Here is a 1,027,342-nt window from a genome sequence, read left to right as displayed (position 1 = left end):
GGAAGAGAGACAGAGGGAAACATCTATGTGAGATAGAAACATCGACTGGTTGCTTCCTATACATGCCCTGTTGGGGATCAAACCTGCAAACCCAGGCATGTGGCCTGATGGGCAATCGAACCCATGACCTTTTGGTTCACAGAATGATGCTCCAACCCACTGAGCCACACCAGTCAGGCAGCCTCTCCCTCTGAACCATCACTGAACCCATCTGGGGAACCTGAGAGTTGGCCTGACCCTGCTCAGCGGGTGAGGACAACCTTGCTCCCGCTGAGCAAAACAAGGCTCTAAAAGTACCCACACACAAACAAACATGAACAAACAGCTCTTGCTTTACAGGAAGAAAATGAATTTCCTCTGCCTTTCGGGCAGTACTGCAAGTTCACCAAAGAACACCCTAGTGTCAGTTTTTAAATGGCTCTGCTCTTGGCCACGCTCATTCCACGTTAGCAATACCTGAATCTCGCTTCCAAAGTGCTTCCCACATGATGTTGAATGCCCCAAACTTCCCAGCTGGGGTAGTGAGGGGGACTGCGCCCCACAGCTTACCTTTCAGGTGAGGAGACTGCAACCCAGCCAGGGAAGGAAGCTGGCGAAGCACAGAGCTGTTAGCAGGGATGAAGCGCGGGCCTCTGACTTGCGACAGCTTGGGGCTTCTACATGCCCTGCACCGCAGCCCCCTAAAAGGAGCACTGAGAGAGAAGAGCATATGTTATTTTTGAACAGTTATATTGAGATATAATCCACGTACCGTGCAATTCGCCCCATGTGAAGCGTGTAACTCAACAGCTTTTACTATAGTCACAGCACGGTGCCTCCGCCAGCACAATCAATTTTAGAACCTTCCCACTTATGCCAAAAAGGGACCACTCTCCTTCCCACTCCCCAAGCAACCACCCATCTACTGTCTGCCTCTGTGAATCTGCCTGTTCTGGGCCTTTTCGTATCAATGGAACCCTACCAGACACAGTCTTTCATAGCTGCCTCTCCCCTCGGGAGGATGCTGGTCGCGGCCATCCGTGTCAGGACTTCACTGCTCTGTACGCCCAATACGATTCCGCTGGGTATGTGAACTGAGCCCATTTTGTTCACCGGTCATTAGTTAGTGGACATTTGGGACGGCCCGTTTCCACTCCGGGGCTATCGTGAATACTGCTGTTCTGACCGTTCCTGGACAAGGTTCTGTGCGATGTACGCCTTCGGGTCTCTGGGTAAGTACACTAGGGAAGGAGGTGTTGGCTCACGCGGTAGCTCTGTGTTGAACCATTCGGGGAGCTGCCAGGCTGTTTAGTGCAGTGGCTGCCCCGTTTCCCATCCCCCCCAGCCCCCCAGCGGGGCGAGAGGGCTCCAGTGTCTCCACAGCCTCCTCAACTGGTGTTATTAGCTGTCATTCCTATTACAGCGTCTCAACGTGGGTGCCGAGTTGTATCTCAGTTGTGCTTCTGAGTTACATTTCTTCCACAGCTGAGCATCTTTTCACGTGCTTATTGGCCACGTGCCTATCTTCTTCGGAGAAATGCGTGTTCAGATGCTCTATTGAAATTGCTGGTACGATTCAGTGAAGCCATCTGGGCCTGAGCTTCTCTTTGAAGCTCAGGCCCAGATGGCTTCACTGAATCGTACCAGCTATTTCAATAGAGCATCTGAACACGCATTTCTCCGAAGAAGATAGGCCGTGGCCAATAAGCACGTGAAAAGATGCTCAGCTGTGGAAGAAATGTAAACTCAGAAGCACAACGAGATACAACTCGGCACCACGTTGAGACGCTGTAATAGGAATGACAGCTAATAACACCAGTTGAGGAGGCTGTGGAGACACTGGAGCCCCTCTCGCCCCGCTGGGGGGCTGGGGGGATGGGAAACGGGGCAGCCACTGCACTAACAGCCTGGCAGCTCCCCGAATGGTTCAACACAGAGCTACCGCGTGAGCCAACACCTCCTTCCCTAGGTACTTACCCCAGAGACCCGAAGGCGTACATCGCCACAGAACCTTGTCCAGGAACGGTCAGAACAGCAGTATTCACGATAGCCCCCGGAGTGGAAACGGGCCGTCCAAATGTCCACTAAACTAATGACCGGGTGAACAAAATGGGCTCAGTTCACATACCCAGCGGAATCGTATTGGGCGTACAGAGCAGTGAAGTCCTGACACGGGAATGGCCGCGACCAGCATCCTCCCGAGGGGAGAGGCAGCTATGAAAGGACTGTGTCTGGTAGGGTTCCATTGATACGAAAGGCCCAGAACAGGCAGATTCACAGAGGCAGACAGTAGATGGGTGGTTGCTTGGGGAGTGGGAAGGAGAGTGGTCCCTTTTTGGCATAATGGGAAGGTTCTAAATTTGATTGTGCTGGCGGAGGCACCGTGCTGTGGACTATAGTAAAAGCTGTTGAGTTACACGCTTCACATGAGGCGAATTGCTCGGTACGTGGATTATATCTCAATATAACTGTTCAAAAATAACATATGCTCTTCTCTCTCAGTGCTCCTTTTAGGGGGCTGCGGTGCAGGGCATGTAGAAGCCCCAAGCTGTCGCAAGTCAGAGGCCCGCGCTTCATCCCCTGGCTAACAGCTCTGTGCTTCGCCAGCTTCCTTCCCTGGCTGGGTTGCAGTCTCCTCACCTGAAAGGTAAGCTGTGGGGCGCAGTCCCCCTCACTACCCCAGCTGGGAAGTTTGGGGCATTCAACATCATGTGGGAAGCACTTTGGAAGCGAGATTCAGGTATTGCTAACGTGGAATGAGCGTGGCCAAGAGCAGAGCCATTTAAAAACTGACACTAGGGTGTTCTTTGGTGAACTTGCAGTACTGCCCGAAAGGCAGAGGAAATTCATTTTCTTCCTGGTAAAGCAAGAGCTGTTTGTTCATGTTTGTTTGTGTGTGGGTACTTTTAGAGCCTTGTTTTGCTCAGCGGGAGCAAGGTTGTCCTCACCCGCTGAGCAGGGTCAGGCCAACTCTCAGGTTCCCCAGATGGGTTCAGTGATGGTTCAGAGGGAGAGGCTGCCTGACTGGTGTGGCTCAGTGGGTTGGAGCATCATTCTGTGAACCAAAAGGTCATGGGTTCGATTGCCCATCAGGCCACATGCCTGGGTTGCAGGTTTGATCCCCCAACAGGGCATGTATAGGAAGCAACCAGTCGATGTTTCTATCTCACATAGATGTTTCCCTCTGTCTCTCTTCCTCTCTCTCTAAAATCAACAACGAGAGAGAGAGAGAGAGAGAGAGAGAGAGAGAGAGAGAGAGAGAGGAAAAATAGACACTCCTGGAGCACTAACAATGGTGTGACATGAGATGGCCCTCCGAGAGCCAAATTCTAGATTGACACTGAACAGAGCAGAGCAGAGATATATATGCAAAGTCTCTGGACAGAGCCACACAGGCCCTGGTGGCCACAATCAGGTGGCCACCTCACTGTTACTGACACCCCGGAAGAAAAGACTGGCACTAACGTCTTGCCAGTAACCTACATGACGTAAAAATGTTAACTTGTGCCTGTGCCCAGGAAGGTACAAGAGCATGTAATTTCCGAAGTGTGACAAAGTTGTGGAACAGCATAGAAAAAGGAGTGGCCATTGCCAAGGGTAAAGAAGGGTTAAAAAAGAGTAATTACACAGTCACCCTACAGTAGGTGTATCCATCGGGGTGCGTGTGCAAATAAAGCCTAGAACATTCCAGATTGTAAGTCACCTTCATGTTGGCCATCACGTCTGCCTCCCAAGACCCTTTGGAGGGCGTGGTCATTTTCACCCTCTTTTTGTACAAACGGGCGCTGAGGTTTAAAGAGCTGAAGACTTGCCCACCATTCCAGACACAGTAAGAGGTTTGTCAAGAGTTTAAAATCTTTACTGCAAAAGCCCATGTTACTTGTCGTGTGCATTTCGACACACTCGGGGCATTTTATTTGGTGCCTCCTCTACCTCAGGTGTGGCAGGGACTGATATACACTAACAACTGATGAGAAATTTGAAACACAGTGAGGTGAACTGACCACAGAGCCAGCTTTGTGGCTGTATGGGGGTGGGCAGAAGGAGGCTTACAGTCATTTGTATGGAACATAATATAATAACTAATAAATAAGTACACAAGAATAAACTGTTTTTGTGTACTCACAGCAGTAAACCAACTTTTGCCCGCGCCAGTTTGTTCCAGGCAACAAGGAGATTTTCCGAGCCCGCAGAACGAGAGGAGAGCAGCCTTGCTCATTTGAAGTCCGCGTGGGTTTTTCACTACCGTGTTACCATACAGAGGTAAGATTTCCGCACAGGTGACCCGAGAAGGTGAAGTTCTAGCAAGACTCTCGGGGCATGTGAGTCCTCTGACCCCTAGTGAGAGTGATTCCATTGATCATTTTTTCCATGAAGAAGTCTGAGCTCCTTCCAAGGTGTTTACTAATGACAGCCAGAGGCAAACGCAGTGCGAGAAGCTGAAGGTCAGAAACGTTTTGTACGATTCAGAAAAATTGTCTTCCCAGCACGGGAAGGGCTGGCTGATGATGTACTGAGCGGTTTTTCTCAGAAAGAGTGCTTCTGTGCTTTCTGGGCTGAGGTTATGTTTCTGTACTTGATTAGCATTGGCGGTACAAGCGATACGGCTTCACACATTAAAAAAAAATAGTAACTGTGTTAATGCGTACGGTCTCATGTCCTCTGACTCCCATTTTCCCAGCTCACCAGACAGAAGGCAATACAGGGAGCAGGTGGCACTGTGGCCCAGGATTATTATATTTTCTAGGCGTCCTCAGCTAGGAGAAGGCTTTGTTGTCCCGTAATTCACGTGACCATTCTGTGCACGGTTTATCACCCTCATCAAAGGAAACACACAATCATCCCCACCTGCCTTTATGTCTGTTCTGCCAAGTGAAAGAGCCTTTCGCCTGAACTGAGCACCTTATTTCCATCCAGGGGGGAAATGTTAATTATTACAATGCCAGTTACCCCAAGTAACAGCCTCCTTAATCCTTTGAAATTCCTCCAAATTCCAAAGGTGACCGACCACTGAAAACCAAAATACCCACTTTGCCTCCTCCGGTGAAATGTCAGCTTCCATTTTCCCGGAATTGACTTCCAGCCTCTCATTGTACCTCCGCAGACTCTGAAATTTCCTGTTATGAGTCAGGAGGAGCCGCGATGGCCCCTTGAATCCCAGCAATCTTGGTTTGGGTTGCTTACGTTTTGCGAGTATTTTAGGAGGGGATAATTTAGGAAATAAGATTATTACTCAGCCTTTCAATTTTGGACCACACAACTGTGCCTAAAAGAGAAAATGAAACTCAAGGTGCAAATGGTATCATCTGTCAGTGTGATCTATCACAGGGAAATGACAACCAGTCAAAACCAGTCTCGGTAAGGATGGCTGTCCTTCATAATATTCCCCTCCTTTCTCTCGCATACAGAGGTGTGGAAATGCAAAGTAAGCTTTACAATAGATCGTGGATGTCCAATAACAGGAAGATGGATGAATAAGACGCAGAATATTTATATGGTGAAGAACCATAGAGTAATGAAGAGGCTTGACCTAGCTCTGGACATCTTAGTGTACAGAGACCTCAAACACATCCTGTGGAGTGAAGGTGGAAGTTACAGGGCTGTATGTACAGCCGACACTGATATAAACCTAAAGCCCCACAAGGGATGGATCTGGAAAGATGATGGTAGAGGCAGTAGAGTTTTGGAATTTCTTTGAATCTCTGCCAAATCTCTCTCTCTCTCTTCCCCCACCCCCCGAATGTAAAACAACTCAAACCAAGATTGCTGGTATTCAGGGTGCAATCTTGGCCCCTTACCCCAAAATACAATTAGGCAAGGTAAGACCACACACAGCCAAATACCTTGTGGGGTATCAATGTCTGTGGAAGAAAGTAGAGAGGAGCAATGGGATGTCAGATAAACCCAAGGACAGGAGACCCCTCAAGTAACTCAGAGGTATCAGCTAGAAAGTGTGGTGGGCCAACTGAAGAACAGCAGCTGGGACCAGAGGGGCTTCGCCTGCGGCAGTAACAGGTGAGCACAGAGCTCCAGGTGAGAAGCACTAAAAAGCAAGCGTGGTCTGGCACCGACACAGTCAAGGAACTGACCCACCAGGCCTCCGTTGTAGGAGAGGGACCCCAGTGGGGGGAAACTGCTGAGGTTGGGGTCAGCATTGAACAGGATAGAAACAATGTAAAGACAACTAAAACAAAAAAAGTGGGCAGAGGCATGGATTCAGAAAATCTCAGAGCAAGCTTCCCCCTTTTTTTCAACACTGCACAGAAATAACGGAAGCAGGAGCTCTGTGAATTTAGAAAAGCTACCCCGAACCACTTCTTTTTCTAAGAGTTTTGGAAAACTAATCTCATATAAAAATGAGCAACAGAAATGTATCTAGGTCAACTCCCATACGAAGTTATTATAAGAAAAAAAAGAATAAGGAACAGAACCAAATTCCTACAGATAGCAAAAGCGAGCCAGAAAGCCATGCCAAAAAAGGATTAAAACCGAACATAATATTTCAAAATGAGCTAAGAAGCATTAGTAAAAAGATGTAAGACATGAAAGAACAACAGAAATGAAAATCATAAAAACACAGATACGGGAAAAAAGAACTCAGGGAAGAGACAAGATTATTTAAAAAATGAAGTCTAAACTAGAATGAACCAAAGAAAAAAGGAAGAAAAGGTTGATGTCTTAAGAGAAATAGAAAGGTGAAAGGGAGGGAAAAAATGAAGATATAAAATAAATAAAGAGATAAAATGTATTCAAAAGATAGGCAAAATATCGAAGGTAGGCAAAGAAGATGGATTCAAAGCGTGAATAATAGAAATCCCTGAAGAAAACCAAATTCAGGAAACTGAACAAATACTAAAAACTTTCCTAAAATTGTAAGAAACATATTTGAAACCCCCTATTGCGAGAGCACAGTGCACCCTCAGAGCACCAAGGTACAAGTAACACTGAGACCTATTCTAGTTAGATGGCTAAATCTTACAGAAGAAAGGGAAAAACATTCTTTGAACTTCTAGGCAAAAAGAGACTTATATGAAAAAGAAAATGAGATTATCATTAGGCTTTTTAATAACGTATTTAAGCTACTTAGGGAAAGAAATTGTGTGCCAAGGATTTTTATATCCAGAAAAACATTGACTTTCAAGTAGAAAGGGCACAGACAGTTTGTGATGAAACATGCAAGAAATTCAGAGAATATTTCCCAAGGGCCCTTCCCGAGGAATGAGCTCGAGACAGCAACTCAACCAGACCGACATCCTCGTAAGGGCTGATGGCGAACATCAGTCTCAGAGCCGCTGACGGGATGAATATGAAATGAGAGGGAGAGGGGGGTGGGTCTGTATGTAGCGGCGGTACACTCAGATAACGTAGTGTGGTGATTAAATAAGGAACGGGAAAAGCACAGGCAAAAAACCCGTTTTAACTGCTCTCAATGATCATAAAACATATTAATGGTAGTCGTACTAGAATTGATATTCTGAAGCTGCTCTGTGTGCAGAGAGGGATAGGTAAATGAGTAATTATGGGCTCTTTTAACTCTATCGATCCCTTTGTCCTTGAGAATTAGGACTTAGAGTGTGGGAAGAAGCAGGTAACAGTTATGTAGAGAAGAGATTAAGAAAAAAAAATCCTGTAGTCCTGAATTTGAAGTGTCAGTATGAACTAATTAGATATATTATTTTAAAATTATATATGTAAATACATATGTATATATATGTGTATATATATGTATGTATGTGTATGTATATATATATATTTCTATCAGTGCCTGCTGAAGAGGCTTAGAAAGAATGATCGACTCAATAGCAAAGAGCGTTCCTATGCATCCAGATTGTGGTCTTAAAATGTTATTTCCCACCCAAAGAAACCAGGGCTTCTAAAGGAAGTGACTGAACTCAAGCCCGAGGTTAGAAACGTACCAGTCGGGTTTAGAACACCTGGCCACATCCCTTAGGGAGGAAGCTGTCAGTGGTGGTTACTTAGGTTAATGTCAAAGGATCCAGGAGCCAAATAGAAGAGGTTCCCACTGGGCAAAGTTGGGACAATTTGAGCTTCAAAAAAGTAATAGTTGAAATAGACAGAAACTCATCAAATATGTATAAATTCATGAGTTCATAATGGCATTTTAAAGAAAGCTAACTGACTACTTTGGGATGATAATAGAAAGGCAATGAATTATTTGAAAACTGGCCAATAAAGCGAAAGAAGTGAGTGTTTATCCTGCCTTTCCAGTATGAGCAGCCCCGTTAGGGACTTTGGGGACTTTAGGGACTTTGTCTGTAAAATACGGTGGTGAGGGCAGGAACTGTCTCTAAATCCAGGTCCGACAGAATGAGGCCTGCTTGAGTGCGGTTGGGAGGGCACGTGAGTGTCTCACACGAGATGGACAGCAATCCAGGTGAACATTTCACCTAAAACGCCATAGAGTGTGCTCGAGTGTGATATTGTTATGCCACAGAATTACATGCTTATGATTTTGTAATAAAAGAGGTTTGTAATCAAAAGGGGGCGTTGTTTTTGCTGGACCCTGGATATTTCAGTTACTAAATGAAATACAAATGATAGGTTAAAGGAGCACCACTTCGCAACCCCTGCAAACTATGGGTCTGGTCACTGAGCATCAGCAACTGCTAACATCACAAAAAGAGAAAAAAGAAAACCACTACGAGGGCCTTCTGATGAAGGAAAACACCAGCACGTGTAAGTCTTGCTAAAGAAATCACACTGGAGTCTGATCGAGCCTCCGGACACAGCTGCCAATTTTCAGGGACTACAGAGCACAGAGAAATGTACTCAATTATACCACAGGGATGCAATCAGCAAAATCCAGGGAAACTCCTCGAGGCACATTCCATGGCTGAATTACGAGGAAAAGGAAGGGATGGAGAGGAAAGTTGTAGACTAAAATAGATGTCAAAAATTTTAAAGCTGGTCAAGACTGTGGTGTCTGGCAATGTCCTTTTGGGCGACAATGCCATGCCATGATGAAAGGAAATGATTGTGGCAAAATCCAGGACATTGTCCTTTTACGGGGATGGGGGACTTATGATGGGGTGGGGTGTGTGGGTGGGCCTTCTAGAGGGGCTACCTCTGTGTTCCTTCTTCACCTGAGCTATGTTTACAAGGTGTTAAAAGTATTCATTTATTTTGTGTCATTTTCTACATTTCGTTTACCAAGAAAAGGTTAAAAGAACCAACCACAGAACAACATTATATACACTGGGTATGGGTTCACACAAGTGAATGTGAAAGGATGAGGCTCGATATGAACCATACCCGTTCAGTTCATGAGTGTGGGTCTCTCCAGAGAGGTGGGAGAATGGACTGGCAGTAGGGGAGAGCAAAGGGCATTTGAAGGTCATCCTAACTCAAAAAAGAAGGACCTGGTGTAAATATGTCAACATCTTGCCAATGGAGAATCTGGGATTTGGTAAACACATGTGTTTGTATAGTACCTTCTCCCAGTCTTTATTTTTGAATTAAAAAAAATTTTGGCGTTGTGGAAAAAATACCATACAAAATACAAAGACTAAATCAAAAGAAAAAAATAAAGTAAAAAAATGTAAAAAATTGGCTTTGTAGCTGCATGCACTACATTCTCTGAAAGCGCTTTGGTGCTGTCAGCACAGCATGAGCTATACATCAAAGACACAATCACCTTTAGCCCAACGGCCTTACTTAGAAAAAATAAAGGAAGGCACCCTCGATGAATTAGTTCCTTAACATTGAATAAATGAACATTGGACTCCCATGAAAGTTTATTCATTGTGACTGTTCACCTACCAGTATCTTTAAGGGATAAAAGAATATTTTCTTTCTGCTGAGACCGAACCACAAACATATGCCTTGTTTAAAGCACCAATCAACTCCTTGTTTTGCAGAATACATAAGGATTTTACTGAGATCAAGTTCAAACCAATGGCATGTTCCCAGGTTGTTTGTTATTTCCCATGTGGGGTGTGGAGAGCAGTTGTCTTCTCAGCCAAAAGCTTCATGTGGGGTCTGCGTATGTGGTCAAATTAACATAAATTATTAAAATTGTTCATTATTTTGATCGCGATGACCGTGACTGACCACCAGTATTCTGCCATGGTGGGCAAGGAATGTCGGAGGAGAAACCTGCCTGCTGTGATTTTCTTGTGTTTGTTTTAATTTCTAGGAGCCCAACAGAATACCAACTTATAGAAATATCACAATCAAATGCCCCTCCATAAGGACGGATTGGTTGTAAACTCGCTCAGGGTTACTCATGAGGGAGAAAGAGAGGGGGTCCCCGCCACATGGCCCTTTCCACCCTTACCGGGCAGGTAGCTGCACAGTCTCTCCATGGAGGCCTGGGCTGTGGAGTTGTGAACTTGTGCCAGCTGTTCAATCACGGACACCACCATCACACACCCTGCAGGAGAGAAGATCGCGTCAGCATGTCTCGCAGAAAACCATGCTGGACAGTCCTGGGAAGGAAAGGGGAAATGTGTGCATTCCAACCTTTCCAAAACAGAGAGCTTTTGTTTGCCATTCACCTTTGAAACTCTACTGCAGGCATAATTGCTGTGATATGTAGTGACTTGCGAAGTGTGGTAAGGAGATTGTGGGTTTGGGGTCGGAAGACTGGTTGTCAGCCCAGTTTGGCCACCTGTGAGCTATGTGACCTTGGGGGAGTCAATGAGTCTCGCTTTCTTTCCGCTTCTTTTTTGGTCATGTGGGAGAAAGATGCCATTTAAAGGAGACCGTGCAAAGATTGAGTCTTGCACTTCATTCTTGGATTTACCATCCAGCCTTGCTAAACTTTTGTTCCCTCCCTGCAAAGTATGTAACAGTATGTCTCCCATACGGCTGCTGTGAGGGTTACAGTGCAACCGAACGTGCCTTTTAAATCATAATGCTATTGTAAAACGTTATTTGACCTCAGTGCTACAGAGCACACTGCCTGAAGGCATGTACTCATACAATGAGTGTCTAGAAGGAACCGTGGATTAAGTTGGAAATACATGCCTTCAGCAACCTTGATATATGATAAGTGTAAAGGCTCAGAATTATTAGGTTGCAACTCCTAGAAGGGTCTATCGCCAGCCTTCATCTCCTGAACTGGTGGGGAAGCCCAAAGGGAGGGGACTCTTACTTCTCTATCCAAGGGGTCGGTCAGTCAAACACCAGTAAGTCTGTGCGGAGAGGCGCTGGCCTCTCTGAGACAAGAGGAAGAGCACTTATTAGCCGAGGCTGGTCTCCAGGGAGACGAACAAAAGCTTGAATCCGAGTTGAAGTTCCAGGGTGCCTGGCTCAGCAGTAAGCTCACTATTATCCATCTGCTCAAGGAGCCGGGGACCCACATTCACATGCAAGAGTCATTAAAGCCAAATTTCCACCAGGACTCCTTGAGGGAAGGTGGCAGGTAACAGATGTGAATAGTACCACGGGGCATCGCCAGGCAGGAAGAAAGAAAACCTTCCGTTGGATGAGGGCTTGTCAGCACAGACTGGGAGGCTTGCACCTCCCTAGACAGGGCAGCGCCTGCCGGGGCTGCAGCACCAGTGTTCTGGGCTCTCGGGGGAGGCTGGGCAGAGCTGGACTCAGCCACTCAGGGTGGCACGACCCTGGTAGCCACTGCCTGACCATCTGAGAGCAGCTCCTTGCTGGGGCATTTGTCACCATCAACTGTCAAGGCCAATGAGATGTGCTTTTGACCTAATCCGTGTATTGAGGGGTTTATCACCTTGCAATGAATTTCATAGTTGATACTTTCTGGTGCTTTATGGTCTAGAAAGCGCTTCCACATCGATTTTATTTTATATTTAAAATAATTTTTAAAAGTTATAGATGCGATGCGATCTCATTTTAGAACATTAAAAATATAGAACAGAATAAAAAAGATAACTATCACTCCAATCATCCAGAGATAAACCAATTTTACTTTTATTTTAAATACATAAAGTGTATTTAATATATGTGACTATTTTCAACACTGATAATACACTGCCACAATGTGACTTGTGTCTCTGCTAATTGCCCGTTAAGTTAGGAGGAGCTAAACGAATTTTAACAGCAATGGAAAAACAATTATAAATCATTATATTGCAGTGTGATAAGATTTGCAGTGGGGTATGGTAGCAAAGGGGGAGGGTTCATTTTGAACTAGAAAGAACAACAACGTCGATTCTAACTCTGGCTCAGTCTCTTGCAAACGGAGTGGCTTAGCACAAGTTACCTCCCCTTCTGGGAGTTCATGTTGCAGAGTTTAGAGTTAGACCATCAATCCCTGGAGGGTGGAAATGGGGTCTTCCTCTAACTCTGAGTACCTGACACAGGGCCAGCTTTGGAGCAGTGGTGGGGAGCGGGCAACAGATGTTGGCTGACTTGAAGTGAACTAAGAGGAGAAGCAGCCACCTGAGCGATGTTTCCCGGTCGGTTGCTGGCTGGGGGTGGTCCCCGGGGAGTGGGCTCACAGGTGCACATGCTGCCGAGTTCTGGCTCAGTCCTCTCCCAGGCAGCAGCGTCACTTACTCTTTGTTCCAGTCTCATTACAGGATGTGGCTGCCCCACTCACTCTGGTGTCAAACCAGCAGCACCCTTTCCTGCTGAGTCTACAGCAAATGGCCCCGGCGTGCCGCTCAGGGTCACAGAAGAACGTCCTGGGGACGGGGTTGAGATCTCGCACAGCCATCGCTTCATACGGCGTCTCGTCGGTAAGCTGCAGCGCTGGACGACCAGGACAGACTTGAAGCACAGCAGGTGTAGGGATTTGAGAATAAAAATTGGAGACCTGGGCAGACACCAAGCAGAGGAGATTCCACTGCCAATCCTGCCTGAGACCTAGTCTGTGGCTTTTATGATTTTCCATGCCTTCTTAAAAATGGTGGAAAACCCCGATTACTCCAGACCTGGCTCGCTGCAGTTTTCAATGATCAGACCATTTTCAGCATGCACCTTCAAAGGAAAGAAGCAAATGACAAGTAGCCTGTGTGATTTAAGTGGCTGAGCCGGAATGGAGCTTTCAGGATGCACCCCGAATCGTTCCAGACCCATGAGTCGGGAAAACTCTTTTTCAAATGAATAGGGAGCCTCTTGGGGTGAATATGGACTTGATGTCATGTTCTTGTTCAGATGAAGTGACAAAGGAGCACACAAAGATAATTGTGGATTGTTGTGCTGCCTCAGTTTCCCCTAACTGACCAGTCTTTGAGATGACAAACACTTGGAAGGACCAAAATGAAGCAAATGTTACTTCACTCAGAAGAGCCCCATACACTGGAGGGACCTCATTGTATTCCTGCCCAACCTGCTGAAAGCCTCTGTATATTTCTGTGTGCTATTTTTGACCCTCCGTGCTTTTGCCTGGTCATTCAAGATCCTCCTCAAACTCCAGTGAAACCTCCTCGTCTCCTCCATTGCCCAGCGTTTCATCCTCAATACCCAGGGCTGGTGCTAAGCGCCACTCTGATGTCCTCCCTCCCAGACATTGCCCTCCTGGAGGGTGAAGTCAGGGACTTACTCATCTGCTCCAGGGCTTAGCTCCACACTTGGTACCTGAGCTCAGCACATGTTCACTGAATGGATGAGTGAGAGATGACAGTCCTGGAAATAGCCTCTATTCCTGTGGAGAATGGGACCGCCTCTTTTTTTTTTTTAAAGATTTTATTTATTTATTGTTAGAGAGAGGGAAAGAGAGGGAGAGAAACATCACTGTGTGGTTGCCTCTTGCGCGCCCCCTACTGAGGACCTGGCCCACAACCCAGGCATGTGCCCTGACTGAGAATCGAACTGGCAGCCTTTGGTTCACAGGCCGGCACTCAATCCACTGAGCCACACCAGCCAGGTCTAGGATCACCTCTTTATGGAGACATGAATGAGGAAAAATCCTATGGAAAGCACCCTGGCCAGGTAGCTCAGTGGGTTAGAATGTTGTCCTGATATGCCAAGGTTGTGGATTTGACCCTGGTGAGGGCATATTCAAGAAGCATAAATAAGTGGAACAGCAAATCACTACCTCTCTCTTTCTCTTTCTCTAATCAATTGAAAAAGAAAACCTATGGAAGGCTAGTTGTATCACTGGAAAATTCTGCCAGTTGCTGTCTTTTCCTTCTCATTGAGTCAAAAGCCACACCTATATTTCCCAGGCATCAGGGAAGCCTTTCAAGATTGTCTTTAACAAAGGACACGTGCATTCAACTCGGAGTTACTGAGAACCTGTTCTTGGCCAGAAGCTGTGCGAGGCTCTGATGGACCCCAGATGAACAGAATGTGAGCACTATCCATAGCGAGCTCACAATATAGATTCCAAATTTACATGAACTGGATGGGCAATAGCAAGTAACAGTCAAATGTTGGGTGAGATGTGACTTGAAGAAAATCTAGGGCAGAGCAAGCTGGAGAAAAGGCATCCTGGGAAAGAAACAAGACTAGTGGCCAGGAGGAGCATGGGGTCTTTCTCCATAGTTTCCCCAGTTTCACTAGTAGAAAGTTTTCTTTCTCACTGGTACCAAAAATAACAATTTCTTGTAGTGAGTGCCATAATAGACTTGGTGAGGTGCAAGACTTGGAAATCCGCTGTTGGTTCAGTGGAGCAGAAGGGCTGGATGAACATGGAGGATAAGAAAACTCTTCTTGGAATTTTCTTTAAGGCGGCTCCATTCTCGGGGGCCCCAGGGGTCACGCGCCTTGCACACCATTCCCTTCCCCTGAAAATTCACCTCCAGCACACATATGTATTTGTTTCCACCCACATCTTGGAAGGGTGAATGCAATGAGCATCGTGCTGCTCGGGACCAACCTGTACTTTGTACTTAAAAGATTTAGGCTTTTCTTTCACTCAGAAGGATCCTGCCAAGCGTTCTTATGGCTTTCCTGGCTCCTTCGCAGTGCTGGCTGAAATTGGAAATCATTAGATAAATAAAAAAGGAGCGAAGTAGAAAAGTCTCTCTCTGAGGATCGGATGAGTGTTGGCACTATTATTACTCTGCCTAGTGAAGAGTTTTTATGATCAAAAGGACCCTGGGGAAAAGCAGGTGATGGGGCTTGAAATAGGTAAGCGCCCAGGCTGGGCCTGGGTTTGATTTGAGTTCGCTGTCTCACATGTCTCTGCCCATTTCCACTGGGCTCAACTCCTCTTCCTGGTGGGCTGTTAATTTTGGTTCTACAGTGAGGTATATCCCTTAGTAGCAAGAATGGAGAAATTGACTCTGCTATTGCTTCTTCTAAGAGGTTGCACTGCCTTGACAGGCTGAAGAATGTTTTCCCTTGGAGAGATGCATGGGCAGAGTAATTTCCCCATTACAGCCTGTTCTCTGGCTGCTAGACAAAGGTCTGGCTCTGCTAAAGCGAGTTTGTCCAAGCGACTGTTCATTTAGGGAGGGATGACAGCAGGTGAGAGCCATGTATTTTGCTCAGTGGTCACCAAAATCTCTTTTCGCCTGGCACCTGAAAATAATAAGTATAATAGACACTGACACCCCTGATATTGTAGGAGATGAAGCAAATGGGCCCGAATAAAAGCACCGGCTACCAAGATCTGCTTGTGGTCACACAGCTTGGGTAGTTTGCAGGCTACCACAGAGTTGTCGTGAAGTCAAACAGAGCTCTTGGAACTTTAATTATAGCCATGACTGCTCAGGCTGGAAATGCAGCCAACTGCAGAGAGCGGTCTATTAGAGCCCCCATTGGTCTGAAGTCTGCACTTGGTTGAAAAATCTTGGCAGCACCTGGCATCTGGGAGAGCCAGGCTGGGTGTGACTACACTTCCTTTTTGACATTTGCTTCCTCTTATGCTCCAGGTAGGAGCATAATGATTCATCACATGGCTAGAGTGTGCTTTACTGTTTTCAAAGAGTTTTGCATACATTAGCATCTCATTCAAACTTCGCAAAGATGGAAGCATAATTGCTCTCATTTTCCAGACCAGCAAACGGAGGCTCTGAGAGTTTAGGTGCGTGGCAGTGGGGGGAGGAGCACAGTGTTGTGTTGAGTGAGTCCCTCCCAGATGCTGGCACTGTGCTGAGCTCTGAGCATAGGCTGAGAACAAACTGATGTGGTTCCTGCCTTCTTAGAGATTTTATTTTATTAGGGAAAAGTGGTCATAGTAAGCAAACAATTATCCATAATTGTAGGTGCTTTGAAGAAAAAGAACTGGGTGACCCTGGCCAGTGGCTTAGTTGGTTGGAACATTTGTCTTGTACACCAAAAAGTTGCAGATTTGATCCCTGGTCAGGGCACATACCCAAGTTGTGGGTTTGATCCCCAGTCAGGGCACATACCTAGGTTGTGGGTTCAATCCCCGGTCAGGGTATGTATGGGGGAGACAACCAATGGATATTTCTCTTTCACATCAATATTTCCCCCTCTACCCCTCTCCCTTCCATTCTCTTTAAAATCAATAAATATACCCTCAGATGAGGGTTTAAAAAAAGGAAAAGCAGAACAGGGGGCAATGAGGATGGGTTGCTATAAACTTTCTTAGCTCAAGTTAATAGAGAAGGCTTCTTGCAAAAACACACCAAAAAATGGCTAACACAATGGAAAGGAGGAAGCGGAGTGAGAAGCTGGGGCAGGCTTTGTAGGAAGGGGGAGTTAGTACCCACTTGAAGGAAATGAGCCAGAACCCAGTGGTGGGAGATGAAGTGCAGGGCTAGGTGGGGGCCAGGGCGTGGCCTTAGGAGATGACAGAAGAGGTGGGGATTCACCCCGAGAGCAGTGGGATGTCCCGGATGGTTTGGTGGAGGGGCTGCTTCCATCTGACCTGGGTCTTTTAAACATCATGAGGCTCTCAGGTGAGGAAGGAGCTTAGGGGGTGAAAACAGGAGAAGAGAGCTGCTTTAGGAGACTATTTTGGTCCTGGAGGAAGAGGATGGTGGCTCGACTAGAGTAACATGTGGCTGTGGGGACAGAGGAAAGCAGACAGATTTGGAATTGACTGTGCTGGCTGGCCTGAGAGGAAGGATCTAAGAATGAGGTGATGAGGAGAAGTGTGAAGACCAGTGAGAAGCAGAATGGCCTTTTTGGTTTTGCTTGGGGCCCGGGGAGGGGTAGGGCACAGGTTTGGGGGTCACACTGCGCCTGCATTTGGGTCCCTGCATCCCTGTTGGACCAGCACGAGTTAGTCCAGTATGTCCGCTCCCCAGTGTCCCTTCCCAAACACCTAGACTCTGTTCTGGGATTTCCCCGCTGGGGTGGGAGCAGAAGATATGGGTTTTTTGTAATAGTTCATTTTTACTGTAGTTTTTACATTACCATTTGTCCCCCCAGACCCTCTCCTACTTTCACCTACCACCCCCACCCTCGCAATCACCACACCATGGTCTGTGTCCATGAGTTCTTTATAGGGTTTTATATTTTGTCATTTTAATCAACAAGCAGCATCCAGACCTTTTTTATGTTGGTGAAAAGAAAATAAGGAAGAAAAGTATGTAAGTCATCACCTAAAATGACCCCAGTGCCTCCCTTCTTCCCCTCAGCTGTTGGTGACTAAGCCAGAGATGTGGGCGCGAAGCCCAGGTGTGAACGCCACACCCCCGCCCCTTCTCCTGGCACCGAGCAGGTGTTTAACGACTGCTCATTTCTGTCTTGCCTGCTGAGTCCACTGTCGGGCAAAGATATATTCTCCAAATACTCTTTTTAAAATAGGAGCTCATGAACTTATCTTTTAAAAAACATGCAATATTAACATTGTTGTGGCTTTACTGTGGTCGAATTATTTTTTTAATTGCAGGTATCTAGTATCCTCAGGACATTTAGGGAAATTAGGCTCTGTGGCCTCGCCCCACCACCGCCTGGAACATCATTTCTATGAGAAAATGCTCGGTGAGTTTCCAACTGCTGGCTTCCCCGAGAACACTGGCAAGCAGAGAGGCACTATATCGGACAACTGCTGGCGAGACCAGGGCTGAAGGCATTCCAGGGCCCAGGCAAGGGCAGTGAGAGGAATGAACAGGCTGGGCTGAGAGATGCAGGATGGTAGGCATGGATGATTTAAAAATACATAAAACATTAATAATAAAGACACGAGAGTGACGACACCAGGGGCCATTCCATCCTGCTATTCATTCAACACAAACTTATGAGCACCTACTATGTGCTCAGAAGCTTGCGGAGGCCAAGGTGAATAAGAGAAGTCACAGACCAGTAGGAAGGACTGATGACTAGAGCAATAGTCGGGTCATTGCACCCTGCGCTGGGGCACAGGGACCTGTTGGTGAGCTGGGACCACAGAGGAGGAAGAAGCTTTGCCCTGCCCTGGGGGACCTGTGACGGTCTGCTGGAGGAGCTCATTTGACAGAAAAAGGTGGGAATGGCCTTTAGGAAGAGAGTAGTGGCATTTTTTAAGATTTGCAGGTGAGAAAGAGAAGAGTCGGCCAAGGCCACAGCCCAAGTCTATGGGGAAGGAGAACGAGAGAGGTAGGAAGGAGCCGGGTCCTGAAGAACCTCAAAGGTCAGACTGCAGAGCGCAGGTTTCGTGCTGCAGAGTCCAGAGTGCAGACCAATGGTTTTCAAACACTTTGCTCTGTACCCACGAAGAAAATTTGAAAAACTATGTACCCCTTCCACATTTTAATGGCTGTGAATGGTATAATTCCAGGAAGATCGTAAGTCTTGAAATAGAAATAATACATTAATCTTCTCTATGTATTCAGAGAAATTTAAATACTATAGTGACTTATTCTTATCCAGTTAAAATATATGATTAAACTCTTCTTTCACAGTGAGAAATTTATGTTGATAATTCCTGTCCTTGAATTCACATTTCAATGAAAAGCCTACTTCCTTGCATTTTCTTCAATTATTGAATTTTATCCCAATGTAATATACTTTTATGATTGAAAGTATTTTACTGACTACACTATTATACTTTTTAACATTAAAAATAAAATTCAAGTAAAAATTTTAATTTCCTGTTAATGTAACATCTAAGTATTAAAACATTCTTCTGGATAGAGTTTCCTTTATTAATAAAAGTAACTTATCTAAACACTATGGATTGCCAATTTGATAAACAATTTCTAAATAATAAAGGTCCATTTTTAAAAATTATAATAATTAAATTTATTTATAATTTACTTATAAATGATTACTTTCAGATTTTTTTGTGTTACTGTATAGCCGAAATTTTGGTATTGAGACTCTTTTACACTCTTTTTTTTTTGCCATTTTAAAATATATTTTATTGATTATGCTATTACAGTCATCCCATTTTCCCTCTTTATTCCCCTCCGCCCTGTACGGCCCTTCCCATCTGCATCTTCCTGCCCCTAAGTTCATGTCCATGGGTCATACATATTAAGTTCTTTGGCTTCTACATTTCCTATACTATTCTTAACCTCCCCCTGTTTTTTTTCCTACCTATAATTTATGCTACTTATTCTCTGTACCTTTTCCCCCATTCTTCCACCCCTTCCCCGCTGATAACCCTCCAGGTGATCTCCATTTCTGTGATTCTCTTCCTGTTCTAGTTGTTTGCTTAGTTCATTTTTGGTTTTGGTTTTGTTCTTTTGGGTTCGATTGTTGATACTTGTGAGTTTGCTGTCATTTTACTGTTCATATTTTTGATCTTCTTTTTCCTAGATAAGTCCCTTTAACATTTCATATAATAAGGGCTGGGTGATGAAGAACTCCTTTAACTTGACCTTATCTGGGAAGCACTTTATCTGCCCTTGCATTCTAAATGATAGCTTTGCTGGATAGAGTTATCTTGGATGTAGGTCCTTGCCTTTCATGAATTCGAATACTTCTTTCCAGCCCCTTCTTGCCTGCAAGGTTTCTTTTGAGCAATCAGCTGGCAGTCTTATGGGCACTCCTATGTAGCTAACTGTCTCCTTTTCTCTTGATACTTTTAAGATTCTCTCCTTCTCTTTAATCTTGGCTAATGAAATTATGATGTGTTTTGGTGTGTGCTTCCTTGGGTCCAACTTCTTTGGGACTTCCTGGACTTCCTGGAAGTCTATTTCCTTTGCCAGATTGGGGAAGTTCTCCTTCATTATTTTTTCAAATAAGTTTTCAATTTCTTGCTCTTCTTCTTCCCCTTCTGGCTCCCCTATGATTTGGATATTGGAACATTTAAAGTTGTCCTGGAAGTTCCTAAGCCTCTCCTCATTTTTTTGAATTCTTGTTTCTTCATTCTGTTCTGGTTGAATGTTTCTTTCTTCCTTCTGCTCTAAACCATTGATTTGAGTCCCAGTTTCCTTCCTGTCACTGTTGGTTCCCTGTATATTTTCCTTTATTTCACTTTTCATAGCCTTCACTTTTTCCTCTACTTTGTGACCATACTCAGCCATTTCTGTGAGCATCCTGATTACCAGTGTTTTGAACTGTGCATCTGATAGGTTGGCTATCTCTTCATCACTTATTATATTTTTTCTGGAGCTTTGATCTGTTCTTTCAATTGGGCCATATTTTTTTTGTCTTGGTGCACCTGTTACATTTAGGGACAGAGCCTTAGGTGTTCACCAGAGCTGGGCAACCCACCTTGCTATGTTGTGATGCTTTATGTGGGGAGGGGTCTGAGAGGGAACAGTGCTGCTTGCTCAGCTCTCTGCCTGCTTTCAGTCACTTCCTCCTCTGATACCCACAAGCAAATTGGGCCCTTCTGGTGCTGATTCCCAGGTGTGTGGGCTTGTGTATGTTCTGGGGCCCTGTGGGTCTCTCCAGTGGACTCTCCTGTGAGGCTGGGATTTTCTCCTGCCACTGCAACCCCCACGGATTTTTTCAGTCAGAGGTTTTAAGGCTTTATTTCCCTGTGCTGGAACCCTGGGTTGCAGGGTCTGTCTCAGTCCCTGGTTGGTCCTCCTGGTTTATCCACATGCAAATGTGGGGCTGCCTGCTCTGCCAGCCGCTTCCTCGCCCACCTGGTCCTCCAGCTGCTGCCTTGCTGCAAGCCCTCTCTGCTGGGCTGCCGGTCTCCGCCCCTCCTACCGGTCTGGATGAATGTTTTTCTTTAACTCCTTGGTTGTCGGACTTCCATACAGTTCAATTTTCTGTCAGTTCTGGTTGTTTTTTGTTTTTCAATGTGCTATTGTCCTTCTTTTGGTTGTGTGAGGAGACGCAGTGTGTCTACCTATGCCTCCATCTTGGCCGGATTAAAGGTCAATTTTTAGTGAAAGCACATCTGTTAATGAGATAGTTAGGCCTTTTTAATGCATACCTACATCCGTGGAAAAATATCACTTAATCATGTAAAGTGATGAGGTTCAATACCATGTCTGTTCCTATTATTCATTTTAAAAAGTAAGTGCCCAAAATCCACACTTACTTAAATAAGTAAATGGGAATGAAAGTACTTTTGATATAGTAATGTCATTTAATTCATTAACTCCTCAGTTAAATGTCAAAAATCTTAGGTGATCTATCGTTAAAAATTATTTCAAATGATCTATCACTTGACAACTCTATTAAGTCAATTGTGCTGAAAGCAAAGAACTAGAAACCGCCTGCCTTGCAAAAACATTTGTTACCTAGTCACTTTCTCAATTTCTGGGAAATATAAAAAAAGTTTTGCTAAGACTCATCTGCTAATTCTGTCTATTACAATTTCTCTTGGAGAAACCTTGTTAAAACCTAATATACTCAGAAAAAATTGGAAAGCTGAACCATTGCTCTTTCCAGTACACTTTTGCCTGTACAATATTTTAAGTAAATCTTTCTCTTAATGCATGCTTCACATATATTTCTGTCGCATGCTGGATCTGCAGAATTATTTCATTTAAGTTAGGAAAACTGTCCTCCATATAAACCCCAATGGCAATGTCAGGTCTTAGACACTAAGTAGCAAGATGATGAATGTTTTCTGTCAGAAGCCGTGGCAGCTAACGACCAAGCGCTCAGTTATGGAGAAGTGGAGAGAGTGAAATTTCTGTGTATGTGAATTGTGATTGTACATTTTCAACCTTCTCTTCTGGCTGAGTGTAAGTCTTTTTTGTTTTGGCCAGTGGCATTGCCGTTTTACCATTCACATGGGCTTGAAACCATAGGAGTACCTCTTTTTATTTTTTTAAAATTCAAGCTATAAAGTCATCTCTGACTGCTCTGTGTGGGGGTTGGGGGTTGGGAAGGAAGGGTTTTAACTGAGTCTGAAGGCATTTTGTATATTTAACCAAAATAAGGGGGGGGAACTGTGTTTTTCTTTAACCTTTTGTAAGACTTCCTGAGCACCAAATAGTGCTAAAAAAATAAAAAATGAAAAAATAAACTCGGTGAATTAATTTAAATGTCAATGGCTTCGGAACATAGGGATTACTTTGGCCCTAAATCACCCATGCAAAGAAAATGATGTTTTGCAAAAAATAAACATTGCTCATTATTGATTCTGTAACATTTAAAGAGTGGCAGAAAGAGGCCCGGTTGAATTATATTTGCTTAGTAATCAAATGGGTTGTATAGTTCAGTGCAAACGCATTGTGGTAAACTGAAAAAGAGACCACTGGGCTTCACACAGCTGAGTTCTGACACTGAAACAGGTTCAAGGTCACATCCTCTGGGTCTACTGTTGGGCTCCCACTGCAAAGGTTCCCCGCAGGCCTGGAGCTGAGTTGTTTATGATGGGATGTTGGCTCCATCACTCAGTAACACCTGTGTGGCTCCTTTTGGAGTATCTCCGGTCCCAATAATCTCACCTTCTGTGAGAGCTGGCCCTTCAGTTATGACCGTGGCAGCCACATCTCTACTGTGAGTTGTCTTCACTCCCACCTGCCTCTTATATGGTGACCAAAAGCCAACCCAGATCCTCTCTGCTGGGAAGGGGACTGGCAACCAGAGAGAGTGTTCACCACTGTGTGGACTGAACCGTGACTGGCAAACTCTGGACTGTGACAGAGCGCCACGGTTGGTCAGAGGGTCGGGCAGCAAAATGAGCTGGTCTGGAGGGACAAAGATGGGGGTAGCACCACGAGGCCAGGAGAGGGATTCGCTGAGCTCCTGGCAGCCGTTATTTTTGGTCTCCTGGCTCGTTGTTTAGGTCCTGACTGCGCTTTTCTGCCTTTTGGTTCTAAAATTCATCTCCTAAGAAAGTTTCCTTTTTATTTTTTTTAAGCTTTGCGCCTAGTTTATGGTTTTTCTTACTATTTGCAATCTTAGGAGTTAGAACCTTGGTAACCATAATGGTGGCTAGTGACCCCATGTCTGGGAAACGAGGTAAGGGAATGAGCATAAGACAATAGCAAGACAATAGTGGCAACAATTTTTTAAAACTTAGGATTTAGATATGACACAGAAATCACAAGAGACAAAAGAAAATATGGATAAATTGGATTCCAAGAACATCATCAAGATTATATAAGGAATTTTTACAATTTAGCAATAAAAGACCAATTAAAAAACCCAAATGGGCAAAGGGCTTGATTAGGCATTTCTTCAAAGCTATTTTGAGAAATGCAAGTCAGACAAGATACCACTCCATACCATTACCCACTAGGATTCTATAATAAAAAAAAAGATGGTTAATGGCAAGTTAGATGGATATTAACTGCTCCACCAAACAGTCTGGCAGTTCCCCAAAATGTTAATATGGAGTTACCACATAACCCAGAAATTGCACTCTTAGGTATATGTACAACAGAAGTGAAAACATATGTCCACACATGACCTTGTACATGAATGTTCATAACAATAGCCAATTCATTCACAATAGCCAAGCAAAGGAAAGCACCCAATGGTCTGTCAACAATGAACAGATGAACAAGGAGTGAGGGTGCTGAGAGCTCACACCGGAGTCCTCTCCAGGCATCATGTCCACCAAAGGGACCTCTCCCACTAGGGTCAGTTCACACCCTGCGACTGTTCAGTGTGGGAGCCCCAAGGCCTGGACCCATTTTAGGACAACTCTAAAGAGCCATTTTAATTCTAGAGATTTCCATGAGATTGGCTGAATCCTTTGTTGTGGATGTACCACAGCCTGCCTTGTCTTGCCCACACCTGCTGCCTTCTTCACCCTCTCATGGGTGTTTTCCCAGGCAGCCTCCTCAGGGAACTCCATGCACTCACGTTTCTGGGTCTGTTTCCCTGCAAACCACCCACAAACAGGAAGCCACTGATCTGGCGTTACTGCAGCAGCCGGCTCAGCCCACAGCCAGCGCTCAGTGACTGTGGCTCACCCTGCGGACTCCCCTTGTGTCCACCTTTCTCGTTACGATGATGACAGGAAAATAAGCCATTCCTGCAGGGTTAGCTAGGAGTGTGCAAGTTAGTTAGAAGGGTTGTGAGTTGGTGGGTAGATGGTGTTAAATGTCACCTAACCTAATCAGCAACAGACTCTCCAAACTCTTGGGCCATGGAGTATTTTAATGGGCAATCAAAGTGAACTCGTGTGGCTAGCAGAGATGGCCACAAATTGCTTGACAGTCCCCATCAAAAGGAGAGGTCTGTGTCTGCTCCCCTGGATTCTGACTAGAGGGACCTGGGCCTGCTTTGACTGAGAGAAGATGAAGGGACACTGTCCCAGTTTCTAGACCCAATCCTTGACAGACTGGAAGTTTCTGGTTCCTGTCTTCTGGAACTCTCTCTTTGGGGTCCCTGAGCTGCCATGTAAGAAGTCCTACTTTCCTGAGACTGTCCTGCTAGAGAGGCCAAGTGTGAAAACTCTGAGGGACAGTCCCAGTGGAGCCAGCCTTCTATCCATCTCCCTTCCACAAAGCACCAAACATGGGAGTGAAGCTGTCTTGGATCATTCCAGACCCACCAATCTTCCACCTGGATACCACTTAGTTACCTCAGTCAACCCTCTATGGAGCAGAAGAGTCACCAGCCAGGCTCTGAAAAGTTCTCGACCCACAAAACGATGGTTTAGCAATATGGTTATGTTTTGATTTGATGTGCAGTAATAGACAACCAGGACAACCCCCTCCTGGACCCCTCAACAGCTCCTGTGAGCTCTCTGTGCCTCACTGGGAATGGGGCAGGTAGGAGAATGCATTATTAACTTATGTCTGTTTTAAAGCATTGGAGGCCCAATATCTCAGATACCTTGCCTAAATCTAAATGTTGAATTTGCAACTATCCTAGAAGTAGAACTTATTTCACTTAAGCCTTTCATCAAGTGTATTTTTATTAGACAGGCTTTAGGGTTTTGTTTTGAGCAAATGAAATGATGGTAAGTGCTTATTTGACAGAACCAAACAGTGAGTGAGGATGACCTCCCCATCATGGTCCCAGGGGGCTGCAGGCCTTTGCTCCTGGGACTGTGGGGCATGGATTCACAGGGAATCTGGGTCTGAAAGTTTTAATTTAAAAGGAGACTTTGGAATTAGAGGTGTGTTCACACACATACGAGATCTGTCAGAAGGTATCCAGCCATGTGCTATGAAAAATAGAGACGGTTATTGAAGAAGATATAAGAAACACTGTACATAGGACAATGATGCCTCAATCCCCTTCAAAGTAGGCACCTTGGGACCTCACACAGTTCTCCCAAATCACCATCAGCTGCCCCATCATATTTTTCTGAATCTCATCAATGGTCTGAAATCTCTTCCCTTTTAAAGGTGATTTTAGTTTTGGGAAAAGGCAGAAGTCACAGTGTGCCAAATCTGGGCTTTAGCGGGGCTGAGTCACCTGGGTGATTTGAAGTTTCTCGAAAAACTTCTGCATGAGACGTGATACATGAGTGGGTGCATTGTTGTGATGAAGCTGCCAGTCACCGGTTGCCCATAGCTGTGACCTTCTGAATCATCTGAATAGTTTCCACAGAGGAATGTTCAAACTTATTGCAAGATTTCATGCAGGTTCATTTTTCTATTTGGTCAGTCATTTTGCATGTGACAGCCACTCAGTACACATGCTCACTCAACCGCATCTACCGCCCCCACTGACTAGTACAGTGAAGTCGTCATTGTTCACACTTGCGCATTCCAGTCCACTCTCCTTGGCTGTCAGGCTACGTCAATGTGGCATAAACCATTCTTGTTATATTAACAATGGCTGGACTTTTTTCTGGACAGCCCTCCTGTACAATAACCCGAGGTCATGGCTTTTCAGGAAATAGAACTAATTAGATATTTTTCTGTACTGTCTCCAGAAGTAATTTATGAAGTGTCAGAATCTGGGTCTAGATTTTCCATTTGTAAGATATGGCCATCAAACTCACACTTCGGGTTCTTTTTCTGAGTAGCTCATTGGATTAACTGCTGCCCAGGGTTCTGAGTCTCCTGGGCTCCAAGGACTGACCCAATAAAATGCCTGCCACTGTTTGGAAGCTACAGGGATAATATGAATTTCAAAGGTCTTACCCTACTTTTACTCCTCTTCAAATGTAGCCCTCCCTCCCACCAAAACAACAACTTGGAAATGAAGTACTTCGAGAAAGATGAGGGAGCTCTAGCTCAGTCACTGTCTGATGTTTCCGGGTGACCGTCCTATTACTGGCAACTCTCGACTCCCCGAGAGAAAGAAGGAAACTGAGGTGGTTGAGCCCTTAGTGGGCGCAAATACTCAGTGTATCTGCCCAATCGCAATTCTCACCACATCCCTTTGAGGAGGGGATTATGTTTTATCAGTGAGAACACAGAGTCGTGGGGGGTGGGTAGGGAACTCCCACACTCACAGACAGTGAAGGGTGGAGCAGAGTGGGAGGGGTGGGCAGCAGTCAAACTCAGGTGTGTCTGTTGGAGTTCAAAGCCCCTCTTCTTTCTTCTGTGTTATGCTGCCTTCTGAAAGGGGGTCAGAGTGCGGATTCAGCTTTTGTAGGTGCCTATATGGGGGCAGTGGGGGAGGGAACCCAGTCACCAATGCAGTGGAAGACTTTTATGACTAATTCAAACTAGCAGCTGTACACAGCACTTCCCTACACACACATGCATGTGGAGTGCAAACACGCACTGTAAGACCCAGAGTCCTTCCCTGTCAGGAAGGAATCTTCCTTGGAATCTTACAGCTCCTGATGTCATTTAATAGGTGATAGGCTATGCGAGCAAGGTTATTTAATCACAATGTTATGTCCACTTAAAAATATGCAAAATATGTACATACCTACACAGGTGTGGCCTTTTGAGGCTCTGGCGTCAGACGGGTCATTGTAGGCTGCAGCGGCCAAGGTGTGCAAGGGCAGGAGTAGGAGCACAGGAGCCGCTAAAAGGCCTTTCCAGGCGCACTTCATAGCGGAGCTATGCACCCAGGGAGGCCAGCCGGCCTGCAGAAGCCACGGGGGTGGTGATGTCCTGAAGCCAAGGCTGCGGAGTGGAGGGGTCTCTCTCCCCTTCTCTTCCGTCCTATGACACACTCTTACATGCCTTTCAATAAGTGTGAAGCAACTAAAGACACACAAACACTCACGAAATCACGTCACTACTCTAGATCCCTGAGAGAGAGCCGCCTAGGCGCTGGGGAGAGCTGGAGGGGTCTCTGCCAGGCAGTTCTTCGAGATAAAAACTGCCGGAAAGGGAAAAACTCAAGTTGCGCAGCTGGCAGAAAGGCATGTATCTGGGCTTGCTGGCTGAAGGCAGAGGCCCCGGAAACCTCAGGAACCCCCAGGCTGGCGGAACCGTCCTGGGGGAGGTTAGAAGGCACTTCCTCTTTCGTTCTTACAAAACTAAAACATTAAGCTACAGGGAAAAAAACAATAAAACGAAACCACAAACACACAACCCAGTCACAGTTGGATCAGCAATGTCCAGTAATTGTAGAAATTATAATTTGTTACATTCAGAAGTTATTTAGTTTTGCTCTAAATAGCTTTACATGGGGAGGTTGGGCTCCTCATTTTGTTGCTGAAGGAGTGTCTGGCCAACTAGTTATTTTCTTCAGAGAAGTTGGATCATTCCTCAGAGGGTCAAGTTTTCTCCGGGCCTTCCATTTGGTGTGCAGAAAATGAGCAACGCCATAGTGGGCAGTCAGCGTGGCTGGATTTTAAACCTGGTAAGAAAAAAAAGGTGCCCGAATGAGCCACCTCCTGTTTACAGGGCTGTGTACCACGTCCCTCTTCTCTCCAGAATTTCAAGGTGTGCTTGCATTCCCCACCTGGCGGTGATTGCTGCATTTTTAAGAGACTGATTTTCTGTTTGGAACATGAGAACTGAAGGCTGTTTTTCTGGAGAAAACAAACAAAACGGAACCAGATCCTTGATAGAGAAAAAACATAATCTAAGTGCTTTGCTTTCTAAAACAAGCCACAGTAAAAACAAAACAAAAAAAGTTCTTATTAGTGGTAAAATAAAATTTTAAAATCAGCCTAATTGGACCCACAGTCTCCACAGGGTTCCAGAAGACTCTTTATCGAGTCATTCATTCAATGCACATTTATTGATGAGCTTTTACTGATGACCACCTTCAGTCATTCAGTCACTGCTGTAGGCGTGGAAGGTAAGAAAACTTCCAAAGATTTCTGCCCTCACTGAGTGATCGCCTGTGGAGTCACCGTGGACTCGCGCCTTCTAGTAAATCCATTTATTTAAGTTTACACTGCTCTTGTATTTTGTCATTATTCGTCCACATGATTAGAGCAGGCAGCTGTGTGGAAGTCCCTCCTTGGGAAACTCAGAAGCCCACCATCCCCAAAGAGCAGGAAGCTATAGTTTTGTTTTGCTTTGCCTTGTAAGTGGGTGCAGAAATCGGGCCCTAGGGCTTGCGTGCAGATCATCACATGGTTCCTAGGCTGACTTGGAGCGCATTTCATAGATACAATGAAACAACTTCTTGTGTCGGGAAATTAATGACATGAGGCTTTTAAAAAGTCTGGTTTGAATCGATCACTTTATATAAAACATATTTTATAGAGTCACAGACCCCTTTGCAGTTCTGATGAAAACGATCTTCTTCCTGGAAAAAAAAAAGCATGTAACACAAACACACTAAATTTTACACATGTATTTAAAAAAAAATCATGGACCCCTGAAACCCATTTATTTATTCTACAGGTTAATGGACCCCAGGTTGAGAACCCTTAGTCTGGAAGTTTTTACTTTTCTCAACTTCTTATTCCATATTCCATATATGTGAACTTCCCGTGAACTGGAGTATTTATTCCTCTTTCAATTTAGGCACTCAGATTGAGAAATTGTGTAGAGTTTGGGCACCCCTATTCCCACACAAGCATTGTGACAGAATCCCTTGCTGTGGCGCAAGAGCCTCAGAGAGAACCGAGGTCCCATCTCCAGCTGTTGTCGGAGGGGCCGTGTGGGAAGCCCGGGCCTAAGGGCCGGTCTCCTGTCCCCAGGCCAGATGTCACACATTGACTTTCAGTTCTTTTCAGTTTGTGGCAACAAAACCAAAGTTCCTTTGTATTGTTTCTATATAAAATCCTCCCCTGAGGAGATTTTTTAATTGATTCTTGTTAGAGAGAGAGAGAGATATCGATGTGAGAGAGAAGCATTGATCAGTTGCCTCTCATAAGTGCCCTGACTAGGGACTGAATCTACAGTCTTGGCATGTTCCCTGCCTGGGGATCAAACCTGCATCCTTTTGGTGCTTGGAATGACGCTCAACCAACTGAGCCACCCTGCCTGGGCCTTGTATGTTGTCTTTACATATTTGAGTAATGTTTTTTATATCAATTTGTATTCTTCCTTTTGCTTTTTGGAAACCTGCTGAACAGCCCCTTGGTCATTCAGAGAAACCACTGTGGGTTGTCTCCCTTTTCCCAGCCACGAGGTGATGATTTCAGAGGGCAAAATGGTGGCATCAATATTGAGAATTAGTTATGAAATTTATTTTTCACAGGGGGGAGTGGCGAGGGGACAGTGAGGAGAGGAGATTATAGGAACTACTATAAAGGACACATGGACAAAATCAAGGGGGAGGGTGGAGGTGGGGGAGGGAGATGGGTTCAGCTGGGGGGGGGTGGAGGGATGGGGAGAAAAGGCATACAACTGTAACTGAAAAACAATAAAAATTTTAAAAAAATAAAAAAAAAAGAAATTTATTTTTCAATGTGTTAGCCTAGAGAATGGCCTGCCAAAGACATATATATTCTAGTCTTGGAACCTGTGAATATGTTACCTCATGTGGCCAAAGAGATTTTGCAGCTGTAATTAAGTTAAAGATCTTGAACTAGGGCGATAGCCCAGACTAGTTGGGTGGGCCCAACATGATCACAAGTGCCCTTCCAAGAGAGAGGACGAAGGGTCAAAGTAAGAGGAGCAGATGTGACAGTGGAAGTGGAGGCTGGAGTGATGCAAAGACGCGGCCAGGAGCCCAGAAAGGCAGGCAGCCCCCAAGGCTGGGGGTCAAGGAAACAGAGTCTCCGGAAGGAATGCAGCTCCACCAACACCTTGGGTCTGGCCTGCAAGATCCCGCCTGGATTCTGAGCTCATGGCTATGAACTGTGAGATTAGTTGTTATTTTTTTATCCTTACCTGAGGACATGATTATTGAGTTTAGAGAGAGAAGAAGAGAGGGAGAGAAACATTGAAGAGAGAGAGAAACATCGATGGGTTGCCTCTCATATGTGCCCTGACAGGGAATTGAGCCCACAATCTTCCGGTCATGGGACGATGCTCTAACCAACTAAGCCACACTGGCTAGGGCTACAGTGGTGTTGTTTTCAGCTGCTACATTCGTTGTAATTTGTTACACAGCAATAGGGTACTGATACTGTCCTTAACTAGTTCATTCAAGAACAAGGGATTAAAGTTGACGGTTCCAGGTCAGACAGAAAGGAGAGGAAAGCATGGCCCGTCTGAGCCAGACAAGTGGAGTAGAAGAAAGAGCACCTGAGACCAGTGAGCAAGCAGCCCGACATACACAATACGACCCTGTCCCTCCGGGCCCAAGCTGAGGGTGGTAGGTGTTGGAAAGACTGAGGGGGCAGCTAAGAGCAGAGAGCTCTTCCTTCTGCTCACGTGGGAAGCCCCCAGAGGAGACCATCCTCAGCAGTCATCTCTCAGCTGCAGGGTTCGCTCGAGGCCAAGCCAAGTGCAGCGCCCCCATGTGGTGGGGAAGGAGGTCTTTGGTGCGGTGCAGAAGGCACTTGGAAATTTACTCATGGCCAGTAGAATAAGCAGATTTTTTTTTTAAATGAACAAGTTTTTTTAAAACTTATTTTCAAAAATCAGTAAAAACATTTACACAAGACATTCTGAAATTCTAAAGTCAGGTTTAGGCCGCGACTTCTGCAGGTTACCAGTCTGGACGCATCTGCAAAGGCTGTCTGCAAAGAGGCAGGCAAGTGGGGTGAATGTCTCCCCTTGGTTATTAAAATGGGCACACTATTATGATAAAATAATTGTAGTAACCTTTCTTTAACTGGAGAACCCTGAATAAATAGGCAACACAGATAACCGAGGCAAAAACCTACAGTTTCCTTTTTAAAAGCTATTTTATTTATTTTCAGAGAGAGGGGAAGGTAGGGAGAAAGAGAGGGAGAGAAACATCAATGAGTGGCTGCCCCCTGCACGCCCCCTACTGGGGACCTGGCCTGCAACCCAGGCATGTGCCCTGACTGGGAATTGAAGCAGCGATCCTTTGGTTTGCAGGCCAGCACTCAATCCACTGAGCCACACCAGCCAGGGCTAAACCTACAGTTTTCTGATGTCAGTATAGAAAATGCAAAAGTAGGGGTGATGAGAACAAAGACATCCTGGGGCCAAGCGGAGTGGGCAGAGCGCTCAGGTGCAGCCCCGGTGGGGCCAGGTGGGGCCAATGAGCAGGTGTGGAGTTGGGGCCCCAGGGCTCGCACGCACATTGTTGCAGGGGCCCATGCTGGCTTTGAGCACAGCTCATAGATAAAAATAAAACAACTGCTTATGTCAGGAAATTAATGGCCAGAGCCTTTTTATCTGCTCCTAATTGATCACTTTATGTAAAATATCTTACAGAATGCGTGAGGAGGGCCACATGGCTGAGAGGGAGCCCAGGTGCCAACGGCAAATTCCCCAGCTATAGATTTCAGATCCAGATGCGGCAGCGGTGGCTGCCGGGGCGTTTGTCACGGATGGCAGGGCTGGCAAAGGACACTGCAGGAACTGACATGCGGAGGGAGAACCCTGCTTTTCCTACCACCCCAAAATTTGTCTCATGTCCACATTTACACTTCCAAACTTCCCTTTTAAATAGATGCATATAGCATATTTTATGGAATTAAGGAAACCCTATTGTTGGAACTTTGACTTATTTCTATGTATTCATCATTAAAAAGCCAGACTGTATTATGTATCTGAGAAGTAAAAAAATTTCTCCACACCCAGAGGCCATCTTGGAAAGGAGGAAGTTGTGGGGAAAGGGGGAACAAAAAACAAAGAAAAAAAAAGCCTTGGCCATTGTGGCTCAGTTGGTTGGAGCATTGTCCCCTACACCAAAAGGTTGGAGGCTTGATTCCTGATCAGAGCACATACCTAGGTTGCAGGTTCGATCCCCAGTCGAGGTGTATATGGGAGACAACTGATCAATGTTTTTCTCTAATTAATGTTTCTCTCTCTCTCCCCACCCCCACCTTTCTTTCTCTCTAAAATCAATAAACATATTTTAAAAAGAAGAAAAGGAGTATGTGGGGCGATATGGAAGATTGAGCATTTACCCAAAACAGACCTGGCCATCCCAAAGAGACTGTTCCGACCACAGAGACGGAGCTACTGCTAAATGGCAGGTTGAAGGGTAACCTCTGTGCCTACTCTCTCTAGGGTGAAAGGAAGATTCCATCACTGGTAGAAAATGAGGAAGCAGCAGCTTATTCCCAGAAGTCGGCAGCGTGTGTCATCATTGTCATGTTGACTGGCGAAAATAACAAGAATGAGGGTGTGTGTAGGGGGGTGAGCCAGCCCTTTTTCTTGACTGTGACCTGCCAGGCTTGTGAGTGACCACAGGCTGAAGGGCTCGAGGTCGTGGCAGAATTACATCCTAAGAGCCAGGAGCACAGGATAGTTATCTTGAAGTTAGTATTTGATAACTTCAATGTCTGTAATTTTGGTGTCATTCTGTTTTCTGGGCTTTTTCTTTTCTTTTGGTTTTCAGTGATTTCTTCCTATACTGAATGCTGAAAATGTGTGAAAGAGAGTAGGAGCTCTAGATGACGTTACTGTCTTCTGGGCTAAGACTCTGCTACTTTTGGAAGGGAGGCAGAGCATCACCTGGATCCAGCGCTGTTGGGTCTCCTTACTGAGAGGTTGTATCATTCAAGAGTTTCAATTAAAAGCTTAGAGGTTTACAGGGTCCCTTCTACTTTACATGTCTACTTTGCCTTCAACTCATGTTTTTTTTTTTCTCTCTAGAATTTCGAGAAATCAAAATTTCTGCGTGGTTTGATCCTCTCCAAAGGCCCTTTCTTCTTTGATTCTCATTACTTAGCTCCTCACAAGCACAACCTTGGGGCAGAAAATGCCTCCAGAGGAGCTTGTGCACAGAACGTCCAGCTCATGGCTCACGTCCGCGCATTTCCCTTCTCTACACTGTGTCCCTTGGGTCTGCGGGAACTCAGCCTTGTCAAGGAAGCCTGCTTCCCTCATTTCTGTCTGATGCTTTCAAATGGTGGTTGTTATTTTAATCAGCTTTTATCACTGTTTTCAGTGGGAGGTTGTTTGATACTTCATCACAGTCAGAAGTGGAAGTACCCCTGCCCCAGCTGGGTGGCTCTATTTGTTGGAGCATCATCCCACGCACCAAAGGGTTGCGGGTTCGATCCCCAATTGGGGCACGTACAGAAGGCAACTGACCAATGTTTCTCTCCATCTCTCTCTCTCTCTCTCTCTCTCTCTCTCTCTCTCTCTCTCTCAAATCAATAAACATATCCTCAGGCGAGGATTAAAAAAAAGAGCTGAAGGTATTCCTGTGTTTGATTTTTAATTGATTCAATATGGAGACCCATTAAAAATTCAAGATGAAAACTGTGAAATATTTTGCGTCACTTTTATGGATGTTTTTATTGTTCTGCCTTTGCACTTTGGAGGTGTAAGTGCACGCAGCACAGCGTGCAGATCTTAAATGTCCAATTAGTTTTGACATGTGTGCACCCCCGTGTAACTGTCATTGTATCTTAAATGGGTTTTCTGTATATTACCTGACTTAATGAGCACTAAAATAGGTCTGGCATGATAGTCAGGATTCATAAATCAAACACGTTTTTGTGCTTTGGAATTTCACGAGGTTTATTTAAGGTGCTGTGGGAATTCCTGTTTGACTACAGCTCCCCCTACACTGAGCATGTGCCTTGCCTGCTCTGAGATTTACAAATATCTTCTGGATGAAAGTAAATTCCTAGCTCTATTTTAAAAATTAAGGTGCTCAAGTCTTTGCCTTCCACAATAAATAACACCAAGTCTGGCAGTTTTGTCTGAGTTATTTTTAAACCACTTTTTATTATAAAGGTAAATCATTTTTATTGTTCAAAGATGGAAAAATGTAGAAAGCGTTCCCCCAAATTTCCTCACCAGTAGCTCTAGTCTAGATATAACCATTGTTTATAGTTTGGTATGTACACCTCCTGCATTTTATGCACATATAATTTTTAAATAAAATATTGTCATACATTTTTATAAATGGTTTTTCCCTTCAAACTTACCAGTAAAATTTAAACAGACAAAAATCATGTCCACAATTATACTTTTTAGGCTTTCCTTTTAATAGATATATATAGTGTATTTTATGGAACTTTAAAAACCTTATTGTTGGAACTTTGGATTATTTCTATGTTTGCTACTAAAAACCACACTTACACATCCCCAAAAAGGACAAAATTTCCCAATCTACTAATTACTTCCTTAGGATACATTTGTTTCCATGAAATTGCTTAGCCAATGTTATACACATTTTTTTGCAGACTTATTTTTGTTTTATATCGCAAGATTTCCCATGAGAAATTCTTTGCCAATTTGTATTTCATCAGCTGCCCAAGAGAGGTGTTAATCTTCCTCACCTCACCAACAAAGGCAGAAAATATGTCATTGTTGTTTTCATTTGTATTTCTTTTGTTATTATTGAAGTTGGGCCTTGTTTTGTTGTATGTATTCACAATACGTATGTGTTCCTTTTTCTAATACCTGTGTCTTTCTATTTCTTTCTTGTTGGACTGCTCCTGTTTCTTCTTATTGATCTGCAACAACTGTTTATATATTAACCTCTGGGCTTTCATTCTGTCCCATTTTCCACTGGCCTTCTGGTTGTGTTTGCTGTAGCATTTCCGAGGAAGCATTGCAGGTCCTTGCTGCAGAACCCCCAAAATAGGATGGAAAGTGGGACGGAGAGTGTGAGAGAGCTGAGGCTGGAGCGTGAGGCATGGGGCAGCCCACCAAAGGCCCAGGAGACTCTGTCACAGGGGGAGGGATATAAAAATACCGGGGGAGTGAAGTCTTCGGGTTTACCTTACTAGGTGGGAGCTATGAGAGCGACAAAGGGGGTGTGGCTAAGATCCAGACTTCTGGCCTCAGTGGTGAGGTAGAGAGTATAGTGCCTTGGCTGGGGGAAGGTCGCCAGCTGGGAGGTGCCTAGAAAGAGGCTGATGAGCACTTGAGTTATTGTCTTTGTAGTATCTGCAACGCAACGTGCAAGTGCGTGTGCTTGGCTGTCAGAGTCCCACAGCTGAAGAGAGTCTCTGGCACACCGTCGGTCAAGTTTTGTTGAAATGAACTCATTGACCATACTTATCAAGTATGATGTTCTCGTCTTTGGTGCCTTTTGACCTCCATGCCTGGTGCCAGCAGCCTCACAACAAATTTAATAATCTCAGTGCTGCTTCTCCAGAGTCCGCAGATCCCAAAGAGAAGCTATGTTCTAGTTGGGGGGGGGCGGGGAACAAAGGTACAGGGCCTGTTGGGTGGGTGGATGTCAGGGTGGAAGAAGAGGGAGGTGATGGAGGGAGGCATCTGAACAGAAAAGCATGTAGGTAATTCAGAATGCAACGTTCTTAATGCTGAGGTTCCCAATAGTCGCAGCTATTATTAAGCTCACATTTGGGCTCATTCTACCCATCATTCACCACCCACTGGTGGCTGTACTGGATTGTGATCATGTTAGAGCTCCCTGAGCAATGACAATGTCTCCGTTGCACGTGGAATGGCCTGACTAGGACTCTCAGGAGGGTTAGTCCCTGTAGAATAGATTGCTGTGTCAGATCTTGGAGATTCATAGAGTGTATGGGTGCATCTGGCCTCCATCCATCCATCCTATGAACAGACCTGAAGATTCTGTAGCCCACTAAGCAAGATTTGTGGTGGGTGCTGAAGAGGGTCAGAGGTGGGAGGGAGGAATATGGTCTACCCCCTAAGGAAACTTTGCATCCTGCTGGTCTTTCACACTACGTATCTGTTCTTTTTCATTCACACTTAAAACATTATCGGGCACTGACGTCGTGCCACACCATGCCAGGCACAAATGGTTCAGAGGTGAATACAACACAGCCCTTGCTCTGGTGAAGCCAATAGGCACAGGGAAGCTTACAATTCAGTGCTGTCGTTGCTATAAAGATGCACAAACAAAGTCCTGTGGGCTGCAAAAATGGCTGCAAAAACTCTTGAGTGTTGGGCCTTCCCAGAGAGAAGGTCTATACAATGCAGACCTTGACGGTGAGAGGGACTTACTTCAGCAGGGGGAAAGTGTGGAGCAAGAATCCATCAACAGAAGCATGGAAGATTCCTGACAGCCAGTGCCCGGGGGCAGAGGGTGCTCGCAGGAGAGGGCAGGACTGAGAGTGGAATGTTAAAAGCGTACAGCTGGGGACGAAGGGGTGGAAGCCACGTGTGTGCATTTTCTGCTGACAAAAGAAGTCCTGCCCTGGGTCATCTCAGGTTTTTTGTACAGAAAGCTTTAGAAGACTGTGCGAAGTAGACAAGGCATAGAGGGCTACTTCCAGTCCTTTAACAGCCAGCGGCAGTAGAAACCAGAGAGCTCGTTCTGTTAGCATTTCATGCCATTCATTATCATCATCACCTATTTCCACAGCATCCGTCTTTATGGAAGCCAGTCCCTAGTCAGTGGCAGGTAGAAGAGGCAGAGGTTAATCCAAAGGCGGAGTCCTTGGGTCTGTACGTTTGTCATTTAAGAGGGACGGCCTGGGTGGAAACCCATGAGGAGAATTAGTGAGATAGACAACATTTTTGCCAATCCAGCGATAGCTATTGGCCTTTGCCAGGCACCTTTACTGTGTTTGCAGCACAGCGCAGTGGCTTTCACACCTTTCTGACCGTGACCCAAGCTAAGAAATGCATTTTCTGCTGTGACTCAAACCCATACAAAAATTTCACCAAGTACTATTGGGAAGCAGTCTGATATTTTTATATCCTCTTTTATTATTTAAAAAAAATTGCTGGTCACTGACCCTCTAAATGGATTTCATGACACACAGCTGGGTTATAACTTTCATCTTGAAAATCCCTGTCTCCCCGTGTCTTTGAGGGGGAGACATGAGTGTAGGGAGGGGAATGAGGTGGCATATGGGGAGTGGAAGACCGAGCATGTCTGTTGTGAGGGGAGGAGGCACGAGCACTCCCTCAGTAAATTCCTGGGTGGGAAGAGGGAAGTGAAGGATGGGGGCGCTTCATTAAGAAGGAGGATGTATTTGCTCCAGATGAGAAGGCAGTGTTTTGATATCTAGTAATGGTATGGAGTAGCATTGATGAACCTGTTTTGTGTGGAACATTTTGATATAGTAATAGGTACCCTTAAAAAATTTGCTGAGTGGCGAAATAAGTTTGGGAAATGCTAAAATGTATGTCTCCGATATAGATGGCCATGAAGCATATTTAAAGGGCTGAAAACACCTCTAGAAATAAAGTAATTTTTCCCCTTGTTTAAAACTGAGAATTTAATCTATGAAAGGGCCTTTTCTGTTTGGGGGAGCCCCTATGGCCATCTTGCAGAGCAGTGTGGGAAATGCAGGTAAAGATAGGTATCACCGAAGAAGGCAAAGCAGAGGGTACAGAGACAAGAGGGAGAGAGGGGGTTATGTCCACAGGGCCTCTCTCCTTGTGAAGGGCCTAAACCAGGCAAACCTTTTCTTTTTTTTCTCAAAAAATTTTTAATATTATTTTATTGTTGTTCAGGTACAGTTGTCTGCATTTACCCCCCACCACTCCCCAACCCCAGCCATCCCTACCTCCCTCCCCTGCTTCCACCCCCCTTGGTTTTGTCCATGTGTCCTTTATAGTTGTTTCTGAAAACCTTTCCCTCTTCCCCCCTATTATCCCCTTCCACCTTCCCTCTGGTTACTGTCATATTGTTCTTAATTTCAATGTCTCTGGTTATATTTTGCTTGCTTGTTTGTTTTGTTGATTAGGTTTCACTTAAAGGGGAGATCATATGGTATTTGTCCCTCACTGCCTGGCTTATTTCACTTAACATAATGCTGCTCTCCAATTCCATCCATGCTGTTGCAAAGGGTAGGAGTTCCTTCTTTCTTTCTGCTGCATAGTATTCCATTGTGTAAATGTAGCATAGTTTTTTGATCCATTTATTTACTTCTGGGCACTTAGGTTGCTTCCAACACTAAGACCAGGAACAAGACAAGGATGTCCGCTTTCACCGATCCTATTCAACATAGTATTGGAAGTCCTAGACACAGCAATGAGACAAGAAAAAGAAATAAAGGGCATCCAAATTGGAAAGGAGGAAGCAAAACTGTCATTGTTTGCAGATGACATGGTAGCGTACAAACTTTTTCTGTAAAGGGCTGGCCAGTAAAGATTTTGGGCTTTGCAGGGGTTCTCTTGACTGCTCAACTCTGCCACTGTATTGTGAAAGTGGTGTAGAAAATTCACACAGGCGTCAGCAGGCTGTGCTCCAATCCACCTTGTCTATGGACACCGACATTTCACTTCCATCTGATTTTCCTGTGTCATGGCATCTCACTGGTGTTTTTACATTTCCCCAACCATTTGAAATTGTAAACACCCTTCTTGGCACACAGGCCATAGAAAACCTGGCCCCTGGCTGAGCTTGGTTTGTGGGTCAGAGACCAGGCCAGTAGTCACTGGTCTAAATTTTTATGTGCTTGCTTCTTTACAGCTCCAGGGATAGTCCACAGTAGGTAGGATGTTCCTTTTCTGTTCAGGCTGCATGTCACACCCTACTGAAGTCATCCTAACCCTGGGAGAAGTCCTCCCATGTCTAACCTGTTTGTGCACTAAGGATTTCTGCTATCAGTTCCATTGCTAAGAGACTGTGGGGCTTAGCCTAGGGACCCTTCAGGCACCTTCCTTGACCCCACAGTGGTTTTAGGGTCCCTCCTCAGTCTTTCATCCACCATGGGAGTGTCTCTGTCTGACTCCTCTTCCCCTGCACCCCCATATCTGACCACTGCTCTGACCAACAGCTACTCAAGGCTGCTGCTTCTCAAAAATCTCTACTAGAGTCCACAGAAAAATTATCTGGAGTCTCAAATCTTAACATAAATAAATTTTAATTTTTCATTCTACTCCACACCACTTACTCTAACATGAAAAATAATGTGTTTTCCTCCTACAAAAGTATTCTAGTAAAATTGGTGCTCCAGGGAGGGCCCCACTTACCTGGTTTGAATACCATCTCTTCCTATGACTTTTCTTCTGGCCATGATGCCAGCCCAGGTGGCTCCCTTTAGAAAACTTTCATGACCTTGTAAGCTGATGTGCCCGCTATTCCTATGGATTATGGCATTTAGATTGATGTATTATGACACATTTAAGCATCTTGTTTGCTCAGTTCTATTGTAAGCCCCTGGAGGGTAGAAGCCGTGATTTATATTCTTTGCATTATAACGTCCAGCAGCAACAGATTCTAACGTGTTCCCTCATGATCCTTGGATCTTGATGCACACCAGGAGTAGAAGTCCAAACACTCTGCCCACTGCATGTTGGCATTGGGATCGCCAAAGGAAACACAGTGCAGTCAAGCCCTGGATGGAACAATGTTTCACTCATGTAGAGAGAGACCAAATCAGCTCCAATAGTGCATGTTGGTCCCCCATGCCTGGCAGGGATCCCTGGCTCCAGCAGAAGGACCCTGTCTTATTTCTCTGGAGTCTGAACTACTGAAAGCTGGCAGGGTCAGGTGGTGGTGGTGCATGAGGGCCATGGACACACAGACTTAAACAGAACACAGGAGCACCCATTGAGTAAAAAGGGAAAGATACTCCCACACGAGGTGACTCGCTCTGTCCAGGTGCACAGGGGCCGTAGTGCTCAGTGCAGAAGCATTCCAGGCCCATGGCTTGGAAGACTGCGCACATGTGACTGCCCTCTCAGCGAAATGCCGAAAAGACCTCACAACTGTGAGTGCATGTCTCCAACAACTCAGAGGTGTGAAAGCCAGTCTTTTGAAATGGTATCATTGGGAAGGACTGGGCCTCTGTCCCCAGTCTCTGTGGGAGAACAGAATCCTAACTCGGGTAATTACCAGCCAGCAGACACGGCTGGCCACATTGAACTGACCAACCCTTTGTCATTGTCACTTCCCTGACTCTACTGAGCCCCTATTCACCCCCTTCCTATTCCTTCATTTCCCCGTTAAAATGCCCAGTCACCTCTGCGTAGAATAGAACAGTCACCTCCTTCCTCTACTGTCAGTAGCTACCAGGTACAATCTGGTTTTAACTCCTGTCAAGAGGTAGGTGTCACGTGTACATCCAGTGTTGCTGCCACTCCATTCACACACGGCAATTGCAATGCCCCGTCTGCACAGAATTCCCGTGGACCCTGATGTGTGGGAGTTCAGCAAGACTCAAAGTGAGAACAACCCGTGACTCGCAGCCCCATGTGGCCACGCTTTCCATGCAAACCGGAATGTTGAACACAGAAGGAAGGCAATGGGTCTCTAAGGAACATGGAAGACTGAAGAGCCTTATGATGTCCTTTTCACCTGAGTGATATCAGAGCAAGAGGTGACCAGTAGAAATGTCTTTCAGAAGACCCGGGAGGTGTTGGTAAAAATGAAGGTGGTAGGAGAAGAGATCTGAATTTTCTCCCAAAGTTAAAGGAATTTCAGCCTTTGAGATTGAATATCAAGGGTCAGAGAGCCTCCAGCTGTCTGGAGGATGTCTGGGCAGTTAAGCTTGGAGGTACAATTGTGTCATAATGCCCAGGAGGAGGGAGAATATTCTTAGAAGTCAGTTGTATTATAACAACAATGGCTGCTGAAACAACCCTTAGAATAAAAGTTCATTTCTCACTTTCCAAAATAGGTATTCCTGTTGATGAGCAGTTGGCTGGCTCTCCTCCAAGTGGAGAGGAAGGGACATGGATTGCTTCCTTCCTGTGGCCCCATTGCCTTTATCACTCAGCTCTCCTGCTGGTGTGGTCCTTTGCATTAGTCTGTAGAAGGGGAAGAGGTTCTTATGGGTCAGGACAGGAAATGACACATTTCTGCTCACCTTCTATTGGCTAGAACCCAGTCATATGGCTCCAACAGCAAAGGAGCCTGGGAAATGTAGTCTTACCTGTGTAGTCAGGAAGAAAGGAGAATGGGTTTGATGAACACCAGTCAAGAAGAAGTAGGAAAGGCATTCCAACAGTGGGGACAGCCTAAACAAAGGCATGGAGGGGAGATATTGTGGTGAAGCAGGGAACTGAGAGCCATCTGCGATTGTCACAAGTACTGGCCGAAAGAAGAGGGTATAGATGAAATGCCTGCAGTAGAGAGCTCAGCTCCCCCTCTTCCTGCACCACGCATAGGACTAGAGATGGTGGGATCATTCAGTGTGAAGAGAATGGGTGGAAGGTTCTCTCGTCTCTTCCCTGCCTTCACAGCAGTAAAATCCATAATACCAGAGTGGGTGTGGAGAAGAAGAGGCAAGGAGCAGGGTAGTCAGGCCTGAAGCTGCTTTGTGCCCACACTCCTGGGCTGCGAGTGGCCCTGTGCTTCCAGACAGCCCAGCATCTCAGTCAGCTGGGCAGAGGCCAGGAGGTGACGCTCCGGGTAAAAAGAATTGACATTTGGTTGGTATATTCTTTGTCCTCTTTCCCCCAAGAGCTTCAGATGTCCCAGTGGATGACTGGACACAAAAAACGGTGGCAAGTTCAGGCTTTCACATGACTACAAGTGGGCACATTGCATGAACTTGTTATGTCAGGCACACCTGCCTCAATCCCAGTGACTTTCTCAGGTGTTTGCTGTGCAGTTTTAGCTCCTCTTTCAAATGCCTAGAGAAAGAGCCCAGAGCCTTCTGGGGAAACTCTGACATCCTCCTAGGCACATGCTCCAAGGCTGGGGTGTGGTGTAGCAAAAGGTGAAGAACCCACCATCTGCATTAGTGAAGACTAGCCAAGCAGCTGGCTTCTGTCTGCCAGAGTTTGACAAATCAGTTGATCTATCACGCTGTTCCCTGGGTTTCCTGAGAGGAAGCGCTCAGCAATCCTGTACAAATATATCTCAGTACTGAGCTTGAGTAATAGACAGAGGGTTATCAGCAATCGGATGAGAAAGGAGCCTTTCTCTAACATCACTTCTCAGCGCTAAATTGCTCTCATCCACACTGTAAAGGAAGAAACTTTAACCTGTGTAGCCTCTTTATGCTCAGAATCCCTTGTCTAGTGATGCTATCCCTGTAGTCCTTCGAAGGCTGCACAAAGTGCATGGCCAAGGGACACTCGTGATGCCACCCCCTTCCTTCCACACCCCCCTCTCTTCCCTGCGTCTCCCCAAAGACCATCCATGGGTTCTGATGTTAAGTTCACTGAAGAACTTCGGGAAAGCCTCAGTCTGGTATGCCAGGAGAACGGTGCAGTCTGTATTTGGGTGTCCATGAGCTCTTGTCTCATAGTTATCTCTGCTGTAGTGTCCACGGGTGCCTGGTCCTCTGTTTCTGCTCAGGGACATATACGAGGCTCTTACTTCAGTAGTCTGATTACCAGAAGGAAAACGGGTTTTCTGCCTTTGTTTTCCATTATAAAAATAGAATATATTTATAGTTAAAAATTAAAATGATACAGAAGGTAGGGAGAAGTTAGAAGTTTCCCTCTAGTAATCCTCAAGCAAAACCACCGACACGATTTTTGAGAGGCTCTTTCCTACCTTTTTCTAGTCACATGCACACGTATTCCCTATGCAGGCCACACACGTGTGTACACACACACTTGTTTGTTGTGTTCCAAAGTGGTAGCATTCTCTGCGTACTGTCAGGAGCTTCTCTTTTTCATTTCAATGTTGTGTAATTTCCCATCGATCTATATCTGCTGTTACTGTACAGCAGGCCAGTGTATATTGTAATATTTTTAAATTATCCAATTATATTGATAGATATTTAGCTTGTTTCGAGGTTTGTTTTTTTTTTTTAACTTCTACATGGTGAAATAAGCACATTTCAGGGGTATTAAAAAAAATAAATGACCTATTTCCTTGCTTGTCTCAAGGCAGAGGGACCATGATGTGTAAGTTATCTTTCTGTTACCTCATCACCTGGTAGCAAACACTGCGGCCCCTCCAGGTGCGCACATGGAGACCCTCCCTGGCCTTGTGCTTCTCCTACCTCCTACATGGTTCCTCCTTCAGTTTCTCTGTCCTCCACCCTGCAGCCAGAGAATCCTTCCAAAACCAGTTCTTCTTTCTTGCCTGTACTTAAGTAACTTTTCTTAAGCACAACCTGGAAGGGCCATGCTCAGAAGCTTCCGGTGTCTCTCCTTCATCAGAGTAAGTCCAGTCCACCCACTCTCTGCTTACTCTATGGTTGATGGGAGTGGACTTGCCTTATAACCCTCACGGCTTATTATCTACATCACTGGAAGGTTAAGTTCAGATTGTTTGGTTTCCTTTCTCTTTTCCTTTGGCATATTGGGTCGTCTTCCAGGCTCCATCTCTTGAAACATGCTCTACCTGTGGAAGCTGAGTGTGAATGGGAACATTAGTGGAATTCATTCTTGGTACGAACTTAGATTTTGGGGGAAAGCATTTCTCATTTTTAAGTCACCCAAGAATCACTTGTAAATTATGGTTGGTATTGGAAATGACCCTCATTCATTTAAGCAAAATAAAAAAGGAAGAAACATCACAGAAAGAGGAGCTAGCTCAATGGATCAAAGAAAAGACTGACCAACCCAGCACTGGAAAGTAGACAAACTTCAGTTGAAGCGTGGTCAACCGTGGACAGTGCCACTGGAATGTCTGCTATGCCATCACTCCCTCTGCAATTAAAATTCCCTGGAGAGAGGGAATTGGTCTAGGGTGGGGGTAGGGAGAGGGGGAAGGCTAGGGGAGTGAGGTGGGCTGTAGACTTGGCTTGGGGGGCTGCATGTTGATTTGTCACGCCAGGAGTAATGGGAGAAGTTCAGTCTATTTTGGTCTACTAGGGCCACCATAACAAGATGCCACAGGCTGGGGCTTAGACAATGGACATTGATTTTCTCATGGCTCTGGAGGCTGGAAGTCCAACATCAAAGGGCTGGAAGGCTTAGTTTCTCCTGAGGCCCATCTACTTGACTTACAGATGGGTACCTTCTTGCTGTGCCCCCACATGGCCTTTTCTTGGTGTGTGGGTCTCTGTGGTGTCTCTTCCTCTTTTTATAAGAGTGCCAGCCTTGACCTGGCAAGGTGGACTGGTTGGTTGGAGAATTGTCCTGTACACCAAAAGGTTGCAGGCTGGATTCCTGGTCAGGGCACATACTTAGGTTGAAGGTTTGATCCCTGTTTGGGGTGTGTATGGTAGGCAACTTATCGATGTTTCTCTCTTACATCGATGTTTCTCTCTTTCTTTCTCTGCCCCTTTCTTTCTCTCTAAAATCAATAAACATATTTTTAAAAGAAATGCAAAGGAGGAGGTGGCATTGAAAGGCAGTAGCACACTGAGGTTGGGGTATATATTCCTCTGGCTCCCCCCGCCGGCTAGGTAGCAGCCAAGTTGGCAGTGGCTACAACCCTTATTGAAGGTCATAGCTTTATCTGGGCTCCTTCCCTGGAGTTCCAATGAGTGCTCTTTGCTCTTGTCAACTCTATGGTGCTTCTCTATGCCTTTTTAATCTGTCCCTTTATGACACTCTCCAATTTCCCCAGTTTGATGAGCGGCTGGTTTGCTTCCAGAATCTTGACTGACATAGTAATCAGTACTGGGAGAAGAGTCCCGTGCCACTGGGGAGTGCGTGGATGACCTCCTCCCTGGGAGGAGAGGGAAGGGGATGAACACTGATGACCCTTGGCCTGCTCTTGGCCCAGTTCTTGTCCCTGGTTATTTTACCACTCCTCAAAAGTGTCCTGAGAACTAATATGCTCCACTGGCAGAAAACTCTCATTAGTTCCCTACTGTGTGGGATAAAGATTATATTGCTAGGAAAAGCCAAGTAGATGCTGCAAAATAATAAGCTCAAAGTGATGAGGCATCCCTGGAGGAACTGTGAAGATTAATGTCATCATCAGAGACTTGGGAGAGGTGGGGTGGTTATTCCTACTACGTCTCCATTTAACTAGTCTGTTTGGCAGGTGCAGAAGCCAGATGGGTCTTAGAGAATAATTATGGAATGTCCCAGACTTAACCAGATGGTTATGGCAATCACAGCAGAGGTATTGGATGAGGTATCTTTATTGGATCAATTTAATAACCACTTCTGGCACCTGGTTTTTACCTACTCATGTGCAAATGCTCTCAATAGACAGGTGGGTAAGTTGGCTGTCAGGCACTATCCTTCCTTGGAGACACTGACGTTTGTTCAATGAGCCCATGTGGAGAGTGGCAATAGAGACAAAGATGGGGGCTTAACCTGGACTTCCCATCACCAAGGCCGACTTTGCCAGAGCCACTACTGATTGCCCAACTTTCCAACAGCAGAGGCCAACTCTGGGTCCTACTAGAGCACCATTCCACAAGGTGGGCCGTGACTTGTCCTCACAGGAACAGATGCATGTCCCAGATACACATTTGCCTTCCTCTCCCAGAATTCTCCTGCTGGCTTTCCCATATGAACTTACGAATGCCTTATCTATTGACATGGTATCTCACAAAATGTCACAGTCATCTAAGACAATTGCTTGGTGGTGAAGTGTGCGTGGCAGTAGGCTTTTGCCTTTGGCATTCAATCCTCTCCCCTATCACCCAGAAGCAGATGGCTTGCTAGCTTATTAGAATGGCCTGATGAAGATGGTTCCGTATGAGTAGGTGCTTTAAACCAGCAGCCAATATCTGGTGCCATGTTCCCTGTAGCCAGAATTCATGGGCTTAGGAACCAAGAGAAATGAGAGTGGCTGGAGTCATGTTTGCTGTTATCCCCATCTTGAGATCCATACTCTAAGCAGAAATGTTCTACCAGAAAACTGAGTCACAGTTCAATTAAATTGGGAGCTGGCCCTCCTCCCAGGCCATTGTCAGGCTCCTCCTGCCACTGAACTAACACATAAAGAGGGTGGGGAGTGATCACTGGGCTGGCTGGCGTGATGGATACAGTGAACTTGTCAAACCGACTTCTGAAAATACTGGAATAAATTCACAACCAGCTGAAACAAATGTTTAAACAAACTGAAGTCATCAATGTACCACAAAAGGAAGTGGTTAAATGTAAAATACTTCATCAATGACTTCTTCAAAGAAGCAGCAGGTAAAGTCCCCAGTGTCAGTAGGGAGTTACCCTAGTCCCTCTCCTGCGAAGGAAGGATCTGCCATGACGTCCTCTCAGCCTGGCACACGTTTCTTTGGAATCTGCGAGGCTTCCCTGGCCACCTTTGTAATTTTCTCTTCATATTCTACATCATCTTTATTCATAGCCGTACCAGGGTTTAATGATTGGCCCCTAAAGTAAACATCATGCCAAAAACATACAGGCTTTAGCCAAGACTAAAACAATTGCCAGAAATTCTTGTTTGGGGAAGAAGGCAATATTTTTTCCTACTGGCATCAAAATTCTGCTGCTCTTTATCACGGGATATGTTAAGCACCGTGGTTCTGCAATAGCTGGGCACTGATTTGCCATCAGTGGGAATGATCACTATATCCCTGATCACTAGATTCTCTGGTCTGCTGAGTATTGGTCTACCGGATATTGTTATTGAGATCCAATAGTGTCAAGGTCATGAGATCAGGAGTGGTGAAGCAATATCATCAAGGGAATAGCATGGTCTAGAAGCTGGGTTATTGTACATAACGGGAGACAGGTAGCTTGGCAAGGGGAAGATCTGGCTGTCCTTTGCGTGAGGGTACACAGGAGCAGCCAGGGATTCTGCAAAGCTGCGTTAGGAACCAAGGGCAGAGGAAATCTGTGATGATACCAGTTGCTGTAAAATTTTGGTGTTTTTCCCTAGAATGCAACCTGTAGGATGTGCAGACACCCACCATGATTCTCTTTGTCACCCTGCTTTTACCACAAGTAATAAAGTTCTTTGTCTAAGAACAGGGATTTTATATCTTTGGTCAGCATCCATCATATAATAACAGGCTAGCTTATTCACTTCTAAGTAGAGTAAAACCCCAAACCTTTCACAACTCTTGACGCACAGATGAGGGGAAACAAATTTTCAGTGATTACTGAAAGCATTAAACTTTAAAACTAGCACAAAGACCAATCACCACTACATTTTAAAAAATTGAAATAAATTCTAGCCTTCTTCAAATGTTTGTTTGGTTGGTTCTTATAACCTGGAAAGAAAACTAAGCATATCCTCATCTAATTCCCAAGCCTAGTTTCAAATATATTATCTGGGCAATGGTGTTGTCCAAGGACCAGTTGTAGAGACATTAAGACCTGGGCTTGAATGTGAGCTTTGAGCCTTATTTCCCTCACATATAAGGCAGGGGGAGTAACACCAGATTTTTGAAGTGTTGCTTCATGGGTCAAGTGAGAGCGCATGTGGTGCCCAGGTGAGATATTGTGGACACCTCACAAAGGTTGGTTCTCCTCTCCCCTCTGCCCACTCTAACACACGGGAAGACTTAGAATGGGCTTTCAGTTTTTGCATAGACTTTGGTTATGTTTTTACTCAAATCAGTGACATTCAGTATTAAGTTTGCCATTTCAATGCTTTAGAGGAGATTCAACCATTAATCAATTTTCATATTCCTCCCTCAAGGGTTCAGCTACTTATAACTGATAACGAGGATAATATTTTTAATAGTAATTACAACTGGTGATGGGGCACTTACTATGTACCAAGAACTTTAACAAGATCTTTACATATAACATCTCATTTAAACATCATAATCATAGAATGAGTTATTTACAGGAGGAGACTGAAGTTTAGGAAGATTAAATATTTTGTCCAGCTTCATAGGGTTGATAATATCCCTGTCAGTTTCCATTTTCACCTGCAACAAATTACCACAAATTTAATGGCTTAAAACAACCTGTTTTTGTTATCATACTGTCCTCCATTCTGGAGGAAGTGGGCCTCATTGGTCTAAAGTAAAGGTGTGGGTAGTGCTACACGTATTTCTGGTGCCCCCAGGACAGGGTCCATTTCCTCGCCTTTTCCAGCTTTTAGAGGTCACCCACACTTCTTGGCTCGTGGCCTTCTTCTATCACCAAAGCCAGCAAAATTGGCCGAGTCCTCACACTGCTGTCTCTCCTCCAACTTGTGCCTCCATTCTCCACTTTTAAGACCCACGTGATTTCATTGGGCCCACTGGGATACTCCATGATAATCTCCTTTCAAGACCAGCTGATGAACAATTTTAACTCCACCTGCACCATTAGTTCCCCTTTGCCAGGTAGCCGGACACGTTCACAGGTTCTAGAGATTAAGACCTGGAATTTGTAGAAACCATTACCTGCCTTCCACGACACTGTCCTGGTTACCCACTCCAGCTCTGATCCTTGGTGAACTTGCTCCTGACCCTTGGACTTGGCATTTGACCCCAGCTTACCCCCTCTGCACCCTCTAGAGGTGCAGGCTACACTCCCAGCCTCGGACTCTGTAGGCTCTTGGTACTTCCGCTAGAATGGCTCAGTCCCAGACACATGTGCCCATATTCACAGATACACATAACTTTCCTCTAGGAAACTTGGAACATCATGAGCCTCTCAAACTGCTCACTTGTTACACACCTGTGGAGCCCCAACTGCTTGCCAGAAATAAAAGTTAGCCCCTGCCATCTGATGCTCACAGACAGACGGAAGACGGGCAGGCAAACCAGTGGTCACAGGACCTTATAAAATGCACAGGGTACTGTGGGGGACAGAGAGGAGTGGGCGGGAAGGAACTTGTTAGGGAAGGGTTCAAACAGCACCTGACACCTGACCTAAGGCCCAGGAGGAGTTATTTAGGCAGAGAAAAAGGGGTGGACTGCAGGCAGAAGCAGCACTATGTAGAAGGAGAACCCATCCTTCAACAAGAGCACTGTTTTGGATATACAGGCCCTATCCTTTTTTGACTGAGCCCATTCTATGATTATTGTATTTTTCTATAATCACAGCCATACCTCAGAGGCAAGAAGAGTAAGCAAAGCTCTTTGCCATCATGCTAAAATATCTAGATAATAACAATAACCTTGATTTTGAAATGGCAAGCAATTTTCAGGATATCTTTTACAGCATTGTTTAAAATGGGGAATACTGAAAAGAATCTAAATTTGCAACAATTGGGAATTGGGCAAACAAACAATGACAAAATCATACAGTGGAATATATTTTCAGTTATAAAAATGATGCTGTGGAGGATAGACAATAACTTGGAAAGATATTAAAACACATTATTAAGTGAAAACAGCCAGTTATAAAACATATGCATTTGATTAGATTTTGCCAGAAAATGCCCACCCACACTGAGTCAGTCGCCTATCACCCAGCTGATGAAGGACGTACACCCAGCTGCCAGAGCCAGCCATCTCAGCACGGAAAGGGAACGGCATTTCAGGTTTTCTTTTCCTTTGGATTATCTCTATTTCCATGGTATTTTTTTATGTTGACTATTTCTTGCTTTATTTTAAATCTTCATCTGAGGATATGTTTATTGATTTTTTTTTTTTTTTTTTTTTTTAGAGAGAGACACACAGAGAGAAAGAAACATCCGTCAGCTGCCTCCTGAGCACCACCTGGGCCTGGGACGTTTGGTGCAGGGGACGACACTCCCACCGCTGAGCCACCCAGCCAGGGCTGCTTCTTACTCTTTGACATAAGAAAAACAAATGTTATAGGAGAAAGAGTGCACTAATTCAGAGATGGGCTGGAGTTTCCAGCTGCCCCCAGGCTGAGCTCCGATGATGCTTCTGGCTTTCAATCTACCTCCCACACTTCCCCAGAGCACAGCCAGGTGGTTTTTTTTTTTTTTTTTTTTAATCTTTTTATTGTGAGGTGTCCCTCTCTGGCTCATATATAGAGCCTGAAACCAACTCATGCCTGTGTCTGAGCCCCAAATTGGACCCACCTCCCCGAATTCACATAGTTACAATATAAGGTTTTTCTCTAAGTCACGAGTTGGACCATGCAGGCTGTACCAGGCTGCACCAACTTTGTGATTGGCAGGGACTGTTTACAATACGTACATACACATAATGTAGCAAACTTCCAGCCTATAAAGGGGGTACAGCTAATTGCCAGCTGTCCTTTATTAATGCTCTTAGCATTTTTTTCTTCATACCTAGATCAATTTCCTGAATTACATTACCTGCTTCTGGCTCCCAGCAATGTTATATAAACAGGACTGTGAATTTTTGTATATTAAAACTTATATTTAAATAAAATTTCAATAGTTGAGATGTTAATGTTTGGGGAAGTAATTTTTATAGTGATAGCTTTATTCCTTAATGTTAAAAATTACATGTGTATAATTACTTTAAAGCTGCTTCTAAAAAAACTTCTCATTTTTCTCTTCACTTCCCTATTCATTTCATTTACTGACCATATCAGTCAGAATAACAAAAACAAGATTTAATTTATCTGGTTCAGCTGAGGAGTGTAAAGGAAGGATGGTTCTGTGTGTTGAGCATCCGTCCTCCTAGGGTCCCTCTGTGGGAGCCCTAACTCTCAAGGTGATGGTGTACACAGGAGGCGCCTTTTCAGGTGATTATGTCACGAGGTCGGAGATCTCATGAATGGAATTAGTGCCCTTGTCTCTAAGAGAGAGCCCTCACCCCTTCCACCATGTCCGGTTACAGCCAAAAAACGAACCAACCAACCAGCCATCTAGGAAGTGGGCCCTCCCTACAGAATCTGCTGATGCCTTGCTCTTGGCCTTACCAGCCTCTGGAACTGTGAATAATTAGTATCTGTGGCCCTGGCTGGCGTAGCTCAGTGGATTGAGTGTGGGCCTGAGAACCAAAGTTGTCACCAGTTTCATTCCAAGTCAGGGCACATGCCTGGGTTGTGGGCCAGGTCCCCAGTGAGGGACACGCAAGAGGCAAGCACAGATTGATGTTTCTCTCCCCCTCTCTCCCCCTCCCTTCCCCCTCTCTGAAAAATAAATAAATAAAATCTTTAAAAAATTAATTTCTGTGAATGCAGCCACCCAGTTTATAGTTTTTTTTAATGGCAGCCTGAGCTGACCGAGCCAAATTGTTTACTGAAATGTGGGCAGGGCTGAAAGAACCAACAAGATGTGGAGACATCCCAGAACGAGCAATGTGGGAAGCAGTTATCAGCTATTGACCGAAAGGGATACAAAGAGGAAACGATATTGCTGGAACCCCCCACCCTCCCGCCAGCAAGGAAGCCTGGGTGGCGCAGGCTCCGGGGCCGAGGACAGACCCTCGGAAGAGGACGGAGAGCGGAAAATGAATGGAATGGAAGTAGTGCATGCGTAGTCGCTCCACAAGCATTGCTTTAGCCATTCGCTGTGTTCCAGACACTGGGCCAAGTGTATTTGCCTCAGTAAGCTTTGCTTGGGTTTGTGAGTTGATCTGCTGGGCACAGGCCTAGAGGCAATTTATTCTTCCTTCGGTATTATTTCTGTTCATAGCATTTCAATAGGGCTAGCTCTTTGTGGGATAGGCTTCCAATGAGGTTTGATACCTTCGGCTTCTGCTTGCTCTTCTGCATAATGGCCCACTTGGAAAAACAGAGAGCAGAGCGCAGGCACAGCTTCTTATGATTAAACCTAGGAGTAAAACACACAGCTGAATTTTGGAATTCGACATAAGGGAGTTTCCTAGGCTCTTCGTTGGCTTTAAAGAAAAGGCACAAATTAGGGCACAGAGCACAGGGGACAGGAGGCAGGAACAAAAGCAAATAACTTAATGAGCTGTTTGAAGGGGAATTCACAAACCACGCTTCCCGAGCCTTAATGAGTAAGGTGGAGGCATTTGGGCGTGCGGCTGATGCTATCACCGGGGGCGTGTTGTATGGAGAATAGCAATGGCCTCTCAAAGTAGAAGTGTTCTGATAAAAATTCTAAATCAGGAATTATAGACCATGCTTCTCCCTCATGTGGAGCTTCATAACCCAGCACATGGGCATCGACTGGCCTTGGGTGCCTCTGTTCTCCCCTCGGCAATTTTGGAAGCTGTTCCATGGCGTTTTTAAGCCCTTGCCTCTCCTCGCCCTTCACAGAGACTAAGCAGAAGAGTTTGGGTAGTCCAAGTGTGTCTTATGTCACATAGTAGCTCAGTTCCTTCGCCACGTTATATAAATTGGTATTTCATGATGAATGTCTAAGGCTTGGGAATTAGAATATCTTCTGATTCAGGTTCTGACGCTGTGTGAACTTGGACAAAGTCATTTAATTTCTCAGGACCTCAATTTCCTCACCTGGGAAATGGGGGTATGGGTGAGCATTGACGGGAACACAGACGGTTTGCCTGGGCTCTAGGAAGTCATTAATGGCACAGTTTGAGTGGAGAATTGTATTCGTATGTGTCCGTGAGTTCATCACCCCACCTGTGAGCTGGGGATTGGTATGTACTTCACCAGATTCTTCAAGAACTTCGTGGTCCCTAAAAGCAACTATACACATTTAAACAAAAAAACAATTAGACAAACCTTATTTTTCAATTCAGAAATTGAAGGGTAGCTGCATTCTCACCTGCGGACGTGGGGGGAGGTGATGCCTGCCCCTCCCAGGCCTGGCCTTCAACAGGACATGGACTCATGCTCTCTTCCTTCTGCTGCCTGGGGCGTGGGCTGTTGATTACAGGGAGGAGTTTTATTTTATTTTATTCTTTATCCTCACCCAAGAAATTTTTTTTTGTTGCTTTGAGAGAGAAAGGAAGGGAGAGGGAGAGAGAGACATTGATGTGAGATAGAAACATTGATCGGTTGCCTCTCATACGTGCCCAGACTGAGGATGGAACCCACAACCCGGGTATGTGCCCTGATTGGGAATTGAACCTGTGACCTTTTGGTCTGAGAGACAACACTCCAACCAACTGAGCCACAATGGCCAGAGCAAAAGAGTGAATAGTCTTAGACTGCAGGCTGGCAGCCAGGGACCGAAGGCCACAGGCTCCTTGTCCCTCTACGACTGCTGTGTCAGCCAAGACTTCTTGGGCTCAGACTGCCAGGTGAGTGGGAACCCGTCGGTCTCCTGGCCGCCACTGAGGTTTCTTTGCTGTGCCGGATTCACCTGCCCCCAACCTGTAAACCGCTGGACTCAAGCCTCCCGCCCGCTTCCTCACTTAGGGTCCTAGGGCAGCTTTCTGTAGGGTGTGAATGCCCGCTCACTCGAGACACATTCAACCCAGAATGGCCACTGTCTCATTTAGTCAAGCCAATTTCATTTTGTAAGATAAAGCCTGAAAATGGTGAGTGAGCAAAACAACAGCAAAAATGAAGAGATGTGAGAGTCAGGCCCCGGCTGGGAGGGAGCCCAGACACCCTGCAGGGGAAGGAAGCAGGCAGCACTTCAAGCAGACAAGTGCGCTGCCCAGGATGACAGAGGGCTGAAAGGAAGTGCCTGACACGCAGACATCGGTGACATTGCTCGGCTCTCACCAACACTGCTTGTGTTCAATAGCAACCGACGTGACGGGCAAAGCGATGCTTCCCTCAGCCGATCTGGGCGCGCCTCTGTGCTTAGCACACATGCTCCCACCAATAATCGTAACTTAAGGATTCCAAGTGACAGAAGCATCACACTGAAATATGTGTTGCCTTCCTGTAGGTGGGCTTCCGAGACACAAAGAACAGGAAGGTGGCACAGTCACTGGGGTCTCGGCCAGCACGTTCACTGTGGCATTTATGACGTCGTAACCCCATCCGTTGTATGGATGTCCTTTCTCTAGATGTGAGCCCTCTGGGAGTCCCTTGCCTTTGCACCGTCTGCTCCTAGAGGGATCAATAAATATTTAAATGCATGAATCCATTCAACCTCTTCACTTGCAGTGACCTGTTCAAAGTCAAAATTAATTAATAATAGAAAAATCTGACTGCTGTTTCCCAGGTGGAGAGTTCTACTTTTCCCAGGGCCTGGATGGCGAGCACAAATATCCTATTAAGGGTCCTTGAAGCCTGGTTCACATAGGCACATAAACCCACAACACACATCCCATAGAAAACACACTTAGACACACACACACGCACAGACAAGCAAACACAATCCACACAGAAAAGCCTAGAACACAAACAAACTGGTTACATATTTGATTTGCAGGTAAACACCGAGGAATTTTCTAGTATAAATAAGTCCTAAACATTGCATGCACAATCACACGCGGGACTTCCTTATACTAAATAAAGTATTTGCCGTCCGATTGAAATTCAGGTGTAACTGTGCATCCTGTAGTTTTATTTGCTACATCTGGTAACTCTAAGATGAGCACACACAGAGATCCACATGCAGAAACACACAAGCAAGTACAGCCTCCCGCCAACCCCAAGATTCCGTTCCTCCTGACAGACCCTGCCGCTAGCAGACGGGTCGTCAGGGTGCGGCGCTGGCGTGCCTTTGCAGAGTGAGGGGGTGTCCGGGTGTCCCCAGGGCGCAGTGACAGGAAGAGAGAACACGTCCCCTCCAAGATTCACAAACACATATATAGCTCTGCCTCTGGCTTAATCACTGTCACTACTGATGGCTCGTTCTACACGGTTTTGTCATGCAGGCATGCCCAGCCCATGGCCCGCAGGCCGCATGCAGTCCAGGATGGCTATGAATGCGGCCCAACACAGAATCGTAAATTTACTTAAAACGTTATGAGATTTCTGTGTGATTACGTGTCGCAATGTATTTCATGTGTGACCCAGGATGACTCTTCCTCTTCCTGTTTGGCGCAGAAACACCAAAAGGTTGGACACCCCTGTAAGAGACTCAAGCTCCAGAGAGAAGCTTTTTTCCCCCTAGAAATCTATGATGCTGAGTTTACAAATATCCTTAGCAATTAGTGATGGAGTGAGTTTTTATCAAATTCTACCTCTATTTAGGGTGCCGATATGCACCCCTAACTTAGAGAGGCAGTGGGTAATTCCTGGCTCTGTTTTCTTTATTGCCCCCGACCTCATCACCCTTCTCCATCACACACCCAGGTCTATTGAATTCACATCAGAAGTGTCTCCTGCATGCTGTGTGCCCTCTGTTTCCATGGCTCCTGGCCATCCTCACCTCTTACCACCTTGTACCTCTGTGTTGGCCTCAGCCCCTACTGCCTCACCCTCAATCCAATTCTTCTTCTGAGAAGCTACCAGAGTGAGGCTCCCAGTATGCACTTTTGACCATGGTTCTCCCTCCCGGGAAGTCTTTGGACGTCACTCCATTTCTCCACCATAAACCCCTCGGCACGGCTCCAATGCCCTTCACTAACAGAACCCATTCCAACCTCAGTTTCCGCCTTTCAACTCAGACATTCAGGTCTGGCCCCACCAAAATGAGTTACTTTTCCCTCAAACACCCAGTCGTTTCCATTACTCAGCTTTCCCCCACCCGGCATGCTCCATGCCTAGAACATTCTTCAGCATCTTCCCTGCCTAGTGAATTAATTATCCTTCAGGTCACGTTGCACATGCTCTCCAACCCATCCCCCACTGTCTTCCCTTCCTGTAGAGTCGATCCTGCAGCCTTAGCATACACTGCACCTGATGTTGGCAGACTTCACTGGGTAGCAGCATGCATCAGGGTTAATGCAGAGGCTTTGGACTCAAGAGACCAAGCTCTGAATCCAGGAAATGCCATTTACTGCCTCCGTGACATGCAGTGAGTTATGGGTTTCTCGGTGGTGGGCAGAATGATGTGCCCCAAGATGCCCACGTCCCAATCTTCAGACCCTGTATGTTGCATACATGGCACAGGGAAATGATGATGCAGATAACATGAAACACTTCATTTATTTATTTAAGGTTTTTATTCTTTAATACTAAAAGCATTAGATGCTATGAATTTCCCCTGAGCCTAGTTTCACTAGAATGTGGTATAATTATCATTAATATTTTCTAAGTAGTTTGTAATTGCACTTCTGATTTAGTCTTTGATCCCAGAGTTCTTTAGGAGAAAAATTTTTTTGAGTTCATCAAAACTCAAGTTTGAGGAAAATATAATATTTCTTTGGTTTATTTTTAAAAGTTTTCTAAATTTTCTGGCTTCCCCCCAGCATCTAGTATACTGCTTGGCGCATGGTAAGTGCTAATTAAATATTGAATAAGTAAATAAGCCAATGAATTCACGAATGAATTAATCAATGGGAAAATGGTAGAATTTCTACTATTGAATTTGTATGTACAAATTGGTGTTGTCTTTTAAGCCAACTTTGGTAAATGTTTCAGGTGTAATTTAAAAGAACACGTGTTTTGGTAGGGTAAAAAGCTCTGTTTATTTCTGAAACAACCTCAGTGTATGTTTTAGAGCCTCTCAAATCCTTGTGTATTTTTGTCTCTTTGATCTCTCCCTTTATAAAAAAACTATGGAAAGCCTTCCATAATGTTTTAATCACTGCCAGAGGTAGAGGTGATTCTTTTTCTCGGCTAGCCTTTACCTTGAGTCTTTTCAAAGCAATGATATGGAATCCTCAAAAGACGTAGTCCAGCCAATGCAAGATGAGGTTGAGCACCATTCCGAGAGCACCCAGTTGCTTTAGTCCCTCTGCTAAGGAGGGCGAATTGTGTTTTCCTAGTCCCATGCAGTCCCAAACTCCCATATTAGTCTCGTTCTTGTGAACAAAAGGAGGACAGGAGGAGTTTGCTTGACACAAAGGAGTCAAGGCTGATAGGCTGTCCTGGGTGGCTGGCTCGAGGCAAGTGGCACAATGTCCCCTTTTATTATTTCTCCTGGGGTAGAATTACAGGGCCTAAGGATGACATCACATCAGAATGCTATTAGGTGTGAGATGCTAAGGGACCGTCTTTGTGTGGAGTTTCTTCATCTGTAATGGAAACACTGAAAAGCAGGCAAGCTTCATTTCCAGAGAGAGGGAGCATGCTCGAAGTGTAGCTAACATTATACAGTCTCTCTGGGAGGGAATGTGGAGCTTGGAAAAACTGCCACAGGTTATTAATTCCATCTGTTTTCACAGAGAAGGATGGTTTTTCACACGGAGATGCCAAAGAGCCCCAGCCCACAAGAAGAGGTTTTCCTGTAGCAGATCCCAACTGTGGGCTTTTATTTTTCCTGTCTTTTTGTTTTCTCCCCAGTTCGTGGCTGTTATTTGACATGGGAAAGGTGTATGCCTGCTTTATTTCCATTGTGAATTGTACTCTCATCCATTAAAAATGAGGTTTTTTGCATTATTTAATGCTTTTGCCTTAGATTTAAATGTCAGATAATATTACCCCCTCTACCTTTTTGTGTTTGCGTTCAGTTAGTGGGCCTCTGCCTTCCTCTTCATTGAAAGATTTCTGGCTGTTAACCACCGGATGGATCTCTCTCTCCCTCTCTCTTTTTCAATTTTGTAATAGGGAAAGTCATAATTGAGAAAGTAATCTACATTCATTGTGCGGTCTCATTTCTGTCATCTCTAAGAATTTAATTTTTTCTGTTTCTATGGTAATATGTATTGTTTTTTACTTTTAATGTTGTATGTGTTCTCTCTCCTTTGTCAGAATTAAATCTCTTTTATTTAACGATTGTTCAGTGCACAATGTCTCTCTCCAGCTGCTCCTAATTTGGGTTCTCTTGTCATATAAGCAATTGATATAATCTGTCAATAATGAAGAAGTCATATCTATCTATCTATATCTATCCATCTATCCATCCATCTATCCATCCATCTATCTATCATCTGGTGCTTTGAAAACACTAAAGGAAATAAAACACAGATGTCACCTGTTAAATTGGTTTTCTGACTTCCATGGATTTATCACTATGCCAGGGGCTGGGGAATACGTTGCTCTGGGTCTCGCTCTCTCAGAAATTAACCCTAAATCACTTAGCTCTAACCCAGTGACATCTTTAATGGCCTCTTCAGAAAGTCCCATCCCGATTTTACTGCATGATATGAATGTGATTGGTGGACTTACATGACCTCCTCACTCTGTTCTCATACAAAGGCTGGGATGACACAATTTGCGACAAGTTCGACATCTCCAAGGGAAGCCTTTTTGAAAATCATCTCTCATGGAAAGGGAGCGTGACAAGCGCTGTAACATGGACATTGGCCCCCCACTTCCCCCACACATTTCAGCCTCGCCGAATCTCAGAGTTCTCTTGCACAGAGGAGGGATAACGCTGTCACTTCAATTACCTGGCACAGAATAGATGCTCTGAATGTCTTGCTTGCGGGAGCATGAGAATGCACTTTGGGACTCAAGGTTGGCTTTGCAAGTCCAATCGATCATTATTTTACCTTCCTGACTATGTCGGTTTGCTTGTTTGTCAGTTTTTGACAAGGAGATTGGGGAAGTTTCTTTGCAATATATTTCAGGCAGCTTTTCTATGAAAAGAATAAGGTATGATGGCTATACACAGCCACTACGAATTTTAATAAAATGTCTAAAAACAAACCCTTCATTTCTTTCAATCCTTTTCATTGAAACTGGGACAGCATAAAGCTATTTCCACTGTTTTCCTTATTCTGGCGCATGCCACCCTCCAATTCCACCCCAACAACATCTGCTTTCTATTTACTGAGCCAAACCCGAGATTGTGAGTGCAGAAGCCGGTCTGATTAATCCATTAATTAGAAATTGCCATAATGGGATGCACTCCCTCCCCCTCCCCAACACAACAGTGAATCTTCTTTATTTTCTCAATAACCAGCTTGCATCCCCCAAGTGAAGCATTTGTTCTTCATAGTTGACTTACTCCAGGCCCAATCAGACGCCCATACTTCATTCCTACGGGGGCTGCCCAGCTACTTGGGGAATGAATGGCCCCAACCAACCTTCTGAGAGCCTCTAGCAAGTGGGGGAACTGAAATCCAGGAGCCTGAATAGTCACCTGGAAAGAATGAAAGAACATGGAGCTCATAGGCACAGAAAGTGCTGGGGAATAAAGGTTAGATGAGACCTAGTGAGTTATTTAGATCAGACGCCTACTTCCAGCTCTGCACATACCCTCTGTGTTACCTGGCTGGGCAGAGGGGCAGGCTGGGCCAAGGGGTGGGCTGAGCAGAGGGGTGCCCTGGGCAGAGGGGCGGGCTGTTGGAAAGTCTCCTATCCGTGAGGCCTCCGTGGACTCTCAGCTACGCTACTGCTGCTTCGTGCTGTTTCGGCTTTGCCACTCTCCCTCCTGCTTTAATGTTCACGTATCCTTGCCCCGGTGAGCCTGTGAGCTCATGGGCCCAGAAATGTTTTCTCTCACACATATACCTTTGATAAAAATAAAAACTAAATCATAAAAACGATAGATTTGGGTCTGGAGAAGATCAATGTCAATGCCCTCCCTTTCCCTGGTAATTTATTGTTCTGTGTGGACTCTGAGACTGATTAAGGGAGACACATTCATTCAGTCTGCACGTGATCACACATGTATGCCATGTGTGGGTATGTGCACACGTGTGTTGACGGGCATGCTAAGATGTGTGTTTTTATTTCATGTGCTACAACGCAGGCAGATACATTCATACATATTAATCTGACTGGTTTGTAAGCAATGAGATATTAAATAACATGATGGCTACAAAAAAGACAAGAAACAACCTAAAATAATGGAATTCACTAAAGAAACCATAAGCAGACATTAAGTTTTTAAAAATCTAAATAGTTCTTTAGAATGTGAAGATCTTGCCTGCATGAAATAATTGAGGATATGGAAATGACACTTTTTTTTTGCTTTGCATTCATTTTCTACAAATAGAGAAATCTGATAGCTATCATTGTTAAAAACAATGTTACTCGTAAAACTCATAAACATAATTAACAACAAGTTCTTGTCAGTTTCTGGAAGAAATCAATGAAAGAAGCACAGAAGGAAATAAATATTTGGATGTCATCTGATGTTTTTAAAAAGAAAATCTGTATTCAAAACATATAAATTTGGCTGATTAAAACTGAATGACGGTTTTATGAAGATCTGGGTGGCTGCACAGTGTAGGAGACCGCTGCGTACTCCCAGAGGGCAGCACGCTCTGTCAAGAGAGAATTCTGGAAGGGAAAGTGTGAGCTTGACTTGGTCCCTGGCATCTTGACCCTCCCTGTCTTCTAGGAATCACCCACCCCTAGGACTGTCCAGCTCAGACTGGATGGGGATGAGCTAAGAGGGACCTACCCCACTCAGGAAAGCCACACAGGGCTGAATGTCCACATCAGGCAAGAGAGTAAGACAAATGGACGATGAGCCCTGCTGTGGGTGGCTGGCTCGTTCTCTCTAAGGTTACAGCTACTCTCTTTTCTTGGGTGTTACACGGTACTCGTGACTCATAAAGGAGATGTCCTGTTGTTCTCCCTTGTTTTAAAATTTGATTTATAAGTCTCAGTACTGGGTTGTGCTTTATAAATACTGTGTTTATATTCTGAGTCTGCATTTATGAGATTAGGTTACGAAAGGCTGCAGCTTCAATCTTGGGCACTCTCTCTTTTGCCTCCCTCTCCCTCCACCTGTTCTCTCCCTCTCTCTCCACCTGTTCCAGTGGGAACCATGTTGTGGGTGGTCCTATGGAGAGACCCATGTGGGGAGGAACCGACACCTGCCAAGAGCCATGTGAAGCTCAGTTAACTCTTCAGAAACATTGTTCCCATCTGACACCTTGGCTGCCATCTCATGTGAGACCATGAGCAGAAGCCACCTTGCTAAGCCACTCCTGGGTTCCTAACCTTCAGAAATTAGAAAAAATGCTCATCATTTTCACCTGCTAAGTTATGGAGCTATTTGTTTCAAAGCAGTAGCTAGCTGATACATCACACTAATGTCACAGTGTGGCATTACACTTATTATAATAATATACACTTAATATCAGAAACTACTTTCTCTCTTTAGAACTTGTAATACATTAATGCTTTAGTCAATTTAAAGTCTGTCATTTATATTCCGGAATGTTGGTCAGTAATTCTCAACTAATCTTTTTATCACTATGATTCACTTACTCTACAAATATTTTAATCACCTTCAATACCAGATCCTGTTTCAGGCTCTATGAATAAAGCATGAACAAAAGTGACAATGTCCCTACCCTTGTGCATGATTTGTTTTTTTGGTGACAGACCATACAAAGTAAGCAAATAATTTAAGAGGTCATTTTATAGAACGATAATTTCTAGGGGGAAATAAACAGGTTAACTGAATGAGAGTCACTAGTTACAGGGCTGGGGCGAGGCCACTCCTCCAGACAGGGTGGTTGGGGACAGTGTCTCTGAGGAGTGGCATTTGAACTGAGACCTGAGGGTGGAAAAGAGTGAGCCACAGGAAGGACCTGGGGACAGAAGCCCAGGCTGAGACCAGCCACCCGGGGCCCTGAGGTGGTGCAGTGGGTTGGAAAGGAATTCCCCCCTCACAGAGTGTCTGTCTGAGCTCTGTGGCCCCACCTGACTACAGCCTCCTACAGGTTGGCCCAGCTGCCCTCCCGACAGCACGTTGCTCAGGGCAGTGTCCTTCTCCCTGTGACCTCCTGGCCCTTTCTGAAGAGCGATAGGAAATTCTCTTGCAGGCTACTTTATTGGAACAATGTTTCACAGGCTAGAAGGGAGAGAAGGCCATGCACCTTGCTAGGGAGTATTAGAGAAATCCTTGACTCTTCCCACATGGCAGCTTTTAATAAGCATGTTTATTAAGCGTGTAGCTTCTTATCTAGCTCCCAAACTTTGGGAGAATTGTGAATTCAGGAGACAAGATCGAGCCTACTCTGTTGGGTCTTTCCATCTTCTGGAGCAGCTCCGGCATACCAGCCCCACTGTGTGCACAGGGGGCGGGGTGCTGGGCTGACACACGTCATCCGGACTGTGGCTCCCATCCCCTTGAGGTCACTGATTCCCCCGTTAGCCCCAGTGTGAGTCTTGATGTGCTTGTCTACGAGCTCTGCTTGGGAGACTTGAACACAGCCTCCACCCCGGGGAGATGCAGCTGCCCTGCTCTGGGAGCACCCTAGCCCTCCCTCGGGTGTGCCAGCTAGCTGCCCCCAACCCTGCACTCTGTGAATCACTTTCTTCGGTGGTTTGTGCGACTGTGCCCGATCATATCACTTAGCAGCAGTTAATTTGGAGGGAGAGCATGTCTTGCATTTGTGGTGTGATGCTGTGTCAGACTTAATGGTCACTGTCAGCTTGAGGCCAATACTATGCACAGGAGGGTGAGCTGGGGAAGGCATTGTGACCCTTGGGGAGACTCCGGTCTGTGTACAATCCTTCTGTTTCATGTGACAGTGCAGTGCCATTGAAAATCTGGTTGATTCCTCTTTCTTGACCCCCAGACTCCCTGCAACCTAAATTATAGTGATGCCAAAAGTGTCACCAGATTGGTAATTGAAAGAACACTTGGCATCTTCGAAAAGGGTTCAGATGGAGAGATAAATCTATTGCAACATTGCTGAGCTGCCCTTCCCAGAAATTTCCTTTCTCCTGTCTGGTCTATACACATTATCAGACACTACTCTGTCTTTACAAACTGACATGACGTGCGGTTTACATTTAGATAAAGAAGATTAATGAGTCAAAACGAATTGTTGCCACAAATGAGGAGGATGGACCAGTTGGAAAGTAACTAGAGATACAGCAAGGAATGCTAAGAGTCAACACTGGATTAGTTTCCTTTAAAGCCTAAGAGATACTGTAGCTTGGGTGTGGATCTCTGCCGGGCGTTAGCAGAGCGTGTGCTCGGATTTGTCCTGTGTGCTTGTTTCCATGCAGAACACGCCTCAGGCCTGTCTGTGAACTCCTCCTGATGGGGCCACCCCAGAGACATACACTCACTCACCACTGAGGACAAAGCTGTAGTTGTAAACATCGCAATAGCGAGCACACACATATCACACGTATCAAAACATAACCTCACGGCCCTGGGGTAGGAAGAGCTTCCTTAGACACGACATATAAAGAAGCGACTAACCAGAAGTGAGAGCACTCTTCACCTGGACTGCATTAACACTAAACGTTGTTCATTGAAAGCCATTCAGAGGGTGAACGGGCAGGCCACGCTGTGGATGGTATTTGCCATACCACTTTCCAACACAAGAGCCACATTCAAAATATAAAGAATTCCTACAAATTAAGTAGAAAAAAAGCAGAGAGGCCAACAGAAACCTGGAGGAAAGCACTGCATAGCCACTTGTGAAAAGGGGGGTTTAAATAGCCAATAACTCTATGAAAAGGTGCTGCACTTCACTAGTCACTAGGGAAGTAATTCAAAACTGCAGCCTGACGCCAGCATACCACCGTGCCTCCACCGGAACGGCTAAGACGAAGGACAGATGATGCTCTGTGTTTCAAGGATACGAAACAACCGCAACATCCGTACACTGAGGGTGAGGTTGTAACGGTACAATCATTTTGGAAAACGATCCCATTGTACCTATTCAAAGTGAATGCGGGCACATCCTATGAGCCAGCTACTCCATTCCTGGATGGCTACTCAACAGAAACGTGTGCTTGTATTCACAGAGAGACATGTGTGAGAATCCAGGGAGGCACATTGGCAATAGCCAACACCCTTTCCAGTGTTAGCGTCTATTTCGCATGAGTCTGCTCCCTGCAACTGTGAAGGCACGTGGATCCTTTAGTTTACTGGCTGGCCGACACAACCTGCCTGGGTCACTCTAACTCCAGATTCCACATCGGTTTGACCACCCAGGGTCAGGAACCCTAAACTTCTCTTTTACACAGAGAAAAGTATTATCCCTGAAAGCTTTGTGGACCACCAGTTTTAAATGTTTAAAGATTGAGGGAAGTAAAATAGGGAGCCGATGGAAGTGCATTAAAGCCTGGCTATTTCTAATGAGTTGTCATTCATGTGCCCATAAACACGTTTGTTATAGAACATTCATCCATAACAGGCCGTCCATGGGAAAAAGCCAACACTTGCCGAATGAATGGACATCAGTCAGGTTCACAGCATTGTTCGTACTCTTTGACCTCGTTTGTCTATTTCTAGGAATCCTAAAGAGGTAGAGATACTTATTAATAAGGAAAGAAGAAAATCAATTCTAGGCACAGAGTTCAAGGGAATCAACCTGCCCCATCACCCCCACGTCCACTTCTGGAAAACAGAGAAGTGTTGATAATGGGATATCATAAATACCAATTCTGATCTGCCCAAGGCACTAATCCACGGGGTCCACCAACTACGTGACCACAGGTTTCCTCTGACTCCTCCCCTTCTCCTGTCCCCTCCCGACTTCTTGCTGTACTCAGCCCTGTTGCCTAGGGCCTGACCCCCGCTAATGTCCCTGGAGAGAACACAGAAAAGCTTTTGGCCTCGACCAATTAAAATCAGTTGGGGAGCTCTGATCTGGAAATATCGCAGGAAGTGGCATGGAGCTGTGTAAATAAATGTTTGTAAGTAGGACAATGAAAGTAGTCAGAGTGTTAAAGCAATGACACACTCACTGGTTCAGACCAATGGATTCTCTGCCAAAATGTTTGAGCCGTGTAGACGCTAAGTGGAGAGGAAGAGAAACTAGGACACCTAGCCCCTCCTTGAGTGGCTCCCAAACCTTTGAAGAGGAAGCAGGTGGGGTCAGAGCAGGTGAACCTCCAGTGGTGGTACTCCAGGGAGTTCTAGCTTCTGTCTTAATGGGGCAGGAGACAGTATTGGTATACAGAGGCTGTGTGTGTTCTTGTAACTTGCTCTACTTTCTCCCTTAAAGTCAAGAGATTCAGACAGTGTAAGATGACATCCAAAATGGTGTACAATAACATTAAAAACATAACTTTATTAAAACCGTTGATATAAGTGGAGCATGTTTAGTACTTAAAAAGTGGTATTTGCCCCTGCCACCTTATGTCACTTACCAGAAGGAACAATTAATCATAATACCTTCAGTGTTTTTGGAGAGATCTCTATACAGATATAGAGAGACATGTTTTAGAACAGTAAAGCAATTGTTCTCAAACTTTGCTATAAATGAGGCGACCATCTGGGGAGCTTGTTAAAAATGCAGATGGGGCCCATGTTGTTTTCCAAACAACCCGGGTGATTTTGATGCAGGCGGTCTGTAGACCTTTCTCCAAGATGGCCCCCATTCATCTCCGACTCCTACTACTCCCTCCCTGTGCCTCCCCACCCCTAGTGGGCAGGAATGATTTTTGTAACCAGGAGCACAGTGCAGACTCAATGAAGTGCGACTTGCATGGCTTGGTCTAGAAGTCAGTGTAGCCTCCACCTTGCCTGGACCACTCACTTAGCAGGAAGCAGCTGCTGTGTCCCAAGGACCCTCCAGCAGCCCTACGGAGAGGACCCGAGCCAGGGAACTGAGGCCTCCCAACAGCCAGGACCACTTTGTCCGTCTCCGAGTCAGCTACCTGGGAAGCAGGTCGGCCAGCCCCGGCCAAACCTTCAGATGCACTTAGTCCCAAGCCAACGTCTTGACTGCAGCCTTGTGAGAGACCTTCAGCCAGAACCACCCAGCTCAGCCCCTCCTGAATGTCTGACTCATGGGAATTTCTCTGTCACAAAGAAATAGATAACTAATGCAGAACTCCACTACAAAGAAATATTAATGATCTCATTAGCTACCCTTTAACAAACAATTACATGTATCACATTCTGTATGTTATGTCCCAGGTGATGTTCGAGTTGATGTCTAACATTATCAAGGCTAAAGTTTCTACAGATGGAACTAATTTTGTTTCAGGCGTTAACAGCACTAAATGTTGACACCTGGAGAAGGGGCGCTTCCCTGCCTTCACTTACCAATACTATAGTTCTCTGGCCCAAGTCAGACCGCCTCACAGCCCTGTTTGAGAGTTTGTTGTCGTTTAGTATCAGTGATAAGGCCAAGTCAGTACATCTACATAAATAATTCACTATTTATTGCCAACCACTAAGCTATAAAATTTATTTATATTACCTTCAATTCGTATTATTCCTTCACTGGGTAAGTAGCGTCACCCCTTTCTTACAGATGACAGCCCTGTGGTTCAGCGAATGAATTAAACGCCCACACTTCCAGCTGGTAGCAGGAAGAACCAGACTTACTATTTTAAATATATCAGGCCCCGTTTTCGTTATTGGCCTCTGGTTTATTACTGTGGCCCCAGACCTAGGTGGCAGGGTGGGCAGGTTAATCTGCACCAGAATGTCTTTATCTGCATAGCAGTCAGATGGCCAGCAAATGTTTCTGAGAGCCCTTCGTATGCCAGACACTGTGCTACGGGCCATGGAGTCCCTGGTGAAAAATGGAGGCGTGGACCCTACCGCTACAGAGTGTATAGATCAGTAGGCAACTGGACGAGATTGGAAACCATAGAGGCTAATAATGCCCCTAATAGCAGGTGTTCAGTACTTGTCAGTGATAACTAAAGTGATACAAAGTGCTTTTTAATAACGTAAATGGCACTCAGAGCATATCTAGTCTATCTTGCTTTACAGAAGAAGAGTCGGAGTTCAGAGAGGACAACGACTGATGAAAGGGAAGTTGACCTAAACCTGCCTGTGAGATGGGGCCCAGAGGTCCTTCCACTGAGATCCAGTAGCTTCCAAAATTGGGGAGATTCTGACATAAAGCCACCTTGGTTATTTAACCTGTGGTGACACTGGGGACTGGCCGAGTTCTTCCTTCCAACTGCTTCCATGGAGTGGTTCTCACCCCGGGCTCATGTTTGCACCGACTGAGCAGCTTTCAGAAACCACCAGGTGCAGCCTCTTCTACCTCCCAAACCTGTCTTCCCTTTTGCCACGCCTGCACTTTCAAGCCCCCACTTTAAGTGAGATGAGTGTGAGATGCCGGTGTGAAGGGCCCCAGCTTCCCTGTCTCAGTGCTGGGCGTTTGTGAAGACAGCAGTCCACAGGCATGCTTCCCATCTCAGAGGCAGAGGATGGAGAGGCTCTGGGGAAACTGAGTCAGAAAAAGGATGGCTAGCATTGGACCCGAGCAGATGTGCACATTCCAGAATTACTCCCGCAGCGCCGGGCCTGTGGGTGGCTGCCCACCTGGCACACTTTCCTTGGCATGGTGTCATTTTCTGCAGCAGAGTAACTGTCAGCCTCTCCACTGCTTGAGGGAGGTCTGGAGAAATGGTCTTCAGAGTTTCTGTCTTGTTTAACATGTTTTTCTAAAACAGATTTAAAAAAATTTTTTTTAGATTTTTATGTATTTTTAGATAGAGAGGAAGGGAAGGAAAGGAGAAAGAGAAGGGGAGAAACATCAGTGTGTGGTTGCCTCTCATGCGCCCCCTACTGGGGACCTGGCCAGCAACCCAGGTATGTGCCCTGACTGGGAATCGAACCGATGACCCTTTGTTTTGCAGGCCCGTACTCAATCCACTGAACTACACCAGCCAGGGCAACACATGTTTCATTCAAAGGAAGATTAGAAGGTCTGAGAGACAGTGGAAGGCTTTGGGGCCAAGAGGCCTTTTAATAATTTGTGTCAATCCCTCTTGGCCTGTATTCCTCCATGACAGAGCACGGGCTATCCAAGGCACATATTATTGCGATTAATGCAGGAGGATTCAAGTCATGGGACCACAGGAACGGTTAGAGCCTTCCTCTCCCTGATCTGATGGATGTGTCATCTTCCATGGGGATCTGATTCAGGCCAACACTCAGACACCACAGCATTTCAGGGCTCCTGCGAGAAGCGCCGGACTCCCCTTGCATGGAGGCACTCTGAGCTTCACACGCTGTGGTCTGATGGTGTCTGGAAGCGTCCACCGGGGAGGGAGAGGAAGATGTGGCTGCAGAGACTTCTGGCAACAAACTGACACTGACATCCCTAGGAAAATCGCTGCCACTTGTTGGAAAAACAGCTTTGAGTGGACGTCATGCTGACAGTAATCAGATTTAAAATTAGCCTTAACGTGCGTGCATCAAGGGAGGCTTAACTGCAGAGCCCAATCAGGAGACAAAACACTCCAATGACAATGTTGCTGACAAAGTAATTTGAAGGGTAAAAACCTTCTCTGTGCAATCGCTCAGCTGCTGTTGTCCTGAAAGCCTGCCTCCGCTCAGGCCCATCTCCTCACGCTCCCAGTTTTCTGATTCAAAATTTATACATTTAGAATTTATAAGATTTCCTTACCCCAAACTCTAGGAACTCTCATTTTTTTTTGACTGGATACAGCACCGTGGGATGGGAAGCCCTCTGTTCACCTGCTCTGCGATCCTGGCCAAGTTACCCGTCCACTGTTAGCCTTGGTTTTCTCGCTTGCAAAATGAGGGAAGTAAGGCCCACCTTGAAAGACTTTCAAGATGTTTTAAATAAATAACATGTGTGAATCCATTTTTATTTCCTTTCTTCTTCCTAAGCCCAAATGGCTATGGGTGCCCTTAGCCTTCACGTTCCTAGGGATATTGCTGCTGAAATCTTTTAGTCATAAGAAAATAGTGTCATTTCGTTTGATGTCAGCAGACAGAAGACCATCCCTCTGTCCCCACCCGCTATACTCAGTTCAGTGATTCTCAGCTGAGGGAGCAGAGGGGCATTTGGCAATATCTGGAGACATTTGGTTGTCACAACTTGCAGGGGATGGGGTAGGGGACAGGTGCTACTAGACTCTAATTGACAGACTGGGGATTGTGCTAAACATGTTACAAAGCACAGGATGGACACCCCCTCCCCCCACCAAAGGGTTGTCTGGTCCTAAAGGTCCATAGTGCCAGGGCTGAGCAGCCTGGCCCCAGAGGAGGGCATATATTGTTATCTGTGAGCTTCTGGAAGGTAAGGAGTGTGCCTTGTGCGTCTCCTTACTCCTGAAGGAGGTTTTAAAGAGGGTGGGGGGCAACAGTCAAATGGGATTGTTCTAATTACTGCGTGTGAGGGGCAAGATCTCAGTTCAGTTTGACTCGGCCTGTCTTCCTTTCCTCTCTGGTCTGCCGGCTCGGCTCTGCTAACAATTCTCTGGCATCCTGCATCTCCTCATTTTTTTCTTTTTGACTTGAAGTTTTGCCTTCAAACTTTCGCCATTCGGTATATGGGATTTACTTAAGTTTGTCATCCTTCTCACATAGTAACACGGACCCCGAGGAAGGTGCACGCAGAGGCATCCTCATGTGTGCAGGTGGAGGTGCCCAGCCTGGCCAGGGGACTTTTCCAGGAGTCATGGAGAGTGGCCACATGAACGAAGATGCCAAACACTAGAAAAAGATAAATAGAATCACTGGCCGAGGCCACCCGCAAAAAAACCTGGCTAAAAGGAGGGCAGATTCGTATGAATAGACTTTTTTCCCTGGTTGGTTCCATTCAGTTGGTGGTAAAAAATACATGTCATGTACAGTACATTCTCAGTTATATAGTAACTATACATCATCTATATCTATTTCTATCATCTATATGTATGCATGTGTGATACATGTTATCTATGCATCAACCTATCTTCTTATACCTATCTAGTAAATGCCTGTAAGGAGTACATATTAAAATACTAATGATGGTTATTTTAATTAGAAGTCATTTTCTTCCTAGGCATATGCTTCCAAATTTTCCAAACTTTCTATGAGTATTTTATAAGTTGAAAAACAAAACAATACACATTATTTGAAAAGAATTTAAAGAGCCATTCCGGCACATCTGCCTGAACCGGATACTCGGAGGATTTCTTCTCTGAACGTTACACGTGAGGTGTCGGCAAGCTGCTGCTCAGAGATAAATTATTGTCCGACTGCCCCAGCTGAGAGATGTGCCCGGGGAACAGCTGCTTCAATTATGACTTCATTTGGTGATGGATGAACGCTTGGTTGCTTTACAGATGTTGAAACGACTTGGGCCAAAGGCAATTGCACTTAGGACTGTTTATCTCTCCTCACTCCACTCACAGTAGGTGCAGGAACTAGATAGCCCTATGTGGGGCAGAAAGAATGACGGACGTGGCCGCGCTCTTCTGCCAGCCTTGGCCACGTGCTCTTGGGGCGCTGCATGCATAGCTGGCAAGTGCGCATGGGCAGAGGTCCTGCCCTGCGCTGGCTCCTGGGCCTGGCCTGCCTGGCTCCTGCTCTGCCTCGGCTTTGCACTCTGCGGTGATAGCTTGTGGCTCTGCTCTAAACATAAACAGAAAAACTGCAAAATCCGATCTTGAGAAGGAATGGCCTCACTTCTGGAAGAGCCAGTAGTCTGTAAAGGGGGAAGTGCTGGGCAGCTGTTGATGGAGAAATCGTGGGTGCTTCCGACACAAGGCAGGGACCCAGTGGCACCCACTGAACAGGTCAGTGAGGGCTCTTTTTTGTGTGCGCAGCACCTCCTCACAAGGTCTGGGCATGTGTTTTGGAATCGAACCTTCTTAAAGAGCTCTCCTGGCAGCTTTTGAGGACCACAGTGATCCCAGAGGAAATGAGAAGGTGGCCAAGGAAGGTGACTGAGAGTAAATATTTGCGAAGGATCAAGATAGACCAGGAAGAAAAGAGTTGATGGAATCCAGGATAAAACAATGAGGTTTGTGAGGCATTTTGCGAACAGAGTTCTGGATAAGACCTTACAGATTCCAGGTAGAAAACCTAGAAGAACAAAGTGAAGCAGCCATAGACTTGCTCAGGTGTGAGGCTGAGCAGGTGAGGCATGGGCTTGTGGGCCATGGTGGGGACTGCGGGACCCCAAGCAGGCCCAGGTACAAGGGCACAGCTCAACAGCACTCACAGAGAAGCATAGTATTTTGGAGATAAAGAAATCCACTAACAAAATATGGTGGCCTGCTTCCCCATCCAGGAGAGAAATGTCAAGTCCCAAACCGGAGCCATGAAAATGAATAGCATGAGCATCAGAGGGTGCGGGGCCACCATTAACTGTCCTTTGAGTCCGTATTGTCCATGGGATCAGAGAAAGCCTACTGAGACCCTGATTCAACCCTTTCCTCACTGTGAGACCTTGGAGAGTGGCCTAAATTCTCTGAGCCTTGAACTTTTCCTCTGTGAAATGGGTAGCACTACCAGTCTCCTGGTGGGGACAGGGGGTGGGGAATGATATACTGTAACGGAGGCATTTAACACATTGCCCGCCACCAGGTGGTCAGGAAACGGCAGCCAGAACCACACAGGGAGCACACGTCCTGTGGCCAATAGAAGCAGGTTACAGAGACTTCCCATCATTCCTGGCACTACGTGAATTACTGCTTAGCTTCTAACCTTGCTCCCACTGCCTATTGGTTCTGCCTGACTCCTGCATGTTGACTCAGTTTCCATGTTTAGCTCTGGTCCTGCCGGTTGGACCACTGATCCTGGTTTTCCAGGTAATACCCAGGGTCTGGCCCAGTTGTTCAACACCCAACACTACCACCCGGGAAGGTGGGGGTAATATTTGCACAGTGAAAATAAGGCTTAATAGCAATGTGTGAGGAAAAAGTGTGAATGTTATAGAAGCCATAAGACCCACGTGGTCAGCCACAAGCCTGGGAGATTTTTGGCAACAGAAAGTTCCAACTATGAGAATTTACTACACACTATTGAACTTAAAAACATGACCTAACGTAATCTTTCAGCAGTTGTTATAAAAGGGTTCTACAGACGTTTTACAAGGCAGGAAATAACTCACTTGAAGTCACACTGCCAGCAAGTTAGCCGGAATGGGGCACAGGGCTTTACTTCTGCTGGGAGTCCAGCTCTGCCCAGCCCAGCCAGTGTTTTATGTTGGTCTCCAAGGTGGGCAATCTAGAAACATATGGAAGCAGTAAAATGTATCCTAAAAGCACGAGAGCTGAGGGCCCAAGGTTTCATATTTTAGGCGAATCCTTTTCTACCCAGAGGCCAGTCAGAGAGATAAGATTTCACGTTACGGTTCCGCACCAATGGGTGGATCTCCCCCTTCTGACCTGCAGCCGAGCTTTCAGGATCCTGGCTTTTGTAGGAAGACCCCAGCTCCCCCCTCAGGTAGCACACGCTGGAGCCTGCCCTCCATCCCTACCTGGGGGGCAGAGCCCTCAGGCCTGCTGCGACTACCCACACCCTGGGGGAGGGGGGCGGGCCCAGCCGCAACTGCAGGCTCAGTGCTTCCAATTCCATTTCTGTCTCCGCGGTCGGCACCTTTGGGTTTCATGCTTTTTTAACACAAGCTCAAGTCAAGTCATTGAAAGTCCTTTCTACCGCATTTACAGATTTTGTTGCATTGAAAGGGAATCTTTGGGGAGAGTGCTTCGTATATTGTCAGACTTTGGATACTGGCATGGAAGGCGAGGTGAGGGGATTTACTTACTGAGCACCGGCTGTGGGTCTGCAGCCACCTGTCTCCAGCCTTCTGAAGCGATGCCGTTTCCATTCTGTGAGTGAGGTGAGAGTCTCACAGCGGTTCAGTGACTTGCCCACAATTCAGTTTCTTTGTTTGGAGAAGTCCAACCATCTTGCCCTCGTCTCATTACCTCCCCTCATTATCGTTTCTGAAAACCAGCTGCTCCCTGTCTCTTCTAGAGAACAGCCCTGTCGTCTGCTTACTCACCATTCCAGAAACTCAGAAGTCATTGGTAGGCTTCTCTCTCCCCCAGGTAAAAGGCAATGCATTCTGCCCTCTCAGTACTTTTATCCCCCTCCCCTCTTCCCTTGCTTGTCCCAGTCTGGGCTCAAGTGGTTCTTGCTTGGGAACACCGAACAGGGACACCACACTCCCAGGATCTCACCTGTCCGCGGGAGCAGCGTCTAAGGAGAGTTAGGATGATGCTCTTTATAGAACTGAGAGGGCTGGTTTCTACTGAAAGCAAGAGTCACAGAAGAGAGAGGGGCTGGTCCTTCCCAGCAAGGGCCATAGGACAGATCAATCTCTCACACCCAGAGTTCCAGGACCTCAGATATCTTGGTCTGAAGAATTCCTCTCTGCATGGATGGCATCTGATAACTCCTAAATAAAAAGTGGTATGACTTTCTCTTTCTTTTACTGAACACTTACCACATTTATCATTTTATCATGATGGTGGGCAGGTCAGCACATGCCCCTGACATGAAGGACATGCAGTTAATGTCATCAAAGTTTAACGATAAAGGAAGCATCCACTCGATGCTCTCAGGTGTGCACTCTGGTGGAGGGCATAGTCATCTGTGCACTACTATGGTCTGTGAAGGACTTATTTTCCCTGCAGTGTATGGAGAGCCTGAACTGTGTCATTTTGACGCAGGCCAATCTGTAATTGCATATCTTGGTGACCATAAGGAGCAGGGACCTGTCGGCATCTAACCCTTCTGCTGTGGTGGCTGGTGCTGCACCACGCTGAGTTCTGCACACTTGGACCTTGCTGACACCTCCCCTCAAAGCTGATGATCCAGACGTGCCTCTGGAAGAACTAACTTCCAAAACACCCTTGGCTGGGCTCTGATCCATGTTTTATTAATTCATAGATTTATTTGTGCCAGCTTAACTTATTTCTGGTCTACGGGTTTGCATTCTTCCCCATCATTCCCTGCGAGTGTAAAGTGTTTAATTCGGTCCGTTCTATACGTTATATAGTGGCAAGGAAGACAAACAAACGCGGATGTCATGGTCAGAAGGCCACAATGTACAGTGAACAGATCACATTTTTACATAGTGGGTTGGATTTTCCCCATGAGTTTAGATGGTCCTCTTACACGTAACATCCTTTACTGACGCTCAGAGCCCATGGTGACCAGCAATGCTCCAGAGTCCCCTAATATGCACAGGAGCCACTTCTGCGGGTCTGGGGTGGGGCCAAAGATGCTGCAATTCTGACAGGCCCGCAGGTGACCCTGACGACTGAACAGCAGGAACTGAAGTCACCACAGAAATGCACCAGCTCCCCAAGTCATCACAATTAACTTTATTCCACAGAATGTTTAAGGGAATGTTATTCTCAGGAAGATGTTTAGGATTAAAATAATTAAAAAAACTGGAAAGTACACACATTTATGTATCTCTTCTCTTCATTAAATATATATCTGTTTGGCAAAAAAATGTTAGACTCTTTTGTACAAAAACAAACCAAAAAAAAAAAAAAAAAACCCAACCAACCAACCAACCCCAAACCTTTGCAAACTGTCAACACCTGTAATAATTACAATGATGTAAACTTGGACATTGGACACCTTGACCATCTTGTGGAACCTGTGTTGCAGCAGAAGTGCCTCCTGCCCCCACCCAGGAGAAGGTAACACCGGACCCTTAGCTCACAACCGCCTGTCACAGAGGCAGGTAGGTCTTGGATATTATATTAGAGATGGAGCATGACAACCGAGTTTACCCTTTGTGCTTTCAGCTAAGGGGCTGGGAGGGTGTGTGAGCGTGAGGAAGGCAGGTGCGGGCTGGGGCAGGGGGAGGAAACCCAAGACTAGCTGGTGAGGGAAGGAGGCCTCGGTCAGGGTCACAGTGCAGACATGAAGTGGGCGTGGGACCTGTGGATTGTGTCTGGGGACCGAAGGCTGGCAAGAACTAGGACAAGGCAGCGACTACTGCTCTTGGGATCAGGAAGGAACAGGCCAAGGCCAAGGCCGAGGCCAGAATGGAGGAGGGCGCGGATTTGAAAGCAGATTCCAGTTCACATGGAACTGGTGGTGTGAGCTGACTCTAGGGAGAAGGGGAGTGAGGAGGTGGTGTTTGTTCTTCTCAAGTAGTTAGGCTATTTCTTCAGATGCCAGCTGTGCTTGGGGCTCTCCCTCGGTCTGGCGGCTGGCTGGGGGCAGCCTGGTGCTGCTGGCTTTCACACGCGAGGGAGGACAGGCCAGCGGGGGAGCAGGCTGGGAGGGCCCTTTGGCTCTCTTGCCAGTGGTGGGTTTTGCTCTCGTCTCACCAGTAGACTGCAGCGACGGGAAGTGACCTAAAGCAGAGGAATCTAGAAACAGAATCAGGGTGGGGAGCCAGATGTCAGGTAGGGGCAGAAAAGTGGTGGGACTGGAGGCGAGGCCCCAGGAAGTGTTGACACACAGCTTCCCTTTACAAGAGGATTCCAAGGTGCTGGCGTGTTTTCCTTCTCCTCTCCTGCTAGCTAGATTTTCCAGTTTCGGAGGGGTGGCTTTGGGGCCGGCCACTTCAGTTACAGTCATAGACGAAGTCATAGTTGCTGGGCTCCTTGGGGATGGGCGGGGGGGCGTCGGGGATCTGAATGTTTTCCAGGTCCAGGAGGCGGAGCTTGATCTCCATGCTGAGCAGCGTGTCCAAGTCATTCCGTGTTAGCTCACTCATCATGTCTTTCCCCAGCAGCGCGTTCAGCCCGTCCGTCCAGATACAGTACTGGTGGGAAAGGAGGTGACAGGGATCACTACTGATGATGCTTTGAAGAGTAGTAACAACGGCTCACACTTACTGATTACTCCACATGTGCTAGGCTCTGTGCTGAGTGCTTTGCCTCCATCACTATTTATAATATTCACAACATTTCTGTAAGGGTGGCACTTCTGTTATCATCTCAGTTTTATGAGAACTGAGGCACAGAGAAGTTCAGTAACTTGCTAGCATGTGGAGTGGGTGGGATTTGAACCTACGCAATCAGACTCCAGTGCCTGCGCTCTTTTGTGCAAAGAATGCCCCCCTACATAACAGCAGGTTGGAGTTCTCCACAACTGCAACTGCATGTCTCTAACGTCTCTCCCACGGGGCTGTCATTTTAAGGTAAGGGTGGAATGCATTCCAACGCTCCTGGATGCAACATCAGGTCAGGGTTGCTTCTTTCCTGACTCCAGGTGTGGCTCCTGATCTAGTAGCTAAGCCCTGTCCCCTCTGATTCCTGGCATGCATGAGCACAACCCTGTGCCACCCTGGAATCAATGGTAGTTCTACCTGTGTATTTCTTAGCAATAGGGCTGGAGGATAGCCTTCTGCTGCCCAATGTCTGGTAGACAAAACATCTACAATTATTGGATGATCTCAGCAGGTGGTGGGTTGGCTGCCTGTCGGGGACCTCTTTTCCCTGGACCTTCAACTCCCAGGGTTTCTCTCCTCCAGGTCTTTGGGGCATGAGGACATCACCTCATTTGGAAAGCCCCCCAGAGTACCCCACTAAGCACTTGATTACCCCCTCTCACAATAGGAATCGCACCCTTTTTCTCTCTAGAAGACTGTGAACTCTCGGAGGAGAGGCACTGTGCCTTGTTGGCCTGAGGACCTGCCCCGCTCTTGTCAGCATCCCTCCCGGAGGCTGGGGTCCTGCCGTGACTGGTTGTGGGGCTGCATTGCCTGGCCGCTGCTGCCGGCACCTCAGACAACTATGTGCGTTCAGGACGTTGTGCTCTGCTGATGTGTCAGGCTGTCCCAGGCCTATACAGGACCCCAGTGGCAGTGTTCTTCTTGTCCCACTGGTCTTCCTTCTAGCATGAGACTCCCCCCTCTCCTGCCCTCCCTGTCTCAAGTTGCAATTCCAGACCCTAGCCAGCCTGTCATTGGTATAGTGATTACCAGAATACGTAACAGACCTCGACATAAGACCGCCACACACCTGAGGTCACAGTGATGGGATGGAACCCTCCTGGGATGCATGTTGGTGGCACGGCTCTTTAAGCTGAGTGGGGGCACCATGGGTGTGTTACGAGGCCAAGTCTGTCTGCTGCGGCCCTAACCTGTGGGGTTTCGCTTCTGCCCTGGCTCTGGGCGCTACGCCACGGCTTTGAACCCATCTAACATTAGCTGAGTGCTTAGGGCTTTTGGGAAGTATTAGTGTCCTCATGAATACTTTATACAGATTCTGAACACACCTAAGCATTCATTGCTCTATAAATAACCATAATAAAAATAAATACCTAGGTCCCACCCTAGAGATTCTTATGTTACAGATCTCGGGAAAGGAAACTAGATGGAACTGGAGAGCATTATGCTAAGTGAAATAAGCCAGGCAGTAAGGGACAAATACCATATGATCTCACCTATAAGAGGAACCTAATGAACAAAACAAACGAGCAAAAGAGAACCAGAGGTAGGGAAACAAGGAACAGACTGATAGTGACTGGGGCGGGGGTGGGCGGGGTGAGGGGGAAAGATAAGGGTGGAAAGAAGGGGCAGGGTCTAGTCAAAGAACATGTATAAATGACCCTCCCACGGACACGGACAACGGTGTGGGGATGGACTGTGGGAGCGGGGGCCGGGGTGGAGCGGTGGGCTGGGCGGAGGAGGGCAAAGGGGGAAAATTGGCACAACTGCAACAGAGCAACAAAGAAAAGCTCCCAGCCATTTGTGCGGTGCCTCCAGGTACGCGTACCTTGGGACCCCCTGCTCCCTGAGGCCCTTTGCAGGTCTGACACTGTCTCATTGTGATTCCCCGAGTCCGAGGATTACTGCTCCCCTCGCAGCCTTCCCAGGGCTGGCGAGCTTCCCGATACAGTTTAATTTAACCCGTGGGAACACTTCTGTGGCGCTTTTCTTTTGAGAGGCAGCAGGCATAGAACATTTTATTTAAAAAGTACATCAACCAATAAATAACTCTGTGGTCCTGAATCTGAGTTGGACGTATCAGTATAAATGTATGATGCATTTTGTCTTTCAAAAGAATCATAGCTCGTGGCTCTGTCCACAAAAAGGCCTAAAAATAATAACCAACCAAGTAGTGATGAGCACGCCTAGTGCCCAGTTCTGGTTGCTAAACTAAAAGGAGCCAAAGCTCCATAAAGAAAAGGCAGGAAACAAACGAGATGAGCCTGGGATATTGTGTCACAGCAGCATGACTCAAGATTATCAAAGACATCGGGTATGCCAACAGGCCTCAGAAACCAAAAGGGCGTTCCCACTTTCCCTCGACAGGGACACTGACGATGACAACAACAGCAACTATGTTTAAATGTTTGAATTTAAAAATATGTTTATATCCATTACTTCATAATGATACTCAAACACCCGAAACACCTCATCAGTCTCCTTTGGAAGATGCTCATTATTTTGAAGGTAAAAGAAATCAAGTATGTATCCTGCCTGTCATATCTACATTGTATATCCTCAGGGTAACCAAATGGTCAATAAGGCCATTTTCTCTTTATGTAACTACCCCACTTAAAATGAATAGGGACGGACAGATTAGGGATATCAATCTTTTGCAACCTCTAATGGATGCTGGGATCTAGGCAATAATAATCATCAATGGCTGCTAACAACCCCCCAAAGAGAGATAACCAGACACTGTGGAAGAACACAAGTCTATGCTGCCCAGAGTTGAGCCTGAGTTTGATTAATCATCTAATTATGACTTAACAGGAAATAGAGAAGATGGATAAACATGTGACATGGCTGTGCAGGCTGTAGCAGGGAGAATAACACCCTCCTTTCCAACAGGACCCTGTCCAAACCCTAGAACCCACGAGAATGCTGGGTTCCATGGCAAAGGGAATAAAGGTTTCTAGTTAGCTCATCCTGAAATAGGGAGGTTATCTAGGATTGTCCATGTGGGAATGTAACCACAAGGGTCCTTAAAAGCGGCAGAGGGAAACAGAATGGGAGTCAGAGAGAGGAGAGACAGGCAGAGGGAGATCTGACTACGGAAGAAGATGTGAGGATTTGACCCGATTTTGCTATTCATGGATGGAAGCCACGAGCCAAGGAATGCAGACAGTGTCTAGGAAGGGAAAGGCTGAGGAAACGGAAGTTCCCAAGAGCCTCCAGAAAGGAGTTCGGCTCTGCTGATACCTTGAATTTAGCCAAGAAACACCTGCATCAGAACTCTGGCCTCCAGAATTGTAAGATAATACACTTATGTTGTTTTAAGCCTCTGAGTGGGCGGCAATGTGTTACAGCAGCCACAGTAAACTGATGCACAGAATTATAATAAACAAAATCTAGACTATTGGCAATGTTACCAGACAGATGACCTTTTTTTCTTTTTAATGAATAAATTTCAATTAAAATCAGCATGTGCTCACAAGAAACTGGGGGGCTCAAGAGGAGAGAGAACCTATAGGCTTAAGCACACTTAAGAAACTGGCTGACCAGTTGCCTTGTATGGATATTACTTGGATTCCGATCTGAACAGAGTAGAGAAGGGAGACACACAAACGAGTCAGTCGGGGAAATCTGAAAACTGACTGCATGCGGTGGCGGTGTCAGAGCATTACAAAACTGGGTGTGACGAGAGTGCTGTAGTTAGGTTTCGAAGTGGACTGTTTATTATTTAGAGATGCGCACAGGAACACTTTCAAATAAAACGGTATGGGACCTGGACTGGCCTGAGACTGATCTGGGGATGCGGCTGGGGGTGGGTGCTAGAGATGAAACCAGACTGGCTGCGAGTTGGAAACTGCTGAGGCTGGCTGATGGGAACAGGCAGGACGTTATGAGGCCAGGTCCTGCTTTCTTTCTTCTCTCTCCCTAGCCTCACAGTGCAGGAGCCAAAGGGAAGGGGTTTCTGGAGCAAAAGCCCCATGGTTCCAATCCCAGCTCTGCCACTTACTCCTTGTTTGACCTTGGACAAATGTCTTAACATCCCTGTGCCTCATTCCCCTCCTTAATAAAATGGGGATACTATTAGTTTGTTCTTTTGGAATTTTAGATGAGAATTAAGTGAGACGAAGTACGTAAAGCATTGAACAGTTATCATTACTGTTATGTTTACTATCGTTGAGCTACTCCATTCTTGGAAATGTCTTCCTCCTCATTTATAAATGAGGACATCTGTACTAAAACCTTCTGTTTGATGGAGTGACGATGCCAGTGAAATGAGGTAATAGACGTGAAAGTGGTCTGAAGCAATTAAAAGCGCTCACAAGCACACAGCATTTCCTCCCCGCTGCATTGCGAGGGGCAGACATGAATGCAGGCATGGCATTCCCAGAGCACTGAGCGTTATCTGGGATTAACGTGCACTGGGGAGAACAGCCTCGCCTGGATTTAAATGACATCCACAGTCCTGCTCTTTTAGGTGGTTTGCTCTACAGCTGTACACATCTTGAATATACCGGCCTGTGAGCAACCACAATTTTATTTAAAAAGAGAAACGGTAGGACACAGGATCTATTTTCAGGAAGGGGAAGACAAAGTCATACCCTTCTGCAAATGAAATGTCAAGTAACGCAGAATTATATTTAAACACCCTTCTAACTGCAGGGTTTGCATCTAATCTGTCCTCTCTCTTCGGGATGTACAATTTTATTCAAAAGCTTCACACCACTGTAAACCGATACTGAATAACTTCTAAATGAGCTAAGTCTCCTCGGGGAACGAGGGAACAAAAGTCATGTTTTAGTAAAATGTTCCCTTCCTTTCTGAAAGATGTTTATGCAACCACGCACGAAACAAAAATAAGAGTTTCAAGCGTGATGTCGGACGCTAGTTTACAAGATAAAAAGTTAAATCAACCATAGCTGCTACTTTATCTTATAAATGCCTTTTCCTAGCTTTATGCTAAATATTTTAAATATAGCTGACAGCGTGCCTCAAGAAGAGAAACAAATTATACATATAACATGATGTCAAAAAGGAATAAAAGCATCTCAAAAATAACACCCAACACCAGAGACAGCCCTGAACTTCTCAAAGTAATTTAAAGAAACATGGTAGAAAACCTACTCTTATCAAATGTCTTTCTTTTTCAATTTTACTTTTCAATTCCACTTTACATTCAATATTATTTTATATTAGTTTCAGGTATATAAAACAGTTTGAAGAATAGAGACAAGTTTATCTTGGAGCAATCAGGACCAAAGACTAAATATTCTGTGGCACCTCCAAAGCTGTAACGAGGGTGGCTCTTCCTCTGGGTTAAGGATTATGCCTCTGCTGAGCCTCACCCCTCTACCCGTCCTTTTTCTTTATCACGGACTATTAAGTGAGCCAGTGAGAGCTGGCGGTTTTCCCATTCCTTTCCAAGTCAACAAGATGTTCCTTTGTTCCTGATTTTTCTCAGGCAGGCTCTTCCTTTTTAAATGAAATTTCTGTGTTTCTAACACTTTTCTTCTGCTTGTTTTTCTAGAGAAAATGTGACTTTCTCTCATACATTAACCCCTCTGAGACCCTTACCTCATGCTTGTCAGGAGCGATGAAGTTCAGCTGGCAGTTTGAGTCATACAAGATGGAGAAAGCCAGTTCAAGCACCTCCTACGAGAGAGCATAACAAACACCCTGTTCAGGGAAGCAGGCACGTTGGTTTTGCAGTTACAAAGGGCTGCGGATTGAATGTGGAGGAGGCTCACACTGTGTCCAGGGAAGCAGCAGGCCATTGAGTTGTCCAAGGCCATGGAGCCCAGAGCTGTGCCTCTCTCTTCTTCAGCACCCCCTTCTGGGAGACCAGGACAAGCTGTAAACTCCTTCCCAATCAGCAGCATTAGGGCTGCTCTGTCTTTGATAACCCCACACAGAGGGATGTTCGTAGGAATACACATTTCCTAACACACGGTAGGTAATGAGATCTTGGGTGAACCCGTTATCTTTAGGTTACATGTCTATCCCTTGATCTCTAAACTGCTGTACAGCAAGGGCTACACAAACTCTAGATTTTATCCTATAGCAGCTCAGGGAGAAACATGGGCTCGATGTCAGAAGACCTGGGTTCATTCACTGCTGAGCATCGACTGAGTGTGAATAGAATGAGCCAGACACATAGGACCAAGGCCTAAATGACACTATCATTTCATTGTAGCTGAATGACCTTGGTTGAGACACTCTCTGTCACTTGTAATATGTGTGTTAAAATGCACTTCTCAAATTGTCTGCACCGTGCAATGTTGGGTACAGTGATCACCCTACCGGTCTGTTCTAGCAGTCAGCAGGGAGACAACCTTTAGACGACAAGAATGATCACACATCTCAACACCCTAGCGCCTCCGAACATGGAGGGGAAGGGCCAAGCGCATCCACATTGGTATTCTGCATTGTTACGACCTGCCTTCCTTCTTTGTGTCTTTAGAACTGGCACCGCTCACGGCCACCCCTCCTCCAGAGCTGCACCCTCAGTAAGTGCCCACCAGGCATCCCCTGCTAGGGGGCAGCTTTCTCCCCATCGCCCTCTGCCTTAAATGCTACCGGAGGACTTGCCTTGGGCCAGTGTCACAGAAGAATGCCATAGAAAGAGGACGGAGAGGTCCATGCTTCCAGCATTCAGAGTTTCAGGTGGGTTAGAGAATTCACCCAGGGGGAACTCAAAAGGCTGAGCGTCAGTGGGCCACCTCTCCTGACACCATCAAACATCAGGCTGTGTGGCCCTTTGCGGGGGGCGGGATTGGTTGGTATCTGGCTCACCTCTAGCAGTCCTCTCATTAAGAGGGAGCAACGCTTGTTTGAGCCCAGACCTACCAGCATCTCTCACTCTTACAGCCTCCTCGGCTGCTGGGAACAGAAACAATGGGAGGGAAGGAGGCGAGTCACGGAACGGGAGCTATTCTGCAAAACTACCCTTCTCTCCATTTTTCGTTTTTTCCTCCTTAGGTCTCCATTCAGGCCTGCCCAGTGAAAAGTGATAATGTTAGAAAGGACCTCACCAAAACAAACAAGCAAAAACCAAATTTCCTACTAAGTTTGACATGTCTCTCAGGTCTTTTAGTTTATAATAAAAATCATCATGGGTCTTATTAGTGGTACCAGAACTTGCTATCATCCTGTTAAAAATATCAGCAAGGCGATCCATATCAAGAGCAAAGAATCCCAGTCCTGGGGTTACTCCTAAGAGAACTGAAAAGCAAGAAAAAACATTGTATGTGACACTAAATACAGGTCTTCCCTTCACTAGGCGAACCATTAAAGAAATCACAAATTAGCAACCCAGAGAAATATATGCGGCCAGCTATTCAATATGATGCTTATGAAGATCTGATTGTAAGTGAAGCAAATAGCAGGAGAAATGAACATTCTTTACATTTGATCACAATTAGGAACAATGTTTACCTGTGGACAGAGACGGGAAGTGAAACGTGAAGTGGAAATCATTACAGTCAGGTTCTACAATCATAGGTAATTTTCTTCTTTCAAAAAACTTAAAACATTTTTCTCAATAAAGTGCTAAGCTCCAATCTCACATATTCATGAAAGTTGTTTTTAGATTAGGTGCACTATATACACGATGACTTGTTACCTTTATTATCATTCACTAGGGAAACTGCCTCACACCTGAGAGACTGGAGAGATAGGGAACGACAGGGCTTTGCATTGGAACAACCAGTCTGGATGTTACCTACAGCAGCACTAGGGGGACCCTCGGAGGTCAATGGGAAAGGTGAAGTTCATGGCCTGATTTCCGGGCTGACACTGGAGAACAGCTGCTTTGCGTTGCCAGTGACACCCGGGGTGAACACCGCTCAAGCACAGACTCAACCTCCTCTTGACTTGGTGCTGAAGTCGCTGGGGACCAGAGTGTCAGTGTGGCTGTCCTTGTGACACTTTTTTTTCTTCAGGGGCATGGACGAGGAGGAGGAGGGGCGTGCAAACTTGGGGCTTTGCCCTTCTGAGGCGTGTACCAGTGGAGACGTGGAGGAGGAGCCGTGTCCTGACCTAGATTCCTGGCAAACACAGGCGGGAAACGGGAAATTCATGAGCACGTCTATCTGCACTTTAATTTCACCAAAGCTGCCTGGGAGGGTGGGAGGAATTAATTCTCTGAGCCGCATGGCTGTTTGAAAGGCTGCTATCACTTATAATGAGTTTTATTGATGTCTCTGGCTTGTTGTCATTGAGTTGTCGGTGGAGGTCAGCTCTTCAGCACTTGGAGCAGGGAGGCTGCAGAGCTGGGTGCGGTAACACCTGCCAGGAGAACACTCCAGAAGCTGCCACCTGTCCGAGCTGTCTGGGAGGGAGAGAGGCACCAGGAGGTGTGGCAGTAAGTGCTCATGGATCTGGGGCAGTGTCACCCTCAGGGGCTTCTTGTCACACACAATGCTCACTTAGACATCTGAGGCTCTGGGGCTTTGCTACTTGCCATCTAAGGTCTTTTATTCCCTGTGGATGTAATTCAGCGGAAAATTATGTCCAAGGGCAGCTTATCTTCATCCTCTGTTCCACTAATTCACAAAACCCACCTCACCATGTGGAGGAAGGACTGGGGACAGAGGAGGCAGGAAGACCTGAAGACTCCCCCTGGCCCAGGACCTCTGACCTGGTACTCTACAAGGCATGTTGGGTGGGGCGATGCTCAGAGAAATTCTGGACATGATGACACTTTCAGGGGCCAAATGATAGACTGAATGAATACAGGAGTAGGGTTTTATATAACATATTTTCATTATACAGCATTAGCTGCCATTCCTTATATTGTTTTGGGGTGACTTGCCTCATTTGGCCATTTTGGCCAGCAATTACTTTGACTGTGTTGGTTTCCCCCCCTCTTTTCAGGTCACTTTGAGGGCAAAGCATTTTGACTAAAAACACAGGATAGCGTGTGTACACATGTGCTAATGGCCTTAGAAGTAGTCATAGATTTCACCTACAGTACATTACTGCTTGTCTCCGGACCTATGGATTTGAGTTTCTACTTAGGAGGTAAAATTCACTCATTTGTGCAGCATATAATAACGGTCAACGATGCTTTCTTCAGGCAACTCTGTCTGGCCCCAGTCCAACCCATTCTCTTCTCTCTGTTCCCCTCAATCCTATACTCTGAATTCAACATTTCTCAATCAGAGACAGCTCTGTGCCTTTTTACATACTCTCTCCCTCTCCTAAAAAGTCTTCCCTTCGCTTCTCCACCTGGTCAATTCCTTTTTAAAACCCAGCTTGCATCCTATTTTCTCCAGGAGTCTTTCTCAAGTCTCCCAGGCTCACCCTGAGTTTAAGTTTACTGCAAAAATAGGCAACATTGGGCTGTAATTGGATGTTGACACAGAAGTCTTTTATCTACCAGACATCCGGGGCCAGGGGCCAGGTCGTATTTATCCTTGGATTCTCAGCACCAGGCACAGGCCTAGTAGAAAGAACACACTCAACACAGTTGCTGAATGAAGGACAAAGGAAGTAAATGTGGATAAAAGGCCTTTTGGTTAAGACCAGGGTTTCAAGCTGATGCTAGAACATCGGCTTCTAGCATAATCCGTTTCTTGTTTCAGGCTCATAGATCACACTAGGAAAATAAAAGCTGGTTTCTGGGACATGGTGGATGGAAGCTTCTCTTACGTCAAATGTGTTCGTACCCGCATCAGTGAGATGCGGTCAGATCTCACCTCTGCTGCTGATGTTTTGACTGTTTAACTGTAAGCCCCACATTTGGTGGGATAAACTTCAGCAATGCCCGTTTTCAAAAACTTGGCAACAAATCAACCTGATAAATCACAACGTTTGACCTTAGAATCCTTAAGCATTTGATTCCCCCAATGGAATTTCCATTCACCATGGCAGTTCATGTCTCACGGAGGCTTGCTCACTCTCGCTGCGAAGAAGACATGTGCTGTTTGTGTCCTGAGACGCCTGCCTGAGGCACTGACCTGCTGACCACGTCGGACTCTAAGCTTCAGGAGGACAGGCCACGTCTGTCCCATCACCCTCCCGGTCCAGAGCTCATTGTCTCCCAGCGGTGCTGGTGCTGACTGAGTGGACGACTGAACAAATGCCTCTGCCTCAAGGAACCACATCAGTTTTTTTGTTCCTTTTTTTATTTTCAGGGCCTTAGACAGAGCCTGGGTTATCGGATGTTGAATGAGTGAGAAGGTGTGTCAGTAACCAATATTTTGCTATTAACAAAGCGTCTCCCTTACGGCCGCTAATGTCTCAGTTTGCCGTGCTCACATGTAGGCTAATGGAGAGTCCGCGGCACAAAGTGTCAGAATCTTCTGTCCAGCTGGAAAAACTGTCTGAAGAGCCAGCAACACACCTTGGTTGCTGCCCACTACTGTGCACTGGTACACCGCCTAGGGACACATTTTGGTCAACTCTCCTTTCCTACCCAGAAGTCCTAGAGGTCGAGAGGAGAGACCTCTGGAATATTGGGAGAAGGGGTGTGGGGGTGTGGGGTTGAGGAAGTAAATTTTTTGGACTGTGGGTTTCCTTCTTCCCTTTTGATGTTTACCTTAATGAACCAGGTGCATGAACACTATTAGCATTATAAAAACAAACAATTTTCATGTGTATGCAAATTAAAGAGACAAGCTGGTAGAGATACTGCCTCTCTTAGCCTGTAAGGCATCCAGGAAGAGCTTTGGGTGACTGGACAGGTGGGCCAGTGAATCCCAGGAAGTAGCCTCCATTTGTAACTCTGTTTATGTGTTTATAGCAGTGTGCCCCATTTATCCATCAATACATCATCCATCCATCCATCCACCCACCCACCCATCCATCATCCATCCAGCCATACACCCATCCATTCTTCATCCATCATCCATCCATCCATCTCCACCCAATTTTCTATGAGTGCCACGACAATAAAAAGAAGGTTGGAAAATGTCATTTACTTATTTGTTTTGTTGATCTCTTCCAGGAGCAGAGGAGTCTGATACAAGAAGGCCAAATTTACCCACACGTATCACATGCTCGTATGAGATCATCTCCAGTCCTGTTGTGACATTGGTAACTGTGTCCTCTCTCATTTTTCCTTGTTTAGTCAGGCTAGACGCTTATAAGTTTTATTCATCTTTTCCACGAACCAAGTTTTGGTTTTGTTGATTTTCTCTACTGTTTTTCTTTTTCTCAATTTCAGTGATTTGTACTTTAATTATGTATTATTTCTTCTTTTCTGCATGTTTTTTGAATTAACTTGCTATGCTTTCTCTAGTTTCCTAAAGTGAAAACTTTATTGATTTTTAGATCTTTCTTGTTTTCTAATACACAAATTTAATACTACAAATTTCCCCATAAACACTGCTTTTGCCCCACCCCACATATTTTGATAAGTTATATTTTGATTTTAATTAGTTTAAAACATTTTGTAATTTCTTTTGAGACTTCTTTTTGAGCTAAGAATTATTTAGAAGTGTATTATCAAATTTCTAAATATTTGAAAGGACTTTATAGCTATCTTTCTGTTACTGATTTATTTAATTCTACTGTGATCTAAGAAACTACTTCGTATGATTATTATTCTATTAAATGTGTTATGATGTATTTTATGGCCCAGAATGTGGTCTATATTGGTGAACATTTCCTGTGAGCTTAAGAAGAATGTGTATTCATCTATTGTTGGGTGGATCTTCTATTGTTAATTAGATCAAGTTGATTGATGCTGCTGTTCAGGTCATCAATGTCCTTATTGATTTTCTGTCCGTTTGATCTGTCAGCTACTGACAGAGGGGTATTGATGCCTCTAGAAGAATAATGGATTTGTGAATTTCTCCTTTCAGTTCTATTAGTTTTGCTTATATATTTTGATTTTATTGTCCATTCTTTTTTTTTAACCTCTTTTAGTCTTTATATTTAAAGTTTGTTTTTTAAAGGTGTGTTTTTGTGGAAAACATAGACTTGGGTCTTTTTTATTCTACTCTGACAATCTGTCTTGTAATTGGTGTATTTAGACCATCGACATTTAAAATGATTACCGACGTAGTTAATGGCCGCTATGTTTGTAACTCTTTTCTAACTTTTGCATTTGTTCTTTGTTTCTTTTTCCTTCCTTCCTTTTCCTTTTTTTTTTTTTTTGGTCTTTTCCTGTTTTGGGCATTTCAAATCCTCTCTCCTGTCCCTTGTGACTTTGCTGTCATTCATTTCACTGCCCATTATGCTATAATCATCAGCAACACATTGTTTCTAGTGTCACTTTTAACAGTTATCTTTTAGATGGATTAACAACAAAAATAAGTATTTTTATTTTACCTTCATTTATTCCTTCTCTGATGCACTTCTGTTCTTCTTGTGGATTAAGTTTCTGACCTATATAATTTTGCTGACAATGAATTCCCTCAGTTTTTTTTTTTTTTAATCTGAAAAGTCTTTATTTCGCTTTCACTTTCAAAGGACAATTCACTAGATATAGAATTCTAGGCTGGTGGGTTCTTCCCCAGCACTAAATATTTCACTCTACTTTCTTCCTGTTTACATAACATCTGATGAGAAATCCGTTTTAACTTTTATCTTTGTTCTTCCATAGGTCAGGTGGTTTCCCCCACCTGGATTCTTTCAAGATTTTCTTTTTGCCTTTGGTTTTCTGCAGCTGAAACATGGTATGCCCAGGTGGTTTTCTAGGGGAGAGGTGCATATTCGGTTGGGTGTCTTCTAAGCTTCCTGAATCTGTGGTTTGATGTCTGTCATTAATTTTGGAAACTTCCTGTCCATTATTGTTCCAATATTGCTTCTGCTCCATTCTCTTTTTTCTTGTAGCCCACTTACTTATATATTATACCTTCTGCAATTGTACCTCAGTTCGTTGATGCTTTTTTTTTTTTTCCATTTTTTTCCCTCTTTGCATTTCAGTTTAGGGAGTTTCTACTGACTCATCTCCAAGCTCACTAATCCTTTCCTCAGCCATGTCAAGTCTACTGATGAGTCAATTAGAAGCATTCTTCACTTCTGTTATAGTGTTTTTTATTTCTAGTCTTTCTTTTTGATTCATTTCTGGAGTTTTCATTTCTATGATTACATTACCCAGTTGTTCTTTCATGTGATCTACTTTTTCCATTAGAACCTGTAACACTTTTAATTATAGTTATTCTAAATTTTCTATCTGCTAATTCCAACACCTGTGTCCAACATACTGGAATCTGATTATGGTAACTGATTTGTTTCTTCAGGCTGTTTTTTTCTTGCTTTTTGGCATGACTGTAATTTTTTGCTGAAATCCAGACATATTGTATCAGGTAAGAGAAAATGAGATACACAGACCTGTAGAGTGACGATTTATGTTAATCTGAAAAAGAATTGGGCCAGTGGACTACTGATGTAGCTCTAAGTGCCAGAGGCTTCAAATTCCTCCAGTGTCTCTGTTTTCGTCCCTTCTACTGACTTTGGGTTCCCTAAATCCTCCTCCTCAGAGACAGTCTGTGTCTTCCAGATCTTTCCACTATACTCCACTATTTCGGTCTTGTTAGTGTGGTGGTAGGATATGGGTGAGGGATAACATTCTATAATTTTCCAATTAAACCTCCTTCATTTAGGGGTCTTATATCTTGTGGTTGTCACCTTCTCAATTGTTTCTCCAGTGGAATAGCGCCCCTCCCCGCCTCCTCCATTTTCCCATGCCTGTTGAGTTTCATGTCAATCTTCTTGAGGCTCTGACAGCTGTTGATTATCTCTCTCCTACCTCCCAACCCTGCTGTTGAGACAGGAAGGCTAATAGGGATGCAATGGTAGAAATTCTCCTCCCCTAGCTGGGAGCACGGTCTGGAGAACAGGACTTCGTTATGAGAAGGCTCTGGCATAGATCATGATTACTTATCCATTTCTCTTGCCAGAGCCAATGGGAGAGAGGGGCGCCTTTCTCAGATCTTCAGTGGGAGAATTTGCTAGGGTTACTGGAGGTGAAGCCCATGTACGTAGGCCCCCAAGACTGCAACCCCCAAGAGTTTTGCACCCTCACACTAGCCCCTACTCAGCCTATAGCAATTTATCAGCATCACCACTTAAGTGATCCTATAGCTCACGGCTGCCATGGATTCTGCCCCAGATGAGCAGATCTGGCTGTGGCTCTCTAGATATACTCAACTCTACAGATTCTGGGGTGGTGGCTTGCCCCGTGACCTGAGTTTTCTGGCAGGCCCAAGAAAAATGTTGATTTTTTCACTTGACTCAGTTTCTTGTCACTGTAAGTATATGAATGGCAACTCCCAAGCTCTTTACATGTTGGGGCTGAAACTGGATTATGTAAAACACCTGCTTTACATAATGCTCTCCGTTCTTACTCAGAGTGCTTGAATCCTGGCAGGCTGCTTTGCTGTCTTGCTACACCCTTCCTGGCCTCCTCTGGTTGCTGCCAATTTCCCCGTATCATTCCCTGTTCAGCTGCAAGTGTTATATAACCAGGAGGACCTCATCTGGAGTTGAGCGGAGCCCGTGCTCCCCAGGACTGTGCTCCCCAGGACTGTGCTCTGCAGATCAGGTGGTGTTGAGGGAGAGCAGCCCCACAGGAGGCCAAGCATAAAGGCTGGAGACTTGTTGCTGTAGGTCAGAATGCTTCTTTGAAATCTGAGGAGCTGGAGAATCCCCATTTCCCACATCAGAGGAAAAAGAGAAATGCTGGGTTGCAGGGGACCACAAACTCTTGGGCATGCCCTTATGTCATTACACTTGTCAGTCAAGGGCATTATATGACAGGGCTGTGACAGGCTTGTGACAAAGAAGGAATTCACATGGACTTGACATGAGTTATCCTTATGTAGCTTAAGAAGCAAAGGTCTCGCTATCACCCTCCCTGGCTGTACCCACTCCCCTTTGTCTTCCCAGCAGCACTTTCCCAGTACTTTCGTTTTTCTGTAACCATGGATACAGGGTCATGCCACGCAGACCTGGATTCCCTGTTAGAGTGTTAGAGGTTACAGGGCAGGGATTATTCACCTGAACCCTGATTGATAAGGAAAATGTGTATAATGCTTATATTCCTCTTAGATACTAACACTGAACAATAAAAAAAGCAGCCTATTGATTTCTGTGATATTTTTGGGACCAAGGTGGCTGGGGCACCCGCATCAATCTGGGTAATTTTATTCGTGGATGTGAATTATACGTCACCAGATGCCAAGAGGGATAAACAGAGAACTGGCTCCCTGATGGCTCGTCCAAGGGCGAACACTTCCAAACTGGGGGCCCATCCCTCCAGAGGATGTCCCTGCACACCCTCTGGTGTAGAACACGGGCTGTCATGGTGAACAGCCAGTTGGCCGACTAGCAGGGGAGGGTGGAAACTATTGCAATGTGAAGACGGTTTAAGCAATGTACCTTTGGGGGAAATTTTCTCCTTTAAGCTGGGTTTGAGCTATTTCACAGTACTTTCCACCCTGCTGAAGGATGATATCAGGGCCTTAAACATTTTCTAAAACTTTCTGAAACATTTGGTCTCTGCTTTTCCCGGGCTTCAGGGAGACCCCATGGAGGCTCCTGGGAAGGTGACAGCAGCAGGAGAGAATGAAACAGATTGGGGTGGGAGTTGGGGAAGGGGTAATATAAACATAAACGGGAGGTGAGGAGAGGCCCAGCAAATGGGCGGGGCTGAGCAGGGCAGGCTGGAGAGAAGACTGGGTGGTCACAGGGAGTGGATAGTTCCTAGGGCTGGAACTAGACAATGGAAGAGTTGGTAGGGATTAGGCACAGGATCAGTGGAGGAGAAATAAAGCTGAGGGATGTTGAAGGAATCGGGAAGGGAAAAAGGCGTACAGCCACACACAAGCATTGCTACCCAAGAAGGAAGGCGGGCCCACTGCTACCTGCATTATTCCGACAGAACTACCTATCTGCAATGATTCGGAAACCGTACCTTGTTTTGTTTAAGGGCACCTTTCTCTTTCATATGAGGGCAGTCCTTTCCCGTCACCACCGCTTTGATGTCTGCCACCGGCACTGCAATTCGTAAAAGAAGACAACAGTAACTTCACCGCGTAAAAGCTTAGATGTCAACAAAGAAGGACTAAGCATCAAGTCTGCTAGCAAGCTGCCACTCCCAGAAACTGCGGCAAGAGAGAAAAGAGTTAAAACAAGGAAGAGAAGTCAGATAATGTGCCAGGACTTAGAAACTACACTATATTCTTATATTCTGGCAAAAAGTAACCCTGGGGAGAAAAATCTAGGTTGATACGCAGAATTTGGTTCGCTAAAACAAATAACTTCAAAAAATCCCACCACAGCCATGTGAAAAGTGATGGTATTAGAGGAAGCAGTAATAGTGGTGCCAATACTGCTATTCTGGAAGACACTGTGTGCCTGAAACAATGCCAAGTGCTTCCCGTGTATCAGTAGCTCTTGCTAAACTATCTCCATCTATTTAGTTTCTGAGCTTAGGATCGTCAGGAAAAGCAGTCTTATCACAGAAAATGTATCTGAATCTAAATAGTCCCGAACTCGGTCATCCTCCCTCTCCACCATCTCCTTATTTCCCACAACGCCGTGAGGCAGGTTCCATTACCCCTATTTTACAGGCAACGAAACTGAACTCCAATAAAGGGAACATTCACGTCTGATACGGCAACGGTAGCTGGCATTTATCATGCAGTGAGAGGAAAAGATGTCGTCTCATGTTATACTCAGGACTTGGAAGGAGATAAAAGAGATGGAGAGGTTTGTGCATTTAAAACTTTGTGTTAAAATAATCCGAGAGGGAGAGAGAGAACAGTTGGATGGCTTGGAAGCTTAAAAAAAATTAAAAGTCACCTGTCCCTCTCCAGTTCCTAATCTTTTGTCCCATAATAGACTTAGGCTCTGCCGAAGCTTTGAGTAATGAATGCCTAAGTAATCAATCAGTAATTTCCTTAGTAATCATTCCCTTAATGATGAAGATGATGAGCAATTTCATAACTAACGTTCACATACTTTTAGTGGGGAACTGGGGTGTGGGGGAGACACTCAGGTGATGATAAAATTATAAGATATATAGGTAACATTTCCCAGGTACCCTGAGACTGTTAAGAACCCTATGCAAATCTGTTAATACTCCTGGAGTTCTGTCTAACCCTAGAGAAGCGGAGGGCTGCCATGAACTCCTCTGGGAATCTCCGCACACACCCCAGCTGTCGGTCCCTGATGCTTTGCAGTCCTGATTCTAGACCCCTTTGGTTGACATTACTTGTACTCACTAATATCTGGCTTTCCTTTCTTTCCAGGCATATGGGAGACTACGCTTCCCAGCAACCTCTGGGGCCATGGGATTTGTTCTGGCCAATGGCCAGAGGAAATGGCAAGTCTCTCTTACCGGCTGAGGCCGTGAAAAGTTCAAGTCCACCAGCCACTCCTCCCCAGTTGCAGAAACTGAACAGGTCCCATGTTCCATCCAAATGGCACAGCTATGGAATGGCCGAGCAGCCACTGGCCTGGATGCCGGAGTGACTGTGTGGAGCGGTCCTTTGACAGCTCATGTTGGTTATATAATGTGAGGAGCAAGAAATAAACTCTTGTTGTCTTAAGCCACTGAAACTTGGGGGTTGTTTTTTTCCCGCTGCAGAACGTACCGAGGCGGTCTGTCCTGAGTGGCAGACCCATTACCTCAGACCACTGTCCTGCCTCTGCCTCACTCCTTTGAATTGGCATCTCCTTGTCGTTGGTCCCTATGACTCCTGAACACACTGTTGACTACAGCTGGTAACTTCAGTTCTCCTCAAATCCATTTTCATAACCAATGACCAGCTCTGTTCCACTCAGCGGCCTATCTGGCTGCTTAAGAAGGGGGACATTTAGGCATCTTGGGAAATTGGGTTTACTTTTCAACAGAAAACCTGCCACTGAAGTGAATTGGACATATTAACATAACAGTTCTGAAAACCTTCTCAAGCTTCAGATGGAGTCTGAGTCAGAAGAACCTCGGAAGTAGAAAGTCTTTGTTGTATAATCTGTAACGTGGTCAATGAACTAGAGAGAGTGCCTACAATCTATAAATAGCAAGTCACTCCTTGGCTCTGAAAACCCATCAAACGCAATGGGACAAGATTAACACGAAGTCTACTGTGGGGACGGCCTGCAGAATCTCTAATGAGGAGGCTCCAGGGGAGAAAAGGCATTTTTCTATCTCGTTTGTGGCAGTACATATTTCATATTTTTATATACATTGTCCCCTGTCAAGGAGATAAGCTGCTCTATTACTCACAGGATTACAGCTAAAAGGAAAACACAAAATTCTAAAAATACACCGTGGCTTTTAAAGGTTGTTCTTTGCATAGTTTGCTTCTAGATGCAAACTATGCTTCTGGAAGAGTAGGTGTGTGAGGGCTGAAATGCCACCCTCTCTATCCCCACGAGAAGAATTAGACTCACATCCCTTGAATCTGTACTCTAAGGAGGCAGCAGAGGGCTCTTGAATATGTCAAAGCCAGGTGAGAGTTTCCATGGTCTTTGGGGCGGGGTGGGGGTAGCATAAAGAAGTGGGGCCCAGACATGTGAGAACAGGATGGTCACTTCTGGTACCCTACCCTAAACTCTAAATTCTTTAGGCATGGCTTCATTTCTTTCTATGCGTCCTTCACTTTGAGCTGGCTGGAGATGATCTAATTCAATACTCCCATTGCACAGATGGGAAGGCTGAGACCTAAAGAGGGGAAATAAATTATTCAAAGTCATATAGGGGGACAGAACCTGGAGTATTGCTCTCTGTTCCACTCCATGCTCCCTTGGTAGGTCATGGCTTCTCCTTATGTTTGTCAATTATGATTTAAAACAAAAATACCATTGAAAAAGTAAATATGGCCACCATGATAAAAGTCATTTTCGTTTTCACCACTGGGAGGTAAGTTGAGGCAGAAATAACCCCAGGAAGTAGCTGGCAAGCTATGAGCACTTGCTGTGAACACAGCTCATGTGGGAGCAGCTACGGAGGAGGCGGCGCAGGCTGAGGCTGACGCAGTGAGGTGAAGACTCTGCTCTCTCAAGGTGGCAGCATGGAGTGGTGGGAAGGGCTGTGCCTTTGGGATCACAGAGCCTGGTTTGAAATCTGGACACACCTACTGGCTACACCACTTTGGGCGAACGCTCTGGGAGCTGAAGCTTCCTGGCCCACAGTGTGGAATTATAACATCATCTATCTCAGAGAGTTTCTGTAAGAATTAACGCCTGATGTTGGAGCTGAGATAATTGTTGGCTTTTAATCTAGGCAGTGTGGAGTAGTGGGTGAGTGGTAAGAAGCTGGTCCATGAGGTGGGATGGTGGCATTCAGGTCTTTGTCCTACCATTTACTAGCCATGTGACCTTGAACGAGTCACTTAATTTTTCTGTAGCTCAGTTTTCTTATCTGTAAAACAAGGACAACAGTATCTACCACCACTTCAGGTTGTCAAGAGGATAATGAATGGAAAGTTGGCAGCACAGTGCCTGGCAAATTGTAAACGCTCAATAAATGTTATTTGGCATTGTTTTCATTATCAGTAACCAAAGTAAGTTCTCTCCGTCGATTGGGGGACCTGAATTATTCACCACACATCAGTGACCAAATCGCCCTCTTTGCTTTGCTGTCTCGCTGCACTTCTCATCCCCTCCAGTAGGGTTCCTGGCCTGTGTGAGGGGTGAGCCTTCTCCTCGGCGTCTTTGATGGGGGCGTGTGGAGCGCTGGCCTACATCCTCTCAAAGGGAGGTGCTGGGGGGCCCGGGGCTGGAAAGCACTGGAGTCTAGTGTTTACTGGGGGTGATGAGGCTTGTCAACCTGGTGGCAGGGCTGTGGGGTGAATGGATGGAAGGGGATGCGGATTTTTAAGGGCCTTATTTCCTGTCAAACAAAACAAATGGGAGAAGAGTGACTTCTTCAACCTTAGGGATGAAGACAGCTATAGAGAGTCCCGCCACCTTCACTCGCACTCTTCTTAGGGAAGAGGATTCAATTACACTGTTTGATTCACAGATATTTCAATAGTCAGCACTGATTAACTGGAGGGGCAGAAGGCAATTTCCCCCTTGGTCTCAAGAGAGGGCAATCATGCCAGGCAAGAGCAATGGCACTTGACATTAATTAAAGACACGACTCATTTTTCCGGTGGAATGAAGTTTCTGACTTTCAAGGGCTCCCAGAGAATGGGCTATTTGCTCCAGGCAGAACGTGTAATTGCAATGGTGGGCCGCAGGAAACTTAGTTGCCTGGGCCGATTCCTGCTCAGCTCAGGTGCGTAATAGCCTCGTTTGACTTCATGCCACAAAGACACCCCCTGAGACACACGTGCACACAGATGTAATATCGCTCATGCACACACCTGCACAAGTATGGGCTTTTGGTTTCGACTGCAGTGGGTAAACTGTTATGAAGCAGCTCTTCCAAACTCCAAATGACCAGATTTAAAGGCAGTAGAGAAAGGGGTGGATAAGAATTTCAAACCACTGGTGGAGGAGGTGGCTGCAGCCCCTTCCCAGAAGTGGTGCCGCTCACAGACCCCCACCAGCAGCCGCTGGGAGGTCTGCAGCGTGGCTGTGCTCTGTCACAGCCCTGGCAGAAGCATTCCTGGCTTCTAGCCAGTGACTGTCACCCTGTGCTTTTGTGGGTAAAGGCCTTGGTAGAGCTAGGGTGCGGGCATCAGCTTGCAGGCGGTGCCAGGAAGCGCCCCTGCACGAGGCTCAGGTGCTGTCCGTGCTGTGACCTTCTCTAACCCGTTTTTCTCAGCGACAGGACCTGTTGGCAAGGGAGCGTGCGCTAGAAACCTGCCGTCAGTGCCAAACAAATGCCTGTCTGTACACTGAGAAGTGGATTCTGTCCCTATCGACATGGAGATAAATAAAACATTCTGTGAGTGGAAGGGACGATTCATCAGGCCACGTGGGAGAGGAATGAATCAGCCGTTTGTCTGTCTGTCTGTTTTCTGCCTGGACCACTTGCCCTACTTCTTGGGCAGGTGAGGAACGAGGCTGCGGGAGACTTCGGCTGTGGAGAGATTCCGGTTGCTGTGGGCAATAGCAGCCCGTAACTCCCCGATTCAGCACTGCGGAGCCGGATTCCAAAGTGCTGATTCTGGGCAGCTCTGAGCTCATGGGGGAGTTCTCACCAGTTAGCAAACAGAGGAAGGCAGAAACAAGGGTGTGAGTGGTTAATAAAGCTAATTTAATTTCGTAGAAGGAACTAGTCCTCATTCCAAGATTAGGTCTTCCTTACTGTTTAAGCTGATGTGATCCAAAGCCCTTTTATTTTTTTAAATCATCAAATAAGAATGTATATTAATTGATTTGAGAGAGAGAGAGATCAATCGGTTCCCTCCCATATGTGCCCCTATAGGGGGTTGAACCTGCAACCTAGGTGTGTGCCCTGACCAGGGACTGAACCCACAGTCTTTTTGGTGAATGGGATGATACTCCAACTAACTGAGCCACCTGGCCAGAGTAATTTTTTTTTAAAAAATGAAAGTACTATGATATGAAATTTTAGTTCTATGTTGTTTTTAATACCCTTGTTTACCCAAATTAAAAGTTGGTAACCTGGTACCAGTTCACTGTGGCTGTTCTTTTAAACTTGGAGGTCTGGGTGAAAGCTAAATTTGAGGAACCACCATGAAGAGCAAACAGCAACAGGAAGCCCGCAGTTCTCCCCTTGACTGAGCATCGGCAGTGCCCGGAGGGCCCGTTCAGACAGATTGCTGGCCCCCCGTCCCCAGAGCTGCTGAGTCAGCAGGTCTGGAAGTGAGGCCTAGGAATCTGCATTTCCAACAAGGTTCCAGCTGTGGAGCTGCTGGTCCCAGACCCATTCTCTGAGAAGCAGAGGTCTAGCTTGTCTATGGGGGGATAGGGCGTGCTTCCTGAGACCTGAAGGGAGGGTCCCCCTTATGGACAGGCACCCGGGATGCCCCCCTGCAGGGGCGTGTAGACACTGCCCCAGACTCGGTGGTGGCAGGTTTCCTCTTTCTTCTCTTCCCATTAACAGTGTCAATAATCAGCGCTGGGGAGGCAGTGCTCCTCGGAAGGAGACTGCTGTCTGAACTAGATGACACTACGGAGCCCAGACTGCCCCATGTTAAGTGGGAGGAAGAGAGATGTTCCAAGCTGTCTGTCTGATATATCAGCAGAGTCTGGCTGTGTGAGGAATTTTCCGCTTGCGGTTTATTTTCGCTTCTGATGGCATGAGCTTCAAGGAAGACAGTTTCCATTTGACTTCCATGGGCCCTGGGGTGACAAGAGGGAAGGTGCTAGGACCTGGGGGTAAAGTCTCAAACTGGGACACATGTATGTGACTCACTGCAGGGTCACTGTGACTTTTAAAGTTTATTTAAAACTTTCTTTAGTTTTCTCACTCTTTGATTTCTGTACCTGGGATATCTTCTGAAGCTATGCTCATTTCATCTAATTTCTCTTCCAAATTCATTCACTGGCCTTTATATTTTAATGTTTCTGTAATACCTGGTTTAATATGCATACTTTATGCTGTCTAAAAAACTTGGAAACTGGTTTGGTGTTGGGCTAAAATAATCTAGTACATTATTGGTTATTCAAAATATACACATTAAAACAGGGCCTGGCCAGGTAGCTCAGTTGGTTAGAGTGTTGTCCTGTGACACTAAGGTTGCAGGTTCAATCCCAGGTCAGGGCACATATAAAAATCAACCGATGAATGCATCAATAAGTGGATCATCATGTATCTCTCTCTCTCTCTCCACATACACACATACACAGTCTAAAATCAAATACATAAATAAATAAATAAAAAACCCGGAACCCGGTTTGGTGTTAGACTAAAATAATCTACCATATTCCTGGTTCTCCAAAATACATACATTGAAACAGACATTGTACAAAAATAGCAAATAAATATAAATATATGTATTTTAGGGAATATGTAGAAAAAATAAAATGCAGTTCAGCCTAAATTTCCCAAGTGCCTGCATTACGTCCTTGAAGTAGGAGGCCATCTTTGGGTCCGCCATTAGCGCTGCATTCCAGCTACGGGATACACTCAACTATAAGACATAAACGTGGGAGGGATCACGAGACTGTTCATGCCGGCACTTACAACGAGATGACGGTGGGTTTAGGTAGGTGAATAGTTCTTCTGCATGATATTTAGGGACCAGGGAACACATAAGCAACCCCAGCTCGGGCCTCCTGCCCAGGACAGCCACTTACATTTGTCCTGCAAGGAATCGTGGGGCACTTCTCCCTGAGGACTTTCTTCCAAGTCTCCATAATGCAGGACCTTGTGGTTTGGTGAAAGCCGGCAATACCAAAACTTGTCTGAGGAAGAAAACACAGATGTACAAGGTAAGTAATTCTGGTTTCCCCCCAAATATTGACATCCTTATTTCTATCCTTCCAGGATGGCCTGGAAGAACAAGCCATCCATCTGGTTGGAAGTCTTCAGAAAGGAATGGGGTCCAGAGCCCTGATCAATGAGTCCCTTCTCATTTTGATGGTCAGTTAGCACCTGACCTGCTGAACGTACATTTGAGAACCGATGGGAAAGGTCTCAAATCCTTCTAAGACAATGGCAACAGGTTTTCTGAGGTGGAGGCTTCCTGAGGGCTATTTACCAGTTCCTATAGCGACTATGGGGTTTATTCCTGGTCCACACAGGCCTGGGAGAGACAGAGAGCAAGGGGTGGAGCAAGCAGCTTTCTCGACACTTGGCTGCTTCCGCTTTCCTCTCTGAGACGTTGAGCCGGTTGAGATAGTTGGGTGACGTGTCTTAGTTGACACCCCAAACCTCCAACCCTGGAGGCTAATATCACAAATTAATCAATGAACGGATTGTCAGGATGTGTGGGATAGACACAGGGTTGGAAATAATCTAAGTAATCCAGGGATTTATACAAAGAGCAAGGACATTCACAATCATCTCCTGTCTAATTCTTAGAGTTTGGTTCTCTACATAGGCATGACCAGGGTCTTAGGATCACTCTTATAAACGATTCCTTCAACTTAACCTCCTCTCCTGTCCCTAAACATCATAAAAATTGTTGAATTAACCTGTGAGGTTGGGAAAAGGAGACAAAGGAAGACTTTTATAGATAAGAAACTTCAATGTGACAGCAATCTTTGTGTAGGTCTCAAGGTTGGGCTTCAATGCTGCCTCCTCCAGGAAGCCCTCTTTGATTACTACAGAAGGGACTCTCCCCATCCTATTAGCTGCCACAGCATCTTCTTTGATCACAGGGGCCCACATGTTAAGCACCTTAGTGTTTTCTATTATGTGTCACATACTCTAGGTAAGCAACTTGTCCTAATGGATGCATGGTGACCAATTACTGATGAAAGGACACTCCAGGATACTCAACAGCCCTGCCAGCATGGAGATGCCAGGCTCTCTGCAACTGTCTTCATAATTGCCCTGCCCCATTCCCCTGGCACAAAGCCTGGCACCTAGAAGTTGCACAATTGACACTGGCTAAATTGATAAACGAAGACCCAAGGGGACACTTAAGGCACAAAGTACGTATGACTTGTAACCCCTCTGTGCCGCTATGCAGTTGGCAGACGTAGTGGCCTTGGTGAAATCACCTCATTTCTGTGTCTGCCAACACAAAGTACTTCGAAACCACTCTGACTAAAATACTCCCCATCACATTTTAAGAAAATTGTTTTTCTATTTAAAATTGTTTTCATTGCAAAAGCATGTGTTAACTGTGACTCTTTTAATAGAAAAAGAAAGTCTAAAAATGGAAGAAAAAGCCGCACAATGAACAAAGAAAACACTCAAGCTCAATGCACAAAAGTCTCAGTGACTCTGTCTTCCTCGTCTACAAACACGGTTTGCCAATTCCTGAAGGTGGTTGGAACATGGCGGTCCCTATATTTAAAAGAATCATTTTAAATGAACTCTAACAGGAAATCTTGAGAGCAAAGAAAAAGTTATTTAATGGCTAGGAACACATCTGGAATTGCTACATTTTCAAAATTATGTTTCTATATATATGTATTTATATCTCATCATTTTTCTGGAAGAGTATATCAAAGGGAGAAAATAAAATTACTCCTGAATAACTCACAGCCATTTCGATGAGGCAAACATGTCACTACCAGTGTTCCGTGGAGAAAATAGACCCCGGAATTTGACCTGTAATCCACAGCAGGAACTGCGAGCTCTGGAGGAGCAGCCCACGCTTCCACTGCCAGCTGTCAGCCACACTCTTGGGTTCTAGCAAGGTGGTAGGGGTTTCGTCTGCCCAGAAGGACCTTCCAACTGGTCTAAGTGGCCTGTGATGACCACAGAGCCAGCGGGAGAAGTTTGCTATAACACTCTCCTTCCTCTGCCACCTTGGAGGTGGGATCTTTGGCTAAGTGAGCAAGTGAAAGGGGGATAGAAACCTAGGAAGGAAGTCAGTAAGCTGTGCCAGGTGGACACTCTGGCCTTATTTTGAGTAATGTCTTAGCCTGTTCCTTCTAGGAAGTCCTTGCTTCTCAAGTCGGAGTCAGTTCTGGGGGCTGGGGTTTACTTCTAGCAGGAATCCGAGGCCCCGGGGTCGATGTGGCACAACAGAAGACCAGTCACCCTCATACATTTGGGGAAGCACTGAGAGCAGGAAGTGGTATGAATGGATATAGCTTGGAGGGAAGTGCAAAACCTCTATTCATTTGTAAAACTTCAAAAAAAAATTTTGCTGCATATATTTTCCAGTAAGCTTGTCCGCTGAATGTTTGCAGAGTGCCTACGACGTGCTCAGTACTCTCCTGTGGGAGCAGAGAATCATTGGGACGGAAGGCAGAAGGAAGGAACGAGGCTACAGAGCTCAGGGAGAAGGAGCTCCCTCCCTTCTTGAGGGCAACCAAGAGAGAGACAGTGGGAATCTTTGCTTCCCAGGTCGAAGAAGTAGGGACGGGGACTCAGCAGTGCTGCCTGCTCTTCAGGGAAAAGCAGGAACAGAGCAGGTCTCTCGTGCGACACAGTCTGACTTTCAGAAACTACCAGAGAACAGTGGCTGTTTATCAGGTTATTGAGGCAAAGTTGCCACCCGTGTTTGTGTACAGGAAACACAAAAGGATACTTGGAGCCTGGCCACAAGAGTGTCTGATGTGCAGCAGATAGAACTTCCTCCGACTGGAGGCTTACACTCTCTTGACATCATGCCACCAGTCACCTCGGGTTTTTCTCTGACCTCTGCCTAACCCTTCTCTTGTCCTAAGTAAGTTCCTCTTTCTCTGTAAGTGATGGGGTCCTTCTCCACCCCATCAGATAGGAAGTCTGGGGTGGATGACAAATACTGGGAAGGGGACTGGAAAGCCTTGGGACAGTTGCTTTGACTCCCGAGTCTCAAATGCGGACACTCAGCCAGCATCTTCCACAGGAGAGAGGCTGGCGTGCTGAGTTCTAGGGAGGGTTAGCAGCCTCCTAGCTTGGTTATGTCCGTCCTGAAGTGGGAGAGGCTATAAAGTAAAGCAGAGCCGCCAGCTTCGTCCAATGCAGCACCCACTTGTGAGCAAGGCCGGTTCAGCATCAGCCACCAGCCGCAGCTTGATTTTCAGTTTCTTTTAGGGTAAGAAAAATGTGTATTTTCTTTTCAAAACCCAGCATGAAGTTACTAGTGCCTCAATCCCTCTGGGCAATGAATGAGTGGATTTTGTCACTGAAAGTAATTAGCAAGAAGCAGTGAGAACATTATCACAGATTGTTTACCAGCATTCAAGACAAAACAGGAGTTAATATAGAGGCCTTCCAGTCAATTAGGAGGTTACTGCATCAACAGCCTATTCTTCAGTTCCCAAACTCAAAAACGGAAAGTATGCGGACAATTTTGTGTCTGTCTGCCTGTCTGTCTGTCTGTCTGTCTCTGAAGGATCAGAGGGAAAAGCTGCTTTCCAAATTCACAAGCCTGGTAAGAAGGTCTCCAGGGCTGATTAAAGCTATTCCCGGTGTCACACAGATCATTATGGAGCTAATCGCCACGACGACTGCAATTCTCGCGGTAATGTTCGAGTGAACTTCACGCAAGGGTGGAAATACCCTGTGTCTGCTTTATCAAGAGGATGAAAAGAAATTTTAAATTTCATTTGATTTTAATGAACCTGGCCACAGGTAGCTCTATTAAGCAGTGTGGCTTATTGCCTGTCTTCATCAGGCAGGCCGGAGATGAGCTTGGGCCCACTCGCGGGTCTTTAAGGGAGACGGCCAAGCTGAACAACAGCCGCCGCTGTTGCATGTGAGAGGCTGGTGAGCTAGTGAGGCCCAGGTCACGGCAAGAACCAAGTCCTGATCGATCCCTCCGTGGACTCAGTGAGCCCTGGGAGCCCTGTGTGTGGGAGGCAGCGAGGTGGCCTTTCCTATAGTCAATTCTTGGGCCACTTCTAGGCTGTTGGATCTTTTGTAGGTTAGCCAAAAATGTGAAGAATCTTCAGGAGATGGTCTACCTGCTGCCTAAGGTTGAAGCTTTCCTATCACCAAACGTGAGGGACTCCAGCAGTATTTGCAAGGGAAAGGCCATCTTTCAGATGACGAGACACAAGGTTTCTCTCTCGGTCTAGTGGAGGAAGACAACTGTAGGGACAGACTACTACAGGAAGGTCATCCTGCCTTGCAGATCCTCCTCGCTTTGCAGGCTGTGTTCCAGGATGCGAGTCTGGTGCTTTGACTTGGCAATTCTGCTGCCCTGCGGGCCGCTGCTCTCTTTTACAGCGGAACGTGACTCCAGAACCCTCGACACCTCTGGCTCCTTCGTGGATGTGCCTGCTCTTCAACCTGTGATGGCACCTGGCTGTGCCATCAGAGTTGCACGTGAAAGTGCACCTTTCTCAAAGGGATTCATTCAGAGGGTCTTACGTCATGTCCTCATTCATCTGTGTAAATCTGAATGAAATGTTTAGGGAGGATGATATGAAACCAACATCAGCACAGTCTGAAGCATAGCGAGCTAGTCGCTGGATTTTAAAACCATTCCATTTCCCAAACACTCCCAAGTCTTCCTTTCTGTACTAGGAAGGATGATTTCATTTTAAACACAGATGGCCAGGCTCCCTGGGGAGCTGAATAATACATTTATAATCTAGATGCTAATGGTTTTTGTTCATTAGGTAATTCATGTTTAAAAACTGGAAAAATGTGCAGATAAGGGACTAAGATTTCTTTAGCAAAAAAACAAAAATGAAAACAAAAAACCTGTAGTCATTACATTTAGAAATGGGACTGTTCTAGCAGAACCTACCCAAGTCAGCCTAGGAGGGGAAGTCTGGTGGTGAAGAAGGCAGTGAGGTTCAATTGAGTTCTTTGAATCAGGTCCCAAGGATCCTAGCCGGGCACCAGGGGAGGCATTTGGTGGTGGTATGTGTATGTGCCACCTCCCCTCGCCCCACTTCTGTGCCTTTTGCCCAACATCAAGTAAATAAAAACTTAATAAATCACATTATGGGGTGACATATCCTGAATACTGATTTTTCCAAGGCAATGAAGCCATCACGGGACATAATGTAATTGACTAAGTGGGTCATAGGACTAACAGATCATGTCGTCCGAGTCTTTCTAATAGATGGGCAGCTGTGGTCCTGAGAAGTCACATGTCCTCCCTAAGGATGTCCATGTGGTTACTTACAGAGTTGAGGAGCCTAGAACCAAGTCTGCTCACTCCCAGGCCAGTGCTCATTTCCTGACCGATCTTCCAAAATAAAGGTAGGACCCTTTGCCATTGGTGTCCGAGAAGGACATTCACAGCCATCTTTCTCCTCACCGTAACTTTAAGGGTCAGGCACTGCAGCTACTTTGCCTGGCTCCACGGGTCTTGTCCTTGCCACTGTGCCCACACTGTCCTCTTGGAACAGCACTTACTCTGACGAAGATGCCCATGCAGGTAAGGAGGACAAGAGCTTGTCCTTCGATGGCTGCGTGGGAGCCCTGGGTTCCCTCCTGGGCTGCTCTTCCTAATGTGAGCCTGTCTCAGTCCCAGCTGTGACTCGGCCCTATATTGTTCTGCCCACTGTCCTCTCTGGAGGCCCAGCTTGAAGTTCATTGTCATGGCTTCTCATCCTCCAGGAAAAATCTGTGCTTTCATTCCTGAAGGATGTTCTGCCTTTGGAAATTCTATAATATGGTTTTTAACGGTAACATTTGACATCATTGCATTTACTCAATATTCAGCCCAAAGCTCTCACAGTAAATGGTCAGGGGCCGGGCTCAGTATAACCATGAACAATGTTTGTTGTTGGTGGGTGAGCACTGCATTTGGACGGGACACCCCTCCCGGTTCACAAATGCCTGTGAGAGTACCTCCCGGGCTGGGACGGGTGTTTATTCTTGGTACAGGACCTAATGCTGGTGCTTGCTTCTGGCTGCTCCTCAGTGTCTTTACCTCTCCCCAAACCTTACTTTTCAGTTTTGTTTTCTATCTCTTTGTTTCCAGGACAGGGTGATGTGAGCACTTTGACTTTGCAATCAGTACCATGTCAAGAGAGCAAAAAATCAATCAAAGGACTGGACTTGTCTGGCCAAGAAACAGCTGGAACCGTGTTCCACCTTTTGGATCTAGTCTAAGGGCACCCACTTTGACTTGAAATTTTGGAATTAGAGTTTAGAGAGGTAATTCAGAAATTTATCTTGCAAGGTTATGAAAATAGATTCTATCCCACCTTGGTTCACTGTTACTAATATGGGGGGTGGAGAAAAAGGTCCATCTGTGTTGAAAGTTCCAAGGTCAAATCTAGCAGCGGGTATCAGCTCACCTGATAGCATAGGGAATCATTAAAAGTAATGGCCATAGAACTGCTGGAGAATCATTGCTCTTCTGTGCCTTTGGGCAATGTACTTAACCCCTTGTTGCCTCGGTTTCCTTATCTGTACACTGGGTGCAATCCCAGAAGACCTTCATAGGGTTATTGTGAGGATGAAATGCATTAAAATACATTAAATGGCAGCCTGGCGTGTGGTAAGCTCTCGGTCAGTACACGTTAGCTCTTGTTGAACCACCACCAGCAAATTCATGGCCCTAAACAGCCCAGAACGGCTGGCTCTTCAGCTCCACGGATTCGGTACTTCTGAACATTGGCTCTCCTTGGGTATGCATTGGGCACCTGAACTTCCCAGGATGGTGGTGCATGGCCTACCCTTAAACCAGCACCATGCCCCTGTGCCTCCCAGGCAGCGGGCTGTGGCCCACCCTAGCAGGGTGTGGAGTGGCACCAGGCACAATACCTTGCCTTCGCCGGGAGTTGAGTTTCCTAAAGCAGGTCCCTTCCACGAGGCGGTTCAGGCGTTGCTGTTTGATCAGCTCCAAGATTTCTGGCTGAATCTTCTCCTTGAGCTCCCTGTGAAAATAAACACATATTCTGTAACAGGCCTTGAGAACAGGGGCAGGAGGGTAGGAGGCATGCAGCTTCTTTTTTCTCTTTTCATGAACATCCCAATACCTCCCAAGGTACAGTTTGGCACCCAACCCATGGCCCACGGGCTGCATGCAGCCCAGGATGGCTATGAATGTGGCCCAACACAAAAATGTAAATTTACTCAAAACAGTATGGATTCTTTTGTGATTACGTGTTGCAATGTATTTAATGTGTGGCCCAGAGATGCCAAAAGGTTGGACACCCCTGCTTAGAGAATCATTTATGAGGCATCAATAACTCTGTTACAATAACTCTATAGATTTTCTGACATTTACAGAATACTCACCAAAGCACTAGCCCCTTCAGGGATGTTTTTCTAGACAGAAGTGTCCCAAGAAATTTCTTCTTGTATTTTAGAAAGCCACAGATATAAACTTATGCAAAGATCCACTCAGTTCTGTGTGGCAATAAATCTCTGGTTGCACCCCACTCCCCCACCCCAGGGAAACTGAGAGACGACATTTGTCATCTGATCAAACAGGGATATCGGGCCACGGCACGGTTACTATTTCGCAGCACACACTGAGTCCTGGGCCAACCTCAGGACCACATTCTGCTTTCAGTTCTGTCACTTACAAAGGGGAACAAGGCATCATCTCCAATTCTGGCCCACAGAGACTAGGATAACAATGAAATAAATTAAGGATTATTTACATCCTGTCTAACATAATGTAATTTGGTTTTTGATGCACTGTGCTGTAAAGATATCACTATAGAATTCAGTGGTTTTTTTAAATCTATTTTTGAAGAGCAGAGATTTCTTTTAATCCCGTTGAGATTTCATATAGTCCCCTAGCATTTGAGTCCAGTAAAGCTAGAGCTGCTCTAGTTGAAGCCGAACAGGGAGAACAGAGCCCGGCTCTCAGAGTAGTGTTGAAAGTATTGATTAGCATGGAGATCAAGAACTCAGAAGACTAGGACTTCAATCTCAGCTCTGCCCAAGGTGAGCCTTTCATGTAGCCCATCTGAGTCTCAGTTTCCTCATCTGTAAAATGGAAGTAAGAATATTTCCTGGGACATTGCTGTGACTCCCAAAGGAGGCAGTGTGAGAGCAAGTCTCCCTAAGCATGGGGCCGGAGGGCAAGGCAGCGCTGTTTGCTTTGACTGTATTCTCCAAACACTCCATATTTGACAGTATTCAAGGCTCACACACCCATAACCCTGAACTTGCTCTGAACTTCAGGGGATCTGTCTTCCCGTGGTACTCTGTTCCCAGGTGGGGAAGGCATGGTTTCACTGGCTTTATTTTGATAAATATTCCTCTAGTTCTATCGAAAGGACTGGTAAATCAATAAAAGGAGGACAATGAAAAGAGGTTGACAAATGAGAGTGTGAAGAGCAATCCCAAGTCCAGCACTGTGACGATTCCAAGCCCAGGCTGTACACAGAAGACAGAGAGAGCACCCTAGGCTGCAGAGATTCTTTTCTGCACCTGAGGTCTGCCCTACTGAGCCACCCCACAGTATTCATCTGGAACAGAAGTTGGCAACTTGTTCTGCAAAAGGCCAGAGAGTAAATAATTTCAGGCTTTGTGGGTCACACAGGGTCTGCTGCAACCCCTGGACTTAACTCCGCCGTGGTCAAGTGAAAGCAGTCAACAGTGTGTAAATGGAGGAGTGTGGCTGGGTTCCAATAAAACTCTAGTGACCGAAACAGCAGTGTGCCGGTTTAGCCTCAGAGCTCCAGTGTGCGGACCCCGGATGTAAAAGGGAGCTGTGGAGGCTTCCGGCTGAGGGACCACACCTGTTTCATGGAAACTGCTCTGTCCTGTCTCAACATTGGAAGGCCTCCGAGCTCAGTCCCTGCGCATCTTCTGTTGTGTACGTTACAGAATCCTGGCTTTAAATACCAACCTCATCCTGACAACTCCCAAATTTATGTTTCTAATCTAGACTTCTCAGCTGAACTCCAAACTCCTCAACCCAACTGTCTGCTTGGCTGTTGCCCAGACGCCGCACACTTGATGTGTCCGAAGGTGAACTCCTGATGCCTCTGTCTGAACCCGTTCCACTCACTCTGTCTCTTAGTGTGTAGCCCCAGAGCTGGAGCTCATCCTCAACTCCCCTCTTTCTCTTGCACCCCACATTCAATCAATCAGGAAACACCTTTGTTTTGTACCTTCCAAATCTATCTGATCCATAGTAAGGACTCTCCTTCTCATTACCTCTCCGTTGGATTATTGAAATAACTTCTTATCTTGCCTCCCAATACAGCAACAAGAGGGATCATTTAAAACTTAAGTCAGAGCATGTCAGTCCTGTGCCCCCAACAAGGCCCTATGGAATCAGGCCCCCGGGTACCGTGCTGGCCTTGCCTCCCAGGGTTCTCCCCATGCTCGCTTTGCTCCAGCCATACTGGGTTCCTTTGTTTATGGGGCACCCGGCCCTATTCCTCCCTCAGGGCCTTTTCACCAGTGGTTCTCTCTGCTGGAATACCCTTCTCCCAAATACACACAGAGAACCTCCTTTCGTCCCTTACACATCTTTACTCAGTGTCACTCTCTCGACCAGAGGGATGGGCTCTGACCATTCGATTTAAAATGATAAAGTCTCCATTTCCCTTATGCTTTATATTTCCATTGCCCGTATCTTTTTAAAAATGCGCTATAATCTATTTACCATGTTTCTTGTCTGATTCTCCCACTAAAATATAATCACAGCAGGGGTGAGAATTGTGTCTGTTCTCTTCACTGCTGAATCACCAACACACGGAATAGTACCTGGCCTGTGGCAGGTACTTGCTAGGTCTTTGTCAAGTGCATTGAACACTGAAAATTGAGTGAGGGACCGGCCTGCCCCACTAGCACTGGCGAGGCGGCCGCCTCGAGCAAAGCCTGCAGCCCACCTGCGGGGAGAGTGCAAAGCCTTGTTTCTGCCCCTATTTGTTTTTACTTTTGCTTCCTCGCCGACTCTCACTGGACTTCCTGAGATAAAGTGAGGCCTACGCAAATACATTCATAGTGTCAGCATTGCCACATATGTGTGAACAGTATGACAACTTGTAAAATTCGGGTTATGGGCTAATAATCAGAGTGACCATTTCTCTGGGTGGCTGTCATGTGTCAGGTGTATGCTAAATACGCCAAGTCCTTTTCAGACACAACTCTGTTGACTCCCCATGACAACCCAGTGATGGAGATGCTTTTATCACCTTCATTTACAGCCGTGAAGAAAACAGGCTGAGGATGGGTCCCAGGAGTCCCTCAAAGAGCACATTTGTAAGAGGTGGCCTCAGAATGCAGCCCGGGTCTGTGAGCTCCCGGGCCTGGGCGGCCACACTTCGCTATCATCTTCACTGGCGGGTGTCCTATGGCGGGTCTCCCCTACTATAAGTCCCATAGTGCCTAATGGCCTGTTTTGGGGGTATTCAAGCTTTTGATTTTCATTAATTCAGATTAATTGTGTAGATGGACTTAGGTTCCCTGCAGAGTCATACTGAGTAGAAAATAACACCTCTCTGAAATCATTAGTCAAGAGCTAGGAAACAAAACAGAGATCCTTCAACCTGCTGAAAAAAACGTTTCCCAAAAAATTTGCATATACAGAGTTTGCATTTTTATTCTCAGGAAGCATAAGCATTTTCTAAAATGGGCTGCATGCCTCCTGGAGTCTTCAAGGCCCCGAGGTGACCACCATGCTGTAGGACCACACAGAGGCAGCCAGAGGGGAGCCCCATCCAAGCCATTATCCCAACCTGCAAAATGAAAAGCTTGACCGGATGGCCTTAAAGGTGTGTTTCCGCTCTCAGATGCCAATAATCCTGAACCTGAGTCAGACATACCTCCTTTGTGCTTTCGCGACAACTCACCCACAAATGCCCCCTCCAGCAGAGCCCTGAGCAGAGGCCCTGGTAACCCCTCCAGCCCCAGCTTTCAAGCCTGGGATGACAGTCAGGACCAAGTCTCTCTGGTTCACTGCCTGTCCCCAGCATCTCAGACAGGGTCTGGCAGGTAGGAGCTGCTCAATACGTATTGTTAAGTGAATGAATAAAAGCAATCACACACAGTCTGTGCCTGTTGCTGCGTGGACTTGGGTTTATGCTGTGAGACATTTGGGCAGCATTTAGGCTTCCTCCTGCCTCACAGTGAATTCCTGTCTAGTGGCTCATTCTGACAGATGAATCATCACCAGAGAAGACGCTGGAGGCTGGCTCCCACCTGCCCATTTTGGGGGCTGAGATAACAATTAGGCTGTGGCACGCCTCTCCCCTTAAATGCCATAGCTTCTGAAAAGGCGTTAGGACTTTAACGCAACTATAACGAGAACCATGGCTGCTTTTCCGTCCCATGGCCAAGTGACGGTGCCGAAGTTCCAGACGTGCAGGAGGTTTCCTTCACTTTTACATTGCTTCCCCTGATAGCATCACCGTAAAGACTAGAGCTTCTTGGAAAAGAGGGAAGAAGAACTTCACAGTGTCATAGGCAGAGCCGTGGGAAGCAAAGCTATGACACCAAAGCAGAAGCAAAGTAGTCACACTTGACGGGCAGTTACCATCCTTCCTTGGAACAAAGTCATGGTCAAATGCTAATTTAGAATCACTTGGCCTTAACTAAAGTGGTTCCTCAAGTCTCCCTTTAGGTGCTAAGAACTGCAGTCAGAAGCACAGGAAAGTCACCTTACGTTGACCCAGCTGATGAAGCAGATACTATAAACTCCAGGGCCTCAGGCCCAGAGGCCCTGGCATGGGGCAAGGCACCGCCGTCCCTCCCTGCAAGTGAGACGCTGTAGCTCTGAGGAGACGGTCACTTATCCAAAGTGCTTTGTGCTAAGTACTTCTGGCTGTCACCTGGTCACCGAGGTCCCATGCAAAACTGGAGCAGTGCACCTTGGAAGAATGGGCTGGCGCTCAGTGTGGGAAGCCTCATCCCCCAATCCCCCCCACCCCCCAGCACCACTGCCTAACTTCATCCCCCTGAGAGTCTGCGGCTCTGCTATGCTGTTTCTAAAGGTGACTCTTTCAGGTTTGAAAACGAATGCCAAGCTGATGTTATCGCTTGGCTACTGTCTTTTCAGACCTGTGCAATTTTTAAAGCCTCATCTTAATCTGGCACTTGGCAAAGGAACTCTGGTGAGGCAGACAAAGCTTAGTGGAGGGATTAGTGGCTGGACTTTAAGTCCTGGTTCTTCTGCTTGCGGCAGGTCTCCAGCTGTCTAGACTGCATCCTGGTCCTTGAACGTGGTAAGAGCTGCTTATCTTGCACGGACAGGAGAAAACGAAAGAGCAAAAGGAGGTGCTTCACAAATTGCCAAGCATTAAAAACATCAAATATATAAGAGCAAATAACAGAAAAAGAGGCAGAAAGGAAAAGAAGCAGAAACAGAGCGACAGACAGATGGATAGAGAGGTTTAAGGTGGGCTCCACAAGGATACCTACGTTATATGAGCTGGCTTCACACAAAAGTGGAAAAGAAGCTGTGTCCAGTCTTCTGAGGGCAGAATGAGAATAATTGTTCTTACCCTCCATCCCCCCTTCCCTATTTTCCTCCATATAAATTATAAGGGGAACAAAACTGGCGTATTTCCTAGAAAAAGACAAGGGAAGATAAACAGGCCAGTTCTACGAAAAGATGAAGCAAACCAGTCTTCCTGTCCAAGGCTCAGAACACCTTAAAGATGGAGATACATAAAACTATATATTTGATGCCAAGTCCTATGAAAAGGGGGCCACTGCCTCTCTGCCTTAGGCCTGTCGGCTGACAGTCACAAGAGCAGTATGACGGGATGTCAAGCAGAGCCAACAGGGCCGGGCGAAGTGGATCTCTCCTCCTCTCAAGTGGTCCCCCCCCCCTCCCGCCTCACTACTTGAGAGCTTATATTGCTTTCATTATCAGTGGGCCTCCGTCTGGCTGGGCCAGAGCATCCTGCCACTCACAGGCACTGACACAGAATGTAGCTTCGAGGGCAAAAGAATTAGTTCCCAATGTTAGAAAAGGACCTCAAATTTTCAGCCACAACTCCTTAGAGGGCTCAGCAGTAACTGGGCCACTTCCTGGTTTAGATCCTTTGACCAGCACCTGTGCCCACCTGCCCCTCAGCCCACCTGCCCAGCCTCCCTCAGGGAGCTGCTCCGACTTCATGAGTGGACTGAGATCTTTCAGAAAGTCTTCTGCTGGCCTCCCATAAAGACTTCCCAACACAGCCCTGCTGTGAGAGAGGCTTTCCCTTTCTCGCAGGTGGGGACATGTCGGGTCAGAGCCTTCAAGGCGATGGAGGTGGTGGGGAACTTACAAAATCGGGCGAGACTGGAAATCCTCCTGGTTCATCCTCTCAGACTGGCGGATTTTCAGGATCTCGGTGTAGCTCAGGTTCTGCAGTTTGCTCTTGAACTGGTCCAGGGAGCTAGGCTTGGTTGTAAGAGCTCTCATAACCTGCTCCTTCACCACCTGCATTACCTGTAGATTAAAGGAAGACCATGATGTTCTGGGGTTGACCTTGTCCATTCAGAGAAGCCTCCAGTTTACAGCTCCCCGCCTCTGTGAGCCCCTGTGTGTGCACTCTCGGCCCAAACCTTGAGCGTGCTTTGCCGAAGAGTAAACTACCATCAGGTGTGTCTTCCATTTTCTTTTGTATCACTGAAGGAGGAGATGGGTCGGAGCTGGGGACAGAGAGGCTTGGGGTAGGAGGAGCGCGCCACTGGATGCCTATGTTATGTGACTGCTACTGAACGAACACTATAAGCAATGCAAACTCAAGAATGGAAGAAGCCCAAGCAACAGCTAGACCTCTGCATGAATATTATTTTTTCCAGGAGAAAATCACTGAGACACAATGAACGGAAAGTTTGGTTGGCACCAGTTTAAATGAATAGGAACCGATGTCCACCCCCGCTCCCCACAGAATGCTTTCCCCATCTAGTTAAGGTGTGAGTGTTCATGCAAATGATGCATTTGGAAACGTGCATGTGGCATGGCCTCTTTGAAGTCTTAGTAAATCAGAAGAGACATATCTCATTGGGAGCCTCAAGAAAAAGGAAGGATGTGGTAATTTGCAGCCTCAGGACAGACCTAGCCTGTAGAAGGCAATTAACCATTGCCTGTTAATACGGACTCATCTTCACCAGGGCAGAGGAAGCAGGAACAGATCAGGAGACACTCAAAGGCATCCAAGAGATTTAACTAACCTTTTTTTCCCAAAAAGCTTTTGTTTAATCCTTACCCAAGGATGTGTTTCTATTGATTTCAGAGAGAGAGGAAGGGAGGGAGAGAGACAGAGAGAAACATCAGTTGGTTGCCTCCTATACATGCCCTGAGTGGGAATCAAACTCTCAACTTTTTGGTGTACAGGATGATGCTCCAACCAGCCGAGCCTCCTGCCAGGCCAGATTTACAATAATATTTCTGCTTTTTTTAACCCTCCACTAGAGATGAAAACATCTGCGACTGTTGATAAGGTATCTACTATGTGCCAGATACTATGGTAGGTGCTTTATTTATGTTCCCTCTCTTAATCCACTCAGATCTATAAGGTAGATATTATGTCATTTCATTTACATATGAAGAAACTGAAGCTTTGAGAGAAACATTTAAGTGCCTAGTTCACAATCATATAGCTGGTTGGTAGGTGGCTGAGCTGGGGTTTAGACCCAGGCTTGTGAACACTCTACTCCCCTGCCGCTCTGGCCAACACCCTCAGGGGCAGTGTAGCGACTTAGAGATAGGAGAAACTCACCAGCACCCCTCACTATGGGCTGCATTCTGTGCCAGGCACTCCTCTGCTCCCCACCTCAGGTAATTCTCCCTCCCACACAGCAGCTAGGTGTCATCACCACTGTTTTAAAGACAAGGAAACCGAGACTGAGAAGGATGGAGGGCTTGTCCAAGGCCACACACATCTAGTTGAATTCTAAGTTACTACTAGCCCAGTACGGCGGATACAGCATACGACGTGGACAGCCGTGGGGTAGTGCTCACCCTTTGTCACTGCACATGTGATCCCAGTGCACTCCTTACAGCTTCTAATCATTGGTCATTCAACAATTCACGCATGTTACGGTAGGTAGCGACTGCTCACTGACTGTCCCACCAAGACGCCATTTGCATGAAATGTTGTTGTAACACAGCTGACAGTTGTACGGCATGCAAGATGCTGCGGCAAAGTAGGACTTCCAAACCCGCCTGACTGCTGACTGATGGGAAAATCTCACCGCATCAGGAAGTCCTAGGTGGCTGGAACACGCTCCCAACACTTGCTGAGCCCTGCTGAATGGTGTCTCCCTTCCCCAGGGGTGCAGGTGGTGAAGCTGTCTGCCCACGTTTCTTTCTCCAAGTGTGCATCTCTCTTATTCACCCAAGGGCTGTCCAGTGATCCGAAGGGGTCTAAGGATACTAGGAGGCAGGAGGAGAAAGGGGATCCTCCTTGGCAGCAAAACTAAAACCTGTTACCATCAGGCCTCAGGGGCACCCACAGGCCCATGAGTCCCCTAACGCAGAGATGCCAGGTATCTGTACTCTCCAATCATCCGCATACCCACCATTTGCATGTGCCTGTGTACCTGGGACACCCTTGTCAACTGAAAATGGCGGAACTGAGGGTAAGATGAGTCATAGATATCTACAAGGAAAAAAAATCTGCTTTCAAGTGATATCAACTCTCACTTGCCCTTACATGCTTCTGAGTTTTAGGAATCCAAGTCTACAGTGAGAATATCCTCTATGAGGTAACGTATCACATTTTCATAGGCACTTTCTGGGAGGTAGTACCTTATCACAAAAGTGGATCTAATGGCAGAAGTCTCAGGTGAGTTCAGAAGACAACCTGAGAGATGACAGATCATTGACTCATGGATCTGCAGTATCCAGCAGATGCCACTGCTCTCAGAAGACTCGTGTGCCACGCCTGTCCTGGGACATGGTGGTTGGTGACCGCCGTGGAGTGAATGCATCGAGTCGACTATCCTCTGGACCCCTGCCTTATGAAAGTTTTCATTCCTGTGGCTGGGTTGCTCCCTGCCATCTAACACAGCTGGTCATTAGCTTACATTAATCAAACTGTATTGATAGAAGCTATTACTATTTTCTTGAGAAGCGTGATTTGTGACGTCGACACAGAGAACATCACTGACTACTTCGGGTACGTCCATGCTGGGAATTCCAAGGTGACCAAAGTCTGGCCCTTGCCTTCTGTGAACTAGTGGTCTGACAAGTGAGCTAGATGGAGCTAAGGCCATCACAGCAGAAGTGTGCATGTGCTAGAGAAGATGGGCTGATGGACTTGGTTGGCAGGTGGGGAGGGTTTTCGGAGAAGGTGCCATCTGGGATTTACAGGAAGAATGCGTGCCCAATGGTGTGGAAATAGATGAATGATTTGGGCTCCTACACCTTAGCCCCGCTGAACCAGGGCTGCATCTGAACTGGAACCAGTTACACAATCACTGTTTCGTGTCCCCGGTGTAACGGCAGACAGGGACATTGCCAGTTGACCTTCCACCTAATCCTGTTTCCTTTTTCACTCAGGCAGAATGCTAAATTGGGGATGCTTTACAGAATTTGAAATCATGGCCATCTCACATCCCGCAGCAGAAACAGTGGTTAAGCCTAGTCCAGGCTGATCTATGACACTTTGCCCTTTCCTGTGGGGGGCACCTTGGACGCTGCCTCTTTCCCCACTCAGAGAAACTCAGAGTTGAGTGAAGGAGATAAATATCGTCTCCCAATGTCATGTGACCTTGTGGCAGGAGGCAAGACACACAGCAGAGATAAAGATATAGCAGTCAGAACACCGAAAATGGAAAAGTGAATTTTAAACACAATCAGGTTAAAGTGGGGAGACTTTTAGACATTGCTCCACTTCCTGCATTTTACAGGTGAGAAAATGAAAACTCAGGGTCCCAGGTGACTCCTTAGTTCACGTGTCTCCTTAAGGCGCTGTCACGGAAATGATCATTGCCAGACCACCTCTGATGAGACACAATGGGCCCACTATTGACCAGTCAGCACCTTTCCCCAGACTTTCCGACTCAATGCAGAGCTGAGGCAAGCTCTTTTCCTCTCAAATTGACAACCGTCAGAGCGGCCCTTAATCTGCAGCAGAGTGGGAGATAATGAGATCGCTGACATCAGGACCAGCCGGAAGAAAGGCAGACGTGTGTGTAAGAGTGTTAATAATGGTTAAGCCATACTCATCCCAAAGTCAGTCCAATCCTGGCATTTGGTGGTTTGAATGGGATTCTAATCACTTGCAACCAAAAGTCCCTATAAGTATAACGAAGGCCAAGGGGACACAAGCTTGTGGGGCTGAGGTTGCCCGGATCCAGAAGGACAAGAAAGAAGCTGGATAGAAAACTCACAGCTCCTTCAATAAGAAAGAACTTTAGAAAATCATCTTCATTATGTTCTCACAGTTGTACCTTTGCATGGAAATGCTGATAATCCCGTATGTAGCTCCTGCTTATATTTTATGCTTAAAATCCACTGAGGGCTTCATTCCTTTAGCTTTAGACTCTGATTCCAGCTAGATGCAAGAATCCATAAGTAGAACAATCCTTTACACTTCCCACAATCATTTATACTTCAGCTTGGAGAAAACATAGGCCCTTTTCCAAGAGTAGGTTGATAGGATAAGGGGGCAGACGCCATGGCCCCAGGGAGAGGGACTGAAGTGGTGAGTATACGCAGCACAGAACAGATGTCTGCTAGAACCGAAGATGGGCTTTGCTGAGCTGACTTCAGTTTTGTTCAGCACTGCCTCCAGGATGTTCTATGGTCACTCTGTGTGACAAGGAAAATGACCCTGGCAAGAGTTGCCATTGATTTTTTTAAAGAAGACAAAAGAGTTATATATAGATCAAAGAATCCGCTAATCCTTTGCAAAGTATCTTCTCCAAGAGCTATAATTAATGAAATGAAATCTCTGTTAATGCTCCATGTGATTTAAATCAAGACTCTCACAACACTGTCCTTAACTCTGTCCTCTTTGGAAAATATCAGACCTTTTATCATTGTTTGAGAAACCTACGGACGATGTTGCAGGGGCATCAGCAAATCAATGCACTTGAAGCTTCTTAATTACAGCACGCGCTTTGCCACAGACATCAAAGAGGTCGTGCTCCTAGAATTTGCATTCACTGTTGCAATCGACTGATCTCTTCATCAGGGTCTGAATGGTGCCTGTGGAGTGTTTTGGGAGTTCTTGGAGCGTGTGTTCTGATGTAACAGGGTATGCTACAAAAGAAGCCAGGGTCCCACAAAACCTTGACCTTCAAATGGAGAAAACCCTTGGTCTCCTTGGATGACTGGGTTAAAGGTGTGAGTACTGGGCATCCCTGAATAGAATCGAGCATGCTGGTAGAGTCATCCCTTGGTATCTGTGGGAGATTGGTCCAGGATCCTGTGGACACCCAAGTCCACAGATGTTCAAGTGCCTTATACAGAACAGTGTTTGATGTATAGGGTCAGCCCTCTACATCTGTTTCAACAGCCTGTCCAGGGGATTTGGACGCACAGGCAAGTGGGAAAGCTCCTGAGCTCGGCCAACATCCGGTGCCACTTCTGAGCCTTCAGTATGGCATCTACAGTGGCTCTCATTGTAACCCTGGAAAGCAGTTAGGGTAGCTATTGGTGTACCTGTCACCCCGCTTAGATTGTAAATCCCCAGAGGGCGGGAATGGCTTATTTGTATTTGTGGACCACAGAACTCAGTTCAGTATCCTTCAGACTGTAATATTGATCGACACATTCGATGCCAAAGATTCTTTGGCTCCCACTTTGGATCTCTAGAATTAAACAAATACATCCTTCACAGAACCATAAGGCTGTAGACCCGGTTTGCAAAGCCTTGCCATGGTGTCTGAGGGGTCCAGCGGTCATTTGGGCTTCGTTCCCAGGCTGAGCAGGTGGGGTAATCCGGAGCTGAGTGGGGGGGGGTTCTGGGGGAGCCACAGCAGTCCATGGTGCTGGGCATGGCCATGAACAGGGGGTCAGTTTACCCCATCAGTGGTGCCCCATGAAACAAGTTTATCTTCATAACAAAGAAAAAAGGTGGTCTTGGGAAAGGCAGACACCAACATCGCCCAGCTAAAAAATGACTCCCATGGGAGAGTTTTCATCACTGTACTTCAGGACTGGGCTGTTTTTCTCCCCAGGTACATTCCTTACACAAGCCAGATGCCTGAAGGCTTGCCAAGACCAAAAAATTAGAGGGATTTGGCCTGGAGAGTGGGGTCTGGGCAAGGGAGACCCCCAAGGGCTTGTGTGTAGTCAGGATAACTTCCTGGGGGCTGGGAGCATTTTGGGGGTGCTGCTCTCCAAGGTTACGAGCGGGGAGAAGAGGCCTTACCCAGAAAAAGGAGGAGGTTAGGGTAAAAACTGGTGACTCACCTGTCAGGGACAGTTACTGTCCCAGATGCAGGCTGTCAGCATCCCCCGACCCACTTCCTGCCCAGAGGCCTCAAAAATTAGGACACCTCCTGGAAACTGAAGATGGTTTTACTTTGTAGTTTTGCACAGCTGGGGAGTGCACTGCCAAGGAGGGTTTTTGCTAAGTGGTGTCAAGTGTATTAAATTGAGGGGAGAGAAGGATGGAAGTGCCCTCTGGGTCCGCGGAGCAGCATTTAAGTTCTCTGCGTTTACTGAGGGGCGGTGTGGCGTAGGGCAGAGGTTGGCCGACTCCGTTAAGGGCCACACAGGGTCTATTGCAAGGACTCAGCTCTGCTGTGGTGGCAGGAAAGTAGCCACAGACAAGTAAATGAATGGGCGTAGCTGTGTTCCACTAAAACAGGATTTAAACAACCAGTTGGTGGGCTGGGCTTGGCCTGCAGGGGTGGTTTGCCAAGCCCCTGCTGTGGAGGAAAGCCACCTGGCTTTAGAGTTGGGCAGCACTCAAAGTCCCCTCCCTTCCTCAGGGGGGCCCAAACACTCTGCTTCTCTGAATCCACTTTCTCATCTGCGCAATGAAGGTGACAACCCTTAGTCACGTCTAGGAGATGCAGAGCATTTCCCCCAGTGCAGCACACCTGTCGTTAGGAGGTTTCCTGTGAACCACCGTCCTACCAACAGTCTGTTCAAGGGCACAGTCCCTTCTTGCAGCATGCAGACAACCTCATGAGACAGAGGTGTTTGTAATATGTGCAGGGCCTTCGAGATGATCACGTTTAGGCTGGACTGAACAGAATTGATTCCGACAGAGTGAAGAGGTTTTTTTTTTTTTTTGAAACAGTGTTCTCACCTCTCTCCCTGAATGGTTTCAGGGCTTTGAAGGTATTTTGGCCTGTCCTTGCTCCCCCCCATGACACCTCCCGCTGGGGTCTTGAGTAGGGCAGGCCCCCGGGAAAGGCCCACTCTCCAGGGCCCTGTGGGGTCAGGCTGAATGGAAATGAACACAATCTGCCTGGACATCACAGAGGTTCAGCTCAGTGAGGGCGCCACCTCCAGCTCCCTCTCGATTCCATCTTGTGTCCTCAATTATACAGGTGGAGTTGAAACATTTTGTTTATTAATAAATGCAAAACAGCTCCTCTGCACATCACAGAGGACAGGTCTAAAGGTGACACGCAAGAATAGTAAGCACTCGCCAGCCAGGTAGCTTCTGCCTGTGTTCCTCCAGTGGGTAACAGCCTTCTGAGCTCTGAGCTCTGAGCTCCTGTGGGCATCGGGCCGAGCAGGAGATGGTGACCTCCCTCGGAGCCAAAGGCTGGTGCTGGGTGTGACGTGGGCTGCGAGGTCACTGTCACCATTCCTCTCTAAGCTGGCTTGTTGTGGATCACATCAACAGCCAAGGTATGCACCCAAGAACTGAGAAGAAGGACAGTTCACTGTAGACTCAAAGTCTGGAACGCAGACTGCTGACAGTCAAGGCCCGTTCTCTGTATCTCACGCGAGTGAAGGAAAACTATGTAGCAGTGATCAAAATAATGGACACACCTGGGCTTGGGCACCTGCGTGTTCATTAAGGTTGGGAATTTTGCTCTGAGGGTCTCAGTTTTCAGGAGCAGTGTCATGGCGACTCACTTTTTGAGTACCTGTTTCTTCCACCTGAGCCCTCCCTGGACCCCTGCCCCATCCCTTGTCCCGGTCACCCCCAGTCTCTGCCTTCAACTCTGCCCCCTCTAGCTCCCTCACCTCAGAGAGGTGGAGGTGGGGGCATTTCCAAAATGCAAATCTGATCACATCATTCACCTGCTCACACCCCAGATATGTGCCCGTGAGTCCACTGCAGCTTTATTCACACCGGCCAAGACATGGAGACAACCTGGGTGCCCCGACTGATGACTGGCTAAAGAAGATGTGGCGCATGTACGCAAAGGAACACACTCAGACACAAGAAAGGATGAAATGCTGCCATCGGTGACAACGTGGATCGATCTTGAGAGCATCATGCTGAGTGAAACAAGTCAGACGGAAAAGTCAAGAACCACGTGACTTCACTCCTGTGTGGTATCTAACGCGGAAAGCAACAAATGAATAATGAACAAAACAAACTCACAGACTCAGACGACAGTACGGCGGTGACTGGGGGATGGGAAATGAGGAGGGTGAAGGGGGTCAAATATGTGGTGATGGGGGAGACTGGACTCTGGGTAGAGAGCACACATGCGATGCACAGATGACGTGTCATGGAACTGGGCCCTTGAACCCTATGTAATCTTATTAGCCAATGCCTCCCCGATACATTCAATTCAATTAAACACCCCCCTGCAGTGGTCCAGCACTGACTGCAGGTGAAGACCAGCCTCTCTAGTGTGACCACATGGGCCCCGGGGTGACTTTCCACCGCCCCCTCTGGCACATGCCCCCTCTACACTGCCCCGTGTACTCCGTGGTCCAGCCACACTGAGATCACTTCCGTGTTCTGAACTTCACCCCATGCCTTGCTGTGTGCTCTTCCTTCCTCCTGTGGCTGAAGCCCTCCTTCTAAAACCTGCTCACCCTGCAAGCCTAGACGTCCTTCCCTGTCCTGCTGCCTGCCCCGGAAGTTGGTGCTATTGCCACCTACTGTCCCCTCAGGGACTGTACCACAACATCATGAACAGTGCCCCTTGCTTACTATTATACACAGAGTGTGTACAGTCCAATCAGGCATTAGTTATTGGGAAAATATCCAGTTAATTTATAACTGGTGGACTCATCAAGTGATTAAAACAAAACAATAGCCTCTAAGATTGTAATTCTCAACCGCAGTCTACAATAAACTTTAAAACATGCCTTTGCCTGACTTCAGCCCTAGAGATGCCACTGATTCACATGGTCTGGAATGGGTTCTGGACACTGGTCACGTTCTACAAAGGCCCTGGGGGAGCGTGAGTGTGAAGCTGGGGTGGAAGGCCTCTAGTCCAAACGAGGGGGTGTGAGGAAGTGGGAAGGGGCAATGACTGCTCCCCTCCAGGAACAGAGAAGGGACATGCTTCCTGCCCTCCAAAGTCCCCAGTGCGGGTCAGGTGAGGAGCCAAGCTCTCGGCTCCCCCAGGCCTGGTCCCCAGGTCCTAGGTATGGCACGGACAGGATGCGTGCTCTCACCTGGGACAGTCCGATAGATGGTCAGGAGACCCCATCCACTCAGAGCATGAGTGGGTTGGCCCCTCAGAAGCCACCACCACTTGGGGGCCAGACTGTTTTCTCTGGGCTGCTTCTTGCTGAGGCAGCCACCATGGCGAGCACACTGGCCTGCCTGGATGTCCGCAGGTGGAGAGAGACCCACTTTAGCAAGGGCAGCTGCTGTCTTCCCTTAAGCCAATGCCTCAGGTAGCAACCAGCATCAGTGTTCCCAGACACAGGCCCGTAGCTTCCCTTGCCGGCAGTCCTCTGTGTGGCAGGGTGCAGACGGCCCTGGGAGCTGCCAGAGGACTATTATTAGAGAGAGGATGAAAGGTGACTTTTCAAACTCACCCTGAGAGCAGAGCAGATGGCCCTAGAGCAGTTAGGGAGGTAGCTAGCTGCTCAGCACCCCGCTCCCTTGCTGGAGAACGCCCACTGGATTTCAGTGGCTAATAAATTAGGAATCCGATGGTGGTGGGGAGTGATGTTCAGGCAGCTTCGAGCAGCCTGATGATCTGATCACAGTCTGAATTGAGAGCTTTGAGGGCTCTGCCATTAGCCCCTGAAAGAACTCACATACCACGCTGGAGCCAGGGTTGCATGCCCACGATGACTGGGCAATTTCACGTTTCAAAGACGAAGACACATGGCCCTAAAGCTGCCTGCTCCTCACCAGCAGGCATTTTAATTTAAGGATTAAGGCATCCTTATAGGCAGTATTTAAAAAAACAAAACAAAACAAAACCTTTCCATCAGCAATTCATCTTAAAATCAATTAGGGCTGGGACTGCCAAAGATCCACGGATATGGACGCACCACCCCTCTCTCTGTCTTCAGCATCCACAGGGAGTCAGTCCCCGAAAGGGGACGGGAAAGGCGAGGTTTGGGGTTGCTGCCTTCTCTCTGCAGCGTGCTCTTGAGGCAGCCTTGAGGCAGAGAGCTGTGTGACCAACCTTCCTTTTGCCACCAAGCAAGGACTAATTAATACAGCAATCAGCTCTGATTGGCTGGTTAGCTATTTGAAGGCCCTGGTTGGCCCCAGGAAGCTACTCTCTCAGTGTCTGATGGAGCTTCCAGCAAGCCAAGTCTGGGCAAAGCACATGAGTGGGTGGCTTTTAAGCCACATCTTTGAATAACCAACATGTCAAACAAGTCGATCAAAATATGTGAGTGTGTGCGGTGAGAGAGGCAGAAACTAACAGGACTAGTTTTCTTGCAAAGAAGGTTGAAAAACTCTTCCAATAGGGTCCAACAGTATTCAATAGAGTTGGGGGGAAATGGCTACAGATGTTTAATAATTATACTACTAATGGGTTTTTAATGCTGGCTTATCAAACTTAGCCATACTCGGCCAAGTCTGGATGAGGAAAGCAACGTCTACTGCCGATCTTCTTAAGTCATGAAGAACAAGCTTCTTACTGGGCAAGCCTCCCAGACTGGGGTCACTATGGAGGTGCCGTTTTCTTGCAGCCATGGCTGACCACATGGGGGTGGAGGTGGGGGAGGACTGAATCTCAGGAGGAGCCCCCCCAAAAGAGGGGAGGAATTCCATTAAAGAAATAATGGCCAGAAAGAATTTTTCTCTTTCAAGATACACAATCATGATGCAAAGAAACACAGTGCTGAGTGATTCAAAGCTGCCTGTTGTCTCTACTGATGGGCAGGGGGCGTCCACAGATGTCCCTAGACATCGCGGACTCTTTACCAACAAATCTGAGGTCGACTCAGTGCCCCTTCTTCACTCATTCACTGGTAAGTCTTGAAAAAAAGGAGTGAACAGTAACTGTCTGCTCCCACATTCATTTCCCCTGGTGTGTCTCAATCTCTGTGGATGGTGGGATTTTACCCAATTCATCTCTATGTGTCCAGCATCTAGTATTGGTTTCATAGGTATTTGTAGAGTGAACGATGGAACTAAAAGGAAAATGGACAGAGAAATACCAGTGGGTGCAGATAAATTAGCCTCAAACTACTCTAAAATTAGTCCCTCTTAAGAAATAAATGGACTGTCTACTCTTTCACACAGAGGACGAAACCCTAACCTCACATATTTAGACCTCTCAGCATGCTTTACATAACCTATTAAGTGGTGACAAATGAAATGGGACAGTCTGCCCCTCCGGAAGACAGACTGAGTACACCTCTGGTAAGCAGACTGCTCAGGCAAGGCCAGGGGGAATTCGGGGTGGAAGAGGCGAAGTCTGGCTCCCATAAGGTAACTCTACCACCAGGCAAGGTGGCCGAACTGAAGCGAAATCAGGATCACTGAGGAAGGACCACGTCACCAAAATGAAGGTGTTGGTGATGCTGTTCAGCAGATAGACTGGCCCGGGGAGATGACCACACAGGGGGGACTTAGAATTTCACGGAGTCCACTGGTCTCAACTCTGATATGGACAGGGAGGGGCTGTTCTTGCCACTCTCCTTCAAATATTCTTCTTTTGAGTAGTCATCAACTCAACAGCGTGTCGTTTTACATGGAGAGCCCTTTGCTGAGAAATGTAAAACATCATGGTCTGCATTTTGATTTCTAAATCAATTCAGAATCAGCAGACTATTTTAAGCAAATGTGTTTTGATTTTCTAAATTTTATCTAATAAATGGTCAGTTCCTGGTATTGCATTAGACTCGTTAGAAGTATACATTCAATTATTCCATCCTGTGTCAGCTCAGCTAACACTTACTAGGCATATCATATACGCTAATCACTGGGTAAATGCTGGCAACACGAAGAGCCAGATCCAGAGCTCACCCTTGTGAAATTCAAGGTCAGAGAGGGAAAGGGAAGTTGTAAACAAAGAGTAGTATTGGACCTTAATAAGTGCTTTTGTGGGTATGGGTTGTCAATATAATTTGGGGACAGAGAGAACAAAGTGATTATTAAGCAGAGTGCAGATTTTTATGCATACAAATATATAGCTATTCTTACCCCTTTGCTGCCTCAACAACTGCACTTCTCGGAGTGTATTCGAATTATGTATTCACTACTGACTCCCACTAGGCACTTGAGCCCTTTGAAAGAAGAGACTATCCCACATTTGTCTTTTTATCACTAGTGGATTTTACAGTTTTCTGTACCTGGATAATTTCCCCTTCAGTCCAGTAAACCGAAGGTCAAGCAGATTTGATTTCTGAATTACACATTAAAAAATGATTTCTGGGGAGTCTTACAAAGGCTGGGGTCGAACCTCTGTGACGCCTGTAAGCAGAGGGAAAGAGAGGGCTTACAACAGTAGCAGTGACAGATGAACTCTGGTTAGCACACCGCCATCCCGACGCTCCCGGATCTCTCCCAGATGGCTGTAAATTGGGGCACCTCATAAATCCCCAGGCCTTTTCTTTCCATGGTCCATTATTACAGTGTCCCAGGGCAGCAGAACACTTTCCAAACTAAAGTAATTGTGAGCCGTTTGTTATCTTTAAAGGAGAACCTGTCAACCACTATAGCCATAAAGCTGAGACAATTAAAACAGCCCAGAGTGCTCTGAGTCTGCAAAATCCTGAGAGTTATTTCATGGTTTAGAGCCAATGCACCCAAGGAAGATTGAAAATGGTTCCGGTGTTTTTCCACTCAATGCCTCTTCCTCTCTGCTCAGTCACTACACCCCGCACAGCTGGATGAAGGCAGCTGTTCCCACAGTTTCCAGAAATCCACCAGGTCTGCTGTGTTTTCATCTGAATGTGGTCCCTTAATGATGGGCCCTTTGGAGGAAACAGCACTATGGCAATTCTATGTTCTATGTACCTTCATTCCTCTAGTCCTTGCCAATGACAGGCATCGCTGATCTATCACAGCACCTTTTCTTCCTGAAGAGCCCAGGACTCTGTCTGCATGCAGCCACTACCAAAACACGGAGTATGGGATTCACAGTGGTACCCATCCCCCATTGCTGCCGGAACCCATGATGGTGAGCAACAGAAAACCTTACCTAACACATCCGACTGTTCCCTAACTTTGGATTCGATTTTCTTAAGTGTCCTATTCCCCCTCACGGAATTTCTTTGAGGACAAGCCCAAGTCCTTTCAGGGCATGAACTTATGTTCAAGTTTATGTCCTTGTGAAAGTCGCTCAATCCAGTGTCTAAACAGCACTCCCGTCTCACCACCTTGGAGATCAAAGCCAGTACTAACACCGCTGGATGTGGTGCTGCCCATGGTCAGGACCAAGTCACGGGCCCTGGAATAGTGCCAGACACTCAGAAGGAGTGGACACGTTTGTTAAGTTAATGAAACAGTGGGGAGACAGAGGTCTCCTGGGTCAAATGATAGACCTTCTGATGTAGAACACAATCACCTTTCTCCTTAAAATTTCAATGCTTTTTTAAAAAAATATTTATTTATTTTTAGAGAGAGGAGAAGGGAGGGAGAAAGAGAGGGAGAGAAACATCAGTATGTAGTTGCCTCTCACATGTCCCCTGCTGGGGACCTGGCCTGCAACCCACGCATGAGCCCTGATTGGGAATCAAACCAGCGATCCCTTGGTTTGCAGGCTGGAGCTCAATCCACTGAGCCACACCAGCCAGGGCTCAGCGATTTTTTTTTAACTCTGAGAAGGAAATTCTAACCATAACTAATGTTGAAGGAACTTTCTTAGAATTATAATTTGAGTGAAAGTAAGGGAGAATTTTTTTTAGAGGTAATGTTTATTGCTACAGCACAAATGCTCTTGTTTATTAAAAACAAGTGAAATGATTTCCTAAAGGATATAATTTGTTCTCGAGTCCAGTGATATTACAGAGTCAATGTTCTGTTACGTTTTGTTACTTTTTTAAAAAAGAAAGAAGGGAAAAGAGGCATGCAGCATGCAAAGTGACAGACCCAAAGCAAGCTTAAAAAGGAAAGCTGAGCCACACGATAGCACTTCTCAATTCCTTACTTCACAAAAGTACACATGTCATGTCGGACCTCTCCGTGCATCCCACTCTCGAATTAGAAAACGTATTTTTAAACTGGAAAGAAATTTAAGATCTACCCCCTCTCTCATCCAGTCTTTTCAAATCAATAAAAGGGCAATTGTTCAAGATCACTTTGGCTTCAGGGAAAGGTCAGAGTCAAGCAGCAAGCCCTGGAGTCTGGCAGAATTCGGTTTGATTCTTGGCTCTCGCACTTTCTCCATCTACGTGTCCTGGGGCAAATTTCTGAACCTCCCTGAGCCTCAGATCCCCAATAAACTGGGGATTACAGGCTAGATATTGGCACGTGGTGTAGAGATTTAAAAATGTCAAGCAGCTTTTACAAGACCAGATAAAAATGGCGGCTATTGTGTTTATTCACTTAAGGACAGGGGTAGGAGGTAATCCGTTGGAAGACAGGTTGAGATCAAATTATGGGAGCCTGAAACTGCTAAGCAGAAGAATTTGGACTGTGTGTTGTAGGAAGTGGTGAAAAGATGAGATCTTTGAGCAGAGGAAGGAAGTAATAAAGTCAAAGGCTAATTAATGGCTAGGCCAGGACACCCAGGGCCTACTTGACTTTGCATCTCTCTTCTTGTGCTGCCTCCTGCACAACCTTGGGCACATCTTCTCATCTCTCTGTATTTTCTCCCCAGATGAATTTGGGCATCCTCGTAGCTTATCAACTGAGCAATTTGGATGGGCTACTGAAAATTTAAGCCCTCTAAACAAGGGGGTATTTATCTTTAGGAAATAGATAAAGTCTCTGGCCAGCAGCTGTCAATGGCACTTCAGAGATGTTCTCTGTCGGTAATAGGGAGAAAGAGTCTGTTCTGTAAAGAATAAAAAAATGCGTTGTGCAAGTTTTGGCACGCCACTAAAAGAATGGTGCCCTGATTAGAGCAGAGGCATTTTCTCTACAACTTCAAGATCAAGGTATGTGTTCCTCATTGCCCTACCCAAAGAACACGAATAGCAAAAGGATGCCAAACCAACATGTGCAACAGGTGAACAAAATGAGAAGGAAAAACAAGAGATGGGAAGCACACAAGTCAAGATAAATATTACACTTAAAACCTTTTTCAGTGTAAAATCCATTCCGGAGAGGAAAAGTAAAGCTATAAGTGTGGGCTCTTTTGCATAATATCTTCAAAAAGAATGTCTCAAGATATTTTACTGATATAATGCATTCTGTCTGAAGGTGACTGAGAGGCAGGTAGCCTCCATAAGCACATTTATAAATGGTGAGAACCAAAGCACAGGGAGACGATGCAGTTGTATGACAACGTCAATCACATGCCTTACACCTGACCCTGGGGTACATATCGAGAAACCAGACCTGAAAGCACTGTCTACCACAGCACCTTTCCCTTCCCTAGCTAGGATAACGAAGTCATACTGGTGTTTCTAAATGACTCTCTTTTTCTCAAGAGCCCCCCTCCTGAGCTCCCATCAGCTAACATTCAACTATTTGTCTTTGGCTAACTGGGTTTCTAAGATGGCTCTGCAAACCGCTCGCTCCCGCACGTCATAAATCAGTGCCAAACTACACAGGCTCCAGCCCCAGCTGAGAATACAGCGGCTTGGCTCATCACCCAACACCTAATGAACCAATGTGAGTGATGACTGTTGGGTAAATAGCGCTCAGGGAACGGGAGTCAGCTAAATGAGTCTTGCTTTAGATGGTACACCTAAGAAGGCTGCGTGGCAAATCTGTATGTCCAAATGGCTGCAGACACATAGCAATTTTCCAACGCGGTAAAGCTTGCTAGCATTTATTCAAAGTGTTAAACTAGAAGGGGGATAAAGTCTGGGTCATTTAGTGGGTACATTCAACAACCTCTGTGATATTGGTGAGATGTGTCTAAGCTGTAACAAGTCTTACCCACTAAGGGAAGCATACGGGTGTATTTGTTAGTAGTTTTGTTAAACACCCCCCCCCCCCAAACACACACACACAAGGTCCTGGATTACAAATAAGGGTGACTTCTGTACCTATGTCTTATTTAGAATTCTTCATGCTTTCATTTTTTAAAAAAAATTTTTATAAATGAACATTTCTATCTTTATTTCAAATTCTGGTTTTGAACTGCAATATTAATGCTACTCCACAGTGTAATTTACTTGTAATAATATATCATTCTGTCTTTTTAAGAATATTATTGTTGTTCCATTTTAGTTATCCCATCCCCCCCCCCATTACTCTCACGCTTTACAAAAAAAAAATGGCATGCCAGTAGAAAACCATCCTATAAAGGCAGCCCATTTCATTATCTCTAAGATTAACGTTAGCAGGGATTGGGTAAATCACAGGGGAAAGACAGGAGAAAGCTCCTGAGCCATATCCAAAGGGATTTATTTCTGAAATTATCAGAATATTAATAATAGTTAGAGCTGGTAAGGGATGAACCCTAAGGCTGTTCCGAGGTATGGACGTACACAGAATAGACAGAGGGAAAGAGATAAATGAAGTTGGGAGAAAACTGGAATACTGGCTCGTAACTACATGGGTCATATTCTCTCTCATTTTAGTATTTTGATATATTTCCTAAGGTTCTTCAGCAACACAGCACGGAAATACACGACATTTAGAAACAAGGCTATGGTAACTTACTTATCATCTCTGAGCCTTAGTTTCCTCCTCTGTAAAGTGGGGATAATACTTCAAAACACAGTTAGGAGTATTCAATCAGAAAATGTAAATAAAAGTACCTAAAATACGAGAGTAAATTCTGACACATAGTAGGTACTTCTGACACATAGTAGGTACTTAATACATATTAGTTTCCTCTTTGTTTTTCTCCACACTTATGGCATGTATCCCTTCTACTGTCTGTTATGGCTTACTTTGTAGATCCTTGTTAAGCTGGGAAAGTTTCTCGAATTTAAGATTTGTCCGAGTATCTACCTCCACAGCACCTGGCAGTCTGCTCGAGACAGGTGCCACCAAAGCTCCTGACGACATGGCGCAATGACTCGATCCATCAGACAAGGGAGAGCCCCTGTGTGTGTCTCAGAGGTGCACCCTCTGAGAGCAGAAAGGAACCTTGTGGTCATTTCTACCTCCTCAGCCTGTGGCACAGAAAGAACTCATGAGCAAAGAGACAAAGACAAGTCGGATCAACAACTCGCAGAGCCCGAAGGCTGGACTGCTGTTTTCCAACCTTCCTTTTTTGAGGCACCCCCCAAAGGAGCATGGGATTGTATTGGGAAGACAAGAAATCAAAGCAGGAAAGATGCTCAGAGCTGAGTCATGGCAAGTGACAGATGACGTGGCCTGATCCAAAAGCAGGAGGCAAGGACAGAGGGTGTGGGGAGGTGGGGAAGGACCAAGGCACCAATGTGTGGTCCAGCATGAGACAGAAGTCAGATGAGGAATTTCCTTCTCAGACTAACAACTGCTTTGGGAAGCTCTGGGAGGCAGATGTATAAAAGATGCAGTGTTTACTTGGCGGCACCCTGACACAGTGGAAAGAGCCTGGCTTTGGAGCCAGATAAGTGGGAAAGCTCTGGGATCTGAGCTTTTCCACTTACCCTTCCATGGTTCCGGTTCATCACCTTTCAAATGGACATAATACCTCCCTCCCCGAGTGGCTGTGAAGATGAAATAAAACGAGGCACCTCGCACAGTGACGAGGGCAGTTCAAGGCATGTGTGACGTCTCTCCTTCCTCCCAACACACAAGAGGCTTAGTGCAGGTCGTTCTTTTAATTTTACTCTCTTGTTAACCATTTCCAGGCATAACATCTTTGCATGAATGAGGAGATCAGGGATCATCTAGTTCCAGCCAAAACTGATGATGATCTACCATCCCTTGACATGGCCCTTTGGCCTGCCTGCCAGAGCCTGCAATATGGGGCTATGATTTTGGGCAAATTTTGCTGCAGCTGTTAAAATATGCCTACTTACAAGGTTTTATGAATGCAGATAATGTAAAAGTGTTTACCAAAATGTAAAGTATGACATAAATATAACGTCAGCGGGGAGATGAAAAATATATCAGTTTATAAAAAGTAGTCTAGTTCCCCAAGGCAGCACCATGTCCCCTCCCCCTTTTAGCAGTAGAACACACACCGCAAACAGAGGCAAAGGCCAACGTTGTCTGGGCGAAATTGGAGGAGGGGCCCTGAGCTCCACTTCCCCCCATCCGCACTGGCCTCCCCACACCCCTCTAGCACTGTGAGACACAGCGGAACCCCCGGGCTCCTGGGAGAGAGTGGCTTCACATCCTGGGCTCGGAGGAGACACAGAACTCTGACCTCTGCCCTGTGCTTTCCTAGAAAAGGCACAGACCCCACAGAGGAAGGACTGGTGTTCAGGGTTACTGAGCACAGCCGATCACCTTGAGGACGACTAGGGATGAGCTCAGTAAAGGCCAGAACTGTGGTCACAGCCAGGCTGGTTGTGATGGGAGTAGAGACACATTGCAAGAATTTCAGGCAGAAGGGGAAATGTGAAATTTGATGACTAGATGCTGCATGCTGTGATTTCTGAGAGATCTCCGGGTGACCCTGATAGAATCTTCAGAGTGCAGTCAGCTCCTGATTGCCGTAAAAGTGTTACACCGTGATTTCATTTCTTTAAGGTTACCTCTTCATAATTTTAAATCCTGATGCTAGCTGATAGTGTGACCTTGGCAACAACACTGGGGTCCTGTGCCCTTATTCCGAGTGGGGATGCGTTTCATAAAAAAGATCCTAAAAGCACTACATACAAGATGAAAATGGTCACATTTACCTCCCTTAAAGAGTGAGAGGTTTTGTTCGAGAAAAGAAATTATTGGTAAGTAATTAGATAAATTAGAAACTGGGACTTAATTATGGCAGAATCTAAAGCTGACCAGGGATTAATACCTAGCACATAAAAAAGAAAGAGAAAAGAAGATAAAAGACACGAAAAGACAGTTCTCAGAAGGGAACGTCCAAACGGGTAATACCATGGGAAAAGATGCTGAAACTCCCTGGGAATCTAAGGTGTGAAAATTAGAACAGCAATAAAACGCACCCTCAGCTATCAGAATGACTAAAATGTGAAAGCTGGTCCACACCAAATGTCAGTGGGGATATAGAGGGATGAGAACTCTCATATGCTGCTCCCAGTCAGAAAATCAAGCTTAAATTAAATATGCATACGGCGTGTGACTCCAAGACCCAACTCCTGGGCACACATCCCAGAAATAATTCTCACACAGGTCCCCAAGGGTTACAGATGAGAATGGCAGCTGCAGAACTCTTCTGTGACAGTGGGGATCTGGAGGTAACGTGCATGTGTACCAACTGGGGAAGATGCAAATAAAAGGGAGTGAATGCCGACAAGGACATCCTGGGCAAATGCTGGAAGTTCACGCAGAAGCAGGAATATACCTGAAAACATCATGTTGAGTGAAAAAATCAAACAACATTCTCACGTTTGGTAGTCCATTTAATCACAGATCTATCATTTATGTAACTAACAATATAGACACACTCAAATAAGAGAAATAGTTTATAATAGGGAATGACCTACAGCTGCATTCCAGCCTATTTAAGTCATTCTTATTGGGGGAGGGGAGCAGGGATGAAGAGGAACAATAACATAGTCAGAGATAAGTCCCACACAGACTGACAATGGTAACAAGCTATGAACTGAGGACTATGTATAACTCAACTCTATATCCAAGGGCCAATTAATTCCTAAAACATTGTCGAGTTCTTGTGAAGATTAAGTGAGATCTCTAAGTTGGATTTCCCAGCAATATAAGAGGTTCTCAACACCTATGTGCTTCCCCCATGACTCTGAAAAAATAGAAAAAGAATGGAGTTTTCTTCCCTCTGTTAATAATTTAATGATGAAAATAAATAAGGGTGTCAAGAAGATGAGGTACAGAGAGTAGAACTCAGACTAATTCTCACACCTGTTTGCATATGAGAATCACTCAAAAGATAGACAAAAACTACAGATAACTAGGCTCCCCCCCCTCCCCCCCCAATAGAGCGGATCATTGCCTCTGGGGTGGGCGGCAATGGGGCCAGGCTGGGGTCTGCAGAGCAGGATTTGAAAAGCATCGGCATTGCGCCCGAGGGGCTGTCCGCTGCCATCTCAGTCACTCACGTTCTTTGCATCAGTGCTTTTAGAAACTTCAGCGGCTTTTGCTAAATAAAGCAGCACCGAGTTGCTCAAAAAGAAATATATTCCAAAATATATGACTAGTGTATACAGTATGGCGCTCCATCTGCTCTTCCCAAATACTTGAGTTTTAGAAAATAATGTGTAGATAGGTCTATAAATTGCCGCCTCCAACAAAACAAAGTAGACTCACTGTAGCAGGTATGGGAAAGTACTTTTTTCCTTTGGTTTATCTGTAGCAGGAGAGATACTCTGTAAGACCAAGCAAATATGCATTCATTCATTCATTCATTCATTCATTCATTCATCATTTATTCAATACCTGGGCTAAAATAAAATACTGAGGATGTACTTGATTCAAAGGATGGGTCATCCTAGTTACTACTAGTTACTACTAGTTAACTAGTAGTAATTCAGCATCCATAATAAAAATAATGTGCTCAAACTCAGGGCCTTTGCTTTGCATGGCTCAGTATTCTAGCAAGTAAATGCGCCTTGGGTTGGTAGATCCTAGAAGGCCAAGAATGTGACACTTTCTGTTGGATGTTACCGTGGGCTTCATGGGATCCAGCATTTGGTTCATATGCACTAGAACTATCATCCATTTCTCTATTTTATTTCCCACAATATTTAGTACCATGAAGTCTCTGCCTTTTCCAGAACTGCCCAGGTGCAGGCTGGAGACCTTTGATCCTGAAGGCCACCCCCAATGAATTCCTGAACCAATCTCTCTCACCAGGGGTGAGGCTTAGACTGGCTCAAGAGAAGCAGCCTTTAGTAAAGTGGGAAAAATATGGGCTTTGAAGTCAGCTAACCCTGGGCTTGAGACCTGGCTCTGTCACCCACTGGCTGAGTCTCGGTCCCTTCGTCCGTGAAATAGGATGACGAACTCAACCCTGCTGGGCAGCAGTGAGAATCAGCTAATGGATGTGCAGTGCCTGGACCAGAGTGGGCCTGGAAAATAGGATGTGAGGCTGCTGCCGTGCTGGGTGTGGTGGCACCTAGGCTTCCGGTGACAGCTCTAGTCCCCCACCCCATGCCCATAGAGCCCCAGGCCCTGTCCCTATGCTCTGGGCTTGAGTGGGAGAGTTTCTACAACCGAAAGCTCTCGGGAAGAAAGGGGCCTGATTGGCAACTTGGTTGCAAATGGAACAATTCATCCAACCCTTTCCGGCCCTGGCTGCCTGCAATCCTAGCCCCTCTCATCACTAAAGCCCCAGACAGGGTGTAGCACCGATAACTCAGCCTCAGTGGGCCATTCAGAGCTGTAATGTGTCACCACTGTGAACTCTCCATGGTGGGCCAGGAGCTCCCTACCCCCTGTGGCATCAACAGTGATCCAATTGGGATGCCTGGTTCTTCCTTTTGGGCATTCTAGCCTGGACTAGTGGCTGGAGGCTTTCCCCTCCAAGGCCAGCCTTGGACTGCATTCTCTAGCTCACCACTCTGCCCCAAGCAACATGCCCCTTGGCCAAACCACCCCAGAGCTAACACAGAGGGTTCTGGGCCTATTCGAAAAATATTTATTGAATGCAAGAGTCGGTGAGTCCATAAAAATGGATGACAATGTGAATGAACTACATCACCCCTTATTTCTGAATGAGATTTGGAAAGACTGGGGAGCTGGGTGGTGGCCCAGTTCTGGCAGCTGTCACCTGTGTTGCCTCTGGGGAGATGGCGAGCTCCCGTAGCTCCGAAGAGTTCATGTTTTCCTGCTCAGCTGACTTGTGGATATTAAAAACAACAGCCGCATGCACCCTCCAGAGCCACACGGTTCTTTAACATTTAATTATAACATGGTTGCTCGGTTTACATCCTAAAACACCGTCTCTCATCCAATCCATTAATTTGCGTGTCTACATAGTGAAATTCAAGTGTACATATGTGTGCACATCTTTTAGTGAATATCAACAGATCACTGTGGCTCTATGCATGAAAGCTGCTTTTAAAAACACTCTGGCATAGAACACACCCCCATTAAATCGCTCTCCAAAATGGCAATTTAAGAACAAAACTTTCTGTGCGATTTTCTGCCGTGTTACTTTCCTGCTGTTAGATCGATGATCTAACTCCTCCTGGGATTTCACCTCATTTGAGAAGTCCTGTTCAACTCCCCCAAGAGCTCCTCTCTTCTCTGTACACCCAAGCCCCTTTTACTGGCTCTTTCTGAGTACTTTTGGGGGTCAATTTCCATGTCTGTGTCCCTGAGACGCAGTGTGGCCTTGTGGTCAAGAGGTGGCCCATGGGACCTGACCTTCCTTCTTCAGACCTGAGCTCTGCCACTTTTTATCTAGCCTGTGGCCTTGTCAGGTTGCTTAACCTCTTTTGGCCTGTTATTTCAAATGCAAAATGGGGATAATAGCAGCACCCTACCCCAATATTATAATAGTGATAATCACTGCTACTGTTAGTACTACTATTATTATTACTACTACTGCCCCCTTCCCATCCAGGCTCTGACCCCCTGACAGCTGGACGGAGGCTACTTCTTCCTTGCCCCTGACTCAAGGGTCAAGTGTAATTGTTTGTATACCGCAGGTATTCAGTAACTACCTGAGTTCTGCAGAACCCCTTATTTTCAACACAGAAAAGTCCCCAAAGTGTTCTTCAACGGAGAAAAGGTCCAGATAGGATTCTTAGTCTGTCTGTGCTCCTATAACAAAATACCAGAAACTAAAACAAAAAACAAACAAAAAACAACCCAGAAACTGTGGAGCATCTAAACCACCACAGAAATTCATTCCTCTCAGTTGTAGAGACTGGAAGTCCAAGGTCAGGGTATCAGCATGGCCGGATCAGGGCCCCCTTCTTGGTTCATAGCTGGTGTCTTTTTCCTGTGTCCTAATTTGGTAGAGGGGCCAGAGACCTTTGTGGGAATCTTTTATATGAACACTAAGCCCATTCATGAGGGCTTGGCTCTTGTGACCTCAGCACCTTCCAGAGTCCCCACCTCCAGATGCCATCATCTATAAGGGTTAGGGTTTTAACATATTAAGGGGGGTGAGGACACAAGCACTCAGGCCCTAGTAGACTCAGTGCAAATCCCGCTCCCCCCATAATTATGGCAGTCACTGGTGTCTCAAGGTTGTACGTCTTCTGAGGAAGTTCTCTGAGGATCCCGCCTGTCTGTGGGACACTCGCTGGGCCTTAGCTAGTAGAAGGGGCCCAGGTAAGGTCGAGCCATTCCAAAGGGTGGTAGAGCCCCTCTGCATACGCTTCTTTAGGAGTGTCCAGGTCTCCTTCCCCGGGCTGTGGGCTTAGAATCTTAGGGATCTTCCCCCATGCCCCATTAAAACACTTGGAATTCTATATATTTGCTTCCTGCTAACTGTTTTTTTCCTTTGTGTTCCCTTATGGGAATGAGGCAAATTTCAGGGAAACAAAGTATGGTATCTATTTATAATAAAATAGTTAAAGGCTCCAATAGCAATAAGTAGATGATTAGCTCTCCAGGGGCCTGCGGAAGCAAGGAGACACAAGAGAGAGGAGGCGAAGCTGAGCGATGCTGTTCTTGAAAGCAAATCTCCAGTTTCCTCAGCTATTTTACTCATAAAGACATTTCCTCTCAACCTCCAAATTCACAGCAGCTCTATTTGTTGTTTCACTTCATATCCTTAATTTTTTTCTTTTACAATTTTTTCCCTTTTAAAGTAAGATATCACAGACTGAAGGAAAAAAAAACAACAGATAATAGAGTTCTTTTATTAGCCTCCTCCACCAGGCACTTTAAGAGACATTTTATTTATTCTTGGCTTTTGGGAATATTTCAGCCTACAGATTATTTGTCATTTTTCTCATTTTGGTCAATTTGTCATTATAATTAGTTTTATTCTTGGATCCTGGATCTTTTTCTTCTGAAAATTAAGAAATCTTCCCTAACCTGACTTGACAGAGAAGGGAAACAAGGAAGACAGAGAAGAAAAATGAAAACCTCCATCTTATAAATGAATATGAGTTAACAATGAACTTGCCTGGCATCAAGGGGACACAGTGACTGAGTTCCAGGTGCGTCCATCGAGGACGCTGCATGTGGCTGCCAGCAGGAAGCAAGGTCTAAAATCCCCTATTTCACATTTGTCTTTCATGATAGCTTAAAAAAGTTAACTGAGTGGTAGCTGAACACTTCATCCCAAAGCCATATTTTCTATGGGAAATGCTTATGGTACCCCCTGTCTTTCTTAAGCGTGGTAATGAGTAAGAATAACAAAATTTACAGGGTCAGGGAGGGTGAATGACAAGAGACTGACATGAAGATGGGTAGAAATCAGGAGGGCAAGGACTTCACCTGCACAGCCCCATCCCTCCTCTGCGCATCTGCCTGGACTTCCCTACAAGCCGCCTCTCCCTCTCACGGATTTTCCCTATTCCCAGCACGTGACTACAATAGCATGTTTCCCAGGTAGTGGAAATATGAGGTCGCTAGTCACTTAATTAATGAAAAGAAAGAGATGTTAGTCATGTGCGTAGGACAGAACCCAACTCACAGAACTAATAGGTGTGTTAACCTAACAGCGAGGGAAATTTCTTCTGAAATTTGGCTCACATCTTGCAGGAAAACTTTGTATGTCACTATTAGATCTTCAGGTAGGGGGATGGAGGTACAGAGGAAATGCAACATCAGGTTAGGGAAGACAGTTCCCGGGGTACTATGACAACTGAAAACCATACAAGGACGGGAACTGTGATAACCCCCGCACCCTGGGTTGGATGACTCTGCCACAGAGGGCAGGGATGTGGGCTTAGAACTGGCTAGAACTTCCAAAGCAGAAGAGGTTGGGTGGGGACCTTGGAAATTTCAAGGTACCTTCTAAAATTCAGAACTGCAGTGGATGCGTGCTAAAAATACTCTTCTTAAGAGTGACAAATCCTAAATGACTTCTACGGGCCTGGGATCACGCATGCATTCACTCAATTACATTCAGGGAGTGTCTATTTTGTACCAAGTATCGGAAAGAAAGGACAGAAATGATTCTAATATATCATGGGAAGAACCTAAGTAATAATATACCACATGTTATTAGATAGAGAGGTAGCACTGCAGACAAGATGTTTGAGTTAGGTTAAGAGCGATGAGTAGGACATGCCCAGGTAGGAGGGGAAAAGGAGAGACACTGCGGGCAAAGATATGAAGTAGCCTGGCACACTGGGCAAACTGGGAAGAGCTGTGGACAGCTAGAGCCCACAGTAGGGGGCTGGGCAGAGGGAAGCCTGGTTCGTCCTGTAGGAACCACCAAAGAGCTACAACCGAAGAGTGACTTGGCCATGTTACTCTTCTAAATGTTGCCTGTTCCAATCAGACTCTACTTCCCAATTCCACATTTAGAGCTTATTAAACATTTATCTCTTAGACTGCTGCCCAATCGTCCTGGCCTTGATTTCATGGGTTACATCTTTCCTAGCAGAAATGACCCTCTTTCTTCTTTGGGGATGTGTAGGAGCTGGGAGCAAGAAGATTGCAAGTTCACGGGCTGGAGGCTGTGCCCTCCTCTCCGTATGCATCACGTCCCCACTGCCTTACACGAGGGGCTTTGAAATAAGGGTCCTCCCATTGGTATAAGAGAAACCCAATGCTGTACAAACATCCTTGCCACGGAGATCTGGGGATGGATATGTCCTCTTGGAGCTGCCTGAAGACACACGCATAAACTCAGAGCAGAAATGTGTTTCCTCCTGCTGAAGCAGCACGTTTGGCGAACTATTATGTAACAGTAATAGTTTGGTAAATACAATGCAAACATTTCATGACAAGAACAGTGTGCATTAAACTTACTGCATGTTGTGGGGGAAAGGAAGAGGGAGGCATGCCTGTCATCTAAGGGAAGCGATCAGAGAAGAGAGGTGAACTGTGTCCCCACAGGGGTGGGGGTGGGGAGGCAGCGGACAACTGGAAGACAGGTCTAACAGGGTGACCAGTGGTTTGGGGGGGAAGAGCTGATCACTGATGATAAATGGAGCACAGGGCTCATGGGAAAGGTCGCATTTGTCTCAGCATTAGTCTCGGCTTGGGACAATTTTGCCCCCACCCCACCAGGAACATCTGGCAGTGTTTGGTCATCTTAACCGGAGGTGGGGGTGGTACTAGCACCCAGGGAGGAGAGGCCCGGGATGCTAGTACACGTCTCACAAGGCACGTCTCACCGCACAACAAAGAAGGGTTTGGCCCTGTGCCAACAGTGGCACGGAGGCTGAGAATCCCTTGACCTCTTACAAAGTTTGTTTGCCTGCGCCTGCCCTAGGCTGCCCTATTCTCCTTTCCATGGTTGAATCTGAAGACAACTGCCAGTAGTTTAAAAAAAAAACACACTGTCATGTCTAAAAATAAAGCCATTTTTATACTTCAAGGAACAGACAGCGCGATCATTTTTTCGTGACTCTCCGGGTGCTCGAACGTTTCCAAAGGCTGGGAGGAGGAACCCTGCCGTCTATATATAGCGCAGCTTGTCGGGCCTGCTCGGCCTCGCCTGGCCTCTGCAGGCCGGCTGTGGCTTGCAGCCAAAGATAAGACCTTCATTGATCAGAGGATTCGATTCCTGGCAGGTAATGGCTAGAAACTTCCAGGAACGGTGGCGTCCTTTCTTAGGCCCCAAACCCTCCCACCACATCATTCAGTCCCTAGCATCTGGTCTCTCTGTGGGTCCCCACTCATTGCACTTTTCCTAGTCTCCTAACTCCCAGCCGCAAAGCCTAGCAAGTACTGGCACCTTTTCTTTTCACTTTACCCTTGCCCGTCCGACTCTAATTGCAAAAATAGGCCAGAAAATGAATTTTCTAACAAGCAATTTTTTGAAAGGCAAAAAGGTCCCTATGCCATTAAGAACCCAGACCCCAGTCAGGCTATTTCCTCAGACAAAGCACCTCATCGTCATTTTCTTGCAACAAATGTCCGCAAGGGCCGCCAGGCTGCAGCAGAAATTTGTTTAATGACAGTCTCTGGGAAATTAAGCCTCTCAGCCACAGTGATGGATGCCTCTCCCCGGCAGCCTCACCCCGAAGCCTGGTTCTCCAATCCTGGGCCCAGCAGCCACACCGAGGACTGAATACAGATGAGTGCGGGGCCAGGGGGATCAATCTCGATTTTACATGTGTTCCGTTCCTTCCTATTTCTCTCCGAGTCCCCTTCATCTTCATTCCCCCGTCCCCAGAACCCAGCGCAGTCTGGCTTGGCTACAACCACAGGTAGTATTTTTACCTTCCTGCCTTCCTCTTTTTGACCACGTTACATAAGGAAGAGCCCGGCTGCCCAAGGCAAGGAGGGGCATAGAGGGAAGAACGAATTCGTGACTGAGACTCTGTCCTCATTTCTACCCTGCTGTGTAAGGTCTCAGCACAACTCTCTGCCATCAGGACAATGGCAGACTGTCCCACAGGAGGGCAGGGCTAAGACCCAGCCTGCCCCTGAGCTTGACAGATGCAGAACCAGGTGTGGGCCTGCAGTGACTCACTCAAGGTCACCCACTGAGTTAGTGACAAGGGTAGGGCCCAGGCCTCTCTGGACACCTGTCTCTTTGATGAGGATAGCTGTGGATTTTTAAACTCAAGGGAGCAAGTTTTGCTTTTGTCTTGTGTGTGGCTGGGTCAGGGGCAGTGAGCCCTTTGCATGGGCCCCCAGAGTCCCACCAGGGAGCTGTCCCCTGCACACGGAAGCAGGAATCTCAGTCTTAAGAGATTTTAGCTTTGGGCTTCACTCAGAATTGTACTTAAAACTTCCCCTTTCTTCCTCCTCTTAGTGTGAGGAAATGGGATGGAGAGGAAACAGCATTCAGTGCCTCATACCTATGTACTCTGTGAGGCTGCATTTCCGCCTACTCCCCATAGATGGGGGGACGGGCAGGCAGGGCCCCTCTGATCTGCTATTGGTGCTTTCACTTTGTGTACAAATTTCTGAAGCCCAGTGGCCTCTGCTTCTATGTTCCCAAATCACGAAGCTCAAATTCCTATCCGACTCTCATGATAGGTACTTTTCTACATACCTGATGCAATGTAATCCCACCATTTACTGTTTCCTGTGTTTTATATTAATTTGTCCTAATCCCACACATGCTGGAGAAAATTAAGTCCCTGAGTAATTTATTTTGAAGCAAACAACAAACAATTAGTCCTGGAGAGATTGGATCCAATGGAGTTGTCTGTAGGTACCGAGCGCCATTTAAAAAGAAGGCTAGTCTTCTAGTGTCAAAATTATATCAACAATATAATCCTACCACTTATGGAGCACTTGTCAAATACTAGGCACAGTTCTACATGCTTTACACGGTTTAACTTATTTATTGCTTCGACAGCCCTAAGGTGTAGGTACTGTTATGATCCCCATTTTACAGATGAGAAAACTGAGACAACTTCCTTAGAGACAGACTTATAGTGAGTGGCAGAGCAGGGATTCGAACCCAGACTGTCTGGCTCCAGGTTCCTTAGTCACCATGCTATCCTGCCTCAGGAGATGGTCCTTGGTGATGAGTTTAATGGCCAAGGGAAGATTGAAGGGACACAACAGGGATTTATTAACAGCCAACGGTTTAAGATCCTTGGCCTAACCTAGAGTTTCTCCTTGAACCACAGGACACTTACATGTGATACCTGCTTACAAAATCTCAAACATGGAGTCTGTGGAATAGCCTTTGGGGTTTATTTCTCCCCCACAATCCCACAGAGAGGAACCCTTGTTTTCACGAGTGCTGGTATGTTTCTGGGGTCTGCCTCGGCTAATCCTCGACTAACAGCAAGGGTACAGCTACAGTAACCCCCCACCCCGCTGCGAGAAAAGGCATCATCAGCTATCTATGGCTTCACTGTGCCTCGCGCCAGTGCCCTAATTAATCTACTGAATTCCCTGGATTCCCTCCGCTGTTTCTGTTGGAATATCTAGGAAAGTGTAAAAGGAACACTATTTTCTATTAAACCAAAAAATGGGGGGCCAGGACTCAGAACGTGACAAATGAGTGGATGTCATGCATCTGTGTCCCCCCTTTATTCCCCAACCCCCTTAACTCAATGGAAATTGCTGTTCTCATTGCCCTCCGAGGCGATGCTTGCTTCCAGTTGAACCAACATGAGTGACTTCTGTCAGATCGTGATCCAGGCCCTCACCACCTTGGGCAAGAAAACCCGAGGCCTGGACAATGGGAGAGGAGCAGGCCGATGGGTCCAGCAGATGGACGGGGCGTGCAGAACACAGCTCCAAGTCTCACACCTGGGGTGGCTGCTGCCTTTGCCTTTACCTAAGTCAACTTCTAACTCTCACCTGGAAGTGCAAGGGACCTGTGACTGGCAAGACTTACTTAAACATTTCCAATCACCAGTTGTGGTTACTGACAGATAGGGGTAACTGGGGAGCTTCGGGGTGATCTCTGAGCTCCCAAGATGCAGTGTGGTGCACAGGGACGTGGCACGGACACGGTCCAAATTCGGAATGGACCACAGTTCAGTTGTGCTACTTTGGGTAAGCTGAGCACAAACCTTCCAGCATGTGTATCATCAAGACACGATTCTGCAGATTTCTTTTTGGGTGTGGGTCGAGTACAGAATAGGGATACCTTTCGTTGCTCCGAGGACCAGACTACCCAAACGCAGCACCGGTTGTGAATAGTGAGTAAATGAATGAAGCCCGTGTTTATGAGCACCCTGCCATTGCCCAGTGTAGCGCAGTGATCGGCCTCTCCTCTCTACGTGTGGTCTGCTGCATCTTATTTTGACCAGGATACAGAAGCCTGAGGCTGGCGTGGCAGAGTGGAAAGCTGATAGTCCATACATAGGTAAGCCTAAACTGAGAACTTCCCCCAGTGGTACCCCATCCAGGCCCACCTTCGGGAGACAGTACCAAACTGTTTGGCTTTTCGAAGAACCCATGCTCCTTTCTCCCATACAATTAGTGTAACTCTAGAAATCAAACTTGAAGGAACTAGTTCAAACTAGAATATGAATGACTGACTGATAGGGGCTCATGGGCTATTTACATATTTAAAGAAATTGGTTACTTTTAAGGACTGTCATTTTAACTACTGCCATAGGCTCAAGGGGGAGAGACTTGGGGGTTCAAATTGCAGAAAGTAGGGAACTGATGTCTCACTTTTTCTGAGAAGACAGACTTGAATTCAACCTGAATAAATCATGTCAATCAACCTCTGGTTATTCAGAAAACTGAACTTCAACTCTTAGGAATTTATTATTTTCCTTGGGTGTTGGTAAGTCTCTGAAAATCTCAAAAGGCAAAAGAGGGAAAAGAAGATTCAGAAGTTTCGTTTTCTTTTTTCGTCACTTGTTAACTAAGAACATAAGCTCCTTTGGTTCAAGTGAAGCGTCAAGATTAACTCCAGGATTCATAAATGTGTCTTCCTCCTGCCCCAGAAAACAGAAAGCTGGCCGTCTCTTGACACCTGCACTTCTATCCAAGAATAGGATGATTTTAAGACATTCTAAATCTCCTACTACCTCCTACCCTGCAGGCTCCAGGGCTTTGACGGAAATGCTCACCGTTCCCCATCCAATCCACAGGGCTTTAAGCAAATCATTTAGCATAACCACTCAAAAAGAGCCATCCAGAAGTCATGTGCAAAAGGCAATTACAACAGCGTCAGTGATGCACAAACAGTGTTCTATATTTGGAAAGGTGAGTCTCTGATAAGAACGGGGTATCTTGCTGTCTTTCTTTTACCCCCAGCCAGGAAGTACTGACTGGAAAAGCAGCAGGAGCAGCAACACGCTGCAACAAAAAGATGATGTTGACCTCTAGTTCAGGCCCTGTGTGGTCCTCATGGCCTGGTTAACAACACTTGCCTCTGGAGAGTCGGCCAGCCATCCCTCCAGCCCCAGGCCTGGTCTGACTGTAAACATTAGCTACAGTCTAAATACGGTTAGTCATCCCACCCATAGGGCTGTTTGCAGAGGCCCCAGGGAGTCAGACACTCCTGCAGAGAAAGAAGACACTTTCTTCTACTAGACTGAATGTGAAAGAGCTTTTCTGAATGGCAGCAGGGTACCAAAGCACACACTCTGTACACTCGACACACGCAGAGCCCCAGACTATGTGTGTGCATTTGCGTGCCCACACACACTGTGCCCATGCACGAATGCAGACCGGGGACTAGAAGGACGGCAGGGACCCAGAGCAGCATCACTGCACCAGCCATTGACTCCTGGACAGCTTTCTCTGGCCATCCATTGAGCTTAGTGCTGTATCTGCCCTAGCAGGAGGGATATTACCTCCACATTACCAAGAAAGGCCAGTGGAGAGAGGTGAAGGGCTTTGCTCAAGGTCACATGACTAGTAAGTAGCAGCAGACTGGGACCAAATAAGAGAAGAGGAGAGACACCGAAGCCCGGACGGACACTTGACTGCTGCCTGGAGGAGTGGCCTCACTGTGGGCAGCGGCAGACCTGGCTGTGGACTCCTGCCGGGCTCTTCCCAATGTCCGCAGGTGGCCAGACTGCTGAGCTCACCTCACCCCTTCTCACTCCTCCTGCCCTACCTCCTGCCTCCCAATCTGAGTTTTCTGAAGACAGGTGAACCCATATCAAGGCACTCGTTAGGAAATTTCTCACTCCAGGTTGCAATTAAATTTGTTATATACTATTTCTTAGTGGGAAAATATACCAAGATCCTGAGCATCACTCCTCAAATCTTTATTCAGCACCCTAACGTCCTCCGGCTCCATGTTCAGTGTGGCCCAGCTCTGAACGGTTGGCGCTCCGTAAAGACTTGCAGAATGAATGAACACTGAAAGGTTCAGTCAGCTGATGAATTTATTCTTTAAGTCACTGAAGCAGAACAATATAAAAGTAGCTGGCCAGGCATATTGAAATGTTAGTCAAGTCCATGATAACTAAATCTATCTCCTTGGTTTCCAAATATGCGTGAAAACGCCCCTTCCCAGTGAATCCCCTGGATGCGGGGCCCCGGGTTGTTTGGTCAATGAGTTTTCCCCAAAGCGCAAGTTAAGAGGTTCATCAGCTTTGCACACCCCCCTGGGAGCCATTGAGAGAATACATAATCTGCTTTCACTAGACGGAGTGGCCTAATGAAATAATGCGTCTCCACAAGGGCCTAAATGATGTTTGGGGATTATGTTGCTCATTATGTAGCTTTCCCACTGTGAGAACTGGTCAACCCCAAGCACAGAGCGGTGAGAAGCATCCAGTGTGTGGGAAGCACGGACTTTCTCTCTGGAACACAACCGAACCGACTCCCCAGGTGCCCAGAGTCCCCAGCCCCCCAGCCCGCTGCCATTGACCAGGGAACATCCACAGTCCTGCATGTGTCTAGAAATTCTAAGTGGAATATTTGGGGCCCAAGGAAGTTCTGTTAATAATGTCAATAGCAGACCAAATGTTAGGAAATGCAAAAGCTCTATTTTGCTTCCAGATTACAGATTCAATGAAATTTATTCGACATACATATACTGTAATATTTTGGGATGTGCCTTTTTTAAGATGAAGAGTTGAAAGTCTACCTCCGTGAAGTTCTCCCAAGTTCACGCTCACATTTCCGAACCTTTGAAGGCTTGTTTTCCTTATACTGCTCATTAACATTACTTATTTCTTTAACTTGCTGCGTTGCCTTTTGTGGGCAGCCTCCCAAGCCACACGCTGTGCTATGTCACTCACTCCTGTGTTTCAGAGGTGCTGTTCCCTGCAACGGAACTGCCCCTTAAGACACGATGAAGTCATCTTCGACAGAGCATGTCAGGTACACCATTTTGTAATGCTGTGTTTTTAGAAACACCTCACTGATATTTTAAACATAAACCTGACTCTGTTTTCCTCTCCCAGTGAGAAAGTCTATTGTTCTAACCATGTCATATTTGCCATTTCAACTGTTTCCCAATCAGGCAAGTGCAAAATTATATATATGTCAGAGCGTGTTCTCCAGCGTGGGGAAGGCCTGCTTCCTGCCCTTTTGCACAAGGAGGGCATGCAGACTAAGTCCGTGGGCCTTCTCAGAGAGACTCACCCATTAGGGAGGATATGGAGACCTTTAGTTTCCTCCATCCCCATCCCCATCCTCACCCCCACCCCCACCTCCCTCTCCATCTCCATCACATTATTAGCATTGAAAGGGGTCAGTGGAAATGAACGAGTTTCTGGCTTTCCTATTGCACTTGGTCCATTGGCATCAATTTGTTAGTGGATGCATTTAGTTTTAATGCAGAACCTGAATACGATGGAAACTTTGGCCATGGTCACACTATTGAGCACCTTCTTATAGTGAGAAAGACAGATGCTACTTTGGAAAGAAAGATGCTTCCTTTAGAACATGGAAGGTGGCTTTTTGGGATTCATACCAGAGAGTCGGTCCCTCAGGACTAGTGCTAGCTGCTTGCGCTATAACGTACTCTATGGACAAAGGGGCCTCTCGTATATGAACTTGTGGCCTTAAATAAAATTCACTTAACTTCTCAAGGCCTTGGTTTCAAAATCTCCCCAATCACAATACCAACATCAACTCTGCAGAGTTGTTGCAGGATGAAATCACACACACGTGGACAGATGCACGGCACACCCAATATGCAGTAGGCCCACAATGCGTGTAACCTGAACACATCCAAAATGTGAGCTGGGTGACCTTGGGGAAGCATAGAATGACCTCCATGAGAAGGAGAGTGGTATTACTTACCTTGCAGGATTCTTTAAATGACCCTCTACGTGTATCAAATAGTAATTGAGCAACTGTTGTATAGTAGGGATTTCGGTAGGAAAATCAGAAACCTGTATACTATAAGGTACTGTTTGTTTCAGGTAACCAGATGTTACATGAAATTACTTGGGCCCAGGTGGTAAACATGTGGTGAGATGGAAGATGACTTGCTCTTTAGAGGGTAAACTTCATTCATTCATTCACTCATAAAGTGTTTATTGTGGGTGTGTAAAGAGGCGGGCAAGGTGCTAGTTAGACACAAGTTAATAAAGCGTGGCCCCTGTCCACACAAGAGAGGGGGTTCTTGGCTCAGCGTCCTTCCTGATAAGTATTAGTTTCCTTCTTTTCTTCCCTCAAGAAGAACTCTGATTAGCTGAAAGACAATTCAAGGATTGGGTGATAAGTACTAAGAGACAGGAATGTGCCTGATACCTTTCTGTCACTTCCAGACTTGTGGATGGAGGGGAGAAAAGTCTATTAGGACTCAGAAGGCTACCTACTTCTAACTTGGAATCTTGAAATGCATGGATAAAAATGCCATTAATTCAGGCCCCGCTAATGAAAACTCTTTGAAAAGGGTTGACCATGCTTACTCTTCTGGAGATAAGGGGAAAATCGAGTGCTAAGGAAGTACTCAGCTGGGGTCAGGAAACAATGCTGGAATGTTCTGTGGGGTCTATGTTTCTGTTGAAGAAAGAGCTTGCTGGGAGGACCCAGACAGCAGAGAGCGCAAGAACCAGAGCTGACTGCATGCTTTTTCCTATGTGTTAAGCATCCAGGGGTCCCTGGGATGTTTTATAGGGATGTTTGCCATAACTCCTCAGCCTGCTGAGTCAATTCATCTCAGAATGCCTGGCACCACGCTCCGTGGCTCGCACACAAAATGCTCTGTAAATGTCTGCTGACTTGACAGATGAATGAGAAGTGCCTGCTTCCCGCCTCAGGGTTCCTCCTGGGCGCTGCAGACAGTGGAGAAAGAAAAGCCTCCAGTCAGGGCTCAGGGATTTTGTTTGAATCGGTCCTGCACAGACAAGAAGAGTCGGGTTTGCCTAGCAAGCCAGAGAGGCACTGTAGTGATGAAGGCACACTGAGGGGTCCCCATGGCCCAGTTACCCCCATCTCAGAGCAGTTCAGAGAAGCAGGGCTGCGAAGTACCTTTTGGGCCACTCACCCTACTTGGAGAGGCCATTAGAAGTCTAGGCTGCAGGCTGGAAGTGACCGCGTTCCAAGCTTGCTTAGACCTGACTATCCACAATGCCACAGACTCTCTGTGGCCAGGGCTCTACAGGAGCAGAGCGATGCTCTGCATAGCATTGTCAAGGACACTACCAATCCATTTGGTCTAAGACGCCGCAGACAGGACCGACTAGGAAGACCAGACCATTTTCTAGTGGACAAACTGGGAGGGCTGTAAGTCTAGGCCACAGGTGGCAAACACAAGGCCCGTGGGCCGAATCCGGCCCCCTACCTTGTTTTATCCGGCCTGGCAGCTTGTTTCTACCTGGCGACAGCACTGAGCTCTCGCTTAACTGTTAAGGAGTAGTTATATTTACACAGTCCTAAAATTACATTTGTCCCTTTGAAGGCAACCACGAGGCTGATGGGGCCCCTGGTGAAAATGAGTTTTGACACCCTTGGTCTAGGACCTTCTCTTGGAACTTGGGGATGGGAAGATGAATGGTAGCTCCTACCAACCTTCCAAGGTGAGAAATTAGCAGTGACATCGCGGTTGTATGAGCGACAGCGACCTAAGCTTGTCTATGCACACACATACCTAAAGGCTCTGGGAAATGCTTTCTGTGCTCGGGTGACCTGTGTGACAGGCATGTGGACAACAGCCCATGGGAGGGGGCAGATCCGGCACCAGGGCAACAGGATGGGGGCAAAGCTCTCCTGCACACAAGGGCTCCATCTCCATGGCAATGGCGGTTCCATGAGACTCTTCCAGACACAGGACAAACTCGGGAGGTTTGGGGTCTCCGACTGCCAGGCAGAGAGGGCAGGGGGCTGGAGAGCAGGATGTGGGCCGGTGACTGTTCCAGCCAGATGGGGCCCCTGGTTTGGGGTCTGTGATCTTTACACTGTGCTCAGCAGAGGTGAGGGGAGTCCTCTCAGAGGGCCAAGGAGCAGGACTCCAGTTGCCCCTCCTATTTGGGGGAGAACAGTTCTGCTTTTATCTCCATTGTCTACTGAACTCCCCCCCCTCCTTTTTTTTTTTTTAAAGAAAAGGTTTGGCTGTGGATGTATTTGAAATGGGCTGATCTAGTTCTCCTGGAGACGCCCAGGAGCCGGGTCTGGGTGCTAGGGGGAGGCTGCTGTCACTCCTGGAAACTGTAGCACCGGGAGGAGACAGTAAGGTCTTGGAGAGACTGGGCCAGCATGATGTGGGAACAGGGAGAACTGGGGACAACTCAGATACAAGTCACACTCCTGGAATCCTACAAGCTTACTATGTGCAAATGTAATTTTGGCCTTTCCTCTAACCAAGACAGGGGGACCCATGGCTGCTGACACATCGGCTCAGGAGCCAGAGTGGTCTGAGTGGTAGAGAGCATCCGCCTTGGCTCTAGACACTGCAAGTGGGAAGGGCACCAGCTTCATAGGGCTTAACAGCATCCACGCTGTTTCCCTCTCCCTGCCCACACTGTGAAACCCAGCCTGGTGGGAGTGCCTGCCAAGGGAAAAGAGCCTTCAGGCATGGCTAGGTAAGGCAGAGCGAGAGCTATTCTTTTGGGGGCATTGTAAAAGTTAATAACACGGGGATTGTTTCTGCTTTGGATGCAAGTAATTGAAAGGATTGAAATGGAAATGGAAACATGTGCTTTTGAAGATTAGGAGATGAAAAAAGAACAATTAGCATGAAGGTGAATAATGGGCAAAATCATTTTTTTCTCCTCGACAATACAGATGCTCACAAAAGGAAATGTCCTTGAAAATCTTTTGGATTTTCTAATCCTCCATTGGAGACAGGAGAGAAAATGTCAAATAGCCAAGGGCCAGGGAAATTCTAAAGGAAACCAGAAGAAATAGTTCAACCAAGGGTTAGAGCCCAAACCCCGGGCCATCCCCAGGGTGGAGGTGTGACTCAGTCCTCTCTTCTCATCACTTCAGTAGGATGCCAGGCAGGCAGGGAAACTTCATTTGCGCATGTCAGAGATGTCCTGTGACTGCTTAGCCATCGAAATGCCACCACGTCCCCCATTGCAAGGGTATCCTGAGAGATTATTCAGATACTGCCTGTCTCTTCTCAAAAGTACCCAAGTAGGCTAACTGCAAGGTTGGGGGGAGTCTCTCTCTCAATCTCCCTCCTCTTTCTGATATCCTTACCAGTGAGCCAGCCTCCCTGATATCTTGACCAGAGCGATAAAAGCTCAAAGGCAAAGCTAAAAACCCACTGGACCCATGGAGCCTGTCCATCCAGGTGGGGAATCCATTCTCCCAGCAGAAGCACTCCCAGCATTCCCTCTGGGCATTGAACACCCCATTGGCAATTTTCACTCACTGAGGCGTGTCATATTAGGAGGCTCTTGGCACTCTCATTAGAAGATGTATGGTCAAGGGTGTGGAGACCCAGTTTCTAAGAAGCAAAGACTATGTGAAGCACAGGAAGCACAGGAAGCACTTAGCCGCTCCAGTAAGAGAACTGGCCTGAGAGATGAGAACGTCGAAGGCATCAGGTATTCTAGGTTAGCCTTACACTGATGAGCTGCATGATCTTGGAAAGAACTGATTAACGCCCCTCAATCTTAGTTATTTCCTCTGTGTACTGGGCCTGCTGAGGTGCACGCTGTTGGTGGCTTACCTAAAGATTGCCTCACTCTCCCTCCTAAGAGAACCCTAATTTTACACAGGTATCCCTCTATCCTCTGGGCAGTCCTTGAGTAGAGTGAATGCTGACCCCTCCCCCACCTCCAGATGCAGATCTGACTGGTCTGAGCACAACCCCCTTTTGTGGACAGCATTTGGTTCAGAACAGGGCATGTGCTCAAGTTCAAGCCAAGGACACAAGCAGCCAGTTGACTGCATCCTTCTATGGATGTTCTTGCTCCTTCTGGGGTCTTGTCCTAAAGTGACCCCCTTCTCTTCCATGGGAGGTTGTGGCGTGCAATGTCCCGCACTAACGGTGGCCCAGGGAGGAGGCTGGAGCCCAGGGAATTGCAGAGAAATAAAGATGCTGCCCCTGGCTGAAGCCAACCCTACAGGCTACATCACTTCCTCCTTTTCATTATATGAGTCAATACATTTTCTTCTTGTTTTAGATAATTAACAACTGCATGTTTTCTGTTCCTCGCAAATTAAAGCATATCAAATAATAGAGATACGTATTAGAATTTTGGGGAAGGTAAATAAAAAATTAAACCAGGGATGTGCTGTGTTTAGCATAGAACGAAGGACAGAGCGAGCACCCGAAACATGACGGCTCCTGGCACTTCTTGGCCACACTGTCTCACCTCCATTAAGGGCTCTCCCAGAGGACCTATTTCAGTTTTATGCAGGCACAAGGACATCTCTGACATAAATGTTGAAAGGCTTTGTTTTATTCATTGGCTTTTTTTTTTTTTTTTTAAGGAATTCAGGATGCTGGAGGCAGTGAGAAAAATTATACCCAGAAAATCCTTCCTGCCTGTTACAGGTTGAATGGCACCCCACCCTCCACCCCCCACCCCCAAATAGGTCTAAGTCCTAATGCCAATACCTCAGAATGTGACCCCACTTGGAAATAAGGTCACCGCAGAGGCAATGCGTTAAGATGAGGTCATGGTGGGGTAGGGTGGGCGCCTAATCCAATAGAGCTGGTTTTCTAATGAGAAGAACGGCTCTATGAAAACACAATGTGATGAGTAGGGTAATGGAGCTGCAAGTCAGGAATGCCCAGGATTAAGCCACCAGAAACGGGTGAGGAAGGAAGGGTTCCTCCAAAGGTTTCAGGAGAACGGCCCCTGTCAGCACCTTGATTTGGGACTTCGAGGCTCCACAACTGTGAGATGATAAATCTCTGACGTTTGAAGTCACCTCACTTGTGGTACTTTGTTATCAGCTCTAGGAAATGAATACAGTGCCTATTCAGAAACAACTAATGGGGAAAAAAATCAGGTGGAAACAAGGCATTTTAAATCATCCGTTTTTTTAAAAGATTTAGAAATGTTATCAGGTGTCCTCTATCTATGGTAATTTATGACAGGCTGCTAAGTCTAAATTTTTGCCTCTCAAGTCACCCCAATAATCCCTTACTTAAAGATACAATCATTCTCTAAGTCTTTTGTTCAAAATTAAACACAGTCATCAGATGTATAAAACAGATAAAGGTGCAGCTCCTACAGTTGAAGGAAGCTGGGGAGAGAGAGTCAGACCTGCTGCTAACTCTTAACAACCCCTGAGCCCACCCGCCCAGCCCCTGCACCAGGACCACAAGGGTTCTATAGCTCTCAGGCTTAGAAACACTGCTCTGGGGGTGCAAATATGTGTGCTTATGACCACATTTAGGAGTACAGTAGGAGTTCTCTCCAATGATCGCTGCACAACTAACTTGTTACACTGAGAAATGGAGAAATGTTCTCCGCCGTTTCTGTAAAATATGATTGATTCCCAAGCTGACACTTGAAGCTGACAGTCTAGTTGCTGGGATGCCCCTGTGCTTCCACCTTCACCGGATGAGATGTGAGACTTCGGGGTCTGCTTCCAAACCTCTTCCTGCCAGCAATACGTCTCAGTGCAACTGTGTAATTTGGTTGCATATTATATACAGTGAAAACAATGTGGGTGTAAAAAGAAAATGATCTAAGTTGCAGGCTTTGGAAGGCTGGATAAAAACACGTTGCTACAATGAAATCAAACCCACTGTTGAACCAGGTGTGGGTGGGTTACCCACAGAAGACTGGAAGATCCTGTACTTAGGTTGCTTCTAAATGACTTCAAGATCTCATTCCACTTGGAGGAGACTGAAGCTGGGGATAGCAGATGATGTCCTTTAGGCGTGGCTTATGCGAGAGTGGTCACTAAAGACCCCAATCAGCAAACCTAACAAGTGTTTTGGTCTCATAAAAAAAGTCTGGTGAGTGAATATGCATTTATATGCTTTACGTTAAAATAAAATATATAAGGTACACATGTATCATGCTATGATTAAGCATAAACATTTTCGTGGTGGTTTTTTTGTTTTTTTTTTTCTTTGGTAAACTAATCAGCTGCCAGCTCCAGGGTCTAGGGGTGAGAGGGCCCTTCCTACGGTTGCTTCATCTCAGATGCTGTGCTCTGGGATGGGCAGAAGCTGGAGTTCTACCTCAGTTGTCATCAAGGGCCATCTAGAATGTAAGATGCCCAAATGAGGGAATATTTGTCTGCTTTGTTCAGTGACGTTCCCTTTTAAAAATTGCATTGATTCAAAACACCATAGATATTTTTAATTTACAAAGAAACATGTTTACCTGAATAATTTTTAAAGCTATCGAAACCATGACACATGGCCCGTAAATCATCTCCTGTGGCTACAATCACACATTTGGTATGAGTCTCAGAGGGGACTCTGTGGATCTCCTGGCCATGTCATATCTGGGTCAGAGACTGGGCCACTTACCAGAGACTGAGGCCTGAGACCCGCTCCAAGATTTCAACCAGTCAAGCCACACAAGCACAGATTAGAGCAGCTCTGCCTGTAGGTTCTGCACGTTTCACATCTGCAAATAAAGGTCTACAGCGTGGGGACCCACTCCACTCTGGATTACTATTTCGATGCCATTCACTTACCAAGAACTGTGTGTTCTGACCATTTTCAGAGAGCAAGTGGCACATAAAGCATGTCAGTGATACTGCAGTGGTTCTGGATGGGGCTACGTGTTGGTCCCCACCCCATTCGGATTGCAGACAAACCCTCTCCCATGGGAGCTGCACCCACTCCAAAAAAGCCAGGCCAAGAAGGAGAGAGCAATGAGTGCCTTTGCCCATCCTCCCACTGCCAGCTGAGACTGGGAGCCCGCAGGGACAAGTGGTGGCTGGGCCCTGGCATGCATGGAGTGGCATCTGATCCAGAGAGAAAACTCAGATCTCCAGCTCCAGTCTTCACCGTGCTGTGCACCCCAAGCACAAGCCAACTGGGAAGAAGAACTGAAGTAAGTGTGAGTGAGTTCTCAGTGCCACCTGCTTCCTACAGTCGCATGGCCAAACAAATACTGGTTGGCGTGACTTCCTGACCCCACAGGTGCAGTAGGCTGACAATCATTGAGTGTGGACATCAAGACTTTCCACATGAGAAGAGTCTGGGGTGGCATATGTTTTTGGTATCCTCCTAACTCCATTAGCAACTGGGCAAGTAGAGAGTAAATAAATAACCACTTCCCAGTTCTGAGGTTGTTCTCTCCAGAGGGACTTTCTAAAGGAGAACACTGTCTTAACTGGCAATTAACCCAAACTGAACAAGGACTTACCGTCACAGCGGGGCCAGTGTGGTGAAAGCGACCTCTGGCACAACAGGTCAAGGAGAGCCTTCCACACACAAATGGTAGGGGGAAAAGAAATTGACTGGTGGTCCCTAAGCCTTTCATTTGGGGGGATGATTATCTCTACAGTGGGACTCAAGGAGAATGGGGAACCACCAGGATACCTCTGAGGCTGCTCTTTGGGGTTCTGTGTGTTTGTCTATTCTCAAGTCCCCAAGAGAGTGATGCTCAGTGATCTGCATGCAGCACAGGCTTAGGTAAGAGACACCCATAGTTCGGGATACCGCTTCTGATACTGGGCAGCTTATTTAAAACATCTTAAAGCCTCTGTGTCTTTAAGGGGATCTACCGCAGAGTTTTGTTGTAAATATTAAATGAAATAATTAATGCAAAGGGCTTAGCACATGGAAGATATGCAATCAATACTACCTCATGACCACCAGCTAAAATAACAACAATAACGTAAGTGATAAATAAATAAATATGAAAAACAAGTCAGTCATCTGGGTGTCTAGGGCATGCAAGTTCTGTGCTAGGCATTGTGAGACTCTGAGAAGCACCTCACAGGAGGAGTTTCTTCCCCAAAAGGGGAGATAAGCTGTGTACAATTAGCTCGCGTGTAAGCTGGTAAATTACAAATGCACAAGAGAGGCACCGGTGAAGTGTGATAAGAGGTTAGGAGAAATAAAAGGCAATGTCCAGCTGGGGAGTTTAGAGCAGTTTCACGATGGAGGTGGCAAGCGCCATACACTATGTGTTTTATGAACTTTCCCTGAACAATGATAACTAAGCTCCAAGTCAGTTTCCAATCATATAGTTCTTTCTTGGGGTAAATTGTTTTATGAAATATCCCTGAACAATGTAAACTCAATTCCAAGTTGGTTTTCAATTATATAGTCCTTTCTTGGGATAAATGGCATTACTCTGATCCATATTGGTTCTAGAAAAAAAATCCACTGATTTCTGAGTTATGGGCCAACCAGAGACCGTGCAGGAAGAAAGCCACCTGCTCCAATCACCCTCACGTCCCATATGGCACATTCAGAAGTCATGTGTTTGTATTCTCCAGTGCGTGGCGTTTGGCCTCATCCATGACACAGCCTTTCTCTGAGCACAGGTGTCAAGAGCTGACTGGGGCAGAGGCCCTATAGGTGTCCTCGGCACTTTTCAGAGCGTCCTCTGGGCTTTACTAGTTCCATGGTATATGAGGCAGGGTCCAGGAAGGAAAGGAGTAGAAAGAATTCTGCAATGTAGTTTTGAGACAATTCATTGCTTATATCCCCATCCCATAGTTTCACTACACACATTAGCATATACAAGTTAAATCTACTCAACTTATTAAACCTACGACAACACAAATGTATTTGGTCACATAAGACTTTCTATTGCCTAGCATAACTCCTACTAACTTTCTAGTTTGCCTTGGACACCATTGCCATGAGTGACCAACACAGCATGGCTGAAGGGTCCTTAGAATAGTGTGCCAAACCTAAACCCATTCAGGCAACCTGGAAACCTAGGAAGGAAGGTCTGTGGCTTCTGCCTTGTGAGCACTGCTGGGTAGATGGCCAAACCCCCCCTACCAGAGGATTTCAGCCATCTTTTCCATGTGGGAGACACTGCATTCACCCCTCAAAATACTCTATGTGGCTTTTCCCAACACCCTGTGAGGTGGGCCTTATTCCTCTCCTGCCACCAAGGAGCAAACCAAAGCTCAGAGAGGTGAACAAATGCTCTAAGATTGCACAGCTGGGAGTTGGCAGGACTTGAGTTCTGTCTTTGGAACCCTTCTAGTCACGCTACTTCAATTACCTTGGATTCACAATAGTGCTAGGAAGCTCTAGCTCCGTTTAGTCTAGGGCTGGTGATTCTAGGGAGTAGAGGTAAACAGTAACCTATAATTTACATAAAAGCTGATGGATTATGCAGTCATCATCTCATCAACAGAAACTTAGAGATAGATTGTTTTTAAAGGTAGGGCAGCCCAAAGCACTCCCCTGTTGGGTCAGATCTCCACATACTGGTTCACAGCCTGGTGGACCCTGAGCAAAGGACAGCATAGGCCACTGAGCTGTGTCCAACCCGACTCACGAGACAGCTGCCTTGACTGCCACATCTAGGAAACCTGTCCTTTTCTGCCAGGAAGTGCACCTGCATGTTCCAGCTAAGACCCCTCAGCTATGTCTCGGAAAAACAACATGATTTTGCCAACACGTCAGTCAACAGTCCTTGAAATAGAAGCATGAAGTAATTACAAGTGACAGTCCTCAAACTGGGCTGAGGCTCAGAAGTGGCATTTTCTTGGTCTCAGAAGGCAGGCTGGTGCCATCACTGTCTGGGGTGGGGGTTTTGGGAGAGAACGGGAGAGGACATTTTCTCTGCTGTAGAGAACAAACTGTCTTCCTCACATGGACACCACAGATTTACACCGGGAAGGGGTGACTCTAGAAAAATGGCATGATTTATTCCTGTTAGAGGAAGTGCTGACTTTGACAGTGGGCTCACTCTGTTTTAGCTCGAAGGAAAGGTACCCTGAGATCACCTTGACACTGCAGGCTAATTAGGAGATGTACCGCCCCGGCCAGGACATACTCTAGGCTCTGCGAAAAAGTCTACACGTAGGATGAACACGTGCTGAGAACAGGGCCACCCAGGAGAGAAAGACCAAGCGAGAGTTGTTACACTAATGGATAAGATGCTCCCAGCATGGAGGGGAGAGGGGGGCTAAGGAGCACAAAGGAAAAAGGAAGCTGCTGCAACCTGCCTCTGAGAGCTTCTGGTTCTCCTGCCATGACACATCATCATGACCAGCCACCTTCGCCGCGGGCCAGTGCGCTGTGGCAAGGACCTCGGCCACCTGTGGGACCTGGGTTCCACCTATGAGTGCTACTCCCTCATTCTTTTTGAGCTCCAGTCTCTCCACTTATACAATAGGGACGCCGCTGACCCCCTGGTCAGAGGACAATGAATGTGCAAAGGAGAATAAAACAAATTCTCTGAAGCCCTTCCGTTGTACACATTCAAGGTCACTCACCTAGTCTGGTTATACAGTTCTGGGATTGTCAACCATAGTTTTGCTTAAATCCTTAAATTTTTTTTAAAGTGACGTTGGTGTTTCTGTAAGTTCAACCTTCCTGTTCCCACATCCCCTGTCAGACTCTGCCTCAGTGAAGGTACTACTCTAGTCCTCACACAGGCTGACCGCCTGCCTCTTGTCTATACTCTCCTTGTTGGTGTTCTGGATCATTATGCATGGGCAGATCTTCCTGCGATTGCTTGTCATCCCCTTTCATTCACCGACACTGCCACTGTGATTGGATTTGGGGGACGCAAAGACAGGCCCTCTCTATTTCCACCTCCAACCCAGTGTACGATCACTATGTAAGAGAGTCTGAATGAATGAATGAATGAATGAATGGAAAATACATTAACATCTTAAATAATGGTAATGTATTATATGCCTCTAAATAGTTCACTCACTTCCTCCTAGAGAAGCATGTGTATTACTTTGGTTTTTAGAGCATTTCGCACTCTTTTTTCCCAATTAAGAACATGTTTTCATCACAACAAAAAAGAAACAAAACCTTAACTCCAGCTCTGCATAACAAAACACACCCCTCTCTTTCCAAGGGCCTGAAAGCTCTTTTTCCTGGCTTTGTGTGGAAGCTGGCGCATGTCCACTCTGCGTGAGACCATCTGTACTAGAAAATAGAGGTGTAATTCTTAACATGATGACAATACTGTGGCTTGTCTCACAATTTGAGAAATTCTTCAGAAAAGCATGGGGAGAATGAGAGAGTGAGCTGGAGTACCCTGGGCAGGTCGTCTGTCCCCCGTGTCACCTCCTATCATCACAGTCGGGCTGTTCTGACATGCTATTCTGAGCAATTTACAAAATTATTTATTCTCCATTTTTGAAACAAGGGTGCTTAGGCACAGAGAGGGTAAGGGATCTGCCGTAGGTCACTCAGCTAGCAAATGGCAGGGCCACGTGGCTCCAGAGTCCCTGCATGCACTGGCGACATGACTCTGCCTCTCGCACCTCACAGTCCGAACAGTTTGATTATCACCATCTGCATTTTAAAAATCAAGAAGCTGAGGTTCAAAGAGACTGAAAGATTAGCCCAGAGTCCACCAGCTCACCAGCTCACTTGAGTGCACAGTTCAAGTCCACTCAGTTTCAAGGTCAGACTCTTCCCACTATACCTGGGTAAGGTGTTCTGTGCTTCTCACAGGCTCAGTGGAACGTGACTCATTACCTTCTGTGCTGAGCATCTTGCTCAGCTACCCTATTGAAACCAAGCTGTAATTCACCCGTGAAGAATTTTTCTGAGCTCTCCCCACTATGGAAATTAGACTCCCTGCTAACTAGTGCTCATTGAGTCACTGCACCTCCACAGCTTGGGTCTGCTGCCTGCTGGGTGCCGCGCACTGTACAGAGTGACGGGGGAGCAGAGGCACCGGACACAGCCCGGACTGAGGCGTCCACAGCCTTTACTGACAACATGGGCTTTCACGCATGGAGATAAGACTTGGAGGGGAAAGCCTGCGGCCCCAAATCCTAACAACCGAGCCCTCCTGCTGAATGAACATGGAGTGATACCTTGAAAGCAGCCCCTCCAGGAAAGCCAAGGAAACTGCACTGACGGTGACTCGCTGCCTTGGATCAGAGTAAAAGTGCCAGATTCCCTCTGTGAGCACAAGCAGAGAGGACACGTGTGCTCCTCTCCATAAAGACTGCAGACCACATCAGTGTTGCTCCGCCCTCCTGGGACACAGAGGGTAGCACAAGCCACAGACCACACGGCTTTGGCTGTGACTCCATCCTCTCTCCACTGTTCACTTACTTCCTGCTTCTCCTCAACAGGTTCCCTCCTAATTTTCTATTACAAATCGTCTAATGAGACAGTCTATCATTATTATTTCTCAAAGCCTTTGTAGAAGGAAACAATAGTATTATTTGATTACCATTGCTATCTTAGGCAGCCCCTGGAATCACCTGGCTTACCTTACATGATTTATACCTTGTCTATTTCCAGACAGGTTTGAAGGGGCTGACAATAAAGTACACTAAGTAAGTGAGGCCACAGAAACCAGGAGAAGCCAACAAGGAACCTTAGGAATGGAGGGAGGTCTAGGCGTACCCCAGCCACAATGGTGGAACATTTAATTTAGCTACTAAGCCTCTGGTCATCCTTAGAATGGTCACAGGGAATGCCGCCACATCGGTCGGCATTATTCCAGTTGGGAGCTCTGAACCTGATTTTGGAGAGATACCAGTGCCTGCGTAGTTTTCCAATGGTGGCTCACCCCGTTCCCGGTGGCTCCCTGGATGGGGTTAGATGGCCACCGGGCAAATTCCCCAGCAAGGAGACTTGCTGGTGTGAGAGGCTCCCTACCATCCCCACACATTCCCCTTCTTGTCAGCATCGTGCCCACATCCAAGAGTCCAACATGTGCACAGAGTCCATGAAAGCCCTGTTTTTAGCGGTGCCGCCACACGGCACCCAGTCTGGTGACCATGCGTCTCACTTCACCTGGTTTTCTTTCCAATAGGACCAACTTTAATTATTAGGGGCTGACAAATTCCCATAACAGACAAATTTTCACTTTGTCTGCAAACGCTGAAGAAGTGACATTTTGAAGAAACCCCTTTGGAATCCTGGAATGAAAGGCACCGGAGGCAGATTATGGAAATGACTGATCTCCACCTGCCCCTGCCTCTGCCTGCCAAAGGAGGATGGGGCACAGGGACAGGCTGTGGGCACAGCAAAGGTGGCCCGAGCTGACAGCTACGCTTTTCTGCACTCAGCATCCTGGGAAAATCAACGCTTGGGCCACCGCCTCGCTACCATCTGTGGAGTTTCTACAGCAGACGTGTTATTTATAGAAACTTGTTTGTGCAAAGGCAATATTTACCTGTCGGGACTGTCAAAATTTACAATTCCTCTGTGCCATCAGCCTGCTATTTCCCCATCAATAATGGAAATTTCCATCACCAGGAAGACAGGCTTGGGGTAGCTAGGAGGGCTACACTGCCTCCCAGTAGGGAGGAGGAGGGGTGATACTGATAGTTACAGGGAAAGCACCCGTGTTGTCCAACTGGCCACTGGACCTTCCCGCTACGTGAAGATACAGGTTGTCAGGATGAAAAAGCAGAATTCTCGCAATCACTTCCTTGTGGCCGAAGTTTCAAAGCCACTCCTGGCTAAAACCAGAGTGGCATTTGCTGCAACAACCTGTGTGTGTGTGCTGCCCCACGCCTTCCAAGGGAAGATTAGAAACTATAGAAAGGATGGGGGTGGAGTGGTTTTCCGTACCACCCACACTTCCCTTCTGAAATCATCGAGAGCCTCTACTTTTCCCTGCAAACAGCCACCTCGTCTCTCTCTGATCAACCCCTTCAGGGTCTATGATGAGCTCACCTTCTTTGGCGTACCCCTTAAACGCAGGTGCAGAGGCCTGGACCCTCTTGCCTGTGTCTCTCCTCACTGTCCCCCTTGGTGATCTCATCTAGTCAGATGACTTGCACTTTTACCTCCTGCTTGTGCCACCAATGCTGTCTCTCCTACCCATCTCGCTCATCTTTGCTCGTTAGATGGTACTTCCATTTGGATGTTCTCAAAGCACTTTCCATCTAGCTCAGAAACTGAACGCGTCTCTCCCCCGAATCCTGGCGTGCTCTTAATCCCATTTTCTCTATCGCAGTTGCAGGTCCAGGACCCACTGAGGAATCATCTTCAATTTCTGATTCTCCAACTCACTCCCAATTACAACCAACTAATCACCCAAATCTGAGGATTCCCCACCCTGATCACCTATTGGCTCCATTCTCATCTTTGGCCTCTACCTTGACTTAGGTCTGTACCATCTCCTGCTTGGATTGGGCAACCGCCTCCTCCTCAGCTGGTCTCCCCTCCAGTCACCTTGGACTTGTGAATCAAGAGAGCTGTCTTTCTAACGCACAGATCCGACCACATGTCTCCTTGGCTTCAAATGTTTCTGTGGTCTCCAACAACCTGGGGACAAAGCCGCACTCCATGGGGGCTTACACACGGCCCTGCTCAAGCTGACCTGGCTCACCTCTACAGCTGCGTGCTCTGCCCCTTGCCCTTGCACACTCCGGCCAGTGACCTGGAAGATCCCCAGGGAGGCCACCCGCTCTGCCTGGAACGTTCCAGAAGCACCTCCCTCCTGCCCATATCCTCTCCTAGCTGACTCTCTGTCCTCCTTCAGGATGTAGCCCAGGTATAGCAATTACATAATATGACAAAATTCGTGAAGGTAGGCTCAAGTGACGGAAGATGAGCAAACACCTGTCTGTGACGAACGCACTCAAGTGGGGGATTATGAGTTCTTTGACTTCATTCTCCCAGCTTCTTTGACAGGTCCTAGGAGATTCTCAATAAATGCAGATTGAATCCATGAGTGGCAAACAGTGGTGAAAAGTCTACCTACAATGAATAAGATGATCATTTTACATGAAACTTATCTTAGGGAAGCTTACATACACTTCAGAGGACATTTTGTCCTTAACATTGTTTGGTGAGATAGATGGGAAAGGGGAGAGCGATTTGCTTCTGGGCACTGATGGGGAGTAGGGGGAAACTAAGGCAGCATGGGGGATCCAAGTTCACGGACCTGTGCAGGTGAAGCTGGACTTCTTCAGCTAAACCATGGAGCAAGGAGAAGACTTAGCCTCTGGTCAGTGTGTCAGCCAGGCATAGCACTTCGCATATGTCATCATCTTACCCTTGCAAAGGTTCTACGACAGGATGAGAAATACAGAACGTCCATCCTGGCCTACAGGACGCTCCATACATGGTAGGGCTTGCTGACCTCTGACCTCTCTGCTTGCCACAGCCCCGCCCCTCCCCCGCCTCACCTCGCCCGGTGTCCTGCGTGCACACAGAGAGGGAGGGCAGCAAACATTTGTTGATGTTCAGGGAGACTCAAACAAGCGCAGGAAGTAGAGGTGGGGTTTCACTAATCTCCTCATCTTGCTCCTCTGAGGACCAGCTGAACATCGCCCATGCCCTATGGGGAGGGCTGTGCCTCCCTGCCTGGCAGGCACCATGCCGCGCTCTCGCATGCTGTTCTTCTCACGTGGTCTCCCCTGGGGTTTCTCTGCCTCGGCACTACTGGCATTCGGGGCTGATGGCCCTATGCCTTGGAGGCTGTCCTGTGCATTGTGGGATGTTTAGCAGCACCCTTTGCCTCTGCCTGCCAGATGCCAGTAGCGCCCCACTCTTGGGACCCCAACTATGACAATTGTCTCAAGACATTGCCAAATGCCCCTTGGGGTAACTCCCTCCCTCCATTTGAGAACCTCTGGTCTCAAATGCCAATCACCTAGACAATATAAACATGTCGAACACACAATGTAAACATCTCCCCAAAGCAAATTCCCAGAGCCTTCTCAGCTAAACTGATTCTGCCAGATCAATTTCTTAAAACTTCTTAGGTCACCACTCTTGGTCAGAGTTTCCAAGCTTTCTATTCTTCCCACACTCCTTTACATCCTCACTATCTACCTTGGCACGTTTTTCAGGGTTTAAATCACGAAGATGCAGCTACCCGCGTGTCCCGAACAGACCCAGTGGGGGAGGGACGAAGTGCTCGGCACAGCACACGAAGAACAAGGCGCACGTACAATTGGAGGGGACTGACTCCTGACTGGCTGGCACAGCTGACACGCTCACTATTCTCACTATTCATCAGTGTGACAGAGGAGGGGCTGTATCCTTTAGCCTCACAAGCAAGACGCAGGAACTGAGCAGCCCACAGCAGCTTTTTATGTGCGCAGCCCACCTTCTCTGCAGGAGATGTGAAGAACGGAGGAAAAATCCACTTTGCTTCCTAATCCCGCCTGCAGATCACTCTTTACGGTGGGTGACGGGGCCACAGATTTCTCCAGTGTCCTGCCCTGCCTCTGGCCACTCCTACCTTCAGTCCCACTGGACTCTGGGGCTGTCTGTGCTTCATGGCTCCGGGAAGTCTGTCTCTCTCTCTTCTCTCTACCTCCTTTCTCCTTCCTAAGGTGAGCACGACAAGCAGACACTGCTGAGCCATGCTGGGCACTGTCTTAACACTTTTCCAACAGGAACACTGTTTTGCACACAGACGCAGTCACTCAGGTGCCCCTCACACCTTCATGCACACAAAACCCTGTGCTTCGTGGGCAGAGCCCCTGTGGGGACCAGTCCAGTGGCTCTTCTCTCTGGGTTGAACTGAGGATGCAGCCCATGAATCCAGCTCAGGCCAGGCTCCAGGAAGTTGTGTGCTGTGACACCCGCCCAGGGACATTCAGGAACGTCTGCACTGAAGGCTAAGAAGGCATGCTCCCCATCTCCCCGTTGCCTCTCTGGAGTGGTCAGTGACACTTCCACCCACCCAGCCACCCAAGGCAGAAACGGGGAGTCCATGGTGAAGGCCCACCCCCCATAACCACGCCCCACTCCGGACCATTTGCATGTCGTTCTGAACTTCTCTCTAAAACAAAGCTTGGAATGACTTCCCTACCGCCATCCCTACGGCACCACGTTGATCCAGGCCACCATCAGCCACTGCTGGGATTAAGGCCTCAGCCTTCCAACTGGTCTCCCCACGTCCACTCCGAAGATGCTCCAATCTGTTCTGGTCTCAGCGATGAAGATCATCTTAAAAGTAGTTCAGGTCCGTGCATGGTAGTGCCTGAGATGCTTTGACAGTTCCTCACTTTAGCTGAAGTCCAAACCTGCCATCCTGGGCTACAACAACCTGCATGACTTGATCCCCGTCCACATCTCCAACATCATTTTGTGCCACTCTTGCCCCACGTGGCTCCGGCCGAAGCGGTCTTCGGTTCCCTTCCTTGAACAAGCCAAGCTCCTTCCTGCCTTGCCTCTTTGCCCTCGCCCTCCCCCTCTGCCTGGAATGTCCTTCCTCCACACCTTCAATTGGCCACCCCCTTCCCATCACGGAGCTGCAGTCGAAATCACTGATTCTCGAACATGAGTGGGAGTCGGACCTAGCATCTGTACTTCTGGGAGGTTCACAGGTGATGCTGTTGGTGCCGGTCTGGGGACCATGGCTTTCTCCGACCACACTGGCTGATACAAGGTTTCCTCACCCCTAATAGATTCTGTCTCCACCCTTTTTTTGTTCACAGCACTACTTACTTTTGAGACCCTTTTGCTTTGTTTAGACTTTCATTTGCTTTTGCTTGTCTCCCCTGATAGGATGTAAACTCCATGTCTCTTTGGCTCAGCTTTGCCTCCCTGGTGACTGGTACAGGGCCTGGCACATAGTAGGTGCTCAATAAATAACAAATAATTTAACGGCCAGAGCAAGGGACTCTGCACTCAAAGACTTCTACATAGGGGTGAAGAAGTGGACTGGAGGAGCTGGTTGGGAACCAGGGAGGAGGGTCCAGGCACCACCAGGATGTCTCTGGGTGAGGAGCAGGTGACGAGGTGTGTCACACTGGCAAACCCATTTCCACTCCCGGGGGCTGTCATTTGGCTCAGTACAGATCACAGGTCCTAAGAAGAAGCTCCCAGAGGATGCTGGCAGATGTGAAAGGAAATCAATCAAAGAGGCCATCGGAGGCCCTTTAATTAAATGTTCTGCTTTGTAACAATTGTTTCCTGTCCCTGGGAGTCAAACACAGCACCTGGCCACAGGAATGGAGGGAAAGAGACAAAGCCAGCCCCCGAAGTATCAGTGGCATTTTAATGAACGCCGCAAGTGAGCAGGGTGGGCAGACAAGGACAGTGAAAGATGACGCTAATGAATCTCATCCAGCTGTGTGAGTTTGTGTGATTAATGCCCAGCACAGTGTGCACGCCTGATTAATAAGACAGCACCTACATGTCATCGCACTCACCTTGGAGGCTCCAGGTAAAGGGGCTGGGACACTTTCAAGCAAGGTTCAAAGAAGCAGCAATCACTCTAGAGGCAGTTATGAAAATGAATGGAGGGAGAGGGGGGATGGTAATGGTGCTTTTAAAAAAAGAAAAGAAACACAATACAGGGTGTGGCAGAAGTAAGGCCCCTGTGAGTGCGGTCGGTAGGATAATAATATGGTTATAATGCCCTGGCCAGTGTGGCTTAGTGGATTGAGCACTGGCCTGTGAACCAAAGGGTCACCAGTTCGATTCCTACTCAGGGCACATGCCTGGGTGGCTGGCCAGGTCCCCAGTGGGGGGTGTGCTAGAGTCAACCACACACTGATGTTTCTCTCCCTCCTATACCCTCTCTAAAAGTAAATAAATAAAATCTTTAAAAAAGTAATATGGGTATAACAATTTATAGTTTTAATGCAAACATTTTACCTAAAATATCATATGGTGTATTTGAGTGAGATATTGTTGTTACAGAATTACAGGCTTGTGATTTTGTAATAAAAGTTTTTGTAATAAAAATGGGTGTTATTTGTGCTGGACCCTGTCTATTCTATTCCATCACAGAGTCTCAAGAGAGGTCCACTTATATGAGAGAAATTCGACTGGCATGTGAGCAGACAGGAAGGGAGCAGATGTCTCAGGAAGACCGGAGTTGTTTCAGCTCCTGGGGGAGACAAATCTGTTACCCACAAAGCATTGCTTACGGGACCCACAGGGTAAGTGCAGGACCGTCACAACACTGCCACACAATGAGGTCAGAGTGCCAGACCACGGATGATAATGCTCTCTGGACAGAAAGATGGGCCTCTCGCCAAGCCCCGGATTATTTACACAAATACTTGTAGGTCTGCACTTAGTGTCTGACAGCCCTGGCTGCTACCCTGTTTCAGGTGTGTTTGTTTATTAGGAAAGTATGCCGAATGCAATGCAGTTAAGTGAGAAAGAGGAGGTACGCAACCTTATAAAATGATCTCTAATCCCACCATCTACAAAAAGTAAACTTAAAATTGTTGGTGCCTGTCTTTCTAGAAATTTTTGTAAGACTAGTTTTAGTATAATATTATACATACTGTTTTCATTTTATTTTTTTAAGTAATTGATTTGTTTCTTAATTTATATTTTTTTAGAGAGAGGAGAGGGGAGGGAGAAAGAGAGGGAGAGAAATATCAATGTGAGAGAGAAACATCTATCAGTTGCCTCTCCTATGTGCCCTGACCTGACCAGGGACCAAACCTGCAACCCAGGCATGGTCCTGAATGGGCACCCAACCGGTGACCTTTCACTTTGCAAAATGATGCCCAAATAACTGAGCCACACCAGTCAGAGCAAGTACATATTGTTTTTAAACCTTTTTAGTATACCGAAATGAACACCTTTTCTATGTAAACAACTATGCTAATGGGTCATCATCTTCAAGGAAAACACTTTTTATTCCTTAAACTTTTCTCCTATGGCTGAACGTGTAGGTTATTTCCACTTTTAGCTTGTATAAAATGGACCCACCGAGAGAAAGCCTGGTGAGAGTCTGTTTGCATGTTGCTAGTGAACAACTAGTTCGCCCTCTTCCTTGCTCCAGGCCCAGTACAGTGTGTGTGTGTGTGTGTGTGTGTGTGTGAGAGAGAGAGACAGAGAGAGAGAGAGAGAGAGAGAGAGAGAGAGAGAGAGAGAGATCTCAACAGGAATTTTGGAGGAGAATTAAAAGTTTCAATCCAAAACTACTGCTTTCATTCAGGAGCTAGTACACTTGCAGTGCCCATTTTAAAGCTGTTTTCTGCCCTCCACGCCATGCCTTAAACTTGGAACCTTGCTCCGGTTCCTAGGCGGCCTTTCCAAAGATGCTTCTGTCACTCAGAAGGAGCAAAGAGCAGTTTCTCTAAGGTGCGAGCTGACAGCGGGCCTCCTGGAGCGGTGATCGCGGACCTCACGTAGCTGCGAGCCTGGGCCTTGGTGGCGTGGGTCATGGGCCTCGTGCAGCAGCGATCTCGGACCTCACGCATGCAGCAGGCCCACGCAGAGCATGAAGCACCATCTCACCGTATCATCCCCGTGGCACTGCGAGCTAGGTAGGCCTCCCTCATTCAAGGTTGAGAGGTGGAAACTCAGAAATCAGGGGCTTCCTGGAGGTCACAGTAACACTAAGAGTCAGAATTAGATTCAGGCCAAATGCTTCGGGCACCTTCCACCGATGGCTGATGTCCTCGGGGCAGAGCTAGAGGAGAGATAGGGGAGGGAGGGGCGCCTCCGGAGGGCTGTTAGACTGATTCTCTCCAGGGATCGTGGATGCCAACGAAGGGTCTGTGCGATGGGAAGGTGCCCAGGGGCAGGAGCCTGTGCTCAGCAGCAGGCAGGCAAATCGGGTCTCCCCTCCTCCACTTCAAACACAATCACAGCCAGTGCCTTCTGGATCTGGCTCCAGGCATCATGGTCAATTTCACCTGAGGGGCCTGTCAAAACGAATCCTCAGAAACTCAACAAGGGGTCTGTGCACCTTCTCTGGGAGGATAAGAATCAAGCTTCTGTGAACAGGCTATGCACTTTCTGGCCTGATTTTGCTGGACGCATATATCTTTTAAGATCTTTGGGGGCAGTTTATCTAAAGACAGTCTCCATGGATCACCTTGTTTTGGAACCATGTGGGGTGTTGGTTAAAAAAGCAGGTGCCTAAACCCTATCCCTCTTCCGTCTAACAGAGCTAGAAATTCTCCAGGCAGTTCCCAGGCTCTGACACTTTTACAAGTACACCAGGTGAGAAGCACTTCAGACCCTAAAGTTTGAGAAGCAGTGTCTACATTCACCCCACAATTTTTGACCCTGGGGCTTTAACAGAGCCAAGTTGCCAAAGGAGAGATGAGTATGACATCAGCCTGTGTGTCTACAGCACTTTATGGGATGCAGTGTCTTCCGTGCCACCTCTTTGTGCTGTCTTGGGTCTACAAGCAACTCACTCATTGCTTCCCCCTACGTGGAAGGAGGAGGTTAAATGACTTCTGTCTAGAGTCACACAGCTCCTAACTGCTCAGGCCAGGACATAAATCCTCTCGTGGCTCAAACCCTCCACTTCCTCCTCAGCATCATCTGATCGCTCTTACTGCTCACCACTATACCCATGGCCCCCATTCACCAAAAACGGAGAATCGAATTTTTAAGAACACGATCAGATCAATTATTTATACCCATCAAAAAAAAAAAGTGGTCCAATTCCCTATTATTTCAGTATAAGAATTTGATTTCTGAATGTCTCCAAGTAAGAAATAAAGGAGAGTGTTCTCCATAATGTTTTGAAAATATGTGTACACTATTATTTTCCCTTAATCTCAATCAGTTTTTCACACATGTGAGAACCCAATCCCCCACTGGACTTCTTTTTCCCCCTTGCTGACTCCCTAGGGTCCCCAAGGCTACCTTATTCATGCCTCCAATCCTCTGCTCAGGCTCTTGCCTCCTCTGTGAACTCCCTCTGATGACACCACCCAACTCCTACTCAAAATGAATGGCAAATTCTTAATCATCTTGCAAAGTCCAGTTCAAATACCTTCTGCTTTTCATAGATTTCCAGCTCCTCTCCCCCTCCGTTCCCTGCCTAGTCTCTCTCCTCCCCCAAGAGGGTAAACTAGCCCCACATCCTCTGCTTGAGTCGGATGGAAGCGAACAGGGTTATAGGTATACGTGTCTGTCTCCACTGCTAGACCCTTGTCCATTTTAGGTGCCTGATTCAAATTTATGTCTCAGCATCAGTTCCCTTTCCAAAAACTTCCCCTTATATAGAGTGTCCTTAAGCTCACAAACATTTTGATTTAGGAACCAGTCAGAACAAAAATCTATAATTCTCTTCAAATTCTGAATTTGTCTTCTCTTTTTTTTTTCTGAAGATAATTAAGTCAGAAACTTTCAAACCAAGCCCTTGCTCGCTTGTACATCCAAGACGTAAATTTCAACCCAAATGTCTTCAGATGAATCAATGTGTTATACATGCATAAAGGACAGTTCTGAAATCGCCTGGATTGCCTGTAGGAGAGGAGGTCACTCCACAGCTCAGAAACGCACCCAGGCGTGCAAGAAAACTAATTAGACTTTAAGACTATCGAATGAGGCTGCCTTATGACAGTGTGTAGCAACAGAGCTTTATGGCCTCTGTTGAAAAAGACTATCATGAAAAATATGTCTTACTGCCATAAAAATCATCAGTTGGGCCATTTTTCAATGACTGCTTTGAAGTGGGAAAAGTGAGAAAGCTGAACTCATAATAAGTAAATAATGAGCGGTCCACAGGTTTGATTAAAATGCAGGAAAAAAAGGGGCAAGAAATCATTAGCTAAAACAAGTCGCATTGCCATGACACATGAACTACTTTCCTGGTAGTCCGAGCTTCCCAAGCCCAACGTGTCCAGCAGTGAGCAAAGCAAGATATCATTTCCAAGCTGTGTTCCATGGTAGCGTTGCTGATTTCCCACCGCCCATGACCTTCCCGCGAGACGGCCAGAGCTACGGCGGAGCTGTCAGCCTGCTTCTGTGGGCAGGATGGCACCAGCTCGTTTCCAATGCAAATTTGAAGTGCTCTCTGTGCAAACAGTATTTGTGGAAGCACTGAACCAGCCTAGTAATTATGAAACACATTCGGGCGAACACCCCAGTCCCTGGGTGATGATTTTCTAATCTGGAGAAGGTAACGGGCAATTGAAGGAGCGTGATGTCTGGAAACCTTGAGGTTGCCCTGGAGAGGGCTGAGGCAGAATTCCCAGCCCCTGTCAGACTACTCTCCTTGACCTCCAAGGTCTCCTTGACCTCCAAGGACTCCAAGGACTCACCCAGGCTTCTGCTGCAACTCCACTCTTCCTCCTCTAATCCTTCACATCATGTCACAAGAACCACCAGGCGGACCAGTCCCAACAAGTTGCTACATTTAGTGTGGAGTATCCCATTCTCCCAAAGACCCCACCAGAATCCTAACCCCTAACCCCCAGCCCGCCATGCCTCTCATTCCTGTCTACCCTAGTCCAGAACCCCAGCTTAGCCCCCAGCCCTCAGACTCTCACGGATCTACATTCCCAACGGCTCTGCTCATGCCCTAATCTGCTTGAAGCTCTGGCCACGGCTCCTCCCACCTCCACGCCTTTCCAGTGTGCCCTCTGGAGCCCAGGGTCCATCCGCACCTGGTATCTACTCCAAGCATTCATTTCTCTTTCTTGCCCTGATGGAAATCCGGCTGACTTTCCAGGAGATTGTTTCTCTCGTGACCTACTCAAGCTCTTCTTCCTACTCTTTGGAACGACTGATCTTGGAGGTTGGGCAGATTGTCCTTCCAGCTCCTCCCTGCAACTTCCAGACCACGGCTCTTTGACTCCCTAATTCCCACCCAGGTCCTGGAGGAGCCTACCACCGGGCTACCAGCCACATTCTCTCCTCATGTTATTTCTTCTCCCCTGGTTGTACCCATCATTTATTGAAGATTTTTCCTTCTTCTTTCTCTTTGTCACCATTCTGTCAGCATTCTTGGTAATTTAAATATCCTCACAGATGACCCATACAACACCCAGCTTCTCAGTTTCATGGCCTCTTAATCCCATGATCTTGTCCACTGCACTTCCCTAAGCTGCCCTTTGCTGTGGCTGTACCCTAAACACTGTCATTGCTGATCCAGTGCCATCGCCAAAGTCTCAAGTTTTCAAGTCCTATTTCATCTTTTCAGCTCACTCTTCCTAGCATCCCCATTATAAAAATTCTTGGAACCTACTGTGACTATTGACATCGCCTCCTTTTCCTTGTCCACCACCCCACTGTTGTCTTCCCTCTCACCCTTACCTGACTCCTATTCCATTATAATCACAATCACTCCGTTCCACTCACTCCCAATCCGCAGCAGCTCCTCCCTCTGCCGTTATGGCCTAGCAAACACTGGTCTTCCTTAGATCCTATTCTCTGCCCCCGCCTACCTCTACAGCGAAAGTGGCTGGAGAAAAGCATACAGTGGTGCTATCTGGTCTCATTTTAGATCTAGGACCTTAACTAACAAGTAAGTTCCTGGTTGTTTTTGCAAGCCTACTATTATTTCCCGAGTGGCTTCACTCTTCAAAGCCTCTCCTCTCTGTGCAAACCACCAGGGTCCTGCCCCTTCTTCCTCAGTTTTTATCATAATGTTGATTCCTGTTTCACTAAGAAACGAAAACCAATCACAAGAGAAGTTCTCTAATCAGACAATGAATTCAAACTGAAATTGCTCTAATCATGGGTACCCATGACCTTCATCTGATCCAATCTGACAATTTACAATCTTCATTTTATAACAGCATGTGAAACAGATGCTTACTGCCTCTTCCTAAAAGAGCCTTTCTTCTGGTGGCACGCATCCCACATTCGTCGTGGTCATAGTTTGCATACTCCCTAACTCCCAGTATCTCCTTCTTAGTCTCTTTGGCTGAGTTTTTCTCATCTTCCCGATCGCTAACTGTTGTCCTTGGACCTCTTTTTGATCTTCACTTGATCCCTGAATGGTCTGACAGAGTACCATCTATGTTAGCACAACTCCCAAGTCGCACCTCTAGTCCCACCACCCTCCTCCTCGGCCTCAGATGCACCTATTGACTGCTCCCTCCACGTCTGCACTTGACTGTACACCAGGTGTGCCATATCCAACAGGCCAGTCTCAACTCTTTCGTCCTCTTCTGTTACCTTAATCTGTTCTTCCCCCATGTTTCTCATCTCCATAAACAGCTCCTTCACAACCCACAGTCATCCTGACTTCACGCATGCTCTCCCACCCTAAACCCAGTCCACCCTATTCAGTCAGCCTGTCCCATTGGCTCTGCCTGTAAGACAAACTCAGAACATGACTGCTCCTTACCACCCCCAGCCCTCCCTCCTTAGGCTAAGCCATCACGCACCCACAATCTGCAGCAGCAACCTCCTCACCTGCCTCATTTCACCGTTCCTTTCCCTCAGTCACAGAGGTCCAATCAGATCATGTCCCTCCTATGCTCACAGTCCTCCAAGGGTCCTCACCATGGTCTACAGGGCCCTGCCACACCAGCCCTGGCTCGCTCTCTGAGGTCCAGGCCACCCACCTCTGTGTTCACCACCCTCCAGATGCGCCGCCAGACTGGCTGGTTTTTAGACGCAACAAGCTCACTCCCACCTCAAGCCCTTTGAGCCTACTCTTCTATGAACCCAACATTTAAATGTTTTCATTAAAAAAATTGTGAACATAGTGCTTTACTAAGATTTAGACACAATAGCCTCTCACTGTCTGTCCCACAGAACCATACCTGGTACTCAAACTTTGACACAGTCAAGCATGGAACACTAAGTATGGATTCAACTACCTGCTCTGCGTGAGTCCAGGAGCAAAAAATCCTGACTCTGCAAGGAAAGGAAAGCTATCATAGCTTAAAATTTTTGTCACTTAATTACATTAGACTTCCTAAAGGAAATGATGTTCTAAGGTATACTTGCAAACCTGCCTCTCTTTGGTGGAACGCTTTTGAATTTTTTTCTAAATCATCACACTGTGCTGGGTAATTTAAGACACGGGTAAGGAAAGTTCCAAGCTGCAGCCGGCCTCCTCTCCCCAGTGGGCTCGGAGCAGACCAGCACTTCCTAAGTGTCCTTCTCGGGACTTGTAAAGGGCCATGCTGCCAGCACTGGGGTCACAGGGGAGGGCGGCTCCGGTGACTCAATCTGGAAACAGAACGCCAAGCTGCATGGTTTGAATTTTACCTGGAAAGCAGCATGGAGCCATTATCAACCTTGAGGCAAAGTATGGCGTCCTCAGACTTCCCAGAGAATGAAGTATGGAGCACGGATTCGAGGGGGAGAGAAAACCAAGAGGAGGAGAGCGTTCCGGGCAGGGAACTCTTCAGGGATCCAGGGCCAGTGACCGGGGCCAGACGGACTAAGTGGGACGAGGGGACCATGGACTCAGGACATTTTTTAGGAGGCAGAACTTAAAGAACTTGGTGACTAATTGGATGTGGTAGGTGTTGAGTAAACAGAAGGAGTCGAAAATGCCCTCTGTGCTCCAGCTTGGGTAACTGAATTGAGGGAATTTATGGAGTTGGGATGGGAAGAAAGGAAAAGCAAATGAGAATCTAAAACTCAGGGCCCCATTTGGTGCTTTGGAGCCCCCCACCCATCTGTCAGAGGGTAGCTCAGCACCATCTGCGTCAGAGGCAGTGAGCAAAGGTCTTAAGGAAAAGCTTCGGGTGTGTGTGCAACTCAAAACTAGGAGAGCTACTGAAATCACGGTTCCTCCCACTCTCAAAAACATATTAACAAAAAACTGAAAAAGTGTAAAAGGTGTATTTCAAAGAAGGTTTGTCCCAGCACTGATTCTAATTGTGAAAAATAGGGAACAGCCTGTAAGTCAACTTTAGAAGATTGGTTTAAGTAAATTATAATTATACACCAGACTGCCATGTAGCACTTAGTGGTGATACGTGGAACTGCGTGTCTCAATGTTGAAAGACGTGGGAAAAGGGGGCCGTTTAGATGGTGTGACCCTCTCCCAAGATGCACACACAGAAACACGTCTGGGGCACGCCAGCTACTACACTCACCATGTTTTCCTTTCAAGGGATGAATTAGAGGCCTTTTTCCTTTTGTGATGCCTGCATTTTCTGTTTCCACTCATCAACTTGAATGAGTTCGATTAGTAAATACATATTTTAATAGGAAAAAATATTCAATGTTCACGACAATATCAATTTGTCACTGACACATCTGACTAAATCAGCAATGCAGATCACCTGCCCCATAGGCTCCTGATAGGGTCACCTTGGCACTCACTGAACGACGACCAGCTCCCGCAGGGAAGCCGTGGGAGCAGAGGAAGACAGCCTCTGGAGCCAGCCCTGCCACCCTGCTGTCCTGCTGCCCTGCCCCTGGGGACGATGTGTGAAATCCATGGGCTACCAAAAAGCTATAGACCCAACTGGCTGCCTTGACTCTTTCTGCAGCCCTGAAATACACCCAGAACCAGGCTTTAATGCTATACTTGTGACTGCCAGAAAGTTCTGTGAAGGCCCACTTCTACTGACCTGGCTAAGAAATTCATTTAGTTTTTCCTGTATGATGGCTCTAGTAGTGTTTAATTGTCTCCAACTTCATTCAAAACAATTTCGTTAGATGCTATTGTGACAGCTGTCCTATCAGCATGAATTAAAAAAAACTTATCAAAATTGGTGCATTTTTGTGCAGCCATTTTAATATTAAAGATGGAAGAAAATATACAACATTTTTGGTGCAGTATGCTTTATTATTTCAAGAAAGATAAAAACACAACTGAAATGCAAAAAAAAAAGATTTGTGCAGTGTATAGAGAAGGTGCTGTGGCTGATCAAATGTGTCAAAAGTGGTTTGCGATGTTTCTTGGTACTTTTGACATTTTGGTCAAAGCATTCTCTGCTGTGGGGCCGTCTTATGCATTGGAAGGTGTTTAGCAGCACCACTGGCCTCGACCCACTGGAAGCCAATAATAGCTAGAGAGCCGACATACTCAGAATGCCCAAATCAATAAAGTTAGTGGTGAAAATGAAAAATGTGTCTTTTAGTTTACAGAAAAAACCATACCGACTTTTTGGCCGACCCAATAGACACTTTGGAAACAAATTCTAATTTACACGGTGTGGCTGTTACAGCGTCATCTGCGTCTGTTTGCTGTGCACTCTGTTCAACCGCAAGCTCCCAGGAGGCAGAATGCACGTCTGATTAAGGTTTGTATCCCCCGCGTGGCGGCAGTTTGTGAATATTGAATTAGAATATTCAATATTCATAAAGAGAATTACTGATGGTTCTTGTGTAAGGCCCAATGGAATACATTAGGTTTAGAATTTATTTGAGAATTTTCTTCCCTGAAGAACAAATAGCCTTCCTTTTAAGCTAATCAGAATTATATAAGCCATTATTTTCTCTCTTCCCTCCGCCCTGCCTTCCCCGGCTCTGAGGAAACATAGAACTACATTTTAAATTCTCAGCCCTATCTATTACTTATTTATCCCTCTGCTTGGTCTTGAACTTTTATTGGAATGAACCTGTGTTTACACATCACCTATGTGAGTTACCTCAAAGCCATCTGGGAAGTCAATGAAATGAAAATAAAAGAGCTTAATCATAAGTACTTTAATAACAAATAATTAAACCACGATTAACAGCGAATTCAAAAGAGAATGTGAAGTCCGGGACTTTCATCATGGCTTACCAAAACAAAACCTCCAGAAATGGACTTGCTCACTCAGACCCTCTGCCCACCACAGCCCTGCACCCACCTCCACTGGGCCCCTGCTGCCTACCTCGCCGGCCATGCTGTGCTGAAGTCCCCCTGCCACGGGGATTCTGGGAGCTTTCTTTGTCTGAAACGCTCTTCCTCAAACCCTGGAGGTACCTTACCTGACCATTCTCTATAGTCAGTCTTCTCCCCAGGGCCCCTCTCTTGGCCCATCCTTCAAAATTTATTCTCAGCACTTGCCACCCCCAGCGGCCTGGCTGTCCCCTCTCTGTGTCTGGGAGAGAGCAGGCTCTTGGTGTCTCCTACTCACTGCTGCACCCTCAGTGCCTAGAAGAGGGCCTGGCTTATAACAGACACGTTAAATAAACATTTGCTCTATCAAACAATGAGTGAATCATGAAAGGCATTCCCTGCCCCCCACCCCCAACAAAATATAGAGATGTAAACTTGTTCTTGCTCCCAGAGACAGTTTCAAAGGTTTCACACTCAGCTGGGGGAGAAGCAGGGCTCAGTGGGGAAACTGAATTGTCCAGCCTCAGGTCTGCCCCAGGGCTTAGCTGAGCTGGCATGGACTTCTGAGGTAGGGTCCACTCTGTTTACAATAACGGTTTTGCAGCTAAAATAAAACGTGAAAACCAATGATCAACATAAATGATATACCCGCAAAAGAATCCTGTCTCTAGTTGGCACTGAAAATTGGAATTGATGGCTATAAAAAACCTAATCCCTATCACTAGATGTTGCGGTATAAAGATAACAGTGGAAAAGTTCGAATGCTGCTAAAACCCACTGAAAACACCGTTTCCTCTGCATTACCCAGCATATAATGAACATCTCGTTAAGGCATCCCATGGGCATGTGTGATACAACCTGAAATGGAAGCAGGCACAGTCCCCCCACGAGAGGAGTGTGGGCTCTTATACACATACTGCTGGAGAGAACATTTATATTTGCATGTCTTGATTCCCCCCCCCCCCCCCCCCCGCCCATACTGACTGTGTTAGTACTGCACGATTTTTCCTTCCAGAATGCCTTCAAAGCAAAGCTCTGAAGGAAAAAGTGAATACGGTTCATTTATTTTTAAACTCTGCCAAATCATCTCAGGCAGGCGACAGAATGGAAAGGAGGAAAGTGCTTGGTATAATAGAGCCGTATTTCTCCTGTAGCTCCTCCGTTAATTCTCGGCACCTCCAGCTGCCTTCCTTTCAGAACGCAACGCCATTCAGAACCTACGTTATCTTGCCGACGTCCAGCCATTCATGGCTGCAGCAGTCCTGCACAGGGGCGCCCTGCCAGCACGAGTTCTAACGTCACTTTCAAATGACCTAACTGTACAGACCTTGGCAACCACCTGGGAAACGGGAACCCAACTGAAATCTAGGGGGCAGCTCGAAGGTTACTTATATTTGGACTCCTTTGTGTAGCACTGAAATTAGGACCACGATTTTGCACGTGGGACCCCTGAAATATATACTGGTCCATACAGCCTGCTCCCAAGTAACTGCCTTTCATATGACAAGGATGCCCTTTCCTGAAACAAAAGAGTGAGGGGAACCTCCAGTACATGACTCCGCAGCAACACTGCTCTTTCCTCTCCATCAAGGATGATGGCAAGCCTGCCCTCTAAGACTTTACATGTGAAAGATATATGACTTGGGCAATGTGTTGATCTGAATGTGAATGGTCTCCTCTCCCAGCATGTGTGATTAATATCGATGAATTGAATTAATGTGCAATCGGACAGTTTTGCACAAAGAAGTGGTGAAAGGGGATCACCAAAGGCTGCTGAAAAATAATGAAAAGAAACTTGGGCCATGAAACAAATTACTCTGCAAGGGGACGGGAATAGAAACACCAGTTAGCATTAGGGCCAGTTTTATTTAAGAGACCCATTAACCATCTGGAAAACATGACAAGCAGCCTGCTGATTAAATCAGCAACCTGTTCCTAATGCCCTGGCTGTCTAGAAACCGGAGAGAAGATCTAAGGTATGGAGGATGTTTAGAAATATAAATGGAGAATAATAAAGCAGCGATGCCTAGGCATAACTCACTTTCTTAAATTACATGCATGGGGTAACATTGGTTAATGGCATTACCTAAATACTCTCATACATTTGCAGGTAGCAAAGGGAATACAAGGAGAAGCTAGCATTTTCAGAAGTGTGCATTGTGGGAAATTAAAGCAAACACCTCTGACTTCTATTCTTTTTGGAAATTAATACTAAGTTTACAAGCATTTCTTTCTTCTCACATTGCCTCTCTTTCCTACAACATTCAGGGATGTACAATCTGGGTCAACAGATCCCACACTTGAATATTTTAAACACCTGGTTACTTGTTCAAAAAGGAATAAATACATATTTCCAAGCCACACTCCTGAGGTGGATAGAGCCCAGCAATATCTCATTGGCAGGTGACTCAATCCCAGGCTGGCCACCAGGTTTCAGCCTGGACTCTTGGGAAGTCCTATTAGGAGATTTGCTATATTGCCACTAGGGGGAGTGGTGGCCAAATTTTGTGCTTCTGGTAAAGGGACAGAGGGGGCTGACTGCTTTCCGAAACTCACACAGAAAGGGAGGACAGAGAGACAAAGGAGGAAAAGAAGGCCACGCCCCTGAGTGGGTGAATGGTGGTTTTGGTGGGGACTCCAGTATCTGGCCAGGAACAGCTGACTTCCTAGGGATCAATGATCAAAGGCACAGGATGGAAGCAGTGGACACCAAAGGCCTCAGGTTTTGGAAAGAGAGCAATGCCTTAGCTAGCACCTTCTCCCTCCACTTCTCACCCACACCCCCTCCAGGGGAACAGAAAGTGCAGAACTGCCCAGTGAACAAAACCCTAATGTGCAGGTGTGGAGTTCAGTGCTCCGTAGCATGGGATATTTTTGCAAATTACAGAATGGTGGCCTAGGACTTAGTCTATTGGGGGCTTATGATTTCGTTGCTAACTGGATGATACTGCTACATATGGTTTACTATCTTGTAAGACTATCACTATTTTCTAAGATCCCCGAGAGCAAAGTCTAGATTGTATTCTCTCTGGATCCTTTTCATTTACCTAGCACAGTGCTAGGCAGTTAGTATTCGCTTGATAAATGTTTGTTGAATCAATGAAAATTCTTGACAATGCAAAATGGCCACACTTTTACGGCTCTTCTGAAATAAGAGCTAAAGGGTTTCCTGTTTCCCCCAAAGCAGGAACAAAAACCAAACCCCGAGTGACTTCGGTACGTGTCTATGCCATGTCAGAGCTGGTCATTCACTCTGGGGTCCCTTCTCCTCCAGGACTCTGCCCTGTGGTATCAGGAAGGAGCAGTGGTCACTCAGAAGATCGTGGATGCAGAGTGTGAGGCTGCCCATGTGAGGGGACATTGGGGCAGAGGCCAGGAGCCTGCTCAGGAGAGCCGGACACAAGAAGGGGCAGGTACACCGTCCTAGCTGCCCCTGCCGGGGGATGGCCTCAGGCCAGGGAGAGGTCATCCCTACAGCTACCGAAGACTCCCTGGTGAGACAGTGGGACGTTCTGTGGGACAGCAACTGCAACTGATGGGAGCTTGAAGAGGACAACCTGGAGAGTCTTCCTCAGCCCCAGACTGGAAAGTCTGATAATACTGGGTTTTATCAGACACTGTCCAAGCAGATACGATCCTTAACTACTCGTACTTAACAGGCCTTTGGGCTAAGGTGAGGCATGAAATTAAATCGAGAAAAATCACATGTCAGCCGGGGATCTAGGGAAGTCTCCCTCTCTGTTAAACAAGGGTCCAAAAGATACACTTAGGTCATTTAAAGTCAAACGGGGCTAGTTATTTGTACACGGAAGAGAAGAAATTGAAAGTGGGGCTGGGGGTTGGGAAGGGAGGAGAGAGCTGCTTTAATTAGTCACATTTCCCCCCTGCTTTGCAAGGTTGTAAACACCCCGCCACCAACTCTAGCTGGGAAGGAAAGACCGCAGAGATTCCAGGGACTCAGAAAAGCAATATTACAGAGAGGTCTAAGCTTGGCATTATTTACCCACCAAATTTACTCTCTGCAATGTGTTTGGTCAGCTGTGCTTGGCTTTGGTGACTAGCTGTGTTTGTCCAAAGGCTAATTAGCTTGAAGGGTAAAAAGATCAGCCAGTTTCTCCATGATCTCAAGTGACTGATGAAATCTTACTGCCAACTGGTACCAAAGCAATGCTGGGTTTTTTTGAAGGATCAGTGAGGCATGCTAGCTATTCTCAAATATTAGCCCTCCTAGAATAAGGTAGGATAAAAAAAGAGAAAAGAAAATCATAGGTTTTTAAATCCCCTTTCAATGATTTATATGGCTATTTCATAAATAAAACTTCCAGAATTATAAGGCAGTATGTGAGTAGTACTTGCTAGGTGACTTGTGGGTCTGGCGCGGTCTTAGGCAGAGGTTGATACAAGAGCTTTTCCCATTGTTGAGCACTTAATGCACGCCAAGCACTAAGAGTCTGGTGTGTTAACTCAGTTGGTCTTCATAATAACCTAAGAAGGCAGGTACTATTATTCTCCTATGGAACATGTGAGGCCATTCAGGCCCCGTGGTCACACAGCTTGTAGGATTTCAACCCAAAAGCTCTGGCTCCAGCATTTTTTAATCTTAACTGCTCTGCTGAAACACCATCTAAGGCGAAAGAGGGGCACTGGGGGCCAGGACCAAGTCTCCCTGGCTCTGGTCCTCTGTCTTCAGATGCACACTGATAACACCTTGTTTCCTGATGGACCATGCTGTATAGTAATTTCAAAACATAGCTATAGTAAAGAGAGAAGCCAGCGGGCTTCGTGATGTCCATAAAGGAACCTATGTGTTCGATTGCACTGTGTTAGTTTGCTAGGCTGCCATTGCAAAGAGCCATGGATGACTCGCCTTAACCCACAGCGTGGGGGAGGTCAGAAGTCTGAAGTCAAGGTGTCAGCAGGGTTGGCTCTTCCCCAGGGCTGTGAGCGAAGGGTCTGCCCCAGCCCCTCTCCTCGGCTTGCAGGTGGCTGTCTTCTTCCTGCGTCTTTGCACATCACATGACTGCCCCGTCTGCCTCTGCGTTCGAATCGCCCTTTTTCACAGGAGACCAGTTCATACTGGATTAGGGCCCATTCTGACGACCTCATTTGAACTGCATCACCTCTGTAAAGGTGCCACCTCCTACTGATGGTTAAGACCAGCATATCTCTTTCGGAAGAGGACTCAATTCAACCCATATCATGCATCAAGGTTACTACGGGGTTTAAACCCCCACTTGGGCGGTGCCCCCCACAGTCAGGGCAGCTGGAACACAACCCAGAGTCCACCATTCTGCAGGCACATCCTAAAACTCCCCACCGTTCTTGTCACCTCCCCACTGGCCGATGAGAGAGGCGCCCACGGAGCAGCCCTGGGAGGACTTCTCTGATCTGCAGGACTGGACTGGGCATTGATGGAACCACTTTCGACAGTCCTGCTAAGAGTCCCACGTTTCCACTGGCTGCCCCTCGCTGTTGTGGGAGAACAGCTGGTGAGGGCTGAGGTGCTGACACGGGGCTCCAGCTGCTCCAGGAGAAAGAAACACGCCCCTGTCCATCCCAGGATGGCCTTGAACTACGGAAAGCCACATCCCTGACCCTGTCTCCTAGGGCGGTGGTCTCCTAACTCTCTATTTAAAAAAAAAAAAATTTATGTACCTCTCACACATTTTTATGTGGACGGTCAAAATTTTTTATCAATGTTGAAATAATTCCAAAGAATATAATGTTCAGCATATTAAAATATTAATAAGTAGAGCTTTTATATTACTTTTAAAGGTATCCTTGAATATACATACAAAGTGATTTGCTATCCATAATTATTCATTTAAAGATATATCAGTAAGCTCTTCTTTAAAAGTTGGAAATTTTACATCATCATTTTTTGGCCGGCAGACTTGTTATGTAAAGAGCAAATATTGTTCTAGGCTTTTGGAGGCAGTCTCTGTCTCTGTCTCCGCTGCCGGACGACGCCACTGCAGTGGAAAAGCAGTCCCAGACAGTGACAGACGGACAGGCGGCGTTCCAGCAAAATTTTATTGACGAGAAGAGGCAGGGGGTTGCATTTGACGTCACTGTTTGCCAACCGCTGCCCCAGACCTAGATTCCCGCTCCACTCCCCGTTTCCCCCCCTCTCGATTCTACTCACACCGAATTCTAGGTTTAAAAGGCAACTCACACTCATACTATTCTACTCTCTGAAACACACAAACAAAAAATAGGTGTATATACCGAAATCTGATTTAAAATACATTTCCTGTGAACAGAAGGCTGAAACCAAAACACCCTTCTGGAGTGTAATAGTACCGTGAAAACAAGTATATTACCGATACTGATGACAGTTAAACCCAAGAGCAAGATTTCATTGGGAACGCATCTCTTCACGAGATGGGGACCCATTTGTGGGGCCTTATTGAAAAGATCTTTCACACACCCCTTTGTTTGGCTCTCAAAGAAGGTCTGTACACTTTGGGCAACATGCCCTTGAAGATCTGACGGGAGAAGGGTACTGGGGGGATCACCGGGGCTGTCTCAAGGGTGTCAGTTTTGATGTGTATGTAGAAATTGGGAATGTGGAAATGGGTGTGACCTTACAACTATCCATGCCTGCCTTTCCCGCGGAACATCTTCACACCCTTCAGGGCAGCGAGCACCCGGCTGAAGTTGAAGACTAGGTTTCTGATGCATTAGGTATAAATCAACAGGCAGATGTTGAGGCTGAAATGGAGGCACATGGGCTTGGGAATCAGACAGACCTGGGCTTGAATCTCACTCTGCCACTTACTAGATGGATAATAAGCTAACCATGTCTCAGTTTACTTATCTGCAAAAGGGGATACAAAGCCTTTTAACATTGTTCTTCACACTCTCCCGAGACTGTGCTGGGAAAAAGGCTGGAGACTAAGAATCGGCACTGACACCTCCATAATCCCTGCCCTTTCCATCCTTTTGAGTAGATGGGAAGGCACTCTCAATAAGATCTTATATCCTGACGGACCACTGCATGCGGTAATTTAAAAACAATAGCTATACTAAAAATAAAAAATAAAGGTTTGGTAAATTCCGTTAAAAGAACCCATGCATACGTACCTAGCAAAGAGAGGACGTTACACTTACAACCGCCACCCCAATGTTTCTGACATTGCTCTGACCTTGAAGCAAGTCACTGGGAGTGAGCCTATGCAGGGCAGCCATACCAGGGCCAGGAGGGACACAGAGCCCCCCACACAGCTGATGCGATCACTGAATAGTCACCATGGTGATCAGATCTGGGCCCGAGAGGCTGTCCTGTCCCCCTGCTATTTATACCTCTACTCGGGCAACACGGAATTGGGACAACAGCTCTATCACCGCGGCTGTGCGTTCTTTCTCCCTTGACAATTCTCCGAGTTCAGAAACTTGGGGTAAAGTGGGAAGCTGGTGGTTCATCTAGGTTTCACCTGGGAGGCGGCTGTGCAAACCAGAAGAGCCCACAGCTCTCGAGTTTGACTTCATGGCTGTTTTCCTTCATGCTCCTTTTCGGCTTGGTGCCGGCGAAGCAGCCGAGGGAAGGGAGGGGGAAGGTGAGGGCAGTTATTGGCCAATCTGTTGGCAGCAATTGCTTTCAAGTTGCTTTCAAAAAACTCTTGCAAAAGCCCAACTTTTGAAAGTGGTTATTTATTCTTTATGGAACAGTCATGGAACTGAAGGCAGAGGTGAATGTATAAATAAATTAGTGAATATTATATAAATAACTGTGGCTTGTTGGAAATATTTTTATTGCTCTATATTCTGGGCAATTCCAACTTTGAGGCTGATGATTGCCCGAAGAACTAAACATCCATGCAGGTTAATCATAGATGTTCATAGATTATCTATGTTCATACACAATACCAAGGCCTAGAACTGATACACAGTAGGCATTGGGCAAGTATTAGCTGCTGAATAAACAGAGAGGGAGGAAATTGAATGTTGTTCCCTTTTCATGCAGACATACTAGCAAGTCAGTCAATTTCTCTGAGCCTCGCTTTCTTCACCTGGACTAAGGGAATGACATGCTACCACCCTTCCTTCCTGACACGTGTGCCCACTGAAACCAGATGGACAGGTCCCTTAGACAGCCACCAGTGACCCAAGCTGTCACCAGATGGAATCCGTCCGCCATCCCAGGACTCAGGTTTCTTCTAGGGCCAGGATACGAGGGGTTTATTTATACTAAACAGATCACCAGATGTAACAAAGGGAGAAATCAAACCTTCTCCTCTCTTGATGGAATACGCAGTTCTGGGGTGTGGAGTGTGCGGCTTAGGGGAATGGAGCGGGAAAGAAAGCTGCCAAGCAGTGGCTGGGAGTCTGCACATGGAAGAACCGAAACCGTGCACATTTTTCAAAGCAAAAAAGAAGCAAGACCAATTTAGGGCTGGATGACTTGGCTTGGCTTTCCAGAAAGCTTTCTGGGCCATGTGCAGGGACAGATTACTTGTGGCAGGTCACAGGCTCCCTGAAAGCAGCGAGGCACCTGCCTCGAAGTGCAGCGCTGTTGATCTTAGCTGGCCTCCGGAGCCAGGGAAGGGCACATCACCATCCTGGAGCTTCTGTGATTCTGGCTCCAGGTTTCCAATTATTCCTCCTCAAGAAACAAGGCTGGGCTGTTAGGAGATACTCAGTTTAAAGTAATGATAGTAATACCTTATGTTACGATCCACAAAGCACATGGGGCATATTCACTCGGTTGTTCTCTAAACATTTCTACATGTCAGAGAAAGTGGCTATTATTTACATTTTATCCGTGAGGAAGTGTACCAAGATTGAAGGGGTAATATGGCAAGACCTGAAGCGTGGCTAAGCCGGGACTTTACTCCAGGTTCTGGGGGCCCCCGGCGCCAGTAGGGTTCAGTCTCCAGGGAGTGAGGAGAGTGATGTGAGAGCAGAGAGCACGCAGCCTCCTGGCACCCTGGTGGTCCTTCTAGAGAACTGCCCATCACCAAGGAGCTGAGCTAGGCCTTTGGTGAGACAGGAAAAATAAACTGCTTCTGCCCAAGGAATGCAGGCCTACGGTTTTCTCCTTGAGAAGCATGTGGCGTGCTAATCACTCACACAGAAATCCCTGTGATTTAATTTTCACTCATCAACAGCCTTGTGAGAAATGCACCATTACTTCTGTTTCTACGGATGAGGAGACTACGCAGATAAGTAGTCAGCTACTTAGTGCTCGGGGAATTCCAGGGAGCACGGACGAGTTGCCCACAGGTGGCCACTGGACACCCTCTCGGAGCTTCTTTGCAGGGATGGCTGAACCTGGCTCATGGGATCTAGAATAGGGGCTTTTGCCTCTTGCGCCCGCCACTCTCTGCAGCAGGAAGGGTAATGTGTGCAGAGCCCGTGCCGTGGGCTGAACGCTGAAATCTTAAGTCGTCCAGGTCTAGGGGCAACACCAGCACTGGTAGCTGTCAGACCAGTTCCGGTTTGGTCAAGTTTCTGAAATGCAGATTCCACATTGCTGGCCCATCAGACCTGAGGGAGTCCACATCACCTGCTGGGACCCATGGCCTGGCTGGCTTGAGTTAGAGGAACTTGTCCCGAGGGGCCGTGGCTGGGGCTGCCAGTCTGAAGGCCTGAGTTCCGTTAGCTGATGGGTGCTTCCTCCCAACCAGGCAAGTGGGTGATGTTAGCACTGCCCCAGATGCTCTCTCAAATGTGCAGCTATAATTCCAACGAAGTCGGAATGAAACCTGCTTTCATGTGCTTCCAGGTCTGGGAATGGTGCCAGGGAACTGCTCTCCTCGACAGGTCTCTCATCAGTCGCAGCTCCGAGGAAAAGAGGAGAGAGTCCCAAGTGTCACGCTGCAGCCCTCCTTGTCAGGTGGCAACGCCTCCCTGAACAGCTGAGCAAGAGGTGAGCAAAAGGCTTTCATTCCCCTATCCCGAAACCCTGCCTACCGATAACAGCTCCCTCTGTGTTCCTTTCAAAGCCCTCCACGAGGCATGGGGCTGAGGGAAGGACGCAGGAAAGGGATGGCAAGTCAGTTGCAGCTGCAAGCCAATTCCGATAGCGTGGTAGTGGCTCTCTCTGGGTACAGTGTGAAAGACTGTTGTGACCAATGGAACATGGGCCCTAGAGAATAGACTGTTTGGAAGCTTGACGTATATATGACCTTGCAAGTCACCCAGCCCAAGATCCTCTTTACCCACGTGGGGGTGCTGAGGAGCACACAAGTTTAGTGACTTGCAAAATCTTGTTGCAAAACAAGAGACAACACAAGGCCTTAGACTCTAGAGTACTGCTCTGCTGACTGTACAAATACTTTCCTCATCCTTCATTCTAGATCACAGAATGTTTCAAATAAGCTAGCAAGTCGGCGGACTTCAAAACCCAGTGGAATGCACAGACATTTATTGCAGTGATCAGTTTACTCATGGGACGTACAGCTACTTCCCAGAGTCTCCACACCCCTGGGGATCCCCCAGCGCTTCATTCTACTTGCATCCGAGATTTGAGCGCTTGGCTTGGCCACATGTCAGCAGATTCACAAGTCAGTCCTCTGCCTCTCACAAGTGAGCTGCCAAGGGTTCACTCCATTTGGCCCACCAGTGTTGCCTCAGAAAAGGAGATGAAGTCATGCCATGGGAAGGAAGAAGTTGCAAGATAGGAAAGAGGCTGCAAGGACCCACCCAATTTAATCCAACAAACGCTTGTTGGGTGCTCTAGTGCACGAGGCTTAAGGCTTGGGAACTCTGTCCCACTGGAAACGGGTAGAGTTGGACCAGAAGCCGCACCTGATGTTAGAGGTGGTACTGAACTCTATGGATATTTTTTTCCTTTCTCAATGTTTTGTGTAGTTTGTAAAAGAGCTCTTAATTAATGGAAGGTTTAGGGGGACGAAACTTTAAAGTGAGTTTTGTTCACCCACTTGCGAACTTGGCTGCAACTGTTAATGGTAGGAGCTCTTCAGGAGGCTGGGACCAGAGGTCTCGAAGACTTTGCGGTACACTTTTCATCTAGTGATTGAAGAGGCTGATTACATTTTCATAGCTGGCTTGACTTAAAAAATAAAAATTTGAGGAAAAGTGGATCAATGGGCTAATATCTGAAGTTGAAGGTAAGGATTTTAAGACCAAATTAACTGGAACAACTACTTAGCCACCATTTTCTCGCTAAACAAAATGTGCAGAATTGGGTAAGATGGCAGCAATTAAATCATCCCTGAGCCTCAATGTATACTTGTCTTTGTAAAGGATGACCTGTTTGCAGCTGAATGACTTTCTCAGTCATGGTTTGCTTAGCTTGGTGTTAAAACTGAACCCATGTTCCCTGAACACACTGAGTTGAGGGCAGTGGACCCAAAGCACAGTGAGTGGCAGGGCCAAGCGATCTAGGGACTGACAAATGCTGCAGATGGTGACTACTTCCTTGACACTGCAGGAAACGACACACCTCTCACTCTCCCCAAGCCACACAGTGTAAGGGGGAAACCGAGAGTCCCCTCCATGCTGTGTTGGCTGTATGCAGTGGTGAAAGGCATAGGTGAGCAAGTTTGTGAACGGCGACATTCTGTTCTCTCCCTGCTCCTGCAGCAAGTCTCCCGGGGACCTCACGGAGGGGAAAGAGACGCAGGTGCCCTGGAGCGACATGAAGTGACAGCAGTATCTGCAGAGAGTCCTTTGAGAGTCCAGCACTGCACTGTCCAGTGCAGGAGCCACTGACCACAAGGGACCACGTGTGGCTGGTGGGACCGTGCAATTCCACTTCAAAGTTCATTTAATTTTAGATACTTCAGCTACTGGAAAAGGTTTAAGTATGTTTGGAACAACTGCCTACATGAGTCTACTTTCTGAACGATTTTAGGAGATTCAAATACAGATTCCCTGTGAAAATTCAGTTTACAAACTGAGCTGGGCTGTAGGTATAAAACACATGTCAGAGTTCCAAGACTGAGCATGAAAAAGTGAAGATTAATATGTTGTTAATGATTTTGGAGAATTGGGGCGATCATATCTCAGACATACTAGATGCGGAAATTACCAAAAACACTGACATTACATACAGAACTTGCATTCTATTTCTAGACACTGCTGGTCTAGAAAGACATCTGCCACATCGTCCCTGTAGGACATTATTCTTCGAATAGTTACTGAAATTGTCTTCTACGCATACGCCTACCCAGAGTAATAGTGCAAAGATGTAATGTTAGGCATGCATAGCAAATAGCCCCCGTTTGTAAAAGCTGTCACTGGGACCTCACAGATTCCATGGGCATCTGGCAATGTGGTCTTCTTATAGGCTTGGGCCTTCTATGCTCTTATGTCAAATGGACATTAGGAGATCCATAACTTTTCCTTTTAGCAACCTAACCCCTTCTCCTTCATGCTTCACACAGAAGACTTCCGTGGGGATGCCAGCTGATAAAACAGGCACAAATGGAGATGCTCAGGTGGAACTGGGATGGAGGACCCCCATGCCCCCAGCTCCCTGTGCCCCCTGATGCCACTGTTTGAAACCCCTGCCACTCAGTGATTTCCAGGCCTATTCTTCTGAGTCTTCAGTGGCTGCATCAATGTGTGGTCACTGTCACCACCCGGAACCTCTTTCTGAGCTGGGCCCGTCCCTGCTGCTCACTCAGAAAGCACAGTAGCCTGGTGATTCCCATAGCCATCGTGGGTCATGCACAGCCCCAAACCAGCTCCCTGCTGTTCCTGGCCCTTTGGGACCCTCACCGTTGCTATGGAAACTACAAATCATTTGCCTGGCAAATGCAAGCAAAGGGCAGCCCCAGAATAGGCGACCTTCCACCTCCCCCAGCTGGCCCAGGAAGCACCTGTCTCATACAGACTCTGACACCATTCAGCCCAAATAAACACTCTGCAGGACGGGACAGCAAGCTGCAGAGTAACACGAGGGAGGACCACAGGGTGCGTGCTGGTGATGAGTGTTTACTGAGCTCAAACTTCTTTTCCTCAATGGCATCATTAATAATTCACCCACCCAGCCCGAAATTCTTTGGTAATGTCACTTGTTGTGATGACTGTTGAATTCAATTCCCTGTGGCCTGAATCCATCAGACAGATGGAGAGCCGGGGAGACTTCCTCCCCCTACTCACTTGCCCTCAGCCACGAATCAGCACACGAGCAAGCCAGCACGTGTGCCAACACCAAGTGCCTGCCAGTTCCTCGCTGGAGAGACGTAGGCAAGCTCTTTAATATTCTGGTGACTCAATTTCCTCACCTAGGAAACAGGTATCCAAACAGTCCCATTGGGGCTGTTGTCGAGGTTCAGTGAGTTATTCACATGTACCGCAGAGGCACTGAATGGGGCCCGGTACGCAGTGAACACTCAAAGCAGGTCAGCGAGTCCTGCAGGGACCGGTTTCATTCCAGCTGCTGGGAGAAGCGAGGAATTCTATTCTCACAACCCTCACTTCTGAGTTCCAGGGCCCGGACTCAACTTTCCTACATTCGCCTTGACTCACAGTAGTTGACTCGACGGTCACTTGAAAATCCAAGGAAATTCACTTTCCTTTATCTTACACTTCTCTTTCTAACATGCCCACCTCCCGCAAATGCCAGGAGGAGGCAGTGGAAGAAGCCCTTTCCCGGGAGCACGCAGAACAGTTACAGGGTGCAGCTGACTCTGGCACCTGGAAGAACGTTTTACTTATTTATTTTACTGTTTTATTGAATTTATGAGGGTGCCATTGGTTAATAAAATTACATAGTGTACATCACCTGTGTATTGTATTATGTGGGACCATTTACTCCCCTTTACCCTCTTCTATCTGCCCCCACCCCTCTTCTCTGACAATCATCGTGCTGGAGTCTGTCTGGAGTTTGTTTGCTTAATTCCTTTGCCTTTTCCACCCACCCTACAAACTGCCTCCCCTCTGACAGCTATCAGTCTGTTCTCTGTATCTATGAATGTTTCTATTTTGTTTGTTTGTCTATTTTGTTCATTAGATTCTACATATAAGTGAGATCATAGGGTATTTGTCTTTTTCTGACTGGCTTATTTCACTTAGCACCATATTCTCAAGGTCCATCCGCACTGTCACAAAATATAAGATTTCCTTCTTTTTCACAGCTGAATAGTGTTCCATTGCTTCAATGTACTACAGCTTTTTTTACTCACTCCTTTACTTGGGCTGCTTCTAAATTTTGTCTATTGTAAATAACACTGCAATGAACATAGGGTTGCTAATCATCAGAGGGATGCAAATTAAAACCACAACGCAGTATCATCTCACGCCTGTCGGAATGGCCATCATCAATACATCGACAAACAACAAGTGTTGGTGAGGATGTGGAGAAAAGGGAGCCCGCATGCACTGCTGGTGGGAATGTAGATTGGTGCAGCCACTGTGGAAAACTGTGTGGCGATACCTCAAAAACGTTAAAGATGAAGGAACATTTTCAAGTCCCTCAACTCCAGCTTCCCCAGCCCCCCGAGCTCAGGAGTGAGAAAACCGCCATGCTCTAGAGTGACTTCCCAGATGTCTTGACTGGAGCCTTGGGAGAGGGTGCCCGGGGCCTCGTTCAGGTCCTGAAGCTACTGCTCGGGGCAGCAGCTCACCGGACGGGCTGTGGCAGGGGTCAGGGAACCCAGGCGCAAGAAGGAAGGAATGAACTTGAGTGTGTAATAAATTCTTGGCTTTCTCCCTGCACAGAGATCCTACTTGACCCTGAAATGGGCTGTCATCAAAGTGTTATGTGATTGTGCAGAAATGAATTGTCTTAGACCCAGGGGAGAGCTTCCTAGCTTTCAAATTCTTAGACTGGCATTATCCAAAAATAGGTTAATAACTACTCTTAAATGTTTTTTTTTACACTTTTACTGCTTCCATAAAAGGCTGTCTCTTCTCATTCTTGCCTACAGGTGCCAGTACTTCACTCATATCTATGACACCAACGGGAGAGACAGGACCAAAAAAGGATGGAGGGTCATTCTAACGAGGTGACTGTCACTCATGTACATCGGCGAGAACCAGACTTCTTCCCAGCGCTGCCTGCCTCGAGGCATCCCGGGGAGAGGCCCCCTGCACACACGTGCCAATAGCCAGGCGTAGTTCTGCATTTAGCACAGCGTCGTGAGTCCTCGGCATCCGACAGCAGTCTGCATTTCCAGACAGGCCTTCAACTAAGCAGGGGGTCCCCGACCTGGTCAAGGGGCCAGGCTCCCCCTACGCTGGGGACTGTCACCCACAGTTAGCAAAGTCTCCATCCTCACTGGTCACAAGACTAGAAGGTCTCTCCCAGGCAAGTCTTCTCCAGGCAAAACCCTCCTATCTCTAGTGTTGCTTGACCCATTCCTCCCCGATCCTATGGAGAACCCGGCAAATTCTATTCTAGAGCCACGTGAAGACCCACGACACTCTCTCCTGTCAGAAGGACATTGTTTTAAAGGGCAAACCAATAAGATGTCCCTGTACAACCATTTCACGTGCATTTATTTATAAACCAGATGAAATACTTTTTTTCCTCATTTCCTCTCTGTTATTTGAACCCAAGTGGACTGTAGGAGACATCGAGTCCTGGCACAGAACATAAGAAATCTCATTTTTAAAAAAGTAGCAGAGATGAAGCCTCCGAATCGGCAGACAGAGACGCTGCAAGAGGTTCCCAGCGGGGGGTGGAAGCCCCACTCTCTGAACCCACACCGAAGACAATGCCTTTCCTCTCCAGGTTTGGAAGAATTATAGTTCCTCTGGAATCCTATGCTGTGCCCGAGTTCTGTATGGCCGCATATAATTCTAAGTTTGTAGCTAGAAGCATCCCTAAAGGCAAAGAGTTTCTCCTTCCATACATTATCCCTCCACTGCCTGTTTACAACACCACTGTCTCATTCTTCCTGCTCCTACCCAACAAAATTGAAAATTTCATCACTGGTGTCAGAAAATTAACCCCCGGGGAGCAGAGCAATTGCTCAGAGCATCCCTTCCCCTGGCAAAGAGCCAATCCTTGAATACAATAACTTTGCAAACCTCTCTGGTTTTCAGAGGTTTAAAAGGACGCCAAACAGAGTCATTTCAAAGCATGATTTCTGACAGCTAAAATTTGTCTCAATGCACAACTCATCCTTGCAATCAATTTTTTTTTAAAGGAGAGAGAACATATTTCAATTTGGAGACTGGTTTCATGCAAAAAGAAAGGGACACTACCTAGCTCAGGTGCACACTTCCCGAGCCAAGAACAGCAGCGCACTCGAGAGAGGCGCTTCCTTCTGCAGCTGGGGGTCTGGGGAGTGTTTGACAGACCATCGGTGATAACATCTCTCTTCACAAAGCAAACACCAGCAACACAGCGGAGCAGCGCACGGCTCAGCTCTGTGCCTGCCTCTTTCTCTCTCTTCCCAGCACTGAATCTTATTAATTTAGTTTGAAAGCATCTTCTTTTGAAATGGTCCCCAGGGAGATAAAGCAGAACTCTGCGCCTCACACTAATCGTAACAAGACAGACCAATGTCCGAGTATAATACACAGTCAACTGCAAATGCGACCACAGCCAAGCAATGCATGCAGCCTTTGCAGCCCCCGGGGCTCACATATCACAGGAACCCTAGAATGCCGGTTCTTCCATGGGCGTGTTCCGATTCACAGCTTTCTCGGCAGACAATAGGACAAAGCTACATTTGAGCTCAGCCTGCTAATAGCAGCGGACAGATGTAGAAGACAGAGGTTTACTCACCAAGCTCACGTAACTGCATCTTTCCCAACTACAAATACTGCTTCTAAGCCGCTGCCGCCACCGAATGACTTAGAGCCGTCCCCCCGAAGAACAATGTGCGGGAACACCAGATGGTTCCTGAGTAAGCTTGCTCGCGAGACAGGTTTCCAGTTGAGCCATGTGAATGGAGACTCACCGCACACCTTTGAATGGCACACACTTCAAGTCCAGGAGAATGAGCATGGAGCTTTGCTTATGTTTATGGAGCTGGAGCCCAGGGGTGCTCCGATTGGCAGGAATCGCAGAAAGATCGGCCAATCAAAAGGAGCCTCCATTTCAGGGAAACTCCTGCTCATTTATTTAGCATCTTCAGGGATCATCCGCTTTTCTAGGAAGAGCTTTTTTCTCTTATAGTATTCGCAAGAGAAAAATATAACTTCATTTCAATGTTAGTGCCTAATGTCTTTCATCAATAAACATATAGCTCCTCTTCTTGGTATACCTCAATACCCTCACTGTTCTTCACAAAGAACTAAAAGAAGAAAAGAGAGGAAGAAGAAGAAAAAGAAAGCTGGCGATGGGCTGGCGATAGTTCATATTCATCAGCCTCCACCTTGTTGGGAGAAAGGAGGGGAGAACGCCGGGGCTCGATAATTACTGATTCTGTTGCCATGGAAACAGACTGGCTGCAGCGAGTTGGAATCGTGTAGAGCATCTGCTGCCAGACCCATAATCAACTGCAATCTCATCTCTCCCTCTCTCTTTACTTTTGTCTGGTTCTGAGTTTGCTTTCTCCCTCCTTCTCTTTGTGTGTACTTTCTGTCCTTACCGTGTACCCGCCTCCCAGGGTACACATAGCACACGCACACCAGGCGAGCTCACTCACGTGCCCAGAATCGCGTGCACGCGAGAGTGCATCCCAGCAGGGCGCCTGGGAGGATCCACACTCTGAGGATTCCTCCCCGGGATGTAAATAAACAGCCCTTCCTGTGCCTACACTCCTTGTTAAAACTTATCGTAGGTTCACCTAAAAATGACTGGGATGTCTTTTAGAAGGTTTGCCATCTAACAGCTCAGAAAGTCCCCCAATAAAAGTTTGCAATGGCATTTCTGAGAAGGCATGGTGGCCATGGTTCCTAGCAAATCTTTGGAAGGAAGGAATTACCCTGGGGAAGTTTGTGGAAGATTTTTAAGCATAATCTTCAGCTTCTTCTCTGCATTAGCCTCTGTCCAAGGCCTCCCTGGATTTCCGCAGACTCCTCCCCTGCTTGCTCCAAATTCTCCTGGTCACCTGTGCAGCTAACGTCACCCACTCTGGATGCACTGCTATCTTTCTCTTCAACAGCAGGGGGCACCACTGAGCAACGAATGGCTGTCTGGCCTGGCGGGACCCAGGCAGAGATCAGAGGATGGTCAAGGCACAGGTGGGTGTCTGCAGGAAGCCCTCAGTCCTACAGAGATTGACTGAGAATGCCAAGTGTCAAAGAGGGCTATGATTCTGGCTTCCATTAGAAAGAAAAAAATTATCCTCTGCCCAATCGTCATGAACCTTCGTTTCCCTTAAGGTCTCTCTGCCAGACCTGCTGCCTGCAAACCATTAACAACACACCAGGCCTGGGGGTTGGGTGGGGTGGAGACCTCCCCTTTGTATGTCTCTGGCTCTGGAATCCAAGGTGAACTATGCATTTACCACATGCTCACTGCCTCCCAAGTAACAGTAGCCTGGGCTCCTTTACTCCTCCGGGACCCTCAGTGCTAACCCCATTGCCACCCATCTGCAAGTGCTCAGCATTGGCTCAGTGGTCTTGAGGTTGGACTTGCTCTTTCCAGAATCTGAACCCTGGTTTTCCATTCTGCCTCTTTGGGCCACCGTGAGCTTGGGAAGAAATTCTCACCCAAGTTCTGCCTCCCGGGCCCCCAAATCCAGCACTGGCGATCTTTCTCAGCTCTGTCCAGACTGCCTCCACCTGCATGGGCCATGGAGACCTCAGCGCTTCCCCACCGTCTCTCTGGAACATCTGTAACATGTCCTGCCTTCTCTATTGCACCACAGGAACCCATACCCCTTGGCTTGTCACCTTCCTGAGACTGTCCAAATCGCCGCTGTTTTTATGCAGAAACATGTCATTTCAACCAGGCCTTCCCTGAACCAAAATTTAACCATTGGTTTGTCACTCACAAATATCTTGTGAGAACATTGCGCTGGTCACAACACAAGGTAACACTGCTTTTGCCTCACAGTGCAACGACTCTCGCAGAAGGGGTCTGAAGACACAAGTAATAAAAAGACTCACTGAGGTGAGGAAGTGTATCTTGCAAGAAGTGGTATCTGAGCTCAGATCTAAGCGTACAAGTCAATGAACTGAAGAGGATGAGAACAGCCTCTGAGACCTAAGTGGTGACATGTGCACCAGTATCAGTGGTGACACGTGCACCGGGACCTGGGCCAGGAGTAGGGGCAGCTCTGGGACTTGCAAGAAGCCCATGTGGCTGATCACAGTGAGAACGACCCACGAAAGGGCTGCTGTGAGGCGAGCCTACAGAGGAAGCCGGGGCCAGACCTGCAGGGCCCTGAGACCGCCTTCCGGAGTGTGGCTGTCCAACTACCAACACTGGCCGCCACTGGAGTGCTCCACTGACTGACTCCCAGCCCTCCCCCAGCACGCCAGCATGAGCCCGTATGCCCTTCGGTAGACCTCGACAGCATATGAACAGGACACTGGTCTGATGGAAGCAATCTACTTCAAGGCCTCCACGGACTCGTGGGTCTGATCTAGCCACCGTGCACTGAGCCAGGAACAGCCCGGTTGTAGTCTCAGCACCGGATCTAGATTAACCAAGTCAGTCCCCAGGACAAGCCTGTGACGTATGACTCTTATCCCTACTACACAGAATGAGGGAGCTGAGACACGAAGGGGTTAACTACCTTGTCCAAGGCCACAAAGATAAAAAGGGGCAGAGCTGGGATTTGAACCAAGAGATTCTAGTTCCACTTTCTGGAAGTGCCATCTGCAGGGACCATCTCTATCAGAACTGTTGGCAGTTCTCACCAAAATGCAGATTTCTGGGGCCCCACTGCCTCCCTCTGAAGCCAGAATCTCAGGGAGTGGAGTCAGGAAACATTTTCCCAAGTTCTGCAGGGCACTAGTATACATACCACAAGCAAAGAGATTTGCTCATGAAAGAAAAGAAGACCAACCCTAAATTAATCCTTAATGCATAAAATACAGAAGGGTTTTTTTTTTTTTTGGAGAATGGGGACATCTCACTACTTCACACCATTCCCCAAAGACCCATCCATCTACAGCAGAACCAGACCATTCCCTTTGAATGGCTGCCAGTTCTCCAGATGAGGGGGGAGGGACACGGGATACAACTCACAGCTCAGGAGCTACGCCAGTGAGGAGGCCCATGAAGAAAGGACACGCAGGCTCTTAAAGGCCAGGCTCACCAGGTAGTTAAAGATGCTATCAGACCTGCCCGCAGTAAGACGGGCAGCTCATCTATCATCGTGGACACCGTGAATGGTCATCTGCTTTCTTCAGGTTACTTTTTTCCCTGGAAAATCTGTTTTTAAAACAAAATTTCAAGGTACACAGGGAATATATTTTGGCCTTTAGTCTGATCCACCTGCCTCATCTGTTCAAAAGCTGGCAAGCAAGCTCTCTGGTTCACCTAGCTCATCACGGTTCGAGTTCTGAAGAATAAGCAGCTTCCCCAACATTTGCAGAAGGGTCACGTGAGACGAAATCCCTACAGTCTTTGGAGAATCTTCCATGGAACCTCCCTGTGGAATCTCGTCTAGCCGTGTTGAGACTGAGATCACAGACCGGGTTACTTGTTGGTCATTACTGAGTACTCTTTCCTTCCTAGAGTATGCAATGAAAAGAGCATGTCCAAGCTTGGAGAGCTGAACCTCAAAGACAGGCGGACCTACATTTTCTTGGCTTCATACCCAAACTGCTGTTTGTCAAGCCTCTGAGAGTTGGTCGGAAGCACAGATCTAATGGACTTGCCCTGCAGAGGCTCAGAATGTACTGTCAGTGCTTATCCTCAAGCTTCTGACCACTTTCAGGTTTATTGTGTGCTGTCCGCACATAAGGAAACTGCCGCATCCGACACCGGAAAAGTTCCAGGAGAAATCATCACCCCGGGCGTCTGAACGAAAACACAGGAGAATCCTCTTTCCGTGCCATCCCGCACTGCAGCCTGTCCTCTCTGCTCTGCGCTGGGCAGGCCCCGCTGTTACCATTTAGTCTGCATTTTCTTGGGTCTGATTCCAGCTAATTCAATTCTACTCCTTTCCATAAACATGATTTATTAAATGTACTATTACCAAATCTGAGGTAACTTGTATGCTTTGTAATATTTCTTAAATAAATTCACAAATCAAAAAAGAATTCTGCTTGGGGACATGTGTTTCTGGATCAGAAAATACAATGACAGTCGCAGAATGATTCCTAAACTAGCTGTCTAAGGTCTTCTTCATCTCCCTACCGGTCTTCACTAAAGTGAACGGCATGTATATTGAGCATTTGAAAGGGGCTGAAGGGGCTTCTGTTTACTAGTTATAAAGGGGTAGCACTAACAGCAAACCCTTCCATGTTCCCAGTCCAGGTTCAAGATAGATCACTTCCACTCCGGGAGCATCCCTTTCTTTCATCAGGAATCGTGTTCCTCGCTGGCATGATGTGATGGTAATGACCCCTCATTAATGACATGACTACAGTGAGCCCCAGTTTTGTTTGTTTCATTCTTAAAAGGAACATGAGTGGCCTCAAGAAAATCCCGAACAGGTGAGTATTGCAGAAGGCTTACCTCTGGCCACACCTTAGCCTCCTTAAGGCACCCCTATCCCACCCACATGTGCTAAAGTGAGTGTGTGCATGCACACGCGCGTGCGCACATACACATACACTTATATCCGCCCGGCTAACAGAAGCAGACAGGCCAGACCCTGGGCCCCGAGGGTATGAGGCCAGTAGCAGGAACTCTGCCCCAACAGGTCAGAAGTGCGGTCACTGTTGAGGCAGATCAATGGCTGTATTTCATTCAAGAGACCCTGGAGAGATATATTCTAGTCAGTTGGGTTGACCAGTATATAGTTACTTCTGATTTTATACTTTTACACAGTGCATTTTGAAAACCAGAACATATGCGAAACCTCAACTCAGTGTGGTCAGGATAACTTTTACATCCTCTTATCCCCAAGGGGAGATAATTATTATAACATTCTGGAAAGATCCCCATACACAGAGAGCTACTTCCTTTCTCCTCACCCCCATGAAGAGGTGATCGGGAGCAGAACTTACAAAGCCTGTTGTAATGTCGCTTTACCTCTAGGTCCCTGGATGCTAAGCTCCTTGGGACAGGGCCTTGGCATCAATGCGAGAAGGGGAGGAATTGTAGTAAATGCAGATGCAGTAAGTACTGACAGTGCCCATCTTCCTAAAGGGAGCCTCAGACACATGGCATTAAGTAGTATGGCTTCAGTCACCACCCACCAGCGGGGAGACTCAGGGTTCAGGGTTTGCAAAGCAGCCTCGTACACCGTGGCTGCAGAGTCCCCCTGAGCACGGAACCTGGAGCAGGTGATTGTTCCGATAGCATCCTAAGGCTGAGTTACATTTTGGAACTCACATTTTTGAGACGTTAACATGAAGAACTTTATCTGGACCCTGCTCTTTTTGTATTTCCCTTAAAATGCCTAAAATATAAGCAAAACCTATAACCACCGAAGTAAAACCAGATCATCAACATGCAGAGCCATCCATCAACAGATCTTCAACCCACGTGCTGCTTCTTCCCCCTTCCAGAGCGTGACCTCTGGCAGGGCCATCATCTGCGTCCCTAGGGTTGGAGAGTCAAGGAGCGGAAGTCCCTGGGGAGTAACAGACTCGATCACACGGACGGGCTGGCCTGAGAAGAACAGGGGGACAGGAGCAAGGCTCGAGGCGATATATCACCCTCTCGGGGTGCCTGCGAAGGAATCAGCCAGTGGCATTCTGAAAGCTTATCACCATGCCAGCTCGAATTTTCCAAATATACCATGGAAATGCATTCCAGGATGGCAGGCTGATGAGAAGTTGTGCCAAGAGGAAGTAGGAAAATGCCAAAACCTTCCGCTCAGCCCTGCCAAGCATGTCTTCTGGAAATATGGTGGCAAGAAGTGACGGGGCCAGTGGTAGGAGCGACAGCCTCATGTGATGAACACGGGGACGGCTTCTTCACCGCTGAGAAAGGAGAAGCGTCTGGGCTGCCGGCACCTTCTTCTTGGTTTTCAGATTAAGAAGCGTAAGTAAACCTTCCCGAATTCTGCAACACATACCAACTTCACATGCAAACGATTCTACCTTTTGAGAAAAAAAAATGTGTTCTGGTATTCTTAATCAGAGAACCAACTTCACTGCAGTTGGTAGAGATTAAATCTACTTTATCAAATGGTGAACACTGGAGGCTCTTATTCTCTTTACTCTTTCTGCTCACAGATTCACAGCTAACCTGTGTGCTGGTCTTCTCTTATAGCAGAGGCCACGTGGGGTCAGGACAGGGTAAGGGGGGGGGGAAGAGGGAGGGCTCCTTAACGAGAGGAAACGGTGAAATTCAAAAAGGTAAGTAGATACAGTCGGCCCAGGTAAGGAGGGAGGAGGAGCAAAGTGCTAGAGATTTAGGCAGTCGGTTCCACGGAGGCCATGTTCTAGATGGGAGAGGGGACAGCCAAGCGGAAGTAGTGTGAGGGCTTAGAAGGGGGCCCAAGCGCTCTGTGCACAGCCAGACGTGCACCCACGGCTGAAGACACCCATAGGACCAAGTGGGTCACCACGGCGAATTCTAGAGCATGTCCTGTTTAAAGCTGGCTTTGTTGGAAGCCAGTCACAAGGACACTATGTGCCCAGAGTCCCAATGACTCTGAGTAACACCCCAGAGCCTCTTTAGGAAAACCAGCTCAGCTGTGCCCCCTCCTGGTGGCCCAGCACTGCCACCACAGGGCAGGCTTGTCCTTGATGTCTTCTAACCCTATCAGCTTGTAACAGTCGGATCACTTCCTCCTGCTTTCCATTCTTCTTCCAGTTAAAGCAGGCTTTGAACCAGGACCATGACCTCTAGGCAAGTGACACTGACAGGTTATTCCCAACTCTCCTGAAGAAAGAGCTTTGCAAACTAATTTGTGCAGCAATTAAATACACCTCAGATAAAATATAATTTTATTTAATTGCTCAGCACTTGCCTGCATCTTTAAGCCAGTATTTTAAGAAGGAGTTAATTTAATAATATAAATAAAAATTGGCCCCAAAGGGCAATAACCAGTCCATTTACATGCAAAAATGCTCCTCCTCCAAGTGGCCCCAAGGCAGTCATGAAACCGGACGTCCCCAAAGCACCACCTGCAATGTTCTCACCCCAGTGACGAGACAGCCACGTGCACCGTGAAGCAAATACTTCGAACAACCACATAGTCTCGACCACAAACAAGTACTCTTGCTTATATTTTTGGAAATGTATTGTCTGTTAGAAATAAAAGCTGTTCTGCACATACAGTGAAAAAATATATTTCACAAAAAAGTCCAGCTTGGAAGTAAAGAATTGGTCTCCATTCATTCAAGTAACGGTTAGGAGCCTCCTGTTTCTTACAAGTCTTGGGAGCCCAAGACTATGGCCTTACTTACCTTGAAAGCAATAAAGCTCCACCTAGTAAATTTTCTCTTCCTGCATTCGCTCTATTTCCTGTCTTCCCTGTCAGCTCTGCTCACCAGGTGAGCAGCTATTCACACGTTAAAGCCCTCCTAAGGACAGTGCTTCCTCTCCGTCATGCCATCCTAGGACTATTTTCACACAGTGTTTGCCACTGCACATGTCCCGTTCTCTCACAATGACCTGTTTCCGGAGGTGTCCCCAGTTCTGTGAACCCCTTAGAGTCAGACTGATTAACATCACACCAGGAACACCGTCTCTAGATGTCTCTGGTACCTTAGCCAAGAATACAAAGTCTTCTTGCACACCATTACACTTCGAGGAGTTGCCAAAGCCTTCCGAGTACTTCTCTGTCATTCTCCCCGACACTGTGGATGAAGTTAGGAGCCGAAGCTATCTTTGAAAACATCTCGGTGACTCATCTCATTTTCCTCCCATTCCTTCCTCCTCCCACTCGTGCGATCCCCGCCCAGCCTCAGAGAGAAGAGGGGGTGCTGGGAAGCACTCTGGAAAGCTCGCCTTCTGAAACCTGTTCTGCAAGCGGTCCAGGTGCTGGGCCAGCTCTGGCTGCCATCTGGCTCACTTTTTCCTAGGCCGTCACATCTGCTCAGGACCTCCTTGCAGTTAATGAGTCTTCCTCAAATGGAGCCTCAGAGGGCTTTGGATCTCAGCCCCAATCAACTTCAGGCTGAAGACACAAGGAGCAGGCTGAGCTAGCACAGCTGGCTCAAACCCACACTTTATTTCAAGGCAGAATGAGACCATTCCACCTGAATTTGTAATGTGAGGTGTTGAGGCTCAAGGATTCCCTCTAAAACAGGACGACTGGCCAGACCCCACCTGGCGCTGGCTGACGGTTCTGCACCCCCTTATTTTAAAGTTTTTTTAAAAAAATATGACTACAAGAACACACATGCTCAGTTGAGAAAAATGTGTAACATTAAAAACATAATAAAAGAGAAAAAGTTGCAATTAATCTCACCATGCAGAAGAAATCATTGTTAAAAGTCATTTGAGTTCAAGGTCAAAACACCCTTAGTCTATAGTTTTTACTTAGATAGGATATGATTTTTGTATCCTGCTCCCTCACATTTAACATAATATAGAAACTGTTATTTTATCTTCACATACTATTCACAAATGTCATTGTGAATGACTGAAAAATTTAACATAGAAATAAATGGGCCCATACATTAATTTATCATATCGTCATCGCTGAACTCTTGGGTTATTTTCCATTCTCTTGCTGCTATAAATAGCAATAAAATGAACATCTATATGCAAACCTTTCTTTTTCTTCCCAGAATGAGCGTCTGACTCTAAATATCTGCACTGTAGGTAGGGCCTGGCTTTACAAATGAGGTCAACAATTGGTGAATTTCCCAACAGGAACTTTGTCCCCCCAAATTTCTCTAAATTCTACTGAAATGTCAAGGTTTCCTCCAGCAGAGAGGTAGCAAGGGGCCCTTTAATGTCACTGTGGATGACAATTCTTCCTTTCCTTTTTGCAGGAGGAGCTGCACGTCTGCTGCCCCCTGTAAAGGAGGGACAGGTGGAGGGGAGGTAATGGCTTCCCTGGCTCAGCTGCCGCCTGGTTTGGGATGCGAATGTGTTTTGTGAGTAAGTACCTCAGTCTCTGGCCTCTGTGCAGGTACACAGACTGGCATGGAAAATCACTGGCTTTTGTCAGGCAGCAAATATCACCAAAATACACATCTAAAGGAGTTTTTAAGGCACACACACAAATTCCTTTTCTGTCTCTCCTGGAAATGCCTGAAAGAGTTTTTTTTTTCCTGGTCCTAAAAGCAATTGTCACTCTGAAGAATCACTCCTACTCCTGTTATATCTTAGCTACAGAACACTCTTCACTTAGGGACTGAATTAGTTCTATAGTTTGCAAAGTTTATTCTAGAATGTGCCTTTCCCTTTTACAGCATTATCCAAGCTTATTAAAATAAAGAAACACTACAAGCTTCTCTCTTTATTTTTTCCCTGGTGACGGCCGGATAAAAATTCAAGGCAGGTAACATTTGTCGAGCAGCTATATAATTCTTTTGGTAGGCATCCTGGGGTTGAAAGGTGAAGTTTTGTTTTTGTTCTCAGGAGTAGAGCCAAGAAAGACAGAGTAGAGATAACTAGCTACAATCTAAGACCATGGTTTTCAAAGGTACCTTCCAGAATTCTGCACCATTGTTGAGATAGGGTATGTGGCGAAATGGCTGTTGCCCCTAAGGGCTGCAAGGATTATCAAGGAGATGGAGAGATGGACCCACAATGGGTTTATGGCTTAGAACTGGTAGAAGACCAGCTCGATCCGAATGGTGACTAATTTCATGTCACAGTAATCTCTAGCCTCATTACACTCACTGTAACTCATTAGCATGCTAAGGACATGCCACCACTATCCTAAAGGGAAAGCCTATACAAAGACACCACATGGCCAATGAGGCTCCTGCAAGAAATCTCCACCCCATTCCTGACAAATCCTAAATATTCCTCCCCCTCAGTGAATGCCCAACCCCTGATGCAGTAAACCTCAAAAGAGGAAGCAAATCTTGCTATAGGAGGCTGCGCCATCTGTGGGGTAGCCCACTCTCTGTCTCATTGCTTCCCTAATAAACTCGCTTTCTCTTTAACCTCTAAACTGGCTTGAGTTTGAATTTGTCCCTGCAGGAAGCCAAGAACCCACAGTGGGTCTCAGACCTTTTGGGTTCCTGGACCCCCAGAATGCCAGAATCATTGTCTCAAGGCAGACAAGGGGTAGCCGGAGACATGTTTGAAGTAAGTGACTTCTTTCTAGCCTTAAATTAGAATAACATCTCCTCTCCATTTCCACTTGCCTCTTAAAAACCATGTCTTCTGCAGCTAAATATTTTCAGGTATTCAAAATATGTATCAGTGCATGTTAGAGTCATATTCTCTTCTTGAGCTTAGTGATGTTTGTAGTTATCTTCTGAAATTTTATTTAAAAAATATCACTAGTAACCAGAACAACGATAATTATTTTATTTCTTCCTTTAATACACATAGAGTATTGTGTATATATCTGTGTGTGCATTCATGTCTAAAGCCAGGGTAAGGTAGTTTCTAAGAAGAAAGTGGCCAACAGGGTCAAGTCCTGCAAAGAAGGCAAATAAGGTAGAGATTTGAGTATGGCCATCCAAGGTCACTCTTGACTTTGTCAAAACCAATGGCTTTTGTGACAAATGAGGTTTTCAAGTACTGGCAATATAATTTAGTGCTATTTAGGGTCATATCAATGACTTAGTTATATTTTCCGTGAGGGCAGAAGACGGGTCATAATAGATTAATACATTAATGGGCAGTGAGAAGAGGTGGTAAGCAGAGGCAACTATTTGAGGAAACTTGGCTCCGAGGGGGTGGGTAGAGGATGGAGAAGTAGTTATTTACGTGATTTTTTAAATGCAGGAGATGTGAGGACATTCATATGCCAGTGGGGAGATAGAATCCAAGAAGAGGAGACTGACGATGTAAGGGTTAGAGGAGGTCACGATTGAGTCCCGCAGCAGATGAGAAGGAAGAGAAGGCAAAGCACAGAAGCTGCCTCGGGCACACTGGGTACAGCTTTGTTTGGAAAGGGAGAGCGGTGGGTAGGAGCACAGGTAGGAGGACCACCAGGGCCATGGGGTCAGCTAGGGGCAGAGCCCCCCTCGTCCCAGGCCTGGGGGACTATGGAACCCTTCTTGTCCCTTCCCTCATGGAAATGGCCCAAGTGCTTCACATATATTAGGATAAACCAATGTAATTTTAAAATCCTGCCATTCAGAAATAGTCGGATATTGGCCATTTCATACGATCAGTCTAATATTGGCTCATTTAGCCCTCACAACAACTATGTTAGTTCCATATTTCACCATCAAAGAGGCTAAAAAGCAGGGCAAGGTAATTAATCTGCCCAAGGTCACCCAGCAAGGAGATCATGGAGCTAGGATTTGAACCCCACGTTGTGGGTCCAGGGTCAAGGCTCTTGACTCATTGAACTTATCGTTTGAATGTATTCTTTCTTTGTGAACTTCCAGACCCTCCTCTTGATTCCTCAGCTATAGGAGGGGGTTGGAGAGTAGGGAGGTGGGCGGAGTGAGGGAGCGGGATGAGGGGTGGGGGCCAAGGCTGAGGACGTGTGATGGCTTCAGGTGGGCCTCCATTATCAACCACCTGGGTCCTAAGGTGTTTGATACATGCACATTTAATGAATATTCTGGCAAACTGTGTCAAAAAACCATTGATACTTTTATTCACAGTCATATTTTTCTGGTAGGTGCACAAGTGAGTTTTATCTATCCAAAACAATTCAAAAGCAACTCTACATCCCTGGCTGACCAATGTCTGTTTAGTTGAGATTCGGAGCCAATATCCAGGGTGGGCCAGTGCCCCAGCCACAAGGAGACAAGCCAAGCAGCTTTTGTGAACACGCTTCAGGTCAACAGTCTCCCTGTTTTAAATAGACTTTTTACTGCAATGATGCACTTTATTAGAAACTGCATCTCTGAGGCATGGTCCTTACCCTTTTCTGCTTCTGCTTGAAGAACACATAGTGGCCTGGGAGCTTTTGGACAGAAGGCCATGCCCAGTGATTCACAAAATGGAAATGTGGCATTATATGCCAATGACATTTACTTTTGTGGCAGCTCAAGCGGCAAAAAGCCATATGCCAGACCCCGCGGATCTAGCCCAGTCACGCAAAGGGATATGAGAACGAGAAATAAGGAAATTGGACCAGAAGGGTTCCAGGGAGCTGACCGTCCCCAGCATTTAAAACACACAATCACTGGGACAAGAATCAAGTCTTTCCACATCAAGTCTTCGGATGACATTCTCAGGGAAAGCAATTTTTTTCCTAATTTAAGAGAACTTTGGGAGATAAAGGTGCTATGAAACAGATGATTTCTGTGAACTGTGTGATGTGCTCATGTTTTCTATTTAACATGCCGGCTGCACGTGTCCCTTGGGTGTGCCTGAGAGACGGCGGTCACCTAAACAGGAGGGGCTCCCGGAAGGGTGTCTGTCCTCCCCACCGGAAAGTCTCTCGGCAGCCACCAGGAAAGGATAAGGCCCATTAGTGACATTCTTTTCCCCACTGGCCTGCAAACAAAAAACCAGACTAATGGGGAGACAGAACACCTCTCAAAGGCGAGGGTAGGTGGGTTAAGCAGGCCTAAGAGAGAAATAAGAAATGAGTGAAGGTAAAAAAATGAACCAGAGGGATTTTTTTTTTTTTAAACTCAGGGCTCTAACCATGCTCCTCGTCAGTTTATTTTGCAACTGTTCAATGTCTTTGCAGCTTTCTGTTCACTTTACATAAAGCCACAGATGTGAAAAATAATCACTACTGTCATTTTTATTAAGAAATGAGTGGCAAAATCATTTTGTACCTCCCTCAAAATTTTGACATCTGAAGAAGAGATTTGGAATGAAAGGTCTAGAAGTGTTTCTCAATAAGATCTGTTGGCATTTGGGGCAAGAAAATTCTTTATTCTATAGAACTACAGAATACTAAGCATCTATGGTCTCCAGAAACAGAACAATTATCTCAGCTTACTAGCCAGGTAGACCATTTTAAATAATGAGTGAATTAAATATTTAGGGCCATGTATTCATTGGACATTCACCCCAAATGAATTGGGCAGATACTACTTAAAAATACATCTGGAGGATATTAAGGTTTAAAGCCTATGGTTTGTGCTTCCAATGATATGTTGACTTCATTTGGAAAGACAGATTTGTAAATAAACTACTTCTATACAGCTAGGAGATACTTTCTGAAAGAAATTCTGAATTCCATGCTGCAGGGGCGGGGGTGCAGAATTTCATGTTGAATGAAAAGAAGATGGTCACCATCTCACTGAGGTGGCATTTGTGCAAAATCCTGAAGTTGAATGCTAACAGGTACATGGGGGAGTCATTTCTGGTGGATGGAATAAGGATGAGCAAATGCCTGAGCCATGAAAGCATTATGGCATGCCCAAGGAATGGTGGGCAGGTGAGCCTAGGAGGAGGTTAGGTCAGGTGAGAACAGAAGCACAAAAAGTACATTAGGTGAATTAAAGAGAAATCTGAACATCTTGGTGTAAGACCATGAAACTTTATAAGGCAGGCAGTGGACACAGACGGACTAAAAGCAAGGATGATATGGTCAGAGTGAAGGACGTTTGGCAAGTGGGAAGGTTTCAAAGCTGGGAGGTACATTACTAGTACGGTTGGTGTTTTAGTCAGCTATTGTCACACTTATGCCGTGTAACAAATAATACCAACGGCCCCAAAATTCTTCTCATACTCTCAGGTCTATACATCAGCTGAGGTGGTTGTTTTAAGCTGTAGTTCTGTGGGTAGACTAGGGATGTTTCCTTCTGAGATCTCAGTTGGAGAAGGAATACTGATACAACTGCTCCTTAGTCTTCTGTTCCACCTTAAGGAACACATCCCCTTCATAGATGTGCATTTTCAACTCCCTTTTAACATAATTTACTTTGCAAGTACAAGGTGAATATTTTCTTTTAAATCAAGGAGGACTTGTTTCTCATGAGATTAGCTCTAATCATATTCTTCTTAACTATCCAACTCTGATTCCTATCTGCCCTTTGATTTTAAATGCCTCAATCTCATTGTGCCTTACTTAAAATGTAGGTGACTTCCTCTGAATTGGTCTTATACTCTTAAAACAATTTCTGGGCCATTGTCCAGTCCCTCCTATAACCCAGAATAGAACAGGGAATTCCATACAGTGCCCCAACGAGGGCAGTTAATAGAAGGGGGGAAGTTTCAGAAGTCACTGAAGAGAGTTATGTGGAGCAGTTAACTTAAAAAGTCATCACAATTGCCATGTTCGGGGGTGGTCTGCCATGGAACAGAGGGACTGACACGTCCCACTTCTGCCCGGCAGAAGAACCTACCAATCCTTTCCTTTTCATAATGGGCAAGTCTCAATTTAGCACATGTCGCACATGCAAAAAAAAAAAAAGAGGTACTGGTTCTAGAAGGACTTTGGAAATGAGAATGAGAAGAACTCTAAGCCAGACTTTGCACAAAGAGCAACTCAGAAGATGTATATTTACTGATATCAGTCTTATCCAAAGTTATTCATGAGACTAAGCCATCATAAATATCATTCCTTTTTATAAGTGCTCCAGTTTCAGGGACTGCGGAGAGAGCAAAGCACATAAGCAGTGTTTTCAGCCGATGAAACCCAATAGTCAAGCTTGAAATAGATTTTAAACAGTTCAGCCATGTCTTAGGGAAGTTACATGAGCAGAGCCAACAGCATCTAATGCCTTCCGGACAACTCAGGATCCTCCTGTACTTCTCCCCTCGTAAGGAGGTATGGCCAGGCTGTTAAAGGCAAACCCAGGACAGTCCCTGGCAATGGGCTACTCCAAGGTCATCTCAGTGTCCTCACATCAGTCACCTTGATCTTGTGCTGCTGAAGCCATTGTGTCAGCACAGGGGATGGGCATTCTACTCAGTGAACCAGCCAGCCCGGTTGAGCTTGTCCCGCTCCCCTGAGAGTGGCTGCTATCAGCAGTGCCCCGAGTAGCCTTTTTCCTTTCAGAGCATTTAGAACCGAATTCAGAGCATATAAACTGCTTGGCTCCGTCCAGCCCAGAACAGTGTCTAGGGTGGATGGAGCCAAGCAGTTTATCCACCTGACACGGCCCAGGGTTCTGAGCCCACCCAGCTGTGGGCATTTTCTTGGCCCCATCTCCCTCCCAGCTGATGAGCCAAAAGCTCATGGCGTTAAGTTCCCTGCACAAGGTCATCCAGATGGCAGTGGTACCCTGCCGCTGCGAGTCAGCTAAGCCGATGCACTCCTCACTTAGGAACTGTGAGGAGTGGCCAACATCTCCTTCTGTGGCCAAACCAAAGTCTAATGGATTCCCATTCAGAGGAATGGGGAGATCTGTGTTTACAGATGTTGGAACAAACTCTCTCAGGGAATCAAAGCAGCTCAATTATACTTCAAGATCACGTGCAAATTCCTGCCAGCTTAGGTTGATCTGTCGAGATGAGCACCTCCCCTCTGTACAGGGCAATTCACAAAGCTACCCTGTGAGGACCTAATCCACACAGTGACTCTAGGACATAGCATGTTATTATTATTGTTGTGGTTGCTGCCGCTGCCACTGTTACCAGTTTACAGATGAGAAGGAACTTGGCAGCTAAAGGACATGCTCAAGGTCACACTGCTGGTGAGGGGCCACAGTGGGACAGTCACCAGACTCTTCTGCTAGCTCTGAGCCTTGGCTCTTTCCTCCCTGCCTTGCATTCTCAATGGGGGGGAGGGGAGAGGGGAGGGTTGTGCCCCCAGGTGGTGAAATTTGGTTCCTGGAGGTGGAAAATAAAACCCAACCTACTCTTTTTTATGGACAAAGCACTATATAGATATATAGATATATCTATGTATATATATATATGTGTGTGTATATAGACACACACACACACATTACATAAACAGATAACAATATATCTCCATCATTAAAATTTCAGGGGGAGGGAAACACATCTAAAAAGCTTGTGAGAAGTGCAGTGAGGCGAGTTTGAGAACTGGTGGTCCTCTGCTCAGTGGCCTCCTGGTCGGGTCAGATACAAGTCACCCGGGGTCGGCCCATTTCCCTTTAGCAAGTGTACACACCAAGCTGCCCCGGAAAAGAGACCAATTGAAAAAGAAGTCAGAGGAGTCGGTCTCTTTCTCGGTCCTCCTGCTGTCCCTCCACAGCATAGCTGATATTGATGAGGACCAGAGCAGACATGCTTCGATCACTGTCCCACCAAACATGGCCAATCCTACGGGACATGGTGGCAGCCCGTTCAGTGAACAGTTTAAAAGCACACACCTAAACACACACACGTGAAACCATTCACTACCTCTCTAACAGAAACATGGGAGGGAAAAAATAAACCTACTCCTATGATGCATTTGCTTCTAGAGAAGGTTCGATTTTCTCCGTGCCAAACCTCAAGGCCTTTGTGCAATATGACAAGCCTTTTGAATAAATTCTCATAAACAGCCTAGACAGCTGGAAAATGGATGACCCCACTGTATGACATTAGGGCCCTTTAACAGACTTCTCCTCTCCTTAAATATTAATGCTTCAATTACAGCGAACACCTACTTTATTAGCCACACCGGCCTCGGTTCCAATCAATACCAGCAGCACTAGATGGAATTCTAATGAAGAGAAACAACGCCGCATCCTCCCCAGCTCCCCCTGGGCGCAGATGCACAAAGCCTCCTTTCACAACTTGCTCCAAGATATTTTACAGTCACCTGCCTCATGCAAATGTGGCTCATGTTTATTCATGCGGAGGGTTACAGACCACCTTTCATTCCCTGAGCCAGCTCAGCTAACCAACAGCATCTGCCTCACTATCACGCTGAGCTGGCCTAGCCTAGAAAGGAGACTCCTGAATATGTAACTGCCCCCTGAAATACAGGCACGGAAAGTCAGTACGCTGGAAGCCGTTTGGGAGCAAACATATTTCTTTTCTTTATTCATGCCTTTAGGTTTCAAACAATCCCTTTTTTATACTAAACCCTAACCTACTAGATGTGATTAGTTAGTGGGTATTTTCCATGGGTAATCTTCCACGGGACTTCTTGGGATGCTTGCTCTGTCCTGCCCTCTAAGTCATCTTAACTGAGAATTTCTCCCACTGACTCCTGGGAGCCTATAGCCTCAACGGGGCAGCTGCGGCTTTGTTAGGTGGGCCCGGGGGAGTGCTCCTATTTGAAGGGACGGATTCTTATCTGCAAGCCTGAGATTGTAACCTCTGTCACGTTGTGCTTTGCTTATTATGTTGCGGGGTGACGTTTTAAAATAGTGCTTTTGTTCTCTAGTGACTATGCTTCTCAATCGTAAGTTTCTTCCACTTTGGTAATTGGAAAGCATAGCAACACCACTGGATCTTGATTTTTAATGCCGATTTGAAAGTATCTAAAGTAACACCAATGCTAAGAACAAATATTTGGATGGTCCCTAGAAGGCTCAGCCATCCCTCAGCCGTCCTCAGCAGACAGGTCTGGGCAACTAGGTAACTGCTGAAGAGCAATTACCCACCAGCCATTAGGGACACGGGAGGTGTGCAACCTGCTGATTTCTAGGTTCATTCCCATGGCTCATCACATCGAAATCTAAGGTGTCTAATAAAGTTGTTTACAGGAAGACACCACCAAAATCCATGAAATGTTCAGCTTCTATGCTATTTTTGCCATTAAATGAGTTATTTAATTCAGTTAAGAGCTTTATTTGAGGTACAGAGATAGCTTTCCTTCCCCCCCCTCTTTTTTTAACATAATGGCAAACAATTATCTTCTTTTAAAAAGTACAATTAAAAAAAAAAACAACTCATAGACACAGACAACAGATACCAGGGTAAAAGGGGGTGGGGGAGGTAGGAGAGGGTGGAGGGGGGATAATGGTGATGGAGGGAGACTTGACTTTGGGTGGTGAACACACAGTGCAATGTACAGATGGTGTGTTATAGAATCATACACCTGAAACCTGTATAATTTTATTAAGCAATGTTACTCCAATAAATTCAATAAAAAGTAAAAAAATAGTGCAATTTACTTATTTTTTAATAGACAGAATCTATCTTATTACATACGAAAAGAACACTTTATAACTGCATATGACATTTCACTTCTTCAAAGCATTTTCACGTTATTACTTCAACCTAATATCACACTACCATAAAAGAGAGCGATGGGATACTGGCATCCACTTTTTAAAACAATTTTTATTTTCAGGTGTACCGTTCCTGAGTAGCAGAACCAGGATTAGAACCTGGGCCTTTCAGACCAATGCACACCATGTGTACCAGCTGGTGATACGTGTTACGTGTGTCACCTGATGGTGATCCTACCGACTCAACTCACCTTCACTGATCACGTCTCCCTTAACAAAAACCTTCACTAGTAGCTTTGACCCCACCCCAAGATTTAACCGCTGTGTGCAGGGGCTGGGCCCTGGGCTTCCAGGGTTCCAAGTCCCCCTCCCTTGCTGATTCTAATGCAAGGTTGAGAAACACTCCATGCACAGGTATAGATGCTGACGTGTAGACCCTTGTTAGACTTTTTAAGGGGGAGCTGCCAGCAACAAAGTCTGCCAGTGAGACACCTGTACCAGAAACACCCACATCACTGCGCCCCTGTCCTGCCCTGCTCAAAAATGAGGGCGTCGATGACATGATGACAGGGCCCCGTGTGCGCCGAGGTACCCAGCGGTAGTTCATCTCTTCTCGAATGCCCATAACCATGAATAATGCATGCTCTCAAATATTAGTAATAAAAGGTGAAGATGCAGAATACAAACCCAATGGCCTGAATCGACGGATTACTCTGCAGAGCCTGCTCTACTGAGAAATCGAAAGTACTCTCAAAGTATAAATATTTTAATCACTCTCTAATTCTACCTCTCTTATATAAATGAAAAAAAAAAATCCCATCTGCCGCTTCCCAAGTCCAGAGGAGGGGAAGGGCAGCTGCTCTTCAAACGTCACCTCGCACAGGAGCATCGGCTACCCAGCGCGCCTGACACCTACAGACTATGGTCCCATTCAAGGTGAGATGTCGAAGAGACCCCCACGTCTGCTGGAATCTAGGCTGGTTTGCTGGAAAAATTAAACTTTGGGTCGAGGGCTACCGCTTCTCCAGTAATGAGCTAAAGAAGGCAGACCTCATGTTTCAGGTTGACATTCCAATCTGCCACCCACGCTTCCGTTCAAAGTGGCCAGTGCCTGAGACAATGTCAAGTAAAGTTCAAGAGAAATGAAGTCTGATGTTGAGCTTCTTTACAACACTTCTTAATTCAAATTTGGACAGTCTTAGGAGACAAGAAAAACATTAACTCAAACCAGTAACACCAAACCCACATTCGTTCCTAAATTCAATCACTTCTGCTTCCGAGTTAATGACAAGGAGAAAAGTGAACTGATTAAAATCTCTCTTTCCCAATTTATTATCTGCTAAAACAGACTAGTGGTTAATAGAGTGGCAGCAGGAAAAAAAAATCAGAAAGTTATCTTTCACACTGGATTAGCGGCTTTCACACAGGGACACAAAAGAAAAGGGATATAATTATATCTGTGCTTGAGCAACCATTAGCAGGACTCCGTGCCGGGTATTATTCTGGTCTACCAGCTAAAAGGACAACAACAAAAAAAGCTAATCTGCCCATGTTTCATCAATTTCAACTGATACATACACCTACAAATCAATCCACCTACACATTAAATACACATTACACTAGGGGAAGTGATGGCCCTTCCACTGAGGCCAGGTGCTAATGCCCAGATTTTGTGAACATGTTACCTTATATGGCAAAGGGGAATTTTGGTTGCAGATAGAATTGAGGTTGCTCATCAGCTGACCTTAAAATAGGGGAGGTGATCCTGGATCATCCAGGAGGTCCAGTGTAATCACAGGTGTCCTTAAAAGTGGACAATTGAGGCAGAAGAGGGATCAGAGTGATGAGACATGATGTGGGAAAGAAGGAAATGTAAATTCTAAGCAAAGGTGGCAGAGAGGCGGAGTTCAACAAGAATACCAAGCCGAGTTGGATTCATGTATTAGGTTATGTCGCAAACACAAGCCCATGAGGCCCCCTGGGTTAGCTGTGAGATCCGATCCTTAGACTTTGAGAAAGAGCCACCTCCCTAGGACCAGGTCAGTGGACATGGGTCATGAGGTCAACCATACAGTGACAAATTAGAAGAATTAAAGGCTGACATACACCTGTACCGTCATTATTGTTAATAGGGCCTTTATCTCAGGATAAAGATTTTGTTTATCTTAAAAAGTGTACATGATGCTTCTACTTCCCCTAAGGTGGTCAACACTCTTCCCTCCACCCAACATACGCTCACAGAAAGAAATAAGAAGTTCACACTCTTGTAGACAACCCAAGGACACCTCCATTCAAAGAATCAAATGGTTTCTCTAAGCCAAAAAATGTTCCACATACACTTACTTACTCAACTCTCCAGAAGAGATCTCGTGGTTTAATAGTAACCCTCTGTGACACAGCCAAGGGCAAATTGTCTCAGCACATCCACAGGGCACAAAGAAACCAAATGACCTAGACTGAGCAGGCTCCCTGATCTCTCTCTCCGTGGCAGCCCCTGCACAGGTGGGAGGAAGGCATTATCCCCAGTAGATCTAGCAATAACAAGGCATCCCAGAGCCACGCCGTTAAAGGAAAAGCGCACCTGGGCATTAACTCTTCACAAAAGGAACGAAATTGCTCCAAGCTTATTCCCAGATACAGCAGAGCACCACCAACCCAGACGCGGGTCTTTCTTTCTCCTCTCTCAAAGCAGACTAAAACCACAGTCCTCCCCATTCTCCCAACTCAACATCTGCCTTCCCGCACAGCTAAGGGGCCGTGCAAAGAGGAGGCACCTTAGATGCCATGATGCTGCCTCTGCCCCAGAGTCACCTCACCTTGTTGAAGTCTTCAGAAGTCGCCCTCATCTCCTTCCATGTCTTGTTCAGGAGCTGGATACAGATGCAGAAAAACTCCTCAAAGGATCTGTCATGGGTGAAGAACATCGGGTGGAAGTCGTTGCAGGTCTCACTGGCTGGAGAGAGGAGGGAAATAAGGGAGGATGTTTGAGAAGTGAAATGAGAAGAGCAGCAGGGGACTGCGCAGCCTCAAAGGTTAAGGTCAGGTGGTCAGACCTACCCTGAGGCACAAATTTTAACGGAAGGAAGTCAGCTGCTAAGCCACACCGTACAGGAGCCTAATGGCTGGCTGTTCCAGGATCCCTGGTGTTGCGCATGCATCCGTGTCTGCCTTCCGCACCTTATAAAGACTACGCCAACCACCGCTCTCGGGCATGGCTCCTCCTTCACCCTTAATTTCCCCTTTCTCAACGGAACAACTGGTAGAGGATGAGCTTTCCTGAATACACAATTAATTGCAACTTTGAAAATAGTATCCTTGATTATTTCTCCAGGGGGCTCTTTTTCCTCTTAGGCAGTGAGCAGGGGACATTTGAGATCGTTAGCCATCTGGTGCCATTAACCATTGCTTTGTATTCCCAGACACCGGTGGCTGGAGGCTAAAGCGATCCAAATGGCTCTCAAGGCCGCCCCTGGTCTGACCCTGGGCCATACCAGGAGGTCAGCCAGCCCGCCTGCGAGCCCTGTATGGCAGAGCTTCCCTGGACAGGCCCCGTGCTCTGAGTTCCAGCTGCAGCCACCGCTCCCCCTTCCCTGACCAGCACCCCGGCCCCAGCCTTCTTCTCAGCTCTCCATCACAGTTACATTCTCAGAGCCCTTTGACGTGAAGCTCGTTTGATCCTAACGCGCCTCTTACTGCTCATGTCTCATGGACGAGGACACTGGGGCCCGAGGAACTAGGCTTTGTGACTCCCCTACACAGGACCCTAAGCGGGGTTTTTCTAATTTTTTTTATCTTCACCTGAGGACAATTTTCTCCTTTTAGAGGGAGAAAGAGGGAGAAAGAGAGACAGGGGGAGAGAGAAGCATCAAGTGGTTGCCTTTTTGTTGCCTTCTTGTACACGCCTCCACTGGGGATCAAACCTGCAACCCGGGTATATGCTCTGACTGGGAATCGAACCTGTGACCTTTTGGGTTACTTGACAACACTCCAACCAACTAAGCTACACAGGCCAGGGCCCTAAGTGTTTTTTTGTAAATATAAACTCTTAAGTACAGTAAAATAATTCCTGAAAGACCAATTAGTCTTAGTCTTCAAGGCTCCAATTGGTGGAATTTCAAGTTCTAGAAGCCCAGGAGAGGAGGAGGGCAAGAGGGGGTTATAGCACAGACCTCTGTACATGGTGGGAGCCCTGCTGTAGCTGTGTGGTGGCACCTCAAGTCCACCTAGAAAGCCTCTTGTGCAGGCGGAGGAGCCCAGACCAAACCTAATGGGACACGTTCTGCTTGGTCAGGACCACAGCTGTTATACACCGACCTCTTCTGTCTTGGTGCTTTAGGAATACAGAGAACGCCTGACCTCTGAAACAGTTTAAAGCGGCCACAAAGGGCTCCATGTTTGGATACCCCCTCACCCCCTCGCAAAGGTGGAACCCCATGTGAAAATAGGTGAAATCTTCCAGACAAGGGAAGGACACAGGCTAGCACCCACATGAGTGAGTCGTGGAGAAAGGGTTAGGGCCTGGAGTTGGGTTCAGGCCCAGGCCATGGCAAGCAGACACAAGTCATTTCCCCTTTCTGAGCCTTGATTTTCTTAAGTAAAAACAGAACAAACAAAAAAACTAGAAATGAATCTCCTGTGCCTTCTCCAAAGGCCTCGGAGAGGATCAAATGACATGATTCTTGGAGAAGTGCTTTGAGCGCATAAAAGCTGGCGCAGGTACGAGAAAAGTAGGTGGTGGCTGATAAGGCATCTTGTGCCTGCGTGTTGTTTCTAGGAACAACGGTTGTTCTTTGATTTCTCCCCAATTCCTAGTCCGCCCCGTTCACATCTCAGAAACTGGAGGCAAGAACACATAAGTTACCCGACAGCCAGCCTGCGTGACCAGCAAAGAGGTGGCAAGAGCGGAAAAGGTCTGGCTTGAGGCTTGAAGCTGTTCCAGGAACGGGGAATGCACACACATAGGCGGTTGATGTGTGTGCTGCTCTGCGTGGGCCCCTTTCCTAAGCACGGAAGCCAAGGCCATTTCCAAGTCTACAGAAGCACTTGAAAGCACTTTTGCCATCCAAGAACCCCTTATTAATCACATTACTGCACTCTCTCTTTCCGGCCCAGCGTGAGTATACGTGTACTTCATGCCCTAGTTAAAGTTTTTATGGGATTGCTGGAGCTGAGATAGCCAGGCAAATGGAAACCAACAAGCCCTATTCATGCTTGGGCAAAAAGGGAGGGGGCAGTATTTCTAACAACAGGGACAATTTGTTGGGCCATATAATGCACCAAAGGCTCTATCACTGTATTCTCCCAACAACCCTGGAAGTAGGCATCATGCTGATCTTCATTTTCCATATGAAGAACGTGAATCTGGGAGGAATGAACCCTTCAGTGATGAGGGTTTTTTTTCAGGGGGCCCCAAATGAGCATTTGAGACCCACAGTTTGGTCGACCTGGCGGAAGGCTTCCTGCCTTAGTTGACATCAAGAGTTCAGGGCATTTCCTTGCGATGGCCTCTTCAAAAACTAATGTCTTCCCCCACGCTCCATGATCTCCTTGCAGCCCTTCCACAGAAACCAGGCTCTCGACCTGCAACCCGGCAGGGGGCTCACAGCAAGTGCACAGGTAGTACATGGTGACGGGCGACACCTGGCCACGTGACGGTAACTTCAATGGCCATACCACTGCCACCAGCCACACATCATGCCCTGGATCACCCATTTTTCTTTTTAAAAAATAAGAAATAGAAGAGCTAGAAAGATTAGGTGACTTGTACCAGGTCATGTGGCTTCCAAGTGGCAGAGCTGGAATACAAACTCAAGTCAACTTGCCCCCAAAGCCCATTTTTGTTCTGTTGTATTCATTTCTTCATTCTGCTTCCCAGTTAAGCCTACATCCTCTTCACTCCCTCCTCCCAACTCCCATCTGAAAGAATTGCTTTTCCATCCATAGATGGTATTTACGAAATAAAATCCTACCAACGGTACAGCTTTAACTATTAACGCTTAGGGCACGTGTAGAGGCTGGGATTCCTCTGTTTCCTCCCCACTGGTCACGATCCGAGTGAAGCTGGAGTCAGGTCGCCAGGGTCACACCCCTCTTCTTCTGGATGCTTCTTCACCTCTCCCTGGCTCAGCTCAAGCTGCTCTCTTGACGACTCTCTTGAGTACCCAAGAAATAGTCTCCCTGGTTCTAGCTTCTGCTGAACCCACGCTTTTACCTTCCTCAAGATATTCTCAGCTTCTCAACATCCTGAATTTCTCCCAGCTAGTCAGTCACTGGGGAAGAATATCACTGGATGCATTTATTTGACTTATTTGAAGAAACTAGCAGATTGGTTTTCTTGTTCATAGAACTCAGATTATGTTCATTGTAACAATGTGCCCACCTAAAAACTACATTATAAAAACTACATGTGCACAGCCTCTTGTAACCAAGAGTGGTCATTATGACACTCCCCACCACCAACAGGTAAATGGAAATTGCGGGGTAGAGTTTCTAGGAATGACCTTTAAAAGGTGCGAAGATTTCATTGGCTTGTCACTTTTGCCTCTGCCTTCACATATCAACTTTTTCATGGTTGGAACACAGGAGTGATGACTGGAGCTCCTGCAGCTATTTTGTCAGAATGAAAACGAGGGCTACACCTTAGAGAGTTAAAGGACCTCCTGATGACACTATCGAGGCACCATGCCAACCCTGAATTGCTCTCCTAAAGAATTTGTTGGAAACAATTTGTTTAAGTGACTGTTTTCAAGTTTTCTGTTACTCTTATACATATGAAATTACTGACATGAAAACAAACTCACGGAAGCACACAGACATTAGCATAAGAGAACACGTGTCTACGATTATTGGATGCCCTAGAAGAAATAGGAATGAGGAGGTAGGATAATATAATGGTTATAGTCAGATAGCTCTGCATTCAAAGACCAAATTTGGTGCACCCCAGCATGCTTTGTAACCTTAGACAGTTAAACTTCCTGAGTCTGTTTCCTCATCTGTAAAATATAGGACCATATAAGGCAAGGGTGTCAAACTCATTTTCACCGAGGGCCATATCAGCCTCGCGGTTGCCTTCAAAGGGCTGAAGTAATTTTAGGACTGTATAAATGTAACTACTCCTTAACTGCTAAGGAGTTGAAATTGCATTTGACCCTTTAAAGGCAACTGCGAAGCTGATGTGGCCCCCGGTGAAAATGAGTTTGACACCCCTGATATAAGGCTTGCACAACAACACAAGCATCAGATTAGATTATGTACATAAAGGGTGTGGTGAGGTGCCTAGACTTCGTATAGGCTTAGAAAACAGTGGCCGTGAGGTGTTATGTTTATCATCCTTATCAGCACTTATCAGTGGTTATCTCTATAGCTTTACAGACTTTCACAAGTCTGGGAGCTGAGGGGGAAAAGAAAGCTCTGGTGGAATAGTCTTTGGGGTCTCACTGATGTGAAGGAGGTGGGGCTCAACCAATCATTCCTGTTTTTTGTAAATCACTGAGGTATAATTAACCATACATTACATTAGTTTTAGATGTTTATTATTTGTATATATTGCAAAATGCTCACCACCGAAGTCAATGCCTATCACATATGTCATTACAAACTGTTGTTGGTGTGGACTCCGAATGCTCAGAACCAACATCCTATCTCACGGGAGAGGAAACTAAGGGAGAATGAAGTTCAGTGACTTCCAGAGACAAGGCCGTGACTCCTAGCCTGCCCTCTGTCCCCAGAGCCAGCGCCTTTGACCCTCACGGGGAAGGGCTGGCTTGCCGTCATCTGAAACATCATTGGAAGACTCATCCCTGGCAGTGAGGAATGAGCAAACAACAAACCCAAAACAAGCTCGCCTTGACATGTCACACAGAGGCAAGGACAAGGCCCTGATGCGTTCGGGGATTTACGACTCCCGCTGTTAAGAATGCCCCTGCCTTAGAGGCAAGCCTAAAGTGCTAAATATTAATATGAGTTCCCTCCAAAATGTTCAAATTGCAAATTTTCAGGAGGGAGGGTCATCGAGCAGGAAGGACCTGTTGAGATGACCTGGTTTGTTTTTCTCTCTCTCTTTTGCAGGCGATTGCAACAAAAAAGGCAAATGGCAGAAAGGGGGGAAAAAGACACTGGGAGGCAGACCATCAGGTTCCAGTCCCAGTTCCCTCACCTACTGCTGAGTCACCTGAGCAAGTCATTTCATCTGCCAGTGCTTCAGTCTTTTCATCCGTAAACTGGGGACAATAGGATGCACTTTACCAGGTAGCTGTGATGATGAAGGGGGAACAGTGACAGCAAGAAGTAAGCTCAGTGCCGTTGTGCACCCACAGGCTTATGATGCGGAGTGTACATCCATGGAGCTTGGCCCAGGCCATCCCACTGATACATGTCGACATGCATCAGCCTAGTGGGAGGGCCTTGGTCTCAAGAATAGGGTCCTTACTTCAGAGGTTTAAACAAACAAACAAACAAACAAATAAAAACAGGGGGGTGAGGCTTACTATTGCTTTGAAAAAACACTTATTACGACACAAATATTAAATTAGTAGGCAATGACGTTACAAATAAAATTTAGAGAGAAGTTTTCAATGAGACAAAATAGTAAGACTTTTTAAAAAATAGAATTGTTCAGCACACTATTTTTAACACAATGAGATTCTACTTTGTAAAAATCAACTGAATGGTCTTTTAGGTCTAGAATATTTAGGCATTTATTCTCAGAGGTGAGGGTAAAAATTGTTCATATTAATTTACTGACATCTAACTCATCACTAAATAGGGCAGCTTTGTAAGTAGCTAGAATCCATGCACATATGTTATAAAAGTAAAAAAATAAGAAGTTTGTACACTTAGGTAGCAAATTGCCTTTCAACATAGATTTCTTCCTCTCTTCCACTGGATACAGTGAGCTCAGGCAGGCATCCTTACTGGAGCCTCAGAGAAGGAACAAGGGCTACGGCACTGGATACAGAGAACAGGTCCAGGGGCTGCTCCCTGACCTTGAGAAGGTCATCTCCGCCCCCTGGGTCCCAGGGTTCTTACCTGTAATTGAGATGGGACTGCTCAGGCTCTTGCCAGGCCTAACATTCTAAGACTATACACGCTGATGCACACTCACACGCCGCACAGTGCACTTTCTTCTCCCTAGCGCCCATCCATAATATTGAAATAGGACTTGGAGACTGCACTTGCCCTAAACTTTACATCCTAAATTATTGTTTCCTTGAATGACAGACTGTCTCTGCCTTTCATTTAGTGTGCTAAGGCATCAAAGTGCAGGCATAGGATAGGCTCAGAAGGTGTTTGATGACCTAGTATTTACTCTTTCTTTCATAAGAAAATTGTTAGTTGCTTTTACACCCTTTCAACCTACTAATATCATCTAATGCAGACCATCACATAATAAAATTGCTTCAGTAAAGAGAGAATGACAGGCGAATGCACATAATGTCTGCTCCAGATGCCAAAAAGCCCCACTCCATGCGCCCGATGACCCTTGCTATGCTAAGTGACACTGGACACCCATTTATGAGCAACTAGAAGGTCACAGATTTGGGAGGCACCAGGCAAACTCCGAGTATTTTCACAGGAAGAAGGAGTAAGCACTGACCTGACACGAAGGGCATTTTGTTTAAAACTTCTGAGCTACAGGACGAAGGGGATGGATTATACACCCACAAAAGCATTCAACACACAAGAACTGCCCGAGTGACGGGAGAGACGTACAGGTTATCCACAGCATGGAAACTCAGATGAGAGCTATTTGTGGCTCTAGGGTCAGTCTGGGTAAATGTATTTATGAATTCTCAGATGCAAATGTATATTTATACCTTTGCAGAAAACCTTAGCCTGTGGCCTTGGCGTGTTCTGCCTTTAGGTGTGGTATTCTTTAATGGCTTGGTTTTGGAGTTTTGGTACCGTGTAGGAAGATGTTAAAAGTTCAGACCTTTCATAGGTGGAAGAGATGGAAAGAGGGGAGTGAGGGCAGAGAACTCGAAGTTCCTCCCACTGCTGCTGAGTCCCACCAATACAGAAGCTCCCGCCCCTGCTATTTCAGGGCTGGGGATCAGAGGCTAGGCACCCGCTCAGCTCTTCCCAGCTGCTGAAGCCTGGTTTAATAGAACTGCAAATTCTTTCCTATCCTCTATCATACCTAAAAATAGTATGAAATTGACACTGAAAAGACACACAGTAGCTAATCCAATGCTTCTTTGTTCATCTTCCCTATGGGCCTTTTAAAAAGGACATCCAGAGAGGAAAAAAGTACTGATTAGCCTTAGGGCTAAAAAATCAGACTCTAGCACAAAAGACAGCCAATTCAGCAACAAGGACCTGAGACCCATCCTAGGCATGCAGTGTCTGTTTAATAAAAGAGCAGAGGTTCTGGAGCCAAGTTGGCCTGGGTGCAAATCTTGTGTCCCCAGTTAATAGCAATGTGACCTCAATCACATTACACTTCCTCTGGACCTCAATTTCCTCATTAAAAAAAAAAAGACAATGCCTTATATCTCATCAGATTGCTGCTAGGATTAAATGCAAAGGAATGCATGATTCCTACATTAACTGAGATAAAATAAGCAGTCAGTGAATGCTAGCTGTTGCTAGTTTTAATAGCAAAATAATTATTATTGTACTTAGTTTAAATGACAAATCTGGAGGAATTACACTTTCAGATAGAAGGACATTATAAAACTACAGTAACTGAAGCATCTTGATTTTGGTCCGTGGGTGGAAAAATAGGACAACGGGATAGAAACGGAAATTTAGATACAGACCTACATGTACGGCCACTAGATTAACGACAAAGGGGACACAGCAGCGCAGGGGTTTCCGTAACTTGTGCGGGGCCAGGTAGCATCCCGCATCTGGAAAAAAGGAATTACGATTTCTGCCCTTACACCCACCAAGATCAACTCCAGGTAGGTTGTAGACCTTAGTATGAAAGGAAAAACAGTGAAGCTTCCATATGACACAGGAGAACCTGTTCACGACATTCAGGTGGGCACTGATTTCTTACACAGGACAAAACAAGTGTTAACCCCTAAGGAACAGTGTTGATCAAATGATATTAAAATCAATGACTATTCATTAAGAGACACAATAAGGATAGTGACCCCAGCCTAGGAGAGCTGCAACACTACCTGACAATGAACTGGTACCGACGATATACAAATCGCCCTATAACTCAGTAAGAAAAAGAAACTGCCCAACAGGAAAACGGGCACAGTGTGAACAGGCACTTAACTAAATAGAATGTGTAAGTGGCCAACAATCACGTGAAAAAGGGCTCAGCTTTTTGAGTCACTAGGAAAATGTAAATTTAAACAATGATGATATACTTTCAAACTTCCACCAGAATGGCTACAGGAAAAAAAAAAGAAAGGAAGGAAAATATGAAGTGTTGGTAAGAACGTAGAATGAATGACATTCTCATACACTGTTGATGGGAATGTGAATTGTTTACCCACTTTGAAAAACAGTTTGGTAGTAGTTATTTCAGCTAAAATGTTCATACCCCACAATAAGCAATTCTATGCAAAGATATATACCCAACAGAAATGCATATATACATGCTGCATTCGAATTGTGTGAGAATGTTCACAGCAGCACTATTTGTTAAAACCAAAAACTTGAAACAAGCAAAATGTCCACCTAAGTTATTCCTTAGATAAATTACAGTTTATTCATATAGAAGCATGCTTATTATACACAAAGAAATGATTTTTAAAACTATACCACACACAACCTCAATGAATTAAAAGCATAATGTTGAATAAAAGGAGTCCTGTACAAAAACATACTATAGAATCCTATCGATCTAAAGCTCAAAACAGGCTATTTTCATGGAAGAAGCTGGGGGGAGGGCAGCCCAAGAGGGTCTCAGACAGTTGTGTAATACTCTCTATTCTGTTCTAGGTGGTAGCTAATTGCATAGTCATGGGTTGGAAAATCCATTGAGTTGTTCTGTGTTCTTAGGATTTGAACACTTAGTGCATTTAAGTTACACCTACATTAAAAGTTAACTTACAAAGTAGAACATGAACTTTCCAGATGAATAACAAGGGACGATGACTTCTCAGACAGGGCAAAACCATGTCACATGATTGAGGTGGGCCTTCTATGAGCAGGGCTGGGTTTGCCCTGCCGGGCCCCTCTGCAACAGGGACTGGCACTGCATGCAGCCCACGCTACTGGCTGGATACAAAAGCACACCCTAACCTGTCTCTGCAGGATCCAAATCCTAACTGGCATCATCTAACATTGGTCAGAGGTCCCTGTCTACACCTGCACTGGAGGGGAATTTCACCTGTTGGATGGATAAGACAGTATGGGTGCACATTTTCTTTTGTGGATGGGGATCCTGACCTCACTGAAGAACGCTGCTGCGACTGATGGAAAAACTGTAATAGATTTAATTGGTTGTGTGAACTCTAAGAAGAGTCACAAGTTTCTCCCTCTCTCCCTCCCTCACTCTTTCCTCCCAACCAAGTGTGTGCATGTCCACATGTCTATCTATCCATCCATCCATCCATCCATCCATTCACCCACCCATCCATCCATCCATCCATCCATCCATCCATCCATCCACCCACCCATCCATCCATCCACCCATCCATCCAGCCATCCATCCATCCACCCATCCATATCCATCTACCCACCCATCCATATCCATCCACCCACCCATCCATATCCATCCATCCACCCACCCATCCATCCATCCATCCATCCACCCACCCATCCATCCAGCCATCCATCCATCCACCCATCCATATCCATCCACCCACCCATCCATATCCATCCATCCACCCACCCATCCATCCATCCATCCATCCATCCACCCACCCATCCATCCATCCACCCATCCATCCAGCCATCCATCCATCCACCCATCCGACTGCAAGGTGGTTAAGAGCATGGAATTGGACTCAGTCTGCCTGAGTTTGGATCCTGGCTCTGCCTCTCCTTATCTGATATGACCTTCAGCTCATGAGCAAGAACAGACAAGTAAAAGATGAGGTTGAAGAAGTAGGCTGGCATCAGGTCTAATTGTTTGTCGACCACACTAGGGGGTCTTATTATGATGACAATAACAGTTACTTGTAGCTTGGAGAAATGAATTAAGATACAGTGAGGGGATTTCCATAAAACACTTAGCAAAGTGTCTGGCATATAATAAGCACTCGATAAATGTGAGTCATAAAACGTTGTACGGAATACAAATATGGTATGTAATTCACTCCCCCAATCGTGAATGTAATGTAAGGTTTAGACTGCAGTGCAATCTTATTTACTTCCACCTCCCTTTGTGAAGGCTCCCAGTTCTCCTGGTAAGTTACTGCATCCCCGTCATCATCTTGTGAGATGTTTCACCAAAAGACAAAATATGCATAAATTCCAGTAAATTAAGATTTCTGATAAGAGCAAGCTATGTGACCCCTGGGAGTTTGCTTAGAATTGAAAAATGATCTTGCTGATAGACTCTGTCTTTGCTCTTTCCTTTGTCCTCTGACTGAAACAACCCAAATGTGAAGGAAAACGGGGCCTGGGCCCTTGAGATCTTATCTGTTGGCAAAATAATTGTCTCTGGATCCACTTACAGCTCTACGCGAGGGCTCTTTCTTGGCCCAAAGACGAAAAAAGCAGGAAAGAAAATGAATGCTGGGGAAAGAAGGATCAAATGTGGGGTGTGAGTTAGCAATGCAAATCCAGGAGGTAAGCACACCTATCTTGCTATATAGATTTTGCCTATCTTCAGGGGTGGTGTGGCTGAAGGACTGGGGGTGGGGCGTGGGTACAATGGAAGACTACGAAAGAGGAACATTCTGGCGGGGTAGAGAACAGCCCATGCAAGGGAGAGCAAAGGAAAGCATATTCAAGAAGCAATTTCGGTATGCCTCTGTTAAAACTCCCTTTGGAGAGAAATTATTCTGAGAAGTGGCACATTAAGAGACTGTCACACAGCAAATTTAGCATGGATATAAATAACTGCCTGTCCAACCATGTGAAAATGGGCACTCGGGGGTGATGTTGGGATAGAGGCAGAGTAATGAGCAGCTGGGATGCGCCCGACTGAAGAAGAACCGGCAGAACCTCACACACCATCAAATGACCAGGGATCACACCTTGACCTGGGGGCTCAGAGCATTGCCAGGGCTGGGGAGCTGGCAAAAGGAGCCAAAAAATAAGTAATCTTGAATCTGCTACATGCACAATTAAGAAAAGAGGACATGCCAAGGCCTGTCCAATTCTTTCTTATCCCCTTAAAAACTCAATGATTACCTGTAGCTTTATGATAATGTGCAAATGCTTCAGCAAGGCATTCAATCCTCCTCAGTCCCACTCTCCTCCTCTCCTTCAAACATTTCTCTGACTCATGACTGACCCCTCATCGATCACAGTTTCTGCCTCTTTATTGAGCAAAGCACCCTGCCTGCATCTGCACGTGTTAAGCTGGTGGGTTTCCCCCTTCACGAACCCAGGAGTCACCCTCCAAATCCAAAGCCCATCCCTTTGCTGAAGACACTTCCCTGCAGCCTGGTCCGACCACCTCTTCCTTTGTGCTTCCAGGGACCGTGACTTTTCTCCACCTGTCTGTGCAGGGGACTATTTTAAGAGTTGGAAAATTTTAGTTTAAGGTACAAAGTTATAAGCCTAGCAAGTAATGTATATGTTAAAGCTTTTGTTTCAGGAACTACAGATAAGGCCTGTCCTGGCTCCTGGGAAAACAGCTGATCTCCTGGGGCATTGCTAAAGATGACCACCTGGGGACAAGTTGGAGGCATCCGGGCCTTTGTGTTCCAGGGAGAGACAGATGACCACCACCCCTGGGAACAGCTAACTGCCCTGGGCAGGAATGTTGCAGCTTCTTTCACCTAATCCTCCCTGAATTTCTTTTTTTTTTTTACTTTTCTAAAAAATATATTTATTGATTATGCTATTACAGTTGTCCCATTCCCCCCCCTCACTCCACTCCATCCTGCCCACCCCCTCCCTCCCACATTCCCCCCCTATAGTCCATGTCCATGGGTCATACTTATAAGTTCTTTGGCTTCTACATTTCCTACACTATTCTTACCCTCCCCCTGTCTATTTTCCACCTATCATTTATGCTACTTATTCTCTGTACCTTTCCCCCCACTCTCCCCCTCCTGCTCCCCTATTGATAACACTCCATGTGATCTCCATTTCTGTGGTTCTATTCCTGTTCTAGTTGTTTGCTTAGTTTGCTTTTTTTGTTTGTTTGTTTTAGGTGTGGTTGTTACTAACTCTGAGTTTGCTGTCATTTTTACTGTTCATATTTTTTCCTCACTGCACCTTGTCTATTCCCTGCTATGAAAAGTATGGCCTGGAAAGGGGAGATGGTCTGTTAGGGTATGAACCCACCATCTTCTCAGATCGCCGGCCATCTGAATAAAGCGCCCATAAAGATTCAATTGTTGTCATTGCTTATTGGGTTTGGTAGTGACAGGAAGTTGGAATGCCGGTGTGTTTACTGGTTTTATCTGGACACCAGCAACAGGAACCTTGATTTAGTTGTCTCCGTGTTCTTGATGGCTCTCCAGGGCCAGCCTCCTGCAAACCCACACAGGTACTGCCTGCCTCCCCTGGCATCCTCTGTCCGGTGCCTCCAACTTCTGTACTCTGTGGTCTCTGTTGTGCCCTGCTTCCCGCAAGGCTTAGAGAACAGGAGAGACGGGATGTCCCCAACGTTGTATAACACCGGTCTCAGCACACCTGCTATGACACGGGCGCTTGTCTAGGCTGCTCTCGTGCACTAAACGAGTTCAGCCTGCCAAGTGACGTCCTCTGCTCGATCCCCCCAACTTTCTGAACCCGAGTGAAGGCGTTCTCTTAAGAGAACATGAGGAACATCACAAAGGGAGCAAATTCATTCCATGAGTTCAGTAGAAAAGAAAAACAAACCTGACTATATTCCTCAGTTAGAGACATATAACCCTCCTCTGCAGACCCATGGCCAACCCCAAGTCCCTGGCAGGGGCAGGGGTCTCTTCACCATTCCTCAGCTCACTTTCCTGACCACACACTCGCGCTGAGCAGGGGCGCTGGGTCAGTGTCCATCTCAGGCCCTTCTCGGACTCCCTCACACGGAACAGATGGCCGCAGAGATTGCGTAACAGTGTTAACAAAGCGTTCCCAGGGGTGGTGAAATGAAGGGAGCTACGGAGAGATTAAGGGAATAACCCATTGACAATCGTGTGTTTGCCAGCGTGGGATTTGAGAGGATGGTGATCTATATCAGCGAACGAAAAGAGGAGCTAAATCCCCAATCTCCTGGCCTGTCTGTCTGCGGTTCCGTTCAGTCCTCTTACACGGGCAGCGTGACGAGGAGGATGGATGGCTCTGCCCTCTCCAGGATCCGGCAGGCGGGTCTGTGCCCAGGGGCCCCTCCGTGTAGGAGCAGAATGCCAGGCCCAGGAGCAGGTCCTTGAGCCTCATGATGATGATGGGGGGAACGGTCAAGGTTCACACAGGCGCTAGACGGAGACTTGCCACAAAGAGAGGCAACTTACAGAAGAAGCCATTAAATCTCCGACCGGTCAACAGCTGGCTGGACACCTTGAAAAGGACCTTATGCAGTAACGGGACTCTTGGGGAAACTGCTTCAGCTGGTTGGAAGGCAAGCGGCCTAGAAAGGTGAGAGATGACCGTGGACCAGCAACTGTGCTTTCTCCTTTCCCCCTCATAACAATTCCATGAGGCAGGCGCAGCTGTTTTCGTGCCCACTCCACAGAGGGCGACTGAGGTACAGAGGACTGTCGGAGCTGGGCTCACGGTGCTACCAGGGGGTGGGGCCCAGGTTTATCAGCAGTTTGGGGCCAGAGTCTCCGTCTTCCTGCCAGTCACCAGAGAGCAGTTTCCCTCCGTGGGAGATCTGTGAAGCGGAAAGCTAATACTTTCTAGAACGACCATTTATCGTGATTTAAAAATAAATTTAATTCCATTTCTCACTTGTCTGACCCACCATTTTAGTGAAGAGTTGATCTTGCAAACTAAGGTGATTTTTGGATACACTATTTTATAGTTGGTAACACACCACTGTATTTTCTGATTTGTCGATGGCAGGCGTATATTTCCATAGAAATGTCACTGTTCTAAGGCCAGGAGAAAAATCAACAACTCACAGAACCTTAATTCCAGGGAACTTTCATTTGTTCACTGGTATAATAGATCCTTATCTTAATAAAGCAGATCAAAAATTCATCTTCTTTCATGCAAGACTAATATCCTGGGAAGATTAAGAAAATCAGGCGAATCAGACCAATTTATTTTCGGTCACACAATTATATAGTGCCTAATATATAGCAGCCACTGCACTAAGTGTTTGATAATTAAATGATTGAATTGTCATGAGACAGGTTTGATTCTCATTTCTAGTTCACAGTGAGGGAACTGAGGCACAGAGAGGCTCAGTGACTTGTCTGAGGTCACACAGCCAACGTAAGTGTGAGAGGCTATACTCTGAACCAAATATGTGCTTAACCAGTGCGCTTGGAGGTCTTAGGCCCCAGCAGCTTCTAACTACACAGCTGAGGCTGCCGCTGTCCTACCACAGTGCTGTTGGATTAAACGCTTGCCTGGAGTTCACAAAATAAGACCGGCAGGCTCCTCTGTCCCTGACTGCACACACATGTATCCATGACTACCCCAGGTATCCTGTATTTTACAATCTCTCACCAATACAGTGAGTCTTCACTTATTATTGTCGATAGGTTCTGTAATGTTCAGCGAAACGAGGTATAACTAAGCCAATTTTACCATAGGCTAGTTGATATAAACAAGAGTTAAGTTTCTGTGACATTTCAGCAATGTTGTAACAAAACGATGTTGATTGAAATAACATTATTCCAGGACCTGCTGTAATAGCCAAACTGCATCACTTTCATTCGTTAAAAACTACCCGATGCACTCTGATTTTTTTTTTTTTAAAGACTACGTTAGGACTGGGTCTCTTTACATCACAGAAACAACCTCAAAACAAACAAACAAAAAAATAGGTGCCAGTGTCTGGGTGGTGTTTTGAAAAATGAGGAGAACTTGGCATGTTCACGAGGGTGTTTTCCCAGAATGCATCTTGTTGCCTTGAACAGACACACACCCCAGAAGTGAATCTGGTTCTGCAGTTGATAAAAATTATTGTCACTAGGGAGGAGCACTAATAAAATTAGGTTTAAGCTCTTGTTACTGCTTTGATGAGGCTACTTTTTCATCCCACCCAGATTTGTGTGCTGATGAAATCCCACTGAATAAAACATTGGCTTCTTGTTCCTGGACCACTGGGTTGGAAGCCTGGGTTGATCCTGCCTTAGAAATGTGTGTTTGTGAGGAATTCAGTCTTAAATTGATGGGTAAAAATATATTTTAACCCTTCATTATCTAGGTTCTTCTTATACTCAATGTCTGTTACTTTTTTCCCCCTGGTCTTAATGATATATAAGGATAACCACGGCCTGAAGTTTCAGTAATATCCTGTGTTTTAAGGTGGTGTTAATCCATCACTACTTTCCCTCTAGAATCCACCCCAAACCAAATTCAGCAAATGTTATTTGGGCCTCCAGAGTCTCTGCCATCATATTTCTCTCTCTTTCCTCCTAAATCCTCATCAAGAAGAGATCATTTTAGATAAAAACGCATCTTCATGAGACTAAAAATAAGGTGGTTTTCCCATCAGGAGGAAGATTCTGATGAATATCCCCAGGCCTTCCTTCTTTGCAAAATAAAAGTTAATGCTCTCAGACACTTTCTTTCCCATTCTTTGCAGATGGTTATTTTATTTTATGGTCATTCAATTTCATTCTTGACAATTTGAAACAGTTTTCTCCCTCTTCCCTCACAAATGCATTTAGGAACTTTCATTTTATAAAAATTCCCAATACTCTAAAAACAGAGGGTGCTTCTGTTATCACTCCCATGCTTTTACACAGACATCCAAGTGACCAGGGAGCCTCCTATGGTCACTGGAATGCACCATAAGAGACGCAGTACGGCACCACGTTTCCTGGTAAGTAGGCATTCTAGCCATGACCAGTGTGGCTCAGTTGGTTGGGTGTCATCCCAGAGAGCAAAAGGTTGATGGTTTGACTCCCATTCAGGGCACATACCTGAGTTGTGGGTTTGTTCCTTAGCCAGGGTGTGTGCGGAAACAACCAATTGCTGTTTCTCTCATCAGTGTCTCTCCCCCTCTTTCTTCTTCCCGTACTTCCACTTCCATTATCTACAGGCTGACGCTTCTATGTGTCACTGTTTCACTGCCAGCCACTTCCCTGGTTCTCTGCGGGCTCTCGTGGCTCCCTTAGGAGTTCCTAGACCCCAGAGGGTCGGGACAACGCCCTCGCTGTCTTTGCATGCTCAGAATGCTGTGGAATGCATGCTGAACGGGTCCTTGACTGACGGATTCAAACACTCTTCATCTCTTTACAGCGAAATACGGCAGCAAGATGGTCTTGCCAGTGCCAGTTGATCATTAAGCATCCCTCCCGCTGATGAAACAAAATATGACCAGAGGAGAAGGGTCTGGTGGAGGCCACGCCCACACATTCCAGAGCCTGGGCTCCAACAGGCACAGGAGCGTGGAGGGCTCACCATCACACGGCCCAGGAGACTCTCCCTCTTGTGTTTAAAAATACACCTGTTTGGCTTCATTCTGGCTGCTCCTCCTCCCAGCTCCCCATGAGTCACGGAAGAAGCCTCCCCATTAGAAGCCCCCCCCCCACACACAGATTGGCTTCCTTTGTATTTTCGAGATGAGTCAGGAAACATGACTCACTGTTCACTCCTATGACAAAAAGAATGCACTCTCCTTTCCTTTTCATTATCAACATTTTGTGGGCTCCCTTGGCCTTTCGGAAATGTCTCAGGGAGCCAGGGAGGGAAAACGCAGGGGGAAGCTGGAGTGCTGGCATTATTTATTTTTAACAAGTTTCTCTATTTAAAGCACCTTTCATCTGAGCAGCATAGCTACTTCAGAGGCCTGACATCTGATGCTCACAGTACTCCCAGGAGGCCATCACAGGCTGCTGTTGCTCTCTTTTCTCAGGGATGGGGATGGGGAGGGCTCAGTGGAGGTAAAGACACCACTCAATATCCCCCCGAGGGGTTGGCACTTCAGGCTGGTCTCCCTGAGCTGCTGTTGATAAACAGCTGGGTGGACATTCCTTCTTGGTTACAATACTCACATGTTTGGCCGCAGAGGACAGTGGCCAAGGAGTGGGCAGGAAGCCAGGTGAGAAGACAACTAAAGGACTGCAGTCTTCCATATGTCACCTGGGGTGCTCAGGACCTGCCAGCGGGGGAACTCTTAGGCTCCATGACAGTTACAAACAACAGTGGTTAGTTCCCCTCGTTCCATTCAAGAACACATCTGGAGTGGCTCCCTAAAGAGAAGCCGGCACAGACTCTGCCCAGAGGAGCAGCAGAAGAAAGCACAGCGAGGCGCGGGCCACCGAGGAAGAACATGCACAGGGTGATGAGTAGTGCAGGACAAGGACTGGTGCGTTTTTTCAGAGTCATTGGCACTGGAAGTGGACCCAAGGCTGGGCTGCATCGAATTCATAGTTCTAAATGTGTTTTTCTTTCAGAACAATTTCCCAGTGGGGCTCACTTCAAATCCCATGTATATTCAGACTCCAAACTCCATAAGCAATGTCTCTTGGAAGCCATTTAAACATGAGTGAATCTGCCTGCAAGGGCTCAGCTCCTGCACGCGGCTCCGCCAGAAGCTGGCTCGCAGTGGCTGAGGAATGAAACAGAGCAGGGACTCACAGTCCAGCGAGCTTGCTTTCCAGGGCACCCTGGCGCCGTGAACGCTGCCTCCGCTCGAAGAGAAGGCGATAAAAATACTTGCCACCCACTTACCTCACAGGCACATGGCAGGGATGGATCATGCCCAGAGCGCTTTGCACTGGGGAGGAGGAAAGCGCTCTGTGACAGCAAAGCTTTGTTTTCACGAATGTTGGGTGAAAATGAAGCAAAAACAATGCCCAGGACATGTGTTTAGGGGGGCAAAACCCCACATACACTAGATTACGACTTTGGAGCAAGTCAGCATTCCACAGTCAAGGCCTGAATGTCCCTTCCCAGGAAGCAGGGACCCAATGACCCAGAGAATGTGGGAATCTATGGAGAAATGAGGCCAATGCCGTGTCTTTGATGAAAGGGGTTTCTGATGAGAACGCAGAATTTGAAAAAGGAATTGCAAGGCAATGTGTCCCATGATGAGGCATTGGGGACAGAATACTGGAGGCCAAGATAATCAGAATAGATTGAGTCTTAAAAAGCCAGCAAGAGGGATGCAGGCCCGCTCCCCAGTAGGGGGTGCGGGAGAGGCAACCACACATTGGTGGTCTCTCTCTTTCTCCCTCCCTTCCCCTCTCTCTAAAAATAAATAAATAAAATCTTAATGTGGACAACTGGACTTGAACAACAATAATAATAATAAATAAAAAACCAGGAAGAGAACACAAAGAGGCTACGGAGAGCACTGTGCCCGGGGCAGAAAGGGGTAGGCGGTAGTCCAGAGTCCTCAGCGATGCAGAAAAAGACAACAGCAGATAAAGGAGCGGGGTAAGCAGTGAATAGTTCTGTGACTTCGACCGACCACAGCACTAAGGAGAAGAAAGAAATTAGACCGTTAGAAGGCTTAAGTAACAGTCCATGCTCTGGTACAAAAGAGACATATGTTTTCTGGGTGAATTACTTCATTTCTCACAATCTCACGCAGCTGAGAGAATCAAAGGAGAAAAAAAATGTATAAAAAATACCTTCAAAGATGTTCTGGTTTTATAAAAATGTCAGGGATGAGGATAACTGAGCTGAGCTGAGCTCAGGGGAGGATGAAAAATCAGAAGGAAGTCCACAACGGAGAGAGATGCATTTTTGGCTGTAAAATGTTTCCTTCTTTTTAAAATAGATACAAGACACTGGAGTTTGGAGAGATACTTCTGGAAAGGATCTAGTGACCCAGAAGTGATATACACCAGGGGTTGGACTTCCATAATAGAGAAATAGTCAAAACAGATTTTTAACAAATGGAATGTGGAAGAGAAGATAAAAGAAACAGAGATCACTTCGAGGGCCTAGGTGTGCAGAAACCGTCGGAGGACACAGTGGCCAGTATAAACGAGAAGTTGGGTCAAGGAAGGAAGGCAGTCAAACAGTGAGGAGTGAGGGCTTTGCTGGTGAGAAGTACCAGTCGGGCCATGATGGAAGAAAAGCTAGGCTTTTAATAAAATGATAGAATGGAGGTCTGAAAATTTATTTGTGGAATTTTCTGTATCCCCTAGTTAATCTCACAGCAAATGAAAAGGCAACTCTCCAGTGGAAAGGGAGTAGAATATGCCATTTCATGTTTTACTGAAAGAAAATTTGCAATGAAGAGGTTTTTCAGGGGAATGGGTTTGCAGCCAACAGCTCCTGTGCGTGAGGTGGGAGACTCACACGTGTTTTTCTGTTACTTTTAATAACCTTTAAAGTTGTTGTTTTTATTCCAGGTTGATATTTATATTCGTATTTTTTCCCCAATTCAACCAAAAAATCTGATCAGCTATTCTTCCATTGGGGGCCGGCCAATTCTGTCCCCAACACTGACGGCAGAGGAGGCTGAATGATAACTGAGCTGCCACCTGGGAAGACACACGGTTTCCTATGGGGAGGATGCAGCGAGCGGCACTGGGAATCAGGCCATCGGAGAGCCTGGGCCAACTGGACACAGGTGTGCAGCCCCTGGCAAAGGACCCAATGATGACACAAGTGAGGCCAACTCTGTCCTCGAGAAAATCCAGATGGGGAGAAGGAGGGAGAGACTAGTGGGAAGTAACCATGTGGGACAGAAGCCACAGAAATCGGCCATTAGCCTGGATCCCCCACCAACCCCAAACCCAAGTCCCAGAAGGCAGAAGGCGGCAAACTCGGGCCACTTTCCAAGTACGTGAAAATAGACAAGAAAGCAGTAGTGGGAGCAACATTTTCAACCTCTGCTCCTCCCTCTCTCCACCCCTGTTATGTTCCAAATGTCTCCCTAGTTCTCATGCAGAAAACAGAAACACTCACTAACTAGCCAGGTCACTTTCAAAGGGTTTTCGTTTGTATGTTTGTCTGTTTTTGCTTTAAGAGATCACCATGTTGTGAGTGAATGGATGATGCTGAAATGCACACACAGATGCATTCGTTCATCTATGGCCCCTCCAGGGGTTCATGCTGAAGAAGAGAACTATGGGAATTATGGGAAAGTCAACCTGCTTGAAAGAAATTGACTGGAGTCTGCAATCAAGAATATGTGTTTGCAGAGGAGGTGGTCCCGATTGATTTAACATATAATGCTTGGTGGACCCATGTTCTCTGCCCACTACCCCTTATTCTCCTGGAAAATAATATTAACTGTCCTACATGGCCTTATGCTTTTCTTTTTTCTTTTTTTAAAAAATTCTAGAAGGGATTTCTTTTCTCTTTTTGAAACTTTTTTCAATTACCTTTGACCTTCAATATTACGTTAGTTTCAGGTATATAGCAGTGATTAGACACTTATGCAATTTACAAAGTGTTCTCCCTGATATTTCCAGTACCAACCTGGCCCCATACAAAGTAATTACAATATTACTGACTGTATTCCCTACGCTGTACTTTACAGCCCCGTGACTATTTTGTAACTGCACATTTGTACTCCTTAATTTCTACACCTTTCTCAACCAGTCCTCCAATCCCCTTCCCCTCTGGCAGCCACCAGTCTGTTCTCTGTGTCTGAGTCTGTTTCTGTTTTGTTGTTCACTTAGTTTGATTTTAGGTTCCACACAGAAGCGGAGGCGGGCCCTGTGCTTCATCAATCAGGGAGCCACACAGAGACGGCCTCAAGGGAAGCAAAAGAAAAGGCGCCTGAGGCATCCGCCCTGGAACTCCACCCCGGCTGCTGGCTGTCATGCCTTGGCTCCTCGGAACAATGTCTCTTATTTTAATAGAAACCTCGTGGAGGCAATGAAATAATGAGTCCAGGCCAGCGACCCAAAGGATGCTCGTGATATTTTGGGATGGACTTTCTGGTCTCCCTTAACTCTTACCATTAAAATTGTTACTTTCTCTGAATATTCTACGCTTCATTGATTTGAAATCTCAGCCCCAGAGGCCAGAAATGAAAAGGTATGACAAGTTTCTTCCTTGGCGACTGTTTTTCTTCTAACATTACTTTTCCAAACGCAGGATACTCTGAGATTCATTTTTATTTTTCTTCAAAGGATTAGAAAAAGCTCTGTGCAAGGCTTAGTGAAGCCAGGGACTGCTGCTATAAATAAATTAGTTTGCAAGGACAGCCACATGGGCTCACAGAGGCTCACCGGGTGGGTAGCCCCTCATGTCCCGTCTTCACCAACGGGTGAGATGTAGCGATTCTGACAGGCCACGGGTCTGAGGTACAGTGGTTTGTTTTGTTTCAAACTCTGATGTTCTTTCTCTGATAAGAGCCATGTCCCCTGCTTCCTCCCAGGTGTTTCCTTGGCTCTCGGTCTGTAGGTCATGCAGAAGAGGAGGGTGGGTCCATTTCTACTCTAGCTGGATTCCCTCCACGAGTCCTTGCTCTGGGTCCAGCCAACGTGGGCGGGAAAGGTAGTTAACAAACTGTGTCTCAGCCCCTTTTTGACATAAAATCAGAGAGAAGATTCATCACTGCAGTTTTACTTAATACTGACCTAGCAATGAGGGGAATCGAAATGCTGTGTCAGGCTATGCTGACTTTCCCAAGTCAAGAGGCACCATCATAAATACATCAGAATTAGAAGAGCACAAAGACTCCTCAGCATCCCTGATGTGCAAGCAGGAGGGCAGATGCACCCCGGTGGTCCCTGTGCTCTTCCCTGATGGGGAGGCTCCTCCCCCCACATCCATTCCAGCTGATTCTAGTTCAGCTTGTACCCAATGCTCCCTCCAAACCAGCGGCAACCAGCACTTACAACCCACATGATTTACTTGGATAAATGAAGTGTTTTATTTGACTTACTTGTTGACCTGCATTTATCACCTCTCCATATATGATCGATATACTGTTGATTTAAGATGAAATGTAGACCCCAATCCAGAATTACTAAAACCTGCAAAGACTTACAATTTTTATTTTACTAAGGAAAGATGTTACATTATAGTGCTGTCCAGCAGAGCTTCCTACGGTAATAGAAATGTGTGTGGGCACACGTGTGTGTGTGTGTGTGTGCGTGCGTGTGGCTACTGAGCAACTGGCATGCAGCTGGTATGACTAAGGAACTGAAATTTTAAATTTTATTTATTTCTATTTAATTCAAATGTAAACATCCAGAGGTGGCTCATAGCTAACATCCTGGACGATATGGTTTTCAAAAGGTGGGCATTCAATTCAGACGTCTACTACCAGAAAGAAACTACTCACAAAGTCCCAAACTGGAGCCAACTAATAATCTGAGATCATTTTACTCATCGGGACCCCTTTTGGCACAGGTTAAACAGGTGGCTTTGTTAAAGACAAGACTAGCTGAGATACTGCACAAATAGTTCTTTTTTTTTCTTTTTTTCCCGAGAGAGAGATTTGCTGTTCCACTTACTTATGCATTCACCGGCTGATTTTTGTACGTGCCCTGACTAGAGATCAAAGCCACAACCTTAGCCTATCAGGTTGACACTCTAACCAACTGAGTTACCCAGCCAGGGCCGCGCACATATCAACAGTTCTCACATATTAGGTCTTCTGATTCTCCACCAACAGACGTGAGCCGCGTGGAAAGCATTCAGCATCATTACAACAACATCATTAACTGATACAGAAGTAGCAAACCTGTAAACACCTGGCTGCTCTCAGCACATGCCCGATGTGATAGGAAATACTCTAAGAGTGGCAACTGTCCCCTCCTCCCCAAGACAGGACTTCACTGATAGTGGGCCCTGGAAGGAACAGAGCCAGTCACAGACTGTAAGTAGTATACGTTTCTCACACGATGTCACCACCGGTCAGTGCATTTCTCTATCAGTATAGGAGGACTAGGACATTATACAGCCCAGCCATCAGCCAAAACATGTGGGGCATAAGAAATAGATGCTGTGCCTCCCTTATGTTTAGGGCTTTAAGACTGTATGTAAGTCTAAAGGCTATTTGGGAAGAGGAAGTCGGGAAGGCCAGAGAAAAGCATAGCACATATAATAGGAAGTGTCAACGTTCTTCACAGGAAAGGAAATAAGGAAAACCAAGTCCAGGTTACTTGTTGTATGACCTTGGCTGTGCCTATAACGTCTTAGGAGAAAGAAACAATATGAAGACTAATGTTACCATTTGTCATTTGATAGCCATAAGCCTGACAACATGAAGGCCTTATTCATCATGGACACGCTATAGGCCCTAAAAATTTGCAAGGCAGAGTTCAAGCAGGAAGGTCTTTGTCGGCCTTGCTGATCCACTGTGGACTCCTGAGTTCCCATCAGATAGTAGTGGTCTCCACGTGGCAAAGGGAGTGGCAAAGTTTCGGGAGGGGGGTCCAAAAAGGCTTCTATTTCTGGCTTAGAGAAGACACATACACACTTGTAAGGTTTGAGTGTGTCTGTAGATGGACAGACAGATAGGTACATGTTGTTTTATCTGTGTCCAATTTCTCCCCGCCAAATCCTCAGCTAGAGGGAGGGAGGCATTATTTGAAAAGCCCTGCAAAGGAGACAAAGGGATGAGTTTCTGACTTAAGGTTGAATGAAGTACTAGTCAAAGAAAGGAGGGTAAAATATGAGTATCAAGCTATGCACAACAGTGACCTCGGCCACAGGAACACACAGAGCAGCCACTCACCCTGGTCCACGTGCCGGACCGAGCAGTTGTCGGTCGAGTTGCCCTGAAGTGGTCCCAGGTGGTCCTCATTTTGTTTTCTAGCCTGATGAACACTTGTAGCTAATTACACTTTTGAAAATAAAGCAATTCATGATTTGCATTTCACAAAATATGTAACTGCTTTCACATCTTCTCGATAGCTCTATTTTGTTCCAGGAGAGAGTTATATGTTCACGGGGACTTTGAGTTTCGTATTTTATCTTCCATTTCACTGCAAATGCACACTCAGGGCCGGGTGGTTTTGTAAACCCAGTTTATTTGGGGCAGTATTGGAGGAATGCATCGGAAGTTTCCGTACTAACCCCATTTCCACTGCCAGGCATGGACGCCTCTGAATCACAGGCTGATTTCTTCCTTCCTCGGGTTTATCAGGAGGAGCTCAGTGGCCGGAGCTCAATGGTCCAAGCAGAGCTGCTCAGTTGCCGTGTTGGTGATATTAAGATTACAGCCCGATGCCTTTGGGCCCAGCACGCTGTCATTCCAGGCAGCGATGTACAAAAAGATGCAGGTGACATGGGGAGAAGCCAGAGCAAACCTATCACAAGTGATCACAAGTTCAAATCCGAACTCTGAGACATCCTTGTTCTGCTCTTCCCCCCACCCCACACCCAGTGCAATGGCTCGACACAGAGTGGTCTCCCAGGGAGGTTCATGGGACGGAAAAGGAGCATGAGGTCAGAAGCCCAGGAGATCTGAATCGAGTGCGGATGTTGGTCTCATTAATGGCAAGACACATAACGCACGGACACAAAATGTTATTAATAGCGAGCACTGGGTGCAGGGTCTGTGGGGACTCTTTGCATTTTTCTGTAAATTTAAAACTGCACTAAAAATAAAGTTCACTGAAGAAAATTTAGTGGTACCAGAGGCTAAAATTTTGCATTGTCTACTGACAGCCCCCAAGTTAGGCATTTCTTTATTGTGAAATAACTTCTTTCTTTTGATAAGATGGTACACATAGTGTTTCAAGTCACAAGAGTACAAAGCTCTTTTCAAAAGTGCTTTTTATTTCCTCGCTAACTGCTTTTGCTCTGCAGCAATTTCCCTGTCCTTTATTCTCTATTAAATCTTAAAAATACCACGTGTTTGAACTTGAGAGGAGGAAGAGTTATTTATATATTTATGTAGTGCCTCATCCCACAGAGGAATTAAGAAAAAAGGAAATAGTTATATAAAGTCTTCTTTCTCCCCAATTCCCTAAAATAGTCGAGGATTACGAAATAGTCTATATTTCCATGATAGAAAGTGTATTTCATGCAATACTTCAGAGTTAACAAAGCACATCCCCTATATTATCATGCATTAGGTAGCTACTGTGAGGTCTAGAATTGTTCCTATTTTAGAGACAAGGAAAAAGAAATGAAGAAAACCCTCCCATGCCATGCAGGGCTGTCTGCTCCCTGCTGGCGCCATGACCTCCACCACCCTGCTGGCCTGGGGCCACTGCTGTCACGCAAAAGACAGCCTTCCATGGATGAAGCCCAGAGAGGCATCTTGTCAAATCCAAAATCAATCCTCAGTTAGTAATCACGGCACACACACACTCCCTCCCTGCTTCCGAAACATAAATGTCAAGAGCTACCTCGCTCTTTCACTGTCGCCTAAAATACACTTTACCTGTCTCCTTTTAAAATATAGAGTATGTATAACTGCCTAGCAATTAGACACAATTTTAACAGACTAACTGAAGGTCAGCCTTTGAAAGAGAGAAAACTGCTTTTACACGTATGCGCGAGACATCAGAACCATCCCAAACGACTCTGCCAGAAACGTCAAACCTTCTTCGTCTTTTCACCACGAGGAATCCCAAGACATCAGCACCTACTAATGTGCGAAAAAAGGGCCCAGGCCTTTGTCCAGCCGCCTCCTTGGTGGAAAATGACTGCCTGTGGGCGTCCAACTAGGAGCTGCGTCCAGGGTTCAGAGCAGCGAGGGAGGAACCCCAGTGCGGCTGCTCTCATTAGAGCAGGAGTTTCGGTCGGCTCTTTTGATAGTTTATCATCATCGATGAGTCAAGTGGGGGAATGAGAATGATGAAAACAAGACAAAACAAAAAATCAAAGCATGAGACACATCAAAGACTGAGGCAAAGGCCTGCACTTGACCCCAACACTCTGAAACTCACGGAGAGATCAAGGCCAAGGCAACAATATGGACCTTGCGTGAGATTTTGATAGATCTAGAGGGGAGATCTTTGCGAGATCAAGGGCATTAGTCTCTGGAGCAAAATAACAGCGGGTAGAAATTCATGTTCTGGTTTCTTAAAGGGAACTGGGCACTCTCTGAGCCACCCCAGCGCAACGCACAGAGGCCTTTTCAGGATCTACAGCTTGTGGGAGAGACAGGGGGATGTGGGAAACCACTCAGCATGGGCTCACTAATGAAACAGAAATCCCCCCTCTATGTGTATGAGTCCCCCATAAAGAAATGATCACTTTGCAGCAATCACACATTGCACTTAACACAACAGCCTGGACAATCCATCTTCACTAGATGTGTCTTTAAGTAACAAAGTAGAAAGAGAAAGTGCTGAGCCACATGAGTGAATGTCCAGAGGGACAGGCTAAGGGGGGATCCGTTTTTGCATCCAGCCTCTAGCACTTGGTCTGTAAAACATGTTTGCTGAATACCAATGACCTGGTATTTCACTTTATAGCCAACTGAACAAAGTAACTTGTTAACACAGAAATAGCTCATTAATCAGCGTACCTGCTATCACAGAATTGTCTTCTTTCTATATATCTGATTTTTGCTGTCTTATACAAGCTTTTCAACACAAAACCAGGAGAGCTGGTCTGGCCACAGAAGGGGGTCCATGTTCCGTAATGGACAAGAAGGCCTGCTTGGCCCCAGTGCAGCTGGGTATCTTTTGGCTTGTGAGCCCTTGAGATGTATAAGGAATACAGAGTAGAACAAATGCCCAGAGAGGGGACGCAGCTACCCTTGAGGGACCAGGGCAGCAACGATAGTCAAGGGTCTTCCACCAGTTGGAAAACTCTGTCTGCCCCACAGCTGCGAACGCCGCTTGACACGGTCGTCCAGCCTGTTCCAGTTAAGTGCCCCAAATATAACCATGCCTGACCACCACGTATGCATCTGAGCTGGTTCCAAGCTAAACGGAAACATACCCTGTGTGTGAGCTGGAGAGACTTTCCTAAATAAACTAGATGAACTTTAATGCTTAAGCTCGAAGTATCCATCTGTCACCAAGAGGTCCTTCTGCATTCAGTTGAACCTCTCAGGGAAGTGTTCCCAGGAAAGCGGGTCATACCAACCTTCTCTCTTCCCCTGTCCTCTTCATGCGGGAGAAGTGATTTTTAAAAAGCTAACTTAAAATATGAGAACCTTGCTTTCTTTGATCAGAAGTCACCATCTTAAATAATTACTATAGCAGTTGATCTGAAAAGTCCTTTTATTTTATCACAAATCATTGGTTTTGCCTTGGGGAACTAAATCCTCACAGCTTGAGATTTGTGATAGAAAGTTTTCCTGATTTAGCCCCAGGTTTCTCAACCTCAGTTGAGATTTGGGGCAGTGTGCTTCTTTGTTGAGAGAGGGGCGTCCTGTGCATGGAAGGGTGCTTAGCAGCATCCCTGGCCTGGACTCATCAGATGCCAGGAGCACCTCCCACAGGCTGTGACCACCCAAAATGTCTCCAGACATCGCCAAATGTGCCCTGAGATACAAAACCAATCCTGGCCAAGAGCCTCTGATTTAGCCATTAAAACCTAGCAACAACGTCAGCAACAACAAAAACAACCACTTTATTGTAATTACATACTTACAAATGCATTTCCTTAAATTGTAAAACTAAAATCATGTATCTGTGTTGCAGTAACTGATTTTAATTCTTTTATAAGGGGGTAAGTAAAAGAAAAAGCAGTGTCCTGTGCACTTGCGCAAAACCCCACTGTTACCAGACAGGCTGAGACTACTCCCCCTGCCGCGTCAGAGAGGGGGAGCCAGTGTCTTGTGGTCCATCCCCCACACAGTTCACACACTAAAGAAATGAGTACGAGCACCTGTATCTTCAAGGTGTTACAGAAAGACTTATTTGCACGTGTTTCAAAATATTTCATGAGACAATCATCAATCAAAGTGATTCCTGTATAAGTCCTTGACCATTTTTTTAATCCTCGCCCAAGGACACATTTACTGATGTGAGAGGGAGAGACAGAGAGAAACACTGACGTGAGAGAAAAACATCACTGACTGGGGATTGAACCTGAAACCTAGATACGTGCAGTGCCCAAGGATCAACCCGCAACCTTTTGTTGTACAGGAAGACGCTCCAATTAATGGAGCCCCCCAGCCAGGGCGGTTCTTTAATGTTTTCAAGGTGTTTTCCCATGCATTGTGTCACTTTAGACTCACAGAGCCACTGTTTTTCATAAGATTGTAAACAGAACATAAAGAGTGACCTGCTGGGATAAGCTCAGATGACCTAGAGAGCCTGCGTCCACTGAAAGGGCTTGAATCATACTTCTTGATGTGGGCACTTCTTCCCTCCTCCACGGATGTGAGAAGAGGGTGGACAAGACTGTTCTCAACAAGCCTCGTGGACGCGATGTGGTCAGACAGACCCGCTGGGAAGCAAGCACTTCCTTGCTATTCTTCTTTAGCCCCCTGATTTATTCATAACTGGTACAAGCTACAATCCTTTAATTTGTTTTGGACTTGCTTGCTCTGTTTCCCCATTGGAATGCCGGTGTTTAAGGTGGGGAACGCCACATTTGTCTTGTTAACAGATAAACACTAAGCACCTACTGTACAACTGAGAACAGCTGGCACTCGGTGCGTATGTACTGAATGAGCTAGAAACGTAAATGCGGGATCAGCACTGGGGTGGGTGGGGAAGCTCCCTGAAGCCTGAACACTCTCCCCGAAGGGTCCCCGGCTCAGCTGCCTGACAAGGATTCTCCTCTGACATCCCCTCCCACCCCCATGGAAAGACCACTCTGATGCAGAAAGAATTCAGCTGGTAGCCTGTTTTCAGTAGTTAAGACCTGGGGCATGCTCAACAGCCTTCTTTGTGCAAGTCTGCTCTCCCACCCTAAAAGAACCAGGTGTCGGGGTGCTAATGGCGCAGGCCTGCCCTGCCTTCCTTGATGAGCTTGGGAATTCTGTCTGATTTGCAACTACCCACTTGCAGAACTGCATTAGCTGATTTGTCTCCAGCTCAGCCCAGAGAAGGGGTGAAGAGAGAGGGGCTTATTGAGGGAACATAATCAAGTCCATTTCCTTTATTACAGTTTTGGGGGAAGAAACACATCCTGAAATGGTCAGATTTGCTCTCACAGGGCTTCTCCCAGGCTCTGAACTTTCAAACTGAAGACTGAATTCTTCCCTCCCTCACCACAACCACCAAGTCCCCCACTTCCAATGACTAGCAATGAGCGGAGCTTTCTCTAAGCTACGGATCCTCCTAGATATTTTACATAAATTATCCCAGTTTTCCCCACAACAACCCTAGGACGAGACCTTCTTCTCTCTTCTTAGGGATAAGGAAACTGAGATGCAAAGGTATTGAATCGCTTGCCCAGGGCCAGCCTCCTATACACTGTAAGGCAATGGGAATCTGAGCCCAAGACCTCTTGTCCTCAGTGCCTGGGCTGTTGGGGAATACCACCTTTCACCATTAAAAAAATAACAGCTTTCCTGAGATACAGTTTACATACCCAAAACTTCACCCATTTACAAGTGATAAATCAATGTCTTTCGGTGTCCTCACGGAGTTGTGCAACCCTCATCACAATAGTTTCAGAACACTTCCTTCACCACAGAGTGCAACCTCACACCCACGAACATTCACTCTCCATTCCCCTTGTGGTTTTAAAGCTTATATTCCCACCTGCTATTTGCCTGGCCACTGAAAATGATTTTGCTTTCCTTGATCAAATTTCAGTTGAGAACCTCATCAATCCTTGCTTCTCCACATGGGTCTTTCTCCTGGGTGCCTGTCCTACTCTTTCCTCTAGGACGCCGAGGTCAGCCAAGAGCTTAGGTCAGCAGCCCTATTCGTCTCATCCAGTCACAGGATTCACAGGAAGCTGCCTGCTGGGGCCTCCTCTCAGAGGGACAGGGATCCACCATAAACTTTACTGAGAAGGAAGATGTGAGACTTGTTTGGCGGGAATAAAAACGTAGCTCCCAGTCCTCCTTCTTTAATAGTAACTTAACATAGCCTGAATGGGGAGGTGAGAAAAGAACCAGAACTTACTGTGCCCCTACTGTAACCTGAATGCCATACAGCAACTCTACAAGGTAGTTACTGTGACCTCTATTTGATCAAGTTCAAATAGACACCAAGTTCAGAGGCTGACTGACTTGAAGTGTTCTTATAATAGTGCCAGCTGTGCTTCCGTGGAACAAAGTCAAACATTTATTGCTGGTGTTCGGCCTGCCCAACGGAGTTAACTAGCACCCAGGGTGACGATTTAACCACACAAGGTGACAGAGGAGGGCCTAGGTTGCTCTAAGGGCTTTGGTCAGCATGGCCTGCCAGAACGGTGCAGTTTGCCGTGGGAATTTTTTCTGTGGCTTGTTCAGGTTCTTTCCTCTGGCCATTACACAGTGCTTGATTACATATGGCTTTCCTTCAGAGTGGATGTAAATAGCACCAAAATGTTTGAAAGAGCTGCAGTGCTAAAAAGGGGGGGGGGGAGGGGGATGAGAAATAGGCCTCGTCTACTTGGGCTCCTGAGCACCTTGGCTGAGAATAGCACTAAGAGCTTTTCATATGGACACCAGGACACCTTAGTGTTGGGGGATATTTTACTCAGGAAAAAGCTTTTAAAGAGAATTATTTCATAAATGGGCTGCCTCTTCAGTGACTCTTTCCAATTTGTATAATTTTTCTAAGACGAATAAGTCTAAACTCAAGCTTGACCAGGATGTTAACAGGCTCATCTAAATTTATATTTCAGTATAAATTCTTTCACCCTCAAAGCTCTTCATAGGAAATATTATTTAATCACAAAACCTCACTGGATGAATCTTGAAGATTAACTGTTTCGCTTGTTATATTTCTTAAAAACTTATTTTTTCCCTAGAATTTTTAAAGGGATTATTCCTTTCTTCTAAACTCACATGTATTATGGAAAGTGTTCACTGATTACATAATTGGGTGTAGCACTGATATATTAATTATAACCTGTGAACTTTGAATAAATCCTTTCCTCAAGGAGTTTTACCATTAAAATCTGGCTACATAATTTATGAATCTTAAGTGACTTGGCTTCTGTGCAGTTTTTTATGTAAGCTAATTATCATTAAATATCAAAGATTTTCAGGCTTCTCCTTCCATGTGCTTCATCCTCTTCTTTTCTATTAGTAGTTCTTTTTCCTACTTTTGAGAGTTCCAAGATCCTCTCACTTCAGCTCATTCCTACCTGCCTGTGGAGCCGAGCTCACAGGGGTCGGTCATTCCATGTCTGGGGAGATGCCCCACACAGGAGAACGGAAGCCCTTTCACTGCTAGTCCAATGGTGCCCTTCTCTTACCTTCGGAACATTACTCTCTGCTCTGCACAACCCAAGTTCATCAGATCCCTGCTTCTGTTGTCAAGACGTTCTGTCAAGTTTCCCTGTGGTGACCCCCACTCAAGGCTTTTTATTTCCCTGCAAGGCCATGTTAGCGTAAAGAATTGGTATCTGTAGCCACCCAAAACTGTACTTTGTATGAAGGAGGGATACCAAAAGTGTACAGAAAAAACTAGTCATTTCTATATTTAGTCTATCAGTGTCCTCACCAAACCCTGAACAGCCTCTTCCTCAGCCAGATTTCCACCTCACCCAATATTTGCCTTCATGTCTAAGTCTACTCAGAATCAATGAATATATACTGTGAGATGACTTTGCAAGAGGTAAGAAATGTCATGGTTTGATAGGTCATGAGGGACCTCTAAATGTCATGTTCCACCTACTGCAGCTGCCTACCCCAAATCTAAAATCCGTGGCATAATTCGTCCTCCATAATTCATCATCACTCACCTCCTTGAGAGGCTAGAGGAGCCGGGTCAAAGCAGGCTGGGTATTGGCTGGATATTAGAAAGGCAGGCAGAGTTACCAGAAGGCTTGATGTAAGGATGTGACCTGTATGGAGCCATAATACAAAGGCATATCTACAGGCAAGAGGCAAAAACCTGAAATATTTCAGGGTTGGGGGACGGGGTTAAGGCGAGTTAAGGCGAAGGTTAGCCTGCAAGGAGTCTGAAAGCAGCTGCCTTGGTTCAGCACCACGGAGAGCACCAACCGCAGCCAGGACCAGAACCCCCTCAATCCAAGGTTCCCTATTGATTGCTACCTGGTCTCCTCCACAGAGAGCGCCTGGACCCAGTGTCTGTGGTTTATGGAATGTTCAATACATGTCTTTGAGTGAGGTGGGTGTCGGGCAGAAATAACCCAGTTCTCCATTCTTCTATCCTTGGAGGTACTTTGTCAAGAGTATTCCTGTAAGGCCCTGCATTTCTAGGCATGGGAGAAATGCATTTTTAAAAATTTTTTCTTTATATTTACTATTGACACTATTACAGATGTCCTCATTTTCCACCCCTTTGCCTACCTCCACCCAGCCCTTGTCCTGCCCCCCTCTGGCCATTGCCACACTGTTATCTGTGTCCGTGGTTTATGTATACATGATCTTTGGCTAATCTCTTCACCTTCTTTCATCCAGTCCCGTCTCCCCTCTGACAGCTGTCGGTGTGTTCCATGTAGCCATGCCTCTGTTTCTATTTTGTTCATCAGTTTATTTTTTTAAAATGCCTTAATTAATAACAACCACAAAAGACTGTCACGTAATTTTGGTGAGACCAGAAGCAGCACCTCACAGCTCTGAAGAAGACCTCCATGTGTTCAACCACAGCAGCAAAAGGAACTGTTGCCTACTTTGCTAAAACTTCCACACTCATCGGCTCCAGTTTACCCCTAGAGGTTTATGCAGTAAGTCAAATACCTTTTTACTCAACAATCCTTGAAATACTTAAAGAAAGGTAATGTGTCTCTCAGCCTTCTCTCCTCAAGGCTAATTAATCATACCCCACTTCTTCCACTGGTGCTTAAAGGCATCATTAGTTTTTATATCTGTGCTTTTGTTTGACAAAGACAATCTTAAAACATGTACCCCAGAATTTCTCCTAGTATTCCTGGCCTGGTCTGAAGCAAGTGTATTTATCAGGGGACTGTTAGCTCCCTGCTTGCATCTGGAAACTACTTCTGTGAGTACAGCCTGGGAAGCCACTGGGTTTGCTTAACAACTACTTACCATGAGCATAGACTGATACTGCCGTCAACTCATATGGTCAGGTCCTTTCGCCAAAGTCTCTTCAGTTTTAAACTTGAACAATTGATTTCTAAAAACGCAAGGGCAGAATTTTTTCCAAGTAAAATGTATCTTGATATCTATCCCATGGTTTGGCCTACTGGGACATTTAAATGTCTTTAATGATAAAATGATCCTCTTGACTTGAGTATTCTGAAAAGTCTGACAAGGATGGTTTGCATGCCTTTATTCAGATTATGGATTCCAATCCTTAAAAAGATACAGCTAAGGACAGACTCATGCTTCCTCCAAGAACATGATTCTAAGAAATCCTTAAAACATGCCCTCATACTAGAAAGCAGATACACATGTCTAATTTATCATGTTAATACTTATGACAGAAAAAAAGTAATTTTTGGTAGAAATTAAATTTAGGAAACCCAAAATGGCTGCAAGTATTTGATATTTTCTTCTGTAAAATCAGAAATGAAGGATTTTTCAATAATCCATTTAATTTTCATCAGTAATAACACTTTTAAGAATCTACTTTTAAACACTGTGAAAATAAGAACATTCACCCTCAGCCCCTTGGCATACTCTGATTAACTGCCTGCCAGGAAGATGCATAAGAAATTGCCTCTGGTTTTGAATATCTGAGGAGAGAATTGGTTATGGGCACAAAAACTACTCTGCAAGGGAGGAAGACCCTACCGTAAATTAATATACAAAACTTCAAGGGGCCACTTTTACATTGAGCTTAGTAATAACAGGCAAAATGTGATAATAATTTATTAAATACTTTAAGGAAACCTTACAGGGTACTGTGAAAAAAAATTTTTTTAGTACTTTGTATAATCTCAATTCAAGTTAAATTTAAGAATTTTTGTCCATTCAGATTATGCTCAATGTATATGGAGGATTTGTATAATATGTATTATTTTATAGAATCAAAAGATTTCAAGATTGGCAATAAGTTTATTCAACCCCTCGCAAGCAAGCACACTTATGTTAATTCAAAGGAAGGCAGTGCTGGGTCCCAATCTCCAATTTCTGGCACCTCTCCCATCTTCATTGAAAACCTGCTAAAAAATTTCAATCCTGTTGCCTGTAAATGTGAAACAGACAAGCTTCTCTCATTCAAACATCTTCCCGGCCATTCATGCACATATTAGCATATGTATTCATTTCTTGTCTTAGCAATAATGCTACTGCTGACAGACAACAGGGCTGAGCCTATTCCATCTCCCGGGAACACATTCCGAAGGAGCTTATCACTGAGCTTCCCCACGGCACCCATGTCTCTCTGTCACCCAGAACAAAAGCCGTTGTGCCTCCTCCTGCAACATACAACACTGACCATTATGCGGAGCATGAGAAAATGGCTTCTGTGACCAGTGGACAAATCCTCAGAGACAGTAGCTAGAAACAAAGAGCCGGAGCGTCTATGGAAAAATCTTGTCCAAACGAAAAGCAGCAGAGTACACCACACACAACACAGGCGTTAAGGAGTTGGTGAGTTCCACCTCTACAATTTACTAGGTAAGGGAATTAAGGGAGGTTCATGTCCCTCTCTGAGCCTCATTTCTTCACCTTTTGGCAACTGATACTATGGAAGAAACCAAAGACTCCTCGACACACAGATGTAAAAATTTCAGGTACGGATGTACGCCCAGAATCAAAGCTTCAGCAGTCAAGAAACCTACTGCCTCTGTAGACTCACTGTCCAGATATTCTCCAAAGAACCAACAAAACATGGTCACTCACCGTCCATTTGTACGATCTGTCCCTTCCGGCTTTTGAATCAATTGCTCAAGGGGGTGTTAGTTGCAGCCCTCCCCCAAGTGGGATCTCCCATGGGTCCTGTCTCCTGCAACTTTGAGGGTAGGAAACTCTCTGAGGAGTATGCCTGCTCACCACAACTGTATTAATTCTTATGGTCCTGCTGTGCCCACACAACACTACTGCATGTGGTTGAGCAGCGCCCAATCCCAGGGGTGCCGTACTCACCGCAGGCCCTGTGAATGATATGCCCTACACTTGGCAAGTACCCAACCATATACACTGGGCCCTCACAGTCTTTCTCAGGGGCAATGCCTGCCCATAGCTTCGGATGGTGCAGAAGCCCTAGGTTTTCACCTTCGATTCCATGTAACCCATTAAGTTTTAACATTGATTGGAACCTTAATGAGGAATCAATTAATCACAAAGTATTTACGAACCATTGGTGCTTTGAAAGGAACAAGAGGAATGTAAAAGCACAATCCTGCCCAGAAAGAATTTATAATTTATAACAGTCTTGTTCCCCTTAATATTTCAGGAAGATCTTAGTGGTAATAAAACATGTGGGTGAATTCTTACACTTTGGAGAAAAGGTGATTTATAAACATGAGTTATTTTTATTGACGACAGAGCCCCAGCTGGCTCTTGGTGAGTTCCGGATACCCCAGAGGGAAGAAACGCAGTGATTAAGAAGCATTAGCAGCTGCAGTTTCTTCTAAGCGACTTTGGTGAGAGGAGCACCAGGCCAGGGCAAGCAGGGGCCACTGGTCCCACTAACTAGTTCCCAACCTAACTAGTTCTGGGGGCGCTATCTTTCAGCACTCCTGCTGAGACACCCTGATCAGGCCACACGCAGCTCCTGTGAGCCAAAAGCAAACTGTCCAAACTATCGCCCATCAGATGGAGTTCCAGTGCCTGCGAGGACACAAAACAGGACACCCTGCCCACCGACTGGGTCTATTTAACCTGTCAGTTTTCACATGCGGAAGGCTCTCAGGAAAGGGTCCACAAAAGAGATGCTTTTGTAGCCGTTATTCTTTGCAAGGCCTTTGTCCGTCCCCCTTTCAGATGTCTCCAAAATACAGAAACATCTACCCAGCCTGGTAACAGCCCCCGAGCCTGGCAAACTCAGAGCATCATTGGTGGGGGTTCGGGGGGCTAGTCTTAGCATCTGCACACACAGTTGCACGTGCACACCCATGCACACATGCGCACTCATGCACACAGCTGCAGGTACATGCATGCACGCACATATAGGGAACCATTCCACGCATGGGAAATGTAGCCCAGCCCCCACTCGGAAAAGCCAGTGGGGAGCGAGGTCTGGCAGGCAGGACCCACACCCATGGATAGGTTCTCTGATGGGGAATGGGGCCTGGATTGTACCTAGACTGCTATGAGGCTTGCTCTTGCTTAAGCTCCCTCACCCTGAATTGAGGCAGCAAATGTTTGCTGAGCATCTTTAACTTCCTAAAGTCTGTGCTAAACCTCCCAAGCATAGAATGTGACCAGTTCAGCCACTTTCCCCCTTGAGCTGTAACATCCTTCTCTTTGAAGTAATTAGCAGCATTCTGTCCTTTGTTGTCTGTAAAAGGTAACCACCTACAGTGAACCTGTGCATAGTAAATGAGGACCATCCTTGATGTAATGTGACCAGAAAAGCAACAAAAGCCTGTCCAGGCAGGGGTTGGACTCTCTCTTGGGCTCTCTCTGGCCCTTTTGCCCTCTCTCTCACTTACAGAGTGGCCATGCCGTCCCTTTTTCTCCACAGGATTTCTGTAGTCCGTATGTATTTGTCTATTGCTGCCACAACACAGGATCCTGCTGGCCTTGATCTGCATCACACATGTGCCCACAATGAGCTGCCCTCTGTGGCTATTAATGAGAACAGTTCACATTTCTGAGCTTCATCTAAAACATTGAGTTTGGTGGAGCCTGAGTTGTTTTGGGCCTTTTGGGACTAACAAACATTTTCTTTTACATTTGGGAACTGACATAACATTATCGACTTTCTAGTGCATCCAGTAAAACCATTTAAAAAATTTCACTGTTGCTACAACCATCATTTCATAAAGAGAAGACATTTTTATCCCTAAAGAAGTTGACAGAACACCGATACAGAAAGAAAATCTTCGTCCTTCAGCATTACACAAGACAGATGGCCACTTTACCACACACAAGCACTCACGTGCAAACACGTCATACATAGTGTATGTCACTGGCTGCGGAGTGGGGGAAATTCTGGCCCAGCCCCCAGGGTCCACCTTCCATAGCTCCTGGACTCCCTTATGCTGAGATCTCTACTCGTTCTCCCTTTCTTGGATTCTGTGGGGCTGATTTCATAGAAATGTTAACTTCTCCAATGCATATCACTCAAAGCAGTAGAGGTGCAAATTTTTCTTAAAAATCTCCCCCTCTTGTGGAAAGTTTTTAGCTGGTTCATCTTATTTTCACTGTAGATTTTAAAATTTACTTAAAAAAAAGAGAGGTGTGGAGCTATGTGGCAGCCACTCTTTCTCCTTCTGTCTTCTAGGGCACTCCTGCATGACTCTGCTCTTTCCGGTCTCATGGGGGGAGAGGGGACACCGACCACAGCAGGGTGGGAAGAGAGTGAGGAAGAAGAGTTCTGCCCAGCCTTCATCAGACTGTCCAGAGGAATGGATGGAAAGTGACACTATGTATGTGTCACGGATATAAATAATTTCTTCATGTTCAGCAAGAACTAAACTCCTTCCGCTTATCAGGGTATGCTGTGACCTCAACTTTAGGGGTCCTCCCTGGGGGGCCCCCTGGGGAAGTTCCCCAGGGTCAGAAGAGTCTCTAAGTATTGAGTGCATCCAAAGACGCCTCTAGGAATCCGACAGGACCAGATTCCATGCGGGCACTAGCCCTGTCAAACAATACTTGGTGAAGGGTCCCTCAAAGACAGTGAACTATTTGGAGAGTCCAAAGTTAGCTGTTTGATTTCCTCCAAATCCAAAAAGGGTTTCTCAGAGATTTCTGGAATGCATAGCAGGCTCCTTCCTTTCTTGGAGGACTGTGGGGAGAGGCCTATGCCTGTCAGACATAGCACCGCTGTCTGTGAGGCATCCTGTCAGCTTGGCATGTCCTACCAGAGTCACCAAGGCACCTGATGCGTCCCTGCAGCTAGCATCTCAGAAGACAGCAGATGCAGGAATCTCTTCCGGTGCTCCCTGAACCACCTGGGGCAGGGGTTTGGGCAGACAGCTCCTTTTTATTCTCCATATTGATTAATTCTTATAATGAACCCAAGGAGCTATTTCGGATCTGCCCAGGGCAACCTGCACATCAGTGGGAGGCTTTTCCAGGCAGATGTTCTGTAAAGCAGGGAGCCTGGCGAGCCAGCCTCTTGCAGTGTCTGTCACAAGCAGTGGCTTAAAATTACTTCAAGGCAGAAACGCAAGCTTAGGGTCCATCTATCCGCCCTTGGCATATGGAACACTGTCAAAGCCAGGTAACTTCTCCCTGTCTAAAACTAACACTAGGTGTGTCCACATTTTGGTACAGAGCGGAAAATATTGCACGGGCTATTCACTAGCTGTTCTTTTCCCTCTTCATTGTGTGGCAGAAGCCATCTCTGTGCTCCACCGCTTTTCTGTTCTGCCATCAATAGTGTCTCACAGAGCCCCAAATGGCTCACTGTTACGATCATCATTAGGAATTATTTCTAACTGGCAAGGAGATTAAGCCTTTAACTCCCACATAAGAAGATGGGGCTTTGGAGTCTTTGAAGGAGCCCTAGCTCACACAGTTCAGTTCGAGGCAGGTTTCTTTTTCTTTTTTTCCCTTCACTACCCTTCCTCTCTAAAATTTTCCCGGATGAGACCCTGATGGCGCCAGCACAATAATGGTAACAATGGGTCCCATTTTCTCATTAGTCCCCTAAGGCTCCAAATGACTCAGAGAAAAGACAAATGAATGAAGAATAAGTGACTTGCCCAAGGGCAGGTGCAGCCCGGTGCCAGGCTACCTGTTGGCATCTCCATTGCAATAACAGTCACCCTTTGAGGTTTTGGTGACACCACTGCAGGCAGAGGATGGAAACGAGGGAAAGGTGGGCAGAAGGAAAGAAGTGCACTGGGCACCTGCTACGGATGAGGCCCTCTGTCCTGTCTGTGATAGATTTTGACCTTCGTGACAACCCTGTGTGATAAGAATCATTATACCCACGCCCCTAAAGGCCAGTGCAGAAGGGCTTCTGGAAGGACTCGTCCAAGGTCACTGAGCCAGCAAGAGGCAAAGCAGGGGTTTAACCGCCTAATTCAAACCCTGGTGGTGACAAAGCAACAGAAATGTCTTTAATTTGGCACAGCCGCTTTGCAAAATTTTAGATGAATCCAAACATGAAAACTCCACTCAACGATTCCTTTGTGTTACATAGCCTTAAGAATGTTGATCATTGGCTTTTTATTTCCTTTACAGTGTAACTAAACAGAGCAAATACATTAACTTGTCAACTATGTGGGTTAAAGTTCCAAGTCATCTGGTTCCAGCCCAGTCTGGTGGTGGGCTAGGGGCCAGGAAAGCACAGGAGGGTCCTGTCCTGGGAGGATCCCCAGCCTGAGATTCAGATTTCCAAGTACACATCTGAATGGCTATTTTGGTCAATGACTGGTTTGGATTTTACAGACTTATTGTTTTTGTTTTGTTTTTGGAAAGTGGATGTCTGCCATACTACCAGGCTTGCTTTAGGATAAAATGTTTCCCCCTCAGCTGGTCTGCTGCCCACCATTTACTATCGGGAGATGTCTGCGGAGAGGTAGCCTTCCTTCAAAGCACTAGACACACCTAAATGTGTTCATCTCCCTTATGGAAATGCACATGTTCTGCAGAGAAACCTCTCTGTCCTGGTACCGCAAGCCTAAGAAGCGGTGAAAGAAGTGACTCTTGCCCAGAATTCAGGCCCACGGGGGAGTACTTATTGGCCCAACTGCCTCCCTTCCTCCATTCCTCCCCCCCTCTTTCCTCCTTGCCTCCCTCCCCTCCCTGCCCCTTCTCTCCCTTCCTCCCACTCTTTCCTTCCTCCTTCCCTCCCTCTCTCTCTCCCTCTGTCCCTCCCACAATGCTTTCTTGCCACCACATACAGAAGAGACCCTCAGCTAGACTTGCGGAGAGCAGAGAACACCCAGGCAGTAGTCTTCAGGGAGGACCCCTGGAAGCAGCCGGTAAGTGAATGAAGTCATTTAGCCACAGGGCGACTTAAGGAGGTTGTACTTTCTTCATCATTTGATTACAAGCATGGACTATTTTAAATAAAAATTAAAAAGAAATGAAGTATGTGAGGATAAGTACACTGGAAGATATAAACGCTCATGGGACTTTGTGACTCAAACACTTAGATTTCTTCCCAGCCTTGAAAGTGCCCACGTTTTTGTATTTTTCAATCAGAGTTTTAGTCTTCGAATCCCCAACATCCTGTAGCTTCTATCAACCCCAGGTCTTAGATTCCTCTTCTAACGAAATTTTAAAAATCACACTGAAAAGCAACTCACGCTTTGGGATGAAAATAAACCCTGACTAGGTTATATTTCATTCTACAGAAAGTGTTCAGCATTCAACCTGCAGAATCCTAGTTGACAGAGCAGCATCCTGTAATTACCCCTAAAGGCCATTTCATTTGATAATATATGCACCACCATGCCTAATTTACATAACGCTTCACAATTATCCATTCATATGCAAATGTCAGGCTAAAGATTACATGGCCTAGTAATGCAATGCAAGTACTTCTCTGACAACCACGCTCCAGGCGAATATAGATATCTAACCCACAAGGCCTCTCAATTTCAGCACAGAAATGACTTGTGGTGGCCAAGAAGGAAGGTAACCACGCACAACTTATCACAGTACAAAGCTATGTAAGTTCACCGAACTATTGCTGTGCAGTCTGGGACACTAGGCTGGGCACCCCGGTTGTGAGTACGAACACCGGCTTTCTCTCTTTCCACGAGGGCCTCCATGAGGTTAGAGAGCCTGGGAAAAACTAGCAGCACCCAAAGGCGGGGAGTCAAGATTAGACACGGGCTCCCTTTGGACATGTAATGCCCATGGAAATAACTTGCTGGGATTGTGACACTCCAGTATCAGATAAACTTGCCCATGGGAAGGGGCACTGTGTACTGTGTACTTTGTGTACTGCGATAAGGACAACTTATCACAAAGCTACGTAAGTTCAGTCCTTCTTCTCCTGTCCCCAGCAATAATCTGTCTAGAAAGGAAGAGGAAATGTAAGTGAGAAGAGGAAGGCGGACCTATGACACTATAGCATCACTCTTGATGCATGTTAAATATACTAATACCAGGAGACTCAGTGACTGTTCCCATAGCAACCATAGCTTGCCTCCTGGACCTGGTAAATTAAGTTAAAAAAACTAATCCCACTCAGAGCACCAGGAAACACTGCCCCAAAGCAAGGAGTACCGTGGTTAGGTCGCATTTCATATGAACAGAGGAGGCAGATCTCCCCAAGATGAGGTCCGGGGGAAACAATACTCACAGCAGTAACTCACGATGGGCTACTTGTTTAGGAAGAGAAACGTCTCCTTCCACTGGGACCACCTGAGCAGGTTCAGTGTCTGCAGGCCCAGGGATTCCAGAGGCATCAAAGAGAACAGGCAGGCGCCTTGTCCCTACATACTAAGGCCTGGGGGGAGATTTTGTACCAGCCATCCAGTGAGGAAAGGAACCGTAATGTGCACAGTAACTTAGAAACTTGGATACTTATGAGTGCCAGTTCTCGTTAGGTTTCCATGAAAACCTGAGAGAGAAAAGAGGGCAGGGGTCTAAAACTTGTTTGAAGGTCAAGGCTTCCAGTCTTAGGAGACTGTCAATGCAATTGATCATGTTCGCACCTGGACACGGAATTACCTGAAGAGAGGTGAAGACCAGGTTTTAAGTCAATGAGCAGCTTTTGGTGAATAACTAAACCTTGACTAATATTAATCCAATCAGGCTTTCTTGTACGGGATTTCTAGTATGAGAGGATGCATTTTCAGGTCCAATAAGGGATCTAAATCTTTAAAGGAGGTACTAATAAAAGGCCCTATACTGAGTACTAATTGAAGTTTAAAAAAATCAGAAGACACACACATGCTCCCCTTCCCTGACAAACACAATACATGAGGATAGTAAGCGGAGGAGTGACAAATCACCAACTGGTATCAGCCATGTCGAAGGTCCCTCAGGCAAAGATGCCAAATAATGTGTAATTTAATAAAAGACATTCTAGAATCGGGTCAGCAGCCTTTCTCTGCAACAAAACGTCTGTCTTCCTTCTTCCTGGTCCACGTATCTGCTCCTGCCCTCGTCTCCCTCGACCCTCTGACGCCATGTCAGCAGTCCACGGCCATAGCCACAGCCTGGACTGAGAGCTCTGAGCAAATACACTGTCATCAGAATCAATGAGTTCCAATACTCGAGACAGCCTCCTCTCTCACCTCCTTCATTAGTTCAAGTATTCCAAGTACTATAATTCTTCAACCTCATCAAAGCCCCAAGTACACCCAGCCTCCTCCCACCTCCACATCCTTTCTCTCCCATTCGGAGACCACAGCCCATTGTTACAATCTTGTTCTATCTTGCAAAGTCCCTAATCTCCTTTGTCCTTCTAGTCTTTTCCATTCCTCTATTATAACCCTACTCATGCAGGAGCCTCATGGATCCCTTTCTCTGTGCCCGCACAGAACGACTGAGGTGACCAAAGGTACGCGATCCCACTGGAAGACCTCACCTGTGGCCCAAACCGTCAGTGGGGCCCTTGGCCCTGCCTGGGCGCCTCTCAAGTTTCTCTGCTCAGCCTGCTCTCCAAGGGCCACATCACATGTTTTCTATTTTCCTTAAATGCGTCTCACTGGCTCTCCTTACTCTACGGGGATGTTGCTGAATTCTTACAGGGGGAAAACAAAAGGCATCAGGAGGGAACTCTTGTCAACTTCCTGTCACAGAACGCGCACACTCTCTGAGGTGCAGTTCAGAGTACAGAGGCCATGTCCAAGGGCTGGAGCATCACACTGTTGGGTCCAAGTCCTGGCCCTTCGATGTAAGTGCTGTTAGGCCTCAAGTGAACTGCTTCACCTTTCTGTGCCTCGAGCCCTCACCGATGAAGACACAATGACTGTACCAGCCTCAACGTGTGGCTGTTACGGGAGGTGACAGAGGCAAAGCACATGAAGGGTATTTAGCACACAGTAGGCACTCATAAATGTTTGGTAATTATCCCCATTTTTATAAATCTTGGCCCTCTATCATCTTCTTTACATCCTATTAAAATAAAGGCCATATCCTTCCTCCTTTTAAAGGCCAATTTCCCCATCAGTAGCTGCTCCCATCTCCTTCTCCATCCTCCGAGACCAGCTCCATCAGCATCTCCTCTCTTTCCTACTCTGGTGGCTCCTGTCTACCTGTATTCAGTAAGCTCAGAGGGATGTTGCTAACCGGTGAGCCATTAGCTTGGTGGCAGTGGGGAGGGGTTCCTTGTGTTTGCCAGTTTCTGGGATGTAAATACTCCTACTCTGGCCAATGTTAAGCTGCCAGTTTTTTAACAACTGGCTCCAAGCTTGCTGAAAATATAAGACTGGCTCCAGTACACTGTTGATGAATGCTGTAGTTTCTCTCACCTTTAAACAAACAAGCAAACATACAGCATCACAAACAAAAACGAAACAAATAACCTCTTAGGATTGCAACCCTTCCGGCCCCCAGTGCATGACCCAAACCGCGTCTGCACGCTGGGCTCCTGGAAGGGCCTGCCCCCATCAGCGGTCTAGTTCCAGATCTCTCACTCGCTCCCCACACACCCTGCTTTGCCTTCTCTCGCCGCCCCTCTGTGGAAGCTGCTGTAGCTACAGTCTCCAGTATTCTCCAGGCACAATGCAGCCCTGTTCTAACCTAACCAACGGGTGCCTCTGTGTCTTCTAGTTCTTCCCTTTCCCCATCCAGCCCCCCGTTGCACAGTCCTCCTCTTACCCTATGAGGTCCCAGCATGAAGGTTGGCCAGGGGTCTGTGTCCTGGACCCCCACTAGTGCCTCTCCAAATTCTCTCAAGAAAATGGTACCAAGGCTATGACTCCAACATCAACGCACGTGGCAATGACTGCCAACTTATTATCTCTGGCACCGGCAGCCTTCTGTGTTTTCTGATCCAAATAGGCATCGATTTTGACAGTAAAAGCACCATAACCCCGGCAGACTGGAGGGAAAGATCAAGACCTGGAGCACCAGCTGCCTTGAACAGCATTCAGCCTATCTGGAAAGAAGGGACGTCAATGCTGTAAGTTACGGGGGCAGGAGTTGAACCTGCAGGGCCCTGAGCTTTGCAGTCACACTGTGTGCGGCATGTCTATCATTGTAACTATTTGTGGCTGGGTGCACAGCCCAAGAGCTAGATCTAGGCAAAATGCAATTTTCCTTGGCATGAAATGGAACAAATGCAGGGCCCCTGGCTGCAGACACTGGGGTGCCCCTGGATACCCAGCACCCAGGCCTTCTGGGGTCATTTTCTAGGAGGGGAGGCTTTGCGATTTCAGGTCTTGGGCTTTATTGCCTCAAAGAGCTACTGAGACTGAGAAAACAGAACTCAAGGGCTCATATCAATTTTAGGGTAGAGCAAAATTCACTGAAAAAATAAAGAAACTGGAGGGCAATGTATTTGTGATTTGCTCCAATACTGGAAAATCCACTTGCATCACCCAGTTGAGAAAAACTAGTAGGTTACAATAACCCGCGAGACTTCTCAGCTGATTGGACCGAGAGACCAATCAGAACAACTGGGGAGTCAATTCTCTGAGCAATCTTAGGGGCAGGATTTTGCAAAAGTTGTATTTATGAGGCAAACTGTCAGAACTTAAGAGTGTCTTATAAAAATTGGGGTCCCTGGATTCTACAGAATCTCATCCACTCGTTTTTAGATAAAGCTCTTAAATTGTGGATGTCCGTGATTATTGATGGGTGGCAGGCAGTCTGAACACTCATATGCAGACAGGATGCTTTGAAAGTAAACATTTCAACCCAAAGGTGCAGACATGTGCCGTCAGTCACAAAGACTGTGAAGTTGATCGACATGAAGAAAAGGATGCAGTCCCCACCTGTGTGCTGAGCATCTTGCAACTTTCAGCAGGTCTCCTGGATGCTGGGGTACAGTGACTGTGAATTACGTAGCACTGGAACTGGAGTAAGTTTTTAAAATGTATTTAATTTGCTGATATTTCTACACTACTATGTATAGGAATCTGTTTCACCATGAGGAAAAAAGAAACAGAGTTTAGGGTAAGAAAAATAGTCAAAAGGGAGATGACTTCAGAAACGCTATCAGATTTTTAAAATACATCAAAACATCTTTGCTTCTAAATTATCCGTATTAACTTTAGAATGGGAAAATTAGCAAACCATGAATACAAAGTGTTAGTCTGGAACATTTTTAAAATTCACATTAAATTATTTTTAAAAGGCAGAATTTTCCTGCTACTAACACCATGAAGGTTAAAAAGTTTTCTGGAAATAAAGGTTATGTGGCTGATATATGTGTTCTTCTTGTACGCACTCTTGGATTGGGTTCATTCACAAATCTCAGAAGGACGAGTTTGAAATATGGACTCCAGGAAGGTTATTCCACTCATAAATAAAACGGTTCAGCCTCTACCTGCTGCTATGAAAATCTCAAATTCAGGGTTATGGGCATACCCGGAAAATTCGCATTTGAATACTCGAGACAAAATACTGGGCTAAGAGAACGAAGATCAACAGGTGACAAAAACAGGCCACAGAGAGCCTTGGCCCATGTCACTGAATTGAAGAGAGATGGAATGTGGGTCACCCACTTTATTTTCACACACAGGAAAGTCCCCGTACCTCCAGGTGTGCCCTAAATTAAGACAAACAAGATGGGCTGAGCAGTCAGCTCTGCAGTTCCCAGCTGCCACAGTGCAATTCTGTCCCGTTCATTCCCTCTCAGAAAAGTGTGGTAGCATGTCAGAGTTAAAGAGACATTCTCGCACGTGATCCAGCATGCACCCGCAGCTCTGGCACTTTGCCATTGGTAGGGACACATGATTTGTGACCTCGCATGTGTGATAATGTCACAGGTGAGAGCCAGTGTATATGCGACATGACCACATTCATTCCTAGGAAACACGCAGGCCTTCTTCCTATTTATTTCGGTTTTCAGGGGACTTACGAGGCTCCCTCCACCAAGGCACACACATTTTTACACTGGCCTGAGCAAACCGTAAATAAGAAAGTCAACCTTACAAAAGAACCAAAGAGTTACAGCACACGTAACTCACATAACTTGGAAATCAACGTGATACACAACATACTCGTGTAAACTTGTGGGACTGATGGCACATGACCTGATGGGCTGAAGCTCCGTGTGCTGGGGCTGGTTTACGAGAGGGGAGACAGTGGTACTCACAGGGTGGCTGTTCCAAGAGGCCCTGGAGAGATGATGCCCTTTAGCAGGTCTCAAGAAAATACTGCTTAGTAGTGATTCGGCTCCCTGGATGATCAGATGGCACCCTCAAATTATTGGAAGGCTATAGATCTTAAACATAGAGGTGGCCGATACAAATTAATTATAAGATAGCAGTTTGTAAAAATTCTGTAAGAATTTGACCCTGAAATATAAAAGTTTTAACAACCTCATTTTAAACCGATAGGTGGGTCACTTGTCCCCAAAGGCCTGTTCTCTCGGTCTAAGAGTCAGGACTGTACTGTGACAATTCTGCAGTGGCCTCTCCCAGGACATCTCATCACACCTCCACCATTGCACCTGCGGCCTCCTAGGGGCTCTGCTCTGATTCTGCACTGCTCGGTGTGGTGACAATTACCACCTTTACTTTCTACTCTGGTTTGGCCGGAGTCCCTGCCCTTCTTCCCCACAGGATCTAGCTCGGGAGGGCAGGAAGACACATATAAAAGCTGTTTTACCCACACCTTGCAAGTCTGTTCCGAAGAATGACCTATTTAAAAGAAAAAGTATCTGTTTCTAGATCTGAACCACTGGAATTAGAAATCCTTATTCTGACAGAAAAAGGAAAACCGAATTCCACTGCATCACTTACCAGCCCCTTCACCTGCAAGGCAGGATAAAGCTGAGAACTACAGGAACTAAAAAAAGAAAGGTCTGGGAAATGCAAGCATGAAACGAAGAAGTCCCTCAGAAGGGAAATTCTCAAAGTGTGCTTCAGTGCGGCGGGGAAAAGTGAACTGTGAATTGATGCAAAAATTTCTAATGTCTCACGTCTCAGAACACTTCCCAAATTTTTGATTTATTTCATAACAAGCATGTGTAGGTTGGCCATTGGAAAAATGATTTCAAATGGAACCCATCTCTAATTTTATACCAAAAGTGAATGAGACAATGCGTCTCAGACATAGTGATCAACTTTGCTGGAATGTTCCTATTCACTCTGTTAGAAACTAAGAATTGTAAGAATTTCAGAATCTAATTGTGGGTTATTTTGCTCCGTCTCAGCAGCATTAAGTTGAAAATGTTCTTATGTGAAGTTGGTCCCATTTTACCCTTTTTTAACTTGGAGAACGTGAGTTAATTGGCATGCTCACTCTGCATATTTATATCTTAAATCCTAGATTTGCTTGGAAATGTGAATTTTATCAGTTGTCAGAGGCAACTCAACATGGGATGGTGAGAGGGGGTGAAAATCAAGTTGTATTCACACGCAACTTAAGCAGGCTCCCATCTGGCTAAACGTTAAGCTTTCTGATGAGACCTGGGAGCTATTCCTTTGGGGGTGAGAAGACAGCCATTGTGGGAGCATCACTTTAAATCCTCATCACTCCACCTTCACAGTGTCATCTGATGGCGGGAGAGGCCACGCTGCTCAAGCCACCTGCTTCTGTAGTGTTTCAAGAGCCTTCCCTATCTCGTGGGAGTGTGATAAACATGCTCACAGAGGACGCGGTAGGATGAGAAAAACTCCTAGGAGGATGCAAGCTTCTCTGGTTCCTTCTTTCTCATCTTAGTGGAGGGCTAGGACCCCAAAAGGGCTTATCAACGTGGTTAGTCCACACCCTTTCTTGACTTCTAGTGACATCTGTGAACTTTAGGTGTCCGTGTGTAAGTTGTGTGTTACATTCAGAACCTGTGTTTAAGGAGCAAACTTGAATAATAGCCATAAATGAGGGACAATGATTAGCAAATGAGGTTTACCCTCAAGCTGTCATCTGTGACCCCTCATTTTCTTGACCAAAGCGTTCTTATTTGGTTCTGGCCATTACTGGTGGGATGGATTTCAGGAGGAAAGGGCAATCGAGTGGAGAGCAACACAGGCCATGGATTTTCTCTACGGCGACATCCCTTTCCTTATGGTTTGCAAGGAGTGGGGTGGGGGGCGTTCTCATCAGGTTACAGCTGTGTAATCCTAAAAGTTGAATAGATCAAGAGATTTATGGCAAACAAATCAGATTTCACTTCAACTCTTGCCTCCCATGATCCTCTAGTGGTCCAAGGCAAAGAAATTGCCAAGGGGAAGCTTTTTGGGGGGGATGGAATAGTCTATATTCTGATTGTGGTGCTGATTACATGACTGCATACGTATTTTAAAACTAAAGAACTGCACCCCCAAGGAGGGTAAAATTTACTGTGCTAATTATACCTTGATAAACCTGACTTTAAAGGAGAAGGGACAAAAAAAAAAAAAAGAAAACAAAAGAAAGGTCAGTCAGCATTAAAACAATATGTAACAACCCAGATGACCCTCAAAAACATTACATTCAGAGAAAGAAACCAGACACGAAAGGCTACCTACTGTACGACTCCATTTAGATGGATTGTAGGCAGAAGAGAATGAATCATTCACCTTCCCGCCCACATACACGCACATACACACCTCATGCTCCTCACCACACTCCCAATCCTAGAAAAAAATTGTTTTCCACAAAGCTGGCTTCACGCTCTCAGGAACAAAGTAGCAAGGCATTTCATAACTGTGTCTGAGTTGTGAGGGGCGGGGGGGCTCCTCTTCGAGAATAGAATCAACCCTGGGTGTTTTGCTTCAACTCTCCTGGACAGAGTTCCAGAGGAGGCCTGGATGGTGTACAAGCAGCTTATTACACCTCTCCCCCAGATTTCATTAGGCTACAAAATTTAGATCAATTTAGCGAGTAAAGAGGACAATTAAGTTTGGTATCACCTTCCTTTATTTGGGAGAACTTAAAAAGGAAAACCTCACTCTACAGTATCTTCTCTAGTAACACTAGGCCATGGGTGGTAAACACCAGGCCCGCAGGCCGAGTTGCCCTCCACCTTGTTTTATCCAGCCCGGGCACCTTGTTTCTACCCGGCGGCAGCGCCGAGCTCTCACTTAACTGTTAAGGAGTAGTTCCATTTATACAGTCCTAAAGTTACATTCGGCCCTTTGAAGGCAACTGCGAGGCTGATGTGATCCCCAGTGAAAATGAGTTTGACGCCCCTGCACTAGCCCAAAAAATTGTTCCCCAGGCCTTTCATTTGTCCATCAGATTAACATGAACAAGATTCCTTGCAGGCAGGTAACCCTAACATTGTCTGCACTCACGAGCATTATCTTAGGTCAGACATGACCCTGAAATATTATCCAGCCATTAGAAATAACCAGCTCTACAGCGTTCCACACACACACACACACACACACACACACACACACACACACACACACACACAATATGCGTCAGTAAATACAATGAAAAAGGACAGGGGGCCTGGGACTCAGGAAGAAACAAGTTGAGGATGGAGAGCGGCATTCTCTTTGTTTTAAATCCATTTAATTTAAAGTACTTTAGAGTCTCACATGCTACCTTTTAATTAAAATATTAAATAAAAACAATTAAAACCTTAAAAAATAAATTACAACCCAAATTCCCTTATAGGCTTTTGGCACCTCAGTCAAGTGAAGAGTGTTCCCCAAAGTGGTTGAAGAGCTTAAAAGGGGGCCCTTTAAAAAAGGGCTTGGGTCCTCTCAGCTTCACATGTTATTACTTCTGAATGCAAGTCAATGTCCAGCTCCTCCATCTCAAAATATTTTTAAAACAGTGTGAAATGTCCAAGTGAAATCCATGTTCTACAGATGTTCCAAGTTAGAACCACCCATTATCACTATGCAGAGAATCAACCTTCCCCGTCTGTGTTAAAAGCATGTGCCACCTGGTGATGTCACTGGTTTCTCTTACTTAGACAACAAGGCATGCGCAAATCTCACGCAGCTAGAATGAAGCCGATCTTCTGATACACAAAATTTAAATGGCTAATACATACGTCAAAAAATGTGTACCATTTCTCAGAAAACAGCCAAGGGGAAAACATTTTGAACTCTCAACAACCACAGTTCTTACTGAGGTGACCAGGTCACCTGTCACATTCAGCTGATGTAGACACCAAGCTAACCTGATGGGACAGTAGTGTGGCAATAGGTATCCAGAGCTCAAGTGTGTGCATGGCCGGCCATGTCGCTTCTAAGAATTTATGCTGAGTCAAAGATTAAAGATGAATGTGAGATTATCTATTAAGGAAGTCACCCCAGCGGTGTTTATAATAGTGAAAGTAGGAAAAACGTCCACCTGTGAAAACAGACACTGCCTGTCTAAAATATGACACAGCCCCACAACAGAATGGTGTCAGTCACTGAAGAACACGTCCTTCACTGAAGAGTACGTCCTTGAAGGGTATCTTAAGGGACAGGAAGATGTTATAGACGAGTCTGAGGGAGGAGAAAAACAGGCTTCTGATCTGCAGAGGTCGTATGATCTCACACTTTTACATATCAATGTGCATGCAAACACATGTACATATACAGATAATGTACAGGCACAAACACAGACAGAGCAGAGAATAGGGGAAATGCACCGGTGTGCCTACGGCCACCACCCCATGGGGGGGAACACAGGGTGACTTTAATTTTCTTCTTTAAACATCTTTCCCAGCTTCTAAAATTTCAACAATAGATATGTGCTGTTGCTTTAAATTGTATTTTGCATGTATTGATTTAATAATCTTTTTTTTTATTGTTGTTCAAGTACAGTTGTCTACATTTCCACACCCACCATTCTCCCCCGCCCCCTTTCCACCCTCAATTCTACCCACCCTTTGGCTTTGTCTATGGGTCCTTTATACATGTTCCTTGATGACCCTTCCCCTACTTTCCCCTCTTATACCCCCTTCCCCCTCCCCTCTGGTTACTGCCCAGTTTGTTCTTTATTTCCATGTCTCTGGTTATATTTTGCTTGCTTGTTTTGTTAATCTTAAAAAATACATTACATACATATGTGACACGATGCTGGTTTTCTGTGAATTTTTGTTGGTAGAAAAATGTCAGAGAAAAATCAAGGGCTATTATGAGATCATTTATTTAAAGATAAAAATGCTGATCCTTTCTAATACTTATAATAAGGGAAATTTAGAACTAAAATATAGGCTATAAGATATCACTTGTCCAAATGGTAGCAGGAATCAAAGGATTGCTGTGGGGAAACAGCCTCATTAGTCTTTCATTTCTATAGAACTCCTCTTTGCTGAACAGCTTAAAATGAGGCTTAGAGATGTTGCTAATTCTCTACGGAGTTTAATTCATACGGCTGCACTTGCGCTGGGATGAATATAAGTTAATTTGGAGCATAAGATAAACCCACCATTGACTTTTAGATAATTTTCCATTGATCAGTCAAGTCCCAGTGCCTAGCAAAGGGGTGGGACATTGCAGAAGCTGAGCTGACATTTGTCTGATAATCCTGTAAGCTGCTCTCTCCAGAGAGAGGGAGAGAGAGATGATGAAGACCAGAATCCCGTCTTCTTTGCTGACCCATCAGAGCATTGCCCGTGGAACATGGCGGGTGCTCAGTAGGGCCACACCGAATTCAAACTAGTTGGGAAGGCCCCCAAAAGTCCTGTGGCAATAACCAGGGCCACAGATGCCAGGTTGGTTTTAGAACAAGAACACGGGTGGGAGAAAGTGCTGGGCAGCTAAGGGGCAATCGAGGTATTTGACTGGTTTAGGGACCTGCAAATGGGCCATCTAAGCAAAATGCAAGCTGGTTGTGGTAGTTAGTTTGAGGGTTTTTTGTTGGTGGTGGTTTTGTTTTTTGTTTTTGGAGGCCAAATTACCAAGGCTTTCAGGCCGGAAGCAATAGGGGATGTCCCGGAGTGAGTGGGAGTGAACAGCTATTCCAGGATTATATTAGTGGGGGGCTCGAAATCGCTTTCCCATGCCCACTCATCTTCACTCACGCTCCCTCGACTGTGTGTAAAGGGGGCCCAGGAGCAATGAAAGGCGTGTGTTACTTAATCAGACGTCTGTGCTCGGGTTTTACATACTGGCTTTCATAGAAGTCGCGATTGATAGCTTTCCATTTGGAATCATTTAAAACAGAATATTCTCTTTCAGATGAGACACTGAAATACATCAGAAACACAAACGTTGTTTTAAAGCTCCAATCATTTTTGACACAAAGGACTGACACTGTCCTTGCTTTTTAAGACGTGTCTTGTGGCTCCCTCTTATGTACACAGAGCAAATGTCATATACATGATTCTCATTTTCTAGTCTGTAACGAAGCCTTTCTAAGAGGAACAAGCCTGGGAATTTGGGGAGACCATTAAGACTCAGAAGTGGTACCAAGTGAGAAGATGCAAGCAGGAGGGATGGAAGGTATGTCGACAATGACGGTCAGCCTCGCTTGAATTAATGCGTGACAGGAAACTCACGCCTTAAATAAACGCTGGCAGAATGACACGTTCGAATCGAAAAATGTGTAATGAGCGCATTAATGCGAAAATAGAAGATGCTATGTTGTGTGAGTCATTTCAAGGTGAATTGCTTTATGACGGAGCAGGGGAGTGGGGCTTTTAAACTCCTTCAGCCGTGACCCTCGGCAAGAAACACATTTTGTACTGTGCTCCAGCATGCATGCCCGAGAACGTAAAACGGATCAAATGGCACACTTGTCGTTGCTATTTGTGAAGCACTCTCCAAACTGCTTTATTCCAATTTTTAAAACACTGTTCAAAATTCACTGAAGCTATTTCGTTACCCTTGATGAGTCACCACTTGCAATTACTTCAAGAGAATAATCTATTTGCCTGCTCCTTCCAGATATATTTTCTCCGATGTTTTGAGATGAAATGCCTACAACCACATCTCACGAACTATTCGAAGTAAGAAATCAGATGAGTCAAGGTCATGACTCAAGAGGAATACTAAAAAACAACAGAAAATATGTTATTATCTCATGCATAAAAGCAGGCGGCCACCACCCAGCATAGGAACTGGTGAAATATTTAGGAACTCCAAGCAATCCCTTCGCACCATAGCACCAGCCGTGACAACGGATGTTCCGATAGAGAAGCGAAGTAGGTCAGCAGCCAGAGGGTTCGATTTATTTTGGTTTGATATTTTTGTTGTTGTTTTAATTTATTTCCTCATCACCTGAAACCCAACCTGCCAGCTAGACAAAATAGCTTAGTCAGGGGCACTGGACATGATTCTGACTCTTCCTCAGGACCAGGAGCAGCAAAGAGCCCTGGGCTCCACTCTGTCAACAAGAGACTGTCACACCAGTGACGATCTGGCAACAGCAGGACTCACCTGCTGGATTCTCATCTCCACCTGACCAGCAGTGACACATGTCAGCCTGTGGCTGCTGCCCCAGGACCCGACAGGCAGGTCCCAGCAGAGCGGAGGGACTGGTGGGCCACACCCCCAGGCTGCCTCCTTCAGGATGGTGGTGCCAGGGCACACCTGCCGAACCCTTCCTGTGTGTCGGACACTATGGCTAAGACCCCTGACCTTGGTCATCTCACATGTGGTGTTGCTTGTCCTGCCTGATTTTATTGGCTACTCAGTTTCTAAATTATAGCCCCAACACCAATGGATTCATCTTTACAACAAAACTGTCTTCGATCCCATTGTCTATGGTCCTCGCTACCTGCCTTCCATATACGCTCTTCTCACCTGCGCTGGATGATGGACAGTCTTAGAGAAGAATCCAGGTGGAACTGGTGTGAATTAGAAGATGATGAAGTGGGAGGCAGACCATGTGTAAAGCCAGATGGGCAAATATGTGTGTCCATGTAGTGCGGGATGGGCCTCAATGGGGGAAGTTCAAGGGTCAAGACCACCCTGTGGAAGATGCTGGAAGGGAGTGGAAGCTGAAGGGTAAGAAGGAAAAATGTTCTAGGCTGAGGGCCGGGGCGTGCAAAGGTTCAAGGGAGCATGCCCTGTTGGAATTTCTGCAGCATAGGGGTGGCGAAAAGACACTGGGGCTTTACTCTTAAGAGGAAACAGCAGCCACCTCACTTACGTAAATCAGATGGAGCAGGTCTGATGCGTGCCTTAGATGAAGCCCAGGTTGCAGGACGGAACAGGGATGGATGAGAGAGGGATGTGTGGAGACAGTCACACCATGAACTAGGGTCATGGCTGTGGAAATGGAAGATCAGGAGACACAAAGGTATATAAATGTTGAATAACTGTGCTATAAACCAGAAACGAATACAATACTGTATGCTTCCTATCTTTAAATTTTTAAAAAATCAGAAATGGAAAATTGTTTCTCTCTGTGGAATCCAACAACTCTGCAGCATCCCCACTGCTAAAACTCTGGTTCAAGGCAGCATTACCTCTCAACGTGCTCATTGCAGGGGGCAGTGTTATCTGGTTTTCACCTGCTGTCTATCTCAACAGCCAGCCAAACAAGTCTTCCAATCTGTAAGTCACATGACATCCCGTGCATGCTCAGTCCAGACACCACTTCCCTTTGCCCTCAGCAAAGATGCCGAATTTGTTAGACCGGCCTACAGGGGCCTGCAGAGTCTCTCTGCCCTCATACCCCCTTACCTCTGCTTCCCTCCCCCGCTCTCTCCGCTCCTGCCACGCTGGCCTCCTTGTGCTTCCCTTCTGGTGCTGGACGGACACCCAGGGCCTTTACACTGCAGCTCCCTCTTTCCGTAAAACTCTTGTCCAGGTACTTTCTCAGCCTGCTCCCTCACTTCCATCTAATCTGTGATCAGCATCCTCCCTTGTCTGTCTGATTTTTCTCCATTGCGTTTTTACCCACGTGACATACTTTTTTTCTTTGTTCATTGTCTGTTTTTCTCCAAGTCAAATACATGCTACTTAAGGGAAGGCACAGCACTCTGCTTTAGTTCCCTGCTACAGCCCCAGGGCTGAGACACTGTGCTTTTACAGAGCAAATGTTCACTCTGACGCCCTTTATAAAAACAAGAATGTATAAACAATGTCAATATCCATCTGTAAGAAACCCACACTTTGATCAAATGGGGTACTATATACATCGATATCCACAATGTGACCACATACAGAAGATGGAATACCATTCAACTATTAAAAATTTGAATGAACAGTAAATGAATCAACTTATTGAAAGGAAAAAAGTCTAAAGTATTAAGTGAAAAGAATCAGGTCACAAAGAAATACACATGGGGTTAGCTCAATTTTATAACAAAATCAAGCAGGAAAATTTGTTCAAGTACATGTGTTAAGGTAACTTCTAACCTAAAATAAACATTCTTTAGGAGTGTCCAACCTTTTGGCATCTCTGGGCCACACATTAAATACGCAAACACTAATGAAAACTGATGAGAAGGGGGAAAAAAAGGTTTTAAGTAAATTTACTGTTCTGTGTGGGACCATGTTCGTAGCCATCCTGGGACACACGTGGCCCCTGGGCCATGGGCTGCACACCAAATGACCGGAATAGTCAACCCCGTGAGGACTTCAATGGGAAAATAAGAGGTTTTCACTCTCATAATATTAATAACATAGAAAAGCAGTAGGATTCGTTCTGACCTGGACAGTCTGGGATGGGAAAATAAGTCTGTACATTTCTGTAAGATTTTTGTCTTATCTTGTGGGCTCCAGGAAAAAGCAATTTCTCAAACTATCAAATAGCCAATAAAAGCCAAGGAGACATCGGAGTGGTGCTGCTCGGGGTGGAGATCAGTGTGACTCGCAGGAACGGTAAGGAGCGTTTCCACAGAGGCTTGTTTCTCCCTCCAAGTCTCAGCGGGACTCACACCCTCCTGTGTGCAAGTGGGAGTGGGCGAAGCCCCTGCGAGTCCCACTGCGCTGAGGCTGGGGGCCACAGCCACCGCACCCAGTAGGGAGGACAGGATGGGGTGAGACGGGGTGAAATCAGCTACGCAGGGAAGAGAAAGTGAGAAGAATGGTTTTCTTTTTGTGTGTGTGTGGGGGGCGTTTCCTTGATCTTTTCTGGCAAAATGAAGGTTTGATCCTTTTCAAAGAACTCTTGGCTAGCCATAAAGTTGATACTTCAAAGAATAAAAAATTCGTAGTGGGAAAAGCACATTTAACTATATTTAGTGTTCAAAAGAAGAGAGTAGTCCCATCTGTGTGGGAGAGAAACAGTCCCGCAAGGTTGTCTAACCGTCAGGAGCTCCTCCTGACGAGGTCTTTGTTAGTTTCATTAATTCTCTTGCCCAGAATTCAATACCAATGTGGGTTAAACACATATCTCTCAAGAGGCGATGATGGCAAACTCCTAGTGAATGAATGTAGCAGTGAGAGTCACCAGGGAAGGGACTTAAGAAGGACTCAGCTTGAACACAGCAGCGTCGGGGCTGGAGGCCACTTGAGCAGGAACAGTGATTTGCAGTGACAGGCACTGAGGACCACACAGAAGAGGCTGGTGTGGAGGGGCCAGTGGTGGGGCTCGTGCTAGAACCCAGGCCTGCTACTGCCCGACCTAGAGCTCTTCCCACCCCATGAAAATACCCATTTCCCTCTGATCTGAATTACCACCAGGGGAGGCAGAAGAGGTTCCAAAAGGGATCCCCAAATTTAGGAGGGGCCCACCAGGCAGCCTAGGAAGGAACCGGAGAGTTTATTAGACTGCTTTCTGGATTCCCCTGTAGGAACTGACATTTTACAGAAGCTCCCCCGAGTGAACGGGATGCACGGCCAAGTTCAGGAATTGCTGGCCTGGGTTATACAAGACAGAAGAGCAGAGAAGCCTGCAGATTTCTATTTTTAAAAATGCAAGTCATTCTCCTCACTCACTCTATGAAGAAACAACATGGAAATATGCAATTAGAAAGCTTAAAATAGCTTCTTCAGGGGAAAAAAGATATGATTCATACTTCTAAAGATGCTCAGGCCACAGCTGCAATCTGTTCTTGTGGCCAAAACCCTTGGAAAGCCAAGGGAAGGGAAGCCACGCTGGGCTCGTTTGCTGGGATCCAACACTCTGTCCCACTCCCTGGGGGCAGAGAATGACCACACTCCGCAGACACGCAGGCAGCTGGAACTGACCCGCAAGGAGGGGACAGCCTGATGTCCCAGCCTACAGCCACCATCCCAGGGGACCTAGCTCCTTTTAGGTCCCACTGGCTGGGCCCACCTGCCTGGCCAGGAGGCATCTGGGGAGGAGCATTTGACCGAACATTCCCGGTACTCTCTGAAGTCCAAGCTCTGAACTGGTTCAAGTTCACCCCATTTCCTGTAGCCAGGGGATGGGTAGGAAAGCAGGAGCAAGCTGAGGGCTGTCAGGAGATAGTTGGGAACATAATAAATTAGGAAGCCACACAGCTGTGTGTTCTGAAACACAAGATTGAAAATAGATTGTTTTCTTTCCTCTTTGGGGAACACACCATAGCGTTATATTCTGATTCAAATTTGGACCCCGTAGGCTTTCTCACCAAATTACCTGAGGAGGAAGAGGAGGGGGAGGGATGAAGAAAAGCCCTTTGCTTTAACTCATTCTTCACTTAAATTTAGAAGAGAAAAGGGTGGTGTTTGAGAGGTTTCAGGGTAAAACACAAATCTCATATAAGATTTACTAATGTCTGAAAAAATATTTTGGAACCGACTCTGAAGCAAACAGAAAGCTACTCTATTCATGCAATAAATATTTATTAAAAGAAGACTATATATGCAAAGCACTGGTGAAGAGGCTAGGACGAAAGATGGATTCACTCCGAAGCTAATCTTCAAGGGGCTTACGGAGTAAAAGGAAGACAGGATGTTTAAAAGTGAAAGCAGGGATTGGCCAGCACGGTACAAATAGAGAAGATTCAACATTCAGTAGTTTCCCAGTAGTTAACTGCATCTATTATCTGGGTGACCTCAGTCTACTCAACCTCCCCAGGGGCCAGGGTCCCTCACTGGTGAAGGGAGCCGTTGTAAGGGTTAACAGAGTAGTGGCCTCAGAGAACTGTCTGTCAGAGAGGAAGCCTCTAATAAATGGCAGTAGTGTTTTTTTTAAAAAATGAATTCTTTCTACTTAGCTTTAAATCAGTAAGTTTTCTTGTCTGAAGTTCAAGTATCCAGAGCTGAGAAACTCCCCTGGCATCTACATCCTAATTTACTCCAACCTCCAGGAAAACCTGTCCACCCCAAGGCTTCGGGTTAAGGATGGCAAGTTTGCAAATGCATCCCCGAGCTTTCTGCCCTCTGCTTTCCTCCCCACCAGGGCCACCCGGGACTCCCCAGCCTGGGGGGTGGGACTGCCACTGCGGGAAGCCACAGCTCCGAGGGAGGTGTGTGTTAAAGACCAGAGTTGTGGATATGCTTCTGGGGGTTATTTTGTTTGCTTGTCTGTTTTGTTTACCCATGAATATTTGGCTGTAAAAGCCTTACAGGCTAGCATTTCAGAGCCCTTTCAGTGAGGCCTGGCAGATTCCTGTTGCTTGAATTCCTTTTTTGGGGGCAAGGCGACCTAATTTTTTCTCCTTGACCTCTACTTGAATCTTCCAGCCTTCGCTCACACTTGCCCTCTAACGTCATGCTGCTTTTTGCGAGTAATGTTCTACATTCACAACTCCCCAGGCCCTATGAGCTCATGGCCGGCAGTGATGTGTCCCAGCCCAACAATACCTGCCGGTGGGGGGGGGGTGGTAACTGCTCTGGAAAAAGAGCAGCCGGAGGATCCAAGCCCTGGTGTGTCGAACTAGAGGAGGTGGTTTCTCCACGTTACACTTGGAGAGTGGAACGAGCAACTTTCATCCCAGGTGGACTTTAGAGATGAGGAGTGAAGTGGCCACCGGTGCAAAGGGCCTCCTTCACCCATGGGAATCGCCTTACTTGTATGATTGTTTTAACGATGTTTCTACTTAGAAAAGTGGCTGCATGTCCTGCAATCCCAGTTCCTCGTGCACTTACCCACAGAACCCAGGTGAGCCCACCGCAGTGCCGTAGAAGAACGGAAGGAAGGGTGCGTGTAAGTCCCATTAGCATGCCCTGCCTGACCCACGCTGGGGAGGCTAGGGAGCAGCGACCCATCCCCGCCCCCGGGATTTTCATAGGGGTGCAGGGGTCCTGAACCATGCTCCTGACACCACTGGTGCCTGATACCTCGCGCAGGACCCCTGTCCTGTCCCACCCCCCCGCAGCGTTCCTGGGAAGCCTGCTGCCCAGCAGGGCCCGGGGCCCATCTGCTCTCTCTCACAGACAACCGGCCAGAGCTGGATCTGATATGAAATCATTCTGATTTATTCATTTTGATTTTTCCCTTCAAATTATATTAACTTTTTTCTGCCATAAGAACATATTTTTCCTATTTTAACAATAGGTGTGAATGTGTATGTGTGTGGCGAGGATGGTAAAACAAATAGGGCGGAATGTTAACACGATAGGAAAACCTGGGTGAGCGGTAGACAGGAGTGAGTGCTTCGTCCTTTCCTGCAAGCAGTGCTGTTTAAAAAGAAATATATTTTTATTTCTATTCACTTTTCGTTGCTGTTCTTTATGAGTTCTTCCACACCGACTTTCACCTCCTATTCTTCCAGGTGAACTCCGCAGTCAGATGGGAGTCTCCACCCTTGCTCCCGCCTAGTTTGGGAGGAGAGATGAGCCCCCACACTCCTGGGGGAGCTTACATCTTTATCACGATGTTAATGTGGTCCCGTCTGAGGTTATACTTGCTTATTTATTTGAAACTTGTGTTGTATATTTTAGTAAAGTCCTACAGTTTTCTTCCCATAAGTCTAAGATGTTTTCTATTACAATTATTCAGCAACAGTTTACATTTTTATTGTCATGGCTAAAAAAAAAAATTCCCTTTTATGCATTTTATAATTACCTAATTACTGTTGACATATAAAAATGCTACTAAGTTTTGCTTCTCCACTGCATAGCTACTCTTCTAAATTTCATTAATTCTAACAGCTTTTTCTTTGCTTCTTCAGGGATTTCTAGATAAATAAGCTTTAATGTCTATAATTTAAAATACTTTGTTTCTATCACTGAACAATACCTGTATTTGTTTGTGTCTTCCAGACCAAGGAGAAATAATAATGGTGAATACTGGCTCCCTGTGTCATTCTGCTTTAGTTTTAGTTTTTACTAGGAAAGCCATTTTATTATCACCATTTTAAATATTAGGATGTTGCTTTATAGTAGCTTTCTTTAAGAAATGACGCTAAAAATGTGTCCTCCTCACATTCCATCATCTTTAACAAGTGGCATGACAGGTTCTCAGCTACTGCTGCGGCATTAGCTGACTTTGGTGCCTGGGTAGGCACATCGCACTTGTTGTGTGAGATACAAGCCCAGCCTTGTTCTGCACCTGAGTTCCTTCTGCTTCCCTGGGACAAGGAAATCTTTCAGCCAAATTGAAAGTCCGACAGGAATAATACAAAGGCCTCTGTAACAGGTACTTTGTAAACAGTCATAATCCAATTTTTTGTTTTATTTTTCTGTGCCTTTGTTTTCACCATTTATTTATTTTTGAATTGTTATTATGCTTGTCTATAAGCCACTTCAGCTGTTAGGGGGAAAGGGGCCGGGAATGAAAGGAAAAACATAGTAATAAAGAGTAGAAGGAATGACAACAGAGGCACGGAGGAAGCGCTCCAGGAGGTCAGAGGAGGGTGTGATGCCGCCCACCATGGGTGTCAGACGATGGACCAACATAGTCCCCCAGGCGACCCTGCAGGCCTACAGGACAGAAGGGCAGGACAGTGGGTATCTGGGTCTTTCCTCACTGGCAGGCAAATCTCCAGCCTGCCCTCTCCATCTGTAACTTAAGAGACAGCAGGAATGGATGCTATGTATCACCTCGGAAACAATTGGAAAACGAGGGAGTCTTAACAGAGCCGATGACAAATACAAATTATTTTCATCCGCTTATAATTGAGATGTACTTGCTACATTCTCCTTTTCCCTGCCAAGTTTAATTTCTCTCAGTAATCACTCCCTGTGGAGAGAAACGGGACATGGTGCTTTTAGAGGTATTTACACGCACTGCCTTCCGAAACACCAACCCACCACCGCACAACTTCCTCGTCTAAAGACAGCCACTCAGTGCACAGAAGGAGTTGAAGACTCTGTACCGTGGTGCCTTTGCCTCCGTGCGCATTCAGGTTATTATTTCCTTCACCAAGAAACAGTTTCCAGTTAACAGAACACTTTCTCTGCCTTTTCTCAGCTGAGTCTCGGAGGAGGAGGAGGAGGAGGAGGAGGAAGAGGAGCAGGAGGGTGAGGATGGGAACGACAATTGTCATGAGGATAATACCGCATGTTACAAACGGTAGGACAGAGAGAAAAATGCCTAACCATCTTGACAAAAACTCTTCCATCAGTTACGCCTGCTACCCAGGGCTTCAGATTCTAAACGTAGGAATCTTCCACGCACTCCTCCTGCCTGTGATAATACAGACCCTCGTATCAGTTTTCTCGCCATGCTAATCAAGCACTCTGGAATCAATCTCATGCTCTCTCCTGCGGTATTTTTAATGTGAGCCAAAAGTGAGTGTAACATTTCTAAAGCCAAGCTTAGGCCTTGTACATCTACGTTATTTTGTTTTGGTTCTGTTTTTTTTTTTTTTTCCTTTAAACTTAAGAATGACGTAGAACGTGAAAGTAGAAGCAGAACAGGAAGATGCAAGATCAAGTCAAGATCCAAGAGGATTCAGCTTTCCATGGAGCGTGGGGATGAGCTGGTACTAGGAAACAGGAAGGCCTGAAGAGGATCGCTTGTTAGAAGCGACTGTTCTTGAGTTTTCTTTCGCCAGAATGTTCTAAGAGTGAGAGTGGCGGACAGCACTCCTCGAAGTACGAATGCACCCGTGTCCCAGGGTCAAGTGCTGCTCTGGTGGCTGCGGCTCTGCAGAGCCCCTCCATCGCTCATCGCAGCTATTTCTACTCACTAAAGCAGAGACGTCTGCATGATGAATTACGCCCAGTGCCCCCACAGCACCACACTGTGTTATGACAAATATCGCCACTGAAAGGCAAAGGAAGGAAGTGCTGAACATTTTCATACTGGATGTTTTTTTCGATTTCTGTTCTTGTTTTTTTTTTTTTTTTAAACAGAGTAGTTACTAAGTTTTAACCTAATTAGCATAGCCTAATGGGTGAAGATGGCAAAATTGTTTCCAAGAAAGATGGACACGCAAATCGAAACTGCTTGTGCATTCTGCCCTTCAAAATACACCTGAGAATAAGTCCCCCCAAATAAAGCATAACTGAGAACGTGGAAATAGCCACGTGCTAAAAGGAAAGGAAAGGAGTGGACCCCAGGCATCTTAGTGATGAAAAATAGAATACATTATAATAAAACTTCAATTTCCATTTTCTGCAGTCTTTGATATTGCTACATTACAAGAATACCAATGCATTTCCCCAATTCCCAATAAAGGCAAAATGACAGAGGGCTGGAAACTGACTTCAATTTGGTATCGTTTTCTGCAGCAGTAAGGAAAATGCAGAAAAGACTTTTTAAAATAAAGGGACAGAATTAAACTATCTTCCCTATTTTCACAAACCCCAATTTTCTTTAGCCACCTACCATTCTTCAGCCATGTACTCAAGAAAGGTTGGTTTCAGCTCCAGTCTAGGGAGCGGCTAATGACCTCCCTGGGTCTGACTTCCAGAAGGTTCCATTCCCCTCATCAATGCCTGGGTTAGGCACAGGCGCAGGCCACGGTGTCAGATAATTAGATGTCAGAGAAAGTTTGCTGAAGTGCTTTTGGAAATATTTCCACACTCCTAAAGGAGGCTCACCAGAAGGGGCCGCCTCTTGCTCCTCTCGACCAGTAGCTGTCACTTGGCTACCAGCTTAAGGACAATGTGATGCACCAAGGGTGGAAAGAACCGGAAGATGGGAAGGATGTGGGTCCTTTATGACATCACTGAACAGTTAACCAACCCGGGGCCTATTCAACTCTGAAAGTATGACATTCAACGCATGTTCTCACGCTGGCCATTTGCTTGCTCCCTCGAGCTGCCTGCTTCAGCCACATGGACACAGAATTCTCTGAACCTCCTGGTCTTTCCACCTCCAGTTCTCACTGCCTGGAATTTTCAGCAGCCGCTGCATGCCCCACACCGCACACCACATGCGTGCTGTGCCTGCTGGTTCCTCTTCCCGTCTTTGTGATTCTTCCACGTCACATCTGCCAAGCAGTAACGTGGATTACTCTCCCTTCCTCGGCCTGCCCGGCTCCCCGTGAAGGAAAGGGACCACATACTGTCTCCTAGCGACACCAACATAACTTGAATGAAATGTGACAAATGCAAAATGCTTTATAACCATGGGTTCACGTGAAGGACTCTCCAGTGAGCATGTGAGCTGCGTGAGAATGGAGGGTGTGTTCTAAGTCCATGTCATCACGATTTGTAGAGAAGAAACCCTGCAGTCATTGAGTGAGTGAATGAATGATGAATGAATGATGAATGAATGAATGCACGAGAGACAAGAGGAAATGTCCTTTACCCTAGCTCTACCTAACTTTGGAGCATAACTAGGTTAGGTGCCACATATTCAAAAGATAAGTAATTACCCTATTTGTATCAGAAACCAAATTTTCCTTGTATCCCTCAACAACTTACTGCTTTGAGGACAGTATGATGATCACAAAAACTACAGGTACTGGTTGTTAGCCCCAGGTTGCATCTCCAGAAGGACTCTGCGTCTGTGTGGAGCATCAGTGGGTTTGTCTGCACCATGCCACCTCCCCGTCCCTCACCACCCCCACCTTGCATACAAATATGCCTTTTCTTTTGAAGACTTGCTCTCCCCTTACTTTTAATCCTCTCCTTCTAAGTGGGGCCGCCAACTGTACAATCTAGGTCATGGGGATCTGTGACTCTATCCAGGTCTGTAAATGGTCCTCTTCTGTGATTTTTAAAACCAACACGAAAGGAAAATAAGTGCCTTGCTCTCAAAAGAACCTCCTGGAGGAAGCAGATGAAAAAGAATCCTTTTAGTCAGAATGTAGAGAGTGAAGAATCAAGGGACATCGTCCTAGGTCTTGGGTCCAGCTGTCACTGATGCCGAGGCACTTTATGCCTCCCTAGCTTAACCTGGCTTTTGTTTATGGACGTGAGAGTCTCTATCTTGCAGAAGAAATGTCCATCTTCCAACTAAAGCAACATCCATGTCCTTCCAACAACTCTGTGCAGCAAGGACTCTGCTTATTTTGCAGGTAAGGAACCAGAAGCTCAGACCTGAGGAGAAGTGTGCACCACGTCATCCAATGAGTGGCTGAGCTGTGACTTGAAGGTGGTCATCCCGGTGCCCGGATGCAACCGCTGGCCTTGTCCTCCTCTTCTACACTGTTCTTCGGGCCTCCTGAACACCACGTGGGGCTCAGTGACCCTAGACAGTACACAGTAAGCGCAAGTACTCTCTTCATTACTAAACAGAGATGCCACTGATCGTAATTAACTCCTGGGGGTGTTATAGGCTTCAGTTAAATAACTTTGACAAAGCGCTCTGAGAATATAAATAGGCATTGTTTTTATAGCACACTATTACACACTGGCCTCTTGTAATGTCAATAACTCGAAACCATAAAACAAGCACTTTTAAAAAAGTAATCTAAATACTGTACGTAAATACTTGGGTCATTTAATTGAACATTAAATGTTTGCCTTAGACACCAAAACGTAATTGGTAATTCAGAAGTGAGTCTCCTCACAAGACCTTAAGTTAAATCAAAAGACAAAGCACTTCCAGAAAATGGAGTCATTCTATTTTTGCATATGTCCTTTAGATTTTTAGTTGGGTGCCTCTTTGGTCTCAGCACTTGCTTATTGATCTAACGTGGCCATAATCTCTTGGGTCAATTACTGTCACAAACCTGAGAAGAACCATGGACTTAGAAAAGGAAAAAAGCAGACACAAGCAAACCAAAAGATGATGGATTTGTTTGCAAAACTAATTTTCCCAGAAGAAAAATAGACATCCCTTGCAACATAAGGGTGCGCTCAGATTCGGTTTTTATATTAGTGACTTATTTAATATGGCAGTGGGCATGAGGCAATCCATTAAAAAGCAATTTCCCTCTTACTACAAGGTGTTTCATCATCTGACGTCTCGTACTCAATCGGAGCAGAGTAGTCCTTTAATATTTCATGAGCAGAAAACAACTCACGTGGGCATGTTGACTCCAGAAACACAGGAGTCTTTTGTTAGCCTTGCAAGATGTCCAGAACGGCCTTTGCAATAGACGCTGAGCAACAGGTCAACCTGAAAACGCAAACTATCAAAACACTGCAAAAATTAGGCTTTAGAACTGGTAACAGGCATTTAAGTATATATGTATACACATACATACATACAAACATATATATATATTTATACATACACATATATATATACACACACAAGCATATATATACACACAAGCGTGTATATATGTACATATATCCACATGTAAAATGACTTATAACTAATAGGAAAAATTAGCCGTCCCGACGTGTTTATACACTATCTGGAGTGGAAATTCCTGGGGCACAGAGACCATATCCCGTTCCCCATTGTGCCTGCAGGTCCCTCACAGTCCCTGGCACACTCTAAGTAATCAATAGATTGTTACGGAACAGATGAATAAGTGCGTTTGTCATCTTGGGTCAGGGGGCCCTACCACGCGTATGTCAGGCCCCAGCTGTCCAAGCTCAGCCTCACCGCAGAGACCAGGCCTGACCAGGGGCTGAGCGACTGGGGCAGAATGTTGACAGTCCCCCTTCCAGTAGAGGGCAGGACGTGGGAGAGCCTCCAGGGCTCTTGCACTTGGAGCACCCCCCAGAGAGCCCCAGGTCTCTACCTTCATCCCCACTCTGCCACCTCAGCCCACATGAGTTGGCTTGACTGCCAGGTCCTCCGAAGGCTGGGAGGGCTGCTCTATACCCCAACCCCCCAACTTCTAAACTACTGAGCCTCCATTTCCCTGAGTGACACGGTCTGCTCAGAAGCTGCCCCCACCCCCCACCAGGTGGGGCTCCCCTGATCTGCATGCACTCTGTCCTCACGCTGCCTGGAATCTGACCATCTTTTCCAAGTCAGTGCCCTTGGGGTGAATATTGTCTGCTCCCCGGTACGTCTTTAACTCCTACAGCTGCCATTTCAGCCACTGAAGTTCCCTACGATCAGGCCAAAATGAACACAACCACAGCCCCGCTCTGCTTAAGGATGGGGAGACATTTTGAGAAATGTGTTATTAGACAATTTTCTCACGGAGAACATCAGCGTTCACTTACGCAAGCCTAGATAATATAGCCTACTGCACACCTCGGCTACACTGTATAGCCTATCGCTCCCAGGCTGCACGCCCGGACAGCATGTTGCTGCACAGTGCAATGTGAGAGTAAATCAAGCACCGGAGGAAATGATGCAGTCAAGAGACTCAGTAAATAAGATGCATGAGGCTGCAGCCGGCGTAACGCTACATTTTCTAAAGCAGAGTCCATACACTGTACGGTAGTATAAAATGTGGGGCGGTAGGAGCACGGTGAAGGTGCACGTTACCACGGACATAAAGGTGGTACGTGGCAGAGAGAGAACCCAGCTGCCCCTTCTTCCCAACATCCTCCTTGTCCTCCACCATATCTCTGTGTTAACTTGGAACATTAGAGACACTTGTCTGTTGGACAGGGAAGAGCAGGAAGCTGGGGAATAGCAGTCAAGGCAAAAAAAAAAAAAAAAAAGGGTCTCTTCTGCTGCCACCAGGGAGAGCACTACGAGCCCAAGCAGGCCCTCGGGAGGACGGGATGCGGGCAGGGCAAGGAAAGGACCCCTTGGGCTATGACCTGGACGGAGACATGCCAGCCACGTGCAGCATGACAGGTCTCCGGTTTCTGAAAATCTTAGACGGTTGGTGGCACTTGTCAGCCAGTGACTTTCTACAGTTTCTCCCATGAAACCGAGATTGACGTGAAATTGACACAGTTATCCGACTAAGGAAACCAGTAGACTGGTTTGAGTAAGGACCTTGATCCTTCCACTGAACACACAGTAAGCCAAACAGTAGACACGAATCGCAACAAGCTAGTCTGAGGAGGAGGAGGGAGAACCCACACCCAGGCTCCAGGTTAACTGAGACGTTAGCGTCGTCCAGCCAAGACCTGAGGAGACAGACACAGAAATCCCTCAGGCCGGGTTGCTAGCTAGTCATGCAAAACACCCGGATTTGGGCTCCTCGGTAAAGAACTTGAGCTTCTTCCCTGCCAACAACACGGGAGGAAGGTAACGTCTGCTGTGCTTATTAACAAGCAGGCTCAACCTCTTTGTTTTTTCCTAAGTTCTGAATTTTCTCATTTACCTCAGCTGTACTGCAGTCAGCTCTACACTATAAATAAAACATTACCCCCTTTTCCAATTTCATCGTTGGATTTCTTCCCATTCATCATTTCAGACCATTATTTTAAGCTCTCAAGCAGGTGACTGAATATTTACGCTTCTACAATAATTCCAAACACCCAACATTCCTCTGGTACAAACAGTATTCTCTGGCGCCCACGCGGGGAAGCCCACAGGGAAAGATTTCATGTGTGTGTCAGCTCCACCGATGTTGGAGGATTGGAAGGCAGCCTGTCGGCCAGCTTCCATCCGATTCACTTTGACAGGTGAAAGCGAAATCATGCCAGTGAGCAACAAGAACATCATTATGCCCTCTTTTTCTGGGTGTCCTCTCCTAAATTTGTAATAAAAGTCAGAAAAAGAGCGATAAGCATATCTCCAAGAGCACATTTCTCCTGGTCAGCTCCCCATTTTCTTCAAGAGTTCCTTCTTTCTTAGAGAAAGCATTTTAAAACAGTGAGATACTGGGAGAGATTTCATTAAGGCATTCAATTTTTTTTTCTTTATAAAGAGAAATGGTTTCAGAAGAAAGAAAGGAAAATGATCTACTGGTAGGCGGAAAAGCAGGTATTTGAAAAAGAAATTCATAGGCCGTTTTCCTAACTGAGTATTAAATGCAAGGCTGTTTCAATATATACTCACTGTTATAAGACTTGAAGTTCAGTCACAGTGTCTGCCCATTTTCCTATTCTCATAGATTTTAATAACATCTCTTCCCAGAGCAGAAATACACGCACTGCAAACCTGGGCCAATGAACGCCCTGCCCGAGTGGTGCCTGGGAGTGACAATCAGCACTTTGGGGGCCGCCAGTGTGGGTCGGGTCAGACACGGCCCTAGAAGCAGCTGCTTCCCGGTGCCGCGCCCATGTGGGAAACGGGGGTACTTACGCAGCTCGCCCACTTTCAGGGTCTCGCACAGCATCTTGGTCAGCTCTATGCTGCTGCGGCCGAAGGGACACTCGTGCTTGTCCTCCCGACTGCTGTTCTCAAGCACGATCTGTAAGCAGAGAGCGGACAGGTCACACAGGGAAGAGAGTTTGGGTGGAACATCAAAGACATGGGCTCCATGGGACAGAAACAGGTCCACTCCAGCTCACCAAACTGAGGCTCTCAGGGCCAAACTCTCCTCTAAGTATATTCACAGGCTAGAGAACCTAAAACTCTTACATTTCCCTGATCTCCTACAGTCTTCTTAGACCCGGAAGGAGGGATTTTGAGTGGTGGTGGTCACTTACAGAGACACCTATGAAGAGTTTTTCAAAGCATTGAAACAGAGACGTTTTTACTTCAGTGACAAAACCACTGTCTTGTCCTCTCGGCCATGTCTTCCCTTTCCTGGGAAGAGCAACTCTTCTTCTGGGACTTCCACCCCAGGCTTCCTGTGGAAGCCGCCATGTCCTCACAAGACCCCAGCCCTGGTCTTTGTTGGCTGGACCACCCCTGAGGGACATGGGACACAAACTGGACCAACCAGAGTCCTTCCCTAGGACTAATCATAGGAAATGGGGAGGCTGGCCCAACCATGCTGACAGCACATGGGGGGTATGTGTGCAGGGGCTACCTGAATGTGAGTCCACAGTAAAATAATTTCAAACAAGAAAGGAAGACGAAATGTGAAGAAAATCAGAGAGGAGAGGAGCGGGAGTCAGGGGGCCCCGACTGGCTGGTCACACTTGTTCCTGAAGCAAAGCTCCTTCCCTGTCCTTCACCCATCTGCTGAAAACCCTGTGGTCTAACCTGTCCTTCTCCTGTTTCCGTGTTCCCACTACAACTAAGAAAGCCATTCTACCCACGGATTACACAAAAGTAAATTAAAACAACAAAATTCTAGATTAAAATCACTAAACTGGACGTTCACATGTTCACAAAAGGAATCCCCAGCTTATCCACCTCTGATGCCACCTCTACCTTCCCCATGGATTGCCTGGGACCTGGACAGCCACGCCCACAGCATCTGCAATAATGCAGCCCACCAGCTTGTGTGGTTTCTCCCTGTAGGCTATGAACTCTTCCCTGGCAGGAATGGAACCATGTTTATTCACTCAACCAACAATAACTGAGCTAAATAATTATCTACCAGAAAGATGCCCAGGCCTCAAGTGGAGAACAAAACAGACCAGGGTTTGACCTCATGAAGGAGCATTCATTCTAATCTAGGGAGACATTGCAAACAGAGGCAATCAAAGTTCACTTAGGTGCTGTGGCCGAGCAGGTAAAGAGGGAAAGGAAGGCCGGGGTAGGGAAGTTTAGACAACCAGGTGAGTACTGAGAATTCAAGGATGAGAAAGAGCTCATAAGTTAGGGTCTGACAGAGAGAACATTGCAGGTAGAGGGATCAAGGAGAGAGCCTCTGAGTTGAGTAAGATGTGCTTCAGGCAGGCCAGCACACGGCCTGGCGTACAATGGGGAGGGGTCTGGGGTTGCGCAGGGCCACAGTTTGGAGACCAAGGGAGCCTGAGAGGTGGGCCAGAGCCACTGTCTCAGGGCTGTGTGAGGGGTTATTCTAAGACTCCGACGGGCTAGCCATGAGGTTTAGATGGGGGAGTGGTGTGACCTGATTTGTTTTAAAAAGATTACGTGTGTGGTGAGTGCCCTGCGGGGAGGCGGACAGAAAGCTCTGTGCTTCTGGAAAGCCTGGACTGTGTCCCCAACAGAAATGAGGGCAGCTGAGGCTGGGCCTGCACGGTCCCACATTGTCGTAAATTATCACAAAAGGCAGAAAGACTTGCAGGAGAGATCGAAGGAAGAATGTTTGGAGGGCAGGAAGAAGAAGGAAGGAGAAGGAAAAAAGGGATGAAGGGAAAGTAAAAGAAGGTGCTATTTTATTGACACACACGTTTCCAAATAGTGAAGAAATGTGGGGGAGCTCAGTGCGGCGCAAATTGTTTGAAGCCAGAGAAGCAGGATTTTAATGAAAACATGCTCCCAATGTTTGCTGCACAGACGCCATGCCCATAATGCACGCAAACACACACAGACACATACACGAGTTATTATGTGCATTGACAGGTCCCCAGGAACAAACCAGCTCTTCCCAAAGGGGGACGTTCCTTCCAGCATGGCATGTACACCTAGCCGTGACGACAACCAATCCTTGTATTTTCAGTCTCCTTGCCCACTTGAGGCATCGTGGCTGTTTTTGCAGGCTTCATCGCCATCGCTTTATCACCCTCGTGATTGTCCGAGAGGTTGGTGAACCATCCCAAGTTTGCAACATCTGCTGCGATGCATAATCATGCCCTGAATGTTACCACGTGCATGCCCTTTACTGTCCTTGGGATTTATGAGAAAAACTCCCCCTTGCAGTCTCTTTAGGAAACACAGGTTTTGGTTGGTTGTTTTTTACTCCCATGAAATGCCTTCTCCTGCTGACGAGAGAGCAACTCCTGAGGGATCCTTAAAAGTTCTGATCCCACCCTGGCTGGAGTAGCTCAGTGGATTGAGTGCGAGCCTGCAAGCCAAAGGGTCACTGGTTTGATTCCCGGTCAGGGCACATGCCTGGGTTGTGGACCAGGTCCCCAGTAGGGGGCGTGTGAGAGGCAATCACACATTGATGTTTCTCTCCTTCTTTTTCTCCTTCCCTTCCCCTCTCTCTGAAAATAAATAAATAAAACCTTTTAAAAAAAAAGTTCTGTTCCCTCCTCACGGTCTCTTCTGGACAATCTGCCGAGCGCAGAGTCCCATTTGACTGAATCACCCTCCTCCTTTTAGAAGAATCCTATCAGCTTCCAGCCAGGAATTCCAAGTCAGGAAAGCAGGAGGGGGGAACAGTTAAATTCCCATCCATCAGGGAATCCTTATTCCTCTTTTAAAAATCGATTCTCTGAGACAGCCGTACATACGTGTGAAGGAGCACTTCTCCTGATGATGGAAATGTATGGAAAAAACGGAGCAAGAAGGCAGAACATAAAAGACAAGAGACAGGTAGTTCCCAGCCAGCTCCCCGGGAGGACATTCCCCTGCATTTCACATTAACATCCTATTAACATTTCATGAGTTCATCAATATTTAATGAGGCTGTGATCTGCATATACTGTAGGTAGAATTACTGCTACCAATAAATGTTCTGGAAACATTTCCAAGGCACAGTTTATTAGCAGGCACTAAATTAAGGAGCAATCTAAGTAATCAATATGTAAATCAGTCTGGAGAAACCCTACTCTTTATTCTTTAAGTTACCATCCGTCTTATCATATTTACCTGCCTCAAGAAAAATAAACCCTCCTACTTGACTGATTTCTTTAGGTAAGGCAGACACAAATCCTTCAAGTCACCTGTGTAGGTTTTCAGGCCAACGTTCCTACAGAAATACTTTAGGAAAGATTATGATGATGAATGTTACTAATTAAATATTACTATAATGAGAAATAAGTCTTAAACCGGTGAGGAGCTTGTTTTAAAATTTAACACACCGCTATATCTATGTTCAATTCCAACATTCTGGCACTAACCACGTTCACCTAAGACATTTTGAGAAGTTCCGTTTAGAAATATCAAGGCCCATTCTTCATTTTTATTTTTTCCTCACTCTTCAGTTTGAAGAACAAACATACTGGATCAAAAGCCACAACGGAGAGAGTCCTAACACCTGCTATTGTTACTCATCATGCAATAATATGTCACACATCTGAAGAAATTGTAACGCATGTTTTGTAAAATAAAACACTGGGTATTTGTGCAATATTAAGTATAACACATAAAAATACTTTACAGTTTACAGGGTGTATATACATACATCTATCAACCAATCCCCATTGGGTCCATAAGACTAAAAAGGCAGGTCAGTCCTGGAATTCAATTCCTAAGGTCTTCAGTTTCCAAACCTCTCCCTGCCCCGTGATAGCGTACAACTGTCTTCACACACGTGCTGCCATAAAACTCAATGGGTTTCATGTCAGAAAGGCTAAGAGAACTCTGACTAATGTCCTCTGTATGAAGTGAGACAGTAAATCCCAGAACCTCCTGGACAAAGGTACGAGGTTCTGTCTATCTCATTTGTCCCTGAAGATGGGGAACGATCTCTCAGGGCGAGTGACCAAAAAGCTGTTGTGAACTGTCCCCCCAAGGCTTTATTTCCTTAAATATTGAGTTCCCATCAGTGCAGATCATGAACCTATTTGACTTGGGCATGACCAGTAAATGCTGAGTACCAGGCCGGCTGCACTCAGCTACTGCCCCTTCTCTGACCCCGGGGTCCCCCTGCTCTCTCAGCCTGTCCACATCATATTGCTGGCTGTATTCAGTAGCTAATACACTATCCTCCACTTGTGCTGGGCACTCCCCACCTGGGGCAAGCCCAGCCCTGGGCTTTCCCTGTATCCAGGCCTGGTGAGCCCTGAGGGCTTCCCCACCACCTCTCATCCATGGGGCCTTCTTTTTCAAGCTGCTTTGACTCTGAGGACCACACAAAGAACTTCACATCCCTGTGACTATTCTGTAACTACCGATCTGCACTTCCCAATCCCTTCAACTTTTATACCCAGTCCTGCAAACCTTGCTCCCCTCTGGCAACCACTGGTTTGCTCCCGGTATCTATGAGTCTGTTTCAGTTTTGTTTATTTTGTTCTTTAGATTCCATATATAAGTAAAATCATATATATGATTGTCTAACCATTATGCTGTATACCTAAAACCAACACAAAATAACTTTGAAAGTAAACTGTAATTGAAAAATTTAAAAAGTAGTACTGAATTCTCTCCAAAGAGAAGGGAGTGCCCGACTTGCCTCGCTTCCATCACAAAGCTGCTAGGAGAAGCATCAATGCCGTGAAGAGTCAGGGCTGAACCAGGGGGAGGTCGCACAAGGCAGCCCATCGCTGGGTGAGATGCGCCAAAGTTCCTCAAAGCCCAATTCACAGCACTGTCGTGTGTCTTAAATCACAGCGCAAAAGCCAAGAGCCAGGAACTCCAAGGTGGTATTTGTTACCTCTTTATTTGTCCTTCCTCTTCCTTTTCCTGCATGGCTGAAGCCAGTATTATGTGCAAACTTTCACCAGCCACTGAACCAAAAACATGACCGCCGTGAAAGTTGCTTCCTGATGACCAGCCTCGGGGGCCAGACAACAGTAAGCAGAGGCTCTCCCCGAGTTTCACGATGAGAAGCGAATGGAGTTAACAGGGTGGTCACCTACTTCCATCGGAAACGCCAGACAGACGTCCTGCTCTGCGCTCACATTCGAGCAGGACTCTCCCGTAGGAAAACGGGGTGCTCCGAGCACAGAGAGGGCACAAGGACCCCAAAGAACAGGTCATGGCCTGGAGAACTGGGTGATCAGGTCCCAGTACTAAATGGGACGGCCACCGTTGGACACCCATCCTCAGTCTTATCAACTCACAAGCTCTTATAACACCACCTCCTGACCCACTAGAGAAACGCCACAGTTTTCCCATGTTAAATTGACAAACAAACAAACCAAAAGCCTGACTAGTATCAGTGAGCCTCCCACCCCCGCCGCAACACAGGAGTGGTTCTGCTTTAATAACCACCACGGAACCCCCCCCCAGAATGAAGTGTTAGCCCTTAAATCACATCACGAAGACCCAGACCTCTTCTGAGGTCAGAGTGCAAGCCCAGCTTGGGGTCCACTCACAGAGCCTTGGGAGCTATGAAAGAGCCACTTTTCCCACGTCCCCACCAATGCTAATGGTGATCGTCCCAGAGCATCAGAGAGAAGTGTTAGAAAAACACTGAGCTGCCTCGAGGGGGCTGCACAGGAGCTTCATTGTGATCATGAATTTGAGCAAGTTCATAAAACCAAACAAACACGCCCAAGCCCTAATATGATGATTCTAAATGGGCAAAGAACAAAGAACACTGCAATTATAGAAAGTGTGCCGAGCAGGAAGACAAACCAGGACAAATCAGAGCCCAAGGCCGCTCGTCCATCTGACCTACCACTCCCCATTTTACAGATAGGGGAAGTGACCCCCAAAGTAGAGAAACCTAACAGAATTCACGTTAAAGGTGCAGCCCAAGGAGCAGAACAACAGCAGGCTTCGTTCTGAGTCCTTTCGCTGAGTGTCTCATTGAGGGCACAAGCACTACCACCTGATGGAAATCCTGGACCCTGCCACCTTACGTTGAAGAAACAGAGGCCAAGAGATGTCATAAAATCTGCTCCAGGTCACTTAGCACCACCATCAATAGAGCCAGCATGGGAATGTAGGCGGTGTGGGCCCAGTGATCACAGTCTCGGTTACTGATTCCAACCGAAACACATGCCCATTCCTACAGAGAACGGAGAGGGCGAAACAGTAATAGAGCTTTGACCAGGAAAGTCCTTACCATGGTAATAGACAAGTTGGCAGCGCCGTGGCTCTGGACAGAAGCGATTTTCCCGGAGCTACCTCTGAAAGACTTGGTGACTTTACGTACTTTCCTTTACTCTAGTTTTCTCCTATAAAAATGACGGTGAAGGAGACTAGGCTTGGGGTGGTGGGCACACAATGCAATATACAGATTGCATATTATAGAATTATACACCTCAAAATTATGTTCTTAACCAATGTCACCCCAATAAATATAATTTTAAAAACCCTGGGGACAGGAACACCTACCCTGTCAGGGTTGCAAAGATTTGATGACACAACAGAGTGGAGGTCAAGACCTCTGAGCGCCCAAGACAGGTCCAGCACTCGGTGATGGAGACCACTGATCTACTGTTGCCAGAATAGTCCCATGGCCTCCCATTCCAGGTGTTACCATTTGCTTTACCAAAATACTTGTATAGTGCTGGGGCACAGCTGGTGAAATAAACACACACCACAGAAAACAAAACTCAACTGCTACAGAGAGTGTTAACCTCGCTCTTTGACAAAGGAAGGACCCAGGGGGAACACACATTATTCCTGACGCAGACCGGTTCTCTCAGCGTCTCTTTAGGAGAGTAGCTCTCAGGCTTAAATGGCACCAACCTGTGCGCCACGTCGGGGGTTAACACAGACTGCTGGGCTGCTCCCCCAGAGTCTGATTCAGCAGGCCTGGGGTGGCACCTAAAGAGAAGATGCAGGTAGACCAAGTCCTGAAGTCTTCCGAGGCACTGGGGTCACGGAGGGAGGGAGTGTTAGCTAAGCATTTCAGGGAACACTTCAACATTATTTTTAGCAGCATTCTCTTTCAAAAAAGAAAAGCGCTCCACCCGCACACCTCCCCTGGTCCTTAATTGGCCATTTAGAGAGGCAGCCACCTGTCGTGTGTCCAGGCTGACAAGCAAGCCTCGAGGCCTTTGAACAGGGCCAATGACACCACGCAGCTGAGATGTGACGACCGGAGCGAGAGTGTGACCAGGAAAGGGGCACCCAGAGCAGAGTGTGTCAAACTTCAAGAGCTGCTTCGAAGGACAAGAGAACAATGTACCCCTGGAAATGGAGGGAAAGAACACCCAAGGGGTCATGTTGGTGAGAAAGCAAAGGAGAAACTGCACACAGGGAAGCGAGATAAATAAAACTCCGGACAAACGAGAAGAATGGTGTAACACCCAGCTAACGAGGTGAAAACCCTTCCAGAATAAAATCAGGCAACCGCACATAGAGAGGCATAATAAAAGCCATAAATATAAAATGGCAAGGAATCAACTGGGTAATGGTGTAGTAATTAAAGCCTGGAGGTTCATAATAGACCTCGGACCGAACATCGATCAACCGAAAAGAAAGGCCGCCTGCACTTTGGTACAGAGCGATTCTCGAGCGGGATGTGCCAGGCGCTCCCTGCAGCCCCAGCCGTGCCCTGCAGTGAACCTCGCTCCCTCCGAGGATGAAGCTGGTAGCACAGAGGAAGGACAGGACGAATCACAGCCGGGGTGACTTGTGTTTGTGCCTGCACTGTGACCCTGATGTCACTGCAACAGAGAAATGGGGCCTCCTCGCTTACGCCAGTGCACGTGTTCCTGGGCCCAGTGACGGTGCCCGGTGCCCGTGTGGCAGGTACACGCAGGCCTCACTCCAGGCTTGCAGAGTCACATCTTGTTTATTTAAAGCTGTGGTTCTCTAACTTGAGCTTGCACTAGAATCCGCTGGAAACATTAAAACACATATTGCTGGGTCCCACCCTGGAGTTATCCTTTAGTTATTCTGGATAAACCCACGAATCTGCATTTTGAACATGTGCCCAGGGAAAGTGGCTGCTGCTAGGCTGGGGCCACATGTTATGAACCGCTGATTTAAAATTATGTGATGTCTGCACTCACAGCAAACCTGTTTTTAAAGACATGGAAAGCAATGAGAGGAGGTGGAAGAAGAGATGAATCTGATTTTGGTGGGGGGGTTTTCTGCGACTGATAAAAAATATCATTAATAAAGAGTTAAAATGCATAGAGAGTGAATGTAGATTGGCAGTTGCCCAGGGCTGGGGTCAGGGGGTCGGGGAGCTGATGGGTACTGGTTTCCTTTTGGGGTAATGATAATTATAACGTCTTGGAACTCAATAGAGGTGGTGTTTGCACAGCTCTGTGAATGTAAAATGTCGCTGAGTAGCTCACTCTATAATGGTTAATTTTATGTTCTGTGAACTTGACCTCAAATAAAAATAGAGGGATGCATATGGAGCAATCGCCACATGCAAACTCTCCAGTGTTCTACGCGTTCGGTCCTCACGAACCACCAAGGCAGGACACAGGGCAGATGGGGAAACCGTGCTTTGGAGCTGGAGTCTGGTGCCCTCTGTTCAGCAGTTAAAATGTGACGGGCCCAGCCCCCGAGTGCACAGGCGGCCTCGCAACTTCTACACTGTGCTTTGAACTGTTTCATGGGGGGAATGGAATGGTTGTTTCCAAGCCAAGGTTCAGGACTGACCAGAGAGGGACGCTGGAGGTGAACGTTCAGAAATGGCCCAGGATGCTCGTCCAGTAGGACACCCAAGGACAGCCACACTGCCTCTGAGAGGGGACAGAAGCCTGAAGGCCTCACAGAGTCCTGCCACGGGTGCCCACCGATGCTGAGGGCTCCGCGGCGTCCGGCACTCGCCTGCAGTTGTTTGTGAAAGCTCCTTACGTTGCAGGTATGTGCTAGGTGTGGCCTTCACAGACAGAAAGCCCCCCCAGCTCCCCTGAAGACCCTGGGAAAATGCAGACTCCGCCCCGGCAGCTGGGGCAGCCCAGGGAATGCTGCATCGCTGCTGTGAGGGCCACAGTTTGAAAAGGAAGATACTGTGCTCTCCCAAATCTGCTGCTGAAATTCTGGCCCCGCTCTCTCCTGTGCCACTGATTCAGCCATTGCAAGTATTTCTTTAAACATTTATTCTTGCTAAGTAACTTGCTAGATGCTAAAAATACATATGTGAACAAAACACCACCTTTGGGGGCTTGCGATCTATTGGGAAGACACGAGGGGACGGGATTTGTACGGCGGGCAGACGTTCACTCTCTATGGGCCTCTTTTACACACTTCCGTATTATTTACCTTTTTTACAAGGACGTGTCTTTTCTGTGGCGAACATGCGTGTGAGAGGCGATGGGCAGGCAGGGTGAGCCTCACCCGAAGGGTGAGCCTTGAAGGAGGCACGGATTCCAGTCTCTCGCCGAAAGGGGTCTGTTTAACATTGCAAACCAGAGGTGAGCTACAGAAGGCAATAAAGATGAATTGCAAGATCCTGGATGAAGTCAGAGAAGCCCCTCTGCATCTTGGGCAATAAAAGCCATAAATCACCAGATCACAGGGCAAGTCTGACTCCCTCAGCGCCGCACTGCTGCATACAAATGCCTCCCGTCTCCTTCAGCGGGACGCAAAGACGCCAGGACGTTGCCGCTGTCTGACAGTCATGGCCGGATGAAAAATCGGGCCTGACATTTCTCAAGGCTGATTTCTCACGGGGAAATTGTCGCCACTGTCTTAACAGTTACTGCCGTCTTAAAGCCCAGTTACACTCCACATATATTGTCTGAAATGGACTTGGGTGTGTAACTCCCTTTACTAAACACACACATTGCAGGGGAGCGAGTGATAAAATAAAGTCCTGTAAGTCGGATCACACCTCATTTGTCTACTTAGCTCACAGATTCATAAATTCACTCTGGTGTGCGGAAGTAGAGGTGAGGGGAGGCAAAGGTGAGGAGAAAGAACTATTTCCTATCACCCCCTTCTGGGCAATAATAAGTTGACATTTGCAGAAATGTCTTCCGATTACATAATTTCTGATGCACATATTAAAATCGCTAAAATGGGACAATTACTTACTGAAATCTAATTAAGGAATTAAGCCATATGTTGATTTACTTGAACTTAATGGCATGTGGAAAGGAAATTTTTCATCTATAAACCTAGCCTCTTAAACGCATTTCTTCTCGTTACATCGCATTCTATACAACCATCCCAAACCTTGGCCACATCCGCTAACAAGAAGCTCTCTTCCGTGGGACCAGCCCTCCCACAGGGGTCTGTCCAGGTGCCGTGCTCTTTTACAGAAATCGCTTCTCCTGACACCCCTCCGACCCCCACCACCCCTCCCGCACCTGTGTGAATCTCCCTTCTCCTTCTGACCCAACACAATGTCGCTTTCTCCGGAAAACCACACGCAATTCCTTCCTCTGGAACTCCACAGCCTTATCTGTATCTTTCCCACCACATCTGTCACTTTCTGCCCCAAACTGTGGCGACGTACATGCATCTCACTCTGCCTGGTGGGGGGGGTTGAGCCCCTGGGGTAGGATGCACAGGTCAGCAACCTGTGAGTCTGCCACCCTGCAGCCGAGTCACACAGCCGTCACTTACTAATCACACCATTACTGATAAGTGAGTGCGCAGTACAGGCTGCAAGCCTGGCCTCTCACTCGGCGGGCAGTGTCCAGGGGTCCAGGGGTCATCGCTGTCCATTATGGGGAGCACCAGCGTGCCTGACTTTAGCATGCGAATTTTCACCATTTATTATTTCTGCATGCTCGTGAGCATCTTAACTGAGTTACTGTCATCTACTCAGCCCTTGTTAGCCCCACTCCCCATTCTGATCCCCCATGGGTTTTATCAGAAGCAATGGCTTCTATGATTCCCCCCAGCAACCTCCAGCATCATCTTTTCCTTCACTGTGGGGGTACTTGGGACCCAGACATCACTTGGCAGCTGGCGTACTTAGCTACCCACGGAATCCAAGCTGTGCAGGAAACTCAGGTAGAAACTGAGCCCCCTGCCCATGCCTGACGTGCCCCCGGGGGGACAGGGCCATGACACGGGAGAGATGGAGGGGCCAATTCTTCCCGGGCCAGAACCCCTGTGCTGAAGGTCTGTCCAGGGAAACCATGTGTTACCTGCTCTGTGCACTGTGAGAACAAGCATTTCCAGAATGTTGGGGGGTGTGAAGATGTCCTCAGTTGTAGGTTCATGGAAATCACTTGGCAAATGTTTGCTCTCAACGCTTCCTGTAAATACTGTGAGTGAGAAGCAGCAGGAGAATATGAACGAGATGACAGGGAGCCAGCTCCCACCGCACAGGGACGTCCCTTCCACACACCCACATGGCACGCTGGCTCCACTCCTCGCCCTCCCTCCGGTTGCCAGCAACGAGGCCCCTGCATCCAGGTGTGGGTGGTGGGGGACATGGAAGGGGCAACTTGCAGTGGGGCCAAGGGCTGGCATCCCATGTTGCCAGACTAAAAGGGAAACTGCTGTTTCCTAGGTGATGGTGCCCCTGAACTTCCTTGGTGTATATTGCGGACGGCGCCCGAGTCCGAGGCCCCTGCTCAGCTGGAAACAGGCCCTGCTCGTGAGCCCCCTGTTCCTTGTCTGAAGACAGGCCTGTCTCTGTTAATTCTGTGATGTTTTCAGAACCAGGAAAAACGGAAGGTAAGAGACTCCAAAGTATCCCTTGAAAGCAAGATGAATGAGGACATTTGTCTTAATTACTCCACCACTGACTAAACTCTCTGAAGATACGGATGCAGAGGGGAAGAGAGCATGGTGGGCAAGCAGCGACCGCTGTGGTTTTCCCAGGAAGCGGCCCTGCCCACCCCAACTGCCGCCCGGAATTAACAGAGCCCCCCTTATGCCACGGGAGGTACCTGTGGGCCAGGCGTGCCCCTACTCAGCCACCACGGTAAGTAGCGCAAGTGCTTAAACATTAGGGACATCGATTATCTCGCAGGTGTCACATTCCACAAAGACTCTACCTTTTTCTTCACTTCAGACCATTTCTTTAACAAAAAGGCTCAATTCCTAATGAGTGTAAGACTGCCAAGCACAGAGGCTCGGCTGCCACGCTGCATCTGCGTTTGCACGGAGGCAGCTGGGGCCTGTCCCCCTCCCCCACTCACGTGCAGCGTCCAGACCCCTCCCATCACCCAGATGTCTTCTTGGCACGTTACGGGGGCTCATGATAAACATCCTCACACAGCGACATGTATGCACCTGTACAAGATTATTTCCTTTAAACGCATTCCAGAAATGCAAATGTGAAGCCCAAAGATCTTAATACTTTTGTCACTTAAAGTGTATTTATCGGTGGTTGCCAGGAATTTTCGGGGGGTGAGGGATGAGTAGGCAGAGCACAGAGAATTTTAGGGCCGTGAAAATACTCTGTAGGATATCATGATGGTGGCCACGTGTCACCATCTATTTGTCCAAACCCAAGGAATATACAAGTGAGAGGGAACCCTAATGCACTCTACAGATTTGGGGTGATTATGACGTGTCAGTGGGGGCTCGCTGGGTGTAACAAAGGCACCCCTCTGGTGAGGAAGGTTGACAATGAGGGAGGTCTCTGCATCTTCCCTCAACTTTGCTGTGAACTTGAAACTCCCCTATAAAATGCAGCCTTAATTTTTTAAAAAAGATCATTTCAGAGGGCCAATATGGGCCTAGGGTGGGAAAGGACCATCTGTGTCCTTGATGTTCTCCTTGGGTGGGAGAAGGAAATGGCCTTTGTCCAGATTCCAAGTTAGCATTTTACTGTCTGTTATAACACTGGACAACTTACTTGACGTCCCTGAGCCTCGGCATCCACGTCTGCAAAACGGGTCTGACAACAGTGTCTACTCCATAGTGTTGCTGCGAGACTAACGGGTCTGGTAACAGTGTCTACCCCATAGTGTGGTTGCGAGACTAACGGGTCTGGTAACAGTGTCTACCCCATAGTGTTGTTGCGAGACTAACGGGTCTGGTAACAGTGTCTACCCCATAGTGTGGTTGCGAGACTAACGGGTCTGGTAACAGTGTCTACCCCATAGTGTTGTTGCGAGACTAACGGGTCTGGTAACAGTGTCTACCCCATAGTGTTGTTGCGAGACTTCAGGGAAGTAAACACGCGTCCCTAACAGCACCTGGCATACATCCATCCCTCAGTACAGTTTGCCTTCTGTTTGTTCCTGCCCTACGTCGGGCGGAGCCCCAAGCTACCAGGCCATCAGCAGAACTGACCCATATGCAGGCATAATGACCTCATCGTTGGTCTTCTCGGTCCTTTTCTGATACAGAACTCACGTCTACTCAGGTAGCACACACAGGTTCCCATGGCTTTGGTAACTGAGCTTTGAGGAAGGCTTCATGCCAGGTAGCTCCTCAGTCTTAAAGGCAGCCATTCTGATGGTCCCACCAGCTCGGTGAAGGTGCATTTCTTCCAAGTCTGGCTCCAGTTTCCATCCTCTGATGTACATCACTTAGGGCCATGAAGGACTTCGGAGCGGATGAGGGAAGCAACGTTGATCAGGGATTCAGCCTACCAAATAATCATTCATCTAACGGATAATTTTAAGTGGTCCAATGTTAGAGAACGATGACAAAGGGCAAAAGAAAGGCATAGTCCCTGCCCCAAAATGTCGTGTTTGAAAAAGATAACGATCAAATAATAAAACATATAATTATCTACTTCCAAAGTGAGTAAGTGCTATACAGGAAGTAATAAGGAAACAAAACGAAGGCAATAAAGAAGAAAACAGAAAAGGAGCCAGAAGGATGAAGGCCTGAAGAGCGGATGAACAGGAGTGAGGTGGACAACTGGGCAGGGGTGGGGAAAGGAGAGGACGAGCCAGCAGGGACCACATGTGCGAAGTTCCTGTGGCACAGGAGCATCGCCGATCAACTGAAATGTCAGCCAAGCTGGGGTTCCTGACCTTGGGAATTGCAAGTTTGTAGACAGGTAGGAATGACCTACAGCAAGGTCATGAATTCTAACAGCCTCCAAGTACAAGACCCGTTGTACAGAGGAGCATTTGATAAACCCGCCAGAGAGAAGTTAGTCATTGGGGCTGTTATATTTGTTGCTAATAGTGTTTCAGTCGCTTTATAAAATACAAATATTGTCTATTATTTATGATTTCTACTAAATTTTGGGATCTTGGGTTTTACCAGTACAGGGCAAAAGCTGATAAAATTAAGGTCGAGGTAAAAATAAAATCACCTGACAATGTCGAACACGCCTGGGTACACCAGGTGGCTTGCGCAGCTCCTAAGGGGAAAGCTATTTTTACCAAATACAACAGGACAGTTGGGAACACTACCACCTAAATTTTATTATACCACCACAAAACGCCTTCTGATTTGGAAGGAAGGTCGCTAATACAGGCTGGCCCCCGGGCACATGAATACAATTTGAAAATGAAAGTCAGCAGTGACCCACCCAAGCATGAGCTTCAGCGTATCTGGGACAAAGGCTTGGGGGTGGGGAGGCACGGAGATAGCTGAAAATTTGGTTTCCATCCCGAGATGGACAAATGGAGGGGCAGCTACAGTAAGGCGCTTAGAGCATCGCTTCTTGGCCTTTGGGCTAAGAGCGAGTGCAGGGAGGCCACGGCATGTTCCAGACGGAGCCTATTTCATGGCTCCCTGCCTCGGGGTGGCTGGCCATCCGGCCGCAAGGCAGGACCCCAGCACTCGCTGAATTCAGGCACTCATTTAACAGACATCTGCTGAGAGCCAGAGATTTTATTTTTTCATGTTTAACTAATTTATTTTTTTAACGGCTGGGTGGTGGGCAGCTGAACAGGCAGAAGCAGAGCGAGGATAATGGGCCAGGCACAGAAGGTCACAGGGCAGAGAGCCCCGGGTACCCAGCAACAGGCGCAACTGGGAAAACAAGAGCCTCACCCCCAGGGTGACCTTTTCTCCACTAGCACATTGCTGGTCATGCGGTTTGGACCTTCTCCTTGACTGTCATATCTCTGGTCTCTCGGGTTAGACCCCCTGACCTTTCGTATCTATGGCCATGCAGCTCAGACCCCCGAGCCTTCCTCCCCTGATGTATCACTAGTCACGTGGTAGACTCCTAAGGGGGAGGAACAAGGGGCTACAGAGTGGCCTCATGTACCTCCCAGGCAGGCCCTTGTATGACTTCTCCCTTAGGTATAAGCCCCCGGGGATAACACCGAGGCCTCAGTGGTGTTTTAGCTCTAGGCCTAGAAAAGCAGCCAAGTGGGAGACTTCAGAGTCGGGGGGTGGGGGGGTCTATTGACCCGTATGGAGTGCCCGAAACTCTTCAACTCAGCAAGGTTCTGAGGAGGTTTAGCCCCCCTCGGTCCCTGGAGAATGTGACCCACTGCTGGAAGGATATGTGTGACAAAATAACAATTGATACAGGAAATTCCAGCAATGGGGCAAAACTACCAGCTCCTCTTTATGGTTCAAATGTTACTTTTATTTTTTCCTGCTAAAAAGCTGAAGAGGGGACTTCTGGCTTCTGGTCCAACATGTAAAAGCCTTGGGAACTGTCATCCCCAAACCCCCAACCAGAGAAAGGCTGACCAAAATGAAAAGCAACACCTCTCCCTGGTTCCAACAGAAGATCAGGGCAAACTGTCACCCTCCAAACTGGGAAAACAGGGAAATCCAGGGGACCAGAGCTTCCTGTGGGTAGAAGCCACTTCCAGAGCCGGATGGAAACACTTAAAGGGTAACTGACTAGTTGCTGGAGTTGAACATGGAGGAGCTTCAGTGGCAAGGGCCCTGGGAGCCCAGCCTTAGGAGGGTCCTTGCACTTTCATGAGTAACATCTCAAGGAGCCCTGCCATTCTCCAGGTGAATATCAGAGAAAAACCTGCTCTTGCTTTGATCAGAGGGAAGAAGTGACCACATTAGAACAATTCCAGAGCATTCCACTCTCTTTTAACAGTGGTCTGCCCGCCACAGAACCTGTTTTAACAGAGCTTAGACTGCCTGCATTTCACCAGCGCTTAACCAACGTGGGGAAGGAAAAGCCCGATGCCAGGTATGGTTAGCGTACTCTCATCTAAAAGTAAAGGTGAGAACCCGGACTTTTGTGAAGGTCGCAGCCCAAGGACACGTGCTTGCTGAAAGACTGAGACTCAGGCACAGGGCCGTAGGGCACTGCCTTCCCCCTACGCCTCCCCGTCACATCAACAGGGCTCCTGTATAACAACACGAGATCACAGCCGAACGAACCACAAGCCTCAGCCACTACTGAAGAAGGAGTCTCTAAGGAAACCGCAGAGACAACAGGAGAAATAAGAGCGAGGACCCAGAAGAAACTTCTGCCTCTGACACCCACAGGTACAGCAAACAGTAAACAGGCTAATTCCTGGCCAGACCAACATAAAACCTCATACCATACACCAAAGGTCCATTTATCTCAGCTCCTGTTACCCGATACATCATATTCAACCCTTAAGAAAAAAATTACAATTTGCCATCAGAGCAGAAAGCCCCAGCAAACCCCTTGCACAGCAGCTACTGAGCTCTGCACAGTGAAGGTACAAACAATGCCTAATTAAAATGGAAGACTGCTCAGCGACAAGAGAAAGGAGGCAGCGTGTCACAGAACACGTTCTCAGTAGTTATGTATTTAACTAGCACAGAGAGACACAAACATGGACCATGTGGACTGAGAGAGAGCCAGGTGGCAGAAAGGATGGGAGCCTATCACTGGGTCTAAGGCAGAGGCCCCAGCCGGCGCTCCAGCGAGGGAGTCGTCCACAGGTGCGGGGGGTCTGCAGTTCCTGACCTTGCAATTCACACTGCACTAAGGTCCACGGTGTGTCAGCTGCCTGTTGTGTATTATATAGCTCTTTTTTTTTTCTTTCAAGCAACCCATCACTGTGTTTTTAATACCTCTCTGAGTTGTTTTTTTAAGATTTTATTTATTTATTTTTAGAGACGAGGAATGGAGAGAGAAGGCAGAAACATCAATGTGGGAAACAGCAATTGGTTGCTTCTTGCACATGCCCCCCAACCAGGGACCTGGCCTGCAACCCAGACAAGTGTGTCGACAAGGAATTGAACCGGTGATCTTTCTATTCGTGCAGGATGACACCAACCCATTGAGGCACACCAGTCAGGGGTTATCTCACTGAATTTTAACGTTTAAAACTCAAAACAGAAACAGTAGAACAAAAATTCTGACCCTCACACCCAGGTCAGGCTGGTAGGAAAGGAGAATGAACGGATAACCGCTGTGGATTAGACCTGCTCTGGATTTCAAGACCTGACTCCAGTCCCCAAGGAACTTGGCGGTGGGAATGCGGAGCACACGTGGGCTATAGCCAGAAGTCATTAATGCACGTGCAACCCGCCTCCCACGATGGGTCTTCTTCGGAGAGAAAAGCCAAGCCCATATTGAACAATGATCTCATCCCGAGGCCTGAAGCATTCCATTCAAATTGTTGGCTCAGATGTCACAAAATCTGCTTTCCAGCGCAATTAGTAAATCTAATCACATACATTCACACTCTCAAGAGGTCCTGATTGTTTGGCAGTGACAGCTTGGGTAGTCATAATCAACGAAATTAATGCCACTATTTTTAAAACATGAAAAAAAATTCTGTACAGAAAAATAAGCCCCCAAACCGTGAACCGTGATCAAAGAAGGAATACAAATAAAAGCAAGAAATAAAGCATTTAAATGAATTATTAGACAAAGAGTCATTGTAAAGCCCCAGCAAGGCTGTGCCTTGGGTCCTTGTCATTCTAAATGGATTCTGTGCTCCAGATAACCGAGAAGGAAAACGTCACTCAAAAAAAAAAAAAAAAAAGGCTTCTTTACATGAAACTTGTGTTTAACTGGCAACATATAATTTCACTTAAAAAAAATTAGGAGCAATTGCTGTTGAAGGCATTTCAGGGACAAGGGGAGGGGAGGATCTGTCAGCGCTATGGGAACAAGAAGTGATGGGCCACCAAGCTTTGTTCCAACCATTTGCTTCATAGTTAAGTTTAATTACACGTTACACACTGTCCTGTAATTATGTCGCCTGGGAAACTGCTCATTTCCCTCCTTGAAATGTTAGAAGTTCCCTAATTTATTTTAAAGACTCGGCATTGCCTCCATCAGCACCCGCCTTAGTGAGTGTGGGATATTCGACTCCTGTTTCCTTAAAACACAGGCTGGTTGGCGGCGGGGGGGCCCTCGTATGGCCTGACATGCAGTGCGGAGGGTCGACTATGCTGGGGTCCCCAAGAACACTGGTCCAGGGTATTTATAATAATATCTGATGGCTTTTTTTTTTCTTGAATACCTGCAGCAGGAGAATCTGAGAAGTGCACCATTCCTTTTCACTGCTGTTGGGAGGCTGAAATTAAAGCTCTTTATTCTCGGCAAGAGAATAAATACAGAGCACAAGATAAAGCACCTGCTCTCGAGGACCTGCCACCAAAAATGGAAAGACTACAAACACTGAGCACATAAATATGAAGCCCCCAGGAGATGGAACATGAATCATGTAAGGCTTGATTGAACTGGGAAAAAGAAAAGGCAAGTAAATGACTGAACACCTACTGTGTGCATTTGGAATTTTTCAAACGTCACCTCATCAGTGGTCACTAACTCCAGCCCCGCAGGCACCAGGCAGATAACTAGGATACGGAAAGGAGCCAGACAGAATATAATAGGGAGTTCTGGCACCTGGTTGTTTGGGGTGAGAATGGATGCCCTGCCTATAGGCAAGTCCATCACCTTCCCATTAAAAATACTGGGCCAGTTGAACAAAACACATTCACAGGACTCGTTTGAACTGTGGCTGCAACCCCACATGAATCTACAAACACCGGAGAGGCATAGGCTTTGAATACTGGAAGTGGACTATTTGGCGTTCAATTTAGCTCTGGCCCTCCCTTAGCTGGGTGATCCTGGGCAAACCACCCAGCCTCTCTGTGTCGGTTTCCTCGTCTGTAAAATGGAAATGGATGTAAAATGGAAGTAAGTGCCAACTCCACAGGGGAGGTTGTAAGAAATTATTAAAAGTGTTTAGCGTAGCTGTTACCTCATAGCAAGCTCTGTGCTTGCTATTAATTATGTTTATAATAGAAGAGAAAAATTGAAAAGTGTCCCCCAAATGGCTTTGAACTTGAGGTAGACCCCAATGGACAGAAGGATCTATGTACTGGAAGAAGAGGGGACAAAGGCTACCTTATCTCTCCATCTCTGAAAGCACTGAAGGGAAGCTTAAGAATAATACATGTTAAGCACTTACATTTTAAGTTTTAAAACATGTAAAGGTCCCAAGATGGGAGCCTCTCTCCTCCTGGGTCCTCCCTGGGCGTGTTCCCTTCAGTGCCGCCTAAACAGCCACACCTCCCATGTCCCACCGGCAAGCTAGGATCTAAACCAATATTTTCCCAACTATTTTTAATAACTATTGTTTACTATTATGCATCATGAGGAGGAAGACTCCATTGAAAGGTTTTGAAACAGTACATACACACTTTAAATTTTTCATCCTTCAATAAAAAGGCTACAACGAAAGAACTTGAGAAAAACAATTCTTAGGTACAAATGTCCATTTTTCCCATAATCTACTTCACTGATGTATCATAAAGTTTTGTTTTGATTGGTACAGTTTTAGGAACACACCTGTGTCCTAGCTCCCAAGTGCACAAAACCATTGTAATCAACCTCATTGGTAAAGGAATTTCTATTTCCTTGAAATTCATTATCTTCTATCCCAGTCACCCAATGTGCAAAGGTATTCCAACTGGAGGAAATGTTCATCATAAATTATGAGGTATGTTGAGGCAGGAGCTGCAGGGTATATAAAGAAAAAGTCTTTTTCAGAATTTTCTTTTTATTTTGTACTGGAAGCCTCAGCATTGTATAACTTCTGCATTCAGCGGGGTAACAGCCTCATTGAAATCACATTTTGTTTACGACATAGCATCAACCCAAGGAAAGAACAGACACATGTGAGAGGGGTCGGGTCTGCTCTATTCCATATAGGAGACCGTTCTGTGTGGCATGGACCCAGCTCCCACTCGGAAAAGCCAGTGGGGAGCGAGGTCCGGCACACAGCCGTGGGGAATCAGGCCTGCATTGTACCCAGGCCGCTTGGAGACTTGCTTTTTGCTAAAACTCTCCCACCCTGGATGGAGGCAGCAAATATTCACTGCATATCTTTAAAGTAACTTCCTAAAATCTATGCTAAACCTTCCAAGGATGAGTGTAACCAGTTCAACTACTTTTCCCTTTACATTTGCAAATATCCTTCAGTTCTGATGTAATTAGCAACATCCTCTCCTTTGTTTTCTGTGAAAGGTAACCTCCTAAAGCGAACCGTGCATAGTAAATGAGGACCATCCTCAATGTAATGTGCCCTGAGAAGCAATAAAGGCCTGTCAAGGCAAGGGTCCCTGAGCTCTCCTCTTGAGAGAGTGGCCCTGCTGCCCCTTTTCCTCCACAGGACTCAGTAGTCCATGTGAATTTGTCCATTGGTGCCACAACACACAGATCCCACGGGGAAGGATCCGCATCAATTCCATGCTGACCCAACACCAGGCTACTTCTCTAAGAACTATTTAAAATTAGGCCACTGGGAAAGGAAGTTAAGTCCTAGTGATTCTGAGCCAGTTAAACACTGATAACTTATAAAACAGTGGACTGTGTACCCGCTCAATATATTGTGGAAAGCTGTAAAGAAACAAAGTTTTTCTGACTTGGTAGATGCATGCAGGGTAGGTCACATCTATATAGGAAAAATCCAGAAGTTAATGAGATACCAAAGACGGAAAAAAAGAAAACGAAAACAAGATGAAACAAAACGAAACTAAACCAAACATCCTACTCTCCTCCTTCGCTCGCGGTTCTAATTTCTGGGATCTAGGAACCTGACCCGGCCTTCCTGGTTGGCCACCACGCCCGCTGTGCAGGGCACCGCCTGGCAGGTGGTAGGTACATGATAATATTTCCTGAACGAGTCAGTGAATGCATACATGTGAAAGGGACCTCCCTTCCTTTCGCTAGACACTTTTTGGCATCTAAGAAGATGAACCGATGTTGTGTTCTGTGTGAATTTGATTTTCCTTGAAACAAAGATAGAAACAATAAAAGAAATGTCTCATTTGCATGCCTCTGGCTGTTATGGTTGCACAGGGGAATAGCCTATCTGACGTTCTGGGGTCCGGGGTTGGTTATGCACAGCACCCTTCTGTCCGGCTGTAATGCCAAGAGGGTGCTGGGCAACTGACAGCAGGTTCTGAACTCCCTCGACCTTCTGCAATACTTCTGCATTACTTCTCAGGTCACTAGTCTGAAATCTGGAAAGCCTTGCAGAGACACCTTCAGCAGGCTCATTTATTCCTTTACACAATTTAAATCATTTTGGTGTCAATCAAACACTTGGTAATATGGTGATATATAGGAAAAAGACAGCCTTGCTTTTCAAAGCATGTACAGTCTAATAAAGGCAATGTGGTATTGCACATAAAGTTTGTAATAGAAAGGAATGGGGGGGGTGCTGCCTCTCCTACTTCTAAGAGTGACGGCCGATCACTCTGGATTTAGGAAGATCATAACTGAACGCAGATGCTTGCTTGACGGTCCCATCAACGTCCCATGTTTTCTACCCACTCCTCCTTAATTCAGTCCCCTTTCCCTCCACATCAAGGCCAGACCTGTTGTGTCCGTCACACTCCAAGCCCAGAGACAGAAGGCTTCAGGCTGGAAAGAGCCCGAGATTTGAAGGTCAAAGACATTGGTCCCTGTCACCTGGCTGTCTGACCTAGAGAGACTCTGCTCCTCTTTAAGCCCCAGACCCCAAATCTATACGATGTAGTAACAATGCTTAAATCATAGGCTTTTCTTGAAAAAAAAAAAAAGGGGTAATTATACTGTTTCTTGTGTATATTACCCAACCCACACTAAGTACTCATCTTCTCTGATCAAACAAGGGTTGGGGATTATTCTGATGAAGAGTTCACTTCATCCTGAAACCACTCTGTTTGTTGCAGCATTTTCCTTAAGTGTTTTTTAAGGGTCCACTTCTACCTCAGAGCTGGCCATCAGGTACGTAGGAACCTTAGGTTTTCTTGTCATTACTTCCTACTCTGTGGCCGAAACTCGGCTCCCGCAATAGCCAGCATGAGTCTTGAACCCGATGAAAACCCAGTCATTTGGGCTTCTCTGTAGGTCCCCGTGAATGATTAAACCCATCAAGAATGTGTCAGTCCAAAGGTTTTACCTCCAGTAGCGACACGGAGCTTATTGGTACAGAAAGAACAAAAAAATAATGGTAAGAAGAAGGTGCGCAGAGCCCCGCCACGCTCAGTGCACGTCACTGTCCCGTGTGTAGACTGGTGATGGCACTGCACCTGTCACGGGGGGGCCGTGGTTGGGGAGCTGGGAGAAGCATCGCAGGGAAAGCAGAAGCATGCATGCCCGGAGTCAGCAAGGCCCAAAAGTCTGAAATCACGCCAGGACTCCCGATTTGACTGCAGGCACAGGGCCTGCTCGGACTCTCAATCCCTCCTCTCCTTCTGTGCCTGCCCTGGGGCGGTGGGGGGGGTGGGTAACTCAATTACATCCACTGCTCCCATTCGGGCACAGCTACAGAGTTTATTAAAGAACACATATGAAACCAGGCTGCTGGTCAATACATTCATGTTCAAAAACCTACCTCCAGGTAGTAACTGCTAAAAGCATGAAGGCCATGCTTCTCAGATGATGAAACATAGATTGATCGTTGGCAAGAGACCGTTTAAGAAGAAACTAAAGAATCTTTTTACTCGCTTAACTGACAGGAAATTATGAAAATCCACCCTGTGGCAGGTTCCACAAGAGGTGGACTTGTGGGCTGGGGGTGACCCCAGAAGCCTTCTGAACTCAGTTCAGAAAGGTCATCCCAGTGTGGTCATGGAGAGTGGGTTAGAAGGGACCAGGACCTGGAGTATACAGAATGGAGTGTCTACACGGATTTGATCTCTGCTGCCCCTCCCCCACTGCCTACCAGACAGGTCCACCTACACAGGTGTCCCGTGTGCAGACAAGGGTCTCGTAGCTCCAAATGAACACCCCCCGCACAGCCACGCACATTTTCATTGATGATGCCGCCGTCCATCCGCCCGCTCAAGCCAGGAATCTCCCTCTTTCTTCCTCTGAGACCGTGTGGTTCATTTTCGCTCAAAAATAACTCATTCAGGCTGCTTCTCCCCAGTGCCACTGCCACTATCCTAGTTCAGGTTACCATCGTCTCTCCATAATTTCCCAAATTTTATTTTCGCTGCTAGTCGCAATTTCTCACATTTGTTTTCTGGCAGAAGAGTGGTTTTTCTAAAATTAACTCTCATCATCTTTATTTTAAACACTTCAGAAATTCTTCACTGCTTTTAGGGTAAAGCCCAAACACCACCCTATAGAGAGCTAAAAGATTCCTAACGAACTAGCCTACTTTTGCCTCTCCAGCCCTGGTCACAGTCGGCTCTCCCCGCCGTAGACATATTATGATACTATTTTTGGTTCCCTGAACAAAGCACATGTCTTTCTGCCTTTGCTCACTGTTCTCCTCTGCTTAGAGTACTCTCCCACCCCCCTTCCCTTCACCTGATTAAGTAGAACCATCCAACAGACCTTAGAGTAGGCACCACTTCCTCCAGGAAGCTTTCCCGATTTGACCTCCACACCTGTGTTGATGACTGTCCTCTGGGTCCCCAATGTCCTCCCTCCCCAATCAAAATACATGCCCAGTGACTCAGAAAGTGCCTGATATTTATTTCTTCTTCACTACACCCCCACCGCACCCTCCTTCCCATTTCTAGACAGTAAGCTCCTCACTGACAGGACTCGTGAGTGACTTGGCCCTTGGGGAGTCCCTGTCCCCTAGCTCACTGATGGACATTGGGTGGTTACTCAGTAAACCTGTGCAGCCTGAGTGATTGGAAAAAAGGTCCAGAGAGGGATCATGTTCTTTTGATGGTCAGGCAGAGGGAGCGAAACCCACTGGAGAGACTAGGAGAGACAGCCAAGGGGAGAAGCAGGACAAGCAGCAGGAGAGAAGAGTGAATGGTTACCAGTGTCCAGTGCGGATGGGAGGGCGACAGATGAAGGCAAAGAAGACTGGCCTGCATCACTCTGGACAGTGACGGGCGCAGCCGTGGTGCAGGGCACGGCAGAGAGAGTGGCAGGCGAGTCAGAACAGGAGGCACGAGCCGGCTTGGGGAACCACAAAGGCACAGTGTGCGAGCCACCGTGATGGTGGAGGGGGGTGCCCAGCTCAAAGAGGGAACATTTGTGCGTGTGCGCGAGTGTGCGTTACAATTTCTTTTACAAATCTCACCGCAGATCTGCCTGGCAAAGGGGACGGCGGGCCTATAACCAGGGACAGAGCAAGTGTTTACTGAATGGCAGGGAGAAATAATGACTAAATCACGGCACTGAGGCAGGAAATTTACCTGGTGAGAAAAAAAGGCAAATTTTATCACAATGTAAACTTAGCAAGAAGAACTCATTTTTATGCTGCAGAAGAGACTGCTCAGCTCGTAGACCAACATTTAGCTGTCTGAGCTGCCTGTTCCCAGGGCCCTCGGCATGCAGTCGCTGCCGTGTCTGCTTTTGCAGTCACCAGGGACCCTTCCTGCAGAACGTCTCAGACCTCAGGTACGCTCCCATGACCTCGTCCACGTGCACAGCCTCAACTTCCCATCCAGCCAGATCCAGCGTCAGATGGGACACAGAAAGGGACACTTGAGAAAATAATGGCATGTCAGTTATAGGAACATCTAACCAGTAAGTAACAGGGCATGTGGGCAAAAAAGGGCCATACTTTCAACAAATAGGTTTTTTTTTTTTAAATCCTCACCCAAGAATTGATTTCAGAGAGATATGAAGGGAGAGAAAGAGAGAGAAACATCAATTGGTTGCCTCCTATACACACCCCAACCAGGGACTGAACCTACAACCCACCCAGGTATGTGCCCTGACTGGCGATTGAAACTGTAACCTTTTGGTCTGTGGGACGATGCTCCAACCAACTGAGCCACCCGGTCAGGGCACAAAAGAACTGTTCTTCCTTTAAGTCCCTATTAGACATAAAGTTCTATCAGGTTTCCAGCAAATCATTTCACTTACACAGTCTAGAGACCACACTGAAGAAAATGGGCTGAAAACATAAAATTACTTTTCACAAGACATAGTCTTCTTATGCAATTAATAATATATTCAGCATCAATGAGCTCTAATTTTAGGAACATTCACCCACAAACATTAATCATTAATTCTAAATTCAATTTCTACACGGCTTCTTTTCACATGCAATTCTCTACGGCTGTACTACACGGTGTCTCAAACATATTAATGGACTTCTGTGAGAGCAGATTATGTTCCCAGGAAAACAATCTGTGCAATTAATATACACACATTACAAGCAAAATAAAACTTTTATTAAAAAAAGACAATTTTCTTTACCAGGTATGTAAATCAAACCATCATGCTAAATGTTATAAACTTATACAGTGGCAATATATGTCAATTACTTCTCAATAAAACGGGAAGAAAACAATTTTCTTATGGAAGATTGCGTTTCTGGCCAAGCACCTCATCTCACATTTCATAGAAATGCACAAAGTCCTTCGTATTACCAAATTACAAATAATATTTCAGTAGAAGTCAAAGCTTATCAAATTACATATTTAGAAAAACGCATCAAGTGAAAATATAGTGCCCACAGGGAACTCTGAGGCCTGGCGTGACTTTTTCAAGGGGCCGCTGCTGTGGGTAGGATGATTTTTCATCATGAAGATTGTCCCTGAATGACAGGTTGGGGCCAGTAGCACCCACAGAGCATGGTGATAGCCGAAGGAACTCACCCACACATTTCCAAATGTCCCCCCAGAAGAATATGCTCCCTCGTCTAGACAAGAAATTTTAGCCCAGACCGAAAGGAACCACGCACATTCACAATGCTAGGCTGCTATACAACCTCGGTGCTGGGCCTCAAACCCCAGTGTCCAGGAAGCCGGCGCCACCACGAGGGATGAAGAGAAAATACGAGCCTACGGACTCTTCCCTTATTCTAATTTCAGCCCTCCTCTTCCTGCATTAGACAATTCATTCATCACTTTCTAAGCAGCGGGCCAGCCATCCTTCGAACTGCTCGCCAGTTCTCTTGTCCCGCGTATTCATATCCTACCCCTTGTCAATCTCCGATTGATTACACCTCATCCTGCGCACAGGCATCAGGTGTCAGCACAAATCCAGGAACTCCTGTGGAGCAGCCGGAAGGACAGACCTTCTCTGTCACCATCCCGAAGGTCCCCTTCATCCTCCCTTGGTCCTTCCCATACCTGCACTGCTCAGTCAGCAGGCGGCATCTTCTACTCTCCCTTTGCCACACCCGCAAAGGGATCCACCTCAGTAGCTACAGTTTCTCTTTGCTCCCCACCCCCATTCTTCTCTGCTTAGCTCACTGTGTCCCCAGCATTGCACTGAACAGAAGCAGGACCAGAGAGAATCCTGAGCCTCTTTCAAGATGTGGAATAGTGCAAGGGTTTCCACCCAAGTCGGAATCGTGCGGCTTTTTGGTAGATAGTTCATTTCTCTTCCTTGTTATTTATTTCTAAGAGCTTTTGTCAAGGTTAAACATTGAACCACATAAAATAGTTTTCCAGGATTCCTGTAGTTTTAAATGTCATCATATGGAAAGTACTTAGAGGTTAAAGGTCTTTACTTCGTTGCCCCTGATTGACTTCATTTCAATTTTTACTGGACTGAGTAATGCAAACCACCACACCTGAAAGTCTGAAAGTCAAGTTCGACAGGAAACCTGCACCAGTGGGGAGGGGCTGCAAGCTTACCCGGATGTAGGCGTCCTGATGCTGTTTGGCAAAGTACAGCATGTTGTCCAGGGCTAGCATGCCAGGCGGGGTCTGGGTGAAGTCCATGGCTGGGTTCACGTGATTCTGTGATGAGAACAAAATGTTTGGTCAGCCTCATTCCTCAGCAGACGTCACCGGGCACCAGAGGTCTGGCTTCCTCCTCCAGACCCAAGTGCCATAAGGCAAAGGCCAGATAACCAAGTAGGAAGGACATATTTTGTTTACATGGAAACCTGTTGGGATGGTGGGGTCGGGGAAGGGGCTTCTTTCTCCAGGTGCTGCAAAACCAGCTTTCATACCTGGGGTTAGGAAAGTCATCAGAAGGTCAAAGGATAGGATTGTTCTTAGATGTAACACCTCAGGGAAAAAGAACATAACGCAGCCCTGGCTGGTGTGGCTCAGTGGATTGAGTGCCGGCCTGTGAACCAAAGGGTTGCTGGTTGGACTCCGAGTCAGAGCACATGCCTGGGTTGCGGACCAGGTCCCCAGATAGGGGCGCACAAGAGGCAACCAAATATGGATGTTTCCTCCCCTTTCTTTCTCCCTTCCTTCCTCTCTCTCTAAAAGTGCTGCAGTGGAACCAACAGCATCTGGGGAGAAAGTCCGGCCAGGGATGAAGCCACATCTCTGCCTTTGACCTTTCTGGGTCTTAACTTCCTCATGCCCTCAAGGGAGGGTAAAGCCTGACCACCCCAAGCCTGGGATTTGTGAGCTGCCCAGCGTTACACCGTCTGCAGGCCTCTGGGCACAGACACTTGATAGGAAGCCCACGTCCACACGGTCCTGACCTCTGGCTGCCCTTGGGGGCTGCTCTGGCCCACGGTCAGCACCCACAGGGCGGCAACCAGGGAGGCAGAATGACAGTTCCAAACACGCCCAGCGAGTTCTCCACATGATCGAGGTCACCCAGCAGATACCACAAGACTCTTGTCCAGCGTGAAAAGCCACTCTCCACCACTGATCATCAAAAACAATCACTAGTATCTGCCCTGAAAATTCACATCTGAATGGTGGATGGTTTAAGAGAACTCATTACTTTGTTAAAGAGCTGAAAAATAAATGTTTTTACCTCGAGTAAAATAAACTGCTTTTACCTCGTAATATAGGGAATCGGTATGAAACTACATATTTTTGTTTTGTTCCTAAATACTTCTGAATAAGCAGCTGGGCTCTCTGATTTGCCGGGGAAATTCTGGCTAACTGTCATGTTTTTCTAATTCAAGTTCAGGAAGGCCTTCCGGTTCACTTGCTCAAGGCTCAAACAACCCCCACTTCCGCATGTTATTTAAGGATGTACGTAAGCTGTCTCTTCCATGCCAATGACATTTCTGAAAAAAGAATTTTATGAGCTAACAAACAAACCACTGGCCACAGTTCCGCAGTTTCAAGAACATCCCTATCAGCATCTCTACAGCAAGTTAAGTCGGTGTAGTGACTCCAATATTTTCATTTAGCATTTTATCCTGAATTCATTTATTAGGGCGTTGGAGAGTTTTTAAAATACCAAAGTACCACTATGTATAAGAGAGATAAGACCTCATGAAATAAATATAATTGTGACAAAAATGCAATCCACTGGACACAGCAAAGACGGGGACCTCAGCTTTAATCTGCTATTTCTTGGGGTAAAGTTTGCATTCAATAGTCGGGGGGGATCGAACTGCTGGCAATAAATGTTACGAGGTTGCTGTTTAAAAAGTAATTTGCAATTAAAGACTTTATCGTATTTTTAGTTCTTTGAAGGAAAATAGTGGAACTTCTCCCATGACACATATATGTATTGTTTTGACTTTGATCCACTAGATTTTCACGAACACAAGTAGCATTTTAAAAAGCTAATATTTGCTGAGTCATTCATGTTCTTCACATTATCAGCTCATCCAGTAAACGGGCAGTGGGCACTACGGTCCCCGATGCACTGCGGAGGGAGCTGTAGCTCCAACGAGATCACCGCCAGCCCACTTGGTGCTGCTAGCACTCAGACTCTGCGTAGCCTGAGAAAAGTTTATTTGAGGAAAGTACAGGCTAATCAATACTAGCTGCTACGCGGCGTGGTCCAGCCAACAAAGAAAAGTGTGTCAGATGGAAGGGAGAGAAACATGGCAGTTCTTTCAGACCTATTCCAGTGTTGGTCTATGAGCCTATTCCAAAAGTAAATACCCAAAAGGAAATCAAATGACAAAAATTAGTTGTTCTCTGTCTAATTTGCACAACCCCCCAAAGCTATGTGTTCGTGAAGTTGACCGAGGAGAAGGTCCCCACAGCTCAAGAGTCATCAGTCTTATTTGAATTTGCTCCCAGGGTCCCCTCGAAGCCTCCTTCCATCAATCACACCCCCCTTAGGCACACATTGGGGGCAACAGACAGGCCACCGCTACTTTCCAAAGGCTTTCCAGTTAAGAAACAGTATAATTTATTTTTAGGATTCTTTTAAAGGCACATATAGCTATTTAGCAACTGGTCCCAGCAAAATGATGCCCGTGCTGTGCCAGGCATTCTGCAAAACACCTTGCATTTGCCAAATCTTAATTCTCATAAAACTCCAAAAAAGTAGGCTGTATTATTATTTTCCACGACAGATAAAGAAACTGAGGCACTGGGTGTCTGAGGAGCTGGCCCAAAGTTTAGGGCCAGAATTTGACCACCCCATTTATAACTGTATCAAAAAAAATACCTTGGAATAAATTTAAGCAAGAACTAAAGTCATGTACTTGGAAAATGATAAGACACTGAAGGAAGAAACTGAAGAAGATACAAAGAAGTGGAAGCATATACTGTACTCATGGATAGGAAGAACTAACATTATTAAAATGTCCATACTACCCAAAGCAATCTATGGATTCAACACAATTCCTATCAAGATACCAATGCCATATTTCATAGAACTAGAACAAATACTCCAAAAATTTATATGGAACAATGAAAGACCCTGAATAGACACAGCAATCTTGAGAGAAAAGAACAAAGCTGAAGAATCATGCTGCCTGCTATCAAATGATACTACAAAGCCATAGTCATCAAAACAGCATGGTACTGGCATGAAAACAGACACATAAATCAATGGACTAGAATAGAGAGCCCAGAAATGAACCCATGCCTCTATGGTCAATTAATATTCAGAGTACAGACTCTTAACCAGGACTTTAGTTTCAAGCTGTTGAAGTTCACAAAGATGTCCAATGCAGAAGTCCTTGATTGTTGAGGTTCTCCTCGGTCCACATTATTCACGCAGGCAAAGTGGGCCTCAGTCCATCCTTTGTAATAAAAGCTTTAATTTCTCCATCCCACCCAGACAGAGCAGACCTAAGTCTCTCTCATGTTCAACAAACCATTCCTATTGTCTCTGGCAAATAGGGCTGCTACTAAACCAAAGTCAGTCAGAAAATTTCCTTTGATTTTCTGGGACTTGCCCTAAATTATAAAGCATCACTGCATTGTCCAATGACAACAAATTATTTTTCTCTCTCTTTTTTTAACGCCAGGTCCCATTTCCCAGCTCCTCGACCCTTGAAATTATTGCTTCTTTTTTCCCCTTTGGTTTTAATGACCAGTGAAATCATTTTACAACCATGAATTTTGATAGCAGGAAGACTGTAAAAATTACAGGCTGAAAGACTGGAAAGCTTTCTGCACAGTGACAAAAATACTCCGAAAACCCAGCCTGGCCAACAGTACCTCCCTCCTGCTTTATTATTTATGAGATGCTTTGGATGCACATTTATTTTCTTTCCTTGTTCTGTGATATTTTTCCCACCTGTCTTGAAATAGAAGCTGCGTGAGTTTTGATAAATGGCTTAAAATTTTCCCTTGTTTTACAGCAAAGGCTGCATACGTCTCTACATCCTCCTGAAATGCCATTTGTTAGGTGTGTAGAAATGCTGCTCCATGAATCAGTCCGACAGGCCCTCAGCCCCTACAGAAAGGGGAGTGGCTGCCTCCTGTTCCGAAGCAGCAGGGTTCTTCACTTTGGGGAAATGACACAAACCCTGAAGAGAGGACAATGCATTTTTGCATAGTGAGCACGCTATATAGCGGGTTTCGGGTGTTGCATTCTGGAGATTTGTCTCTCTGCTGTGACCCACGTGCCAATTTCTTAGCTGAATTATTTCAGTGACACACCCACAGGAAGGTTCAAGGTCTAAGACAGAGCACGGTTCAACCCATTCCAGGGTCAAACGCCAAGGCCACTGGAGAGCTGGAATGGACCTCAATATAACCCAGGCCAGCTGCCTTATTTTACAGGCAAGAAAACTGAGCCCTTCGTGGAAAGCAGGAGTGCTCAGACTTGAGCAGGCATCCGAATCTGCTGGAGGGCTCGTTATAGCCCCACGCTGGCCTCACGCCCACAGTCTCTGATTCAGGAGGGTTGGGTGGGGTCCCTGCATCTCTGACAAATTCCCAGGGGATGCTTCTGCTGCCAGGTGAAAGCACACTTTGAGGTTCATGGGTGGCGAGACTGGCTCATCTCAAATAACACAGGAAATATCAAAGTCAGATCCGAAAGATCTGCCATCTACACCCACTAATTCCTCGAGTCCTGTGCAGCATCTACCACACCGGGCTTTGAACCCACTGGTTCCAAGTTGCAAATGCATTTTAAATATACTTGCTGTTTATCTCCTTGATGCTTTGGCCTCTCCATGGGAAAACAGACTCCTTTATTCAGAAAAAGGAATTACAATCGAAAGCCTTTCCCTTCTACTGCTCAAGTTTCTGACAAAAATAATATGTATTAGTACCTCCACAGGGAAGGCAGGAAACTGTCATCACTCAATATTTTCTGCCCTTGAATGCTTCCTGGATGCGGGAGCAGTGTCGCAAAGCCTGAATGATGTTTGAATGATCTGTGTTTTTCAATTACCAATGTCATGCTAGACCTCCATTAGTGTGGAGGATAATAAAGAGCTGATTACAATAATGCTTGCCAGGTGGCATATCATGGGGAGAGAGCCTTGGAGAATTTAGGAGTTAATATTTGTGCAATATGAATGCCTACATTTGCTGAACAAATACAGCATTAAAAGCAACCTTTAAAGCAAATCACACAGAGTGAATATTCATTCAGTTCATGAAAAGCCATATCAAGGGTATTGCTCGAGGCCAGTCGTTTCGGGTCATTCTCTCCAGGGGGAGGCAGAGCACCTGGGAGCTCTGTCCAGCCGCACAGGCCTCTCACTCCTCAGCCCCCACCCAGAAGAGATGAGTATGTGGGCATTTCGACAGACTCCTTAGAAGAGCAGCTATGAACTTTGGATGCCCTGGAAAATCCCCTGGGGGAGCTTTGAAAAGTCCTGATGGGCAGGCTGTACCCCAAATCAGTTAACTGAGAGGAATTCTTGGTTTGAGGATCAAGAAAATGGATTTTTGAAGCTCCCCAGGGGACCCCAATGTCCAGTCAGGGTTGAGAACACTTCCCAAATCAGTGAGCCTCATGTTTGGGCATGACCAGAGTCTCCTAGGGGGTCTGTTTGTTCAAACAGGCGGCTGGGCCCCACCCCAGAGGTCCTGATTCAGCGGGTCTGGGCTCCGCCTGGGAATTTGTTTTCACAGAAGCTCCCACATGTTGCTGGTGGCCTCTGGACCACCCTTTGAGGAACCACTGCTCTAAAGCCGTCACCCCGTGTAAGAGACGGTGAGGAATCCACGCCCACTAGTTGATGGCGTTGGCGCCCTGATTCCCTGTCCCAAGTGTTTGGTTAGACAGTGACTTTTATTGAAATGTGGGCTGTAGGTGGGACAAGCTTTCTCTGAGTTGACACGGGCCCAGGACTCTCTCACCTGGCTTCTTCCCACACTTACATATTTGATTTTGTGATCCCCGCCCCAGAGAGTCCTCGAAGTAGCCTTTAGAAATCTTTGGATTCTGGCCTTTGACTCTCTCCATTAAATTCAACAAAAATCAATAGCATGGATGAGAACAAAGAAGCCATGCCACCAAGTCTGACCTAAGGGTGGGCGAGATGGCGAAGATGCTGAACGGTAGAAAAATACCTGTGACCAGGTGGGACCAGCAATGGTGGGCATCGAGCTGGCACTCCAGACGCATGATCTCATTTAATCTTCCCAACTACCCAATGAGGCGAGTGTTATTAACGAGGTAAATGTTCTTCTCTTTCCACAGTTCAGGGTCAGAACTTGCCACTCATACAAGATCACAGCTGCTAACTAGCAAAGTCACCACTTCAATTCTGTAACTTCATTTCCTATTTAGGTTCAAAGGTCTTTAGAGAATAAGAAGGTTGGCCCCATTAGCAAGAAGAAGTTTAGTTAGAGAAATGTAAAGTCTTGTAAGAAAATATTTTAAAATTCAAGAACACATCTATGGAGTAAGGGAAATCTGGCCTGTGAATAATTTATGAAAGGCCAGCTCCTCATCATTAAAATTTGATTCTTTTAGGTAAAGCACAGAAGATTGGCACAAAAGAAATATCCAGGAAGATACCTAGGGTCAGGCCAACAGACGCCAGATGACCTCATTTCCCCACTGTACCTCCCTCTCGTCTGGCCTCTCTAAAACCCCTGCCAGTCTCATTCTATTCGCCCACCTGCCACCCCTTGACCTTCAACCAGGCTGTGCTTTCCCTGGACTGGGAAGCCCCCAGCTAACCTTTTGGGTAATACCTGTGGTTCAGCTGAGCTCTGGGGCGTCCACCACTACCCACTGTCACTAAGGGAGCCCCTCCCTGAGAACGCCCTGTGCCCTAGGCGAGTCCATGGCCGTTCATACTAGTAAGAGCTAACAGCATTGGCAGCAAGTCCTAGAGGAGTCCATTTCATGGGGAGGTCAGCAGGACCTGACGTGCTGGGGTTCATTAACAGGAGCCCAAGAAGAACAGGGGAGGTTCCCTAGACAGGGCCTGGGCCAGGTCGGAGCACACAGATTTGGGGCCACACTGACAGCCTGCCCCTGACATACAGGAAATCATTCACAAAAAAAGTGGCCAGGAAGAAGCAGAAAGATCTGAACAGAAAGGATGCCAGGAAACCTGGGGGAAGAACGAGGGGTGAGTGGTGTGTTGGAGGGGAAGCATGGGGGCTGTGGGTTGGACCACTGCGGTCTTTAGGCATCTGAAGAATCAGTATTATTCTGTTTAGGTACAGAAAACAGGGTCAGCCGAGATGTCCTTAGAAAGACTGAGCAAGGACCGCTGGGCAGAGGTATATGGAGAACTGAAGGGTGAGGCTGGCAGCAATGACCTCGGGATGCCTCGCAGCTCCCAGTTCGATCTTTGTCTGATCAAATAATTTTGGATGTCTGCTACTGTGCAGGGCACTGTGGGGGGCAGACACGATAAATTTAAAACAAAACAGTACTTGCCTTCAAGAAACACCTGTGTTGGAAGTGAGTTGTCCAAAGCCTTAACAATACAGCTTTGAAGTGTGCACACACACAGGTAGACAACTGAGCGTGTGCACACAATGCAAGTTCGCACACTGAGACTCTGAATTTGAGGCCAATTTTCTTGGTTAAAAAAATATTGTACTTTTTAAAATTACTCTTAAAGGTCAGAAAAGGCCACGTCCACGATGCCACATCTACAATTCATGGAAATCTGTGTCCACTCCCATGTCATTGTCGTGAAGAAGCAGAGTTGGGACTTCCTGAGTAGGAGGAGGAACTTGAACGGGGTTTATTTGGTATGTTGATTTAACAGTCACTACACAGGATTACCATAAAAACTCAATCACAAAATGCCTTGGGAATTAATTCCTTTGAAAATGAAGCTGGTTGTGCTTTTATTTAAAGTCTTCATAGTAATGAAAGAATGCTGTCACGGTTTATAAAAACTCTGCACTTTTCCTGCCCAGCTGAGCACGTGCAGGATTCCGAAAGACCCTAGCCCTGTGGTTCATGCTCGCCACGCCCTGCCCTTTCCTCCCTTAACCCCTCGCTCCTCTGTCACTGCTGCACCTAGGTCCCCCTTTCTCCCACCTCTTGTCACTTTAAAACAGGATGGGAAACAGCACTGGTCATGTGCAGTGTCATCTCGGCCGCCCTTTGCACCCACCCCCAGGAAGAACATGGGGGAAAGGGGCCACTAAGGGACACAGAGCATAAGCCGCCACCTCTCCAGAGAAGATCTCACTGGTCAGTGAGGACTCCCAGGCCCTCGGAGCCCAGCCCAGCCATCCAGGCTGCCTTTGGCTTGGAGGAAACAGACCAAAGAAGAAACTGGCCCAGGAGACCAAACCCCTGACCGTGATGAATTGAAGAGCTGATCCGGCCACAGCGGCTACAGACGAACTCACAGGCAATCAAAGGGGTGCAGGGGCTTGTGGGCTGCAAGCCCAGCCTCCGTGAGGACCCGGTACTGCTGGCCCTCACGCAGGGTTGGGGGTGACGATGACAGCGCCAACCGTGGGAGCAGCAGCTGACACACTCGTAGCACGTACTAGGCACCAGCCACTGGTGCCCAACTACAGCCCAGGGGCCGGGTCCAGTCCACCACTATTTCTGTACAGTTGTGAATTTAAAAGGGTTTTTTTCATATTTTTAAATTAATTTTGTAAAATCCAAAGAAGAAGAAGAAGAACCTGTGACACATGAATATTACATGAAATTCACCTGCCAATGTCCACAAAGAAAGCTTTATGGGAATCCAGCCAAGCTCATTTATTTACAGACGGCCTGGAGCTGCTTTCGCACATGGCTCCGGAACCCTAAAATATTTACTACCTGGCCTTTCGCGAGAAAAGTGTGCTGACCCTCTTCTGAGCGTTCATCTACACGGCGGCTCGCTAAGATAAGGGTTAACCCAAAGTCAAAAATCGCCACTGACAGAGAAATGCCAATGCTCTGTACCCCAGACAACACGGGGGCCCTTTTGTAAATGTTCGATGTTTCACTTCCCTGGGCAAATATTGTAACAACTTTAAAGAGTCCCAAAGGCTTCCCTGGACAAATGCCATGGTCTGCAAATGTTATGTGGAAAGCAATGTTCTCAGTGGATGTTCTCAGTGGCCTGAGCCCCTGACTCAACACCCCGCCCTGCACCTCGTCTCTGGGCCCCGTTGCCCCTGCTGACTGAAGGCAGACCTCACAGGGGCCTTGGATACAGTCAGACACAGAAACCTGAGGGATCTGGATGGGGGCTGGTAGGGCTTCCTCCCTCCTTCCTCCGGTGCGGCTCTTGTACATGGCAAAATTTGGCCTTTAACGTTGGATGCTGTGGTCTCTTTTCCGCAACAGCATATGTAGAATTCTCACGCCTCTTTTAAAGGTGAAGAAAGTGAGGCAGAGTGAGGTTCACACAGCCATCATGCAGGCATTTGGTCCCAGCAGTGCCAAGCTCCTGTTCTTAGCTGCTATTGGCCAACTACACAGTAGAAACTTCACCTGATGGCCTGCGGCACAGCTTTTAGGGTTATTTCGTAGAGTACTCAGTGGTCATCAGTGGAAAAGGTAGGAATATGAAACACATGGCCTGTTCTATGTAGAATTCCTACAGTAGTATATATTCTTCGTCAACGTGTACTTACATGGAGTATCCTCCTATAGTTTTACTCCATACAGTGTATCAGTACTAGAAATATCAAGATATAGACTTAGCATGTAGTTATGATTGTTAAAAAATGCTTTTAAAACTAGAAAGAAAGTTATCAAAGCATTAATAGTAATTATTTGTGGTGCGGGAAGGAGATTTTTTTCCTACCTGCCCGCATTTTTTTAACGTTCTCCAATACATTTAGTTTGACTTTTTTTTTATCAGAGATGTGCCTGACCTCTAACAAGGAAATAGAGGGCACCCTGTAAAAAGATGAGATGCCACTTGGACTCGCAGCCTGGACCCTTTTCAAGCCTTTGCCGAAGCTTCCCTGCAGGTCAGCCCCCAGCTGTGCCAGAGGGACGCTCCTCAGACAGAGGGGCTCACCCCACCTGCCCACCTGAGCCCCGCGTGGGCAGGTGCACGCCTGGGTCCTGCAAGCAGCATTTCAGATGGTGTGGGGTGAAGAGGGCTTTCCTCAGGCGGACGAGACCAGGAAGAGGCCCTGTCTGATCGGTATTCTCAGAACCAGGGGCAATTCCAAGGGCTGAGGTCTCCTGGGCCGTTGCAGGGTGTTTGCGCAATCTGGCTGCCCTGCCAGGGCACAGCCCTTTGACCTTAAAGGAGCCCCCTTCTTCATCCTGACACATTAAACCACCCCCTCCTGGAACCTGACAGTTGGCACCCCACTTCATAGCTCATCAGGGGACTGGAGGATCATGGTTTCGATTGGGCAAGTCACCTCACCCCAAGTCAGCAACCCTGGGCCAGCCCCAGGGTGACTGTCCATAAACGTTGGCAGTCGGGGGGCAATGTGACCTTGATGGGACCTTCCAGGCCCAAGGCCTGTCGCTGCTCAGTATTCCCCACACATTTGGAGTCAAACCATTGGACCCCAACCATTGCGGCAAAAATGGAATTTCATGGGTACAACCTCGTAATGGTGGAGCTAAGCAGATGGAATCCCTCACCGTAATCATGAGAGTTCTTGGAAGGGGGTGGCCTTCTACAAAATGGAACAGGAGTAATTCCAAAGGGAATCCTCTGGGGCCGAGGACAATGACACCCGAGGGACGGCCAAGGCTTGGGTTTGAAAATCAGCACCGACATGAAATGCATTGTGTGGCACACAAAAAATCGCCTCCATTGTGAAATCAGCAAACGCCAAGGAGGAGTGGTCTCCGCTCCCGAGTGTCACTCAGCTGGGCCAGCAGGCACGCAGGTGACCCCCGGTTTGGTTTGGTTTGGTTTGATTTGGCTCATATGAATCTGCCCGTCCGCAGACACGGTGACTGGGACGTTCTCAGTTCTGAGATGAAAGATCTCAAAAAGAAGGACTTGAGACCGTTCCCAGTCAGAGAAGCAGTAAGTCCCGAAAGAGGGTGGGGGCTATCGGAAATGTTGGGTAAGCGGCAGGTGAATGCCCTTAACTTTGGCAAACAGATTAAATGGACTTGAAAACTGTGTTTTAGGGAAAAAAAAAAGAAGAAGAAGAAAAGAAAGAAAAAGCTCTTGGCTGTCCTTGTGAACTTGAGGTGCTCGAAGAACTCTGCCCCAGAGGTCCCCGACACACGTGGAAGGAGGAGCCACCAGGCTACTCAGAGGGTGAGGGCAGGGCAGCAAGGGGCAGAAGGAACTGGAGCTGATGTATTTTTTTTACTAACTTCCGTCAACTAAATCTGTCCCGTCCTATGTTCTTAATAGTCCTCCCTCCCAAAATAAGGATGTTTGAAGAAAATCAAGTAAAATGTATCTGTTAAATCTGAGTGGTGGGTACATACATGAATGCCTTTCATATTCCATTATTTTTCCCTCACCGAAATATTTCATAATTAAAAGTTAAATTTGGAAAGTCTACATTTTATGAATTTTACTGGATCACAGCAAGCTAAAGGAGTTTTCATAACTTTGGGGCTTCGTTCCTTAAATATTATGGAGTGAGTAATAAAATGTAAGGCCGAAAGCGCTGGGGCCAGATGCGCAATCGGGCGCTTACAGTCGCTCTGACTTTTATACCGATCACGCTGTCTCCTCTGCTGCACACCAGCATGTACAGCGACACTGAAACGCATTTCCAACCACGAAGGAGGACGCGAAATACTCAAGAAGACCCTTGGAGATCAGTTTTCACATTACCCTTCGTGAAATTCACTAGACGCCCCTGTTTCTCTCAGATAAGGAACACCAACAGGACCGTTTCAGTCTGCCACAAATGAATCTTTCTGGAACACACTTGGTTCCTTCCTTCTATAGCAGTCTTCGTAAAACCACTCAGAATGTATTCTCATAAAGCCCTCCCTCGTCCATGAAAGAGCATGCTGCTCTCGTCCCTGTTTTCTCGTCAAGGACCCTTCTTCTCTTGGTGTGAAGGCCACATGCTGACTCCTCCCGCGTGGGTGGACATGCAGAAGCGTGGCCAGGCTAGGCCTGCCCGCTCACAAAGGGCCCCTTCTCCATCTGTAAAGTCGGCCGAGCTAGTACCACGCTCAGTGGCCCTGCGTGCAGGGGGTGGGAAGGGAAAACTGAAGGAGCAGCTCACAGGAAGAGCAGCTGGCCCCCAAAAGAGCCCAGGGGAACGCACCCCTGGAGAAGGGTGCCTAGAGAGTGCCTGCAGGATCTTGTGCACCCCACCTTCATGGGGCCCCGAAACAGCCTGCCCACGCCCCGCCCCAGCTGACTGTGCATGGGCAGGAGAGACCCTGGGCCTGCACACCCGGCAAGGACTCCATCAGGAAAGTGCCTGGCTAATGGTGTCGGGGCAGCGGGCCTGGTGGCGAGCAGCCCGGGTCTGGAGACACCTACCCGGGGTTCCAGTGCAATCTTCCATATTAGGTGATGCTCTTAGGAAAGATGTGTCACCTTTCTGAAAGCCACTTCTTCACCTAGAACACTGTGTAGGTGTGGCCTCTCTCATGGGCCTGGTGAGAACACCAGACGAGAAAATGGAAGGAAAACTCTTTGGACAGAGCCAGGCACTGGGTAGGCACTGGGTAAGCCCTGGGGAAATCGTGGCTGTCTCTGATTCACTTTCCCTCTAGAGGGGCATGGTGTCTTCACTACATTCTGCCACAGCTTCCAGTACAAGAGTCCTGTCCTTGTCCTAGGTCTGGTTCCCCTCAGGACAGCGGCTGGCCTTGAATTCTTAGGCTTCTGATGTCATTGATTTGAAACTCGGCTTTCTCTGGGGGCCCCATGGCCTCGGGCCCCAGGCCCTCTCAGCCCAGACTCACAGACCTCACTGGCACTGGGCTGAGGGGCCTCCTTCCTGAGCTGTGCCCCTCCGTACCCCAGGATCAGACCACAATCAATGAAAGAATCAAAAGTCCCCAAGATCCTGGGGGATACTCTACCTTCCGCATCTTCCCGCATTCAAGCATGGAAAATTTCCGCCTCCCACCCTGACAGTAACTTGTTCTATTTATAAAGACTTCTGGCAAAGAAGATTCCATAGCATTCATTTTTCACTCGTTTATACATTCAGCAAGATTCTACCTGACTTAGGTACCAAGTTACATAAGATAATGCAGCACTGTAGTTGGAATATTCCATCAGTGCAAAATCAGGGACCCTAAAACCACCTTGGATAGGAAGTACTTTAATGACAACCCTAGGAAAACGGCTGAGGCACACTACACCAGATAAGGTGATGGATGCAGTGTTCAAATACACAGGACTTTCCTCTTCACCAGCCTGTGTGCGTCTCACTGATTGGCATCGACCGTGAAGGCTGCCATCCACCAAGGTGTTAGAGAAAGCCTGGAGTAATCAAGTAAATATATATCTCAGTTCAGAATGATGTCATCTTCCACACTTCCAAGTCAGGGAGCATTTGTTAGTGGGTGGAGAGGCAGAGAGAAGAAAGGAGAGAGAGAAAATGGATCGGATGGATGAAGGAGAGGGCTGGAGAAAGAATAATTGGGGAGTGGGGGCAGTTAACTTGAACTAAGAGATTCCCTAAAGGACAAAGGGGGTGACTCCAGGGACCCCCTGCACGGATGGTGGGGGGCTGAGAAACCCTACTCCTGGCACTGAGTGGGGAAACACAGATGCCTGCACCCCCAGACTGTTCCCAAAACGGCTCTCCGGATTCTGCACCCAGTTCCAGCTCTGCCTGGAATCCCCCAATTCCTTACCTGAGCCCAGCTCCAGCTCCTGAGACTTTCTCAACCACGTGAGTAGCATTCGCTGATCACCCTGAAATCACCGGTTGAAAGCTGGCTCATGCACAGCCTCAGCGACCTACTTTTGAACCTGGTAAACATGCACTGTCACGCTGTCAGGTCCCCGTGAGTGACACCTGAGCCCACCTGCCTGCCTGTCCACAACTGCACAGCAGCACAACTGACCAGAGCTCTGTCTCACCCGAGAGACTAAGATCTTGACAGAATAAAAAGTTCAAGAATGTAAAACATGACTCAGAGAAAGTAGAACCCTTATGGAATAAACATAGGTCAAACTTCATTCCGCTCGATCACGAAGAAACAAACCATGGTTCGAAGAACATTTGTCGGGGGAGGTATCTGTAGCGTTTGCAAAAGGAATTTGAGGATAAAATCCCTGTGTTGCGCCTACCGGTTACAAATCTGCAGGGTCACGTACCACTTCCCGGCGCCCAGGCCGTCCTAACAGCACACAGCCAGGTCAACACGATTTAACTCCTGGAGAATTGTACAGCCCCTGATTTTGTTGGCTCCAGCGTGAGAGTGAAGGGACGTGCCACTGTGCAGTTTGCTGCATTGCCTCCACATCTGGAACAATTTTTCTTAGTGACCTATGGACACTAACACCACGCATTTCAAAGGAAGGGAAAAACAGCTGTGGCTTGAGCCACGCTGGGTGGCAACCACAGACTATTTCGGTTGCTTTCCCCTTTGTCAGTGAGCTTACCCTTGAATCTTGCTTCCAGATTTGTGAAGAGTAAACCAAGTGGCTGGCTCATCAGCGGGGGGAGAAAAAGATTTTTAAACCCACCACATAAAACATTCGAGCTGACTCCCTTCAGACGTCTTGGTAAAGAAATGCTTGTCAATATTCGTGAGCGTACCAAGGCAGGCAAGTCCATGCTGGAGAATCTAAGACGTTTCAAAACCTCAAAGCTTCATGCCAAAGCTTCTGATTTTGATTTGTGAACACTGCAAAAGTCCACAGTCTAGATGCCGTTCTCACCAGAAAGATTAAGAAGTCTAGAAATTCCATTGTAGTTAATGAGACTCAGAATTCCTATTTTCCTCTCTCATCAGTTCTGAAATGCACTGGTTTTCATATCTTCACGGCTCTAAATTCGGGCAGAATATCTTCCAACTGTTCTGGACCAGACAGCCATCACGTGGGCAGAGACCTGTAGAATCCTGTTCACCAATGTCACCCCCAATAAATTTAATTTAAGAACGCCGGCATCACATGAGCAGAATTGAGTACCGGGTGTGGAATAAAACTCTGAGGCGATAGGAGAGCAGTTGTTAGCCCCATGACGATGGGTGGGGGAGTGGTGGGCCCACACTGGGGGCAAACCCAGCCGCTTCCCCCAACCCCCCACCCTCAGATGTACTAACTCTACAGATCGGCAGGAGCAGGGGAGCCAGAGCTCGGCACCGGGGCTCTCATGCTTTTCCAGATTCTTTATAACCACGTTACCAACCGGTCTGCAAAACCACAGACAACGAAGCATCGCGGGCAGAGTGGCTCAGAAGGGCTGGGCTCCAGGGGTGGAAGGTTCAGAACCAAAACTTACTTTGTTACTTCCCTGGGACTTTTCTTTTTATGTGTTCACAAGAGTGCTACATGATGCATCATGAAGTCCACCAGCACTCTTTTAATAAATACATTTTAAAATACTTAAATAATAGGAAGTTTTAGGTTAACTGGCTAGGTTTTCTTTAACAATCGGTACCTCGGACAATGAAGTTCGGGCGTATACCGTAGAGACGGCAGCGGGAAGTTCACCCAGGAGAGATGTAAGTGGGCTGGTGTTATTAGCTCCATGCGATCCATTTGTTCGTTTACCGCTGTGAGCAGGCCTTACCTCCTCTTCTAATACATTTTACACTAATGGGGGCCAAAGAAGTACATGTAGCATAAAAAGCTACTTATACCAAATCAGCTCCTAAACCCCAATGGATCCAAAGCAAAGACTAAAAATAAGGAAATTGGGAGCAGTATTTGCCTCTGGGGAAGGGTGAAAGGAACACTTTTTACCATATTTTTCCTTTTGTATCTTTTGAATTTTGCACTATTATCTATTGGATGGTTAAGTAAAGACACTTTTAAAATAAAAACTTGCCATTTAGAAAAACACATTTTTTACCACTTAGGAAATACAATGAGAAAAGCTAGGCATTAAAAGAGCCTACAGAGACCATCCGTAAGAAAATTCTCGAAGATGTTGCTGAGTTTCTACGATTTAGAGTGAGTTACAGTATCTAGAGAAAAATAAAAATGAATTTCATGTGGAAAATTTTAATTTTAGATGGCATTTCCCATTAACTTCATTTTCATTTCTCCGCTCCTTTAAAATTCTATAAAGGGTTGGGAGTAGAAAGAGAAATTTCTATGTTTTCACGTTTAAAAAGAGACTTTCATACTGAAATTCTTTTCTGAGCCACTTGGGATATTTCAGAAATGACATTTGCTCCCAGTCGCTAGGGGCTGTTTTCACCGTTCTCCTGTTAGCATGAGAAGGGCCGCGGGAGACTTCAGCGCACCCCGCACTGCATTTCCTCTCCACACCTGTATCCAAAACATAACACCCAAGCCAGCCTGTTACCCTCCCTATCCTTTTACAGATTCAGCCACATTAAGAAAAAGCATAATTTTCACCCCATGTTCACTGCAGCATTATTTATAGCCACCAAGCTATGGAAGCAGCCCAGGTGCCGATCATAGACGAGTGGATAAAAAAGTTACGGACATTTACACAGTGGAATATCACTCAGACATAAAAAAGAACAAAATCTTACCCTTTGCGACAGCATGGATGGACCTAGAGTGGATTAGGCTGAGGGAAGTAAGTCAGTCAGAGAAAGACAAATACCCTATGATTTCACTTATATGTGGAATCGAAAGAACAAAATAAACCAACAAAACAGAAACGGACTCACAGATACAGACTGGTGGCTGCCAAAGGGCAGGGAGTTGCGGGGTCGGGGGGGTGGGGACTGGGTGACAAAGGTGAAGGGACGGAGAAGCACGGACTGGCGGTTACAGAACAGTCACGGGGACGTAAAGTACAGTAGGGAATGCAGTCAGTAAATACTGTGATAGCTGTGTACAGCGCCAGGCGGGTACTGGAAGTACCAGAGAGAACGCTTTGTAAAGACCTGACTGTCTAACCACTATGCTGTATGACTGAACTAAAACAATTCTGAACGTGAACTGTAACTGAAAGAAATTAATTAAAAAAAGAAAAAGAGGCATAATGTGGGTGACATTCATGTAAATTGATGGAGCCCGCTTGCCATCAGGAGGCACTCACAACCCTGACTAGATATTAAAGTGCCCAAATAACCTACCGTGGGCAGCAGGCACGTCACCAGCGAGACCAGAAGCACAGCGCAAGTCAATGACCACCCAGCTAGTGCATGTCGATGCCATGCCCAGAAGGCAAGCTGCCACCTTAGTCATTGTACGACGCTGGAGCTACATGAGGAGGTTCCATGTATGCATGTCAGTGTCCACGCCTGATACAGCAAGCAGAGGTTTCCGTGGGCTGTTTCCATCGACCCCAAGTTCCCCAGACTGACAGAGGGCTCTCGCTCACCCCAGCAAGCACCCAGCAGGCTGGGTCGTCTACCGCGCGAGTACAGGGCAATGGGCACACCGAGCCCCAGACGGTGAGCGATGCAGTGGGAACACGCACGGCAGCCTTCTGTCCTGGTAAACAGCTTTCCCGAGACTCGCCTTTCCTGCCCGATGAAATGGGAAACACCAGTGCCTGCACCTGAGTGCAACCCACCTGATAAAACGTCTCAAAGGATTGAATCACCTCCAAGTGTACAGGCTTAAGGCAAACTCACTGAAGTCTAGAGACGCCCTGTTTGAAATGAGGTCCGATGGCCACCGTCACGTCTCCCTGTTCTCAGACCTGGCCAGCCTGCGCACACGGGACGGTGGCCACTGATTCTTGTACCCCCACCTCCGTATGCCCTCTGTCACCATCTGAGGGTCAGAAAAAGGAACCACTGAGGAACCAGGGGCCAAGTCATGACAGTCACCTTCGATGGAAGGAAGCAACGGCGTGTAAACCTGAACAATCCCTCGAATTTGCCCTTGAAGGTGTTATTTCCAATCTGCCTTTGCTTTCACATGGGGCCAATTACCAGAGAATTCATTTCAAGGTAAACAGTGAAGTTAAATTGCAAAAGCTCAAACAGCTCGCAGCCCAGGCTGGTGTTTCTGAGTGAATGATCCGATTGGTGGATTTGAAGGGCTTCGGGACAGCCCGGGTTGCCTGCCCTCTCCGACCTCCTCCCCCTCGCTCCCCGAGGCCGCATCTTTGCACAGGTAGATTCCAAGCCTAAACCCAAACGTGAACTCCTTCTTTATTGGTGCTTGTTAACCCCGAAACATATTTAAGGAAGAGAAATGTTTTTCTCTTGAAGGGGCTCTCTCCTCTCTCTCCTTTGGGCTCAACTCAGAACCACCACCCCGAACCCCAATGCACAACAGCACCTACTCTGTTGGCCTTTGTGAGGTTGCACAAAGGTAAACCCAACAGGGCCACCTTCCCCAGCCTCCAGGGACCCCAAGAATTACTAACAGACAACACGGTCACTGTCTGTCCATCTTCTGGTGAAACTGAAGTCACCAGGTTTGCGTCCCGAGCAAGAGCTAAGAGATTCCTGGCAGGTCGTTCACACTCAGCCCGGTGTTGGCTGAACTACCCTGCCGAGTTCCGTCATCCGAAAATGAAGCCACAACTGGGGGATGGGGCGGGGGGCGATGGTGGTGGTTAAATCTTCTGTCCTGTACCCCTCCCCATTCCAGTTATTTTATGCATCTCAAGCAAATGAGTATCATCCGTCCCAGGTTCCGCGCCCTGCCCCCTTTTCCCTTCTGTGAGCATGCCTGGCAGGTAGCTTGTCTCTGTCAATCAACACGACACAAAAGCCACGAAAAGGACTGAATTCACCATGACACGCGTCTCAGGAGGCAAACTCACTTCACCACCTGCGTCCTGGTTCAGGGTGCTCGCGATCGGGCGGCTTCTATTCAGAAGTCTGTTTTAATCTCCAAACATTGAACCCCGTGAGCTCTGGCTGGAAAATAAAATGTCTTTGGCTTTTTTTCTAGAAACCAACACGGTTGCTCTGCTTAAAGAGAAAAGGGTCAGTTTGCCCCTGGGCTCTGGGACACATCAGCCTGCAGCTTCCCAGCTCATCAGCCATCTGCACTGAGCAGCTGCCTGGGATACGTGTCAGGGTTCTCATAACCCAGCATCAGGCGATGGAGTTTAAATGTCACTCCTGGTGAGACATCCAGGCCTCCCCTGCAAGGTCCCCTGGGCGAGACAAACTCCAGGCACCAGCATGTGAGTGGCACTCACTTTAAGATCCGTGGCTGACGTGCTGTTAATGACATGGCCAGGAGAGGTCAAAATCAAACCCACATGGAGTCCAGCTGTCCCCCAATGGAGCCGAGTCCAGCAGATACGCTGGGCCACCACCCGCCCTGCCACCGCTCCCGTGGGTACTAGCTTCCACAGCCTCTGTTCTCAGTAAACTGCAGGTGCAGCCCCTAATCCTGCAGTTTTGCACTAGGAAAGGACACTCCCTTAGCTCAATTAAAACTTAAAGCCTGTCTTCCTTAAAGGAGGCACTAATGTGGGAGGGGCAGGGGAGAAAGAAGAAGAGGTGGCATGGGAAAGAAAAAGAGAGAGGGAGGGAGGAAGAGGAAAACAATGTTTAAAACATCAGGAAAAAGACACAGACGGAGGGGAAGATCAGGAGAAAAGGCCACAGAGAGTGAAAGGGACTAAAGGTTGGATGGTTTTTGAGGTGAGCGTATCAATCAATGTCAAATGTCAAATACGGGCTCTGGGGAAAGTTGTCTATCATCGTCACCTCGCCCAATTCAAACGGGTATTTAAATTTCTGCAGCAAATTTTCAAGGTGTCTGGTTGGAAGGAGATAACAGGGGTAACCCCTCCCCGGAGGCATTCTCGGGCTACAGGGCACAGTTTTTACTCTGGAAAAACAGGAAATTCTCCCTTCCGGACACACTGACACCAAACAGGGGTTGAGAAAAAGAGACCCTGCCCTGGAGTTATGTCAAAGATCATCTTCCAACCACACAGGGACTCGCCTCCAGTCTTCCCAGGGCCGACTCCCAACCCTGCCTCGGCCCACGGTCAAGGTCAAATGGACAGCATCTATGCTCTCTCTGCACAGGCAGCCACGTTCAACTGCAAGTGAGGCTGTTACCCTTGTAAATGAGTCTCCACAGCAGGCTGCTACGTGGGTCAGACAGAACACTTCCATGCATCCCGGAGACCCCGGCACGTGTTAAAACAGGATCTGATTTTTTTGAGAATAGGGTGTTAGTGACTAGAAGTAATTTCAGCATGGATCCCAGTGGGCTAAAAAAAGTGGATTTCCTAAAGGAACGTCTTCAGAATCCCAACACTGATTTCACTTGAGAAGACAGTTTCCAAAAAAAGCTTCCTTATCCTCGCTCAACCGAAGACCCTCACTAAAGATCTCCTTTAACTGAGGCCGCACTCACAACAAACCCAAACAAAGCAGAGTACTGAGCCCAAGGACGAGGGAAATCCTCCAGCACCTTGGTTAGTGACCTATCCCAGTGAAATCATTCAAGACAAGAGAAAGCTGTGAGAACAGAAAGGCACAACGGAATGCTGTTTATAAGTGGAGAGATACGGCAACATCAAATGCCCAACAATTAAAAGTAGACAAATGCATGACATGGCACCACTCAATGAAATGAACAGACATTACAGCGATGTAATTGGAAACGCTTCTAACGACCCAAGTAAAATACAGAATAATCTGTCCTTTAGCATTACAATTCCATAAACATTTACACATATGATCAAAAATGGAAAGAAACACAGAACTAAGATAGATGGCTCATTATAATGAGTACACGGAACTGATTTTTCTTCTGTTTCTTTGTTATGTTTGTGCGGATGTTCGTGCAGTGAACAAATATTGAAAGAAAAGTTCAAGAAGGAAAATGGGAACACCGTTCACAGCTTTTGGAAGAATATGCAGTCGACGTCAGACGATGCTGACATAGACGGAAGTGGAGCGCAGAGCTCAGTGGGAAAGTATAGGCACGAAAGCAGTGAAGGAAGGGTGGGTGCAGTATGCCAGCGGGAAAGGGACACGCAGGAGACAGACAGCACCTGTTACCAATGAGACAGCAAGTGGAGGGAAGCGTCCTCGGGGGATTGAAATGAAGAGCTTCAGGGATCACAGGAAGTCACCTTGCCAATCAGAACCCCAGGCATCAGCGCCCTACACACGGCATGTCTAGCAGAAGACCGGGCTGCAGCAGGTCTGAGGTTCTCTATTCCCGACCCTGTCGAAAAACCTTCTGAACTCTCACGTGGCTTCTGATCGTGAATGGTACTCTCCTCTGTCGGAAAACCTTCTGAACTCTCACGTGGCTTCTGAATGCAAACGGTACTCTCCTCTGTGGCCTGGGCGCTAAACCCATTCATACACAGAGCAAGAAATGCTCGCAGCTAAATACCAGGTCTTCCCAAGAACGCGCAGACAAGTGGCTTGGAAATAGTGCTTGCTGCGTCAGTTCTCAAATGTCAGAGCTAATTACATTTCCTTTTCCCCCAAATGGAAGCACAGTTAATTAGTGAAATTCAGGCTACGCCACAAAATTTAGAATGCGTTCTGAGAACCCTAACTGGAAGTAAATCTTAGGACGTGAGCAAAGGTGACCTTCCTGCTAATGATTGACTTTATTTAAATAGGTATGTATTTGTTTGCTTGGGTTATGGGTTTAATTTTATTTCTGTCAATCTATGTTAACAGGACATTACTATAAAGATTTCTACACGATGTATACAAATATCAAGCCATTAGGTTGTACACCTAAAACTGAGCAATGATACACATCAATTATACCTCAAGGCAGAAAAGATTTCTAAAGGGTGCCACTAACTAGAGAAAGCTCAAGAATGACATTTCAGCTGTGGGGGGTCACACATCAATGGCTGGCTGTGGGTTACTCAGGCCCTTCCTCATTTGGACTTGCATTTAAATTTACATACTTTGCCATGTATAATGCACACTTTTTTGCCCAGATTTTTGAGAAAATAAAGATGCTCATTATACATGGGTAGTACTAATTCCATATCTATATAAATGTTTTAAATTCATTTATTTATGCTTCTGTGTTAAAAGCATAACTCTAGAAAGTAATAACAATATTTATATGCAAAATAATGCTCTGGAATACAACCATCGCTTTTGTCTCTAAAAATAAATAAACAAATAATTGCATAAAAAAATTAAAACAAAAGATTTTTTCCTGAAAGTCTGAGCCAAAACCATGGGTGCACAGTATACACAGAAAAATATGGTACTATTTCTAGGGCCTCCAAAGTTCAGGAGTGAAGGAAGATGAGATAAAATCCCCATCTATCTCACTCCCTGTACTGGAAGGAGAGGTTCACCTCAGGGTTAACATCCGCTTTCTGAGACAGCCACAGATCCTTCGAGCCAAATAATCCCTTCAGTGAAAGTCAGGGAGTCAAGGTTTAGCTTCAGGAGGGAGTCAGGGGCCACAGAACTGAAAAGAAATCTCAAGATTTGGTGTGTTTTGTCCAGGACTCCCACGCTTTTCAGGTGGCGCTGAAAGTTGGCGGGTTTTGGAGAACGAGGAAGCAACGCTCCAACCTGCTCTTCTTTCATGGAGACACCGGAGATCGCACAGAAAGCCCACAGGGGATGGAAGGACTGCACAGGAAAACCAAGCGACTGACCCACAGCATTCCACGGCGATCAACAGTTTTCCGCCATCCAGTGGCATTTAAAGCCACAAAACAGAGGAAATATAAAAAGTCAACAAAGATGGCACGTACCCCCGACATGAGGCGACAAGGATGGCAGGCTACCTCTGTCATATTCCTTCCAAAAAACCACAACCCCATCTAATCAGGAGAGAACACCAGACAAACCCAAACTGAGGACCATTCCATGACACACCTGACCAGAGATCCATTTAAAATATCAAGGTCACTATAAATAAGGCAAGACAGATTCCATCAACCACAGGTCGGAGGAGACTACGAAGTCCCTCAACTACATGCAGCCCGGGACCCTGGCCAAGAAAAGGACACTCGTGTTAAAACCCGTGAAATCCTAATCAACTCTAGTTAACAGTATCACCTCAACAGTATCATCTCAGCATTCACGTTTAGCTGATAAACACACTACGACCATGTGAGATGCTAACATTACAGAGACTATGTCAAAGGTTACAGGAGCTCCCGGTACTACAGAGGCAGCGTTTCTCTGCATCTAAAATTGCCTCGAAGTAAAAATTAAAACAAAATAAAGGCAGCAAGAGAGGGATTTTTCTTAGTGGGAACAGACTGGCGAGGGAAATATTGTCCGTGTGGTTTAAAAAATAATCCAAATTCAATCCACGTACATTTGCATGTAGCTTTTACATCATTTCAACTTTTCAAACAAAAGGCAAAATGCTTTCAGGATAAGCTGAATTATCCAACACAGCAGGATGAGGAAAGAAAAAGAACTGGGAGAGGCTAAAGACAGGAGAGAAGAATAGAAAGGCAGAAGCCCTTCCCTGGGCCCACTTCTAATAGTCATGGTAAAAACATTAATGAAATTGTCATAAGAAATTAGCCATCAAATAAGAAACCAGAATTGACCATGTTGATTTGCTTTTTATTCTCGGGTTATAACGTGTTTTTGCTTGGCCGAGGGAAATCACACTGCAGGGGGAATGAAATGCTCTACCCTTCTGGCCACCAGGCAGCCTCAGACTCCCGGCCAAGACCTAGAAGATGGACTGAATTATCTTAACAGTTGACATTGCAAATTGTTATTTTCTCACTCAACGTCTGGCAAGTGGATGAACACCCAGGAAACTCCACTTGGCTCCACGACATCCAAGGACAGCAATTTTAACACAGAGTACAGCTTGAGATTCTCCGTCAGTGCCTTCCCGTCTTGAGGTCTTAGACGTCCAGCTAAAGGATTCCTGAATCCGCATGGCTGCAGACCTTCTGGGTCGTGGAAAAACTGAACCTAGCATCTCTAGCCCACAGGATTTAGAGCGTCTTCACGGTGTAAAGCTAGAAAACGCCACCCACGGGCCACTGCTGGGGCAGAAAGATCAACAACATTCCTGAGTCTGGCATTTGGAAACCAGGAGTCATTTTTCCATGGAGGACAGTATCAAACATAATGAGAACTTGAATCTTATCATGAGAACCAGCCATTTCAAACTGAGAGAAAACGTACTGGCCTGTACTCTTCAAAAAATATCAAGGTCAAGGATCAGAGAGAAAACTGCTCCAGATTAAGAGGGAAAGAAAGGAAAGAAACTCAGTGAAACGCACGATTGTGGACTGAAACTGGTGGAAAAGGGTATAAAGGACATTTTATGAAATTCAAATAAGGACAGTGGGTTAGAAAAAAGAATTTATCAATGTTAAATTTTCAGGTTTTGGCACTTGTACTATACCCTTATTAGGAAATGCATACATACTAAAGTATCTAGGGTGAAAGAGGCTTCGTGTCTCCACACCGGTATTACACACATTTTGTGTACATGTTATATAGCAGTATAGTGTACATTACACATAACGTATGATACATACGAAGGGAGGGCGCAGCAGTGAGCCAGTGGGTAAAAAGGTAAACGGTTATGAAGCGTATCTGGCTGAGTAGGTTATACAGGAGTTCCTTGAACTGTTCTTGTAACTCTTCCTTAATTTCAAAATTCTATTAAAATAAAGTTTAAAAAAATACAGTGATGTTTGGAACTAGAGAGGGAGTGGTTGTCCCACTTTGTGAATGTACGAAATGAATTATTTACTTTAAAATGGTTAATTTTATGTTCTGTGCACTTTGTATCAATAAAAATAATAGTAAGAATCCCGGGCAGTCCTCAGGACCCATAACTCCAAGGGCCCAGTTGCCCAGTTGCAACGTGGGAATAAGTGGCAGATACAAACTGTCAGATGCCCAAGTACCTGCCCATGGGGCGGGGGCGAGGCGCAGAGGGCTGGCCTGAACAAGGGCCAGTTCCTGGTCCCCTGAACTCCGTCTCAGAGCCTCCCCACATCCCCTCCTCCTCCCACAGCCCGGCTCAGCTGCTGAGAGCCAGGATGCCCACCTCGCCCCCTTGGGGTTGGTGGGTGGCTCCTGAGTCACTCTTCACAGCTTAAATAACCTCGATTCTGTAGTCCTCGATTTTATCACCTTTGACTCTCCCAGCCATCAGACAGGGCTTTTCACAGAAGTGAAAACTTAGTTACAGAAACAAGAGACCAACTTATATGACATTGAACTAGGAGGTATATGTATTAAGATCATTGTATCCAGAGCATAATACCATGTTCCACCTGTAAAAACCCAAAAGTCTCACAAGTATTTGTTGCATAAAAGAAAGCAGAAATGTATTTTAATCCTCAGGTTACAGAGGAGTACGTGACATTCAGAGAGGTTAAGTAATTTGTCCAAGGTCACACAGCTAAGAAGTGCCTATACTAGAGCGTGAACGCAGGTCAGCAGACGGAAGTCAGCACTATGGACAGCGGGCCTTCCCTAAAGCGCTTTCCAGTCACTGCCCTTGTTTCTTTAGGAAAACAAGGTTTAATTCACGGTTGAGACGTAGGCTGAGCACTGCAGGGCTGGCAAAGGGAATGGGCACTCTAGTAGCAGAAAGAACTCCAAATACACAGCACACATCCTTTCACGTGAAGTACTGAGGATTTTAATGTGTAAGCCAACATGCAACATGAACTTCCTCCCTCGCTGCCCTCCTAAAAAGGGCCACTGAAACCTGGTTTGCATTCACTGTGTCCGGTGAATATGGGGTCCTCAGGCTTGGGAGATAAGAGGTGAAGATTTACAGGGTTTGGGGCTGAGCTTGGAGGACTCTAGGGCCCATTTGCCAGCTGGCCAGTAAGTAGGAAACTATGGGGAGATGCTGTCCCCTGGTGGCAGGTGGGGCGATCGGCACAGCCCAGTAAGGAGTTTGCCACCCTCTCGGCCATTGACATTGGCCATGCATCTCACGCACTGGGTGGGTTTTATTCTCTGGCAAATACTAGAGGGTACATTACTATAACAATCCCATAGCTAGTCGCTTACACTCCAATGTGCCCGGAGAGGGAGAGAAAGGAGGCAGCTCTCAGGCCACGGGAGGGGTAGACATAACAGGAGGCCCGCCATGTGCTTGGGTGGCCGTGAAAGGTTAAAAATCATTCCCCAGGCAGCGGAACCCCTTTCGCTCCTGCACCCCTTCCTCCTCTGCAGTCCTGGGTTCTCAAAACCCTTCACGCCACAGAGGTGCCGCGTGGCCTCGTGCTGAACGACAGCAGCTTGGGCACGAGACAGAACGGCCACTGCGTCCTGGTGTTGTGGCTGTGGTCAGCCTCGGGATTTTCAGACACCAAATGAGGGTAAAACATCAACTTCATGAGCTCCTTGTGAAGAATCAACGAGGAGAGCCTGTCAAAGCCCCAGGAGAGGCCCTGGCATGTGATAAGTAGACCAACAAATTTCTAGTTCTTTCTCCCCTGGGGTTGGTGGGCCATAAAGAGGGCTCATCTTTCTGCTACTTTCTTCCCCTTCATATCTCCACAAAAAGGTCAAAGGGGCTAACACACGGATACTAGAGTTGGAATACAATGACCACGGTGTGTGTGGGAACAGTGACCCATGCGTAGGCACACTTTTATAGCACCATTTAAAAGGGGGATATTTTAGAAAAGGACATCATAAAAACAGCCCAGAAGGACTAATACAGGAATTGATATTGTGGATGTGACCTACGGTCCCAACACAGGGCGAGGGGGCCAGCTTGGGGGAGGATGGACAGGTCTATTTATAATGATACTCACTCTCATTTTTATTGTCATTACACATGTACAAAAATAAAGCCTGATTATGAAGAAAATGGCCAACATTCTGCCACTGTCCTCAGTAAAAAAAATCTTGCTTCAGAAATTAATGTAATTTCTTACACATAACCCTAACGCAACTGCAACAAAGGCATGAAAATTCCAAGAGAAAGGCTGGGGGTAACAGTAGGGACTGAGGGACCCAAAAGCTTTATTCATTCACTTAGTACACATCCGTACAACTCCTATCAGGGAAAGAGGTAAGACAGACCAAGAAGCTGACCTCTTATGTCCAGGGCCCATCGGGGAGAGATAAATGAAGAGTTAAATGGACTTTTCTCTACGAAAAGTGACAGTAAGGATGTACACGGAGCATAGAAGTAGCACAGAAGAGAGGAATGTCAAGGGACTGTGCTATATACTTACATTCCAGAACTTTCTTTTCCCTCAAGAAAAAGGAGAATAAAGTTTTGAAGATGAAAAGATGAACAGAATTGCCTCATCAACTTCTACGCCATTAGTAAAAGTGTAATAAGAGCAAAGTGACTTGCCTTTGTTTTTACATGTAATAATAATAATAAACACATTTACATAAGATTCTGGTACTGGGAATCTCAGAAATTGAACTTTTCATTTCTAGAAATCCCATTCCTTCTTCCCTATTGTTTTTACTTCTCTGCTGAGACCTTCTCATTTTTCCTGCTAAGACTTCATTCATTAAAAACACAGTTTGCCTCTTTTTCATTGTGGATAGTTTTCATGGTTGTTTTAAACCCCGTGCTCATTATTTCCACCATCTGGTTCATCCTGGAGCTGGATTTGATGGACTTCGTCTCCGTTCTTCATCTCTTAGGGAATTGGGGGGGTACTGCAGACATTATGGGGGATTAAGTTGTGGAGAGTCTGGATTCTGTTCCTCTTCTCCAATGAGCGGTGTTTCCTTTGTTTTGCCAGGTAACTTTCCTGTCTGGCCTTGAACTGCAAACGATGCCTGGGCTGCTGTTCAGACCGCAAGTCTATAGGTTGGTGGCTCTGAGTCTGCTCCTTGTATGTGCAGCTCAGAGGTCAAAGACATGGGGGGACAGAGTTTGGGGATCCTCTCTCTGGTTAGCTAGGGGGTGTGAGTCCAGCATTAGCACTATAACTGCAGACACCGCCGATCCAGGTCCCTGTGAATTGCTCAGAGAAGGCAACAGCCCTAAAACGTAGCCTGGGAAACCACACTTCCTATAGGATAAAATGCAGCAGACCCAGATTCAAACACTCACCCAAATCAACCTGCTTTTGTTGGGACTTCTAAGTATGTTCAGTTCATCACAAATCACTAGAAAATCTCTAAAAAGCTGTGCACCTGCATCATAACAACATTTCATGTATAAGGGGGATATAACTGACTTTTATCTAAATCATTTGGGTTATTTATGTTTCCAAATTCTGTGCAATAAGTACGTCCCACTCTCAGAATTAGAATAGTTTTCTAAAAATCCCACAAGAATTCAATTAAGGTAGTCGGAAACAATATGAATAATAACCTAATTCATGAAAAGCAGGAAGAATTTTAAAATAGAAAGTACAAATAAACTATAAGTGAGAGTTTCAAAAACATCCTAATGTTTGGACACAAGAATCTGATAATCTCTGCTACGGAAATAACCCTAAATGGGGACAGTTTTGTACAATGTGGTCACTGAATCTTTTTGTGTAATGCATCTTTTTAAACCCTTAAATACACAGAATACCTAAGTAAAGTATGGTTCAATCACTTAGTGAAATGCCACCCGGCCACTACACATGACTTTTGTAGAGGTTTACTGATGACGCGTGGAATGACAGGACACTGAACAGGACACCAACTGTATCAGGAGCAGGGTTCACAGGAAAAGCAGCCACGGAAACAAGCTAACCCGAGCCCGTGCTGGCCTGTGGCGGGTGGGCCGACGGGGCCTTCCTGCCACTCCCTGAGGCCTGGCTTTGCTCCTTCACCGTTTCCCCTCCCCCCCAAAGTTCCCACAATTGAGATGACTTAAGTGGACAAGCAGAGAGAAATACTGTGAAAAAGCAGGAAGAAAGTTTATGAGGGCAAAAGTTCAAAAAACCAACCCAGACAAAGCCTGGGCGATAGGTGTCTGGGTCCAGAGGAGGGAGTTTTCCACGGGATCTGAAGAATTCGACCTGACAAGTAACGATCCGTGTACGGTGTTTGCACAGCTCGGGCACGCTGCCCAGGACTTCACGAGGCTCGGGTGGCCTCCCCGTGGCTTCACCCCGTGGAAGGAGGAGCGCGCACGTGGGCACGAAGGCTCGGGCGGGAAGGGTCACTGTGCCCAGCCCCCGAAGGGCGGCAGCTCCCGCCAAGGCCCCGCGCCCTGCGCCTCCCAGACTGCACTGTCACAGAAATCTTTTAGCTTGGAGGTGATTTCTTCTGACAAGTGCACTGAGTGGAGGCAGAGCGATGTTACTGAGACAGGAGTGGACACATGGGAGAGTCCTTCAGAGACCGATAACGTGACATGGGTGACATCCCAGAGAAACGGGTAAAAGGGCTGGATGGTAGAGAGAAGCAAAATCAAAGTGGGAATGTCCGGATGGTGAGCAATGGGGGCGGCAAAACATCACAGGAATTCCTGGACCCCCGTGGAGTTAGAAGGATGGGCTTTCGGGACCTCGGTCATCAAAGCCCATGCTTCCTTGCCTTTCATTGCTCGGCTTTGGCCACGAAACAGGTGAAGGCCAGTGTGGTCCAGGGGAAGCATCTCTGAGGGCAAGAGGCTCCAAGGAAGGAGGAAGCAGAGGAGGCGGGAAAGGGAGTGCAGAAACAAAAATGAAAGAAATGCAAATGGAAACAAGGAGCGAGCAGGCAGAGGTTAACCAAGTGGTTTCCTGTTTCCTTCAATAGAGGGACAGCGCAGAGTTGGGAGGCCACCCTGCCACATGCTGGCGCTGCCCCCTGCTGGCCCTGAGCTGCGGAAGGCTTTCCAGGCCTCCAGAAAACTACTGGGTTGGCCAAAAGTTCATTTGGTTTTTTTCCCAATGATGGCTCACAAGTAGTGCTTAGTGTCTTTAACTTCACTTGAAACAATTTTGTTAGATTGTATTGTGACAGCTATTATATCAATGTGCATTAAAAAATCTAAATTGGTGAATTTTTGTGTATCCATTTTCATATTGAAGATGGAAGAAAATATGCAACATTTTTGGCGTATTATGCTTTATTATTTCACAAAAGTTAAAAATGCAACTGAAACTAAAAGATATGTGCCGTGTATGGAGAAGGTGCCGTGACCGAGCGAACGTGTCATGAGTAGTTTGCAAAGTGTCATGCTGGAGATTTCTTGTTGGCTGATGCTCCATGGTTGGGTAGACCAATTGAAATTGATAGCAATCAAATCAAGATGTTAATTGACAACAATCAATTTTTTACCATTCGGGAGATAGCTGACATATTCAAAATATCCAAATCAATAAAGGTATTGGTGAAAGTGAAAAATGTGTCTTTTGTTTTACAGAAAAAAACTAAACAGACTTTTTGGCCAACCCAAGAAGCAATGCTGTTTACAAGAACAAGCCAGCTCTATTCGGCCTCCAGCCCCCAGACCAGGATGGGGGCCTTGCTCCTGCTCTGGTCCACCTGAGAGCCAGCACACCAAGGGCCTGTCCCGCTGCCTTGCAGAGAAGTGAGCAGACGGCTCGTGTGAGGACTTCCTTCACGGTGCCATCAGCCTGAGAAGGAAAAGGCCTGGTGAGACAGACTTTGGGGGGTCACTGAACCCCCAGGATGCTACAGGAGTGGAGAGTGTCCCCATGTTGCACGTCACTGTCAGGCGTCTGGGAGCCAGGAAAAGAGATGCCCAGGTCGGCTACATCCGTCTAGGTCACCGCCCCGCCTGCATCCTAGTCTGCACCTTTGCCCAAACAGCTCGAGAAGGGGCCTTAAGTCTGCAAGTGTCTCCTTGTCCTTCCAAAACCAGGCCATTCCCTGAGCAGTTTTTTAAATTGCTTCAAGGCAAAAGGCCTCCTTTTCTTCAACCCTAAAAGAAGAAGTACTGCAGCTGTGCCTTGTAGAGTTGGGCTGAGATACTGCACAGGAGACATTGTCCCGGGTCCTCAGAAGCCCCCAACATGCTTCGGCTGGTAGGGGTGGCTCTGGTGGCTGCTCTGTCACTGAAATAAAACCAGGGGAAACCTCAGTGGGCAACCTAAAAACCAGATGTTCCCACAGGTGAATCAATCCATTTGGTAAACATTTAAGGCCAGAGGCTCGCTTGGTTGAAGTGTCGCCCCGATGTACCAAGGTTGTGGGTTTGATCCCTGGTTGGGGCACATGCAAGAACTGGGCAGTGGGTGCACGGGCGGGAGGAATCTCTCTCTCTCTCTCTCTCTCTCCCCTTCCCTCTCTCTCTAAATATCAATGAATAATTTTTGTAAAAAATTTAAGAGGAGGGGCAAGAACACTAAAAACTGAAGGGTTCATAAGCACCCCTTCCCCTTTTAGCTCTGTTGTCTCCAGAACATCTCAGGAGTGTGACTGCTCTCACTGAAAAGTTGGGCAACCGGCACAGGTTCTTGCAGAACTCCTGCAGCTCCCGTCTCCCCTCTTCCAAGGCAAGAGGCGCAGGAAGCAGGCCAGGATGCCTCCGTCGGGCTAGCGCTTACATAACCACGCTATTCTCAGACCGGTGCCTGTCCCTTCCCATGGGGAAGGTTTGACAGTCTTCCTACACATACAAAATGCCACGTCCAGAATTAGAATCCCACGCCACCAAGCCAGCGCCGGCACATCAACTACTTCCTCCCAGACAGGGGACAGGCCTGGATGTCGTGCTGACACCTCCCTTCCCGAGGTCACCTCACACCAAATCCAGAGCTATGCAATGCATGGCCACATGGTGACCATTTGGGAAAAGGGGGAAAGGAAAGCAGTCTCAGGAAGGAGAATAGAAATAGAAGGCATGCTCACTCATGGGGAGCTGGTTAATTGACAGCGAGACGGCGCCTGCCTCAGGGGTCTCCGAACCTGCGCTCCCTCACCCTCTGCCCGTGCCCCAGGTACGTCAGCACTGATCTCAGATCTTTTGCGATAATGATCGCACGGGAGGCAAATCAAGAGGCCAGACAGTGACAACAAAGTGAAGAAGAAGTGCTGGCAGCCCTGGCCACATAGCCCAGTGGTTACAGTGCCATCCCAATACTCCAAGCTCATGGGTTCAATCCCCCAATCAGGACACATACAAGAATCAACCACTGAATGCATAAATTAGTGGGACAACAAACTGAAGCTTCTCTCTCTCTCTCAACACTTGAGAGAAGGAAAGAAGGAAGAGCTAGAGGTTTTCAACAACCCATCATGACACCTGTATCCCAGAACTGCCCAGATGCTCAGGTTCAGTGCTGTGCAGCCTAAGTTCAAGGCCAAGGTGCTCTGGGGGGTTATCCTGGATGCAGTCCCCCAATTGAAAAGTGCTTCCTGTGGTCAATAGCAAAATTTCTTAATTTTTTTGTTGTGGTTTTGAACCCTCCCTCTTTGGAAAACACTCAGGGGACAGAGGCCTACAACAGGCAGCCCCGTGAGAACCTCCTCAGCAATGGGCCTGCATGCCAGCTCCAGAGGAGTGAAAAGGTGGAGGGAAAAGAACCACCACCTTAGAATTCCCTAGAATCCATGGACTTGGGGACACGTTGCCCCTCAGCATTAGCTCTGACCCAGCTGGTTACCATCAATGCAGTGTCCCAGTCACTCAGGGGGCGCAATGCAGACCCCAGACCCACTATAACCATCAGGTCCAAGTGGAAATGGCAGTAGTCAGAATTTATGAAAACGTTCTCAGGGCCAGGCAGGTTTCTGAGAGCCTGACATCTATTAACCCATTACTGTCCGTGACAAGCTCAGGTAGGCTCTGTGACTACACCCACCTTATGACTGAAGATGCCGAGGTAGGGAAGGCTAGGTAAACTGTCCAAGGCCACTCAGCAATGGAGCTGGCGTGGGACACCAGGCAGTCCGGCCCAGAGGCTGTGCTCATCCAGTGCTTGTCTCAAATGAACCGGACTTGTTGGCACGTTACAAAGCCCGCAGCCCCTGGGTGTCACCCTTGCACCTGCTGGACGGTGCCCTTTGGTCCCAAGAACGCCAAGAGAGTGCATGCAATACACTGACAGGTTAGTGACTACAACTGTTTCATAAGTTGCCTCCTTCTGCCACAGCCATGTCTTGATGGGGACAGAGTTTTGTGGGTTTTAAGCCGAAAATGGGAGGCAGAAGATTTTAGCTGGGGCACCTTATTTAAAATTACCCCACTAAGTACACCACCTTCTCAAGCTCATCAGCCCAGATAGTATCTGACATACATGCCTTTGTTCGGAGCGCCCTCTAGTGTCCCCCAAAAATAAATTCAGCTCTCTCACAGCAGGTGAATGAACCACCTGTCTCCTCATTCGGTTTTCAATAGGTTATCCTGGAGAAATTGGGCCTAGATTTAAAATTAATCATAGTGGAAAAGACAAGAGGAGAACAAAGCTAAAATACCGTCATGCCAATGAGTCATCGTTGGTTTTTGAAAGTTCTCCTTTAGAGTATCACCTGTAATAATATAAAAGTATTTCTAAAGCACAATTATCCACACCTCCCTTGTGGGGAATAAGGGCGGGTGTGCTTGTCATTGTCTTCAGGTGTGTCCACGGCAGGTAGATGCTGCACCTCTGTGGGCTGCTGACTCTGGGATGAGGTGACCCCGTTCTCAGGACTGCTCCGGGCCCTCCCAACCTATCCCCCCGCCCAGGGTAGGGAGACGGGAGATAGCATGTCACATATGCAAAGTCACTGCCCTGATGGAAACGGCTGCAAGAGACAGGACATGGGGCCCACTCTGGACCTCTGACAGTGACAGAGAGCGTGTGATGGAGAACGTGTGACGGGGATGCCCCTGGGAGCCACACTGTGCAGTTTTGACGGTCCTTCTCCACCCCAGCCAGAGGGCAAAGCAATAGCGGGCAAGCAAAGGTCTGCTGGTATCCCCTGTGGTGCCTCTGGACATTGGTGTGCCTCACCAGGAAATGCGATGACACCGCCCTGAGACAGGTGTCCCCACGAGGGCACAGACACCCATGTGAAGAGCCCACCATGCAGGAGCTCTGTCTGGGTGGGTGACTTCTCTGCTCGGGTCCACGATGGAAAACAAACCCTGCCACCTGGTCTTGGGTTCAGCCAACTTTCCCTTTAGGGTCTCTGCACTTAAAACCAAACAGGAAGACAGTGAACGGATGCTGGGCCCTGAATCACTGAACCAAAAGCATCCCAGGAAGACGTCGGAGAGCCCAGCCTGCACCTGTCAGCACGCAGCGCCCTGTGCAAGGCGTCTTCTGAAAGACCTGGCGCTGGCCTGCCAATCACGGTGGGAACAGAACAAATGCCTGCAAGTTTCCGCTGGAACTCTCGGTAGCCTGAGGCAACGCCCCCTCCTTTGGCTGCCTCCCCCTCCAGAATCCCCCAACTATCTATTTGTTGTGAGGAAAGAAAAGGCAGAAATAAAAGGGGAAAAAAGTTCAACAGGCTCAACCCTCCCCCTCCACCATCAAGACAGAAGTCTCCATAACACCTCTGAACACATGACTCAGAAGTGGCTACTTAAGAAAAAAAAGTTGAATTTGGCTCTAAAAGATTCTACCTGTGTGGGAAACATAGGTCAAGAACTGGCGCAGACTCCCCCAGACAGCTTTGTTCCACAGCCCACAGCTCTGGTTCCCTGCTCTGCACACCCCCCCCACCGGCCCCTCCCTTGCTGTTCCCGCTGTCACAGAACCTCATTGTGTGACCGCCCCCAAATTCGTCATTGTTTCTAGTCCTCATTCATCCGGATGCCCGCTCCGCCCTCCCGCACCCCGTGCCAGCACTTTCTTCCCTGCATTCCCATGCTAAGGCAGAAGAAAATGCTCGATGCATAGATCATGCCCCCGTAAACGACTTCAGGGACAGAGTAAGGAAAAATCGTCGGGAGCAAGTCAGGAGATGTGAGTGCTAGGTAGCAGCTCACAGGCCAGAGCTGCAGGCAAACCTCACTCACTCCACGGGGAGGCCCACTGCGCATTTCAGAGTGCTCCGAGCCTCTGTGGGGCAGGGTGAGGGCTGCAGAGACCCCTGCGGAGTTTCCAAGACCCCTGCCTTGTTCCTGCAGCTTCACACTTTGCTGGCGGATCAGCCTAACTGTGAGGTCCCTGGGTGTCCCCGGGGGTGGGCCTCTGAGCTCAGCGCCCTCGCAAATCCAAGTCCATGGCTGTGGTTTTGCGCCCTCTGGTGGCTGATTCTGCTCCAGCTTCACTCATAATGGATTTCTCTGCTAGTTACACAGGGATGGAGCAAGCCTAGAAATGACTGGGGCTGGGGGAAGGGGTGTCTGAGCAGACTGGACCAGAGCACAGTGAGGACGAGGCAGAAAAGGGAAGATCGGGTTCCAAGGAACAGACCCATGAGTTCATCCGGACTGAACCATGCAGAGGTCTCAGTCACTAGTCATCCCTTCGCCAAGTGTCCCCCAAGGGTCCCTCACGTGGAAGGGACTGGCTGGGGCTGGGTGGACCGGCTAGGATGGGCCACCGTTTCCCAGAAGAACACCCCAGCCCACACTGGGACCTCCTGGATTGTGTGGCTAGAACTTAGAGAATTTCAGCAAGTGACAGTTTAAAAATATCAGGTACTCTTTTGCTTTTATGACCTCCTGTTTATGGGTCATAGTTTAACTATTTGGAAGCCAAGTGCTTCGTTAGGAATACCATGCCAATTATTAAAACCATTCTTATGGGGGGAAGTGATTTCCTTTATTTAAAAAAATCTGCTTTCCTCTGTGGTTTCCAGTTGTCAAGGAAGGGGGTTGGGGAGAGGTGAGCGCCATAAAAATTAGGTAAATGTTATAACTTACTCTGCGATTCACACGTGCAGATTCTAGAGTCTTACTAATGCTGTTCTTGAACTTCAAGGGACCAAATCACATTCTCAGAGGCAAAACCTTACGAGAAAGTTCTGTGAGGAATGATGCAGAAATATAAGCCAAGGCCACTACAGGCTGAGTTCTTGTCTATGTAGAATGATTTTAGAATGGAAATTTCATTGTAGAATGGAATTTCCCCAGATCTCAGGGGTGCAGTACTTTGGTGGACTATATGATCCCCCAGTGCCTATCCCGGGCAATGCCAAATGACTGGCAGGTAGTCTCTAACGTCCCACATGCCACTTGTCACTTACAGGAAATGTAGGTGTTTCTCTTTCTTCCTTCCTCTCTCTCTAAAAGCAATGGAAAAATGTCCTTGGGTGAGGATAGGAAAAAAAAAAAAGAATTATGCTAAATCTACTCTGCCCGTATTCTATAAATAGAAAAACTAAGTCAGGATGACTGCACATCTGTTTAGAACATGGTTTATTGACTATTTTAATAAATATTCAATATTTATTAAATATTGAATTTAATATTTCACTGTGTCATTGAATATACTCACTGTTGAGACCAGCTGCTCAGAAATAAAAATTCACTTCAAAATGTTACTGCTCGATGACGACGCACCTGGTCCCCCACGAGCTCTGGTGCAGACGTACAATGAGGTTAATGTTGTTCTCATGCCTGCCAAACAGCATCCGGTCTGCAGCCCAGGGATCGAGGAGTAATTTTCACTTTTAAGTCTTCTTACTTAAGAAATACATTTATTACGACCATAGCTACCATAGAGAGTGATTCCTTTGATGCATCTGGGAAGAGTAAATTGAAAACCTTCTGGAAAGGATTTGCCATCTAGATACTATTAAGAACATTTGTGACTCGGGGGAAGAGGTCAAAATATTGACATTAAGAGGAGTCTGGAAGAACTTGATTCCAACCCTCAGGGATGACTTTGAGGGGTTCAAGACTCCGGCGGAAAAAGTAACTGCAGATGTGGTACAAGTGGCGGGAGATCGAGACCAAATCGCTGCGATCTCATGGTGTAACAGCGGTGCGCATGAAGAGCAGCCCCTTGTGGTGGAGCGAAGAGAGTGGTTTCCTGAGATGGGATCTACTCCTGGTGACGATGCTGTGACGACTATTGAAACGACAACAAAGGACGTGGACTATGACACAAACTGAGATGACAGAGCAGCAGCAAGCAGGGTTTGAGAGGCCTGATTTCAATTCTGGAAGAAGTTCTGTTGTGGGTAAAATGCTTCCAAGCAGCATCACGTGCTACAGAGAAATCGCTCATGCAAGGAAGCGTCTATTGGTGAGGCAAACTTCATTTCTGTCTACTTTTAAGAACTGGCCACAGCCACCCACCCCGGCTTCAGCAACCACCACCACCACCATCGAGCTGAGGCCCTCCACCAGCTCACGGCTCAGAGGATGGTGAGCATTTTTGAGCAATAAAGTACTTTTTTACTCCACGTATGTACATATTTTAGACATAATGCTGTTGCGCACTTAATACACTACAGTTTGCCATAAACTTAACTTCAACAAGCACTGGGAAACCAAAAAATTCATGTGGCTCTCTTTATTGCCATGTCCACTCTATTTCAGTGGTGTAGAACCGAACCCCCAGCATCTCTGAGGTCTGCCTGAGCAGACATCTCCTTTTCAATGTTTGTCCAACAGACTGGACGACGGTAAGATGCACAAATAGAAAAGCTGTCCGTTCACCATCAAGAGAAGTAACTCCCACTGGAACTCCGGTCACACACACAGCTCGTCGGGTCTTCATCGTGGTAACTGACAGGGTATAGTCTGTATACAGGCATTTCCTATTTTCAGAATAAACTCATTCCGAAAGTGAGAATCGCCTTCTATCACCTTGAGGAACACATGCACACTTCCTTAGCGTTCCAATAAAAATAGTGCTAATATCCCAGACAGCCGTAAGCCCCTCCCCCCACCAGGGGACCGCCCACAGCAGGTCCATGTTGAAACTAGAGAGCCATTAACTGAGACACCTTAGGAGATTAAGCAGCTCTGTTATAAAAGCAGGTGCTTTTCTGTGCTGGGACTAACACACAAGCCGTTCTGCCGCTTTAGGTTGAGATTTTAGAATCACGTCATCAGAAAAACCTTCTCTGTGGGGATGCTGTACCAACAAGGAACATGAAGCCCACCTGCCTTCTCCAAGGTGTTGTGCTTTATGACCCTTCCACAAACTGCCTTCCGTGCCCTGTTGGAGCGACGGCCCCCTCTAGCTCAGAAAATGTAGAAGCTGCCTACGATGCTGATGGCATGTGCGCTCTGAAAGCAAGGAAGGGAAATGCCATTTGCTGGGTCCCCCCCCTCCCTGCAGGGGCTGTGCCCATCGCTGACAGATGGTCTTGCAGGGCCCCCAACAACCTACCTGCCCAGTGTCACATGTGAGAAACTAACACCCACACAGGTTAAATCTCAGGCCTGCTGCCCCATGGCTTCTAAGTAGGAGAGACAGAATTAAAACCTAGGCCCCCACAGCCCTGGCCAAGTGGCTCAGGTAGTTGGAGCATTGGCCTGTACACCAAAAAGCTACAAGATCGATTTCCCATCAGGGCACATACCCAGGTTGTATGTTCGATCCCCAGTTGGGACATGTACAGGAGGCAACCAATTGGTGTTTCCTCTCTCCCATCAATGTTTCTCTTCCCCTCTCTCTCTCTTGCTCGCTCAAATCAATAAACATGGCCTCCTGTGAGAATTAAAAAAAATCTAGCCCACTCAACTCCCAAAACTTGTCATTTGACACTTCCTGGGCCTACCTGGGAGATGTGGAATGAGAAACAGCAATCTTCATCCTATAAACTGAACTTTCCTTCAAGAAGAGCCAAAAGATTATCCAAACCCCAGACTGCTCCTGACGGAGTTAACCGGAAGGAGCTCGGTAAAGAGTGAACAGGCAGACCATTCCTCTGGCGACAGCACAGAGTGAGGTCTGCACCAGGACTGTCCGTAAGTGCAGGCAGGGCATGGGTGGCCTGACCCTGGGTGACTCGGCAGCTCTCGCCGTGTTTGCACGGTGGCCTCTAGGGGGCGCAGGCAGCGCGCGGTTCCCTTCCCTGCGGCTTGTCTGGGTCTGGTTGCTCCCTGATTTTACAGAGAAAACCTCTGCTTGTCAGAGCTGCTGGCATTAGAAATCATTCCTAACCAATCTTTCCCAATTTCCCAGCTCTCTTCCTGGAAGACGTGGCCTGGGAGAAGTGGCAGAGGAAGGCCTAAAATTGAAACTGAACAATGACCCATGGAAAAATCAGGGAACCCAACCCTCTCGTTGGATTATTCTCTGTCCAAGGTCTTTGGTTTTCCTAAAATGACTTTTTGAGGCCGCAGAAGTGGCAAAGGCCTTAAAAGTACATCAAATTAACATTCAGTCTTTAAAAACATGCAGTGTTCTTCATAAAGTACTCGTGAAACGGAACGCTTCGTGGGCACTAAATAAGACGGGTCGACACTAAATAGAGGGGACATCACCGATCAGTTAGGACCCCTAGACCTGCCTCCACTGGGAAACGTCACTTTGCTTGGCCTCCTGCAGACTCTGGCGATAATAAAAGGGGCGCTTCCCACCTCCACCCCTGTTATGAACCCCTTCCCCGAGACCTGTACCCTGTACTAACCTGAGTCCCTCTTCCTCACACACATGGCCCCGACGAAAACCACTAGGACCCGGGGCAGAGACACGAGGGGTTCTGGGCCTAGGAAGCAGGAGGTGTAAAGAGCTAGATTTCTGCATTTTCTACATGGTTTAAACGCACTGGAGATCCAGGCCAGGGCCGAAGGAGGAAGGGGAAATGGCAGTAACCAGGCAAACACCACACCAGGGCATTCAGAACAATCGGGGGCCTTTGGAAGGCACGCATCCTGGCTATGGTAACAGGACTTAAGGGTGAGAAAGTCCAGGTGAGTCTGCGAAGCTTCCCTGGTCCTTGGATACACCTTGCTGCTCAACACACAACAGTGAAACCTGGAAGGAACAGGGGGTGAGGTAGCATGTGTGCCCCACCTGCCTCTCCTGGGCTAAACCTCTGAACTCGGGCTCTGCCAACACACAGCTGGGTGAAAGCTGGGCCAGGGCCACCCACGCAGCTCCATCATCGACACACACCTGGCACAGGAAATGCTCACCTGGCCCATCAGTCATAAAACTGTCGGCTAAAATTTAAAATAACAGATTCGACTACAAGACCAAATGGAACGTCATAGTAAAAATATAGGATATGGTGGATAAAGATGGTATGATAAATATGTCTGCAAAGGAGGTCGCAGAGCTGAAGGCCATGTTTGAAAAGTATTCTTACTAAGAAAGACATGCTGTGACAGCCGCTATAAAAATAGCACTCAGAGGGTTAGGTTTTTCTTTACGTGTAACAGAAATTTTTGGAGAGTTTCAGAAACATAACCACTCTGATCCACTGCTGGTTAAAACGGAAAATACTCAAAGCAATTTATTAATATGGAAAGCCCTAAAAATATATACAGGAGAAACAGCAGTTGCATAAATGTATCCTAAAATCGTAATCGTGGACGAGCATAAATGGGCAGCGAGGAGCGTTTCAAAGCAGTGCAACGCTCAGAGAAGGGGCTGGGTTAAATAAACCGCAGTGCATCCAAACAATGAAAAACTCCTCAGCAATAAAAAGCAGTACATGTGCCCTGGCTGGCGTGGCTCAGTGGATTGGGTGCCAGCCTGTGAACCAAAGAGTCACTGGTTCAATTCCCAGTCAGGGCACATGCCTGGGTTGTGGGCCAGGTCCCCACCGGGGAGCACGGGAGAAGCAACCACACATTGATGTTTTTCTCCCTCTCTTTCTCTCCCACTTTCCCTCCCTAAAAATAAATAAATAAAGTCTTTAAAAAAGAACCCAGTACATGTTAAGTGATGTGGAAACATTTTCAAAGACACTTCCCATGAATGACAACTTTTCCCAAATGACACATCAAGTGTGGTATCAATGTGTATAAACATTAATATCTGTTGTGTCCGTTCAAGGAAACAGTACTTGCAATTATAAAATAAGGTTTGGTGACTTAGAATCACCAAACACCAAATCTCATTTTTTGGTCACATGATAGAGGTTAAGATGGAAACCCAGTTTCACATGTGCAGAATTTGAGCTTAATCAGCCCTGGGTCATACAGAAATATGGTGGCAGTAAAGGCACGGACGAAACAGAGTCATACTCAGGACAAGCTGTGTTCCGACTTGCACCCTGAAAAGAAGAAAATCTTGGAGACACCTTAGCATTCGTAGCAGGACAAAGCTTTTAGGAAAATGTCTGTTGCCTACATCTCATCATGCCTGAATTTTGGGAGACTCTCAATTCGATTTTGATATGCAATCAGTGTGTGAAAGGAACCCACTTTCTAACCCGGGGATCCGATCCTTCCTCTCTTTCATTCAAAACAGAATCTTAAGCATCCCGTGAAGTAGACGGAATAAAGCCGAGATGCCCCCGGGCGAACTACTCTTGGTTACACTTAATCAGAGCTGAATAAACAAACTCAGTATTAGTCACACTTGTGCAAGTTATTCCATTTCACTGCAGCCAGAAGAGATTATCATGTGATCCTGTGTAAACCAGCTAAACATCTGGAAAATGTGAAAATGACTCTGAGAGGCGCAAGCGGACCACAAGCTTGGCGGAGCCATCAGTTAGGCGGCTGAGGTCAGCGCCGAGGTCAGCCCCGCGGTCAGCCCCCCTGCAGTGTAAGGTCACCGGGCGTGGTTTACTTACAATGAAGCCAAGTTTCTTATAATCCCGGGTGTACATGGACTTGCGCTTCTCCATGCTGCCGCTGCTGGCATTTGGTTCAGACTCTGCATCAAAAGCAATTCTTCGAAGTTCAAATATGATGTCCCTCTGGGCCTGCAGGCGTTGGGGAGAAAAGAGGAGAGGAGAGTTACTTTCATTGTACAGCATTATATAGACTCCGTTTCCCCAGATGGAGATGAATTACTGCATTCAGGAGAAAAAAAAAACAGTTAAAAGATACCCAATGCTGTGAGTTTGGGCTCTGCCACTCACTCTCCTGGTCAGCCCTGGCTTCGTCCCACAATTATCCTCGCGGCCAAGTCATTTGGAACACTTCTGTCAGTTTTCCTGAGTTCTTAAAGGAGCCCCAAATATGATGACAGGCTTGGGATTGGAGAAAGCCAAGTTCAAGAACCTGGGGCTAATAACTGCTATAAACACAGTGAGAGGCACACAATGCTTGTGAACAGCACTCAGATGACGAGGGATCCCTAACTCCACTGAGAAATGCCTTCACAGAAGCAAACCCTTACACATGGTTAAAATGGTAGAGTCTACGTATATTTTACCATAATAAAAAAGACACTTTAAATAAATACAAGGAAGGGTTTCCAAACACAGAGGGCCGTTCCCGTTAAGATGCATTGCCTTCCTTCACTACGAGCGGTAAGATGACAGTCTCCTCTCCCTGGGATGACTGCACTTGGCCTTCCCAGGAGTCCGGGGCACATGAGGTGGCCTCTCCAAGCCTCTCTGTCACTCTCAGCCGCATGGCCTCGCGCCATGACAGAAGCGCCACGGCGGTTACACACGTCACATGTGCAGTGCCCGTCTGCGATCCGTCAGGCCCTCACGTGCCAGTGAGGAGGGTCTTCCTTTCCAAAGCTGCAGAGCTATTTCAGCTGAAAATGTGCAACAGCAGGCCTCCCAGCTGTTATCTCTCCTTCTGTCCTCACCGCTCAAGGTCCCCAAGGCCTTTTGGCCAGAGACATAACTTTCTGTGCACAACAAGCAGAGACCCAGAGAAAGTTACAGCAGCAAACAGCTGGCCGACACCAGCGCGAGCCCAGAAATCAGGCATGACCTGCGGCCCCCACCTTTGGACTGACCCCCGGAGAGTGGCAATCACTTCCGCAACCTGCAGAATCAGATCACCCACAGCTACCAGTTGGTCACTGTTGTCTGGGACCTTGACCAAAGCTATTACCATGGAGGGTACTGGGCCGAGGGCCAAGGTCAATGGCCGTGGGATGTCAAGCTTTCTTATCCAATACAGAGAGAATACACGTGTTTGATGTGTGATGAAATAATCTGCTCATCTTATTTTCTGATCCCATATTCACCTAAATTTTAAATCTAGGATGATAATAAATCAGTAGTATCATCACCTAACATTGCCTGGTTTCAGAGCAATGCAAGAAAAGACTTTTAATGACACATTCTCACCTTCCCGTGCCTTTACTGCCGTCTCGTGAGCACTCACCTGGTCCTGGGGGTCCATCTTGGTCATCATCCTGTCCTCCAGCAGGTTAAAGGTGAGCACCTGGAGCACGTAGAGCTGGTGCGCCATCTCATTGTTGATGGCCCGCTGAGCGCGGATGACATGCTGGGGATATGGTTCACAAATGGAAATTTAAAAAAAAAAAAAAAGGAAAAGCAAACAAAAGTTAACCCCCATCGTTATGCCAAGTAGAATCTCTGAAGTCTTTACTGGGAGGCCCAGAGAGGCAGGTTGGTGGGACTACGCTTCAGAAGAAAGGCAAGGATGCATGGGGACCCAGGAGCTCCTTTATATCCAAGAGCCCAGTAGGGTTGCTAGATCTTTAGGCCAGAAACCAGGAAAAGGCCTACTGGGTGCACGGAGGAGTTTCAAAGGAGGACACGGGAAATGCCTGGGTGACTTCAGCCCCAGGAACCCAGAGCAGGCGTGCCTGGGACGAGAGGGTCTTGGCGGAACTGCGGACTGCTGCGGCAGACGCAACCGTGCACGCGGTACAGGGCGTACGCACTGACTGCACGGTGAGCACGTCTGCCGTCATCTCACCCCACAGCTGTCTCTGGCAGGGGCCCCCGCTTCCAAATGGGGACACGTTTCACAAGCTACACACACAAGCAAAGTTCCTCTCAGAGGTGTGGTCCCTGCACCGTGGAAACTACAGGGAGGCTGACTACTGCCACCACAGTGCGGTGAGTGAGTGCACGGCATTCCTTCACTCACCTCTTACCGCCCAAACGAAACGTAAAGGGCACACTATACAAGGAATGGCAGGAGACGAGCTAGGTGGGCCTCTGTCGCCCTCCCCCCAAGGCTGGATCTACCGTACATCCCCTCCGGCAGGACCACACTTGTGCCTTCAGTGTGACTGGTCGATGTGGGGAAACTGTTCAAGTCAGTTATGTTGAACATGCCAGACCCAACCATGTCCTGCTGTCTGAAGGAACTTTCTCTAGGTGCCCCCCACCTGGCATGTACTTGAAGTCCACACCTTGGCTGTGAGCACCATGTCAAACAGCCAATTAAAGATGGTGGGGAGAGAAGAATGAGGACTAGAAGGAAGTCACAGAACCCAAATGATGGAGGCTGAGGGGGTGGGAAACTAGGCAATGGGATGGGGTGGGGAGGTGGAACAAAACTCATCCTTAAATCTCCAGAACAGATTGTTAATGTATAGCATACATTCAGTACCCAAAGTTTATGGGTGTTGACATGTAAGTCTTTAATCCATTCTGAGTTTCTTCTGTATATGGTGTAAGAAGGTGGCTTCGGGATGGCATGGAGGGCTACAGTGGGTATTGTGCTGAGTGAAGTGAGTCAGACAGAGACAAACACTATATATATGATGTCACTTAGGTGTGGAACCTAAAACACAAAACGAACTAATGAACAAAGGAGAAACGCTCGCAGAGACGGAGCACAGACTGATGGTTGCTGGAAGGAGGGGCTTGGAAGGAGGGGTGCCGATGGTGAAGGGAGAAAAGTACAGAAAGGTGGGAACAGAGGAGTCGTGGGGATGTAGGATGTGCAGCAGATGGAATGTAATCGACAACTTTGCAGTAACTATGTACAGTGCCAGGTGCGTATTAGCAATATCGGGCGGTCACTTTGTCACAGACATGACTGTCCAGCCACTATGCTGGACACCTGAAACCAATACAAAATAATGAACATGGCCTATAATTTTTTTAAAAAGACAAAGTATATGGGTGTGAGTGTACATGGATATCTATTTTAGTAGCAACTCAAAAGTGCCTGCATTGCAAGTTCTTACCAGAGAATGCCAACCTTGAACTTTTGGCCTCAAAGTTTCATAGAAGTCCCAGTGAAGCAAACTGATCCTTGAGACAGGGAGGCTACAGTGACTCCACCCAGCCCATCTCGGGCATTCTAACTTGGCCGCCGCACCAAGCTAATGTCAACAGGCTGAGACCTTCACCCCACAGCTCTAGTCCTTCGTCTCCCACTCGGCCCCTGCACAAATCCCTTCACCGAACTGCCTCCATATCACTGCTCCCTCTTGTATTGAGAGCCAGCATCAAAAACAACCATATTAGGAAAACTTCTGCAACTTCTACCCAACCATTCTTGGACCTAGAATCTATTCCAATGCTCTACCAAAACCCAGTTCAGATTCCAGGGGGAAAATACGGCATCCCCCAAGAAGTGGGGTACCTCTTTGGTCAAACAAAGAAAATTACACTCATATGGGTTCTCTTTGTCCTAAACAGCCAGAAAGTTTAAAATCAAAGCTGATGACAAATTGTGGTTATTACAATGGGCTTTGGGTTCTAGAATATTCATTTTGTTTGCCCTCATACGGTTTTTCATTTTTAATGGCCTCACTGTACTGGAATGCGTGCATGTTTGCAAAACTCGGATTTGGAATCAATCACCCGTGCTTCTTTTGGCCTTTAGTTGAAAGTCAAGTAGCAGAGAAGGTCCCAGGAATTCTTGGTACTTCACTTATTTTCAAAGGTTCACAACCTCTTTCCCACCGAGTTTCTGGTCACATTTGCATTGCAGTGGTGAGTGGCTTCCATGGATGCCTTTTCTGTCGTTCATTTGTACCAGACCCAGGAAACGGTGGTAAGACGTCAGGACTTCTCCCAGGGTCTGATACGTTTCCAGCTAGCTCCCTCACTAAAAACAGTATAAGCTCAAACTGGTAGAGGTTTTAAGTCACGGAGCCCCCGACTTCCTTAAATGTACATTTTAGCAAAGCTAAAGCCACGGTCAGGATACTGAACCTGCCCCACGGAGAGATTCCCAACCCTTCCTGCCAGAAAGTCTTTCCCTCTAGAGCAGGGAGTGACGGAGACCCCTCCCTCCAGCCAGAGGAGGCCGTTCTTGCGGGAAAGGCTGGCTTATTCCAGTTTCAAAAGCACACTGTTTCCTGCTTTCCAGTTCTCACTGCTTCACCCCAGAGGCAAGTCCCAGAACAAACCACGAACTGAAGTCCAAAGAGGAGAGAAATAAACAAATGCACGAGACCACTCCTCCCCAACAAGCAGCCACTGCACCTGGGTACTCACCGTGAGAATGATGGACCGCAGTTGCTTCTGAGCCAGAATATTCGCCATCTCCTGTTGAAGGGAAACACCCCCCCCCCCACACAAAAGCTGAGGTTAGAAAGGTCCATCTCAACACTGTCCAAAATGACCTGATCCTGGGGTGCACTTCACACCTGGATATCAGCAGTATTTCTTATGAAAGAATGCACTCAAATAGGCAGTGGTGTTGAAATTACTTTTTGGATGCTGTGTTTAGGAAACAAAGCCCTGTCCAAAAGCAAAAAAAAAAAAAAAAAAAAAAAAAAAAATCTGGCAGCTGTACTCTCCTTTCCTTTCCTTTCCTTTTCTTCTTTTTTCTTTTCTTCCTTCTTTCCTTCCTTGCTTCCTCCCTCCCTCCCTCTGGCATTTCTTCCTCCCAGGACTGACTGAAAATCAAGCACTACAAACAAGAGCACTGGTCCTTGCTTCTGCTGGACTAGGTAGGTGCACAGAGCCTTCCCTAGGCAATGTACTCCTGCACCATGAGAATCAGTAGTAGACAAACATCACTTTCAAGATCTAAATCTTTTAAATGTCCTCTCAATCTGTGCAAAACCAAAGAGCACTCAGTACACAGCCCAGGACTCCAAGTCGTCTATGCAAATGAACTGAGTGGCTGGCGTTCTGGCAAAGGGAAAACATCTGGGCAGATGCTCAGCCCCAGAGACAGCCCTCACTTCTGCAGGTCACGCTTGGTGCTTTGGCACAGAGATTTGGGGGTGACTTTATTACATGAAATGATGCACAAATGAACTTTCTAAATTTGATGAATGGACGCTAAAGGAAAATTAAATGGTTGCATACAATCTTCTTGCAAACATTCAAAAATAAAAAATACTGCTCATATTCAGGAAGGCACTGGAATGTGGTTTATGGGGGGTGTTGGATTTTTAGTGTTGCTCCTCTTACTGAGCAAAGAAACTAAACTATGATTCAAAAACACCACCACGAATTTGATCAAGTTTAAAATCAACCTGCAGAAAGCAAGGAGGACCCGGAACACGGGGAGGATGTACGAGGGGGGCGCAGGCAGGGCAGGCAGGGCCAGAAGGAAAGCTCAGGGCTGGCGTAGTGCCAATGAAGGGAATGTGGGGACTTACAGTCAGAGGACAATCAAGGATGTCAACACTGCTGTCTACACCAACCTAACAGCGTCACCGCCACCACAGAGAGGAAAGCAAGCAGGAGAGAAGAGGGATGAAGATTCAGAGGGTCTGTTAGAGGTTACAGCTGTACTTAGTGCCCCTGCTGACCCACTGTATTGAGAGAACAGTGTATAAATACTGTAAGGTGTTTTGAAAATGCTGGATGGCACAAAAGTCAAAATTGAATACTAAGTCCTCTTCCGACGTCTTGAAAACAAGGACACATTCAGAAACAGGTTAATGGCAAAATCCATAGGAACCTGCCCTTCCACATGCGTAGAAACAGGGCTTTCTGCCCGATCAAAATAAAAAGGTGCCCTTTATTTCTTAGAGCACATGAAACACTGAAGACCCAAGGGCTCTCTAGTTCTTTTAATCTCTCTCCTTTATAAAAATAAAATTATTGCCACACAAACCAACAACAGTATTCTCTGTGTCTCTTCTAGGTCATTGGTTTATAAAGTTTTAAAATAAGTTAGAAGAGACAATACTTTTCCAGCATCTAGAGCAACTGTGGCAATTCTCCATTTACATTCTTCTTCTTCTGTGTGTGACAACGGTCACCTCAAGCCCTCTGGAGTCCCAGGCCGAGAGCAGGGGCAGCGGGCCTCCCGCTGGGGACGCGATCACAGGTGTCTTTAAAACTTCCCCCTTTGGAATCTGTGTTTTCTGACTTCTCTACCAAATCTTCTAACCAACACTTTTTAAAATTATGCTGATCAAAACCATGACTATCTGTAGAGAAATTCGGAACGGATTTTGCCACCACGTTGGCCATGCAAATAGTAAAACAAACAATGGCAAGTAACTTAAGAAACACGATCCTTATCGTTACTTTTCTAGCAAAGACTAAATGAGTCATATAATACTCGAGATTTTCTGCTGGATTCTATGCACTTCCTCTTAGTTCAACTGTTTTCTTAAGGGGTTTAATGTTGTTAGACTGCCCTTTGTGATGTATTATTATGGTGGTGGTTGTTTTATTATTATTATTATTATTGCAATATATGGCCAAATTGTGTCATCTCAGTCCCCTATTGCCCAATTTTCAAAAAAAAAAAAGTGATTCACAAAATCGAAAGCTAGCGTTCCGCTGGCATTCCATTCTATTTTCACTGGAGTCTGCATATGCTGGCATCTGATTTTCCGTTTTCTCCCCAGTCGTAGGATCCCGGTCCGGCCCAGGAACAGTGTGACTCAAAGACACAAAGTACATGTGTCTCACTCATGTCGAGACCCAGAGACCCGAGCGGAACCACAGCACTTTGGGGGCCATGAGCTCTTGCTGCCTCTGGTCCAGCCTCCTTTCCCATGGGCAGAGGGGCCGCCCCAGGGGTCCGGCTGGAGCGCAGCCTCCCGAGCCCTCCTTGTCCTCCAGGCATCTGCACACAGGCGGTCTGACCAGGCACCCTTGGCCTGCCCAGCAGGAGGCGCACGCTTCTCCAGTGACCACACCAGACTTGAGTGCGTGAAGGCTGCCTCGGTACTGGCTGGGCTGCTAGGAATTACCATGAGCTCAGCCTTTAGATATAAATGTAAAGAAGCAGCTCCCCCACCCCAGTGACCTGCAGCACCACCCCATTCACACCCAGCCTAATACCCGGGCAGGCCCTTCCAGGCTCCCGCTAACACCAAACTAAAGGAACAGGAAACTCCAAAGTCACTCCCCTCATTGTGCAAAGGGCCCCTGGAATGAGCAAAGGATCCTGATTGGAGAACAAACCAGAAACCCTTACACTTAATCACTGAGGTTTAAACACCTTGACAGTGGAAAAAATAAAATTAAAAAAATAATATACTTGACACAGTGTTCAGTGGATGCTAGCTTTCTAAATTCTTCCAAAACACTGTACTGGCAACCGTCCTAGAGCGCCCCAGCACCCATTCTGATCGTTGAAAAATCTCACATTTCCACCCAGTTTTTACACAGAGTGAACTGTGACCAAGGTAACATCGATGTGAAAAAAACATGACTGGATTTTCAGATATGAACTAAATTTCAGGATAAAAATTCCACTTCTTCCCCACCCGCCTCTATAATGATTCTTTCCTTCGTTGAAGAAAAACCGAAGTTCTACAGGCCAAGGAGAGTCTCAAAGCATGAGTTTCCCAAGGCAGGGCACTCTCAGAGGAGGGGAATGCATCGCTCGGTCCTCCCAGCCATGTCCACACACGGGCTGCCGAAACATCGCCAGTCAAAGGGCCCCTCGGACACGTGACCAGTCATTTCAACCGGGGGCAGCAATCTGCGAGTTCCATCCCATGTCCCTGGGCAATGCTGACACCCCCCCACCCCAGTCTCAGCTTTCTCATCAGGAAAGTGGGACAACACCTTGCTTGTCCCAAGGAGCATTCAGTGAAATGACAAGATCACGGGGCTTCTACCTCTGCTTTCTCCAGAGCCTGCAGAGGGGCCATTGTTTCATGTCTGGGGGCTTCCACATTGGTTTCATGTGAGGAAAGGGTTCTACTGCTGGAACATTCTAGCATTCTGCCTCAAACAAGGGCCTGCCCATCTCCACCCAGTGCCCACTGGATGTGTGAATGGTCCCAGGCTGGCCAGCCAAGCAGCAGAGCGGCAGGGAGGCCCAGCAAGTCCCAGGAGGGGCAGGAGCGGGCTCTCTCTGCACCATAAGCTGCCATTCCTGGGCAGGGTCTTCCGACAAAAGACACGCAACTCACCTGCCGCCTCTCATCGGGGGCCTTCAGGAAGAGTGCATTGATCACTGCGATGGTGTAGGTTTGGATTTCTTGATCTGTGCTGCAAGACGCAGAACGACACAGACAGTCAGAGGCTGTCCCTGAGTCAGACCGGGATGAAGTTCATGATCGCCTCCCCCCAAAAAAGGCGAGAGAGAAAGGCAGGACCTAGAAAACGCAGTCGGCACTGAGAATGTTTTTCAGTCACCACAAAGCTGGAAGGAAACACGGTGTGTCGGGGGGCAGGGGGCGGGGGAGTTGCTATTGCTAGCCGGAGAACACACTGCCCAGTGGGAACCACACAGGAAGTTCAGGTGGCCACTGGCTCTCTCCCCATTCTTCCCTGGGAAGATGAACAGCATAAACTCAGTGGGCGAAATGTGTGTGTGCGTGTGTGTGTGTGTGTGTGTGTGATGTTCTGCCTGATGCATGAAGTATATCTGGGAGTAGACTTGGGGGTCCCTAAGGCCTAAGCTTATTATAAAGGAAACAGCTTTGTCTCCATGGCGATGATATTACATATTCTAAAAATCCATTTCCAAACAGAAACTTTTTTAGTGACCAGAAGATCAGGTTTTTATGTTTATAAATTTTGCTTTTCACCAGAATAAAATCAGAAATTCCACACGAGGTACCGATCTAATGCAAGCCACATGGCAAAGAGTAAATAAAGAGAAGCAGGCATAAATAAAGAGCAGCTAGGAGCTGCAGTTAGAGACAAATTTCGGGAGAGGCAGAGCTGAGACCATGGCCTTTAGTGGGAGGAAATTCAGGGCCCAGTGCACCAGAGGGTGGATGTGCAGCCTGGACAAGTTCACGGGGTGTCCCTGAGACACAATTTCCTTGTCTGTAACACTGAGTAAGAACACACTTATTTCAAGAGGTTGCTTTTAGGATAAAATGAGGTGATGTACATAAAATGCTGAGCACAGTGCTTGGCACACCAGAAACCCTCCACTTCGGCGGACGATACTGTGGCTGCAGGAGCTTGCCCCCAAGATGCAGAAAAAGACAGACCGCAAAGTAACGCATGCGGCATTCAGGGACGGAGGATCGGCTACTATTTGCAGACAGGTTCCGCACAGAACCCTCATTCTAGAGCATGTGTTCATTTTCCCCGGGGCCATAATCTTCCGCTTGTGTGACTTAAAACATGACACTTTGGTCAGCACCCTCCCTCCAAATGCAGAAAACACCAGATACATTTTGGTGGTTTCCATTTCAACATGACAGTTAATATTTCGGTATATTGACAACTGCTGCATCTCTACCCTGCACCCCTACCCCACACGGGCATCAGGTGTCCTCTTGAGAATGTGCAAATGGGACCTGAGAGACCGGGGACAGGGATGACAGTTACTGGGAGCTCCGTCACATTCGTGCCCGCAGAAATGCTAGAGAAAAGGCCATAGTTTGTGACCTGCCCAAGGCTCAGCTTCTAAAGTCATTCTTGGGTTCCAAAGGCACCCAGCATCCTTTCAACAAACTCCCTGTTCTGAGTAAGCTCAGGGTGTTTGCTGTCACCTCAAACCCAAGTACTGAAATTCACAAAGTACCATCTGTACAGTGGGGTCCTTCTCAGTCCATGCCATCAGAGACAACCTTACTGGTTGTCTGTGGACGAGAGAAGGGGGAAGGCCCCAGCAATAGCAGGCTGCTAGGGCCATGTCTTGCAGCTCAAGCCTCTAGAAAAAAAATACAATGAAATATAAAAGAAGGTCTTATAATCACCTGGAGCCTGAAGAGAGAAGCCTGACTCTCAAAATTCTTGACCGACCCTGAAAATACTCACCATGTCACAGAAGACAGTACTGTAAATGACCGAGCAGAGACTCCGTTGAGAACTGAAGAGAACAAATGGGCCTATTGTGTCGTGTGAAAAGTAAAACTCTGTGGATATCTGTCAACACCAATCAAAACTGGGTGCCTGCTCAGCGCCAGGCACTGGGGACAGGACAGGGCCAAGAACAGGCACGGAGCTCACCAGGGGGTGAATCACATGTGACGGCGACGGGCGTGTACACGGCTGATGAAACACTAAACCCAGATTCCTTTTCTGTGCACTTAAATCAATGAGCAACGCTTCCCAGGCACCCTGGTGGCCGCAGCCCCTCCCCTCCGCACAGCAGGGCCTCCGCGGGCTTACCCTTGCAGGTGTGGGATGAGCTGGCCGATGGTGATCTCCTGGGCCACCTTCTGGTAGAGGTCATGGCTGTTGAGGACCATGGACTCCAAAATGGCCAGGGACCGCTGCAGAATAGAGGTGTCCATGCCTGACTTGTTCACGAAACTTGCTATCTGAAAATCCAAGCAGAACACAGGTGACTGCTCGTGGGAAGCAGAGCAGAGACGGACAGAAGGGAGCCAGTCAAGGAAATCGGGAGCTCGTTTAAGAAGCACCAGACACAGGGGACGAAAAGGCCCTGGGATGGCAGCCGCCCAGCCAGGAACACATTGAGAGCTCACAACTACGGAGCGGTATTTACATCCGATTTCTATAATTCAATAATAAGCACCTTGAAAAGGGGCGATGCCAAAGAATTATTCTGTCTGGTTTTTCCAAGGACTGTTCTGAGTTTCAGCTTCCATGAGTAGATGATTTTAACACAGACACCTGTCCCTGCATGTCCATGGGGCATTGGTCCCAGGACCCCCCTCAGGTAAAACCCGTGGATGCTTAAGTCCTCCGTATAAAATGAAGAAAAGAGTATTTGCATATAACGTATATTTGCATATAGGCTGCATGCAGCAGGGCACGCTGGTACCTCTCTTCTTCATCTGAGCATTCAGCGTAGTGCTTGGGGCCTGGCAAACTCAAGGTTTGCTTTTTAGAACTTTCTGGGATTTATTTTTTTTCCCAGAGTGTTGTTTTCTCTCTGCACTTGGGTGAATCTGCAGATGTGAAACCTGCCGATAAGAAGGGCCGGCTGGCCATGTAGCGTAAGGGCCCCTGTGTCTCTCCCAGTCGGTAATTCCAACATACACAGAGCCGTTTCTTTCCATTCCCAGGCTCCTCCTCCACTCACGGGGTCCATGACTTTTATGTTATTATGATCCTGTTACATTCTTCAGGGACTCCCACAAATCACGCTTGTCAACACAATTCAACTGGCAACTCCTCAGTCGCTGGCTACTCCCTGTGGGATTCCTCAGGGGAACACCCTTTCCCCGTCCTTTCATTTTACATGGTTAAAATAAACTCTTCTCAACTCTCTAAAGTGTAGCAAACAGGAAAACCTTTAAATGAGCGGTGCGAAATGTTAAAATAACAGTGTAAGTGCTAACATATATTCCCTGAGGAATTAATCACTAAGGCCTCCAACATAATAAATCACAATGTAAGAGAGAAGCAAAGTAAGGGTTAGAATACTGGATCGCAGGCACCCAAACACAGGGGTACCATCCAGGTCTGATTGTAGAGGCCTCATTAAAAGTTATTACTGTCGACAACTCACGCTAAAAGGCTGTTATTATATCAACGTAATGACTGCTTTCTTAAAAGCCAAACCATTTGGTTCCATGATGAATTGACACTTGCTGCTTCCCTCTGTCAACACTCATTTCTCCCTTTATGCCATCCCATTGATTGCTTCTCCTCATCCTCTCTCCACCCCTGTACAAGGTAAAAGGCAACGGTGTACAAGGCAACTTGCTGTTACCATGTCAATTCTTTCTAGCCCAAGGACTCTCTGGTGAAAGTAGGGGTAAGGGCACAGACACACCCAGATACATCTGGATCTCAAAGGTTGGGGAATGAATGATGTAAAGTAGAGTAACATTATGACTTTATATTCCAAACACTATTATTTTATAATATAACCTATGGGAAGAGTACAAGAATTTTAAGATTCTCAAAAGAATTCCGCTGGCCCATCATCTGATCGCTTCAGCCCACTTCATGGCTAATTAACTTCTCCAAAGTGTTTATTGCCCCTGGGAAGCCCTGGCCTTTATCCTCAGAGGCTGCTCCATTTCATCAAATCCACCGCCAGTTTTTTTCTAAGGCCATTTGTGTCTGACAAAAATCCAATTCCTCTCAAACTATGCTCATGGCTTAGCACTTAACCTAGACCTCTTCTAAACGGAATAGAAATGCCTTCCCTTCCCGTCAACGCCACCCCAAGCATTTCTCGTTATCCCAGCAAAATTCTTGGGCACTTGCTAGAAAACTGCAGAACTCCCAAAGAGCTTCTTTGACCATACATCTGATTTTAATCTGTACTAATATTCTCCTCTTTCCAGTGTCCTTTTAGGGCCCCCATTTAATAAATTTGCACAGATCTCTAAGGCTCCTTGGAGAATTTTCCACCTGAGAGGTTACTGTCAAGCTCCCTCCCACCTGCCAGCCTTCACTGTCTCTTTCCATTCATTCAAGTCACACGCCTTCACTGCGCACCGTAGAACAGGCTGGTACCATCTGAGGTCAGAAAATAGAGAGATGAGCAAAGCCCACTCTTAACTTCACGGACCTTGATGTCCAGTAGAAAGAGATGGAGAAAAGGGCACTTACTATGAAGTATGCTAAGTGCTTATGTTTTTTCTTGGCATCTGAAAAAGATACCTCCATTCAGATATTCCAACAAAGGCTAAATAAATGGGGTAGAAACCAATCTCATTGTCTTCTTCAGCCTCCTGTCTCAAGATCACCTTCCCCCGGTCTGCCACATCCTCAGTGATTAACAGTCCCGGTCCCACGTTTGGCACTTCTCCCCTTGGCACACATTTGGTTTGCATGCACGGCCCTGGCCCGTGGCCCACCTCATTCCCGTGTTACTGAGACAGAATCTTCCCCAGCGCCCCCTAACACAAATTCACTCTCGACTTCCATAAACATTCTTTTGACAATATTCTGGAGAACTCTCAATCAGAACTCTGAATATTCTTTCATAGAAAGTAATGCCTTTTTACGATGGGTTTTATTTTATGTAAATACCAATTATTAACTCTCACCCACGTCCAACAGGCTTGTTCAATGGCACTGAAGTGGCCTGTGGGTCTTGCTTTGATTCAGACCTTTGCATAGTCCATTTCCACTTCCCGTTTCTGGAACTAACTGAAACAAACCACGTGTCTTCATCAAACCTCTTTAAAACTAATTTTTTATTTCACCTCTTTCTTGACATAGGGAACCCCTCATTTCAGCAATCCTACTGCAGGTTACAAAGAGAGCCCTCTGTGGATCTCACGTAGCTGGTATTGCTGGTGGAGAGCAGGCTCGCCATCCACTAGGGTCCTACACACAGTTCTCTAGGAGATACTAGTAATTTTCTGAAACTAATTTCTATCTTTTGCCTTTCCTTGTTAGTGGTTTTAACCAGACACTGAAAGGACCAGTATTTTCATCTAATGAGTACTAACAACCAAGGCATCAGGGCTGAATAAGCAAACATGGCGACTGTAGTCAGGCTCCTTATCGGTGCGTGTACAAATGCTATTCGATGTCTGCTTTAAAAGGTAAAGACTGTCCGGTTCAATTTTAATTTCCCTTGTCACTCCCTCTCCCCCAAAATCAATAATGACTTCTTTTGCCTTTACATTTTTTGAAGTTCCATTGCTGCCCTTTAGGTGGGCTTCGGTGGCAGAGTCTAAGCCAGCGCAAGTACAGCTTCTTGAAAGGATATCTGTAGCACAAGGTGGCAGAGGGCAGAGGAGCTAGCAAGAATCACATACACTGCCTCCCATGCTTCCATTCACTTACAAGTGTTACCCAAACAAAACTGAGGACTCTCTGGGTGACCTTAAGAAGCTAAGGGTCATCATAGTGCATGAATCAATGACACATACTATTAAAACCACATAAACCCTTCTTAGAATCATGTAGAGTGAAGCCCTAAATTCTCCCATGTTATCAAAACCAAAATGAGCCATGGAGAGCCTGGAGCTCCACTCCCGTAGGTTAAAGTATCCAGGCAGAGGCCATAAATCTCGGAAGTGTTTCAGAGGCAACAATTACTGGGTCTCTAAACTGAACTGGCTGGATGCCTGTCCAGCACGGGAAACACAGCGGGATGAACCAGGCCCTCCTGCAGAGCTGAGATTTCCAGAGCGTTCCTATGACGATTCCCTGCCAAGAAGAGGCACCGATGTTCTCCTTGGCGAGTAGAAAACCAACTCGTAATGCAGAAAAGTTCTGGGGGTTGTTTCAGTTTGGTTTTTTTCTTGTCATTTCTTTTTTCTGTCTTCCTACCCTCTCCGCAAGTAGCCAAGTCTTTAAAAAGCACAACATTATATATTGGTGTCAAGGGATTCCAAGAGTCAAAGGGCTTGTGAAATGCTGTTATTTATTGCAAACACAGTTTGTAACTAGAATCTAAGTGCACACATAACCGAGCAGGCAAAGTAGTAAAGGAGGAGATGGGGGCTGGCAGGGACAAAACACTTCTCCCAAGTGCTATGAATTTGGCTTTAATAGGAAGCCAAGTCTGTATAGCAGAGATAAGCATCTTTTGTCAGGATATTTTGGTCCAGATAAAGCTCCATTTAGAAGACAGTTGTCTGCATACAACGCCTGGGTTGTCAGAGCGCTGAATTTGATCCAGCTAGTGAGTGAAAAAATTAACCTTACAGTAAGTGTCAATTATAAAGTCATTTTCGGATGACCACCTTTCAAATTCACATAAGGGTTGAGATCTAATTGACAAAAAAAGGAAATAGAATGGGAACGAGGACATGGAATAGGTCAAATGTGTTGCGTTCTGAAAAAATATTTCATTTTTTATTTAAACTATCAAGATTGTTAGTCTCTGCCTCTTTAGATTTCTCATAACTTTTCATTTAATTTCAGTGAATGGAAAACATTTTTTAAGCAATTAGAAAATTAAATTATTGTCGTTCTTTCTTACTATTTCTCACATCATTTTAAAAAAGAGAGTGTGGTCATTCCTTTCCACTTATAACCGAAATTTTACTTGAAATATACTTCACTACGATGCCTCTGTATTCCATCTCTCCTTCAAGTTCTAAGGTTTAAAAAAATGCTTCTGAAGCAGACTTCATTCCTTCATTTCACAGACATTTATTAAGGTCAGTGCCAGGCTCTGAGGACAACGTCACTGAGAAAGCGCAGTTCCACCTTCCTAGGACTCACGGTCCATTGGGAGACCCACCCCAGTGAACGGAAAAGTCACGGAAGTGTGACAAGTGCTGGAACAGGGGTGGTCACAAGACCTGAGGAGAATGCAGAGCAGGAGGAATCATGTGACTGTACCCCAGGGAGGTCAGCGAGGGCCGAGCAAAAGGCAAGGCTGGCGGAGCAAGTCTTCAGACTATTCTCTCTGCCGCTTGGACACAAGGACAAGTGCAGGAGTGTGGGGGGAGGAGCCTGAGCCAGGGGACCGAGGACAGCCCACTCACTGAACCTTCCGAGATACTGTGTCCTTGCCCCCTGGCCAGAAATAACAAGACCCCCTCTCCCTCCTGGAGAGGCTCCCTGCCGGGATCAGAAGAAATAAGAGGTCTGGGAGCACACAAGACAACTTCCAGGACTTTGCCTTCAGAAGAGCCCTGTTTTTATAGCAAAAAAGCTCTGGTAACAGAGAGCAAGGCAAACGGAACGTAGGAAAGGAGGCCCGCCATAAATTCAGAGTACGTTAAGATGTTTGTTAAGAATCAAAAATCCACAAAAACCAGGATCTTCAGATTGAACTTGCTTCTCCAGAGCTTTCACCTGAGACAGGCGGACAACAGCAATTCGCCCCCTGCTTTCACACGCTGAGGCTCAGCTGTCTTGCTACCCCCTCAGGACAGTCCCTCATAGCACTTCAGACTCCTTTGGCTTTCTCATCTCCAACCCCCTCCTTTTCTTTTCATCAATTTTGACAGAGAGGAAAAAAGGAGGCCTCCTCCTTCTATGGGTATTTTCTAAGTGGGCCCCACTGCTCATCACCTTTGGCTTTACACCCCTGTGGAAGGCAAGAGGCTCACGGGCATGTCCAGAGCACGCTGGGTCCCCAGTCAGTTCTCGTCTGAAATATGCAGCATTATGCAGGGGTCTTATTTGTGGGGTGTCCTTTCCTGACACCCTCATTCGACAGACTAGGGGCTCCGGTGTATCCTTCAATTCAAGGCAGTATCGCCCTCGAGATACTAACTTCGAAAGGAAAAGGAGTAACTTTACAGCAAGGAGACTCAGCAGATGCCACCTCAGCCACATGGTCAAGGTCAACATCACCGTTAATGAAGACATATGGCCAGCAGGTGCCCCACTGCGATGCACTGAGCAGGGTTCAACACTCCTTCTCTGGCATTCTTGCCAAAAATGCATAACCTTAATTCAACCATGAGGGAAGTATCGAAGAAACCCAGATTGAGGGACATTCTACAATGTAAGTGCCCAGTACCGTTTGAGAATGTCAAAGTCACAAAAGATAAGGAAAACCTGAGGAACTGTCAGGCTGCAAGACACTAAGCAGACATTATAACCGAGTGCAGTGAAGGATGCTGGATTCGGTCCTTACTGGGGAAAGGACATTAGAAGAGAAACTGATGAACTCAAATAATGGAAACAGCATCGTATCACTGCTAATTTCTCAGTTGTGACAATGGCTGTGCCATCATCACGCAAAATGTTAACATCAGGGGAAGCTGGGTGAAGGGCACACGGGAAGATTCTGTATTATCTTCTGCTACGTTTCTGTATGTCTACCATGATCTCAAAATAAAAGGTTTAAAAAATTCCAGTGCCCTCTGTTGAGTTTTACTTTGATTTTCCAGCATTTGCACAGATTCTCTGAAATTCCTTATTTTAGAAAACCCTTCCCAGGAACCTACACTTAGAAAGTAAATGTATGCATTCTCACCATCTCTTCATGCCCAATACAACAGAAGAAACGTGCCATTCCATCTATAAACCATTTCACAAACGCAAAGAGAGAAAAAATAAGCTAACAAATTGATAGTAATAGCCCATGATTTAACAGTTATAAAGTCGGGACCGTTTATTTTTGGTTAGAAGACAGGAAGCAGAGCTCTAAGTGCGTGGGTCTGCCATTATTACGGCCGAGGTGCAGGGATGGTGGGGGCTGGCCAGCCCTCTCCCCACATGAGGCCCCTTTACAAGCTTCTCCTGAGGAAGGAGCAGCCAGTGGAACTGGCTGATCACAGTTGCACTCACTGCACCATCCTTACGTGGGAGCAGCCTTACTTTGCCTGAGAGGCACAGACCTCCTCCTCTTACTGCCTTGCTTCCAACCCAGCCATGCCGGAAATCAGTGTACTTTGCCTCTTTCCCTTTTCCTGAACACGGGGTTGAGGGTAGAAGACTCAGGAGGAACATCAGAAACTGTACATTGGCTGTGAGAACAGCAGAGCTTTGCACAGGGACTCAGCACATGCTTGCGTGGCGTTTACAATGTGACATCTTGATTTTTTTGACCATGGACTCTCTGTGCAATCCCTTAAGATCTCGGTGGAGAGAAGATACCATTTTCACATGTAATTTAGGTGCCCTGGCCCCTCTACATATAATACTATCAAAAACCCACCCACCTCTTAGCAAAGAATAACGGAAACAACTCTTAGACATCCTCAAAGCAGAGAAAAATATCCATGAATGGAGGAAGTGATTTAAGCCCTGGGAGGCATCACGTGCATTACCTTCTTAATGAACGCCACCGAAAACGTATCCCAGGACACTATGCCGTGGTCCATCAGCTCCACAAAGGCCGTCAGGGTGAAGGACAGCATGTCTCCAAAGCTGGAAAACACAGGGAGGCACAATGGTCACGGGCCAGGAGCCAAGCACGAGGAAACACCCAGAAGGGACAAAGCCCCTTTGCTGTCCATGGCAACCAACAGGGAAGATGAGGAATAACGCTCTTAAGAGTTATTAGCACTTTGCAAAGGATTTGCATGGTCTCTGTGTACCCAGGTGTGTGCGCGTGTCTGAGCCAGTGCACACGCACAGTAGCTCACAGATGCAAATACATACGCAAGCAAGCACATTCCTTTCTCTGCTACACCCGCTAGTGTTCTGTCTTTACAAGATATCTCGGAAACAATGACAGTCGGCACACAGTGGATTCGCTGTGGTTCAGAGACCTGTAGGAAGGGTCTCGTGCGCACATCAGACACCCAACCAGAGATGTAGCAAGCTCAGGCAACAGCCGCTTTGTCCCTTATCAGACAATATCCTGATTTCTAGTGCCTTCAAACCAACACTTGAACAGGCACCGAATCTTCTACAGAAACTCCCCTCTTGTAACTGTTCATCATACAAAATGCTAACTTGAAACTCTGCAGACTTGTACTCCACAAGTTCATTGATTTTGCTCATCAGGACTTCTACACTGTACACAACCGCAATGATTCGTATGCTTGGTTTTTAAAATAAAGCTGCCTGTTCACATTTTCAATCTGTAGACTCATATATGCCATAATTGCTACACTACAAGGTCTCATAAAATGTTTACAGTGACTGTTCCCATCAATGTTCAATTAATAGAATAGAAAGCAGGCTCCTGTTTCTCTTAAGACAGCTGCATAATTTTCCTTCTTCTTCGTGTTCTCAGCCCAGCCTCAGTAATGACCTTGGAAAGCCTGCTTCACCCAGAAGCTGTGGTGCTGTAAAGAAACCTACGGGAGAGGAAGCAGCTCTCGGGAAAGGGCCCTGATCCAGAAATGCAGAAGTCAGAGGGACTGAGATGAGAGAGACAGAAATGGGTAAGCGTGTGATTCCTGGAATCAGACAGCAGACAGTCCCCTCCAGCTCTCTATGGGAAGTTTCTGATGCAGTCTCTGCCTCGGTTTCCTCATTTATTAAAAGAGGGGACGACGATGCAGGTGGTGGTGGTGGTGATGATACCGAACCCCAAGGATTGTTGGAGGAGGTGAAACACCCTACCATGCTGAGAGCCCTCCATGCAGCGGGCAGCAGGCAGAGAGCAGCTTTTGAGTGTGAGCTGGGATCATTACGCAGGTGTGATGTTTTAACAAGGTAACCGGAGCCTGTGATTTTCAAATGTTTGCCTTCATTGTGTCAAGATTATCTATCTCTGGAGCCAGAAAAATAAAATTGGCAGGAAAGCCACACCATTCAGGCCGCATAGAGAAGCTGCAAATGCTTTTTTTAAAAAGGCTTTTTTCTGAGTCACAGATAGGCGATCCCAATCTTATGGGAGCCCCTAGGTGGCATCAGAGGATCACATCCCAGTAAACAAATTGCAGACAAGAAAAAACACTTGAAGGAGAGAAAAAGAGAAAGACAGGAGAAAAATGGGTTGAAAACAGTAGCAAGAAAGAGTAAACGAAATTCCAGGATGACTCTTTCTACAGACAATGGGTCAAGGAAATCCAAACATTAGGCAGAAAGAAAGAAAGCCAGATAAAATAAAGCATTAGTAAGATTTATTATTAATAGATTTTGCAGGCATTAGTATAATAATGTAAATGTGGCTACCTTAGTATAAAATAATGTGTAGTGTTTATAGTAAAACTATTAGCTAATTTATGATTTTACTATAGTATTAGTAATATACTGTATTAGCTAAAGGTTTTAACTTAAAAAGAAAGGAAAAATAGCAAGCATATAACTAATGGTTGCCATTTGCTCACATCTTGTGGCATGCCACAAGAATTTACTCACTAAAAGATTCCCACCTATAGGACTGGGGGACAGCATTGTCCACCTCCTGGCCAAGTCCCAGAGTGGCCTCAATGTCACTGCTAACAGAACAAGCAAGGCAAAGGCAGTGACAAGGAATGCACACACTTTGGGAATCAAACTCTTCTTTACATTCCCTGTAACTAGCTGAGGCCGGGATAGAGATGGTATTAGTCTTCACGAACCACTTTAGAAGCAAAAGCTAAATCATATTTATGCTTCTAATTATCTGAAGGCAAAATGACTTTGTCCCTTGCTCAATGAACCCATAATCCATATGGCCTTGGTAATAATGTCTGGGGATGGTCCCTCATCCCCAAATGCTCTAGGACTCTGCCTACAGACTCCTCCTGGAAGGGCCTTGGAAGAAGATGGAGAGAAAGGGGACCAGTCTCATTTGGTTCCCAGACCTCCACGTTGCTGTGGGCCAGCGTTTCAGCCTCCACGGTGGTTAGGGAGGTGGGGCACCGATTCTGAGACAGCAGACAGGGCTTCCTGGGTTTCACAAATTACCCGTCAGTGTGAATGATCCACAAGTGAGAGAGAAAAGCTTCTCCACATCCCACACCCAAGTGCCCAAAGGAGGGTTGCTTTCTTGGTCCATTTTACAACATTTTATAGAAATGTTAGGTGATATATTTTATATAAATATTACCTAATAACATTTATATATTTTATATACGTATCAATATATAATTACATATTATATATTAAATATTATACATTACATAGATGTTTTCACCATGTTATGATATATGTTATTACATACATCTTTTATATGCTGTGTTACCTATTATTAGATATATAATACATATAATACACATATAATATACTATATGTATAGCATGTAGATAACACATCTAAGTCACTATGACTGGTTGCTGGATGGCACACCAGGTTTCCAGGAGGGAGGATTTTTTCCAGAGTCCACTGCACACCCTCAGCTGCAAGGGCAGGATGGCCACGCTAACAGGTCATTTCATTCTGGATCAGTGGACTCATCGCTTTATTTCCGAAATGAATGGGGCAGCCCCGAAAGCTCCCACCCAATCCAGGCGCAGGTGTGGACTCCCGCATCCGGAGGAGAGGTGTCAGCTGCAAGGAGAGGAAGGCAGAGCCAAGCCTGACCTCGGAGCTCCATGCTGGGTGCCGCAGACCAAACACACAGCAGCTTCGCGGCCCCAGCGGGAGCACTGGGAGTTGTGTGGTCTATTGATGTCGCACGCTGTGCTCAGGTGAAGCTTTTGCAGGGCTGCCTGCCACAAATTACGCCAACTGCACACTTCCTAGGCTGGCGGAGAGTCACCAGACCAGCCAACACACCCTGTGTGCTGGAACGATGCAAATAAATATTTCTCATCCACTCAGTAGAGACCACTTTCGTTCCACCAGGTTTCGGCCAATCTCCCAGCATTGGAATGCATGCTGCTAAGTCTATAAAAGACTAGTGCTTCTAAATGTTTCCATGGCGTGCTGTGCCCAAGATAAGTGGAGGAAAGGGGAAGTAAAGGCCAGTTTCAAAGCTCTCAATAAATCACACTGATTACGTTCTAAATTGCCAATGTTAATGAATATAGCTCTGGCCTGTTCTGTGAGTTTTTCCGTGTACAGCAGGGTCTTGAATAACATCATTCAGTTTAATGGCATTTTGATATAATGTTGATGAGATGCCACAGGCAGTTAAATCTTGTTTATATCAATTAGCCTGTGGCAGGACTGCCTTCCCTCTGCGACATTTTGCCATGTCTCCAAGAACCTATCAATGAAGTAAGTGGGGACTTCCTGTAGTTTCTTTTGTGTGTGGTAAACAGTATACACACTGAAACACACGGATTTCTACACTACCCTTTAGGCCTCGCCTTGACCTTCAGAATTAGAGCATGATTTATAGCCGTGGACATTCTTTTGGCTCTTTTGTTTAAAATTTAACTCTGGAATCGTTCTTTATGCCATTGACCTGTCCATCCCCTTAAAAAAATATCACACTGTCTTAAGAACTAACTTTATAGTAGTAAGTCTGGAATTCGGTTCCTGAAATTCCTCAACTGTGTGGATCTTTGTTGTTTTTTCAAGACTGTTTTGGCTATTCTATGCATTTCTTTTAAGTTTTAAGACTGGCTTATAGTATCTTTTTAAAAAATTGTATTGCATTGACCCTGAAGATAAATTGAGGGAGAATTACTATCTTAACAATACTGTGTCTTCCGAACCCTGAAATGGTACCTTTTCCTTTTATTTAGTTCTTTTGTTTCTTTTGGCAATATATTTCTTTTTCATTAAACAGATAGTGCATGTCTCTTTGTGAAATTTATTCTTAAGAATTTCATGGTTTTTGACACTTTGTAAAGAAGTTTTTTAAATTTCATTTTTCAGTTGTTTGTTGTTAATGTATAAAAACATATCACTTTTATATACCAATGTTGTATCCAGAAACCTTGCTAAACTCAATTGTGAGATCTAGCAATGTCTTTGTAGCTTTCTTGGGATTTTTTACATAACAATCACATCTTCTACAGACAGAGTTGGTTTTACTTCTTCCTTTCTTATCATACATCTTTTATTTCTTTCTTGACTTATTGCTATGGCTAAAAACTCTAGTACAATGTTGAACAGAAGTGCAAAACACATTTGCCTTATTTCCAGTCTTTAGGGGGAGGAAGTTCAGTCTTCTAAGGTTAAGAAGAATGCATTTTTGTCACCTTTATGAGGTTGAGGAAGCTGCCTCTATTCCCAGATTGCTGAGAATATTATGAATGATGTTAGACTTTACTAAATGCTTTTTCTGTGGCTATGATCTATTTCCTGTATCTATTAAGATTACTTTTCTCTCCCTTCTTTTACTAAGTGCTGAATCACACACAGTGACTGACTTCCAAACATTTCTATTCCTGAAATAAACCTTTATTGGCTGTAAGGCAGTATCCATTCTATATATTGCTTGATTATATTTGGTAATATGTTGCACCTCTGTTCGTTCAATGATCTATGATTTTCATTTCCTGTATTGTCTTTCTCAGGGTTTGCTATGAGGGTGACACAGCATCTTTACTTAGTCTGATTAAGCTACTCTGCCATTTCAAGAACCAGGGCCTTGAGCACTGATTTTGCCCACGAGGGATGAACCAAAACCAGGGTTCACATGAAGTCATACTTCCAACATCTCTGCATACCAAAGAGTAAAACTATTGGAGATCAATGTTAAGACATCGTTTTGGCTTCAGAGCCCCAAATTCCTTTATATCAGCAAGTTGCATGAAGTTGTTAAGAGAAAAACTCAGCTTGAATCCAGCTCCACTACCTGATTTTAACTCCTGCATGAAGGAAATGATGCTAATTTTACCAGTCCTGTGTGGTGGCTGTGAGTGTGAATCAGAGGAATGAGTGCAAACGCGTGGCCGTGCCTGGGCCCGGATAAACTCTCATCAAAGATGGCTCTACTTTCATCACCCTTTAGTGCTTGTACTGTATGAAAAATAGGCATCAAACTAAGATTCCAGAGGCTTATCCTAAAAACCCAAGACTGCTTTCTATCCTTGATTACGATTTAATAACTGAGGAGTTCCTGCCACTCACATCTTTCTGTGTGGAGGGGCAGGAGAGGGTAACATTTGAGAGCAACGCCCCCCCATCCCCACACCTGAAGGTGATCAGGGTTGCCCCTGAGGGCTTACAAAATAAGGCATCAATTTTCAGATGCTCTTCAGCCTGACTCCTCAAACTGAAACGATCTGCCTATCAACTCGGCCAAATGGAAATGTGTTCAGCCTCCTACACAGTTTGTTAGACCCTCTTTGGTCTCATCTTGTTTAGTGGATAAGAAAGGCACTGAGGAGGAAAAGCTCTAAGACGGAAGAAGTTCTGAGAACTCCAGGCGAAATGAACTTGGGATACACTTAAGACAGGGGACTGAGCACTTCCTCGGACTCAAAGGAGATCATTTTCATTCCATACTTCAACCCTGAGTTGTTGTTTTCTTTTACTGAGCCACTGAAGAAAATCAAAGGCTTTTGACTTTGAACATCACATAGGCCACCAAAGAGAAAGTTTTTGTTCAATGCAATACATAAAATCATGCCTCGCCCTGCTCCAAGAGGAGGGTAGCCATCCTGATGGGCTCATTTTGTGGTTGCAAACAAAAAACACCCTTTCTGCTGCAGAGCCGGAAGAAAAGGGAAATAAAATTTTAAAGAACCTGTTTATAAGAACATCAAACAGCAAAACAAAATCACTTACTCAAAATAGCTACATGCACAGCCATCAGAGAGGACTGGGCTAATGATGAGGAGAAATGGAGGGTGTTATATAATCGGTATCAACAATCGTAAATTCTTACCAAGGCTTCATGATCTTCTGCAACTTCTGGTATCGTCTGTAAAATTGAAGAACAATCATGTGAGGAGCAGGTTTGAAAGCAATGATTTTTACACAAATTATGTATCTTGAAGAAAGACTTAACTACCATGAAGTAAGGAAACCTTATTCACTCCGAATCGTTATTCAAAGAAATAAACTGGTGTTCACTAATGATAAGAAACAATCAAAAAACCAAGATTAAACTACTGTAACCAACCTATTACATTTACTTATGAGTAAAGGCAACGGGAATACTCTATTTGCCCCAGAATGGGTATGTGTTCAAGGAGGAAAAACCCCTAGAGATAAGAATGGGTACATTTTCAATGAAAAAGGTGAAGCCTAAAAGTACCAAACTGGTTGTTCTTAAATATATCTTCAATAATGAAGACACAGTTGTCTATCTTTCTTGGGTAAAATGCCCACTGATTTTACTTTCCCTTTTCTTGAGAGAAAAAAAAATCTGACGGAAGACATGCTGAGATATTGCAATAGTCTTGCACAACAGATGGGACTCGGGGTGGTAGCCTGCAAAAAAAAAAGTGTGCAAGAGACAAATCTTGTCTGCAAGAAAGGCCGATGATGCTTCTTAAAACCCTAGGGTCATGAAGATAGGGGGCAAGTGCTTCTAACCTTATCCAGAATATCCTGCAATCCCCAAGGCTGCCAAACCTCTCTGGCATTAAGTACCTTCTTCCCTCTGCACTACTACCCTCCTGTCCAACCAGCTAAGTCCTACCCCAAACTGTGCCTCTGGAGCCTGGCTCTGATTTCCCTTCTTTGACCAGAGTGAGCCCACCCACGCCGGCTACCTCAGCTGCAGGACTCAGGACGTCTCCCTGTCTGTCCCGCTCCTTGAGGGCAGGGCCTCTGCACTGTGACCCACCTCTCTGATGTCAGGTGTGTGCAGAGTAGGGTAGGTACTCAGTAAGGGGTTGATGAATAACGTGGCTCTTCCGAAGTGAAGTTTCACATTTGCAACCACATACAATGTTAACCACTTCAGAAACCTAACTGACCACAAGATCAGGTCTGGTCCTTGGTAAAACTGGGGGATTAGAAGTGTATATAAAGAGATATTCCTCTTCCTCCTTTACTTGTCCTTCTTTAAAAAAATAAATAAAAGAGTGTTGGCTTCCTTCTTTCTTCCTTTGAAGAGCCCTGGGCAGGGTGAAGGAGCAGGTGGCCACCAGGGGGCAGGCTTGAGCACAGGTGGGCACTCTTGGAAGGACTGACATCATCTTCCACTAAAGGACCTGTGCCTCCTTGGAGAAATGGCCCTAGCCAGGGCTGGGGCAAGGAAAGATCTGGGTAAGTCTGAACATCTTGTGGAGCCCGAAAGCAGAGAAACAGTCAAAGAATAATGGGACACAGGTTAGAAGGACACAGAAGGCAGCTTGAAGAGGGTTTCCCAGCCAAACCTAGGACAAACTGAGCATCAAAATAAATAATAATGGTGACAGATTATAGCTCATTGAATAAAACAGGAACAAAGAAGTCCACATTGTTTTCCAGAGCGGTGTGCCGGTATTGTTGAAGACCCAAGTCTCTGGGGGAAAACAGACCTCATTTATACCATTTCCCATGGTGTAACTACTCCAAAATTATTTATTCACTCGTTACAAAGGGGGTGGGGAGCATTACGAGGCCAACCCCTAGAGGGCGCTATGTTAAGTGGTCGAAGGGAACGCCAATAACGAGACAGAGAGACGTCATCTCTGTGCCATCAATAAGGTGCAATTAAAAAAGCAAACACACATAAGCATCTCTGATATCCCAGCCAGAGACATATACATAGGTCTAAGCTTTGGGTAAAACTGGGGGCAGGGGCAGTGTTTTGACGGAAAATCATGTAGTGTTTATATGGAGAGCTCACTCTTCTGGGTTATCCGATTGCAGCCTTTTTCTCTAACTGATGCATGTGTATACTCTGTCCTGTCTGTTAGCAATTTGACTTCTTCCCTGAAGGTGAAAAACCAGTTTTGTCTCCATTTGCAATTCATTTCAACATTCCTGGGCTCCAAATAAATTTGAGCCCTTTTAACTTTTCCTTTGAAATGGCTAAAACATTTTGCCTGATTCTCTCATTCCCCATGAGTGAAATGAATTCTTTTAACATGTGTTCATTTTTATATAAAAGCCATGCTTTTATCTTTTCCTGAAAATTACCTTTAATAAATGACCTTTTAGCAAACCCAAATTGGAGGGCAGTCTACAAAATGGCTGACCTCCGTTCTTAAAACACGCCCAGGTCGTAAGCGAGAAAAGAAAGAAGTTCCAGACTGGAGGAGATTAGGAAGGAACAGTACAACTGAATGTAAAGTGCTACCTTCAGTTAGATCTCTGTATTGATATTAAAGAACACAAGTGGGAAAACTGGTGAAACTTGACCTTGTGACTTTTCCATTCAGTGTGTGAATGTTAAATTAATTAAACCAGGAGGTCAGTGGACGGAGACAGTGCTATTGCCTTGGTGGCCTATGAAAGCCAACCCAAAATCTAAGCCAGTCACTGCCTCGAGGTTTCAACCAACCACAGCCAACTAGGCTTCAACTGTAGCCAATCAAATAATTTCCTTGTTTTACTCCACCTCTTCTCTATAATAGCCTTTCCCCTGGTGCAGGGGCATCCAATCTGTGGCCTCCAGTGTGAAAGTGGACCAACACAAAATTGTAAATTTACTTAAAATATTAGGATTTTTTAGTGTGTGTGATTACATGTCACAATGTACTTAATGTATGGCCCAAAACAACTCTTTTTCCAGTGTGGCCCAGAGACAGCAAAAGTTTGGACACCCCCGCCCTGGAGTATCTGCTGGGGCAGAGTCCCTAACCACCTCCAGTTTGGTGTGATGGATTCGAGCTGATTTTTGCTCAAATAAATTCTTAGAATTTTATTATTCCTCAGTTTATCTTTGAATGGAAACAGTTCAGAATATATAAAGCGTGTGTGTGTTTGTGTGTGTGTGTAAGTAATACATAATGCAGTCCCTGAAATTTTTCAAAACAGCCTTCCAGCCCGGGAGCCTGAGCTCCCCGGGGTTTCTGTGTGTGTCCCACCTTCCTGGGATGCCCCTGGCCTCGGCAAGTTGCCCGGACCAGAGAGCAGAGATACATTCAGTGCCTCGTCACAAGTCACAGTGTTCTCCTTCTCAACTTCCTCCCGTTAGCTTCAGGTGAAGCAAAAGCAGAAGAGGAGTTATTTTGTGGTGATGTCTGTTTTCCTAACTGAGGTTCTTTCTCTGTGTGTCTCACAATGCCCCTTTCTACAGAAACGTGACAAGGAGAGCAAATGCTTCTGGAAAGGCTGATGTTTCAGAGTGGCCCCACGCCTCTCCTTTCAGCCCAAGAGATGGTATTCTTTTATAGCAGAAGACAATCTCTCTGATCAGGCTCGGGGAGCCCTTCTCCTTTCCATCACAGGAGAGAGGCACAAAGACACACAGACAAAGCAAACAGTGGTGGGGTGGAGGGAGATCAAGTTTAGGGAAGTTTCTGCCTCAGGGCCCCTGACAAAGCCCTGGAAGGTTGGCCCCTTTGGCATTTGTGATGCAAATACGAGTGGGGTCCCAGCAGGGCAGCTCCCCTGGAACTCGGGGGCCCTGCCAGGTGCACATGCCAGGACCGCAGGCAGGGGGCGCTGCACACCTATAGCTGTGTAGCTGCTGGGCCCACAAGTCACCAGCAGCAGCTTCTGTTAGGCAGGGTCCCAGGAGCTGTTTGCTCTTCCAAGGTGAAGTGCAGGCCGTGCACCTGTGACCTGCACTGGGCCTTGCAGAACAGTCCTGCTTTGTAAACCACACCAAATTCTCAGAAGCAAGAGCATGAGTTACAACTGGGAATCTGCGTCTGTAGAGACGAACAAAGTGACTTTCAAAAAGGAAATTCATCTTCTGTGTGAGGACAAAATTTCAAAGAAGGTCACACCCAGTCTGCAACTGTCAGCCGCCACTCTGTATTCCGCCCCCACCCCATGTGCCTAACCCAGTGTCAGGAGTATTCAGCCCTCACATAACGCCCACTGTGCTAAAGGAATAAAACCTACAAATCCATTCTGAAATGTGAGTGCTGGGCAACATCAAAGCCAAGGCATCATTCGGGAAGCTCAACGCCAGTCGTACCTTAGAAACGGCTTCCAGCAAGGAGAAAAAGGATCGAATAATGAAAGTTTAACACAAACCTGTTCATGTGTTAATGAACAATGCCCACAATTTTTATCAACACAAACACATATAACTAGACACGCACACAGGAGGACGGTCTCTTCTGGGTCACGGGCATGACGGGATGGGGCGGGAACTAATAACGGATACAATTAATGCTGTTTGTTTTTCCGACCATCACTTGGGGGGCTTTCCCTGTGTCTAAAATAACCGTGGGACCCTTTCCACTGTTCCAACCAAACTTGGGAGCAAATATAAAGTACTTGTAAATTCCCCAGAGTAGGGGGAACCCACACCCCTCACTGCTATTCTTCTTAGAAAAGCTAGAATCCCTAAGGGAACATCAGCTCCCTATGGACCAGAGTGTTAGAAATGGACACTCTCATGCCCCCAGTGGTCAAGTATAAGTTAGGACATTTCAGCAAGCTATGGGGACGTTCTTATTTTAAAACAGCTTTAAAACTGGGCAGTCTCTGAATCAGGAACTTTACTCCAACAAACTAATTTAGATTTTCACATTGACTTTGCTAAATGAAACGCTGATTGCAAAATGCTCACAATCATGGGGAAGACACTGAAAACAACGTAAATGGTCAACAACAGGGAAACAGGTAACTATACTGAACCCAACCTTCACATCTGGTTAGACTGTGTATCAACTGAGCCCTAACAAAGCTCTAAAAATGAAATGATGTGCAGACCACAAATAGGATGAGGGGCCTGACATGTGGTCACATGAAAATACCGTCAGATACAGAAGGCAGGCTGCCAAGAGCGCGGCTGTTATCATTCCACTTTTGTGAAGCCCGCACACGTGTACATGAATGTAAAAGAACAGATGACAAGCATGTGCACCACCACGTGACAAATGTCTGCCCAGGGAAAGGTGGGTTGGACGTGATTCTTATTTTCCTGCTTCTGCTAACTTACGTTTATTTTTTAAAGATTTTATTTATTTATTTTTAGAGAGAGGGCAAGGGAGGGAGAAAGAGAGGGACAGAAACGTCCATGTGTGGTTGCCTCTCATGTGGCCCCCATTGGGGATCTGGCCCACAACCCAGGCAGACTTTTCACTCCAGACTTTTCTGCTCCGGGTGGTGCTAATCGCTTACTCTGGTACCAGTGGCAGAATTTTCCCATCACGTGGCCAAGCTGGGGGGAAACTCTCAGGTGCTGCCCTTTCATGCTGGGAAATGCCCCCCACCCCGGCCCCGCTCTCTGTTCACCAGAGAAGGACGCAGGGTGAGCTGCCAGCCGACTCTGCGCAGAGGCCCACACCAAAAACAAGGGGTTCAGGAAAACCTGAAGAAAAGCAGTGCTATTCACCGCACGGAATTGAGAATTGCAGGCGCAAATTTTTCTCCTTTCAAATCAAATAAGATACATTGTTTCTGGGAAATTTCTCTGTGCCCATTTTCTAAAAACTCTGTCCATTCCAGAGTGTTCCCTGCCACTTCCTTACTCGGGTTGGGGCACCATGTTCCCCGACAACTTCAATGGCTTCGACACGTACTTCCATTTCAAGCTGAAACTAGGAACGGAATTTCCAAATTCCACCAGGGTGGGAAAATTAAATTCAGGTTTTAAATGCGATACTCTGGCAAAGTGACACTTCCCCATTGTTCCTTTGTGGCTAATTCTGCCTCGTGGCCCCTCCTGGTACCAGCTGGAGAGAGACCTTTAAAAGCTCAGCCTTGGGTAATGACATGCAGGTGGGTAATCTCTGCATCTCATTACAGCTCAAAGTCAGGAGATAAATTCCAGCCACATTTCTTCAGTGTTCCCTAACATTTCCACAGGTCCTGCTTGGAAACCTCTGCCTTCCCCAGCTGGAAGTCTGCCCAGGGTGCCGACTAAATGCCTTCCAAATTGCAGGATCGATTTAATTTGTGTGGTTTCCATTCCAAAGGTTTCCTGTTAATTAATTAAAGTCTTGGGCAACGTTTAATTGAGAAGCCAGGTTTCCTTATAGGAAAAAAATGCCTTTCTCTTTTTCATTTGAGCAAAAGATCTGTGGGGAAAAAATAGCTGAGGATCAAATGAGCAGCTTCTCAGGAAGAGTGGCAGAACCCTGCAGAAGGAGGGCAGGAGGCTGTACATGACTTTGAACTTATGTAAAGTGGTGAGCAGGGCGGGAAAGGGGACCCAGAGAGACACCAGGCCTTCCGAGTAACACAGTGCGCTGGGAAGATGCATGCCAAACAGAACTCAGCTGAGATCTGGCCTTCAGTTCCGTCTACCTGTCTAAAACCTGGCTGTACGTAACAAAGCGGGATGGCTTCTGAATTATAAACAGTTAAATGTTCCGTTGAGTATAATGTGCTTTTCCACAAAAGGAATTCAATTACTGTGGCTCACTTAGAGTTGTTCAGTACTGGTGTTCTCTCACGTAGTCCCCAGTCCTTCGTCTGAGGGATGTGACTCTGTGGGCCCCCCTAGAGACCGAGGTAAGTCATACAGCGAGGCGGTGGCACAGATAAAAAGTAATGATGTCGAAAGACAAGTACATCGCATCTTTCTTTTTAAGCAAAACAGATGCTGTCCCTTCGATGACCGTTCTGGGCTCAATTATGCACCCCTCAAAATACATATGATGAGTCCTTGACCCCCAGTATTTCAGGATGGGACAGTATTTGGCAAGAGACCCTCCAAAGAGGTGATGAGGTTAAAATATGCCATAAGGGTGTGTCCCAATCCAACGCGACCTGATAAGGAGAGGACACGCAGAGACATGAAGTTTCTGTGCGCATAGGGGAGAGCTGGGGTGAGGACACAGGAGGGAGGCGGCAGCCTGCAAACCCAGGAGAGGGCTGCGGAGGAAAGCAACCCTGCTGACACCTCCCGACGGTGAGAAAGTAAATGGCCATTGTGGAAGCCACCCAGTCTGCAGCATTTTGTGCCACCAGCCATAGCAAACTAATACGGTAGAAAATGTCAAAACGTGTAACAGCCAGCCTTGGAAGGTCCCGGGGCTCTGCCCGGCCCTTTATTTGGGGTGCATTTCCCAGGGACTTCAGCCTTCCATGTGTTTACCATTGTAACTGGAATCACCACTCCAATTCCAGTAAATTCACATCCACGGTCACAACATTATTCTGAATGCTGGAAGGCTTAATTAAGCTCTCGGGCACCTCGGTGTTTGTGACCTCGGTGTTTGTGGTAGCCACCTCACGTAAGCAGGCTGCTTGACAACTGGGTCCGGGACATTGCGTTTGATGTTGTATATCCACGGTGGGGACTTTGATAAATCCATGAATATGGGAACATTTTGACCTTTGGAGTAAACACGCTGTAACGTGTAATGAGGCGGAACCCCACAGAGCTCCACATCTGGCCAGGAGCAGCAGTGGGCACAGAGCAGGGCCCGCTGCATGTGGCCATCCCATGAAGTCGTCCGCAGTTCCCAGCAAAGGTGTTTGTCACACCAGCAGCAAGGAAGGAGGGCTCTGATCCGTGCCACCTGGGGTCTCAGCCTGGAGCTCCCAACACAGACACAAAGTCCCTGTCTTCTTTTCCTTTGTCGGGCCACTTGGGTCCCTCAGCCTTTTCAGTTTCCCTCCAGCTGTTTCAAGCTCCAGCTCCAGTTTATAGGAACCCTTCAGGTTCTGGTAACACCCAGGATTCAAGTTTCCATGCCCACTCCAAGCTGATGTTTGCCAAAAATGTTATGAGCCGTATTTTAGTCTTCGTTCAAAAAATAAATGATACCTGCCCACAGCTGACCCCTCGCATATGCCCACGCCTACTTGCCAGTCCCCTTAGATTTGTTAATTGTCCCCAATCACTCTGAAATATTGTCTCTACTTGTCTATGAGGTAGGACCCTCCCCACCAAACTCTACAGAACATTCTTATGTGGGAGATATTCCTGTTGCTATCAAACATCCTCTCTTTCCATGAGGAAAAAAAAAGAATCTTTCACTGGTGCCAAGTGCAGAGGCTAAATAATACCCAGTGTAGGAGGAGGCAGGAAGGAAGAGAGGACGGAAGGGAGGGAGGGGCTGAGGAGGCTCCAACATGCAGTCATCATCTGTTCTCCGAGTCGCCAGGTACTGAAGAGAGATTTAAGGGACCCAGGTTTAAACCCCAACCTTCAAGGATTCTCTCTCTGAACAAATGTCTACCCAACTCTGCCCATCATTAAGTTAGCATATGAATGTGCAATGAACTGAGTCAGCATTGTCACCTGCTCGAACCCACGTGCTCTAACAGCCTGTGCTGGTGGCACTGACCCCGTGGGAATGAGCCATGTCCTGTGGCCCCACCTGGCAGCCAGCGGTCCAGGGAGTTTTCTGTCCACACTTGTAGGAGCTACACCCAACTGGCCCCAGACAGTCCCCGATCCGCCCGAGAATCAAAGCCTTTCCTGGGAGGGTGAGCCCCCCAGTCGAAATGCCCATCCCTTTCTTGCTCATGCTGGGACCAAACTCCTTCAAGGCCCACTGACTGACACCCCGTCTGTAGGGCTCCGGGAAGTAGCCGGTCCGACCTCGAGACCCAGAGCCCCCAGAAGGAATTCTACCTGCGCTGACGCCGGCCTCCCTGCATTTTTGGACGGCAAGTCTCGCACCTTTTTAAATATTCCCAACTTTGACTCTTTTGCACAGTGGGCATTAGATAAATGTTTACTGCATTTAGTTTTAGATAATTAAGGTCATGTATTTCATCATTCAAATATTGATTTTTAAAAACTGACTTCAGGGATGCCATTTTTGACCTGGTTTAAGATGTTGAGACTGTAAGAAGGTATTCTCAGTTTTTTAAACTGAGTCAGGGAGAAGAAATTTGTCTTGTGGATAGATGAGGGGTGAAAGAGATTTCTATTTTGTAGGATTATTGTTCTAGTGTTGGAAAGGCCCTGGGAGATAATGACCTAGTCTCTTTTCTCATAAATCTGAAATGTCAGGTTATCTTATGGAATTCTACCTTGTCTCAGATTCTGGCCCATCGGTGGGCAGACAATATAGTGATATTTAAATGGCAAACCCGCTCCCTAGACACGACTGGAAAACCCTTTCTTTATTTTTCCTGAGTCTAGCCGATTTCTGGTCTTTAACACTAGGAACTGCAATGCGAGGAGAGGGAGGAATGCCCAGCATGCTGGGAAGGACAGCACAGGCCGGCGGTCCGGACAGAAGGTGCTTACTCAGTGCCGCTTTCCACCATCTGCGTGAGGAGGAAGATGCCATCCAGGTTGATAAACTCCTGGGCAAAGGTGACATCCCGGGACAGGCTGGCCAAGTCCTTCAGGGCTTCCAGCTTGGAGTCCATACTGGAAGACTGGATGCGTTCGTGGAGCTGCTGGGCGTTCTGGGCCTGCCCGAGGCAAAAACACAGGGAACCACATAGGGAAAGTCAACGTCTCATCCACCCAGAAGCAAAAACACAGAGGCGCAAGGCACAAGACGACCTGTACACAACACCACGGCAGGTCTCCAGCCACAGCCACTCCACCCTCAGGCACACCTGGTCATTCCGCCGTGGGAATGAACCAGCTGCCTTCTTTTGCTGGGCCCAGATTCCCATCTGGTGGAAAAGAGCTTTCCCCAGGAACAGAACAGGTGTGGCAGTGAGGAGGGGGAGACGGGCAACGTGTTTACATTTCAAGTCCAATTTTTACCTATACACAGCAGAAAGCTTTTTGCTTAGTTAAGCAATTACACAAATTTGTACAGCGCGTTCACCACTTCCGTCAATACGCTGAGTGATAACTGCCTAAGGGCAGCGCTCAAAAGCACCCTTAGACACCCCGAAACCTTTCTGGGTCGCTGACAATCTTCCAGCACCTCACAACGACGCTTCGAAATCTCACTTTCCGACAACATGTGTTTCCCATACATTTGCTACTTACTGAACGAATTTATAACAAAATAATTAGGGAACCAAATCAGTAGCTTCGCCTGGAACTAGGTTTCTTTTCAAGGCATTGGCAATCAGCTCGTGCAGGCAGGGCAGGTGGGGATGGAAATATGCTGGACAAGCTGAACTTCTGGATAAAAACTTGTCATCTCTTTCTTTCACTTGGGAAAGGTTTTCTCTTTCAGTCAGGGCAAGCAGCAAGAAAAAGAATTATTCAGTGTGCCTGCTTGTTTTTTTTTTGCTTAATAGAAGTAAGTCCACATCTGTTGTTGTTATTCTTTAACTCAATGGCCAAAGCACTCTGCCGTCCCCATATTCCCCCTCTCAAGTACTTGCTCTCTCCTTTGAAATGACACTGTACTTCAGAGACAGTGGAAGATGTGTGTTTGAGCCCAACAATGAGGTTCTTCTCCAGAACAGAAATGGAGTAGAAATATCTGAGGGGCCCTGTGTGAACTGCGACAGAGTGAAGGTTGCTCAGTGGAGAGAGGGAGTCTCCACGGGTCCTGGGAGCAAAGGGGTTCCACCTGGACAGGCTCCGCAGCCACAGCCCGTCCCTGCACGCCCAGGTCCCCCTTCGCCATCCCCTGGAGGTGGCCCTGAGGATAGGACGGGATTCAACAGGAAAACCAAGGCCATGCTTTAGGGACCAAGACAAGCAAACCGCATGCCCCTGTCACTTGGTCACAGATAGACTGTGGTCTGCCATGTATTATAACCAAAAACTGACACTTTGCATCAGAAATCAGAAAAGGAGGAGGAGAAGAAAGTAGAAGGAAGAGAACCCTCCCTACTCATTCATTCCCCGATCCTCAGTTACCTGACAAATGACTGAGACCCTAAATCCTGTACTTTAAAAAGGCATAAAAGAGAGCTGAGCAAGAATCACTTTACCTTTTTAAATTGTTCAAGGATATCCTATTCTCTAAAACTATCACTTGGATGTACAGCATTAGCATTAACATATAATATTTAGCCCCAGTGAATCACTTGAAATTCCTAGAAAACCACATTTTTCTTCAAGCAGGAAACCACACTGCTTGAGTCATTGTGACAACAATCCATTCCCAAAGCAGCTCACTGTCGTCATCAGTGCTACTACCATGGTTCGGTGCTAATATCGATGCTAGAAACGGCGCCCGGTCCCCAGCGCTCTCTGCGAGCCACGGCTGGAAAGATCTTCATGGAGGAATTCACGTAACCCGCACCACAGCCCTAGCAGGTGGGTGCCTTCATTGTCATTTCACAAAGGCCACTGAAGTTCAGAGGAGACAAGTCACTTGCCCAGGGTCACACAGCTTGCCGCTCTGGAGCTAAGATAGAACCTGGGCAGCTAGACTCTGGACAGCAGGCTGGAAAGCAGTGGGTCTCACATTGCTGCGTGGTCACAGCCACTTGGTGGGCTTCTCAAAACACAGAGTCCTGGGCGTTACCTAGAGCCTTGGGTTCTGTGGGCCTCGGGTGGGGTCCCCAAAGTCGTCTGTGTAGCGAGCTCCCGGGTGCGGCTGCTGGTCCGGAATCACATGCAGGGAACCACTATTCTAAACCACTAAGCCCCGCCCCCCCATCTCCTGGTCACATGGGGACGTACAGCCCAGCCACAGTGGGCACGGGGCTCTGATTCTGTCTCCTAATTATCACGTGTCCCCAGCAGTGGCACAACTGCCCCTCCTGGCTAACTGCACCAAAAAGGCGATCTGCTTGCCCTTCTAGAAAGTGCCTAGGTCTCACGAGAGACATTTGCTAAGAAAATCAGAAGAGTAAGTCACTAAGGTGGGGTCTAGGGAGATGAGATTTGTTATAGCATTCTTTCCACTTCTGTGTGTTGAAACATTACCTACTTAAACATTCAGAATTTGCTCATCTAAAGTCAGAGGCGTGCCCAGAGACAACAACAGAAACCTGAAGAGGACAAGTGTCGCAAGTAGAGGAACGAAGGCGGAAATCCCAAACTGCAGGACCACTAACAGGCTGCCGCTCTGGAACTCAGGAACATTCCACCAAGACAGCCTGACACCACAGCAACAGCCCAACGACCGCCGGGGTCTCAGCCAGGGAGTCACACCCCACAACGGTAAAAGGGTCCTCCACATTGTGTCCCTCTGCTGCGGTCAGTTCCCAGGTGCCAGGGCGGAGAAGCCCCTGGGGAGCCATCACCCTCTCCTGCACTCAGCCCCTGCCTGGGAACCACCTGCCCTGTTTGCACCGTGGTGTCCTTCTTGAAATTTTTTTAAATTTATTTTTTATTTACAGTTGACACACAATATTATACTAGTGTCAGGTGTACATGGCAACTAGACATTCACATATGTTACAAAGTGAGCCCAGCAATTCCACTTCTGGATATCTCTCTGAAGGAATCCAAACACTAACTCAAATGGACATGCACCCCTGTGCTCACCACAGCGGTATTTACAGTATTTACAATCGCCAGGATGCGCAAGCTGCCCAAGTGCCCATCAGTAGATGAGCGATGAAGACAATGTGGTCCAGACACACAATGGACTGTGACTCAGACACATAAAAGAATGAAAGCTTGCCCTTTGCGACAACATGGATGGACCCATGGGTGCCATGCTAGGTGAGATACCTTGTGGTGTTCTCCTGCAAGGCAGGTGTTACCCCTTTCCCTGGGTGCCGTAAACTAAGGAGCAAGCTCTTCATAGAAATGTAGAGTTCCCGCAGTGTTTGCTGTCGGGTAAATTTTCCTCTTGCTTTTGAGACACAAGTAAACCTAGAGGGGATGCATCATTCACAAGGTGGGAGGATTGTGGGAGCTGGTGGGCGGTGGTGAGTAACTCCCTGACTGTGGAGCAAGAACCGGGGCTCTGACCAGCTCTGCTAATGATTAGCATGGGTGCCTCACTGAACTCCTCCTCACCTCTCCTGGCCTCATTTTCCCCATTGGCCCATGGAGGAACGGTGATGAGGTCATGTCTGAGGTGCCCTCCAACCCCCAGAGTCACAGATTGTTTCTCAGGTGGCCAGGAAGACTCATCACAGGGTCTCCAGGAACAGGTGCCAAATCGTAGTCGGACCCCTGACACGAGCCCCAATCAAAACATTACCTCCAGCTTCTGGGACATTTTTAAGACAATTATTTCTGTAGTTGGAACCAGAAATGTTTTCTTTTTACCTTCTCTCATTTTTAAATAATCTGGATATGAAACTCTTATTATAAAAATTAACATGGGGAGGAAAGTTTTATTATTAAAATATCAGGTGTTGGTAAGGAAAATGTACTTTTTCGGCATCAGGTATGGCCGAAAATTAGGCTGCAGAGAATTTTACGTGGGCTCTGTTCAGACAAGCCCTGCGGTTATCCATTTCCAAGCTGCGCCCCTACAGAACCAAAGACAGAACCCTCACTCCTGAGGGAAGAACTTTTCTGGAAAGCGTACCCTGCGTGAGGCGCTATTCTGCACGTGTGGGACAGAGCCACGGACACAGCAGCTCAGTGCCCGCCGTCCTGGGGCTTACACCCTACAGGTGCGGGGTGAGCAATCAAACAAGGTAACAATAAGAACGTAAACACTGAGGAGATCTATAGCAAAACCTGAAATTGGGAATGTGACAGAGAGGGGCTGGTGGCTTTTTAAGACGGCAGTTTTCCGGGACGAGCAGCCTGAGGAAGTGACATTCAGCACGGAGCTGCTCAGTAAGAAGCCAACCACACTGAGGAGGAGGAAGCTGGATTTCATTTTTTTTTAGTGGCAGGATTTATGTTTTATTATACGTTCACCAGCATATGTATTTAGTTTTCAGTTACAGTGGACATTCAATGTTATTTTGTATTCAGTTCAGGTATATAGTATAGTAGTTAGACATGCATATAACTTACAAAGTGATTCCCCCCAGTAAGTCTAGCACCCACCTGGCACCACACACAGTTACATAAATATCACTGACTCTATTCCCTGTGCTGTACATGCCATCCCCGTGACTATTTTGTGGCTACCAATCTGTACTTCTTAATCCCTCCACCTTTCTCACCCAGCCCCCAAGCCCCCTTCCCACCTGCAACCAGCATTCTGTTCTGTGTCTTTGACTCTGTTTCAATTTTGTTTTGTGCTTGGGATTCCACAGGAAGTGAACAGATTTCTGGGCAGTGGGAAGGGTCAGCACAAAGGAATAACAGGAGGAGCAAGTCTGGCATGTTCAGGGGGACCAAAGAGGACCAGTGGGTCTGTGGTTGGGGGGCACAGGGGGAAGGGGCAGCAGGGGAGACTGGAGAGGCAGCCTAAGGCTTCCTGAGCAGCAGCACCCAGGAGGAGCCCCAGTGGGTGATGCACTCCCGTGACCGAAAGGCTGCATTTGACTACCTGACAGATGTGAGCCCCCTTTGGGCACTTAAAATAGCATCTGGATTCAAGCACTAGAAGCAACCACCGTGTTCGCCAGTAGGACAAGGGTTAAATAACTCGTATGTGTCACAGATGAAACACTCCATGGAATTAAAAAGGAAACTCGGAGAGTGTAAAACAGCACTGGGCTCATCTCCGTGATGCAAACAGATTTTACTGTTTATGGGCAGGGGTGTGTGTGGACAGAAGAAGGAATTTGTCGGACTTGCTCCCCACTTTACTCCCAGCCCCTAGAACACTGCCTGGCATTTACCAGGAGTTCCAAAAAAAAATTCCACTAAATGAATGAATAAATACATAAATACATATGCACATATATACACATATATTTGCACAAAATGACCAAAAGAAACAAATCAAGATAGGACTGGTGGTTATTTATGAATTCTAATAGTCTGCATAATTTTCTCTGCGGCAAGCTTCACTTTTCAAGTTCTCCACGATGCTGCCATATTGTTGCATTGGGGGAGGGATCAACATTGTTAAAAAAATAAAACAGCCTTAGTTCTGATTTTTCAAGTAGTCAGCACAAACGAAGAGACTCTAGTAGTTGTGTGTGATAATGTCAGAATGTAAGTTATTTTCTGGTGTTGTTTTCAGAATACAAAACATGTTTCATTCAGAGCCATTCAAAGGGCTGCTCAGAAATCCACCTTCCTCTTGCCCAGTGTTCTTGCAGGTCCTGGTTAAAATTGTCCCCAAGGAGTTCGCGGTGCGGTCCAGGCACATGATTCCTAGTAAGAAGTCATCTAAAAGGTCCTCAGTGCCCAAGTTCCACAGATATTTCCAAATGCACAATCGACATTGCCCAGCCACCCAACTTCACTCGCCTGGGCTGCTGCAGTGTCCCTGCACACGACTCCTCCACACCTCTTCTTCTCTCCTGAAACTCCCCTACCCCACCCCTGCATCCCCCACACCGGGATCTTGCCTCACATTTTATGGAGGAAGTCTAAGCAATCAGCCAGGAGGTTCCTTCATTATCCCACTGCCAAGAGTACCCCACCCGACACCTCTCTGCCTCTTCCTGGTACTAACACCTGGTTCCCCGCTTCCTACAGAGGTCAGCCCTTCCTGCGGCTCTCTATCCCTGCCCCTCTCACCTTCTCAAGTACCCTCCTTCTAAAGTCTCCCCCTTCTTTCTGTACCACTGGGTTCTCCCTCGGCAGCAGGTCATTTCCAGCTGCAGAAATCTCCAATAGTTCCTGTTGCGAAAAATCAAACAGAACTGTCCAAACATCGGTTGACCCAATTCCCCTCCAGCCCCGCCCTGACTGCACTGCTCCTATGCTCAGCAAAAGCTCTGGAGTGAAGAGTGGGTCCAGCTGTCCTCTCTCCCCCACCCCAATGATGTGTCCATCCTCACCCGTACACTGGGGGATGGGGGGTCTCCAGGATGTTATCAGTATCTCCAGGTGGCAGGTCCAGGGGTCACTTCCCTCATCTAACCTCCCCCACCCTCTCAGCAGCCTTCAACACACCTCCCATCTCCTTCCCCTTTGAAAGAAATACTTTCTACCCTGGGCTTCTTGGTCGGCTCCTCCTCTAAACCCCGGAGGGTGCCCAGGGCTCCACCTTCCTCACGTGACCTCATCCAGCCAGTTACGCACCTGGTGGGGGCTGTCCAGCAGACACACCTGACTGCCTGGTTGACATGTCCTCCTGGACACATAACAGCATCTCAAACCCTTCACTTTCCCCTCCCCTAACCTCTTACCCAGTCAGCAGCACCACCGTTCACCTCGCCCAAATAGCAGGGACATCCGCACCACATCCATCCACAGGAAGTCCCGGGGGCTCTCCCCCACACCCTCCTTCAGCCCTCCCTGCACCGCTGCAGCCCACGCTCTCCACCTCCTGCCTGCACTGCTGTAATGAGCCCCTAACCTGTCCCCTGGCCACCCCGATCTGCTCTCAGAAAAGCAGCCAGGAGAGGTGTGTAGGCAGCAGAGGGACAAGATCCCTTGGGCTGCTGCTCACACACCTCTCCTGGCTGCTTTTCTCTAACTGGGGCTCATAGAACAATGGCCAGAAACAGACCTTCAGACACTTACAACCCTTGTATAGTTTCTCAACTCAGTAAAGAAAAATCAGTTTAAAAACTGTTAATGGTCTTTTTGTTATGAACCCCTAGTAATCTGAAACCACAGAGTGACTGAGATAACACCATTTTGCTTTCTGCCAGAGTAACTCTTCCCTAAAACCAGTGCAACAGGCCCTCTGGCTGGGGTGCTTCTAATACTGGTTCCCAAACAAGACAGAGCAGAAAGGGAGGATTATGCTCGGAGATGACGAAGCAATAGTAAGTATTTGATGGGCAGTTGTATTTACAATGTCCACATGGCCAAAATGATGGGCAAGAAGAATTCAGGTCGTGCAAAAAGGGCTCTTAAAATTGAACAGTTTGGAATACTAAAATGTTTTTAGCACAGAACATTATGATTCACCTCCTATGTACTGTAGTGACTTTATGATATTTGTGTCTATTTAATTAAAAATAATACCAGCACATGGTATAAAAATATGTAAGTACTACCAGAAGTTATAAAATAAAAAAAGTAAGCCCAGTGTTCACCATTGTGCAGTTATCCCTTGAGAATGAATTTGTCCTGTACGCACCATTTCATGCACCTCCTTTCCAAGTACCTAAACGGCGTTGCTCTGTACAGAAGGGTCTGCAACCTGCCTTTGCACTTGATACTGTAACTCGGTGATGTCTGAAGGCAGCACATGCCACATTGTTGCTACCACTACGCACTGTTCTGTCACATGGATATGACCTAATGCACTTAACGTGTCCCGACCGACAGTTATCAGGATTCCAGTTTTTGATTGCTACCAACAATGGTGCACGCAGCCCTGTGTGGATGGGCTCTGCGTGTCCTGAGGAGTCTGTCTATTGGGTAATTCCCAGCAGTACAACTGTCAGGACAAAGACACATGTATGTTAAACTTGGGTGGGCACAGCTACATTGCCCCTCCAAGAGGATGTTCCAGTTCATACTCTCAACACTGTAGCATCTTGCCTCACCCCCTGATTACTGAGGAGTGTAGATTTTCATCTTTTAAGGGAGAGATTGAGTTTCTTCTTTCATGTATATGTAATAGCTATAGATCTATCTATCTATCTATATATATATATATATGTGTGCATGTGTGTGTGCACACACACCCTATTATCTATAGATATAATGTATGTACACACTTATTATCTGTAGCTATAGATCTATATATGTATAGACATATACATCACCAGAGATAGAGAGACTGATATAGAGAAACATACAGATCATGTTTGCTTCTCCATTTTCACCATGCATTTTGGGTTAAGTTTGCTTATTTATTTATAATCCCTGCAAGCTGAGGAATTAGCCCTCTATTTCTCATGCATAATGCCAATTGATTTTTGCTCTTTTTGCCAACAGTTTGCTGGCTTTGACTTTGCTTCTGGAATTCTTTCCAAATATAAAACTTTATCAACCCTTTTGTCCTTGCGAGTCTTGTGCTGTATGCACAGGCTTCTCACTGCAAGAGGACAAACAGATTTATTGTGAGGGCTTTTTACAACAAAATTTCAGGGAAGTGAACCCAACGGTCTGGCAACCCCACGCTTCTTCGCATAGCACAGTAGCCAAAATTTATTTAAACTCAGCTCCAGGCAGCCTGTGACCTCCGGGGCCATTTGCACAGCTGTTACTGCCATAGTAGGTAGAAGAAGACACCGCTTAGCTGCAGCATCGGAAACTCCCCAAACCCTGACTGCACGTGCACACACACACACACACACACACTCACACACATTCCTGGGCACGCCCATGGCTGTATGTCCATGCTACGGGACACGGGTAGAGACATGACGCCCGAACAGCACGTGTGTGCACATGGCCACTCCAGTTGCTGACTGAGCTGTGCGGCGCAGAGGAGGACTGTCAGCCGACTGGAAGGGCTTTCATAAGAATAACAACGCCAGTCTTTTTTTAGGTTTTTTCTTATCAATCCCCCATTTTGCTAGAAACAATCCAGAAAGGGTTGTTCTGTGACAGAGGAAGACAGAAAACAAATTCATCGACAAAAATCAACAGAAACACCACCTTTGAGAGAGTAGACATGAACTCAGCACAGCTGCATATGATCTGAAACAAGAGCGTGTGTGTGCAGTGTGTGGGGGTGTGTACATGCATGTGGGGTGTGCACACACGGGGGTGCGTGTGCATTCTCGCCTGGCCACAGAGAGAGTCCCGCTGCGGTAGCTGAGGGGCCGTAAAAGCCCGTGTAACACCAGTGCTGGCTTCTTTGTGGCTCTCTAACACTTCCTAGCAAATCTGATGGAGACAGTTTTCTTAAACATATTTTTAGTGTACATGGGAAAAGTGAAAGAGTTAGCATATGCTGAACCATATTTTTCAGTTAAACATGAAATAATAAGAAATATAATCTACCAGAAACAAGTGAAGTTTGCAAATCCAAAATATCCGGCTTACACAGCAATTCCCAAATCCAGACACGCGGCTACAGCCAACCATGAAGCGCTTCCTTCAGACACGGGGCCCTGAACTCCATTCCCAGACATCATAGTGAGCTTCTCATGAAATGCCCAGACACCTGCATCCTGAAGCTCCTCTGAGGGTCCCAGTGTGGGGTCCACTGCTCTTTAGAATATGGGAGCCAGGCTTTTGCAGGTGGACTTCATCTTATAATAATACCTCCTCGAGCACGAGCTATCACATCTGTCCCTGTGCGTGCTGGGACTGTGAGGTCACTGCCTGAACAGGACGAACCCCGCTGTGCTGGACAGAGCCAGGCCACGCCGTGGCGTCAGTGTGTGTGTGCCTCCCCGACACCCAGTGATTTCCCTCTGCCAGACACCCAGCCTTCTCTCACGGAGCGGCTTAGTGCTGTGGAAATTTGGGTCGTGAACACGTGGCCATAAAAAAAGAGAGAGAGAGAGAGAGAGAGAGAACTGACTTCTTGGGCTTAAAGAAGGCCTAGATTTAAAAAATAAAAACTAAAAACGCAGCCTAATTCTACAACGAAACAAAATGCGAGATGTGCTCTTTCTGACCAGCAAGGAAATGAGGAGTTTTAGCAGGATAAACAGGAACTATACAAACCCAGAGAAACCATGGTCTCTCAAGGTCAAATTAATTCTTGCTGACTCAAGCGCGAAGATCAGTGCTAAGTCAGACAAAAATGTCTCAGCTCATCATGTAGCCACTGGAAAGTGAGTATGAATTACGCTTACCCTGAAGTGGAAAAGAAGGCATCGGCACCCAGGCCCGCCAGGTCCAGCTCTGCGTCCTGTTGAGCTCATCACTGTGTTTAGGTTCAAAATGTTACTGGGTAGAACGTTTCGGTGCTTTTAAGCCTCTCTAATATAATTTTCAGCAAGAAGAATTTGTGGTAGTTACAGTACCCACAATTTAATTTTAGCCAGATGCTTTACCCAATTTTTAAATTTATTTTTAGCCCACCACATGGCTTCAGTAGAAGCTGAAAATGAGAGCGAGACACAGTTTTCATCACATATGCAGAGTGAAAATAGTAACACTTGGTGTATTTCATGCAGGTTATTTTTTAGGAAAGCAAGAAAATGCACCGTGAAATAATATAGTTTAAACAGGGGGAACGGCACTACCTAAAGCATCTACAAGCCGGCAAGAAGCACGGAGACAGGCCATGTTGACAGCAGTCTGAGTACTCCAGCCTTCGGCGTGGCGGCTTTTATTTGGAAGATCTTTAAAACGTTTCATCCCGAATCAGCCGTCAGTGCGACAGCGTAAGCGCCAGTATTTCTTGAACTACATTTGTATGAACTGTCACAATAACTGAGCAGACTGGAAACATGCTGAAACCCTCTCTGACACACGTGCACACTTACACACACACACACACACACCCTGACTTTACGGGGAAGTAACAGGCTGTCTCTGGTTTTGTTTGTTTGCTGTGTGAGTTCGCTCTCACGGCAGGAGGTGGGTGGGAGGGCAGGTGGATAAGAACCCATCCGTGGAGCTGAGCTATCCCGGCTGTAAGGTGAGAGGTGTGAGGAGGACCACTTAACTGGCCCTTACAGCAGTTACTTGCAACTTCACCTGGAACCAAGGCCCCTCGTCTGCGATGGGAAGTACAGGAAGGGGCTTTCCTGATTACCTAGAAGCTGCACCTGAGGACATTCCAGAAACAACCTGTTTTGCACTGAAGTCATCTGCAAATGTTAATATCCATAATCACGTAAAGGGGAACAGGAGAGCAAAGCGTTCACCGGGAAGCTATACACGAAGGTCAACTTACCGGAGATGTAGTTAATCGAAGGATAGTGCCATTTTTTATTTCATTGCGATTCTGGAAAAGAAAAAAAAAAGTCTTTGTAAACCTTCCCACTGAAGCTTGGTACAGAAGAGAGCAAGGCGAGTATGATCTAGTGGAGACTATAATAAGCATTCTTATGTCTGTTTATCCTCATTTGAATCATTTTTAGTTATTTCTACAAAGAACGTTAAACTGGGTACCAGATGTGCTAACTTTATATCAAGTCACAGACAGCACTCAGCACAGAGGAAGTGAACATATATCCAAAGAATGGGAATACGGGGCCCAAAATAGCAAAGCAAAAAAGCCATCTTAAAGGCTTTTAAAGGGCTATGACCTCGTAATTCTACTAATATATACCCAAGGCAATTGAGAACCCACGTCCACACAACAATGGTACCTGAATGTTACTATTACAGAGACATTACTCACAACAGCCAAGAAGGGGAAACCACCTGCTGCGCGGCCTGTGTATGACCGGAAGGGCGGACGAACACAGTGGGGCATACCCACGCAATGGAATGTCGTTCGGCCTTAAAAGGAAATGAAGTAGCGATGTACACCACAATGCGAGGAGCGCTGACCAAGTGTACTGGGAGACGGCCTCCAGGCGCAAAGTCTGCTCGCTGTGTGGTTCTGCAGGTGAACTGTCCAACACAGAGATGTGCACAGAGACGGGCGGCAGGGTAGGGGACTCCACAGGCGGGGCAATGGAGGGAATGGAGACCGATGCTAACGCACACAGAGTTCCTCTCCTGAGTGATGAAAAAACACTCCACAGCGGTCTGTGGCGATGGTTTCACAAACCTGTGAGTGTACTAACCACCACCGAGTTGCACACTTTAGACAGGTCAGTGTGTGGGAGGGTGGATTATATGTCAACAAAGCTATTATTTTTTTTAAAGGTTATTAAGGAGCCTGATGTCTTATCATTTGTTAGTCCCCACTGGCTGTTGCCTTAAAGGTAAGCACAAAGAGCAGACAGGAGCAGATCCCTGGTCGGCCCGTCCATCTCCACTGGGCAAGCACATGGAGGTGAGGGTTCCGGAGCTCTCAGGTAGCATCGCTGGCACTGAAAACAGAATTTTGTAGCCAGTTTTATTTTCTGCCCCCAGAGTACGCACCACACTCAGCTTTCAGGAGGTGACCTCATGGGAGCTGCACCTCTGCAGGGCCCACCTGGGAGCACCTAGTTGAGGACATGTCCTGAGGCTCATTCTCTGGCCTCGTTTAAGACAAGGCACGAGCTAGGATTTGGTGAGGAGGCGGCAAGTGCACCGTGGAGGTGGGGGATTTCTCAGGATAAGATGCCAGAAACATGGAGAATGCTTGCTCTCCCCCCCGCCAGGCTTCAGGCCAGTACTGTCTCCCAAAGAAAACCCAACCTGAACATTGTATACGGAGCCCGTGCAGGCCCGAGAGCCAAACAGGGCAGAACCAAACCCTCCGTGGGTGATGCCAGCCCAAGCCAGAGCACCCCCAGCCAGACACCTTGGGCCGCCCCTCGAGGAAGCCACCGTGGTCATTATCTGTCATCAGAAGTGTGTGGGGAAGGGCTGAATGGCCACCTGCGGGCAGGCTCCGAGATGACATGGTGAAATGAATTTCAGTCATTTAAAAAAAGTTTACTTTCAACTCTAAATGTCTGACTCTGAGAACCGGAGAGGAAGACAGCAAATATTAACTGTGGAATATTAAAGAAGCCAGAATCTCAGCATACCTCTCTCTTGCTCCGTTTCTAAATGAATTGAGTAATAGAGTCACTAGATGAAAAAAGACAGAACCCCATTTATTAGCAATTATGAGGAACGAGGCTCAGGGCAAGAACCAGCAGACGGCTAGCTAGCTGAGCCATCAGATGAGTTGTTGCCTGTTGAGGTAAGAGCTAAGGCAGGTTCCTTCCCAAGAGGAAAAAGGGGGCTCAGCCTATTCTCCCCGAACAATCAGTCAAGTAGGGAATAGACCCTGGGGGGATGAGGAGAGGCCAGGAGGGTTTAGCAAGTCTCTCCTCATGCAAATGTGGAGTGGGGATGGAGCATTTCTTACAATAGCAATAAGTAACATTTGTTGAAAAGCATTGGGCTGAGGGGTTTTGTAATGCTGATTTAACCATCATAATAACTCTTTTCCCATTTTAAAGGTCAAAACCCAAAGTTGTGGAGAGGGTATGTTACTTGTACAAACAACATCACTGAGGGGGTGGGGAGGACCTGGGTACCACCCCTCCCCACCCCCAGGCTGCACTCCACTTCCCTGCAAAAGGGACAAAGACCTAGACCTTGTGTTCATCCTTACAGGGGGGAGTTCATCTATTGGTCCAGGAGAGTACAGATGGAAGAGTGACTTTAGCAAATGCTCTGCAGGTTCCCAGGGGTCCCTGTGAGGCCCTCAGGGTGGGTGATGCTGGGTGGGAGTCTGACAGAGATGTAATGAAGCCGCTGGCCCCCAGGCCCCCATGGAGTCTCCTGCAATGCAGGCTCCCAGCTTCCTGAGACCCAAGGGCCTTGAGGATTCTTTGTGCAAAACCACTGCAGCGTTCAAACCGCCCACAGGCAGAGCTGGCTGGGTTCAAATACCTGCTGTGCGTACTCAGCACGAGCTACTTTATCACTCTGATCCAAGTTTTCTCCTCCCAGGGCCCGGAGAATGCAGTAAGAACTAGGCCTGGCAGAGGCTCTGTGCCCATGTGGAAGCAGCTGCTGCTCAGAAAGCAGTCCCATCCCTGCCGCCTGAGCCTTCCCCAGCTACGGTTCATCAGCCTTCTCTCTCTTCCTTTCCCCTGAAACAGTGTCTTTTAATCAGTGTTTTGTATGTTGGAATAAAAATATAAGTAAAAGAACTATTAGCCCTGGCTGGTGTGGCTCAGTGGATTGAGCACCAACCTACAAACCATAGGGTCACCAGTTTGATTCCCAGTCAAAGCACATGCCTGGATTGCAGTCTGGGTCCCCAGTAGGGGGCACTGGAGAGGCAACCACACATTGATGTTTCTGTCCCTTCCTTCTCCTCTGTCTAACAATAAATAAATAAACTCTTTTAAAAAAAGAACTATTAATGTATGTGTTAACAACTTTAAGGTCCTAACAGAAAGGTAGACCAGAATCAAAGAGGGAAGCCACGGTGACCCATTGGGAAGGTCAATGGGATCTATGACCAGGGCTGATGGCAGCTTCTGTCACTAAGAAATGGCTGACTTGGAGCAGAGACTCAGTTAATGCAGGAAAAGCCTTGCGCTCGCTTCGATCTCACCAACTCCACGCAGGCCGAGCAGAGCATCACTTAAGAGCAGGGTCTCCAGTTAGCGAGGGCAGGCTGGGGTTGACCTATTCTCACCTGGGGAGTCTGGGACCAGTGGCATCGCTGTGTGCCTGCTTCTTCCTATACCAAATGGCGAGAGTGCCCGTCTCCTAAGGGTGTTCCGAGGACTGAATGACATAATCCATTTAAAGTGCTTGGAACAGGGTCTGGCACATTGCAAATGCTCCGAAAAATTAAAAATAAGAAAGTCAGCTGTTCATTATTCAGCACAAAAATAACATCCAAAATGTACATTGCTGTGTACTCTTGTTTTTACTTAGCCTCTATGTGTAATCTGATCAATAAAAAGTAACAGCGTGATCTACGTTATCCTAAGTATAAGCCTAACGTCAGTGGCTCGTACCCAGAATGGAACATTAGCAAACATGTGCCTCTTCTCTCGGCGGACTGACGGGGCCAAGGAGGAGTTCTGGCAACCTGGCACCCGCTCCTGGCTCACACTCAGGCCCCCGTGCCTGTGATGTTACTTATCTTGTTCCCTGGCGGTCTCCCTCTGCCCTCAGAACGTCACCTCCACAAAAAGAGACAGTTTATCGTGACTATACTGCTCCTTTCTACAACAGTGAGTATCTCTGCCCTGGCACATGGTGGGTACTGAATAAACAGGTGTTGAACCAATGGCTAGCCCGACTGTATGCCTGGCCATAGATGAGACACTGGGATACCAAGTTAAATAAGTCGTAACTCCTGTCTTCTGGGAATTCACTCACGTGAGAGAGACTGGCATATAATAATTACACCTGTCCCACGGAAGAGTCATGGGCAGCCCGCACAGTGCAGGACTGGCATTGCGTAAGCACGTGCGAGTGACAGGACGGATGGGGGAGGCTACTAGAAGGGGTGACGCTGGAGAAGGCCCTCTCTCTGAGCGAGGGTTTCTCAGGAGGGAGGAGGAAACAGCACATCTGGACTAAACGTCCTCAGGGAACAGAGCGAAGTCCTGAGTGATCCTACAGCCTGGGACACACAGAGAAAGGACTGACGTGGCACAAAAAGGTAGACGGACCAACCTTTACCATTTAAAGAGGGAGGAGCAGGGGTATGCAGGGTGAGCCTCCAGCTCAGATTTGCTGTTAGTAATGTGTCCTCTCGTGGAAGGGACCCGCTCGGCAGGATGGCAGCCATATCTGTGCTTGGTGCTTCCGATCCGTAAGTACTCAAGAGAATTGCAGTTCTCATGGTTTGGGAACAAGACTTGTGTGTCTTTCTTGCTTAGAAAGGAGTGCCACGCATCTGAGCTGAGAAGAAACTATCTACTCTTCCCCCCCAGCAGTCAGCAGACGCCAAGAACCCTAGCCTTACTGTCCGTAGTCACGGGACCTCGAGCATCTCTTCACCCTCTTCTTCTGCATCCCCTTACCCTCCCTACACGGGATACTCCCAGGGTCTCCCGTGTAGGCAAATGGCATGGCTGTCCCTCACAGAAACTCCCTGAAAGACTCATCCACTCTCCAATCCAAAGCATCAACCGCTTTCCCCCGGAGATTCTTTGAATCCCTTGATTTGAAATTCTCTGCTGCTCACACCAACCCCTGACGGTTGCAGCAGGCCCACTTGTGCTGTGAAAGCCCAGCCTAAACCCAACTTCCAGTTCTCAGCAAATCCCCATCTGACCCCCGTGATGCTCTTTCGATGGGTCAGCCAGACGAGGCTGCTGTCCATACTACTCAATCAAACACAGATTCCGGCGGTCCTGGAAAGGTATTTTGCAGATGTGATTTAAGTCCAGAATCAGTTAACTTCATGTAGAAGAGATTCTCTTAGATGACCTGGGTGGCCTGATTCCACACATGGAAAGCACTTAAAAGCAGAGCTGAGGGTTCCTGGAGCAGGAAGAAGCACTAGGGGTGGGGGGCAGACCCAGCTCTCAGCCCCGAGCCCCAGCCTGCTCTTCCTCATGGCCCGCCCTGTGGGTGTGGGATTTGCCTCGCCAGTCCCACAATCGCGTAAGCCAATTCCTTGCAGTAAGTCTCTCTGCCGTGTCTCCGACTGGTTCCGCGTGTCTAGTTGACCTGTGGAGATGTGGCTACAGCTATGCACCACGCATATGCCCCTCACCACCACGAGCTACACACTGGCCAGCTCCACCCTGTCAACCCACCTTGTTGGTGACGGCTGGGGAATAGCTTTGTACAGGGCCCATCCAGCAGTGGTGACCTCAGCCAGGGTCACCTTTCTCTGGCTAGCAAGGAACACCACTAAGTGACAGAGAAAAGCATGTGGGGAAGGAACGGAACAAATGAGAGCGCCCCCCCAAATGGAGACAGGAATTCTACAAAAATGAAGAAGGTATCTGTCAACTCACAGCCCCAAGAAACCACCCCGCACTCTTCTCTGGGAATCTGTCTGTGACCGTCCGTTCGTCATGTGATCTTCATCTTATTTTCAGAATTGCCACACTGTGTATCGAAATGTCGATGTCAAGGGCTCACCTCCAGAGCCACTGACTCAGGGGACTGGGAAGCTGCATTTTCACTATGAGTCCAATAAGGTTTCAACCACCCCAGCCTAATTCATGAGATTGCCCAGCCCTGTGAGAGGAAGGGCCCCGAACTTCCACATCATGAAGACTGAGGCAAACGAGACAAAGACTGCAGTGAGCCATCACCTCGCACCTTGGAATGATTATCATCAATAAATGAACAAGCAGCAAATGCTGGTGAGGATGTGGGAGAAGGGAGCCCTTGTGCACTGTTGGTGGGAGGGCAGACTGCTGCAGCCACTGTGGAAAGCAGCATGGAGATACCTCAGAAAATTAAAAATGGATCTGCCTTATAACCCAGTGATTCTGCTTTTGGGAAAACATCCCAAGGAACCCAGAACACCCATTTGAAGGTCTGTAAGCACCCCTGTGTTCATTGCAATGCTATTGTAAACAGCCAAGGTTTGGACGCAGCCCACGTGTCCACCAGTAGATGAGTGGATAAAAAAGCAGTGGCACATTTACACCACGGAATAGTACTCAAGCATAAAGATGAAGGAAATCTTACCCTTTGCAACAGTGTGGACGGACCTGGAGAGCATTATGATAAATGAAATAAGCCAGTCAGAGAAAGACAAGTACCATGTGATTTTACTCCCATGTGGAATCTAATGAATGAAATAAACTAAACAAAACAGAAATGGGCTCATAGATACTGAGAACAGATTGACAGCTGTCAGGCGGAAGGGGTGATGCAGGGCTGGGTGAAAAAGGTGAAGGAATTAAACAAATAACTAAATAACAGTAAACCTCATAGACACAGACAACGGTATGGTGATGAGCAGAGGGGAAAGGGGGTTGGAGGAGGTTCAAGAGGGTAAAGGGGGATAAATGGTGATGGAAGGAGACTTGACTTGGGGTGCTGAACACATAGTACAATATCCAGATGGTGGGCTACAGAACTGTACTCCTGAAACCTGTATAATTTTATCAACCAATGTCACCCCAATAGGTTCAATAAAAACATGAATGAATAAATAAATAGACAAATAAATAGGAGAAGCAGAAAGGATGATTCTGCAGGGAAGGGTCCGGGCTACAGACAGTGAGCGAAAGCAGCTACAGCCCGCTGCTGTGTTCGCTCACGCCCAGCAGTTCCAGACCGTGCCAGCCCCTGACGGTCACCGGCATCTCGCCAGGGTGCCTCTGTGCTTCTCCACAGAAGGGGCTCAGAGTCTCGGGCCTCTGTGTGCACTGCTAACCAGCTCATGCAGACAACTGTCATTGTTATCACACTTTTCCTCTGAAATTTGTCTGTCTCAGTAAGCCAACTTTCGATCTAGCCAGACAGAGGAAGAACAGTTTCCTGGTCCACCTCCAATTCTACTCCTCTTCCTGTTATTTAGCAAGGAAAACAGAAAGTCAGGGGTGGGGCATTTGTGACCCCACAATCAGGCAGCTCCAAGGATTTCTCCAGCTCTCGCTCTCTGTTCCTCCCCCCACCTCAGACGTGACATCATTACTTCAGATGTATTTCTACAAAGTAACGCTCACTGTCCTTCACTTCCACTGCTCAGTCGACACCAGGAGTGATTCTGCACGGAAACCCGGTCCCTTGTGTCCTCTGGGACCACCTGAGTGATCTTCAAATCTTCGAACTGAAGGAGATAACTGGGGACAGTATATGATGTGCCAGTTGCTAGGTTACAGAGCAAAGCTTCCAGACAGAGGACTAACATTGGAGGAGGGATGCTAGAAATACCCAAAAGTAAAATCTGAACCCCCAAAGCCAGCAGAAAGGGGCTGAGAGGTGGGGTGAGGAAGAAGAATACGGAAGAAAGAGTGGCAGACTGTTGCAACTGACATTTCCCAGAGGTCATATTCTGGCCTTCCCCAGGGTCACATACCCTCAAGGGACGATGTCCCACCACCCCCTCTACAGCTTCACAGCTCATCTCCAGCCATTCATGGAAGGACTTGGGTTTGACTTCATTTCCATGCCTTTTTCTTGCTCCTCACTCAATTCTCTTCTCAGTGGTTGTTTCTCTTAAGTCATTTTACTTTCCACAGCACTAGATACCCTTAATACAATTCCCCATGTCAAGAGAAGAAAGACCGGGACAGGTATTAAGTAAGATGTCTTGCCGACTGCCTATTTGTGGGCTGTGAACACAGACCGGGAAGGGGGAGGGCCTGTTCCACGGGGGAGGTTTGCTGTCTTTCCGTCAATGAAGGCCTGGTGAAAGGCATGGAAGGACATGGGCAGGCAGCTCCCAGATCTACAGGGACGCAGTGAGCCCGAGGGGACCAGTGAGGAGGATGCCTGTCCCCCTCGGCATTTTAATCCACCACTTGCAGAACATAAAGAACAGTAGGTTTGAGAACATATTTACCTTAAAGGAACAAGCATTATTAAGTGTTCACTACTGCTAAAAAAAAAAAGAAAAAAAAAGGTACCCACTTAGAAAGGCAGGAAAGTTGCTGCTTCCTCAGCAACTGAAAGCTCAGCTCAAGCCTTGCCCATGTCCCTCTAAGACCCTAGGGTGAGAACTGACTGTACCCAACTCCTTAAGAAGTAATGGAAGGCCATTATTTAGGTGTGAGTCTAGAACTCAGCCTTGAAGTCCGAGTAGCCAGAGCCCTTGAGTGCAGCAGCTGAGGGGGACAGCTGTAGCCACCTAGGCAGTGGGCCACCACCAGCAAAGGCACAGTGTGACCATCGCAGGCTGAGGACCAGGATTCACAAAATCACTCACTGCCGGTGCTGTCCTGGGAGAACAGTAGGAAGGTGGGGTGATGGGCCAGCAGGGGTCTGGGAGTCGGGAAGGAGCAGTGGACTGGAAGCAGGGGAGGTCCAGGTGGGACCTGGGCCAACTCACCTGCTGTGCAACCTCAGGCAATTTGCTTCACTTTCCTCATCAACAGAGCAGAGGCGAGCAGCCCAGTGTCCAGGGTCACCTCTGCTTCTCTGTAACTCTCAGTAAAATATGCAGAGGAAACACTTAAGGCTCTTGAGCAAGATTGCTGATGTGAGGAAAGGGGTGTTTCAGGGAAATGAATCTGACAGCAGCAGGGACTCAGAGTGGAAAGGGAGTAAGCTAAGGAGGTAGGGTGAGCGATGAAGGACCCCCCATCACCGCCCCCGCCCAGCACCCCGGGGCATGTCCCCCCAAGTCAGACTGCAGGCTCCAGCCCCTAAGGCCTGGCTCTGACCTCCAGTCTCCAAGTTAACAAGACCTGAAAAGTTCATAAAGAGTACTTTCTGTGACAAACACATATGCCTTTCCTCCCAGGCATCATTTGAAAGAGAATAAACAGGGACGAATTTTGGGTGGGTGATTTTGTAAGGTTCAACAAAAGCCCTAAAAGTGTTCAAAATCAAATTGTGTGCATTTTCCTCTATGGAAACATCAAAGATGCAGACACTTGACAAATGATGTCCACTGCAGCCTTTTTTAAAATGGAGACAAAAAACACTCTAACAGAAAACCCAAGCATTCCATTCATTCATTCATTCATTCATTCATTCATTGTCCCTTAAGTCACAACTGATCTTCCTCCAGCCCAGTCTGACAAAGGCGTCCTGCCGCGTTCTCCCTTTGCCATCTGGGAGAATGCTACACTTCCCCAGTAGAGGGCGCTGAAGTGACCCAGCCTGGAGACCAGTGCGGTATTTAGGGTTCAATGTGGAAACCCTCAGGCCTCTGGCCCCCTCGGGCCCCACCTGCCCTACCTGAGGCCTACTGGGGGCCACTTCTGAGCAGTGCCACGCACTCAACCTTCCAGCACAGACTTACGTTATTCCCTGAGACAGTGACATCCCGGGGCAGCCAGGTGCTCTTCTGGGAGCCTCGGGGGAGACACAATGCCCGCTCTTAAACTCTCCACTCCTCCCCAGACTCCAGGCTTACTTAGCTGCCACGCCTCCTTCTTTTACCCCTTTTTAGCAGTTAGTTGGTTTCCTTAGATTAACGTTTTAATTTAAAATTAAATTTTATTTATTGCTTGACTGGGGATTGATCCCACAACCTAGGTTTGTGCCCTGACCTGAATCGAACCCACAACCTTTTGGTGTACAGACGCTCCACCCAACTGCACCACACCGACCCCGGCTTCTCTAAATTTCCCCTGTTCAAATAATGGTCCTCTATTCTGACGGCCCCTCAGTAATACACAGAGTCTTCCATATGTTCCCCAAATGAAGAAAAACTTATAGGGGTACGGTAAAGCAGGCCAATGACATGAAATACAGGCATGAAAGTTCTGGTATCGAAGCGTGTTCAATAATATGAGAACATGTCACATTGTGTGAAGTGAAAAATGTAGGGTGCAGAACAGGACTGCAGATGGCGGGGGCGCGGGGATGTCAAGTACAGCCCAGGGGACGCAGCCAATGATGTTTATATAATGAGGTATGGTGCCAGGCGGGCACTGGAAATATTGGGGGGACCACTGTTGTATAAATGTCTAATCACTGTGTTGCACACCTGAGACTAATATAGTATTGTGTGCCGATTGTAACTGGAAAATAATATTTAAACCAACAAACAAAAATGAAAGTGCTGCAGTGTGAGTCCAAACTGATGGAATATATGGTGTGTGTGTGTGTGTGTGTGTGTGTAAAAACATTGAAGGCCAGGTGGATAATCACAGGAATATCGCTCTTCACCTGCAACATGTTTAAAAAAAAAAAAAAAAGGAAAGAAAGCAGGGAACATGTCTGATACTGTGCGTATCCAGCTGCTCCACCAGCTAAAGCGACTGTTTGTGTTTCTAGGGGAGAAGGGGGGCCCCTGGTTTAACAGGAGGGGCCTGCCCAGGCTGGGGTGGGCCACATGGAGCAGGCCTTCCCCTGTGGGCCGGTTTTCTCATCTTTTTGAGGTAGAGGCTTGACTGCTGGCCCCTCTCCCTGCCATCAGTTCTAACCCAACCCCCAATTAAAGCACACGCGCAAATGTTTAAACCTGGGTTGTGTTGGGCGACTTACAGCCTGCGGTTCCCAGAACTCCACAAAGGGCTGGAGGAGAGAGCTGCACTCACAGCAAAGAAGTTCCTGCTCGCCAAAAACAGCTTTCACGGCCGCTGCAGTGGCACTGGCATCGGCAGGGACCCGAGCACACTGCCACAGCTGGGACACAGCAGCTACACGGCCTCTTCTAGGCAACGCCAACAGGCTAGGGAGGGAGAGAGAAGCGTAACCCTGCAGAGCGGAGGGCTATGGGACCAAGCTGGGTGGAAATGCCAGAGAAGCAGGAGTGACCAAGCTGGCTGGCTGGCTGCAAAGAGACAGCGTGGTGTCACATAGCATCCAGAACACACCTGCTGGGTGTGGGCCACCCAGCCCCTGGTATCAGACGGGCCTGAGTCAACCCCTGGCTTCACCACTAACAGCTTTGTCACCTGGGCACTGGGCACAGCACCTGGCACACAGCAGGTGCTCGGTGACTATTCAGTAAGTGAATGCATGCGCGGGCCAGCCCCTCTGGGCCTGTACCACTGCTACACGAAGACAGGCCCACGGAGACTGTATGTCACGAGGACTGAGCTACACTGTGCTAATAAAGCCTGTGCCCAGCCCGTGGAGAGGACCCACTGCACCACTCATGAAGAAGAGGCAGCTTTGGTGCTGGGTACCGGAAACAGGAAAGCCTGCCACACTAAGGAGGGGAAGGGAATCTCAGCTGAAGAAACTCGGGTCAGGCCATTTTGTTCCCATCAATCGGGATTCTTTGTCCTTTCTTTTCTCCACCCCCCAGCCCCCCGGCCCTGGGTCATGAATGTTTTGGTAGTCTTGGAGGCCTATGGAGCTCTTCTCTGCAAAATGTTTTGAAATGTATAAAATAAAATACATTAGCTTGCCAAGAAACTAACAATTACCCAGATACTTTAAAAGTCATATCACGGTAATATATATGCTGCTTCGGCAGCACAGGTATGAGCAAACTGTTTCTGGAGGGAAACAGGTATGTAAATATTTAGAGCACTGCAGGCCGGAACGCCTCTCTTGCAGCCACATGGCACACGGGTGTGGCTGTGCTCCCATCAACGTTATTTACAAAACCAAGTGGCAGCCCGGACTCGGCCCCCAGGCTGACCCCTGCATTAATGCACGGAATGACAAGCTATATCATAAGGTCTAATAACCACCATAACTTCCAATGCAGTATAGTGGTTTTAAATGACACTCAGTAACAGTGATAAGGGCAAAGGACTACGACTTCCACTGGTAACATCGGCACAGACACTGCTTATACGTTGTGGCTGTTGTCCCCACACGTAATTGAAGTAATGCAAAATGTACATTTTCCTACAGGTGTAACTTTCTTTCCATACACGTTCAGGGACCTTGGGTCAAAAAGTAGGTTTGCACCGTTCTTAGAAGAAAATCCAAATTCTGCTGCAGTTTCGAAGCCCTCGCCTGAAGCAGCCCTGGACACTTCCATAGCCATCCTATCTGAGCCACCTCCCACCGTGGCTCAGTGTCCCATTTCCTTGGGTTCCCTGCCACACCGAGCATATCCTGTGCTGGGGCTTTCATACTGGCTGTTCCTTTGCCTGCAGCACCAGGATCTGCCTCCTTGTTATGCTCAAGTCTTAGCTCAAATGTCACCTCTTCAGAGAGACAGTCCCTGATGCCTTACAGCGCTCTTGGCCAACGCCCACAGCTGGGCATCCAGGGCCTTGCACACAGGAACAGATGGTCCCCGAGCTGGCACAGCCCCAAGGTGAAGACCAGCACCCAGACATGACCTTGGGGAGCACAAATCCAAAGAGCAGAATGACTACCTGAGACCCAAGGGTCTAGTCTTTCCCGGGGCTCACCCAGTTGGAGGAATACAAGCCATAAGCCCTCATTTCTGAAAACCAGGTCCCCCCTGCTATCGCCTTATTTCATTTACGTCTGGTTATCTGTAAACCTGAACCAAGCCAAATCACGTTTCTGAACTGTTCTTGAATCTCTGTTCTATGGTCAGCCCAGCCCACTAAACCTCAACAGCAACACCTGCCCCACTCCGGCCCCGTGTCTTACCGCGTTACCCCCTTTATCTCCTTCGTGGCACTTACCCCATCTGAAAGTAAATACCTAGTTCACTTCTTTCATTTCCTGTCCATCTCCACAACCACAAGAACATCTGCATGCCAAGAGTGAGCGTCTTCACATTTTGTTCATCCGCTATGCTTAAGAAGGTCTGGTACAGAAAATGTGTTCGAAAGGACTTCTTGAATGAACTGAATCAAGATGTGAATCATAATTTGGCCTGAAGCAATAGCCACGGGATATGTGTAAATGAAAGCTAACTGGCCACTCGTGTCCGCAAAGGTACAAACACAGGCCTCCCATTCCCCCGCAGTGCAGACAGAGCACAGGTTTCCTTTCCTTCTCTATCCTCCAGCCTTCATTCAATCAGTGGGTATTTATTTCGCGCCTACTAGGAGGCCCAGGTATCATTCAGCATTTTCTTTTTAGAATTAAGATATATTTTCTTGTGTTCCATTATCGATCCACATTCACCAGGATGTCAAAATGGAAAAGAAGCCTACGCCACCCCCCTCTCCTAAGCCACAGAGTCAGGCTGTCCTAACTCAGCAGCCAAGTCACAGCCAGCCCCAGGCGTCGACAGCGCCTGAGCTCACAGGCTCCCAACACAGTCCAGAACCAGCCCCGAAACCCGCCACTTCCAGCCCTGACAGGAAGGGCTCTGCTCTGAGAAGGGGCCAGACAGAGGCCCTAGAAGAGCAGGGCTCCATTCTGGGAGCGGGAGCTTCCAACAGTACGCACGCACGAGAGAAAGACTGGGTAAGGGCGCTTGGACCCCACTGGGGTTCCTCCCTTCTGCCCCCTCTCCCCTCTCTCCACATACAAGGAAGGGAGTGAGAGTTTGAACAGACTTTTCCAGAGGAGTGAGCAGGGATGACAGCGGTAAGAGAGAAAATTAAACAGGCAAACCCTTGAAAGTATTAAAAACTCATCCCCTGCCTCTGAGCTTTCTCCTCCTTTTCACTGCAGCACACACACCGCACCGGGACATCCAGGCCTTGTCTCCAGAGGCTGCCCCACCAAGGGCACCCACCCTACAGGCTAAGCACCAGCAAGGCAGTGAGCGATACAAAGGTCAGTCTAATTCAACGAGGACAGCTGTGTTCCTCAAGAGCTGATCCAAATGAACTGCCTGAGAAGGCATTTCTTTTGTAGACTTAGTCTCTGCCTACATTGTGCGTGGGCCTAGGCGGATACAACCACTTTGGAAAGCCGTTGGACAATAGCTAGTAAAGTTTTTCCTATTTTAAGTGAATGGCAGTGCCTTTAAAATTTTACTTTTTTGACAGTGCCTTTAATTGAGAGAGGCAATTCGAACATGTATTTTTTAAAATAATAATTCACAAGCTTTGGTATTTTATTTACTGACATTTTAAAAGATTTTACTTATTTATTTTTAGAGAGAGGGGAAGGGAGGGAGAAAGAGAAGGCAAGAAACACTGATGGGTGGCCTCTTGTATACATCAAACCCACAACCCAGGCAGGTGCCCTAACCAGGAACAGAACTGGTAACCTTTTGGTTTGTGGAATGACACCCAATCAACTGAGCCACACCAGTCAGGGCTCAAGCTTTGGCATCTTAAATGTCACTTGTTACACATCTCCTAACTAATCACACCATTTCAGAATGCTGCGATACCGCTGTTGGTAAGTGACCAAGTTGGGCCAAAGGTGATTTTGATTGTTTAAAACAGGAAGCTAGTTAGTGGCCCAGCAGAGAGCTGGGACTCAGAGGTTCTGCCTCCTCTGAAGCACCTTCATTAGGGGATGCCGGCAGGAAACCTGTATAATGAGGTAGACAGGACAATGTCAGGTTATGGATGACCTTGACTTTAAACACAGCTGAAAGCCAAGGATGAGAATCCTGCAGAGGAGGCAACAGCCTCTGCATTCTGTTCCAGAGAAACTGTCCAGCGGGGCCACGTGAGTACATGTCCAAGGTATGCATGACAGCACTTATTATTCGTCATGCCCAGGCTGGGCACACACCTGCTTATCGGCGGGACAATGGATAAACCAACTGTTCTTTCCTCATGCCCTGGGGCGTTACACATAATCCATCTGAAGATGTAACTTGGAATGAAAAACTAAATTATAAAATGTTACCTACAGTATGATAGCGATGATTTAAATGAAGTACTCTCTATATTATTCATGAATACCACACATAGGTAGAAAAGCTATCAAATATTCATGAGAATACTATACATCCATTTCAGGCAAACATTTGCTTCTGGGGAGGAAGAAATAAGTAGAAGGAGAGGAGAAATGATCCAGTCGGATTTCAGCTGGCCTTGCACGCTGTTGAAGACATGATCTAAAGCACCAGGCCGAACATCAGCACCTACCAACCCACAGATGACTGTGTACGGGGATGTCACTTTCACCATTGTTTGTTCTTTTTTTTATATGCTTGAAATATTTCATGATTAAAACATTTTAAACTACTACTCAAATGAATTCTGCTTTCAAAAACAGGATCACCAGTGCAAAACTCATCTGTCTGAATCCAAAGCAGCGGTTGGCGGTCTTACATCTGTGAATTACTTGGTAATGAGGGAACAATTAACGATAAACATATATTTAAAACCCATGTGCTGACTATAAATTAGCCTTGCACAATCCCACTCTTCTTTCCCCGCCAACAGTTACATTCTTAAAACAACCAAAATGAAGTCTTTTTTTAAAAAAGTGCCTATTAGTCAAGGCAGTGGTTTTCAAATAATGGAGTTCTTTTGTTCTACAGAGGAAAAAAAATTCCTCAGATGATGCCTCAGATTCTAAAATAGACAAAGCGGTATTGTATTAATATGAATATGTTTTATGGGCTTAGGCTTGTAAATATATAGTTTATTAAAATAATCAGCAGCAATAATGAGGCCTCCTAGTAACCTAAAAACTCCCCATCTGGTAGAAGGGGTCATTACAACAACATAACAAGCTCCTACATTCACTCCGGTCTTGCGCCTTGCTATCTTACTCCATGTGGAGAAATCTGGAAACGTTTGCACCGTGCAGCGGCTTTCAGTCGCTGCTGTGTAACAAAGGGCCACCACCCAGGGAGCTTAGAACAGCACAAAGGTGCAGCGTCACGGTTTCTATGGGTCAGGGGTCCGGCAGGTTCAGCTGGGCCCTCTGCTCAGGGTCTCACAGGGCTGACAGCACGATGTCAGGTGGCTGCCTCCTTATGCAAAGGCCTCTTCCAAGTTCATTCCAGTTTGCCGGCAAATCCATTTCCTGTGGTCATAGGTGACTAAGACCCCTCTTCCCGCGTTATCTTAGTGAGCCACCGACCAGGGACCCCCTCGGCTCTTCACTCTGTAGCCTATTCCACAACTTGGCGATCTCCTTGTTCTTGAGACCAATGGAAGGACAGCATCTCTTCCCTGCTCCTCCTTGTTTTCAAAGGCCCACCTGATTAACTCAGGCCCCCCAGGAGAGACCTCCTTTCATTAACCCAAGGTCAACCTGAACTGCATCTGCAAACCCCTTGGCCATACAATGCGACAGGGTCACAGGAGTGATATTCCACAACAGCCACAGGTCCAGACCACCCTCAAGGGGAGAGGGTGACGACCTGTGAGACCACCTGGACCCGCCCACCACACGGGGCATGTCGCTGTCACAGGTGACTATTTTAGCAGCTTATCTTGAAATCTTATTCGTTTCTCCAGATGCTTGGAAAGGTATCATTTAAAATACTTTTTCTTGGTGAAGGAATTAAACGAAGGAAAGAACCATCACAGACACAGACAATGATGTGTCAGGGGGAAGGGGGTGGGGGAGGTAGAAGAAGGTAAAGGGGGGATAAGTGGTGATGGAGGTAAAAATACAACACCATACACAGATGATGCATTACAGAACTGTACATCTGAAACCTATGTAATTTTATTAACCAATATCACCCCAATAAATTCAATTAAGAAATAAAAATAAAACAGTTTCTTTTTCTAAATTAGTATACCTAATATCTAATCTTAACTTTCATTCCTTATCATGAATATTGGAAGTCAGGCAGAAAGCACCCAAAAATTATAGAAAGAACAAAATCAGGTTTTCCCCCGTGTTTGGACACCTGACATGCTCCCAAGCCAGGAAGCCTGAACTCTCTCCGTGGTGCAGTATGAGCCAGTGCACAGGTGCCACAGCAGGGAACTTGCTGAAATAATTTAGCTGGAGTGTGTGGCCCCGTGCCCGATTTAAAGTAAAACTGTGCAATCTTCCCAGTCAATGACACGTTCGTAAGAAGTGTAAATATATGCACAGAAACGGAGGACAGGAAATGCTTTGTGTTTAAGCATTTCAGGTCGACTGCTTTGAGCCAATGCAGCCTGGCGACGTAAGTTAGTAATAATGAAGCTGTGAGAACAGTTCACGGTGACTTTTCATTCATGTTTAAAGAGTTCAAAATAATGTTTTAAAAGGTCGTGTAAATCAAATACGTCTGCAGTTCCTGACCCACCTGTAAAACTGCCTGAAATGGAACTGTCTTCACAGTAATATGGAGGAGCTCAGTTTCACTTCCAGAGCTGTCCCTCGGACGCTGTGGGGCCTAAAGCCTCAAAACCCCTTAAGGCACCTGTGAACCCTAAATGCTTAAATGAAACCGCCCATAAAAGTGGCTGGACCCTCAGTCAAGGGCGGCCGCACCAGCCTGGGGGACCCGGGTGTCTTTGACTCATCAGTCAACTTCCACTGATGTTTCATGGGGAGAGAGGGAAGGAATGAGCACATTAGCATTATTGTGAAAAGAAAACAAAAGCAAAAGAAGGGGGGCAATTAATCTAAATGTCTAAACAAAAAGACATGATTTAAAACTTGAGTCGAACACTTTTCAGCCACTGAGGAAGTCTGACAGAAGAGTAGGAAATATGACTTATTGAGACGTGCCCACAGGCTAAGAGCCTGGCAGAGGGTTTTGCCTGCGTTATCCTATTTAATCTTCATCATGCAAGGAAGTAGTCAGAGTACATTAATGAACCTATTAAGATGCCCGCTGTGTATTAATTAATATGTAAGTTATAAAAGAATGCATATGCTATAATCCCATTTTACAAAACTAAATGCACACCCCAACTCAAATACACTAAAATGTGTATATACTAAAATGTCAGTGGTTTTCTCTGAGAAGTGAGATCCTGGTAATTAACAGTATTTTGCCTTTCGGCTTTTTTCTGTCTCCAACGTGCTTAATCTGTGTGTGGAAATTTTTTTAATGAAATTTGAGATTTCATATCTACTTAGGAGCAGCAGGTACTATGGGGAAAAAAAGGATGTTTTATATAAGTTGCATTAAATTAGTGAGGTGGTACCTCATTTTTTTTTTTGTATCTAAAAATCTGAACCTAACTACAGCACTTGAAAGTCTCAAGTTGCAAGAGAGAGAGAGCCTCTGAATGTAGAGGAAGAGAAAGAATAGTAGATGAACAGAGGAAGAGAAATGTTTTAAACGGTGGCCAATAATCCAATAAAGATACTAATGAGGGAAGATGGACTGAAAGAAAAAGGAAGTCACAGACAAAAAAAAAAAAAAAGAAAAGTCAGGAAGAAAAAGGGGCACAGGCAAAGGAAAAATAAACATCAGGGAGCCAGAGAATGGGAGGAAAAAATACCTTTTAGGAGGAAGCTATGTCTTCCTCTTCATTTCTAAATGAAATGGAACATCTTAAATGAGATCGCAATGAATCACCTTTAAAGTATTTTCTGTTTTTCTGTATTTTTCCCCTGTAAAAGGGAGACATGAATGACGAGTGTGCTGAGAGCCAAGGTCGCCCTGACCCGTGCCAGCCCCAGAGACTTGGGAGGACTTCATTAACCTGCCAGGCCTTTCTCCTTGGTCTCAGCACCAAGCACAAAGCCTGTCTTTGAAAAAATGAAGAGTAGGTACTGGGTTACAAGTGCCATGGACGGTACCAAAACACTCACTTTTATTTTTCAACTCCAATCTGCAGGAATGGTAAAGGAAATGAACCAATTTCCCCCAAAGTTGGACTCAAACAAAGAAAGCGTGAATAGCAGCGGGCCTCATAAACACCCTCTAAGTGACCGTGAGCCCCTCCTCAGTTCCCACAGCCATCCTCCTGGCTCCACACCCTGCCCAAGCGGAAGCCAGCGATCCCTCCTCCTCCTGCATCCTTCGTCACTATGAAAACCTGTCTACCTTGGGCTCTAGGTCTAAGGATGGACACTTGCTTCCATTTTGCTTCCTCTAGCTTTTCTTCTTCCTCTTAGCTTACAAAGTTGAGACCTAGCAGAAGTAAAAGACACAAAACAGTAAGCCTATGGACAGCTTTTCCCGGAAAGAGAAAGGTAAAGGTTGGTTTAATTAAAAATCCCCAAAGCTCTTTGCCACTCCTCGCATGGAGAGGAGGGGCCCATGTCCTCTCCCCTCGACCCAGGGCAGGCTGTGACTGCTTCCAGGGGGAGCACTGCAGAAGGTTCTGCGGAACTTCTCAGGTGAGGTCATAAAGCACAGGGCCCTTCTGCTTGGTTCTTCTGGAGCACAGGTCTCAGGGAGCTTCTTGGACCCCTGGCACTGTGCGGGGAGGATGCCCTAGTCGCATGGAAAGGACACATGTGGGCACTCCGGTGGACAGTCTCAGCTGAACCCAGGAGTCAGACATAGCAGGGAAGAAGCTTCCAAGGGGTTCCGCCCCAGGAACGCCTGTGTCTGCCCAGTGGAGACCCCAGACCTCATCAAGCAGGGACTAGTCGCCACTCACACTTTGCAGGGTCCAAACACCTGCCCACAGGATCGGGGGCAGAACTCACCATCTCCACTGACAGTGGGTTTTGTTTGTTTGTTACTAAGTCGGGGGCTTGTTTTAACGCAACAATAGAGAACTGGAACAATGGAGATCAAAAAATGACCACACAAGAGCTATTACTGTAACTTAACTCTGAGCACTGTGGAAAAAAGAGTGGGTAACCTAGAACCCAACGTCACCAAAATGTCACATCCAGACAACGGCTGCAGTTTCTCTGCCTTTCCTGAGACGTGCGTCTCCTTCCTCAGCTCCGTCTCCGGTCTTTCCACCAAACTGCCTCACTTTCTCTTGTTTCTCCTTCTCCTTCTGGTCTTTGTTCTGCCCTTGGGTCACTGGCTTACTGTCATAGTGGGTATTCATTCTTTCATCAAACAAAAATACTTACTGAGCATTGTCTAATATTTATTGGGAGAACAAAAGTAAGGAGATCTAACTTTGTCTGTGGCCTTGTAGAGCAAAAGGTATAAAAAATATTCTTCGAACTGTGGATCGTAACCATTAGCAGTCAGGATTTCATCCTCAGGGATCCCAGCAAATATTTTCAAGCCATAAAACAAGCGAGAAAACAATAGACTAAAAATAACGACAACAAATAGGCATTCCAATTAGGATGGTGACTATTGTCTCACAAATCTTTGATGTTAACTTTGGCACACACACAGGATATATATATATAGTGTCTCCATCTTAAAACTTTGAGAAATACTCTAATAGCTACTCACAAATAACCATAAAAAACATGAAGGGATTGTGTTTAGGAAATTTGTAATTAACTTTCTAGCTTTGGAACACTTTATAAGAATCACAGAGTCGCCCTCTGAGCTAGTCTCTTCTAATAACAGGGTTTCCACTGTTTACTGTTGTTAGTTGTGTTTAGAGGGAGTGTTCTGGAGTCTCTGGGGCCGTTTTCCATAAACACGTGGAGCACGCAGAGGAAGCCCGGGGGTCACTCATTCTGCATCTGAGTTTACACGGGTCAGCGGTTCAGGAGCAGAGTCCATCTAGCCCCTGGTTTAATGGCTGAACTGGAGAGCATGGAATTATCATGACCCCTGGCATTTATCTTTGCCTACAATTCTGGACATAGGCGTACCTTCCCAAACCCAAGCCAGGGAGCCTAAGCAAAAAAAAAAAAAAAAAAAAAAAAAGTCAGCTGCCTGTGTAATCGTGGCACGCAGCCCCTTTCCAGCAGTCCGTGGTTAAATAACATGTCATAAAACCCACCAACCTCTGAGTAATACTGGTGGCAGGCGGTACCTCGTCTCTCCTGCACCCTCTCACTTCTGTGACTCAACCTAGAATGTCGTTTTTTCCCTCCATCCTAAAATAAGCACACACTCTTCCAAGTTAGGGAGAGCACCAAGTGACTTCAAATGAGAGCTCCCATCCAATTCCCAAACTCTAATTAGAAAACTCTGAAACCACCCCCAAAATGTTTTTAGAGTAGACATCAGAGAGTCTACTGCCAATTCAGTTTGAGTCACTAAGATCAAAGCCACTCGGATAGAGATGGGGTGACAGCCCCTTAGAAGGAAACAGCGGGCTGAAGGCCAGGGCTGAGTAACTCCGGAGGCATGTGTGTGCTTGTGTGCATCTCAGTGTCCACCAGATGGGCTGGGTGGACTGTGAAAGAGCTGAGGGAACCCCAAAGCAGCCTCCATCATTCTGTCCCAAACAATGTCTCGGGAACTGGACACCCTGGGGTGGCATGTGGCTACCACCCTGCCCTTAGCTCAGTGCCTGCCTTTGTCTTCAATAACCGAGCTGGGAAAAATCCAGTATGTTCTTAAAAGAAATGTTAAACATTTTTTGGTTCCTGATTTGAAGAAACTAAAAACATAAGGTCTAGAGCAGGGGTCCCCAACATCTAGGCCAGGACTGGTCCTGGTCCAGGCCTGTCGGGACCCAGGCCTCACAGCAGGAGGAAAGCTTGAATGTAATGTGCTGGAATCATCCCCAAACCATGCCCCCTCCCCAGTCCGTGGAAGAACTGTCTTCCATGAAACCGGGCTCTGGGGCCTGAAAGGTTTGGGACCGCTGGTCTAGAGGATGATAAGAAAACAGTCTTGGCTGACCTGTGGCAAGCTGCTACAGACTGAACGTTTGTGTGACCCCAAGTTCATTTATTAAGTTTTAAGTGCACAATGATGGGGTATGAGGGGGTGGGGCCTTTGGGAGGCAACTAGGTTGTGGGAGTGGAGCCCTCATGAACGGGACCCACACTCTGATCGAAGATCCCTCTACCCTTCCGCCTGGAAAGGGCCCAGGGACAAGATGGTCATTTATGAACCCTGATGCAGCCCTCACCAGACACTGGATCAGCCAGCACCTTCTGCACCTTGGACTTCCAGCCTCCGGAATGGTGAGAAATAACTCTGTAGTTCTGTTGCTTATAAGCCACTCGGTCCATGGTATTTTGTCACAGTATCCCAAAAGGACTGAGACCCAAGCAAACACAAGAGGACAAATGTCAAAGCATTTTTCCCGTTGGTTAAAATTCTTGCTCCAGCCCCTGTTGTCAGTGGCTCGCTCCCCCCACCTGTACATGTAATTCTGACGGGAATGAGTTGCATGCAGTTGTTCCTTGGTTATTGGAAAATGTGTCCCCACAGTGGAGTGTGACTATCGAAAATGTCTCTTCATTTAATTAAAAAAAAAGAGAGCGAGAGAGAGAGCGAGCGTAGGAGGTTGGGGAGAGAATGCCAACAAGGTTTCTAAGTCATTGCCCACGGCTTCCTTCTTGGAAACTCGAAAGTCTGTATTTAAGCCCAGGATTCTCTCTGCTCTTCTGTGACTGCCGCGACCACTGAGCAACTGCCTGAAATAAAACACTGGGGGTGGGTGGGCCACATGAAAATTCATGGATCCCACAGGGTGGAAGAAAGTAAAACTCACTTTCTCAGACCTGAGCGATCACGTAATTTGAGGAAAATGACTCTCACAACTACAGTTGGGTTCACGGAGGTGGTTATTTACTGCAGTGAAAATAAAAAGGATAATGCTGACTCAGATACTGTATTACAGTTTATCTGCGTAACGGCGATTTCTCTGTATAATATAAGGGACCAAAAGGTCTCTTACTTTTCCTTCCCAATCGCTATTGCTGTGAGCTGGAGATAAATTCCTACAGCTCACCAAGTTCTCAGAGAGACACCATTTATTTTAAATAGGGAGTACTCATATCCATGGGACTGGGTTTGTGTATCATTTTATGAAATCTCATGAAGCTTTACAAAATTTTAGTTGGCATCCAGCGCAGTACAGATATTATGTGTGTGTGTATAAGTCTGTATGTGTGTATATGTGTTTATTTTGAAAGAGATAACCAGTGTGGGAGATTGAAAGCCAACTGAAACTTTCTAACACTGATTTAAGACTCTCTTCAAGAGGAGCATTAAGATTATTTATTCAGTCTACAATTCCCCCACTGTTAGGAATATGAAGGGTACGTGCATTTTCTGGAAAGGAAAGGAACCAACATCCTGCATAGTGTCTCCTACAACCAATTGCACTTTTTACCTTGCAAAGGGAACCGCATTTCATCAAATCAACACACAATCCTCCAACACCTATACAGTGTGTTAAAGAACCATGTTAGACACTGGAGAGGCCCAGAGGTGGAGACACAGTTTTTTATGGTGAGGCACTTGGGATCCAGCTGATGGGAAAATACAAATTAGTTCACGAATAGTTAAACAACTGTTCAAGGCCACAGTAAAGAGCCGGGTCCTAATTAGCTAAAAAAAAAAAAAAAAAAAAAAGAAAGAAAGAAAAAGGAACTTAGAATAAACTAAAGAAACAGTAATTCCTGTAGCAGCAGAGAGAAAGGGAAGAGTTTTAGATGTGGACTGAATTAAGAAACTCATCTCCAAAACTGGGGTTAAAATGATCTCAGGTGAGTAGCCAAGGGTTCTTCCATCTTAAACCATGTCAGATAGTAGGGAGAGGAGGGTCAGCCGTCCTGAAATGACGGATCTTTCACTCACAGTGACGGCTGCCAGTGCGTGTTTGCTGCTAAGGCTCGTTTCCCTGGAACAAGGACATGTCATCTCATGTCTTTATCCCCAACACCTAATCTAGTACCTGAAACATAGTGGGGAGGTGCTGAATTCCAGGTGTAGCTACCCTGGGGAGACAGAACAAGATCTATTTGGAAAACACTAAGGCAGTTTGTCTAAAGTTAGATGAACAAGAGAAAGACAGCAAGATTCAAAATGTAGATTGGGACTAGACACTAAAGATGCACCTGCGTGGCCGACGAGTCAGTAAGAACCCACAGGGTGGGTTTTCATCGTGTGCAGGAACGGAGGGGAAAGAGCCAGAGGCTCCTGTCACTGGTAGTGGGGGGTGTTCAAAGGTGGCACTGCAGTCACTCACGCGTGTGGAAGAGGCAAAACCCCAGCCTTGACCCGCGGACTCTCAGTGTCTAGATTGGAGGCTGTGATCCACATTTAATCTGAGAGCTGCCGCTTTGGAAGATGGAAATAATGCTGGTGGAAATGACACAGCTTTATCGTCTAAAAAATACAGCACAACCAGGCCAGGTAGCACTGACCTGATACACCAAGGCCATGGGTTCGATACCTGGTCAGGGCACATGCAAGACTGAACCAATGAATGCACGAGTAAGTGGAACAACAAATCTGTCTCTCCCTCCCCTCCACCTTTTTCTCTCTTCCTCTTTCTCTCAAAAAAAAAAAACAAAACCAAAACCCCAAATGAAAACTACAGCATGACACAACTCTAGAAACATGCTAAAATCATTGTATTGTACACTGTAATTGGGTAGAGTTTATGGTGCAAATCTCAATAGATGTGTTTTTAAAAATAAAGCAGAAGAGCTTGTATCTTACCTAAAGGATTTTTTCATGTGTACTGAATGGGTCCAAAAATACAGTGTCAGAGTGTAAACCTCATTGACTCAAAAATCTTATTCCCAATAATCTTTTCAAACATGACCGCCATCCATCATCAATCGGTACCGACCTAGCCCGCCTCTAGACTGACAACTGTCTGATGAGAACTATGTCTTATCTTACTCACCTCAGCACATATTAAACTATAAAATCTGAGCAAATCAATCCCCTCCTTGCACCCTTACGCCTCAATCTACAGAAAACTATTACAGATGTTTCTCTACTCTTTTATCTATGAATGTTAGGTAGAAAACTGTTAAATTCTAAATTAGGAGTGTCCAAAAAGGAAGTTAAAATTGGATATGATAATAAGGTAACTATGTATCAACATTGTATCAGGCTGTGCACATCAACAAATTTATCAAGAATACATCACTGTGGAAATAAAAGAAATAAGTAGTATTCTTCAATTGCAAGGCATCATAGTCACCCTTCACCAGGATCTCAACGAGGTTCGGTTTTTGAAGGCAGACATTCCAAGAAGATTCTTATCTGGGTCCATCTGCTACCCAGCATTTGAGTCAATCTCTACGCATGTTTCACAATACCCTTGCATTCTGCTCCTCTCCACACTGAACTGTTTTCTGATCGTTTCTGGCATAGATTCTAACACTCTTCCGATGTGATGCATTCAAACTAATCACAGGGGGCCAGTCTACAGTCCAAATCTTTATGGTCAGGTTGAGCTTAACACCCTCTGAAGGCTTCCCAACACTCTCAGGATCAAGTTCAAAATCCTGAACATGGCCTTATGAGGCCTGCAAAACTGGGGCTTATGCCAAACTCTCCAGCCTTACATCTTGCCCATGTTTAGGGCCTCCCCCAATCTTTCTTCTTAGATCTCTGCTTAAGTGTCACATTGCTCCAGGCTAAATTAGGTCTGGACAATCCCATTTGTCCTTTGTGGCACTTCCAGTTGTAACTGGTTAATTTGGGATCAGTACCAATTTATCCTTCTCCTCCTCTGGACTTTGAGGATGGGGCTCCACAGGAACCAGGCACACGTGGGAAGTCAATGCAAATTTGCTGTATTGACTCCATGCGTTCTCGGCTTTTTCCTCCTGGCATGACTACTTCTTCTTGACAGCCCTGCATGACAAGGTGGAAGAGCCAGGCCACTCAGCCTGTCCAGCAGAGCCCAGTGCCTCCCAAAGGCTGGTGACAGGCATCCCAGGTAGCCAACAGGGCTTGGAACATCCACCAGTCACAAGTCAGAGAAGAAAGAGTTCAGCAACCAGGCATAGGTGAACTCGGAGTCTTTAACAGAGGAGACAGCAGGAGGCAGGATGTGAAAGAGGCAAGGCAGTGGGCAGAGGGGCTGCCCGAGAGAAAGGCCTGGAGTCAGGAACCCCAGAAAAGCTGAATGGACAGAGCAAGGTGAGAAGCAGGACCATTTTCCTCCACCCATTCCTGCCTGCTGAGACCCAGTTCTGGCAGTGCGGGCCCAGGCCCACAGGTGGCAGCCCATTCTGCCCATACCTGGCTGGGGGGGCGCTTTGCTGAGGCAGCCACAGAGGGTTCTGCTGGGCAAATGCAGAAGCTCCCGCCAGTCCCAGCACGTACCTGAGTGAGGAAACTCACAGCATTCTGGGGCTCGTATGAAAATGCCCATCCTGCCGAGAGCTCTTTGATCAAGAGTCACTAAGACCTGTGTAGGTGGCCCAGTTGGCAACCTCTGGTCCCAGTTAACTGTGGAGGCAGGAGGGAAGGGACACACAGCACCAGGCCCTGGAGCCGCCCCTCCTAGGAGCCAGGCGCAGGGCCACTCCCTCGGAGAAGACACGCCTCAGCTCGCATGGGATTTCGTTTAGTGGTGGTGGTTTGAGGGGGGGTTGTGTATGTGTTTATGTGTGTGTGTGTGCATGCCTGCACACATGTGTTATTTTTTTCAAGGGAGAACACGTTCCAAACATGCCTGCCTTAAAACACTTAACATATAACTCTTGTATTTATTCTTCTTAATCCCCCATTGTAATGATTTTTAGTGATTATCAAACATGTTTGACCCCAAGCCAAGGTCAAAACTAATACCATTCACACATGGCATGTGAGTGTACATGCAGCAAAGATTTCAGAAAATGACATGCGTAGTATACTCTGATCTTTTCCTACTCAGTTTTAGTCCATTTTAATGCTCTTTCATCCTACCCAATTGATTTTATACCCGTTAATAAGTGATGATCTGCAATTTGAAAAAAAACTATTACCTCTAGTTTATCGTATAACTATCATTTGAAAACAATTTTACACTTTCCACATTATACTCAAAGTAGAAGAAAAATCCCCTTTTCACCGTAATATCCCAGACCCCACAATGTTTTAGCCACATTTTGAATATGAACCGAGGTGACCTGAAAGGCCTTGGGCTGGGGGACACCCAGAGCAAACACAGGCAGATGCAGCTAAAGCAACGGGCAGTAGGCAGCCTGGGTCTGTCACACTAAAGAGCGTGTTTAAAATGAAAACACGCAGGTATCGATTCCAACTGTTTTCATGACAGTGCTCCTGAGACAGCCACATGACCCCCCTCTGCTCATTTAGTGTAGCCACCAACAGAGACACGAATTCCTGTGTCATTTGCCGCAGCTGAGAAGGGACATGCACAGTGTCTGCAGTACGCTGAGCTTCCCACAAAGCAATGGAACCAGTTCCCCGTCCAAATGGAGAGGAGGTTCTGCTGCAGATGTGCACCCTTTGGGGAACTTCTACGCCACATCACTTGGTTTGGCAACACTGATCAACCTGGGTTAATGGGTCAAAGGTGTGTATAGAATGGAATGATTTTGGGGGGACCAAGCGGTGGTCGAATGAGGACCATTCACAGAGGACAGACACCAGGGAGGTAACAGGATGGAACGATCGATGTCCATCCCCGGCACCAAGCACTGGGGTGCCCCCCAGTTGTGGTACGGTCCTGCAGGACTGAACCCTTTCTGGGTAGAATCCCAGAAAGTCCTGCGGGTCCCACAGCACAGCCCAGAGTGCAGGACATGGCTCCAGAGTCAGACTTCCCAGGTCCAACTCCGCTGTGACTTACCCCACTGAGCCTCAGTGGTGTCCTCTGTCAAGGGGAGCGGGTAACAACAAAGCCTGTCTCCCAGGCTGAATTCAAACACCGCCCACAGTCCATGGGACGCACGCACGCAGCTGGGACCTGTCCCACGGCATGTCTCCCACAGAAGATCGGGGCAGTTGTCACCATCCGCCAAGTCACTCCCCAGCCGGCCTGCCAACGTGCCTGCAGCCCACAGGAAGAGCTGCCTCTGAGTGAATGCATTTCCCACTAGTCTCTCAGGATCCAAGTTCAGTTAGCTTTCTCTGGGACCCTTCTGGATCCCACTTCTCTTCTGTACAGTAGGCCCCTGCCCCTATCCATTCCAAGGCCCCCCAGTGGATGCCTGAAACCAAGGATAGTACCAAACCCCATATACACTATATTTACTCCTATACATACACATCTATAATATAATATAATTTATAAATTGGGCATGGTAAGAGATTAATAACAATAACTAATACTAAAATATACAATATACTACAATTACGAGTTATGCGAAGGTAGTTGCGCTCTCTCTCAGCAAAATACCCTTTTTCACAAGGATAAATTCAGTCATTTTTACCATAGATCCTAGAACCTCGCCATATGATTTTTCCCTTCCCTTACTAAGCTGAGAACTTTCACCTTTCACTTAAAGGAAGCACTTTCCCACTGGCAGGTCTGAATTGCCAGCATCACTGTGCCTTGGGGCCATTATTCAGTAAAGTAAGGGTTATTTGAGCTTAATAAGCACTATCCTGAGACAGTCGACCTGATAACCAAGGTGGCTGCTAGGTGACTAACGGGCGGAGAGCGTGGACTGAGGGGTGAATCACGTCCCAGGTGGGAAAGCGTGGGACTGCATGAGACTTCATCATGCTTCTCAGAACCGCACGCAAATTAATACTTATGAATCGTTTATCTCTGGAATTTTCCATTTAACATTTTCAGACCGTGGTTGACCACGGCAACTGAAGCCAAGGGTAAAGGCGGTCTACGGTTCAGTTCCTTCCTCTCTTTCCTCACTTGCGCCTGACTAGACCTTGAGACACGTGAGTGTGGAGGATGGAACATACTCATCTCACCAAGCTCTCCGGAGAGCCCAGTGCTCATGGCGTGGTAGATGGACTGAGTTCCATGTGGCTGAGCAGTCTCCTGACCTGGTGGGAAACGCCAGCTCCAAAGGGTACACCACCTGCATCTGCCCCGGGATTCTGGGAAGCTCAGGGCCTGCCTGAGAACCCAGAACACCTAGGAAGCGGGAGCCGCATAGGAAGGAACGCTAATCAAACAACTCTACTTCCATCCTGAAGGTTCCTGGTGCCAGGTTTGCAGGGAGGGCCTGGATGAGGCATGATCACCTCCATTATTACAAAATAAGAATTTATCAAAATCAGATGCTGCCAAGGTAGATAGATCCCTATATTTCATAACTTATAAAGTAGGTCTTAGAGGAAGGAAAACAAGTACCATTCTGAAATCGTGGTAAGACTTCAATTGTCCACAATGCCCAGTCTCCTAGACATCCCCCACCATGCCCCATGCTTTCTGGGTATCTACCTCCCTCCTACTTAGAATTAGTGATGACAAGACAGCAGTCCTGTCTGCTTATAAAGACTGGCCACAGTGCAACCACACTCCCTTAGACAATTCTACAATCCACCCTGAAGGCCAATGAAAACGGACTTGCTGGTCCCTAGTGAGTGGAAGACTACCTGCGACATGCAACTTCCCCCAAGTTATCCTCTTAAGGAATAAGGAAGCCACAGACTGAAGCTGGTAACCAAGGCTCACAGGCTGTAACTTCCTGTGTTTCTTTTCTTGAGGCAATTACTGTCAGAACCACTGGCTTGGTGTCAGCGAAGACAGGGCAGCACGCATCAGTCAGGGCCTGGGCAGCGGGCGGGGGCATAGCTAGGCGGTGGCACAGAAGACACTGGAGGCAGACCCACTTGGGTCCAGCCCCGGCCTGACCACTGCCCCGCCGAATGGCCTGAACACATTGCTGCCTCGTCACTCTTTGTCTCCGTCCCTCATGGTGAAATGGAGGTGATGGTACCAGCATCGTGAGGCTGGAATGAAGATAGTGAACTCGAATGCATATTACTTCTGTTCAGAAGGCACATTCCACTGGAACATTTGACGTGTACACACAATTCACACAAATAAACAAGTGAGACTCCATCAAAGTAAAAGCCTTCTGCACAGCAGAGGAAAACACCCACAGAATGAAAAAGCAAGCGACGGAATGGGAGAGAGTATTTACAAACCATACACCTGATAAGAACTCACACAATTCAATACCAAAAAACCAGACATTCCAATTTAAAAATGGGCAAAAGAGCTACATGGACATTTTTCCAAAGAAGATGCAGACGGCCAATGAGCACACGAAAAGATGCTCAAGATCATTAATCATCAGGAAAATGCAGATTAAATCCACAATGAGAGCTCATCTCACACCTGTGAGGATGGTTATTACCAGAAAAGAAGGCGGGGGGAGTGTTGGTGTGGCGAGGATGTAGAAAAGAAGAGAATTCTCACACACTGATTGATGGAAATCTAAATGGGTGCAGCCACGATGGAAAACAGCATGAAAGTTCTTCATAAAACCATAAACAGAACTGGTATAGTGATCCAGAAACCCCACTTTCTGGGTTTATATATGCAAAGGAAATAAAAACAGGTTATCAAAGAGATATATGCGCTGCCGTGCTCACTGCAGCATTGACAAGGGCCAAGTGTCTGCCTGTAGATGGATGAGTAAGAAAATGTGGTCTGAAGACACACAATGGAATATAATTCAGCCACGAGAAAGAAGGAACTCCTGCCATTTGCAGCCACATGGGTGAGCCTGGGGGGGCATTATGCCACATGAGATAAGTCAGACAGAGAAAGACAAATACAACGACATCATATCACTTCTATGTGGAATCTTGAAAAAGAAGTCAGACACGGAAACAGAGTAGAAAAGTGGTTTCCAGGGGCTGGGGGCCTGGGGCAAAGAGTGAGAGGCTGGGAAAAATGGCACCAAGTTTTCAGCTACAAGGTGGATGAGGACTGAGGACCTAATGTAAAATACGGTGGTTGTGGTGGATCCCAGCATATTCTACAGCTGAAATCTGCTGAGCAAGTAGAACTCCAATGTTCTCACCAAATAAACAAGCAAGCGAGGTGACGGATGTGTTAATTAAGTAGATGGGAGAACCCTTTCACAATGTCCATATATCCAACTACCATGACGTACATTTAAATATCTTATAATGTCATTTGTCAATGATACCTCGATAAAGCTAAAAACTACACCGGCGACTTTTCATTCTCTCTCCTCCCCTCTCTCAGATAATAACCCTGTGATATGAAAGGTTCTGGGGCAGAATTTGAACTTATAAACAGCAGGATCTTAACTTTCTCTAAGGCATTCTGCTTAGCGCTGCTCAGCCCCACATTTTCCCCACCACACTGAAAATACGAAGTTAATGGCCCCATAAGCCAATGAAGGCTGTCACAGAAAATGGGCCTGGATAACATGAGGGGAGTAGGGAGGTGCCTCCCTGAGAAACTCCAGTGCCCACCCATCAGTCACCAAATGCGTTCGCTTGCCTGGCCTGGAGCGCTTTCCTTCTCTGAAATGACAGGTCCTATTTTATCTCTGGCCGAGGAAGGGAGACCACCTCATACACAAGGGAGAATCAGTAACTAAGAACATGCACAGGTTTCAAAAATTAGTCACCAGTTACCATGGTAATGCAAATATTACCTAACAACTCACTGGGCTGTAAGTAACCCAGATGATGCTAAACACACTACTTTAAACAGGGAGGATGGGCTCCGATTTTAGGAATACTTGCAAGGAGCTAGACAGACCTCAAGGCAGACTGAAGGCAGCTGAGGTGTGCTGCTGTGGACCCCAGGTTCAAGGTCCCTCTCCCACCCTGTGTGTATTCAGTCCTGTGTTGTCCACACACACAGCCACCAGAGGAAGAGGCATGACATCGTATTTATGAGCAAAAGGCTCCGATCAGGAAGACGAGTCTCCTCATTGCCCAGCTCCTCATAAGAGAATGATGCCTGCTGCTGCCCACTGAGGAGGAACAGAATGGAGAGCAGACTCAGGGGGTGGTCCCTTTTAAACTCAGCATGAAGAACGTTCTCAAGCAAAACAAGAGTTCCCAGAAAATGATGAGGGTACCCAATAAAATACTCATGTTCCCACTGTTCTGAGTAGTTTAAATTTTCTGAGTCTCTATTAAATTCCATGAGAACAAAAGCATAAATATCATACAAATTTTTTAATGATTCCAAGAATCAGCCACGCGCACACACTCCTAAGTCAATCTGAGAGCCTCACGTCTGTGCACGGTGCACAGTGTCTCCTGCACATGGAGCCTGTCCCTTCAGAAAAGTGGCCCAGAGCAGCCGTCCTCCAAGTGGTCCCGGGTGTCCTGCTCCAAATTCCATGAGGGCTCTTCCAATGCACCACCACCCTAGGCCATATCCAGGGCTGCTCACGCTGAGTCGCTGGGGCTGGGGCCTAACAATCTGTATTTTTAAAAGGTTCTCTCTGCAATGCTTCGGCTCGCTAGTCTGAGAATCCCGTCAGAGGAATCTCCCAACAAGGGTGGCCGAAGACAGGCCAGCAACCGGGGACCCGAGCCAGTAGAGATTAACCAACAGCAGGGCTATCGGTGACTCAGTGGCTTTCGGACCACGACCCAGAGTAAAAATCCAGCACAAACACATGTATTACATATCTGTGTGTATAACACAAGTATTTCACAAACTACACAGGTGATACACTCCGACTTACTCTATTTATTACATCCCAAATTTTAATACTAGTACAACTTACTAAGTTGATTTCACTGTCCAATAACTGGTGATGCCTGAAACCCCTATTATAACTTGTAGTGTCCTATAATTTTATCACTTAATAATTTTTACACTTTTTCATATTATCACTGAAATAGTAGAAAACCATCCGATCTTTCCCAGTAATACCCCAGAAGCCACAATAGTTTAGTTGCCTTTAAAAGGTGAACCGAGTTGAAATGAGACAGTCTTCTGCTTCAGGATATCAGCAGCGATACATTTAACTGCTACGATTGAACTTTATTTCCTCTTTAATCTTACAAAGACTAGCATGCAGATCATATAAGGGTAGGATAAAAGAAATGAAAATATTAAGAAAAATGACGCAAGGAGACAATAAGGACAGAAAACTAAGTGTGGAATGAATAAAAATAAAAACAACGAACAAGTGAAATGAACAACGGGGGCCAGGGAATCTGGCCCTCTCGTTAACCCTAGCATGCTGGCTCTCTGGGTGACGAGGAAGACGCGACGGGTTGTGAAAATGCCAGTGTCCAGCGGGGAAGAACCAAGCAATTTCCGGAAGCATTTCTAGGCTGTGGCTATCCTCCCTACGGACTGGACTGAAGGTCCCCCAGCCCCACACACATGCTCCTCAAGGTAGAGTGACCAGTCACAGTGAGCACAAGACCCCTGCTCCTGCATCCACCTTCTACCAACACCTGATTCCAGGATAAACTTGGCAGTAACACAGCCAGGGGCCTGAGGTCGTCTCACTGTCCCTCCTCCCAGGGCATTCTGTATTTACCTCTGTCCCCGCACTGACCCCCTCCTTGTGATGGAAACTGTTCACAGGGCTGTCTGTCTGCTCCCCCCCCCCCCCCCCGGCCGGCCCTGCCAGGCTGTAAGTTGCACGAGGCCAGGATTGGCTGCTTTGCATTGCGGTGACTGCTCCATGAAACTGAGCTGAACACTGAACTCCTCCAGAAATCCCACAAGGGGACAGTGACGGCAGCCCAAGAGCTGGACTTGGTTCTTGATTCCCTCATTTACTGCCCCTGTGGTTTGACCGAGCCACTGGACCCTAAGGGTTCAGTTTCTCATCTGTCACCCCCAAGCCAATATTGTTTATATCACAGGCTGGTCTTGGAAAGAAACCAACAAACAGATGTTAAGGTGCCTGGCGGTCCACTTCCTGGCATCCGGGAGGTTCTGCATAAATGTTTGTTTTCCCTTCTCTGATCAGGGAACTTGAAGACATTGATCCCCCTCGATACCAGGGTCCCCACAGTCTCCCCAACTCCCTCCTTCTCCTCCAAGCTTCCCAAAGCAGAAAAGTCATCCAGGAAGAAAGCAGGGCCCCTCAAAACCACAGAACGCTCAGTGCCTGCCCAACGCCACCTTTGAAAAGATTTCTTGTCATTGTTTCAACTACTTTACAAGGACTTAGACATTGCTTTGCGGGGCGGGGGGGGGGGGGGGGGGGGGAGAAGTGTCTGAGAAAGGGAGCTAGATTGTCCTTAAGTATCACAGGAACGCTTTAACCAAGCAGTAAGACAGATAATTAGAAAGTTCGAAGGCAAGTGCAGCTGCTAAAAGAGGGCCCAGACACATATCTGGTCTTCACTCTCAGGTGGGCTAAGTGCCCCCTGGTTGCCACTGAAGCCGTGGTTCTTTGTTTGCAGGCTCCACTCCCATGAAGGGACCACGCAAAACTTAGGCCAGCACGTGACATCTGGGCAGATGGCACGTCAGACACGTTTTAACTTCCTTGAGGGCAAGTATCCCAGATTAAGTCATGGGCTTGGCCTACCTTTTCCGTGATGTAGAAGTTAGAACTATCAGCATGCTGCAGGGCGTAATATTCATGGTTGACAAGGGACCACCTTAAAATAGAAGCAGAGACCAATCAGAAAAGCAGTAAGTGGACATTTCCATTTTCAGGACTTGATGGCCTTAGATGAATTAAGCATTCCGTGTTTGGGACTGGGCCAGGACTCAACAAACCACACCATGTAGTTTCCAAGCCAAAATGTCATTAGCCCACCTTTTACCCTAAGACCATTATTTCACAGGTGGATTGTCTAGGTCTCATTCCAGCCTATTGCTCACCTGTAAGCATTTCATCTGTATGGCTTTGGGGCAGGGGTGGTATTTAAATATAAGGTTACATTCCTCCCTATTTTGAAGGAGTGGAGCAGAGAGGGAAAAGCAAGGCAATGAATAAATTTAAATTTTCCATAATTGTCACATTTCAATTATCTCTGCATTCTCCAATCTCCAAGCACTGTGCTTGCTGCATACTGGAACATTCTCGTCAAGTATCCCAGGTCTTAAATTCCAAGTAATCCTCTAGTCACAGTTCTGCTTTAAAATTTAAAATAAGGATGCAATTTCCGTCTGTGTTTCGGCAAGGCTAAGTGGGAAGCCATCTTTGTTGTGATGTCCACGTGGCAGGAGAGTGACCCACCGACTTGTCTTTTAAATTATTTCATCTTCGATAGGGACTAGAATGGTCCTCCCAAATCACACCAAATGAAGTGAGCTTTTAACCTCAGGAACTTTAGACAGTTCCCTGCTGAGAAGGGGGAACAAAGACAGCTTTTCCTCAAGATAAATAAAGCCCATCCCAGTGTGCACACACCTGCCAGTTCACACTTTCTCCTCTTTGAGGGCACCGATAATTTTTTTTGGTGGAAAAGGGCATGCAAATCTTAAACAGCAATTCCTGTTGTCTTGGGGCAGGTCAAGGAGTGACTTAGGGATGGGACCTGACAATCGCACGGGAATATTTTAGTTGCCTCTCGAGTTGTGAGCTGTGAACACCTCCAGTGAATCCCCAGGAACAACACTTACCCGTCGCAGACTTCCTTTATTATTGCAGACAGCGGTTTTTTCTGCAAAATGGCAAAAAAAGGAAATACTGTTAGTTTCATTTCATCATTTTAAATTTTTAAAAAAGGAGAAGAAGGCTGGTAAAAAGATATCTAAGCAAGGAGACTTTCCCTTTGCTATTCTTAGTCGTTCTCTACGACTGTTGTTTTTCTCCAGGCGATAATCTACCAGCCGTTGCCACCAAATATATTGATGATTTATTACCCTGGTGGTACTTTTTTCTATACTTAATTTTATTAGTTGAACAAAATATACATCATTTGTAACTTAGATGCATTGAAATCGGGATGGAGTCACAGCTTCGATCAAAGATTCCCGAGGCAACGAAAGCTGCCAGGGCCCAGCAACAACCAGAATTCCTCGGGAGCACTCGAGGCGGGCACGCAGCAGTCGGGCTGCATGCAAACAAGCAGGGACTTGGGATGGCTTTTTGAGAACTCATTGCAAATGCCCTATGAGGTATTGTGAAACTTTTCCTACAGAGTGCAAAGAATTTTTTTCCATAACCTTGGCGCTGACAAATGCCAATCACGCAGCAACTGGAGCTGGGCATACTCATGTAATGGGACCAGGACAGCATGTGCCCTGGTGTCAACTGGCTGTGACTACAGCTGCACTCAGGCCTCACAGCCACAGCTGTGCTCTGCCCGCCTCCAGACAGCAGGAATGCGGCGGATAGGCACCCACAGCTTGCCTGGTGACCTTGGAACAGACCCTCCAGCTTTAGAGGCAAACAGACCCTCTCTGTCTCCTGGGGTGGACAGTAGTGTGTCAACCAAAAGAATAACCAAAAAAAAAAAAAAGCAGGGAAGAGAAATCAAAGAAATATACAGGTGGTCCAGGATTTTCAGACACACCAGGATAAACTGTCTGTGTTTAAGTATGCGAAGCAGTATGGGGAAAGGACATCTGAGTTCCAAGCAGGACCGGTTCCAATCCTGGCTCGTCAGCTTGTCTGCAGAGGCACCTAAAATGTCCTGCATTTGCTGAGCCTCAACTAGTTTATCTGTAAAATGGGCACAGGACCTACCCACTCTGAGGCTGCTATAACAATTCAATTCAACTCAATTAGAATTAATACAAAGGGCAAAAGACCCAAGGAAGGGGTAGGGCTCCGGCTTCCCTGCCTCCCGTGTCACTAGAAGAGCTTTGCTTTATCTTGCATCTCTGTCCTTGGACACAAAGCTGCCATATCTGTGCTCCTGGGGAACTCAGAACTGCGGGCCTTGCTACGGCCCTCTCGTCCCTGCTCACAGCTCCGACCCGGGCCTCGATGGTCCCGCAACAACTTCCTCCCACTGGAGGTCTGGCCTCTATGGCTGAGTGTGCAAAACAATGTCTGCTGACAACTGTGAACGCAATAGGGGAAGAGTGTCCGGGAATTGGGGAGTGGAAAGATGGTGGGGTCCTCTTGCCATCCTGAGTTGGTCTCCTTCAGAACAAGATTAGAAATGGGGATTGGGTTGTACTATGCAGTAAGGTACATGTCACAAAAGTCCAAGGCCTTTGCAAACACTTACCTATTGTTTATAGCTTTAGCTGTAGGTGAAGAGGCAAGCCAAATGAGAAAAGAAATTTAGGAACAAAACTTTTCTCACAAGACAAGGATTTTGCCCTTTCGGCTGCCAGAACCCTCTCTAGGTTATCAGTATTTCATGAGGGCCTATCATGAGTCTCTGAGGCCCCCGATCTTACTTCTTGCACCCTCAAAACTGAAACATAAGTAACAGGGCTGGAGCTCAGCCTTAAATGACATCAAAACAACAGATCAGGCCAAGAAAGTATTGCTATTGAGGTAGGAAAAGGCTCCTAAAATAACACCTCCCAGAATTTGACTTCCTAGTTGAGGTCTCTTAGGGGAACTTCTTGGTTTTGAATTCAAGTCGGATTCATAGATTCAGAATCAGGTTTGAAAAGACAGAAGTCTATGAACTTCTAGAACTATCACGTCCAGGACACTCTGAAGCTGGATCTATGAAAGGAGTAAAGACCATGAAGAACAAAGCTTGAAGATTTAATAGAGAAAGATTAAAGAAAAACTCAGGCCACAGAGGAAGAGGAATCACAGTTAACTCAACATGATACATCCATAATGTAGCCTCAGCTATGGAAAGGCTGACATGAAGGACGAGGCTGGTCCCACGGCCCACTTCCTACACCTGCCCCCTCCGCTCTTCTGCCTGTTCCAACGAAGCATTAGCCCCCAGCTCCCGAAGCTAATGTGGTGACTTTCACAGTTCTCATCTCCCTTCATCCATCCATCTTACTTGACACTATTACTACTACTTTCTTTTTGGCACTCTTTCCAGAGCTTCTGTTGTATTTCCTTCATTTTCCTATGCTTATAACCAATAACCCTTCAACAAAATCCAAGAGATCCTTCATGGCTTCTCTTTTACTTCTAGCCTCCGAGCTCCCTGCCCTGTTCTTGCATCTTCTGCTTTTACTGAATCGGTTAGTTCCTCTTTCTCTTCAACTGCCCTAAATCTATTCTGGTCCCAAACACTTTCTTATTAAATATAGCATTTAACTCTTCTTCAGGCATCTTGTTTAAACATACAAACAAAACTTGTCACTCTCACCATTCCCTACCCATCAATCTACCCCCAAATTAGCATGCCCCAAAGCTCCCCCACACCCACCATGACTTTTCCCTTTGTTGTAACTCCACTGCCACCCAGGACCATCATTACCTTTATTTCTGTCACCTCCTGGTCTAATTTATTACAAGGTTGTGTAGCATTTTCCTCTGTGATGTTCATGTTATTACTTCCCACTTCCTAACTATTCTTCTAAAATCCTGACACTCCTCACTCCGGCTCCTGCTATCAGATGAATTGTCGCCCAATCCGGTCACCCTTAATTCTGCTTCCCGGCCCCAGTGACTTGTCTAAGTACCTGCCCATCATGGCTAACTACCTGCCAGGAATGTCCAATCAAAGGCTCCACTGGCACATCAAACTCCAATTCCCACCTTCCATTACTTCCTACCTTTGGTAGTTCCTCCTTGTACGTTTCTAGAGAACCTGTCTTCTTCTCTTTATTCTGTGATAATTGTGTGCCCAAGACACTGAGTCCCGTCCTTACTTCCTCCACACCCTCCCTCTCCTGTATCCTTCCCAGAACTCATTCCCGCTAAGAATTCTCAGGATGCCATCGCCAGACCCGTGCAAATGAGTCTTCACACCTCCAAGGTTCTTCCTTTCCAATCTCCACCTTAACTATAATCAGACAGAATTAGAATTTCCCCTCAAACTTGTCTCATGTCATTCTTTCCATTATCCTCCATAGATCCCCAGTGACCATCACCTACACAGTACACAGCCCTTAGCTCGTCATCCGGGCCTTTCCCAATCTGGACTCAAGCAATTAAACTTCTACTGATGCTATACATGTTCCCATGCTTCTAAATTAGTTGGTGATTCACCAAATATATACATATATCCTCCGCACTTCCACTTTGTTGAAATGTCCCTTTCTTCTTTCTGTCCCATCTCTAACAATGAACTCTACCTACCATTCATATCCATGCCAAAGCCACCTCCTCTAAGCACATGCCCCCAGTCTCCTGGAAGAGAGACCACGCCCTCTTGGCACAAGTACTCCTGAGGACTTCTGGACCATTCATACCTTCTTGTCCCTGTGAACACGGCATCTTAATGCATCATGGTAATCTCCTTTGCTCAGTACTAGTTTCCATAGTGCATAGGGAGCTAGCTAGTAGGATCTAAGAGAGACTCCACACACTTCTCTTAAATGGGAAATCCACACACTAACTTTCCTTTGGAAAAACGAAAAGCGAACTCTTTGGAAGGCGAGCCTGCACTCATCAGCACACCAGGCCCCACTTGCTCCCACGTCTGCCCCTGCTGGGTGGCTGGACGCAGCTGCTGGCTCCAAACTCATGGACCTGTGAGGCTGTCAATCCTGACCGCACTGACCCCTCCCGAGAGAGTCACGTGGTTCACAGCCTGGAAGAGCACTGGGCCACACAGCTGATGAAGAGTGGAATGCAACAGGTGATAAAACAGAGAGCAATCAGGCGATTGTCACTGTCCCTTAACAAGACCACACAGGTGACCCGCACAACTTCCCTGAACAGGGACTGAACAGCATACTGCAAACAGAAAACACTCTTCTGGGGTCGCTGCCCGTGCGCAGCCCTCAGTGTGACAGCATCTCCGTGACTGACTTCAACTCCAAGCCAAACACCAGCTCTGCTGGGTTTTAGTCCCGCCCCACTTGTTCAGGTTACATGAGACGCTTCTGCCCCTCTGCCCGGTTCTCAAAGATGCAGAAGCAGAGTGACAGGGCATCACCTTGAGAGCTTTCTGCAGAGCCGCTGAATAACGTGCCTTTCACTTCATCTGGGAGAAAAACAGACCAGAAGAAAAGAAAATTCAGTCTAAAAGGATGAAAACTTTTTTTTTTCCCCTGTAACTCCGTAAGTCATAAAGGCACTAAAAATAAAATTCTATAATCTATTTGACTATAGCTGGATTTAGAATATTGAGGCTAAAGTATTTTAAAGGCCCAAGTATGTTTTCCTAGCTTATAAAAATTATAACTAAATTCCTTAAGCTTCTTCCTTTGAAGGTCAAGACTACCTTCTTGAACTCACAGTAAGCCGAGATGGGAAAAGCAGGAATGTTTTTAAAGATAACCCGGAGGGTCGGCAGGCAGGCAGGCCCCGGATTTCCACGTGCAGGGGTCAGGGACTGTGTGCACGAAGGACCCAGAACACACTTTTGTCCCTGTTCCCTTTAGCAACAAGCAGTGAGGTCATCTCACAGCCCACAGAAGTATTTCTTCACTTTATGAGATTCTGGGAAAATCTCAGTGTTTGGCAGAAATATTTTTATTTGTCAAGCAGAGTATGCATTTCCATATGCATCATTGGCAAAGTACCACCATGTGCCACAGTTGCATCCAAGGCGCAGCTATTTTGTTGTTGTTTTGAGGGATTCCTTCCTCCCTTTTTATTTTAACTCATCATTCTCCAAAACAATTCCTTTATTTAACTTAGTCCATGAAAAGCAGTAAGTCTAGAAAGCAAACATTTCCTATATAAAAAGCTTTGTGTATCCACTCTTCATAAAATAAGCTAGACTCCCGAGAATACTCAAATTCGCCAGCAATTCATTTTTCATCTGCGACAACACACCCTCTTCTCTCTATTCCTGAGAGTGGGTGTTCGCCCTTGGCTTTCCTGCCTGTGCCCCCACCCCTGACCTTCATGCATGCTTGGTCTCACACATTCCTGAATCTGCCCCTTTCATACTGACCCTTCCTCTCAGGTCTGGTCCTGCATTCCCAATAATCCCTGCGTGAATCCTTGTGGATGCCCTGCCTCCCCTTCAAGCTCAACATTCCACCCTCTTCCTTATAAAACAGCTCCGCCTCTTGCCTCCCTTTTATCTGTTCAATAAAAAAATTGGTCACTCTCCCACCCAAAGCACGTGGTTCCTTTAAGGCATGAGAGACCAGAATGCCAAGCAGAAGCATCCTTGGGAGCCCCTGGTTGTTTACTTAGGAAGTGGCAGAGCAGCCCCGCTGGCCTTGCAGCTCCCTGTCCGGGGATGGCCCAGCTGTCATCCCCCATCAGTGCCCACCCTCCTCGCCCCCACGCCTGTCATGCCTCTGATGAACTCAGTTCTTACGCAAACACCTGCTCCTGTCTGTTGGCTGAGGCACCTGGCTTGGGGACTTCACCCAGCCCACATGCTCACCTTGGAGCTCTCAAGTCCACACTGCCCCACTTCCGCCTTGACACAGGCCTGTGAGGCTGGCCACCTCCATCCGAGGTGACCACAGGCCTGTTAGGAACTCCAGGGTGTAGGCTGCAGTTCTCGCTGCTGACATCACTTCTCAGGCCCATGGAGGTCCTAAATGGACATCACCCCACAAAGAAAGCCTGGCTTCATGGACAGCTTGTTCATTGACAATGTTTTTAATGACATACTGGGGGGGGGGGGATGATGCTTAGGAGGTGACAATAAGGGAATGGACACCAGAAAAGCACTAAGAATGCTGAGTTTTTGTCAACTACTGGCTTTTCTCTATCTTTCCTCAACTATGAGCTCTTGAACAACTTGGGAAACTGACTCCCTGGGACTGAACCTGGACGTCCGCAGGCCCTGAATTTGCAACCTCGGCCAATCACTCCTCCTGACGAGGCGGCACCTTCTCTGCTGAGACGAAGGGCCATATGTTGCATGCTGTGGCGCAGGGAGGACTGGCCACACAGGCCAGGCCCTCGAATGAGAACCTGGTCCCCAGCAAGGCACTGGGCAGAGGTTGCCTATGAATAGGGAGTACCATTTGGATGTGTGTGGGCACATTTTTCAAAAGTTGGCTGAAAAAGTTAAATGAATAAGCATCCAGTTCCTCCTTCTTGCTTGACTCCAATCCCCCCAGCTGCCTTTGGCACTTGTCTTGTCCTGGTCTTTATTCTTCAACTCATTATCCTTTCTTGTGCCAACTAGACTAGACCCACTTGGGAGGCAGAGACCACCCCCTGCCACCTCCTAGGTTAGTGGCTGCTAGGCCCCCACAAGGCAAGCAATTCAAGAATAGTGTTTGATTAAGAACACAGTTCCTTTCTCAGACTTTGTTCTTCTTTTCCTCTCTCCTGGTCTCTTTCCACTGCCCCTGAAGCTCAGGGAGGGGCTGAGGACAGAATACAGCAGGCAGAAGGCCGATGCGACGCCCACTCACCATGCCGCACCGGCCCTTCCACCGACTGCACCTCACAGCCCTTTGCCTGCAGAACAATGTTCCACAAAGACCGAACGTGTCTGGTCCTCCTCTGTGAAAAAGGTTTCCTCCCGTGCTTTAAAAGAATGTGACACATGCCTTATTCTGACACTCAGAGGGGGTACGGCACAGCGCTGGAACTTGACTTTGCTTTTAGACATGGAAACTCATTGAACATATTCTGCACAGCAGTTATGAGTGATGTTGGCCCAGAAAGAAAAAAAGAAAAAAGCCACATCAGGCCACCTCCGGGAAGGGATACATACGTTGACTACGATTTAGCCTAGGCTGTGACTTGAGGCAACGTTACTGTATGATAACCCAGGCAGTCCCGGGAGGTGCCTCCTGACACTGTGTCGATGTCACCAGGCATTTTATGACAGCCTTACTCTCCCTTCAGTGCACCCTGTGAGTACTTCCCATGCTTCTGAGCCTTCGACCTCTATCCGGGGGAATCTGTTGTGTTCCAAGAGCTGTGTTTGCATATTCTGTTTTCCTAATAGAGGCCTCAACGATTGGAAAGCTAATGAGAAAACCACACTTTCCTGAGGCAAATTTAGCTGGTTCTTGGAAAGTAAGTATTTTGACAACAGCTCCAAATGTGAATCACTGACACAAGACTCGGGCGATTGTCAGAAATGATGAAGGGTCTCCCAGCTACAGCTCCAAAGTAGTCAAGCTATGGAATGAGTTAATTTTAAAAACTGAAAGGTGACAGGCTATGCCACTTTTTTCTTGACAAATGACGATTCATTTCAAAATGGTTTACTAAAAATCACTTGTTTCAAGCCTCATGAAACTAATTAATATTAGACTTTAGCAAGATAAAGTGCAATCTTTGTGTCGTCAAAATCACTGGACTGTGTAAATGAGCAAAGATCTAAGCCCCATGTATTCGGGCAGCGATTTTCATTTTTAAAACATGTAACATCTGACTAGGTAGTGAGGGGCACCGACCTCTTCTCCCTTAGGCTGTCCAATAAAATGACAACTGCCAACACAACAATAGCCATCAGGTGTGAATGAATCACAATTACACCTATTTTTTGGCAGATCGGCAAAAAGTGTATTTGTTGGTTTGCCGCAGAATTTTAGTAATTAATTTATGTATGCCATGAGATGAAAAAGGTTGAAAATGGCTATGTTAGTAGAATAAAGACAAATAGACATACCTTGCTCTTTTTGGTGTAGATATACTTCTACTCAGTAAAAATGGTATTTCCCTTCAGTAGAAGGGAAGGTGCCATTTTAGAGAAAATGACAAAAATAATGGACATGAACAGTATGAGAATAAAGCACTTCTGATATCAGTTATCCTTTATGAATCTTCTTTCTAGTCCTTAACTATTTAATATTGTTCCAGTATCAGCATTGTCAGGGTTATCAGGAAGGAAATTTTATCCTCAAATTTCAATATCTTTGGTAGCTACAGCAACCAATTTCCTCCTTCCCATATTCCCTCTCGACCTGCCTGAATACCAGTTTTTTCCAAGAAGTGCTCCCAGATGACTCTGCACTGGCTGACATGCCATTTTACTCCACCCCACCCTTTTAATCAAGTGTCCTTTTCCATGTGGAAATGACTAATTCACACTGTGAATTAATTCAGATCTCGTGGTCTGCTTCCCTTCACTCATGCGAAATAGTCTACTTATTTGTGTTTAACTCGTATGTGGGAGGTTAACCACATGTATGCACGTGGCTTAAAAATAAACTGTCACACTGGCTCAGTAGTCTAAAAAATGACTGTAGACGCTGACAGGCAGGGTGTCATCAGAGCAGACGCGTAGATAGGAGAAAGGCTGATAAGCAAATTAGGGCTCAGGTTAATTTAAACACACGACCACGGTGGTGTATCAACTGCAAAGCAGCTGAGCTGGGAGTAAGGCAGCAATCAAAAGAATGCTGAGAGGAACTGGTGGAATGGGGAGTATTGGGAAGTGAGTTTACAATTGAATTGAGTTCTTGCCCTTATGCTCCTTGTCTCTCTTGGCCATGTAGTTGGGTTACTTGGTTGTGATGCATGTAATAATGCCAATTCGTCCTTCTTTCTTGAGAGGTAATGGATATGTTGAGATGTCTGCCAGCAAGTAGTGGAGGGACATTGGCTTCCAAGTCTCAAATGTCTATCCCCACGGGTGTGATGATGGCAACCTGAGGCTGAGCCACAGTCTTGAAGAATAGAACAGGCTCTTCTGGAAGGGCCTGGAACATGCACTTTCTCAAAACTCCCCTACCTTTGACATATCATTAACCCAGACCTTTATCATCTCCTACCACTTGGCCAGCCCTTCTGATGATAATAATAATGATAATAATAATAGTAATAGATATTAGTTATTGAGTGGCTACCATGTATCCATTACTAAGTGTATTTCACAAATGCGAAAACTGTATGAGGATCTCAAGATGTCAGGCAACTTTCTCAAAGCCTCCACACATGTGACGAAGCCAGGATTTGAACCCAGAGCTGTACAATCTCAGAATCCTTGCTCTTTAACCCTACCTCAGCTCCGTAGTCCTGGTAACCACAAACAAAAAGTCCTAGGACCCAGAGCTAACACCGGCAGGGCAGGTGCTGGAATTCTGGGTATCTTGGTTGCTGGCACATAGTGAGTTCTTGATAAACGCTACTCAAAGCTCAGTGTTTTAGCACTACCAGGAGAACAGATGATCCTGCCTCATGCATTATCCACATAAATTATGAGGAAATGCTACGTTAGCATTGCAACTTTTGACACCTAGTGGGAGAACTCTCTCTTCCTTCTCACTTTTGATGCTCACCTCCAGCCCTAACATCTCTGCAGTTCCCTTCTGTCTCAGGTCATTCTAACTTCAAACTTACACTGTACCCCAAACTCCCCTTCCCAACTTTGAACTTTATTCATCTTCTAGTTGGTCAGAAAATATGCTTGCAACCAACATTCCTTCATTCCTGCCCTTCTTATTACTGTGTGTGTTTCCGTCCTGCTGAGCTGATTCCAAGGGGGCTCCTTAAACCTCCTTCTTTATTCTGCCTGTGGGCACAGAGAAGCAATTCAAACCTGGTGCCATTTGGATCACTTCGGGCACTTTTGGTCGGAGGCACATAAATCCAAGTGCATGGCTAAATGGATGTTCCCGCGGCATATGGAGGAATTGACAATGTCATAAGGATGAATGAGAGATGTGGCTAAAAGGGCAAGCTAGAGGCACAAATGTCTACATCCTATGGGCAAAAAAGTAAATAAATAAAGAGAAAGAACTCATAGACATGGACAACAGTGTGGTGATTCCAGTGGGCTGGGGGGTGCATAGAGGTGGAAGAGGATACGGGGGGCATAAACCATATGGAAAAAATACAATAAAAATATCCCCCAAAATATCTCAATCCTATGGACAACATCTGGCGATTTGGACGCCTCACAGGTTTTTAAGCAGGAGCACGGCACAAGCAAGTGCGTTTTCTAATAATAGGTGATCACATGGAGGCCCAGAGACCAGTTAGGTGGACAAATTGGCCAGCATACCAAAACCCAAAGGAAAATGTAAAGGAGGTCCAACCACAGATGTGTCTGCCTGTCTTTCTGGACCCATCTGACAGGCTTCCACGAGGAATGCAAGTCCACCTAAATGTGCCTCCCCCACTTTTTTCTCTCTCAGTGGCTGGCAGTCACCACGGGCCCAGTTGTTCATACAAGAAATCTTGGAATCATCTTTAATGTTTCCTTCTGCTTGAATGGAGGGGAATCGTCAATTCCTGTCAATTTTATCTTCTCGAATGTCTTAACAAGGCACACACTTCACTTCTCTCTGTCTCCCCCTCCCCACCTTGGCCATCACATGACTATCTCTTGCCTGGGCTGCAGCACCAGCTGTCTAACGAATCTCTCTGGATTTCATCTCTCGCAAAGCACTTCCTAAACTCTCATCTTCTGAAAGTACAACATCCCATTCCTGTGTTTCCATTCCTTTATCTTTGTGGCTGTGCTCTGGATAAACTCCTCACTTTCTTCCCCCAAGTTCTAGAGTCTCTCTCTCTTTAGCCAAACCCACTCTAGAGTGACTCTGCCTATGTGTTCGTTTTTATTTTTCTGTTGTGGTTTTATTGTTTTTTATATCGTGTGGACTATATGTATACTTTTCATCTTCAAGGTTTCTTTTTTTCTCTTTTTTTTAATTTTTATTTTTATTCTGTTACAATGGTCTAATTGGTGCTTTTCACACTCAATTGTTCTTAATGGACAGCCACCTACTTTGGGTTCCCAGTCTCCTGTGTGTGTAGACGCTATTTTCTCTCTTTCAAAGTTCCCCCTTTGAGGCTATTGTATTTTTAGGCCCTCCTTTGCCCTCTACGATCCTCCAGAGAGAACAGGGCCAGCCACAGCAGCAGCAGACACGGTAGGAGGGACTAGACACGGGCAAGTTTTCGAAGGTAACTTATCGGACAGAAAAGCCGAGGGAGAGGAAGGCATATAGTCTCAGTGCCCACAGACTGGCGTATGTTCACATCTGGCACAACAAGGGACACAGGAAGAGAAGCAAAACTGCCCGGGTTTAGGGGAGGAAGGAACCACGCGGGGTGTTCGAGTACGGTGAATTTGAGGTGCGAGGGCCATCCAGATGGGCAAGGCAAACAGGAAGATAGGCAGTTACTTATGTGGGTCAGGAGGTCACGAAAAGAGTGACAGCCGGAATTAGGAGCACTTCAGAGTGAAGGGGCTGAGGATGCACGCACATCACCACCCCCCCGTCCCACAGCTACGACGCCTCTGTGAGCATTTTGAAATTTGACACAGCGTCTTCCAAAGTCTTTTGGTTGTCTTCTGACTGCGGATGGCTTTCATGGAAGGACAAAAATAGGCCTTTGTGATGTTGATTCACAAACTGTAGTAATATACGGGGTCCAACACAAATAACACCCCCTTTTAATTACATAAAATCTCTTATTACAAAATCACAAGCATGTAATTCTGTAACAAAACAACGCCACACTCGAGCACATCCTCTGACATTTTAGGTGAAATGTTCCAACTGCTGTCCATCTCATGCAAGACACTCACGTACCCAGCAAGCACGCCCAGTGGCGTCACTTCGGCCAGACCCTGCCTTTAGAATGCAGGGTAGCAACAAGGGAAGGGACGCTCCTGTGCCCAGCTGCTCCCTTGCATGGTCACATGTAATCGTCTACATCCCTTGGCAGGAAAAGTACAAACATCACCCGCCTCACTCACTCACCATTCACTATGAGTTCGCTGTGTCCCAGGCCCAGTGCCAGGCACTGGGAAGATGCTGGGTGCTTGCAGAACATCCCTCAGTGAGTGAGTGAAGCCACATAGGACATTACAGTGCATATAACAAGGGCTTTCATCGAGTCTGAGGAGTCAGAAAAGACCCTCTCTAAGGACCTCCCATCTCATCGGGGAAGGAGAATGAACAGGAAGATGGATGAGGGCGGTAATTTCCAATTCAGACAAAATCACATTTGCCAAGGCTCCGAGAAGTGTGCTTTCATAAAGGTAAGAAGTCACCCATATAGACAACATAGATACAGGGGGTGGGGAAAGCCTCCGGGATGCACGTAGTCTAGGGCTCGGGAGAGCAGGGCCCCAGTCACCGCAGCAAGGAAGGCTGGACTTCATTCTAAGCACATGGGAGAGCCATGGGAGGGCGCTTTAGATGGGGAGGATGCATTGGAGAAAAGGCAAGAGGCTGACAAGGAGGCCAGTGGGGCTGCTCCTGGGGCCAGCTGGCGGAAGTCAGTTAGAGCAGGGGCAGTGAGGGCAGAGAAAGGTGGACAGAATCAAGACCCATTCAGGAAGCAGACTCGACAGGACTTGCTGTTTGAAGGATTGTGAGAGACGGGGTGGGGGATATCAAGCACAATCGTGGTGCCATTGACTACAGGGCCCACGGATCCATTTGAGGGAAATCTACAAAGAGGAACAAAGGAAAGCACATGTTTTATTTCCCTCAGGATGCTCACACTTCCTGAGTACTGGGCACATTGCACAGGTCTGAATCCCCTAGAGAGAGGCACAAGCCTTTGTCTGGGGACCCAGAATCCTTCTGCATGCGAAAATCTAGGCATTTCTATACCCCGCCACACATGGCCAGTTGACCTACCAGGCAAATGAAGTTCAAAGGGTGACATGCACAGAATGTTCTAGAATGTGAGATGCCTTAGTCAGCAAATCTGAAGAACACACAGTTGGGGAAGGGCCCTGTCATGAATTACCCAATGTACTCTTCATAAGAGAATTGGGGAAGGGAACCAGATGGGAGAGGATGTCACCCCCTGCTACCTAGAAAGCAAACCAAAATCCTTGGTTCATTTTCAGAAGGAAAAGCAGCAGGCTAGAATTCATTCCTGCTAAGTTAAACGGCGATCTCGGGTGAGGGGAAAAATATATTTCCATTCTTTCTCTTCCAAAGCATGGCAAACTTTAAGATTTCGTGAGATGATATAGACCCCATCACACAAAGGGAGAGTAGGGGAGAGAGAGCTGAGACCAAAAAGGGAAGTAGCCCAGTCACTTATTTCAAAGGAAGTTTAAGAAATAGCTTTTACAATACCCAACTTAAAAGATGCAAACATCAGATGAGAGATGACACCTCCTGTCTCAACATCACTCTTCCTTGCAATGACAGCACGCAGCGTTGAAGCAAGGCCGCACTGGCTTCGTTACCCCTTTCTCACAAAAGGAACTCTTGAAGGTGCCGTGTTCATGCTTGTTGTAAAGTAAGGAAAAGCGGGTGTGGGGGGGTATTATCTGGACCATGTGACAGCTGGAGCACTCACTGAAACCTACTGTGAATATCAGGTTTACAGAATGTCACAATGTGAGACTTCCAAGTCTGGGTCCAAGTGCATCAGTACCTCCAGCAAGGGAGCCAGATAAAAGCAGGGGTCCCCAGGCCTCGCCGTGCACCTACAAATGACCTTCTCTGTCTAATACGTTTCATCCGTGATTCTGATGCAGAACCAAGCCTGGGAGCCACTGATCTAATCCAACAGGGGGAAATCTGTCCACCGGCCAGGGGACATCGGCCATGCCTGGAGACATTTTTGGTTGTCACAACCGGGGAAGCAAATGCCGCTGGCATCCAAAGGGTAAAGGTCAAACCCTACCATGCACAGGATGGGCCTCGCAAGTGAGAATTATCCAGTCCAAAATGTCAAGAGTGCCGAGGCCGAGAAACCCTGATGTAATCCACCCACTCCGGCGAGGACAGGCCAGGAAAATCACGTGACTTTTCATTTCCACAGTGCGACGTTGGAACCTTACTTTCCAGAAGTACAGCCTTGTTTTCTTGATTCTATGGAATGTTTAAAATTATAATAGTAACCATTTTTAAACATACCAGTTCCGTGGTATGGAGTGCATTCATACCGTGTGTTTTATGTTATCTTACAGGCTGGAATTCAACTCTGTTTATGTGGAGCTCACTGTCATTTTCCTTTACCAGACTCTCGATATTTAAATGGGGAATTATGGGTTTTTAGGCTTCAATGCATTGAAGGGAAGGTCTGTATGATTGGTTCCAGTCTTGCTGGAAAACTAAGAAGCTTGTTCTATTCTGTGTACCACTCTGAATAAATCACAACTGGCTCCTAATAGTTACCATTACTAAGCAGAGCGCTGAGTGATTATCTCACTGAAGCCCCGCAGTGCCAGAAAGGAAGTAGGGACAGCGCCAATTCTTCTCATAAAGCAGGGGGCTTGTCCCCACTCACCCAGCACTTAGGTAGCAGCCCAGATCTGGAGTCCAAGTCAGTCCACTCGCAGTCCATAGCCACAGGCACCACGCCAAAGGGCCTCTCCCCGTGTGCGGTCCCCCAGGCACCCGCCTGGCGAGGTTCCGTCTCATTTCAGGTAGGCTCTTTCTGCAACAACCCCAACTACTCGCATTTTCCCGAAGTGTTCTTTGCTTCCGGGACACACCGTGTCCCTGGGAGTCCCGTTGCCAGTGGGTGGAGCAGGCACCGTGGCAATGCTGGGAGTCCACTCAAATGCGCTGCAGCTAACAGGGGGAACCGTGAAGTCGAAGCATGAGAAACGGAGAGACTCAAGCAGAACTACCAAACGAGTGAAGTGAGTCAGAGAAACACAGACACAACGTGGCATCACTCATATGTGGAATCAAAAAAACAAAAAATCAAATTCATAGATGCAGAGTGGAAGGGTGGCTGCCAGGGGCTGGGGGGCTGGGGGTGTGAAGCAAAGTGGCAGAGGCTGGTAAACGGGCACACACTTTCGGCTACAATATGAAAAACACCTGAGGATCTAATGGGGAATGCGGGGACTACAGTTGATACACAGTATTGCATAACTGAAATTTGCTAAGAGAAAAGACTTCAATGTCCTCACCAAAAAAAGAAAGAAACCATAAACGCTGGGTGATGAATGTGTTAACTAACTCAAAAAGGGGAGATCCTGTCTCTAGGTAGACATATATCAAATCACCATGATGCACCCTCTAAATATCTTTCATTTTTGTCAATTCTACCTCAATAAAGCTGAAGAGAAATAAGTTTTTAAAAGAATTACCGAAGAGATTTATGGCTGGGTTGAAATGGCCTGAGTTTTAGCATCCTGTGTGCTGGCTTCAAATCGGTAGCTTCCTGGCAGCGTGACCTTAGGCAAACAAATGAAACTCTGATGACGAGGGACAAGGCAGCCGAAAGCTGCCTCACTGGGCTGTACGACGGGATAAAACAGCCCGCACCGGGCCCTCCACGTACTGCCCGACACACACTCCTGCCGATGAGGTGGTACCTGCCACTACTGTTACTACTGCTGCTATTATTATTACCAAATAAGCCCAATCCCGATGTCCAGCACAAAAACCTCCATGTGCTTTATGCAATTCATAAGCTTTACAAAGCTCTTCGGTAAATCGAATGGATGCACCCTGAGCCATATCTGCACACACCGCAGAAGCAGGGCGGTCGAGGAAAACTGCAGACAGCGGCTTGGCACACGCCTGCCTAAAAACCCACGCAGCTGGGCTTCCTTCGGGAAAATAACCCCCCTGCCCTATATGGGGAGGGGTGCCATTGTAACTTTTCTGTCTGGAGAATGGGAAATACCCAAGTGTTATTCTTACCTTTATCGCTCACTATTGCAATCAGAAGCGAGGTCAATATGATGGACCTCAGGTCACAAATGTGTGTGAAACGCAGGCTGACCATGCGGGGCTTATCATGTACTTCAACAGCTATGTTAACTGTAAATCAAAGTTACAGGCAAAGAGAATGGTATAGGAATTAGAAGGATGCAGAAATGACTACATTAAGGCATGATCAAAAAGAGTTTGAGTACAAAGAAGGCTCTTGCTCCACAGGGGGTAGCAAAGCCAGGACTTAAGAGGAGTGAAGAGCTGAAGACAACAAGGCAGGAGGAATTGGAGCAGGCTTACTAGGAGAAAAAACTTCAAGAGATTTTTAAAAAGTATGTACACGTGGCGAACCCACTTGTAAAGGGGCAGCTTCTCCAAAACAAGTGGGTGTGTGAGCACTGCACGCAGCCCCTGTAGAAACTGTGAACCCGGACAAAGCACAGGTTCGGCCGCTAATCTGACCCAAATCTCAGGATCCCTGGAAAGCTTGAGGTTCACGCATGATTTTTTTTAAGTCGTGGTATACTTTCTTCAAACAAAATCTTTCCCCAAAGCATCCACAAGTGAAAACAGGTCAACCGCAGCTGCTGTGGCTGAAGTGATCCAGAAAGGCCCGGAAGCCCATCATACACCCTCTCACCCCTGAACCCGCAGAGAAGGATCTGCAGGACCCAGGCTGGAAACCACGCACCGGCTCCCACCACCATCTGTGGGCCCGCCCCTGCTGCAGGACAACCCACCCCATGTTTGTCTGCTGCACACCGGATCCTCCTCAGGAGGATGCTCTGGTCCCCTCACCTGCCGAGATAGCCCAGGCTCATCTTTCCTGAGTACAGGTGAGATCGGCTTCCTCGTCTGGGGAGGAGGGAGTTTCTACACCTGGAGCCACACACAATACAGCCAATGATCTCTCCTCTACAGAACTACAGTTGAACCTCAGTCCTTGAACGTCTCGGTTCTCGAACAATTCGGTTCTTGCCCATGTTGTTCATGGAACACATGTCTGGGATGTCTAACAAAACTTCGGGTCCCTGTTCTCGGCCTGGCAGCCCTTTCATGCTGATACCTGGATGATCAGTCACACGTCTCATAGGTGACAGGACAAGGAGATTTGGTGTTCGAACTAATCACTTCTCAGTTTCCCGGAACGAGTTAAGTTCAAGAACCGAGGTTCCACTGTGTCAGATGCCCTTTCTTCAAGGTTCACCAACTAATGGCTTGTATTCTGTAGGCAACTGAAGGTTTATAAAGGGGACTAGTGCGTCCATCAAACAGAGTGATGAGCCAGTGGGCTGGGCGGCTGACCTGACCTGGTGTTGTTTAGATAAACATTGTCCCTGAAGCCATGGGAGAACACGGGATCTGAGACAAAGAATGTCACTAGTGAGCGCAATCCAGAGCGCTGAGCACTGACATTGTGTCGGATTTTGAGAGAAGGAGAAAAACATGGGCCCATGAGTGAAACTCACAGAAACCAATCAGACAAGGAGGGAGAATCTCAGCACTGAAGCCTAATGAAGGGAAGGGGAGCTTCAAGAAGGTACGAATGTGCAGCTCTGCCAAGTGTACCCGAGAGCGCAAGGCCGGCCACGGTGGGGAGATGCCCGTGTGCCACAGCAAATCAGAAGGCATCGGTGCCTTCAAACAGGGCAGCTGCAGAGAGAGGAAAGTTGTTCCTCCTCCTACGGCTCAGCAGATACTGAAGCAACATAGGTGACAGACATATGCTGACGATATTTAAATCAGCTCGGAATGGAGAGAGAGAAAATGAAGTGCATTCTAGCAAGAAAGTTCCTAGGTCAAGAGGGGGATTTTCCAAGGTGGGACAACAAGAGCTTCCTGTTGCAGGCAGAGAAGGAAAAAAGAACAAATGAACAATAGGACATTGATGGGACAAAGCCTCAGGTTAGGGGAAAGGACGGTTAAAACACAGGTGCAGCAACAGAGGTGGGGGGTGACAAGCTGAACGCCCTCTTCCGCTGGCCCTGGAAGAGCGAGACAGGGCAGCGGGAGACAAAGGCATCGATTTCTCTGTGGAAGCATGCAAATACGTAGGCAGGGGCTTCTGAAGCACAGGGAGACATGGTAGCTTTCTGTGCTCAGCGGACTCCCTGAAAACAACACGTGTGAGGGGAAGGAGGAAACAGAAGGAGGAAACAGAGGCCTGAAGGGCACATGCAGGGAACAGGAGAGCTGCTGCCTGGAAATGCTGGTGAGCAGCCAGAGGCTGGAAGAAAATATTGTGGGGCAGTACTAGGGAGCCAGTGAATGTTCCATAGCACAGACTGACTGACATCCCGTTAGCGGGTTCCTTTATTACTGGGGGATGCCTCCCTCCCATGTGCCCTTTCATTTTCTCTCCTTCCTAAATATTCACGAAGTTTGGCAGAGCCCTGGCCAGGTAGCTCAGGTGGTTAGAACAGTGGCCTAAGGTGCCAAGGTTGTGGGTTCAATCCCCAGTCAGGGCACATACAAGAATCAACCAATGAATGCATGACTAAGTGGAACAACAAATCTCTCTCTCTCTCTCTCTCTCTCTCCCCACTTCCCTTCCCCCCCTTCCCCTCTCACTAAAATCAATCAAAAAGTCAGGCAGACAGAGGAGGAGAAAGGAAGGAAACTTCATGATGGAAAGGCAGGTGAACGAGAGAACCACAGCATCTCCTTTTCTAATCCAATGAGAACTTGCTTGAACAGCAGCAGTAACAGCTGCATCTATAGAGAATTTATTCTGAGCCAGGCAATGTCCTGCATTCCTTCACGCGTTTTCTTTAACATCCACAACAATCATAAAAGCGGCCAACTATCACCTAGCCTTTACCAGACGAAGATCCTGCGGCTCCCAGAGGCTCCCACCCCACTCTCGGTGTCCTGGAGCCTGTCCCGTGTCTGCCAGGCCACACTGCCTCTCAGCCAATGCTTCCCATCGGATGCCTCCCATCAAAGCGCTAGGGGTTCTACACTGTTGACAGCGAAACACACAGCTCAGGGAAGAGCAGGTTAACAAGAACAGGGGAGGGGGGTGCCTGCCAGGCTCGGTGCACCCGCAGGCTCAGGTGGTCCCGAGGTTGAAGCCCAGCTGGTGGACGGTGAGGGCCAGAGCAGAGGCCACAACTGGTAAGCTGGCGGCTGCCGGCTGGGATCCAGTCAACTCCACTTGCGAAGACCTCCTAGCACTTTTTCTATGGAACTGCCTCTTTAAAATTTAGGAGAGAGAGAAATCGGTCCGCTCAGAGCAGATATCCCTGGAACCCAGCAAGCACTGCTGGAGGATGGCTGGGCAGAGAGGGTCCTCACCCAGAGAGCTCCCTGTCCTACTTACTCATGAATTAAATCTCCACTTCTTAAGTAAGGCCTGTTCACCGGGCACCAGAGAGACAGCCCAGTGAAGAGAAAGCAGCTCACGGGCTCCTGTTTCTCACCAGCCCCCATGGTCTTGTGGTATGAGGTGCTTATGTCAGACCCCCACTGCTCAACACAAACGAGATTAGGGGCCGCACCCCCAGGCGACAGAATCAAAATCTCTGCAGCTGGGTCGGGCATGTGCGCTTGTCACAACTCCCTGGGGGACTCTTGGGCACACTCAGGTGTAAGCTGACAGACACTGGCAATACGACATTGTAAGCAGAGGGTCCAGGAGCCGTGGGGCAGCAGTGCCTACCCCAACTTCCAGAAACACCGGTCGTGAGTTCGTTGCTACCCAGGTAAAAAAGGAGCGAAGCGCTTTCTAAACGAAGTGACGTGCAGTGGGAGAGAGGCAGACTACGTGACCTTTACTGAACAAGATAAAAAATAAGGAGAAAACCCAAGTACTCGTCATGGCTTGAGTCTTCATTGCATGTGAAAATATATTTCCAGCTCTTGTGCCAACTTCTGACTCGATCAAGAAAGGCCACCTGCCACCAGAACTGCCATGGGTCACTGCAACCTCGGCAGCTGCTGGACGACAAGGGGCTGGGTGTCTAACGCTTTGTGTGGGTCCCCACATGGCATCACCAGGAGCCGACAATTCAGCCAGCTGTTGAAAAGTTCAGGCTTCAGAGCGGGGGAGGCCTCACCTGTGTCCTGGTCTCACCGACCAGCAAACACCCAACTGCTAGGAATATCTGCATTTGTAAAACCAGCCTAGTCACCAGGAGTGAGACAGGGTGACACCGTCAGCCTCCTGATACGATGCGGTGTCCCAAGAAGGATGCCGCGTCACCTCTCCGGCTTTTCTGCCAAAAATGCAAAACCTGAATCGAGCCGGGAGGAAACATCAGAGCAACCCCAACTAAAGGGCTTCCCGCAAATCACCGGCGTGTGCTCTACAAAACTCTCCAGGCCACAGAAGATAAGGGTGGACTGAGGAGCCGTTCCAGATCCGTGGAGACCAGAGAGATATGACAGTAACTGTCACTCACAATCCTGGCGGGCTCGCAGACTGTGGGGACGATACCAGTAAAGGACCTACTGGGACAATCGATGAAGTCAGAATGTGGACTATGGACTTGGAATTAGATGACAGTGTTGAACTACTGTTCAGTTTCCTGGTTTTTAAAAAGAGACTGTGGTTACATAAGAATGATTTTGTTCTTAGGAAAGACACACTGAGTATTTAGAGGTAACGAGGACAATAACACTTAAATCACCCTCAGTTGGTTCAGAGAAAGGATATGTAGTAGGGAGGGAGAGGAAATAGAGAAAACACTTCACAAAGCAAGGGGAGAACAATAATAATTCGTGACTCTGGGTAAAAGGCAGGCAGGGGTTCTTTGTACTATTCTCGCCACTTCTCTGTGTGTGAAACTGTATCAAAATACAGTTACTCTTCAAAGCGATCAGGCCATGCAGAACAAGGGAAGACTGAGAAAGGGCAAGAGCCTCCAGGAGTCTCAGGGAAGGGACGGTGACATAACCGCGTGGTTGATAGCCCTCGATCAACGGAACCTGTAAAAGGACATTAGTGGAAAACCTGGTGAAATCCAAATAAAGTATGTAGTCTTGTGACCACTTACGTAGCATTATAGCATTAACTTCTTAGTTCTGTTACATTAAGAAGTTAACATTAGGGGAACTTGAGTGAAGGGTATGTGGAAACTCTCTGTACAATCTTGGCAGTTTGTCTGTAAATCTAAAATTGTTCCAAAATATTTTTAAATATATACTTTTTTAATTATTTACACATGCACAGCAAAGGCCATGCCCAGGGGCTGGGACAGGACCCTTGACTCCACAGGCCCCACGAGCATGTGGCAGGAGCTGCCTGCTGTCTTAACACAGACGTCCCCAAGCACTCCAGGCCACCGCGGAACCCAGAGGAAATCGTTCACCTAACTCTCAGGAAGGGGCCCCAGGTGGTTCGCACGAGAACTCAGGCTTGGGCACCAGGGATCCCGCTCCACACTCCTCATTCTTAACTCCTCACAGGAGTCCCCGGGGTAGCTGGTGAAAATGCAGCTTCTGGGTCAGCAGGTCTGAGGTAGGGTCCAGGCCCCTGCATGTCTAACGAGCTCCCAGGTGAGGCCCGAGCAAGGGTCGACCCAGTGGAGGAGGCAGAGCAACAGGACAGAGGCACCTGGGCCCATGACAGTGGAGCATCACGCCAGCCCGAAGCCGCCTTCTAGCTCACTGAAGTGTGGTTCTCTTAGGTTGTAGCCAAACCTAATCCCAACCGCATTCAGTCTGCACCAAGTAGTCCCAGGCATATTTTACAATACAATTCACCTGGTGTCCTCTCTCACACAGCACGTGAAAGGGACAAACAGCTATTGTACATATGTAGAACTACTGGGCGGCGTCTCTGCCTGCGTGGGCTGCTTCCAGAGCCCCACAAACTACCGCAGAGAGCAGTTAAAATGACAAGGATGTGCCGGTCTGATACCTTTTTGACAATAACCCTCAACATTACCTTTCCTTACATTCATGCTCAAGTCCAGCTAATTCTGACTTGCTGCTTGGAATTTACTTTAACAAATTATCTGGATCCACACAACGCCACATAGTCTTCCACCAGTTAATAAAATCTGACCGGGGAAGAAAACAGTACACCAGTAGATCATAATCGTAAAATAGTATCAAGAAGATAAATAAACAGTGAGCTTCCACAGTGCCCTAACTTGGAAAAGGTAGAAAGCCATCTAGCATCCTGTTAGTTGCTCTACGAAACCCTCAACTGTGTACTAAGTCTCGACCCTTTTTTATTAAAATCATTTGCTCTAGGACAAAGGAATCTTCCCGAGCTATAACCTGTAATCAGACAGTAAATGCCAGCTGTCGAGACCCAAGCTGGAGGGTGCCTTAAGAGGTGAAATCATTCTTTAAATCATCTTGCTATTTTTCCGTGCAGCGAACATTCACTGAGTAGGTATTACATGCCTGGCAATATACTAGACTCACCGTGCATCTCATACTAGTCATAAAATTACAATGGTCAGGGATCCAGGCCTGAACCCACCACACTAATTTCATTATCAAGCTGTTAATATAATGCACTTGGCTGCTTCTGCAAAACTGGAAGAGCAACATGATTCAAAACATTAAGTTCCGTGCTGCCTATGATAAAACAATCTGCCCGTATTCACGAGGCCCTGCCAGGCAGGGCTGGGACAGCTTCCACGGTGTCAGCTGCCCAGAGCCAGCCCTGCACTTGTCCCTCCTGCCTGTGTCACAGCTTCAGACACAAGCCCTGTATTGACACCAACCGAGGAGCCGTCGGAGGTGAAAAGCCCATGCCTCGCCGCTGCAGGGAGCGCAAACGCCAAACTGCACTACCAGCCGCTGCACAGATCCTTCCACGCACCCGAGAGCAAAAGGGAAAAAGAGAGCCATCCCAAGTCTGCGCAAACTCCAGAAAGGAAGCCGAGCACGAGCCCCACAGGGCTCCCGGCATCACTGACCTGGTCGATTTCCATGAGTTTGGGGTAGGCGCCCGGCCATTCTATGGCCACCTTGACGATGTCCGCGGGTGGTGGCATCGTGAACCCGGACAGCATCCAAAGCCCGTGCGCCTGGGCTCCCGCGGTGCAGGCGGCCACACGTGTCTATCCCTGAGGAGGAATGACAAAAAGAGAAAGAAAGTCGCTCAGTGCACACGCAAGGCGGGTTCTGCTGCATCACTTCCTGTTTTCACTGGTGGTTTGGGTATAAGAAACGGCTCCGGGCACAGAAGGCACTGGGCGCCAACTGCACCACCGGCCGCCCCGGGGAGACGAGCCAGAGGAGGGGAAGGGGCCTCCGCCCTGCAGTCACAGCTGCCGGGAGACAGGGCCCCGCAGGGGCAGCTTCCTGACTCTTCGGGGGAAAGCGAGGCGCCCCTCCCCGCGGGTCCGTTCCCCTCGGGGCCCAGGGTCCGAGTGAGCAGGACGCGCTCTGTCCAGAAAAGCGCGGAAACCTCGCGTTCGTTCGCCAGCCTCCGGAAGGACACATTGCCCAGGAAGTCATGGTCAGGAAGCAGGGTTTCTTTAAAGTATTTTCTGTCACAAACAGAGCCCTGCGCTATAGCAACCAGGATGTCACAAGGAAGGGGCCAGGCTCCAGGTCCACACACAGGCACACACGCTGCCCCCAGGCCAGGCCCCACGGGGCACCTTCACCGAGGGCCCCGAGCAGACCTCGGGTTCTCACTGAGTCCACAGCGCTGCGGGCACAAGCCGGGCACCATGACCTTCCCCCAGACCGGCCCGCCGCTTTTAGGACGGCGTTTTTAACTGTAATATTTTTGAACAGGCGAGAACACTCCCATGATTCAGAACACGAATGGGTGTGTGTGATGATAGACAAAGTGGAGTCTCCCTCCTCTCGAAGTGGCCCACCTACTCCGCTCGGACCCCCTCCGCCCTCGGCCATCCTCTGGTCCTAGTCTCTCCCGCATTCCTCTAGGATTTCTTCACATACACAAGGCAAATGCAAAAATGCACTGCAGTCTCCCCTTTGTGTAAACGGCAGCATTCTCTACCCTGTTTTCTTTTCCATTTTGTGCATCTCCTAAATCTGCCCACATTGGCACGAATACTGCGATCTGCTTCCCTTCCCAGCATCATTGCCGTTCTTGGAAGGAAAAGAGCCTATCTGATGAAGCTGCCCTCTGCCGTGGGCCCCTGCGGGACTTCTTCCCTGAGACCCTTACAAAGACGGCGTGGTCAATCGCTTTATGCGCACACCACTCTGCACACGCGCAAACACATCCTGGTGGTGCGAGTCGCGGAAGTGAAATTGCCGGGTCCGAGAGCACACGCAGTTTCAAATTCCGACGCCCATTTCCAAATACCGCTCCACAGGAGCGGTGCCCATCCGCACTCCCTCTAGCAGCGGATGGGGCTGCCTGCTGACACACAGCCTCAGCAGCAAATTGAACTTTTGCACACCCGACACTTTGGAAAGAAATAGGTCTCAGTGTGCTTTTAACCTGTATTTCTCTTACAATGAGTGAGGTGGAACTTGAAAAGGCAAATTCCCATGTCCACTTTTCTGTGAACTGTCCAAAGCCTCTGCCCATCTTCTACTGGGTGCTGGGTCGCTGTTTGAGACACTGATCTCTGTAGGAAGATTCTAATCAAACAGGCACTCCTGGGGCTTTGTCAGGCCACAGTAAGCCTTGTCAGGCCCCACCTCAAGGCAGCAGGACATTAATGAGATGACAGAGATGGAGCTAAGAATGGCAGCCTCGACAACGGGGGCTGTTACATAAATCACTCACTTCGCCAGAGCCCACAGGTAAAGGAAACCAACCCCAACAAAACAGCTGCTCCTCTGGCCCAGGACGACGCAGGAAGCCCGCTGTGCGGATAATCAGTGCTAACCAGTGAGAGCAAATCCACTCACTCAGCATGGGATTTTTTTTCCCCATGCTGTTCTTTTGTTTAATGAAAATCTTTTTTATGTATTTATTTTTTATTGTTGTTCCAGTACAGTTGTCTCTCCCCACCCCCATTCCCCCCCCCCCCACCCTTCCCCACCTCCTGCTCTTGATCCTTCCCCTCTTTGGCCTTGTCCATGGGTTCTTTATACATATTCCTTGATGACCCTTTCTCTTTTTCTGCCTTACCCCCTCCCCCCTCCCCTCTGGTTACTGTCAGTTTGTTCTTTATTTCCATGTCTCTGGTTATATTTTGCTTGCTTGTTTGTTTTGTTGATTAGCTTCCACTTAGAGGTGAGATCATATGTTATTTGTTTTTTACTGCCTGGCTTACTTCACTAAACATAATGCTCTCCAGTTCCATCCACACCATTGCAAAGGGTAGGAGCTCCTTGTTTCTTTCTGCTGAGTAGTATTCCATTTGTATAAATGTACCACAGTTTTTTGATCCACTCATTTGCTGATGGGCACTTAGGTTGCTTCCATCACTTGGCTACTGTAAATTGTGCTCTCTGAATACAGGGGTACATAGGTTCTTTGAAATTGGTGTTTCAGGATTCTTAGGTTTAATCCCAGCAGTGGAATTGCCGGGTCAAAAGGCAGTTCCATTTTTAGCTTTCTGAGGAAATTCCATACTGCTTTCCACAGTGGCTGCACCAGTCTGCATTCCCACCAACAGTGCACTAGGGTTCCCTTTTCTCCACAACCTCTCCAACACTTGTTGTGTGTTGATTTGGTTATGATGGCCATTGTGACCATTGTGAAGTGGTACCTCATTGTGGCTTTAATTTGCATCTCTGATGGCTAGTGATGCTGAGCATCCTCTCATATGCCTCTGGGCCCTCTGTATATCTTCCTTCGAGAAGTGTCTGTTCAAGTCCTTTGCCCATTTTTTAATTGGATTGTTTGTCTTCTTGGAGTGGAGTCATGTAAGTTCTTTATGTATTTTGGAGATTAAATCCTTGTCTGAGGTATTGTTTGCAAATATATTTTCCCATACAGTTGGTTCCATTTTTATTTTGCTGATGTTTTCTTTAGCCATTAGCACAGGATTTTTGAGCTCCACTCTGTGTTTGTCCTTAATGCTGGGGACCCAGATGTTAGATGTCACTGGAGGATGTGGAGAGCAATGGAGCGCACGAGGAGAACCTGAAGCACGTGAGTGTGTCGTGCGGAAGGGGCCAGAGTCCAGTTGTAAATCAGAAAAGCAGGGAAAGCGGCACTGAGAAGGCTGGATGTGAGTCAAGACCAAGGAGAGGGGCGGAGGTAAGCCATGTAGGCAGACATCTGGAGAAACCATGTCACAGGCCACGGGAACAGCAAGTGCAAAGGCCCTGAGGCAGGAGCCTGTCTGGGATGTTCCTGAACCAGGTGACTGGCCAAAGCCAAAGAAATAAGGGCAACAGTAATAATTTCTGATAGTTATTGGGTCGTAACGTGGCAGGTCCATTCATGGTACTCCTGACCCCGTACACACTCCACCCTTGGTTGCGACTTAAGAAGAAAGTTCACGTCCATGGACACCTATGCAGAGTACACATTGGTCAAACTTTCCAGAGGTGCTTTTGGCGAACTGCATCAAAAGCCTTAAAATTGTGGATTCTTTTTGAGTAATTTTACTTTTCTGGGGTGTTTCCTCAGGAAATAGTTATTAACTAAACCTTAACAATGCTGATTGCTGTTTTGGTTGCATTTCCAAAAACTTGGAAGCCACTGAATATTCAACACCAGACAGGTTAAATAATTACGGAGCCTCATATGCGCAAATGCAGGCAGGAGACCAGTGCTTAGGGCTTCCCCTTTGTAGTCTGTATACTATTTTATTCCCAAGGGAATTCTAAGGCCAATGTGTTGTATCTGTACCATGCCACTTCGATCCAGATTCAATTACACACCCTAGAATGAGAACCAAAAGAACAGGCTCTAAAGCAAAAGCAGACGCGTTGTGACTATCAGGTGACAGGATTCAAAGCAAAGATCACACAATCTTGAGGGTCAAGAGAATAAATAATAAAACAAAAAATGCATCTGCAGCCCGCGCCACCCAACTCCACACACACTAGTCTAGAATTACACGCAAAGGGGTCATCCGGCCTTCCAGGAATCAAAAGCCAAGTGTGTTTTCTTCCCCTTCAGCTGGTATTGATTTCTCAAAGGCTGTTCAGACAGAACCTGTTGAACAGGTGAGAATACAATAATGTGGTTCTCCGTGGGCCTCCCTGCAGAATACATGGGAGCTGCGTACAAAGCAGCCATTCAGAGCAGAGAGGCCGGGGCATCCCTGGGGAGCTCACTTAACCAAGTCCAATCAGACTGCATCACTTTTCCTCAGGTTACCACACAGCATGAACAGGTGCAGCCAGGCCCCCGCAGGGTGGAGTCCGGTGCACAGTCGCAGAATAAATAATCCAGGCTACACTGCTATCCTCAGAAGTCCACATTTTATCCTCCTGAATGTATATTTCCTCTACGGAGCCGTTAGCTCTCCAGGCTTCTATACATAGTCAGTGTTGCTTCTGATGAAATTGAGGGAAGGAAGTTTCCAGCACAGACTTTCTCACCCTTGGCACAGCTGGCATTTGGGGGGCATGGTCCTTTGTTGTAGGGTGGTCCTGTGCATTGTAGGATGGTTAGCCGCATCCCTGGCCTCTGCCCACTAGAGGCCAATAGCCCCCCCCCAGCCGTGGCAGTCAGGAACCTTTGCAGACATTGCCAAATATCCTCTGAAGGCAGAATCATCCTCCAGTCACATGGTGAGCTACCAAGTTCTCTGGGCCACCCATCGTCGAACCTGACCCAGGACAAATCGTCTCATCAGGCTCTCCAAGAAACATGAACACGCAGGCCCGTGCATGGCCACCCATAACCTAGATGCTGGGCTTCGCTTCCCCGGGGCCTCACTGCAGCTCTCGCCTCTGCTGGTGGACTCACCCCCATCCAGCGGGAGCCCTTTAAGGGCAGGAAGCACACTCTGATGGCAGTGACAGCAGCAGGGCAGGCCGGCCTCTCACACCGGGCTGCCAGCGGAACGCATCCTCCCTACGACCACCATCTCATCAGATCTGCTGGGAGGAAAACTGCATCTGATGTCATCAAATTGGCCGTATATATAAGCTACATGATTGGGGTAAACAGGCTGATGTAATACTTCTCATGTAAACAAAAATTTAAAAACCACTAATGGGAAGTCTACACAGCTGGCTGGACGTTCCAACCATTCTGCCTCATTCCTGAGTGATGGTGGTTCTATATTTTAGTTGTAATTTGAGGTGGTTGTGTGAAGAGGTGGGCCATGTCTGCCTATGCCCCCATCTTGACCGGCAGTCCAGCCGTTCAGCCTTAGAAGGCAGAACTATTTATCCAGTCTTTGGAAGCAACTAGGACATGGGTGTAGATTTTACAGTGGCTCTCCCTGTCTGCTGATTGATTCACTTTATCCCACTTTTAACATTAAGATTCTATGAGAGTGCATAATAGATGTGCATACAGATGTTGTGTTATAAAGTTGTACACCTGAATTTTATATAATGTTATCAACGTTATCAACCCCAATAAATTTACTAATAAAAAATAAAAGATTCTATAACCTTAATATGAGTATCAAATGGCTTGTTTACAATTGAGTGAATTAAATAAGACAGAGGAATCACCTTTTATTTAGGAGTTAGTTACTAAAGTCTACAAACCACTTAGATGTGACTCCATAACCCCTGAGCAAGTTGAAATCTTTATCATTCTGCTGAATGTCTCCTTCTTAGCTTTGGGTCGTATTTCCACGACAACAGAGAGAAACTCGTCTTGATTCCCACTTAGAAATCTGTCTATGTGTACATATTGTTCACGCCCAAAGTCCTACGTGTCTCTGTGTGTGTTGGAAACTCACCTCACTGTTGTCTCTCAAAGATCTGTTCCTTCTCTACAAGTTTTTCCAGGCAGTGTGATGAAGTCTTAGGTTTCATAAAGTTCCCAAATACGGATCCATATTTTTTCTGAAGTTTCCATATAGTGTTAGTTCTGGGTCCCTGCAATGGTGTTTAACCCTTTGACTCTATGTCTGGTCTTTCTATTACACAAGCAAACCCTATTAAGAGAAAAAATGAGCCTAGAAGGCTCCTGTAGGAGCTGAGCAATGGAAAACTAACATGCTGGCTCTGCTGAACTGCATGCCCACGACTTCACTGCAAGAGCCAGACAGATGGGTCAGGAAAAGGCCAAAAGGCAGATCGATGGGAAAAAAACACCAAGCAGCTGGAGAAACAATTGGCTTCCACTCCTCTGCCCCTTCCTCTGCTCCAACTGCCTCTGCCCACTGAGTACTCCACTGGGGACAGATAAGAGGTTTATAACAACTCCGGGGACAGTAGGGAGAGAGCACTAGTCCCATAGTTCAATGTTGAGCGGTCTTTGATAAAGAACTAGACGACATTTCCCCTGGGAATTCGGGTAAAGTAGGAAGAGAAAGCACTTCTGACACCCCACTGAAACCAGACTTCCCTTTCCTCTCTCTGTACTCTGCAGAGACGGGAGCAAACCCTTCCTCAGCCCTCTTACATGCAGCAACTGGGGGCTGCCTTTTAAACAAAGATTAGCTGGGAAGAAAAGAAAGCCTTTATTTACTCGTGCAATGTGCAGAGCTTCAGGAGAACTCCGTAACTCAAAGGGGCGGGGAGAATCCGGAGCTCCTGTACCATGTACAAGTGGTGATGAAGGTGTGAAGACTCTAAACAAAGGGAAAGGGGCGTGGCTTCCGGGGGTGACCCTGGCACAAAGGTGACTTGGAAATGTAGGGCTGTTTATAAGGTTGGTTGTGTGCTCTGAAGCCCCCTCAGGAGACAGAGCTGCCTCTGAAGTGCTTTGGGGGACAAAAGGGACACCTTTACAAATGAAAATTTGCTTTACAAAAGGAGTGCACTAAGAGCTGCCTGCAAGGGAAAGTGCTACAGTCAGTCAGAAGTCACAAAATTGTCCTCAAGTGGTTTCAAGGTATTCATGTTTTTACATCGATTCTCTTTCCTGTTGCTTTTAGTAACTTTAAAGACAGTATTTTTGTTTCTTAAAATCGTCTTTGCTCTAACTTCTCATCTTCCTGTTTTGCAGTTAAAATATTATATATTTATGACTATTAATACCCACTTTTAAAGTTGGTCTGTATCATTTTTTTAAGCAAGATTAGAATCAGTCACTTTAGTGCCCTGGTTCTCAACTAGGGGTGATGCTATCCCCCTAGGGTACATTTGTGCATCTGGAGACATTGTGATTGTTCAAGAAGCAGAAGGTTTTACTGTCAGCTAGTGGGTAGAAGCCAGAGATGCTGCTAAACATCCTGCAGTGCCCAGGATGAGCCCCCAGAGGGGAGAATGACCTGGTCCAAAATGTCAATAGAGCCCTTTAAAGTACAAAGGAGAAGGGCAGAGAGTACCTCCCGTGTTTGCTGTTTCTTCATTGCTTTCAGCTCAAGCAACAGGTCCACCCTGCCACATCTGTTTACTGACCTGAGTTAGAATCTTGCCATTCCCTGGAGACATGACTAGCACCCAAACCACCCACTGAAGCTACAGGGTCTAACCTGGCAGCCAAGGGGAAACCATAGTTTGTTGCCCGTATTCTCGAGCTCTGGTACCTGCAGGTTCCCATTGCTGATGGAGCCCTCGGCGGCTCGAGCTGCCTCTCCTCTCCTGGACTGCCAACAGGAGCTATGTATGCATGGTAGGAGTTAGTCTCAGTCTGGCATTTCCCACACAACACTGCTTCTTTGAAATATTAATTAATGCAATGCAAAACAACAATCTCTTGTAAAACACGAAATGGAAAAACAGCTAACATCTAACCAGTTGATGTTCTAAGCACTCTTCATAATAACCTTATGAAATAGGTCCCATTACTAGGCCATTTTACAGACCAGGAAATGAGATGCACAGACATTAACTAACTTGCCCTAAGGCCAAGGCCACATACGAATCCCGACGGTAACTCAGACTGTCAACAGTGGAGTTAGACCCCAGTCCTTGAGTTTGGCTAAGGAAGAATTCGCAACCAAGACCAGGCAAGAAGTTTATTTGGAAAGTCACAGAGGCAGAAGAAGTGAGCCAGCTGGGCTGAGTGGACTCAGGAAACAAGTTAAGAGAGGCAACAGAAAAGCCATTGAAGCTTGGAAGCAAGCAAGCAAAGCTATCGTGCCGGAGGTAAGAAGAGAGGATAAGGTGTGGGCATGCTGCAAAGAGACCACACCCGGGAAAAGGCAGCGGTGGGGAAAGGGACAGGTGTGCTCTAGAGAGTGCGCAGGTCCACACACGGGGGCCTTTGTCTCAAGAGCATGTATCTGTTTTCCAAAGGTGGGGATTTTAGGGGGCGTCTCAGGGGAGGATCTCAATAGAATACTCAGTGTGTTGTTTCGGGGTTGTGGTCTCTACTAATCAATCAGCTGGCACCACAGGGCAGGGGTGGGAATTAGTCCCTGCATCTGGTCACAATGTCAGCATCTGGTTTTGCTTCTTTGGGCCTGGAGCTGAAACACAACTGAGGCTTAGATGTTGTCTCTAGTTTGACCAGAACTCTGTCTCTGTGGCCAGCAGGCCCCAGACTTTGTTCCTAAAATTACTTGATGCTGACTGGAACCTCCCTGTCCTGGAGGATTGAAGTTGAAGGGAGTGGCCACGCAAGGGCTTGTATGGGAGTTCTATGAGGCTATGCCCCTTGTCCCTCCTGAGGGGTGTGAACCATGTGACCAGCGATACGAAAGGTCAGGGCTCCCAAATGCGTGACTAGCAACATGCTAGGCGAGGAAAGGTGTTAGCCTGGAACATTGTTTTCTCAGTTTTGCCCGTTGCTAGGCACCTGGACTTTCTGCCCTGGTAACATTCCGTACCTGGCCTACCATTCCTGCTCTGCTCCTACCTGTCTAACTGCCCACTCCGTCAAGTCTACATCTGTCCGATTCCATGGTATGTTTTTAATCACTTATCACATATTGAAGAAGGCTCCTTTACTACAGGAGTCTGGGGGCCTTTAATGTAATATGTGTAGACTGTGAAATGTTCACATGCCATATACAATATTTCCCAAATATATGTGTCCAAAAGACACTTTTTCTCCCCTCAGGGGGCATCTGGTGGCACTGGTTTCTTCTGGGATACTCTTTGGGAAACAAAGCGTTGGCACCACCTGCCTGCTAGGTTTCTCAGGAAAAAGAACTGCAGAAAAGTCTTGGCCAGCAATGCAGCGGAAAGCGGCAGAGAACACTCCTGACTTCAGTCCCACATTGGATTATCATCACCTGCATCTGTGGGACAGTCTCCAGGAAAGCAGCCCAATTCTCTTGAGTAACTTTCCCATTCATGTGGGGCAGTAACAATTCAATTAATGACAGCTTCTACTGTGCAAAGTGGCTGAAGCTAAAGAGCAAGAGAAACTGAATATTTGTATTTGTGATAGCTAGAATCTGAATATCTCATCTCCTGCTTTAAATCTTTGTGTTACCATCAGTATTTAGCTTAAAAAAAAAAAAGGGCAGGGGGAGAGTAAAGGGAATGAGACATCAAAAGGTAGCATAAGCTTGTCTGCTTGTTAGCCAAGAAGCTACAGCTTCACGCCCCAGGGAACCACAGCATTGCTCCGCCAAGGGATGGACACTCCTCCCGTCCCCTGTCTGTTACTTGACTGCTGGGGGACCCGGGAGGAGGTGGTGGACCACAGAGGCCTGTCAGTCTAAGTAGGGGATGGACCCTATCCAAAGCCTGTGGAAAGTTTGGGATGTTGATTGGTCATTTTGAGAAAGCTCCTGGTCTTCCCAAAACCCAAGCTCATGGTTATTACCCCAAAGGAGCGCTCTCGCGCGCTCGCTCGCTCGCTCTCTCTCTCTCGCGACCCGCACTTGCATGGTGTGGTCTCCAGCAGGGAACCTGAATGCCGAAGCCAAGCAAGGGACTGCAGCTGGAAACACACGCTAAGCTAGCTGGGTGCTGGACTGGACCATCCTTCAATATGGAGCGTAAACTCTGGGCAAGTGACCTTCACCCCGGCCCTACCAAAGACAAGACTGGAATTTTTCCATGGCAAAACGGATGGACATGGGACATTGGAAAGTTGGGGGGAACCCTCTTAATTGTACATCATCAGTAAACCATACCAGAGAGCCACATCCTCCCGTGCAGGTCTCAGGAAATTCTTCTTCTTTAGACAGAAGAACCCCACTTCCACCGATAACACTGCATGGTGATTTGGGGAGCACAGCACAGAAACCTTCCACAGCCCAGCCCAAGCCCACCTCTGAGCATCCCCCGAGCACCCTTCCCCACCAACCGCATCCCTGCACCCACCCCCACAGACACAGGCGATGACTGTAGTCAAACATGGCAAACAGGCTTTCCCTTAAGATCACCGACAGTCCTTTTGCAGTGGCTGCTCATAACACTGCTTAAAGAAGGCAAGCCTCAGACTGGGCAGGTCAGAATACCTGCACAGGTGCACCCAGTCTCCTGGGCAGAGAGGAGAGCACCTGGACCAATGCTGGCTACCTCCTTCCTCATCAAGCTGCTGCCATTTCCTGGGCACAACACGTTCTCGTGCCTCCTGCCTTTGTTCACAGCACGCCCTCTACCTGGAACGTCTCTTCCCCTCCTCTTGGACTGGCTTCAAAAACTCCCACTTAGACTTCAAAGCCAATCACACATGCCAGCTCCTCCGAGAGATTTCCCTGACCCCACAGCCTCCCAAGTGAGGAGAAAGTGCCCTCTTTGTAGGTGTTCTCGATGCACCTGCCAGCGCACCTGTGCACACCTTCTGCTCCGGGTTTATATGATTTCCCCAAGGACAGGAATTAGCTATCTTCCCTGTCTCTGTACCTCTGACCAGATGGCATGGCAAATAGTAGCTCAATAAGTATTTCTCAGACAAGTGAATGAATCACTTTCCTTAAAAGCAAATTCAGAGATCCTTTTTTAAATGTGACGAATGACTCAAGCCAACGATGCATTTTAAAAATCCAGAATTCCTCACACAGAAGACCTCCAGGCACTTCCTGAAGCGGCAGCAACTCATTTGTCCCATTGGCCAGAAATAGAAGTGGAGGCGCTCAGAGGTGAAAACAGGGTCAGCTTCAGATTAGTTTTCCTCCTGGAGAAATTCCTTCAAAACCCAGAGAAGACCGGGGCCAGGCTGCTGGTTCTCAACCCTTCACTCTGAGCTCTCTTCAAGGGCAGAAGCACATCTCAAATGGAAAATTCATTATCTTACAGACCAAGGCACACACTTCCCTCCTTGTTCTGGTTTTTGGATATTTGCTTTTCAAATTCCTTTTTGGCTGTTGTAATGCCAATGTGGGCTCCTCTCTTCCCAGCCCCCAGCCCCCTTTAGCTCCCCCCTGACTCCCACCCCCACAAGCCCTGCCTTGGTGACAAGGGCTGACATCCCCCAGTGGAGGGGGCAAAGCTCAGGCCCAGTTCCCTATCTCAGAACCCAGACCGCAGGCCACAGGAAACACTGGAGCCTTCCCACCATCCTGCGAGCCAAACACTCAAAGTTTCCAAACCTGCTGATTCGAAAACAATACGCGAAGCTGCTTTCTCCCTCTCTCCAGCAACTGCCCAGCTCCAAATGCCACCGCAGAAACTGGGTTGCATCAGGTAAGCCAGAAGCCCTTCCCCAGGAGGCAGGGTGCTGGGCTGGGCCCCGGGGGCTTCCACCTGACCACTCAGCACAGAATTTGTCATTCTGAAAGGCGAGGCCTGAGGCAGGCAAGCAGGGCATCGGCCCCTGCCCTTTCTCCCTGTGCAGGTCCTGGACATCTGACCACACACTCGTTCCAGGCTTGGGAATGAGGTCAGATGTCTGCCTGAGTATTACTCCTGCCTCTGCACGTCCACACGCTGTGACTTTAGACAAATTCCATAACGTGTCCACCCTCAGTGTCCTCATCTGCAAAAGGGGGACAGTCGTGGAACCTTTCTCATAGGACTGTTGTGACCACTGAACTTTTAAAGCAATTAGAACCGGGCCTGCTATGGTGGTGGCGGTGGTATTATTATTATTATTTTATCATTATTATTATTATTAAATTACCAGGCACGGACACCTGGGTGAAGCAGCCTCCTCGAGAGAAACACACAGAGGTCCCACCGCTCGTAACCCTTTTTCCCTCGTGCTTCATAGTAGAACTAGACAGGCTGTCATGAGTAGAGAGGGAATAATAACTCAGCCTGCAGCCCAAGGAGGTTTTATAGATTTGGACACATTTTTTTCCTGGGTTTGAAGGATGAGCAACTGGGTCGGGAGGGGAACTGGAGGAAGGCTGGGGTAAGGGTCTGGAAGGTGGACCTGCGTGGCTTGTGCAGGAAACCACAAGGGCAGATAAGCTGACTGGAACAGACGCGACCCAAGTTCTCTGCCACCACAGGCTCGGGTCTAGCAGGAAAGTCCCCTGTGTACATGGAGGTGACTGGAACTCAGCCTCTCAAGGAGAAGTGAATGCAGGCTTCGGTGCGGAGGCATTTAAGGGTCCCTACAGAAAAACCACGTGGTGCTCTCTGCACAGAGGGGGACTTGCCCCCAGTTACTGCGCCACTTCCCCGATGCCTGTGTCCTTCCAGCCTGTGTGTGGTCAGGCAGACCCATCAAGCAGCACCCCTGGCTGACTTCGATGTCCTCTTCTCCAAGTGAGTGGCTCTGACGTGTCATCGCTCCACCTGCAAGCTGACAGAGGGGACGCACGGTGCAGCAGGTCCCCCACCTCCCTGGCGCTGTGGGCTTCCAGTGGGGACTAAGGCCCAGGTACTCCCCAAGGGTGTCCCACCCTGGCTCTAAACAGAAGACCCTCAAAATGTTTCTCAGGGAAGTTTCCACCTAAAAACATGAATTTTCCTCATTCTCAGGGTTTTAGATATTTTAGCCCTCTGGTTCTTAGCCATAAACCCCCAGCAGGATGAACAAAACCAAAACCCTGTAGAGTCTTCTCTCTTATCTCTTTCACCTTGGGAAGCTTCCTCAAAACTCCCTGGATTGGAGGGAAGAAATCTTTTCCTTCTGGTTTTTAATCTGGGCTCCCTCACAAGGTTGCCCCAATTTTTCTTAAGATAAAACACTTTCAGAGCACATGTTATCAGCATGGACAGGTGGCCAAACTTTGAAGTTGTTCACACAAACACCAAGATAACAGCAGATCCCACGGGCCAGTGTTTGCTGTTGATGAACAAAAGGATTTCTCCTCCCTAGATCAGGATAGGAATCCAGAAATTTCTTACCATATGTATTGAAAAATAAACCCAAGGGATGCACTGGGGGAAAGGCGGCCTGCAGTTCTACATGAAGGCCAGTGTTAACTGATGGGTCCCTGGGGTCACCAATCTGCTCACTGCCATCCTGAGGGTCACATTCTACATGGATTTCTTTTCTTCTTTTCGATGCTCATTTCCGCTTCACTTTACTCAGAGCTGAACTGCCCCACAATCTGTTGGCAGCCCCTGGGGACCAGTGAGATTAGAAGCTGATCAGAGGGAAACAGTGGGATTTAAAACACAGTGCTGGCAATTTACCTTGGTAAATTAACTGGATGCTGATTATTTAAATTCTTTTTATTTGCACTCAGTTCCAGCAAACTTGGGACTCAACCTGCTGATATCTGCTTTAAAGAAAGAAAACCCTAACCAGTTACAGAGACTGTGCGGGAGGTGGGGTGGGGGGAATTGGAAGAGGCCGTCATGCATCTTCCCCTTTTTCTATTACGATATACTTTGCCTTGCCAAGAAAAAGGTCAGATGTTATAAATCTTTGTGGAACAACTTGAATTCGGCTGACAGGTCTGATAATGAGGTCAGACTCTAGGACCTAATTATCAGAGGCACGAATTTAATAAAGGAGGTCAAACAAAACCAGCTTCCACTTGACACTTACTTTTTTCAGCCTTTTTTTTTTTTTTTTTTTTTTTTTTGAGAGACAGAGGAAGGGAAAAAGAGAAAGGAACAACAGTGTGAGAAAAAACATCCATCGGTTGCTTCCAGCAAGTGCCCCAACCAGGGATTGAACCTGCAACCTAGGTATGTGTCCTGACTGGGAATCGAACCCACAGCCCTTTGGTGCAAGGGATAACACTCCAACCAACTGAGCCATCAGCCAGGGCTCAGCTTTTTAAGTCACAGCCAAGACGGCATAAGAAAGAGGAAAGGTTTTGGAGTCAGACAGGTCTATGATTGAGAACGTGGGTGATGGTGTACGCCACGGCACACGATTGCCAGATTTGCATTACACCTCAGTCTATAGGGAGACCAGACTGGAATAGCGCGAAGACAGACTGGTAGAGCTTGGTAAGAAAGTGACTGATGGCAGTAGCTAGGGCTGGGCCAGGGGCGGTTTTGGAGATGGGCAAGGGGGAGGACTTGTGAGCTATTTTAAGAATGAAAGTCAACAGGAATTGATGGTGGGCTGAACACAGGGGAGGAAGGATACGCTGAAGTCCAGGGTAACTCAGGGTTCTGTCTTATGTAACAGGACACATAGACAGTGATGCCATTTGCTGAGCTAGCAGTCAAAGAGAAGGTATGCTCCAGCCAATGTGTTGACCTCCATCAAGTTGGTGGGTGGGTAGAGTCACCCAGGGGACCAGTGGTAACGTCCACGCCACCAGCACAAGAGACACCCCTCTTCCTTGCAGACCTAATTTACTTTATTCCAGGCCACAATTCCTGGCCATGTCCTCCTCATCACAGTGGGAAGGGGCAGAGCAAGCCGTGGCTGCTGCAGCTGGACCTCCTTTCCCTGCCTCCTAGCCTGGTGGCCTTGGGAAAGTTGCTCTCTGTGCCCAACCTGGCTCAACTGTAGAATGGGGACAACCACAGGACCCATCTCACAGCTTTCTTGAGATGAGTAATAAGATGATGATGGTAAGAGCTGATGTTTCTATAACTTACTGTGGCCCAGGCACCCCACTGAACGGTTCCCACAAGGCAACGCCTTTGGTCGCCCCAACGGCCCTGTGACACAGGTGTTGTCATAGTTCCCGTTCTCAAAATGAGGAAACAGAGCCACTCAGGAAACCAGCCACTCACTGGGCTAGTTGGCGACCTAGCCAGTCCACCGTCTGTGTTCTGAACCCTTGCGCTGAACTCCCTCTGACCCGGGTACCCGGGAAGTGCTTTGAACAGGGCCTGGCGAGGAGCGAGAGCCGGGCTGCGTGAGCTCTGCGAATCCGAAGATCCAGTCTTTCACGAACAGCATTGTTCACGAGGTGGAAGACTTTGAGCATGTTTCCCTTTGGATCCAAATAGGACCTCCCCTCCCCGTACTTACATAATATCAATGGTGACACAGTGAACTTGCTTCTGACTTTGACTCCATGGACCAGAATCACGTGGCCTGAGCTTTTCAAGCTCCACACAGACTCACTTCTTGATCCAGGGACAGAAGGCGCAGCCTGACACTACCTCTGAGATGCGGCTCTGCGGGAAGAGCACCCCATGGCTCGGGTCACACATTCCGGGGAGATAAAACCAGGTTTGCTTCGAGACCTCTGTCTTTTTACCTTTGCACTTAATGAAAGGATAAACTTTTGTGTGAGCTGAATATACTCTCCCACCCTGCTAGAGAAAGAACAGAGGGATTCTTTTGTAAGCAGATAACATGATTTTATTTCTACTAACAAGGAATAATCCTAACTGACATCTAGCTCTGCCAGAGTACGGCCTCAGAACAAGTACTCCACACTGAAATAATGACGTTTTGGTTGCAGGCCCCAGCCTTTAATGAGCTTATGGCAAAGAACCCACATAGCAAATCAGTTCACTCAGGTACAAGAGAGTTCATTGGGAAGTTACACGGCTTAAAAGGAAAGTTTAGGAAACTTGACTGAGATTTATTAAAACACAAAAACCCTGAGGTAGGCATTTCAAACATCGACTTAAAATTTTTCCAGACAAAAATTAATTCAGTCACGTACTACAGCATCCAACTCTAGGGGACCAAGATACACAAATAACTTCTTTGAGAAAAACCTGGCATCAGCACAAGAGTCCTCCTTGGCATACCCACCGAGGAGGTCGGGTGGCCACCTACTCACAAAGTGACATCAAATTAGGCTCTGCCAATTTCAAAAGGATTTTCACCCAGTTCCCAGGTCGCTGATAATAAAGGCACCTGGGGCTGCAAGTAACTAACAAGCCAAGGGCTCCTGACTGTACCCTGCACATGTGTAGGCCACAGTGTTTTCTATAGGAAAATGTGTAAACAGTCCTAAGGTTTAAATACAGGAAACTGCTTTAGTAACTTACGGGAAAGCCGTAAGGCAGAAGAGCAATGATAAAATAAAGTCACATAAAAAAAAGTCTACGACACTAGGTGATATTCACAATATATTTTTGTTGATTCACTTGTATCCATTAACATTCAAAAGAAGTCAGAAAGACTAGCATTCTCACACGTTGTTTGTTAACAATGGGATTCCTTTAAAAAACTGTTTGGGCAGTTTCTTGTACTATGAAATATACATTTCCCACGCGACCCAGCAATTTCCATCCTAGGTATTTACTCTAAGGGAAATGCAGACATATGACCACACAGTGATTTGTATGTGAATGTTCGCAGCGGCTTTACTCATACAAGCCGAAAACCAGACACAACCGATGCGTGAGTAAACCAACTGTGGAAGAGCATCCGTATAGTAGAAGACTATTCCATAATGAAGAGAGTGACTTATCACTCACAACAACAGACAGGCACCGTAAGTGCATTACGCTAAGCCAGGGTGGGCGCACTTCGGCCTCGGGCCAAGGCCAGCCCTCTGCCTATTTTTATAAACAGAGTTTTCTTGAACAGAGCCACACCCATCCCGTTATATATTGTCAAAGCGGCTTTCAGGCTACACCACCAGCAGAGCTGAGCACTTCCAACAACGGCCTTGCAGCCTCCAGGCCTACACTGTGTACGATCTGAATCTTTACAGAAAAGTTTGCTGAGCCCTATGCTAAATTAGAGAAGCCAGATATAAAAGGCCACATACTGCATGGCTCCATTTATATGGAATTCTAGAGAAGGCAAAACTATGTCGATGGAAAGCGTATCGGCGTTTGCCAGGGCCTGGGGCGGGGGGTCTGACACAGGGCACAGGGAACGTTGTGGGGTCACGAACATGGTCTGAACCCTGGTTGTGGGGGTGGTCACATGACTACATACACTGGTCAATTCTCACTGAACCAAAATAAGTGATTAATTGTGGTGTATCTCAACAAAGCCCACCAAAATTTATATATATATATATATATATACATATATATATAAATTATATACATATATATGTATGTATTACTACCTCTTGCTAGGTATCACGGTACTACCTTCTGCCAGGTATTCGTCCAGGTGCTGGGAGTGTGACATTGAACTTTCCACTCAGACCAGGCTCCTGTCCTGACGCTGCAGTTATAAAATAGTGGGATTTCACACCAACCGCTAGTGGACCCATAGCTCAGCTTAACCCATGAATAAAGGGCTCATTTCTTCATCCCAGTCTTTCCCCAGACACTGCCTCTAGGCAGTCTTACACAGTACCACACACAGCGATTTTCAACCGTTTCCTCTCTTAGTAGAGAGGAAACATTAGTAACATAAACTAATTACTAAAATTCTGCGGCATATATACATCTTTTTTTTTTTGCTGATCTGACCAAAAAAATAGGTATAATTTTGATTCATTTACACCAGATGGCTATTGTGTTGGCTGTTGTCATTTTGTTTTTTAATTTGACAATGTAAGGGAAAAGAGGTCAGTACCCCTGACTAAATAGTCAGGTGGTGCATGTTTCAAATAGGCACACCAGTTGAAAATCTTGGCCACAGATATATTTTAAATGTATATCCAAAACCTAACCCTCCCATCCTCCCTCCCTCCCTTCCTTCCTCAAATATTCAACTGTCTACTCAATACTGCCACCCAGTCCTCTCACGCATCTCCAACAGCGTACCTGAAACGGAACTTTCTCCTCCAAATCTGCTCCTCCCTCACAGTCCTCCATATTAAAAGGCGGGTTTGTGGCAGACCTTTCTACAAGCTTTCCTGTTTCTTCTCTTCTCCAGGGCACACTTTCAGCCTCGTGAAAGAAGAGGCCACACCCATACACGTGACTCACTTTAGCCAAGGACTCTGAGTGCAAGTGGCAGAACACAGTGCTGAGCCCAGTGTTCCCTCCCTGTCTTCCCGCCACAGCCAGTTTCGAGAAAGCTGTGTTGAAACAGGGAGAAGTCTGATCACTGGGTTTGGAGGACAGCTGCCCTGGAGGGCCACCTGAACCTGTAGCCCTCTTTGCACGACTGGAAACTTTGTATTACTGACCCGAGGTAGTTTTTTCCGCAGCATGGCCTCACCCCTGCTGACCTGGGTCCCTCTTGATGCTCCTTCTCCCTTACCCTCCAATCCATGCCACTCCCACTAAACTCTCAAATCCAATCCGTTTTCTCCATCTTCACTGCTGTCCCCTAGGCCAACCCAACATCTCTCAGCTGGCCTCTTGGAACAGGGCTCTAATCTCTTCTCCATGCAGCCACCAAAGTGGAGACCACAAAAATTTTCAAATGGTTCCTTAGCTAAAATCCCTTCGATGGCTCTCCCCATACTCAGGCTTAAATCCCAAGGCTTCCACCTGGCCCACAAAGGTCTGCGTAATCCAGCTGGTGCCTGCCCATCCGGACCTCATTGGTCCCTCTCCCTCTTCCTCCTTCAACCTCGTTTCTGTAGGTTCATTCCTGTCTCAGATGCTCGTGCACACCAAGCTCCCACCACAGGACAGAGCCTCCCTCCTCCCCATTTGTCCTTTCTGTCCCCAGGACTTGAGGTCATTCTAAAACACATCCACTGCTCTTTTCACTTCTTCCCTTTTACTTCTTCCCAGAGAGGGGAAAATGACTCTTGGAAAAAATCTCAAGAGCTGGTACGATTAAATTCTCAGGATTCATGAGACCACAGGACCTAATGGCTGGTAGGAATGGGAAGAGAATCAAGCCATCCCCTCTGCTTGGGAATTCAGGGAAGAAACGCAGAGGGTGAGGAGGGAACCAGAGGCCAGAGAAGAAATGTCTGGAAAATGACGTGCCAGAGGTGCCAGAAGGGCTCCAACGACCATTGCCACCCTGGCCTGTCCGTGTATCTGTGTTTACGCCCAATCCCGCAAGAATCCCAGACAGTTCTGTTCTAAGCAGCACCCTGCCCTGGGCCCTGGGTCCCTCTAACGCCAAGAAGTCCACTCCAGACAGAAGGCCAGAGAACTCTCCATACGCCCCATCTCTGGGCCACTGTGTGTGAAGGAAGCCATACTGGAACCCCTAGAATTTTTGCCTTCCAATCAAATTCTCCAGTTTTTATGCCATTATTAAGTATAAAATGAGACTACAGAGACATTCAGGAGACCATGTTCTAGCTGTGTGTCGAACATTGATTCTACCACATACAGCACTGAATCAATGACTAAAAGTGTTCAACCTTCAGATAATAGCCCAGAATGCTAAAACACTCTTAAATTAGGGATCTCCTGATGCATTTTACTCACACTTGAGCTTTTTCCCTTTTACCTGAATGTTGATCCAATTGAAGAAAAAGACTTTATGTTTTTTTCCCTTTTTTAAAAAAAACTTTAGTGTATAGGAAATATAATGCAGTTCTATAAGGCATGCTTTAGACCTGTAGGCTAGTCTTTATTTCTGTGCTGGTATTTCTTTTTCCATGATTCTTACATGTTGTAATTAAGATGAGAAAAATTCACATCAAACCAAATTTCTTCGTTCCTTCATTCCACCGTCTTAAAATCTGTCAAGTTTATCTTGAGAAAGGAGAGCAAAATAGAGTGCTTTGTGGGCACATCCTGTTTTTCAGGTGAAAGACGGCTCCAGGTTTTTCCTTTTCTAACACCATTTACAGAAAAATAACTCAAAGGTGAATCCAGCTGAAGATGGGTGAGAAGCATCTTTGGACAAACCTCAGAACGTTTTTATCAGCTCTTCCATTCTGGTCCTTGGAACTTGTTAATAAAAAAGCATCTCTGGGTGGTGTCCAAAACCTCTTTATATCTGACGGTTGTAAACGACTGTCATAACTTGAAAGATGAGAAATACAGGTAAGATTTAGCTTTATCTCATCCAAAGCTCTTCAGCCTCAGAGGTTCACATCCGAGCCTGCATGAAATGAGAACGCAGTAGTAGTTCTCCTGCCTACTCCCGTTGGTTGAAAAACACATCCACTTTTACTGAAATAACTTCTAATATCAGACCCCATGCCCACTTGGTGCTTCAAATTCTGTGATCCCAAATGCTTACAGTAACCCAAGGCTGTGAACTTTCACAGAGTGAAGAGTCTTTCAAATAGGTACCTGAAAATAAAAGGCAGTTGTCTGGGTGAACACCAATTAATTCCCAAGCTTGCTGCAGGGGATCGTGTTCAAGTGTCAGAGAACAGAGTGCCACGGGGAGCTGCAGAGCCCAACCGGGAGGAGACGGTACCCAGCCTTGCTGTGGTTGGCACTGGCCAACACCAAAGCAGCTGCAGAATTTAAAGCAAAGCTGATCTGATCCGCTCCACACTGATCCCTGGAGAAGCTCTCCTCATTAGCAAAAGAAGAGAAGACTGTCACAAAAGCCGAACCGCCAACGTGACAATTCTCAAACACCAACTATTTGTCTTAGTCATTATGTCTTATGACCCAAACATTGATCTCAGCCATCATCAAAGTTCACACCCAGTGTGAAGACATGAGAAAAAAAACGTGGCTTCTGAGGTTAAGCGGGAAGCTGAAGAATGAATCAATGAGTTAAATCCATGCAGACCATCTGAAAACTCCTCTTTCCCTCCACAGTAGACTCTTACCTCTCAATGACTTAATTAGTCCAACTCACTCACCACTTATGTGTCCCTAGGCAGATTGAGACATGATGAAGTGTCACTGTAAGCAGCACTCCCTTCTTGTGCTGTTGTAGTATCGAATTTGTGTAATAATTTCAAGTCTCACCAGGACAAAAGGTAAAATAGTAAATACATTGCGTAACATACTGAGGATGTCAGCCACTACATTGCTATGGAAACATCCAAAAGATGGACCAGCGAATGAAGATTTCATTTCTGTCCACCACCTGCGGGGCTCTCTCCACTAATGAGGTCCCAAGGTTATTAAAATGGCCCGGGAATTTATTTCCCAATTCTTCATAGAAAAGTGCATCATACTCAAAGAAGCTAAAGAATGAGAAGAAAATTCATGAAGAATATCTTTACTTTTGCCCCTCATTTTCATAACTGTACCATTCTTCTACAAGACAAAGGGAGAAAGGACAGTCGTTCCTCAGTATGCAAGGGGGATTGGTTCCAGGACCGCTGTGGACACCAAAATCCACCGATGCTCAAGTCCCTTACATACAAGGGCATACAGAGCATTTGCACAGAGGCTACAGTAGGCGTGACTACACATCACTTCATTTGCATGGATTCAGCATGATGTCGGGCACCTGACAAGCTCAAGTGTCACTTTTCAGAACATTCTTGGATTTTTAAAATGTTTTTGATCTACATGTAGTTCCACCCAAGCATGAAACCTACGGATATGAAGGGCCAACCATATAGTCATATCCTTTAGGCAGTTTCAATGGGATGTTCAATGTGTTAGTTCTTCAAAGTTAAATTACGTTGCATGCATCAAACACTAACTTCATTGGTAGTAACTTTTCTGTCAGACTTTAGCATTAACCATTTTTCATATATTAAAACAGACAAACAAAAGCTTCCAACATCCATCTAATTTTGTCACATGTAGAACCCACGGTGAGGAGGCCAGCAGACACTGTTACGTAATTTCATTTTACAAATAGGGGGCTGGAAAAAAAACCCCAAAACAAATAGAGGACTGGGGCACAGAAGTTCAGATCAGGGGAAAATCAGATTCATTCAATCTACTACAGCCTAGTGCTCAGCAAAGTCATGGAATTGTGTAAAAATCATTTACGCTTGTCTAAGTTATATGTTTCTATTTAAAGAGAGGGCATCAGACTTTGAGACTTTCCCTCCCTCACACTAATGAGTCTCATCCATGAAGCAATTTGAGGCTGGGAAGACATGACAGCTGCCCTTTTACAAGGTTCATTCATTGGGAGTATATACAAAATAGCAGTATCTCCCAATGTGATGTGATTTGATTCAGTGACAAGGCTCACCAAACTCCTCCAAGAGAAACAGGTTGTCATTCACTTCACAAATATTACTAGGTCCTTCCTTCCATCAATCAGAGAGCTTGGAAATTCTGATACAGAGTAAAATGAGCCCAGGTTCTCGCTCTCAAAAAGTTTCCATTCTTATTCTCAGCAACCAAATAATGGACTGAAGAAATCATGGGGAGATTAAAAGACAAAAACATATCAGATGCTGCTAAAGTGTATCACACCTATGTAGCTCTGCTATATTAATACAAATATCAAAGTGGAGCTGTCTGATGAGGGGTTCTTACAAGCCCAACATTTTTTGGCTGCTGCCTCTCTCTCTCTGTCCCCACCTCCTGCTGCACCCTTTCCTTGCTCACTGTCTTCTGGCCACCTGGGACTTCTCAGTCATACCACGCTTTCCACCCACTCTTCCCGCAACTTCCCATAGCTGGCTTGCTCACTGTATTCAGAATTTAGCCCAAACGTAATCTCCCCAGAGAAGCCTTCTCCATGTAACTGAATGCCAGTAAAAATGGCACAAACACTCTCAGTCAGCCTCTCCCACTCACCCGCCCTCCTGCACTCATCCCTCGCCACTGCCTTACACCATATTACATACTAATTTGTTTATGATTGTAATTCCACTCTAGGGTGAAAACTCTACAAGGGCAGAGATGCTATCTTCTTCACCACTGTATCTCTAGCCACACAGTATGGTCTCAAGGAGGATTTGGTCAATGACTAAGTGAACACATGAATAAACTGATCAGATTTTGAGGAAGCCATTTATTTCTTAGACACTTTAAGGACTTTCTTCAGAAGTACAGTGAAAACTAGCAGATTACAGGTTCAACTCAGTAAGAGTGTGACTTAGAGAGACTAGAGGAGACCGAAGAAGAAAGAATCGGTTACTAGAGCATGGTGCAAATTATGTATCACCAGAGTGTAGGAGGAAAAATTAGAGGGCGTTAGATCCGAGTTACAGTCCTAGTCATGGAATCAGAATGCTCTAATATTTTTTTAAAGCTGGAAATAATGGTCAAATTAGGTCATTTATATTAAATTATTTCACAGAGCAGAAATAAGCATGTACCAAGCATATGCTACTCCCCCCGGCCTACCCCTTTCCACTAACCTCCACTGCAGATATCACCCTTAATCACTGAAAATAAATTTAACTCCTTTCATACCGTGATGAAACAGTACATCAGAATCACCAAAATGTAAGTTGGTCATAATAGTTTAAAGCCTTTTAGCAAATCAGGTAAACAAGGAATAGAGACCTCTATTCCTAAAGGATGTCTACAGAAAGTCTATACCAAGCATCATCTTCAATTTAAACCATGAAACTTTCCCTTTAAAACTGAAAACAAGGCAAGGAAGTCAAGTAGCAAAACTGCTATTAAATATTGTACTTGAGGTCACAGCCTACACAATAAGACATGAAAAGCAAACATCATGAGGATTGAGTGGAAGAGGGAAGGACATAGTCATTATTAAGGTAACATGATTGTATACCATAAACTTTATTAGTATTAAATAAGACAGTTTGTTTAGGAACAATTATAAAGGACATATGGACAATAACAAACAAAGTGGGGGTGGAATCAGGGGAAGGAGGTGGGAAGGGCTGGAATGGTGGGGAGGGGTGGGGGGAAAAGGCAGAAAACTGTACTTGAACAACAATAAAAATAAAGGAAAAAAAAGACAGTTTGTCAAGTTTCTGAATACAAAATCAAAAAATAGGAGTGACTTGCATTTATGTAAACAAGCAACAAAGCATTAGAGTGATTTTTTAAATACATAATTTAGAAAAACAACAAAAAATAAGATACTTAGGAATATATCAAACAAAATTGTATAAGATCTTCCATATAAAATAAAATTTATTGAAAAATGTGAAACACGAAAATAAATGGAGAGGCAAGTAAAGTTTATAAATAAGAGAAATCAGTACTGTAACAATACCAACTAGGACGTGTAACAAACAGAGAAGCTGGAGAAGGACTACACACAGATGGAAGCTCTATGGATGCTAGATCTGACGCTGCAGACTAGTGTGGGGGAAATGAATTACTTAATGAGTGGCACTGAGACTATGTAGCAAAACATTAAATTCAACCCCTACATCACAATCTGCATTAAATGGAACAATTCTAGAGATTTAATTTTTTAATTAAGAAGAGAAATCTTAGGAAAAAATATATATATACAAGAACGTCTTAATTACAAGAGGGTAAGAAGTATTTCTTTGCAAAATTTAAATAACAAAGACACAAAGAAGGAGACTGGACAATTCATCTACAATATGATTAAGAAATATTTATCCATTTTTATTTTCATCATAAGGAAAAATAATATAAAAATGAGCCACATGTTGAGAAGAGTATTGTAACACTTATAAGGAACAAAGGCTTATTACACAGAATATATAAAGAACTCCAATGAATCAATATGAAAAGGATAAGCAACTCAAAAGGCATACCCAGGCATTTCATGAGAGAGAAAACGTGAAGATCAATAATCCAAAGAAAAGATGGTCAACCTCATTATAATTGGGAAAATACAAAGAAACACCAACATAACACCACTTTAAACCCAAGAGACTAGAAAACTACATGTTCTGACAATCCCAACTGTTGACAAGTATGTGGAGCCACACGAATTTTCACGTACTCCTGGGAAGAATTTAAATGGGCACAGCTACGTTGGGACCACTCTGGCGTGGTAGGTGTAACGCTGTGGGTGTGTGCCCCCTACAACAGGACCCCCCTCCCCTCCTGGGTGTCGATCCTGGAGAAACTCATCTGCTGAAGGAGGGGCACCCCAGCACATCCACAGCATCATCCTGACAGCAAGAAAATGCGGACAACTCAAATAAACGTCCATCCCGGGGAAAAGAAACTGTGGCAGAGCAGTGAAATGGCACACACTATAAAGAACAAAAATGAACTCCGGCCACATGCGTCCCCGTGGATGAATCTCAGGAACATGATGTTGTTGATCAAGTCACATAAAATTTCACACAGGATCATCCATCTTTACAAAGTTCCAAAGTATTTTATATGTATCTATATGGATCTATTCCTAAATATAAAACACAAAGAAATGATTCATGAAATATTCAGGACAGAAGCCCCAAGAGTGAGGGCAGAAAGAGGCACCAGAGCACTGGTCATGTTCTATTTCTTAGGTTGGGTGGGGGGTATGTGGGTATTAATTTTATTATTTTTAAAAAAATTTTATTATTTTTAATTAAACAACACATCTATGTTACATATCCTCCTTTGCCTATATGGTAAACTTTATAATTTGTTAAAATAAAAACTGAGAGAGCCTGGTATTTATTTACCTGGAAAATTCACTTACGTGAAACACCAATATTTTCTGCATGATAACAAAGGAATGAGATGTTCCTACACTAAAATAATGAAAACCCTTGTCACACATATTTAAATTAGCTATGTCTTAAGAAACGATGCATGATGCAGAGGAATCTATGGTCTGCTACAGGATGAATGTTTTCTTTTTTTAAAGAAGTAAGGAGCATATTCTCTTCCGACGAAGAGTTTAATAACCCCCATTTGAACAGCACAGAGGAAGTGCTGTCTCTTTTACCAGTGGAGTGTTTCTCATTCCTTGCCTGGATCTCCCTCCCCTCATGTACCTCCTGCATTTACTCATCACTCCCTTGATGCATTGACAGCTTGTCATGTGATGATTATTTAGCAACTCCAGGGAGTGGGGGTTGGGTGGGGGTTCAGACAGACAGAAATGAGAAAGCAACTGAGATGCAGGCTCAGAAATACCCCTTTTCCCTGTCCCTGTTACTCAAACTAATACAAATAACTGTCAAAAGGAAAATCCTGCAATGACTTAAATTGCTACAAATACTTACTAAAAGTTACCATTTAGTCATTCTCTTGACCTTTTGCAGTAAGTACAGGATGAACATTGGCTCTCTGCTCTGTTTCAGTTTTTTTTTTTTTTTAAAGCAATGAACTTGTAGTTGCAACACTCTGATTAATTATAAAAAGTCTAGTCCTGTTCCCACATTTTCAAATTAAGAAAACTAAGCAGAAAAAGTTAAGTGACGGAGGCAACAAGCATATCTTCATGTGATTAAGACCACAACCTCAGACTGGCCCTGGTTGGAATCCTGGCTCTACCAACAAGTAGCCAAGTGAGTCTGGGCCAATCCAGTAAGATGACCAGACCTCAGCTTCCTCATCTCTGAAGTGTGGACAGTACTGCTACCTCCAAGGGTTGCTATGGTGATGCAATGATGTCAAATGCTCCCATGAGACCCTGGCACATAATAATAGTTCAATAAATGATCAATATTTTTGTTTCCTGAAGTCACAAAGCCAGGTATAATTTTCCACAGATTTCTCTTTTTATCCAACCCGAACTCACACCATCTAATTTTTTTAACTCATAGTAACTTAACAACTGACACTTTTTATGACTTTGAATTGTGCTGATACATTCTTCTCTCCTCCCCAGGGCTGACTGAAACATATGAGACTCTATTTCAAACAAATAAAAAGGTAATAATTCAATAAGTAACTGTGACTCTCCTTTCCGCCAATCCCTTCTGTCTAGTTTACATATTTAAGGGTATTTTCAGCTGTGTTTCTTGATAAATCCCCCGCTCATTAAGGGATTTGGCAGTGGGCGCTTCTCTACAGCACTCTTTTTAATTTTTTCATAATTATCCTTCTTTTCAACCTGGCATACAGCAGAAGGAAGCAATTATCAGGAGACATCTCCTCAGTCAGGCAGGCTCTAAATGATGGCAAATGAAGTTAGAACCAGCCCTGTATCCTGAGGCTTGGCAAGGGAGGGTCTTCCTACCCTTCTGACCAGACCCCAGTGCTGAGAAGTACCTACTGTGTGCTGTGGCACCTACAGAGAAAAATTCACGGGAAAGACCACCTGAAACCCAGCTTTGGAAGTCCGCATTTCCCCTACCAGCAGGAGAAGCAGATGTAGCAGTACAGATGGTACAAGGGGATGTTTGTTCTGGGACAGGCACACGGGTGTACACCCTCAAGCCAGTATGCACACGTGGTAGTTTAACACATTTAGACTTCTGGGGTAAGTCCCTCGGTCGAGTAGTCTGCTTCACTCTTCCATTGCAAGAAGTCCAATGCTTACTTGTTCAGAGTGCTATTTTGATTGAAGCAGTGCCTTTCTTTTAGACAACTCAACATGTAATCATAGATGCTTAATGGCTGTGCAAACAATTTTTATTCACTGTAAGCCAGCACACGTGCCGATAGCCACTGGAGATATACACAGAATCAACCCCTGATTCCCAGTTTTCTCCGCACCACTGCCCTAGGGGACCCACTCTGAGGTCAACAGAGGCTCCTGGTTTAAGCACATTTAAGCAGAAATGTTTAACCAGTGAGAAAATAGAACATAATTTATTACTTAATATTTCTAAAAACATACTGAGGTCATCACCATGGGAAAATGTGCCCTGTGTTGAATTTCCTGACACTTATTTTATGATTTTTTAAAACATTTTAATTATATATAGGGTCCCGTCCCTGAAGTGTCCAAAGGCCTGATCTGGCCCTGGCCCAGCTTCAGTCTGCTTTTCCAAAGAGCTCTAGTCTATTATACTCTGAAATGACATGTGAAATACTTAACACCAGTACAGGGTGCATAGGACCAACCAGAACGCACACAGGCCATGATGTACCAGAACGCCAGTGAGTCCTGGCTGGAGGCCAGGGCTGTGGGCACCCAAGCAGCCCCAGGAAGGAAGGAGGAGGTGGAGGATGCCGAGGCTTCGTTACTGTTATGCAACCATTTGTGTCTAATTGTATCAGCACCCAGCTCCCATTTCTGCGTGTCATCCAGAAATTATTAATACATGGTTGGAAACCTTGCCAAAACCTTGCTATCCGTACCATACCCAGGATCATGACCACTTGCAAATAAAATGAACAACAGTTCGTTGTTTTTAAAAGATCTAGAACTTCTACGTAGTATTTTCTGGTTCTCTGTGCCTATCTTTCTGATTCCTGTAATATTTCCTCTCCTTGGAAGCAAAGCAGTACTAAAAATCTTACTTATGATCACATCTTAACAGGTTACAAAATCGTGGTAACTGAAAGGAAGAGACAACTCCTGTTTTTATGAACCAGTAAACAAGAGATCAAATTTTTCCATAAAGCACCAATTTGTGTAGCTGGAGAGGAAAGGGCTAAACCAAACCAGTTAGCAAGATTTAGGGTTATACCTTTGATTGAAGCCCTGACCTCATGCCCACTCTTTCTGAAACATTTTCATTTATCCAAGATCAAAAAGTTGCAAGAAATCAGTGAACCTATAATTCACAGCATCTCTTAATTATCCAATAATTAAAAATCTACTTATGAGTTTCAAGAAAGGGCAGCTGCCAGGCCATGTGTCTGTCTTTGGGAAGACAAAGGCAAATCACTAGAAGCAGATCTTAGTTCTGGGATGAATCAACAGTGGCTGCGTGTAGTTATGCAAATGAGGGGTGAGCTACACTTGGTTGGGGGACGCTGAAGTCTTGTGACCTGAAAAGGGTTACCCTTCCCAATAGTCCTCGGTAGGCAGAGCAGGTCAATGGGGAGAAGGCTGGGAAAAAATATTTCATAAGAAAAAAGGAGCTGCAGGGGAAAAAAGGGAATTGCTTCCTTCAATTTAATTTGACTCTGATGGGTTGGGATTATCTGGTTGGAAACCGAGACTCTGAAAGGATTAATTAACAGCCCACCCAAGTGGTATCAAAATTAAACTGAAAACGTTAGAACAATTGGCAACTACAAAAAGAAAATTATCTAAATGGAAGAGAGGCTCCAGAAAATTCTGTACAGAAGATTGACCCTTAGCACCAAGAGGATGAATTCAGCTGTCCAATAGCATCCAGAAGACCAAGAGAACTTTCCAGACTTTCCCACCAAAGCTCTAAACCCACACCCCTTTCTGTTAAGTTGGTATACAAATCCTCACTTTGGTCTATTCAGCAAGTTGCTCATTACTCACTACCCCTACATACACACGTAATAAACCTTTTCTTTTCTCCTGTCTCCCTGCCTGCTGTCAGTGAAATGGCAGGACCCAGAGTTTCTGAACGTTAGATAGAAGAAAACTATTTCTCTTAAGAGGTCCCAAAGACAGAAGTAGTCAGAAGCATAACCCAAGTTCAAACACAGGATCTCGAGAATACTACCACAGTCCTACTGGTCTGGGGAGCCTACTGGCCTGGAGTGGCATCTGAGCTCGGGTGTGTGCAGTGAGGAACCGCAGTACGGGAAGGCCAGTGCTGGGGTGTTCAGGGGCCTGCACAAGGGCCTGGACCAGGCTGGTCGGCCAGTTCTCTCTCCCTGGCATCCTGAGGCAGATCTGACACCTGGGTCGGGCAAACTGCTCAAGTTGGCAGACAGTGGCAGAACTGAGGACGCGAGGGGTTTGCTGACTTCCAACTAATGTGTGCAAAAGAATGTTCGGAAAATTGACATGAAAAAGGAAAGAATACTGACCAAATTTGGATGCCGATTCACATGAACCTACAGAGAGAAAGACAGAGAAAAAGAACAAACATCATCTGAAATTGCTACGGCAGGTTAAAAAGGGGAAAAGAAACGACTATTTATGTCTTGTCTTCTATGTAAATACATTTGTATCTCATTGGTTGAATTCTTGACTCTGCTCCCCACAATGTTTCTCCTTCAACAGTTCCTCTTTCAGAAAGTGAAACCTCTATTCAAGCAATCTGAGAATCATTGCTGTCGTTTCGCAGCCTGTACATTCATATTTTGGGCCAAGACTAGCAGATCTGACCTCCTAAGTATTGGGTTGGCCAAAAAGTTCATTTTTTCCATACAATGGCTCTAGTAGTGCTTAGTTTTCCTTAACTTCATTCAAAACAATTTTGTTAGATTGTATTGTGACAGCTGTCATATCAGCGTGCATTTAAAAAATACTTATCATAATTGGGGAACTTTGTGCAGCCATCTTAATATTGAAGATAGAAAAAGATTCACAACATTTTTGGTGTGTTACACTTTATTGTTTCCAGAAAGGTAAAAACACAACTGAAATGCAAAAAAAAGATTTGTGCAGTGTGTGGAGAAGGTGCTGTGACTGATCGAACGTGTCCAAAGTGGTTTGTGAAGTTTCTCGGTACTATTGACATTTTGGACAAAGAATTCTCTGCTATGGGGCTGTCTTAAGCATTAGAAGATGTCTAACAGCACCCCTGGCCTCTACCCGCTAGAAGCCAATAGCAGGAGATCACTGACATACTCAAAATATGCCAATCAATACAGTTATTGAGGAGAATGAAAAATGTGTCTTTTACTTCATGGAAAAAAACATAACGGACTTTTTGGCCAACCCAATTTCTCTCCCAAATAATCTTCTTCCACCTCCACTGCCACCATCACTTCCGCCAGGGCTCCTGTTCTTCCCTCCACTCCCAATTCCATACACTATGGAGAACTTTTAGAATCTTATCACTTCCCTGCTTGGAATCCCTCAGTGGATTCCCACCGCTCCTTAAAATCCTTCCCTTGACCTTATCCTTCACTGTCCTCTCCTTGTTTGTTACTTTCAGCCACTAGGGTCTGGCTGGAAAGACTCAAGCTCCATCCTCCCTCACTCTCTACCTAGGAAGCTCTTCTGAACTGAAACTCATTCCCTAATCTTGGTTTTAATGGCACCTTTTCAGAGACACCTTCCCTGCCCCACCTGCCAGCTTCAAAATCAGATGCTTATTCTCTCCAGTAAGAGTCTATTCTTTTCCTTTGTACACTTGGTCACTATGTGAGATGATAGTTATCCGTGTGCTTATACATTCATGTCCTTTCTTCCAATAGATGGTGAACTCCACGGAGACAGAGGACGAGGTGGTTAGCTCATCAAGCATACCAGCTGCACACCCCAGCACCCGGCCCCATAGGAGGTAGCCAATAAATATTTGCTGGGTGCTACTGAAATTGGGCATGTTAACCTCCATTCACCTATAACAGGATGACCCTATGACCCAGTTTGCTCAACACAGTCCTTGTGTACACCTGTTGAAGGAACATCATGACTGATAAATCCTCACTTTCATTCTGGGCTGTATGATGAGTAACGTGACCCTACCTTAAGGAAGCTGAAATTCAGAGATCAAATAAGGACTCAATTCTCTTAATTCATAGTAGCCATACACTATGAAGACACCATAAACTCTGAATTAGCCAAAGCTGAACCATGGCTCCTAGGGGAAATACAGGGTTAGGTTCCCACGAGCCATGGGCTACATTTTTGTCAACCAGTCAATACATGACCTTGCTTTATGCATATTTCTATTTATGCACTTTCTATTTCTATTTAAAGACACCTTATTTAATCTATGTTATTGGTTCAGCTCGGTAGCTCACGCCTATGTGAAGCTCGTCTAACACGCACATTTTCTCCAGAAGGCACAGCACAGCTTTCTTGCACTTCAGGACACTGGACAGTACTCTATCACTGCGCTCGATGCTAACTGTAAACAGGAGAATCACAAACGAAAAGTATAGAAATGGGAAAAACCTGGCAGCAAATAGGCCGGGAACATGACACTTGTTTGTAGAAGGAGAGCTGAGACAGGAAGGCAGAGTGGGGCCACCTTGTTCGAGCTCCACAGGGCACATGCTCACGGGGCAACCGAAACTTTTCGCCACGTGCCTGAATGACTGCAAAAGCACCACAGAAGCTGATTTGGTAACAAATAAATACCTGCATGGAGGCGAATTCACAAATACGGAATCTGCAAATAGTGAGGGTCAGCTGTAGCTTCTCTAAGGTTATACGGCTGCCGTAGTGTGAGTACAGACCCCAGGGAATGTCCAACATGCCAGCCTATGACCATTCATGAAATCAGTATTGCCCCCAAACCCTGCTCTTCCTAGAACAGGGTGCCGTTACTCTAGGTAGACTGGTCGTCATTGTTCAAGCCCCTAGACCGTGAGTTTATCCGACAGGAAGCTCTAAGGGAGAGAGGCGGAACTCTCCTTCCTGATGTGAACATCAGTTTGTATAAAATCTGCACAATGGAGAGTTAAACTGCAGGAACGAGTGGCTCCTTCTCTAGTCACAATTCACAGGGTGGGGGGGCACGTGACTTAGAGTAGCAGTGGGTGATTTCACAGTGCAATGTAGGCCCGAAGACAAACAAATGTAAATTTATGGAAATACAAATATTTTTAAGAGTCAAAGCTTCAACCTATACACACTAATGTCCAGATAAATTCACATGTAGAACATGAGAAATCCAGTATTCCTGCCTCTCCCAGGAGATGGAGAGATTCCTCCACAAGCTTCCAGAGCTAGATCTCTGTCATTACTCAGGAAATCCCCTGTATGCTGAATTTCTCACTTTTTAGTAAGCGTTTATTTCCTCCTTTGAAACACATTCAATAACAAGGGTGGGGACCAATCTGCAAGTTTACGCACAGAATGAATAAAATGGTTTAAGTTACACATTGGTTTTCTGTTTAAGAATTGAAAAGACTGTTTAAGAGTCAGCAGTAGGAAAACATTTCCTAAGGGTCCACTTCATTCCAACTGGCTATTCCGCCACGTCAGGACTCACGCCGCACTGTGGGTATCAAGTAATGTCTGGAATATTTTTAGCTACTTGTTACACGTTTACGGCAATCTCAGAAACACTTGCCTTACATTTAGAAAAAAGAAAAGTCTTCTTCCTACTCCTTTAGAAACCAATAGCTTAAAGGGGGTTCTAAAATGTTGGAAAAAAGGAAGCATTTTCTCCTAAACTCGATTTAGAGTTCATAATGCGAAATAATTTCAGACTTACATAAAAGTTCCAAGATGAGAATGACATATGCCCTTCACCCAGAATTCCCTAAAACATTAGAACACTAATATTTTAGCACAGCAGCTTTATCTCTTTTTCTCATATTACTATTTTCTTCTGAGCTGTGAAGGAGTTCAGAGCTTGTCACCCCAAAAGACGCCACTCTGGCATAAGAATTATTGTGAACTGAAGCAATTTTCATAAAGGCAGAGAAGGAACTTTCTCCCCTCTGCCAATCTGCCCCAAAACAGAACATACATTCCCCTTAAAAATGTCCACCCACTTCCCATACCAAGAAGGGAATAACATCCCTATCACCTGAGACAAGACTATACTGTTACTGGTCCACAGTCTGTGTGCCCGATGTTTCAAAAGGCCCAAACTCAAAACATCAGAGTTTGGAGTAAGGAAAGTTTTACTGAAGGAGAAGGTGCCAACCAAGGAGAGTCCTACTCATTCCTTAAATCCAACTTAAGAAATCACAGAGTTCGGGCTTCTTTAATGCCAGGGGAAAGGAAAATGTTAACTCAAGCCCCAAGCAGAATTCCTCTACCGACTAGCATGTTTACATGGAAGACAGAGCAGGAGCCGGCGGCCTGGGGGCCACGGGACACCGCAGGCTGGAACAAGATGGAGTCGGAGAGGCCAAGCGTTCCAGTCAGTCACAGCACCAGGATGACCTCTACAAGCAAACCTCACCAGATTAACCCTAACCATCCACTACTTCCCCCCCCCCCCCCCCCCCCCCCCGTGTAATCTTATCTCCCTCCAGTTTGTTGCCTTTTAGGTTTTGAAGCCTGAAGACCTTTATCTTGTCCCTTTTCTAAAATTTATTACCCTCTTGTTAAAACGCCATGCAAGTCCAAGTTCTAAGCACTGCTTTGAGTTACTCACCATTGACTTCTCCCATGGCATGCAGGCGGCATGTGTTGATAAACTTGTTCATCTTTCTCTCATTATTTTGCCTTTTATTAATCTAATCTGAAAAGCAGGCCACAGCTGGAGAGCCTGGAGTAGAGGACAATGAAGAGTTTTTCCTCCCTTATAACTGTGTATAAGTAAGTCGCAGACATGATGCCCCCTACCCTAAATACTTCAATGTATTTTTTAAAATTTTTTACAAATTTCTCACCCGAGGATATGTTCATTGATTTTAGAGACAGAGGAAAGGAGAGAAACAGAGAGATGCTGCTATAAGAGAGAAACATCGATCAGTTGTATCTTGTACACACCCTGACTGGGGATCAAACCCACAACCTAGGCCTGTGTCCTGACCGGGAATCGAACCTGCAACCCCTTGGTGTATAGGATGACACTCCAACCAACTGAGCCACCCGGCCAGGGCTCCAGCGTGAATTTGTAAAGATCAAGAACATACACTTCCATAACCACAGCACAATTATCAAAATCAGAAAAGTAAAATTGACAATACTGTACAATGTACAGGCCCTATTCAAATTTCACTGGTTGTCCCAATAATGCCCTTTATTGCAAAAGAACAAAAAATTTGTTTTCCTAGGCCAGGAGCCAACCCAGAAGCCCTTATGGTGTTGAGTTGTCTGTCTTTTTGGTCTCCTCTCTGACACAGTCCTTCTGCCTTTCTTTGCCTTTCGTGACCCTGACATTTTTAAAGGGTAAAAATTATTTTGTAGAATGTCCCTCTGTTTGGGTTTGTCTAACCTCACAGTGAGAGCTGGCTATAGATTTTTGGCAGAAATACGACAAGAATAATGCTGCACCTCACATTAGGAGACACATATAGTTGGTTTGTCCTGTTGAAGGGGTGTCAACTTTGAACACTTGGTTACCTTTGTGCCTGCCTGGTGAGTTCGTGAATTTTTGCTCGCCATTTCTGTGACAGGTCATCTGACACGAGACCTTCAAAAAAATTTCACACATCAGTCCGCTTATATCGTTTCTACTGCCTGCAGTTTGTGTGACATTTTCAGAGATGTTATTTGAGGGGTCATCATTATTTTCCACCTACTTAATTGTTCTTTCTACTTCTGAGTATGATGTTTTCAGCACTTTCCTTTTCCATTTTATAATAAGTGTCACAGAAAGTGTCCAATCGAAGATGATCCCAGGCATCATGGGAAAGAATGTTAGTGTTAGACACGATTTGAACTATACAGGTCTTGTTCGCTTCCACACTTTGCGCGGGGTACATGTGCACATGGTGCTGACTCAGTCCACTGAATGCCCATATCCACCTTGGTCACACGGACTGAAAACACACGCGGAAGATACGCTGATGTGCACATTCTCCTAGTCCGTTCCTGCAGCAATAACAAAGTATCTTAGACCAGGGGCCATTAACAGCAGAAATTTATGTCTTACAGTTCTAGAAGCCAGAAGTCTGAGCTCAGGGTGGCAGCACGGTCACACGCTGGTGAGGACCCTCCTCTGGGTTGCAGATCCCCAGCCTCTCTTTCTGTCCTCCCTCACCTGGCAGACACAAAAATCTGGGTGCTCTGTGGCCTCTTCCTATAGAGGCACTGGTTCCATTCCTGAGAGCTCCACCCCCACGACCTATTGACCTCCCAAAGGTCCCGCCTCTAAACACCATCAACTGGGCATTAGGTTTTCAATGTATAAATCTCAGGAGGATATAAGCATTCAGCCCTTAACACACATTTAATTACTTATTCTCAAATGAGATTAATGATACAAATGCAAAAAAAAAGTGCAAGTCATTAGAAAAGATACCTTTATGAGTAAAAGTGAGCAAAATAATTCGATTGCCTAAAAACTGGAAATTTTCCATTGTTGATTTGCCAGAAAGACACTAAGTTCTAGATCAATTCAAAGAGCTGCCCTAAGAGATCTGACCGCAACAAACGCCTTCTTTCCCTCTACTCTGTAAGGAAGCCAGCTAGCCAGGGCTGCACACACGCAAAAGACACACATCCAAACGCGGGTTCACAGATCCACCTGAACTCGAGCCCTGTTCAAAGAACCCTGCAGAGAGCGTATTTGAAACTACACGGAGCTGTGTGACAAAGTGGAAAAAGCACTTTGTTGTCTCCCAGTTCTGAGGGCTCGAAGTCAGAGGTCAAGGTGTCCACAGCAGACCCACACTCCCCTGCAGGTGCTTGCGGATGATCGGGTCCAGACCTTGTCCCACTGTGTGGTCGTTCGTTGGCCAACCTGCACGGGTGCTGGGTGTGTGTGTGCCCGACTCTCCACTTTCTCCTATACTACTGGATTAGGGGCCCACCCGACACCACGATGACCTCGTCTCCATTGATTATATCTGCAAGGACTTGATTTCCAGACACGGTCCCTTTCTCCAGTATTCAGTAGGTGAGTCTCCAACACAACTTTTTTGCAGGGGACACAATTCTATGCATTCAGGCAGGTAGAGCCAGACTCGGAGGGAGCGGCCCCCAACCGCCCTGCTGTGGGATGCCACATGTCCCTCCCACTCGCTGTCCTGGTGATTCACAGTGAACATTTTAGATTCAGAGCCTGGGTAAGCGATCTGTTGCCTTTGTTTGCCCTGGCGTTTCTCACATTTATCTGGCCCTGGCGCCCTTCACACACCCTGTCAGTTACCCACCTGTGGAAGGCACTTCAGGAAACACCCTCCACGCCTAAGTGTGGGATACACTATGATGAATGAAACCCACATCCGAGGGTGAAGGTGGCAGCACCCAGAGGCGGACAGTCTCACACAGAGGTCGTGGCTCTCTCCTCGAGCAAAAACACCCATAAAAACTAAACACAAACAATAAATAATCGCGAATCGCAACTGTGCACACTGTTGCCGTAAACGACCCTGACATCATCCCACAGTCCATGTCGCCGCAGACGGTCCCAGGTTCACAACGGCTCCACTTAGGACTTTTTGACTTTACAATGGAGTAAAAGCAACACACATGGATTAGAAACTGTCCTTTGAATTTGAATTTTGGTCTTCTTCCTGGGCTGGCCGGAGATGGGACAATCGTCTCTAGTGATGCTGGGCAGCATGGGGCTGATGGGCAGGCATGGCACCCGTCAGCCCTGCAATCATGAGGGCAGCCGCCGATGCCCTGCAGCGCGCTGTGTGGTCGGCGTTTTGTGGATATTGTGTCTCTGTTTTCACCTCCCATGGTGCCCATCGGTGTCTCCTGCTTCTGGGTAGGGGAAGAGGAAGGCAGTGACTCCTGAGACGACACTCAGTAGAGTGGCCCGGCTGGAGGTCGGTGTAAGTCTTCTGAGCACTTTTAAGGTAGGCTCACCCAAACTGTGATGTTCGGCAGCTTAGGCATGTTAAACGTATTTTCAACTTAGGCTATTATCAATTTGCAATGGATTCATTGGAACTTCACCCCGTCATAAGTCTGGGAGCATCTGTATAATTCATATGCTACCAGATTTCAAAGAATGACAGGTCAGTCCAAAAGGAGGTTGAGTTCGGGGGAAAGGACTGTTAGAATTTGGGGTGGGACACACTGTGGCTGGGGAACCTAATGTCACCTGGACTCCCCACCCACACCGAGCTACTGCCTAACACGAAACAGAAGTCGGAGAAAGTAACCCCGGCCTTTTCCACGCCCCTCCCCCATCAGAAATCCACAATCCCTACGTGAGATGGTGTATTATTTTCAGAAGAGACCACACCAAATACAGCCACCACCTGCTCAACAGAAAGCACATTCCAAATTGCAACAAAAACTTGTAAAGGGACAACTTAAGTAGCACACAAAATAATCCAACACCCAAGGAGTGTGGCTTCTAAAAATAAAACCATGTAACTGACATGTTATTGAAGCAGGCTCTGCTCAACCCATTCCCCGAGCACAGGGAATCATGGGCCATTTTGCCGGTGAAAGGCTTACGTTTTTCCAGTGTTTCTCCTTTGAGCAAACTGAACTTTCCTTCTGAAACTTTTAATTCAAGAACGAAATTACAATGCCACACCAAAGCAGTACTTTCTACAGCAGCAAATTACAGAGTGCTAATGTGTGGGCATGGCCTTGCCCTGTGATCTGTCCTTGTCATTTTAATTTAGCACAAGCTAAACCTCACCATCGCTTTTGTTTTTACTTCTCCGCAGAGCCGAATTTCAGCCTTTACTCTGGGTTACAAAAAGTCCAAAATAAAACCAGCCCACATGAAGCAAAACAGCCACATAAGACCTTTCCTTCATGGGTGGAGAAAAAGTTTCAAAGTTCAGAAGGAGAATTTCTTTTTAAGGCACTAACTGGTCTTGGTAATGTTTTTTAAAGCCTATTTTAAAATGTCCAGAGTTTTTCCTCCGTTGTGCTGACGTGTGTGGGCAGACAGACACGTGTAATTCTTCCAACAGAAGCAATGAAGTTTTTACTGAAGTCTGTCCAGTTCGATCCACTGCTAAAACATCTCAGCCACCCAAGAGTCTCCGAGAGTCTCGGATTGTCAAGGTGGAGGATACATCTTCCACCCTGATGCTCCGTGGGGCTGTAACGGGCAAGAATGAGCACTCTCGGGCTCAGGAGATGGACTAGCGTGCAGACCGCCGATGTCCTGCTCCTACAGCAGGGAACCCACCATCCTCCGACCAGAGGAAACACTCTGTCGGGAGGCACCATTGAGCGGAAGGTTTCCACCTCCACCCTGCCTCTGCATAGAGCGCTGAGCCGCCGCGCCCCCACGACCCTTCACCAACACTGCTGCGCGTGCTGCCCTTATCAGGCAAAGGTGCTCTCTGGCACAAACATGAACCCTGGTGAACGGAAACAAAACCCATGTTTTCCACTGCCCCACGATGTTACCCAGCTTCCAAAAGCCTTGCAGCCAGGTCTCCCTCCCATCCCCCTTTCTCAGCTCTTAAAATTCCCAGCACATTCCCAGAGTGCCATCGCCCTGATGGCAAAGCCTTGAGTGTGTATCACCTGTGCTCTCGGCCTGCAAATCACTGGGTCAGAGGTAAGGGCCACGGGGACGGGTGGTAGGTACGAAGGCTATCTGTAAAAATGCACCATGGACATGGAAATGGGGGCCCTTGTGAAACACCAGTGATCATTGGAATTCAGGGCCAGTGCCCCCCTCCACAAATCTGTGCTTTGCAGCTGTCACTGAGAGTAAAAAGTCTGCCTTTCGCCTGAGCAGGGACCCGAAGCTCATCACACGGAGCATGTCCTTACCCAGCTGTCAGAGCGTGCCACTTGCGTGGAAAGAGATTAGTTTCTCATCAAGCCCACACCCTCACCATGGGCAGAGCTGCAGAGAGCAGAGCTGCAGAGGGCAGAGCTTTTCCCACCAAACAGGAATCGGACTGACGGGCACAGCCTTGCTGGGCACCCCAAGGGGCACAGTGCTGCTGCAACCTGTTGTTTTGTTTTGTTTTTTTTCCTGAGACCCATGGGCAAGGAGGCCCAGAGACTGAAGGAAAATGGAAGTTTCATGCCCTGGCTAGTGTGGCTCACTGGGTTGGAGCACGGTCCCCTACACCGAAAGGCTACAAGTTTGGCTCCCAGTCAGGATATATATCTGGGTTGTGAGTTCGATTCCTTCTCAGGGCACATGCCTGGGTTCGGGTTTGATTTCCATTCAGGGCACGTGCCTGGGTTGAGGGTTTGATTCCTGGTCAGGGCACGTACCTGGGTTGCAGGTTCAGTCCCCAGTTGGGGTGCATACAAGAGGCAACTGATCAATGTTTCTCTCTCACATCAATGTTTCTCTCCTTCTCTCCCTCCATCCCTTCCCTACTCTCTAAAATCTATAAGCATGTCCCCAGGCAAAGATTTAGAAAAACAGAAAAAGAAAGTGAAGTGGAAGTTAGAGGTCCCTAAGGAGACCGTAGGCCCTACCAGCTTTGGGCCTAGCATCGGCCTATTGCAGGTGATTCTATGCGTGACCCTTCCCCCTGGGCCACAGAGTCTGACACGCATCACAGCCCCCAACCCTGTGGACACACCACACAGACGGCCCATGCCAGAATCCACGTGCGGCCGTGGGTTTTGTGTTGTTTGCAAATGGGAACCACACACGTGTCTGTTCTTTGAGTCTTGCAGGTGGTCACCACGCTCACTGACGCCACCCCCCAAGCTCTTGGTTCTGTCCCTCGGGTGCCGAGGGCCACGAGCTCCTCAGCACTTCTGGATGAGAGGACAGGCTGGCTGCTGACATCTGCCACAGAGCACAGATGGCCAAGCCAGGACCCCGCAGCGGCCCTAGTGTCCATTCTGATGCTGCTCCGCCGTCCCTGACTGAGCATGCGCGCCAACGTCCACAGCATAGAAGCACAGGCATTTGTATGAAAGGTCTTCCCATGGTTCAGACAAAGGAAGAAACAAAATGTGAAATTACACAAGCTCGAGGGAGGACCCTTAAAGTGGGACCAGCGTGGGCCAGTCCAGGTGCGCGTGCTGCTTCCTTTGAAGAATACAGGGTACCTACCCGCTGCCTCCCTCCCTTATGGAAGGACCCACACCCTCTGGCTTCTCTGCCACAGGCTGACTGCAAGCCAGGCTTCAGGTTTCCCGCATCTGCTCCAAAACAGGCTGAAGCACCGAGGAGTCTCAAGGTTTGGGCCACCCCAGGAGCACCCACCAGGGAGCAAATGGCTTCTACACAACGAGCCATTTGGGACAATAGGGTCCCGGGCTAAGTACCCCAGGGCTGTAAAGCACCCTGGAGGAGATGCAGCCACACCCATGAGAGAACAAGCAGCAAACCCTAACTGGGACAGGAGGGATGTCACCCCCGAGGGAGCGCTACTCAGCTGTAGAAAGAATTGCGATCACCACCCATACAACAGCCCTGCCTGGACTCGGCCATGCAGGGAATGAAAACCTGGTTCAAAGCAGGGGCACTCGGTTCTCAGAAGGGAAAACACCCATTTTGGCTGAATCTCTGACAGAGAGTCGGCAATCTGTGGACGTTAGAGAACTCTAGAGACACAAGAAAGACCTAGAGGGTGATCTTAAAAAAATAAAGCAAAAAGGCTTTCCTTCCTTTTACAGAGCTCCAGTCTTTTAAAAAAAATAAACAGAAAGGGGGAAGTTGCTACTCTGCTGTGCGGCCTCTCTCTCTCACCCAGTTCCCATGTGGCCAGAAGTGGCAAGGGGGGGGCCTCTAAGGGACCCCGATACAGCAGTGCATGCCTCTGAGAGGGAGCAGTTGAGGTCCACCCACAAGGAGTTGACACAGAACCACAGACACGCAGAGCCAGTCAAGAGTCCACACCCTGGCCAAGGCTATGACTGCCGTCTCCAAAGAAAGAACCCAGCGGTCAGGGGCAGAGAGGCAGCCAGCCAGGAAGCGGCTCCTGTGTGGGGTGGAGGGATCGGGCTGCCGCCCAGGGTGCCTTTGGACTGTCCGCCCCCTGTGTTTACCAGGTAATCTGATGGCCACCCAGCTTCCCTTGAAGTTTGCACAGGGAAGAAACCCGCTTACACATCTCACAGTAAACCGTCCGACCAGCACCTGCCCTGCCATCCCGCTTCCCCACCTCTGCACCTCCAATCCTTCTCAAGGAAGACCCAGGCCCCTCTCCTGCACAGTCCCATCAGCACCGAATACCAAGCGAACCACGTCTGTGCAGGACAACCACCACAGTCGGCTTTGTTTATTGACTTTTTTCTTTAAAAATTTATTTTGAAGCGCTCTCAAACTTACGCAAGACATTGCAACAACAGTACAAAGAACCTTTCTTTCTGAACCACTTGAAAGTCACTAGCCAACCTGAAGCCCCCTCACTCTCCATCGAGCGTTTCCCACAACCATGGGAGCCCCCCCAGCGCCACACACAACCGGGAAAATCAGGACATCAAAGTGAACACGTGCGACATTTGCTCCTCAGGCCCCATGCCAAGTTCATCAGCGTCCTCATAATGTTCTCTGTGGCCACAAGCTCAAGTTCAGAATCGCACAGAGCTTTCCTTTCATACATCTCCTTAGTCTTCTCCACTTCCTCAGCCTCCGTGATGTTTCTGACCTTGACAGCAGTTAAGGTTACAGGCTGTGTGCTTTGTGTGAAGTCCCTTAATCTGGCTCTGTCTGATGCTTCCTCTGACTGGAGTCAGGTCATGAATTTGCGGCGGGAAAGTCACAGAAAGGTGAGGCGGCCTCCTTTTCCTCGCACGTTACCAGCCACTGTGTGATTTGAACTTGTCACGTAGGCAGCAATGCTCGTTTTTACCCCAGCCTGTGCGTGCTCATGGGTGAGTGTCAAAGTCCCCCATTCCCTGGACAGCGGCCTGCCCATCCCAAGGACAGGCCGAGCTCAGGAGGGCCTGGCCATGTCTTGGCTCGTGTCTCCTCTGCCCTCTGTCACCGGAGAGAACTGCAGTGACAGCAGTGGCTGATTTCTACAGACACATTTACAGAGATGGGGAAACGCACAGGAAACAAGGGAGCTGACACGCTTTTGTGGATACATAACAATACCTAGGTCCCCGCGCTCAGTTTTTTCATAGCTAAGCAGAAGCCAGTTGCGTTCACTTTTTCATACAAGAAAGATCCCATTCCATTCATTCAAGCCACACAGATTTATGGGGAGCTTCTCTCTGTTAGGCAGAGGGACACCCCTGCCCCAAAGGGCAGCGTGGTCTCTTACAGAAGTGTTACAAATATGCAGCCACGGTGCAGTGTGGAGGTGCTTGCCCTGGTCCAGGTGGGGAAGGAAGCAGTCCAGCACAGGTATGGCTGGCTCAGCACAGCCTGGCACATTCTTCTCGAAAACAGGTATAAACCAATCCCAGATCCAACTGAGCAAAGGTGAGCTACTGGAAAGGAGAAGCTGGAGAACAAGGTGGTTGGGGACTGGGTCAGAGAGGCCTTGGCGTGTTCAGAAGTCTGCCATCCCTTTGGCGTGGGAGCCGCTAGAGGGGGTCAATGCAGCCACGTGGCAAGATGATGCAGGTATTTTTACAATTCGAGAGGCCCTTCTGCAGAGGGGGAGAAGGGGAAACAGGAGACAACCCAGGTGCCCAGGACATATGTGAGCAGCCTGCGCACTCATCTTCCCAGCCAGAGGCTGGTGAGGGTTCATCTGGGGCAGGGGCAGTATGGAGGAAACGGGGATCAGACTCCACAGAAACCCAGGACACAGGACCTCTGGGGTTTTGCAGAAGTGGTGTGAAAAGTGGAGGAGGGAGAGGGCTCAGGAGGGCCCAGAGGGCTTCTGGGTAAAGTGGATAGGGGAGGGGGCGCCTTTAATCCCGATGCAGAACATAACAGCAGCAGGCATTGCTAGCTCAGCATTTTCAGGCACAAAACCAGCTCCCCAACCTTGTAAATTTGGGATCCTAGTGAATTACATTCAAGCTGGTTAGGAGACTGTTTCAGGGGCAGAGTTTGCTGTTATAGATGGATAGCATGGCGTGCTGAGTTGCAGCGCTCGTATTTTAATTACATTCGAGTTTCTAACATTACCCGCTGAAGTGATGATTGTGGGCGTAACTGAGAGTAGTTTCACAGTGTGAGAGAGATGTTTAAAGACTTGCTCTTCCTTGCCTCTCCCCCGGCCACCTCACACTTCGGTTCCCCTAATCAGTCCCGGTAATTTCGGAGCTGAGGAAGCCTACTGTTGACTTAATTTCAGAGCAGACCCCTCATGTACTTACTTTTAAGTAAAGTGAATTATAATCTTTTTTCTTCTCAAGAACTTGATGAGATCCTTGAAACAAAAAACTAAAAACACCCTACAGTGTTAAAACAAACAAACAAAAAGCTAAGCTTAGGAAGTCCACATTTATACAGCGAGAGATGGGGACTCCATGTCTGGCCAGGATGCAGAGGCAGGACGGCTCTTCATCACGGCCTGTGTCTTATTGTTTTGTTTTGTTGATACAACGCAAGCACCTCTGCTACTTCTGATACAAACCACTTCTCTGCGTACGCCCGATAAGCAAACAGGCAGGTCTGAGGCAGGAGATGGGGACGTTCCAAGTAAAATCCATCCAGTGAGTACAAACAATTGCATAGACATCTTGCACACTTTAGTTTTGATCAACAGCGAGCAGAAACACGGCCGTCCCATAGTTCCTTTGTAGGCCATCTCGGCCTGCTTTTCTTCCCTTCTTCCTTCCTTTGATTATCTGAATTCTTCTGTGCGCTGACCATACTGAGCCAGCTTGTCACACTCTGTCATCGCTCTCCTTGGGTGGGAAGCATGGGAGTTTCCAGGGAAACATGGCCAAGTGTAGTCAGTAAAGAAACTTGACTCGTGTAACCCTGGGCTCATTGGTGCCCCCGCATTACAGTCTGCCCACCCTGTTCTGGGTCCCTTGAACATCGCTGGGCCTCTGTTGCTTGGTAAGCACCGGGCAGCCAGTGATACGCTTCCCTAAGAGACCGTGAAGACTCAACTGCCCAAAGCATGTGACAAAGATTCTCTCCTCGACCAAACTCCAGTCAAGCTTTCTGAGTCCCTCTGCTCAACAGGGCCTGACCTGGGGTTTCCGTCTCCACCCTTGTGGAGTCCAGCTGAAGCAAGAATCCTGCTAAGTCAGTTTAGAGAGAATCGCCACCCTGCCTATCTGATCATCCTCCAGAGACACAGCTGACCAAATTCCTAGGCCCTTCATCCCCCAGGACATACTACGTGATCACCCTGCCCGGCTTTCCTCAAGAATCCTGTTGGGTCAGTTTAGCAAGAATCCCCCATGCCTGATGGTTCCTCTCAGGAATTTCCTACCTACACAGCTACGCTCTGCTCCTTGGCTACTGTTGCATTTGGAGACCAGCCCAGTTCAATACTGAGGCCACCTGCCCCTATCACAGTCGTTCCTTAGCACCACCTGTGTTCTAGCTTTAACCACTGTCTGGCACTGGATTATCTCTGACACAGCTGAAAGCCTCGGACAGTGTTCCTAGTATAAAGCCATTTTCAAAAAGTTAACAACATGACCCTCATACAAACATAATGTAAATAAACAGTACAATTGTATTTAATTCAGTGAGAAAACCAACAAGAAAGGGGAGGGTCAGGGGCTCACGGGGCAGGGGGGCGGGGAGGTGGATTTATGGACAGCCACTGCAAGGCAGAATGCAGAAAGGCAGGAAAAAGACAGCTAAAGTAGCTACAAATCTCGTTAATGCCCTGCAGGACACCCAAAATGTATCGTTGGGGCTGTCTTGTCTAATGGGCAAGGATTGTTTGCACTGTACCATCTTCTACAGTATTCATCTACCCTTAGAGACTTGTAAGATAGAGTAATCAACAGTAAATAGTAAATCAAAAGTAAGCAAAGAAAGGCACATAGACGATTAGATAGCCCTTGGGTGGGAAACAATAACCAACATGACTTTGAAGGGACACACCGTCATCCTTTTGCCTGTTTGCCTATTTCCAAATTTTAGGTATATATATTTTCTTCATACTAGAATATCACAGGTGCTTAATAAATGTTGACCAGAAACTATTTTGATACATGAAATCCTATAGGACTCAGGCAAAGGAGTAATAAGAGGAAAATTCATAGCATCAAATGCTTTCATTGAACCAGAAAGAAGTGGAAAACAATGACGGCCTCACACCCTCATTCACTGGTCTAAATCTGATCGCTGAACCCTAAGAAAGTCAGAATGGTGTAGATGGAAGATAGGAATTTTTACTAGGAAAAAACCCAAACTGGCTGGAAATACAAAACCGGATATAGTCTGGAACTCTAATAAATAGGGTACAAGGTCTGCAACATGTGTAATCCACTGACCTTAATTTACTTATATAGTTAAGGCCAGAAATAACATAAGACCCAAGAGAAACTCAAAACATTTTTTGTGGCCTGCCATCATCACAAACTTTCCTAATTTCACTTCTTCTTCATCTTTGTGTCCCTCTGAATAACAATACTTACAATCCCTCATGCACAAAATAGGTCATTTCCGTTATCAAAGGCTGAGGAAGTTGAGAGAAGGTTCAAGCTCCTCTTTGAACCAATATGTGGAGAAAGTGCAGGGTGAGAGGAACGGCCATCCAAGGCAGCCCCCTTCGGTAGCATGCACACGACAGGGTCATGGACAGCATGTCTGTGAGCACCAGGGTGGGTCCCTTGGGCCCACTTGCCAGTGTCCCCCCCCCCGGGAGCCCCCATCACCTCTCTGAGCCTCAACTGTCTCGGGTAGCGAGCTCACATCCATACCAACCGGCACAGACCCTGACACACAGCAGACACTGATAAATATGTGCCACCTTTGTCTGGCCCAGGGCCATTTGTTTAAAGAAGTATACATACATGAAAAGCATGAAAATACACGCTTTTATTTGTATGCTTTTCCTGTGTTCTCAGCCACCCAGACATTAAGAAGGTTAATATTATTTACCTCTCCGTTTTCCCTTCCAATCTCTAGGAGTTTAAAGTTGCTCTCACTTGAGACCTCGCTCAACCCATCTACTCATTTAAATGTAAGTCTTCAACCCATCATCCTGTGCTCTTTTTCAGAATCTCTCATCACCGCTTAAGTCAAGTAACAGGATAAGGAAACCCAGGTAGGAACCCAAAACGACTGACTTCACCAACCTTCATCTTCCTGCTTTGTTTGCATTCTTTTATTTACCTCCTGACATACGATCCCTGACACTTGAGACAAAAGAAAACTTTTGTAGGTAAGGGAGCCTAAGGGCAACAGTGTCCTCCCTGGGGAGATGACAGAAGGATCAGGAGACAGCACCGGCTCTGTGCACAGCAGCTAATGCCACGTGATGGCTCAGCTTCAGTTTCGCCCGTAAATCCCTCTTGGAAAATCAAAGAAAAATGACCTTAACTAGGGCTCTTTAATGCCTCTCCTAGACTCTGTCCCCCACGAGACCTGACAAACAGGTCTGTACTCTGTGTGGGAGACTGCCCTCACCCCCCACCCCCACCCCACCCCACAAGCACAACAAGAATGCCCTCAAGGGTCCCTATTCCTGGCTCCTCCCTGGAAACACAAGCCTCAGCTTAAGCACCTGACCTCCTAGGAGGGTCATCCTCACCTTCCTGGCGTGTTCCAACCAGGAAGGTGAGGATGTTATGTTGACTTATACTGGATTGCTAGAGGAAGCCAGTCCACACCCAGTACCACGAGGGCTAAACTGTAGTGGGACAGGGAACAGCCCGCTCCACCCCAACAAGCCAGCCACTGGCCCAGCACCTGCCCTGACACCCGAGTCTGGAAACCATGTTCTGCCACTTGGCTGGACAAGGATCCTCCGTCTCGAGCTGGGTTTATGTCCTGCTATCCAGAACCACCTCGAGCCCAGAGGCACATCCACTGCAGGGTCTGGCTGCTCCCTGGTCTGTCTTGTCTTCACGTCCTCAGTCCAGCCCCACCCTGCCCAGGCAAGACAATGAGGGCTGGAATCACCACCCTTACTCAACCCACTCCATACACTCCGGGGAGAGGAGGGAGGGAGGGGAATGATTCTTTCCCAAGACTTGGGAAGGGAGATGTCAAGCGATTTTGCTGCTTATTGATCTAACATTTACATAGATTTTCAGCCAGTAAGTTCTTCCTGGAGGGTGCACCAATTTTCCCCAGGGCCCTACCCCACTCTTGGGTAGCCTGGTGAACAGTTACTCTGATCCAGCACATTCATTCCCAGTGCCAGCCCACAGCAGGCAGGGAGGGGAAACCCACATACTTGACTATGAGCCCTGTGAACTTTTTATCTTTTTCTCCTGGTAGACTAACACTCACCACCCTCTTGGACAACACGTGGTTCTGTGCCATCTGTAACGGGACTATGCTGAGTGTCTCTGTGTGGGGGGAGTCGTCAGCTTGCAGAAGCCACGTTACATGGAGTTACTTGTAGCACCATTCCTCCAACGGAGGGAACAGATTTTTACGTGTCCTTGAGGGACCCGTTCCCTCGATTGTTCACAGCTCAGTTTGCCTTAACATCAAAGGGGGAAGATACTGTAACCGCCACTCCGTGTCCTGGCATACTCTTTTTCCCCTGGAGTCGTGGTGAGGATTAAACATTTTAAAATATGCAAATTATTTGGCACAATCCAAGCTGTTCTCCAAAAATGGAAAATTCTCTTTCGCTTGCATGTATGTGAGACGTGCCAATTCAGTGGAGAGGGGCAGAGCGACTGGCTTAGTGGGAAGCTGGTCAGTCTTCCGGGGAGGCTTTGGCTCTGCCTCTGCCCCTTCCTAGCTATTTCTTAGGGCACAGGTCTGGTATTTCACTGACTCCCACTGCAAAACGGGACAGCACCTACTTGGGAGGTAGTTAAGTGTTGGAAATAAGATGACATGCCCCGGCTGGTGTGGCTCAGTGGTTGAGTGCCGGCTGCGAATCAAAGGGCTGCCGGTTCGATTCCAAGTCTAGGGCACATGCCTGAGTTGCAGGCCAGGTCCCCAGTGAGGGGCCCGTGAGAGGCAACCACATATTGATGTTTCTCTCCCTCTTTCTCCCTCCCTTCCCCTCTCTTAAAAAAAAAAAAAAAAAGATGACACTTGTGGACCTAGCACATCAGACAGCTTGTGCTCCCTGAGAACTAAGATCCTTTGTCTGCCGCACAGCAGGGTCCCTTTATTTAAATACCATCCAATTAGACCTGAAGGGCAGCAGGCCGCCCAGGGTCAGGGGACACCCACAGCTGCCATCAGCATCTGCATGGCGTCCAGGGACCACAGCAAGCTGGGCGAACTGTGAAGCCACTGGCGTTACTGCAACACCGAGGCAGAAACAAAAACTCCGTGTCCAGTCGCCCAGCAGCAGAATCACCCATTCATCCTGAGGGAGCACAGACCTCGCTTTGTTGCGGGCTTTTTTTTGTTGTTTTTAAATGTCTTTTTCTCTTCCCCCAAATTCACGAAATCCCTTCGGGGCATAAACGCTGATTGCGAAACCTTTGGACTGCAATACATGTTTAAAGCCCACAGCGTTTTCCAGCGCAAACGAAATAATGGCATCGGATATAAAATGCCCACCTGAAAAGGCCCCGCATTTCACATGAAGCTGGGAGGGAGTCGACAATGGGTAGAAAATCACACCAATCGTCCTTTTTGGTTACTCCAGGCCCTCTGATGAAACTGTGTTTGAAGAGATCAGAGTTTCATGTTCTAGGGGTACCGCTCAGGCTGCTGACTGGCTCCTTACCGTCTGCTCTCTGACCACCTCCCCGTCGAGGAAGAAGTAAGACTCACACCACTTTACAAGCAGCCGTGTCCTCCTCCTTTGGGGCAGAAAACACAACCGATTTCCTCTCTACGTGTGTACAACATGCGCACCTACTAAAGCTTTCAGAGCAAAAAATCCTAAGGATGTTGTAAAGCACGAAGTAATAGCCTTATCTCCCCCCCCCACCCCGCCCAAAAGTCTGACTCTTCGCCTTGACAGAGACACCTGCTGCCCTCTGACCCGGGGGCGTTCACCTGCAACTGAGGGGCAGAAGGCTTATCCATGGGAAACCCACACTGGGGAGGAAGCCAGAGGTGGCCCTGTCCAGGAAGAAGTGGGGGGCCACTCACTGTCCCCGTACGGACCCCTAAGCCTCATCTTCAGAAAATTGGGGCTGGAAGACTGAACAGCCCAGGCTTTCTATCACAGATGAATGAGGACATTTACCCAAAAAGTGGCACGTAGCTCCTGCAACAGTCTCCTGGATAAGTGAGCGAGGCCTGGTCCCACAGAGGGACTATTTTACCCATTGGAGGCCAAAAAGACATCGGAGGAAATCTGCTATAGGTCACTTTTCTGATGAAAGAGGTGAAGTGAGAGGCAAGTCAATGGTGTTTCCCTTTTCTCCTTTTTTCCTACTGGGCCTGAGAGAGCATGATGTCCGGTGCCACAGCAGCCACCTTGAGACTATGAAGAACGAACGAAAGACAAAAGGCCAACATACTGACTTCCTATGGAGCAGAAGGAGGAAAAAAGCTTACATCCTTAATGATATCTTAAGCTACTTAATCAATCTGAGGCCACCTGCCCCAGACTTCTGGTTAAGTAAACAACCAACGTAAATGTCCTCATGGTAAAGACCTCATTGGTCTTCTTCCATGACACCCTACTAAACATGAAACACTTGTCTAGATATTTCAGAATCAGTGCATATTTTCCCACAAATTATCTCTCAGCTCTGTTCCTAGAGTCACAGGAAAGGTAAAAAGCAAGGACGAATGGTACAGCCACCTTGGGAGACGATGTGGCCCTTTCTTGTAAAGCGCAGCATTCAGCATTACCATACAGTCCAGCAATCGCACTAGGGCCACCAAGGCTTGAAGTGACCCAGATGAGTCTTAGATGCACATTTCTAAGTGAAGGAAGCCAGTCTGATATGGTGACAGACCATTTGATTCCAACTATATGACATTCTGGAAAAGGCAAAACCATAAAATCAGGGAAAAGATCAGAAGATTTAGTGGGTGCCAAGGGTTTGGTGGCTAGAGGTGACAAGCAGCGGGAGCCAAGAGGACTTTTAGGGCAGCAAAGCTATTCTGTGTGATACTATGATGGTGGATGTCTGACAATGTTCGCTCATCAAAACCCTGTACAACACAAAGAGGGAACCTTAATGTAAAGTATGGACATTATGAATGAATAATAATGTATCAATACCGGTTCATTCATTCATTAAAGTGTACCATACACTAATGCAAGATGATGACAATAGGGAAAACTGCAGAAGCCATCCTAAAAAGTAAAATCCATTTGTAGAAAAATAGGCAAAAGGAAAGAGGGGATGAGGAGGGAAAGAATCCCTGAAACGGTAATGGTTTTCTTCTCAAGTCAGTCCAGAAACTAACCCAATGGGAGGAGTACAAGGACAGGTTTGAAGCTGTCCCTTCCAAAAACCACCACGCACTGCTCCCACCAAGACCGACCTCTGCACTTGACCTTCACCCCACCCCATGTGCGGCAGGTCTCTCCTATGCTCGCCGTGTGCTCTCCAACAGGGGGACCATGATTCCCGTGGGAGCTCCCAGCTCCTGGCTCATGCTTGCCTTCTTACCGCCTCTCACTCAGCTTTCTAGGGCATCCCTAGGGCTCCCGGCTTATTCTTACCTCTGGTAATGACATCTCTGGGAAACGAAGTATCCTTCAGATTCTTCTCCGCCTTAACGGAAGTAACCGCCCAGCAAATAATAAATCCCCTGGCATTCAGGTGGCTTCTGTGAGGGTTCTCTTGTATCCCAGACACTGTTCAGTCACCCACCACCCCCCCACCGCCAGCCCAGAAGGGGAGCCAGTGTGCAGACGCAGCTTCCCTGTGGAAATGTAGCAACGTTTCTAACTTCAGTAGGAGCAGGAGGAAGTACCACGCTGCCGTCCCAAAAGCTTCCTGGGTGTTTTTCCCCATAGTTTTCTTTGGGGTCTGGAAGGCTGACTTAAAAATGTGTATCTAAATAGACTGAGGGTGTAGCTGTGTAACTGTTATTTGATGGGGGAAAAAAAAAGATAATCTAGTTTAAAAATCAGCCATTGCTCGGCTCAAATCTCTTCTTTTTTTTCCTTTTTTCCTTTTTCTGAATGAACGCGAATGGGTACATAATCAGGCGTCCTCACTAAAAGTGTGGACTTTACGAAATTGGCTGGAAAAAGGCATTTACTGAGCAAACATTCCCTGAAGAGAAGTCACTGAGGCCAGATCAATGAAGCCTCAAGTAACAGGGACCACCAGCTGGGGGGCTGAAATGCCTGGGTTAAAAGGCATAATTTGGGGTGATAATGGGATTTCATCGGAATGAATCATTCCCACAAGGAGGGCAGGGGTGTTTTTAAAATATGCAGACCAAACAACAAGGACGAATAACAGCAGGCAATTCTTCCAAAATGGTCAGGCTTTCTCACCACTCCCAGCCTCTGCACGTGCTGTTCCCTGTCTGGAAAGATCTCCCCACCCCAACTCCCCTCACCCGCAGCCCCTGCCTCGTCCCACTTCCCTGCATTATTCAGAATGCAGCGGGAATGTTCCCGCTTTGGAGAAACTTGCAAATTCCCCAGAGTGGTTATTCAGTTCTTCCTCCCTGCCCCACAGGGTCGGCGCCTCCCCTTTCACAACAACCAGGCTCGCACGGCTTTGCCTCCACTTGTACTCCCAAGGCCTGGCCTCCTTCTTCTCCCCCCTATGGCTCCAGCAGTGGAGACAGCATGTCACCCCCAGATGCCTACTCACAACACGCATCGCAAAAGAAATGAACCCGCAAATGGACTTTATGGCATCTGGCATGGGGCAGCTTTTAAAAGCCTATAAACAGAGTCTCTTTCGGCGAGAAATATTTTTTCAGCTTGACAAAATATGAACATGCACTTTGGGCACCATTTGGCATAAAAATAAGCTCACCAAGTTTGACTACAGAAAGCTTGTTTGTCTGCCCTTATTCCTCCAAATCAAAAAGTCAAACAAAAACATTTCCATGTTGCTTTGGCTGACACCAGTATCCGTGAAGACACAACTTGCCCCGAATCGCAAATGCTACCCTCGGAGGCAATGGGTTCCTTCCTTTCTTGTCTTCAGCAAGAATACAGCAGCTAAACTCGCATGTGCACGGGGCACAGAAATCATGCTTGGCACGCTTACTGGGACTCAGGATGCTGAGCTCGTTAATGGGAATGATACTCTCAGGAAGATAGTCTTATTATTGTGGAGGCAGTGACAATGCCCACTGGCTGGACCTCATCCTGTCCCCCAGACCTTCGAGAAGAAACTGCGTGGCCTCAGGGACCCTGCAGAGGGCTGCTCTGTACCAGAGGGTCACCTCCGCTGGTCCTAACAGCTGGCCTCCGGGAGGCTGGCCTCGAGAGCACTCACCTCGGAAGCACGGGTCAAAATTCACTGGGGAACCCGTCCTAATAGGGATGATGTCGACGCTCCCCTTATCAGCGAGTCCAAGGTTCACTACGGCCACAGACAGAACCAGAAAATCAGGAGAGAAAAAAACCCAGCCTTCGGGGTACTTTTAAGCTGTTTCTAGGACCTTGCCTTTTGCACACTATATCTGAGGGTCCCGTCCATCATTCAGGCAACCCCTTGAGGGTCCTCAGCCATCTAGGCCCTGTGCAAACTATGATCAGTTCAATAAACAGCCATCTTCCTGGGGTGGTGGGGGGGGGGGAAAATGCAAGGGGGAAATCTGTGCTATCGAAATCTTTTTTTTTCTCCACTTATACATTTCTCACCCTCATGCAGATGTAAAAGGCTTCCATTTGATTTGATACTGAATTCCACATGACCCAACGAGACAGAAAATATTCTTAGTAAACAAAAGTAAAAGTAATAAAGAAGTTTAAAATTTTTTTCAGTCTTCTTTTTTTCATCTTTAAAACATACGTATTGACTAGAAGACCCCCAGGTTTATAGCTGGATGACTCATGGGTCACCAGGAAAATGTGAATTCAATCAGCAATAAGATACTGCGTTCACCCTCCAGATGGGCAAAGATGAAAGAATTCCACAACATCAGAGTCGGTACGAGCATAAACAGGATGACGTAGGCTGCCGACTGCAGGATAGACTCACGTGGCCTGTCCGGAGAACAATTTGGTAAAGTTGAATAAATCTACGGGGCTTTATTCCACGTCTAAGATAATCACATGCGTGTTTATGTTCAGGATGACATGGATAAGAATAGTCATGGAGGAAGGATTTTTTATGACAAAACTGGAAACAAAACACATATCCATAAGTAAATCTAGAAAATGTGATCCTGTCCAAAGGTGACCCAATACGCAGCGGTTAAAAGGACTGTCTTTCTGTCCACGACTGAATCTCCAGAACATGATATGATTGGCGTCTGTGTGTGTGTGTGTATAAAATGTATGTATATACAAAATCAGTGGTTTTCAAACCGTGTGGGGGGACTCTCCCTCCCCTGCCCCCTCTTTGGCAATGTCAGAAGACTTTTTTTTTTAAATTATTTTATTGTTGTTCAATTACAGCTGTCTGCATTTTCCCCCCACCCCAGCCAAACCCACCTCCCTCCCCTGCTTCCACCCTCCCCCTTAGTTTTGTCCATGTGTCCTTTATAGTAGTTCCTGAAAGCCCTTCCCCTCATTGCCCCCTCCCCCCTGGAGACCTTTTTTAACATAATCTCGGCAGTGGGTGCCCCTGAAAACTAGTGGGCATTCACAGATACGCAGCTAACATCCCACAATGCAGAGAACAGCCCCCAACCAAGAAACAGTCATCGGCCTAAAATGTCAGTAGCACTGAGGTTGAGAAACTCTACTCTAGAATCATGGACTAGAGCTGTTTCTACGTTTTAATTATTGAACTAAGAGTCTCCTGGCACAAATTCAACCTCCCAGGCGTGTATAAGAACCTCTTAAGTGACTGCTGGCTAGAGTTCTGGTGCTGCAAATTGGTATTTATCCTGAAAAGTTATTTGTAAATTAAGTTTGGGTAAACTGAATCATGTTCTAAATGAACTAAAGTAGGGACTTGTTAATGGACCCTTTGAAAAGGTTTTTAATCACATAACTCCAGACTAATTTTTCTGCTGCATTACGGACTAATGACAATATTTCAGGACCTGTTGGCAAGGCACACACACCGAAGTCAAGCCTGTCCCAACTCCCTGACGTGTTCTCACTTTAAGTTCACTATACTGAGTCTTTCCATTACCAATTCAAAACCTTGCAACGTATTCTGCAAATATCTTTACACCTAACTTCTAAGAAATAAGGCTCTTGTTCTAAAAGATACATGAAAATATATGCACTCAATGTAACTGACTGAGACTACGTCCATTAACACCAAAAGTCAAAAGAAATACTAGTCACTCAACAATCCTCACGCTATACTGACACAGAGACAAAACTGCATCGATTAACTCCGGGCAGGCGGACTTCAGGGTGTGACCTCACTCTGTGCAGACCCTGACGTCCTGAGCTACCTTCTCAACAAGTGACAGTAATGACAAGAGCTATCGTTAGTGAAGCGTAAGTTTTGTGCTGGTTTATATATATCCTTTCACTGAACCCTCTAAGCGACTTCGTATGGACAATGTCCTGGTTACTTACTGCTGGGTAGCAAACCATCTCAAAGTTTAGTGGCTTCAAACACGAACCATCATTTATTGGGCTCATGGAAGGGCAGTTCGGCAGGGTTGGGCAGGCCTGGTGGCTCTGTGCTCCAGAGTCAGCCACTGCAGCTCGCCCTGGGCTTGCTACAGGCTGAAGATGGCTCAGCCAGGCCTGTGGGATCCCTCCCACTCGGGCAATTCCTGCACAAGGAGCTTGGGTTCCCTGGAAGCACGGTGGCTGGCCTGCAAGTACCAACACCGCAGAGCAAGACGCAAGTGCACAGCATGTTCTACGATCTGACCCTGCAAGATACACAGCACCACTCCTGCTATGGTTTGTAGGTCAAGGTGGTCACAACATTCCACGCAAGGTCAAAGAGAAGAGATAGAAACCTGACCACTAGACGAGAGGAATGTCCCAGTGACATTGTGTAAGGAACAAGTGGGATAAAAGGTATTGGTTTAGCCATCTTAAGAAAACACCATTTTGGTGCCGAAACTGAATTTTGCACAGTGAATTAACTCTCCCCACCCCTAAGTCACATGGCCGCCAAGCAATGGAAGAAGACCCAGACCCAGACCGTCTGACTTACCAGGCCGGAGCCCTTAACCACGCTTTACTGTCCTGCTTCCTGCACCCTCTACAGTTCCGGGTCTGGTGACTCCAGCTCCAAAGGGCTGTTCCTTGTCGTTAACATGGAAGGAAACCTGGGCTTCCCGACGACAGCAGTTCAGTGACTGAGCCAAAGGAAGCTCTCTAAATTTCTGCTGAATGAGATTTGTGTTTATTTCCTGCAGTAACCTACGAACTCCCTGAAAGAAAGGATTGAGCTTAGTAAAGCCTGGTTATCTACATAAAAGTTGATGTAGCTCCTTCTACACAGTAGGAGTTCAATAAATCCGTACTTGCTTACCTGTCCACCTTGATGGCCCTCCACCAGACCGTGAGCAACTAAAAGGCAGGGAGAGCGGGCCGCATGCCCGAGTCAGTCCCCTCCAAGCCCCGTGCCCCCCCCCCAACACACACACAACCCTACAGTGGGCCCTCGGGAAATGTTAGAATGAACGAATGAATGAACAAAGGAATGAATGGCATACAGGAACGAAAACAGAGTAAACAATACTCCAGGTTTATAATAATCCCTTTTTTCATTCCCACAAGAGAAAACGAATACAGTTAGAGAACTGAGACTTCATCCCTGGGCCTGCTGGTCTAGTCATGGACCAAGGTAACCTGACATATTTTGGTAGAGACATAAAAAACAGGGGGCCGCATGTTGGGAACGAAACAGATAAACTGCAAAGGAGGGAGAACATGACTGAAACGATTTCTAGCTGAAGGAAAGAAAGATGCTATGGAGAAGCCACCTACTTCGACACCGCTTGACTCCCTCCGTCCTTGGATGCTGGGGTCAGTGCAGAGCGTGTGCCGTCTGCAGGGAGGAGGAAGGACTTGATCTTACTGACGCCACTCCATGCCAGGCACCCTGCCACTGAGAGCTGGGGCTGGCACTTGCACATCTACATTTTCATAGTAAAGCCTGGAACAGGTGGAACGGGAAGCAGAAACAGGAAGTAGCAAGGTATTTCAGTGGCTCCTAGAAAACCATTTGAAGAAATAATTATGGAGATGTAGTGACTCATTCGAGACCTTACCAACAGATATTCTAAATGGGAACCCCCACAGGTACTAAAAGTGACTGCTGACGGAGGAATTCAAAGGAGGATAATCTCCTTCCATACACACATCTTTGTAAATGAAAGTTCTCCTTTCTTTCATTCACCCTGGCAGCCCCGGGTTTCTTCCAGGCTTTCCCCACCTACAGCACCACCTCCTTCTTTCAGACGGAGCCCCCGCAGCCAGCGACATCCGCTTTCCCTTCCAGGAACAAGTGGGTAGAGTGGATTGGAGCCACAGTAAAAGTGGGAAGTGACACTGGAGGGAAATTAATATCTTCATGCTTTTCACCCTCCACATTCTTTAAATAAAACCTAATCGTGCTGGCTCTTGCCTTTTCATTGTGTTAGAAGTAGTGTGCTTTGCTTTTCCAATGTCTCTGTTGTATGAAAGGGTCTCTTTTCATGCATACATTTTTTTTGTGGGGGGAGAGACCTTGGCAGTTTGTTGTAATGTTGAGAAAACTCATATGCATGTGACCAATGAGCATATTTTTCCTTATCTGGCTCATAAAAATGTCCCCTGTTAAGTCTGGTAATTATCGAAAAGGCTCAGGCAAAAATGCTCTGGGCCTCCGTTTCTCAGAACGGTGCCTGCAATGCAGCAGCAAGATCCTGCGGGTTTGAGGTGACAGGGTTGCCATGGCTTTGGATTTGAGGTCACAGAGAATGGAGGCTGACACCTGTCACTGCCAAGACCACGACTTCATGTTTCAGTACCAAGTGCGCATCTAACTACCGTGCATTCCACAGGGGACACTTACATGCAAATTCCGGTTCCTCCTCTCTCTTGGCCGCCCCCCACCTCCACCCGCAACACAGTTTGAGGGGAACAACTCTAACTAACCATCATTCCATCCCGCGGCTCAACCGGGTGTTTAAGATACGGAAAAGAATTCTGATGATTAGAATACATTTTACAAAGCAATCCTAAATCCCTGAATAGGGGAGGGTTCTTCAAAAGAACAAACTGAATTCCCAAAGAAAATCAAAAAGAAACTGGACACAGAGCTCTAGCCCCTGGGTGCAGGGGCTGTCCCAGGTGCTGAGGGAAGTGGGGCTGGGCACCCCACCTCCTGCCCTCACCTGAGCTACTTCTACTTTAATATCTTACGTAGTATGTTTCTGCAACATGATACCTTTTAAATAGATTGCCAATTTTTATTTTAAATAACTAGTTTAGTGGGTGAAAACCCACTTAAGACATTATTCATACCGCAGCTCACCAATCAAAACAGGTTAGCATGTCAACTAATATTGTAAACGCTGCAGAGAAACAACTAAAGAAAAGCCATTCACAAGGCAGCTATTTTTTTGGCTTCTGTCACTATTTTTTTTCGAGAACAGCACAGGTTTGAAAATACATGTGCCTGTTCTTTGACACCCCCACCCCTCTGACCGGCCTTTTTGAACACAAAGAAGGTTTGGGAAATGACGCTGTGTGATCGCCAAGTCCAGATCAGAAAAAAAGACACAGCTGCTACATGACGGCTTCTACCTCCAACTTTTGTCCTGGGGGAGGCCGGCCAGCATGTCAAAGGACAGGTACCCACTTCCCCGCCACGTGAATGAGCCACGTGGAGCAAGCCTTTATCCTCCCTCATGGGGCCTTCCAATAACCGCAGCCCCTGCCGACCTCTGACGATGACCTTCGGAGAGAGAGAGAATCCGAGCCAGAACCACCCAGCCAAGCTGCTCCTGGATTCCCGCCTCGCAGAAGCGATGCAAGATAAGGAAAGCTTGTCCTTGCGTCAGCCACCACAGTCTGGAGTAATTTGTTCTGCAACCAGACAGCGCTAGTACATAACACAACCAATTACTTTTCTTTTTTTTATCGCCTCACAACATTTAGGTTCTGGCCAAACTGGATTATTTACCCTTTTCCTGCCTCTTCCCCTGTCTGAAGTCCCCATTCCGCAGCATCCCCCACCCACCCGTGACCCGTCATCTCACCAGGGCTCTGACACTCCGTCCAGCCCCTTAGACCGTCTCCGCCGCCCTTCGCACTGGATCCTTTGGGTGAGGCGTCCCTGTGCCTGCCTCTCCGCCCTGACTGCACTGAAACACCAGAAGGCTGTGTGTCCACGGAAAGTCTGGATCACTTTAGAACTCACACAGAGCGCCCTGCGCACAGCAGGCAGGCAGTGGATGTACCCAGCAGCAGCAGAAAATACCAGTTGGTGCAACATAGCAAAAAAGGGCCACCACCCAGGGTTCAAGGTGTCCAAGGCATTTCTCACTTCTCAGAAGGAATCCCCGTGGCCGAAAATGAGCATGTCCGTAGCACATGCAAACTGACAGCCCTTACTTCTCCATTTCTGGCTTCTAAAGCTCTAGCCTGTCATTCAGTAAATCGCCCTTGAGCACTTCTCTGAGAACTGATGGGAAACCTGCAAGCAGTAATGTGAACGGGTTAAGAGAAGTTAATGTAGATGCACTGGGATAGTGTCATATCAGAACAATAAGTGTAAATAGGAATCAGGGAGCAATGAGCGGGTATGTCATTAGGACATTCGTGTTGCTAAGAAAATGGTTACACATTTTCTTCAATGCAGGCTGCCAGCGGCAGTATCTGATCACGTCTATGAGATTGCTCCCTGGGAATCTGAAATACGCAGCATCGCCGCTCTGAGTACCCTGCTGGAAAACTGTTCTGTGTTTAGAGGTAAGTATACAAAATATCAACATTCCATGTAGAGTATCCACATGTGCCCGACTCACTGGCCACAGCGGACGGCCTCCCAAGCACGCATGCACCCATCACTCTTCCTAAAAATGATTGGACTCCTGTTCTGGCGTTCCTGGACCATCCATCACCCTGCTTACTTGCCAGGGGAGTTTGTCCTCTGCCAAGCTCTGAAATTCAACTCTGGCAGTGAGATAAAAACAAAAAGAAACCAAACCTACATGACCCAGGAAGTAGCTGAACCCAACTCATTAATTCCTCGGCTCACTATACTTCTAACCCTTTCACTTCTATAAGCTTGTATTGTTGAGGCCACTCGGCTCTCCGCCTCCCGTCACTTTCAATCAAAGTCATCCTCATTGCTACAGCGGAAAAATCTAACCCAACACAGCCTGGGTGTATTACAAGCAACCTTGCTTGCCAAACATCGTAAGAACAAGCGAACAATTGCCAGGTACAAGTGTTCCACAAACACTTCATGCTCCCCTTTTACTTTCCTCGTGCAGACTGCAATGCGCATAGTATAGATTAAAGTCCTTGAGAAATTCCTGAAATTAAAAAAATAGATATATTTAACCTTTTAAGCCAGATATCTAAGCTGATTTGACCTGGGCATTATTTATTACACAAAACCAAGTCACATCCTATGTTCTGAAACACAGTCTTCAGGCCACAGTTTTCATCTGGATAACAACTGAGTCAATTGCCAAGGTTATCTGTGCAGGAAGCCTGTGCATTTCCCAAGTCCATGCTAATTGCTCCTGCAACCCAGAGCCCTACTGGGATATCTCTCACTGCTCCTGCCTGTGCAAATTAGCGCGATGCCAACCTGAACAAAACAGATTATGCAGAGGGAATCAGTCCACTGACCTAAAATGTTCACTAAATGGAAAGGCAGAAGATTTTCGAATCACTCACAAGTTCCAGAACGCATCTGCAGTTCTCGCCTCCCATGCAAAGATCTGCCTGTATCTGTCTACAACATGGAGAGTGTAGGCTGCAGGAGCCAGGGATGCCAGCTCGGAATGTCTGGGTTCACGCCCTGTCTCTACCACTTACAGAAGTGTAACCCCGGCCACCGTGTCTCCCCAGACCTCAGATTCCCATGAGAAAAAGTGAATTCTAACGGACACTACTTAAAAGTCTACTATCGATATAAAAAGTAAATAATAATAATCTACCTAAACCAGTTAATACAGTGCCTGGCACGTAATAAATGTGCAATAATGTTCATTGGCTGTTGTTGCAACAATTAATACCAAAAAAGATTGTGTTAAAATAACTTTAACACAAAAGAGATACATGACAAGGTTTGTCTTCCAAAAGATATCTCAGAGCTTCACGGGAAAGGAAACATGAATTAAAGTAATAATAATTCTCAGTATTAAGTCAATGGATCCACTTAAACATTAAGTCTTGACTACTTGCTTTGGGAAAAAGGAAGAGTGGAGAACAATAAAAATAAACAGCATCTCAACAACTCATAAACCACACAGCTACAGCACCTCTTCAACAGAGCTTAAAACAAAATCCGTAGAACACCAAGAGACCCACACAGAAATGCAGTTCCAAGTACACTCCACAATGAAATCTACACTTTCTATCAATGTGCATTCAGAGGATCAGCACCGCCAACCCAGCATGCAGATTCAAGTCCGTGTTTTCAGGTTGGCAATGAACTTGTCACAGAAATGAGTGAAGTAACTGTAAAGCGTCCCTTTGTTGGACATCAGTCTAAAGCCGAGCTGGATTCCTCAGACCTTCAACTGCAGCATCTACTTCCTGAGTCAGACATGCTGCCCACTGTGAAGCTGACGACACAAACTTCACGAAGAGGAAGCAGGGAGGGGAAGAGCAATCTGGCTTGCGGGCACTCTTAGGATTTACCCTGATGGACACTAGGGTAAGTAGATAGGGTCTCCAGAGCTGTGGACTATGATGTTTAGAACTTTGGGAATCCCACTGCCCTTGAATAATTCAGCCAGCAGGATACGGGTCACAGTTCACATTTCACACTACGACCATGCCACTCCCCGACCTCATGGAGCTCCAGGAAGGACCTGAGGCCCCCACCCCCCGGCGGCCCTGGCCTTGCTCCCCCCACCCCCCACACACACATCAGCATCCTGGCAACAAGCTCATGCGACACCATGAGTTGTGCCTCTGGAGTCAGTGGTGTATGTGTCTTACAGGACAACCCCAAAAGGATGGGTACACCTGCTCCATCCGGCACAGGCCTAGATCCTCACGGCAGTGTCTGACCCATGTGGCCCATGTGGCCCAGGATGCGGCCCAACACAAAGTCGTACATTTACCTAAAACCTTTTTTTTTTTTTTGCTCATCAGTTTTCGTTCATGTTTGTGTATTTCATGTATGGCCCAAGACAAGTTTTCTTCTCCCAGTGTGGCCCAGAGACGCCCAAAGGCCGGACACCCCTGCCTAGGACATGCCCGAGGCAGTTACTTCACATTCACTTTAAACTCGGGCAAGGGAAAAGGAAGAAAAAAACAAGCAAAGGGGACTACATCAAAGAAAAAAGTTCTTGCTCAGCAAAGGAAACCATCAACAAAATGCAAAGACAACCTGCCAAGTGGAAGAACGTATTCACCAATGATACATCTGGTAAGGGGTAAACACCCAACATTTATAAAGAACTTGTGCAATTCAACACCAAAAAAACCCCCCCAAAACAAACCACCCAATTAAAAGCAGCACAGGTGATTTCAAGCAGCAAACACTGGAGCAAAGTGAAAGCGGACAATGGTCTTGAAAGCAAAGCCCGCATGCAGAGGAACCTGCGCATCACGGGGTTGAACGAGTTAAGCTTCTGTTACCAGTTACCTTGGTGGCACCTTCACTTCCTCAGTGTCTCCACCCACTCACTTGGGAAATCAAAGGACTGGATGTGACTGGCCATAAACGCTAGCCCCTCCTGCCCGCTTTCTACCAGGCAGCCTCTTCCCCAAGCATTAGCTCATGTAATTCTCACAACAACCCTACGACCGCTGTGTGGCTGAGCACACGGAGACCGGGAGCAGTCCTGCTGCTGGCCTCGCCACTGAGGTGGGCACAGCTGGACAGAATCACAGGCAGCTGTCAGGGGCTACACTGTGTTTCTCAACAAGGGACATCGAAGTCGTAACTGCCGGTATGCAATGCTGGAAACAGGGTTACCGGATGTAATCGAATTAAGATGAGGTCATTAGGGTGGACGCTCATCCACTACAACTGGTGTCCTGATAAGAAGAGGGAAATGTCCTGCAAAGTCAGAGACACAGAAAGAAGCCGGATGCGTGAAGGCGGAGGCAGAGAATGGGGTTCGGCTGCGTCAGCCAAGGAAAGCCTGTGGAGCAGCCAGACTCTGGAAGAACCAAGGGAGGAAACTCGCCCAGAGACTTCCCAGAGGGGCGGGCCTGCTGACACCTTGATCTTGCACCTCCGGTATCCCAACTGCTAACGTCTGTTGTTTTCAGACACCCAGTCCACTGCAGTTTGTAAGGGCAGCCCTGCAATCTCACACAGCGGCAAGGCTCTCACTTAGGACCCTGTTCCCCTCCCACACTTTCCACTTACCTTTCCTATTAGAGAAGAAAATGAAAACTCCCACTCCACATACACTCCAGACTTGAGACCATTACAGGTAGAAAGTGCAACATATTTTGAACTGCCTTGAATAGTATTTTTTCAAATCGAAGTTGCAATAAGAGTATTCTACCCCTATGTAAAGATCAGCCCAAGTTGGCCCTGATTCCCAGCCTCCCGCCCTCCAGCAGCCTGCAGGCGGCTGTCCTCCATGCAGTTGGCAACTTAAAAACAGGTTGTCTTTTCAGAGGGTGGTATCTGGTGACCTGGCCCAGTTCAGTGCGATGAGGTAGGTAAAGCCCACAGGAGACTAGAACTGGATCTGCCTAGGCCCCAGGGGCAAGCGAGGCTGCAAGCACAGAGACAGCTTCAGTGGTGGGGACTGTGCTGTACCAGCAGAATTCTGTACCTGCTGAATATCGAGGCCAAGGATGCTTCAGAGTCAGCTCAAGGAACCAGGTCAGCATCTGCACACTAGATCTGGAAGCAGCAGCATCAGGCAGGGCCCAGTATGGAGAGAGTGATTCCAGGAACGTGCAGTGTTTCCAGATACAGACAGGTAGGGAGAATCAGAGAAGTCTTCGTGCAGGCCTTATAAGGTGGTGATAGCCCCAGGCTCAGGGCAGAAGGCTAAGGTCAGCTTCTGCAGTAGAGGGTCAGGAAGGCAGGAAGGAGAGGCTGGTATTGCGGACCAAGGGCCCGGCTCTCAGACGGTTACTGTGGCAGGAGGGGTTCTGGCACTGGGAACAGGACAGAAGCCAGGTACAGAACACCAGTCAGCCAGCCAGGGCAGAAGAGCACGCAGGGAGATCTGATAAGGAGCACTGGTCCCCAGGGTCCTACGCAGAGAATGCTCCAGCAACCCCACCCCCCAGTCCCAAGAGTCTGACCTCAGGGAAGGGCAGGGCAAGGAACACAGGGACAGGGGGCAGGCACACTGGGACCCGAAGTGCATTTATGCACTCCTTGGCTGAAGGCAGAAAGCATTTTCTCGTAGAACAAGGCTAAGTTCCCAAGCTCTATTCTAGAACTTCCATAAAAATACAATCAAGTCAATACTGTTAAAATACTTTGAATTAAAAATCTAAAAAAAGAAAACTATGTTCATTGGGAAGAGTGCCGTTTTTTATCTTTGACACAGTGCTTGGTGAAGAGCAGAATTAAGTAGAGGAACATGAGGAAGGCGATGGAAGGCTCTGTGCTCTCTGGAAATTCCAGGAAATTCACAGTTTTGAGTGGCTGGGTGGGTTTGTTTTATCTTTTTCTGTTAAAAATAATAAGGTTTTCTCCCTTTTTTGTTTTCTCGGAGTTGGCTGAAAATTAAATGTGACGTGATTGCACTTTCCAAACAGTAAAATATGAGGCAAAATTAAGGCTTCATTATTGCTATTTATAAGGAACAGTAATGTCAGTATTAAATAATTACAGACAACTCACGAGATGCAGAAAACTATAAAGATGAGAATAAAGTTTGGTTGCATAAAGTTCTCCATTCAGAGGCAACCGATGTTAATGTTTTCATAATTTCAGGGGGGTTTAATTTACTCATTATTTACATAATTTGGATCATACTGTTTCATGTCTATCTGTTTTCAATTATATTGTATGCACTTTTCTTCGCATAAAACATTTATAATTAGTGTACTCGTCCATTGTAAGGGGGCCTCATTCAAGCCTCATTAGAATGTTTTCATTTTTTTACAGATGACTAATGCAGACTGAGCATCTTCAGACATAAATCTTTGCCTAGGGTACGTGGTAATAAAAGATAATGAGTATTAAGCTTTTACTAAAGTCCAGGCACTGTGCTAAGTGCTTTTAACACATTATCCCAACTAATCTGGACACCAGCCCCGAGTCACATGCACCTCCATTTACGCTGATTTTATAAACGGAGGGAATTCACAGTTTTGGAAAAGTGAAGGAACACGGAGTCACTGGTGCTGGGTTCCAATGACTCTGAATCTGCCCCCACTGCCTCTGTCCTTAGCCCCTGGACCTGGAGGCACACAGAGTCCTGGGACAGGATGGGCTGTGGGCTCTCAGCGCAGGGCAGTGTGAGGGAGTGGCCTGCCACACCCTTGCTGGTACTGAGAGCTCCCTGGGGGGACAAACAAGGACGGCTTGGTCAGGCTGCAAGCAGGGAAAAGCACATTTTCTATCCACACCTCTGGGAACACAGATGCATCCACCGTGATGCTGAGACAACTTCACCTGCCAGGACCTCTGGCTGGACTGAGCCCTTCCAGTTCTCATTCCACACACGGTAAGTGCTCCCTTGTACACCTAATTCCAGGTTATTTTCTAAAGTGAGTCCCAAACTGTCATAAGCTTCAGACCCCACAAATCCGGCCCCATGGCTGTCTAGGGAGAACAGTAAGGGCTGCGGTTTCCCAGACTCGTCGGCATCTGGCCACGCCGGTGGGTGAGCTCTGGCCAATGGAAGACAGGTGGAGAAGACGGGCAGGATGCTGGCTCGACGTGGATGCCCAGGGTGACTCCCCCCCCACCGACCCTCCGTGGGCTTGAAGTCACTAAAAGGCACACTCTTATTCTGTTGTCATCGATACTTTGGGATCATTGCAACAGCATTTGTCCTCAGCTAAGGTGACTAGCAAAGGCTTCCAAGAATTGGCCACACCTCTCGATGGCTCTCTTTGCATGCCTGTGTCACAATCACCTTGCTCCCTTGGAAGCTCTCATGCTTCTTCCCAGCCCAGCTAGTGAAGCCGATTCGCCCCAAGTCTGCACTCTTGTGTGACGGCCTCAGATTCCACTGCTGGAAATCGTTCCGCCACGTGGTCTGCAAAAGCACAGTCCAGAGCCAGAAGCCACGTCTGCCTGCTAAAAGCACGATCGGAGCAAGAGAGGTTTAACTCCCTTGATGAGCAGACGCAGTGAGTGGCAGCTCCAGCTCAGGATCCCGAGCTTTCTGCAAAGCAGCACAGATGTTCGTATCTCTGACAGCAGCCAGAAGCTTCTTGCCAACACATCAGCCCATTTCAAGAGAAAAACAGATACAAATACCAAATATATGCCAAGTTCTCTCTCAAACAGCTTCTTCCCCCACCCTCCGCCTTTTCTTCCCTTAACCAACTGGACTCTCCTTCTACCTTGCCCACCACGTATTTTCCGATCTCCCTGCACACATACCCTTTGCAATTTTCAGCCAGGAGGGCTCCCGATCGCTTATGCCCTCCAGAAACCTCCTCTGCTCTGTATCCAGCCACCTCCTCCAGCGTCTTATCAAAATATCACAGCCCCTAGGGGCCACAGCGCTCTCTGGCCAGATGCTGTAAATCTCTCCCAGTGACAACACAGGCCTCCACCTCTCACAGCTAAGCAGCCTCAAGGCTGCAGATTCTCCACTCTAATCCCATCTTCCTGATGCCAGGCTGTGTTGAAACCATCATCTCAGTTCAGCCCTGGCTTCTTTGGGGTTGACTGTGCAGCAAATGGATGAAGCTGTGCAAGAGGGAAACATGGAAAATTAAAGGCTTTCTCAAAATGGGGAGCTGCAATGGATTTTTCTGAATGCTCCCCCAACACGCCAGGATGTTAAGAGTCATGCCTCATAAACAGCAGCGGGAGACGGCCTGCCAAGGGGCTAACCATGTTCACTGGCCAAAACTGGCCCCTGAGTATGGAGTTTACAGATTCACTGGGATTTGACCACAACGAGCCACAGCCCTGACGGTAGGTATGTGAAGGGCAGTGGTGTTTCTGACCTGAGAGACACCGGCAGCCAGCCTATAATCCAAAAATGCAGACGAGAGGGGCCTCTGTCCCCATACCAGTGGTGGCCTTTGAAAGAATGCAGCTCACAATCCAGTGACATTGTGCAACTGAGATGTTTGTGCCCAGTCTGACTGGTGAGCTCTACTGGTGGGGACAGCTGGCTAATCAGGTGACAGCCAATCCCAGCATTAGCAAATTAGCTCCCCCCTATTTCAACACCACAGACTCATCCTTATCTCAACTTGCAACAACTTCACAGAGCCAGCAAACGATCTGTATTGATTACCAATTACATGTGTAGCATCCAGAGAAATAAATTCAATGAGGAAATGCATTTGCATTATTTATCAGTCTTTTCCAGCCCTGAAAGAGTGATTTGTGTGAGTTTAGACAAAGACTATATATGTCTCTGGCCAAGATGTTAGATATTATTGGCTTAATCCATCAGATTTTTCCCCCCCAAAAAAATCTGTGTTTCTTTTCAGCCTAAGAGACCTGGTACAAGTCTCAACACATCAACAGCACTAACAGAGAAGCTGGTGGTTTCCTGCCTCTTAGAGGGTTCAGCTGTTGGCAGAAACATACAACGCTGTCAGGAAATTTTGTTTAGTCATGAAGCAGTTGGCCTTCATGCGTTTAAATGTTTTGGTAGATTATAAAATGCTTAAACAGGTGTGCAAACAGACAAAGGAAGCAGGCAACACCCACCTTCCCATGTAGGAAAAGGGTTTTAGAATTAGTTAAGTGATTGGAAAAACTCCAAAATGCATTCTAATGATGATGCAGTGTAAGATTTCTTTGGAAATAATAAAAAACAAAATCAGACCAGCGTGACGCCTCACTAAATCGAGTCCCCGGGTATGAAAGGGGTATTTGGAAGCTCTTCTCCGGACATGGGGGCCACCGCTTCGATACTTTTCTATTTACAGTTCATAATAAAAGCTGTCATTTACTGGGCACTCCCTGCGTGCCAGGCCTGTTAAGCACGGCAGAGCATCCTCTAGAGGTGTGACTGATGAGGAAACCAGGATTGAAAGGATCCCATAACTTGCGTAGACTCTCATGTCTATTGTGATTCGTGGAGAAGGCAGGACTCAGGCCTGGCTCTTTCAGACTCCAGGTATCATGCTCTTTGCCCTGCACTAATGTCTGCCACATTATAGATTATTTCCTAAAAATACGAAAGAGAGAAAAGTCCACCACTTCCCTTCAATAGCACAGGCCACCATTTCCCTACTCTTTGTAGTCAGACCATGCTCTTGCAGCCCACAGTGAACTCCTACAGATACAGTGAAGCCCGGGTCTCTTTACCCAACCTCTAACAGCTCTGCTTGCCTTTCTATGGCTAAATGAAACTTGCAGCTTTCCACTTTATTTTACTTCTGAAACATCGATCCCAATTCCTAACCTTTTTATATAAGTATTTTTTTCCTCTTTTCCCTAGAAATGTCTGATTTTGCCATAACCCATACAGCCATGCAAAAGGAAATAAACAACTGCTTCTGAGGGAAATGCTCTCTTGGGGAAACCTAGATTTCCGAGACACGGGCATCAATAGGACTATTGTCAGATGTACTTCCCTTTTGTTTTAAACTATAAAAGAGCCCTCTCCTGGAGAGACGGCATTTCCAGTCCCTAAAGTTGAGGGTACCCTTTTCCTAAAGGAAATGTTGTGCCAGGGACCAAGTGCTGGGTGCGTGCTGCCTGAGGGGGGTAATCTGTGCACCTCCTGGTGGGGGCCCCTTGGAAGCAGGAGTCAGTCCCCTGGGGAACACAGAGCAGGGCCCAGGCTGGCACGTCCCCCCTTCCCAGGACAACAAAGCAGGCTGGAACGAGCCACGAACAGTCCAGCATGAGACCTTCATCTCCTCCATCACAGAATGGTCTTCCTCAGTCACAGGTTCCTTGGAGAAGGAGACAGGCGTGCGCAAAAGCCACGTGCTTCGTTGACTCTCATTAGCTTTCCTCCAGTGTTCAGAGGGAACACCAGTGTTCTGCTTGGGCAGCTCAGAACCTCTGGTCCAGAGGGTTCACAGGTCCCTCATCCTGTATGAGTATCAGCCATTTTTTCTGTATGCTTGAGGTGTACAGTACAAGGGAAGCAAGCCATACATCCTTCCCCTTAGTCCTGTTCAGTATTCATGGGCAGAGACTCAGAAGGCCACAGCGTGCTACAGAGTTCAGAGAAACACCAGAAGAACAGATTGCCCAGTGTCCGCAGGAAGTTCCCCCTAATTCAAGCCTTGAAGGACTGGCCAACCATTAAGAGTCTGGGTCTCACCTCTGTTACATGCGAACAAACCTCGTACTCCTCGGGGATCTGTGCATCGTGGAATTTGGGTAGAGCCTCAGAGATTCTGGCACGTGAGCAACATGGCCAAAGCCCAGGAATCAAACAACAGATGTGATCTGAAAATTCTGGCCAATGAAACAATTTAGCAATGCTAACCCGATAGAGACGATTTTCAAATACGACTTCTTTCATAAGTAAACTCTCCTCTAATGACTGTCTCAGGAAGTCCGAACTGGGCTTCCTAACAGAGCTGACCAAGACACCTACTTCCTTCCATCTGGGGACGGGCCAGACCATGAGGTTTTAGCTGTTGGTACGCATGACACACTAAATACACACCAACACTAATAGCAATTTTTTTTAAGTTGGCCATTCTGTCACAAAATAGGAAACACCCCCCACCAGTCATCAACAACTCATTCATTCCCTCAACAAATATTTATTAAAGATGCATTCCTGCCCCATGTTAGAAACTGAGAAACCAGAGATGAAAAAGGCATGTCTGCTGTCAGGACAAGATGCAGAAAAAGTAAGAATTTCTCATGCCCACAGGTTTACCTCACCTAGAATTACTGACGTGTCTTCTGATATCTGGGTCTTGTCCATCTGTCCCCGGCTCTGCCCCAGTTCCTAGAATGCCTGGCCCCAGGGACATGCGGGATTTATATCTGTCAAATTAATGAATCAATAACAAAAAGTCTGCCAACAACTAGTTTTGACTTCAGTCAAGTCATCATGGGCCTCAGGTGACTCAGGTGAAAAGTGAGTGGAAAGAACTAGGCTGAGTCCCAAATGGGTGCCCCGGAGAATGTGGGCTCTGCAAAAGGAACCAGGTGTTACTGGAGAAAATGGGAACCTGTGGTTAACTGGGTTTGAAAGTCATCAATATTACGGGAAAATGAAAAAAGACAGATTTCTGACTGCAGGCTTCTCAGCATTTGACATGCTAATGTACAGAGAGAATTTCCCCAGGAAAGTCCAACAAGTTCCCCACTCCAATAAGGCTACAAAACCCTGAATTCACGAGTCTCCAGGCCCATCTCCTGGTCCCTGGTACCTAACAGTTTGGCACACTTAAACTCTTGATAAATATTTGCTCCTCAGGCCTTTATCTCCTAACGAAAGGATCCTTCCTCAAGATCGTCTTTGATGTTAACTATTGTTACGGGCCAAAGAGAAGTCCTGTGTGACCCTTCTTTCCTTCCCTTCAGCTCTGTCTCTTTCCGGCTCTGTGACCTTGGACAAGTTACTCACGCTCTCTAAACTCAGTTTACTCATCTATAAAATAAGAATATTAACAGCAGTTAACTCAAAGGACTCGAGTGAGAATTAAATGTGATTAACAATGTAAGTCAGTTTACATCACATAGTAAACACTCAAAAAAGGCCAGCTGTCCTTGTCGTCATTCACAAGTGGGACACACGTTTTTGGATTCCAGACTCAAGGTCAGCACCGAGACAAGACGACTTTGGCAAGTTGGTGCCTCTCAAGCTCCGTCACAGACAACATGCGGGTTCTTCATTCTCCAGCCTTATTACACTAAATATTATTTCTCTTAAGACCGTTCACCTTAATCTCATCCTAAGCAAGAAACTCTGTAAAGCCACAGGTCTGATGTGCTTGTTATACTTTTTCTAAGACCCACTAACCAGGATAAATAATTATTTCAATGTATTTTAAAAGCCAGCATTCATACCTGACCCACCTGCAGCAGCACACGCTGGGGAACACGAACTTGAGATCCCCAAGGCCCTTTCCGTCAGAGCTTCTTCATCTTCTCTCCAGAAAAAAGTCACAAGCTCACCTTTGCCAGTGCCCACCTGATCCTCTCCAGGAAGCATCCTGGTTCCAGCCATCAAAGGGGTCTGTTTTAGAAACTAGATTCGAACCCTTTGTCAGCTAGAAACCAGGGAGGACAAAGGGCGCGGGATGGACGCTGCGACTTTCCAGGCAAGAGTGGTATTTAGAATTGTCTCCTGAGTGCAGATACTTCGCATCTTTTTCTCTGTCAAGCATCTTATCGTGCGGACTTATTTGGAACAAAACAGTTTGCCAAAATGGGCAACTACTCTGCTGTGCAACCGACAAGGGGAAAAAAGACATCTCTAGGCTGAGCTACCTTAGCTGAGACGGTGAGACATTTTTCAAGATATGTTTCGGGCTGAGATTTCTTCAAATTCTGAAACTCACAAAAATCACCTACCAGGCTTGATGGCGCCCAGCCGAGCACAAACAGGGCGCCTGCACCACCCCCACGCCCAGGTAACGCACAAGGGGAAGCACTGCACCCCTCAGGTGAAATAACCCCCCGTCACCTCGCTGAAAATGTGTCACAGCTCACTCCAATGTCACCTCAGCAAAACCAAAGCCACTATGAGATGGCAAAAAAAAAAACAAAACCCCATAAAGAACGTGGTGGACTGATCATAAACAAAATGACCAAGGACATTTTTTTCGTGAACATTTATTTTATGGCCCCCAAACATCCAGCCTTTTCCGGAACAGAAACAAGTATGAGCGGTAGGCTGTAATATCTTTGCTGCAATGTTTTTACCTTTAGCTGCAATTATTCTAAAGCCCTTTCCCTGGCTGTCACTTATGCATTTCCAGGCTGCAGCAAATTACAGTGCGAGGAGACAGCTGCTGACAGCTCACTTTGGGGAACGCACACGCTCTCGTCCTCGCAGGGCCTGGGGTCCCTCCTGTGGGGCACACCCACCCTGGGCACAGCAGCCCGGGGGTAGAAAAGATAGCGCTGCCTGGCTCCGCCAGTCCGGAGGCCTTGGTCACGCCTGCTGCGTCCCCCAAGGCCTCTGCAGGGTCTTTCTTCTGCCAAAAAAGGGGAGGAAAATCCCCTTTTTGAGGATTTTCCCCAAAGGGGAGTTCTCCCCAGAGTCCTGCAAAGATGCGTTATTCACACAAAGCATGCATGTTTGGGGAGGAGAGTGTGTGCACACGTGTGTGTACATGGGTGTGTACATGGGTGTGCACACATGTGTGTGTGTTGGAGGAGGAGGAGGTGGTCAGTGATTTCATTCTGAAGGAATTAATATTCCAGGTATTATGCACATCATAAACCTCACCTTCTTAGGACACTCCTCCCAGGCAGGAGAACTGGGTCAAAGGCATAAAGCAGTCCAAAAAAAATAAAATATTTTTGAAGCGAAAATAGCACCTAATAAAAAAAAAAAAACTGAGTGATCACTTTTGGCACCTGGAAAGTGGTACAGCCTGTCCCCAAATATTAAAATTGCATGAATACAAAAATAACTCTTCAGAGGAGCTTTCGGCACTAGGCTAATGAATCTAGTTATGTTGCTCCTTAGCCGGAGCATTCGACTCTGGACGGGGATTGGGCAGAACCAGGGAACAACAGCATCTATGCTTGGAGCCCTGTCTCAGCCGCACCACCCAAACAACAATCAGGAATCAGTATCTTGCGGTGACATTTCTTTTCAAAACACTGGATCTTTTTTCAAGTCAGTGTGTACCCCAAAATGAAAACAATGAAATGAGAAGGCCCCCAGGAGAGACCCCCAGGAAATATTCTTCAGCCTTTATGCTTCCGAAAATTCAAAGACCCAACAGATGAAAGGAGAGAAATACACAAATTAATCTCTGCCCAGAGGATGAGCTTTTTATGTTTCATGAATGTTCTGTGCTGAACCCAGAAGCAGAAGGGAAACAGGGTGCTGGGTAGTGCTCACGCAGCTCTTAAGGGCAAAGAGTGACCCTCTGCCCTCAGTCTTCTTTCATCTTCACCCAAATGTGTCTAAATCTAAGATGCACCCCTGGCAGCCTGAGTAAGCGCCTCAGTGATGCAAACGGTGTGGGATGGTGCCCAGAACTCGGCGAGTGGGCGTGCAACCAGGAAATCAACTCTCCTTTTCTCGCTGCGATTCCGCTCCATCCAAGGGAGGATGTGGGCACGCGGATTGCTGGTTGTCTCTTTCAACAGGGGAAGGGAGGAGGTATAGAGAGCAGACTGCCAAATAATATTTCAGAAGTACTTATATTTGCAAAACACCTAAGTTTAAACTGTTGGGTTCCAACTCATCTTCCTCTCCCCCCTTCTCAGTGATTCCACAGGCACCCCAGTGGGGTGCGGGGATCTCAAGGTCAAAAGATGGAATAAAGTGAGCTCTGTAACAGTCGGATATGTAGGGAAAGGGGCCCCTGTCGATTAAATAACTCAATGGGCAATCTCCGATACATTGGAGTGATTGATTTGAAACATCTCTTAAATCTTTCCTGGAAGTGCCAAGTCAGAGAGAAGGGCTGATCTCCAGGTTCAGCAGCACACTCTCCGTCTTGCCACATCTTTACAAACCCCCTTCGGCCACCTTCCATGTGCCAGGCACTGGGCCGGCACAGGGGAGCCCGAGAGAGAGGTGGCACCATGACTGGCTTCCAGAGCTCCTGGGCCCGTGCAGGAGACAACAGCAAAGGAAATGGGCGCAATGGACGAGCTCTGTCTCTGTTTTTGCATTTTTGCACAGAGGCATGAACAAATTCTCTCGAGGGGCGATCACTCAGAAATCAAGAAGGCTTCCTGAAGGAGACATTTAAGAGGGCATTTGGTTGTAAAGGATGAGGAGCAGAGACGTAGGGAAGGAGAGGAACTGAGAAGTCAGCCAGGGCCTCCCAAAAGGGGGCTGCATCTCACAATCAGCTAAGGCAGGGAGGCATTGCATAAACACAGAACCAGCATTTCTGGTGCTGGGTCACCTCTCGCACACCCCTAACCAGGGAGCTGGCCCACAACCCAGGCATGAGCCCTCAACTGGGAATCGAACCAGAGACCCTTGGGTTCGCAGGCCGGCACTCAGTCCACCAAGGCACACCAGGCAGGACCAGATTCTCACTTTTTTAGTGAGTGAAATGTTGATTCTGAAGCAACTGACTGGTCTGTGGACTTTGAGTTGGGCTCCATCCATCACGTCCAGTGCCCTCCCTCCACATGCTACAGCTGAGAAAGCCAAGGCCACTGAGCGCAGCAGGGATGACAGTCAGTGTCAGCCCCGGGACTAAGACAGTGGCCTCTCAATTCCTGAGTCCCATGCCCAGACCACCAGGGCCTGCAGAGCTCACAGGATCGACATCTTCCAGGAAGCACGACATTGACCAAGAGCCACGGTGACTGGTACCTACGTGGGCAGGTCAGCCACAGTGAATGACAGGTGTGTCCACGGCGGCCTCTCCCCAACGCCTCCCCACCCCCAGAGGGAGCGAAGTCACTCCCTTGTATCACCGTTGTCCATTGAGGGTTTGAAGACTCGGTTAACAAATGAAATCTACAGCCAGGACCCACAAACAGGACACTCCGCAGCATCAGGAAAGGACTAAGAAAGGTCACCTGTCCCAGACACACCTTACTTCCTCCAAAGAGAGAAAAACAGGACCCGGGAACCAAACTCTAGGACTAGAGAAAGGCTGAACTTGACATTTAAGCCATAATGCAAAGAACAGAAAACGTCATGACGTTTTTTTGTAGAAATAACCTATTCCAATGAAATGGCATCTTTTTTCTTCTTACAAACCTGAACGAGAGCATGTCGTGCTTCAGAGCGCTCAGCAACCCTGCAGGGTGCAGGGAGCTGCCAAGAACGGTGCATCCTGTGACTTCTAATTGCATCCCTTCCAACCAACCAACAACGGCCTTGAACACACGATTCTGGGGGACAAGTTCAAAGGCAGATATCCAGCACACCTGCTGCATCCAAAGAACGGAGCTGTCCATCCTGTTGTAACGACACACGGCACCACGTCCATTTATATGAGAGGAAGCAGAAGCTTCCTCTCATATGAGAACTTCATGGTTTTGCCCACGGCAAGTAGGTGATGAGTAATTTCAGCCTCGATCAGATCCATGGAGATCCTGACTCCGTCACTGCCCCCCAAGGCAGCTCAGAGAGGGGTCTAAGGGAGCGAGTGGGGCCAGGCCTCCAGCCAGGCCCAGGGCCCTACTGAAGCCCTTTCCATGCGGCCTGGTTACCAGGCCAACAGCAGAGTCCAGGCAGAAATCAGAAGAGTCAGATTCACACAGACCTAACGTCGGCTAATCACCGTGTGCCCAGAAAGAAAATGGGCAGGAGGACTACTAAGTTCTGCCTTCATCTGTAGACGCAGAAAAGTTCTAGGCCAAATGAGCAAAAGTGCAACCTGAACCATAAAAACAGAGTCACAACCCTTCCATCAATTCCCAGACTTGAACCAGCTTATGGACCCAGAACCCCTTAAGTGAGGGGAAGCCTGCATCCCCTGGAAGGACCCTGGTACACTGCCAAAAATTCATACCGTTGACCCTTCTCCCAACCAGGACCTGCAGGGGGACCGTCCACTGAGGCAAAGGAAAAATTAGACTCTTTAGAGACTAGTCAACACGGGCTGTGAAGTGATACTAATTCCAGGAAGCCCAAGATGTCCCCAGTAGCTTGCCACACAGAGTAGGTGCTCCTGCAATTCAGGTGATTGACGGAGTGTCAGCTCTGGTCCATCCAGCGTGTCCCTAACCCATGTGCGGTTGCTTCAGAACGCACAGCCCCAGCCCCAGAACGCACCCTTGGGATAGACATACTGAGAAACCAGCAGAATCCCCACACGGGGGAAGACAAGCCACGATTCGGTTATTTTACAGAGGGAGAAAGGGGCCGCGGAAGGTCTGAGGACGTGGTTCCAGAGGTCCGAACGTGCTCCACCTCCAGGGCGGACTCGGCACGCTGAGGTTTGGGGGTTACTGCCTGTGTGTCTTCGGCCTAAAAGAAATGAGCTCAGCTCAGCCCTTGAGCATCAGGATAAATTGTTCCGACAATAAAGAGCCAGGACACCTATCAAGTTTCAATTGCTAGCTGCAACCCTTGATAGCTGCTAGAAAAGTAATGTGCAATTAGAGCCCAGAAACATCAATTATCAAGGCCACGGTGCTCTCAGAATATAATACACGAGCTGTGGGTAACCACACATGTGGTGAGGATCCCAGCCCCCAGTGTGTGTCTCAGATGCCTGGTTGCCCACAGGCACTGGCGGGGAAGGAGGAGAGAAACACACTGTCCAGAGTCGACACTGGTGGACCCATGGATGAGGCCCCAAGGGGAGAGAAGTTTCAGGGTTCGTGCCAAGAAATGTTTTCTCCGCTCTTCCACGCTGCAGTCTTCTAACATCTATGCCCTCTTGGCTTTGGGGGGACTGGGAGAGAATTTTAAGTAGGCCCACGAGGAATAAATACTTCTGCAGATAGCCATGCGATGACAAAATGCTGGTTTCCTCCTCTGGAAAGTTCATTACATCCAGGGAAGATTTGGGCACAGCGGAATGACAGGGAAGCGGTACCCACAGCCACCACAGGATGAGAGCATCGCAAAGCCAGTGGCCTTGGCCTCCCCACATCTGAGACTGGGTCTGGCCCGCAACTCAGTCACAGTGACCTCAGGCATGACCGTCTTCAGCAAAACAGAGACCAGGGAGGGTTCCAGGCATCCCTGAGCCACGTGTCCCTGGGCCCTTGCTCAGGGATGAAGGAGCCATTTCAGAGGACTGTAGAATGACCAGCGCTCACATACACATAGAACAGAGCCTCGTCCTGCAAACAGGAATGGAGAGTCTGTTCTGGGCTCAGCAGTGGGAATATCTGCCCCCAGGGCCCCCAGTCTCGTCCAGGAAAAAACTCATGAAACGAAGTACAGGCAGCATGCTTCTGCCAGTCCAGAGGTTCTCCATGTGTCCGGGACGGGGGTCCCGGGCAATCAAGGGAGGCTCCCAGGGGAAGTGACTGCTGAGGTATGTCAAGCTGGCTGGAAAAATGTGTCATGTCACCCACCCAACAGTCTAAAGCCTTCTCTGTGACATCTTTTCGGCTCTGACTTTGCCCATAATATGCATTTCAACCTAAATTTCACCTGACAGGAATTCTGGGCTCTTATACTCCCGGGGGAAGAGCCGTGAGCCCAGTTCCGCTCTCTCTCCCAGTGAGTGGCTGAGCAGAATTTTAAGAGGGCACCAGAGAATGGGGGAGCTAAAGGAGATACCTCAAAAAGAATCCTCCTGGTGTCCCTGGCCCTTCATGACCCTCGAAACCATCCCCTATTGTGGCGACCATGGACTGGCCTGTCCCCTGAGCAGCCACTCCGGGTCCTGATCCGGGGCCAAGTCAGCAAATGCCTCGTCAGTCCAGCCTCCCCACCACCTCCCAGCCTCATAAACTCACTCAGGAGGATTCTCATTAAATGGAGACAAAATAAAAAGTAAAATGGCAGAGACACAGAGGGAGCAAGCCACGGATCTGAGAAAGCAGCTGCGTATGACAGGATCAGGAAATAAATTAGAAGAAACTCATAGGATTTAGCATTCATTTCAAGTGCACGGGCAGAAAAGCCCTCCAGTATCGGGAGATGAGGTCCAAGTTCAAACCTGGGCTCTAAATAGGTGCCATCCTCTTCTGTTCACCTTGAGCTGTGCAGCCCTCTCCTTCTCTCTCCTTCGCGCTTTCCAGGACGATGCTTTTCAAAGTGGAGTCGGACTCACTTGCATCCAAATCACCTGGAGACGTTAGAATGCAGTTCCTGGGTCCCCGGAGGTTTTGAGGCATTTTGAAGTCTAAGGATCATAGAACTAGGTACTTTATCATTCTTAAATGCTCGCAATACCCATGCTAAGTCACTCAGTTCAATTGCTCTTCAAAATCTGAAGTAGACACTATCTGATTCATTTAGAAATTGTTAGATTCTAAAAGTAGTAATAGCGGAGGCACGTTGTAACCAATTTGAAATGATGTAAAATGTACACACTGGAGCCAGGGAGGTCTTGGCAGCATGTAAATCTGATCACATCACTCCCTGGGGTAAAACACTTCAGTGGTGAACCATGGTGCTTCCACACAAGGCCCAGGCCCATGAGTCTTCCCAGGCCCGTCCAGGCCTGAGTGCTTGCTGCCCGGGGAACTCTGGTCTTCAGTCCCTTCAACACCCAAGTCTGCCCTTCACGTGACCTTCACCTACGCTAGTCACCCACAGGTGACTCCTCCTTCTACTGTAAAATCCATTCTCCCTCTTCCCTAACCTCCCTGAACACGTGGAACCCCTGCCGTAGGCTCTCCTGGCATCCGTCCTTGTCCTTCCCCACAGCCCTGAGCACGGTTTAAATGCCATGTTTATTTGTGTGACCTTTTGATCCAGGCACATGTCCTCCACCAGTGGCTCAGCAGCCCATGGAATCAGTAACAGGCCTCCTTTGTTTTCTAGGAAGGAGACTCACTATTGCGTATTATCACCTAGCATACCCCCCGCTGTACCTAGCAGATGCTCAATGAAACTTTGTGGGGGAACAAATGAATGAAAGAGTATTTCAAAAGCAAACCCTAGAGCCCTGGCCAGGTGGCTCAGGTTGGTTGGAGCATTGCCCTGAATGCCAAAAGGTTGCGGGTTTGATCGATGCTTCTCTGTCACATCGATGTTTTCTCTCTCTTTCTCAAATCAATGAGCATCTCCTTGGGGGGAGGGGCAAACACTGGAGGCAAATTCAGGCCCGCAGTAGCCATCAAGAATTTCAAATGCACTCTGACCCCCTCCTAAAAGTCAGAGGCCCAGCGCCTGTCCAACACCCTGAAGACTCCAGTTTCGTCAGGTTTTCCTTCACCTGCACACGAGACACATTCTTCTGCGCTCAACGCTTCCAACGCATGAGCTCAACTCTTCATAACGCAATTCCCGGATTTTGAAAGAAGGATGAAATTCAACATTAAAACTGCTATTATGCCATTTCTCTGGGCCTTGCACTGATCTTGTTATGAAAAATCGCCCTCAAGCCTGTTCAATATCTGAAAGATAGGTGTTGAAATAAAAACTGCCTAGAGATTTTCACAATGGCTACTTCCCTTTTCTCACACCTTCATGGGTCTTAGCGCTCTCAGCTCCAGGTGTCAATTCTCAGACTGTTTTATGGGGTGCATTCGTAAGCTAGAAGTATTAGCGTATCTGCAAAGGTTTCAAACAGCCCTACCCGAGTCAGCAATAATTACCGCACAATCTGGACTACAGTGAGATGACATTGGAGGTGGGGGGGGTTATAAATGAACGCACCATCCCCACCCCCACCCCTCGCTGCCCGCCACACCTTGCTGGCAGATGCCCTGGCTCGGGTCCCAGCTGGTTTGCTGCCCTGACTGAGCTCTCCCAGTAAACGGTTCTCAATCCTTCACCAGGAAGCACAACCACTCAGCAGAACGTTCCAAGGTGGCAGGTTCAACTGAGGCGAAAATGAACTGACAGAGCGAGCGAGGGAGGCTCGGCAGCAGGTGAGTGAGACATCTGGTGAGCGGGAGAAGCGAGGGTTCCGACTAGATGTTCGTGGTGTTGGGCACCTGCCTCTCTGACATGTGAACGTCTCCATCTGGGAAATGGGTCCGAGGTGAATCTGTATGTTCGTCACTGGGAAGCTGACGTATTTTTTTGGCGTGAGTGTAATTTCCCAGTGATGTAATGTAAATCTGTAGTTTCCTCTATAGATCTTTGTATGGGTCTCTAAATGCTTATTTAACATAGGATCCTATTTAAAGTTACCCACCAATCCTAATGCGTAATAAAGAGACATGGCACCCTGGCCAGTGTGGCTCTGTTGGTTGGAGCATCGTCCCTTAAATTGAAAGGTGACAGGTTCGATTCCCAGGCAGGGCACATGCCTAGGTTGCAGGTTTAGTCCCCATTTGGGGTATGTACAGGAAGCAGCGGATGTCTGTCCCTCTGTCCCTCTGTCTGTCTCTCACACTTTCCCTTTCTCTCTCTCTAAAGTCAATAAATAAAAAAGAAAAAAAAGATTCCTTAAAATAAAAAAGAAGAAGCATGGCTACGCAACTGACAAGCTAGCAGCCGAGCCATCCACATTTATCACCTTACTGGGAGGAGAGACAGTGACTGGAAACTCTATTTTCCACGGAAGGTGGTGTGTTATTCCTCAGACAACCAAATAAGATTTGCATACCGTGATCAGAGAAGGGGCCTCTCGTGACTGCAGGCATGGGGTTGGGAGGAATACGCCACTCTCAGAGCACGCGACTGGAGAAGTGGTTTCTATTTGGCACATGTGTCCTGCACACCTACACTTCATGGCAGCTTGGTGTCTACATTGAGGGGTTTTTTGTTGTTGTTTGACCCACTCCACAAAAGCTGTTGCCCAGGGACAGATCCACGAGCTCCTGTTTCATGAGCTGGTGAGCCTATCGGTGAGCAGCCGCCTTGCCGAAGGAGCACCAAGTGGGAAGGGCACCCCACGCACTAGCAATCGCCGGAGGGCATGCGCAAAAATGGAAACAGGCAGCTCCTACTGACACGACCATAAAATGAAGTGTCCAACCTGGGACACTTTTGAGAGTGAAAGATGATACATTAATTATGCTGAGACAATGTATTTATTGTGCTGGGTCTGTACACTTGGGACTATAGTCATCCTGGCTTTATATTTCTCTATCCAGAGTATTTTTAAAACTGGTTCACAGATTCAAAGAGGAAAAATGAACACTTCACTACCACTCACCTGACAATCGGCATTTCAATTGTGCCCTAACTCACTGGCAGGTTCCAAATGGTTCCAAAAAGGGACATTTCCAAAGTGTCATTGGAACCACTGAGCTCCTTTAACCGGCAGGATAATGACATGAAGCCTAGTTCAACTGAGTTACATTCCTGTCCAGTGCTCCCCGACGATTACTCTGCAGACTGGGGGTTTCTCACTGAAAAAGTGCAAACAGCCCCCAGGAGGGGGAGTCAAGGAAAGGGAAAGAGCCCGACTCACAACCTCCATTCTCTCTGCACAACATACAATAACAACGATAACACAGGAGCACCCCAGGTTTATTCTGAATGAATGGGGGATAGAGTTCTATTTACAGCAGCTTTTATTTGAGGACCCCAAGTTTTTCCCATAATTCATTATTTCTGATCTTTTCATTCACAATCAATGGTATTTTCCCCGATCTTTATTTCAGCAGTTTCCTTCTCCTTTATTCTTGAAGAAAAATATACGCAAATCAGACCAACAATCTAGTCAAGATTTAAGGACGAATTACCCAGGCTTCTTAAAGATGAAATAATAAATGCATGTCTTTAAATGGTTTTAGCAAGATAATTGAATAAAAGGCCTGAATAGGAACTACCGATTTAGTAATAATAACATCAATAACAGCAAATTCAACCCAATACTTTCAGGGTCCTCTGCTTGCAATGACCATTACATTTGACGACCGAGGCAACTCCAAGAGGTGGGGACTCATATTACCTCCTCCCTTTGAAAGACGTGAAATCTGAGGCTGAGAAACTTTACACCAAGTCCACCGGCCCACGGAGTCAAAAGACACTCGAACCCTCAACCAACAAATACATCCTTACTTAGCTTTAAGCCTCAAAGGCTCCTACTGCTCCCTTTTCCCCAAATCCAATCAGTCAACAAATCTTTTATGTTTTTCTTCAATGTGGATATCCTTTCCCTCCAACTTGAGTCCAGCTGGTGGGGCGGGGCCTCCGGAAGTTGTCTCTTTAAAGGAAGAGACTGGCTCACTAATCAGACTGGCAGGTGAGGGGGAGCGACCTGTCTTCAGGTTGCATTTACAGGGCAAGCACGCTGCTTTATTTATTCATTCGCTTGACCAAGATTGTGTGTTTATTCCAGAAGCCCAGAAGGAAACATTTATAGCTTCCCTCTTGCCTTGCCACCTCCTTCCTCTGTGTGGTCTAGCCCATCTTCCATGCTGCCTAGGGAGTTATACGACCCTTTGAGTTCCAATTCTGTCTCTCTTTTTTTTGCCTAAAATTCTTTGGCTCTCCCTTCCTCTCAATCCAAACGCCTGGAGTCTGGAAGAGTTGACACAAGGCCTCTTCTAGATGTTCTCCCCACGACCCTGCCTGCTGCGTTCCCTGGGGACACCACGTTCCTTCCTCCAATACTCAGTATTGACGCTTCATGCTTGAGATCTTGCTCAAAGCCACTTCCTCGTGAACTTCCTTCTCCGTGACCTGCAAATGCTCTAAACACAGATGTATCACTCCCTCTGGACTATTGACAAGTCCCTCTCCCATACAGCCCTCTGCCCCCCAGAAGAGGGTCTTATGATGTCTAGCAAGGGCCTTGCCTACAAGACATAATATGTGATAAAAACGGCTACTGAATGAATGAATGAATGAATGAAAAGTATTATAATGGGTGCTATGAGCCCAGTAATATTTCTATTTGAAAATATTTATATGCTTTCTAAGTGTAAGCTTAAGTGTAACTAGTATCTTTTTAAAACTACACTATACGATTAATAAATAAAGCTTTAATGTGCTTTACTCACATAAATCCAGACAAATGTTTTCAAAACTCTCAATTAATGAACGGACAGTAGTTGAGAAAATAGTTCTGATGAGTGGAAGGCACTTGCTGGCAGCAGAGGAAGTCTAAAGACAAGGGAGACATTTCCATTCCTTGATAAAGCGTTGTGGTTTCATGTGATTTCGGCTGACTCGCTGTGAAAGCAACAAGCTCTGGAGAACACAGGGCTGGGACGCTGATACAATAGCTTCTTTGCTTCTACAGGCCCTTCATTATTAGGAGAGCTGCATGGGTGTGTGCGCGTGTGTGCACACGTGTGACTCACACACAAACACAGCACACACCCACAATTTAGCATATGAGAGATCCAGTCCCATCCCCCACCCAAACCTAGATGTTGGAGAACTCAGCCTCATCCCACAGAGGGGCCTGCTGTGGAGGACGAGGGCATGGGGTCCACAATAAAAATTCTCCAAGGGTGGGTGGGGCAGGGGTGGGGTTGGGGTGGGCAGGAGTCAAGTACAAACCAGCCTGAGTGCATGTCGTCATTGGGGTTCACTCTGCACTTGGCCAGAAACATGCCATCTAACCAAAGCCCCTTCCACCAGCTTGCCTCTCAAGCCACATGACTTCAGACGGCCACAGGCTAAGCCAGCTGGGGCTCTGCATTTGGTTTCAAAAGCCTAAAGACAGGAAAACAATATTTTGAACTGTATTATGCTTCAAAATTAAGGGTAATTGTGTGTAGCAGCCTGGAAAATAGAGCTCATCCAGTCCCGCTCAGCCACAGAACCCCACAGCACAGACTGCTGGCTCTCTAAGTGTGATTGCAAACTAAAAAAAAGTCACAAAGGGCGGAAGGAAGGGTGGAGGGTGGCTACAGGGCTGTGACTGCAGGAGGCTGCTTCCTCGGGGACACGCAGCTGGTGCACAAGCCAGCCACATTTCTACCTGGCTCAGGCCACGAGATGCCGCTCTGCAGGCTACAGCAGCCACGCGGTGCAGGTAAACAAAAGGTGGACAGATAATTACATAAGAAAACAAATGCAACACGACTGGGACAGAGATCTAGCGTTCAGGGTGGGGAAGGGCTTCCCACACAGAACTGTCAAGCTTCCCCCGCCCCCACCCCTGCCCCGGCCCAATGTTCCGGTCATGCTAAATGGCATATCAATACCCATTGCTATCCAACTAGCCAAGGTACATTCGACAAGCAGAGGAGGAAGCATTTCATCGTGTTAATTTATTCCCATGCAGACGTGTCCTTAATCTTGTGACAGAGGCCTCTGAACGAGCCAGATTGAGCTTGGTCACCTGCCTCCCTTGCGGTGTTTATCTTATTCCCATTATGTACAACGTATAGTTACTGCAGGAAGCAGTGGCAGGAATTCAAGACCTTGTAAGGAAACCGAGACATAAAATCACTAGGTATATATAGTCTTTTTCGGTCATAGAATACCAGGAAGAAACACACATGAAAAAAGAACTTGAAACCAATTTGGGTGAGGAAGACAACTGCGATACAGGAGGGAAGGAAGCTAGGGAGGACGCTGGGATTGCTAGAGGAAAGAACTGCACGTGAGAGGTGAGACCACCCATCTGAGAATACACCATGTTCTAGTCCAAGGAATGCCTGGCCCTGACCTGACCGGGTAGTTCAGTGGGTTAGAGTGCCATCCCGATATGCCAAGGCTGCAGGTTCAATCCCTGGTCAGGGCACATATAAAAATCAACCAATAAATGCATCAGTAAATGGAACAACAATTCTCTCTCTCTCTCTCTCTCTCATTTTAAATTAAAAAAAAAAAAAAGAGTCCGAGGAATGACCAGTAAACAGAACACTGGTTATAACTCTTACGGTAGTACACAGGACTGTCTAATTAGCAGGCAAACAAAGCAGCGGTTCTCACCTGGGGAAGAGGCTTTGCCCCACCCCCTGCAGAACAATGCCATGTCTGCAGACGTCTTAGTTATCACAGCTGGGTGCTATTCCTGGCATCTAGCAGTTAGAGGCCAGAGAAGCTAATAAACATCTTAACAATGCCCAGGATGGCCCCCACCACAGAGAATTATCCAGCCCCCCAAGTGAAAAATGCTGAGGTTAAGACTGCTTGAAATTAAGGGTCAGCATAAAAGGGGCCATAGCCTGCAAGGAGAAAAAGAACCGAATCAGTAGCCTCAGCATCTCCTGAGGGAGAAAGCTGGTTTAAGACTCCAGTCTCTGGCTCCCTGAGTTGGTATTAATCTGCGGGACAGGGGAAGTAGCAAAAGATATGGCTAGCTAGAAAATATACTCTATTAAGTGTATTCCCTCACCCCAGTTGGTTTTTCCCCAAATGGTCCCATATTTTTACTTTCATCATGACATACACAAAGAAAAAAGTATTAGCTAAAAGAGATGTGTCTATTCTCCTTGGCAAACAACATTCTCATTTCTGATTAATGAACTGCATTCTAGCTTATATGCCTCATTATCATGAGCTTGGGGGATGGGCATGCTGTCCCGGAGAGAAGGCCCCACTGATTTGCCAGGCTCAGAAGGTCTCCTTCACGGAGCCTCCATGGAGGTGGATGCATCCCTGGGTGCTATGGCAACCCCGGACACATCCATCAGAACCCAGGGTATTTCCAGCAGCATACAGGACTGCAAAGCCCCCCTCTCCTGGTGCCCTGCAGCATGGCCCAACACAGGGGTCTGGCCTCCAACCAGGGCATCCAGGATACCCAAGAAGAGGAGGAAGTAACGAACACAGGTGTCGTGATCCCCAGGAAAGACACAGCAAGGGACAAGAGTTGGAGGAGCTGGTCGGCTCAGATATACTCTCCAAAGGCCCGTGACATTTCATTCCTCCAAGCCATGTCTATAAAATTGGATAACAATACTATCCTGGCTGTTCCCCATCATTTCCAAACAGCATATCAGGAGGATAAATGTCAGCTGTCGGCACAAGGAGAAAACCGTCCCACGGATGCCGTGACTCCAAGCCCACTGGGGCAACGCTCAGTCAGGGCTTACCTGATCACGGTGCCCTCCAACCCCTGCTGCTTATCGAGCAGGTACAATGCTCCCAACACAGAGCAGCGCGGGAGTCCCAGCCAGTAGGGGGTTTGCCAGTGTCTCCCAGGGAGGCATGTTTTGTCCCCTGCTTTAACAGTTAAAACGAAAACAGCCACAGCTATGGCCTCAATTCCTAAAGTGGAGGTTCCAATAACAATCCCACTCAGATTCTGAAAGTCGGGGTTCATGGGTGGGGGGCCTAGAACACAGACTGAGAATCATTCTCTATTTATACACGTGACTAATTTCTCTACCAGCACCGCACCACGGGGTGCTGTGGTAGGTCTGCTGGATGAGCTAGCGGCACCCCTTCTCCCACACGGATGCCTATCAGCTACTTGGCTGTTTACCCACCTTAGGCCGGTGACAAAACTCCACTCCACCGGTCCCTGCACTGACCCTGTTCAAGTTCAGAACACAGAGCGCAAGTCACCAGTTAACTTCACCTTGCACCCTACCAGTGTTTGGCAGGCTTCAGTTCTGGCTGTTACCAGTAAGTTCTAATCGTTAACACTCGGACCACATAAATTATCCAGAAAACGGAACATTGAAACCAGCATGGGTCTTGTGCATTCGGGCTGGCTCTGCTGTACCTAAAAAGGCCACGTTAGACATATTCAAATGCTGTCACAGGCCACGTGCATTTCATGGGAGCCACCCTCTCTCTGTCCCCTGGATGGTTGGCCTGCAAAGTCCTTACATTGGGGACAGTGCTGAGGTTCTCAGCCTCTTTCTTCTTTGCTTGGCCAGTCGCAAGCCCAGGTCAGTTCCAAGGCTTAATCCAATTATGTAGCACAGCAGCGTGCCTGCCACCAGAAGACATTACTATGGTCTTTGCAAAACTCTGAAAGTAATTAAAATCATGCCTACAGGGTAATTCTAGGTATAAAATATGAAAGGAAAAAGTTGAGCAAAGTTCCAAAGACCCCAAAAGCTCTAAATTAAAAGCTGGCCAGAAAAAAGTATATTCAGTCATTTTATTCTAAGGCTGAAGAGTTATTACGGATGAGGCTACTGCTTCTCCATATCGCTAAGTGAAAATCACGCCATGTGGATTTCCAGTTCCGCCAAGAGAGCTGCATCAGGGCCCAGCACGCCACCAAGTTCTAGAAACAGTAGCATTTCAAAGTTGGCTGATGCATTTACTGCACCTAATTCAACACTTGCAAGTCACATCTCTTGCAGGAGAGAAAACCAACAGCGTTTTGTAAGGTGAGGGAGGCAGCTAAGCATTTCTTAAAGCGTGGACTATGAACCACGTTCATCAGGATCTCTGGCAAAGCGGTTAAAGAGGTAGATTCCTGGGGCCTTTAGAATTATTAACAGATTTTTTTTGCCCGGACCACATTAAGTGCTAACACTGGACATTAGGATTCGATGCTTGTTTTCTGAAACACTCTATTTTCTGTTGCAGTCTCCTCCCTTCCGTGTTTTAAACTGCTCGTCTGGCCCTAATCACTGGCTATCGTGATCTGCCCCTGGTGACAACCCCATGTTCCAGACATGGGACGTCTAGAAGGGAACAGAACTGGAGTTGCATCACCAGGCAAACACTTGAGGCTTCGTGATGCACAGGTGGGTAGCAGCTCCCCACCCTTTCCAACTTCAACAGAATGAGTGTCTTGTAAGCCAATCTATCCACTTGGATGGTTTCAGGCATTGAAAAGGGGTTGCAGGCTTCACTGACAAACCTGAAGGGTACCTACTGTCTTCCATTCAACCAGGGGAAGTCCTCCACGGGAACAATTATCTCTAGACCTTCGGTGTTGAGAAAGATGATAACACAAGCAAAATGTGCACATACTTGAGCTCCTCGGCACGCCCCCCACCCACATCCTCTCTGCAAAGGCTTCAAAGCACTTGCTCTCCACCTCTCCCACCCATTCACACCAAACATCCACAGGGGGTAAATGACTTTAAAACACATAAGTATCATCCTAGCTGAACACTGTAACTTAATAAATGCTTGTGGTTTAGCAGCGCTGTGGAAGCCCCTCATCTGTTTTCACGCTTTCATTTTTCTTCTAGGCATTCCTCTCTTCTCCCCTGCGTGTGCCTCCTTCCTACCTCTTCTCCTCTCCTCCCTGCCCGCACTTCCGCCTGCTGGGAGAGCGCAGTGGGATGCATTGTATGTCTCCCTCTTCCTAGGGGAGTATCTACCAAACACCAGATCTGCTTATTGGTCATCTGTACCTGTTCACCACTCTCCCAAGGAACCACCTCTCTGTTCCTTTCTTCAGTCCAAAATTCTAGGGCAGGGGCGGACTTGGGCAGACAGGGGTCTGCAAGAAGAGCCGCTGGGCACGGGAGAAAAAGCGCAAGTCTGGGACCTGGGCTTCTTGCTGGCCGCTCATGCTACAGCATTTTGCTGGTGTAGTTCCCTGGTGAGCCTCTCCCATAACAGGCGTCTCTTATTCAGTCAGTCAACAAGTATTTATTCAGCATCTCTACGCTGGGAAGCCATCTAGGTTCTGGACTTATAAACAAGAGATGGTCCCTGCCCTCATGGAATCCCACCTCATGGGAGAGACACATGGAATCAAATAAATACATCCATATGTAATCCCAGGGGCTGCTAAGTACTCAGAGGGAAAGCTGAGTAACTTAGGAGGACCACGGCATGGCAAATTGCTATTTTATAGACGGTATTCAGGGGAGGCCTGCTGCAAGCTGGTAACTGGCCAGGGACCTCAGGAAGCAAGGCAGTGAGCCATCTGAAGAGGTAGGGGAAGGCACCTCATGTTAAAGGACTAAGCTGTGCAAAGGCCCTGGGGAGAGAACTTAGTGAAAAAGAAGAATGTGAGGCAGCCACCGTGGCTGGATTAAGAAGGGCTTCGAGATGGGACATGTAAGGGGGCGTGGAGGGGACTGGTGGGCATTGCCATCAACAGGACCACCCACCCTGCAGCCCAGTGACTGCTCCAGGAGCTCAGTTCCATTCAGTCCAGGTCTGGGCTTGCCTCCCAGCCTGCCCCTCCCTGAATCCCCCCAAACATGTCCCCCAGTCCCCTTCCCTCCTGACCCCAACCCCCTTGTGGAGTTCCAGTACCCCAATACCCCAGGTCATTCCCTCACAGTTTCCCAAGCACCAGTACACCTAATTTTTTTAAAAAGAAATTCTATGAGTAATAAATAGAGGAGGAAAGAAAGCAACACGCACATTGAACCACAACCCTAAAGACACAGCAAATACTCCACAGGAAAGAGCAAAGGTTCAGAAGGTCAGTTCAAAGGAAAAAGGTCAGCCACAGGGGAGCAGTGGCTCTGCCTTTCTCATTTACCACCCCTAGTGCTGTAAGGCGGGAGAGGGAACACGAATCCTTGAAACAACCTTGGAAGCACAGAGGTGAAATAATATGGAAGATCATCACCAGAGGAAGCCCTTCATAGCAGTTGCTGCCAGCCAGCTTTCTCCATCTAACAGTCTCTCTGCGTCGCAAAGTTGCCCTCCAAGAGTCATTACATAAATACAGGTCATTAATGATTTATACTTTGTAGACAGAACTTTCACTACCCTACCCCTGCAAGTCACTGGTAGCCCTCAACGGGGAGCTTATGGCCTCGGCCTCCTGAGGCAGAAACGCTTGCCTTAGGTTCTCTAAAATCTTAAATACTGTATAATGAATGAAGTGCACCTCTCGCATGGCCAGGGGTGTTAGGAGTCGCATGGTCGGGGCACAGCACATCACAAAGTATGTTCCGTGAGTCTTGAGTCTCTGGGGTTGTCCAGAGGCCCCCAGAGCCAGGTCGCCACTGGAGGCCAACCACTTGGGCTTTAGGTCATTGTAGGACCTAACACCAGCAATCCCGGCCCTCAGCTGCCAACTTCAAAAGCTACCCACCCCAGGAGGGGGAGGGTCACTCAATGGGGAGGCCCCTGCTCCCGAGCCCCTTTAGAGCCATCTTACACACACACACACACACACACTCTCGCCGCCCTCGCGCGCACCCGCGTCACAACACGGACTTCCCAACCCCAAACGCACGCGCGCACCCGGGTCCGGCTGAGTTCTGTATTTCCTCTTCCTCAAAGCTACTCTTGCGATCTCTGCCGCCCCTCTCCGCTCAGACTGTAGGGTCCCCAGAGCTCCGCTGCCCCCTTCTGTGAAGGCGCGCCCGGTGCGCCCCCTCTCCCGACGCTGGTCTCTCTGACCGAAGCCCCCCACCGTCTTTCCCGGTCCCAGCGGGGACTTCGACGTGTCCCCAGAGGTGGCTATTTACTAACAGTGGTCCCCGGGGCTCCCAGCTGCCCCGACCACCCCCTTGTCCCCCTCGGCCCTCCATCCCTCCAGCCTATCACCGCCCCCTACCAGGAGCGCGCTTGCAGGGGGACTCCCTCCCTTCTGCCAGTGCCCGAGAAAAGCCGGGAGTCCGAGCCGCCAGTTTCTTCTCTGGCGCAGCTTCTCGCGTCTCCAAGCCCCCAAACCCACACTCCCCCGTCCCCAATCCCCCGGCGCCAGCAGCGCAGTCCTCCGGCGGCCCCCTCCAGTCGGCCTTGGCCGGAATGTGTCTGCGGGTTCCCGGGCCCCGGGCCCTGCGCTTCATCCCGGGGGCCCCCTTCCCCCGCTCCCACTGCCCCCGCTGCCCCTCTGCCCAGACTTCCCCAACTGCGGAGCGCCCCGGCGCGCCCGCAGCCTTCCCCCCGCAGAGCGCCGCGGCCACCCCCGCCCGAGCGCGGCGCCCCCAGGGAGGAAACAAAAGTGTCTCCGCGGCGACCGAAGTACCCCAGAGCGGGACGCCTCCTCCTCGCCCCAGCCCCACCTCCCCCCCGGTAGCGCCGAGGTCAGCGAGTCAGGGCGCGGCGCCAGCCCGGGAAACTTTACGAACCTGCCCAGGGTCTCCGGACAGCGGCTGTGGCGGCGAAGGCTCCCCGCGAACGGAGCTCCGGCGACCCGGGACCATTGAAGGGGGGCGGGCGGCTCTGTGGCCCTGCTCGGGCCGCGGCGGCGTGGGTGGTCTGCCTCTACCCCGCGCCCATCGTCGCCCGCTCGCGCCCGCCGGAGCACACGCACTTACACTCCGCGTCGGCCGGCTGTGCGCCGCCGGCTGCCGCTGCTCTCACTTCCTCTTCCTTCCTCCTGCTGGCCGGGGACGCGGTGTGCATCTGCAAGGCATCCCGAGACCAGCCGCGAGCTCTCCTCCCGAGCCACCGCTGCGGGGTGGCCGCTGCCGCCCCGGCACCTGCGCCTGGCCACGCGCGGGTGGTGCGTTCGCCCCCTGCCCGCGCCCTGCTGCCTGCCCACCGCACTTTGTCCCGGGGGCAGGGGTGGGGGCGATAAGAGGGCAGTGCCCACGACTTTTTGAAGTCCCCACACTTATAAAGAAGAAAATGTCAAACACCGTGCCCGCCTCAGATCTGCTATAAATAATACGTGTGCAGAGCCTGGCTTCTCGGATGAGCTCACACGCGGCATTTTGCAGGCATTAATTAACTTCGTCACCCTCAGAGCGCCACCTCCAGGAGGCCCAGAGCGCGTGACATCTTTGTACATGCCTTCATTTTTGGCAACCGGCTTGGAATTTTGAGGGGAAACTTCGGTGGGTTGTTCTAAAGCTACTTGAAGAGGCTGGTGTGTTGGTCTTAACGCTCCGCCTCTACCCTTGGGCCCCGTGGCAAAAATAACCACAGAACGTTTCCTGCCCCTAACACTCACCTAGGCGTTTATGGACCACAGGGTTTATTTCTGATCAGTTAAGCCAGGACTCCCTAAATTTTGCATAACTTTGCACAGAGCAGGATGTTCTACCCCCAATTTCATATTTAGGATATATTACTTAATTCATGCAACCTACTTCAGTCATTTTCAAAGCAGAAATCAAGCACGCTGACTCCCAGCTTACCTGCCACGAGGGAAATGAGCCTGTTGGAAGGTTGCATGAGAAACAGCTGTCCTACCCAAATTCAGAAATACCTACATTGGCTCCACCAGAAAACGCAAAGGCAGGTGCAAAGCATTCCCTTCCATTGCCAAAGAAGGTAGTAAATTGGGGGCAGAGAGGCAGTAGAATCAAAGGTAGAAAGGTAAAGCTCCTCTTTAAATTCCAATAACCACCCTCCATTCCCCCCCCCCACCCCCGGGCCCGGGAGATGGAAATCGGAACCCTGGGCTAGCTGTTCATTAGCAACCAAGAGTTAGTTGCAAAGAGCTACTGACCACTTCAAAGGTGGCTAGTCCTGAGATGTTTGGTTAACAGAAGATAGGGGACTGAGTGTGAAAAACAATGTAGAATAGCTTGTTAATAATTTTAGTGTTGATTACATCCTTTCAACAAATGAGAATAGTTTAGATGTAATGAGTTAATTGGGTTAAGATATACTTTTATACTATATATACATATATATATCTTAAAATAATTTCGCTGCTTTCTTTTTACATTTTCAGTGTGACCACTAGGAAAAGTAAGATGGCATATATGGCTTTCATCAGTGGCTCGCATTATATTTCCAAGGACAGCTCTTCTGACTCCTGACTATGTGCATAACCTTGGGAGGAAGTAGGAGCTGGAACACTTGGGTCCAGATCATTATAAGCCAGTAACTTAAATCAGGATGATTCCAGGAAAGTAATTTAACCTCTCTATTCTCTCATCTATAAAATAATGATATAATAATAACAGTCAACAGGGCAACTATCGAATGAGGTAATTCAATAAGCAATCAGTAAGAGTATCCTTTACTTATGATGCTGAGATGCTTGTGGTGATAAGTATGAATTCGATCCACAACTTTCTAGCTGATACACACAGACCTTAACTTGAGTGCAGACATGGTGAGCACTCGGTACATATTAGCTGTTATAAGTGTCCCAGGACTAGCCTGGGAAGTCTGCGTCCCCTCCGTGCACAGTAACGAGACAGACTCATCTCCCTGTAACCTTTGCTCCCAGCTCTGTCGTCTGCAGACAACGCGAAGTACCTAAGTCACACGTGAGAGTTAACCCTCAGGTTCTCTAAGACAGCCCTCCTCCCTTCCTAACTAAAGATTCTCTTCTGAGGAGTAAACATGCTCAGTTACTCTCTTTTATCTTCCTGTGATATGGTTTCAAATGTTTCTCATCTGAACCATCTGTTTTCCCTTCGAAGAACACCCAAGGCTGCCCTTTCAAAAACTTTAGTCGTTATTTAAATTAATTAACTAATTAATGCCATCAATTACCCTGAGCCAATTTTTAAAAACACTCTGGGTTTTTAAAATGAGTACAGCCTAACCTCAGTGATCATTTTTCAAATACATCTCACTGTTGATCCCAGTGCACGGAGCAGCCTGGAACGACTCTGCCCTGTCACTGTTAGGCCACCCCTGTGCTTAGGGGGCCGGTCTTCGGGACGAAAGCCCCGGTCCATCCTCTCCGAGTCTCTGGGTTGGATTCAGGCATCCAGTATTTCCTGTATCTGCTGATCAGCTGAGAGCGCTAGGGGCCTGGGTGACACCCCACTACGGGGCTCCCTCTGCCATGGCGGGGATCAGCATTCTTCGGGTTCACTGCTTCATCTAGCTACTAATAACCCTCTGAACTGTACTCTGAATTGCCAAGTCTTATTTTTTCATTGTATTCATAAAGACGTCTTGGAGGTGCCAAATGCCTTAGAGAAATCACCTCCACGCCGGACTCCGCTGGTTCTGCAGAGGGCACAGCAGAGTTGGTGGGGTCCTGGGCTCCATCTCCAGACTTGGCTGGTGGTTGGTGTAAATCCCAGCACGTCCATTCACTGGCCCCGTGACCCTATGCAGGTGAGAACTCACGGGATTAGAACCGTGCCTGCCCGGAGGGGCTGAGTGAGGATGAAAGCAGTTGATACACGTGAGGTTCTTAGAACAGGGCCTCAGCCCGTACTATCCACACCAGTCCTCTGAACAATGTTAAGAGTCCCCCAAAAGGAGCAATATCCCCTCCTTCCCCCCACATATGAGTCTATAGCCGTAGGGGAGGGAAAGAGCTGGTATTACTGCTCTGATTTTATTTCAGCTCCTGGACAGAGCTGGAGCCATTCCATCTTTAGGCCGCACTGTAGCAGAGAGGAGGGCCATGGATGGGGGCAGGGGTCAGAATGCAAGGGCAGCCCTTCACTGGCACTTGCAGTGAGCCCAACTGGGCAGGGCTTGGCCTTGCAGATGAATCGCCTTGTCTACCTCTCAGGTGTAGGGAAGTGGACTCAGGATCTCCGCTGCAGGACCACCAATCTCAGTTTCAGGATGGGTGGGAAGCAAGGAAGCAGGGAAGGGAGAGCCGGCTAGACAACAAAACTCCCCGAAGTCTCAAGTCTAAACTGATTAGCTGGACTGTGCTTACAAGGCAGCTTTGCATTGTTGACAGATGGACAGGTGTTGGGGGGGGTCCCAGATTTTCATGCCTTGCTCCTATGTTTCCCATATCTCTAGCTTCCCTTACATGTACAGAACCCAAGGTAGGAGGGGTGAGTGGAAGGTTATCGAAATGTCACTATGAAACTCCAAAATACACAAATAGCTTGTTAGGTTTTAATCAGTGATGACTCATGTTGATCAACTTTTTCCTTTCTGAGTGCTCACAAATATTCATTTCTAATTCATTAAAATAAAACACTTATTGGACTCCAAATGGGCCCTGTGCATTTAATAATGCATTTAGTAATTTGTTTCAGAATTCTGCCCCCATCAGCCTCTACTTCCTTGATGTATTGCTTGAAGAATCTATTCTCTGTTCCTATCTTAGAATCAGGGTCATGTTGGCTAGACTCCAGACTTCAAACAGCTCAGGGGCCAGAGAGTGGCCTCAGCTTCAGAAAGCTGCTGCATCACAGATAACAAGGCCTGGGCAGCTGGCAGGCAATCAAGAGTGACATGGAGTGGTCCTGTGCAAGGCACCCTTCCTGTCAATCATTCATTATTAATTCGATGTGCACTTCATATCTTGAATGTGACCTACTGAGAGGGAGGCTACAGAGGCGAGCATGAGAAACTCGAGTGCCCCCTCCTGGTACCTCTCTTCTATGGATGCTCAGGAAGACCCTTGAAATGAACCTAGTAACACCAGGTAGTTGCAGGACCCTGAGGGACAGGGATGCTGACATCCTGCACAAGCCTCCTGGGAAGTTCTGCTTGAGTCGAGACCTAGAGGGAGACCATGTGTTAGCCAGGACCAAGAGGAGAAAAGAAAGCGGGTTGGATAAATGCAGAAGGGTTCTAGGCAAAAACAAACAAACAAACAAACAGTTTGTAGAAATCTTACTGTAGGAGGAAACTTAAAAGGCCAGTTTGGTTGATGTGTGAGGATGTCAAAATTAGATCTAAGACAAGTGGGAAGAAGCAAAATTTGGAAGTCCCCGAGAGTCACATGACAGGATAGGAAGGATCACAGGAAGGTGCTGAAACTTTTTTTGTTTTTTGTTTGGCTTTCCGAGTGAAATATGTTAAGCAAGAGATTGTCATGATCAGGGTTATTTTTTTAAGTTTTAAGGGGTCATCCCACTAAATAGAGATGGATTCAAGGAGAGACAAAAATGCACATGGGAAGAACAGGCAGGGAGTTACTGAAGGAAGCCAAAGCTGGAGTCGACGGCCATGCACTAACCAAGGGACTGGGGACAGCTGCAGAGACTGACACGTGACAAAGGAGGAAGAGGGCATGTAGAACTGACAGTGGTTCATTCTGGCTTGGGAGGATCACGAACAAGCAGCTTGCCCTCCTTGCTGCCATGGCCTAGCCAAACGCTGAACTGGACTGGGCCTCAGGCAGCCTTGTGCCCAGCAGGTCAGGAAATGAAAGACCCGACTCCACTCTTACTTAGCCTATGGTCATTTCTGGGACACCCTGACTCTGGGCTCATCTCCAACACATCCCCATGTCCTCGTCATTACATTACTTTCCAGGGGTGAAGGACATGCACCCCAAAATGTAGAGTTTACTCTCCGTACCAGTCTCCTTCCGGACTAGCCATCCCGCCCTACTTTTAAACAAAAAGTAGCTCCAGGGGATGCCAAGTTTCCTGTTGACCACACGCACGCTCCTGTTTGGAATTTTGTTCGGTGGAGCATCTATTGAGACTTTGCAGATCTCAAATACCCGTGCGGATGTACACTGTTTACCACCCATGGCGCAAACACCACAGCCAAAGAAGTAGCGCTGATGAATAACTCAAGGAATCCCTACAAAAGTACAGTAAACTCGTAATGGTGATTAATCTTGACCATGAGAGTCAGGTGAGAAGAGCAATATTCTTTGCTTAAAAATTTTTAAAGAAATATTTCTGTTGTAAAAAAAATATAGGTAGTAAACGAAAATTAACAGTCTTCCCATTCCTGTCCCTAGCGGCCAACACACATCTTCACATCTGTTCTTCCTTCTCGGTGCTTAGGTCTGTGATTTTCACTGTCAGCACTAGTATCTCTTGGTTCATCGGCTTCATACAGTATCTGTTAACTCTCTTCGGTGAAAGATTTCTAAAATTTTGGCTTCCTTACGCCTGTTCACCAATTCTTCTATTAGTTCTTTGTTTATAATATCACCTTTTTTATGGATATTGTACCACATAGACCTTCTGATATTATCATTCACATCGGTTCACTTTTCTCTCATTCTCTCCATTGCTTTGAGTGCGCTGCCCTCTGGGAGTAGCCCCCGGCTCTGTCTTCTAGCTCACTGATTCAGTTTTCAGCCTTGTTCACTCATTCCATGTACTTAGATTTGCTCAGTATGGTCAGAATTTACATTGCCACATTCTCTAATTGGCACTCTTTCATCATTTCCTCCAGAAGAAGATGCAGGTGCCACCCAGACCCCTCACCCCTTGGGACCAAGGCACTCGGCGCCCTCCTTCATGGGTGCTCTATGCCTTTCTTGGTGTTTTCCCCCTGCTTGGAGTTTCAAGTTGCCCGAGCGCATTGGAGTCTTTCATGTCCTTACACGTGGAATCCACTTTACTCTTGATGACATTCTCTGGGGCGTCTTCAGACCTTTCTGCCCCGGTGTGGTCTTTTCCCTCCTATTTTCCCAGCATTTCTTTCCATTACCCTGTAGCTATGTCCTCTGTTTCCTGAATACCTTGGTTTCTGGTTTTCTAAGAATCCCTTTTCACTGAAATACATCAACCAAATCATCTGTTTTCAGGAAGTATGAATGGGAGGTAAATTTTTCTGAGAAACTGCCTGAAAATACCTTCATTTTCCAGTTACACATGATTGGTAGCCATTAGAACTCATAAAAACATAAGATTCAAATGGAACCATACAGTATGGGACCTTTCGGGGTACCAGTTTGCTTGTTTCACTCAGCATGATTCCCTGTAAATTCCTCCAAGTTATTATGAGTATCGGTAGTTTATTCTTTTGTATTTCTTACTCGTATTGCACGGTATGAATGACCGTGGTTCGTTCACCCAGTCACCCACACAAAGGCATATGCACTAACTTTACGTTTGTTTCTGATGAATTTTGACAAATTGATATACCCCTGGAATCACTGTCACAATGATAAACAGGACATTTACCCAAAAGAAATGAAAAGGTATGTTCACACACAAACTGCATGAGTTTTATAGCAGTCTCACTCATAATAGCAAAGACGAGAAACAATCTACATGGCCAACCACAGATGAATAAATACTAATATATCTGTGCAATGCAGTACCACTCGGCAATAGAAAGAAATGAACTACAGACAAAATGTCACTCAATGCAAACAAGACAGAAAAGAGTATATCCTTTATGATTCCACTGATACGGATTTCTAACAAAGGTACCACGAATCCATGAGGTTGGAAAGCGGATCAGTGATTGCCAGCTCTAAAGTACTGGACTTAAGTAGTAAAGGGGGTCAAATATGTGGTGATGGGACAACTTTACTTTGGGTGGTGAACACGCAATACAATATACAGATGATATATCATAGAATTGTTCACTCGAAACCTATATAATTTTATTAACTAATGTCACCCCAATAAATTTAATTTTAAAAATATAACTTTGAATTTTATTTGGTTCTTAAATCTTGCATAAAAAAGAAAAAAATGCTAAATATTTGGATAAAATGTAGAAGACCATTAGAGCTCATGTTCATACAGTAATATTTACGACCAAGTACAGTAATTATAAACTTCCAAGTACGTGAATTTGTTCCCCTAACGAATCTAGTATTTGAAGCATGGGTGGGAAAATAAAGGGCAAGTAGGCAAAGATCTTAAATAGCATTTTGTTTCCATGAGCAAAGTGTTTTAGATGAATCTGAAGAAGGTACGGCTTCTTTTCTGCGAACACATTATTGATTTGAATGTTAGCTTGAGATAGTTTACCTGAGTAACATAATCACGTCATCCTAAGTACTCATAATCGACGTGAGATCCTCTTTAATTTGCATATGCACTTATTAAATAGGAAAGGTTTTTTTGATATTTGGGGGAATGATCTTTGTTTTTGTTTTTCCAAAGAGACTAATTAAAAAGGAAGAATATTTCATCATTTTAGGCAGTGGGTGTTGTGGGCATGTTACTTTATATTAAGATTTAAAAAAACAGCTATTCTAGATACTAATATTCCTTGTCCCAAATATCTGATCTGGACAGGGAGGAATTAAGTAAAGGAGGGCTTTTATTTGTGTCCAATTCCACAACAACTAAAGGAAAGCTATTTCATTATCCCCATTTTCAGGATGAACAGAGAGTCTAAGAGGTCAAGTGATGCGCCAGACCGGCCCAGCTCTCCACCGGCAGGTACAGACTCCAAGGGGGTTTCTCAACGCAGAGGCCTGACGGTTCTGCTGCGTCACACATCCGTACCGCAGAGCTGACCTGAGGGGCCGCTGGAAACGCCGGTTGGAAGGCCATCAGATGCCTCACTGCGGTCACGGCAGTGAAACAGAGCGGGTGTGTCACCATATACTGCAAACTCCCAGAACTCGGGGCCCGCATGAACTGAACACTGGCACAGACTAGCTGAGGGCCACTTGGCACCAGGGACTGTGTACAAACAAGCCCTGGCCCCTGGCCCATTTTCCTTCATCCCTTATAGGAAGGAAAGAGAGGAAGGGGACCAGTTCCTGTAGTGAAATTTATTTTAAATCAGGTCTGCTTTAGAAACCATTACTGTGATGCCCACCCTGCAAGCACTGAGATGATGCCTATGGATTCCAATGAAGGAGGAGGCACCCTGAGTGGACTGGTTGTGACCTTCTGCTTCAGTGAAATAGATCGTGAGGCCATTTCAAGGTTAATAAATACAGGTTTGCATCATGATGCTTAATCCTTCCATAGTTTTCCACCTTATGAACTATTGGATAATTAGTGTTTTAAATTTTCTCTATTATAAATGACTACCCAAGGAATACCTTTGCATATACAACTTTGTATACTTTCCCTGTTATTTCTTTAATAAATTCCCAGGAGTGAAATGATTGGGTCAAAAGATGGATGTATTATATATGTTGCTACACATATCACCCAATTGTCTTCCTGAAATGAACTAAAGCAAGGAAGTCATAACTGATCTTCCTGCTTTTTTTCTCTCTCTTTTCAACCCATTTTGCACATTCTTAAACTAATATTCCCAATATGCTACTTTATTCATATCTAGAACTTTAAAGGTTACTCACCGTCTACAAAGAATTCCAAACTCCCCCACTCCATACCTTCTGCTCCCAGGCTAGCCTATCTCTTAGGGCTTTTTACCTCTCCTTTTTTTCTATATAATTTCCAGGATTTCATCAAATAGGTTCACCAATCAGGCATGTATTAGAAAAAAAAAAAAGGCCTGTGTTCCTTTAACATTAATCTCACAAACACTTCTAATGTTTTGATATCTTCACTCATCTCTACCTATCATATTTCTTTCCATGAGAAAGAAATATCCCCTCCACTCCATGCCATATCTTAGTTTATTCTTTTTTTAAATTTTTTTTTATTTTTATGCAGAGAGAAAGAAGGAGCTTATACCCTTTGCAATGGTATGTCTTAGTTTAAATCGCAGTGTTTAAATTTACACAAAGAGAAACTTAATGCTCCGTCAGTCAAAAACAGGTGACCACTGAGAAGGCTCAAGTTCAAGGATCAGAAGAGAAGGTCTTCCCTCTGACCCATCCATCTCCACACCCCTGATCTCCGTTTCCAGGTGTGATTCGATTTTGTTGCTTCCTTTGGACTTTAGTCTCCAATCGCTCATCACTGCGTACCAACAATAATTCAAAGTATGATCCACACGTAGCCCCTAACAGCCACTCCTCAGCAGCATCCATGGGACAGGGGCACCTGTGCCTGAACACCCCACACCCTCCTGAACCCTCGCCCCCAAAGGCACCATCCTGGGGCTGAGCAAATCCTGAGTAAGGGAGACAACTGGACCTGATTGCTTGCTACAGAGAGGATAATGGATTCGGGTTTTGATATACAACAAATTCAAACCCATCATTAAAAACACAAAAACTCCAAAAAGCAAACAAGCAAGGTATATTAACAGATAATTCATAAAAGGGAAATGCAGGTGGCTCACAGAGCATTAATAGGTTCAAATAAAGAACTCAAAGGATTCAAAATGACTATGAGTAATTGTTTTACTCATCAAGCTAATGAATATGTATTACTTAAAGCTAGGATTGTGGTGGTCCAGAGTTTAGTGAGACAGACACACCAATACATACTTTGAAGAAATAGAAATTGCTGCAGTCTTTCTGGCAAGTGATTTGACAAAGTCCCCAATTTTTTTATGTTCTTTGACCCAGAAGTTACACTTACTTCTGTCGATGTACACTTAAGAAAATAATCAGAGATAAAGACAAAGTTGGTTGGTACAAAAGTGTTTATCTCAGCTTCTCTGATTAGTTACAACAATTGAACATTGCCTGGAACCCAAATAATCAATAAGAGGGCAATGCCTAAATAAGTTGCCACTTACCCATATCACGGAGTATTACATGTGGCCTGTATATGTGGGAATTTTAAATGATGCTGGAGATTACATAATGTGGTAGGAAACTGCACGAAAAAGAAATAGATGTTTGCATGCTCATTCTATTTCAACTGTGGAAATGCTTTCCCAGAAAATATCAGTGCTCTCTGAGGGTGGTTTGTGTCTGCACTACTTCTTTTCTTTGTGATTTGCACAACGGGCACGTATTTCCTTTAAAAATGCAGAAATTTTAAAAAAACTACGTTACACCGTTGCCTTGGAGTCGGTCATGCTAACGTCACCGCTCTCTTCTCTGTCCTCTCGCCATCCTGTGTTGGTGTGTCACCCCTGTGACATTTGGCAAGCAAGCCAAGGAATCATCTCTCCATGAACAATTTCTCCATTGGCTCCGTGCCTTTGAGAAACTCAGAACCACTGGCAAGAGGACCACATGTGCGGATGACTGAATGGCTCCCTGCCTGACTCGTTTCTGTAGGCTGCAGTGTCTCCCGTCCGTGGCTCTCTATGTGGGTAGAGGAGCTGTTGGGTTGAAGAGCAGAGTGGGTTATTTTAAGGGGTCATCTCTCCTGTGCAGCCTCACGCTCCATGTGTGTGGTTTATTTTTATTTTTATTTATTTAGTTTTTGTACACACATGTGGGGACCTCTTTGGGCAATGCATGAGACCATTTTCCTACCTGGAGTTTGTCTTAAGCAATGATGAAATGCAGGGTCCTGGTTAGTCAAATGTTTAGGGAACCTACTTAAAAAAAAAAACATAGTTAGGAGTTGTTGAATAAGTATATTTTCATCAATCCATTGAGTAAAGGATATACTACTTGCTTTTATTCAGACACTTCTTTTATGAATGTGTGGGATATATTGACAGAGACCTTATTTAAAATATTAAATAGTCTAGATCAGGGCTGTCAAACTCATTTTTACCAGGTCCACATCAGCCTTGAGGTTGCCTTCAAAGGGCCGAAATAATTTTAGGACTGTATGAACGTAACTACCCCTTAACTGTTAAGGAGTTGAAATTACATTCGGCCCTTTGAAGGCAACTGTGAGGCTGATGTGGCCCTCGGTGAAAATGAATTTGACAACCCTGGTCTGGATTTAATGAGAGTTGATGGTATTTCCTAAGTCACTTTCCTGCTTGCATTTAAAAGGCAGAGTGTGGGGGGCAGGGAACAGGTCACACCTAAGGCCTCCATTCCTTGATTCTCAGCTACCAGCAGAATTATCTAAATTACTGCTGAAGATTCTTCAACAAAGATCGCCTTGTTACCAAAATTATTAGTGAATTGAGAAAGACCATTTTTCTTTGAATGAGAATGGCTAAGTTTTTAGTTTTTATTCTGTATTATTAATACCTTCTTTCTTGTCTCCATCTCTTGTTTTGCAAAGGTTGGGAACACAGACTCTGAAGTCAGAATTAGGGTTCCAGTTCCACCTCTGCCACTAACTATCTGTGGTCTGCTATCATCTCTTAATTCTCCAAGACTTGGATTGCTCATCTTTAGAGTGAGATAGGGTACCTCTCTCATAGCATTGCTACGACTAATGAATAAAATAATACATTTTAATTGGCAAATTTTAATTGCTCTTAAGGTTTCAGCCATTATAGGACAGTACAGAAATGAACCAAAAAATACTTTTATTAACAGAAGGTTCCTCCAAACTCACACGATTTACTATAAATATTGCTATCGGGTCCATTGATACTTTCTCTATTTGAGTGGTCTTGAAAAAGTATAGGGTGCTCAAAACCTGATGTCCTGAATGTGTCTTCTGGGGTTGGGCAGAAAGTGATTTCTCTGCTCCCCTTCCCACCAAAATTTCTCTCAAAGGCCTGTTCCCACTTCATCTCTCCTTCCTCCCCTCTACCATCCATTCCTCCTGATGTCTGCGTCTACCACCCATGGACATTGCTTTCAACAAGGCTGCCAGCCAGAAGGGTTGCCAGCTCAGAAGGAAATCTGTCCATTCACTGGCTCTCCCAGAGTCTTCCACATAGTGGGCCTTTTGCTCCTCCTGAAATACTCTCCTTCAGTTTTCCTTCAAGTCACACATTCCTGCCCCCCACCCCCTTCTTGGGCTCCTTTGCAAGTTTTCCCTCTTCCATCTGACCTCCAAATGTTTGGTTGCCTGAGGTCTTGGCCTGGGTCCTATTCTGATCCTTCCAAAACAATCTGTTTCTATTCCATAGCCATAAATATCATGTCTGCGTGAATATGGCCCAAATCAAATCTCTGAGCCAGACATTTGTATAAACTACAAGCTCATATATCTACCTGCCTCCTTTATTCTTCCACTTTCAAACCAACACTGTCTAAAGCCCAACCTGCCCCATACACCTTCTTCCCATCTCAGTAAATGGCCTCACTATCCACCCAAAATATGTCTCATGCCAATCCCCTTTCACAGGGGTCTTCCAAAATTAGAAATGAGGGAACATCACTTCCCTATTTGAAACCCTTGAGTGGGATCTCATGGCTAATGGACTTACATCACACTCCCCCCAACTGCAGGGCTAGTGTTACCTGGGTTCTTCTACCTATCCAGCTTCAGCTCACGCCACACTTTTCCCTAATGAGCGATTCTCACCTCTGCTCCAGCCACCCTGGCCTTTTTCTTTTCCTTGGACAAAGTAAGTTTGTGACTTCCTCAGGACCTTTGCACATGCTCTTCTCTCTGCCCAGAAGGCACTTACCTGGCTCTCCGCACGACTAGCTCCTTCTCTGCCTTCAGACCTTGGCCTTAGGTTCCCCTCAACCATCTATCTGAAGTAGATCCTCCCACACTCCTGTATATTGGTCCATTTATTTTGGTCACAGCTCTGTCAAAATTAGTCATTATCTTACTAGGTAAGCTTGAGAGTTCCACGTGGACAGTGCCAGGTCACTGTGTGTTGTCTGTTCAATGTTATATCCTGGGAGTCCGATAGAGGGCCTGGCATGTGGTCCGCTCCCAGTAGATCTGGGTTTACTGAATGCATGCATGTCATAGTGTTTGGGGAATGGGGCTGGGTGTGAAGGAGACACAGGCCCCACCTGCTTGATAAGCATGATCATAATGACAGCAAAATGTGCAGTGAAAACCTGTATGTGGAGAAGAACTTCATGGAGGAGGTGACATCTGAATTCAGATGAGTCTACCTACGAGGGGAGGGAGGGGGCAAGGCTGCCTGGGCCAGGTGAACAGCATGAACACAGGCCTGGGGGTGTGCCATGTTTACAGCGCTCACTCCCACCGTCCTCTGGAAAAAGTAGAATTAGTGCAGATGCACAGAGCCTGGGGGGAGAAAAGTCAGGAACCAAATAAAATCAGGTGATAGAAAGAGTTTTCAGTATAGCAGAAAGAGGCAGTTTCACTGCTGTGGCTCATTTCAGCTCCTGGTGATTAAAAGCACAGATAGTAACAAATGCCACCTGGGTTTTGCAGGGGTGAGTAAACCAGAACAACACAGAGGGAGAGAAAGTTGGAAATGGCTCAAGATGCAACCGAAGAAAACCAAGGCTGTGAGTCGATAATGGGGATGAATACGGTGACGGCAACCACCATCTGGCAGAGTAATTGTATTTACATCATTTCATGTCACTTCTGTGTGACAAACACACAGTCAGGCTCCGGGCCAGGTAGTGGGAATAGAAAAAAGAAATAATTGAGGGCCTCAAAGAGACTACTTTCTAATCAAAGACAAAGGTATGTGAATAATTGACATCCTAGGATTTGAAGAAAAGAAGAATCCTCTATCTAACCTCCGTAAATGTGCAACTGGTTGTGTAAAACAGTGCAGGTTATTTTTTCAAAACCCAGCTGGAAGTTTGCACTCAGCCCCTTTGCCCGCGGGATGTTGGATGAGCCTGCACATTAGGTGGGCTCTGATGGGGAGTTGCACAGAGCAGGCAAATGTTGGGCATGGAGACCCCTTGGAAGATGGCGATGAATTTATTTTCATTTATGTATCAAAGGCACCTCTTTATTAAAAAAAAACAACTTCTATTTAAAATTGATATGTGTTCCTTTTAGAAAATGCTACCCATTGAAAAGAAAATGAACAAACGCGTCCCACCATGTTACATATAGATTTTAATAGGCATTATTCAAACTGAAACTAGGAGCACATTATGTGTTTGCATTTATCTCTATTGATTTGAAGGTTATATATCGTGCATTTTATGTTGGTATGGGTTATTTTTAAGCTTTAAAAGAAAATATAAAAAAATTACAATCTTATTACATCAAAATCAAGAATGAAAAGCAATCTTTTGAGTCCACATATACAATGTTAAATTTAAAATCCCCTTTTCTATCAAAATCACCATAATTCCTGAGTTTTGTAATATAAGTTTTTGACTAAGAATTCTAGAATTAAACTATTCTTTTGTCACCCATAGCTTTTTTTTTTTAAACAACTTTTTTTCAACTTGCATTTGGTATCATCACTAAATCTTGAACAGTTAGTTGTTTGAACTAAGCGGCACCTGTCATGATTGGCTGACTTTTTAACACCAAAGAACCTACAACCTGAGTTCTTTATTTCACTTTCCTATTCAGATAGAATATACCTTTCTTTAAAAGGTAAAGAGCTAATAACCTATTTTCAGAATCCTTACAAAGCTGTGAATACTTTTATGTTGACTTCATACTGCAAGAAGACAGTCTTGCATGGGATGAAATTCCTGTTACAATTTTTTTCTCAAAATCTGCCAGTACTTTGTCTTTCTCATGCACTGTCGCACAGGAAAAGACAGCGGCCAAAGTGATTTGCAGCCTTCGCACATGACCCACTTTTTGACTTATTGGGGTTTTTCTTCTTTCTTGTAGTTCATGTAGATCAAATATTTTGTCAGGGTGTATCTAAATTTTCAAATTTTAATTTAAATATGTTGAGCCCTGTTGAGTTGAATCCCCCAGTATTTTTTTGGCCTGGGAAATAGTTTTATGTTTTATTATATGTTTATGTCTGATTCGTCCTCTTGCTCCACCGTCTTCTTCAGTTATACCACGTAATTACTCGGTTGACTCTATTCTCTGTCCACTTATCATCCTTCTTATCATTTTTTATTCCTTTAGTCTTTTTCTCTGTTTTCCTGTAGTTTCTTAATCTTGCCCTTCATTACAGATTTGATTTTCTGAATGGGCAATTTTGTCTTTGCCCAGTAATTGCTGTGATTTGGGGTTCTGCTACTATTATATCTTTACTTTTCTTGACTACCTTTCTTATCTCACCAGTTTCCTTTTTCATCTCAGGCCTTTTTGTTACTATTTTTTCTGCATCTTTTTCATGAAGCTTATATCTTCTTCTTCCCGCTGAAGTTGACAGTGTCAAACAATTTCCCCGCTTCGGAAATAAAGCCGTTTCCGAGGCTTGTTTTTCCTCTGAAGTTTTTAGCATCGTGTTTGGCATTCTTTATCCTCTAGCAATCCCTTTTCTCCACAGGCATGTTTTGTTTTTGTTACGTTTGCCTATCCTTCCCGGGGGAAGAGAAGTCTATTGTACATAGCCCCTCATGGGTTTCAGTGAGGAGCATCTTAACACGGCAAGATGGAAGCAAGCTTTCGCATTATGGCAAACTGGAATTCATTGAATTGTACTTTTCAATCCAATTCCATCAGCTTTAGTGCTAGAGAGAATTCTTTCCAAACTCCAAAAATAGGTGGCTAGAAAAGTCTTAGTTTAAAATCTTAGTTTTCGGTGTAGTTGGATGTCCCCCTTCCCCTGACCTCGTCGTCAGTACTTTATTTTTAGAAGTTAGAAACAGCCACTTGGGGAACAATGAGGCGATGTCCTTTTTTTCCTGCCATGAAAATAAGTTCCTTCAGACCCACTTCTCCAAGGCTCCGAACTTCTGTTGAGTCATCAGAGCTTCTGGTATTGATGCTCTGGGTTGGGTTTGCACCCTGTGATAGGAAGAAAACCTCCCTGCTGTCGTCAGCAGCCCTCAGCCATCCTTTTTCTAAACATCCGCTGTGACCCGTTAATGGCCAAGAATAAAACCTACAACATCCTTCTCCTGAAGCACTTTTCTTAGTTCTCGGAAAGGACAAACCCTGGGGTCATGGATGAAGATGGGTCTCAGGCAGTAGAAGCAGTCTGTATAAATTGGGACCCTTTTTCATACGCTTGAATTTATAGGTCGACTGACCTTTCCATAACTCAAGTTCAATGCTGTGAGGAAAGTGACCACGTGAAATGCTTGGTTTACTAATCTTGTAAACTGAATCTATGCCTTTTTAAAGCAAGCTGCCACATCTTTTTTCTTATTTCCTGTGTTCTGATGCTTTGATACCTGGTCTGGTCAGTTCCTAGAGAGAGTAAACAACAAGCCGTTGAGCACTAACCAGTCCAGAGCCCTTTCACCCGAGTCCCTCCTTTATCCAGCTTTCACACTGGGGGCCACTACCTGCTTGCCAAATCGCCTAGACAATGAGGGATAGGACCCTGTGCTCCAGAACCTGTTACATTGACCTACACGAGTCCATCCTAAGCCTGCTTACCGTGCCAGGCCCACTTCTTCCTGCAGAAACCCCTAGAGAGGCCCTTGCTCACACTGTCCCCCTCGTCCGTGTCTGTCTCCTTCCTGCCTGGTGCTTCCCCCTGTCCCCCCACCCCATCACGGTGTGGTGCGCCCCTCCTTGTGGGATCTGTGAGTATAACAACCTGTCTTCTCAGTGGCCCTTGCCTTCTGATCTGGTGGGCTTGCCACACTTGAATAATTTTAAAACCCTATATTAAAGCACTTTTAAATGGCAAAATTAAAAATATTTTAGTCCACTACTTCATGTTTTGCTTTCAGAGACAAGAAAGTGAAGGGAGAAAGTCATTTAGATACAGGGATTGTTGCCATTAAGAAACATCCAAACCTGTAGAGAATTTTTATGAGTTTACTTGAGCCAAACTGATGACAAGTGCTGGGAAGCAACATCCCAACAGACAGAGGAGACGCTCCGAGAATGGCAGTGCTGCAGCGTCTCCCGGATGTTAGCGTCAAAGGAGGGGCCGTAAGTAAGGAGGGTTGCGTGAAATCCACTGGTGGTCAGTTAGGGAAGTGGGAGCTGGAAAAGCAGGGAAATCTCCGAGATTGGGTAAAGAGGAAAACAGAGAGGGAAATATTTCTTTTGTATCAGTGGGTATGAGACTGTTGGGGGAACAAGGTAACAGTGAGGGGTGGTGGCCCGTGCTCTGGTGTGGTGGGGCTGCCCTGAGGGGTCCAGAAAAAGAAGATGACTCTGCCCTTTCAAAGACATGTTCTCTCAGAGGCAAACAGACCACAGACAGGCTCACTTAATGATAGAGCTTGACCTTTGTCAAGGACACTGAGGGCCTAGGAAGTGACTGCCACCATGACCCGTTTTCAGTCAGGAATTTTTATGTCCAAACCATCTCATGTGGTTACTGTTGGTCTCTGGGTTTGTAAGGCCCACCGTGCAGTGTCAGGTTAGCAGGTGGCCCCCTTTCGTCCACAGGAGGCGCTGGGGCAGGGAGAAAAGAGAGAGGTAAATATAGGCCCCAGAGCTGCCTCTTACTCCTTGTGAATGTCAACCTCCAATCAGTACTCAAGACTTTAATGCCGGTTCCTAAAACAGCATCAGGTTCTGGAATCAGTGCCAGGAGGTTGGAGAGCGTTCTGCACCTGGACTGGATGGAGGGAAAGAGACATGCCTGCCCACCCCCAACTCACAGGGGGAGCCAGCATGCTAATCACACCACAGGCCGGGGTTGGCCTCCTGTGCGTGTCAGCCCACTGAGCCCCACACACGTCCTTCTGTTTGCTGACTTTAGTCTCTAACCTTCTAGTCTGAACATCAAACACAGTATTTCTTTTGTTCCCATTTAATTCTTTATTTTTTAAATTGGATTTCCCCAGGGCTGAAATTAATGTGAGGCATTGAGAAGTAATTATTTCTTCTTCCTGGAGCAGCAGTGGCATTGATGGGACCCAGCTCCGCTCTGGCCAATGAGCAGGTCCGATAGCCCTCACCTGCCCCAGGTGGGGGGAAGGCGAGGGGCCCATTGCTTGAAGGTCACTGACAAACAAAAGCTATTTGTGTTCCTTTGCAGTTAAATGGACTGTTCTTTCTTTTAACAAGTTCTTGCTTTTCTTCCTCTAAGTTCAGAGCGAATTTCATGATGACTGTTCTTTATGAAATTATTAAAGAATTCTGTGCCTAAATTCTCTTCAAAAATTAAAGTGCAAGAGTGACTAGAAGCTGATTATGGTCCTATTGATTTTTAAAACTAATTACGTACAAAAGCTCAAACAGTAAATATCGAGGGTCTAATCTATGCCCGGCATTATTCTAGGTACTGAGTACGCATCCCTAACAGATAGAATTCCTTCTATCATAATTTAAATTTACGAAAACGTCCCCATAGTATTGGCCAAAAGCATGTAAAAGCAATCTCGCTGAAGTATAAATAGAGAGGTAAAAAACTTAATATCCAATCTTTTGTACCTAGATTGATTTGACAAGTTTAGTTGATTTTAACACTCTGGCTCCCAGATGGGGTAAGGCAGAAGAACACCTATACAAGTTATGGCTGCGAGACCCTTAGGTCCCAGAGCCAGGGGTGGGGTGGGGTGGGGTGAGGATTTCTCAATCCTAAAATGTTGCATTGGTCCTGCCAATCTGATTTTAGCTCTACAAATCGTGAACTCTACTGATGAGTGCGTGCAGCTGCTATGCAGGTTCTGGTCTTAGATGGGCTGTCTGTCTGGGCCCCTGGATCTCTGGGTCCCACAGGTGTTTCAGTGGGACGCTGGGCAAGGCCGTGTCAGAGATGGCTAGCTGGATGCCCCAGGAAACCAGCGATGACTCGTTTCGAGAGTTGGCTTTTCAAAAGCCTATTTGTTCTGCAAATATGTGAAATTCCTTTACTTTTTGAAATCCCATAGGCTAAAGCTACCCGATGAAAAATCTAACTTTATCTCTGACCTAAGGCAGTACACATTTTTTCCCCTTGTAAATAGCCAACAAATCTTGTTCTTATTTGTGTTGAGAGGATTAAGGAGAATTATGTTTCATCTAGCAGGTGTTATGATATTTTTTAAAATTAGTTGCTGCTTGAAAGTGTCTAGAAAGATGCCCTCTGCCTCATGGTTGGCAGTGATAGTCTGGCCAGACTGAAAGAACAAAGTCAAGGGTGAGGGCAGGCAGGAACTCCTCACCTAAAGCGTGGCAGGTACTTGCCTTGTACCAGGCACAGAGCTGATGTTTGTTGAGTGATAAACAATTATGACTTCTTCTTGAACTGGAGGTAAAACGTCTCCAGGAGACTCCCAGAAATATTTGGGGTGAGGACTTTGTAGGAAGCAGGACCTCTGGGAGCTGGTGAGTGAAGATGTTGGGTCCTTAATTCGACCTTTTTTTGCCAGGCCCCTTGCTTATGTTTGGGGTGTCATAGCTAAGAACCCATTGCCCAATCCAAGGTCACAGAGATTTATTCCTATGTCTTCTTGCATGACTTTTAGAGTTTTGGCTTTTACGTTTAAGCCTTCGATTCATTTGGAGTTAGTTTTTGTACATAGTTCTTATTTTTCTTATTTCTTTTTTTCCTTCCAGGTCTTCAGAGATGCAAGAATCAAATCTGTTTAAGACAAACTGGCTCCATAACATGTGGAAAAATTAATGAACTGGTTATTAGTGTGCTGCTGAAGGGGAACATTCAGGCACTGGGGTCAGCTGGTTTTGCGTTTGTCTGATACATTGTGTGAGACAAACCTCTACAACTTCCTGGATACAATTTTGGTCAAACAAGATTCAGAATTTCCTAACTCCACTTCTTCCTCGCAAAGGACTACTTCTCCCATTTTATTTATGAATATTCATACCTCATTTTCCATTTTTGCTATACAAGCTGTTTCAAACAGGGCTGCTTATGTAATCCAGCTTTTGTTCCTCATTAAAAAAATCTGTTTTCTCCACAGGCATGCAGTCAGACACACACACATACATACAGAGTCATACCTCTTCCCAGTACATTCGTGTGCTTGCTGATACAGATGTCCCTGCAATTCAACTCCTCACTCACCTTTCAAGTCATATACACATCTGAGGTTTCTCAGGTATTTTTGCAGGCACATCTCAGCATGAGGGCAATCTGCGTGATAAGAAAGCAATCCCCGTGGAAAGAAGGACAAGATAACACACTGGAGTATTTAGCCATTCCTTTGTGTTTTCGTAGAGAAAGGGAAGATTTAGCCATGCAGCTTAATGCGTAATTATCACGCTGGAATGCGAAACACAGACGCTGCATTCACTCTGGGCGTAGAGTGAGATCTGGTTTATGGAAAAATGCAGGTTTTGCATTTTTGCAACAAAATAAGTGAGTGGGGGTGGAAGGAGACTGGCATTCTGATGATTATTCAGAATGCTAATGCCTACCAGAGGCGGCCGCAGTATTGTCTGGTCCCCACTGCATTTTGTCCACAGGAAAGAGAGGACGCCCCCTCCCTCTTTAGATGTCTTCTATGGCAGCCGCCCAACAGGTACTTTCGATCAATCAACAAGTAATTCTTTTGCATGTCTATGGAAAAAAGCAGTGTCCAAGTGCCCAGGGAGAAGCCAGCTGGCGGAACCAACCAATACTCACGAAGTAACTGGAGGACAATTAAGTATTAGATTATGTGACTCTGAGTATAAGTGTCAAGTAATACAGGGGAGGCAGGTCAGCCAGCCTTGGAGGTGGGGGTGGTGGGGTGTCAAGAAGCATCCATGGAGAATGTGGGTTGGGATTGGGTTTGTGGAGATTGAAAACTATTTTTTTAAAGTAAAAGGGAAAAAAAAGAGAGGGCACACCACGTGTGAGGGAGGAAGGCCAGAAACCCAGCCTTACCTGGAGCAGACATTGGGCAGAGGCCTTGTTACCATCTCAGGGTGCTGAACAATTCTGAAAGCGGATGTAACTGCCCCCCCCCCCCCCCCCCCCGGGAGGAGCTTGGTGACTTACTCCCGGTCACTCAGCTTCTAAGCAGTCACACAGTGTTGGGCTCAAAAGTTTGTCGCTTATCCCCAGCGACAGATGCCACAGGTGCTGTTCTACAGGCACAGACCGCAATAGGGATCCAAGCTCTCTCATCAGCTCCACCCCTCCTCACTGCCCTCCCCCTTCTCCCCTACCCAGCCTGCTCCCTCTCTCACCAACCCGACAACACGAGACTGAGAATCACTGTTGCGATCAGTAGGCTCCCAACTGGCTGATCCTTAGAATCATTTTAGGTGCTTTAAAAAAAAGGCCTCTCTAGATACCACTCCAGCATATGAAACCAAATCCCCAGAGATAACAGGCTTAGAGTATTTCAACTGTCCTGCAGCTCCTCACACATCACTGTGGATAGAGTAGGCATCAAGAAGTGTCGGTCGGATGAGTAATTAATATAATAGCTGAATCACTGTTTTATTGATTCATTCAGTGATGGTGAGATTCTTGTTGCATTGGCTTGTTTCTTCTCTATTGCACCCTGGCCATCCTTTTGGGGAAATATCTATTTCTGAGTGTTGAAAATGAAGATTGATGGGCATTTCTCAGCCTGGACTCTGCTGGGAACCTCAAATGCACCTGACCAGGACTCACAGAAAGGCAGACCCCTGTCTCTCAGCCCTGGGGAGGGGACACACCCCCCCCAGCTCTCTCCTCACCCTCAGCTAACCCAGTGGGTTAAGACCAACCTCGACTGCTTGTCTTTTCCCAGAGTTAAACATCAATTCTTTGTACCCTCTTATTAATTGTCTCGTAGATTAAAAGGGTGACTGACAGTCCGTTGCTGATTTTCTTAAACTTGCCCACATCAGCTCTGGGTGCTGACTTGTGTATCGGGTATGAGAGAAGACGGGCAAGCACACTTCCTTCATCTTTATTAACTCCATTTGTGGTCTCGCTCATGTCAAATTATAGATGTGTTTTTGGTGGGATTGTGTTCTTTGGGAGGATTTAAACATTGCTTGATCTGGTTCCAAGTTGAAGTGCTTGATTAAGGGGTCCTATGATTTACCCATCGCTTTCTTTCTGTGTCTGTCCCCATTAGCATACTACCAAGACTTGCATGTGGCACCATCCAGACATGGGGTTGCAGATATGTGACAACGTGATTAGAAGGTTTAAGAAGACTGGAGTTCTACCAGTTTAAGAGTGTTCATTTACAGACAGAATTATTAGTGTAATAACAACAGGCAAAGTCTAATTGCAATTCACCTCCCTGTACATCCACACGGATCTGAGAGGATATTTGAGCCTGGTTCATTTTCTCTTCTGCATTCATTTATTCCATTATTACAAAATGTCACTTTCCCTATAAAATATTTCGCCTTCCAGTCAAGTTTTATTTGGTTCAACTTTTAAGTCAAGAGCATTTGTGGCTGAATACTCCAGTCTGTGTCAAAGGAATTTTCCAAGCTGCAGCATGGCTAAGTTCTGTAAATATGCACATTTTAAAGGTAGTTTGGGAACAAATAGTCATTTAAAAAATCCATACTTAAGCAAAAGACACACATTTACAATTTGACTCAGGTCTGATGGGAACAGTCTTTATCATATAACTGAACTTTAAAAATTGCTTTTAGAATTGATTTGGTTGGAAGAAGATAGGCAAATAATTCATGGGGCAGTGGGTCACCAGGGAGAAGAGCAAGCCTGAAACCCAATCCAAAAGAACCTATGCACCCCAATGTTCATAGCAGCACAATTTACAATAGCCAAGTACTGGAAGCAACCTAAGTGCCCATCAGCAAATGAGTGGATCAAAAAACTATGGTACATTTACACAATGGAATTCTATGCAGCAGAGAGAAAGAAGGAGCTTATACCCTTTGCAACAGCATGGATGGAACTGGAGAGCATTATGCTAAGTGAAATAAGCCAGGCGGTGAGGGACAAATACCATATGATCTCACCTTTAACTGGAATGTAATCAATAGAAGAAAAAAGCAAACAAAATATAACCAGAGACATTAAAGTTAAGAACAATCTAACAATAGCCAGGGGGGAGTGGGGAGGAGACAGTGAGGAGAGGGGATTACAGGAACTACTGTAAAGGACACATGGACAAAATCAAGGGGGAGGGTGGAAGTGGGGGAGGGAGGGAGGTTCGGCTGGGGTGGGGTGGAGGGATGGGGAGAAAAGGCACACAACTGTAATTGAATAACAATAAAAATTAAAAAAGAAAATAGTGACTGTACTGAGATGGGAAACGATTTTTGTAGAAAAACTCCAGTAGCAGCTCTGGGTCATTGATGCACTTGGTGTGTTGGAGTTCATGCTCACAGGATTTGTATGGCCAGACCAGTTCAGGGTTCTGTCTGTGATCTACCAGCTTGCTCGGCCGTAAGACAAACCTTCCTTCACACAGGTGTTCACAGCGCACACCTTCCAGGCACGAGAACATACTTTCTTCAAAAGTATTTTTGAAGAAAGCTGGCAATTTCCATATAAATGCAGTCGTCCATTGTTTTGTCAACAGACAAGACAGCCTGCCCTCACCTCCCCCCGACTTTTGATAAGTGTAACAAGTGAACAGGTTTCACTTATTTTCAAGGAAGGGGCTTTACTTGGCTGAGGTTTTTGTCTTTGCCAAGCTCACCATGGATGGAATTCCTACCTTTTTAACAGCTCGGGACAGGCTGCTCAGACCACCCTGCAGAATGCATCCCCATGACCTCCATCCGAGTTCAGTAGAGACAACAGATGAGTGACGCACGGCACGTGCCACACTGAAGGACAGGTGTGGATCTTCTTCATTTAGACTTCTGCGCTGTCAGCCAGCTTGCACTGAAGATGGTCCATTATGATCAAATAACTATATTTGAAGTTGTAACATTACTTATGAAAAAAGGCTAATGCAAAAGAAAGAACCAAAGGAAAATCCAAATTCGGTGTGGAAAGATTCTACGCTTTTGGTTAATTTACAGTAAAATTGGAGTCCTTTTGATGTAGCCTCAGTCAACTTCTCCCTAAAAAGGGAGGGTTTCAGCTTAGAGAGCACTTCACTTGGTCATTACCAATGCCTGGGAGTGAGAACTAATAGATATCGAAAGGAAAAAGGGAAGAAATGTGGTACCAGGGGAAGGAAGGAAAAGAAGCTGAGAGGAATTTGATGTCGCAAAAAATAGGTTACATGCAGACTAACGGACCCAGGCGTGAGCCCGCTCTGACACTTCTACCATTCCTTAGCCCATCAGAGGTTTGGAAAGAGAGGGAAGGGGATGGAGAGGGGACAGCATTTTCCCAGCATCCCAGCCAGGATGAAAAGCGGTAACTTTACAGACACGTCCCTAACTCAGTCCCATGGACATCCCCTTTAATGGCAATTTGAAAAGGTGGGTTCTTGTAGGAGGCCCAGTGGTCTTGATCAATAGCTGATGAAAACCTCCTGGCAAGAAACTTGCTGTAATTGAATAGACCCCCCAGGCTGGCTGCCATCCACGAGTCTAGTCCAAGAGGCCAGCTTGGCAGGGCCACTGGGCAGCTCACACTGGGCAGGGGTGCCTCCTTGCTCTCCACTCTGGAGCCTGCATTCTCAACTGCTGGTGTCTCCAGCACACGTGCCTCCAGCCTTCCGATCACCCGGGATTCTCCTGTGCATAGAACAAACTGCGATTTGATGTGGATTTTTCACTTCTGCCTAGACAGAAAGGGTTTTCTGCATGAATCACTTTTATTGTGGTTTTATCCTGGGCCACTTAGCCTTGTTAGAAAAGATCTTTAGAGGCACGAGATAAATCTTCTGACCCCTTTGATTTACCAGTTGTACAAACCAAAAAATCATAGGCTTATTGAGCAATCTAAGCACAGAGACACCCACAGGGCTTTGGGAGGCTGGCGGCTGGAGACGGATGGGTGGTTTTGGGCAGTCTCTTCAACGGCCTGTGGGAGAGTCTTCGGTATTCCCTGCCCCATCCTTTGTCTCCCCAGAGTCCGCTAGCAGATCCTTTTCCCCCTCCAAATCCATGCTATGTGCTCTGTGGCTTTTCAAAGTGGTAACTTTCTCCTCATATCAGCTTGAATGGGCTCCTCTGCACAGCACCTGGGGACGGGCTGCTTTTATCTGGCATGGCATCTCTGGGCAAGGTTAGGCTACAGTGAGTTCCAGGAACTTCTAGAATCAGCCTCATTAACTAGGTGAAGCTATGAAGTCCTTTGTTTTTCTCCTCTTCTTTTAAGAATGAAACATAAAAGAAAAAGAAGGGGAAAAAAAGATTGCATTTCAGGCAGGTGCCTTCAGAGTAAATCTTTAAGTATTTTCTTCTTTACCTTCCAGCAGTCCTTCCAAGTGGTGTCTTATTTCGAGACCTGTTCCTAGTTGTTCAAGGTAGTTTACAAAGAGTAGATTTTCTGGGTAACCATGTGAACAGTCCCCCCCGATGACAAGGGACCTGCAAGCTCTTGGACCTCTGCTCTGAACTGGCCTCGCTCGCCTGGGCAAGCTCACTTTGCTCTCTCTCTCTGTTGCACGTCCCCTCCCTGGAACCCAGCATTCCTACAGTCTGCCGGTGACCAGACCCGGCACTGACACATAAGTAAACACCCCAAGGCAGCAGCCAGGTGAGGAGCACGGTTAACCACTTCCACTGAAGAGCCGTGTCCCTGCTTCATCCTGTCACCTGGTGCATTTGTCACCAGTTCAGGGAGCTGAATGCCACCAGCGGCAGTTGGAATTCTTCCTCCACAAGCTGACTTCTGTTCCTCCTGAGGCTTTTCAGAGGCAGGCTGGTGCTCAGGCTGGTTCCTGGAGAAGGGCATGTGATGCACCCTGGTGCAGGGTTCGGGGCGTGCTCTGCTGTTCCTTGTCAGGTAACAGGTTGTGCCCACCTCACGCATCAGCGCTTCCTCAAAGGGAAGGCCAGTTCCCCAAGTGGAACCTTGATTGGGGGAAAGCTACCAGCTGCAAACATCAGAAGTTCATTTCCCTGGCAAGATGGAAATTTGGCAATAGTTTAAAACATTCCTTTGTTTTGAAATAATTATAAACTCACGCGAAGTTGCACAAGTAGCACAGAGAGGTCCCGTGGTCCTCCCTGTCACTCGGCGTTCCCTGATGATACCATCTTCTAAAATTATGGCCATGAACACAACCAGGAAATTGGCAACATGTTTTATGGCAAGGAAGAATAGGCATCAAAAAGCCTCAGCTGTGCACTTCGTTTTGGGAGTGCCGGTCTGCTATTTGCTTAAAGAATAGCTCTGAACTAGTCACACAGTGACTCTGCGTGTGTTGGGGGGGAAAAGAAGAATCCCACTGAAAGCCATTCCAGACTACCTTGAACTCTAGCTGCACACAGAAGAGATTGTATGCAAAAGATGGAATGATATTCAGGAAGAGAGGTTTTCAAAAATAAAGGACCTTCAAATAATCTTAGTTACCCTTAAAAATGGGCATTCTTGGCAAACGGGGTTACGCCCAGCATTTATTGCGTCATGTGATGCCCCCAGACCTGGCATCTCGAACACTGTATTGGCTGAATGAAGCTTGGGAAGAGTGGAAGGGCCAGACTTAGCCGTGTACCTGGGATGGGTTGGCAAAATGTGGTTGACTTTTATTTGTTACATAGGAGTTAAGAGGTTGGATTCTCAGGGTAGACAGGCCACGTTTAAGTCCCAGCCTTGCCCCTTACCAGAGGGGTGATGTTGAAAAAATTCCTTGACTGTTCTAGACGTCAATCTTCTTCTTTATGGCAGAAAGATGACAAAGCAGCTGATAAATTAGTGCAATTGATTGGAAAGTCTCAGGCATACACTAGGTACTCAATACATTTTAGCTCTTATGAATAATTATCTCTGCTTAAGGTATTCTGGGAAACAATTTTTATTCCATTCAGTTTCTTGGACTTATTTTCAAAGCTGGTCCAGATAATTTGTGAAATATCTTCGAGTCTTCTGGTATGAGAAGTAGCTGGCTTAGAGAGACCGTTTATTATATTTAGAAAACCATTTTGATTTCCATTGCAGTTATTAGTTTAAAGTAGTAATTGCTCAATATCCTATAATGCATTATAAATCATCGTTTAACTTCCAGATTATTAACTGCTTGTTGAAAAGTTAGTTGCATCATAAAAGTCTGAAATTGAGTCAGTTGAAGAATTTTAAAGTCTGATGTTAATATAACCTAAGTCCATATAACTAGTCTAAAGTTAATATACCTAGATCCATAGTCACCTGGACATTAATTTCTTCAGAAATGTAACAGAGGCTATTGGAAGTGCTTGTAAAAATTAGTCAAATGTTAAGGGACAGTAATTGTTTTTGAAAGAATTTTATTTGTTGTGCAATGCAGGTCTGTTACCACGGTTACCTGTGTCTTATTCATAATTGCAGGTTTCCTTTCCCTGGCAGTTAAAGACGAGTTTAGTAACCAATAGCAAATCTACCTTTTTCAACATCAACCCTACTTTAGTTGATAATTAATAAATCACTGAAAATTGCATATAAATAATTTAGGCTTAGATTTTAGAGTGAATGGAGGCACTTTGCATTGCCCTCCCAAAATATGTTTATGCTTGTTTTTAAACAGAATATTATATTCCCCATTATGTTGGCATCAATTAGACTGAAAGAGAACGTGGTTTATCTCAAAGCTTTTACGTGAAGAATTATTGGCAAATAGCCCTAGCAAAATGAAGGGAGCCCTAATTGAGGCCTTAGAAGGTTTTGTTGCAAGACAATATGATGCTTTGTAAACGAAGACTACGCTAAAGTGATGTAGCACAGAAACAGAAGGCTGGGTAGCTCTGATTGGAAATAATTTCTTTTCGGGCTTAACTGTCCGAAGTAACACCCCATGAGTAGCTCCAGTCTTTTGACTTCTCATACTGAGAACCAGCCCAAATGAATCTCAGTGCCAGAAAGAAGAAACCTGTGTGAGGGCCGCTGAAGCAGAACACCCAGGACCAAAACCCAGTCCTCTGTATCCAATTGCCATCAGCAGGGTGTGTCTGTGCTTTCTTTGTTTTCATCTTTTTCAGGTGGGAGGCAGGCAAAGTCATTGCCTTGAAATTGCTATAAATGGTACTTTTAGAGCACAAGAAATATTGGAAAATATTTGTTTTCACCGTTGTTCTAACAATGCAATCTCAAACAAAGAGGAGACACCCAAGGAACGCTTACTTTTCCTGGGTTACAAGATTGGTTGATAAATGCAGGGAAAGGACACCATTTTTAAAGAAAATTTAAGTTATTACTGATCTGATATTTGGAGAGAGAACTACTTTCTGAGCATAGGATCAGTGGAAGGACTCACAAAGAGAAATATCAATATATTTGCTTAAAAACAAAGAACTTTCATATGCTCAAAATATAATTATCATTAAATCACAAATAGGAACAATATTTAGCCACTGAGAGGCAAAGAAAATGGAGAATATTTTTAATATTTAACAAATTTATATTTTAAAAAAGAGTCATTAAGTATCAAGTGATGGAAACACAGAATTCACGGTAGAAATACAACTGGCTAATAACTATATCAGCAAAAGACTTAAAGTTGCTAATATTAAAAAAATAAACCTTAGAATAAGGAGATACTGTTTTTCTTCTATGAAATTAGCAAAGACTTAAAATACTGGGCATACACTGTACCTTTCAATGGCAAAGACTGCTTCCGGTCTGGGCTCTGCAGTTAGATTAGCTGGGTCCCAAATCTGGCTAAGTGATCTGGGGGGAGTTACAGAACTTCTTCATGCCTCAGTTTCTTATCCATAAATGGGCATAAGATAATAACTACTTCATATTGTTATGAATACAGTTAAATGAAATAATAAGCATAAAGCATTTAGGATGGTGTCTGGCACATAAGACCCCAAAAATAAAAAAGGGGGGAGTGGGTAGCAGTTTAATATACAGATTGTAATAAAACCAGAAGGCAATGTGGCAACGCTTAACCAAAACCCTTAGAAATCATCAAGTCTATTTTTAGGAAACTGTTCCAAGAAAGTAATCTGATGTACATAATCATTATGTGTAAAGATGGTGATAAAGATGAAATATTCCAAAAAACCTATATCATCAACAACAGAGAAAGGGCTTTAACTCAATTATGGGGCATTTCTCTATATTGGAACACAACATGGCTCTTAAAATTATATTTTTCAAAGAGGATTTTATGATATGGCATATGCTTAAAAATAGCATTAAATTTAAAAAGCAAAATATGAGATTATATTCATAACATCCCAATTATGTGATGAATCTAGATATAAATTAAAAATATAAGTACAGAAAAGTATCAAGGAAATAAAAAGCATTATGGTGGCTGTTACTCCTGGGCAGTGAGATTATGGATATTTTTAACATATTTTTTTCTGCGTTTACTTTTTCTAAGGTGCTCCTGTATCACTTTTTCTACAATTAAGATGAAACCTGAGGAGAAGAGAAGGAGCAAGAAACTGAAAACTTATTTGAAAAAACAATGAAAGAAAACTTCCCTAATTTGGTGAAGGAAATAGACATACAAGTCCAGGAAGCAGAGACTTCCAAATAAGATGCACCCAAAGAGGCCCACTCCAAGACACATCATAATTAAAATGCCAAAGGTTAAGGATAAATAGAGAATCTTAAAAGTGGCAAGAGAAGAGCAGAGAGTTACCTACAAAGGAGTTCCCATAAGATTGTCAGCTGACTTCTCAAAAGAAACCTTGTCGGCAAGAAGGGGCTGAAAAGAAGTATTCCAAATGATGAAAAGCAAGGGCCTACATCCAAGATTACTCTATCCAGCAAAGCTATCATTTAGAATTGAAGGGCAGATAAAGTGCTTCCCAGACAAGGTCAAGTTAAAGGAGTTCATCATTACCAAGCCATTATTATGTGCAATGTTAAAGGGACTTATTTATTTAAGAAAAAGAAGATCAAAACTATGAACATTAAAATGGCAATACATTCACAACTATTAACAATTGAATCTAAAAAACAAACTAAGCAAACAAGCAGAACCAAAACAGAATCACGTATATGGAGATCACATGGAGGGTTATTAGCTGGGAGGTGGAAGGAGGAGAATGGGGGAAAGGTGCTGGGATTAAGAAGCACAAATTGGTAGGCACATTATAGACAGGGGGGTGTTAAGAACAGTATAGGAAATGGAGAAGCCAAAGAACTTACATGCATGACCCATGGACATGAACTTAGCTGGGGAGGATTGCTGTAGGGGAGGAGGGTACTGGATGGAGGGGAGCAAAGGGGGAAAAATTGGGACAACTATAATAGCATAATCAATAAAATATATTTTTAAAAAAAGACGAAACCTGAAATCGGAAAAGAAGATGAGGTAAAATAGAATACAGAATTTGCTTCTCAGAAAATTCAAAATATGTTCTCACAGCTATGTAACAGGAAACAGGAGGAAATAAGTCTGTGAAAGACACAAACAAAAATGTATGTTTTAATCGGACTGATCCGTAACAGCTGAATTGGATCTCTACCCACAGATGAATTTCTGTTTGTAACTATGGCTCGTCAATTAGCAATGTTTCTTGTGGGCTGTGAGCCACACGAGGAAGACCACGTTGAGCAAAGTGAGCCCTGTCTCTACCCTCAGGGAACTCACCATCTGGTGAGTATTTGCTAATTCCAGATACAAATCTCAGACCTTCATGTAGCTAGAGATCTGTACATTTTCTGGAGTTGTTCTTTAAAAAGTATATATAAAATGCTATATTTTTTGGTTCATTAACAGGAATTTTTTTTTGAAACCCGAAAGAAAAAACGAGACATCCAAAGTATATGAGAGGCTGGCCTTGTAGACGTGGTTGGAGGAAAAATCAGCTGGGGCTTAGGGAGGGAGTGGATGTTTGAAGATACAAGCTGTGCCCAGGGTCACAGAGAACACCATTGTTTGTTCTCAGAAATTGTTGCTTTTGTTCACCAACTCCCACCCTGCCCCGAGAGAGGAGACGAACAGTTACAGTCCTGGTGCAGTGTTCCTTTGTCAAGCATTCTTGTTACTTCTTTTGTTAGTATTCCTTCCCTACAGGGGCCTTTATAAAGATAATTACACAATGAAAGTAACTCAAAGAAAGCACATTTCTATGAAGTTGTCTCTTAGAGTGTATGAACATGCCTCTTTCTCACTCTGCCCTGTATTAAATACACACTTTTGTATACACATTTATATTTGTTGCATACATACACATAAATGCATACACAGCAATGCAGGTAGGCGTTTTCATAAATGAATCCTCTGAACCACATTTTGACGTTTTTGTTAAGAGAATACACTATGGTATGAGTGCATGAAAAATGAAACAATTAAGACGATCTATACTGGAACTTGAGAGGGCCACAGAGTTTTTCTATAAATGTTATGCTTTTAGCCCCAAGTAAAAATAGATTAGAAAGATTTGCTTGAAATAATAGTTCAACGACCACAATTCAATCACCTGCTGTCTCACCTTTTGGGAAAACAATCAAGAACGAGAAAATAATTAAGAAGTGGAGGCCCGCGTAGGCATTGCATGGGGTCCCTCCCCACCTTCCTAGTCCGCGCACGGTTCTACCAGACTACACACGCGATCAGCTTTCCCAGGCCTCTGCAGGTCAGCACAGGGAGTCCTTCCTACCGCTTTGGTATGTGCAGGGCAACATGAAATAACGAGGAAAGAAAGGGAAGAAAAATAAAAGTATAAAATGTGGATGCAGACATTCAAGGAGCAAAGTTGCCTGGGTGCATGCACTATAGGGTGAAATACAGTCGCTTCCCCTTATCTGTGGGGGACATGTTCTGGCTCCCCCGCGGATGCCTGAACCCTCTGAGAGTACTGAGTCCCGGTTATACTATGTTTTTTACCTGTACGTACACCTACGTGCCTTTCCAGTTAAAGGAAGTGCTTTGCAGCATCTCCTCGGCATCACGGAACTGCCAGCATCTCTTGTGCTTTGGGGCCACTATTAAGCAAAATAAAGGACAGCTGAATACAAGCATCGCGACACTACAACAGTCCATTTAATCACCAAAACAGATACACGTGACTAAGGGGCGGGGAGCGCATCCGGTCTCCAGCGTGGGGACGCTGGCCAATGGGGTGAGTCACGTCCCAGACGCAGGAGCACCGAGCTGTCTTGGGATTTCATCTCACTGCTCAGAAAGGTGCGTAGTTTAAAACTTATGTGAATTGTTTACTTCTGGAATTTTCCATTTAATATTTCCTAATGAGGCTGAACTGGGGTAATTAAAACCTCCGAAGGTGAAACCGTGGCTAAGGCGGGATCGCTGTAGTCCCCCGCAGGCCCTGAAAAAAAGTGTTACGTTCCATCGTTGTGCAGAGTACACTTTCACGCTGTTGGGGTCAGTCTTGAACGAAATGGTTCAGTTTTATTGTGGATACTCTGTTGAAGTTATCGTGGTGGGCAATACCTCTTGGGTTATTGCCTATACAAAAAATCAAACAAGGTTGTTTAAAGGAGCAAGCTTTTGACTCTAAAAAATGCTCATGGTGTGGCTCAGTTGGTTGAGAGTTACCCCTCACAGTGTAAGGGGGCCGGTTTGGTTCGCCGTTGGGGGCACATGCCCGGGGTGCAGCCAGGTCCTTGGTTGGGGCGCGCGGGAGAGGCCACTGATGGCTGTTTCTCTCACACACAGATGTTCCTTCCTCTCCCTCTCTTTCTCCCTCCCTTGCCCTCTCTGTAAAAATAAAGTCTTTAAAAGATAAAACTAACGGGTAATTCATCTTAGGAAAGCGCACGCACGTGCGCACACAGGTTTCTATCCGATAATTGGCTGCACGGCAGGAAGATGCTTCCCTTGATGACTCAAGCTGGAGGGGAAAACTGCTTTGGTTTTTTGAAAAATAGGGTTTTGGAAATATCCCCAGGGAATAAGCAATATCTTTATCTCCAGAGATCAATGTAATTACTTCAAAAGGCAGATCAATGTGGTCCGTGTTTCTATCAAACAGAAATGCTATCCACTCCTCCCAGAAGAGATGCATCTTCATTGCATTCTGTAAACACAATTTTCCCATCCTACAAAGCTCAGGCTGCTTTCCAAATGTTCTGTTACATACGGGGTCAGAGCTGCCACTCTGAATTTTCCTGGAGTGATAGTCACTTACCAATAATGCATCAGTGGATTTTGCAGTGAAACCTATAACCCCTGGTCTTCAAGATCCAAGCTATAGGAAGTTGAAAATAAAAAGTTTCTGAACATCAAGGACTTGTCAACCAACTGAGGTTTCTTATCGCTTGACAGATTTAGAGCAATCTAAATCTAGTTCTCAGAGTTTTGCATAAAAATTAACTTGAGTTAATCTGTTGGGAAAACAGATTCGGGTCTCTACTTCATCCTCACCGTTCTGGGGTGTGGCAGTGTGTCCAGGAATGTGTGTTTAAAGGGGCACTGCTGACAGTAGGTGACCGCCTACCTGTTGGAGGTAACCCCCGGGCTTTTTGAAAAGGTTTTTTCCTTCCCACTTTTTCTCAGTCTGTTTTCTTTACCAAACACACTGAAATTCTAACATAAAATATGTACCATTTTTCAAGTTTGAAGTTCTCCTTTTCTTTTGACTTTGTGAAATCGAATGTATTCATCTGTTTGACAGCAGTTCCGGTCTTCAGCACACCGCCTAGCATGGAAGAGAGGTAACGGCAAGTTGTTTTAACAGTGCGAAATAATTTGAATGCTTCTACAACTCTATGTGGATATTTGGTAGCTGGATTTTTCTGTCCATCTGAAAGAGATACGGACTCCTTATAGTATCTCTATGGTATCTTTAAATCCTAAGCATTTAGCAAAAATATACTTCATTAAATATTAAAGTTACTTATTGTTGCTGAAACAAATATTTTACTTAGGGTACCATTTCTTAAATGCATATCTAGACTGGCGTTTCATCACTTTGCACATGATACATGTATATGTTATAGTATGGTGGGCACATGTAGGTTTTGCGTATAATGTATTATGCATGTTCTGTGGGACTTAGGGCAGAGTGTTACTCTTCTGAATTGTTACCAAAGTTGACAGTTGAGCCTATGCAGTTGTGACAAGATGTTGGTCGGAGAGATTGTTTACCGGGTGCTTGGCCAGCATTATAACTCCCCGTTCTCAGGTGTTCCTTCTCCTTCGTGGCAACTACGGTTTTTAAGAGATAAGCTCCTGCCCTGGCTGGGTTGCTCAGTTGGTTGTAGCATCCTCACGTACACCCAAAGAGTTGTGGATTTGATCCCCAGTCTGGGAGACAAGTGATCGATGTTTCTCTCACACACTGATCTCTCTCTCTCTCTCTTTCCCTCCCTCCCTCTCTCTCTTTTTCCCTCCCTTCTTCTTTCTCTAAAATCTATAAAAACATATCCTCAGGTCAGGACTAAAAGACAGGCTCCCTTTACAGGGGATGCAGGGGAATTACTGCTTTAAAAGCTTGCTTGACAAATGACACCAAGCAGAAAACTTAACTGTGTGCTGAATATGAAGCCACAAACATAAATGGATTTTCTGTGCTGAGATTTCGTGAATAAAATAGAATGAAATTCTTTTTTTTTAATTCTGTTTTTCTCCACCCCAAATTTTAAATTAGAAGTGCATTTTGGTCCATATTCCCCTTTGCTAAGAAAATAAACCTAAATGGAAAAGTGTAAATATGATCTATAAACAAGTGTATATCATTAATAGGATATTAGCATTAAAAATGATATTAGAAACAAAGGTCAGCTACCCCTTTTTCCCCCCTAGTTTGTGAGGTATCTCCATCTTCCAAGCTGTCTCAGTTAACCACAGCCCACGAGCATCGTCACAGATGCGTGCTCTTCAAATCAGCGATCCCGTTACATGGGCCCGAGAGGGGAACACACTGTTGGGGGCTGGGGGGACCGCCTGCAGTAGCAAAGCGGAGCTCTGGGCAGTGGAAAGACAAGATGGGTAGAACCCCACTTCTTGGAATGTGTCTGTTGCCTGTGGGTGAGCTGCACTAAGAGTAGTTTACGCCCACAAAAACTGTCCCTCTGTGCCATGTCATCTTGGTCTGACGTGTCCTCCCCTTCAGCAAAAGGCCCGGTTAGACTAAGTCATGCGACACGTCTCAGAATGTGTGTTCCCAGAACGCTGCCGGTGCTGCATGCTCATGAGTGCACTCGACCAAATGCTGTCATGGGCAGACAGCTCTTGAAACGATTGTGTTCAACAAGGTCTGCCATGTTCTTAATGCAGACTGGCTCAGCATATTTCATTCCCTTTTCTTTTCATTGAGTACCACAGGAAACCGGCATTTCTGGAAACTTGCTTTAGGAATTGTTGGCTTCACAGGTTACTTTAACTCAGAAGTGTTTTACGCACATACACACATGTGAAGTGTGAATTCAGAACAACTGAACCAGTGCTCTCTGGTCTGTGATTTACTATATAGTTTACTGTTAATTTGCTAAGAGTATTTTTAAAAAATAATTTTAACTATCCATCGTAAATGGAAGTTGTTATTTCACGGCGGAATCTTGAATTAGGAATTGCTCCCCAGCACGGGGGCTGTGTCCTCAAGACCTCAGCGGCCTGGGAGCAAGGCCAGACTGGGAATAGTTAGTGTCAAGGTCATGGAGAGAGGACGTTGCTGAGCTCGTGCTGCAGAAAACTTTGGGACACCGGAAGTGTGGAAATGGACCCCGTCGGTCTCAGAGGTGAAGAATTTCATTGGTGGGACATGCTTCATTTCACGCACAGTGGGTCTTGGAGGAGATGCTCCAGCTGAGGATTGAATAAATAGGAGTTGAGAATTTGCAGCATTGGAGTGAGCTGGAAGGCGTGTCCCAGGCCAGGGGCAGCCTGAGGCATAGAGGGGTCTTTTAGGGTAGGTCAGAAGCGTTGCTTTATTGGGAAGGAGAAGGGGAAGGTGAAAGTACAGGTAGATAGGACCAGGTCCTGGAAGGAGTTTGGACACTGTGGTTCTTTTTTTGTTTTTGTTTTTAATTGTATTATGACGGTCATTAAAACAACTACAACCTTGGATGTATTTTAGCAGAAGATGGAGCCTGTGTTAAGGGCTGCTACAAGGTGTAAAAAGAATGGATTTTTAACCCATTCTTTTGCAAATTTGCTGCAAATAATGAAACCCTAGAGCTATTTATCTTCTTAAGAAACACAGTTGCCCTGGCTGGTGTGGCTCAGTGGATTGAGCGCTGGCCTATGGACTAAAGGGTCGCCAGTTTGATTCCCAGTCAGGGCATATGCCTTGGTTGTGGGCCAGGTCCCCAGTAGGGGGCACACGAGAGGCAACCACACATTGATGTTTCTCTCCCTTTTTCTCCCTCCCTTCCCCTCTGTCTAAAAAATAAATAAATAAAATTAAAAAAAAGAACACAGCTATTTCATATTGGACAATTTCCACATGAAAAGCTTTATTTTTAGAAGCATATTAGAAAAGACTCATTGTGCATAGAATACTTTATTTTGATGTATTTTTTACTTGGACTGTGTTGTATGGCACATTTGAAGTTAGTATTAATAGCTACATGGATAGTTTGCTCACCTTTTTTTTCCAGGTAAGGCTGTAAGGCTGGGGAAAGTCTAGAGGGGAGTTTGGGAGCAGCTGAATTTCATGCCGGACTGAAGATTGCCCAAGCAAAAATGCTCTCATTGTCAGCTACTTTCTGTCTGTAAACATGCCAGAGACTCCAGGACAGATGGAAAGGTCGAACTTTCTGGTGTGAGCTATGAAAATAACGAGGCTAAGTCACAAGGACACAATGTTCTCTACTAACAGCAGCACTTTGCAAGGTCTTGGTGCTCAAGGACATCCTGAAGTAGCGATTGTTTTATCTCAGGGAGGCCTCTGGCTTTTACTTAACTCCAGTGGTTACAAACGGGTGTGTCTCTAAAACAACAGCCTTGACTTTTGCTGCAGCCACCAGAGCCCCTGAGGGTGAACGTCAGCCTGGCCTCCCGGGCTGGAAGAATACACATGGTTAACTTAAAAATCGAGGAGGCAATAATCGAATGAAAAGTATTTATTTGGGATGTTATCCACCCCCCGACCCCCAGTTGGGTTTATTTTGCGGTTTTAGAAACTGAAAGGGTAAACATTTGAAAATGGTTCCGTTAAGGAATTGGAAAGTAAAGTTCAAGAACCAAGACCCAGGGAGGTGAGGTGATTCAGCTGGAGAGAGTGCTTGAAGTCTTCCGGTGGCAGGAGGATGAGAACCAGCCCTTCTGGTCGTAGGATGAAAGGACCACACGTTTCCAAGCAAAGCAACCTGGCTTTGAACCTCAACTGTCTCGTCCCCTTGCTGTGCAACTGTGGGCAGATGCTGATCTTCTTGGGTCTTAGTTTTCTCATCTGTAACGGAGTGTAACACCTTTCTCAGAGTTGTTGGAAGGACTGCGTGAGACAGCATGGCAGTGTACTCAGAGCGGAGGACGCTCCCTCAGTTTAGGGTGGACGCTTCTCCCAGTCAGAGAGGAAGGAGGGAAAATAGGGCACGGAAAGGGGGGCTCCCGTGTTACCTGGGATGTTTCGCCTCTTTTGTATAAATGCGCACAGATGTGAAGCAAGTAGGCCAAAATATTGACATTTGTTAATCTGGAAAGAGGGTATTTTCTGTTTTTTATTTTTTATTTTTTAATTCTTTTAGCGTCTAGCACATAGGGAACAGTTAATATGGATTTAGATCCTTTTCCGCACTCTTGTCAGAGGCTGAAGTCTGTTTAGGATGAATTTAGGTAGGACCCAAGGAAAGAAAGCCTCAAGCCCGAGCCCCAGGGAGTGTGCCTTGGGCCTGGCCCGCACATCCACCACTGCCCGAGCTGAATACAAGTTCTCTCTCCCCTGTGGGGGTGCGGGGAGGAATGGCTAGAATGAACACCAGGGGCCCTGCACTGACGTCCGGGCTTTTGTATTTAGCGTAGACGTGCTGTTTTCTGTGATGCGCACGCAGCAACCGCATACCATTTCCCCCGCGGGGTTTTCCACCAAGGGACGCTGTTTGCATTTTCATTGACTGTGGCATCCGCGCCCCCTCCCAGTGTGGGTGTCACCATGGTTTGCACACCCGAGCCCTCCCGTCCCCACGATGATGTTTATTTACTCTGAACTGTTTGGGCCCTACTCATGGAGATCCTGGGCGTGGGGTTTCGACTGATTCTTACAGAGCTCCTTGGTGGGGTGCACGCCACATGGAAGCCAGCTGCCCTGGAGCCTAGCATCAGTGGGGCTCCATGCAGACGGGGCCAGTGAGCCTAGAGGTGACATGCACCCATCTTTACAGGGACACAAGCGGTCACACAGCACCCTTTTCCCCAGCCCAAGGGTTTCCAGCCTCTGGAACAGCACAGGGCTCTTCTGTTCAGCTGCTCTTTTCTGATCTCCGAGTCTCCTGTCTCTGTTCCCTCCCACGGTCCCCTCCCCTGGACCCGGAGGAAGGGAAAAGCAGGTCCTGCAGACAGAAATGAGTGGAGCCCATCTAGTGTGCATTGTGATGGGTCCCCGCCATCTCTGTGCTGTAGAAAAAGGCTCCTTGTTCCCACATGCTGTGTGTTGAGAGCAGTGTTCATCCCCTGCCTGACAGAGAAAAATAGTTCTGTTTCTTTTTTTATGGAGGCGAGGGGTGGGTGGGGGTCAGAATCGATGCAGGGGCGCCTGCTGTCAAGTCACTTGGGGATAGGCACAGAGGGATTTCAGAATGTTTTAGTGTTAGAGAATGGCAAGTTAACAGTCAGCAGCGGTATTTACGGAAATTAGACAGTCTCTCAAATCACTTATCAGAGTGCTTACAATCCCCATTGCAATAATAATGGGTCTTTGGGACTTGAATCATATTCAAGGCATGAAAGAAAAGGCTATCTGCATTGAAACGGTTTGAATAAATGGAAGAGCCAGAATTGCCTGGGTAGATACTTGCCGCCACAGTGTTTTCACATGGCGCCCAGGAGTAGCTGAGGGAGAAGCAAAGACAGCTGATTAATCGCCATTAACAAGACCTTCCTCACAAATCTCTGCGCCAGCCGGCGTCACTCCCAGCCTGTCTGAGACCAGAAGTCAAAAAACCGTGGGGACTGACTCATACATGGAGATCAGGATGAGAGCTAGAGCAGGTGGGGTAGAGGGATTGAACAGAACGGGGAAAGGATTCACAGACCTAGACATCAGTGTGGTGACTGCTGGGCGGGGGAGGGGGGAGGGGTTATAAGGGGACTAAGTGGTAAAGGACAAAAAAATACAATAACAAAATTTTTTAAATCTGTTACCTTAACTGCAACAGCAAACAGTTTGGCTTCCTTTAAGAGAAAAGAGGAAACCCTGATCTAGAAAATGCTGCTCTCTTCCTTGAAAAGACCCCCCCCCCCCCCTTGGTATTTTAAAATAATGAAACCGCAATGTCCTTGTAAGCCCCAAGGCAATCTCCTGGAAGCAACTACAGCGCGGGGAGGCTACCGCAGGATGTGTTGTGGGAGATCGAGGGCAGGAGAGGTCAAGGGGAAGAAAAGGCATGTCAAGTACGTTCAGGTGTACGGCAGCGCCTTTAGCGACTTGGTGGTGTTCACCTGGGAGGAGGGAAACACTGGACATCCTGAATCCCATCAGTTTTACAGTGAGACTTAGTGCGGTTCGCAGTGTTCTTTCGTGGGCACATCAGTAAAATTATTCATTGATTACTTTGCAAAATGATCTGGGTAAATAAAACCAAAATAAAACAAAAAAAAAGGCTCATTAAATTGGAACTCTCTTGCCATAGGAAAACCTAACACTGAGCAATTATTTTCATAATTTAAATGATATGACCATTTAACCAGCATGCTCAGTGGGAGACTTGTGTATCGTCTGTTCTCTCTGTAGCCGCTTAGAGAGACTTTCCCTTTTGGGGACAGCAACATTTAATTAAGGCAGCAAAACACAGAAGGAAGAAGGATCACAAAACCGAAATCCAAAGGAAATGGCACCTTGGCTCTCTTTCGCCCCCTGCTGGGTGTTGGTGGGGGGGAATATTTTCCTACCTCATTTCTTCCTAGAAGACAGCTTTGAAGTGGATCTAGATGTGACAGATATTTCTATTCTGGTGACTCTCATCAACGTGAGTCAGGTGTTTCTTCTTATTTTCAATTTTTAAACTTACGCTAAAATATTTGTAACACAAAATTTACCACTCTCACCACCTGTAAGTGGGTAGTTCAGGGGCATTAAGCAGGTTCACATTGTTTTGCAACCATCACCACCATCACCTCCAGAGCCCTTTCATCTTGCAAAACTGAAATTCCACCCTGAACTTCCCCACCCACCCTTCCTCTAGCACTTGGCAACCCCCACCCACTTTCCGTCTCCACCACCTGGACCACTCTAGGTACCCTGTACAGTATTCGTCTTTTTGTGATCGCCGTGTGTCTTTAAATCTCCTAATGAAATATTAAAAGGTAACAGCATTCTGGACAACGGCGAGGGGAGAGGAAACTTAAAGAGTGCACGCAGCAGTGGCATTTGGCGAGGACAGGAAGGAGACAGGGAGTTAACATGTGCATGGTGGCAAGTGGATGCAGGAGCAGCTCGCCACTCCAGGCAAGGGCTTCATAAGGAAACGCAGCTACCACGTGGGAGAGCTTGGCTTGGAACTAGGTTTTCCTTTTTAAAAACGGTGTGTTAATTAATTGTCTTTAGTGCTGCTACTCATCTTTTACCACATTAAGGTGCTGCCCGGGGATACTTTATGTGCTTTCTCACTGTTCTCTCTGGCACCCAGTGGTCAGCCATCAGTTAATTGTAATATGTTGGACCCCTGTAATATACCTGACCCCAAGTATCCCACCCTTTGTCTGAAATACTAGAACTTAAGGGTGGCTGTTTACCTAGAGAGTGGACCCCCTTGTGGCCCCAGGATCTCGACAGTCATTGTCACTTGGGTGTACCCACCTCGGTGAGATTCTTTAAAGGTGTCCGAGGGGCTTCTAAACTGGAGATTTGTAGAGTCAGCACAAGGATGGTTTGAGACAGACAGACACTCTGCTAGGTTCCCCAGTGTTACCGACTCCAGGGATTCAACCACTGGGGTGTTCCCTTCAAGAACGAAATGCGGCTTAGGATACGTCCTAAGGTAGTTTTATTTAGTTGCCACAAGTAAAGGAGACAGGATTCACACCCAAGGCTCTGTCATGTAGCCCCTGCTCATATACACTATTTGGTTAGTTACATGTTGATTTGTTCTTTGTGGTTCAGTTAGCTGAACTTCTCTGGTTGGGTTGCGTGGTTCCCGTCAAGCTCATGCTTACTGGCTACATTGTATCATTTAGCAAGAATAGCATTTAGAAACCCCCAGACTTTGAGACCCAGATCCTATCTAACACCAGCCCCCTGTGAAGTAAAATGGTTGGGATAGGTAGGGCGTAAAGAGGAATAAATAAAGACTTGAAAATTTGGGAAGGTGGGTCCCAGTCTCTTGGTTTTGACATGCCTGTCCCCCTACTTGCCCTGTATCCGATGTTCTTTCCAGGGACTTCTGTACCTGATGTGTCCCAAGGCAGGTGTTCAGTGCACACTGGTGATCTGAACCACCTGGACTTGGCCAAGGAACAGCTTGATGGAGGGGTCGTCCGTCACAAGGTTGTTCTTGCAAAAGCCGCACTTAGAGACCAGAGAGATGTATTCCTCTGTGGGAATCAAGAAAAAGCCCAAGGCTTTCTCTTTTGGACGCCAGGGGAAATCAGGTCGGAAGGACTCAGGCACTTCTCTGCTTTAGTTACATGGCCCGGAGCAAACTCCCTGTGTCTGGGTTTCCTCCTCTGTAATGGACATGGTATGAACTATCTTGTCTTACAAGGACTAGCAGTAGTGTCTTGGCATCTATTAGGGATAAAATAAATGGCAGCTCTTACAATTATAGCCACAATTCCAAGGCGGAAGGATGGGAGGGGTGGAGAAGGAGGGAAAAAGAATTTTGTTACAAAGATACAGGCTGGAGCCTGTCTGTTATTTAGGGCCTATGTCTATTTTCTGAAAACCATCTTCTGTCTTACAACCGAATCTTGGTTATTAAAGAAAAAGAAAGCACCCCACTCAACACACACCTTCCCCAACCCAGCATTAAAGAGACACGTGTGTTTGGAAAGGGAGCTGAGCCCACCCTGTTAAGTGCCCACCTCCACAACTCCGCCACAAAGGTCCTTCCCTCGGAAACCCAGCAGAAGTCTGCAGGCTCCGTGGAGCTCCCATCCTCTCTGTGTGTAGCCGCCCTGATTTTTCCTTTAAATGAGAGACGCACTCACCCCACATCTCTCTGTGTAAGTTGACCCCGATGGCTGGAAACTCACGTTCCTCCCGTCCCTGAGGCCACGTCCTCAGGTTCCGATGCTTTTCCCAGTTCCATGCCCGGCCAGAGTAACAGGATAGAGCACATTTTATTCTCTTAGCAGTGTTCTAGAATTCGTCCTACGAACAGGATCTACCTTTGTGGAGAAATGCTGGAGCAACTTCCACTCAGTGTAAAAGTAGTTTCCAGAGTGGGAGAAGGGAAGGGTGAGGGTGGAGGGAAGGAGCTGAGGAAGGGGGGTCAGGAGAGGGCAGCATAGGCGCTATAGGCTTGATAACGTGGCCCTTCCCTGCCTTGCCTGCAAATCTTAGTACCTGTAACAGCTACAGACTGCTTGTTGTGGTTAGTTTCTTGTAGGTAACTGTGCTAGGTTAATTCTCAGTGTCATCAGGTGAAAGCACAGCAGAGGAGGATGAAGGGGCTGGAGCAGCAAGGTGTGGGGAAGGTTAGGGCCATAGGAACTTGCAGACTTTGGGGGAGAGCTTTAAGCTTTCCCAGGCGTGGAGGTTATTGGTCTTAAGAAATCCTCTTCATTCAAGGGGCAGGATCTGACCTCGTCTCTCGCTGCTCTGTCCTGTGCTTACTCCGTGCCCCGACACGGGCCTGCTGGCTGCTCCCGAGCACCGCACAGGGACTTTGCACCTGCTACTCCTTCCCCCAAATGCTCTGCCTCTCGCTTATCAGTCTCCCCAAATGGGACCTTCCTGGGAAGTCGTCTCTGCGGCCGATCTAAGGTTGTACTCGTCATTGTCAACTAGCCTTGCGCCCACCTAAGCTTTCATGGCTCCTATTTTCAGACTCTGTCTATAATTTATCAATTTATTTGCTTATTGTCAGTTTCCCCTAGGGGCAGGGCCCTGGTCTTTTCTGTTTCCTTCCTCATCTCCAGTTCAAGAGCCCTCCATAAACCTCGGTTGAAAGGTGACATACATGTGGGGGCGCAGCATTGAAACCAGGGTACCTCCTCAGGGCAGCGCACGCTCAGCCCGCTTGGATTGGCACCAAACACACTCTCAAGGGCTGTCTGCTGACGTGGAAAATGCTGCGGTTATTTCACCTTTTTTTTTTGTTGTTGTTCTCTAACCTCTTCCATATAGTTTTGCTGTGAGAACTTTGGGGACCCTACCAACCCTTTCTGCGCCTGCTCTGGACCTGTCCCTGGGATACACACACAAAGACCATGTCATTTTTCCTGTTCACACTGTGGACCCCAAGTGCTCAGAGTTTGCTTGCCCAGGACACGCATGGTTCCGGGGCCTCTCGCCTCCTGGTCCGGGATTTGCAGTTTGGAGCGATCTGGCCTGGGTTTGGATCCTGGCTTTTAGCTGGCTTGTGTTGGGACCATAGGTGTTCCAGACCATTCGGAATCTCAGTTTCCAAACCTGTGAAAATGGGGGTGCTTTCACAGACCTCAAAGGACACGTGAGATCCTGCCCAGAGTTCCTTTCAGTGCCAGGCACAGGGTAAGGGCTTGGTAAGTGACAGCCACTATTGTTCAGCCCCTGGGGCACCCTGGGAAGTCCCCAGACAGGAAAACAGAGCAAGGGTGACATTGAAGTCTATCTTCTCTTAATACATTTCATCATAAAATACATTGCCATTAGCCAGGCATCACGGGGGCTGATTGAGCTGTGTCTTCAGCATTTTTTAAAAGTCTTTACCCAAGGATATATTTATTGACCTGGGGGAATTGGGGAAGGAGAGAGAGGGGAAAAAAAAGAGAGAGAGAGGAACATTAATTGGTTGTCTCCAGTACGTGCCCCAACCGGGGATCAAACCCGTGACCTCCTGGTGCATGGGGTGACACCCCAACCCACGGGCCGCCTGTCCAGGACCTCAGCACTGCCTCGCTGTGGCCCCCCTGACAGGTCCACCATGACTCATGGCCTCTTCTATCAGGTGCAGCCTTGGCTCTGCCCCCGGAGGGTGAGTTTCTAGCGTAGTTCAGAAAGAGAAAGAAGAACGCCTTTGCATTTCTCACATAACCCAGGTTCAGACTCTGAGGGAAGACCTGGGGTGCTGGTGGCTTCTTGGGAGGTCATCCCAGGAAGCTGAAGCAGGGAGGGGAGGAGTGTGACAGAGATGGAGAAAGCCAAGAAAGGAAGCATTGATGTGGGGCTGTGGGCCCAGCGGAGTCCCGGTCCCCCTGGTGACTATCCAGCAAACTGGGGAACATGCCTCAGAGTCGTCCCACCCCAGTGTGGGCAGGCTGAGCATGTATCCGGGGCCCTCTTCAGGGTGTTAATGCCCCTACTCCCTATTGTACCTGCAACCTGGGGTGAAGGAAGCCCAGGCAGAGAGGCCAAGAGGAGCCAGGGCTGAAAGCTGGCAGCTGTCCATGTCCCCGGGCACCTCCCACAGCTATAAACCAGCCTGGAGGTGGGGTATGGAGGGAGGGGGTGGGGCTTGGATTCAGGGAGGCTGTAAGTATTTTTAGGAAGTGCTCCTGGCATCCACACCTTTGGGGGGATGGGGAGGAAGCAGGAGTGGGCAGAGTAAGAAGTTTGTTTGGCTGCAATACAGTTTCAAGGAAGGCTCCAGCTGACCCCTCAGGGAGCTTCGAGGACAGGATGGCTTTTCAGAGTTGTCCTGAGTTGGGGCAAAGGGTCTTTCTGTCCCCGTGATGACCAGCCATTGGATGAGGGCTTCCCAGGGCAAGGTGGCTGCCTTCAGCCAAGGCAGTTCCCTGTGAGGGCTGAGAGCTGAGGACCCTTGGCCAGATGCCCACTGAGCAGCCAGGGGAAGAAGTCCTTTGTTCCTGAAGGGAGATCTGGGCAGCATATCACGTCACAGCCTCTTCCACAGACACCAGCAGTGTCTGTACCGCACTGTTCAGAAGAGAGGGGTGGAGATGGAGGAAGTTCAAGGCCACAAAGCCCTGGCCTGTGACCTTGAATCTGGGCTGGAGTCTAGCAGTGGAGAGCTTGTTCTTACTGAGGGTAAGAAAATGACCAAAGCCCCGCTCCCATCCACATTCTAAACTCGGACCTACTCACCTGTTGAGAACTTGCAGATTGTTTGGTGCCACCATCTGCTGTGACAATGACAGCTCTGGCTTCAAATTCATTGTCTGTGGTGGCAGTGGTGGCAACGGCAATAAGAAGTCATTAATGTCATGGCAACTGGGGGCTGAAACCAGGCCCCCCAAATGCATAACAAACTGCCTAGTTTTGAGCTGGCTTCCAAAAAATATATTTTTGGTGGCCATTGAGGGAGACACAGGAGTAAAGATCTCACATGGACAGGTGGGATGAGACACCGAGCCAGAGAGCATGGTACTTGGAGGATTTGTGGGAAAGGACCTTAAAGTGACTAGTGTGTACATTTTGTTACTTAGAGGTGATAAAACCCACATTTTCCTGGAATTCCTCCCTGGCTTCCCCCCCAATTCAGACTGAATTAATAGAAGCTGGAGATTGTCTCTGAGCATTTTGATGGGGGTCAGGGGTGGCGGTCCATGAAAAACTTATTTTGTCAATGTAAGTACTTGTCATGGCCACACAGGTGCTTCTGGGTCCTGGTCATCCTCAGAGGACCCTGGAGTGGCCGTGAGTCATTTCATCAGCATCACAGGTGTGCCTTCCTCTCTGTCAGCCCCGGGCACATGCGCCGCTTTCAATCATGGCAGTGGTTCCTTGGCAGATTTTTCTTGAGCTCTAGGCTATGCTGCAGAGGTTGCCATGATTCCCGAGCCTGAAAAAGCAGTTGACAAATCCACTAAGGTAAGGTACCACCCACGCTGAAAACTATTTGTGAAGTGGAAATGCTCTCTCACCATTTGTGATTCATGCAGTGACGCTCGGACCGAAATGCTGTGTCACTACTTAGCGGAGGGACTGATGGGCAGGGAGCATGCTTTTCCCCACAGTCCTGTGTTTGGGAAGGTGGGGGTGGGGCACCCTCGGGGGACTAGATCTCTGCGAGTCTTGGCAGCTCAGGGTGTGCTTTGTAAATGGGGAGAATTTGGTGACTTTGGGTAAGGTCTGGAGATGCCATGATTAACACCTTAGTCCAAGAGGGAGGAAAAAGGTCATCAAAGGTCATTCCAACACCCTAGAAGGGGGGAGTAAGGAGAAAGAAAGAACGATTTTTGTTCTTTTGTTCATTCAGGGCCAAAGATAGGAGAGTATCTAATCACAGTTTGGGGCCTGGCTGTTGGGTGCTTAGAGATATGAAAGTCACATTTATATGAATTTTATTTAAGCAGGAGCCACCCCGGGAGGGAAGTTTTGGGTGGCAAGAACAGAGAGTTCGGAGTCTGATATAAAAGAGTGTTGAAGCGAACATCCCTGGCTCATCCCCTAGGTACTTGGCCTTTGTCCCTGAGGGGTTGGATTCAAAGGAACCAAACAGGCTGGGATCCTTACAAGACGCCACCCCCACTCCCATCGGCGGAGTGGGAGTAATTTTGGGAATGGAGGGGTAGGGATTGGAGGGGGCAGCCACAGGAGGCGTCTGCTGTCCATCCTCATGACCTCTTACAGTCCGCACTGTCACCTGCATCCAAGAATTGCAACACCGCAGGCAGGAGGGGGCCGTGCTCCGGACCACAGACCAGCAAGTGTGTCTGAGCGGGTTCCAGTCACTTGCTTTGGGTGGGAAAGTTGTCAGTGCCAGAGCAGGACACCCAGCCTCGTCTCAGGTCCCAGGGTCTGGCGCCTTCTGCCTGGCAGCAAGGACTTCAGCCTCGCCTTCCATTTGTCTACGCCCAGACCGATCTCTCTCCCTTTCCCCCTCTCTTTCTCTCCTGCCCTCTCTTTTTTCTATCTCCCCATCTGTCTGTCTGTCTGTCTATCCCCATCCATCCATCCATTCACCCACCCACCCATCCACGTAGGAAAGTGCCCACCACACAACTCAGTCTTTTAAACAAGGCATGGGCTGTTCTGCTGGTAAGACATTTATTTTTTCATTTGAGCTACATAAATTCAGAAGTTGTTGATCATTTGCCCAACATATAATATAAGCTGTCTGTCAAGATGGAAATAATAGTGAGAACTCAATGAAGGAGGACAGTTTAATTAATATAAAAAACTCAAATTGTCAAAGAACTTTAGACATTAACGAGCTCTGGCAATCAGTGTTCGTTGCTGTATGTAAACAATTAATGTCCTAAATACTCTGTCCATTAAAGCCCGTTTAGCAGAGTCTCAATTTGGAAACACTTGATTATTCATTTGAGTAACTCTCTCTACTACAAGATGATGTTATTAAGCGAAAATGAACTTGAGAAGATGGGCTATTATTAGAAGTGTTATTCTATCATAGAATTAAAGCATATTTGAGCCTTTATTATCAGAAAGTAGAGATAAATAGCCCTGGGAGGGCAGGAAGTAACACTCTCTGGCCTCCGGGGATGGCGTAAAACGCCCCCGTATTAACCTGCCCCATCGCAGCTGGGAGGAATTCCCATGGGAGTGGATCTGGGTACAAGGGTATTAATGACTCCAAGCACTCGCAGCCAGAGGAGTTTGAGAAATAAGGAAAAAGGTTTGGATTCCAGGTCAGAATGGAAAGTTGTCCATTTTCCTTTTTTCTCTACAAATTTGTTCTCCTTTCTCCTAGGGATTCTGTACTTCTGTGGAAGGAGGGAAGGAGGGAAGGGCTGCCTTTGTCGGCCTCCAGGGCCTGTGGATCAGATTCCGATTCTGCTCCCCCCTCCCTTGCTTTGCCCTGGCATGCTTTTCCTTGGAATGACCTTCCCTGGTCATTTGAGTGGTAATAATTGGAGGGCTAGAATATGACTCTGGGCCCAGAGGAAGTGTCAGCTTGGTCCCGAAGTCCCACAGACACCAAGCTTCAGCAAGAGAGTCACTGAGCCTCTGTTAAGGGTGCCCAAGTCCCGCTTAGTGATAATGTGATGCTTTGTCCAGTCTGATCCCATGTATGTTGATCTATGCTGAATTATCTACAGCGACACAGCAAGTTACGCCAGACTTTTTGTGGCTTAAACAATCAGCATTCACTGTCTTGTGTAGTTTTTGTGAGTCAGAATCCAAGCGGATTAGCTGGGTGTTTCTGGTGTGGACCTCTGGTGAGGTGCCCTTCGGTTAGCCTCCCCCTGAGCTGAGTCCCTTCTGGGGAGGAGAGATTCGGAATGAGGGGCCTGCTGTTCCAGAGACTGGGCGGGAAGAAGCAGCCAGGACCTGATGTACCTGGAGGAAAACAGAGCTTTACTATGAAAAGTAGGGTCTTGTAGCCCTAGTTCAGTTTCGGTTTTACTTTTGCATTTTGTAATTCCTTGCCTTTGGAATTTTTCTTTGCAGCCTCACAAAGTTCCTAATACAGCTCTTCTTTCATCTCAGCCTCTTTTGTCCTTGTGGTTCCCTGATCCTGCCTAGGATGTTATGCTCTCTGTGTCTCTTACCAAGACACCGAGTCAATCCAATGTCCTTTAAAATTTCAGTCCTTCTTCCTTTGTTCCTCCCTCCCTCCCTCCCTCCCACCCTCCCTTCTTTGCTTTCTTCTCATTTTTCTTCCTTCCTTCCCCTTTTCTTGTTGAAAGCCATTTTTTAGATATGTGCTCTTTTATATTTCAGAAAGCATTACCTTTTTCATTGGCTTCAAGATATTTTATAAATCATCTCATGCTTTCATTTGTTGTTTGTTTCCTCACATTTTAATAGGAAAAGATCTGTCTAGGCCAACAATGATATCTTTCTCCTGGAGGGTATCAAAGGATTCAGAGAGAAGAAAGTTGCCTGCCTTCTGGGCCCATTGTCTCAACATATATCAAGACACCCTAACAAATAGTCAAGAACCAAGTACTAACCTCAAATCTGAGGCATACATGAGGGGTTCCAGGGGTGTGGAGGAGGGAACAAGGGGAACACTGCCCAGAGGCATCAGGGAAGCTTTGAAAAGCAGGGCGAATTTGACCCACATGTTGAAGAAAGGGTCACGATTCCCCAGTAGACTAGAGGTGGAAATATGCAGGCAAAGCTGCAGAGATGGAGGAGGCCCGAGAGCGAGTGGTGGGGGATGGCGATAGTGTAGGGTGAGGTCAGAAGACAAGAGATGATGGCAAAGGGCAGGCAGAAGGTCATCCTGAAGGGACCCAAGGGCCATTGGATGATTGTAGATTGCACTTTGTGGCCAAAACCAAAGAGCAGTCGACTGTTGGGTTTTAAGTAAGGGGAGGATGTGAAGAGCTCTGTGTTTTGAGGAGCTCGTGGAGAGGGTGAAGAGGACATATCCAAGAGACCTTCATGGACATGGGGTGGCTCGCCATACTCCCAGGAGGACTCCTGGAGACTCAGGTGTCCCTGGGCGAGATGCTACTAGTTACTGTGAAAATACCCTTTATTGGTCCTTCACTCAAAAAACTCCAATTAATCGTTTTTCTTCTTTCTGTTTAAACATAAATATTTTTATTATATGAACCATTTAAAATAGCTCTGGATTTCTTTTCCCAGTAACAACATATTTTATGTGATTGTACCTGTTTATAGACTGTCTTCGCCTCTGAATATTCTGAAAATCTCAGTGGTTAAAGTGGTAAGAACCGTTTTATTTCACTGTAAAACACTTTCACACCACTTTCTCCATCTGTGTCTCCCGTGCTCTGGTCTCTGCAACTTCAGATACATTAACATGCAGGTCAGTTTGTGTCTGTCACCTTCTCTGTGCCTGCTGGGGCCTGAGGACCTGTGTCAGCTCGCTGGTCCCAGTTCCAGGACCTTGCGTTCTTGGTCCAGGCTGTGTGTGCTCACTGGGGCTTTGGCCGGCTCTGGCAGCTTGTAAAACTAAGATGATTTGTGTCAGACAAAGAAGTGCCGCCCAGATGTCAGGACCAGCGCTGGGTCAGTGCTGCAGGTGCCCTGCCTGGAGCAGGGGCTGTGAGAAAGTCTTCAACAATTACCTCATGGCAGCTCTGGTGGGGGGTAAGTGCTTTCTCCATCAGCCCCTCTTTGCACTGGAGCAGAGACACCGAGAGGATGGAATTCTCTGCCTACAGTTCCTTGGTCCCTCTCGGATCTTTCAGTGGTTGAGGTCGGCTGATGATGCCTCTTTTAGCCTATTCTTTTTCTGCAGGATGCTCAAAGGCAGCAGGAAGGAAGGCTTCTCTTTGAAATGCAGAAGCCGGTGTCTGAAGAATCATCAGCTGGGCAGGTGGCGTCCCAGAAATGTATTTCTCTAAAGCAGCCCTTGGGGAATTTTCCTGTATTGAGATTTCTCTTAATTGGCAAGTAGACCTGTTTGGATCCTGATGGCCTGTATTGGTTTGCCAGTGTTACCATAACAAGATACCACAGAATGAATGGCTTAGACAACAGAAATCTGTTTTCTCTGAGTTCCGGAGGCTAGGTATCCAAGATCAAGGTACTGTCAGGATGGGTTCATGGTGAGACCTCTGTTCCCTGCTTGCAGATGGCCACCTGTCACCCTGTCCTCACGTGGCCATTTCTCTGTGCACCTGCAGAGAGGGGGGAGCTCTCTGGTGTCTGTCTTCCTCTTACAGGAAGAAGGCCCTATCAGATTAGGGCTCTACCTTAGGGCCTCATTTAACCTTTACCCACTTAAAAGCCCTATATGCACATACAGTCACATTAGGGGCTTAGGCTTTAACTTAGGATTTCTGCAGGGGGGGTGGGCACAATTTAAGGCCTCATGAGAAAAATAAACACTGAGCCTGGAGGCCATGAAGGCCAGGGATGGGGAACTTGAACTTGGCCCTTAGGATTATTTGGATTCCTGGGCATTCTGCTGCAGAACCCCAAGGATAGGCTCTGCCACCTCTTTAAAAAGTTTTGCCTAGGAGAGGACATCCTGCGGGTCCTTGGCATGGCCAAGGTTGCCTGGGAGAGAGGTGTGTCTTAGCAGACCTGGGTAGAAAGACCAGACTGGAGAACTTCCGGATTTTGGAAACAGGCGCCATGCTGTATAAAACCTATCGCTCTTACAGGTCCACACAGCCCACCCTTGATACCCCTTTCTCTTCTGCCCTAGGCCTCTGCCACCCTCAGTGAGCTTTTCAGGGGCCTTCGAGATACCTGGAGCTTTCTCATTCTCGCCCCTGATCTTCCCTTGCCCTGTGGGGTAGAGAGATTCTGTACTTTGTTACACAAAGAAATATTCAAGGGAAAATGTTGAAACACTTCCCCCAAAAGAGAGAATTCTGGTCCCTTGTTTAAAAGTCCTGTTTTATTTATTTGTTTGTTTGTTTATTTAATTTTGGGGAAGCAAACACATTGCTACAGAAATACCCACATATTGGGTCAAAGGCAGTGGTTCCCCAATGTGCAGTTTGTGAAATGGGGCTCCACCAAGGAATGCTCTGGGAGAAGAGAGAGGTGCAGATGAAAAACTGAGGAGAGAATATTATCTCCTTTTCATAGAGATTTATATCTCCCCAGGACAAAAACTCAAGAACATTGCAAAAACAAAACAAAACAACCAGCAGAAAACAAAACCTATTTAATTTTTCTTAACTCAAAATTTCCTAAAGTTGAGCGAACGAATAAGCCACTCCTTTCTAAAGTGCAGAATCTCTGGAAAACATGACCTCAGATTTCTACTGGCCGTGCTGGGAAGTGGATGACATAAAGAAACCAAAATCACAAGATTCTGTGGTCACACAATTTATTTCTCCTAAGAGAGCCCTTAAGCAACCCCAAAGAGATGAAAATCTACCCTCACTTTAACCTTGGCTCAGAACTTCCCTTTGAAACCCGCTGCCTGGTCTTTATCATAACAGTGCCCCACACCATGACTCCGAGTCCTCAGGGACACAAAAAGTCTGTCTTTTCCCTTTAAAAAATTTTTTATTGTATTTTTTCCATTACATGTCTTTTCTTCTTGCCCTACACGTAGAAAAGGGACATCTGATCCCCACTGAGACACCAGGTAAGAACCTTTTGTACAATTGAAGTTCAAAACCATGACTGAGTGGCTACTCAGGTTTCTTCGCCAATGCTGACCAAGGTCAGATCCTGGCTTTCAGGGACCATAGGGTATTCTCTGTAACCCCAATGCCTGTCTGCATTTCCTCACCCACGAATTGGGGCAGTCAGTAAGTAACACCAGTCTTGCTTATCACCAAGTTTGGTGACAAAGATGAATAAGATCAAGTTCAAGGCTCACTCTTTATTTGGAAAAGAAAGATGAATGTACAAGGTGGTGTTATTACCTTAGGAACTTAACAGAGAACAACACGGTCCAGAAAGACTTCGAAGTCAAAACCAGCCCCCGGGTCTGGTTCCTGAAGCACAGTGAGGACAGTGAGTGCTGGGCTAGGGGGTGGGTGAAGGCCCACGCTGGGGGCTGGTCAGTGGCCCACAGCTGGGTGTCTAGTTAAAACCAAGAGAGCTGGTTTTGCTAAAATCCTGCTGACATCAGGACAATTTTAAACTCCTTTGGGGCTTAGGTGCTAAGGGAAATATGAAGGAGACAGGCGTTCCTTTGCTTTGTACTCGGGCTACGGGATGGTTTGGGTGAGCTGGGGAAAACTGTGTGGCCGTACTAGGGGCAGCAGAGGGGGCACTAGCAAGCCTCCTTCAAGGTGTCCAGGACATGGGGGAAGACGAGGCCCACACCATGTGTTAGTAACTGACGTGGCCTTAATGTCTATGATATTCCAAGAGCATCCCTGAAATAAGAGGGGTCCAGGGAGGCTGGGCAGCAGGTTCCAGTAACAGCAAGGCAGGAACAGAGCTCATGGAAGAAGTCCCTCCAGTTCATTTGACCCTCTTTGAACTCCAGCCTCTACTCTGGCCCAGGGAAACACAGAGCATAAATTTTACTTTTTCTTCTTTTTTTTTCAGACAATAAATTTCAAATTGGCACTTTATATACCAATATAAATGAACATTGTGCATGGAATATGTGCATTACATATATGTAGTACATGTATGATACACGTGGTATAATGTGTATATATTACATACGTACAATATATACAATATCCATAACACACACACACAAAACACACATTACTCATTACATATATAATACTACATACATATTATAAGCAACCTGGGGCATGTGCTGGATGCCGTGTGTGTTTGTAGCCACAACTGCAAGGATTTGCCATTGCAACACTTCTGATGGGTTTACGTACATCAAAGGGTCTCAGGCTGCATAGCTGCCTCCCTAAGTGATTGCGCAGTGTCAGTCCAGACTCTGGGTGAGGGACCATTGCCCCAGCTCCCCTGACACTGGAAATTGTTCTCTAGCTAGGAAAGTGAACCCAGTGCTGGTGCACAGGTCCTCTAGCCACAGTCACGTGTTGAGGGCGGAGTGCTGGTGTCAGCCTGGACTACACGGACGTGTCTGGGGCGTGAGGCCTGGGCTCCGTCCACTCTGGGGGCACAGCATGTGGAACGCTGCTTCTCCAGCCTCAGTGGGCCCATGCATCACCTGGGGACCTTGATAAACGTGGCCTCTGATTCTGTGGGTCTTGGGAGGGGTCCAGAATTCTGCAGCCTTGAGGGAAGCTGGAGTGAGAATGGAGGTGGAGGAGAGGAGAGCAGATGAGAGGACGTGGTAGGACAAGCCACCCTGCACTTCCCTTGACACAGGACAGCGAGTGCCTAGAGCTATTTACAACCAGCATGGTAGTTGAGGGTCCTGGTAAAAGAAGCTGCTTTTGGAAATTGGGGTGTTATCTTCTGGAGGATACAATGAATAGATTTGAAAGGTGTGAAATACGTGGTAAAAATATTTCCATCGAGAATTGTTAAATTAAAAACAAAATGTGGGAGCTGCAGGTAGTAAGCATCTGTTAGAGAGGAAAAAAGAAAAAGTCTGCAGAGTTCCTGGGGGATTGGGTAAATAAAGCATTATCTAAATTCGAAGATATGCTTAGCCTTTTGTGTTCTGCTGTGGGGAGATCAAATTCCCCCAAACACACATGTTCCTCTTTCCTGCACCGACTGATGCCGCCGGCCCTGCCTCCATGGACCCATCCAGCACTCGGGGACATGTGGGTTCCGAATCAGTAGAGTTTCCGAATAGAGGCAACTATTTAGTGAATGTCTGGTAATGGAGCCGGAGCCAAGATTTTTCAGAGAATAAGTTGTTTGAGCTTTTAGGGAATGGGGACGGAGTTAGGATGATGCAAGAGCTTGTTTTGCGGCTTTGGTTTGGAGGATTTGCCGGGCAGAAGTTTCTCCATGAGGCCATGCTTTCCCATCCGTCCTGGCTTACACAGAAACAGTGGTATTTGTTCCGCACATTGGGGTAAGCTGGAGGGGATTCGGGGGTGTCTCCATGGGTACTGGTGAAGGAAGAATTATGTTTCATATTACACAGTTAAGACAATGAATTTGTGTACAACTTCCACAGAATCTTTTACAGTTTTTTAAAAAGAGAAACTTGATATTTCCTCCTTGAATATTCTTTTCTTAAATAAAAAATGCCAGGTTTTATGCATGAAATGGTTGCTTGGAATTTTTGGGCAAGATTCTCAACAATCGTTTCCTAAAACTCTTTGTAGTTACCACCGACAATATCCCTGACTCGCAAGGTTGGGAATAAAAATTCCAAAACCATGTAGCGATTGAACACCGCTCTTCCTTCTCTTTCATTGAGAAGTGTCAGGTTGAACATACCTTGATAATGCAACTGGATTTTAAATTCAATGCAATTTCTATGTCAACTAATATGGAATGCTGGGGAAGCTCTCCTTTGCTGAGGCGGCCTGCAAACATGGAACTGTCACCCTGCAGCTACAGGGACATCACAAAAGGGACGATCAGCCACAGCCTGTGGGAAGCGCCCGATTTTGAGACCTGCCACTAATGGTACACCTCCGGGGAGTCCCAGCACACCGCCCAGCCCTTGGCCCGCAGTGCAGACGCCACTCCTCGGTGCCTGCCCTTTGAGCAGAGCTGCCCGGCTGGTGCCGGGGAGGAGGTCGCAGCTGTGCCAACGGGTTGCTGAAGGACTTGGGCTTCTGATGTGCACAGGAGGAAGACACCCAGCGTGGAGAGGACCCCCTTCCTCTGGATGTTTTAAAACACACAAGCCTTGGTCTCACCCCCAGAGATTCTTCCTTCATCAGTCTGCATGCAGCCCGGGTATCAGAATTTCTGAGAACATGCCGGGTGACTGTGACAAGCACAGTGTGGGGGCCACTCTGAAACTTTCTGGGCTATAGGGCTGTGCATTTTCAACTCTGCTTGGCAGTGCCCAGTGGTGTTACAAAGTGGCTGTACCCATGGACCTCCCACAAGCAGTTCCTGGGCATTGCTCCCAGCCATGCTTTGGGTTTCATCCACCAGGGTGTGTGAAATGGTCTCTCGTGGTGACTTTAACTTGCATTGTCTTGTCTACTGACGACATTGAGCTTATTTTCAGATGTCCATTGACCTTTCTTGTCTTCTGTGAAATACCTGTTCAGGTCTTTTGCTCATTTTTTATTAGGTAGTTTGCCTCTTCCTTATTGATTTGTAGGTACTCTTTTATTCTGGACATCAACCTCTGGTCAGTCGAGTGTGTTACAAGCGTCTGTTCCCAGGCTGTGCCTGTCTCATCTACATCATGTGGTATCTCAGTGAATAAGCATTCCTAGTTGTAATGGAGTTGAATTTATTCATGGCTTTTAAAAAAATAGTTTGATCTTTTATTATCTTTATAAAATTATTTCCTCCTCTGAGGCCACAATAATACTTATATGCTTTTTTCCTAAAAAAAAATTAAAGTTTGACCTTTTATGTTTAAATTCTTATTTCTGTCTATGATTGATTTGGGTGTATGAAGGTCAGGAGATAGAGACCCGTTTTCATTTTTTTCCCAGGGGGGTGGTGGCCAACTGCACCAGCATCATTACGAATTTATTAATTCTTCCTTCCCTGACCTGTAATAGCCCGTCTCATGAGTCAAGTGACAGGCTCTTACATGTCAATCTCATAGCACACGAGACTGAAATTCGTTCTTCAGAGAAATGGAAATACTATCAGTTCTCACCTACGTAGCACCTTCCTCATCCTCATAATAGCCATGGGAAAAACTACTTTTCTCGACTTTTTCACAGATAGAGAAACGAGCTCCGAGAGGTTAAGTCACTTGTCCAAGGTCATACATCCAGGGTTCAGGTAGGCTGGCCCCAGAGTCTGTGCCTTGACTGCTGTGTACCTGCTGCCTCTAAATGGCCGCACATTCTGAACCTTTGTAGTGCTTCACTATTGATTATTAACCACTGATGTGACGACTGTATTGATAAGCTATATAGAGGTATAGATACACAAATTAAAACGCAGAAGACAGTTGGATGTTTCCTAAATGATACCCTTTTAAAACATACTCGTGGCTCAGTTGGTTGGTGCATCGTCCTGTAACCAAAGGGTTGTGGGCTTGATTCCTGGTCAGGGCACATGCCTGCGTTGTGGGTTCAGTCCCAGGTCAGAGCACATATGACCCCTGTCCTGGTGTGTAGGGGAGGCAGCCAGTCAACGTTTCTCTCGTGCATCAATGTTTCTCTCTCTAAAAGCAATAAAAAAATGTCCTCCGGTGAGGATTAAAAAAAATTAAAAAAAAATGCATAAAACACACTCTATTTTTTAGTATTCAAAAGAATCAAGAACTCCACAGAGGCCTTCAGGTCTCAGAGTCCCCCAGTGCGTGTAAACAGCCTGTCCCTCAGGCCGGTGGGTCACAGTGTCTACAACTGTGCTTCCGTGGGCCAAGTTCACCTTGAGCATTAGCGCTGCACCTCTCGGTTATTTTTGTAACCAGAAAAATATCATTTGTCTGTTTGTCTTGAAACAACTCCGAAGAGACCTAGGGCCTCTCAGTGCCGATGGGGGTGGAGATGCTTGGGGACCCAGTGGCACAGGGCAGGCGACACTGTGGTTCGAAGGCACCGTTGGGCTCAGATCAGGTCTCTGCTGCCAGGGGGGTTGGTAGGAGGCCTGCTGAAGTCAGAGCTCGAAGAACATCTGTCCCTCGCTCTTTCCTAAAGGCTGGTGGGTGGGAAGACAAGAGGGCTTTGTCTGTGGTGAGTGGGTTCTCCCGCAAACAAGTCGGCGGGCCACGTCAGCTGTTGGCAGCTCTAGTGACCTTACAGTTGAGCACAGACAGAACGGCCAAATGGCTCTAAAATAACTGTGTATTCTGACCTCTTCATCAACCCTCTTCTCAGCACTGTTTCCAGGGGAAAATGAGTGGAATGAGACTCAGGCTCTTGAGGCCCTCGTTTCCCTGAGAAGTGACCTGCCTGCCCCCACCCACCTTGTCAAGGCAAGCCGCGGTCTTCCCGACTCCAGCTGCACGTGTCCGACGTCCCCGTCAGCTCCGCGGCAGACCTGGTGCACAGATGTTGGGGTCCCAGCTCCCTTCTTGCTTTCACTGACACTAGTTGCCACCCGCACTGGTGGAGCGGGCGGGAGCTGCATATTTGGTGGTGCTCTGCACTCCCACCTCACAGAATGAGGAAGGAACACAAACAAGCCCATCCGGATTTCCAGCACGAACCAAAACGTGAAATGCCAAAGCTTTCTGGAAATCACCCTTCCTGAAGATGAGTTGTTAACAGCAAGCCTTTGCCTGACAAATAAAATGCTGTTTTACGTTGACATTCCTGAAGGCTGGGAGAAGATGCGTCTTTGTTTTTGCTTATTTTTCCACAAGGCTGAGAATTAATTTATTCCTTTATGTAGAGCGGAAAGGATCTTTAGAAGAAGAGATGGGGCTCGACTGTGGAATTAGTGCTGGAGAGTGGTTGTGGGGGGCGCGGATTCCTGCTCCCCACTAATGAGGGGGAGGTGGGTGGCTGTGGGCCTCCTCCTGGGTTTCCTTAGGTGGATGAACCTGATCCTTTTTGACTAAGGAAATTAATTAGGGGCTTAACTAAATATTTGATTTTCATATTTTTCTGATTATTTTACTTTAACAATATCCAAATCTTGCGTGTGAAAGAAACATGTGTTTTAAATTTAGAAAATATGAACACTGTGCATCTAGGTCCCTTCCATTCAGGAACCCGAGGGTGGGCCTGTGTAGGGACAAGCAGGCAGTCAATGTCAGGGTTAGCACAATAGTGCCAAGATAGCCTTTTTGTCCCCACTGGGGCTAGCTGAAGGAGTAGACGGAAGCTGGGATAGAGTGGCCTCGATGTGGCCATTCATAAAGACAGAGTTGGCAAAAGTAGTGGGTGCAGCCCAAGGGGCTCTCTCCACAGCACATGAGACCCCAGCATGGCCTGCGTGGCTCAGGAGAAACACGGACGCAGTGACGAGGGGGGAGGGCTCATGGCTTGAGACCCACCTGCCATAGAGCATGCTCCTCTCTCCAGGAGGATAGTCACGCAGCTCACCCGCTGTCTTGGGCATTCTGTCCCTTTCCTGAAAATGTGCGAAACCATTGACTTAATGGGGAACCGGAAGCCAGGAGAAGTAAAATAGATTGTTTCATGAAGTATCGCTTTCCCGGTGGCCAAGCCAAGTCCCAGGCCTGCTGTACTGTGGCCACCCACAGCGTGACACCACTGTACTTGTGCCTCATGTGGCCTTCGCATCATTTTGTTTGAGGCCTGCGGTGGTAGCCGGTGCCAGGGGAGGCCAAAAGAACACGAAATGCAGGAAATATTTCTCTAGTTAGTGGACTTTCGTCTAGACAGAAAGGACCAGGGAATACATCATTTAAAGACCAAGAACCAGAAACACGTCTAAAACCCATTTATTCCTCATCTACACAAGGCTGGCCTCAGACACCAGCTTCCATTTGCCTTGTTTCCTTTGTGGAGTTTTGCTCTACAATTCTTCCTCGTGAAGGAAAAGTGCTCAGTCCAGCGGCACTTAAAGCAAATTCGAACTATGTGAATTTGAAATCGTGTGACCCCAAAGTAGTAACAGGTCTCAATTGGTTATCCAAATTTGAAAAATCTATAAACCCCTCAAATTAAAAAAAAAAAATCCCACAATTTTAAAGCAGGGGTCACTGTGAATTGTTGGCTGTGCCCATGCCTGGGCCAAACGACAGCGTCACTTTCGCTGTTTTGTGTAGACCCCCCACCCCCCGTGTCTGTGGGACTTCGGGTTCTGTTGCACTGTTTGAATAGTCACTGCTGTGCAATCATTTCACACATTTTGTATCGTATAGCAACATCATCCACGGCGTCAAGTCATATTGCTGGTGCAAGTGCCAAAAGTGAGGGGTGGAAAATCTGGGTGAAAATCAGTAATTTTGCAGTGGAATTTACATAAAATGCCGTTACATAAGCCAAGCAACTGCTGAGATAGGCTGAGCAGTAAATGTAGGGAATTCCCAGGGGCAGGGATACGAGAGAAAATACCGAGAAAAGGGAAGAATAAATGTTAAAGAACAAACACGTGACATGTTTGTGGATCAACACATTTTGAGAGAATAGTCCCTCCACCTTGTCTTCGACTGTTTTTCCTTCAGAAAACTGAATTATGGAAGCTTTATATTATATGAGGTCTCATGACTGCATCCTTGCAAAAAAAATAAGAGAACCTTGAGTGTTGTCGGTCGAATGGTGTCCCCCAAAGATGCTGGAGTCCTAGTCCTCAGGACCTGTGAACAGACCTTATTTGAACACAGGATTGCACAGATGACCTCAAAATAAGATGAGGTCATCCGGAGGGCCCCTGACCCAGCACGACTGGTGTCCTTGTAAAGTGGGAATGTGGACACACAAATAGGTGCGTACACAAGGAGTGTGAAGTGGAGATGGGGAGAGCCGCATGTTCGAGCCAGGAACCCCGAGGTCACCAGAAGTTGGAGAGGGGCCTGGGACAGACGGTCCCTCAAAGTCCACAGAGGGCAGTGGCCCTGCTGACACCTGGATTCAGACTTGTAGCCTCCAGAACTGTGAGATGATACATTTCTGTGGTCTAAGCCCCCAGGCTGGTGGCACTTCGTGATGGCAGCCTTTGTGAACTGAGCCATTTTTGAGAAGGGTTCAAAGGTTCCCAATGTTTTGGCTGGCAGAGGACCCTGAGGAATGTCCCTTTGTGGGGGGGGGGATGCCTGCCCAGTACCCATCCTGAGGGAAGAGCCTTTGCTCTCTGTCACTTGGCGGCAGGGTGGCTAGTGCATTAGATGCACTTCTAAGAGACTGGGCGACTTATGGTGGGAAGTGTGGCCTTCGATCGGGGTGCCAAGGGGGAGCTTGGAGCATTGCCCAATGACCAGGCACCCTTCCCAGGGCCTGGCTCCCGCTTGTCACAGAACCAGGGTGCCCAGGTGGGAACACCAGGAAGGTTGCAGTTTGCCTACAGAGGTCAGAGGCAGCATTAATAAGCTGTGTTTTCATCAGGACCCAGGTGTTCCCGGCTGCAGATGAGCAGGGCCAGACAGGGAGGGGAGGGTGGAGCTGAGCTTGTAAAAGGCAGGAGTTGTGCTGAGGCGGTGCAGGGGTGCAGTGAGAGGAGCCATAGTTCCAGGTGCTGCATGGAGACAGCATGCCAGGGGGGACAGGGTTGGGGCTCAGGTGAGCCAACCCTAGACTGGCGGGGGCAGCAGCAGAGTCCCCCAGTGTGCTTGGCCCAAGGAAACTGGCAGTGCCTCCCAGGTGGAAGGGAGGGACTGAGGCACCGGGAGCTCTCTGCCCCAGGCAAGCTTGGAGTCACTTGGAAGCAAGTTGGGTCCTTGGGGCAATGCACATTTCATAGGCAGGCTGGTTCATGGTTCTGGAGACAAAAACCAAGTGGCAGTCACGCTGCTGTGGTTTCTGAAGGAAAAGTGTCTAGCGAGAGCTCTGCAGACAGAATACTAAACGGGGACAATCAAGGAGGTTGAGACGCAACCACACGCGGAGCCGTGGTGACCCAGCGGGCGCCACATGTTTGCTTCCTTTTCTCCTCTGGTGCTCGTCCCTCCCTCAGTCATTATGGGAACAGACACCAAGGCAGCAGAAAAGGTGGCGGGGCTCAGGGACTGTGTGTCTGTGGGGCAGGGGGTAATGACAGCGATCGCAGAGACAGCCGGGGGAATCACAGTCGCGGTGCTGCCTGAGGGCTTGCACGTGGCAGGCTCTGCACCAGCTATGCTGATTGTCACTGCCGTCATGCGGGGAGGTGACTGTCATCCCGTCCCATAGATGGTGTCTTGCAGATTGTAAATAAATGCTCTGTCTCACAGATGGCAAGCAGACGGTAGTAATGCATGGCACTGTAGGGTGACATACAGGAAACAGAATACAGGGGCCTGGGTTTTCCTTATCAGACTGTTCTCAGGAAACTGGAGGTTTGAGGCGGCTGTGACTGGGTTGGGGCAGAGCTGAAGGGACGGCTTGCTCTGCTTCTAGTGAGGTCTCAGGGTGGACATGTGGCTGTGGAAGGAAATGAGAAGCGCAGATTGAGAAAGCACATTTCGGGGTCACAGCAGGGGGTCACCTCAAGATGCCTTTCAGATTCCTGGGTAGGTGCAGGGAATACACAGCAGTAGGGAAAGGGAGGGCAGGGCAAGTTCACTGTCAGGTTCACTTGTTCTTACTGTGCATTGCTGTCCCTGTAGCTTGACATTCTGAGGCCATAGAGGTGAAATTTCAGAAATGACCCCTTTGCTCATTATTTATGGCAAATGGGAGAGGAAGGTTTCCTTACCAGACACTGTTACAGGGAGGTCACTGGCTTCCAAGTTCCTCCTTTGCTCCTTTCATCAGAGGCTAAAAGCTCATGGAGTTCAGCCTGTTTGCGAGTGAAGTTGTTAGCGGCAACTTGGGTGATAAAGGGGAGGGGTCTGCCCTGAGAGTATGCCCCCCAAGTGGCCGCGAGTCTTTGGTGCCAACGGACCAGTGATGAATGTGTGAGCTGGCAGCTGAGCTGGAGAGCCTAAAGAACCTGGACAAGGGCAAGGCAAATCTGAGGGGGGTCTGGGGGGCCGTGTGAGGGTCAAGGTGGTGCAGATGCGTGTGAGGCCCCGGGGAACCAGGCAGGGGCTGCTTGCTTGGGACTACAGAGATGGTCTTGTTGGGGGGAGATGCTGAAGGGCAGGGGGGTGGACAGGAATGGAGAAGATCGCCCCGACTGTTCTCTGGCCAGAGTCACTCACGGCCACCACTACTCCTATAGGCCATGGTGTCAGTTTTCCGTGGCTGCTGTCATAGTGACCTCAGACTCGGGGGCTAACAACTAGAAATTCTCTTGCAGACCTGGGGCCAGAGGAGGGGAATGGGGGGTGGGGGTTCTTCATAGCCTCCTGCAGCTGCTGGTGGCCAGAGCCTGGCCTAAGGACTGTGTCCCTGCAGTGTCTGCCTCCTCTTCGTGTGTCTTCTGTCTCTTGTAAGGACACTTGTCACTGGATCTGGGGCCTCCCTGAGTAATCCAGGATGATCTTATCTCAGTATTTTTAATTTAATTACTTCGACAAAGACCCTTTTTTGAAGCAAAGCAACATTCACAGGGTCTGGTGTTAGGAAATGGACACATTTTGGGGGGGATCACCCTTCAATCCATGACAGGTGCCCACAGAATCAGGGAAGTGTGAGGACCTATATCTTTGTTGTTTAAAAAAAAAAAGTTTTTTGTTTTTTTGTTTTTTTTTGTCTCCGTATCACATATATTGGCTGGACTTGAGTGTGTGGGTGGTATTTAGTGGCAAGGGAAGCCAAGGTTCAGGGCATCTCTTAGCCAAGGCTGGCCTCTTGGGTGGTTGGTCTCTCTGTGACTTGGCCCCTCCTGGGCCCCCCACTCTTGTCCTGTGCTGCAGCCCCCCGCCTGTGACCTGCTCCCTATGGTGGGTACGTTACACTCAGCCATTAGAAACCCAAGAGAAGGCAGGGACCATCTAATTCACATGGTTTGTAAGTGTCTAGCAGGACTTTAACCGACGCTACCCTAGACACGTGATGGAAATTAGTTATCTAGTGTGACTCCAGTGCAGGTAGCGCCTCCGACTTCCCGGCCAGTCCTCCGAGCTCCCACTGCCATGGGTGAGACTTAGCCTGTGCAGTAGGACCCCTCTGCTCTCTCTGACCCCACAGAAGCTTCATTTTCTGAGTGAGGACACAGAGGCCCAGGGAGGAGTCTCTCCTGGTGGTGTCCCAAAGCACTTCCCGTCTCCAAACAAATCAGATTAACCACCCCTAGCTTTCCAAATTAGGACTTTTTTTTTCTCACCTTCACACCATCTAGGTGTTGCCCTGATTTTCCTTTTATTTTTTAACAGCTCCCTACCGCACACGGACAGACGGGGCCTGTCACCCTAGTAACGTGACTTACAATGTACTGTACACCCATTCGGGGCGGCAGCTTTCAGGCACCATCTGCCAGCTCATATAAAACAAAATTTATATTGAATGGGATTTTAGAAAAATCATCACGGCCTAAATTGAACATCGTTTGTTGGGAAACAAAGCATATGTTGGAAATTGGGTTTCTGATTCTTGGCGTGGGGCCATTTGCATTCCGGGGGAGGAGGGGAGCCCGCTCTGGGACTCTCTGTGGCCCTGCCACCGTTTCCCGGGGCAGCTCCCATCTGGTGGCCGGGTGGCTGAGATGCTGGCCTCCTCGGAAATGCGAGTGTGCCCTGGTTAGACCTGTTGTTAGAAAATAACGATCCTGAAACATGACATTTGACTCTGCTTTTCCCGTCATTCTTTGGGTTGTTAAAATTTTGGGGGAAAAGTTGGCAGCGTCAGCTCAAGCAAAGGTTGAGAGGACAAGAGCGAATATTTTGAGTTTGGGGAGAAATAAAGAAATAAGCCTATTGTCAATCTGTAGCTTGGTCTATTCCACAGGTGGCAAATACAAGGCCCACGGGCCGATTCCGGCCCTCCACCTTGTTTTATCTGGCCCGGGCACCTTGTTTCTACCCGGCGGCAGTGCCGAGCTCACACGTAACTGTTAAGGAGTGGTTCCATCTATACAGTCCTAATATTACATTCAGCCCTTTGCAGGCAACTGCGAGGCTGTTGTGGCCCCTGGTGAAAATGGGTTTGACACCCCTGGTCTATTCGCTCCTAAGGGACTTGCCTATTTGACACAATGGGGTAAAGAGACATTGAGGGGGGTGGGAGGAAAAGGGGGACTGCAATATTCAGGGACCAGGAGGCCACATACAGCACTGTGTTGAACCCATGGGACAAGCTTCTCAGATATCTGTTGGTGCGTTTTCAGAGCAGGGAACCGGGCCGAGAAAGTCTGTTGTCTGTCCGAGGTCAGCCAGGAAAAATGCCAAGTGAAATCATCGATGTCCACTGTCGCCTCCCAGTGGACCCAGAAACCCCAGGAGGGTCCATAATATTTTCTGGGGCTGTTTTTCTTCTTGAATATGACATTTCCCAAGGCAAAACTCTGCAAGGAAATTAGCCGGGAGCCATCCTTGCAGAAAGGAGCAGAAGACCACGTTTGGGGCTGAGCACTCAGGTGGAGGGCAGGCTGTGAGGACCAGGTGCCTGTGCGATAGACCCTATTCCCTTCCCTCCAGACTGCAGCTCAGCGAGTGCCTCACCTTGGAGTCCCGCCGCCAGCCTGAATCTTGCAAACTTTACCAGCCGTGTTAGGTGCATTTTGATTCTATTTTGAGTGGCCGTTAGAGCCACTATACTAGGTGCTTGGCTGTATCTTAGATGAAGCATCTTATTTAACCCTCACAATAGCGCAGGGTGGATGGGGCAGGTGTGGCCATTCCCATTCTACAGACTAGGAAACAGAGGCTGAGGCTTACCTGGTTTGCTGCGCTCCCAGTCCTAGGGCAGAGTGGGATCTGGCTGCAGGGCTGTCCGTCCCTAGCCTGTTTTAGGTGACAGCCTCGCTTTGAAACTCTTCCAAGGACAGGAGGAGTGGCTGCACTTTGTTCCTCAGCCTGCCCTTCTCTGGGGAGGATTCTGTCATCAATAGGCTCCTCTCCTGGTTCCCTGCTGCCTTTGTCTCTTCTGTAACACAGTCCTGACTCATTCCCTTTTGGTTTGGATTTCAACGATTGAAACCTAATCCCTGATCCTGTTAGCTGAGAAAGCGTCAAACGCTAATCCACTGTTTTGAAAGGAGACTGGGAAAGGCGAGAAGACTTAAAGACTCAGCTCATTCTCTAGTAACAGGAACTGAAGCAAGCCGATGAGGAAGACAGTTTTGAGAGGAAAGATCTCGGAGCTTCAGAACAAGTAGAGAAAAAGTGGGATGCACGAACCTGCAGCACCGGCAACACCTGGCGGCTTGTCAGAAATGCAGAATGTGGGGTATGCACTTCCTTACCACCCCCCGCTGAGGGGGTGCGTTACAGTTCATGAAGCAGTGGTCTAAGCCATACCTGACTTCTTTGTCTAAGCTCAGGCAATGGACTGAGCTCCGGGAGGGCACGAAATGTGGACTCCAACCTTTTTCTGGTGACCAAATGGGAGGGAACTTCAGGCAAAAGCAGTCAGACCTGGGCTTTCAGAGCAGGCCTCTTGTTGGGAAAGACAGTCAATGGATTGGAAACCGAGTAAATGGGCCAACCTCAAGGTGTTGTGGCTGAGTTAGCAAAACCCCACCAGGTCCAACTCCACCCAGAGCGTTTTAGCTTTACCTAAGCAATATCGAGTTTCTTCTCCACGAGGGCAAAGGTAAAATAGCCAGCGTGTTATTAGCAGTGGGCAAGTTGGCCTGATCCCCTTTCCGCTGGGAACCAGTGTGGCCATTTCTCTCCCGGCTCCGTTCATGAATTAACTGTTGCCCCTGAAACTGAAATTGGAAGCGTTTCCCTGAGCAAAAGCAATTTCATTCCCCTCGGATTTCTTTTCTAAGTGCAGGGTAGCTCGGAGCTCAGTGCTGCCCTGCTCGGCAGAAATGCTCCCTGCTGGCCTGTCCCTCTTGACAACGTCATCTCACAGATAAATTGCAGCCCAGGAAATCAGAGGAAAATGCAACCCCAGGGGAACTTGGCATTTTCTCAGCTTAATACATTGAGTTTTTGGCAAGTCTTCCAAACTTTACGTGTTTAAAATGTTTCCTTAGTATATCATGATTTAACTTGCCTTCTCCCCAGGTTGCCGAGTGCAGGTTAATGAGATGAAGCAGATGCTTAGACTCCTGTGGGGGGAGTAGCCTGTAAATATATCTCACACAGACTGGGCACGGGTGAGATTTTTAAAGAAAGGATGCATCATTACCACCGCCCCGATCTGCACGAACCTTGCTGCTCTCAGGCTGGCCTGTTTATGGTGGTGGCCACCAGAGGCGTGAGGGCCTGGGGGGCTCTGTCACCAGCACAGCTGACCTTCTCCATCTCCTGCTGCACACCTTGAGATGCACCCCCACTGCCTTCAGAATTACATCTCACAACTTTCATTTCTGCATTCTGATCTCTGCTCACTTCTTCAAGCTCAATTTTTATCACTTCCCGTCTTGCCTTTGCTGTAAGGTCATTTTCTATTTTCTAACACACTAGGCTCCTCTCCCTCCCTCCCTCCCTCTCCCCACTCTCTCTCTCTCCAGGGCACTTGAAAAAATAATGACACTTGCTGCTCTTTTTGCTCAGAATACTCTTTTTCTCTCATCTCCCCACATCATATCACCTGGCCAAGGCCTCCTGGTCCCTGAGGTCTCAGCTGCCTGCTCAGGGAAGCCTGTCCTGAGCCTGGGCCCTGAGGGTCTCCCATGGTCCCACTGAGTCTTGTGTTCGAGCCCTTTCTAGTCACTCCCTGCTGTTTCATCTTTCTCTCCCATCAGACCTGCGGTTCTCAGCCTTGGTTGCACATTTAGCATCAGCTGGGGACATCTGAAAACTCCAGATACCCAGATCATACCCCAGGCCAACGAGATCCTAGCCTCCGGTGGGGGGGGGGGGGGGTGTGGATTCAGGTGTCAGTAATTTTAGCAAAGTCTGCTGGTGATTCCAGGGTACAGGGCGGTTTGAGAACCATGGTACCAGGCTAAGAAGTCCTGAGAGCAGGGTCCATCAGAGCAATGACCGTCACGCCTGGTACATGACTAGCATGGGATGGAGTTTGTTAAATGCATGAGGGAATGAGGTGCTGGGGCCTCAGCTTTGCAGACCCTGGACTCTGGTTCCCAGGTCACTATTGGAGGGCCTGGCTCTTAGATATCCGGGACCCTGAGAATTATCCTAAATGGAAATCAACGAATTCCATTTTTAGGAAATGTGACCAAGTTCACCAGATTCTTTAATCACCCTTCCTCTCGGACTCCCTGCTCATTCTTTTCCCAGTGAGAAGCCCCTCCTTAGAAAGCCGCAGGAAGATGAGATAAGAAACAGCAGCGGGCTGAAGGTCTCACAGGAAGTGTTTGTTTGGCTGTGACGCCTGATACACGTCAACTTTCTGCTGAACGACCCCATGGACTGGATGTTCTTGGCATTTCAGATCATTTATCTGAAAGGGCTTTGGAAACCATAAAGCAACATTGTTGTTATAACTGCATTTCATTCCCAGAACAGATTGGTTGTCGAGATAATAGGGATGTAATGGGAAAAGGTGCAGTTGGTGCCTCCGTGGGGAGCGTGTGCCGGAATGTCCTGAGGAAGGGCGGTGGGCAGGCGGGGTGGGGGGACCCAGGAACTCAGGGAAAGCGTTGGCCGCTTGTTCTCCCTGGATTGTGAGAGCTCCGAGAGGAAGGAGGTTATCCTGCTTCATCTGCATTTCCGCAATTGCCTGACACAATTCCTGGCTCCAGTCACTCTGTCAATTATCAAGATTAACAAATTATGTTAATTAGGATCCTTTGACTTCCAGGTATTAGAATACCAGCTTAGTCATCTAAGCGTAAAGCGATTTATGGGAGGGGTCAGGAGAGTTCTGACCCCGGCACCTCAGGCCGCCTGGGTGACACTCACATCTGCTTCTCCTGTTTGTGTGGGGTTCCTTCTCCCCCCCTGCAGGTGGGCTTGGGACCTGCGGAGGGCTCTGGACTCGCATTCTCCCAATCTTACCTCCTGAGAGCAAAGGGCTGTCTTTTGAGTTACCGGTGGGAGGAACTGTGGTTGTGAAGGATGGAGAGGGTGCCAGCCCTGAGGCAGGGGGCGGGGGTGCACCTATAGAATCTCCAGAAAGCAGATGCTCTTCTCGGAACAGTACCTCTTGCTGGCGTGTCATTACAGGAGACCCCTGCCTCCACCAGCTGTGTCCCAGTGACAGGAAGTGGGTTGGAATCACAGGCGGTGGCGGCTTGTCATAGATTTTTTCAGAAATGTACAAGAAGGTCGGTGCCCCTTGCAGGGCAACGATGGGAGAGTTTAACGTTCGCAAACCCTGGGCTAAAAACCCATTTGTTTAGAAGTCATGCTCACTTGCTTTTGTGATTTCCATCAAAATTAGGATGACGTTCATCCCACAGTGTCCCAAGCCTGATAAGAGAATATTATGACCATGATTTTTGTCCTGAATGAAATAACAAGAATAGGGGTGCCTACCCTGCCCCAGAAAGGGACACGTGGGTTACCTGCCGAGTTCTGGCTGCTATGAGGGCCACTGCCCACTGGGGTGCCCTGCCCATATGGGGCTTGAAGGCTCTGGGGCTGACGAAGCCCCCGCTTTCTGCAAGTGCAGGTGCTGGTTAAACACTGGCTGGTGTTTCACGTAATGGGGGATGGGAGAGTGAGACCCCTGAACAAGCTTCTGTTTCTCACTGTTTAAAGATCCTGTGGCATTGTGAGCAAAAGACTCCAAGGTGGCCTTGCCCAGAACACAGAGGCTTCCACCAGTCATGTTTCCAAGGTTTTTCCTGATGGCCCAAAGCTGCAGAAGAAGGCAGAGAGTGCACCGGCTTCCCGCAGGGTGGAGAACGGGAACAGGCTTCTCTGACGAGACACTTGTTGAGGGAGTTGGGGTAGCAGAGGAAGTAATGACGGGGATGGGATGATGTCCCTGAAGGTTTCCACTTGCCCGTGAAGGTTGGGGCTGGCCAGAGTGATGTGCGGGACAGAGGTCGCTGAATCTTGCTCCTGTGAAGCTGACAGAACAGCGGCATGGGGACTGTGCACAGAAAGTCCAGGGACAGGGTAGATCCAGAACAGGGTCAGAACCCTGGCACAGGGAGAACCACGTGAGGCCCTGAAGAAGAGCTGAGATCTGGGTCAGAAGGGACTGACCAGGGCTTTCGGGGGAGGGCTGAGTCCAAAACCCACTCATGGCTGGGCAGGTCCCTGGGCTGGGAGAATGGGGTGCAGGTGGACTTCTCTGCATTGTCTCAATTCTTCATTCCTGGGCCAGTGACCTAGGAAAATGCAATGACAGTGACATTCTTATAGCTCACCATTGAAAGGCAGGCAAAGGACTGTTTTTATTTTTATTTTTTGCAGCAGACTTTGCAGACAAAGTTCCCATACAAACAGCTACCGTATGCCACATTTTAAATAGAGTTCTTTGGTGAAGTTACTGTTTAAAGTAGCAAGGATTTTAAAAATCACTTTTTAACAAAGATTTTACGTATTTATTTTTAGAGAGGGGAAGGGAGGGAGAACGAGAGGGAGAACGAGAGGAAGAGAAATATCAACGTGTGGTGGTTGCCTCTTGCATGCCCCCTACTGGGGACCCAGCCGCAACCCAGGCATGTTCCCTGACTGGGAATTGAACCACAATCCTTTGGTTCACAGGCTGGTGCTCAATCCACTGAGCCACACCAGCCAGGGCTCTAAAAATCACTCTTTAACTTCAACACTGTACCCAAGCTTCTGCACCCTGCCGGCATAATTGCTCTCAGGGGACAAAGGACTGTTGATATACTGAGGGAATTCATAGATCCATGGCTCTCTAGCGCTCAGCGCCCCCCGCCCCTGCCACCGCATACAGACACTGGGACACAGGGGCAGGACAGTGAGAGAACAGGGTGGTTCTGCTTGAGAGGGGTTGGATTCAGAGTCTGTGTGGGCACAGAGGGGGGAGAGGGAAGAGAATCAGCTGAGCAGAGTGACGGGAGGCCAGGCCTTGGGGACAGGAGGTGACCTGCAGCAGAAAGCCTTCTGCTGGCCTTCCTGGTGTAAGGACTGGCCCGGGAACTAGTAGAAATGGCCACGGCCACCCTCCAGCGGTGGCGGTTTATTGACAATAGTACTGCAGTGATAAGACGCGAACATGCAGTACTCATTGTAAAACTATAAAGGCAAATAGTGTTTATAAGTTTTGCTTTAAAAATATTCAATTTTTACTCATGTTCTTTGATTTTCTGTAACAAAAGCCTGCCCTCAGCCATTGCCCCATAATCTTTGGTTGCAGCGATGGCACATCCCCGCCTTGGGGGGCAGGCATTGTGGGAGTCAGGGAAGGGGCTGTATCCCCTGTCTGGGTCGGTGTGGGGTGCAGGGAGGGAGCCCCAGCAAACCCGCAGGAATGCAGGGAGGGGACCCATGTCCCTCCCACTGAGCAAAGGCCCTGATGATGCACTCTTTTCTTGCTTTTTTTTTTTGTTAAAAAGAATAGCACCCTGACTCCTGCGTGTGCCCACAGAGAGTCAACAGTCGTAAACATTCAGCCACATTTGCTTCATTTCTCTGTGTCTGCGTATGTATTTAATTTCCATGACCAACCTTGTTTCCTGTGGAATCCATGGCCTGGTGTTTGCAGGACATCAGGGCACTTGAGCTCTATGGACCTTAAGCATGTGTTTTCTGAATATAAGTCACTGTTGGTTAAATATTCCAAGGAAAGATCAGCTGTAAAAGCCAGGGAACTCAGAGATCATGGGGTGGGGGGCTGGCACGTGAGGTTCAAAGCAGGGAGCAGGGGAAGGCTCCCACCCACTCTCAGGAAGTCTGGCCCCATGCAGGGGAACTGACAGAGAGAGAGAACCCTGTCACCCGTCCCGTGCCCACTTGCAGCAGCTTTACTTTGTCACATGACTCTGGCTTCCCTCACGGACCCAGCCTGGTCACGGGAGCACCCCAACTTCCCTCTCTCTCCCCTCCTCTGCCTCTCCCTTTCACTCTCCCTACAAATCTTGTTCTGTGTTCTCTTGAGTCTGTTTCTTACCCTGTGAAACATGTCCTTGTCACTGACATTCCAGGCTGGGTCTCACAGGGGCCCAGAGAGCTGAGCTGACGTGTTTTGGCAGAAGGAAGAGGGGTGACCACAGAGGGAGGACAGAGGGAGTGCTGCTTTGGAGGAAAGATGTTCTTGATGCGATTCAGCCCAGAGCAGCCCTGGGCACTGGGCGGGTGAAGGCTGTCTTGCACCAGCCTTGGCGGTCAGTCTGTCTGTCTGTAAGCTGGCACCGGCAGCTTCTCTGTATCCATCTCTATGCCATCTATCTCTATTTATGCCTCTAACTATTTCTTTCCCTCCCTGTGTCTATTTCTTTCTCCGTCTTTCTTTCTGGCTCTCTCTGACCTTTTTCTCTCTCTGTCTGTCCCACCTGCCTTCTCTCTTGACCTTTTTCCCTTCCTCACATTCAAATGATGCTGAACTTGGTGAAGCCTGTTGAAGCCGAGCCTGGATGTGCCACTGAGCAGCATTGGCTCTTCCGCTGGGGAGGCTTGTGTCCAGAGAGCATCTGAGAAGCACTGCGGGGCCTTTTGCAGGGAGGTCGCCTGTGGCTGGGAAGAGCCACGTTGACAATAATGGGCCAGGAAAATGACATAAGGCACTTCATATGCAGATGATGGTCCCCCCTTGTGTTTGAGCCCTCATGGGATAAACGGGCAGGTGCCTTCTTTGTCCCACTGCTCTCTGTGTCCATGTGGCCTTCTCAGGAGGGTGGAAGCTCCTCTGTCTGTTAACAAGTGAAGGAAGAAACCTTTTCTCTAGAGTCCTGCCAAGCATGTCTGCTAGCCATGAACCTGGGGGGTCTGCTGGAGCCGCGGTTTCAGTGGGTGTGAGGACCTTTTAGCCGGGACAGTGGAAATCCCAATGGCATCTAAGCAGGTGCATTGCCCTGGCCACCACGGAGCCCCTGGCATGTGCTCACTCCAGCCCCTGGCTCAGCGCAACCATCTTAGACCACTGGTTATTGTGGAACCAGGTACGGGGCCAGGGGCACAGCTGATGAGGTGAGGTGTCTGACCCTAAATCATGGGGACTTTTTCCGTCCAGCCTCATTTCACCCTCCCAATTAGGCCCAATATAAACACATCATCTGGTTGGGCAGCACACTTCTCAATCAGGTACCAGGAGCCCCAGGAGCCCCAGGAGTCCCTTTGGACGGCCATGCTGGCTTTGCAGCCTTCGAACTCTGTGTTAGAACCTGCAACTGTGGTGGTGTTCCTAGCTTCCAGGAGAAACCTCAAGGGGGAACGCTTTGTTAAGCCAAATTATTCATGTTAGCTGAAAACAAAGTTACAGACCCACCCATTTAAAATTCAGTGTAATCGGTATTTACTGGGAACCGGTGCTGGGTCTCCAGGGAGATGCACAGAGGACGAGGACGACCTGAGACAGGAGACAGCGACAGAAGTACAGAGAGAAGTACAGGCGAGAATTGGGAAGGGAAGTGGGAAGCCTGCCGGGAGCAGGTGGGAAGATACGAGATGTGAGCAGGGACATGAGGAATGTGAGGGACACCCGTGGGTGGGACAAACAGGGAGGCCAAGGGGAAGTCCAGAGAGAGACCGACAACGAGAAATGCTGCCGCAAGGGCCGTTCCGGGAAGAGGGAAGAGGAAGTCACGTTAGACCAGTGGCTGGAGCTGAGAGGCCGGAGGCTGCGAGAGCCCCCTGGGACTCGGGTGTTTGTTTCCCTTCTGTCAGGGGGACCATGGAAGCGTCCACTGCTTTGTGAAATCAGCACAGACTGAGCTTCTGCAGCAGGTGACTGTTAGAAATGGAGATTTTGGTGCATGCTTAGAGTTTAGTGGACAATGCGGGGTTTTGAGGTCAGAAGCTCAGGTTCAAATCCCAAATCCTGTACAACCGAAGAGAAATAAATAAAACGGCCCTGAGAATGGAGCTGCTCCTCCCATCCTTCTCTCTTTCCTTCCTTCCTCCCTTCCTTCCCTTCTTCCCTGCTTCTTTCCCTTCTTCCTTCTTCCCTCCCTCCCTCTCTCCCCTTCTTCCTTTCTTTTTCTCTTTCTCTCTTTTTCTTCTTCTCCCCCTGCTGGGACATCAGAATCTGGACTCCAAGTGCTGGAGGAAATGTCCTATTGAAGAGTCTCACCTGTGTCAGCTGTGCTGTCTCCCCCAGGCTCCTGAACATGTCTTCAACACCAACCCACATGCTTAACACTTGGCTGATTCCCTGCTAAGAATCCATTCATGGAAAGTCACCCCCTGGCAGGAGGGTCCCTGGACTCTAGCCTCTGTTTCCTTCCCACCCGACAGGATCCCCTGGCTGCCTCTACTCTGTTTTCTCTTCATTAAAGTGATTTCCTCCGCTATGAGGCAGACCTGTTCCTCCTGGGCCCCAAAACTAGCTGCAGTTGTACCCAGTCATCGGGGTGAGCAAATCAAGGGTCCCCACCCCTGCCCAGTGACCCTGTAGAGCAGCAATGGTCAACCTTGTTTATTAGCTCACGGCACCCAGACACTCATTCCTAAAATTCTGCAGCACGCCAGAAAATATATTTCTTGACAATCTGACAAAAAAAAAAGGTATAATTTTGATTCATTCACACCAGACAGCTATTGTTGTGCTTGGCTGCCTTCGTTTTTTAATTGGACCATCTGAGGGAAAAGAGGTCAGGCCCCTGACTTGAGTAGTCAGGTGTTGCGTGCTTTCAATATTCCTGCGGCGCCCCGGTTGAGCGTGGTTGAACGAGTGGCATCTTCTGATACTTGAGCGCCTTTTGAAAGGTATCAAACATCGCCTGCATGGGGCACGATAATTCAGGCCCTTAGGAAGGCGATTCTCAGCCGAGCGGGCAGAGCTAGCCCTTACTCTGACTGATGAGAGCCACGACCCTGTAATGACAGCATTTCTATCCGAAAACCCGTGCAAATGTTTTGACGAAGACGCGCAGATCCTGCTGACTGCTGGGACTGGTGTGACTTTTAACCAGCTCGCCTAGTGGTCCAGTTCTGGGGGACTCTGGTCCAGTCCTTTCTTGCTTCATGATGGACAAATGTCCCCTCCTTGCTTTTCCGCAGCCCTTAGCCACTGCTTGTGACCTGGGACCGATTTGTCACACTGCAGCCCTCCCCTGCTCCTGCTGTTTGTGGTGGCCCTGACTACTGCACCCTCCTGCGGAGGCCAGGTGACAGGAGTGGGAGGATTCACTTCAGACCGGAAACGGGTCCCCTAACTGTGTCATTTCTTCACGGCACTGCTGAGTGACATCATTAAATACCACCCTGTTCCCACTGGAGTGGCTTCAACGTGACGGGGTACGAGCTGCAGGACCTTGATGTCGAGTCCCTGTTTACCCTTCTGTGACACGGTGGCGATACCGTAGATGCAGAGAGTTGCGGCGAGGATTAAATCCTCGCTCTCTACTGTGTCAATTGCTTGGAAACTAGTAAGGAATTAACATGTTTCTTTCCTACAATTTCCTACAAATTCCCCTTTCCCACAAATACTAAGTTATTGCACTATTGATCACAATACGCACCTAGGAAATGGAAGAATCAGGATAATAAACTAATATTTGTCAATTGTGTAGCTCACATTACTATAGAAATCAAAATAAAAACTAGAAAAGAGGTGGGAGAGAAAGGAGCAGACCATAAGAATTTGAGGAAAAAAAATGAAATTACCCCTCCAATGGGATTCCAAATCAGAAATTATCAACTGGAGAACTGGACAGAGTAAAATAGTATACAGGCATTGTTTTTACTTTATTTAAAATTTTATTTTTAAAAGACTTTATTTTTTTAAGACTTTATTTTTTTAGAGTAGTTTTAGGTTCACAGAAAATTGAGAAGGTACAGAGATTTCACAATACCTCCTGCCCCCACACCTGCACAACCTCCCCCACCACCGACACTTTATGTTAGAGGGGTGCATTTGTTACAATTGGTGAACCCACATCCACACATCACTACCACCTAAAACCCATGGTTTACATTAGGGTTCCGTTTTCATGTCGTACACTCTGTGGGTTGGGACAAATGTATAATGGCACAGTTCTGCTACGGTGTTATCGTATTGGGAAGTTTCACTGCTCTAAAAATCCTCTGTGCTTCCCCTGTTCATCCCACCCCCCCCCCCAACCCCGGGCAACCACTGATCGCTTTGCTGTCCTCTCAGCTTGATCTCTTCCAGAATGTTTCGTAGTTGGGACCGTGCAGTGTGTAGCCTTCAGGTCAGCTTGTCTCACTTAGTGCTGTGCTCTGACGTTTCCTCCCCGTCTCTTCCTGGCCTGATAGCTCATTTCTTTTTAGCTCTGAACACTCTACGTCTGAAGGTCTGGATGGACCACCGTTTGTTACCCCTCACCTGCTGAAGGACGTCTTGGTTCCTTCCGCATTCCATCAATTATACATAAGGCCGCTTACACGTCCAAGTGCAGATGTTTGTGTGAAGGTGTTTTTAGCTCCTTTGGGTGGACACCGAGGAGCCCAGCTGCTGGACTGTGTGCTTAGAGTGTGTTCAGTTTTGTAAGAAATCGCCAAACTGCCTTCCAAACTGGCTGCGCCGTGCCGCACTCCCACCAGCGGCGAGGGAGAGTCCTCGTCGCTTCAGGCCCTCACCACGACAGAGCTTGGTGTTGTCAGAGCTCTGGGTCTGGCCCATTGGAATAGGTGTGTGGTGATGTCTCATTTTTGTTTTAATTTGCATTTCCCTGAGGACACGTTATGTGGAGCATTTTTTTATTCAGTTAATTTGCCATCTGTGTACCTTTTTCTGGTGCAGTGTCTGTCAGGGGCTTTGACCCCCCCTACACCTTTTTAAAAAAGAAAAAACTCAGTGGTTCGTATTCTTATTGTTGAGTTTTAAGAGTTCTGTGTGCACTTCGGATCACAGTCCGTTGTCAGATGCTCCTTTGAGAATACGCTTTCCCCCGTTTGTGGTTTGTCTCCTCCTCCTGACAGTATCTTTCACAAAGCAGAAGTTTTCAGTTTTGACAAAGTCCAGCTTATCCATTACTTCTTTCCTGGATCCTGCCTTTTGTGTTGTAAAGGCCTTGTTTTTTTACCGTGAACATAATTGGTTCTCTCTAAAGCGTGGTGGCTTACCCTGGCCCCTCGCACACTGGTGGCCCCGCTACGACCAGGACATGGGGTCTTCTATTCCCACCCAGGATCTGCTCCGTGAGCCTTTTCTGCAGTCCCAAATGAACTCCAGATTTCTCATCACATTTCAGAGATTAATTTCGACATTTTCTCCTAAAGTGATGGTGAGAAGAGAGCTCTGAGTGGGTGACTCCGAATTGAGTCTGGCACTTAGAAGCCAGGTGACCTTGCACAAGCGACTTACCTTTCTGCTACATTTTCCTGCAATTCTGTAAGACAATAGTTATCCCATTGTCTTGAAGTCATCAAGCACCTAGCGTGAACTCACTAATGGTTGAACCCAGGCCATCATCCCCAAGTACGATGCCTACCCTGACCACCTATATTTGCCAAAAGGGCAGTGTTTTTATTCCACTCATTCAGTTCATTCCCTGTCTCTAAGTTTTCCTGGGTGGACTCAAGCACCTCGTTTTATTAGTCTTTTCCTAATGTTTCTAATTAAAGTGAAAGGTGTGTGTGTGTGTGTGTGTGTGTGTGTGTGTGTGTGTGTGTGTGTGTGTGTGGCGGGGGACAGGTGCAAAGGGAGTTTATTTGTGAGCAATGGTGACCCAGGACAGAGGTGTCCAGGGAGCTCCGTGTACTGGGACTGAAGCCCCCACACACTGCCACGGAGCCTGGCCGTCGCCACATGCCCTAGCATTTTAGGAAGCCCTTCCTAGCCCTTAGGAAGCCTTGGAGCTTCCCCGTGCCCTCCTGGGCTGTGGATACGCCAACCCTTTAGACTCACATTCAAGATGAAGCCTTGGAGGGTGCGGAGCCACATCCGAGATGAAACGTCCTCTATCATATCTACAACCATGATGTGCTGCTGTAGTAGCAACATTAGAAGCAGAGAGTTTCTGACGGAATTTTAAAGTTCAGGCCGGGGGAGGTCTAGCAAGTTTTTGCTTTAAGCGTTTAGCTGGGAAATGTTTCAGTGTGAAGATCTCCAGCAGGACGGGAATCCCACAGACTTGCAGAGACCGTGGTTCACAGACCATGGATTGGGAGGGGTGGCCTGTGACCGTCCCAGCCCAGAGAAGCCCCTGTGGCCTCCATTCCTTAGGGCACTCATCTCGGTTTGCAGCTACACATTCAGTTGTGGACTGCATCTGTCTTCCTCTGAGACGGCGAGGCCCAAGAGGATAGAGACCGTGTCCAGCCCAGAGCCTGGCACGCCAGCGACTTCCCGTCACGGAGAGGAAGAAAGGGGACATCGTTCAGGGTGCATATGAAAGTTAGAACCTTACGAACGAAGGCTAGACAGACAAGAAATCATTAATATTTGTATAATTAGAATTTATAAATTTTACATCAAGCGCTAGTTAGGCTTTATCCCAAGGGTGTCAAACTCATTTTCACCAGGGGCCACCTCAGCCTTGAGGTTGCCTTCAAAGGGCCAAATATAGAGCTTCTTGCCCCTAGTTAAGGAGTAGTTACAGTCATACAGTCCTAAAATTATATTCAGCTCTTTGAAAGCAACCGCGAGGCTGATGTGGACCCTGGTGAAAATGCGTTTGACACCCCCGCTTTGTCCTCTAAGCTGGTATTCTAAATAAAATTCCTTTATTTGGGTTTTGAGTTTTGTTTGCCCTACTGCTCCAAAAGCAACCTTGCATGCAATTGGGCTTTGCATATATGACAAGAAAACAGGGCTGTGGATTTTAATATTTTTCAAGACATTAAGTAGAGGCTGCCCCTTTTGAAAACAAAACATTCACTTATTTGCAAAACATCTTTTTTTTCAACCGCAGTACAGTTAAAGAATATTATTTTTGTAGAAGGAAATGAAATACATGAAATAAGAATTGACCAGAAATTGACCAGGAATCACTTGGAAATCAAAGAAAAGTCATCATACGGAACAAAGGGTGTGGTTCGGGAAAGAAAAATCTCGAAATCTGCTGACTCCATGCTGAACCAGAAGTCGAATAATAACATAAATAAAGCCTCATTGATAAAACATGAGAGCTATTGAAATACTAGATGGAAAAGGCAGGGTCTGAAATCAGATACAACGGACTTGTGCTGAGAAACAGCCTCTAGCGGCAATGTTTCACACCATGGTTAATATAAAATAAGTCGTTATTTGAAGAGAAAAGAGAAAGCTCACCTTATTACCTCACATCAATAATGCATTTTCTAGAAGCTCATCATAATTCTTTCTATAAAGGCCAAATAATGTAGAGAAATCACCTTTTATCTGCGCCCTGCCTAGGAGGGTTTATTTTGTTATCCTGTTTTGGTTCAACCTTTAAAAATTCTCAAGGGGTTTCAGTGCCGTTGCATCCAGGCCCTCTGTGTAGACACCTAAAATAATTCAGACCAAAAAGGAAAAGATAAACAACCGGTCCCTGTTTCCACTCTCAGCCTCCTGGCAACATGCTTTTTGTTTTAATTATCCAGGTAATTAAGTCAATTCTTCACGTAGTTTTGCCTTTGGAGACATGGCCACAGTCTGCCTGCATTTGTTTGCTTACTCTGTAACGGTTAGCATGTCTGGCGTGTGTGGGGGGGGCTGCTGAGGACCACCCAGACTCCTTACTTCTTGGGCTCCTGGGCTCATCTGGAAAAGGGGCATGATAATACTTGCCTCATAAAATCTTGGTTAGGATTCAACGAGAGAAATGAGATGATGTGTCCAGGGCCGCATCTGCTACCTGGAGGCTGGTTCCATTCATTCCTCTTTTGACAATGATAACGGTTAACTGTTGATTACGAGTGAAGTGCGTCCTTGCAGCGACTTAGCAGCCAGGGAGTGAGGAAACAAGAAAACAGAATAGTATGAGATTGATGCAATGAGGCCGGTATGCACTGTGCACCTGACCCTCCACGCTGCGTGCAAAAGGTGAGGGGGGCTTCCAGGAGACGGAGCTGGGGGGAGTCAGAAAGCACATGGGGCAAGAAGGAGCCCAGCGGGGAGAGTGGGTTGTGCTGTTTTCAGAGAAGTGGAAGCAGGTCCCCCCAGCCTTGGACTGCAGTAGAGGAGAGAGTGAGGGAGCTGTCTTGTGGAGAGGGGGCCACATCGTGGAGGGACTCAGACACCCCAAGTGAACTTAGGTCTCTGTTACGAGGACAACAGAGAGCATCGCAGAGTGGTTTTCTTTAAAAAAAGGGAAAAAGTAGCTTTTTTGTTGTTGTCCGATTGCAGAAGGTACACCTGATCGTGCAAGGGAAATACAGCCTTTAAATGACAGCGTAAGTGAACAGCCACACAGTCCTGCGTCCAGAGATAACTGTTGTGAATGTTTCAGTGTAATATTTTTCATGATTGAGATAATACTTTTCATGGCTTTTTTTTGTTCTTACAAACATTGCATATGAACTGTAAAAAAAGAGGGATAATTAAAAACATAAAACACACCCCAAATCCCTTCAATAGCTGTACTCCATTAGTGGACCCATCTGAGTCTTTTTCTCTGTGTCTCTGTCTTTTAGTCTCTGTGCATTAATCTCTGTTTTAGATGTATCTTAAGCTGTGTGTGCCTTCTAATACATCAGGTGAGTGTTTCCCTATCGCAAGATTTCATGGAGAGCATTATGAATAATGACAGAATAAAGTATTTTTGTATAACAAAATTTAACCAACTTCCTATTATGAACGCGTGTGTTTGTCTAAATTTCACTCTAAATACCAATGTTGTGCTGAAAATTTCATAGGTAAACTTTTTACAGATCTCTCTAAAGTTTCCATAGAATAAGACATCAGCAGTGTCATTTAAGGTATTTAAAGATGTCTAGTCATCAGTATTACATTGCCTACTGAAACACAATCCCAATTTTTCTCCTAGTAGTCACTTGGGACAGTTCTTTGCTCAAAAAGATAAAAAAATTTGGGAAGTTGCCTGAAAGATGGCAGAAGGTAGTGGAACAAAATGATGAATGCATTGTTCAATAAATTTATTGGGAAAAATGAAAGAATGTCTTTTATTTTCACTTTAAAACCAAAAAAATTTTTTGCCAACCCAATATAGTCTCTTCCCTATGTCCCCTCAACCAGAAAGTATTTTCAGGTTTCTTAAGAGTTGACAGTTTTATAGGTAAAACATGGTAACTTGTTGTCAATTTGCATTCCTTTGCTTAATAATGAAGTTGAACAGATTTTAACGTGTCAAATGGTTAATTTTCCCTTCTCTTCCAAATTGTGTTAACGAACCTTTGTCATTTATTATATTAATTATTTTCTTATCAAATCTTATATTAAGGATATTTACCCTTTGGGGTAAATACTGAAAATATTTTTGTTAGTAAATAGTTTGTTGTTGAATTATATTCATGAAAATCTTGTGGCAAAGAAGCTGTAGAAAAAAAAGTTTACAACGTTTCGGTAAGTGAATCTATCAATCTTTTCCCTTATGAGTTCTGCTCATGGCTTTAGGCTTAGAGGGGCATCTCAGCTGCCTGAATACATGGATATTATCCATGATTAATCCTGGTAACTATGTTTTTATCCACATGCAATTTAGAATTCTGTAATCTGTGAGGTAAAGCTCTAATTAGTTTACCCACCCCCCCCCCACCCCCCACACACACACCACCAGGACTTAGCCAGATAGCTCAACCCTCTGTGTTGAAGAATCCAGCCTTTCATCCTTCTTTGTTTTTTCTTTCTTTCTTTTCTTTTCTTTCTTTTTTTTTTTTTTTTTACTAAGGGAACCCACTCGTTGGGGGCAATTTCCCTGTAGCATGAGGCAGAAAGCAGAACTGCTCTTGGGCAGTGAATGCTTTCCAAAGTGGTGGCCTCACCGTGAAGTGTTCTTTCACCTTTTTCCTTCCTGTTGCTGGAATGTGAGGTGGATCCTGCCGGTCAGGTGACCGTCTTCCCACCATGAAGGCAGACCCTCCTGCAGCGGACCGTGGAGCAGGTGACCAAAGAAGGCTGACTGCGGGTGACTTTCCAGGGTCCTCACTCTAGCTGTCGGCGGCCTGCTGGGTGGCAGGACACCAGCCTCTCTGGGGGTCTGGTTGTCCTTGTAGGACCCTGAAGCTCAGGAGGGAAAACAATAGTATGAGCAAATAATTTTGAGAAGGCCCATGCCACTTTGGAGAAAGCAGTGATTCTCTCCTGCAGCTGGGAAGCTAAGGGTTCCGGTCTGGATTTAGGCCGTACTCGGCACAACGATCCAGTGGAGAAGAAAGCAGACGCAGCCTTGACTGTTCTGTACCCTGTGGTGCTGTGGGGAAGACAGATGTTTATCTAACACCACGCGCACACACAGGCACACCACTGAGGAAAACCCACACTGCCGACAGACCCTTCACGGTCTTACGGTAAATTAGCAGGGAGGCACTGTTTCCACCGAGCAGCAGTGTGCTGGTCTCCTTAGAGACCACCCAGAGGAGGAGAACAGCAGGCGAGTCACGGAGTCCTGATGGGAAGTGGAACAACGAAGCGTGACAGCAGCCTCTGCAGGTGAGGTGTCTTCTGGAGAAACAGCACGATTCAGATCCGGGAGCTATCGTTTGGACTTGACCGTGACGGGCTAAGGAGACCTTACAAGTCACTGAATTCTTCATGACATAGTTGCCTAATCTAAAAGTTAATTAAAAAAAGAGATTGCTCCTTTCTTCCTGTGCATTGATTATTAAAATTCTCAAGAGGACAGACAGCATACTTTCCATGTGACTGAATGCGGACGGTCCACAAGGCATCCCCAAGGACTGAGCAATCATAAAACTGTTTAATATTTGGCCTTTCTGAGTCTCGTGTGTAAAACAATACCTCGTTTAGATGAGATCATGTATTTGAAACACATAACATGTAATCAGAGAGGAAAGTCACGGGCATTCCCTATGTAATTGTTAATATTATGAGACAGAGCACGGTGGAATACATTTTTTTTAACCACATGATTTGGAAACAGACAAGCCTGAGTTAGAGTCCTAGTGTGCCCCTGTTTGACCTTGGCACACTAATAAACCTTGCTGTTTGAACACTTTTTAAGTGGGGAAAATAGTTCTATTGGGAGGAGTAACTATGCAAAGTGCAGTGTCTGATGCAGAAGAAAGTACTCAAGAAATAGCGGCTTCTCTTTGTCTACATATCCATGCACCCGTCTTCCACGTGCCTGCATCTCACAGGGTGGCTCACCGTGGTCTGCAGAACCCACTTCTCTGAGGCCAAATCTCACTGACATTATTGACCCACTGAATTCATAAGAGCTGCATCCAAGGTTCAACCCTTTCCCCAAAAGCAATGTTAAGATGAGAATATGCAGCAAAAACACCTCCTCTCCCTCTCGAAATCCTTCCAGGGTGGAAAGTGAAGGGCTGTTTGCTACATTATGCTGCAGCGTGCACAAATAGTGATAGTCGTGATATTTGTGGGTAATTATTAACATTTCTCGTCTCTGATCTTTGCCCATATTTTTATTGCTAAAAATCTGGATGTTTTATTTTTTTATTGGTGGTGATAATTTGGATGCCAAAATAGTAACTGTCTTGCTATTACTTATTACAGATAATATCACTGAGGAAAACCGCTCTGGGGGTCTGGGATCCAGTTGTGAAGCCAGGACCAAGCCCCGTGATCGGCCCGTGGTGAGTGTTACGTTCTCTCTCCGCTCTGACTTGATGTGGTTGTCACAGAAAGACATGTGCTGTGATTCAAGCCAAAGATGATTACACAATGTGTAGAGTCTCCCTACTCATCCCATGTGACGTGTCACATTTGTTTGGTTTTAGGTGGAGTCTGTGTAGATGGATATGCAAGGGGGGATCGCCCCCAAACCTGGAATTTATTCATGAAAAAAATGTGTATTTATTCTTACCTGTTTAAACTTTAGTTACCTTCAAAGTACTCTCCATTGGATGTAATACGCAAACGTGTTGAGTCTTCAAATAAATACTCACTGAAGCCAAATGCAGCCTCTCACAACAACGCCAGCTGGTAGACTGATACAGGTGGGTTCCTAGAATGCTCACCTCGTGGGGGAAGCCTGTATTACAAGGGGCCCACCCTCCAGAAGATGATTCTGCTTTTGGGGTGTTCCCCCCTCGTATATTGCTATCATATATAATGTACTTGATTTAAAAATATTTTCACAGAGGGTTTCCTATAAGGATCTGCCCTTTTCTTTCCTTGTCTTTAGTAAGCAACCCCTTCCCTAAGTTTTACTTACCTAGGATGATGTTATATTTAATTAGAATTAAAAAAATTCTCTGACCTGGAGATACCTGATTTTCAGATCTTGAACTTTCCGTAAACACTTTGCAGAGCTCATCCCATTTAAGAATGCTTACATTTTAATACAGTTACACCATAAACATTCAATATAGAAATGCACTGGTGTTGATATTAGTATTGAATTCAGCATCTGTTTAGCAGAACTCTGAGTACAAAACAAAACAGAACCATGCGCCGCTTACTAACAAGATACATGGGCTTCGACTTCAGCGAATATAAAATCCCAGAGATGCCAGTCAACTAAAAATTCCCATAATCCATGTCAACTGCCTCTGCTAGTATACAGTTTTTTTAAATAATATTTTTATTGTTGGTTCAGCAAAGCATGTTCCCTCCAGGCTATCTACTTTTGAAAGACACACAATATCAGGTGTTAAGACAATAGTTGATTAAATTAGTTTCAAACGAGATAATGCCAGGTACAGAAATGGGGTTACATTGTGTAGAGAAACCAATAATGAGAATGAAAGTTAAAAACGAAAAGAATGAGTTGTGCCAAGGAACTAAAGCTGACACCTGAGGTATAAAATGTTTGTCTAAAAATAAAATGCACCATTACGTAGTGAAATGATTAGACAGACATTGGTAGGTTTAACTCCTTTGATTTAGCCAGCTGAGAACGAACTCCCGCTTACAAGAAAACCATGGCGAACCTGTCTCTTTCTTGCTATCTGTTACAGTATCTTGAGACGAGAGTAGAAAAAAAAATGCTTAAAAGTTCAGACTGTAGTTGATAACACTGTGTTATATAATTGAAATTTGCTAAAAGGGTAGAACTTAAAATATTTTCTCACACACACGAAGGTAGTTATGTGAGGTGATGGATGTGTTAATTAACACAAGATGGGGAGAATCCTTCATAAGATATACCGTATTTTTCGGACAATAAGACGCACCTAGGTTTTAGAGGAGGAAAATAGGAAAAAAATATTTGAAGCAAAAAATGTGGTAAAATATTTAATAATATAAGTAACAACCCCCCCACCTGCCAGCAAGCCAGGTAAGCTACATTTGGACTATAAGATGCACCCCCATTTTCCTCCCAAATGTGGGGGGGAGTGCATCTTTTAGTCCGAAAAATACGGTATGTATATCAAATCACCAGGATGTATACTTTAAGTATCTTACAATTCATATGTCAATTATATCCCAGTAAAACTGAAATTTAAAAAAGCTTAGACCTCCATTTATTGACTCCTTTAAGTTAATAATGTCACAGCTTTAAACATCTATTCTAAAATTAAGAAACTTCCTTTTTTTATTATCCTGGGCATTTGTGCTGTTCCTAACCTCCCCCCCACCCCCAGCCCCGCCCCTGGCGATTCCCTGCCAGAGACTTTAGTTTGGGGGAGGAGATTTCAGAAATCACAACTAGACTTCCTGCTTGACAATATAACCATTAAATCAGAATTTCTGAGAAATTGCCAAAAACAATCAAGCAAGATGTTGCTTTTTATGCAGAACACTCGCTGAAGAATAGTTTGCCTCCTAGTCAATGATCAGATTCTCATTATTTATTTAGATTTTTCTGGCAGTTATACTCTGAAGAGCTCATTAGAGTAAATTATTCCAATATCATGCTCATTTACAGACTCGTGGCATTATCCTGTGTTTATTTTCATAATTCTGCAGATTTCACACACTAAATATGTCATCCGGCATCCAGGCACATGTCCCCCTCTCCACCGCCACAGGCCTCTCCAGTGCTCTCTCTGTCTTGCCTTGGAGCTGCCTGGGGACGGGGCTCCCCTCCCCGACTCTGGCCTCCCCTGTCTGTTCTCTACTCCACAGTCCCCATGACATCCTTTCAGCAGAGAAGCCAGCTGGGACTTTTGCAAAGATCGAACTCTGTAGATCAACTCACGGAGTATTGTCATCTTAAGGATATTAAGTCTCTGATTCATGGAGATGGATGTCTTTGAATTGATTCAGGTCTTTTCTAGTCTCTTTCAACAATGGTTGGTTCGTAGTTTTTGTTTATTTTAAATTTCAGAAAATATTCATTGAGCCCGTTTTCTGTGACATATCTGCTAGACTTTGAAGACACAATGAAAATAGCGTCCCTTTAGAGATAGTGTCTAATGTCTGGTGGTTTCAACAGTACAAGTCTTGCACTTCTTTTGTTAATTTTACTCCTAAGTAGTTTATTGTTTCTGGTGCTATTGTAAGTGAAATGGTTTTTCTTCATTTTTGTTCTGAGGTTTTTGTTGGTGCTGTATAGAAATACCAGTGATTTTTGTAGGTCAGTCTTGTATCTGTCAACTCAATTGTTAGTGAATCTCTAAGTGTGTATTATGTTGAAAGTTCCATTTGAAACTAGAGGCAGCATTACTTCTGTCTCTGTAATCTTGATATCTTTTGTTTCACTTTCTGGTCTAACAGCTCTGTCTAACCCTCCAGGACAACGTTGAATGAGGTGGTGAGAATGGCCGTCCTTGTCTTCTTTCTGATCTTAGGGGGAAAGCTTTCAGTTTGTCAGCATTAAGTAGATTACCTGTGGGACTTTGGCGGCTGTCCTTTATCACTATTATCAGATAGAGGGAATTTCCTTCTATTTCTGATTTGCTGAACATATTGTTTTTATGAAAGGGTGTTGAATGTTGTCAAATAACTTTTCTCTGTCTATTGAGATTATCATGTAGTTTTTGTCCTCTCCTCTCCACTCTTCAGATTACATCCTCTCTATCGATCTGTCTTCACGCTTGCTAATTACTCTTCTCTCAGTGTAAATCCACTGTAGTGAATTCTGATTTCACTTATGTCGTCCCTTTCAACTCTCAAAGTCTCACTTGGCTCCTTGGATGGAGTCTGTGCCCACGGTTACTCTCCCGGAGAGTATACGACATCCTGGGACCTGCCCTGCTGACTGCAGCAGGCTTGGCTTCAGCCTTTGACATTTACAACAGCTGCTTTCCAGCTCTCAAAGGCAATTTTTGGGGGGCCTGCTCTTTTTTGCTGTTCATGGACAACACTTTCCTGTTCATTTGCATGTCTCCACAGTTTTTGTGTTGAAAACATTCTCAATAATATATTGTAGCCAGTATGAATGCCCATCTGCCCCCTCCCCATCCCTTTGGGGGTTCTTACCGCTGGCTTGTTTACCTCCTTGTTTGTTTATTTAGTGACACAGCTGGACCCGTGCAGTGAAGCCTAAGTGGCCTGCGGTGTGCATTCTCTGATGTTGCTCCCAGAAGTCACAGCCTCTGGAGTGAACACGGTGTCCTTGACCCCCTTCCCCAGCGGGGAGGGTGGTTTTAGTCAGTTCTTTGTCTTTTTCCCAGAATGGCCGTGCTAAGATTCGGGTGGTTATCTCTCCTAGCTGTTAGCCTCCACTAATTGCTGGCCGGCTGCTCTGTTTTTGACAAACACCTGGGGTCATAAATTGCTCCACAGTCTGATCCAATTAAAGTTGGGCCCCTTTGCAGGGGTGGTCTTTGAGGCTTGGCTTACCCTAGGAGGGCTCTTCTCAGCTATCCTATTCTCTATTATGTATACTTCTTGCTGCTCTATCATTTTTTCCTGTTGCTTTGGAGACTGCTCTTAACTACTCACCCCCTAGAACTCTATTATTTCATCAATGCCCTTGGACTTGAGCTTTCCCATGGTCTGTTACAAACAGAAGGTGCCTTTCCTGAGTTAAATTCCTGTTTAAACTCCTGTCTCCTGTCACTCTCTCTTAATGTACCCAGTTGTATTTTTCCGCAAAGCCTTTACATGGACCTGACATTACATTAAATATTTGTTTATTCATTGTCTGTCTCCACCACTACTAGGTAAGGTCTCTGAGGGCCGTTTAATGCCATACCCCCAGTGCTGGAAGAGAGCTTCCCATACAGTAGGCATAATAAATGACGGTCGAATGGGTGGTTTAGTGACTAGAGAAGGAATACAAAAGAACACCAGCATTGATCAAAAGGAAAAGGGAAAATTCACAGTGAGAGCTGAGACTTTGCATTAAGACCGTCATTCAGAAAACCTTTGGCATGCGTGATAAAATAACAGGGTTGAGAAAACACTGAGTGGAGTGGGAAAGGGGGTCTAATGCCCCAAACGAAGATGAACTCACTAATGATGCTGCTGCTGATGTCACTGATGACAATAACACAGCTCTGAGGGACCTCGTGCTTGTAGCGGGCTCAGCCCAGTGCTCTCTTTGCAGCTGTTATTCCACTTAATACTCCAGTGACTCTATGGAAGGCACTGTTTTGCAGATGTGCATAGCGAGCACAGAAACGTTGAGGAGTAAATGCAAGGCAGCAACGCAACTAGTAAACAGCAAACTGGGCAGTTATACTTCAGAGGCTACATTATTGTGTAAACTGTGATACTGTGTTTCAACATACATGATGTTAGGAATGGAAAAAATGGTTAAAAATACAAGATATGAAATCAGAATTTTCATAGACCTCAACAGTTGGGGGTAAAAGCAGGCCAGGTTAATATTAATTCTCGAATTATTTTGGCTCATCATCTTATTTCTGGAGTATGACCTCAGTCCCTCATCAAGTTCATTTTCTTCAACCCCTCACAAAAATTCTGAGGGGTCCCTAGGAGGTTTCTCGTTTGTCTCAATAATTACCAGGTCAGTGTAGGGACCGCTGCTTTTCTGCACAAGTATCCACTGGGTGGGCACTCCTTCCTGCTGGGTGTCCTGGTCTCCCCCCAGCTCGTTTTGCTGCTCTGTGGCCCGCATCATCCATGTGCTCATTCACAGGGCTGCAGTCACCATGGCTGATGAGGTCTGAGCAGAAACGAGGACCACGCTCACGGCACTCACACTGTCTTGCACTGTGTCTGGTCCAACAACAACCCTCCTCCTGCCCAAGACCGAGAGTATTCCTTGTTAAAAGAAATCTTTTACTCTAGAGGATTTAGAACTGGGCTCCCAGACTCAGCCTTGGGACCACGCCTGGAGCTGCATTCCAGCAGCCCATTCTAAGCCTTTTTGTGCTCATAGAAATCTGCATGGGCATCCTCCTTTCTTTTCTCAAGCCAGAGCAGAAACGCTAGCATAGGTGGGCCTGCACGGACTAATGGCCTTTAAGCATTCATCATGAGCGGTCCCTGGCCTTCCAGCCCTGGTGCAGCCTGAACTTACCTAGGTCACTCCTGCTTGTCTTCAAGGGTGCTACTCTTGATGTTTCATTTGGTGTTTACATCTACGTGATAATTCCAACTTGTGTGTCATCTTAAGTTTGCAGGTTGCCAGGGAATCAACTAGAAAAAGCAAAACAGAGACATGCTGCTTGTCCTCTCTAGGGTTCTAGTCTCTGAAACTCACTGCTGGAGACTCTGGTTTAGAATAGCAACCGAATATGTGATGTGAAGGATCACTTGGAAAAACACCTTGGGCTAGCGGAAGTGGATTGCGTGGCTGTTTCCTTACTTTGCAGGGGGAGAGAGTGGTGTCTCAAGCTAAAGAATTGGAGCAGTTGTTAGTTCTGATGGGGAAGACAATGTAAGCTCTGCAGTCAGACCCCCTTGGTTTGGTCCCTGGTCCTGTCATGTCACCTGAATTCAGCAAACATAAGCGCCTACTGCATGTGTCAGCCGGTGCTCTGCACTGGTGGCCACAGGTGAACAAGCTCTTCTCCTGAAATGACAGAGTTCAAAGTCTAGGTGAGGCGAATCATTTAAAAACAGATTTTAAAAGGAGGGGATGTACTAGGTGAGGTATAGTACAAAGTGTCCTACTTATTTGAAATTTCATCAAGTTAATTGGAAGTTCTTAAGCCTTGATTGAATTTATTCAAGTATAAAATTTGTTATAATACTTCTAAAGATTGTTTTAAGGTTTGGAAAAACGTGTGTGTCTGTGTGTGTACATATATAGGTGTGTGCGTATGTGCATATACACATCCCCATGCAGACACGTACATGCGTACCGAAGGACAGAGACACAGGTGCAGAGAAGTAAACAGAGGTAGAGGGGTAAAGGTAGAAAGACAGGGGAAGGAGAACACAAATGATGAAGCAAACGCATCCAAATTTACCAGGGTTTTGGTCATAAAGGTTGGTAAATAATCTCTTGAAACTTCTGCTTTAAGTTGAAGGATGTGTGCTTGCACCTGTCTCTCTTCTGTCCCAAATTTTATTGACAGATCGAAAAATGCATTTTAAAAGAAAGAATTCTTGCGGTTGTGAGAAATACGAAAGCCTGCTCTCAGCGGGGCAGAAGACTGGAGGCACTGCAGTTACGAAGGAATCAGAGCTTTAAAAAACACAACCCAGAGTACAGCCTGGAGAAGACTCTCTCAGAGGGGACCCTGTTGTCCCCAAAGAGCTCCAGAGGAATGTTCAAGTCAGCCAACAGATGCGGGCAAGGCCGCTGTTCCCGCGGCTGACATTAAAGGGCTTCTTCCAGAACAGCCAGGTGGAGCCTGCAGCTTCTCCAGGCACACTGCCCACCAGGGAGAACCTGCAGAGGCTGCGGGCTGGCCCAAGGGGCACAGAGGCGCAGAGATACGGCCACACCCTTGGGTGACAGCTGGAGACTAAAACTGGAAGAGGAGTAGCAGACAGCAGGCTTGACCCCCAGAGCAAGGCCAAAGCATGAGTTTCTGCAGAGAAGGTCCTGCTGCAGAGACTCACAGAGAAGCCCCGGGTTGGCAGCACCAGTAGAGAGCCCAGTCCCAGTCGCTTGGGCCCCTGCACACTATGCGGGAGGGGCCTTGTCCATCCCCGGCCCCTCCTCTCAACACACGAGTCCATGGCCAGGACTTCCAGTCTCACAGGGGAACAAGAATCCTTTCTGGGGAGTGAAAGGAGACCTGTGACCAACCGTGCTTTAAGTTTCAACCTTCAACTCAACATAGGAACACAGACTTCCAAACCTTCACAAATATCAAGAAAGCTAATGGCATGAAACAGAGGCACTGAGAACATAAAAAGCACACGAAATATGCTAGGAAGCAGAGTTAATGGGAGAAACGACAAAAAACACGAAGAGGATTCAAAGCTGTTATAAATTAAGACAGAGTTCCTAGAAATTAAAAAAAGTAGACTAATTACATCGCAAAGTTGACGTGAATAAAGAATGAATAATGGTCTGGAGATGAAAGAAGCGTCACCCAGAAAGCACTCCAGGGAAACGCAGGCTGGTGTGGTTTGTGGGGGTTGGCTCTGGCCCTATGCAGAAAAATCATTATCTGGGGCATTGCTCTTATCAGCAAAGCTGGAGTTTACTTCGTGTTAGGGAAGCTGTAGGCCAAGGAGGGGTTGAGACCCCAGTCGAGGCTGGTTTTAGTATCAATAAGGTTGGCTTTGAATTCCATAGCAATTCGTTTCATGTCATTGCCTTCTCTGTGTTAAACTTTTAGGGCTGACACATCTGTGCCCTTATGAAGGAAGGCATGACTGTGTTTGCCAGTGTGGATGGGCCATTGGCCTCCACCCTCCGCTGCTCACAGTTCTTTTCTAAGGTCAGCCAGCCAGTTTGGGAGCTGGATTTGAATGGCCTCCTGGGGTGGGCCATTTCCAGATGGGTTCCGGAGCGTGGCTGTGTACTCGACAAGGTAAGGCAAAAGTAGGTGTACCACTGTGAGCACATGAAACTCAGAGTTCATTCTGGTATTGTTACTTAGTAATTATTGTATCGCCACACCTACTTTTTGCCCCGCCCTGTAGGTAACTGGGAACCCAGCCTAGCTTTCCTGTACTCGGCACCTCGACATCCCCGCACAGCTGGGGCTGGTGGCCACAGTGGTTCTGACATGCATATGTTGTGTGGTAGTAAGGAACTCTGGGCTGTGTATGTGGTGAGAGACTCAGAGATGTTACGGGAGGGCTCTGTAAGATCACTGAAGCAGAGCTACCTCGCACTGTGCCCCCAGGGAGCTGCCTGCCAAAGGTGGCTGAGTTAGAAACTTGTCTGAGACTCTGTCCCCAGATCGGCCTTGTCTGAGAGAACGTGCCCTGATGTGATAAACACAGGCTCTCTCCCTGCACGTTGCTTTTGTGAACAGAGGTCGTGTTTTCCTTGTGATCAGATTGTCGGAGTTGACTGTGGCGCAGGCACTTTTGAAAGTGTTTTACTGCAATATCTGGGGGGGATGGTGGGCAGCCAAACTGGAGCTCACTTTTATTTTGGGACATTTTGAGGACAGGGAGGGGCGACTGATCTGAGAATAGGTTTCAAAATCTCTAAAAGTATGAGTTTTTTAAAGCGTAAAAAATAATGAGACTATTTTGTTTGGGAGGATTCAGTTAGGGTAGGAATTATTGACTGGTTTACCAAGACCCTTGGGTTAAAATGGGTGAGCTGATGGCTTGAAACTCATTTTGGGACACAGTGTCCTCCAAGATTATACCTGGCCACAGGCACCCCCATGCACGGGGCCACCTACCTGCAGGCACTGCGTGAATTCCTGAGAGGCCTGGGAGGTCGCTGCACAATGGCTGGCGAGAGAGCGGTCTGGAAGCCCACTCTGCACCCTGGGAGCCCACTCTGCACAGAGGGTGAACAGAGGGGAGTCTTGCAGTTAAGAGAGAAATTTGAAAAGTGTTCGGACCGGCCTTCAGATGACATGTTTATCCTGGTGAAATTTCTAAACTAGAAGTTCTGCCCACATTATATGCTCAGAGCTGGTACAGAGACAACACACTTCTTTTAACCAGATGAATTTCGGAAGATCTCCACCTACTCTCCTACAATTTTCCCGGGCAAGACATGGGAATGGTTGTGCTTTAGTTAAATTCCAAGGTGCCTTAAAGGGTTTAACAGTTGGATCAAGAGTCCAGTGATCTGAAACCTCTAGCAGCCCGAAGAAGGATAAATCTGGATTTCATGTTACACTTCCCAGAAGTTCTTTGACACTTGTTTGCTCTAGAATGTTGCATCTAACTATAATTTTTCTGCTAATAGCAGAAGTCCACAAACAACAGCCCAAAGACCAAATTGCGCCTGCTGCCTGGTTTTATGAATAAAGTTTTATTGGAACACTGTCATTTTTGCAATGCCTATGACTCCTTTGACCTCATAACAGTGCAGTTGATTAGTTGTGGCAGAGCTCATATATAGCCTGCACAGCTAAAATATGCATTTTCTGTCCGTTTACGGAAAAAGTTGGCTGCCCCTACCTAGACATGCATCCCATAGCATGACCCACGCTTCCTAAAGGTGCTCATTCCAACGAGGGCACCAGAGCGGCGAATAACAGTGTGCGCACAGTATGAATGAGGGCAGCAGTGTGGACAAAACCCAACTCCAGCGAAAGGAGACTTTGTCGTGAGCCTGTCCAGTGGAGAGCCTAACGTCTGCTGGGCTCACTGTTGCGTCATCACCCCGAACTCTGGCCCTCTGATGAGGTGGGCCCACAGCGGTCCCAGTCCATGGGCGGCATCGCTGTAGAAGGTGTAACTCGGTGTCTCTACAGGTTGTGGAGCAGCACCAGCTGTCTGGAGACCTCCGTGTGCCACTGACGGGCGTCCTGGCCTTTGATGGGAGCAGGGACGTCCCAGGTAGGATTTCCCACAAGTCTCCTTGCAGCTGGTGAGCAGCCATCCCTTCCCCGCCATCACCATCAGTATGAACACTGACCCGGCCTGAGATATAACGGTTGGGTTTGTATTTTCAGAGCTGGGGTATTTAATACAGGGAAATGTCGTTTTCTAAGGAGCGTGGAATTGGGGATTGCCGGGTTTCCACGGGGAGCTGTTCTTAGACCATGGGGGCTTGTTTGGGAGACCCCTGCAAGGTGTTTAGTCACCTGGACAGGTTCAGAACCAGGACCTTCAGTCTGTCATTCCTGCCTGCTGGGTGCTGAGGCCTGTCCTGGGACGTGGGCCTCCGGAGCTCAAACGGGAACATCCTGGGCAGTCCGAGAAAAATTCGTTCCCCTGGGGCTACGCCTGTTCAAAGGAGAGCTTTGAGGAGAGTGACGTCACATCACGACAGCAGGAGTAGCTTTTTTTCCCTCTCCTCTTTGACGTGTAACTAACCAAACATCCAAAACCCAGCCAAAGGGCCTCTGCCCAGGACTCCGGGGAGTCTCACCGCACCCACTTGTGCATCCCAGGTGGGTGTGTGGGACCTCCGAGGAGGCTGTGGATCCCAGGGAGCCGGGACCTGCCCCACCCCCACCGGCTGCCCTCAGGGAGGAGGTAATCCGTAGGACACAAAACGGGGCACCCACAGGGGAGGGAGCATTTGTGGGGGTCAAGTCCCCCTGGCGGGAGAACACAGCAAGTGGCAAACGTTCAGAACAGGATGGAGATGAGGCCACAGACAGCTCTGCTCCCCAGAGCCGACACTGAAACGTGCTGGGACTGTGGCGGTGGCAGTCCTCAGTGGCAGTGAGGACCTATCTGGCAGAAGAGGTGGAAAGTGAAAAGGTGGAGCTTTGTGTCTGCCCGCCAGGGAAGAGAAACGGGAATCCTGTGCCACAGCGCCACCTTCTGGAAGCAAAGGGAAGGGTTCTGGTTGTCAGAAGGCTAGAATCCAGTAAACAAAGCCTTAGGCAACGAAGGTGTTCAGCAAAGCACGTCTTGTCAAACACGGTGAAAAGTCACAGTAACACAGCATGGAAAAAAGAAAATGACAATTCTCCAGCAACTGAGCTTAAGGACATGGGGCATTGCAATCTGGTAAAAACAAAAATTCAAAAGAGCTGTTTGGAAGAAGTTCAAACAAGAGACAAGAAAACTCGGAAAGGCAGTTCAAAGGAATGAAGAACACAATGCACGAACAAAAGGAGTACTTTAGCAAGCAGAATGGAGTTGGAAAAAAGAACCCAAGCACGAGCTGAAGGACTCAATGAATGCGGTAAAGAATGCATCGGAAAGTATTGGTAATAGGGTGGGTCAGATAGAAGAGAGAAGAGGTGGCCTGGAGGAGAGGAACTCAGAAACTCTTCAGGGGGAAGAGAGGAGAGAACCAAGATTTTTAAAAAGTATAGAAACCCTATAGCAGCCATCAGACTTGGGAAAGCCCGTGTAAAGGAGATGGGGTGACTAAATTGAATCATCCTGTATTGCGTGTTTGAAAGTGGCTGAAAGAGTAAATCTTAAAAGTCTTCATTATTAAAAAATATATTGTAACTATGTGTGAGGGTTGATATTAACTAGACTTATGGTGGTGGTCATTTTGCAATATAATACTTTTCTTCAGCAGCCACTTAAAAAATCAGCAGTACCTTGAGTAAAAAGCTGAGCTGAAAATCAGATTCCGCTTTCGTCCATTCTTTCACCTGGGGGTTCTGTTTCTTCAGGTTCTTGCTGCCTGGCCAATTTTCCAAAGACTTCATATCAATAGGTTTTATATTCTGTCCAACTTAAAAAAAATTGGCTGTTCTCAGGGGGTGGGTTTGTCTGTAGCAGTTTTCTTTACCACTACTAAGATGTGAAATTTCTCCAGTATGAGTTGCTTTGGAGCACGTAACATTTTTACTCCTATATCACACCTATTGTCCATCTGCTGAAACTGAAGACTTTCCAGATGTAGGATCTGTCCCTTACTTACACCTAAAAACACAAAGTCAGGTGCAATTATCACACCCTGTTTGGGATGAGAAACAAGAACGGCAAGCTCTTGGTGAGAATATTAGTGTTCAAGCATTGTAAAGGAGACCAGAAATCAGAAATTACCAAAATTGTAATTCTAATTAGCTCTTTTCAAGTAGAGAGAATTCAGGAATGGTCCTGGTTTGAGGCTGCCATGATTTTGTTTAAATGAAAAAATGTCAAATAAGAGTTTAAAATTGGAATATATGGAAATGTCGATAGTTCGTAAGTTAGGATTTCTGTACAGTGTTGTTATGTGATGTATAAGGTAATCATGGTATTTAAAAAACATTACTGTAGTGTGTTGCATAGAAGGGTAGGCCCACCACTGCAGCTTGAGGAACTAAGTTTTCTCTCCGTACTTGTGGCGTTGTATTACACCTGCGCGTGTAACTTCTTTTGGAGAGAATGTTCCGGGTGTAAATAGTGAGGTGGTAGACAAATACACCCCCCCACTGTGATACTGGAACGCACTCTGGTTGTGATAGCCTCTCCCTTACTCTAATTAAGTGACTGACCACAGTGTCGCAATGTTGCGCAGCAGTGACAGAGTAGCAGACCGCAGTCCCTGACAGAGTACAGAACAACTCGGCGTGTTCCGAAAGGAACTGTTGTACCTCCAGGCGGGGAAGAACTAAGTTTGCACTGGTGAGGACATGAAACAGTGTATTCTCTTACGATTGCTAGTTATGGGATTATTTTCTACATAAACAACGGTACACCTACTTTCTTGCCCCACCTGGGATTCCTCTACCCGGAACACAATGCACAGTCAATCCCCCCTCCGTGTTTGGTAATGTCGCTGACTCCCCACCCCACCCCTATTCCCTACACGATTGCATTGGAATGAAATTTGAAAAGCTGGACTCTCCCAGGAGTCAGAAAGCTGTAATAACTGCTTCTTGACAGTTGGTCTTCCTGTAATTTTGCAACTTGGGCCAGTTGTCTTTAAGAGTTGGTTTCAATGCTTGTGTGCTCGAAATGGTCTTGAGGTTTTGTGGTTGCTGTTGGCGCTCTGCGGAACTTATAACAGTAGCTTCCTCGGCTTCACCAGTGTACGGGGCCACCCTCGTGAGTGTGCACGGACCATGGATGCGCCCAAGCAGCCTTGCTACTAGACACGAATCCTGTCTGCAAGCCAGGCAGGTGGCCCATCAGCTGCACTTCCACCTGAGGTATCTGGTTTTTCCAGGTAAGTGCAGAAGGCCTGGGGCTGGGTCACAGGAGTGAAAGTTATGCATAAAGAGAGCACAGCGAACTGGCCAGTGTAGTTCTCACTCAGAATCTCTGGACTGGCTGCCGTCAACAACACCCTTACTTACTCTGACCACACGCCTCCTGTGCAGACGGCATCGTTCAGCTCTTCCTGTGCAGTGCACCCGCCCGTGAAGGTGACTAGCAATCTTTATTCGTGATTAAATAGGGACAAAATGGTTTGAGAATCTGTCAAAAAAGAAAGGACTCTGGCTGACAAGTTTATAGCAGTCTCTAGGGGATCTGGTGTTGCATTTACGTATTGTTCAAATGTGTATCTTTTAAGTGGTTTATTTTTTCCCATTATGAAAATCTTTAAATGCTATTACTGCAATTTTGTCATATACAGTTTGAAACCATTCTGGCAGCCCTTATCAACAGAAGAAAACAACCAATAGCAATCAGGGGCTTTGAAATTTCTGAAAGAAATATACTGAAAATAACATATAACAATGGTTATTGTAATTCTTTTCTTTCCATTGTTACAGTGCTACATGACAGGAGGAACCTGTAAATAACTTTGAAATCACATAATAAACAGTGAAGAACTGCTATTGGAACATCTGTTCAAATAAGTTTACCTTAAGTTCCTTCTCTACCATTATTTACTTTTTATAAGAAATACTGCATTTCAAATAAGTGGAATGGAGCACAAGGCGAAGTTGAAAAAAACACAAGTCAGGAATCCGCAACATGCATCCGAGAGTTTCGTCTCACTTCTGTCACAAATTTGTAATACAGTTTTGGGTGGGTCCCTTTGTTCTCTGAATTCCAACTCCCTGCACAACTGCACAACTATTTATCCCAGAACTTATTTATTAGTACCTCAGATTCACAACTCCATGTTTTCTTCTTTATCACCCCGTCCGTATTTTAATTGATCGATTAGGAGTAATGAGCCCAATGGATGGGGAAGGAGGTGGTATGAATTCTAGCCCTCGGTTTTCTAGTGGTTGACTGAGGGTTTTGGACAATAGTTTCTAACTGTTCTAGGCCAGAGGTTCAGAAATTGTTTCTAAAGGAGTAGATAACAAATAGTTTAGGGATTGTAGGCCAAGACGCAAAACTGAACACAACATGCCGGTACTTACATTACCATTTAAAAAAGGTAATAGCCGTTCTTAGCTCACAGACTGAAGGAGATGAGCCAGATTTGGCCTCGGGGCCATCATTTCCCACCCCCTGTCTGAGGCAATGATTTTCAACAACGATAGAGTGGAAGATGTAGATGAGAGAGTACGTGAACCCCAAAGGGTTCATGGGTGGTATTTAGGGTAATTCACCAATCCCCTTTATTGTATATAAAAAATCTATGTATGTAAATATGTTTTTCTAATGGGAAAAAAGTGTCCACAGATTTTGTCAGATTTTCAAAGTGGTCCAAAACCCAACTAAGGTTAAGGACCATAGGACCAGCTGATTTGTAAAGATGCTTTCCAAATCTAAATTTCAGTGAGCTCTAAAATGCTTATTGGATGTCTGCTATGTGTAAGCTGCTGTGGAAAGGGTGTTAGCACGTGACTAAAAACCACGTAAAAATATTTTAGAGAATATCGGAGTACATGAAAATCAGTGAAACCCTGCAAAGTAATAAACTTGAGAAAAATTCTGTAACTGGTCGAACGTTTCTAAGATATTACTTTGCAGAGGGTCTTCAAGTCTATGAGTTGTGTCAAAATATTTATTAAATATCCTTATTGTTACATCATGTTTTTGATGGCAATGGTATTACTCATTACAATCATAATGATCTTAATTTAAGCAGAGTCTCTTTCCTAAAAATGTGATTTTCTGAAGGGCAGTAATGATGCCTTTTCTCATCTCTTTGTTTTGAAACAGCGTTTGTCACACGCTAAGTAGCCAACATCTTTGGAATGAATGAATGAATGAATGAATGAAAAGACAAAGCCACCAACTAACTGTGAGATTGTGTGCATCAGACACTGAAGGCTGGGAGCCCCGGAGGCTCTAAAACAGTAGTTGCTAAGTCCAAAGATTGCTTCTCTTTTCAACTGTGGACATAACTGTAATTTCAAAATACTTGGTCAACTAAAGATTGCAGTTCCTGGAGATTAAGTCATTTTTTTGAAAAGAGTGAAATAATTTAATTCACATGGGAGAGAGAAGCCTTTCCAGTAACCTGATCCCTGGGCTGGGGTGACCGGGAGCGCGTACCTCTGAGCACTTACTGCTCTGAGACCAGGGCGGAGGCTGCAGCAGCTGGGGCCTGAAGCGTAAACGGGAGGCTTTCCTGGACATTGCAAAAGTCAGATCTCATAGAATTCAGGGCACCGCTCTGCTCCCTGATACAGAATTTCATCCTGACCTCCACTGCCTGGCCAGCTGATGGTGTTCGTAAATGAGCACCATTCACGGGCCTTTCCTCACAGCTGCGTGGGGTAGGGAATGACTTGTGGTCCAGGCACACATCTCTTCTCTCTCTAGGGGTAATTTCCTTTTCTGAAAGACACAGCCAGTCTGCAATAGCTACTTTATGGTTTCTTCACATCTCTAGGGAAATTTAAATTGTAGGATTAAAAAAATGTAAGATGCATTCATCAAAACCTTACAAAGCTATCATATATCTATATCTATTATCTATCATCTATCTATCTATCTATCTATCTACCTATCTATCTGCCTAAAACATCCTTATTCAAAAGAGGGCCTCCCTCTCCTCCTCCCAGCACACCCCCCCACCTCCAAAGCTGTCAGGGAAGGAGCAACACGCTGTTCACGTTGGGGTGCTCTCACAGAGTGTAGTGTCCCTGTTCCCTAACCCCACTGGTTCAACTCTTCAGAGGCAGCGCTGAGGTCATGTCCCTGGACCACCTTAGGGGTTGAGGTTAGTCCCAGATGCACTCCAAAGACCAAAACCTGCACAAATGGAACCCCCAATACGTAATCCAGTTATGTTCATGGCTGCTTCTTTGGGCGCTGACAGGAAACTCAGTCCCCTCCCAAAGGATTTCCGACACTCCCTGGGCGTGGTTGTGGCATTCGGCAAATCCAAGACAGCAGGCACCTGTCACTGAGACCGCTGCCCTGAGAAGCAGCTGCAGGTCACCTTTGCACATGACTCTGGTGGCTTTACTCCAATCGGTGGACAGGGCCCCTCCGGTTCCCTCTCAAACACAACTAATTTGAATTTGTGACAGACTTTCTTGGGACTCACCTTTGGACCTTATGAATATTTTAGGTTTTACGGGCCACGCACTCTGTCGCGACCACTCTGCTCCTCAGCTGCAGTATGCAAGCAGCCACAGCATGTAAATGAGGAGGAGTCGCTGTGAGCAGATAAAAATGTCATTGACAAAAACAAGTGGGTGGCCCATGGGGCTGTCCTTTGCTGGCCTGTAGACTCCGTTGAAGGCTTGATGACAACGTATACTGTTACAGGGCTGTGGAGGGACACAAAGCGCTCAAAGATCCCCTGCTAGGGGCATGGGTCCTGCTTTATTAAAAAAAATATTGCTACTATGTATGAGGGTTGATATTAACTAGACTTGGTTGGAGTAGCCCTGGTTTGAGGCCACGCTGCGGAGCCCACTCACCATTCTTGAGCAGACATCTTCTCTCCTCCTGTCCATGTCCACAGACTCAGGCTTTTCCCTTCCTGTGCCGAACCTCTGGTAGAGGAGGCCCCAAATCAGTCCTCGTTATCACGGTCTGGAGGAGCAAGGCCCACCGGACAGAAATGTGGTCCAAGCTCTGAAGCATCTTCAACCCTCAGACGGGCACCAGTGGTCCACTGACAGGCCCACCCTGATTCTCCGCTCCTGACCAAAGGAGGCCATGCTGTAACCTGTAACGGCAAATTCTTTTCCTGTGTCTTTTTCCTAGAATTTGGGTGAAGTGTACACAACATAAAATTTACCTTTTCAACTATTTTTAAAGGTTCAAAAAACCTTGAACAGCCATCACCCACCGCCATCTCCAGAAATCTTGCGTCACCCCACACTGACGTGGCACCCCTGAAAGAGTCACCCCCCTGCCCCCAGCCCCTGGTCACCACTGTCTACTTTCTTTTTGACTTGTGACTGTTTTAGGTCCTTCATGTACACGGAACTGTACTATCTGCTCTTTTGTGTAAAGGCAAGTTCTTGCTTCTGTTCTCAGAGTCACAAAAAGTAAATGGCCTGTCTGTTCCGGTAGCCAGCTTCCTGTGGTTTGCAGATGTTGGGGTCTAGGCCGAGAACACCTGATGTACACCTTTCGTGAGTGTCCCGCACTGTTCGGCAACCTGCTTTCCCTCCGTGGTTGTATTAGGGCATCTCCTCTTCCCCTAACTGCGCACCACGCGTTATCTTCTCTGGACTCTTGTGACCCGTGCCTAGAATGCCACTGCCTCGTGTTTCTCCGTGGGATGCCTGGTCGTCAGGCCCAACACAATGACCGTGAGGTCTTTGGTCTGCACTGACACCGACAGATGGGACCCTTCTCCTCACTCTGCGTCACCTGGTGTGTCAGAAAACCACCCAGTCTTCCCCGCTGGGGAGTGTCTCTGTGTCCTCTCAGAGACCTCTTCACTCCGGGCCCTCTGGTCGCCCAGTGTGTGGAGGGTCCCCCCGCCCCCACGTCAGCGGGGTGTCCTACAATGTAACTCCGTTCTGATGCTACTTACCTGCAGACAGTGCCAGATCTCGCAGGTTAAGGACTCAGTCCTATGGGACTACACACTAGCAAGTAACTTTTCCTCAGGTTACCCACAACTTCTGTCCCATCTTTCTACAAATTGACTCTCTCCTGCAGTTTGGTTAATTTGCAAGACTGGCGCACAGAACTCGGGGAAACGCTTACTTATACTTACAGTTTATTAAAGGGTGCGATGTAGCATCCAGATGACCACACCGATCAAGAGTTGCTAGGGCAGGGTCTCGGAGGGTCATCAGTGCAGGAAATGGTCCCCGTGGAGTGGGGGTGCAGCAGCCTACCAGTGTAGATGTGTTTGCCACCCTGGGGCTCTTTGAACACCCTACCTTGTCATTTTATAGAGAGGCTCTGTCACGTAGGCAGGTTCTGTTACTCCACTGCCGTCCCCTCTTCCCTCTCTGGAGAATGGCGGGGGGTGGGGGCAGGGCTGAAAATGCCAAGCTTCTAACCATGGCTTGGTTTTTCTGGTGACCAGCCCCAGCCAGGAGCTATCCAGGAGCTCACCCAGAGTCCCTCAGAACAAAAGATGCTCCTAGTGCTCTGTCACTTAGGAACTTACGTGGATTTTAGGAGGAACTGGCTGCAGAGAACAATTACATGTAATCTTGCTACTTCATGACTGGTACTCTGGCACTCATGCAGGTCACTACACGTGGCCGGAGATTAATATTTTAGTGCCGTCTTATCTTCTCCCTGGGTTGCAATCTCTGCAGGGCTGTGACCAGGCCTAGCACAGGCTTTATTCTCTGCAAGGGACCAACTTAGAGAAGCTTTAGCTGGCATTTGAATGTGAAATGGTTGCCATATTCATTGATTCTTATTCTCTCTCTCTTGCCTCCCTCCCTCTCCCCCCTCCACTCCATATACAGTTTATGTACAATCTATCCTACAAACATCTGTACCGAGAGCAAAATTGTTAATTGACCTACTTTTGATCTCTTCCTATGAAGCAAATTTGGCATAAAACATTTCAGTTTCTCTTCATTGTAAATAGTAAAGATCATTATACCTATTTCACTTTATATATACAGAGAGAGAAAAAACTATTCAAAGATGTGTATGACCTCTGCTCTCCAGGAGGTAATAATGTAGTCGGAAAGACATGGTTTATACAAAACAAATGCAAAGCTCTTGAGTCATCATTTGCTCTTTGGGGAGATATTACAGAAAGAGTGGCTAGAAAATCTTTATTAGATTGCTGAAAAGGAAAAACAATGTTAAAACTCATTCACTGAATGATGGGATAGGTAGCTAGTTTTCTAGAACATCACTGTTAAGACTGATTAGAAAAAAAAATTAAAGCCTTTTATCAAGAATGCCAGTTGCTTCACAGAAGAACATGGGAACCGGATTAGGTTTGGGACCATTTTTCCTTTATATGCAAATGGTGAGATCGAGGCTTCAGGTCACCTGGATCCTCTTGCGGGTCAGGAGAGTGAGGCCTGTCTTGCTGAGTGCTCCCTGGCAGCCTCAGCGCTCAGGCTCGAGTGGCGTGAGTGACGTGGGCTCTGAGTGCTGCAGGGAGGTCAGAGGCTGTCTGTTAGCTGAGACCATGTGTGGCTGGAATCAGGAGGAACGCCGGGGCGTCTGACCCTCAGCAACATTCAGGCAGTGGCTGTCACGGTGGGTCTGTGTCTGACTCACTTGAGCTCCTTGCTGAGCGCACCCATATCAAGGTCTCCCCGTGGACTCTGGCCCAGGGGTCCGAGGTGGGGCTCTGGGCATCAGTGGTTTGGACCCATCTCCCTGGGTGGCTTGGAGGGCGTGTGGTTAGGTGGCTGGTGTTTCTCGGGCCATATTCCCAACCTGTGTTTCATGTGCTAGTAGCAGGGGTGCGCAGGGGTAGGAAAGCAGTACCGAAGACGGTCGGAGAGATGATGGGCACACCCTCGTCCCTGGACCCAGCACCGTGCAACACGCAGCAGAGACGCTGTCTCAGGGGAAGGCGGGGGTTTGATTCTTTATTAGCTAGACTTTCTGTGTAAGAAAAATGGCAAGTCTCTCAGCTGCTGGATACTTCTAAGTGACAAACACATCTGTCGTGCCCTAGACCTCCGTCAGCTCCAACAAGCCTCAGCTTCTAGTGCTGAGAATTGCGAAGATCGAAGAAATAAGCTATGAAGCATGCCCGGGACACAGTAGTATTCAGCAATTGGTGCCCTTCCTCCCGCCTCCCACTGTCGCATGCTTTTGGTTTTTATAATACCCACAAATAAAGCAAACCGAAACCATTCCCACCCCGCCGTCCCAGCTGGCAGTGACTTTGAGCCAGAGGCCACAGGGACACCTGTCGCTGTACACCTCGGGCTCATCTCTCGCTGTAGGCAGGGAGAGCCCCCAGCGTGGGGGGCCATGGGCCACCTCAGTAAGATGGTGTGAAGCAGTCTCTGACAGCCGTGTGGGCTTCGGAGGGGAGATTTAGAAGGGGGCCTGAGGAAGGAGGGGCAGTACCTGTACCGGACACTGTCGGAAGCAGATAGAATGTTATGTTTCAGTAAGGAAATGGCAATCCATCTGAACCAAGAAGAGGGCTGTTCAGTATTTCCTCGGTGGCCCAGGGGCCTTGTTCTCATCTGAGCTTAGGCAAGATGACACAGAGGCCTTGTTTCGTCCCACTTTGTCCAAGGGACCACCCCTGAGCTGTGCCTTTTCCCCATCCTCACTTCTGGGATGAAACAGAGAGCAGGGGAAAGTGGCCTTAATCTAAATGGAGAGACGGAGCGTTTGTCGAGCACTTACTGCAGCCAACGTCATGCTGGGCTTTAGTCGTCCGCTGGTCCCACAAAGATGTTATCTGCATACGGTGGGGTGAGGAGCCAGGTCCGCTTGCCTTCTGACTCATCAGGAAAGAGGATGTGATGAGAATCAACTTAGCTGCAAAGTGTATTTTGTTACAGTTTGAGTTTTGAGAAACTGGGCTTGGGGTGAACATGGAAGCCGTTGAGTTCCCCAGCCCTGGAAGGGCATTGCCCGTGCAGCCTCGTTCAGCCGAAAGCAGAGATTGCCTGCCACCCACCCCGTGTCAGACTGTCTCTGCTGGGGACTCGAGGGTGGAGAGACAGGGTGATGTTAGACTCTGAGCCTCGCTGACCACGCACTGCACCCCTGCTCCTGGTCAAAAGGCACTTTCTGTTAGAATCTCCCATTTTCCAGATGTGCAGGAAAAAACATAGGCATGTATGTATGGGTAACTGGTACATGTGTGTCGTAGGAGTTTATTTATAAAGTTGAATGTCACCCAAGGGTAGGTTTCTTGCAAAGGAAAACATTCATTTATTCTGTATACCCAGCTTCTACATATTTCTGTGGGCAGAGCCCACCAGGCAATATTCTCTCTCTGAGGAGAGTCCAACCTACGTTCTTCGTCCCCCCACCCCACCCCGGCCCCCTCAAAGCTTAGTTTAAGACCCACCCGCCCCAGGGAAACTCCGGCTAACCCAGTCTGGGCGCTGCATCCTTCCAGTCTGGCCGGGATCTGTCCCCTCAGCGCGTACTGCAAGCAGACGTGGACGCCGTGCGGCACAGAACCGTGGCTTTGCGGTGGGACGCTGCTCCAGTGAACCTACCCCGAGGAGCTCCATTCGAACACATAAGGGCAGTCTCTCCCGATTCACTTGCTGTTTCAAGCGTGAAAACAGGCCTCCCAGCACTGTGAATGCAACAGAGAGCATGGATGAGCCTCTACCCTGAGCCCCTTCCTTCTCCAGCCCGGGATTATAAACTGCTGTGGGGCACGATAGTATAATGAATATAACCAAGTAACAATTCAGAAAATGTTTGGAGGGGTGGTTGTGGGAGGTGTGGCGGGGAGACTTTTGATGAGCACTGTCGTGTCTCAGCTGAACCCCGCCACTGTTTTATGAACCCCCCGCACCTAGGGTTGCCAGACAGAAAGCAAAGGTACAGGGCTCCCAATGAAATGTGAATTTCAGATAAATAATGAATAATGTTTTTAGTATAAGTATGTCCCAAATATTAAAGGGATACTTAGGCATATTAAAAAGCTATTCGTTGTTTATCTGGATTTCAAATCTTAACTATGTATCCTGCATTTCACCTATGAGCTGTACACCCGACTCCTTAGTGCTCAGTTTTCACTGAGTGACGTTTCTGATTTGACAGAATTGGATCCACTGTCCTGCTCAGCCTCCTCTGAGCCCAGGTTACTTTTAACCTGGAGGTCACAATGCATGCAGCGGAGAGCTGTCCATAAAGATTACAGGCACAGGACGCAAAGGAATCCCCTGCCTTAGGGGCAGGGGTGGGCAGTTGCTCAGCACACAGTGGCCCAAGGTCGATTTCCTTTCTTCCCTGCGGCTCCTCCTTCCCCCAACCTTTCTGGGAAGAACTAGGTGCCACTTCCTTTTTCCTCACAGTGGACTCTACCTATTTCTATTACAGCATTTATTTTACTCACATAAGGCCTGTATTGTAATAGTGATGGTAAGAACATATCAATTCCTTCCTCCCTCCCTCCCGCCATTCTTCCATTTCTTCCTTTTCTTTTGAATGAATTGGACTTGTTTTTTCCCCTTCATTTCCTTCCCCCCCTCCTACTTTGGGATATATACATTTTATTTTATTTTATTTTATGTTATTTTATTTTATTTTACTTTTTTATTCTTTTAGTGCTTTCAAAGAAATGTGAACTTTCATATTTATTTAAGAACTCTGAAGTTAAGCAGTATCTTACTCTCTTCCCCAATAAGACACAGACCCTAGAACACATTGACAGGGAACCCCTACCTAGTTATACGCTGTTGTTGCCCAGTACGTGAGTATTGTCCTGTACTTTAGCCAAATAAATTAGATATTAGTGTTATATTGTTTCATACAAGATCTGTTTAGATTTACCCATATATTTACAGTATCATTGATGAACACTTTTTTCTTTGTTACTTAGACATTCCTTCTTGTAGAACACTCCTTTTTCTTTAAATATTTCTTCGACATGCTCTTTTAGCAAGGAATAATTGGTATAACTCCTTTCAGTTTTTGTTTGTGCACAAGGTCTTTAAAAGGTCTGTAACTCCCAAAAGATAATTAGGCCACATACACTTTGTAGGATGGTGGTTGTTTTTTACTCGTTGTTTTAAAGATAACACCCTACTGTATTATGGCCTCCACTGCCACTTTCAGGGGCCACCTGTCCGTATAAAAACATTTCTTTTTCAGTGATGTGTCTTCTCTAATGAGATGCCTTTAGCATCAACATCCCTTTTTTCTTTAGCTTTCGGCAGTTTCACTGTGCTGGGTCTAGGTGTGGATTTCTTTCTCTTTATCCTGCTTAAAATGTTTGGACCTTACCTAATCTGATGATTGGAATTTTTCATCAATGCTGGAAAACCCTCAGCCATCAACTCTCAGAAAATTGTCTTTACTTTGCTCCCTCTGTCGTGCATTGTGGAACAAATTTAACTTCCATGTCACTTTTATGATTTCCAGTTTCTTTTTTTTTTTTATACTCACCTGAGGACATTTTTCACTGCTTTGAGAGAAAGAGAGACAGAGCGATCATTGATGAGAGAGAGAAATATTGATTGGTTGCCTTCTCACATGCGCCCCGACCAGAAATCGTACCCACAACCTGGGTGTGTGCCCTGACCGGGATTGAACCCGCAACCTTTCACTTTGAGGGATGACACCCAACCGAGTCACACCGGCTAGGCCTGAGTCACTTACTTTGAATATACTCTTTTATTTCTTTAGATAATTACATTTGCATTGGCACATTGCTTCTGCCGGGTCCCCAGAAACCCTGGGCCATTTTGAAAACTGCTTGTGCTGATGCGTTGGGAGCACACTGAGGGAAGGGACGGAGCGAATTCTCTGACTCAGGAAACCTGATCTGAAATGACTGTGGGGTGAGGATCTGACCAATTCAAAACCTGAGGTTGAGAATTCAGTTTGAGATCGAGGCAGTGACTTTCGTCCTTAAGTGCCCATTGGAAATACATGGAGAGCATTATGAAATATGAAATCCTGGGCCCTTGCCCTGAAGTGGGAGCCCTGCATTGTCGTTTTTCAAAAGCTTCCCAGGAGATTTGACTATACAGCTGGCATAGATGCATCAACCGTAGAATCTTGAAGACACCTGAAACCACTCAGGTGTTCCAAATGGGGAGGGTTTGTTTAGCGCAGGAGATCAGAGGCTCAGCACCGCTAGAAGGGCCACTGAGGGCAGCTGCCGCTTTTCCTTTCCTCCTTTGGAAATCAGGAAGTACAGGAACGTCAGGAAGCCAGCCCTGAAGACTACAGCCTCTTCAGCTCCCAGGAGGGTGGTGCAGAGGAAGGCTGAGACTCTCCCGCAGGACCGTGTGTCTGCAAGCTGTTGACACAGGGAAAGTGACAGCTGCATTCAGTTTCACTTTCAGATTGGCACGGGGACACCTCTCTTACTGGGGGCAGCTCCCCCTAAACTCTGTGGCCAGGGAGTCTAGAGGATGCAGACAAGGGGGAAAATGGTCCGAGTCTGTCAAAAGATGAAGCATCACTGGTTTGGAATCAGTAAACTTCCAAACTTCAGAGTGCAGAGGGCCTTGGGCCTCGAGCCTCCAGCCTGTCAGTGTCTCTGAACAGCAGGGCTCTGTAAAACTGCTCATCCAGACCCCAGAAGAAGGCTTGGGATTAGCTGTCCCAGGGGAGGGGACTTTCTCAGTCCCCCAGAGCTCTGAAAATATCCTTTCTCCCTCTATGGTGCCTTTAACTTATCTGGCAGTGCTGAAGAACTCACAGATAAGGGCAAAAAGAGTCAATGAGAAGAATGTTAGAGAAATTAGAGGCTACGCTTTGCAGGGACTGTGCTAACTCTAACGCTGGTATTCCAGAGGACAGGTTGGAGGGTGGACGGTGCCGTGAGAGTGCACCTGTAAAAGTGGAAAGTGTGTTTCCTACCAAAGTTCATGCCTTTGTTCTTCATGCCATTGCTTCCTTATAAGCAAGTGACAGTGTGAATTTTGTAGGGCTTTTTTTTTTTTTTTCACATGAGTCATGATTGACCATCAACCCTTGCAGAGAGACTGGGCGTGGATGAAGAAAAATAAGAAAAGCCCCTTCTCAGATTGGTGACTCTCCTCCTGTCCCCTCTTTCGGAAAGTGACCAGACACCTGGTGTCTACATGGCTACTTCTTGGTCACTGCCATGGCCTCTTCCTCTTCCCCTTTTTCTTCTCTGCTTCCCCCAACCTTCTTTTCCTCTTTCTTTACTTTCTTCCTGTTAAAGGGGTTGGTAGTGGAACCAGGCGGAGATGCGGTCAGATCTGTGTGGGGTTTCTCGGGGCGGGGGGGTAACCTCAGCCTCTGTGCCCAGCGATGGGGGGTGGGGTGGGGATATCACCCTGAGACAGACAGCCACACCCTAAACCTCCCTGACCTTCTCCCTGTACAATGATATTGAGTGTTTACTGCTCCACGGATGCTCCTAACTGCTCCAAAGTGTCAGGCTTAGAGCCCAGACTTGCACGTGGTTAGTGCCTTCCTGTAGTATTATATGAACATTTTTACAACAGCCTGGCAGAGCAGGTAATCTTATTATCCCATTGTATAGATGAGGAAACTATAGGCTTAGAGAGATCAAATAATTGGCTCAAGTTCAAATAGCTGGTATCTAGGTCACGTGATAAGTGTCCATTGTGTTTGGGTTTTCCTGATTATAACGTGCTTAAAGACTTTAGACACAGCATTATAGTTTAAGAAGCACATTGGCAAACAAGAGTGTCCAGGGTCTGGCCAGATGAGGAAACTCATATTATTTACTTATTTTTAGAGAGGGGTAAGGAGGGGAGAGAGAGAGAGGGAGAGGGAGAGCAACATCAATGTGTGGTTGCCTCTTGTGTGCCCCACACTGGGGACCTGGCCCACAAGCCAGGCACGTGCCCTGACTGGGAATCGAATTGGTGACCCTTTGATTTCTAGGCCGATACTCAATCCCCTGAGCCACACCAGCCAGGGTGGATGTTGTACCACCTCTATCACCCCACCAATAATGAACATTTATGAAGTGTAATCTCTGTCAAGACCCAGGACATGTTTTATGTAGATTATCTGCCTGTAAGTAAAATACTCAGCACAACAATATTATGAAAGGTGTAACATCATAATCATCCCATTACAGAGGAGGAGAAGGAAGTAGGGAGGCATTAGTTAAATAACTTGCCCAAGGCGGCCCAGCTAGTAAACGATAAAGGCAGGACTCCTATAGGAGCCAAAGCTCTTATGTTCTGCTGGAAATCGTAGTTACAAGAAAAGATGGCAGGATACAGACGTTGAGAGGAAAGAGAGCAGATATGAGTATTCAGCTGATGAAGAAACATTACTTAGGAAAAACACTCACATTGCTAAGCTCGTAAGACCAGAACTATAACTACGGTGGGGTTGTTACAGGGAGGCAGATTTCTGTTCAACATAATAAAGAACTTTCCATCAATGATTTTTGTCTGACAATACCAGAGACTGCCTTGCAGAATGAGAGTCTGAATTCTGCATATGGTGCTGGAAGTGTCTGGATGCAAAATGAATTTCCTAAATTGAAAAGCACTTTGAAGTACGATGACCTCTTAGATAATATATGACCTCTACGATGTTTGGATCTGGCAATTAGCTCATTTAGAGTGCCCCAGCTGCCCAGAAGACTTAAGGAGATCAGTTTGTAAGTAACCACATAGAAGCAAGACCAGGGAGATGGTGGCCCCCAGGTAAAGAACTAAGTTAGTCGTGGAACCGAGCTCTGAGTCTAACCTCCGATTCTGTCAGTATGCTTTTCAGACTGCCTCCCGATGAAGCACTTGGCAAAACAGCTGGCCCCGTGCAGCCTGTGTCCCAGTGAGGCAGAGCGCTGGTGTTCTCCTGACTGTGCTTTTGTACTAGGGAGGCACATTGCTTCCTCCCGGGTTGAATGCGGGCGCTGAGGGTGTAGTAACAAGGGAGGGGCTGCTTGCAGGGAGGAGGGAAAACTGAACCTGGAACAGGACCCGGGGAGGGAGCAATGATGGGATGTCTGAGAGAAAGGCAGCGCTTGCAGGCAGGGTCCCTGGCCTCCTGGGACAAGGCAGGTAGGCCACTTCAGGAAACTGGTGACGGGGGACAGGGAGACTTACTGAGGGTACTGAGCCCCTGCGGGCAGGGTCCTTTCCTCGCATAACCATTGGCCTCATGGTGCTAGAGCAGCAACGAGATGTCAGAGCCCAAACGCCTGCTTAGAGCATCGGGTGACAAACGTGATAATTACTACTGGCTGCCACTTCTGCAGCACGTCACAGATGGCGGTGCACGTTCAGGCACGGCGTCTCATCCAACATGTCACCTGCGAAGGAGCTGGTGACCTTAAAGGCTCCTGAAGATTTATACGTATGTAGTGTCTCCTTTATCCCCCAAATGGCCTGGACACGGAGGTGTTAGAGACTGTAGTTTGAGCTGAGCCAAGGGGAACTGTGTGTAGGCACAACCCGTAGCACCAGTCTGGGTGTATCTGAGGCTATTGTTTTGTCACTGAAGTTGTTGTGGTCAGGCAGCCGACCAACACAGGGCCTGGTGCATGGCGGAAGAAAACATTAGAAGGACTAAGAGTTTAAAAATATTTTTATGACTATGAAAACAGCAGAGGATTTGGAAAGCATGGAAAAAGTATACAGAAAGAAAGAAAATCAGGATCCGACCGCCCGAAGCAACCCATCTTAGAAGTTTGAGGTAGTCACTTTCACTAACTACATTTATGCGTATTTATGGTAGAGATCGTAGTGTACAAACAGTCTCCTTTATCACAGGGATTTTCTACTTTATTTACTATTTCTTCCAAAGCATTATTTTAGCGGCGTAGTAGGTCATGTGGACGCAGCGTAACTAACTTACTGTGAGCAAGTCCCGGTGCCTCTAGTGTGTATATTTTGTACACATAGCTGGTGTTGCTCTTAGTGATTCCTAGAGGAGGAGTTACTGCCTCAGAGAGCACAGCTGCCACCTGTGAACTAACCGTACATTATTGCTCAATCGATACCTGGAACCGTGGGCCCCATTTCAACTCTGATGAACAATGTCCCCTCATCTTTGCCAGCACCAAAGACTGTCGCAATATTTTACGTCCCTCGTTTTAAAGATGAAAAAGATCTTATTGTTATTTTAATTTTCACTGATTTGAAAACCATTGATATTAAGGTCACCTTCCCCTGTGAACGTAAGTCACTCCAGGCACCGATGAAAGAGGCATCTCTGAAGGGCAGTCTTGGACTCTGTGTTCCCTGCCAAGGGTACAGGTCAGGCAATCGCAGGGTGAAGACCAGGGTTCTCAGTGGGCTCGGGAAGCACTTCAGGGCTGGGGAGATGTGGGCAGTGGATGCAGGAGCTGCAGCGCGGTTGCAGGGACTCAAGTGTGTCTGCTGCTCATCAGTTTTGGCCCCTCGTCTTCCACGTGGAAGATTTGTTATTGCGTGAACAGTCTTTGAACGCTTGTTGTGTGCCCAGCATGTGGCACTCAGCGTTCTCTCAGCTTTGGTTTCTCAGTGTGGATTCTGTGCCCCAAAGCCTGAGCAGAGGGACGAGCATGCTTGGTGAGGTGGAGGGTGCTCCACCGGCAACCTTTCCTTTGGAAGCACTGAATGTAATCATACGTGGAAATATATCTTTCCCCATTGCTTGTCTTTTTTGGGGGGGAATATGTTCCGCCTTTAGTCTTTTCATATTACTAATGAGAAGTGCCATTATGGAAAACTTGAACTACACAGCATGATGGGGAGCAAGACGCACCCTCCCCCCCCCCCGCCCCCCCGGCCCCATTACCCAGCTACACCCAGCTACAGCGACTCGCCTCACGGCCACTCTGGTTTGATTTATCCCACCTCCTCCAAGCCTCCAGAATTGAATCGTTTTGAATAAAACTCCAGATGTAGCATCATTTTATCCATAAATATTTTGATATGTATCTTTCAAAGATAAGGAGTCTTCAAAAACATAACTATAATACTATTTTCTTAGTATTCTTTAATATCACCAAATAGCCACTTAGTGCTCAAATTATGATTGCCTCATAATATTTTTTTCAGTTGGTTTCTTGAGTGGGGTTCCAAGCAAAGCTAAACAGTATTTCTGTTGATTTGTTTATTACATCTTTTAAAATCTTGAAATGTCCCCTCTCCCTCACTTGTGTTTCCCCAGCGGGTGGCTCTGGCTTCCTTCAGTCGGTCGGGCGTTGTGTATGACACCCACAGCGTGGGCGCTGGGGATGCTTGCTGTCGCTGTGGTGACTGGCAGTTCTTGGCGGAAGGAGGAAGCAATGGGGAGGTGTTTTTGTTCTGCCTGCACTATATTTCCAGACTCTTTCCTTACATATATAACAGGGTGTATGTTTCTTTCTGAGTCTCAGAAGTCCATACCTGCTCAGTCAAATATTCAGCGTGTTCATTATAACTAATGGTCCCCAGATTCTTTAGGGTGAGAATAGGCATGGCTCTCCCCATGTGGCCTGGCTCTCAAAATTCTCCTTTCTACCCTGCAACACCCACAAATCAGCATGAGGGAAAAAATGCATGGGGAGAGACTAAAACGGTTTGGGGTAACATAACAGTGACAGCACTTCAAGGCTCTGCTGAGATATCCCAAGCTGAGCTCTTCATTTTGTAGACAGATACGCCAAGGACAGAAGGACAGAGAGGTGATGTGCTCAAGGTTATCTAAACCACTAATTCTCAGCTGTTCATATGGCCCCTCATCATTTGGAGAACTTGTTAAAACATGGCTGAGCCTCACCCCAGAGATTCTGGTGCCACCGATCTGGGCGGGGCCCAAGGGGGTGTTGATGCTATCAATGTACTGGCTGACCTTGAGAGGCGCTGGGCTAGACATGTCCCGATAAACAACCCAGGTGAGCATCTTCTGGCCACAGCCCTTGTGAAGCTCAGATGAACTCGCTTGGAGCTGCCTGGGAGTCAGTGCTGGGACGGGCAAGTCAAGGGGTGCAGGCGGGTTACCTGCCTCACGCCACTGAGGCAGAAGACTGGCTACCTCCCCGAATCTCCACAGTGTCTTCCGATTTTCCTAACAGGCTAATTCCTTTAAGTTAATTCCTCCTTTTAAAAATCAGGCCTAAAAAATAAAATCCTCCCTCTGTTGACACATTTAAGCCGCTGGTCTCAATTTAAGCCCGTTGCAAACACCACCAGGAAATTGATGTCAGTCTCAAAACAGTAGGTAATTCCTCTGAAATCCCACAGCTTCTCCCTGGATCCCCCTTTAGCCCTAAATCCTTCTTACAGGGTGTGAGCAGATCTTTCACAGAGTGTGTTCTAGCAGGTAGGTATTCCAGAGAGGCAAATTTTCAACTCCAGATAGAAGAGGTGAATCCAAACCCTGTTTCCCCTGGGTACCAGCCCCAGGGTTTCACTAAGCACAGCCAGAGTATCAGAGGTTAGGAACCTCAGACCTCTGTGTATGTTAAAAATAGGGGACGGAAACCTGAACAGGCAGGTAATGCCTTCACTTCCTGACAGCTAAGGAACCTCGGTCCAAGAGCCACCTGCAGGACAGGAAAGTATCTAGAGCAGGGGTCCCCAACTCGGTTGGGCCTTGGCCTGGAACTGGGCCGCACAGCAGGAGGTGAGTGGCGGCAGTGAGTGAAGCTTCATCTGTAGGGTTTTCTGCAGTGACCACAACCAAACTGAGATTATGGAGTAGACCAGCCATAAGGGACCCACTTCAGGCATCACTGTCTCCCATCACCCCCAGAGGGGACCGTCTAGTTGCAGGGAAATTAGCTCAGGGCTCCCACTGATATGCATTATGGTGAGCTGTACAATTATTTCATTATATATTACAATGTAGTACTAATAGAAATAAAGTGCACAATAAATGTAACACGCTTGAGTCTTCCTGAAACCGCCAATGCCCCCACCCCACCCTGGTCCGTGGAAAAATTGTCTTCCATGAAACCAGTCCCTGGTGCTAAAAAGGTTGGGGACTGTGATCTAGAGGCTTTGCAAGTCTCCCCTGAGATACATGTTCTTCATCCCCTGTCTCTTACTTGCTAAGCAGTAAAATCTGAGAATCCAAAGGGCAGGTCCCAGGGAGACAGAACCTGTCCCAGGGAGACAGAACCTGTCCCAGAGAGAAGCCCCAAAGAAAGTAGGGGCAGCGGCATTACTGAGAGACTGGGGCACAGGCTGGCCTTTGGGACACAAGGAAGAAGGAGTGATTGAGTTCTCAGTTCTGGTCCCTTGAACTCAGGGACTTGCTCACCTCCACATCCCCGGGGCTCACCCTACTAGGCACACGGTGAAGGGAGAGGACCCCAGTGTTCCTGCTGGTGGTTCAGGGACTCAGGGTGCTCGAGGGTGGGCCTGTGGTAAGCGGTCGGACAGGTGTCCATGAAAGAATCAGAGACGAAGAGGGTAATATGGTGATCACTTTTGCCTGTTTATGGTTGCTTTTGTCTGTACTGTAGAAGCTAGACTGCTGTCCACTCCTCACGTCACCTTTCTCTGCTTCTGCAGATAACGTGTCAGGTCGTGAGTCAAAAGCCACTTCTCTCTAGAGCGAAGCTGACACCCGAAAGCCGGCTAGCCATGGCTGCCTTCCTGGTGCTGTGGGGGCCGCAGCAGGGGCACCATGAGTAAACTCTGCTATTTGAAATGGGGGCGTCTCCTCGGTCATCTTAACTGTCTCCCCTAATCTGCGAAGGCTGAGATATGGAGCGTAGCCGATGTGAATTTGAAAACGTCCTCACAGATCTACTTGGTTCTGACGTTACAGACCCAGAGGTTCGGCCAAGCCTTCTCCTGGTGATTATTCAAACACCAGAATTATAGCCACCTGTATCCACAACAGGTTACCATGAACGGGGTGGCTTCACACGGCAGAAATGGATTGTCTCCCGGTTCTGGAGGCTGGAAGTCCAAGATCGAGGTTCCGGCGGGGCCTGCTCCCTCTGAAGGCTGTAAGGGAGGAAATTCCCTTGTCTCCTCCAGGTTCTCGGTGGCTCCAGGCAGTCCTTGGTTTGTGGCTGAGTGACTCCAGTCTCTGCCTCTGTCTTCACATGGTTTTGTCCTTCTTTCTCTGTGTGCGCCTTTTTAAAGGACAGTTGTCATTGGATTTAGGGCCCACTTGGAAAACCCACGATGCTCTCATCTGGAGATCCCTAATTTAATTGTGCCTGCAAAGATTCTTTTTCCACATAACAACACATTCATAGGTTTCTGGGATTAAGAATTGGACATACCTCTTTGGAGGCTGGCCACCATTCCACCCCACTACACCACTGTACTCAGAGAATATGGGAAAGGTGAGGAATTTCTGCTCTCATTGTATACAGCGGTTGTGGCTGTAAGTAGACACATGTAGAATACCAACACCAATACTAGCATGTGGTCTGAGATGAAAGAACATCGTCCGGGGGAAGATATTTAAGCCAAGTCAATGGCATCAGTTTGCAATCTCTAGTAAATACCTTTCCCTCTGCTCAGTCTTGGAACTTCAAGGTCCAAGTTCTTTTTGAGTATTCTATTTTAAATCTCTTCAGGGCTGAGCTTAATTCTCTGGCCAGAATCAAGGGAGGCCACTGGTATTGGTATTTGGTAGCTTTAAAGAGCTGAAGGGTCGACCAGAAGACTAGAAAAAAATGCCTTCGTGTGCTTGGTAATCAGAACTTTCACAAGGTCATTCTGTTGTCTAAGCCTAAGGGGGAGTCTAGGTGAGCTCAGTGATGGAGTAATATGACTGCAAGAGCCAGGTCTTTGTTAAGCTGTAAAACCTTAGAATCGGTCCTCTTATTTGACTGTCGGGTTCAGTGATGAGGTTTGCTGTGTGGCAATCTGCCAAGAAGTTTTCCGATTCGTGCTGGATACCTGGTGCCTCTTCCTACGTCCACCATTAGGGGTTAGTTCCTCCTTCTGTCCATTTTAACTACTAACACAGACCTCACCCTGGGTTCAATAATGGGCAAACCGGTCCTCACCTCCCTGGGTAGAGGACCAGATGCTCCCAGAAACTGAGTTCCTCTCTTCAAGTATACTGAACCTTAGTCACTGCCACACATATCTGAGAATCACAAGTCACTGAAGAGGGACTAAATTATGTAATCTTAGCATTTGCCTTGGCACAGGTAAAAGGGGCAGTTCAGAGGCAGCTGGGTAGCCAATAAAAACCCAAGTGGCTGAGAATCACTATATTTTGCCGTGTATGATGTACTGCTCCTGTGTATAATGCACTCCCACATTTTTGGCCCAAACTTTCAGGAAAAGAAACTTTTGTTTTAACTTTTTAATTCAATTAATTATTTAATTATATTTAGAAACAAAACCAATGATCATATTCCAGGGTATTATTTTGCATACAGATATCATTATTGCTTTCTATAGAGTTATACTTTTAATGCATAAGCATAAATAAAAGAATTAAAAACATTTATATAGATACGGAATTAGTACTACCCATGTATAATGTGCATCCTTATTTTTCCCTCAGAAATCTGGGCAAAAAAATGCACATTATACACAGCGAAATACTGTAGATGGGAAACAGCGGCACTTCCTGCTAGTCTGGATATTTCTACAGGAAACTACTTCGGCTGCTGTGGGACAGGGCAGGGCATGAACTTGAAAGGAAGGGGTGAGGGAATAAGAGCATAAGGCGCAGCTTGGACCCTCCAGGGACTGCATTAGAAGTAAAGCAAGGATGAAGGGAAGAGGGAGCAGCCCCGAGAAATGGGCTGGCAGGAAAAACAGGAAGTAGGCCCTAGAGAACATCAATGCCAGGCTGGAACCAATATTGCAGGGGCTGGCTGGTCCTGGGAGGGCAATGATCAGAAGGGCACATCTAAATTAATGTGAGGGCATGGAGTGAAGGCAGGAGTGCCAGAGCAAGGGAAGATGGATAGGGTGCAGGGAGGCCCCAAGACCCAGAAGGCACTGGGAAGTAAACCAGGGACCAGGCAAAAAGCAGTCAGGAAAGGCATGGCATGACCCAAGCTAGGCACTCCTGGGTGAGGGCTGTGCCCCAGCTGCTCATCCAGGTATCCCTGGGCACAGGGCAGCGGGCACTTACAGAGAACAGCCCCGGGCGCCCATCGATGGCTAGACATTGATCTATTGGGGTTGAGCAGCTGGTCAGGAGCCACCCTAACAATCTCTCAGTGTGATTTCCAGTCTCAGAAAAGGGGGGTTAAGGATTTATAGTTCAAAAAGTGAAAAGGGATTAAGAAGAGGGCCCAGGACTTTACCTCATGGACAAATTAAATTTTGGTAATCGAATTTTAATGCAATTTTTAAAAAATATATTACAATCTGATGAGTTGCTTCTCAAATATCTATTGGCTTTAAAGATTACACAGTGGGCTGATTGGAATGACCTCTCCAAGTCTCCTGCTAGTAGTATTCACATTAACTGCCTTTAAACACCCCAGTAACTGGTCATAGTGATTTGAACAAATGCCGAGGAGACGCAAGGACCAGCTCGTGCAGGAGAATCCCCAGCTCGGAGCAGAGCAGGGATGCCGCAGGGATGGAGTGGCGCCCTCTTTCTTGGAGGGGGGGACTTCTGCGCTGTGGCAACCCTGGGAGACAGCACTCAACGTTCGGTTTCAGTGCTGCCCCTGGTTGGCTGAGCCAGCATGGGAAAGCGGCTTACCTTTCCTGAGCCTCCGTTTCTTCACCTGGTATTTGGGATACAAACACCTCCATCCTAGACTTCTTGGGAGGACCGTAAGTAATGTCTGTAACACTTCCACCATTGCCCCAGAAACCAAGGAAGCACTCAGGACAGGGCAGCTGTTGTGACCTACAAATAAGGTAGAAGAGATGCACTTAGGGCTGATGACTGAGTGGAAACCCAGAGGCCCCTGGGGCTGAAGGCTGGAGTGGGGTGGGCTTCGGCCAACTTCCCTGGCTCACATCTCAGCAGCTTTGACTTGGGTAGGGGTTTATTGCTCTGAGTAAGCTTATATTTGACATTCACCCTGGAGGCGTGGTGCCTTCCAACCACAGATGTTGGCTAATTCTCAAATGAAATGCCATCTTTCTCTTCGTGACGTCCTGAAAGTCATTCTCCATTCCTGGTCCTCTCCGGGTGTTCCGTGGGCCGTGGCAGCTTGACGTGTTGGCAGATTATATTGGGCTCCAAGAAGGAGGTCAGTGACTTTTCCAGAGCTCTATGCCGATGTGGAGGGAAGACATGGTTTGAACAGAAGAATACCGATAGGACTTCTGGAGGAGTTTCTGTTCATTGTTGGCTTCGTTTGCTGAGGACCGAGAGTAGGGTATAGGTTTAAAGGGGAAATACGTCCCTTGAGGGTAGTATTTTACCTATAGCCCCTGGTTTTGCTCATTTCAGATTCTGCCTAGAATATCAGTGAGTAAAGATTACTGGATGATTGGAGTCATTTGGATAAAGTACTAAAAACAAGCTGCTTGATAGGAATAGCTTAAATCAGAAAGCAGGAATGGAATTCGCACTTGCAATAAATCTTTTGTGTCTGTCACCAACCTGGCTGTGTAAATCTGGATACACAAGTGTATCATGTCATATGGACATTCTTTTCTAAGGTGCCATCTTCAGAAAATAATCCAAAATGTGTGAAATGCTTAATTTATAAAAATGTTTATCATAGAGTTATTTATAGCAACGGTAACTTAGAAACACCTTATTGCCAAAAATTTGGTTAAATAACATTGAAGATGTCCATTTGGTGGGGTGTTATGTAGTCATTTAAAAGTAGGGAAGCTTTAAGACAAAGTACTTTAATATATTACTAGTGAAAATTATGGGCTGAAAATTGAGGTGGGAGGTGATTATAACCATCTCACTAACGTAGATGCATAGAAAAACGCTACTAGAACATAAACCGAAATATTTAAAAGAGTGAACAAATTGTTTAATTTTTCTGCAGTTTCTTTAACGTAGTTGCCTTTATTTTTGTAATAAAACAAACAAACAAAAAAAACAAACACTGAGAAACGAGAAGGAAATGAAATCATGGTAGTTATTATGATAAAAACGGTGATAATGAAAAACAAGATGAACATTTGGATAAACGCAAGAAATGGTCACAAGGGTGTGAAAAGGAAGAAACCCTGCCTGTGACACTCAGTGAAACACACCCTGCACCAACCACGTGAGATGGAAGTGTGAAAAACCGCTTTAGTGGGTGATACCCTCTCCTTCATTACATTTCACTCAGTTCTACACGGGGCTGTAGGAAGCTTAGAGGCGACAAAGTTACTGGAGTCGCTGAATGCCAAGTCTTGTCTCTCTGAAGCCCTCCTCCCCTCCCGGTTCCCTGACGTGTTCTGTGCCGTCTTCTGGGGCCCAGAGGATTAAGGAGGCCAGATTGTAAGGGCGGCAAGGAACCATGGTAGCCCTGGGCCCTCAGGAATCTCCGACTCCCAGACCGCAGACTTGATGTTTCCTGAGAAGACAGCTCAATTCTTGGGTAACAAGGTATTTCTTTGAAGCAAGATTTCTTTTCTAGTAAGGAAATGGGGACAGATGTGAAGATCAAAATTCACAGCACATTGTAATACTTATAGACCTACAGATCTGTGCAAAGCTCTCCCCTAGCATGGGAAGAATCCACAGGCTGCTCCTTATTGGAGAAAGCAGGTGGTAAATAGTGTGCCGAGGTGGCTTCTGCGAGCGGTGTGGCTCTCGCTCTGAAGGAACACGTCTCTGAGTTTCAATTTCTTGGGGCCCCAACTTCAGCTTTCACTTCCCTTATTGGTTACCAGAAGCTATAAGTTAGGGACAGTGTCCAACTCCCCAAATGACTGCAGAAATAAAAGCTTGAAGCCAGAAAGCTGTTGTTGGCTCGAACTGAATTTTTTGATTAGTGGGGCTGCAGATCTAACTTTCCTTGAAACCATGTCAGCAAGCAGTACAAATACGGGGTTGGGGGGGGGGAGGGGGCTTTTTTATATGTTAGCTGGGCATATGATTCTCTTAAATGGATTTCTTTTTTGTTTCAACTGACATTTCTGTTTTGCTATTTTCCACACTGCTGCTGTTATTTTCAATTTTTTTTCTTTAGCTACCTTGAACCAGTCTTTTTTGTGAAGCTGTCATTCCAGGGCCTTTTCCAAAAGTATTTTGGGTAACGTGCTGCTCAGTTTTTCTGGAGTGACTAAAGTGAATGATCCTATTTGTTTTCAGCAAACATAATGGAATATAATATGCTCTAAGGATATCCCAAAGGCAGGGAAGCCATTTGTCCAACAACCACCTTTGCTCGTTGTTCTGCCTCTTCTAGCCCTGGCTGGATGCTCCTCCTGGCTCCCAACTGGTCCCTGAACAGGGATACATGGGGTGGGCTTAAAGTATGGCTCCACTTTAAGGAGCTGAGGAGCTGGCTGTTACCTCTCCGGGCCCCTGGAGTAGTAGGGGACAGTTATGGCAGGAACACTGAGCTGAGTTCTGAAACTCTGAACTCTGAAACCCCTGAGGGCCTTTGTGTGACTTGGTGAAGGTGCTTGCGTGGGGGAGGGGGCAGCGTCTTCCTAGTGGAAATGGCATGTCGGACCCAACGATCTCTAGGCTTCCCTCTAAGGGTAAAGTTCTGTGATTCTGCCTTCTGACCCCGGCACAGGTGCTCCGCTGGCCCTGGGGATGCAGCGGTGGGTTAGACAGCTTTTGTGGCCTTCATTTCTGGGGGGAAGGGTGAATCTGGAGGGGGTGGGGAAGTGAGATGAGGCTGGTAAGTTCTATGGAGAAAATGACGGGGCTATGGCTGGTCTCTCAAGTGGGATGGCCAGGAGGGGGCATTTGCCTGCAGATCTGTCTGTTCCGTGCACAGCAGGAGGAAGTGAATCCAGGGATGGAGTGGGAAGCAGAGAGGAATGAAGAACAGGGTCAGCGGGACAGGACTTTTATCCCGAGTCTGGCTAGGTCACCCAGAGCTCCCAGCAACAGGCACAATGGCCAGTCGGCTGACCAGTGGCTGTGAGTCATACTTCACTACTCTGCTCCCAGCGTGAATGCAGCACTTGGCCCCACTGATTACCCTCTGTCTTAATCCTTCACTTTTACCTAACGGTTCTCTCTCTTCTTCCTCATCATCAGAAGCTCAGTTCAGAGAGTTTTTTCCTTTCCCACTATTTAAATATTGGTTTTATTGAGATATAATCCACATACCGTAACATTTGCTGTTTTATAGCATATATTCAATCATTTTTAGTATATTCACAGAGTTGTGTACAATTTCTCTTGTTTGTACATGGATGAACAAAACAAATAGTTTATGTTGATTATGATTTCAGATATGTCTGGATTTTCTGCTTCCCTTTCAAATTTGTCTATTTACCATGTTTTCTTGTTTCTTTTTATTTGTTTCCCTTCCTACCTTTGCTTGATTCACTGGGCTTTCTGTATTTCCTTTTTCCTTCTTATCATTTGTAACCAAGACAAGCTCCTATTCACCCAGTTACCATTCTTGAATGTTCATCAAGAGTTTAAAATCATATTTTTTTGTTACTCTACAGTTAAACAGTATCTCCCCAATGAGATGAAAATCTTAACATCCAAATTCTCTGTTTATGTTTGTTAAACCCATTGGGTATTGTATTCTTGTGAGCTCATTTAATTCTGTTTCACTTGTATTTCGGTTTGCCACTCTATCTTTGGTACCCCATATATCCTTTTTCATTTTTCCAGAATGCACACCGATAATTCGTGGAGGACCTGAGAGAGAACAACCTCCTGTGTACTCATATGTCAGAAAATGACTTTCTTCTTGTCTCCCTCTGGAAAGCTAGTTTGGTTGAAAATAGAATTCTAAATTCAAAATCGTCTTTCAAAACCATTAAGATCTTTTCCCCGGCATTCAAATGCCAAAAGTCTGATGCTAACTTATTCCTAATTCTTTTATAGATAATCTGTTTGGTTTTCTCTCTAGGAGAACTTTAAGGATGTTTGCTTTCGTTCATGCAACAATTATTTATTAAGAAGCTATTAAGTGCAAAGCACTGTTTCAGGTATTCAAAGTAAAAAGACGAGCAAAACAGAGTCCCTTGTCCTTTAGGAGCTTGAGTCCCAGTGGAAGGGGCAAGGAGACACACAGACAGGGAGGACCGCCTGCGGTGTATCCATGGTGAATGCTGTGGAGAGTAATGGGAAGTGCTGAGAGGACGGGGTGCGCTGGGAGGAAGTGACTCAGGGTGGGTGCTGTAGATAAGCAGGCCAGGCAAGGAATGACTGACATGACCTTTAGCCACAGATGTGAAGGAGCTGAAGGACACTCCTGAAGGGGAGACTTCCTGTGCAAAGGCCCTGAGGTGGGAGCCCACCACGGATATTTGAGGGAAAGCAAAGAGTTAATTATGTTTTGTTGGAATATGCCAATGAAAGGGAGAGTTGTGGGAGATAAGATCAAAGAGATAACAACATTTACATTAATTGTAAAAGCTTCATTAATTCTGCCCTGGTCAGTCTCTTGTGGAAGGAGAAGCATAGTTGAGAATTTATGGTCAGCCTTTTTTAGTAATCTTTTTCCTAACTGTCTCTTGCTTCCCTATGAAATTCTAATACCACTGATAGGCTGTATGTCTGTTTACATGGTGTATGTATATATGTGTGTTTTATACATAAAAAGTAAAATTTGTCACACCTCAAGAACAAACTTTTGACCACTTGGGGGCGATATTGAGAATACATGGTTTAGTAAGATGCTTTTGCCATTCATTGGTATTGCATGTTATCAGATGGTTCATTTTAATTGTTGGGTAATTTTGATTGTATAAAGAGATATTCAAGAAGTGCATAAGAATAATTGCCAATGTGTTACAAAGGTCAGGTACTAAGTGCATACTGTAACTACTGTTCTTTCTTAACTGTGACCCTCAGTTTCGCTGGTGTCAGTAAACAGACCTGTAATCACACAATTGTTCAAGTCAGAAATCTGGGCGTAATTGAGACACTTCTTTCCCCTCGTTTCCCCACATCCAGTCCACCAAGCCCTGTCCATGTCACCTCCACATAACTTCTTGAATCAGGTCTCAAGCAATCAGATTTTGCCATAATGCAGAACATTCTAAACTTGTAAGGATTTTCATCCTTTTCTTTAAAAAAAAAAAAAAAAGGAATTTAAATTAGAAGATGAAATGACTCAATTAGTGTAATCAAAAGAAATTAAAAGATTACCAATTTTTTCATTTAGTAAATAACAAATTAGAGTGTAGATAATGAGTTAGAAGGTACTAAGACTATTTAGAGAAAGAATATTCCATGGTCCTGAGGAAAAAGAATTTGTTTTGTGGATTTGAGGCTGGGGGATGGGAAAATTGGGAAGCATGCTGTTTTCAGTGGGGCTCATGCAAAGAGGCCGAGCCAAGGCTATAATGGTAGGCAGTATCGTAACTACGGTGAGAAGTCCAGATATGCCTCCTCTTGCTTTCTGCAGCCTTGACTTAGCCACGTTTTTCCCCCCCAACTAATCAGTATCTTAAACAAATTAAGTATAAATTTTACTGGATCATTTGCTGGTGAGTTGGGAGGAATTAGACAATTAGAATCACACTTAAAAGGAAAACATATTTTTTGTACCCAGTGGATTCACATCATCTTATGATTTTTTTCCCCAGTGGTGCCTGCAGAGCTGGTACCCACGCATCGGTGTCAGGTGGTCTGCAGTCCAGTTTTCTGCGAACCGTCTTGAATAAGTCCATATATATGTATATATCTCCCTGGGCACCTCTGCATGGGGTCTTTAACCTATTCAAGATTAAGAATCAATGACTTACTGTGGTTTCGGCCCAGAGTATATAGACATGCATACGACATAGTCTTCCTTCTGAAGGCACACAAAGTTTACGTCATCTGCACAGACAAATGACCAAATCACACATTGCTGGTACTGGGGAGGCGTGTACAAGAAGCTCTGGCAGTTTGTCAGTTACTCCGGTGCCCTGTCTCTTCCAGGTGACTTCTGAAGCATGAGCGCTCACAATAACTCCTCCTGCAGCCCTACGCAGACGCCCCACTTAACCATGCTCTACTTCACGGTGCTCACTGGGGGACTGGCGGGCGTCATCTCCATTTTGTTCCTGCTGGTGAAAATGAACACCCGGTCTGTGACCACCATGGCCGTCGTTAACCTGGTGGTGGTCCACAGCGTCTTCCTGCTGACCGTGCCTTTCCGCCTGACCTACCTCATCCGGCGGAGGTGGACGTTTGGGCTGCCCTTCTGTAAATTCGTGAGCGCCATGCTGCACGTCCACATGTACCTCACGTTCCTGTTCTACGTGGTGATCCTGGCCATCAGGTACCTCATGTTCTTCAAGCACAAGGACAAGGTGGAGTTCTACAGAAAACTGCACGCTGTGGCCGCCAGCGCGGGCCTGTGGCTGCTGGTGATTGTCATCGTGGTGCCCCTGATTGTCTCTCAGTACGGGAGTGCTCAGATGTATGACAAAGACCAGTGTTTTAACTTCCAAAAAGAGCTTGCTAATACATACGTGCAGATCATCAACTATTTGATCGTCACCATTGTCATAGCCGTCACGGTGATTCTGTTGGTGTTCCAGATCTTCCTCCTCATATCGATGGTGCGGAGGCTGCGCCACTCCTTACTGTCCCACCAGGAGTTCTGGGCCCAACTGAAAAACCTGTTTTTTATAGGGGTCATCGTCATTTGCTTCCTTCCCTACCAGTTATTTAGGATCTATTACTTGTACACCGTGGTGCGCTCGGATGCCTGTAACAACGATGTGGCGTTTTATAATGAGATCTTCCTGAGTGTAACGGCCATTAGCTGCTTTGATTTGCTGCTCTTTGTTCTTGGGGGAAGCCACTGGTTTAAGCAAAAGATAATTGACCTGTGGAATTGCCTTTTGTGTCGTTAGCCACCAAACACAGTATTCAGGTTTACTTCTTTTGTATTGGGAGTGAAAATGGGTAGTGGGAGGTAAGAGGGCAATTCTACTACTTGATTAAAACCATGTCTTGAGGCAGCCAAACAAAAGGACTGTAAAATGCCAGAGCATCCTTATTGAGTCCCTACCACCTCTAACTGATACCCATGCAAAGACTAGTAATACTAGTTGCAATAACTGATGCCCATGCAAAGACTAGTAATACTAGTTACAATACTACGTTATTTTTCAACACACCGTGTCTACTTGGCCCGTCCAGGCGCCAGGGGTCTAATGGTTTCTGAATTTCACTAGTTTATTTTTGTTTCCAGAGTCAGAAACATGGTGTTTCTTAAGTCCCGCAGTTGGTTCTTTACATTCCACATAAAACCGGAGGTAAACTGATTCGGGCTATGATCCAGCTTGAAAGCACAAACCTCACTGTGCTAAGTAGATAAGATGTCCATTCTACTCACACGCTGACAAAAACCCAGATAAGTGGGAGGCCAGTAAGAAAGTTTCTAGATTATCATAACTCTGGTAGGAAGTCACTTATCTAGAAAGCAAGAGAAACAGAACTCCTGGCCTTCTACTCTAAGGAGGCTATCTAGGGTTATCTTATGGAAGGTCAAGTTTAAGGACTTGGATCAACTCCCTCAGCATTTTCAAAAACCATTTATAAACTTACTAAATATATCTAAATAATGGTGAGAGTGTAACTGAGAGAATATTCCTGACTCATGTGCTACTAGGCATTAAAATGAGTTCCCAAGGGAAGTGATTAATTTATTTTTTCCTTTTCTGTTTTGAAGAATTTCTAGAGGTCATGGTACAAAGTTAATTTACATTTTCCTTGGAGACAGAAAGCTATACTGTAATCTTTAATCTTTCTCTTCAACCCTTAAAGTCATATGTCTTTAAATAAATGAAAACCATATTCTTTAAAAGAGAACTTTTGAGAAATATGTAGAAAATCATGGGACTATGATAAGATTAGGATGCTAAGTTACTACATTAGCTTGTGGGTTTTCTTCCCTCCTGCCCATATTTCTACTATTTCCCTCCAAGTTTCATAATCTTGAAATTTCGTAAGGAAATGATCCAGTTTCGTATTTAATGCTTCAGAAAACCCGAAGCAATTCTTGGTAGGAATAGAAGAAATAAGTGAACTTTTTTTGAGAGAGAGATAAATGTCCATGATTTAAAGATTTTTCTTCATTTGTTATACTATGTGGACCCATAAATGCAACAGATGAACAAGAAATGCCCCCGTGAGTTTCTTTGATCACTGATTTTGATCAGTAACTTCTTACTGAGTCATGGAAATTAATTTGGAGGAAGAAAAGGCAGCAACATACTGCATTTAACTTGTCTCAAAATTTTTGCCTGTTTTAAATTTTCTTTTATGTATTCTTTTCTCTTTTTCAAGTTATATGTATATATATATATATATACACACACACATGTATACATGTATATATTATATATATATTTGTAACTTCTTATTTGCATTCTTTTCCCATTTTTCTTAGTTTTTTCTTTCTTATTTTGTCCCATGATATTTGTAAGAAAATATCTAAGACCCATAAAAATTTTAAGAAAACTTAACACTCATAAAATTTGTAAGAAGGTTGTTATAGTGAAATATTTTAAAACTTCTAAAATTATTTATGAAAAACACATAGGCCAATGGATCAGAATAGAGAGCCATAAGTAAACCCGTGCCTATATGGTCAATTAATGTATGACAAAGGGGGCAAGAGTGCATGATGGGGTAAAGACGGTCTCTTCAATAAATGATGCAGGGAAAATTGGACAGATGCAAAAAAAAATGAAATAGACTACCTTTTTAATACCATGTATAAGAATAAAACAACAGGTTAAAGACTGAAATGTAAGATCTGAAATCATAAAACTTCTAGAAGAAAACATAGGCCATAAACTCTCTGACCTTGTTCTTTCTCCAGTATCTCCTTGGGGAAGGGAAACAAAAGAAAAAATAAACAAATGGGACTACCTCAAACCAAAAAGGTTTTGCATGGCAAAGAAAACCATCAACAAAATGAAAATCATGTACTGGATGGGAGAATATATTTGCCAATGATACATCTGGTAAGGGGTTAATATCCAAAATTTATAAAGAACTCCTACAACTTAATGTAAAAATTCAATACAAAATGGACAGAGGACGTGAATAGAGATTTCTTCAAAGAGGACACACAGATGGCCAGCAGACACATAAAAAGATGCTCAAGGTCACTAATTATCAGAGAAATTCAAACAATGCCATATTGCCCCACACCTTTCAGAATGGCTCTTGTCAATAAATCAACAAACAAGTGCTGGTGAGGATGTGGAGAAAAGGGAGCCCTTGTGCGCTGTTGCTGGGAACGCAGACTGGGGCAGCCACTGTGGGAGGGTCCTCAAAGAATTAAAAAATAGAAATTACCTTGTGACCCAGCAACTCCACTTCTGGGAATATATCCAAAGACATCTAAGACATCCTAAACACTAATTCAGAAGGAGACATGCACCCTTATGTGCAGTGAGGCATTATTTACAATAGTCAAGACTTGGAAGCAACCCAAGTGCCCACCAATAGATGATTGACTAAAGATGTGGTACATGTGTCCAGTGGATTATTACTCGGCTATGAAAAGGAAGGAAATTTTACCATTTGCAACAATGTGGATGAAACTAGAGGATATTAGGTTAAGTGAAATCAGTCAATCAGATACCATATGATTTCATTTATATGTGGAATATAAAGCACAAAATAGATAAAAGAGAAACAGACTCACAGATAACAGTGAACAAAATGAAGGTTGCCAGACGAGAGGGGTTGGGGAAATGGGTGAGAAAAGGTGAGGGAGGAAGAAGTTACAAAGGGGTCACGGGGATGTAAAGCACAGCACATGGAACAGTCAGTAGCATTGTGGTAACTGCGTGAGGTGCCAGGCGGGCGCTGAAAATACCGAAGGGAACACTCTGTAAAGTATGTGATTGTTTAACCCCTATGCTGTACACCAGAACCAAGTATACAATTTTGAAAAAAAAAAAAAGAAACAATTGTATGGGAATTACATCAAGTTTCTCTTTTTGCATATGTGTCTTACTATCTGTTATGTGTCATAATATCTGTTAGCTTATAGATTGTATTATAATCCCTTCCAGATTTTAAATATGTTGAGGTCAGACGATTATGCTTTTCTGTGTATTATTATATATTATAATGGAGGACCTATTTCTGTGGACCTGTAAGAAATGTTACCCCAAATAAAGAACGGGCATATCCTCTAATATATCTTATTCAATAATATTTACAGAATAAACTAAAGTTTTCAAGTTGCCTATGCTTTGTCTCTAATTGCTATGAAGATACATCTCATGCAGGAGTGGGGGTGACTGTGACTCTCAGGTCGCTTTTGGATATTACAATTCTGAGAGGGCACTTGCTGGTGTTTGGTGGCTGGGACCAGAGACAGGACATCCTGCCTCACACGCAACCGTTTGCACAATGGAGAATTCCCAGGTCTTGGTCCGTATTTGAATGTTCTTCAGACTTTCATGAAGTAAAACATATGCTCATAATAATCAGAGCAGTTAGATTTTAATCTGTTTTCATAAACAAATAGTATATGCTTGGTATGGTTTTAATAGTTTGAATTTCCCCAAAATGCAGCTACCATGTGGAAAGATGTAATGCTGTTTACCAAGAGTTGTTCACTTCCTCGGAAAATCACAGTATCAATGGCAACACCGTCTGTGGCATTAAAAACAACATGACATGCTGTTGGACTGAACTCGTAGGTGTTGTACTCCGGTAGGTGTGAAATGCAGGTGCCAACACCAGACTGCCTCCTTTGTCTCCTTTGTAAAGACGGGGCATTCACACACTGAAGTGCATGTTATTTTATTACAAAGAACTTTTGTTATATATATTACAGTTAGGACACCATGTCTATAATAGTTTAGGAGGGTTATATTATCTGTGAAGTTTATTTTAGAACAGTGAAAGTATTACCGCATATTTGCCATAAAGGGTAAGACATTGGCTCTGCAAGAGTTAAGAACCACTGAGCTACCACCAATCAGTTTTAAAAGGGAGATTTACACTTACGAAATCATAAACAGAAAAATAATAATTCTATATTTGGAGAATATTTAACCTCAGCTTGGTTCAATTCGAAATGATTTCCGTTGTTTCTGAAGCGATTAAAAGAGTGAGTGCAAACTTCAGGGAAGTGTGAAGAAAATACAGGTGTGTGTTTCCCTTTTTGATAAGATGATGGTATTTCCTTGAGCCTCACGACTCTCAGATTGGCTCATGGTCAACATCCACCAGCTTTTGAACCCAGCCCATGGGTAGTGACGATTTTGGAGGCCCGGGCAGCATGATTGCTTCCGACATCCATTACATGGAACTCGATTTCGCCTTTGTTCATTTCTTAATTTTCCTCTGAAAGAGTCATTGAATTCCTCAGCTTTCTTCCTTGACCTCATATACAATAAATTAGAGAGAAACAGACTATTTTACTTGTAGGCCAAATGATCTTTGTGGAATGATTCAGGAAGGGCTGAAAATCCCCCAGTCCTTCCCAAATCTTCCTAGATGGGGCCACCCTGAAAACTGTAAACCCTCTCTATATATCCTAGGTTAATACGGCAGTTCTTCTGAAGGAGAGCAGTGGGCTAATCCATTCTCGGTCACCAGCTCTTGACTGTGAAGTCAGTGAGGTGAGCTTTGGTGAAGCTGTCATTTCTTAGACTGGGTAGATTTTGTCCAATTAACTTCTAATAAATGAGTCATAAACCAAAGACTCATACTTATTGGGGCTGGTAGGAACAAGAAAACTCCCATTGTGATAATAAATAAATAAATAAATAAATAAATAAATAAATAAATAGTAAATCCAACAGAAAATGAATTACAGTTATTAATTTAAAATCTGAAACCATAAAACTCCTAGGAGAAAACTTGTACTAAACTCCTTCACACGCGTCTTAGCAATGATTGGATACCAAATCATTTGGCTTTGATACCAAATCATAGGTAACAAGAGCAAAAAAAAGCAAGTGAAGCAGCATCAAACTAAACAGTAAAGGAGACCATCAACAAACTGAATGGCGACCTACCAAGTGGGAGAAAATATTTGCACATCATATATCTGGTCAGTGGTAAATATCCAAAATATATAGAGAACGCCCACTATTCAATAGCATAAAAACCCACAAACAATCCCATGAAAAAATGGGTAGAAACTGAGCAGGCATTTTTTTCCAAAGAGGACATACCCATGGCCGACAGGTACATGGAAAGATGCTCAACAACACTAATCATCCCGGAAATGCCAACCAAAACCACAAGGACGTAGCACCTCACACCTGTCAGAATGACTACTACGTGAGCGACAAGAAGCGTGGTGCTGGCGAGGACGTGGAGAAAGGGGAACCTCTGTGCACTGTTGGTGGGAATGTGAGTTGGTGCAATCACTGTGCAGTTTCCTCAAACAAGGTTTAAAATAGAACCATCAGATGACCTAGCCGCCCAATTTCTGAGTATTTACCCAGAGAAATGGAAAGCAAGATCTTGAAGAGATATCTGCACTTCCATGCATTTTACAACCTCATCCCCAGTAGGCCAGATATGGAAACAACCTCTCTCTATCCTGTCTTCTTTATCCATTGATGGGCATTTAGGTCGGTCTATCTGTCTACCTATCTACCTACCTACCTACCTACCTACCTACCTACCCACAAACACATAGCTATATATGATTTGTGTAATCTTAAAAAAACCGAAGTTCTAGAAGCAGAGAGTGGAACAGTGAGGTTAGGAGGGGCTGGGAAGGTGGGGGATGGGGAAGTGTTGGCTAACAGCTACAAAGTTATAGTGATGTCAGATGAATCAGTTTAGAGGTCTTCTTTACAGACCATACTTACTTCTGTATAAACACTGGAAATACCTAAAAGAGTAGACTTCAGGTGCACACAAAAAACGGTAACTGTGAGGAAATAATGCTTATTAGCTTGACTGTAGTAATCTTTTCACTAGGTATGTCTCATCAGCAGGTTGTACACCTTCAATAGAGCTAATTTTTATTTTAAAAATATTCTAACTATACTAGTAGCGGCTGCTTCTGTCATATTGAAAATATTCTCACTACAAAGTTGACAAAATGGATCAAAAGGCAAATGCGTCCTCTGTTTGGGCACTAGATGGCAGCCCAGAGTCACAAGTTGCATCTGCTTCTCCAAGCTTCTTAGAGTTTTAAGTTTAATATATTTTTAAAAAAATGTTCAGGGGAGAAAAGAAAGGAAAATGCAGTAAGAACAGTAGGCTTTCAGGGTCCTCAGAACTCTGCACTAGACACTGTTTTGTTTTTTCTTTCTTAAAAGGCTTCATAGCAACTGTTTTTCTGTGGCAAGTCAACTGAGATATTATTAAAATGTATTTCTTTAGCTATCTGAGCAAAAACAATTCTGAAAGTAATTTTTTTTGGTTTTTCTCATATTTAGGGATTTGTGTGCTTTATTTCAATAGTAGTTCACTGCAACTAATTTTTGAACCCAAATGAAGTTAATTCTTACAAATTGGTATTAGCTGACTTATTTATTTATTTTTTTAATGCTTGCCAATTAGTACAACATTTGAATGCCTTTAAGACAAGGTTTCGGGATTGCCCACTTTTGAAATCTTGAAAAGGCTGGAGTGAGCCCAGCAAGCCAGTTCCTCTCGTAGGCCTCCCCCTCAGCATCAGCCTTTGGTTGGCACTCAGAAACTTCTACCCTTCTGACTTGTAGATAGTGCGATGATACAGAGATATTTATTTATTTATTTTAATTAGGAAGTGACGAGTTTGGTTTCTTTGTAAGATTTTATTTATCTATTTTTAGATCTAACCCCCCACGGCTAAGGCTGAGTACAAAGGCCTTGAGACCATAAGCCGATAAGGGAGACAGAGCTTATCCCCCCAGCAGGGGCGCAGCCTGTGCCCCCTTTACTTCACCCTGCTTGGCCCTGGGCATATGACCGGTTAGCCAATGATGGGTAAGATTTCTCAAGAGAGAGACGACCTAAGACAAGCATGGTCATGAAGGGGCCCTCAGGGAAGGACTTAGGGGACTCTAGAAAAGGGGTGATGGACCCCCGCCCCTCGGCTTTATCATAGCCCAAGTCCTCATTCTATCTGTAAAAAGTCTCTTAATCTCTTGGCTGCCTTACTTCCCCAACCTGATTTAAGCCTGAAACCATGCTGGAGGTGGTTGCGGCCCTGTGCTGGAATAGGTGATTCCTGGGGGCTGTCAGGCCTAAGGAAGAATGCATAAAATCCTGTGAAACCTGCTTTGCTAAGAATGCCCTCAATTTAAATGTTAAGGGTCCAAGCATGAAATGAGTTTGTTTCCCAAAGTTTTATGGCCTTTTGATGTCACTCTATCTATCTGACCCTGACTCAGAATAAGCCCTCATAGTTCTTTGAATGTTATCTGTTGTTTGATCATTACTGATTGACAATGATTGATAAGCTTTACTTGTATGCCCTGTATTCCTATGCAAATTAAACCCAATAAAAGCCCTTTGAGGAACAGGCTTAGGGCCCTTCTCCTTTGAGAAATTGGCCACCTTTCCTCCCCAAGCAGATCACATCTTGGTAGACTTACTCTCATCTGTGACAGCCAGGGGAGCCCTGCTGGACAAAGCTCCCCCACAGGGAGGGAGAAGGAGAGGGAGAGAAAAATCAATGTGTGGTTGCCTCTCATGTGCTCCCCACTGAGGACCTGGCCTGCAACCCAGGCATGTGCTGTGACTGGGAATCAAACTGGTGACCTTTTGGTTCACAGGCTGGTGCTTAATCCACTGAGCTACACCAGCCAGGGCTGATAGATGACTTATGACTGTTAAAACCTGTGTCAGAAAAAAAAAGGCAAGATTTATCCTCTTTGCCTCGAGGATAAATTCATGGTGCTTGTTGGGTGCCAAGGAGAAGGAAGTGTCTGTGAGGATTACGTATTGGGATTGCTAATGTGAAAATATTGGTGTTGGTGGTTTTTTAATAACGTCAAGCTTTCATAAACATTACAAATAGAACACAAATGTTATGTTTTTCCTGAGCCTTTCCAGGGTGAGTTGTTGACCTAATGCCCATGACTTCCTAATATCTCAGTGTGAGTTTCCCACCAACAAGTACCATTTCTCCGGTCATTATACAGCTCAGGAAATTAACATCAGTCCACACCTACCATCTAAACCACGGACTTCATTTACTTGTCATGTTTCTTTAGTCTCCGTCATTCTGACATCGTCTTTCAGTCTTTGCTTGTCTTCCGTGAACTTGACACAGTGTTTCTGTAGTTTGTCCTCCGCAGGAGTTTTCTCCAAGTTATCACCCTTTTGCTGATCGTCCCGTTGAAAACTGTGTTCCTATTACGCTCCGTTCCGCACCTTCGGTATAGCTCTTCACACCGTGTCTTATGCTGTGGCATTATATACTATGTTGATTTGAAGTTTTAAAATCAACTTTCCCTCTTCAAATTGAATGTAGTCTCAAAAGGGCAGGGATTTTTTTTTTTTTTTCTGGTTGGTTTAATGCCTGAGCTGAGAATACAGAATAGGTTTTAGCAATACATGCTCACTAACTACTTGTTGAGAAAAGAATGAATGAATGAATGACTCCTCCAGGGTATGGGAGGGAACTAGAGCTTCCACAAGTGGAAGAATAATCCACAGTGTACCTTTTGATACATAAAAAAAATAACAAATATTTTGTTATGGCATTTACAATGCACTTGTAAGCCATAAAACAACTTGGTCTGCTCAACAAGAAAAATATCTCTGTATTTTACTGACTTCAGTAATTAGATAGCTTTTCTACTCATTCCCCAACCCTGGTTGCTGAATGCAAGCTGCTCTACTACTGACATGGGCCTTTGTGAAGGGAGCACTTTCTAAATGGTGATTGTTATGAACACTGGTAGCCACGGAGCTTTAGGAGGGATATAATTTAGTGTTTACAAGCCATTTTCTTTAAACTGTGTGCCCTGTGGTTAATGATCTTTGTTAAGGCCATAGAAAAGTATTTTTTAAAAGATTTTATTTTATTTTTAGAGAGGAAGTGGGGGAGAAAGAGGGAGAGAAAGATCAAAGTGTGGTTGCCTCTCCCACGCCCCCTACTGGGGACCTGGCCCGCAAGCCAGACATGTGCCCTGACTGGGAATCAAACCCGCTACCCTGCGGTTCACAGGCCGGTGCTCAGTCCACTGAGCCACACCAGCCAGGGTGAAAAGTACTTTAAAAAGTGCCCTTCTGAGCTAAAAACAAGGCTGGGAGACAAGTCATCAACTCGGTGTCCTTTCAGCGGGCATGCATCTCTTTATTGACTTCATGATCTGAATGGTTTCGATACGACCACTTTAATGCTTTACGGAAGCAGGGCATCCATTTGAGGCTTATAAAGATTGTAATATGCCCCAAGGACATGATTTTTTAATGGCAACTATTTCTCTACATTATTTTGGTGTTTAATGAGAATGATTCTTACTTGAGCACAGAATGAACCAATGACTTTAAATACTGACTGTGTTTTCTATGGCTACACAATTATTCTTCTTTAAAAAATGAAAAGGAAGATTAAAAACTCACAATAGACACTTCCAATTACTCTATATACACTTTTCAATTAAGTTCTCACCAAGCCAGATTAGATACTAGGCTCTTGCTACAAGTGATTTATGACCCGGGACGTTGTTTAATAAGCACCAGGGATTTGATTAAATTTAGCAGTCATTTTAGTTCATACGTTCACCTTTGTTGCGTTGCTTATCGTCCCCTCGGCTAAAGCAGCTGCAAAGCACAGAGTAACCTTCAAGTTGCAAGAAGCTCCATGTGCATCCAACACAAATACTTGTAACACTCCAGTAGTTGTTCATCCTCTGAGGAAGTGAACCCTGATCACAGATGCATTCTCTCACAGAGATTTGTTTCAGGGCATTCTGGAATCCAAGCTAGCCCAGAGTGGGTACCAGCTGAAACCTCACGGCTCAGGTATTTCCTGATGCACGGAGGTGTTTTTATTTTCTCTCCAGGACGACATCCAGTGACCAGAAGGTCCTGTTCGTTATAGATCCCGAACATAAGAACAAGTCTTCACGGGGGGAAGACCAGGAAAAGTCAGAAATCCTGCATCGGAGTGACTGTGCTGGCAAGGCCTTCTACACTTTTTAGAAACGCCCTTCCCATCCCAGCACTGTGGGGAACAAGGCTGCCGAGGACATGCTACTTAGTTCGCATGGTGGCATTTTCCCAGGTTCTGGCTACACTAATTTGGAAATCACAGATGTCTTTATAAGGCCAGCTGGTGGGGATGTTTGCCTTCTTTTACATAAGAGCCTTGCTTGTGGTTATCCTCTGTGTAATAATCGCACAACGTAGTAGTGTAAACCAACAAGCACGTTATTTTACTGAAGTTTCATCTGTGGGGCGTATGGGCGTGGCATAACGTCCTCTGTCCCATCCGGTGTTTACTGAGGTCACTTAGCAACGTTCCGCTGGCAGATGGGCTGATCCCGAGGGCTCACGATGGCCCCACTTCCGTGCCCGGTGCTGCGGAGGGTGTGTGGCTGGGCTGCCGGAGCAGACTAGGGACTGGAGCACCAAGCAGCTCAGACTAGCACGTGGCGCGCTCAGGGAAGGCGGACTGCCCGCACCGCCTGAGGTTCCTTCCGTAGACCGAGCGCTCAAGGTGCGCTGGCAGTGGCTGCAAAACTTTCTATGATCTGGTTTTGGAAGTCCTAGCACATCACTTCTGCCACATTTCTCTTACAAACAAATGACGAAAGCCAGCCCAGATTCAAGGGGACACTCTGGACGGGATGCTTGGACAGGGAGCGAAGAAACTGATGATGGTGGCCATCGGCTGACCCCAGCCTGATGGCACCGGAATCCCGAAGGCCATGGAGCGACACCAGAGGGTTACTGTGAAAGGAATCTTTAAAACCACGCAACTTGTAGCAGCTTTGATCTTTAATCATTCCATTCTAGGTCTGAAATATCCCCAAGCATTTTTGATAACACTACTGAATTGTTCCAGCCGGGGATATCATTTTTCATCCCAGTGAGATTCTATCATTTGTCAAACAAAAGTTTGTGAGCTATTTCAGGTAAAATACACAGTGCGTTTCAAAGTAAGGGTTAGCAGCCAGCCATGAGGTCTTGAGCTGGCAGGTTATATAAGTCACCATTGGGACCTTATTTTCCCCAAAAGAGAGGAGAGATATCATTGCAGGCCCCACAGACATCAAAAAGATATAAAAGAACATTATGAACAACGGCATGCCAATACATTGGACACCTTAGATGAAACAGACTTTCAAAAACACAACTAACCAAAACTAACAGAGTTTCAGAAAGAAACTCCGAATACCTTTGTTTTTATTTAAAAAAAACACATGATTTGTTCTCAGAAACCTCTACATAAAGAAAACTTCAGCCTAGGTGATTTTGCTGGTGAAGTCTACCAAGCATTTAAGAAATGAAATAAGATGACCCATGGTAAAAAATCTATCAGCAATCTTCTAAATCAAGAAGGACACTGACACAGAATGGGTAAAATAAAACCAAGCAGAACAAGGGGTGTGGAACAAGGGTTCCTAGGTCCTCTTTCACCCCGCGTTGGCTTGTACTGTAACAAGTTTAGGAGGAAGAGACAAAACAAGCTGGCTAGAGACATGTCTTCGGAAGACAATTCCAAATATTTTGTTTAATCTGGTCTCACAGAAACACAAATTGCCATAGTTTACGTGGAATTTGATGCTACATGAAAAAAAATAGACACCCTGCTAACATTAAAACAAACACACACTTGAATTACTCCATAACATGAATGGATATGAAATTTAGGAGGATCAGTAAATCAAGCGGAGCATGATTCACGTTAAGACGCAACTTGAAGAAAGTCCACATTGTCCACATTGTGTAGGGAGGGTGACTTCTCACATCCGAACAGACAGCTCCCGGAACAATCAGGGCACGTAAATGTGTCACCCCCAGGGAGTTGTTAGCAAACATCCCACGGCTGGGAGCTCAAGTGGCAGGTTCTCTATGAACAGCAAAGTGGACTTAGTTGGCTCACAGTTCAATGGCAAAACTCATACCTGAAACAGCTACAGACACTTCTAGGAATAATATACCTGTGAAGGTACAGAATAAACATGGGTAGAGTTTGAACTTCCTAAAATAAAATCCAAATCAAGAGATAAAATCATTCAGGATGAAGATAACTGTCTAAAAAGAATCAAAGGCTTGACTTTATAATTTTCAAATCTTCCTTGTGTTAGATTAACCTAACACAAGGAAAATTAGGAATAGCCAATAGGTCACCCCCAATACTATTAGATTCTTAAATTTTTGAGTTTTATTTTTTAATCATTCTACATATTGCAATTGAAAATGTAAATCTTGGAGTAAATAAATATTTTGGGACTTTCTAAGTGGGGCCTCACATTAAAAACTGTAATATCTATATTTTCAACTATCTTGAACTACTTATATGCCTGTTTAAATCTTTTCTAAGGTTCTTATTTCCTTTGACATTGTAATTTCTGTGGCTTCTTCCCTATTTGATGTCAACAGGTAAATCTGAGATATACATTAGGGTGAAAGAGCCAGCACAGAGTTAGCCATTGACTTTGAGATTGAGCAGTTTAAACTTCCTGTTGGTGGTGTCCTGTAGTATTCAAAAGTAACCAGATCTAAGCATGGCCGATATGCTTTATCAACCACCCATCAATCAAGATATAGCATATGATCATCATGTTTTTCCACAATTAATAGAGGGTGCACCAGGTGCTGAGGGGGTTCAGAGTATGCCAGCCCAAAATGCACCACTTTGACATAAGGGTTGACCTAGGGTTGTTTTGAGCTGAAGACAACCAATGGAGAGGAAGCCAACCTGAGAAACCGTCTCTGCTCCATCCCTCTCTGCTACTAGGTGGGGCAGGAGGATTCTACAGCACCAGAGATAATTCTAGAATCTTATCAGCACCAGTAACCTACAGAAGAAACCTTACTAAAAGCAGCTCTTTTCTTCCCTCATTCCCACCCCCCCGGTTTTTTTTTGCCTTCCTGTAGTGTGCCACCCCTAAGACCTAAAACCCTTTTCCTTTTTGTCACTTTTCTTTATTAAGATGCTGTGTAAGCCCCGAGGTCTGACCCCCCCGTAACTGAGTCCGTCCACATGTCTGTGCCACGCACGCTGCTGTGTTAATAAGCCGTTTTTCTCGTTACTCTGTATTTTGTCAGTTTGTTTCACAGACCCAGACGCTGAATCTCAGTTAGGTGTGGGGGAAATTTTTCCTCCCCTACGGTGTCAAAGGTGAGTAAGTTCTGATTTTCACCTCTTAGGAACTTGCAGTCTCATCAGAGAGACTGATGCACAAAGAGGAAATCACAGCAAAGAATGACCTAGTTATAACAATGGTATAAATAGTTTGTGAAGACAGCCGGTGTGGGGGTGGGGGTGTGTGTTACCACTTAGAAAAGGAGACTCGTGAACTGGTTCTTCGGTGATAGGTAAGACTTCCTCCCACTAGGAAGTTCTCCCTTCAGTTCTGCCCACCTAACCAAAAGAAGACAGAAAGAGCCGAGATTTGTGGGAACATTTTATCTAAATCTGCAAGCAATTTTTCCCAGGGGAAGTGTTATTTGTTAAAACCAGGTGCTCTGTTCTCTGTTCTTGAGAGTGCTCTCTTCACCCTCAGTGTTTTGCTGTTGCTAAGGAAGGCATGGCTTACCTCACTGGCGCTTCTGTGTTTTTTTTGTTTCCCTCATTCAAAGTCTTTTACGGCACTTTTCTTTGAAAATGGGTTTCCGTGGTGACATGCAGTAATGCACTTCTGCCTACTGACAAAGGAGACTGGAGTCCACTCCGGAGGTCAGCCGGACTTCTCAGCCTCTGAGTTTTAGCTCTGCGCCCTTCCTGTATTATTATGGTTTCCCTGGGGTTTGTCAGGTCCCAAATGAATGAAACCAGACAGGTAGACTGAAAGGTGCTGTTTGAGAACTCCAAAGCACCCGTCTGTAGCAAGGCAAAACCAGTGTCTCTTAAACACGTTACTCAATGTTCCAAAGAAGAAGAGAAGGATGGTTTTATTTAATGACTTTCTGGGATTGTTTGAAAAATCTGAATGACCTCCTTTAACTTGACCTTCTCTGGGAAGCACTATATCTGCCCTTCCATTCTAAATGATAGCTTTGCTGGATAGAGTAATCTTGGATGTAGGTCCTTGCCTTTCATGACTTCCAATACTTCTTTCTAGCCCCTTCTTGCCTTCAGGTTTTCTTTTGAGATTACTCTATTCAGCAAAGCTATCATTTAGAATGGAAAGGCTGATAAAGTGCTTCCCAGATAAGGCAAAGTTAAAGGAGTTCATCATCACCAAGCCCTTATTATATGAAATGATAAAGGAACTTATCTAAGAAATAGAAGAAGATCAAAAACTATGAACAGTCAGATGACAACGAACTTGTAACTATCAACAACTGAACCTAAAAAACAAAAACAATAACTAAGCAAACAACTAGAACAGGAACAGAACCAGAGAAATGGGGATCACAGGGAGGGTTTTCAGTGAGGAGAGGGAGGGGAAAATGGGAGGGGGAAGGTACAGAGAATAAGAAGCACAACTGGCAGGCATAAAATAGACAGGGAGAGGTTGGGCATAGTATAGGAAACAGAGAAGCCAAAGAACTTATGTGTACGACCCATGGACAGGAATTAAGGGGGGGTGGTGCTGGAGGACAGGGCAGGGTGTGTAGGGTGGAGGGGGCATGGGAGGGAGGAAAAAATCAGGAAAACTGTAATAGCATAATCATTAAAATATGCTTAAAAAAAGAAAAATCTGAGTGACATCCTTTGCCCTTCCCTCCTCACTCCCTCAGAAACGCCTCGTATTTTGATGCCACGCCGCTGAACTGGCTGACTTCTGTGCCACCCATGGGCCAGACGCTTGCTTGTCTCCTGTCGGAGAATCCACTTCCAGCCAGGCTAAGCAAGTCGGCAAGCTCAACAAAATTAACCTCATTCCACCACACGATACTCGAGTCTGTTGCACATATTCCAACGCTGTGCATTTTTATTCATGGCAAACCTGAACCGTGCCCGGAAAAAGTGCCAGATGAGGCTTGCTCTGACATCAGCCCCTGCCTCATTGCTTGGCATTTTGAATTCCGTTTCAGTAACCAAAAAACAGGTGACTTGATCTTAAATAGCATTTTCCAGGTATCAGAAATACTACTTAATCTCTGAATTTATTTTTCTGACACTCTATATAGTACTTTGAGCATTAACATTTGTTTTCTGGGAAATGTAAAATAATACAGGTCTAACCCTTGTAAGAATTCTGTGTGGAATTTACCCAACCCTTTTTTGGATATGGGCCAATTTTTCTATTAGTTTTAGTGTTCTACTCCCAGTTAATTAAAGTGACATAGCTGAATCAGCAGGGTTCTCTGTGTGCGTGTGCGTGTGCGTGTGTGTGTTCAAATCTAGAGCAGTAACTTTCCCATCTCTATGTCCCAGGGTTTCTGGAGAATAAGGTACAAAGAGGTTTATGATTTTCTAAAGAATGGCAAAGGTAAACCGTAAGGTATTATTGCCCTGAGCAGTTGAATGTCATAGAAATTATGGGTTCTCTTTCCCAAAAAATGCCTATGCACACAAAATTTTGCATTAGGTTTTAGGAGAGCCCATGACCCTTCTGGAAGCTTCCCACATTCCAGATTCCAGGGGACAGAGCTCTAGTGTAGAAGGAATGCACTTCACCTTTACTCGGTGCAGCTTACAGCGCGCCGGCATTGTTTACCTTGTACTTCAGGTTAAAACTTGAGCAGGCCTGCCTGAATAATGGGGCGACAATGCACTCCTGGAGCTTAATCGGGTAATTTATCTGGTGACCGTTCCCGTGTGAAACCAGAATTAGACTCAGCAAAACAGTGCCTGAAATGTGGTTCAGTGGGTGTCAAGTTGTTCTCCTGACAAATATTTATGGGGCTCCTACCCCGCACTAGGAATTGTGCTAGGCAGTGACGCTAAAAAGCGTACACTTTGAGGGTATGAAAATTCATACTGGGGGCATGAAAACAAGGAAAGAAGCAATAATGATCCTGGGTGACCAGTACTCTGGTAGGGGTAAGTCAGGAGGCAAAGGGGCACGCGGAAGGGCAAATAAGTGCTCTCCAGATAAAGTGGTGAGGAGGTCAGCCCTGAAGGAGGGGTAGGAATGAGCCACAGCTCCGTGCTCAGAGTCCACGAGCCTCCTTACAGACAGGACACTGTGCGCCTCCCTGGGTGACCCCCTCCCAGGGATGTGTGCTCACTCTCTCTGTATTTACCTGTACATCTCAAAACTTCCTGCTTAGTTTGCTATTTTTAACGTTTTTGCACGAAGGCATTATCTTCTGATACCTCAGTATGGTAGAATTTCTCAACTTTAATCTTCTGAATCCTATTAACTTTTTATTTTTAATTTCATACTTTAAATTACTAGGCCTATTTTTGTCTTCATAAGGCTCCTTTCAAAGGTTATTCTGTTTTTGTTTTCAGGGACGCAATCAATGTATCTTGCCTTGGTAACTACATTAATTACATAGTTGGGTTGTTTCCCCTAAATTTTCCTCCGCCGACATAATCTGTTTTCTCCAAATTGCCGTTTTTCCTGTTTCTAACTTCGGTCTCTATCTTTCATGTTAACTGCTTTCCCAACTGTCTACGGACTGCAAGTCAGCAGGACACGGATACGCTGACGGGAAGCTTTGTACTTGAGGGTGAACCTTGTCCACGGCTTCACTGTAGAGCGACACTTTCGCTGTGTATGAAAATCACTGGGGAAATTTGTAAAAGTCCAGATGCCCAGGTTTTACACCAGCCCTGGTAAGGGTAATTTTTAAATTTCCCAGGTGATTTTGGGGCACAGTGAGGGCTGAGGGTCGCTGCAGCAGTGACTTAGCTGGACCCAATGGGGACACCCGATGGGGGACCTCGTTCTGTCCCTCGAGCTTCGTCAAATTCCCAAGAGCAAACTGAAGGGTAGAGGCTCAGTTATGCATTCTGGGAACTGCGTTTGTGACACGGGCTGGGGGAGGAGGGGGTGGGACTTACTGATCAGCTTCTAAACATTCATTTAATGCCTCTTTTTAGTGCGGTGTCTGTGCCAGTGCTTCATCTTTTCTAGACCCTCTGTCCTCTCTAGAAACTAAGGTGCCCATCTTTTGCCGAGCTTAGCAACAGGGTACCTGCCAAGCTGTGTGGGATGGCTACTTCTTCTTTTTTGGGGTGAGGTTACGGTTTTATTTTTATTTCATTTTAAGGGCTATTCTTTTGAAAACATTTTTTTATCATTGCTCAATTACAGCTTTCCCCATTTTTCCCCCATTGCTCTCCCATCCTCTGCCCACCTGTCTCCCACATTCATCCCCCCCCCATTGTCCTTGTCCATGGGTGCTTTATGTGTTCCTTGACTTGACCCTTCCCCTTCTTTACCCTGTTATGCCCCTACACCCTCCCTTCTGGTCACTGTCAGTTTGTTCTTTATTTCCACATCTCTGGTTCTATTTTGCTCACTTGTTTGTTTTGTTGATTAGGTTCCACTTATATGTGAGATCATATGGTATTTGTCTTTTACCGCCTGGCTTATTTCACTTAGCATAATACTCTCTAGTTCCTACTACTTCTTAATGAACTTCAATCAATTCGCTTTTTTTTAGCATGTCTTCAACCCCTGTTCCAACTCCCGAGGTATCTTTGACTTCAGTTCCTGAGTCTTTGGGGTTCTGTGACCATTGGGCTGCTTGTTGGCTTCTTTACTCACATGGCTGAGGCCTCACTCACCGAGCCTCTCCGTGTGTCTTGGCTTGCCCAGCAGGGTCACACGGTAATCGGCCACCTTACAGGCACCTGGCATGCTACAAGGGGCCGTTCCAAAGAGGAAGCGGAAGCCGCCTGGCCAGGTGAGGGCAGAGTCTGGGACTGGCAGTGCCACTTTCAGTGCCATCTACTGGTCAAAGCAGGCACTCAACCCCCCCGATTCAGAAATGTAGACGAACATGGTGAGGGAGCGAGTGGCAAGATCCCACTCCAGGAGAGAATTGGGGAGGACATGGGTTTTGTGGCCGTATTTGGAAAACACAACCTACTGCAGAGGTGATGGACTGTGGGAAAGTGGTTGGCTGCAGGGAGTTGTTTCAGTACCTGCTGAAGAACAGGTGGGAATCACAAGAAGTGCTTGCAGTTGACACCATTTAAGGGGCTGCACACACTGGTGGTGACAAAGGCCTCCACTGACCATGGGAGCAAGGTGACAACGGAGGGATGAAGGAAAAAGCCACTGGAGATAGAGTAACTAAAAGGTCAGAGGGTTCGATGGGAGGTCAAGATGAAAATGAAACAAAGACCCTTCCTTGAAGGAATTTCTCTCATACAGGTACATCTCACCCCCTTTTTCTCTATAGCTTTTCTCCCGACAATTCCGAATCAGGACTTCTACCCCACTTTGCCCACAAAAATATTACATAACATGGTCTGAAGAGTAAAAAACAAGTATGTATTTGAACACCAAACTAGTTGGCGAGCTGTTCAGTTTAGTCAGAAATGGAAGAATTCACCTGCACATCAGTATTCCAACTCCCACTACATGGCTTTTTATTCCAGAGGAAAATTACGCAGGGAAGCTCTGCGTGATGTTTACGTCAACGCCATGCGCTACTTACAGTGGTCCAACCTTTGTAAATCTGCCTTACTGTCTCCCTGACGTGCAGGCGTAAACGTATACAGCTTTCGTGGACTTTCTTTCTTTTGGAGTTATCTCAGGAATAAAGAAATGCCAGTCTGGGTTGGGGGCAGTCTTCCACAGCAAAAATCAACAGGTGGCAGAGCAGATAACTGACACATTTTTCTGGCTGTTGCAAACATGGAATGTTTAAAAGATTCTATGAAAATCTACGTAAGGAGGTTCTTGATTTTAAGTGACGAGAACCAAGAATTCTGAGGAGGCAAATTCAAAATATCCATCCAAATATTGATTGAGTAAATATTACATTGCCAAAGCAACAAAAGTCATTAATGAAAACTTTACTTTCAAAAAGCTTGCAACCTAGTCAGACACAGCCACAGACAGGATATACAGAACGTATAAGGTAAAGGCTGCTATAGTAAAAACAGACAGAAAACCATTTTGACTGGCATAAAAGGAATGAAACTTGATCAAAGTCAAAATATTTTTAATTTTGACAGACTGCTTAAGTATAGGCAATAAAAGCAGCAGACAAAACGACGGACGCCCATCTGGCACGAGTGGGAAAGGCCGAGGAGCCAGGGTGGCCAGAACACAGGCTGAAGAGAACTGCAGAGGGTGGCCTGTGGGAGGGCAACCAGTCTGGCTTCAGGTCGTGGGCACCAGGGAGAGTGCACCACGTCCAAGCTGGGAAGCTGGGCGGCGGGGGTGCATGTGCCACGTAGTGAGACCGACAGTTCAGGGAAAAGGCTGCCTTCCAGCGGCGTGCAGGGCGCTATGAAAGTGAGGCGCTGAAAACACAGGCAAGGTCAGCGGAAACCTCCTGTAACAACCCGAGTCAAAAAGTTGGCTAGAACTCTCAAAAATACTTAGAGGTTAACTGAGAACAGCCAAAACTGAACAGACAAGCCACGAGAAAACTTTAAATATTTATTATAATTTATTAAGTTTAAAGAAAACAAGTTAAATAACTTTAAACAAAGAGACAATAATTACAAGGTATACAGTTTAAAACTGTAACACTTTTAATAACTTATAAAGGCCTTCTTCATCTATGTTAATTTTAAAGTATTAGCAAAATGCAACATGGAAATACTTAAAAATAACATATTAACTCTACTAAGTATCACACTTTATGTAAAATATTAAGTTTACCCATCACCCCACGTAGTCACCCAATAAGGACACCTCTAATCAAGTTTTGGTAATTAGCTGACTTATATTCATATAATGCCAATTAATTTTATTAGCCTGAAAAAACTAAGTAAAATATAGCCAAAAATAATCACCATGCATTTGCAGTTAGTAGACTATTTGTTGTGCAGTCAACTAATATTTACTGAGCTCCTCCAGTTTTCCAGGACTAAAAACGTAACTGTCACCTTACAGATTTGTCAAAACCACCCCTCCAGATAGACAGCATTTTTCATGTAAAAGAAAACTAGGAATCTGATAGGAACTTGCTCCACACCATACACAGTAACATATGTAATTACATTCACTCCCGATTTTAAATGATCATCTACTTTTCACACTTCTGTTGTCACCGCTAAGGCTTTGCTTGTGTGTTTTTTTCTGAAATTCACATGGATATATGCAGTGCTATTTACCTCACCGTCACCTCTTTTTCCTGTCTGTCGAAGGTCACCACTACATATCTATAATTTGTTGAATATAAATTTTAATAAAATAGACTTAAGTGGGACTGTATAGTATTAAGTATTACTCTACCATTCTGGATTTAAAAATGACACATGCACACATTTTAAAAAGCTACACAGATACAAAGGATGTCTTCTAAAATATAGCAATATATTTAAAAAATTAACCTCATTATAACTTTTGGTTTATAAATTATAATCTTATATATACAGTGTTAAGAAGCTTAAGTGACTATGTATCTTTATGATGGTCAGCCACACATAAGGTACCAAAGTATGTATTCTCTTAAGTATAAAGTACTTCTCCTAAGAACTAGACTAACATGTGGTTCCTTATTTTAGTTCAACTGGAATAAAATTATAAAAGGAGTATTTACCTTTGTTATTATGAATCACTTTAACCAAAAGGTCAAACAACACAGAATTCAATAAATATTGAGGATAACCCAACAGTTACTAAAATCAAATTCTAGCCAATACCCAGTATTATGCACCTGCAGATTAGAGAACAGTTGCTCTATTAAAAATACGTGACTAGACAGGGAAGGAACTGTAAACAGACTGTATTTAGGATCTTACTTTACAGACTAAGAGGCTGAGGCTTAACCTTGACTAGTAACTTGCCTTAGTCACAGGCCGATGGTAGAACCAGGGTTATTCCTGAGTCTGACTTTTATTCTGGGCCCTTTTCCCCATATCTGTGTTCTCTCATCTTATGACAAAATCCTATTATTTATTCATTTTATGTTAAATTGCTAAGTAATAGAACTTTTTGTTTATAGCCCAACAATGCTCTAGCTTTTCCCCAAAATGAGTGTTTCAAAAACAGAATGCAGTTGACAGCATGAGAGCACTCTCCTAGCTTCATTCAGTTGAAAGTTCACTTTACATATAATTTGGTTCGGCTGCAAAGTGCTTACACGAAAGTCACAGCTTTGAGACCTCTTTACATCATGGTAACTTCGTATGTTGTGAAGTGGTTTTCTATGATCTTGACATTCTCTTCAGAGAGCCAGTTCTCCTGTTTTAGCTGCCGTATGAGAGCTTCCAAAGACTTCAACCTCCCTAGAGTTTGTTGCTCTTGTAGCTCAAGAAGAGTTATCTTTGAATGTAGTTTAGAGACCTTCTGCCAAAGATGTTCCTTATTGATATCTTGTCTACAGTAAGAATGCTCAGTTTGTAAAACGTCTGTCTCGTAGTCTACACCCTTGTATAAGGAGCCGCCCATGTCTCTGCCCTCCATGCCCACGGCCTCCCTCTGGGTGGCTATGAAAGAATCAATCACAGGTTTGGAACTTTCTGTGGGTACAAAAATGGCAATAACAGATTCCTCGTTTGTGTTTAATTCTTCAACTGTTTGAGTAATTGTGCTGAGTAAGAATGGGTTTTCCTGTGCTGTCTTAATTTCTATGGAATTATTTGTGGCGTTTGGATTACCAAGATGACTGGTAGTTATTTCAAACACTTCTTGGGTTTCCAAAGATTGCTGAATGCCTTCTGAATTTGAGGTTGTCAAAGTAATAGCTGTAGAATTTAGATTCTCGAAAGATGTGTGAAACCCACCCAAACCTATGTCTTGGTTAACTGACGTTTCCAAGGTCGATTCAGGTTTTGCAGTATCTTGATTCACTAGAGTAAGAATTACTATGTTATTCTGTATACTCCCTGCTTTTGGAGCTGGTGGCTTGGCCAGCACAGGGGAAGGGAGTGATTGGGCTTGTTCAGGGAGGACAGCTGTGTTCACTGTATTTTTCTCTGTCTCTTTTGACGCAAACGACTTTTGTGACTTAGCTTTCAGACACACTTCTTTCTCATCACTTGTGTTTTCCTTCGGACAGTTTTTTTCAGAAGGGTCTTTTTCCTAGAAAATAATGTTTTCAAATTCTAAAACAGGTGTCCTTATTAGGCTTATTCTCTTCTCAGTCAGCGCTGACTACTTTAAGAAGTATATTAGCCAAGTAAATTTATTGAATTAAAAAAGTTCTAACTATATAACTCAAATAGAATTTAAAGTGTTTTTAAAAAGCATTAAGCATCATCAATATATAATGGAAGCATTTCAGATCATTCTAAAAACCAGTAAAAAAAACCCCTTACATCATTAACTTATAACAATGATTTATATATATTATTTTTTTGTTCTTCTTAAGCTATACTTTAACAATAGCTTAAAGATTTAAAAAATCAGCACACTTTTAGTAAAAGCATAAATTAGTTATCCTTTTTCTCAAATATCTGTTTTCCAAGCTACCTTTCCCTCTCACTCCTTCCGCCAGATTACTTGCCACCCTGCAATCTACCACCCTGCTCAGCATCATCCCCTCTCCCCTACGCCCTGTCTCCAATACCTGATTGTCTTCAGGCAAAGAAAATATCGTTGGAATTGCAGTTTGCTTCAAATACCGAATTCCCCATCTGATGTCCAGAGAGTCAGGAGTAAAATGGTCACTACACAGGAACTGGTATTTACTGGGCATCCATGAATCACGTTTCATATTCTTTAACCATTTTTCAAGTCTTTCTTTGTCATGTAGAGGAAACCTGAAATTTAAAAGGGAACACTTTGCTGTATTTTTACAATTGGTCAGGCTCCAGGCCTGCGTACATAGGTACTCTATGCATCAAGTGCTGCAAAAGCAAAGCAACCATCCCTACACCTAAGAGCATCTTCTTGACAATTACATCACCTCACCTCTGTGCGGAAGACGACTAAGATGGAAGACGTGTAGCCAAAGCTTTGTCAGAGCAGAATGGCTGGTAAAACTCAGAATCCTTTCATGTATTCCAACAAAAATAAAATCTATTCATATTTTTGTGGATTATGTTCTATTTTTATTTTGTTGTGTAGTTGGCCTAGAGCTAGGAAAGAGCTCTGTATAAACTACAAAGTCCTACTGAAATGTATTTCATACTAATACTACAAATGAATTCTAAAATTCAAGTTCTGAAGGAGAAACTGATACAAGAAAAGAACATAACATGTTCTTAAACAACAGACTCAAATATTTTATGAAAATATGTAATAGGAAAGACAGAAAGCCAGGACAGCTCTTTACACGTGTACTAATAATAACCTTGACCTAGAAGTCCATTAGAGTTGGCTCTAATGGACTGCAATGGTTTTTATAGGCAAAACCAGACTAATAGCAGAATTTTACAGAAAGCTTTTTCCTACCTGTCTAAATAGGTTTGGGTTACACTGTATTACACTGTATTACACAGTTAACAGTAACTTATTTTTCTTTCAGTGATTTTAAAAGAACACACATAATAATCTCCTATTTTTTTTAAAGTAGTAACAACATAAGGTTTCTCATACAGAAAGCAGCGTTATACATTCCCCTAATCCCAACCATGTGGTTTATGGTTTGTCATTAGTGAACAGGGAGCTTCAGATCTAAAGTAAAACAGGCTTCACAAAATAAGTAGTGAAAAATCGAAGAAAGTTAAGAGACAACCAGGTTAGAGCTAAATGAATTCCTTTTAAATACAATAACAAAAGAGAAATAGAATATTGTAAATATGCTGATTTTCATTTAAGCACATACTGAGTGCCAATTCATCTCTTCACACGTCCATTGTGCATTAGGTACAATAAATACCTCCCACACCTTTACAGATGAGGGATCATAAGCACGGGGAGTTTAAATAATTTGCAGCTCATTCAGCTACAAAGCAGTGGAGCCAGGATTTTGACCTAAAAAATCTGGACTCTGTTAATTAGGAGACCCTACTGCTTTCCCGTTCTCCTGATTAAGGTGAGTACTACTACTGCGGTTTCGCGGAACATTTCGTGGCACTACTCTCCGGACTAACAGCCTATTCTACGCAAGATCGAAGCCTGGGCTCTAGAGCTCTAGGCAGCAGGCAGGTTCTTCCGTGGCTCTGCCTCACCTTCGGGATCGGTTGCCTCCTTTCTGAAAGGCCTCCGTCTCCTCGGGGGATGGTGGAATTAAATACCATCCTTGATAACTAACTCACAGTGTGTGTACATGAACTTGAGTGTACCCTCCCATTTGGCAAGGGTGATGTCAATGCAATGAGGTCAGGTGGGGCGGAGAGCCGCTCTGGAAACCTCAGGGCGCCACGCAGACTTTACGGTTTCAAGGGCACTATCACACCTGAACAGGCCTATCCTCGCCCGCGGGCCCGGCGACCAGGCTCCGTACGGGCATTTCCAGGCAGGCGGAGCTAGAGCCTTCACGCCCCATTCCCGCAGGGACACCGTGCGCCCGGAGAAACCCCGAAACACCTAAACGCCTTAACAGCCCGGTCCAAAAGTCAGGCTGACAACTCACGGGTAAAAACTCAACTTCCGGCCTTTATTGTTCCGTCCCCGGCGGTTCTTGCAGCAAACAGCTGCGCAATAGCGAGGCATCGCTGCGGTGCGAGCCCAAGAGGCCCCGGCCAACTACGGTCGGAGGTGGGCCCTGCGTGCTGGGGCGGGGCCGCAAGGGCAGGCCACCGCGCCACCGCGCCTGCGCCGCGACCGGCAAGGGGAGGACGCTGCCTCGGTGGAGTCACTTCCGCTTCTGCGGGCTTCGGAACTGCCTAGTCGTGGAAAGGGATGAACTGGGGCAGGAAGTGACGTATAGGCCGACCGGCAACAACAGTTTTCCACGTGCGCGTAGGGCGCCAGGGTCACGTGGGCGCGCGGGAGCCAATCGGGAAGCGTTTCGTGTAGGTCTTCTGTGGAGGTGGAGGGGCCAGCGGCGGGCTCCGTCCAGTGGGAGCCGGCTGAGTGGGGACGCGGCTGGGGCGGCTGGAGGCGGGTGAGGTCGGTGTCCCGGCGACCGCGTGGCGCTCGCCGGCTCTTGGAAGCCACGGAGGCGGGGGTTAGGGGCCGGGCCGGAGCGGCCGTGCCGAGCCGGTCGTAACAGCATCAGCCGGAGGGTGCGGGTGAAGGACGAGGCCGGGGTCTCGGGGAGCGGGGTTTAGAGCATCCCGGGGCCTTAGTCGGCCATTCTGGTCTGGCTTGGCCCTGTCCCCCGCGGGGGCCCAAGGACTTAGGGCTGTCCGGCGTTCTCGAGGAAGGTTACTAGGGCCAGGAGACGGCGGAACCACTGAGTATTGTGTGCCCCGTTTGGGGTCGTGCCGCTGGCCTTCTCGGGAGTCGGACAGCCCCTCGCCCCCAGGCAGGGGCCCGGGGCCGCGGTCGGCCTGGGCGGCGACGCCGGGTCGGGCGGGCGGGGCGCTTGTGGGTGCCTTTGGGTGGAGGCTCCACTGTCCAGCCCACGGGGCCACCGCTCTGGGGCGCCGGGCCCAGGCTGCCCTCCGGCGGGCGGGTCCCTCTTAGGAATGGGAAGCCAGAGGCAGTCTGCTGAAGGAGTGTCGGATGCTCGGCTTGACACTGGGGAGTAACCTCTATTACCCCAGCAAGGTGCCTCCCGCCAGGCTGAGCGCGGGGCTGGCGGCGTCCACGCGCTCGGCGGCTGTTCTTTCGACCAGGAGTTTGCACTTGATCCCCGGGACCCGTGACCGTGACTAAGTCTGGAGAGAAGTGATCCACCTGCTAATTAGGCGCAGCCGAGGCCGCGGGAGGGCGAGGCTGGCGTTGCCCCAAACCCCGCTGTCTTTCGTCAGCCGCGTTGTGTCATCATAGGTGGTTGTGGAGGACTCCTGGGGGCGGCGTTCGGGGAGCAGGCTCTCCTTTCAAATCTCCCCCGGTCTGTTCGTCTGGAGGAGCGAGGGTTTCCCGTTAAATCTCCTCTAAGGCTGGGGAAGTATTTTGGTGGCGACTGAGACGTGTCCAGCAGACTTGGCAGGAATCCGGCCCGACTTGTTTCCCCACACTTTTTGTTAAGTACTTGGGACCGTGGAGTTAGGAAACGATTCCATTCCCTTGTGCTGCTGCCCTGGGTGTGGCGTGGAGATCCCCGTTTTCTGGGAGGAAGGCTGCAGGCGCTGCTTGCTTCGGGAGGCGAGACTGCTGCTAATTTAGACACTGAGCTCTTGGCCTTGGTAATGTGCTTTTCTTTTTCCGAGGACGGTAAACTACTGTTTTCATTCCGTTAGAGCATGAATTCTTGAAGATTGAGATCCTTTAAAATACTTGGATTTTCCATCCTTTTTTACAGTGCTCGCATAGGAAGAGTCTTCAGTAGTGATCGGTAAAAAAGCGGTATTTTTGTGTGTTCTCTGTATGTGGCCAGAGTCCAAGTGGAAAGGCAGAGACAAAGATTTCTCTCAATTTTGTTGAATTACATTTGCTCTTTAAAGTTACACCCACTTTAGGGCTAATAAAGCCAGTACAAAGTTAAATAATATGGGGGCAAGTACCTAGCATTCTAAGAGTTTATTGGGTTTCTTTTGAGAGTAAAAGTCTTAAGATTAGCTCCATGGGTAAATTTTTTTTTCTTTTCTCTTTTAGGATATTAGAAATGGCTACTCCCCAGTCAGTTTTCATCTTTGCACTCTGCATTTTAATGATAACGGAATTAATTTTGGCCTCAAAAAGTTACTATGATATCTTAGGTTTGCCAAAATCTGCATCAGAGCGCCAAATCAAGAAGGCCTTTCACAAGTTGGCCATGAAGTACCACCCGGACAAAAATAAGAGCCCTGACGCGGAAGCAAAATTCAGAGAGATTGCGGAAGGTGAGCCGGGGGCTGTGGCCGAGGTCCCGCAGGGGTTACCTAGTGCTGGGCGTGAGCGCTGGGGAGAGTGTGCACTGGGGAGAGTGTGCACTGGGAGCGTGTGCACTGGGGAGAGTGTGCACTGGGGAGAGTGTGCACTGGGAGCGTGTGCACTGGGGAGAGTGTGCACTGGGGAGAGTGTGCACTGGGAGAGTGTGCACTGGGAGCGTGTGCACTGGGGAGAGTGTGCACTGGGAGAGTGTGCACTGGGGAGAGTGTGCACTGGGAGAGTGTGCACTGGGAGAGTGTGCACTGGGAGTGTGTGCACTGGGAGAGTGTGCACTGGGAGTGTGTGCACTGGGGAGAGTGTGCACTGGGAGCGTGTGCACTGGGAGCGTGGGCGCTCCTCCCTGCTCCGGTTTGAGGGCTACAGATGGGAGGGAGAGGGGAGCTGCATTTCCATGGAGTGATGTTCTTGAGCCTGTTCTCCAACAGCAAATCACTGATTCCTGAATGCAGGGATGAGTGGCGGTGTGTTTCTTTTATTGGCCTACAGATGGTAAAATTTTGAAAAATGTATTCTTTATTTGTAAAATTGCTGTTTCTATGTCAGAAAAATTCTTGGTACTCAAAACTTACAAACTAACTTGTGAAACTGTTTAAATGTGGAGACTAAATAGAAAAATATTAAGTGTAGAAAAATTTAAATAAGTTGAAATGCCTTTTTTTCCTTCATCACTTGATCTGCACTATAAAGCCACATTTGATTTTAAAGGAAAAGTATAAAACAATTTTTGACTTAAGACTATTTCTAAATCAAATTGTATCTCCTGAGCATTCAGTAATTAATGGTGGGGGACGGGTATTAACTCACTAGGGGTTGGAGTTAAACATTTACTTCAACTAGGAAGAGTGAAAACTCTAAATTCCTCTTAATCCATTATAGTTGACTATCAAACTCCTTAATACAAGTAGTGATTTTACACAGACAATATGAAGAATATCTTTGTAATTGTCACACATGCTTATTTGTAGTGGTAGCATTCATGTAACAAATATTTATCGGATATTTACTAGGGGCAGGCATTGTGCTACCTGCTGGTAGTGTGCTGTGATTAAGGCCAAGTCCCTGCCTTTTGTGACTTTTATTTTTACTTCTTATTTTTGTACGTTTTGGTTTTACTTACAATATGAAATCCTCTAAGCTAGCACGTTGAATTACTTGAAGAGGTTTGGACATGCGTAATTTCGATTGCCTGCAGTCACTAAAGTAGTTTCATTCCTTTCAGCATATGAAACACTCTCAGACGCCAACAGGCGAAAAGAGTACGACGCGCTGGGACACAGTGCTTTTACTAATGGTCAAGGACCAAGAGGTAGTGGAAGCCCTTTCGAGCAGTCATTTAACTTCAATTTTGATGACCTCTTCAAAGACTTTGGGTTTTTTGGTCAAAACCAAAACACTCAGTCCAAGAAGCATTTTGAAAATCACTTCCAGACACACCAGGATGGTTCTAGCAGACAAAGGCATCATTTCCAGGAGTTTTCTTTTGGAGGTGGACTGTTCGATGACATGTTTGAAGACATGGAGAAAATGTTTTCTTTTAGTGGCTTCGACACCGCCAGTCGGCGCACGGTGCAGACTGAAAACAGGTTCCATGGATCCAGCAAGCACTGCAGGACTGTCACTCAGCGCAGGGGCAACATGGTCACGACGTACACTGACTGCTCGGGCCAGTAGTGCCGCCTCTTCCTGTCCTCACCAGACCCGACTGGGTGACTGTCCTCCAGTATCTATGATGCGAACCAGTTTTCTGTGAACCATTTTGACAAGTGCATGATTTCACTTGATACAGCTGTTAAATATATTTAAATTGTTTTTGAGAAATTAACATTCAGATAGTAGAGAAATAAATAGCTAGTTATTAATTTCCCTGACTAAGAAAGGTCTTGAAAAAATCTAATTCTGCCTGATCTTTTTTCTCCACCTGCCCCTGGGCTTATTAATGTGGCCAGTTTTATCACCAAGAAAAGAATGAGTTTGCCTGATACATATTTAAAGGTTAAGCTTGTAAGTCTATTTTAGATTTAAATTGTGTGAACTGAATAATTTTTTGCAGTGAAACCTTGGAGAACTTAAAATTGCATGGTCTGCGGCATTGCTGATGCGGGTTGCTAAGTGTACGAGGAACTGTATAGTGAGTCATTCAGCAACAGGTAGCAGCAGTACCTGGTAAATCTCTGCTGAGAGCTTCAGAAAGGCGGGGCTGAATGTTTATCCCAGAACCACGCCTTTCTGTAGTCCAATTGGACTAAAGGAAATGCTCGTATTGCTCATAGTCATTTAGGCTAAAAGAAAGCTGAAAACTTATGAAATATTGCCAAGAGATTGTTATGTGTTTGGTCCCTGGCTAATGATTTTCTAATGTTGGAATCATAGCTGCTTTACATATCTTTTCACATTTCTTAATCGTTGGCTCTGTATGTCTTTGGATTTACGTATTTCTTTGTGTGTGGTTCCTCTTTGCACTCACCTTCACCTAGAATTTGACTAATACCTCATTCTGTTTGTAAAAACAGCCAGTAATTTCTGCGCAACCTTATTATGTGCAATATTTTTAAATCCTAAGATGTGTGTGCTTTTGTGTTCAGATAGATTTATTTCTCTAGTTCTGCACTTTCCCACGTTATACTCCATATGAGTATTAATCCTATGGATACATATAAAAGTAGTGAATGTCTCATACAACATTGTATGTGAGTGAAAGAAATATAATATTCACAATTCGATGTTCTCTGTTGTCATTTTTTTTGGCTAAAAGTTTGTTCTGCAATTCTGGAGGTGTGCTTATCAGTATAAGCAATGGGGCTGCTTATGCTGATAATACACCATATTCCAGAAGGTACTTTTGATTAACCTGAAAACTCTCATATGATCTTGTTTAATTGCCATTTGGTAATTTCTCTTGCTTGCTTTCATCCTCCTTCCCTCACGGGTTTTGGAAGCTTGAAGATTTCGTTAATTATAATTTTGGTGTATTTTCTTGCGCGGAGCAAGTGTTGTTGCCACTGCTTCCTCTTTAGGCCTGGTTGGAAAAAAAGAGATAAGCTATGTTTGTTAGTGGACATCTTTATTTTGAAAGTTGGAGAACGTGAATTTATTTTATATCTACACACCTTGCTTTCCTGGAAATTAAATTTTATTTTTTTAATAAGAAAATAGCCACACCTTGAATTTTGGTCTGAGGATTATCTGTCGTCTATCAAACAAAAGAAATGAAGGGGGAAAAGCCCATTTTCAAATCAGGATTAACTCTAAGGATTATTTTTATATCGTGAGCATCTGTTCCCTTTTTCTCCAGGGCCTGGTTATCTTCTTGTTTTTCCTGTTTTGAATATTTATTTGAGCCCCCCTCCCCCGTCTTTTTTTTAACCTTCCTTTGGCTCTTTGAGGAAGCAGTCACGGGAACCTCCAATCTGCAGTCGGTCACCACACAGGTAGCAACATGGGCTTGCAATTGGCATCTGAAGCAGAGGGCCGTCCTGTGGAACGAGCCCGAATCCCATGGGATCTGAAGCGCTCTTCTGAGTGGACAGTGTCTGAAGGAGGGGTGTCTAGAGCATCACTTGGTAGTGGGGGGAGAAGACCTCCCCCACAACATATACACGTTGGAAATTTGGGTCCCAGAATACCGTTTGAATGGGCTGCTTTGAGATTCTAGTATGCTGATCTATATTTTGAATCTGTAGTAAAGATAACAAGTATTGTTTGCCAAATTTACTGCACTAGGGAACCATTTTCACTGAGTAATCTTAGCCATGTGTATCCAAGCATGCAAAAGTAAAAGTTTGGTAAATAACTGGCCTAAGTGAAAGAATAAAAAATCACAATCTTTAGGACTTGTGCAGGAAAGCAGTAGAGAGCAAGGGTGAATGCTTTTATAACTCCGTTCTCCTTGCCTCCCTCTCCCTGCCGCCTCCTCTCTGTAGGAATTTACTGTGTCCTGAAAGTGATTATCCTGTCAAGCCAGACCCACCCATTACGATTTTATTTGGTCTAGCCAACCTGTTCTCGTGATGCTCTTCTTGTGATAACTGCTGTAGTTACTTAAATGACAGTGTTTTTCTTAGGACTATTTTATACCTATAAAAGTTGTCATCAAGCAAATTACGATAGTATGATGTAAATGAAAAACCCCTTTATTCTCCTAAGAAAATAAAAATTATGATTAGGATTGGTAAATTGTATTTTTAAGACCAGACAGTATGTGAGGACAGAAGGATCAAAATGTGACTATTCAGATAAAGAGCACATCATCTTTCGAGTTTCATCCTTTTACTAATCAGACCAGTATTAGTAAGTAGCTGGTGGGATTGCCAGTTCGGACAGTTGAGTAGTGAATTAAGGTATTTCTAGTCAGTAATACAATAATCACACACACTCACACCTATACATGTTTTTCTTGGTGAATACCCTTTGTGTCTGCAAAATAATAATAGTAAATGGAAACATCAAAAGACTAATATAAGTGAACACTATCACAGTCAGGAATTATTTTTACACATATGCATAAGTAAAATACCTTATTCCTAACATAAACATTTATCATAAGGTTCTGGCAAGTCCTGGCAAGATGGTCTCATTGTGTGGGAGAACCCAGGATTCTTTCCTCTTCCACCCCCAACCATGCCACACTATAGACTGGAAAAGGGTGAGAGCCAGGGAGGGCAGCAGAAGACCCCAAGCCCAGAGAAGCAGTGCAGAGTGTTGTTCGGGAGGGCTGCAGAGACGAGCAGTACTGGGGGGGAAGTGGGGTCAAAAGATGTTCGTTCCCCTACAAAGTAGCAAGAATTAGTTTGTCAGACCTCTGAAAAATAATAACCTGGAATTGAAGTGGCCCGGAGCAATGCCTTTAAAGGTCTGAGGGAAAAATGCTTTTGAACTTAGAACTTTGTAACCGGATAAATTATTAATTGGTCAGACTAAAATTACAGGCATTTTAAAAATACAAGAACTCAAAAGCTTACCATCCATGTATATCCTTTATGGGGAAAAAAATGAGTGGTTTTGACTAAATGACAATGTACAAGAAAGGTTACCACCTGGGAGACAAGCCTGGCATAGCTGAGCATACACCCTCGCGAAGGAATGAAGAAAACCAGGAAGAAATTAAGAGCATTCGTTAGAATGTGACACTTGGGAAAACAAGGATTTTGTTTTTTTTTTCATGGATCTAAATACTCTGTTTACAATGGAGTTGTACATACAATTGTATTATAATGTTTTTCGATCTATAAATAGCTCACAAAAGATTTACATACATTTATAGGATAATTACGTAACGTGTACTGGGAAACGAAAGGAGAGAGAAGAGGAGAAGGCTGCCATCTTCCATGGTAGGTAATTTATTCTGTCTCATGTTGATAAAGACCAGTGATTCAAGCAGCATTTTCAATTTCAATGACAACCACCAGATGTGCCAGCAGGCACTGGTCACCTGATACTTAGGGGAGCAGGACTGGAAGGCCAGGGACAACTTACTTTCCAGTCTACGTCAGCCTGTCCTGTTTGAATTTCTGCTGGTGAATGCCTTTCTTTCCTACATGAGTATATTTTTCAAGAAAAAAAAAACAAACCCAAAACCTGGTATATCAGGATGTCTGCGACTAATGGAAAACCCCTAAAGTAAATTTACCCGAGCTACAGAAGCGTATTTTCCTCTCTACCAAGGAGTGCAGCAGTCAGGCGGCTCCCGGACCTGTAGGCCGGGAATCTGCGTCTGCTGTGCAGCAGTAGGGCTCTGGTCCCTGTGTTGGCGTCATCCTGTTGGCAGCTATGAGCAGTGACACCTCCTCTAGAATGCCCTCCGGAAACTTTCCCTCCCTTCTGGTTATTGGCCAGAAACGTTCCATGCTGTTACCTGTCCACACCCACACCAGTCACTAACAAGGGGGACAGGAGCACCGAGACTGGTCTGGGCTGGTTAGGACCACCCACTGGAGCTGGCCTGGGCTCTTCTCTCTTCACATTCACAGTCGCTGGGAAAAGTGCTGATAGCTGGAGAAGAAGGTGCCCTATTAGGGAAGGATTCGGAGGATGGAGGGGGAAGTTGAAGATTAAAACACAGATTTCAGAGGTGTGGAATCTGAAATAGCTTATTCTTCACTGTTAGAAATTTTAGAAGAGGACCGGGCTCTTCTCTTTGTACCCATGAAGGATGAATGAAGCTTTGGTTGAGTTAGGTGCCAAGCTCATCGTCTTTAATGCTGTTGAATGGTAGCTTTTGTAGGTTTAACATTTATGGTTTCAACTATTAGGGACGACCCCAAAGTCTCATAATGCAACCATTTGTGATTTTCCTGAAGGACAAAGTTGAATTTCACACCTTGCTAGTGCACAATTCAGGGTATAGTTACTTAGGTAGTTAGGGGCCTGGACACCTATTTAATGTCCTCATATCAAAATATCTCTCAATAGTTTAGGTTTATCACTATGTAGGCATTTTCAGAGGGCAATTATTCATTAAATGGTGTTCACTAAATTAGAGACCCGAGTCTCCTTCATCAAAGTCAAGGCTATTGTCTCCTTTTTTGCATGAAGACGTTTGCTACCATGGTCCACATGCCTGATCAAATCTTTTGCCGGCGGCTCCTCTCTGTTTTGCCCCATCCTGCCTCAGTCAAACCTCATGTTTCCTTACTTATTTGAATACTGGCTTTGAATCCTTAACTTCTGGCCTACGGGGAGTCAAATGTGCACCTGGATTACTTCCCTCAGCCGGGCTCTGCCAGCTCATTCTTTCCACCTTCCTCCTACCAACTGCGCAGATGCGGTCCCAAGAGCGCCTCGCGGTAGAGTCTTTTTGGGGTTATGACACATTGTATACTTATCACTGAGTAGGTTAGCAGTTTTAAGTCAGCACTGCAAACACTTTCAACCATTCAATTTTTAAACTTAATTTCCTATAACTTAAATATAATTTCTCATGACAATCACTTGTAGAAGATTTACATGTATTAGAAAAAGTCATTAAAATTCTCTGCTGACATTTCACAGTGGACTTAGTTACAACTAAATGTATCAATATGTAGGTGATCGTTTAAAAGTACAACATTCTCTTGTTTTCAGTGAATTTTACCTTAGCATTTTCTACATTGCATCCCCTATTTTATAACTTGAAATGGAATGGATTGGTGTTTGGCCATGCATATTATTTTGTTACTTGTATTCATTCTTATCTTTTAGAATTCTCATTCTCTGATACATAGATCATTCCGTGATACACAGATCCGGGAGTATAGGCCTGCACAGATCTGGGATATGAGATACAAAATTCACCTTTTCCTTTGCTTCCAGGGAAGGTCATGGTCCCCTTATCTCTGTTGCTTTCCCTGTGTGGGTGGAGGCACATGTCAGCTGGCATAGGCTAGTCCATGCCGCCAGTAATGTAGCAGTCGCACTTGTTTTCTTAAACACTAATATAATAGCAAGAGAAAATATGCCCAATGACTTTTGTTATGGAATGCCCTATTTTTGGAAAAGCATGAGCTGTAATGTAGCTTTTTCCAAAGTGTGTTATGTGTGTGTCCAAGGCAAGTAAGAATTCTGTGGTCAGGTTTGGCAAACACAGGGCTGTTAAAGTTTCCTTGTTGCCTCAGAGTTCTCCAAGTCCTTACTTAGTATGCTCACTTCCACTGGACAGCTCCGATACACAGACATAGCTTGAGGCATTTCTAAAATCTGTGATCAAGAACACTTTTGTCAGGGAGCATCTCTCTGGAGCAATTAGTAAAAGAAAACATTCTGATAGCACTCTCTGGAAACTGCACTAGACATATAAGCAAAGAACAAACTTTGTGGAAAAGGCAGACTTCTGAAAACTCGACTCTCAAAGCTTTCCATGAAGAAGTGTTAGGGCTCACGTCCCCTGTAGACAAATGTGTTGGGAGAGTGGTCTGAGGAGTTATGACTGATGGCAAAGGCAAGTGCATGGGCATCATATGACCTTGCTTTTCTGTGCTGTGAACGTGAGGAAGCTCCAGATCAAAGCTGGATGCTGGTCATGAACACAGGATACCCGTGATGAAGGGAAATAATGTACATGCTGATGCAGCTTAGGGAGCAGAGCCTAGAAGCCCTCCTTTGCTTATTTCCGGGGTGCTCATTGACTTCTCCGTGTTTGTTTGGCACCTGGAAGATGACATGAAAATTATGACTACAGAAAGCCGGTGCTGGGGAGTTAGAGACCTCACCTGGATGGTTAAAGAGAAGTGCAGAGATAAATGCATCCTAATCATTCATAGCTGGTGATCTTTTTTTATTGAGGAAACAGAAGTAATCTGGAAAGACCCTCCCAAGTTTCCCACCAACCTCCGGAAGCAGCCCCACTTCCTCTGCTTTTTCCTGCGCCCCTGCTGTCAGCATGCTGTTAGGGTTCCCACCTTGAGCCAGCCCCTCCACTGAGCCCTGGGTCGCAAGGTCACGGGGCACTCAAAGACCACGCTCCAGAAACCCCTCCTTCTGCGCCTCCTAGCAAGTTTGTTTGCTTTCTGTTCAGTAATTCCTGCCAGCAAGCAAACTGGTTGCTATTTCTCCCACCTTAAAAGCACAGCCTGCTCTTAACTTCACATCTCCAGCCAATTGCTGTTTCATTTCTTTGCTCACCTTTGTAGCAAAAGTTCTTCAAAGAGTTTCTATTCCCACCACTCCACCCAAACTTCTATCAGGATTCTTGATGAGCCAGCTCCACGTTGCAAAATTCAGTGTCACAGAACGAATAAATGGGCCATTTCTCAGGCCTCATCTTACACACAGTTCAACACTCTTCCTTAGTATTTGTTCTTCCCTTGGCTCCCAGAACACCAGCTTCCTGTTTTTCTTGCTCCTCATTGGCTGCTGCTTTTCCATCTCCTGTGTTGATTCCCCTTCCTCTTCACATCTTCTCAGTCCGGGTTCTTTCTTATCCTCACTTTTTTCTTTTTCCCTCTCCTTTTCCCTTCTTCCCTCTCTTTTCTTCTTAGGCAGTTTCTGCTATATAAAAATGCAGAAACATTCAATTCAATTTTGTTTCAAATTGAAGCATAGTGCTAATTGGGTTGATGGGCTCTTAGACAGGTGGTCCCTGGTCACATTTTTACCAGACCAGCCTTTTATCTTCTTCTTCTTCTTCTTTTTTTTTAATTTGTTTATTTTTAGAGAGAGGGGAAGGAAGGGAGAAAGAGAGGGAGAGAAACATGGATGTGTGAGAGATGCATTGATTAGTAGTTGCCTTTGGCACGTCCCCATCCCGGGACCTGGCCCACAACCCAGGCATGTGCCCTGACTGGGAATCAAACTGGCGATCTTTTGGTTCATAGGCCCGCACTCAATACACTGAGGCACACCAGCCAGGGCCTTTTTCCTCTTCCCAGCTCTTCTGAGTGTGATGAGAAGGTATAGACAACACTGTCAGACATTTATTTTTACTTGTCGACTGTGTCTTGGGTGGTCAGATGCTATTCTCCCGTGCCTTGAACTATTTTCCACATTAAGCCACAACATAGAGTCTTTGAAGTCTTTAGTGCTGCTAATATTTTTTTATAAAAAGTCACTTGGTATATACCAGTTGAGTTGTAGCTTTAGATGCAATATTTGTTTTCATTATGTAGATTTAAAAAAAATATATTGCCCAAAGGTGAAAAGGCTCTTTTTCAAAATGGTCAATTCTTCATTTTTTCCACTATTACTAGTAAAGAAGAAAAAATATTACCTTTTCTTCCATTGAGTTTCGCCGATTCATTACCATGTGTGACATAGCAGAAGCGGGAACGTTACAAATGTCTGTGATTATTTGCATTGCTGCGGGGAATAGAATGTTGTTAATATCTATTACTGGGCTAAATGAATTAATTAAGTAGCCAAAAACAAATATGATTGTCAAGCATGATTTACTTGGCGAATAGCTCTAGAACAGCTGCCAAGTTGAATGTGGAGGGTGGAGGAAGGTTTCAAATACAATTGCAAATAGCCTTGCAAGGCCGGGGCCTTCCACTTGCGCACCAGATGGAGGCCTTGCCTTGCTCCACCATGGTGGCCCCCCAGGGCCCTGCAGGGAGGTGTCACGTGAACAGCATGCGCAGAGTTATTCTTTTCCTCCGCGGTCCATTGCCCTGTTTCTGTGTCAGCCACCCCTGCGCCTTGCACCTGCTTTTTGTCCGGTGGAGTGGGCCGTGAAAGGAAGGGAGGATCCAGTCTGGGGCGGGAAGAGGTGGGAAGTTAGGGTTGAACTGCACCGGCCCGAGCTCCACTGCGAGGAAGGCTGAGCTTTTCCCTTAGTTCCTCCCATTGTCCCCATCTGTCCCCCGTCATGCTCTCGGACACAGGGGATGCTTGGGCGTGGCCGCCCTTCCTCCAGCATTCCTGGCACAAATCCAGGCCTACCTTTTCAGCTCCGGTTTTCTCACACGACGCTGACTCACGTTCTGGATCCTCGCACAGTGCACTCGCTCGCTCGAGCGGCTCCTAGGTTGGGCATTTTTATACCGAGCATCCCGTCTAGTGACCGTAGGCACGTGTGGAGGCAGAGGTGGTGGCCCAGCCCTCAGCCCAGGTGCTGTTAGCTGTCCCGGGGAGGAAGTGTTTCCTGAGCTGATGGGCCATGGCTGTTTCAACACCGTCACACGCCATTTCAACGTTGTGATCCAGTAACTGGGGTGTCCATGGCAAGAGCCCCCATTAAAAAGGGTCTGTCTGTTTATTGCCAGATTTCCCAGGCAACAGGAACTTCTGGCAGAGGGAGAAGTCCTCCCCTTCTCCCCGTCAATGATGTTTCTGCCACCAGAGGCGGGCAAAACCCTTCCTCCTGTGTCTGTGGAGTCTACCGACCTCGTGGAATAGAACAAAGCTTCTTCTTGGTGAAGAACTCTTCTCCTTAAAAATGGACTGCTGATAATAACCTGAGCTCTAGCTAGTATCTCCATAGCATGATAGGGAGGAAAGGGGCCAGGAGGGGCCAGATGTCCAGACAAAGGAACGGTCATCATCCTGGCTGTATGCAGGATGGAAGCACCCAGCCACGCCACCTCGACCGTCCCTTTTCCCCGCATGTGCTTTGGGAGGTTGGTACTCCTGGCACTTCCTCAGGTTAAGGCAGTGGTCTTACCTGGAAAGTTCTCCTCTCTCATTGGTGCCTGGATGATGGAGTGTGGCGTTCCGCTGGCTCAAGTGGTCCCCCTTGAGTTAATAGCTTATACTTACTGCAGATTATGGCTTTTAACACATATTTTCTTATCTAAAGGCTAAATTGTATATAATATTAATAAACCATAATTTTCGGTAAATTAAATATTATGTGTCACAGTGGGCTTATATGGCTGGGGAAATGAAGGTGTGGGTTTCCAGTTCCCTAAAGACAAGGATCGTAGAACTGGGCCACCAGAAACAGCACAGTCAGCCTTGGGGAAGACCAGACCTGGGGCTGGGCCAGCTCTGTGTCTCGTGTCTTTTCTCTCAGCAATTTGTTGTTTTAAGTCACAGGAGACTTCGGCCTTCTCTGCCCCTTTGGTCAGGGCCAGTGTAGTTCACAGATTTTAATGGCTGGATCTTGGTCAAAGGTTGGGTTTTGATTCCTTATTCCGAGAAGACCCCTAAGCTACCCACGCAAATTTGTTCATACCCTCCAGCAATCCTCAGCAGTTTGTCTTGCTGTGTTTGCTGCGACCCCTTAATATACATGCATGTCATTTATGACATTTCTGCATCATTAGACAGCTTATTAAAAGACCAGAAGCTCCAAACAAGCAAACAAAACCTTAACAGGTTACTAAATGGATGCTAAATGCAGCTCTTCTTGGTTCTTCAGAGGAAGGCAGAGGCCTCCCTGGTGGAGGGCAGTCCAGTCCCAGTTGAGCAGTAGCCACACCCTCTCCAGCCAAGGGCCAGCTGGGCTCAGAGGTCGTGAAGTCTAGTTGTGCCACTGTCATTCCCCTGCGCACTGCTGGAAGACAGAAGAGGTGGTGAAGAGGGATCGTGGCGAGGGTTCCTTGTAGAGCAGAGACTGGTGGCCCAGCCCTGCGTCCCTCCCAAGGTGAGCTTCAGAAAGCTGGAGGGAGAACTTGACATATGCCTCTGGAGTGTGACAGTCACTGGGACTGACATCTGTTTCATGTTGGAAGGTCTCGAGGGAGAGGCTGGCTGGAGCAGTGCCAAGTGGCTTCGGGGAAAGAGACAGTGCTGCCTTGGGAACAGCCTCCCCCGTGGAGATGTGGGGAGCACGGGGGCATGAGGGTTTGGCTGGGTGTGGACTCTGGGAAGGCAGCTGGACCCCGTTGTCTTGAGAGGGTCTCCCTCCTAGAGGGCTGCCATGGAGGTCAATGGGATGCGACGTAAGAGCAGATCACCGGGATCTAGAGGGGTGCACAGGAAGTTGAACAGCACCTGCTGGCGGGGGGCCTGAGCATCAAGGGATGGAAAGAGAAGGGTGTGTGTTTATGCACACGTGTGTGTGCGCATGTTTTTCTTGGGGAGAGGTCTCTGCCAAAGTCCTCCACGAAACAGTTTCCTCCAGCCATTCGCTCAACTCAGGGGCACTAAAGCAAGGGGGTGGTGGTAAGAGCTCGCCGGCACTTCCCACTCTCCTGTCGCCCTCACTCCGCCCTGCTGAGGGCCTGGAGCGCAGAGGCACCCAGCAAGGAAGACACGGGCTCCACTGCATCCTGGGCTTCCCCACTGCAGCTGTTCTGGCCTCAGGGGCACTTGTCCTACAGACAGAGGATGGAGGAGACAGTAAAACTAGACAAAGACTGAAGTTTTGGTATTCAATTTGCTCAGATATTCCACCCCAAATGCTTAGAGGACTTACATTTTTTTCTGTTATGATAAAATGTACATAACATAGTTGGCCATTTTCGCCATTTTTAAGCAGACAGGTCAGTGGCATTAAGCACGTTCACATTGTTGTGCAGCGTCCCCACCGTCCATCCCCAGGGCTGTTTCTTCATCTGAACTGAGACTCCGCCTCCATTAAGCACTGACTGTCCGTTCCCTTCTCCCCACTCCGGGCCACCACCACTCAACTCTGCCTCTGTGACTCGGACTATTCTCGGTGTACTTTGTATAAGTGCGATTACACAAGGTCTGTCTTTCTGTGTCTGGCTTATTTCACTTAGCATGGTACCTCCAAGGTTCATCCATGTTATAGTACGTGTCAGAATTTCGTCCCTTTTCCTGGCTGAATACTATTCCATTATATGTATACCCCACATGTTTATCCATTCACCTGTTGATAGGCACTTGGCTTGCTTCCACCTTTTGGCTGTTGTCCCTAATGCTGCTATGAACTTGGACTACAAGTATCTGTTTGAGTTCCTGATTTCAGTTCTTTGGGGTATATATCTAGGACTGGAATTGCTGGGTCACATGCTAATTCTGTTTAACTTTTTATGTAGGGGCCAGACTTGTTTTCTCAGTAGCTGCATCATTTACATTCCTTTCAGCAGAGCAAAAGTGTTCCATTTTCTCCACATCTTCCCCAATAGTTTAAAGGATATTTTGTTACCTGTATTGACCTGAATACTTACAGGACCTACCCAGGATTTCCTTCAAGGGCAAGGAAGCACAAACTGCCAGGGCCAGTGTGAAGAGCTGAGGGGAGTGAGTGTAGCCTGCACTTCATACTTGGTGAGGTCCCCTTGGTCCAAGACACTGGAAGCTGTCAGATGGCGGTGACTGTAACGAAGCAGCTGAGACTGGCCCTCTTCCTCAGTCAACAACACCCCAAGACACGAGGCCTTCCTCCTTAAGAGATAAGAGCCAGGCGGGTCCAGAGCTCTGGGTCATCCTTTCTCTCTTTTATCTTCTGTGCCCACCAGCTGCCAAAGGGAGTACGGCCAAGGCGACTGAGTTCTTTGTTGCATATAGATTTGTCCTTCCCATTCTCAAAGTCAGGATGCAGGAATGTCGACAGAGTTTCGGAGAGAGACTCTCATGCGTCAGAGATGCTCAACCCTCCTTTCCAATCAGTGTTTGTTCCCCCTTCTCTGTGATCACCTAGTTAGCTTTCATACCTCAATGAAGACTGCTCACATCTGCGACTTAAATGTTCACGCCTTCTTTAAGTCCAGCTTTGTGTTCCTCGGAGCTTCCTGTCAAATCCACAGGGTGCATAGGTGCCATCGCCTAGGGCTTTCTCCGTGGTGGAAATTCTAATTTAGCCCTTTTTATGGACTTACTAATTTGTTCATAAAATGCATTCATAAACTTCTATAGCCATGGACCACAGTGAGGAAATTACAGATACAGAAAACGAACGTTTTCTGGCTGCTAATGACCGAATGGCATCACTAAGGGCCTACAGTGACACGGAAGCCCCTCCTCAGCGAGAACCAGCAGTATTAATTGACAGTCCCTAGTAGTTGTCCTCAGCACTCTGCAAACATCAACTAAACCTCACGACACTCTCGTGAGCCAGATATTGGGGTCTCTACTTTCACAGGTGAGGAAATTTCCTTTAAATGACTCAGAAGCAAATTGCTGAGAGCATCTGCCTGAGCCTTTGACTTTCCAGGGTCATGTAGCAGGCGAAAGTGGGGACAAATACAATATATTGTTTCTCCTCCCGTGCCTTCCCTTCCCTCAACTAAAAAAGCTGCTTGGAACTTCAAGGACATTTCTGAAACATTACTTTCCCCCCCCTCCATTTTGCCTAGGTCTGTGAAGAATTTAGAAATCAAGGAAAATCTATCCCTGTAATTAAAAAGTGGAAACAGAAGCTATTTGTAGCAGAAAAACATCCCATGAATGAGATTTCCTTGTGGTGGATTGACAAGTTCAAAGCAGGGATGTATGTTGCCATGGGCACCAGATTCTACTCGCTCTGCTGGTCCATTTACTCGGCTGCTGCAGGAGGAGGGTGGCGATCAGCCAGGAATCACCGAGCTTTGTTAGAGTAGATATGTAATTTTTATGCACTACCTTGTCTTTATAGATGTATACAAATAACAGCTGCGCACCATTTACAGTCACTTTAAAGGCACAGTTTTTCCAGATCTCTCAGGAACATAAACTGTGGATGGGGGGGACAGTGAGGAGTGGGGAGTGCCTTTTCTCTCTTCTGAAACATCTCATACAGAGCAGGCTGTAAATAAATATTTGTCAGAAAGATGGGAATGACTGACTGGCTGTCTCCTTAGTGTGCACCATCTGCCGGTGTTACACTTTGGGTTTTTGGGCAGGGAGGTTGGAAAAGGAAGTTGAGATGCACAAGAAAGGGAATGGGAAGCAGGTGTCGGGGGAGGGTGGGAGGAATGTCCAGAGAGGGAAGCCAGCAGACATTCTGGAGTGGTTTGTAATTCAGACAAAGGACGCAGAATTGAAGCTATCCTGTGCGGTGACAGAGGAGCGAGCGTGAGTGACAGAGGTAGGCTTGCTACTTTCCTAAGCCCACTGAAGTCAAATACACAAAAAAGCGGTTACATTTTATTAGCTTGATGACGTTCTCAACCTCCTGGAACCCTCTTCCTTTGCTATGCTCCTAGGGTGTAATGGCAAGTGAGAAACGGGGGTGGAGAGTGGGGGACCCTCCCTAGGAGGAGGAGTGGTTTTCTGGAGCTGACCCAGAGAATGAAGTTTTTTGCTTTGTTTCAAGTTCTGAGGGTCATTTGGAAATAGGCATTTTCCTTCCCTAACAAATGAAGCTTCCCGCCAACACCTTTGAATCAATCAGAGAGGCGCCTGCTCCTTGCAGGCGGCAGTGAGCATTTTACAATCTAACACGACGGTTCCAGAATTGCAGGGGAAGGGGCGATAATTCACTGTGATTTTCCCCCTTCCTGCCCCACGTTCAGTGTTGTCTCAGCAAACGCCAGCCTGCGGTGGCTTTTGTGTCTGCGTGGCGCCTGAGTAATCGAAAGGCAGGATGAAGCAGATGCTTTCCAAATCTCCATTCGTCATGAATGCCGACTGTGGCTTCAGCTCTTGCTTGATGCAAATAAGCTGACAGATGCGTATCGTCAACAGCAGATCTTAGGATTGTGGAAGCCCTGTCTGCCACTGAATTTACATCTGTATTTTTCCTGGGAAGGGTTGTGGTTGTGATACACAATTGCCCATGGTTAATGTTCCCTGACCGCTGACTGCTCTGCCCCACCGCTCCTGCGCCGCCCCCAACCCACCTTTTCAGAGATCTTGTCTTTCCTGCCCCCAGGGCTCAGAGTTTCCCTTCTCAGTTTACCTTTCGAATTCCAGACTATCCTTTCTGCCCCACATTCCCCCCTCAACGCCCCAGCCACCAACTGCTACCAGGGACACCTTTGTTTTCAATTATTCTTTGCCCCTTGTAGGTAATTTTTTAAATCATGATTTCAGATAATCTGATAAACTCGTTTACAGCAAGTATTCTAAAATCCTCTAATGATAGAGAAAAGTGAGTAAGTATCTCTAAGGGGGTGAGGGATGTAGGATAGGAGGCAGGGGTGAAGGGTCTGGGGAAGGAAGGTCAGAGGGAAATGATTTTCAGCTGCTTACCATTTAGGTTACTTATAACCCACCTGAGTTTTTCAGCAAAATTCACTCTCTAGATGCCTGTCCATCCTGTGCTTCCCAGACCCCGAGTGCACTGCCGTGTGCTCGTGAAGGCGGGCAGGAGAAATCTTTAAGGGGGTAAGTCTCCATTATCATTTCTCCCAACCTTTAAGAAATTTTATTAGTGTAAATGTGTATCACAAAAGTAATATCTGCTCTTGTAAGCTCTTCAAATAATGCAGAAGAGTGTGCAAAAAAAAAGTGCCCTGAGGTGGACTCTGGCCAGTGGTGTCCGTGGTGTTGTGGATGCCGTGAACAAATTCACATGGACTGCAGATGTCCGGTGGAGAAAAGGGACAGCATGGCCAGTCTCTGAGTGAGAGAGTGCCCTGACCCCTGCCTGGACAGGCTTTCACTGCTTTCTGCGAGCATTACATCAAGGAAGGTCCTCATTAATTATTGTCATGCAGTAAAAATCAAACAATAGATAACATTCAAAGAACTATGAGGGCTTATTCTAAGTCAGAGACAGTTAGCTAAAGGGCCATAAAACTTTGGGAAAAAAACTCATTTCATGCTTGGACCCTTATCAGAAAATTGAGGGCATTCGTAGCAAAGCAGGTTTCACGGGATTTTATGCATTCTTTCTTAGGCCTGATCGCCTCACAGAACTGCCTGTTCCTGCCCAGGGCTGCACCGCCCTCCCAGATGGTTTCAGGCTTAAGTCAGGTGGGGGAAGTAAGGCAGCCAAGAGATTAGGAGACTTATCGCAGACAGAATGAGGACTCAGGCTATGTCAAAGCCGAGGGGTGAGGGTCCATCACCCCCTTTTTCTATAGCCCCCCAAGCCCTTCCCTGAGAGCCCCTTCACGACCGTGCCTGTCTTAGGTCGTCCCTCCCTTGAGGAATCTTACCTGTCATTGGCAAACCGGTCATCTGCCTGGGGTCAAGCAGGGTGAAGTGAAAGGGGGCACAGGCAGCGCCCCTGCCAGGAAGATAAGCTTTGTCTCCTTAGTGGCTTATGGTTCCAAGGTCTCTCACTGAGCCTTAGCCATGGGGGGTTACAGCTTCTAAAACCAGGCAGGGCGGTTCCCAACAGTGCCCTCTTCCTAATGTCCATTCTTTTTAGAGAAAACCACTAGTAATAATTTGCTGATTATTCTTTCATATTCTTTTTTCTTTTTGGTAAATGCATGTCATTATATATGTTCTTCAATTTATTGCAAATCACATAGGTGTGTGTGTGTTTTAGCTTTAATCAACACCTTGATTGGGGCTGATTAGTTAAACTCTGACATACCCCAGTCAAGGTGAATGCTGAAGGATGGATACTGGTCATTGAAAGACTAAATACTCCAGAACTATGATAAGCCCACCAGTTATATATTTTTAAGCATAATGGATATTAGAATAATTTTTTTCTTAGTAAAATTACCAGGATTTAAGATGTCTGAATTGTCTAGAACTATACTGGCCTCCTGCCCTTGATGAGTAGAGAGTAAGAATCTCTAAAGTCTGAGCCCACAGCCTCTGCTGGGCACACGTGGGGGAGGACACGCCATGCTGTCCTGCATGCGCCTCCCTGGGCTGAGGGAAGTCAGTGTGACAGTGTTTGCCCGCCTGCTAATCAGTCATTGTCTCCTGAGCCAAGTTCGTCCAAGACCTGCTGCCGTTGTACGAGAGACGCCCTGGTGGGGCAGTGGTGGGAGTAGGACCATCCCTTACCTCCCTCCACCCTTAGGAGCCTACCACCCGTCTATCAAAAAGAACCTAATGGCAGTCAACAAATCAGGCTGGGTCAGTTTCCGCCCCACATGTAATGATATAAATACATAACAAATAAATCGACATTAAATACATACTCGTTGAAAAAACCAAAAAGAAATAGGATCATACCATATATACTGTTTGCTCAAAATATGTTGTGGAATTATAGGAATTTTGGGTGCTGGCAGGATACCGACAGGAGAGATTTTGGGGTGAGATGGACTTTTACAAATCTTTTAAAATTACTGTGATGTAAGTGAACGTTTGTCCTGAAGTTATCTCTTCGGAGCAGGCTAGGCATTGAAAAATATTTATTTTCTGATTTTAATAGTAAAATACATTAATCATGGAAAGATTGAAAAAAATACAGAAGGAAATGACAATCACCCCTAATGCTCCCATTTGGGTATGATAGTGTTATTGACCATTTGATGTGTTTCCTGCCTCTGTGTGTGTGTGTGTGTGTGTGTATAGACACCCATACACATGAACTTACAAATAAAATCGTATTGCAGGTACAGTTTTATATTAGTCTTCTTTCACTTAGCATTACTCAGTGACCATTTCCCCAGATCACGAAAATGAATCGAAAGCCGAATTCTCTGGTTGTCTAATAATTCCACCATACAGATACACCATAGCATTTGCCTGTCTTTGGACATTTACGTAGTTAGGTATTTTTGTTTTAATGTTGCCACATCATGACGTATTTTTGTACCGAGAGCTTTGGCCTCGCCTCTAATGCTGGAATCCCTAGTGCTTTTTGTCTGGAAAGCACAGCGCATACACGGCTCATTTCAGCCCTCTTTATCCCTCTGTCGTCTCTCAAAACACGCAGACAGAACCCTCTTTGACCTCATGTGCTTTCACTGAGAAATGTTTGAAAGATTTCTAGGAAAAAACAATGTTCTCAGTACCAGTAGTGTTATTGCTACAAGCTATGTGTTTGCTCGGAAAAGAAGAAAACGCTTCTTTCTTCTATGGCTGATGTCCAGTTATAGAAAGCATGGGCTTCGGATTCCAGCCTGTGACCACCAGAGTAGCTCCTTGCCTGGGGCCGTGCGCCCAGTCTGTTCTATCCCAAGGGACGTGGCTTGTCCTGCCCTTATAATGCTATCCCTTCTATCTTCATTCTAGTAGCTCCTTCTTCCTTCACTCCTGTTTTCTTGAGGGAAAATAAACATTGAAAGCTTGCGTGTGGCCGGTGGCACCCACGGAGCACCCTCGGCCCTAAGCTCTGTAAGGAAGAAGCCGTCCTGCTTCACAGCCAGGCTAACAGCATTCACACCTGGTGTCTGCCGGCCCTCTGATCTGGCGAGTCTGTGAAGTGACAGTCTCTATGGGCTCCCGGGAGCTGTCAGGAAGATTTTCAGAGTCCTCCGACCCTGGAAGCTGCTTGTTAAAGTGCCACCAAGGTGCTTCCCTTGGCCCTGAGCTAGTTACCTGTGCATTTGAAAGAACCTTCCTTTTCCCTTTTTGTCCCTGGATCCCATTGTGAGTGCTGTGGGTGGTCAGCAAATAAAAACAGCTAATAGCCCTCTCCTTCTCTTTCAAACCCCTACAGAAAGGCAAATCTCAGCCTCCAGAAGGAGGCTCAGGGACAGGGGGGATCACATGGGCAGGGATGACCAGGGAGCCCCATTTGATGTAAAAACAGGTCAGGTGGGAAGGCGGCCATCACCACAGGAGCATATGATGCAGAGGGGTGGGGGGGAGGCTCTATTTCCTGAAGTTTCCATTGTCAGAAAGCACACAGCACTCGCACAGACCCCCTCCCCTACTGCGCACACACTCCCCAACCCACACAGACAGACAACCCTGCAGACACTCTTTGAAACCGAATGCCTGTCACGGTGCAGGAGAGAGTGAAGCTGGAGGGTGGTGAGCACAGTTCGCACATGGGCAGGCTCCAGGGCCACCGCAGATGCGTGTCCTCCAGGCCTCAGTTGTTATTTCCAGCAGTTGCATGTGAGTTACGTACTGTGAAATGATGGATGTCACATCACGGGAACACCGGGGAATCAACACAAGCAGCGGCATGAATCCGATTACCTTAGGTACTCAGGAAAAATAAGGAAAAATGCACACACACACACACAGACCAGGTGAGCCTGTGGCCATCACTCGTAGAACAAGTGATCCTGTTCAAATATGTTCCATGTGAATTGGGCATCTGTGCTGAGGACACTAAGGGAAGGTACCTTGGGACATCAGGGCTCAATTGGGCAACAAAGTTTCCCTTCTTTTTTAAAAGGACAAAGCAAAGGGGAGACTGAGAGAGAATGCACGAGAGACAACAAAGGGAGAGCACCAGCCAGCTGGCAACATTTTCCCCAGAAAGCACGCTGGGCGCAAGAAAGGGCTGTGAAGAGCCTTGGATGTCAATGCCGAAGCGTCATTAATGATCTGGCACAGACGTGCCCAGGAGGCCCACAACGTCCCACTGAAAGCCAGTGCCGAGGACATTGCAGAGGGAGACAGATTACAAAGGCACAGGAGCTCAGAGATTTGAGCACGAGATAACAAAACCCAGAGCAGGATTCAACTGGAAAAAGTGAACACAGACACATCTGGGGAAAATAATCTTAAATAAGATAGCCAGTTGGAGGGAAAAAAAAAAATGTGTCCAGGCTGGGCTGTGAGTGAAAACAGAGAGCAAATTCTACCTGAATTGCAAGGTATTGCAATAGCTCTGCAAGGGGAGAATTCCCTTTTGGGGTTTTGTATGCAGAGGTGTCTCATTGGGACACATTGACAAAGCAACTCACGTCCCTCTTTGCCAACAGAGTGAGCTCCTCATGGCAAATGTGCATAAACGGACTCCGTGTGGGGCGTGGGCCTGAATCGGTTCTCTCCTTCCCAGGCAAACACTTTAACAGAAGTTCGATTACACCTGCCTCTGATTTTCAGAGCTTAAGGAACCATTCGACAGTAACAGCACTCTGATAGTTTCAGACTCTGTTGTGAGTACTTTACACGTGTTTGCTGCATCCTTGTAACAAACCCTCCAAACAGGTGCGATCATTTCTCCTTCTCAACAGATGGGGGAAACCAGGGTGCAGAGAGCTTCATGGAACTTGCCAAGGTTTCATAACTTCTGGGTGTGGGGTTCAGACCATCTCCTACTGAGTTCCTGCCCCTTCAGCGCTACACAAGGCTTCCTGTCTGGGGGCAGAAAGGGAGGCCCTGAAGGGGTTGGATCCCCAGCTTATGGCATTCATCCAGGGTCTGCCTTCCTGTTTCCTCCCTAACATACAGGTCCTGTCCACGGTGACCTATGTGGTCTGCAGGACACAAGGTCAAAGGCTGATTTTGTGACTCCAGCGCCCAGGCGACCTCATCTTTTGGAGTGTGGAGTTGCGGTGGCCTTTGAGAGACACGGACACACAGCCTCTTAGACTCAAGGGTCCCTCGTGGCTTCTGTCAGTTTGTTGAGAAGTCAGAACTGCCGTCAGTAGAGGAGGGTGTTTAGGATGACGGCAGTGGGTAACGTTTGAAAATTCCTCTGTGCGAACATATATAAGTACGTATTGTTTGCGAAACCCTGGCTTATCCGGGGACACTGTCCCCCCAGAATCCTCAAGTACAGGAATTGCCCCTGTGACTGCATTTTGACAGAACCCAGGGGACTGTGATGACTGAAGAGTGTATTTCCCACGGAGCTGTGTTTTTTCCCTCCCTGGCTTGCGTCTCCCGGTGTTAGGGTAACAACAAAAGCTCACAGTGCCTGGAAGAGCTGATTCAACTCCAAGGGTGAAGTCTGACAGGTCCCTTGTGACTGAGTGAGTTCCCGTGTCTGCCCCGGCAGCTGGGAGCCGGGTCGGAGGTCTGACCCAGCCTCGATACGTATATCGCTCTCTATTCTCTCGTCCTTTTATAGTCTTATCACTTACGCAATTTGCCTTTTAATTGTACTGTGATGGGCTAAATCGTGTCCCCCGAAAACTCACGTTCAGGTCCTCACCCTCGGTCTGTCTGAATGTATTTGGAGATGGGGCCTTTAAAGAGGCATGAAAATGAGGTCGCCAGAGGGTGGACCTTAATCCAGCAGGCCTGGCGTCCTTAGAAGGAGAGAAGATTTGGACACGCATAGGTCCAGAAGGAAGACCACGTGCTGTCACCGGGGAAAACAAGGCTGTCCCCAAGCCAAGGAGAGAGAGGCCCCAGGAGGAGCCAGTCTGAACTGTGAGGAATCTGTGGTTTCATCCCCTCCATATGTGGCCCTTCATAGCGCAGCCTGCTGGGGCTCAGTTGTGTCCTCTGAGAGCCCGGAAGACCAGCCTCATCAGAAACCAGTCCTAACCACACCTCAATCTTGGACTTCTGGCATCAAGAACTGTGAGAAAATATGTATTTCTTGTCCTCACAACTAAATCCCTGTTTCTCTGAGTGGAGTGAGGGGTGAACAATTCAAGGACAACGAATCCTGTGTCTTGGAGCGACTGGCCCAGAAAACGGAGCATTGGCCCTGCCCTCGTGCTGCCCGGTTTGGGACATGTCTACCGTTCCCAGTGCAGATTCCTCTGTGGAAATTCTAACCTGAAATTGATGGTATCAGGAGGTGGGGCCTGTGGGGGTTCATTAGCGCCCAGCCTTTGTGCCTGGGGTCAGCACGCAGAGCCCTCTGGCTGGCCATCCTCCAGGTGAGGGCGCAGCGAGAAGTCTGCGGTCTGCAACCGGGAGGAGGGCTGTCAGCCTGCCCTGGGACCTCTGGATCCGCGAGAACATGGTTCTGTTGTTCGTAAGCCACTCCGCCTATGGTTCCTTTTTACTGAAGTCCGAAGGACTAAGATATGCAGAAACTGACTGGGTGCTTCTTCTCCAGCTCCTGTGTGGGAGCCTCAGTCGTGACCCAGCTCGGTGACAGTCCAAAAAGGATTTATTCTAAGGTGACTCTGTTGCCAGCCACATCTACCCTGGGGCAGAATGTCCCTGTCACAAGAGTAACCTTCCTGGGGCCCAGAAAAGCTGGGAGTAGATGGGCTAGGGATTGGGTTCCGCAGCTGATTCCTGCACTTCACCAAAGAAACAGCCTCTTTCCTCCTTTCAAGAGCCTGAGATTAAATTCTCTTTCCTATTTTCAAGAGCCTGACCGACTCAGTCGGTCCTTGTTATGATGTCGAGAGGGTTATGCTCGATGTTTGACCCTCGTTTCACTGTTCCTGCCTCGCTCACAGACCATCCAGAACGCGAGGCTGGAAATAAGTTGGAATTAAAATGTCTCACAAGGCACATCCTGAGAGGAGCTCTAAGGCAATTGTGTGCTGACCGGATTTTGCCTACTGTGGGCATTGCCAATCCGGTGAGATGCCAGGTATAGGTTGTCAGGTCTAAGGATACCTAGATTTATTATTTAGTTACATGTATATATGCGTGCGTGTGTGTGTGTGTGTGTGTGTATAAAAATCATCTATGAAGGTTAGAAAGCATATCAGTCAGGGCTCTTTAATTATAAGTAACAAACCAATTCTTACTAACTCTAGCAAAGAGAATTCACTGGAGGGACTCGTCGCAGAATGCACAGGCTGAGAGACGGGATCACATACAGTCACAGAATCGGAGTGGAAGCCAGAGATGGGGCAGGTCTGCAGGCAGTGGGAACTACCTGAGCGTCTTTTACAGGCTCTTCCTCTGGAATGATGTGCCCCAGACTTCATTTTTTATAACTCTCTTTGTCAGAAAGTTCCCCTCCATAATCAAAGCCCAGGGAGAGAGAGAGTCCCACACCATGACTTGGTGGCAGACTCCCGGGGGGCCAGGTGCAGCTCCCCAGGCACTTCCCAGAGTGGCGGTGAAGCAATTCCACTAATGGGATGACATCAGAGACAAGGAACAGATGCTTTTGGCCTGACAATAGTAATTACAGTGATGACAATGATGGTTACAAATGTCCACTCAGTTCTGTTGTCCCCTTGCTTCGGATCTGGTGGCCTGCTCGGGGTGACTCCTCTCCAGGGTGACCCTTGGCTCTCCCTGTCTGAGAGAGGGTGTCTGCTTTCTCCTTAGGGATCTACATGACTGGTCACAGAGAGTTGTTCAGCCTTTACCGAAGCTCTGGCCCACAGCAGTTTCCCAGGACGGAAGCAGCGTCTGCTGAGTTTCAGCACAGAGGCTTTCCAGGGCCCTTGGGTTGGCTGCAGGTTACGGAGAAGGCAGGATTGAATGAGGCTGCCCCCGTGCACCTTGCCCCGGGGACGTGTGCTTTCAGCGGGCTTCTCTGCCGCAAGGCTGTCTGATGAGGGCGCTCGACCCTTCTCGGCGGGTGTGGGAAGAAGCTGAGGCCAGCGCTGGCTTAATCAGACCCTGTTCACATTGTGTCAGCTGGTCTATGTTTCTGGGGAAGAAGATACTGAGAGGGTTCATAGTACGAGGAATGATTTTTCTCAAGTTCATTAGCTCTCACCTTGAAGGAGAGGCCTAGGGGTGAGAAACCAGTGGCTACCGAGAGCAGAAAATGTGTAGGAAGGCCCCGTGCTTGGGTTCCCGAGTGGCCCAGGAATGCGGAGTCTGGATGGGTAAGGATGGCCGTGCACCCCTCGGAGCACTGCCATCATTCTCACCACTCAGCATGCCACTTCCCCGGCTGCACAGCACCCAGCGTCCTTGTTAAAGCACAGTGTAGGTGGTTAATGAACAGCAACGCCAGCCGGGGTGCAAGGAATTAGGTGGGCTGCCCTTCCCAGGGGAAATTTCGTTTTACAATGGTTCGGGACAATGTATACCTCAATGCACTCCATTCTTTTGGTGGCATTTTTCTCCCACTTCTGCCCATGTGCAAGCTTAGCTGGGAACCATACAGCTATGATGGAGAGAGGACAATAATGGAGCAAGAAAAGGTCCCCATTTCATCTGGCTTCACAGCATGTTCTGTGCCTTCAGGGAAGGGCTTGTGGAAGGAGCCGCTGGAAATGCTGACTGAAGGGCATTTAGCTGGCGAAGCCCTCTCTCTCAGCTGTCCCTAACCCCAGGAGAGATCACAGCATTTTCTGACACTTCCTACACAAAGACCAAACCAGCGAACATATGCCTGGGGAGCATCTACAGATAAACCATAAACACACTGAGGGCAACGATGATGCTGCAGAACTGCCTTGTTTACCACCCTTCACCCTAATGTATCCAACTCACTTAGCAAACACTTCTTGAGCACCTACTACACGCCGGTACTGGGCTAGATGTTAGCGGCTCTAAATGATAAAGATGTGGCTCCTCTCCTGAAAGGGGCCAGAGCCCAGGGAGGAAGACGGATGGGCACACAATGGTGGTGACATCACATGCGAGGTGTGTTGCTCGGTGTAGGGATAAAATGCTGTCGTATCATCGGAGAGGAAGAACTAACTCTGCTGGCTTTAGAGACACTCTGGCCTTGGAGCTGGCCCTTGACGGGCAAGACAGTTTCTCAGTGTCTCATTAGCTCGGCATCCGGAATATAGCAAATGGGTAACAAATGTCATTGCCCAGTAATTTCAGAGACAGAAGGAACGGGAATTTCCTGAGGCCTGAGTCCATTGTTATTTCTCCCAGTTTTTTTTTTTTTGCTTGGACTGAGGTTGAATCAATTTTCCTTTATGAGTCAGACCCCTGCATTTTGGTCCTAATAAATCATCAATATTCCTGAGAATATAGCCCTGACCCTATATATCGGAGTTGAGGATGTGACATGTTATGAATGCGAGCATAGTTGTTTAAATTGTCACTTCCCCTCCCCTCCTCCTCCCACTCCACCCCCCCACCCCCGCTTCTTTGCTTTTGAGGCTTATCTCTGAGTGGTCAGTCTTGATGCACCTTCGCCACCCCAGTAACTCAACCCCAAGTACGTTCTGATGGATGACAGATTTATTGCTGAGGCGGGCACTTTGACATGGCACCGTTGAGAAGCCACCTCGAGAGATGTAAATTTTAGATTTTATAGTGAAATTGTTACTAAACTGGGCTTTTTAGCCGGTGATGGCTGTCTGTTAACTAGCACAGGGTTTACAGGAGAAAAGCCGAGAAGCCCACCGCGGATTCTCCGTGGAGTCATTAGCGACTTCGTATTTAACAGTAGTGATCCCGTCATGCTGATGTGTTGAGTGTCTGTTTTTAGGCATCCTAAAAAAACCAATCATTTAATGTTGTTTGAAAAGACCATTGAGTAGCTACTGTTCTCCAGCTGTTTTTATGTGTATTGAGTAGATAATGCCATTTATCTGGATGAAAGGAACATATTCTACCAACCATCAAGTATTTCAGGAAGACCTGAGTTTGGGCGTTATAGAGAAATCGATGAAAACGACGGGCTGAATTTATCAATTTCTATTCAAATTTGATGTCAGGTCTAAATGAGCCTTTGCTCTTCCATCAACCTTCAGATTTCAGAGATTTCAGTGTAATTCTAACTTTTGTCACCGGGGGGCAGTAGGACACTAAAATTGTTATGAAATGCAGCCTAGTTAAACCACACTGTAGCAAGAAATAAGAACTTACAAAATATGCCCACTAGAATTTAGTTATCTTTGTGGCCTCAAGTCTGCATTTATTTCAGCCTTTTTATAGTTTGTCATTTTCCTTCAAATTTCACCTTTACACATACGGTTTACAAAAGGGACAAACAAAAGAGCAATGATCAGTGAAGGGAAATACTTCCCATTTCACCTGGAATGCTAATGTGTGAAATCTCAAGTATTTGGGGGTGATTGCCATTTTACTGAGATAGTGGCTGGCTAGTTAGGGAGTGTACAATCTCGAGGCTGGAACATCAGTGCACAATAGATCAGCCTGGGCTTTTGCAGGATATGGTTTAGCATTTAAGCAGAGACTAAACTTGTTTGAGTAGGTATATATTTCATCTGTTTTTCTAGTCTCCCTAGCAGAGCCTTTTACCAAGAGAGAAAGTCAGGCAAGCCTTCTCTTTCTCGTCAAGTCTTATTCAAGATGCTTTTCCTTCAAGAAACATTTCTGATGTTTCTCATTCTGCCTGAAGCAGGTGCCTCTTCTTGGGTGTGTATCAGAATCCCCTGGAATTGCTGAGAATGTTTTGGGGCCCCTCCCACAGAGTTCCTGAACTGGTAGTCCAAGGAGGGGCCTGAGAAGATGTACAGTTGAACCTTGTACATCTCAGAAGTTTGGGGGGCCGATCACCTCGCACCGAAAATCTGCATCTAACTTAGGACTCTGCCATCGGCCCTTGGATCTGCAGATTCAACCAACCATGGGTTGAAAGCAGGACTTTACACCTATGGTTGGGAATCCACATTTGGAAATGAAAAAATACTGTTTTCAGTCCCCTGTGCATTCCTTCCATGGATGCGAAACCCTGCGGATGTGAAGGACCAACTTTATTTGTGGAAAAATCAGTGTATAAGTAACCTGCGCAGTTCAAACCCATGCTGTTAAAGGGGCACCTGGACTTGGAAGGCGTCCCAGGTGAAGCTGACGCTGAGGGGCAGGGGGGACGACACTCTGAGAGCCAGCATGGCCGCTTGCATTCACTCAGCTCGCGCAGTAGGTGGGATCACAGCGAAGTCTAAAGGAGGCTCCTGGTTTGCTGGCTGTGCTGGAACTTGGTTTGGCTACATGCTGTTTGAACCCAGGCGGCTGTTGGCTGTGGCTCAGAAAGCGTTAGCTCTGCAGTGGGTTTGCTTACCAGGATTTTGGAGCACTTTTGGGTGCGTTCGTTGCTCAGCACCTTTTGTGTGTATGCTGTGCCTTTGTGAGCGCACGGTCACTTGAAGTGGGCTGACGCTCTCTGTCCCTGCGGCTGCCCTTCCAGCCCCGCAGAGCTAGAACAACCAGTCCCTGATCTATTGCGTGCGCACACCCAAGTCTTAATAAATGAAAAACTTCATAATTGATCACCAGTGCCTATGCTATTTAGCACGTAATTCTTGCCAGAAATACTAGTACTGATGGAACATGAAGATTTGGTCTGAATCCTACAATCTATGTATCTATCTATAATCATTAGTTAAATGGAAATTACTTCATTGTCCCTATTTCTTAACCTTCGGCCTCAGTGAAAGAAAAACTGGGCCGCAGTCTGTGCTGGGCACCAGCTGATGACCGGTATTCACTCTGGCCACGAGTGCAGTGGTAAACCCCAGGAAAGGGTCTCCCTCTGGCCTTGGGAGGAGGAGGAAACAGCCACGCTCACCCGAGCTGAGGAAGACAGCTCCCAGCAACAACAATGATGAAACCCCGTGTCCACTGCTGTAAATATATCTAGTCAAGGCACTCAAGGCCACGTTATGGGCTTTGCCAGTCAGACCTATTTCTTACAAGCCACATTTCTAGAAAGAGAAGATGGATAAGCAGGATCCACTGAGGAAAATATAATATAACGGCAACCATTGAAAGACACCGACGATAAGGCCGCTGTTCACCAGCATGGCACGATGGGTGTGCAACTTTCCAGGGGGCACGTGCACATTGCTTATCAAATCAACACAGCCAGGCCATTCAGTCACGGGCCCCTCTGCCCGGCGTAGCTGATTCCCGGGAAGCAACAGCCTCACCCGGCAGAGGGCTGGGCAGCCTGTGTAATCTGCAGTCTCTGCTAAACACGCTGCGAGATTCTGATTTTGTTTTCCTTCCCCCCACCCCCGGAACTGATAACTTTATTTGGATCCACAGTTATAAAACTAGCTTTAGAAGTCAGCAGAGGTGAAAGGCTAAGCCAGGAGAGAGCAAGGTTGTTCCAAGAACACCTGTTCATACATATGATTAAATTTTTCTTCCTCCTGGTCATTCTTTTTTCTTTTTTTTCAATTACAGCTCACATTCAATGTTATTTTGTGTTAGTATCAAATGCACAGCAAACTGGTTAGAAAACCGTCCACTTTATGGAGTGGTCCCCCCGCTGCTTTAAGTCCCCACCGGGTCCCATACATAGTTATCAAGATATTATTGACTATATTCCTCATTCTGTAATTTACATCTCTGCGATTATTCTACAACTACCGATCTGTACTGCTTAATCCCTTCACCTTCTTCCCCCAGCCCCCCTCTGCCCTCTGCCCTGCCAACTGTCAGGCTGTGCTCTGTGTCCCTGAGGGAGAGATTCCGATTTCTAAGTCACTGTATCTTTTCCCCGCCCAGGCGATGGACAGAGCCCTCCTACCCTAGCCTCCAACCTCAGCCTCAGGGCGCTGATAGCAAGGATTCTCTCCAGGGCTGCTGTGTGTTGAGCTCCTCAGACGGAGGCATGATATTCCACAAGTTCATACACTGCTCTCAAGTAAGCTTTTCAATAGATTTCAAAATAATAATGAAAAAAAAAGGTGAGGAGAGATAAAGGGATTCTACTTGACCCGTAGCATTTGCTCTTGAATTGTCCATGCTTAGCTTACCCAAAGGGCTATTTCTGGTGGTCAGCCTGAAGGTGGCTTGTAATGGCAGGTAGCTAAAGTGGGACAGGGCGGAGCTGCTGGGAGAGGCTGAGCCAAGGCTTCCCAAGCCGCAGCTGGCACAGCTGGCCCTCCTGGCTGTCGGGTTTGGCCCCGCCCCCCAGATGTCCACCATGCTCTGCTGACCGTCCCTCGATGCCGCCTGGTCTATTTCCCTTTCATGTTCGTGTCTGGCTGATGCTCCCTAGGAGCCTGGCAGAGGCCTGGACTCAGGTGGCCTGGATTTGCTCTGATTCCACCACCAGCTTCCAGAATCTCAGTTCCTTTCTCCATAAAACAGGGATCGAGCCTACCTCCAAGGCCATCGTCAGGAATTACTGAGGTAGGTACAATTCCTGAGAAATATCCATGCCCAATCAATGCCAGCTGTGGGTGTGGTGACACATGAGGTGTTTTTGCTTCTCGCTCCTCCCTATGTCCCCTGCTGTGCTGCTGTCTTGTGCTTACTCCCGGGGCATCGATGTCCAGCCCAGGCCTTTCTCAGCTGGTTCTCATTCAGTCCCCTCGCTTCCTGCCATGGGTCAGGAGAGCCCCGTGCTCAGTCTTGGATGACACAGAGAACACTCCACACGTCTCGTGCCCGGGGTCAGGCTGGCAGTGAACCCGACTCGCTGGTTTTATCCTCTGAGTAAACTCTGTAGATCACCCCCCCGAATGCTCGTCTTTAGAAATCAATGTTCATTCTCCGTGTGGCTAGAGTGACTGAGTCGGTTGGCTACTCCACTCAATACTCATTGATTAATTGATGGTCTGACCTCAGAATCCCCAATGATAAATAATTAGTTCAACTCCGGCAAAGTGGACAATCAACTTCTTTTTATCCCCAGCCAAGTTGGAGGTCCGACAATGATGGGTTTTCATTGTGTTTTGCCCTCTTTTAGAGAGCCCTCTTCCAGTTATTAGCTTCAACTATCTCCTGCTGCCCCAAAGCCGAGAGCATTGGCCATTCAGTCAGAGAGGTCAGGCTCTGGGACGTGAAGGAGGTGGCCACCGAGCTCGGAGAATTTATTATTTCCTGCTCGCGTGGACCTGGTGGCTGGGGGTTCCCACCCCTGTGAGACTGGGTAGGACACGTTTTGGCACTCTAAAGAGTGAGAGGGTGGGAAAGTGGGGTTAAATAATGAAGAAAATTGCCACTGTGGTCAGAAAAGCTTAAAAACGTGTTTGGCCTCTGGGATCAGGTATAGCAAAGGGGCTGTATGTTCAGAGGAATCCTCTTCGCTTCCCCTTTCGCAGTAAGTCTACAAGGAGCGGGAATCTCCATTAATGTGGAGTAGCTGTGCTTCATCTCTGTAACCAATGGTTTGCTCTGTTCTCCCACGAGTGAGCAGGGGACAGGGCCTGACTTCACCGCGAAATACACTGATTTCGTTGGATTCCATTGCCTTCTTTTGCTGCTAAAAAAGCCTTTTCATGTTCAAATTCCGCTATGTTTTCAGTGTCAGTTTTTTTTTCTTTGTAAAGGAAAAGGGTCCCCTGTGGAAATTTATGAAGGCTGGCACATTTTCTTTTAAAATATCCTTCTGAGACCATATGGTTTATTGGTAAGCACGTATTTTTGGGTCTTTTCGAATGAGTGCTATGAAATTAAGGTGCGGTGTTTTCAGGGAGGTGATACTACCGACTCCGTAGGGCAGAACACCTGTCTCCTTTGTGGTTGTTGCTCTGCATAGTTCCCTGCAAAAGGCATTTTCAGATAATTTTAAAAAAGGCGTTTGGAGCAAAAATACTTATCGAAAGAGGTTATGTAACTAACACACGCTTGGCAGCCGCTTGTCAAAGGTAAATATGCCCCTTGCTTTCCCCCAAAGCCATTAGATCTATTACCACCTACTTGCTTGGAAAGTTTGCTTTCCTTTCTTCAAATCACAGCCTCCACAGAGTCCTGAGATCTCACCAAGTACCTCCCTAAATCAGTACACCTAACGTTTTCCTGTTAATTCTTTCCTACTTTCTCTTTGCGGCCAAGGGCACACTTTTCCTCGGAGACAGTTAGGACGGTGGGCACTGGCAGAGGTGTGTCTTGCTTTGAGCAATAAGAGAACTGGGAAGCAGGCCCCACCACTCCTGACCCTGCACACTGAGGCCGGGAGTTCACGGTCAAGTGAACAAGCCACAGACACAAGCATGTTATTTAATCACAGGGCCCCCAAGAGATTTTTATGCAACAATTTGTGTGGGTATTTTGTCCTAAACGTCAAGATGAGGCACACAAACCTCCTCTTGGTTGTGACTGTGGCAACCCAGCCTTTCCGTGGCCAGCGGTGGGAGTCCCATTCATGTGTATCCACAGCACCATTTCTTGTTACGGAAACCTGGAGGAATGCACGAAACCGGAAATGGTTTTCAGATTTACCGCATGACACATCACGCATCGAGGAGGATCAGAATATCTGCATCAGCGTCTGAAATCGGAACTTATTTTAATTACATAAAAGGGATGAGCGGGAGGGTGATTTAAGAAAATGAACACACGGAAGCCACCATTCAGGTTAGGGCTGCTGTTTTAGGGAGTCACCTGGGGAAACTGTAAACAAATTTAGAAATCCTATCATTTCGCAAAACGTTTTTGATGCCCCTCTATCAGAATGGCCTCAGAGTTACTTTATGACCTGCTCATCCTTATTACTTATTTACTTGATTTATTTATTAAATTTCAAGAGCTTATTTGATGGAGCGAACATTAGCTGGAACTGGGCAGTGCCAAGCCAGAGGTGGTTAGAGGAACTCCGCTGTGAGGAGACCAGGGAGAACTTTCTGTAGGGGAAGGGCAGGTGCAGGACAGTTACTGACCGGCCGTGGGTAAAGCCTGCTGGCTGATTGTCACTGGTCGTCCTTAGGGTTTTGAATTTGTAACAACACTGAGGCACTTGTGGGCTGACATCTTGTTTTCTTTCATAGAGCAGCATTAGAACCACCTCCGTCTACTGGCCTCCTTGTTTAATTAAGTTAACCATGTCCACCTTGGAGCCACACTCCCTTGCACGAGAGATTAACTTAAGTTTGGTATCACCGCCACTCCACGGTCAGAGTTAGGTTGCTCTTGCCTCACCGTGAACCTCAGAGGTCACGATCTCGGATCTGTGGAAGGACTGCTGTTGCTGTTCACAGCCTGGTCCTTCTTGGTCGTGTTTCTCCGACACAGGGAGATGGTCTGATGTACGGCTGATGGCGATGCACAGGCGCTCACAACCTTTGGGGGGCACGGGGCACCAGGCAGACCAGAGGAGACAATGCCAGGAGACTGGGGCATGCTCCTCATCCACAGCCCCCGTGAACCGAACCAGTCGACATCTCATACATCAAAGGGTACACCTGAAGGGGCATCAACCTGTGTAGCCAAGTGGCTTCTCTGCTAATTTCTTGTATTTGCTACAATACCAGAGGCACTGACCTACATACAGCAGGAGGTATGTGCTGTGGCCCAGAGTCCTCCTGGTTCAGGCATCAGTAATCTAAAGCCACTGTACTTAAAAAAAAAAAAAAAAAGATTTTGTTTATTTTTAGAGAGAGGGGAAGGGAGGGAGAGAGAGGGAGAGAAACATCAATGTGTGGTTGCTTCTCACGCGCCCCCTACTGGGGACCTAGCCTGCAACCCAGGCACGTGCCCTGACAGGGAATGGAACCAGCGACCCTTTGGTTTGCAGAGCTGACATTCAGTCCACTAAGCCACACCAGCCAGGGCTCAAGCTCTCCTATTTCTTACCCTGCCCTCCCTATCATCTCCTTTCGGGGTGACAGCATCGTCACGGAATGATGAATTCTGTTGTGTGTGCGAACATTGGTGTAACTGTTTAATTATGTTCCACATGTGTGTGTCTAATAAGCACGGGCCAGTGCATAGGAGATACTTTAATATTCTGTTTGTGTGTCTAGCTCTGCGAGAGCAGGAAAGGTGAAGAAATGTCATTTGTTTATGCAGAGCAAGCGCTGTGATAGGAAAGTCCCATAGTACTGGCCGCTGTTGTCGCGACAATGCTTTACGTCCTCGTACTACAATAATCTGCCTCACCAAACGAGAACAAGCAAATGAACCAATAAGGAGAAGGTTTGATTTCTAATGAGCAGGCCTTAAGAGTAAATAAATCAATGAGAAGTAGGTTTGAGATTCTAATATACAATAAAAACCTTGGGAGAGACATACCAGAGGTGATTCAGGCCCCTGCCTCCTTCAGGCAGATTCGAAGGCAGAAGGAGCCATAAGCATATTAAGTTCTGGCCCCAGGAGGAGCAGTTCAGGTGATTTGTGTCCTGCTGGTTCAAATGACTGACTTTGAAAAGTACCAGAAGTCGGAGCTATGTACCAATCTAATTATGGTCTGAAAGAGCCACCTTTCCACGTATCACAACTACATCAATCCAAACAGCTACCATGTAGTTTGCTTTCTGTGTGCCAGTGGGCATCCTGGCTTGCTTGGGACCTTGTCAGTCTTAGCATTGAAAGTTCCGCATCCTGGGAGCCCCCTCGACCCCAGGCAAACCAGGATGAGTTACCCTCGGTGCCACGTTCTGTTCTAAATGCTTCATATTTAGGAACACATTTAATCTTACAGCTCTGTGAGGTCGATGCTATTATCCCTGTTTTACAGGTGAGGAAATGCTTGCATAGTGAGGCTAAGAAACCTGTCCAGGGTCCCCCAGCTGCTAAGTGACACAGGATTTGAAATCAGGCAGTCTGGTGCAGGGTGAGGCTGCCTCTAAGTGGGCTGCCTCTGCTTTGTAATAAAGGGAGAAGATAGATTGTTGGGGATAGGATAACAGGTGAAACCCTGCTCCCATTCTCCTGGCGCATACCCAGGGTGCACAGGCATGAACACACCAACCCCCGGGTCTGGAAAAGTGCAGAAACCCGTCAGAATGACAATAGAAGGTCATTAGAGTGAGCTCTCCGAGTCAGTGAGGAGGTTAATTAACCCGACCTTTGCGGTCAGGGAGGGCCTGCGGCTCTGGGTGAAGGGCGCAGCCCCCTGCTTGACGAGACTGGTTGATCGATAAACAGAAGTTTGTCATTAGCCTTCAATTATTGCAGCTGTAGGAGACGTGAGGGTAATGACAATGGCTGTGGAAAAGTGAGAACTGCTGCCAGAGGGGTATGAACCACCCAGGACTCCCCGGGGCAGTGGGGCAGGATGCGGGGCGTGGAGTAGAATCACCTGCGCCGTGAGTTTCCCAGGGCCGTGGAAGCTACGGGGTCCATGGAAGTCTGGGCAAAATGAATGAATATATTCCACTCGGGGGCTCTCGGGTGGGAGATTCTTAGGCATATCCATGATGGGCTGTATTGTTAGTACAACAATAACACAGAAGAACAAAAACAAAAACCCAAAATTTGGAATTCTTTTTCTGAGGCCTAGGAACTGGTATGTTGTTATTATCCACATGGGTTAGCAGGTTTCTGAGCTTTTCCCTGATTTGAAAGACAGTGAGCAGGCTCACTGACCGAAAGCCTGATCAGTCAGAGGGGAGCGTACGTAGCCCTCACTCGAAGGCTGGCCCAGGTTTGCTCAGTTGTAGCATTTACCATCGGAAGTCCCACGTGCTGAGAAATGCCTTAGTTCTGAGCAAACCACACAGTTGTCGGGCTCTGCCCAGTGGGCTGGCTGTGGACCCCAACTCAACAGACAGCTCGCTCCAAACCAGGTGCGCCTGGGAACATCACATTGCTTCTTTTAGCCTCAGTTTACTCGTTTGTAAAGTGGTAGTTTTCTGTATGGTTCTTGTGAATGTTCAGTACTGCGTGTATTATCATTCACAGCAGAGCTTCTTGTAAAAGTATCGTACGTAGCTCTGCTAAAATAAAAGCTTATAACAATTTTTGTTCGTTTTGGAACCCTCCATTTACATTTTTTATTGAGCAACTAACTACCCTGTACCACACACTGACATTAGCTTTCTAGGCTGTCTTCTTGTTTTGATCCTATGTGGATGCAGTCCCGGATTTTCTCATTGGCCCCAGCAGGGATGGGGGAAGAGTAAATGAGCTGAGGTCCCGGCTTGCCAAGGGTGGCTGTGGCAGTGTGGATGGTCCCCTTGTCACAGGAGAAGCCCCAGGGGCTGGGACCGACTGCTATGAAGGATAAAATGAGTTTGAGTCAGACTACGAGGCCTTAAGGAAACTAGAAGAGGTCTGGCAGATGCCAGCAGAACTTCCAGGGCAGGCTCCGCGGTCCTCCTGCAGTTGCCGGTCCAGAGGGAAGCGTAAGGACAGAGACTGGGAAGCCCAGGCATCCTCCCCTGCAGGACACGGGGGACCACCTCCCCGATGTCCTGTTGGAGAAGAGAAGGGACAGAGAGGGCATCTGAAAGACTGGACGTTTATCCCAAACAGACAGCTCTCTAGAGAGAATATGGTTAGTTTACAAGATTGGAATAAACTCAGTTTTTATCACCACTCAGCAGGTGGGTGCTAATGAGGAAGATTAGCTTGGTTACAGACAAAACACTGAAGCTGAATTTTCTCTGCACATTTGTGTGCAGGGAGAGAAATTTTAGAATGTTCTGCTGTGTGTGTGTATGTGTGTTGGTGAGGGATGATTGGGGGATGGGTCCATCTCAAAACCCTAAGCAGAATGAGTTATATAGGAGGACAATTTTAGAATTGGTTCTTTTTAAAATTAAATTTATTGGGATATTGGTTAATAGGATCATATAGGTTTCAAGTACATTTTGAGGACCGGTTCTTGGCAAGCGTTCCCCACCCTCACTTTGCTCCCATTACACGTGGATGCTGTCATCTAGCAGACGGAATGGAGTGAAATCAGGGCTCCTAGAAATAAAGGCACCACACAAAGGCAGTGCAGAAGAACGGTGAACACGGTTTTGGGAATCATTAAAGGCTTTATGGAAGAAGTGGGCTTTGTGATGAATCTCGAAAGATGAGTAGAATTTCAAAAGGAGACTGTGTAAGAGTTCAGGAACAAGACAAGGTGAAACGTGCTGAGGGGAAGTGAGGGGTCCGGTGTGTCCAGGGTGGGGAGGACATGCAGGGAAGCAGCTGGAGCGGCTGAACGGGGCTGAGCTGGGAGGGCAAGACAGGGAGTATGCACTTCATTCTACGGGACGCTGGGATCTCCTGTGGATTCTGTTCGCCCCACACTCCTGCTGAACCTCCTTAGTGCCTCCGCTCGGACAACAGCTTTATACCCCGAATGGGTTTACTGACACCTCCTGCTAGGTGTTCTGTGGAGAGAGAGATTCCAGGTCAAGCAAGTCTGGAAAATGCCCTACATCAACTTCACCTGGTGGAGATTCACAAAACTCATTGGCATGTTGAAAGCTCTAAGAGATCCTACAGTGAAGAAACCTGTTTGTCCTTGTTTCCTTTTTTTTAACACAGCTGGATTATGGAATACTATTTCTTAACATTTTTTAATTATTATTTTTACATTAACCCTTAATGAGATCCCCTAACAGCAGCATTTGCCTCCTGCTTGTAATGCACGAATGTGTCGGACTCTCACCATCTGGCCCCCTGTGTGCGATGGATGGATGAACTCCTTGAGCAGAGTTTGAGTCCCTGTATCTCTCAAGACTCACCTATTACCTCTTTAGAATCTTCTTTGCAAACCAGGGAGGAATTCATTATTTTTTTTAGGGCTCTGCTATACCTTTTAAGGTATATATTTATGATTATTGGTTTTCTCCACTAGTCCTTGGAGGGAAGAACACATACCTTATTAATTTCTGTATTTCCATCATGTACGGCAGTGGCTGGCACATAGCGAGTACTCAATTCATGTCAATTATGTTCAATAAAAGATTAACTCCATCAGGTCTCTGCGAGTTGCTCTGGTGGAGGTGTGGGAGATGAAGCGGGGTAGAGAGGAAAGTGGAGGTAAGGAGCCTGTGGGGAGCTACTGCTGTAGGAAGGGAGAGATTAGGCCTCATCACGAATGGTTGCACTGGGGATATGAGAGGGGTGGGCCAAGGTTTTTCGAGCATCCGTTATATGCTGGGCACTGGACAAGCTGCTTGTCATCTTATCCTCACTGATGCCTGTACTGGGCAGGTCATGCAAAGCAGGAGTTAACAGGAGCCATAACATGGGCACCAGTGAGAAGTTTGTTGGTAGTGGACTAGAAAGAAGCAGGTGGAGAAAAAGGAGAGAGAGGGAGAGGGAGAGGGAGAGAGAGGAAGAGAGGGGCTGTCACCATATTTTGGCCGAGATGCTGGTTATGGGTGGGGGAGGGGTGATGATTTCTCATGTTTGGGTGGGTGCGTCCTGAGGGGCCGCGGGAGCAGCACCTGTGTTCTTCAGGATCGAGGTGAACAAGGTGCGGGCTGGCTGGCTGGTGACTGAGACCATTCCCTTTTCTTCTTTAAAATATCCCAAGGAAACTGGAACATATCTGTTCTCCTTGAACCTGACAGCGCCCAACACAACATTATTATTCCAATGTTTATAGCCAAGAAAACCGCAGTACAGAGAGCCTAGGTATTTTGCTCAAGTTCATAAAAGTAGTGAGCACTAGAGTCAGAGGCAGAAGCCAGACTTGTCTGACTTGGAGCCAATATTACACTGAATTCAATGAGAAGCTTCCGCCTGCCGGGAGGCAGAGAATGGATTCAGAAAACTATGCAGAGTTAGATCCATGGTGCTTGGCAACCTAGTCACTGTTCGTTTGCATGACATTAAACAAAACATCTTAGAATGTTCTTTCCCTTCTCCCGCATTTCCTTCAACCTCCATTTGTGCTGTGGGACAGTGACACCAGATCGCAGACTGAATGGACTGTGATGCCGTGGAGTCCAGTTCTTTGTGTGCTTTTTAAAAAGTCTCTGGAACACTTGTGACTTTGCTTCAGCTTAACAGCAGAGACTCCTTAAACATCATGGCTCTTGATTTTGGGTACTAATGAGAGGAGAAGGCTTCCCTCCACAGAATTCACCGAGACTGTCCTTGCCCTTGACCATGGCAATGAGCATTTCTGTTGACAAGTGTCGGCCCACTGTCTTCTCCTTTTAGGAAGGACCTCACTCGCCTTCCTTGGAGGGTACTGGAGGGTCAATTTTGTCATCTTAGTCTCCACACATTTAAAGACCAATGAATCAGACACAAGGTGGCCTGAAGTTTATCCTTTGTAGGTCCATACAAAAAAAAAATTTTTTTAAATCATGGTACAAAGAAGACTGGGTAAATAGTACGCCCTCTGTAGGCAGTGCTGTGTGAGGGGAGTGAGGGAGTATCCGTGTCTGTTCTCCCTGGAACATCGTGAGCTCCTTGAGCTCAGGGACCAGGTCTTCATTGTTCATCACTGTATTTCCATCTCTAGTTTTCTGTCTGTCCCGGAAGAGCTGCCTGTTGCAGGCTGACAATCCTAGCACCCTTCCCAGCATCCCTGCGCTGGAATCCTAACCCCCAATGGGACTGTTTTTGGAGATGGGCCTTTATGAAGGTGTCATGGTTAAAGGAGGTCATAGGGGAGCCCTAACCCTGAAGGACTGTGGCCTTAACCAAAGAGAAGGAGATACCCGAGATTCTTCTCTGCAGCACAGAGAAAAGGACATGAGGAAGTGACGGGGGACTCAAGAGTTGGAAACTTTTAGTTCAAGGTAAATAGTTATAAGTGTAGTAGGTAATGCATATGTGAAAGCTATTGTTTCAGAAACTACAGATAAGGCCCATCCTGGCTCCTGGGAGAGACAGCCGACCTCCGGGGGCACTGCTAAAGATGACCACCTGGGGACAAGTGGAGGCACCTGGGCCATTGTGTTCCAGGGAGAGACAGGTGACCCCTCGCTCCTGGGAACAGCTACCTGCCCAGCGCGAGAATGCTGCAGTTTTTAAATCTAATTTTGCCTGAATTTCAAACCCCCTCACCGCACTTTGTTCTTTGTTATAAAAGTGTTGGCTTGGAAAGAACATGTAAGATGGTCTGTTAGGTATGAACCCGCCATCTTCTCAGCTCGCCGACCATCTGAATAAAGCGCCCATAAAGATTCAATCCCTGTCTCTGCTTATTGGGTTCGGTACGTGACAGGCAGCACCAACACCAGTGTCTTTTCTTGTTTCAGAAGCGCGGGGAGAACAGTTGTCTGCAAGCCCAGAAGGAGGACTCGCCACAAACCAGTGTGGTTGGCCCCTGGATCTCGGACTTCTGGCCCCCAGAACAGTAAGAAAATATGTTCCTGTTGTTTAAGCTGCTCTGTCTGTGGTATTTTGTTGTGGCCACCTGAACAGATTAACTCACTACCCAAAAGATACCTTTGGAAAGATGATAAAGGAAGAAGAAAGGCAGGAAGGAGGACAGATCTGGCTTTGCTGCTGCCTGCACTGTGTTCTTGGGTGAATCACTGCAGGTGCCTTTGTCTGAACTTCTGTTTCCTAGGAGACAGAACCCGGATGACGGAAGACCCCTTGTGAGGGTGTAGGGAGAGTAGGGGAGGTCACTCTTGTTGCATATGCTACAAAATGCTTTTCAAGTGTTAGTTGCTCTTATTTAAGAAACTATTTCCTCCCAAATATTAATTGTATCAGCAAACAGACACATGCAATGAATTTTTACTGTGAATTAAGGAGGACTTCTGGACTGTAAGGCCTAGAAACACCGTCCTTATTTCCGAGGATGGAAATTATGAACACACACTGAGGTCTGTATTCAATAATGGAAGGAAAGTATTTTAGGGAACGAAAAAGATGTGGTTGTTATTTTTATTCAACTTCTATAGCTGTTTCTTCCCATGCCTTCCAAAAAATAGTGTGTGTGTGTTACATTGTATATATGGAAGCTGTGAGATGTCCTCATGTCCTTTGTATTTTAGTGGTATCACACTAAAATTGGTGCGACTGGCCCCGGCTTTACGTACTATAAATGCTCTTGATGGTAAGGGATTGCGAAAGCCATTCTTTGTAATCTGGTATTGATGTCTTCCTTCTATTCCTAAACTCTTTCACAAAAGGATGAAAGAAATTGCCTTGCAGCGCTCAACTATCAATGGACTTTCAGTGGAATTTATAAAACAAGGCGTGGTAGGAAAAGTGGTTTGCTGGAATGGTTGTGCTGCCTCATGAGAGTCGGTCCTTATATTTTCGTGATTTTTGTGAGCCTTTTAAGCACGCCCATCATTAAAAATTAAATTATATAAACCTACAATTAAAGAAATTAAATTAAAACATGGACGGTACCCCAAGCTTATCACTTTCTAATTACTCTACTACATTTAATGATGATCTGTGATCCTGAGGTTGTTTGCATTTATCGTGTCTGCGTGGTGGAGCCAGGGTGTGATGGTGTTGTACTGCACAGAAGCGCTCGGACCCATGTCTTTGCTTCTCTCCTTGCTGTTCCTGCAATTTTCCTTTCCCAGCAGTGCTGTAGGCCAGGCCACGCAACACGGTGCGACTTGTCTGGGGTCCTGTGCTCGTAATACGGGCCAGAAGGCCGGCAACCAAAAGAAAGAGAGATAACCATCCCCAACAACTTTGACGGCTATGCTCATGGGACCTAGCACCCATTTCAGTTTTGGGATCCCATTCTAGAAGTTCCTTGCTTATTTAATTAAAAAAAATTTGCTTTTACTTCATATTATTAGAAAAAGAAGGTGTACAAAGGCACACTACAATGTCATGCTGTAGCAAATTGAGAGTAATTGAGAGAACTTGGACAAAAAAATATGGGTAATAAAAGCAGAGGAGGGCACAGATCTACAAACTGCTAGTCGCGGCATCCTGCCCCCTTACAAGAGGTGGTCTGCAAGGGTACCCACGCAGCCGACGTGAGGGAGAAAACACAACCATTATATCCACAGCATCCTTAAGACACACACACACAGACACTGCTTAGGGTACAGCGGTCCCAGTGCTTTGGCAACAGGACACTCTTAGACGTAGTGACTGCGGTCTTCAACACAACCCCACCCTACAGTTAACAAAGCGTTCAGTCTTACCAAGCTCTTTCCTACAATGACTCCGTGTAAGCTGATGTTGATTTCCGTGGTTTCAGCATTATGGAACGGTGAACCCCCTTAGCTAAACTTGGGGACAGGCATCATCTGCCTCAAGGTTTTTCATCACCCCAGTGCTGCTGAATCCTCTTCCTGATGCTCTATTGTGCTGTGCCCCCCTCGGGTCTTTGTTACAACCACCACTTTCCTGTGTTTAGACCTTTATTATTAATTAAAGAAAATTATCAGTTTGTGGTCTGCAATTTGGTTGCAGTTTAGACAATAGAATAAAGTTTATATCCATTGTATTAGTGAAAAAAAAAATCAGAGCAGCCGATATGCTTTGTAAAATGTTGGACCCTAAGTTCCTTCCCGGGAATGACTTCTGTGTTGGGGACAGGGTTCTGTTCTGCCACCTCCTGCTCTTGTCTCTGTGCACCTTGGGCTCGCAGTGTAGCCAGAGTGAGATCTGCAGTTTTTGTCACGAAGAATAGCTTTCCAATCAGGTGCACCCTTCTGGAATTCCCTTCGGGCAGAGTATGGATATCAGAAAATCTGACTTTGCGCCAGGCACTCTCCCCCGTGCTTTACGCAGATGCTGAAGGCACATGTTTATTATCTCCATTTAACAGATTGGGAAGCGGAGGCACACAGAGGAGAAATGGGCTGCCCTGTGGCCCCCAAGCAGTGGAAGTCCCAGAAACGTAACCCAGGTCTCTTTGACTCCAGAGTATATGCCTGTGGCTTCTTTGGGTTGTATGCATTACTTTTTCTTTTTAGTACATTTTATTTTCTAGAGCAGTTTTAGGTTCACAGAAAAATTGAACGGGGGTACAGAGACTTGCCCTATGCCCCCTGCTCCCCCCCCCCGCCCCCACACATCCCCCCCTAGCACTGATGTCCTGCCCCAGAGGGGTACCTTCTTTCTAGCACTGAGCCCGAGTTCGCACATCATTATCAGTCCACAGCTTCCCCGAGGGCTCACTCCTGGGGGTGTGCTTTCCATGGGTTTTGACAAATGTATAATGATGGGCTCTATGTGTTACCTTTGAACCATTTCACACATTTGCTCAGGCAGGGTTCTTTTGCCGACTGATGAAATAAATTCCCATGGGTCCAGAATCCAGTTTCAAGAAACCTGAGCCTATTAGTTTACTTAGGAACAATGAGCTTCTGGGGACTGACCTCAAGCAGATAAGTCTCATGGATTTATTTAAATGTAAATAAGTACTAACCTTAAGGTTTCAGTGCGAACTGGCCTTTCTTGTCCCTAGAGAATCTTTGTCTACGATAGCTCTTCCTATTGTGAAACTTCTCTGGAGTCCAAGTGGCTAATCAAGAAATTGTGAGGGGAACATGGGCCCCTGAAATCAGGGTGAAGTGAACCGAGGGGCATATCGTTCGGGCTGTGGCAGGAACTAGGGCCTCACGCCTGCTCACCACTGAGCACGTGTTTCTAGTGACCTCTAGTCCAGGTCTTTCTGAGGGAAACCCTCCTGGTTGTTCTTCAACCCCTCATTTTCTCAGCGTCCCGCAGAGCGCTCCATTTTCCATTGTTCTGTGTGTGTTTATTATGTGCACGTGGTCGTCCCGGTTACCCCAAGTCAAAGCTCAGGCTGTGCCTTTGTTTCTATTTGGACTGAGGACTCTATGGAGATTTAGAGCCGCCCTGGTCTCTTGCACAACTCATTTCAAAGTGGTCTGTCCTTCAGAAGGCTAATCCTATCCCTTCAACCTCAATGAATGTAAATTCAAGTGCAGAGGATGACTTTTCTGATTTTGTTTCCAATTTTTGTGAGTGACTCTTACTTAGTCCGTGGAATTGGTTTTGTATTGATTGTTGAAAACAAGGCCAGTGGACCAAAGACAGCTCGTCTTCCCTTTAACAGGGTTTACCCGACACTGGAGATATAACGGTAGCGTGGCCTGCATGTGGCAATGACGATGTGTCTAAGGTTTAATTGTTTTCACTTAGAATCTGAAATGATGTTTGAAAGTAATACAAAAAAATCACCTGGCAAATCGAAGGTCTTTGAAATATAAAAACAGTAAAAAATAAAAATGTCAGTCCTGTGGTGTCCCCTCCCCTGCCCCAACCCTTCCCCATAACTTCACTCTGGCTCCTGACTTGGGCTGCTCATGACAGTTTGAGGAAGTGAACTTCACCCTGACTTGACCTCAGTTGTGCATTGGATGTTACCAGGACAGCTTTTGTTCTCTTGGGTTCCTAAAACCAGGATTGGCCAAATTAAGTGTCACTTTCTATTGAGTATAGGAGGTAAGCCACTACCTTCAAAGGGACATTGTGAGGAGAATCCATTTTCCAAGGTTTCTGGGTGATGGGATTTTTTGGAAGAAATTTATTTATTTTTATTTTAAAAGGACGGTTGACATGCAAAGTTATATTATTTTCAGGTGTAGAGTATAATGGTTAGATTTACATAACTTACGAAGTGGTGCCCCGATAAGCCTAGTCCCCACCTGGCCCCACACGTAGTGACCACTGTATTGTGGGCTATGTTCCCTACGCTGTATTTTACATCCCCGTGGCTGTTCTCGAACTACCTCTTCCACTCAGTCCCACACACCCCCTCCCATCTGGCAACATCAGTCTATTCTCTGTATCCACGAATCTGTTTTTGTTTTGTTTGTTCGCGTATTTTGCTCTTTAGATACTAGATATAAGTGAAGTCATATGGTGTTTATCTTTGTCCATCTGACCGTTTCACTTACCCTCTGGATCCATCCATGTTGTCACAGATGGTAAGATTTCATTCCTTTTTTATGGGTGAATGATAGTCCATCGTATATATGCACCACTTTTCTTCATCCTCTTGTCTATTGATGGGCACTTGGGTTCCTGCCATATCGTGGCTATTGTAGACAATGCTGCAGTGAACATAGGGGTGCTCATAGCTGTTTGAATTAGGGTTTGTATTTCTTTGGATGAATACCCAGAGTGGCAGGTTTTTGTTGATCAATTTTAGATTAGCACCTACAATGTCTGAACATAATCAAACGTATATTAATCTGTCACCAATGATGGTGGAATTGGTTCCAAATAGTAGTGATTTTCTCTTAGGCTATTTTGTAATTATGATAAACAGCGACTAAGACTTTTTAAAAAGAGATACTGGAATGCACCTTCCTCTCCTTGTTGAACTTCTTCCGTTTGATCATGTCAAAGCCGAGCTTGTTCAAGTCTGTAAATCCCCTTGACAGCTCTTAATTATGACTTTAAACGCATTGCTATTTAATGGGACAAAAATATCCAAGCTGCAAGTGTGTGTTTTTAATGAAAATGGTTTTGAGTTTGAGCAGTGAAGCAGTCATTCCAGTTGGACAATCTCTGCCATGTTTTCCGAGTACAAAAGTATCAGTTTTCTTAAATATGTCCCTTTGGAAATTAGTGGCAAAATGGATGTGTCCTTTCTGAATCATTAAGCCAGACGGATAGAGATAAAAGGGCCTCTTCACTGCATGCCTCTTTTTCTTAAAATGTGGGGTCCGAATGAAACTGTGAAGTGACAGTGGGGGATATAATGACACTTGCTCACGGTCCTGGCAGAGGAGAGCCAGTAGTCAGTGCAGAAGGGCCCTGGGCTTGAAGCTGGGTTAGAGGCTCCCATGGGGGGTCCCCTCTCTGTGCAGACATTGGCTGAAGGAAATCCGTTTCCTGTCATAACCGCCTGCATTAAGGAAGTTGGAGGAGACTCATTTACATAAAGTAACTGATTTGAATAATTGGCGCTAGGTTGGATACTGAAAACAAAACGCATGCCTGTGATTTTATGCAAGAGTCCAGCCTGACCGACATGGCCTCAGGCATGTCTTCGTCCATCAGTGAGGTTAAGGTGTCTTCACCTTGGCTGTGCATCAGGGAGGAGTGCTGACGAGGGGTTTCCATGCAAGTAAATTCTTCGGCATCTCGTGTCTAGGGGCTTTGCCTGAAACTCGGTGCTGCCTTCAATCACAGAAACTTGAAACCAAAGATGGAAGTTAAAATTGATTCTTCTGAAACTAGGGATTTAATGTTTACCTCTATAAAATCCTATACAACCGTTAATGACAGTTTTATAAAAATACATGCAAATTAAGAAGTTCTTCATATTTGGAAGTTAAATGCTTTTGTAGTAACCAAGTAAAGTTTTATGCAGAGCATTGCATTTCCTTCAGTTTTGTGGAGGAGCCAAGATGTGTCCACCACGTACAGTTTCCGTCCAGAGTTTCGGAGCATTTCAGCAGAGGCTTCTGAACTCTGCGAGCAGCGCCTTCAGGGTCTGGTAATGTTTTCGTTGCGTCCTTAGGCCAAAAGAAATGTCTAATGGATCTACTTGTTAAGCATTTTGGTCCAAATAACTTAGTATTCATATCCTAGGATCATAGAAGCCACTAGGAAAAGTAATCCAGATGGGGGGAGAGAAATACCCACAGTTATTTACTAACCGGGCCTGGATGACTGTTGGCTGCTGGAGTCAGATGCACCCGTCACTGTCATTTCTTACGTTGACTTATGTTTGAAGAGTGTATTTATTTATTTATAGAGAGAGGGAAAGGGAGGGGGGGACACAGTGATGTGCAAGAGAAACACTGATCAGTTGCCTCTTGTCCTCGCTCCTAACTGGGAACCAAACCTGCAAACCCAGGCTTGTGCCCTGGCTGGGGATTGAACCGGTGACCTTCTGCTTTGTGGGATGATGCCCCATCCACTGAGCCACACCAGCCAGGGCAATGTTTAGTTCTTGCTTTTATCACAGCCAGTGCTGAAAACGTTTCACAAAGATAGGCCATCATCTCCTCCAGGACAATATAGTTGAGAAATTTGTGTAATACATCTTAATTGTTTACCTATCCAAAGCTAACATTCTTGTTAGTGTTCACAGTTCTTGAACTTACTTCAGTCATTGACTGCGAAAGAAAGTATTTGGCTATATTCATACACCCATAAGCACCCTTCTGTAATAATGACTTTAATCCATTCCATAAATAATGGTAACACTTTTCAAGATTAGTATTTGTTGAAAGTGTTGACTCACTTTAAGTTTCTGGAGAAGCAGTATATGAGCAGCCCTTGAATGGACCATATCGGAGGCCAGAATGGACCCAGTTGTAGACTGGAATGCAGGGCCAGGCCAAAGAGGGACTCCAGGAAGCCCATTTCCTAGATTATTTACCCGACTCACTGCCATGGCGTACCTGTCTTTGGCTGTGTTTGGAATTCCCATCTTTGGAATGACTCCATTGTGGACACGAGACACCCAGGGCATGGGGTTCCCGAGCCTAGTGCTGAAATAAACATCTCATCTTGGAGGACAGCAGAGAGCACACTAGGATCTGGCCTTTTACCTGCATTATGACCCGCACTTCGGTGTCACGTTAACTTTCTGTTACCCAGAGAAGAACAGAGTTGAGGACTGGAGGAGGAATAGACAGGGAAACTTGAGATGGCAGATGTCTTGGAAAAGGCAGGACTGGCTCAAATGTGAAAGAAGTTGGAGGCGATGTGAAGGCAGGAATAAGATGTGGGCTGGGGAAGCATGGGAGAGATAAGGAAGTTCTGGGACCTGCAGATTAAATGTGCCCATTGGAATGGGGAAACTGGACGAGTAGGGGTTCTGCCCTTTTCAGTCGCTTGCTATACAATCCCATCAGGTAGTCCTTACGTTCTCCACCTGAAACTAAGTGTGCTAGACATCTTCATGCGTGAAACCGTGCACGTCTCTGATAATTCTGATAGGACACATTTGTAGAATGGAAACGGCTGGATCACAGGATACCAGTGTGTTAAGACTTTTGATACACTTAGTCCAAGCATTCTTCAGAATGGGACTAACGCTCCGAGCCCACCATCGCGTGTGAGAATGCACCCAGAACAAGGTCAGCCCAGACAAGGTCACCGATGTCAGTAACCGCAGTCCAGACGGACAAGAAAGATGCTGCTGGCTCTCAAAAGGGCAGAGATCGATTCACTGAGAAATACTCGTTTTACACTAAAAACTAAAAACTATAATTTAGTAATAATGCTGATTATGCATAATTCTAAGCATCTGTGATACTCTACAATAATATTTTGTTATTTACCTTAATAACATGACTAATGTATTTATAATTTACCTGTTGGATCGGAAGTGCCTTGCTACCAACTACTTTAAGGAAACTAATAAGACTATTAAATTTTCTCATGTGCATAAAAATGAAAATGACTATTGAAATAAAGCAGCGTTGTAAAATGTATAAATAGGCCTTGGAGAGGAGGCCATGGTCATGTAGATCCCAGTCGGAGACAGGCCATGTTAAAGAGCTGTTCTCAAATCCATGTGAATGCGTGATCTACATGTTCACTGAGTAGCCCATAAATACTCACCAGATAGACACTTAATAAAACATTTATTAATCTACATCTGTGTAAACGTGAATATTTTTCTCTTTTCATGCTTACACAAATGTGGATTATTAAACGTGTTGTAAACTTTGTCCAGATCAGAATAATTGCTTCTCACTGAGAGAATCTGTCACGGACACCCCGCCTTGAGTACTAACAGCCATATTGTGAAACCCGTCCAAGTGATGAATCGTTTTCGGTCTCTAGGAGTGTTTTCAATCAGACAGGGAGACGGGCGCGGGGTGGAAAGGAGCCCACCTGTTTTAGTGTTGGATTTTAATTTTCTATCATCAATGTAACAATTGGCGAATGATAATTACTTCAGATACAAACTCCATTCGTACGTATTTAGAACAAGGCCAGTGTACGAGTCGTTCAGTGACTTGGGGGGATTTGGATCAAGAAGACACGAATTTAGTGGTTATACGGTTGGTATTTCTTATTAAATCCTGGAGTGGTTCTGGGATATAGAACAGAATTAGATGAATTTCTTCTTTTGCTTTCATTCTCACGCAATTTTCCACATTATACCCTTTGCTATGAAATGTGCCATGTTCAATTAAGGTACGCTAGCATGTTGAGGCATTTTTCAACAACTCTGTTGAATCTTTTGAATGAGGTCAGCTCACGGGGTCAAACTAATACATGCTAAATGCTTGTATGTAATTTTTTAGCTTGTGACAGGCTAAGCGGCAGTCATTTGACGAACTGCTAAGAATAATTGCTTCCCCAGCAACCTTGACAGAACAGGCTTCTTGAGAATAAAATAGGTCCTCTTTCGTGTAGCTCGTGTTAAGTCGCATCTTATAACAATCCCAATTTGAAAGTTCCTTCTATTCACCCAATAAAAGTAATCTGGCTTTATTTTATTTTTTATCCTTTCGGTTCCTGGGTCTTTGTATGGCTGGGAGCTGCTCTCGCAAACTGCCGCTGTTAATCACACACGTTTGTCATGCTTCGTGCGGTTGGTGGGATGAGGTTCACTGGCTTCTTTGCAGGACCCTGTTATATACTAATACACGTAACATCTGCCGTAAATAATTTACTGAGATTTAGCAAAAATTATATTTCAACATATTTAAGGAGCAAGCTTCGCTGAAAACATACTTCATTTACTCACATTTCAGTGTTCCCCCAGCCTTTCTAAGTCTAATTAAGATGTAATTTTATTTCATTATTATGGTGGAGCCCAAGCTGTCACAACTTATCTTTCCCTGCATGCGGCATTTTCTGCTTAAACACATTCCGTAAACTTTCATTTTATCCCGATGAGTGCAGGCCTTTGGTTGCAATTTGGTTTCAAATCAGACATGTGTTTTGGAGTTGGGAAGATTTCGAGATTTTCAAAGAAATGCAAAGGTGTAGGCTAGGCATTTAACCCAACAGAGGGAATACACACACAGATGACACCCCCACACAAAATAAGTGAAATTTAGTGCTCTCATTTCTTTATATTGCTCACACCAAAAGTTACTTTTTCAAATGGCTAAAGTCACTGGGGTCACTGGAGCTCAAAGCGTCCTTCTTTTTAGAGACATCAGCTTTGTCAATTCAAAATTGAACTTCACAAGGCCACCATGGCCGGCCCCCTTGCCCATGCTTCCTGTCTTCCTTGCTAGGGCTCTCACCTGTTTCTGGAGACCTTGTGACTGAGGAGATTCATGTGCTGGATGTTTAGGCTTAGAACAATTTTAACTAGGCTGCTGGATGGAAAGGCCAAAAGCACCATTGAACTCTGGGCAACTCAATGTTTTGGAGCTGGAATGACTTCATTCCTACAGTAATAAGGGAAGGACTTGCATGGGTTTTGCATGTAAAATGGTTAAAGGATATATCTCCTGAGCCAGTATGGGGAAGTGGGTAATGGGGAATGACCTATCTTCCTCCCTTACTCCATTCCTTCCTTCCTTCCTTCCTTCCTCCTTCCCTCTCTCCTTCCCTCCCTTCCCTCCTTCCTTCCTTCCTTCCTCCCTTCCTTCCTCCCTTTCTCTCTCATTCTTTCTTTCTACAAAATAGAGTCTACTGACCTGAACTGAGTAAGTACTCACTAAATAATAGCTGATGCTATTATTATTATTATTATTATCAACAAATTCGCAATACCTTTCCAATGAATGCCAGGGAACAGAGAGCACAGATTGCTGCATCAAAACACAGGACTGAGGCTCCTGGAAAGAAACACCATTTCTGGGTTAGTAAATAAAATGTCACAAGTTTGGTCTGAATACTTCCTTCTAAAGAGCACATTTTAGTAAACATCCATAAAAATCCTTCAATAAATGTTTGTTGCCCAAAGTACACTTTGAACGATCATGAAGCAGCAACTGAGAACAATCTGCAAGAGTTTAAAAAAAACCCCAAACACCAGACTTGTAATCTTGAGCTTCACGAGTGAACTTTTCCCCTCAATGTGTTTTGCTTGACTGTTGGGATGATTAAAACATAAATTTAAAATGAAAACACTGCTTATCAAAATTGTGGGATGCTGCGAATGTAGTGCTTAGAGGGAAATTACAACACTGAATGCACATTAGAGAAGAAAGATCTGCAATCAATAATCTAAGTTTCCACCTAAGGAAACTAGAAAAAGGAGAGCGAAATATATCCAAAATAAGCAAAAGAAATAGTAAGAGAGTAGAAATCAATAAAATAAAAAACAGGAACTCAATAAAGAAAATTAACAAAACCAAAAGCTGGTTCTCAGAAAATATCAATACAATTGATACGTCTCTAGCTAATCTAACTATGAAAAAGAGAAAGGACACAAATTATTAATATCAGAAGAGTGAGGGAACATGAAAACAGGGAGCAGATCCATGGAAATTAAAAGGATAATAAAGAAATACTGTGAACTGTGCCAACAAATTTGATAATCGAGATTAAATGGACTAATTCCTTGAAAGATGTAATCTGCTAAAATTTACACAAGGAGAAGTAGATGATCTGAATAGGCCTATACCTATTGAAGGAATTAAATCAATAATTAATACCTTTCCAAACAGAAAACACCAGGCCAAGATGTGTTCACTGGTGAATTCCACCAAACACTTAAGGAAGAAATTATACTAGTTCTCTACAATCTCTTTTAAAGGACAGAAGCAGAGGAAATATTTTCTAAGTTATTCTATGAGGCACATGTTACCCTAATACCAATCAGACAAAATCATTACAAAAAAAGAAAACTATAGAGCAATATTTCTCATGAATGTTGATGTAGAATTTTTCAACAAAATATTAGCAATAATGTATAAAAAGTATCAAAAATCAAATAATGTACTCCATCAACTCAACAGACTGAAAAAGAAAAATCACATGATCATATCAATAAATGAAAAAGAAAAGCAATTGGCAAAATCTAATACCTACTCAAGACAAAAACTCTCAGTAAACTCAACATAGAGAGGGATTTTCTCCACTTGATAAAGATTACCTACAAAAACTGTGCAGCTAACATCACACCTAACGGTGAGAAACTCAAAGCTTTCCCGCTAAGATCAGATACAAATCAAGCATGTCTCCTGTCACAGCTCCTTTTCAACATTGAGTGGAAATCCTTTCTACTGTAATAAAGCAAGAAAAAAAAAGGTAATCTCATTGGGAATAAACATATAAAGATGACATGATCATCTATGTAGAAAACCCCAAGTAACTTATTTAAAACCCCCTGAAACTAGTAAGTAATTATAGTAAGGTTGCATGATACAAGTTGAATATATCGGGCTGGCCAAAAAGTTCATTTGGTTTTTCCGTAAGATGGCTCTGGTAGTGCTTAATTGTCTTTAATTTCATGTGAAACAATTTTGTTGGATTGTATTGTGACAGCTGTCATATCCGTGTGCATTTAAAAAACTTATCAAAATTGGTGAATTTTTGTGTAGCCATTTTAATACTGAAAATGGAAGAAAATACGCAACATTTTTAGTATATTATGTTTTATTATTTCAAGAAAGGTAAAAGATAACTGAAATGCAAAATAAGATTTGCTCAGCGTAGGGAGAAGATGCTGTGACTGATCAAATGTGTCAAAAGTGGTTGCAAAGTTATGTGCTGGAGATTTCTTGCTGGACATTGCTCCACAGTTGGGTAAAGCCAGATGAAGTTAATAGCAATCAAATCAAGACATTAATATAATTGAGAACAATCAATATTCTACCACACGGGAGATAGCCTACATGCCCAAAATATACAAATCAATAAAGTTATTGGTGAAAATGAAAAACGTGTCTTTCATTTTATGGAAAAAACTAAATGGACCTTTTGGCCAACCCAATATAAAAGTCAAATTGCTATATACCCAAAATGAACAAGTGGAATTTGAAATTAAAAGCATAATACTATTTATATTTAGCACCCCAAAAATGAAATACTTAGGTATAAATCTAAAATGATACAATATGTGTAAGACTTAATGAGTAATCCTAAAATATGTATAAGATTTATGTGAGAAAAAGTACAAAATGATGATGAACAAAATCAAAGAACGAATTCAATGTAGAATTATGTCACGTGTATGGATAGAAAGACTGCGTATTGTCAAAATGTCAGTTCTTCCCAACTTGATCTACATCCTCAACTTGATTTCAATAAAAATCTCCACAAGTTTACAACTGAGGAATGTTGACCAACTGAGTCTGAAGTTTACACAGAGGGACAAGAGACCTGGGATAGCCAACCCAACCTGGAAGGAGAAAGAGAAAGCTGGAAGTATGGTGCTACTGGACTTCAAGACCCACTCCGAAGCTACGGTGCTCAAGACCGTGTGGTGTGGGTGAAAGGCTGGGAAAGTAAGTCAATGGAACATAGCAGAGAGCCGAGAAAGAGGCCCCACAGAGAGCGACTGATTTTTGACAAAGGAGCAAAGGCAACACAGTTGAACAACGATAATCTCTTCAGCAAAAGGCACTGGAAGAGAAGTGTCAAAAACACCCCAAGTCTAGACACGGACTTCACACCCTTCACAAGAATTAACTCAGAGTGGACCAAAGACCTAAATGTGAAGTGCAAAACTATGAAACTCCTAGAAGACAGCAAAGGAGAAAACCTAATGGATGTTGGGTATGCTGGTGCCTTTTTAGGGACAGTACCAAAGGCACAACCCGTGAAGGAGAGAAGGGTGAGCTCGGCTTAGACCTTTTCTCACCTCAAGGCAATCTTCGACTGTAGAGGCACTGGAAGCTTTTCGCTGTCGGAACTGGTGGTCCTTACCAGGGCGGCCGCCCTAGAGATGATTTCACTTTGGGGGGGAACATTCTTGCTACCCTGTGACGGATAAGCGCTGGATTGCTCTCTTGGTTTCAAGAGGAGTGGCTGTAATTTAATGCTCCTGAGCAATATCAAAGGAAATGGATATTTGTTCTCTGAAGGATCTCTTTAATAGGATCATTGCCTAGAAGCAACGTTCCCTTGGAAACCGCCCAGGTCTGTCTGTGCGGCAGGGCGTGAGACTTAGAAGTTGGGTGCTGGGGGCGTGTGGGAGTTTGTATTGAGATGGCCAAAGGTAGGTGTGAGAAAAAGAAATGCATTCCTGTCCTAAAAATGCAGATTAAATAGAAATATGTCACTTTTTTTTCAGAATAAGATAATGAAAAGAAGAAAAAAAATCCAATTATTGTAGTTCTTTGGGATGATTTTGTAATGAGAAAAATTTGTATCTAAAATACACAACTCCCCAATTCACACTAGTGTTCACATTATATAAAGAAATTAATCTGTGTACTGCGGAGTTGCTGGCTTGGCTTCAGAGACCCGCCTCCAACCCCGTGGTCAGGGTAGGTGGGAATGGGAAGCGGGGTTTCCCTTGGTGCCTGCGGAGCTCCGCTGGGATGTGGAATCAGGCAGGTGTGGTCTCAGCGGTTGAGGTGCAATAACGCCTAACGTTAGAATCACCTGGCACGATCAGTTCATCTGGGCTCTTGGCTTTCAGGGTCTTTATGGTTAAAGAGTAAGACCTTTCTGTCCTCATCACAGCGATATTTTCGCACATTCTGTCGTGGAAGTCGGGGCTCCATAGCCAGGTGTTTCAGAAAGGAGTTTACAAAAACGGACCTACGTGTACTGAGAGCATGCACACTAGAGTTACAGGCCTAGCTTCTCTAACGCACAGTCTCTCCATTCTCCAGTGCCTGCGTGGGGGTGCGACTGGGTGAGACGCTGTCTGACCGCAGCGGACTCTCCTGGAGGATAAAAAATGTGCCCAAACTATTTCACATGGAAATAAATGAGAGCCCTGTGGCCCCTTGCGTTTCTGAGCGCGATGTGACCCTGAATCGTCGTCACCAGTTCACAGGGGAGACAGGTGTGTTCTGGTGAGTTGCCCATCCATATTTTTAAGGTCTTTTGCATGGGGTTTTTCATAAGACCCTGCAGAATAAAACCTTTAAAGCAGGTTAATTTCACATGCCTTATGATGCAAAGATCCCTTTCTTCCCTGAAAGAAAAGCTAGAAAAAACTTCATGAGGTCATTTTGTCTGTCTCACAATAAAAATTTCCTTCATTTTGTTTAGCAATTGGGTCACAAATAGACTTTCTCTTTATATGGTACATTTTCATGGCTACTTTCCTTACCATGGTTAATTTTATGATAGAATGTAAAGCTTTTGCCAACTTTAATTTATGGTGTTCACGTGTTCCGTTTGAGTACTTTGCTTAATTGGCCCCCAGAGAATGACGGGCGGGCATGGCTTCCGTTCATCAGCTCTGAGTTTCTATCTCAAATTTTCTTTCACCTCCTCCATCAATTTTATGCCTCGGGGCTGTCAGGGACTAGTACACATCCCTTTGGGAATCCCACAGTCTAGAGAAGCTGAGGTGTGGAGAGATAATAAACCACGCAGCTCCCTGACCCTCACACTTCCCCAGGACAGGATCCTCGAAAAATTATCCCTTTGTAGGTCGACAAGCACCGCTCTACTCTGCTGGAACTAACAGCGACATGCATTTCAGTTCATCCACAGCAGCCTTTATTTTGGAGTCTTAAGGCGGAGGGGTTGGAGATGCCTCTGTTCAGGCCCTCAACAGATTGGGGAACCCCGCCCCCCCACACGGGGGAGAACAATCCACTCCACAGGGTCCACCACCCGGCACAAATGCCAGGGTTGCCTGCACACACTGCACAGATACACTGGGAATAATGGCTGATCTGGGGACCCTACAGCTCAGTCAAGTGAACCCACAAAATTAACCATCATACTATATGAAGACTTCAGGGGCAATTTAAAATAAAATAGTAGCAAAAGTCTTTATTATTTTATTTGTCACTTGTTGTTTCATTCTAACTTGCTTCTCATCCATTATTGGACATGGACCACTAGGTCATTTCAAATTCTCAAGAAGACTGCTCACCTTGAAAAGTTATGTTAACTCATGAAAAGGGATTGTATTAGTTTCCTATTGCTATTGTAACAAATTACTGCAAACTTAGGGGCTGAATATACAATACACATTTCTTTTCTTATAGCTCAGCTCTGACGTCACCTTCTCCTTTTTTATCCAAGGTCTAGTTTGATTTAAATAAAATAAGATTATTAAAATGTCCATACCAGCCAAAGCAATCTAGAGAGTCAATACCACCTCTATTAAAATTTCAATGGGATTTTTCACAGAAATAGAAAAATACAATCCTAAAATTCACATGGAGCCACAGTAGAACTCGAGTATACAAAGTTGTCTTGAGAAAGAAGAACAAAGATGGAGGCATCACGCTTCCTGTTTTCAAACTATAGTACAAAGCTTTGGTAATCAAAGCAGTATGGTCCTGGCATAAAAACAGACCCATAGATCAAGGGAACAGAATACAGAGCCCCCACAGAAACCCACACATATATGGTCAGTTATTTTTTGACAAAGAAGCAAAGGATATAGAATGGGGAGAGTATGTTCAGTTCATTAAATGGTGCTGGTGAAACTGGATACCTGTGTGCAAAGGAATGAACCTGGACTCCTGTCTTGTACCACATAGAGAAATGAATTCAAAATGCATTAAAGACTTGAATGTAAGACTCCAAAACATGAAATTCCTAGAATAAAATACACAGTGGTTAGGCTTCTTGACCTTGGTAAAATCTTATTGGTCATGAGATTTTAGATTTGACACAGATTAAATTAGGGATAGAACCACCACATGACCCAGCAATCCCACTCCTGGGCATCTGTCCAAAGGAAACAAACTCATCACCTCAAAGAGATCCCTGTACTTCCAGGTTCACTGCAGCGTTATTCACAGTTGCCAAGACACGGACACAACCTAAGTGTCTGTTCACAGACGCACAGGTAAAGAGAATGTGACGTTCGTAAACAATTAAATATTATTCAGCCTTAAAAAGAAGGAAATCTTGCCATTTGCAACACAGATGAAGTTCAAGGGGATTATGCAAAGTGAAGTAAGCCAGACAGAGAATGACACATCCTATATCATATCACTTATCTGTGGAATCTAAAAAAACAAACAAACAAAAAGCTGAACTCATAGAAGCAGTGTCCAATGGTGGTTGCCAGGGAATGGGGGACAGGGGAGAAAGGAACAGGTTGGCAAAAGGGCATAAACTTTCAGGTAGAACAGAAATAAGGTCTGGGGACCTATGTGTGATAGTGACTATAGTTGGTAAAGCTATCAAATTATTCAAATTTGCTAAGAGAGTGGAACTTCAATGTTCTCACTTAAAAAACAAAGAGATAAATATGTGAGGTGATGCATGTGTTAATTCAGTGGTGGGAATTGTTTCACAATGTATATATGTATATCAAATCATCACTTACACACATTAAATATATTGCAATTTTATTTGCAATTATACCTCAATAAAGCCGAGGAAAGGGAAAAGAAAAAAATTATTAATAGTGATGGTGATAGTCCCGCTATCATTTACCTTGGTGAATAAACTAAAAGCCCAGTTGTAATCTTTAAAGAGTGGATATTATGGTATAAGCCTTATTTCAATTAAAAAATTCAGAGACATAAACTGAAAAAAATTATCAATACCTACTATGTACCAGGTACGGTTGTTGGTTCTGCGGGTTCACTGGTGAATGAATGAAAGAGACAGGAGCTCAGTTCTAAAGGCCAGGAGAGGAGAGGGGAGCTCAGAAAAGTGGTTCCTCTTGGAAGGAAATGATGCTTTCTTTTCTGGAACATCTCACGGGACGACTTAATTTTGTGCACGTAAGGGCAAATACCACTTTTATAACCATAGGACTCACAGCACACGTAACCCAGGGCCACAGGCTTTGACTCTGCTGGTCAGCAGGAGAGAGTTCCACCTGAGCAGCTGTCCTAGTTCAAGTCTTTTTCTCCAGAGACACGGACACACAGTTTTCTGCCGAGGGTTCTGTCTTCTTTTTTTAGGCTGTAAATTTTTCCAGAAACAAACTGCCTTTTCAAGTGCTCTGTATCTATCCATGCTGTTCATAACAGCCCGATAAATATTTGATGCATGATCACAGTTTGGTGAGAGCGACTTCATTTCCAGGAGAAGAATGAATGCGAGTTGCTAGGGTGTACATGCTACCTAGTACTTCAGTTAATAGGAAGTTACAATGTATATCCCACGGTTACTTATGCTTGTAGTTCCGCAATGCCATCTTCAGATTAAGTGCAAGTGGGAAAGTACTGTCTTGGGTGGAAATACTCCTAAAATCCACAAGAGGGCGATATATTGCCATTGAAGGAGAGGATGGCGCTAATGAGATGCCAATTTCTAATTTTTCCTAGCAGGGTATTTTAGTGTATTTCCCCCCATTGAAAATGAGGGAAGCACAGCCTTTGCAGTTTTCTTTTGGAATGAGAGATTAGGTTTAGGGATGCTCCGTCATTCGCAGACTCTTGGAATACACATGCTATGTCACGTGAACAGCCTTCGATGAGCATACCTAAAGGCTTTATGCAGGTTGGTTTGCTTTTGATCTGGTTGTGGCTCTTTCAGGATGGATTGCAAAGCTGCCTTTTCTCTGCCTCCTCTTTTTCTTTCTCCGGCAGTGGCAGTGGAGAGGTAGCACGAGCCAAACTGGGCTGAGCATCCTTGTGGAAGGTGCCCTCACTACTGTCTCCGTCTTCTTCTGGCAAGGTGTCCTAGCAGAATGAACTATTCTGGTTTTCAGTGGCCTTGACCTCCCAAGAAGCAAAGCTGAGCTCCAGGTAACTGGACAGAGAGAAAACAGAAGGGGACTGAATTTTAAATAGCATATATGTGTACCTGGAAATTCATACTCGTTGTATGTCCTCACAGGGACAGGAACCCTTTCTGATTTCCACAGAAACGTTTGAACATTATTACTAGGGTGCATGTAAGTTCAATTTGGTTTCGTTTTGATTTTCTCTTCTGTGTGTTTACAAATGATATGTGTGTTTAGAATGAAAATCATGATATTTCCAGTGTTTTTGTCACTGACTCCCTGCTGATTCTTAGCCCCATTTCCCCCCAGTCTTTGCATTCCCTTTTTTAGTGTACCATTCTCGATATTCTTCCAGTGATCCTTTCCTTCCCTCGTCTCACACCTTGGCTGCCCAGCATTGCCCCTATGGCTACTGTCTCTTAGGAAGGAAAGAAGGATTGTGTCAGGATGAAGAGCCCCGACTAGAGCCCGTCTGTCTGGGGTCATATCCCAGCTCCAGCACTGACTGCCTACGTGCGACCTCAGGCAACATGCTTAAATTATCTACACCTTGGTCTCACAAACTGCCAAACGGGGGTAATGAGAACGCCCACTTCATCGGATTCGTGTGACGATACCGGTTAATGCATGCACAGGGCTCGCTTACACCACGACGTGGTAGACCAGCACTGGCTGTGATGAGTATTGCTCTTATCTCTGCTGAGCTCCTGGTGGGAGCTCATCTACACCCAGCCACACGAGTGCCCTTTACATCTTTTCTGAACTCTGGGTTCACTTCCTAAGGCTTGCTGGACATGGCCACGTGGACAGCTCATAGCCCAGCTCCTCGCCTATCACTCTGCTCTCCTTGCAAACCTGCTCCTGCTTCCAGTCCCGCCTTCTGCCCACAGTGCCATTTCGGGCCTAGTAGCTGGTGCCAGGAAGCAGTGAGCTATCTTTGCCTTCAGTCCTATGCCCGCAACTCCTCTGGTTCCCGAATTATGTCAGCGCACCTACTCGAACTTCATCCACCCTCGAGCCCTTTGTCACCACGGGGCCCCGGCCCCCGTCTCCTTTGTCCTCTTTATACCTTGTCATTTCTACCTGGTCTGAATGACCCTTTACTAATGCAAACCTGATCCCAAATCTCCTCAGATTTAAGTTTTCCCTATTTTATAGCTTTCGAGGTTACATGTGGTCTGATACACAAGACCCTGCTGACCTCATCCTGTTGACCTATTTGCGGCTTGTCTCTGCCGCATGGAAAATGTCACCCTCATGTCCACTTGGGGGCGCAAAGGGGAAACCTCTATCCACGTGGCAGAGAGGGGTCGGTATCTGCACACCTGTGTTTACTAGCAATCCTGTTACAGAACAGACGGGGGGGGGAGGGGCTGTGAACAATATACTATTATGGAAAGGACCTCCCCTTTTCTCTCTCTGGGGGTCCCCCCCAAACACATCTACTAGGTTCGCCTTGCCCGCCGCCAGAGGAAAGACGTCTCTCAATGTCAGAGACTGGTGAAAAGGAGAGGGATTATTTATTTAAAAGTTATATAGACTTAAAGTAATGACTTAATGTCTTCATTAAAACACTTAAGTCATCTAGAATACCCACAGACACACACAGTCCTTCCTTCTCCCTCTGCCCAGTCTGGGTACCATATCTCAGGAAAAGAAGTAGAAGTCCGTGATTCAGGCTCCTGGCACCATCAGCTGTGTCGTGGCCATGGGGTCCCCACTCTGCCAAAGCCTCGTGGTTCTCTCCCCCTACTCCACCAAAACCATGTGGGCCTCTCTCGGGTATGGATGCTGCGCCTGGGTTTAAATCACACCAGTCTCCCTCCGCAGCCCCATTCTGTCTGCTCCTATAATCAGTTACACCTGCCAGCATTCCCTACCCTTCCAGCTTTACTGGGCTGCCGTAGTAAGTTCGGGCAGGTGTGACCCCATGGCATGGAGCCAATCTTCCCCAAGCTCTCACACAGGCACTGTAACCAGGGGGAGTTGCTTCCCAATCCCATCATGGGTGGAAGTTACTCCCATCCCCCTGGCTCAAAGCAGGGCCACAGCTATTTAACATATCTGTGAAACCAGTTAAAGGTTATAGATATGTTAAATGACCATGCCAGAGGTTAGCTGCACAGCTGTTGCTGTACAAAACAGCTCTGAATAGCCCTGCTCCATGTGTCCCTTCCCCCAGCTCAGGCTTGTCAGGATGAGGACATCCTATATATATTTTTCTAATATTACCTGGACACCTTGAGTTCTGGACCCCATTACAAATCCCTATTTGGGCCCCCCCCCCTTGGCTGCACCCTGTTACAATGCCAGCACATAGTAGGTACCACACATATGTTAATCTCTGTATGAATAAAGCCTGGGCTCTCTAGAGTGGGAGTTCTTTCTTATTCACAGACTTTAAAAATGTCCTTGGTGTGTTGATTGGAATCAATATATTCCACAACATAATTGAAATGTGAGAACTGTTTCTAGCTCATCAGTAACATGCCCCCTTTCCAATAACATCCGAGGGAACGCAGGCTCAAACTTACAAACAGCCCTTTACAAGACCCGCATGCGGGAGTGCCTTTTCCCCTAGTGGATGGACGTAACTTCCATTAGCGTTCCTCTCCGCAGCGTGGAGTGCTCATTTTTATGTCTGTTGTGTAAATCTGAGTATTGACACATTAATGGAAAGACCTCCGTGTGTGATGGCATCACACCGCAGCAGAGACGGTTAAATTGCTTGTAAAACTTTCATCCAGAGCTGTCTATGTGTAATCCTGAAAACGGTACAGTTAAACCAGCCTCGTTCTGCATCCCAGCAGAGCCTGTTCAGTTCAGAGGTCCCGCGTGCCACCATCCCCCACTTCAGATTGTGTCTCCTGGATGATTCCTGTGAATGGCTGGACGGAAAATGGTCTGATATGGCCCAATCCCTCTTCAAAGGCAAAGAGCCCGGGCTGGAGAGAGATGCTGGACGTTGTTCCCGCCTCTGCAGAAAAGGCTGGTGCTCCTCAGGCATGGTGACGAGGAGGGATCGGACTGGGAGAGGACACGTCTGAGGCTCGTTCTTCTCTTTTAGGTCACTGTCGAGTTTGGTGCATCTTCAGTACTCTGCCAACCGCTCTGACAACACTTTGTCCCACATCCTGTAATCGAAACCTTTCCACGTGGACTTGGGGACAAGTGAAGGATTTGAACGTATCAGGGTCTTAGGGCTTCTCTGAGGTTGTTCTGGGATCCTGCAAAATCGGAGGTAGGCGTAGACCTTAGATCGAACTCATGATTCCCTTTTCGGCCTTCCGGACAGAGGGCGTGGCCCCCGGCCCTGCTTCTCACCAGCAGGGGCCTGCAACCCAGAGTCTGCCTGGGCTCTCTCCACTGGCCTCCGCTCAGCACAGCAGCTGCCCCGTGACTGGTGTGTGGCTCTGACCTTCACACTGCACTGTGACCCTGACTTTGTGTCCTGTTACTTGGTTCACTGGGTCAGGCAAAGGTGGGGGGCGGGGGGGACTTTTAGCCCAGAGTGGCACCACTTCTGCCAGCGTGAACCTCAGGAGATAGTCGGAGGGTCATGGAACACGAGCTGGAATCTCGGTCGTCCCCGCCTCACTAGAGAGGGAGAAACTGAGACTCCACGTGCTTCCCGCGGACCCTCGTGACCTGCTCCACTGCAAGCTCCTCTCCTTCTCTCTCTCTCATTCCTTCTTCCCTCCCTCCCTTCCATTGCACTTCAGTTATATGGGGACAGTTTCACAATGTGGAAGACACGAGAATTTCTATTATAAAAGTCCTAGCAAGCATCTCTTACATGACCACGATGTATTATTACTCAAGGGCATGAAAAGATGGACTTTTGTTGTTGTTGTTGCGAGTTTTATTCCCTATCAACCTCCCCTAAGTCGGAGAGCTGAGTCCTGACCGTTTGCTTTCAGAGGGCTCCGCGGCTGGCTCACCTTTTGTGCCAGGTGCGCTCCGCAGGGCAGCCAGTTGTCTTGGTCTCAGCTCTGCCCGCTCCTCTGCATCGTCAAATCCTGCCGACAGCCACAGCCAACTGCAGTGGTTACTTTCCTTTCTAATCTAAAAAATTTCAAGCTTACAAATAAGAACAAGAGCACTCTAACAGAAACCCCCATTTCCCATCACACAGATTCAATAGAAATTAACATTTTGCCATAACTTCTTCAAGCTTTTAGTGAAATACAATGTTGCAGATACAGAAACCTCTTAAGGCCCAAACCTCCTTAGGGATAAGCATTGTCTTAAAGTTACTATATGCCTGTTTTTTTTTTATTAAATAGTTTGTCTCCACTAACAATGTGTTTTTAATAACTTAATTAAATGGAATCATTGTATATATACTCCTTTGCAACTTTCTTTTTTACTCAAAGTTACTTTCTTTACATCTGTCCTTACTGAGACAGTAACTGGTTTTCCCAGATCCATATAATATTCATTGCAGCTGCTATGTGTGATACCATTTTATGAAAAATATGATCATTTACCTACCTATTGCACTAGTAGTAGTTAATGAAGATTTTTCTGTTAAAAACTATGCTTCAGGGGACGTCTTTGTATGTATTTTTTAGTGGATTTGTGTGGGCAATTCTGTAGGGAGACTCTTTTGGTTCGTTGGGCGTGTTTAATGTTGCTACGTGTGCTACCTGACTGCCAGCGCTGGTTTTCCAGGTACATTCTTCCCGGAGGCCGACGGGACCTCACGCCCTCGTGGTTGCAGCACCAAGCGTTGCTCAGCAGCGGCTTCTAGCTCCGCCCTCCAGGCATGTGTTGGCTCTGCTCTCTCCCTCCTCCTCCGCAGTTAGGCTCGGCCAGGAGATTTGTTCTGGGCCATGAAATGCCAGCAGAGCCTTAAGAGCAGCGGGGACCTCAAGTCATCCTGTCCTCAGGACTCTGGTGACTTCCTTGTCATGAGGGGTCTCAGCGAGGATGACGCAGAGTAAATCTTCTAGTGGGCTCGCAGTGAACATTAAGTATGACCAATGAATCAATCACTGATGCTCTTCACCTGAGGTTGGAAAACCATGCCCTGCTAACCAGGCCTGGCCCTCTGCCTGTTTTTGTGAAGTTTTATAGGGACACAGCCATGCCTGTTTGTGTAGGTTGTCGAGGCAGAGTTGAGTAGTTGACGCAGGAACTGTGTGGTGAAATATTTACTATTTGAAAATATTTCCTATGTGGCCCCTGCTTTAACATAAGCAGGTCCTGGGGTTGCTACTGTTGTGTGACCTGGCACAGCCCGACCCACATGCTCACCGCCACGTGGTGTCATCTGACCGTCAGCTTTGGCCAACCTAATGGGTGTCTTAAACTATTTCCCATGGGGGCGGGGGTAAACAGTGGTAATTCTATTTTGAAAGCCATGGATATACCTTGGTGACCCTTGGGGGGCTAATGGCTCTTTAAAGATTTTTAAACCACTTCAGTGAGGTGCAATTATACACAATTGAATTCTTCCATAAAATTCCATAATTTTTAGTAAATTTATGGAGACCTGCAGTTGTGGCTGTGACTCAGTTCTAGAGCAAGCCTGTCACCCACAAAAGTCCCCGCAGACAAGCAGGGCTCTGCTTTCCATCTGTAGAGATTTTCTGTTTCTGGACATTTTGTATAAATGGGATAATATTTTGGGAGGCTGCCTACCTACATGGAGTCACGTAATCGTTTGTCTTCTTTCACGGAGCATGATGTTTTCATTATGCACCCATGTTTTAGTGTCTACCAGTAATTTGTTCCTTTTTTGCTGAACAGTTTCCACTGTGTGGAAATTCCACATTTTGTTTATCCATCCCCAAGAGGATGGAAACTTGACTTGTTTCTACTTTTTGGCCATTTTTATGCTTGTATAAATATGCGTGTGTGTGTCCTTACATGGATATATGTTTTTATTTCTCTTGGATACATTTCTGGGAGTGGAATTGTTGCATAAGGTGGTAAATTTATGTTTCACTTTTTATAGAAACTGCTGAACTGTTTCCCAAAGTAGCAGTACCATTTTAGATTCCCACCAGCAGTACGTGGGGGCTCCAGTTTCTCCACATCCTCGCCCGTACTTGGCGCTGTTTGGTTTTTGATGACAGCCTTTCCGTCGGGTGGACAGAGGTGTCTCTTTGTGGTTTTAATTCTCACTTCACTAATGAATTACTAGTGATGTTGAGCAATTTTCATGGGATTATGAACCACTCATGTATCTTCTTTAGGAAATATCTATTCAATATCTACTTAAATTCTGCTCATTTAAACATTGGGCTGCATTTTCTTCTTAGCTAGTTGGAAGAGTTCTTTATGTAAATCCTGGGCTCAGTCCTTTGTTAGCTGTGTGGCTGCTTCTGTTTTCCTTGTGGGTGTGTCTTTTCATGTCTTAATGGTGTCTTTTGAAATGAAAAACTTGAATTTTGATGGAGTCCTATTTATAATTTTTCTCTTTTATAAATTATGACCTTGGTGTTGTTTCTAAGAACTCTTTGCTGGACCCAAGATCGTGACAAATTTCTTCTGTTTTTGTCTAGAAATGGTATAGGTTTAGCTTTTACATTTAGGCCTGTGATCCCTTGTGAGTTGGTTTTTGGGTCTGGTAGGCCTGGTGGCTCTCAGTGCACGCTTTTTGCGGTGACTGGTGGGCGGAAGGGAATGGCGGTGGTGGGAACTTGGGCCTGTCCAGCTGGGTAAAGAGGCGGGAGACGGAAGCCAGAGGACCCGTTTTCCAGCTTTCCTAATGTGAAAATATTCCTTCTGTGAACAGCACACTTCAAGTCATTACCAGTGTTGATATTGCAAGCAAGTAATAATGAGAGCTTACTTCTCCTATGTGTATGAAGTTGTGGATGTTTCAAGAGAAACGTTAATTGAAGCTTATGCAACCTTATCTGTCCTTCCGGTTTCAGAGACTTCAAGAGAGTTCGGCAAGTCCAAAGAGACTTACTTTTTCTTCAAAGACTTCAGGACATAACTCAGCGAGAAGCATTTTCATAATTCTTTCATGAAACGAGGGGAACACAGATGTGTTCGGGAAGGACTAATGCTGCTCTCTGCAGAGATTTAATTGTGCACACAGAGATAAGCCTTTTCTTCTTTCTTTCTATACTGTGCTTATTTAGCTGCAAAATTATGCAGTCATGAAACAGAATTCCCCTGTCCCACCAACCTCACAGGGCAGGCGTCGGGGTCGCTGTAACAGTAGGGACATCACAAAAACTCCTTACAACCCTGCCCACCAGGGACCTGTCCTGTCTCCCACACTCCCTGTGTCACTTGTCCCCTGGGCCGCCTGGGTGCTGTTCCCACTCTCCACGCTGTGGCTCCTGACTGCCTCCACTGTTGCTTGGCAAGCAGGGCTGGCCGATTCCATGGCCGACTGCTGGTCTGCAGGCCTTCTGTCCACAGCAGGCACAGGCCGTGGGGCCAGCCCGACGTCGTTTGAATGCTGGCTTCGCCGATGGCTCTGCGACCATGAGCGAATTGTTTTCTCACCTGTAAACGAGAGATGACCGCCCCCAACACTCAGGATTGCCGTGTGAGGTGGAGACAACATGAAGCCCCCAGTATAGCATCTTGCTCGTCATACCACTTCTTAGCACGGAGAACATCTTACTGAGCACATACCAGACATAGTAGCCAAAAAGAAACAACAACAACAAAAACCCCACAACAAAACCCCTCTTCCCACCAGTATGGGCAGGTCTTCTCTTTCTTCCCTCCCTCCACTTCTTTCTTCCTCCTTTTCCCCTCACCTGTGACAAGTGGCGTCAGTGGTGCAGATGCTGAGGACCACCTCTGAGCCTGACCGCTGTCATTGGCCACACAAGGCCTCTCCTCTCTGGCTAGCCACCATTGCCCCCATCTCTGCCCATGACCCTGGAGGTGTGGCTGTCCCCAGCATAAGCGGTACTGCCTTTCATTTCAGGCGGCCTGGCTGACATGCTGCCGGCTGTGAGGAGCACAGCTTCCAGACCGCAGCTGGGCAGTAGGGCGCCTCGTCTGCAGCCTGAGTTACTGATCTCAAGGGTGGGGTTGGAGAGGCAGCTTCACCTGGGGAAACCTGGGCATCTTTCCCAACCAGAACCTGCTGGCGGTTCTCTCTCTCCCTTCTCTCTTCCCTCCCTGCCCCGAAGTTGCGATGTTCAGTTTTCCATGGGTGTTGTCACCCCCGGCTCATTCACATCAGCACGGGACAATGTTCCAGTATTTCCTGCCATTGAACCCCTGCCCCAACCTGGCATCTTCCTACCTCTGCTCCTCTCTCTGTTGCCCCCTCAGAAACGATTCAGGGTGAGAGCGGTCATCAGCTCTCACTGGTTCGACTTCCCCATCACCCTTCTTTGCATCTCTGACCCTGGCCGGGCTCTGTCCCTTCCTCTGCGCTGACGGTCATGCCATCTGGCTTGTCAGTTGCCAGATTCAGTGGCGGTTTCCAGGCAGAAACAGGACCAGGGTGAGGCAGTTGTGGTGCCTTAAGGTGAAACCTGAAGGAAGGGCATATGCGCAGGGGCTGCCAGCGCAGGGCGGCGCTGCCCTCGACCACCCCAGTCCTGCCTGGTCCCTTCTCTATCCTCATCTGATATCTCCACGGCGGCTGACAGAGTTGAACTCTCCCCCTCTTCCGTATTTTCGTCTCTTGGCTTCTACTCCCCCCACCCCCGCCCCGCAGGCTCCTTTGCTGGTTCCTCCTTCACTGTCCCTTCCAGGCATGGGGTATATCCCGAGGCCAGTCCCTAGCTCCCCTTACCCCTAGGTTTGCTTATTTGTCTCCTGCCTTTAAATCTATGTGCTGGCGACCACACAATTTGTATCGAGAATTCCAGTGAGCAAGCCCGAGACTCACATATCCTGCCTCTTGTTGACCCCTCCTGCAACAGGTGGGAAGCCTGTGTCCCCTGCAAAGTCATCTGCGGAAATCATGCCCTCTGATGCAATGGTGTTAGGAGGCGAGGCCTTTGGGAGGAGCCCCCCTGAATGGGACACTAATGCCCCTGCAAAAGGGACCTCAAAGGGCTCTCTCGCCCTTTTCCCAGCAGGAGGGGATACGACAAGTCACAGGCAGTGTGCGAGTGACCCAGAGGAAGGCCCTCCCAGGACTCAACCGGGCTGGCACCCCAATTGTGGATGTCCAACCTCCAAAACTGGGAGAAATAAATGTCTCTTGTCCATAAGCCACCCAGCCCACAGTGCTTTGTCACTTCTTCTGGGTGGGCGGTGACAGCTCCCCTTCTGTATCTGAGGGGCATCTCCAACTTGTACATCCCAATGAGATCCCCAGATTTTATGCTCAGACCCCTTCCTCCTGTGTTCCCCTCAGCGGTACTTGGCACTTCGCTCTGCAACAACCAGCCTCTCAGGGCCCCGTGCTAAGGACCCCTGACCCCTGTGACCTAGCCCCTTCGCCACCACGCCTCTCCTGGACAGGCCTGCTCGCTGCTGCTTCTGCCGTTCGCTTTTGAACCCCATCATATACAGTGTGTTTTGCAGCCAGAGTGATCTTCAGCCGTAAATCACACCAGGCATTATCCTCATAAACCCCTCTAATTGCTTCCCATTGCTCTTGGCATAAAATCCAAGCACTTTATCACTCTTCCACAAAGTCCTGCATGTCCCAGCCCAGTGATGTCTCTGCCATCATCCACTACATTCACCAGCTGTACTCTGGCTGCACGAACGTCTTTCTGCTCTTTAACCCGTCCTAGTTGATACGCTCCTCTGGGTTTTCATGTGGACCCTTTCCTTTGCCCAGAATCCCCTTAGGCTGTGTCTCTTCCCCCACCCGCCTCCCCCATGACTGTCTTTGTTTCTTCATTCAGATGAAGTTCAAATGTCACATCATCGGAGAGGCCTTTCCTGACTGCCTGTCTCCCCACTAGTGTGCTCGTTGCAGGAGGAGAGAGGCATTCTCTGTCATGTTGCCCCTTTGTTCTCAGGGTAGAGGACACTGCCTGGCACAGGAAGACTCAGGAAACGTTGTTCCTTTGTTTTGCTTCGAGATCTCTTTCTTTTGCCTCTGCCAAACATCCTGTCCCCCTCTCCTGATGAGAGTTGGTCTGGCCGCTGGTTTCTGTAGGATCCGGAGTAGGTTTCCAGCCTGGGTGCCTCCAGTCTATCACCTGAGTTCTTATCCGAGGTGCCAGTCTGTTTTTTTCAAGAAGGTTGGGGTCAAACACAGGATGCTGAGCTGTGAGCATCAGCTGGGGTGGTCAGGGAAGTGGGCTGAGGCTCAGAGCAAAATGGAGCATTGGCCTGGGGCTGGGGGCAAGCTGTGCTGAAGAGACCAGCAGGGGGAGGTGGCCCCGGTGGGGGGCGGGCAGTGTGGATGAAGTCTGGTGTTGGGTAGGGGTTCCTGAGGCCTCATCTCATGGAGGCAGAGCCTGCGTTAAACATGGCCCCCCGACCTAGTCTGGTTAAGGAATTGAAATGCAAAAAACTCTTACAGAATGAGAGACCCCCCGAGTTCCGACCTCAGCCAGGTTCTTCAGGCCCCCTCTGCAGCGTTTTTCCTGGGTAAGTCTGCTACGTTCCTCTCTGTAGTGCCAGCTGTACACTTTCCCTGAAGCATTCTACAAACTTTCTGTCCTTGGGACTGTAGAGAAACATGCATTTTCTAGTCAAATTTTCAGGAGTGAGCCTTGAACCTGGTTTTCAGGTCCATTTCATCTTTGGGACCAAATGTTGCTTGTTTGTGTCGCCTGTAGGACATGCTTGTTTGAGGCACCGTGCTGAGATGTCCCTTCACAGCACATGGGTCTGGGTTTGCCGAACCCAGACATGTGCCCTGGAGGTAATTCTGTTACAAAACAAGAAAGAGTGGGTACTATTAAACTACTGACTCAAAATCAGATTTAACCTAAAGGAACAAGATTAGATACCCATTTATGCAATGAAATAAAATAAGCATACAAAAAAGCTACCACCCCTCCTGAGGCAGAACCATTATACACTTCTTTCCCCTCTGCCATAGAGAGTGTAAATTCTAGCTGGATTCTTCACTCGGCAAACTACTGTGTGCTCAAGGCAGCAGCAGAGATGTGTTTCCCTCCATTTCCATCAAGAACTACCGCCCAGAAGTAGCAGCTCCCAGAAGCTTCCTTCTTTGCACCAGGCTTCATCGTGCATGCTACAATAACCATGGGCCGTCCCATCACGCTTGCTTCACTGACAGGAAGTGGACAGAGCCGCTGGGTTCCTACACGTGTGGCTGAAGCTTCATGAATCTAGCCTTGCTTTTTGAACCATGGTTGTACCTCTTGTTTCAAATGAAAAGCCCAGCAGGTTTTTAACTTCACCTATTTTCCCAGTGGGAAGGGAGCTAAGCAGTGATGTGTCTATAGAAGTAGGAGTGAGCCCTGGGACCCTGGAGTTCTGTAGAAACAGACGGATGCAAGAACACTGATTTATTGTTGGCATTGTCTTTGTCGTTCTTGACATGTTGCGAGGGTTATCGACAATTTTGGGTGGGGACAAAGTCAGCTGAAAGTGGGAATTGACTGTGGTGTTCTGACTCAGAAACGTGTTGGTACTTCCTTTTAATCTCTCTCTCCCCACCCCCAACCCCATTTTCTAATGGCTTTGTTTTCTGACAGCAAGCTCTTTGTCTGAAATTTTCCAAGCATTGTCATATTAGAATTAAATTAGTAAAAAATAAAAATAAAACAAAAAAAAGACTAAAATAAAATATCAGCCATTACTCTTAATGCTCTAATAGTGATTTGTAATCATTTAGATGAAAATCTTTATAGGATTTGAAAGTCACCATTGGGAAAAATATTATTTGTATAATGCAGAAAATATCCCCTTAAACCTTCTAAACTTCCTAAATATTTCGTAGAAATCTAACCATCTACTTTCCCTGAAGTGATAGCTTGAGAAAATATTTCTATAGATCCATCTAATCATATCTTACAAGATTGAAGTCTTTAAAAAAAGAAACATTGAATAGTTCTGGGAACTATCTGGGACCACTAGCATTTATTATTGTCACAAATTTAAAGAAAAATAGATATCAATTTCTTCCTTGCAATCAACCTATCACAACTATTAAAAAGTGGTGTATTCATATATTCTGAGGAGCTAGAAATAGCAGGTGTTGGGAAAATACAGGGTAAAGTGTGTGATTGCATATGTTTGATGTGAGGATCAGTTAGGGAAACTGTTGGAAGGGTGTTCTCATTCATTTATTCTGTGTGGAAGACCCAAGAAGTGGGGCATGGAACAGCAGAACTTCCCGTGTTGAATCTGCTAAGGTGAGCTCCTCAAGGAAAGAAATTAAAGTAAGGTGATGAGGGGCCATGGTAACTCTGGGGTGAGCACTGACTGGCAAAAAGAGTCCAGTAAGAGAGTTTATCAGTCAGATCATGACCTGAGGGTCCATTCAGCCTATAAGCTTGATTTTAGCCCACTCAGTGGACTAAGCAGAGGTCCTGATATTTAGAACATGAACTCAAGGGTATAGCTTCTCTGCATTAATTTCTTGGTAGCTGAGGTTTGAGTGAATCATACTAACCTTCCAGAAATGCCTTGAGATGTATTTGTGCTAAAATATAAAATAACAGTAAGTCAAGAATCACCTAACAGCTAACCAATTCTAATAAAACGTAAGCGTGCATGGTGTCTTAATCTGTTTTCCTTCCTTCCTTCCTTCCTTCCTTCCTTCCTTCCTTCCTTCCTGCCTGCCTGCCTGCCTGCCTTCCTTTCTCTTCCTTCCTTCCTTTCCCTTCCTTTCCCTTCTTCTTTCTTTCTTTCTTCCTTTCTTTCCTTTCCTTTTTCTTTTCTTTTCTTCTCTCCCCCCCTTTCTCCCCCTCCCTCTCTTTCTTCCCCCCATCCCCTCTCTTTCTTTTTTTCTTTTTTCTTCTTTCTTTCTTACCAAGAATTCAATTCCACCCAGAAGAGGAGCTAAAATTATGAGTGGCATTTCTTTCTTTTTTATAATCCAGAGCACCATTCACAGATGCTATCTAGGCAGGTCATTTGCCTCTTGTTTGGATTTTTCAAAATCAAGGTATTGATTTCATCTTCTAGCACTAATATCTTATTGAAATGGAAAAGGGATTAATCTCATGAAAAGAAGCCCATCTGACCTAGAGTTTGGGGTAGGGTTTCTTTACCACTAACAGTTGCGAGAAGGAAAGAAGGAAACCTTACTACCAGCCAGCTTACTCTCTAAGAATAAGCCAATACAAAGAAATAAGTTCTCTATGAGCTAAATTATGTGTATGTAATTAAACTTTATATGCACATTGTATGATACATGTGTACAGAATATATATTCATTGATGCCACTCCAATAGCCGGTTTCATGTTCAGAATTTCGATGGGAGCCATGGGAGGTAGAAGTACACAAGTACACCAGAGGCTGTGATTTTTGTCCTCATCCAAGCCTGCACGCGTCCTATACAAACTGATATCTCATTACTTCAGAGTATGTCCCCTCTGCTTCAGTCCTCTCCTTTTATTGCCAGTTCTCTTCTCAACCTAACAAATTAAGGTTTTTCTAGACCCCTGAGAATTAAAAAGATACAATCAATATGTAATTATTAGAGATAATATGCTTCCCAGATCCCAATCTGGAAGAATAAACCAAGCATAAATGTAATATAATTAATGGTATTCACTTCACTAAAGGAAGAATTTACCAATGAAAAGAGGCAGTAGCATGAAGGCAAAGAAAAATGAGGAATAAGAACATCATCTTGGAGAAAAAATTGCTTTGAAATTGCGTGTGTGTCTGGTCCATGAATCAAGGGTGTGCAAAGGGAGGAAAGGAAGCATCCAGCTGTCCACATTTGCTGTGTTAGCCACTGAAATTGTACAATTAATTTTCCTTGTTCTGATTATTTATGCTAAATTGATTATAATCTGGCTTCCCATGGAGCTTTGCCCCAATGTCCATGTAAAACCTGATCCACCAGGCTGAGGTGTCTCATATTGGAAAGGCATAGTTTAGCATCCTGACTCATCCTTCAGGATTTTGTGGCCCAGTTTTTTACACAAGTTTCTGAGAGTTGGATCATCTGAGAATTAGTATTCTTCATGTGTCAAACTGAAGGCTATCGCCAAGGAAATGCCAGCGTAGGAAACTGAGACTGGGATGACGGTGTCTTGGCTTTTGCCAACAGTACTTTCTTGTCAGATTACAGGGTCTGACTTTGCATTCCTCAACCCCCTCTTCTTGATTCACTTCCTCCTCTCCATCCCAGTCTGACCTTAAGATGTACTTCACAGTTGACAGCTATCGGAGCAGGTGTTCTCAACTCTGGCCACTCATAGAATTACCTGGAGAGTTAATAAATGCTCAGTGCCAAGAATTGTATTCAAGCCTAAATAGATGGAAACCAAGGCCATTGCAATGATCGGTGGAGGTTGAGGACTCCCGCTTTAGAGAATGAGTTTAGAGAATAGGTTCAGCCCACCGACTTCTCCCTTCTCCAAATTCCCTTTGCCCTCAACCTACTTTCACATGTCTTCAGGCTTTTTTGTTTTTCTAATTAAAAAAATGTATAATCCCTGTGGTCATGGGGGGTGCTTTAATTGAATTTCATATGCAATTTGTTAAGTTACCTTTGTACAGATAAATACTTTGGATAAATTCTGAGCTTGTCACTGATTATACTTATAATGAACCATTCTCCTAGATTGCTTAAACTCATTTCAAAGTTGGTAGGATACAATCCACATTTCTTCTAATTTGGTGATTGTAATCTGCCATTTTTGGCACAAAGTGTATGGGAGAATGTGTACCTATGTGTGTGTATGAACAAATACAGAGCAGGGGTGTCAAACTCGTTTTCACCGGGGGCCACATCAGTCTCGCAGTTGTGTTCAAAGGACCGAATGTAATTTCAACTCCTTAACAATTAAGGAGTAGTTACATTTATACAGTCCTAAAATTATTTTGGCCCTTTGAAGGCAACCTCGAGGCTGATCTGGCCCCCGGTGAAAGTGAGTTTGACACCCCTGCAATACACACATAAATTAAATTCTGCTGGAACTCCAAAGCAGCATATTAAATAGTAGAGGGAAAATTGACTTAATTATCAAGAATTATTGACAGCCATTTTCATAATCCTATTCTTCCCAACTCACGATAATGAGAAGCTTATATTTTTATTAAAATTTATTAACGTGCATCATCAGTATGTAATTTCATTCCCAGGACATCTTAGATGAACTGGGCTAGTGATGTAAATATGATAATATGCTCTTATATCCCATATTCAAAGACAAGGATTATGACTTTCTTAGTTTGTAAAGTGGACCAAATAAGTCTGCCCTTTAATGAAAATCCATGGTGGTTTCAGCCAAGCTCAAAGGAGTTCCTATAGTGACTTTGCCCACATGCTTCTTGGTTAGTGTAAAAGAAAAGTTTAACAACCTTTTTGGAACTACTTCCCACTTTTACTCTGTGTGTGGAATATAGGGTCAAGCTTTTAGGGGTATGGCCACAGAGAGATTTTAAAAAGCTTGGATAGCCAAGGTGTTGAATGAGTAAATACAGCTCAGCACAGTGGTGATTTTCCCCTTTATTTCTCTTTCTTTTCTCTTTATCATGATTCATTGTGAATCACACTTCTTTGAAAATCTACAGGATTAACTATTTATAATTTGCATTATATAAGCTGGTGGTATTTATCATTTTTCTGAGATAGGAACCCTAATAAAATATTCAACGAAGACTTTTTAAAATTAGACTGGTGGGCTGTATTTTTTCTTCTTCTTAGAAAGTTTTGTCAGGGAACCTGGTACTGATTCTCATTCTTCTATGTTTTGTCAGATACTTAGTTCCTGTAACATAATTCAGAGCCTGCTTTGATGGGAATCATCTTTAGAGAATGAAGGGGTTAAAGAACTTTGTGTTGCTCGCATGTGACTATGACAAGATGCAGTACCCTTAAGCCCCTCTGTCTTACTTCTGGCTCACTAGAGAAGAGCGAAGCCCAGGCAGACTTCAGAAAGGACTCCATTGTACTCCTGGAAGAAGCGATGTATGTGAAGTGCTTTTCAACTTAACAGTTGTAAATATTACCGTCACATGTCAGGCGGCATCTCGTACACAGGGCTTCGCTTTATGATAAAGGCTGAGTTCATGCCAGAACTCAGAGTGTACCTTTTCTTAAAAGCAAGTTTACTCAAGGAGTCCCTGTTTTCACCCATTCCAAGAGGAGGCACCTTGAGGAATATTCTGTATACCTCCTATAATAGCACTCTTGTTCATTAAAGGTAATTTGACAAATAGAATCTCAGAGAGCATTATTCAAGCAGCTGGCAAAGATGCAGCATCAGAAATTCAAGAAACCTACAGAAATGGCTTCTTAAATGCATTCTTTAATAATTTATATTTGACATTTTAGACTCTGAGTAGCTCCAGGTGAGAAGAGAATTGGACTAGAGACAGTGTGTTGCCTAAGGTTTCACTTAGCTCGATGCATCTAGGAGGCCATGTTAAAAATGGAGTCAGTTCTGGGAGTTTCATGGCAACGAGGAGCTCTCCGTGTAGAGATGTGCACTAATAGGGGTAGCATTGTAATCCTGCTTAGGTGTGGAGGTCAATTTGATTTAAAGATACAAGTGATTTTTTTAAATTATTGGTCAGGATTATTTTGACTACGAGAAACAAAGACTCTTCTAAACTATGCTAAACATAGTGGATTTTCCTCTGAGAACAGTCACTGGTGTGGTGGTTCTGGGTTCAAGGCTGCTCCCGGGCCATATCAGCAGGAGCTCAGACATCTTTCCCCTTGTGCTCAGCCATCCCTGGGACCCAGTTGTACTCTGAATGCCTGTGTCTTTCTATCTTGTGGTCCAATCAGTGGTGGGGCAAAGCGTTCAATGGCCTACTGTCCACTCAGCAGGGGCAAAGGCTAGGAACTCATTCCTTGATATCCCAATAACACATTGTTATAAAAAATGTTATTGGTAACAAAGGAGGACTAAATCCAGGGAAGAAGTACTGTGGGGAGAAGATGTCAAATTTAGGTTTGCCTGCATTGAACAGGAGTTTCAAGTGAATATATGTCATGGTATTTAGGTGGTTGAGTTGGAAGCTGGGGGCAGAGGGCAGGACTGTAGAATTAGCTCTGGTGGTCAGTAGCACAGAGGAGAGAGTTCAAATCATTAGGTCAAATGGGGCTACCTGAAAAGAGCACCTGGACAGACAGGTGGTGTGCAGAAACGTGAGGAGAGGGCGAAACCTCGTGGAACACATGCATTTAAGGAGCAAGCAGACGAGAAGCAGAAAATTCCAATAGGAGATAGTAATAGAATAGTCAGAGTCAGGGTAAATCTGGAAGAGAATAATACCATGGAAACCAAGAATATATACTTTTAGAAAGGATTGATTTTTACTATTCTGAAATGGGACAGAAAGGGCCAGTAAAACAAGAACAGACAGCTGGCAGACTGGACACCGTGGAGGTTGCTGTGGCTGTTTCCAGCGCAGTGTTTGCAGAGTTGAGGCAAGTGTGTGGTGGATAGGAGGTGAAAACACGCTGCTTTCATGGTTTTGAGAAAATGGGAATGGGAAGTGAGGATGTAGAGGTAGTGGGAGTGGAATATTCTTCAGAAACAGCTGAACAAAGGAAAAAAAAAAAAAAGCAGAGTCAGAGGTAGAGCCAGGGCTGAGAAGAAGACATCAAGATCCTTTTTCAGGCGAGACTTGGATATGTTTATTAGCGAGGGGTAGGAGCCAGGAGGATGCGAGAGGATGGGAGGACTGAAAAAAATTCGGTGCTAGTGAAGCTAAGAGGGATAACGTGGAGGAAGACTTCACGATGGTAAGGGCTTGCCAGTAATGGCCGCCCCCGTGACCTGCATTCTAGTACTTACTATGAAGCACGTGTGTATAAAGCGGGAATGCCTAATTAATTTTTAAATCGGTCTATTAATCCTTTATATATGTGCACATCTTTGTCTCTACTCTTATTATAGGCAGTGGCATTACCTCTCCTTTACCTTGTTCTTGTCTACAATGGCGTCCAAACAACACCATTGCTGTTTTGCACATTAATGGCAGAAACAGTTAAAATCCCCAATAACTCCCTGAAGTAATTTTCACCTACTTTGAACCACTTGGATCTGCCTAATATTTTACTGAGCTTCAAAATATAGTGTCATTGACTTACATCTTACGCCACTTTCCTTTCTAAAATTACCCTGAGGAATAAATAGTAATGAGAAAAAAATTCTAACATTTCCCTCAGGGGGAAAAAAAAGATTTAACGAAACACTGTCCACCTCCCCCAAGTTCCAAGCAAGTGATTAAAGTGGCTTGTGCAACAGAATTAAAGGAGTAAAGTTTCTTTGACAGGAGCTTCCTGCCATTTAAAAAGCCGTAGCCTCTTCCTTATGGTGGTGGTGGCGCCAGACTTAGCTTTCAGGTGCCCGGGGAGCTCAGTCACACCATGTCACCAGGGATAGCGAGCAGAGACGGGCTTTGAAAGACAGAGCGTGGGACCTTCATACCGAATGAATTAAAGAGATGGACCCATGGGCCATTTGCCACAGAAGAACTTACAGTCTCAACACAAATCCTTCATCTTGCACCTTGGATTCCCTGAGACGGGAAGTCAGAAGTAACAGTTAATTGTTTTTTGAAGTGTTTGTCACTAGCAGCCTCACTCCCTTTGATCACACATGTTGTGATCACAGCTGTAAGGAGACGCGGACTTGGAGCTGCCCGCTTCTTTGTCTGCTCAAGCAGAGAGAGAGAAGCCTGTAGCCCCACTGGGCATCCCCATAAGACCCAGAATGTTTCCCCTCTACTTTGTTTGATGCTTTTGACTTGAAAAAATGATGAGAAATAATACACACATTGTTACCTCTGGGAAACTCATAGTTTCTCTTTCTGATGCATGGACTCCTCAGAATTAAAATTATAAACCGGGGAGAGTATGAGAGGCACATCATAATGCCATGGAGGGATTCTTCAATGTTCTGAAGAGGAGAACGGATTAAAAATAGGTTATGGAGTCAGGCAAACAGGTTACAATGAGGCAACAGGGTTTGAATCTCAGTTCAGGCCCTGACTAGCCCTGTGACCCTGGACAACTCTGCAGGTCTATCGCTCCACTTACCCATCTGTAAATAGGTTGCTGTTAGTTCTAAATGAAACATGAAGTGGTAAACATGACATCTGGCACATGGGAGATGCTTAATAAATGTCAGTCATCATAATTAGAAAGAGATACTTAAGGGACGTATAAAATGGTAAGTAGGTCTCGGGAATGTACCGCAAGTTGTTTGCATTAGAAACAAGGGTGAGGCTCTGGAGAGACGCAGGGAATCTAAGTGTGCTCAGAGCGCAGGCAGCTAACCACCGGCCACGCCAGCGAGGAGCGGCGTGCTTGCCTCTCTTTACCAAGTGACGCACCCTGAGTTAGCTCAGGGAGAGAGGGCGAGGGCTGCGTGGAGAGCTTATAAATACACATATTCCCGAACAGCCCAACATCCTCCCCTACCTCTTAAATGCCAGTGACTAGGACTGGAGCCGGGTCCTGGAATCTGTACATTCAAAGGGGTCGTCAGTGGGTCGGGCCACTGAGCTCAGGAACCCCTGGGTAGGGAATGAGGTCTAGAAGGACAGAGAAAGTTTAGAAAACTCTTTATTTGAAATGGTTTGGGGGCTTTGAACCCCTCTGAGAATCTGATCCTTTTTAGAAATGCGCTCTGTACTGACTCATATAAATGTGCATACATTTAAGGATCCCCTTACCCCAAAGCTCAGCCACACCAGGCAAAAAATAAAAAAAATTGTAAGTAATTATTTATGGAAACAGAACTCCTTGTGGCACAGATAACAACTAATCAAACACAAAGGATCCTTTCCACTGGTTCCCAGCGGGTTGTGACCAAGACAGCTGCTAGCTGCTCATCAAAAGCTCGTGTCCTTCCTGTTGCCATGTAAAACTGTTGCATTTTGTCCCAGCTGCATCTGTCCCAGCCGCCCCACATCTAGGTGTGGCCATGCCAATGGCCTTGCCAGTGAAAATATCAGCACAGGTAACGCATGTCACTTGCAGGAAGAGAGGGTCAAGAATGAGACACACCTTCTCCATCTCTTCTTTCTCTTACCTGCTGGCGGGACACACACCCCTGGGTGACCTTTGGAAACCACGTGTTGAAAGAAGGAGCGTGGTAAACTGGATAGAGGCTGGATCTTGAAACACCACTCAGAGGGAGAGCTGGAAGCTGGCCAGGAACACCCATTTTTTCTTTACATGCAGGAAAGATGAATTCATGGGTTAAACGCTGCTGAGATTTCTGGGTTTCTTGTTTTTAGAGCAGCTAGTGTTATCTTCACTGGCCATTATAAGTTTTTGGAACTGCTGGGTGGGGTTCATCCCCAGACCCCCATGTGAGCAGTAAGTAGAGTGTTAGGCTTCCGGCATAGGTCAGCAAGTTTGATTCCCCTTTGAGTGGGCAGTGAATTTCATAGATGGCCTACTGGCAGGAGAGCAGTGAATGAAGCTGGTGTTGTCTCCCGGCCTGTGCTGGAGCAAGGACAGTTCCTTATTTCCCTGACTCCTCTCCTCTAGGACAAGCTGTGTTTCCAGCTCAGTGTATTCCATTCTGGAAGGATACTTTGGAACACTGGCTCAGGCTAATGTGGGTGGTGGGGGAGTGTGGGGGCAGGTCCCTCGTTGCTTCTCTGGTGGCACACTGTTGGTGCTTCAGCTTTCCCATTTAGAAAGTGGGGATGATTCTCTTTCTGCTAAGGTGTATTTTTGGGGGGGTGTTGAGAGAAAGGTTCAATGCCACAGTGACGGAGACTGATGTTCTCCAATCCCCGTTCTGCTTTTCTTCACGAACACACAGTTTGGTATGTGACTGAGTCTAGCTCACAGAATGTGACATATGCCACATTTTTCTGGTCTTGAAAAATCCTCCAAGTACGATCTTCCATCCCATTTTCCCCTTTTTGGCAGGCAAGGAGGGAGGTGACCATGACGGCTTTGGAAGCTACAGATTGAAGGTGGCAATGCCTCGGGCACCTTTGGGTTCCAGAATGTTGGTGAGGACAGCCCCACTGATCTGATCACCGCCCCACCTGTAACCAAGTGCTACTGAGTTTCAAGCAACATACATTTTGGCAACTAGTGTTGCTCTAACCAGTCCAGCCAGCAACTACACTTTGGACTGTCCACTTCTCCTCCCCTGAAGATTTTTGAGGAGTATATAAATCAATAAATACAGTTTATATGTAATATACATATATATTATGTACATAAGATCTTTACACACATATAAGACACATGCACATACATACGTATACACACACACGTAAAAGTAAATCATTGATGATATGCATTAATTGAAATGATTAGACTGTAACAGTAAGGACAATGGGTAAGTGGCCCTAGGGACCTGATTTGAGGTGTAGGGTGTTTGACATTGGGAAAATCCCTTCCTTGAGTTGGATAGGACCCTGTTAGTTAAAGGGAAGTTAAGAGATGGCTTTGAATGAGGAGTGGCTGTCATATTTTTCTTTTCTTTTTTCTTTTTAGCAGTGATCTGCTTGCTCAAATTAAAATTTTTTGGGAGGTGAACTTCAGAATTGTCTCTTTTGAAGTGAGGGTGGTGGGTGGAGGGCTGAACCCCATCCGATTAAAGAACAGTTCTGCTGAAGCTTCCTAGGGCCCCTCGGACCACCCATGGCACAACCTGAAGCTTTTCAATGACCTTTTAGGTACACCACACTCTCATCCTCTTGGAGAAGCACAAGTTTTTCCATTTTTTGTTTCCAACTGGGCTTAGTTGACAAATAACTGTTTCCACTTTCCTTTTTGATTAATAGTAACCTAACTAGACTGAATTGATGGGAATCCAGTAATAGTTTACATTTTCTTCTAGGGGATCTGCTTTCGAAAACACCAAGTTCCTAGGAGTCTGCCCAAACTGCAATTTAGAATCTGCGTCAACACATTTGTAATTAACCTTTGTAGAAGAATTTTTGGTGTCTGCTTTTAATGATAGAAATAGTGCTACTGTCTCTTGGAGATTTTCCTTCGATTTTGTTCCTAACTCTGCGTGTGTATATTTGTGTAGTGTGTGTATGTATAAAATGACTAATGTCTACATCAGTGGTCCATGACTCATTTGCTAATGGACCCCTTTTAGCTGTACGGTGTAATATATTCATTTGTTAGCTTATGGGTTTAAGCCTTATTCTAAGGTATTATTAAATAAAAATGTCAACTGATTTTATCGGTCAGCGTCCTGGCACGAAAGAGGTGGGATACTCAAGGAGAGCAATAAATAAGGGCAGAGTAAGTAGAGCAAGACAGAGCCCAGCAAGTACCCCAGAGCTGGTAACAGTGGGGTGCCGTCACTGTCTGTGGGGCTGCAGAGACGAAAGGAGGGAGTAGACACCAGAACCTGGAGAGAGAAGGTAACATAAAGAAGGCTCCTGAAAGGACCTGGGGCCTGCGGTTGAGTGAGCCCACAACCAGCCACAGGAAGGGAATAGGGAGCTAAGTAACCAAGTTTACTCTGCTCCCTTTCTTCCATCTGCGGCGAAGTCTCAGAATTCAACTTCAGGTGGAAGCCTGAGGGCTAGGCGGTCCACTTAGATCATCCATGTACGTCAGCCCGGGGGGCCTAGAGTAGCCAAGAGAGGGATACTTGATTTGGAAGGGCAAACAAAACGTCCACCCCACTGATCATGCATCTTTGTCACGAAATTCAAGTGTATCTGTAAAAAGTAGGTGATGAGTGCTCCTGGATAAAATTTAATCATTGTTTAGGGTGCCCTATCATATGTAAGACTATTTATTTATTTTTAAAAAAAATTACTGATTGATTGTTGTTCAAGTACAGTTGTCTCCATTTTCCCGCCACCACTTTCCCCTGCCCACCCACCCCCACCCTCCACCCTCAATCCTTCCCCCCTTCGGCTTTATCCGTGGGTCCTTTATACATGATCCTTGACAACCCTTTCCCTTCTTTCCCCTGTTATCCCCCTCCCCCTTCCCCTCTGGGCACTGTCAGTTTGTTCTTTATTTCCATGTCTCTGGCTGTATTTTGCTTGCTTGTTTGTTTTGCTGATTAGGTCCTACTTATAGGTGAGATCACATGGTATTTGTCTTTCTGGACCTGGAGAGCATTATGCTAAGTGAAGTAAGCCAGGCGGTGAAAGACTATTTATTCTTAACTCTAAAGATGTAAAGATTTAGTTCTTTTCCATCCGATGCTACAGCACACAGCCGCCTGTGACTACTAAAACTGAGATCAGTTGAAGTCAGGTGCAATTACACATTCGGCTCCTTGCTTGCGTCAGCCCCATTTCAGGCGCTCGTTAACTTCCTGTGGCCTGGGCAGCCCTGCTGGACAGTGCAGATGGAGGGGGTTCCCCACTGTAAAAGTTGGGTCGGACGGTGCTGCTCGAGTTATTTCATTGCTAAATCTCCCCCTTTCTTTCCTTCGTTTTGACTTCAAGTGAACATAAAGTGACTTTTGTGAATTATTAGTTTTCCTGAAGTCTTAGACCCCAAAAGTTTTATAGAAGTATCAGAAATTAAAATACCTTATTCTGAATGAGTTAGTGTTATTTGGGTACATGTAAAAACAAAAAATGGCTCTCATCAACTCCGCAAAAATGGCATATATTACAAGGGTCTGGTGGAGCTCCATCCAGAAGAAAACAGAGAGGTGAGGGGCGGCTGGAGAAGCAGGAAGTCAGAAAGGCCAGGGGTTATGGAAGCAAGAACCCCTAGACAGTCTCAATAGATGCTGACTGGGACTGAGCCTCTCATTTTTTTATTGCTCCTGGAAAGGGTCCAATGGACCACCAGATGTCCGCACCTCGACTAGAAGAATCAGGGCACCTTGATATATAGGTCCATTAAGGCTGTGCACTATGAAAAAAGAGCATTCTCCAAAGGAAACCTGGTTTTCCAGGACCAAGGGAAGAGAGAAGGCCCGGGAGTGCTCCCACCCTGCAAAGCTATGTACCCTTGGCTGCAGGCTTACCGCCCAGGGAGAGCCTTCCTCTATTCTATAAAGTGTGCACTCTCGGTGAGGCAATGGTACCCTCAAGGGGGCAAAATTGGTTCTTGGGGGGAAGAAATATTAGATCTTTGCAGTAGGCTGAATAACAGCCACCCATAAATGTGTATGACCTTGTCCCCAGAATATGGGGCTGTGTGACCTCCCATGGTAAAAAGGACTTTGGAGATATGACTGAGTTAAGGATCTTGCCATGGGAAGATTATCCTGCACTATCCGAGTGGACCCAATATAATCACAGGGCTCTTGAGAGAGGGAGGCGGGAGGATCGGAGTCAGTAGGAGGATGTGTGAGGGACAGGAGCCAGAGATTTGAAGCTGTGATGCTGTGGGCTTTGGAGAGGGAGGAAGGAGCTGTGAGCCAAGGGATGTAGGTGGCCTCTGGAATCGGGGAACAGACAAGGAAATGGAGTCTCACCTAGAGGTTTCAAAAGGAACACAGACCTGCTAACTAACACTGTGGTTAGCCTGGCGAAACTGACTTTTGGACTTTTGACCTCCACAACTGTAAGATAAGAAATTGTACTTTTAAGTTGCTAACTTGTGGTGGTTTGTGCAGGAAGAGGAAACAAATACAGCATTCCATTCATATATTGTCCTTTAAAGATCAATCCTGTATGAAAAAATCTTATTTTTTACTATTTAATTTCCCCATTAGGGAGAATTTAAATGTAATTTGATTTTTCTTCTCCAGGGTAATAATAAAAGGTGTAGGAACACTGACAATAGAGATTCAAAGGTGGTCCTACTTCTTACATTATTTACGACATGAGCTACTCTCACCCCTTTCCCCAAGGGGGAGAGCCTAACCTTCTGATCACTTCCTGCACCTCCCTCCCGGGGTGCGTTGTTAGTTTTCACCACTAAACATGATCGCAAGTGAATGTGTCCAGGGAATGATCTTGGTTCCGGCCGCTCTCCCTGATCTCACTTAACAGCAGGAGCAGCCCCTTTCCGATGCTGGTCAATACCGTAACCTTCCTTTTGCCTACATTCCTCACAGCACAAGGGTCCCTGGGTGGTCAAGCTGCCGTCTTCACTTCCTTCTCAGTGAATTATTGCTGGTGTTCCTGTGTAGACATTCCTTCCTTGTGCAGGCCTTCCTTTGCTGCCCGGGGGGTACAGGCCTCTAAACAACTCAGACCTGTGGGGCTGGGAGACAAAATACTCGGTGGGTTGGTCGTCATGGGCAGTTAGGAGAACGCAACAGAATTTGACCTTTAAAAGAGCAATGACATTGTTAGAGCACTGGAGTGGTACGACCAGCCCCGTGTTCGGAAACCAGGACTGAACTGCATACTGGCATCATTCTTTATTTAATTAGCCGGTGAGCAGTATGGCTGCAAATAAGATCTGCTTTTGCTCTGCCGGGCACCTGGGGCTGCCGCCCACCGAGAGCCTCCATAAATTAAAATTTCCTCTCGAGGATGTTTTCCTGATCAGGCAGAGAGTGGAAACTCGGATTGCAAACGTGATTTAAGGCTGGATTCCGTTTATGAATTACTGGGGCACCGGCGACTTGCTTTTTGGCCCCGTTCTGTGCACTGCGGTTTAGGTCTTACCTGCCCTCACACAGGGGGTACAGCAGAGACCACTTATTCGATTGCCCAGACTTGCGGCGGCCTTGGGCTGTGCCCGGAACCCCCTCCGTCCTGACTAGGAGTCCAAGTGGAAGCTCCGCATCTCACACTTAAATCAAATCTCCAGGTCAGCAGTCGGCCGGCACTCTTCCGTCTCCTACAGCTTCCGGGTAGGAGGCACCTTTATTACTTTCGTGTTAGCTCAGTGGTGCATTTAAAAGATACTTAAGATTTTTATCCGATATTTTACTTTATTCAAAAGTGTTGTTCGGTTTATCTAATCTGCCATTCTGCCAGATGCAGAAGACCTCTTCCTTTGTTTAAAGGCAAAGAAACAGACTCCGAGTTACTGTGACTTTTCTAAAATCTCACAGCTGCTGTGACCGACCACATGTGCTCTGTTAGGTAATCATTTTAAGCCAAGACCAAAGTCAGACTTTTGGACAATGCCTGCCACCTTGCATTTACCTTTGTACTTAAAGGAGATCAATGTTTTAATCAAAAAGGAGTTAACGGTATGAAATAGAGCCTATTAAAAATATGCTAAGCCACAAGGAAGATTTGGGTGATCTGAACAGGACCTGAAGATGAGACGTGCAGTGTGACCTCTGGAGGGGTTGGCATTAACTGTGAGAAAATCATCCAAGTTCAAGGCTGTCACTCTCTCTGTCTCTTCAGCCCTCAGGGTCCCCTGTCTCTGCAGCTTTCTCTTGCCTGCTTCCTTCTTCACTTTTTTTGTTAACTTCATTTTGCATAAGGTGAAAAGTGACTGTTTCAGTCCCTTTTAAATTATGTCTCAGCTAAAATATTCAACAGGGATGGACTGGGGTCCCTCAGGTCGGACTCCAATATGATTTTCAGAGTGAGGCGATTTAATTGTCTCAGCTTGGGCTTTTCCTTCAATCATCTTGGACCTGGGTTCCATCTACATGGATGGCAGATTTTACCAGAATGAAACATGAGTATTCTTAGTGAGTGATACAATGGATAGGTACGTATCCTGGCAGTGTAGGTCACAGATTACTGTGAAATTGGGGGGCACCCCAGTAACTTGGGCCCTTAAAAAAATAGGATAGCTTGTTTCATTATTTGTCAAACTAAAATAAGACTTAAAATATTTCATCTTTGTATTAAACTTTTGGTGATGTAATATGGTTGGTAGAGTGATATGTATTTCATTTTCAAGGTCAGTACAAAAGAGTCACTCAATGTGGTTAATGCTTTGTTCCTGTCAGTCATTGCCAAATGCAAGATGCAGAGGAATGACCTTATTGAACCTGAAGAGGGTGGTGGCCAGAAAGAAGCCAACTGATAGGTAGACTTAATGAAGGGGACAATGCCGTCACGAGGAAGACAAGACCTATTTGACATTCCTACTGCGACGGGTCTATTTCAGATGTTTTATTCAACTAAGAATCTAGCAGGGGTGTCCAGCCTTTTGGCATCTCTATGCTGGAAGAAAAGAGTTGTCTTGGGCCACACATCAAATACATTGCAACACATGATCACAAAAAAGTCTCATGCTGTGTTAAGTAAATGGACGACTTTGTGTTGGGCCGCACTCATAGCCATTCTGGGCCACGTGTGGTCCGTGGGCAGCGGGTTGCACACCCCTAGGATCAGTTCTTTCCTTGGCTTATTTTATTTCTTGCAATCTTTCTCATGTCTGGAATTTAGATTCTTTTGAATACTGGGTAGAAAAAAGAAGATAAATGCAAGCCTCTGTGTGTGTGTGTGTGTGTGTGTGTGTGTTGAAGAGGGAGTACTTATTTTGAACAGTTAAGGGTAATATCTTCTAAGGATTAGAAAACTCGATTCTCAGGGCATGACTTGAAAATAATACATTTTTGAAGAACAGACAAGTTATATATTTGGAAGTTCTTTGGAGATCCATCACAATTCCTAAAGAAGCACTATGGCCATTATTGAAAATTTAAAAGCTGTAACACATCTAAAGACTGGAGGAGGGAGAAGGAAAGCTTCCGGGGTCACTCTTTCTATCTACAGAGGTAATGGTGAAAGCATTGGAAGGAACTGGAAAAGAAATAAATGGAGCAACGTAACTATGTTGCAGTTTTTGTTGGGAAGATACTCCGTCCATGCCTTTCAAGCTATCCGACCTCCCAGTACTTTCTTGTACGTGTCAGGCAAATGGATAGTGGGTTCTCTAGTCCCCAAGCCACACTGTGATCACCAGCAAATTATACAGTAAACTCATTTTTAATCAAACTACAGATGGGGTTCTTCTGTGTCACCTTTTTTCTGGTTGTTCATGTGATGTGACCTAATATGACTCTACTAAACTAAGCTGCAGACAATGTGAATTCCAGGAAATCGCCCCACCTGTCAGTCTATCTCCCCGCCACCCTGCCCCTGCCCGACACCATCACAGGAGATAATAAACAAGTATCATTTTGAGAGTCCACAAACTCTTCTAAAGAAATGTGATAGAAACGTATTATGTTTCCAAGAAGTCAGGGGCGATATTACTCACTGACACAGGCACCGTTCTTATCTAATACAGTGCCCGGCCCAACGAATGGGCTCAGTTATTCATTGTCGGGCGAGTGGACACGGTACCTGGTCTGTTGGTGCCAAAGAGAATAAGTGACAAGATCTACTCTCTTGGTCATGCTCTTTTATTTTGTAATCAGGTGAGTGAAATAAAAGACGAATGTGATATCAAATTGATTTGTCATTCAGGCTTGTAACCTAGAAGTTCCCGTGTCATAAAATGATGGTTAAGGTTGAATGTACATTATCTACATACACTGCTGGCTTGTCCCTGAAAACCGGTCCAGGGTTCCCGCACAGTAGAGGGAACAGGAGCTCAGCACCGCAGCTTTCCTGGACACACAATTCATCTCTTTTCACGTGGCATTTACCTTGAATAGTGATGAGTGTGTTACAAGTATCATAAATAATAAGTCACAACAGCCTGTTTTACTTTGGAATTGTAAACTTTAAAACTTAGAGGAGAAATGATGCAGTCATTTAGTGAATTGAGCTATGAAGTAACTTTCCTAGTAAAATTAAAATAAAATTTTAATCATGATGGTGACCTCTTCCTTTTTTCTCATATAGTTAGAACTGGAGAAAAAGTCAACTGATAAATTGGGGCATTTTGCTCTTGACAATCTGCTAGGTTGACTTTCTAAAGTATAGGGACAAGGTTCTACTCTTCTTTGAATTTCCAAGGTCTGACATAAAGTCTGGCCTTGCACCCTTGAAAGGGAAGTGGAACTAATAATAGTAGATTCTATGTTGATTAGAAGACCCTGCTGCATTTGGCCGAGCACCCACCCATGAAGACTTCTGTGGACAATTTGTGAGTGAAACTATTTTAGACTTCTCCTTCAAAGCCAACCCCAGATGTCTTCCTTTTCACTAATAAGATAGTACAGTGCCATATTGCTTTAGAAAAATGTTTGGGCCATTTCAATGGCAAGAATGTCACCAAAAATATCATGTTAAAAAATTCATCTTCCACAGGGGCAAGAAGACAAAGAGCTAATGACAGAGGCTTACATTTCAGTTTTGAATTGAATATACCTTGAAACTTGAGGTAATATATCCTTGGTTGACTAAGGTAATGTATAAAATAAAATACCTTTTACTGAATCTTAAAAAGTACAATATAAGCCAATGACAGGCAATCAGTTGTTATTCAAGAAGAGATAAAGACATAGTTAAAAGCCTTGATGTTGGTGAGATATGGGCTTTCTGGTGCTTTTGGGGACAGAATGGGTTGTTCTTAGGCATAGATGTTTAAGTTTTCAGGACGACTGTAAGTGTCATACAATGTCATTGAAGACATTATTAGGGGATGCTCTGTCCCTAGTCAGAGCAGCATATCCAAAGATCATTTTGGGGGGTTGATCTTTGCGCACCCCTCCAGATGAAGTGATACTCATTTTTTTTTTTTAATATATTTATTAATTATGCTATTACAGTTGTCCCATTCCCCCCCCCACTCCACTCCATCCTGCCCACCCCCCTCCCTCCCACGTTCCCCCCCCATAGTTCATGTTCATGGGTCATACTTATAAGTTCTTTGGCTTCTACATTTCCTACACTATTTTTACCCTCCCCCTGTCTATTTTCCACCTATCATCTATGCTATTTATTCTCTGTACCTTTACCCCCCTCTCCCCCTCCCACTCCCTTATTGACAACCCTCATGTTCTAGTTGTTTGCCTAGTTTGCTCTCGTTTTTGTTTTATGTGTGGTCGTTAATAACTGTGAGTTTGCTGTCATTTTTACTGTTCCTATTTTTGATCTTCTTTTTCTTAGGTAACTCCCTTTAACATTTCATATAATAAGGGCTTGGTGATGATGAGCCTCTTCAACTTGACCGTATCTGAGAAGCACTTTATCCTCCCTTCCATTCTAAATGATAGCTTTGCTGGATACAGTAATCTTGGATGTAGGTCCTTGCGTTTAATCTTGGGTAATGTAATTATGGTGTGCCTTGTTGTGTTCCTCCTTGGGTCCAGCTTCTTTGGGACTCTCTGAGCTTCCTGGACTTCCCGGAAGTCTATTTCTTTTGCCAGACTGGGGAAGTTCTCCATTATTTGTTCAAATAAGTTTTCAATTTTTTGTTCTTCCTCTTCTCCTTCTGGCACCCCTGTAATTCGGATGTTGGAACGTTTCAAGGTGTCCTGGAGGTTCCTAAGCCTCTCCTCATTTTTCCAAGTTCTTGTTTCTTCATTCTTTTCTGGTTGGATGTTTGTTTCTTCCTTCTGGTCCATACCATTGATTTGAGTCCCAGTTTCCTTCTCATCACTATTGGTTCCCTGTACATTTTCCTTTGTTTCTCTTAGCATAGGCTTCATTTTTTCATCTGTTTTTCGAATAGCTTCAACCAAGTCTGTGAGCATATTGATAACCAGTGCTTTGAACTGTGCATCCGATAGGTTGGCTATCTCTTTGTCGCTTAGTTGTATTTTTTCTGGAGCTTTGAAGTGTTCTGTCATTTGGGCCATTTTTTTTGTTTGTTTGTCTTGGCGCCTCTGTTACTTTAAGGGGCGGAGCCTTAGGTGTTCACCGGGGTGGGGTAATGCTGGTCACACCGCTGTGACGCTGTACGTGGGGGCGGGGCCGAGAGGGAGCAATGGCGCCCGCTTCACTCTCCTCCGGATTTCAGTCTTTCACTCTGCTACCCACAATCAAACTGGGCCCCTGTGGTGCTGGTTCCCGAGTAAGTGGGCCTGTGCACACTCTAGGCCCCTGTGGGTCTCTCCAACAACCTCTCCTGTGAGGCTGGGAGTCTCTCCTGCCGCCCCAACCCCCAGGGGCGCTTTCAATCAGAGGTTTGAGGCTTTATTTCCCTGAGCTGGGGCTCTGGGTTGCGCAGTGGTCTGCTTCTCTGCCCGCCGTTCGTCCGGTTTATCTGTGGGCGAATGTGGTGCCGCAAGGTGCTACCTGCCACTCTGCCTGCCCCACTCTCCGCCACTCTGAGTCCGGCCCTCTGGGTTTATCTGTGCAAATGTGGGACTGCAGGTTCTGCTAGTGCTTGGACTGCCTGCGCCATTTGTCCCACACTCCGCCAGTCTCAGTCCTGCCACAGCCACGCGAGTCCTCTCCACCCCAGTGCCGTCTCCGCCCCTCCTACCGGTCTGGATGAATGATTATTTTCTGTTTCCTTGGTGTTGGTCCCCCTTGCTGTTCGATTCTCTGTCAGTTCTGGTTGTGCGAGGAGGCGCAGTGTGTCTACCTACGCCGCCATTTTGGTTCTCTCCTGATACTCATTTTATACTTACTCACTACTCCCTTGTACTTGGATGCTTTAACTCCTACATGTGCCATTGACCAGGGGACCCAGTTTTGACCTTTCACTCGACCTTGAGAACCAGATACACCTTCCTGATGGACACCTTCCCCTGCATATTGCACGCAGTCCTTTCCGCCAGTTACCTAAGAGTGGCTCCTCTTTCAGCGTTCTCGTCTCTGCTGCTAATACCACTGTTCATCCAGTATCTCCAGACAAGAAACTGTGGGTTCTCCTAGACGGAGCTGCCACTGGCCCATGCAGGGCTCTGTGGAAGAGAGAGAGAGTGGCACATACTTCCTGCACCCACAGAACTTCATGATTAGAGTTCGATTTCCACTCCCCAGTTTGCCCACATCAACCCACGAAGCACATCGCTGCACATCTGACTCTTTCACGCCCCTCCTTACAGCGCTTCTACAGCTTCCCGTTCCTTAGAGAAGAACCTCTAAGTAGCTCAGCATGGCAGAGAAGGCCATTCCAGGTCTATCCGCCATGGAATGCAAGTCCCATCGTTTGCCCCTTCATAGTTCAGGCAGCACTAACTCATAGGGGTTCCCCCAACCCACTGACCCCACTGCGCTGCCAGAGGCGTGGCCTACTGCGGCCTTGGCCTTAAGTCAGCCCTTCCATGTTTTCTTGAACTTCTCTCTCTGTCTGTCACCATTCCTGGACTGCTAGATCTTTGAAGACAGCAGATCTATCTCATTTCTTCCTGTTTCTGATCCAATTTCTGGATCATAGCAGGGTTTCCGAAGTTTGAATCAGCATGATGAGGGAAGAAATTTGTCTTAATATCACTTTGGGTGACACCAAACTTTCATTGTAAATTTTTGTTTTAAATGGAACTGGCCACCTGGACAGTCGTTCTGCACGCCTTCCAATGTGAGTTTGTTTATTTTTTAAAATTTATCGTTGGCTACCATGTAAACACAGCCTCGGGATTATCTTGGGGAAGTTTCTAAATGTGAATCAGGGGATCTGACAGTAGTTGGACAATAGTGTTTATTTTGTGCCCACTCCAACATAATTCAATGACTGAACCCAAGGGACTCGCTTGTCACCTTATACACTCAGCTTACCTGAGCACTGTCCCAGGGTGCTCCTGGGTAAGGTACTGGACTTTTGTTAGCACCCATGTATCTTCTCCTTTGTTTCCCTCTTTCCCCTGTCCCCCCATTACCCAACATCCTGCAGCAGCTCCCACGGGCTCCGAGTCCCCAGAGCAGTTCCATTTGCCTGTCTCCCTTCCCCACGCTCTGACTGGAAACCCGCTCTTCTCCCACGGCACCATTTTTTACTGGCTGTCAGGAGGGAAGCAATCTCATTAAATTAATTCAATTAGTATATGAATAACTGTTATTTAACTTAATCTGTGGACTGTCTCAAGTGTACCTAAGTTTTCAAAGAGGACACTTCTTATATCAAAGTAATGAAGCTTGAGTGATGCATTGCATGTAGGGGGTAGTGCCTCTCGGTATTTTTTCTAACGATACCCAGTAATGCACACGCCTATTCCTTCTCCCACAAATCAGCCTTGCTGGATGTAAAAATACTCAGATTGATCCCTTCATACAGGAAGTGATAAGCTTCATAAATATTATTTAGTGGCAAATGTACTTAGCATTTTAACATCAACTTGGGTGTCAGCCATAAGAAAAAAACCTCAGCCTCTTTATGCATCGTTGAACTTAAAAGAAACGGGTTTTATTTCTTCTTCTTAAATTTTTTCCATTACAGCTTCCATTCAGTATTATTTTGTATTTCCGGTGTACACCACAGTGGTTGGACAGTCACGCACTTTACAAAGTGATCCCCCCAATATTTCCAGTACCCACTGGATACAGTTATTACAATATTACTGACTGTGTTCCCTATGCTGTACTCTACATCCCATGTCTATTTGTAACCACCAGTGTGTACCTCTTCCTCCCTTTACCTTTTTTACCCATCCCCCCAGGGCCCTCCCCTCTGGCAACCACCAGTCAAAGCAGGTTGGGATTCCGTCCTCCCTTTCTGTCTGCATGGCAATCTCACACTGTGAGAAAGCTCGGTTAGCAAAGAGGTCCTCTCTCTTTTCTCTAGTCCTCATGCATGCCATCGTGGTAAGGGGTGTTCGAAACTTACTTTTTGAAAGTGACAAACGTTTGTTGGGAATATGCTATTTTTATCATAAGATATAATCATGCTCGTTATCCTGAGACACGATTCCTACCCTCCCATAGTTTACTCCAAGTCCTCCTGCCTGGGTAGCTGCGATGTGCTGAATGTCACGTAGGAGGTGCAGACAGCCTCCCCAAACTCCCAGGAGAAGGTTGATTTTGTGTGGACAACACTGGAAAGATTTTGCAATTAGGAGGCATTTAAAGAATAGCTACAATCGCCAAAAGTAGAAATATTGGACAAGGGCGTTCCAGATAGAGGGAGGAGTCTGAGCCAAAGTACAGAGGCAGGAAGGGAGAGATTCCTCGTGGGCGGGGATGGGTGGGAGCCAGGGAAGAGGCCTACTCTACTACTTCAGGCTTTGACTGAGAAACATTCTCAGCACACAGCTGCTCCTTCCTTATCCTTGAGGAAAAGTAATGCAAGCTTGCTTCTTCTTGCTACTTAACATACTGATATATATAATTCAATTGTTTTCATTTTCAACTGGTTTGATTTTAGGGAGTATAAAAACTCCTTTTGCAATCAACTAATAGAAAAATTTAGGAAATTGTCTCACATTTAAATACTACATCTAATGCCTCATGTTGTCCAATGACGTTCAAACTTTCTGTAGTTCTAGGTTGTACCAGATGCTGATAATGAGTTTCAACAAGTGATTATTGAGAACCAACTGTATACTATTGCCGCCCGTGTTGGTGGTATGGGTAAGACACGGTCTCTGCCCTCATAGAGCTCGCATCCTCCTCAGGGAGAGAGACGTTAAATAAGTAAATAAACAAACCAGTAACTCATAGAGCGATAAATGTTCTGATCCTCTGCTGTGGCAACAAATAATATTAAGTTAATGGTAGCTTGAAAAAACAACATTTATTTCTTACCGTCAGACCTAGGGTCAGCTGCGGTGACTGTTCCATGCAGTGAGTGTTTCTGGTCTGTTCCATGTATCTGTCCTCTGGACCCAAGTTGAAGGGGATGTGGCTAGCTCAGTCAAACTCTGCTTATAGCGGGGTGAGGGCCTGAGGAGCACAAGAGGGCTGGGGAGATTTACCACGCCCCCTGCAGCTCATTCTCACTTCTGACCCCCTTTTAGTGGCCAAAGCAAGTCATGTGACCAAGACCCAGATCAATGAACTGGGGAGGTATATATCTCTCAAGTGACTGATGAAAATAATCCAATGGACCTCAACAAAGTAAACAAATACCGTAAATAAGAGTAAGGTCTTAGACAGTCATGTGATCCTAAAGGAAATCAGGCAATGAGATATATTGTCTGAGGAGAGGGCCGGAAGCTCTTTAGATAAAGTGGTTAGAAAAGAGTTGGCATTACAGGAGATCTGAATGCCGAGCACAGGCAAGTCAGGGAGAGAGCTGGAAAGGCAATCGAGGCATGGGAAACACAGGTGCGAAGGCTCTGTGGCGTAAGTGGGCGTGGCTGGCTGAAAGGGTGGGAACACAGCCAGTGTAGCTGGGGCTTGGCCAATGCTGGCGAGTGAAGAAGAGTTGAGCACGGCAGGTGGCAGCCAGATTCCACAGGCGCTGGCTGGCCAGGTCAGGAGCCTGGATTTCCATCTCAGGGTACTGTGAAACTGTTCGACTTTCAAGGCAGGGTAGTGACATACAAGTTTAATCTATATTTAAAACAATCTCTCCTGTTGCTCTGTGGATTAAGCACGTTGGGAGTGAGGGTGGGCAAGGGCGGAAGCAGGGAGATGAATTAGGGGAGTATTGGAGAAGCACAGGAGAGAGACGATGGTAGTTAGCAATAAGGTAATGGGAAGGAAATCTAATCTGAGACGTACTTTGGAAGTAGGATTGAAGTAGAATTCATTGATGTTTCTACTAGGAGAGAGTGTGGTTCTGAATAGTCTGAGCAAACGTTGAGGGAGGAAGGCGGGTGGACTTGGACTCAGAAGATGTTTCTTTAACTGGGTTTTGCTTCTTGGGGCTTGTTTGACTGAGGTCACCCTTTTCACTATTCACAGCCTTAGTGTCCATGATTTTTAAAAAAGATTTTCTCTTTTTATTTTTAGAGAGAAGGGAGGGGGAAAGAGAAGGAAGAAACATCAGTGTGTGGTTGTCTCTTGCGCACCCCCTACTGGGGACCTGGCCTGCAACCCGTGCCTTGACTGGGAATCGAACTGGCAACCCTTTGGTTCAAAGGCTGGCACTCAGTCCACCGAGCTACACCAACCAGGGTGTGTCCATGATTCTAATAAGCAAATAAATGAATAAATGACTGAATAATTTAATGGATAGGAAATGACACTTAAGTCATGTAATTTTTTAGAGGATTAAATATGAAAGCAATTCATATAAAATACAAATAGTTCACATGGGTAAGGTTTCTTTATTTTTTGCCTTAAGGTGGTCACTTATTGGCCTTCTCAAAAAGAATATTCTAGATATAGGCAGTTTCAGAGGTACATTCTGGAAGATGATATGGGGGTGGCAGTACTGGCTTAGTAATTCACCTACACCCTTACGTAAAATATCCACATTGTTTTTCCCAGTCTCCGGATGAGTTTAGTCTCTGGGAGCTGTTTCAGCAAGAAAGTTTTCTAAGCATGGATTGATGATACACATTCATGGGAGCCCCCTTGTCCTGGGCTGACCTGTGTGCTGCTGACGGGGATGAGGGATGGGGAGCCATACGCCTTATCAGTTAAATATACAATAGCCGTTTGGCTCGTAATGGACGATTAAGCCATCGTTTTAGTAAAAACACCTTAACATTGAATTGAGCTGTCAGGGATTTGCAGGTAATGTAGCAATTTTTTCAGACTGGGTCCTGGCATCTTCTGATACCATCACTGTTTTTTATATAATTAATGCAACTCCCGTTTGACTGGTGTTCTGAGAAAAGGGCTTCAAACTACTTCTCAAGTCCAGGATTGGGGGGAATAGGGACACTTTCCCATGTACCTGAATTTGTTTTTCTCCAGTATCCCCCCCTCCCCTGAACTGGTCTGCGCAGACCTCCTACTGCAGCTTCTTATGCTGAAAAGCACACGCAGTGCCCCCGAGTGAATGGAAACCTTTCTCTACGTGGTGTTTCTCACACAGACTCAGCTAAGGGCAGTTACGTCCACACCTTTGCAGTCTAGAAGCTGCACATCTAAGTGAGTCACCGTAACATAAATAATCGCAGCATATGCATGGATTAGTCAAGTTCCAGCACAGAAAACCATCAGTCAGTTGATTGAAGGGCCCAGTCACAGAGGGAGAGCAGCTTCCAGCAAGCAATTGAGGGATGACAAGGCACCCCGAAACTGGCAGCAGGAGGCCCATCCAAGTCTCTGCATCTGAAGAGAAATAGCCCGACTTAAGCCCAGCGAGAGTTGGAGCTTTGAAGGAGTCAATTAATATTAATTGTAGTCCTGGAGGGATGTAACTGGTTGAAATACAGTCCCAAGCATGGAGCGTAGGGGAAGAAACAGTGACTTCTCTCTCTCCCCAGCCTCTTCTTCTGATGCCACCACGTACACTAGGCCACCAAACAGCTCTGGTGACACGGGCCGTGAGCGATGGAGAAGGGAGGAGATGAGCTTGGAGTGAGTCGAAGGGACTAGATGGGTAAGAACTGCAGGTTTGTGCTTCTCAGCTGCACTATCGTGCTCTGGAAATGCTCCCAGTTACCTAAGGGTTTTAAGGTCACGACGGACAGCAACAGTATTGCAATGCTCGGTCTGAAGATCGGTGGGTCACAAGGAACAGTCCCTGCATGAAGGTTTGGCTGCAGCACCGAGCCTGTGCCGCGGGTTGGGAACTGCAGACTCTGGTCTGCCAGCGGAGAAGCAAGTCACCACGACTCCGGACTTTTGCTCCCTCCTCTGCTAGCTGAGACAGACTCTCTATTGTTCTAACCTGTGAGGATCATTGTAATCACTACTAAGTCACAGAGAGCATCCGGAATGGATACTTAGAAAAGGCAATTCCACAGCCCACAATTCATGTAATAATGAAAGCCATGTGTATGTAATTTTAGTTTTATCACCACCTGGGAGTATCCATAATATCACACTGAAAATATCAAGGTTAGTTGAAAGTTGCTGTAAACACAGATGCTTTTGTACAAACAGTCTACTATAGCTTTGTGATATGAAATTAAATGCAAATATTTACAACCAATGAAAACACGAAGCATGAGAGATTGCTGGGCTTCCAATATGGCTGCACTTTTATGCTTCTCTTTGAACAGATGCTTGCAAATAGGCCTCTGTGGGAGATCAAAGATACCATTAGCAGAGCCGTGAGCCACTGTCCATGGGGTCTGAGCACTCTAGCCAGAGTTGAGTCTTCCTCTCTGGCTCCTCGTGAACAAGGATTTATTTTCCTCCTAGGTGGCTCTTATCTCCTTTATATGCTCCTTTCCATATTCATCTTCCTTCTTCCTCTTTCAAATTCTACCTTTTTTTCTAATTCTCATGCACTGGCATCTGGTTGAGGCTGAGGGGTCCTTCAGGGCTGTCAAAGTTTAGTGAGAAAAAACAAGGGGGACCCCAGTGTTGCCTGTTAAGAGTGCAGTTGGCTTTAAGGGAGGGAAAGTGGCATGCCTGGTAGGTGTTCTTGTTTTCAGAGAGGTCGGGGATAACATAAATTATATGTTAACCACATGATATAATGATTCCAGCTTCGATGACCCTCCTTCCACTCCCCCAAAATACTTCCTCTTCTGTGGTACCTCAGTAGAGGGCACCCAAATGCATAACGTAGAATCGTAGGAGTCCCTGTCCCTAAACCATCACACCCAGGCACCTGCTACATCTGGCAGAAGTCTGTTGATTGCATTTTCTAAATATCTCCTGATGTATTTTTTATTTATTGGCTTGTTCATTCACTCAACAGGTATGAAGTGTCAGGCACTCCGACTGGACTCTGAAAATAAAGGTGATTAAATCTTGGTCTTTGTCTCACGGTGCTGATAACATAGCAAGAAACAAAAATAAATACACATGAAAATGCACATTCATAGATTGTTGTATTACAAGGTGCTATGTTAGAGAATAAGGGTGGGGGGGAGGATCCAACTGAAAAGATAATTAGTTAAGACCTCCCCAAGAAGGTGACATCAAAGAGAAAGCATGAAAAGTGAGAAGATCCAGTTTGCAATAATCTGTGCATAGGAGGGTGGCTGGTGTGGCGGTAGAGAGCTGTCTCCAGAAAGAACGTAATTTGAAGAATTGACTGGAGATCGATGTTGAAACACAGAGTGCTGTAGATTGCATGTTTGTGTCCCCCAAGATGCATATGTTGAAATAGTAACCCCCCCAACGTGATGGCATTTGGAGGTGGGGCCTCTAGGAGGAGATTAGTTCTTGATGGTGGTACCCTCATGCATGGGATTAGTGCCTGTACAGAAGACTCCCTGAAGAGCTCTCCAGTCCCTCCACCCCACGAGGACACAGAGAGAGAATCTGTGAGCTAGGGAGTGCGCTCTCACCAGACACCAGTTTTCTGACACCGTGATCTGAAACTTCCCATTTTCCAGAACTGTGAGAAATAACTCTGGGTTGTTCATTGCCACCCCCTGATTCCTGGTGTTCTGTGACAGCAGCCTGAAGGAGCTAAGACAGGAAGGCCCAGGAAGCAGGAGACAAAGGCAGCATTAGGAGCTCAAAGTTTATTTTCACCGTAGTGGGAAGGCATCGAGAATTGGGGAGTCACACGGTCAGTCCCACCTTTCACATAGAAACTTCTGGCTGTTCGGTAGAGAATGGATCTGAGGGCATTGAGAGTGGAGAGAGAGAAGCCGAGTCCAGTGACAACGCATGGTCCAGGAGAGAGGAAGGAACTAAATAGATAGGAACAAGGTGGACTCCGTGCCATGCCTCCAGGTGCCCCCTTCAGGACTGAAGCACTCATTGCCAGGGTTTGGGCTGCTAACCACTCAAGAGTTTGGTCCACCTCCAGGACTTGTTCTTTGCCGGACAGACAAGCCTCACTCAAGATCATGCCGCTGGGCTGTCCCACACCCTGTAAGTGGTCAATGAGGAGGAATAATAAGGCCCTTACCTTCAGTTGGGACAACTCCAAAGAACCATGCTTGCTCCAGAGGTCCCTGTGGAGGGGGGTGAGGACTCAGATGCAGATGGATTCCAGTTCGACCTCTCCTAACACCTTGCTGCCATTAATCCACACGGATACGCCGAATGATGTATCAATCAGCCTCTGTGTGGGGTACCAAGAAAGACTTTAGAAGAAGGCATTTAACATCTTGCTTCCTGCATCTTCCTCATTTTTGCCTGTAGGGTTTACAGAGAATGCTGGATCTAGTTGTTTTGGGTGCTGCTATACTGAAGTAACATAATACTATTAATGTTCATCTATTACTAAGTAACATGAAATTTCTAACTCAGCTATGATGATTACTGTATTTTAAAAATTACTTTCATTCGTCACATATGTAGAATGTCAGATAGATATATTTCTCCCTACAGTTTTATTTTGATGAATATTTATTTTCAATGTAAAGGTCTATTGTGTGTCTTTCTGTTATGGTTTTCATGGTGCCTTAAGGCATGCCTAACTCTTTGAAGCTACTTTATTTTATTTGGATGGTGGTCTTAGTTGTTGGCATTACTTCTCCCTCTGAATGACTTTGAGTGGGTGAGTGCAAGACACACAGAATCAATATGACCTTTTCCCCTCTCTGGATTTAGCATGATCTTGAACTTGACGATCTGAAAATGAAATTCTCTCCTTAATTTGATTCATTGGCTATTATTTTTGGAGAAATAGAACTTGTTCTGTTTCTTTGCCCCACAATTAATGAGATTATTTTTCTAATAAGAGCATATCCCCCAACTTTGCAACGCTTGTGCATTAGACTGGAAAGGTGTGTAAACTTGGGTGTTCTTAATAGCGTCTCATTCTGCCCACCTGCCATTTCACATGTGGACACACTGAGATGAATAGAATTGCTTCTAAAGTGACCCATGAGATCTACACTATTCTATGAGGTCAAGATAAAGCAAAAGCTATATGCAGATTTCTTAGACTTTTCACCCTGTATTAATGCATTTGTATGGATCCTTTCATGCATCTCTGTTTTTTCAATGGCTGCTCAGTACTTGATTTTGAAATTATTCTTTCTTTCATTACTTCAAAAACGTCCATTTTGTACATGAAATCATCTTTAAGGCTGTTTTGTTCTTTCTTTGTTTAACTTAGTGATTATATCTGTATATAAATTATCTCAAGATGAACATTCAGGAACAAATTCCTCTCATCTTGTGGGTAGGTTCAGTAAAAGTCTACATATTTCTGAACTCATAATGCAACTTTTCTAATACACCATTACAGATCAACAGCAGTTATTCAGGTCTGGAATATGAGGACTATGGTGGGAAGAAGGGGAGTGCCACTCAGGAGCAGGTAGGAAGGATGTGAATAAAACAACTAGCAGTGGAATGAGTTTTGATGTGTTTACCATGAGTGAGCAATAGTGGAACCCAGGATTATTCCTATCACTCGTGTGTGTGGTGCTTCTTTGGGCTGAAAAGTACATTCTGGTGTGTGGGCTTCACGAGCATCCCAGGCTTGAGCTCCTGTCATAACACCTGACACAGCTGAGTCCTGCCGTGAGCCTCTCTGCACCTGCCATGTGTGCATCACCGATGAGAGCCAGGCTGGCACTGCCTTTGAATTCCCACTCACTGGTTCCGCTTGGGAGGGGAGGTGGTATTCACAGAGACAACGACAGTGAGTGGTGCTGGAAGGAAGTGGGGGTTCAAAGGTGCTATTGTCCTCTGTCTTGACTGAGCGTGAATGACAAGGGCAGGTTCAGCATGCGGTTGCCTGGGTTTCCTCATCCATGAGCGAGCTGGCATGCACTCCCAGCAAGGAACAGGGCTGCTTCTGCGGGCCCTGCCCTGCCACTCTGTCAGCAGCCGCACCAATTAGCGTCAATTTTAATGATGGCTCTTGAGACCCACAGGGGACCTGTGTTGTGGCTACTGAAATAGAAGTTGGATGTTCTATTCAAACAATATGAAATATGAACTCTTTTCTTGGGTCTGCAGAAGTGGAGGGAGAGGGAGTCATTTGACTGCTATAAAACGTATCTTTATCTAGGTGTGGTTAATACGAGCTCTTTGGGGCAGAGTTCCGGGACTGTAGAAGTCTGTGGTGTGAATCTGCATGTGAGAGAAGAGGACCCCTGAGCAAATTCTCTTCCTTTCCTGGCCCACAAGCCGGCAAAGGCCTCAGCCACCTTTCCCCGGATCAGAGCTGGGTTGCGCTGAGCCGTGCTCTCCTTTTTAGGCGGATTACTTGCCTTTTCAAATCTCCTGGGCAGAGCCTACACACAGTCTCTAGTCACTGGAAAAGAGGGTTAGGGTTTGCGTTGTGAACACATCGCCTTAGAACATAATCCGAAATTTCCCAGTCAGCTGATGTGTTCTCAATATGGTCTCATCTCTTCGGTGAGGAGAGGCTTGCTCTGGACACGTTTCTTTCATGCTGGCCTTCCTTTAATTGTCCTCCTGTTTAGGGAGGAAATTGAACTGGCTAGTGGCAAAAGCAGAGCACTACCTCGACCCAGTACAATTTTCACGTCAATGCGGATAATCTGGTCGCTTACACAGGAAAACACTTCAGGGGCAGAGGCCCGCCAGTGGGTGGTGAGAAGCGGTGCGGGCCAGGAAACTCGTCCCCCTTGCAAGTCCAGCCGACGTGGAAAATTGACGAGGCACGTACAGACCCTCGAGTTTTTCTCCTAGCCTAAGATATGTTTGAGATCGTTAGTTTTTGTTGGAAGGCACAGGAGAGCTACCGCTTTCTTGTCTGGCAAATTTGGGGTGCTCCCTCACCACACGCATCTCCCTGTTTATACGAATATGTTACACTGTCAACCACTCAGGAGGCTCTTCCATTGCAGAAGCAGGATGGATGGTTTTTGAAGTCTGGAGACTGAGTCCATACAGAGGGGAAAAGGAGTCTGGTACCATTTCCGTGTTCTCACATGACGAGCAGTGTAATTCGGGTCTTAGGATGGAATTTTTAGACTTGAACTAAGAAACTTAAAAAAAAGAAACCCTACCCAAGCTTTCTTTAGATAGAAACATGAAGTAGGTATTTACCAACGATTTACAGCAAATACCCGAAGCTGTGACGAAGAACCGTGTAAGGTTACATTTGATTGTGTGGTGACTTCTGATTAAATGCTGTACGCTGGGCGTGTTACCTTGCTGGATGCTGCATATTCTCATGTTCCTGTGAAAGTTTTTGAGTCTTGTTCTGGGGTGCAACAGAGTCACTGTTTGGAAACAGTTTGGTCCTTTTGGGGCATCGTGGACCCTGAGCAGTCTTCGGTCAAAGGGGCCTTTCACCCTGCCGATGAGGCTCTGCCCTTCAGAGGGCGCAATGACTGAGCGTTTTCCACTCCGCAGCACGAACTACTCTTGTCCTTCGTGAGCTCCAGGGTAATTCCTCCCTCTGCCTTTGGTGCTTTCTTCACACACACACACACTGAGCAATCGTCAGGGGGTGACTGGAGAGGAGTCTCCTGCTGGTCTCTGGGGTCCTCTCCCTGCAGCCTCCTCCTCTCCTGTCCTGCCTGGAAAACTGTGATTACCTTGGTTTCTCAACTCTGTCTCCTTCGCTTAGCAGCACTGTTGGGCTCCTTCTGGGTTTTCCTCTTTACAGATGAAAAATTTTGCAGGCATTTTGCTTCCCCTCTCTCAGAGATCCCTACCTCATGTCCAAATACCTTGAAATTTTCATATATTCCCCGCTGTGTGATCATCGTTTTAGGCATGTGGATATTGAGCTCATTGCTCTATCTTAGCCAGACTGCAGAAGTCCCTGAATATTTTCTATCCCACCCGGCTTGGCTTATTTAATTTCGTGTCAAGATTGTGAAGAGTCTAAGATTTTACCCTGTTTGCAAACTAGCAAGTCAGCCTGCCACAGTTTTAGCGTGCTGGCAGCAGAGATGAGACTGGTGGATCAGAGACAAAGGACTTCCCTCTCATGGCACAGCGAGAAGCTTGAGCTTCATGTTCTTGTTAGTGCCCCTTGTCCTTTTACTCCTGCGGAGTGAGGGGGAGCGGCCCAGAGAAATGGTGTGCAAATAGTGGGTCAGTGTCACAGCTGAGGGAGGAATCCTGAGCCCCCATCTTAAAAAGCAGATACTAGTCAGTTTACCAAAACTTATTTTGAGAGAAAGACTTTTAAAAAAATTATTCTTATCCCTAAACAATCTTCCCTCTGTCCTAGAAGAAGACAGTGTTTTTATCTTCTAAGAATGTTTTCCAGACAATCATTCTTGGGAAGATAGTACAGATGTGACATGTTGAATTTTTGGAGAATAACTCCTCAGCATTGAGCTTTGCCAAGTGACCTGGTTTGGGGCTTTTGGTTCTGTGCTTAACTTAACTATTTTTTAAGGTGATGAGGGACGCAGGACCTCTATGCAGGGTGACTTAGTAAGGGCCAGACTCGGTCTGACAAGGGAGTGCATTCAGGACATACGCACGGAGTATTTAGCATTTACAAAATTTATACAAATAGGATTCATAATCAATTTTAGAAAGTACTCAAATTTAGAAAGTACTGAAGTTACTTGGGAGGTTACTAAGCATTTCTGGAGTTGATCTGTGACCTAAAGTTTAACACGGGCTTACATTCACAGTGTAGATTCACTGCCGACCACTGAACTTCTTCTCTGAGGTGCAGTGGTATTTTTGAGCATGTAACATGATCATTTCCAACTTAAACTTTATGTCTTGCCATCGAGCTACTTGTTTGCTAAGCTAGAAAGGTAGGGCTGTGAGAGACAGGGCTGCTTTCGGTGCGGTGAGGATCTTGTGTTTTCTTTGGAGAATTTCTCGGGCTTTGGTAATACTTCATGTGTCGTGACTGAAAGAAGCGATTCTGATTATGTGGAACAGAAAGTAAATACACCTCGATTAGACTTGCCTACAGAAACAGAGCTGATAGCACTGACTTTATTATTTGTCCAAGTCCTAGAGGGAACCAGAACTATTAGGCAAAACTGTCTTGACGGTGTCATAAGCAAGTCAAAGAAGCCACTCGAAGGCTTAGTTGGCTCCTAAAACAATGTAAACACATGCCGTTCTCTCAGGAGGCAGCTTTTAGGGGTATGCCGGCCGGGCTCATGACAGATGTAGAGGCATTGTGTCCCTTGTGTGGCTTCATGTTAGCACACGATGGGCAGGGCACATCATGGTACACGGAGTCAAGGGTAAGTTCGTGTCTGTATGAGCCCTAGATCTTTTTGGGGATGGCATGGGAGAGTCTGTAAGTCTATATGGGCCAGGGGCTCTTACCTCCATATGCAGATACAAGGGGGTGCTTCGGGAAGCCAGTGGGTCTGTGTAATATTTGGTGTAGACGGATGTGTGTGTTAACTTTCACCAGATTCTTGAAGGCTATAAATCAAGATTTTGGAGTTTCACAGCCCAGGTTTACTAAGGAATAACTCAGAGACATTTAACTGGGTGTTGTTACATACTTTCAAAGTTATTTTGAGTGAAAATGGTACCCTGGAATGTTAATTACCCTACCTGGGGTGAGGGTAATTAAATGTAGGGGGGCTCCACCTGCAGGGCTCCCCGGCCGCCAGGGATGAGAATAAGTCTACCAAGACATGATCTGCTTGGGGAGGAAAGGTGGCCGATCTCTCAGAGAAGGGCCAAGAGCCTGTTCCTCAATGGGCTTTTACTGGGTTCATTTTGCACAGGAATACAGGTAAAGCTCATCAGTCATTGTCAGGCAGTAAGGATCAAATAATAGATAACAAACAAAGAACTCTGAGGGCTTATTCTGAGTCAGGGTCAGTTAGCTAAAGGGCTATAAGACTTTGGGAAACAAACTCATTTCGGGCTTGGACCCTTATTTAAACTGAGGGTATAAACAAAGCAGGTTTCATAGGGTTTTATGTATTCTTTCTTAGGCCTGATGGCCCCGGGGAATCTGCCCTTTCCAGCACAGGACTGCACCGCCCTCTGTCATTGTTTCAGGCTTAAATCAGGCAGGGGAAGCAAGGCAGCCACGAGATTAGGAGACTTCTTGCAGACAGAATGAGGACTCAGGCTATGTTAAAGCTGAGGAGTGAGGGTCCATCACCCCCTTTTTCTATAGCCCCCCAAGTCCTTCCCTGTGGGCCTCTTAGTGACCATGCCTGTCTTAGGTCGTCCCTCCCTTGAGGAATCTTACCCATCATTGGCTAACTGGTCAGGCTCAGGGCCAAGTAGGGTGAAGTAAAGTGGGCAGAGGTGGCACCCCTGCCTGGGAGATAAGCTTTGTCTCCTTAATGGCTTATGGTCCCAACTCTGACTCAGCCTTAGCCATGGGGTCTTACAGCTTCTGAAACCAGGCAGGGCAGTTCTCAACAATTAAAAAAAGAAAAAAACCTATAGTTAATCTGAGAACAAAAAAATATTTTTTGTACTTTTTTTGGGGTGGGGGCTGGGTAATTATCTGGCAACCAGTAAGGAGCTCAGGGTGGGGATTTTTAATTTGAGGTGGCCAGCTACGGTATTAAAGAAAACAATTTTAGTTGTTGACGAATTCCCCAGAAAACCTTGAGTGCACTGCTGAGGTGTACACAGGGCAGCCTGTCTCTCTTCCCACAGCCATCCATCAGCACCCCCACCACACACAGGCTGGTTCAGCCTCATTTCCCTCAGAATTTCTCACAAGTCAAGTGAACAAAATGCCAAGGGAAGGTCACGTGGCTGAAAAAGCACACAGAGTCTTTCCTGGGTGATGGGCTCTAATCTTTGCCAAACTATTACATTAAATTAGTTCTACTTTTATTTCAGGATAGGGATCACTTTATCACTTCGAAATTACGGACAAGGAGTTTGAGACACATTTCAAACTCTGTGAGCTCAGAAACAATTGAATTATCATTTCCTTAAACTGCATTTTACACAAGAAGCATTATTTAAGGACACATGTTTTATTATCAGTCAGTCTCATATTATTAGGAAAATAAGATGAAGCAATTTCACATTATCAGGAAAATTGCCAAGCACGATGAAAGACTATTTAATGATTGATTGACCTATCAGGATTCTTTTTCTCAACATTCAGGAACTTATGCCCTGGAAGTCGATTCCAGACTATCTTAACTTGTTTAAACTGTTTTAAGACATTCTTGGCAACACCCATTTGGAGAGAGGGAAGGGTATAAAAATGTATTTTGTAAGTATGAAAATTGTCTTTTTAATTAGCATCAGTCTGGTTTATACCTTAGGCTTCTTTGTAGCATCCTGCCTCAGGACAGCGGAACATGCTCTTCTGTCTGCCTGGAAGTCTCTTTCCCTGGGTCTTTACATTCAGGTCGTTGCACTTTTTCCTCAAAGATACTTTCTCTGGTCACCCTAGAAAATAGGAATCTAAGTTATCTTAAGTTTCATAACATGTAAAGTATTACATTTGTCTCTCTATTCGGCTTTATTTTTCCTTCAGAGCACTTATTCCTTATATTCCGTATCTGTTATTTTCATCCATGTTCTCCAAGAATGGAAGGAAACTCCGTGAGGGCAGCTTCCCTGTTGAATTTCTTGCTTCTAGAATGATGCCCAGAACAGCAAAGCTCTCCACTGAGTGTGCATGGGAAGAATGGACATACAGATCTTTATCTAAATATTTTTAAATAGTGGCTTTAGATGGATTGTGCAGTTGTCTTTCATCTGTCTAACTGGCCACTTCTAAATTTATTCAATAGTTTCAGTTTTCAACTTTCGGTGTTTAAGTTGTCTATTTTATTATTTTGCACAGAGATGTGGCATCCTGAGATTACAGATCAAAGATCTAAATTATCCATTTATCCTTTTATCTCACATTATTCCAAAATCAAGATGAAATCTACACAAAGAGTAATTGCAGTAATAAAGAAGAAATTCAGATGCACACAAAATAGGAGGAAAACGATGGTGAGAGTGTCTAAACATGAAAGTTAATGTAATTGTTTGTTATTTCCTTTTTTTTTTTTTTTTTGATTCCAGAAACTCAGCAGCTAAATTTGGGATTCAAGATTAATCAACTCAACTCAGGTGCTTAAAACCTACATTCCACCTGTATCCTTGAGATGGTCTGTTTCATTTTTATTCTTAAATATCACATTTTACATTCTGTGATAATCTTTAAATTACTTCAGGAGACATACTTAATATGCACACGGCACAGAGTCTATTAAAAATAAATTGTGAGCTTCATTTTAGAAGAGCTGTACATGTAACTCTATATTACATATTTTAATATTCCTGGTGGTAAACTATACATCAAGTTATGATCATTTCAATGGAGAAAATAAACCAATATTCTTACAATATAGAGTCAAAATCATTTTACAGGTATTTTTAACCTAAGAATCTCTAATTTGAAGAGTTTTTTTTTCTTTTTTTTTTTTAATCATCACCCTTTGTCCTTCTTTTTGATGAAATGGGCTAAAGGTTAAAAAAAATAATTGAGGAAGCAGTTAAAAATGACTTAGTTGCACTGATCCAAATGGCCTTAGCCTGCTATCAAGGTTTGCTACTGAAATTTTTTCTATTACCTGTCATCATGAAGAGCGGAAGTGCAGTCTCTATAAATTACATTGCAGAGCAATTGTGGTAGAAAAATGGCAGCTGTTATTTTATCAAATTACTTTTTATCTACAAGACTGCTCTCCTTGCTGCCATGCTATGGTAAATTAGGTGGTAATGTTTGAAAAGGGGCATTGTTTTAATCTCTACTTTTACTGCTGACAAAATAACTTTGTCTTTTAAGTAAATCCCATAACACCCCATCGAGTCCTCTGTGCTCTGGGCCACTGCACTTGTTTGGTGTTAATACATTCTCACGATTAAAATAAACTTAAAGAAATGTTTCATTTAATTAGTATTATGGGACTATGAGTTAGCCAAGAAGTGTTATTAGCTTGAAGAATAGTTAATTTGATGGAAAGTAACTAAATCCCTTGATATTCCATCTTCCAACTGAACTTTCTTCGTTGAGCTAAAATTGTAACCTCTGGCACAGACTTCTATGTTTCAGTGCTTTTATAAATACAAGGTCTGTCTGTAAAAAGTCCAACCATTATTGATATAATGAGAATGGTTTGTGTGACATCATTGTAACCTGGCAGCCAAAGAGCGTGGACTAGAATGCGGATGCATGAACAATGACGACTTCACTGTACTAGTCAGTGGGGGTGGTAGACGCCACTGAGTGAACACATTTACTATGTGGCTGTTGCATTCACAATGACTGAGTGAGTAGAGTACTGAATCTGCATCATATTTTGCACTAAGCTTGAACATTCCTCCATGAAAACTATTCAGATGATTCAGAAGGCCACAGCTATGGGCAACTGGTGATTGGCAGCTTCATCATGTCAGCATGCCTGCTCACGCATCATGTCTCATGCAGGGATTTTTGCAAAACATCAAATCACCCAGGTGACTCAGCCCCCCTACAGCCCAGATTTGGTGGCCTGTGACTTCTGGCTTTTCCCAAAACTGAAATCACCTTTGAAAGGGAAGAGATTTCAGACTGTTGATGAGATTCAGGAAAATAAGATGAGGCAGCTAATGGTGATTGGCAGAATGGTGTGAGGTTCCCAGGAGCCTCCTTTGAAGGGAACTGAGGCATCATTGTCCTCTGTACAATGTTTCTTATTATCTTGTGTCTTCTTCAATAAATGTCTCTATTTTTCATAGTACACAGCTGGGCACTTTCTGAACAGACCTGGTATTTATTTGGCTATAGATGGGGGTGTGGTTTGGGTGGGGAAGAAACCCTAATACTTGTTCAGGGTGTATGATGTGTTAGATGTTTTTTTAACTTGTTCAATAATTAAAATTCAGTACATTGTACAATAGATATTCAGTATCTATAGGTATTATTATACACATTTTTTATAGAAAAACATACCTTCACTACATCATACAGCTTCAAATAAGTTGACTCAAGACTTGTCCGAATCTGAAGCTGTATATTTATACTACCCCATATTGTTCAAACACATGTTATATGTAAGGAAAAGGCACAGACAACTGTGCTTATTTAGTATGAAGACAAGAGGAATGGACATGTTTTCAAGAAGGTGTCATGTTTAGGAGGTGAGGTCATACATGGAAATTGCCCTGAAATGGGAGTTTAGGAGCTTAAGCCCTTTTTTTGGCACTGAAAAACTATTTGGATATATGAATAATTTAACTAAAAAGAGATGCCATTTCTCCTCTGTAAAAATAAGGAGTTGATTTTAGTATTTCTCTTCTATGCCAGAATTACTTTGATTTTGTGATGTTGAAAGATTATTATTGCTTTAACTGTACTTCAGATGAATAAAGAAAGTGAATTGGAATGAATGTATGAAACAGACAAAGGGAACTCTTGTGTCTTAAAGGCAGGGTTGTAACTGGAGGCCATGGAAACACCTTCTTTAGGAGATTTTTAAAAATTTGAAGGACCCACCTTATTGGAGTGCATTGAGAGTGGAAAAATCACATATCAAGAACTTGTCACTCATTCACCAAACACACTTCTGAGTCCTTTCTGTGTGCAAAGCACTACAGAAATGTATAATACATAACAACTACCTTCAAGGAGACTCTGATCCAGTGGGGGAGATAGACATGTAAACACTAACAGAATATAATATTTGTACAGTAATGGGTCTAACCCTATCGAAGGGGTCAATGCATCAATTTAGAACCCCACCATTACTTCAGAATAGTTCTTTCTGCTTACTTGCTTAAAGCACCCAAAAGGCATTATATAATCTAAAATATATTTTAAATAGTTTCTTTATCTCTCACCCATTTTATTCAGAGTCCCCACACTGTGCTTGTCACTTTTGTGAGTTGCTTCAAATCACACCCCTACCCAACTTGTGTCCTTTCCATTCTTTTCTCCCCACTCTCTATGTCTTGAATTTGTAAAATCCAGAAGAAGCAGTCTGGCAAGAGAAAATCAATCTCTGAGGACAGATAAGGGAAAGACAGCAAGCTGACAAAGTCAGAGCGACCCTACAATAAACTGTGATAGTTACAGTGTGGTTTTTCTGGCTTACTTCCCCTTCCCTTCTTTTCTCTGGCACAGAACTTCTTCTTGTGGAAAATACGTATTGGGTGGTTTGCGGAGCTTACACTATCCCCAACTAGCCACAGAAATAGAGGGGTTCAGACCTAGCCATCAGACTCCCTCCTTCTTCTGGCCAAAATGATGGGTTCAAGGACATGCAGATGTCCAAAGCTGGGTCAACCAGAGTGCCCCCAGGAGGCTGAATCTATGGCCCCTTTCTTCCTTCATGTATCACAAGCTGAGGGGATGACAGTGTGGACTTGCCGGCATTCACTTCCCTGCATTCCTATGGTTGGATGCAGCAGGCTGCCTGCACAATGAAGCTGACTGCAGAGGAGAGCAGATGTGGAAAAGGGGGTCTAGCAGCATCTGAGGCTGATGCACCCCTGAATTTTTCAGAGCTAATCAATCCAGCATGGCTGGAACAGTGATAATGGCTGAGAGATTGCAAGTGAGGATAGAGGCGGGCAGTGTCAGCTCATGAAGCTTTGCCATGATCTGACTCTGCCATGGTGAGGAGGATTTTGTTCTACACGTGATCAGAAGCCATTGGAGCATTTGGACCTGGGAGTGGGATGATCCAGTTTATGCTTCAAAAAGCTCACTGCGATTTTGTTCCTTTTGTTAGTTTATGATAAAGTGAGCTTACAGGTGACTTTGGCTTGGTTGGTCAGAGAAGATTTAATCACCGTACCAGCCCTGTGATCTGAAGGACAGGAAGAAGTGGCTCAGCCATCAAGTACTCACCGTGTTGTGCATAGTCATTAGTGAGCGTTGAAGTATGGAGGGGAGAGAAGTGTGTCTTGTCTGAAGATCCGGAGAATGTTCGTGTGGGCTGCAACCCAGAGTACGCAGTTGGGACTGTGAAAGAGGGGGCTGGAAAAGCAGAGTGGTGAGGAGGAGTTTAGATTGTATCCTAAAGACAATGGGATGTTTTGGATGACTTTAGGTAGGGGCACATCAGAGCAGGTCTGTATTTTGAATGGTTTCCTGAGGGTGTGGGAGAGGAATTGGAGGTAGCAGACTAGGCAGGAGGGCGCAGAAGGAACCCAAGCAGAGGGGTGGTGGTCTGAATTATGGCCAGGAATCGTCTGAACCCTTCTGGGAGCTGTCCTCTGCTCATTTTGGACAACTGTGATTGTTGCCTAGGCCTTGCTTATCCAGAGTCAACCTTGGAACTTCCACCAATTTATCTTAGATCTTTTTTTTTTTGTCACATAGGACAAATTTAATTCAGTTTCCACTTGGCAGTCCTTCAGAGTTTTCAAGGCAAGATCAGTGTCTTCCTTTCCATATTTCTTTCCATCATGTGGGAGTCTTTTCTTACGGGTAAGTGTCCCAAATTTCTTCAAATCATGTGATTTGAATGTGCCCTCTGTGACATAACTTTTTCCCTTCTCAATATTCTGTTCACTTTTATCTTGATTGATCTTGTTGATTGGTGACCAGCTCAGAGCGTGCCACCTACTTTTACCGACATAGAGGAGTGAGCAATTATTTCTTCCGTCTTTCCGATTATTGTAGCTTACAAATAATAACTGATATTCCCAAGGACTTTTCCAGTTCTTGTACAATACCACCGAGTCTGCAGTCAACTCAAATCCTAAATTGTTTTTCAGTCATGTTCCCATTAAGCCATATCCCTTCCTTTCCTATGTTTGATTTCCTAATTTCAAATTATTATGTTTGGTCTATTTTTACATGCATTTGTGAATCTCATTCTGGCACCGAGCATATCAACCCTTGCTCCCAGTTTCCTGACATCTACAGTAGTGCCCATGGCAGAACTGTTTTTTCAGCTGTTTGATAGCTCCCTAGTATTATTTTTAATTTAATTTATTGGGGTGACATTGGTGTGCAAAACCATACAGGTTCCAAGTGTACAAGTCAATAAACCACCATCTACACACAGCATCATCACCCCGAGCAAAGTCTCTTTCGGTCCCCATGTCCCCCCCTTTGCCCACCTCCACCTGCCCCCACCCCCTTTCCCTCTTGCTATCACCACACTGTTGTCCATACCTATGTGTTAGGTATACATGTGCTTTTGGTTAATCCCTTCACTTCTTTTATCCAGTCCCCTTCCCTACCCCTTACAGCTGCCAGTCTGTTCCAGGCATCCCTGCCTCTGTTTCTATTTTGTTCATCAGCTTATTTTCTCATTAGATTCCACACGGAAGTGAGATCACATGGTGTTTAGATCTTCTGCCTGGCTAAGGCTACCAAGGAAAGTCTCATCAGTGTCTGCTTTTTCTGCAACCCTCCTGTCGCCTCCTGCACCCTCCCCTTAAAATAAAAGCCTCTGCATCGTAGGCCACATATTCTACATCCCATGTGTATATGTGCTGATGAGTTTAATTAAGGAAACATGTCTCAGGTAATGTTTTAGCTTGTTAACATGCGTTTTTCCTTCATAAGATTTTTAGGAGGGTCAATTATTAGTGCTATAAGAATTTATATTGTGGAAAGGCTGTTGGAAAGTAGACTTTTAAAAAGGAGAGACTCTGGTACATGTTTAAGTTACCGTCACACTTTCGTGTGGTCCTGGGACCTTACTGTATGTGTTCTTTCTCAGACTGGGGGCTGGATTCATCCATTTATTCAGACATTTGGTAAATGTGTGAGTGTCTGATACTGGTTATCTATAAATAACAAAGACCCCTCCTCATGAAGTTCGCATTCCAGTGGATGAGACAGAATATGTGTAGATAAATGTTATATCAGGGAGTAATATATGCAATGGTTGGAAAAAACCACTACCACCACCACTGACACAGTTAGGGAGGAAAGAGTTCTGCAGGCCAGTCTCCCTTCTGTATGGGGTAGTCAGGGAAGGCTTCTATATAGAAGATGGAGTGACAAGCTACACAGATATCCAAGAAAGAGTTTTGGGGCGTAAATAGCAACATGTGCAAAGGAGCTGAGCTTGGAGCACGCTTGGTGTGTTCAAAGCTGCTGTAACCGGAGTTGAAAAGAAGTCGGCAAAGGGGAGAAGAAAAGGAGATGGGCCGAACAGGCCCTGCGGGGGTGGGATGGGGGGTCCTGTAAGTCTGTGGTTGTCAATCCCCATCCGCCGGAGCGCTCATTAAAACAGATTTCTGGGCTCTGCTCCCGGAGTCCAAGATTCAGCAGGTCTGGGGTGGGTCTAAGTGTTTGCGTTGCCAACAAACTCTCAGAGGATGTTGATGCTGTGTTGTAGGGTGTTGTAGGTCATGGTAAACGCTTGGGCTTTTGTTGACCAATATGAGGACCAACAGATGAGAAAGAGTAGAGGAGAGACATAACATTTGGAAAGCATGAGTGTGGCTGTGGGTAACAAATAGGTATAGGGGGTCAGGGTGGAAGTCGGGTGTCCAAAAAGGAGGCCTTTGGAATCATCAGATTAGGAAAGGTGGTAACTTTGTCCAGGGTGTTAGCCATAAGAACGGAGAAAAGCGATTGGATTAAGGAAAACCCACTTCCTATTTTCCAGGGCTTGGAGACTATAAGCAAACAACGGCACGGAGATGTGGTCTTTGTTCTGTTGTGTCAGGGACTGGCCCATATCCAGTCCCTGCTGTGTGATTCAGGTTGAAGCCTTTAACCTAGTGTATATTTTGCATGCACTAGTACACATGAATGCAAGGTGTTAGAGTAACTGACGCCTGTGACAGGTTGCAAGTGTGTACCTTTACAATGCCAGGCATATGTTCTAGATTTATTTTTGTTTCACCTTTGTTTTATTGATCTAAAGTATGTCATATTATGAGACTATTACTGGCAACTTCGGATTTCACTAAATCACTCATAATAGAAGACACTGACAAAGAGTAGTTATGCTCGCTGCCTTTTACAGGATTCCTAGGAGATGTCATTATGATTATATCTTTTTGTTAAATGGGATTTATAAAAACTGCTAAACATTTATAGAGATGACAGCTCCCTCGCATTTGAGACTTACCTTTTAGCTCCATGCCTTCGAATCCTGGCGCTTTTGCTCCACAGAAACTCGTTTCTATAATGCACTGTGGTCTCAGCTTTCATTTTTTTTTTTTTTACTCCAATGTCCTGGTGAGACAATGTCAGCTTGTTTTGTGGCAATTCATCTGCACATTGAGTGACAGCTTTTGCTCTCTCTGAGTGGTATGACGGGGTGAAAGGTCACTCTGTCTGGCTGTGCTGCCAACTGAAATGCTTAGTGTGTTTTCAAACCATGGGTCATTAGAGATGAAGGAGCTTCATAAATCACCTTGTCTCTTCTTTCATCTTACAGATGTGGAAAATGAGACTAGAATAGCTAAGAAAACAGTCCTTTTTTTTTTTTTAAACCCTTATTAGAGATGAGACGGTGTATGTTTAAAAAGCCATCATCATCTGGGGTTGAAGAGTGAACACCTTAGCAAGAAGTCTTGTCAAAATGTGATGGCAGTCATTCCGGGGTCAGGGTCACGGTGCTAAAATGAGGATTGTGGAATTAGCTTCAGAGCAGCAGCGCGAGGGGCAGCCGAGTGATGTGTGTGTCTCTCACACGTGGACTCGCGTCCCTCTCAACCCGGACCACAGGCCTGGTAAAGAGAGCAGGAAGCTGCTCCTTGCTTCCTCTCAGAGGACACATCATTGTTTTAGATACTCAGAATTATTTTTAAGGACTCTACTATTCATAGCAGTTAGTAAAACTCGAGGAGATGAAAAGCCAGATCAGTAACCAATTGACACGAGGGGGCAAGTAGTGTATACCGATGTATCCCTCTAGTGGGCATTGGCCTTGAGTTCACACCACGCCTTAAAGCAGTTCATACATGCCCTCTTTTTAGTCACCAGTCCAGCACGGATGGCATTTTCTCAGGTATCTCTAAGCTGTAAGAGGCAGCTAGCCGCCTCGCAGGAAATCCAGGCTCTGTTCCTAGAACAGGTGAAAATTGACTCTGGGAGGGAAAACAGTAGATATTTGTGACAAAGGGGGAGAGAGGAGGGCAAAGGCACAGAACCTGACAATTGTGTAGTAGAGTGAAAGGGGCGGGTCTCGGATGAGTCTCCCGGGTGTTTGGCGACCTGGTAGATGATTGTATCGTTACTGTGATTAAACTGGAACCTGGAAGAAAGGGTTGGTTTGAGAGGATGGATGAGAAAATCTGGGCTTTGGTTATGAGTTTAAAGTGTCTATGAGGCAACTTACTGGAGTTTTGCAGCACAGCGAACCACACAGACTCACAGTTCAGGGAGGAATCTGGGTTAGAAAGGCTGACTTGGTGCACGCGAGAGGAAGTTGAATCTATTGCCCTGACTTAGAATTCCCAAAGAGAAAGTGAATCACAAGAGTCTGGGTGGAGTCAAGACCTGGGACCGCAGCTGTTGAAGACAGTGTGACCAGGAAGTGTGCTGTTGAATCCCTTTTTTTTCAGGGGCAGGAGACTTCTGACTAGATGATAATGTCCATTACATGGTCTTGAGAGAGGAACTTTGAACAGGAGCGAAGGTGAAGGTGAAGGTGGGGCGATTACAAGGCTGTCCCTCCATGGGTACCAGTGTCCCCCTGGCTGAGACCGGGAAGTAAGGTGAGAGATGTAGGCACTAGTATGTGCAATAATTTTGAAGTGTCATTACTGAGAGCAGAGAAGTTCGTGTAGTCTGATGGTGTGGGGATCGAAGGACGGATGTTTCGTTTTCACACGTGGATGGAGTGAATTAGTTTAGAAGAGCCCATAGGAAGCCCAGAAAATGCAGGAGCCACCTGCTTTCCTTGAGGTATGTGGGTCATTTGGAAGAGCTGTAAGAAAAGCGCTTTCCTAAGAGAAGACTTCTGATTTTCTGTATGCACAACAATGGAAAGAGCCTCCTGTAAAGCAAGCGAGGGGGTAGAGGTGTACTTGTGACGGAATCGGGAGCTCCAGAATGGGGAAGAGGGCAGGGTGAGGTCAGCTATGGGATAATGAGGGAGAGATGGTGAAGGGTGGAGCAGGTCTGGGATGTGGCGGCAGGCGGACAACCTTTACGGAGGTGAGCGTACAGAAGAGGAAAGATGACCAGAGCAGTATAAGATAACACCTCTACTCTGTGGAGTTAGGGAGAAAGAACACACATGAACACAGAGACGTTCACAACGTCAGTCAAGACTCCAGACAGAATCGTGCAAAGTGTTTCGCCTGTAAGTGGGCAGAGTTCAAAGGAGAACTGGTCCAAGGCAATATGCTGAGCAGTGGTGGTGGAGAGATTTTTGGCTGGATTGGGGAATGAATCAATTAGGCTAATATATATGAAGTCCTGAAAATGGCTAAGTGTGAGGTGGTGTTACCAGGGGTATGATCGCGAACGTGTCCAAGCTTTGACTTCCCCTTTGACAAACTTGCTGCATCAGGAAGTGCTTTGGGAATTTGGTTGCCCAGGTCCCTGCTCTCACTTTTCTAAGTCAGACTCTCTGTGGGTCAGCCCTCAGGATCTCCCTGTGTTTTTTATAGCTCTCTTTCTGCTAAGTTATATTTTAATAATATATAGCTGCTTAATTATAGTTCAACTTACATAGCAATAAAGAGGTATGTGAATAGCAAAAAATAATTTAAAAAACCACACAAGGAATGTCACATAACCAGAGTTAAGAAACTGGACAATTGGTTGGAAAATCATGGGAGGTGCTTAGTGTAGGAATTTCATTTTGAAGCTAATGGAATACCACAGAGTTATTTTGAGCAGGAAGTGATGGATATATTTTAAGAGAATTATTATGGTTTGTGTAAGTGATATTTACTAACAAATTTCCAGTGACTCAGACATATTCTATTCATGTATGAAGAATTAATATATTTAGAATAACATGAATTTAAATGAGGCTTACTGAAACTTTTGGTAGAAATGAGAAATCTAATCTGTAATCTTCTAAGCATTGTGTTTGTCTGATGTAGAGAAATCTGACATATGGCATTATTATGATTTTAATGTGCACAACTATATTTATATGAATAAGAAATTAATTTAATTGGAAAATCATTAGTTTTTGCCATACTATTGATTTCCAGTTTCTCTAGTGATATGAAAGTTACTGATTTTTAAGTTAAGAAATAAATCTTATAAACCAGTGGTTTTTATACTAAGAAAAAAAAAAGATCTTTAGCTTTGCTTTTTGAACTAATGACTGACTTCCCTGCAGGTTGGTGAAGAAAGGAATAAAAAAAATCATACATTGGTGAATTAAAAATAGTTGATTTTTTTTTTATCACTCTTGGTCACACAAAAGACTCATTTTATGATTTGCTAAAGTTGTATATCTTCTTTATCTGTTAATGAAGCAAAAATTGTCTGCCCCTTTGCACACTTTCCTTTACACCTGTGTCTGTGTCTGAAGCCCTTTCAAGAATATGCAGTTCTGATCAAGAACTCTGCCTCTCCCTGATAAACCCCTCCTGCATCTGGTTTTGGATGACATAATGGTGATTACCGTTGAGCCTACTTAGATACAGTGAAATTGCCCCAAAACTTTGAAGTTCTGAGATTTAAAGAAAAGACGAAATGCAAATGTGTATGTTCTGTTTTCCTACGGAAATGGTATTCTAAATGAGAAATAACTCCTTTGTTGGCACACTTTGGGTCTTTCAGAAAACATGGAGGGTCTCTTGGAAGACAGGCTTCCTGGTTTTTCTTATAACTCTATTAAGATACATTATTAAGTAGAGACCAAAGCATCTAGGATTTTAAAGAGTAATTGATAAGAACCTGAGGGATTTATTTATTTATTTCTGTGTATGAAGTATCTTCATTTCATTCTTGAGTTCCAATTTTTTGGTGAGCAGCTTTCTTTATATTTTGTAATATCTGATTGTTAAAGCTGTATATTTTCATGGTAAAATGTAAGTGATACAGGAAGGTATAGAGAAAATTACTTATCACTCTCCACTGAAATCTAACCACTGTTGATGGTTTAGTTCACATCCTTCCACACTCCTTCCTGCGTGTATGAATCTTTGCGGATGTGACTCAGACTGGGCATCTCATTCGGGTAGGGTCTCAGGGGGGCCCATCTCTCTCCTTGTGGAGCCTCCTCTCTTTTTTAGGGCTCTTCACCACTCTATCTATGAGGACTTCTGTAGCTGTCTTTTGTTTTTGCTGCTCTGTTCCTCATCTTTCTGTCACACTCTTAGTATCTTTCACATTCTCCATGTATGTATTCGCATGTATAGATTGTGTGAATGTGTATGTATGTATGAGTGTGTATGTAATTTATGTCAAAATAAAACAATTAGATACATGCTGACTTATAATAAAAAAAACCTTTAAAAATAAATAAGGACCCAAAGTTCTATTTTAATGACTGAATGGTATTCTGTAGTATAGTGTGGTATAGATTTATTTATCCAACTCCTTTAGGCAATTTCTTTCAGACATTTAGGTTGTTTCAAGTTTTTGTTTCTATATTTAGTCCTTTTAACCCATATTTTAACATATTTGTACAATCATCTCTTAGCAACTGAAATAAGTTACTGTTAACAATTACTAATAACCCTTATTAAAAATGTCCATAATTAGGTGTTCTAAATGATATCATCTTAGCCATTTGCTAATTGGCTAACCTCAGTGTAGTTTTTATGGGGTTTCTTGGGGAAGGTCAGTTTTCTTTAGGTAGGGGGATATTGCAAGATGTTGCTAGCAGTCGTTGGTGGGTTGCACTTCTCGATTGTGGTCAGACGTTTGTAATAGTGTATTCGCTAATGGACGTGTTCTGAGCGCCCTTCCTCATGGCCAACTGGAGCCGCGTTTTGAAAAAGCCAATGAGGGTTTCAGCTGTAGGTGACCCAAGAGCAGAAGTGAGCTATACAGCCCCAGCAGTAGGAATGAGACTCACCGCCCTGCCCTAACCATCTGGGTTAAAAGGATTCCTTTCTCAACCACAGGGGTCCCTCCTTTGAAGTTTTGCCTCCCCATTCTTTAGTTCCTTTTAAAACAAGCTCTAAACCGCTTGAGACAGGAGCCTCGCTTTCACTGTGTTGGTTGGTAAAATGCCATGTGCTCACGTGACATTTTGTAGATATAAAAACAGCAATGATTATAGGCTGTTGGTAGTCCTCTGTTGATATCCCTGCTGGTGACAATGCACTGAGATGTCACTGGACATTCTATTGAGTTAACAGATGCTGTCGTGTTGATTTTTTTTATTTTTTACTGCTGTTCAGAGCAGAGAGAATATTGATTTTAATCAAACAGGGAGTAATTGCTTTGACAAGGTTTTTTTACTCAATGATCGAAAATGTTATGGAAAAGTAAAAAGAGTAAATAATAATCTAGGTGGGGTTCTTTCAAAAGGGCTGAGAGGATGTTTGAAAATAATGACCCAAGGACAGAGGTTCAGTTTCAGAAATGAAATGTGCAAGCAGCCACCCCAGAGTAATCTCTTACGTGAGTATTAGAAGTCTTTCATTAGAATGTTAAATGATGGTACTGCTAGTCAAATTGTGATTGAAACATAGAGATACATGGTTTAATGTATTTATCATTTAATACCTGTATATGTGTGTATTCACTCAACAAGTATATAATGAGCACCGACAATAAGGCTGGTGGTGTCCTAGGTCCAGGGGCTGTAGTAGCGAGAAACACAAAGTCCGTGCCTTGAGGGAGTGTGCATTCCAGAGGAGGGATACGGGCAATGCTAACTGTTACATAATATCGAGTGGCAGTCTGTGCCGTGAGGAGAAAAACAAAGCAGAGTGGCGGCAGTAACCACTCATGCCCCTGGTCTGGCAGTCACCTTCACGTCCATTGCAGCTGGGAGAGTGCTCTGGCGACCAAAACAAGTGACAAAAAAGCCCTGTAGGTATTTATTAAAACAGTGCTCCGGGCAGAAGGAAGAGCAGGGGCAAACGTCCTTGGGCAGGAGTTTGTTCCAAAGACAGCAGGCAGACCTCTGTGGCTGTGCAGTGGTAGCACTAGGCGGAGTACTCTGTGACCTAATCTTACTTTCTTCTAAAGGGATTAGTCTGGATGCTACAGAGTAAATGAAAGGTGCCAAAATGGAGAAACCCTATAGCAAGTTCAAATCCAGGCAATGGGAGATAGTGGTTTAGAGGAGATCAATAGCAATAGAGGATATGAAAAGTGATTAGACTTTTGCCATATTTTGGTGGGTGGAGGTGACAGGGTTTCCTGACAGATCGGATGTTGGGTGTAAAATAAAGCAAGCAAAAATGTCTCCTTTTGAGATATGTCAGGTTTGGGTATTGGAGAGATTAGTATATAGTCCCAAGAAAGAGGTCATGGCTGGACATGTACATTTCAGAGTCTTCGGCGTAACATTGATATTAAATTCCACTAAAGATAAGAAACTAGAAGAGATCGTTTGGATCATGTCAGAAGCTCTGACAGCTGAGGGCTGGGGTGTTTGAAGGGTCAGGGTCAGGAGGAATCAGCGGGGAAGAGGAGGAGGAAGGAGATACTGAGGTACAAGGAGACCCCAAGAGCGCAGTGTTCCAGAGGCCCAGGGGAGTCCTGTCCCAGAAAGGAGGGACGGGTGCGTGGAATCTGAAGTGATGGTGCGGTCTGGGAAAATCAGTGTGGGGTGGGCACCCGGGAGTTACTGTGCCCATCTTGTGAGCTGTTCAGAGGAACGAAGGACACAAAGTCTTTCTGGAGTGGGTTCTAAAGAGAACAGGATAAATAATAAAAACAGCACTGTAAATAACCACTGCTGAGTTTTGCTGTGAACAGAACAGCATTGTCGTTGCAACCGTGTTGAATGAATAACCAGACAGCATACATGGCAGGCCTGTTGGAGCAGTTTTGTTGGTGACAGACTCCTAGGGGCAGGGCCAGTACCAGGAGTTTGAGCCCCCACAGCCCACTGCTTTTAGGGCAGGACATAGAGATTTGGCAGAGCTTAGAGTCAGACTCCAGGAAGGTGACCTTGACATTGGCTGTGAGGATTTAAAGCTGCGCCCACTGCTCCTCTCCTGATAGAATCGGGCAACTGAAATACTTTGGTTCCAGCCTGATTCCTTCAGTTCAGCAGGGCTGGGATTCAAGTTTCCGGTCGACCAGGACTGATACTTACAAGCACTAGCTCCCCACTTTCCCTGGGAGCTCTGAGGACGAATTCTTTTCCGGGAGCCCAGCCTTGTGTCTTAGGTCACAATAGAGGCGGTAGAGTGGTACAGGAGGGTTTCCTAACTGGTCTCCTCTTCCTCATCTCTTTCCTTCCCTCCTTCCCCCTCCTTTCTCTCTCTCTTCCCTCCTTTTTCCTCCCTGCTTTTTAATGTCCAATATAATAGGTGTTTATGTGCCTATGGGAGTAATCTTGGAGAGAGGAAGAACCATTAGTAATGTAGGGGAAATAGTCATTTCTGTGGAGAAGATAAGAGGATTAGGATTCTGCATTAGAGTGGAGGCCTGGCCTTTGTGAGGGGAATGGATAGAGCATCCATATTAAAGAGAAGGCAGGATTTATAAACACAGATGTGCGTACACTGTGGTCAGAGCTCTTCGGATTGCTTCTAATTTCTCGGTGAAATATGAACTGGCACCGAGAGCAAGGAGGGGGAAGCAGGTGCCGCAGTGATTACAGCGATGCATGATTAACAGCCTTATTTTCCCAATGAAAACAAATTTTATTAGCTCTGTGCCCTAGAAGAGGAAGCACTTTCTCTCTCTTACTGAGAATCGAATTTTGTGGATCGCTGGTAGACAGTCTCAGTTAAACCTGTTTAGCGTTTGGTCAAATGTTTATTTCTGCGGGCCAGTTTTTATGGGGGAGAAATCTCATTATTTATGGTGTTTTGTGATTTGAGTCCAGTTTGATGATTCTCTAAACAGAACAGAAATAAGCCAAATGTACTTGTGCCTATATGGCATGCACCTAGAAGGATCTGTACTTATTAAGCATACAGATATGTTTAAAATCCACTGATCTTCATGTGGCTCAGAGCAAGCAAAAACATGAAATTTGAAATTGTTGTCTTCACGGCCTTCGGAGGGCACGGAATGACGGACACATCCTGACCTACTTGTAACTGTGAGACTGAACCAGTTATTCACATAAGGGTTTTTTTTCCCACAATTGGAGCTTAGATAATTGGATTAAACCATAGCAAAATAAGTCAGGCCTGCTTCCTTACGTCCCCTCTGTGGAAGAGGAGACTGGATATTCTGGCAAAAAAAAAAAAAAAAAGCATATAGTTTATAGTTCATTATGTATTATTCTTGAAAAAGCAAGCAAAAATCTCCTCTTTTAAAATAAAGAAAACAACAGGTAATAACTGGGATCCATAATCCTTGATTTCCACAGCTTTAATATTGAAGGTCAAGTTAAGGTTGCCCTAAATGTCTCTTAAAGACCCTCCCACTTGGAGTGGTGAATACACAATAGAATATAGAGATGGTGTATTATAGAATTGTAACCCTGAAACCTATATAATTTTACTGACCAATGTTGGCCCAATAAATTCAATTAAGTAACATTGTATGGTCTTTCAGGGTGGTGTTCGTGGCTGAGCCATTTGTGGCTGAGGAAGTTATTCACGTAGCTGACGTCAGGTACCGGTTTCTGTCGGATTTCTAGTTGCTTCCTCTGTGAGGACATGCCTCAGTTCCTTTCCCGAGGATCCTGCCTTCATTCCTTCAAGTCGTAAAGGCAGCTCAGATGGAATTGGGGGAGTAATTTCAAATCTCATATCTAATTTTGTCTGGAGCCAAAATTTCCATGGAACTTGTTAAAAATGCAAATTTCCAGAGCCCATCTTCTACGCTTCTGATTGAGTGGCTTGAAACCGGGCTTGGAAATTTACATTTTAGTAAGCACCCAGAAAGGTCTGAGGTGTGTGGTCGACGAAACACACTTTGGAACACCGCCCTAGTTAATATGCAAAATTTACAGACGTTTGCCTGATTTAGTGACACGAGACTTCTATGCCATGAGTTTTAGCTAAAAAATCAGAAGAGGATGGAAAATAACAAAGGGAACAGAATGGAAAGGACAGGGTGGCAAGCTGACTCTTTCTAGGTTGTCAGGACAAAGGGAAGATGCTGAGCCTCGGAGAAGGCTATAAAATATTGTAATAGGAGGAAGTGACCCATATAAATTTCATTCAAATGTGCAGCCTTTGGAATGAGTTGGGAGACACTTACACACTGAGTTCTGGGAGGTAACCCATCGTGATAGAAAAACTCAGATTTATAAACCAGACCAACTTTGTCCCCAGCCCGTGACCCTAGAAGTACACAGACCAACAGCTATTGGTTCTCCAAGTGCAACATAATCTACCGTGTGTAGTCCTGTACATCCGTACTTGCAAGGCATTTGGCTCCAGGAGATTGTCCAATTGCAAGTTACTGGAACTAAAGAGTCCTCTCGAATTATGCTAATAAATTGCCTTTCTTCCTCTCTGCCTCACTCATTTCTTTTCCTCCTGCCCTCCTCTCTCTCTCTCTTTTTCCTTTTTAAAAAATTTCTGGTAGTTTTTTCCATATCTAAATCTTGTGTATATATTTTATAATCAAGAAGAAAGCCTTGTTTATTATTTCGTCTTTAAAACTTATTTTTACATTAAAAAATTATAAGCTCCATAAACATAAAGGATTATGACAAATAGTTATTTTATAAACCCTTAATATTTTACAGTCTAATTGGCAATATTAGAAATGCAAGCAATATTTTAATAGCTCTTTGCTCCTTCCTTGGCTTGAAGTATACTTTTCATTTTCTTTTTAAGGGCCAAAATCGTATTAGTACTTTGAGATTTCATTAAAACCTTATTTTTGTCCCTGGTCACCATCCTTCAGCCTCCCTACCCCTCCAAATTAATTGCCTTTCCTCTGAGTTTTTATAACAATTCGATCATGCTACTTATCAACTTGCGAGCTCCCTAAGCAGTGAGCACATATCTTCATTTGCTTGGGTCACTTTTCCTGGCCTGAGCATTAACTTAGCCTTTTACTCTCCGAAGTGTCCTAGTTTTGATAATAGATGACATGTCCGTTCTACAGTGAAGAGACTTTTTATCTCTGGTACTTAGCCTGTTACCTGGTCCATAGAGGTTATTCAATCAAAGTTTGTTCACGAGTTTGAATTGCATTTATCATTTAGTGGCTGGAAGGACTGTTAGAGGTCTGGCAGAAACCTTTAGGTGTTTTATAGGTATTATTATTTATATCAATTATTTATAGGTATTAACACTCAAGGACAACACAGTGAGAGCCCACAGAGCCATTAGTTATCCTGGAAAACGTGGAGAAAACCTGGCCCAGACTTCTGAGGAGCTGGCTGTATCCTAGGCAGTGCCTGAAAATGCTGATCCAGAGGAATGTTCAAAGGAAAATAAATATCCCTGAAGATACTTTTACTGTTTAGTGGGAAAACATAGTTAAAAAATAAGGTCTAACTAAGGAGTTCAAAGTAAATATTCTGTATTTATTGAATTGCTCTTTATTTTAAGATGATGTCTACTATTAAATTATTGTTTGTATGTTAGAATTTTCTTTCTTTTATGAATCGATGGCAATTAAAAACATCTTTCCTTATCAAAATAAGAAGCTGGCAACCCCCAAGTCTGGGAAGCGTTGGCTAAGAAGTCAGGCTGGGGCTGGAAGGTGCTATGGGGCCCCACGTGGCAGGAATAACGGAAGGCCCTCACCCTGTCCCTTACAGGAAGACCCTCACCGTTCCTGTCCCTGTGTGCCTGGAACGTGCGCGTCTACTTGGCTCACTGCTCTGTCCCTGGGAGTTAAACAGCGCGGTGCTCAGCGGGTATTCATCATCAGTTGTCAGGTACCTGTAGCCGCAGTGCCCACCAATACGCCACTCTGCTGCAAGCCCCTGGCGTCCCGACCAGGTGAGCAGGTGAGTCAGTTGTGTGCTTTTGAGCACGCAGTCCTCACTGTGCTCCGAGTAGGGCTCATCCATTAGTGCTTCCTGCCCTTCGCTCAGCTGAAGTGTGAGCTGGGGGTTCAGTGTTTTTGTGGGAGTCACGGTAATGGTCCTTTTTTTGTTTGTGTTTAGAATTTTTTAAAATTTGTGGTGAAATGCACATAATGTTTCCTATCTTACCCACTTTTAAGGGTACATTTCAGGGGCATTCAATATCTTCTCGTTGTGTTACCATCACCACTATCCATCCACAGAACTCTTTTTGTTCTCGAAAACCGAAATCCTGTACCGATTAAACAAAAACTTCTCTTTCTCTGCCCCGGGGACCCCCTTTCTACTTTAGTCTCTGGGAATCTGACAACTCTGGGTACTCTGTGTAAGTGACACCATTTGTCCTTTGTGACTGACGTATTTCACTTAGCACAGTGTCCTCTGGGTTCATCCATGTCGTAGCACATGGGGAAATTTCCTTGCCTTTTTAAGGCTGAATAATGTAAACATGCATATATAAGGGTGGGCAAAAGTAGTGTTATGGTTGAGAGGATGCAAAACACAGTTTGCTCTTATATTATTATTTACAGATTATTTTATTGTTTATTTGTATTATAACGGTCAACCTACTTTTGCCTCCCCCTCTGTATAAAATCACATTTTGTTTATCTCCTCATCTCTTTATGCACACCTTCTGGCTATTGCAAATAATGCTGCTGTGAACATGACTTTACAAATATCTCTTTGAGTTCCTACTTTCAACATTTTTGAGGGCTATAGCCTGAAGTGAAATTGCTGGATTCTTTGGTAATTTTTTGATGCATCTCCATGTTTTCCACAGCAGCTGCACCATTTACATTCCCAGTAGTGCATAAGGGTTCCAGTTTCTCTGCGTGATTACTAGTAACTGTCCTTTATTATTTTTTTAGTGGCGGCCATCATAACATCGTAACAGATGTGATAGAATGGTCTCTTAACTGGACTCCTTGTCTCCAGGGTCTGTCTCTTCCAATCTGTCCTCTTCACTTTACCTGTTGGTCTGACCATGTCAAATCTGTTAATGCCTCTCATTTTCTCTTGTTTTCAATTCCAAGCTGGTTAACACACTGAACTCTCAGGTCTCATTCTTATTCACTCTGTACTCCCGCCGTAATAACATATTTGCTCTTTTTTATACTTTTGCTTTCATATCCCTATGACTTTGTACTAGTGATTTCTTCAGCCTTGGAGTGCTTTAGTTCTGTGTTTCCCAAATTTTATTTTCTTGTGCCTTTTTTTCTCATTAACTTCCCATCTGTACTATTACTTTCTTATGACTGTTCCTTTTCATCCATATAAAAACATCTCACTTTTTAAAATGTAGCCTCATTTTAAACAAAAAGTATCCATCAATAATGGGTTTAATAAGCTGGTCATATTCATTCTTCACACATCTTAATAGATGCATTAACATTAAAATTTTAAGCCTATCCACCTATCACCAAAATTCCTCTTGAGCCCCGGGGGGCTGTATGTATCCATCTTGTAAAAGGCTGTGCTAACCTACCTTCCCCAGCCTTTAGGACCATCTCCAACTCAGCCTCGGGACGAGCATGCGCATGAGTGTGAGTAGCATAGTGAACCGCGGTGTTGGCTCTGCACTCAGTTCAGTGGATCCAAATTCTGATCTGCCTGTTACCAGTTGTGTAACCTTGGACACGTTACTGAACCCTCTGTAAGCTCCAGTTTCCTCTTTTGTAGAAAAGGATGATGATAGCACCTGCTTGAAGACATGTTGTGGTGAGTTATTAGTATAACGTATGCAAAACTCAGCATTTTCTAACTATCCTATTACTGCCCGTGGCATTCAAACACAAACAGCATTTGCTTCAGTAAACTCACTCAAAGTTATCCCATTATGACATTAGGGGAAAAAAAAGTAAACTGGAATCAATTTAGGATATGCTTTCATGGGTATTCTAATACAGGGAAAACATTGCAATCATTTCACCTTAACTCTCCCTAAAATGATAACATTTCAGAGGCCACGGGATGGCAAGCTGACCCCGAGGACATTTTTTCCCTACCCGTTTCAGTCAACATCCGCAGGGCTAATGTAACTCTGAGTGGGATGGGGACAGAAGGAGGGCGAAGCCCGGCTTCACCAGCTTTCCCTTCTGCCCTCCCCATAGCTTGAAGGACAACCAGGTAAGACCGAATATTTACTTTCCAGTGTTATAGAACACACAGGAACAGTTGTAGAAATCGGTTCTAAAATCGGTTCTGTCTGTCTGCCTTGTTCCTTCCTGAGTCTCTTGTGTCCTGGTTAGATTCTTCGCCATTCTCTACGTGTTCTCTAGTTCCCTTGGTGCCGAAGCTGCCTCTTTCTTTAGTCTTTTGTCCTCAAAATGCAAAGTTTTTTATTTACCCTTTCTATGAAAATCCCTTGTGCAAAGAAGCTGAAGGGGGGGGGACAAAGTTATAGGAGGAAGAAAGGGAAAAATAATTGAGATGCTCGAAAGCCTGTACTTCTATAAGTGACATTTAACTGAAGCATTGGCTTCCTTGTTATATGCAAATGGCTTTGTGTGTATTTCTTCGACACACCTCCCCTGGGCAGAAACCACACCTCTGCCTTCCCTGGTATTGAGCTGAGTACAGTGTGGATGTTGCATAAGCAGCGATACCATGTTATGTTTCATCTTCAGATTTGAAGATCCTCTTTGCAATAGGAGGTATATTCAATAAAGACAATGCCACTTCCCCCTGCCAGATCTGTTTGAGTCATAGGCATTAAATAATAATAAAAAAAATGATTTGGTAAGCAATTATTATTTCCATGTCAATAAAAAAGAAAGATGGACATGGTTTTCTTTTGAAATGATCTTGTTTTTGGTCTAAAGTTATTAAAAACATACAGATTTTTTTTAGTAGCTGCTTTACACAATTATGTATCCAAACCCTTTATCTTATGACTCTATGGGCTTCTCACGTTTAACTTCCAGGAACCCGATGGTGTGCTACTTGGCACGCCGGGGGTGTTTGCTCTCTCTCAGGTAGGTATCTAGTTTCAAGTTCTTACGGTTCATTCAGAGAGAGAGAGACTTCCAGCTTTTGAGAGTACAACAATATTTTGTATTTTAGAAACTCATTAGGCTATTTGTCAATGATGCTCATTAAATGAAAGGTCATATCATTTGTCAGAAAAATATGAATTATGGATCATGTACGTAGATTCACTAGAGCATTCAAATTGTAATTCCCAAGGAGTCCACAGGTTTCGTTTGGCAAATGGGTTCTTAGTGCTCTTAGCTAAAATTAATCAATTCTGGCAGAAAAAAATGATTTCTTAAATGCAGCAAGAGTCAGATCGTGGTCCTAGTTCTATTGATTGATTTCTTCACATAATTTCTGCCGAAATTTGTGTGTCAAAGGAAACTTTGTGTTTATGTTGTCATAGAAAAATGTAGTAATCGTTGTTTAAAACAATTAACCTCTCTTGAGCAGAGAAAAGATTTAATTATATGTTTCCATGAGAAGGGTAATCCAATTTTATAAAATAAAATTAAATAAGGCAAACGTTCACTTTTGGAGTAGCTGCAACAGAGAGCACTCTGTTCTTTGCAACTTCAGCAAAGAAGACGTGAACCATGGAATGATATGTGGGGGGCCTGGGGGTGGGGGCAGACCAGCAAAGGTTTCTCATTAATAACTTGAATTAAAGGGATCAAAATATAATGTGTATATAATTTTGATGGGAAGAAGAAAGTCCCTTTAAATAGGATTTCCTTCTTTGCCAGCATACTTCTTCCTTTTTTCATAGTCAGTATACTGATCTGAATCCCTTATTTGGATTCACACTGGCTTTCTCTCCAGAGAACTGAGATCCCAAGTCGGGGGCGGGGTGGGGGGGGTGGATTATTCTGAGTTACACTCAGGGGCCAGGTCTATTTTCAGACCCAGCCTGGGGAAGGCCAAGACCTGGGTGCAGGTTCACTAGGGTCCTGCAGATACAGACTGTAGATACAGGCTGAAGATATAGACTGTAGATATCGACTGTAGATACAGACTGTAGATATCGACTGTAGATATAGACTATAGCCGGCATTTGGCTGTAGCAAAGCTAAAAAGGTCTTTCTGAGCAGAGAGATATCTGTAAGATGGATGGAGATTCTGACAGTGACTGAGGAAAGGGGAGGTAATCACCAAAACTGGGAGAGAGTCTGTGTTCAGGGATGCAGGGAGTCCTGGGCTCGTGGGCCAGAGAATGGTTCAGTTTAGTGGTCCTGAGTGGCTCTGAGGAATGGATTGGGGTAGCCAAGTCAAGGCCAGCTCACTGCTGCCCTTGGCAGGTATTGCCCCAACAAACACGCAAGCAAACCTCACTGTTTCGGGATGGAAGAGTTTATTTCAAGGGGGTGTCGGAACCAGGTAATACAGCCTTGGAAGGAAAGACAGGAGAGCAGCTGTGAATGAAATGTGAGTCCCTTCACTTAGTAGAACAAAACACTGAAGGAGCCTACACTCAGCTTGGACAGGCCTCTGCTTCAGTCCTGAGAGTCGTTTGGCCCAGACTCCTTCAATGTCATAGAACAGCGTCCACATTACCTGTTCAACGTGAAAGATGATTTCACATTGTACGGTGTTTGCGTAGCTCGTGGCTTTCAAATTGCTCTAAAGCTGATCTTGCTGCCCCTCCACATACACGATAGGGGAAGGAAAGTACCGTCTCTTCAATGTTTGCTGACATGATGAGTGACCTGACTGGTGATCGTGGGTTATTTTAGATTTCCAACCCATGGGTCTCTCCCCAGCGAAACCGTAATTAGATATCAGCGTTTCCTCCCAGTCGTTTTGTAAGATCAGATCTCTCACAGCTGAAATGACAAAATTAATGAGACTGTGTAATAATGTTTGGATTTAATAAATGATGCCAAATGGAATTTCTGTCATCCAGTCCGGTAGATGGGAGCCTGGCCATTAGTCTCGAGGAGGAACTTTGAAAGTACAAACAAAGTCTTAATGAAGTGCCTCGCTAAGAAGTGATAAAATCGTGGCTAAATTTACCTTCCACCTTATAGTCAATGACTTATTAGCTAAGTCAGAGTCTGAAGCAAAATAAAACTTCTGAGTTCGCTCCTTTTGGCTTGGCTCCTTCCTACTGCTCCTGTTTGAACAGAGCAGTAGGAAGATTAATCCCATTAAGTGATATTGATACAACTACTAATCTATGGAAGGCACATTAAGGGACACAAAGGCATATGTTTGCCATCTTTCGGGAGAGGTGAAATCTAACTACAAAAGCCTGTTAATAAATCGGATCTTTGAGAATAAGACTGGCAGACCCGGAGGTCATTACAAGGATGGAAAGAAAGGGGCAGAAGAAAACCTGCCCCCGTCTAAAGAGTTGCTGGTTGCTACTCCTTATAAATTATTTACTAGCGACATAATGTTGGTGTTTTGGTGTGGAAGCTCTGTAGGCTCCTCCTCACATCCACCCTCTGTCCTCAGTCCTCCCAACACAGAGGCCTGGTAATTTAACTGGCTCGATTTCAGGTCACTGATGAGGCAGTATTCGCTAGTGGGCAGGGGCCTGCAAATACTTACTTATACAGGCGAATTGGGCATTTTCTCCTTGCATCATATACTTGAAACAGTGCTGTACTGTCTGAGAAATACATATGTATACCATTTTTTTCTTTTTTGTCAAAGAGTTCTGTCCAACTCTGGAAGGGCAACTCTGTACATCTATCTCTCCTCTGCTTTCTGATTATCCAGCCAGGTCTGAGCTTAAAGCTTTGACCAGATTCTTTCCATGTGAACTGGGCATTAGCCTTGGGAGCAAATTCTTCATGTTCCATCTTCTCCGGTATTTTGGAATGTGTGTTGAATATGGCTTTCAGCACACCGCAGGGGCAATGTTCCACACTTGGGTCTGGGAGTGGGGGGGGGGGGAACAGACACGGCATCTTTTCTAACATCTGGTCCGGTTTCTCAGGTTAAGTGTGGGCATATGAACGGAGATTTATGAGGATGAATCCCCAAAACTCCTATAATTTATTTATAAAAAATATGTATTTATTTCTACATATTTAAACTTCAGTAACCTTCAAAGTCCCCTCCATTTGATGCCATATACCTATTGAGACATTTTTTCCACTGCTCAAACCAGTTTGAACTTGTTGATTTTGATGCCTTTTAGTGCTTCTGCCTTTTTTTTTGTTTCACCTCTTCGGCATCAGCAAAATGTTTCCCTTTGAGAACTTTTTTTCATCTGGGGAAACAGAAAAAGTCACTTGGGGAGAGATTGGGTTAATGGGGAGGGTGGGGCACAGGGGTCATGCCTTATTGGTCAAAAAGTGCTGAATACTCAGTGTGGAGTGGGCAGGAGAGCTCGTAAATTACCCATCATGAAATGTGCAAACACGTTGAAAGAGTCTTCAAAAAAAATTCACTGAAGCCCATTGCAGCCTCTCCCAACAACGCCAGCTGGTCCACTGACACAGATGGGTTCCTAGAACACTCACCTAGCGGGGGAAGCCAGTACTGTGAGGGGCCTGCCCTCCAGAAGATAATTCTGGTTTTTTTTGGGGGGGTCCCCTCTCATGTATTTGAGAACAGTGTGCCTCATAGAAAGAGTCTCTACCCAGGGAGATAAGAAATGCATCTCGTATGGGGACCTCAAATGTAAGTAGAGAGCTGTGTGGAACTAGATGACGAAGAATAAGGAGCTGCTCTTTGCAAGGCTGTGCCATTTCAAGGGCTATTATTCTCGGGAAGTGTGAAGTTTTGAAAGTCTAAAGCACTACAAAAGATAAGTTAGTAAGTTACTAATGCTATTTAAGAACTTCAAACGGCTTACCCAAGCAATGTGAGGCAGCAGGAAAATTAGGCCTTAAGTTGTAGATACAGTTTACTGATGGAGTAATTTTGACCTTGCTTCCTTACCTGTCAGTTTGTTCTGTGGAATGAGAGTAATAAACTTGACTCCATAGGGCTATTGTGCAGGTTAAATTCAACACAACACACCAAGCACCCACTGTAGTCCCTGGCACGCCATAGGACCTCAATACTGGTTTCTATTGGTAGACATCTCTTGGTATTCAGTTGGTTTCCAATTAAAAGTACTTCTGAAACTTTTAATCATTCTGTAGGTAGTTATATGCCCAGATCTAGTAAAAAAAAAAAGCCATATCAGCAGTAAAAACATCCTCTTTTAATTTTATTATAATATATGTTAGAAACGTTAATGATGTTTTAATTTTATCAAGGTGGTTATGTGGCATTATTATGCCAAAGGTACTCAGTGATAATTAAGCCCTACCTCAAATTACAGACGACCCTTTCTGTGCTCCTAAGAAAGATATCTACACACAGAACATAACCAGGGGAACAAAGGAACGCTTTATCATTGGCTGGGCTTCGGCATGCCATTCCAATGGAGAGTTCTTTTATAACCCGGACCTTGCCTTGCCTCCAGGCTCACCATGATCCTGCAGGGACGTGGAAAAATGACTGTACCAGAGTGAAGGAACAGCCACATTTATGGGCCGCTTCATGTGTTCATCCATTTATATACGGTGACCCTGTCCACTAGTAAGCGTGGTGAACTTCGGTCCTGGGAGTGCGTGCGTACTCTTTTTGAAGGACAGTGCAAGAAAAAAGCCTGGAGAGCTTTCTGATTCCAGGATTCCCAGAGATGTATCAACTTTGTTTATCTTTACAATAACCAGCTTTCGTGTTTATTGATTTTCTTTATTCTTTTTCTATTTTAAATTTGTCTGCTAATCTTATCTTTATTACTTTTCACCTTCTCTTTGCTTTGGTTTTAAATTGGTCTTATTTTTCTATTTTTATAAAGTGCAAACTTCTATTATTGATTTGAGACCTTTTTTTCCTCATATAAGGAATTGATAATATAAATTTCTCTCTAATCACAGCATTAGCTATATGCCCAAATTTTGGTATGTTGTGGTTTCCATTTTCAGTCATTAAGATATTTTCTAATTGTTCTTGTGATATTTTTCTTTAATCCATAGTTCTTTTATTAAAAAAGTATTTATTTATGTATATTTTTATGTATTTATTTATTTATTTTTAGAGAGGAGGAAGGGAGAGCAAAAGAAAGGGAGAGAAACATCAATGTGTGGTTGCCCCTTGTACACCCCCTACTGGAGACCTGGCCCACAACCCAGGCATGTGCCCTGACTGGTAATTGAACTGGTGACCCTTTGCTTTCCCAGTCTAGTGCTCAATCCACTGAGCCACACCAGACAGGGCTGACCCATGGATGTTCTTAAAATTGTGTTGGTTAACTTCCAAATCTTTACAGTTTTCCAGGTAACTTCCTGTTAACTGATTTTTCCTTTCAATAGTCAAAGCTTAATATGTTTTCTTTACACAAGGAAAAGTTGGCAGATGTCATCCTGTCCCCGGGGGCTGCTGGGCACAACATGCTCCAAGGAAGGCTCCCCTGTCCCCTGCTCCTGCTCAGTCCCTGCTGCGTTGCTGTAGACTGTGAATTTATTTATCCTGGTTATGCCAAATGGTCATGCTGGCCTTCATGTGCCCCTGCGGTTGTCTCATCTCTTCCTGCTTGCTGTTACTGCCGCCCTGTCTCCCTCCATGCTCCTGCCAAAGGGGAGGCAGCGTGTGTGTTCGTTTCCCCGCAAAGAGGCTTATTCTTTTCTGGAATTTGGTTCATTTCATTGCCTGGTGACTCTAGTTCTCTGATAGGCTCACAAAATATTATGATTTTGCAAATTGTTTAGCTCTTTTGTTGCGAGAAACAATGGTTGGAGTGATATTGTCTTGTAGCTTCTTTGTATCCTTAGAAGAAGTGAGACTGAGGTTTTTGGGAGTTAGATATTAAGTAAATAATTCAAGTTTTTGAAAGAGAAAGTGGTATTGAACTCCAAATCCCACTTTCTCTCCAGGATATTATCTTAAATTATTAAGCTTTTTAAAGACCTGGGATAATGTTAGTAAGTTGTATTTATATAGGGTCATTCCAGTTCAAAACACTTTAGTTTTTACATTTAGTAGCTAATTGAATCTTTGTAGTCTTGTAATTTGCTCATTTATTAAGGTTTTTAGTTTACAGCTGAGAAACAAAATTATTTAATATCTTAAGCTGGTACATAATAAAGATAAAACTCAAAGCTACTTTCAAGCACACCTGGCTTTCCTTATTCCTTATCTGTGTGGATATTTAAAATGGAGAGAGCCACATAGATTCCTTATATGTTGAGTTCATTCCCTAAGAGATAAAAAAAAATAATGAGAAGTTTAGTTTCAGAAATGGAAAACTAATTAGTGAGAAATGGCACTAAATCTACAATTTATTAATTCTATGGCTAGTTTCAACCACCCATATCATTCTTTTTTTAAAAAAAGACTTTATTTAATTTTAGATGGAGGAGAAGAGAGGGAGAAAGAGAGGGAGAGAAACATCAATGTGTGGTTGTACTTGTGTGGTCCCATTGGGGACCTGGCCTGCAACCCAGGCACGTGCCCTGACTGGGAATTGAACCAGTGACCCTTTGGTTCACAGGCCAGCCTCAATCCACTGAGCCACACCAGTCAGGGCTTTTTTTTTTTTTTTTTTTTTAACATGAAAGTCAAATGGATGATGATATTTGAAACTGCTGTTATTTTAGGGAAAAAAAGCAATGGAGGGTTTTGTTTTTCTTGTAATGAGATAAAACTGCTTCAGAAATGATGTCAACATATCTTTTCTGCATTTTCCTATCAGTGGGAGATCATTATTAGAGCACAAATTGGTATTTTATTAAAATTATAATTTACACATGTCATTTGTCATAAGCCATATACAAGTATACTGAAAAACAAAAGACAAAATTCATCTTAAAGCAAACATTATGGATGAACTTATAGATATTTTAGATACACGATTTGAAGTTGATGCAAGTGGATGGTTCACTCCTGCCAAACATTTGTAATGACACAAATTTGAATAGGATGTTCTTTGTAGTATACAAGAAACATGTTGCATTCCTAAAAATTGGTCCAAAGTCACATGAAGAAAAATGGTCATATTGGAAAATTCCACCTCAAATACCTTTAATTTAATAGGTTTCAGGTGAAAATCCTAGAGATAATTAAGAACGGGGCATGTGTAGTGAGGATTTCAGGAAAACCACAAACCTTGCTTGTCTCAAACTCTGTTCCATAGCGCCTACATTCCTACAACTGAGTTACGCTTATAGGCTTAGTTAGTTCTTCCAGGTGGAGCTGAGAAGTTTCATCTCCTATCTGGAGGAGGAAACAGAAGAGTCAAGTTAGCCAGTTCTCGTTTTGAAAATAGAGAGACTGGCCCTGAGAGAACAGAATTGTGGTCCAAGGAGTTTGCATAGAAGATGAATCAATGGATCAGAAAGGGTGTAGAGCTTCTGATCTTTCTTCAGAGACAACAATTTTGACAAAAATGAAGATATAGGACATGTGAGAAAAAAGAGTGCTGGTGGAGTAAAAGATTTCAGCTCTCTCCTAGTTTCTCTCGGAGGCTTGGTCCAGAATGTAACGGCTAACACGTGTAGTATCTAGTCCTTGTTAACACCGGACAGTGCACACTGTTTACCAAATATCCATCCTGTATACGGCCCTATTTGGGGAGCAGTGAGATCTAAAGATGAGAATGCTTTCTCTTTTATGGAGTCTTTGATTTATTCGGGAACATAGTGTTACGGAAAACAAAGGAAAGGTAGGCAATGGCAAAGACAGGCATCCACAAAAGGAAGTGAGAATGCCCATTGAGCTTCATAGCAAAGTGCTATTTATCATCCCTAGAATGAGATAATCAGGGCCAAATTTCAATAAGAAGTAGAATTTGAAATGGTCCATGAAGCCTGAGAAAGATTTGGACAAGTGGTGTTTAGGGGTGGTATGTTCTAAAGGATGTTAATCAGAAGAAGCAAAATACGAGAGAAGGAGATAAATTCGTTAGGAGCAGGTGATTCTCAGTGGGAAAAGGTGGAAGATTAGTGAGGTTTAGGACAAGATTGTACTGCTCCTACTCTTCTTACTGTATTCCTTAAATATCAAAGAAAAATAGATAAAACTGTAAGAACAGCGCTTAATACATAATGAATCCTCAACAAACATTTTTTCAGCCATCTATGCCAGCATGTTTCATTACCTTTCTCCGTATTTAATTGGTCACAAATTGTTATCGAATACACGATTCTCCATTTCCTTCTGTCTGTCCGCTCCAGTATGGCCTGGGTCCAGGTGTGCCTCACTTCTCAGCTGTATCGTTGCAATAATTGTAATAAGGTGATTAACTCCCCCTCTCCAATTTCACTTCACTCCTTTCTAATTTTCAAAATGCCTCTGTTGTGACCTTTGGAAACTGAACTGAACAAAATGCTTCAAGAAAAAGGCATTGCGTTCATAATGAAATTCAGATTCCTGCGACTAGAACACCAGGTCCGAGCCGATCTGGCCCGGGTCTGCCTCCGCGGCTGCCAGTCTTACTGTATTCCCCGGCGTCTCCACCTGCCTGGGACCTACCGAGCGTTCTGCGTCCTCTACATGTTTGCAAGCGCTCTTCCTTCCACTTTCAACGTCCACTCTTCAATCCTTTTTTTCTTCTATCCAACTTTCACTTCCCCTTTATGACCAGGTGATCCATGTGTCTTCCTGAACACGATCCTTCCCAACCCATTTTTGGGTGGGTGAAGCATCACAACAGCAGGAAACAGTGTCCTCAAAGTGAGTGATTTGAGGAGAGTTAGTACAAGGGTTATTACAAAGGTGTAGATGATTAAGGGAAACCGAGCCAGGTAGTGCCGTATCCCAGGACCAGGAACAGCTGGGAGCTGTTATCAGTGCTAGGCCTGCTGGGACAAGACGAGGCAGTGCCCACGGATTGCTCTGCAGAGGACCACCGGCCAGGAGAGGTGGGCTGTTGTACAGCCTGCAGTGACCTTTCAAGGAGGCCCTGGGGGATAAATACCCCGTCCTCAGTGTCCTCGCACCTTCTGTCCTGTTGTCAGTATCTGCCACTGTCAGAAGCCCTTCTGAAGCCAGAAGGTAAGTCTGACAAAGTCCCAGGTGGGCCTCCTGGGAGCAGCACGGAGAACGGGGGAAGGGGGTCTGGACGGATGATGGGAAAACAGTTAACGAAGGTGGTGCCTTCAGCAGCACCTCGTCCCAGGAACACATCTCTGTTCTGAAATGTTACACGTTGTGTTGAATGCTTGTCCACTTTGTCACAGGGACTATCTTTTTATATTCCCCGCATTTAGCCAGGGACCCAGGAGTCGAATGTGTCCTTAAGAGGATGAACAAATGAATGAATGAATGAGTGAATGGCCAAGTCAGGATGAGGTCTGTGCCCTATGGAAGGTGGAAGCCATTCTTGTTTGAAAGTGGTAATTACATTTACGTTCTGGAACTCTAGTTGTGTGCTGCAGTTTCGACTTTCCTGCTAAGACCTGCCCGCTTCTCTTTTGTGTGATATGCAAATGCGCGCATGTGGTGTTTACTTCATAATTTCTAAAAATGATGGGTCAGGCAATTCACAAGCTTTAGAAAAATATGAGAAAACAATTTCTCTAAGAAAATGATCTCCATTTAGTCATTTATTCACTTGATTTAACCCCATGCTGCTATTAGTTATGCAGGGAAAATGGTGTTTTAATGACTCTTTGGAAAATGTTCACCACAGGAAGAAATACTGTATGATTGGAATAGGCTGAGAGAATATTTATCTCTCTGTGCATTTGGTGGGTCTTCATACTATCACACCTACGTGCTCCAAGAAAGACATTGTGTTGGAACAGCTGCTAACAAAGGTGTTTATGATTCACATGGAAGTTAGGCCTTCGGAAAGAGCCAAGTCCTTCTGAACACGTTAACTGGCCTGTATGTAAATTATATGATCTACCCCTTAGACTAATCAGCAAGATAATGATGGTGATTAAAGATAACTTAGGAGACCATATAACGAGTTAGTAACGTAATTCTATCCCTTGGCTTTTTAAAATGAAGCATTCTCATTAAAAAAAGTAATATTAGCTTGTGATAATTACGATCACCCCAGATTCTTATGTAACAAGAAAAGAAAATTTTTAAGAGTTTGAAGAAGACGCAAACCCCCTTCTGTAACAGATGAGGAAACTGATCCTCAAAGAGGTAGTAGTTCATGAAAATCACTTCCTATTGGGTTGTAGAGTTCGAACCCCTGTTTATGGATTCCAAGGCTAAATTTCTTAGACTGCATCTTGCCGTCTCCCTATGACATGCACTATGGAGTATGATGCCATTGCAACTTGGCAGTCAACCCTCCATGGAAAGCGATGTGGGGACTGTGATTTCTGGAGAGAGCCTAGGGCCTTGCTACAAAATGCAGTGATTTTTTTTTAGTAAGCGCTTCCAGGTGGGATCCGGAAGCCAGGTCATCTATAGGCTACAGAACTAGAAGCCGTCCATGCTCAGTATGTTCTGTGGGTGGAGGGTTCCAAGGTGCCGTCACTGATTATTTTCCTTCATTGATGGCTTATCAAAGGAAAGGAGAAGCGGTACCTATGTTGTTTTGGGGAAATCAGTTTTGCTTATTTTCTATTTTTATAAATAAGAACCATTTTTTTCTAAAGGATTTTTAATATTAGTCACTTCTTTTTTTAATTAAAATTTTTTTTATTGTTATTCAATTACAGTTGTTTGCATTTTCTCCCCATCCCTCCACCCCAACCCAGCCAAACCCACCTCCCTCCCCCACCTCCACCCTCCCCCTTGATTTTGTCCATGCGTCCTTTGTAGTAGCTCCTGTAAACCCCTCTCCCCACTCTCCCCTCCCCACTCCCCTCTGGCTATTGTTAGATTGCTCTTAACTTCAATATGGTCACTTCTTATGGCAATTCCACTCCTTCCCTTTGGCCGGGCACACAAAATCTTACCTCTCTTGTTTTCATAGTCAGATTTTCTATTAATATTTTTGCCCTGTTCCCAGCTCCATTCAGAGTCATTTATATTAGTTTGAAAGCTGAATAAAGAGGCAAATGAGCTAAGAAACAACTATTCACTTGATTAAATGAAACCTCTTGATTCTCCATAATGGATGAGAACCTGTCATCTGAAATCTCATCATTTGTTTCCGTCTGCTCTGTATTTCTGATTGCCAAGTGAGAATCTTCAAGGCTCGAGCTATTTTTTGATGTTAATCCTTGGAAAACTAGCACTAATCTTTGTCATTTTTGACAGGTCCTGACATCAGGACTGCTGAGTGCTGGGTTGGAGAAAAGAGAGTATAATGTATTGAGCTGTTTTCCCTACCTGGCAAGCATCAGGGATCCCTCCTGAAACAAGACAGGGATTCACTTTCAGCAGAGAGAGTGTTATCTCTTGCCCGGAATTTCACCATAAGGTTCAGATCTGACTCTATCTAGATTTTCCTAAAAAGCTTCTTTAACTTCACTTGCATCTTCCTCCCAAAATTTGCTCCTCCACAGTCTTACCCACTTCAGCAACCTTGAAAATGTGGTCCCCATTTGGATGATGGGAGACTAAAAAAGCAATACAGAGGGCAGAACTAAACACCTAGAATCTCATCCCATGCTCCCCCCAGAATACAGTTGATTTTGACACGTAGGAAAAGAATTGCAAGTCAACCAGTCTATGTACCTTCCTTGAATTGCGGGCTACATACAAAATATTATTGGTATGGGACCTAATCCCCCTAAGGCATTTAGGAAACAGACTCTGAAGTATCTGTCAGCACTTGTTTTTGAAAAATGCATAGAAGATTGAATATAAATTTGTGATATGTATAGTAAAAAAAAAAAGACAAAAGAAGCCCATTCCAAGAATGGGGTAGTGGAAGCATCTCTTAGAGGGAAGCTCATGCCCTACGATAGGAAGGGGATCTTTGCCTGTCTTTCTAAGATGTTCTGTGAAATAACTGGGGGCAGAGAGGGACCGAGCTCTAGCAAGGTTTGGATTAGGATTTGGAAAGCTTTCAGGGCTAGCTTTAGCAGGTGAACGTGAACTGCATGTCATAAATCATGCCGGTCTATCAGTACTAGGTAGGGTAAATCCTGAAGTGAAGAGAGAATTAATGGGAGTGTGCTCTATTTCTAAAGCGTTCGAGAGAGAGCGAGTGCACTGTAAATAAAAGGCCTGGCAAGGAACGAAGGAGGGAAGGCCTGGTGGGCACCCTGCTCTGAAATTATAGGTGTCTGTTACTTAAAAACACCTTGATTTGAGGACTGAGATTGCTGGATGTGGCAAAAATAGTGGGTTGTGTGTCTGAAGAGATTATAAAAAATGACTGCCTAAAAAAGGACAAGTAGGGCTTTTAAAAAGTATTTAGCTTGGGCTGTTCACTTTGGTGAGCTGAGTTTGTTCCTTGAAAACTAGCAGGAGACTGAAGGAAAACCAATAGATGGGCTGAAGGAGCTGTTACCCTTAGAGACTCCATGCCGAACTAATTAGGAATGAGTCTTCTTTCCCGGCTCTGTCCAAGCTTCAGAATTCCCCTCTTCACTGGCCCTTGCCAGCCTGCCACATAGAACTATGACAGCTTCACTTGACCTTGAGTCCCCTTATCACTCCATATCGTCACTGTTCTTTATAGCCAAATTCAACAGCAAGTCTATACTCATTGAAACAGTGCTATTAAATCCAAAAATCCTCTGTTGAGGTTCCTGTGGGGCACCGACGCACAGGGCTATAGGAGAGAGGACAATACCCACCCTCTTACACTAATTTTGTCAACACCGACTCCTAAATGAAAGCTTGTTCTTTGAGTTGCAGGAAGCTTTCTTTCCATCTCTTCCATGTGGATCAGAAGTGTCAGATTTATTTTCCTATCTTGGGAATGTTTTCAACTGGCAGGGGGCCAAAGATGTCCCAGTGAGTACACTGTGGCGGTGTGCTGAATCTGTCACTAGGTGTCACTGCATTTTCAAACAAGTGGCTCTGAAGAGCAGTTCAGTAAAAGCCAGCTCCCAACCCCAGAGTTCTGTGCTCGTTTCCATGGCATCTATGGCGTAAGTAATAAAGCTATCATTCATCCGAACACATTTGCCCCATTTACACTTGGGAATTTATTTTGCCTCATCCAGCCCGTTGCACTGTGAACTGGTGATTACAGTGTGTGAAGCGTGCTTTCCATAATGCAACTCTGATCTCGTCTTCACTTAAGACGTGAGAGCCATTCAGAAGCACAAAACAATAGATATGTAATAGCCTTTCCATTACTGAGAGCTAATAAAACTCCAACATGCATAGGTTTTGCTTAGGGAATTGCATTTCCATTTCTCTTGGGAAAAATGGGCACCGTGGTTTTTTTGTGTTCCTTTGTAAATGACTACTAAATTGCACAACTTCTGTGCATTCTGAAGTGGTGCAGCAAATTTATCAAAAATATTTTTTTAAGTGCTATTAAATTATTATCAATTATAAACTTTCCAATACGCACTCTTAATATTGTGTTAGTCATACATACTTCACCAAAGCCCTGTATGCATCTGTGTTTCTAGCAAAAAAGAAAAATAAGATTAAATGTAAGAAAAGGTAAGCAGTGAAGCGTAGCATTGTCACACTTGCATATTTTATAATCTCAGATTGCAGCCAGAATAAAGTTATCTAGTTACATATCTAAATAGAAGGCTTTCAAAATCTCCAGCCAAATTTAGTGTATTATGAACTGATGTATGTTCTTGGTTTATGTTCTTTGCAAAGATTAATCATTGCAACTTCCTGTAAAGGAATGATGCTTAGAACTGGAAATCTCATTTTCTAGCCAGTGCATACATTGCATCTTTCTGTCCATTTCTCTGATAGAAACGTGGAAATTTCAGCTATGAGCATGAAACAGATCTCCCTTCAATACTATTGACCTATCGATCTTTCCCATTTCTACACGCTTCCCTATACTGAAGATTTTTCTTCCGGAACAGCCAATTTATCCCACTGGTAAAACCTCGATAATACACATATCAAAGCAAGACAAGGATTATTGTGCGTGGTTAGTGCCCTATAATTCTTCACAAGTGCTTGCAAATCTGACTGAACTTCCACCGGTAGAGCCTCCCTGCCATGGCCTGCCCTGGACCCCCTTGTCCTCGGAGGCTGCTCTACGAAGCTGAAGTGAGTAAGGCGTCCTCCCAACTGGGCCAGGTAGGAGAGGCACTGGTGGTGTTCACCATGGAGGGGAACGTAGTTCAGTGTGAAAATTTTCACCCATAATAAGAGACAAATTGTTAACAGGCAAAGGTTGACAAATGAGCAAAGATGATCAAGACTGAAACCTTTCCCTGCCGGGGTCATAATACTTAGCAAGTCACTGTCACCTTGGTGTCAGTGGTGCCACAAACAGAGAGGGGCCTGGATAAACATCGACTCAGTTGACTTATAAGATGGGTTTTTAAAAGCACGTGGAAGTTTCTTTGCTGCTCTATAAGGCCTATGTTCCTGAGGATACAAATTACGCTTTCTTCTAATCAAGAAGTTATCATACTGCTGTATATAGTCAGTGTCTCCCGGAGAAGTTGCCTGGTCCACTTGGTCCCTTGCATTTATCACAGACCAGGGGGCTGTGATTCGGGGATGCATCCTCTTCATCTGACAAAAAAGAGTCGAGAAAAAGAGAAAGGGGAAGGGTCTCAGAAAGGGAAAAGGGCCTTGCTCTACAATGAGAGCTACAAGTGCTGGCCTCGAAGCCAATGGCAGGTAAGGTGTCTACCAGCCGGAAATGTAAAGCATCGCTTTTGCCTCTTCGGTACATTTGTCTACTCACCACGGCTGTTGGTCCTCTCTTGGGTGTGAGAAGGCTACAGTTCTACATGGTCATTTTTCTACCACAATCACGCGGTGTCTGCTGTAGTTCGGTGCAGTTGCTTTGAACGTGGCTGTCATTGTGGTGAGTCTACGGTTCACTTCTGCACCTCTGCTCCGGAAGGGAGACTTTCAAAGATCGATGGCTGCCTCGTTCAAACACGACTGTGCCCTAGAGCTAACTCTGGAAAATCAAATACCAAGGGTCAGTTGTCTTTAAACATATTGTTATAAAGGGAGAGACTTCTGTCTAGTGAATACAAGGACTTCCTCAGAGGTACGTCCCAGGATGCTTTGAAGGTAGATTTCATTTAGACCGGGAGGGACCATTTGGAAGTGGTCCATCATTCCCATTCAGTCCCAACCAGAACAGCTTTTGCTATGTCTGCTTTACATACGGAGGCAAAGAGAGTATGGTAACTGGGCTGCGGGGCAGAGCTGTTTGAAACCTGGCTCCTTGCATTACAACTTGGGTGGTCTTCACATTTCTCTTAACCTATTTCCAACTTTCTTCATCTGATGCCAACATGAGAAAGATCTCCCTTCAGTACCGTTGACCTACGAGGTAGTAATATTACCTGGAAGTAATAATAGTATCAATCTCTGGGTGGTGCTGTGAGGTTTACATTAATACCTTTGTTTAGAAGAGTACCTGGCACATTGGAATGTTCACTAAATAGTAGTTAGTGCTATTGTTGTTGTTATTTTATTGGACTTCTGCCTACTAATTCATTTGAAAAATGGAGCAATTTTCTCAGCCAACAAATTTTGAAACCTACCAATCTGGACTATTAATATATGAAAATTCTCTTTTTCCCAGTCTAAGTATTTTGCCAGATGAATTGGAATGAGTTCCATAGATCAGAGAGGTAAGCTCTCGGGTCGGTGCTGGGCAAACCCTGATGAATTGCTCTTTGATGAGTTGTCATTTTCTATTCTTAAAAGAGGTGATAAGAATTTATAACAGTGTTCTAGCTGCATTATCATTGGGATGGCATGTTTATGCTAATTTCTACTGCCAATCCTAATTACCAGAGGTTAAATTCATTAAAACTATTTTTTTGAGACACTTGTCTGATTCACTTTGCTTCTTAGAGTATCTCAATTTCCTTTTGGTTCCCCTTGCCACAAGTATCAAATGATTTATTCACCAACAGTGTAAATCAGGGGTACTTTTACTTACTCACCAGGCAGTTGCTGAGTATTTCTGGGTGGTTTGTGGATATCTAGACATTTTCCCATAAAACCTTTGAGGTCACCTAGTCCAACAGATCGCATATTATAGAATTATTTTCGTATGCTCAGCAACAGGTGGCTTTCCGTCTGTTACATGAGGGCGAGATTCTTTCCTGGGAATTGCTTATATTGTAGTTGGTGACATTCTATGGAACTGAGAGAGAAGCGACAGAGATTTTACATTTTTCAATCTGGTAAGTCAAACACACGAATACTACTTACTTATCCAAGTCATAAACTAAATAACAGTGTGGTGGAGAATAGAATTCAGATGCCCGGCTCCTAAAATACAACTTGATTGGAATACCACAGTGCTCAGAGCTATTGCTTCTTTTATAAGGTGCTGTAAAGAAAAGTGCCATAAATAGTTATTAGAGATTTAGACAGGGCACAAAACTAGACATCGTTTACTGAAAAGACTAGCTGTCGTGGTGGTTAGAAGTAATGGATAAGAGACCAGGTTTTCTCATTGAGCAGCTGGGTGAACACAGAAGCCTCGGTCAGCCTCAATTTTCTTAATCTATGAATTTGGGGTTACACCGCTTGCCCTGCTTACCTCGTAAGCTAGTTACAGCATTGTATGTAATTTTTCTCGAGTAACTCCTACTCTGTGCACATGCTTTTGTAGGAGGCACAGTTCCTAAGTGTAGGAATATCCCTTGCTGCCTGTGATGTGGCTGTGTGTACTTTTAACTCAGTTATCCCAACAACACTTGAAACATATACTGTTAATATTCTCCCTCTGCTGGGGAGGAATCTGAGGCACAGAGGGGCCAAGTTCCTGATCAAAAATCACATAATCCTGATGCAGCCAGGATGCCCACTGAGGAAGTCTGGCTCTTGAGACCGTGGAGATAACGACTTGCTCTCCCAGAAAGGGCAACAAAATCGGTGTTCTGACTCTCCCTGCTGGGCTGGAGGGGGCTGTGACTGTAGTTATTTTTGCATGTCCCCTCCCCAGGTTCCACATACATAAAGTTTCAGATAAGCCTTGGTGGTGAGCTTTCTACCATGGGTGTGACTGAAACACCTATCATTCAGAGGGTAACTTTAGAAACATGTTGACTGGAGCATAGAAGGATTTACATATTTTCAGCCCAAGGAAGGAGCGAAGCCTGGAATACAGTTGTTAGACCCTGTAGAATTAGCAGTTCAGGAGGGATGAAATTGTACCTAAGTGAGTCTCTGTGGCTCTGACCATGGTGGTTTTTTTTTTTTTTTATATCATAATAACTTTATGGGAAGTTATGATGGGAAAACCCCCTTTTTTCTCTTTATTCAAGAAAATAGTAAGGTCTGATGCTCCTTTGTCTGGAGGGAGACATTTGTGGGACAGCTTCATGGGTCTTGTTTTCAAAGCTGAAGTCCACTGGGATTTCAGATGGGAGAGATTTCCTTACACTTACAGGGGACTTACAGCAACTGAGTGAGGAGCTGAGAGAGGACAGAGGGTCAGTGAGCAAAACTAGAGGTTGTCATGGTTTTACAATTTCATTTTGGGGGGAAATTCAGGAAAATGTTTTTTGATAGTTTCATGCTGCAGATAAGGGGGAAAATGGTGAGGGGAATAACTTTGTAACTGTGCAAACACTAACTTGATCCTAGAGGTTGAAAAGCTGCTGGGCAGAGGGCATGAGCGATGTTCAGTGATCCCCAGCCAAGCAATCGCAGACCCTCGAGGTCCCCTGTGGTCTGAGAGGCACTTCGCACTCAAAGACTAGCTGCGCTTCTTCACCTGTCAGCTTGTCTGGGGACCATAGTGTGGGTGCTCTTGCTGCCCCTGAAGGATTGGGGCTGCTTGGAGGTCGAAAGAAAGTGGAACCAATGAAATACTTACCTTCCAACCTGCCTTACTCTTTCAACCAGATGGCTGGACTTTTCCCATGCTGTTCTTGGAGTATGGGACTCTGTTCCATCCAGGAGACCCAGGCAGAATCCAGTTTCCTTGAAATTGGTGTGACCACAGATTACAGTGCCACTCCCAGTCCGAAGGCTCATATTTCAGCCTGGGGATGTCCTTTTATTTCCCAACTGCATCCCTTCTGAAGGGCTGAGCTTGTGGAAAGCAAGCTCAGGCTTTGCTGCTGTGAGCTCCTCCTGAAACAAACAGACACGGAGCCTACTTCCTGCTTCAGAAAGCAAAGGAAGGAGAAGAGAATGTTGGGCAAACCATAAATTATATCTGGAAGTTATCCTGCTCCGCCCATATCACACGTACACATGTTTTATCGATAGACTGAGCAGATGCAAATCCAGGAAAGCAATCAGTCTTCTACATGTCCATCAGCCTCATGATTACTGAGGGCTCAGCTGGCGAGTCTGCTGCCCCAGACTGTCCAGTAGAGGGCTTTGCCATGTGGGTTGCTTCCAGTTTGTGGACATTCATAGTCCCAGCATCTCCCACCCACCAGGAAATCTGCACTCGGTTTCCTCTGGGGTCCCTGAGCTTAGCCCATCCTCACTGTATTCTGTGTTCCTGAATCCAGGAGGCCCACTGCTGGCAAATGACTCAACTGTCCTCTTAGACCAGGGGGCGGTGGTGTCCCTGAACTGTGCTGCCCCAGCATTTCTAGTTTTTTCTCTCTCTCTCTTTTTTTTTTCTTCCTACGACGTCTGGTATCACTTGCCAATCTGCTGTCCAAAATTCCCTGACCTAGAACTCCACCCACGATGTGTTTCAGGAAGCATGTAAAACTCTGGCCATAGGCAGGTTCTACTTTTTTCTTTTCCCCTTTGTGTTGAAACAATTATAGCCGTTAAAATGTGATTTTTCTGAAATAGTTGCACCCATGAAAATCAGTTTCAAATGGAGGAGGATAAAACAAGTCAATGATTTGGATCTTTTCAAAAGCTTTGGAAATTGATGGCACTTGTTTCTGTATTTCTTACGTTGGAGCTCCTTGTGATGAGTGGAGTCTGGGGTTATTTTGTGTGCATATGTTTTTGGCTCCAGTCCCATCAAAAGACTTAGAAAAATCCTCCCATTGGATAGTCCAGAAAGCAGCCAAGGCTTTGAGTCCAACTGGCTGAGGGCAACTCACTGGGAGCTCATGGAAAGTTGAACATCAACTGTTTAAACACTGATACCTCTGAGCTGCTGAAACCATGTTTCTGTGCTGTGGGGAACCTGCCTTTAGCTGTATTCAAACACAAAATGATGTTTCCCTCCAAAAAGCATGAACAGGATCAAATCCCGCCATTGTCCCGAGGTAACTGGGGAGTGCAGAGCAGAATCAAGTGGACAGGTGGTGCTGCAGAGAGAACTGCACACAGATGAGAAGACCCTCACAGCGCGGTCAGGATGGCAGGAGCCTTAAGGACCGTCATGTGTGTGGCATTTCCTGGCAGAGTGCCCAACACACAGTAGAGGCTCGAGAGAGCGAGCTGACGAAAATGAGGGACAGTAGAGGGAGTGCGTGTGCTTTGGCTGATGGCTATTAACACACAGCCCTGGACTCTCTCTGTGATTGCTGATTAGAGACTGAGATTTCCCCTCAGCGCTAAGCTGGGTGTTGGTGTCTCTTTACAGCCACCCTCCCACCCCTTCAAAACTCCTACTGCCCTTAGGAGAACGTCCAAACTCCTCAGTAAGCATAGTCCATGGTTTGGGTCCTGTCTTTTTTTTCAGGTACAACTTTGAGATATACTTCCCACTTCTCAACCCATCCCACACACAAAAGCTGTGCATTCGCTCTAGCAAGAAACTTGCTCCTTGAATAGGTAAACAAATTGTAGCATATCCATACAATGGGATGTTAATTAGTGACAGAAACAAATGTTTTACTGATGCACACAGCTCAAAATTTTGTTGCTACCCGGACACGTGAATATATCCTGATAATTTTACTAACAAGTTCAAGAATAACCTATCCATGGTGATAAAAGTTAGAAAGAGATTGACGACAGTTGGTGGCAATGACTTAAATGATAACATGAGGCTCTTTCTGGGGTAGTGATGCTGTATAGCTTGACTGTGGGTCAGTTAAACAGTTGAAGAAGTTTATCAAAATTCACTGAAGTGTACATTTCATGCACTCAGATTTTTACCTAAAAAAGCTTCCACCCCTGCTTGCTCCTCACCGATCAGGTTTTGTTCTCTTAGGGCTTGGTGCATTTGCTCATGCGCTCTGCTGGGAATCCCTATGTTCTCCTTCCTCTGCAACTCCTCTCCACATGGGAAGGGCCTAGAGTTTGTGAAACTCAGATTGGGCCACCCCTCTATGAAGCCTTTCCTGACGTTATTTCATAGTACTGATGTGGCAAATTAATCTATCTTCTCTGCTCTCTTCACAAGTTCCTCAGTTAGCAGGTAGTGGGCATTTGCAGTCATATCCAAGAATACCCCGTCTTTAGTCATTGCCCAGCAGTCTTTACATTCACGGTGCAGCACGGTGCCTGTGACCCTCTTAGGTCATGGTTCCAGCCACTCGCAGTAAGCTCCTGTGCAGGAATTTGCTCCACCATCCTCCCATGGTGTCAGTTTTCTGCCATGACTCTCTTTGCTTCCTCCCTCCACATTCTGGCTTTCTTCTCACGACAGGGAAAGATGGAGTCACATAAACACCTAGCTGTCTGGCTTCCCTCAGGGCCTTAGGAAAGTGACTCAATTCCTCTGTGTCTTAGTTTCCTCTTATCTGAAATGGTGATCCTCAGGTGTAACTCAGGGCATTATCAGGATGAAATGCCAACAGTGACCAGCTTCTAGGTTAGGGCTTGGCTGTGGTAGGTGGTCCCTCCACCACAGCCCTTGTACCCTGCGTGCTGAGTCGATGGGGTTGCTGCTTTTGACTGGTATGGGCCTGTGGCTTGCGGGGCGTGCTGCCCGCCCCAGGCGTGGCTTGGGTTGTGCTGTCTTTCCTGGTCAGATAAGCTTCTTCACCAAGGGCAGTCGTGGCTTCTCCTGCGTTTCCTGGCTCCTGAGTCAGGGAAGCTTATGGAGAGGCCATGCCAAGGTTATGGTGTTCTCCATATAAAACTTGGCCTATCATTTAAAAAATACAGGAACATAGCTTTTGTAATAAATACTGGAGCTTTCCTCTTAATTGTATCTTCTCTGTTTACAGGGTAAATGTGTCTACTTTCCCAGGTACTCACCCAGAGCTGTGCCTCTGTTTTCCTAGGGCATAAACTTTGTCTTTTTTACTGGAGGGTATGAAGTCCTGATATTGTGTGCTGATAGAGTGGTTGACCAGCTAGATCAGGAACAGTACAGGAAACACCTCTTTCCCAGGGGTGTTATTATTCTCATTGTTTAGAGAGAATAATTATTTCCCATTATTCTCACTGTCATCAGACAAGAGTAGCCAAACTACCAGGGGTGCTGCTGGCCACCTACATCACCAGCATTCTTCAGTAAGTCATTTGGAGGGATGAGGTGTGGTGTGAGGGTGGACCCTCCCAGTTTCAGGGCTCAGGATCCTTGGTGTCAAGATCTGACAAAAATTAAAATGTTCTTTTTAAGTAACACACGTGTGTTGTCAGCACCATTGTTAAATCATCCAGATGAGGCTAACTTTTCCACTCATACACAGAATGAGTGGATGGATCGCATTTTTCCTGAGACTCATGACTGGCGCCAGTGGTCTGGCAAGTGGTGGAAGGGAACAAAGAGATGGAAGGAAAGAACGTGCAGAAAGCTAAGAGAACGGGATGACGTAGAATTGCTGTGTTTTGGTAGGGAGAGCAGAAAGCAATGGGGCAAATGTTGACTAGATGGAAAGTAAATCAGCTCATGGGAAGAAGACACAGTATTGTTCAGTAGGTTGAGAAGAGTGTAGGAAGCAGTCTAGGGGAATAACAGGAGGAAAGAGGCAGGGAGGAGCTGGCGTCTCCATATAGTGGAGACTTAACATTTACGGGATTCTGGATAGGAAGGAGGGGGACTATGGGAAATGGCTGAACCTATCGCTCTAAGTCAAGTCTTCAAATACCTCTAATAATTCACAGGGCACATCAGACGAATCATGTAATTGAACTGGCAACACAACAAAGAATCAACTTCCTTAAGGTGCCCTATGAAACAAGACCTCCGTGCCTGGTTCATCCTTCCCCAGACCCAGCTTCACAGCTGCTGCACGTCCTTGGATAACGAGGTACAAATATCCACTGGGGTGTTCCAATGAGTCTGGCTTTTATTAACAACACTAAATATGACTAAGCGAGGGGCTGAACTCATATATATATGAATTGCACTTAATATAATGCTACTTAATAAACATAAATAGTACATTTATGCATACAGAAAATTCCACTATAGCTCACAGTATTGTTCTGTTATTAATGGCAACTAAGGAATCAGATGCTAAGAGGATGTTCTCTTCTGGATCTGTTCTGGGTCTTTTTCTCCTCGCAGTCTTTCTGTGTGTGACCGCCCTCTCCTGTGTTCCACAAGGGTCTTCACGATGTGCTTTCCCTCGTCGAATACGATCGAATGACTAATTGCTGAAAATGGTCACTTGTTTTATTTCCAACTGGTAAAGCTCACGCTGAAAGGCAGGATCTGTTCCAGTTTCTATTCTTAATCTGATGCTTTGCACATTTAATTGAGGGGCCACTTAACAGCAATGATAATGGGACACACTTACGTATTCTGCACACTGTGCAGATGTGTGATCCAGTTAATCTTCACAAAAACTCCATGGGGTCAGAGCTCGTGCTGCCCCCACTTCACTGTTGGGACATCTAGGCACAGAGATGCGGGGCAACTTGCTCCAGGTGTCCATGCTGGTAACTGGAAGGGAAGTCTGAGTCCAGGCAGTTAAACCTAGAGCCGGTGCCCTTAACCACTGTGGCCCACTGTCTGTCGGAAGCTCATGCATCCTCCGGTTTAACTTGGCTGTCAGCATTGTCGGGAACGGTGTCTCTGTCCTCTGCCTCGTGGTCACAAGAATGGTAGGGATTCCCCTCTGTTTTCATGGAAAGTTTAACTTTTGAGCAGAATGAATTTTACTGTGCAGAGGTCTATTTTTTGTCCTTTTTTCTAAAGGGCACTAACTTTGGAATTTAATTAGTATATTTTCATTCCTACCTGGATGGGTTAGTATTTAATCATCAATATTTTTTGCTTTAGTATGTCTGTCATCCAGAAGAACAGGCCAAGGTGTCACCAGAATTTGGTATGGAATATTGGGGTGGAGGGAGAGAAGTTGGATTGAACATAGCTGGGTGTGCTTCTTGAGCAGTGAGGAGGGTGATGATGATGGTACCTTGAGGCCATGTTTAAAGTGGGAGAGAGAGTGCTGGCTGGGTGGCTCACCTGGTTGGAACATCATCCAGTACACCAATAGGTTGTGCATTGGATCCCTGGTCACAGTACATGCCTAGGTTGTGGGTTCAATCCCTGGTCAGGGCAAGTACAGGAGGCAACTGATGGATATTTCTCACATCAATGTTTCTCTCTTCTCCTCCGCCTTCCCCCTCCTCCTCTCCTCCTTACTGGACAAGACCTAGGGAAAGAGTAGACAATAAAAATACCCATAACTGATTCAAACCCTGGAATTAAAAATAACTCTGTATGTTCAAGACAAATTAATAAGAAAATGTGGAATTTCACTGGAAAGCTGAAGTTTGTAATAAAAAGCAGAAATTCAAGAACTAAAAATCATCCTTTCCTGAAGGTGAAAAAAAATTTTTTTAATGTCTTCTCTATTTTTCTTGATAAACCAGAGGTTTATTGTGAGTCATCTCAAAGAATAAACTTTAGATTTTATTGGTTCTTTGTAGAAAAATCAGTTTATTTCTTCTAATAGGCTGCTATAGATAACCTAGTAAACCACTCTAGGCTTCATTTTCCACCTCAGGAAGATGCAGGTTTTAGATTCAATGAGCATGTATTGAACTTTCATAAAACATGGGTATCTGAGTTATGAGGAGAACGGGTCTGTGGAGCTGTGCCATAGGCAGGGGGAAATTCAGAGCTGAGGGGAAGAGAGACATCTGGGCTAGAGGTGTAAGCTAGATGTTGGGTCCTGTGCCCAGAGGTGTCAGTTGTAGCTAAGAGGGTACACAGGGTCACCCCAAAGGAATGAGAAGGGACAGGAGGCAGCATGAAGGCACAGGGATGCAGACCTCCAAATCTGCACGTTTGGAACTGGCTCCTTCAACAATCCCAGACTTGATCACCAGCTGGTCTACTAACAGGCAAAACCTGTACGCGTCACCTGCAAAATAAAACAACTATGTTTTCCTAAACAACTCTTTCTTCTCTTTACTTTTTCCAACTGAAGGTATATGTGGACATGTGTATATATGAATGAATGACTTATACTTTGAAAAGTAGAGACTTTGAAAAAATGACTTTTAAAGATACAGTAAGAAGCTAGGATTATCCAGTCTTAATTCTTCAGGGTCAATTAACGTAGGAACACAAATGTTGGAGTGGCATGAATTGTAGATGGCTCTAAGGGACACGGGATACCAGGGCCTTCTAAGATTTCCATGGATCTGGTATTTTGAAGGTGGTGGTGTGCTCCTTGGAAAATAAATCAGCGCATCTACTGAAGGTACACATTTATCACAACTGGAGTGTTTTCAGGGCTTCTGTTTCAATCGTACACATCTATGTCTTTCCTAAGATTGAATGCCTTTCATTTCTTGAGCATATCGACCATAAATACCATGTGAATCTGATGACAGGTTAGTCAATGGCCCTATAATCTCAAATTGGAAAGTGTGCTGATCTGGCATGCTGGGTAAGGCCTTTTCATCTCCCTGCTGTTATCCAAATCCTGACATGCTTTTAAAAAAATTGTTAAAATTAACCACGACACTTGCTTCAGCATACACATTGCCTTATAATTTACAACGTCTTTGCCGTGCTGAGAGATTGATTTCAGATAGGTCTAGCGTGTGTGGCTGGGATTAAAAAAAACCATTATTCTGGTTTATGGAATAAAACACAATTCCACAAGACACATTCAGTTAAAATGAAGCAAAAAAAACCCCCAAAACAAAAAACAAAACCCACCACAAAAAACCAACATCCCCGCAGTGTTTGAGAGTGGAAATGCCTGTGTTCCCTGGATTTATTGATCAAAATAAAATCAGTGTTGCATTTCAGATAAGCCTGCGGCAGCAGAGCCTTTTCAACAGCCTCCATTTTTGGGAAAGCTTCCCACTGCCCCCTCCACCCCCTGTCTCTCGTGAGCATAAAATATCTTTCAGAATTGCATACTAACTGGAAGATGATTGAGTGGCTTTTGATAAAGTGAATACAGAATGTGAGCCAATGAATAAAAACCCATAGGTAGGGGAGGTTTTGAAAGGTTCTTTGTTAGCACATGAAATTACAAGAAGTTTCTATTGAGCTCAACAGGTTAGAAATGAACTCAAACCTCATCTAACATTAAACTTTGCAGCCTGAGAGATTATGGAAAGTACTCTTTCATATTGATGCTTAAAACTTTTCCTTTTGTGAGAAATGATGTTCATAGGGTATTGATTTTTAACTCAACCAAACAAGAGTTAAATCTCTTGTTATGATCTACCCCAAACTTAATGTCTGACCCAACTATTTGATTTCGTCTCAAAACTACATGGGTCTGAAATTCCGACAGAGCTCGGCTGGGTGATTTTTCTGTTGCTCTTCATGTTGATGGAGGTAACTTAGTGGTACTCAGCTGGTGGATGAACCGGCGTGCAGGTTCCAAGGTGTTTTCCCTGGGCATCTTGCTGTGGATAATTGGAAGACTGGGCTCCCTGGACCTCACCTTTTAATGGAAGGAGTTGCAAAGAATTTGCAACAACCTTTAGCACGACAAGCATGGTGTCAGTTTGGGTCCCTCAAGAGGCCAAAGTGGGATTCGATATGCTAGAGATTTATTGAAGGGAAACACCTGTGAAGTAAGGCACCTTATTTACCCATGGATGCCTTATTTACCCAGGCAAACAAGGCATAAATAAAACTGGAAAGAGGACACATGGTAATTAATTAATTAGGCTCATATGAAGAAGTCAACACCAATGTCTGCTCTGGTTTGTAATGGTGAATAGTCAGAGAAGAACCATTGTCTTGAAGAATCAGTGGACTTCGAAGGAGTCTGTGAGGAGACTCTGCCCAAAGAGAGAAGAGCTGTCACCTGGCTGCATGCTCAAAGTTTGTGGCCAGGTGTGTCTTTTGAGACATTTCTGATACACTGTATAACATTCTTAGTTTTTGTCTTTCAATGAATGATTGGCCCAAGCCGGGGCTGGGTGTGGGTTGGGGGCTATCTTAGGATACTTGGGGGATACTGCGGTCATTCTTCTGTGAAAATGGAAGGGAAATAATACTGAATGTGAACCAGAGTACCAAGCTAGGAGCCATTCTGCAGCATCACTAGGGCCAGAACAACTCTGTCTGACTTTCAAATGATTTATGCCTGGAAGAGATGTGGAAATAAAGTTTCTGGGAGCTGGCGTTTTAATTTTCTGCTTTGGCTCTTCAGCTGGAACTATCCCTGTTGACTTCCAGGACTCAAGTTCCTTAGACATTTCTTCTTGAGCTTGAAGGGAAAACAGGTAGGCAGTGACTAAAATGGACCATCTTCTGATGTTGTAAGTAGTGACAGATCCTTCTGCCTAAGGTCACAGTGGGGACATGATGAGACCATTTCTTTGGTGTTTGTCCTGGAATGGAAAGTGCTTTCTGTCAGTTCTAGAGAGCAGGCACCATGGAACTGTGTGCACGATGCCCATCTGGGCAGCTTATTGTAGAAGCGGGTGTCAGGGCTGCAGCCCCGGAGATCCCGGCTCAGAAGGTTGGGTGGGAACCAAGGCTTCTGTGTGTTTAGGAAGCGTCACTGTTAAGTCGGGGCACACTTGTCTTTGAGAAGCACTGCAGTCGAGCGTAGGAAATGGAGGGGTGGCGATTATAAGGAGAGTGCTCAGTGTCTGGTCCATTCGCGTCCCGTTATGACAGACTATCTGTGGCCATATGCATTTTCAAGTTGTGCCTTTCAACAAGCACCTCATGAACATCTATTTTGTAGTGGAATTTATTCCGGGAGATGCAGGCACACGAAAAGTGTCAGACATCATCTTTCCCTCAGGTAGCTCAGTTGAGTGAACAAAACAGGTACACATGCATTACAGTGTCAAATATATCACACATAAAAATATCTATAGAATAAAGGCACATAGAAGTGATATATTCTGGGGACAAGAAGGAACGCTCTACCCAGGAAGTGATATACACACTTGATTTTGAAGGATGTATTGGTGTATGCCAAATGGATTAAGGCAGGAAAAAAAAAACAAACAAACAACCCTAGAAAGAAGCACTTGTTTTTACCTCTGCTCAGAGGTAAACTTGAGTAACTGCAAGTGGTTTAAGTGGAACAATAAGATGTTGGGGAGAGATGTGAGAAATGAGTATGGAGAGGAAGGTAGGAAACAGATGATGAAAGGTCTTATAGTTTCTTCTGAATATCTTAGGATTTTTAAATACATTGTCAGTAGGTTTGTTTGTTTTAAAGTTTAGCAGGTCATGGACTTCTCTGGAAAAATGTACCAGAAAGTTTCACATACACATTCAAAGAATTTTTGCATCAGACTTCAAGGGAGCCATAGTCATAAGAACCCCTGTTGTAGACAAGGCACAAAGAGAGCCAGAAAGTCAAGGTTGTGCTTTGGAGTAATCGCCCTGGTGGTATCAGTTCAGCCCGTGGACAGGGTGAGGAGAGGCCAGACTGGAGACAGGGAATGAGGTAGGAGGTACTAGCAATAAAAATGAAATAGAGAGCCAAAGGTATCAGCATTTGGGGGTGCTTACGCAGGAAAAGAAGGAGCTGAGGACCTCTCCCAGGTTTCTGACGAGGTGTTTGGCTGCAGGGAAGTGCCATCAAATGCAACAGGAAAGATGAGAAGAGTTCCCACGTAGGAACATTAAGTTCGACAGGAGAGTGGATGTTTCAGAGACAGTTGTATGGGTGGGTCTGTTGCGCTGAGGAGGGAGCAGGGGAACAGATCGGACTGTTGCCCGGCGAAAGGTGCTCCCCGCCCCTCCCGCCCTGCTGGTAGAGCTCTGGCTTGGTGCCTTTCCCCTCCTCACTGCAGCCCGTGTTCTGCAAAGGGGGGCTCAACCCCATCCTCAGCAAGGGTTGCAGGGAAGCCTCTCCGCTTGAAGAGTGTCTTCTGGCTGTCCTGATACTATTCCCTGTGCCAGGGGTTTGCTGGGGAAGTGGCTGCTGATCAAGTTCTGGTCAATGATAAACAAAGTGGCATCTTCAGGGTCTTGCTGAGAGACTGCTTCACACTCCTAAGGCCACTGAAGTGGGAGAACACAGAGCCTGGAGCAGCCACAACGGTCTGGGAGCCATGTGGAGAGCTAGCCAGCACAGTGAGGCTTGCTCTTCCGCACTCTGCAACTGAACTTATCTAAACTTAGGATTCAGGACCTCTGTATCTATCTATCATGGTAAAAACGATAACAACAGTTTTGCCCTCCTAACCATTTTGAAGAATTCTGTTGAGCCGTGTTAAGGGCATTGGCCCTGTTGTAAAACAGACCTCCAGGGCTTCTCATCTTGCAAATATGAAATTTATACCTATTAAACAGTTCCCCCTGTCTCCTTCCCCCAGCCCTGGCAACTCCTGTGGACTTTATTAGTGAACAAGTTGTAATGCAAACCATGAGCGACACCAAATCCCTGTCCAGAGAGGAGCAATAGTGGGGACAATGGTACCACTTAGGAGGAGGCGGAGGAAGGAGTCTACAGGGAAGTGGAGAAAGATGAGCCAGAAGAAGAGAGAGAACCAATGGGTCACATACAAGTTCCATGAGGGGGAGGAGCTTTGGGGGATGGAGTAGTGACCAGGTCAAATGTCCCAGAAAGCTGGATTGGAGTAAAAAGTCAGTGCAGAAGGAGGTCAGATGCCAGCACGGAAGTCTGAGTAGTAACTGAAGCAGTAGCAGGCTCCCCACGTGATGCAGAGACAACAATGGAAGTGCCACTCTTCTTAACGGGTAAGGTTCGAACTCCCAGCCTGAACAGCTGCGACTCTTCCTGTTTTCTTCTCCCTGAGGCTGAGTGCAGCTGCAGAGACTGGAGCGAAACAGGGTCAGGGCCTCAGTGCCTTACGATGCTCCCGCTGTCTGGCCAAGCTGGGGATCCAGGGCAGCTCTGCTTAGCTCTTGAGCTCGGTGGCCCGGTGCTGTCTCACACTTACAGGAGGACCTGGGAAGGGCGATTGTTTCTTTGGAGGGTGACTTCGCCAGCAGAGGAGTCTAAGTTCAATACTGACCCGGTCTCATTCACGGCCTCGTGGGCTTTCCATTCAAAGCTGCACCATTGCCACTATTTATTTATTCTCCTGTATCAGTTTAGGTGGAAAATCTATTAGTGTTGTGCAGTGACAAAGGTCCCTTTGCTCTCCATAATTTCCTCCCTCTCTATCTGCAAAACTGAACATTTCCATGAAAGGTTGCGATCTGTTTAATTATAATGCCATGTGGCTGAGCGGCCAGGTTAGTAGGCTAATGCCATTCATCCTCTGAAACTATAAATAGTAAGAATTTATAGCAGATCCCTGGATAGCGTCAGGGCTGCCTCGAAACATGAGTAGGCCGTAGCTTCCCCAGCCTTCACAGACGTGAATTGTCTTTATCTTCCATTAAGGAGATTGGTGCATGGAGATGATCTTAAAACACGACAGAACAGGTATACTCAGATGATATCGGTGTACATATTCCTAAGAAATTATGTGGAAAATAAAACCTGGATGTTGACGAACATACCATTTAGGCACTTAAATTGTATTCCGTGAATGGATCAAGTGTCTGCCATGTGCAAGACACTGAGGTGGCATCTGTTTAAAGGGGCACTGCGCAACACAGGCAAGTACTTCATGAAGCTGAAAAAGGCTCTTTTTTTCCTTATGGTGATTCCCAGAAGGGAAAGGGGCATGGGGGGAGGCAGGCGAAGGTGAAAGGGGGGATAAGTGGTGATGGCAGAAGCCTTCATTGTGGTGGAGAACACACAATACAATATACAGGTGATGTGTTATAGAATCGTGCACCTGAAATCTATATAACGGTGTTAACCAATGTCACCCAATAAATTCAGTTAGAAATAGGATAAAAAGCCTTTTGTTTTTGGAAAGCCAAGTTTTCATATGTAGAGGTGTTTTAAGTGGGTGTGGGAATGATATACATGGTTTAGCGGCTCTATTCTGGTAGGAAATATTTATCTTTCCTCCTATTTTCAAATCATTGCTTCTAACATTGCTTATGGATAGGAATTATCCTCCTGATTGCCAATTAAAATTCAGAAGGTAAATCCACAGACTGAAGGGATATTAAGATATTAAAATATGCCACATTACTCATTAAAAGTTAGAGTGTGAATAGAACCATCTTTGAAATAGTGTATAAAAAAACCTTTTGAATATGTAGATTGGCTTGCAGAATGTTTGGTCTTTTTAATGAATAAAGTAAGTACTGAAAGCACCTGGAAGCAGTAAATATCGATTAAATCCCCCAAGGATAGACATGTGTTTGTATGATAAAGAAGGTTTCTGGAGAACAAACCATCCCAGGCTTCTGAATATTTAAATGAGGACTCATCAATGTTCTACTCAAATAGTGCTGTTAAGTAAAAACAAAGTGACTACGAACAGAGTTCTTTCATTTTTATTTTGTGGCTTTGCAATCAGGGTATGTGACAGAATCAAATCTGAGGTAACTGTTTATTTATTGGCCTGATTCCACAAATGTCTCAACTATGCAGTGGCTTGTTGCCGTCTAATCCCTGTGGATTTCCGTAAATTTGAGGATTTAATGACCTGAGGGTTCACTTTATGAAGTGGCCAGCCCGTGAAGCCAGCTCTCAGCTGATAATCACCTAGGATAAGGGACCCTGGTTTTTCCCTGGATGATTTTAATTATCGTTGGTACCTTAAGAAGTAGTAAGTCTCTTAAAGGTTGCTGTTTACAAGAATTTTGGAAAGCGGGAAGGACAGGAAGTATATTTCAGTGCTTGACATGTTTGGATAGAAGAGAGATGCCATTCACACATGAGTAAACTGTTGGAGGGGAGTTCTATATTTGGATGTTCTTTCTTGTTCCTGTTCCTTCAAATTCCCACAATATACAGTTTAGTCTGGAAAGAACTTCCTGGACTGTAGGCATTTTTCTCCACATTTTTTGATGTTGGCAACTTTTTTTAAAATGACAAAAAAAACCCCACAAAAAAACAGAAACAAATAAACCAAACCCAAAAACAACCCCACTAAGAATTTCAAATTAAATAGGCCTGCAGGTTGATTTCAGGCCACAGACCAGCAATTTCCCCCAATTTATGCTTTAAACTTTCCTCAATATGTAAACAGAAGTGATTTCTCTCTCTACTAAATTTATGTAACAATTACTGTCTGTGCAATTCATTTTGAAACTAATCATGAACTGCCTCGTGACATTTTCCCCATTATGTCTGACGCTGTTGTTTAATTTTTTATGGCTCTGAAACTTTTCAGTTGCATTGAAACTCCAATCAATGGTTAACTTCTTTAGGGCAGAAACTGTGTCTTATAACTCTTTGTGTTTCCTCCAGTGCCTCACATCATGAGCCCTCAATAAATTAATGTGGGTTTTGTTTTATTTCAGAAGGATGCATACTACTCCAAATCTATATTCACCTTTCTTCATGAGTACTGACGTGACAAAACTCGATCAGTTTGTATTTGTGGAGTGAATGTTTATTTCTCCCCGGAAACTGCTGCAGAATTTATAAAAAGGCACAACTACTTGTAAGGGAAATCAGAAACCAACTCAAAATACCTCAGATGCACTACCAGGGGAAAAAGCTTTCCCTGTCCCTCTTTCCTTAGCTGAGAATGAGCAGAGCCAAAGCAAAAGGGCCATAACCGGAGGGTTACGTACCTGTCTCCAGTTCGGGTAATTCCATGGGTGAGAATTATTATCCCCATGTTATAGATGGGGACCTGAGCTGTACAGAGGTCATGCTTAAGGTCACACAGCAGTTGTCAGAGCTTCGATTTTCATCCTGGTTGCTTTGATTTGCAAGTGGGCTACCTCTCTTAGCCGACTTAGCTGAGTCCTTCTACTTGACTACCAAGAAGGCGGGTCATTGTGAACACTCAAGACGAGAGGGCTATGGGACAGGGTCCGTGCAATGCTAACACTGTGAAGTAGCTTTAGTTGATGTTTAGCAGCCCCTTCCTCTCTTCTCTTATTTCTCTTCTTCACACCCTACTGGCTCGGGTTCCCTCATGCATGTCTTGGCTGTGGTAATCCACCCTGCTGCATCCAAGACAGGCTTTCCTAGGCTGGAGCACAAACCTAGCATCTAACCTACAGCTTTGCTTTGTTGCTTTTTTATGCAGGCATTAGCTCCTTGTCTGATTACTATTTTCTAACAAGTCAATCTCCATTCACACATTAGTGCCCATCGATGGATGGATTAATGTTGCTTTTCTAGATGACATTTAGAAGATAACAGGTATTTTTAGGAATTTTGGATGTGGCTGGGGTGGTGTAAAAGAAGAGATCCTCCAACAGGAGTCCCTCATTTCCATCTCAAGTTCTGTAACAGACTCCCCTACAAGGTAAAATGCTTTCTTTATTAGATGCTCCATATTTTATTTATTCTTTAACAAATGAGGGCTCTTTGAAACAAAACAAAGAGGGTTTCATCATTTAGATTTGGTTAGGTGAGCTCTGGAGTAGTCTATTTAGTTAACTAGGTATTACCACGCATGATCTCTGCAAACATTCTTCTTCGTAACAGGTACTATGTGGGTCCATGTTGTTAAACTGAGGCGCTCATTTAAACAAGCATATCGGTCACCTGTACAACACCAAGCAGGCTGCACATTGTGGAAGCATCTATCTACTTGCCTCATTCTGCAGGAATTCTCTCTAGAATAATAGTGTGGAAAGGATTTTAGAAAGCAGTATTTTTGAAAGTGTGATCCTACATCAGAATCACAGAAGTGCTTGTTAAAAATGCTGGTTCCCAGACCCAGTGAATCGGAATCTGTAAGAATTTTCTTTTTTTATGTTACCTTAGGTTGGAGAGGAGCTATTTTGGGAAAACTCTAATCCAAGCAAATTACTTCCTGAAAAAAGTATTGTTTTTAGTTAATTGTGCTGCTTAAAGTATCAAATGCATTTGAAGCCCAAACTATTTTATGCTAGAGAAAGATACAGTACTGAAAACAGGTCAGTCATGAAAGTCAGAGAATCTACAGTATTCTGCAGTATAGTATGTACAAGTACACTGTACTGTTCATGCTAGTTAAGACCATCATAAATGCGATTCTCTGTCTTCCAACATTTCCCAGAGAATCACCGCCATTCTGTACAAAGAACGGAAGTGTGCCCTGTTTCCGTCTGTCCAACAGGGTCTGGTATGCAGCCACTGTCAGACCCCATTCAAAGGCTGTCTTGTAGCCTAACATTGTTGTCCTCCTCTTTGTAATGCTTCTCTGCCTCCCTAATTTTCATTCCCATGGGAGGTAGACCCGTTAGGAAATGCAGTTGTATCTAAGTTCCCCTTTTGAGTGAACTCCTTGCCAAGGACACTGTGGGGTTTCTGGTTGAGTCCCTTTAAGCTGGAGAATGGCTGGTCCATGAGTCAGGAGGTTTCGGTCCTGGCCTCCTGGCTGACAAACTGTGCAGTCTCATTGGCCCAGCTCTGTTGCACCATGCCATCTGTAAAATGAGGAGGCTGCAGTGGCCAACTTCTTTTTCTTTTTCTTTCTTTCTCTTTCTTCCTTCCTCTCTTTCCTTCTTCCTCTCTTCCTCTCTTCCTTTCCCTCCCCTTCCCCTCCCTTTCTTTTCTTTTCTTTTCTTTTTCTTTTTCTTTTCTTTTCTTTTCTTTTCTTTTCTTTTCTTTTCTTTTCTTTTCTTTTCTTTTTTCTTTCCCTTTCCTTTCCTCTTTCTTTCTCTCTTTCTTTCTTTCTTTCTTTCTTTCTTTCTTTCTTTCTTTCTTTCTTTCTTTCTTTCTTCTCTCTCCCTTTCTCCCTTTCTTTCTGATATTTATTGAATTTATTGGGGTGACATGGTTAATAAAATTACATACATTTCATGTGTACAATTCTATAATCCATCATCTGCATATTTTACTGGGTGTTCACTACCCCAAGTGGTGCAATGGCTGATTTCTGATGTCCCTTCCAGCTGTACTCCTGCGGGAGGGGCCGAGGCTATCTGCCCGTGCAGGTGTTTTCCTGCAAAGATGTTAACATTCTAAGGAATTTTTTTCTGTTTCCACTGAGATAGTATGCATATTTCTCCTAAGAGAAGCCACAGAAACAAAACATAAAATGGATCATTTGCATTTAAATTACTTAAGTGAGATGGAAATCACTCACTTACTTAAGTGAATCAGCATTTCCGCTCCGAGTCTAGTGTGTCGATGCGTGTTTCTGAATTTAATCACTGCAGGGAAATGGCTCTGGGGGTGGTTGGGCCCCAGTTGGCAAAAGCAGGTAGTTAAAAAAAATCAGCAGTGCCTTAATGTATATGTGTTTGAATGAGTGTTTCTTTATGGAACGAGTTTAGTCAGCACTTCAGAGCAAATCAGGCAGAAATTAAAAATTGGCATGATCTTTATTCTCTGCTGATTGCTTCTCTCCTCCTGTTTTCCAGAAAAGTGAAGTTAATACTTTTAAATGTGCACATCTATCATTGAAAAAAATGATCATCCACTTCCAAATAATACATTTATATATTTATTTATAAGGTGCATATACATATATATGTAAATGCGTCCAGTTAATATCTCAAGGAACGATATACAATTAGAAGTTCATCATTAGAGAAAGTAAATGAAAGCTTTTTGATAATTTTCAATTTGGGGGCTGACCTGGGACCACATATGATTAGATCAGCGTTATTTTTATTTGCACCACGACAAAACATATTAAGAATAGACATATTAACTCTGCCATTTCCTTTTTTATCTGCATAAACTGGCATCACTCGTTTCACCTCCAATTTGGGTTTCTTTGCAGAGATGTTTTTAAAGCCCTTTGACCATGTTGAGATTTAGTTTAGTTGCAAAACTTTAAATATAAACTGTAAACCTGCCTCATTAGGCATGTACACTCTGTAATTCACTGCAATATGTTGGAAACTAAGGAATCAGTGAAAATGACAATTGGGGAAGTCCCACCCTTCACTCAATATCCTGTGCAGAGCTGATATGTATGTGCCATGTGACTCCTACGTAGGGACTGAGGGTGGGACTCAGATTTATTCAATAGGAAATATTAGTAAAGCTTAATTTCCTTTTCAATTTCTCACATAGAATAAATGGAAGTTTGATATTTTCCTCTACATATCACTTCAAAAATTTCTGCCTTTGCTGCAAGACACGCTGCGTAGCAAACAGGAGGTGGCCTTTGTTGAGTCATAATGCGTAGCCAGGTCCTAACTCTCACGCTCCCAGGAATCGGGTGTGTGCCTGCCTCGCCATGGTTAAATTTGCATGGATTTAGGTGGGAAGAGCAGAAAGGAAGACAGTCTTATGACTGGCTCTCCCCAATCATAGCTGCTCTATGTCTCCCTTCCTCCATGGATCACGGACTTCTCACCCAGGAATTACTATCCACGGACACAAAGTACTGTGATGTTTGCCCTTATTGATGGCCTTAAATTCGTGCAAACACAGATTGCCCCTTTTCTCCTAGGAGCTATGCATTCCTTTCCACAGGGGGAAACACAAAATACCATCAAAATAGAATATGGTATAAGCCTTTAAATCTTGACTAATATAGTTGCCCAGCTGTCTGTTTTGACAGTTGGGAGCCGTACATATTTTCCGTCTGTCTTTTTCGAGTCTCGGTTATTCTCTGGGGCATGTTGGGAGATATATAAAGCTAGCCTCTGCACACCGATGCCAGGTTGTTTCTTTTTTTTTTCCCTGAATAAACACTCACAGTCTGCCCACGGGTTTCTTTGTGTAGATTCTCTTGGTGATCCCAGAACTGGTTTTCAGTGCTGTACTTAACTTTCTCTTGTGTGAAACACTCTGTCTTCAAATGCATTGGGTACTTGCCAGTAGCAGAGCTACCCCAAAATAGTGCGTTTTTCCAGATGATGATTGCTTTGATCACGAAAGAACATTTTCTGGGATTGCTGTGATAGCTGGAAGAGAAAAGTGATTTTGGCTAGTACAGTTCTGATGTCCACCATTAGACACACACTTGGTAAATGCCTCTTGTATACTTAAAATGTGTCTGAGGGGCCCAAACTCAGGAGAGAAGTTTAGCTTATTTTTAGAATCTGGAAATCTTTGTAACCAAAAAATAGAAAGGAGAGCTGGAAGCATTTGACATTTGAGAACCACTGCAAGTTGAAATTGAATACTTACGACCCACTGTCCAATACTGTCATTTTCAGAACGGGAGGCGAGGAAAACCTGCCCAGACGAAACCATGGTGCCGCAGTGTCTGCGAGAAAGCCAAGCAGTGAAGTTGCAAAGCTCCTGCTGCTCATTGGACTCCTTTATTTAAAACTGATTTTTTTTCACTTACGTTATGTAAGCATTGCCACCTTCTTGTAAAAAAAATGAAGTTAAAAAGTAGTTTCCTCACCCTTCCTACAGACATCTGCTTCCTCACATCCTGTCCCCAGACTCTCCAGAAGGACCCGCTATTAACTACTATTATGAATTTCTCACACAAGCTGCTAGCATTTTAGAGCCACATAAAAGTACATGTGCAAGCACACACACACACACACATATGCATGCGTGCACCCACGTATGGTCTAGTGCTCTTGTGCATTGTTTGATAGTGGGCTAGGGTTCTGGGAAGGGGGGCTCTGAGTGGGCCCACTCAGACGCAGTGTGGGGCACCGCCCCATGGAGGCCCATTTCATGCACTACGTAGAGCCAGTTACATGTCCATGTTCGTTTAAGCTCCCAGAGTCCTGCCATGCCTCTGGCCACGGGTCTTCCAGTTTCCCAGCGATTCAGGAGACGGTTGCCCAGTCCTTCTCGTTTGCAGAGATGCTCAACATCCTGATGCCCAGCCACTTCCCTTAGTTCTCAATGACTGGGTGAGACTCTCCCCGTGTGCGTTCCCTTTGTATTTTCAGCGGCAAGACCTTTTCCCTTTGTGGCAGGTCTAGCATTGTCACTAACAAACCTTCCACTATTGTTACGGATATCATTTGTTTGCTAGCACATACAAAACGGCAGAGGAATCATCATACAGCAACCAATGGCAGAGCAGACCTCACTCAGCATGTAGCCACAGACCAGTGGACTCCGCTCACACCACGGAGTGGTCCTTGGTGGGAAATACATGGTACAGTCTGCAAAAAGATGCTGTCATTGGCTGAGAGCGTGCAGACTACTACTCAGGCAGTGGGGAAAAAAATGAAGATATTATTCTAGTTGTCTGTTGCCTGTTATCCATTGTGTAACAACTGGTACAAATTTTTTAAAAAAAATATTTATTTTTAGAGAGACGGGAAGGGAGGAAGGAAGAGAGGGAGACAAACATCAAAGTGTGCTTGCCTCTCGTGCCCACCCCGCCAACCGGGGACCTGTCCTGCAACCCAGATATGTGCCTTTATGGGGAATCGAACCAGCGACCCTTTGGTTCTCAGGCCGGCACTCAATCCACTGAGCCACACCAGCTAGGCAACTGGTGCAAATCTTAATGGCATCAGAGTCAGTAACTAAGGCTCAGAACCTTTGGAGTCCAGAAAAGTGTCATTGGTATGTCCCTGCTCCATGATGTCTAGACCTCAGGTAGAAAGACTGGAAGGCTGGGGTGATGTCCACAAGATGCGTGCTAGCTCCTGTGTGTGACAGGTGATGAAGGTTGGCTGGGCCTCAGCTGGGCTGGCAGACAGCCACAGTCCCTGTAGCTGGCATCCGTGTGACCTGGGCTTCTCCGGAGCAGAAGCCGGGGTTCAGAGTGAGTTCCCAGGGGCAGGAAGTGGAAGCTGCCAGCTTCTCATGGCCCAAGCCTGGAACCCCGGTGGTGTCTCTCTCACCCTAGTCTATGGGTAGAGCTGAGATGGAGCCCAGATCCGAAGAGGGGGAAATAGAGCTCATTTCGCTGTGGGAGGAAAGTCAAAAAACTGTGGGACTATTTGTTTTTAAACTTCCGTAATCATGAACAGTGTACTGTCATACATTGTTATATATTTTCCCCATATTAGACACAGATGGCATCTCAAAATAGTATTATATTAAACTGCCCAGCTTATAGTAAGTGTCAAAGCAAGCTTCTCTTCCACTCCTCCCATACTCGACACCATACTGAATTTTGCTCTCTTGCAGTTTGCTTAGTTTAAAAAACAGCTTTCAGTATCAATATTCAATTTTTATATAATTTTATCTTTACTTTTTATTGCCTGCATATCACTCTGTTGTATGAATGGGTGGACTTATTTAATTAGTCTTCAAATAGTCTTGTACTTATTTTATATTTAAATAGCACTTGCCTCGTACCAAGCACTGTCTAAGCACCTTATAAATATCAACACATTGACTTTTTATTATAACCTGATGACATAGAGACTATTATTCCTGTTTTACAGATAATAAAACATTAGGACAGAGAGGTTAAGTAACTTGCCTGAGGTTAAACAACAGTGAGGAGCGGAGCCTTGATTCCACCTGAGTCCGTAGGACTTCAGAATTCACTCTTTAACCTTCACGTTTTGCTGCCTATTGGTAGATACTAGTAGATACTGGTTTATTGATCAGTATCTATTGGTAATATACTGATTTATTTCCTGTGTTAGTGTAGGTCACTCTGCAGGGGACAACTCTTTTTTTTGTATATGTACTTCTAGAAAATTTAATGCATATTATAAGCATATGTAACTTAAAAAAATCAACCTGTAATGATATTGTCGTACACCCAGGTGAGCCTGCTTCTCGGCACAGGTGCATTTCCTGTGACTACAGTGAAGCTGCAGCTTCAGGACCCCTCACCCGAGTGGCTCTTCACACATTGAGAGTTGTGGGGTATTTTTGGTGGAAGGGGAGATTGGGATGTAAATTCTGATAATTTTTGGGAGTCAACTTATTTTTTTAAAAAAGAAGAGACCTGATTTTCAAGACTCCAATAATTCCTTTTCATTTCTTTTCTCATTCTAAATGTTCACTCTTGTGACTGATTTCGAATTCACACAGCTGTGCTGTTTTTCTTGAAGAGGGGCTCCCCCTGCATACGCTTCGGCCTCTCAAACCTCGACCTGCCTCTGTCGCTGAGGTCAGTTTGTACAAAGGAAGTTGCTGAGCCAAAAGTCTTCTTATTTTAAATCTTGGTAATAGTAATCACAATAATAGATAACATTTAGGTTAAGTTTTTTTGCATGTGTGTGTCAGAAACAATTCTAATTCCTTTGCATATACTAATTTATTTCTTACAACGTACTACCAGTAGGTCTTGTTATTTCCATTTTCACTTGGAGAAACTGAGACATAGCATTTTCACAATTTATAAAGACAAATATTTCCACATTATCTTCCTAAAGGGTTTCTCCAGTTCTCCTAACAGTTATAAATAAAGCTGAGTGCATGATATTGGGTGTTTTTATTAATTAAGGAATCTGATAGCTAAAGCATTTTAATCCGCATGTCCTGTTACGAGAGGCATCGAGTCTGTGTTTACTGGCTCGCTACACTTCTTTGTGAGTGTGACAGGTTTGATTTTTAAAAATTCGTTTTTAAATTAAAGTGGACAATATTATTTTGGTTTCAGGTGTGCAGCACGGTGAATAGACGTTTATGTAATTTATGAAGTGGTCCCCCGGTAAGTCCAGTCCCCACCTGGTCCCACACAGAGTGATTACAAAACACTGTTGACTGAATTCCCTGAGCTGCACTTTACATCTCCCTGACTGTTTTTGTAACTGGCAATTTGTACCTTGTAGTACATTTTTTTCTTACAAAAATCCTAATTTTTCACCTTATTTATAAGACATCATTAGTGAGGACCCTTACAGAACACACCCATCAGTCCGAGGGGACTGAGAAGAGGCCTTGGCCTTGTGGAAAGAGCCCAAAGTGGGGTAAGAGGTGAGCGTAGCCTCACCAGGTGGGCACCATAAAGGTCCCCTCTGCCAGTCTGAGACCAATGGCTCTGCCCAGACTGCAGCCGATTAAATAACCACAGAATTCCCTCGGCAGATGCAGGCATTCGCAAGCCTCTTGCGCAATTCTAGGCAACGTGTGTAACTACAAAGTAACAGAGGTTGCAGCAACTTGACAGGTGGGGTACAGAGTACTAGAAACAGAAGTAGCAACAGTAACAGTTAAGGGAGGCAGTTTTATATAATGCACTTTGGAATTGAATGAATTCAGATTGTAGCCTATGAGCCAGGACAAAGCTGGACACAGTCGCTTCAAATACCTATAATTTATTAATTAAACATAGATAGACAAATACTGCTAAAATCTACACTATCAGCCAAATGGAGTAATGTAATCAGCAAAGAGGATTTTTGCTCAAAAGTTAATAATGTCAAAGATAACTTACTTTAAGACTGAGCATCTATTTTACTATGGTTAGAAGGGAATGGGTAGAAAATTGGCATTAAATAAGAATATGCCCTTGTCATTCATAGCCCACGGAGCATCTATTTAAATTGGGGTTGGCTCTCTCATATTGTTATATTATTTCATAATTCATTTATTTGTTTACAGAAATGTCCATGCCCAAAATCATTCCAATAAAGAAATAAAAACAGCTGGGTTATGTGGACCCCCCCAAAATTTCCACTTGTATTTGCTTCCAATGTGGTGGAAGGAAATAGAATTGTCTTCTAGGCCCTAAATCACACGAGTAGCAGTTAAGAACTGACCTTCAGAGAGAGACTGCGCTTCAGATGTGAATATTGACACATGACCTGCATTTACCTGGGCGTTAGGAGACCTTTCATCCTCCCGGGTTCTCAGGCTCCTAGAAGTCTCCTAGTGACGCATCATCTGCTATGTCTGTGGGCAGAAAATTTGTGTTTGGATGAAAGCCAGACCATATCTCAGACTTCTGGGCTACATTCGGCGTATTACCAAAGAGGTAACTAAAATATACAAAATGGAAGAAATGGAATTTCAAAAAATGATCAGCTTCAAATTATTACCCTTAAAACTATTTCACAAGATATTTCAACTCTTCCACAATATTACTGAAGAATATAAATATTCTACCTAATATCCTACTAGTGGCCTCTTAAACTCTTAAGTACTCATGCAAATTCTCTTCTGCACTACATTTTCCTAAAACCATTCTGTATTTCTTCGGAAGTAACCATGTGCTTATCTCTGATACAATTGTGGGTTTTATACAATTAAAAGGTAAGTTACTATAAGTCCACTTGAACTTTAAATCGCTTACTATAATTTGGCCCATGAGAACAATCTCTACACTTACTATGAGGTTTTTTTTTTTTTTTTTAATTTCTTGGTTGAATCTATTCCAGTATGTTAAGCAGACAATTCTTCCAGGTTTATTAATATGTATGGCCTTCTCTGGGTAGGTTTCATTTCCTCAGATTTATGGAGGTGGCTGGCATTAGGAATGAAATAAACAGGTCTGCTTAGCTCTGCAGAAAATAAAATAAAGTGTAATTTCATCAACTTTCTTTTCAGGCGTCAGCTCCAATGGCCACTCTCATGTTACAAGGTTAGCGTGAGGCGGGCTTTGGCACCATCGCAGGCTGCAGACAAACTGCGTTGAATCGGGCATTTAAATATCCTCACACATTATCTCTGCAGAGAATAAAACAAAGTGATCGGATTTCCATCTCCTTTCCCTGCCAGCGCCTGCAGGATTATTTCGCACTCGCTGGAGGGAGCTGGGCAATGCATTATCCTCCCCAGGCCCGTTTTTCACACGACAGCAATTGGACTGAAGAGCGGTGCAAAAGTATTTATTAAAAGCTGTTCCCCTCTGGCACTAGGAAATGGAAGACTACAGGAGACTTCTGTTTTGCTCTCCGGGAAGGGTTCACACTTTGTGAGTTGATGAAAATCTTCAGTATATTGCACCCTTAAATAAATGTCTCTGCTTGCTCCTGGAGAAAAAAGGAGCAGGGTTTTCGGAGTTCACTGAAGAAAAACAATGCCCAGCCCTCTGCGCAAGGATGGAGACGGTGTCCACGCCTAGCCGTGCCCAGCCCTGTGATCCCAGGCTGTCTGCACCTGCGGGCTCGGTGCATTTCCTGGGCTCCTCACCATCTTTCATCCCTGCCTCTCGACATCTAAGCGCATCATGATTATGGGGTGTGTATTTATAGTCTCTGCACGTTGGCCTCTAAAACCTGGAGTCAGTCTTGTGGGCAGACTCAAAGCGCCCAGGACAGCGCCGCAAGCGGAGAGTGCCCGCAGGCCTTCCCAGAGGCACGTTTTCCCACCGTGGGATTTTTCAAGCCACCTGATTGGCCTTTGGCTTCTGTCCCTCTGGCTAGTTCTCTGAGTCCCTGCCAGGCGCCTCTCACGGGAAAATGCACGCAGCTCTCTATCCCCTGACCACTGAGGGTACCCTTGGAATCCACGCAGCGTCAGCCGATCCGTGCTGTGGGTTTTCGCTGCGACGTTGTAGGAGTAGCCTGGACTGCAGGGCCTGCACGAGTCCAGCACGATCTACCTAGCGCTGGGGGCGCTGAACGTGAGACTGGAGCCTTTTTTAGTAACCAGCCCTGTGCCTACGTAGGTGGCTGGCGGCCCACTACCTATTCTTTTCTGTCCTAGTTTCTTGCTCTTCATAAGCAGCGGACATTTTTTTTTTTTAATTCCCAAATACCTGGTAGGTGAGTCTTCCCTATGACAAGCTCAGTGAGTTCTTGAGAAATGACTCATGCTTGGCCATGTATCCCATTTTGCGGTGGTTTGGCACCCTTGATGGACTAGCGGTTTCATTATTTACTAAAGGACCAGTTATAACCACGTGATTTTTAAAAAGCTGTCACTCACCATGTTTTCACACTATCGTTATTGATCAAGGGCCCGGAGTGACTCTTCTACTCCTCTTCTTTTCTCCTGTCTCCTCTTTTCTTCTGCAAAATTTTTTTGCTTTTGTGAAAAGGAAGACTTTTTTCAAGGCTGTTGCAGTAGGGGAGAGAGACCAGAACTCAGTCTGAGCTTTGTTCCACGGAACCAAAAGGTGTGAGGATTTTTAATCCTACGGTGAGAGGGAGAACACAGTCCACGCACATTTGTTAACTGGCTTTGCCTAAAGGAGGAGTACACTTTCTTGTACCTTTGCAACAGGAGGTAGTTTTACTTTTTATTTTAATTAATTAACGTTTTGATCCTCATCCAAGGAAGTGTTAATTGATTTTAGAGAGGGGGGAGGGGAGAGAGAGAGAGCGCATCATCGATATGAGAAAGAAACGTCATTCGGTTGCCTCATGTGTGCCTTGACCGGGGACCGAACCCACAACCCAGGCAGGTGCCCTGACTGAGTGGGAATCAAACCCACGGATGCTTCAGTCTACTGGATGACCCCCCCAACCAACTGAGCCACACTGGCCAGGGCAACAAGAGGTAGTTTTAAAACTTGAAGCAAGATGCCCCCTGAAGTTTGGCTCCTGCCTTCCCACTGAGTCAGAGAGAGCACTATCGCGTCTGGGGCGTTCCTTGCAGGGACAGGTAGCTTCCAGGTTCGAGAGGAAGGGGCTGAAAGCTGTCAAGCCACTTTTGAAAAGGTTAACATATATCTAAAAGGGGCAGGGAAATAATTCCCAGTCACGTGTTTTCTCAAGTCAATGTCTAAGAAAAGGGAGATCAGGAAGAACACTGTCTAAAGTTTAGTCGAGCTGAAGAGACATTATGGAATTTTCGTTCAACGCCCTCCCTCCCTTTTCCTTCTGTCCTTCCTCCTCCTCTTTTTCTTTCTCTGGTCTTGCCTCCTTTTTCTTCTCATTGGTATTATTTATTTAACGTTTATGTTCATTTTTTTTAAGCTTTTCCTATCATCACACTGTGAGTTTTCAGTTGTTACTCTAACAGTGTAAAAGGTGCGTTAAAAGTGGTCTTACATATCCGCGGCCTGCTTATGCATCACAGCGCCGTATTTTCACGGCATGTTTTTAAGAGAATGGTTGTTCCTTGCCAGGAGCAAACAAACCTTACCGACGTGGTTCCATTGCAGCACTGCCTTCCCAGAGTAAGTGACCCAGGCCTGAGGACTGGGTTTGAGACCCACTGAGTGTTAATCCTGTCTCACTTAGGGTACCATTTTGGTGGAGCAAAACATCGTTTGGCTGTTAAATGAAGCAATTTAAAGACACTTAAACATGCGTGCATTCACTTATTTGCTTTTTCACTCATGCACCTGTCAGACAGGTACTAACCACCCACGGCTCTTCGTCGGCTCCTAGTGCCTTCTCCTGTAACTAGTTCTTTTCAAATGCCTTCTGTCCCGATGGAGCCTGGCACGTCCCGGGGCTCTCAGAGGGCTGCAGCTCCCCACCTGCAACTTCACACCGTCCGTCCTTCTCGCTCAGTTCCCTAGAGCCAAGAGTGCTTGCAAATGATGCCCAGTGAAGTCCTATGTGTTAGACTCACTTTGTCTGTTGAAACTGTCTTTTTAATTTTTATTTTGTACTATACTAGCTCATGTTGTATGCCTAATTCTGTAAACTTTTTCTGTTGGTTATTATTAGGTGTGGAACTCCCTGCATTTCTCTGTGTTTTTGAACTGTGAACTCTGTCATATGAGCCTTGAATCAGCAAGTTCACTGCATTTTGAAATGATTTTAAAACAACTAAAGTGTCACCTATTAACATGATCACTGATTCTCAATCTTCAGAGACATTGTTTTCTCGATGTTAATATCCTGGTATATGAATATGCTATGACTCTGTTATTCTTTGAATGAGTTTACTATTCATTTGATGACTACACTTATACCTTAAATACTGAATATTAAATAATGGAAGATGTCATTGAAGTTACACCTAATTAATGACCTAATTTTATGAATGGCTTGGTGAATTATTCCAATCCTAATTTACTTGTTGCGATGCCTGTGTGCCAGCCCCTGTTTTCAGCAGTAGAAACGGGAGTACAGGGTGGAGTCAGTTTCTGCGTTGCAGAGTTTACATGTACCGTTTGGGGTGAACTAGACAACATGTTAGTAACAAGATATGTCGTGTCTTATTCTTTCCAGTAATATTTTGTGTGTGACTCATTTTTTTAGATCTTGCTAAAATCTGAAATAATGATAAAAATAAGAAATAGTTGGAACTTAAAATGGAATAGAAACTGGAATTCCATGGCATCTTCATGGAGCGCGTTATCCAAGGGGCCATCCAGGGGTGGGGGTAACATTTTCTACAACTCAGTTGCATTCTTTGTCCACTAAGGATGTTTTATTTTTAATGAATGACTGCATAAATAACTAGTTATTAAGTTAATTCACATTAGGAATGCTTTATGCATTTATGTGAAGAGGTGAAGCCTGAAGGAATTACTTTTTTTTTTTTTTTTTAGTAAAGAAGAACATGTGATAAGGTGATGTTAACACTGTGTGAGTATAGCTACCAGTTGCCTAATACCATAAAAAATTTATAAGTCCTGTCCTGTCAATTTCTTCAACTTCCTTTTGGGGATTTCGACTTGTCTCCTTGAAGCCCTTTCTGCCTTCTGGTGTTTCATCCAAGTTCTGTTGTTATCCTTGGTTTCCCCTCGTCTTTACGTTTTGAGGCTCAGTTCCTGTGTTTTCTTCCGATGTAAAGAATGATAATAGGCCGTTGGTTGAAAATATTTCAGGCTTATTAATATGTATTATGCCTTTTGTTACTCTTTCTCCCAGTTGTTTCTTGAAATATGCTTTGGTAGCTGCCTTCTGGCAGGTGTAGAAAGAGACAGCACAGGTCCCCGGGCTTGCAGCTGAGAGCAAGTGAATGGGAGAAAAACAGCAAGAAAATATTGGACTGTTACAATTTTTCATAATTAATTCCTGTTACTGTATATCACAGGGATGTCCAACCTGTGGCCCATGGGCCGCATGTGGCTTAGGATGGCTACGAATGCAAAGCAACTGTACTTGAACAACAGTAAAAAGAATTGTATGAGGAATATTACATGTTTTGCATTTTCTCTCAGCATTCCTTGATTCACTTACTCATCCATCCTTCCAATCATGTGTTGAGTGTCTACTAAAAAAAAAGGTTCACATCTAAGACATGGGCAAAACACTAGTAAGCCTCAAAAATGTATCCTAGAATGAATTGAGATTTCCCAAAAAGCAAAGTATTGGGTGATGATTCCAGAGGGGAGTGATTTTAAGAGAACCTACTCTGAATGTTTAGTGATGGCAATGAGATTGGTGGCCCTAATTTAACTACACGCTGCCTTGATGGCTAATTAGCTTTATATTTCCTATATGTTCTGTTCTAAAACTAAGCTGTAGACTCCTTATGAATGGGACTCATGTTTTGTTTTGTAAACCAAATACTGAACACACGTTCTGGGGCACATTAAAGGTCAGCACCTGTTAAATAAGAAAGTCCAGCTTCAGAAGGCATTGTTGGTCAGGACCCAAGTTGTGATTTAGTCCTTTTAGACCACAGAGAAGTTGTTCAGTTGCCCTTAGCCCAGATCCATCAGCAGAATTCTGGGGAATGTGAACGTATCCTTAATTCTCTGCAGTATTGTATTGTAACCGTGAATAGGGCAAAAGCACTGCAATTTAGAAAAAGGAAAAGGCTGTGAGAGTTATCTTGATAATTAAATCTGAGCCTTGATCTCGTGTCCTTAAATCACTGTAGGCAAGAGTATAATAAAGTTGAAGGGGATTCGATCGAAGAGTTTAACAGTATCAACATACTGCATTAACCTGAAGAACTAGGGGGTGTAAAACACTAGAAATAAATGTGTGTTTTCAAGGATTCAAGTTTCTTCCAGATTCCACAACTCCTCATTATTTTCTCCTAATTTTAATTCATGTGATGGACAATAATGTAAATGGCTTTAAAAATAACAAGAATAAGATGTTTCAGATGAGACTAAGACATTCTTATATTTGCTACAGTTTAGAGATATTTTTGCTGATAGAAGGGGTAATTTACCAGAAGATGATTTTCAATCTCTATTAATTTACAGAATATGTGGCTTTTACAGTCCTGTAGGCTTCCATTTATCAGCCCAGCTAATGAAAGTTGGCCTAAATTCTCCCATATTAAATGAGCAGATTTAAACTTTTCTCTTATTAATATAAATTAGATGACTTTTGTCCTTGCCTGAAGTGACAATGTCAATGTCTGAAGCCTACATCTTTCATGACTGTCAGCTAATTGAAATGCAGGGCAGCATTAAAGGTCTCATCTGTGCCTCGTCATGCTGGATTACATCCACTGCTAGCATGCCTGCCAGTCACTGCAAGGCCCCAAGCTACAGTTCCCAAATCCTGGGATCAGCAGAGTTTCCTGGAGAATCAACTTATTTATGCCCCTCCCCTGGGGCGCTCAACCCTTTCTCTCTTATCCTGGCTCTCCCAGACCTCGTGGGAAGGGCAGGGGCCAAAAGACTTGCACTCCCACCTCCTCTCTGTGATCTTCCTCTGTTGACGTCCCTGCAAGCTTTGCACATTTTTCCGACTCCCTTGCCCTGCTCCAAATTCCCCGTGTTCTCTCTCCTTTACTGTCTGTCCCTGTGTCCATCGCGGTCCTGAACTGCTCCTCCAGCCCTTTCTCTCCACTCCCTGCCCCTCCTCTCCTTCCCCAGCTTCCTTGACTCCCACAGCGGGAGTTTCTTTAACACACCCCATCAGGAGGGAAGTGGTATGCTTTATCTCTAATGTGGCTGTGCTACCTTTGAGTCTACTCCGAGGGGACATACCCTTTTCTCTGCACTATCATTGGATTCTCCCTCAGAGGGCAACTTTTATTATCGCCATTTTTTCAAATAAGCAAACTGAACCCCACAGAACTTGTGCTTTCCCTAATATTCCCCCAGATAAAAAGCGGTGCAGTTGGGCCTAGAATGTTGGCTCGAGTTAAATCCTGCGTGTACCTCAACTCAGACTGAAACCAGGCCCCGAGCGTCATCAGCTCCCTGGAGAAGTAGCATCTAACCTGAAATCCTGCAGGAATGCCTCAGTTATGAGAGCCAGTATTTTCTCATGAGCTCCTTTGCCGGGTTTTCTCTCTGCTGGGGCAATAATTGCAACAAAAATATTCAGATCAGGTGCAGCCTTTATAGGTTTTGATTTTGTGGTCAGTGAATATTCACCAGTATGATTTATAAGGCATCTGAATATATGTCCCTGTGCTTGGTGCAGAAGAAGCAAATAAGAAGCATTCTCACGCATTTCATTGTCTTCTCTGTGACAGAAAAGAACTAACCATGAAATGAAAGTTTTCTTTTTTAAGAGAAGTGTTGCTGCATTCATATTTGTCTTGACGGCTTTGCTTTGTTTTGTTTAAAACCACCTTAAGTAGTTGGATATAAATATAATGGTTCAGGAAGTGACAAAAATACTTATTTTTTAATTTATTTTTTAACACCTCCTGATCACCACTGAAATTCGGTCTTTCGGGAGCAACCAAGATAAGCCAACCCTTGTTATTTCTCTCTCAGTATAACAGACACTGTTCCAGTGGTCCGGTTGTAACCCCCTGGACAGCTGGAGGGGACATGAGTAAGCGTCCAGGCACAATGGCGAGGTACGTAAGGAAAGCCTTTTGATCCCTTTAGCTCACCAAAGAATTTCTTACTCAACTCATTGCCTGCAAAACACTGCGGCAATGCCATGGCAGCCTGGGAGGCAACCCTGGGGTTTTGGCCGCAAATTACCCTTAGCAAGAAGTCTGTATGCCTTGATTCAGCCTATGTCACTCAGGAGTCATCTCGCCTGAGTTTTATTGTGTGTGCTTTCTTTTATTTGTTTGTTACCAGAGAGAGTAGAATTTGCATCCTAATCTTCAGAAATACTTTGTTTGATACATGTTTTATTCTCTGAAACAAGAAGTGAACATGGGTTTTTGAACTTCCAACCAATTCTGATATTGTCCTGAGCTCACCCAGACTCTAGCAACGTCCTCAGTTAACACTAGGAGGTCAGACGTTTGAGCAGCGCTGTTCTTTCCTGTGCCCTCTGTTGGGTAAGTGATCTCCTCTGGCTACCTGAGCAGCCGGTCTTCTCTGGAAGCCTGGCAAGCTATGGATTTTAGTTGGAACTGATGGTCTTTATTCTCATTCTTTCAAGTCTCACTGCAGAGGAGACGTACATTCATTTATTCTGTAGGACAGAATCCATCACTGACGTAGCCCTTACACTGAGGTCTTAGATCAGATCTTTAAAATGGCATTTACAGCAAAATGGCATAGATGTAAAGGCCCCAAAGTATCTTTTTAAAATGCTGGCCATGTACTTCGATTTTGCAAGAATCAATCAAAATAGCATTTTGAACAAGCTAAATTGTGTTTTCAATACTCTTAAATGTCATCAACTAAATAAGAATGATTTAAATACAGATTTAATCAAGTGAACCTAATAAATGCTACTCAAGAACATGCTGTGGAATAGCAGAAAGCCCGGTTTTGAATTCAAACATACGTGGTTTCAAATATCAGCATTGTCACTTTCTGGCTTGGTTTCCTTCAAGAAATTAAACTTATGTGAATAGGACTCATTATATGAAAACTGAGAATGATGATGCCTATCAGCAGAGGTGTTGCCAGGTTGAGGATAATATATATAAAGTGCCTAGAACATCTAGGGACTCCATAATGTAATTATTATTATTAGAAAGATTTTTAATACCTTCATTTCATGTTCTTACCTTGTGACTGAAATCACATTAATTAACCCTGTTTTATATATCATTAAGTACATTCACAAATCATTTGCCCATAAGTACGTTTATGATAGTGCAAAGAGTAGAAACATAACAACAGAATGAAGATTTGTCACACCAAAGACTCGGCATTTGAGCACACCAATCATATTACTAGTTAAGCCCGTGCTGTTTCTCAGTTCCAAACACCGCAGCAGAAGTATACGTAGTGGAAGTTAAAAAGATAGTTAATCTAATAAATTACACACATTTTCAAGAGCCTCCACAGTGTCTGTCACCGTGCACTTTTGTAGAGAAACTCAACCTGTGTCCGCCCGTAGGTCCCCGGCAGGTGTGGCCTCCCTGAGGGATGTAGCCCTTCATCTATTTTCGCGTCAATAGACATTTCAGAAAAACCAGTTTGTATTTAAAAAGGACTTAAGCTGATTGCTCTTAACATCTGTTTCTAGCTTTCCCTCCCACTTTTCAAGATCATTTTTTTTCGTGAGTATTGATGGGCAGTCAGTGAATCCCATTCGAACAGTTTCATAGCAAAAACAACAACGACAAAAACAAAACCATTGGATTAGTGTTAGAGAGCAGTTCTGCATCAGAAGTCCACAGCCTACCCATGAGGGTGTCCTGCAAAACTATTATTTGCAAATAATAATTTATAATGGTTATGGGGATTTGCCCACAGTTATTGATGACGCCTGGAGAGAGCTTTGGAATTTTCAGTCTGGGTCGTGAAACTGAAACTCGGGGAAGGCGACGTCAACTTCGCATGTGTTGCAACTTTTGTTCGTTGGGGTCTCAGTGGACAGGGTTTATTTATTTATTCTTTAGTAGGAAATCCTAATTTCAATATACTTATTTTAAAAACCAATTTATGTTAAATATTTGTTACCTTTTCTTCAGGTTGAATTTTTCAGTATTCTTATAATATTTAAAAATTCAATTTCCAAGCCTATAGGTACCTTTATTCTTCTCTGAAACTTTGATGGTTTTTGGCCCAGAGAAAGCCTACTCTGAGGAAATTGAAAAGTCCCTGAATCTTTGCTGTTCACTCATTTTTCAGAGTCTTACTGTGTTTTGGGTTCTTGTGGTCCTTTTGCCTTTTTCTTCTGGATCCATTTCTTGTGTAGGTTTGTTCTTTTGTTCTTGGGATGAACATTATGCTGGAATCAAGGCTCCATTCATACAATTTTAGGGTTTTTTGAACATGCCAGGGGAGGCAGCAAGCATGACTCAGGGTGCTGGTTGTTTGCTGATGGTGCTGGTCATGAAGCCCCCCTGGGGATCGACAATACTGATCCAGAACTCTCCATTCTAGGGACAACTGAACCTTCACTAAGGGACAATGTACCATTTGTCACTGGGTCAGTCTAGGACTGGAGAGTCTGGGGCTAAAGTTGGCAAACATTGCCTGGGACATACTGATACTGAAATTATTAATTGTCGTTGTTGGTTTTCCCAGTCTGATGACTCTGTCTGGGGCTTCTCGAACCCTGTCAGGAGTGCAGAGCAGATCACAGGTGCAGAGGGCGGCACGGGGTGGGACCTGGTGAATCCCTGTATGGGTCCATCAGCTGCTCGTTTATTCACACGGAGTAGCGGCAGAAAGACCTACTGACGCACAGTCAGACAGCGTGCGGGGTTCTGAAGGAGGCTCTGTGTGAACTTCCACTCCTAGAGCTCACGGTGTCTATGAGGGGTCCTCAAATTGTAGTGCAGGTCGGGGTCACCTGGCAAGCTCAGTAAGCAGTGCTGGTTGTTAGCCCCACCCCCCACTGATTCTAGAGGTAGAACCCTGACAGGTATGTTTTTCATGAACACTCCACGTGACCCTGAGGTAGGAGGTTCCAGGACCAGACTTCTGTAAGCGCTGCTCTAGGTGGAGGGTGCCAGGGGACCTCATGCAGACATAAAAGTCGGTGAAGCTTTAGACACGGGGACATTGTGATTTGAGTTCCTTTACAGTGTTAATGCATATTATGGAATATTACTGTACTGTTATAGATTCCTATTTTTAAGTGAAAGTGTGTTCTAATAACACATAGCTAAGTGTGCTAGCGAGCGGGAACTGGCTGTGAGCGCCTTAGCTTCTGGAAAAGAGAGATTTTCTCCAGATTTCTGATCAGGACCTTAAGGCAAGTGAAGTGTGACATTCTTATAAAGCCGCTAAGACCTCCTGAGCTGCAGTCAGCTCTACGCCAGGGTTGTGTATGAAAGCCTCTTTCTGGGAGGAAAAGGTTCATTGTGTCATAGGGTTAAACGCACGGACCTGTACCTGCCATTTTTCAAACCAATTCTGGATGTCAGCGTAATGGTGGTGGTACGGATACGGTATACACAGCATTGCTTTATTTGCGGTTGAACACCCTGGCCGTTGATCCTCCGCAAATTCAAGTCAAAAGCAGCGAGTATTCTGGGAGGGATGCCAACAACAAAGTGTGGTACTCCTGACTTGTTGTTGCAAAAGCATGAATCAGGGACTCCCGATCTTTCTGAGACAGCAATCGCCTCAACCTTATTATACTCCTGAGATGGTAATACGAGGTCTTATCAATATGGTTGATGTGGCTCTTCAGGGAAAGCTGGGGTCAAAAACGGCTGGAATCTGTCATGGGGAATGTTGCTTTTTGGGATGCACAGCTGTAGAAGTGTGACAACCTAGTAAATCCTCTGAGAAGTAAAAAAATATATATATATATGTGGACGACTGCCTGCAGGATAAGGGAAGGGGACAGAGGCGGGATCAACAGTGCAATAAAACTGGACCAATGAAATGCGAGTCTGATATCTTAATTTGTAGCCCAGGGCATCTGTTTTTGAGATTACCCCTTAGGCAGCTTCTGAAGGAACGGTGATAGCTCCAAGCCATGGGAGATTAAAGGCTCTCTGGGTGGCCATATTTTAAATGGGGAAATCTTTTCACAGAGGTTTTGTTATGGTAAACAAGTCTAGGCTCTATTCTTGGGAGAGGCAAGTTATAAATGACCCGGACCATTAAACGTGTTTAAATGAATGTACTGAAAGACCGCTGTGATCTAGGGTGTCTATTTTTAAATTGAGCTTTGTCCATCGATGTTCCTAGAAAGAAGTCAAACCAAGACTGATGCCAAGACCACAGAGCTTTCTTCAGTATCATCATCAGCATTCGGTTCCAACCTCACGCCCTCCAAGAAGGGGACAATAGGCAGTGTTCCAAAGCCTGGGCTTTGAACTTGGAAAGACCTGAATGTGAATCATAGCTGTGTGGTCTCTAAGTGTGAGACCTTGAGCAAGTTACCTAACCTCTCTGTCCTGTGGTTGTATTAGCTCTACAGTGCAGGTAATGCCGGTACTTGCCTCGTAAAGTCTTTGGGAGGATAAAATGTGAGGAATTAGGCAAAATATTTTCTTCAGCACCTGGCACATGGTGTGTGCTCCATAAATGTTAGCAGTGGGGAATTTGAGATTCCATCCCCTCAAAAAATGCTGCACCTCTCTTTCCCAGACAGGTTCTGAATGGTCTGGGAATTTAACAAAAAGTAAAGACACAGGTAAGCTATTCATTACCTTATTAGTATTGAGAAAGGTGGAGAATGCAGCTTAGTTTGCGAGTTCTGTTGGCCTGCCCCTGCCCCTGCTGTAGGGAGACCCACTCCATCTGTTACAGCAGCAGCTCATGGGCCAGGCTTCCCATGGAAACGGGAAGTGCAGAGCACGCTTGTCCCTACAGGGAGCGCTTCTTCAAGAATGACAGCACTGGGCTGCATACTCACATCCTTTCCATATTATCCAGCGTCGTCGTTCCATGTCAGCAGGGGCTGGAGAGAGAGGGGATGTGTTAGCTAAAAGTCTTCCTCGTGGGAACGATGACGGAGGAGGATGCTCCCATCTAACATGAAATGCTGTCATCATCATCAGTAATTCGTCTGCTTTACACTTTGTTCTGTTACTTACTCTGATGTTACCACAATCAAAGTCTTGTGGCTGAAAGCACACAAAGTTTTTCTCTGACTGTTCCGGAGCTCTGGAGGCCAGCGTCAGTGTTGCCGGGCTAAAGGTAATAGTGACCAGGTTGATTCCTTCTGGAGATTTGGAGGGAGAAATCATGTCTTTGCCTTTTTAACTTACAGAGGCCACCTGCCTGTGGTCCCTTCCTTGTGTCATTCCAACCTCTTCTTCCATTATCCCCTCTCTGACTTTCTTTGACCGTCATGTCTCCCTTTTATAAGGATCTTTGCGATGATACTGCAGCTTCCCGTATGATCCAGGGTAACTCCTCATCTGGAGACCCTCAGTCACATTTGCAAAGTACATTTTACTACCTAAGGCTACAAATTCACAGGTTTCAGTGGCTAAGACAGGGGTGTCATTGGGGAGCCATTATTCAACCTGTGACAATGACATTTTGACTGTCTGAATTTGCCTTGTAGCTATTTTTCACGTTATTGTACACAGCATTCTTTTTACTATTTCATGAATCAGGATGTGAGTGCCTCAGAGGTAGATATCAAGTCTTCCACGTTTTTATATTTTTTTCTACTTCAGTATCTGACATGTTAAAAGTAAAACAATGTTTGTAACAGGCCCTCGGTAAAGGCTATTGATGTAAATACTGTTAAGTCACAAGCAGAGGCATCGCCTTGAAAACAGAGGCATCGATGGGGATTGCATATGTTCCTGAAGAAACAAAATTTTAGCTTTGACTTTGGATTCTGCAAACATTCAGACTATGTGAGAAATAATGCTCTTAGAGTGAAGCACGAGAATGCATCTTGCTCTCCGGAATTCTCGCTGTTAGATTGTAAAGAGACTTTGGGGCAGTCTATTAAGTGTTGAGATTTACCAGAAAATCCATGGGATTTTTCTCGCCACACTCTCCTTCCTTAGGATAAAGAAAAGAAATATTGCAGTTCTTACGAGTGGATGTGAGGACTTTCACTGCACAATTTAACTTGCTCTCCCTGTCAAATGTTGGAAGCAGATTATTTTACAAGGGAATTTGTTTCTGATTTCAGCTGCCATGGTTGATAAAAAATGTGCTGTGACTTAAAGTGATTATAGACACAAAGTAATTCTCTCAGACATAGGTACATTTCAAACTGCGTGATTGTGCATCTCTTCTGGGGGGAATTAGGAAATTACGGAGACCAGTATGTAATTTTAAGGTGTATAATTCATGTTAATAGATATCTAAATGAACCATAGAATTAGCTTTAAAATATATAGTACAGGTCGCACTCATAATTTTAAAAGTTAGTGATGATATGTATAGTAGCCTTGCATATAGTATTTTTGTTGTTTATTTAAGACTAAAAGATTATCTTTGTCCTCAGCCCAGAAAGTTTGCACTTGACCTTTTGTTTTTGACCTGTGCTACTTTCATATGTCCCCCCTCCCTCCTTGAGTTTTCTCTGGAACTGTTGGACTGGGAAGGATCCTAGAGGACATCTTGTCAGTGTGGACATTTTACACCTGAGACCGTAGTTCTGGAGACATTCATTGACTTGACTAGGGTCATACAGTTATTGGAAGAGCTTTGTTAAAAACTCAGATCTTCTAACTCTCTGTAAAGATATCTTCTCCTTCTATTTAAATAAGATAATGTAAGAGTGGAGAAGGACAAGAGGATAATCAAGTAAAGCAATGGAGGACGAGAAGATTCTGGAATTATTGTGGCTTAAGGGAGACGCAGTTCTCAGTGAGTTTTCCCTCTTCTCACCTACTTCCTAGAGCTAATCACCTGTTAGAGCGAGTGGGAGAAGGCATGCCTGCCCTGGAGGGTGAAAGTGAGGCTGCAGGCGAAGGTCTAGTTCCGACAGAGAGTGCGGGTGGGCCCCGAGAACCAGGGCCGCAGGGCCTGGGGAGGGGTTACAATGACGCGCTGTTTAAGGACAGGATTTTCTGAGAAACGCGTCATCAGGCAGCGTTGGCGTGGTGAACATCATACAGTGTCCTTGCACAAACCTAGACGGTGCAGCGTACGACACAGCCGGTGTAGCACACGCCATCGCTTCCAGACTGTGAACCTCACAACATGTTACCAAACAAAACGTCCCCGATTAAATCAAGCACAAGAGAAAATGATGCAATCGAGAGACGCGGTGAACACGGGATGGAAGAGGCCGCTGCTGAGTGACCAGCGTGCTGCAGCAAACATTTTTATCAGTAGGAGTAGCAGACTCCAAAACGATGATTAAAAAGTCGAATACAGTAAATTCATAAATCAGTAACATAGTGGTTTGTTAGCACTACCAATACTGTGGACTATAAATAGTTGTATGCGATGTACTTTCACGTGACTGGTAGTGAAGTAGGTTTGTTTATACCAGCATCACCAGAAGTGCACGAGGGATGTGTTGTGCTCCATTCTTAGGGACGCTATGGCATCACTAGGTGATAAGAATTTTTCAGCTGCGTTATAATCATAAGGGACAGTTGTTGTAGATGTGGTCCATCTTTGACCAGATCATTATCACTTGGCACTTGACTGTGTAAAAAATGGATGTGTCAAAGATGCTGGATTACAAAAATGAAAAGAGAAATATATGGTAATAGTAGGAACTATGCTAATAGTATGAAAAGAGATTTGTAAAGTTAAAAGTACTATCAAGATAGAGAGGAATGTTTTGTGTTAATAATGTGGCAAAATAAACAACGTACAAAGATTCTGAGAAACCAAATAACAAAAGCACCTGAAGACTGCATGTAGTTAAATATAAAAAGCAGTGTCCATGAGATATACAAGCATAAATTACAAAACTCCAGTTGTAATGGGAGACTTTAATGCAAATTTTTAGAATTATATAAAAAATAAAGTTATAGGGGAGTGGAATAATGGTATGAACACACTTTCTTATGTAGAGAAAGACAAAAATAAAAATTCAGAAACCCCTTGAATAGAGAATATAAATTATTTTCTATATCCATGGAAACTTTACAAAAATAGATTGTGTAAAGTGACCATAAAGCAAATTTTGATAATTTTTTACCCTCACCTGAGAACATGCTTATTGATTTTAGAGAGAGGGGAAGGAAGGAGAGTGGAGAGAGAGAAGGAGAGAGAGAGAGGGAGAGAGGGAGAGAGAGAGAGGTGTGTGCGAGAGAGAAACATCAATCTGTTGCCTCTTACACTTGCCCTGACCGGGGATCGAACTGCAGCCTGAGTGTGTCCCCTGACTGAGAATCAAACCCATGGCACTTCGGTGTACAGGATGATGCTCCAACCGAATGAGCTACGCTGGCCCGGGAAAAGTTTGATAAAATTTTAAAAGCAAAGCTTTTAGAAGCTACTTTCTCTGACCATATTAAAATAAAATGAGAGGTGATGAGTGGGTGGTCCTCTTCTTCCCCCATAACCCCAAGTTGTAGCTACTCGGGAATTAAGGTTGCACTTCTGGCTAGTCTGTGCATTGGAGACCACGGAAAAGCTGAAATTACAAACTACCTAGAAAACAGTAGAAAAGGGTGAATATCAAAACCCACAAACACAGCTAAAACTGAGAGAAAAAACTTATAACCTTAAACTCCTTTGATAAGTGCTAAAGTAAAAGGGAAAGGGAGTGAAACATATTTGCAAATCCAAAGAAAGGTATAGATTTCCCGGCAAAAGAAGCATTACCAAAATTGATAAAGAAGTACGGAACTAGAATAAAACAAGTATGACCTAAGAAGTGGAAAAGGGATTAAAGTTATATGACCCTCATGAAAAGGCATTGCGCCCCCTTGCACGTTGCTGTTGGGTGGGACGGTGCAGGCGCTGCGGAGACACTCTCCTGGCTCCCCAGTACTTAACCTTAACTGTGTGACCCAACTATCCTACTCATGGATGTTGTTAACCTAAAATCGAGACGGTGAAATGGGGGACAACAAGCATTTATTGGGGACCAAAATTGCCATTCTGGGGGCACAGATTCAGGGAGAAACCCCAACAGTGTCTTAATTACAGGGTGAGGGCAAAGGGTTTTCTGAGAAAAGGAGAAACTAATGACGTGAACAGGACACAGAGATTCCTCCTAGTAGAGCTAACACTGAGGTACTCTTCAGCTAAACATGACTGGTTACTGATTCTATCTTAAGATAGAGAGTCCATAATCAAAAGTCCTTCCGGCCAGGGTGCCTACTTCCTGGTGACTCTGCAAACAGTTTGTGAGACAATGTTGGTTGGGCCCAGCCCAAAGGTCAGGCCCAGTTCATAAAGGCCAAAGGTTCAAGGAGCAAGACCTGCAAGGTGGCCCCTGTGGAGGTCTGTTGCGGCTCCTTTAAAAATGGCTCCATTTGTGTCACCAGTGTACGCCCCGAAGAAACTCAGGGCAGAGACTCAGATACTGTGTTCCTTAACCACGGCATTACTCACAACCACCAAAAGCTGGGAACAACTCAAGGGTCCATCAGGAGGTCAATGGATACACTAAATATGGGGTATACACACAGTACAACATTCAGCCTTAACGAGGAATGGAATTCTGAGGCATGCTGTAACAAAGATGAACCTTGAACACATTATGCTAAGTTAAATAAAGCAGACATGAAAGATAAATATTTTGACTGCACTTACAATAGATGAAATACCTAGAATAGGCAAGTTCTTAGAGACGAGGAGTAAGATGGAGGTTACCAGGGGCTGGAGAAGTGGGGGAATATGGAGTTCTTGTTCACCGGGCACGGAGAGTCTGTTTGAGATGATGGTGTATTTCTGCAAATGGATAGGGGTGATGGTCACACAACATTGTCAAAGTACTTGGTGCCACTGAGTGATATACTTGAAATGGTGAAGATGGTAGATTTTATGATAGGTATATTTTACCATACTAAAAAGAGAGATGACCAGATATTTTTGTTAGTTCTAACTAATCTCCCAAGAATCAATATTTCTCATGTTACTTAATCCATTTACACAATAGAAAAAAAATGTAAAATTCTTCAAATCATTTTTGAAGCCAGCATGACTTCAATATCCAAATTGGCAATGGTCTTTCAAAATTGAGAACTATAAGCCAATTTCACATATCAATATAGATGCACTAACATTGAAATGTTTTGCAAATAAAATCTGGAACTGTAGAAAAAGGAGATTTGTTAAGACCAACTAGAATTTATCCAGAAATGTAAAGGTAGCTCAGTAGCAGAAAATCTTACTATAATCTATCTAATTAAAAGACTGAAGAACAATCCTTATAATTTCAAGAGAAGCTGAAAGCACATTAGAAAACATTTCAAAGGATACCCTAAGTAAAATGTGAAGAGAGAATGTCTTCAAAACCTTGAAGTGATTTTAATTTAAATCAGGAACTAGATGGAAATGTTCATTATTACCATTAATATTTAACACTTCCGGCAGTTATAACAAATGCTATGACATGGATCATTTGACAAAATAGTGGGATAAAGAGACTAAATCATCTCTTTTTATTGATGAATATGAATATATATTTAAAAATTCCACAGCTTCTAGCACAAAAACAGCATGAATAAAATAATTTTGTAGGTATATAAATAGAAGGTAAAGTAAAATAAATGAATAGATTTTCTTTTATTTAATAAGTCCTAAAAATAAATATGGGAAATCCATTAAAATAATAATACAAGCATAAAATATTTAAAAACACATTTACCAAGAATGGCATAGGATTGTTACAAAGAAAACTGTAAAATCTCTTTGAATCATGCATTAAATGATACTTAAAAAATGGAAAAGACATTTTTGGATGGGAAGGCGTAATAAAAATGCCAATTCCACTTAAATGAAAATAAGAATTCAATGCAGTTTTAATTAAGACTCCAGAGGGTTTTACTTTGGAAAGGATTCTATAAAGTGATATTAAATATGGATTATTAAATGCCGAGTCCATCCGTAAAGAGCATAAAGCAAAGAAGATCTGGGGCAGGGGACTCACCGTTATTGGAAATACGACAGTCACTGTGATAAAGATCATTTATGACATTGTCTTAAAACCAGAAAACTCAACTCGACAAAACAATACACATTTGTTAAATGATTCTAGTGTCCATGAGAGTGTAATGATAAGAGTAAGGATGAATTCAGTGATGAAGGATGAATAAGCAACTTAACTGATAAAGGAGCAAAGAGTAAAAACAAACCTTTCAGAGGTGAGAAAATCCAAATGGCCAATGAACATTTGAGAAGATGCTCAGAATCACTGGTAGTCAGAAAAATGCAAATTAAATTAGGATTAGTGTTATTTACACCCATTAGATGGTAAAAAATGTGAAAGAATCATAACATTTATTGCTGGCTGTATGGAAAAGGGCACTTTCACATATTTATAGATAAATTGAATTTTGCTTGGGAAACCATTCTAGCAACATCTATTGAAATTAAAAATACATGCACTGTTGGTCCACAGTCTTACTGCTGGGAAATCATAGTAATATAAATTACTATATTGCTATATATAGAAACAAAGTTACCAGCTTATAAAATCGTATACATGAGGATTATATATTACACAATTTTCCAAGTAGGAAAAATACTTGGAAAGAAGCAAGTAGGAAAGTTGATAATATAATAAATGACCCTAAATAAATATTGGTTTGTCCACATTGTGAAATGTTTTGCTACTATGCATGCATTAAAATAATAAAATGATTTTGAAAATTCGAATTATACTTACTGATTTAGAGCAATGTACTGAAGACAGTTTTGAATGAAAAGGATTCAAAGGAATGTGTATAACGTGATAGAATTTTATATATACTATATATATAATTTGTGTATATATATAAATTCTTTGATACTGCAGTGAGTTGAATGGTCCCTGCCCACCCCTCCCAATCATGTCCATGCAGAACATGTGGATGTGGTCATCTTATTTGGGAAAATCATCATTGCAGATGTTATTAATTTAAAGATCTCAAGAAGACACATTCAAAATTAGGGCGGACCCTAAATCCAGGACAAGTTTTTATAACCAAAGGGTAGAAGCACATGAAGAGGAGAAAGCCATGTGAAGCTGAGGCAGGTATTGGACAGAGAGCCTTGAGCCGAAGAATGCCCAGGGTGACCAGAAGCAGAAAGAGGCAGGGATTGGAGTCACCTCTGGAGACACTGGAGGGAGGACAGCCCCGCAGATACAGTGATTTTGGACTTCCGGCCTCTGTATCCCTAAGAGAATCAATTTCTCTTGTTCAAGTCACTACACTTGTGGTCATTTGTTACAGCAGCCCCAGGAAACCGATGCAAACACTAAATTCCTGTTTCCATGGAAGTTTTCTGGGAATTCCAATATGTAAAGAAATTAGAGCGGTTCTCCCTGCCCCACTTGCCCCATCTCTGAGTTACCATGGAAACATCAGGCCTGCCCAGAGCACAGTGTAAGCACTCCTGATTTCAGCCAACCCCCGCTCTGTACCAAAGAAAAAAGTGAGCTCGAAGAGTGTCACCCACATTTTGAGAAGCCAAGCAAACTTGCAAACTCGAGATGATTTGATGCTCTTCCTGAATTCACTCTTCAGAAGGCCTGGGTCCTTCTGAGTCTTCATCACAGCTGGCGAAACTCTGTAACCTCTCCTCTCAACGGGACTTTGACAAAGCCATTTTTTAGCTTTTCACAAATGCATTTCACTGCACACAATCAGTCTTGTAAAGTTTTATTGACGTTTTAAAGATGTGCCTACATTTTTTTAGGAAAGAGTTTTGCATAATGCACTGGTTTTTCACTGAAAATCCCTAGATATGTATCTTCCACTTGAAATATGGATCCCCAGTGAGTTCTTAATTCTGTGTTTCTGACCCATTGTACAACTAAGCTGAAAGTTCCCTTCACTTCACTGCATGCAAAACCCAGGATATAAAAGTGCTTGAGGGGCAGGACACTGGGGGTGCAGGGAGGAGGACAGCAGTGAAATTAGTGAGGCAGGGGAGGGCAGGGAAATGCTGAATAGTTAACTGAGGTCAAGGTTCTGTCTCCCAGCACACCACAGGATTCCTGCAGAGTAAGGAAGTTTCCTCAGTGTGGATGTACCTTTGTTTCTACGAAAAGGAAAAAGAAAGGAAGGAAGGAAGGAAGGGAGGGAGGAAGGGAAGGAGGGAGGAAGGAAAGAAGGAAAGAAAAGAAAGAAAAGAAAGAAGAGAAAGAAAAGAGTTTCCCCCTATCTCCAGGGCAGCAAGGCCAGGAAACCAAGAGGGTTAGGTGAGGCATGGGTGGAGCACATGGAAAGCACAGGATGAAGAGACAATGCAAAGTCAGGATGATCCAAACAGAAATAAACACAACAAAGGAATGGGTGGAGTTTTCTGTTTATCACAGTTAAGTGTTTTATATACTTATACTGAGGAGGGATACAGATGATGTCATAATTACACTGGGAATATGTATAGCTTGTATATATCTATCAAAAACAAATATATCATATTTGGTAAACTGTTTATAATTGTTATTCTATTCAATGATGTGGGCTCAATCCCTCCTGTTGAGTTTCCAGAGAGTATAAATATGCACCAAATATTGCACATGACCTACGTACACTAAAATAAAAATCTGAAATTCGAATTTAACTGGGGATTCTGTGTTTTTATTTACTAAGTCTTAGCAACCCTACTCTAAGAAGTTGTCTGTGCCCCATTATTAAGACAGAAGACTTTTATACTTGTCATAGCTAAATGAAATTGATATCAGTTATTAGTAATATAAAGTACAAAATTTGTGAGTATTCTGCTCCATGCACGAAATCTTCCCTTCATCGGAGCCTCTCACTGCATCAGTGCAGATCTAAGCTAAAGGGCTTTTTGGATATTTTAAGCATCTGCCAGTAGCGACATAAACTGGGTAGACTTCCAAGTGAGCTCTACAGTGAAGATCAGGGAACGTCAGGCAAATTAGCAGCTTACTTAGGGCTTGAATCAGACTTTTTCCTAATGTTCCATTAGCGTGGTCTTTTATGTTTCCAATTAAGTTATTAGTGCTGGGAGATCCAGTCAGAGCTACTTAAGAACCTTTCACTGGGGTGTGTGTGGGGGGAGGGGATCATTCATCTTGCTCATTAATTAACAGCGCAGGAGCGCACCTTTCTCCTTCCGCCCCGATAATGGAGATGTCAGCTGGAAGCCTTAGCACCTTTACCGTCACAAAGGAACCCTGAGGTATCAGGTGACTTTTTCTATTTTTCAAAGTCTTTATGGGCACTAAGGAGATTTTTTTTCTTGGATGATGACTCTGTCTGTGTTTAATAACCTTTATTTTGGAATTGCCTTGGTTTTTATTAAACATGAGGATTTCTAGTCCTCACCCCACATAAATGTGATTTAGTAGAACTCTGATGGGCCCCAGTGTCAGCATTTTAAATAAGGACTCAGCTGGTCTAAGGGACACGGACCTAGAATTCTTCTTTCACGGGAAGTACATTGACCTACAGTCTGAGAGGCCGCCTCTCACTTCCTTGTTGTAACTACATGAGATTGACTGAAAATTACCCTTTCTACTTGGTCAGTGTCATTCTGGGTAACCAGAGTATACTTTGCCACTGAAAATGCCCCTTTCTTTTTTCCATGGAATAGAAACTCTCCTCAAGGCAGTGACTCTCCAGGGTCCCCACACCCCTTTGTTATCCTCCTGGGCAACCGGAAAGGCAACCTAAGTCTGGACGATCCTTTATCTTCTTTTCTTGACTTTACACTCAGATCTCATTGAAGTTTCTGTCTTGTTCAATATTAGCCGTGGCAGGATCGGTTTTTAGCCGTAACTGGTCTCAGGGCCAGTGCCGACGCTTCCAGCTGACAGCGTGGCAGGAGGAAGCAGTCTGGCTGCATCCCCGTTACCCTCCTTGCCTCCAGTCCGACGTGGAATCCATGACGTGCGACTCCACAGTGTGTTCATCTCCTGAAACACAGAGGCTGGCGGCTCTGATTTATTTTTCGTTGCTTTGACAATCTGCCGTGGGTAGTGTGGCAACTTTTAGCTCTATGGCGCCACACAAATCGCCTGAGGATTAGCGCGTCCTGGTGTAATCTGGTATCTTGTCAGTCCAAGAAACCCAGGCTGTTGCCACAAAAAGACTCCTCTCTGTGGGCGTGCTGCTGCTGCTCAGAGTTCCCAGGTCTGTCCCCACCTGAACCTTCAGCAGCTCGCTCACCTGTCACTTCTTTTGTGGGCAGAAGGTCATGTCCACTCAGCTCTGTCCCCTAAGAAGGGTCGGTCTGTAGGTCAGCCACTTACTTTGGAAGGGCTAGACCCTTCCACTTGGCCAAGCCGGCTGGACACACCCCCAGGATTTCCGGCTCCTTCTGTCACTTCAGGACTTGATGAGTTACCATGCTACAGGGTTGTCGACAGACGCCTTCTGATAGGTGCTGAGTGCATGGGAGTGAACTCCCCAGGAGGTGACCCCTGGGAAGAACGTTAGGAGGGACCACTCAACTAATTCCTTCACCACATTCCTTGGATCAACTATCTCACAGCGGTTTCTCTTTGCACTTGGCCCAGAGAAGACCTGTGTCCTGAGTGGCCAGCCATGTCGATCGTGCCATGCTGTCTGTCTCTGGGGCCTGTGCAGAAGCGACAGCAGCGCATAAAGCCTGCCCCACGTTGGTCTGCAGCCTTTCTTGCTCCGTTCCCTTTCATCATTGTTGCTGCCTGTTTTTGCACACCCCCAGATGAAGCATCAGCACTTGAATCCTTGCCTAGGCTCCACTTTCCAGAGAAGCCTGGCTAAGACACGTGGCAAACACAGTAAGTGGATTGCATACTTTTCACAGCCCTTTGGGTGATAAGCAAAGGCACACCTTTTGAATGTCTATAGGGCTAAATATATAACACACACACACTCGAATTTGTTTCTAATCATGAAATGAACAGACTGAAATACTTAATTTCTTGATTGTCTTTGGTTGTTATGAGGGGAAAAGTGTACCCTGAGTGGTAAATATAATCAGGTCCTTTATGTCAGTGTCGAGACTTGATTTCAGTGAGTGCTTTGGGTACATTCTCGGGCTGTTCTCGCTTCTCCTGGTGCAGAAGAAAGGTACAGATGGTCACCCCATGCTCTTTTCTGCTCCTGATTCAAATCTCACGTAAAGTTTTCCCCTTAGTACTAGAACTAAGGACAAGTGAGCAACCACCAAGTAATAAACCTAATTTTCCCCTTAAATAGAACTTTGGGGGGTTTTAGAACTGCAACTGATAGACCTAGTACAATAGCAGCTTGGAAAAGAATAATTTTTTTTCTGCATGGACTCTGGAGCATAAGAAAGGAAATGATATTTCACCACAAAGAAAGTATCTTCTCGGGCAGAAGGTCAAAGGCTGGGGAGAAGAGGAGCGGAATGGCCCCTCTAGGTATTTACACTGACGCCGGCAGGCGGTTGTAAGGTCACACTGATAAAGGACGTGTCTTTTATTTCTCTTTAACTCTTACAAATGTTTGCCATTTTTAAGTCTGTTGCATTTCATCCCCACTGAGAATCAATGAACACATGTGTATTGATCCACTCTAATGGTTGAGCTTGATTGTTCTATTTTATAATCATTCCAATTATAGTGGTTTTCAAGAAAGCAGGAAGTTAGTTTTCATTTTCTTTCAGCCTTGAAGCCAAAATAGGCCAATATAAAGCTAAGTGCCATAATTTGTCAATCAGAGTTTCCACATTTCAACTTTCAAGTCACAAACAGCAAGAGCAGGGATTCGCTCGGCCTTATATGCACTGACACAGGCACACACATGCACACATGCATCTGATCTCATGAAACATGTCGCCCGTGGTTTCTGTAGACGTCCCCATAGGAAAACCTCATCGGGGGGGACTCAGCTAATTGGGTCCCCACGGCTTACCTAGATCCTTCCCCTGGTTTATGAATAGCTACATTCTTGTTCACTTTCTGAACATTGAAAACCCAGGTTAGGTTTTACTTGCTTAGGTTTTTTAAGCCTTGTTATGTTGAACAAAAAAAAGTGACTTTTATTTTTTAAGAAATGAATGTATTTTGCATCATAATTTTCCTTCAAAGAGTTGACTCAGTTCTCTAGTTGAATAGATAGTATCTAGTGTGATTTTAATTCTTGCCTTTAAAAACGTGTCAAAAATCAGACAACTGTAATTGAACAGCAATAAAAAATGTTTAATAAAAATAAAAAAAAAGAAAAAAGAAAAAAATGTGTCAAAAATCTGCCAAATTTGTGCATATCACATTGGGAGCTCTTTCTATTTAAATATACATTTCAAGTAATTGGACACATGGGCTAGAAACAGAAACTATTAAATTTTAATACGGTATTGTGTTTTCCAATTTAGAAAACAAGCCCTATTGCTAAAATAAAATTGGGGATAGGCATTACATTAAAGGTTTGAAAGCTGGATATGCTCCGAGGACAGCATTCTTTAATAAACAAAAGAACGGTGTGAAATTATACTACTTAGAGACATAGTCTATAATGGAGATATTATTTCCTTTTATTGCTGGTTCCTACTAGAGAAAACTTTAATAAAGGAGATGTTTACCTCCCTGAAAATGATATGAGGCCTTGCATTATTTCATCAAAAGAAAAAAAAAAAGAAGAGGAAGCTATTGCTACTGGTATTGTATTTATCTCTTGGGGCAGAAGAAATATTGTCCTTCGGTTATTTTAAATTTTGTCTGAGGGGCTTTGAAACTTTGGATGATGGAGCATTCTGTCCGCAGGTGATTCTGTGCATGTGTAATCACTAGTAAGCTCTTTGGAAAAGACTTGCAGAGACCATCTTGAGACTCGCTATTTCCCCCATCACTCAGATAAGAAAGGAGTCACTACACTTGGGACATGATAATCTCATTAACTGATGCCTTATGAGTTACTCAGAAAACATCTCTAAATGAAGGTTATTTACTTAGCAACTATAAATGAGATGAAAACATGACCTAAGATGAAGTTAGAGCTGCATACGTAGTTCATTTGTTTATTATGCATATATGTACATGACTTTCCAATGCAAGGGTAGCAAATTCAGCAACATCTTTCAGAAGCTGCAGCAAGCTGGGCTACCATTTTGAATGTCCGAGGTGTGGCATTAATTAATTGCTTCTAATTACTGACTTCTCATTGAATTGAGTAACTGGACATGCTCAAATGAAGCTACTTTCTAGCAAGCACTTCTCATGTGGAGTATCATTCTTACCAGTTAAATGGAGCCTTCTGCACCTGCTTTGAAAATCAACTTTATTAAAAATAATAAAGTAACTTAATTTTTTTTGATTTGCTGTTAATGTCTTATTAGACTTTGAACCCAAATAATTAATGATGGTGATTTAACATGCTTCAGGAGGGCTCTGATAATAAATATCAAATGCTTAATATTTTTGCTTAAATTCTGGTGGTAGCATTCTCTTTCCATTCATTTTTGCTGTATCAGCTATTTAAATAATGGAAACATTGAGTAAAATGAGTACAATTGAATAGTAAATTCATATTCTGATGTTTTCCATAGACGTCACTCTCTAGGTATTACCACCTAGACCAGTTTGAATATGTGTATCAGCTGCTGTATTTGCAAAAGAATATGAGTACACAGTAAAATTGGCAGAATTTAGACTTCTATGCTACTTACCTTTGAAACACCCAAGTAAGTAAAATAAACAGATGTTTTGCTATCGAACTTTTTGTTATCTGCCTAGTTTACACTTCAAGACAGCTCACAGGCATTTAGGCCATGTTGATCTGATGCACATATAAGGTGCATGTTACCATTTTGCAAAACGTTTAAAGTCTGACATTTGCATATATGTTATCATTTGAACCATCAGATGTGAATATGTTATTAGATTATAATGGTTGAAGTAATAATGTGATACCAAACAAGAATATAAAATCAGTGAAAATGTAAAGAAAGTCCTGTAAAAATTATGAAGACTATTCAATATTAATATGATAAAAGTAACATTTCCAATTATTTGGAGAAGGAAGGACTCCTCAGTAACAATGCTTTACCAATAGATTAAATACTTGGCTGGAAAAAGATGGAGATGTGTTTCTACCTTGTATTCTATACCAAAATAAGTTAATTATTTAAATGTAAAAGTGAAATCAAAGAACTACAGGAAAATAGAATGGAATATGTTGTCTGAACTCATATTTGAGAAGAGCATTCTAATCACAGCACCAAAAGAAGACAAACATAATGATAGCTGGGTAGATTTGACAAGCAAAATTTGAAAACTTTGCTAAAAACATTATAAATGATATTAAAAATATAAAACAAAGGGAAATAGCAAAATAGATTTAAAGCAAGGATTAAATTTCTTAAATGAATAAACAGATTTTATAAATCATTAAGAATAAGAAGACCATACTAGAGAAAAGAACAAAGAATATGAAGAATAATTGGGAAAAAAAAGAGGAAATGCAAAAGGACAATAAACTTGGGTAAAGAAGTCCAAGCTTACAAATGATCAGACATTCAAATTAAAATAAAATATTTTTTAAATCAAATTCACAGAGCCTTTAAAATGTTTTTAAACACGCATACATGACCAGTGGGAGTAGAGTAAACAATTGATATAATGTTCCTGCTGGGTGATGTGAACTTATCTTTTAAAAAGCCATTTAAGTAAAAAGAGAAACTGTTGTTATGTTCATTGTGTGTACCTGGTATTCATAGTACCTGTAGCTGATCCTCAAACTTTTATGTATTTCCCAAAGTTCTACTATGAATATGTTTCATGTTTACAGTTAGGGAAAGAGACATTAATATTTAAGGTATTTTTACAGCATCATACACAGTTTTAGGATCAAAACCCCCAAATTTAGGTACATCAGTTTTCTTTTAACGTTATTTTAAATTGTTTCTGTAGATCTTGATACACAAATCATTTGGAAGGTACAACAAATATTCTGATGAAAACATATTGGATGCTCTTGGATCTATTTTCTCAGTGTTGATATACTCAGGCAGACACGAAAATGTTTCTGACAAGGATTTGCTGAGATATAAACTAAAATGTCTTGCTTTATAAACTCCACAAACAAATCTACAAACAAATGTGTCTCAGTTCAAATTAGATTAAACATCTTCTGAAATTATTTTTATCTGGCCAACCTGGAAGCAATTGTTTTCTGTGAGTCAAGAAGCATGTATAAGGGACCCAGGGACAGAGACAGTGGAGGGTGGGATTGAATGTAGAAGTTGGAGATAGGTGGGGAGGGCATGGGAGAGTAATGGGCAAAAAATGGGGACAATTGCAATTGAACAAAAATACAAAAAAACAAAAAATAAAATCAGACTAATTTAGATAATTATCTCTAAAAAACAGAATTATGCATCTGGCCCCGGGCAAACATGTTTTCATCTTTTAATGTGCAGCTGAGTGCCCCTCTTACCTAAGACACATGTACCCTCCTCACACAGGTTGAACTGGCCACCCTCTCCTTGTGCATTTTAGCCTACACAAGTCTCTTACTCAATGGCCAGCACAAAGAGGGCCATCGTCCCTGGCCCAGAAACTAGAATAGTGTCTGTTGGATGCCTAAATTAATATTGTTTGGATGAGTTGAAATAAAAAATATATCTTCTTATTTCAGGTTTATATCTAGGAATATTGAAGGCTGTTGCCTGGACCAGTGGAGTTTGAGAAATGATTAGAAGACAATTAAACATTGTCAATTTTTATGTGGTAATTTATCCTAGAATATCAGAAATATCAGAGGTAAGCTATAAGTTCAGGGCTATAAATTCATTATCACAGTCTTCCAGGAGAAACAGATTAATATTAAAGCATATTAAGGTCCCGCATAAATGAAGCATGTTAAGATTTGAAGCGAAGAAGAACCTAAGTAAAGAAAGGTTGAAGAGCTTTGTTGCATCAGAACCGAAGAGCCTGTCCAGAAAGCACTGCTTCCTCCGGAGGCCTCTCTTAGAAATTAGGTGGTAAATCTTATTGTTTAGGTAGTCATGGCGCTTAGTACATTTCTCCAATTACGAGCTTAGTCATGAATTTCTGAGCCTTCTGATTTATAATAGTTGTGTTTTTACTAATCACCTCTCAGATTTTCCACATTTAATTTACAGTAGTAATTTATGAGAAACTAGCACCATTTCTTAATGAATTCACTGCTATAAACTCTACTCAAGAATTACCAAAACTTATATCAATGTGTCAGAAGGATGTCAAATTTGCCCAACCTAATTCTGATGTATTCATTGGACCTCACTAGACTTGACTTAAGATGGATTTGTAGTAATAGGACCCATTCATTCATTCCTGCTGTATTGGATTTCACAAGTTGCCATAACAAAACACCACAGGCTGGGTGGCTTAAACAACAGACATTGACTTTCTCATGGTTCTAGAGGCTGAGGTCCAAGATTAGGATACTAGCAGGTTGGTGTCTGGTGAGTCCTGTCTTCCTGACCTCCTTCCCACTGTGTTCTCATGTGGCCTTTTCTTGTGCTGGAGCTTTGCTGTCTCTTCCTCTTTTTATAAAGACACAGTCCTATTGGACTAGGGCCTCACCCTTATGGCCTCATGAACCTTAATTACTTCCTTAATGGCTTTGTCTCAAATACAGTCAGATCTGGAGTTAGGGATTCAACGTATAAATCTTAGTACACAATCAGTCTGTAACACCCGCCGATCATGAAGTCCTGATGTGTTTCTCAGCTTCTTCTTGTCTCTAGGCCCTGACCTACCTTTTCTTAGAGCATTTGCTTTAGAAACTTGTAATTTTGAAAATCATTTCTCTACCCTTTTGATATGTAAATCTTTTAAAAAGCCTCTTGCTAGTTTGACACCTGGGGATGTCCTTCCCAAGGGCCTGGGAGCCTTCTCTTCAAAATGGAATCATTGGAAAAGATGGTGTCCTTGTCCATCAGTCTCTGTGGGACAGTAGGACCCTAACTTCAGTGGGTTCCTTGCTCCAAGTTGTAAAATTACCCCTTATCTGAGCCTGTGAGAAAGCTTACTTTTCCTTTGGGTAAAACCAATTAGCAAACATAGATGTTGTACATTTTACTCCTCTCCCATTCTCTATCTGCTGGCAGGTGTCTAAATGTTGAGGAGAAGCTTCTCTTAGTCAATGTTTACTTACTCTTCATCAGCATAGGTACCATTATTTTATTAATTATTTGTTCTTGCATTTTTCTATTTTTAGCAGAGATATATGACTTCCTTCTTAGGTATATTCTTTAGACATTTCTTTAGTGAAAATACTGTATAACTTTTGTATGAAAATGTCTTTTGTTATTATTATTTGATGTACAATATTATTTGATATTAGTTTCAGATGTTACCCTCATTCTTAAAATATTACCCTGCTGGGTATAGAATTCTGTGCCAACAGCTTTTGTTCTCTTAGCCTCTCAGCTGACTGCACTTATGGGTGTCTATTTATGGGATTTCTATTCTGATCTATTTTTTTCTTCTTCCACTAACACCACACTGTCTTCATCACTGTGTCTCTATATTGAGTCTTGAGGTCTGGTAGTATCAGTCTTCTAACTTTGTTCTTCTTCTCCAATGTTGTGTTCATTATTTTGTGTATTTTGTCTCACTATATAAGCTTTGAATCAACTTGTCAATATAACAGAAAATAGCCTTCTACAATGTTGATTGGAATTACATTGAATGTATCAATCACTTTGGAAAGAAATGATGTGATGACCACACTGGGTCTTCCTTCCATGAACATGGATTATCTCTCCATTTATTTAGTTCTTCCTTGACTTAATTCATCAGAGTTTTGTAGTTCTCCTCATATAGATCTTGTATGCATTTTGTTAGATTTATGTCTAAGTGTTCCAACTTGGGGGATGCTGGTATATAAGGTATTGGGTTTTTAACTTCAAATACCAATTTTCCATTGCTTGTATGTAATGCAGTAACTGACTTTTGCATTTTAACCTTGTATCCTACAATCTTGTCATAATCACTTATGAGTTCCAGGAGTTATTTTTGGTGATTCTTTCAGATTTTCTATAGGATGATCATGTCATTTGTGAACAAAGACAGTTTTATATCTTCATTCTCAATCTGTATACCTTTTATTTCCTTCTCTTGTCTTATTACATTAGCTAGCACTTCCAGTATGATAAGTTGAAAAAGAGTGTGAGATAAGACATCCATGACCTTTTCCTAATCTTAGTGGGAAGGTTTCTAGTTTCTCACCATGAAGTGTGATGTTAGCTGTAGGTTTTTGTAGATATTCTGTATCAAGTTGAGAAAGTTTCCCTCTATCTCAAGTTCATTGAGAGTTTATATTATGAAGATGATTTTTCAAAATATGAAATCCATATCCTCTAAATAGTGGTTTTAGATATGAGACTCTCAAATTTAGTTGTGGAAATTGTTAGCAAATAAATGACATTTAAAGTCAAAGTTGTGGATGCAATTAGCTAGGGAGTGGAGATAGTGAAGGAGAAACCAGAGTAGGGTGGTGTTTAAGAGCACTGTATTTGTAAAAGGTGAAAAGACTCTGTGAAATAACAAGTGATCCCTCAAATGGAAATCTCAAGTTTCTCCCTTACTACAAACAAAGTCTATAGTTTGGTAGGTGCTTTCTTCTGACTCACGATAGTAGAGAAAGATAAAAACGGAGGAGACACATTGGATCTTAACTGCCTCATTCTGGAAGCGATCCATGTTCCGTATACTGATAGTTCATTGTTGAGAAAGTCACTTGAGCCCTTCCTCATTTTCTCAGCAAACAGGCATGGGGGTTACAAGGGAGCACTTGTGATATTGGATGAGCACTATCTGTCTCTGTCCAGAGAATGATCTTTGTAGTCCTGATGCCGGTCTGACACCCGGTTTCATCACGTATTTGCTACATGACTTTGGCCTAGTTACTTAACCACCCCACCCCACAGTTTTCCCTGTAAGATGGGGAAAATAACATTATGAAATTGAAATGTGTGGCATATTACAAGCACCAATAATGTTCCTGCTATTATTATCATTTTGTTATTATTATCATTATTATTAGTGAGCAGAGAAAGAAACTGTCAGGAGAAGGTTCATAATTGGAATGACCCCAGAGAGGCAAAAATAACTACTGACAGGGAATTCTGTAGTTTCCCGTTCTTACCACCCGATGTCGTGTTTCCCAGAATCATAGCACTGTGGATTCATTACTATGGTCTTTCTAGACTGTGACAAGGGCCTTTTAACATTTTTTACATCTTAAAGGGGCAGAGAAAGAATTGACAAGTTTTCTAAAGTAAAGGCTCTAGAGTCTGGAAGAGCCCATCTAGAGTTTAATCAAACTGACGGAAACGTCGAGGCCCCTTAACTGAGGATAGTTAGGGGCAGTCAGGGGAGCTGTGCTGTGACTGTTTCCTACTCAACAAAGACACAGGTCTAAATCCTGGCTCCTTTGCACCAGAAGCTGCCACATACTTGGCTGTTAAGATCACTTTTTTTTTTTTTCATCACATCTCAATATCGTGAAATGATGGCACCACAATGAAAGAGATTGAACAGGAATTCTGTAAGGATTTAGACTATATTTTGATAAAAGAAGGAGTGCTCAGTAACTATGCAAAGAAAGCATTTTATAATCCAAAATGACTAGCTTCTCATATAATAGCAAGTTGTCATAAATAAATGTGCCACTCACACTGAAAGCAAATGAAAGGAAGACAACAAGAACCAGTAGCTTCGGGAATGAAAATGATTTGCTATTTCACTGAACAATCACCTCGGGGAACGATATGGGCTGATAGTGAAGTTTGGGCCAGTTCTGCCTTGTGGGGAAGCTGATGTGAAAAGGGCAAGTCTTTAGGAACTGAAATTATATCAAACTTGATGTCTGTTTTCATTATTTGTTGTTAATTTCTGTAGGCAACAATGATAGCTAGAGTTGTTTAAGCATGAACCAGATGGGAATATATTGGAAGGAAAAAGTAATTTTTTCCCATGTTCATCATCGTTCAGTTTTACTTTGGAGAAATCTCAGAATACAGGACAAAAGGATGCAATAGTTTCAGGAAAAGAAAAACAACCTTGTGGACATATTAATGCTTTGTGGAGAGACTAATAGTGTTTAATGTAGAAAAAAGGTTTTGGAGGATGGAATAAAATGTGGTCCAGTTATTAAGGCCAGGCTTCCTTCTAAACAAATGCTGTAATTTAGTGAAGCCATATTTGGACTCAGGTCCAAACTATTTTTTTTTCTCACTTAACTGCCTCATATGTGCGTGCCTAGAGACATCATAAGGAAAACTGAGAAAACATATTTACCCCAGATGGCCGTGCTAAACTCTTTACGCAAAATCCAGGCATCTGACCTTATATGACATAGAATAATATTTGCTATCTACACAGGAGGCTGGTAATACAAACTGGAGAGAACATTTTGGGTCATTTTTCTCCTCATGGGAAATGCTCATTTTAGATCATGCCGTCTCATTTTCTCCCCCATCTGAGTGTAGGATTTCACTCAGACATACGGGCAATAAAGAAATTAAGTAGGAATAGATTATTACTTGACAATATCTGGTCACCGTGGAGTGGAGCTGGGCCTCCCCTCCAAACCTGACTGCTTCCCTCTACTCTCTGTGTAAGGGAAGGGGCCTTTCCAAGCATCACCAAGCTTGGAAAAAAGTAAATTTTCCTCTGATAACTAATCATTTGGGCCTTAGCAATTGTCAAAGAAGGTCTTCGGGATAACAGGCATCTTCTGAGAGTTCCTTGATGTTGCCTTTAATATTGTATTAATCTAACAATTGTTCTCATTTTCTGTGGTTCCCGCCACCTCCTTTCATGGCAAGGCTGTTGTGATTCACAGTCATCCACACTGCACCGTTTTTGCTCATTCCCTTTGGGTTCCGCTCGATGGGTTTTGCATGGTATGTGGTGGCGGGACCGGTAACTGGAGTGCTCGCCCAGGTTTACTCAGAAATGATTTCAGAATGTGGGATTGTGAGTTCTTCCCCACACGAACGACTTCAACATTTAAAGTAGGTCATTTATTATGTGACAGTTGCTGAACACTATGTTAGCCTGAGGCCATATTCAGACACTCTATGCCCCATCCACCACTTCCCAGAGGGCCTCTGTTAGTCACAAGTGCAGGCCCACTCGGGCATTTCCGAGGTTAACACAAACCTCTCACACATACCCACCCCACATTTTCTTGAATGAACTTCTTGATTATAGGTTCAGTGCTCTCTAAATGAGAATGTGATCATCTCATTGAGAAAATAATATGGGGAGGAATGGAGTCTGTAAAAATGAGCAAATGGCCAGTCATAATTTGGAAAACACTCTTTTTCCCTCTCTAATTTTTTCATGTGGTATATCTGCAGTAAAACCAGGGAAGGGAAGCAAAGAACTGGATGTGTGTATCATCAACTCTTTGTCTTAAATCTACCTCCTAGGAAGCAGTCATTAACATAGGTTACTTTTTAGAAAGACTCATTTACTTTTATTTAGGATGGTGATGGACTTACATGCGCCCCCTATAATCACTTTAGCACGTGTGTTGCCCTGTTTTGTTGTCTTTTTAATAAAGGAGGAGTAGGTATGGAGCTTTGAATAAAAGATGAAAACATTTTGAGAGGTTTCTGTGATTCTTAGCATCAGATACCAATTTTTTACTCTGTTTTCAGGGGGCTACAAAAGGTGGCCAACTGAGCGTATAACTGACCTACCTAGTTATAGCCCGCGCGTGACAAAAGTTCTCTCCAGGATGAGCGTTTTTTGTCTATGACATTGCTACATTAAAGGAAGCTGCACGGGAGTCCGAGGCATTGCCTGGAACTTTTAAATGGACTTAGGTCAGGCAGAAAGGCAAAGGGATTTGGCCTGGCAGTGTGAAGAGATCAAACACTGAGCAGAGAGAGACAAAGAAGTAAGGATGTTTTTCCCCCTGAAGCACCAAAACTTGGGCTCAGTCTTTGTGCCCTTGGTGTTTGGATTTGGCTCACTGAAGCTGAAATTCGTTATTTGTAGGACAGAGCTTGGCAGTAATTGTATGAAACATCACAGGTCATGCAATAGTCCTTAAATGAGTGAGAATAAAATGCAGAAGAAGCAATGGTTACAGACAATCCCAGCATTTGCAAGTGAAAACACTCTCTGTTCCCGGGACAACATGACAGGTGTCACACAATCATGACTTTCGTTTATTTGGACTTTATTTTCTATCAGTCCCCCTGTGATCATGAACCATGTTCTGTGTGACACTGGACTGTTAAAGGCATATCTCTAAGATGAGGTTTGTTTGTGGTTGAGAAGGCAAAGATGATGTTCAATAAATTAATTGGGAAAAATAAAGAAACTTGGTATCAACTATTAGGTTAGGGTCCAGGACCCAGGGAAATGAGGAGATTGCAGCCTTTGGGGATTTGGGTTGTGTCAAAAAGACTGACGTAGCTATAATGCAAAGATGCTTAGGGGCCTGCGAGTCTCACAAAACTGGACCAGTAATTTTGGGTATATGTGCACATTTCATATGCACATTTTTTTCTGGAAAAGAAGACCCATATGTTTCTAATTCAAATTTACAAAGTGATCTACATAGAAAAAAATTAGAGCCAACTACTATTTTTGAGCCATTGTTTTTATAAAAAATTTTAAATAAATTACTGGGAAGGAGAAAATTTTTAATTTCACAAATAAAGTTACATTTTCCCAGTTTATTTTCAGGCATTACCTGATATTTCAGGAATTGAGTATATAGGGATTAGAGTATTAAGCATAATTTCAAACAGAATTATAAGGATTAAATGAGGTATTCAGGAAATATGGGTTCCAACTCCCCAGATCTGCCTCCTTGTAGGTAATCAAACCACACTTGTTTGAATTTGGCTGATAGGTTGATTAACTGACTGAAAAGCTAAATAATCAGTTACATTACTGGGTCTGATGAGTCATCTTACACTTAAGTCCCTCCTGAAACCAGTCTTGTGTTTCTGGTTTGGAGTGCTGGTGATTTAAGCTGCTTCTGAGTAGCAGGAGGGAAAGGCAAGTTGACATGAAGCGTCATTGCAAATGGTAGGCAGAAATACTTATCCTCACTTCCCTGAGTTCCCTTGATCCTTCTCTCTCCACCCAAATTTATTCAATGGTGAATCAGTTTAAAATGAAAGTCAAAGACATCTTGTAAAGGAAAAATAAGTCATCACTGATGGCTTGTCGGGTCCACAGATGACAGTTGGAGACTCATCCTGCCTACATTGTCTTCGATGACAGTACAGTGGTTATAGGTTTAAGAGCCTTGAAAAGTTTAATTCCTCCTCTTCCTTCTACTGTAGTGGTCAACTCCCCAAACCACTGCCCAGCTAACTGTATTATCGATTCCCCGAAATATTGGTCTTAAGGAAGTGTGGCAGTAAGAAAGTGTAATAGTGTGTTAACACAGCAGATTTTACTTCTTTTGAAATGTGGGATATTTGAGTTATCTGTGAATGTTGGAAGTAATCGTTTTTTCAAGAATAGCAGCAAATATCAACTGACAGTTGCCTGAATATATGAGTCAAAATCTGCTAAAAATAGATAATAGTGTTCGTTAACCTTATCAGATATACCTCCCATTCCACCCTCATGATTACACCATCATTTTCAATATTCCATATTTCCAGGTAATTATGGCTCAGTGAAGACAAGATACATGTAAACTTTGCTTGATGTTTTCAGTGGTCTTGCTGATGGACTGGCTAGACTGAAGGTAATAGATTATGGAAAAGTGGAGACTGAGAAAAAAATTAGTTGTCTTGCCCAAGTTTATTTCATCAACAAGTGACTGCCTCCTTGCCAGACAAACATAGTAACAAGATCTAGTGTGACTCTACATTCTGCACAGGTGAAATAATTACTGTGTCCAAGTACAGCTTTGAGCTTGAAGGTCACGATGATATGACGAATATTGGGTACATAGCAGAGAGATAAACATAATGTAAAACTGCAGGTACATAGCCATGTAGGGGTGGTATTTCTTTTGCTGAAGATTGTGTTTACCTGCATTGGAAAGGGTTTGCATTTTCTATAGCTAGATAAAAAATAGATAGAGATAATGTATGGATGTTAAACATGGCTGCATGTCATTGAGATTGATGGGAAGCAGGGCGGGAGACAGTATCCTTCCACCTTTGGAAACTCTACTGAGTTACCTACTCTCATGAGAAGTAGGTAGACCATTAGTTTTACAGTAAGATAGAAAATGTAGGTTTTCAAATTACCAACATTTAACATACGATAATGGGCAAATGGCACGTCAGTTGGCAACTTAGAAGCTAACAGTAAGTAGAAAATTGAGTGAAATTGCTGAGCAAGTTGTCTTCAAAAATGGCTGAAGCAGTCACAATAATTGTCATGAGAAATCAGAGTTGGCCTTCGTAATTGTAGAGAGGGACTCAATGCTTATGCACAAGTTTTTCAATCCATAAATATAGTCTTCCTACAATTTCCACTCATAGGACAGAATTGTCTTACTTCCGCTCGCAAAGAGGAAGCACTGTGGACATGCACAACCACGGGGAGAAGGGGTGTAACTGGAGGGAGTGCAGTAGGCCGTGAAGATGAGGATGCAGAGGTGAAAGGCTCGGTGTTATTTTTGTGAGTGTTTCACTCAGAGCCTTGACTCACAACATTAATGTCAGCCAGTCGCCTTGATGGAAACAACAGGCCCTTTTAATGGATTAATTGAACCTACATATTTTTAACAGTGATTTTTATAAAGTGTATCTTATTCATGTAAGAGTAAATTAGCCTGTGTATGAGCAGTATAGGGGCCCGCAGGGCTATATTCTGGAAAGAGATAAAGCAAATAAAAGGTAGGATTAGGGGAAGGAGATGTCAAAGAGCCGGGAAAAGTGGGGGCGTAGCGAGCACTGAGGTGGGCCATCGGTTCAGGACCGTGTGTTCGGAGTTCATGCTCGGCTGTTCACTAGCTGTCACTTCCCCTCGCTGACTTCGGTGTCCTTTTAGGAAATAAAGAATGTTATTGCTTCCTTCATGGAATTGTTAATATGAGATGACATACAACATACGTAAAGTGCCTTGTACAGATGCTAGAACGTAAAGTGCTGAATAAATGGCAGATCTTCTACTGGTGTTGCCTTCGTAGTGTGAAATGACTTGCTTCTCCTAAGTGGGTTTCATGGCTCAGTGTTTTAGCTGGCTCATGTATTTCCTCTGATCCCCTGGAAAATGCCAAGTGGAGGGATCCAATTGAGGGTGAAACAGATGAAGTTGACCCCTACCGAGTTCCTTTTCTCCCATGCAGAAATCCAATGCCATCGCAAGTCATCGTTATGAAAAATAGAAAGACAATTGCTGACATAGGCTGTTTCTAGTCAATAGATCTCTCTAGTTTTGCAAATATGCCTCTTTTGTCGATCTTTTTGTATTGTCATTTTGAGCTCAAAAGAGGTAAAAGAAGTATAGTTTAATAGAGTTTTTGATGACTTGAAGGATGCCTCTAAAACTAACGTGCTTTCTGACTATTTCACCAAGGAGTAAGCACTTATAAGCTCAAAATTCTTATTTTAAAAACTAAACTTTCCAACTTGTTGAAGACACCCCATTTCTATCCTTTTGTAGAACAAGTCAAATAAAAATGACCTCCCATTTCAGCACACCTGGAGATTTACTTCACAATTAATAAAAAATAAAATGCCCTTCTTCAAATTGACCAGAATTTAACCTTATTTCAGTTTATTTTAGCACACTCTATCTTATGTACTTAAATAACATAATTGGAAATATAATTGCAGTGTAGAAATTAAATATAATTACAGCTTGGAATTAAAGGCCCATTTATATGTATTCTTAACTGTGGAATATTTTTAGAATGCTTTGTGTTGTTTTTCTTGTACCTTTTGTTAAAAAACATTTTTAATTGTGATAATAAACACATAACATAAAATGTATCATTTTAACTATGTTTAATTTTCAGTCCCGTAGTGTTAAATATATTTACAGTGCTTTTCAGCAGCTCTGCAAACGTGCCTCATCGTGCAAAATGAAACTGCCCATGACTCCGCCACTCCCTGTTTCCCCCACCTGGCCCCTGCCACCCGCCGTCTCCCCATATTTCTGTGAACTTGACTGCTCTGAGATACCTCATGCAAGCTGAATCACACAGTACTTTTTTAAGTGGTAGGCCCAAGTTTTTAAAGTTAAAAAAAAAAACAACTTCAAAATACTCTGCCTAACAAATCACATACAATTATGTTGGTGTACAATACTGAGAAGATGACTATTTTCATTCCAGTTTAAAGAAACTAGTTTAAAATATGCCTAAGCTCATATCAAACTACTTACATTTCTGGATGCCATAATATGTGATACTAAGAAATTGGGAGTTGGTAATAATATAGTTTACATAAACATGTCAGTCATATAATATATAAAGCTTGTATCTATCAGACATTTTTTCTGTATATTGTTTCCACTAAAAACACCTCTACTTAGAACTTTGACATTAATAAAAGATTTTCCTTATAAAATAAAAACAATCTCTTCATAATAGAACAAATAGAGATACAAAAATTGGGCTTCACATTTTATTTTAAAAATGAATGGTGATATTTGAAAATAAGGAATTTGATATTTATATTTTTCCATCACATCTAGCAAAGTGCCAGAGGACATGCTTTGCAAAAGACAGAATTAATTTTTAAGATGTACTCTGCAGAAAGCACATTAATTTTTAAGGAAACTCAGTGTAATCAGTTGTGAGTACTATCAACTAAGTAGATGTTTATGAACATGTCATTTAGGGAAGTTTTGAGAGGGCCAGGCCTGTATCTAATTTGTAGCACAGACCAAAGCACCACGTCTCTAGCTGGACTTCAAGTGTTTCTTTTTCTTTCTTTCTTTTTTTTTTTTTTTTAAATAAAGATAGTCCCTTTCAGCAAAGGAAGATCAACCTATTGATTATCCAGCGATGTCTGTGCAGAGAAGAATGCAGGCTCCCTTCACCACCAGAATTGAAGCATTTATTATATCACTAGTGAGCCTGTAACACCTTTTATTTGTTTACTTGTTTGTTTGTTTGGCGTGAAAATGTTCTACGTTGTTGCAGATGTGAAGACATTGTAAATCAGGCACAGTTAATTCACATTCAATACAGACCACATCATCCGATCAACATTTTCAGTAGCTTTGGCAAAGCACAGGTAGAATTTGATCATATGATCAGATTGTTCTGTAGCTCGTACAGTGTCCCTGAAACTTGATAACAGTGACATGAAAATCCACACGGGGTTTCAGCTCATTGACAAACACGAGAGAGATCAGGTTGTGCAGTCACTCCTGTGGCTGGAGGAACATCTCCTGGCGATGGTGACAAATGGCTCAGAGACCCTTTCCTTGTGGGGTAAAGGAAGCCCCACTTGGCAGGTGATGGAGATGCCAGCTGGGTGGCAAGAGTCAAACAAAACTGATGCAAACATAAGCAGAGAGATCAAAAAGGGAGAGTGCCAGGGGCTGGAGAACTTTGTTGCCAGAGCAGGCAGGATGAACTGCATACCCGCGAAAACCTCTATATCCCATATTCTATTCAGGTGGTGGGGTCACCGTGCGCTAGGAGGGAATGCTTGATGATGTAATTGCTCTCCTGGTGATGGGATGGAAAAGGGCAATGTGAAGGTGCAAATCCTCTTAGCAGGTACTGATATAGAGGTGCCAGTGATGAGGATGGAGGAAGTTCGCACAATTGGGATTGCAGTTCATGGCAGAGGAAGAGGGTGGATGTGAGAGATGCTCAGCTGAAGACTGGGGGTGGGAGAGAGAGATACTAATAACGAGGGGGCTGCAGGGTGCGGCCCATGGCTTTCGTTGGTTCGTGTATAGATGGGGAGTTAATGGAAATGATGGTAGATGGAGAGGGAGGATCCCGTGGAGAGAATGAGTGTTAAGTATGCTGGTCGCAGTTACACAGCTAGTGACTGTCACAGCTGGGACCCGATCCAGGTCTGCTGCCTGCAGATTCTCACTTCTGAGTATGCAGAATTGAAGCAAGTACTCTTTCTGAATTCATTTGACTTGTGTGCGTGTGCATTGAAAAAGTGCTTTGGTTTATCCCGTGTTAGTTGTCTTCTCTGCTTAATTAAAAGCTCTTTGTGTAGAGGGACCCTGCCTCGTTTGTATTAAGTGATGATTTTTATTGCTAAACTGCAAGCTCTTTCTACATTTTTGTTCTTTGCAAAAGGTCTTTCTAGGCATTTATTGTCACTGACTATTAATCAAGGTGGCATTTTATATTCTAAGTAATAATGAAGCGCTCCCTTTGCCGTGGATGTCAGAGCAAGCTGGAGGTCGTCTGCACCTGCATGATGACGGTCTCTTTCCTTGTCTTCCATGCTGTCATTGGGTTTAGCGGTCACTCTGTGACTTTCGGTGGCATTTCTGAGTATGGTCAGCATCACGGAGATACCTTTTTTCTCCACCTTTATGTCATTATATAAATTAAATGCTACCAAGTCCATTTTGCTTTACTTGAAAGAACCTATTTAGAATTTCTCCAATGTTCCACACATAAATAACTTGGAGAAGTTAGTCACCAAGGACTTTCAGATACTTTTAAAAAATTTACCGCTGCCCCTCTCCCCACCCCCGCCCTGCACACCACCCTCACTATTCCGTATCTGTACTGAAATATGCTTAGGGATCGAATGTACTCCAGACCAACGTCAAAGTCAAAATCCCATTTTGCAAGGGATATAAATCTCTGAATTTGAAATAGCTTTTGAAAATGTTTGGAGTTTTAATTTCATACTTGTGTAATTTTAATGTGGGTCAAGAAAATGGAATATTGAATGCAACTGATGGTTGGAATAATGGGACAGCATCTACCGCAGAGAAACAAAAAAGGAAAAGAGATAGCATCCATCATGTATTTGGAACCCACATGCATAGAAGAGAAACGATTAATTGTGTTGATTAATAAAACTACATTATTTGGAGGTTAAGTGCTTCATTATTAATTGATGCTCATGCTTGTTACCAATTGCACAGCTTCAACCCGCCTGTTATTTACCTGCCATTGCTTTGCGGTACCAGAATTTGCTGCTCTGACTTTAACAATCTGCTCCTTTGTTCCCTCCTCAAGGTTCTTTGTACTTTTGTCTCAGCTGAGGAATTGCTGTCAAGGCTTGCCCTCATTCGTGCTTCATCCTCGCTGTTCTTTAAATTATAGTCTCCTTCCTCCGTCCCGTGGAAATCTCCAAAGGACGTTGAAGCTAATGTACAGTGATGCTTTCCTGGGTTGTGGTTATTAAGGAGTGCTAGGTGATGAGGAGGAGTGTGCTCCCCGCCAGAGTGGGGCTGTGCCCGCTCAGTTACTGTCTGTCCTCAATTTAATAAAGTTGATTGCCTTTTAAATTTGCTCGGTAGAAACAGTGTTTTCCAAGTAGATTAACAGCTCAATGTGTTCTCTGTAATTCGCCTGTACAATTCTTACTGTGGATTTCAAGGTGCTCTTGCTTTGTAGTGACAGGTGGTTGATGAGAAGTTATACAAGGGCACACTTGCAACATAGTGCTAACCCCCTTTAGCACACAGTTTCTATCAAATTCAAGTGCATTAGGATAACAACGATCAAACGGTCCGTGCAAGGGGCAGGCATAGGAAAAGTTAATTGGCGCCATGGCAACGCAGAGCTTCACATTACGCTGCCTTCTCCTAGAGGAGAGATGTTGCTTGGTGGGATTCTCGTCTCCAGGGGGATTGTGGGACCCTGATGTCACTGCCACTTCTTGGGCAGAGTGGCTGCTTGTAAGGATCAGACTTGGCTTAGGGTTCACCATGAGCATCAGTGACAACTGACCCGACTGTCCTGCCCCTTCTCATTCCCAAAAGCCTTCCCCTGATCACTCCTTCAGGCCATGGTGGGAAAACACAACCAAAGAAGAGCCGTGCTAATGATTATTATTCTCACCACACCTACATTAGCATTCAGTGCGCGCCAGTCTCTCAAGACTGCGAACTAAATGTCGAGAGCGATTCTTTAATCTCCTGTTGGTGCCCCAAGTAACCGCTCCTACTTCTGAGTCTCACCCTACAATATCTGTACGTCAACAGAACAAATTTCTCCTAATACGTCAGTCAACTAAGTTTGCAAGTAATTTCAGGTCCTCCTTTGAGAATATGTGAACTGCACTGGCTTCTCTGGGTTCTGCCAGCGCTGGCAGAAAAGCAATAAAGCCAGCAAGACAGTCTGTCTCTTTGAGGCAGCTGGTGAGTGTAATTGGTCAAAGTGGCTTCTTCTTGCCCACCGTATGTACCTGATTCCTAACATAGAATTCTGTTGTAAACAATTGGCTCTCCTTTTCTTTCTAAGTTGACAGAATTTTGTCCTGGTTCATGGCCATTTGTCATTTTGGGGTGCCTCGTATAGCTTCCTCCCTTCCCTCCTGAGTTTCTGGGCCTTTCTGTGTGTCCTTGATACTGTCATCTGATGAAAGATTTTTCTCCATAAAGCTCTTGGTGAGGAGGCATGTTAGGGGAATCATATAAAACCAACATTTATTGCTGGGTGTAACTTTGTTTTATTAGCTAATCAAGGTGCTTACCCAGAGTCAGGTCTCTACCATTTCTCCTGTAGGCCAAACTAGTAGCCTTTCATTTTCAGAAACAATTAACAGCAGAAGCCATACGAGCAGCAGAGGTAGCTTGGCTGACATTTTACTTCGGGCTGAAAAGATGTAATTATCCATAATGATGTAATATTTGAAAATTAGTAGCAAATAGAGTTTATCTCAATATAGGAAAGTGAAAATAGCGATTCAAAACCAGAATAATGTTATCATCCATTTCCCACCTCCCCACCACCTTGTGCTCCCTGAGACAGACCCGCATGCACCCCCAGCAGGAGTTAGGAACTTCTGTTATTCCCGACCTGGTTACTTTTGTGACTTTAAAAATATTGGTACGTGTTTCATGGCATAAATAGAAAACGTCGTGGAATTTGTTTAGAAATTAGGTTTGACCCCTATCTGAGCCTTCATTAGAAGTACCTCTTTGGGCAAGTGATTAAATGACTCTGAGCTTCAATTTTCTCATCTAAAATAGAGGTCATGGGTCATTTAGCTATTTTTGGACAGCGCTCCGTCTTAGGGGAGACTCGTCTTGCTAGCATCTCGTGAGCATCATTCTGAGAGATTTGACCACTGAGTGCTACTTGGTCACGAGGAAGGCATGACAGCCCTCAAAGAGTTGGAAAGTAGGTTGATTTGTCCCGAAGCTGTAAAACAAATTTGTAACAGCCTGAGGGTTTTACTCTGTCACTAATTCCAGTCATAAACTTGATGAGCTTTGCAAAAATCTAAGTTTTATAAAAGTCCCCAGCATCATGCTGAGGTTATGTGCTCAGACCCTCCTTTCCAGCACCTTTGCTTCCATCGTGGCACCCAGAGCCTTTTCCAGCAGCCTGGGCTCAGGTGTGATGGCACACTCTACTTCTCAGGATAAATGACCCATATTCGACAAACATCACCAACACTTAATACACAGGTGGGGCAAAAGTAGGTTTACAGCTGTTCATATGGGAAATAATGCAGTAATTAATACATACTAGCACAAGAATTAACTCTGTGTTTCATAACAGATTTTGAGGGCCCAAAGAGAAAAATCACGCATAGAATAGGCTTTCGAGAAAAATGTGTCAAAGAAATGGATGAATTAAGTCACGTCTCCTAGAGGCTCACTGATCCAGTGAGTGGAGATACCTAGTTTAGGCTCATTCCAGGCCTTAACATAAACCTGCCACGAGGGGGAGCGGGAACAACCAGTGCTGTAGTAACGAGCAGCACCCACCAGCACTCCACCAGGTTCCCTAGAAGAGATGCTATGGAGGGAGGTTGGTGTCCGCATTTGCATTGTGCATGCGTGTGCACAGGTGTGCATGCGTGTGCACAGGTGTGCACACACCCAGGCCGACTGGGGATGGTGGGAGGAATAGAAAGTTTAGTCAGTGGGAGAGAAGAAGAGCCCGGGAGAGCTCTACGTGAGTTACAGAAGTTCATAAAGAAGGATTACTTTAGTAGAGGGTGACTCAGAGTTAAATGAGGGTTTACATCCATAGGCGTCTATCAGTAACAGATACTATGTTCACAATATGCAGTAACAACATAACTACACTAATTTTAGCTATGATAAAAGTGTGCATAGATTTCAGTCTAAGCATATAAGAACCTACAAGACATGGCATTGTCTCAACAGACCTCTAGGTGGAGCTCTGGGGGCAAGCATGGCACACCAGCAAGCCTTTGATTTATGAGGCATTTATAAGAAAACAGCTCACTAACATCACACTTGAATGGACCCTTACTCCATGCTGTGGTTTATATATAACTTTTGTGGAGAAATACCTAATTTCCATTTGTCTTTCTCCAGCATGCTTTGAAATTACTCGGGGCTTGTAGTGAAACTGCTGATGAAGTAGGTTGCACAGAGTTGCAAATTTAGAAAAGAGAGGGCGTAAGATTGAGAGCTATACATGTGATTTATACAGGGAGACAAAAGGTAGAGTGGAAATTAAAATTCTTCCAAGTTGTATTATATGATTTAAATAGAGAGCGATTTCCATGAACTGGAGGGAAAATCAATATAAACACACATTTGAAATGCTTAACCAGCATGTTCCCTGGATCACCCTGGCCCGCTCCTTTCTGGGTGGAAAGAGTGATATGAAATCATGGAAGAAGAACACCTATTTCTCCCAGGAAGAAACTCCGTGGTGATAAAGAACTGCTTATGAGTTCAAAAGGATAGATTGCAGGGTTTAAGAATTCAATATTCCCCTGGCTTTGTAAAGGAACGGAAGTTTTAATGTCAGCCTATGGGATTTTCCAGTCAAGTTTTAAGTTTGGGGACATGTGGATTTTCAGTATGTGTGGATTCCAGAAAAGCACACGTCACCTGCATTTTGGATGTAATGGGGCAAAAAAGGAGTGATGTTTCCACGGGAGGAAGTCTTCCAATTTACGTTTCATCATAAGTAGATTACCTTTGGCTGCAATGCTGTGAGCACATATCTCTAAAACATTGCATTAGAAGAACTATGTTTTCTATCCCCTTCTCCAGTAGAGGTTTTAAAAGGCTACAAATTAGACATATTTTCATTGCTAAGGCAAGTATCTCCTTTTTAATCGCTCTAACCGACATAACTATAAAATAATACCTTGAAACCTCGTTATTACGTATTAATACTGTTAACAGATGAGCAACAGTGAATTTTTCTGAAAAGGCACAGGACTATTTAGAGAACACGTAGAGGGTTTGTGTCCTGGATGAAGTGCCAGGCCGTTTTCTTCTGAACCGCTACTCTAGAGAGAAAGTTGTAATTGTTAAGCCTTTCCGCATGAAGCATACACTTTTTCAAATGTGTCCTGCATCGGTATATTTTAATAAAGGTTTTGCTTTGGCTGCATAATTTTAGCCTTTGCTAGGCCCATGGTGATGATAACATTGAAAAATAACTTGGTATGCTGCTTGCTCTCCTACCGCTAAGATTTTTATCACAAACTGCTAGTTTGTGAGAGATTAGCTGTTAAAATGCTCTCCTGATTAATGTGCTAATTAATTAATGCAGCTGCTAAATTGTACTGCTGATTAAAATACACCACACAGAGAACACTGGAAAAACTCCCAAAATCAGTCAATCATTCCAGGTGAGTTTTTACCCTGGAAAAAACTCAGACACTGAGCAGACTAAGAAGGCCTCTGGCCGGCTTATCGGAGCCGCTGGAAAACCTTTGGGTCTCCTATTCTTTGACCTCAGTCCTGACATTGACCTGGTGTTCAGAACTCAAAGATGAGGCACAGACAAGAATTAGGATGAGTTTTTTCCTCTTTTTCTATAGCGAGTTAATGTTCTCTAGAAGTGCCCGGTGTGGTTCAGGAGCTAAATTTTACTAAGGTGGAAGGATTTGCAGCGCACATGCGGTGTGTGGAGGCAAACCCAAGTTCAGACTTCACTTGGTTGGCTCTGTGGGAGTTTGGAGCGGTACACATTTCTTCCAGATGGCTCCAAAGGTGGCGTTCCTTCTTTGAGATCCGATTCTCAGTTCGCTTTCTGCCTAACAACACAGGAATCCTGAAACCTGTACCACGTGCAGGACAGAAGACATTTTAACTTTCTTTAAGAATTTCACATTATAGTTTTTGGAATACGCATGCACTTTCAAAATGTTTGCTGCCCTGGCCAGTGTGGCTCAGTCGGTTGAAGTGTCGTCCCGTACGCCAGAAGGTTGTGTTCTTGGTCGGGGCACATAGCTATGTTGCATATCTGTGTTTGCAGCCAGAGCTGTGTTTGATCTCTGCTCAGGGCATGTATGGAAGGCAACTAATTGATGTGTCTGTCTGTCTGTCTCTCTCAAAAGCACTGAAAAATGTGCTCAGGTAAGAATTAAAAAAAAAGAAAAAGTTACTCGCCATTACCAGGCAACAAGTAGGTAACAATTCAGTGGAATAAACATTAAGAACCACAGGAATACAGAGGAAAAATAAATGATTTGCATTTGTAATAATATCTTCTCCAGGGAAGTGGAAATTGATATAAACCTTCGAGGATGGAAGAAATTAGATCCACCAGCATGAATAGGACATTGCTCTTATTCCTTCTATTCTGCTGAATATATCATTTTTTTGTGCTTTATCACCCAGAATGAATCTTTTATCTTCATTAACCACAGTTGCTTATAGCAGGGCTTAATCCCCAAAAGTAGAGAATAATTTCTTCAAATATGTACATTTTACTCATGGCTAGGAATTCTGTACCAAATATATAACTACTTTTCCCTCCCGGTGGGCATTTTTCCTGCCCATTCTTTAATGGCATGGGGAAGGGCAGATGCAAAACAGACGTAAGGCAAACTAATTCTTCCCAGTGAGTCCTCCTAGGTTCAGTTTTGTAGTGTGAAAACCTCCGAAATTGCTTCCTAAGAAAAAGGCACCACTCTAGTAGAAGAAGATGTGCCCTTCTTGGGTCTTCTAGATTTTTCTCTGTTCATAGGGCTCCCAGAACTCCATACCCCAGTACGTCGGCCTCGTCATTTGTGCTAATATTGCCCGTGCCCCAGTTGCAGCCTTGACCTGAGAAAGATGAAGGGCGGTCCGAGGGTGAAGACGGAGGAAGGGCACGGTGAAAGAAAGTGGAATGGGGTCAATGATGACGACATGATGTGTTTAGGGCTTTAATGGAGGTGTGTAGATGGACTAAATATAACACAGTGAGCAACGGAAGAACTTGTCCTGGGTTGTTGGCCGAGGTTTCATGGGAAACATGTTTAATGGGGTCTAAGGGGCGTGAGGAATTTCCCAGGAGGAAGAGGAAGAAGAGAATGTCTCATGCAGACCTGGAGGTAAGGTAGAGCTGTTCATGGATGAGGGGCTAGAGACCTCCAATGGCTGGGTTATAGGGGTGCTTTGCTCTGGGCACAGGTAGTAAGTAGAACTTAGAGCAAAAAATATATACACCTCTCTGGAAAAGAGTATTTCACCAGTGACCTTTAAAGTAGTAATGCTGATAATATTAGGCAGACTGGCCTCTTGTGGGTTTTTCTATGCATTTAAATTTTCTACAGAAAAAGCCCCCACTCACTGCCTGCACCCGGGGGGCACCACCTTCACCCCCTTCCTTTGAGAAATGGTCGTGGGAGGAGAATATTGCACTGGATTACAGAAGGCGAAATGGGAGGCCGTTCCCAGGAGGCCAGCAAAGGAGAGATACAGCGTTTTCCTAAAGGCAGCTGAGGCCATCAGAGGACTTGCTTTGTTTTCCTTTTTCTCTCATTTTTGTTAATGTTTCTATCATAACTGAGTACATATTGTCAAAAATATTTTAAAAATAGGGTAAATTACAAAGAATAAATTGAATTTTCCTGTTCCATTCATGCAGTGAGCCAGTGTTCATACTTTAGGTATTGTCGTCTCGTAGTTTGTCATGCACACACACTACATATATTTATACTTTTCATTTATGTTCATGATGTAAATCGCCGTTTGATGTCCTCCTTTCCACTGAACCATGTATTATGAACACGTCCCCATGCGAGTAAACACTACTTAAAGCCATTATTTATTAAGGCTCCTTAATATTTCCTTATTTGGATGCATGACCATTTCGTAATATGACCACTGCCTTCCATAATTTTATAATCGAAACTGCTCATCTGGAGGCTCCAGAGCTTGCCCAGCCAAGCGTGCTTCAGAGGCAGCCCCGTTTACCTGATTGCCTGGGCCCTACTCTCTCCTGAACTAGAATCCGCCTTGGAGTAGGACTGGGTAGCACTAAACGGTGCTCAAGTTAAACTTTTTTCTTGGCAAGACGTTCTTTCTTATCTATTTCTTGAGCATTTGGAGAACAAAAAAAAAGTGTATGTGTGTGTGTGTGTGTGTGTGTATATATACATATATACATACACATAAACACACACACACATATATACACACACATATATATGAATGAATTAAAGTTAAAGGGCTCAGTATAAGAAAAAAGCAAAAGATAAGTTAAAATATTTATTTATGTATTTATATATATATATATATTCCTGTATCAGGTTATCCAAATAAAATGAGAAACCATCCTTGTCGCCCTCATCTAACACTAAGAGACTGGGCTCACACTGAAGCCCTAAGTGTTGGTTTGGGTCCATGAATTTATTCTTTTCACTGAGAATTCAATCTGCTCACTCTCCACCCGGCCCAGATCTGACTCGAAGCGAAGCACCCAGGACCCGAATCGAAGCGAAGATACGCATGACTCAGCCTCACATGATGGATGGGGTGCCTGATGCTGAAGTGGCTCAGAGGGGATCACTTTGGATTAGGCGGAAATCGTTATGGGGCATCGCCACCTGCAAATTTGTTCAGGGCTTTGCCTGAGTTTACAGCTGAGCATTGGGCTGAAATGTTCTTAAACATGATTTATCAGCAGCATCAGAAGTCTCCGTGGGGCGTGCACTAAGTCAGCCAGGAGTTTCTGCCTACTGAAAAAGAATTTAAGCCCCACTTTCCAAGGGTGTCCATGGTGTTTACAGATGAATTTAACAGGTCACTTCAAAGTTAAAAAAACAACAAAAAAAGTATTTTCAAAGCCACTAAAGTACTTTTAATCTGAACTGCAGTCTCATTCACATTATACCATGTGATAGAAGTTAGAGTTTGCTTCTTTCCTACTTTCTGTGATATGACTTCTGTCGCAAGTTTATTTTGATGAGAAGTCACTTCGTCTGGGTTATAAAATCTACTCATCATATCAGAGCTTCATTTTAGGACAAGGTAGGGGTTCCATGTGAGACAGTTAAGATTCTGCCAACTGTGTAATCAAACGATTTGTTGGAATTTTAACTTTGTGACTTCCATTAATTGTCCAGAAGGACATGCTGCTCTCTCGGGTAAAGGGCAGACTGAAGTTGTTTGGTTAGGTTTGAATTCTAGTTTCAGTTCATCTTATCAAAGGCTCAAATGTTATTGAATGAATATATTTTATAAAATGAAGTATTCCATTGGGGGTTCATTACATCATAAATAAAAAGGTGCATCTATATGTATATACCTTGCATTTCTAAAGAGCTTTCTTTTACTTCAGAGTGCTTCCCTTATATGAGCCTTCTAGCAATTGTACGAAATAAATACGTCAAGGAGAAAGTATTTTATTACCATTGGACAGAAGAAAAGGCTTAGAAATCTTCTGAATGACTTTTCCTTGTGAAAGAACCTGGTTCTTCAATGACTGAATTTACATAATTGCTTGAATTGTAATAATGGGAGTGTTTAGGAAAAGGTCAAGGTCAAAAAACACATAGGGATCTACTCCATCTTCTTTGCCTTTGAAAATCCTAGCAAAAGGTCCTTCTGAGTGTAGAAAGAAGTCGGCTCTTAGTGATCGGCTCTCTTTTGTTAAGCCAGTGTCTGACAGAAAGGGGGCTCTTCTTCCTGTGGTGAATCCTGATGAAGGAGACACTTTGTTCTATGCACCGATTTCCCCTGTGTACCTGTGTATCAGTCAGAATAGTCTGGGTTACACTGTCGTGCAAACAACTCCCAGTTTCAGGCCCTACTCCTAACTCAACAAAACGCCGCGTCCGCACCCCATCAGCTCCGGCTCTGCTTCCTTTTTAATTTCTCTCTGCCAGGCTAATGGCACAGCCTGTCTCTGGATCTCTGTTGGTCTCGGGCAGAGCACAGGCAGACGTGGTCATCCACACATTGCCTCTTAAATGTTCTGCTTGAGATGATCGCGTTTCCCTGTTGAAAAGAAGTCACATGACCAGGCTGACGCCCTGAAAATGGGGGGGGGGGGGTGCGATGCTGCTGCTGGAGGGAAAGCTAATGATTGTTCGTGTTAAAATCTACTGTAATCTTCAAAGGGTCATTATGAATTGGGCAAATACCTTAAAGAGAGCCACATACGTGTGGTCATTTATTTTACTGCAAAGGTGACGCCGAGTGCAGGGAGGAACTTTCCTAGAATTTAATAAATTCAATCCATTGGATTTCCATGTGAAGAAAATGAATGTTTATGCTCTATCTCACAGAATAGATCCAAATTTCAGTTAAATGTAAAATAAAAACACAAGCCTTTTAGAGGAAAATTTAAAAGAAGAGTTTTATAATGTTAATAGCATTCCCTAAGCACAAACCAAAAGAAAAGATTGATAATTTGGACTACACTAATTTTAAGAAAGAGAAGTAAAAGATATGTATTAATAAAAAGGTAAGACACAGAGTTACAGATTTTATATATGTGTGTGTAAGATTTAGAGTATATATATAAAATATTTAGAATTTAGAAATTATAAATAATTCCTATTAACCAAAAAGAAAAAGGAAGACAATAAAGTGGGAAAATGGACAAAATACTTGAAAAAGTATTTCACAAAAATGCTCAAATTGTCCTAAACATATGAAAACATGCTTTAATCTCATCAGTAATCAAAAATGCAAACCAACATCAAAATAAGATGGCACCGCACACCCATCAGAATGGTTGAAACTGCAAAGACGGACAGTGCTGATTTTGATGAGAACTCTTCTACCCTGATAGTTTGGGTGTAAAATAATACAACTTATTTGAAAAATTGCTTGGCAGAGTTTCTTCATCATTTGACCAGCAATGTTATTCATGTGCCCAACAGAAATGTATGTAGAAGACACCAGAGGACTTACTCAAGAAGAGTTGCAGCGGGCTTGTTTGTGGTAGTCCCAAACCGAAGACAACCTAGATGTCCATCAGCAGTAGAATGGGTGCATAAGTTGTGATATAAAAATACAGGCAAATACTATGCACCAATGGGAGTGAATGGCTGCTAGCTTAACGCAACAACCTGGATAAATCCCACACACCTGACGTTCCCCCAAACAATTCCGGTAGAGCTCATATCTTACATTAAAATCCTGAGGCAGGCAGAACTAATCAATGCTGATGGAAATGAGGGCAGTTTTCCCCTTTGGGGAAGGAGGTATACTGATTAGGTGGGATCACAGAGATAGCGTGCGGTGCTATTATTGTCCTGTTCTTGACCTGTGTATTAGTTACACAGTGTGTTTGCCTTGTAAAAATTAATTGAGCAGTACACTTGTATATGTCATACCTAGATGAAATTTTACCTTAAAAATTAATGTTTGGCTTGAAGCAACATTTTTTTAAGAGCTACTTCGTGGCACATAGACAGAGTGTTCTAGTAGAATGTGTTTCTGATTCCCTTCTCATCCTACTCCTTTCTTTTGCTCTGGAAATAGAAGCTTATTTATTTTCTCCCTCCATCGCCAGAAATGTGGCATGTTCAGAATAGATGGTTCCTTCTTTTCTCTGGCTTAATTTCTCTTTCTGCAAATTACCCAGAGGGATGCCTCTGAGCGTATACACCATGTCCATGGAAACAATAAAAATGAAGAAAGGCATGGAATGAACCTGCTTCTTTTCACTTTGTAACTTTTAAGAATGTTAAAGTGAATCAGCAAGTTTTTGAGGTGAAATCTCCTAGGAGTGGCTTCCAGAAGATTAAGGGGCTTCTTCTAGGAGTGGAGTCTTCTAAGAATAACAAGAGCAGAATGCCAGTGCTTCAAGACATTCAAGTGTGCGCAGAGGAAAAAGAAGTGAAGAATGACACAGGATCCTGAGATTTGCTTTCTCCAGCATGGAAACCGCCAGCAGATGTCGGAACATATTTTCATGCTTTCTAGGTGAATCGTGTTCTCCACAGTGACTCTGTGGCAGATCTCACATCCAATTTCTACTTGAAATCATCACTCAGGGAGGCCTTTGCTGGTATGATCGGTTGTGTAGCCTGCAGCCTAGAGAGCTCGTCAGGGGCAGAACGCCCAGGCAGAGGGTTGCCTCTGAGGCAGAAAGGGGCAAACCCAGTGTGGGGGGTACATGCTATCCCCTTGCCCTCATTTCTCTTCTACTGCCATTCTGACCTTTCTTATATCTGGGGGGGGGGGAGAATAAATTGCATCTCACGTGGCATCTATGATGAGTGCAATACGGTAAACACACCGAGGAGCAACTAATTAGTTTGGGAGTTAAGGTTGACTGGGGCCCACGTTTGCCTGTCTGTGTCGTGGTCACTATCAAAAGGGTCCCAGTGTGTCAAATATATGACATGGCCACCCTAAATCAACCTCATCGACCTTGAATGTGGACTTAGGGCTCAATGGGAGATTGTGCTGCTAAGTCAAGGAGGAAATAAGCTGTTTTTTGATGCCAAAAATAATAATTTCCTAAAAAGCAGCAGCCAACTTGTTGTAACAGGAAAATGAGGAGGTTCTTTACTCAAGTAATAGGCTTGTCTGAGTGTGATCTTCACATAAACTCTAAGACTGTATAAATATAGAAATATGCAGCTGTTGGCACTTGTAGCGAAGGGAGGCCACATGTTTATGGGATCCGTGTAAGCTTTATACACTGGCAGATACTTAGGAAGTGTAAAGATAGAAAATCTATGAAAATCAAATGGCGCACTGGAGGAGGAAAGTGTCAGAAGTCCAATATAATTTTCTTAATTTGTGAAATGCCACTTATTGCATATCTGTTAATGGGTTTGATCCAGTAAATTAATGAATTGCACTTCTGTGGACTGAATCTTTCAAAAATATTGAATGTTCTTGGGTGAGGTTTGACTACATGGCATGACATTTCTTTATTTGCCTCTCGATTTTTTTTCGTCAAAACTCAAACTAGAACGCCCTCTGCACACCTGCTATTTGTACAGAAGCAGTAGTGCTTATGACTGTCGGTACCTCCCCTCCTACCATTTACTACCGCCCAATTTTTAACAAGCCAGAGGTGGAACTCGCTTTCGGATTTCATTCAACAGCTATTGATCACCCACTGTGCTCACATACAGTGTATGGAAACACATGTGTGCCCATTCCCTGGGGGACTCAGAAGAGCAAAGACGGCATGTGGCATGAACTTTCGGCTGAGGGAGGAAGGCAGGAGCCTTGGTTTGGCCCAATTTTAAACAATTACCTATATATCTCCATTTCTTCTCCCTGAGCCAACTGGTCTACCTGCTAATGAAGGCTTTTTATGTCTAAGAAGAGGTGCAAGGTTTGATTAGGGCTAGTCTTGTCTGTTTTATGCTCTCACGGACATAAGAAATCTCCCTGGTGAGCATGCTGTGATGCCCATCCCCATGTGCGTTCATGCACAGATACACCCCAGACACTTGCCTGGTAACAAACGCCACGCGGAAAGAGACTGCAGGTGCTCTAGCATCCACTTGTGTTCAGGAATTCCCTTCATTTTGCAGGTAACGCAACAGCTTATCATGATATTATGACGACAGTGCGAATGACTGCTATGGAGTCTGGCTTATTCTGTACACTAAATAGAAACCAAGTTCAAAAGCAGAAGGGATCCTCGTAGGCAGCTGCAGCTGGCTGCCCTCTTCCCATCCTTCCTCCTTGGAATGCCTCTCCTGGCCCCAGCAGGCATAAGGCTGCTCTTCTGCTCATCTGAAGGAGATGGGGGAGAACACAAGGTGAAAAAGTGGAACTTCTCCAAAAACGTAGGGAAGAGAAAACAGAAATGCACTGAAATGGGTGAATCTAAGAAACTTCATCTTTTTCACCTTGACCAGAGGTCACCAGGAAGGGGTGAGGCAGGCCGTGCTCACACAGCCGCATCCTGGTCTGCTTTCCCGCACCGCATCAGCTCCGGGAAATACCTGCTGGGGATATATCCGCCTTTTAACCTTTTTTCACCTTCTTCACTTCCCCTCTCCTCCCACAGCCCCTTAGCTTAGTGGGGAAAATGATAATCGTCCAGCCACCTTCCCCCCAAAATCCTTTCTTTTCCAGAGAAGAGCCTAGAGCCACACATTTTTAAAAATTGTATTGAATGTATTGAGGTGACATTGGGTAATAAAATTACATGGGTTTCAAGTGTACAGTTCTATAATACATCATCCATATAAGAGCCACACATTCTTAATTATTAAATTAATCTGTGTTTATTGAAGGAAATTTAGAAAATCAATTAGTGTGAAGAAAATAATTCGCCTTCCTCAAATAATCATGAGCACTTAAGAAATTTATTTGTAACAACACAATGACCATTTTTCAGGTCAATAAACATAATCCTAATATATTATTTAAATGGCTTTCCATTCTACATTATGCTGATGTTCCATACTTTAATGTATAATTATAGACATTAGTATTATTTCTAATTTTTCACTATTAGAAATGATGACATAAGGAGTTTGACCCTTAGGAGGCGTGCTACTTATGTGTATTCCCAAAAGGTGACACCAATCCCATTCCTGCTAGCAAGTAGGGAATAAGTTTGGTCCTGCTACATCTTCAGCAGAACTTGTAATTTTTAAGTACATGTTTTCCAATTTGATAAGTAAAGAATGTGTATACTCATATTGAGAGGAAGGCTTTAAAAAACTCTACTGACTATTTGTTTACTTTATAAATGTTCTGGGTTTGTCCTGTGCTCATTAAAAAAAAAAGTTCAGTGTATTTTTAGCCATTGCTGTATGCTTTTTTAACTGGCCTTTTTTCTTTTTTTCTCTGTGTCCTTTCTTTCTTCTCCCACCCCAAGGTAAACACATTTTATTGGAAGTACGTTTCGAAATAACATTTATGAAGCAGGGCTTCCCCAATGAAAGTGTTTCTGTTGAGTTGGATTACAATTCGGAGTAGGTTACAGTGATTGTTCCTCTCACGAAACCAAGTGTTTCCTCCTCAGGGTGTGAAAGAAAGAAGAAATTGAAACTTAGCAGTGTCTTAACTTTTTTCCTTTAAAGCACCTGGTTTCCTGTTCCCCGATAGTAGACCTCATAGTTCTTATGCTGGAGAGATGTAGTTTCCCCCTTTCTTTCTGCCTGCTTTGATTTATGCTGAGTTCATATGGTAGCTGGAGTCAATAGTGCCTGCTTTGATGAATAATAGGACGAGAGCAGTGACATTTGTACCATGGGACAGTATAGAGGATGCAGAGATGCAGTCGAGCCTCGGAAGGTTTTCTCTGATGCACCGTCCACCATCGGCTATTGTGGCCGACTTCACCTATTTTACTGGTAAAGACATTTGAAGATGTTACTTCATCTCCCTGAGCCTTGGCTTTCTCAAACGCAAAAGGAGGATGTTCATTGAGCCTGGAGCTTTGTTTCCCCTTTTTAAATATAATTGGAGGTTCACAGGCAGTTGTAAGAAATGATGCAGCGATGCCAGATACCCTTCACTCCGTTTCTCCCAGTTGCAATATCTTGCATAGCTCTAGCACGATGTCCCAGCCAGGAAATGGCTCTGGTCCTGTTCACTGAGCCCATTCTCCAGGGTGTGTGTGTGTGTTTTTTGTGGGGGGGTTCTCATGCAGGCTGGGGGTTTTTAAATGGCTAACATCTATCTACCCTGTGCTAGGTCCTCAAACGCTGTTCTTTTTCAATTACAGTTGATATTCAATATTATATTATTTTAATGTATACAACATAGTGGTTAGACATTTATATAACTTATGAATGAATCTTCCTGATAAGTCTAGTACTCGCAGCATACATAGTATTACAATACTACCAACTATATTCTGTAAACTGTACTTTGTATCAGCTACTGTTTTGTAATTACCAATTTGTATGTCTTAAGCCCTTCACCTTTGCCCCCTGCACCTAAACCCCTCTGCTATCTGGCAACCATCAGTTTCTCTGTATCTATGAGTTTGTTTCTGTTTTGTTTGTTCATTTATTTCTCAACAATCTTTAATAACAATCTTTATCTCACTAGTCTTTCCTCTCCCTTTTTTCCAAATAAGAACCTCTGGGAACTCTTAGCCTTTGAAGACTTATCACAGTTAAAATGATGATTTGTTTAATGATGCAGAACTCACACTCAGCCTCAGTCTGCTCCCAAACGTTCATAAAAGGAACTCGGGGTTGCTGAGGAGCAGAGCTAGGGCTTGACCTCAAAGCAAATGCGGATTCCCTCCATTATACTTGTTTCCCAAACGTGGTAGAAGAGAAGAATAATGTGGGGCAAAGCTTCCCACACACCTCTCTGTGTGTAGAATACCTGGAGATCCTAGTAAAGGAAAGATTTTGATTCAAAGAGTCTGGAGTGAAGTTTGATTCTTTGTATTTCTAACAAGGTTCTAGGTGATTGATCCTCACCACCAACCCCTTATGTAGCAAGAACCCCAGGCCCTGGCTAAAAAAGTAGACTTCTAGGTCCTTCTTCCCAAGATTCTTGTGTAGGAGGGCTGGAGTGGAGTCTAGGAATTTGCATTTTTATCTAATATCTTAGCCAATTCTTAAGATAAATTACTTCTGGGAAACACTGGGTATCTCTTAAATTTTCTATTCAGTTTCTGATGTCTCCTCATTCCTTTTAAACACACACATTGTGTACCTTAATATTGTGATTCAGAGATTTGGCACAGTTTGTTGTCGTTGTCATTTTGCTTCTTTTGTCATTGTTTTATTTGGCTTGGCTTGGCTTTGATTTTTTTTTTTTATTTTTATTTTTTTGGAAGACCAAAAATCCAGAAGGGGAATCAGACTCTTTTGCTGAAAGTTTAGTTTAACTCCTAAGAGCTTTAAGGTGTTTGAATAATTTCATTGCCATTCCGTTCTACACATAGAGATTTTATCAGCGCTTTAAAAAGTCTTCCTAACCTGTATGTAACAGCTCTCCTTCTGATCTAAATAAATGACACATTGGATCTGCAACCAGAGATTTCTTATCACCTCCGAATTTCTGCCTCTCAGGTCCAGATAAAAAGTAGTGCTTAAGACCCAGACAGTTCTGTGAGCTGGTTGCATTGATGAAGGAGGCTCGGGGCCAGAGAGGAATGGCTGGGCTCTGCCATAAAAGCCAAAGCTGTATAAACCATCAAATAACATGGGAATTGGAAAATATCATTATAAGCAACTTGTGTGAACCCCTGATGTTTTAAATTAGCTATGAAACATGACTTGCTTTGTAATATTTTGGAACTTCTTGAAATCCCAGCTTTTAAATTGAATGTTTCCTATTTGGCAGCCACATAGCAGGCCCACAAAATAATTTATATCCATTTGCTTTGTTAGTTATCCCTTTTAAGCAACCCTCAAGGGGAAAGACACATTAATCCCCATTTTATGGGTGATGGATTTGAGGTATTAAGAGGATTCAATGCATTGATTTAGCCAAACACTTGCATTTTTTAGTCTCAGTCCAAAGCCCTCGCATTTACTTATGCCAGGGTGCATGCTTTTATTATGTGGACTTATCTTGGTGAGGAGCAGGGACTTGATTTTCAAAAGTTAACTTAAACCACTTAGAAGAACTGGAGAGCACGGAGCCACATTGCTCTCTCCAATTGATGGGAAAATTGACCTTATTTTTAACTTTTACACATTTTCAAGTAATTCATATATCAGGGCTACTGATTTAGAGGTTTACTTCAGTCATTTTCAACACTCAAGTCAAGGAGAGAAGACAATGTAATTCTAATTGAAGTATGGATCTCTACATTGTAACCTGTGCTAGCAAATTCCCTTAATGTTTGTGTTCTTTAGTAGAACAATTTACTACGGTGTGTTATTTATTTTTCTTACATACAGATATTTAAAAATCTGTCCTATAACCTGGTATATTCCGTGAAGCAGATCTTAGAAGGTGAGGCTGCTGATGCTGTCAGAAGCTACCAAGATGAAGGGCTGGGGAAACGGAGCCCCCTCCTTTGGCCTCTGTACTATTCTCTTGATTTGGCGAAAGAAGTAACTGATAATAACAAAGGGATCATCTGTGTGTGTGTGTGGGGGGCTCCACCTACGGAACTCCCCTGGTTGTCATGGATGAGAGTAAGTCTACCAAGACATGATCTGCTTGGGTAGGAAAGGAGGCTGATCTCTCAAAGGAGAAGGGCCTTGAGCCTGTTCCTCAATGGGCTTTTATTGGGTTCAATTTGCACAGGAATACAGGTAAAGCTCATCAATCATTGTCAGGCAGTAAGAATCAAACAATAGATAACATTCAAAGAACTATGAGGACTTATTCTAAGTCAGAGTCAGTTAGCTAAAGGGCCATAAAACTTTGGGATACAAACTCATTTTATGCTTGGACCCTTATCAGAAAATTGAGGGCATTCTTAGCAAATCAGGTTTCACAGGATTGTATGCATTCTTTATTAGGCCTGATCGCCTCATGGAACTGCCTGTTCCTGCCCAGGGCTGCACTGCCCTCCTGCATTATTTCAAACTTAAGTCAGGCAGGGGAAGTAAGGCAGCCAAGAGATTAGGAGACTTCTTGCAGACAGAATGAGAACTCAAGCTATGTCAAAGCTGAGGGGTGAGGGTCCATCACCCCCTTTTTCTATAGTTCCGCAAGTCCTTCCCTGAGGGCCCCTTCATGACCATGCCTGTCTTAGGTTGTCCCTCCCTTGAGGAATCTTACCCATCATTGGCTAACTGGTCATCCTCCTCGGGCCAAGCAGGGTAAAGTAAAGGGGCAGAGGTGGTGCCCCTGGCAGGAAGATAAGCTTTGTCTCCTTAGTGGCTTATGGTCCCAAGGTCTCTTACTCAGCCTTAGCCATGGAGGGTTACAGCTTCTGAAACAGGCAGGGCGGGTTCCCAACAATCATCAACCCCCCTCCTGGACTCAATGCACAGTTTGCTGACCTAGTTTACATGATTGATTCTCAAAATGTGGTGCCCAGGTGGTCACCCTCAGAATCACCTTAAGTTCCTGATTCAAAGAAAGATACTTTTTGCGAAGTGTGCCTAGGAGCCCCTGGAAGAGGATTTTGAGGCAGCACTCTTGGCATCTGCACTTTTCCAAACTTTGCAAAGGGTTTTCATGCTCAGTGAATGCTGAGGTCCACTGCCTCAGGGCAAGAGGCTTGGTTTGCATCAGTCTGGAAGCTGTTCTCTTTCTCCCAGAGCTGTTTAAGACCTGCGAGTAACCAACATCGCTTTGTTTCTTTACAGAGTGAACAGTATTTCTCTGTGTAAGTTTCAAGTACTTTCTTACTAGAAGAACTTACCTAGAGCAAAACTGTAACAGGGTAAGCAGTCTAGGTTAGCAAGATGGGTAAGTGTTTCCGAAATCTCTCGCCTAGTGTTCGCCCAGCCAGGTAGGCGGGCTCCTTTAAAGGAAACTGTTCTGCTCAAGTTAAACACATGGGACTCTCCTTAGATTTATTCTCCCTACTGGCCCTTCTGGCAGTAACTAATGGTGACAGAACACCTGTTCTTGTGGTGGAGGCTGCGGTGATTTTTCTTAAGTAGGGCAACGTCCTTTAAGGACGCACATCGTGATAACCTTATTTCAGGTGCTAAATTTGATGTGTCGTTTAAACAGCATGAACATTTTAGGGGGCTCTAGAACTCAGCCACATGATAACCCAGGGCTCACAGTGATATGTACAGGGCCACTCTGAAGTCTCTACTGCTTCCCCACATCCTGCCAGACATAGTCCTAGTCCTTGACCTTCAAAGAGGGCATGTTCTAGTTACCTAGAGTGATATACTATGTGGAAAGAGAAATATAACAAAATTTTTAACACCATCGTCAAGAGATGCAATGCCAGGTAAAGGCCTCCTGTTTATATTTCCTCAAGGAGCAAAATCAAGGAATTTTTCAAGAAAAAGAATCATACCAGATTTCATAGTTTTGAAATATTGTGTGCTCATGTCATTGCCTCTGTTTTTAAAAATTTTCTAAGAGCTTTTTATACAGAAAATTATTTCTATCACCTCTACTTCCTTTGCTGCATAGATGTTCTTTGGGCATCTTAGACAATGGAATTGAGTGATACTGGGCCAGCTGCCTAAGAAATGCCTGTTTGCTGGACCTAACGAAGAGGAAGGAAAAGGAAATTTTGGTGTGATTTGGGCCAAGCGTCTCAAGCTTCTTGAATTCTCCTTCTATGAAATCAAAGGATTGTATTAGATTATCTTTAATGTAGCTACCAGCTCTAAAGCAATAGGTCTCAATGAAACCTATTAGAAGGGGGAAAGTAGAAAAGAAAAAAGAAAGGATTAAAAAAAATAGAAGTGGTAAGAGGCATTAAGGATAAAAGGAGGGGGGAGAGAGGGAAAAGGCGAACACGTTGTTGAGAGAGCTTCTTAACTCATCACCCCCGCCTGTGATGCTAAGATACTGCACTGAACAAGGGGCACCTGGTCTGGTATTCAGAGGAATTAAATAAACAAGTAACTACCTAGATAAATCATGAAAATCATAACTAGTTTTCTCACAGTGGAAAGTGATTTGAAAGTCCACTTGGCCCTCGGTTAGCTCCATGCATTTTCCAGGCATCCCTCTGGGTATTCCCTGCAGTCCATCCAGGCATGCGGAGTCCCTGACATGGGCCGAGTCACGCTTGGCTTGTGGAAGCCAGTAAATTGGGGGCGGTTTATGGGTGGAATGCTAAGGGTGGCTGAGATAAAGCTACAGTGTTACTTCAGTTCATTTACAAATCCTCCGAAATATAAACGACAACTCCAGTGTGAATGGTAGGGCGCCGATCCTATCTGGCTTCTCTGCTAATAACTGTGAATATTAACTGTCCCCTTTAGAATCGTGAAGTGTATAAATAACAACAGTACATGGGCAGTCTCTGCCAAAGGGAAACTCCTTGCCTGTGTTTTCTTGTTGGGATTCCACCTGTTAAATATTTTATTAGAGGATAAATGAATACGGGTATTTGACAAGGTTTTAGGAGCAATCGACATATATGCATATACTGGCTGAGGTTAATTTTCAGAAGGGAAAGCAGGCTGCATGGAACAGGTTGGCGTTCAGGCTTGTATGCAGGGAGGAGCAGCTGCAGAGGGTGATTTCAAGGGGAGTTGGCCAGACAGACCACTGGAGGGAGCTCTCACTTCACCACACGACTGGAACTGAAACCTCTCTTTGTTCTCAGATTTCACTGGCAGCAGAAGGAGACCCCCTCAGCTGGGAAGCAATAATGCACACAAAAAGGGCCTGGAAAAGAAGAATAGGTTTTGAAGGGGCATCACATGCCATATTTACTTACAAATAAAGACAGGACCACTGTTCACAACCGGCAAAATTTTCAACAAATCAAAAATACAGGATTATATAGAGCCTCCTAGAGAGTTCGCCAGCAATGAAAATGTAGGGATTCTGCTTCCCAGTCCACGGAGCTGCTAGTACCCCAGCCAGCCTCCGAAGCACCCAGCGTACTTCACAAAGCTCTCCCACCACAGGTGCAGTTGTGATGTTGTTAGGGTGGGCCCAAGACATCACAGCACACCTCTTTACAAAGACCCCACCCCAGCCCCACCCCTAGATAGAGCACTCGAGGGCTTCTTCCACTAATTCTGTGAATCCAAGGCCAGATTCTGTGTGGCCAGCATCGATCGCGGTGTGTCTATGTTGTTATAACTGTGTGAGACACATTTTTCATTTTTTTCATACAAAGTGTATGTTATTAAGCATTATTAAGAGCTTTCAGATGATGACAACAGATCATTAACTGAGTACAGGGCAATTTTCGGGGGGGGGGGGCCATGCATGAAGCATGGTCACACACCCCTGATGCTGGTGCTGCCGGAGGTGGGGACCCTGGACCCAATCCGATAGATGCCCAGGGCTGGGTTTGCCTCCAAAAGTATTCTCCATGGTTAAAAAACGATATGAATCCAATATAATAAAACAAAAACCAAGCTCTTCCTGCCAGGCTTATATTTTAAAAGGTGAGAAATCTTTTCAACAAAGAAGCTGTGATCATGTTTGGGCCAATTCCTTAGAAGGTTAATTAGTTAAATGGTTTTGGAAAGAGCATTTTGGAAAGTGGAGCTGTTGAAATCATATGATAATTTTGTTTACACCAATTAAAGTTTTCAGTGTGAGAAGAGGCAATGGTTTCTTCCAAATTGTATCAAGAAATTGGAAAGCCAGATGGAGATTCAAACCGTGGTACAAAGACTGACAAGAAATATCTAGAGGGTCTGGCAAAGTGTGCAGTTCTCTCCACTACCATCCACTCAGAATCGCTACAACGAAGCATGTAATAGTTCTACAGTGTAATTTCCTCGGTTTTTTTTCTCTTGGATTTTTGTTATTCCAGTGGAGGAAAATTGCCTTGACAGTAAATACACTGAATTGTAACCTCCAATAGGAGATATATATATGTTTCAAAACAACTTTGAAGCTATTTTTCCCCTCCAATGATAGCCGTTATTCTACATTGAAAGACTTTATGACAGTGTTCCTTGGCATTCATTTTTATTTGAGCTCAGGGCTCCAAGCAAATTGTGTTAATATTTCCTGTCGAGCCTTGCGATTTGCATGGAATGAGACCTGGAACAACACAGTTCTCTGGCATGAATGTGTTTCCTCTTCTCCAGTACAACGCAGTACAACTTACTGGCATTCTTGCTGCTTCAGAGGGGCGCCACCATCCCCTTGGGGTGGTGTCTCGGATGGTGTCCTCCTGCCAGTTATAAGCGGGTGAAGGTTGCCTTAGCTTTTAATTTTTATTGTTATTTAATTACAGTTGTCTGCGTTTCCTCCTCATCCCTCCACCCCACCCCAACCGAACCCACCTCCCTCCCCCGCCTCCACCCTCCCCCTTGATTTTGTCCATGTGTCCTTTATAGTAGTTCCTGTAAACCCCTCTCCCCACTCTCCCCTCCCCACTCCCCTCTGGCTATTGTTAGATTGTTCTTAACTTCAATGTCTCTGGTTATATTTTGTTTGCTTTTTTCTTCTGTTGATTATGTTCCAGTTAAAGGTGAGATCATATGGTATTTGTCCCTCACTGCCTGGCTGCTGGAATTATACCCTAAGAACCCTGAAACACCAATCCAAAAGAACCTATGCACCCCAGTGTTCATAGCAGCACAGTTTACAATAGCCAAGTTACTGGAAGCAACCTAAGTGCCCGTCAGCAAATGAGTGGATCCAAAAACTGGTACATTTACACAATGGAAGTTTATGCAGCAGAGAGAAAGAAGGAGCTTATACCCTTTGCAACAGGATGGATGGAACTGGAGAGCATTACACCATCTGATGCCTTCTTTCCCTCTTCCCCAGCTCCAGAGCCTCCCAACCCCTGCCCTCATCCCTGGACAGAAGATTGTCCTTTGGGACAGTCACATTTTCCCTCTCCTACACCAGTCCTCTTTCTCTGTTGAGCTGAAAACTAGCCAATCTGCCGAACTGAGTCACTGCACTGGTTTGTCTATTAGTGGGTGACTATACCCATGGTGCCTTTGCAGGTAACATATTTGCTTTTCCTTGGAGCTTGCTGAAAACTTAATCGAAATGCATGTCAAAAAGGTGGCATTTATGTCATGGGGAAGGCCAGAAGGAGAGTTGACTGGGGAAAGGAGTAATACAGGGTCTGGTAGAAGTTACGCCTGCTTGTGTGTGGTTGGTAGGGTATCAATATGGGTGTAATAAGTTATAGTTTTAATCTGAACATTTCACCTAAAATGTCACATGGTATGCTTGAGACTGATATTGTTATGTTACAGACTTACATGCTTATGATTTTGTAATGAAAAGATTTTGTAATAAAAAAGGGGTGTTATTTGTGCTAGACCCTGTCTATTGTGACCTTAAGATAACGAAGTTTCTTACTTTCTACAGCGAAAGCCATCCTGTTTCTTAAGTATTCTGTCTCATCCCTTTCCGGGTGAGCATGTTGGCTGGCCAAGGAAAATTTGGAGAAGTTAAATTTTAGGGATCTGAAGACAGACCTTCATTATGGCCTTTGCACTCAATTCACAAGGTAAAGCAGATTGAACTTGAACTTCCCAATAACACAGCCTTCAGGGCTAATGCTCTTAAGATAAACTTAAAACTGTTTTCATCCTGAAATCCATTAGTCATTTCTTTAGCTAACCCTCTTGGGTCGGGCTCCTTTAGCCTACATCTCCTGATTCTGTGGCAGTGTATAGCGTTTTGACAAGGTCTCAAAGAACACTGTGGCACGCAGTCTGGAAAAGCACCTTTTTTTTCCTCACTACAATTTTAGAAACAAAATGACTCTGGAGAAAGAAAAACATGGTAATCGTAGTCTAGAAGAACTCGGAGCATGCAGATGACAATGGAGTAGTTTCAGTCATTGACATTATCCCATTTTGGGGAAGTCATCAATTTCTGAGTTCTAAAATGCTTTTTTAAATACCAAGATAAAAGAATTTATTTATGTAAATGTTGCCATCACACATGTGCTCCGAAGGAGGGGAGGGGTTATTTCTCTCACTCTCACAAGATCTGCCCGCAGGCGTACTGCAGAGAGTGTTTCATTTGTAGCTAAAAGCTACCCAATTGCTTAAGGAAACCAAGCCCATTTCCACTCAAGTTATTTGTTTTACTCTTTTAATGTGAAATAATTATAGACTTCCAGAAAGTTTGCAAAAATAATATGGAGAATTCCTGTATACCCTTCACCCAGCTTCCCCTAATGCTAACATATTACATAAATGTAGTACAATGATCAAAACCAGGAAATTAATATTAGCATAATGCTATGAAATAAATGGCAGCCAGTATTTGAATCCCAATAATTTTTCCATTAACATCCTTTTTCTGTCACAGAATCCGCTTGAGAATACGACCTTGCATTTAGTTGTCACATCTACTTAGGCTCCACCACTGGGACAAAGTTCCTCCGTCTTGCATGATCAGGGCCCTATTTCAAACCGGGTTTATTCCCTGGCGTTGAAAGATCAGCAAAAGCCCTGGAACTTTAGGGGGAAATTTGTATATTTTTCTAGGAATATTTCAAATTATTAGTGGGGATTTTTTTGCTAAATTTAAATGTATATACTTAAACTTATGAATGAAAAGCTAGATGATTTAAATGTTTCCAAAGGAAAAAAAGATTTTTCTCGCACTTTGGCCATCATTTTTATCATGTCCTCTTTTGAGCAATTTGAAGGAAAGTTCCTTTATGAGTGGCTATTGGATGTGCAATTTAGAAGAATTTTCTCAAGAAATGAAATTTGCATTATTGCCGTATGGCCTCCGAAGCTTGTGTTAGAAATTCTGTTAAGTGTGCGACTTAAATTACTGGACCCTTTAACTCTTTTAAATGACTTCAAATAAATTTCAGGGCAGTGTGGTCAAATCAAATTCTGCATGTAAACACCTGTGTATATTTTGTGTTCCCAACTTGAATTTAAGTTCCTGGAAACACTGTTAGTAAATGTGAACATATATATATACATATATTAAAAAATATATATAATTTATATATTATATATTTATATGTTATATATATAACATTTGTGTGTGTAATTCTCTATGGCATTGAGGAATGCTTTACTGAGAACACAAGAAAAAAGTTGCATGCTCTTCAATGAGTTATTTTATGTAACATAAATGTCCTATTTCATCAGCTTAGGGTATACAAGAAGGTCACAATTCTTTTGAAAATACATGAAAATAATATGACTTCACTGTCACCTCACCACTTACAGGATGTCCCCTCTGTGCCCTGGGGCGGCCCTCACAAAGCATTCTCAGTCCAGAGTGGGGGGTGGGACTTAGCTGCAGTTCAGCCCCTGTGAGCCACTGTCACTCTGTCACTGGTGTTGGGCACCCGTTTGCCCCCTGCAGGCTGAAGAGTGCCCTGCTATAGTCGTGGCCCGTTGTGCTTTGGAATGGATCCCTGCACCTCCGTGCTGAGCTGCGTCCCAGTCCTTTTACACCACCCCTGAAAGGCACGGCATTCACAGCCTAAAGATCAGTGTCTCTGCTCCTGAGACACTGTCCCAAGTGCCATTTCTGGTTCCTGGGACTTTGCAGAAGGAACAGCAGATGCCTGGAACTCTGCCACATAGAGACACCATTGTGTCAGGTGGTTTCCTAAGGTCTACTGACATCCTTATCTACTGTCCGCCAATAGTACCATTGCTTCCTGAGTGGTATGTGTGCGAGCATGCGTGTTGGAGTGGCTGAGCTGGTGAGAAGTCTTTCCCACCATGCTAGGTCTACTGTAGTCACCCCACGCCGGCGTCCCATTGGATTTCTGGTAACGTACCTTTGCTGTTCTTACACCCAGAAGAGTAACATAACAAGGCTAGACAGGCTCAAGGGGTTTCCGAGTCCAGGATGGGGCCCATGAGTTACAAGTATGTGATCAGGTCCATGGGAAAAATCTCTAGGATTATCAGACATAGTCATCTTCCAATAATAAATTTTAACCTCTTTGAGTCTGTGTTTTTTATCCAAAAGGGAGGAGTTAGGAACATACCAGTTTCGGGTCTTAAAACATGTGTATGTAGATGCACACACCGTAAGGAACTGAAATATACGTCTCCATAGCGATGGAGTAGATAGACAGATAGATAGATAGACAGAGTTGGAGGGACACTATAGAAAATGCCAGACACTCAGTTAAAGCAGGGTTGTGTTGACCACAATCCAGTGTTTGAGAGCTCATTTAAAATAAAGGCGACTGGCTGCCAATCAGAGGGAAGAAGCTAATCTTGCAACAGGAACAAGTTCTTTAAGTCATCACTATTTAGTCAGTGTTCCCAGTTTTCTCGTGAGAGACCCGAGGAAGCCAGCGTTGATGGAGTGCAGGGAGGGTGGGGATGGGGGTCCTCTTGAGCTGCCTTGAAGAGCCACTTCTGCTCCTTCTCCTCCTCCTTCTTTGGTTCCATGTGTATTTGGGGGTGGTTTCCGATTAGATACTCCAGAATTAGATTACACGGTGACAGGAACACTCTGCCCCTTAAGGAACCCCTTGGTAATCTCAAACCACAGCGAAATCCCTGTGTTCACAGCTGACACACAGAAGCAATCACTAAATTTCTCTGTGGCTCAAGGGCTTTGTGCAAATAAGCGTGATTTTTTTTTGGTAGTAGAAACAAAACTGCAATGTAAGCTTCAAGAGGGCAAAATTTTTGTTTGTTTTTTTGCTGTATTTTGAATTCCTAGAACAGTGCGTGATACATAGCAAGAACTGAGTAAGTTCTTTGTTGTTGAGTGAAGTTGTATATATAGCAACAAATTAGTTAAATGCAATATCTAATGCACTATGGCAATTTTTACAATAGACTATTTTTTAGTCATTCAGATGAGGTATACTGACATAGAAAAATGTTTATAATATGTAAAATATAACCATACTGACAACTTTTATTCAAATATGTATATGTATAAATTATTTTTGCCAAATGTATATTATTTGAAAAGTATATTTGGGCATATTTACGTGCAAAGCCATAGACTTGGATATAAATACAATACTCATAAGTGACTGTATTTGGATTAGTTGAGTGCAACTACGTGTTTAACTGGAGTCAATAGAGGTGACCTTTAAAAAATAACAGTGGTTGGAAAAAAATAACAATAGTTGGGTAGTAAGACTCCATAATAATTGTATTAATATTAATTACAATTATTATAATTGAGCCGCATTTGTGGTAGAATTTATTAGAAATTTTGGCTTTAAAACAAAAGCAAACAACCTCACTTCTATATTTGTAGGAATAACAAAATATACAAATAGCACTGAAAAGATTATCAGATTGTTTTCCCCAAGCCACGAAAAATGACATGTTTGGTAAAGGCACAAAATTGTCTTACAGACTGTTAATATCAGGGGCGCCGCTTGACTAGTGCCTGAGCTGAGGCACTGTGGGGAAACGTGCACATTATTCCTTTGCCAAAAATTTCTGGGTAATAATTAGAACAGAAAGTTCTGTTTTTAAAATTGTTAACTGTAATTTTACTTAGTGCGCAGAATATTCGGTGAGTGTAAAATTTAGTGCCTCCTGAAGTTAGCTGTTACATACACATATAAACTCATTCACTTGCTATCTGCTCTTTTTCCAAGTTGGCCTGTGCATAAAATTAATATGGCATCCTATTTGGATTTATAGCCATTTGTGTGAAAGCACGTCTCCCCTTTCAATCATGCACATGATGTCAGCACAGGGCAGGCACTTAATAAATGCTCATTGCACGAACACTTGATTGTCTAGGTTATGTGGGAAATGGTGGTACAGACACTCAAACAAAGTAGCAACTGGAATGACAGCGGCCGAATTAGGGGCCCAAACTTTGCGTGGCGAAGTAGACAAACGCAAGAGTCCCTCACCTTTTGCTAGCTTTCAAAAATTTCCTCTCGCGCTTGTGTAACTTTGCACACACACTTAAATTGTTTTGTCTCCCATCATTTGGGACAGTGATAGTTACTTTTCCTGCAAACTCTAGCTCTCAGTAGATGTAGTAAAACCCTCATTCTACCTCACCCTCCAGCACCATCACCAGCTAATAGAGTTTTACGCAAAGGATATATCTCCTCATCGCTGTATTGAATTTTTAGAATTGCTTCCTAGGCGCACTTGTATGTCTTTGAAAAGTTCTGTTTGTGGAGTTGGTGATTGGGTACCACATTCTCAGAGAAGTTGTAAAGAGTCCATGAATAAAAAGAGCAGAAAAGAAGAAAAAGATAGAGATTGAATCTAAGGATGTTAAAATGCAATTTTAGCTTTTTCTCTGATAACAGGTTTCTGCCTCCGGTTTTTCTCTACATTTGAATGAGGGACATGAAAAACTGAGCTACTTTTAAGAAAAGCCTTCCTTGTGATTGTTTCTTTCTTCTTTTTTTCTTCATTTCTTCCTTCTTTTTTAAAAAAATTAATATAGGCATAGGCATTCTTTTTCAAACTTGAAATCTTGAAGTAAATACCATATAGCACTTTTCTTCATGGGATGGTTTGAATCAGTGCTTCAGATTAGAAAAGAAGAAATTAGTATTCCGTCTTCATGCCTTTTTGCGGTTTGTTTGCATAGCCATGCAGTTTAGGTGGGGGTGCTGGACTGTGCTGAGAAGTGTGGAGCCAGCTGCCGGGGCCGTCTTGCAGGAAAGCAGAACTCCACCCGAGGTTAATTTAAACACTTCATTTCATGACCATGGATAGCAACACTGGGAGTGAAGGCTCCCTTCTTTGGAGTCAACACTAATGTAATCCTTGAAAACCCAATGGCCCCATCACTCTTAGTCTGAAAATTTGGGCCTAAAAGCAGAGAACCTCAAACTTTGCTGTGGGATTTCTGGAAGAACACTTCTGACTTCTTTCTTAGAGAAATATTTGTCCTAGGAAGTCAGACTGTAGAATTCAATTAATTAACTAAAGAATTGTGTTCATTCATGTGCTCCTGCTGCATCATTAGACGCAAATGCTCATCATCTGACATCTTTCACATCCCACTAATGATGTTGGTATCAGCCATTTTTGTTATGTGTAGACGCTGTGATTGCTGATTTTGCACCCCCCCATCCCCCGCCAGGCCTTGCTTTTTACAGTGCTGGTGGAATCAACAGCTTGGAAACCAAGGACACCTGCTGATGACTGGCTACTTTTTAGTCAAAAAGAGGCCCCTCTTCCATAACAATAATGATGGAAAATTATATTGAAAACATTGTTTCCAGAAATGCATATAGTATTATCAGCTAAGATGGTAGGCATTATTACAATTATGAGAATGTTGATTCTGCAAAAATGCATTATAATTTCTCTCATGGGGTAAAAATCATCACTGCTGTCATTGCTTGTGATTCACGTATCAGAACCTGAGAGGGGGGAGCTGCTTTTCCAAGGCCAGTCTCATCTTGATTTAGATAGGAATTTTAGCAAACAATTTTTGGAAGTGATACTTTAACCCTGAAGACTAATTATTGTTTGAGGAGAATGATTCGAAGCTGACGAAGTCATTGTGTTTTTGAAACGATGCTGATTGAGGTCGATTTATTTGATCTCTGTGTCCAGTGCTTGTAGCTCAGAGACTGCATTGATCGCACCCGAAGTTGTCCGTCAGTGAAGCAGATGCGTGTACGCAGGTCCCCACGGGCTGATGCCGCTGCCCGCTCTCACCTATAAACCCAGTGGGAAGAGTGTATGTGCTGGGGAAATGTTTCCTTTCCTCTCCTCCAAGGTAACAAAGGGCTACAGTCTATCTTCCTTTTCAGGGGGGTTGAATGAGATGCACCACTACCTCCATCTTATAATTCCCATAAACCTCTTATCATCTGGGTTTAGACAGAGAATATATTGATGGATTCAATATTCAATCCTGAAAGCCCAAGCAAATGAGTAAACTCAGCCGTGTAGCTAATCAGTGTGCTTAACTTTCCTGCTGTGATGGATCAGGGCCTTTCGGGTCTCAAATTCCCTCACTGTCTTATTGGGATGGACCCCGTCTGCATATTCATAGCATGGAAATCCCACTGTGAGATGCAGGTCACCCTTTCAGAGTCTGGGCAACCTTTCTGCTGACAGTTTTCATATTCAATTTGAAAAGCGTTTGCCATTGGCATTGTTTTACCTTCTGTTTTTTAATTACTTTTATTGCCACGTAATATTGAAATTTATGCACAATGTTTAAATGAGTTATAAATGGCTTGAATTATGAAGTTATAAAAATAAATGAAAACCACTTCATATTTTAATTATTTTTAATTGATTCTGAAAGATGAAAGAAAGTAAGGACGATGGAGGTCACAGCTGGGAAAGAGGTAAACGTTTCTGCCATCGAGTCCGTTTTGCTCCCAAGTGAAAAGCTGAGTGGGTCACAGGAGGCTCCCCCGTCTTGGGACCATGTGTGATTGACACCGTCTTCCCCTCCATGGGGATGCACCCGGCATTCACACCATGGCCGGTAGCCTATGGGGAATGAGTGAGGGTGGAGGAAGACTGCGGCTGTGGAAGTGTGTCTGTGGGTTGGTCTCCAAAAGTTGATACTATGTTTGTTGCTCTTGAAGAACTCATCTTCTATCAGGGGAAACATGCAAAAAAAAATTAAACCCAGAGCAATATTATTGGCACTACATTTGCAAGTCCTAAAGTCTGGAAAGCATAAGGTAGTAAAGAGAGTCAGAAACTGGGAAAATAGTGGTGACCTGGGGTTATTTAGAACCTGCCCTTAAGATGGGTAAAGCTTGCCCTGCATCTGAAAATGTTTGTTAAGGGAAAGGAGAGTAGGAGGGCATGTCAGAGGAATAAATTTGTAGAGGAAGAGAAACTTTGTATTGAAGAATAATATGGATATTTTAATGCAAGTGAAGATGAACTTAATGCATAGCAAAAGATTAGTGCTAATAAAAATAATACTGACAACTGATAATATTTGTGGATTGTTTTCCATGGCCAGAAGCATTGCGCAAAGTGTATTACATGTATTATCCCATGTAACTCATGTTTTCAGATTGACAGCGACATGTGGCAAGACCACATTTATTCTTGAGCCTCTTGGCAATATAGGGATTAATGTATATCTTAAAATATTTAGCAATTTGATTCGGATGAGTTAATGTGAGATGGAGAGAAAGCAAGAAGAGCAGCTGAGAGGTTACTCTGAAAATCTGGGTGTTACAGAATTACACCATTCTGCAAGAAATAGTGGAATTATCCAGCGGTGTGCCAGTAAATATTTAACAGTTGACTCTCCAAGGGGAAAAGCCCTGATTCAACAATTTGCCACTTTCTGTGGTGTAAATACTTTCACGATGGCTGAATTCAAGCTGCCAATGTGAGGTCAGCCGACTCCCTGAGTCCATGAACACAACAGTCAGCTTTTGTAAGCCAGTGGGAACTGTATCCCAGCATGTCACCACATTAATCTCAGGTGTAGAGAAGCTGGAAAGCAAATGAGTCCTTGCTGGTCTGGCTATGTGGATAGGAGGAGAGAATATGCCTGAAGTGGCTCCTGTTGCATAGAGCAGGGCAGGTTCAGGTGTGCCTCCACTGGACATGACTCACATAGAGATTTGGCTATAGGAGCTCTCTCTGGAGAGTATTTAAATGGTTTTACTCATTTGGAGGAGAAAGTTTTCTGCTTTCATACTGGTGAGGGACGTGATGTTGGGGCAGTGGGAGGATGGAGTGGCCCAGGGTCCTCGGTCCAGTTCAAACATTAAATCTGAGCTGGTAACGTAGAGAGGCTAGAGACTGACGTGGGAAGACTCATTTTCCCTGAGGTGCTCCATGAAACCTGCTGTTATTTATTTCCCTGGGAGGAATGGTCTGGCATAGAACAAAGAAAGGAGCATTCTTCCTGTCTCTGCAGCCACACTGACATTCTGAGAGCTTTAGAGACATTAGACACTTGCTGGAGATTCCGAGAAACACGTAGGGGAGTTGGATAAACTCTCAATCAGCATGAAGTCTTATCTTTGCAGGTATGGAGTTAAATGTGAGCGTTAACAATCATATAACTTTGTACCAAAAGGTTTCTGAAGCCTGAGAAATTTGGACCAGGGAGAAAAGAAGAAGTGGGGATTTAGGGAGGGAGAACCGAGCAAGAACCAGACTCGGTTCTGTGTGAGATGGTCACTCAGAAACCATGTCCTGGAGTGTGGCTGAGGAGGAAAGGCTGGAGCTCAAGTGAGAAGACCAGATATAAGGAGGGAAATGAGAGTGTTCAACCAAAAGATGGCCCTTCTCGGCTGCGATCCAAGTCAGGAAGAGTGAAGGGAGGGGATTATATGGCTTCTGACGAAGCCCACAAAAATATACAAAGTCCCAACATTCTAAGTGAGACCATTCTCTTCTGCCAGCCCTGAGTGCATACGATAGATCAGTTCCTTTTCCCAAGGTACTCCCTAGAAGAACCAGTTTTGTGCCATGCTCACCTGCCTCCTGGTTTACAGTTCTCCCTGGGCTTCTAAATTCCTCCTGACTTACTGACATTCCTGGTAAGCAGGGGTTGGGGCAAGCATTGCGAGCTTGTACTAATAGTCCATGTGCCAATGCTTCTGTCTTACCTTTGTTCTGTCCAAAGTCTCCTCAGTGCTCTATGTCCTACTGAGGTTTGGGTGGCAAATGGCTTCTGTTGTATTTGAGCAGCAGGGGTGACTTGATTCCCTCATCCCTTTGATGGGGTGCCCTTGGCATTTTCTTCTTCCTCCTTGTCCTGAGTAGAGCTCAGGAGCAAAGAAGCTACATCTTTCTTCTTTTCCTTTCTTCATCCATTTGAGAAGTTCAGAGCTCCTCTTAAATGTTCCCACTCCACACCCTACTGGAAACCCTCCTTCCCTCTGGCTTCCAGCTGGCCAACTTCCCAGGGCTTGATCAGAGCCTTTGCCTTCAGGTTTGCATTTCCCTTCCAGATTTTTGTTGCAACCTAGAGCACAACACACAACACACACACACACACAAGTTCCAGCTGAAATGGCTATACTTACAAGGGTTACTGCATAGTGACTGGAGAAGACCAGTGATTCCATGTCCCCAGCCCATTCACCAAAGGAAGGACTTGGAACCTATTATTCCCACTGATCTTTTCTCTGCAACTCATGACCTCAGGCCACTGAATTTAAGATTTAAAATTAAAAGTATTGAGAGAAATAAATACAGTTTCAATGTGTGCAAATTGTGTATGTAGATTCATTGCTATTTAACATTCCCTCTTCATTTTTTTTTTACTTTCACATTTCTTCAGGTTTCAAAAGTTTTGTTTGTATTTACATTAGAATTTGTAGCTCTTCTTTAAAGGCAGTATGTTTTCTTTGTGTATATTGGTATCTCTTTCTAATGATTTTAAAGTCTGCCCAATCTCCCAGCTCCATTCCAAACCATGAGTGTGATCTCAACTTTTGCTTTTAGGATTAGTGGTTCACTTCATCTTTCTTCAACATCTTAAATTTAAATTCATTTTTTTCCGCATTTATTTTTTTTATATACTTGACACCCTTATTTCTAAACTCACCATCTATTTCTAGTTTTCCTTAGATCTGCATCAACTTCCTTATTTTCAGTTTCCATTTGTCCCACTCACTGGCTTTCCTTTCTCAGAGTATAAAAATTCTCATTTCTTCTCCATCTGCAGAAATATCCTTCCTCTTGATCTTGTTAGCACTTTGCATATTTATCCATTTCCCTTTCCCTACTTTAAGCCAAACTTTTTGTAAGAGTAGCCTCTCTTCATTGTTAACATTTTCCTGCTTTTCTCTAATTCCTCAATTTTCAACAATCTGTTTTCATCACGCTGAGTCCTAATAACCAGTCCATAGCCCTCTTCCACCCTCACTTCCTTGCCCTACAGAGCTGTAAGACTTGACACTATTGATATCCCAGTTTTTCTGAAATTCTCTCCCTGTTGGATTCTGCAGGTCAGTTCCATCCTGATTCCCTTTCTGCTTCTCTGATAGTGACTCTTAGACTTCATCCTCCAGCGTCCTAGATATTTTCAGCGGGACCAATTCTTTGGATCTTATTTTTCTCTCTCTTTCATTTAGTTAAACAATATTTCATTAAAGGAATGCATATTGAACATGTATTACCTTTAAATCATCTGAGTACAAAGAACACAATTGGGTGCCTCAGTGGTCCTGTTTGAGGGCAAAGAAAAGCCACCTTGTTCAAAGTTATCTCAGAGATGCTGGGACCTTTCACTCACTGTAAGTTTCCCATCATTCTCCACTGCTTTGGGCTGAGGAATTTATGATCCCCATTGAAATGCAAAATCAAAATAAAAGCTCTGTAGTATGCTTCACCTGTTCTCAGCTACACCTTACATCAAAATAGAAAAGAATAGACAGTCAAATGATCGAACAGAACACAGAGCCAGAGGTGTGGAACACAGGACAGGTCCACTTAGCGAGGTGAGGGAGAGGACTGAGAGAATGCTGGGCACTAGGAGGCACTCCCTGGAAAGGGAAAAACAATGATTTGTCCCTGTGGGTGCAATATTGCCAAGGGCCGGGCTTGGAAATGCCTACATTAGAAAGACGTACAATAAATATTGTAAATCAATCCCCACAGCTGAAGAAGCTTGACATTGAGAAAACAAGAGTTCTTTGCAGAGTTCATATTCCCACTGTTTGTTTTTTTTTTTCCTGAATACTCTGATGGTTCTCAGTAAATGAATCTGAGTCACAAGAGACCATCTCCCGAGAGGTGCTTAATCTAATTAAGAACAATAATAAAAATCTCCATTAAAGCCTGTACTCTGGGAAAGCCATTCGGCAGCTACCAGAGCGACAGCAGTTTTTCTTCCAAGTTCAAGCGTTTCCTTTTCCTCTAGTGCAGTGATTATAAGTGGATATTCTTTGATAGCAGGTAGTTGTAGCAGACATCTCTAGGGTGGCCCGCAAACTACTTTGCAGTAACAGAAGACTCACTAGGCTAACATGGAAGGTGCCTTCTACCTACTGATGACAAATTACATAAATTCACCCCCCTGGCATTTCTAGCAAAATATTACTATTTTCACAATATGGCCTGGAATTTGGTAGTCTTGGAAGTTTTTTTTTTTAATTATGAATCTGAAAAAAATTAAGAGCAATGGTAACAGAATGGTATTCATTGAAAACTACCAGTTTCATAGAGTTTTCTTCATTTTAAATTTGCCTCCTGCTCATACTATTTTTGCCATAAATCTTACCAGTGGGCTTTTACTAAGTTAGAAATTCTTCGTTATGTGAGGTTCTTACTGTGATATGTATGTGGGGTCTTGGAGACCACATATCCTTCTCTGTTTGCATATAAAATTTAATAAAACTTAGCCAATTCTTATCAAAGTGACAGTAATCTTATCTATTGCTTTTCATATTTAAGGAGAATAATGCATTTGGAAATAATGCACTTGGAAAACATCAATAAGTAAAGAGCCTTCCTAAACAATTGTGAGGACATCATTATTTGAGGACTATTTATATAAGTATTCCTAAAAAAGAAAATAAGTGTGTTAACAACGCCAGCCAAACCAATAAGGGTTAGCTTGCCTCTCATGCTATTTATGGCACGTATGGTTCTAGGATGACTACAACTCTCATTTGCATACCCAACTCTTATTTGCTTTCGCAAATCTCATTTGCATACCCCTTCCATCACAATCATAGCTCCTTCACTCCTCCAGCCACTCAAGTGCCCAGAGCTTCCTGGTATAAACCGGGTGGTCTCTCTGTGCCAATTTTCTCACTTCCTTTCTAACCCCTGTTTTTTTTGTTTTTGTTTTTTGTATGAATTCTCTCTTTCAGAGGTGAATATGAATTTGTGGTGCATAATGACTGACAGGAAGCCATCACAATTCCCGTCATCTCACATTATGGATTTAGCTTCATCTCCTGAAAGGAATATTAAGGGACCATCATAAGTTAGCAGGAGGGATGTTTTGGGATCGGAATGTTTGTTACCACTTTTGATTTCAAATTTCTGGATCTTTACATGCACTTAGATCAACTGATTGAAGGTATAAGATAGTTTCCTGATTTTGGAAAACCTTTTATATATGACATAGGGGACTTGAATGATACATAACAAGATTAGAGTTTTTATAGTTTAAAGTTTATGGACTTGCAATTGACATTTAATAAAGACACATATTTAAAGTGTACAATTTAGTAAGTTCTGACTGTACACCTGTGAAACCAGCACCACCGTCAAGAAGTTTTCTCACACCCCCTTTACAATTAAATGCTCGTTCTTACATTTCCCACTCACCCCTCCCATCTCCCACCCACAACCAAAGAGTCACTGATTTGGGAAGCTAAGATTACTCAACAGCAGACTGTCCTTTGTGGTCAACACACTTAATAAACACATGAGAATCCCAACCACAAGTGTGGCACTTAGAGTTCAATTATTTGTCCCTTGACTAATTGGGTGCACCTGGGTTTGTCACTAAATAGGAGGGCTCTTTCAGAGCAATACTAAGTGGTCAGATCTAAAGTATGATGGTGACTTCCACAATTTAATGTTGAAAAGAAATAAACAAGAATTGTGTGTGACACAGACCTGCAGCAACAGCCTCCAACTGTTCAAAAACCTTCTTGTCCACATCCTGGCTAAGCGGTTATTTGCAAATCCAGGGGCGCATTAGAATCACCCTGGGGTCTTTACTGATGCGGATGCCTGGGGCCCGCTCAGCTTGGTTCTGGCAAGTCTCTGCAAAGGGGCTGAGCCTGGGCACTCGTGATTATTTAGAGGTTCCCAGGTGAGTCTCACACGCAGCTAGCCTTGAGGACCATTGCTCATATTTTATTCATAATTAAGTTTGGAGAACCAGAACTAATTTTCTTCAGGAGTTCACCCAGAAAGAGTGGAACCTTCTGTGTTACCATTGCCTCCCGGGAGGCTGTGGTGCTCTGGTCCAGAAGTATCAATGTTTCTCCAAGGGAAAGTCCACGATGATGGCGCAGACATCACTGTACTGTCTTCCTGCCTTTCTATGGTCTATAGATTGTAATCAGGACCTCCCGAAGTGTGTGGTCACGTTGGCCTTTCCTTGTCTGTTTTCTGTCTCAGGATGCACGAGGCCACAGAAAAGTGGGTGCTGCTTGCCTAGAGGGCAACCATTCCCTCTGGGCTCTCCCGCCTCTGCCATGTCCCCCCTTGTCACCAGGCCTGGGTCTTCCTTCTCTACTCTCACACTTATCCTGACCTCTATGCTACTTCTTTCTTATTTTTAACGTGTTCTGGTTGCTCGATGTCTTGTCTAATTCGTGTATTTATGTCACTCGCTGCCCGTGTTGGCATCGGCATCTTGGGTCGGCCACTCTGATGTGACCTCGGCCTTTTGGTAGTGGTGCCCTGACCTTGTACCTTTACAGTGGGGAACTTCCACTCCTGTTTCACACTGCTGGGAGGAAGATCGGAGGACAGACGTGCCAGCCTGGGGCCTCTACATCACACTGTAGGTCAGTGTTGCCCACAAAGGAACAGCTCTGCGGGTTGCATCAGCTTTTCATCCTGCAAAGGGGTGTTGATTGACCCACCTTGCAGAAAAACCAAGCCCCCGAGTGGCAGCGAAGCGCTGATGCTTCACCGTGGATGAGTGGCATCTTGTCATTTTTCCCAAGTGCGTCTGTGGCTGGGGCGCACCGGGAACGCATCCTGCTCAATGACCCTTGAAGGCAAACTTCCTCTTGTGGGGCTTCCGAGTGTTTGAGCAGATTGGGCTCTAAATTAAAGATGTAGGAATTGATTTTTCTCACAAGGATATCAGATTGTGGGTTTTTTTTCTCTCCTCCTTATTTAGTTTCAGGTAATTGCTAAAGGCAGGGGTTTGTAAAGAAAAAACCATCTCACTACCTTATATTATTCACGGTGGCTTCATTCAGAGGAATATTTATGATCGTCCATATTACATATTCACTTCTAAATGTCCAAACCGCATGTAAAGCGATCTAGTTAAATAAAGGTGACTGCAATACGTCTGCATTTGTGAATCACAAGTGAGTCTTTTATATTTGCTTTGTTTCCTTTAGGAGAATTTTATTAGCACATATAAAAGGCGCTAAGAGGTAAAATACTTTCCTTTTGTTTATATGGAACTTGGGAAACATTTTTATGGCTGACCATAAATTGAAAAACTGTGCTAACCACGATTAAGTCAGTTCAACAAGGCAACATTTCTTGGGCACCTGCTACATACACAGCTTGCTGCTAAAGATTTGGGGATATAATATATTATATAAAATTGGTATGATCAAGGAACTTAAAATGTATCAAGGAACAATGTGGGCATAACTATTCTTGGAGCCAACCTGTTATAGTAGCAGAACTAGTATGTTCCTATGTATTCAGTATCAGCAACATTCCTAGAAATTCAAGTATTTGAGGAAGCTTTCAGAATGCCTTTTGTCATTCTTATTCCAGTTTGTCAACAGGAATAAAAGGAATCAAAGCAGAATAAAGATGATGTAAAAGTTTAGAGACCTCAGTGAACTGATAACTACCTCATTCACCTCAGCAGATTGGTAATGAGCTATGGACGCCTCTAACTTTTAAGTTTCCTGCCAGTTAAAGGCCTGGCAATTTTTATTTTCTGACAGGAGAAAAGAAACAATTTATCTGCAGAGACAAAGGTATTTTTATGACACCGCACTCAGGCAGAAATCTATCGCAAAGGTCTCAGTAGAGTGAATAGCATCCCGGATAACAAAATCAAGCACAGTTTTACAAACAGCAGCGGAAGTCAGTCCACGGAAATGGTTCTAGGTTACGACCATCTGTGAGACAAAGGGCATTGCTTGAACTAAGGGAAAGATTTCTATGAGCAGGTGAGATGCTGGAATCCATTTATTTTTCTTTTAAAAATTATAAAGTATTACCTGTATTTGAAATACATGTAAACAACAAGTAACATCAAATAAAAGAGACATTCTCCCTTCTCTTCCTAACCCACAGGTGTATTTCACATAAGTAATTCCTTTTAACTCTTTATGTTCATGCTTTCAGCAGTTACGCTCAAAACACTACGTTCTATTCTCATACAGCTACTTCTTCACTCAACAATTTGGATAACATTTATCTTCTCTCTATGACAGAAGAGATATAGTATCCTTTCTTTTCCTTTCCTCTTCTCCCAATGTTTGTTAATCACCCATTTTTATTTTTTGCTACATCACTAAATTAACTCTCAATTTTTTAAGTCAATGCATACTGGAGTGTCTCTTGAATTTCAACATCACATGATAAGAAATTTGGAATTTCCACTCACCTTTCAAACTCTGTCCCAAACCCCATTTCGGCCCATGTAGCATTAACTGTACGTGGCCAACAAAACGTTTTCCTGTGCCACTAAACTCGCTCTGCTGGAAGATTCTTCCACGTGTGATGGTAAGTCCACTCTTTTTACTTACACCCTACCAGTTGCCAAGACCATGCCATATCTTACTTTGGTTCATAATTGAACCATGCTTTTAATGTACAACTTTTTGTTTCCTTTGAATTTCTAGGTGTCTTTCCCCCTTTGTCAGACACACAGTACATTCTTTGACATTACCACCCAGAGCCTTCACTTTCTTACCTACGTGACTTCTGTGATCCACATCATATCCACTTTCATCTTGAAAGTGATCTCCTTTGATCCCTCTGCCTTTCTGTTCTCACAAAGGAACGTTGCTTTCTAGACCAGTTACTTAACTGTCCCAGTAGCACTTCTTTTTCACATATTCTAGGCGGTTATTTTCATCCCTGAGACTTCTTTCTCTCGGATCTCCTTCTCCTATGGTTGGTGTGCTCCTTTCCCTTCTTATTTTGGAAACGTGTGGGGTAATAATAACATTTTGTCCCTTGCTTCTCTACAAAGTCTTAATTTGCCTTCAAATTTGTTTGACTTTTGTGTGACAGTATAGTTTTAAATAATTTTGGCTGAAATGTTAAAAGCGTTGCTCAATTGTTTCCACTGTCATCTTCTGTTCAGTGAGCTTCTGCTCATTTATCTCTTGTCCCTCAAAGGCAAACGCCACTCTTGCCCCCTAGAAATTGTTTTAAGTTCTTTTTATTTTTAATGTTAAATGTGCCAAGGGATTTTTTTAGGTTAGATCTTTTTTTATATTTCTGCTCTCCAGTGCTCAAGAAATTTTTCAGCCTGAAGATTTGTGATATTCTTTAACTTTTGGAACTTTTTTCTATTGTTATTTCATTTTTTCCCTTTAATTTTTTGTTTTTATTCTTGTTTTCTATTTCTTGCATCTCAGATTGATCCTCTATGTCTCTTAAATTTTATACCATTTTCTTAATCTTTTTGATCATTTTATTCACATGTTTATCTTTAATATCTTCCAGTATCATTAATTTTTCTTAGTATTTACACTTTCCAAGAACTTTTTTAATGCTCTAATTTTAATACAAACTATTCTTATTTTATAGATAAAATATTTTCCTATGTATCTTAAATATTTAAAAAATATATTTTAACTAATTTACTTACTTTCTTTCAGTTTTATTTTGTGTTAGTTTCCAGCGTGCAGCTCAGCAGTTAGACAGTCATATTCCCTGCGAAGTGCTCCCCTCGATACTTCCAGTGCCCCGGCTGGCACCGTACGTCATTATCACACTACCATCAACTATGTTCCCTGTCCATGTGACTATTTTCTAACTGCCAATTTGTGCTTCTTCATCCCTTTACTTCTTCCACTGAGTTCCCCAGCCCCTCTCCTCTCTGGCAGTTGCCAGTTTGCTCTCTGTACTTTTCAACTTATTTTGTTTATTTATTATGTTCTTTAGATTCCACATATAAGTGAAATCATATGGTACTGGTCTTTCTCTGACTGGCTTATTTCACTGAGCATAATACCTTCCACGTCCATCGATGCTGTTGCAAATGGTAAGATTTCATTTTTTATGGTCAAGTAATATTCCATTATATGTATGTGCCACTCCGAGGAATATTCTATTGTATATATGTGCCACTCAGCCAGTGATGGGCACTTGGGTGGCTTCCATAGCCTGGCTGTTGCTAATGATGCTGCTATGAACACAGAGGTGTTTATATTGTTTCAAATTAGTGGTTTGTGTTTCTTTAGCTAAATACCCAGAAGCAGAATCTGTGGGTCATAAGGCCGATGAATTTTTATTTTTATTTTTTGAGAAAACGCTTCACTGTGTACCACTGTGGCTGCACTAATCTACATTCCATCAACAATGCACGAGTACTCACTATTCTTCACATCCTCACCGACACTTGTCTGTGGAATTAATAATGATAGCTATTCTGACATATGTGAGGTGCTATCTCTTTGTGGTTTTTGGCATTTCTCTGACGATTAGCGATGTTGAGCATTTTTTTTTCATACATGTATTGGCCATCTACATGTCCTTTTCAGAGAAGTGTCTTTTCAGGTCCTCAACCCACTTTTTAATTGGATTGTTTTTGTTTTGTGTCACATAGAGCTGGTTCTTTATAAATTTTGGATATTAACCCCTTTTCAGTGGTATCATTGGCAAATATCTTCTCCCGTTTAGCAGGTAGTCTCTTCATCTTGGTGCTGGTTCCTTTACTGTGCAAAGCCCTTTTAGCTTGATGTAATCCATTTGTTTATTTTTTCTTTTGTTTCCCTTGCCCAAGGAAATACATCAGAAAAACAAAACAAAACAAAACAAGCAATATATATATTTAATTGTCCTTTGTTTCCAGTATTTTTATGAGGTCAAATAAAAATAAAAAATAAGAGACTTAATTACTGCTGTTGAAAATGAAGATACTCCCCCTCTACTCTTGGAGCCATTACTTGAGAAAATTTGGAAGGGATGTGTGTCCCTTCAAAATGTATATAAATTGTTTTAAAGATAAGGGAGCCTCTCCCCAGCTTTAGGACCCAAGGGCGTCTTTCTAAAGGACGAGCATGTCTCTCAAATGTATGCATTGAGGAAGGAGAGGCCCTGCCTCCCAATTCTCTAGGAGGGGAGACACGAAGTTTCTAATGGACTCCTGGCACCAAGCTGTAAACATGCTCCCTGTTTATAAAGATCTGGGAAATGCATTTCTACTTTGGACAAAGCCAATTAATTAACACAGATGGTCACCCCCATTACCAAGTGATTCTAAGGAGAATTAGATACGACAAATAGTGCAATCAAATAGTCTTACTTAAGGAGTAGTTGTGATTTATCTTGAAAACGTGTATGTCTATTGGGTTGCATCTCCTTGGCTATATAAAAAAAGATATTTCATTTTATGCTTAGTAGACTACTATAAGGCATATTCTGCATTACATTCTGGTTCCATGATTATGCAATAATGAAATTGTTTTCTTCTACCTTTAGAGCGAGGACTCCTGGGTTGCCAGGAGATGTTGTTTTTAATTATACTTCCCCAGCATGTACTGTCTATCCTCCTTCCTCCTTCCCAGGAATAGTTCTGTATGTTTTTTCCTCTGCTTTTTCTCTCTCACTTTGGTATTTGATTTTTCTCTTCCTGGTTTTCCATAACTGCTTGTACTCTTTTTTTCTGCTAACTGCTATTTTTCAATGAAGGGTTAGGTTGAGTACTGTAGCAAGTTGGCCCGGATTTCCCCGCTACTGTGTATGTGTGTAAGAACATTTCATCTCTACCTGAAAGATGACCATGGGCTTGGGCAAGTGTGCAAGTACGTCTCTTTCAGGCATGAAGGGAAGGCTGAAATAAACAGCCTATGTCTTTATTTGCAGCAGTCATAATAGAATACTGCGTTCACCTCAGCCCTCACGTTGTGTTGTATGTGAAGTGCTCACCCCATTCTGTCCAGATGGAAATCACTCTTCAGGACGTCTGTACCTTTTTCTGCATGATGAGCAGCAAAAACCAGAATTAGAGAATCTAAGCTAGCTCTGTCAAAATAATGATGCGTCGAAAGATTCTAGAATGAACTGAAGGGCTTATTAGGATATAAAACCAATTTATCAAGTGTGGGGTAAAATGTGAATGTAAATAAAGTTATTACTGGGATAACGATAAAACTATTGTATAAGCATTTTGTTACAGTTTCTGCTTCTTCATGAAAAAATGAAAGGGACTAAGATGTAAGGAAAATCTGTCAGGCCAAAATGAGTGCCACCCAATATAGGCCGAGTTGACAAATTTTTGATTTTAAAGATGATATCAGTATCAGCTGTTTATTCTATTTGTAAAATCAAGACCAAGACAGAGAATGGTTCAGATTATATATGTACGTATATACATAGATAAAACATACATTGAATAATGTTTTCTCTTGCATACACACCCCCTTTGGTGCTGGCACAGAACACATATGTCCTGCTCCTGGCTTGGGTTAAGTACATGACATTGACAGTGATTGGCAGAAGCTTTCAGCACTGGGCAGTTGTCAAAATGCCAGATGTGGACTTGGGGCCAGATCAGGAGAAATTGGCAGGCAAGCGTTGTTTTCTGACCTTACATTTCTTCTTCAGGGAAACTGGTCTGCCTTCTTTATCCTTCCTAGCTCCCCATTTTAAAAAATCTTTTTCAACTGCTCTCTAATGCAAAAGGAAGTGAGAAAGAAAAGTTTTTTCATATTTGTGAAAGGTCTTGTTTTTTTTCTCTTCCATCCTCATGAATTTCACAAAGCCCCCTCTGATTAGGTGGAAAAGAGGTGTGAAACTTTTTCTTCAAACACGTTGACACTAGAAAACCTGAGAATAAATTCAGCAAAATGTCTGTTTGAAATTCACTTGAATCTATGCTGTTGGTGGCAAAAGTGTCTGTCTTCCATTTTTCATATGCCAACCATATGCCAGATCATATTAAACATGATGGTTTAGAGCTCATTATCATAGAAGAGGAAGAATCTTACACCTCATCCAGTGAATTCATGCTGAGAGCAGAGTCCGAGGGTAACATTTGGCCATTCATATCAAGAAGCTAGCAATTAGATTTTTATAAAGATTTAAAAGTAGGAGCTCTGTCTACTGGTATAAAACACTATTTACAAATTTTAGGCAATAACTTTATTTAGATTGTCTTTTAGTTTATTTTTGACAAATGGATGGATGTCCTACCCTGTCAGGAAGTCATACATATTGAAATGGTTTTTACTTGCCTTTGTTTTTCACGGCAAGAGGTAGTTTAGGTTTGCTCAAAACTACCTTCTATTTCTCATTTTATCCACAAGGGACCAGAGTTGACATTCTCAAGGACCCAGTTTGAGGTAGAGGTGCACATAGTGAGTAGTTTTGTAGAATGTTATGTTGTCTCTATAAAGTTAAAAGGCCAACATGGTGATAGAAAAAATATACATATACTTGGATGTGTACAATTGACCTTCATATTTAAGACACCTTTGGTGACATTGTTCTTGAAGCAGAGCATCTTGAAAAGAAGAGAAATATTAAAGAACTGGGGAACTTTTAGGGCAAGATAACTTTCAATCTGAAACTTAAAAGCACAGGCTCAAGAATTTCTGTCTGCTGGCCTAGGGCTAAGGAACGTCCTCTCTTTTCAATTGAGGACAACCACTGAATTAGCCTCCTTTTATGTTCTCTAGGTTTAATACTCTTTTATTTCAAAAGGCCTTTGGCATGGTACACTGATTTTATGTTTGATTTTTATTACGGGTTTTAATTGCTTTTGCAGTTGTGTGTATTCGTGGTACTTTAACTATATTGTTCCTTGTAAAATAGCTGGAGTATTTTCTAAGAAGCAGAATATTTTATGAATTGTTTTTGTGTGTAATTAAATAATATATAATCTTTATGTTACTGACTCCAACTTCCTAAAAATTTTAGGGCAAATGCAAGGTGTAGCTCATAGATCTGTGAGTAAAATATTTAAATAAATTCCTCAAATATTCCCTTATACAGAGTTGATGTAAAATAAATAAAATAGAATTATGTTTTACAAATGGTATTAATTATTTCTAGTTGCCTTTCGGGGACACCTTGATTTTTCAGTTTAAAAAGAGTTTAGGTCTGTTCTTTATCAGACATTACCACTGCGTTTTGTGTGGAGCATAAGAATGAGAACTTAAAATTCCCTGTTGAAGTGTAAAGTTCAGCAAAGAACTTTCAGTGCATTCAATCAAAAGAGAAAATATGGCAACTACTTACTTACAGAGCAATGTTAGGAAATTAGTTTGTGGTTATAAGTCTTGCTAAAATAGATTTTGCTAGACAGACATGTTCTCAAATATGAAAATAGCCCTACTGCCTTGAATATTTGAGATTCATATTTAAATACAATAGTAGCCAAACATGATGTAATCATGAGAGTTTTTTTTTTAAACAGATTGATTACCTTTCATTAAGATTACCTTATAAATTTTGTGGTCAGGTATTCCCAGTACTTACAGACTAGGTGGACAATCTGTGGTAAATCAACATGGATACATTTCCGTCCCCACTAGTCCATTTGCATTTTATTTGAGAGTTTATATAAAACAAACTATAGTCCATTTTTAAATGTGAATGATCTCCTGTGTTCACATGCTTAATGCTGAATAATATTTCATGCTAGTATAAAATTATAATTTCTTTTGCTGTATGGGCAATGTTTTTCCATTATTTATTTTTAAATTTTTTAAATTGATTTCAGAGGGAAGGGAGAGAGAAAGAAACATCGCTTTGTTGTTCTACTTATTTATGCATTCATCGGTTGCTTCTAGTATGTGCCCTGGCCAGGGATCAAACCCACAGCCTTGGTGTGTTCAGATGACACAGTAATCAACTGAGCTATGGGCCAGGGCTGTTTCTCCATTCCTTAAGGGATGGAGGCTACCATTGTAGAGGGAGAGAGAAAGAAGAAAAGAAAAGCAAGCTTGTTTAAGTGAGTGTGGGGCTCAGGGAAAAGCTTCTGTAAGAAGGTCCCTCAGCCTTGTCTTCAGTTAGGTGTTAGTGATAATTTAAATTTAACGAGTGCTGCGTAGTTAATGTTGAGAAGCACAGCCTAATATTGGGTTCCGATGGGATTACTTAAACTGATATCCATGTATTCTCACAATATTACTGAGAATATTGTTTAAAAATTACATAATTATTTACATAAATGAATTCCATTTCACAAGTTAAAAGTGCACACAATTAAGATAATTTATGCCTCAGTTAAAAAAGAAAACTATGCGGCACAGCCAATCCTTGTCTTTAGAACTTTAGTTATTACAATTAAGAATTAATTTTTCTGTACTACCAGTAGGAACAAATTGTAAACCTTTTTCAAATTTGCATAATATATTTCTGAAACATTACTCAGTGCATTCACTTAACACTAAAATGTAATGAGGTGAATTTGCATATTTTTCATTAGTTAAAGTTCTTGTATTTCTCCAGGGCTGTCTTAGTAAAATGTATAGTCTGTCCACTTTCCCATTGTCAAAAATCTTGAAATAATGGATGTTGAGAAACCTTCCTACCATCCACTTAGTTGCAGGATTGTTTGAATCTTCATAAGATTTCTAACTTACCAAAATCTTTAAATTTTAAGTTCAAAGACAATCTCCTGGAAAACATGTGTAAAGCTTCTGAAATACTTAGTTCCTTCCGCGGTCTATTCATCCATGAAATTCTCCCCTCTCCTGACTCCTGAGGCTGCGCCTCAGGCTGCGTCTACTCCCCTGGCTCTTCTGTGTTCATCAAGTCCCCCTGTGGTTCTGCTTCCTCCTTGGAACCCCAGACTCATCTCTCCATCTGCCGATCCTTGCTCACCATCCTGGGTCAGAGTCCGGTGCCCACGAATTTGAAAACCACCACTTCACTCTCAAACATAATCGCCCCCCAACCTCAAGCCCTATCTTCTGGATGGATATGAGATACAATTCACTGTTTCTTCCCTCTGGTACCCCAGTGGAATTTTCCCTCTCATTTCCTGTTTTATCATTATTGTTTTCACTTTTGAGTTCCCAAGGTTGAAACTCTGGATTCTCCTTGCTCTTCCGCCATCCCCAGCTCACACATTCAGCCACCAGGTTTAGTTGGTCATTGCTATGTCATGCCTCCCTAATCAAATTATTCCACTTTCTCCATTTCTATCCTCGTCTAGAATTTTAGTTTTGTCTAAATTATCTCTAAGACTCCATTTTACCTTCTTTCTTTTTCCTTTTACACGTAGCAAAACTAAACAGAGCAAACCCAAATTTGTGGGCGTCAGCAGATCCTAAATGATACTCGAAGGGTTTTGCAGATGTAACCCCTAGCCCCCCAACTGTGCTGCTTTCCCCACCTTATCTGCACCCATGCACATTGTCACCACAGTCCCGTTTGAAATATAAAGATAGAAGAAGGCCTGGAGTTGATCCCCAAACAGAAATACCCAAAAAACCTGAAACTCTTTATTTCAGTTGACCAAATCTGTGGGCAAGCCCTAACTATAGGGCTATGACTTCCTATACTGGAGAAGTAGAAAAATCCTAGGCAGCCTGTGCAGATGACTTTTCACTGTCTAGAAATTCCTTTCGAGTTTAAGGCTTAGGGTTGGGACAAAGAGAAGACTCAGAGCAATTGGGGACCAGGCCACTTAATATCTCACTAGTGGTTGATCAGCAATAAAAAGCAGCTGGACTCAGCAGTCACAGGGCTCAGGAAGTAACTACACTGAGCAGAACACCCACAGAGAAGTGCAGTTTCCATAGTTCAGAACTAGCAAAAAGTCAACTCTTTCTTCACTAATTCAAATGATGGCAGTGACTCATTCTAAAGCAAAATGTACTGGAATTCTGAGTAAGTGAAAATGCACATCATTTTTATCTATTTGGGGATGTTATGCTTTAAGCCATGAGTATCTGAACTAATCCATTTGTATAGATTGCCTGAGGAGATGCACCTGAGTATTTTCAGAAAGCTCTTCCTGGAATTCTAAACACGAGCCTCCAGATATGGGGTCCAGGGGAGACCTGTGGTGGAGTAGGAAGTGGATGGACATGGCAGTCAGAGATAAAGGTTTAAATCCTGCCTCTGTCACTTAACTTTTCTGAGCTTCCTAAGCCTAATTCGTTCAGTGGGATCAAGAATTCCATCCACTAGGAGGTTGTATGAGGTTAAATGAGGTACTCGTGAAAAAACTCTCCCTTAGCAGGTTATTTCCACCATCTTTACGTCCTATTTTCTGCAGGAGTTCCTTATATTTTAAAAGTAACTGTTTCCATATTGTAACCATATCTCTCTTTTCTATAGGAGAATAATTATCCACCTTACAAAACATTTAAAAAGTACTCTTAAGTTATAATCTTCCCTGGGGCCCTGAGATCTTTGTTATTTGACGAGGCAGGAAGCAGACAAGGCCACACTTCAGCTGAGTCATTGCCAATAGCAAATTAATCAGAAATGAAGACACAGTTTATCTGCATGGATAATGCAGGTCCATGAAAACTTATACTTGAATTTCTAAATGTTAAATGTTCAATTGACATGTGATTTTTATTGATTAAATATCAATATATTGGTTAAAGTGAGGTGACTCTATGGCAGGAATTCAAGCATGATTAACTTTCATGAGTCCTCTGAAACTTGATTAGGATTTGCTAATTGGCCATTGTTCAAATTATAACACTTCTCTTCTACTGATGGTCAGTCCATTTTCTTATGGATTCTAGACTGTTCTAGAGCATCTGGCTCCTGTTATAAAATGCCTGAAAATGCTTATGGGCCTTAGGTATCAATTGTAAAAATTTTTGGTAAAAGGAAAGAGGGAATTCCATTTGAATAACCTTATAAAATAGAAAATTCAAGGGAATTATTATTATTTATATTGGTTAAATAAATAAATGGAATTGGTTATATGAAGGGCAGCATAGAAATATATTTCCAGAAATAAACTATAGGGCTCTAGAAACAAAATATATATTGCTTAAAATATAAGCAAACTGTTCTTCGTGAACTACTGATTTAAAATTAAAACAATTCTGAAATGTCTTATGTTTTAAATTGGACTCAATTCTTGTCTACATGGGTGGATCAATTTAGTTGAAGTCAAGAGATTCTGTGTTTTCATTTTTTTCATTTTTCCTTCTCTCTTAAGTAATATGGAATAGGGAAACAATGATTAATATAGCCAAACATGTGAGGTCGAGAAGCCCTTGACAAGAGAATTTAAACACTAGGCATTAGAATGTGCAAGCCAAGCTGTACACCACATTTGTAAGAATTGGAAAATATCAATGCCAATAAAATGGTAAGGCATTTTAGGGTGGAAGAGAGAAAAACAGGAAACTGGCAAATGAGAGTCCAAACCTTATCCTTCCTTAAATGAGAAACTGAATTTCTAAGAACTCAGTCTCAGGCCTTGATGTTTAGGATGAAAATGAAATATTCACTCACATATTAATTTATTCATTTAATAAAATCTCTTAATGTTGAGGATGACATGGTATAATAAAACTATCCCAGATTTATTTAAGGCATTACAATTCTTTCCGGACTCACAAGGATTGGTTCTTCCTAATCTCAGCCCTAAATGCTAAAATTGCTAATGGGTAAGAATAAACTTCTAACTAAAAAAATTATTTTTTCTAACCAAAGCAGTAACCTATGGTAATCATTAGCTATGTATACTCACAAATTTAAAGAGAAACTGAGATGGTTCTTCCCCTCAATATATTATAACTAACCTAGTTCAGGAGATCAGTTTTCCTCATCAAATATATTTGGATGAAATGTCAATGCATACAAAAAGTTAAATACAAACCTGGGCTTGAAAACACAGAAGAAGAAGAAAGAGGGAGAAAAAAAGGTGAAGAGAAAGAAGAGGAAAGAAGAGGAAGAAAAAAGAAGAAAGAGGAGGGGGAGGATGGGCAGGAGGAGAAGGAGATAATCCTCAGACCCAGATCATTTAAAAGTGATGTATTTGCGGATTTTTTTTTTCCACGGATTTAACCAGTGAATTCCTCTCTGAGGTGTGTGTGTGTTGGGGAGCTATTTTGTAGAAGCAAGAAAGTCGCAGCTTGAGGCACTGTGCTAATGGAGGACCTGAAATTGAGCTTCCTTTAAAACTGAGAGCCGTGAGTTCTGGGGTTACCTGTGAAATAAGGACAAAGAAAGCCTGACTTTCAATCAAGCCAGGAAAGCAGCAAGGAAGCTTGCCAATTGCAGATGTCAAAGGGAGGAAGAAGAGCTACCTGTGAGCGATGGGGGTTGGGGCTGAATTCATGGGGACTGTGGAGCAGGAGGGTACTCAATCTGGAACCCTTGATGTGGGTGGGTTCCCGAGCAGAGATAACCCTAAAGCCGGGCCGCAGGGATGTTCCCACACTCCAGGGTGTGCAGGAGTCTTACAAGAGTATCCTTTGCTGAAGATACATTTATAGTATCTTGTGAGAAACAAACCACCATTAAAGGTGGTATCAGATACACCAAATGGCAGAATTTGTATCCTGTGGGCTGGAGATTGTAGGTACATTTAACAGACGGTCATGTAAATCAAAGAGACAAAAGACAAAATAAAAGAGAGGATAGAAAGGACTTTTTGGGGAAAAGGACTGCAAAAGAACCACATAGATGTTTGGGGAATGAAAATGTAGTCCTCCATGTGAAAACCTCAATGGAGAGGTTAAATATAAGATTAAATTCAGCTGAAAAGAGAGTTAATGAATTTAATATGCTGATCCGAAGATGGCGGCAACATAGGTGGGAGCGGAGTCCACTTCCCCTCAACGCCAGGGAAATACCTAGCTGATCTGAGGAGCAGAGCGAACAGCCAACAGTATTCCAGCATATACGAAGATCAGAGACCAAAGATAGAGGACACTGAAAGATCTGACGGTAAGACAACAAAACCTGGAGTGCTGAAAAGACTAGAGTTAGACCGTGTTAAACACATAAACATCAGCTCAAGACCAGTGAGCACAGGAGAGTAAGGAGACAGCACCACCGAATCCCATTGGCATTCTACCATAGAAGTTCATATCATAAATCCAGGGAGTCAGAACAAAGCAATTTAAGACGCAGAGGCCAACAAGAAGAGCCTCACAAACAATGGGAAGACAAAGAAACAATTCCCAAATGAAAGGAAAGGAGGAAGTCTCAGAAAGAATACTAACCGAAAAAGAGGCAAGTCAACTATCAGATACTGAGTTCAAAGCAATGGTTATCAGGAAACTCACTGAGCTCACAGAGAACTACCAGAAACTACAAGGAAACTACAATGAACTCACTGCAAACTATATCAACATGAAAAAGGAAATAGAAAATATCAACAAGAGCCAAGCGGAAATGAAGAATACAATTTCTGAATTGAAGAACACAGTAGAAGGAATTAAAAGCAGACTTGATGAAGCAGAGGATCGGATCAGCGAGCTGGAGGATAAAGTAGAAAAAAACACCCAGAAGGAGCAAGAAAAGGAAAAGAGGCTCAGAAAGAATGAAGAGGCAATAAGGGAAATGCAGGACAACATGAAACGTAACAATATCCGTATAATAGGAATACCAGAAGGAGAAGAAGAAGAGCAAGGGATAGAAAACCTGTTTGAAAAAGTAATGATGGAAAATTTCCCTAATCTGAGGAGAGAAAAAGTCACCCAAATCCAGGAAACACAGAGAGTCCCAAGCAAGAGGAACCCAAAGAGACCCACTGCAAGACACATCATAATTAAAATGGCAAATTTCCAAGACAAAGAGAGGATCTTAAAGGCAGCAAGGGAAAAAAAGGAAGTAACATACAAGGGAGCCCCAATAAGGTTAGCAACTGACTTCTCAATGGAAACGCTCCAAGCCAGAAGAGAATGGCAAAAAATATTCCAAGTACTGAGAACCAGAGGCCTGCAACCAAGACTACTTTACCCAGCAAGGCTCTCAATCAAGATAGAAGACCAAATAAAGAGTTTCCCAGACAAAAAAAGTCTAAAAGAATACAGCTCCATCAAACCAGCTCTGCAAGAGATGCTAAAGGGACTGCTTTAAGGCAAGGAAGGAAAAGAGAAAGACAGAGGAACACAGGTAGGAAATAATGGCAATGAATAACTACCTATCGATAATAACCTTAAACGTAAATGGATTAAATGCTCCAATCAAAAGACATAGAACAGCTGAATGGATAAGAAAACATGACCCACACATATGCTGCCTACAAGAGACCCATCTCAGGACAAAAGACTTACACAGACTGAAAGTGAAGGGCTGGAAACAAATTTTCCAAGCAAACGGACAGGAAAAAAAAGCAGGGGTAGCAATACTCATATCTGACAAAATAGACTTCCAAAGAAGGGCCATAAAGAGAGACCCAGAAGGTCACTTCATAATACTCAAAGGAAGAATCCACCAAGAAGACATAAACATTGTAAATATATATGCACCCAACATAGGAGCACCCAAATACATAAAGAAAATATTGGAGGATTTCAAGAAAGATATTGACAGCAACACAATTATAGTAGGGGATTTTAACACCCCACTATCAAAAATGGACAGGTCTTCCAAACAAAAGATCAACAAAGATATTGTGTTACTTAACAATACCTTAGAGGAAATGGACTTAACTGATATATACAGAGCTTTTCATCCCAAAGAAGCAAAATACACGTTCTTTTCAAGTGTCCATGGAACTTTTTCAAAGATAGACCACATGATAGGACACAAAGCAAGCCTCAACAAATTCAAGAAAATTGAAATCATATCAAGCATCTTCTCTGACCACAAGGGTCTGAAACTAGAAACCAACGCCAAGGGTAAAAACCCAAAACACTCAAAAGCATGGAGACTGAATAGCATGCTATTAAACAATGAATGGGTCAAGAACGAGATTAGGGAAGAAATCAAAAACTTCCTGGAAACAAATGAAAACGAACTCACAACAACCCAAAACCTATGGGACACAGCAAAGGCAGTCCTGAGAGGGAAGTTCATAGCAATACAGGCCTACCTTAAGAAGTTAGAAACAGTTCAAACAAACAACCTAACCCTATGCCTACAAGAACTGGAGGAACAACAACAAAGACAGCCCAGAGCAAGCAGAAGGAAGGAAATAACCAAGATCAGAGCAGAACTAAATGACATAGAGACTAAAAGCACAATTGTAAGGATCAATGAATCCAGGAGCTGGTTCTTTGAAAAGATAAACAAAATCGACAAGCCTTTAAGTAGGCTCATCAAAAAGAAAAGAGAGAGGATCCAAATAAACAGAATTAGAAATGAAAGTGGAGAGATTACAACTGATACCACAGAAATACAAAGGATCGTAAGAAATTACTATGAAGACCTGTATGCTAAGAAATTTGAAAACCTAGATGAAATGGACACATTTCTAGAAAAATATAATCTTCCAAAACTGATTGAAGAAGAAGCAGAAAACCTGAACAGACCAATATCAGCAAAGGAAATTGAAGCAGTCATCAAGAAACTCCCATCACACAAAAGCCCTGGACCAGATGGTTTCACAGGAGATTTCTACAAAGCATTTAAGGAAGAACTAACCCCTATCCTTCATAGACTATTCGAAAAAATCCAAACTGATGGAAGACTCCCAAACTCTTTTTATGAAGCCAACATCATCCTAATCCCAAAACCAGATAAAGACACAACAAAGAAAGAAAACTTCAGGCCAATATCGCTGATGAACATAGACGCTAAAATTCTCAACAAAATATTAGCAAACCGCATCCAGCAATATATTAAAAAGATCATCCACCATGACCAAGTGGGATTCATCCCAGGGATGCAAGGATGGTACAATATTCGCAAATCAATAAACATAATACATCACATCAACAACAGCAAAGACAAAAATCACATGATCATATCAATAGATGCGGAAAAAGCATTTGATAAGATACAGCACCCATTTCTGATAAAAACACTCAGCAAAGTGGGAATAAAGGGAGCAGTCCTCAACATAATTAAGGCCATATATGAGAGACCTACAGCCAACATCACACTCAATGGACAAAAACTTAGAGCTTTCCCACTAAGATCAGGAACTAGACAAGGATGCCCTCTCTCACCACTCCTATTCAACATAGTATTGGAAGTCCTAGCCACAGCAATCAGACAAGAAAAAGCAATAAAAGGCATCCAAATTGGAAAGGAGGAAATGAAACTGTCACTGTTTGCAGACGACATGATAGTGTACATGGAAAACCCTATAGACTCCACTCAAAAACTACTCGACCTAATAAATGAATTTGGCAAAACAGCTGGATACAGAGTCAATACCCAGAAATCAAAGGCATTCCTGTACACCAGCAATGAAACTGCAGAAACAGAAATCAGGAAAAAAATCCCATTCGATATAGCAACAAGAAAAATAAAGTACCTAGGAATAAACCTAACCAAGGAGGTTAAAGACCTGTACTCAGAAAACTACACAACACTGAAGAAAGAAATTAAGGAAGATACAAACAAATGGAAGCATGTACCATGTTCATGGATTGGAAGAATCAACATTATCAAAATGGCCATACTACCCAAAGCAATTTATAGATTCAATGCAATCCCTATTAGAGTACCCATGACATATTTCACAGATATAGAACAAACATTGCAGAAATTCATATGGAACCATAAACGACCTCGAATAGCTGAAGCAATTTTGAGAAAGAAAAACAAAGCAGGAGGGATCACAATACCTGATATCAAACTGTATTACAAGGCCACTGTAATCAAAACAGCCTGGTACTGGCATAAAAACAGGCACATAGACCAATGGAACAGAATAGAGAGCCCAGAAATAAACTCAAGTCTATACAATCAATTAATATTTGACAAAGGAGGCAGGAGCATAAAATGGAGCAAAAACAGCCTCTTCAACAGATGGTGTTGGGAGATCTGGACAGCTACGTGCAAAAAAATGAAACTTGATCACCAACTTACGCCATACACGAAAATAAACTCAAGATGGATAAAAGACTTAAATATAAGCCGTAACACCATAAAAGTCCTTGAGGAAAACATTGGCAGGAAAATCTCAGACATTCCACGCAGCAACATCCTCACAGACACATCCCCTAAAGCAAGGGACATAAAGGAAAGAATAAACAAATGGGACCTCATCAAAATAAAAAGCTTCTGCATGGCTAAAGAAAACAGCACCAAATTACAAAGAGTACCAACAGTATGGGAAAACATATTTGCCAACGATACCTCAGACAAGGGCCTGATCTCCAAAATATATAAAGAACTCACTCGACTCCACTCCAGGAAGACAAACAACCCAATTAAAAAATGGGCAAAGGACTTGAACAGACACTTCTCCAAGGAAGACATACAGAGGGCCCAGAGACATATGAAAAGATGCTCAGCATCACTAGCCATCAGAGAGATGCAAATTAAAACCACAATGAGGTATCATCTCACACCAGTCAGAATGGCCAACATAAATAAATCCACAAACAAATGTTGGAGAGGATGTGGAGAAAAGGGAACCCTTGTGCACTGTTGGTGGGAATGCAGACTGGTGAGGCCACTGTGGAAAACAATATGGAATTTCCTCAGAAAACTAAAAATGGAACTGCCCTTTGACCCAGTAATTCCGCTGCTGGGATTATACCCTAAGAACACTGAAACACCAATCCAAAAGAATCTGTGCACCCCAATGTTCATAGCAGCACAATTTACAATAGCCAAGTACTGGAAGCAACCGAAGTGCCCATCAGCAAACGAGTGGATCCAAAAACTATGGTATATTTACACAATGGAATTCTACGCAGCAGAGAGAAAGAAGGAGCTTATACCCTTTGCAACAGCATGGATGAAACTGGAGAGCATTATGCTAAGTGAAATAAGCCAGGAAGTGAGGGACAAGTACCATATGATCTCACCTTTAACTGGAACATAAGCAATAGAAGAAAAAAGCAAACAAAATATAACCAGAGACATTGAAGTTAAGAACAATCTAACAATAGCCAGGGCGGGGGTGGGGGGTGGGGGCGGGGATAGTGGGAAGAGGGTATTACAGGAACTACTATAAAGGACACATGGACAAAACCAAGGGGGAGGGTGGAGAGGGGGGAGGGAGGTGGGTTCACCTGGGGTGGGGTAGAGGGATGGGGAGAAAAGGCATACAACTGTAATTGCATAACAATAAAAAAATATATATATAAAAAAAATAAAAAATAAAAAAATAATAATAATAAAAAAAATATGCTGATCCAAGGGAATCACTTCAAGTTCAGTGCAAAAGAGATAACCATAGAAAATACGAAGCAGAAGCTTCACTTGCGGAAAACAGGAAGAGAAAAGCCAAAATAATTATAATAAGAATTCCAGAAGGAGTGGACAGAGAAAATGGGAGGAGGGCTTTACGTGTAGTTATAATAGGGGAAAGAACAGCGTAAGTAAAACAAATTTATTACAGAAACATCATAAAGAAATTGCAGTTTGCAAAAGACCAATTCGGATATTGAAAATCTTTTTACCGGGAGGGTAGATATATATAAAGATTCCGTACAGAGGAACAGCAAGCAGACTTGTCGCAGACTCTTACTGGTGTCTGTTGTTGTACTGACACAATGGAATGATGCTTCCAACAATCTGAACAAATCCAAACCAAACCTGTCAACCCATACTTATACCGAGACAGATGATTATAAAAAGTAAGAAGGGAATAAAGACTTTTATAGGAAAAGTGAAATTAAGAATTTACAACACATTTATTTTCCAAGAAAAAAATGCATCCAATTACAATAAAAACAGATCTCAGAATGAGGAATGAGAGGCAAACTAGAACAGGAACAGAATCACAGAAATGTAGAACATATGGAGAGTTATCAGTGGGGAGGGGGAGAGGGGAGATTGGGGAAAAAGGTACAGGGAATAAGAAGCATAAATGGTAGGCATAAAATAGACAGGGGTAGGTTAAGAATAGTATAGGAAGTGGAGAAGCCAAAGAACTTATATGTATGACCCATGGACATGAACTAAGGTAGGGGAATGCTGGTGGGAGGGGGGTTTCAGGGCAGAGGGGAATAAAGGGGAGAAAAAAAAGGGACAACTGTAATAGCATGATCAATAAAATATATTTAAAGAAGAAAAAATTGATCAATGTTAAGATTAAATACATATAGCAATTTTTTAAAAAGCTAATTTGGGGGAAATTAAAGAGGAATCAGAAAATCAAACAGCAATAACTGGAGAAATGATGTGGAAGATACAGACATGGAATTCTTAAATTCCTGTAATTCCTTTCAAGTTGGATAGATGAAGAATATATTTGCTGACACTGTTTGTAATAGTTTAAAAATTAGAAATTATTTTTCATTAAGGAGTTTGTTAACATTGCATATTTATATAGTTACTACTAGATAGCCACTAAAATGAAAACCAGTGTAGATTCAACTCAGAACTAATGATGGCTGAAAACCACCAGGTGCAAATAGATGATGTATGATTGCCCTAAGAAACAATACCAAGTATTCCATATGTGAGTGCCCTATTTATCTGAGACGGATATATTATACATTTTATATACAGTGACAAGAGAAATACACTCAGTTAACTCATGATAATTGCCTTTGGGGAGGAGGGAGGCAAAGAGGCATCAGAGTTGGCTTCACCTTTATTTGCAATATACTATCTCTTTTTATATATAGGACACACTTAGGTGTGAGAAAGGGAGAAGATTAAACCAAGGCATTAATTTAACCTATCCTTTGTCTTTGATTTTAAAACAAGAGTCATTTTTTCCCCGTCTCACTGAATAAAGAAGCTTGGCCCTGGAGACCTTCCTGACGTCTTCTATTGCTGTCCTGGTGCTTGTATTGGTTTGGGAGAAAAACAAACACGGGCAGCTTTTCCAGCTTGGATAACTTACCACTGGCATCAGTCTGCCGCCACTGCCACCGCAGCATGGGAAAAGGCTGGGTATTCTTGATATCTCAGTGTGTGCTAAGATTTCCAAATTTATACTTGCAGATAAAAAGATGCAAAATTGTGATGTATAACTTGGGAAACTAAGATATTTCAAGATCCACGATTGCTTCAAACAAGTGGTATAATTTACTCTATTTTATCTTCAGGGGAAAATAGAGAAACTACCTAAAAAGCAAATGCAATTTTGTTTTTGTTGAAACTCCAGACAAACTACATATTTGGAATGTATTGACAGCACCAACTTTTTTTATCGAGTCATTTTTCAGCACTTGAAGATTTACATATGTGCTCGAAGGATAATTTATTTATAGTAATTAATGTGAGGGTGTTACATTGTTTTTCCTTGTTTCTTAGGAAATGTGTGTAACGAACAAAATAAATGAGAAGTTCATTGTCTCTTTGGTATAAGTATTTGGTCAAACATCCACCAGAAGGAATACTAAGATGTGTCCTGCTCTTTCAGAGAATTTTTGAAAAGTTCACATTTGACGATGCTTTGGGAAAGATAGTGCCCCCACTACTCATTTTTATAAAACTCTCATCCATGCCTCATCATCAGAATGGCTCTGTGCAGCCATACCCTTGGTTAGATGCTCTCAGTTCAAAACTGAACATTCAGATTCTACAATAAACATAATTGTAGCCAATTCCCATCCTCAAAATTCCACCAAAGGTGGTTCAAAACCAACCAATAAAAAAACAAAACAAAACAAAACAGAAAGCAAAATACAGGAAAGGGGAGGTTACACAGTCCCTGAAATAAGCAAGCAGACACAGTTCTGGACCACGATCTATTAAACTCACCTCCAAATTGTAAAAACTTAGGGCCAAATGAATGGAAAGCTGAGAACTGACATGAATCTCAGTCCCAAAGCTTTGTCCCTGAAAGTTGCAGGCCCAGGCAGAAGGGTGCCCCTAAAGCCCCGTGGCTCCCGCCCACTGTCCACCCTGCTGGGAGGCTGGTCTTCAGACCACTGGATGGTGGGATCTTGCTTTTTATTTTCCACTGAGGCATCGTCTGCTTGAACAGGCCTTCACTTGCCTTCCTTGCTTTAGTCAGAAGTACGTTGTCCCATATCCACCATTCTGCTGGCCACAATCCTATTGCTATTTATCGTTTCTAAAACAGTCTTATTTATTTATTTGTTAATGTGATTTTGGTTCTTGTTTCCTACCAGAGTTTAAGTCTAAAACAGTTTGGAACTTTAGTATCTGTTAAACTTTGATGATTGCCTGACATACAGACAACCAATTAAATGATTTTGAATAAATACATGAAGTAGTGATCAAAAATACATAAGTTAGGGGTAAAGTAAGTAGGTGGATAAATGGAAAGTATTCCTGTAGTAACTGGTTTTGATACCATAGTCTGTTAGGGACATGGAGGTAGAGAGAAGCCACAGTGGCGTGCTGTGTATAACTTTCTACAATCTGGTTTCCTAGCCCAGGATAATTTGAGAAGCAAGGTCTAAAGTGGAGACAGACTCATGGACACAGAGAACAGACTGACAGCTGTCAGAGGGCGGGGGGGTGGGGGGATGAACGAGAAGGGTGAAGGGACTAAGCAAACTAAAAAGGAAAGTCCCATAGACACAGCCAAGGGCACCATGATTGCCAGAGGGAAGGGGGGTCAGGGAGGTAGAAGAGGGTAAAAGGGGAATAAATGGTGATGGAAGGAGACTTGATTTGAGGTGGTGAACACACAATACAGCATACAGATGATATAATGTAAAATTGTATACTGAGACCTACATAATTTTATTAACCAATGTCGCTGTGATAAATGCAATAAAATATAAATAAAAAGTAAAACAGAACTAACTTAAAAAGATAAAGAAGTTAAAAAATAAAAAATAAAGGTTGGAGTGAGGAGTCAGAAGCCATGATCACCAGATTATAACAGACAACCTGGGATTAAAGAGATTTATTGCTCCCTGACATGTTAAAACTCAGGGGAGAGTTGTGTCAAGGAGGAGAGAATTTAGGAGAATTTATTCTGTGGAAAGAAAAACAAAAACCCTGAAACAAAAATACCAAGTCTTTCAGTTTGCCCCATCATTCCTCTTCTCCATATTCTTCATAAACTAGTTTAGTTCATTCAGACGAATAATAAAGGGAAAGGAAGCAGCACTCAGCTAACACGCTAATGCAGTAGAGAAACAGGCAGGGGAGGAAAAGGAGCAAGCGCATCAACAATATGTAGGATGGGCATCCCAGGAGAAAGTACTCAAAGTAGTCAGGAAATAATTCAGTTACAGGGCTCCCCATGTCCTCAATGGAGTTATCGTCAACACCAGACTTTAAAGAGCTTCAAGGGTTAAAGTGGAGACTAAAAGCCCAGAAAGCGATGAGAGTCAAAGAAATGGAAAGAGACAGTTAAATACATTACTAACATGAAAGTCAAAGAGAAACAACAATCAATACAAAAGAGTAATCATGAGGAAAGTGGCGCTTAGGGAAATGGTAGACATGCTTGGAGGAAGCCCATAAAAACCACAAGTGGAAAATAAGAAAGATATAAAGTAGATTTAGAGAGAAAGATACAGGAGAAAGTCCAGTTATATATAATGCAGACTTAACTACACACAATTGAATAGTGTAAGGACGTATTCCTTCAAATGGAAATTACATTCTTTTTTTTTAAAGATTTTATTTATTTATTTTAGAGAGGGGAAGGGAGGGAGGAGGAGAGGAAAACATCAGTGCGTGGTTGCCTCTCACATGCTCCCTACTGGGGACCTGGCCCAGAACCCAGGCATGCACCCTGATTGGGAATCGAACTGGTGACCCTTTGATTCACAGGTCAGTGCTCAATCCACTGAGCCAGGGTGGAAATTACATCCTTAAAAATGGAAAATTTGGATAGAAATATACAAAAACAAACTAAACTACTGGGCAGTGCAGTGCATTTGTCATCTACAAATGACAAATCAAATAAGTCACCAAGGAGGGGACAGCGACGCTGTAGGGACTGATGATGGAATGTAAACCGTGACCATAATACGGCCACTTTCAGAAGCCGATGGAACTGGGAGCGGGAGAAGACGGAAAGGCTATGCTTTCTAGTTTTCGAAGGGAAAGAGTCGATATGTCCTGTGGATAGAAACAAACTAGTGACTCCATGCCCTTAATGGTTTCCAGGGTCATGTTTCTTCTTTAGAAAGAGTTTTGGGAATTTATTATCTTTATGGTAGAGAAACATGTATCTAAAGTTCAGCAGTTACACTACATTCTCTCTTCATATGTTTTTTCATTAAAATTCAAGAAAATTGCCCATGTGGCATAAGCCATTTATTCTACATTTTAAACCTTTCTGTCATTTAGTCTGTGTATATGTGCGGACTCTAGAGATATGAAGAATTGTGTTAACAACAGTGGCTTTTGCTTCGTGAATGACCTTTTTGTTTTACTTTCTGTTTTATTCCATTTGGTGTATCTGCTTTATGAAACAAGTCAATGCCTTTACAAAAAAGTACTAATTAATAAAAGTTCATATCTGTTCAATACCCCTCTTTGCAGGCATTTTTAATATAAGCTCTAATGTCAGCAATATCAACATGGACTTGAATATTCCTTATGCATTTTCATGGAATTGCCTGTAGTACCGAAGGCATGCCGTGGCTGTGACAAATACCCGGGCGGTGTTATTTACAGGTGGTGGTGCTGGTGAGGTATGCCCCGCCAAATTTTTGTCGTGGCGGTGGGCATCCAGGGGCAGGGGGCCAATGATTTCGCACTTTTTTTCCTGCTCTGAGATCGATACTCCTAGACATGTGAGTAAGTACATTTTAAAAGTATGGTCTCTGTCGAGGAAAATGTATCAGTAGGTTTTAAATCATTACCCAAACATATGCTGTGAAACCATCCAAGTGCTGTCGTATCTTTATGACATGTCTTTTTTTCCAATGCTGAAAGTTTATTTATTTATTTTAGGTAACAGATCTGGGTTTATGACAGAATAAGTTCTCTCTTTTCGGACTCTTTCTTTCTATTTTCAATTGAGTCAAAGGCACTGAACATGAGATCTACCCTCTTACGTTTTTAAGTGAAGAATACGATGTTGTCGTAGGTAGGATGTTATACAGTGGGTCTCTGGTGTTTTTTTTCTTTATTACTAAAAATGTGTTCGTTACTCACTGAAAATCTTCAAAAAACATTCATCCTCTGAAATAACATTGTTACCTGTTAGGGGACTAAGGGCCCAAACCAGGACAGTCCTGGCTGATTCTGACTTTCCCGCCCAACTTCACCTCCCATTCACTCATGTTGCAGCCTCCGCTGGAAGACACACTCACGGAACACCCACCCTGAGTCGGGCCCTGGGGTAGCTTTTGGGAAAACAAGGAGATGAATCAGACTCACTTCCTGTCCTTGGGATGCCAAAGTCTAGTGGGAAGGGCACACGTGCAGTGAATCGTAATCACAATGTGCTAAATGATAAAGTAAAAATACGAAGAAGGTGCTGTGGGAGGTGGGATAGCAATTAATTCTGCCTGGAGGTGCTGAGAAGAGGACTGGACTAGAAATGAAATAGAAAATTCTACATATTCAGTGCTAAAGGGACAGTAGTTTTAGATCTTTTCTTATAGCTAAGACATTTTATCTACCTTTACCCAGACAGGTAAGTGAGCCGAATGAATGCCAACTTGCGAAGAAGTGAAAAGCCTGCTTCATTCCCCCCGCAGGCCTCCCCGCAGCCCAGGGAAACAGGGGAAGGGGAGGAGAAACAGGAAGGCAAGGAGGTCAGACGCCAGTTCAATGTGACCCCCGTCCGGGGCTGGCCTGCACGTTGGGAGGGCAAGGCAACAAGCAGGATTAGTAGGAATCTCCTGAGACTGTAAAAAAGCAGCAACTTTCAGAATAGTGTGTACATTATTACACCCTTCGTGTTACCAATTTGTGTGCGTGTCTCTGTGTGTCTATGTGTCAGTGCACCAACTATGGGACACACACCACCAACCTGTTAACTGTGTTTTCTGATGGGGAGTGATAGGGTTTGGGACTGGAGCTTGCTGGGGAGAGGTGGGTGAGAAACAGTGGCATTTTAACTTTGTACTCGACAGATTGTTGAATAACGAAAATGCATTCAAGTATTTCACATGTGAACAATACAGACTTTAAAAGTTGAAAATATATGAAAGTACTAGGGAATGTTAATTAAGGGATTAAAGGCCCAGAGGGGCCTGGGATTTCTAGCATTTCTTTATTGCCCTCTCTCCAAAGACTTATTTTTAGCACTCATTATCTCTCCCTGTTTCTTACCATCAAATCCGATGCTTCTTTAAATTATTTTGCTTTTCATTTTTTGTCTCAATTCCTGTACCATTACAGGCTCTTTGAGCCAAGGAACATGATGCTTCTCACATAATTTATTCACCCCCCACTCAGACACCCCACTCCTTCTCACGGCTCACAAAAGCTGTGCACGTGGGAGGCACTCTAAATATTAATTAAATGAAAGATTATGTTTAAAAACTTTCATGTAGAGCAGTCTCTCCATTACCCTCAATTCCCTTCCATTAGTGTATAATTTTATACTTTGAAATCCATTCAGCACCCATTACCTCACTGGATCTCACTAAACAGAAAGGTCCAGACAGGGAAGGTATTTTACTTTTTTTTTTTTTTTCCAGGAGAAGAAAGGGAAGCTAAAGGTCACTTGGCCAAATTAAGTGTCGGAGCCTAGAATGAAGCTGTCTCATGACTCCTCATGTAATAATTATGTCACCGCAGGACACAGGAGCGTAATATTTTACCCAGAGCAGTCTGCTTGACACTTAAAATAGGTTTGAAGGAATTAAGTGCTTTGTCTTCTGAAGGAAGAAAACGTCACGGTATTCAGACATTTGATTGCACTTTTACAACGGCAGAGACTAAACAAATGGCAGCGGGAAATTTATGCGGCAAAAGTCCTTGCCCAGCTCAGGAGCTGAGGAGCAGCAGAAGCTGTACGATCTGTCAGCATCACAGAGGTAGAGCTGTTCTGTCCGCTCCAGGAGGCGCACACCTGGTGTTAGGAGACCACAGCACTGTTCCCCGTCCGTGTACAAGCCACCAGTCCCGACGAGGCGTGGCTCATCTTCCCTGTTCTTCCCAATTTAGCTCTTCATCAGGACGGACACAGGGGGTGGGCATGCTGCTGGGGGAGTCTCCCTCAAGTCCCTGGGGGCACCTCTCTCTCGAGACTCTTGATGTTCCCACTCACTGCAAAGGTTCAACCTCTTCTCTGAAGGGTTTTGATCAGCAGGTCGCCTCTTCTTCCCTTGGGAAGATAGAGCCCCTATGACAGATTACTTTTGGGGCTTGACCGGAACATTCCAGACTTGTTGATGAAGACTACGCTTCTTGGAGAGCTTGAAACAGCAATTAGATAAGATATTAAAGCCAGGTTGGGCGTCATGGGCTTTTAGCATGAATGTCCCCATTTAGGGCCTCTGGTTTTCTCTCTCACGATCTACAGAGTTCGGCTTTGGTGCAGGTAGAGAGAGGGGAACGCACAGCACTGGGTAGGCATCCTGATCAAACATTCACAAAAACCCAGCACATTAACTTACTATCATCACCTCTAAGACTGTGCAGCGTATTATTATGCTAAAAGATTCCTGTCTGTTTTTTTCTGCTTTGAGTTGCTTCAAAGTAAAACTGTTCTCCTGTCATGCCCTGAGGAGTAAATGTGGTGAAAAACATTCCATATTCAATGATTTCCCTTAATCTCAGAGTTAACACCAAAGACACGTTAGTGTGATATTATTGTATCAACATGTTCTTATTTATGGAATCACAGTGGTGGGTAACATTTCAGTTCACACTATTTCATTGTTTTTTAGGGGGTGTACTTCTCTTCAAATATGAACACACTCTGTTGATTTTATTAATCAGATTTAATACTTTGATTTTTAATTTATAACAGAACAGATAGTCAAAGGCCAAAAATAACATGCTATTAAAATTTTTTTTCTGATTTTGAACTTAGAGAACTATGTATGAGCCCCTGGTTCCTCTGGGTTTGGACCAGGACTACCTAGTACTTTTACGGGGCTCGCGCCAACAGGTGCCTGGTACTGAAGCCAGTGAGGAAGGTGGAAACTATTAGATCTATAGATAGTAGACCAGGTATCAGGATCCCTAAGGAGTATGTTGTTGGAGTTTATTTCATTTCTAAAATCTATTGTTAATATATTTTTTCTTTTTTGGAAGTAAAATAAACTCTTTATTTATGTTGCCAGTATCTTTCACTTCATCTGTTTGATAATAAAATTACAATGCTAATTTAAAAAATATATAAATTATTTGGTTTATACACACACGCACACACACACATTTTTTGCCAAGAACCATCTTGCTGAGTCATAGAGGAAAACATTAGCAAGTAAATATTTGGTGAGATGCTACGTAATATAGAGCATTTGTATTAACTTCCATATCATTGAACTGGGGAATGTTAATCCTGCAGGTAGAATTTTTCAGAAAATCGCTGCTCAGCCTTTCTCTAGTTTTCCAGTTTCTGAAAGAGCCTGTTAAGACCCTGCATTTGTGCAGGACCCTTAGTTCCCCCCGTGGCCAGTGAGTGGTGCCCGTGTGGGAGGGTGTTGGCATCACCTGGTCTTCTGATAAAGCATGACATGCTCTAGTGTGAATTCTCACGGAAGGGTGCCTAACTGCAGGGAATCTCCAGAAAATGCCTGATATTTGGTTTGTTTTTCTCATTTTTAATTAAAAATGTTTTTTAAATGACAAGTGACATACATCATGTCAGTTTCAGGTGTGCACCCCCGTGACTGGTGATTTCCACAAAGTCATCACCTCGGCAAGTCTAGTACCCACCTGACAGCATCTATAGTTACAACAATGGCATTGAGTATATTCCCTGGGCTACACTACAGGCCACTGTGACTATTCTGGAACTCCTGATTTGTACTTCTCAATCCCTTTACCTTTTCCCAAAAGATCTGAGGTAGCAACTTAATACCAGACAAAGTAGACTTTAAAACACAGGCTGTAACAAGATACAAAGAAGGACCACCCAGCAAGTCCATTTCTGGGTATTTATTCAAAGAAACGCAAATGCCTGTTTAAGGTCAAAGTTGTTGACCTTAAATAAGATGCTAGGTAAGTCGATATTAGAGGACATGCCGCCAGAATCCATCAGTGAGCATGTGAATGACATGCACTGCTTTTCCTATTACCCCCTCTCTGAAATAAATGGGTCCATTTTCATAAAGATATCCTGGGAGAATAAGAAAACCCAAAAGAAAAGCAGGAAGGATTCCCAGGAACACTGGAGGTGAAGGAAACTAGCTGTCAGCAGGCCTGACTACTTTATGCTGAATGCCAACCTGACATTATTCATCTCAGCCGTAAGGGTCTGCGAATAATAAGGAAATGAGTATAGAGTCAGTAAGAAGATTGGAGTAAGGCTGTTTCTGATATGTTTCTTGCAGGTTAAGATACTAAGCGGTTCCAAGAAGTAGAACATGATTTATTTAGAATGTAACATTTAATAGTATGATTGGTTTTTCTAAGTAAAATTCTTGCTCATTTCCAACTTAATATATTATAATCAGAGGATGCCATATAGAATAAAATGCATGATTCTTATTTTTTAAGTTTGATGAGACGTGCTTTGTGGCATTTTCTGTGGTCCATATTTTCTTAGCTAAACCATAACTTAACATTCAGGAGCACATAAACCTTGATGATGTAAATGAGTGTTGACACTTATATGTTTTTGTGTAGCTGGCCAGGTCCATTTTTATAATAAATTATCCCATTCTGTGTTTCATGGACGTGTGGGTTGTTTCCAGTGTGCAGCTCTCACAAAGGAAGCAGCAGTGAACACTCTTGGACACGTCTTTTGGGACACCCGTGCAAGAGTTTCTCAATGATTATTCTTAGGGTACAAGCCAAGGCTACACACATTTGCAACTTTGCTGGGTAACGTCGAGTCATCTCCCAAAGGGTCTGTACCTAATCACATACCTGTAGCTGGTAAGAGTTGGAACTGTCAGACTTCTGAATTTATTCCATCAGAAGAGCGTGTAATTGGTTTAATTTCCATTTTTTTCCTAACCAACTTATGAGATAAAGCATCTCTTCATAAATTTTCTCTTTTTGAAGTAGCTATTAAAGTCTTTTGCCCATTTTCTATTGGGTTCTGAGACAGTGTATCTTTTGATCCTAGATGTTTTATATATCTCAGATGCCAGTCCATTGTCAATTAAATATGAAAATGTATTCTTCAGATTTGCAGTTTCTTATGTCTCTCTTGATGGTATATTTAGATGAACAGAAATTCTCATTTTTTAACATGGTAAATTTAGCTTTTTGTGATTTTAAGAGTTCCTTCCCTGCCACAAAGTAATAAAAATTTTCACTTATCTTCTAAAAGCTATATAGTTTTGTCACTTACATTTCGTTCCCTAATTTAACTGAAATTATTTCTTGTAGATGGAGTAGAGATCAAATTACTTTTTTCCATATGTATACAAAAATAATCTAGGAGCATTGTCTGAAAAAAACAAAACAAAACAAAACAAAACTCTGTTCTTCTCCTCCTAATCTGCAATGCTACATTTTACAAATCCTTACACAAGCATTGGTTTATTTCTGGACTCTATTCTGCTACATTGGCTTCTTTTCTATTGCTGTAGCAGTAGCACTGTTTTAATTACTACAGCTAATAGAGCAAGGTTCCTTATTGTTCTTTTTTTTGTCCACATCTATGAGTTTTTCTCTTTCTTTCTCCCTCCCTCCCTCTCTCTCTTCCTTTATTCCTTCCTTCCTCCCTTCCTTCCTTCCTTCCTTCCTTCCTTCCTTCCTTCCTTCCTTCCTTCCCTCCCTCCCTCCCTTCTTTCCTTCCCTCCCTCCCTCCCTCCTTGCCTCCCTCTTTCTTTCTTTCTTTCTTTTTTCTCTCTCTCTCTTTCTTTCTTTCTTCTTTCTTTCCTTTCTTTCTTTTTCTTTCTTCTTTTTCTTAATCTGTCTAGCTTCCCTAGTCCCTCTCCCCCGACAGCTGCCAGTCTGCTCTCTAGCTATGAGTTTGTCTCTATTTTGCTTGTTAGTTCATTCAATTCCACATATAAGTGAAATCATGTGGTACTTGTCTTTCTCTGACTGGCTTATCCGAGCTTATTTCATTTAGCATAATGCTCTCCAGGTCCACCCATGCTGTTGCAAAGGACAAGATTTCCTTCCTTTTTATGGCCAAGTAGTATCCCATTGTGTAAACATACCACTGCTTGTTCTTATTTTTAAAGTGCACTTTGGACCTATGATTTTTCCATGCAAATTTCAGAATATGTGTTTCAAGTCTATTAAGACTTCGTTGAATCTGTGGATAAATTTGAGTTTATTTGATATCTTTATTGAATTTTGCAGTCCATTCATATTATGTCTCCCTTAAAGCACTTTTGTCTTTAATGTAAGGAATTACGTCTCCATTTACTAAAGGATTCATCAAAGAATATACGTTAGGAAGTGTGTATATGTGATTCAGTTTCTCTAGTGCATATTTGCTGAGCCTCAGGGAAGAGAGAAGTGTCTACTCTACTGCTCTTAGCCTCTCACTTCACTCACTTAGTAGTTCTTGGACTGGTGGAGTTGGAAACCTTACTAGGTTGTGTTTTACTAGGGGAGATGGCTCTGTCTTGAAGGCCAGTGCCCACACGAGTCCTGGTGTCCCTGGCACATTCTTCTAGTTTCGGGTTAATCAGGTTGCCCTTGTAGTTCTGAGTTTAACCCCATTTCCTTGCGGTTTATTGGATAACCAGATTTTGGGTCCACAGTTCTCTGCTAGCCAGCCCACAGGAACAGGAAGACTCAACTCAGCCTGGGCTGAAGCCCCATTCCCCAAATCAGCTTCTGCCAAGCAATCCTGTATTTTTATGGGGTTTCCAAGAACCTGGGCCAGCCTGTGTTTCCCTCTCGTTCTTCCCCCACTCCCCATCCCACTACTAGTCATGTGAAAACAGAATTCCAGAAAGGAAAAGGAGGGGTAAAATTCAGAAACAAAACCCTTCTTAAATACCCAGTGCCAGATCTCTCACAGGGTGGTTTACACCTTTATGTAATTACTATAACTAATAACATTATCATTTAAAAATAATTTGTTTCATTAAAATACAAATATGGCTTCCTTTCTTTCTATTAAGTGTTAATATTACCAGATGTTTTAGGCCTGCAGGGGAAGGTCGTAGCTGAGTATTATCAAGTGAGCATGCATATGGGGGCTTATGCTTTTTAACAATTGCATGCCTTATGTCTGTTTGCCAAATACTGTTAGCATGAATAAATCAGTGCAAAAGAAGTAGTCATAATAATTATGATATGTATTATTCACCATTATAGAGGTTTTAATGAACAAGTACTCATTACCTCACTTATTTATCACAATTTACATAGGTAAGAAAAGTATTTTTTTGTTTCCATTTTACACTTGAGGGAATTAATTGAAGAGCCTTGGCTAATGGGAGTGTCTAAGATGAAGATGTGTGGCCATTGTCATTTGAAAGTGACATAGACAAAGGCCCAGGAATCTTAGGGTTAGCAAATTGCTAAATGATATTTTAAATACATTTCCTTTTAACCCAAGAAACTGTGCAAAATTAGTAGGAAGCACACAGCTTTGGAGTTAAACACAGCTCAGCCATCTATTAGCTGGGTCACCAAGGACAATGGACTTAACTTCCTCCAGCCTACTTTCTTTACTTAAACGACATGTGGCAGCATCTGACCCTTAGAGTTGTCACAGGACTGTACGAAAGCCACCAACATGGTACCTAGCCCATGGAAGAGTTTCAAAAAGTTGTATCAATTATTTAAATAATTAAACTTTTAAATGTAAAAATAGAGATAAAACAGAAACCAAGCAAGACTGTGTATTCCTATATGTAATCTTAAAAATATATATTCCAAACTTGAATTTGAAATATCTACTCTTTCTGGTTAGGCAAATTTTCATTTCCTTCTGCGCTGAGGGACACCTACTCTGTGATGTCCTTTTGAAAGGGCTAATGGGTGCTTCAGGGCTTGGAGAGAAAAATCATAATCAGTAATGGATGTGGGGAGATTGGTCCAAACTCCGGTCTAGTACTGAAGAACTGGTACCCGACTGCTAAAGTCCCTCAGCTGCACCCTGCTCTGGAAATGCCCTTGGTTGAAGGAGCCACTTCTTCCAAAGCCTTTGGAATAGTATGATGGGTAGCCTGCATCCAACGGCGGTTGATTAGAGAGTAGAAAGACTTGTCTTTCTCACAGCAATGTGGGAGAAGTCTGAAGCACCGCCCCTCCTTCACAGTTCTTTGTGGCATTTGGCTCTGACTCCAGTTCAGACCACATTGCATCCCAGATTTTCCCTCTGCCTCATCTTGCTTCCTTTCCACCCCTTCCACATGCACTGATCCTAAGGGCACTTCTGAAAAAATTTTGTGTATGCCAATCTCTATCTCAGAGTAGCTTCCTGCGGATCCTAACCTACAACATAATTGTAGTCTTGTTATTTGTAGCTTTCTGAGGAAGATGTTTATACACAGTTACCCCTAATAGGTACTGATTGACCAAGTTGGAGGACACAAACTAGTTCTAACTACTTCTCATCAGACACCACATTTTACACAGTACAAGTCCTGTGTTTGACCTTCGCATGGTTGTTTCATTGATAATACATTCACCCCATAGCACTAAAGTTTCAAGATAATAAATTTATGCCACTCAGGTAGTAAAAGTGAATAGTAGGGTGAAGGAACAGAAAGCAGGAAAAATGGAGACATAAAACTCAAGATTGCAGAGAAAACTGGAGTAGTTTTTATGACAAAGTTTCCCTGTCACCATTTTTTCCGGAAGTTAAGTCCTGGGAATGGTGTGTTCTTTTTTCTCTGCACTCCTATCTACCCTTGTCTAGAGCAGTGGGAAATGGTAAAGCATGCTTCCCTGAAGAGATCAAATCCTATCGGCTGTAGTTGTAAAGATTTCTCGTGGCATAACTGTATCTGGGTAGTCAGCTGGGAACAGAGGCATGAAATAGACACAGAAACCCACTACCCCCAGGTCAGGAGACGGACGACTACCTTTGGTTAAGTACAACTTGAACGCCTGAGGGCTACGTACCTCTTCCGAGTCCCGGAGCGTGTCTTCTATAGTGCTCTTCAAAGTGGAGACTATGACATGGTGGCGAATAAAGATGCTCACAGCTGCCGGAAGACCATCCTTTTGTGCTATGAGTTTTTCTCAAAAACTTGAAAAACATCACATTTTGTTCTCTTTTAATTTTGTCACGTGACTCCTTCATAAGGAAAATTGGAAGGATACGACTTTTCCATTTTGCGGAGCTCCCATTTTGTCTCAAAAGACTGGAGCATAGAAACTTTTAGTGGGTAGGCAATGATTGGAAAAATACGGTGGTTTTATGTTATGGAAAAACCCAGTGCTTTTAAGACCAGAGCAAAGAAAACAGGGCCAGATAATGCACCCAGAGCAAAATATACTAAGGTCACCTGCCTTCGGGTTGATGTACAGAAAGGATACACAGGGAGAATGAAGTGTACACAGCACAGGAAGAAAGTTCGTTTATTGAAAGAATAAAAAGTATATGAAAATCCACACAATTTGCTGAAAATTTAGCTTCCTCCTATCAGTTAAATATCTTGCTTTTTCAATATGTCTATAAAGACCTGTTTGTTTCAGCCACACTTAATAACTAAAGAAAAAACTTATGAATGCATTTCATCAACTAAAGTGTGATTTTCATAAAGCCTCTAGGAAAAAATGTATGGGGACAGATATTTGCACAGACACAGCCAAATGACAGACAAACCACTGCGCCCGCACAGGAACCGGCAGCCACTTCGTCACCCGTGATGCATCAGTGAGGAAATCAAGAGGCAGGGTCTTCATAGCAGTTTGTTTATCAAGGGGGAGAATAGTAAATAGTATCAAAATGACTTCTTTTAAAAACATTACATTTTAAACAATATTTTTTAGTCAACCAAGTAAGTAATCAAATAGAAGATGACTGTTGGATCCTTCCACAGAAATGTACATGGAACGGAGCTGTTTGTCAGTTTTTAATTTCATGTCTTAACACCTATTTTTTCTTCATTGTCAAAAAAGGCACTATAGTAAAGGGGAAGAATTTGTCTACATGAATTAATTCATTGTTAAATTTATTGAAAAGGGTGTATCAAATGTTTACTTATATAGCATTTTTTTTTCAAGGCTGAATACTTAAAATCAATTAACTGCAAGGCAAAAATCAAATGATTTCACTGGCTGAAACAGAACGGCTGCCGTGAAAATGATGTCGGAGACTTGAACGAAAGTTAATTGTTGAGAAATGAGTCATTTAAACTTCTTAGTCCATTTGCGTGGAATGAAAATGAGAACATTAACAGCAGAGAACAACAACAGTAATCTTTCTTTACTGAAAAAGACCTTGGTTTAAATTTTTCCCTGACTCAGTAACAGAACCGATGGGAGGGGCAGAGAATTTTCAGTCCAACACCTGACAATCACGGCCCTGGCATTTTCATATTTATTGACATTTTCATTGACAAAACCCCCAAAACATTGTGCTGTGCCACTTCTTCAGTGACTTGCTGGGTGTGTTTGCTTATGACAACTAAGAAAGTTCAGAAGAATGAGAAAGAAGGTTCCCATTATATTGCTTTATTGGGTAAGAATGAAGTCTCAGAAAATGCACCCCTGAGAGAGATGGGAAACTGTATGGAAGATACAAACTCCTGTCAAAGTTGACAAAGTCAATGCATTGAATTATTCATTATCAATGAGATAAATATGGAGGTCCGCTGATTTGCCAACTGGTAAATAGTTAAACAATTTTGCATTCATTCAACAGATATCTATCGGTTGCTTAGCAAGGTGCTAGGCACTGAGGTAAGCACCATCCAGCAGGAAGCAAATGGCCTTTGTCCTCACGACTACCGATGTAAACAGAAATACAAAGTGGACTGCACTGCTCAGTGTTTCCATTTCCTTTATTAGACTATTTTGTTCATTAGCTTCCACATACGGGTGAGATCACATGACACTTGTCTTCCTCTGACTGGCTTATTTCACTCAGCATAATGTTCTCCAGGTCCATCCATGATGTCACAAGAGGTAAGATTTTTTTTCTTTTTTAGAGCCCAGTAGCATCCCACTGTGTAAATGGACCACAGGTTTTTCATCCACTCATCCACTGATGGGCACCGGGGCTGTCACTAGACCTTGGCGATTGTAAATAATACTGCAACGAACATAGAGGTGCATATGTTCTTTGAAATTAGTGTTTCAGGTTTCTTCAGATATATTCCCAGAAGTGGAATCATCAGGTCAAAAGGCAGTTCCATGGTTAATTTTTTGAGGTATCTCCATACCACAGGTGGCAAACACAAGGCCCATGGGTCGAATCCGGCCCTCCACCTTGTTTCTACCCAGCAGCAGTGCCGAGCTCTTGCTTAACTGTTAAGGAGTAGTTTCATTTACACAGTCCTAAAATTGTATTCGGCCCTCTGAAGGCAACTGTGAGACTGATGTGGCCCCCAGTGAAGATGAGTTTGGCACCTCTGCTCTATTCTGTTTTCCACGGTGGCTGCACCAGTCTGCATTCCCACCAACAGGATAGGAGGGTTCCCTTATTTTCCACGTCCTTGCCAACACTTGCTTGTTGGTTTACTGATGAGGGCCATTCTGACAGGCACAAAGTGATCTCTCACTGTGGTTGTAATTTGCATCTCTCTGATGGTTAGTGACGTAGAGCATCTTCCCATGTCTGCTGACCATCTGTACACCAGAAACAAATTCACAGATACAGACAACAGACTGACAGCCATCAGGGGGGAGGAGGGTTGAGGGGCTGGGTGAGAAAAGTGAAAAGAGTAAGCAAAAAATACTAACCCACAGACACAGACAACAGTATAGTGATATTGAGAGGGGAAAAGGGGGTGGGGGGCAAGTGAAGAGGGCAGAGGGGGACTAAATGGGGGATGGGAAGAAACTTTATTTTGGGCGGTGCGCATGCTATGCACTGTGCAGAAGTGGCGTGTTATTGAGGTGTACACTCAAAACCTGGATGATTTTATTAACCAATGTCACCTCAATACATTCAATAAAAGTCCTTAAATAAAACATAAAAAATGAAAAGGAAGTGTGTCTTCAAGGAAATTTTAAGCTTATAGTGTACTGCTTCAGTATACATCCCCAGATTCCTGGCTGCTACAGCCCACATTCATTCCGCTCGGTATTTGCTGAGCTGTTACACTCCGAACTAAGGCGCAGGGAAACACTGCGTCTCTGTTATTTGTTTCTTACGTTCTCTACGGCCTACAACTCAGATACAGTGGTTTCCAGGCACAGGTCTCTTGAGTGTCTAAAGAGATCAAAGTTCCAACCTCTTGTTCAGTTTCTATCCTTGGCCCTTGGGCAAGGGGCACCTCTGCCAGTTTTCCTGAGACCCTAATTAAAGCTCTACATAGTGTCAGTTTTTAGAAGGTCCGTTTTCACTGTCTCGGTTGTCTCTTGTCCTGACGGCCCTCTGGCTCTCACATTCTGGCTGTAGCGTTGCTTGCACTGACCAGGTGCTGAGCTAAGAACTAATGTCAATGGGTCCGATCACTCATATAATTCCCTCATGAAACATTGTTAAGCAGCTGCTTCCTGTGAGTGAACAAAATATACTCCTTGACCTCAGGGGACTTACATTTTAGGAAGAGATTAAAAGGGTCATTCAATCACTTGAAGAGTCATTTAGCATATACGTATAGGTAGCATGATTGTAGGATTTTTAAGAAATATAGAATATATTTCTTCCAGTTGTCAGAAAGTGAGAACTTAAAAAAAAAAAAAGACTGTTCAATTCCTGTGACTCACATAAGATATAATAGTTTCTCCTGTTTCCTTGGACGAGGCAGGAGACACACCAACCTCTTTTTTTCTTAATCCTTTGTTTTCATCAGGACTTCCAGCTTTAACCTGCATCTTTAGTTTTTGAAATGTTGCCTCAACAAAGCAGCTTTCTACATTGCATAGCAGATAATGTCATTGACTGTACCTTTTATTTTTGCTTTTCTGACACCAATGCCTGAAACCATCCATCGTATTAATAGGTATATATAAATTTGTACATATTTCCAAAAAGAAGGCATGTTGTTTACAAATGGGTCTTACCTGGCTGCCTTGGCGATTAGTTGAGGAATTGCTAGAAGGAGAGACATAAGACTTCGCAGTTCCTCACTGCGCTGTATATTTTGAGGCAGTTTGGTAAAGATATGCTCAATTTCTGAAAAAGGTTAGGCACCCACTTCTTCTTGGAAAACAAATCTTCTCTTTTTTTCTCCAAATTATAGAGTGAACAACAGATTAGACTCTGAAGTAATCGCCATTGTCAGGTAGAGAGGTGGGATTAAATATAAGGCCAGGGACTAAAAGCTCTTTGTTGGGCGGGGGTCCTCCCCAGAGGAGCTGTTAGTGCAGCACAGGCAGAGAAACACCCTGCAGGGCTGTCTCCTGGGCTGAGAAAACACCGGCGTCCTGGCGGCGTGGCTGCTGGCTGGAAGGAGCATGTTGCTTCTGCAGGGACGCTCGTGCTAAATCATTGGGATGGAAAAGATCCGTTAGGTTAAAAATATCCCAGCACTCTCATTCCTTTGGTTAATACCATTACATTGCAACGCAATGTTCCATTAGTGTCTAAAATGAATAAGTACGGACGAGAGATTCCAAAAAGGGAAGATCTCCGTGAGAGAGAGATCAGGTGAGGCGTCTTGGGGGAGGTGATGTTTGTCTCAGGCCCAGTAAGGTTGGAGTTTAGGTGGGGACTGGACGCTCCACGGCAGGTTTGAATTCTCCTTGCCCAGCAGAACCACCCCCCTGGGTTGTGCCGAAGCATTTAGAAGGCTGCTTGCACATTAGCCAGTTAAAGAGGGTGGCATACTGTCACAATGACTCAGTACGCCTAAATTGCAAGGACTCCGTCCAATAACATACGATACCAGGGCATGGACATTTCTACAATCGCAAACGTGCAGCGTGGTGCAAGTTGGCATTATAAATTTATATTTCACAGATGCTTCAAGAACTGAAATTCAAAACGTGTTTATTAAAAATGGTAATTAGACTACTATCAGGAGAGAAATTCACTGGAGAAATAAATGATTCTGTTTAATGGAAAATTTTTACATCTGTTACTATTTAAAGTCAACCTGAAATAGAGAGAAGGGAAGGAAACACTTTTTTTTTTTTTGCCTTCCAGTGCAAATTGGATCTGTCAAGTCTATATAACTGAACACTGTCCCTTATGTTAATAATTATAATTGGGAAACAAGTGTTATGTAGTGGTTGTCAAGGGCTGAGGAGAGGGGATATTAGGACTGACTGCCGATAGGTACATGGTTCCTTTTGGGGTGAGGGGAATGTTCTAGAATTAGATAGTGGTGATAGTGCACAACATATGAGTTTGTGTAACGTTGGTAAAATTATTTAAATCTATCAGGGTCTCATCCTTTTGTAATTCATAGGAGGTTGCTGGTGCCCCCACCCCTGTCTAATGGTTATAGTCCTATTCTGGCTTTCTGTTTATTCTACAGTCAATTTTGCTAAGGATCTACTTGAAAATTGTTCTTTTACCATAATTTTCTATTTTATTTGCATAATCCTCCATCGTATTTTCTTTTGATACTTCAAATCTCTATTTACAGTTATCCCCCTTTCAACTTTCCAAAACTTCAAAAACAATTCTTTCTTAAAGACTATTGGTCAATCTCGCCTCTTACATCTTTCAGTATTTTAAAATTATTATTATGCAAGTTTCAGGTGTACTTTGTAATTGGGTATCTCTGTACAGTACAGAGTGATCACCCCCAAAGTGCATGTACTACCCATTACCACACAAGTGGCCCTCCTCCTCCTGTTGGCCCACCTCGGGGTCTGCCACCCCTTTGGTAACCACTGATCAGTTCTCTTGTGTCTGTGAATTTTTGTTTTATATGTTTGTTTGTTTTTTAGATTTCACATATGAGTGAAATCATATTGTATTTGTCTTTCTCTTTCTGATTATTAGTGTAATATCTTTACGTTTCATCCACGTTATTGCAACTGGCAAGATTTCGTTTTTTTAACTGAGGAGCAGTATTCCACTGTGTTTGCGTGTGTGTGTGTGTGTGTGTGTGTGTATGTATCTACATCACATATTCTTCATCCATTTCCCCATCCAGGAACACTGAGGCGACTTTCACATGGTGGCTATAGTGAGTGATTTTCCTTCGAACATAGGGGTCCATCTACCTTTTTAAATTAGTGTTTTTATATTCTTCATTACTTTGGAAGCTTTTTGATTTTGTTGAACTTCTCTATTCTTCCTACTTACAAACATAGTTCCAGCTCTCACCACAGTAATCTTCTTCTCCAAGCTTCCTCTGCTGCTCTGCCCCTGACTTCTTGACTGGAACACTTAGGTCTCTGGTCTGTAGTCCTGATTTATGATTTTTGCATCCGAGCTAGACTTGCTACATGCCATTTTGGAGGCACCTTCAAATTCCAATCTCCAGTGCTTTGTTTTGCAGTTCTAATCCGTATCATTTATTATAATTAATTTGGGGGGCACAGAAGTGTATTTTTAGTATTTTAGTGTGTGTGTTCTATTTTGACTCTTAATTACATTGTGGTGAGAAAAAGAAGTTTATATAAGATATTTCTTTTTGTTTCTAGACATCCTTTGTGATCAAAAGTATTTATTTTCTCTCTGTCCCATGAGGGTGGTCTATATGTTAATAAGATAGAGCTCAATAATTTAATTTTTTCTATTTTTAGCAATCTTATTACTGTTTAGTCTGGTGTTCAGTTTCTGAGGAAGATTGCAGGAAAATCCCTATGTGTTTGTAAATTTGTCAATTCTTTTACTGCTTGTGTTAGTTTTGCCTAATTATATGTTTTCTTCTTTGTGCATATCCCTGTATTTAAGCTACATTCTTTAAAGTATCTAAAGGAAATTAGCATCTTTATCATAGTCTATAATAATGCAAGGGACTAACCATATGGAAACACTAACTTCTCCCCATTATTTTCATGTTATCATTATCAGGCTTGTTAGACCTATCCCCTCCTATTAATACTCATTGTTAATTTGCTTTTGTAGTCTACAATAAGTGGATATATTAACATGCCTACTGATTTCTACATTTACCACTATTTTTTCATTTTACTCTTACCTTTTGGGATTATTTTTCTTCATTCCTTTCTTCTTTCTTCAAAAATATTAATTTGAGGCTATATATATATTGGGTTTGCCAGAAGGTTTGTTTAGTTTTTTTCCCATATGATGGCTCCAGTAGTGCTTAGTTATCTTTAACTTCATTTGAAGTTGAAATGAAATTGTTTCATTTGAGACAATCTTGTTAGATTGTATTATGACAGCTGTCCTATCAGCATGCATTTAAAAAAATTAAAATTGGTGAATTTTTGTGCAGCCATTTTACTATTGAAGATGGAAGATAATACACAACATTTTTGGCATATTATGCTTTATTATTTCAAGAAAGGTAAAAAAGCAATTGAAATGCAAAAAAAATGATTTGTGCAGGGTATGGAGAAGGTGCTGTGACTGATCGAATGTGTCAAAAGTGGTTTGCGAAGTTTCTTGGTCCTGTTGACATTTTGGCCAAATCACTCTTTGTGGTGGGCTGTCTTATGCATTGGAAGATGATTAGCAGCACCCCTGGCCTCTACCCACTAGAGGCCAATAGTGGGAGATAGCCGACATACTCAAATATCCAAATCAATGAAGTTATTGGTGAAAATTAAAAATGTGCCTTTTAATTTATGGAAAAAATCTAAATGGATTTTTTGGCCAACCCCATATATATTCTAATGAGGTTTGTAGTGACAGATAATAAACATTAATGTAATAGTTAAATTATAGTAAATTATAAATATCCTAAAAAATAGAGCAGAGGGCCAGAGAGGAGGGCAGGTTGCATGTTTAGACGCGGGGAATCAGCAACAATTCACTGGGAATAAGACATTTAAGTTGAAAGGTGAGAGAGTGAGCTATGCAAATATTAGAGGGAAAACATTTCAGGCAGAGGGAAATAGCTCATGGGAAGCCTGGGAGATCCAAGCATGTTTGCAGTGTTTGAAAAAAAATCTAAATGAAACAGGGAGGGCAGTGTGGCCGAAACAGGGGGAGGGAGGAAGAGAGAAGGAGATGAAGTCAGAGAAGAAGCAGGAGAGACCCCATAGGGGCGGGAAGACATTACGTAGACTCGGACTTTTGCACTGAGTGAGGTAGGAAGTCACTGTGGAATTCATCTGACCTCATACACCTTTTAATGCTGGGAGGCAAGAGTAGAAGCAAGAAAACTAGCTACAAGACAGCTATGGACTGAATGTGTGTGTCACCCCACATCATACGTTGAAATCCTCATTTCCAAAATGATAGTATTAGGGGGTGGGGGCCTTTGGGTGGTGCCTAAGTCGTGAGGGTGGAGCCTCCATGAAGGGCATCAGTGCATTATAATTGAGAGTCCACAGAGACCCCTAGCCTCCCACCATGTGAGCGGCACACCGACAAGGAGCCAGCTAGAAACTAGGAGGTGGGTACTCACCGGAACCCACCCGTGCTAGCACCTTCCACCTTCCACTTGAACTTCTCAGCCTCCAGAACTGTGATCCTTACATTTCTGCTGTCCCGCGGCTGCCCGCTCTGTGGCCTTTTGTTACAGCAGCCGGAGTGGACTCGGACAAGAACAATTGCCGTGGTCTAAGTGAGGAGCCTGGGCCAGGCTTTAGCTGGGAATATGGTGAGAGTCAGTTTCTGGGTAAATTTTAAAGAAAAAAACCAGGTTTACCTCTGTGTTTATAAGGAAATCTCTATGGCTATAAGAAGGGATCCTGGTGATAACTGGCATGTGATAATTAATTACAGTAATGCAAGTTTTTAGAGGGTGGGTATATTACCAGGCACCTACCAAAATTATACTTCGCATATAAACGATTTTACTAAACTGTTGCATGAACAAACTCAAAGAGCTGAAAATTCAGACTGCACAATTTTTACTGGTTTTAGAATGACAGATTTATTTTATTTGTTACTGTTAACTAGTTAGAAAAGACCGTATGATATGATATAGTAATTAAAGATAATAATAAACATCAAGAAATATTAATATGATGTGATATAGTAATTAAAGAAGATAATAAAAGTCAAGAAATAAAAGTATGAAAATCAGGGCAGGATAAAGAAAATAATGGGGGTAATTTTTAAAAATAAATTATTGTAATTCACTTGTGGGTTTCTTTGTTTCATATTGTTTGTATTTGTTGACCCCACAAGAGATAGAGCTTGTTAAATTAAGAGAGTCTGCTATAATATGCATTACATGAAGAAATGAACGTTTTAAACTTAATTGGTACGTAGATCACACACAGAGCCCCGAATATGGCTAATACTGTGCAGGAGTGTTAAAAATATAGCCCCGGTATCTGGGCATTTAATAAGGGTAATTGCTTTCTTGTGGCAAACAATTTGAAATAGAGAAAATGGGCATCCATCTTTTCAAACATCACCAGGACCCAGTAATTACAATGGGAATATAAACCTGCATTTTATTAGCAGTGCATTTGACTGAATATAATTTCTGAAGAAACATTATGTACAAAGAAACATTATGTCCAGTTCAGGTTGAGGAGGATAAAACATACACGGTAATTAGTTCAGCAGCTTTGGTCTTTATGATGAAGATACACCACCAGCGCAGCGGAGAGCTACAAGAGATCAGAAAGCCCCGTGTTGGGCTGTGCGTGTTTAACAATCGGCTCATGGGGAGAAACCAAACCAAACAAACTCTGGTTTGCAATGTTTGTGGATTTCCCTGGTATACATACTCACACTGTGTCTGGTTTTGGTCTACCAACATGGTGTGGCTGACCATGGAGTTGGGAAGAGACGTGCGCAGGTAGCCCTTGCAGGCACATATGAGTCAGGTCCAGCATGGGCTCACTTCCTAGGCTTATCATCAAGTTGCCATGAAAGTTGGGGTAACCCCTGAGTTCCTTCACTTCTAAAATCAAGAGAATGGACCAGGTGTTGTCTAATGCCCTTTGTAGATGGATCATTCCTTTTAAAGGATGGTGGAATGATGACTTTGCCTTCTAAAATAAAATCAAATGGGTGGAATATCCCCACTTTAAAATTCTACATGCAACTTCTGGTGGAAGAAATGGTACATAATCCAATTTTCTATTAATTGCTTTTTAAATATCCCTGATCTTTAAATAGAGTCACAGATTTGGGAATATCTTGTAGAAGGACAGGCATTAGATCAGTGCAGTGGTTCAAATTAGACAAAATTCCTTTAATTCCAATCATTGTACTACCAATGACAGCAAGCCAAATAGGTGCCTTCTCGATGGTAGAGGATGTGCTTTCTGTCATCTCCTTCATACAAACTAATTCTGCGCCACGCTGTGGCACACCTGTACGATTCCACCCAGTGGTCTGCCTCCTGCTGTTCACGCCTTTGGGTCGTTGCCTGTGGGCTAAATCTGTGACTCACTTCTACTGGATGGAATTCTCGGTAGTTAAACAAGATTTTAGCTCACAGTTCTCTGTTGAAACACAAGTCCTTTGGAGACCATGGTCGCACCAAATACTCTCTTCTCGCATAAATATAATCAAACACAGCATGCTTTTCAAAAGGAGACTACAGTAAAAATAGAATTTTTAATCTTTACGTCACAATTACTTTTTGTCCCCTCTCAGTCACAAGAACTCCCTTTTCACAACTCAGGAACCCATGTTAGATGCCTACCACAAATCCTCCATGCCTTTCTTATTCTCATGTAAGTGTAGGTACACGTCTCATACTCGTAAATACACATAGGCTAACACACTTTGTCACTGATAAACAAAATAGAATTATAGTTTATGTGATTTTCTATGAACTGTGCTGTTTTTACAAAAATGGCTCATGGATGCCACTCAATTCATTCAGGAGCAAGTAGTGGCCCTGGGAGCCAGTTGCCTGTCTTTCCAGGGTAAAATTTTCCAAGTCCTAGAAGGTAGGATCTGCATCCTGCACCTGCCTGAAACTCATGTTGCTCCAAGTCTTGGTCAGCAACACGTGAAGGGGGAAAAAAAACCCTACTTGCTTTGGAGAATAAATTGTATCTTGACTTTCAGGCAGACAACGAGTTTCCAAAAATGAAGAGCTAAGTCTTATCTAGAACCTCCCATACGTTGCGTGCTGGTGCATTTTTTGAAGGCATAAACATTTATAAAATAATAAATCATTTGAAATAAAGGTATTCGCTTAGTGTGTGTGGCCAAAGCAGACGTTGCTCAGCGTCACAAGTTCACTGGGACCTCTAAAGGTATTTTACAGCTGTCACACTAACTAACAATTCTATCTTCAATGTGCTGGCATGGGCCGGGAACAGAATCCCCAAATTTGTTCAGTATGTTTTATTATTCAACTCCATTTCTTTGTAGAATTTGGGATGGTTACGTAAACTTTGAGTTTTTCCCGGAATGCAGAAACTAGGCAGGGGCCCCATCTGAATTCAGCAGTGTGACTTTAGGGCTTCCAGTAAGCAAAGTGTCAACCTGGTGGCCTGTGACAATTTACAAGGACTCATGACTTGGTGACATTGACAGATGAGCCAGTATGATTCTACTGGATGATGACCAAGGGTGAAAGCAACAAGCCAGAGGAAGCGATTATTTTCTAAATAGTGTATGCTTGTACCTTACACAGGGGGTAGAATACAGTATGAGGCCTAGTTGGAAGCTCGGAAAGACCAAAAGAGAATGTCACTGCCATTCTAAATGGCTGCCATCTTGTTGCACGCGGTGACACCTTTCCTGTTCCAAACACATCACTCACTAAACACTCATTCTACATTCCTAGAGGGGTTTGGTTTTGGAGGGTTTACTTGTTTTTCTTTTCTTCCCACCTCTCTTTTTTAGAGTAGATAGTAGCATGCTGTTGATAAAACACATGTGCTCCTGCTGTTTAAATTGTTAGGTTCTGTTCAGAGGAGTGAAATAATGTTCTGCCATTTGCTCCCAGGTACTGGGACTGCTGCTGAAGAGTACAAATGAGTGCTCTACTGTGGGCAGAGAACAGTTCTTTGCAGGGTTTACGGCAGCGAGGAAAGGGGGGAGCTCACCGCTTTCCTTGTGGGGGGTTGGACTGTTTGTTTCCCCTGCTGGGGCTTTCATCCTCAAAAATCCCTCTCTCATCTCCTACCGCATGGACCACTGCACATTCTTTTTATTCTCTTTACAAGAGTTGCTTGCTTTTCTTCCAAAAATACAATGCCAAGCTGGTGTAGTCAAAGACAAAGGAACTCCCAACCTTGCTAGCTCAGACTTAGTCACTGAGGAGAGTTTAATGTGCTTTAATCTGTTATATTCTAACTGGTCAGAGTATTCAAAGCATTTTCTTTTTCATATGGATGAGGTTCACTCACTCTCCCTCTTGTCTTTTTGATTTGCTACATTTTGAGAGCAGGTTCTTCTGGACCCCAAAGCAAATGCACTTAGTGGCATGGGTTTTAATCATTTATTCTCGATGGTTTGATTCTGTACCCTGAAATTATTGGGCCCAGGGATGGATTATCTGTCTGTTCTAAGCAGACTGTGCATGTTCACACATGCCCACCCTCTGGTACATGTTCGCAGTTTATAGTGTAATCTTCTAATATAACATTGTTTCCCATCTGGGGTGAGCTCCCCCACTACCGATACCATTACTAGATTTTTCTTTTGACAGAATATATCCTCCTGTAGGTAACATCTCACTTTGAAGAACCCTATTTTTCTTTATATCCTTATAATAAAAACTTTTTTAAACTCAGTCATCATACCTCTATTAGGTGCTGAGATACTGTAATAATTCTAATAATCCTCAATACTACAGATTCCAATCAAACAAAATCTTTCTTCCAATGAGCTAACCATGTGGGGTATGAAGTCACAGATGTCGACAGACCACTCCTCTCGTGCTGAGTGACATGATGACGCTGTTCTCCATGTCTATAAAAGGCCGATAATTATGTTTTTATTTGCATGGTATACAGGGCTATGGCCTATACAAATCTCATGTCTCTGGAATACTTTAAAGAAAATAGTATACAATACCACCATAACATATTATAAATATTACCTAGAATACAAACTTTGGCCTTGCATTACTAATCAATTTCTCCTATAAGTGATTGGATTAAATTGAATCAAAGATTCAAAGACCAAGGTTAGTCTCCTGAAATGAGTCACAAATATGTATCAGCTCAGACAAAGACTGATCAGAAATGAGTCTCCAGGAGTAGATAGAAAATGTGACCACTTTCACATATTTGGAGGCTTATGGGTTGGGAACAGAGGACTTGATTCTAAATGTACATTCCAAAAATAAATCTTCTTGAAGTGCATGTGTTGGTGCAAATCTCTATGAATATGATGTATTAGTGAGTGAAAGAAATCCTCTTGGAGCATCACTCACAAGGATGCTTTTCCATGTCATCACTGCCCACTCCTTGTCTTTGTTGCTTATTGTACATCGAGATTGCCCTTCTCTGTGGTGTACTTCCCTTCCACATGCTCTTTGTTGAAAGGCCTAGGAAGGAGACTGCAGATGGAGAGATTTGAACTGATATGGAGACTACAATAGAAAAAAAGCCGCAACCCAAGTTTTATTGTAACTCCAAATGCACATTTTAAGCCCTTGTTTAAGAAGAAAGAGTTCAAACTCACCCTTGTCGAGAAGCTTATAGTTAAGGATCACCTATTGTTAGTGTTTCCTAGGTCACCAAACCTCACTGACAGTTACCTGTTGCTGAAAGAGACCCATATCTTTTGATCAGGGTGTGTCCTTACCGGTTCTACCACTTGCACAGGTGAGGCTGCCCGACTTTGTGCTCAGCCGGACACAAAGCCTGGGGACACTGGTGCTGATGTGGGTATTGAAAATCCTCCCTCCCCCTTTTGGCATTTTTCTATTTAAAGAGACAAGGTGGGAGAGACCTAGAGTGTAACAAGAAGAAAATAATTAAGAGGCATTTTCACACATCTTTTCTCCAAAAAGATACTTTGGAAAAAAGTTTCTTTCCCACTCCTACTCCAAAATAATTTCCCTTGGGTGGCCTTTTTGAAGGAAGCTTTTCAGGTTTCCAACACCTGTAGCCTGGTGCTCTGGGTGAATGACTGGGTAGATGGCATCTTGGTCCCTGCCCCCTCAGGGCTGTAAGAACTACCAGACGGTGCTGCTAACGAGTTGCGGCAAATTGTGTCCACTCAGTCTTTGGTCAGTGCAATTCTCCACCATTGCGGTGGGTCCATCTTCAGAAGCGGACTCTCTAATCTTGACAAAAACGCTGTTTCTGTAAGTCCCACCAGGGTTCTGCGTGGGGTTTGGCGCCACAGTCCCACAGAGTAAGAATGTCACCTCGCCTGCGGACCCTCTATTTCCACACACCTCTCTCTTGCACGAGCCCCTTCAAACAAGTGGCTGGCCATGGCAAGAGGTGCGTATTCTGGATTAGCTTAGTGGGGATATATTATTTGTCTCCTTTGCCCAGGCGACACCAGAGATCGTGACAAATCTAAGGTCATGAAACCGCTCATCAGAAGGGCTGATACTGGCAGCTAAGAAGTAGTTATTTTGATATGAAACGGAATTTATGGAAGAGCCCTGTGAGGAGTTGGGGGCAGGTCATATCAAATCATTTTTATTCTGTCCTGAAATTGTATTAATAGCAGTTGGAAATGAGTGTCGACAAAATGAAGAAGATGCACTTTATATCACATCCTTGCGTCTGGGAGAAGCTTCTTTTTATTGTGAGATTATAAAACATGCAAATTCTCAACAAATACATGAATGCTGTTGATTCGGAGATAAAGGAAACAAGAAGAGGATGAGAGAGAAAGATGCTTATACAACAGTTTATAAGCAAAAAAGAAAACAAAACCTGAGAGGAGAAAGAAAGAAAAGGAAAGCAGCACTACCTAGGTAGAAGTCTATCCCTCGGAACTGTAACGTGATTAGTGGGGAAAGAATGGTCCTATGTTTCCTCAGGGCTTCTTCCCACATCGTCTGGGGGGAATGGGGCTGGCCAGGACAAATGACCATCACATTCTGCGTCACGCACCCCAGTGAGACCCTGGGACCTCTGCTAGCAGGGACTAGGGGAGGCTTCAGCACCCTCTGGGAAGAATGGGCCAGGAGTGAGGAATAACAATGAGGGCCAGAAATGCTCATGTATGTCTAAGAGAGTGGCCAGGACCCAGAGCCTGAGGGAGCTCTGAGCCTCCAATACCACCCCAACCGCCTCTGGCTGAGCCTCTCACTGGCTCAGTCTGCCGGAATTCTTAGGAGAGAGGGTCCCCTAGGTGATAGAGTGAGCGTCCTGGGAAGGGAAAGGATGCTGATACAAATTTCTGCTCCCCAGCTTGGCTCTAAAGTGAACAACAAAAGGAGACTTCTAGAATTTTTTAAAAAAAATGTAATATTTTGTCATGTTTTTTGTTATTCCCCTTAAAACAGGCAGATTATAAAAGATAGATCCCAAAAATGTTTCAGCTAAATGTATGGGTTAGTTGCATAATGACTAGTAAGGGAAACTAGGCATGTGTAGAAATTTTTGAAGGTCACTTGATTAAGAGAACCTATAGTGTTGCCTCCCCCAAGCTCCTGGATGCCACAGGCACAAATGCTGGATCGGGCTGCACAGAGCCTTTGATATAAGGAGAATGAGTAGAGGGTTAACAAGACAAAAGACACAAAAAGAAGGAAACTGTTTATTGAGCATCTAGTAGGTGGTGGGCTCTAGTGCAGGGCTGTCTCTGGTACGAGCTCACCTGAGAGAGCCCCTTGCTACCTTTTTAAGGATTTTCAAGCCAGTTGTTAAAAACATCCGTTATTAAAAATTAACTTTTATAGATCTGTACTTAAAATATTAAAACAAAGATAACAAACACTGAAAACTCATCCGTTCCAAATTATGTTTTTACATCTTCATCTGCTCTTGCGGAGGCTATGTATGTCTCTTGTATCGGTATGGGGAGAATCCTGTATGCCAGGGCGATACCACAATCCCAGCTTTCCACTCCGCGCTTCCATGTCGGTGGCTGGGATCAGCCATGGTTGGTAGATTTATTGTTCTGTTGATTGTATAATCTTAAGAAATGTCAATCATGCAGAGTAAAGTAGAAAGTGTGTCTTTACGAACAGGTACATTATTAACAGTATGAAAGTGAGGAACTATTGATTCATCATTGGGAAACTATTCTCCGATGCAGCAAAGATGCCATTCACATCACTTGAGCGTGTGAGGTTCTGACACACAGCTTGGTTGTTGCACTTTCCTCTTAACTCATGAAAGGCAACAGCGATATCACGCGGCACTCACTTCATTTATTAGGTTTACTGATGATGCATTGATTGCCGAATGAGATGGCAGATTGGGATCCAAGGCTGTTTGTCAAATCCCGGTTGAACGGCAGCCTTCATTTGGCTACCAGTCCACGAGTCTGGAAGATACGGGTGCAAGCATTCTGTCAGAATCGACGGGATATGAAGAATTTACAATAATAGGTACTGTATATTTTGCCATTATTTGTTAACAGTGTGCTAGACACCCTTTACGTGATTAACATTCATAATGAACTTAGGTGCGTGTGTACATACATGTATTTTTAGAGAGCCTGTTGTTTGATGTTGGCAGCCTGCCACGGGAAAGTACTGCGACTCTTTGTTATTCTCCCATTTAACTCTCTAAGGGCCTCTTGAAGAAGGCAGTATCTTCTTCTTTTCGGTATGGGACACGAGGCTCAGAGGAATCTGGGGACAGCACCAGTGACACCCAGCTGGCACAGAGTCTAGTTGACATGGGTCTCTGGTATGTTCCGCCCAAGGCTTGAGCTTTCTCACTGATGCCCCTCTGACCCTGACTTGTATTTCCTGGTTAATGACCTCACTTAAGTCACTTGGGCTCTCCTCTGGCCTCAGTATTCTCCTCCATGAAAGGAAACCCACACCATTTATGCATCCTGTCTCATTCTGAGGATCGGATGTGAAAATGACTTGTGAACTTGAGATGCCAGAGCAATGTGTAATTACTTAGTGGCGAGTTGGACATTTGAGATAGCATGCTGCTTGAAGAGCTTTACCGTTGTGAGTCTGACTCAGGCACCGTGAAAAGGAACTTTTCCATAAAATATCTGAAAAATCAGACTGCCAAGTCATTTCTCTTGGAAATACTTCCTATTATAAATTCTAAATATTTTCCTCCTCCGGACTTCTTTGCCACTCTCCAACACCTTTTTGTTTAAGCACAGTGAATATTTTTTCCCCATAATAGACTGATGGCTTCTTAAAGGGTCTGGCAAGTCTGTATGCCCAAGTTTTTATCAGCCTGGAGCATCCCTGGGGGTGGCACGTGACCCGCGGATTCTGGGGAAGCAGCCAAAAGCTGCACACCAATGCATGAGTGAAAAGAAAGAAAAACAAATTTATTTTTTGAACAGCAACCAAGTTGTTTGCATTAGAATATTGTTACTAATAACCTTGGATAATCTAAAGTTATTGGGGAATGTAAGCACATTTTAATACCTTCTGATACCTGGGGTTTAGCCTGCTGTATGGATAGCTATTTTGCCCTGTATCTATCTCCCAGTGCTAAAGGACTGCCAGATGATGACATTTCTATTGCAATTCTGAATGTTTATAGGGCTCGCTTCTGCTAGGTAATTATAATGTCTACCTTGGCATTATGGCTCACTGCATGAGCTAATACTATGCCACGGAATTAATCAAATCTGAATGAAAAGGTCATTAGAAAGTTAAATTGTTTCACTGGTTCCAGATTAGTACCACATAAGCAAGAATTATACTCCATTGTGATATAATAGATCCTGAAATTTAGTCGTTAGTTTTACCTCACTGGGGATACCTAATTACCTAAGCCCATTGACCACAGTTTAGTATTTCATTACTTATACTTTCAACTCTTTGAAAAAAACTTTATATAACGTTCTAGCATGAAGTTTTACTTTACCTCAATTATTATTTCCTGTGCTAACTTAGTAAAACCATAGATGATGTAATAAAATACCAATAGACATTTATTAAACTTGTACTATGTAGGGGATTGAGCATAGGTATAAAGGGAAATTGTTCTTTTCACAGTAAAATAAGTAAATTTCCTAATACATTAACATTGTAGTCACTTTCTCCAGGGAGCTGTCCACTGTCTTTGACTCGAACAGACCAGATTAAGCCTCTGTGCAGAAAAGAATCTTAAGGAATTCTGAGTTCGAGGTGGAGAAATAGTGCAGGGTTGGTTCATTGCTGAATGTCCATTTTCTCTGGCAGGGTGACGTAGTTTGATGATGTAAATCTAACTCAGGATATCACCTCCTGTTACTTAAAATGCTGTATCACACCACAATATTAAGTCTTTAGGGTTTTGGCGAGACCCCAGGCACACCAGCAGCTCCCTGACCTGTATAAGTCATGACCGACAAACTTAAGTTGCACTAACGAACATCCCCAAGATTTTGTTGACAAGCAACAACAAAGATTTGTTCCCTGCTTCTGGCTCACGTCCCTCGTGAGTCAGCTGCTGTCTCTATTCTATGTCTCCTCTGTCAGGGGCTAAGGCTCCACCTGAATGTCCACGGTATGGGGAAGAGCACACCGTGAATTACACACTTACATTTTCCCCAGTTACAATCTTACCCTGGGCCCAAAAGGAAGAGGACGAGGGTATCTGTGCTCAGTGAGAATGGCTATTACTCCTCTCCACTGAGGACTTTAGCAGAGGGAGCAAGAAGCGAGGAGGAGGTCTCGAGAAACTCAGGTGCATCTGTCACTGCTCCGTGGGGTCACCTCCCCTCAGCTGGGATTCCACAACCTTGGAGCGGGACTAAATGACATCGATTAACCTTGTGGGTGAGTGTGTCCCCTTCGTTTCTGTGTAATCTGTAATCCATGTGCAACGTTTCAGTCTTCCTGTTACCACATCGTTGCGTCCTGAAGTTCTCACATAGAATTGATCAAAACACTTTTAAACATTAATTATTTATATAATTATTTTCCTAAGTAAAATGAGGATAAGGTCAGGGATCATAGCTTTTCCACAGCACCCCACTCCTTGGAAGCTCAGAGTAGCCCCAGATTAAATATAGACCGTGTGAACAAATGCAGGATTAAAGAAGTAGAAATTCCAGGTGAACGGAAGGGGGTTGTCAGCTGGAAATAATTAATATCTATTTCCATTTTATTTCTGTTCTGTTCTTCATCATTTCTTCCATATTCTTTGGGCTTAATTTGTTCAGTATCATTATTATTTTTATTTTCTTAAAGAGGGAGCTTATTTCTCTTTTCACTTTTAATTTCCAATAGAAGCATTTAAAGTTACACATTTCCCTCTAATCACTACTTCCTTGCATTCTACAAATTTAGATATGTTGTATTTTCATTAGTATTGAGTTCAAAATATTTTCTAATTTCTGCCATAATTTGTTTCTGGTCTATGTGTTATTTAGAAGTGTTTTTTTGATATGCAAGTGTTTGAGGATTTTTTGGCCATTTTCTTGCAAATAAATATAATTTAGGATCATTATTTGATAATTATAAAGACTTGCCTTCTGGCTGAGCATATGGTATCTTTGTGAATTTTCTCTGTGCACTTGAAATAGATGTGCATTGTTTAGTTGTTATTATGTTCTATAATTTGCGATTAGTGAAATTGACTGATAGTTTTCATATTTCTTATATCTTTACTATTTTTCTCTACTTGTTTTATCAATTAATGAGATAGAGGTATTCACATATCCAAATATGAATACATCTTTCTTTTGTAATTTTAATTTTAGCATTTGTTAGAAAATTATAAAATTATTTATGTTGTGAGTAGCAAAGTGGTTATTTTTTCCTTTTATTTTATAAGGAAGATCTCTCCCTCACTCATCGGCTTTTGTCTTTCTTCAAAGGGTGTCTCTCTGGATGTATTGATGTTTTTTAGTCACTGTGTATCAGCCATTAGAATATGTTTTTGCACATGGAATTTGTTCTAGATTTTACCCATGGCAGTGTCCTCAGGTAGTCCCCGGCCCCCTCTCAGTGCGCCCTGCTTAGCATTTGAACACAGCTCTGATCTCTGATGCGACCAAACGTTTCAGGCTCACCTTTGATTTCCCGGGTCCCAGGTGTGAGGTTGCGTCTCTTAGTTGGAAGTGACATTTAAACACCAGCATCTAAACATTATACATGCTCATTACTTAGGGTGACATTTCTTCTAACTCTTCAACAGAAGAGTTTGGAACTATATATTTTTAAGAAAATCATTAGTTCATGCTGATCCTCTAATTCAAATCTAACAGCACAGGGTTCCCCCTCACACACTTCCATTCCATGATTATATTTTCTTATCTCAGTACATATTAATTTCCATGCAGCTTAAATCAGGTAGAAGGGGTAAATGAAATCATGACTATAAAAGAAATCCCTAAAGCGGGAAGGGAAGAAAGCTAAAAGCATAGCATATATAGAAGACAAATAGCAAAATTTAGACCTATGCCGAATTATATCTGTGCCTATTTTCAATTTAAATAAAGGAACACTGTAATTATAAGGCAGAGATGATCAGAATGGATAGTAAATATATAGTCAAACTATGTGCAATCTACAGGTGCACACGAAATGTACAGAACAAGGCAGGTTGGTATAACAGCATGACAAATTATATGCCATGTTAAGAGTAAGCATAAGAAAGATGATGCTTCTATATTAATATCAGAGAGGGTAGACTTTGATACAAAGAATAATGGTTTATGTAATTAATATTTGGAGAAATCCACCCCCAATAACTTAACAAGGGTTTTTACCCAATGTAGGCTAAATTCATTTAAGGAGCATTTGGCTGTTAAAGAAATATAATTAATTTTAAAAAGATTGAAATCACATAGGACATGTTGGCTTGCCACATTACAATTACATTCAAGATTGATAAATGAGGCATGGATAAGCTCCTAATATTTGAGAGGGAAAAATGACACAGTTCTAAACAACCTATGGGTTAATGTTGATGTCAAAAGAGAAAATAGAAAATGTCCAAAACTTACTGATAAAAATACAATATATCAACATTTATAGATATAGCTAGAAGATACTATGTAGGAAGTTTGTACCTTTAAGTATTTTTAATAAATAATAAAATAGTTAAAATCAATATTCTAAGCAAGCTATGACCTTAACAGAACAAAATATGAAAAAGAAAACAAGTTAATAGAAAAAATTCATATGATAGGAATGAAATAATAAGAAAAATAGTTCAAAGTTGGTTCTTTGAAAATATTAATAAAATTGATGATCTTTATGAAGGCTGATCAAGAAAAAAGACAAAATAAATTACCAATATTAGGAATAAAAGAGGATGTCACTATAGATTCTACATATATTATTATAAAATATAAAAGAAAATGATAAATTTGACAACTTGTGTGAAATGAAAAAATCTTTGAAAATCACACATACTAAAACTAATCCATAAGACATAAAAAAATTCTGAATAGCTAGATATAAAATCTAATAACTTTGTATTTTAAAGCCTCCATACAAATAATGTTGGTTTCACTGGTATATTCTAACAAGCATTTAATGAAGAAACAATACCAGTATTGTACAAGTTCTTTCATAAAACAAAGAAGGAAGGATGATTTCTTTAATTGTTTTATGTACCCAAGACATCAGAGACAGCAAAACCTAACAATGCTGTTACAAGCAATTTAGAGAACAATACACATTATCAGCAAATGCCCAGCATTTGTTAACTAAACATATCAAGTCAATCTGGCATTATAGAACAAAAGGTAACAAAATTATGTCATGATGAACTAAGTTTTATCTCAAGAATTCAAGGTTAGTTTATCTTTCAAAAATAAATCAACCTAAAGGAATGCTACTAAACAACAAAAAGAAAAACTGTTGATATGTACGACAGCATGGGTGAATCATGAATGCATTACGTTAAAAAACCCAACATTACAAGGTTCTCTACTGTATCATTTCATTTATTTGGCATCGTGGAAAAGGCAACAACATAGGAAGCCAGAGAAGATTGGTGGTTGCCAGGAGTTCAGTTGAGGGTAGGTTCTGAATACAAATGGGGTTCGTGAGATCATTCTTCGGGGTATGGCAACGTTTCTGTATCCTGTCTCTGGTTGCGGTTGTAACAATCTACGCACACGTCAAAACTCCATCTAATGGAATATATAAAGGTCTACTAAAACCAGTAATAAAAAGACTAACTGCCCGATTTAAAAATTGACAAAATACTTGAACACCCATTTCACAAAAATTCCTATGAGTATCCAGTAAGCAATGAAAATGCCAATTAAAACCATGCAGATATTTTATTCACAACACAAGAATGGGTGAAATTGAAAGGACTGACAATACTAAATGTTTCCACTTATTTGGAGAGCTAGAGCACCCATACATTGGTGCTGAGGTACAAATGGCTCAACGGTTTGGAACGTTGGCCATTTCTTCTTAAGATATTCAGTGTAATCTACACAATGACTCTGGAACTTTACCCCTAGATATTGACCCGAGAGATAGGAAAGCATGTCTACCGAAGAACTGTACAAGGAAGCTTATAGAAGCTTTATTCATAATAGCCTAAGAATTGAAACAACCAAGTCCACTCATAGGAGAATGGATAAACTTATTGTGGTATATTTGTACAAAGCAATGCTTCTCAGGAATAAGTTTTTGGTTTGTTTTTTAAAGAACAAGCTAATGATTCAGGCCACAACATAAATGGAGTTCAGTATGGAGAAATCATGCAAAAGAATCCAGATACAAAAAAAGCCTAGTGTACTTAATATCATTTTTATGAATTCTAGCAATAAGCAAAACTTGAAATCTATGTGTTAGAAATCAGAACGTGCTTGCTTTTGAGGGAATGTGGTTTTAGGAGAGGATGGAAATTTTCTGGGATGATGAAAATATTCTCCCTTTAAGTGGATTGGTGGTTTTATAGGAATATACATGAGTCAAAAGGTATTAATTTGAACACATAAGAGCAGTGCTTGTTAATTATACTTTAGCATAAAAAAGACTTGGCAGTTTGCAAAAGATACCTTCATGGCCAAAGAGCACATGAAAGATGCTCTACAACCTCTGCCCACATCAGAGACTGCCGTGGTACCTACCAGTTAAGGGACGGTGAGGCGGCAGGGCTATAGCTTCAACCCACAGGTCGGGAAACCACATCCACAAGCCCCATCAAAGCAGTGTCTCCATTGAGATGCGTGAAACCACTGAGGGGCCACCGGAACGCGGGGTCTGGTCATAGCCTGTCCTGACCTTTGTGAGCTGGGGCTGTATCCTCAGCCATAGTTGTGGAGAAAAACAAAATCTGTGTCTCAGTGCCCTTGTTTTCTGGAGCCAAAAGCAGCCAGAAGGCAGCCTTTGACCCATCTTCACTTTCACACTTGCTTACGTACATGTAATTGGTGGGGCTTGAACACGGAGCTCTAGCCAAAAATGGGTACGGAAGATGTTGGCATTTCCTGCCTCTGGAGGGGGAGGGCACCCCAGACAGATGTAGAAATGGACACTTAGTAGCGTCTAATAGGGCGTAGGTACCATTATTATTTACATTTTGCAGATGCCCAGCCTTAGAAATGCTACTTAGTTTGCCATAAAGACTCCAAAATGAACACTAAATGTTAGATTTCTATCCACTAAGCTATATTTAATAAGATACAACCAACTTCTCTTTGCATCTTGCTTACGTTACCTCGACATTGTGGGTAATCTTTGGTTCAAGGTCTATGGTCCAGAGAACAATGGCATTGAAGGTTTTGCTTGAAATATTTGAGAAAACTATCATATGAGGCTTATTTGTTTTTTGACCCAAACATCTTTAGCTACTCATTTTTTAAGTGTAACATCCACCACCGTACAAAGATATAGAGTTTTTATTGGATTTATTGGGGTGGCATTGGTTAATAAAATTATATAGGTTTGGGGTGTACAATTCTACAACACATCCTCTGTATATTGTACTGTGTGTTCACCACCCAAAGTCAAGTCTCCTTCCGTCGCCATTTATTCCCCTTTACTTTTTTCTACCTGCCCACCCGTCTTTCCCTCTGACAGTCACAATCCTGTTGCCTGTGTCTGTGAGGTTTCTATTTTTATTTTTACCAGAGGACATGCTTGCTGATTTTAGAGAGAGGGGAGGGAAGTGAAGGAAGAGGGACAGAAACATTGATATGAAAGAGAAACATTAATTGATTGCCTCTCGTAGGCACCCTAACCAGGGACTGAACCCACAACGTAAGCGTGTGCCCTGACCAGGAGTTAAACCCATGACCTTTCAGTTTAGAGGATGATGCTTCAACCAACTGAGCCACACTAGCCAGGGTGAGGATTTTTTTTTTTTTCATTTTCCCTTCGCCTTCAATTAAAAGGAACATAGTTATATGATTCGACTCAGATGAGCTACAGGGAAATTCACCAATTTAATGGAAACTAAAAAATAATTAGAAAGCCTATCTTTGATGCCAAAACTGTAAGGAATATGTTCTTTAGTTGTATTAGTACCTGCAAAGGCAAAGCTCATTGTTGAGAATGATATTGCAGAACGTGACTACACATTCTGAGTCTGTATGACAAGTTAATAAAGGAGTTCATTCTGGGCCCCTCGAAGTCACATTTTAATTTGCAAATTATTTCAAAATTTATTCTTTTATCTTGGCATGAGACTGCTTCAGCCACTGGAAGGCTATCAGCAGTGCCTCTGAGTGACAGGCTCTGCGCTGGAAGTTAAGGCTGCTCAGGTTTAGTTTGCACTACAAAGCGTTAGTCTGTAGGTGGGAGAAGCCCAGGAGGATCCGGGAGCCCCTTCTGCTGGGTTGGAGATGGTTTCTGGACTCCGCAGTACTTGGATGGTGTTTGTACTCACTGCCAGCTCTGATGGGCCTTTAACGCCTCTGACTCATCCAGCCTCTTCGGAAATTAGAGGAAAGTAAAGGAAGAGCTTCTTTGGTTGTTACTACTGCTCTGTCACCGTCCCCCCGTGCTGACTGGGTTCTAGTGTGGAATGTAAATCCCAGAGAAGTTTGGTTTCCTGTCACTTGTAGAGACCACCTGACTCCAAGACTGAGTTTCTTGCTGGGGCTCTGTTTTGTTTTACGGTTTGATTTTTAGGACCCAGCCCCTCTCTACCATTCATCAGTAGTAATTTTTTCAATCAAAGAAAATTCTTATTGTTTTCTAGGATGAGATTTGGTATTCATCTCAAGCAATTCTTTAGTTCAGGAGCTATTTGCCGAATACCTAAACAGCGGTGGCAAAGAAACTATTGAGAAGGAAATTAGTGCACATACAATATTTATGGCTAGCAAAAGAATTATGAAGTCCATAGAATATAAAGTACAAAATAATATAACTTGAATGAAGTGGCCTGTGAGAGAAGAATGAGGACAAAGAAAGGGGTGTGAGTAGTTATTCATTAGTTTGTAAAATATGTGGGCGGGTGAGCTTTTCTCTGGATATTGTTTCTTCTATTAAGCTCATTGTCTATAAACACGTATATCTACCTAATTCATTTACTGATTTCTGTATAAGCCGACCTTTCCCTTATGTTTCAGGGGTACAGCAGGCTATGGTTAATTAAGCAGAAACTTGTGGAGTGTTTCAGTTTGAGTTTCAACACATTGTGTGTCTTACAGAAAGTCCGATCAATAGCACTATTGCTATTCATGTCACTTGCTCTACGGGGATGTCCTGTGAAGCCACATTTAACCCCCACGAGAGCCTCCGAATCAATGACTTATGTCTGCTGTGACTGTGACTTCCTACCCTAAGCAAGACCTTTCAAAATAGACAGCTGTTGTATAGACCAGGGCTCAAAGCAGACTAGGACTGAAAGTGTGTGACTTCTAATAGATAGCCCGTGTCTCTCTATTACAGCGACTAGCTAGAGTCTAAATAGAAAAGACAGCCTAAACCCAGACTTGAAGAAGAACCTGGAGTCTCATTAAGTCAGATGACTCTTGGTTGAGAATCAAAGATTTGAGGAGAAAGATTAATCCAACAAACTTCAGAATGTCCCTGGCTGAGATTGGCTGTATGCCAGTATTTCTTATTGGGTCTTAGGTTTATGGACAGTGCTTTTACTTCTTTCTCTTGGACTTTGGAACATAAATGCATAAAGAATCCATAGGCTTGGGGTAAACCATATGGATTCAGGGTGCTCACTTGGGTTCTGATAACATAGTATTATATGGATACATCCCAGCCTTAAGAGACTTAATTAGCAGTTCTTAGAGAAATACTTTATTTGATGATTTGTTTGCTTTTTAAAAGACAGGCTTGTAGGAAAAATGGACAGTAGTAGAATGTAAGCAGGTATACAGAAGTGAGCAGTCTTCCTTCCTGCAAATACTTCTGCAAAGAATGACTTACACTGTCGTTCGAAAGGAAGCACACTTGGGCATTCATACAGTCTTGGCCACAATTTAGGCACAGTTTAGGTCTGATGCCATCAAACTTTCCTGTGAAGGGGAAGGTGGAAACTGTTTCAGGCTTTGTGTGCTATGCCATCTTTAGCACAACCCACCGCTGCTCTGTGGAAGCACCCATGGGTGAAACAGGGATGGGGTGGCTGTGTTCTTCTTCTTCTCCTTCTTCATCTCCTCCTCCTCCTCCTTCTTTTTTTTTTTTTTTACATTTTTTATTGTTGTTGAAGTACAGTTTTCTGCCTTTTTTCCTCCCACCCCTCCCCATCCCCCCAGCCCTCCCCATGTTATTGTCCATGTGTCCTTTATAACAGTTCCTGCAAACCCTTCACCCTTTCCCCCTGTAATCAAAAAGCATACGGCACATCCGCTCTACCCCACCTGCTATAGTTTGCTGCCCACTGCTCTAGATCACAAACACAGACTCCAAAAACGTCAGCAGAGTAGTGGCTTGTCTCTGTGCCCTGCCTGGCCTGGTCCTGTCCGGTATCAGCATTGGTATGAAAATAGCAGAGTTCCTAATCTCTGTATTTGCAGCGTCTTTGTGTTTGGATTTTATGTTACCAGCTTATGCCTGTTCTAGAATCCAACAACAATATTCATATTTTGATCATCATTGTTCTTCTCATTGTCATTACCACTTGTGTCAACCTGGGCTTATCAGACGAAGGACTGACTTGTGGAGAGAGCCCCATTGTGCCCTGACACACTGGGGTCAGATGGGTAGACACAGATTTTTGTGCCTTGGGACAGAAGAAAATTGTCTTCTGGTCGGAGCAGCACTTGGAAGAATTTGTCCGATTATTCGGGTGCATTTTCTTTTATTGCTGTTTCCATCCCTCATTTTAAAGGGCCTCCCGGCGGGAAGCCACCTTCTCTTAGGGCAGCATTTACAGAGCTCATTTGGTCATTCAATTTCTTCACGCCCTCAATGCAAAAGGGCCACATTCATATTACTCATTGCTGGCAGAGTTGGCAGTTTAAGTTAAATGATTTCCTGGCACTACAGATTATACTTTTCAGAAACAGTTTTATCGGGAGAAATATGAAGCAAAAGCTGCACTTAAGTCTCTAAGTCACTCAGGCTTCCTTGTAGCTTGTTCATTCATGCACTCTGAGATAGAAACTGGGGGCCCAGGCAAGCAGTGTGTACCTGCCAGTGTTGACCAAAGCAAGATAAACAGGGCGAGATTTCATTCAGCCTGTTCCTGGAAATGTAATTTTTTACTGGCTATGTATTTTCCTAAATACTCCTTACTGAGAAATGCATGTTTCTTTCACTTCTTTTGCTGACTTTATTTTTTTTCTGATAATATAAACTATGTAATTTTTTAAGTAATAGATTTAAGAATTTCAGAGTTGGAAGAGGCTCAAGAAATCTGTCATCCGACGTGTTATCTGACATCAAAACTCTTCTACAATATTTTTGCTAAGTGTCGCTTAGCTTTTGCTTGATTACTTCCTACAATGGAGAACTCATTATATCCCTTGATGGTGCAGGCCATTCTCAGTCAGGTCCATTCTGATGATTCAAATTGTTTTTATTATGTGTTAGTTTAAGTGTTGAATGTGTGTTATAGAGATTTTACAGAGAAAGTTGAGAGATATAATTTGTACAATGGGGATTATATTCAGTGAGATTTTGAATAGTTATGTCTATGTAACTCTGGGGCATTAGTGTAATAAAAGTTTATTTCCTTTATTGTTTCAAAATGATTCACTAAACCTCAAACAATAAACATATTAAACAAAAATGAAAATTAAAGGGGGTAAAGAAAACCATCCAAAAGGAAAATTAAGAATGGATAATAATTTCAACTCGATTAAGGTTTATCATAAAATTTGTGATATTAAATACTTTGTATTTATTTGCTAATTCAACCAGCCAAAGAAAAGCCAAAAGAGATACAAGATCATTTACGGGTAAGGAAGAGCTGATGTTTTCCAAGTTAAGCAAACCACGAGTCTTCATAATGTCTAGGAACTGCAATGTACTGAACAAGTCCTCGGCCGTAACTCCCAGTGCACGTCTCAGAGAAAGCTCGCTGATAACACATGATACAGCTGTCAAAGTGTGGTTTTATAAAACTAGTTCAGTTGTCTCGTCAAAGACAAGAACAACCCCTGCCAGGTAGCCTGGTTTGACCCAAGGATAATTTTTAAATACCAATGGGAAGAGGTAAACTGAACATCCTTCAGTTAATAGTCGGCAAAAATTCTATGATTGAACATTTCATATGAATAGAATAACCAAAAATCCAATGTTACATTTCTTGGCACGAATCAAAAGCACAGCCTTTTGAAGTGGCTAAATTAAAGACCCATCTAAATGCTCTGAGAATCAACTAGGCAACAGGGAGAGTTGGTACCATTTCATCCTAGAAAGGCACCGAATGAAGACTATCGCCCGTGTAGATGATTCTCCATGAATGAGTGTACGCTTGTGCCTTTCTGGTGGGCCTGTGATTTCACTATTTCACCATGTAACCCAGAAATGCTATCTGGAAACTAACCAGTAAACTCTAGACTAGTAGTTCTCAAACTTCAGTATCCTGAGGGGTCACTTGGGAACCTGGTCAAATACACAAAACTCCCACTTCCAGACTCTGATTTCTTAGATCTGTGTGGACCATAGGGATGGATCTGCGTTTGCCCGTGATCTGTGGACACACTTTGCAAAACGTTGCTCTAGGCATGGTAGGTCTCCACCTTGGGGCTCAGAGTGCTGCAGCGGTAGCCAGAGTTATCAGTGGATGATTCTTAACAAATTGTGTTTCACTGAATGTCTCCCCCTTTGGAGGTGGAAGATTGTGTCTCTATTTCATAAAATTTTTATAAAACCACCTTCATTCATTTAAAGCGCAACGTTCGGAGTGAGGTGAAAGAGATTTCCTGGGGTGACACAAAGCTCTCCCCTTCTACCCTGTACCACCGAATAGCTAGGCAACAACTTTCCTTTTACATTGTATTCAAACAGTTCCTTGATGTTTAATAGTATTATTCTTGGAAACTTGTTTATTGGCCCCAGGATGCCCGAGGGAGACCCTGTTATTTATAGCTGGGTGGTTATAAACAGATGGGGAGGCACAAGCAGTGTCAGTAACCACCTAAACGATGGGGTGGAGCAGGAGAGAGGAGAGAATTTCCTTCGGGCAATCACTCGTCTTCCCGTCTGTGCCGGGGAAACGGGTGATCTGGCTACCTGCTTGAGAGGCTCAGGTGAGGCAGCTGCCTGTTCTAGCTCTTCTGCACTCTGGGTATTCGCCTCCTTAAAAACAGACCTGTTAAAAAAACGTCATGCTTACATCCACACTAAGAGCAATGGCAGAGAACGAACTCTTTTACCTGTCTTAAACTCTGGATTAATTTACCTAATCCCTTTCAACATTCCATTTCAGCATTTAACAGTGAAGAGTGTAAATCTCTTTGACTAAAATAGCAAGACCCACACTTGTTCCTCCTGCTATTTGTCTGGCCCCATGTGTTAGATTCTGGGAAAAAGGAAATGAAAAGGACAGACAATTTCCCCGAAGGGTTGACACCTGATACCCTCACATCCTCTCTGAGCTCACCATTGCTTTATCTCACTCTCTATGCACTAAGGTAATTTTTCATTGTGAGATCACTGGGCAAAGAAATCACTTCACCAGCTTACTTTCTATTATCTGGGGTTTAAAAATATTTTGTTTTGGCAAGAGAGCATTGTGTTTCTACTACCAGTGAACAGAGGTAGTAGAAGAAATCCGATTTTTAAAGGAAAATATCAGGAGGGAAAAGAGGGGAGACAGTAGCAATGCGGTGGCTAGCGTTTTCTTTCCACTTGGGGAAAACGTGTTCACCGGGGTTTTGTGCTGCTTATGTTGATGTTCTGTGGATTCTTTCAAAGCGAGTGAGATGCTGGCAGGTATGTCCAGAGATAAGAAATTCTGAGAATATTGACTGAGGGATTTCTTTCGTTAGTTGAAGGAAAGAATTAGCCCTTCCCTGCTTGACGGAAGGCCCTCAAATGAAAGCCCCTGGGATGAGTTTAGATGCAAACACGGTTACAGTTTCTTCAGAAAAGCCAAGTTTAAGAAACATCGCACAATCAAGAAGAGATTTGATGAGTTAAAAAGGGTGTTCTGTATTCTAGCTGGGTGGCAGGAAGTGAAGTTAGGGCAAGGGGTAACTAATAAATTATTTTAACAGGTTACATTGGTGAGAAAAATATATACCCTCAGAGTATTTAGAGCTTTTTCTGATTTATATATCATCTACTTCCATATTTTTCCATGATTGTATGGTGTGTATTTGTTTCTGCTTATTAAATTGTTTTAACAACAGGCAACCAAACATGCGGAACTGAGTTCAGAAACCTGACGTATATAAGTCTTTGCCTGTATTAATTGCCTCTCGGCTATTAGAACAAAGGAGTATAGGAGGAGACTACAGCTTTAACTCACTAACCGGTGCAGCAGGAAAGAGCCTTCTGCAGGTTGGTTGTAAGGCTCCAGTACAGAAATGCAGGCGGGGCGCGGCCTCTGCAGCTGGCCCTCATCATGCCGGCCCGCACAAGGTGCCCTTCCCCAGACTCTGATTTCTCTATGGTTCTCACCGGCTTTTCTTGGACAGATTCTTCCCCACACAGGCTTTGTCTTTACTCAGTGGTCACTGCGAGCCCTTCCTCAAAGCCTCTGCCGCCCTGCAGGGACACGTCCCGGAGTCCCGTTGCCTGTCTCGATTGTCCCTTTCCTCCCATGTGGCTTTTTGCTGTCTGTGGGGTTCCACAGGAAACGCACCCCAAACACAGGCAGAGGTAGCCTCTCCCTTTGCCACCTGCAAGTACATGAGAGATGAGCGTCTAACCAGCCCACTAACTAGATCAGAACCTGCTAGTCTGTCCTCTGCTCCCAGCCAGCCATGGAAATCAGGCCTCTTTCCTGTCCGCGAGTGGTGTGAAAAGATAAACTGGAACATATTCAAACATTTTTAGACTCTCTTTGAGCAAAAACAGATTGGAAGGGGTCGGGGTCAACCAGGGAGTGGTTGGAAGGTCTCCAAGGACAAAAGCCAGGGAGAGGCATGTGGAGAAAGTGCGGGAGCGGAGACGGGCGCCGGGCGCCGGAGTGGGAGCCCCGGAAGCCTGGCTTGTGATTAACCACTCGGTTCCGTCCGCAGGTGGGCAGGTTGTCAGCCTCGGAGTTCCTACGTGTAACGCGCTTCCAGGCTCAGGAGCTGCGGGTCTGGCCGCCCCGGGGTGAGCCAGGGCCTCCGTCTAACGGTGGCCTGGTGCAAGCAGTTCACCTCGGACTACACCTGCTCCCCTGCGGAGGGAACTGATGTGACAGATGAGGGGAAGGGTGGAACATGCTTTCTGAACCATGAAGTGCCGTTCAGCGTGGGGGCTTCGTATCCTTCCCTGTCTCCCCCGTCTGCTCCTGGGCCCTGGGCATGCCACCTGTGCGACGGCGCTGGCCTGACTCTCAGAAAGCCTCCCGTGGTTAAATGTCCTGATGTCACCATCTTGAACTACTTCTTTTTATCTTGTAACTTGTCTTTGGTAAGTGAAGGCCCGTGGGAAAATGGAGTGCAGCTGGAGATAAGCGTACGCGCATGCCCGCAGCCCCTCGCAGCCTCGCCTGTGTAGCGTTGGGGTGGCCAAAAATTTGGTTTGGTGTTTTCCATCTGACGGCTCCAGGAGGCTTAGTTGTCTTTAACTTCATTGGAAACAATTTTGTTACATTGTATTGTGACAGCTGTCATATCAGCGTTCATTAAAAAAAAAAATCAACATTGGTGAATTTCTGTACATTTTAATATTGAAGATGAAACAACATACATAACTTTTTGGCATATTATGCTTTATTATTCAAGAAAGGTAAAAATGCCACTGAAATGCAAAAAACAGATTTGCACAGTGTATGGAGAAGGTGCTGTGACTGATTGAACGTGTCAAAAGTGGTTTGCGACGTTTCCCGTACTCTTGACATTTTGGCCATGTAATTCTTTGCTGTGGGGCTGTCTTATGCATTGGGAGGGGTTTAGCCGCACTCCTGGCCTCTACCCACTAGAAGCCAATAGCAAGAGATAGCCAACATATTCAAATATCCAAATCAATGAAGTTATTGATGAAAATGAAAAATATGTCTTCTATTTTATGGAAAAAACTAAGTGGGCTTTTTGGTCAACCCAGTATGTAGCAGCAGAATTCCATAATCCTGACAACTAAGCAGTCCCACCTCCGGAGCGAAGGCATTGAGATCCTGACCCAGTAGGGTGGGGTAAGGTGGGGGTCCTGACCACCTGGAGGCCACACCTCCCTGAGGAACCAAGACTTCTTTCTCAGGCAGAAGGAAGGCAGTGACGACATTTAAAAAACATGAACACCCAGGATACGCTCCTCACATCCTTTCTTAACTTGTTAGTTCCTTACATTAGCCAGCCACTTTCACTGAAAATAACACAATGGGAAAATAAGGCTTCCAGTGCCTTTTCCTTTCAGTCTGTCCTTGCTTACACTTCAGTCCGTCTGAGATTGTGTTGGTAGAGTGTGTGCAAATCGAGAGTGAAAGATGGTGTCGATGGGAAAGAAGGCACAAATGAAAATAAGGAAAAAAATGATGGTGTTGGTTGTACAACAATGTGAACATACTGAGTACCCCTGCACTTCACCCTCAAAAACGGTTAAATGATAAATTTTACATTATGCTTTTTTAGCATAATTAGATTAGAAATTATTTTTTAAAAGAAGTCAGATAAAATCAGCTGAGTTCGTCTTGTGGGCCGTTTCTGCCGTACGGGTGAGAATGAGAGGCAGGTGTGCATGAAAGCTAAGGCATGTGAATTCCATAACTTAGTGATGCTGCGTGTGAGCTAACTCGTCTCCTGTTTTCACGTAAATGGACATTACCTGACAAAGCGTGAAAGGTAAAAATCCATGTGATTTAAGGTTTTAATAAAAAAGTAGAATTATGTTAAATAGTAAATAAATACCATGACAGGTCTAGAGAGAGACTGCGGGGGGAAAAATGTGCATATTCTTTACTGCTTTTAAAAGCACTGTTTTTTCCTGCTTTTTAAACACAAGGCCCCCCCTGGGCCTTGCAAATGCTGTAACCTGCCCTAATCACCTGTACTGTGTTTACACTAATGAGGGACGATGTGGGAACGTGAAGGGTGCGGGCGACCCCACTGTAGAGCTCTGTGAGCACCAGGTGCCCGTGGAATGCTCAAAATGGAGACGTGCACTTTTAATTGGAGGCTTTTGCCCACGCTGTGTTGTTAACAAGCTTATTCTGTGGGTTCTCCGGTGTTCCTGTTTCTTTGATTCATTTCTTGATATTTGTGCTGTTTGAGAGACGTATTCAGTGTCATTAACCAGTGACGGCATTTAACATTGACAAGCTAATGAAGCAGGAAGGGTTTTAATTGTTCATAACCCTCTTTTATTCACTTTTACTAATTGCTTTGTGGGTTTTCCGTATAGCTCCTTTAAGTTAAAAGGATTCTCCAAAAGAAAGGAAGAAAGAAACACTTTTGAGTTCTCACAGGCCTTTTCAAGTTGTTCGTACCCATTCCACAGCAATGAAAAGAAAAAAGGGATGCTTCCTGTGGCTCTGAAGGCCGCTTAGCTCAGCGCTAAGTGCGTGAGCGTTGCTCGGCCTCCCTGTTAATAATCACTCTTTACATCAGTAGTTCCTTATTATCACTTCTCTCACAGAGCTCAAGCCTTCACGTCTACCACGTGCTCCTGTCCTCACGTCCTTGATTACTGACGGGAAGAAGAAAGGGACACTTCCTAAGATCCTGTCTTCACTGTATTTCTCTTATTTATTTCACTCCTCCTCGCCTCCCTTCTTGTACCTGTATCACCACCTCAAGTGCTTGTCATCTTCAAAGCAGGTGTGAGGCCCGTGTCACAGCCGCAGGGAGTCAGGCAGATGCTGAGCCTCAGAGTCCTGCTGTTCTTTTACAAGTGAAAGGGTCAGAAAAATCCACCCTGTTGTCCACCTGGCAGGTCATTCTCCACTTCAGCTGTTATTTTTATTTTTAAGGGATATAAAATATGCTGCCTTTCATATTAACAAAGACCCTATTGTCCTCTATCAGTAGAGCCTGCACTTTGAATTATATTTCCAGCAGGAGCATCTATGTTCCCTTTCAAGATCCTCCCTGGGACCCACAGCCCGCTGGGAGGGGAGGGTCCGTTTATTGGCGTGATAAGTGCAGTCCACTAAAATACTTGACCTTGATACCCGCACACGGAATGGACACTTTCCTGGGATGGGGCAGCTCCACTCTGTAGCATCTGAACAGTGACACCCATGTTTTCCTCTTGGTTCCCAGATCAGCATTTCCTGTTCTTCATTGTTGTCTCTGCGGCTGTGTGTCTTTTCCAGCTGCTCCTTTCCTCCGCCCCTTCCTCTTAAGTGCCAGTGTTCTCTCCAACACTGGGTGTGCAGCCCTATTTTTCTTTTACTCATAATATTCTCACTTTGTGACCTTATTCAAACCGGGGGCTTCGACTGCTTTCTCTACCCGGTGACCTGTCTCCTACCTAGACCTCTTGGGCTGTTTCTATACATTCACTGAATCTGTTAGGGTAGCATTGTATCTAACAAAATCTGACAAACAGCTGCAAAAAAACTAGGGCATACTTTTTTCACATACCGAATAATAAGCAGAGATCCATGCTTGAGCAGAAGGCCTTTTAGTTATCAATGATCCAACCTTGATCTGCCTTTATGCTTCAGCAATGTTGGCGTATTGCTTCCGTCCTCACATGTGTTGCTTCTGTCCTCATGCGTGTTGCTTTCTAGTCGCGCAGCGGCTGCTGCAGCTCCTGGCCTCATATCTGTGTTATTCTCTTGTGTAAGGGAATCTGGTGGGCTTTCTAAAAATTGTAGCACTTTAACAGGTTCTGAGGGAACCACTTCGGTCTTCCAGGAAAGGATGACAACAATGAGTGAGCAATGAGCCATCAGCATCAACAAAACTGTTGGTTCCTGCACCTTAAATCTTATGAAAAGCAATGTGGGGGCTCTATAGACATTCCTGGAGGGAAATTCTGAGTCCCAAGTACATTCGGGAAGCTCTTTAGAACTAAAATACGAGGGGGAACCCCCAAAACCCAGAATTATCTTCTGGAATGGGGGACCCTTTGTAGTCCAGGCTTTCCCCATTAGGTGTGTGTTCTAGGAACCCATATGTATCAGTGGACCAGCTGGTGTTGTTGTGAGAGGCTGCATTTGGCTTCAGTGAGTTTTTTTTTTGAAGACTCTCAACACATGTGTCCATTTCATGGTGGGTGATTTACGAGCACACCTGCCCATACCATGCTACGTGTTCAATAGTTTTTGACCAAAAATGGCATGACCCCCGTGTCCCACTCTCCCTATTCACCTGGTCTCGCCCTGAGTGACTTTTTTGTTTGTTTCCCTGAATTAAAAAAAAAAAAGTCCTGAAAGGGAAATGTTTTGCCCATGTGGCAGAGGTAAAACAAAAAACAGCAGAAGCAGTAAAACATATCAAAATCAATGAATCAAAAACTGTTTTAAACCATGGAAAAAATCTTAGTAGGTGTATTGCATCAAATGGAGAGTATTTTGAAGGTGACTGAAGTTTAAACATGTAAGAATAAATACACATTTTTTAATAAATAAATTCCAGGTTTTGGGGTCCTTCCTCGTGCCTGTGAGCCTGTACTGGACTTGTAGATGGAAATTAGAGACGCACCCGATTAACCCTGTCTTCCTCGGTGAGTGCCAGAGTGGGCACATGTAACCATAGCAGGCTGCTGCAAAGTGGATGGATGTCAGGATGGGGCCAAAGGAGAGAGAAAAACACTGAGCACTGCATTTCCAAAACAATATGGGTGCCAATAGTCATGTGTAAGCTCCATCCAAATGTCTGGCTGGCCTGGACCACACATGAGACAGACGAACTGATGTTAAAAGCAGAAGAACGTATCGAGAGTGAAGTTGCCATGCGCTGCGGGTGAAACGCTTCGAATATGACCGAGTTAACTGCCTGCATTTTCTGCTAAAACAAAAACACCAACTTCTTCAGAACAACATAACAAAATCTAGACACTGTACCATGCAAATTTCATGATGCTGAGGATAAAATCTGTTTTTACTTGAAATGTAAAGAACCAGGGAAATGTGACCATTTTCAGGGGAAAAAATAATCAGCTGAGGCAAACCCTTGGGTAATCCATATTTTTGATTGTTCAGACAAGAACTTTAAAGTAGCTGTTGTAAGTATACTTGATTAATTAGTGACAAAAAAGCATAGACAATTTCAGTTGATGAATAGAAAATATAAAAAGGCAGGAAAGGAATTCTAGGCCTGAAAAATATCTGAAAAAATTATTGCCTGGGGTTAAAAGTACAATAAATATGACAGAGAATGTATAAGTGGATTTGGGGGAAAAAAGCAATCGAAAGAAAATGTATTAAAAAATAAAAGTTTCACACACTTATGGAAAAATGTCAACAGGTTTACAATATAGCCAATCAGAATGCAGCATGAAAGGAGAAAGAATGGATTTCAAAATATATTTAAAGAAATAAATAATGGCCAAATCTTCCCAAAGTTCTTGAATAAACATGGTATCCCTAGGGGCCCAATAGGTAGGCTGCTGACAAGGGTGCTGCTAAACACTCCTGTTAAATGCTGATAAATAATAGAAAACAGTGGGAATAGATTACCAGGAATAGAACTGGAGGTGTGTTCACCAATAAAAAGCCACCAGCCTTTCCCCAGGCACTGGAGACAGTTTTCAGACCCAGAATTCATTGACTAAGGAGGCGGCAGTGTCCACAGGAGGATGGGCCCTGTAACACCATGTATATACTGTGGTGATGTATACTGTGTGCACCGTGGTGTATACTATGTATAGTGTATGCTGTCATGGCACCTCCAGTCCTTCCCGAAAGGACTATGGCTGTTTACTAGGGGGAATGCATTCGGGGGGTAAGAGGAACCCCAGACATTCTGAGGATCATTAGACACAGGATTTCAGGTGACGTTACGAAGGGGCTTAAAGAGATTTGGGAAGGTGGTAGAAATAATTCTCATCCTAATGAAGGTGGTATTTACACAGCTTTTATGTGTGTCAAAACTCATGGAGTTGTATACTTCCAGTGGGTGCCCTTGTTTGTATATATAAATTATACCTCAACATTGACTTGTAAAAAATCTACAGTGATTTCCAATATCTTTAGGATGGAAGCCGGATTTTCTGGTCAGCCTAAAAATTCTCTCTTAGCTCAGCCCCCCTCCCCCCTCCATTGCTCTTGTCTGGGCAGCTGGCGCTCCTCCCTTACTTATACTTGCCAGGTGCTGCTGTCTGGAGCCCCATCCCTCCATCTCCACCTGGACAAATGTCACTCCTTCTGGGAGAACTAGCTCCTGCACAGTCGCCTCCTGAGTGCGGTGCATGGGCTCACCTCTCACGGAGCAGCAGGCTGTGTGGGGACCGTGGCCTTTCTTCTTGGTTGTGTCACCAGACTTGAAATTCCATAGAGACAGGGACCACACTGTGGTCACCTTCGTCTCTTCAGCGCCCGACACAGTGTGGATATTCAGGGGTGTGCTACATCTTTGCCGGGGAGGTTCTGCCATGCGAAGACCACCGTTTCGGCACTCTGTTATTGTGTGCACGTTGAAGGAAAGGGGACAAGACAAGAAACCTCTGGAGGGAGAGGGTATAGGTGACTATTATGGGAAGGAAGGGGGTTGCTTTGTGAAGTCTGCCCCATCCTCCTGCATGCTCTCTTCTTGTTCCCCAGAGTACCCTGTTGGCAGAAACGCCCAGTAGGCAGAACCTGATGCTGGCCCCCTTCTCAGAGGCTCTGCTCTGTCCCACAGTGGCTGCTCTCTCTTGGGTGGCTTCTGGCTCTTCAGAGTCCCCTCTCCTTGTGCTGAATAGGGCTCCACACCCCCACTCCCCTCCCCAGGCAGTCCTCTCATGTCTCCTGGGTCTCGGCCAGCACATGAGGCAAGCACATCCACTCTGGTGTAAAACCTCACGCTGTCTTCATCCAGGTTGCTTAATGAAAATAGGGTAGGGTTTCAGGCCTGACCCAGGGTAAGAGTGGTGCCCGAGGAGGCTGCGAGTTGACATGCTGGGAGCCCGCTGTCGATACCGTTGTTATGAAACCACAGTGGCATAAGCATCTTTGGGGCAGCCAAGGCCTTTTGGTCACTGGGTGTGACAAGCTCCAGGTTTCACCCAGCAGAGACAGTGGTCATAGAAGGCAGAGGTGCTAGGAGGGCATCTTTCTCGTGCTTCTCGCCCTTGAACTGAAGTGGTCTCTCTTCTTTTTCTTGCCACATATGTGATTTGTTTCTTTTTCTGTTTCCAAACTTTTGTAGTACTTACCTTTTCCCTCTCTTGTCACACTTCTCTGTCTTTGCCTCTTTCCCGTTCCCTCTCTCGTCCTCTCCCACGAGGGCGTCCTAAGGCGGAGCTGGGGAAGATTTAGATGTAAGCCACTTTCCTGTGTGCGGCTCATTTCTCGTAGCATTTCGTGAAGGGCGAGAAGAAACAACCACTGTTGTGGCTGTGCCGGAGGCTGACAATGGGAACGGTTGCTAACAATGACCACGATACTACGAACCTTGGCATCATCTACCTTCTCGAAGGGCTGATGTGGATATTATAGTCCATTAGTTTATAAAGTACTCCACTGAGGGAGTGCTCTCTGTAAAATGTAGCCATTGTTCCTAGCATTTGGGTAAAGCACTCTTTTTTTTTTTTTTAAATATATTTATTGATTATGCTATTACAGTTGTCCCATTTACCCCCCTCACTCCACTCCATCCTGCCCACCCCCCTCCCTTCCACATTCCCCCCCCCATAGTTCATGTCCATGGGTCATACTTGTAAGTTCTTTGGCTTCTACATTTCCTACACTATTTTTACCCTCCCCCTGTCTATTTTCCACCTATCATCTATGCTACTTATTCTCTGTACCTTTCCCCGCCTCTCCCCCTCCCCCTCCCTTATTGACAACCCTCATGTTCTAGTTGTTTGCCTAGTTTGCTCTCATTTTTGTTTTATGTGTGGTCGTTAATAACTGTGAGTTTGCTGTCATTTTTACTGTTCCTATTTTTGATCTTCTTTTTCTTAGGTAACTCCCTTTAACATTTCATATAATAAGGGCTTGGTGATGATGAGCTTCTTTAACTTGACCTTATCTGAGAAGCACTTTATCTTCCCTTCCATTCTAAATGATAGCTTTGCTGGATACAGTAATCTTGGATGTAGGTCCTTGCGTTTAATCTTGGGTAATGTAATTATGATGTGCCTTGTTGTGTTCCTCCTTGGGTCCAGCTTCTTTGGGACTCTCTGAGCTTCCTGGACTTCCCGGAAGTCTATTTCCTTTGCCAGATGGGGGAAGTTCTCCATTATTTGTTCAAATAAGTTTTCAATTTTTTGTTCTTCCTCTTCTCCTTCTGGCATCCCTATAATTCGGATGTTGGAACGTTTCAAGGTGTCCTGGAGGTTCCTAAGCCTCTCCTCATTTTTCCAAGTTCTTGTTTCTTCATTCTTTTCTGGCTGGATGTTTGTTTCTTCCTTCTGGTCCATACCATTGATTTGAGTCCCAGTTTCCTTCTCATCACTATTGGTTCCCTGTACATTTTCCTTTGTTTCTCTTAGCATAGGCTTCATTTTTTCATCTGTTTTTCGAACAGATTCAACCAAGTCTGTGAGCATATTGATAACCAGTGCTTTGAACTGTGCATCCGATAGGTTGGCTATCTCTTCGTCGCTTAGTTGTATTTTTTCTGGAGCTTTGAAGTGTTCTGTCATTTGGGCCATTTTTTTTTTGTTTGTCTTGGTGCGTCTGTTACTTTAAGGGGCGGAGCCTTAGGTGTTCACGGGGCGGGGTAATGCTAGTCGCTGTGCTTTGATGCTGTACGTGGGGGAGGGGCCGAGTAGGAGCAATGGCGCCCGCCTCACTCTCCTCCGGATTTCAGTCTTCCACTCTGATACCCACAATCAAACTGGGCCACTCTGGTGCTGGTTCCCGAGTAAGTGGGCCTGTGCACACTCTAGGCCCCTGTGGGTCTCTCCAACAACCTCTCCTGTGAGGCTGGGAGTCTCTCCCGCTGCCACCCCAACCCCCAGGGGCGCTTTCAATCAGAGGTTTGAGGCTTTATTTCCCCGAACTGGAGCCCTGGGTTGCGCAGCGGTCTGCTTCTCTGCCCGCCGTTCGTCCGGTTTATCTGTGGGTGAATGTGGTGCCGCAGGGTGCTACCTGCCACTCTGCCTGCCCCACTCTCCGCCACTCTGAGTCCGGCCCTCTGGGTTTATCTGTGCAAATGTGGGGCCGCAGGGTCTGCTAGTGCTCGGACTGCCTGCGCCATTTGTCCCACACTCCGCCAGTCTCAGTCCCGCCACAGCCACGCGAGTCCTCTCCACCCCGGTGCCCGTCTCCGCCCCTCCTACCAGTCTGGATGAATGATTATTTTCTGTTTCCTTGGTGTCAGTCCCCCTTGCTGTTCGATTCTCTGTCAGTTCTGGTTGTGCGAGGAGGCGCAGTGTGCCTACCTACGCCTCCATCTTGGTTCCGATCGGTAAAGCACTCTTTGGAACAGTGATGTGTGCTGTTCACATTTTTCGTTTGTTTGTTTGTTTGGAGAATATAATCCAGATGAATTGATTCTAGAATATCACTGTGCGAAAATCATACCAATGGCTCGATTTTCTCCCTTTAAAAAAATAGTGTCGGATGAAATGTGCAAAGCCTTTCGTTTCCAGGGTTGTTTGAGTTTCTCTTAAACAGCTCAGTTCTCTATATTGTAAGTGCACACGCGGATGTGATGTGGTGTTTCTGCAGTCCTCAGGGCAGGGCCGTGTGCCAACCCATCACTCCCACTTGGGACATGGGAAGGTCCCTGGAGCTTCATTTTCATGGCAGACTTGGATGATGCCCTTGCATCACAGACATTTAGAATCTCCTCAGCTACCAACACCATAGCCTCCTTTAGCAGTCAAGGTAAAATATGCAACAGAAATGGCCTCACCCATGCGGCACGTTTCTCAGGATGTTTAGAGCTGTGAAAGGATGCTCCGTGGACGATTTCTGTTTTCTTGTAAATACAATGCGACTCTGTTACAGATTCACAGAGAGAAAAGAGGACCGCGTCTCCCGCTCATGTTCAGAAGTGCACAAGCTTTGTCTGCAGGAGTGAAATCGTTTCTAAATTAAGCCAAAGATGAAAATATGGCACCAAAGTAAAAGCACTTATCTTTTAGTTAAAAGGGCAGAAACCGAAAAATCCCTCTGCATAGGGGAAACAGTGAGAAAGGAATAAGGCTTTACCTGAACCATGAATTGCTCAGCTAATCGGAGGATGAAAGCGAGGATTCATTTCAAGGGAGTGGAGAGCCAGGGCAACTAGATGAGATGCGAGGGTTTGGGGAGGCCAGGGCGGTTCGGTGGGTCAGGTCACAGGATAAATCATGGGGTGAACAGGCTGTGAGGGGTTGTAATAGGAGGTCATCTCACGCACATAGAAGTGTAGCTAGAGTTTCAGTTATCTTATCGGGGGACATGGGAAACAGATTCATTAAAGGCAGGAAAATACAGAGGAAATGACAATTTAATACTAAAAGTTACCAACACACTTGTTAAGCCTTTATCCAGACGTGCATGTTTCACTTGAGGGTGGGTTATTCCTAGCTGGAGGTTAAATTTTATGACACATTAACAAATATTATAAGTAGTTTGTATTTAATTTAAATAACATGTCATGTACATGTCATGTTTTTAATGTTAAAGGAATCACCTGTTTATTTCTCGGAGGTCTTCCTTTTACATCAAAGGGAAACAATTGAAACTGCTTAGGGTTTGTACATTCACCGTATTTTATCTGAGTTATTTACATGATTTTCTCACTCTCCTGGATTTTTTCACTGACATTTTCTGGTTCAGTGTGTAGGGGACAAACAATTACAGTAGTGACTGAGTTTTGGAAGAGTGTCAGCAGCCCATTCGTCTCCCCAGGAGAAATGACCTTTTTTCTCTTTGTTCTTGTAAATGCAGCCACTGTTCTTTCCTCTGGGACTTTGGTGAGCTGAGAAATGAGAACCGAGAACCGGGCTGTTCTGCCCCTTGTCCTTGTTCATTTTGCCAGTTCACATGGAGTGCCCGCTCTGTGCCAAGAGCTGCTTTGGGTTCTAGGGAGAGAATAGACCAGGGTGACTCTATTCTAAAGGGAAGAAGCCAATAGTCAGTGCTAAGTGAGTTTCAGATATTGCTCCCTGCTGTGGAGAGCCAAGCAGGGAACTGTGAAAGAGTGAGTGTCCCAAAGGACAGGAGGCTCCCCCGAAATGAAGTGTGTGCCACGATTTCCAGGCACTCAAACAGCAAGTGAAAAGGCTCAAAGGTAGAATGGCCTGAGTATGATCAAGGACAGAAGAGGGAGGCCAATGAACCGAAATGATTCCAGCAAGATAGGCAAGGGCCAGATCCTTGCTCGGAGGCCATAAGGAATTTGCATTTCCTGATAAGCTTAGTGAGGAGCTACCCTCTGTTGCTGTTGTGGAGGTGGTACTTAGCTTAGTCAAGGTTGTGACATGTGCCGATGGTTTTTTCTTTCAAGGTGGATTGGAGAAAGGCAAGAATAAAAGCAGGGACATGACTTGTTGGATGTGACTGAGTGATTCAAAGGCAGGTTACTAACAGAAGTGAGCGTGAGGGGAGTTAAAACTGCACCAGGTGGAGTACCCCTGAGTGGGCCTGCACCCTCAGAGGAGAGAGCACGTGGTCACCTGCAGAATCGGGTTCAGGGCTCACAGTGATGTTCAGCGAGTACTTCCCCTCTCCCCTGCAGGATACAAGTGATGAAGAAAATCTACCATTTGTCATTCATTGCTTGGACTAAATTCTTCCTTTCCAAGTGCATGCAATTTTCTGAGAGATGCTATGTTAAGCCATTAAAGTAAATTCAATAATCGTAGTGTTTCTTATCTGTCATGGAAGAGTCCCTTCACCAGGAAAAAGCAGCTTGGTTAGAGGGCAGGACAGACACAGAGGGAAACATTTAAGAAAATAGCACTGCATCGTCCTGGGCCACTGATTTGCAGAGACGACTGTACTGGATTATCCTGTAGCCTCTCTGCTGCAGCACTCCATTTTAGCCACCGAGAAAGCGTTTGTTGACAAATGTCGCTGTGGTCTCCAGCACTCCCATCTTAGTTTAATAGTCCAATTCTCCCACGTGATAAAAACACGTGCCTTTTTTGAGAAGCCTACTTTTGGATGTTCAACTTTACACACGATGAAGCACTGGATTCCTTTTTCTGAAGGGTAATCAAAGATGATGATGTTTTGGGGAGATTGATTTAAATGGAATTCCTTTGAGTTTTGTTGTACAATATTTGCTCATCCTGCCATATTCTGAGTAAGGTATCATATGTTTCATAAGTCGTGGCTCGAAGGAGTAATAAATTCAACAATGAAAGACAAAAATACTGGTTCAAAGCAGGGATTGATTCAGGGTATCAAATAGTGTTTTTAGCACTTCTTCCAGGCAAACATGCTAGGCGCCCTGTGGAATATAAGACATTGGGCAGACTACATATATACTTAAAAATTATAAAAGATAAAATTACATAAGGTTATGTAAATTGGTTGATCCAAAGAGTTGCTAGAAGGGTTGAAAGAAATTTAACAGAGTCTGGGAATGATTATAGGAGAGTGAAGTAGACTTTCCTAGAAATTGTAGCATTTTAACTGGATTCTGCAGGATCCAATTGTTTTCCTAGATAAGGATGACAAAGATGCATCCTTAGATCAGTGAGCAATCAGAATCAATAAAACTGGTGCTCCTATGGCTTAAATCTTCGGGAAAGCAGTAAGTAGTCTCCCATAGACATTCCTGGAGCGGATGTCTGAGTTCTAGGGGCATTTGGGAAACTTTTGAGAACTAAGGGTTGCATGAAGCCTATACTGGGCTTCTGGAGGGAGAATGGTAGCAGCATCTGATGAACCCTCTCTTCCTTAATGAGTACAAAGTCAGTGAAGGAACAGGGGCAGGCTCCTGCAATGACTTGTCAAGAAACATTGAGTATTGTGTTTCTTTGTCACATTTTATGGGTACTGAATAGTGCTTTGTCTTTGTTTTCCATCTCTTGTTAATCATTTTGGATTTCGGGTTCTTTTAAAAGAAGTAGTCCATGTAGTTACACTATTAAAGGGGATTAAAAAGGTTCTAGCTAGTGGCAGAATTATTCAAGCGTAGATGCAAAATGCAGAGAGAGTACATATTTCCAATTGTCTGTGTGCTGATGAACATGCTCAGTGGTACAATTTTATTTTCAGTCTGGTGTAAATTAAACTTTTGTCAGGATGGCCTTGCTGTAGTCTGTAACAAGGAATGGGGTGGGCGGCGGGGAGGTCAGCTGCTCCCATATCTGCTTGAATTGTACACGCCTTTCCTTTATTTGTGAGAAACACATATCTGGTACTTATTCTTTTCTCTTCAACAAAAGAAACACTGAATACTGGTGCAATTTAAATAAAAATTGTATTATGATGAAAAGAAAACATGTTATTGTTCTACAAAGAAAACATGGTATTATTCTACAGAATCCTCTGTTTTCACTCAAAGTAAATGTCCCTTGTTTTTTCTATGTGTGAACAAGCTGGGAAGGCTCTAGTGGTAACAGGAACAACCCATATGACTCATGACTTTGTCAAAGCGCACGTTTCTGTGGGGCAGTGTTGAGTGACTGTGGCAAGTAAGAACATACGGATGTAATTCAGATAGTTTATCTTTAATTTTGTTACTCTTTTTATTTTGCCCAAATCAAAGTGAAATAAATCCCCTCTTTTAGGAGCAGCTAGTGTACTTATTAAAGCAAATAATACATTTACAGAGATTGTCTAACTTAAAGGTTAAAAGTATATATCTACATTTTTGTTTTTTATTTGGACTCATATTTCAATGGAATTATAGAGTTTAGTGTATTTTATCCTTTTTTTTCTAGAAAAAACTTTCTTTTTTTTTTTTTAAATTATGGCATGCAATAATTGAGCCTTGCTGGAAAAGTAGGAATATATTGTGTTGAACACTTAATTCAATACTTTTCCTACTGAACGAATCTTGAGCAATGAATCATGAAGGAAAGGAAACCTATTTTTGAGTAAACGTAGTTATTATTTAATATTTGTGCATTGTCTCTATTATTTCAACAAAGAAAATGTGAATTCCAGTAAAAAACAAAATTTGCCTGAAGCCAGCCAAAACAATCCTCCTTTTTTGCTTTTTGGCTGTTGTAATACACTTCCTGGAGGAATTTTGAGGAGTATTCATCTTTTCTTCCTGTGAGCTCTCCTCTCTCCGACGCTATTCACTGTCTGCTCCAGACCTGTTATGAAAGAATTGTCTGCAGGGAAACCCACATGGAACCACAGCATCGTGGTCCTGAATACAGTGATGGAAAGGATGGCCTGCTGCCCCTGCAGATGGGGCGCTGGGCTCCTCCTGTCTCTGAGACTGTGAGACTGTGATACGTGTCTCCGTAAGAATGCAGTAAGGAGCTGTCTCTCAGTAACAAGGATATGTCTTAGGGGACATGTCTTTATGCGTGTCGACCTGGAAACACATCTAGCAAATGATTAGGGTTTGAATAGTAGAAAGAGATGAAATTACACCCTATTTTAGTGAACTACTTTAGTTAGGATGTATTAGTTTTTAAAAAATATATTTTATTGATTATGCTATTACAATTGTCCCATGTCCTCCTCCCCCTTTATTCCCCTCTGCCCTGCACACCCCCTCCCACCCACATCCCATCCTCCCAACCCCCACTTAGTTCAGGTCCATGGGTCATACATATAAGTTCTTTGGCTTCTACATTTCCTGCATTATTCTTACCTCCCCTTGTCTGTTTTCTACCTACCATTTATGCTACTTATTCCTTGTACTTTTTCTTCCATTCCTTCCCTCCCCTTCCCCACTGACACCCCTCTATTTCTATTTCTATTTCTGTGATTCTGTTCCTGTTCTAGTTGTTTGCTTAGTTTGTTTTTGTTATTTTTATGTCATTCTGCTATTCATATTTTTGATCTTCTTTTTCTTAGGTAAATCCCTTTAGCATTTCATGTAAGAAAGATGTGTTGGTTTTTAATAACCCAGAGTAAAGGTGGTTCATTATCATAGAGCAGGACAACCTTCACTAAAAGAGTATTTGTATGTTTGTTACTTCCTGATGTGAATCAAAACAACTATAAAATGAGAGAAATACTTTAGGGTAAATTCCTCTAAATTTAAAATTAGAAGTTCACTTTACAACTGTGAGCATTGCCAAATTATAAGTTCATATTATGATATTAGGGATTAAAAATATTTGTGAGCTATGACTTCATAACATTTTCATTTATTTGTGTTTATATAACACATCCTTAGAGGCTTTAAACAACAATTTGCAAACAGCTCGGAACCTCTGTGGCATTTTAGTAAGGTAAAAAAGTACATAAATATACTAATTTGGAAGATAGAAAACACATAACCCCCAAAATTAAACAGGAAGTCCATGTCACTGAGTAAATTGGAATTAGTGTTTTGAATAACTCCTCTTAAACAAGTTATTTTCACATCTCTTGAACCACAGCAAAAGCCGATCTCAGAACTCTGCTCAAGTTAGCTCCTCCATTTTCCGAGTTAGCTAGGGCATCACTGATTTGCATTAAAAATCAGTGCTTGACCTGGGGTGTTGAACACACAATACAATATGCAGATGAGGTATTATAGACTTGAAATGTGTATAACTGTATTAACCAATGTCATTCCAATAAATTCCATAAAAATAAAAAATAAAAGTCAGTAGCTTGAAGAACACTGCTATTTACATGAGAGGCAAAGAAAATATGCCACAAGCAATAATGATAAGCAACTCAAGCGAGAGGAGGGAGGCCAAGAGGTACATTGTGTAATAGGCTTTCGTAGTTTTGAACGAGTTGTGAAAAGAGGAAAGAAGTCAGTGGTGTGAAAAGGGCCCATGCTCTTAAGTTGGGTGAAAACTATTGTTCACTGAATTTGGCAACAGGAGCTACTTGTCAGTCTTGCTGAGTGTGAGTTTCAGTTGAGTAGAAGAGATGGAATCTAGATTGCGTTAGTTCGGTAAGTGAGGTGGAGACAGAGTTTATAGGTAACTAGATTTTAATGTTTAACTGCAAAATGATGGTTAATAGCTGGAGGAAATTTTAAATTGAGAAGATATTATTAGAATTTGGAAAAGCGTTCATTTCTGGCAGTAAAACCAAAATACGAAATTAACTATTGGTAGGGGAGCCCGGCCTACGCAATGGTTTGTATCGATGAAAGCTCAGGAGCTGCACATGCTCAGTCAAGGGAACTAGTCCGTTCCGTCATAAACGGAAGGCTACTAAGAAGCTGCGATCCGCGCGGCCTTACTTGATAGTATAATCTAAGTCAAGTGCTCATGGAAAGCTGGTAGGTGGTTGTAAAGGTTTAAAAAAATGCTTCATAAAGAGTTGTCTGGAGTTTTCAAGAACAGTGCTAAATATGTATATATGATTATGTTATATATATGATTATTTTATGTTATATGTATCTATAATTACTATGTGTTTATATGTAATTTATTGGGTTGGCTAAAAATTCTGTTTAGTTTTTTTCCATAAAATAAAAGACACATTTTTGTTTTCACTAATAACTTTATTGATTTGGATATTTTGAGTATGTTGGCTCTCTCTTGCTATTGGCTTCTGGTGGGTAGATGACCAACATGTCGACATGACCAAGAAACTTGGCAAACCACTTCGACACATTCGATCAGTCACAGCACCTTCTCTGCACACTGCACAAACCTTTTTTTCATTTCAGTTGTGTTTTCACCCTTCTTGAAATGATAAAGCATAATATGCCCAACAGGCTGCCATCTTCAATATTATAGTTACTCCATGTTCCCATCCCCCCTTTACTAATCTACTGGAAGTCACTCATCTACTTTCCATGTCTATGGATTTGCTCACTTTGGTTATTTCATATGAAAGGAATCATAATTATGTGACATGTTTGTACCTAGCTTCTTTCACTAGCATAACATTTTTTAAACTCCAAGTTTTAGGTGTATCAGTACTTCCTTTCTTTTTATGGCTGAATAACATTCTGTTGGATGGACGTGCCACATTCGGTTTATCACGTGCGAGCACCTTAAGTTATTTTCACTGTTTAGCTATTATGAATAATGTTGCTGTGAATGTTTGTGCTTAACTTTTTGTCTGAACATAGTATTTCTATTCCCTTGTATTAAATACTTAAAGGTGTAAGTGCTAGGTCATATGGTAATTCTATATTTAACTTTTTGAAGAAATGCCGGGCTGTTTTTCCAGAACAGCTGTACCATTTTATTTCCATCAGCAGCGATGTACGAGGATTTATATTTCTCTGTATCCTCATTAACACTAGTTTTCATTTTCTGAAGAAAAATTGTGGCCGTTCCGGTGAGTGTCAGATGGCGTCTCGTGGGTTTTGATCTGTGTTTCTCTAATGGCGAGTGACATAGAGCATCTCTTTGCAGTGGCCACTTGTCTACCTTCTTTGAGGAAATGCCTGTTTAAATCCTTTGCCCATTTTTACATTGGATTGTTTGTCTTTTAGTTGTTTGTTATTTTATTCTCTATATATTCTGGATACTAGACCCTTATCAGATATAAGATTTGCAAATATTTTCTCCTATTTGTGAATTTTCCCTTCCCTTTGTTGATAGTGTTTGTTGAGGCACAAGAGAATTTAATTTTGATTTGATGAATTCCAATTTTTCTATTTTTTTCCTTTTAAATTGTGTTTTTGGTGTCCAAGCTAAGTATTCATTGCCAAATCCAAGGAAATGAGGAGTTATCCCTATATTTTCTTTTAAGATTTGTACATTTTCACTCTTACATTGTGGTGCTTTATTCATACTTTCGCATGTGGATATCCAGTATTCTCACACGTGTTGAAAAGGCTGCTCTTTCCCCTTGAACAGTCTCGGTGCCTCATCAAAAATCAGTTGCCCGCGGATTAGAGGTTCATTTTGGATTCTCGGTTTTATGTTGTTGATCTCTATGTCTGTCCTTACACCAGTATGCTATTGTTTTGACTCCAGCATTGTAGTAAGTTTTGAGATCAAGAAGTGTGGGTCTTTCAACTTGTTCCTCCCTTTTCAAGGTAGTTTGGGTATGCAGGGTCATTCTACGTGGATTTTAGGGTTTGCTTTTCCATTTCTGCAAAGTGGTGGTTGGAATTTGGAAGGAAATGTACTGAATTTCTTGAGTACTTTGGATATTACTGACATCTTCAAAAAAATGGAGTCCTCCAGTTCGTTAACACCGACTGTCTTGTCCTTCATTTGGGTATTCTTTTCATTTCTTGCAATGATGTTTTGCAGTCTTCAGTTTGCAAGTCTTAAACTTCCTTTATTTAATTTAATTCTAGGTATTTTTTATAGTCTTGTGGATGGAATTGTTCTTAATTTCCTCTTGTATTGTTGATTTCTAGTGCATAGAAATGCAAATTACTATTTGATCTCAAACTGATCGGCATTTTTCAGCACTCTAACATATGGACGATACATACTTCAGGTCACGGATGAATTCTGTCCAACACTAGCAAAGCCCTGCCGTCTTCACTGGGGTGTCTGCACATATATTTTGAAGAGTAAAATGGGAAATACAGCTATTTTACGTCCAAAATTATCTTTGATTATCAAATGTACAAATGATGTTGATATGACATGTTTCATGGGCGCTGTGTTGGCCTAACTAGTCCAGAGAGTGCGGGCATGTGTTTGCACGCACCCACCCAAACCAGCGAAGGGGAAGAATTCAGGCAGCCAAGTGGAGTTGTGCGCCAAATAGGGTTCTTTTTCTTTAGCCAGTCACTTAAGCTTTTCACTTTCAACCAAGCTGTCGGTAACTTTAACACTTCAAAAGATATTTCAGTTTGATATTTGAGTGATAGAAAAGAATATAACGAGTTCTTATACAAGGAACACATCAAAATCATATTTCTAAAGGAATGTTATAGAAATTTCTCTAAAAGAAACATTTCCCCATTTATTATATGTAATTCATGCATATATAACACTCAGAGAAAAAGGAGAGCCATCAGAAAACAATCCTTTCAAAATGCTATGATTTCGGTTTGTCTCAAATTACTTTTAAAGGAATACTTTTGCAACAAAAAAAGTTTCAACAGTGCTGAACTTAAAATACCCAATGAAATGAATGTGTTCTCACGTGACAACTTTGTAGAACAACACTGTTAGTACATATTGCTCAAAAAGCAAAACAACAAAAGATGTTCCCATGGAATATCTTATTTTTGCAGAACTATTATATACTAAAAAATTAAAGTTATAGCATGACCATTTTATATTTCAGTGTAGAATATTAGTTTCTTTGGTAAGTATATTCTGTCTTTTAATTTTGTATGCTTTTTGATTATTATATTTTTGTAAAGCAAGCACTTTACAGTTAAATAGAATTTTTGTTTTGATTATTCAATGTAAAACAGGACCCACACAACAAAGCCAAGATGCGTGCTTAAGATTATTTAATAACTGTTAAAGAGACAATTTTGATGCATAAATCTGGACTGTCGTCTATCACCCTAATGAAAAGAAATATTATCTTGCATTTTCTTTTTCTGTTATTGATTTGTGGTGCCCCAAGACCATTTTAAAACCGATCAGTGTAGTCCTTATCTGTCATGGAAGCAAATTCATTCCCTGGGTGGCTGCGCAACATGAGGGGAAATAAATTTCTCAGAAATGTATCCCCTGAAGGTTGCTATCCATTATTGTTACAACTTTGCAGTGGAAATGGCTTTATTGCTACAAAGAGAATATGATAAAATTTAAAGCTTGTGCAAGATGATTAGAAAACAAATATAATACACATGTAATATATTACTGACAATATATTGCCATAGATGATACATTTATTTATTTAGACAGTGTTTTGAAAATATCAAAGTAAACAGGAAACAATTCAAGTCTCAATGTTAATCCAAAGAGTAATAAAAATGAAAAGTTAGTGCATGCAGGGAATAGGAAATTAAAGTAGTCTCCCTTTTCCAACCTAAAGCACTTAACATTTTCTACTTGGGTGGCAGGAGTAAGCTCTATAAATGAGATTTCATCATTTCAGCGTTTCATTTAATTTACCTCTCTCACATTGCTCCCAGCCTGAATTTGAGCAAGGCTTCATGAGACTTTCTGAGAGATCATCTCAACAGAAAAATACAGCAAAGTCAGTGGAATCAATCCCATCACTGAATTTAGCCTTACCTCTGTTATCTGTGCCTACTTTTATATGAACCACATCACATAATAAGAATATATTATTATTATATTTAAGTATAATCTTACTTTGTTTATGTCTGTACAGGAGGATACATATATTCACTTAAAATATTAATATTTGACCTGTGTGTGATATATCAACAAAGATATTAAAGTTTCCGCATTCTATAAAAGGAAATAACTGGGAGAAATTTAATGTTCCTCTAAATGCACAATTATCATCCCTCTGGACACTGAGATTTTGCACAAATCTAAGTTGCTCTCATACATACTTTTGAAAACATTCAAATGGTTTTGTTTTCCTTGTGCGATTATAATTAGCAAAGCTAAATTCTAGCATCTATTATACATATCACCTATGTTTTTTGATAACATCTTGTTTTCTGGCATGATTCTTAGAGTTATACTCATAGAATGAAGGGCAATTTCATTAGAAAAAAACAGAATTGAAGAAAATAATATATCACAGTGTAAGAAGTTTTATTGTCATACCAACAAATGCAGTTCTCCAAGTGCAAGCCCACGTGACCTCGCGTGACCTGTAAGAGATTTGTGTGGGAGCTCGGTCTTCCCGGGTCTGAAGGTGGGGCGAGACTAGAACAGAACGCAGGGAAGCTTCCTTTCGATGCCTCTGCAGGGAGTTGAGGGAAGAAACCACCTTGCCTTCTACCATTTGGGGCCTGCCACCTCTGAATATATTCCAACAATAGGACTTGAACTTCAGAGAGCAGGCAAAGAGGAATATAACGCAACTAACTGGAACCCACCACATGCCAGAGAGAGGAAGGTCAGTTGCCACAAAAAGAATGTGAGTCCAGAGATGCAGAGCTGCTGAAAGAGAAATACTAGGACTAAACAACCACGATTAAATTTATGAGAGATACAGCGGCACCTACGAGTCAAACAGAAAACAAGACAACAAATTTCCATATCTCGATGAAACAACTGATTAGATAAATAGAAGGAGAGAATGTTGGGTCTAAAACATTTTTACTAGGAGATCACAAAGTAGAAAGACAGGAAAATAGAAATCAGGATGGAAAAGATAAGAGTTCTGAAAGATAATGCTGGGAGTACTGATGTGCAAAGCAACAGGCCTTTGAAATAAAAGTGACAGATGTGGAAGTACAATAACAAGCAACAGAAAGAATTTAAGGTGAGGTCAAGTTCACAGATTAATTGCTTGCACTGAATTCTAGTATGCAATGATATGCAAAAGACAAAAAAGAATCTAGAAACATTCTGATCAAATTCCTGATAAAGAGAAAATCTTATGGTATCGTAAACTTCCAGGGAGAACAACCAAGTGACCTACAGGTGGCTCAGAAGTCGGTGAAAGTGATACTGATAAGAAGCCACAAGACAATGGAACACCATCCCCAGACTGCCAGGAGGAAAGAACTGTGACCCAGGGTTACAGTGGCCGACCTTGTGACATGCAGCCATCCTGCTGTAGGAGGAGATGCACAAGCTCAGCGCTTACCGGATGTTCTCTGCGGAAACACCCAGAAAAAGTGTCAAGTCACAAATCAGCCATAGGGGGTATCTATCCCTCCCCATGCACACTTGTGCATTCACACACCTCCCACACAAGTATGTACACATAATTAAATGTGAACGACTAAGGAAGAGTAAGGGTAGATTATTCAGCCATGTAAATACAGTGCTTCCTTATGATTCACAGAGAAGAGCCACAATGTAAGGGAAATATACAGAATCTACAACTAGAAGTTTAACTGTAGCAGCAAAGTCATAGTTCAGAAGGGTGAGGGAAGAGAAGTAAGAGCAAAAACATTCAAAGTGAAAGAAGTTCAGAATGAGTAAGAGGAATAGGGGAGAGAGTGAAATGTTTTGAAGATCCCATCTTAATTGAAGTTGACCAGTTTTCAGATGAGGAATACAAATGAGTGCTTGACACAGAGGACAGTGAATCTTGGTAGTGGAAGTGTTTGCTATATTTTTACTTTATATTTTAAAATTTCTGAATTACAGTTGACATTCAATATCATTAGTTTCAGGTGTACATGGTAAGATAAGCATATACTTTACAAAGTGCTCCCGATGTTTCCAGTACCCACCTGGCAGTGTACATAGTTACTACAATATTATTGAACGTCGCCCATGCTGAACTTTACATCCCTGTGACTATTTGCATCCCTGTAACCACCAATGTGTACTTTGCAATCCCTTCACCTCTTTCAGCCAGCCCCCCAATGCCCCTCCCCTCTGGCAACCATCGGTCTGTTCTCATATCCATGAGTCTGTTTAACGTGTTTGATTATATACACGTTTACGTACTTACAGAGAAGTATGTTCTTGGCTGTAACAGCAATGAAAGGGAAGGCAAACTTTCATTATATCAAAAACTTGGACGGAACTTCCAAAGTAATAAATAACTAGTAATAACTGACAAATCAACACAATTTTGAACAACAATAAGTTGCAGGCATGGACATTTATATCTATGTACAGAAATAGCAAATACAATATTAACTGAAATTTATTTCTCCACTATCAAATTCATCCTCCTGAGTTCTCACATTTTAGATTTGTAAAATTGGAAAAGAAAATTTAAGTTACAGAAATGACTGACTTAAGGGGGAAGCATTGGAATTTAAAGGAGAAGGATAGAGTCAAGAAATTTTTAAAGAATTAAAATTATATTTTCTGTGGAAAAAAAGAATAACCTGAAATATGTAATATGCATAAATAATATGAGCATAAAGAAGTTATATAAGTCATTATGTCACATGCAAATGAACTGAGATTAGCCCTAATTTTTTAAAAACACCAGTTATGTTTCTGCAAGAAACGCATTGTAATAAAAGTGAAAAAAGTTGAAATAAGGCATGGGTGGAGAAATGCTAGAAAAAA

General features: G+C 45.1%; 5 protein-coding genes and 1 long non-coding RNA gene across 15 annotated transcripts in view; 3 read left to right on the top strand and 3 right to left on the bottom strand.

Moving 5' to 3' along the window:
- AOAH (acyloxyacyl hydrolase) overlaps window positions 1–27,379 on the bottom strand; it is a 146,211-nt gene extending 118,832 nt beyond the window's left edge. The window contains exons 1-2 of the mRNA XM_024563089.4: window positions 26,911–27,379; window positions 10,277–10,372 (exon numbers count right to left, since the gene is read on the bottom strand). Of these exons, the coding sequence (XP_024418857.2) occupies window positions 10,277–10,372; window positions 26,911–27,037 (223 nt within the window). The 5' untranslated portion in view covers window positions 27,038–27,379. The remainder of the gene's footprint in view (window positions 1–10,276; window positions 10,373–26,910) is intronic.
- A 46,339-nt stretch (window positions 27,380–73,718) lies between these two features.
- On the bottom strand, window positions 73,719–542,282 carry ELMO1 (engulfment and cell motility 1). Of its 5 annotated transcripts, XM_053925918.2 has the most exons (23): window positions 541,750–542,282; window positions 528,975–529,103; window positions 451,784–451,933; window positions 429,009–429,049; window positions 427,966–428,038; window positions 393,824–393,874; window positions 382,456–382,625; window positions 373,129–373,164; window positions 366,791–366,890; window positions 359,343–359,494; window positions 357,179–357,257; window positions 353,334–353,384; window positions 350,287–350,409; window positions 348,786–348,917; window positions 307,508–307,612; window positions 280,475–280,583; window positions 211,977–212,113; window positions 111,785–111,948; window positions 105,366–105,478; window positions 98,384–98,491; window positions 91,134–91,216; window positions 80,843–80,920; window positions 73,719–75,145 (listed from the first exon to the last, which is right to left on the bottom strand). In XM_053925918.2, exons 3-23 carry the CDS (start codon window positions 451,877–451,879, stop codon window positions 74,945–74,947), a joined length of 2,202 nt encoding a protein of 733 aa, XP_053781893.1. In that variant the 5' UTR covers window positions 451,880–451,933; window positions 528,975–529,103; window positions 541,750–542,282; the 3' UTR covers window positions 73,719–74,944. The 5 variants fall into 5 exon arrangements, with proteins under 5 accessions (XP_053781893.1, XP_053781894.1, XP_053781892.1 ...); XM_053925919.2 differs by lacking the exon at window positions 528,975–529,103 and having other exon boundaries at window positions 541,939–542,282; XM_053925917.2 differs by lacking the exon at window positions 528,975–529,103 and having other exon boundaries at window positions 541,750–542,281.
- A 95,353-nt stretch (window positions 542,283–637,635) lies between these two features.
- On the top strand, window positions 637,636–669,643 carry GPR141 (G protein-coupled receptor 141). 2 transcript variants are annotated; one of them, XM_045197285.2, is made up of 2 exons: window positions 637,636–637,770; window positions 665,367–669,643. In XM_045197285.2, exon 2 carries the CDS (start codon window positions 665,381–665,383, stop codon window positions 666,287–666,289), a length of 909 nt encoding a protein of 302 aa, XP_045053220.1. In that variant the 5' UTR covers window positions 637,636–637,770; window positions 665,367–665,380; the 3' UTR covers window positions 666,290–669,643. The 2 variants fall into 2 exon arrangements, with proteins under 2 accessions (XP_045053220.1, XP_045053219.1); XM_045197284.2 differs by lacking the exon at window positions 637,636–637,770 and adding an exon at window positions 660,413–660,899.
- Window positions 669,644–686,002: 16,359 nt separating this feature from the next.
- Window positions 686,003–691,191, bottom strand: THAP5 (THAP domain containing 5). The gene is made up of 3 exons (XM_024563111.3): window positions 691,041–691,191; window positions 689,091–689,283; window positions 686,003–688,603 (listed from the first exon to the last, which is right to left on the bottom strand). The coding sequence occupies exons 1-3, from the start codon at window positions 691,118–691,120 to the stop codon at window positions 687,689–687,691; spliced, it is 1,188 nt and encodes a 395-aa protein (XP_024418879.2). The 5' UTR covers window positions 691,121–691,191; the 3' UTR covers window positions 686,003–687,688.
- A 182-nt stretch (window positions 691,192–691,373) lies between these two features.
- DNAJB9 (DnaJ heat shock protein family (Hsp40) member B9) lies at window positions 691,374–696,108 on the top strand. Of its 5 annotated transcripts, none has more exons than XM_024563023.3 (3): window positions 691,374–691,519; window positions 693,113–693,339; window positions 694,608–696,108. In XM_024563023.3, the coding sequence occupies exons 2-3, from the start codon at window positions 693,123–693,125 to the stop codon at window positions 695,057–695,059; spliced, it is 669 nt and encodes a 222-aa protein (XP_024418791.1). In that variant the 5' UTR covers window positions 691,374–691,519; window positions 693,113–693,122; the 3' UTR covers window positions 695,060–696,108. The 5 variants fall into 5 exon arrangements, with proteins under 5 accessions (XP_024418791.1, XP_024418793.1, XP_045053345.1 ...); XM_024563025.4 differs by having other exon boundaries at window positions 691,438–691,514; XM_045197410.2 differs by having other exon boundaries at window positions 691,513–691,635.
- A 2,434-nt stretch (window positions 696,109–698,542) lies between these two features.
- On the top strand, window positions 698,543–816,582 carry LOC128781206 (uncharacterized). The gene is made up of 3 exons (XR_008427113.1): window positions 698,543–698,715; window positions 732,982–733,079; window positions 816,483–816,582. It is a non-coding gene; the product is annotated as an uncharacterized lncRNA (long non-coding RNA).
- The last annotated feature ends 210,760 nt before the right edge of the window (window positions 816,583–1,027,342 follow it).

This window comes from Desmodus rotundus, chromosome 6 (genome assembly GCF_022682495.2).
Source record: "Desmodus rotundus isolate HL8 chromosome 6, HLdesRot8A.1, whole genome shotgun sequence".
NCBI classification, from domain to species: Eukaryota; Metazoa; Chordata; class Mammalia; order Chiroptera; family Phyllostomidae; genus Desmodus; species Desmodus rotundus.
The sequence above is the reverse complement of the archived record's forward strand: the minus strand, read 5'-3'. Positions and strand labels throughout refer to the sequence as shown.

Excerpts from the sequence above, each read along its gene's own strand:
- ELMO1 (XM_053925918.2), bottom strand. The coding sequence starts at position 451,879 with ATGCTGTCCGGGTTCACGATGCCACCACCCGCGGACATCGTCAAGGTG. Across the intron at positions 105,479-111,784 it reads TTCCAGTCTCGCCCGATTTT|GGAGCTCAAGGAGAAGATTC; the intron begins GTAAGTTCCCCA and ends TTATTTTCACAG. Across the intron at positions 80,921-91,133 it reads GTGCCCTTAAACAAAACAAG|GAGGTGCTTGAACTGGCTTT; the intron begins GTACGGTTTCCG and ends GCTCTCTCGTAG.
- THAP5 (XM_024563111.3), bottom strand. The coding sequence starts at position 691,120 with ATGCCTCGCTATTGCGCAGCTGTTTGCTGCAAGAACCGCCGGGGACGG. Across the intron at positions 689,284-691,040 it reads CGGAAGTTGAGTTTTTACCC|GTTTCCTCTACATGACAAAG; the intron begins GTGAGTTGTCAG and ends TTTAAATTTCAG. Across the intron at positions 688,604-689,090 it reads CTTTGCCTGAAGACAATCAG|GAAAAAGACCCTTCTGAAAA; the intron begins GTATTGGAGACA and ends ATTATTTTCTAG.
- GPR141 (XM_045197285.2), top strand. The coding sequence starts at position 665,381 with ATGAGCGCTCACAATAACTCCTCCTGCAGCCCTACGCAGACGCCCCAC.
- DNAJB9 (XM_024563023.3), top strand. The coding sequence starts at position 693,123 with ATGGCTACTCCCCAGTCAGTTTTCATCTTTGCACTCTGCATTTTAATG. Across the intron at positions 693,340-694,607 it reads ATTCAGAGAGATTGCGGAAG|CATATGAAACACTCTCAGAC; the intron begins GTGAGCCGGGGG and ends CATTCCTTTCAG.